Raw genomic sequence first — 1,012,500 nt, forward strand, 5'->3', positions numbered from 1 at the left:
AAAATGAAGAAAAACGAAATGCAGAATGACGACAATGAAGATGCTAATTCTGGTTCAGATTCTGAAGAAATTGAACGAGAAGCACGAAAAATTGAGGAAAGAGAAGAGAAAATGGCATCTTCTGCAAATGCTTCAACATCATCATCATCATCTTCCTCATCTTCCTCTTCTTCCTCTTCTTCCTCTTCTTCCTCCTCATCTCAATCCGATCCTCTTCCCCAGTCAATCTCCCGCTACTCTCCTCCTTCTCTCTCAGCACTTCGCGACTTGTCCATCTCCTTCGGCGTCGGCGGGGCGCGGCTGCAGCACAGCCACTACAGGCAGTTCCACTATGTGAAGCAGACGCTAACGTTGTGGCGGGAGATTCTGACTGAGTTCTTCAAGCTGTGGTACTTTGGCGAGGCAGATCTGCTGGACAGCACAAATAGATACAAGCTGGCACAGACAGGGCAGGGCATGCACAGGATGCAGGAGTGCCCGCGGCTGGGCAGAGAGATGAAGAAGATCCTGAACAGAGTGAAGAAGTCACTGACAAGTGGGGAAGAGAAGGAGAAGGAGAAGGAAAAAGAGAAAGAGAAGGGAGCATCAGGTGTGGCGAGTGCTGGGTGGGTTGGCTCATCTGTTATTCATCTGGGAGACACAAATGTTCCGAATGCATTCCTGTTCATCGACAAGTACACGCAGATTTCGCGTATTTTGAATCCGATCTGTCTTGTTGTGGAGAAGATAGGGACGCTCTGTGAGGAGAACAAAGGGATTGAGTTTCTTATCAAACAGGAATTTGGCAGCGTGGATGGGTGTCGTATGGCGATTTTGCAGGACTTCTTCCGCTTTGGGTTCGACGGGTCAGGTTCCGACAACTTCTTTGAGGCCGGCAGCTGCATTGACGGGAGACTGACATCTGCCTGGAATTGGTGCTCGCAGCTGGAGAAGAAGCGCTTCTTCCCAGTGTTCTTGCTGTGTGGATTCACTGGGTTTGATGGGCAGTTTTGATGGAAAAAAAAAAAAGAAAGAAAAGAAAAGAAAAATGACAGTTGGCTTATGAAGTGTTGAATGCATTGCAACAGTTTCATTGTTGAGAAGAAGGGTGGATATTGAAATTCCTGTTCTGTTGCAATGCATAGCATTCTGTATTCTTTCGAATGTCAATGCTAAAGAAAATTTTAAAAGAAAATAAAGCATTTATTTTTGATTATATTTTATTTACGTAAATTGCGGTATTGTCAACATTTCAAAAAAAATGAATAAAGTTTTTTTTTGAAAAACAAACCTGGGGAACAATTCTTTCATTTATGAAAAAAACTACAATATGTTCCACACTTTTTCAACAACCTTATCATGAGAAATCTTTCATTCTCATGTCAAAAAAACATAGGAAATTTTTCAGAATTGATAAATTAATTAAATGTGCAGAATGGAACAAAATTCATAAAGCAAAAAATATATTCCCACCTATCAAATTTATATTTTTATTTATCTCAACAATTATTAAATCATAGTTGATTATTTAATTAAAAATTTTGAATTAAAACAGAAAACTAAGAAAGTGGAATATTCAATTACGCTTGAAAAGAAAACGATAATTTAAACAAATTATTACAATCCTGGAATATTAATTTTTCAAAAAAAAAATTTATTGATCAATAATATTATTAATGAAACATTAATTCTCAAAGTTATTAATTTGCATTTTTTCAGTTTCAAAAAGTGAAATGAAAATTATAATCTTATTACTTTTATTACAATTTGAATCTACAATTACGCCAAAATCAAGTTTTTGCATGTTGACAAGCCCTGCGACGGAATGCGCCTTTTCTCACTATTTTTGTATTGCCTTCATAAAAAAACATGAACCAAGCGAAAAATTCGAAGAAAGAGAACATCTGAAATTTTTATCAATTCAGTCTTATTCTTCAATCAACAATCCCAACGCCCATGAGGCTTCAAGCGTTTTTTCATCATCCATCAGCACAATTAATTCTTCATTGGATGCGTCACAAACAATTCTTCTTCAACAGGGAGATAATTCTTTATTTTCCATTGTGCAAGGATCGGAGTGCACTGTTCACAGTTGCATGTTGATTTTGTCCAATTGGAGTACTGCACCATTTTGTTCGATATCCAGTGTGCTTGAACTGTCCAACATCTCCATCTCCAATTTTGGAAAACAAAATATCATTCGAAATAGCATTGCAGAATTGCACAATGAAAGCTCACTCTGCATGCATTCTTCTGCGTTTTCTTCTCTTGCTGTTCAAACAGCTTATCCACTTGCTGCTTCGGGAAACATTGACAATTTTTTCATGATGGAATGCACATTTCGAAACATTAGCCATCGCAGTCCCAACACCGTTAACAAACAATTTTTCCTGAAGACAAAAGAGAGTTCCGTTGTTGGGTGCGAAGTTTCAAGGGTGGAGAACCCATTCTGCTCTGTGCTCGTAATTGGCAGGCCACTATCGTCATTTGTTTGTCGCAATACATCCTTTTCTGCTTGCACAGTTACCGAGCACAACAGACGAGTATTTGACAGCTCCGACGGAGATGTTGTGATCGAGCAGACAACATTCAATGTCGAAAGTAAACAGTCAAACGGGGGAACAATCTATGCATCTGGAACAAAATCATTCACAATCAGAGAGTGCTTCTTTGACAGATGCAACAACACACATCCAGAAGGATATGGAAATGTTTTGCATTTAACTGATGTCGGGCCATTGTTGATTCAAAGGTGTTCTGTTGAAAAATGTGTTGCAGTGGGTCGAGAAGGATTTATGAGAACAGTCAATAACATGTATTCTGTGAGTGTTACTGATCTTAATGCATCTCAATGCGAAGCTGGTCTCCGAGGTGTTGGAATTATTTATGGATCAACATCTCCAATTGTATGTTCGAGTTTTAAAATGATTCAAAGCGAAAGCAGGGGAGGTGAAGCGGGTGCATTGATGCTCTGCGGTTCTTTTTCTTCGCTTATTGTAACTGATTTGCTGTGTGATTCAAACTATGCTGCTTCCTTTGGAGGAGGTATTGAATTTATGAGGGATGATAACATCGCAGTTAATGCTCCCAAATTTTCTTGCTGTATCTTCATTAATAACTCAGCGAGGTTTGGAAACGATATTGCATTCACAGAAAAATACTTTGATCTTATCAACTCATCTTGCTTTTTGTGTTGCTTTTCGTTGAGCGAACAGAACAGAGTTTGGATGTGCACACAAGGGTTTCGTGCATGCACAAGCGGAGAAGAACGAAATTCTCTCCTTCCCAATCCATCTGGAACTGTTATTCATGTGGATCCAATGCGAGAGTCTGGAGATGTGGCGGGATGTGGTGATATTTTGAATGAATGCAGCACACTGAGCTTTTCATGCAAGCAGTGGATAAACTCATATCATCTTTCAGTCAAACTCTATTCTGGAAAATATGCAGAGGACTCAATTTCACTTGCTTTTCAGAACATAGTCATTGAAAAGAACACTTCTTCATCGAGCATAACAATCCACACAATACCATCAAGCAGCGCATTTTGCACTCTTCTTGGTGGATCGTTGGACATGCGCGGAATGCAGATTGTTCACAGCTCGACATCTTCCTCAGATAAATGCCTATTTGCTGAGAACAGCGAGGATTCTGTGCTTGCACTGCATGAATGCTCATTGAAGGCTGACTCAACTTCAGCTGCATTCAACAAACCGTTTTTTATGCTGACAAAGGGTGAAGCTTCTCTCGAAAGTTGTGAGATATCTTCTGTGCTTTTTGAGAGCACATCGTTGTTTGCAACAGAGCAGCAGGCGCATCTTGTGCTGAGCAATGTGAAGATATCGATGGTCAGCCGCAGGACAGGCGATGGCTCAGTATTCAGCAAGGCTGTCCAGGCAGAAGAGAACTTTGTGCTTTCGAATGTTTCTTTGGAGAACTGCAAGTGCTTCGACGGAAATGGAGGAGCGCTGTATCTGGAGCTGAACGCACACAGCACAGCACAGGTTGGGGTGGATTCTGGCTGCCTGTTCGACACATGCACTGTTCCTGCAGACAGCCAGAAGAAGAGGAAAGGCGGGGCAATCTATCTTTGCCTTAGGGAAGGAGCTGGAGACTTCCAGCTCAAATCAGTTCAGTTTTCTGGGTGCAACGGCTGGAAAGGGAAGAATGTTTTTATTGAAAGTGCAGAACTGCTCAGAACAGCAAACACAAACACAATTGGCTTTCATCCAGTGATTGGGATTGGCATCACAGATTTTGATGAGCTGAGCGGGATGGAAAATGGGGATGAGTCAGTTATTTTCCCGCTTGCTCTGTTTCTGAGAAACTTCACTTCTCCTGCTTATGTGTCTGGACAGATCACTGATAACAACTATCGCCTCTGCGGATACAGCGACTATCCATGCCAGAGCGTGGAAGGCGCTTCAGCTGCGCGATTTGCAAACACAAAGAGAAATATTCGCCTTCTGCCTTCCTTCTCCTTCCGAACAGAAACACTCCTCGACAGTCAATCGTATGCGTTTGATGCTGAAGAAGACAGCATGCCCATCAATGTTGGCTCCTCGCAAGCGAAAGTGAGTGAGGGGCTTCTGATCAATTCTGTGGAAACAAGTTTCAGCAGAATCAAGTTTGTGCTCGAGGCATCTTTGAATGGGAGGAACGCCTTTATCCTCTCGAATGCCAATGTGCTGTCGATGACTGACTGCGCGGCTGTGCCAGCTGCTTCGGGTGCTTCTGTTTCGTATTGCCTTGTGAAGATCACAAGTGGAAAACTGTTAATAACCCGCTTTGCTGCTCCTCTTGCACAGAAGCTGAGTTTTGGCAATGCGCCGTTTGTTGCCATCAGCGGAAGCGCCTCTGCAGATTTCGACGCTTTGGATGCAAATGGAATGACGACCACTGGCAGCGATGGGCTGATATCTGTTGACTCGACAGGCACAACAACCATCAATAACAGCACATTCCACAGCTCAAATCTCACCAGCTCTGCATTTGTTGCCAGCTCCTCAGGAACATATTCGCTGACGGCAAAGAACACCACTTTTGAAGAGATCAAAAGAACAGCAGGAGACGGTTCGTGTGTGTTTCTGAACACCAGAAGCGGCTTTGCGAGCTCGTTCACAGCAAGCAACTGCACATTCACAAAATGCACAGTGACTGAAAATGGCAAAGGAGGTGGAGCCATTGGGCTTCACATCAGCAGCCAATCAGCACTCACACTCGAGTCATCTGCATTCACATCGTGCCAGGCTCCAAAGCCAAGTGCAGGCTCAAAAGGGAAGGGAGGCGCCGTTCTCATTGATTTCTCTGAAGTCAACACCAGATATCTTCTCGCAAATACCCTGATCTTTGCATCAAACACAGCTGAGCATGGCAATGATTTGTTTGTGTCCTCTGTCGATCTGGCATCCAGCATCACCACAGCTGCCTTCCAGTTCTTCCTTCAAGATACGCCATTTGCTGCTGAAAGCTGTGCTGGAACCGATTCCAAATGGCCGAGTGTTGCTATCCCTCTTGTGTTTTATCTGCTGCCTCGTGAGTCAGATGTGCATGTGCTTTCAGAAGGAAACGATGTGTCTGCATGCGGATTCGCAGATTATGGGTGCCAGACGATTGCCTTTGCACTGACGCAGCGAACAGACGAGTCAGGAGAACTGATTGTGCATCCAGTCTATGCACTCAGCGAGACAATCACCCTCTCAGGTGCCAACGAGATCACCTTTGAAGGCACAGTGGCAGAAACAAGGATGAGGATGATTGGCACCCAGACAGGAGCAGCAGAGGCGATGATAAGAATGGAGCAAGCATCAACATGGAAACATCTCGCGTTTTGCCTGCAGCCAACCATCCCCAGCCCTCAATCATCGGTGTTTCTTGTGTGCAGTGCAAATGCGATGCTCAATCTGGAGGAATGCTCGGCATTGGCTGAACAAAGCGAAGAAAAATGCGCTTTTGGGTTTTTGACTGTTGCTGAAGGCTCGTTTGCGATGACCCGATTCACAGTGAACTCAATCGGGTTTCAGTCAGCCGAGATGGTGAAAGTGTGCAGCAAAGGGAGTGGAGCAATTGAGTCATGCACATGGACAAATGTCACATCTGCTGTTGAGACAGGAATCATCGCATACTCCTCAGCTGGCACATTGAGCATGCACAACACAACAATCAGCCAGTCTGCCTCTTCATGCTGCTCATTTGTGGAAGACAAGCATGGCAAAAGTCTGGTTGCTGAAAACAACACTTTTTCAGGGATCACCAAAAACGAAGGGAACGGAAGCGTGATCAAGGCAGACATTGGTGAAAACGAGTCACTGGAATTGAACGATGTCTCAGTTGACAGCTGTTCTTCGGTGAGGGGATGTGGTGGAGGGGTGTATATCAGCACAAGCTCCACTGCCAAAGTTCGGATTGGCAAAGAAGGCACAGCCACAAGATTTGCCAGGTGCAGTGCAAAAGGCACCTTGCCAAAATGTGGATTTGGGGGAGGAGTATTTCTGAAGTGTGCAGACTGGCTGGCTGATCTTGTCCTCACAGCTGTATCCTTTGGAACAGATGGAGACAGCGCAAGCAATGAAGCAGAGGGAGGAGGAAGCAATGTGTTTGTTGAAGGACACAGCCTGGACAAAATCATCACCAATCAGTCATTCAAGTTCAATATCGACAAAGAGTCAACAGCTGAGTTTGGGAAGCTGTGTGGGTTTGAAGATGGGAATGTTTCGTATGCAATTCCTTTGGTTGTGTTTCTGTTGACGTTTGAGCCACCTGCAATCGCGGGAGGAAACACTGGATTTGACTATCGCATGTGCGGTGTTTCGATATACCCCTGTGCAACAATCCCCTTTGCGATCTCCAAGCGCTTTCCAGCATCCAATTCATCTGGCGCATCCATCAGGCTGACAGCAGACTTTTCCTTCAGAGATGCCATATCTTTTGACACACAGCCAACAGAAGTGAGTGCTGAGCAGATTGGAGGCATAATTGATGTGAGGAGTGATGGAATGGGAGAAGGTGCTGGATTGTTGTGCTCCTCAGTGAATGTGAAGTTCAGCGAAATTGTGTTTGGGTTACCAGGCTTATTCGACGAGCCCTCACGCACTTCTCTGTTTCTGTGCTTGTCAGCCACGCTCACCATTCACAGATGCGAGTTCCAGAACAGCAGCAGCTCGGCTGTTGAGTACAGGATCATCTTTGTGACAAATGGGAAAGTGGAATTGAATGGATGCAAAATGAAGGACTTTGCAATGGGAAATGCTGGGATTATTGCACTTGATGGAAGTGATGCTGAGTGTGCGATTGAGGGAATGGAAGCATCCAAGCTGAGCAGAGAAGGAGAAGGAGCGCTGCTTTTGGCTGTGAGAGGGAAAAAATTTGGGATTGAGAACAGCAGCATCGAGAATACAACGATGGCTAACAGCAGCCACATTGCAATTTATTCACTGGCAAATGGTCTTCTGAAGAATGTGACATTTTCGAATCTGAGCAGAATAAATGGGGATGGAGGAGTGATTGTGGGTGAATTGGGTGCTGGCGAGGTGTTGGGCGTGGAGAACTGCTCATTCAAGCTGTGTGGATGCTATTCGGCAAGAACGATTGGAGGGTGTGTGCTGATGGATGTGGAAGAAGGTGGCACATTCCGTTTCGAGAGAAACAAAGTGGAGTTCTGCATTGTGTCCAGCGGAGATGGGTATGGAGGAGGGCTGTTCCTCACGTTTGCCTCTTCCCATCTCGATTACTCGATGAGGAACAACACGTTCGAGAACAACGGAGCATTGCGCGGGAAGGATGCGTATGTTGTCTGCGAAGAGCCAGGGGCAGCAATCCTTCTGATGTATTGGAATGGGTCAGCTTCTGAAGACAATGCCCCTGACCGCCTGTGGGTGCGCCGTCTGTCTGAGCCAGCAGACGGAGGTGCCACAATGATCGACTATCTGTTCCCTCCACCGACTTCGTTTGTGTTTGTGGATGGCTGTGCCTCGGCTGTTGAGAACTGCGGATCGAAGCGGAACCCATGCACCTCAGTGGAACTGGGCTTTCAGAAAATGGACTCCACCCACTCGATCATCCAGCTCGAAGGAAACACTCCCGTCGATGCTGTTGTGAACAGGCACGGAGTCTCACTCACCATCCAAAGCAATGCCACAACAAAAGCAATGATATTTGGAACCAGCGGAAAGTTCGAGCTGGTTGAAGGAAGTCGCTCAACCACTCTCACATTTTCCAGACTGGGATTTGTGCTTCCATCGTCTCCCAATCCTTCACCAGAAATGAGTTCGCTTGTGGAAGTCAGCATTGGTCAATGCTCATTCTTAGATTGCACATTTGAACAAGGAAGCAGCAGCAATTCCAACCCTTCGAAATGGATTGTTTCAGGAGTGGGCGGAGTTGTGCACTTTGACTCCTGCACTTTCAGCAATATTCCATTTCAGGCAGCTGGGGTTGTTTTGATTGATGGAGCATTGCTTCTGTTGGAGGCATGCAGCTTTTCTTCAATCTCTTCTGATGCACGAAAGGGTTTGATAACTGGAAGCGGGAATTGCGATATAACGCTGAAGGATACAGGATTTGAGAATTGCGAGACGACAAATGGACACATGTTGGAGATGACTCGACCGAAGTCTGTTGAAATCTCAGGGGCATGCACATTCGAAGGATGCACTTCGACAGAAGGGGATGGAGAGGCTCTTTGTTGTGTTCTGGAGGGAGAAGGATCTTTGGTGATGAACAAAACATCAATTGTGTCTTGTGGAGTGAATGCGGTTAATGGGAGAGGAGGCGGAATCTATCTCGATTTGAAGGAGAATGTCAATGTCTTTTTGTTTTCTGATTTAACATTCAGCAGAAATGAGGCATTTGAAGGGAAAGACATGTTTGTGAGAAGCGCTGATTTGAACGCGTCAATCATTCCATCTCTGTTTGATTTCGAGTATTTTGGAGCAGACGGAGAGACAAAAGTCGATCTGAAAGGAAGAGACGAAACACATTTTGTGAGCGTTTCAGCAGATCTGCTGTATTTTTTGGTGAAATATTCTTCATCGACAATAAGCGTTGGATCGGCTGGAATCGACTTTATTGGGTGTGGAAAGGCAGAAACACCTTGCCACTCGTTGTGGCGGGGCATCAACAACTTGCAAGCATCTGAAGTTTCTCAATCATGCTTTGTTGAAATTCTGGATGAAGTGACAATTGATGAGTGCTTTGAGATTGGCCTTTCTCAGCTCAGCATTGGATTGCCTGCAGCAGCTGCTTCACCTGCATTTGCCAAACTGTCGATTTCTCAAACAGCAGGCGGATCGAGCCAGTCGATTTTCAGCTCGAACAATTCGCTTTCGTTTTGTTCTGTGCAGTTCCATCTGCCTGCGTTCTTCTCAAATGGACAGTCTTCTGTTGTTTCGTCGTCTGACGGATATCTCACCTTCAACTCAACCTCGTTCCATTCGGATGCCACTTCTGTGCTGGAATATGTTCTGCTGTCGAATAAAGGAGGAACAGCTGAGCTGCTGAATGTGTCTGTTTCTTCGTTGGTGTTTGTGAACTGCCCCTTCGCACTTTCGTCTTATGCCACGCTCGAGGAGTGCTGCTTCCACAACATTTGCTCTCCCACAGGCACAGAAGGCGGTGCAATGTCTGTCTGTCTGGAGCGATCAGACCTGCTGCGCGTGAAGAGCTGCCGAGCTGAGCTGTGCAAATGCTCCACAGGAAGAGGCAGAGGAGGGTTTTTGCATATCGACTGCTCGAAGTCTGCAGCAGCAAAACCCTTCCGATTCGAAGGCAACATGGCGTTCGAAGCAAACGATGCTCAGCAAGGCAGAAACATGTTTATTGTTTCTGAGAACTTGAACTCGTCAGTCTCTTTGGCAACATTTGCCTTCTCATTCGAGGCGATGAAGAGCGACAGCAACGCATTTGTGGGGAAAGAGGGAGAAGATGAATTGTGGGATTTGTTCCGATATTTGGTTCCGTATTCCGCTTCCACAATCCATCTATCAGACGCTGGGACAGATGTGATGAGATGCGGAAGCGCAGATGATCCATGCTGCTCGTTCTGGAAAGGGATGCAGCAGATCAGCAGCGAGGCCTCGCCAAAGCTCATCTCCATCGCCAAATCCACTGAAGTTGCCAACACCTTCACTCTCTCCAACTTCACCATCCAATCCAGCTTGTTGGCGGAAGATGAGATGGCCACCTCCAAACTTTCTTTTGGAGAAAAGGCGGGAGATTCCATGGATCCATTCTTCCGATGTGCCGATGAGCTGATGCTGAAATGTGTCTCCCTGATCATCTCGTCTTCATTCAACAACTCGGCAGCAGCTTTGGTTCAGTGCGAGGGTGGGGTGCTGAGTTTGGCGCAGTGTGTGTTTGGAACAGAAGCAGGGCTGGGTGGAATGCGGCAGAGCAGGTGCAGTTTTGTTGCTTGCCTGAAAGGGAAACTTTCGCTTGTGGACGTGTCAGTGGAGTCGGCTAGCATCTCGAAAAGCGCAATAGTTGTGGGCTCGGCTGTTTGCGAGATCATCAACTTCACATGCTCGTTTGTGAATATTTCAGATGGAGGTGTTCTGGAAGTTGTGGAAGTGATTGAATTAGTAAAGGGAGTGAATGCATATGAGAAGAGCAGAATAACAGTGGCTTCGTCAGCAATAGCATCTGTGACAAGAACAGACAACGGAGCAGCTGTGATTGACAGCAACACAGAAAGCGGTGTGGTTGTGGTTGATGTGAACAGCTCAACAATCAGCGACTGCAAGGCAGGGCAAAGCCAAAAAGGAGGCGCAGTGTTTGTCAAGCTGACTGCAGATGGCTCTTTTTCTGTTGTGAAGTCGGCAATGCTGCGCTGCTGCTGCTCGGATGAAGGGAAGGGCGGGGCGTTTTATGTTGATTCCATGGGGAATGGTGCACTTCATCTCCTGTTCCAGGGCGTGTCGTTCACAGGAAACACAGCAAAGGTGGGGAACGACATCTTCGTCTCGTGCCACAGCATCTCGGCACAGATCAACGAAACACAGTTCAGGTTCGATCTGCGGGAAGGGGTGTATGTGAGGCAGAATGCGATTTATGGGATCGACACAACAGATCACACCACCGACACCAATCTGATGGACTTCATCACAATCTACCAGGCTGACACCGTTGTTGCCTGCTCGCTCCCCGAGAGCAGAGGAAGGAACGAGCGGCAGTGCGGCACACATCTCCTGCCCTGCCTCTCGCTCGATTATGCCATTGCTCATGTCACTGCCGATTTCGAATCTCGCCTCGTGGTTGAAGGTGCCTCGGTCATCGAAGACGAGCTGACCCTGGACAGCCTTCTGCTTGCCTCGCGATCCAAGTCCTCGGGAACCATCTCAATCTCTTCGCTTGCAACACAAGCAAGCGAGGCTGTGATCACCACACTCAACACAGTTGTCATCACCAATCTATGCTTTGTGTTTGGACAACAGTTTTCGTCTTCCCACTCCTCCTTCATCTCTCCAGGCTCGGGTGTTGCCGAGCTGACAAACTGCTCCTTTTCGTCTGATTCAGCTCTTCCGCTGTTTCCGCTTCTGTGTTTCAGCAAAGGGGATGGCGTGCTGAATGGCTGCCTGTTCTCCTCCCTCTCCCTCAAATCTTCAGTAGTGATTGCATCCTCATCGTGTTCGGTTGCCATCACCTCCACCAGATTCACCTCCATATCCTCAGCAGGCAGTGTGATATCCTGCGAGAACAGCAGAGATGCAGCCATTTCACACACCACATTCACAAACAACACCCTTTCTTCATCTTCTACAAGTTCCTCGACAACTCTATCCGCAGCCTCTGTTGGTCGTCTAACCCTTGCAAACTGTTCGATGAGCGGATGGCCTTCCATGCTCAAAAGAGGGATTCTTGCCAAACTGTCACTGTGCAACAATGTGATGTTTGATCAGTGCTATTTTGAAGCGATCGTGGAAGATAAAATAAGCAGCAGAAGGAATTTCTCTCCACAAGAGCTGTGCAGATGGAATGGATCTCTTGTGGAGATTGCGAGCAGCACAGCAGCGATGAAAGACACCTCCTTTGCCAACTCGCCTGAGGGAGGCCTGTCTGTGTGTGGAGGGAGCACAACCATCGAGAAAGGAGAGTTTGCCAACAATAATCCATCAATCGAAGGATACCCATCAGCAAGAAGAAACATTGTGTGTGGAGATGCAGGATCGCTGGATGTGATGAGTTTGAAAGGCGGAGATGGGGTGCTGCCCAACACCTCGATGTGGATCCTGAATGAAGGGTGCACTGTGGGAGGGATGGCTGAAGAAAGAGAATCTGTTTTCTTTATTCCGCGACTGGATGGTGTGGAGGCTGAAGACGATGGAGGCGAGACAACATTGAAGTTCCATGGATCGCTTCTCTTGCCGTGCAACCTGTGGTTCCAGATGGCAACCACCGTTGGGTCAGCCTCGTCGATGGCAGCTCACCAGTTCGAGGCAGACGGATTTGCAGGTGAGGGCGAGGCTGTGGGAGTGCTGCCATCAGGCGCCATCCGCTCGGCTCCAGAAGAGGCAGAAGTGTCTGTGTGCATTCTGTTTGGAAGAATAGACTCTCCTTCATCAACCGAATCGTTTGTTCTGAAGAACAGAAGCGAATCTGAAATAAAAGGAGATGGAAGAATTGTTGAGGGAGGAAAAGAAGGGAAATCATCCTCTTCAACAGTTATTATAATTGTTTTGGTCGTGATTTTGTTGATTGTTCTTATTGCATCCATTCTTGTAACAATACGATGGAGAAAACAAAAAAGAAGGACAGAAGAGCTGGAGGTGATTGTGGAAGACACAGTGAAGAAGGATCCAAAAGCATTTGAGATGGTGACGATGGAGATGTCGCCAGAGGAGCAGTGGAGAAGGGCCGAGAGGGAAGCAGAGAAGAAGAACGAAGAGAGGATAAAGAAGAGGGTGTACGAGAAAAGCTTGAGACACTCCGAGTCATCCGAGCATCTTCTATCTGAGAGTGTGTCAACTGAATATATTTTGGGGAGAGACTCAGACAAGATTCCTGAATGGATGCTGGAGAAGGTTGACGAAAAAGAAGATGATGCTTCAAGGAAGCGAACACCATCACCATCCATCTCATCCACTTCAACCACTTCAACGACTGATTCAGATTCCACATTTGTTCGATCGGAGAGTCTGTGCCCAACAACCTCATCCATGTCGAATCTGGTAGATGCAATGGCCTGCTCATCCCCTCACGAGAAGCTGATTGTAGACTTGAGAGATTCATTGTTCATGCTGTTACATGGAAGGAATGAGAAAAAAGAGATGGCAATTGGCACCTTTCAGGAGAGAGAATATACAGCTGTCCAAATCCTGTTCTGGGTGGCCAATCTTGCGCTCCACTCCTTTGATGAAATGGACAATCCACTCTCTTCTCTTGCCAATCTGAGTCCTCACATTGTATTGTTCTCCGAGCACATGGTCATTTGCATTGCGATGCACTCCGACTTCTCTTCTGATGATTCGGACTCATCATCCATCTCTTCATCGACTGTTGTGACATCTGCAAGTGATGATGATGATGAAAGTGACTCTCTGCCCTCATCAGCCTTTGAGAATGAAGATAGTTTCAAAAAAGAGTGCCTGAGGTGGAAGGCACCCGAGCTGCTGATGAACAAGAAGATGGGGGCAACAAAGGAATCTGTTGCCTTTTCAATTGGGATGATGCTGTGGGAGTGCTTGACGCTGAAGATCCCGTTTGGGGAGTATGAGGCCGAGGTGGCTGGACAGAAGATTGTGAATGGAGAGAGGCCATCCATGAATGCGATTGAAGAGAGCTCAAAAGTTGATATTGTTAAAATGTGTTTGGAACAAAATTCACAGAATAGAGCATCACTTATCGATTTAAGGAAAGAATTTATTCAATACTTTCCACCATTAACAGCCATGCTCACAGCAACTGATGCAATCCAATTTGAGTCAGATTATGGAGGCTGCAACTATCGTAGTAGTGGTATATCTGGAAAAGATAAATCGGCAAAGGGAAAGCAAACAGAAAGGATAAAAACAGAAAAGTCAGTACGAAAAAACTAAAACAAAGTGAATGGATTAAAGCATATGAACAAGAACAAAGATATGATTATTAAACGAAACGAATGGCTGATACCATATAATTTCAATTTTATTTGTAATTTTTAATTTTAATATTATTTTTTTTTATTTTTAATTTTTTGTAAAATTTTAAAAAGGATGTTTATGTCTTTGTTGAATTTTTCTTATATGTATTCATTTTTACAAGTTTGATATGTAGATTTGTTATTTATTCTTTATTTCAATTTTATTTGCTTTTTGTGTATGTATCTTTGCTTAATTTTTCAAAGGTATTTTTTTGCTTACTTTTTGTGGTTCATTGGATTTTTCAAAATTTAAGTATCTAATATAAAATCCTTTGTATGAAAAGAAAATTCAAAATAAATATTTGAAAAACAATTATTAACACAAATCAAATTCAAAGACGGACGACTTTGAAAGCATGAAGATACAATCTAATTCTTTAGTTGATAGAATAGAAGCATTCAGAGTCAAAATAGTTTTGGAAAATGCTTAAAAAAAAGAGCTAATTCAGATTATTTTCGAAAAGGAAATCCTCTCGATCACTCTTTGTTTGTATCTTTACGATTATTTTCAATAACAAAATTTCAACCTTACCAAATCATCGATCAGCCATAAGCAAGTATGTCTTCAATATCTGCACAAAACGTCCAATGATTTGTTGTTATTCACTTTCATTCAATTATTGGGGAAGTATTCCACTGAAAGAATTTGTAACAAAAAACCCTAAAAAGCATGCATTGCTTCAAAAGTCAAACAGAGCTGAATCGTTCATCGTTACAACAAAAGAGCTTTATGGTTTATATTTCAGAGGTCATCTCTTCAGAAAATACTTGTAAAAGGCATATCCAGCGGATCGGCAGAAAACGATGAAGGATAGGCACTACCTGAAAAAGGTAATGACATATCTGCAGAGAACGAAGAAGGCGATAGAGTGAAACTAGATGATAAATCTGTTGAAGGTGTAGAATCAGCTCCAGAAATATGATCTGAACCCGATCCAGTGTTAGATAAATCGATCAGAGAGGAAGGTTGATTACTATAAATAGCATCTACAGGCATACGGTAATCCACTCTGCTTGATGAAGGAGAAGAAAAATCTGTTCCCGAAGAACCTGATGCTCCAACGGAAGCAGAAAACGGTGTGAATGGAGGATAATGATCAACATGATCCGATAGTAGCGTAGACGCTTCACTAAATCCAAGTTCTCCCATCTCATCTCCGAATCCTTCGAACGAATCATTTGTTCCAGATGATCTATCAGTTCCAGAGCCTTCGAAAAACGACAATTGCCCGTACAAACCTCCGCCTTCTGGTGAGCCAGCACCAATTGGCGATCCACTCCATCCTAATCCTGTTCCCTGCCCCATTCCACCACTTTCAGTCGTATTAATGCCAATAACTCCAAACGGAGATTGCGAAGTATCGGAGTAAGTGAACAAAACACCCCCTCCAATATTTTGTGAAGGAGAAGACTGAAGATGCGCAAAAGGTCTGTCCAGAAGAGGAGGTGTCCCACTTTGCAGTCCAAACAGATGTGATTTTAGCCCAATTTCATAAGGAGGCGAACTTGATGGTGACGAAAAATCTGAATTTGAAGCAGTAATGGAGCTGTTCGATGAAACAAACGGGGAATGCTTAACCTTCTGCTTCTGTTGAGTCGAATTTCGACTCAATGACGATAATTGAGGATAAGGGTAGGTCGGGAAATCCTGAAGACTTCCATATATCCTACGTGGCTTGCTGGCTTGTACATTTTCTGTTTGCCCTGGAGCAAAGAAATGCCCAAATTGCAAAGAACTTGAAGAAGCATTTCTGTCAGACTGATTTGAAAATAATGATAAAACAGTACTTGCAGAAGAAGATTGTCCATTCTTTTCACCTTCAGATTTTGGCTGATCTGAATTAGCAGAAGAGGATGCTGCAAATGATGGAAGCTTCAGAGGAAGGCTCAATTCCGACCGACGCGGAGGTCGGAATGTTATGGCCACTTCAGAAGTATCTGAATCACTGCTCTTCCGTTGCAGCAGTCCATCAGTTTCTGTTCCTTCAGTATCGCTACGGACAAGCTCCTTTCCAACTATTCTCTTCTTCCTCAACTTTCCAGATCTTGATGCTTCACTTTCGCTGTCTCCAGAAACAAAAATATCCTTCTTTGATGTACCATCTTTTCCAAGTTCGTTTCTACTTTTATTTCCTTCTTTATCATCTTCTGATTCCTCATCTATCTTTCTCCTTTTTCTGGTGCCGATAGAATCTGCTATTTGTTCCCTCTTTAACTTACCTCTCCTTTTCCCCTTTGCTCTTTTTTGTTCTTCCTCTTTTCCACTCAAATTTTCAACGGATTTCCCTTCTGAGAATTCTTCTTCCCAACTTACCATTTCACTTTCTTTTTCTTCCGTTGATGAGCCTTCACTGTCCTCTTCAATTTTCTTTTTCTCCTTTCCACTTTGTTTAATTTTCTTATGGCCTTTTGAAGTTGACTCGGTATCTCCTCCTTTGCGCAATGTGCTCAATGGATGGTGCTTCCACAGACTAACAAGTGGAGTATCTTTAGATCCTCCATTTCCGAATACTACAGTAAATCCTGTTTCTCCTTCTTCTTTTTCCTTGCCAAGCCCTTTTACAGAAGCAATTTGACTTTCACTTTTATCTCCTTCGAACTGTGCCAATATTTTTTTGCCTTTATTTCTTTCTAAATGGATGTGGGTGATCGCAGAATCGTTTGTGCTTGAGCTTGAGCTTTCGCTTTCAAGCAAATTATCTTGTTCGAAGTTGGATGCAGTCATCTGGAATGTATTATCAAATACGCTAACTTTGCTTGTGTGAATTGAAACAGTATCATTTGGATGGAACATGCGATTGAATGATGGCTGAGGCGGATAATAATCAATGGGTAGAGAGAGGTGCTCTTTATGTGCGAGATAATATGAGACGCTTGCCACAAATTTCTCTGCGATAATATGATGTAATAACTCACTAAATCCTTTTTGATAAGATGAACCATCAGATGTTGATAATTTCTTCAAATTATTTGAATCAAGTGCTTTTGTTACATCTCCTTCCCACTGATATTCTTCGACAAGCAATCGAAAAAAAGATGAAGCTTTTTCAAAGCAGCTTCGGAGGCAATCAATCTGATAAAAGCAACGAGAAATTTGAAATAATACAAAATAGCAGCGAAAAGATTCATTAAGAAGTGCATTGTTATGAATGCCGAAAAATGGACTTGAGCGAAATTCAAAGAAGGGAGTTTCACTCTGACTTTGAGTTGAATCAGTCATTGTCTTTTCAGAATCAGTTGATACAGAAATTCTTTCTCTTTTACTGAGAATATATTCGAAAGAAATCATTGGGAAAATTAATGAAGTTGTTGAGAAATCCCCTGCAAAGAACGACAAAACCCCATTTCGGATGAAGATATCGTAAATAATGTATGTTAAATTGATAGATGCTGCAAGCGCAGCTGAATGCAGACGAAGCAGCGAACAGAGAATTATTGTCTGAATAAGTGAAAATACAACAGCCGAAGTGAGTGCTAATGAAAGTGGTGGCGTGGTGATAGACCCAACAGAAAAGGAAGGTGGAAGTGGATGATGAGGTGGATTGAAAGAAAAAATATTTTGCATAGTTGAGAGTATTTCGCCAACTCCAGATACCACTGAATCTCCAACTGATTTGTGAGGTACAGTTGTATAAGTTGAAGGAAGCTTTTGGTCTTTCATCGGAGATATTGAATGAGGTGAGGTTGATTGTGAATTTGAAGAAGGCGATTTGTCCGTATTTGTGGGTTGAGAAATGGATTCTGCAGTTTTGTTGCTAATTTCTCGATGCTCCTCAAGAATTTTCCGAAGCAAATTCCCAAACTTTTTCATAAAATACAAAGGAGGTGTAATGCTGTGGATTCGTTTAAACTTTTTCACGGATGTTTCCAAAATTCCATAAAAAGGAGATAATTGACTGGGCAACTTATCCAAAGACGAAGGAGATTTAGATTCAATTAGCGGGCAATATTTCGATGAATCCGGGTAAGACTCTGAGAAAAATGATAGCCATTTCTTTTTCAGTGAAGGAACATTTATCGGGCTGCTCGCTACAATTTGTTTTTTCGTTGGAATGAAAGAAAAGTTAGTTTGCTGCACATTTGAAGATAACTTTGTGGTGCTTTCAGAATTATTAACGAAACAAGAACAATATGATATCAAACATTCAGAATCTAACTCATGACCATTGAGCGGATAACCACAAGAACAGAAGTGTATGTCAGATCCTTGTTGTTTGCTTTCATTGTTATTTTCACATGAGGTTGCATTTTGTTCCGATGTTAATCCAACACTTTTGCTGTCTGTTTGAAAACTTTCATTATCATCATTTGAATCGTTTTTCATATCTGAATTAAGATTGCTTTGCACGCATGATTTCAAATGCAAATTGCTTTCATTGGAATTACTTCCTTCAATTTCAAAAAGATATATCTGGCTAGAAACAGATGCTCTATAATCCACAAGAGGCTCGGAGATTATTTTATTTAAGAAGGATGTCGAAATACAATTTTCATTTTCCGTATCTTTCAACTGTTTACCTTTCTTTTGTTCATTTTCATCAACTGACTCAACCAAAACCTCAGCTTCCATCTTAATTTGAGTTTCTTCGCTTGCAATTAGCTCGTTCTTTTTTATTTCTTTTGATTGCAAATGCTCATTCCCCGAGGTGGACATTACGGGACTGCTTGAATCTTCCTTAATCCAGGAACATATACTTGTGTTTGCACTACTTTCACTGGTACTCAGTAAGGTGAATGTTGCATTTAGCAAACGATGCATTGGTACAAATCGCTGCGGCTGCCTCTCTTTTTTCATTTGCTGCATTTTCTTCTTTTGTTCCATTTCCAAATAATGTCTTTTTTCTGATTTAATAAAAGCGAGCTGATCGTTTAATGAATTATTAGAGGAACCGTTTTCGTTTTCACCATGAGCATCGTCATTATCAATGCGTTGTTCGGCAACTGCATTGAAAATAACTAGATTATTGCATGATCTATCTTCTTTTATAGTTTGTCTTTTCTCTCTTTTTGAGTTGTTAGGCTTGTCTTCAACCAAAGAAAGCAAAGGAATAACTTTTTTCCCTCCGCATAAGCAAATAACATGCTGGAGATGAGACACGGACCGAATAAGAGCAATTAATTCTTCTTTCGTTACGTTTGTTGTTTCAGCCATATACTCAAACGGGTTTTGAAAGTCAGAGTTTGGTTGAACAGGTAGCGGTGGCAAATGAAGCTCGCTTGATGAACTTGTTTGAGATGAAGAAACAGAAGAATTTTGTTCAATATTTCCTTTTGAAACAATGTTAGCAGCTTGATTTTTATTGCTTATTCTTTCATTCTTATTGTTTTTGAATGAATTTGTTGTTAGAATTTTCGTCAAATTAGAAAGAAAAGAAGGGAAAAAGCTGTTTAGCAAAAATTTATAGGACAACTGGGCAGCTTCGAGTCTGACTGTTGGTGCAACGTCTGTGCAGGTGGACATGTTAAAAAAAGTGTGCGCCGAGCGAAGAGAAGAAATCATCAGATGTGTCGAATACTTTTGAGGGTATTGTCGCAGCGGATCTTCGTTCGAATGGAGCTGTCGATAAAATACCGGTGCAGTAGATTTGCTGTTAAAGTGATGATGTTTTGTTGGGTTAAGAGAATGATGTGCTAATCTTGGAGAGGTTACGAAAGGTAAACTCTGTGGAGTAAGAGAATTGCCTGAAGAAGCAGCATTGCCATTTTTCACTCGAGCCATGTCAACAGGCGCAGAAATCAAGTTTTGTGACGATTCGTTCTTTGCTTGCTGGCTCAGTAGCTGCTCTGTTCTTTTTTGTTCTTCATCATAGATGATAACCTTTTCTCTCTTCCAAAGGGAGTTTGTCTCCTTTGCTAAATACTTTGACAAACTTTCTTCTGTCATATGCTCCGAAGATGCACTTCCTTCAATGTACTCTTCCTCTTTTTGGGCATTTGCAGGTTTCTCAATGCTTATTTCTTCCTCTTTTATGGTCGTAGAAACTGCTCCTATTAAGCTTTGATCTTGTCTTTCAATGTCGTCATCCTCTGAAGGCTTATGACTCTTGCAACTGTAGTTCATTTTATTTTTCATTTGAGCAGAGCAATCAATCGGCTTCTCTTCCATTTTCTGAATTCGAAGTTCGTTGCGATTACTTTCTTGAACACTCGTTAGAAATTGCAGCGTTAACAAGTAAAGGTCATCCATCGATGCGCGATTTGTCAGCTCTTCTTCCCTTTGGTTCATTTCTGCGAGACAAATATGGTCGCGAAGTGTGCGAAGCACAGAAGTTTCCTCAGAAATGCTTTCATTTTCTGTTTGTTGATCGCAAAGCATATCAGAGCCTGTGCTTTGCTGATGACGATCATGCAAATGATCGTTGCAGACGTTGCTCGAAGTCAAAGACAGATCAGATAAGCTTTGAAAATATCGCTGCGCCCATTTTTCCTTTCGAACCAACGGTTTCACCGAAGGAAATATTGCGAAATAGAAATAAGGATCATGCGGCATCTCCTGTGAATGGCCATTCCTCCAAAACTTGTTAGGCGGAAAGACGTATTCGCATGAAGACAGAGAAAGTTTCTTGAGGTGTGGAAGAGGTGGCGATGCTGCTGCCAAATCGTTTCCTTGGCGGCTTTGCGAAGCAGAAACAAGCTTCTTCTCAGAAGAAAGTGCAGAAGGGGATGGGATGAGATTAGGAAGAGGCGTGTTTGCTGTTGACTGAAGAGACAAAGATGCCAAAGACAAAGATTCAGTCATTGATTCTTCGCCTTGTCGAGAAGTACCAAAACGTGGAAACAGATTGTCCAAAAACAGTTTTGTTTTAGCTTTGCTTATAATATTTTCTTGAGTTTCTTCATCGTTTGCAATTGCCGTTGACAAAGATTGAAAATCTATTGAATCTTTCTCTCCAATCCTCTTTATTTTATGCCGTTTATAACTTCTTGAACTTTGAAATCTGAGATTTGCAAGACGCAAACCCGACTCGTTTTTGAGCTGTTTGAGAAGGCAGTCTGTACATGAAAACCGTCTCAGTTCATTTGATGCCAGCATAAACACTTCGAAGCGAGAAGAAAACAGATGCGGAGCAAAAGGAGTTGGATCAAGCACCCTACTCATTGAATCAAGCGGTTGATAAGTTGAGGGGAAATCATCCAGAAGATTAGTATTTTGTTTGCTTATGGAAGAAAATGATGAATTAGATGCATGTTCGCCGGACGAGGCATGATTTTCCTTGGAAATGCATTGCTGCGGAGTTGGAGGATAAACAGTGTGCGACTCAGATTGTAAAAATTGTTGCTTCATTTTCAAAGGCGCAGACTGAACAGTTTTGTTGCATTCTTTCTCTGAGCAACTGTCAGATTTGTTTTCTTGTTCTTGTGAAGGAACGTGCTCAAGTGAAAATACCTCCTTTATGTAATCAAAGAAGTCAGTCAAGTTGCTCTTCCTCACTTCCTGCGGGCAAACCGCCTGTGGATGGTTGACAAGGGCATGAAACGGGGGAACAAGAGATGTGTAGATGTTAACTAAATATTCACTCGTCATCAATCCGAATGACTGCTCAATGAGTTGCTTGCAACGGTGTTGTTGATTGTTACGAAAAAACTGTGCAAGCAAAAAAATGCCTATTTAAAAAAATATATATGATCAAACAAACATTAAAAGAACGTATTTATTGAAAGAAAAAATAAAGCATAAAATGAAGGTGAAAATTAGAATAATCGTTTAAACATAAGCAAATTTGTTTCAAAAGAAAGTGGAAATGATAAAGAGAATCAAATAAATGGAAAAGAAACACAAATGACATACCACGAGTGTACTCAATAACAAAAGACACTTCCAAAGTATCTTCTGCTGAGAATGGGCCAGATGATGCAACAATCGAATCAAGTGTCAGTGTTCTTATGAAAGAAAGAAATGCTTCAAGTTTCATCGTGCTGTTACTTGGTGGGTCTTCGGAATTCTGATTTGTTTCAACAGATAAATTCGAAGATAGTGAAGAATCTTTATGAACAAAAAGCGAATTTTCATTTAAAAAATCATCACTTTCTTGTTTCGCTGCTTTCTCTTCTGAAATAATACTACCAGCAGAGCTTTCCTTACCCTCCTTCTTTATGTCACGAACAGTGTGATTGAGCTTCTTTTCCTTCAACTCCTCCGCCTTCAGCTCCCTCGCGTCTTCCCACAGCCGCTCGCCCCGCCACGCCAGCAAGTTGACTCCGTTCATCAGCCTCCGCACGAGCGCCGTCTTGCTGCCGACGACGTTGCCCACTGAGTCGCTGATGATCGCCGCATACAGACGCGCCTGCCTGATGCACAGCGCAGCGACTGTAGAGTGGCCAATGAGCTGTGCACTCAGCGCCATCACACAGTAGAAGGTGAGGTGCAGGCTGTCGAAGTAGTGGATCAGCAGGTGCTCGTACCGGGTGAGCGTTAATGTACGAGCTAGTCTTTTTGGGTCGATTTGGGGGCTGAATGACTGAGGGTGTGTGGAAATTGAAGCGGGGGAAGAAGATGAAAGAGGTGTTGATTTTTCTCTTTGAGGTTCAGATGAATGTGGCTCTGAATGGGAAAGAGGTGATGATGATGATGAAATTGAAGAAGAAGAAATTGAAGTGGAAGGATATGAAGTGGTAGAAGAAGATGATGAAGTGGTGCTTGCAGTGGATGTTGTTGAGGAAGACAGTCCTGTTAGTGTTGATGATGAAGACGATGATGTGGCTTTTGTTGATGTTTCTGTTGGAGAAAAAGGTGAATGTGATTTGGGTGAAGTGTTGTTATCTGATTTATTCACTTCAGATGCACTCTTATCTTCTTTTTCTTCTTTCTCGTTATTCTGCTGCTTTTGTTCTTTCATAAGAACTTCTCTTTTCTTCATTTCCATCAAATAATCCTTTGCTTTGAAAGGAAGCACAGCAAAAAATGAGATGTCTTTTCCAAGAAAAGGATAAAATGGACTTATAAACCGAGAAAATATCTCCAAATACAAATACTTCTCGTCTCCAATGTGAAGAAAAGGCACGCGCGTATCAAAAAATCGCTCAAGCATCCGAAGCTTTCCTGTTGGGTTTCCAAAAGGCAGTTGATACGCTAATGCAACTTGCCCCTTTGGCGGAGATCGGAGCGCTCCTTGTTGATGAGGGCTTGTTTGCTTGTCAGCTGTGCCAGAAGTAGATTGAGTGACTAGAGAGATTGGTGGAGGAATTGTTGCTGTAGAAGAACTTTGCTGTTGAACAGAAGTGGAAATAGTATTCTTGTCTGCCTGAGGAAGAGTTGGTGATTGGTGAGGAATGATCGGGAAAGCATGAAATGATGTTGCTAGAGATGACGGCATTGCTTGAGAATTAATAACTCCTTTCTCATTCTGTCTTTGAACTTCTTGGATTGGTACAAAGGAAGATAATTGAAGCATAGGAAATGAGGAGTTTGTTGAAGGAAAGCATGTTTGCATTCCGTTTATATTTTTCATTTGAGATGCAAAATGTGGCTGAACAGAAGAAAATTTTGAAGGAGGAAACATTGAAGTACAATTGAATTGAGGCAAAATAGTTGGTAACTTAAAAGGTGTTTGCAATTGCCCTTGACCATGGAATAGCTGAAATGCTGAAGGTTGGACAACAGGAGCACCAGAAAAAAGCAATGGCTGACTTTGCTTCAAAAATTGTTGTTGAGAATTCAATTGATTGTGTTGAGAATTTTCCGCAAATGAAGAAGGAGCACTCAATGGAGCAAGGGGATTTTGTTCTTCATGAATATGAAAAAATAAAACTTATTGCTGTTTCAAATAGCATGAAAGCAAACGTTTTTGTTGCGGTCCTCGTTTTTTCACAGGCATATCATAGGTGCATACAAGCTTTTTTGCAATACAAGACGAACAAGGATGCTTTCTTTAAAAAATGAATATGACAAGAAAATAATTGAAATTGAGCATTAAAAAACAAACCCATTGCATTTTGTTTTTCTGAAAAAATAGTAATGAATATGCAAGCATTTAATAATAAAATTCACACCTCACCCTGCATTTGTCACATGAATGAAAAGCAGTTGAATGCCTTGGACACATTTAAAGTGAGAAAAACAAATCAATGTAAAAAATCTATTTTCCAAAACAAATGTAAAATATAAGCAGATTTGCATAACGGCGTTGAATGAAAAATTAAAAGGTATAATGCATGAATTAAATATATTCGAAATTATAACCTTTACACAAAGAATTATCAATTTTTTTAAAACTGAATGAAATATTTTGAATATGGGAAGAAATTAAACAAAATGTTCAATCAACATAAAAGAAAAAGCATTCTTCACTTTAAAAAAAGAAATAAATTTTTTATTTGAAAAACATTTACAAAAAATTTTTTTTTCGTCAAATTCAAATTTGAAATTAACAATTTAAATACCAAACATTTTTTTGATTTTTCCTTCTTTGAAAAACTGAGTATTTTTAATTTTTTCATTTTAGTTTAATTTTACAAAAGTTTTCATTGAATAAACGAGAATAATGACTATTTTTTATTTTTAATTATTTCTCTGTGAGTGAACAATTATATTTTTGTTCCGCGAAGTTGAGTGTTTGTTCAATGATTAAAAAAGAGCATTAAAAAGATGTTATCGTTTATCAAAGAATAACCAACTTTCAATATTGATCAGCGCCCAATATATATAATGACTTCTGAAGTTGATTGCGGACAAACACTTTCATTACCTGGTTATTCGACTTTTGACTTGCTCGCAAATTTAGCTTATGAAGCGAAAAAATTGTTTTCATTGCAATTAACCGAAAATAAATTACTCAAACAGGATTCGGATGTATTATCATTGTTTTTTCCAAAAGTTTTATATTAAAAATCATTTAATGACGATTTTATATATATTTTCACGTACTATACGCATGAATGATGAATAAGGTTTTAACACGCGAAATAGCGGAATTGAAGAAAAATCACAAAAATGAAGTTCAACTTTTAAAAGATACAATTAGGACACTTAATTATGAGATAAAACAGCTAAAGTTTGCATTTTGATTTAAAACATTTTTTGATTGTTGAATCTTGTATTTTATACAGAACGCAACTTCAAGTTATGCAATCTTCACAAACTAATTCATCTGAAACAAAGACGAACGTAAACTCTGAATCTTGTCAATCATCAGAAACAGAATTATCCGCAACAAGTACATCTTCAATTTCGGAAAATAATACGTTGAGCTCGGGAATAGGAACATTAATAACAGAACCTGCAGTTCCTCGCCCACCTTCGACTTCTCTTTCTCTTCCGTCTTTTCCTCATGAAGATACTCAAAGAACAGCTATCTCTGATCCAATTGGGATGCCATCATTTGTAAAACTACCACAAACTATTTCCGCACCTTCATCGAAACTATCGCTTTTCCCATCACACAGATCGTTTTATTCTGATCGATATTTATCATCTTCTGCGTCTATGCATCTTCCGTCACTCTCAGAACCAGCGTTTGTGATGAGCCATCATCTTGATGCAGTACAGGATGTTTCATTCCATCCGTCAATATTGTTGTTGATGCTTTCTTCGCGTGATGGCTCATCAACTATTCTGGACATTGCACGAACAACAAGACTTCACAAAAAAAAGAGGAAATGCAAATATAAAGAAAATGCAAAAGAAAAAGAAGGAGAAATCGAAAGGGATTTGGAAAAAGACAAAGATAAAGATAAAGAAAAGGAAAAAGAAAAAGAAAGAGACGAACGACATCTTCAACCAATTGCTTATCTTGTTTCTTCTCCATTTACATCTTCATTGGCAAATCTATCTTCCCATCAATCGAATTCGCCTGACACGAAATTGCAATCATCATCTTCTTTTGCTTTCGAAACGGCTTGCGCAACGCCTTCCTCGTTTTCTATAGACTCTGTTACACGTTCACACTCCACAGCAACTTTGGAAAGAAAATCATCATCTTTTCTAAATGCTGGTGCAGATGTCAGTTCTTCTTCGATTGTTCGTAGCAAACTCAACAGAAGACGTAGAAATGGGGTGTTTAGTGGGATATTCCTGCCTTCGCTGATGTCTCCTGGAGACGAAGAGAGGATGGGAGAGAGAGCTGACCGCTTTGAAGATGAACAGACCGCCGCTTCTCCATCTGCTGCCTCTACTTCCTCTGCTTCTTCTTTCCTGTCATCATCTTTCCTCACACACCGCTCGCCACTTTCTTCTCCACCACACTTCAACCAGCAGGCGGGGCACTCGAATCAGGCAGAGATGTCTGCTTCTGTTCTTTCGCTTGGTGCTTCGACTGCTTCAATCAACTCTGTTGACTCCTTCAAGAGCTCCTCCTCTTCTCTGAATGCATCTGCAGGCGGGGCCGGCTGTTCTTCCTCGTACAACGCGTCGTCGTCGCCGAAGAAGTCGCTCGGCTGCATCGCGCAGGGCTTTGCAGACGGGACGATACGCATATCTTCGCTGCCTGACCCGCACTACAGGCTGTTTGGCACACACGGCTCGCTGTGCCCGCTGCGGCTGCTGGACTTGAAAGGCCACACGGACACTGTGTATTCGCTGCAGGAAGAGAAGGACCCAGCGTGTTCTGGTTCATCGGTTACGTCAGCTCCATCATCATCATCCTCCTCTTCCTTGTCATCATCATCATCAGCTTCTGCTGCTGCACAGGGAAATGTGGGTGCAGCTGTCGAAATGCGAAAGAGCATTCTGCTGCTGTCAGCCAGCGCAGACGACACGGTGAAGCTGTGGCGTATCTGCAACAGCGATTTTGAAGATGGCAGCCAGGCAAAAGTGAGTGATGTGTTGCCATGTAAAACGCAGTCAGCGCCTTCTCATCGTTCTGGGCAGATCTTCAGCTTCACCCGCGGCCGAACAGCAGACCGGTGCAATTCTGAGCTGCTTGACACGCCAGTGACTGCTTTGTTCCATCCGATTGTGAAAACCAGCGTTGTTGCTGGGTACAAGTCAGGTGATGTTGCGCTGTATGACATCTCCGTCGGGATGCAACTGGGCGCAATATCAACTGCTCAAAACGTATGAAATTAATATAGTCGATTTTTGCGATTATTTTTTTTTTTATTTTTATTCTTCTGTTTTGCTGGAATGGACTTTTTTTCTTTCAGTTTTTATTCTTATTATTTATTAATCTAACGATTGATTGATTGGCTTTTATATAAAAAAATTATGTGTTGTTTAATTGGCATAATTATCTTGAATTCTGATTTTCATTCATATATATATGTATTCCAACACTTTCCTAATAATTCAACTGAACAATTGCAGCCCTCCACAACAATTGCGAAGTTCCCGCATCGCATCACAAGCATCACCGGCATCACTTCATTCAGCAACAGCTGCCCTCTGATCGTGTCAGCACTCAACGGCTCGATCCATCTGCTGGACACCCGAACACACAGCGTTGTCAACACCATCGCAAACGCCCATTTCGAATGGCCTGCCAATCCGCCTGCTTCTGCTTCTGCTTCGCCAGCAGCTGTCAATGCTCCTACTCCCCCTTCTGCACATTCACCAACACCATTTTCATCACTCAGCTTCTCTGGCTTCACTTCAGTCGGTTCAATTTCTTCAGTTTCTTCAGTGGCAAGTCCACCATGCATTCCATCTCTTCATCCATGTGCTGTTACGTCAACTGCCTATTGCACACATCACTTGGATGCCACCTGCTTTGTGTCTGGTGGAAGCGATTGCTCAATAAGATTGTGGGATTTGCGGTCTTTGAACGAGCCGCTTGCAATCTTCGTATGCATTTTATTTATTTATTTATTTATTTATGCTCTCATTCTCTTTTGTTTCTTGTTTGCTTGCTTTCTTTTCCCATGCAGCCAAAACATCATCGACAAATGTTCGATGAGGGAATCACAAAAGTTATGTTCCATCCCCAGAAACCTCTTCTTGTATCAGCTGGTGCCGATGGAGTTGTCAATCTTTATGTTCGTAATCAGTACGGATGAATTTATAAAAAGTAAAAATGATATATGTAAAATAATACTGCACAGTGATTGTTGGATTGCGTTGAAGTTGGCGTGAGTTAGGATTAATCGATGATGAATGCATGAAGAAACAAGACTAGTTAAAATATGATGCTTTATGCTGCGATGTTCAGAATCTTTTTGAATAAAAGAGGTGAAATGAGTCAATCGTATTAGGTGTATTAGCTTTTTTGTTATAAATATTTATATGTCACTTTCAGGTCTGTTATTTATCTTTTATAAATTTAACACGTTATTTTTGGCTTTGAATTCGTATCTTAAAGCTGCGTTTGTAATTTCAAATTATTTGGGGTCTTAGTTAATTTTTCAATTTTTGCTTAAAAATTGCAAGAATTTTTGTTGACTTATTGCTTAAAGCAGTTTTGTGTCGTTGCAAACAAAAAAGATCTGTTTAATATTTTTTTTTTAGCTTTTTTTGTTTTGAAAAAAGTTCATATTCAATTTTTTTATTGTGAATATTTTCTTGAGTCGAGTTTCATACAAAATTCAACAAGTTTGTTCAAATTTGAATTGTCAACCCAACAATTTTTTTATTGAATTAGGGTAGTTTTTTTATCCGGATATTTTTTTATATGGGAATGAAAAAATAAATAAATTTTTATTTCACTGTAGCATGTTTGTTTCTTAAAAAAAAGTTCACTAGTAATAAATATAATTAATCAACTCTCTCTTGATTTTTTTTCTGGAATTTTCTTGTTTTCTTTCATCTCCAGAATTATCATCAAAAAAATCTCTTTTTCGTGGAATTTTCCTTTTCTTTGGTTTTTCATCCTCAAACAATTTTTTTTCTACAATTTTTTCATTATCATCATTCATTATCTTCTCTTCTTTCATTTTCTTTTAATTTTTCCACTCATCCAAAAAATCTTGGTCGGTTATAATTTTTCCATGAAAATCAAATCTATGGTTCTATTTCTTCAGTGTGACAGAAGGCTCATCAGGTGAAGTGGAAAGAACAGCATGCCATTGGTTTGATAAAACTCCACTTTTAACAAAGGAAGAAACAATTGTTTCAAGCATTAATGCTGTTTGCAGAGCCTGGTGAAGGGCATCTGCAATTGCTTTTCTTCGAAGAGAGACAGATGAAGAAGAAGGAACGAAATACTTAGTGTTAAAACATTTTTTGTAGACGGCAAATTCTCCTAGGTCGAGAGGCTGAGTGAGGTGTGTGCTGTGGGGTATAAAAGTCACCACGTCGATCGAGGCATCAGCGAATTTTTGCCAAATGTCGGGCTGAGCTCTCGATGGATGAGAGTCCAATAGAAGTAGGCATCTTTCTTCATCTTTATTCAAAAGAGTTCGTCTTTCCACGATTCCTGGAAGGAGAACATCTTCTGCGTATCTTCTACATATTGCGTCGGTCATCCAGCCATCGTTATCTTCCCAGATATTTATTGTTGAGCTGAGCATCACACGCAGTTCGGCTGGAATTTTCTTTGAAGGCCATAAAACGATGCTTTTCAAAGAATAACCGTCTGCAGAAGCTGCAACGCACAATGTGGCGTTTGGCATGTTCATGGGCGTTTTGTTGAACCCAGCTGGCGAATCGGAAGGATGCACAACAAGCTTTTTGGTGGTGTCTGAGAGGCGAAGGGAAGATTCGTCGGTGTTAAATATCAATGAAGAAGAATATTTGTTGTTGCTATGAAGATTTTGAAGATGTTCAAGGAAAGGTTGGAGGATTTGTTTATTTGACACAGTCAATCGTTGAATGTCGACGTTATGTGGAAGAGATACTTTGAAGTGCGGATTCTTTTTTATGAATGAGTAGGGCGATGATTTCGAAATTTCAACTTCTTCTTTTTCTTCTTCAAATAGATTTTTTTGTCTGTCAGAAATGACAGATTCAATCTATAATAAGATAAAAATAAAAATAAATTTGTTTATGAATGAATAAGCAAACCAATTGTTTCATTTGAGAAATAGAAATGCTCACTCCACTTGAACTTTCGCAGCGAATAACATCCTCTACTGTTTTCTTTTCTTCGTCTGTTAGCAACTCTGGGTGACAAATTTTGTCAACTTTTCTTTTATTTTCCAAAGCTGTAATTGCTCTATTTATGGCTGAACGGCTGAACTCGTGTTGATTCGCTGCGTACACTATTCTTACCTTTCCATCCAAAATATTAGTTGCAATCCGCCCTAAACGATTTTCTATTTGTATATAATCAAATGCCATCATTTGATTTCTAATGTTTAACAATCCTTGTTCTGTTTTGTTTTTGATAACACTCATAACAATAAAATTCTGGTAATGATCTTATTTTTTTTTTTTAAAAAAAATTTTTTTATTAGAAATGAAAAAAAATTAAAAAGTTTTTTTCGATCAAATTCTAACTTAGTAATACCCCTTGCTATTACCTAATCTCCTCAGGTGAGGCACTAATCAGAGATGGAGGAGCTAACCCCCCCCCATCAGAAATTAGGTGTAGAAATTTCATCTGAAATTCTAATTACTGACTTTTCCTAATACATCAAAAATATTATAAAATATCCAAAAAGTGGGAAGAAATAATTCAAAATTAAAAATTTTGTCCGGATAAAAAAAATGTCCGGAGAAAAAAACCACCATACGTTTTCCCAATAAACTCGAAAATGCAGAAAAGACTTAAATCTGAAAACTTATAATTGTTCAAAATAAATAAAGGATAAACAAGTCTTTTCATTGAGAAATAATTCATTCAATCCAGATTTTTTTTGTTAGTTTTGTTTTTCAACGTAACTTATTCATTTAGAATAACTCAAATAACAACAACGTGAATCCAGATAAAAAAGGATCGAAACATAAAGAGTATTAAACAACTTTTCGTGGCAAAATCTTTTCATGATTATGAATGACATCGTTTTTTACAGAATTGAAAATTCAATTTTCTTTGGAAGTTTTTTGGTTTGAATTCTGAAATTTTAGTTATTATTTGAAGAAAATTTTGGGTATTCAGGATTTTTCTTGGTAGATATAAGCATTTTTGTTTGACTTTATGTGCTCAAAATATGAAACTGAAATTCGTTCGTTTTTTCGTATTCAAATAATAAAACAAAATAAAATGCTGCAATTACAATGATTCACATATACAGATGAAAATATCCAATTTATTTCGAAAACTGAGAAACTCTCAAAAAGAAATGAGTGACACAATTTTTTTATGCTATAGGCAAAAAAAGAAAAAAATAAAATAAAAAAAAACTTGTAACTCAGCATTTTCAACTTCTTTATTCTTTCACATATTTTTAACAAGAAAAGCAAAATTTTGTTGTTCAACAGCATTAAAACATCTTGTTTTTATATGTTTTCGAATATAATATTGTTGATGTGAAGCAAAATACTTTTCTTCAGGTATTTTCATAGAAAAATTTTGAACTTTTCATTGACTTTTTTATATCAAAAAAAACACAAAAAAAAATGGGTCCATTTTTCGACATTCGTGAAATGTTGGAAAACTTTATGTTTTGATTTCAACGATGCCTGTTTACGAAATTGAAAATCAAATTTATTTTGAAATCTGAGAAAGCGATATAAAGTTATGAGAGAAGTTATTTTTCAATGTCTTGTGCTAAAAATACTTTGAAAGTCCGTTTTTTCCCCCATGTTTTTGACCAAAGTATTTGTTATCCATCAAATATTTCAATATCTGTCTAATTATTTTGTAGTCAAACCTTTTTAAAGCACAAATCAAAATTTCCATTACAATTGAATTTTGGAAAAATGAACTAAGACAGTTTTCACGCATTGTTTGTGATGTTGTTTTCATGAAAATATTTTTTTCCAACAATTATAATGCGATTTAATTCTTGTTCAAAATCCGAACGAAAGAATGATCTTAAAAATGTTCATTTTCATTTTTTAATAATCAATTTTTCATTAATTTTTTCTCACAAGGATAATAAGGTTCAGAATTCTTGCATTTATGAAAAAATCAATGATTTGTTCCAAACTATTTCCACACCCTTTCATTGCAAGTCTTTCATTCCAATGAAAAAAAGATTCACAAAAATTCAAAAATTGAGAAAAATATTTGTTTGAGAAGAAAGGAACAAAATTTAAAAGCAAAATATTTTGCCTCATGTTTGTTTCACAAACCATAATCATCGTATAATTAACACCCATCACTTTTTTAATTATTTTAATGGTAGATAAAACAAAACTTGTTTCTTATGTTTATAGCGCTCAATTCATATTTGCTGGTTTGTATTATACAATGTTAATGAATAAAATCGTTCTAAAGTGGTGTACATGAACTTTGCAAGATTCAACAATCGACTTTTCATGCATATGACAAAATCAATTTTCATACTTCTGTTGATTCCTCTCGACTTATCTCTTTGGGACTGGAATAAAAGACAAGCCCAAAGAATAACGGCTTCTTTTCCGGCATCATTCAGACGTATTTTCCCTCTTTAACTGTTGTTTTTTAAAAAATGATTTGCTTTCTTTGTATTGCAGAATATCTTGCATTTGGAGAATTATGCAGTGCAATTGGAGATCAATTTATGATTTATCCAAATCAATTTTTTGGATTGTTTTTCGGTGCAAGTTTCTTTGGCCTTGCTCATGTATTCTACATTCTTGCATATTTCCCTCGTTGCTCAATTTCGAACAAATTAAAATGGATTACTTCTTCTATTATTGGCTTCACTGTTGTGTTGTATTTTTATGCAGGCCTTTTTAATTGGGTCAAAAACGATATTCTTATTGCTCTTGGACTTTTTGGTTATCTTTCCCTGGAAATGTTTACTATCGTTGTATTTGTGTGCACAGAACTTTCTCCTGAACATTGCAGGTTTGTCATTTTTTTAATAAACTTCATTTTTTGGAAAAAATGTTTGACTTAAATGAATTTTCGAATGATATTCAAGGAAATGCCACTTCGTCGGACTGATTGGAACTTTGTTCTTTTTTGTATCAGATATCATTCTTTTCTACCATCTATTTCGACCAGGATATTGGCCATTGGAAAATGTTTCAGTGATGATAACGTATTATTTGGGTCAATTTTTGATTGCCTTTTCATCAAGACAACTTACATGCTCGCATGGAGGCAAAAAAGTTGCAATTTGAGATGATTATGTTATTTATATCATACGTTAAGCTTAAATTTTTAGTTAAACATTTCAATATTAGATCAGAAAATTGTTTTGGTATACCATAAAAAATTAAAACAAAAATTAAAAATTTGTTGGGAAATAATCAATTACAGAAAATTGATTATTCGTATAATAAATGCTAAAAGCTATTTTCAATCAAGTAGCTTCTATTGCGAATCCATCTCCAACATTTGCTTCTTATAGAGATAGCGAGAAGTTTTTTTCTCGTCTTTCATCTTTTGGATATATTTCAGAAGCAGATGCACAATTACTTTCCCAAACTTTTCATGGATTTAACTATCCTATGACATATGATTCATTTAAGCTTGGATTATCATGGATGATGAAGAGAGATGATCAAATGAAATTTTTCCCTTTTCTTTCGATAGTAAATGAATATTCGAAAAAAGAATTCGTCCAAAAAAATGCAGGATTACATGGAATGCCGTATGAAACATCAATTTATTCACATTATATGAATTCAATGACAGAAGAAGGATTGCGGGGAATAGAAAACGAAGAGAAAGATACAACAGCTGTATCTTCTTTCTTTTCCGATCCGACAGTTAACATGGGCTCTTGTATTGATTCTTGTGATATTGAAATGGAATTCGAACGCTTTATTCATCGATTAGCTTGCACAGGTGAAGAATTTATAATTGAAGATGAATCTCTTCGTCAATTTTTTGAAGAATTTGCAGATGAAGCTGCAACTGATTGCACACAATTTGGACAAATGGAAATGATGCGTCGTGGAACTCCAGAGCGTTTATTTCAAAGTATTCTATCAAAAAGTCCAACGGATGAGAATAAAGTGGACGACTGTGTTCTGAATTTGTTTTGGAACAAGCTTGATGCAAAGCCATCACTGGCAATTGTAAATTCACTTTTTCTTGCAAAATATCGTGAATGCAAATTTATTCAATTTCATCATAAAGATACAAACATACCTAAACCACCATTGGGCTCGAAATTACCAAATTCCACAACTTTCTTGCGGATTAATCAAAAGCCTGAAATGAAAAACGCAAGTTCTAAATCTTTTTCTCAAAGCAAAGATTTAGAAAGAACGATACAAACAGCGATTATAGACCAAAATACACCAAACGAAGACGATTCAATGCCACAGCGCTTGGAATGGAGTTCGTGGATGGATTCTTTGAAACATTACCCAACAGATGTGCTAACATTCACCCGTTATCCTCAAAAATCAAGACTTGAAGAAAAGATTCCTTTGAATGCGACAACGTCAAATGCAAATTCATTACTTGCATTTTCCTCCAGCGCGCCATCAAAAGACAAGCAACAGAAATTAAATTCTTCACTTGATTTGTCGCAGCAAACGACAGCCAAATCGTTCGCAAAACATTCATTATCTCCACATTTTAACAAAGCTTCTTCTTTTTCAGCCAACATGAGCAAAAACAATACCTCTGACTTGCCTTTTATGCTGTCTGTGTTTTGCGCAACTGTGAAAGTGCATAAACTCTTCCAAAAATGTGGGGAAGAGTTTGAGCTTTGGAAGAAGGAAACTTTGGCAAAGAGAAAGGAAATCAACGAGAAGCGGAGAGATTTCATGAGGACGGGGCTACTTAGCAATGAAGAGGCGGAGAAAGCAAAACGCATCCGCAAAGAAAAGAAGAGGCGCATTCTGAAGAGGCGAAGAGAGCGACTTCGAGAAATGGGCTTTGATGTTGACTCTGAAAGTGGCACAGAAGAAGAGGGCAGTGCAGCAGAAGCAGGCGAAGAAAGCTACAGGAAAGCAGAAAAATCTGGAACAGCTTCTCGCATCTCAAACAAAGTCCAACAAGAGTTGGATTATGAACCAGAGGAAGAGGAAGAAGATCTCATTGAAGAGTACGTTTCTCGGTTTATTGAGAACAAAACACAAGAATCTCAATATTCAGCGGATGAAACAATATGCAATGACACAGCATATAAGCAAACTAGTTGTTCTGTTGGATTGAAATCCACCTCAAATTCAAAGCAGAAGCGCATTCTGTCTCTCTTTTCGGGGTTTTGCGTTCCGTCTTTACCATTTGTGCTGAATACAAACAACTCAGACACGAAATCTTTTGCAGCTTTTTTCCGCCCTCGTGGAGTTGTCTTGTCTTCTCTCGTAAGTTCATTAATGTTAGCAGCTGATTTGAAACAGTATGAAACAAATATTACTCAATTTTTATTTTATTTTATTTTATTATTTTCATTTCATTTGTTTATTTTTTTATTAATAGATCATCTTATCCAGACTCCTCAGCAAGACCTGCATTTAAACTTCCCTTTCTTCCTTCAGAGATGCCAATTGTGCTTTTCTGGCTACGGCAATTGGCTCAGACGTTTCTTCTGCTCGAATACACAAATAGCGTTCCTGTGAATGATGTGGTATCAGAAGATATTATCATTTTGACAGACAAAGGTCTTGAAAAGAGGAATAACTCTGACTTGGAGGTGAAAAGAAGAAAGAAAGAATCGCAAAGAAGAGCGAAAAGAGCAAGCGAATTGAAACCGGTTGAGGAAATAGAAGGCCCTGCTGAATTTGGCTCTGCGGAAAGGCCAATCATTGAAGCAGACTCATCCAATGAACGACCCCAGCCTCTCTCTTTGGAAAACCCTCATTCAAATCAAGATGGAAGATTTGAGGCCAAGCAGAACTTGCTTTTAAACGCAAAGCTGTTTGAAAGAAAACAGAGGACTCCGTTTGTGTCTGCAGCTTCTACACCCTCTCCATATCCTCTGCTCTCTTCTTTCGCTCCTGGCTGTTTCACCCTGCGCCACCAGCTGTTCAGCGAAGAAGGCACTTTTTCTGTTGCTAACGCGATCAGAAATTTCGGGTTGATTTGTGTTGAAATTGTGACAGGAGTTAGACTTGATGAATTCAACTGTGAAGCTGATGCATCTGAAGAGAAGCAGAATGAGAACATAAAGAATCAGTTATTGCGAGAGGCACTGGATCGTCTCTCTGTGGTTGATGCCGATTTGAGAGCAGTTGTTCTTGCTTGCAATCCGGCTTTGTCTGCGTCTGCTGCTTTTTCTTCATCATCGTCTTCTTCATCTCCTTCATCATCAGCTTCTGAAGCTTCTGAATTGCTCAATTCAGAAATGGCACTCACAGCAATATCTTCTTCGTCTTCACAACAAAGCAGCAAAGCAAATGCCACAACGAGCATTGACGGGCTTCCATCAGAAATCGCTCAGTCTCTTCTCGAAGCCGAAGAAGAGAGAGCTTTTGAACAGCTTTACCAGAGCTGCAAAGCACAGCTTGAATTAGCCAGCCCCGGTTCTGTGACTGGGCCTATCTCTGGTGCAGATACGCATCAAATAGCTCCGAAATCTTCGATCCTGGAGCAAGAAATCGAGATGGAAGATATGAAGGAACTTGAGATAAAAGATAATCTTCCTATTATTGGGAGAATTTTGCCTGCAAAACCTTTAATCGTGAATGGGCAACTAACACCTTCTCCTGCACTCGATGTACATGCGAAATTTGTCCCTTTCTCTTCAATGTCTCCACCTTCTTTGCCTTCGTTTGAAGATATCCTACGCCATCCAATATTTCATCATAATCCTGACGTATCAGTTCTTGAAGAATCATGGGTTTGACATTGTTCAATTTTAAAATAATTTTTGATCTGTTTAATATTTATTTTAAGAGCTCCATAATGTCTCGAATCCCTTCAATGCAAAGTTTAATAATATTGTGAACTTTGCATTTTCAAGATTCTGCTTGAAATTTTATTAATATTTATCATGGGAAAGATCAAAATTTCGAATAAATGGCTGCTCCTACCACCGGAGAGCAGTCGCAAGACGTGGTTGGAAAAGAAATTGTTCCAGGATATATCGTCAAGCATCTTGTTGGACAGGGAACTTACGGAGCCGTTTATGAAGCAATTGATAAGTCAACTGGCGAAATTGTTGCACTTAAAAAGTCAAAAATTACAAATGATAAAGAAGGAGTTTGCTACAACAACATTTTTAATTTTTTGTACCATCTTAAAAATCAACTTTTTTAAGTTTCCGCTTATTGCCTTAAGAGAGATCAAATTACTAAAAAGATTGAAAAATCCATCAATTGTTGAACTAAAAAAAGTAATTGCTGAAAAAGGTTAATCCACATACATTTAAAACATTTTTTTCCATTGATTTTACAACAATTCATTTTATAATAAGATGTTTTTTATTATGTTATGGAATATTTACCTCATGATCTTGCTGGACTGTTGGAGACGGAAGGTTCCCACCTTCCTCTTCCTGTAATAAAATGTTACATGAAACAGTTGCTATATGGGATGCACTTATTACATCGAAATCATATTGTTCACAGAGATATTAAACCTGCAAATTTATTGATAAATCAAAAAGGAGAACTGAAGCTTGCTGATTTTGGCTTTGCAAGAGAATTTGATAAAAAGAAGGATAACGTATTCACTCCAAAAATTATTACGCTTTGGTATCGCCCACCAGAATTATTGCTTGGATCACAGACATACGACACAGCAATTGACATGTGGGGAATTGGATGCATTCTCGCAGAATTTTTAAATTCTGGACGGAATGTTATGCCAGGAAACAGAGAATACGAACAATTAAATATGATTTGGAAGCTATGTGGAACCCCAGATACTGAAGATTGGCCAGGTGTTGTTGACTTACCATATTATAAGGGAACAAAAGTTTCAGACAGAAAGGAATTGGAGAGCTACAACATTCGACCAAGAGAGAAAGCACGAGAGAAAGATGCCAGCGACCAAGGAGATGAAGAGGAAGAAATGCTTATTTGCATGAAACCGAGTGTATTCCGCCCTCGTATGATTCGGCAGAAGTTCCAGCACTGCGACAGTCAAGCAGTTGATCTTGTTGACAAGTTGCTGCAGCTGAACCCAGCAAAGAGGTTGAAGGCTCATGAGGCGCTGCTGCACCCGTTTTTCTGGAGCGACCCATTGCCGTGCAATCCAGAGGATGTGCCTCCGTATTCGGTGGACTGCCACTCTTTGGATGCACGCAACCGCAGACTCGAAGGCGCAAACCACCATCAGAACGAAGGGAAGCAGCGGAAAGAGAATGATGCTGACGAATCAAATGAGCTAAAAAGAAACACACGGACGATGAAAAGCGAAGGAGCCGAAGGGAGAGAGAGAAATGCTGCATCGAACGAAGAGAAAGAAGAAGAGAAGGAAGAGAAAAAGAAAGAAGAAGAAGAAGGAAAAGTTAAAGAACAGAAGAAAGAAGACGAATTGATTGCAACATCATCTCCAAGCACAAAAACTTCTGCAATGGCAAATCTCTCTTTTACTTCAAAGCTTTTGCAAACCACTTCACTCCAATCATCTTCAGCAGCACAACACAGACACATTCTTCCGACACGACCTTCCGCAATAACAACTACGCAACCTTTTATTGTTCCTTCATCGTCTTCTTCTGTTGCATCGTCATCTTCATCTTCCTTATCTCTGCAATCTTCAGCTCCAAAGATGCAACAGGCATCAGATTTTGCTGCGCGTTCATCAACACATGCGCTTGATGGATCACAGCAGCAATCAACAAACACAGCGCCTTCTCTCCTTCCGCATCGCCCACAGCGTCCTCTTTCCACTTCATCTGCATTCACCACACGTCAGCCGTCTTTATCTTCGTTAACCTCCCAGCCAAAGAGTGCTGCTTTTCAGCCTCCTCAAAGGCCTGAATCGTTTTCCTTTTTGCCCCAGCATCCATCAAAGCATCCGAGAGAATAGTTAGTGGATAAATAACATTACTACTTTTTTGTTAAATAAAAAAAGGTTAATTATTTAAAAGATCTTCTATATCAGTTTAGATTTAATTTCACTATTTTTAAAAAAAAACAATTGTTAGAAAATCCCTGAAAAAAGGAGAGAATCATTTCATTTCATTTCTTTTCTTGATGTGCCAAAAAATATGTACGATGATTTATTAATGAACGCAAAATGATCTAAAGAGATTATGTGCTCAGATGAGTCAAAAAATACTTAAAAGCGAATTCAAATATTTTACATATATAAAGAAGCAAATTCTCCACTAGTGCAAATCAAATAATAAAAGAAGCAAATATTTTTGAAAACATAAATCTCTTAAAAAAATATTTTTAAAGAAAAGAAAAGAAAAGAAAAGAAAAGAAATAGCAAAAAAGCCTGCTATTCAAATGGCGTTTCATAAAGTTCATGAATAAGTCTTTAATGTTTGACCAATTAGTTGCATTAATTCCCAATATTCAGAAATATGATTTTTGCGTTAATATTCGGAACGAACTATCTTGTCTATTTCTGTTCTTGCGAATTAATAAATGACAAAAATGGCTATTTTGAATTTGAAAAAAAAGAAGAACAATTTTACGGATTACTCAAATGCACAAATGTCGATTTTTCATTTTTCAATGATTTGAAATTTATTAAAGAAGCAAAAACATTAACTGAATTTCGACTAAATAATTCCACCTTTTGTATGACAAATATCTGTTCAATGAAGTCAGTTTATAAATCCATCTTTCAAATTAATTTCAATTCTTTTTGCTGTTTATCATCTTGTGAAATAATTGTTTATCGTGAGTCGAATGTTCCAATAATCTGCAACGGGACCGTTTGCTTCGAGAATATTTCCTTAAAAACAACAAAAGACATGTTATGTCAAAGCGTTGTCTGGGCAAATGAGAAGTCAAAACTCATAATAGAGAAGTCATTTTTTTCGGATTTGTATTTGACAAAAGAAACAAATTTTGTCCATTCACAAAGTTGTTTCAAAGAAAGCTTGAAAAACTGTATGTTTTTGAATGTCACTCGATCATATCCTGAACCTCGAAAATGTCAAAAAACAACAGGATCAATAATATTTACAGTACAAAACTGTTTTGTTGATGATTCGACAATTTTTAGAGATGGTGGAATTATGCATGGAGAACTACGACTAAACTGTTCAATAATCTTCAATACTTCTTTCATAAATAATAAATATAGCCAAAATATAGAAATAAGCAAAGAAATACACAAAGACTTAACAACAAACCAATCATTTTCATTTTGTGAATGGAGTAACTGCGATGCAAGTTGTGGAGGAGCAATCTTTATTTATGATAACGTTGATGCAGTAATTCTAATCGACAATTCAATTTTTACAAAATGTAATGCCTTGTCCACTCGAGGTGGAGGGATTTATGCTGAAAATATCTCAGAGTGCATTGTTAATAATTCTGTATTTTTGGAATGTGTAGCATCAACGAAAAATTCTGATGGTGGCGGAGGTGGAGTTTGCTGCATGGAAATTAGAAATCAAGTTTTAGTTGAAAACTGTTTGTTTAAAGATGACTGGTCAGGAAATGATGGAGGAGGCATAGACATATGGTATTGCTCATGCAGTAGGCAAGATCACTGCATAAAAGATTGCTTATTTAACAACTGCAGCGGTAACAATAATTCCAGCTCAAACGGTGGCGGGTGCGATGTATGGTTTCCACAAACGATTTCCGTATGCTGTTCTTGTAGTTTTTGTAATTGTTTCTCATCTGTTGGAGCAGGGGGTTACAGTGTAAATGCATCTTTATCAAACGATGTTATGCTTCTGAAATATTGCTTTTTCCATAATAACACCGCTTTGATTTCAGGTCATGATGTTGTGATGCATCTTGGAATAACGAATTGCATTGATCCAACATGCTATTCAACTCGTATAACATTAAATAGAGTAAGTACAAAATGGAATTCAATAGATGATAAAAGTGAATGGTTAATTAATTCTGAAAGAAAAACAAGATATGTTTGTAGCTCAAAAACAGATGAAAATGCGAAAGACACATATTTTTGTGGATTGGATGAAATACATCCTTGCGAAACACTGAGCCATTGCATCAAGCAACTCGTTCCAGACTATGTGAATGATGTGATGGTGATGGTTGGAACTGTTGTTGAACGTGATGAAGTGAATGCTAAGTCAAGCACTTTCACGATTAGAGGAGCAGAATTGGAAAGATGCATTGTTGAAACTGAGCTGAACAGAGGTGATCTATCTCTTTTTTCAGTTGGTATTGGACAGCTGAATGTGAGAGATTTGAGTGTGATTCACAGATCATCATTGGAAAGCAACAGACAGTGCCAGCTGTTTGAGATAAGAAGTGCAGGGCTAATGAATGTTTCAAGAGTCAATATCCGCATGGACGATACTCATAGTGAAAACACTTCCTTTGAATCTTCACTGGTTGTGATGAATGGCGGAAGACTGAAAATGGATTTTGTGGTGTGGTCAAAAACGATATTGACAGAAAGCGTTGTAAAAATATCAGGTTCAAGTGGAGCTGAAGCTGAAATTATGAACTGTTCTTTCTTGAATATCAAAAGAACAAGAGCTGGAGCATCTTTGGTCAGCTCGGAAGAGTGTTTCTATTCAATGAGGATGGAAGAATGCACAGTTGATGAATGTGGGAGCAAAACATCTGAATTTGGAGGAGGATTTCTGGTTGAAATCAAGGGAAATAATTATATGGAATTTAAAGGAGGAAGCATAAAAAATTGTTATTCATCCGAGGCAACAGGAAGGGGAGGAGGGATCGGGATGATAATTGGAGAAGGGGATTCGGACTTTGAGATCTCATGTGCCTTTGAGGGAAACAAAGCAAAGTGGGGAAGTGATATTTTCATTGATTTTCCCAACTTGGAATCAGCAGCAAGAAGTGGGAAGATCACTTCATTGACAGCATCAAATTCCACAATCAACAAAATTCGGGGTTTCGATAATGGGGATGAAACAATTCCAATTCCGCTATGTGTTTATCTGATTCCTTTGCCAAATGAGATTGCTGTGAGCAATGCTGATGCATTTGATTATTCTCGTTGTGGGTTTGCCGAGTTTCCCTGTCTGACTCTGAAGCATTCACTGGAAAGACAAGAAGATGAAAAGAAGATTGTTGTCGATGGGATGACAGAAGTGAAAAATGAGCTGGCATTTGACTCTTTCCAACACACAATCAGAGGGAAAGATGAAAACAGTGGATGGAAGGTAAGTAATGATCCGAATGGAAGTGACGGAAGCATGATAACAGTCATTGCTATTGCAAATCTTAGTTCGCTAATTTTCTCCATTCCTTCAATTCTTCTAAATCACGAAACATTCTTCGCATCTTCCTCTCCATTATTTTCGATTGAGAGCTGCTCATTGAGTTTTCAAGATTCCAAATCAGCCTTGTCTTATGTGTTTTTATCTGTATCAGCGGGAAAGGTTTCTGTATCATCTTTTGTAGTATTGTCATTGACAATTGGGAATTGTTCGTTGATTTGCCTTGATGGAAGCAACGTGGATGGCACTTTTACTTCCATGAGCATTGAAGATATTTGCAGGGAGGCAAAGAGTGTTTTGTTTGGAGTGGCGAATGGAGCATCTTTTTCGATCAAAGACTCAACACTTTCAGTGAAAGCATCTTCACATGCAGTTTTATCGAATAAATCAATTCGAGTTATTTCCACAAATTCAGCTAAGTTGCTGAAATTGACAAACAACACGATAAGTAGATTTAAAGGAGATGAAGGAAATGGAGGAGCAGTTGAATGCACACTTGGGAGAGATTGCGCACTGGAAATCGTTGGTGGGATGATGTCTGAGTGCGAGAGCAATGGAGGAAATGGAGGAGGATTGTGGGTTGAGATGAAAGAAGGATCGAGATTTGCTGTGGGAAATGTGACTGATTCCTACCAAGTGAATGCAATAACTTCAAACAGAAGTGATTTATTTCAACTTGCGAGTTGCAGGGCAACGCAAACAGCAGATAGAGAGTGCGGATTCGGAGGAGGGATTTATCTTCATTTGGATGATGGTGCAAATTCATTTGTTTTGAAGGATGTATCATTTTCTGAATGTGATGCCAGAGAAGGGAAAGAAGTGTTCATAAATGCAAATGAACTTTCAAGTGTGGTAAGCAGAACAAAGATTGGATTTGAAGTTGATTTGAATAATTTTGCAAAGCTGAATGGATTTGAGAGATCAGCATTGAATGAAGCATTTGCCATTCCGCTGGTGGTGTATCTGTGGGATAACTTTTCTGCGCCAGCGTTTGTTGGAGGAGGATTATTGAGCCATGATTTTTCGAAGTGTGGATTTGAAGAGTTTCCGTGCTCATCCATTTCGAAGGCAGTGTCAATCCATTTTGAAGAGCAGAAAAAGGATGTTGCTCTTCTTGAGCCATTTTCCTTTGAGGAGGAACTGGGGTTGGCTTCAAATGAATGGAGCATTGCATCCAAAGTGAATGAAATGAAATGTGATGTCTCTGATCTGATACAAGGAACACAAAGTGGATTGATTGAAAGCTCAGTTAGTGTATCTGTGACTGGTATTGTATTTTATTTGAAGAAATTTCTTTCTTTTCACGAAAGCGTGTTTGAAGTTCATTCAGTGAAGCTCATTCTGAATGGATGTGGGATCGAAGGAGGGGCTGAGAGTATTTCTACAGTGTTTGTGAAGGCTGTTGGAGGGGTTGTGGAGGTGATAAAGTTTGGAACAAAGAATATGAAAATTGGAGATTCATCGTTTTTCATTGTTGAAGGGAGTGGAGAGAGTGTGCCTTTGATGAATATGACTCATTGTGATTTTGGAGAAATCACATTTAACGATGGGTGTGTTGTTGAGTGCCACAACGGAAATATCGAGAAGATAACAGGATGCTCATTTTCATCTGTTACTCGTTCGAAGGGAAGTGGAGGATGCATAGGCGTTACGAACGAGAATGATAATAATGGAAGAGATTACAAAGTGGAAATAAATGACTGCACATTCGAAGGGTGTGCTGTTGAAGAAGAGGGAAATGAGATTGGAGGAGGTGCACTCCTTTGTGAGGCATCTTCGAAAACGAATCTCATAATTAATGGATGTTCGTTTTATTGTTGCACAGCTCCATATGAAGGGGAAGCAATTGGATATGGGGGAGGAATAATGATGAAGATACTGAGAGAAGAAGAGGTTAATGGACGGTTTGTGATATCCTCACCTGTTTTTTCATCTGACAAGCAAAACAATGCGAAGTTTGGGAAGGATTTGTTTATTTCATCTACATCGCTTACAAAGAGCGTTAAGAACGAAACACTGCCATTTGTGAAAGATAGATTGGAGATACTGACAGAAGACTCGATGAGGGGATATGATGGAGAAAACAAGGAATGCGCAATCCCACTGATTTATTTCTGGAAATCTATTGAAACGAGTATGCATATTGCAGAGAAAGGATATGATGTTGTTGTGTGTGGGCTGTTTGAGTATCCATGCACTTCTGTTGATTATGGGATAAATAGGATAGGCAATTCATCAGTTGGACAGGTCACAATTCATGACGTTTGTGATGTGAGGAGCGAAATGAGTGTGAGTGGGATGAGGCTGGAAGGAACAAATGGCGAAACAGACAAAATCCAATTTGTGAAAGAGATTGAAGGGGATGGGAATGCTGTTGTTGAATGCAAAGGGGTTGTTCACTTCAGTGAATTGGGGGTTCTGATTCCCAGTGCCTTTGACAATGGAGCAAACATCCTCATCAAGGCAGGTTCAGATGCAATAAAAACGAGTATTTCAGGATGTTCGATTCATACAAGCGACAATGCTGAGGATGAATTGTCATTTGTTTTGATCAGCGCAGAAAAAGGAATTGTTGAGATTGAAAAAACAGAAATATCTGGATTCTCAACAATGCATGAGATAATAAGTATATCACCTGATTGTGTGACAGCAATGAACAATGTGACATTTGAAGATATTTCTTTGAGTGGGAAAAGTGCAATTGCGATGAGAGAAAGTGTGATTTCTGAGAGGGAGAATGATAATGCAGAAGAAGAATGGAATGCTCTATTCGATCACTGTTCATTTGTGAATGTGAAGCACAGTGCGTCAAACAACCCTTCACTGCTTTTCTGTGATGTGACAAATGAAGTGAGACTGAAAATGGAGAATTCGACAATTGATAGGTGTGGATCGACAAGCTCGAATGAAGGAGGAGGAGTGTTTTTCCTTCTCAATGAAAGGGGGAGACTGGAAATGAATCGCACAAATGTGACAAACTGTTTCTGTTCGAATACTGGGAGAGGAGGAGGATTATTTTTGAAATCACAAAGTGTTGCACAGAAGGCGTTGTCTTTTGTGCTGTCGAACATCACATTCAAGGGGAATGTTGCATCGAAAGGGAGAGATGTGTTTGTGAAGTGCACTGACCTTGACTCGCAGATAAGTGAATCACAGTTCCTGATAAACTTTGGGGAGCCATTTGCGAAGGAGCTGGCAATATGGGGATGTTCAGCAGACAATTATGAGGATGAAGAGGATTTGTTGGGAAGAGTGTATGTGTTCAGGAGTGAATTCATATTTGTGTCTTCGATTGCGGAGAACAGCAGCGACAGCAAGAATTGTGGGGAAATGAAGGGCACATGCTCATCGCTGAATGTTGGGATGAGCCACATTATTCCTTCAGACTATTCACAGCTGTATATTTGGAATGAGACAGCTTTGAGAGATTCTTGTTCTGCTCAAAAAGTGACAATCAAATCGATGGAATCTTGGCTGAGCGCAAACATTTCTGTTTGTGGAATGGATATTGGGAATGAGAGCATTATTTCAACATCAGAATCTGTTCGATTTGAGAGAGTGCAGTTTGTCTTTGATGCGATGCAGAGTGTTGTCTGCTCGTGCCTGATGCTCCAATTGAATGGATCGCTCTTTCTGGATTCAGTCTCTTTTGTGGCAAATAGTGAGTCATCTGGAAATTCGATTGCCTTTCATGATTTTTCCATTCTGATTGTTGAAGACGGTGCTGTTGAGGCAGAGAAGTGTAGCGCATGGGGGTTTGTGCTGTCAAAGCCTGCATTTTGGATACAGAAATCAGAAATCGTTGTTTTTGAAGATCTGACGGTTCATGAAATGCGTTTCACGGGATCGATGATCGAGTGTGCCCTTATCCAGAAAATAAGTGTTTCAAAGCTTGTGGCATCAAACATCACTCTGCAAAGTGGATGTGTGATTTCAACTGATAATAGTCCTTCATTGGCTTTTATTTCGCTTCAACTCTCATCTTTTGAAAATATCAGCAGATCGACTTCTGGTTCTTGTATTGCAAGTGTGACTCGTTCCACCTCCACATTTGAAATGCGCAACTGCTCATGCAGAAAATGCAAATCAGGAATAAAAAGAGGAAGCCTAATGTCAGCAATTTCAGTGAAAAATCTGTTGATCAACTCGTGTCTGTTTGAGAAATCTCTATTTGAAAAAATCGATTTGAATAAATTCAGCAGTGAAATATGCAGATGGAATGGATCTCTTGTGGAGATTGCGAGCAGCACAGCAGCGATGAAAGACACCTCCTTTGCCAACTCGCCTGAGGGAGGCCTGTCTGTGTGTGGAGGGAGCACAACCATCGAGAAAGGAGAGTTTGCGAACAATAATCCATCAATCGAAGGATACCCATCAGCAAGAAGAAACATTGTGTGTGGAGATGCAGGATCGCTGGATGTGTTGAGTTTGAAAGGCGGAGATGGGGTGCTGCCAAACACCTCGATGTGGATCCTGAATGAAGGGTGCACTGTGGGAGGGATGGCTGAAGAAAGAGAATCTGTTTTCTTTATTCCGCGACTGGATGGTGTGGAGGCTGAAGACGATGGAGGCGAGACAACATTGAAGTTCCACGGATCGCTTCTCTTGCCGTGCAACCTGTGGTTCCAGATGGCAACCACCGTTGGGTCAGCCTCGTCGATGGCAGCTCACCAGTTCGAGGCAGACGGATTTGCAGGTGAGGGCGAGGCTGTGGGGGTGCTGCCATCAGGCGCCATCCGCTCGGCTCCAGAAGAGGCAGAAGTGTCTGTGTGCATTCTGTTTGGAAGAATAGACTCTCCTTCATCAACCGAATCGTTTGTTCTGAAGAACAGAAGTGAATCTGAAATAAAAGGAGATGGAAGAATTGTTGAGGGAGGAAAAGAAGGGAAATCATCCTCTTCAACAGTTATTATAATTGTTTTGGTCGTGATTTTGTTGATTGTTCTTATTGCATCCATTCTTGTAACAATACGATGGAGAAAACAAAAAAGAAGGACAGAAGAGCTGGAGGTGATTGTGGAAGACACAGTGAAGAAGGACCCAAAAGCATTTGAGATGGTGACGATGGAGATGTCGCCAGAGGAGCAGTGGAGGAAAGCAGAGAGGGAAGCAGAGAAGAAGAATGAAGAGAGGATAAAGAAGAGAGTATATGCGAAAAGCTTGGGGCATTCCGAGTCATCGGAGCATTTGCTGAGTGAGAGTGGTTCGACAGAATATATTTTGGGAAGAGACTCAGACAAGATTCCTGAATGGATGCTGGAGAAGGTTGACGAAAAAGAAGAGGAGGAAACAAGAAAGCGAACACCATCACCATCCATCTCATCCACTTCAACAACTGATTCAGATTCCACTTTTGTTCGGAGAGAGGATCTGTGCCCCACAACTTCATCCATGTCGAATCTGGTAGATGCAATGGCCTGCTCATCTCCTCATGAGAAGCTGATTGTAGATTTGAGGGATTCATTGTTCATGCTGCTTCATGGAAGGAATGAGAAAAAAGAGATGGCAATTGGCACCTTTCAGGAGAGAGAATATACAGCTGTCCAAATCCTGTTCTGGGTGGCCAATCTTGCGCTCCACTCCTTTGATGAAATGGACAATCCACTCTCTTCTCTTGCCAATCTGAGTCCTCACATTGTATTGTTCTCCGAGCACATGGTCATTTGCATTGCGATGCACTCCGACTTCTCTTCTGATGATTCGGACTCATCATCCATCTCTTCATCAACTGTTGTGACATCAGCCAGTGATGATAATGACAGCGGTTCTCTGCCCTCATCAGCCTTTGAGGATGAGGACGATTACAAAAAAAGAGTGTCTGAGGTGGAAGGCACCCGAGCTGTTGATCAACAAGAAGATGGGGGCAACAAAGGAAACTGTTGCCTTTTCAATTGGAATGATTCTGTGGGAGTGCTTGACGCTGAAGATCCCGTTTGGAGAGTATGAGGCAGAGGTGGCTGGACAGAAGATTGTGAATGGAGAGAGGCCAAAAATCGAAGCAATCCAAAAACAAACGCTGAAAGCAATCATAAAAGGATGCATCGCAGGCGAAGCACCAGAGAGATATTCCTTGTCTGCACTGAAGCGCGAATTCATCCAGCTCTTTCCGCCAGGAGCTGTGATGCTCACAATATCTGATGCAGTAGATTATGACGAACCATCTGCTCAAGATCAAACGCAATACAGGACTGGCCCAGAAAGCCAAAGCATTGTCAATCCCTGAATGGATACATACACATATTCCAGAAAGTTGTGCACTTCTTCTGATATCCTCACAGAATTTGCATCACCAACATGAACTATCGCAAAGGATGGTGCACGAAGCACGAAGCATGAATTACGAAGGATGTTGAAGGCATTTTATTTCTTGCAAGATTTCCGTTTATCCTCTTTTCGCAATTATGTATTCTTCTTCTTTTGTTTTTTTTAATATATTTTCATATCACCAGATTTTGTATTTGCCTTTTTCCGAAACACATAGTTCAGCATCGAATGGACTGCAAATCTGCAAAATCCCAGATTATTTCTCTTTTTCATTTGCATTCAAAACTTTAAAAATGTTCATCAACTGATGCCGCAATACTGCCAATAGGAAGACGACTGCAATCATAAGAATAAATAATAAAGCAATATGTTTCATGCTATTACAGTACGCAGCGTCCAATGCAATTGTCTTTCCATCTCCATAAGAATGGCATGATGCAGAATACAAATCTCCATTGCTGTTCGTTCGCTTGTCTGCTCCTTTGATCTAATTGCTTCAGAATACTCGATAATGCGGTAGTAAGAAAAAAACTTTCGAGATGGCCTCTTTGTGGAAGGCATTGCTATGCTTTCTCATCATCGAATTAAAAAAAGCTCAAATCACAAAGGGGCACCAAATAAAGAGAAGCATGACGTAGAAATGCTCTGCACGGAAGAAGAAACAAAGTCCATTCTTTTTGCATTCGGCTGCACTTTCGAAACAATGGAGAAAAAAATTACTTGTTTCCATTTTGCATAAATGTATCGCAACGCCCACTTCAGAAGCAAATCCATTGCCATTTAATAGATTTTCATGCCCTCACTCAAGAATCTCGAGAATTTCGCTTCCTTTTTCCCCCCCTCAACTCCACAAATGTTTCCATTAGCAGCTCTTATCCCTCACAATTCCTTCTTCTCCTATTGTCCATTCTTTTGCAAAATCTTCGGTTCTCTCCTATTCCTGCCACTTTAGCCACAAATAGCCTCGGTAATTCTTCTCTAAAAGACAAGACAAAACAAAACAAAATAAAGGCATCCTCCTTTTTTTGTTTTGTTTTGTTGACTGAAATGAAAGCAACCTGTCGAAGCATTGGCAAATGTCGAAAAGCCATCATTTGCGTGATAAAGGCACTAATATCTCTAATCCGCTTGGAAATAAAAAAGATGAAGATGAATCCGGAGCAAGTGACTCCTGGAAAACACCACCAGTAAACTTCGCATTATCTTTGCAAGTTTTTCATAGAAAACTGAAAAAAATAACAATTTATACAATTAGAACGCTCAGATGCCAACGAAGATACAGAAAGCGAACCTGTAAATGATGACAATGAATAATTTTTGCTGATGCCCTTGACTTCGTGGCTTTAATGAAGCAATTCAAAGCAAAAGCTGTGCGCTCGATTGAGCTCTTATCAACGAAAAAGAAGATACCCAACCACGAGGCAGCCGTGGACACGAAAAAAACAAAGAAATGACATTGCTGGAAAATAGGTAATTCTTGTATATCCCTTGGGTGAATAATGAATTCCAAAATACCTTTCTAAGGCTGAAAATAAGAGAAAATAAGCTGCACATGGCATAAATGCCGATTCTGTGAACTGATGATGCTTCCCAACAAATTTAGTTCTGAGCACTGCAACAAGCATCTGGAGCAGATTTTGTTGATAAAACATCACAAATAAAAAGCCAGAACACGAATGGAAAATATGCGCACAAACCTCCTGAGCAAAAAATAATACAGTGACCAACACACACCAAGTCTTTGAATGGAACGAAAAATAAAAAAGGATAGACAAGAAGAAAATAAAATAAAAAAAAAAATAAAACGATAAAGAAAACGAATAACAACCGCAATAATAACAAAAAATACCTTTTCAACAAAAAAATTGTTTGAAGCACGCCAAATGCAGTCAATTATCTTGCAGTGAATTCTGCTGGCACATCAAAGGATAAATAAAAATCAAATAATAATTGCAAAGACGCAAAGAGCACGAGTTTTATTATTATCATGCAGATAAATAAATGCCTCCTTTTTTTCTTGATGTTTCTGCCAAAAACTCATGCATTACGTTCCGCAAATATTCGTTGAACTTTTGCCCCTGCCAATGCAGATTGCATGAACAACGGATTCAATCCCGGAGCACGGCTGCAATTTTCGAGGCCTGGGGCTCTTGCCACAAATTGGAACCTCTTCCAGAACATCAAATTCGAAAAAAGAAAGGAAGGAAGGAAGGAAACATCCAATTTCTAATATGATCGCAAAAAGATGCATTTCGAACATATAGATCCGACACATTTCGTGCATTAGCTGCCTGCAAATTATCCGGCTCCACCATGTTCGTATTATCTTCCTCTGCTTCCATCTTCGAAGCCTCCTTGAATTTTTGAGTCGGTCCATTCCGCTCCATCCCTGCCTTAAAGTCGCTCAAATCGCTTTTCAGATTCTGTCCATTCAATAAGATCAAAAAAAAAATATGTTGCTGCATTCACGGCCTTGTCTTCTGCAGACACGCTGAGACACATCTCCATCATGGCCCCTGCCTCCCTGTTAAATCTGCTATATTTGCCATATCGCTTTGCTTTCATTTCATAAGTTTGACGTGGTGCTAAAAGTGGTTGCCCAAAAATAACTGCACGAAAAATGATGTTTTCAAGAATATACAAGCTCCGTGCAGCCACGCTTCGCACAGCCCCAGCCTGCGCTCTTGCTCAGTAAAAATCAAGCGTTTTCATCTTGTCCCAATTCTTCGCTTCGTGTGCGTTCAAATCAGTTTGTGCTCTGACTGCTCTTTTGCCTCCTTGCTTCCTCAGCCGGCTGGCAGAGGGCAGCAAACCACGCAAACCTCGTGGGTGCCTGCTGTGAGACATTGCGTGCGCTCTACTCGCATTGCCAGACCCAGTGCTTCGCAAAAAAAAAGTGTTGAATCACAACAAAGCTATTCAAAATATCACTTGCCAACATTTCTTTTCAATGATGGAGCCTCAAAAAATAAAATCATCAATAGATATTTTTTGTCTTCCATTAAAAAAATACACGCCGATGCACAAGTCCAAAAACTTATTTGTTGTAATCAGAATATTAACATATTTTTTGTTAAATATTTTAATTCAAAATGTTATTCTTTTGGAAATTTTTAAAAACACCATTAATATGAAATTCTCAATTTAGCATTGCTCTTTGAGGTTCTTGGCTTTAATAAAGGGGAAAGGATTTGACTTTTTTTTTTGAATGTTCAAACTTAAAAAACCAAAAAGTTTCAGCATAATTTTAATCACAAAATGCTTGAGAATATTTGAAAACTATCATCAAATGAAAGATATTCATTCGAACTTAAATAATTATTTGAAATATCAGAAAAGCAAAATCACAAAAACAATTTGCTCATATTTTGTTTCAAATTTGACTCATGTTCCATTCATTCATCAGCGTGTATTCTTATGGAAGACAAAAAATATCTTCCGATGATTTTATTTTTTGAGGCTCCATCATTGAAAAGAAATGTTGGCAAGTGATATTTTGAATAGCTTTGTTGTGATTCAACACTTTTTTTTTGCGAAGCACTGGGTCTGGCAATGCGAGTAGAGCGCACGCAATGTCTCACAGCAGGCACCCACGAGGTTTGCGTGGTTTGCTGCCCTCTGCCAGCCGGCTGAGGAAGCAAGGAGGCAAAAGAGCAGTCAGAGCACAAACTGATTTGAACGCACACGAAGCGAAGAATTGGGACAAGATGAAAACGCTTGATTTTTACTGAGCAAGAGCGCAGGCTGGGGCTGTGCGAAGCGTGGCTGCACGGAGCTTGTATATTCTTGAAAACATCATTTTTCGTGCAGTTATTTTTGGGCAACCACTTTTAGCACCACGTCAAACTTATGAAATGAAAGCAAAGCGATATGGCAAATATAGCAGATTTAACAGGGAGGCAGGGGCCATGATGGAGATGTGTCTCAGCGTGTCTGCAGAAGACAAGGCCGTGAATGCAGCAACATATTTTTTTTTTGATCTTATTGAATGGACAGAATCTGAAAAGCGATTTGAGCGACTTTAAGGCAGGGATGGAGCGGAATGGACCGACTCAAAAATTCAAGGAGGCTTCGAAGATGGAAGCAGAGGAAGATAATACGAACATGGTGGAGCCGGATAATTTGCAGGCAGCTAATGCACGAAATGTGTCGGATCTATATGTTCGAAATGCATCTTTTTGCGATCATATTAGAAATTGGATGTTTCCTTCCTTCCTTCCTTTCTTTTTTCGAATTTGATGTTCTGGAAGAGGTTCCAATTTGTGGCAAGAGCCCCAGGCCTCGAAAATTGCAGCCGTGCTCCGGGATTGAATCCGTTGTTCATGCAATCTGCATTGGCAGGGGCAAAAGTTCAACGAATATTTGCGGAACGTAATGCATGAGTTTTTGGCAGAAACATCAAGAAAAAAAGGAGGCATTTATTTATCTGCATGATAATAATAAAACTCGTGCTCTTTGCGTCTTTGCAATTATTATTTGATTTTTATTTATCCTTTGATGTGCCAGCAGAATTCACTGCAAGATAATTGACTGCATTTGGCGTGCTTCAAACAATTTTTTTGTTGAAAAGGTATTTTTTGTTATTATTGCGGTTGTTATTCGTTTTCTTTATCGTTTTATTTTTTTTTTTATTTTATTTTCTTCTTGTCTATCCTTTTTTATTTTTCGTTCCATTCAAAGACTTGGTGTGTGTTGGTCACTGTATTATTTTTTGCTCAGGAGGTTTGTGCGCATATTTTCCATTCGTGTTCTGGCTTTTTATTTGTGATGTTTTATCAACAAAATCTGCTCCAGATGCTTGTTGCAGTGCTCAGAACTAAATTTGTTGGGAAGCATCATCAGTTCACAGAATCGGCATTTATGCCATGTGCAGCTTATTTTCTCTTATTTTCAGCCTTAGAAAGGTATTTTGGAATTCATTATTCACCCAAGGGATATACAAGAATTACCTATTTTCCAGCAATGTCATTTCTTTGTTTTTTTCGTGTCCACGGCTGCCTCGTGGTTGGGTATCTTCTTTTTCGTTGATAAGAGCTCAATCGAGCGCACAGCTTTTGCTTTGAATTGCTTCATTAAAGCCACGAAGTCAAGGGCATCAGCAAAAATTATTCATTGTCATCATTTACAGGTTCGCTTTCTGTATCTTCGTTGGCATCTGAGCGTTCTAATTGTATAAATTGTTATTTTTTTCAGTTTTCTATGAAAAACTTGCAAAGATAATGCGAAGTTTACTGGTGGTGTTTTCCAGGAGTCACTTGCTCCGGATTCATCTTCATCTTTTTTATTTCCAAGCGGATTAGAGATATTAGTGCCTTTATCACGCAAATGATGGCTTTTCGACATTTGCCAATGCTTCGACAGGTTGCTTTCATTTCAGTCAACAAAACAAAACAAAAAAAGGAGGATGCCTTTATTTTGTTTTGTTTTGTCTTGTCTTTTAGAGAAGAATTACCGAGGCTATTTGTGGCTAAAGTGGCAGGAATAGGAGAGAACCGAAGATTTTGCAAAAGAATGGACAATAGGAGAAGAAGGAATTGTGAGGGATAAGAGCTGCTAATGGAAACATTTGTGGAGTTGAGGGGGGGAAAAAGGAAGCGAAATTCTCGAGATTCTTGAGTGAGGGCATGAAAATCTATTAAATGGCAATGGATTTGCTTCTGAAGTGGGCGTTGCGATACATTTATGCAAAATGGAAACAAGTAATTTTTTTCTCCATTGTTTCGAAAGTGCAGCCGAATGCAAAAAGAATGGACTTTGTTTCTTCTTCCGTGCAGAGCATTTCTACGTCATGCTTCTCTTTATTTGGTGCCCCTTTGTGATTTGAGCTTTTTTTAATTCGATGATGAGAAAGCATAGCAATGCCTTCCACAAAGAGGCCATCTCGAAAGTTTTTTTCTTACTACCGCATTATCGAGTATTCTGAAGCAATTAGATCAAAGGAGCAGACAAGCGAACGAACAGCAATGGAGATTTGTATTCTGCATCATGCCATTCTTATGGAGATGGAAAGACAATTGCATTGGACGCTGCGTACTGTAATAGCATGAAACATATTGCTTTATTATTTATTCTTATGATTGCAGTCGTCTTCCTATTGGCAGTATTGCGGCATCAGTTGATGAACATTTTTAAAGTTTTGAATGCAAATGAAAAAGAGAAATAATCTGGGATTTTGCAGATTTGCAGTCCATTCGATGCTGAACTATGTGTTTCGGAAAAAGGCAAATACAAAATCTGGTGATATGAAAATATATTAAAAAAAACAAAAGAAGAAGAATACATAATTGCGAAAAGAGGATAAACGGAAATCTTGCAAGAAATAAAATGCCTTCAACATCCTTCGTAATTCATGCTTCGTGCTTCGTGCACCATCCTTTGCGATAGTTCATGTTGGTGATGCAAATTCTGTGAGGATATCAGAAGAAGTGCACAACTTTCTGGAATATGTGTATGTATCCATTCAGGGATTGACAATGCTTTGGCTTTCTGGGCCAGTCCTGTATTGCGTTTGATCTTGAGCAGATGGTTCGTCATAATCTACTGCATCAGATATTGTGAGCATCACAGCTCCTGGCGGAAAGAGCTGGATGAATTCGCGCTTCAGTGCAGACAAGGAATATCTCTCTGGTGCTTCGCCTGCGATGCATCCTTTTATGATTGCTTTCAGCGTTTGTTTTTGGATTGCTTCGATTTTTGGCCTCTCTCCATTCACAATCTTCTGTCCAGCCACCTCTGCCTCATACTCTCCAAACGGGATCTTCAGCGTCAAGCACTCCCACAGAATCATTCCAATTGAAAAGGCAACAGTTTCCTTTGTTGCCCCCATCTTCTTGTTGATCAACAGCTCGGGTGCCTTCCACCTCAGACACTCTTTTTTGTAATCGTCCTCATCCTCAAAGGCTGATGAGGGCAGAGAACCGCTGTCATTATCATCACTGGCTGATGTCACAACAGTTGATGAAGAGATGGATGATGAGTCCGAATCATCAGAAGAGAAGTCGGAGTGCATCGCAATGCAAATGACCATGTGCTCGGAGAACAATACAATGTGAGGACTCAGATTGGCAAGAGAAGAGAGTGGATTGTCCATTTCATCAAAGGAGTGGAGCGCAAGATTGGCCACCCAGAACAGGATTTGGACAGCTGTATATTCTCTCTCCTGAAAGGTGCCAATTGCCATCTCTTTTTTCTCATTCCTTCCATGAAGCAGCATGAACAATGAATCCCTCAAATCTACAATCAGCTTCTCATGAGGAGATGAGCAGGCCATTGCATCTACCAGATTCGACATGGATGAAGTTGTGGGGCACAGATCCTCTCTCCGAACAAAAGTGGAATCTGAATCAGTTGTTGAAGTGGATGAGATGGATGGTGATGGTGTTCGCTTTCTTGTTTCCTCCTCTTCTTTTTCGTCAACCTTCTCCAGCATCCATTCAGGAATCTTGTCTGAGTCTCTTCCCAAAATATATTCTGTCGAACCACTCTCACTCAGCAAATGCTCCGATGACTCGGAATGCCCCAAGCTTTTCGCATATACTCTCTTCTTTATCCTCTCTTCATTCTTCTTCTCTGCTTCCCTCTCTGCTTTCCTCCACTGCTCCTCTGGCGACATCTCCATCGTCACCATCTCAAATGCTTTTGGGTCCTTCTTCACTGTGTCTTCCACAATCACCTCCAGCTCTTCTGTCCTTCTTTTTTGTTTTCTCCATCGTATTGTTACAAGAATGGATGCAATAAGAACAATCAACAAAATCACGACCAAAACAATTATAATAACTGTTGAAGAGGATGATTTCCCTTCTTTTCCTCCCTCAACAATTCTTCCATCTCCTTTTATTTCAGATTCACTTCTGTTCTTCAGAACAAACGATTCGGTTGATGAAGGAGAGTCTATTCTTCCAAACAGAATGCACACAGACACTTCTGCCTCTTCTGGAGCCGAGCGGATGGCGCCTGATGGCAGCACCCCCACAGCCTCGCCCTCACCTGCAAATCCGTCTGCCTCGAACTGGTGAGCTGCCATCGACGAGGCTGACCCAACGGTGGTTGCCATCTGGAACCACAGGTTGCACGGCAAGAGAAGCGATCCGTGGAACTTCAATGTTGTCTCGCCTCCATCATCTTCAGCCTCCACACCATCCAGCTGCGGAATAAAGAAAACAGAATTTCTTTCTTCAGCCATCCCTCCCACAGTGCACCCTTCATTCAGAATCCACATCGAGGTGTTGGGCAGCACCCCATCTCCGCCTTTCAAACTCATCACATCCAGCGATCCTGCATCTCCACACACAATGTTTCTTCTTGCTGATGGGTATCCTTCGATTGATGGATTATTGTTCGCAAACTCTCCTTTCTCGATGGTTGCACTCCCTCCACACACAGACAGGCCTCCTTCAGGCGAGTTGGCAAAGGAGGTGTCTTTCATCGCTGCTGTGCTGCTCGCAATCTCCACAAGAGATCCATTCCATCTGCACAGCTCTTGTGGAGAGAAATTCCTTCTGCTGCTTATTTTATCTTCCACGATCGCTTCAAAATAGCACTGATCAAACATCACATTGTTGCACAGTGACAGTTTGGCAAGAATCCCTCTTTTGAGCATGGAAGGCCATCCGCTCATCGAACAGTTTGCAAGGGTTAGACGACCAACAGAGGCTGCGGATAGAGTTGTCGAGGAACTTGTAGAAGATGAAGAAAGGGTGTTGTTTGTGAATGTGGTGTGTGAAATGGCTGCATCTCTGCTGTTCTCGCAGGATATCACACTGCCTGCTGAGGATATGGAGGTGAATCTGGTGGAGGTGATGGCAACCGAACACGATGAGGATGCAATCACAACAGAAGATTTGAGGGAGAGGGAGGAGAACAGGCAGCCATTCAGCACGCCATCCCCTTTGCTGAAACATAGAAGCGGAAACAGCGGAAGAACTGAATCAGACGAAAAGGAGCAGTTTGTCAGCTCGACAACACCCGAGCCTGGAGAGATGAAGGAGGAGTGGGAAGACGAAAACTGGTGTCCAAACACAAAGCACAGATTGGTGATGGCAACTGTGTTGAGTGTGGTGATCACAGCCTCGCTGCCTTGCGTTGCAAGCGAAGAGATTGAGATGGTGCTCACAGACTTGGATCGCGAGGCAAGCAGAAGGCTGTCCAGCGTCAGCTCGTCTTCGATGACCGAGGCACCTTCAACCACGAGGCGAGATTCGAAATCGGCAGTGACATGAGCAATGGCATAATCGAGCGAGAGGCAGGGCAGGAGATGTGTGCCGCACTGCCGCTCGTTCCTTCCTCTGCTCTCGGGGAGCGAGCAGGCAACAACGGTGTCAGCCTGGTAGATTGTGATGAAGTCCATCAGATTGGTGTCGGTGGTGTGATCTGTTGTGTCGATCCCATAAATCGCATTCTGCCTCACATACACCCCTTCCCGCAGATCGAACCTGAACTGTGTTTCGTTGATCTGTGCCGAGATGCTGTGGCACGAGACAAAGATGTCGTTCCCCACCTTTGCTGTGTTTCCTGTGAACGACACGCTCTGGAACAGGAGATGAAGTGCTCCATTCCCCATGGAATCAACATAAAACGCCCCGCCCTTCCCTTCATCCGAGCAGCAGCAGCGCAGTATTGCCGACTTCACAACAGAAAAAGAGCCATCTCCGGTCAGCTTGACAAACACTGCGCCTCCTTTTTGGCTTTGCCCTGCCTTGCAGTCGCTGATTGTTGAGCTGTTCACATCAACCACAACCACACCGCTTTCTGTGTTGCTGTCAATCACTGCTGCTCCGTTGTCTGTTCTGGTCACAGATGCTATTGCTGATGAAGTCACCGTTATTCTGCTCTTCTCATATGCATTCACTCCCTTTACTAATTCAATCACTTCCACAACTTCCAGAACACCTCCATCTGAAATATTCACAAACGAGCATGTGAAGTTGATGATCTCGCAAACAGCCGAGCCCACAACAATCGCGCTTTTCGAGATGCTAGCCGACTCCACTGACACGTCCACAAGCGAAAGTTTCCCTTTCAGGCAAGCAACAAAACTGCACCTGCTCTGCCGCATTCCACCCAGCCCTGCTTCTGTTCCAAACACACACTGCGCCAAACTCAGCACCCCGCCCTCGCACTGAACCAAAGCTGATGCAGAGTTGTTGAATGAAGACGAGATGATCAGGGAGACACATTTCAGCATCAGCTCATCTGCACATCGGAAGAATGGATCCATGGAATCTCCCGCCTTTTCTCCAAAAGAAAGTTTGGAGGTGGCCATCTCATCTTCCGCCAACAAGCTGGATTGGATGGTGAAGTTGGAGAGAGTGAAGGTGTTGGCAACTTCAGTGGATTTGGTGATGGAGATGAGCTTTGGCGAGGCCTCGCTGCTGATCTGCTGCATCCCTTTCCAGAACGAGCAGCATGGATCATCTGCGCTTCCGCATCTCATCACATCTGTCCCAGCGTCTGATAGATGGATTGTTGCAGCCGAATACGGAACCAAATATCGGAACAAATCCCACAATTCATCTTCTCCCTCTTTCCCCACAAATGTGTTGCTGTCGCTCTTCATCGCCTCGAATGAGAAGGCAAATGTTGCCAAAGAGACTGACGAGTTCAAGTTCTCAGAAACAATAAACATGTTTCTGCCTTGCTGAGCATCGTTTGCTTCGAACGCCATGTTGCCTTCGAATCGGAAGGGTTTTGCTGCTGCAGACTTCGAGCAGTCGATATGCAAAAACCCTCCTCTGCCTCTTCCTGTGGAGCATTTGCACAGCTCAGCTCGGCAGCTCTTCATGCGCAGCAGGTCTGATCGCTCCAGACAGACAGACATTGCACCGCCTTCTGTGCCTGTGGGAGAGCAAATGTTGTGGAAGCAGCACTCCTCGAGCGTGGCATAAGACGAAAGTGCGAAGGGGCAGTTCACAAACACCAACGAAGAAACAGACACATTCAACAGCTCAGCTGTTCCTCCTTTATTCGACAGCAGAACATATTCCAGCACAGAAGTGGCATCCGAATGGAACGAGGTTGAGTTGAAGGTGAGATATCCGTCAGACGACGAAACAACAGAAGACTGTCCATTTGAGAAGAACGCAGGCAGATGGAACTGCACAGAACAAAACGAAAGCGAATTGTTCGAGCTGAAAATCGACTGGCTCGATCCGCCTGTTGTTTGAGAAATCGACAGTTTGGCAAATGCAGGTGAAGCAGCTGCTGCAGGCAATCCAATGCTGAGCTGAGAAAGGCCAATCTCAAAGCACTCATCAATTGTCACTTCATCCAGAATTTCAACAAAGCATGATTGAGAAACTTCAGATGCTTGCAAGTTGTTGATGCCCCGCCACAACGAGTGGCAAGGTGTTTCTGCCTTTCCACACCCAATAAAGTCGATTCCAGCCGATCCAACGCTTATCGTCGATGAAGAATATTTCACCAAAAAATACAGCAGATCTGCTGAAACGCTCACAAAATGTGTTTCGTCTCTTCCTTTCAGATCGACTTTTGTCTCTCCGTCTGCTCCAAAATACTCGAAATCAAACAGAGATGGAATGATTGACGCGTTCAAATCAGCGCTTCTCACAAACATGTCTTTCCCTTCAAATGCCTCATTTCTGCTGAATGTTAAATCAGAAAACAAAAAGACATTGACATTCTCCTTCAAATCGAGATAGATTCCTCCTCCTCTCCCATTAACCGCATTCACTCCACAAGACACAATTGATGTTTTGTTCATCACCAAAGATCCTTCTCCCTCCAGAACACAACAAAGAGCCTCTCCATCCCCTTCTGTCGAAGTGCATCCTTCGAATGTGCATGCCCCTGAGATTTCAACAGACTTCGGTCGAGTCATCTCCAGCATGTGTCCATTTGTCGTCTCGCAATTCTCAAATCCTGTATCCTTCAGCGTTATATCGCAATTCCCGCTTCCAGTTATCAATCCCTTTCGTGCATCAGAAGAGATTGAAGAAAAGCTGCATGCCTCCAACAGAAGCGATGCTCCATCAATCAAAACAACACCAGCTGCCTGAAATGGAATATTGCTGAAAGTGCAGGAGTCAAAGTGCACAACTCCGCCCACTCCTGAAACAATCCATTTCGAAGGGTTGGAATTGCTGCTGCTTCCTTGTTCAAATGTGCAATCCAGAAATGAGCATTGACCAATGCTGACTTCCACAAGCGAACTCATTTCTGGTGAAGGATTGGGAGACGATGGAAGCACAAATCCCAGTCTGGAAAATGTGAGAGTGGTTGAGCGACTTCCTTCAACCAGCTCGAACTTTCCGCTGGTTCCAAATATCATTGCTTTTGTTGTGGCATTGCTTTGGATGGTGAGTGAGACTCTGTGCCTGTTCACAACAGAATCGATGGGGGTGTTTCCTTCGAGCTGGATGATTGTGTGGGAAGAGTCCATTTTCTGGAAGCCCAGTTCCACTGAGGTGCATGGGTTCCGCTTCGATCCGCAGTTCTCAACAGCCGAGGCACCGCCATCCACAAACACAAACGAAGTCGGTGGAGGGAACAGATAATCGATCATTGTGGCACCTCCGTCTGCAGGCTCAGACAGACTGCGCACCCACAGGCGGTCAGGGGCATTGTCTTCAGAAGCTGACCCATTCCAATACATCAGAAGGATTGCTGCCCCTGGCTCTTCGCAGACAACATACGCATCCTTCCCGCGCAATGCTCCGTTGTTCTCGAAGGTGTTGTTCCTCATCGAGTAATCGAGATGGGAAGAGGCAAACGTGAGGAACAGCCCTCCTCCATACCCATCTCCGCTGGACACAATGCAGAACTCCACTTTGTTTCTCTCGAAACGGAATGTGCCCCCTTCTTCCACATCCATCAGCACACACCCTCCAATCGTTCTTGCCGAATAGCATCCACACAGCTTGAATGAGCAGTTCTCCACGCCCAACACCTCGCCAGCACCCAATTCACCCACAATCACTCCTCCATCCCCATTTGTTCTGCTCAGATTCGAAAATGTCACATTCTTCACAAGACCATTTGCCAGTGAATAAATTGCAATGTGGCTGCTGTTAGCCATCGTAGAATTTTCGATGCTGCTGTTCTCAATTCCCAATTTTTTCCCTCTCACAGCCAAAAGCAGCGCTCCTTCTCCTTCTCTGCTCAGCTTGGATGCTTCCATTCCCTCAATCGCACACTCAGCATCACTTCCATCAAGTGCAATAATCCCAGCATTTCCCATTGCAAAGTCCTTCATTTTGCATCCATTCAATTCCACTTTCCCATTTGTCACAAAGATGATCCTGTACTCAACAGCCGAGCTGCTGCTGTTCTGGAACTCGCATCTGTGAATGGTGAGCGTGGCTGACAAGCACAGAAACAGAGAAGTGCGTGAGGGCTCGTCGAATGATCCTGGCAGTCCAAACACAATTTCGCTGAACTTCACATTCACTGAAGAGCACAACAATCCAGCACCTTCTCCCATTCCATCACTCCTCACATCAATTATGCCTCCAATCTGCTCAACAGTCACTTCGGTTGGCTGTGTGTCAAAAGATATGGCATCCTTGAAGGAAAAGTCTGCTGTCAGCCTGATGGATGCGCCAGATGAATTGGATGCTGGAAAGCGCTTGGAGATCGCAAAGGGGATTGTTGCACAGGGGTATATCGAAACGCCGCACATCCGATAGTCAAATCCAGTGTTTCCTCCCGCGATTGCAGGTGGCTCAAACGTCAGCAGAAACACAACCAAAGGAATGGCATACGAAACATTCCCATCTTCAAACCCACACAGCTTCCCAAACTCAGCTGTTGACTCTTTGTCGATATTGAACTTGAATGACTGATTGGTGACGATTTTGTCCAGGCTGTGTCCTTCAACAAACACATTGCTTCCTCCTCCCTCTGCTTCATTGCTTGCGCTGTCTCCATCTGTTCCAAAGGAAACAGCTGTGAGGACAAGATCAGCCAGCCAGTCTGCACACTTCAGAAATACTCCTCCCCCAAATCCACATTTTGGCAAGGTGCCTTTTGCACTGCACCTGGCAAATCTTGTGGCTGTGCCTTCCTTGCCAATCCGAACTTTGGCAGTGGAGCTTGTGCTGATATACACCCCTCCACCACATCCCATCACCGAAGAACAGCTGTCAACTGAGACATCGTTCAATTCCAGTGACTCGTTTTCACCAATGTCTGCCTTGATCACGCTTCCGTTCCCTTCGTTTTTGGTGATCCCTGAAAAAGTATTGTTTTCAGCAACCAGACTTTTGCCACGCTTGTCTTCCACAAACGAGCAGCATGAAAAGGCAGACTGGCTGATTGTTGTGTTGTGCATGCTCAATGTGCCGGCTGAGGAGTATGCGATGATTCCTGTCTCAACAGCAGATGTGACATTTGTCCATGTGCATAACTCAATTGCTCCACTCCCTTTGCTGCACACTTTCACCATCTCGGCTGACTGAAACCCGATTGAGTTCACTGTGAATCGGGTCATTGCAAACGAGCCTTCAGCAACAGTCAAAAACCCAAAAGCGCATTTTTCTTCACCTTGTTCAGCCAGTATTGAGCATTCCTCCAGATTGAGCATCGCATTTGTGCTGCACACAAGAAACACCGATGATTGAGGGCTGGGGATGGTTGGCTGCAGGCAAAACGCGAGATGTTTCCATGTTGATGCTTGCTCCATTCTTATCATCGCCTCTGCTGCTCCTGTCTGGGTGCCAATCATCCTCATCCTTGTTTCTGCCACTGTGCCTTCAAAGGTGATCTCGTTGGCACCTGAGAGGGTGATTGTCTCGCTGAGTGCATAGACTGGATGCACAATCAGTTCTCCTGACTCGTCTGTTCGCTGCGTCAGTGCAAAGGCAATCGTCTGGCACCCATAATCTGCGAATCCGCATGCAGACACATCGTTTCCTTCTGAAAGCACATGCACATCTGACTCACGAGGCAGCAGATAAAACACAAGAGGGATAGCAACACTCGGCCATTGGGAATCGATTCCAGCACAGCTTTCAGCAGCAAATGGCGCATCTTGAAGGAAGAACTGGAAGGCAGCTGTGGTGATGCTGGATGCCAGATCGACAGAGGACACAAACAAATCATTGCCATGCTCAGCTGTGTTTGATGCAAAGATCAGGGTATTTGCGAGAAGATATCTGGTGTTGACTTCAGAGAAATCAATGAGAACGGCGCCTCCCTTCCCTTTTGAGCCTGCACTTGGCTTTGGAGCCTGGCACGATGTGAATGCAGATGACTCGAGTGTGAGTGCTGATTGGCTGCTGATGTGAAGCCCAATGGCTCCACCTCCTTTGCCATTTTCAGTCACTGTGCATTTTGTGAATGTGCAGTTGCTTGCTGTGAACGAGCTCGCAAAGCCGCTTCTGGTGTTCAGAAACACACACGAACCGTCTCCTGCTGTTCTTTTGATCTCTTCAAAAGTGGTGTTCTTTGCCGTCAGCGAATATGTTCCTGAGGAGCTGGCAACAAATGCAGAGCTGGTGAGATTTGAGCTATGGAATGTGCTGCTTTTGATGGTTGTGGTGCCTGTCGAGTCAACAGATATCAGTCCATCGCTGCCAGTGGTCGTCATTCCATTTGCATCCAAAGCGTCGAAATCTGCAGAGGCGCTTCCGCTGATGGCAACAAACGGCGCATTGCCAAAACTCAGCTTCTGTGCAAGAGGAGCAGCAAAGCGGGTTACTAACAGTTTTCCACTTGTGATCTTCACAAGGCAATACGAAACAGAAGCACCCGAAGCAGCTGGCACAGCCGCGCAGTCAGTCATCGACAGCACATTGGCATTCGAGAGGATAAAGGCGTTCCTCCCATTCAAAGATGCCTCGAGCACAAACTTGATTCTGCTGAAACTTGTTTCCACAGAATTGATCAGAAGCCCCTCACTCACTTTCGCTTGCGAGGAGCCAACATTGATGGGCATGCTGTCTTCTTCAGCATCAAACGCATACGATTGACTGTCGAGGAGTGTTTCTGTTCGGAAGGAGAAGGAAGGCAGAAGGCGAATATTTCTCTTTGTGTTTGCAAATCGCGCAGCTGAAGCGCCTTCCACGCTCTGGCACGGATAGTCGCTGTATCCGCAGAGGCGATAGTTGTTATCAGTGATCTGTCCAGACACATAAGCGGGAGAAGTGAAGTTCCTCAGAAACAGAGCAAGCGGGAAAATAACTGACTCATCCCCATTTTCCATCCCGCTCAGCTCATCAAAATCTGTGATGCCAATCCCAATCACTGGATGAAAGCCAATTGTGTTTGTGTTTGCTGTTCTGAGCAGTTCTGCACTTTCAATAAAAACATTCTTCCCTTTCCAGCCGTTGCACCCAGAAAACTGAACTGATTTGAGCTGGAAGTCTCCAGCTCCTTCCCTAAGGCAAAGATAGATTGCCCCGCCTTTCCTCTTCTTCTGGCTGTCTGCAGGAACAGTGCATGTGTCGAACAGGCAGCCAGAATCCACCCCAACCTGTGCTGTGCTGTGTGCGTTCAGCTCCAGATACAGCGCTCCTCCATTTCCGTCGAAGCACTTGCAGTTCTCCAAAGAAACATTCGAAAGCACAAAGTTCTCTTCTGCCTGGACAGCCTTGCTGAATACTGAGCCATCGCCTGTCCTGCGGCTGACCATCGATATCTTCACATTGCTCAGCACAAGATGCGCCTGCTGCTCTGTTGCAAACAACGATGTGCTCTCAAAAAGCACAGAAGATATCTCACAACTTTCGAGAGAAGCTTCACCCTTTGTCAGCAAAAAGAACGGTTTGTTGAATGCAGCTGAAGTTGAGTCAGCCTTCAATGAGCATTCATGCAGTGCAAGCACAGAATCCTCGCTGTTCTCAGCAAATAGGCATTTATCTGAGGAAGATGTCGAGCTGTGAACAATCTGCATTCCGCGCATGTCCAACGATCCACCAAGAAGAGTGCAAAATGCGCTGCTTGATGGTATTGTGTGGATTGTTATGCTCGATGAAGAAGTGTTCTTTTCAATGACTATGTTCTGAAAAGCAAGTGAAATTGAGTCCTCTGCATATTTTCCAGAATAGAGTTTGACTGAAAGATGATATGAGTTTATCCACTGCTTGCATGAAAAGCCCAGTGTGCTGCATTCATTTGAAATATCACCACATCCCGCCACATCTCCAGACTCTCGCATTGGATCCACATGAATAACAGTTCCAGATGGATTGGGAAGGAGAGAATTTCGTTCTTCTCCATTTGTGCAAGCACGGTATCCTTGTGTGCACATCCAAACTCTGTTTTGTTTGCTCAACGAAAAGCAAAATAGAATACAAGATGAGTCAATGAGATTATGATAATGCTCTGTAAAAACAATATCGTTTCCATTTGATGCTGAGTTGTTTTCAAAGAAACAGTAAGAAAACATCGGTGCAGTTACAGAACCTTCATGATCCTTGCACACGAATATTGCCCCTCCGAAAGAGGCTGCAAAGTTCGAATCACACAATAATTCAGTAGCAGTCATTGAAAAAAAAGTTTGATATAACATCAATGCACCCGCTTCACCTCCCCTGCTTTCGCTTTGAATCATCCTTAAGCGCGAACAAATCACAGGAGATGTCGATCCATAAATAATTCCAACGCCTCGGAGACCAGCTTCGCATTGAGATGCATTAAGATCAGTAACACTCACAGAATACATGTTATTGACTGTTCTCATAAATCCTTCTCGACCCACTGCAACACATTTTTCAACAGAACACCTTTGAATCAACAATGGCCCGACATCAGTTAAATGCAAAACATTTCCATATCCTTCTGGATGTGTGTTGTTGCATCTGTCAAAGAAGCACTCTCTGATTGTGAATGATTTTGTTCCAGATGCATAGATTGTTCCCCCGTTAGACTGTTTACTTTCGACATTGAATGTTGTCTGCTCGATCACAACATCTCCGTCGGAGCTGTCAAATACTCGTCTGTTGTGTTCGGTAACTGTGCAAGCAGAAAAGGATGTATTGCGACAAACAAATGACGATAGTGGCCTGCCAATTATGAGCACAGAGCAGAATGGGTTCTCCACCCTTGAAACTTCGCACCCAGCAACGGAACTCTCTCTTGTCTTCAGGAAAAATTGTTTGTTAACGGTGTTGGGACTGCGATGGCTAATGTTTCGAAAGGCGCATTCCATCATGAAAAAATTGTCAATGTTTCCCGAAGCAGCAAGTGGATAAACTGTTTGAACAGCAAGAGAAGAAAACGCAGAAGAATGCATGCGGAGTGAGCTTTCATTGTGCAATTCTGCAATGCTATTTCGAATGATATTTTGTTTTCCAAAATTGGAGATGGAGATGTTGGACAGTTCAAGCTCGCTGGATATCGAACAAAATGGTGCAGTACTCCAATTGGACAAAATCAACATGCAACTGTGAACAGTGCACTCCGATCCTTGCACAATGGAAAATAAAGAATTATCTCCCTGTTGAAGAAGAATTGTTTGTGACGCATCCAATGAAGAATTAATTGTGCTGATGGATGATGAAAGAACGCTTGAAGCCTCATGGGCGTTGGGATTGTTTGCGAAAGAACGAGACTGAATTGATGAAAATTTTAGATGTTCTCTTTCTTCGAATTTTTCGCTTGGTTCATGTTTTTTTATGAAGGCAATACAAGAATGGTGGGGAACTAAACATTCGGATGTGGTATTTGATGGTGTGTTGAAACTTGATATTGGAGCAAGCGCAAATTGAAATTGGAAGAATGTGAAATAAAGAATGCATATCATTTATTTTTTTGTTCAAAAGGTCAAATGGAAAACTTGAACCAACAAGAATCTTAACGTTGTTTGTGTTCGACCTTTGAGAAAAGAAAAATGAAAATGAGAAGATATTGAAGGAAAAGAATCAAAGAAAGATTTATTTTTATTGAGAATATTTTATGGTTTATTCAGGTTCAGATCGAATATTTAGAATGGATACGCCCAAAAATAATTCAAATTCGGGGGAAAAAAATAATTCATATTCGGAATTAATAGGGTGATTATTTTATCCGGACAATTTTTTATCCGAACATTTTTTAAATTGGAATTTCTCAATAAATAAAAACAAAAAATAGCAAAAGCATATTGCATAAGGTATGAATACGTATTTAATGTTCATACAAAAATATTTTCTTGTCAATTTTTGTTTTTGATGAAGATCCTGGGAATTTTTAATTTATTTTTGATCATTTGTTTTGTCCACTTGGACTATCTTTTTTTTTTTTTTGTTTGTTTGTTTGTTTGTTTGTTTGTTTGTTTGTTTGTTTGTTTATCTTTAACTCAAAGGATATGAAACAAATACAACGAAGTTTCAAAATTGCAAATATTATTTATTTTTAACTAGTTTTTCGATTGTTTTTCATATTTCATCGTTTTTATCAAAAAAAAGGAAAAATATAAGTTTTCTGAATTATTGTATTACATTAAGATTTAAGTTTTAAATCGATTTGATAATATGATAAAAAACAATGCAGTTTTTGTTAATTCGTCACATTAAATCGAATCAAAAATGAAATGAGCTTAAATGAAATAATCAAAAAATGATCGATGCAACTTCAGCAACAACATTTCACCTTATTTGAACGTGGTGAATGCTTTACGTTAGTTATTCACTTTTCATACGAATCACTTTAAATATCCATTAAACATTGTATCGCAAAGAATTTTAAGTTTTACAAATTTTTTGATAAAAACGATGAAATATGAAAAACAATCGAAAAACTAGTTAAAAATAAATAATATTTGCAATTTTGAAACTTCGTTGTATTTGTTTCATATCCTTTGAGTTAAAGATAAACAAACAAACAAACAAACAAGTAAAAAAAAAAAAAAAAAAAAAAAAAAAAAAAAAAAAAAAAAAAAAAAAAAAAAAAAAAAAAGAAAGAAAGAAAGAAAGAAAAAAAGAAAAAAGAAAAAAACTGCTTTTTGAAAATCAGTTATCATTATTTAAAAAATGAAAAATTATTATTTGTTCCCAATAAATGTTTTGATTTCAAAAAGTTATCACATTCATTGATAAATATTCAAATTTCCCTTCAAAATAAAAAAAATGAAAGTTTGTATCATATTATCTGATTCCTTTATTTGTTCGGTAATTTGTATGAAATTAGACAAATGTTACAAGTTATAAGAAAAAATGTATGTCAATTAAAGAACATTTATAAAAAACAAGCTGACATTTAAAATTTTAAAGAAATATAAAAAAGACATTACCAAAATAAACAGCAAATGAAATGATAAGTTCATTATAAATTAAAATAATACAAATTCAAATTTGTAATTATGCTCTCAAAAGCAAATGAATCATCTGTAAAAGCCGCCAAAAACTCCTATTAAACTTCTCCTTTTTTGAAATAACATTTTCTTTTTCAAAAGACTATTATATTTTTAATCGAATAATTAAGTATAAGAAGTGGATAATGGAGAAGAAGGCATATGAGTAGATGACGATGGAGTTGCTGAAGACGTTGCCGATGAGGAGTGTTTCTGGTTCATCGCTCTCCTCCTTTCCATCTGATTATCTTTTGGAGTAGAAGCAAATGCAGATTTTTCAACAGGAATATCTTTCCTTTTCACTTCAGCCGAGGCTGATCTTGCATTTGTTTTATCTATAACGCTTGTGTGAGGATGCGTCCCGGCTGGCAGCATCAACCTAAAAGACGAAGGGCACGGAATTAGAAGAGTAAAAGTAGAGCCAACACCAATTCCAGAAGCAACAGTAAATGTCCCGTTGAACTGCTTCGTGAAGAAGTATGCTTTTGTCAAGCCAAATCCTCCTCCAAGAGTTCTTCTATGCGCAACATTGCTTCCTCGAACACCGTATTCGATGATGTGAGTGATTTCTGACTCTTCAATGCCTAGTCCATTATCTTTCACTTCTATCATCAGCTTTGTTCCATCATTAATCATTCTTGCTTTTATTGTAGCTCCAGGCAAAGAATATTTCCTTGCATTCATAATCAGATCTCGCATAACATCTTGAAACACGGGAGGAAGATGTATTGAACCTTCTTGTACACCGCGAAACTCTAAGTCAACAAGCATGTCAGTTGCAACTTTTCGATCTTCTTCACGAAAAACAATTCCAGAGACCATAATAGTTCCTTTGGCAACAGCAAGAAGAACAGTTTCCATGTTTTTGCGAAGTGTTTCAGTTTTGTACATAACCCACGCATCTCCAGGAAGTGTTAGACGCTGAGTAAGTTCTTTAGTCCTGATTTCAACAATTGGAAGAAGATTATTTTCAATCCATCTGATATCTTTCCAAAATGCTTTTGAAATCGGTGTAAACGAAGATCCTGATATAGCCATTTGTTTTTGTTCATATTCAGTGAATGTCTTTTTTGCTTGATCAATTTCCTGAACAATTTTTGTTTTGAGAATTGGAAGTTTAAAAAGAAGTGCAATTGTATTCTGAAAATTTAAATGTAAAAAAGAAAATCATTAAAATGAATTTATCAAAAAGGGTGTAATCACATACTGAAATTGAAGAAAGTGATTTGCCAATTTCGGTAACAATTCTTAATGTTTCTTCAAAAACTAAATAGATATTTATTTTGAATTGGTTACATTTTATATTCGAAAAAAGCTTAACCAACCTCCATCATCCACCATATTTAGAGCGACACGACACTTCCCAACAGCATCTAAAAACAAAAAATGAGAATAAATTATTTGATAAAAATATATTATTATTCATACCCAGAAGAACATTTATCAGATTTGCAAAGCTATAAAAAAGGCAAAGTAATTTATTTAATAATTAGTATCAAATTGCAACAACATAAATATTTCCAAACCTGTGAAAAATTAATCGTGCTTTTTCCTCTTCGGTCAAGTTTAATTCAGTGTCAAAAGATATAACTTTAGCTCCTGCAATTGAATCATCTCCTTTTTCTTCTTCCTCATTATATTCCAGGGACATTTCTTCTATATTAATAGAAAAAATTGAACTCTAGAATAACAACTTATTAGTCAGATCAGGAAAATAATTTGATCAACAATTATTTAAAAAAGCATTTGTTAAGGATGTTGCTCAGTGAAATAAATGGTGAAATTTTGTTTTAAAGAAAATGTGATTTTATTCTATATCTTGCAGATTTTCACCATGGAATATTCCTAAAGCAACACATCATGGAATCTTTTAAATTTATTGATTTTGAGTCAAGAAGAATTTCTCAAGATTTAAAATTATCATATGGAAATGTCTATGTTATGTTAACTATTGAAAGAAGCAAAAAGATATTCTTACATTTTTCTTTCTTTTTTTCAGAATTCTTACAAGACCTGAATTTTGAACTGCGCAATCCAAAACACATCTGCTATTGTTATTATCTACTTATATAAAATTTCTTTTTTCTTTACTGTAGAAAAATTATCTTTTTAACAATTTATTACCTTGAAAATTACTTTGTTTGAAACAAATGACACATTTTGCATCAAAAAATGATCCAAAAATATTCGCATACGTCTGTGATTCAGAAATAGATGTACATTGATGATAGTATTTTCATAATATTCTTTTCATTTCAAATCGAAGAAACAATGCAATTTGGAAATTATTTCAATACTGGTATAGATAAACGAATTTAAACTCATCGTTTTAACGTATAGAAATTTGAGCATATATTTTTATCGGAAGTTAACAATTATTTGTTTTTCCTGTGCTTGTTTTTTCGTTTCTCTGAGAAAATATCAGTTGTTGTTCATATTTCAATGGAGGTTATTTGAGTTTTTCCACAAGAGAATAAATAAATAAATAAAATCTCCCAATTCTCATCAATCACAAATTTTTATTTGTTTTCTTTATTTTTCCACTTTTATAATAGATTTTCCGTTGTTTAAAATTAAGGGGCTTTCAATTTTTTTCAGAATGTCCGATTCAGTTTTAGTTGCAATTCGTGTGCGCCCCTTGAACAGTAAAGAAAAATCTGAAAAATGTACCGAAATACAGACAATAACGGGAAATTCAATATCAATAAAGGATCCAGAAACGTACTGCTTTTTATTTTTATTAAAGAGAAGTTTTTTCGTTAATATTTTTCTGTGGAATTCAATTGCTCGCATTTTATTTATTTAATAAGTGGAAAATCAAAAACATTTGCATATGATTATGTTTATGGCCCAACTACTCAACAAATAGTTCGTATTTTTTGTTTTTTAATTATCTTTTCTTTAACTTCAATTTTCTTTTTCAAAGGATGTTTATAATGACCTAGGACTTCTTTATCTTGAAAATTGTTGGTCTGGCTATAATTGTACGCTTTTTGCGTATGGTCAGACAGGCTCGGGAAAATCTTATTCAATGACTGGAAATTCAACCCCACAGGAAGATCGAGGCATCATTCCTCGTGGATGTGAAGAAATGTTTAAAAGAATTGAATCCACATCTTCTGATACAGTATCATATGATGTAAGATGCTCATATTTGGAAATTTACAACGAGAAATTATCAGATCTTTTGGATCCGAAAACTTCAAAAACAATTAAAATTAGGGAGTCTACTACAAAGGGAATATATGTGGAAAATGCATTTGAGCCAAACGTGATGTCATATGCAGACGTTGACAAGCTGCTTAGCGATGGAAACAAAGCAAGAACCGTTGCTGCAACTCAAATGAACGCGACAAGTTCAAGATCACATTCTGTCTTAACAATATATTTCACTCGGTGCGAGGTTTGAAATACAAAAGTTCCTTCAATTTTGAAATTTTTATGTTCAATGTTGTTTTTATCCTGTTGAATGTTTCAATAACAATGTCTTTTCTGACTAGATTATAAGTGGAAAGAAAACGCAAAAAGAATCAAAAGTGAATCTTGTTGATTTGGCTGGAAGCGAAAGGCAATCAAAAACAGGAGCCACTGGCCAAGTTCTTCAAGAAGCATGCTCAATAAATAAAAGCTTATCAGGTTATTTCAATTTCATTCAAAATTCCATTGAATAAAATTATTTTAACATTATGATTATATTTTTTATTCAAAAATTAATTCATTAATAACACCATTTCTTTCTCTTGCATGGCTTCTCCGACACTGCTGTGGTGCGCCTAGCGCTGGGCAATGTGATAGCGGCGCTGGCTGACCAGGCGAAAGGGAAGAACACGTTTGTGCCTTACAGAGACTCCATCCTCACGAGGCTGCTGCAGGAGTCACTTGGCGGGAATAGCAAGACCATTATGATCGCTGCCATGTCGCCTGCGTCATCCAACTACGACGAAAGTGTGCTTTTAGTGAGCCGGAGAGGGGGAGAATGAGGGGAAGAAAGAGGGGGAGAAGGAGAAGGAGGAGGAGAGAGGAGAGTGAAATGAAAGGGATTTAGAAATAGGAAATTATTGTAAGCTTTATTTTTTTATTGAAAAAATGGTTGTGAAAGCAATCAAAATGGAATGTTGAACCATTCTTAAGCTTAGAAAAGAAAATGTATTTCAATTCACAACTTCAATCTTTCTTTATCTGTTTCTTTTCATACATAAATTTCTTTCAATTGACTCTTCAATTTATTTATTTTTAATATAATCTCTTTCAAATAATTTCTTCTTAACATCTTTTTCTTTTCTTTTCTTTTCTTTTCTTTTCTTTTCTTTTCTTTTCTTTTCTTTCATTAATTTTTTTATTTGAAGGTCTTTCAACACTTCAATACGCCGACCGTGCCAAGCAGATCAAGAACAAGCCAGTTGTGAACGAAAGTGAGACAGACAAGCTGATCAAGTCTCTTCAGGAAGAAGTGGCCATGCTGAAGGCTCAGCTCCAGGCAGCAGGCGGAAGTCTTAGCAGTGGTGCAGTCAATTCAAATGGCCTTCCTGTTGTTTCTGAGCAATCATCAGCTTCTTCTTCTTCCTCTTCCTCTTCCTCTGCTTCTGCCTCATCTTCATCCTCATCCACTGAGAATGCCATTGATGCCGACACACTCGCCTCTCTGCAAGCCGCCGCCGAAGCGCGCCAGAACGAGCTTGAAGCAGAGCTCGAGGCAAAGCGGCTGGAGCTGGTGGAGTCGCAAAAGGCGAATGCCGAGCTGGAGCAGCAGCTGGCGAAGGAGAAAGAGCGCCTGGCGGAGCAGGAAAAAGCGCTGAGTGTGGTGCAGACGACGACAGCAGCAGAGAAAGAGCAGCTGGCAGAGAAAGCAGCTGCACACGCGGCGGCGCTGGCTGCGCTGGAAGGGCAGATGGAGCAGCTGAAGGCGAAGCAGAAGGAGGACAGGCGAGTGGAAGACGAGCTGAACAAGAAGCAGGAAGAGATCGACGAGGCGAAGGAGATGGCAGAGAAGCTGTCGGACGAGCTGGCGGTGGCGCAGAAGCGGCTGATTGACCTGACAGAGACGGTGGAGGAGAAAGTGGCGCGAGCAGAGATGATGAAGAAGAAGAGGGAAGAATACTTGGAAGACTTGGGCATCTCTTTGAATGAGATGGCAGACGCGCTGCGGATGAAGGACTGCCCGCAGCTGCGCAATTTGGCGCCTTGCAGAGACCAGGATGGATGTCTGGTGTATTTCCTGAGTGACGGCGTGACGAAGCTCGGGAGCACAAAGGAGGATTTGGCGAGTGCTGGAGGAGGTGTGAAGGAGGGAGGAGGGAGTGAGAACGAGAAATTATGTTGGAATAAAAATTAATTTTGAATTGATATGATTTTATTTATTTTATATTTTCTTTCTTTCGTATTCTTTTATTGTGAACTTAACTAACTTCATTACTATCGTTATTCATTAATTTTCTTTTAATACTCCCATATTTTATCTCTTCCAGCGCCAAGCAAGAAAATCGTCGTGAACTCATTAGGAGTCGCACCTTTGCACTGCACATTCGAGTGGAGCAAGAAGCGAAGGAGCGTCTGCTGGCTTGTTCCTGCCGACGGGCAGCGTGTTCTGGTGAATGGCGAATGGGTTACACAGAAGAGACAGCTTAACCACGGAGACAGACTCATCATTGGCTGGTCGGTGATCCTGCGCTTTCTGCACCCAGACGCTACTGCTGCTTCTACTTCACCAGCAGCTGAATCTGCTTCGGCTTCTGCTTCTGCCTCTGCTTCTGCTTCATCGTCATCATCATCTGATTCTTCCTCTTCTTCTTCTTCCTCTTCTTCTTCAGAGCGATCAGTCGAAGACGAGTTATCTCTCTCCGCAGAAGAGACGTTCTATTCAGTGATCGATGCAGAGCTGGCTGTGGCACGGGGCAAGTGCCAGTCAGTTGCCGAGTACCACAAAGGCGGGTCTTCGCTGCAGAATCTCGTGCAGATCGACTCGATGATCGACGAGGCAAACGAGCTGGCGGCGAAGATGGGGCGGAAGGTGAACTACGGCATGGACATTGTGGAAGGCGGGCTGAATGCGCGGGTGAGGGTGAACTCGCATGAGGTTGGGGAAGTGCAAGAGTGGGGGGTGGCAGAGCTTGAATCGCGGCTGCCACTGATGCGGGAGATGCTGCATGTGAAGCAGCAGCTCATCAAGAAGGAGAAGGAGAGGAGGGACAGGCACAGGAGAGAACAAGGGTGTGGACAAGAAGACAGAAGACAAGCACCACAAGAGCAGAGAACAGACATGTGCAGCTCATTCCCTGCCCAGCGCCCAGGGCAGATGAGTCCTCCTCCTCCTCCTCAGCAGCATCAGCAGCAGCCACCACAAAGCGGACCAGGTGCGCTGGCATATCCAGCAGACAGAGCGTATTTGGCTGAGCCGCCAGCATCGCAGATGGGGTTGTCCTATCCAGCACAGCGTGTGCCGCTTCCGTCTGCGGCGAAGCTGGCGATGTCGAGTGTCCCAGTTGTGGAGAAGTTTACGATTCGGTCGGTTCCACAGCAGATCTTTGACTTGTTGAGGATCAAAAAGAAAGAAAAGAAGCAGAAGCGATGTGGAAAGTTTGGCGAGAGAGGACGAGGAGGAGGAGAAGAAGAAGTTGAAGCAGAAGAAGAATGCTGCTTGAACAGCGATTCGGTGCGTTTCGATGCCGAAGCCGAAAGTGAGGACGAAAGCGAAGACGAGAGCGAAGACAGTGACTCCGACGGGGAAGCAGTGCTTGTGGAGGACGGAGACGATGCAGAAGATCCTGTTCTGGACAGTGTGGATGTGAACCTGTCGCTCTGCGAAGATCCGTTTTTCAAGCCGCCGCAGGACTTTCTGCTGGGAAAGATGACACTCCCGCTGCGGCTGCTGCTGCGAACAGGGTTTGTCTCGGGCTCGTTCTTCATTGTGGAGCCTGAGGGGTTTGTGGTGCCTGGGCTGGAGGCTGAAATGAAGAAGAAGAACAAGAAGAACAAGAAGCAAGTGGGGAAGAAAGATGAGAAGGAGCAAAGTATGTGTTATTGTTTTTGTTGTAGTTGTGTAAATATTTATATGATTTCTTCTTCTTCTTCTTCTTCTTCTTCTTCTTTATTTATTTATTTATTTGAAAATCAAATTTTAATGTGATTTTAGAAGAGAAACGCAATGCAGGTATTCTCACGATGTCTATGAAGATGACGCAGAAGCACAGCTATGGACAAGAAGGGTCGTATGCAGCAAGAGACGAAGAAGAGAATGTGCCTGTGATGAGCGTGGAAGTGGCAGCTGGGCCGAACAAGAAGAAGAAAGAGAGAAGAGTCGATCTGAACGCGATCAAAGGGAGCAGCATTGTTGTGAGGCTTGATTTGTCTTCGATAAGGCTCGACAATGAAGACTTAAAAGGGTTGGAAGACGTGTCTGTTCGCTTTGCTTTCCCTGATGGTGTCCAGAGAGTTGTGAAGGTGTGAATGAATATGTAACATTCGTCGAATTGTGATGCTTAGCAGAGGAGTAAGTTGTGTCATTTTTGATTTTTTTTTCTTTTCTTTTAAATATCATTTAAAATTTATTGTTGAATCTTTTGCTGTTAATTATTTATTTGATTACAATCATATCTTTCATCCATTTGAAAAACAATAATTCCCAGTGTGAAAGCATAAACGAGAAGGATGTGAAGCTGACGTGGAAGCTGAAGACGGAGTTTCCTCAGTTTGACGATGAGACAGCGCAGTTTTTCCAGTCGCACTTGATGGTGATTGAAGTTCTGGGCCATTTCCCGTACGGATATGCAGAGAAAAAGAGAGCAGAACAAGAAGAAAGAGGAAGAGAAGGGGGAAGAGGAGAAGGAGAGAGAGGGCAAGTTGCACAGCTGCAGAGGATGCTGAAGATGAAAGAGGACGAAAATGAGAGGTTGAAGGAGCATAACGAACAGTTGATGAAGATGCTGAATCAGTTGAAAGGAACTAGGAATTAGAGAGATATCCCACTGAGGATATGGGATTGTATTCTAAAAAATGAATTTGTTTCAAAGAGAGAAAGAGAGAGAGAGAGAAAAGTAATTTTATAAGATTGCTGAATTTTTTACATGCAAATTGAACCGGTTCTCTGTTAGCAGCGAATATGGAAATTAAGCAGAATTATTTTTCATCACCAAAAACTGTATTTATTTGATTTCACAGAAATGAATAAAGGATATCTGTTCTATTAAAAGATAAGCACCGTTTTTAATCCTTTTTGTTTATTTATTTTTTTTCAGAACTTTTTTCTGTTGTTGCTATTTCTAATTTCATTCACTTTGAATACATATTTTATCTTCTGCTTTTATTTTCCCAATTCACTTTTCTGAGGATAATGTTCGTCTCGTGGCAACATCAGACTTTCTGAAACCCCTTTTTCTTTTTGCATTCTTGAGAAGTTAAAGCTCAAAGCTAATCAATCAACCAATCACCGTTCATTATTTATAGAATTTGAGTAAATTACAAAAGGAAAAAAAATATTCAATTTGTTTTGGTTTAGTCATGATACTTTTTTAAAATCATTCATAAAAAGTGTTGAAAACACATACTAACAATTGTAATGAATTGATCGTAATGGTTAAATACAAAGTATTATACTCATGCTCAACATGCTATTTTAGCAAGTGTAATTCCACATTTTGCAATGGCGTTGCACGAAGGAGATTGTTAAAATTCCAAATGATTTGAATATTGCTAAAGGGCTTAGGAAACAGGGAATGTATTTTCTGTGCCAACAAGCTTTCCCTAATGTCATGCGTCCTCGCTTGCCTCGATTGGATATTTACCTTCAAAAAATATCTCGTTGATGACTCTTCCAACACAGCACTCCATGTTTGACCAGCTCAAAACTCGCTTGGCTGCTTTTTTTGCTTCGTCACATGAATTAGAAGGAGCAAAGCTCAAGCCGCAGTCACGGAGCTAATTGAAGAAATTGAGATACATTGAATAAAATTTGGGTGATAATGATTATTAGTGTTTCATCAGAAAAATTTGTTGAAAAAAAAATGAATTGAAAGCGCAATAAAAATATTGATGATTCCAAAAGATAAATCGATTCGTTTATTAATTAAAACAAGAGATTTATAATTCATAATGACAAACCATTTGAACATCATTCTCTCCATCTCCAATTGAAACAACTTCATCCATTTTGCATTTGAGTCTTTCGCTGCAGAGCCATTGAAGAGCATCGCTCTTTGTTCCCTTTGCAGGAAGAACTTCACAACAAAAAGGAAGATACACTGCAAGTCTGCTATCTTTGGGTATCAGAGCATTCATTTCTGGAAATATTCTGAGAAAAGTTTAATCCACAAAAATTTAAGAAAAAAAAAGAAAGAAAATACTTTTTGGAAACAAGTTCGACTGTTTCTGAAATAAGAAGTTTTCTTGGATGCTCCTCTGCGCAAAGCTTTTTCATTTCATCATAATTAACAATCAAACTCTATAATAACAAAAAGTTACAAAAAGAATTAATATCAATCACAAAGCACCTGCAGAGTTGAGCTTTCAATGTGTCTCATGTGAACATCGTTATTTTTTGTACTGACAACGTATTTTCCTTTGTAAAACAATTCTATATGAAAATATCTTCAATGGAATTGCTGAAGCGAATAATTGTCAAACCAATGCAATACTCATTCTTTTCGCAATACTCAATAACAATATTAATAGCTTCATCAGAAAGTGAAATGCAATGAATTACTTCTCCATTTTCGACTGATGCAATCTCGCATCCGCAAGATCCTTCAAAATGAAAGCTTTCAAAAAAACAATTTTCAAGAAAATATCCATACCAATTGCAAAACAGTTACCAGTTCTTAAGCCATATTTCGCAAATTTCAATGCAACGTCATAGCACGAACGCCCTGTTACAATAAAAACATTCAAATAAACGTATACAAAAGATCCACACCACTACAAAAAACGACATCGACTCCTGCTTCCTGCAGTTTCTGCAACATTTTCATATCGTACTCAGCAACAGTTCTATCATTTCTGTGTAATGTATCATCCAAATCTGTTGCAAATACTTTGTAACGGCAATCCAATGACATTTTAAACAAATTAAAATTTCACAAAAATTAAAATAAATATTTATTTCTGTCAAGTTGATCAAACAAATACAATTAAAAACGCAAAGCCCACATTGGAAATCGAATTTTTTTGCATTTAAATATTTGAAATTTTTAAAAAAATTCAAATTTTGAAAAAAAATTCAAAAAATTTTTTCTCTTTTATACAAAAAATTCGAAAAATCAGCCTTTCAAAAGATAAATGATTATTTCTCTAAAAAGAATTGAAAACAAATGGATACTTGCATCGTGCACTTTTTTTTAATAAAATAACTTTCATTTTGTTACAAACACCGTACAAAGACTTTTAAACATAAAATGAAATTCATGACTTCAAACAAAAAAACAAATAAATAAATTACAAATAAAAAATAATGCTTTATCGTCATTCAATTTTGTTCAAAATATTAACTAGATAAATTATAAACTCAGCTTAACAAAAATGTTTGACAATATTTGAAAACAACTTGAAATAATTGTGGATGAAAAATAATTTAAAAAATCAAAAAATAAAATTATGTGAAAATACTAATGAAATTAAAAATTTGGGGGCAGGGAGGCTCGAACTCCCGACCTTAAGCTTTCCCAGCGATTATGAGACTTACGCGCTACCGGCTGCGCTATGCCCCCTTGTTGCAAAGAGCTGTTGAGAACTGATAATAGCGTATTGCTCATTGTTTGATTTGAATTGTGAATATTTTGAAATTTTATTGAAACATTTTTAATGTTGTTTTTTAAAAATTTTTGTTGAATGCAAATTTTCAAAGCTGAACAACAAAATCACTAAAACAATTTGTTAGCGTTTGATTTGTTGAGTCATAGATCTTTCTTGTTTGATAATAACTAAAAATAGAAATATGTTTTTCACTCGTCGATTCATTGGTACTTTCCCAATAGGTGGACATAACCCTTAATAAATATATTTTTCTGTGAAAATCACAATAATTATGAATTAAAAATTTGTTAATAAACTGCTTAACATATTGTATATAGCTCTAATGATCACTTTGTTAAGTATTTTTTGATGCTTTTCAATTTTGAGATCTTTCAAATGAATATATCTTAGGGTTTGAGTTGATAAAAGTGCAACTGAAGTACAATAATATTTGTTAATGTTTATATAAAGCTGTTTCATTAGGTCTATTTTGGTTTTTAGGGTTTTTATTAAGAAAATAATAACCTAAAAAATAACTATTTAGGGTTATGTCCACCTATTGGGATTGTACCGATTCATTGAAGCAAAATGGAAATTTATTAAGGTAGCATATTTTTGGAACTATCCCAGAACTTTCAGAAAACATGCTGTGAACTTAACGATAAGTGATCAGATTTAAAATGATGAAAATGAAATTTCTTTGCGGATATTCAAGTTTATTTTTGTCAAATGTCAATGAAAAGTTTTGATTTACAAAAGTGTAGAAATTTGGATTTGGAGCTTATCTTTTGCAACAACCCCTAAGATGCACATCTCCTTCATTATTTAAACGGATTGAATGAATAATTTGGAGATTTAGATACGCTTACATATTGAGATTTTTTTCAAAAAGTATTGACTCAAATTGAGAGGGTTAATATAAACGATGCAGCGGATAAAATGCAACTAACAATTATCATAATTATCTTTGCTCCTTTTCCAAAAAAAAAGTTTGTTTTACATTGCTACATCATTGCCAAAATTAACCATCTGATGCATTTTTGAGGCATTGTGTTACGAATTATTCAACGAGTTGACTTCCACCCTATCTCTTTCACATGGATTTTCTTCTTACAACAATCTGTATTCTGTGACTTCTCTATCTCTTCTTGCTGATTCTCCTTTCTTTTTCCTGTCTGGCACCGAAGGAGAAGGAAATTGGAAAAGCAACAGAATGGCAGAGTTTCGCATGACAAGGAGAGAAGAAAGTGGCCAAAGAAGCAACAACTTTCTTTCATATTGCAGCAAATTACGTAAATTCCTGCATCTTCCACAATCATTCCACGTATGATAACAAGCAGGCTTCACCAGATGCGTATGTGCTCCTAATTCTCCAACCAGATGTCAGCGCTGTCTGTGACGCAGAGATCATAGCCATCAAATGTTGTATGTCTGATGATTGAGAACGTATGGTTGTTGAATCTTCTATGTCTGAGTAGGATTATGAGCTTCAGACGCTTTGGCGATTGTGTGGATCTTGTGTTCAATGTGATGGTGAATAGTTCACTCTACGTTATCTTACGAACAAAAAAGAAAGGAAGCACTAGGATTTGCAGCTCTGGTAAAAGTGGTGGCGGAGCAAACAACACATATAAAAAACTCATCGCAATCATTTTCGTTGGAATCATTTCCACTTCAGCGAAAGCACAATTCAATAATCAAATGCAATAAAGGCACACTACTCATCTTGAAGAAATTGAAAGCGAGTTCAAGATTCATTTGCATATGATTCTGTATTTGAGCGTCATTTTTGCAGGAAATCTTTGGTAGAGTCCAGCATTGACGTATGGCTGATAAAGGAGCTTGGACGAATAGGAAAACCTACTAGAAAGAAATGGTAGAAAACGAATGATATTCGTTAGATTACATATGGAAGTACAATCCCAGAGAAGAGGAGAAGATAAAAATATAGAAGACAGTTGCCAATGATAAGAAAGAGAGAAGTTATACTTGAAGGGATGTGAATCCTTAAAATATGTTGATACAATAAATGTTAATGTTGGTGAGGAAGCAGCTAATTGGAAAAATGTATCGAAAAAATGACGAAGAATCAAAAAAGAACGAGTTTAATCCTCAAAGCATCACAACATCGAACCATCTCATACAAACAGTATTTTTTCACTCAGCACATCTTATTGTCAAATGAAGTAGTGCGCATAACTCATTAAACTCGTTTTCCACATTTCCAGGAACAAAAATTGTGAATTAATAAAACAATAATTCAAAATATGAAATTTTAATTATTTTTAAATATTTAATCAAAGGTCTCTGTTTAATCCAATTCCTATACATTTAAAAAGTAAATAAATTCGATTTTTAAATCATTTCAAACTGTTAAACATGAAAAAATTATCATAGAATTTAATTAAAACAATAAATATGGGTATGTGATGAACTTTCAGGTTTATAAGGAAAAGAGACCAAAATTCAACATTGGATTTCATAACATGAAAAAAAAGCGAAAATAGTAATAATGAAAATAAACCAAATAAACTTTTTGCAATGTTATCGATGTGGAAAAAAGAAAGCCTCAACGGAGAATCGAACTCCGGACCTCTTGCTTACTAGGCAAGCGCTCTGCCAACTAAGCCATTGAGGCAACTTGTGAAACCTTTTTAAATTACATATATTTAACAACTACTATTATTTCTTCAAAAATCTTGTGTTTTTACAAAAAAAACTTTTTTTGATTGAAAGAATATTTCTTTAATTTCTTTATTTTTGTGAAATATCTTTTGTGAAAAAGTATTTGTGAAAATGAAATTTGAATTTTTGAATCACAATAAAAATTCCACTCACGAAATTTCATAAAAAAATAAATAGAATAGCAAGAATAAGTATTTTTTTTAATAATGGTGAAATTTGGTGAATTGGAATGAAAATTCAGAGAAATTTACAAATTATCATTTTCTCATGAATTTTAAACAGATGGAACATATTAAGAATTTATGTCATTTCATTTATTGAAAGATAATTTAATAGTTCGAAATTACTAAATTTTAAAATTCTGGGAATAAAAATTTACTGTCTGTCCCAAAAAATGTTGATTTGCCCTTTTTTAATGTCGATCATACCATCAACAATATTTGAAATGCCACCCAATATTCATAAGAGTTCATAAAACTGTGAGTATTTTATGTGAGTTTATCCTTTGAAAAGTTGCTCGTGTTTATAACTTGTGCAGAAATTAATCTGAATTAATATGCCACCTGATATTGTTTGCTTTTTATCTTTTTTATCATATAATTTAGTTGGTAATTATATTTTTTCTATATTTATCAAACAATGCAGTATAAAACAAATTGTTGGTGAAAAACTAATAATGTGTCAATAAATATGAGATTTATATCGAAAAGAAGACCGATATTTTGCAAAAAATGAAAACAGGAAATAGAACTTTATCCCGGCTCTGCAAATGATATGTGCATTGATAGCAAATTAATTTATGATTTCTTCCAATATTTGGCAATTAATTTTCGACTTCACCTATTTTCAAAATGAACATCTGTGTGCAATGTAGTGAAAACTGCATTTTTATGAGAACTTTATTTTGCTGGATCAAAGCTTTTATTGTTTTTATAGACCGTTGATTCGTTGAAATTCTATCTGTCAATATGTATTCAAGCTTTTCAAAAAGATTAATTCTTGGCTATTAAGTTTTTTGTTTTATGTGTTTATTTTCATGCGATTCTCATCTTATTTAAGAAGAATAAAACTTATATATTTTATTTCATATATATAAATTAAGAATCGAAACATAAAACAGCATTCAAATAAATACACGATCGTATTTTTATCAAGAATTTATTTTTCGTTTCATTTTTCTCAACAAAAGCATTTCAGATAAATAAGAATTATCAAATGACAATAAATCAATTGCATAAATATATTCTGATGCACAAATAATTGATTTGTTATATTTAAAGGAACTCAACTGAAACCAAAAAGATTAACAACAAAATTTACTCAGTACATTTCAATAAACTTTGTCAATATCAAGCAAAAACAAAAACTGCTTCAGAAACAAAATTATCAATCCAAATAATCAGAGTTCTTCAAAATCATTCTTTTATTAGGTATCAATCGAGTGAAATTATCAATGCTGAAAATGAAAGTTGAAAAACAATATATGAAGCAGAAAAACAGGTAATATGCAAACTACAAACACTGTAAATTATGCCCACACCAAAAAAACAGCAAAAACTCAACGTTTCAACTCAAAGAATGAATTGCAATTCTCAGTTGGGCTAAAAAATGAAAAATATGGTACGAGTTGTTTTTAATTATCATGGTATGATCGACATTTAAAAAGGACAGATCAACATTTTTTTGGGACAGATAGTATTTTGTTTGTTTGATGGATAAATTTGAAGTATTCGGAAAAAAAAATTAACAAAAAAAAAATAAATAAATAAATAAATAAATAAAAATAAAATAAAATAAAATAGAAAATTTCTAGAATTATTTGCATTTTCTTCTAATGGGGCAAAATATTTCACTTCAGGCATTTTCATTGAAAAATTATACAGTTTTCATTGACTTTTTGAGATTAAAAAACACAATAAAAATGGATTCATTCTTTGACATTCGTAAAATGTTAAAAAGCTTTATGTTTTGATTTCAACAAAGCCTGTTTACGAATATGAAAATCAAATTTATTTTGAAATCTGAGAAAGTGAAATATAGTTATGAGTGAAGCAATTTTTCAATACCTTGTGCAAAGAATGCTTGAAAGTCCATATTTTCCCTCAAAATTTAAAATTATCTCCCAAGTGTTCGTCATTCAAAAAAAAGAGCATCCAAAATTTTTTCAAATAAAATTATGAAGTGATAATCCCTTTTTCATTTGAACCTTTTTCTGGTTTCGAAAAAGCATTTTTGCTTTATGTTTTTTGTTGGAAAACGATACATGAAATAACAATGTCTTCTTTGATAAAAACCTTATTTCGTAAAAACCTTTTCTGATTTAATATCTCATAAGTGTTCATTTTTTATACAAATACAATATCGAAAACACAACAACAACAACAACAACAAAAAAAAAAAAAAAAAAAAAAAAAAAAAATCGTTTTATAATATTGAGTGGAACATAATTCATAAAGCACAAAGTTCTTTATAAAAATTTTCATAATCAGAATAAAGATTAATTGCATCGTAACTGAAAATGAAAATGATAATGAAATGATGTGTTGATTATTATTCAAAAAAAGAAAAATTTATTTCCATATAGGTGATAATTTTTGAAGCCCTAACACTTCTGTCAATATTTTCGTTTTGAATATTTGTTATGAAAATCCATCAATGAATCCTGAAAAGTGATTTATCTATTTAATGATGCCTCAACTATTATATCAAGACAAATTTTTGCTTTTGAAACGAAAGATAAATACTTAATATTTTGAATGAAGATGAAATAGTGAAAGAAAATAAATTTTTATTGTAATAGATACTCTGAAAAAAGTTATGATTTCAATAATAATCACCAATATTGGTGATTATTATTGAAATCATAACTATTTTAAGGAGTGCTGATTCAATGAAGGTTTCAAAACAAATGAAAGGATTTTTTCATTCAAGAGAAAAATGAATGAGAATTATTAAAAACGACGATGTTCGTGGTTGTGTAAATGAAAAAAGAATCTTTGAAAATAACAAAAACTTCAAAGTTGTTATTCATCAATATTCAAATTGAATTCTCAATCCGAAATTTGTGACAGAGATAATATGGATTCAAAGATATTCATCCATTTGTTGTTTATAATTGGGAAGAGATTATGTGTACAAATTGTTTATTTATCACAACAGTTTTTGACACAAATGTTTTTGCTCAAAGATATTTGACGGTATCTTTAATAAGTCTTTTCATTTTTCAGTGTTCTTTTGTTGATTTTTAAGGGATAATTTCTAACCGAAATTTTAGAATGGATAAACATGATCTTATAAACAATCACCCATATCCACAACTTCATAAACAAAAGTGTTTTAATTTTTGAATCCATATTTTCTTACTCAATAATTTCGGTTTGACAATAACATTAGAGTTTTTATGAATGAACACGAAAAAGTTATCTCTCCTTTCTAAGATAATGTCTTCATGTTTATCATCTCTTTCATTGTCATTTGAAACAATTATAATGCTTTCTGCAGAAAAATGAATAACACAACTTCAAAGAAATAAAACTTTCGAAGAAATAACATTCCGAAAATAGTTATGATTTCAAAAATAATTACTTTCATTCACTATACATTTAATCCTTCATTTTTCTTCTTTCTTTCTTTCTTTCTTTAAAACATATGGAATTTTTTAGTAACAATTCAAACTCGAATTAAAGAAAGATTTTCATAGGATGAAAAATATATAATTCATCGTTTTTGAAATTTATCAAAAATATTCGAATTATGAAGAAGAATCGAATGTTTTATTTCATCATTCATTCAATCAATAAACAATTCAGTTTGCGCAAAAAATACCGGACAAGATTGATTTCACAATAACTGCTTGAGGAATAATACTGACAATTTTCCTCAAAATATATCTCATCAATACAAACTCATTTGATTCACAAAACTTTCAAAATAGCTTCATTTGTGTACAGAAATAAATTATTATAAAAATCTCGGAGAAATTGGATTTTGAGTTTCTCAGAGTTTTTAATTATCATTTTTTTCTGAGCATTAACAAGGAAGTTATGAAAGTTTGATATGGGTCATTCTTTTTGAAAAGTCGCAAATGTTTAATATTCAAATAAATCAAAAATTTCATATCTTGATCAAATTTCGGTTCCCGCTCATGTAACTTTACCAAAGCGGAGGATATAATTTGACAATGCTATTTGACACATTCCTGTGAAGTTGTATGAGCGGGAACCGAAAAATGATCAAGATATGAAATTTTTGATTTATTTGAATATTAAACATTTGCGACTTTTCAAAAAGAATCACCCATATGACAAATAAGTTAGTATTGATGAGATATATTTTGAGGAAAATTGTCAGAATTATTCCTCTTGCGGTTATTGAGAAATCGATCTTGTCCGGTATTTTTTGCTCAAACTGTATTGTTTTCTTTTTTCGCTCAAAATACACAATCATTCAGAAAAAAGGTATTTTCATTTTATCATTATTGAAACCTTTTTTAAAAAGCACATTAAATAATATTTCCTAAACTTTAACAAAAGTTTCAAAAATAACAATTATATGGGGCAAAATTTTTTCATTTATGAAAAAAACAACGATTTGTTCCATTCTTTTTCTTTAACAATATCATTATAAGTCTTTCATTCCCATGAATAATAATGAAGAAAATGAATGCAAATGAAAAAAAAAATTTGTAAGTGTAGAATGGAACAAAATTTATAAAACAACATATTTCGCCCCATATTTAAAAAATTTTTTGATCAAATTAACCAATACAAATGCATTAGGCTTTTATCTTACGTTTTTTGTTTGTTAGACAAAATGCTTATAATATATTTATTTCCCATATGCGTAGTTATATGTCAACAACAAATAGATACAAAAATATGCAATTTTAAAAATTTCAAAAGAGCAAATAACTTTTATTGCGATAATTGGCAAATTATTCCTGATTGTAGTTCAATAGTGAGCGCCGAGGACAGAGTTTTTGAGAATATTGAAGGAAAAAGAGCATTGATTGATGTTATGGATCAAAGCCATTCATTTACGATTAAAAATTGCACTTGGACAAATATCATTCAAAACGATAAATTTATTTTTGGGCAATATGGAAATATTACAATACAAGATTGCAAATTTAATACAATCACTATGAATTCTGATAAGCCTCTTATTGAATTGAAAAGTACTCGTCAAGTTATCATTGAAAATACGCTATTTTCTGAAACCTTAAGGCTGTCAGATGGGTCAGTTATAAACTTTGAACTTAGGACTGCTTCTTCGTCACTTGATATTACTAAGTGCAATTTTACGAATTGCAAATCAACAACAGGCAGTGGTGGTGCAATTGCTGGAAATATTGGTCATGGAAAATTGTCAGTTACTGAGTGTCGATTCACCGAGTGCACTTCTAAAACAGAAGGAGGCGCTATTTATATAAGGTCCTGCAATGCATTTGAAAATCAATTTATATTAAAATGCTTAACATTTGACGCCTGCTCAACAAATTCTCAGAGAGGAGGGCACTGCTTGTATATAACCAATTGGGACAGAAAAAAATATCCTATCACCACCAATAATTTTGCTTTATTGAAAGGAGTTACAGACAATCCAAAAAGTATTTTGTTAACAGATGAAAATGGTGCTGTTGACAATTCATTCTCTATTTCCGAGATCCCTTCGTCAAAAGAATGCATCGTTGCTATTTATGTTGATGCTTCAGGAGGCAATACATATGATGGCTCAGAAGAAAATCCAAAGAAAACATTAAGTGGAGCTGTTTCAGCTTTGAGCGAGGATGACATTGTGTTTGTGATTCATTCAGCTGAATTGACTGAAGAATGGAAGATCTGTGGGAGAAAAGCAGAGATCTACCCATCTGAAACGAATACTCAAACATATGTGAATATATCTGGAACAGGTTCGCTTGCAAATGACGATGCCACAGATGCAGATACGCTGCTGACATTCTCAAACTTAATATTTCAATGGGAAGCTAGTGTAACTGCAACGCCATCTTTTGCTTCGATTTCATTGGGATCACTTTCATTTGAATCGTGCAGTTTTACCTTTAGAACTGTTGGATCTTCCTCTACTTATTCCGATGCCTTATTTTCTCTACTCGATAAAGGAGAAGGAAAACATGGAGGAAAACTTTCATTAAACAAAATTTCTATTACGGGAATAGATTGGAGCTCAAATACTTTCGTCAAAACAACAACAGGACAACTTGCTCTGGCAAATGTTGAGTTCGATTTTGAAGGGAAAATTCTCCAAAAATCATCTTTCATTTGCTGTGAAAGTGGAACACAAACTTTTTCAATGAAAAATTGCAAATTTAAAAATGTGTCAATTCAAATAGGAAGCGGTGCAATGAAAAATTCAATGACTTCATCATCGCCTTCTTCGTCTTTGAATGCTGGTACAGAAGTATCAAACGAAGCATCAAATTCTCCTTTTATTGCAATCAATGCAGCCAGTTCTGTTTCTATTGAAGGATGCATATTTTCAACTGTTTCTTCTCCGTCTTCTTTGAGTGGAGGAGCACTTTCTATCACAATTCCTGCTTCTTCTTCTTCTCCATTTTTGACTATTCATAACTCCACTTTCTCTTCCTGCGAAGCATCAGAAGCCAATGGAAGAGGAGGAGCTGTCTATTTGTCGCTAACAGGCTCTTCAACAACCAATGCAAATTCCATAAAGTTAACTCAACTAATTTTCACAAATAACAAAGCAGCAAAAGGAATAGATATATATATTATGTATGCCAAATTGAAGACTTGCATATCTGATTGGAACTGGAGTGATACAACAAAACCTGAAATGACACTAAATGCATTGTTTGGCTGTGAAACATCTTCTCCTTCTCCTTCTGATTCAATTGAGGAATTCTCGCTGTATCCGTTTTTCTTTCAACTTTCTGATAAATCTGTAAATGTTGATTCGTCAAATGGTATAAATGAAGATGAAGGCAATGTTTGTTGCTGTTCGCAATGGTCTTGTTCTACTCTTTTGAAGGCATTGAATCGTCTCAGCTCAATTATTAATGTAGTCAAAATTGTTGCAAAACTTTCTGTGAATACTGCTGTTGATTTAAACTTAAAAACATTTTTTTCCAAATCTTCTTTTTTTCCTTCAACTTCAAAATCTTCTGTTAAAGAAGCAATTGACTCTGGGTTTGAATGCGACACTGCATCTGATTCTGGGCCTATAACATTTGAAAGCCTTTCAATAAATCTTGCAAACGAAGGTGCTCCTTCAACTGTGAAAGCATTGCTAAGTCAGACAACAGGGAACATAACTATTTCTAGCTGCAATTTTAGTGAGGCAAATGCTCAAACAAAGAAGAATTTTTTTGTCAATCTTGCTGTTTTAACAGGAGGGAAATTCGCTCTGCAACAGACAAATATTCAAAACATGTCTTTTTCTTCGGAACAAGCAGGAGGATCTATTCATGTTGTGCTTAACAAGAAAAGTACAGAAAATCCAATCTATTCAACAACAGATGCGCTTCAGAATTCTACGAAAGGCAACTCTTCTTCATCCAACGATAAAAATTCGGAGTCTGTTCTGGAAGGCAGCCGAATATTTATGATTGCATTCTTAGCGTGTGCAGCTACTTTGGCGCTGTTTGTTTTCATAGCAACAACAATTATTGTGTGCCTCAGAAAAAAGTTGGCTCGCTATGAGGAGATAATATTTCAGTTGAAAGGATACATTCAATTTATGGAGGAAAATTTTGTCAGAAACGACAAAATGAAAAAGAGAAAATTTGAAATCATGGAGATGCCATCGACACTGACAGAAGGGATGACAAACCAGATTCCAATGCTTGTTGGTATGGAGGAAGAGGAGTTGCCAATTCCACCAGAATTGGGCAATCCTACAAATGAAGAGGAAAATGCGTTTCAAACATTGCCATCTCCTCCAGTTATTGTCGAAGAAGAGTCCACTCGTGCTACAGCTGCACAATCGATAAAAGTTTTTTCAACCAAAATGCCATTTTTGGAAAGGACGATAAGCGATGCACGAACTCTGTACGATGAATTGCACTCGATTCAGGGAGACTTTACATTGGGAACACGATCAATGGCGGTTGTGGATGAGAAGGAAGTTGTGCTTGGAGTCGCAAAGCTGTTTGCTTGCCTCATTAAAATAAGAGATGAGCGTGTGCTGGGGATGGCAGCTAATCTATGTCCATTCACGATTTTTATTGATAAGAGGAAAGAAGGAAACAACGAAGTGCTTGTAATGTCAGAGGAAGAGAAAAATGAGATGATAATGAATGCAATGAAGCGATGGAAGGCACCCGAAGAAAATAATGGAGATGCCAATGAAGTGAATGAACGAGAAATAGATGGAATAGAAAAATCTGTTGTTTTCACACTTGGACTGATTCTTCATGAGATGATTGCTGGAGAAGTGCCTTTGAGCGAATGTAATGAAGAAGAGGCATGTGAAATGATAAGAGATGGAGTGCGACCACTGACAGAAGGAATTGAAGGAGAGGAGCTGATTGAGCTGATGGAAAAGATGTGGGAAAATGATCCAAAAGACAGACCATTTTTGGATGAAGTGATTGAAAAATTAACAAGCCTGATGCAAATTGGAGAAGGGGAGCATTGATCAATATTTTGTTAGTAATTTTATTTAACAGAAAATAATAAAAAGGAAATAGATTTTTGAAAAGAATCTTTCAATAAAAGAAGAACATCATGAAATCATAGGAGCAATTATCGTATTTTACCGACAAAAGAAAATCGGATGAAATACTAATATGAAAATATCAAAATGTTTAACAAGAGTTTTATTTTTATTTTAAATAGTTTTTCTTTTCTTTTTTCTTTCTTTTCTTTTCTTTCTTTTCTTTTCTTTTTTTTTTTTTTTCTTTCTTTTTTTTATATTTATTTTATTTCGTTTCGTTTTTTTTAAAGTTAATATTTACTTTATTATCAGAGAGTTTCTGTATATAATTATTAATATTATATTTTCATTGAATGATTTTTTTAAATTGTAATTCAATAGTTTTTGATGTATTTTTGTGATTTATCTTTTTCTTTCACAATTCTGAAAGTATTATTAAGTTCATCTATTGTATCACTATGCTATTAATAATTTATATCTTTTTTGAAATTTTCTTTTAATGAAAATGATTGAGTTTTCAATTATCCGTTTATTGTTTTTTGATTCATTTCGACATTAACCAAGACTTTATTTCAATAAAAAATATGCATGCTTTTTTTAAGACTGAAAAAATGTAGTATTACGTTTGTGATTTCATTTTCGAATATAAACAATTTTTTTTTACAGGCGTTCTTATATGAATGCTGAAAAAAAGAAAATAAAAGACTGAAATGAAAGCAACTTCCTAACTGTAATATTGACTCAAAATTTAATCAGTGATTTAGGTTGAATTAAATAAAAAAGATTTTGAATGAAGATGAAAATAAAAAAACAATATTATTAACATATTTTTTATTTTGACAAATTTTATTTTTGTATTAAAAGTGAATAATTTAATAGCACATTTCATAATTTCAAGTTTTTATAACAATCATGAAAAATAAAGCTAAATGAAATAATTTGAAAATTATCTTCACAATGTTCCCATATCAACAATTTTTCCTTGGTTTATTATTGTTAGCATTCTAATTTTGATTTATTAATTAATATATTCATTTTAACATTGCTTATAGAAAATACCAAGTGAAAAGACAATAAGAACAAAATTTACATAAAAAAATTTCGTGGACTGTCTTTAAACACATGGAAACTTTTCTAAACAATTTACAACAAGGAGAAACTGCTCATAAGAGAATGGATATAGTTTCCGCAAAACAACATTACGAAGAAGCAATGAAATGTCTTGGCTCGTTATATTCAGGTTCGAACACAATTTGTCTCATAATTTTTGTTCAATTTTATCAATTGTTTAGAAGCACAAATGAGACAAGGGGCCGAGATGTGGGGGAATAGATTGAGATTATTTGTGGAAATGTTTAATATTGTGATATCTCGTCATGCCGTTGATCAAACAAAAACACTAAATCAAGCTCAAGTTGCCTCGTACGATAGAGGGCCGTTAATATACTTGGACGGGCTGACACCTCTTGAATCAAAAAGTATTAGCTTTTTGGAGCCGACTCCCGAGCAGCGAGCTATTTTAGGCCACATGTGCTTTGTTTCTGCTGTTTGCGAGTTGGAGAAAAAAGGTTAAAAATTTTCAATCTCGTGAAATGTTTTGTTGTTTGATAAAAATTTTTTAACAGGTCCTAATTCAGCTGTGCATGCATTTGATTTGTTTATTCAAGCAGTGGATAATTATAACCAATACAAGAAAAGTTTGCTTTTTAATTATCACAAAATTTTTAAATACTTTTATCTTTGTTCTGAAGCGAATCCTCCAAAAGATAAACTTGAAATAGCAGTGAAGCGAATTAACTCAGGGATGGAATACATTAGAAAGCTCAAGCCTCACATTGCTGCTGGTGTGCCCATATCAAAAACTAGATAATTATAATAACTTAACAATTATATTCACATATTCGCGTGCTTCACACATATTTATACTTATTGTTTTATTATTAATTAATTTATTATTATTAGCCCCACATTCCCCATCAACACAGTTCTCAGATGAAGAGAGAGAAATCTTAAGCAAATCCTCTTCTCTTCACAAGCTGACTTTTCCTCCTTGGATCGAAGCTGACTGCCATGTACCAATGAGTCCATTGTCTTCAAACGCATCATCTGCATCTGCATCTGCGACTCACTTCACAGACACATTTAAGCTGCGCCTGTCCGCTAAGCAGATGGCAAAGCACCCCGAGTGGATGCGTGCTGGGGAAGCAGCGTGTGCTGGAGGAAAAGTCAGCGAAAGCGAGCTGAAGATCTTCGGGGCTCTGTCTGTTGCGTCGATCACACAGACAGTGGTGGGGGACTGCTCGCTGCTGTCGTCGCTGGGCGTGCTGGCGCTGGCGGAGCGGCAGCGCGGCGCAAAGATCATCTCCAGCCTCATCTACCCGCAGGACAGCAAAGGCGTGGCTGTATACAATCCGTATGGAAAATACCACGTGAAGCTGTTTTTCAACGGGACTTGGCGGAAAGTGGAGATCGACGACTATCTTCCTGTCAAGGGAGACGGAATCCCAAGCTATGCACGACCGAGTATGAATTCAACGTTGATAATTTATTTTTTGAAATGAAATGTTTATGAAATTAACTATGTCAAGAGTTACCTTGACTGAAGGATTTTTTATTTCATTTTGTCGCAAAAATTCAATATTTCCATTTCTTTTTCTTCTTTTATTGTTTCCTTTGTTTACCACTTCCTGATAATATTTAATTTTATTTAATTTAATTAATTTATTTATTTCTATATTACACCTTTCTATGAGCAGGCACATCATCCACCAGTCTGCAGCGGCAGAAGCCCCGTTCTCTTCTCTGCTCCTTCAGCTCCAACCGCGACGAGCTGTGGGTGTCTCTCTTAGAAAAGGCCTATCTGAAAGTGCGCGGCTCTGGCTACGATTTTCCAGGTTCGTCCAGCGAGGCAGATATTTCTATCCTCACTGGCTGGATACCCGAGCGATGGATCATGCGAGACATGAAGATACAGCAGAGTGGGAGTGGAGCAGGCAAGCGGGAGGACGATGCAGCGACGAAGGATGCGAAGTGGAAGCGCATCACAGACGGCCTGGCGCTGGGGAAGTGTGTGATGACGGTGTCTACTGGAGACATGACAGAGGCAGAGGAAGAGGAGACGGGGCTGCTGGGCTCACACGCATATGCGCTGCTGGGCGCGAGGGAGGCGCTGGGCCACCGGCTGGTGCAGCTGAAGAACCCGTGGGGAAGGAATAGGTGGAAAGGGAAGTTTTCTGTGTCGGACAAGGCCAGCTGGACGGCTGCGATGCAGCGGGCGATGAACTACTCGCTGCAGCAGGCGGAGAAGGACGACGACGGGATCTTCTACATCGACCTCGACGACGTCTGCAGATACTACGCCGTGGTGCATTTTTCGTGGTCGGTTGATCTCTTTCCTTTCCGCACGTCTGTCCAGGGAGTGTTCCGGCAGGAGTTTATGTTCGACAACAGCCAGCTGCGCACGTACTATGGGCCGCAGTATCTGCTGGGCAAGAAGCGGTCGCAGGTGTACTGGATTTTGCTGCACAGGCATTTTGAGAGCGAAGAGGCGAAAGGGGCAGACCTGAAGAAAGGAGAGGAGGATGCAGATGACGACTTCAGCACATGCATACGCATTGGCAGACACCAAGTTATTGCTCCTTATTCATCATCATCATCATTTTCTTCCCCTTCATCATCATCAACAGCATCAGCATTGCTCACCCAGCCGTACCAGCAGCGCCTGTTCCGCTTCCCGTCATCGTCCTCAGACACGATCATGTACTACACCTCGCACTACATCCTGGAGAAAGTCATCGACTCCTTCGAGGGCTTCATCAGTGTTGGCGTGTCGCTCTACGAGAAGCCGTCGAAGCTGCGTGACATGCGCTTCACTCTGTTTATCTACTCGAATGAGCAGATTCAGCTGATGAAAGTGCCACAAAGACATAGCAAACACGTCCAGATGGTGTCATCGTGGGAACCTTCTCCGTTCTTGCAGCCAGCGGCAAAGGCGGAGTTTGTGACAGAGCTATCTTCTTCTTCTTCTTCTTCTTCTTCCTCATCATCATCTGCTGCCTCTTCTTCTAAGAGGAAGATTGGGTCTGTCACAGTACGCGAGGCGCGGGCAGTCATCCACCCATCGTCACAGCCGTCACATCCGCTTTCTCCAGTGCAGAAGGCACCGCTCACCACACAGGCGCTGCTTGACAACAGAAACCTGGCTAAAATAGCCAAGTTCATCCACGCTTCCCAGACATTCTTTGCCCCGCAATTGCTCGTGCAGATGAGGCCGGATCTGAGCTCTGGTGCTTCTCCATCTTCTCCATCTTCTTCTTCTTCTTCCTCATCTTCTTCGTCGAGTGCAGTGAACGAAGACATGATTATTCCAGACTGCTCCAAAGATGTGACTATCTGGACAGAATCGCTGGCTAACAGAGAATTCTTTGTGGATGTGTCAGATATTACAGCTTGCGATTCAACAATGCAATGCATTCCATCATCATTATCATCATCTTCTTCTCTCATTTCAGCTCGCATACCGCTCAGAAGCATGGTTCCGTGTGTGAACAATTTTAGCACAAAGAAAGAGCTGTGCCGCTTTGCATTTGAACAACGGTCGACTTCTTCTTCTTCTTCCTCTTCTTCTCGTCCAAACGATGCCCTTCTTCGTGTTTGTGTGCCCTGCACAACCAGCAGCCTTGCTGATTTTTCCTCTTTCCAGTTCAACCTGATCCCTCCCAAGTGCTTCCAGGCGTCTCTCTCTCTTCTTCCTTCACCAGTCTCCTCATTCAAGCAGCAGCTGTGTTTCTCTGGCAGCATTTCGCCTTCCCCCCACAGCTCATCATCGTCATCATCATCATCGTCCTCCTCCTCCTCATCATCTTCAGCTTCAGCTTCAACAACCAGAAGATATTACGTCATTAAGGTGCCTCCAACATCGCATGTGCTTCTGGAGAAGAAGATGGAGTTCTACATGCTGGTTATCTTCGTCGCCAAAGGCAGAGATTCTTTCACTTCATCCTTTTCTGTTCATTCTGCCCCGCGTTTGAGCAACAGCTCAGGCTCGTCTGACCCAAACAGCTCGAATGTTCTGTATGAAATGTCCGTCCGCACGTCCCCACTTCCTTCGTCTTCGCTTCTCTTTCGGTCACATGGAGACGCTGCCTCCACACGCCTTTGCTACCTTCCTGATAATCTGGGCATTTCCTCTGCTTCTTCTTCTTCTTCTTCTTCTTCTTCCTCTTCCTCCTCTTATTCCTTCTCATCTCGTTCCACCACACAATACCGTGTTTCGCTTCCTGTCTGCTGCGGATGGCTTCCGTGTGGCGTCTCTATGAATTCCACAGTCGATCCAACAAGGTTTGTTGTGGAGCTTTCTGCAAGCGGCTCTGCAGAAGTCTCATTCTTCGGGTTCTTGTGGGTTGACGTTGAGGGAATACAACTTCATTCAAGAGAATAAGAAGGATAATTTGTGTATTTCATTATGATTTGACAAGGAAAAAAAGGAGATGGACAAATCATTAGACAGTTGTATTTCTTTTTTTTTTATTCTTTGCTTTTTTTATCATCATTTATTTGTGAAAATTTGTGTGTTTCGTGAAAAAATATTGATTTTTTGTTAGATTTTGTTATTTTTTAAATAGTTTTTAATAATTTTGTGGTTTTGTTGTATTTGTTCAAATCATATACTTTGAACAACATTTAAGCAGTTGAAATGTTTTATTGAACACAATTTGAAATTAAACATCAAAATACGCACTTGAGACACTTCACTTTTTCTTTCTTTTATTCTTTTCCCTTGAAACGCAAACGTTATTCGCATTGAACCAAAAACGTAAAAATGCCTGTGGCTTCAATTCTTCCATTTTCATTATAAATACGAATTCTCAAGAAAATCCATCATGCTTCTTCACAGCTGAAGCACAATGCCTCCTGTTGCCAGGGAGCAGTCGTAATAGAAAGTGTTGTTGAGAGGTGGGTTTCTGTGTGTGATGGCGTTAATTGCCTCTTGCGCAAGAACACCGCCAACAACAGAGCATGTGGGAGAAAAATCCAATTCCTGTGGATGTGCCTGCTCACTTGAATCCATTTTCCCAGATGAAGCTGTACATGACTGTTTATCTTCTTCCTTTATGCAATATTTGGCTGGTTCTATTAATTTCTTCTTAATAAGGTGAAGTGTATGCTCACGGCGGAAAGCATCTATGCACTTTTGAGCCTGCTCCATCCACTCCTTTCTTCTTCTCTGGCTGCTCTGCGTAGACTGTCTGGGAATGGCTTCATTGAGAAGCCAGGATGTCTCATATGAAGTAAAGTGCGCTTCTTTGCGGCCAGATGCGTTGATACTGATGCTGGCTGAAGCATCTTGTTTACTGTTATCTTTGGATGGCTCATTCTCTTTTCTCAAACGCTTTGGCTGAATAATCACTTCAATATCATCATCGTCATCATCTTCTTCCTTTTCCTCTTTTGTATCGAAATCCACATCATGCAGCCCTTCGCTGTGCTCCTTTTTTGCCAAAGGTTGCTCTGACAGAAGCCTTTTCACTGGTTTAGGAAGGTCTGATGTAACTTCTTCACTATCATCATCAATAATTTCAGCAGATTCTTCCGCAATTTTTCGTTTTTCAATAATTTCTGCTGCAACTTTCGCTTCTCCATATTCAAACGACGATCCCAGATCTGAAAAGAAAAATCCTTTGTCAAGTCTTGATTCTGCAAATATCATTGGAATCTTTAACGATCTGCATTGCTGGCTTAATGCAAGGGCAACCTCCGGGGATTGGTCTAAACAGAGAACAATTTGAAAATCTGAAAGTTTTGTTTTAGGGTCAATTTCATTTTTTGGTGTTAAGGCCCAGTTCAAAATAGATGTAGTTATTGGGTAAAAGGAACAAAAAGAATTCATTTCGTGGAATTTCGGAGAATAAACCACCGCACGCTGTATAAAAGGAATATTCAAGTGAAAACAAAAACAATTTCTTTTATAAAAATATTTACAAACATTTTTATGCAAATCATTTTCAGAAAAGAAGAAATTTGCTGACGAGCAAGATTCTGAAACTTCTCTGTCATCCCAAAGGGCTATTGAATTAACACCGGCAAGACAAAGATTTTTGCATGTTTCAATGCAAAGACCCGAAACTCCTATTGCCAAAATTCTACTTTTTCGAAGAACAGTCTGGGCATCAAGTCCCCAAATCCTAATTTGTCTATCATAAATTGCTGCTTCTAAATCTGTTATTTTTTGTTCATCTGGCTTCGAAGTTGTCATTAGCCTTATTTTCTCTAAAATTCGAAAATATTTTTATCTTTTTGTATTGATCTAACCCCAATAAAAACATATGTCTAAATAATTATGATTAATGATGAAGTGTGAATAAATAACAAATAAATGGCTGTTAAAATTAATTTAGTTCTAAACGTAAATTTTTTAATTCAAATTTTCGATTGCTTGAAGGGAGTGCTAATTCCGAAATATGAAGTGGTACCAGTAGGGATATTTGTTGTTGGTTGAGGTGTCGTTGAAGAAGCTGACGATGCAAGCGGAATAAAAGATGGCGTTAATCCCAGCTCTGTTTGAAACCCTGAAGTTTCTTTCTTTTTAAATCCAAATTGCTTTTGTGCTTTTTTACTTACTAAAAAAAAACATGCATACAAAAAGAAATACAAAATCACTGAAAACATAAAATAACAATCAAAATATCAAACATTTATAATCAAGGCCTTTTGTTTGTATTTTAACAAAGCCAACTCCTGAACCTTTCTGTACCAGTGATCCAAACGAATGACCAGTTAGCCCAACTTCTTCTTCTTCTTCTCCAAACATAATTTTGTTTTGTGCTTTTCTTATATCCGTAACACGATAACGTTCTTTCATCTTTCTAACTCTGACTCCTCCTCTTCTCTTTTTCCGTTGAGTTGGAGGTAAAGGCCTTGGCTTTTCTTCTTTTATTGGTGGAGGCTCAAGTAATTTATCAATCTTAGCTTCCAATTCGTCTTTGTAGTCTTGGCCCCAGCTGCCCGAAGGGCATTGTCCAGCAGCATCAATACGAGAACATAAAGATACTCTGAATCATTGATACAAGAATTATAAATTTAACATTTATTCATTTTATAGCATTCATAATTATCAAAAACAGACCTTCCAGAAAGCATTTGAGTTGCTTTTTCTCTTAAAGTTTTTGGAGTACTTCGGACTAGTTCGCATTGTGTAATGAACGAACCTTTCAAGAATCCAACTTTTGTACCGATGGTAGTTGTTTTAACAGAAACCCCGCAGTACAGGATATCTCTTGAAGTCATCTTTGCCATTTTATCCAATCCACCTGCAGATGCGACAAGTTTTGCAGCTACTCCAGCTCCAACTAACCGTGAAGTATTTGGTGCAATAAATTGTATTCGACTTTCAACAAATTGAACCAAAATCGATCTTAATGATTCAAGTTCCAATATTCGATCGCATCCTTCAATAACTTCTTCAAAAATGGACTGTTGGAGCGGTGATGATGATAAAGAAGAAGTTAATTTCAGAGACATTGCAACTTGTGGAGGAATAACAAGATTAAGTTGAGAAATTTCAAATGTAGTACTGTTTCCAATAGCTTTGCAGACTTTTGCATAATCAAAAGGATTTGTAACGATACCGTCAAGCTCAGGAAATTTTGGATGATACAATCCAGATATAACTCCGTGCAACTGTCTGACTTCATCTTCAATATTCTCAACAAAATAATTAGATTGTGCAAATAGATCGTATTCATCTCTTAAAAGCTTCTCATTCATATTGATTGGACGTCCAAGATGAATCTGTTGTCTGATAACGTCGATGTGCGCACAAAAATTAGTATTTTTCAACAAAGAAGGAATTTCATTAATAGAAGTTATTACCGATTGAAACTTCTCTTCAACTTGCTCCAAATCGTCGAGTGCACTCATTTACTTACAAAAAATACTTTGTAAATTACTGAAAGAAACACAACAAATAAAACAAAAATGAGATAAAACAAATATGGGTGAAAAGATAATTAAGGTTCTTTCAGTTTATCTTTGAAATTTTTGAAAAAATAAAACTCAAAATGAATTGAAATATTCTTGAATAATTTGATTCAAATTTAACAATGAAACAATATTTTTGCTTCAACGATATGAACAACCGTTTATTTTTACGAAAATGATATCATATTGTTAAATGTCAAGCATTCTAATGCAAAAAAAGTGGATAATATGCATATATGCATACTATTTCATTCATTGAACACTAATTTTTTCATTTTCATTTTTTTTTTTCTGTTAAGTTTCAATAAATCCTTTTTTCATATTAACAGCTGTTTTAGTGTGAGGATTATCATAAATCTTTTTTCTTTTGAGTTGTTAAAGATTGTTGGGTTATGTCTCGAATAATCTTTTAAGTGCTGTGACCGAAATTAAAATTTTTATTTGTTAGAAATTTTTTTTGAAATGGCTGGTAAAAAAAAAAAACAAATTATTATTGAGCCCATTCGTTGGCATGACCTTCGATCATGGCATCTCACTGATCAACCCCAAAATTTATTCAAAAATAATCTAATTTGACCTTTCATTTGACTCATATCTCTTCATAACTGTTGAAACGGTAATTGATTTTGAAGGAACAAATCCATCACATGTTCTCACAAAAATTTATAATCGTGGAGACTGCAGTTTTTAAATGTTAAAAGAAAACAGCATTGTTTCTGAAACTAATAAATGAAAATTTGCAATAAAGACACAATTTTATGCCCTGATAAAAACGCAAGGAACGTCTATCATTGTGTTTTCATTAAAGTCATAGAATATCAATTTTATTTTCACATTTTTTATAGGGAAAAAGTCAAATTAAATAAATCAAAAAATTGATGAATGAGGATTGTGGAAGTGCTTCATACCCTGGAGAATTCAAAATACAGAAATTCATGCAATTTCATTACATTTATTCTTAAATTCTTATTTCATTATCTGCACAAAAAACAAAAATTTCCAATCCTTAAGATTAATATAGGGAATGATCGATCAGATGCCATGATCGGCAGTTATGCCAATATTTCTCTTCAGATCTGCACCATTTTAATATTTTTGAAATTGATTGTTTGAAATGTTTCTTTCTTCACAGAGGAGAAAGAGGCAAAAAGGCGCAACATCTTAGAGTCAATCAAATATGAGAAAATTTGGGAAAAGAGATAATGTGCTGTAATTGATGTAAAAAAGAATGGAGCATTTGTTAATGAATTGCTTTTTATCAATGTAGATAATTGCAAATGGTTCCTGCAAAACGATAAGAAAAGACAATCAAATTATAAAGGAAAGAGAAGTGGGCTGCAGAGACGTTGAAACTTGGAAGAAATCAAAGAAACGGGACAAAGAGTTCGACAAACTATTTTCAGTGGCATTTGACGGGGCGAGTAACGAGATTGAAACGGCGAAGCAGTGCAGTCATCTAACACAGCATATGGAGTTCATGAGGAAAATGATGAGAATTTTATTATCATTTTTTTGAAGATTACCGAAAGATTTTGGCCAAAAGAAAAAGTTAATGTGGGGCTTGCAGAGAACAGGAAAGGGCGACAGAAGCGGATTTGAAAAGAATCATGAGCATGTGAATGGAGGAAAAGAGAAAAATCTCCAAAGCGTTTTTTTAAATTGGCAAGGCAGATGAAGAAGACGAACCATAATTGCCTGCAGAACAAGTCAGCACGCTGAGCGTCATTCGTTTTTCTTCAAGCTCAGATGAAAATCCCCACCAAATGAACAACTTACACTATCAGAGAGAATTGTTTCTCCTGGGTTTATTGGGCAGAGGAATAAAGAAAGATAAGGTTAGAGCACAACCCCGATGAAACTCAAAAGTTATCCGCTGAGCAGATTGACAGATTTCTGATGAGAAACTCAAATACATGCATGATTGTCAGTGCGAACCTTTAATATCCACATTTGCGATACTGCTACCAACGCAATCGTATGATCCGTCGAATCAGATGAAACAGCCACACAGTGAAATCACTTCTCCATTTACAAAAAATCTGAGGAAATCCTCTTCAGTAGCATCGTAACCAACGCACAAATCATTATTATATTCGAAGCAAAATACGGAAATGAAGTTAGAGGCTGCTTTATCTTCTGGTGAAGCATCTTTGGAAGCTTGTTTCAGCAGAATATATATGCTGCCTTATGACTCTTCATATTCTTCGTTTCTTTCAGAGCAAATTGTGCTCAAAAGAGAAGTGCTTCAAGTCCGATTACAGTCTCCTTGGTGGATATTGTGATGATTGGAGGATACGGAGAGAGCTAGATGGAGGATTTTATGGAAGGAAACGAAGAAGGCCCAGAAGCAGGTTATAATTCATGCATTAATTTGAAGTGAGAATCAGAGATTTAAGAGTGGAGCATTGATGATGCTGCTGAGAATAGAAGAAAGAAAATAAAAGTGTAAAACAGACTTTGAAGAATAAGAAAAAGAAGGAGGAGGAGGAAAAAGAAAAGAGACAAGAATTGAAGAGGCTGAAAGGAGCGAGAGGGAGAGATGGAAAACGAAAACAGAAAAGAAAATTAGCATTGGAAGAGATGAGATATTTGAGATTGGAGACACATCAGAAGAAGAGGACAAATGTCTGTTTGAAGCAGAAAAGATGAAAAGAAGGGGAAGTGTGACAAACGGAAAAGAGGAAGAAGAGCACATATTATCGAGAAGTTATATTGTGGAGGCTGAAAAAGAAGTTGATAATATTATTTTGAAGGAAAGAAATGAGAGAGGGAGAATAACGAAGAATATTTTGAGGCAGGAAAAAGCAAGGGAAAAAGGAAAAAGAATTTGCACAGAAATGAATAAAAGAGTTTGATATTTGATGATGAGGATAACAACGATAACGAAGAAAAGAAGCTGGGGTTGGAAAAAGGATAAGAGAAAAGAAGATTTTGTTAGAAAGTTGCTCGTATCAATTGAGTGGAGAAAAGATAATGGGAAATGAAGGAAGGAGGAAACACAGTGAAGGATCAAATAATGAATGTGAAGGGGAAGAAGGAAAAAGCTTTGATATTGCGGTGAACAGCGTGAAGGATGCAGATCTGAGTAAGGTTGGACTTGGAAAGCAGGTGAATATGGCTTTTGAAGGAAGCGAAAATCAAGTGAAACGGATGATAAATAAAGAAGAACTGAGAAGTTTTTGCTATTTAAGTTATTCGATACTGAAATGCAAGCATTTGGAATCAGAAAAAGAAAAGGATCTTTTTCGATTTCGAGCTTATTCCAAAATGAAAATAAATTGACCAATCCAATTACAACATGAGATTATTGGGATGTGTGAATGAAGGGGAAAATTACGGTGTGGGGGACTTATTAAAGAAAAAAATAAACAGGAAAAGAGCATCAAGGAATAACTGTGTTCGCTTTCTGGAAGGTTTTGAACACTAAAGAGCAGCTGAAGGATTCGAACGAAAGGCAAAGCTTTGCAACATAATCAAAATCTGAAACGCAAAATATTCATTTGGAATTATTGATTTGTCTTTTGTTTATCAATGGCTTGACAGATTGAAGTTTCACTTGACTTTCTGATTTCTATACGTTCTTTTTTAAACAAAAGAAGTTTTTTGCAATTGAACCGAAGATCGAAAGGTTTGCACGAAGGAAAAGAAGATAGTCTTGTGCAATAATTTTTGCAAAAAAAAGCTCTCGCGCTGTTGAAAAATGAAACTGCAACAGTTGCACAAAGTTTATTCAACTTCAACATTCATTTTCAAACATTTTTGTGCTTCGCTTTTCAATCTTTAACGTGTGCTCTTCGTTTGATGCTTTAAGCGATTGTTGTTTGTTTATTGTGCATTTGCCAAAATCATGCAAACAAGCAGTTTGGAAAGACAGAAACAGAAAAGACAACTGTTGGAAGCACTCTTTTCAAAAGCATTTTTTAATTGGTCAGAAAACCATTCATTATCCTCATTAAAAAATTAAAATTAACAAATAAAAATAAAGAAAACGAAATGAATTGCATCACACAATCAAATACCCACACCCAATCAAGACCAAAACCTGGCAATAAACTCAAAGAGGAAAAAATGGAACAAGAAAGTTTCAGAAAGTGGTTGGAAATGAATTGCCGCAAACCGAAAAAATGTTTTTTTGATTTCATTCAAGCAGCATTTGCAAGGCTTTTGCAATGTTCAGCTTGAACTCAGCTCGATATTTCCGAAAGAGCAACGGATTGAACAACCGACACTTCCACAAGCATCAAAATATAACCGTTTTCAGATGAGCCGTCTTCGTATCAGAAAAGATCTCATTTCATCATTTGAGTCTCTTTCATTGACAAATATTATTTATGCTTTTTGAAGAAGATGCAGTTGAAGCCATTTGTACACTTACAATGATAAGAGCGAGCTGCTCGAGTCAGGGATCTGTGAGATGCGCTCAGATGGCATCTGATAATCAACTGCATCAGCGATGGTCATAACCATCACCCCTTCTGGAAAGTGCTGGAAGAACTCCTTCTTCAAATCATTAAGTGTCGGCCGATCATTTGGCTGTTGGCACAATATGCATTTAACAGTGTCACTCAAAGACGAGCTTTCAACAACCTCTGGTTTTGGTTTTTCTCCATTCATAATCTTCTGCCCCGCCACCTCAGCCTCACACTCTCCAAACGGAATCTTCAGCGTCAAGCACTCCCACAGCATCATCCCGATCGAAAAGGCAACAGATTCCTTCGTTGCCCCCATCTTCTTGTTGATCAGCAGCTCGGGTGCCTTCCACCTCAGACACTCTTTTTTGTAATCGTCCTCATCCTCAAAGGCTGATGAGGGCAGAGAACCGCTGTCATTATCATCACTGGCTGATGTCACAACAGTTGATGAAGAGATGGATGATGAGTCCGAATCATCAGAAGAGAAGTCGGAGTGCATCGCAATGCAGATGACCATATGTTCTGAAAACAGCACAATGTGCGGGCTCAGATTGGCAAGAGAAGAGAGCGGGTTGTCCATTTCATCAAACGAGTGGAGCGCAAGATTGGCCACCCAGAACAGGATTTGGACAGCCGTATATTCTCTCTCCTGAAAGGTGCCAATTGCCATCTCTTTCTTCTCATTCCTTCCGTGCAACAACATGAACAGTGAATCTCTCAAATCCACAATCAGTTTCTCATGAGGGGATGAGCAGGCCATTGCATCCACCAGATTCGACATGGATGAGGTTGTTGGACACAGATCCTCTCTCCGAACAAAAGTGGAATCTGAATCAGTTGTTGAAGTGGATGAGATGGATGGCGATGGAGTTCTCTTCCTTATCTCTTCTTCTTCCTTTTCGTCAACCTTCTCCAACATCCATTCAGGAATCTTGTCTGAGTCTCTCCCCAAAATATATTCTGTTGAGCCGCACTCACTCAGCAAATGCTCCGATGACTCGGAATGCCCCAAGCTTTTCGCATATACTCTCTTCTTTATCCTCTCTTCGTTCTTCTTCTCTGCTTCCCTCTCGGCCCTTCTCCACTGCTCCTCTGGCGACATCTCCATCGTCACCATCTCAAATGCTTTTGGATCCTTCTTCACTGTGTCTTCCACAATCACCTCCAGCTCTTCTGTCCTTCTTTTTTGTTTTCTCCATCGTATTGTTACAAGAATGGATGCAATAAGAACAATCAACAAAATCACGACCAAAACAATTATAATAACTGTTGAAGAGGATGATTTTCCTTCTTTTCCTCCCTCAACAATTCTTCCATCTCCTTTTATTTCAGATTCGCTTCTGTTCTTCAGAACAAACGATTCGGTTGATGAAGGAGAGTCTATTCTTCCAAATAGAATGCACACAGACACTTCTGCCTCTTCTGGAGCCGAGCGGATGGCGCCTGATGGCAGCACCCCCACAGCCTCGCCCTCACCTGCAAATCCGTCTGCCTCGAACTGGTGAGCTGCCATCGACGAGGCTGACCCAACGGTGGTTGCCATCTGGAACCACAGGTTGCACGGCAAGAGAAGCGATCCGTGGAACTTCAATGTTGTCTCGCCTCCATCGTCTTCAGCCTCCACACCATCCAGTCGCGGAATAAAGAAAACAGAATCTCTTTCTTCAGCCATCCCTCCCACAGTGCACCCTTCATTCAGGATCCACATCGAGGTGTTTGGCAGCACCCCATCTCCGCCTTTCAAACTCAACACATCCAGCGATCCTGCATCTCCACACACAATGTTTCTTCTTGCTGATGGGTATCCTTCGATTGATGGATTATTGTTCGCAAACTCTCCTTTCTCGATGGTTGTGCTCCCTCCACGCACAGACAGGCCTCCTTCAGGCGAGTTGGCAAAGGAGGTGTCTTTCATCGCTGCTGTGCTGCTCGCAATCTCCACAAGCGATCCATTCCATCTGCATATTTCATCTCTTTCAAATTTTTCTTTCTCTTTCATTTGTTGATTTTCTTCAAGCGCACCCACAAACATGCATAAGCCCAAGCTCAAGCTTGTGCACTTACAAAAAGATGCTTCAACACCTTGAGTGCTTTTTGACTCACATACCACAAACGAACAGTTTTGCAATGCAATCTTCCCTTCTCCATCTACACATTCCACTCCACATGCTCCTTCACTTGTTCGGCTGACGTTGCTGAACTTCGATAACATCACATCCACTCTTTTCTCATCACCTCTCAGATGCTTTCTTCCTTTCTCATTTGGCGACATCCCACAATATTCATTTCCTCCTTCTCTCAACACATTAACAACAGGCCCATCTTCAATCCTTACATCCACCACATCAAGTTCCTTAACATTCATCTCTCCATTCCTCAAGAAAATCAACCCATTCATACTCTCACCTTGCTCCACCACAACTTCTGATAACTTCACCTCACACTCAACACATTCAACAAGTGAAGCGCACACAAACTGTGAAACAATCAATCCAGTTATTGTGACTGATGATCTTTCTCCATGCATCAGCGTTGGCATTCGGCACTCATTGTATCCTTCAACTGGCTTCACCCAACATTCACTCATTGATAGTGTCCCCTCCTCCACACAAAATATCTGCTCGTGTTCTGTTGGAATGACTTCTGGAATCTCAAAGCTGATTCTCTCCACACTCACATTCACCTTGCACTCCACAACACAACCTTTCTCTTTCCTCGCCAATCTGCCCATCCCGACTGTTGCCCTGCTTCCCTTTGCCAGCAGTGTGAGATTCTCCAGCTTGATCTCAGTTTCCACTTCACTTGCCTCATCCACCACAACTCGCGTTCCATACTCGTGCACAATGTGTTTCAGCCCATATCCCAGCGTTTCACAGCACTTGTCTTCTTTCCCACACTGTCTGTTGTTCTCCCCGCCTTTTTCTCCTCCAGAGCTCACAAAGATCGTTGACGACTGATATATCGTGATGAATGGCATCAAGTCTGTGTCTTCCCTGTGATCTGTTGTGTCTGATCCTGATATCATGTGCGCCTGCCCAGAAATGCCTCTCAAATCCATCACAAATTGTGTTTCGTTGATCTGTGAAGAGATATTGTGGCAAGCAACAAAAATGTGCCTCCCAATATATGCTGTGTTCCCTTCGAACTTATCTCCCTCAAACACAAAGTCCAACGCCCCATCAACCTCTGCCCCAACATACACACCTCCCCCATGCCCGCTAATCCCTGAGCATCCACACTGCGCCACTCTGCTCTCACTCACACGGAGCCAACCTCCAGCGCTCATCTGCCAACACATCCCTCCTCCTTTTGTGCTTCTTCCACATTTGCACCCCTCCACTTTCGTTCCATTCACCTCTGCCCCAACACTCACCTCTCCCTCGCTCTTTACCACAACAGCATCACTCCCTTCTCCATCCACCCACCCAATGCTCGAGTTCACAATCCCAATCCCTGCCTCTCGATCTTCAATATTCCTTTGACTTTTCCTTGCTTCCATCCCAACTCTCACAAATATCATTGCTCCACTTTTCACTTTGCATCCTTCCACTTTCAGTTCTTCTACAACACATCTGCACCCACTCTCAACAACAAATATCCCATTGCATACACTTTCTCTTTCCATCTCAATGCCCTTTCCCTTCAGCTCTCCTTTTATCAGGTGGACAAAAACAATCTCTCCAACAAATTCATTTTCTTCAATTCTCAATGCGCATCTTGTGAGTGACAGAACACCTTCATTGTTTGCTATTATTGTTGCTCTCAAACACTCTTCAGCCTTCACAACATCAAATCGGATCACTTCAAATTCTGCATTCTTGCTGTTCACCAGTCCCGCTCCTTCCATCCTCTGTTTCACTTCAACAACAATTGTTGCTTTCGCATCCTCCTCAATCAATGTTTCTCCATGTGCCTCTATCTTTATTCCAGACACATCAAGCTTGTCGTCCATCATCGTTTTCTTTTTGATCTCGATCATTCTCTCTTCTTCACCATCCTCAACATGCATCAACCCTTGCCACAAGCTCATGCACGGATCTTCAATGCTCCCACATCTCATCACATCATATCCATCTTCTGCAACATGCACGATTCTATCCTTGAACGGAATAACAAAGCGCAATAAATCAGTGTGTGCGAAAACACTGTCATTCCCCACAAATCCATTTCTGTCGTCACTCCAATTCCCAACATCAAACAAGAACGAATTCACACTCACACAGCCGTTCAGCTTCGATGCAAATATGAACATGTTTCTTCCAACAGCTGCTTTGTTCCCTTGCATCTCGCATCCCTCGCCAAATATGAACGGCTTCTCTGCCTCGTTTCCCTGGCAGTCCATCCACAAAAACCCTCCTTTCCCTCCTTCTCCATCGCATCTACATGATTTCATCTTTGTATTGTTCATTCTCATCTCTTTGCCATTGTCAATCACCACCCTCATCACTCCTCCTTCTCCTGAAACTGTTCTTCCACATGCTGAAAATTTGCACCCATCAACCACAATGCTTCCCTGAATAGAAAACCCTGTCTCTGCCATTTCAATCATTGACATCTCACATTCTCTCAGCCTCGCAATTCCACCCTCTACAACCATTATTGCATATTTCCTCTCCCCAGTTCCATCTCCCACAAATGTGCATTTCTCAATCTCGACTTCAGCATTTTCTTCACCTTCTGCTGTTGATCTCGATAGAATCACAGCATTTATATCATGCACAAACTCGATTGGCAGCCCTATCTCCATCCCTCTCATCAGCATGCTTGCTGTGTTTCCAAGAACAGAACTGCCTTCTTCTCGCTCAATCATCGATTTCACTGTCAGTCTCGCACTTTCCGCTCCTTCATTCTTCACAATTTCATATGTGCTCATATCGTACATGTCTTCTATCTCAACAATTCCACTCACCTTCAGCGTCTTCTTCCCTTCCCATTGTTCTGCATTCTTGTATCCTCTCAAAAGTGTCTTGCACGGATACTCTCCACTTCCACATCCAATTACATCAACACCAGTTCTGCTCACATCCACCACACCTCCCACATATTCCTTCAGAAACAAATCCAACGAAACAGCTCTTTCTTTGAAATATCCTTTGTCAATCCCTTCCATTCCGATACTCTCCCCTTCTCTCCCTCTGATATCCACAAATTTCTCCTTCACAACTCCCACAACCAGATCGTCACACTCCACAAAAACATCCTTCCCTTCTGCTGCACTGTTCCCTCCAAACTCAATATCATTCAGCGCATAGTCGATATTCGATCCTGCACATCCATAAAGAAATATCCCTCCTCCTCTTTCTTGTGCAGAACATCCATTCACTTTCCATCCATCCAATTTAAACACTGATGCAACACTAAGCTCCGACCTTATCCCACCTCCACCACTCTGTTCTTTACCCACAGAACATCCACTCATTGTGCAATTCCTCCCTTCCATTGTTATCCCATTTCCTCCTCCAAACGCAAAGCATCCCCCATCCCCTGTCCTTCGTTTCATCCCAACAACACTCACATTCTCCATCTCCACGTTCCAGCTTCCGCTCCATGTCCCAAATCCACTTTCGCATCCTTCCTTTCCCTCGAACTCACAATTGTGAATATGACTCTTTCCACTTGACGATACAACCACAATTCCATCAACTCCTGTTGATCCAACGCCCTTGCATATAATTCCGTCCATCTCCAACTCTCCTTCTCCTTTTACCGACAGCATCCTATTTCTACCAAAGATCACATGCTTTCCCTCCACTATTTCGCAATTCCTCATCACCAGTTTTCCTCCAGTCACTCGAACATATTCATAATCCACAGCAGTCACACCTTCCATCATCTTCATTTTGTTATTTTCCATTGTCAGCGTCTTGTCCATCACCTCAACAAATGCCTCTCTTCCACAGAGTGACTCCTTCAGAACCAGTGCCATCTTCAAAATTTGAGTATCAGCTGAAAGCATGAGAAGTGCATCCTGTTGTTTTTCGATGTCTGAACCAACAACAATTTCACTCCACTCATTCACTGTGTCAAGTACAAAACTACCACCAACGATAACTGCCTCCTCATCGAGCTTATATCCTTCTCTCATCCGAATTCTGTGCTCTTCTACTGATCCAACTGCATCAATCGCTCCTTGGATTGTCCGACATGCAAACATTTCACTTCCACACCTGCTGAAATCATGCACACCTTCTTCGCTTCCCACAATTGTTGGCACACTCACTTCTCTCAGATACACCACGAGAGCTATCACCAGCTTTTCATTTGCCGTGCTCCTCTCAAACCCACTCAGCTCATTATACACATCCATATTCGGCTGAAGCCCAAGTGTTGTTGTGTTAATCACCTTCTGTAAATCATCTGCACTCACAAACATGTTCTTCCCAATCCTTGCCTCACAATTCGAAAATCCAACATTTTTCACCACAAAGTCTCTCATCCCCTCGCAGACATATAAATACACTCCTCCTCCATATCCTCCTCCACTATTCCCTCTTGTTTCTGATCCTCCTGCACTGCATGACTCAAACATCGTCTTCTCATCAGAACTAGTCATGTTCCCAATCCCCACCCTGCTTCCCATCTTCATCTCTAGCCACAATGCCCCACCGTTCCCACTCAAACATCTGCAGCCTTCAAATGAAATACCGTTCAGCTCCATTTCCTTTCCATCCTCCACAACTCCACAAAACACACTCCCATCTCCTTCACTTCGTTCAATCCCCAAAAACATGCTCGCTTCAATTCTTGCAGTTCCAGCTGCACCAATTCTCACCATCTCCTGTTTGCTCTTCATCCATTTCATCGTAACATTGTTGCATGTCAACTCTCCATCACCAATCTCAATAACACTTTTCTCAAACACTTCTGCTTGCTCATCCCCTTCTGTGCTCCTTTCACTCTTCAATACTGCATCTCGAAGCTCTGCGACTCCTGCTCTCCCTTCAATCTTGAGCAGATGCGATCCTTTCCACAATCCAGAATTGTGAACCAGACATATCTTCACTATGACCAGCTTTCCACTTGTGATCTTCATCCCAGCACCTCCCTCAGCTCTTAGCTCCATGCTCGTCGATCTTGCCCCGCAGCCTTCAAATTTCATCCCTATTGCATTCACTTCCAGCGTAGCGTCACCATATATCCCTTCTCCGAGCACAAACTCTTGCATTTCTTTCCTCACATCAGACATCCACAGTGAATGGTTCAAAGTTTTGCATGGTCTTGCAGTTGTTCCGCATATCCACTCGTCTTTTCCATTCCCACAGTCTGCATGTACTTTTTCAACAAATAAAGGAATCCAGTCATCACTCGCTGAACCTCCTTCAATCACAACTCTCCTTCCAGTCAAATTCGACGAAAGTGAACGGCACCCCACAAAGCAATCGGAGTTTATCACATTATTATACTGAGATGATGCATAGAAATCGTGATCTTCTTTGGCTGTATTGTTATCAAACAAACAGAAATTCATGCTAAATGCTGATGGAGAATTCAATTGGTATATCGTGCATACAAATCCTCCCCCTTTTGCCTGATATGCAGTGTTATTTTTGAAAAGGCAATTCGTGATTGTTACTTGATTTGAGCCCTGATCTTGTAAAGCTCCTCCTTTAACAGTTCCTCTTGTTGTTCCATTCACAAAACAGCACAACTCAAAAAGCGATGACTCACCATTTCTGAAATGGACACAATTTCCTCCATTGGCATCCCAACATGATGAAAAGTTTAACCCAACATACGTTCCAAGGGCAGCATTTATTAATGCTGTTCCTCCAGTGAATCCGTTCGACCAACAGAAAGAAAACGTGCAGTTTGTGACATTATGAGTCCCTTTATACAAACGCATTGCACCATCTGCTACTGAACCCCAACACATCTAATAATGTTTAAAGAATGTCACAAAAAAATAAATATGAAAGAGTGCTTCAAAACCAATAAAGAAAGAGCACACCAGAAAATCACATCTTGTAATTGTTGCTGATCCGAGTGAAACGTGATCAATTGCTCCACCATTGCTTCCAGTCAAATTCGTGAAAATACAATCAACAAATTCAGTATCTCCTTCTTTTGTCTCATATCTTTTCGTTATTTCTGTTTTTGAGCTTTTCTCAAATGTGCTGTTAAATGACTCAAACATTCCGCTCTGCATCGTCAATCCTTCAAATATGCTTCCATAATATGCATTGTCCACAGAAGAAAACTTGCTGTTCCTTACCAAGTATTCTCCTCCAAGGATGTTTTCTTTCAGGCTTTGTGGACAAATATTTTGTTCAGCATTTGAATGTGATATATTCTCAAATGTGCATCCACTCACAAGCACACCCTGTGAATCAGAACTTCCAACAAAAGGTTCAGTTCCATCAACGCAGAATGAGAAGAAATGACAGAAACTCAATTCCAAAAAGGAAAAGCCTTCAAAACAGTTTTTTGTTCTCCTATCATGCTGGAGGCTAGGTACAAAAGCATTCAATTTCTCAGGGGCAAGTGTAACATTCGAAAAAACAGTTCTTCCTCCAAAACTCTCCACAATCCATTTCCCTTGACTTTTTTCAATGGAAATTCGACAATCTTCAATTCTGGCACTTGAGAGCGAATCAATCAGAAACAAACTATTTCTGTTTGATGGGAAAAGATTCATCGCTCGAAATTCTATCGATGAGTTCTTTTCTTCAAAACTTCCATAAATGAAACTTCTTTCTTTTTTTAACTTCTCATTTTCAATACATTCTTTTTTATTCTTTGCTTTTATCTTCAAATTTGATTGAGAAAAGTCTTCAAAGCTCTGCAAGAAAGTCGAAAAAGTGTCTTTTGTATATTGTTGTTCTTTCAGATGTATTTGATTCAGCTGTCCAAATGAATAAGTACTTTCTTCATTTGCATCAGTGAATAAACCATATATGCCCTCAAAAAAGTATATAAGCATAATCTTCAGCATGCAGGAAAAAATTAATATCAATTATATTTTAATTGTGGTTTCCAATAAATGATTATGCTTTGAAATGGGACAAAATATTTTGATTTGTGAATTTTGTTCCACTTAATATTATCTAAAAATTTTCTCAATTTTTAAGTTTTTTTGTATTTTTTGAATAGTTATTGAAGACTTATTATAATGTGAAGGTGGGAATAGTTTGGAATAAATCTCAGTTATTTTCATAATTGCAAAAATTTTGCCCCATATGAAAGATTCAAACACTTAACACAAAATGAACTTCACCAAAAAGAAACTCCAACTCAGAATTAGCGTTTCGATTTTGAATATGGTTTTTTCAATTTCTGAAAAGTGTTAATTTGAAACTTCGAAAAAATTATTTTTCTTTCTTTCTTTCTTTTTTTTTTTTCATCGACCTACAATTGAACAATTCATTGAAATGTTCTAATCTTCTTTATTTGTTTAAAAATAATTATTCAAATTTTCATTCTTCAATGAATATATTTGTTTGTTTCATTGCAGCAATAATTACATGAACTTCAATTTTTCTTTATTCACTTGGAATGTTGAAAATGATAAAAATAACTGATACTCATAAAGTTTCAATATACCAATGCTTGCGGTCTCATCCTTGATTTTCTAGAATAATTCCTTCTTAAGCCTTCATCTCTCGTTATCATTGTTCCGATCAAAAAACTATGTCAGTATGGCTATTTTGATCAGAATTTCTAAAAAAGCAGTTCTTATCAATGCAAGCAAAAGTCATTACCAGTCATTGCTGGAACGGTGATAGAACAAGTTTGTAGTACATCATGCACCTGTTTTATGTGAAAATCATTTGGTTATTGCTTTTGATCCTTTGCTCTTTTTTGATAGAAATTGCCATTGTTCCAAACAGCAACATTGTTGAAATCTATAAAGTCGATGGATTTGATCCAAAAGACTGGAAGCTGGAAACACGTTTTCGCCCTGAGCATGCGCAGCTAATTACCTGCATCGATTGGGTTTGCAAAAATTGTGTTTTTGAAAATACTTTTTATTTAACAACTTCACATTACACAGGCTCCAAAATCAAATAGGATTTTGACATGCTCACAAGACAGAAATGCGTATGTTTGGTCTCCTCCAACTGATCCATCTGGAGAATGGACACCAGAAATTGTTCTTCTTCGTTTTGAAAGAGCAGCGACTTGCTGCTGCTGGTGCCCTTCTGAAACTAAATTTGCTGTTGGTGGCTCGCAAAAGCATATTTCGTGCTGCTTTTATGATGAAAAGAACGATTTTTGGGTTAGCAAGCGTTTAACACGTCACAATTCGGCTGTTATGTCTCTTGCTTGGCATCCATCATCAATAATACTTGCGTCATCTGGCTGCGATTTCAAATCATATGTTCATTCAGCATTATTAGAGTCCGCTGGAGATAAAAGAAAAGCAACGTTAGATCATTTTGGTCTTGTTAAAGGATGCAGCCACGGAACAACAATTCACACAGAGACAACCACTGGTTCATGGGTATCGCTCGTGTTCTGGTCGCCTGACGGACTTCGTTTAGCAATGTGTCCACGTAACTCAACTCTTCAAATTCTTCATTTTGATGCAAGCGCTCCGGAAGAGGTGCAACCCAAGAAATATGTTGTTCTATTGAGATCTTTACCATTCACATGTGGTGTGTTTATCGACAACGACCACATTGTAGCAGCCGGATATGACGCCCAGCCATCGCTCCTTTCCTTCAACAAAGAGAAGGACGATTGGGAGTTCGAGCGCTTTTTGGTTGCTGAGGAGGCGTCTTTGGGAAAAGCCAGCGAAGCCCCGAAGTCAGGCGCTCTGGCAGCTATGGCGAGATTCCAGGCTAAAACGATGACCGGGCAGACTGAAGCAAGCTCTTCATCTTCCTCTTCCTCTGACAAGCCTGTTGACGGACACACAAACTCAACAACTGCGCTGAAAATTGCTAAGACCACTCCGGACGGGAGAGTCACTCACGTGTCATCATCTGGCTTGGATGGAAAATTGCTGATCTGGAAAGTCGAGTAAATTACAACGTCTATCTTCATTTTCTATTTGGAAACTTCGACTTAAAGTAAATCAAACCTTTTTTTTTTTAAAAAAAACAAACGATTTTCTGAAATTATTCAATCGCCAATTGTTGTTAATCTATCTTTTTTTCTTTTATTTGAGAGAGACATATCATTTCTAGGTGTATTTACAAACACAGCTTTTCTAAACATGATTTCTTAAAATAAAATTTTTAAAACTTTGGAAGCGTTAAATTCATCTGCACGAATGAAAATGATAAAAAGTCTTGAAACTCAAGAAACAATGAACCTATGGTGTTGGATGTTTCTCATTTAACATTAAAAGCAGATATCGAATGGATTTAAAATGAACAAATTCTTCAATGAGTTTTGAATCTGTTTTCCAAAAATGCACTTTTGGAAAATAATTCTTTAATGTGCAAAAACAACTTTGTGAGTTGAATTGGAGAATCAATTTTCTGTTTTTCAATATAAAATAAAAAGTTGAAAGATTTGACAATATTAAAGTCACACAGTTTGCATTGAATGAAAGTTTCACAATGCTTGAGTCATTTAGATTTCTAATTCACAATCATTTTCATCAACAGGAAACTTTTAAAACAAAAAAATCAAACATCAGTTTATTGTTCTTATTATTCAGAAACAAATAAGGAATTATTGAAGAGAATAAATATTATAGCAATTCCAATTAATGATGATTACCACCAATAACATTCACGAAAATTTCAAACATAAAAAAATAAATGGCAAAGATAACTATTGGAACATAAAAATTATACATAATTTTTTTCATCACCGATGCTAATTTTCAACAATGTTCAATTATTAAACTAAAAACTGAAAATGCCAAAAATTAAGACAAAACATAAGTTTTTTCCTCTTTCTCTTCACATTCCCCTTTCCCCTCCCCTCTGATCCAATTATAAATACTACGAAAGTATCAATAGCAACAACAACAACAAATGCAAAAACTTATTAATTTATCAATAAATGAAAAAGAAAAGAAAAGAATTCACTGTCATTTTGTAAACGAAGTTCTCTTTCGCTTCCCAGCAGACAACGGATGTTGTGGATGTGCTGCTGTGTGTGATGCAGAGTTTGATTGAGGGCTCGCAGGAGGAGTGGAAAACGAGACAACAGATGAGCGTGAGGTGGATGACTGCGATGTGGCTGATGTGATTGAGAGTGCTGATGTGATTGAAGGTGCTGAGGTGACAGGTGGATTGGATGTGCTTGGGGTGCGTGAGGAGGAAGAGGAAGAAGAAGAAGAAGAAGGATATGAAGAAGAATACGAAGAAGAGGATGAAGAAGATGATAAAGAGGTTGGTGCTGTTATCTGAAGTGAGCAGGATGAGGAAGGAGAAGGAGGCGGAGAAGGAACATTCAAAGTGGTAGTGGAAGCAGCAGAAGTCACTGCAATAGCAATAGGAGCGTATGAACGTGATGATGATGATGATGATGATGATGATCCATTGTGGCTGTTGCAAAGTGAATTTCTCATGTAGTCTTTCGCTTCATTTGCTGAATAAAACACGCAAGACGAAGGAAAGCTCGATGCAGAAGGAGGCAGTGGTGGATGAGGATATGATGAATCGTCAAATGATGATCCACAACCACCACCTCCTCTTCTTCCTCCTCTTCTTCTTCCTCCTCCTCTTCCTCCGCTGCTGTTATTGCTTCCATCGTTATCATCATCATCTTCTTCATCATCCTCCTCATCATCATCAATCGATATCGTCAGCGGATTCAGGCGTGGCATCGCACGTCGTGTCTGTGATGTGCTGTTTGTCTGCGCAGCATCTGCATTGAGTGAAGAAGAGCCAGTTGGATTCAGCGCAACTGATGCTGATGCTGCTGCTGATGCTGCTGTCTGTGAAGACTCGCTGCACAAGTTCGCCAGAGCAAGAGGAGGAACAGTGGCAGAGACAGAACTGCGCCGCCGGGGCTTATCTCTGGAATTGCAAAGAGGATATGAAGAAGAAGAAGAAGAAGATGATGATGATGATGAGGAAGTAGAGGAAGAGGAAGAAGACGAAGGAGAAGTGGGTGTAACAGGCGGGCGCTTCGGATAGCGCATGCTCTCAGTGCGCCGCAGCGCTGCTTTTGGTGCAGTTTTATCGGATTTATCAGCTTTCTCAGTTTTGCTTGTTTTGCTCTTCGGAAGCACTGCACATGATGCATTTGAAGATAGTTTTCTCTTGGCTGACGATGGATGAACTTTGCCTCTGGTTGGCTGGTGCATCCGTGCAGCTGTCTGGGCACGTGGAGAAGGAGCAGCAGAAGCAGAAGCAGAGGAAGAGGAAGATGTTGTGAAGTTGCCTTCTTTGTTAGTTCGTGAAGTTAAGTTATTGTTATCACTATCGATATCATTCTCGTTCTCCTTGTTGTAATTGCCTCTTTTCTTCATCTTCTTCCGCATTCTGCCTTGTGGAGCGTGTGTCGATTCAGATGTAATGTTTGATGGAGTCGTTGAAAGCGAAGGGGTCGAAGGAAGCGACGAAGAAGAGACAGACAAAGATGACCGTATCCCTTCATACTCCTCTTCTTCTGACTCATTCTCTTCGTCGCCATATTCGTACGTGCGCTCTGTATTCTGCCTGGTGCGCCTGTCAGTCTCCAGCATCTTCCCGTTCTCTTCGTCTGACTCGAGGCAATTGCCATCGTTTCCATTGTCGTCTTCGTCGTCTTCGTCATCTTCGTTACCTTCGTCCTCTCCACCCAGCCGGCTCCGCTGCGTCAGATCCTCGTCATTCAGATTCAAAGAGCGCACAACAGATATCTGCGATGCATGGGGAGATGGCAGCTCGCTAACTTGTGTCATTATCGAAGACGGATCAAACCCAACAAGACCTGAAGAGTTGTTCTGTGAATATGGCGTTTGAACAGAATTTCGCATGGCTTCTGCTTTTGCATATCCTTCAAACCTTTCTTCGTTTCCGTCTCCATTTCCATCTCCCCCACCTCCTTCCTCTTCCTCTCCTTCCTCGCAATACTGCTGCCCTGCATCGCCGCACTCCTGCCCTCCATTCTCTTCTTCTTCTTCTTCTTCTTCTTCTTCTGTCCCCCACTCCCCGTTCTTCTCCATCTCCATCTGCATCTGCTCGTCCATCAGGCGCTCCTCCTCGATCTGCTGCATCAGCTGCTGGTAGTGTTCTCTGGGTGTGGTGTAATACAGTAGCACCTGCTCCTGCGAGCAGACTCCGTTCATCACAAGCATCTGCTGCGTCTGGAAGGAGAGAAGCTCTGTGAGAAAAGGGTGGTGCATCGGATAATCTGACGGGATGTATGGAATTGGCTGTGGGTCGTCGGGGTTGTCGGACGGAGGGAAGTACTCGGGAAGCTCAATTGGCCGCCAGGTTGGGTCGACCCAGGTTGTTTGATCTTGAGTGAATGAAGTGCAGAAAAAATTGTTAGTTATTTTTTTAATGAGTTGATGAAAGAAATTGAAGAAAAAACAATTAGCTTTTTGGAATATGAAAACAGATAAAAAATAGATACCCGCCAAAAACTCTTCAACTCCTTCTGCCTCTGCCATTCGTTCAAGAAGAGGAATCAACGAAGTCAAATCTCGATCTCTCTCATCATTGAACCATGCACCAATTCCGATTGTATTTTGGGGCTGGAACAACCCACATGTTAAATTGTTGTCAATGAGGCAAACACTGTGAATGGGCCTGCCCAAGCGTGATAAATCTTTAACATATGTGTCATTGTAAAAAACGCAATCGTCTCGAAACAACCGGTGTTTTACAACATGAGATCGATCAAGAAGATCAATGAGCGGAGATGCGTAATCAGAAACAGAAGCTGTAAAGCAAACAATCTCATACAACATCCCCATTCGTTGAAGAAAAAGATCAACACCAGGTCGTTTAGCAACATAAATCAACAGTGTCGATCCTTGAACTTCAACGGGTATAACATAATCAGCACGCGGGATTGGCTTTATGAAAATAAAAATTAATGTTTTGATAGAAAATATATCTCAGAATACCTTAAACGAACTGTGAACTAATGTTTCATCCAGATCCAACACGAGACATTTCTTTGCAGCATCTTCTGGTAAAGGAGGAGGAATGATAAAATGATATTGCGGATTCTCAATTTCATGTACAGAAGCAGGAGGCGTTTTTTCGATTTGTGATTGTTCCTGCAAATTTGAAGCTGGTTTCTTTGGCTTCAACGAAAAAAGGCAAATACGTAATAAACAATATATGAAAAATGTATGATAATGATAAAATTTATCTCAACATTTGAAAATAACCAAAATAAATAGATAAAACCATTGGTGAAATTTCTGGGTCAGGATTTGGAGGAAGCGGCTCGGAAACTTGCTGGGATATATCATTTTGTGAAGTGCATAATCCCATGTCAACTTTTGAAGCACGTCGTTTTTCAGTGTTTAAGAAAAAGAAAAAACAAAGCGATCGTATCCATTATGTAATAAATTAAAATAAAATATCAATTTCACCAATATTTGTCAAAAAATCATTTAACAAAACGTGCAAAACAACAACAATAACAAAATAAGCACAATCAGCAGCTCCAATGAAGTGACTATAAGTACGATAAGAGAGAAAAAAAATATGAAGTGAAGAAAAAGATATGATGATCATCTTGAATTTTCTTCTTCAACGTCTCCTTTGAATTGCTCAACTTTTTTCAAAATCTCCTTTTCGTAATCAGGATGTGTCTGCCTCACGATTTCTTCAGGGAAGCACGTAAGTATTTTGTCCACTGCAAGAGCAAGCTTCGAAGAAGGCTCGACAAGTGTCTTTAGATATTGCACTCTTTGAAGTCCTCCACATTGCAAAAAGCGTCTTGTTTCTGTCTGATACTGTGCGAGTGAAATGGAAGACAGATCATGCGAGGCAGAAGAAGACTTCATTGATGATGGAGAGGCGCTGGCTGATCGCTCGCCCGCTCTGCTTTGAGAAGCTGACTGTGCTTGCTTTTTCCCCTTTTTTGTGGCAGATCCTTCTCTTTCTTGTGCTTCCATTTCCCTTTGCCTGTCTTTCTCTCTTTCCAGCTGCGCGCGTATTCTATCCACAGTCTGCTTCTCGTTTGGCAGCTTCTTCGCATACTGCTCCACCACATACCGCACCACCTCCATCGGCGTGTCATCTGCCATCAAAAGCGGCTCCAGGGCAGGAAAGAAGATGCACTTCGAGATGATCCCCTTCAAAGCTGTCTGGCACTTGTCAAACAGATCGTCCGACGCCTGCTCGTGCATCATCACCGCCACCAGCTTCACCAAGCACAGGTCTTCCGATGCCACCTGTCGCGCGTGCTCTGTCGAATGCCTCCCAATCTGCCCCAGCGTCCACGCTGCTGCCGACTTCACAGATTCCTCAGGCTCTGCCACAAGCGCATGCAGCAGCGGCAGAACGGCTTTGCTCGACAGCACAAGCCAGGCAAGCGTTTCAGAGTAGGCAGCAATGTAGCCCAGTGTCATTATGCCAGAAATGCAGTCTAAGCCAACTGTGTCATTTACAAATGTCACAATGCCTGGAAGTCCTCCACAATCAACTATCTTTTTTGAAAGCTATAATTTTTTTATTTAAATAAATGAATCCGATTATTTCATCAAACAATAAATGACCAATAAAGCTATTCAAATTTCCTGTCAAACCTCGAGTGAATGCTTTGATATCTCTCGAATGCAAGTTGCTGCATTCTTCCTAACAACAGGATTGAGATCGCGTAAGCAGAAAACGATAGCTGGAAGAATTTGCGCCTCGTCCACCTGCTCTGCGAGATCAATTGAATGCCGCGATATGTTTGCTAAGCACTCAGTTGCATGCTCCTTCAATGTCGTGTCGCTGTGTGAGAGCGAACGAACAAGTGGAACAATTCCATTTGCATCAGACACCAGCTGTGCCAAATCTGCTGTGTGCTTTGCAATTTGCGTCACAGCAGCCGTTGCAGCTCGTTTAACATTAAGCTGAATTCATTTAAAGGCAACAGAATAGAAAAATCAAAAGCAAAATATTTAAGCCCAAATAAATTAAAAAATAGCACAAGATAAATACCTCTGGGGCTGAAAGGCAAGTGACAATGTGTGGAAGTGCTGCTTCATCTGTGACGTGAGTGGCTAGTTCTGCATTGTGTGATGCAAAACTTTCAAGCATATTTAAAGATGCTTCTCTCAGTGAAGCGTCTTCGTCCTCTATATAAAACAATGAAATTTGAGATCGTTAATAATTAACAGTCAAAAGTCCAATTAAAAAATAAAAGCTCTAAAAAGCGTACGCAATAGAGCAACAAGGGCTGGCAAAGCATCACAATCAAACACGGAATTTGCAAGCTCTGGACTATGTCTAACAATGGAATTTAAGGCATTCACTGCTGATTTTCTGTTAGCAACCTTTACATTCAAAAAATAAGAGTATGTAATGACAAATATAATTAGTATTCTTCAGTGAAGTTAATGCAAACTGTTCCTTCGCTTAAGCGTGAAACAAAAAGTGGAATCATATTGATTTCAACAACAGCATTAGCAACATCTTCTGACATGTCCGTAAGTTGTGTTAAAATAGAAGATGCGGATACACGTATTGTCGGAACAGGGTCTGAAATTAAAGGCTTCAGGAGTTGAACAGATTGAGCAGCTTTGAAAGCTTCCAAATTCACGGGGTCACGCACAAATTTTGAAGCTTCTTGAACAAATTCAAGACGTGCTTGCTGAAATTCAGAAAATGCTTGCTCGATTGTAAGAGACATGGTTCTGTTCTTTCGTATTTATACAACAGAAAACAGATTTTTTGATTGAATGAACGGTCAAAAAATATAATAAAGGTTTAAAAATGTGAATTGAAAAAACAATCGACAATTGTATTTGTGTAATATGCAACATGTGTGCATCTGTTTTTGTATGAGAATAAATAACTCCAATGATCTCACCCTTATCGCTGAGTTAAACACAACAACGAAAAAAGAGCTGCATTTTCCCGGTACCCTCAAGTTAGCGATATTTGTTTCTCATCAATATGGAACGGCGCCATCCAGATATTATCCAGTTGTCCGAGGCGCCCAACGACCGTTTGATTCTCGTTAAGAAACTTGGCCAAGGAGGATTTGGAGTTATTTTCCAAGCTAAATGGAAAGGATATGACTTGGCAATCAAGAGATCAAAAACACCTATTGGTGGTCAAACATTGAAAATTGAGGTGGCCGTTTTAAAAGAACTACAAGGTTTTGAATATTGTTTTTTTAAGAATTATTATTTGCAAAATTATCATATTTTAATAAACAAAAGGGATCCAACATTTTCCAAAATTATATCATTCAGGTACTTTAGGAACAGATTATTTTTACACGATGGATCTTTTAGGCCCAAGTCTTATGTTTGAAGCTTAATTGAATATTTATTCGATTTTTTCACTTCTCGCAAACATTTTTCCAATAAAGGCAAATCGTTCGAACAAGAAAACGCAGGCGCTTTTCAATTGCTACAACGGCACTAATTGGTCTTGAATGTTTGGATGCGCTTGAACTGTTTCACAATAGATGTCTTATCCATCGTGATGTAAAGCCAGTTTGAGTTATTTTAAAATCCATGAAATACAATTTGTATTTCTTTTAATATGTAATATCGTATTGTTTCATTCATTAAACTCATAACAAAAGGCAAATTTTCTCATTGGGTCAAAAGATAAATCTCACACTATTTATCTCATTGATTATGGATTAGCAAAACGATTCAATCCTGCTGAAGTTGATCGACCTGTATTTCTAAACTTTTTATTTTTACATTGCTTTAATTATTTACCAAAAAATGCTTGTGCGAATTTTTTCGATTTTTAAATTGGTTTTTTTTTTCAGCCAACCAGACAGCCAGGGTTTCGAGGAACACCCAGATATGCGTCTTTGTCTGCTCATCAAAACATGGTATGTCAAAATACACCATTTCGAATTATTCAAAAATTGTGAATAAAAAATTTAAATAATATCATCTTGGTTATATTTTAATAGGAACTTGGTCGAGTGGATGATTTGTGGTCATTGCTGTATATGCTGATAGAATTCGTGAAGAAAAGACTACCTTGGAGCTCGCACAAAGACAAGGTTTGCTATTTGCTTTGAAAATGCAACTCATTCATTCATTCATTCATTCACATTTTCAATCTGTTTCTATTTCTATCTCTTTCTCTTTCTCTTTCTCTCTCTCTCTCTCTTTGGCACATCATATTCCACACTCAAACCCACAAACACACATATACATACATATACATACATATACAAATATCCCCATCTCCATTTATTTCTCCTCCACTCGCCCACTCACTCATCCCACCCACCAGGCCAAGATCGCCACCGTCAAAGCGTCCTACATGAACCACCGCCTTGTTTCTGACCTCCCTCCTCAGTTTGCTCTCTTCATGGACCATCTCCTCACCCTCTCCTTCTGCGACACCCCTTGCTACTCCCTTCTTCGCCTCCTGCTTCAGTCCTTGCTCACTCAGATGCGTCTCAGCCGCGATTTCCCCTTCGACTGGGAAGACAAAACGAAAGAAGCACGCCTGAAATTAGCAGAAGCACCCGCGCTGGCGTTTCTGGGCGGTGGGAGCAGAGAGTGGAACAGCCGCTACTACCAGCTGAAGGCGATGTGTGAGCAGCAGGCAGAGCAGATGCAGATGCAGATGCATGTGCAGCAGCAGCAGATGATCAAGCTGAGGGAGTCGCAGATACAGCAGGCACAGCAGCACCAGATGGAGAAGCAGAAGGCTGCAGCTTCGGCTTCAGCTTCAGCTTCAGCTTCGGTGTCAGCATCGGCTGCTTCTGCTTCATCATCTACATCAGCAGCTGCAGAAGCAGAAGAATCTGCAATAGCAGCATCTCCATCAGCTGCTGCTGCTGCAACTTCCTCAAACGCAGTTGCGGACATCAATGCAAATGTTGCTCTTCCTTCTTCTTCTTCTTCCTCTTCCTCTGCAACATTATTGCCTCAGTCCTTTCAGCAACAACAGTCTCTTCAATCTCAGCAGATACCAACAGATCAATTACAACAAGCACAATATCAGATGCAGCTCCAATTGCAACTCCAGATGCAGATGCAGATGCAGATGAAGATGAAGGCACAGACACAGGTACAGGGACAAAGATCAGGTGAATATTCTACTCAACAACAAGAAGAAGAAGAACAACAACAACAAGATCAACAAGAACAAGAACGAAGAGAAGAACAACAAGAAATAGAAGAGCTAAGACGTCTACAACAACAACAACAACTGATAGAGATGCAGCAGAGAGAAAACGAAGCCCAGCTGCTTCTGATGCAGTCCTATCAAACCAACAGCAACGGAATTATCAATAATAATAATAATACCAATGTCAATCTCAGCAGTCAACTACCTCTTTCTCCTTATGCTCCCAGCTCTGTTCCTCTTTCTATTCCTCATCTTCTTCCTCATCTTTCTTCTTCTTCTGATAACTCCCAACAAGCCCCAGTCTCCCAGCCCATCCCAGCCATCCCTCTCCCAAGCTCCCCGATTGTTCCTCAATACATCGTTGATGCTGAGCCACAGCAGTTTGGATTAGCACAGATTCATCCAATTCAGCTGGATCCTTATTCTTCTTCTTCCTCCTCCTCCTCCTCTTCTTCTTCTTCTTCCATTTCATCAAGTGACACTTCATCAACATCATCACGCCCTTCACAGTCAAAGCTTCCTCCACAAAGCCCCACCAGAATAGTCACTCCACTCCCTTCTCCTGTTCCACCCCCACTCACCTCGCCTCTTCCCACTCCTCCTGTCTCTCCTTCATTCACACCACCAAAATCCCCTTCCCGTCTTTCTCCTGCTCCTTTACCACAATCATCATCTTCCTCTTCTTCTTCTTCTTCCTCTTCCTCTTCTTCTTCCTCTTCACTTCAACCTCCTCCTTTCCCTCCTCCTTATCCCCCCACTGATGATCTGCTGATTGTACCCACAACTTCTCCTCCTCCTCTTCCCTTAGCTTCTCTTCCCACTTCGCTTCCTCTCAGCTACGCCTTCGCTTCCACTTCTTATCCTGTTTATGATCCAAATGCAGGCAGCAATGCTGCAATCATCAAAGGTGATGCTAATTTTAATCTTAATGCTAATCTTGATCTTAATGCTAACACTAGTTTCATTATCAACTCCACTTCAAACAACATTACTCCTTCTTCCTTCTCCACATCATCATCATCTTCTTCCTCCTCCTCCTCTTCCTCTTTCTCCTCCTCCTCCTCCTCATCATCATCATCATCGCTATCCTCCCATCCATTTCACTCTCAATCACCTTACGTCACCCCTTCTCACTCTCCCGCCCAGGTCATGTCTCCACAACACACAGACGCCGGCTACCACAAAGTGTATACACATCATCTTGCTCCTCATGCTTCTCCTCTCCCAACCCCACCTTGCACCTCTGCTCATCCTCTTACTCCCACCCCTGCTCCATCTTCCACTCCCACTTCTCCTCCACTCACCGTCTCCCCTTGCTCGTCCAGGGCGAAAGAGCGCGAAAGACGAAGGTCACAGCGCTTTCACGAGCGGATGAGGCAGCAGAAGCAGGAGAAACAGGAGAAAGGCAGCTTAGGTGGAAGCATTGAATCCCCCGGGCTGATGAAGCTGAGAGCAGAGGAAGAAACCGGCTCATGTGACGGATACGATGAGGAAGACGAGGAGGACGAGGAGGAAGATGAAGATGGACTGGCAGATGATGAGAGGGGAGGGTTCAGTCTGTATGATGTGGACAACGGGAGTGAAAAAACAGACGATGCAGAGGTGGAAGCCGAAGTCGAGGCAGAGGCAGAAGCGTCAGAAAGGGACAGGAGGAAGAAGAGGAGAAGGGAAGAAGACATGCTGGCAGTGTGTGCAGACGGAGGTTTCACGACGATGATGGATGGGGTGGACGGGATGATGAGTGAGAGGGACAGGATGCTGAACCAGAGGGAGAAGGAGAGGAGGGAGATCAGGAGGAAGATGATGATGATGCAGCAGATGAAGGAGGACGATGAGGTGTTCCCGGAAAGCGAGCGGCTGTCGCCGTGGCGCGAATTAAGAGGAGGAGGAGGTGGTGGTGGTGGTGGAGGAGGAAGAGAAGGAAGAGGAAGCAGAGGGAGTGGAGGAGGAAGTGGAGGAGGAAGTGGAGGAAGAAGCAGAGGAGAAGGAGAAGGAGGAAGAGGAGGAAGAGGGATAGGGAGAGAGAGGAACGAAGAGAGAGAAGAGAGAGAGAAAGAGGAGCTGCAGTATGAGCAGGTGCGGCTGATGAAGAAAGCAGGGCTGGTGTTTGTGGAGAGGGAAGGGAGTGAGATCGGAATTCGGTGCGACAGCGAGATTATCCTCAACTTGGGCAATGAAGCAGGAGAAGAGGCAGGAGAAGAAGAGGAAAATGTGCCAAGAAGGCAGAGAACGCCGAAGAAGCACAGGAGACAGAGAGTAAATGACGAGGAAAACGAGCATTTTGCCCTGCAGCATCAGCAGATGGGAAAGAAAGTGCATGGCTCAGACTCGATTCGCTTGAGTTATTCGACTTCTGAACACCCATTTGCATTGTCTGCCTCTTCTTCTTCTTCTTCCTCCTCTTCTTTTTCCATTGCTCCTCTTTCAGATGCCAACTCCTCCTTTCCCCCTCTTAATCCACCTCGTTTTGTGGTTGTACAGAATCCATTGTGTGGCACATCGAACATCACACCTTCCAATCCCCACAAATCCAATAAATCCAATAGAGATGACAACAATGGTAATGAAATAATGCACTCAGCAGAAGAGCCAGAAATCCTGCAAATCAGCGAAGAAGCTAAAGAAGATGGGGATATTGTTGCTTCAACTGTCTTTGGTACTTCTTCATCTTCTTCTTCTTCTGGCAGTGGAGCTTGCAGTGCAGGTGGTGATGTTATGATACAGCCTCAGCTCTCGTTCACTCCTCTTTCTGATTCTCTTGTTGCATTCACTCCGTTTGAGACACCTGACAACACTTATCAGCACAACCAGGGCGATTGCTATGTGAATGCACTTGCTGATCCATCTGCACATCAAGGGCATTTTATTACTCAGCCTTTGATTTCATCATCATCATCTTCTTCTTCTTCTTCCATTCCTTCTGATGGAATGTACATAATCTCTTCTTCTTCTTCCTCTTCCTCCTCTTCATCATCATCATCATCAACTTCTTCTTCTTCTTCATTCCCAATCTCATCTGACTCATTCCCTCTCCAACCAAACACAAACTCCCATCTCAACCAGCCATACAATCGCTTCTCCCTGCCCCACTCAAGTCTCTCTGGATTCACTTCTCCTCATCTTCCAGCTGCTGCTTTCCCTTCCTCCACAAACACTGCCCCTGTTCTGGCAGCGGTACCTGCTTATTCTGCAATGCCTCACGACATTTCACAAACTGTGGCTTCTTCTTCTATTTCTTCTTCTTCCTCCTCCTCTTATTCCACAGACCCAGCTGCTGTTATACCCACCTCAGTAGAGCCCTCTTCTTCATCCACACATTCCAATTCTCCACTCACTTCACCCACATTACACACACATTCATCGACTCATTCACTCACGCCTGCAGCCTCAACAGTTGTTCAGCTTCCTCCCTCGTCTTCCTTTTCTTCTTCATCTTCCTCTTCATCTTCCTCTTCTTCCTCCTCCTCCTCCTCTTCTTCTTCTTCTTCTTCTTCTTCTTCTGATATCCTCTCCACTCCTTCCTCCCACCTCTCCCACTTCTCCCAGCCCAGCTGCAACACCACTTCTGCTGATCTATCAATTGTGAATGACAATCAATCGTTTGACACTTCTGTGAGTAATCATTCAGATACTTATGATGATGATATTGGTGATGATGATGATGATGATGTTATTTCAATGCAGATGCATCAAGAAAGCGCTAATTGCACACCACATTCAAAACAAGGATTGTCTGTGAAGTCACCTCCGGAGCAGTATTTATGCAATAGTCAGGTTTCTTCTTCATCATCAACATTGGGATATGTTGATACAGAGAGAGGAAAAGGAAGTCCTCAACAGAGCCAGAAGAGTCAGCAGGGTCAACAGAATGTGCAAATGAAGCAAGAAAAACAAGAGAAGCAATCAAAGATGTCACCATCGAGAAGTGGAGGCAGCGACAGAAGCAGCAGATATCGTATGCATCATAATGGGGAAAGTGGAGGTAGTAGTAATAATAACAGTATAAGCAGTGTTAATAGCAGTAGAAGTGGAAGTGGAAGTGGAAGCAGCATTCCCAGCAGCCGCAGCCAACGCCATCACAGCCAGCACCACGGTCATAGTAATAGTAATAGTAATAGCCATAGCCATAGCCACAATCATAGCCGCAATCATAGCCATCGTCAGCAGAATTATGCGCACCATCATTCTTCTCCCTCACAGCCAATTGATGAAGACGACGATTCGCAGAACGATTTCTGTGGATGTTGTGTTATTGTCTGATTGAAGTTACCCTCTGGTATTCAATTTGTTGAATATGGATATATTTTTTTTATTTCTTTGTTTCTTTGTTTCTTTTTCTTTTCTTTTCATTTTTATTTTTTTCCTCTTATTTCTGTTATTTTATTGCTTTGTTAAAAATAATGAATGGATTTATTTTTATTTTCAAATATTCTTTATTTGTGACATTTTTATAAAAAGTCTGTTGTTAGAGTATTATGAAATAATCTGTTGTTTTGTTTCGCTAAATGTTTTTTTTTTTGCCTGTTTGTTTGAATATTTTATTCTTTTTTACAATAAATTGATAATTGTTGCCTTTCTTCGATATGGATGATAATCTTTATTTTGAAGCAGCACAAATGAAATTCGCTTTGTGAAAACAGTGAATTTTGTGTTTGTTTGTTTGTTTGTTCATTTTGCTCATAATTTTTTATTCGGTTCATGTTTTCCATATCACTATTTTCATCCACTTCGGCAATTGGAATTTTGTTTCAGTTGTTATGAAGCAAAAAAAGATCCACTATGAGCGAAATAATTCCTTTCATTTTTGATGCTGAAGTGTGCTCTTGAGACAACAGTTGGAATTGACATATCAAAAGTTCATTAAAGTTTTCAAAAAAAAACTGAATCTATATAGTATGGCAACGAAGATCAGAAAATTATAATTTGCTCGATTATATAATAATTGATGGCAGATAAGCAACAAGACCTTTCAGAAAGTCTAAGACGCATTTGTAAGGAAGGATTAGCAAAAGCACTGCAGAAAGTATTGTGATATTCTTTCAGTTTAACATCATGTTATCATTTCATTTTAATTTTTTAAATTTTGTAAATTGAAGATAAATGGAACAAAATTTTTGTTAGTAGATAAAAAGGCTTTTTGCCCATTGGAGTTTATGGGGGTCTCTGCCTTATTCAAGGTATTCTTGAAATTTGATTTATTAAACTTTAAATTGCCTTGACTTTTAAAGGAACTTGGAGTTGAAGGAATAGCACGTCTTACAGACGATGTTCCACCTGCGAGTTCACAGAATTTTGTTTTTATTATTAGGCCATCTGTTTCATGTGTCAGAAATGTTATTTCTGTTGTTCGTTCTTCACCTAGCAAAACTCATTTCATTCTTTATGCACCCGCAGAACTACCGTTTTGCAAAGACATGTTCAAACAAGCTGCAGTTTATGGATCTTTGACCGTAATGAACTCTGATTGGAACTGGATCCCGTTAGAGGAAAATCTAATTTCTATGGAAATGGATACGTTTTTCCGACATACCATTGTTGACAACGATTGGACTCCATTATATCAGTTAACTTCAGCCCTTCAACAATTATTTGATCTCAATAAGCGTCAATCGGTCGGACGTATTTTGACAAAAGGAGAGTTGAGTCGTTTTGTTGCAGAAAGACTGATGGAAAATCTAACTAACGCTGGTTCAACTCCTCCGATGCGAGGTACTGAAGCCTTCAACTGTCCTCTTTTGTTTGACTCGATGATTTTGATTGATCGAACATGCGATCTTGTCTCTCCTTGCCTAACACAACTGACATATCTTGGGCTGATTGATGAGTTTCTTAACATCCAGACGGCTTGTGTAACAACAGAGAATGCAGAAACTGGGAAGCCGCAGCGGTCGTATTTCAGGCCAAACGATCCGATCCTCTCGGAGATTGAAGACTTGAGCTTCAACGACGTGGGGAAGATCCTCCACGAAAAGGCTGTGGAACTGTCGACGACAATTGACGTGTGTGGAATGTGTTGTGAATATGAATATCTTTTTTTTGTTGTTGTTGCTTGTTTGTTATATTTTTTGTTTGTGATTTTGTTTATGCATATTTATGTCATTATGATTGAATTCATGATCATCAACATTATTTTTGTGTATTTTTAAATATATGTGCGTGTATATATGAATGTCTGTGTGTATTTATGACATTCACAGAAAGGCCGCTCCGCAGCAGACATGGTGCAGCTGCACTCCTTCGTGAAGAAGCTGAACAACGTGACGATGGCGCAGCAGAGCCTGTCTCTGCACACGCACCTGTCTGAGCGCATCAAGAAAGTGGTTGCTGAGCGGCGGTTCCACGAGCAGCTCGAAGTGGAGCAATCACTTCTGCTGGGGCAGGACAATGTGGGCATTGGTGGGCTTACGGGGACATCGTATTCGGAGGCTGGGCAGTACTCTGCCGAGATGGAAGGCGGGAAGCGCGGCTTCTTCGGGTCAGGGAGTGTGGTGGAGGACTATCTGGAGGAGAAGATGGCGTCTGGTTCGTCCCCGTGGAAAGTGCTGAGGCTGATGTGCTTGTACACACAGACTGTGCCGAACATCAAGTCGTCGCTGTACGAGGCGATGAAGACGGCTTTCCTGCAGACGTATGGCTATCACCACGTGCACACCCTGGCACATGCAGAGCAGTGCGGCCTGCTTCGCCACGCGGAGGCGAAGGCGTCGGCGAATTGGAACTACAAGAAAGTGTCTGAGGGGATTAGGCTGTTTGTGGATGAAGATCCTGCACGGCCGGATCCAAGTGAGGTTGCTTATGTCTTTGCTTGGTGTGCAATTTTTTGTTCTCTTAATCTTTCTTTTGATTTTTATTTTATTTGGTTTTATTATTAAAATCCATTTATTTGTTAAAAATTGAAATTGTATTTCAAATCATTCTTGTATTTCATTTCTGGCTATTGTAAATCATCCAAATGCATTCATCCTCCTCCTCCTCATCATCATCATCACATCTATCTCCTCAGCTACGCACCTCTCTCTGTCCGTCTTCTTCAGTATGCCTTCCAACCACGCAGTGGCTGGATTGTCCCACCAGCAGAAGGAGCGCTGGCTTCAACGCCTGGCAGAACACACGGATACATCATTCGCTATGATTCATCGTCATCATCATCATCTTCTTCTTCTTCTTCACCTGCTTCACCTCAATCACAGACAAAAGATAGAATTCCTCTTTCTGGTGGAATTGATATTGGAGCTATTCTCGAAGCACTGCCACCTCCACAAGAAGCTTCTGCCTTGACATCATCATCTTCATCATCATCAGCTTCAGCTTCTTCTTCCTCTTCTTCTTCTTCTGCCTTTGGCGGCTTTCCTTCCTCTTCTTTGCCTTCGGACGCCTCATCCCCTTCAGCTGCAGCGCCTGCCACTGCCCTTGCCCCTCCTCCGCCTGCTGTTGCATTCACTGCGCCAGTCAACGGAGCAGTCACGAAGAATGGTGTGAAGATTATCGGAGACACACGAGAAGCATTCATCCCATTCGATTCTTCTATGTCTTCTTCTCCTTCTCCTTCTTCTTCTTCTTCCTCTTCTTCTTCTTCCTCTCTGAACACCTCTGCCACTCTCATTGTGTTTGTGGGTGGGGTCACCTATGCAGAAGTAGCTGCTCTTCGCCACTGGGCAAAGACATCCAATCCGCCCAGACAGATTCTCATTGCCACAACAGGCGTGATGAATGGCAACCGCTTCATGGAGACGCTGCGGGAAGACGTAGAGAACAAGCTGAGGTTCACAACAGATCAGCCCGTGCCGGACGAATTCGACGAGCCGAAAAGAGGGAAGAAATGAAATTATTGCTTTTCTATAAAATTTTTATTTTTTCTTTATTTTTTGAATTATTTTTTTTCAAAATTGATCGATTTTTTAGGTTATTTTCATAATTTCTGATTGAGTGTTTTGTACTTGTCATAAAACGAAATCATGTCATTGTTGTTCTTTCATTTCATGCTTACTGTGCAATTTCTTTATTTTGCTTTTTTTGAATCAAACAAGTTATTCCCTGCTTTATATTGGGAAAAAAATTTTTTTTTCACTCTTTTTTCGTTAAATGCAAATGTTTGTTGAAAAAAGAAAAAGACCTTATCATTTATAATTTTCAATAATTTTAAAATTCCCTATTGTTTGCTTTATTGCAAAATGATGAATGTTGCGTGATGTAAAATTTCTTTTTATTCTATCAAAATTTCTTGATTTTTCGAAAAGTCTTATTTTCGAAAAACATGACATCCAACGATTTATTCAATAAATAAAAGCTCAAAAGTGTGTTTATATAATATATAGATGAAAAATTTCAGGGAATAAGAACTTTTCGCCAATAATCCAAATCCCGCAACAATATTTTTCAATTTTGATCATGAAACCCTTCCAGTTTAGCATCCGATGGAAAAGACACCAAAACTTGCGCGATCTCCAGAACACGCAAAACACGTTGAGTATGCGTCAAGATGATTATGAAATTATATATATAATGCATATATACATTAATTTTTTTGCGATCATTCTTATTACTAGACTTTCGCCATCGTTGAAAGGGCTTACATCTCAACAAGTTGCAGAACTTGTTAAAGAGCATGGATACAACGAAATTAGCAAGGAAAAGCCGAAAAACATTATTATTATCATTTTAGAAGCTCTTAAAGAACCTATGTTTCTTATGCTTTTGGCTTGCCTAATTTTGTATTTTGTCTTGGGCGATTGGGGCGAAGGTTTGAATTTTGATGATAAATTGAAAGAGAATGATAACACATTGAAACGGCTTTGAATAGGCAAGAAAAGATCTTTTTTTCAAATATTTAAATTTTAAATTTTTATTTCTGGAAATTTAACACAACTGATTTTTTTTTATTTGGATTTATTGTTTCTTAAACAGGAATTATGCTGTCTGTGTTTGTATTTTTTGTAATTGGCCTCGAGGTTTATCAAGAAAAGAAAACCGAGAATGCTGTGCATGCGCTCAGACAGTTATCTTCACCTCGTGCGCTTGTAATTCGAGATGGATCAACAAAAAGGGTTCCTGGCCGTGATGTTGTGCCTGGTGAATATGTCATTTTGTATGAAGGAGACAGAGTACCAGCTGATGGAATTGTTTTAAAGGAATCTAATTTTAAGGTCGATGAATCTCTTCTTACGGGAGAGAGTCTGCCAGTTCGGAAAGAAGAGGTCGAAGGAGGACTTGCAGAATTGCAGCAGATGAACATGGCAATCCCAGGATCAGAAGAAGCATCAGTGTGTGTTTACTCTGGAACATTAGTCGTTGGAGGCAATGCGGTTGTTGTTATGAAGACAATTGGCATGAAGACCGAACTTGGAAAAATTGGAAAATCGCTGGAAAGTGTGGAGTCAGAAAAGACACCACTGGAAAGAGAGATGGGGTACTTGGTGATTGTGATGCTGGCCATTGGTATTACAGTCTCTGTGGCTGTGCTTCTTATCTATGGCTTTACCAGAGACGAAGACAGAGTGTGGGTCAATGCCGTTCTGGTTGCTATTTCGCTTGCGATGTCTTTGCTTCCAGAGGAGTTTCCTGTCGTGCGGTCCGTCTTCTTTGCGATTGGAGCGTGGCGTATCTCAAAGAAGAATGTGCTGGCGAGGAAAAACAGGGCGATTGAGACACTCGGCGCTGCTTCTGTTCTGTGCAGCGATAAGACGGGCACACTCACACAGAACAAGATGGAGCTGACGTGGCTGTACATCCCGCGGTCTGTTGCTGAGGCCGTTGAGGAAGAAGAGCAGTGGGAGAAAGAGGAAAACGAGAAGAGAATGAACGAAGCGAAAAATGAGCAGGAAGCAGACAGTTTGACTGGAGAAGTGCGAAGCTTGAACTACTCTTCTGTGAAGATGAAGCGTGCGCAACGAAGGAGGATATACAAAATCCACCAGCGGAATCTGCCTCCTGCACTGTCTCCAATGTCCACTTTGGCTGTTGTTCCTGAAAATGAGAAGACGCTGGAAGAAGAATCTTCTGCAGCACACGAAACAAAAGGAAACAATGAAACCAATGAAGCCAAAGAGACTCCAACATCTGGACAGTCTACAGATTGCTTACAGGCATCTGCGTCTTCATCGTCGTCGCCTCAGTCTCATCTGGACTTGTCATCAACTACAAACACAGTGTCATCGTCAGCTGGACTGATTGCTAATGAGGCTGAGCCAGCAGGAATAGAGCCACAAACAAGAGCTTCCACAACAAATTCTGATGCATCTGATTCAGAATACACAAATTTGAATGAGCCTAAGCAAGCAGACCCAGTTCCAATAACAATACCAACTGCTCGCCCAGCTACAGATCCAAAGGAGTCAGGACTCGAAGCGATAGAAGCAACTGTGGAGCCCTCACCACAGACAACTGTTGTTCAGGATGTGATGAGGACACCAGTTGTGCACCAGGCTATTCCTGCGCCAGCTGAATCGATGCTTTCACCCTCTTTGTCAATGGCGATCATTCAGGGTAAATCTTATGGACTGCATCTGAACTTGGAGGAGCTTGAAGAAGGGAAAGCACCACCAGAAGCATACCATGAGCTGATTGAGTATGCTGTGCTGGCATCGCAGCGTGCAGCGTTTGATCCAATGGACAGTGCGATCAACACGCTCGCGAAGAAGTCGCCGGAGCTTGTGGAGCATCTGCACGACGAGTGGGAAATGACACGTGAGTATCCGCTGTCCAGAAAGATGCTGGCGCTGTCGCAGGTTTGGGTCAAAGTTCACGACGATTCTTTGGCCATTGCAGCGAAGGGAGCACCTGAAGCTATTGTTGACTTGTGCCATCTGCCAAAAGTGATTGGGGATGAGATCAACAAAGCAGTGGAAGAGATGGCGAACCACGGGCTGCGTGTGTTGGGCGTGGCAAGGTCGGAGTTCGTTTTGAATGAAGGTGAAGCTTTGCCTGATGATCAGCACGACTTTGACTTCGAGTTTATGGGTCTGCTGGGTTTCATTGACCCTGTCAGAGAAGAGGTGGAAGAGTCCATCAAAGCATGCCATGGCGCAGGGATCAAAGTTGTGATGATCACAGGAGACTATCCAGGCACAGCCATCAACATTGCGCAGCGTGTGGGGATTCCATCAGATGAGGTTGTGTTGGGATCAGAGCTGATGCTGCTGGAAGACGTGGAAGAGGAAGTGGAGAAAGTAGATAAGAAAGGGAAGAAAGTGATTGAGAAGAAAGTCAAACAGAGAACGCCAGAGGAAGAGGCGAAGAGGGCAGAGATCGCAGAGCGAGTGAACCGCAGCTGTGTGTTTGCGCGTGTTGTGCCTGAGCAGAAGCTGGCGCTGGTGAATGAGTTCAAGCGGCAGAAGAAGATCACTGTGATGACTGGAGACGGGGTGAATGATGCGCCTGCACTGAAGTCGGCGCACATTGGCATAGCGATGGGAGGGCAGAGGGGAACGGATGTGGCGAGAGAGGCGGCTGATCTTGTTCTTCTGGATGATTCTTTCTCATCCATTGTGCATGCGTGTCGATTGGGGAGGAGAATCTACACGAACATCAGCAAAGCTGTTATTTACATCATATCTGTACACATCCCATTTGCCGGGCTGGCTCTATTTCCAATCATCTTTGGGTGGCCTGTGCTGCTGCATCCAGTGCACATTGTGTTCTCAGAGATTCTGATTGACCCAGCGTGTTCAGTCGTGTTTGAGATGGAGCCAGAAGAAGAAGATGCGTTTAAGCAGCCGCCCAGAGACATCAAAAAACACATTATGGGCGCGTTTGACTACTTCATGGCGTTTGGGCAAGGGCTGATGATACTTGCATGCTGTCTGCTTCTTTTCTATTTCAACTACACATTCAACACCGACCCCAGGATGAATGAGCCTGTGCTGATTGGGATGGTTTTCTGCTGCTTGTTAGTGTCAAATATGAGCATCATTGTAACTAACCGCTCGAAACGGCATTCAGCTATAAGGATGCTGAAGTCGAAGAACATGGGTGTATTTGTGATTGTGCCTATAGCGTTTTTCTTGATGATATTCTGCCTTTATGTTCCTGGCCTCAGATCGCTGTTCCAGACAGAGGTGATACCAGCTGGCTATCTCTTTGAGGCGATTGGTGCAGGGCTGATTACGCCCGTTTGCTTTGAGCTGATCAAACTTGTTGTGAATACAGCAAACGATGCAATTACGAAGAAATCGAAGGAAAACATTGAAAAATGTAATGATAAAAAGGAGATTGAGATGGGGGTCTGTAAGCAGGATGAAAAAACAGAAAGCAGAGAAGGAGCAGCATCGTCGTCTAATGCTACAGAAACTCGCCCTGTTTCAAGTGATTCAGAACAACATCAAGAAATTAAAGTCGCTCAAGCATAATATTTGAAATTTTTTTGTGCAATTTTTAATCTTTTTTTTTTCCAAATTAAATAAAAGATGTTTCAATTGTAATGCTTGATGCGTATAAAAGCATGAAAAACTTCCATGTGCCGAGTGGTTTATTTGATATGTTTGAAGAGTTATGTATATCTTTCTTTTAGCATTTTTTTATATCTTATGAAAATGATTCTTTTTTTTATATATATTTTAATATTTTATTTATTTTTTTACAGTTTTGCAGCCCTTTTTTTTTTTTTTTATTTTTTTCTATTCCTGCACTCGCGTGTAAAAAGAAGGTTTTTTCATGCCCTTGCTTGCCAATCAACCTTTAACATCTTTTTTTTCAAATTTGCATTTTTGAATCTGTTATTTTCATTTTTAAAATTACATTTTTTTATTTTTGATTGTTGCACGTCGATTTTTTTTCAATTGTTTGCATTTTTTCATTTATTTCTGATGCTGTATTTTAATACTGTTTTTGATGGCAATTATTAAACAAATTTATGAAATCATATAAGAATAATTCTAAGCTTCGATCTGTGTTTAAATCTGATTTCTTTTAAAAGAAGAGGAAAAAAGTTTTATTGATTGTCAGATATTTTCGAATAGCTATTGATCCATATTAATTCTTTCTTATTTCAATTTTCATGTAGGTATTTTTTTAATTCTTTGAATTCTACAAAAAAAATTATGTGACCCACAAGTTGGCATCAATAATCATTCCAAAAATATTTTTGTAATGATTAAGCCACGGGGCTCTTCGAAGCCCTCTCAAAAGGTATATGATTTATTTAAAAATTTTGAAAATTACTAGAATTATGTTTTTGTAATTAAAATGTTTTCAGTCGCCTGGAATGCCAACTCAAACCGTTTCTAGTTCTACTGCTCCTTCCCAAGCAAGGGCGCCTCAACAAATGGTTAATGCATATTTTCTTATATGAAAAATTTATTGTTGATTCATTTATTGATATTCATCTTTGAATAGCCCAAACAACAGGCATCAAGGCGTCTTTCTGAATCCTCTCGAGTTGGACAATCGCAGCAACAAAAATGTGTGCTTAATACATCATTTTTGAGTACCTTAAAGATTTTTCCTAAATTTTTTAATGTGTTTCTGCTTTTTAGCTCAAATTAATCAAGATCCTTCTTCATCTGTTCCTTTGATTTTTCATGGAACATCCATCATGCCAAAACCAATATCACACAATCCTACTCATAAGCCTACACAGCAAGTGGAGAAGCAACCTATATCAGATATTATAATAAGAAATCCATCAAAACAACGCATTCCTACACTTCACACAACGAAAATGCTATCTGATACAAAACCTCAAATACGCTTAATACCAGCATTTAGTGGTTTGAATAGTGTTGAATATTTATATTGATTTTATATAATCTTCATATTGTTTTTATTTGTGCTGTATAATTCCCTCACCAACTATTTTTGAATTTACAATTAATTTATCACAAAAATAATTATTATAACATTAATTGAATTAGAACTATCTGTTTCTGAGCATCATAACAATTTCCTTGCGAAGCTTGAGCAATGTTGTGTTGTGTGCGATTGGTCTGCAGAACCTACGCCTTCACAACTGCTTGATAGGGATACAAAAACGAGGTATTTAAAAGACATCGTTTCCTACATCACAACAGGAAAAAATGTATTTCCTGAAAGTTGCTGGGGCGCCATTCTTAAGATGGTGTCAGCAAACATCTTTCGACCTTTACTAACAATTGAAAAACCTCCGGTTCTGGGTATGCAAATTGTGAGGGAAATATATTTTTAATATATATCTTTGAGTGTATTCTTGCTTTGTTTTAAATTTCCAAGATTTTCTAAATGAATTATTGTTAACTTTCATAAATCAATGGATTATTGAACTCTTTTTCAAATTGAAAATTTCATTTTGAAATCTTTGTCTTCATTTTTTCTTTGATAAATACTTGTGTGTTTATGTTTTTGATTCATTTGTTGTGTGACGTATAAATTAGCATCTGAGATGGACGAAGAAGAGCCGCAGCAAGACCCAGCGTGGCAGCACCTGCAATTTGTGTATGAAATCCTCTTCCGTTTTGTGCTGTCGAACGAGGTTGACCCGAAAGTAGCCATCAAATACTTCACCACCGACTTCATTTCATCCATCATTGACTTGTTTGATTCTGACGATCCGAGAGAGCGAGATGGGCTGAAATCGACGCTGCACCGGATATATTCCCGCTTCTGGCCGCGCCGCCCGTTCATCCGCACAGCCATCTCACACAAGTTCCACAGACTGATTGACGATCAGATCCCGTTCAATGGCATTGCCGAGCTGTTGGAGATTTTGGGTTCAATCATCCACGGCTTCGGGGTGCCGGTGAAACAGGAGCATCGACTGTTCCTGCAGCACACGTTGCTTCCGCTGCACAAGGCGTATGTTTTGAAGTGGAAGCAGTTTTTTATTTTAATTTTGATATGAAACATAAATTTTTAGTTGGTTTTGATGATATTTTGATTGCGAAGCAAGAATTGGATATTGGAGAGCATTTTATTTTATTTTATTGTTATGATTTTTTTTTTAAATGGCATCATTATTTCATTCAATATATTTTCTTTCTCTAAATAATCATTCAACACCATCTATTCATTCTTATGCAATTGCTCATTCACAGCCCTCGTATTGCCACATTCCACATGCAGCTGTCTAACTGTATGATTCTCTTCATCGAAAAGGAGCCGCAGCTGTCTCGTCTGATCATCTCTTCCTTAATTCACTTCTGGCCGAAGACGAATTCGCCCAAGCAGATCCTGTTCCTTGCGGAGATGGAAGACATTTTGGACTCTCTTTCACTGGAAGACCTTCACCCGCTCACGCCCATCCTGTTCAAGAAGATCGCAGAGTGCATCCAATCGCCTCATTTCCAGGTGGCTGAGCGAGCTTTGTCTCTGCTGTCAAATGAATACATCCTGCAGCTTATCTCGCAGACGCGGCAGTCGACGATCCCTGTCTTGTTCATGGCTCTGTACACCAACACAAAACAGCACTGGAACAACTCGGTGATTTCTCTGACGTTCTCTGCATTGAAGCTGCTGATGGAGATGGACTCGAAGCTGTTTTCGCAGTGTGCTACTTCATTCAAAAAGAAGAATGAGATGGAGCACACACAGAGAGTGACACGCGATGCGAAGTGGGAAGTGGCAGAGCGGATCGCAAAGAGGAGGAGAGAAGAAGGAGGAAGTGGTGGTGGAGCTAGTGGAGCAAATGCAGTTGCTTTTGGGGCGAGTGGAGAAAGAGGAGAAAGAGGAGACAGGTTGAATGGGAGTATGAATTGGGCAAGGTCTGCGAGGGACGGGAGAGGAGAAGAGAGAGAAATGAATTCGGCAGCTGATACGATTGGAATGAGTGCGCAGAGCGTCAGAGCAGCGGCAGTTGCGATGAAAGAGAAAGAGAGAGAAGAAAGGGCAGCACGAGAAGATGCGGCAGGAGATGGAATGGGCAAGGCAGATGCGTTGCAATATGGTGTGATTGAAAGGAGATGAAAGGATGGAGAACACCTTTTTTTTTTTTGTTGGATATGGTGTTTCATTCCTTGAATGAAGAAATTTGTACTTTTATTATTATTATTCTTATTATATTAAAACATTCGTTTTTTTATTTTCCTTTTCCTTTATTGTTTTGCGTATTTTATTCCTCCTCATTTATCAAATAATTTTTTTTTTTTTTGAATGTATTTCTGATTAATGCAGCGAACAAAGAAAAAGAAGGCACTTCACTCATTAATCCGTCGCATCCGGCATTATCTTCAAACTTAGGAATGCCATCACTTGGATCAGCATCTTCATTATCAGCTGGCGGCTCGCAAATCAATCCATCCGCTTCTTCGAATATGTTGGCATCTTCTCCTTCTCCTTCCCCTGCCTCTTCTCCTTCTTCGTCACTTTCTTCATTGACACAAGTCAATCCAAGCCCAACCTCGTCGCTCACCAGCATTGGTTCATCTAATGCGAATGCTGGCGAGATTTCACGGCGCAATCTTATGCCATCGTCGTCTGCAGCACCAAACACACTGCACCCTTCGCAATCTTCATCCACTCCACCCACTTTCTCTCGCTTGACATTGCGTTCTGCTTCTTCTTCATCTGCTTCATCTATTTCTTCAACTTCGCTTCAATCCTCATCATCAATTCCATCGACTTCATCTTCTTCTTCCCAATTGTCATCTTCTTCCTCTCCTTCTTCTTCTTCTTCTTCCAGCACTTCTTCTCTTCAATCATCCAATCCGTCGCTCACCCGCATCCGCTCCAACCGCCAGGGCTCGCCTTCCTCGCCGCCGTATTCGCTTTCTGAGCGCTATGCAGACAGCTCCCACCGCACTTCATCGACATCGCCACTGTCTGCCATGTCTTCCACTTCTCAGTCAGCAAACGCCTCGTCCTCTGCTTCAGCTCAGCCTTCGTCTTTGTCACACTCATCAGTCAGTATGAATGCTTCTTTCTCTGCTTCCTCAAACCCGTCCGCGTCTTCTTCTAATTCTTCAAATTCTTCTTCAGCCATTGCGTCGTCTGCAGCACACCATCACCACCATCACCACCACTCGCCAATAACATCTTCCTCTTCCTCTTCCTCCTCTTCTTCTTCACATTCTCCTTCTCCTGCTTCTCACGCTGGTGGTATCAACCCAGGTGGAAGCAATGCAGCAAGCAACACAGCTGGCATGCCCTCAACAGCTTATACGACTGCCCCTCTTTCTTCGATGCCTTCTTCTGCTTCTGCTTCAGGCTTCATGCCATCGTCCATGGCTCCTTCATTCATTCGTCACTCGTCCTCGCCTGCTTCCACATATTCGATGGCGACTGCGCCTATTTCTGTGACTCAGACATCGTCTCCTCGAACTTCTTATAATAAATCAACCTCCTCGTTGGGGTCTTCTTCTTCATCATCATTAACTTCTTCTTCTGGTGGTGGTGGTGCTATTCCGCTTTCTCACTCCTTCTCTTCCACTCGTCCTTCGTCTGGCCCTTCAACGCGTCCACCGCACTCTTCTTCTTCATTCCTTGGAAGCGGAGCTGGAGGCGGAGGAGCAGGCTACGGAGGCGGGCGCTCAACTGGGATGTCGTATTCTCAGTCTGCACAATCAGGATCTTCTATTCCTTCTTCTTCCTCCTCCTCTTCTTCTTCTTCTTCCACTTCTAATTCGACTTCTGCAAGTTCTCGGGGTGTTCGAACGATAGGAAGGAAGTGATATGAGATTGAAATTAAAAAGAGAAGAGAGAAATAAATGCGTTTGAAGAGAAAGCGTAAATGATTGGAATGGAAGAAAATGTTGATAGTTGAATGATATTGCGCAAAATGAAAGTTGGTTAAAAAGCATGTCATTTTACACATTTCTTTTTTGTTTTTGATTTTTTTTTTTTTTGTGACTCATGAATGATGTTCTTTGAAACAAATGTTAGAAATGTCGTGCAGTTCATTCATTGTTTGTTTTCTTTTTATCTTCTCGAAGGAATTATGAAATAAAATTAGAATAGCTTTCGATTTTAATCTTCATTTTCTTTTTATTATTTCCGCAATAATGTGGCAATTCACTTCAAAAGTTGATATTTGATTAAAGACACTACATCAAAAAAAATGGCAAATGGGTATGATACGACCAGTAAAAATTCATATCATAACGATTTCATTTTCATATTCCTATCAGATAATTCAATACTATAATGAAGATAAAGTCGATTTTTATCATCAATTTTGATTGTAAAAGAAACTTATTATTTTTTCAATTTTTGAATTATGGCAAAAAATTATATTCACATTCAAGCCGTAATATATTTATGAACGAAGTAAAAATGAAATTTCTTTTAGGGTTAACCCTAATTCATAGAGTTCTGTTGTTAAATTACGTTAATAGGAAAAAAAACCAAAAAGAAAACATGATTAAATTAAATGATGGGTTTGATCAAAGATTTTTATCTCAATAAGATTTTTATCTTTGGTAGAAAATTAAATTATTGAATAGAATTTAATGACTGAACTTTATTAATGAGTTCGTTAAGCCCAGTTTCGATACAGTTTTGTGTGTTTTCAAGAAAAAAATCATCACTAGCCGAATAATCCCCTTTTGCAAAAAAAATCAGTGAAGAATTTTGTTTGTATTATTTTTGGAGAAATACAAAAAGAAATAAAAAACAATTGAGTGAATATTTTTAATTCCATTCTGATCAATTCGTTCAACATTAAAACTCCTTTAATTGTCATTAAAAATTGATATATGACTCAAAATAAATAATTAATAAATCACTAGAAGTGAGAATGAAACTCTAAAAAAACTATTGTGAAAGAAATCACTTTTCTATAAATAAATTTCATTCTTATCTATTTAACAATAAAATTTTGTGCTTTTTCTTCCTAATTGACAATTGTAAACAATAAAACATCAAATAAATGAAAAGCACAAGAAACGAAAGCACACAAATAACAAGGTTTTATTATGAAAAAGGCACAGAAATTTTCAACCCTGAAAAAAACAACAAACTATTATCAAGACTTCTACAGAAATCTAAAATTCAAAAAACATAATAATATGTAACACTATTACAATAAAACAAATAGCAAGATAATTTAATAGCGAAATAAAAAAATTACTAAAAAATTTCATTCTTCGAGATAAGGTTCCTGCGAATCCGAAGGAATTTCAATCTGTTTTGTTTCTGAACCATAGTCAAAAATGCTACCTGAAAGAAATTGGTTCGCTTTTCCTTTCTCTCTGCTGTCTGAAGCATCTGAATTTATTGAACTTAAAAGAGGCTTCTTTTCTCCATATTCAGTGAGCAGAAGCTTCCTTTTCAACCGCTTTCGTAAGAAAATCATTGCTACAGTGAAACAAACACCGATCATAACGATAACAGTAGATACCGTAATCACAATTATCATTATTGTTCTGTTTGTTCCGCTGAGTTCTTTTCCTTCAATTACGCACAATGGAACAGTTGTCATTTTATGATTGAGTGTAACCTCGTCCAAAAACTTTAACACAACGTATACATTTGATTCATCAGTACGCTCCACAACATCAAGAGGAAATATTGCAGAAACTGCATTTTCGTGGCTGCAGCTCAGTTCGCGGCTCTCCGCTATTTCGATGAGCTCGTTTGTGACCTTCCCTGCATTTGTCTTGTTTGCAAGTAATTTCATCAAAAGACCACAATTTACAAGGCATTTTCCTGTGAGTGTAACTTCACAGTATTTTCCTTTCGTATTCGTTGTCACATCTTTTGGCTGTGGAGTGAACATACTTGACATCAAATCCAGAGGAAAGTCATAAAGTGCGCAGTTGTTTTTTTCTATCCAAAAGTTCTTTATTGATTGTATCTCCTTCTCTTCATCTTCGCTGTTTCTGTTCCACTGATTGACCTTTTTTCCTTCAGTGTAATCTTCTGAGCCCGTTTGGTTTTTGTCTTGTAAAAGCTGAATCACACCTATACGTTCCACTATCTTTGATTCGTCTATTCTGCATCTGACGTTATGAGCTACACTAAGAAACGAACCTATTCCAACAGAATTCCCTTTCAAAGAAGCAGCATCAATTACCAAATAGCTGTTTTCTGTATAAATAGCTCCTTCTTGCTTTGTTCTGAAAGTCGTGTTGCTCAAAAATGCATAGCTGTCAACGAAACTTATGAAAGAGCTGTTCCATGTGCATACGTCATTTTCTGTGTTTTCCTGTACTTCTCCTGTTGAAGAAAATGTATCTACAAAAGCAAAGCTGCAGTTTTGAATTTGAACACTGCCACAGTTGCTGGCAGCCAAAAAGAAGCCATTTCCGGGCATATAAGAACTGATGGAGACGTTTGTGCCAATGAACTGTAGAGGTATAAGAATTGAAATTGAAGATTGTGCAGCATGTGGCTCAGTGTGAGAGGACAAGAATGAGGAAGAAAACGTTTGACGAAATGTAGATAAATTTGAGGAAGATGAAAAGGAAGAAGAGAATGAAGTGGGTTTTGAAATGAATTTATTTTCATTTTTTTCAAAGGTATTTTGTTCCTTTGTTGAAAACACAATCAACGATTTTTGATCATTGACAGAAATGTCACTCAAGCTGCATTCCTTCAGACTCACATTCGTTTTATATTTGTCTTCAAGCTGAGAGCAATCAATAAAAAATGAGTTTTTGTTAAACAGAACCTTATTAACGTTCACCAATTCACATATCAGTGATCCTACATCAATCTTGAACAAGGTAGGAATAGTCATCTCTTGTTTTGCAGAAGTGATGATGCAGTGCTCAACAGTAAATGTACTTTCTTCATTGATCAGGAAAATAAATTTTACAGGCAAGTCAGCATTGATCTTTACATTCGTGTTACTCAGCGAGCACTTTCCTTTGATAGTAATATCAGCATCTGTTAATCCATCGCCTTCTCTCTGCCCTGTTGGTTGTTCCAATGCCTCGTTTTGATCTACAGTTTGCTGGGTGTTTTCAAGCAGAAGTCCAGCGTCATCTGTTTCTCCTCTCACGCAGAGCGACACCCACGAAACAGAAATGAAAAGTGAAGCCTCGCCAATAACATGGAGTATGAGTTGCTCTTCTTCATGTTTGAGTTTTTGTTTATTTCTAGCAAATTTTGAATTGCTGTGAGTGTAATCAAACAAATGTAGGGGAGTCAATGCTGTTGAAGAGACTAAATGAGTCATTGCATAATTCACTGTGTGACATGGAATGGCTTCCTTTCCACAAAAAAAGATGTCCAAGCCACCGGCTTGTTTGGCGGCTTCACGCTTTGTATTACCTAAAGACATGTGGGATGAATATGAATTAGATAACGAAATTAGCTCGGACTGTTGTTTTGTCGATTCTTTTAATCCGTTAACATAAATGGATGTACTTCGATATGCAACAAAATTCAGATAGTCAACAATTTTTCTGTCTTCTTCGCTTTCAGCTCCAATAGAATTTTCCTCTTTCCAAAAAGCGTTACGGAAATTTATCCCAATTTTCTGTGATTCTTCTTTGTTTGAAATGCTAGGGCATTTTAAAAAAATATCACGTCCAATTGTTGCACGGTTCCGAAATACATCAACCTCTTTGAAGGCAAATGGAAATTTGAGAAAATTGAACTCCAAAAATATAGCACCCCCTTTCGTCATATCAATGGAAAGTTTATCGTTTATTCCGTTGTCGCTGAAAGAACAGTTTGAGAATAAAAGTTCAGAATTTTCTTCTTCCTCTTCGGTTTCAACTCCTTTTGAGTTGATATTGCGCCAGCAAACACATCCACCCCAAGGACTAGATCCATCCGAACATGTAAACTGGTTTAATGTGGAATTACTTATTTCCAGCCTCTGTTGTAAGCTCCCAGTTCTTCGAAGAAAACGTCCTTCCAAAATTTCATCTGCATCATTTGCAAGATAGTTGTTAATTTTTCTCTTGCCATTTTTGCTTTTGAATGAAAAATTCGAAATCAATACATTTTCCTGAAATTGTCCATAATTTTTCCTAACTTGAAAATTTTCTTTAAAAGACATTGCAATAACATCGCTTTTAAAATGGACTTTATCTATCACAATATTTCTTAATTGAATCGACTGGGCATAAAAAGATATTCCAAAGATAGGAGCAGAAATCAAGGTGTCCTCTCCTTGAATGAGTACATTATTGAGTAGTAGACCTCCTAATTCAACATGAAAGAGCACATAGTCTATAGACTGTTTGTCTGTCATAGGGGCGAACGAAATTTCTATATCTTTGATCAGAGAAAAGCCTCCTATGATGTCGATGCAATACATCGTATCTCCTTTCATTCTGCGCAGAATAAAGTTTACATTTGCGATGTCAGAGCTTTCATTAAAAGTGATGATACTATGCAAGGTGCCGCTAAATTCAGGACTCACCTCAATCTTCCCAACTATCCCCATCCCGCTGGACGAACAAATGGATGTCGATGTCAAGATTTGTGGTGTTGTTAGATACACCAAATCAATAACACATGCTGTACGAGGCACCACAAGATGCTCCCAGCCATATATCAATGTTCGGCATGGGAGTTCTCGCGTACCGCAGCGCGTGAAGTCTGTGCCACGCGAAGAAGAAAAAAATATTGTTTGGTTGTTGTACGGTGAAAGTAACTCCCACACATCGATTCCTGTTTTATAGTTCAAATCATCAAAGCATCCAATTTGCACTTCTTTGGTTGACTGATAAACGAAAGTAAATATTGTTTGGATATTTATATCCAACAGGGAAGATGTAAAAAATACCATATCTCTGCATTGCTTTGCTGAATTATTCATAAATGTTATTTGATCAAAAATAGAAGTGGCTCCTTTTTCCAATCTCACTTTCAATGCACCAGCATATTCTTTAGCAGAACACGATATAAATGAGCTATTTGTGATCACAAAACCAGCACGTTCGTTCAAATTGATTGCCAAAAAGCCGCCTGACTTATAGGAAGTTCTCGTCAAGTTAGCTGTAACGTTCCGCAGGGTCAGAGAACCTGGATAGGAAATTGAAGATTCATAAAAGATGGGTTTACTTAAACTGGAACAAATGTTTTGAAAAACACTGTCGAGAACGCTAACTGAAGCAAGGCCATTGGATTTCACAAGAGAACTGAACGGGTCAAACAGTAAATCCAAAAAAGCGCTTCCAACGATCGAGATTCTCACTTGATTCAAAAGTGCAAAAAAATAAAAATAATTGTCGGAATTTGCACGACTTTTTTCATTATTGCAGCTTAATCCTTCTTCTAAATTAGTAGATCTGCAATAATCGTTTTCACACTTTACGATTACATGATCCAACAAAATAGTTGAAGAATTAAAAGGGTCATTGACCTTAATTATTGAATCATATTTGTAAGTCACATTCTTTGGCAACAACATAGTAAGGTTTTCCAATATAAATTTTACTGCTGAAAGACCAAAAAACGAATTAGTAAATCCTCCTTCATTTTGGCAGTCAAAAACAATTGTTCCACCATTATTTCCATTAATTTCCAAATCTATTGAATCTATATTGCACATTCCATTTGTGGATGTTTTGGCATTTGATGGAACAGTAAGCATCAAATTTTCATTCTCAAAAACATGCTCCAAAGCTTGAGGTATCGTCTGGCACGGCTGTTGTGGTGAAGATCCGCAAGCAGCACTGTACTGAGAAGCAGAGTTCAATTCGATAATGCGCTGAGCAGTTTCAAATGAATTTCTCAGATAAATATTTTTATCTTGTTCGCTTCGCAATGTTTGAACAACTGCATATATACTGTGCTGAGTTGTTTTGCATAACGAAAAGAACTTGAGTCCATCATCATAATCAGATTCACTCATTATAAAAACGTCCCGCGCGATTAAAGTTCCTCGATTAATAGCGAAATAGCTTGCATACACACAATAAGGAAGGTCATCAGACAATCTCTTTTTAGCCCTCAAAAAATTAAGGTTAACAATGTCGAAGTAAATAGCTCCTCCACTCTTGGCCCGGCAGCCAGAAAAATCGCACTCAAGCACAAATGTTTTCTCCATATCATTTTTTATCAAAAGGCCGCCTCCTCTTCCTTGTGATGTGCAGTCAAAAAATGTGCTTTGCATGCACAATGGCTTGTCTCCTCCGAAGCGTTTGCTCAGCTCCACATTCTGCTCTGCCTGTTTCCAAATGTCTTTGTTTTCAGGCAAATTTGTACATTCAATGTTTGATAAAATGTCGTCATTTTGATTGGTGAGAATTTGATCTTTGTGCAAATGGTCTTTTCTCTTGAATCTTTCAGTCATTTTCTGTTCGTAAACAACACATGCATCACCAAATGAATTGCAATAAAGAAATATGCATTGTTTTATAGTTGGTTGTTGTGTGCTTATTATATGAACAGCTCCAGCACCTATGAAATTATTATGATTCGAATTCTTGAATGTTATAAAGCGAAATGTGCTGTTTTCAAGTGTTAAAGCTATATTTCCTTCAGCATATATAGCTCCTCCAGATCCAACTTGACTCATACAATCTTCAAAATAGCACCATTTTACAACGAGAGTAATCGTATCCTCAACTTGTGCTTCTAAAAAGATGCACTGTCCGGATTCAATACCCTCTGAATGATACCATTCGCATGAATCAAAGATAAACTCCTTATCGTCAGAAGGATCGAGCAAAGTTCTTTCGAGTGTTTTGTTTGAGTAATGTTTATTTGCCCTTCGTGAGCACGAAACGTGTGATGAATTAACATTATTTAGCAAACACATATCAGCATAGATCAAAGGGATTATTGTACTATCATACACTCCACATACATGGTCGAATGCACAACCCATAATTTTACAATTACAAGAGCATATTCCCAGTTCGTTGTTGTTCAGGGATTGTTTTGCACTAACATTGAAAAAGGTGGAGCTATGCAGCTCCAATGATGATCCAATCGTTGATGGGGAAAAGAAAGTTGATGACATTGAAACAGAGCCAAATGACGAAGACGATATAATAACTAATTGCGAAGGATTTGAGACTGAAATTTTTGTTCTCAGTGATATTAATGAATTTATTTCCACAGATTTTGAGCTGCACGTCAATGAAATGTTCTCAAGTTGCAAGAAACTTCCTGCTTGAATAAATGGGAAGTTTGCCCTGCAACCTCCAGAATATGCTACGCAACTAATCATTGAGACATTTGAAAAATCATCTTGCTGGAGCGTGATGTCTTCACAACTGAAAACAATGCACACTCGTTTAATTGAGATTGTCGAGTTTGAAATTCTTGAAATCGTTCGTAAATAGCTCATTTCGTTAAACACATTTATATCCCAATCTCTGGAATTGTTTAATTTCATTGCCGCATTATCGGGGGTTTGTTGCATGTAAAACAAACTACTATTTTTAATTCGATCAGAATTTAATGTTGTGATTTGCTTTGGTACACTATTCAAGCGAAATATATCAGTGAATTGAGTGGCTGATTCATACTGTAATTCCGTGCAATTCATCTGAGCAAATAAATTTAAAATAAATACGCATTCCATAAATAGACAAAAAATGGTCATTTCGTGAGCATTAAAACAAAAAAGAATCGATGTTAATCTTTGAGCTTATTTGATTCCATAATAATGGGTATTTTTTCAATGTTGATGTTTGCTTGAAACTCACTAAATTGCAATATTCATATGTTCATTTTATTTAGAACTGTTTTTCAGTTCATTTATTGGACAAATATTGATTTTCAGTTATCCAAAAAAAAAAAATGATGAAAATGAATCTTAACTATTTGATAGACAAATGAAAGTTATGAAAAGCGAACTGACGGTAAATGACAAAGGAAATGCCTGGAAATTAATTCTTATCTAAAAGCGAAATTAATTGAAATCGTCGTTTAAAAGTTGTCACAAATTTCTTTTGTCAAATCAATTTATACTCAACAATTTGATGGAACGAGGTTTTCAGCAATTGAGTTGTTTATTTTCTCAGTGAAGAAAAGAAAAAATTTTTCTGATGTTGTATTTTCAATTGTTAAAATCAATATTTATCGATTCGAAACAATTTTATTAAAATAAATTAGCGAAATAAATCGTAAAGATAGAATGAAGTCTCGAATTTCACAATGTTGTTATCTTTTAAAATGAAAGTTTCACTAATGCATTTATCTTTTGAATTGAATGAAGGAGAAATTTCTCTTTAGGTGCTACCAAAAAATTATAATTCATCATTCATTCCTGATTTGGTTTTTTTGTTATTATCTATGACATTTTCGTTTTTATTTTTTTTATTCATATATATTTTTTTAATTTATATATATATATATTGTTTAAATTATGCAAATTTTCTTATAAGTTATTTGTTGTTTTATTATCAAAAAAAATCTTTCATATTTGAAATCATTTCATTTCACATTGAACTCAAAAAGATAAACATGGGTGATTATTTTTGTAATCATAACTTTTTTCGGGATGCCGAATATTTCTTCGTGGAATGGAATTAGCAAAATTTTTCTGATTCATATGGGTCATTCTTTTTGAAAAGTCGCAAAAGTTTAATTTTCAAATAAATCAAAAAATTCATATTTTGCTCAAATTCTCGTTACCGCTCATGAATCTTCTTAACTATTCATGAAATGGCATTGTCAAGTTATAGATTCCATGTTAGTGAAGTTTGGTTTGTGTTAACAAAAATTTGAGCAAAATATGAATTTTTTGATTTATTTGAAAATTAAACTTTTGCGACTTTTCAAAAAGAATGACCCATATGTGAAGTTTCAAAAATTTTGCAATAAGCCAATGTCTGAGATAAATGCAATACAAAAATATTTATCAATTGTATTTCACTTTTTCAGCGCGCAATTATAACATTGGAAACAAATTCTCAAATCGAAAATTTTGATTGAAAATATATGATTTCCAAAAGAATCACCCACATAAAATTATTAATAAAAATATCAGTAACATAAACGAGAAACATTTTTATGGTTTTGATAATTGACTATTGATTATCCAAAAAGTCAGTTTTCTGGTCAAATAATTTTGTAGAATGAAAAAACGATTCTTTGTAATATCATGTTTTTTCCGTTGTGTGAAACATTTCCATGTTTTGAGTTATTGATAAGAGATTTTTCATAGATAGGAAAAGCACTTTGATACAGTTTTCCTAACTGCTATTTGGAAAAAAAAGATGAGATAACAAAATGAATAATTTCATTCTCAAAAACATTTGTTTGATTTCTGAAAACGAGACACTTATCCTTTGTTCAATATTTCTCATGGAATATAAATTCCGTGAGTGATAATTTAAGAAATCAGATTAATTTCTGTCAAAAATTTCGGTCTCTCATTTTTTTTGAACATTGGAAAATGGCGCTGAAAAGTGATTACTAAATTTTGTATCTCCTCCGCTATTTTTTCGAATCTGACTTAAACTTTTGTTATTATTGTGATGTATTTTGCTTTTGGATGAGAATAACATAAAAAATAAGGACAAATCTTCTGGTAGTCAACACAAGGAAAAAAGTTATGATATCAAAAATTATCATCAATATTTGAACAGTAATTTAAAAATAAATATTTGTCAAATTTCAAATAATTTTTGAATGATTCATTTTGTTAACAATTCAGGTGAAAATGAAAAAACAATATTTGAATCAAATTTTCATTTCGACTCTCCTAAATTAACCAGCAAGGAAATAATAACATTGTCAAGGATTTGTTTTTATGAAGGTGAGTATTTGAAAGAGGGAACAGACATTCGAAAATAATTTGAATTGAAAACTCCATTTGTGAATTATTCTAAAGGAATTTATCAAAAACTATTTGTCAAACAAATAAATGTTTGAGAAATTCATTTTAAAGCAAAAGCTTTGGAGAACAATTGTCATAATGAAATTATATCTTTCAGATTCCAAAACTGAATATATTTTTTTTATTCAGTTCTTTTGAACGAGGGAATGATTTCAAATAGGCTGTTGGAGATTACAAATGGGTAATTATTTTTGAAATCATATCTTTTTTCGGGGTGTTGATTTTTCTAAAATTGTTGGTTTTTTGAAAGAAAATTTTGATTCAAAATAGGAAAAGCATGAAAATTGTTTTTTAAAACAAATGGTTTTTCCGAATCAAAGATTAAAATGTATTCAACAAGCCTTTTCTCTTTTCAATTTTTGTTTATTGATATTCAAGAAATATTTATCTCACCGAAATTTTTGAATGAAATAATATGATTTCAAAAATTTACACCCAAATTTCATTTTTTTGTTGTATTGTTGTATTTTTTCTCTTTAAAATGTTTTATTAAAAAAATATAAATCCTTCCAAATCATCACTTAGAATTTTATTCAAAAAAACACGATTGCGAAATGAATAGAAAGTTTAAACATAAAGGAATTGTTCAACTGCTTCAAACAATAAGAATGCCAGTAAACAAAAACAAGAAAATGGAGAAAGAAGCGAGTCAAGATATTTCAAAAGGATAAAAATGCATTATGTCCCAATTACATACATAACATGCTCCCAAAGTTTCAGAAAATGACAACTTGCACATATTTCACAAATACGTCGAGACAATGGAAAAGGAAAAGAAAGAAAAATGAAAAAAAGTTCAAAAGGAATGAATAAGATAATCATTAATTGACCAAGAAAAGACCTATTGCTAAAAGAAACATAAAATACGCTGCAATTCAATGTGAAAAAATAGATGGAAATTAGCTCAAAAGAAACAACATTTACAATTTCTTGATTTCCTCCAGAAGAAGACCTTTTTCTTCAATAAACTGCTTATCTTCGGCTGTAAAAAAAGAATTATTGAAGCATTATACAAACATACACAAAATATAAAAATATCATTTTTTTCAGAAAAAAAATAAAATAAAATAAAATAAAATAAGAAAAAAATTGAAAATAAAATATATGATGAAAGGTAATTTTCCACTTCTCTTTCTCAGCATTTCAAGCCACACTTCTATCATTCTGAAACTCTGTCAGAAAAGGAATGAGCTTCTCTTTGTTCTTTCTAAGCACTTCCACAATTTGCTCAGGCTTCTCAGGGTTCATCACGAAGACCTTGAAAACATGGAAAGCTTCAAACTGAATGGCCTTTGACGGGTCTCGGAGCAACGTCATTATTCTACGCAGGTTGGCCGTGTCTCCAATGTAACGCATCATTGTGAAATAGTTTGGACGATCAAAGAGCAAATCAGAAAGGAGCTACAAATCAATCGCGAAAGTGCAATTGGGAAATAAACAAAGAAATGATTATTGTTTTTAGTGATGTTGTAAACAAAGTTAGAATTATTTTTTATATTTTTTAAAGAAAATATTTGAAAAAAAATTCAATTTTTTGATTAAATTTTACATGAAAGAACAACAAAAAATAATAACGTTAAGATTCATAAAAAATGAAAACTTAATAAACCTTAACACTCTGTCTACGCGTCGCATAGTTTGCAGAACTTAGAAGGGCTGCATAATTGTCAAAAAACTTATCAATGAAAATTATAAATGTTTCAAAAATGAATTCCGTTTATCAAATAGCAGCATACAGAATTATAATGCGTTTGCAAATACTCTGAAACCATCTGTTTATGTCGAGTCAAAATATCCTATTAAAGAGTAAAAAATATATTCAAATAAACAAGTCCATCATTATCAAATTATAACCTTAAATGATGTGAATGCGTCACTTGCCAATTCAAAATTTTCCAATTCAACATAACGAAAGAGATAAGAAAACTCTGGCATTTCTATTGCAAGTTTTGCAAGAGCCTGGGAGCGAATGCATTCACGAAACATAGATCCTAGAGAAAGTGCAATTTTGGATTTCTGAAAATCAACAAGCATTACACGGATAATTTCTGGATGTTCCAAAATATGCCTAATTACAAGTTCATTTGTTGGCTCTCTGTGCACAAGTGCATTAAATACAGTTGTGCAGTTCTTTCTCGCCTAAATAAAACATGATTTATTGTAAAAAAATTCTTAAAAACAGTAAATACTTCAAATTCTAGTGATTCCAAATATGTCATCATTAATGTTAGCGTATCTGTTGTTATTATTTCATTGACAATTTGTGGTAACGCATCTTTACTTGGTTCATTTTCAGCATCACCATAAAGGAGAATTTTCAATGAATTTATTGCTTTAGCGCTATCTTTCACTCCCTTTTCAACAGCTTTTGCGTCTTTGTTTGCTGCAATTAAATGTAGTGCAGTCGAAAGAGATTTAACGTAATCTGCAGGCTTTGGTCGGAAACCTAGAAAACTCATTATTTCAAAGACTAAATTAAAGGGTGCAAATTCAATTTTTCAACTTTCATATCATGTATATTATTCAACACATACAATTAACAAAACACTCAAAAAAACAAGAAAGAAATATTCGTCAGTGGGTATATTGATCTTGATAAATAAATGAGAAAACTCGTTTGCAAACTGATGATTTATCGAAAATTTTTATGACAATACATTATGTTATACACTTTAAAATATTTTTTTAAACTTGTAGAAATTTCATGAGCAGAAATTGCTGAAGAAAGTTAAATTTGCACCAGAATGGCAAAAAGGAAGTAATCTTCGAGAAGTTAAAATACTTCGCAGATACCACATTCAAAAAAGAGAAGATTACACACGATATAATAGAATTTGTGGATTAATTACAAGCTTTGTTGCACGCTTAAAGAAGTTGACTGAAGATGATCCTGTACGCATTGATTTGACTGGAGCTTTACTTGAAAAATGGTACACTTTTATTATTTATAGATTGAAGTTGATTTTCAAATTATTTTTTTACAGCTATAACCTTGGCCTTATTAAAACAAAAAAAAGCCTTGTTCAAATTGAAACACTGTCTGCATCAAAATTTTGCAGAAGAAGACTCCCGGTCGTTATGGTCAGAAATCATATGGCCCAGAATTTAACAGAGGCAACAGCATTTGTTGAACAAGGACGTGTGTAAATACAATTTTGAATATCTTTCATTTAATATAAAAATTTATTTCAGATATTCGAGTTGGACTTGACATAATTCGCGATCCATCATTTTTGCTAACAAGGCAAATGGAGGACTATTTAACTTGGGCTGACAAATCTTCAATTAAACAAAAGATTAAAGCATTCAATGGAGATGTAGATGATTTTGAATTACTTGGTGAATAAACACACTTCACATTTCATCGTTTCTCATTTCACTTCACTTCGTTAAATTAATAAACAATAAATGGATATTTATGTCATGATTAAAAACATTAACAATTATAAAGACAGTTTTTCGAAGTTTATCAATCTTTCGGCAAATGGCATTAATTCATGAGCTCTAAATCTTCCCAATTTTCCTTTTGCACAAGCAACTTCTGCATAAGCCTTCACAGCATCCGGTGCAAGAAAATCAGCAACAGGACTGAGATTTTCAGGAACAGCTGAACTTGAAGATTTTCTTGGAACAAGAACGACGGAACCTTCTTCCTTTGTGATACCTCCAGTTTCTCGGAAGTCTGGCTCGTGCTCTTCGACAACTGGAACAGAAGGCGAAGAAGAAGAAGAAGAAGAAGAAGATGCGGCAGAATCATCATCATCATGCCATTCGTCTTCTGTGTGGAAGAGATATTTTGAATAATCGAATGGTTCTTTCCAACCATCTTTTTCTCTATCTAATTCTTTGTTCTTTCTGACTGCCTTGTAGCGCCTTTTAAAGTGATCGAGATGGCATATCAGAAGAGGAGGAGGCTCACACGAATGATCTTTCACACAAATTGGTGTAGAATGATCTGCTGTAAGCTGAAGAATCAACTGAAATAAGAAGAAATAAACATCAACCAATTGCCACATTTTACAAAAACAACAAAAAAATAAACACAGATTTGAACAAAACAAAATAATAATAATAATGGAAAAAAGTAAAGTTTTGAGCGTAAGCAAAAAAGTAAGCCACAGCTGATTACCTCGTGACTACTTCCTTTGCCTTCGTCTGGCTCATCTCCTCCACACAGCCTCTCAAGCAGTATGCCAATCATCCTGTCGACGCGCTCGATGATTTCCTTCCGCAGAACAGGCCTCCCGTCGTGTCCCGTGTCGTCTGTCGCTTTGATGTGGCAGAAGCAGTAATTGTACGGAGTCACTGTGAAGGAAAAACATTCACAAGAATTGTATTATTGTTTTTATTAATTGGACAGTCCAAATGAATAAAGTCAATTATAATCACGAAGATTTGTAAAGAAAACCTTCAATCATTTTAGCAAAGAATTCTGCTTTTTTCTGAAAATCTGTGAAATAATCACCAGTTGCACCTGGGCAAGTGTACACATCTGGGTATATTAACAATTAATAATGTAATTCAACGTCGATTATGAAAATACAAACCCATTTGAGCGGTCAGTGCAACGCCAGCCACAATTGCTGTGGGTGCAATCACAAAAGGCTTTATAGTCGGACGAAGCTCAGAAAATGGAGGGATCTTTCCGAATGCAATGAAAAAAATATATTGTTATCATCAAAATGTCAATAAACAGAAAACTGAAAATATCACTTCTAATGAAAAGAGACGTACGGTTATTTGGATCCCAGGCCCACGAAGTGATATGAGATTTGCGAGATTTTTATTTTGCTTCTTGCGCTCTTCATTCACTGGATGCTGTGAAAGGATTTCATAAATGGTATCTGACAATTCATTAATAATCTGAAATCAAAAAAAATTACAATTCTCTTTTCAACATAATAGTTTTGTCAAACTTCGGAAGTACGTTTTGCTTCCGGGGTATCATCTAATGGACGAGAACGAAGCAACGGTTTGCTAAAGCAGCACAAAATAATTCTAAAAAATAATAGTAAATATCACTTTTTTCATACTAATCAACAAGCGGATCGGTTCCTGTGACATTTCCGCTCATTCCTGGAGCTCTAATGCGGATCGCACAACGATGCTCCGTTAAATACTTGCAAGTTACTTGAACTTCCGGAAACTTTTTCAATGTTCTTTGAAGAACAACTTTCATTATGAAATTGTGAAAAAAAAAATACAAACATTCCATTAATGGACTTTGCAAGAAGTGGTCCTATTACTTCCATAGATCTATCTGCTCTTCTTGTAATTACCATATTTGTTGGTTTGTCATAAGTGCAAAAATTTGACTTAAAAGATATATATTAATTTATTTTTAGATAAAAAATTGCTTTTTCCAACTTTAAATGCAATATCACCAGGATGCATATCAAGACCTCCTCCAAGCGCTTCAAATGCTCCTCGGCCACGATAAATACTATTGGGCGCAGAGTTAAAAAACATGAACAATATTAAAAATTTTCAAACCCTCTTGGTTGATACCCAAAGATAAGCATATGAGCAGTGTCAGACCCGCACGCAAACCCTGGCTCCAAAGAATCCATCAGACCAGTGACGCCACATTCTTGTGAATATTCATTAAAGAATTCAATTATCAAATAATATTTTTTTTATCGTATGATAATACCTGCTAATGCATCTAAAAATGGGGTGTGTGCCGTTTCCAATGGTGTTTTATATCGAAATGCTTGGCAAGATAAATCGCCAACACCATCTACAACAATTGAAACAATTTTTCTTTTCCTTGTTTTTGTCTCCATAAAAATCTTTTGGATATAGATCAAAAATTATTAAAAAGAGAAAAATAAAGAAAATTTCAAAATATTTATTACAAATGAGGTGGCGAAAACATTGCTTCTTCAAATGATTTTTGTGGAGAATGTGTTGATTCATCGGTTTTCTCCAAATGAGTATCCATCAATATTGTAGTTGAAGAATCATTTGCAAATGGCTTTGGAGGCGAATATGTATTAAAAGTGGGGGTTTTCGAATTATCAAACGAATGCCAATGTTGCATTGCAGGCATTCCAAGTGGTGCTGCACCAGTTTGAAGTAGACTTGTTGTCGTAAGAGGCATCGGTAAAGAAGAAGTTAGAGAACTTGTAGTTAATGGCTTTGAGGATGTAAGTGAATGAGAAGGTGAAAGTGTGCGAGGAACATGAGGATAAGGATCCAAAGTCAGCGTTGTCAGAGGCTGAAATGAAGGACTAGTAGACTTGGAAAAGAAAGAGGTGGTCAATGAAGTGGGCTCAGAAAACACAGATGTTGTGAGTATTCGTTCGTGAGGTGAGCTAAATGCAGAAGGAGGAGTCGGAGGAGAAGGTGCAGCGTACGTCTGAAAAGGCGAATTTTCCTTTTCGTCGTCTTCCACTTCTGCATTAACCAATGAATTGTCTTCTTCATGCGAAGACTCTTCGCTTCCGTTCTCCTCTTCCATCTTCCTCTCCTCGCTCCATTTTCTGCTTTGTGTCTCGCTTTCTGCATCAGATGGAGATAATTGATTATCTTCACTGGCACTCTCCATCTCCTCTTCAAATTCAAACTCACTCGAGCTGATTTCGCTTGAATCATCAGCTCCTTCTTCTCCTTCTTGCTTCTCTGGGTGCTGTTTGTCCTTCTTCACGGTCATTCTTCTCTTTGCTGATAACATTCTTTCTCGTTTTTTAATGATTGACTTAATATCCACTTTTGGAAGCTTGAGCACATTATTGCCAGCTGGTTTTGATGATGATAAAATCTTTGCTGAAGTCGCGTTGTATGTTTTGCCACGTGCTAAGATGGGCATCAGAAGTTCTTTGTTAAACGGAAACGTCGGCAGATGGTAGCACGGCTGCTGAATCTGGAATGATGTGTTCGCTTCTGAGAGCTGGAGAGAAGAAATTCTCTCTTGCACATCTTCGCATTGTGAATTAGAAGAAGGCAGATGGATTTCCTGAAATCCTGATGTTAATGAAAGTTTTGGAGTGGACACAGAATTAGAATCAGAGCAATCTGCTTTTTGATCTGTTTCATTTTCGATTTTATCAAAGAATGCTTTCAGACGCTTTTGTGCTGATTGGATCGTTGAATAGTCTGTCCGTCGCAAAAGAAAAGGCAAAGGCGTCTGCGAAACAACTGCTGTTTTGAGAGGCAGTACAGTTTTTACTTGTTTAATAAGTGAAGAAGACTCTTGAGATGAAGAATGTGAAGCTGATGCCTCAATAAATTGCAAAAGTTCACTGTCATATTTCGTACCATTATTACAATTGAGATTTGAACTTTGAGATTCGCCGTGCTGATTTGAAGAAAGATTCGTTCTGTCTGACGAATGCTTTTCGTTGTGCGTGATATTATACATTTGCACTAATTGACTAATAGAAGGACCCAAAAAAGGATGATCACGATATAGAATAGCCTCTCTTGTGAAGATAGATGCCAAAGATTGCATTGATTTCTTCACTTCCATATCCGCAGCAGTCATCGATACATGTTCATCTAATATCATTTGCTCTCTTTTCCGTTGATAAAGTAACTTCCTCTTTTCTTTTGTGGACTGATAATATTCCTCATCTAAAATCAAAGACTTTCGTTGTTGAAAAAGTTGGTCTTCCATCTCGTGTAGTTGTTTGTTGTTAAATTCTTGCTCTTCCAATTTTTGTTTGTGAAAACGCTTTTCTTTCATTCTTTTTGCCATTGTCACACGATTAAGTTCCCATAAAGATTGAAGAGCATTATCCAAGAATATATAGCTAGAATCTTCATTACTTGAATTAATATTGCCATTTTTTCTCTGAGCTTCATCTTCATGATCAGTTGAACGACTGGTCTCAAATGATATGTTGATACTTGGATGAAATGCACCTCGTGTAACCTTAACAGAAGCATCTGGAAGCAGAAGATCAGTAGATTTAATATTCTTTAATGGCTTATGTGTTGATGGTTCATCTTCTAATGGTCCAAACTTTTCCAAATGAGCTGAAGATAAAGATTTATTCCAATCGCCTAAGAGTAAAGAAAAAATAATCAATAAATTATAAAGATATTTTTACATAAATTTACACAAACTAAATAGTGTTTCAGATATATCATTTCCCATGAAATCTTCTATTTAAAGCGATTTTGAAAAAAAATCTGAGAATTTAATAAAATACTATGGAACAGATCAAAAATGACTTTAGATTCACAACAGCTTGCAGAGATAAAATCTCAGAATTTCGATCCAGAAAAATGTATTTTGCTATTTTTATTTGTTGGTCATTAATGACTTTTTAAAATAGATGTGCTCTCTTTTCTGAAGACTGTTAATTCACTTGAAGATATTCCAGAGCATTTGCAAGATTTGAACACTGCATTTCGCAACAAAACAGAGAAGCTTAGTGGCGCAATGCATTCTCGATATGCGACATTTATCGATGCTTCTCTTCAATTTACAGGTACGTTTGATTATTTCCAATATTTCATTTTTTATCTTTTAATAGGAATGGAAACGCAATTAAATCAAGTCAGTCTGAAAATCAATGACCTTAAGACCTCTTTAAAACATATGAGGGAAATTGCAGAGACATACGTTTCAGGTTTGGAGAATTTGGTATATATTTTAATTAATTTATTTATTTTTCCTATGTGATTGAATAGATGAAAATTCAAAAGATAAGCAAGAGCCTTCACTTCACATACCACCACCACCTCACTATGATGCTTCTTTTGCAGAAAACTGGGAAGACCAGATGGATATATTTATTCAAACCAGACAATTTGACAAAGCGATTGCAGTTCTAAATTCAAAAGCAGATATTGTTAATCCTGCAATTGTAAGTCGATGGAAAGATATTCTTGGAGATGCTTTAAGTGAGGATGTTGAAAAGCTTACAAGCGGCGGAGAATTAAATCAAGTTTTGACATGGCTGATGGATCTTGGGCGGAAAGAGCAAGCAATAGTATTATTTTTTGAGCATCGTTCATGGATGATCAAAACGATGAAAGCCGCAATTAAGTTTCAAGGAGACATTGTCACGTACATAAAGGAGCTATCTGTCTCATTTTTCACTTCGCTTGTGAAGGGCGTTGAACAGTTTGTCCTGATGTTCCGGGATTTGGGGAGGATGGGAGACTATATTGCTTGGGCGCTGAACAGCGTGATGAATTTCTGCGATACATTCCGAATGCAAGTATTATCCAGTGGGTCTTTGCGGTGCATTGGCGAGTCAATGAAGACTGCGCTGAGCGAGGCTGAGCGTGCGGAGCTAAGTGGATTGCCGTTTGTAGCGTTTGTGGAAAAGAGATTCCGCGAGGACATTAAGGAAGCCATGGCAAGCTGGGATGTCGAAAGACTGTTTGCGCAGCTCATTGAGGAGGATGCCTCGAACGGGTGGATTCCGCGCGAGCTGACAATGGCACAGCTGACAGAAAGTGTGCAGACGCAGTCGAATGATAGGAATCATATGCTTGTGGAAGAGGCTGACGAAAGAGAAATGTTAGGAGGAGTACGAAGCGAAATGGAAAGTGGAGGAAATTTTGTAAGCGAAGACGGTCGCAAAATGGACATTGGAGATGGGGACGCTGGATTTGAGGTGGAGCTTGTTGGAATGGGAGATGTGGAAGAAACATACGGGCAGTCATCCACTCCAACGAATTTCACAAAGATCGGGTCTGCTTCAAGGGTCGATGGAGGAGATGGTAACGAAGGGCCCGAAGAGCTTGTCGGAGGACTCAGTGAAGAACAAGGCAATTCCAGAGAGGATGTCGTGGGCAAAGTCAGAAGCACCATTCGAGGCGCAGAGAAAAAACCGGATCAGACTTATCGCATTTTACGTTGCGGGCAACATTTTTTCTCTTCAATGACTGGTTATCTTCAAGAAGTGAAGCTGATAACAGCTGTTGACGTGTGCATATGGGAGCATTTTTTTATTTTTTTGAAAAGGAAAGAGAAAACAAAAACGGGTTAAAAAAGACTTTTTTTAAATTTTGTGTTTCTTTTTTTTTGAAAATTTCTATTTTGATGATTCTTAATTCCTATTCAATATAAACTTGTTGATTCAGGTACAATCTGAAGTTTTGCGATGGGTGCTTTCGCTTTTCAATGTGTTCTTTTCGCTGCTTACAAAGAAAGCTGAGTTGACCTTTGTTTATCAATCAGAGCGCCAGTTTGTGTCTTTGCTGTCGACAATGACAGTTATCGTGTCAAACGTTGTGGATCCGCTTATTGGCGATGCAGCGCTGGACGGGAACAATGAAATTCTGTTGCTGTCAAAGAAACTGCATCAAGTAATTGACACTTTCACTTCGCGCTTCCAAGTGACGTATGCTGTGATGCTATTGAAGTATACGCTTACGTTAAATCAAATAGATTATTCAAAGGTTTGTCTTATAACATTTGTTCTGCGCAGTCAAAAAAAGTATTGTAACTGAATTTATTTTTGTTGTACTTTGTTTGTTTAAAAAAATTTAAATGCTTTCCAAACATATTCATTCACTTTTATCTGCAAACAATCCATAGCGTGCATTCAACAAAGAAGATCCACAATTTCCTTCCACTCCGTTTTTGTCGCTTGCCAGTCGAATTGAGTCATTGACAGCTGTTTCTCGCTCAACTTTTCCGTTTCAGCATCCAAAATTGATTGTATCTGATTGCATTATGCACATTGTGAGGCTTCTTGGAAGGCTGAATGTTGAAGGGCAGCCTGAGGAGTTTGACAAGGAATCTCCGCTTTTGATCACACGAATTGGGTCAGGAGGTTTGATTATATTGGAATTGTAGTTTATTTCTTTTTTCATTTTCTTTTTTCATTCATTTATTTATTTCATTATTTTTTTGCTTCTAACAATTATTTTTTATATTCAACATTTAATTTTTTGCTAATTTTTTGCTGATAATAAATAGGCCTTCATCAGCTTTTGGTTGATATTTGCTTTTTGAAAAGAGCATTTAGAATCTTTCAAAATGAAGAAATAACTGGATATTTTGAGAAAGTGTGAACAATTTCATATTGCCTTTTTGAGGGTTTTTTATATCACCTGTTTTATTTCTGTATTCTCAATTGAATCATTCCACAAAACACGTTTTTTATTTAAAGTTAATAAATAGGATTAAACGAATTTATGAAGAGATGAATCGACTTCCAAGTGAAAACCAGCAAGTGATGGTTTGAATCATTTTTCAAAAAGAATGCTTTAAGTTTTTTAACTCAAATTTTCTTCTTTTCGTCAATTTTTGTTGTGCTTTTTTGAATTTTTCACTAATTCTCTGTTTATTGATGATTGGATTTTTATAGGAAACCTCTCAATACGAAGAACTTGGAGATTATGCTTTTATGAACTGCGCAGACAAACTTGATGCTTTGCTTTATCAAACTTGAAAGCGAGTCGATTTTTTGTAATTCTTTTAATACTTGAAATCAATGGAATTTCCTTCATCATCTAATTTCCATTTGTGATAAATGTTTTAGCTTTTCGTGTCCGTTTTGTTGATATTTTTAATTTAAATTTCATATTTTTAGTTGTTACATTAAAGTGAAATAATTTCAAAGGAAAATGCAACAGGGCAAAGCATATTTAGCTTTTTCGAAAGATGAAGAAAGCAGCAAAATCACACTATTGTTTTTCATTTTAGAATTTCAAATCATCATCAAAAATGTGATTTCTTAAGTCCAAAAAACTCATTTTCCATCCTTTAGTGAACCATGCAAAGCAAAACTTCTAATTGTTTCATTTCTTGCCAATGCGACGAAAATCTTCAAAACATGTTGATTTTTAAAAAAATATAACAATTAAAACTGTTTGGTTCTTCAAAAACAACACAAATGGCATAGATATCGAAATGAAGTGAACTGATGAATTGAAAAATTCATCTTCAATCAAAAAAATAAAAAAAAAGCTAATGAAAGCAAATCGTTACTAAAAAAGCAAATCTGGTTAGATCATTTATTGATAGCTTCTTTTGCTAACAAATTCAGTTAAGCCATCAAAACGATACAATGAAGCTTTTATCACATAACAGATCGATTATTCTTTGATAAGAATAACTCGAAATCTTCGGCTAATCATTAATTGCAGTAATTTCATCATTCTCATCTTCCATTGCTGCGAGATGCAGAACGAGCCGATGATAATTTCTTCTTTCTCTTTTTCATTGAAAGTGGTACAGTCTGCTGGGTAGATGACGACTCCTGCTCTGTTTTGCTTTCAATCTTTTCATTTTTCTCATTTTTCTCATTCTTATTGGTTTTGTTATGTTCTTTGTCTTCTTTAACGTTTTCTCCCTTTGCTTCGTTCTCGTTCGCTTTCTTCTTTTTCATTGCTTCCTCATAAAGCTGCTTTTCATGGAGGAGGTTTGTCCTTCGCTCTTCTTCCATGCGAATCATCTCATCCAAATCAAACGTCTCCATCTGCTTTTCTTCTCCCTTCGATTTCTTCTCGTTGTGACTTGCTTTATCTTCACTACTCACTTCTCTTGCAACCTGTGCATTCTTCTGATGGTTTCCCTGTTCTTTTTCGATAGCATTTTCAACAGTATCTTTCTTTCTTGCGGTGGAATTTTCAGCTTTTTCAGAAGCAGACCGAGTTCCGTTTTCTTCTTCCTCTCTCTTTTTGACTGCCTTCATCAGCTCTTCTTTCGCAGCTTCCAGTTCTCTATTCCGTTCTGCCCGCTTTTGCCTCGTCTGCTCCTTTCTCATTCGCATCTCCTCCTCTTCCTTGTCGTCTCTGTATATCCTCACATACTTTCGCTGTTTTTTGCCATCGCTTTGCTTCGTACCAGACTCCAAGTACTCTTTCTTGCGAGGAGAAGCCGTCTTAATCCTCAGCCGGATCTTTCGTGTCTCTGCTTCATAGTTCGCCCACTGTGTGTTCCGTATGTTCTGCGACGTGATTAGCTCCTTCGACACTCTCTTCTGGCTCTCTTGCTTCGCAATCTCATTGTCTCTTTTCTGCTGCATTTCTTCCTCTTTGATTCGGTTCCGTTCTTTTTCTTTCTCCTCTTCTCTTCTTCTTGCTCTCTCTTTCTTAATCCATTCTTCCGTTTTTCCTTCTTCTTCCCTTCTTCTTTCCTCCATTTTTTCCTCTTCTCGTTCTCTTTCCAACTTTCTCTTGGCTTTTTCACTGAAATCCCAAAATGTCCGCTGCACAGATGAGTTCATCACCATCTTCTTCAATCTGTCCCTCTCTGCTTTATCTATCCCTGTCGTATAGTGGATGCCCAACGGCGACTCGCCATAGAAAACACGCTCGTCTCTTACCGATTCGCATTTGGAGCACAAAGCATCCACATCATGAAAATAGTCTTTTGGACGTGATCCCAAGGGCTTTGGTCGGCTAAATGAATAAAAATAACCGCCAATAGCATGTTTTCAATCAATGAAAGACAAAATTTTGAATAGTTTATTAATTTACAAAACAGAAACAAATTTACTCCTCAAACTCATAAAATCGAATATAGTTGTGTGACCACATGAACAATACAGGGAGTCTTTCAAGATCATCACTTGTCCACAGAACAACATCTTCGTCTTTTGGAAGCCTGTGTAAAACAAAAAGATTTTGAATTTGAAAGTTTATTAATTTTTGTGATAATTTCTTTGGTTCTTTTATGCTTAACAATTATACCATTGAATCAACTTTTTTCCGTCTACAGTCATGTTTGTCAATGCCCATGTTCTATGATCCATTAAATAATTCCTTCTGATCTTTGGCATGTGTGTTTCAAATTCCTGACAACATTTTGCACAATTCCCTGACTATTTTTTTACAAGTGAAAGATTAAAAACCACAAAAAAAGAATAAAAACAAGAAAATAAAAATGAAAATCAGGTACCAAATCAAGGCAAACCTCATTTATATGTGCAGCTGTAAATAACCCAGTAGTGAGGTTAACTGTTGTGATTATCACCCCGTTTCCGTCAAAAAACTCTTTTATTCATTTAACGTTATACAAAACAAAAGAACAATTCAAATATTTATGCATACCTTTTATCAAGCGTAAGGCTTGCTTTTCCCAATCGAGTTCTATAAAACCTTCGTCCCATTCGTTATCAAGGGCTATAATTAGAACATTAACATTTTTCGCATATAACGAACAAGCAAACCAGAATAAATGTATACGCGTCCTTCAAAACTATCTGGAAGCAGTCTTGCTATAATGCTCTCGGAATTACTTATAAGTAACAGAAGAAAAATAATCATCCAACATTCAATGATCACTTCTTTGTTTCTTTTTGTTGTTATTTCAATTGAATGAACTGTTTTACAAACAACTCGTTATCATTCTGGAAATAATGATAAAAAAAGAATATGAAACCCATAAGTAATTCATTAACATTTTGTTTGTGGCTTTTACATTTGCCCAATGTCAAAGTCACAGCCAGCAAAGGGAATGATATCACCAGCCCAGAGGTTTTTTTAATACTAGTTTTTTTAAATACGTTTTTATTCATTTATTTTCAGGGTTCAAAAGGAGTTAGTAGAAATTGCACTTGATCCTCCTGAAAATGTAACAGCCGAGCCAAAAGATGATAACCTTTTTGAGTGGACATCAACAATCACAGGTTTGCTGATTTTCTTTTTAACGTAAAAATTACATTGAAAATTCTTATTTCAGGTCCTCCTGGAAGTCCATATGAAGGAGGAGTATTTCACATTGATATAACTTTTCCTCATGACTATCCTTTTCACCCCCCCAAGGTTAACTATCGTTTTAAATTTGTAGTCACATATCTTTTTCAAAACTTTTTTTTCATTCATAATAGTGCATTTTCAAAACAAAAATTTATCACTGCAATATTAATTCACAAGGATCCATTTGCCTTGACATTCTCAAAGATCAATGGTATGCATTCGTTAAAGATAGCATCTATCGACTTATTAACTCTCAATTGTTTTAAAAAGGAGTCCTGCATACACCATTTCAAAAGTACTTCTTTCAATTATTGCATTATTGGCGGATCCCAATCCAGGTTTGCCTTTAATCAAAATGTTAGCTTTGTTTCACAATACTTTCTTTGATTATGCATATGCTATATTCTTTATCTAATACCAATGTTTGTATTAAACAGCGGATCCATTAGTTCCAGCGATTGCTCAAGAGCTACTGTCAAATAGACATAATCACGATAAAAAGGCAAAAGATTGGACAAAAAGATATGCAATGGCAAATGGAAAAGATAAAAAATAGAATCATTCATACTTTCTTTTTTTAAAATTCCATAAATCATGAAAAGGCTGTTATTTATTGTGGATGCGTTAACATTTCGTCATTAGCTTATGTTTAATTTTCAGTTTTCGTAAAGTCGGTGTTTTTGGGTTATGCAAAAACATTAAAATGACTTTTGCATTGCTGCTTCTGACTTGACGTTGTGAAATTCATTTCTTAATAATTTTTTCTATTTTTTATGTTTATATTTATCATTTCAACATAACATTTATTTATTCATTCTCTAAATATCGTTTAAACTCTCATTTCAGATGAGTTGTCTAATTGTCGCTGTTCTGAAATTTTCTTAGTTTTGTTTCAAATTTCTAATAAATTAAATCATTCTTTTGAGTTATAACACATTGTTAAAAATCCTAATACTTGAAAAAAGAAAAAACTTAATTAAAATGTAATGATAACTGAAAAAAGTCATAAAGAAAAATAGAAACTCAAAAATATCATTAAAATACACATAAAAAGCCAATTTCATAATAATAACAACCAAAGACAAGAATAATGAGGACCAAGGTGTTTTATCTCTCGTTTGTGTGTGGCAACTCATCTTTTCAAGTCATTTGGTCAACTCATAAATTGGGAAAATCCAACTTTCTTTCCCTTTCTTCTCCATTGCAGCTAGAAAGTTGTCAATGGACTCGTAAAAAGTCTTGACCCTCTCTTGAAGCACAAGATGGAGGGTAAAACTCTCCTTTTGCGCTTTTCTATCTCTTCTCGAACGGGATTCACCAGCACGTTGATAGTCTCCTTCCTCTTCGCTCGATTCCTCGTCTGCATCATACTCAGCAAAATCAGCATCACCGTCTTTTTCACCAAATGAGGAAGAACGGTATCCAGATTGCTTCGAATATCTTGTCTTCGACATTCCATTAGAAGCACCAAGACGAGATTTCACATAGCCAAATTTCGCTTCTGCACCCATTTCGCTGTCAGACTGCTCAAAATAACAAGGAAACAAGTCTGACTCATACTCACGGCATTCTCTTTCTGTCTTCCCAGAAAGCATCCCAAGCACATCGAACTTCACAAAGCGTGAGGGGCATTTCCCTTGTCTGCGCTCGCTTTCACCTCGTTTTTGCTCAGGCATCGCCGAAAGCACAAACAGAAGATGGATGATGCAAAGAGGGTTGAGCTCAATCAGCTGCGATTTGGTCAACGTTCCTGAGGAAGATGATGACGCAGCAGAAGGAGACGACACTGAAGAAGCAGCAGAAGCTTCATATGGAAAAGCAGATTGCGAAACAGCATCAAACGAGCAATCCTTTGAATCCCAGAACGGCGATGCTGAATCAATTGGCGACATTTTTGGTCGCTTTGCCCCCACATTAATAAAAGATTGTCCTTCAGCCGCGTCAAATGCAAATGAACCATCCTTCTGCTCCATCATGCTTCTGCTAGCCTTTGCAGGCACCTCCCATCCACTTTCAGAGTTGTTTTTCTCAAATCCGTCATTTTCAGCAGTAAGAAAAGGCAGCGTCAGCTCCTTCACATTTTTCAAGGTGCCAATAATTTTCAAGGAGCTCTGGTTTCGACGGGGAAGCTTTCCTCCTCCTCTCTGCTCGTCATCTGGAAGCATTTCATCCAACTCTGCTGAAATGCACCGCATATCTGGCTTTCGAGGATCCCCTGTGATGTTTGGCAGGCGCTGACAGAGAGAAACGTGCTTGTGCGTGATGAAAAAAGTAAGAGACTGGACTGAATGTGGCTTAATGTTCAGCTGATACACGTGAAAGATAGAAGTTAGCAGCGTTCGGCTTGGTGCAGGCGACAGCTGCTGCGAAACGCAAGGTGATGCTGATCCTGGAACACCTGTGCACTGATCTACACTTCCAATCATTGAATTTTTATCGTTGAACAATGCACATCTTTTCTCAAAATTGGATGAACAATTCAAATCTCCGTATTTTAGATCGTTAATTGAAACTTTGCTTCCTTTCAATTTTAATCCAACTCTTTTCCAAAGATCAACGTCCCACTTTTCTGTTTTTTGCGCGTCTCTTAGCAACAACTGAATGTTCAAAAACCCAGGCTGAAAAGTCATCTTTGCTTCGTTCATTTCAAACTGAAGTCCAGAAGGTAATATAAGTCCAGAAACTCGAAGGGACGTATGAGTGTTTGCTTTTAGAAGTTTGGATCTTTGAGTAATTGGCTCGTAATTCTTGAGTCGAGGCACATTTTTACTTTGTGCTTGCGAATCTTTCTGTAATTGAGAAGTGTCTCTTTCAACTTTATTATCCAATAAGTCAATACGGTTCATTTCAACTGGTAGTGACAAAGGATTTTCTTTCGATTCTGGAGACGAAATAATAACTTGTTGAGGAAGAGGAGATTGATTCGAGTGTAATGAAAATGGAGACATTCGCGCAAGCTGAGGAGGAAGCGGTATTTGACGGGGTTGAGAAGAAGAAACGGACACTGGAGAAGTCGAAGATTGTAGAAGTGACATCAATGGGGGAACAGTTTTTGATTCCTCTGGCTGTTCAGTGTTTGATACAAAAGAAACGCCTGTGATAGGTCTAGACACTTCAGACAAGAGGGGAATGAGCTCATCTTCACTTCCCGCAGATGCAAGAGTGGGTACCGTAAACACAGGTGTTCTTGATCTGTCATTTTCAAGTAAATCCATATTCAAGTCATAATGCAAATATTCGCCGCCACATTCTTTATAAATTGAATTGGAATTACAAGTTGAAGTTGCAGGAAGATGATGTTGAGTCCATTCAATTTGCTTTGCCAGATGATTTTTTTCAACTGGTGGATATCCATTTAAAGAAGTATCCATCTCACAAGCCAAAGAAGACATTAATTCATCATAAGATACCTCATTAAATTGGAAAAAATCATCTGGCTGCAAAACTCCATCTTGTTTAAATTCGTCTAAACCATCAAAAGGCCAAATAGTCATTCAAGTTATAAACAGTGTCAGCGTTGCTTTTATTATGGTAATATTAATTTTTTGCTGAAATTAATTTTAATGGGATAAGAACAGTTTTTATTTTTTGAAATATTGTTATCGTTTGCCTATTTTAATTCCTGATAATCTTATTCAATTTTTTTGTTCTTCGAGATTTTTTTTAATGAAGTTATTGACAAAAAACTGAAATTTTCCGATAATATAGAACACAATTCAATCAAGAATGTTTCTTTTCATTGAAAACAACATTCAATTTTATGGTTCTTCAATCTTTCTAACTCACATTTACGTTTTTCTTTGTTCGGACTATTTTTGAAAATTATCATTGATTATTTGGGGGAAAATACGGATTTTCAAGCTTCTTTTGCTCTTGGTATTGAAAAACTGCTTCACTCATAACTTTATTTCGCTTTCTCAGATTTCAGAATAAATTTGATTTTCATATCTGAAAACAGGCATCATTGAAATTATAACATGAAGTTTTGTGCCATTCTGCGAATGTCAAAAAATGGACCCTATTTTATTGTGTTTTTTGTACTAAGAAAATCATTGAAATGTGGATAACATTTCAATGAAAATGCCTGAAGTTAAATGTTTTTCCCCATTTATCTTTGATAATAACAGGTTAAACATTAATTCTCTATTATATATTTTTTTATTTTATTCAATTTCCTTGAAGAGAAGAAAAATGGAATGATTTGTTCCAAACTTTTTCTGAAATCGAATTATAGTTTGTCTCACATTCTTTTGTATTATTTTTTATAGAAATTTGGCATTTGCATGATTTAAAGTTGCAATTTAATAAATAATGTGGGGGAAAATACGGACTTTCAAGCTTTTTTGCACAAAGCAATAAATAGTTGTTTCGCTCATAACTTTATGAATCTTTCTCAGATTAGAAAATAAATTGGGTTTTCATATCTGCAAACAGGGATATATAATTGCGTAACATAATGTTTTGTGACATCACATGTATTTCAAAAAATGAACCCAATTTATTTGTATTTTTTGTTCAGAAAAAGTTAATAAAAAGTGCATATGGGTAATTCTTTTTGAAAAGTCTCAAATGTTTATTTTTCAAATAAATCAAAATATTCATTTTTGGCTCAAATTTTCGTTTCCACTTACGAATCTTCTAAAGTATTCATGAAATGGCATTATCCAGAAATAGATTCCATTTTGGTGAAATTTTGTGCATGTTACAAAAATTTGAGTTAAATATGAAATTTTTGATTTATTTGAAAAATAAACATTTGCGACTTTTCAAAAAGAATTACACATATTTTTTCAAAGAAAATCTCTGAAGTCTAATATTTTGTCCCATGTTTTTGTAAAGTTATTATTTAATCTCTCAAATTTATTCGAGAATCAATACATTATTGTTGACATATTCACTTTTTTTATTTCACCTCAATTTTTTTTTATAAAGACTCATATTTCTCGACAAGTTTCTAAATCTTTATAATCATAATTCATGCAGTCACACATCAGCATCTTGTACATCTGTCCGTTAATAAAATTTTAATATTTATGTTGTCATTATGAAGAAATAGATCAAAATATTTCAATTCACACATATCATTGTAAAATTATTCACAGTGGATGAACAAATTGAAATCAAAAAATTCAAATAAATTAGATTATTTTTTAAAATAGCGAAAGTTCTCAGACATAATGTTGTGATATCAGTGATATCTGTTTACAGACATGAAAATCTTATATTTTTTTAGAAATCGGAAATAGTTTTTGAAAGCATGAGATAAACAAAGATCTATCAATTTGTGCCTAAAAAAATTTGAAAGCTCGCATTAACGATTAATTGAATTAAGAAAATAAAAGTGAATAGTTAACAATATCTGATTCACTGAAGTCAATTCAACACAAAGAAAAAATTGTACAAAAATTTGAAATTTTTTAATGTGACTTTTCCTTGAAGAAGATATAATAGAAAAATTGTTTATTTTGAAAGAAGTTTCAATGGCGATAACAACAAAATGTTTTCACACACACACACACACACACACACATACACAACAACAACAACAACAACAACAAATATATATATATATATATATGGGTGATTATTTTTGAAATCATATTTCTTCATTCAAAAATTTCGGCGCAAAAATATTTCTTGAATATCAACAAAAGAACGATGAAAAGTGAAAAGCCTTATTGAACACATGGGTGATTTTTTTTGATATCATAAAAAAAGATCAAAAAATGAAAAAATTAATTCTATTGTGGTAATTTTTGATCAATGAGTCAAATTGATTTTTATTAAGTATTTAGCTTTTATTTCTGTCATATATATTTGTTTTATTCATTAATGAGAAAAAAGACATACCTTTTTGATGTTTTTGTGGAAAAGAATTTTTTTGATCAAGTGAAATAAAAATGAACCAAAAACTAATAAATAAAACTTCAAAAAAAAAAAAAAATAGAAGTTTCAAGATTTACTGAACAATACCGATAATTGGAAAATAATATTTAAAGAACTTTAAAAAATGCAACAAATTTGGAATTTTTATTTTTCCGTTGAAAAAGCAATGTGCTTTTCATTAATCTATCTGAAACCTCATCAAAATATTCCAGTATCTGCTGATCAGCCCAACAGACTAAGTAAATATCGTTTCAAAAAATAAATGAGTTACAATAATTAATGATAACAACTTACATAAACTCTTCTTTTTCTCTTAATTCTTCATATTACATTTCCATTCAGATTCTTTCTTATCCTCCATTCATTTTTCTTCAGTTTCTGCTCTCCTTCATCTTAATTCCTTATTTGAAAATGCAACTCATATTGTCTTCTTTTATCTCCAACACTTTTATCTCCAATAATCTCATGGCATCCTTTTATCTCTTCTTTCACGAAAAAATAACTTGTAAAGCTTTTTCTGTTATTTCTTTTTGTACAATTTCTTTTCTTTCTTCTTCTTTCAGCCAACTCCCTCTTCCTCAACCACATCTTCATCACCAGTCTCACTTTTCACAACCCCAGCATATTCCACCTCACTTCCCTCACAGTACCCCTTCTCCTTCAACTCCTTCAACATCTCCAACTGTTTCATTAGCAGCGTCATCTTGGAATACAGAAACAAGCAAACTTCCTCACGTGACATGTTTTCTTTGACGTAAAGATCAGCCAGTTCTGTGTGATCGAAGAGGTGAACGAAGGAAGAAAAAGAAGGAAGAAGAAGAAAAAGAAGGAAGAAGAAGAAAAAGAAGGAAGAGTAAGAGATAGAGGAAGAGTAAGAGGAAGAAGAAGAAGAGTAAGAGGAAGAAGAAGAAGAGTAAGAGGAAGAAGAAGAGAAGAAGAAGGGCGATGCTGCAACCTCTGTGCAGAGAGCCTTCTTCTTGCAGTGGTTGGTGTCTGTGCAGGAGAATCGAGTGGAGACGAAGGAGAATACGACAGAAGCACACGGACAGGCGCAGAAGGCGTTGAATTCAATGAATTAGACAGGGAAGTGCGGTCAGATGGAGGCAGAGAGGAGGTGGATGTGATGTTTGTGTTGATGTGATTGTCAGATGAATGCGATGTGAAGGAAGAGCAGCTGCTGGCTGAGAGCTCAATCGCTCCTGCTGATTGTAAGTGTGGGGTGGTGCTTCTCAAATGAGATGATGATGATGATGATGATGAAGAGAAAGAATTTGAATAAGAAGAAGAAGAAGAAACAACCGAAGAAGCAGTTGAAATGACTGTTTGTGGTTCATTTATTTCTTGTTCTTGTTTCTCTCTTTCTGCTTCTGCTCCTGTTTTCTTCACCCCATTTCCTTCTTCTTTGAACTTGGCACTCTCCTTCGCTTTTTCCTCCTCCATCATTCGATACACCCTCAGCTCATTCATCCTCTTCTGCTTCATCCGTTCCTCTCGAACTTCTTCTTCTTCCTCCTCTTCTTCTTCTCCTCCTCTTCCTTCTTCTCCTCCTTCCTCATTCGCCTTCTCCTTCTCCTTCTCCTTCTCCTTCTCCTTCTCCCTGTTCCTTCCTCTCTCGTTGTTCATCATCATGCCCCATCGTCTCTTCTCCTTCTTCTTCCCCACAACTTTCTCTGCATAGCTGTCAAACCGGTAAACTTCCACCAGCTCCTGCTTCCTCTGCGGTATGTGCTCAACTCGTGCCTGCTCAGCATCATCATTCACGTGGTCTCCTTGAATGAGTGAGAAATCGAGTGGAAGAGGTGGAATATACTCAAGGGGTTGTTTGGATCCTTCAACTGAAGAGGAAAAAGAAGAGGAAAAAGAAGAGGAAAAAGAAGAGGAAGAAGAAGAGGAAGAAGAAGTCTTTGAAATATCTGCTTGTATCGTCACTTTGGTCGGCACCAAACTTGATCTTGTGTTTGCGTGCAAACCTTCTCCATGACTGTTGTTCTGCTGCTGATGAGCACGATAAGAGGAAGAGGTGGAAGAAGAAGAAGAAGAAGGATACTGCTGGCTTGACTGCCCAGCTAATCTGCGTGACTTGGTGAGTGACTGTGCTGTAGATGAAGGGCGAGGTGGATATGCATGCAGAGCAACTGTGGTGGTGGTTGTGGCAGAGGAGCCAGAAGAGACAGAACTGGAGTTGTAAGGGTGTATTGAAAAAGAAGTGATAGAAGAAGCAGGAGAAGAAGAAGAAGAGGAGGAGGAGGAAGCTGAATACAATCTGGCAGACTCCACACGTGTGGGCGACAGATACACCCTGTCTCCGTTCTGCAGCTGGGCTGGTGAGTTGATTGTGCTGTACCTGCCATTCACACCAGGAGAAATAGCAGAAGCATTCGAAGAAGAAGAAGAATAAGAAGAGGAAGAAGAAGAAGAAGATGATGATGAATTCATTGTTCCTATTGAAGTCCTTCGAGCGTTCCTTGACGACGCAAAAGTGCTCCCAGCGCGGGACGAGCCAGGGGGAACAGCTGCAGACGAAGGCTGATAGAAAGAAGGTGTGGAGACAGCAGGCAAAGCGTGTGTTTGTGTGTCGCAGAACGTGGTGGCTGGAAAAGAAGGCTGGCGACACGCACTCGAAAGCGATTTAGGCACAGTTCTGTCACCATCATTGGATTTTTCTCTTTCTCTTTCATTTTCTCTTTCTCTCTTTCTTTCTCTTGAAGAATCATTACTTCTCCCTCTTTTCCCCACTGCGTATCGGAACGACCGCTCCATCACAACCACTGCCCCATCAGCTGCATTTGTGTCTGTCTGTAGTTGTTCATTCACCTCTTCCTCTTCTCCTTCTCTTCCTTCCCTTTCTCCTTCTCATTCTTCTTCCTCTCTAACATCTGCATTAAACTCCCCTTCCTTTCCTCTTTCACCAAATCCTTCATGTGCCCCTGTCAAGTTGTGCATCATTAGATTCGCCTTCGACGACGAAAACCGCAGCGCCGGTGACAAAATCGGTGGATAGCTCTCTTGTTGCTCTGTCTGCTCTGACTGCTCGGCTGCTTCATTTGAATTCTCGTTCACTCCAATTCGACGGTCACTGAAAAGCGGCTCTTCATCAAAGCTATCTTTTGAACCATTTGTCTGATAGCGCGGAAAGCCAGATTCGAATCTCTCTCTGTCGTGAGAATTGTATTCAATTTCGTCTTGCTCGTTTTCATGTTTTTCTTTCCTTCCCTCTCTCTGTTCCCCTCCTTCTCTTTCTTCTCCTTCTCCTTCCTCCTTCTTATTTTTCCTCATCTCCCTCAATTCTCTCTCTTTTCTCAAATATGCAATCTGTTCACTCATCGACATCAAATGAAATGGCTTCGGCTGGTTTGTCTCTCCTTGTGTGTTTTGCTTAGTCCCATTATTTACAGAGGAAGAAGCAGAAGTCGAAGAAGTAGATGAAGATGAAGAAGTTGTATTTGAAGAAGATGCTGTTTGTGCTGCTGCTCCAAACGCCGAAGATGTGCCACCTCCGCTCTGCTCCGCCTGTAGCCCCAGCGCCTCAATCCCTCTTTCTCCTCTAAACCTCCTCACCAGCCCCCCCCCCCCCCCCCCTCTCTCTCTCTCTCTCATTCACACTTCTCACTATTCCCAATGAGCTGCAACAAATATCTGCTTGTGAATCCACTCACAAAATGAAGAGGAAACAGCGCATCGAGGCAAGCAGGAAGAACACAAAGTGGTATAACATTCAATCAATGAGGGGAAAAAAGTGAGAAGGCATAGAGAAGAAATGATGAAAGAAGATCGATGATTGATGAGAAGCATTTTGTATGTGCTCTGATTGCATGCATCTGACGCAAATGAAAAGAATGGAGGCAACTCATTCGCCAGGCAGTGCATCTCGAGATTGCAATTGAAGAGATGGGTATATAACAGAGAAGATGCAGATATCCGGAAAGAAGAAGAGGAGGAGGAATTGCAGCAGAAGATATGTTTGATAGCCAAATGTGTGCTGCACAAACAGAAACGCCAAATTATCAACGTCAAGCTTGCTGTTTGCAAAAATTACAAATTGTTTCAAGAGCAAAATCCGAGTGAAGTTGGACAGAATGTTGTTCGACTGCCAACAAATATTTGATAATTGGATTTCTCGTTGTTGGCGTTTTTCCTTTCTTTTGAAGCAAAAGCGGTATCAGAAATAGATTTTCGTTGCTTTCCATGTCTGCCCAGCACAGTCCGAGAAATAGGAAAGCCTTATAAATAAAACTGATATTTTGGGGTTCTCCTTTTTTCCCTTGAATTGTGGCTATTTTTTGTGATAAATATCCTTCTCTTGATGTTGCCAGCCACTTTCCTTTTCCAAAAATATCACAAACTGTTCCCCCTGCCTTATGCTTCCAAAATGCTACATAATTTTGTGCAGATTTTGTCCTTCGCAGAATTCCATCCATAAATCTTCATTCAATAAAATAACAATTGAATTTGTATTCATCTCTTGTTCCAAATAAAAATCATGTATCTTGCGTAACTTCCTTTATATCCCAATTGCTATATAATAATATGTTCTATTCTCATCGTAATGCTCTCCAACGTGAAGATTTGCTATTTGACAGACAAGAAAAGTTCCTTTTCTTTGAAAAGGAAGCAAACAGAGCAGTTTTCCAATATAATGAAAAAATTGTAATATTATCATAAACATTAAAAAATAGAAAGTATTAGCAAACCCGCAAAAAGTTGGAAAAGCAAGTGGTTTTAAAAAAATGAAAGAAACAAAACTCCAGCTTTAATCAGAACCATATCTTTTTGAATTTTTGAATATTTATTAAAAAAAAAACAAATATCAGAAAATTTTTGATTTTTTGTTTAATAGTTATTTATGTGATAAGAGTTAGAAAAATGTTTTTTCTGAATTTTAAAAACTTGTATTCATGGAAAAAACTTCTGTTTTCCGCTTCAAACAATGAAGATGACAGAAGGATCAGAATCTCGATGCCACTTTTTTTTGTTCAAAATGGTTTATTTCATCGATTTAACTTCATCTATAACCAAAAAACTGCTTTTTGAAATCTGCAATTTTCGCCCTTTAGCGCGTAATTTTTTGATCTTTTTGCCCTCGAAAAAAATAAAATATAGGGTCGGATCCTTTTTTTCATTCAAAATTGACAATGTTGAGAATAGTCGAATTTATAAAATTTGTAATTTAAAAATCGTAAACGGACAGTTAGCTTATAGAATTTCCGATATTAAATTTTATTTATTTTTTTAATAGCAATGTTAATGTTATTGATGTTTTCATATTTTTCATTTTTTATTTTTATTTTAAATTATGATATGTTTTTTTGTAATTTTGAAGGATTTGTCATTTCATGAGAAATTTGTAATTCAAATAAAAAATATTTCATTCATTTTAAATGCTTTCTTGAGAAAACTGTTAAAAACAAACTGAAAATATCAAGAGAGGGAGTGAGAAAATTGAAAAAAGAAAAATTCTAAAATAAAAATCGTTAGGAAAAAAAAAGTAAAAATTAAAGCAAAAATAAACAAAGAACAAAATCATTCAATCATTTGGTTTATTCTATAAAAACAAATTGCACCATTCCATCCTTCATTTGCCATTGCTTTCCAATATGCTTCATTGAAATGGGAATTCACCTGAGATATAACTCCATCATTGCACTCCAGCAGACTAAGCTCCCCAGTCGATTCATCTCTTCCATCAACAACAACTGCTATAAAATGACCAATAGGCAAAGGTTTCATCGAATGAAGGACATATCCAATGAAATTGTAATCAATCCTAGGAAAGAAAGAAAACTCATGTTTCAGTTGATTTGTTGCACATGACGTCACCACCATCGATTTCGGAGTGGATCCACTTCCATGAAATGTGATAGTTTTGGGCGGTTGCATAACAGGGGAGTTTTCCTTTGAGCTATGATAAATTGCAAGGATTTTTGGGAACCTGTCAATTTGTGTCCAATACAAAAATGAAGTCTTGCACCCACAATAAGCATCAACACATGGTTCCTCAGTTGATAACTGATCTGTTGCAGACAATGACAAATTTAACCCCTTCACAATCGATGGATGCATGATGGTGAAATAAAACGAAGGATTTTGGTTATGAACACGAACATGAGAACACTTCACACACAGTTTGAATGAAGATTGCTTCACTGTGAAGTCTTTCTTGACATTGCACCCCTCCAAAAATGCATCGTTCAGAATTGCTTCATATGCCGTTGTGACCCCTAATGGATCAGATTTGCTCCCACCATGTTTTTGCACAAAATTCATAAATGCTGGAGTTCCCCACACTTTGTTTGTCACAGTTCTCCCTCTGATTGCACTGAAAAGTCTTCTGAAAATATACACTCCTCCACGTCTTTTTTTGATATCATATTGCACTCCAAACGATGCCAGACATTGACAAATAGAAGCTAAAGCACATGATGATCCAAAATTTTTCAACTCCCTCCCACAATTCACCAACACCTGAACATATGAACGTGATTCTTTTGGTAAAGGATGAGCTGGAAATAGAAACGAAGGAGGAAATTGAAAAAAGCTACTCATTTGTGGAACTGTTGAAAGAACAGAATAAGGATTTCCTAATGCTTCCATTGAAGACTGTTGCTTCAAAGCAACAAACAAAAAAATAAACAAATAATTATTGATTTGCCTGTAAAATTGAATCAGGCAATTTTTGAAAAAAAAAAAAAAAACAAACCTCTATTTCCATTTTCATTCCTCCTCCTTTAATATCTGAACATTTTTTATCTTTGCTCATTTTTAAACATTCATCGCTCTCCGTTTCTTCATCGTCGCTTTCTTCTTCTTCAGACATTTGATCAACCACTTCATCTTCGTCTGAAGATATTACACTGTAACTTGATGAAGAAGATTGCTTCCGAAAAATTGATTGAATTGAATTCTCTTCCTTTTTATCCTTCAAACATTCACCCAAACAGTTGATCTTGTAATTGAAATCTTGTATCAGTTCTTGCTGAGAAAACCACTCAGTCAGACACAGCAGCATTTTTTCTTGGATATACGGGTTCGATTCATTGAACGGGAGCTTCAATTTTTGGACAATCTTATGTAATGGTGCTTTTTTATATACAAATAATAAAAAAATAAAAACATAATAAATATCAAAATAAAAAATTATTAATTACAAAAAACAAAGAAAATAAAGGAAAAACAAAAAGCAAACATCCATAATTTTTCATCAGATTATTCATTAGCGAGTTTCCGGGGATCGATTTGATAAAAAATTCGAAGAGGACTTTATTTGCATGATCAACTGACATTTTTCTGAAAAAGTTCGATAGCATGTCCACATCATTCATTATGCTTTGTTTTCTCATGCTTGTGTGCGCACGGGAAAATCGAGAACCAGACAACCTCCCACTTGACATTATGAATTTCCTTTTATTGGGTTTCATCAGATTTTCACTAAAAATTTCAATTTGAAATATTTAATTCACATTTATAATAAAAAAAAATTATAAACTCTCTGGCTTTGGAAAAAAATCCAAAATCCTTTCATTCATCGAGAAAAAAATAAATTCAATTTTTTCTGTTTGAAAATTAAAAACAATGACGATCACAAAATGACAATATTATCATGTGTCTGATTTATGCCGGAAATGATAAATAACGACATATGTACTTTATTTATTGGAAAAAAACTGTTTTCTGCTCCTTGCACTTTCCCCCCTTTAGCACTTTTTTTTTGATCTTTTTGACTCCTTCGAATTTTGAATTATGGATCTGATTCTTTTTTCATTGAAGAACAATATTATATATATTTTTAAGAACTTTTTATGTGAGAATGATATTTTTCATAAGACAAGAATATTTATGTGATGAATTTTTCAATAAACCTTCAATTTAAGAATACTTAAATTTTTCCAATTTTTTTCTGATAAGAAATTTTTAAAATTTTTTTCTATAATTCAAATCATGTTAAAAAATTTTTTTAACAATTTTGGGTATAGTCAAATAATGAAAAAATAACAATACAAATTTTTTTAAATTAAAAAAAATTTATTTAGAATAATTGTGATTTACCATAAGAAAACATTTATTAGAGAAAAATGTCGTTTTCTAAACGCGAATCGACATTAAATTCTCGATGCAATGTTCTATGGCAAGAAATAAAGCGCATCGGCGGAAATGACGTGGATTCGTTGCTTGCCTATTTGTTTTACACTTACAGGCAATCATCTTCAGTAATTAATGATTTACTGAAGTCTTTGAATGGTTTGGTTTTTTATTTTTTTGTATTGTGTTAAAAATGTTATTTTGACTCTCGATTATTTTTTTCATTTGTATTTGTTTATTATTTATTTTTTTTGAAACAGAATATCACATAAAGCTGCTGGAAGACCTGTCTGTGGTGTACAACAACGCTCCATTGCACACTCAGACAACAATGCTGCAGGCGTTGTCTCGAAACACATCATTATCCGATTTACAGGACTATGGATATGATGTCACAGAAGGAAAATTTATTTATGCGAAGCAAACGCTCAAAAAGAACCAAGGATTTATCATTCCTCCACAAAAACCTCATCTTCCGTCTTGCAAAAGTGGTTTGTTTTTATTTGAATTTTTTTTTTTGAATAATTTTCTCTGTTTATTTTAGGCTTAAATGAACAGGATTGGGAAAAGGGCAACAACTGGATGTTAGCCCATTCAACTGAAGCCTCCACTTCGCTTCAGTCAGCAAAGAAAAAGCAGCGAACTGAGCCAGATTACGCAAGATTTATTGATGAAGCAGCTTGGGAAGAAGAAATAATTACGGAAAATTCTTCTTCAAATAAAAAACAATCTTCTTCTTCTTCAACATCATCTCAACAAAATAAAAATTCAAAAACCATTTCAGAAAAAAATTCTTCTTCTTCAAATTCTTCTCCATCTCAAGCTGTTGATGCCCCTGTCAGTACTCCAATTAGGAGAGAAAGGGGTACAACAAAGAATCAAAATAAAAATTCAAATCACAAACGTCATTCTTCTCCATCTCCAATACCAATTCACAAAATATTCAAATCAAAAACTTCTTCTTCACAAATTTCAATTACAAAAAAATTGAAAGAAAAAATAAATTCTTCATCATTTCAAAATGATAATGTGTTTGTGAGTGAGCAATTAGTTGATTATGCCACTTCACCCACATTAATTCCACCTCAAGCATTTCAAACTCTTTTTTCTTCATTTTCTAAAGAGAATGACACTTCAACAGTTCAACAACAAAGCATTCAATCTACAAATAATGAAATATCTATTCAAAACAATTCTTCAAAAAATATTTCAAAAAAGAATGCTAAAGAAAATTCAACAAAAAATCATTCTCATTCTCAATCTTCTTCAAATTCATTTAATACTTCGAAAACATCATCACAAATAGCAAAAGGATTGCCAAACTTAGGCAACACATGCTATTTGGCTTCTCTTCTTCAATGTTTCTCTTCAATAACTATTCAAAAACCATCTTTATTCAAAAAACAAACATCTTTGAAGAACACTCCTTCGCGTGTTGTAAGTGTTTGTCATCAATTGGCTAAAGATGGAACGTCAGTGCGTTCATGGATCCCATCTCTTATTGACAAATGGGAAGATTTCTGCAACTATGGCAGCAGACAGCAACAAAATGTTGCTGAGGCGTTTGAAAATCTTCACCGACTTCTTCAAAAAGATGAGTTGATAAGCAAGGATTCCTTCAATCCAGTAATCATCACTCATTTCAAATGCCAAAAATGCCAACAAATCACATCACATTTCAATGAATTTTGTAGCAATATTGTTATCAATTCTTCATCAACGCAACATGGATTATCTTCTCTCTTTGCAACTGAAGTTTTGGAAGGAAAGAATAGTGTCTATTGTGATGCATGCAAGGAAAAATGCTGTGCTGCGAGATGGGAGGAAATGGCTGCATTTCCAGAGGTGCTAGCCCTCTGTCATGAATGTACTGATTCTGCTAGTTCAGCACCTTCGAGAACATTACTAATGGAAACAGACAGAGTCAATCAACGCACGTTTTGCAAAGGGTTTTCTTCTAAAGATATTCAACATCTTCAAAAAGATAATCAAGAAACCATCATATATCATTTTTCTGGACAAATACTATTCAAACGTTTGAATCAAAATAATGGACACTACATTGCTGTTGTAAAAAGGAAAAATGGACATGATATCAAATGGAATGTTTGCAATGATGCTGATATGACAGAATTTGATAATGATAAATGGAATTCATCATGGAAAGATATTTACGCTCAGGGTTACACTCCTTCTCTTTCTTTCTACACAAAAGAAAAAACAAAACCAACACTATCTGCTATTCAATTTGGTGGTTCTTCTTCTTCTTCAGAAACATCAAATTTAAACACTTTAAATAACATTTCATCATCATCATCATCATCATCATCATCATCATCATCATCATTCATCACTCCACTTCATCCAACAACTTCCATTCCACAACTATCATCATCAATTACATCTTTTTATGGATTGGAAGCTTTGAAAGAAAAAAGAAAGAAAATGGGTATCTTTTCTCCCAACGAGAAAAGATTGATCTTCAAGCCCAAGACGAAATTATGGAAAGAGTTTACAGAAGAAACAAATATTAAAGTTTCATTATCTCACTTCTACAAACTCACCACCAACTTCTCCAAAGCAAAAAGGCGCACAGATCTCTGTGGCATGTGTGAGAAGTTGAACTATTTGGAGAATAAACTCAAATCTTCACAAAACAAAAATGGACTTTCTTCTGCTGAGTTTCACACTCTGAAACTTCTTCGACAACATCGTCTTGTTGCAGAAATGCAACGAAAACATTATCAATCAACTGTTGATAATCTGAAAGAGGGAGAAGCAGTCTTCGTCTTCGACTTCAAAGAGAAGTGGAAACTGCCAATCCGAAAGAACCAACTTCAACAAGAGTTCTTTAACTATCAACAAGTTTCTCAATTCACAATCATCTCACTTCAAAAAATAAATAATCAACAAATAAAAAGAACATTCAACTTCTTCTCCGACTGCCTCTCAAATGATCACAGATTTGTTATTGAGTGTCTGGAATCTGTGGTCAAAAGACACTTCTTCGCAGACACTCACACTTTTAAGTTCTTCTGCGATTCAGGTCCACACAACCGAAATCGCTTCCTTCTTCACTTCATCCTCTCCAAACAATCCAAACTTCTCAAAAAGAAAAATACTCAACTCAACTTCTTCGCTGAGCACCACGGAAAAAATATTTGTGATAGTGAATTTGGTGCGTTAGTGAATGCAATCGACAACAATCTTTCGACAGAACACATCACCACACTTCATGACTTAATCAACTTCTTCGAAAACAATATGAATAATTCGACATCAGCTTCTTCAACTTCACAATCGAACAACTTCTCAACATCATCAAACTCTTCACCATCTTCAACATCTGTCAATGACTCTGTGCATGAGAGGTACTTTGAAGAATATGAACCATCTCAACAAATCTCGTGGCCATCATTGTCAGTTCCCCACATGAAAGATTACTTGTATTTTGAGCGCAAGGGCTCATTTGTCTGTGCTTCGGCTGTTGGATATCTTCCTCAACGCTCTCTGGTTGCCCTCGAATCTTCGACAATGAAAGAAAAGGTTCAACGAACAAGGAAGTCATTTCACTCTGATATCACATCATCAAACTCTTCTCTTCTTTCTCAATCTTCTCAAGATCTTCTTTCAAGGAGATTTGAGCTTCTTCTCGACTCTTCTTCTTTTAATGAATCTCAAAATTGTTCTTTTGGTGTCCCCTATTAAGAAACTAGTTGTTGTGTATGCTTAGCTGGCACTCTATCGGAAGGGTGCTGGACATGACTGTTCGTATTAGATATTGCAGCCTTCGGGCTGCAATATCCGGACCTGGATACGACGAACAGCCTCCCAGGTGCACAACAGTTAGAATCCGATTGTTTTCTTGTGCTTTTTGTCCCTATAATGTCCCTATAATTAAATTGGTTATTGTCCCGCTTATATTTGTATTAATCGAGATTCATAAATAGAGAGAGTTGTGAGGGAATTCATTGATCTTTGAGTGAGGTTTTTGGAAGGGAGAGTTGTTGAGAGTGTGAAGTGATGTTTTATTATTGTGTCTGTCTTTTTTCTTTGTTGAATTTGATCTTTTTGAGTCAAAGTGAGAGAAATATCAGAAAGGGGAGAGTGGATGGAAAACAGATGGAAAATAGACAAGTTTGTTTTTGAACCTTTAATATAAGTATTCTTTTTTGTTTGGAATTGTCTTTGATACCATGAATTTGTTGAAATAGTGCTATTTCTTCTTATATTTTTCATTGTTCAAAATTGTTGATATTTAGTTGATATTTGGTGATTGTTTTATGATTATGTGACAGAATTGTGTTTTTTTGAAAGTTATTGAATTTGATTAGAAAATTTCTAACTGTTTTCAATTTTTTAAATGATTAATATCATGAAGTACTTTTTGTTTTTTTATGTCATTTTGATTGGTGGATGATTGTTATTTTTTGACGTATTTTTTTTCATTTCACTCATTTTTCTATGATTTTCAGTAAAACTCAATTACAAAAATGAAACACATTTTTGAAACGACCACTCATCTAATCATTCAGTAATGCATGAAAAATGAAAAAATATGACACATATTCAACAACAATTTTGAATGAAAAAAAGGATCCGACCCTATATTTTATTTTTTTCGAGGGCAAAAAGATCAAAAAATTACGCGCTAAAGGGCGAAAATTGCAGATTTCAAAAAGCAGTTTTTTGGTTATAGATGAAGTTAAATCGATGAAATAAACCATTTTGAACAAAAAAAAGTGGCATCGAGATTCTGATCCTTCTGTCATCTTCATTGTTTGAAGCGGAAAACAGAAGTTTTTTCCATGAATACAAGTTTTTAAAATTCAGAAAAAACATTTTTCTAACTCTTATCACATAAATAACTATTAAACAAAAAATCAAAAATTTTCTGATATTTGTTTTTTTTTTAATAAATATTCAAAAATTCAAAAAGATATGGTTCTGATTAAAGCTGGAGTTTTGTTTCTTTCATTTTTTTAAAACCACTTGCTTTTCCAACTTTTTGCGGGTTTGCTAATACTTTCTATTTTTTAATGTTTGTAGTAATGCTATTATTTCTCAAATATATTTTTTATTTACCACTTTTTTTAAAAAATATGTCAAAATATATTCAAAATCTTTTTATTTTATATTTGTTTGTCAGTAATATCTGATTCTTATAATGTTGGCCTGTATATATCTTGCATTGTAGTTTCTATTGAAATGGTTTTTAAAAATAAAGAATTTCATCAGATTCTGCTTTCAACCGAACATATTTTCTGGCGCTGATTGAGTTCACTCTGCTGCTCGTACACCAACAAGAAGAATGAAATATCATGCATTCATTCATCTTATTGGCGAGTTGCATCAATGATTGAAACAGTGGCATTTTTTTTTAATGTGAAAGTGCTTTCACAGCGCGTTGTGGCTAATGCAATGAGACGGGGAATTCAATTGTTTGTCGGCTGGAGACAGCAGTGGAAGAGCAAGAAAGGTAAAAGAATGCTCATGTTTTATGCAGGACAAGGGAGATTTGTTTTGTAGAAACAGAACTGCAGAGAAAGGAAACGAACGAGAACTAAAGATGGAGGTAAGATAAAGGAATGAGAAGCAAGAGAGGTAGAATAGAAAATAAGAAAGGTTATTTTGTTCAATCTATTTAATTCAATCTTCTTTTTTTTTTTCAATTTTGAACTTAATAATTATAATTTCAAGATCCTTGCATGATTTTTTATTATTTTTTCTCTGATTCAGATACAGATAACATTCTCACATGGCTTTTTTTGACGAAGCAGATGCGTCAGTTGAATATGCTAGTCTCAGAATTGCGAGCAGAAAACAGATGGTGCGGCGTTGGTGTGCGTCCATTTGGTTGGTGATGGGCTGAAACATGGGGTGCCGAGAGTTGATAGTCGAAGTACAAAGTGCAGTAGTCGATTGGGCTGTTTGAGTGGAAGATGCAGGAGCATCGGCAGAACCTGGCGCGGATGCGGGAGTTTGATAAGCCACGAAAGACATAGCGGACAGCTGGAGCAGCAGAAGTGGTGTCGCCGACGCTGCTACTGCTGAAGCCGCGGGGGGAGTTCTATAAGGAATCGGAGCTTTCGTGCGTGACTGCGGTGCATAAGAAGAAAATTATCTGGGAAGATAACAAAGTGTTAGTGAAGCTGCTTGAGTGCAAGAAGTGTGAGCCTTGTGAAGTTGTGTTAAAGATACGGGAGACATGACGGGAGCTGAACTGAAAGATGGGAGATAAGAATGTGAAGAGGATGGAGGTGGAGATGAGCAAGAGGATGATTGCGAGTCAGTCGATGGAAGAGAGAAAGTGGAAGAGAGAGAAGAAAAAGAAGGAGATGAAGACAATGAGAACTGCAACAAGATGGAGGATGAGAGAGAAGAACGAAATTTTGTTCAGCGGAGATAACATAGAAGGGAAATTGACGTCGCCAATTGAGAGAGAAAGAGAAAGAGGAAATAGAATTGAACACGAGGGTTCTTTATAGACAGAGAAAGATGGCATTTCCAAAAGCAAAGTCGATAGAATGATACATTTGGAGTCATTTGATGGAGGCAGAACATCTCTCGTTATTCCTTCCTGCGAAGAATGGCTGCTGTCAGGAAAAGTTGTGGCAGACGAAGAGTTTTTGAGTTCCATTCAACAAATGAGGGAGACAGAAGTGGCAGGGGCAAATGCTATGAGAAGGAACAGAAGAGGAGATGGGTCATTTTGTGTTGAAGACGAAGAGGAAGAAGAGAGAAGGAAAAACGAGCTGAGTGTACTGAACGGGAGTGAGTCTGAAGCATCAATATCGACTTCGAAGAAAAGCATACGTGCTTGTGATACGTCTTCAGTGATTTTATCATTATCATCTTCAATGCCTTCTTCCTCTTCTCGGAGAAGCAAGACGTTTTTCCGCGATCCAAAGGATGAATCCAAAATGACAGCGAAAAGGAAGAAATGCAGCAAGGATGACATGGTTCTGTTCCAAGAAGACGAAGATTATTACTTCTGGTCAAAGAACACAACTGCAAACAAATCATTAAGCCCATCTATTTCTCAATCACAGGCATCGTCTTCATCTTCCCCTCAGATTTCTTCATGATTTCTCCACAATGTGCCAGCAAACACACAAAGGCTCCACGAAGCAACCTTCTTGTGATGATGGAAGGGATGAAGAGGAGGAAAGAGGAGAAGAAGAACACAGATTCTCTTTCGCTATGCTCATCACTGACACCTGAAAGGATACTGACTCTGATTTCAGCTAATGATATTGCGCCTGCAGATGACAAGTGGTTTGAGGAGAAAGAGAAAGATGTGGATGTAGTGAAAGGAGCAATAAACGAAGGCGAGAATGAAATTTGACGAAAGATTGAGGCGAATAAAAGAAAGGAAGTTGAGAGAAGAAAGAGAAAGAGAAGCAGAAAGAATGAACAACTTGCCTTTTAACCAGCAAAATGCTATTAACACAACGTTAAATGGACCAAATCAGACTCTTCAGTCAACGCTCCAATCAACTTGATCAGCATCCTTCTCTTCTTCTCCTTCCTCCTCTTCCTTATCATCATCTTATCATCTTCTCTATCCTCACATATTCCATCTAATTTCAATCTTGTTGCCAATGCTTTGTCTTTTTCACATCAATCACTTTTCCCCCTCTTTCAATGTGATCTTTTCTCCTTCTTCCACCTACATTCAAACTCCCACTTATCAAATGAAGCATCCCGTTTCAATGCCCACTTTGCTTTCCTGAGCCAAAATTGACGGCTAATCCAAACCACATCGAACGAATTGAGTTGGAGAAAGCGATATAGCCGAAGATGGAGAAGATGCAGAAGAATGAGGCAGAGAAGGATACAAAGGAGCAGCTGGAGGAAGAGAAGGAAAACTCGGAGAAAGATCAGGAAAAGCTCGAAGACGAGCAGAAGAAGGCGCTGGAGCAGGCTGAGAAGAAGCGGGAGGCATTTGCCTCGTATCTGAAGAAGAAGAAGATTGAGAGAAGCGAATCGAATTTCAAAAGTGGAGCAAAGCAGAGGAAGGTGCGGATGAAGGAGAATGTTGAATCGCTTTCTTGTTGTTTGGATGATGAAGGAGCTGTCGATTCGAGATGATCTGTATTTTGACAGACAGGCTGTTCTATTTGGAAGCTTTGGAGATGTGTTTCCCAATAAAAGCACATTTTCAGCTGCAGAAGAAGGAAAAGATAGTATTTCTGAAAACTTATCTTCTTCAAAAGAACAACAAAAGAAGAAGAAAAAGAAGAACAAGAAGAAAATTGCATTTAAATAGAACAAAAACATTCGGAGCAAAAGCGAAGCGAAAATGCGAAGGCGTTTTTCGATGTTTAATTTGAGAGATTATTTTGCTTCTTCTTCTGCTCCTTTGCAGAAAAGCATGCTATTTGATGAATGTCTTGTGAAATACAAAGAAAATTTGCAAGCACATCAAAAAAAGCGTGAAAGAAGCTTCTTCTTCTTCTTTTCCTCTTTGGATTCTTCTGCTAATAGTGGTGAAGCTGAAGTTTCGCAGCCTTATTTGCCATTTCCAAGTACATCTGCTTCTTCTTCTTCTTCTTCTTCTTCTTTAAAGCCTCACTCACATTCTCATTCCTCAAAGTCATCCATTCAAAACCCAGCTCATCAACAACTACCTTATCACCTTCCTCAACAGCTGTACCAACTGCTTCATCATCATCACCTTCTTCTTCAACTTCTTCTATTTCGTCTTATTCATCAGCCTTTCAAAATACTTCTGTTATAAAACAATTTTTTTATCCCCTCCAGCCACTTGCACAGACACACAAGAAGCACAGCAGCCACACACTCAAACCGATCTCTATTGCGCATCCACATTCAACCCTCTCGCAAAATGCTTCTGAAATCAAAAGACAGAAGAAGAAGTTAACAGTAAGTCAGAAGCGAAACTCATCTCTTTCGTCTTCTTCTGCAAAGACTCAACTGACTATTTCAACATTTTCTGCGCATTCATACGCAGTTACATATTCTTCTTCTTTGTTTTCTTCCTCTTCCTCTTCTTCTGTTTCTCAAGAACCACCTTGTTCGCCCCGCCCCACCTTTCCTTAATTTCTCCACCACTGAGTCGGCTGTGCTGAGGCTTGCGGGCAGAGAAGCACGATGGAAGACAGCGTGTTGCTGCTGCCCATTGATGGATGAGGCGTAGAGAAGCTTGTGTGCGATGGAGAAGAGGGGATTTTGGCTCGCATACTGAAATATCCGCAGGAGCTGAGGTTTGGTGAGAAAGGAATGAAGGCACTGGAAGACAGAGAGGATGAGATCTGGGCAAGGATGATGAGAGAGAAAGAGAAAAGGAAGAAGGAAAGAATGGAAAAGGAAAAGAGAGGAAGAAAAGAGAAAGAAAAGAAGAAGAGGATGATAAATCCAGAAATAAGCTAAATACAAACACAGAAGCAAGTAATGTTGAAATTAACTCACAAACGTTGCCTTCATCTTCTCCTTCGTAGTCATCATCTTCTTCTTTATATTCTTCAACAAAAAGTATTTAAGAACAGAATGTGAATGCACACACAACAAATGCAGCTGATGATGCTTTTCTTCAACCTCCTCTGAATATTCCTCCTCCTCCTCCTCTTTCCACTCAAGCTCAATTCAATGCCTCTGCTCTCTTCTCAACTACTTCTTCCATACTCCCCTATGCACCTCTTCTTCTTCTTCTTTTTCTTCTTCTTATCCTTCCTCTTCCTCTTCTTCGTATTCCCTTTTTCTGCTTTCTCTTCCCCATCCTCTTATTTTCCCTTCACAACTCGATTCATCTTCATCGTCTCCTTCTCCTTCTTCCCCTTCTTATCTCTCTTTCTCTCAGAGTTAAGAATGACAGATTTCAAGGTGTGTCTTTTCATCTGTTTCTTCCTTAACACGAAAGCCTGAAAGCATTGATACGAAAGGCAGAGGAGAGAGATGATTGTTAATTCAGCGCCGAGTGAATCAACAGTTGAGGAGCCACTAAGATGTGCCAGGAAAAATGACTCCGCCTCCTCATTTGAACGAGGCGATCTTGAGTGCTCTAACAGATCAAGCAGATGAGGTTGCAGCTGGCAGTGAGGGAAAATAAACAAATGGAAAGGCTTTAACTGGTGAGCTGGAAGCTGTCGGCATGCACACTCCAACAGAGCTGAGCGAGCGAGATGGCAGTGAAGACGAAATGAATCGTGCTGAAGAAGCTTATTGACTGATAAAACACAGCGAGATGAGAATGACAACACTGAAACCTCCAAAGGCGAGATCCGTGTCGATGAGATGCTCGATGGAGCAGCTGGAGCCATCGTCGAGCAGGAGCAGATGCTGGCAGCACTGAGGACGGAGAGGTTGGTGTCGGAGGGGAAGAGGGAGGAAGCGGGGAGAGCACGAAGAGCAGGGCATGTGAAGTGGAAGGAATAAACAGATATGTTGGAGGGGCGAAGGGTTCTTCAACAAGAACAAATGAGGGTGGGGTTGAGGCGGACGAGCTGGTCAGCCGCGGAAAAGAGGAAGGAGTACACAGCTAGTTATCCGTCGAGGAGGGAGAAGAGGGAAGAGTGGGCTGATCCAGAGGGAGTTTTCTATTGAGCGGCAGATGCAGAGTACAACAGTGGAAAGGGAGATGCAGGTCTCAAGCAGGTAGCTGCACTGGCAGGCAGAGGTTCAGGTGTCCTGCTCGACGAACATTTAGTAGGCGCGTAAGAATGTGATTAAGGGGAGGAGTCGGCATCGATGTTGGGGTCTGTGGGAGGAGTGGAAGGCGAAGTGGAGGTTGAAAATGAGAGTGGGAGGTGGGGGCCGGCTGTGGTCAGCACGAATCCGCTGAGCTCATCGATGGCAAACACCACGCAACCCAAGCCATGTGTCTGTGCCTGGCCTCGCAACCTCCTCTGGACTCGCTGCGATCTTTGCACGACCCCCGTCTTCGCTCCCCTTCTCCCCACCCCTGCCATCTTCTCACACCTGCTGCACTCCACCACGCTGATGCTCCCAGTGCACATGGTCTGTGAAAACAACGTGCTCGCCACTTCTTCCAGTGTTTCGAACTTGCACAGTATCAGCCTCCAAGAGCTGATTGTTATCAGCCCGAAAATAATCATCTCTACTTTCTAAAATCACCCTTTGCATTCTCATTCAGGGTTGAAACTGAACCAAGCAAGGCTGATGAAAAATGCAAAAAAAATTATTCACATATCTGTCCAGCTTTAAAAGTGATTTTCGAAGAGGAAGAAATAGCACAGAGAAATATATTCAGAAAAATAATTGAATGGAATGTTCACCAAGCAAATTAGGCAATGCTAAAAAGAAAAACAGATGATAAAAAAGATGAGATCATTATATTTGTGGGCTTTTTAAGTGGAAAAAGTAGATAATTTTGTATTTCTTTTTATTTTTTTTAATATTTTCTTTGTAAATTTTTTAAAAAACTTTGATCAATTTGACAAAATAATTTCTTTTAAGTATTGTTTATTTCCAAGCAAATATCAACTTCTAATTGTTGCATATCTGATAAATATCTTGTTTAACTATTATATTTTTCATTTGTGTTTTTGAAAATTGTTTGTTTTCAACAAAAGTTTTATGATCTTCAGAATTAATTTTAAAATTTCTTTGTAATAACTCATAAAACTAATTTTCATATTAAAAAATTATTGATTTCATATAGTTATTATTGTTATCATGTTGTATTAACGATTAGGCAAGTATCTTGTTCTTTTTATTGAATTCTTTATATTTTTGAATAATTTTTTATGTTTTTTTCAAAATATGAAATAAAAACAATTTGAAATGAATTAAAATCAAAAAATAAGCAATAACAACTATATACAAAGCAATATTTTTGCATGATCATCATTTTTATTTTTCTTTTTTAAGCAACCCTTAATGAAAATTTTTTATGATCAAACGTCGGAATTTTTTATGATATCAAAAAAAATCACCCACATTTAAATCTTCAATTCGGTAAAAACATTTGTTTCAAAATCAATTATCATGCTTTTTCTCTTTTGTATTAAAATTTTCTTTCAAAAAACCAACAATCATTGAAAAGTTAACACCCCGAAAAAAGATATGATTTCAAAAATAATCACCCATATATATATATATATATATATCTCAATATTGGTTTTGCTGTTCGACCGACATGCATATTTTTATTTTCACTTGTCGCAAAGGCCTTCTTTTAACAGATGAATTTGATTGTGAAAAAGGTAATAGAAAACAATCCTTTTTTTTTCACTGTTTATGACTCTAATGAAAAATCAATAAAGTATGGTTTTGATCATAATCAAATCTAGATATTTCAATGGCTATCAAGCGTATTCAAAAAGTTTGTTCGAAATTTAAGTATCAACAAAATGACATTAACATATTTATTTTGATTTATAGGAATTAACAGAACTTCAAAATGATCCTCCTTTGGGATGTAGCGGAGGTCCAATTAGGGATACTGACATCTTTAACTGGCAAGGTTTCTTTTTGTAATGCAAAGTTCATAATTTTGCATTTTTATTTAAATAAAATGAAAATTTATTAACAACAAATCAGCAACAATTTGCGGTCCAGTTTGTCGCTTTTTGTTTATTGATTATATTCCATTCATGATTTTACCATCTCCATTGTACACAATTCAATTTCATGCACTATAATTTCCAACTGAATTTTAATTTTTATTCATTAGGAAGGAACCCCTTACGAAGGAGGAGTGTTTTATTTGGATGTGAAATTCCCAACCGGTCTGTTTAAAATATAAATTGTATATATGTATATAAAAATTGCCCTTTGCACGCATATTTCTTTTTTTTTTTTTTTGAACAATTATAGATTATCCATTCAAGGTAATTTTTTAAAATTTAATTTTTTTACAATATTGAGTAAAAAATTTAATATTTGTGCAAGCCTCCACAAGTTAAATTTAGAACTAAAATTTATCATCCAAACGTTAATCCAGAAGGAGGAATTTGCCTTGACATTCTCAAAACAGACTGGGCCCCAAGCATGTCCATCTCAAAAGGTATATTTTAGATTTTGGATTAAATGAAAATATTTGGAATCTTCTTTTCATTCAGTTCTTCTTGCTGTCCAGGTTCTTCTCACAGATCCCGATCCAAGTATGAATCAGTTTCATTGTGATTTCTTTTATCATTTTAAATTTCATTTAGATCAACCATTTGCACCTGAAATCGCTGAAGTAATGCGCACAGATAAAAAGAAATTTGAAGAAACGGCAAGAGAATGGACAAAACAATATGCCTCATAAGCAGATAATATAGCTTCCCTTTCTTCACATAATTTATGTATCTTTACATTTTTTCTTAAATCGTTTTTAAATACATTTTCGCTCCATTTTTCAAATATTTATTTAATAAATTGTAAAAAGACTTTATTATTTATCATTTTTCAAACGAACTCTCCCGTACTTTTCAAGTTTATTTAATTACTGTTGTTTTATTGTTGCTATAAGCTGATATGGCACCATTTCCCCCCACGCTTTTACCGTTTTAATAAAGCATTCACAAATTAATAGTAAAATTATTGTTAATTTACAAAATGTTGACTCTTTAAAAAAAAACTCTCCCTTATTCCAAAATAGTTTTATTTTCTATAACTTTTAAAAATGATTTAGTGAGTTAAAATATCATCTTTTCTTCTTTCCCTTTCCAGTAGATCTGCTTTGTCCTTCTTTTTGAGTTTTATTATTTTCTGATGAGTTTGCTTCTTGATCCTTTTTCTGTTTTTCTTCATCAATTTTACTTTGAATCGCTTTTGAAGTATGATTCCAAATTTCCCTTTTTGTAGACGCCTTCATTGTATATGAATTTTCGCCATCGTTGTAATATTCTATGCCTCTTTCATCAACTCTTAAAGAGGAAAAATTATGAAAAGACGATCAAAAATTCTACATACATAAATCCAAGAGTTTTTTGATATAAATGCTTTGCTGCCATATTTGATTCACGTACGTTCAATATAACATGATCTGAGTTATATATTTCTCCCATGGATCTCTCTGAATGTATGTCAAACATGATGAAATATTTGTTACTTTCATAAAATAATACAAACCTGCCATCTTCATCAATGTTGTTGCAAGACCCAATTTTCTATAAGTTCTTAATACAGATACAGATGTTATATGTCCATGCGGAATATCCTTTGCATTTCCTTTTTCTTCCCTAAAAATAGAAAATATTTTGTAAAAATTTGTTTTTCATTAAAGTTTCAAATTTTAGTCAACAGAGCTTGGTTAAGTGCGCTCACACATTTGAGACATGACATATCCACAAATTTTTTGTTTTCCAGGAACTTCAGCGACTTCAAGCATTTCCGGGCTGGCAAGATAATGAAACAGATAATAACGATAACTGTAATTCTCCGCCAAGTTTTTCAAATTACAATTTTGCATTTCCAGCAGATCTGAAAACATTGCTCTTCTGCAATTCATTATAAAGATGTTACTACTTTATTTTTGAGAAGAATAACAAAGATATAATTGTCTTTATATGGGTATCTTTGATCTTGTTCGAATGGTATATTTAAATTTTATTTTTCAAATTTTTTTTTTCTTTTTCTTTTTCTTTTCTTTTTCTTTTCTATTCTATTCTTTTCTTTTTTTGCTTCTTATCGCTGTTTATTCAACAACAAAATCATTTCAAATTATTTAACAATTGCGTTTATTAAAAAATTCTGATTTATTGTGGATAAAAAATACAAGATATTTTCTATGACTCAAGTTTTACAAACGTCACACATTATCAAATTAATAATTCAAAAAATTAACCCTGGTTAAAAGTGAAGAGATGCGCAAAATTATTTGATTTGAATAATTAAAAAATTTCACAAACTTCATTTTGAAACCCCATAAATAAAACAAGATAATTGATTGAGGAAATATCAGCTTTGTTGTGTCTGTATTTAAACAAACACTAAAACATAAATAAGAACTAACTTTCTACCTGAAACAAAACAAAATAAATAAAATAAATAAAATAAAATATTCAAAACGAAAACTTAGCGCAATTCTATTTTTTCATACAGATCAAACTGACAAAAATAAAATCACAAAATATACAAAAAATTAAAAAAAAAATATATTCTTTGTCACATCAATAACAATCAATGACATCTTCAAGGGAGCAAAGCAAGCACTTTCCACTCATTCAGCGAAACAGCTTCGATGCAACTCTGAAAATCAGAGTCTGACAGCCCAAATTTCCTGCCACTCTGCTCCCATCGATCTTCCCTCTGGCTCATCTTCAGCTTCACAGCAGAATCCAGCTCAAAATCAGCTGTGCCTGTGTATCGCTCACACAAGACATCATCATCGTCTGGAAACACAATCTCTTCTTCTTCTTCTTCTTCTTCCTCCTCCTCCTCTTCTTCTTCTTCCTCCTCTTCTTCTTCCTCCTCTATAAACCCATCAACACTTGAAAGCGAATCATTTCCGCTTTTTCCCTCTTTATTGTTTTTCTTTGCCCTGTCTGTTTTTCTGCTTCTTCTCCTCTCTTCAGCAGGAGTCAACGTGCTGTGTATTTGGTGAGGGACTATCCATTTTGCAGCAACCGGATCAAAAATCGGTACAAGCTTCTGTTTTTGTTTCTGTTTCTGTTTCTGTTTTTGTTTTTTTGATTTCGATTTTTTAGAATTTTGTTGAGTTTTCGTGATATTTTTGTCATCTGAAGTCAAATTGCCTGACATAAGTTTCACAGCGTTGTTTTGATTCGCATTGACTTCGTTTCCTTGGCTGTTATTAACATCAAATGCTGTGCCTTCTTTGGATTCTTGTCCAATTCCATTGTTGCCATCTCTATCTCCATCAACTTTATCATCATCATCATTATCCTCCTCTTCATCTTCTTCCTCATCATCATCATCAGGAAAAGCTTCATCTGCTTCATCTGCGTCTTCCCCACCCATTCCCTCTGCACTCTCATTCACCTCCAACACTACAGACAGCCCTCTCCTTTGCCTCTGCTTTTGCCTCAACGCCTCAAAATCAATCACAATTTCATCATCTCCAAACAGATCGTCAAAATCGTCGTCGCCTTCGTTCTCTGAGAAGTTCGCTCTGTCTTCTTCTTCTTCTCCTCTTCTTCCTTCTTCTTCTCTTTCTCTTCCTTCTCTGTAGCCTTCTTCATTGCCTTCACCTGCTAATTCTCTTGCTTCTGCTCCTGCTTCATCATCACCTTCAAAATCACTCACAAACCCATCTTCAACATCTTCATCTTCATCTTTTCCATTTCCATTTCCATTTTCTTTTCCACTTCTTATTCCATTCTGCTTCTGCAATGCTCCTTCCCTCCCATTCGCCCCGTCCCCCATCCCACTACGAGCCGTCCTGCCTCCATTCAACGGCGAATGCGATCTGCTAAACGACACATTCGCGAAAAATTCATCATCATCATCATTGTCATCATCATCTTCATCATCATTTCTTTCAATGAATTTTGAAATATCCACATTCGCCCCACTGTTTCCGTGTGAAGCAGAGTTGTTTCTGAGATGAGAAGAGGTCTTTTTGATTGTCCTGTCCTTCTGTGTGTCTTCGCTCCATGCTGCAAGTGTCTTCAGAATAACAGACTGAGGCTGAAATGCTAAAGGAGCATCAGGAAAGAGAGGGATTGCTGCAGAAGTGGCTGAAGTGGCAGAGGAAGAATTGGAGTTGGAATTTGAATAAGAGGAAGAGGAAGAAGAAAAAGAACGGGAAGTGGAAGAGGAAGAGGAAGGAGAGTGAGAGAAAGAGGACGAAGAAGAGGAAGAAGAAGGAGATGTGGAAGCAGAAGGAAAAGCAGATGATGAAGCAGATTTGGATGATCTGGAAGAGGAAGAGGAAGAAGAAGAAAAAGGCGATCCACCAAAGCCAGTAGCCGAACCAGGAGCAGAAATTGGAGAAGTCACCATCATACGTGAGGAAGAGGAAGATGATGAAGAAGAGACAGGCGTTGAAAACAGCGCAGAAGAAACAGAATGGAACGGCCTGCCAGAATAAGGCGAGTCAGAGAAAAGTGAAGTGGGTACAGAAGCAGCAGAAGAAACAGAAGAAGCCGAAGAAAGAGAGATTTTCTCAAAAGAGTCGTTGTGCTTGTTCATTTCATCCGCACTGCAGAAGAGAGAGTTTGAGCTGATGTGGCGATGACCTTTCTTCCTCTTCTTTCTGTTGCTGATGCTGTTATTATTATTATTGTTATTGAGAGGGAATGAAGTGAAGGAAGACAAAGAAATATGCGATTTGTGGGAGGCATGAGATGCATGTGAAATGTGGGAATTTTTGGAATTATGAGAATTATGAGAAATATGTGAAGTGCGTGAGGCAGAAGATTCTTGAGAGACAAGAGAAGAAAGAGAGGCAGCTGAGTCAGAAGAGCAGAGAGAGCGAGAAGAATTGTGTGTGGCAACAAGATCTTCTGAAGCAGCAGTACAAGAAGAAGAAGAAGGAGGAGGAGGAAAAGTGATATTGTGTGGGGATGAAGTGGAAGAGGCAGCAAGAGAAGAAGAGAGAGAAGAAGAGAGGGAAGAAGAGAGAGAAGCTGTCTGAGTAACCAGAGGAGGAGGGGCTGGCGACACCCGTTTGGAGAGCGGAGAAAGAGGAGAAGGAGGGAGGTGTGTGTGTGAAGCACTGGATTTTGCAGACAAAGAAGCAGGCGAGCGGGGAGGAGTGGCAGAGAGGGAGGAGAGAAGCGAGCTGGGGGAGTCAAGATTGATGGAGCGCATAGAAGAGGAAAGGGCAGCAGACAGACGCATTGGAGCTTCAGTGCTGGGGGAAGAAGGGAGAGAGGCGCTGGCTGGGAGTGTGTGTTTGGGGGATCTGTTATCATCATTGCTTGATGAATGAGAAAAGGATTGTGGCTGAAATTGCATTTGCTGCATTTGTTGTTGCTGATTCTGTTGTTGTTGTTGATATCCCTTTCTCCTCTCTGAAGACGAGCCGAACGATGCTTGCGAGTGATTCGAGCGGGACGTGGCAGAGGAAGGCAAAGAGGCTGAATCAGCGCCGCTCAGCTTCGAAGACTCTCTTTCCGCTGCATTCATCGCCTGGCCGATGTTCTGGCAGATGTCTGAGACTGCACGCATGTTTAACGTGAAGGCCCAGGACGGAGGGATGTGGGAGGAGACGCGGGTGCGGAGGATCTGGCGGGCTGAGAGAGAAGAAGGGGTGGACGGGGCAAGGGTGGTGGTGGAGGAGTTTGTAGACGAAGAATTGGAAGAGGAGGAGGAAGAAGAGGAAGAAGAGGAGGAAGGCAATAAAGGGTTCTTGGTCTTTCTTGGCAGAGTAACACCAGATGAGATCAAGACATCTCTATTGACACCAACTGCCTCGTCTTCTGATGATGATACGTCTTCCTCAGTGTATTCATCACTTCCTTCTCCTCCTTCTCCTTCTTCTTCTTTTTCTTCTTGTCTTTTGTCGCTTCCATTCTCTTTATCATTTTGTGGTTGTTGTTGCAAATTCTTCTTCTCTTTCTTCTCTTTCCTCTTCCTCCTCTTCTTCTTCAGCGTCTCCGCCCCGTCCTCTGCAGTAGCAGCAGTCATTCTCAGCACTGCCTCTTTGATCTGCATTGTTTCATAGTCCATTTCTTCTTCCTCGTCTTGCTCAGCTCTTCCACGGGCAGTTACTGCACCAGACGGATGGATCAGCACAGAAGCATTGGAGAGGAGGGCAGAGGGAGAGGAGATGGAGGAGATGGAGGAAGAAGGAATTGGGGTTGTAATGGAGGAAGAAGGAGAGGAAGGAGAGGAAGAGGAAGAAGAAGAAGATGATGATGAAGATGAAGCCTTAATTGATGGCACATGGAATCTAGTTTTAGCAGAATCATGAATGGGAGAAACAATTGCCTCTATTTGCTTAGACTTCGTGGTTGAAGAAAGGGGAGCAACTGCTAACAATTCATTGTCAGAGCCAAGAAAAGAACCATCACTCGATTTTGACTCAGATGCTTGAATATATTTGGCTTCTGGGCTTTTGAGGGAAGATGAGTTAAAGTTTGGTTCTGTGAAGTTATTGTTCATATTGCTTGTGTCTGGACAGTTGTGTGAATGCTTCTTTTTCCCTTTTTTGTTCATATCCCTTTGAAGAATGTTGATTGATTCTGCGTTATCAATGAAAACTTCTGAGTTTTCCCCTTCTTTTCTGTCAATTTTTCCTTCTTTCATGTCAATTTCATTACAAACACTTTCTTTTTTATCTTCTTTTCTTTCTTTTGCTCTTTCTTCTTTGACTTCGTCAGCTTCATTCTCACTATCTCCAAAGAAATCATCAGACATCTCATCAAATTCGTCTCCACTTGTTTCTTCTCTTTCTCTTTCTCTTTCTCCTTCTTCTCCTTCTCCTTCTCCTTCTCCTTCTTCTCCTTCTCCTTCTCTCCTCCCTTCTTCACCCTTGCTTTCCACACTCGATTCATCTTCATCTTCATCATCTTCATCGCTATCATCATAATCATAATCAGAATCAGAATCAAAATCATTATCATCATCATCATCATCACTTCCCCTTCTCTTGTTATTCCTTCCTTTTCCTTTTCCTTTTCCTTTCCCCTTTGTTCGCTTCGGCTTCTCCATAAAGCGCAGAAGATCAGGGCGAATAGCTAAAACAGATTGCTGTGCTCTTTTGATGACATCTTCAGAAGAGAAAGCAGAAGAGAAAGCAGAATCAGAACTGAAAGAAGAAGATAAAGCAGCAATGGAGGTTGGGGTTTGGATGAGGGGAGAGGAAGAGGAAGAGGAGGAGGAAGAAGAAGAATAAGGATAAGAAGACGATGAAGTGGAAGAGGAAGAGGAAGAAGAAGGAGGAATGAAAGAGGCAGGAAGAGAGGGAGAAGGGATGTTGTGTGTTGAGAGAGAGATTTGTGAAGAACGAGGAGAAAGTGAATTGTTGGGTGTATGAATGGAAGTGTTGCTGGAGAAAGAAGAAATGGAAGAAGAAGAAGAAGAAGAAGGCATTGTTGGAAACAGCGCATGAGGTGAGTCAGAGGAAATGGAAGAAGAGGAGAAGAGGGAAGCAGAGGAAGGAGAAATCGGAGGAGGAGAACGAGAAGAAGATGGAATGTTCAGAGAAGCATGTTTTTGGCCATCAATCACAAGAATCTGTCCATAAGCGACTGGAGCACGCTGAGAGGGGAGAGAACTGGGGGCTGAATGAATGAATGGATAAATAAATAAATAAATGGATGGATGAATGGATGGAAGAGAGGAAGGAAGAATTGTGGATGATATTTTTATAATTAAATAGAAAGAGAAGGAAAGTTAATATGAGGGCGAGAAAAAGAGAGTATAGAGAAAGAAATAATGATTACGAAAATTAAAAAGAAAGAAAGAAAGAAAGAAAGAAAACATACGTGAGAAGTACATTGACTGTGATCGTCGTGAAAGCTTTGGAAATGGTTTGTGTGGTTTAGCTGAAGCATCATCACCAGCTCCATCTGAAAGAGAGAGGGAGAAATTAGATGAACCAGAAGAAGAAGAGGAGGAAGAGGAGGAAGAGGAGGAAGAAGAAGAGGAAGAAGAAGAGGAAGAATTTGGAGAAGAGGAAGAGTAAGAAGAAGAATTTAAGGAAGAAGAAGAAGCAGAAGAAGAGACGGAGTGAGAAGGGAAAGCAGAAGAGATCATATCGAGACGAAGAGGAGGCAGGTTAAGTTTGCGAGGAAGAGAAGATTTTTGAGGGAGAGGAGAAGGAGAAGAGGAAGAAGAGGAAGAAGAGGAAGAAGAGGAAGAGGAAGAAGAGGAAGAAGAAGAGGAAGAAGAGGAAGAGGAAGAAGAAGTGAAACCAATGTTTGATGAAGAAGAGCTTGCAGATGACGTATTTGACTGAAATGCTGAAGAGGAGTTGGAAAGAGAAGCAGAAAAGGGAGGAGAAGGAGAAGGAGTAGGAGAAAGAGAAGGAGAAGGAGAAAGAGAAGGAGCAGGAGATTGCATAAGTGAAGTAGACGAATCGAAAACAGAGTTTGAATCAACCATGTCATCATCATCATCATCTTTATCATCATCATCATCGCTGTCACTTTCAACAAAACGAGAAAGATCTGGTTTGACTTCGTTTCCCTTTGGTAAAGATGAAATGGCATTGAAATTTGAAGTTCTTGTAATTTTCTTTGAAGCTTCATCATTTTTTCTATTTATTTTTGATGTTTCTTCTTTTGAACTTTTCACTTTATCATTTGAATCACTGAAGGATTGAACAGGAACTGTGCTATTTTCAATGCTAAAATTCTCCTTCTCTTCTTTCTCTTCCTCCTTCTCCTCAGTTTTCTTCCCCTTCTTCTTCTTCTTCTTCTTCCCTCTTTCTCCTTCCTCCTTCTCTTCTGCATTTGCATTCACACCTTTTTCCTCATCTTTTAATGTGATGCTCTTTCCAAACACAAACATTCCACTCTTCATCATTTCTGGTGTTATCAACATCTTTTGCATCTTTTGAATCTTTTGCTCTTTTTGCTCTTTTTGTATTTTCTGAGGCTTTTTCAGCTTTTCTTTCTGCTTTTGATGAGACTGTTGTGTTTCATTTGAGATGGAAACGGATTTCTGATTGAGTGAAGGATTGGAGAGGGATAATGGTGCAAAGAGAGAAGCATAGGAGGGAGTGGAAGAAGAAGAAGAAGAAGAAGAAGAAGAAGAAGAAGAAGAAGAAGAAGAAGAAGAAGAAGAAGAAGAAGAAGAAGAAGAAGAAGAAGAAGAAGAAGAAGAAGAAGAAGAAGAAGAAGAAGAAGAAGAAGAAGAAGAAACAGAAGAAGTGAAAGAGGAAGAGGAAGAAGATGCTGAAGCATCACAATTCCGATTATCTTTTGATGCAACAGCAGCTGAATAAGAGCTGTCATCATAAGCAGAAGAAGGATACACATCAGAAGAAGGTCTTCTTTGATTCTGCATTCTTTGACATTCACATTCACCTTCACAGCTAATCTTAGTGGAATTGAGGTTGTTTTCTTGTTTCTCGTCTTTGAAATGGATTATTGCGTTTGCTTTGTTTTTTATTCCACTGTTATTATTATTGTTGTTACTGCTGGTGATGTCGTTATCTCCCCATGAAGAATCGTCATCATCATCAAATACATCTTCGTCTTCTTCATCTTCATCATTATCTTTATTTTTATTATTGTCATAAGTATCACAATTATTATCTTCATCTTCATCATCTTCTTCATCATCTTCTTCCACAAATGAACTAAGCTTCGCCTCAAGTTCAGGTGTTAGTTTGTTCAATGTGCTGTTTTTGGCAGAAGATGGATGAAAAGCAGAGGTGTTTATGCCTTTTTCATTTTCAATGGAAAATTTTTGTTCAGTTTTTGTTTCTTCTTCTTCTTCTTCTTCTTCTTTCTGAATGGGATTGCTTTCTTCTTTTTCTTTTGTTTTATCGAATGAAGATTCATCAATACCATCTTTCACATCCTCCTTTTCTGATTTTTTATTTTCATCTTCTTTGTTCTCTTTGGCCTCTTTCTTTTTCTCTGCCTCTCTTTGCATTTGAACAGATAGCGGATGGAATGAGTCAAATTTCATTGTCTTGTCAATTTTTTGTGGAGAAGAAGAAGAAGAAGAAGATGATGATGATGATGACGACGATGAAATTGCAAATGAGGAAAGCAAAGCTTCAGTTGCAGCAGACAATGAAGTGTTGCGCCGAGGTGGCAGAGAAGAAGCGTCTGGAACAGCTGATGCATTGCGGTCAGAAGAAGAAGAAGAAGAAGAAGCAGAAGAAGCAGAGGAAAGGGAAGAAAGCGTAGAACGAGAAGTTAATGTCGACAGAGAAGAAAGGGTGGAAAGTGTAGAAAGTGTAGAAAGGGTGGAAATAGTGGAGGAAGTTGAGTATGGAGTGAATGAGCGACGTGCAGAGAAAGGAGCAGAAGAGGTCAAATCTTGTGAGAGTGTGAGCGAATCAGCAGGAGACAAGTCTGATGGATGAAGTGTGGTGCTTTGTCTGTGTGAATAACGGAGGGATGATGCGGGGCTGAGTGAGGAAGAGGGGGAAGGAGAATAAGAGGATGATGTAGATGATGATGATGATGATGAGGAAGAGGAAGAGGAAGATGATGAAGGTGATAGAGGAGACGGAGAAGCAGCAAGTGTTGCTGCTGCTGCTGCTGTTGTTGTTGAAATCATTGTATTTTCATTCTGAAGAGCAGTTTGAGGGCGCGGACGGAACTTAGGCACGCTTCTTTTGAACAGAGAAGAATCAGCAGAAATGTGGGTGGATGCAGAAGGCGAGCAGCAGGGAGAGGAAAAAGTTGCGGAAAGGGGTGTTTTGTGTGTTTGGTAAGAGGGAAGTCGATGAAGTGCTTGAGGTGTTGATAAAGAAGAACTAGCTGAAGATAATGCCTTTGAAGCTGAAGAAGGAGTCTTTTCGATAAACACTTGTTGAGATGAAGCAGAAGATTGCAATGGAACGTTAGAACTTGAATCTGATTGAAGAGAAAGATGAGGAGAAGTTGTTAAACTTTCATTGGGCTTTTGTTTAACTTGATTAACGGAAGGAATAATTTCATTCGGGAAAGTCAATCTGATAATTTCAAGCTTCTGAGATTTTAATTCTTGTATCGATTCAGTTGAGGATAATGTTGCAATTTTCGTCTTAAAGTGCTGCGGAAGATCTGAAAAATTGAATTATCAAATAACATAACATTAAAAACGAAAAAGAAAAATACAACACAAACATGATTTCTTTGGTACAATCCGTTGAGTACGAATAATCCTGGGATCAACAATATCTATAATTTTCATTGGGCATTTATATTAACAAAAGATAAACTGCATTCAAACCTGCTGTAATTGGAATAGATATGGTTTGCTTTTTGGTCTTGAGTTGTAAAGTCGATGACACTCTTCCTTCTTGCTTTGCTAAAAGCGTAACATCGATTTGTGCAATGTCTCCTAATTTTGGCTAAAGCGCATGAGCATTAAGAAGTCAGTATTTGAGTGAATAAAAAAACGAAAAATCAAACTTCAGAAAAAACAATGTATTGGTTTTTAGAAAGCATGACATCAACTATTTCCGTTTCCATTTTTCCATGTCTCATAGCTATAAGAAAAGGTTTCGTATATTTGCTGCCTGTTGACACTTGGCCAAATTCTATTATTGATGGAAAGCAAACAGCCCCACCAATTTGAGGTCGGGGAAGATATCTCTCCAAGCAAGATATCTGGGGTTGTGACATCATATGTCAAAATTCTACTGTGATATCCAGTTTATAATTCTCAAAATATCAAAATAAAAATTTGATCACACTCATAATAAAACTTGATTTCAATCAATTCATTGTGAAATTACGTTTTATGAAATATTATTTGATAAAATTTATAATCTTCATATCTTTATCATTATGCGTACCTCATGAATCAAGTATTTTACGAAGAAAACTGCAGAAAAAGCAAAATTTGAATGGAGACAAAATAATTGATTTATCGATAGAAGAATTTAAAGAACTAGTCGTATTTGGGCCAAGAGATTTTTATGCTTTTTGTTGTTTTGTAGGAGATTCAACTACTTGTCCTCATTGCAAGTTTGTCCTTTTTCGACAATATTAAAATTAATATGTATTTTTCAGAGTTTTCGATCCTATGATAATGCTTATAGGTTCAAACTATTACTATAATTTTTTCTTTTATGAATTAAATGATACATATATATTTTTTGTCATATTTAGGAACTTCTGTTGCTCATTCAAACAGAATTGCAAATTCTTCTATTCCCGTTTTTCCAATTCGTGTTGTATTTAGTTCCCAAGTTGAAAATATCCAATTAATTGGAAAGGTTTGAATTTGATTATCCGCATTTTATGTTGTATTCTCCCATCTATTTCTTTAGATTGGGTTAACATCTCTTCCATCATTCGCAATCTTTCCTCCAACAGAGCGAGTTATTGGTTCGCTAAACGAAATTAGAGCCCTTCCAAAGAAATTTATATATCACTCAAAAACAGATGAATTTCAGCTTCCTCATTTTCGCCATTGGATTCAAAAGCGAACTGATATCCCGATTTTTCTTATTACCCCCTCATCAGAAGATGAAAATGGACTTGCAAGCAAATTTCGCGTCACACCTTTTATATTCATGGTTTTATTGATAATGGTTGGAGCTCTTGGGCTTATAGGCTGGGTTTTATGGCAGAGTTGGAAATGGGTTTCAATATTTTTCATCGGCTGCGTGGTATGCGAAAGGAAAGATAGAAAGAAAGAAATATATCTTTGTTCTTTGTTCTTTTTCTTTTTCTTTTTGATGCTTTTAAGACGTTTCTTTCGTGCATGTGCTTCAATGAAATAATTCTAATTCGATTTAATTTTCTGACAAATGATTATAATGATTTTTGATTCAATCTGATGATGTTAAAAATGCTTTATTATTTCTCAGATCATTTCATTGTACTCCCTTGGAGGAACTGCATATCACAGAATTACAGGCACTCCTTTTGTTATAGATAACGGAAGAAATGGATATTCATATTTTATCACAAAAATGGGAATTCATCAGCAACTAGGATCAGAAAGTATATTCATTGCATGTATATGTATGCTATAAATAGCTTATTGTTCATTTTTCATTCATTGACTTTATATTTCTTATTTCTATTTTTCCTTTCATTATTTTATTTAATTTTGTTTAACTATTTTTAATATTTCTTTGACAAATCAAATTCATAATTCTATCATTCTTTCTTCGTTATTAAATTTAACTTCATTCAGTTCTTTTCTTCGCACTCTCGTACGTGATGGATACTTCGACCGATCAAAAGTCATTCACTCATTTTTTGTTAATTACAATTGAATTAAGTTGTGCCATTGTATTATTCGTGATGGAAATTATGAAATGAACAAAATATGATCATAAATTATATACAATATATATTTTAAAACAAAATTCTCAAAAAATGTTGCTTTGTGAAATGTTTTGAGAATAAAAATATGAAAAAAAACTTGATCTGAAATGAAAATACAAAGATTTTGACTAATTTTTCAATAACCTTTTATTCTTAAATTGCAACATTTGGTTCATCTGCTTCTTTAAATTTCCTTTCAACTTTTGTTCCTTTGTTGAAATTCACAGTAACTCTTCCTCCTGAATGATGAATATAAAAGTCGAGCCCTGCATTTCTAAATTGTTCAAGGATATAAGGTTTTATTTTTGGCTTTCCATCTTTTGCATGAAGACCTCTTCCAGGAATAAAGCATATATCGTTTTTCGGTTTTTGTGCAAAATACATTGGAAGAACAGATTCTGCTTCCTTCAGATACCATCCATGGAAATCAAGCTCTTCAGGAAGAGGAATGCTATTGTTCACAATTTGAGCAACTAAAGCTTCAATTTTTGAGCGATCATATGGCTCTTGTTCTTGTGTTTGAGATTGGGGTTGATTCTGAGATTGTTGTTGAGTTTGTTTTGAAGAAGAGTTCTGTCTTTGAGATGGTGCTTGAGACGAATTCCCAGTTGGTTCGCTTACTTCCTGTTTTTTACCAAAACAACACCCCATTTTTGTCTTTATCCCATTTTAAAAAATTGACATTCTCTGTTTCAAAATATATTGAAATCTTTCGATTTTTTGCTTTAATCAATAAATATGTTGAGAATATTACAGAAACAAAATTTATTGTTTAAATCATTTGATGAAGGGTCTCAGGATCATAGATTTTTTTCTCAATTTCTTTCTAATCAATGTACATTTTTGTGAAATGCACTTCAATTCCTCGACCAACAGAAATGTCATTTACTGACTTTTTTGTTTGTACAACTTCTGAACGTTTGCTATTCCAAGTTTATGATAATAATTTATTGTTTCTCTATTTTTCTATCGTAGAAAACGTAAATGAAACAACACGGATTAGAAACGAAATGTCGCGTACATTGTCAGGGGACTTTACACAAATACAGAAAAAACTTTCCATTGAAAAGTATTTGCCGTACGTGTTTGCCCTTCAATCCTCAATAAAGACAGGAACCGTGTCTCTGAAAAAAGGCATATTATACAAGTGGACAAGCTTTCTTAATTCAGGGAAGCATGTGTTTGAAAATCCTCAAATCAATTTTGGTGTGTTTATGTTATTCAAGTTATTGAAATTCAATTAATTTTTTGGATATTGTACTTATTTTTTCATCATTTAAAGAGGTTACTATGACATTAGCAGTTTGCATCACTTTCTGCTTTAAAATTTGAAAAGATAATTGTTTTCGTTTAAGGCATATGCATTCACTTTAGCTAATTGTGCCATTGCAACTGCGAATGAATTCTTTCAGACGGAAGTATTTAATTCTAATAATCGTTGAAATTTCATTCTCAAAAATATTTATAATAGGCGTATTCATCAAATCCTTTAACACCAGAAAAGATTTCAGAAAATGCCAAAGAATGCTCTCAATATTTTCGAAGAGCTGCAGGAGTTGTGGAGTATCTTCAAAATGCAGTAATTCCCCTTCTTTCTCCTGCTCATGGCCTTTTGTTTGCATATTTGCACATTTTATTTTATTTTATTTTATTTTTGATTGCTTATTGATTTTAATATGAAATCGTTGTTTATTTGAAAAAAAATGAATGATATTTTGTTATAGGCCAGTTGAATGCAGTGTTCATATGATGGGTGCGCTGAAAGAAATTTTCCTTGCACAAGCACAAGTGTTTGCTGTGATGCTGGGAGCGGACCAGGTGCGTATTGTGTTTATAAATATTTAGTTTTTTTTTCTTTTTCTTTTTCTTTCTTTTTTTTTGTATCAAACTTTTTTTCTTTTTCTTCTCCTACATCCCCCCCTCTGATGAATGTTCTTTGCATTATAAAACAAAAACCAGCAAAACAACCCCGTAACGCTTGCGCGACTTTGCATGGGAATTTCAAAGAGATTCGATAGAGGGCACCAGCTGATGAAGATTAACACTTCTGATTATAAAGGTTGCTCATTTTTGGAATTAATTTTTTGATTCATGAATTTTCTTTCTTTTTCTTTCTTTTTCTTTCTTTTTCTTTCTTTTTCTTTCTTTTTCTTTCTTTTTCTTTCTTTTTCTTTCTTTTTCTTTCTTTCTTTTTTTTAATGTAATATTTGATGTATGTCAATGTGACAACTATCAATAATCGCTTTATTTTATTTTTTCTTTTTCTTTTTGATTTTTTAACCATTGCATTGTGATATGCTTTTGTTCGACAACAGCTCTCCTTCCTTCGCTTCCAGTTCTTCTGGATCTTCTTCCTAAGCATTACGATTCACTCGCTTATCGACATTTAGCTGATAGCGAAATGAATAAAGAGTTTGATTTTTTTTTCTGAATATAAAAAAAAAAGATAAATGCTCAACGCATTTGCAAAAATAAATTATCAATTTCTTTTTCTTTTTCTTTTTCTTTTTCTTTTTCTTTTTCTTTTTCTTTTTCTTTTTCTTTTTCTTTTTCTTTTTCTTTTTCTTTTTCTTTTTCTTTTTCTTTTTTCTTTTTCTTTTTTCTTTTTCTTTTTCTTTTTCTTTTTCTTTTTCTTTTTCTTTTTCTTTTTTCTTTTTCTTTTTCTTTTTCTTTTTCTTTTTCTTTTTCTTTTTCTTTTTCTTTTTCTTTTTCTTTTTCTTTTTCTTTTTCTTTTTCTTTTTCTTTTTCTTTTCTTTTTCTTTTTCTTTTTCTTTTTCTTTTTCTTTTTCTTTTTCTTTTTCTTTTTCTTTTTCTTTTTCTTTTTCTTTTTCTTTTTCTTTTTCTTTTTCTTTTTCTTTTTCTTTTTCTTTTTCTTTTTCTTTTTCTTTGTCTTTGTCTTTTTTTCCTTCTTTTCGTTCTTTTCATTTTTATTTTATTTATTCATTCATATTATTGTTATTATTATCAATCTCACATATTTTCTTTCTTTCTTTCTTTCTTCTTTTTTATTTCTTTCTCTTTCTCTTTCTTTTTTTTTTAATGATTGGTAATCATTTAATAATCTTCTTAGAGTGAAGGATTGTGGTGCTGCCTGCTGCTATGCACTGGAATCAATCAAATTGAACGAAGCAATTCTTCCAATCAGAGTTTGCCTTGTTTATGTGATTATTGTTAATCTATAAATTTTTTTTTTCTTGCTTCTTATACATACACACATATATCTCTTTCTCTTTCTCTTTCTCTTTCTCTTTCTCTTTCTCTTTCTCTTTCTCTTTCTCTTTCTCTTTCTCTTGTATTGGAAATGCATTTGCTTGACATAATTTTGCTGTTTTAATTATTTGTTGAAATTTAACCAATAAAAAAACAGACTCAAGATGAAGTTAAAAAAATAATCGAAAGAATTCATGACATGAACGCAAAACTCATTGAAAAGTATGCTTTATTTAAATTATCATTAATTTTCTCTGACTTTTTCTTTCTTTCTTTCTTTTTTGATTTATTTGATAATTTACAATTAATCCCTTGTTCTTCTTTTTTTAGATTGAATTATGACAATCAGCATATTTATTTCCAGCCTGTACCAACATTTCCACCTTCTGCTTTACCTGATCCCGCAGAGATCACAAAAGCAATTGAATTTGTTGTTCCTGATCCTGTTTACACAGAAATTAAATAGTTTTCAAAAGCTAAATCTTCCTTTCTTTTGCTGTTGTTTCGAGAATTTTTCTTTTTTTGTTGTTTTTCATTTAATTATTGCTGAGTAAAGCGACTTAAGCTCTGATTTTTTTTGATTTCTTTTATATCATATATACATTTTTATTATAACGTTTTGCATTAATTCTTTTTTGGGGTAAAAACACCTTGCCAAGATTTTAAAAGATTATTCATTTTTAATTCGTGGGATAGATCATAGAGTATTTCATCAATTTTTCTCCTTTGTAGGAAAGGTTGATGAATGAGGAAGAGGTTTTGTTTTGTGGATTTTCTGTAGTATCGTTTGCAAAGAATGAGAGTAGCAAAATTCCTTTAAGGCCAGGAGAGAATGCTGTGTGTTCAATTATTGGTCATTTCAAACTGAATATACATTTTTTACAATAGAAACTGCGATATTCGCCAAAGCCACTTTATCGATGTGAATTATCCGATTATAAAATACCCCAAAACTTTTGTGAATTTTGCTTCCCAGAAAAAGTTGGTTTTCCGAAAGCAAAGAGAGATTACACGTTTGCGCATTTCTTTTTTGAATATTTTTGTTGTACTATATTTTTATTTTGTATTTATAGCGATTCATTTGTTTTTTGTTTGACTTCTTCGACAAACACACTTTATCATTGTTTCTGCACACGCTTTGCTCCTGAACCTTCCATCGAAAATGCAAAATCATCGATTGACAATTCAAAACTTGAAAAGAAAAAGCGTTTACTGCGCCCTCCTGAGTGCATATGTTTGATTACGCGTTTTTATTGGCCGGACGTGATGAATACGCTTACATTCTTTCTTCATTCTCACTATGCGAAATCAACACTTTTCACTTCTAAAAAACAACCAGCGGAATGGGAATTTGATCTTCTTTTTTCGGGGATGCTTCGGAAAATGTGCTACGCGTCTCCATTTCCATCTCCTGGTCAATCATTTAATGTTGTAATTCCATTTTTTGACCACAGTGCTTTTGAGAAAGAAAGAAAGAAATTGGAAAAAGAACTTAAACAGAAAAATGATGACCCAATTGCGCATCCTGGATCTTCTGGCTCTTCTAATTCTTCTGTTTCTTCTCCTTCATTTTCTGCTGACTCAGTTTTGGGCATGTCACTTTTTATCGACATGGAGCCGATGACTCTATCATTTGTTCGCCCCTTTGATCCCTTCTCTGTCTCTTGTGAAGCCGATTTGTCTCCCCTGCTGCTGCATCTGTCGCCTGTGGATGTCGTCACGCTTCATCTGTGGCTTCTTCTGGAGCGTCCTGTCATTGTGACCTTTTCTGACTCAGCTGACGGAGAGAGAGAGAAGCAGAAGCGAGAGAAAGAGCGGAAGCGACAGCTGGCAGAAGCAGCACGAGCAGAAAACGGAGGAAGCGAAAGAAGCGTCAGCCCGCAGCTGGGATCAATGGGAGCATCCAACTTTTCTTCATCATCATCATCATCTTCTTCTTCTTCTACCCCACTGCAGTTATTATCTTCCTTTTGCTACTCGCTCTTCCTCACGTTCCTCCCCTTCCGCTTCAGCGGCTCGTTCATCCCGATTCTGCCGTCGTCGATGGTGACGATGCTGGCGATGCCCTTCCACTACATCACAGGCGCTGTGGAGGAGGTGTGGGCTGATGAGGCAGCAGCACACACAGCTTGCTATGAAGATGATGAGTGTATATTAGGTGATGATGATGAGGATGAGAAGGAGGAGGAGGAAGGAAAAGAGAAAAAAGAGAATGATGATGGCGAGAAAAAGAAAGAGAAGAAGAAAGAAAGTGATGGCAGCAAAGGCAACAGTATCATTCAACACAAGAAAAGCATATCTTTATTCCCACCACCACCACGTAATGCATCTTCTTCTTCAATATCAGCATCAACATCAACTCAATCTTCTTCCTCTTCTTCCTCTTCTTCCTCTTCTTCCTCTGCCTCATTCTCCACCCTCTACTCAAAATACACAACGCGCCAATCCTATCTGAACGGCGTGCTTGTTGTTGATCTCTCAACAAACCGGCTCTTTTTCCCTCGAAGCGGCCGTGAAGGCGTCGGCGGAGGCGACGAAGAGTGCGAGAAAGAGCGGAAATGGCTGGCGGAGCGAGAAAACATGCAGAACAAGCGGAAATCGGAAAGCACAAGATTGTCGGCGCCTCTTTCGCCAGTCTTGAAATACGGCTCGTCTGGTGGAAATGACTCATTTGAGAGAGAAAGAGAAAGAGGAGAAAGAGGAGAAAGAGGAGAAAGAGACGAATCTCAGTCAAGTTCTTCCTTTTTCCCGCCAGCTGTCTCTCCTTCTATTTCTCCTGCACTGCCTGCTCCATCTCCTCTACTGCTCCTTCCTTCTCAATCTCCTGCTCCTTCTTCCAACACATCCTCATCTTCAATGCAGCTTCTTCCTTCTTCTTCCTCTTCCTCTTCTTCCTCTTCCTTCTCCTCCACCATCGCCACGTGGTTCTCTTCCTTTGCCTTTCCTTTGTCTCCATCGCAGTTTGCTTCCCAGTTCGATTTCTCTCCCACAACTTCTGCTCTTTCAACCGCTTCGCTTGCTTCTTCGCTTCCGTCTTATCGACTCTCCCTCGCCCTCCTCCTCCGCTTCATCCTTGCTCTTTCTCTTGTTCCTCAATATTCTTCTTCCTCATATTCTTCTTCATATTCTTCCTCTTCCTCCTCTTCTTCTCCTTCTTATTCTCCTGTCCCTTCTCCTCAATCATGCTTAGCCCCTCTGTCATCATCTTCTGTCCTTTCCATTCATTCTTCCCTTTTCTCTCTTCTCGTCCTCTCTTCTTTCTTCCGCTTCCACGCCCGTCTGATGCTCCCTGTGAAGAAATGCGTCAAACGCAAACGCTTCCTCTTCTCATCCAGCCCAAAAGAAGAAGAGGAAGAATTCAATTTCAGCGACAGTGATGATGATTCAGATAGTGACAGCTCTTGTTCTTCATGCAGCACGTGTTCGTGTGGTTCTTCTTGTTCTTCTTGTTCTTCTCGTTTTTTTTCGGCTTCTTCTTATTCTTCTTATTCTGATTCTGATATCTCTCACTCCTCTTCTTGCTATGGTAATTCATCAGATTCTCGTTCTTTCTCTTCTTCTTCCTCCTCCTCCTCATCCTCTTCCTCTTCTTCTTATTCCTCTCTTTCTCATCATCAGGCCTCCTCTCCTTCCTCTTGTTCCATGACACCTTCTTATCCAATGCACCCTCGTTCTCCCGTTCCTTCTTCTCCTGCCTTCATTTCATCATCGTCTTCTTCCTCTTCCTCCTCCTCCTCCTCTTCTTCTTCCATCTTCTCAACACAAACACCTGTTATTCCTCCTTCTTCTGCACCCAAACTGGAGTTCGGCCAGTTCAAATACCAGGAAAATGCCCCCAAATCATTGGAAGGAAGACATTCTCCTGTCTTTCCTGCACAAACTACTGCTTCTCCTACACTTCCATACTCATCTTCATCATCATCTTCTTCTTCTTCTTATCTTGCTTCTTCTTCTTCTTCTTCTTCTTTCCCTTCCTCTCATTCTTCTCTCTCCCCCGCCTTCACCTCAACCGCTCCTCCTCCTCCTCCTTACTCTCCTTACTCATCTTCTTTCCATTCGTCCACCCAGTTTCCTTCTCCTCACCACGCCCGTTCACAAACAGCTGCTACAACATCTGCTGAACAATTGAATCAGTTGAATCAAATGAATCAAATGAACAAAATAAATCAGATGAATATTGCCTCTTCGTCCAGAAGCAAACATCATCGCTCTCAAACAACTGCTTATCCGAATAACAATAACAATAATATTAACAATACTTTTCCCTCTTCTAATAATTCTTCTGCTTTCTCTTCCAATCCACATCATCGCCGCATCCACAGCAGCCATCGTCACAAACGCAGCGCTACTTCTCCCTCTGCCTCTATCCCAGCTTCTTCTTCTTCTTCTTCTTCCTCTTCTTCTTCAGCCAAACCTTCCTTTTTATCTTCGTACGACTTCAAAGCCGCCAATTTCATCTCATCTCATCCGCCTTCTGAACGACATTTTCTCAGCTTCTTTGCGAAAACAGCGCTTTTTCTGAAGTATGTTGAAGATGCCACAAGAGAAGTGCACGAGACGAGGATGATGGAGAAGAAGAAAGAAATACAAGAGAAGAAGAAAGCGAAGAGGAAAGAGAAGAAGAAAAAGGAGAAAGAAAAGGAGAAAGAGAGAGAGAAAGAGAAGATGGAGATAAGGAAGAGCTGGAGGGTGCAGAAAAGCAGGGGAAGGTCAAAAGATTACACTGTTAGCCGCTCTTTATCACCCAGACCTTGTTATTCTCCCTCTCATCCTTATGCTCATTCACAATCTCCTTCTCAGTCTCCTTCTTTTTCTCCTTCTTTTTCTCCTTCTCTCTCTCCTTCTCTCCAGTTTCCTTTGTCTGCGGTGCCTGCTGAGAAATCCATGCTTCATCTTTCTGTTCCTTCTCCGTTGGTTCCAACTCCGATGCATCCTGTTATGTCTTATTCATCATCATCTTCCTCTTCCTCTTCTTCAATGTTACCTCAGCATTCCTCCATCGCTTTATCCACATCAACTAATTCTTTTGGCTCAATCTCTTCTTCTTCTTCCATCTCCTCTTCTGCTTCTTCTGCCTTGTCTGTTATGACACGCCGCTCGCATAAGCACTCTCAATCATCCATTCCCTCATTCAATCAAAATGCCTCTTCTTCTTCTTCTTCTTCTTCTTCCTCCTCCTCCTCTTCCTCTTCCTCTTCCTCTTCCTCTTCCTCTTCCTCTTCCTCTTCCTCTTCCTCTTCCTCTTCCTCTTCCTCTTCCTCTTCCTCTTCCTCTTCTCCTTCTTCCACTCCTCCTCCTCCTTCTCTTTCCCACATTTCTCGTTCATCTCGTCCCACTTCACCTTCTCCCTCTCAATCTCCTCACACATCGCTTTCTCCACCTCCTTTTTCTCCGCCTCCACTTCCTCCTCAAACACCTTCTCCTGCTCCTTCCAGAACACCCACGCCTTCTTCTTCCTTTCCTTCATCACCTTCTTCTTCTCCTTCTCTTCTTCCTCTTCCTCCTCCCCCGCCTCCTCCGCCTTCTACACCTCCTCCTCCTCAACCTCCTTCTCACTCTCGCACTCATTCTCCTTCTCCTTTATCCAACAGAATAGCTAGCAATTCAAAACAGTCTTCTTCTTCTTCTTCTTCTTCCACTCCATCATCATCTTCTTCTTCTTCTTCTCATTCTTCTCGTTCATTGCGTTCCAGAATGATTCTTCAGCGTTCTGCTTCTTCTGATTGCATCAGAGTTTCTTCTCCTCTTGTTATTTCTTCCTCTTCTTCTTCCTCCTCCTCCTCTCCTTCATCTCCTTCCTCTCCCTCTTCTTCTCCTTCTTCAACGCCAACCAATTCACCTTCTCATCAGCACCACACTTTTCATCCTTCTCCTCTCCGCTCTTCTTCATCGATTTATTCGATTCAACACGAAAACTCCAGAGTTTATTCATCTCCTCTCTCGAAATCATTCACTTCTTCTTCCTCCTCTTCCTCTTCCTCCTCTTCTTCTTCTCAAGAAGATAAACCTGCTCCCCTTTCTTCTTCCTTTTCTTCGTCTTCTTCTTCTTCCTCCTCCTCTTCTTCTTCCAATCCTTTCTCTCCTTCTTCTTCTTCTTCTTCTTCTTCTTCTTCTTCTTCCCTTCCTGCCTCTCGTCTCTTTACTCTCCATCGCAGCTTCTCCTTCTCAACATCGTTTGATGATGAAAGAATGAAAGAGAGTCTTCGCATAGCTTTAAGTGATATGAACAGAAAAGAATGGAAGAAAGCTCATAAAAAGGAGAAGAAGGAGAAGAAAGAGAAGAAGAAGAAAGAAAAGATGGAGAAGGAGAAAGAGAAAGAGAAGGAAAAGGAAAAAGGAGAAAATGATGGAGAAACGAAAGAAGATGAAGAAGACGAATTGAAAAGAAAAGAGAAGAAGGAGAAGAAGAAGGAAAAGAAAGCGAAAAAGGAGAAGGAGAAGAAAGAGAAGAAGGAAAAGAAGAAGTTGAAGAAGTTGCTTGGAGAAGATACAGACACTGAATCATGCATAGAGAAAGACAATATTGTTGAAAAAGAAGAAGATGATGAAGAAGAAGAAACTGCTGCTGATAAAGAAGAAGAGGAGGAAAGAGAAGAAGAAGAGAAGGATGGTAATAATAATAATAATAATAATAATAATAATAATAATAATAATAATAATAATAATAATAATAATAATAATAATAATAATAATAATAATAATAATAATAATAATAATAATAATAATAATAATAATAATAATAATAATAATAATAATAATAATAACGAAAAGGATGAGGAAAAGAAGAAGACTTCACAAAAGAATAACATTCAAATAAAAGAGGAAGCAGAGAAAGAGAACGTTTTAACAGAAAAAAGCGAACTGAAAGAGCTGAAAAATGAAGCTTCTAGTGTTTCTGGAAAAGATGATTCAGAAAAGCCTTCCATTCCTTCAGAAGCAAATAAAATGAAAGCAGAGGAAGAAAAAGAGGGAAAAGAAAAGGAGGAATCTTTCATCTTGATTGGAGATGATAATGGAGATTCAAAGAAGAAATTGAAGACAATGCAAAAAAGTGAAATAGAAGGGGAAATTTCAAAAAAAGAGGAAGAAGACGGAGAAAATGAAGACGAAGAGGAAGAAGAAGAAGATGCTACAAAAACAACAACAGATTCGAAAAAAGGCCAATCGTGTGTCATTTTCACTCCATCTTCCTTGAAAAACAACGATCCATTCACCATCCTCTCCTCAGAAATAGACAAGAAAGCATCTGAAAGCGAAAAATTCTCTTCTCCATTGAAGCATCCACTGTACAAACTGCAGCAGAGGTCAAAAGAAGAAGAGAATGGCAGCAAACTTTCTATGCTGGTAGATCAAAATAATAATAATAATAATAATTTCTCCGCTTCTATTTCTCCGATGGAGTTATCAGCAAAAAGTGATGTAAATGAAAAAACAGTGTGTTCATCAACAAATGCACATAATAGTAATTCTGCTCCAAACACAATTATCTCTTCTTCCTCTTCTTCTCCTTCTTCCTCATTAACAACATCATCATCAGCCTCTTCTTCTCCTTCTCCTTCTCCTTCTTCAGCAGCATCGTCTGCCGTCTCCTCTGACTCCTCCAATCAATTCTCTCCTTCTTCCTCTGATGACATCTGCATCACTCACACCCCTTCTGCTTTCACCCCGTCTTCTTTCTCTGCTCTGCCTCCTTCTTATGCCTCAGCTTTTCCTTGTAGCTCTCCTTCTGAAATAACATTATTGCCCCTTTCATCATCATCATCTTCTTCTTCTTCTTCCTCTTCCTCCTCTTCCTCTTCTTCTAATACCACTTCTGCCACTTCTTCCTTCTCCTCCCTTCCCCCCAGCATCCTCACCTCCAACACCTCCAACACCTCCTCCCAGCCTTCCTTCAGCTTGGCTCCTTCTTCTCCTCCACTCCACCCACATTTACTCGATCTTAGTGATTTTTCTGATGTTTCGAGCCCTTCTATTGATTTCTCTAACCCATCGCCGATTGAATTGTACAGCAGCAACACATTGGAAGGCAAACAGAAGCAGAAGAAGAAGCAAACAGAAGCTGAGAAGAAGAACAAGAACAAAAACGGTTCTCCAAAAATAACAGCGCAGAAGAAAGCGAAACAAGATGGCATTGAATCAACACAAGCAGATCTGACACACAAAAACGAATTGTTTCCTTCATCATCGTCGTCATCATCATCTTCTTCTTCCTCTTCTTCTTCTTCTTCTTCAACCGAGTCCAGTTCTCAGCTCTTCCCATCTTCTGCCCCAGCAAAGAAGCCACCCCGCTCTGCTTTGTCTTCTCCTCGTTCTTCACACAAGCTGGTCTCTTCTCCTTCTTCCCAGTCGCTTCATCTCCTCCCTGCCAAAGAAGCACCAGAAGATCCACTCACAGCAGCTGCAATGGAGGCGCCTGCTGTCGACACCTCACATGCTGTCCTTCCTCGCAGTGCTCTGAGAATAACTCCGCCTGAATCATCTTTGTCTTTGATTTCTCCTTCTCCTTTGCCTTCTCCTCTCCCTTCTCCTCTTCCCTCGTCTGCTTTCTCCCGGATCTCGTTTCCAGACCCTGCGCTTTATCCCTCTGCTTCTTCTGCTTCTCTTTCTGCTTCTCTTTCTACCCAGCCTCCCAATCAATTGCGTGCGGGCTCTCCGTTTTCTGCCTCGCCTTATCCGATGCAAATGCAGACGCTTCATTCACATCACTGTCATCATCATCGTCATCATCATAACAACCAACACCCTCATCATCATCATCATCATAAGCACCACCATCACCATCGTCATCACCACAAGCATAGCAACACCTCTTCCTCCTGTCTTCCTTCTCAAGAGCTCTCTAACTTGTTCCTCGACGAGATCGACCTGCTGCTTCTGAACTCCTCCCACCACTCAGATGCGAACTGGGACAAAGCCAAAGGCTGCTGGCAGCCTCATTCTCTCTCTGTGGAAGCGAAGCTGAAGCAATGCCGAGAATTGAAGCTGAAAAGCGCAAAGGACAGAGGCAAACAACCTGCACTTGACAAACACGAAGAGAAAGAGCTGTGGAAAGTGCTGCTGGCGAACGAGTGGAGAGGCATTCCGGACTCGCTGATTGTGGAGAAGAGGGAGCTGGAGAGGATGTGCAAAGAAAGAGACAGAAGGCGCCTGCACCGCACACCCCGAATGAAGGAGAGGAACAAGAATGCTCCTTCCAATCCAGCAGCACGGAGAAATACAGCTGATGTCATACTGCAGGACCCTCTTTCGCTTGGCGTGCAACCCCTCAGCATAGCTTCCTTGCCTCACCCAACAACAACTTTTTCGACTCTTTCACTTCGTTCTTCTGATGTTACAACTTCTACTTTGAATACAGCCCAAACTTCGACTCAAAACAAGTATTCTTCAAACAGACTTTAACCATAATTTATCTTTTCACATCTCTACTTCGTTTTGTTTCTTCTTATTTATTAAATGCACCCAAAAGATTTGATTGATATACCTTCACCAATATCTTCAAATATAGAATATTCAAAAAGAAAAAATGGAATTGAATGATGTGGAATTTGAAGATCGAAAAACAGGTTGTTTGAGGAAATTAGAAAATGCAGTCAAAGAATCGAGATGAACAGCTCGATGTAGTCTAGTCGGTTAGGATTTAGGATTTTCACTCCTGAGACCCGGGTTCGATTCCCGGCATCGAGGAAGTTTTTTGTTCTTCATTTTCTTTTTTGTGAAGAAATTGGATATTTTGAAGAAATACAAGTATTTTCATATTGCTGATAGAAATTATTATATTGTGAATTTGGTGAAAATTTTTGAAAGTGTTTTGATGTTTCTATTGATTCACTTGAGTTATGAATTTTTCTGATGAGTTTTTTTGATTTATAATTTTTTGGTGTTTTATGTTGAAGTTACCAATGATGAATTGAATAAATGATTAAAAATATTAACAGTATAATTTAAGAAAATTGAAACATTCTTTTTTAAATCAATTGATGTGAGTTTCGAAGAAATAATTATGTGGGAAAGAAAATTTTTCGATTTTGGGAAAGTGGTTGTTTCTTTCAACATGTTCATGGAAATTATTGCAATATTTTTTTCAGATGAGCAAATACAATTTGTTACTGAAAATTCCTTTTGAAAATACGACTTGTTCACTCAGAAAGAAATGATATTTGTGAATTTTTGTGCAAACGTTTAGAATTAAGTAAAAAGTCAAAAAAATCAAAATGTGATTCGAAAAGGTCAGAAACTTTTATAGAAGTAATGAAATAAGAAGGCGCAAAAGATGAGATAAAGTAATAAAGGTTGGACAAAGAAGTTAATAAAAGAATTTTAAAATGAAAAATGAAGCATTTCATAAAAATTAAAATGTAAAAACATTGATGCCAGATAGACAAATTGAATATCGTGAAAATCATTTGTCTAAAAATATTAAAAATTAAAAAAGGCAGATATCCAGAAAAATTGATAATCGTTTGTTTGATAAAACGTGTGAAAAATGCCAAAACTGACAAAAATCAGTCAAACGCTGTAACAATTGTATATAGGAAAACAAAATAAACATTAAATATTTCAATTTTAAAAATAAGATGAAGCAGTCAAGTTTCAGTATTGCATAGTGAAGCTTAGAAAAAGATGCATCTCTTTTTTGGCTTTTCGATTGGTTCTTTTTCTTTTCTTATCTCTCTAACAAGTGTGTGGAATGCTTCAACCACGTTGAATCTTTCTTTTGCTGAAGTTTCGAGTAATGGACAGCCAAAGGATTTCGCCTGAAATAATTTTTTGTTTCATTTTTCATAAATAAAGATTTTCAAATTTTGAATAAATAAATAACGAGCAAATAGAAAAGTTAAAAAATAGTCTAACCATATCACGTCCTTCTTGGCTCGATACATGATGATAATTCATGGACAAATCTCTCTTATTTGCACAAATTACAATTGGTACTTTGTCTTTTTCTTTCACTGTCAAAATTCTATCACGTAATTTTCTAATTTCATCAAAAGAAGGTTTGGAATCTACTGCGTAAACAAGCAAAAATCCATCACCCGATAGAATGTACTGAATTTAATTTTGAAAAGATTATTAAAATTGATTATAATCAAAATTATATTCATAAAGAAAAATATAAAGTCTCCAAATATGAAAAGCAAGTTAATACCTGATCCTGCATTGCTGAAAATTCTTCCTGTCCTGCTGTATCCAATATGTCAAGATAACAAGTCTTGTCATCAATTGTTGTTTGCATCCGATATTGATCCTCTGAAGGCAATAGATTGAAAAAATATGAGTAATTAAAAATGGAAAAGCAAATTTCAGAAAATTTTGAGCAAACCGATTGTTGGATCATATTCGGAAACAAATTTTTTCTTTCATATAAAAATATCAACAAAGGTAAGCAATCAATTAATAATGCATAGAAACAAATATAAAACGTTACAAATAAAAGAAGAAACCATAATGAACTGGATTGTCAGTGCTGATTTCCCAACTCCACCACCTCCAAGAACAACCTATTTTATTGTTGAATGGTAATGGTAATTCACAATCGTAATCCACAAAATATTTGTATAAAAATACAATATAAAAGGTCAAACAATTTTATATTCCATAAAGCTTTGTGTGAAATGATGATCTGGTAAGAATGTAGCAGATACTGATCTTTCAGCCCTTACTGTATATTATTCAATAAATTATAAAGGGCAAAGTTTCATTGATTTTTGCTTTATTAAAGTGAGTTTTACTCTTTTTTAAACAAAGCACTTTCCAGTTTTCAAAAGAATTGTGAACTTTATTTGTGGAATATGTCATATAAGTGTCGTATTTGCAGAAAAATTTTATTTACAGAAAAAGATGTTATTCCTCATGAACCAGCTGTAAAAGGAACAAAGGTAAATAACTTAATTATAAGTATTATTTGTTATAGCTTTTGTTGAAATTTTTTATATTATATTAAGTGTTCTTCAATATTTATCGAAAAGCCAGAATGGCTTGTGTGTAACTTTCAATTTTCAGCGTAAACAGTAATTTCTGCTTATATTTGTTTTACAGGAAGATTTTTCTTCTGAAGAAAATCATTTATATTGCCCAAAATGCAAAAAGAAGATTGGATATTATCGTTGGTCAGGCGAACAATGCAACTGTGGGCATGCTTCAAATATGCTTATACTTTTTTTCAATTAAAATTTCTGAAGGAGATGGATAACACCATCGTTTCAAATAACTAGAAACAAAGTTGATGAGCCAACTCAAATTGATTATCGCACTGTTATCCCTGTTGGTTTGGAGATATTTTATAATTTGTTTAACAAAATTAAAAAATTCATAATTTAAAATTAGATTTTCAAAAAAATGATCTGAAAGATAAACCAAAAGATGAGGGGAAAAATGAATCAACAATTTCTTTTAATTCGGAAGACGTTTCATCTGCAACTCCTGGACCAACGGAAAGCTGAAATAGAACTGAGTGACTGTAATTGAAGTGTGCCTTGAAATTTTTTCTAATTGTCAGATTGTATTCATACGACTTTCTTTTGTTTTGCTGATATTTTGATGATTTTTTTTGAGAATATTGGATGAACTACAACGGATACAATTATTGCAAAAAGAATTACAATTAAAACAGGAATACTTCAAAAGAAAGTGTTTAACCTGGAGCATAGCTCTCCAACAATTTTAGAGTTTTGCGTTATGGATTATTAATTATTTCGAAATTTAAAAAATTATTTTAAACACATGATTTGCTGAATAACATATCTGGCCATTTATTACCGAGACGCATAAGAAAATAATTTCTTTAATGTTTATAAATCTTTATTTAAAAAAACTATTCTGTCCAGTTTTTCTTCCTGCATTCAATTGAAAGATTATTGAAGAAAATGATCATTATAACCATAGTTTATCAATTTGTTCTTTTTTACGGGCTTCATGCTCTTTCCTTTTCTTCTTTGCATCAATTTACTTGAACCAGAGGTTGAAATAATACATTTTTATTGATAGCAATAACTCTGCTATTATATTTTGAATTTTTTGTGAAAATGAATCAAACACAATTTTAGACTTATTTTTTTGAGCCCTTTGATGAGGATACACTTGGAACTCGCTGGATTCCTTCGAAATCAGCTCATTTTGATGGCACGTGGGCAATAGAGGAACGAAAAATCGAACTTTATTCTCTTGGAGCGAAAGGTATTAATTTTTGCTTTTCTAAAGTATTTTTTAATAAAATAATTATTCACTAAAAAGGTCTTGTTGCCAAAAATGCAAAAACTTATCATGGTGTAACTGCACATTTGAAAGGTGAATCGATAAACAAGAAATTTGTTGTTCAAGTTTGAGAGAATTGCGTTTTTTCTTCTAATTTTGTTGATACCGAATTTAGTTTGAGGTTAAAATTCAAGAAGAACCTTGGACATGTGGTGGTGCTTACTTAAAGATTTTTGGAAGCAATTTTGAGCAGGAATTATTTGATGAAAAAACTCGTTATATGATTATGTTCGGGCCAGATAAATGCTTTAAAATGAATAAAGTTTCTTATCTTGATTTATTATCATATGCAATTCTATTATGACTTGAAATTTTATATCAGGTTCATTTAATTCTGCAAACCAGAAACCCCAAATCCGGTGAATGGTCGGAGCACGCGCTGGCAGACGCTCCAACAGGAAAATTTGACAATCTCACACATTTGTACACACTTGTTATTAATCCAGACGATACCTACAAAATAAAAGTGGATCAGAGAATCGTAAGTGAGGGGGATATGCACAAAAATGGGACATTTACACCTTCTTTTACGCCGAACAAGACTATTCCCGATGCAAGCGAGAGAAAGCCACGCTCGTGGGTAGATAATGAGGAGATCGACGATCCAGAAGATATAAAACCTGAGGATTGGAATGAAGAAAGCCCGCAATATTATCTGGACCCGTATGCAAAGCAGCCGGAAGGATGGCTTGAAGGAGAGCCAATATTGGTTATGGGGATGAAGCCAATGAATGTCACGGATATAGAAGAAGAAGAAGAAGAGAATGAAGGGAAAATCGAAGAGGAGGAAGAAGAAGAGGAAGAAGATGAAGACACTGAAGAAAATGAAGAAGACGAAGAAGAAGAGAGTAAAGAAGAAGAAAAAGATGAAGAATCTGATGAAGAAACTGAAAAAGAAAGCAAAGTCAAACACAAGAAAAACGATAAGAAATCTAAGGAGAACAAATCCAGCGACAATAAGAATAGCAAGAAATCGACTTCGCAAAGGCAAAAATGGCGTCCGCCACCGCCTGATGACTGGGACGAAGAGAGAGACGGGGTGTGGCAGCCGCCTTTGGTGGTCAACCCGAAGTGCCTGAAAGGGCCCTGCGGAAGATGGCAGCCGCAGACCATTGCGAATCCAGCGTATCGAGGCAAGTATGTGCGCAAGAAGATTAAGAACCCGGCGTACAAAGGCGAGTGGAAGCCGCAGATGGTTCCGAACCCGTACTACTTTGTGCAGAAGCGGACGCTCTCGAATCTGGGGAGGATTTCTGGGGTTGGGTTCGACCTTCTGGTGGACACGGCAGATTTGATGTTTGACAACATCTACCTGGGTGACGATGAAGACGAAGCGAACGAGATTGCTGAGGAGTTCTGGCTGCCGCGGTATAAAAAGGAATATGCAGACTGGAGGCGAAGAGAAGAAATAAAGAAGGAAGCTGAGCGGTGGAAGAAATTCAAGAAGTCGTGGTTTCCGGGGAAAGCACGTGTGATTGAGGCGAAGGATTGGGAAGAGCGTATGCAGCGCTGGCCGGAAATGTCTGACTTCATTCTGAAGAGAGAGAAGGAGCTGTATGAAGAGTGGAAAGCAGACATCACGTGGAAAGTGCGGTGGACGCGGCTCACCGACTTTCTGGACTCTTTTTCGTACAACCATCAGAGAGGGATGAAGATGACTCTGATAATCCTTGGGGCGCTTACAGTTGTTCTGGTTGTGGTGCTGGTGATGATCATTATCCAAGAAATGAACGACAAGAAGGCGAGGAAAAAGAGGCAAGAAGACATTGAAAAGCTGAAGCAGGAGCAGGCTGAAAGGAACCGCAGGAGTCAGATGGAGAAGATGAGAAGGGAAAGAGCAGCAAAAGCAGAGCGAGAAAAAGAAAGAGAGAGGGAGAGGGAGAGGGAGATGCAGAGAGAGAGAAGAAAAATGGAAGCAGAAAAAGAAGATGAAAATGATAGTGATGTTGAGATCGTTGAGCGCGAACAGTTGGAAAAGGAGACAATGATTGAAAAGGAAAAAGAAAGAAAGGCAATTCAAAGAGAGATTAGAAAACGTATTCAAGAAAAAACTGGTAAATCTGCTTCTGCTTCTTCCTCTTCCTCTTCTTCAACTGCTTCTTCTTCTATGTCTTCTTCATCAACAACTTCAACAAAGAAGAATATCAAAAAGGTCAAAAATGTGTGATTTATTTATGCTATTGTTAAAGTGGCTGAATAAATTCGTCGATTTATTGCGTAATTTCACATCATTTTTATTTTAGCTGTTCAATTATCAAATTTTTAATAATTGTTTGATTGTTTTTTAAATCACGTGCATTTCTAAGTCCATAAGAATTTTAAAAGAAAGGCTGATCCTTTTTGAAATCAAACTTTCGATCGAGTTTTGATCAAAAATTTAATATCAATGGAATTTGTGTCAAATTTTGTTTTAACAATAGCGGTGTCATAAACAATAAGTGTTCCCTATTTCAACTCTTTTTTTTTCAAAATCCCATGTTGAACAAATTTTTGATCAAAACTCGAACGAAAGTACGTTTTCAAAAAGGATTTGCCATATTAAAAAAAAAAAAAAAAAAAAAAAAAAAAAAAAAAAAAAAAAATTTAAAAAAAAATTAAAATTCAAAGAGGATAATTTTTTTATCCGGACATTTTTTTGATCCGGACAAATTTTAAAAATTAACATATGTCTAAATGGGCAATTATTTTTGTAAAGTCGCAAATGTTTAATTTTCAAACAAATCAAAAATTTCATATCTTGATCAAATTTCGGTTCTTGCTCATTCATCTTCACAAAAGCGGAGGATATTATTTGACAATGCTGTTAAACACATTCCTGTGAAGTTGCATGAGCAAGAACCGAAATTTGATCAAGATATGAAATTTTTGATTTATTTGAAAATTAAACACTTGCGACTTTTCAAAAATAATTACCCATAATTTTTTGAAAAGTTCTTTTTTTTTAATTTTCAAATAAAGAAAAAATTTCATTTTTCGATCAAATTTCCATTCCCACTCACCAAATTTTGCTACCATTGAAACAAATCCTTGGCAATGTTATTTCATCCGTTAAGGCGTGATTTCGTATGTGAAAACAGAAATTTGATCGAAATATGATATTTTTATTTTATTTAAAAAATTTAACAAAAAGAACTTAACAAAAAAATTTTGTCTTATGTAAACAAATATTCAATATGTATTCACTGCAATTTACACATCTGTGTATTAGCATATATTTCATTTATTCATATGGGGAAAAATATAGACTTTCAAGCTTTTAATACACAAAGCACAAAAAATTTCTTCACTCATGACTTCATTTCACTTTCTCAGATTTCAAAATATAGAGGATAATATAATATGTTAGCAGGAATCATTGAAAGAAATAACAATTAGCTTTGTGATTTTACATGAATGTCAAAAAATGGAACCAATTTTATTGTGTTTTTTAGTCTTATAAAGTCAATGAAAAGTGCATAATATATAAATGAAAATGCTTGAAGCAAAATATTTTGTCCCATTTGTTCCTCTCACTTTTTTTCAGTATTCCATTAAGAAAATAAAATATTTGATAAATTTTTTAACATAATTTTTTTTTTCAAAAATATTGATCTCAATACTCTCAAATGGAAAAAAATTTTCGAGATGATTTCAAAGATTTTATTTTTCATGCAAAAGAACATTTCTGTTTTTCTTTAATCTCTTTGAATGTGCAAACACTCGAAGCTACACATTAACCCGTGCACTTGTCATTTTCTTTCGAAATACTCACACACATTCATATATGTGAAAGTTTCTTGTATTTTATTACACCAGATATTTTTATTCGTTCAAATTTTTAGTCCTTCACTTGAAAATGTCAAGTTTGCAGGATTTTGCACAAGTGCGTGTTTGTGCTCAAACTTTCGAATGTTTTTTAACAAACAACTTCAATGCATTTTATTAAATTGATATCAAATTTTTATCATTTTGAAAAAACTTTGCTCTTTTGCAGACCTCAAAAAAAGAAAGATAACGACAATAATAAACCAAAAGAAGCCAAATTTTTTGTAAAGTTTTTCTTGTTTCATTTAACTGTATAGGGTCAACATTTTAATGGGACTTTTTCCCTTATTGGCACTTTTTTTGTTTTTGACTGCCAACTTTCAACAAACGTTGATTGGCTTTTTTCACTTTTATGCAATGTTCTAACAACTTTTTAACAATTCATTACTAGTTTGTTTTATTATTTTTGTTTGTTTCTCACTGAGTTATGGCGTTTTTTTATATTTTTAAAAGTCACTTTTCACAGTGAACCAAACTTTTCCAAAAAATGTGAAATACAGTTTCATAAACTGTTAACGTTTATCTATTTGTATTTTAAATTTCAATTTCCACATTTATTTATTTTGATACTTTTTTCTCATTTCATTTTTTCACAAACATGCAAGTATTCATATGAAAATTTCTTTGTTTTTAAAAATGAAGTCCTAAAATAAAAATATGCCACATAAAATAAACACTTTAATAATCGTTCCAACAAAAATTGGAACTTCATTATTCTCTCGTTGTCTCGAACAAGCAAATGTTACCAAAATTGAATGGTCTTTGATCAAATTTTTGTGAAGGAGACAAGTTTCAGACAACAAGAAAATTATGAAGTTCCAATTTTTGTTGGAACGATTATTAAAGTGTTTATTTTATGTGGCATATTTTTATTTTAGGACTTCATTTTTAAAAACAAAGAAATTTTCATATGAATACTTGCATGTTTGTGAAAAAATGAAATGAGAAAAAAGTATCAAAATAAATAAATGTGGAAATTGAAATTTAAAATACAAATAGATAAACGTTAACAGTTTATGAAACTGTATTTCACATTTTTTGGAAAAGTTTGGTTCACTGTGAAAAGTGACTTTTAAAAATATAAAAAAACGCCATAACTCAGTGAGAAACAAACAAAAATAATAAAACAAACTAGTAATGAATTGTTAAAAAGTTGTTAGAACATTGCATAAAAGTGAAAAAAGCCAATCAACGTTTGTTGAAAGTTGGCAGTCAAAAACAAAAAAAGTGCCAATAAGGGAAAAAGTCCCATTAAAATGTTGACCCTAAATGAAAATCCCAAATAATGAATGATTTTCAGTTCCTACTCAAAACATTACACAGGAATGGATAATTAAGCAAATAGACATTTTCATATCTTTGTTATTTCTTCTCTGGTAGAATTAAAAAGCTAGAATTAATATTTGAACAATAAACGTGAATTTCATTTTCGCAGGAAATATCAACAAATATTTTTGTTAAAGAAAAATTCTCCTTTTATTATTCGAAATCTGATAACTTTTATTCAAAATCGAAAATATTTTATTATGCATCGTAAATTCTTAATCATCAAAAATTTTGAAAAAATTTTCAAAGTTCATACACTTTTCAGTTCATTTGATTTCAGTGAATGATCGGAGATATAAATATATTGCAATAATGAAAAAAAATTTTGGATGTTTGATTGTGTGCAATTGAGTGAATTAGAAAAAATTGAATGTTAATAAGCTCCACACATGAGCTCAGGAGATAACAAGAAAATTTTGCAAAAAAATTGACAAAATAGGATTGCTTTTTATATTTTGTTTCATAATGGAAAAGATAGAAATTGATATCATTTATTAGAAACGAAATGTTTTTACAACGTAAGTTTAATTTGAAACCTACAAAATAAAACATTTTCAATTTTCAAATTGAGAAAAGGATCAAAGTGTATCAATCTTTTCATAGAAAACAGTGGTTTGAAATTAAAGAAAAACATTCTCAATTAATTCACATTTGCTATTATCAACATTTATGTCATAAGAATTTCTTTTGTTTTCACTTGAAATGAAATTCTGAATTTATAAACTTCTTTTTGGATTTTGAATTAAACATCTTCGATTTCGAATTAAAGTTTTTCGAACTTGAAAAGTTTTTGGTGTATTCTTTTTGAATTGAAACCGATATGTTTACATTTTTTAATATCAGTTTGCGATTGAGAAGTTGAATGGCAAGTTCAAAGACATCCATAAGGATGACAAATGAGTTGATGTTGTTGAAAAGTCACAATTGGAAAATATTCGAATCGAATCATTCATTGAAGATCTTTAACGAAGCTTTCTGTTCAAAAAATCAAGTTTCGAAACAAAATAAATCATAATTCAATGATATTTCCCTCATCAATTGGTAAAAAAACACGGGCATTTTATAAACGGTCAGCTTTAATAATGTGATCATAAAAGCAAATCATTATCCAATCAGATAACGAAATATTTGTAACCTTTGATATATAATTAACAATTAATGTTAGAAATTTATTGTTTTCTGAAGTGAATAATTGTTCATCCTCTTTGATTTTTGGGAAAAGAAGAAGAAGAAGAAGAAGAAGATGATGATGATGATGACGACGACGAAAAAGCAATAAAAAATATATATTTAATGTGTCACAAAAACTATTATTCGTTTCTGAAAAATAGTTTCATTCCATTTTTTCTGTTGTTGCACGAATTGAAAAAAGAAGAATATCTGAATTTTCTGTCATCTGGAATTTTTTAAAATAAAATTGTATTCATTTTAAAAAATACTTTTCATCAACACTTATTCCATTGAATGGCATGACGTGCAAAAAAAATTAAATGCCTCGAATTATTAGTTTTCAAGAATTAAAACAAAATAACTTTAGGAGTTATTCTTAATCTTGAAGTGTCACACTTCTTTCTTTTTTTTTTCGTTTCGAAATATCAAGATGGAACATTCTGTTGGCCATTGTTTTTCTCTTTTTCATTGATCTTACAAATCAAACTATCATTTGTCTTATCTGATGTATTTTCAATGCAAATTGCATCAGACACAGTGAGCATCACAGCTCCCGGAGGAAAGAGCTGTATAAACTCTCTCTTCAAATGTAGAAGCGATGGACGCTCGTTCATCTTGCTCGAGAAACATATCTTTACAATTTCTTTAAGTGTTTGTTTTTGGATTGCTTCGATTTTTGGCCTCTCTCCATTCATAATCTTCTGCCCCGCCACCTCGGCCTCATACTCTCCAAACGGGATCTTCAGCGTCAAGCACTCCCACAGCATCATCCCAATTGAAAAGGCAACAGATTCCTTTGTTGCCCCCATCTTCTTGTTGATCAACAGCTCGGGCGCCTTCCACCTCAGGCATTCTTTTTTGTAATCATCCTCGTCCTCAAATGCTGAAGAGGGCAGAGAGTCATCATCATCGTCGTCGCTTGCAGATGTCACAACAGTTGATGAAGAGATAGATGATGAATCTGAATCATCAGAAGAGAAGTCGGAGCGCATGACGATGCAGATGACCATGTGCTCGGAGAACAACACAATGTGAGGACTCAGATTGGCAAGTGAAGAGAGAGGATTGTCCATCTCATCAAAGGAGTGGAGAGCAAGGTTGGCCACCCAGAACAGGATTTGGACAGCTGTATATTCTCTCTCCTGAAGCGTGCCAATTGCCATCTCTTTCTTCTCATTCCTTCCGTGAAGCAGCATGAACAATGAATCCCTCAAATCCACAATCAGTTTCTCATGAGGAGAAGAACATGCCATTGCATCCACCAGATTCGACATCGATGAAGTGGTTGGACACAGATCCTCTCTCCGAACAAATGTGGATTCTGTGTCTGAAGTGTCTGTGGTTGAAGTGGTTGAAGTGGATGGTGATGGTGATCTCTTTCTTGTTTCCTCTTCCTCTTCCACCTTCTCCAATGCCCAATCAGGGATCTTGTCTGAATCTCTCCCCAAAATATATTCGGTGGAGCCACTTTCGGATAGAAGATGCTCTGATGACTCCGAATGTCCCAAGCTTTTCTCATACACCCTCTTCTTCATCCTCTCTTCATTCTTCTTCTCTGCTTCCCTCTCAGCTCTTCTCCACTGATCTTCTGGAGACATCTCCATCGTTACCATCTCAAATGCTTTTAGGTCCTTCTTCACTGTGTCTTCCACAATTACCTCCAGCTCTTCTGTTCTTTTCTTTTGCTTTCTCCAACGGACAATAAATATAATCAATGCAATCAAAAGTAGTACAACAATTGCGATGCAAACAATAAATGCCCACGAAGAGTTTGATCCTTTTTCTCCTTCAGCAAGGTTTTCATTTCCTTTTGGTTCAGATTCACTTGCATTCTTCAGAATGAATGAATTTGTAAAAGAAGGATTATCAGTAACTCCGAATAGGATATGCACACTCACTTCTATTTCATCTACACAACTACCGATTAGATTTTTTGCCACACTTCCTTCAGCTTCTCTTTCTGATAAGAATTTATTTGAATCAAAATCGTGTTTTTCAATCTCTTTCTCTTCTCCTTTCCTCTTCACAACTGAGAATGACAGATTGCATGGAACAAGAAGTATCCCTTTGAATGTCAGCTTCATTCGATCTGTCTCTTCTTTTGCTTCCACACTCTCCAGCACAGGAATAAAGAATGATGAATCCCTTTCTGAAACAATCCCTTCAAAACTGCATCCATCATTCAGCATCCAAAATGAAGTATTATCCTTCAATCCATCTCCTCCTTTCAAACTCATCACATTCAATATTCCTGAATCTGAACAGATGATATTTCTTCTCAATGATAGATATCCTTCAATTGAGGGATTATTGTCAATGAACTCTCCTTTCTCAATTATCACATTTCCTCCACCCATTGTTATTCCACCTTCTGGTGAATTCCAGATTGTTGTGTCTTTCATCAAAACAGAACTCTTTACAACATCAACAAGAGATCCTGACCATCTGCACATCTCTTCTTCTTCATTCAAATTCTTTTCATTTCTTTCGTTTGAACTCCCATCATAAATGCAACTGTCCATTTTCACATCCGTGCAATCCTCCAATTTCATCAATTTCCCTTTTGTGGTCTTTGAGCTGACTCCGCCCATTGTGCAATTTGTCAATTGTATCGTCTTTTTCATTGACAGGCAAGATATCAAAGATTCTTCATTTCTTTTAACTGTGATATTTTCTGTATTGAAATCTTTAATTGTTAATTGATCACATTCGTTTATATCTATTAGAGAGCATTCTATTGTTGAATTGCAAATCGTTAATGAATCAATTACTGATGAAAGCGAAGACGAAAGATGCAATGCAGATTTTTGAAGAATAAGATTTGATATTGTGCATCCATCAAGTTGTAATCCTCCTTTTTTCATATTAATGATGTGAAATGGAATGTTTGAAAAAGCAGTATTTCCTCCTTCCGTTAATTGTTTTGAGCCGAATGAACAATTCATCACTTCAAGAATCTCTCCCTCTGGTGTTACAAATGATTCATGTGAAGAGATGAAATTTGAATCAAACACAAAATTCGCTCTCAGCAATGAGACTGTTCCAGTTGTCGTTATCAATGCCTCTCTTGTTCTTTCAATTCCTGGTTTCACTTCAACTTCACACATCTCTCTGCTCTTCGAACTCAAACTCATATCCTTCAGATTAACCTCTCCACTAATCACACTCTTTCCAACAACGAATATCAGACTCAGAATATCTGAGGTCAAATGAGCAAGGCCATGATCAATCGAGGCACATGGAAGTGTGTTTGTTCCACACTGTTTTTCGTTTGATCCATTCACGCTGCTCACAATGATCGTGTCACTCTTATGAATCGTCACAAATCCAATAAGATCTGTGTCAACTGTATACTGGCATTCATCAATTCCATATATTGCATTAATTCGTGAATAATGATTCTCTCGAAGATCAAATTGAAATTGGCTTTCATTGATCTGCGATGTGATGTTGTAGCATTCAATGAAAATATCATTCCCCACTTTTGCTGTGTTAGCACTGAACTTCATCCCCACAAATGTGAAATCCAATTCTCCTCTTTCCTTTGCTGCTAAATACACTCCTCCTCCTTTTCCTGTGCTATTATTGCAGCTACAATGACTGATTGTTGAGTCAATCATCTTCATTGATCCAGATGCACAGAGCGTAAAGAATATTGCTCCTCCTTTTTCACTCGTTTCTGCTTTGTCTTCTGTGATGTTGTTCTCATTCACAACCAAACAAAAAATTTTCTCACTTTTTGACTCAAAAACGCTTGGTCCATTGTCACTTCTCTTCACTCCTGAAAATGATGATTTCTCAATCTCAATATTTGCACATTCTTCACCTCCTTCATTTATCTTTGTTGTTAATTCAGGTCCTTTGATCAGAAGAAGACATCCTTTGCTTTCATTTAACGACTCCACTCGAACATTCATCAAATGACAAGCAATCAAAGAATCGTGAACAACAAATATACTATTTCCAACATTGCATGATTTCATTGACAAACCATTCACTTCCACACTTCCTTCAATAACATCCACAAATACACAATCAAATCCATTGTTCACTCCTGCTTCTGAATGGAATGAACATTCGCGTATCACCAAATCTCCTCCTTTGTTCGAAATTATTGTTTTGGCTGAGTTGTCAAATCCAGATGTCAGTTGCAGTTGGATATTCCTCAATTCGAGGTGAATTTCATTTTCCATGAAATATTCCAGTTGACTTCCAATTGCTTTTTCAAAATTCAATTTGGCTTTAACATTCTCTTCTCCCACATTTACACTCTTTTTGATTAAATAATTGGACGTGTTGAACGAATCTCGAATTATTGTTGATCTTTCAATTTGAATTGTTTTCAATCCAGTCCCCATTTCCATATTTTTAATCCCTTTCCACATTGTGAAACAAGGTTCTTCCTCACTTCCACATCTTGTAACATCAAATCCTTTTGATGAGATAAATATCTCAAATGAGCTGTATGGTACGATGAATATGAACAAGTCTTTGTTTGAATGATGACTATCACTTCCAACAAACAAATTATTATCGCCTTTCATTGATGAATAATCAAACTTGAATGACTCATTTGTCACAGAATTGTTGAAATCCTTTCCCAAAATGAACACATTCTTTCCAATAGATGCATTGTTGTTCGCAAATGAAACGTTTTCAAAGAGAAATGGCGTTTCATTCAAACAATTTTGACAATCCAAATACAAGAATCCTCCTTTTCCATTTGTTGTCAAAAGTGAACAAGATGATACATTTGTCGACTTGATCACTAATTCTTCATTCTCTTGAAATATCACTCTAACAACACCTCCTTCTTTGCTGCCTGTATTTTCAATGTGCGAAAAGTTGGTGTTTTCAAACAAAAGAGAAGAAAATATCATCAATGGAGATACACCAAATGAATGCTCCACCAAAGTGCATCCTTGCATTGTGCAATTCAACAGTTTCACTTTGTATTCTCCTTCACTTTCTCCTTCATTCACATTTCCTGAGGAAAGTGAAAATAAAAATAATGAGACCGATGATTTCACATCTGAAATCGTGACAAAGTTTAATCCAACCGTCTTCCCAGTCGATTTGATCAAGGAAAAACAAATTGTACTTTGCTTTCCTCCAACCACATTCATCGCGCAGTTCTTCATGTGCAACTCTCCATTTTGGGTGCTTGATTCGATCACTGATGTGATTGTTTTGCTAAAACTCGAAGGTACAACAATCCCAATGAACTTCATTTCTGTCGGTGATGTAGATTTCAGAATACATTCTTCAGATCCACTCACTTCTGTTTGGCATTCTAACTCCACAATTGTCTCAGTTCTTGCCTTCATGAACATTCCACCCACATTCACACACCCAGTTATATTCGATTTTGAGCACAGAATTATCTCCTTTTTAACATTCAGCGTTCTCTTCAAACGCCCCATCCCATAATTCACATTCAAACATGGAGCCTTTTCCAGACCACAATACATCTTCTCTACTCCAATTACTCCATCAACAAATACAGAATCAGCTGTATATCCGTCCAAAAATATAAACAGGTCCACATACCAATTTCTAAACATTTGCGTTCTATCGCTCCCAAATACGGAGTTGTCTTTCTGAGTGATGCTTCTCATGAAGTCGAACAAGGGCTCTTTCACAGAAGCAACAAGGGATTCGCACACAAAATACATATCTCTTCCGACACTGGCCTTGTTGCCTGAAAACACGATATTGGTGATGGAAAAGGAGGATTCTGACACTTGTGAGCCTTCATTGAACTCGATCATGAGAGCACCGCCTCTTCCTCCAGAACTTGTATCCTCGCTCACAGAGCAGCTGGAGAAGGTGGAATCACTCACCGAAAATGCATTGTCAGAGGCAGATGAGGCGAATGAGATGCACCCGCCATTGGTGGGAGTCTGTTGGTGTTGTGGAACTGAGTCGATGCTAGTGATGGTGCAGTTGGTGAGGGAGAGGGAGAGGGCAGGGGAGGTGGAGGAGGAGAGGACACAGCTGGTGGGGGCTGCAGTGGAGGTGATGTCGGTGATGTTGGAGGAGTTGAGAGTGAGGGGTGCTGTGAGAGAGGTGAGGTGGAAGATGCTTTGGCTGTTGAGGGTGAGACTGGTGATTGCTGTGTGGTTGAGGGCGAGGGAGCCAGCAGTGAGGAAGAAGAGAGGTGTGGAGATTGATGATGAAGATGAGGTTGTTCCGGTGATAGTGGTTGTGTTGAGGCTGAGGGAAGGGGAGTTTTCAGAGAGGTGGAAGAGGATGGGGGTGATAAGATTTGTGGAGTTGTGGGCGATGGCGACTGCAGAGATTGCGAGGGAACCCTGAGTCTGTTGGAAGAGGGCAGACGAGGCAGATGGATCTGGTGAAGAAGATGTTGTTGATGATGATGAGGATGAAAATGATGATGCTGATTGTGATGACTGTGAATGTGAGTTTGATGGCTGGGGAATGCCATCAGAGGATATGATGGTAGTAGTTGTTCCATTTCCAGTGATTTTTGTATCAGATGCGAAGAAAATGAGTGTTTGAATAGGGATGAAAGTGGAATCGAGGAGGTTGAGGGAGGCGTCTTGGAGTGGAATGAAGTAGCTGAGGGCATATTCGATGGTGGCACATGGGATCCGTCCTTGTCTACCACATGCATCGGTATCAACACCGCTGTTGGCTACAATTTTGTTCTGGTTAATGAGAGGTATCCAGCCATTATACACGGGATTATCAGCTGTATTTTTATTCCATACTCTGTTTATTGGGGTTGTTGAGCAGCATTGCTGGAACGGGGATTGGGTAATACTACTGCCACCGAAGAACACATCGTTTCCTCTGCCATTTGCTGCGCTATTACAATCAAAGTCACAAAATGACATAAATAAATTCCCATTCATCCAGGAATACGTCATTTCCATATATATTCCAGCTCCACCATAAGTTGTTGTTGATTTCAATTTATTGTTGATGAACTGGCATTCTTCAATTAAAAACTGACTTAATTCACTTCCTGGAGGACGTGCAAAAGTAACAGCACCAGTTGAATCTCCTCCGGAATTTGCAATACACTCACATTTGGAAAATATGAATTTCGCACTAGATGGCATTTTACTGAACCAGAAATACCAGCCAATTCCACACCAACTTGTTATTTTGCAATGTTCAACTTTGTTTTCTGAAATACAATAAATAGAAAGCGATTGGGGATTAGAAATGCAAGTTGCTCCTCCATGTGCTGCTAGACATTTTGAAAAATTGGATTTTGTGATATTAATATTTGATAAACTTTCAAAATATAATGCCCCACCATAAGCATTGTTTGAACAGTTATTGAATAAGCAAGAAGTGATTGTCAGATTCGCATTTGTGCAGTTTACAAGAAGGGCACCTCCATTATCACTTCCACTATTTGAGTTATTCCATTCGCACCATTCAAAGCGATGGTTATTTACATCGAACGAAGTCAATCTTCCCGGGGTTTTTCTTTGGGTTTCAGTTCCCACATGAACCACAGGATCATTTGACAAAGAGCGTGTTTGGTGGAGGAAAGATGCATTGAAGGCAGAGAGAGAGGTGGAGGGGCTGTTGAGGTTTGGGAGAATGACACCATCGATGGGATTGTGGGTGTGGAGGAAGATGGTGGAGTGGATGGAAAGTGATGAGTGAAGAGAGAAGGAGGGGGTTGCATTGATGTTGGTGTTGGTGGTTGTAGAAGAAGTGGTTGAGGTGGTTGAGGTGAATGGGTTGAGTGAGTGTGAGGGAAGGGATGGAAGTGATAGAGGGGATTGGGGAGATGAGATGTTGGAGAAGAGGGTGTTTGAGAGATGGAGATTGAGGTGGATTTGGAGGTGAGGATGGGATTGGTGATGGATATGGAGAGGGGAAGGGGAAGAGGAAATGGAAGGAGAAGGGGAAGAGGAAGGGGAAGGGGAAGAAAAAGAAGAGGAAGAGGATGGGGATGAGGATGAGAAAGATGAAGGAGAAGAGGAAAGGGAAGGAGAAGGAGAAGGAGAAGGGGAAGAGAGGGAAGAAGGAGAAAAAAGGAAAGGCTGGGTGAGGGAGATGAAAGAGGAGAAAGAGGAGTGGGAGATGGAGAAGGAGGCAGGGATTGGGGAGTGGACATTATGGAGGAGATTGTTTGGGGTGGAGAAGAGGGGGAAGGAAAAGATGGCAGGTTGAGGGGTGATGAGGGAGAAGTTTGTGAGGGCGAGGGAGGCATGGGCAGAGAGGAAAAGCGGAGATTTTGCTGCTGGATTGACATAGCAAGTGGAGGAGCAGATAGTGGCAGCGGAGTGGTATTGGGCAGCGAGGAGTTGACAACCAGTGAGAGGGATGATGTTGAGATGAGTCATACACAAGGAGGCGTTGATGAGGGCGAGGCTTGTCTGAACTCCACAGATGGGATCACCAGTGACTTTAATAGCTTTCTCTAACGGAATGCCAAAAATTTTGCTATACTTTCCAATTTCATTTTCAATGTTAATTTTGCCTTTCTGAACCTCTTCGTTCATTTCTAGTTGAACTTGTCTTTCAGAAATGTTCATGCAATTACAGCAGTGAACAATAAGAAATAACAATGCAGTAAAATTGTATGCTACCCTCGTATGTGCACAGAATCTCATCATGGAAGTGGATGAAGTAAAAAAAGGATAAAGTTAAAAACTACCACGCACCCATTTTATTAAAATCAAATTGTCATTTTTTTGATAGAATTGATTTGAAGCATTTTTTTTTTAAATGTTATTATATGTTTTGCATTCACATTGCATCTTTTTTAATTATTATCACTTTGACAAAGTTTTTATTTTATTTTTTTTTTTTCGGAATTGATATTTCTTGAAACATTTTGAAATTACTGAAAAGATATACACAATAAATTTGATTTAATATTTATCATTCCGTTGAGATAATGTAACTTATTTTTTCTTTCAATTAAAAAATCGAAAATTTACTGGAAGGATGATGAAAATGAATTTTATAAAGAAAAGACTCAACTAATTTTTTGTTATTTTCATAATCGATTTGAAACGTTTAAGAAAAAATAAGAAAAAAAAATGTTTATTTAAAAATAGAACTTTTATATTAAAGAAAATTTTCTTTTTTTCAAAAGCCCACCTAGCTCAGTTTGGTAGAGCGTTCGGCTTTTAACCGAACGGTCAAGGGTTCGAGTCCCTTGGTGGGCGTTAATTTTTTCTGAAACTTCAAAAAAGATCAAAATAATAAAAAAAAATTAATATAAAAAATATCATAATTACCAAAAAAGTCTTGATAAAATTTTCATGATGAATTAAATCATAAAAAAATATGAATAAATAATTGATATTATTAACTATTCGAAGATTATAAACTTTTCAACAATTTTCAAATCTTTCTGTAATGATAAAACCATTGTCATTTGAATTAATGACAATCGTTGAATACACCACAATTTCAAAAAATTAAGGAGGTGGATTGTCATTCAATTAAAAAATCCTTTCTCGGATAAACAGTTTTGAACAATCAAAAGATGTGTTTTTTTCAAACAAAACGCAAAATAATTACTTTCTTTGATATCTTTGTTAATCTTGTGTAAAAACGTTGTATAACTTCAAGGTGTAAGTAATGTCAGCTTTCTTCCACTTTTGTCTTGAATTATTTTCTACCAATTACAAAAATCGATAAAGAATATTTTTTTTAGTAAATAAAAAACCTATGTCAAAAGAAAAGAAAAATTATCAATATTTAAAAAGGAAACAATTATTGAAGAAAGTTGTGTTTGAATCTTATTTCACATCGTCCCATATGTGATATTTTATGATTGAAAAAGGGTTTTTTATCAATGAAAACGCATATTACGATGAAATTTATTCAACACATCCTTCAAAAATAACACTTTCATTGTCGTCACTGAGTTTAGAAAATATTCCAATGGATATAGCCTCTATTAAGCTTTCTCCACGATCTGAAGTTGTTTTTAAAAAGCAAGGAATCACACTCAGCGACATTGCACCAAAAAGTAAGGAACAATTTATAAAAGCATATCCTTCTCTTCCTGATCAAGTTATAAACTCCAAAAAACGAAGACACGACAAAAGAATTCAAAGTATCAAAATGATAATAATAACATAAATTTTATGATTTTCATAACATTTCAAAAAAATTTCCAGATTTAATTGATACATTGTTACAAGTTTACGAACAGGAAACGGATCCGTTACCTCCTTCGACACCAATTCAATCATTTGCTCGAGTTGAAGCCAATAGATTAAAAATTGTATGTCGATTGATGTTTTTCATAATGATTCTTTATTCGTATCAAAACAGGATGAAGAAAGATTACGTGAAATCCAAACCAGCCATCAGATTGAACTTGAAATTCAAACAGAGATAAAAAAAGAGCAAGAGGAATCAATACGCGAAGCTCAGATTAAAATTCAGGAAAAAGATATGAAAAGAAAAAAACAAACACAGGAAGCAAAGAAAAAACTGCTTTCTGAAATTGAGGAAAAGAAGCAAAGGAACGATCAAAAACATAAAATGGTTGAAGTGTATTTTACTCAGCTCGAAACAGAAAAAAAACGTGCTTTAATTCAGCACATTGAAACAGAAGAAGAAAAACTTCAAAGGAGAAAAGCAGAACTTGAATTGGAGCGGTCTGAAAGAGAAGAAGAAGAAAAAGATAAAAGAGAAGAAAGAGCATTTTTAATTGAGCGTCAGAAGCGAATCACAGAGTATCAAGCGGAAGTGGAAAGACAGCGCCTGAAAGAGCTGAAAGAGAAAGAAGAAGAGCTGATACGAGAAAGGGCAAAAGTGGAGAAGGAAAAGCAAGAGGCTATGAAGCAGCAGGCGATTGCGAAGAAAGAGATGCAGGAGGCTGTTGAGAAATACAAGAGGACTGGAAAGTGGGTTGCACCGAAGTTTCTGCAGAACCAGAGCCGAGCGGCAAGCTTGATAGGAGCAGGCTGTGAGCAATTTGCGCGCTTTGGAAGATCGAGAAGACTGATAAGGAGGATGAGTGTTGTTGCTGCAAATGCGGATGGAGCAGAAGAAACAAGAAGTTCGCCTGATAAAAGAGCTGATAAAGATGGATTTGAAGGCAAAGGCAGGGTTGAAAGATGGAAGAACATCGATGACGAAGCAGTGAAAGAGGAGAAGAAGTTGCTTGAGAAAGAAGAAAAGAGCAAAGCAGAGGAAATTGAATGCTCAAGCACAATTCCTTCTGAAACAGATGAAGAGAATACATATTTGACTCAAAATGTGACTCAACCAGAAGAAGAAAATGGAAAGAAGAAAGAAACCAGCGATGCAGAGAAGAGTTCAGAAGCAATGGCGAACAAAGCGAAAAGGAAGATGAGCAAACTTTCGACTCGATCGCTCTCTTCGAATTCGCTCAATCTTCTTTCTACACCAAGAACAACACTCGGCTCTTTATCACCCAGGCTAATGCCACTTTCATCAACCTCCTCAACCTCCTCAACATCTTCACCTTCCTCTCTCTCTTCTTCTTTTTCATCGGATTCATCTTCCTCTTCTGCATCTCCTGCAGTTGCGTTTCTTTCTTCCTCGTATCCTTCAAGAACTCCTCTCTCTCATCTGTCTTCATCAGCTTCACTGACACCTCAGCCTCATTCGAGCTCTTTGCACTTAAAGAAACTTGACGTTAATCCAGTTCACCACAATCCTCTTGTTAGATCTCATTCTTCTCTGTCGCATTGCTCGCATTGGAGAGAAGGTTTGATTTTTATTTTTTTTTTTAACCTCTTCGTTTAAGTGATTAAATTATTCATTTATTTTTCAATTGTTTACTTCATGTTTGTATATTTGTGCGGAATTTTGCAAAATAAATTACCACAAATTATTGCTTCAGTATTAAAGGCGCCTCAACAATTAACTCCAAGATTTTCACCGCTTCATTGATTTTTTTTCTTTTGTTATTATGTGATATCCTCGCTTTTCACATTTGCTTTGTTTCATGTATATCTTCGAATGTGTGTTATGTTTATTGTATTATTACTTTTCCTTTTTGTGTTATTGTGTTAATTTTTCATTTTCATCGTTAAACATTTATTATCTTTGATATGAATCCGTAATATTTATCGTTAATAAGTAATTTTATTTCCTTTTTTTTTTAACTTTTTGTTTTCTTTTGTTTTCCATAGTTTCATTGCGTTATGTCTTTCTTTCTTTCTCAATGAATGCGTTGAAATCCCATCAAGAGTTCAATGCACGTCAGCATTTACCGCGCATATTTGGGATTATGTAGTTATTTTCTTTTATTTTCTATTGTAAAGATATGAATGTTCAATATTAATAGAAATCAAACACGAAAAGATTTGAAGCGATTGAAAGCAAAAACGTGAAGTGACTAAAAAATAACACTTATTCAAACAAAATGTTTCACATATGATATTTTGAAGGTGTGGAAAGTGATGAAGTGAATGAAGGAGAAGAGCTTCCAGCTGAAGTGGGGAACTGGGAAGGAGATTGAGAATAACGAGGAGGCTGAGAAGAAGTGACATTGCCAAGTGAAGAAGCAGACTGTGTTATTGGCGTTTCAGAAGGAATGCTATTAACTTTGGATTCTTCATTTGTTGCAGGCAGCTGCTCAGTCTGTTTGGTCTGCTTTAGCGCTTTCTTCTTCTTCTTCTTCTTTGGTGGATTTGTGGCTGCAGGCGATGCTGAGCTGAATATTGGCTCTGTGTGAATGAATGGCTGAGGAGAGAAATAAGGAGAAGACGACAAAGAGATCGCTGAAGTAGGCATTTGAAGTGGAGAAGGTGAATGTGCCCCAAAAGGCGTTGCATCTTTTGGATTGAGCAGATCCTGATCTGAAGCAGAATAAACAGGCAGTGATTCAAATTTCTGTGATGACGAAGACAATCCGTGACTTGAAGGAAGCATAGAAACAGGGATGGGCTGTTGCGATGCAGAGAACGGAAGCGAGCGAGTAGAGTAAGCGAACTGGGGTGTTGCACCGCTTGATGCAGCTGCAGCTGCTGAAGACAATGCCGAAGTTGATGCAGAAGCCAACGCAGATGCTGAAGCGATGCTTGGGTTGTAGTTGACACAGCCAGAAAGAAGATCGTCTGCTTGCTTGAACTTGTACAGCTCAGTCACAAGCGTCTGGATCTCGTTCGTGCACTGCTCAATCTTGTTCTCCAGCTCCTTCTGGATTTCCTTCTCTTTCTCCACTTCAAGCTTCCGCTGGCGCTCCATTTCCTTCCGCTCTCTTTCTCGCGCTTCCTCGTTCTTCTCTTCGACTTCTCTGATTCTCTCCTTCATCCTCTCTTTCTCTCTTCGTGTTTCGATCATTTCTATCTTCTGCTGTGCAATTCGGCTGCGAAGGAAGCTAAACTGCGAAGAGACCGAATCAACAGCAGAGGAAACAGAAGACGAGAGAGTAGAAAGAGAAGGTGACGAAGCAGTGATGGAGTGCCGAAGAGGAGAAGACGGTTCATTCAAAACCATCGAAGAAGCAGGCGAGGTTGGAGACGAGGAAGAAGTTGACTGAGATAAACTTTGCGCTTTCATTGCAGAATCCAGCAGCAAATCGAGCTTATCTTTGGCTTCAGACAAATGATACATGCTGGACTCGACTTCGGTTCTGTACAGAATGTCCTTCTTTGCCATCTCCTCTTTCTCTTCCTGCATCTGTGCAATTATATTCGCTTTGTTGTCAAGCTGCTGATGAAGCGAAGAGACTTGCTCAGATATGAGCTCATGCACCGCTGTGAGTGTCTGATGAAGCGACTGCAGAAGTTGTGTGTTGGCAGAAGACAGAGGAGAAGCCAGGGAGGAAGAAGCAACTGGCCGTGATGATGTCAGCCCAGCTGCTGCTGATACAGATGAGGATGAAGTATAACCCAATGTCGGATCTTTGAAAGGAGAAGAACGAGTGGCAGATGCAGAAGCTGAGAGACGATTAGGATAATTTGGTGGAGAAGATGGTGAAGAGGACAGAACTTGGTAAGTGTATTCAATGTCCGATATCAATTGCTCAATTCCGTTGATGGCATCTTCACAGGCAAAGTGTGGTCGATGTGGAGATGATGACGACGACGATGAAGCAGAGGCAGAAGCAGAAGTTGAATTCAATCCATTGGCAATACGAGAAGAGTAACCATATTGTTGTGGTGCATGCTGATCTTTGGTTAATTCGTTGATGTTGTATCCATCTCTTTGGCTTTCCTTCATTTCCTGCTTTGCTTGTGTGGACGGCAAAGTCATTCTCATCTTTTGTTTCAGTGCTTCATATGAACTATCACTGTCTAAATTGATCTCTTTGCCTTGCAAACTTTCCTCTTTCTTTTTCAATCCTTCCAATTCTGCTCGCAGTTTCTCGCCAAGTTTAATGCCTTCGCCCAGCTTCGCCTCAATTTCATTCTCAATTCTCGCTTCTTCGTCTCGTTCAGCCTTCGCCACTCTCAACAAGTCGAGTTTCTCTCCCAAATTGAACAGCGCTTGCTTCAGATCAGCCACATTCTTTATTGTCTCGTTCATCTCTTCGTGTTCTTTAGCTCTTTCCTCCTTCATTTTCTCCAAGTTGTCTTCCAATTCTTCCATTTCCTTCTTCCTCTCACTTTCTTTTGCTTTTTCTTCCAACCTTCTTTGCAAGTGCTCTTTCAGTGATGCTTGCAATTCTTCGACCTGCTTTTGAAGCGATTCGTTCATATTCTTCATTTCATTTCTTCTTCTTTCCCTTTCTTCTTCTTCTATTTTTTCGCTTTCTTTTTTCTTTTCATCAGCAATTTTCCTTTCTTCCTCTTCTCTTTTCAACTCACTTTCCAGCTGAATAAGCTGAGCATTCATTTCTTCTCTCTCTTTCTTCCTCTCCTTCTCAATCTCCAACAGCCTTTCTTCAATCTTCTTCGCCTCTTCCACTTTCTCTTCCCATTCCCGCAGCTCTTCATCCAGCTCTGCTTTCTCTTTGTTGAGCGCTTCCAACTTCTCTTTGATTTCTTCATTCTCCTTCTCCACTTCCTCTTTCTCTCTTTTTGCTTCCTCGGCATCTGAGATAAGCTTACGCAGAAGCACATCTTTCTGCTCAATGACATTTGCTGTCTTTTCTCTTTCTTTCTTTTCTTCATTCATTTTCGCTTCTAATTCCATCAGCATTTGACTCAACTCTTCTTTCTCTCTTTCTCTTTCGCTCTTCTCTTTCTCCAATTTTTCATGTTCATTCGCATAATCAGCTTCTTTTGCATTAATTCTTTCCTGAAGAAGTGCGATTTCTTTCTTGAAACTTTCCTTTTCTTCTTCTTGTTTCCTTATCATTGCTTCTCTTTCTGCTTGCAGTCTCTTTTCCGCCTCTCTTCTTTTCCCTTCTTCTTCAATCTGCATTTGTCTGTCTTCTCTTTCCTTCTGCACCAAATCCATCACTTTCTTGATCTTCTCCTCTTTTTCGTTTAGTTCCATTCTTCTTCTCTCCAACTCCACCAACTTTCTCTTCACCATGTCACTTTCTTTCTCCCTTTCCTCTTGCTTCCTTTTCTGTTCTTCTTCTTTCTCCTTCTCCATCGCCTTTGCCTTCCTCTCCAGCTCAATCTTCATCTTTTCCACTTCCCTCACTCTGTTTTTCTCTCTTTCGCCCATCATTTTGAACTCTTCATCGACCCTTTCTTTCAATTCTTTGACTTTCTCCTCTTTCTCTTTGTCTTTCTTCTTCAGCATCATCAGCCCCATTGCCATTGCATCTCTTTCTTCTTTCATCTGCTTCACTTCTTCTTCCTTTTCTTCTCTTTCTCTGCTCATTTCTTCCTTCTCTCTTGCAAACTCTCTCTTTTCTTTCTCTCTTTTCTGCTTCAGAGATTCCAAATCTTCGTTTAATTTGCCCAGCAATTCCTCAAATTCCTTTGTTTGCTCTTCATATTCTCCTTTCGCCCTCTTTGATTCAACTTTCAACCGTCTTATTTCTTCTTCTTTTTCTTCTTTCTGCAAATTCAGCTCATCCACAACTTGTTGCAGCTCTGAATTTTTCATTCTTTCCTCTCTGAAAACTTTCTCCTTCTGTGAAATTTCTTTCTTCAGCTCAAGAACGTTTGCTTGGAACTCTTCCTCCCTCTTTTCTTCTTCTTCTTTCATCATCTTTATCTCTCTCTCAAACTCTGCCTGCTTCTTCTCTTTCTCTTCTTTCTCCTTTGCCAACCTCTTTCTCTCTCTCTCTTCCCTTTCCTCTTCTTCTCTCTTCTTCTCTTCTTCTCTTTCTCTTCGTTCTTCTTCAATTGTGCTCTGAAGCTGACCAACAACTCTTTCATTTTCCTTCCTCTCTTTCTCTCTTTCTTTCAATTCTCGTTCCCTCTCTTCCTTTCTCTCTTCTTCCTCTTTCTTTCTCTCTTCCTCTTCTCTTTCTTTCTCCTCCTCTCTGCTCTTCTGCTCTTTGATAATCTGTTCTCTTGCTTCTTGTATCATACTCAATAGATTCATCCTGCTTTCTTCGTCTTCTTTCTCTTTCTTCATTCTTTCGCTTTCCATTTCTTCAATGCTGTTCTTCAATATCTTAATATCTTCCTCTTTCTCTTTCAAGGAATTTTCAAGCTCCTCTTTTTCTCTTGTTAACTTGAACTGCATTTCCTCTTTGCTCATCCTTTCTTCATTCAAAGTCTGAGAAATCAATTCAATTTCTTCTTCTTTTCTTCTCTCTTCTTCCTTCCTTAACTTCTCTTTCTCTTCCTCTTCTTCTTTCCTTAATCTTTCCTTTTCTTCCTCTTCTATCCTCCTCTTCTCTTCTTCTTCCCTTCTTATCTTCTCTTCTTCTTCTTTCTCTCTGTTTCTCTCTTCTTCCCACTCTTTTTCTCTTCTCGTTCTTTCTTCCTCAAATTGGCTCATCAATTTCAATATCTTTTCTTGATTTTCCTGTTTAATTCCTTTGATTTCTTCTTCTTTTTCACTCATTTCTATCAAATGCTGCTCTTTTTCTTCTTGCTTCTCTTGTCTGCTGATTTCTCTCTCTTTCTCTCTTTCGTTCCGCTCTCTTTCAAGAACTGACTGAACTTTCGACACATCTTCCTTCAACAAGTTGATTTGCTCTTCCAACTCCCTCTTTTCTCTTTCTCTTTCACACTTTTCTTTTGCTTCAGCTTCTTCTCTTTCTTCTCTTTCTTTTCTGTCGTTTTCTTCCTTTTCTTCTCTTTCCTTCTTTTCCTTCTCCATTTTCTCCTTCTCTTCCTCTATTTCTTGAGCAAGCTTCTTATTTTCTTCTTCCAAATCTTTGCATTTTTGATTGCTTTGTGTCAATTCATCCTTAATCATTGCAATCTCATCCTCCTTTTCCTTCATCTCTTTCTCTCTTTCAACAACATTTCGTTCTATTTCTTCTTTTAATCTCCTTTCTACCTCTTCTCTCTCTTCACCCTTCTCCTTCATTGCTTTGTCGAGTTGCTCTTTCCATTCATTTTCTGTTCTGCTCAGTTCTGCTTTCTTGTCTTCTGCGTCTTTTTCCATTTTCTCTGTTAATTCATTCAACTTCTTGTTAGCCATTTCAATTTCTTCGTCTTTTTCTTTATTGCTTTGCATCAAGCTTCCTCTCTCATTTTCCATTTTCTCCGTTTCTGCTTTGTGTTCTTCGTCTTTTTCCTGCATTTGCCTTTTGACTTGTTCGTTGTCACTCTCAATCGCAGCAATGTTTCTTTCCATTTCTTCGTTTTTCTCTGTTAATTGATCTCTTTCTTCTCTGACTTTCTCCAAATCATTTTGCAATTCTTTCTGCTTGCTCTCATTCTCTCTTTCTTTTCTTTCCATTTCTTCTTCCTTCTCACGAATTGTCGCAGACAGCTCGCCAACTTCCTTTTGAAGAGAATCAATTTGAGATTTTTGAAGTGCAATATCTTCCTCTTTCTTTGTCAATGCTTCATTAAGCTCCTTTTCTTTGTCTAGTTGTGCTAATTCTGTTGTTTTTGATGTGTTTTCAAACAATTTTCGCATTTCTTCCTTTTCGTTCTCCTTCTTCTCAATCTCCTTCTTCATTTCTTCCTTCTCTTTCTCAAACTCATTTTCTGTCTCCTTAAATTTCGATGCCATTTCTTCCATTTCCTTTTCTTTGTTCTGAAGCACTTCTCTCAGCTTCTCCTGCTCCTGCTTCGAATTCTCTATTTCTGCTCGGCTTTGTTCAAGATCATTCTTTGCCTTTGCTAATTCTTCATCAAGTTGCTTCACATTTGCCTGTTTTTCGTTTAATTCATTTGAAAGCTTATTGTTTTCTTCCTTTCTTCTTTCGCATTCTGCTTGCGTTTCCTGCAATTCCTGTTTCAATTTATTGTTTTCTTCTGTTTGTTTATTCTTCTCTTCTTCAAATTCTTCTCTTTCCTTGCTCTTTTCCTTCAAGTTACTCTCTTCTCTGGACTTCATCTCATTTTCCATCTTTGCAAGTGCTTCTTCTTTTGCCTTCAGCAATTCATTTTGCTCTGCTGTTTCAAACTGAAGCCGATTTATTTCGCTTTGTAATTCTTCCAAGCTTGCTTCTTCTTCCTCCAGTTTCTCCTTCATTTCACTGATTATTTCCTTCTGCTGTGCAATTTCATTCTCATTCGCATTCAACATGTCAACAACATAACACAACGCTTCTTCCTTGTGCATCGCTTCTTCCTCTCTCTTCTCATCCTGCTTTTCTTCCTCTTCCGCATTTGCATCGTCAGTTTCCTTTTTGATTCTCTCCATCTCCTCCACAATTATCCTCAGCCTCCGCACCTCTTTCTTCAGAATCGCCACTTTCTCTCTCTCCGTCTCTTCCCTCCTCTCCGCCTCCATCAGCTCCCTCACCTTCTGCTTCGTCTCGTCTTCCCAAAACTGCCCGTTCTGCCTCTCTTTCTCCATCGACCGCTCCCACTCCTTGTCAAACTCATCCATCTTCTCTGCCAGCTGAGCCGCAATGTCTTCTGTCTGCGCAATTTCTGCGTTTTTCTCTTCCAAAAGCTGCGAAAGCGTCGTGTTCACCATGTTTTCTGAGTGCAGCAGGTGGGAAAGCTGCCTGATGTGCGCTCCCAAGTTGCACAGGCGCTTCGAAAAGCCCTTGCACACAGCGTGGAAGTCCTCCTCTGCCGATGCGAGGATGGCTTGGTGCTGCGCAAGCGAGATGAATGAAGACGGGGAAGGCGAAATAGCACGCTGCAGAAATGGATTGCGCGAGTTTGGAGAGAAACAGCCAGACGAAGTTAGAACTGAAGACGAGGTAGACGAAGGTGCAAGCTGGGAAGGCGAAGGCGGAGGCGGAGGAGAAGAACAAGGTGGAGAGACAGGAGGATAATTCATGTCGAATGCAGAAGATGCAGAAGGGCCAGATGAAGGAGAACGAGGAGAACCAGGTGACAGAGGAACAAACAGCGGGCCGCTGAGAGTGGAAGGCGGGAGCTGCTCTTGTGCGAAGCCAGAAGAGAATGAATCTGGTACGAGAGAGGACAGTTGCTGGCTGGGAGACAAAACTGTGGGTGATGTTGGCGTTTGAATGAAGAGTGCTTCTTTGAGCTCTTGCGGTGCAGTAGAAGAAAACGCAGATGAAGGAGACGAAGACAAAGAAGAAGATGTTGTTGAGAGAGATTTCAGCTGATTTTGCTCTTCTGTCGACAGCTGAGAAGCAAGCGAAGATGGTAGTGAAGTTGTTAGCTTGACTGTCACTTTCCTTCCCGTCTTTGCCTCAGGTACCTCTTCTTTCACCTCTTTCTCTTCTTTCTCCTCCTCTTTCTCCTTTTTCTCACTTTTTCCCCTTCCTTCCTCGTCCTCTTGCTCGTCCTCTTGTTCTTCGTCGTCCTGCCCTTCTCTCGTGCGATATCTCCTGTTCTCTGCTAAATCTCGCTCATTCTTTATTCTGATTGCTTCTTCCTCCAGCCTCTCTCGAATGCTCTCCATCATCTCCACACCACTTGGCCCATCCACAAGAACTGCCTGTGTATGGCTCTGCTCTTTCGCTCCTTCTGCTGAGTCTGCTTCTTCTTCACTGTTCTTCTCTTCTTCCTTCCTTTTCATGTTTAACGCTTCGTGTTGTGTCAGTATCGGTAAAGTTTCTTCTTCTTCTTCTTTCATTTTTTCTTTTCCTTTCTTATTTTTTTTCTTTTTCTTTTTCTCTTCCATCTCCTTCTTTCTTTTAATTTCTCTTTCCCTCTTTTTCCGCAGCTGATCTACAATTCGATCTAATTCTCCAAATGGTCCGATCCAAAATTTTTCATCTTCAAATTCGTTATTATCGCCATATTTCTCCATTTTTTTCAATATTTGATCGATTTCATCTTCTTCTTCGGATTTATCACGCTTTTCATCTTCGATGTCCGAGTTAACATTACCTTTTAGTTCAAATCCAATTTTTTTATTTCCAGCTTTTTCATTAGATGTTCCACTATCTATCTCATGAGCCTCTTTTCTGACTTGATTTCCCGCCCAAACTCCGTGATACTTTGCAAGCTTTGCATCAAGCCCTGTGATAGTATCACGAAGATTTCTATTTTCTTCCATTTGTTGATTCAGTTGCTGTGATATTAATTCGAAATCTTGTAATTTTGTGCTAACTTTTAAAAATTTTTCGAAATCTTCAAGTGATATTGTTACGGTTTCTGGTTGCTCTTGATTTTCCGTAAGTTCACCATCTTTTTGTTCTTCTTTTTGTGCAGAAGTATCAGATTCTTCAACTGAAGTTGGCGAAGAAATATCATCGTCCATAAGCACATTATCTTCGCCTTCCGCAGAAAGGCGAGCCCCACTAAATGATTCCACAAATTCATTATGCATAGTGCTATCAGAATCTGTTGATGATTTTGAAATTTCTTGCTGTTGAAAAGAAGAATCATCTTCAACTGATAAGTTCTGAGTTTGTGGCTCTTCTGTGTTTAAAATAAATAACAAACAAGAGAATAATATTAGAAAATATTCATCAAATAGCGTAAATTGTATGTATTGCATTTTGAAAATTTCAGAAGAGAAAAATAAGTAAAAATCCCAAGCAAATTTTTGCATTAATTATAAATTAACAAATCATACCTATAGCTTCTTTGTCCAATTGATTAGATATTTTATCTTCTTCCTTGCCATTTAATATATTGTCTACGTGTTCAATAGACATTTCAATGAGGAAAAAAACACTTTTTTATGATCAGTTTAAAAGCTGACCATTATAAATCATTTTTGGAGATGAATGAAAAAAAGAAATTTTTATTAACAATCATTTTTTTTCAAAACAATTGGATTTCAAAATTATTATTTTCAAAAATTTCTTTTATCATGAAAATGTTTTCATATGTTGTTTCCCACAATTAATCTTAGAAATTGCCAAGAACAAAATGGATGCAACTGAGCAACCGGTTGTGATGCAAACGCAGGCAATGGAGGAAGATAGCACGCAAAATGCTTCGAACGACAATGTGTGGGGATTGCTTCGCTCGAGTAATCCAAAACTGGGAAATGTGAACATTGAAAAAAGTGAAATAATTATTGGAAGGCATCGTCGTTGCGATATTGTTGTTGATGATCCAAGAATAAGTTCAAAGCATTGCAAAATATATCTTGCTCCAGGAGGAATTCATGGGGAGACTGCCTTTCTTTTAGATACTAGGTATCAATTCATTTTTATTTGTTTCAACTTATTAATAATTCTTTAGCACAAATGGAACTTATCTAAATAAGAAAAGAGTTTGTGGTAAATTTGATATTTTATTTTAGCCTTAATGTATTCATTGCTAATTTATCTTGTATTCACAATAGATGGGGAAAGATGTTCAACTAATTCTGAAAGAAGGGGATGTGATTGATCTTCTTGCTCCATCACTTCAAAAGAAAGAACAGTACCCTCTTGAATTGTATTTCATGTACAATGACAAGACATTTTTTCAGCGAAGAGTACTTACTCATCCAGGAGATATACGCTTTTCTGAGGAATATGAATTAAGTGACCCAATAGGTTCAGGAAATTTTGGATTGGTGAGGCTTGGAATCAGGAAATCAACTGGGCAAAAAGTTGCAGCAAAGTTGATTGATAGAAAGAAAATGGTTCATTCTCCTGATCCTTCGCGACAAAACAAAGTTCTTGAAGAATTTTCCATTATGAAGGCAGTAAAGCACCCTCATATTGTTGAGGTTATCGACGGATGGGAAGGCTCAACAGTCAATTATTTGATAATGGAGTAGTTTGCTTTGCTGTTTTTTTTTTTATTTATAATTTATGTTTGGCATGCAAAATCTTTTTACTACTTTTTCAGTGTGCCTGGAGGAGAGCTGTTTGATGTTATTAGCAGGGGACCACTTTCTGAATCAATTGCGCTGAAATATTTCCGGCAAATGCTTTCAGCCGTGCAATATCTTCACAGGCTTGGCATCGTGCATCGTGATCTTAAACCAGAAAATATTCTTCTTGATGGCCCTATCGTTGGAGAAGCTTCTATCAAAATTACTGATTTTGGAGTTTCTCGAATGGTAGGAAGAGGAACATTCAATGCAACTTTATGCGGAACTCCAGAGTATCTTGCACCTGAAATGCTTATGAATCAGAATCGGATGCATGCAACAAAGCAGATTGATATGTGGAGCTTGGGCGTGTTGCTGTACATTATGCTTTCAGGCTCTCCGCCTTTTTCTTCGGAATATCATCAAAACAGGCGGCGCCACGAAGAACATAGAAGAGAGCAGATGCAAAATGCACAAAATCAAAAAGATGGAGAGAGGAGCGAGAAAAGGAACGCAGAAGGAAAAGAAGAATCTAAAGCGAAGGTTGAAGGACAAGCTGAATACAGTTCATTTCAACCAGCTTGGGAAAGTGATGCTCCTGTTTCTTTGCCCGAGCAGATTTTGAGAGGAATGTATTCATTTCCTGCTTCGCAGTGGAGCGGAGTGAGTTCAGAAGCGGAGGATATGGTCAGACGCTTGCTGTGCGTTGATGCTTCAAAGAGAATAACTGCAGACGAAGCTGTTGAACATGAATGGATTAAAAGTGGGGAAGGAAAAGACGAAGTCACATTTCTGAAGAAAGATGATGTATTGGAACAGATCGTCGCAGATGAATTTGAAGAAGAAGGGAAAGAGAATGAAGAAGAAGAAGAAGAAGAAGAAGAAGAGGAAGGAGCTGAAGAGGAAGAAGCAAATAAGGAAGAGGAATCAAAAATGGATATTGAACCAAATAAAAAGAATTCTGACAATAATCTGACAACAGATCATGATGGATGTGCACCAACGCCTCGACACAGAAGAATTGCATCAAAGAGAACTGGAAAAAAACAGAAAGAGAAAGAAAAGCCAGCAACCCCAACAGTTGCACAAAGAAAGATAGATCACGAGCAACATCCTCTTTTAATGATATTAGGAGATGAAGAAGCAAAGAGAGAGAAAGAGAATAATGAAAATAGAGAATCAGGATGCGTTAAAAGATTGATGAGCAGCTATCAGCAAAAGGAAGAAAAGAATCAGGATATTAATAATGATAAGAACGCTGAAAGTGAAGATGAACGCAAAGATGAAGAAGAGGAAAAAGAAACATGTTCAATTCAGCCGAGCGAATTTGCAAGCAAGCGTTTAAGAAAAGAAGATGAAAGTATCAATGAAATGAAATGCAAATGTTTGAATAACTCTTCAGATTTTATCAGAAATGAGCATGCGGTAAAATCAATTACATTATAAGACTTTACAGAAAGAGATATAAATATTTTGTTTGAACATCTTTTCTTTATGTTTTCTTTTCTTTTCTTTTTTCTTTTTTCTTTTTTCTTTTTTCTTTTTTTCTTTTTTTCTTTTTTCTTTTTTTCTTTTTTTCTTTTTTTTTTTTTTTTTTTTTTTTTTTTTTTGATTTTTTTTTAATTTTTTTTTTTTTTGTTGTGGAATATTTTTGACTAAATAATTATATATTTGCTTTTGCTTTTTAGCATTAGCAAAAATCTTTTTGGAGTTGCTTTTACAACTCAAAGCTTTAGATTTTTTCGCTTCACAACATTTCTTCAATTAAGGAACATAATTAGAAATTGTTATTGCTTTATCTTTACACCAGTTATTATTATTCAAAATGAGAATTTTTGAATAATTTTAATTCAATTCAATCATTTGTAATATCTTTTCGTAATTTATAAATTTTCATTCTCAACTTCTTTTTTCAAACAAAAGTTAAGTATGTGGAGTGGAATACATATGGGACAAAATTTTTTGATTTAAGAATTTTGTTCCATTCTTCTCTAACACATATTTTTCTCAGTTTTGAATTTTTCTGTATTTTTTTTGACATAGGAATGCAAGATTTCTCATGATAAGGTTGTGAAAATAGTTTGGAACAAATAGTTGTTTTTTTCATAAGAGAGAAAAATTTGCCACGTATATTTAAGCTATTTTAATTTTTATTTTATTTTTATTTTTATTAAATTCAATTTTGTTTCATTATTTTTGCACAAAGCATTAAATCTTTGTTTCGCTCATTTCTTTATTAAACTTTCTCAGATTTCAAAAATAATTTGGATTTTCATATGGGTGATTGTTTTTGAAATCATAACTTTTTTCGGAGTGAAGATTTTACAAACGTTGTTTGTCTTTTGGAAGAAGTTTTGAATGCAAATGATATATTTTTTTTTGAAATACAGTTTTGATAAAATTGTTTCAGCTGAAATGAAGAAGAAGATGTTAATGTTAATCCTTTTAACTTTCACAGTGTTCATAAAGTTCCATTCTAGTGAAAAATTTGAACCAAAAAATGATGAATGAAAAAAATTGATTAAAAGGATCACACATATCTGCACATAAACTTCATTTTTCAAATAACAAAATGTTTTGTGACCTCACATATTTTACAAAAATAGATCCGATGTTTATTGAATTTATGTTTTCAAAATGTTCATACAGTGAAAATAGTTTTTCATTGAAAATGACTGAAGAGTACTGTTATTCCCCATGAAGGTGATTATTATTGATATTCAAACTTTTTTTTGAAATATTTCCTCTTCAAGGAAAAAAACTTTGAAGAGGAATTATTTATTATATGGGGCACAATATTTCACTTCAGGCTTATTCATTGAAAAATTTTGCCCTTTTCATAGACTTTTTGAGATCGAAAAACACAAATAAAACTGGTTCATTTTTTGACAAATGCGGAATGCCACAAAACTTTATGTTTCAATTTCAATGATCTCTGTTTACGGATATGAAAATCAAACTTATTTTGAAATCTGAGAAAGCGATATAAAGTTACAAGAGAATCAATTTTTCGATGCCAAGTGCAAAAAAAGATTGAAAGTCCGAATTTTCCTCCATATTGTCTAAATATTTTTTTAAAAGTTCCTTTTGTTTAATTTTCTAAATAAAATAAAAATTTCATTTTACAATTAATTTTCTGTTCCCATTCACAAAACTTCACTAAAATAGTATTAATAACATTTTCAAGATTTTATTTTTTTGACAGGAAAATTTGATGAGTGGGAACAGAAATTGAATCAAAATGTGAAATTTTTATTTTTATTGAATATTTAACAAAAGGAACTTTACAAAAAAATTGACATATTTAAAAAAAAAAAAAAAATATTATTTTAGTATTTTTTGCAATTACAGAAAATATCATACAGTCAAAAGAAAAGCATTTTGTCATATGTGCTTAAAAAATTAAATATGGTGCGAAATTTTTGGCTATATGAATTGTATTCCCTTAAATACTAACTAATGCTTTTCTTTATTTTTCTTTATTTTTTTTTATATTATTCAAAAAATATTTGGGTGATTATTTTTGAAATCATAACTTTTATCGGAGTGTTGAATCTGCAAATGTTCTTTTTATTTGGAGAGGAATTATTCATTTCGAAGAAAAAAGAATAATAATTGTTGAAAAACAAATGTTAGATATTTTTTTTAACGAAAAAATATTATTGTTGAGAATTTTAACTTTTTCGTGTTCTTTTATTTATATTCGAAGTGAATGTTCAAATGGAAATTTTTTATTGTTAAAACTTTATTTCGAAAATTGTCACTTATTTTTAATATTGCATTATAACGAAAAAACTATAATGATATAAAAGTTGTTAAAATTTCGAACAAAATGTTGTTTTATTTTCTAATGCAAAAATTATGCACCAAATGATATTTTTAAAATCAAAAATTTTCTATCCATATAAATTCGGCATTCCCAAAATATTAAATGTTTTCTTTTTTTAATCTATCTAGTATAAATAATCTGTTCACTGATCGATTTATTGAAGAGGGGCAGGAATTGCACAAAAAACAGTCAAAAGCATTATTTCTTTCATGTTTTCTTTCATTTTGCTTCTTGTTCTTTATGGAGCAATTTGTGCCTCGGATATCCCCGAAAAAAATGATGTGGATCAGAGAGAGTTATTTGTTTGTCACAGCTCAGAAATAAAATGCAATCACAATTGCAAAAAAGTTTCTTCAAATCACTGTTTCACAAGCATTCTGGTGCACAAAGGCACAAGCCTGGCCACGTTTATTGTTGGGCAAAATGTTTCGGTGAACTTTTCTGAAATAACTTTTCAGCACATTGGCCAGAACTGTGCTCTTTCTTTAAAGCTTTCACACAGTTTTCTTTTGCACTGTAATTTATTCCTCCAAGAAAATACAAATGCGCCAGACTTGTCACTTCTAGAAAGCAGCCTTTCCATTAGAAACATTAGTTTAACTCCCATCAACAAAAAGATGGAAATTCCTCCATTGGCCAGTGTTCTTCCATCGTTTGACTCCACATCATGCTCTTCACTCGAACTGTCGCATTCTTCCTTTTCATCATTTCCAATGCTTTCTTGTCCCTTTTTGTCTGCACCATTGCTATCATTTGTTCATGTGTGGGACTCTTCATTTGCAAACATTACAGCCAACTTCTCCAAATATCAATCGCAACATAATCCAGAAAAACAATCTTCCATCTTATGCAGCTGTTATTTTCACACGGTTGACAATGTGTTTGATGGGGGCATTGCCCAATCCATCAATGATCCTTCCCATTCGCTCATTTCATGCAACAACACCTTAATTTCTTGCTTCCGCTCTGCCAATGACAATTACACAAACAATAAACAAATGGATCACATCAAAATAAAAGAAGGAGATCACTTATTCAAAGATTGTGAGTGGCATTCCTCTGGTTCTGATTATACTGGTGGTGCAATTTCTTTTGAAAATCAGTTAACAAGTTCAATTGTTATTGATTGCTGTGTTTTTGAAAATTGTTTTTCTTTTGACAAAGGTGGGACCCTGTACACTGTTAATATAAAAAAACAAGTTATTAAAAATTCTCGAATTGAAAACTCAACAAGTTGTTACGGAGGTGGAATTTTCTGTGGTCAAATAGCAAGTGCTATTTCGTTTTTTAACATTAGTAATTGTAAATGCAATGCAACAACAGGTGTTGGTGGAGGAATGAGTTGGAGATACGCAGGAAAACATGTGACCTTGGATAACGATTCACTCTCATTTGGTGCAATGTTATTCAACTATTCGTTCAATGGTTGTGACTCAATTTGCACATATGGTGGTGGACTGTCGATATATGAGCCGATCAACGAATATCCGGTTCTTCGTGAATGTTTGTATCAAAAATGCAATTCACGGCAATATGGAGGAGGATTGTATTACAATGTGCATCAATTGACGCCTGAAAATGCAACACTTTTGTTTTATTGCCTTTTTGTCAATAATGTGTCACCAAATGGGGATGATATCTATTTTGGTGATGGTTATTTCCGCCTTCAAGCAAATCCATTATGCGGATGCGCATCACAGACAAAATCTTCGACAAGGCTTGTCATATACACAGATCAGCTGCGCCAACACTCTGAATGGCTCGAGACGCATGCAGGCATTTATACTGATGGAACCAAAGGGAACAACAGATCAGCAAGCTGTGGGGTATCTGAAGGCAATCCGTGCAGGACCATAGCATATTCTTTTGCCATGCTACTCCGCTACAATTCATCTTCAATTATTCTGTTGAACTCAACTTTTGACAGCGAGCCAGACACAATCAATGTTGGGACAAGCACCAGACAGATAACGGGAATCGGGCGAGAAGAAGTGATGCTTAGCTCTGCGCATCTTCCAAGCGCTCATCCGTTGTTCGCCGTTTCAACAGGTTCACTTACAGCTGCCAATTTCACTATTGTGCACGCTCCATCAAGTGGTAGTTCTGTTCTGTTTTTCTTGAGCTCAACAGGGACAATGACTCTTGATTCCATCAGTGTGAAACGATCGACAGCAGATGCTTTAGTACTTTTTCAGGCTGCCCTGCTTTGCTGCAGAAATGGAGGCGTAGCAACAATTTGCAACACCAATATGGCTAACTTTTCGTTTTCTGGCTGTCCTGCAATACTCTGCGATCATTCGAGCATGACTTGTGCGAATTGCTCTCTCTCAAGCATGAAGTCGGAACGTGACAGCGGTGCTGGGATCAATATCTCTGTTGGTGCGCAAAACTCGTTTGTATCAAACAACACAACGCTAGTTGGGTGCGAGTGCTCGAAAGGCAACGGCGGAGGTATCTCAATAGTCCACCAAAGTGGAGGCAGAATCCGAGTCGAAGGTTTAGCAGGATTTGCCACTTTTTCAGCATGCACAGTTCCTAAAGACGAGGCATCCAAAGGAAAAGGTGGAGGGATTTTCATCCACACAAAAGAATATATCTGTGATGCGTGCCTATCCAAAGTATCATTTGCTGGTTGCGATGGCTGGAAAGGGAAATGTGTGTTTTACGATGCAGTCGAGCTCAGTGCTGTTGTGAAGAACACCACATTTGACTTCAATATGGATGAAATGAATGACGACGATCTTATGGGGTTTGAGGCTGACTTCCGCGCACAGCCTGTTCCGTTAAAAGCTTATTTACTCCAAGAGGACGGATGTGGGTGCGTAGGAGGCTTAAACAAGAGAGATTTCAAAGGTTGTGGATCGTCTGTGTATCCTTGTGAAACAATCAGCTGGGTTGTGAACTTAAAGTTCCCATCCCAAAAGCGGGAAATCCAACTTCATGACAGCTTTCGATGGACAGAACACATCACCATGGATCAGAGAGAATGGGACGTTAGATGCATTGAAAGAGGCGGAAAAATAAATGTGGATCTCTCCCAAAATCAAAAGGCTGTGAGTATGATTGAGACAAAGAACCTCGTAAGCATATCCAACATGAGCTTTTTCGCAGCTTCTTCAATCGAAGGCATCATTGAGTGCTTGATGCTGTGCACAGACAGTATTCTGACTGTTACGAATTGCTCGTTGAAAATGGAAAGCGGAAGCATTGGCACATCTTTTGCAGAGGTTGCAAAAGGAAAGCTATTTTGGTATCATTCGAAATTGCATCAGAGAGTATTAGCACTTCGCACCTTATTATTGTCTCTGGGAGCAATTCAAAAGCATTTGTGCAATGCTCAGAGTTTAAGGAGTTGAGAGGGACTGAAAGCAATGCGCTCATCTATGTTTGCATGGGTGGAACAGTTGAAATGGAGAACAACACAATGACTTCATGCGAAATGAAAAACTCGGCAATAGTTGAAAACGAGGAAGGAAACATCCTGCTTGCATCAAATGTGACATTTTCTGCAATCGAGCGCACAGAAGGAGACGGAAGCTGTATCCATTGTTCATGCGTTGATGGGCAAGCGAGTGCTTCGACAATTAAAAAGTGCTTATTTGAGAATTGCTCAGTCAAGGAAACTAACAGTGGAGGAGGCGCACTGAAATGCGACTTGGGCGTCGGGGCAATACTGCTTGTTGAAGAATGTCAATTCGGGAATTGCTCTGCCCCAAGCTCTGATACAGTTGGTTACGGTGGAGGCACCTATCTAGACTTGCACGAAGCAGATATTGCATTCAAGATATTAGCACCATTGTTCAGTACATCTCTGCCAAACAGCGCATATTACGGAGATGATGTATTTGTGCAATCACCAAACTTAACCACAAGCATTACAAACGAAACAATGCCATTTGCACACAGTTCAGGCACAGAAAAAGTCAACTCTTTGCAGGGCTTCGATGGAGAGAACAGAGTGAATGCAATTCCACTTATCTATTTCATTTGCGATGCTGGCAGCACTGTTCATGCAGATTCATCAAAGGGCCTGAATGTTGCTCCATGCGGTTTCACAGACTATCCGTGCCAGACTCTGAGTTACTCATTTTCAAAGCAGATGACAAAGGCAAAAGATGTCAGCCTTTCCGTTTCATTCGAGCTGCGTGAAGAATTGGTGCTTTCTGATCAATACGGAATTCACATAAGTGGCGTTGGCTCATGTTCCTTGTTTATTGTTCACGAATCTAATTCTTCACAGCCCGGAGTGATAACAATGAGCGAAAATTGCCCAACTGCTGTGATGGCATTTATCAGGTTCAGACTGCCAGATAAGCTCCAAACACATTCCTCTTTTGCCTGCCAAAACTCACAAGGTGAATTAGTGCTACAAGATTCCATTTTTGAGACCCAAGATGAATCACCCCCTCTTTCTTATAATTTAATCTCAGCATTGTCTGGGACCCTCACCATCAGCACAGTTGCAGCTGCAAACATTCCTCTGCGAGATGCTTCATTTCTTGTTGCAACAGGCTTTGCTTCAGTGCACATGAAATCAGCATCGTTGGTGGAAGTGGAAACCACGTCACAACATGGACTGATAAGCCTTTCATCGCAGAATGCTTCTCTTTTCATTGACGATTCTACACTATTGTCGCAGCATGCCAGTCAAGATTTCACCTTAATTTTCTCTGATAACGCAAATGCGATCGATGTCTCAAACACATCAATGAAGGGATTTGCAAATAATATGAAAAATGGCTCGGCCATATGTTGCACAGTGAATGACCAGCAAAGGTTAAGAATTGAAGGTGGCACGTTTGAGTCATGCAGAGCAGATGGGGGCACGGAGGAGGGATATATGTCCGAGGGAATTACGGAGGAAAAGTGACAATTGGTAATGCAACCAATGCACCCACGATGTTTGCCAAATGCACATCCACAGAAATTGGTTCCAGCGGAGGACTAGGCGGCGGAATATATTTGCACATGACTGATAGCTCAGCAGGAGTTATAATGAGCAGCATTTCGTTTGCTGAATGCAACGCGACAAGAGGAGGAAGTTGCGTGTTTGTGGAAGCGATAAATTTATCCTCCGCAATTACCAGCGAATCCCTGAATTTTGAGTTCGAGAAAAGCAGTAATTCATCTTTCGGCGAGTTAGCCGGCTTTGAAGGAGGCAATACAGCATTTGCCATCCCGCTGGTGCTATTCCTCCGAAATTTCACTTCACCAGCATTCATTAGCAACACTGGCACAGACTACAGAATGTGTGGTTATAAAGATTATCCTTGTCAAACCATTAACTATGCTGGAACAGCAAGATATGGCAGCGCAAAAGGAAAGGTGAGGTTGGCAAAAGAATTCGAATTTTCCAATCGCATTGCGTTTACACAACAAGAGATGGAAATCGATGCTGAGGATGACTCGGAAAAATTAACTGTTCGAAGTGACGGCCTTGGAGAAGGAAGTGGCTTAATTGAGGCTAGAGTTGATGTTTCGTTCACAGGAATATCGTTCAGCATTCCTTTGGCCTTCACTATCAGCCGCAATTGCTTGCTATTGTGCAGCGGATCCGTGTTGACTGTGGCTGATTGCATAACGGAAGCCATCAGCTCAGGAGTGTCGTACTCGATTGCTTGTTGCACCAATGGAAAACTTGTGCTGAACAATTTCACAGTTCTGAATATCGAATTTGCAACGGCAGCTGCCATCAAAGTCAGTGGCAGAGAAGCAGAAGCAGAGTTAATTTGTTTGAGCATCGACGGAGCAAAAACAGATGAAGTCTCTGGATTGATTGTCGCCAATAATGGAGGAGTGATAGGGCTTGAGGAATCTTTGATAAACTGCACAACAACAATTTTCATGAATCATTCGATGCTATTTGTGGGCGAGTCGTCGTCGTTAACTGCAACCAATTCATCTTTTACAGGTGCAGCAAGAAGAAACGGGAACGGAGGTGCCATCTCAGGAACCATCTGCGATGAAGCTGCATGTACTGTGAGCGGGTGTAATTTTTCGTCAAATGCATGCATTGATGGCCATTCAAAAGGAGGAAGCATGATAGTGAATGTGAGAAAAGGAGGGAAATTATTGTTTGATTCAAACAAGGTGACGAACAGCAAAGTTGATGCAGAAAATGGCTTCGGTGGAGGGCTGCACTTGAGCTTTGAAGATTTGGAAGTAAATTACTCGATGATTGCTATTTCATTCTCGGGAAATCAGGCACGCTTGGGCTCTGACGTTTTTTTGATCTGTCCTTCACCTCGGATAATGATCGATAAGAACAAGTGGGCCGGCTCTGCACAGCCAGGAGATGCTAATCTTAAAACAATGTGGGTCATCGACGACGAAAGCTATCCCTCAATTAATGTTAGCATGTTAAAATACTTGTTTGTGTCGAACGATGAAATTGTATTTGTCGATAGAGAAGAAAGCAGCAACAATGCTGGATGTGGAAACAGCAACAATCCTTGTCAAGAATTGGCGTTTGGATTTTCTCAAATGAGCAGTATAAAAACAACACTGAGCATATTGAAGTCTGCTGATTTGAGTCAGCCAATTCATTGCGAAGACGATCCTTTGACTATCTGTGGTATTGAAGAAATCAACTCGGCTCTTAAAGTGATGAATAATGGCCGCATTACATTGCTGAAAGGCTCGCAAGCAACGTATCTGTCTGTTTCTTCTCTAAATATAACGCTTCAGACAACCGCAGAACAACTCCTGCATGATGTATTTATTGAAGCAGCTGTTGGAAAAGTGTATTTTGTCTCGTGCATCTTTGGTGATCCTGATGGCGTTGAAAAGCGCTGCTGCGTGTGGATAGTGAAAGGGAATGGAAGTTCCATTAGTTTTGGCAATGTTCTTGTCGCAAAGCTACTATTTCAGTCGAGCTGTGGGTTGGCATCTATAAACAGCGGTTCGCTAGTAATCGACAAATCTACTGTTGACACAGTGTCTACCTCAAGTGATAGCCTGATTGTCTGCATTAACGAAGCGAGCTCACGGATAAATAATACAAATATTACAACATACAAAACAGCCAAAGGCTCATTCCATAAAGTCTCCGGTTCAGGGAGCAATGTAATATCTGGACATTGCATGCTAAGTGGATGCTCATCTGCAAATGGCAACGGAGGAGCTGTTAGCTGTAAGTTGAGCGAAAATGGCCAATTCTTGATAAATGGGGCTATCATAACATGCTGCAACGTAAACGAAGGCAATGGCAAAGGAGGAGGAGTATTCATGCATTTGAAAGACCCATACGGGACTTTTTTATTCGAAGAGATCGATTTCAATCAAAACAACGGCTATGAGGGGCGTGATATGTTCGTTGATTGCAAAAGCTTAAATGAGAGCATTTATCCTTCAAACATCAAAGTTCCGTTTTACAACAGCGAGGGCATCGAAATTGTTGATATCAAGGGAAGCGACAGAACACACTTTTCTGATTCTGTGGATCTTGCCATGTTTTTGTATCAAAAGCAGGCAACCAGCATCTATGTATCTAAAACAGGGTACGACATGATCGGATGCGGAGCAGAAGAATATCCGTGCTTTTCATTCAAAAGAGGAGCAACAAATTTAAATGAGCAGTCTTTCGAAAAGGAGATATTGATTGGCACGGAAACATATATTCAAGAGCCTGTTGATGTTTCTTCTTTTTTGATATCTTCTTCAACAAGTTCAAAAGCAAGCATTTTGTTCAAGCCTGAAATAATCGGAAATAGCAGAAATGCAATTCTCGAAGCCACACACCAACTAGCCGTGATATTAATTTCGTTTCATATCCCTTCAGCATTTTCTTCAAATGTCGACTGCCTCATATTTGCATCAGACACCCAGCTCAGAATCGCAAATAGTTCCTTCATCCAGAACGGAACAGATCCACTCTTGTTTGCGCTAATTCGGACATCTGGAGGGTCCGTTGAAGTGAACTCCTGCAATATTTCGGCGATAACTGCCAGATTTACTCCATTTGCCATTTCAGGTAACCTCTATCTTGCAGATGCGCAATTATCGCAACTAAAAGTACCAGAGTCCCTTAGAGGAGGGGCACTTGACGTTTGCCTCTCAGAAGATAATGCTGTTTCGCTGAAGACAAGCGATCTTTCGTTTTGTGAATGCTCTCGAAATGAAGGAAAAGGAGGATTTTTGTATCTGGACTGCACTCTGTCCGCTGCTTCTCAGCCTCTAAAAATTGATGCAATTACTGTTAGCAGTAATATGGCACATATTGGCAAAAACATTTTTTTGGAAAGCAAAAATTTAAATGAGAGTGTGACGCTGAATTCTTTTGCATTTGATTATTACAAAATAATGAATGATAGCAATGCCTTTGCTGGGCACGATTCAATTATTGGAGATGCTGATCTCTTCATGTTTGTTGTTGAGTACAGAAGCTCAAATATATATGTGGCACACACAGGCTTTGATGTGAGGAGATGCGGAAGTAAATTTGAGCCATGCAAAACGGCTTGGGCTGGCATGCAGCATTTGACTGGAGAGAACCAATTCCTCCAGTTGCTCATCACCAAGGAAACTATAATTCAAGATGCTTATGACGTAAGCGGCTATATTTTGGAAGGATACTCACAAACATCCGAATTAACAAATCACACATTGTTTTTTTCGAAAAAAAATGAAGGTGAATCCGATCCGTTTCTTCTCAACTCTAGATATTTGACAATCAGAGATTTGCTTGTATTTGTTTCTTCGGATTTCGGAAACAGTAAAGGCGGAGTGATTATGAACGAAAACGGAACCATCGAAGTTTTGCGGAGCGGCTTTTCTTCAGAAGCAACAATCGGAACTGAAAGTAATTGCTCATTTCTGTTGATGAAGCGAGGATACCTCCGAGTGTCGCAATTTGTTGTGTCGTCGTGTAACGTTGGAAATAATATTTTTGCTGTTTCAAACAATAGCGAATGCACCTTTAATGAAATGACAATATCGAACGTGAACATAACTGAAGCGTGCATATGTCTGGTTAATTACTCATCAGTGGCAAGCGTCAATGAGTTCGCTGCTGGAACAATAACTGTGGAAAATTCTTCATTTACTAGCATTGCCAGAAGTGATAACGGCTCATGTATTATCGCATCTTCATCTGAAGGAGGAATTGTCAAGATCAGAAATTGTTCATTCAGAGAATGCAGGTCAAGAGATAGCGAAAGAGGTGGGATGGCATTTTTAAATCTTGGTGTAAATTCATCGTTCACATTTTTGTCGTCGTCGATAATTCAAAGCTTTTGCAGTGAAGAATATGGCAAAGGAGGAGGAACCTATCTTTTATTCGGCGAAGTTGGCGATCTGAATTTTCTTTTCCAAAACTCAACATTTAGTGGAAATTCCGCGTTTATTGGGCGAGATATCTTTATTGAATGTTTTAGCCTTTCTTCTCAAATCAATGAAAGCCAGTTTAGATTGGATCTTCGGGAAAGTGAGTATCACAGATCAAATGCCATTTACGGAATAGACAAGACAGACCATGCTTCAACACCTTTTGATTTAATGGAACTCATTACAATGTTCCAGAATGATCGTATTGTTGTTTCATCAAATTTTGAAGCAGGCGGAGATAATAGCAAACAATGTGGAAAGGTTAATTATCCTTGTTTGACAATCGATTATGGCCTGAAGCATGTGACATATGATTTATTAACTCAAGTGCTAATAGATATTTCTTCGTCTCTTGAAGCAGAAATTACGCTCGATGGGATAAGTGTCATGTCTCTTTCAAAGAATATTTGCGATGTGACAGTCAATCTTAGAAATAGGGGCAACTCAAGTTATGTCATCACAACAAATTTGCAAAGTTCCATTTCTGACATTAGATTTCTGTTAACCTCCTCTTTGTCCAATTTTTATTTCTCATTCATTTTTGTGGAGAACGGTTTTTTGAATATTAATAACTGTGCCCTTGCTCCAGTGTTGCATGACATCGCAAATCAAAGAAATATCCCCGATAAGTTGTTGTTAAGTGCGCATATAATTGAGGTTGAAAATGGATTCTTGCTTGTTAATTTCTTGGAAATTAATAGTTTTTCTTGTTTGAAATCAGTAATCAGGCTTGGGAAATCCGAAAATAACGTAGCTTTAACGGGATTGTGCATTAATGATGTAGACATCTCCGATGCAAACGTTATCGATATTCATCAAACAAACGCTGGAGGCCAAAAAAATACTCCGATCGTAAATATAACTCTTTCGGCATTATTGCTCAAAAATATAGTCGTTTCAACTTCAAATAACTGCAACATTATTTCGTGTTCCGATGTTCCTCAATTACATGTACAGAACTGTACAATAAGTAATTGTTCGATGCCAAATGGAGGTCACGTTATGAAATATGAAAAATGTGAACACTTTTATTTGGATTCCTGTTTGATTGATGGTAGATATGAACGCAATAAAGCAAATAGCAATGAACGAGACAAAAACTATGCATGCTACTGGAATGAATCGCTCATAAGTATTGCTAATTGTTCGGCAGAAATCAAGGACTCTTCTTTTTCAAACTCCATCAAAGGTGGACTAACAGTTTTGGGTAGTAATGTTACGATGATTGATGGGAAATTCGAAAATAATAATCCACAAATATTGTTATATCCTTCGATTCGCCGTAATATATTTTGCTCTAGAAATGGGGTGTTGAATATAGAAAGTCTAAAGGGAGGAGACGGATTGTTACATAACTCTTCTTTATGGATTCTAAATGAAGGATGCGAGCTTTTAGGAATGCCATCTGAACGCCAGTCTCCGTTTTTCATTCCAACTTTGGAAAAAGTCGAAAGTGAACGCATCGAAGAAGAAATCAGTTTTATAATGAAAGGAACACTTCTTCTTCCTTGCAACTTATCTTTTCAGATCATCACGACTGTTGACGACACAGACTTTATCGTGAACCATCAATTTTGTGATGATGGCTTTGTTTCAGAAGAAGAAGTGGATTGCACAATAGGCATATCGGAAATTCCAGTTATTCCCGAGCCAGCCAAGGTTTCTATTAGAATTCTTTTTGGCGATTTGCAGTTTCCAAAACACACCAATGCATTTATCTTGAAGAATGGAAGTGAGCTTCAGATGAATGGAGAAGAAAAAGTAGCAGAAGGAGGAAATAGTCAAGGATTATCATGGAGCACAATTGTTCTGATAGTGCTTCTATTTTTTGTGCTTGTGGTAGCAATTGCTTTTATTGTCCGTTGGAGAAAGCAAAAGAAAAGAACAGAAGAGCTGGAGGTAATTGTGGAAGACACAGTGAAGAAGGACCCAAAAGCATTTGAGATGGTAACGATGGAGATGTCTCCAGAAGATCAGTGGAGAAGAGCTGAGAGGGAAGCAGAGAAGAAGAATGAAGAGAGGATAAAGAAGAGAGTGAATGAGAAAAGCTTGGGACATTCGGAGTCATCAGAGCATCTTCTATCTGAGAGTGGCTCCACCGAATATATTTTGGGGAGAGATTCAGACAAGATCCCAGAATGGGCATTGGAGAAAGTTGATGATGATGATGAAACAAGAAAGAGAACGCCATCGCCATCTATTTCATCCACTTCAACCACAGACACTTCAGACACAGAATCCACATTTGTTCGGAGAGAGGATCTGTGCCCAACCACTTCATCCATGTCGAATCTGGCGGATGCAATGGCATGTTCTTCTCCTCATGAGAAACTGATTGTGGATCTGAGAGATTCGCTGTTCATGCTGCTGCACGGAAGGAATGAGAAGAAAGAGATGGCAATTGGCACGCTTCAGGAGAGAGAATATACAGCTGTCCAAATCCTGTTCTGGGTGGCCAACCTTGCTCTCCACTCATTTGATGAGATGGACAATCCTCTCTCTTCACTTGCCAATCTGAGTCCTCACATTGTGTTGTTCTCAGAACATATGGTCATCTGCGTTGTCATGCGCTCCGACTTCTCTTCTGATGATTCAGATTCATCATCTATCTCTTCATCAACTGTTGTGACATCTGCAAGCGACGACGATGATGATGACTCTCTGCCCTCTTCAGCATTTGAGGATGAGGACGATTACAAAAAAGAGTGTCTGAGATGGAAAGCACCCGAGCTGCTGATCAACAAGAAGATGGGGGCAACAAAGGAATCTGTTGCCTTTTCAATTGGGATGATGCTGTGGGAGTGCTTGACGCTGAAGATCCCATTTGGGGAGTATGAGGCCGAGGTGGCGGGGCAGAAGATTGTGAATGGAGAGAGGCCAAACTTGGAAGCAATCAAGAAGCAAACGCTGAAAGCAATCATAAAAGGATGCATTGCAGGTGAAACAGCGGAGAGATATTCCATGTCTGCACTGAAGCGCGAATTCATCCAGCTCTTTCCGCCAGGAGCTGTGATGCTCACAATATCTGATGCAGTGGATTATGACGAACCGTCCGTTCAAGATCAAACGCAATACAGGACTGGCCCAGAAAGCCAAAGTATTACCAATCCCTGAATGGATACATACACATATTCCAGAAAGTTGTGCACTTCTTCTGATATCCTCACAGAATTTGCATCACCAACATGAACTATCGCAAAGGATAGAGCACGAAGCACGAAGGATGTTGAAGGCATTTTATTTCTTGCAAGATTTCCGTTTATCCTCTTTTCGCAATTATGCATTCTTCTTCTTTTGTTTTTTAATATATTTTCATATCACCAGATTTTGTATTTGCCTTTTTCCGAAACATGCCGTTCGGCATCGAATGGACTGCCAGTTTGCTTAATCTCAGATTATTTCCCTTTTTCATTTGCATTCAAAACTTTAAAAATATTCATCAACTGATGCCGCAATACTGCCAGCAGGAAGACAACTGCAATCATACAAATAAATAATAAAGCAATATGTTTCATGCCATGACATAGCGCACCGTCCAATGCAATTGTCTTTCCATCTCTATAAGAATGGCATGATGCAGAATACAAATCCCCATTGCCGTTCGTTCGATTGTCTGCTCCTTTGATCTAATTGCTTCAGAATACTCAATAATACGGTGGTAAGAAAAAAACTTTCGAGATGGCCTCTTTGTGGAAGATATCGTTATCTTTTCTCATCATCGAATTAAAAAAGCTCAAATCCTAAAGGGGCACCAAATAAAGAGAAGCTTGACGTAGAAATGCTCTGCACGGAAGAAGAAACAAAGTCCATTCTTTTTGCATTCGGCTGCACTTTCGAAACAATGGAGAAAAAAATTACTTGTTTCCATTTTGCATAAACGTATCGCATTGCCCTCTTCAGAAGCAAATCCATTGCCATTTAATAGATTTTCATGCCCTCACTCAAGAATCTTGAGAATTTCGCTTCATTTTCCCTCCCCCTCAACTCCGCAAATGTTTCCTTTAGCAGTTCTTATCCCTCACAATTCCTTCTTCTCCTATTGTCCATTCTTTCGCAAAATCTTCAGTTCTCTCCTATTCCTGACCACTTTAGCCACAAATAGCATAGGTAATTCTTCTCTGAAAGACAAGACAAATCAAAACAAAATAAAGGCCTTCTCCTTTCTGTTTTGCTTTGTTAACTGAAATGAAAGCTACCTGTCGAAGCATTGGAAAATGTCGAAAAGTCATCATTTGCGTGATAAATGCGCTAATATTTCTAATCCGCTTGGCAATTGAGAAGAGAAGGTAAATCCGGCGCAAGTGACTCCTGGAAAACACCACCAGTAAACTTCACATTATCTTCGCAAGTTTTTCATAGAAAACTGAAAAGAATAACAATTTATGCAAATAGAACGCTCAGATGCCAACGAAGACGCAGAAAGCGAACCTGTAAATGATGGCAATGAATAATTTTTGCTGATGCCCTTGACTTCGTGTCTTTAATGAAGCGATTCAAAGCAAAAGCTGTGTGCTCGATTGAGCTCTTATCAACGAAAAAGAAGATACCCAACCACGAGGCAGCCGTGGACACGGAAAAAACAAAGAAATGACATTGCTGGAAAATAGTTAATTCTTGTATATCCCTTGGGTGAATAATGAATGCCAAAATACCTTTCTAAGGCTGAAAATAAGAGAAAATAAGCTGCACATGGCATAAATGCCGATTCTGTGAACTGATGATGTTGCCCGACAAATTTAGTTCTGAGCATTGCAACAAGCATCTGGAGCAAATTTTACTAACAAAAAAATCACAAATAAAAAGCCAGAACACGAATGGAAAATATGCGCACAAACCTCCTGAGCAAAAAATAATACACTGACCAACACACACCAAGTCTTTGAACGGAACGAAAAATAAAAAAAAGGTAGACAAGAAGAAAATAAAATAAAAAAGAAAATGATAAAGAAAACGAATAACAACAGCAATAATAACAAAAAATACCTTTTCAACAAAAAAATTGTTTGAAGCACGCCAAATGCAGTCAATTATCTTGCAGTGAATTCTGCTGGCACGGCAACGGATAAACAAAAATCAAATAATAAATGCAAAGAAGCAAAATCATGAATTTTATTATTATTATGCAGATAAATAAATGTCTCCTTCTTTTTCCTGATGATTCCCCCAAAAACTCTTGCATTGCATTCCGCAAATATTCGTTGAACTTTTGCCCCTGCCAATGCAGATTGCATGAACAACGGATTCAATCCCGGAGCACAGCTACCATTTTCGAGGCCTGGGGCTCTTGCCACAAATTAGAACCTCTTCCAGAACATCAAATTCGAAAAAGAAAGAAAGGAAGGAAGGAAACATCCAATTTCTAATATGATCGCAAAAAGATGCATTTCGAACATATAGATCCGACACATTTCGTGCATTAGCTGCCTGCAAATTATCCGGCTCCACCATGTTTGTATTATCTTCCTCTGCTTCCATCTTCGAAGCCTCCTTGAATTTTTGAGTCGGTCCATTCTGCTCCACCCTGCCTTAAAGTCGCTCAAATCGCTTTTCAGATTCAGTCCATTCAATATGATAATAAAAAAAAAATATCGCTGCATTCACGCCTTGTCTTCTGCAGACACGCTGAAACGCTCTCCATCACAGCTCCTGCCTCTCTGCTAAATCTGCTAAATCTGCTAAATCTGCCATACCGCTTTGCTTTCATTTCATAAGTTTGACGTGGTGCTAAAAGTGGTTGCGCAAAAATAACTGCACGAAAAATGATGTTTTCAAGAATATACAAGCTCCGTGCAGCCATGCTTCGCGCAGCTCCAGCCTGCGCTCTTGCTCCGTAAAAATCAAGCGTTTTCATCTTGTCTCAATTCTTCACATCCTGTGCGTTCAAATCAGTTTGTGCTCTGACTGCTCTTTTGTCTCCTTGTTTCCTCAGCCGGCTGGCAGAGGGCAGCAAATCGCGCAAACCTCGTGGGTGCTTGCAGTGAGACATTGCGTGCATTCTGCTCGCATTGCCAGACCCAGAGCTTCGCACAAAAAGTGTTGAATCACAACAAAGCTATTCAAAATATCACTTGCCAACATTTCTTTTCAATAATGGAGCCTCAAAAAATAAAATCATCGGAAGATGTTTTTTGTCTTCCATAGAAATACACGCTGATGCACAGGTCTAAAAACTTATTTGTTAAAATCAGAATAAAAATATATTTTTTGTTATATATTTAAATTCATAATGTTATTCTTTTGGAATTTTTTAAAACACCATTTATATGAAATTATCAATTAAGCATTGCTCTTTGAGGTTCTTTGCTTTAATAAAGGGGAAAGGATTTAATTTTTTTTTTAAATTGTTTTAACTGAAAAAACCAAAAACAGTTTCAATATAATTTAAATATCAAAATTGAGAATAATTGAAAAGTGTCATCAAATGAAAGATATTCATTCGAACTAGAAAAAAATAATTTGAAATATCAGAAAAGCAAAATCACAAAATCAATTAGCTCATATTTTGTTTCAAATTTGACTCAAATTCCACACATGCATCAACAAGTATATTTCTGTGAAAGACAAAAAATATCTGTTGATGATTTTATTTTTTGAGGCTCCATTATTGAAAAGAAATGTTGGCAAGTGATATTTTGAATAGCTTTGTTGTGATTCAACACTTTTTTTTGCGAAGCGCTGGGTCTGGCAATGCGAGCAGAATGCACGCAATGTCTCACTGCAAGCACCCACGAGGTTTGCGCGATTTGCTGCCCTCTGCCAGCCGGCTGAGGAAACAAGGAGACAAAAGAGCAGTCAGAGCACAAACTGATTTGAACGCACAGGATGTGAAGAATTGAGACAAGATGAAAACGCTTGATTTTTACGGAGCAAGAGCGCAGGCTGGAGCTGCGCGAAGCATGGCTGCACGGAGCTTGTATATTCTTGAAAACATCATTTTTCGTGCAGTTATTTTTGCGCAACCACTTTTAGCACCACGTCAAACTTATGAAATGAAAGCAAAGCGGTATGGCAGATTTAGCAGATTTAGCAGATTTAGCAGAGAGGCAGGAGCTGTGATGGAGAGCGTTTCAGCGTGTCTGCAGAAGACAAGGCGTGAATGCAGCGATATTTTTTTTTTATTATCATATTGAATGGACTGAATCTGAAAAGCGATTTGAGCGACTTTAAGGCAGGGTGGAGCAGAATGGACCGACTCAAAAATTCAAGGAGGCTTCGAAGATGGAAGCAGAGGAAGATAATACAAACATGGTGGAGCCGGATAATTTGCAGGCAGCTAATGCACGAAATGTGTCGGATCTATATGTTCGAAATGCATCTTTTTGCGATCATATTAGAAATTGGATGTTTCCTTCCTTCCTTTCTTTCTTTTTCGAATTTGATGTTCTGGAAGAGGTTCTAATTTGTGGCAAGAGCCCCAGGCCTCGAAAATGGTAGCTGTGCTCCGGGATTGAATCCGTTGTTCATGCAATCTGCATTGGCAGGGGCAAAAGTTCAACGAATATTTGCGGAATGCAATGCAAGAGTTTTTGGGGGAATCATCAGGAAAAAGAAGGAGACATTTATTTATCTGCATAATAATAATAAAATTCATGATTTTGCTTCTTTGCATTTATTATTTGATTTTTGTTTATCCGTTGCCGTGCCAGCAGAATTCACTGCAAGATAATTGACTGCATTTGGCGTGCTTCAAACAATTTTTTGTTGAAAAGGTATTTTTGTTATTATTGCTGTTGTTATTCGTTTTCTTTATCATTTTCTTTTTTATTTTATTTTCTTCTTGTCTACCTTTTTTTTATTTTTCGTTCCGTTCAAAGACTTGGTGTGTGTTGGTCAGTGTATTATTTTTTGCTCAGGAGGTTTGTGCGCATATTTTCCATTCGTGTTCTGGCTTTTTATTTGTGATTTTTTTGTTAGTAAAATTTGCTCCAGATGCTTGTTGCAATGCTCAGAACTAAATTTGTCGGGCAACATCATCAGTTCACAGAATCGGCATTTATGCCATGTGCAGCTTATTTTCTCTTATTTTCAGCCTTAGAAAGGTATTTTGGCATTCATTATTCACCCAAGGGATATACAAGAATTAACTATTTTCCAGCAATGTCATTTCTTTGTTTTTTCCGTGTCCACGGCTGCCTCGTGGTTGGGTATCTTCTTTTTCGTTGATAAGAGCTCAATCGAGCACACAGCTTTTGCTTTGAATCGCTTCATTAAAGACACGAAGTCAAGGGCATCAGCAAAAATTATTCATTGCCATCATTTACAGGTTCGCTTTCTGCGTCTTCGTTGGCATCTGAGCGTTCTATTTGCATAAATTGTTATTCTTTTCAGTTTTCTATGAAAAACTTGCGAAGATAATGTGAAGTTTACTGGTGGTGTTTTCCAGGAGTCACTTGCGCCGGATTTACCTTCTCTTCTCAATTGCCAAGCGGATTAGAAATATTAGCGCATTTATCACGCAAATGATGACTTTTCGACATTTTCCAATGCTTCGACAGGTAGCTTTCATTTCAGTTAACAAAGCAAAACAGAAAGGAGAAGGCCTTTATTTTGTTTTGATTTGTCTTGTCTTTCAGAGAAGAATTACCTATGCTATTTGTGGCTAAAGTGGTCAGGAATAGGAGAGAACTGAAGATTTTGCGAAAGAATGGACAATAGGAGAAGAAGGAATTGTGAGGGATAAGAACTGCTAAAGGAAACATTTGCGGAGTTGAGGGGGAGGGAAAATGAAGCGAAATTCTCAAGATTCTTGAGTGAGGGCATGAAAATCTATTAAATGGCAATGGATTTGCTTCTGAAGAGGGCAATGCGATACGTTTATGCAAAATGGAAACAAGTAATTTTTTTCTCCATTGTTTCGAAAGTGCAGCCGAATGCAAAAAGAATGGACTTTGTTTCTTCTTCCGTGCAGAGCATTTCTACGTCAAGCTTCTCTTTATTTGGTGCCCCTTTAGGATTTGAGCTTTTTTAATTCGATGATGAGAAAAGATAACGATATCTTCCACAAAGAGGCCATCTCGAAAGTTTTTTTCTTACCACCGTATTATTGAGTATTCTGAAGCAATTAGATCAAAGGAGCAGACAATCGAACGAACGGCAATGGGGATTTGTATTCTGCATCATGCCATTCTTATAGAGATGGAAAGACAATTGCATTGGACGGTGCGCTATGTCATGGCATGAAACATATTGCTTTATTATTTATTTGTATGATTGCAGTTGTCTTCCTGCTGGCAGTATTGCGGCATCAGTTGATGAATATTTTTAAAGTTTTGAATGCAAATGAAAAAGGGGAATAATCTGAGATTAAGCAAACTGGCAGTCCATTCGATGCCGAACGGCATGTTTCGGAAAAAGGCAAATACAAAATCTGGTGATATGAAAATATATTAAAAAACAAAAGAAGAAGAATGCATAATTGCGAAAAGAGGATAAACGGAAATCTTGCAAGAAATAAAATGCCTTCAACATCCTTCGTGCTTCGTGCTCTATCCTTTGCGATAGTTCATGTTGGTGATGCAAATTCTGTGAGGATATCAGAAGAAGTGCACAACTTTCTGGAATATGTGTATGTATCCATTCAGGGATTGGTAATACTTTGGCTTTCTGGGCCAGTCCTGTATTGCGTTTGATCTTGAACGGACGGTTCGTCATAATCCACTGCATCAGATATTGTGAGCATCACAGCTCCTGGCGGAAAGAGCTGGATGAATTCGCGCTTCAGTGCAGACATGGAATATCTCTCCGCTGTTTCACCTGCAATGCATCCTTTTATGATTGCTTTCAGCGTTTGCTTCTTGATTGCTTCCAAGTTTGGCCTCTCTCCATTCACAATCTTCTGCCCCGCCACCTCGGCCTCATACTCCCCAAATGGGATCTTCAGCGTCAAGCACTCCCACAGCATCATCCCAATTGAAAAGGCAACAGATTCCTTTGTTGCCCCCATCTTCTTGTTGATCAGCAGCTCGGGTGCTTTCCATCTCAGACACTCTTTTTGTAATCGTCCTCATCCTCAAATGCTGAAGAGGGCAGAGAGTCATCATCATCGTCGTCGCTTGCAGATGTCACAACAGTTGATGAAGAGATAGATGATGAATCTGAATCATCAGAAGAGAAGTCGGAGCGCATGACAACGCAGATGACCATATGTTCTGAGAACAACACAATGTGAGGACTCAGATTGGCAAGTGAAGAGAGAGGATTGTCCATCTCATCAAATGAGTGGAGAGCAAGGTTGGCCACCCAGAACAGGATTTGGACAGCTGTATATTCTCTCTCCTGAAGCGTGCCAATTGCCATCTCTTTCTTCTCATTCCTTCCGTGCAGCAGCATGAACAGCGAATCTCTCAGATCCACAATCAGTTTCTCATGAGGAGAAGAACATGCCATTGCATCCGCCAGATTCGACATGGATGAAGTGGTTGGGCACAGATCCTCTCTCCGAACAAATGTGGATTCTGTGTCTGAAGTGTCTGTGGTTGAAGTGGATGAAATAGATGGCGATGGCGTTCTCTTTCTTGTTTCATCATCATCATCAACTTTCTCCAATGCCCATTCTGGGATCTTGTCTGAATCTCTCCCCAAAATATATTCGGTGGAGCCACTCTCAGATAGAAGATGCTCTGATGACTCCGAATGTCCCAAGCTTTTCTCATTCACTCTCTTCTTTATCCTCTCTTCATTCTTCTTCTCTGCTTCCCTCTCAGCTCTTCTCCACTGATCTTCTGGAGACATCTCCATCGTTACCATCTCAAATGCTTTTGGGTCCTTCTTCACTGTGTCTTCCACAATTACCTCCAGCTCTTCTGTTCTTTTCTTTTGCTTTCTCCAACGGACAATAAAAGCAATTGCTACCACAAGCACAAAAAATAGAAGCACTATCAGAACAATTGTGCTCCATGATAATCCTTGACTATTTCCTCCTTCTGCTACTTTTTCTTCTCCATTCATCTGAAGCTCACTTCCATTCTTCAAGATAAATGCATTGGTGTGTTTTGGAAACTGCAAATCGCCAAAAAGAATTCTAATAGAAACCTTGGCTGGCTCGGGAATAACTGGAATTTCCGATATGCCTATTGTGCAATCCACTTCTTCTTCTGAAACAAAGCCATCATCACAAAATTGATGGTTCACGATAAAGTCTGTGTCGTCAACAGTCGTGATGATCTGAAAAGATAAGTTGCAAGGAAGAAGAAGTGTTCCTTTCATTATAAAACTGATTTCTTCTTCGATGCGTTCACTTTCGACTTTTTCCAAAGTTGGAATGAAAAACGGAGACTGGCGTTCAGATGGCATTCCTAAAAGCTCGCATCCTTCATTTAGAATCCATAAAGAAGAGTTATGTAACAATCCGTCTCCTCCCTTTAGACTTTCTATATTCAACACCCCATTTCTAGAGCAAAATATATTACGGCGAATCGAAGGATATAACAATATTTGTGGATTATTATTTTCGAATTTCCCATCAATCATCGTAACATTACTACCCAAAACTGTTAGTCCACCTTTGATGGAGTTTGAAAAAGAAGAGTCCTTGATTTCTGCCGAACAATTAGCAATACTTATGAGCGATTCATTCCAGTAGCATGCATAGTTTTTGTCTCGTTCATTGCTATTTGCTTTATTGCGTTCATATCTACCATCAATCAAACAGGAATCCAAATAAAAGTGTTCACATTTTTCATATTTCATAACGTGACCTCCATTTGGCATCGAACAATTACTTATTGTACAGTTCTGTACATGTAATTGAGGAACATCGGAACACGAAATAATGTTGCAGTTATTTGAAGTTGAAACGACTATATTTTTGAGCAATAATGCCGAAAGAGTTATATTTACGATCGGAGTATTTTTTTGGCCTCCAGCGTTTGTTTGATGAATATCGATAACGTTTGCATCGGAGATGTCTACATCATTAATGCACAATCCCGTTAAAGCTACGTTATTTTCGGATTTCCCAAGCCTGATTACTGATTTCAAACAAGAAAAACTATTAATTTCCAAGAAATTAACAAGCAAGAATCCATTTTCAACCTCAATTATATGCGCACTTAACAACAACTTATCGGGGATATTTCTTTGATTTGCGATGTCATGCAACACTGGAGCAAGGGCACAGTTATTAATATTCAAAAAACCGTTCTCCACAAAAATGAATGAGAAATAAAAATTGGACAAAGAGGAGGTTAACAGAAATCTAATGTCAGAAATGGAACTTTGCAAATTTGTTGTGATGACATAACTTGAGTTGCCCCTATTTCTAAGATTGACTGTCACATCGCAAATATTCTTTGAAAGAGACATGACACTTATCCCATCGAGCGTAATTTCTGCTTCAAGAGACGAAGAAATATCTATTAGCACTTGAGTTAATAAATCATATGTCACATGCTTCAGGCCATAATCGATTGTCAAACAAGGATAATTAACCTTTCCACATTGTTTGCTATTATCTCCGCCTGCTTCAAAATTTGATGAAACAACAATACGATCATTCTGGAACATTGTAATGAGTTCCATTAAATCAAAAGGTGTTGAAGCATGGTCTGTCTTGTCTATTCCGTAAATGGCATTTGATCTGTGATACTCACTTTCCCGAAGATCCAATCTAAACTGGCTTTCATTGATTTGAGAAGAAAGGCTAAAACATTCAATAAAGATATCTCGCCCAATAAACGCGGAATTTCCACTAAATGTTGAGTTTTGGAAAAGAAAATTCAGATCGCCAACTTCGCCGAATAAAAGATAGGTTCCTCCTCCTTTGCCATATTCTTCACTGCAAAAGCTTTGAATTATCGACGACGACAAAAATGTGAACGATGAATTTACACCAAGATTTAAAAATGCCATCCCACCTCTTTCGCTATCTCTTGACCTGCATTCTCTGAATGAACAATTTCTGATCTTGACAATTCCTCCTTCAGATGAAGATGCGATAATACATGAGCCGTTATCACTTCTGGCAATGCTAGTAAATGAAGAATTTTCCACAGTTATTGTTCCAGCAGCGAACTCATTGACGCTTGCCACTGATGAGTAATTAACCAGACATATGCACGCTTCAGTTATGTTCACGTTCGATATTGTCATTTCATTAAAGGTGCATTCGCTATTGTTTGAAACAGCAAAAATATTATTTCCAACGTTACACGACGACACAACAAATTGCGACACTCGGAGGTATCCTCGCTTCATCAACAGAAATGAGCAATTACTTTCAGTTCCGATTGTTGCTTCTGAAGAAAAGCCGCTCCGCAAAACTTCGATGGTTCCGTTTTCGTTCATAATCACTCCGCCTTTACTGTTTCCGAAATCCGAAGAAACAAATACAAGCAAATCTCTGATTGTCAAATATCTAGAGTTGAGAAGAAACGGATCGGATTCACCTTCATTTTTTTCGAAAAAACAATGTGTGATTTGTTAATTCGGATGTTTGTGAGTATCCTTCCAAAATATAGCCGCTTACGTCATAAGCATCTTGAATTATAGTTTCCTTGGTGATGAGCAACTGGAGGAATTGGTTCTCTCCAGTCAAATGCTGCATGCCAGCCCAAGCCGTTTTGCATGGCTCAAATTTACTTCCGCATCTCCTCACATCAAAGCCTGTGTGTGCCACATATATATTTGAGCTTCTGTACTCAACAACAAACATGAAGAGATCAGCATCTCCAATAATTGAATCGTGCCCAGCAAAGGCATTGCTATCATTCATTATTTTGTAATAATCAAATGCAAAAGAATTCAGCGTCACACTCTCATTTAAATTTTTGCTTTCCAAAAAATGTTTTTGCCAATATGTGCCATATTACTGCTAACAGTAATTGCATCAATTTTTAGAGGCTGAGAAGCAGCGGACAGAGTGCAGTCCAGATACAAAAATCCTCCTTTTCCTTCATTTCGAGAGCATTCACAAAACGAAAGATCGCTTGTCTTCAGCGAAACAGCATTATCTTCTGAGAGGCAAACGTCAAGTGCCCCTCCTCTAAGGGACTCTGGTACTTTTAGTTGCGATAATTGCGCATCTGCAAGATAGAGGTTACCTGAAATGGCAAATGGAGTAAATCTGGCAGTTATCGCCGAAATATTGCAGGAGTTCACTTCAACGGACCCTCCAGATGTCCGAATTAGCGCAAACAAGAGTGGATCTGTTCCGTTCTGGATGAAGGAACTATTTGCGATTCTGAGCTGGGTGTCTGATGCAAATATGAGGCAGTCGACATTTGAAGAAAATGCTGAAGGGATATGAAACGAAATTAATATCACGGCTAGTTGGTGTGTGGCTTCGAGAATTGCATTTCTGCTATTTCCGATTATTTCAGGCTTGAACAAAATGCTTGCTTTTGAACTTGTTGAAGAAGATATCAAAAAAGAAGAAACATCAACAGGCTCTTGAATATATGTTTCCGTGCCAATCAATATCTCCTTTTCGAAAGACTGCTCATTTAAATTTGTTGCTCCTCTTTTGAATGAAAAGCACGGATATTCTTCTGCTCCGCATCCGATCATGTCGTACCCTGTTTTAGATACATAGATGCTGGTTGCCTGCTTTTGATACAAAAACATGGCAAGATCCACAGAATCAGAAAAGTGTGTTCTGTCGCTTCCCTTGATATCAACAATTTCGATGCCCTCGCTGTTGTAAAACGGAACTTTGATGTTTGAAGGATAAATGCTCTCATTTAAGCTTTTGCAATCAACGAACATATCACGCCCCTCATAGCCGTTGTTTTGATTGAAATCGATCTCTTCGAATAAAAAGTCCCGTATGGGTCTTTCAAATGCATGAATACTCCTCCTCCTTTGCCATTGCCTTCGTTTACGTTGCAGCATGTTATGATAGCCCCATTTATCAAGAATTGGCCATTTTCGCTCAACTTACAGCTAACAGCTCCTCCGTTGCCATTTGCAGATGAGCATCCACTTAGCATGCAATGTCCAGATATTACATTGCTCCCTGAACCGGAGACTTTATGGAATGAGCCTTTGGCTGTTTTGTATGTTGTAATATTTGTATTATTTATCCGTGAGCTCGCTTCGTTAATGCAGACAATCAGGCTATCACTTGAGGTAGACACTGTGTCAACAGTAGATTTGTCGATTACTAGCGAACCGCTGTTTATAGATGCCAACCCACAGCTCGACTGAAATAGTAGCTTTGCGACAAGAACATTGCCAAAACTAATGGAACTTCCATTCCCTTTCACTATCCACACGCAGCAGCGCTTTTCAACGCCATCAGGATCACCAAAGATGCACGAGACAAAATACACTTTTCCAACAGCTGCTTCAATAAATACATCATGCAGGAGTTGTTCTGCGGTTGTCTGAAGCGTTATATTTAGAGAAGAAACAGACAGATACGTTGCTTGCGAGCCTTTCAGCAATGTAATGCGGCCATTATTCATCACTTTAAGAGCCGAGTTGATTTCTTCAATACCACAGATAGTCAAAGGATCGTCTTCGCAATGAATTGGCTGACTCAAATCAGCAGACTTCAATATGCTCAGTGTTGTTTTTATACTGCTCATTTGAGAAAATCCAAACGCCAATTCTTGACAAGGATTGTTGCTGTTTCCACATCCAGCATTGTTGCTGCTTTCTTCTCTATCGACAAATACAATTTCATCGTTCGACACAAACAAGTATTTTAACATGCTAACATTAATTGAGGGATAGCTTTCGTCGTCGATGACCCACATTGTTTTAAGATTAGCATCTCCTGGCTGTGCAGAGCCGGCCCACTTGTTCTTATCGATCATTATCCGAGGTGAAGGACAGATCAAAAAAACGTCAGAGCCCAAGCGTGCCTGATTTCCCGAGAATGAAATAGCAATCATCGAGTAATTTACTTCCAAATCTTCAAAGCTCAAGTGCAGCCCTCCACCGAAGCCATTTTCTGCATCAACTTTGCTGTTCGTCACCTTGTTTGAATCAAACAATAATTTCCCTCCTTTTCTCACATTCACTATCATGCTTCCTCCTTTTGAATGGCCATCAATGCATGCATTTGACGAAAAATTACACCCGCTCACAGTACATGCAGCTTCATCGCAGATGGTTCCTGAGATGGCACCTCCGTTCCCGTTTCTTCTTGCTGCACCTGTAAAAGATGAATTGGTTGCAGTTAACGACGACGACTCGCCCACAAATAGCATCGAATGATTCATGAAAATTGTTGTTGTGCAGTTTATCAAAGATTCCTCAAGCCCTATCACTCCTCCATTATTGGCGACAATCAATCCAGAGACTTCATCTGTTTTTGCTCCGTCGATGCTCAAACAAATTAACTCTGCTTCTGCTTCTCTGCCACTGACTTTGATGGCAGCTGCCGTTGCAAATTCGATATTCAGAACTGTGAAATTGTTCAGCACAAGTTTTCCATTGGTGCAACAAGCAATCGAGTACGACACTCCTGAGCTGATGGCTTCCGTTATGCAATCAGCCACAGTCAACACGGATCCGCTGCACAATAGCAAGCAATTGCGGCTGATAGTGAAGGCCAAAGGAATGCTGAACGATATTCCTGTGAACGAAACATCAACTCTAGCCTCAATTAAGCCACTTCCTTCTCCAAGGCCGTCACTTCGAACAGTTAATTTTTCCGAGTCATCCTCAGCATCGATTTCCATCTCTTGTTGTGTAAACGCAATGCGATTGGAAAATTCGAATTCTTTTGCCAACCTCACCTTTCCTTTTGCGCTGCCATATCTTGCTGTTCCAGCATAGTTAATGGTTTGACAAGGATAATCTTTATAACCACACATTCTGTAGTCTGTGCCAGTGTTGCTAATGAATGCTGGTGAAGTGAAATTTCGGAGGAATAGCACCAGCGGGATGGCAAATGCTGTATTGCCTCCTTCAAAGCCGGCTAACTCGCCGAAAGATGAATTACTGCTTTTCTCGAACTCAAAATTCAGGGATTCGCTGGTAATTGCGGAGGATAAATTTATCGCTTCCACAAACACGCAACTTCCTCCTCTTGTCGCGTTGCATTCAGCAAACGAAATGCTGCTCATTATAACTCCTGCTGAGCTATCAGTCATGTGCAAATATATTCCGCCGCCTAGTCCTCCGCTGGAACCAATTTCTGTGGATGTGCATTTGGCAAACATCGTGGGTGCATTGGTTGCATTACCAATTGTCACTTTTCCTCCGTAATTCCCTCGGACATATATCCCTCCTCCGTGCCCCCCATCTGCTCTGCATGACTCAAACGTGCCACCTTCAATTCTTAACCTTTGCTGGTCATTCACTGTGCAACATATGGCCGAGCCATTTTTCATATTATTTGCAAATCCCTTCATTGATGTGTTTGAGACATCGATCGCATTTGCGTTATCAGAGAAAATTAAGGTGAAATCTTGACTGGCATGCTGCGACAATAGTGTAGAATCGTCAATGAAAAGAGAAGCATTCTGCGATGAAAGGCTTATCAGTCCATGTTGTGACGTGGTTTCCACTTCCACCAACGATGCTGATTTCATGTGCACTGAAGCAAAGCCTGTTGCAACAAGAAATGAAGCATCTCGCAGAGGAATGTTTGCAGCTGCAACTGTGCTGATGGTGAGGGTCCCAGACAATGCTGAGATTAAATTATAAGAAAGAGGGGGTGATTCATCTTGGGTCTCAAAAATGGAATCTTGTAGCACTAATTCACCTTGTGAGTTTTGGCAGGCAAAAGAGGAATGTGTTTGGAGCTTATCTGGCAGTCTGAACCTGATAAATGCCATCACAGCAGTTGGGCAATTTTCGCTCATTGTTATCACTCCGGGCTGTGAAGAATTAGATTCGTGAACAATAAACAAGGAACATGAGCCAACGCCACTTATGTGAATTCCGTATTGATCAGAAAGCACCAATTCTTCACGCAGCTCGAATGAAACGGAAAGGCTGACATCTTTTGCCTTTGTCATCTGCTTTGAAAATGAGTAACTCAGAGTCTGGCACGGATAGTCTGTGAAACCGCATGGAGCAACATTCAGGCCCTTTGATGAATCTGCATGAACAGTGCTGCCAGCATCGCAAATGAAATAGATAAGTGGAATTGCATTCACTCTGTTCTCTCCATCGAAGCCCTGCAAAGAGTTGACTTTTTCTGTGCCTGAACTGTGTGCAAATGGCATTGTTTCGTTTGTAATGCTTGTGGTTAAGTTTGGTGATTGCACAAATACATCATCTCCGTAATATGCGCTGTTTGGCAGAGATGTACTGAACAATGGTGCTAATATCTTGAATGCAATATCTGCTTCGTGCAAGTCTAGATAGGTGCCTCCACCGTAACCAACTGTATCAGAGCTTGGGGCAGAGCAATTCCCGAATTGACATTCTTCAACAAGCAGTATTGCCCCGACGCCCAAGTCGCATTTCAGTGCGCCTCCTCCACTGTTAGTTTCCTTGACTGAGCAATTCTCAAATAAGCACTTTTTAATTGTCGAAGCACTCGCTTGCCCATCAACGCATGAACAATGGATACAGCTTCCGTCTCCTTCTGTGCGCTCGATTGCAGAAAATGTCACATTTGATGCAAGCAGGATGTTTCCTTCCTCGTTTTCAACTATTGCCGAGTTTTTCATTTCGCATGAAGTCATTGTGTTGTTCTCCATTTCAACTGTTCCACCCATGCAAACATAGATGAGCGCATTGCTTTCAGTCCCTCTCAACTCCTTAAACTCTGAGCATTGCACAAATGCTTTTGAATTGCTCCCAGAGACAATAATAAGGTGCGAAGTGCTAATACTCTCTGATGCAATTTCGAATGATACCAAAAATAGCTTTCCTTTTGCAACCTCTGCAAAAGATGTGCCAATGCTTCCGCTTTCCATTTTCAACGAGCAATTCGTAACAGTCAGAATACTGTCTGTGCACAGCATCAAGCACTCAATGATGCCTTCGATTGAAGAAGCTGCGAAAAAGCTCATGTTGGATATGCTTACGAGGTTCTTTGTCTCAATCATACTCACAGCCTTTTGATTTTGGGAGAGATCCACATTTATTTTTCCGCCTCTTTCAATGCATCTAACGTCCCATTCTCTCTGATCCATGGTGATGTGTTCTGTCCATCGAAAGCTGTCATGAAGTTGGATTTCCCGCTTTTGGGATGGGAACTTTAAGTTCACAACCCAGCTGATTGTTTCACAAGGATACACAGACGATCCACAACCTTTGAAATCTCTCTTGTTTAAGCCTCCTACGCACCCACATCCGTCCTCTTGGAGTAAATAAGCTTTTAACGGAACAGGCTGTGCGCGGAAGTCAGCCTCAAACCCCATAAGATCGTCGTCATTCATTTCATCCATATTGAAGTCAAATGTGGTGTTCTTCACAACAGCACTGAGCTCGACTGCATCGTAAAACACACATTTCCCTTTCCAGCCATCGCAACCAGCAAATGATACTTTGGATAGGCACGCATCACAGATATATTCTTTTGTGTGGATGAAAATCCCTCCACCTTTTCCTTTGGATGCCTCGTCTTTAGGAACTGTGCATGCTGAAAAAGTGGCAAATCCTGCTAAACCTTCGACTCGGATTCTGCCTCCACTTTGGTGGACTATTGAGATACCTCCGCCGTTGCCTTTCGAGCACTCGCACCCAACTAGCGTTGTGTTGTTTGATACAAACGAGTTTTGCGCACCAACAGAGATATTGATCCCAGCACCGCTGTCACGTTCCGACTTCATGCTTGAGAGAGAGCAATTCGCACAAGTCATGCTCGAATGATCGCAGAGTATTGCAGGACAGCCAGAAAACGAAAAGTTAGCCATATTGGTGTTGCAAATTGTTGCTACGCCTCCATTTCTGCAGCAAAGCAGGGCAGCCTGAAAAAGTACTAAAGCATCTGCTGTCGATCGTTTCACACTGATGGAATCAAGAGTCATTGTCCCTGTTGAGCTCAAGAAAAACAGAACAGAACTACCACTTGATGGAGCGTGCACAATAGTGAAATTGGCAGCTGTAAGTGAACCTGTTGAAACGGCGAACAACGGATGAGCGCTTGGAAGATGCGCAGAGCTAAGCATCACTTCTTCTCGCCCGATTCCCGTTATCTGTCTGGTGCTTGTCCCAACATTGATTGTGTCTGGCTCGCTGTCAAAAGTTGAGTTCAACAGAATAATTGAAGATGAATTGTAGCGGAGTAGCATGGCAAAAGAATATGCTATGGTCCTGCACGGATTGCCTTCAGATACCCCACAGCTTGCTGATCTGTTGTTCCCTTTGGTTCCATCAGTATAAATGCCTGCATGCGTCTCGAGCCATTCAGAGTGTTGGCGCAGCTGATCTGTGTATATGACAAGCCTTGTCGAAGATTTTGTCTGTGATGCGCATCCGCATAATGGATTTGCTTGAAGGCGGAAATAACCATCACCAAAATAGATATCATCCCCATTTGGTGACACATTATTGACAAAAAGGCAATAAAACAAAAGTGTTGCATTTTCAGGCGTCAATTGATGCACATTGTAATACAATCCTCCTCCATATTGCCGTGAATTGCATTTTTGATACAAACATTCACGAAGAACCGGATATTCGTTGATCGGCTCATATATCGACAGTCCACCACCATATGTGCAAATTGAGTCACAACCATTGAACGAATAGTTGAATAACATTGCACCAAATGAGAGTGAATCGTTATCCAAGGTCACATGTTTTCCTGCGTATCTCCAACTCATTCCTCCACCAACACCTGTTGTTGCATTGCATTTACAATTACTAATGTTAAAAAACGAAATAGCACTTGCTATTTGACCACAGAAAATTCCACCTCCGTAACAACTTGTTGAGTTTTCAATTCGAGAATTTTTAATAACTTGTTTTTTTATATTAACAGTGTACAGGGTCCCACCTTTGTCAAAAGAAAAACAATTTTCAAAAACACAGCAATCAATAACAATTGAACTTGTTAACTGATTTTCAAAAGAAATTGCACCACCAGTATAATCAGAACCAGAGGAATGCCACTCACAATCTTTGAATAAGTGATCTCCTTCTTTTATTTTGATGTGATCCATTTGTTTATTGTTTGTGTAATTGTCATTGGCAGAGCGGAAGCAAGAAATTAAGGTGTTGTTGCATGAAATGAGCGAATGGGAAGGATCATTGATGGATTGGGCAATGCCCCCATCAAACACATTGTCAACCGTGTGAAAATAACAGCTGCATAAGATGGAAGATTGTTTTTCTGGATTATGTTGCGATTGATATTTGGAGAAGTTGGCTGTAATGTTTGCAAATGAAGAGTCCCACACATGAACAAATGATAGCAATGGTGCAGACAAAAAGGGACAAGAAAGCATTGGAAATGATGAAAAGGAAGAATGCGACAGTTCGAGTGAAGAGCATGATGTGGAGTCAAACGATGGAAGAACACTGGCCAATGGAGGAATTTCCATCTTTTTGTTGATGGGAGTTAAACTAATGTTTCTAATGGAAAGGCTGCTTTCTAGAAGTGACAAGTCTGGCGCATTTGTATTTTCTTGGAGGAATAAATTACAGTGCAAAAGAAAACTGTGTGAAAGCTTTAAAGAAAGAGCACAGTTCTGGCCAATGTGCTGAAAAGTTATTTCAGAAAAGTTCACCGAAACATTTTGCCCAACAATAAACGTGGCCAGGCTTGTGCCTTTGTGCACCAGAATGCTTGTGAAACAGTGATTTGAAGAAACTTTTTTGCAATTGTGATTGCATTTTATTTCTGAGCTGTGACAAACAAATAACTCTCTCTGATCCACATCATTTTTTTCGGGGATATCCGAGGCACAAATTGCTCCATAAAGAACAAGAAGCAAAATGAAAGAAAACATGAAAGAAATAATGCTTTTGACTGTTTTTTGTGCAATTCCTGCCCCTCTTCAATAAATCGATCAGTGAACAGATTCTTTATAATGGATTAATTGATAAATGGAAACTATTTTTAAATTTAGGGAACAAATAATTTCAATGGTTCGAAAATATATGAAATGAAATAGTGTTCATATAAAATTTTTCAAGCATGCATGACAAAATATTCTCATCGTATGTGTAAAATATTCTGAAATTTCAATTAAATTCGAGAAGAATATGATGCATCTGATAGTTTGGATTGCACTATAAAACATTCAATAATGAAGAAGAAGAAATCAATTTGGAAATGAGAATATTTAATGTTTGATGCATGAATGATTCGTGTAATGCGACTCAAACATAACAGATATTTCTTTTCGTAAGACTTCTTAATAATATTTTGGTTAATAATGCTTTTTCATAAAATTATTTCTTTCTAAATTTTTTTTTCTATAATATTATTCAATATATTACACTTTTTTATTTTTTATCAAATTTTGTTTCTTCAAATTTTCATCGAAGAAACAATTAAAATCTGTGTAATCCTTTTAAAAAAGAAGCAAATGTTTTATTCAAAAAAAAAATATCTTTCATATCTTCTTCAAGAGATATGGAATATCAGCTATAGATCCATCTCGATTAGGTCAATCAATATTATTGATTTTTGAATATCTGATGGTTGTTATCATCTTGTATTATAAGTTGGAAAACGAAATGAAAAGAAGATAGAGATCGAGAGTTATTGCTGACACTCTTAGGGGTTTATCATGATTAGATATTCAGTGATGTTCTATAAAAATGGAGTTATTGATAGGTGTAATCGATATGTATCTATAGCTGATATACCATATCTCCAAGGAGGAGAATTAGCTAAAAGATTAACTAGAAGATTTGTTAAAGGTGTTCAAGTTGGTAAATTAATGGTGAAATTGTGTGTTATCATTGATGAAATACATGAGTTGTATGTTGAACGTGTTACCGTTGATGGAAATAACAGGTTAAAGAGTGTCAAAGATGGTAAATTTGTGTGACAATTAGTGTTATCGTTTGTGAAATCGCAAATAAAAATAATTGATTAAGTTTTTTGTTTTATAGTAAATGGGTCGGAAGAAGATATACACAACTGTGGAAGAAGCGAAAGCTGCTCAACAGAAACAAATTAAACGGTTTCAAAAAAAAATGAAAGGAAGAAACTAAGTATTACAATGAACATGTATCTGAAAAACAGAAGAAGTTGATTAAGATCTTGAGGAGAAAGCTTATCGAAAGTGATGAGCTGTTAGATGAGTTGATGGAAAAAGTTAATGGTTGTTTGCCTGCACAGGTTAAGCTGATCAGGTGATGTGGGAGATGCTGTGGCGTGGAAATATTGAGTTAACTCTCCGTGCTGGAAGTGTGGACAGGTGGACAGGACTGGACAGGATAAATTTCATTCTCAAAAATAGGTGGGCAAACGGGCAAAGTGAGCAAAGTGGGCAAAATACAATTAATGTGAAAATTGATGAAATGTAACAGACTACACACGTTCGTTGTATCATCAGTTGAATCAAACAGTAGTCACGATGACGTTATAGTTGATTGCCAACATCAATATTTTTACTCGGAAAAAGTGAAAATCGGTAGGCCGGATACCAAATTGTGGCAATATCGAGATGCTGGGGGAAGGGAAATATTGGGTAAAATCTCCGTGCTGGAAGCGTAGTCCAATAGCCCGGTTGTCCGGATCTTTTTATTTCATCTGAAAAGAGCTGCCAACATGCCATTTCTGCCAACATGGATGTTTTCCCCTTAATTTGGCATGATTATGAGGGTTTTTTTTATTTTCGATTGTTTCATCATTTTGCTCCATTGCCACACGAAATAGTTGGTGGCATTCGTTCGTTGTATCGTCAGTGGTTAACATCAGTTATATCGTTGATGGTGTTAATATTGTGTTGTTGATATATAAATGACTTCTTAAAAACGAATATGTTTTGTTAATCAAGACAGAACAGTCAATGTAATATTCATCTTCCCGTCGTTTGAGGAGCTGTTCATACTCTGACTTAAGTTCATAACACCACACTTGATTTCCTCTTCCACTTATTTGTTTTCTCTCACATCTGTCTATAATTTCCAATTGGAATGAGTGATCGTTCTTGTATTCAGCTGGTCTGAAACATGGTGCATCAGAACATCCCCACCCTTCTTTGAGTTTATTTCAATGCTCCTGTCAGAACACATCGATGATAGAGAGTGATGCTGCAAGGATGTCTTCCTTTGCCTCCGTTGTTGGAATAGCCCTTGTGTTGAATTCAGAAAGATCTTTACTGAGGAAATAACAGAGAAGTTGTTCATAGAATTCATTATCGAAAGAGCTCGTGAAATCCTTGAAGAATGTGAGATTGATCTTATAATTTGAGTCACAATCACAAACAACATATCTCCTGTCACCAATCTCAACCTTGACTGGGAATGAGTGATTTGTCACAAATATGAAATTGGCTTCGTTCTCAGCTGTTCTTCTTGGCTGATTCTTTTCATTGATTCTGATTGTCGAATCAGTGATTATACTCTTCAAGGCATCGAAGTCAGCTGTTCGATCATCTCCAACATTCTTCAATTCGTTAAGTGCAATGAGCATTTTCCCTTCAACGATGGAATTGAACTGTCCTGTCAGTTCTGCAATCTCTGTGACATTCGGACATGAATATCCTTCCAACAGTTCAGCAAAAACATTTGCCCAGACATTCTTTCCAATACCTTGTAAACCTTTGAGAACAAGTGATGTTTCTGATTTTTTACCAGGATTTTGTAAAATTGACACAATCCAACAGAGGATGTATTGATAGAGTTTTTCGTTGTTGTTGGTGATAACTTCTCGTGTGAAATCGAGGAACGGTTTGATGCTTTCGTCATTTTGTTCGTTTACCATTTGATATTTGAACCCATGGAACAGAGAGAATATTCGAGAGTTATCTGAGAAGAACTTTACCCTATCAATCGATAGAACATGTGAGTATTGTTCGAAAGCTATCTCAATTGTGAGAGTCTTTTTGTCATCATGCCAGCGTTTTATTGTTTTGAACAGTTCGTTCATTGCTGATTCTGTCTTGAATGTAATTGAATAACAAGAAGAGTGAATGTCAAATTTTTTTTTACAATGAATTCCATCCTTGCTTCAACAAACCTCAGAACTTTTGTGAGATCTTCAGCGACTTCAGACAGTGAGGAGTATTGTTTTCGACAAGCTTTCTCCCTGATTCAAAAGAACGAGAACGATGAGTTGAGATCAATTTCATGAACAGTAATCTCTCGTGGAGGTTATTCCTTTTGCTCATTCTCTTTTCTGAGGAGTGAAATGATCACATCGTTGTTATATGTTGGATTCCATCTCTTGACAATCTTTTGAAGAACAAATGGATGTGACTTGTTGTCTCTGTTCCTGTTTCGTTTCTCTTCGTAGTGAATGATTGCATTTGCTGTTAGAGCAGCTGTCTCTCTGATTTGATAGAAAAGAAAATCTATTGATTCGTTGTCGAAACCATCAATGTTGACAAGAGAGATGAGAGCTGCAAATAACTGGAAAAGAGATAACTCAGAATCAAGTGAAAGAGAACCTGTATCGTTATGTATTTCAACATCTTTCAGTCCATCAACAAGAACAAGAGCGACAGTTGAAGATATATCAACGATTCCATCTTGTGTGAGAAGATTGTGTGGTTCAGCTGCCATTATCGCTGATGTATTCTCTGTTTTGAGGTCAATACCGAAGATGTCAAGAACACTCTCGAGTGATGAAAGATCTCTGAGCTCTCTGTAGTTGTTGAGGGGAATGTATTTGGTGATGATTCTCTTGCCGGCTTTCATCTCTCTGTATGAAGAGTTAGCTTAAACAACAAGCCTCTGTTTTCCATCTCCTATATATGAAAAAATGTCGATATCGTCCTCTGGACTCGTGAACACTTTGGTTTGTGATGAACATTTGAGGGAATGACCGCACAGCTTAAAATAAATGCGAAGACAACCATGAGCTGTTTGAACAAGTCCGACATTTCGGGGGAGTTTCTCGAGAATGGAATTCCTGATGGTTTTCGTTTGTTCAGCTTGAAGTGATTTGTTAATGCCAACATCAACGACACAAAGATCCTCACATTTGCTGAAATTGACAGCTGTTCCAGTGTGTCGTTGGCCCTGCTTTTCGTCAGAATATTTCTTGCAGTCGAACAAATCAAAAAGGTGATCTTTCATTCTTTCTCCCAGCGTTTGCTGTTCTGTTGAAATTGAATCAACTTATTATTGGATTACATTGTCAGAGTCTGCTTGGGGGTTTGTCATTTTGTGAAAATCAAAAAATCATATAATTTTTGAATCAGATTTATTTTGAAAACTTCAATTTGCAGGGAAGATGATGTTGAGGTTAATGTCGAACTTTGACGGGGAACAGTTAATATTCGCAACAAACAAAAAGCGAGCAGAACAAAAATCGGTTTGGTAAACGGTGACACAAATGGTTTCTTGTGTTGTGCTTCGTGTGAAGACAATTACGTGTTTTGAAACGATTTTCACCTGTTATTCACAACTTTTGCATCATTTTTAATGCAAAAAAAAACGATATTTCACTGAAAGTCATATCGGAACAAGCTGTAACAAGTAACTTGTCTCATCAAAAATTTCGAATTTCTTCCTGAAATAATGGCAACGGAGGCAAAGTCTCTTGAGCAACGTAGTTGCAAACTGATATGTTCCACTGACGATATAACTGATGTGCGCCATTTAATACATACCATCTACGATACAACGTAGCAATGGAGCAAAATGATGAAACAATCGAAAATAAAAAAAACCCTCATAATCATGCCAAATTAAGGGGAAAACATCCATGTTGGCAGAAATGGCATGTTGGCAGCTCTTTTCAGATGAAATAAAAAGATCCGGACAACCGGGCTATTGGACTACGCTTCCAGCACGGAGATTTTACCCAATATTTCCCTTCCCCCAGCATCTCGATATTGCCACAATTTGGTATCCGGCCTACCGATTTTCACTTTTTCCGAGTAAAAATATTGATGTTGGCAATCAACTATAACGTCATCGTGACTACTGTTTGATTCAACTGATGATACAACGAACGTGTGTAGTCTGTTACATTTCATCAATTTTCACATTAATTGTATTTTGCCCACTTTGCTCACTTTGCCCGTTTGCCCACCTATTTTTGAGAATGAAATTTATCCTGTCCAGTCCTGTCCACCTGTCCACACTTCCAGCACGGAGAGTTAACTCAATATTTCCACGCCACAGCATCTCCCACATCACCTGATCAGCTTAACCTGTGCAGGCAAACAACCATTAACTTTTTCCATCAACTCATCTAACAGCTCATCACTTTCGATAAGCTTTCTCCTCAAGATCTTAATCAACTTCTTCTGTTTTTCAGATACATGTTCATTGTAATACTTAGTTTCTTCCTTTCATTTTTTTTTGAAACCGTTTAATTTGTTTCTGTTGAGCAGCTTTCGCTTCTTCCACAGTTGTGTATATCTTCTTCCGACCCATTTACTATAAAACAAAAAACTTAATCAATTATTTTTATTTGCGATTTCACAAACGATAACACTAATTGTCACACAAATTTACCATCTTTGACACTCTTTAACCTGTTATTTCCATCAACGGTAACACGTTCAACATACAACTCATGTATTTCATCAATGATAACACACAATTTCACCATTAATTTACCAACTTGAACACCTTTAACAAATCTTCTAGTTAATCTTTTAGCTAATTCTCCTCCTTGGAGATATGGTATATCAGCTATAGATACATATCGATTACACCTATCAATAACTCCATTTTTATAGAACATCACTGAATATCTAATCATGATAAACCCCTAAGAGTGTCAGCAATAACTCTCGATCTCTATCTTCTTTTCATTTCGTTTTCCAACTTATAATACAAGATGATAACAACCATCAGATATTCAAAAATCAATAATATTGATTGACCTAATCGAGATGGATCTATAGCTGATATTCCATATCTCTTAGTCATATTTCTGGTCCCTCTTTGGAATCAACACAAATACATATACGATAACAATATCAAGGAATAGCTTCCATTTTTGTGAAATTTCATGAATATGTGCAGAAAATTGATAAAAATATGTGATTTTATAACTTGGAAATTTAACATTTGCAACTTTTCAAAAAAAAAAAAAAAAAACCATGTTTTTGAAATAAATACGACATTATTTTTTCTGAATTGTGTGATTATTTTTGACAAAATTGTTTTTGTGCAGAAAATTTCGTTATGAAAGATTTCTTTAAATATTTCTATAGTTAAAAAAAATAATAATAAAAAATAAAAATAAAATAAAAAATAATAAAAATGAAAAGTGAAAAAAAAAATACACATATTCATTTTGACAACGCTCATCCACACATTGTTTTTACGGAAAAGAACTAATCTGATAAGAGTCAAATGAATATTTTTCCTCATCTACTTTATTGTTCGAACGTTGAGCCATTTGTTTTTATGATTTTTGGCTATATTTTGCAGGTTTTTGAAGGGGAAAAAATATTTTTAGTGATAAATAATAAATTGATATTTTATACACGTATGATATGAAATTTCCATAAGGCTGATTTTTTTTGAAATCATTCCTTCGTTCGAGTCTTGATCTATATTTTTATCTCAATGGGATTTTAGAAAAATAGAGCTTAAACTGAAAATTTATATTGTTCATAATGTTATTATTAAAAAACCAAAATTATTACAAAAATCCCATTGAGATGGAAATTTTGATCAAAACTCGAAAGAAAGAATGATTTCAAAAAGGATCAACCATATTGAAAATATTCATATTTCAGAATATTCTGAATGGGCATTTGATTTAGCTAATCAAAAAAAATTAAATCCGAACGATGTTTTTTTATTTAACTAATTTTGTTCCTCTCATATGAACATTTTGTCTCTCTCTCTCTCTCTCTCTCTCTCTCTCTCTCTCTCTCTCTCTCTCTCTCTCTCTCTCTCTCTTTCTTTCTTTCTTTCTTTCTTTCTTTCTTTCTTTCTTTCTTTCTTTCTTTCTTTCTTTCTGTTTAAAAATTTATTTATTTATTTTTCTTCACTTTATTTAATTTTTCAAAATTCTTTTTGTTGGGTTCGGCTTCAGAATTTTCATCGTAATGTTCCAGCCCTCCTGAAAATAAGTCAGATTTTGAGAATATTTCAATTTCATCTATTCTTAAAACACTTTGTTAATAAGAAACACCATTGGTTTATGTATTGATATATGAGATTTGATCAAAAAAATTAATTCTTTCTTTTCAATAGATGAACAAATATGGGTCAAAATTTTTTCATTTGTGAAAAAAACAACTATTTATTCCAAACTTTTTCTCCATCCTTATTATTATTGTTTTTTCATTCCCATGTCAAAAAAATACAGAAAAATTCATAAATTGAGAAAAATATTTGTTCGAGTAGAATGGAACAATATTCATAAAGCAAAATATTTCATCCCATATTTATTATTTGATACATAACTTTTCCAAAATGAAAATCATCAATTTTTCTTCATTTATCAAATTTCGTCTTGTTAAGAAGATTAACTATTGAATTACTCAAAATTCGCTCTTGTTCTTCCTTTGCTTCATTGCTCAATGACCGCAGAATTCCTTTTAGCTTGGAAAGAAGATCAAGATCCATAAGCAACGAACGAAGAGATTCATTCACAGCACTTTGGTTTTTTGAAGAAATCAAAAATGTGTGGATGAATGATAAGGAGGAAATTCGTACTTCTTGAACAGGGCAACTGACAAAAATGAAATAAAATTATTTTAAAAGATAGAAATTATGAAAGTTTGATAAGATTAAATCAATAGATATACATACTCTAATAATGAAATTATGTAAATTACAACTTCGTTTTCCAAGACATATGAATGCATAACTATAGTTTAAATTCAAATGTGAAAAGAAAAGACAATAAAAAACATAAATATTAATATATTTGTTGAAAATGAAAGAAATAGAAAAAATTTTTCAGCTAAAAAAAAACCATAACTTTTCAAAAATTCAGTAAAAAAGCATTGAACACGCACAAAAATTTGCAAACCTGAATATCTTGAAAGAAACGAATATATTTCTACGAACAATTTGGTAATTTTTTGATTCTGCAGGTTATCCATTTGAGAGAAAAATTTCTCAAAAACAAAGCAAGTTATTCGAGAAAGAAGAGAAAGAATAGAAGTGTGCTGGGATCCACTTGATGAAATTTGACGCATGCTTGTTGAAGTTGGCATTGAACTTTCAAGTTTCTTTTTCATTTCCACATCTGAAAGAGAAGAAGGGAGAAGAAGAAGAAGAGAAAGAACGGAGTAATAATGCATTCGATTGGTTATCATCGGGCTGAAATTTTTTTGATGAAATGGTTGATGTGAAAGGGTGATGATCTGATTCATAAGTGAACTGATAAGGCTGTGAAATGGATAATTCAGTTGGTGCTCAGAATTCAACAAAGAAGAACTTTCATGTGATTGAGAGTTGGCAGTATTCACGTACGTAGATAAAGGCTGGGATGAGAACAAGCAATCAAATAACGATGATTCGGACAAATTCAGGCTTTGTTGAGGATGCTTTTGATGACTCAATTGCTCTGATTGCTTGCAATGGAGATGCGACAAGAATGAAAGAAGAAAGAATAGAAGTCGATACAATCGCCATTCTAACTCCTCACTTAAACTTTCCTCTCGAGCATTCGCTTGATCATTCAATTCTTTTTCCACTTCCTCGTCAAATGCAGCATTTCTTGCTTCATCACTTTCTTTCTCATTATGCTGGCCCGTTTTCGCATTTTCTTCTCTCTCCATCTTTTGCTCGAGTTGAATCATCTCTCTTTCCCATCTTTTCTTCTTCATCCCTTCCAGCAAACACAAACTGCATTCAATAGATTTTAGCATTTGATAAAACCAGAAAAGCACTTTTACTTTAAGCAGATGAAAATTTCCTTCTTCTTTGCTACCTTCAGCTTCATCTTCTCCAATTCTTGAGTTTTTCAAAGCCTCAATTCCAAACACTTTCTCAAGCAAACTACATTTCGAGCAATCGATAATAACCTTTCTCCAAAATTCAATCACATCAACAAACAAACAGTGAGAGTTTGAATTCACAAAAAGCGAAGAAACAGAAGATGAAAAACTTGTGTCAGAAAATGGAATTGAAGACAAGGGAGACGAAGAATTGTAATATGCACCTCTTTTCAGTAAATACTCCTCTATTTGTGAATTGCTTCCATCAAAACCGGATGCTGCATTAAGAGTATCATCTGGAATGCTCAAGAAAGATGAAATTGATTGAGACTTAGTTTTTCTCCTATGCTTTTCATTGAAAGAGTTCGCAAAATGATTGAAAGATGGATTGAAAGATGAAGAGCTGCTATTTGAATAACTCGTATCATTTCTTTTTGTCTCTAACTCTTCAATCGAATAAAGTACGCTTTCTTTCTTTTCTCTTCTGTAAGATTTGCATTCTTCAAGCAGAATAATCAAGGAACTGTCAAAGAGAAGAGCAACTCGATCATTCGAAATCCATTCAAGCAATATGCTTTCTTGTGAATTCAGTTCAATTTCAGGAGTTGAAGCTGAAGAAGCTGAAGAAGAAGAAGAAGAAGATGATGATGACGATGAGTTTGAAATGGATGAAGATTGTTGTGATGTGAAACAACATTGAAAAGCAAATGCCAGTGTCATAAATAACACATTGCTTAACTGCGAAATATTTATCAATGATTCTTCGGCTTTATTAGTGATATGAGAAGAATGATTATGCGATGGCAATCCTTGCTTAGCAAATACATTTTCGACTGTTGATGATAACAGCCTTAAGAGAATGTCACTCAAAGACAGTTCACTTTTTGATATCACTTCAGAGCTCGAAGACGAAGGAACAATTGAAGAGGAAGATGACAGAGTAGAAAAAGCAGAATTGGTGGCTGAAGGAGAAGACGAGGCTTGCACAGAGGAAACAAAAGACAAAATAGAACGCGATCCATCATTCTCTTTCTTCAAATTACCAAAAATGCTTTCTGCAAATGCAACTGAATGACCGTCGAGACGAAGAAGAGTGCGTATCAAATCAAGCTGGTTCAGAACAATATCACATGATCCGTGCCTAATGAAGGAAATGTTGAAAAGCCAAATAAATTCAAATGAACAAAAATATAAATATTCAAAATAAAATGAGGAAAATTTGATAATTTTTTATTTGAAAGAATGACAATCAAAAATACGGAAAAAATAGAAAATCATTTTGATTTCAAAATACAATATTCCGTTAGCCAAAACGAAAAAATAGTCAAACCTTATAAAATTCACAATTGTATTTCCATCCATCACAGAATCGAGAATTTTCTTTAAATACAGAATTTTTGATTCATTTCCCTTAGCTTCCGTTTTCATCAGCATTTTGCACGCATTCACAATTCCGTTTAATTCAATGCTTTTCCCTTTCAGTGCTCTTGTTTGAAAATAATAGAGAATATCTTCATTGGGCGAGGCTTTTCCTCTGTAACAGTCAACAACTAGCAACAAAAAGCAAATATTTCTCGTTCCTTCGCTGATATCTTTTTGAATAACTTGCTTTGCTTCTTTGAATAAAGACGAAATTGGTATCGCTAAATCCGTTTTATCAAGCACATTTCGATTTTTCATTTTCGTTTCTTTTTCATTAAACATATTCGCCATGTTTGAAGCCTTGCTTTCTTCTTCTTCTTCTTTTTCCTTATCTTCATTCTTCGTATCGTTTTCTATCCATTGATCCTCCTTTTCGATCTCAGCTGCTATTTCTTTTGTAACCAACTGCAAAATATGTCCCTCTCGAATGTATTGCAATGTTGTTGCTATTTTCTCTGGGAAATTTGATGAAGAAGTGTGCAAATGTGTTTCTTCTGGTGCTGAAAGCGAGGCTTCTGGTTCTTTCGCTTTGAGTCTGTTCGAATTCAATGAACCATCTGTCGCTTCATTCTTCGGCTTTAATGAATGCATAAGCCCGCACTCAATAGCTGCACTAAGAAACAGACTAACAATTTTTACTGCTTCACTCGGATTGACCGAATTAAACTCTGTTTGATCCAAGTTTTTTGAGCCTTCTTCAAATTCTTCTTCTTCTTCTTCTTCTCTTTTTTCGTTTTTTTCATTCTTTTCATTCTGTTTTTGTGAATCAGATTTCCTTATCAAACGTAATTTTCTATTCATTTTTACATTTTTCTTTCGACTGACCCATTTTGCAAGAAGTGTCTCAAACATCTCAATCCATTCCAAGCTGAGCACATCAAGGCAGACTTCTTCATTTCTCATCCCGACTCGTACAATGTGTAGCATCACTATCACAATATAATCATTAACCCAATACTTAAAATTCACTCTTTTCCTGTTTTCCTCATCAGAACATATCCTGTTTGTTTCATCCAATTCAGCTGAATCCACATCAGAAATTCTCTCTTTGAGACATCTTTTGATGTCTGGAAAGCTGCCAAGTGCGAAAGAAGTGCTGATCAGATGAGGATAATGTCGAGTCACTGATAGAAGGAAAGAAGATGAAATCATCAGTTTTCTAAAAAAAGCATCAGAATATGAAAATGCACAAGACGAAAGTTGATCAAGCTGCTGGCGAAAATATGAGTGATGGAAATGAATTGAGTTTTGAAGTGCGAATGAGGGTGAAATGGATGAAAGGGAAGAGGAATACTGAAGAACCGGATCCAAATGAATGGTCTCTGATGATTTATCCTCAGAAGCCATGGAAGATGACTGGAATGAGATGTGATTGCTTTCAGACCGAGACATTCTTTGTGATGGACTGACTGAAGAAGAAGACGAAAGCAGAGAAGACGGTGAAGTTGATGAGGATGTGGATGAGGAAGAGGATGATGATAAAGGAGACAATTGAACTGGCAATGATTCAGGAAGTTCAATATCAGGACTCAGAAGCTCAGCAGGCATTTCACTAGGAGATGCATCGTCAGATATTGGAGAAGGAATAGAAGAAGAAGAAGAAGATGAAGAAGAAGATGAAGAAGAAGCAGAAGAAGAGCTTGAAAATCCATGAATTTTTTGTTCGAATGGAAGCTCACCAGAAGGGTGATCAGAAATTGATAAATGAGCAATCGATGAATCAGAGTGAGACGCAAAAATGTCTCCAATGATTCGATAAAGAAGCGGATGTTCAGCTATAAAACTACATTTGAGTTAAAAATTACGCAAATTTGTATTCAAAATAATGAAACATGAAGAGAAAAGTTACATTTTTCATAAGCCAAATTGAAAGCAGAATTTTATTCTCAGCAAACTTGTCGTCTATCCCCTGTTCTGCCTGCTCACATCTTTTTTGCAAGGAAAGCAAAGCTGGTTGGAATGTCGCATGCATCAGCAGATTACCAACGGACTGTCACAGAAAAGCATCAAAATAACAAAGTACAGAAATGAATATAAACAAACACATTAAGAACACATTAATAAACAAATAAACAAAATTAAATACAATTTTCAACAGATTTTTATAAAAAGACAGTCGAAGCAACATCAAAAATCATTTTTCTTTATTTTTTTTTTAAAAAAAAATCCTATTTTTTCATTTAATAAATTATCTGTTACATACCAAGTGACTTTCAGAAGCGCATGCGCATCGAATCCATTCAAAGAAATTTAAAAGATCATTTGCATTTTTCAATTCCCTTTCAATTCTCTCTATTTTACTATTTGCATTTGCATTATCTGATCTTTGTGAATCATTATTTGTTCCTTTATGGTCATCTGTTGCTAAAGCATGAATTTCTGAGTTGGATGTTTTCTTCTTTTTATCTTTATTCAGTTTAACAGTCAAACGTTTCACATGGCGCTCCAAAATAGCACGAGCAATCCGAATCACAGATTCAATATCATTTATTTCTTGTATTCTTAAATATATTTTCAAACGAACAAAAACATTACAAAATAAGACGAAATAGAAATAAAAATAAATAATTATACACATTTAATTATGATGGAAAATCCATTCTGCAATCAAACCTTTTAGCCATTTCTTCTCGTTGAATTGGAGAAATGCTAATTGAATCAATACACACCTTTGCGGAGAGTGATTTCTTTGAAAGATGTCCTGAAAAATAAGAAGAACAAATAAACTGTTTTGATATTTCTTCAAAGTTAAAAGAAACATTTCAAACCTATTCTCACAAAATTTAATGAATCGAAAAAGATATTTTCTTCAGATAATGGAGAATGAGGAACGCCATGCGAAACGAGAGTGTAAATCCCTATAAAAAGTTCTGTGGTAAGCGAAATGATTTGCTTTTATAAAAAATACATTTCCATCAATCATCAAAAAGCAAAAATATTTAATTCACCTTCACAGATCGTGCAATATGACGAATTCCGTCAACTTCAAAAAGATAAGCTAACGAATAATCATATTTTTCTGGTGTAATCAAAATCGTATTGCCATCAACAGAGCATGATTCAGATTGCTGAAGAAAAGGAAAACGTGTTGTTATAAAGCGATAAAGATCATAAATCTTTCCATCATATGCAATATCCTTCATAGATATAGCATATGATTCACTATCACTCTCCATGATTCCTTTATATTTTTTTGTTTTCAAGGAATTCACTAAACAAAAATTCTCAAATTTTATATTTTATAAAGGTTATGTATGCATAATAAAAATTTTTATAAAAATAAAACTATTTTGCTAAATGGAAAATGAAGAAGCAATTGCGAGAGGAGCGGAGAGAGCATACGAAAATGAAAGTGCGCTTCTTCTTGAAAAATCAAAACGAAGGGTGCAAGAAGAAATTGGAAAACTTGCTAATTCGTTAAAAACTTTTATATTGGTATAATATGAAAAAGAATTTACTGATTTTTTATTTTATTTATATGCAATATTTATTAGGATCGCTCTCAAACATGGTCTCAACAATTGAAAAAGGACATTGATGAGATTTTTGAAAAAGAAAATTCCCTTTTATTTCAAGAATTTGAAAAAGAAGTTTGTAAGTTAAAGCTGATTTGCAATATATATTTAATTATCACTAGACTGAAAATGTATTTTGTTACGTCGATGATCACAAAGATATTAAAGAACAGTGAATGTTCCTCATTTTTGTTAGGAATGCTTAAGAAGTTAATACGAGCACGATCCATTTGAATAGCAGGAGAGAGCATTAATATCGAAGTTAGTTGATTTCGCATGAATATATAATCATAATCTTCGAAGTTTGTATTGTTAAAAGCTCTTCGCATGCCGTTGGTTAATGAACAAAGATGAGCTCCTTCGTTTTGAATTCAAAAGATCATAAATTAAAAAATTATGCTGCTGACGATGAATACACGCTGAATTCTAATTCTGTTCTGTTTTACAACCAAAAACGATTAAAGATGATAAAGTTAAAATTTTTGAATAAATGATAATTTCTGCAGTAGAAATTTCTTTTTCTGCGTTTTTATAAAACTTTGATTTTGAATTTGATGAACAATTCGATTTTAATGCTTTTATCTCAACAATTAATTCGAAGGCTTACAATTTTCACAACATATTTTTTTAAGTGAAAAAATGAAAATTTAGAATTTTTAAAGGTATTTGATCAATATATGATTTTGTTTTTTTTTAATTAGAAGTGTTGTCAAAAAAAGAATATTCATTTATTTATCAAAATAAAATTTTCATTTTTGATGGCACACGAAAGTCATGGGACAATTTCACAAAATACAGAAATGGAAGTTAAAGAATCTCAAAAAGAGTTATCTCTTTCTCATTTAAACATAACGCAACACGTAGAACATAAAGAACCACTTATTACATACGTAGATGGAGAAATGAAATTTGTTTGCCCTTATGAAGGCTGTACAAGCTCATTTACAAAAAAATATTCATATAAAATTCACGAGTTGCATCATACGCATGAGAGGCCACATGTTTGTCCTTTCAAAAATTGCCACAAAGCATACACGCAAAGGTATTATTTAAAACTTCACATTGCTTCAAAGCATAAAAATGCAAAGAAACAAAATCTTGATGAAAAAGAGAGAAATGAAAATGATGAATTTTCTGAAGATGACGAAAATGATTATTTTTCTGATGAAGAAGTTGAAAGTACAACCCAAATTAACGATATGGAAGAAGAAGAAGAAAAAGAAGAAGAAGATCCAACCAAGCAAGATCAAACTTCTACTCATCGTCAAAGAAAAAGGATTGAGTCACACAAATTGTGCGAAGAGGATCAGCTTACGTCATCGCTGATATACACAGCAACAACAACGTTCCCATTCCATTCTTTTGTATATGGACCTCGCACAGATACACCAATTATAAAATCACAGCCAACTTTTTTTCATGCTCATTATGGAATTTACAGCAATATTTCTACGAAACATTTTATGGGATCAATGAAAAAGCAAAAGATTAGTAGGCAAAACGAGTTAAATTGCAAAGGAGTATTATTTGATGATGATAACGAAAAGTTAATTTTTCAAAAAGAAATGCAAAAGCAGCGTCAACAATTTCTTTCTTCAAGAGAATTGCATTTTACACCCATTGACAATGAATTCGATTGCCAGACTAATTCAAATAATGATAATAGGCTTTCATCTTCACAAGGTTTTTCTAGAGAAGCTGCAAAATTGTGCGAATTTGAACCTTCGCAAGGTTCATCTCTTCCTCATAACTCAATTGAAGCAGATTTTATTCTAAAGCCTCCTTCCCAGGTGGATATCTTGAAAAAAGACGTTGAAACTTTTGACAAGAAAGCAAGTGAACAGCCTGAAATAAAAGATGAATCTGCTCCACCAATGGACATCAGCACCTTTCAGAGCGGTTTGCATACAGATTTGTGCAATTCGTTTTTCTCTGCATACGATGATTTAAGAAGTGTTCAAGCAGAACTCGAACAACTTTCGCATAAACACTGCAATTCATTGCAAGATCTGAAGCAGACCCTTCTTTCTCTTCAGAATTCAATGAATCAATTTACCGATATCTATCGCATTTCTGATCTTAGAAAGCAAAGTGATGATTTGCCAAGTTCATTGTGCTTGGAAACTTCTCCGCTTAATCATAATATTTCACTTGAATCTTTGTCTATTCCAGCTGTGCATGAGACAGCCTCAACAAACTTCAATACAAAAGCTATCACTTGAAATATTATCGACAAAATTTTGTCATTTATCTTTAATTTCAGAAAGATCAATCTAATTATGATCAAAATAAACAAACATCATTGTTCGAGGCTAATTCAAGGGCAATATGTATTTTATGAACTTTTCGTCGTGTCAGATGCGAAGCAACTTGGACGAGAGTTGCTAGTTTGCGTTCAGCAATGCTTAATAATTAATTTTTGTGAAAATGTTACATATTTCAAACCATTTTCTGAATAAGATTTTTGATTGAATGAATGAAACTTTGTAAACAAACGTGAATCTTTTTTGTTTCATAAAAAAACTATCCCTTGTTACAGATTCTTTTTATTTTTTTTTTGATCATTTCTTTTTCGATAAAAATAAAGGATAACAATAATTAAAAAGAAAGAATGGGGAAATGCTTTTTGAAAAGACTGAAATGAACAACAAATAAAAAAAATAGATACAATTGAAAAATTATTCTTTTCATGATTAAAAATTAAACTGAAGGGGATCTTAATTGAGGAAGTCCATAATAACACAATCCAATGCAACTCCTTCCTGCAATAAGAGAAGGATCTTCTTCTCCATTTCCTTCGGCATCATTCAACTTCTGTTCAGTCGCACTCAGCCTCACTGAAGATTGAAGAATGCTTTCGCTCACACTCAATCCTTTTGGAAGAGACTCAGCAATGTCACTCACAGCGCTAATTGCAGCATCGCTTGTTGAACCAAATAGATTGACACCAACGCCAACAACTCCACATAGAGAAAGAATTGCTGCTGTAAGACCACATCCTCCGCTGCCAAATGCCTTTAATCCAGTCCATCCAGTTAAAGAGTCTTCTTCTTCTGTCCCGTTAGCATTACTTTCACCTCCTGTTTTTTCCTCGCTTTTTGCGTTGCGAGCACCATTTTCTCTTTCTCTGCTGCTTCGCTTGTGCAAAGTGCTTCTTGTTTCAGCGCCTCCCACACACATCACAAACTGCGGACCAAAGAAACCTGCTGAAAGAAGCGTGGGAAGAGGAAGATAATCGAACAGCTGGCCTGTCAGTGCAAAAGCGACATTTGGAGATGATCTGCTCAGCTCCAACATGGCAGATGGTGTAATTGGAGGAAGAACCGTTCGAGTGGAAGCAGTCGCCGAATTAGCTACCGATGATGCAGAAGTTGATGGAGTTGGTGCAGCTTTAGACGAAGAAGGCTCAGAAGGAATTGATTGCGAAGAAGCAGAAGTTGCTCGTCTGCTTCTAGCACTTGAGGTCGGACGCCTTTTTGGTGAAGAAGCACGACGAAGAGGAGACTTTGAGGGACTTCTGGAAACAGAAGCAGCTTGTTCTTCAACAGAAACAGATTGCGCTGATGGATCCGACAATGACGATGCAGGAATCAAATGCGGCGGAAGAGCTCCAAGCATCTTTTGAATGGTGTATGGAGTGATTATTCGCACGGAATCTTTCTTTGCTCGCCCTGAATCAACAACTCCAAAGACCATATCCTGCAGAACAACTCTTCTTCTAAGCCTCTTCTCCATAATAAGGGTATTAGCTCCTTCAGCTTCAAAGATGCTTCGCTTATTCAGAACATACATTTGTCTTGGATTTCGTCGTTTGGACACAAGTTCCTCTCCTTCTTCATCTTCGATGCTTATACCCTTTCCATCAAGCAATCCCATTCGGCTTCTCCATCCCTTTTCTGCTTCTTCGCCATTCAAACCGCTTCCGCTTGGAGATGCATCTGTACCACCTTTCCCTTTCTTTTCCTCTTTCTTTGTACCTTCTTCATTTGTTGTTTTTGTTCCTTTTGTTCTCTCTTTGCTTCGTCCTCGTTCTTTTTCTTTCTCCAAATCTCTTGTGCTTTCAAATTCATTCGCACTCGACATTCCATCCAAATTGCTGTTCTGCCTTCTGAAAAGAGAAGACACAAGCAACTTTCTCTCTTCGCCACCTCCTTCTCCTCGCACAATATTTCCTCCTTCACCAAATCTGCTGCTTCCCATGTCTTCATCATGAGGGTCAACAATAACTGTAAGTTTTGGTCGAATCGATTGCAAATCGGAAGATGTCGAAGAAGATTGTGCAGCAGCAACAGCAGATGCAGAAATAAGTGAATGAATGCCTGATGACCACAAGCGATGCCTGTGATATCCAAGATGATAAGAAAATTCACGGCAGATGCAGCTGATTGAAGAAACCCAGCGAGCTTCATTTACAACCGGAGAAGCATATGAGACCGAAGATTTTGATCGTGAGGTTAATTGTGTGCGACTCAATGATCGAGATGTGAGAGATTCGATTGAAGGAGATGAAGAAAGCGATGAAGAAGACGGAACAGCTTTCTTCACCAAAACAGGATTTAGTGCAGACAACGATTCAAACGGTAGTGAATGGAATATCAGATCTGCTGATATCACAACTGGACGAGGATAATCAGGAGAAATCAGTCCAGATATGCATTTCCCTACGAGATCTCCAATCAATCCATCCATTTTCCTGAGGAGATTGTTGTATGTTCTCATCATTTCTCGTTCTTTTGACATTTGCTTTCGGATCTCTCTGACTGACGGCATCACAGATCCTCCATCAATCTCTTCGCCCATCATCAGATTTCCTCTTGTCTCGCTTCTTCCTCTCTTCTCGTCACTGCTTCTCTCATTCTTCAGTACTTCTTCATGTAACGCCACCAAAAGCATCTGTCGTTCGCGGTTCCACTCGCCAAACTCCTTTTTCAGCATCATTAGCTCTCTCAGTGGAATGCATTTCTTTTTGATGCGTACATCGAGGAAAATGTGGTTCAGAGGCAGTGAAGGAGGAGGAAGTGCGACTGGCAATGGAAGTTTCTCAAACACAGCTTGTGCAGGCGGCTTCGGCTTTGTTTGCATAATTTCTGCTAATTCCTCGTCCATTTGTTCGCTTTCTTCTCCAGTAAGAGAATTGTCAGATGACAAAGCTGTAATTGACTTTGATTTTTCTTTTGAAAGACGTGAGGATGTTGTTGGCCGCTCTTTTCCTTTTGTTTTTGAAAGGTCTCTCTTTGATTCATCTGTATCTTCTTTCAGTGATTTTTGAGATGCTTTCAGTTTTGGTGTGTTTGAAGCAGATCCGATGCGCTCTTTCCTTTCTGAACTCTTTCCACGCTTTTTCGGAGTTTTACTTAAATCTCCATCTGCATCATCTGCTTTCATCTGGTCATCGTCAGCAGAAGCAATGTGCTTCAGCTGAGGTGGCGGAGGAGGTGGAGTGAATGGCAAGGGAGAAGCAACTGAGGCGCAAATCAGTTGGCTTTCCTTCTCATCAAAGGAAAGAAGAAGAAGGATTGTTTGTTGCGGATAGACCGACATTATGTCTGTGATTGAGATATTCTTCATCGATAGTAGCATCTCAGCAAACGATGTTCCCAATGGATTGGATTCATTCATAAGCAATGCATTGAGATAAGATTGTTCAAGTGGAGCTGTGCCTGGTCGAGGAGGAGGAGCAGAAACAGAACATGGAAGAGTGGATAACTGAGCTCCACTCATCTTTGCATTTTCATCTGCTCCTGTGTCTTTCTTTCCTTTCTTTGCATCTTTCTTTTCCTTTGGATCACTTTCTTGGTCAGATCCACCTTTCTGTAAGTTAGCTGAGTCTCCAATGTCTGTGCCAACGGATGCAATCGATAGCTTTTCTTGTCCAGCAGACGAAATGCCAAGCCAACGCCTGAGCCGATCTTGAGAGATGCTTCCGATACCGCCTGGTCCTTTCATTATATTGGATCCGACGCTGCAGAAGGGAGATGAGGAGGATGAAGGAAGTGAAGAGAGAGAAGGCGAAAGTGCAAGTGATGAAAGGGAAGGTGAAGTGCAGAGAGACAGTGAAAGAGAAGACGGAGCAAGAGAAGAGCCAGAGACTGCAGATGCAAAAGAGGATACAGGTACAGGGCACAATGGAGAAAACGATGCATCACACAAAGAGCTCTCGGATGCAAGATCGCCAAGAATCGCTTGTTTGAATGCAAGTGTTTGTTTGATCATCAAAGATTCAACAAGCAATAATCGCTGAACAGTTAGAGATAATCCTCCTCCAATTACACCACTTATTGTTTGAAGCATATTAACCACTTGTGCAAATGGAGATCGACGATGGAGTTTATTCGCGAACGGTGCATTCTGACTGGACGAAGGCTCCTCAAATTCAGAAGAAGAGAGAACTGTTACTGGCAGCTTTGATCTCAAATTAAGACCAGATTCGCGCGATGAATCAGAAACATCACAAAGTACACTTTGAGCAGAGTTTGGTCTTTTAGATGTGAGCGGTGAAGAGTGGCTGTCAACAGTCATAACAGATTCAACCTCATTTTCAGAATCATCATCTGCATTCATCTGATTCTGCCTTTCTTTCAAAGCTTTGATCGCATTGAACATTTCCTCCGCTTCTGAAAGTGGAGCAATATGAACTGGAGAAAATGAAGGAGCTGTGATTGATGGGTAGTTTGTGGTTGGTAGAGGAATATTCAGAATCTGCTCAATGTTTGGCGTTGGAGGAATGTCTTTAAATACATCTGCTTCTTCTCTGTCCGCATTTCGTTGTGTCTCATTCACTTCAGTGTAAGTCGTATATGTAGTGTAATGTGAACTCCTCAGTTTCCTTTCTGCTTCTGAAGCATTCTGCGAGGCATTGAAAGATTCGTTCCGAGAGAACGCTGAGCCGACACGTTTCGGCTTTGGAGAAAGCTGCTCAGGCTGCTTAAAACTCTCGTCTGTTGCATTTTCTTTGTTTGCGCCTTCTTCTTGTGCCTGAAGCTGCTGTTGCAATCTCCTCTGCCTTTCTTCTTCTCTTTGCATTCGCCTCAACTTCTTTTGTTCGTAACGCTTCACTTTCGCCTCAAATCTTTGCATTTTTCTTTCGTATTCCATTTCTCTCTGTCGCTGCTTATCAACAAGATACTGTGGAGCTACAAAGAATTTGTCCTTCTGCTTCACCATTGATAGAGACAGTCTGAACAACACATCGCTATGGTGTGGAAGATGGAGTGATGCACTCAATAAAAGATTCGTCCCCTTCATCGATCCAACAGCTGATAATCTGTTAACAAGTGGAGTTGATTTGGAGATGTTTGACAATTGTGACTGTGATGCTGCCATTGAAGAGAAGTGAGAAGATGCCTTGTTGTGTTGCATTGTTATCATCATTCGCAAAGTGCTTGTTTTCTCTGCAGGATGATATTTGCCTTCTTTTTCATTCCTCTTTCTTTTCATTCCAGATAGTTTCACACGAGTCAATGGTGCATATGCTGCAAGAAAAGCGCCAAGCCATGGAGCGAAAAGCCAAGAAGGCATTGGACTTGACACAGGAACTGCAGAAAGAGAGGTGGAAGGAGTGAGATAAGGAGGATGTGTAAAAGCAGATGAAAGTGATTCAGATGAGAAGAGTGAAGTGGAAAGGAGCTGTGGTGGTGGAAGTGTAGATTTTGAATTGAATGCTGATAGAGTTGAGGAAGAAGCTGAAGTGGTTGGAGATGAAATGAAATAGGAATGGAGAAGTGATAAAAGAGGAGAAGTTGAGGAGAAATAGAAGTTCACTGTGAGTTTTGATTGATGAGGAGGTTTAACCTGAAGTGGAAGTGTTTCAAGTGCCATCAATTCTTCGTTAGTCATCTCTTTGTCTTCATCTGTTCCTTTTGCACCTTTCTTGTCATCGTCTTTCTTTCCTCCTTTTGTAGCTTTCTTTTTAGAAGCTTCACTGCCAGATGAGGGTCGCTCTTTCTCTGTTGTTTTCTCCGCATTAGCTTCGTTTGCGACACCTCCTTCGATTTCTCCTGTTTGGAGATTTAGCGGCTGAGTGGGTGGAGGCAGAGGAACAGGAATGCTGTTGGCAATAACAGCAGGAGAAGGAGGAGCTGCGTCAACTGATGATTTTGTTGGAGTCAAAGCCAGAATATTTCGCAGACCGCCAATAAGTCCAATGAATTGATTTGCAGCTGTAGGTGTTGATTCTGAAGCTAAGGAATCTTCTGTTGCATTTGCTCGGGGAGCAAACGATGGTGTAAGAAGTGTTCCAAGATATGAAGCTCCTTCTCGTTCGATTTCTTCACATTTCTTTACGTACATTTCGTGATATGTCTGCATTAAATCTTCTTCAACTGCTTCCTCTTTCGCAGCATCTGCTTCGGCATCTGCTTCTTCTTTTCCTTTCCTTCCACTGCTCTTACGTTTCTTCACTTCTTCTTTCTCTTCTTTCGCTTTTCCTTTACCTTTTCCTTTCTTATCAGCTGCATCTGCATTTTCTTCACTTTCTTCCTTTGCCTTTTTGATGGCTTCTCTCTCCTTCACCAATGCTGGGTCTGCTGTGAGAAGGAGGAACGTGTCAGCAAAAGCATCATTGATAAACGAACGAAGAGAAGAGCAGCTTTCTTCACTGGGAAGCAATACAGAATTTTGAAGTGGAGTCAAGTTGGATGGAAGAAGTGATTCAGGTTGAGAAGATGAAGAAGAAGCAGAAGAAGAAGCAGAGGAAGTGTTGTTACTCTGATCAATTAAGGAAGATGTTTGACCGGTTTGAAGAAGAGGAAAGTCAGCAACTGGATCTGATGGCTGCTTAAATGGAGCAAGTTCGATTTGCTCAGAACTATTTGGAGCAACGTCATTTTCAGCAACTTGAGCGAGTGAGGCTGTGCTGGAATTCTCAACAGTTGAAGAGTCTGCTGCATTTGATTTTGTCTGTGTTACGAAAGAGGACTTACTCAAAGATTCCGAAGACAAAGCAGCATTCTCTTGCATTTTATTCTTTTGCTCTTCGCTTTCTCCATCAAGTGATGTTGGAGAGATGCTGAGTGCAGTTGACTGGAGTGGCTGTGAGCGCAGAAGCGGCGGCGGAACAAACGGGAGCAAAAGTCCATTCCGCTCGTTCCAATCAAGAAACTCTGCCATGAGTGTTGCGCAGAACATGAGAAGATCTGTTTCTGAGTGATCGAAAGAGGCACAGACTGCTTCAGAAAGATTTGACATGAGCATCTTAAACTGTTCAGATGGGAACGAAGACGGAAGAGCAAAAGGAACCAGAGTGTATCTTGGGAATGACGGAACAAGGGATGAAGGCAAGGGCTCTGTCAAGAAAGGTGATGGAGGTAGTTTTGGATGATCTGAATTTTCATCATTGATCTCATCGTCCAAAAGATCATCCAGTGAATCTTCTTCAGAATCAATGTCTGTTTCATTGCCCAGCTCGTTTAGCAGATTTGAACTTCCTTTGCCTGCTTTTGAAAGCCCAGACTGTTTCATTTCTGCTGTTGACGATCCCTTTTTCAGCGGCTTGGTTGAATCTGGCCGTTTTTTCGTCTTCTTTGCATCGTCTTTGGCTTGTGATGCCTCTTTTCCTTTATCCTTCCCTTTCCCTTTCTCTTTCTTTGTTGCTTCTTTCTCTGCTTCTTCCTCAGCGATTCGGCGAGCTTCATCCAATTCTTGTGCTTTCTGCCAAATTCTCCTCTTCTCTTCGTCTTTTGCAGCATAATAAAATGCTTGACACACATCATTCCACGCTTTCTGTCTTTGAATATATGTGTTTTTAACCAACGAAGGTGTTTTCATTCTGGATGTGCGGTTTTGTGCTCGCTGAATGAAGTAAGCGATATGAGATTGGAATCGCTTCAACTGAAGAGTTGACTCGTATGTTGAAGGCGACGAATGAGAGGACTGAGAAACAGCGATTTGTTTGGGGATTGAAAGGGATTCGAATTCTCTTTGAGTGACAAATAGAGAAACAGCTGCTGAAATGAATGAAGAAAACGCAACAAGACGTGGCTGCTGCTTTGAAAGGTTCAAAGCAGAGTTGCATAAATGAAGTGCTTCAGTTGCAACAGAAATAACAGCATCGAGTTCATCTTGTGTGTAAGGAGTGGTAACAGATGGAAGCAAAAGTGCCTGGGAGAAAGGTGATGGTTGAGAGAATTGATGAGGAAGTAGTTGCGGTTGTGTGAAAGCTGATATTGCTGTGTTCTTTCCTGAAAAATCTCTCTCTCTTGCAGAAGTATCGTTCGTGTTGCTTTCATCGTCCAAATCTCTTCCTGCCTCTCTTAATCTTTTCCTCACCTCTTCTTCATCTTCACCATGTGCCAAGTATTCCTCCACAGCTGCAGAGTTCCGTCCAGCCACGTGTGGAAATGCAACACCTATCAGATCCGTGCTGTGATCATATTGTGGATGCCTAAAACGCTCCGGGAAGTACAGCGAGTCAAAGAATTGCGCATCAAACTGCGATTCAGAATCAGAAAAGGCGGAGGAAATAGCTGCAGAAGGAGGAGCTGTTGCGCTTTGTGGTTCTAAAGATGATGGCTCTTGTATGGACGGATCATCAGAAAGTGCATATGAGTTGCTTTGTTGTGCGAGAGGCTTCATTCTGACAGCTGGAATTTGAGAAGGTGCATTCAATTCTCTTTCTATCACTCTTCTATTTGCTTCTTCTTCTTGCTCGGCCTCTTCTACTGTCTGTGCATTCAAAAATTGCTCAATTACAGATGCGTCTCTTCCAGGTACTTTGGGGAAGTTGTGATATTCTTTGCGTTTTTGTTGCTTCGTGTTCAGTGGAGCATATGAAGCATCTGAGGTTCTTTGCCATCTTTCTTGTTCGTGTCTGTTTGGCTGAGACATTTCATCTGTCTGCCCCTGTTCTTCTCCAAATTGAGTTTGCCCTCTTTCTTCAGACTCCTCTGAGGCAGAAGGCGAATATCTCGCTGATTCTCCTCTGCTCAAATCAGTACTAGGCTGATTTTCAAAGCTTGGAGAAGGTACAAAATTATTTGTATCTCCAACTGTACTATCAAGATAAGTGTTCGAATTTCTTGAGTTTTGTGCAGATTTCTGTATTTTTGATGAATATTTAATTGTTGCCATGATTGGATTAACGTGAATCATTGTATCATCCTCATCGTTATCTTCTTCATTTTGATCATCATTATCTGTTGCGTTTCCTGTAGATTTTCCTTGTTGTTGTAAAGAAAAACCTCTTTCTCTCACTTCGTTTGGATTTACAGCAGTATCATTTCCTTCTTCTTCAATGCTCTCTTCTGAAACAGCAGCATCGTCTTCTTCGCTGTTGTCTTCATCCACCTCTTCAACAACTGCACATCCCAAAACCGGCTCAACATCAACCACTTTTCTTCTTCCCAACTTCTCTCTCTCTGCTTTTGCCTTCTCCAGCATCAGCAGAGCACGAGCTAGCGAAATGCAAGTTGCCATGCCGCGTGCAGGAGATAGCTCTGTTTCAACTAATGTGGACAAAGTCACTGGATGAATTAAAGAGCCAGCTCTGTTGTAGAACGAAGAAGGAGAAACAACAATTGGGTTAACATTTGCTTTATTCATCATCGATGCAACGCCTTCACTTGAAACAGAAGCAGATAGAGACACATTTTGCTCTTTCTCATCTTTCCCTTTCTTTTGAGCTGTTGCTCTAGCGCTTCCTGCTCTTCCGCGACTCGATGGACGCGAAGTCTGTCCTGCAACAGCTGCATTTGCTGATGAATTCTGCGCTTCTTTTTGTTCATTTTTTTCGAAGTTCACTCGCATTCTCTCTTCTCTTTCTTGCTCTTCGACAATTCGCTCCTTCTCTCTTTCTTCTTCCTCTGCAATTTCTGCAATCACAGATGCAATGCGCCCTGCATCGTTTGTGTTGATGAGGTCTCCAAGACAATCATCAGCAACTCTTTGTGCTGAATCAAGGAGCTCCAATGCAGATGCTATGTCCTGTGAATGAGAATCGTGAAACGCTCGATAGAAGTTCAGCGATGATGAAGAGCTTGATTCATTTGATTCTGAATCACCATCAAGATTCATTGAGATCGATTTTTTGTTCAGTTGCAACCAACAAAGCAGCATAATCACGTAAACAGAAAGGATTGATGAACCTTGTGAATCTGTTATCTCCTTCGCCTTCACAATAAGCGCCTCAGCTTCATCCACAGCAGAATATGTGGACGTTGGCAGAGGCCAGCGGAACGTCCATTTTGCAGATTGTATTTTGTTCAGTGCTTCAACACAGCTAACAAAAGATGCCATAATCAATGCGTCATGCGAATGAGCAGGCAGAAGAGCCGGAAGCTTCATTCCCAGTTCTCGCACATTCGACAAGAATGGTGCTAGGAACTGTTGGATTGGAACGAGATTGGCACCTTTCTTTGCACTGGATCCACACAAAACACGAGCAGTTGGGTTTGAAGCAATCCACACAACAAGGCGAACGACACTCATCCACTGAAGAGGTGTGCTCTTGAAGCGCAAAAGCGATTGAATGTGCACAAGTGCTTCATCATCTCTTCCCTGCAAGAAGAGAAGAAGAGCAATTCCAAGTCGGGATCGGAACTCGGCAGTTGGACCAGAGCGATAGCCCATCAATGAACGAATGAGCGCTTCAGAAAAGAATGATTGTGCCTGTGTGAAAAGAGACAGTTCGAACAAAGATTCTCCGATGGAAATGAATATCTCGTGCAATTCTGGTGGATGCAATGAATGCTCAAAGAGATATGACATTGCAGAGCCAGACGCAGATGAATTGGCACTCTTTCTTCTGACAGCCTCTCTTCCTTTGCTGATGTCATCATCTCTCCAATCACTCATATGAATCAAATCAATTCCTCTCTCTCTGTTTCTGATCGCTTTTTGCAGAAGAACTTCTGCATCAAACAAGAGCGAGTTGAGATCGAGTGCAGAGCGTGGACGTCTGGGCAGAAGCTCTGCAGTCTGTGTTTGTACAGCAGCAAAGCGAGAGAGTGAATACGGTGTGAACTGTTGGGAGAGGAGTGATGCCATGTCTTCGGTTGAAAGGGAAGAAAATGGAGAAGGAAAGATATAACGTGGAACTTGTGTATTTGTATCGGATGTGCTGTTTGATGCATTTGTTGACTGCGATGAACTTGCTGCATTCTTATTGCTAACCATACCAGAAGCTGGTCTGCTTCCTTTTCTTTCAAGTTCTTTTCCTTTTGCACCACCTTTTTCTCCTCCTCCGCTTCCAGCAGCACTTGACCCAACACCTGTATTTCCACTTTGACCGGCTTCAGAAGAGATTCCATTTCCTGCGTATTGTTTCATTTCGTCCATCACTTGCTGGTAATCGCGTGCTTGGTCAGAACTAAATCCTAGCTGGTTCCACACTGACTGAGAATCAATAGGCGGAGAGGAAGAAAGAGGAGAGCTCAACAAATAAAGCGGAAGAGAGAAAGAAGAAGAAGGGAACGGGAATCGAAGAAGATGTGTTGCAATTGGAACTGGAAACACAGATGCGATGATGCAAGCCCTTCGCAGTCTGGCTGCCAATAATTGAGGATTCTTGCTGTTGTCCTTTGTTGTGTCTTCTTCAATCATCTGCTGCCAACCTGATTTTGAACCAGTTTTATCCGTTTGATTGCCATTGGAAGAGGAAGAACTGTTTGAATCTCCCTCAGCTCCATTGCTTTCATCAGGCAACCCTCCAACTTTGCTTCTCTGGCAGAGTTCGATTATTAATTCACTCAGCACCATTGCAGGTCCAGTTAGTTGTGCAGCACCCATCGCTCTGAATTTGTCGATGAGACATGACAAGTAAAATACGCTTCTTTCCGGCTTCGGGAACGATCCTCTGTTTATTCCTCTTCCTGGTGGAAGAGAATGGAGTGTTGTTTTGAAAGGAGCAGAAGGATTGAACAGCAGCCATGCTGCTTCAGTCATTGGCAAACGATATGTCACTCCGAGAATTCCAGGCTGTTGGGAAAACGCATTCGCCATTGGAGATGGAGTGACAGATGGAGTTGTTGACTGATTGAGTGATGGAGTGATGGAGGAGCGCATAGCAGCATTATCCCCGTTTCCTTGTTGTTGTGTCTGACTCATCATCATTCGTCTTTGATATCGTCTCGCTTTCTCTTTCTCCTTCAACATTCTCATTGCCAAGCGAGAGGCTTTAGTGTTCGCTGCCTCTGTTGCCTTTTCCCAGATGTCGTTCACAGCCTTCATTGCAATAAAAAGGCTTGCTCTTCTTCTCCCTTCGTCTGCAGCTATCTCACTCAGCATCATGTTGACTGTGATCATCATCTCTAGATGTCGTATATCCAACTTCTTCGGCATCTTCGACTCACCTATCTTTCCCTTTCCGGGAATGCCTCGCTTCGCTCCTCCGCCAAATCCTGCTGCTGTATCCATCATACTTGAGCGGTACGTGCTGAGCGAATCAAACGAAGCTAGTGAAGTGATTGAGCGCTGTGTTGACAAAAGCGCTTGTGAAGTAGTTCTTGCAGAAGACAGAGACATCAGACTGTCGTTGCGATGGAGAGCAGAGTTGGAGCTTGCTGTCATTGAAGAAACAGAGCGAAAGCCACCATAAGGTGATGCTCGTCCACTTGCTGCTGAGACTAGCCCGCTTCCAAAATGAGGAGAAGGAGAAGGAGAAAAAGAGGATGTGCCTTTGAATGTGGAACCTTTCTCCCTCTCTCGCTCTCTGAGGAGCTCCTTGTCTGCTTCTTCTTGCTCTTCAACAGCAGACAGAATGTCGTGTGCTGCACAAAGCACGTCTTCTGCATCTTCCACTCTGCCTTGCATTGCCAGCCACGAAGCAAACAGTGAAAGTGGTTCGACCTGGTTTATATCACCTTCCAGTGCGCAAACAGCCTTCTGATAAAACATTTGTTGCTCTTCTTTGTTGTCTGTAGCGTCTGCAAGCTCCAAATACACCATCGACTGAAGCGACGGCGCAAATGCACCGACACCTGCAAGCTCAGCGTCTGCATTCGCACCACTTCGACGCAGGAACACCACACGCGATGCGATGCAAGTGGCTGAATGAGAAGGCGGAAGCAGTTGCAGGCAAAGAGTGCTCACAGTGACACCTCTCTTTGCTGCCTCGTTGGAGCTGGAAGATGTTCTGGAGACAGACGAAGGAGTTCGAAGTGGAGTCGGAGGAGGAGATGCTAAAGAAGAGGATGAATTGGCAGCACTCGAAGAAGACTGTTGTTTGAGGGAGTTGAGTGCGAAAGTTGTGAGAGCAGAAATTGAGTCGATATCTTCGACAGTCAAACGTGATGTGAAGGCATCAGTCAAATCTTTTGTAAAAGCAGGCGGAGAACATAGACGAGCAATTGCATTTTGAGAGGCAGTGGCTGGATAGGAAGGAACATTGTGCTGAGTAGCAGATGATTCAGCAGATGTTCGCTGAGATGCTGGATTCAAAGTGATGACTGGAGGATTTGCTTCGTCAGAGCGATACACTTCTGGTGCATCTGTTGTTGATCTCAGTCTTTCCCTTTGCAACTGCCTTTCCTTTCTTGCTTGAATCCTCTTCTCCTTCTTCTCTTCCTCATCACCCATCCCCCACCACTTCTCCTCTCTCATCACTTCCTTCTTGAACGTCTTCAGATACTTCTCCCAGTTCTCTCGCGCTGCGCCTTTCATCGCCTGCGGGTCCATCAACAACACAGACGCTGCACACACACGAAGCGCTTCAAGCACATAGGCAGCAGCACCTGTGATTCCGCCCTTCAAAGCAGGTGGAGATGATGCAAACAGAGATACTTCAACGACGTCGTGATTGAAGTCGCTCATGTTTGCTTCGGATCGACTGCTTTTGTCTGAAGAATGTTTGCCTTTCACAAGCTGAGACAAGTTATTTACACTCTCCTGCATCTGCGACAATCTCGAAGAGTTATCTTTGATTGCCTTTTTCTTCTCTTCTTCGTGTTCTGTCTGCATCAGACTCTTTCTCTCGACCGTCACATCCAAATCTTCTGCAGCAGCAACAACCCGCTGCATCACTCGCTCTGCGTAAAGAGTTAATCGCAGATCGCTCAGCACTGCACTCAAAACAGCAGCAGCCACACAATGCTGCCCAGCCTCCACAAACAAACGAGAGGCATACGAAGGATCAATGGTTCCATCACTTTCTTTGGATTTTTGCTGAGAAGTCATCAAGTTGGTATCAGATTCATTGTTTGTCTTATTGTCATCTCCATTATAATTGTCACCACTTCTGCTGATCTGGCTGCGTGAACTGCTGTGCAGCTGCCCGCAAATCGATGAGGCATAAAGCGAATGCAACTGAGAAGCAGATCTGACAAAGACAGCAGAAGTTGTGGAGAGAAGCGATGTCACGGGGATGGGCGATAATGTTGGTGGTACAAACTCCATGTCAGATGCAAATGAGGAAGTGAACTGTGAATCTGTTGGGAATGAGAAGGTGAAAGGTGTTGATGTGACTGAATTTTGAGATGAAGCATTTGTGGGCTCTTTTGGCTTCTTCGCACCTTTGTCAGCTTGGCCTTGCTCTTTCACTATTTTTTTTCCTTCAGAAGACGCTGGCCGCTTGTCGTCTCCTGCTTTTGCTGTTTTCTTCTTTGCCCCAGCTTCGTTCTCTTTTCCATCCGCTCTTCTTCCTCCTGTTTCATCAGACAGCAAATCTCCATCTTCGTCTTCGTCTTCCGCATACCCTTCGCCCAATGTTCTCCATTGATCTCCATATTTCTCTCTCATCCTTGTCTCTCTCACACACGCAAGTCCATTACGAGAACAGCGTTGTGCACAGCGCATTTCGTCTGCTTCGATGCAGATGTTGCTCAGCTCTGCCCAAACAGCAGTGGAACTCGCCATCGCAGCCACTTCAGTGGCATTCTGCAGCAGAGATGAAAAATGCTTCAGAGGAAGAGAAGTCAGAATCTGAGAGGGATTGGAGGATCCTGCTGATGATGATGCAGACTCTCCAAGAGAAGAAGTTGATTGCTGAGGTGCTGCTGATGATGCTGATGGAAATCCCAGTGAATCCATCGGGCTCTTTTTCTTTTCGGGCGCTCGCTCAGAAATCAGAATTTCGAGTATTTCGAGAATGGCAAATGAAGACAGGAGCGGAGTTGGTACAGCAGCTGAGGCTGAAAGCATCTTGAGAAGCTCAGACGTTGGTGGAAGAGGCTGCAATTGAAGTTGCATTGACTGATCAGCAGTCGATGAAGATGAAGAAGATGCAGAAGATCCTGCTGCCAGTTGAGAAGTCGAAGCATTTGCTGAAGCAGAAGCAGAAGCTGCTGTTGCTGCTTTCCCTTTACCAGCTGCTTTGGTTGTAGTACTTTGTTCAGGCACAGTCTCATTCATTTTCAAAGCGCTGCTTTCCTCTTCTGCTGAAATGCCCAATTTCGCTCTTCTCTTCTCCTCTCTCTCTTTTCTCCTCTGCTCCCTCACTTGCTCCTTCACTTTCTCCTTCTCTCTCTCCTTCTCCTTCTCTGCTGCTATGTCTGCCAGCACTTTTGTCCCCGGGATCCATCCATTCATCATCCACCACGCACGAGCACGATGCTGAGCCAAGCGGCGCAGTCGGTGCAGGTCTGTGCTTTCACTCAGGGGCTGTCTGCCATCAACGTCTTCTTTGCAGAAGAAGGCCAAGACAGCATCACAGATGCGGACACACTCTTGGAGCTCGTAGCTGGATGGGAGGTCGATTGGCTGAGGTGGAACGTCAGCTGGATTTTGCGAGGAATTTGCTGAAGGTGAAGAAGAAGAAGAAGATGATGATGATGATGCAGAAGATGAAATTTTTGTGTGATTGACTGGTGGAATAGTGTCAACAAATGGATGTGAAAGAAGGCGAATTGCTCTTCGAAGCAGATGCTCATGCTGCAAAGGAATCGAAGAGTCTGTTCTTTTTTGTTCATTGGCTCTGTCTCCAGACGATGAACCGTCTTCGTCCTCGTCTTCGCTCCCCTCTTCTCCTTCATTCTCCAAATCATCTTCGCTTTCATCATCAAAAATATCATCATCTTCATCATCGTCGTCATCTTCATCGTTATCATCATCTTCTCCTTTATTCGCATTCTCTTTCTTCTTCCTTTCTTCTTCTTCCTTCATCTTCTGCTCTCTCTCTTTCTCTTCTCTTTCTTTCCTCTCTCTTTCAGCAGACGCGGCTCTGCTTGCGTCTTTCCTTGGCGATGTTCCTCTTCCCGCTGCTGCTTTCGCCTTCGCTTTGGGATCCTTTTTTGCTTTTGCAGCAGCCTCTTCCTCTTCTTTCCTCTTTCTTTCTTCCTCTTCCTCCTTCAACTTCCGCTCTCTTTCCTCTTCTTCCGCTTTTCTCCTTTCTTCTTCCTCTTCTGCTTCCACATCAATCCCCATCATCCGCTTCCTTCTTCGCTCTTCTTCTTTTCTTCTTTCTTCTTCTTTCTTCTTCCTCTGCTTCTCCAACTTCCTTGCTTCCCTCTCTGCCTCTTTCTTCTCCCTTCTCGCTCTCCTTTCTTCTCTCAATCTTTTCTTCTCTGCTTTCTCCTTCAATACTTTCGCTGTGATACTTGGCGGAAGTGGTATCTTCTCCTCTTTGTATATCCTCTTCATGCCTTCTTCTTTCACTTTCCACAAAAACGTCAGCTGAAGCGACTCTGCATACAGCTCAGCCACAGAAATGAGGACGCGAAGCCTGTCTGCGAAATAAGGATTCGAAAAATCAAACGACGAAAGTTCAGCAGGAGGCGAAAGAGACGGCGGAAGATGATTCTCGCTGAGTCGTGTGATTAATGTGGTGAATGGAGCATATTTACTGAGCTCTTTCTTTTTGCCTTCTTTCTTTTTGTTCTGTTCACCACTTACATCATTTGCTCCATTTTTATCTCCGCTTTCTTTTCCTGCTCCTTCTCCATCGCTCATCTGTCTCAATGGGCTTTTGTCTCTTCCTTGTTCTCCTCCTCCTCCTCTTTTCCCCTTCGCAGAGCCTGGTTTGCCTCCACGCGATGCACTTGTCGCTCTTCCTGTGCTGTTCTTGCTGTCTTCTTTGCCTGCTGCTGTTGCTGCTCCAGTTCCGTTTTTCGATGAATTGCCTTCAGCCGCGTTCTGTTCAGCTGATGCGACAGAAGGAGGAATTGTGTTGATGCTGGCAAATTCAGCTCCCGACGACATCAGCCCAAACAACGCTCTGAAAGTGATGCGCGAGGGCAGGCACAGATGCAGCAGCGAGTGCTTAATCACATCGTTCCTCGAGTAGTTGCAGACGTAGCTTGCTCCGTTCGATACAAACGAGATCTCTGGAATTTGAGCCGCCAGCGCTGCGCCTTTCGCAATGAACACAAACGACTTTCTCGTTTGTAGCGCTTCTGCTTCGATTCCTCGTTGCTTCAGCAGCTTTTGGCTCTCCTTCGTTTTCTTGCTCAGCCAGGTTGATGGATCAGTCGATAAGAAGTTTTGCTCGTCTTCTTCTTCTCCGCATGCAATGAGTGATTCGCCTTGAATGAAGAAGTCCTGTGCCATCATAATCTTAATGTCTCTAATGTTCTGTTGAATATGAGGATTCAGTTTCTGTAATTGAGCAGAAGCTGAATTGGATGAAGAAGCAGACGGAAGTGCAGACGAAGACGAGCTGTTTTTGAGAGCGCTGCTTGGCCTTCCTTTCGATTTGGGTGAAGTTGCCATTGCATTCCTCTCTTCTTTCTTTGGAGTTCTCAATTCACCTCCTTCCTTCACTCCACCTGTTTCTCTCTCATCCCCTTTTTCTCCTTCACCCGCTGCTCCTTTGCTCCCTCCAACTCTTTCTTCTGAGCAGCCAAACAGCACTTTCTCGCCAATCCCGCACTGAACATAAGCAAAACGCAGGGCATTTAGAGAAGCCTGTTGAGCTACACGGAAGAGGCGTGCCTGGTGGGCGACAACAGCAGCGTCAGTCCAGAGACGGAGGAGAGAAAGAAGACGCATTCCGACGGCTTTGCTGTCGTGCTCGGATGAAGATGAAGGGGAAGAAGAAGAGGAGGAGGAGGATGGTGATTGTGATGTGGATGATTGTGCAGACTCGGCATTCTTTAAAATAACAAAATCATTAATCAAGAAAAAAAGTTTAATATTCAAAGAAAAAAGAAAATAAACATTAAAAAATGAGAGAGAAAGAGAAAAAAAAATTGAATCAAACAGCTGCAGATTGTTCAGCAGTGCTGCAAATGTCAGCGGAGGCAGCAGCTGTCTCAGGTGGGACAACGATGTCTGGAAGACTGTCTTCACTTCCCTTTTCAGCACGCGTCAGAGCAGCCATCGCTCTTTGGAGAATTGGTTCAACACTCATTGCTCCTTTAATATTTTGAAAAAGGATAAAGTATTAAATATTTTGAAATTGCAGATAAAGTCATAAATATAACGTTAATACAAATAAAACATATAAACTAATTAATTAAAAACCTTTTGCTTTCCCAGACTCATTCTGAAAAGCTCCCGCCCCTGCTCTTTCTCCACTTGTCATTCGAACAGAATCCTTCGCTCTTGCAATCAACAGTGCTGCCTGCTCCAGTGCACTCTTCTCTTCTCCCAGCGGCGCCAGCTTCAGCCTCACCTCCTCTTCTGCCACACTCACCAGGCGCTGCAAGTAATCAGAGCCGTAAATGCCTCTCGCTTCCCCAGTTCCTTCCACATCTGCTGCTTCTGCCCTCTTTAGCAGCAAATGCGCTGGAGGCAGCAGATCATTCTGCAAGTCACAGAACGCAGCTTCTGTTTGAAGAAGCGCCAGAAGCTCGACTTTGTTCGACCCGATGGCAGAAAGCGCGTTCACAGCAGAATGAAGTGGGTTGGAGATGAGTGGATATGTGGCTGGTGCAAAGAGGGGCAGGCAGATCTCATAGAGAACCTCACACCCGCGCTCCACAATAGCTGCTTTTCCCTGTGAATAGTCCAGTCTCAGAGCAGACCGCAGGCATTCCCCGACTTTCTTCACGATACCCACACGCCACTCCACACATTCTGCTTCCATCCGCTCTGCATTTTTACCTCTCTGTCGCATCTGCACACACAGCTGAGTCAGCTCCATTTGTGTCTTTGTGGCTGCACTCACACCCGCTGCAGAGGAGGCGAGGTCGATGAGAACAGAGCAGCAGAGTGGATACCCCAGCCACTCGAATATCTTGGCACATTCAGCAACAACCACCCACAGGACAGACACGGTTGACTGCTTGGGAACAACAATGGAGTGCGATGGAAGAAGGGAAGAGAGTGTTTGTGGCTGGGAAGACGAAGCTGAGAAAGATTGGATCAGAGAAGATGAACTTGAGGCAGATGAGGGTCTTCCAGAATCTGAAGAATCTTTTGCTTTGCTTTTATCTTTGGATTTCTTTTCTTTCTCACCAGCTCCTCCTCCTAAACTTCTTTCTCCTGTCCATCCATAGATCGTATCTCCTCCAAACTGGCACAGCTCATCTGCATCGTCTTCTCCTTCTCCTTCTTTCTCTTTCTCTTTCTCTCCTTTCTGTGTACCTGTTTTGGTCTTTGGATCCTTCTTGTTTGTATCGCTGCCTTCCATTTCTCCCTTTTCTCTCTCCTTTTCTCTCTTCTCTTCTCTCTTATCCAGTTCTGCCTGAGTTAAATTCCATCCAACAAGACTCTTCATCTCTTCTGGTGCAAACTGACTCGTTGTCATTCGAAATCTCATCCGTTCAATTGCATCTCCTCTACTCTCTCTTTCTTCCTCTTCTTCTTCCCTTTCTTCTTCTGAATCCGTCCCCACTTTTCTCGCAGCTGTTCCACGTGCTTTTATCCTCCTCTCTCTTTCGATCCTTCTTCTTTCTCTCTCTTTCCTCTTCTCCTCCTCCGCAAGTGCCACTACTCTTCTCTGCAGAAGCAGCAGAGTCTCTTCATTCAGTCCGCATTCACACAGCACACTCCACACGGCATAATGTGCAGCTGAGACTGAAGACTGCGCAGAAGGCACGCTTCCGCAGCTGATCGCACACAAACGAGAGAGAAGCGACGAGACAAGTGCGGGTGATTTCTGAAGGGTAAATGGTGGAGTGATGTCTGATTGAAGTGATAAAGAAGAAGAAGAAGAAGACGCTGCACCTTTCGTTCCTCGTTCGCCAGATGCCTTTGCCCCTTTTGTTTTGTCTGCCATTGGAGAAGCAGTGACAATCGTGTCAGACATCTGTCCAGAGGAGGAAGAGCCATCTCTGTTCAAAGAGGCCTGTGCAAGCTCGTCGGCAGCAGCAACCGGATTTGAAATGAAAGACGGCTGCTCAGAAAGAGTGAGGAGGATCTGTGCGCGGAGTGAAGGGCGGAGTGGAGATTCTGGGTGGAGATAAGGGGGAAGGAGGTCAATGATAGAGTGACGTGAAGAGGAAGAGGAAGTGGAAGTGGAAGATGATGATTGTGATGATTGTGATGATGAGGCAGAAGCTGAGACTGCTGATGAAGCAGCTGATGAAGGACGAGATTTTGTTCCAGAAGAACCTGGTCGTTTGCCTTTGGCCTTGTCTTTCTCTTTTTCTTTCGTTGCTTCTTTCCCTTTCGTTTTGGATAAGCTTGAATCGTTTCCCCCTTCGCCTTCTCCTTCTTCATCAACCAGTCCTTCTTCTTCAGCAAATGCACGAAGCAATTCAGTTTCAGTCTGTTGAGCAAGTTGTAGTGCATCTGCAGCCACTTTTCTTGAACTTTCATATTGTCGAGTGTCTAAATATGCCCGTGAAAGTTCACTTTTTTTTTCACAAATTTCATTCAAATATTAAATTGACATATTTTTGTGGTATTATTTAAAAAACAATATTGTAAAATATGTGGAAAAATTTTCAAGGTTTTAAAAATGATATAAAATGGCAAACATCATAAGTTCAACGCGATACACATTACCGTTAGCAATGTGAGGAAAGGTATATCCCTCCTGCAATGAAAGAGGTGATTGCCTTCTTACTGCGGTCACTCCCTTATCATTTGCGTTTTCTTCTTCTTCTTCTTCGCTTTCACTACTAGAAGTCCACTGATTTTTCCAAATGGATACATCGTTTGCAGTGTCCATCAGCAGTTGATTGCATATTTCGTTCATTTGTTCAAGAGAAGAAATTAAATGTTTCCTTCGTTCAGGTCTCATAAGGGGTCGTGCACATCTAAAGAAGTGCAAAACTCCAGAAGCTATTAGATGATGATATGAAGAACCATGTTCTTTTGATAATGATATTCCTTCAAGTATCTTGGCAATTGAATCTAAAATTCGTGTTATCATCGCCTTTTGATTGAAAAATCAGCGTAATTAAAAATACATTTCATGAAAGAGCATTAAACATCAATTTCAGTTGAAATTACTTTTAGAAAAATATTCTATAACCTGTTGTTTTAAACTTACAGCTTCAGCAGCATAAACTTCCGCTTGTCCATATAACGCGCGAATCATAAACTGATCCTTCGGTGGCGGAGGATAGCTGCTCATAAATGTATCAAATGATACTTTTGCTCTTGGTATATTGCCATTCTTAAATCATAAAAATTGAAATATGTCGAAATCAAGAAAACAATCATTCATTTGGAACCTTCAAGTATTCTTCTCCAGTAAGAACAAGAGGAGCACCAAATTGTTTTTCATTTTGGTTTGATGCTGTTTGTTTTGCGTCACGCTCGGCATAACCAACAGGACGCGTGAGGGTTTTTATCATTTCGAAACGTCTCCCTTACTTTTAAATTTTTTCATTTTTGAAAGCATTTATTTTATGAACAGTAAAGAACCTGTTTTTTCAGACTTATGCGTTTGTACGCATGTTCATTATGGAACATGTGTAGCGCGTAGTCTCGGTCTTACGGATGCTTCTTTTGTCTCTGACCACAGACATTTGCATAAGGTATTTTTCTTAATTATTCTAATGATTATATTTTTGTTATTATTGTGAAAATAGATAGATGTTTCTGATAATGAGATTGAGAGTTTATCTCCATTTGAAGGATTGGAAGAATTGTTATATTTGAAAGTTACTCATAACAAAGTGAAAGCTTTGGATTTCGAACCTTTTATTGTGGAAGTTCTCAATGTATCGTTTAATTCACTAACAAAAATAACATCTTTTTCTGCAGCATTTCTTACTGAACTCGATCTTTCTCACAATGAAATCACTGAACTTGATGAATTAAACCTTCCTCACCTCAGATACCTCAATCTTAGCTTCAACAAAATCACTTCTTTAGAATTTGTTCCAACTCTTCCTGCCTTGCGCACTCTCAATGTGGTTTGTATTATTTTAATAATTCTTCAAACGATTAAAAAATTGATTTATTACAGTCTCACAACATGATAGACACTTTCCAGCCAATAGTAGGACATTCCGAAATAAAAACCGTTGATATTTCACATAATTGTCTTGCATCTTTATGCACTCTTGTACCCCTGTACTCTCTCCAAAGCCTTGATCTTTCATCAAATCAAGTTTGAATATTTTGATATTTTAATCAATAAAATATGTTTATTTATAATTAATTCTTTATTACTATTCTTTCAGTTGTCAGATCTGCGTGAAACAATTGACAATTTGAAGGATGCCACTTCTTTAAATACACTCGATGTACGGGACAATCCATTTTGCTCTTTTGAATCACTAAAGGTAATGTTCACTGCACCCCAGCAAGATACTGCTGCACCTTCCATTCCATCTTCTCCCTCGTTTGGGGCTTCCTCATCTTCATCAGCTGCAGCCTCCTCATCTTCTTCTGCTCCTGTTGGAGTTCAGCAGACAGACCCAACCTCTCCACGAAGCATCTGCTCGAAGGCAACAACTTCTTCAGGGAATCCGAGACTGACACAGCTGAGAGAAAGGCTAAGAGAAGAGTTTCTGGTGGGTCTTCCCCTTCTTATCCAGATGGATGGAACTGAAATAACTGCAGAGGAAAAGGTGCTTGCTATCAACCACAAATCTCTCTCTTCATATATTCCTCCACGTGTTTGAATATAAAATAATTTCTAGATTTTTTCTTTAATTAAAATGAAAAAAAACATTTTAAAAATCAAAATTATTTCAAATGTTTTGATATTATTTTGACTTTCCACAATAATTCAGTGATTTTGTTGTCTCATCCTTCTTTTGTTATTTTTTCATTATTCCACTCATTTCATAAATGATTTTCTTTGCGTTTATTTTTTTTAAATTTTTGTTGTTCTTTGATGTTATGCGACTTTGAAATATACTTGAATAAAAACTGAAAAAAGAAATGAAAAAGAAAAATGAAAGTCAACCTCAGGAAATAATATCTGATAAGTGGAAAACAAAAGAAAATTAATTCAAAAATGAAAAACAAAAACTCAAATAAAAAATAAAAAGTTTACATTTTAAGAACAATTCCAAAGTGAACTGATAAAAGAAAACAAAAACTTATTCATTCAAAAAACAGTAACGAAAATGCAATGATAGAAAAAGCTCAAAAAATCTTTCAAATAATCAATAAACAGATAAATATAATATCAATGTTAACCCACACACATAGAAAATCGAACACTGTACAAAAAAAATACCATTTTCAAATTTTTTGTGGAAAAACTTAAAAATATCCAAAAAAATACTTAAAAAACAAAAAACACAAAACATTAAAAAAGCGATACATGTTTCTACTCAAATATTTTCGAAGATTACATAATTCAAAGCTTTAACGAAAAAATGAAACATAACTATTCAAATGTGCATATAACTAATTCCTTTTTATTTTTATTTTGTATTTAATATTCTTTTATTAAATAATTTCAATTCTCCGTAATTTAGCAACAAAAAGTGCTTTTCAGTTTTGTTGAATTATTACCAATGTTCATTTCGTAGCCTGTTTCATACGATTCTCCTTGACTCTCCTTTCCTTCCTCTGCTTTGCCTTATTTGGAGGAATAACCAGCGGCACATCTTCCGGCTTTAGCTTCACAAAGTGCTCGTCAATCGGCAGAGTCACAGGCTCTGGCGTTGTCACACGGAGAGGGCAGTTCTTCTGCACATGGCCTGCTTTCTTGCACAGAAAACAGACTCTTCTGTCTTCGTTGGGGCAGTCGCGGGAGATGTGGCCCATCTGTCCGCATTTGTAGCACGCGGCTCGTGTGAGCACCTCGTCTTTAGAGCGGAAAGGGCAGTCTTCGAAAGAATGGCCGACCGCAGAGCAGCGAAAACAGCGGATGCTTCTGAAAAAGGAAACAAACGAATTGTATCAAACACAAAAAATTAAAGAAAGAAAAGAAAAGAAAAGAAAAATGAATTTTCAAAATTATCAAAAATGAAATTGACATTTCAATGATTCAGAGATGGTTTGAATAAAAAAAATGAACAAAATCCACGATATCACGATGAAACAAAAATTATAGAAAAATGTATCTCAGCATACGGTTGGCTCTGAATAATCGGAATTGGAGAAATTGGTTTCGGAGGCAATTTCGGTAGTTGCAGAGGCAAACCATCGGAAACATAGCCAAAAAATGGTTTTTTTCTCAGATGTGATGGGTCATCCTTTGAATTATCATCAGAATTGGAAGGTGTTGAATGATTAGGTGCAGTTTGTGGTGTTGCTGAATTAGACGGACTCAAAAAAACAGACTGAGGTTGCGTATTGACTTGTGATAAAGAGCGTTGCTGTGGTGTTGATGATGTTAATGCCTTTTCTGTTGAAATGAGGCAGAATCCATTGAAGCTCGAGCTTTGTCTGTTGAATTGAGAGTTAACATCACCAAGTTTTGTTGATATGCTATTTGAAGAATTAAAACTGTTGTTACGTTCTTGAAGACGCTGGTCCAAATAAGTGTTGTTTGTGATGTTTTGACAAATTGGTCTTTCTTGTTGGATGAAAGAAGGCGGCTGTTCTGCCGATGAAATCATGCAGAATGGCTGATTCTGTGTTACATTCGAAGGAATATTCTGTTCCAGTGGATCTTTCGCAACTGAACTATTTTGAACTGATGATGAAAACGATGATGATGATGATGGGGCAAAAGGCGCAGGAACAAGAAGTTGACTGTTAGGCATGAATGCTTGCTGAAAGCTCGGAGGATATGACAGCTGAGCGCTGTGGCCACGAGAAAGCGTTGCGCTTGGTGAAACAATAGTTGATGAAACTGATCCAATTTGAGACTTTTCCAAAGATGTCACAGCAGAAAAGGAAGGAGGTAACATTTGTGCTTGATATGGTTGAGTTGGAGGGACAGTTTTTGATTGAAAAGCAGAAGATGATTGATGAAATGTTTGATTAAAAGGAACAATTGGTTGGGTGTTGGAATAATGAAGATCATGAAATGGATGTGACGGTTGAGGAGCAGGCAATGAATTGTGGTGGATAGCTGATTCATTGTAGTTAAATTGTGTTAATGTTCGATTTGGGACTGGAAATGTGAGCGATGGCTGCATTAAAGAAGGAGTTGCATATGAAGCAGAAGATTGTTGAGTAATATTGCTTGAATGTTCTGTTTGTGGATGCGCAACAATTGCATTCTGAGATGAAGGAGATGGATGAGATGGATGAGACGGAGCGAGAATATCTTCAGTAAATGAAGAGTAAAGCATTTCAGTCTCCTGAATTGTCATGTTATCTTTTGACTTTTCATTGTCATTGTCATTGTCAATGCGCATAGAATCCTTCAACCCGTTCTCAATCTGTTCTCCTCCTTCCTTCACCTCATTCAACGAACCTTCTCTTTCACTCCTTCCAATTTGACTCTCTGCCATGGAAATGTCATTCAGTGGGTCGTATTCTTCCTCTTTCAACTTCGTCGTTTCAATCAGCACAGTCGATTGCGAGTGCAGAGGGGGAGTCGCAGGCGCTTTGTGTGAAGGTGGAGGAAGGCGGGTGTTGTTGTGCTGCACAAAGGAGTCGGCAAGGAGCGGGGTTGCAAATGATGATTGTGATGAGGGAGAAAATTTTGAAGAACGAGAAGAAAATGAAGAGCTAAAAGAGTTAAAAGTGTTTGATTGATGCTTTTCGGTTGGCAAAGCAAAAGTGTCATTGAAAGCAGGTGTTTGCGAATGATACGAAAGAAATGTTTCTGTTATAAAAGGAGTTGCAGTTGATAAAGGAGGTAAAATTACTTCTTCTTTTTCACTTTTATTTGAAAGTGAAGAACATGAAGTGAATAGAGAAGAAGAAGAAGAAGAAGAAGAAGAAGAAGTTGTCGAGGCAGAAGAAGAACTGGCGTTCGACGGAGAAATCTCTTCAGAGGATTCAGTGTGTTCCGTGTTATCTGATAAACCAGCAGAACTTTGAGAAAGCGTAGATTGGGCAAATGAAGAAGAAGAGGAAGGAGAGGAAGAAGGAGAGGATGATGAAGGTGAAGAAGCTGGAGTTGAAGTCAGTGACGAAATGAATGAAGACGTTAGAGAAGACGAAGAGAACTCAGAAACAGCATGTGATTCTGCTTGAGAAAGGATTGAAACTGTGCGGTGATTCTGACCTTCAGCCCGAGAGGATGATAATGGTTCAATGATAAACGTGACATTCGGTGCAAGTAGTGATGATGCAATAGGCGCATCTGGTGCTGAAAAAGTTGGAGGAAATAGATCACATGCTTGCTTGTGGCTGTAAAATGGAGTAATTGAATGAGCTTCGCTGGAGGAGTTTGAAATTACTTTTTCTTTGTCAGGAGAAGGAAGAGAAGAAGAAGTGGATAGGAAAGACAGCGTGCGAGCTTTAAGAAGAGAAGCATCTTTTTCCAACTTGCAGTCTTTCCGAGCAGACTCCGATGATTCCTCTGTTTTGTTTTCTTGACAAAATTTTTCATCTTTGCTTAAATTCCACTGAAGGGCTGGCAGCTGATGAACTTCTGTTTGTGAAGATTGTGCTGAAGGAGCGATTGTTTGAACAGCATCCAAAACTATTTGACTGTCTGAAAGCAATGAAGGCTTCTCCAACTTGATCGCTTCGTTCTTCGCTGTTTTCTCAGGCAAAAGTTTCAAGTCAATGTTCACTGGAGATGTTGGAGCAAGCTGCAAGTCAGGCAAAGAGGCTGTTGAATCAGAGGCAATGATGTTCAGTGAATGCTCCTGCGATGGCTCGATCTCTGAGTTGTTCGGGAAGAAGTTGTGGGGGCTGTCTGTCTTCCGGAATTCATTGGCGCTTCCGCTGTGTGAATGCAGAGCTGACGGCGACTTGGGCAAAAGCGAGTGGAAAGAAGAGTCCAAAAGAGAAGAGGAACAGTCGCGGCAGATGAGGCACTCGTCAGAAGGGTACTGCAACGAGCGGAAGGAAGGCGAGTCGTTTGAGGAGCAGCAGGAGTTGTAAGAAAATGAGGACGTATGATCTGGCGTGTGTGAAGACAGATAACCTGACGCAGCTGGAGAAGAGTTCGACGAGGACTGTGAAAAGGACATGAAGGAATACAATTCGCGGCGGTCTGAAACGGACTGCGAAAATAGCGACAGCGCCGGAGACTGCATCCCCGAGGCGCTGGGGGTGCTGGGGGCGCTGGACGTGGTGGAAGAAGTGGATGAAGCAGACGAGGAAGATGTGCTGGAGGTGTCAGAGGACGGAATTTCTATTTGCTGTGCCATGCAAAACTGCTGACCAGGTGCATAAGCGAGGATGTCCAGCTTATCAGCAAGGCGGGGTTCTGTCTGGTCCATCGACGGGATGAGAGATGAGTCGAGCGAAAAAGAGGAAGGCGCTGGTTCAGAAGGCGCACTTTCGCCAAAAACGGCTGAGCCGCTGAAAGAAAGATCGTACTCGGGCGAAGTCCCTGTAAACTGCGAATAGGTCAAAGAGGATGCTGTGGAAGTTGGTGGTGATGTTGTTGGGTTGTAAAATGAAACAGCGATTGCTGGAAGCGAGTATCTCGCCTTAAGCAATTTGCGTGAGGCCAATGAGAAATTTTCTTCATTCTTTGGAAATAGAGATGTATTCATTTCATGATTCAAGATGATTTGTGGATTATTTTCATTAATTGTAGTGTCTGGTAAATCATTTGAGAGATGATCATTCATTTCTATTGGTAATTGAATGCTTTCTTTTACAAAATTTGTCGAAGGGCTTGAGTTTGGCTTGGCAGTTACTTCGTTTGTTGTTAAAGTGTGAACTGAGTTGTCCAATGAAAATTCTGGTTTTGGAATTAAACTTTGTAGCTTTACAAAATCAATAGTTGGCTCAACCATTCCAGATGTTGTCAAAGATTTTTCCATCTCGTTTTTGTTGCTTTGTTTGTTTTTAAACGATGAAGAATTTGTATTTTTGACACCTGTCTTTTTGGAGAAAAATGAAAAAATGCCAGCTGAAGTATGAAGTGAATAATTTGAATTTATTGTACTTTTATTCCTATTTTCTTTTCTCTCCTTTTTGGACGAAGAAAAGCCTTGATTTGGTGATTTTGATTCACTGGATGAAGAAGTTGAAAAGGTCAAAAGAGGATCTTCTGGGACAGGTGGAAAAATAGCAAATCCACTATCCTTATCAAAGCTAAATTTATCCTTCAGTTGTGCCTGATCCTTAAATTGTATGATGTTGATTTATATTTTTTAATTTTGCAAATTTTTATTGGTTTCAAAAAAGGAAAGATGTGATATCTTTTTCAAAAAAATAATGCAAACAGAATTTTTATATTCATAGGTATCAATATCAGCTTTTTTAGCTCCTTTGATACCTGTTTCACTGGACATACATATAAATGAATAAATTAAATATGGAACATAAAATATAAAAACGATTAATTTCACAATAGAATAATATTTGACAACTGGCCATCCTTTCAATCTTTTTTGTTTTCTTTTAATAAAAATAAAGCAATTTTACTTTTCTTTAATTTTTTTTTCCAAATTTTTTGAAAATATACACTTTGAAGCATCAATTTTCCAAAGTTGATGCTTTTCGATTTCAAATGAAATAACAATGATGAAAAACAAAAAGAGCATTTTGAAAAAATATGCGAATTGAAAACTGATGAGCTTTATTTTGTTAATGGAATAAATTGTCATAAATACCATTTTATAATTGCGAAATATTCATCGGGATAGGTTGGAAAATAATAATAATTCAACTTTTGGTAAGATAACATTCCATATAAACTTGTAATGAAATCTTCAAATCCTTCTTCTTCCAGCTTCTCAAGAATCAATCGTTTTTCAGCCAAACGTTTTGAACTGTTATTCAATTCTTCCTTCTTTTCAATAAATGCTTGAAAAATAGCTCCAAAAAATTCTAAGAATTGCCCATTGCTTACAACATGAAATGTTGGGTAATTCATCTCCTCCAAAATAAATTCTACGGCTTCCATCCTCAAAAAAGCATCCACACCTGCTGTAGTATTAAGAATCGCTGTTATTACAACATTTCGACACCTTCTGGTTATTCCTTTGTGGTTTTCTTTTGCGAATCTACTCAGCCTCACAACACATGTTATTAATTCTTCAATTTTAGTTTCCTTCAAACTTCCGTTTTGTAAATAAAAATTCAGTGAATTGAGCCATCTTTTTAAAACAACTATTTTTAAATTTTTTTCATCTTTTTTCATCCAATCCACACTCCTCGAAAGCTCTTCCAATTCTCTTGTTGCGTCGTTTAAAAAATGGACTTCACTTGCAGTTGCTGTGTCCAATTCTCTATTTCCATGGAATCTGTTTGCAAGAAACTCCCAGGCTGATTGAAAAGCAAGAAGAGTCAAATTGCGATGTTCCTTATGATGTTTTAAAATTTCAGTTATTTCGCTTAAATAAAGTGATATTTTCATTTTCTAAAAGCAAAGAATAGCTAAGTTAATAAAGAAATTTCAAAAATAACTCACTTTCACTTACATTATCAGAACGAATGCAACTCAAGGCTAACAATGCCATTTCGACTTCATGTTGCGTTTTTTCATCTTCGTCTGTGTTTTGAGCAACTTTCAAAAGATATGGAACGCAAGGTGAGAATAATTTTGCATGTGAGTCGCACTCATGAAGTAATAAATAACATTCGCAAAGATCAACAATCAACTTTTCATTTATTTCTTTTCTTTTTTTCTTTTCAATGCAAATTTCATTTTCAAATCTTTCGCACAACGAAGAATGTTCAAAGCAACCTGTCCAAAACCATTTTATCTCTTTGCAATATCCAATGTGCTTCAGCAATAAAATAGCATTTCCCATCGATAAAATCTTTTCTTCGAGCATTTTTTCAATTTCTTTGAATACTTCGTCAAAGTGAATTGATTTTAGACAAACACCATCCGTTTCATCCATGAATTTACATATTTCTTCAATTTTTTGTATTTGTTCATCTTCATTACAAAATCTCAATTGAAATATCATATCTACAACAGAAGAGAATGAGAAAGTATTTGAAGTTATTCATTTTTTAAAACGTTGTCAAACCTAAATATTTAATTGTCTCAAAAATTTGCATTATAGGAAATGAAACAACTTCAAATGGGCAAGTAAATATATCCTAAGACAAAGGTGATCCTACTATCCATAAATATAGTTTTCATTTTAAATAATTTTCTTGTATTGATTTGAATCCTTAAACTGCAAGTCAAAATCATCTACATACATTAAGTCCAATGCATTCTTTTCAAATTGGTCAAAATGCAAAAGTCAGATTCTCATTATTTTATTTCATTATGTCATTTATGAAAGATGTTCGATATTCATTTAGCACCATGATGTTCTCCTTTTTCCCAAAACATTCATTTATCGTCAAGAAGAATTTCATAAAATATCATTAAATTGATTTCCTAAAAAAAAAAAACAAGATCAGAAAATGACCCTCAATAATAAATTGAAAATTGATAATTCAAAAACCAAGTATATCGTTGGGGATATGCTGTTTGCAGCAATAGCATTGATTGGGCTTGAATGTAAAATTCTGTGCCAGGAATATTTCAATGCTACAGAACGTGAAAGTGTTGGCGCAATCAACAATATTGAATCAGAGAAATTGATTCCTGCACATGGAAATGATCCACCAGGAGAAAGATCGAGAAGCGAAATTAGCGGAAATATTCGTGGCGAATTGCCTTCTTCATTCCAAAACAAAAACATGAAGGGAAATTGGGCGATAGATGGAAAAGAGTTCAAAATTGAAGAAAGAACAGAAGGAGGAGAGCATGAATGCAAAAATGATTGCAATATGAAGGTTCAAAGGCAAATAATGGATGAAAAAACAGGAATTCGGAAGGAAAGCCATTCAAAGGAAAGAGTGTGTTTGATGAAAGGATATTTTAATTTGAAGAATGCTTCGGTTGGATGGAGAGGATTGGAATTGGAAAGCGTGAAAGGAAAAACAACGATTTTCGGAACAGAAGGAAGCCGAGCTGCTCTGAAGGGATGCATGGTTGTGATGAGTTGCTGCACAGCTCTTTTTGAAATGCATGGGGGTTGTGCATTTCTGGAAAACATCACATTGCAAACATCAAGTCCATTTTTGAGCGAAGTTTCTCCACTTTTCTCATCGAAAGGCACAGCCAACAAGGCATCGGATAAAAGCCTTCTTTGTGTCCGTTTTTCGTGTTTTTCTTCATTTCAGATATCTTCGCCTCCATTTCTGGCATCTCGGTTGGTTGAGTGTGCATCACTTGCTGACCTGATATTTTTCAATATTTCAGCATCACCCTTGAAGTGCGCACCTCCAGCCACTTCCTTATGCGAAACCACATGTTTGATGAGCAGCTGCTCATTCTCATCAGTGTGTGACGTGTATGATGGCGGGATTGTTTATTCGCTTAACAACCCTTTGGCATCCTTGACCGCCTCAAATACCTCATTTGTTGGGTGTTGTCGGACAAGAAACGTTAATATTAATGGAACTGCAGAGGCGCCATTAAAGTTAGGGAGACAAAGTGTGACAGACGATGGAGCTAATTCATTTATTTGGTGTGAATGGAACGGATCGAGAACAACAGGAGAAAGTGACTCGTGGACGGACGGTATGTCGAGTGGAGGGGCAATATGCATGTATAATGTGGGAAACGGAGGACTTTCTGTTTCGTATTGCTCGTTTAATAATTGTGTTGCATATGCTTATGGCGGAGGAATCATGTGCTGTTCGATCAGTTCAATATGTATTGAGGATAATGTGTTCAATGCCTGTTTGGCTCAAAATATCTATGGAGGAGGAATGTTCGCTTCTAGAATTTTAACATGTGCCCGAATCAGTGGATGTGAATTCCAGAATTGTAAAGCAAATAGCCAAGGGGGAGGGCTTTATCTTGATCGTTTTCAGGTTTCTGGAACAAACTGTATCGGAACAGAAAATGGAGAAGGGGAAAGTGCATGCGTGTTTGACTGCAGTTTCAATTCATGCTCGCTTTCTGACTCATATGGTGGAGGCATGTATTGCACCAACATTCCTGCTGCATTCAAGATCAAGAATATTAGATTTCTTTTTTGCTCTGCTGTTTCACATGGAGGAGGGTTGCGATTATATACAGATAAAACAACAATGCCAATAGATTTGCATTATTGTTATTTTCTTTTCTTCCACGAATGCATATGTTCAGCCAATCCACCATATGGGCATGACATTGCATATGCAGATTATCACAAACATTTTTTGGATTCTGGAAATCCGTTCTTCGAGTGCTATTCTACAAACATTGATGATAGAAGAATGTTTTATGAACACTATGATGGTACTAATTGGATCCACAAGCACGCAGAAAAGTCTGATTGGCTGAAAGACAAGATGATATATGTGTCAGTGAATGGGAATGACAATTTAGAACAATGTGGCGCAAATTCAACAATTCCATGCAAAACAGTAAAGAAGGCGTTTGAAATGAGCGAGATACAAATTAGCTTGACAATCACGCTGATGGAAGGAAATCACACAAGCGAGACAACAACAGTTGAGATTGGGACAAAGAAGATTTCAGTCATTGGGAGTGGTAAAGATAAGAGTTCGATTGGAACAGGAGCTCTTTTATCAACTGGAGCGCTGTTCAGCGTGTCAACAGGTCACATTGGTTTATTGCACATGAAGGTTGACTGCAACTCAAATGCAAGTCCTTCTTCTCCGAGCGTGGTTGCGGTATCTGATGGGAGTGGATCTCTTTCATTGGAGGATGTTGTGATCACCACGAGCAAAACAGGAGAATATATGATGTCGTCGTCAGTGTTTGTGGTGCCGCTGTCGCAGCTGTTGATGGCTGATGCGGAGATCAAAGATATGAATGTCTCAAAATCATTGTTGTCTGAACCAGTTCTGTCTCCTTCTTCATTGTCATCATCTGCACTGTATCTGACAGCTTCAGCATCTGGAGATAGCGTGTTGGCAAATGTGAAGGTGAGGAATGTGAGGTTGACTGAAGGGGATGGGGTGGTTGTGGCAAAGAATGTGAAGGCAGGAGAGACATTTGTGGTCAAGAATGTGACAATCGAAGATTGCGAGTGCATGAACGGGAGTGGTGGTGGGATCAAGGTTGAATTGTTATCACCTTCAAGCAAGCTTCGTGTTGAATCATCAACAACAATCAAGAGATGCACAAGTGGTAAATATGGGGGAGGGATGATGCTTTGTCTGGCTGATGGCTCGCACGACTTCTCAGTTGTGTCAGTTGACTTTTCAGGCTGTATTGCAACATCAGGCGGACATTTTCTTTTTGTGAATGGGAGCAATTCAGCGAGCTGGGGAATAAGCTCCTCAACGCTGAATGTTCAGCACAACGAATCAAAATACGATGAGCTTGTGGGATATGATCGGAGTGACTCAACAATGGGGATGTTCCCGTTGAATGTGTTTCTGGACAGATATCCGGATGCAGCACATGTGGGGAAGGTGAAAGAGAATGGGCTGGGTGGATACAACACTTGGTTTTGCGGGTTTGACTATTATCCATGTGCCACCATCACTCACACTGCACAGGCGAGATATTCAGGCACAAACAAAAACATTGAATTGGATTCAGGATTCGAGCTGGTGGAAGAGGTTGCCATGACGGATGAATATGAATGGGAAATATTTTGTGGCACAAAGGGGATGGAAGTTGGGGTGAAAGCATCAGAGAATTTTGAGTCATCTTGTCTGATTGAGGTGTTGAGCAAATGTTCAATAAGAAACATCAAGTTCTGTATTCCATCTGCTCTATCTGGTGCCTCATCGCTGATTTCAACAAACTCCACGCTCTTCACACTTGTTGATTGTTCTGTTATTTGTTCATCTGAAGAATCAATTGGATATTGTTTTGTGAAAGTGATTGGTGGGAAACTGAGAATGGAGCAATTTGAAATCAGAGAAACTTTGACATTTGAGGGGCATTCGCTGATAGAATTTGTCGAAGGTGTGGAATCGGTTGTGTTTTGTGGATGTGATGTGAATAATGTTGAGAATAAAAATGGAAAAGGAGGATGGATGAATGGAGTGGTTGGGGCAGAAAGAGGGGATGGAAGGAATGGAATAATTGTAATTGATGGATGCCTCATAAAGGAGTGCAGATGCTGTGGAGGAGGAGGAGGAGGGATGTTTGTGAGTGTGAAAGGGGAAGGAAGTATTGTTGTGAATGGGAGTTGTGTGATTGATGGGTGTGAGGCGAAGAGTTCAGAGGGGAGTGAAAGGAAGAGCGAAGGGAAAGGAGGAGGGATGATGATTGTGATGGAGAGCAGAGATGGTTCATTGAGAATTGAATCAGGAGTGGAGTTTTCAGTGGAAACAGCAAATCGAGCAAAATATGGGAAGGATGTGTTTGTTCATTGTGGGAGTGGTGTGTTGTTGGAGACAAAAATAAATGCAACTTCATTTTCATTTTTTGAGTCAAATATTATTCCATCAGATGTGCTGAAGTTGTGTGGGAGTGAAAACGGGGATGAAAGTGGAGTGATTCCATTGTTTGTGTATCTGAGTTCAATTGAATTGAAGTTGACTGTTGATGGGAGAGGAGACATTTCATCAGACCACAGCCATTGTGGGTTTGAGGAGTTTGGGTGTGTGACGATTGACTATTGTGTGAACCACAGAACCAACTCCAGTCTTCATGAAGTTGAAGTTGCTTCTGAATCATGGATAAAAAGCGAAATGAAAGTGGTTTCATTCGACGTTAGTGTTTCAGGGAAAGAAGAAGGGACGAAGGTGGTTGTGAGAGATGAAGGATCGATCAATCAAAATCATCTTATTGAGTGCACAAAATCATTTGAGATGAGTAATTTGGCATTTGTGCTGAGTGAAGAGATGAATGGAAGAAGAAGTGCATTCATCCACTCCTCATTGTCATCAACCATCACATTCATCAGTTGCTCAGTATCGTTTGCAAATGATGAATTGATTGGATACAATGTGATAAACATTGAGGGAGGAGAACTGATTGTGAATGGATTTGTGATGGAAGGTGGAGTGACAATGAATGGGAAATCACCAATAGTGGTCACAAATGGAGTGAAATTGGAGATTGTGAGCAGCCAAATGAGCGATGTGGAAGTGAAAGGAGTAGATGGAGGATGTTTGAATGTGGAGATGGCGGATAATGGGATTGTGAAATTGGAAGAGTGCAATTTGTCATCAGTGTGTTCAGGTGGAAGTGGGATGAAAGGAGGAGGGATGAAGATATCAGTGGGGAAGGGAGGGATGTTGGAGATGAAAAATGTGAAGTTATCAGGATGTGTTGTTCCATCAGAGGAGAGTGAAGAGGGAGGAAGAGGAATTGGAGGAGGGATGTTTGTGAAGCTGCCAGAAGAGATGGGATCATTTGTGATGGAAGGGATGGAATTTGAGGGATGCGATGGGTGGAAAGGGAAGAAAGTGTTTGTGTCAGGATGGAATCTGAGTGAGATTGTGAAGAAGGAGCATTTGAAATGGGAGATAAAGGAAGAGGAGTTGGGATGGTTGGATGAGCTGTGTGGATGGGAGAGGAAGACAACAGGAGAGGAGGGATATGTGATTCCACTGGTTGTGTATTTGTGGAGGAACTGGAGTGGGGATGGGTTTGTTGATGGAGAAGGAGGAGGAGACTTCAGTGGGTGTGGGTTTTGTGAAGCGCCATGTTCATCGATTGATCACTTGATATCACTTCGATATCCAACACTTGGAGAAGGGGAAATACACATCAGCATTGTGGGATCAGGATTGCTTCGAAGTTCAATATCATTTTCATTTTCTTCTTCTTCGTCACCAGCTTCACCAGATTCAGAATTGCCAAAAGTTGTGATAGAGGGAACAAAGAAAGGGACAGCTGTGACGATAAGTGATGAAGATGAGAATGATTTGAATGAATCGATGATATCATCGAATGTGAGTTTGTCATTTGTCAATGCATCATTCACCAAGCCAAACACAACCACACAGCATGAAATATTTATTGATTCATCGGGAGCAAATTCATGTTTGTCAGTTGCAGATTGTTCATTTGGCTCATTGAGAGGGATCACAGAGACAGCAGGATATTGCTTGATGAGAGTGAATGGAGGAAGTGTTGTGATTGAGAGGTGTTCCTTGAGTTTGATTTCAGAGTTGAAAGGGCTGATTGCTTTCAGGCCAAGTGCAGCTGAGGTGACTGTTCAGAATGTGAACATTTCATTTGCCGATGTGAAAGAAAGAAGCCTGATTTCGATGATGGAAGAGGAAAACCAGATGAATGGAAAGGAAAACACTCATTCAAATGGAAACAAACCAATTTTGAGGATTGCGGGGTGTTCATTCACAAATATCACAAACGAAAGAAATGGAGCGAGTGCTGTTGATGTGGGATCGTTTGAGGATGGAGTGGAGTGTGTGATGGATGAGTGTTCGATGACGAGTTGCAAGAGTGGTTTGAGCACAGAAGGAGGGGGAATGAGAGTGGTGCTGAAGAGCGAAGAATCAGTGTTGAAAGTGAATGACAGCTCGTTTTCGATGTGCAAGTGCCCAGCTGAAACAGGGTGTGGAGGAGGGCTGTTTATTGACGGATATGACCCGAATGCTAATTATAGTGATGAAAGTCAGATTCCACCTCTGAAATTGAAGATTGTGAACATCCTGTTTAATTTTAACGAGGCATGTGTGGGGAAAGACACGTATATCAGATGCTTCTCGATCCCCCATCAGATCAACGAATCTCTTTTTGCTTTGAATTACAACCAGGAGTCATTGAACTCGAACAACTCGATTTGTGGAAGTGATGCAATGAATGAGATTGATGTTGATCTGATTCCGCTGATCACATTCTATTATTCGGCACAGGTGTTTGTGAATGGAAGAGGGAGTGACAGCAGGCAGTGTGGAGCTCAGAGCAACCCATGCAGCAGCATCAACTGTGGGGTTGATCACATCCAGGAAGGGGTGATGAATGCGATTCTGATTGATGGAGAAGGGTTTGTGAGGAAGGAGTGTGTGATTGGAGATCTGGTTGTGAGTTCATACAAAAAGGCACAGGCAATTGTGAGATTGAAATGCCAGATTGAGAAATCGTTTGATAATGATTGCATCCTGGAGTTTGTGAATGAATGTTCAGTGGAAAGGTGCTCATTCCAATTTGAAGATGGATTTGAATCATCTCACAGCTGCATCATTAATGTGAAGAATGGAACAATCGAGATGAGAAATTGTGTGTTCTTCTCTTCAGCAACAACGATTGAGATGAAGCTGAACGGTTCAATTGTGAGTGTGGAAAATGGAGAGCTGAAGATATTTGATTCATCATTCAGAGATATTCATTCAATATCAGCAGTTCTTTCATTCCATGAAGAACAGAATGTGATTATTGACGAAACAAATATTTTGAATATCGAATGTGAGGGAAATGTTGTGAGTGTTGGAGGGAAAGCGAAAGTGGAGATGAAAGAGATGGAAGTTGAGAATGTGACTCTGTTGTTGAATGGGTGTGTGATAGGGATGGATGATGCTGAGCAAGAGATGAGTGTGCTGAACAGCTCATTTGGAAAATGTGTGAATTCGGTGGACAAAGGAAGCATGATGCAGATTAAGAATTCCAAGAATGTGAGGGTTGAGATATGTGTGTTTGATGGAGAAAAAGAAGAGATAGTCAATGAAGAAGTTGAAAGAAAAAAAGAAGAATTATGCAAATGGAATGGCTCGTTGGTTGATGTTGAAAACAGCAAAGTGGAGATGAGGGAAACAACGATTATGAAGAGCGAGGGAGGTGGGTTGAGGGTGAGTGGAGGAAGTGTGAAGATTGAGAAGGGAGAATTTGAGAACAACAACCCATTGATTGAAGAATATCTGTCAGCAAGAAGGAATGTGATCTGCACAGGGAATGGGGAGTTGAATGTTGTGAGCTTGAAAGGGGGTGATGGGGTAAAAGACAATTCTTCACTTTGGATTCTGAACGATGGATGTGATTTGAGAGGGATAGCAGGAGAAAGAGCATCACCATTCTTCATTCCAGTTCTGGACAAGGTGTCTGTGAAAGAAAAGGGCAGCGATGTTGTTTTGAAATTCGAGGGATCTCTTTTTGTGCCTTGTGACTTGTCATTCAGGGTTGCGTGCAAAACAGGGGATGTGGAGTTGGTTGAGACATACCCTTTTGAAGAAGATGGTTTTGTATCGGAAACGGAAGTGATTGGGGTGATTCCATCAGAAAATATTTCAACGATTGGAGATGAAACAGAGGTGTTTGTGATGATATTGTTTGGAAAACAAAGGGTTGCGACTTCACCACAGATTCTGAAGAACAAAACCGAATCAAAGACTCTGAATGATAAAGTTGTTGAAGGAAGAAATGAAGGAAAATCATCTTGGGCTGCTATTATTGCGATTATATTCGTTGTTTTGTTTTTGATTGTTCTAATCGCCCTTGTGATATTCATTGTTAGATGGAAAAAGCAAAAGAGACGAACAGAAGAATTGGAGGTGATTGTGGAAGACACAGTGAAAAAGGACCCGAAGGCATTTGAGATGGTGACGATGGAGATGTCACCAGAGGAGCAGTGGAGAAGAGCTGAGAGGGAAGCAGAGAAGAAGAATGAAGAGAGGATAAAGAAGAGGGTGTATGAGAAAAGCTTGGGACACTCTGAGTCATCTGAGCATCTTCTGTCTGAGAGTGGCTCGACAGAATATATTTTGGGGAGAGATTCAGACAAGATTCCTGATTGGGCATTGGAGAAAGTGGAAGAGGAAGAGGAAACAAGAAAGAGATCACCATCACCATCCATTTCATCCACTTCAACCACAGACACTTCAGACACAGAATCCACATTTGTTCGGAGAGAGGATCTGTGCCCAACCACCTCGTCGATGTCGAATCTGGTGGATGCCATGGAATGTTCGTCTCCACACGAGAAGCTGATTCTTGATCTGCGAGACTCGTTCTTCATGCTGATGCATGGGAGGAACAAGACGAAGGAGATGGCAATTGGGAGTGTGGAGGAGCGGGAGGTGACAGGAGCACAGGTGCTGTTCTGGGTGGCGAATCTTGCTCTGCACTCGTTCGATGAGATGAGCAATCCTCTTTCTTCACTTGTAAATTTGAGTCCTCACATTGTGCTATTCTCGGAGCACATGGACATTGCCATTGCGCTCCACTCAGACTGCTCCTCTTCGTCAGAGGATTCAGACTCATCGTCGATCTCTTCGCTGACCATTGTTTCGTCTTCCTCATCGAATGTTTCGGTGATGAGCGAGAGGTTTACCGACTCGCCACCGCCGTCGTCAGCGTTTGAGGATTGTGAAGACAACCGGGATGAGTGCAAGCGGTGGAAGGCGCCGGAGCTGCTGATGAACAGGAAGATGTGTGCGACAAAGCAGTCAGTTGCGTTCTCGATTGGGATGATGCTGTGGGAGTGCCTGACGCTGGAGATCCCGTTTGGGGAGTACGAGGCGGGGATAGCAGGAGACAAGATTGTGAAGGGAGAGCGTCCTCGGCTGGATGTGGTGGAAAACACAACATATGGGAAGCTGATTGGTGTGTGCCTTTCGCCTGGGTGGGAGGGGAGGCCGATGCTGAGCGAGCTGAAAAAGGAGTTTTTTGCGCATTTCCCGGCAGAGGCGAAGATGCTCACAGTGTCAGATGCGATAGATGTGGAAGAAGAGGAAGGTGGGAGAAATGAACACAGTGGGGAAGAGGGAAGCAGCATGGTTGATGATGGGGGCAATGGCAACGATGTTGGGAATGGTGATGAAGAGGGAGATGCAAAAACAACAAGGCAGTTATTGCTGCGATGAATGAAAAAGAAAGCAAATTGATGCTTGTTTTGAAGAAAGCTGTTGTTTTTGATTTGTGAATGTTTTGTGATTTGTGTTGTGTTTGTTCATTGTTCTTTCTTTGTTGAGTTTGTGTTCTGGTGTTTTTGTTTGATGTGTATGTGTGAATGTGTGTATGTATTTCAGTATTGTATATGTATTGGTGTGCTATTTGAGCTATTTTCGAAAAGCATATGTTCATCAACTATGTTTCATGTGGTTTGGGTGTTGTCTGTATATGCTGTGCAAATAAGTGATGAAGGTGACAATCCTGCACCGTTGTGCGTGTTCATCGAGGAATCGAATCATCCAATTTTGCATATTTCTATCACTTTTTGTTGCTTTTTAAGTTTTGTGAATTATGCAATATCTTGCGATTTTTGTGTGATTTTTATTCTCAAGCGAGGATGAAATTTTTAAAATGAAGATGTTATTTTTAAGACTTTCGTGTCTTTCGAGTCTTTTATGTTGTGTGTGTGTGTGTGTGTGTGTGTGCAGATTTTTGTTTGCTTGGCTTGCATAAAGTTTGTGTGTATTTGAGTGAATGCTTTTTTTTTTGTTAAAGGTGGGAATCCTTCACCATTCGAGTGTTATTTTGGAGAATAGCAAGGTCTGCTATTGAAGGGCTATTCGCAAAATAAGATGCATATGTATTCAATTTCTGATGTGTTTTGTATCAAAACAATTGCGGTTCTTTTCAACCAATCGAGGATAATGGCATTCATTGGCCCAGTTCAAATTGAATGAAAAAATACAAATCAGTATTTGTTTTGTGGAAAAAAAGTGATTCCTGCAAATAAAAGAAACATTCAGCTTCATATTTGGCAACCACAGTGCCAAAAAACTATTCGAATGTTACGATGTTTTATCATTTTTGGCATCATGGTTGATTTTTGAATTCATTCATTTTTTTTTTTTTGAAAGGATGGTATTTTATCACAAAAATCATTTTTGTCAAAAGGAGAATATCCTGGCACAACACGATCATTGCCCAATAAAAAAAAATATCTCAAAGTTGTGTCTCTTATCAATTGTGTTTGTTGACATGCAGGAGATGAAAGGAAAAAAGAAACTTATATTTCATTAAATGTCAGTTTTGGGCTTCACAGAGCTCAGTCAAAATTGATTATAATAACTTTGAATATTATCTGCATTGTTCATTGTCACATTTATTGTGTGAAAGAACATTTTTTAATTTTTTTCATTCATTTTCCATCGCTTATAATCATAAGGACAAAAACATATGGAGCATAATATTTGACTTCAGGCATTTTCATTGAAAAATTATGTATCTCAGATGAATTTTTTGTGATCAAAAAATTTGAAAAAAAAATGGGTTTATTTTATTAAATACGTCTGAGGAAGCAAAACATAATGTTATTATATCAATGATGTTTGTTCACAGATATGAAAATCATATTTATTTTGAAATTTGGCTAAGTTCAAAAATGTTGTATGTGAAACAGTTTTTTCATGCTTTGTGCATGAAAAGCTTGAAAGTCCGTATTTTACCCCATCAAAATAAGCATTCAACAGCTTGGAGTTCAGTTGTTATTGAAAACAAACATGGAATTCATTCCAACGATTAAGAAAAAGCCAAGAACAGGAATTTTTTTCGTGAAACCACATTACAGATTTGTTTCAATAATAGTCATTGTGAACAAAAATTTCATTGAGCTTTGTGAATAGAAATAATTGAGCAGCTGACTTCTTTTGATCATTTGACAGCTTTGTCCTGTGATCAAAAATCGATAAAAATCGGTATTTTACAAGGATTTTCACCGTTTTTTGGAAGGCCTTTGCTTTTAATAAATATAACTTGTCATTTTATCAACATTGCAATTAAAGAAATTCTATAATGAAACAAATAAAATTTCTAATTTTGCTTTGATTTTGAAAAATTGATGTCATTAATAATCCTCGTTTCAAAACATCTGCGTCACCTAAAAAAAAGTTAGCTCGCTTCAATCAGTGGTCGGCACTGATGTGAGTGCAGTGGCATTTAACACAAAAATTTTTATCACTACACAATTCATTGTTCATTTCAAAATTAAAAAAGTACAATAAAAAATAAATATGAAAATAAATAAAAATCCTTTTTATAAAAGAAGATGAATAACAATAACATATCAATTTTTCTTTTCATTTCTTGTTTCAAATTGAAAAAAACAAATTATTTATATGAGTGAATCAAGTTTTTTTCTATCACGTCATATCACTCCAAAAATGTTCACGTCAGAAGGAATGAAATTCGGATGTTTCTCGCAACATTAAACAAATATCATGTTTATTCATTTAAAAGATAAAGAACTTTGAACGTTCATTGATTACCATTCGACATATACGAATCAAAAAAATTATTATGGTTTCGAAAACTCAAAAAAATTGATTATCACCGAAAATAACTTAGTTTTTATGAAATAAGTTAATTTGCTTGAAACAACATTTATAAATTTTCTAAACATTTTATTTTGAACTATTTTTCTTTTTTCTTTTTCTTTCTTTCATTTTTTTTTCTTTTTGCAATTCAATAAATGAAAAACGAATGATAATTGTTTTAAATAAAATGCTTCAATAACAACTTTTAACTTCCACAAAAAAAAAAAAAAAAAAAAAAAAAAAAAAAAAAAAAAAAAAAAAAAAAAAAAACAGCTTTTCTAACAATTTAACTTTATCAAAGGCTTTCACACCTTAAGTGATAATTGTAATCAAAAAGGAAAATAATAACAAATGGTGGATTCAAATTTTCAAAGTTTACTGAATTCGAGCTTAATAGTTGAGATTTGAGATAAAAAAAGAAGTTGCATTCACTCAAGTTTAAGCTATGTTTAAAAAGAAATAAGATGTGTTTTAAAAATTTTTAAAAAACATTCTTTTATGAAAATTTGAAAAATAGATAAAAGATTTGAGAATAAATATATCTTGAAATCATACTCTCAGCTATGAATAATGCTAAAACAAAAGAAAAAAGATGAGAAAGAAATAGAAAGAGAAAGAATTAAAAACTTAAATAATTCCTCATTTAATACTCTATTCTTCTGAAATCGCTCATTTTTTTATTTATGCGACATTGTCCAGATTCCATGTCATTGGGTTAGGTAGATGAGCTTTTCTCTCGTTTATCAGTGCTGTCCACACAAACACTCCACCATGCTCATACAGATCAGGCGCACTTGTCCACACAAACTGATTGTCGTCTCTCACACACTCACCCACAGGCAGTGCTCCATCTGCAGCCACTTTCGCCATCCAGCGCAGCCTCATCCCAACATTCTGCCTCTTCCCCATCGCAAGCTCTGCCCACGCAGTAAACATCGTCGTCAGCCCCCACGGATTCACCCGCCCGTACTTCGCTTCTCCCTGGTTCGGAGACCATTTTCCTTTCTCTGTGAAATACGCATCGTTCTCAAACCTCCCAATGCCCATGTAGTCCTTTCTCTCTCTCGGCTCTTGTGTGTCTGGATCAACCAGCGCCTGGCTGAGCTTTTCAATGACAGCATTGTACTGTCCCTGTGCCACAGGGTGTCTGATAGACGGAATCTGCACCACAGAAGACGATGATGACGGGAAGCCCAGGCATCCTAGCCACACCAACGCCAATGTGGATGAATCAATCTTTGTTTCAGGCTTCACTTTTTCATCGGCTTTTCCTGGGCCAGATCCAACATTAGTGATGTAAAGCTGGCGGTAGATGAGTTCGTTTCCATTCTCGTCTTTGTAGATCAGGTTGTTGTGTATCGCTTGGTTCAGCTCCATTGCACGGCGACGCAATTTCTCTGCTCTTGCTGGGTTGTGCAGGAAATGTTGCTCCAACTACATAAAAGCAATTGATGTTTTGTAAAAAGCATTTTAAATATAAAAAATAAAATATTATTTCAAATAAAAGAATGTATTTAACAACAAAAAGAAATAAATAAGGATTATTCATACAGGAATTGATTGTATTAAAATAAATATATTTATAATAATTCACACCTTTGAAGCGCTCATCAATCCAGCATATGCAAAGGCCTGTGTGAATGCATAATATCCCACATTCACTCCATCGCCACTAATTGGATCGCTCGATTCCTCCCAAATAGAATAGTCTGGCAAAAACAAGTTTTTGTATCCTTTGTTTTCCAACAAGAAATCTTCAATGTCAGTAATTCTTGTCTGTAGAATATGGATGTTATATCAATCAAAATAAAATAAAATAAAATAAAATAAATTTTGAAAGAAAGAAAGAAAGAAAGTTAAATGATCCAATGAAATTATAGAGTTAATAAATACTTTCATTTCATTGACATAATCTCTAGTTCTGCTGTCAAGGGACATGTGATATGCACCCATCAAGAACATTCCCATGTTGTCTAGCTGAGGATCAACAAAGCCAAAGATTTCTCCTGTGAAACCGTTGTAGCATGTGGAAAAGTATCCTTTTCCTTTCATGCCTGTTAATTTTTAACAAGAAGATTATAAAATAGCATATAAAACAGCAAACACAAAATAAATATGAATGGTTAAGAACATTCAACACATACAAAGAATAATTGTAATGATAAAAAAGTGACAATCCAAAAATTATAGCAATTTTTACTGTATTTTTTTTTAAAATTATCATTCAACAATCTTTGAATCATTTGTCACACCGTCTTTCTTCACAAGATCGCATTTAGCCATCCATCTGAAATATTTGCTTCCTTCTTCAACGAATCCTGCCTCAGAAAGAACCAAAGCAGCAAAGAAGCCATCGCGTGTCCATGTTTTATAATCGTAGTTTTCGTGCATTGATGCCATGATTGTTCCAACCTTTTAAAGGAAGAAAAAAGAATTTTCAAAAAAAATAAAAAATCACAAAAAATTTATGAAATTAACAAACGGTTGGATTTTGCCCATTCTTTAAGAGAAGCAATGAGTTAATGTACAAATCCATTTCCTTCTGATTCAGTGTTGCTGGCATCTTGGCTCTGCTAAGCCAAGATGAGTATTGCTTCTTAGTTCGCTGGTAAACTGAATCTGTCGTAGATGATTGAGCAAGCTCCAATGCCTTCACCATTTGTGCGTTTGTTGTCTATTAAAAAAAAAAGAAAAGAAAAGAAAAGAAAAAAAAATATTATCAGTTTAAATTTACAAATGGACGCATTCACAGTTGGAATAAGAATATAACACAATTTATAAAATAGGAAAAATGTCAATAGGTTTTAAAAAATGAAGAAAATCAAACTCTGTAGCATCGATAGACTGTAATTTTTGCTTCAGAATTTGGTGGAATATTGAATTTCCATGATATTCCAACTTGTTGCACGTTAGCTGTGCAATGCCCTTCATTCTTAAGCTTTCCGTTATTTGCAATGAATTGCTTCAAAACGTTCTTATCATCAACAGCTTTATCACCCACGCTGTATGTTGGTTCAGTAAATTCTGCGTAATCAGCCATTTTTCCCAGTACTCCTGCGCAAAACAGTGCATCATTGTTTGTCGTGAATTTTGTCGAGCTATGAATATCTTGTGCAGTGCTTGTCATATCGGTTCTAAAATAAAGAAAAGAAAAAAGCAAATAAAGAGAAATAAAAAGATGTTTCATGGTTTTCAAAATTTTTCTCAAAAGTTGACTAATTTTCATACACAGGATTTGTTTTATCATCAAGAGGATTTAACTCAACATAAGATAAAAATGATCCTTCAACAGCATCTGTTTCAGAAGGATTTGACAATTTGTATGTTACTGTATAGAAAGGGCAATATGGAGGCATTTGATAATCAACTTTCAAAGTCAATGGCATTGTCTCCTCATTGTAAGAATACACTTCGGTCTCGAGAACACCTTTATGTCCAAATGATGGAGATGCTTCAAATAATTTTGGATCAGCTCCATAGCATGCTCCTCCAATCAAAAAAGCAAATGAGTCGCCTTTAATTGCAGAATGATCATATGACTGCCAAATTAAAAAATAAATTGATAAATTCAAAGGAAAATCAGAAATTATCATAAAAAGAGTTTCAAACTGGAGCAATGTTATATATAAACGGTCCGACAGCATTAGTAGGTCCTTTCTAAAAAAATAAAAAATATAAAGCAATAATGTAAATCAAATTATAGAGTGCATAACTGTTAATGCTTGGCGATTTTGTCTCCAACATAAAAGAGAGTCTGCCCAGTTAGACAATTGCAATCTACAAATTAGTATCAATAAAATAACATTCGTTAATGATGATAGTACAAAACACAAACGATGGCATGGCTTTGTCTCTGTGCTCCACGTGCTCTGAAAATAAAAAGCACAGTACGAAAGAAGCCGTAAAAAGTGTTACGCTCATTTTTCAACAAAAAGATAAAAATTGATCTTTCCCATTTGTTGGTTATTGATTGTTAATTATAACAACATCTATTAATCATCAAATAAATTAAGATTGAAAAAGAAGTAAATTCATTTTCATTGAATTTATTTGTTCAAAAGATTATAAAAGGAATAATTTTCAAAAAATGAAAATAAATGTTTTGTGAAAGCTCAAAAATATAGCAAAAACAAGAAAAATAAATAAATAAATAAATAAGAATAGAGAAAGTTGAATTGATGGTTAATCACAACTTTAAGTAACATTCAGAAACTCGTTTTTTTTTCGGATTTTTTGTGACAGAATGATTTAACATCAATAAATAAAACATGCTAGGGGTGAATTTTCCATTTTTAGAATACTTTTTTTTCAATGAAAAAATCTAATTTTTGAAAATCTTATGGTTATGATCAAACTAATTTCTTATAATTTAAATTTGAAAACTGAACGATTTTTGAAAATTTCATAGTTTGGTATAAATTGATTTATAAGAAAAAAATCTTTCCATTCAAATGAAGAGAATTAAAGATGTTTGAAGTTCATATTTGAATGTTTTGAAAAATTTAAATGGTGTGTGCATAAACCCGCACTTGTGCAAAAACCAGCACACTTGACATTTTCTTTCGAAACACTCATCCACATTCAAATATGTGAATGCGTTTTGCACAAGTGCGGGTTTATGCACACACCATTAAAATTTTTCAAAACATTCAAATATGAACTTCAAACATCTTTAATTCTCTTCATTTGAATGGAAAGATTTTTTTCTTATAAATCAATTTATACCAAACTATGAAATTTTCAAAAATCGTTCAGTTTTCAAATTTAAATTATAAGAAATTAGTTTGATCATAACCATAAGATTTTCAAAAATTAGATTTTTTCATTGAAAAAAAAGTATTCTAAAAATGGAAAATTCACCCCTAGCATGTTTTATTTATTGATGTTAAATCATTCTGTCACAAAAAATCCGAAAAAAAAACGAGTTTCTGAATGTTACTTAAAGTTGTGACTTGCCGAATTGATATTATATTTATAAAAATTTATAAAATAATTCAACATTTCAGTCTTTTTCAAAAATGAATTTGATAACCTAAGAGTGATGTATGTATAAATAAATATATAATACATAGAAAAATACGAAAAAATAGAAATATCACTTTGCAATTGTAGTACACTGGAAAGATGTATAAATAGACAGTAAAAAAGATGCTGTTTTCCTTGTATGAAATTCAGCATGGGTAAGAAGTGCAAGTATCGCATCCTCAGCTCCTTCCTCTTCAAGCAACTTCATCAAAGGAAATCTGTTTGTATAGTAATAAGGCGCATTATTGGCTAATGTTGCATTGAGCTGCAGATAATTCCAATCACTTTCAAAAAGAGACTCCACCATCATAAACGGGCACTTTCTGATCCATTCAGTCTCATATAGCATTTTTGTGTACAAACGCCCAGCAATCTCTGTTGATGGCCAATCTGTCGAAACACTAACCGATTTTTTCCACAAAACATTTCTGAATCTGTAAGGAATTAACGCCTTTGACCAGAGCAAGGTTAGTTGCTTCTTTCGAATGTGAGGATACCAATTTGACACAACAGCAGCACACATACAAGAAACAATAAGCTGAGTTGTTTTCTCTAACTGAGAACAATATGGAAGAAATGAAAATAATGAATTCTTCACCGCCTCAATCAATCTGTCTGGAATGAGCGGGCCAAAGCATATTGCAATCCCTATTACGCAGCGAGCCATTGAATCCAAAAGCAATGAAGGAGATGAAGGAGAAAGATGCTTCATCAGAACTTCACTAAAAGCATCGACAAACTTTGGATTAAGAAGAATTGTACCTCCTGGACAAAAAAAAAATAAACATTGTAAAAAGAGAAAAATGAGTTTTGAAGCGATGAATCCATTGATTGAATATTCAATTTAGTAAAATTAATTAATTAATTAACATAAAATCGAATTAAAAATCTAAAGATTATATTTCTGACCTGTTTCCAAAGCTGAGTCAAGTGAAGCAAAATACAATATAAGTTTTGATATTTCGTTGTTTCCTTTCTTTTCTAGAAAATCAGTTTGATATGCATTGGAAATCGGTTCGTTCTTGTGTGTGAGAAGAAGAGAAACCGCTGGCCAATCCAACTGAAGAGCTGTCATTTTGCCTAAAATGTTTTCAAAACGTTGAAAATTGCTGTTTTCAGCAAGCCACATGTCAAAGGCAATGCCATCAAGTGCCACAACATCAATAATATGCTTTCCAGCCTCAATTCCAGAATACAAATAGTCTCTCATTGCTTTTGAAATGCTTTGTTTCTCCAGAATGCTCTGATCTCTCTCAATCACTCCAACAATTCTTTCTATGAAATCTCCTTCTGTTAGACAGTTAATCACTGACTGTGGAGCCTGAATGTCTGGAAGCATCAGAGAAACAACTTGTAGTGATTGTGATGCTTTTGCATTTTCTGTGTTAACTTTTGGAGATGCAAGCTCAAACAATGTTTCGAACAATTTGATATTATTTAACGCGAGAAAAGGGAATTCCTTGCAATTTTGGGAAATCCTCAGCAAATTATTTGCGAATTCGCCAGGCATGTGACGATAAAGAAGCGAGCAAATGTAACACAAAGTGTTGACGCATTTTTCTTTTGCATCTGGCTGGGTGTGTGCAATGAAAGAAACGACCTTTATCAGACTTTGGGTGGCTGCCAGTTCGCTATCAACAGCTGAAATGCTTATCGATTCAACAAATTCCAATGCAGGGCCATATAATGAAACAGGAAAGGCCTCAATTCCACGCACAAATAACCTTAAAAGTGCCTTTCGAAGTGAGTTATTCAGATTCTGCTTCTTGGCTTCCTGGACAACGACAGTAAAAACTCTCGCAAAGAAAGATGATTCGGCAGCTGTGAACTCAAGTTGTCTGTCTCCTGCCCAGCGAATGAAAAGCTTCATGCCTTCTTTCTCGACAAAGGCTTTTCTGATGGATTTCTGTTGCCTTGATACAAAAAGCGCATCAATCAGGCTGAACGATACGTATATTCTATTGTCTCGTTTAGCCTTCTCTTGTTCAAAAATATCCTTTCCTATTTCTTTCTTTTTATTCTCTTTTTCCACGAAATAAACTGATTTCGACAAATAGTCATCATCTTTTTCATCTTTGTTTGTCGAATTCTTTGAATTACCCTTTTTGCCATCTCCTTTTCGCTTTTCCTTTGTCTTCTTTGAGCTTGCCACGTTGTTTCTACGTTCTTTGGAAAGTGTATTGCAGTTCTCTTTTTCCTCTTTCTGTGCCACTTCTTTTTTTGGCTTATCAAAGATCATGTTAACTTCTTTTATTGCTTCAATCTCCTTCTCGTAATCAATCATTTTGGCGATGCTTTCATTAACTCCAATGCAAACACGAAATAATCGAAGTACATTGCTCGAAAGAGTTGTTCTATTACACGTTTTATTCTGATTTCCATATTCTTCTTCGTCTTCGTCTTCTCCTTCTTCTAACTTCAATTCCATTGATTCTTTCCCTTTTCTCTTCTCCAGCACATCATTGCTTGAACAGCAAAAATGATTCCTTAGTACTTCCAATAATAATTCACAGCATCCGCTTTCCTTCAAAATATCCACAATTGTCGGTTTCCATCGAATTAATCTCGCCAAAATCACACAAATGCTCTGCAGTCCATTCATCAGTTGGATATTTCCCGAAATTGCAGGCGAAGAAGAAGAAGAACTCGAAGCCGAAATCTCATCTGCTGCTTCATCATATGCTGCGTTAAGGTGTTCAAAAAGAAAGTTGATGAGATATTTCATAAACTTTTCTTCTGTGAGGCATTCTGTCAGAATGTCAATCTCGCTATTTTTCTGTGGAGTTGAAATGTTTATTGGAGGCGTTGGAACAAAAGGAGGAGGCCTTTGTGATTGCGGCAATGGTGGCATCTGCACACTAATATTTTGGTTTGAGAAATATGAAGAGGAAGAGGAGGATGAAGAAGAAGAAGCGGAAGACGAAGATGAGACTGATGTGGACGAGGAAAAAGGCTCCGTTATCAAATAAATGACTGGAACGTCTGAAGATGTGAGTTGATCGTTAGACTTTTGTTGTATTTGGAGCTGGCTTAGCTTGTTTGTGTCCTGCCCGTCGTTTGAAGATGCTATCTGAGATTCCGATCGGTCAAGTTTTGTTTCATTATTTGAAAGTTTTTGACAAACATTTAGCATCTCTTCAATTGAATGCAGGGCAGCTATTTGAACCAAAAGGCTCCTCTCAAAGCAAATGTCTGCGATGCAGTTCAACATTGTTGAAAAATCCAGAAATATATCAGCAACACCATCTCTTTCAATCCATTGAGTCAATTCAGACAAAAGCTTAACACAAACATGTTCGTCAAATAACTTGTTCGCATAGAGGCAATCAATAATGAACGAACAAAGCATCTGAATGACATTTTTGTCTGTTGTTTGCCGCTTCACACATTTCATAAGAGAGTCAAAAATGCTGAATATCTCAGAAGCCGAAAGAGGATCAGAGCGCATTTGTATCGGTAAAGTTGTCAGAGGAGGTATATTTATTGGAAAGGCATTTGATGTTGCATTATCCGAATTTTTATCATTCAAAGTTGAATCAGAAGAAGAAGAAGAAGAAGAAGAAGAAGAAGAAGAAGAAGAAGAAGAAGAAGAAGAAGAAGAAGAAGAAGAAGAAGAAGAAGAAGAAGAAGAAGAAGAAGAAGAAGAAGAAGAAGAAGAAGAAGAAGAAGAAGAAGAAGAAGAAGAAGAAGAAGGAAAAGGAGGAGGAGGAGGAGAAACGCAGAAAGGGCGTGACGGCTCTGGCACAGCAAGTGGAGTTGAAGTGTTTGTTGTTTGTTTACTACAATCTGTGCTCAACAGCTTTTCTTCTGAAGATATCAGCGCATCAGAAGATCCAGTTGCTAAAAGCGAAAACAAATTCTTTTTTTCGGCAGATTCACAGTCAGCCTCAGAAATGCAATTTGCTCGAGTTTCTTCTGCCCGGGCTGTATTTTCATTGAAATGAGTCAGTTTGATCTTTTCTCTCTGAAGAATGCTGCTCATCTTTTGAAAGATTGCTCCTAAATAGTTTTGGCTAATCAAAATATCGATAAGCTTTTTCCTCTCCTCAATCAGATGCTCGATTCTTCTCTTTCTTTGAGCCAATGATCTTTTTCTTCTTTTATTGTGTGTATTTATATCAGAATATTTATCATCATCTAATTTCCCTCTTTCCTTGCATTCAGACAACAGTATTGTTAATTTATTCAGTTTCCTTTCCAATTTTTCATTAATAATCATCTTCAGAATTCTCAACGCAAATCTCGATAATTCACCGTCTTCGCAACAGATTGCATCGACAAGAAGCTTCAGCTGCACAATTCCCACAGTCATTTGTCTTCCATATTTCAATGTAAAATTCGTATCATCTCCATTTTCTGTGTTCAGTTGACTTTTCAACTCTGAAGTTTTTGATTTTTCTTTTAATGCTTTTTTCTTTCTCAATTTAGCAAGTTTGTGTTCTTCTTCATTCGTTTTGATTTGTTTCTCGATAAAAGAAATTTTTACTTCATCTTCGAAAATTTCATCAACAATTGTTTTCAGATGTTCATAAATATAAGCTGGTGCAAACAGTTCCTTCTCAGTTCCCTTCAAAATATTCAAGGCTTTGGGCAAATTCACATCGAAAAGCTTCATCGCAACATTCTGTGTTTTCGTTGCTTTCTTCAGCTTCATTTTAAACTCTGATGTTTTCAAATGAATATCTTGGTTTAAGTGCAAAATTTCATTTCTCAGACGTATATTTATCATTTCAGCGGAAGATGGTACAAGTTTCAATTCATCACTTGAGCTATCTTCACCCTTGCTTGCTGCATCAGAAAAGTCATCCTTATCTTGGCTTTCAATGACATCTTCGTCTGCTGTTTCTTCGCATTCCTCTTCGTCTTCTTTGCAAGTCTCTTTGTAGCAATATTTGTGATCAATATTTCTCGATTCTAATTTGAATCGTCCAAATGTGTATCCTTCAAATATCAATATTAGTGAATGCCTCCATCTCGACCAATATTTGTTCATCTGATTCGATAATGAACTGTTTCTTATTATCATCTCGCAAATTCCAACTTCAATCATCATCTCACGAAAAACGCCAGCTTTTATCCCGCTTAAAACTTCCCATATATTCCCACATATGTCACGTATTTCATTCGTCGCTTGACTTTGAAAAGAAAATGAATGGGTGTGTATTAAAAGTTCTCTAAGCTCGAAGATTCCAATGCATTCTTTGTATTTATCAATGAGAAAACTACAAGATTGCAATAGTTTTAAATTAACTTCTTCTTTTTGGCCAATTCTTTGATGTTCAATGCAAAAATATCGAATAAATTAAATGATAATGCTTTTATCGAGATTGAAAAAGATAAACCTGAAAATTTTTAGAATGTCATTCAATAAGCTATCAGCTAATTGCAGTTTTATTTGTTGTTTGATAGAATCTTGTTTATCTGAAAAAGTGCATAACAAATTGCAATGATTGATTCGAAAAAAAGCACACCTAAACTTGTTAACTCTTTGTAAATGTTTGCATACCTTTCTTTTGTGTTGCTGCTAAGATAGTTATCAAATCTCATCAATAAATACTTTGAAATTTCCATTTCAGAATTAGTTAAGATGTTATCTCTTTGTTTCCCAAAAGCATCATCTTCAGAATGATCCTTAAAATTATTATCCTTTGTAAAGCACTTCATGTTTTTAACTTCATTTTGATCATTTAACTGACATACATCTTGCATTTCTCTGAATGATGTAATCACAAAATTATTTTTCCAGAAAAAAAATATATAACTTATCACAAAATTTTTGAATGCATTGTTCTTTATTTATAAAATCAAGAGAATAATATAGTTCAAATAATATTAATAATCAAAGAAGATTAAAAAAACAGAAAAAAGAAAGAAAAAAAGAAAGAATAAAAAAATTGAGAAAAAAGCAAAAAAGAAAAGAAAAGACAGACAAGCTTGATTAACAATAAAACGATTACAATAGAAAATGATGCAATATAAAAATGCATAGATTGGAATTTGTAATAAAATATTTTGCTTAGCAATTTTGTTTATTACATTATAGTTGGTGTTAATAATGGTGGACACTTTCAATAACTGTGTCCAGTGGTATTATCTCAACAACTGTTGATTGTTGCATTTCGACAATAAACCCAATTATTCCCTCATTGAATACAAACTAATAAATCATATGAAAATGAAACAACTCACTCCCAAGAAAAAAGAAAAAAAAGGAAAAAAAAATAAACATTTTTTTCCTTTTCGGATTAACTCAGAGAAATAAAAATCCGCATGTTTCTTCGAAGTTGAAAAATGTCTCCTTCTTTATTCTTGGGAGTGAGTTGTTTCATTTTCATATGACTTATTAGTTTGTATTCAATGAGGGATCAATTGGGTTTATTGTCGAAATGCAACAATCAACAGTTGTTGAGATAATACCACTGGACACAGTTATTGAAAGTGTCCACCATTATTAACACCAACTATTTGGGTGATTCTTTATGAAAAGTCACAAATGTTTAATTTTCAAAAAAAAAAAATTTAATATTTTGTTTAATATTTTGTTAGCAAATATCAAACTAAACTAAAATGGAATCTATTATCTGAAAATGCTATTTCAAACATTCTCGAGGAGATTTGTGATCTGAAACAGAAATTTTAGCAAAATATGAAATATTTGATATATTTGAAAATAAAACATTTGTGACTTTTCAAAAAGAATCACACATATTTGTAAACATTTTTTTCAAGAATAGATTTTTTTGCATTTTTTTGCATTATAATGGAAGACTTGGATGATTTTTATTTTTTGTCATGTTTTTTCACTCAAATTTTTCGATTCGAACATTTTCTCTTGAATATTAAAGAATGAACATTGAAAAGTGAAATGGCTAATAAAAGACATTTATATCTTAAATACGATTTATCCATTTGTTTAAAAAAACAATTATCATATTTTTATTTCTTTTGAATTCAAAATTTCATCCCATAAACAAACAGTCTATGATAAAACAACACTCCGAAAAATGTTATGATTTCAAAAAAAAATCACCCATTTATTGAAAGTTTCAAGGATTATTAATTAAATTGATTGAAAAAATCTGTGAAAATTTGAAATTCGAAATGTTTCATTTCAGAATTTCTTTTATTGCAATGATGATAAAATGACAAAAAATATTTATTAAAAGCAAAGGCCTTCCAAAAAACTGTGAAATTCCTTGAAAAGAGCTGGTTTTTATCGATTATTAATCACCCATCAAAAAAGTCAAATGATTTTGAGAAAACAACATCTCGATTTTTTTCTATTCGTAAATCTCAAAGTTATTTTTGTTCACAATGACTATTATTGAAACAAATTAATTATATGCTTTCACGAAAAATTTACTGTTCGTAGCTTTTTCTTAACAATTAGAACGTGTTCCATGCTTGTTTTCAATAACAACAGAACTCCAAGCTGCTGAATGCTAATTCAAATGACCATGCTATGTTTGTTGTTTTCTAATGAATTTCATTTCGAATGTTCGTTTGAAAATTTTGTTATGAAATCTTATTGAAAAAACTATTATTATTTTCCCATTTGGAAACAAGAATGCTTAAGTGAAGAAAATAAAGAAGGCAAAACCATCTATGAGTTGTTTTCAACAGTTTTTTCTTCGCATATAATCACAAATTTTAATGGCGATGGGATGAATAGCTAAGGTGTTCCAGCTGCATTCAAAATGAGGAGCCTCCAGTTCATTTCGTGCAACGCAACAGCAAGAGGTGGAAAATCAAATATTGTTCCAAGTCAATCAATAGCCGCGGCCAACAACATTTATTGCTATTTCTTCTTCTTCCACGATTGCAGTTTTGTTTTTTCCACTCCATATGGTTACGATGGATTTTTTTTGAATAACAACAATTATTTTTCCTCAAACAACCCGTTCAATGAATCATTCACAACGAATACTTATGAAAGGAGATTGTGTTATGCTTATTTGCAATCAAGAAGTTGGAAATATCAGCATACGGAAAAGATGGATTGGCTGAAGGAAGGAATGAAAAATCGATTTGTTGGGATAAGGGGGAATGACACAAACAATCTGTGTGGGATGAGTGAGTCTGCACCTAACAAGACAGTTGGGCATGAAGAAGGGTTGAGCATGGGGCAGCTGAGCTCGATAATCACACTGTTTGTCGAAAGGCATGTGAGCGAAGAAACAACAATCAATGCTGAGAAAAAGAAGATTTCATTTGCTGGAAGAGGGAAGACAACGATTGTGATTATTCGCAATGAAGCTTTGCACAAAAAAATGAAAACCCTTTTTTTCAAAATTATTATTAGGTCAATTTTTCCATTTTATTGAATTCTTCACAAATACATGTTTTTCACTTGAGAAAACAATATATGTCATTAATACACATTTTTTCAAAAAGATAACTTGAACACAATAATGGAAAATCAAAAAAGTGAAACAATTGATCACAAATTTCGAATTTTTTTTATGAAAAAACTTTCAAAGTGAAATGAAATGTGAATATATGGGGTAAAATACGGACTTTCAGACTTTTCATGCACAAAGCATGAAAAAACTGTTTCACATACAACATTTTTGAACTTAGCCAAATTTCAAAATAAATATGATTTTCATATCTGTGAACAAACATCATTGATATAATAACATTATGTTTTGCTTCCTCAGACGTATTTAATAAAATAAACCCATTTATTTCAAAAATTTTGATCACAAAAAATTCATCCAAGGTGCATAATTTTTCAATGAAAATGCCTGAAGTCAAATATTATGCTCCATATGTTTTTGTCCTTATGATTATAAGTGATGTGAAATGAATGAAAAAAATTAAAAAATGTTCTTTCACACAATAAATGTGACAATGAACAATGCAGATAATATTCAAAGTTATTATAACCGATTTTGACTGAACTCTGTGAAGCCCAAAACCGACATTTTATGAAATATAAGTTTCTTTTTTCCTTTCATCTCCTGCATGTCAACAAACACAATAGATAAGAGACACAACTTTGAGATATTTTTTTGGGCAATGATCATGCTGTGCCAGGATATTCTCCTTTTGACAAAAAAGATTTTTGCAATAAAACACTATCTTTTCAAAAGAAAAAAAAAATGAATGAATTCAAAAATCAACCATGATGCCAAAAATGTTAAAACATCGTAACATTCGAATAGTTTTTTGGCACTGTGGTTGCCAAATATGAAGCTGAATGTTTCTTTTATTTGCAGGAATCACTTTTTTTCCACAAAACAAATACTGATTTGTATTTTTTCATTCAATTTGAACTGGGCCAATGAATGCCATTATCCTCGATTGGTTGAAAAGAACCGCAATTGTTTTGATACAAAACACATCAGAAATTGAATACATATGCATCTTATTTTGCGAATAGCCCTTCAATAGCAGACCTTGCTATTCTCCAAAATAACACTCGAATGGTGAAGGATTCCCACCTTTTACAAAAAAGCATTCACTCAAATACTCACAAACTTTATGCAAGCCAAGCAAACAAAAATCTGCACACACACACACAACATAACATAAAAGACTCGAAAGTCTCGAAAGTCTCAAAAATAACATCTTCATTTTAAAAATTTCATCCTCGCTTGAGAATAAAAATCACACAAAAATCGCAAGATGTTGCATAATTCACAAAACTTGAAAAATCAAAAAGTGACAAAAAGTGACAAAAAGTGACAAAAAGTGATAGAAATATGCAAAATTGGATGATTCGATTCCTCGATGAACACGCACAACGGTGCAGGATTGTCACCTTCATCACTTATTTGCACAGCATATATAGACAACACCCAGACCACATGAAACATAATTGATGAACATATGCTTTTCGAAAATAGCTCAAATAGCACACCAATACATATACAATACTGAAATATATACACACATTCACACATTCACACATACACATCAAACAAAAACACCAGAACACAAACTCAACAAAGAAAGAACAATGAATAAGCACAACACAAATCACAAAACATTCACAAATCAAAAACAACAGCTTTCTTCAAAACAAGCATCAATTTGCTTTCTTTCTCATCCATCACAGAAATCACTACCTTGTTGTTTTTGCATCTCCCTCTTCATCACCATTCCCAACATCGTTGCCATTGCCCCCATCATCAACCATGCTGCTTCCCTCTCCCCCGCTGTGTTCATTTCTCCCACCTTCCTCTTCTTCCACGCCTATCGCATCCGACACTGTGAGCATCTTCGCCTCTGCTGGGAAATGCACAAAAAACTCCTTTTTCAGCTCGCTCAGCATCGGCCTCCCCTCCCACCCAGGCGAAAGGCACACACCAATCAGCTTCCCATATGTTGTGTCCTCCACCACATCCAGCCGAGGACGCTCCCCCTTCACAATCTTGTCTCCTGCTATCCCCGCCTCATACTCCCCAAACGGGATCTCCAGCGTCACACACTCCCACAGCATCATCCCAATCGAGAACGCAACTGACTGCTTTGTCGCACACATCTTCCTGTTCATCAGCAGCTCCGGCGCCTTCCACCGCTTGCACTCATCCCGGTTGTCTTCACAATCCTCAAACGCTGACGACGGTGGTGGCGAGTCGGTAAACCTCTCGCTCATCACTGAAACATTCGATGAGGAAGACGAAACAATGGTCAGCGAAGAGATCGACGATGAGTCTGAATCCTCTGACGAAGAGGAGCAGTCTGAGTGGAGCGCAATGGCAATGTCCATGTGCTCCGAGAACAGCACAATGTGCGGACTCAGATTCTCCAGAGACGAGAGTGGATTGCTCATCTCATCGAACGAGTGCAGAGCAAGATTCGCCACCCAGAACAGCACCTGCGCTCCTGTCACCTCCCGCTCCTCCACACTCCCAATCGCCATCTCCTTCGTCTTGTTCCTCCCATGCATCAGCATGAAAAACGAGTCTCGCAGATCAAGAATCAGCTTCTCGTGTGGAGACGAACAGTCCATCGCATCCACCAGATTCGACATGGATGAAGTGGTTGGACACATATCCTCTCCGCGAACAAAGGTGGAATCTGAATCAGTTGTTGAAGTGGTTGAAGTGGATGAAATGGATGGTGATGGTGATCTCTTTCTTGTTTCCTCTTCCTCTTCCACCTTCTCCAATGCCCAATCAGGGATCTTGTCTGAATCTTTCCCCAGAATGTATTCAGTTGAGCCACTCTCAGACAGAAGATGCTCAGATGACTCAGAATGTCCCAAGCTTTTCTCGTACACCCTCTTCTTCACCCTCTCTTCATTCTTCTTCTCTGCCTCTCTCTCATCCCTTCTCCACTGCTCCTCTGGCGACAACTCCATCGTCACCATCTCAAATGCTTTTGGATCCTTCTTCACTGTGTCTTCCACAATCACCTCCAGCTCTTCTGTTCTTTTCTTTTGTTTTTTCCATCTAACAATGAATATCACAAGGGCGATTAGAACAATCAAAAACAAAACAACGAATATAATCGCAATTATAGCAGCCCAAGATGATTTTCCTTTATTTCTCTCACTTTTGACGATTTCATTATTTCCATCTTCTTCTCTCTTCTTTTCTGTTTTATTCTTCACCACAAATGATTCTGTTCTTTCTTTCTTTTCGGGGTTGCCAAACAAGATGCAAACAGCCACCTCTGCCCTTTCTTCAGCTGAAGATATGATCCCTGATGTTATTGAGCTGCGAGCTTCGTTCTCACAAACAAATCCATCTTCCTCAAGCAAATACACCTCAATCGAGCTGACTTCTTCAATTGTTGATGTAATTTGGCACGACAGATTGCATGGCAGAAGAAGGTTTCCTCTGAACGTCAGCTCCGTTCTCGCTCCTTTTTCTTCTGTTTCCACTCTTTCCAATGCTGGGATGAACAATTCAGATGCTCTTTCTGAAGCCATTCCAGACAGCTCACATCCCTCATTCAGAATCCACAGCGATGTGTTTGGAAGCAACCCATCTCCTCCTTTCAAGCTCTCCATCGCCAGCTGTCCTTTGCTTTCACAGATGATGTTTCGTCTGGCTGAAGGGAATCCATCAATAGCTTTGCTATTCCCATAATATTCGCCTTTCTCCACACTCACTTCTCCACCACAAATCGACATTCCTCCTTCCGATGAATTCACAATCGCTGTGTCCTTCATTGCTGCTCTTGTTCCAGCAAAATCAACCAGCGACCCATTCCATCTGCAGATCTCCTCTGGCTGTGTGTTCCTCTTTTCATCGCTTTTGTTGTCCCCTTTCCATCCATCAAACAAACACTTGTCGATCGTTGCATTCGTGCACAACGACAATGACACAATGCTCCCTCTCTGAGTGCATGATAAGCATGAAATGAATGAGCAATTTTCGAAGGCCACTTCATTTGCTCCATTAAACGAAAGCATCGGATGCCTTCCCGAAACATTTATGCTCGTGAAAGACGAAGATACAGTCTGCACAACAGAGTCTTCTCCACATTCAGCCAAACTTCCTTCAAAACTTGACTCTGAGAAGGAAGAAGAAGTTATCTTCATATTTCCAGAGCTCGCAACATGAAACATCGGAGATGCGAATGCCAAGAAGGACACAGAAACCTCATAAGCTGTGCACTTGCAGCCATTGGCAGAAATAAGACAAAATGGAACAGTTTTAGCAGAATCATAACTTTCTGAGGTGAATGCACAACAGCTCAGTTCAAGAACGCCTGTTTCTGGGCAAAGAAATGCTGAATGTAAAGACACAAATTCCTCTGCAAAAGCAAAGCGCAGATAGCTCAGTGACACAGAACCAGCTGTCGATATGAGCGCCAATTCGTGCTGGGGAATACTTGAATGCACTTCAATGACGCATTGCGCCTTTGTTCGAGATGTCAGCCCCATTTCAACCATCTTCGCTTCGCCCCCAAGATACGATGCTTTGTCCACAAACATTTGGCTCACAAAATTATTCGACAGATGAAGAAGACCATAATCAATCGAAAGACAAGGCAGATATTGCGTCCCGCATTGTCTGTCATCTTTCCCATTTCTCGACGGATCAGAGCTGACGATGATCGTGTCTGCTCGATAAATCGTGATGAAATCAAGAAGATTCGTGTCTGCTGAGTGATCGGTCTTGTCAATCCCAAAAATCGCTTTCGCTTTGTCTGTCACTTTCTCAACATCAAACCCAAACTGCGTTTCGTTGATTTGCGCAGTGATGTTGTGGCATTCAATGAAGATATCGTTCCCAACAAACGCTGTATTCGCGGTAAAGTTTACTCGGCTGAACAGGAAATCCAGTTTTCCTGCTGTTGCTGCTGCCAAATAAACTCCTCCCCCTTTTCCGTTGCTCGAGCAGCAGCATCGCGTGACTGTCGAATCGCTCATCTTGAATGAGCCTTCTGACAAAAGTGAAACAAGCATGACTCCTCCTTTCATGCTGCGCTCAGCCTTAACATCGCTGAACACCGTCTTATCCACTTTCAGATCAATGTTGTTGATCCCAGAAAATACAACACCCGTCCCATCGTCAACACGCGCAATGGAAGAGAACGTTGATTCGTTTATTCGAAAATCACATCTCCAGTTGCTGTTTTGCTTTGTCTCCTGCCCAATTGACGAAGAAAGCGAAAAAATACTTCCATCTGACAGATTCAGCGATGATACCGATAAGCTCGTGAAGGTGCACAACTGCGCCATATTATTCACTGCAAATATGTTCTCAGCAAAGTTGGAGGAGCTCATTGTCAGATCATCAACAGCCAGCTCTCCTCCTTCAACTGTCACAAACTGCACTTTGCTCAAATCCTCCATCAGCCCTTTCGACTCAAATGAGCACATCCTCACAAGAAGGATGCCTTCCTTGCTGTGAACAATGGAGCTCGCTGAGCCGTCAAAATGTTCTGCAACCCTCAGGCTCATCCTCTCCAGCGACAATCTCACAGCATTGGTCAGAAACGGCTCTCCATCGTTGATCCTTTTGTTCTGGAACCCGACCACAGCCTTTCTTGCTTCATCAGGCGATGCTGAATATGAAGCTATTGTGTAATTCGACACAATAAATGCATCACGCACAAAAGTCGAACCATCAACTGTTATAACCTTTGACGGAGAAGACCGCTCTATTTGCGCCATCCCTTTCCAGAACGATTCGCACGGATCATCTTCGCTTCCGCATCTGGCAATGTCGAACCCATTCGAAGAGACAAAAATCGTATTGTTCTTGTACCCACACAAAAACCGCAAAAGATCGGTGTCGCGATGCACTGCATCACTTCCACAGAAGAGCGTGTGTTCCATCTTGGCTTTTTCAGCAAGAAACACAAAAGTGCTCTTTGTGACTGTTCGATTCAGGTCGCTCGATGCAACAAATACGTTCTTCCCAATCATGGCTTCGTTATCTGCCAGAATTATTTCGCTTCCAAAAACAAAAGGTGCAGGCAGCAGAGATCCTGAACACTTCACAAAGAATGCTCCCCCTCTTCCATTTCTTGCACACGAGCATCCCTCTGCTGTCGTTCCGTTAATACTCAGCGACTCTTCCTCTGTCAGCTCCACCTTCGCCACTCCACCTTCGCCACTGGATGCAGACGCAATGTTGGTGAAGTTCATTCCTTTGATCAGAACAGAAGAAGACAAATCGAGAGGAATCACACCAGACGAGAAAGATGGCAAAGTGCAGTCTGCCAATTCCACTCGCCCTTTCGCAGAAGAAATCAAGATGTAATCAATGCAAGATCCAGACGAACACTCAAACACACAGCCCTTCACTGCCAACTGAGCTTCCGAGGCGCGGGGAGGATTAAGTCTCAGCAGATTCTGAACAGGAGGTGCGAACGAAGTCGGAAGAGAAAGCAACATGTTTTGAATGGACAGACTTTTTGCGCTCAAAAATATGGAATCCAAAGTGCACAACTCCAGGTCACTCTTCACGACAATCGACGATCGGGCGCTTCCATATCCCGGGATGATAGAAAACGAGCTCACATCGTAGGTGTCTTGCACAACTGTCGAAGCATCCACAGTCAAAAGCTTTTGATCTGATCCCGTCTTGTCCATGTTCGTGTATCCTCTCCAGAAGGTGTTGCACGGATACTCGTCGCTCCCACACCCCAAGTAGTCATGCCCTGCAGCAGACACATGAATGCTCGAGGATTGCAGCTGCAACAAAAACAGCGTCAGGTTGACTGCTTCCTTGCTTGTGATCACCTCGTCTCTTCCAAATAAATCAACAATCAATTCGCCTTCCTCATTCACCAAATGAAACTGAAACCTCGATTGCAGGACTGTTCGATTCAGATCGGCACATGCAACAAACATGTCTTTGCCATGATGCGCTTTGTTTCCAAGGAAATGCAACGATGAGAATTCGATTGCTTCATCCAGATCTTGGCTCAACTGCACGAAAATGGCTCCTCCGTTTTTCGCTTTTTCGTCTGCCGAGTTGTTGCTGAACGAAACATCAGCAATCGAAAGTCTGTAATTCCTCGAGAAAATCAAATTAACTGCGCCACCGTTGTCTTTTTCTGAAGAGCACTTCGCAAATGACGAGGTATTTGCGATCTCAACCTCCAACGCATTTTCCCAGTGCACAACACTTCCAGACTCTGACGAGCATTCGCTGATCTGAGTGTTGTTGATTGCAACGCATGTTCCTTCCATCCCTCCAATCAGACTTTTCTTGCTTGTGCATATAGAGGCAAAAGTGCAGCCACTGATAATCAAGGAACCAGACTGCATCGCACAGATCGCTTGATCCGCCTCAAACACCAGCTCCGAAAATGTCACAGACGTCAGAGTTATCGTGCTTCCCTTTCCGCACAAGATGCTCTGCTTAATGCTGGAAATAAGAGCATCTGCACTTTTTGAGACATCACAGGAAATCAGGAATATGCTCCCCACTTTCCCAACAATCAGCGCGTCTTGCGGGCTCTCAGCGCTTGTGGCAAAAGCAAAGCGGACATTCTGGATGGTCAGCTGAGTCGACAAGTCTCCGTCGCTCACGCATATGCACCCGCCACCATCCACAATCATGTCTGATTTCACAGATTCCCCTCTGATCGTCAGCGACGAAAGATTCTGCTTGATTTCCCCTTCCAGCTTTGCCGATGATGTGATGTGCAGAATGTTCTTTTCTGTTCCCAACTGCGTGAACCCAAAACTCAATTCCTTGCAAGGCTTGACGCTGCTTCCGCATCCTGCTTCAACCTGCCCCAGCCCGTCGTCAACAAACACAATATCGTCGACTGACGGAAACAAAAACCTCAGAAGCGACATGTTCATTTCTGCATCGCTCGGATCCAGCACCCACATCGTCTTTTCAAACTCGCTCCCATCTTTCGCAGACCCGCTCCAGAGCAACGGGTTGATCATCCTCCGCGGAAGCGGGCACACAAGATACACATCCTTCCCCAGCAGCGCATCGTTGTTGTTGAATTCGTCCGACTTCATCGAATACGTCAAGTCCACATCCGAAAACGTCAGGTGCAGACCCCCTCCCAGCCCGTCAATCCCCGGCACCCTGCTTTCATTCACACAGTTCTTCTCAAACAGAAACGTTCCTCTTTTCGCCACCGAAATAAGCATGCTTCCTCCTTTTGTTCCTGTATGATAGCACATAACCTTGGCAAAGTTGCATTCCTTGATCTCAATGCGCTTTTCGCTGTCCACCTCTCCCACAACCACTCCTCCGTTTCCTTCTGTCCTGTTCACCTCGCTGAAGTTGCTCTTCTTCAGAGTCAGCGAAGCTCCTCCCTTCACACAAATCGCTGTCTGCCTTAGAAGGGATGTCGAGTTTATCGTCGAATTCTCGATTTGAGCTGCCAATGCCGAAGACACAAAAATCACTCCGCCGCTTTCACATGTTGTGTTAACACTTTCCAGATGCAGCTTGTCAAACACTCCGCTTGTTTGTGCGCCAACCAGCTCAATCGCTGGGGCTTCCTTGAATTCTATGGAGTTCAGATTAAACTCAGTCAGCTTCACGCTTCCCGAAGTTATCAGCAAAAACCGATAGCTTGGATTTCCGCTTTGCATCACCATGCTGCACCCCTCAACAACTAACTTCGATCCAGCACAAAGAACAAGGCTCTTCCTCTGAACATGCAAAAACTCACACGGAGCACAAAATTCAAGCCAGCTGATCGTGACTTCGTTTTGCGTAATCACAAATCCATCTCCGCTCTCTCTGCCATCTGCCGCGATGTTCACTCTTTCAGGCTTCGAGACACCATTGATGACCATCGGCATTGCGCTCAATACAAGCTTGTCTGCAATCGAAAAATTAGGCTCAAGGCAAACAGCTGCCACACCACCCGCAAAACGGTTTTCTGCTGCGTATACGATGGAGGAGCACGGATACCACGAAAAGCCACACGACTGATAATCAGCCCCTTCCTCGCTGTTTACAAAAACAGGCGATGTCCAATTTGACAGAAACGAGGCAAGTGGAACGTGTTTGTCTGCGTTCCTGTCGAATCCCACGAATTCGTTGTGCTTTTCCTTGCTCACATCGCACTCAACTGCAAAACGCCGTTGTGTGACAATTCTGCTCAAATCGTCTCCCTCAATGAAGATGTTCTCTCCTTTCTCCTCTGCTTCGTTCTTTTCTGTTTCTGCTCCGAAAATTGTGTGGCAAATCACATAATCAAACACCTCGCCGCTGAATCCGATGAAAATCCCTCCGCCTTTGCCTCCATTTCCGTTGCCTTTTTTAGCTGCACAGCTCTTAAAGACTGAATTCAACTCCTCTTTCCCAATTTCGAGATGCCCTGTTCCTGACACACTCAGCCCCAACCCTCCTCCACAGCCGTCCACGGTGCAGCAATCGAGAAACACCACTTCTTCTAGCACCATTCGGCATCCATCTCCCACAACCCCTTCAACAGCCCCGCCTTGCCCTTCCGATCGGCCAATCTCAGAGAAGGTTGTGTTGCTCACACACAACACTGCTCCATTCCCATCAAAGATCATTGGGGATGCTGATGCCATTGAAGAAGAAAAGTGGCTTTTGTTGACATTCATCTCCCCTGTCGAAGAATACTTCATTATTTTTCCATTTGCACTGGAAGTGACATTTTCAAATATCATATTGACAATTTCACATGCTCCTGACTCGTTCACCGCAACAGCTGCGCCTGCCGAGAACTGCACGTTGCTCATGACGAATCCATTCACCGCCAATTTTCCAGCTTTGGTTGCAAATAAACAATAGGAGATTGAGGAGACTCCGGATTCTGGCTGGCACTCACAGTTTTCGATTTCAAGCACTCCATTGGAATCTGCAACAGAGAATACCGCACTTTTCGTCGAATGAAGAGAAGACACCATCTCGATGAAGAAACACGAAAAGAACACTGCTGCTCTGACCTCCATCACAGACGTCGCTTGCGTCTCGTTTCCCTCCATTTTCAGTCTTGTCTTCGTTTCAAGACCAGAAATGCCGTATCCTTTTGCATCACTCAGCACACAGCTTTCTCCAACAGCATATTCGTTGAGTATCGTGACAGCTTTTTTTCTTTCTGGCAACCGAGCAAATGAGAAGTCGAGTGTTCGGCATCCAAAGTCAATATACCCGCAGACAGGCACATCACTTCCCTCGGCCGAGACGCAAACAGCATCACCAAGCACTCGGAAATAGCACACAAGAGGAATCATCAAAATTTCCCATTTCTCGTCAACTCCCACACACGAAGCAGCAGAAAACGGATTCTGCTCGTCGTAGAAGCAGAACGATTCCCTGTTGACGCTCGATGCAAGGTCAGGAGAAGACACAAAAATATCATTCCCGCACTTCGCTTTGTTGGGAAGCTCATCCGAAAAAGAAGGCGCATCAATCGCAAACGACGCATCAGTCTGCAGAACAAACAACGAAATGCCTCCACCGAAGCCACTCTGCATTTCTGAAGGCGCTGTGCAAGACAAAAAGCTTGTCGAATTAATCAACAGCTTGCAGCTGCTTTTCAAAGAGGCAAATATTCCCCCTCCAGACTGCCCATCATTCAGCACTGAGCATCCCTGAAACGAGCAATTGAAAACTGTCACACAATGAAGCACATCCTCTCCTGCTGCAAAATCGATGCACGACCCGTTTCCGCTCGAAAGGCTCACATCTGCAAATGAAGAGCATCCAACATACAACGAGCCACCGTTTTCGCTGTGTATCACCCCGCGCTTCGCAAGAGAGAACCCGCCAAACGAACAGTTGGTGATGTTGGCCAGCCCAGACGAGCTCGTCTCAACGAAGCTCTGAGGACCAGTTGTCGCAATGCTCGACAGATTTGCACAAAACAAATTGCACACCACACTTCCACTCAGCAGAAGCATTGGTGCACTGAACGAAAGCGCTTGGTCAGCAGCCACCGACAGCAAATTGACCGTCAGCACACCACCAGACGCCATCACAGCTGTGTATTCAATGGACTCAGTCTCAGATGTCTTTCCAATCGAGCAGCTGGTTAACGACAGAGTTGCACTTTGCAACGATATGAACGATGCCCTGTTTCCAATCGAATGGTTCAGCAAAAACGTTATGTTCGCAAATGTTGCTGGAACGGACACCGAAACAAGCATTTCGCGACTTTTAACCGAAGAAGAGCCCACTTCTGTTGCCTGTCCCTGCGAAGCAGCACCAAAAACATAAGACTGCGAAGCCAACGTCAGCTCCTTCAAAAATGCAAATGATGGCAGCAGACTCAACTCGCAAGCAGAATTCGCAAACCGAAAGGCAGCTGCGCCTTCGACTGTTCGGCACGGATAATCTTTGTATCCGCAGAACGTGTCATCTGCATCGCTCTCGCTTCCAGACACATACGCTGGCGATGAAAAAGTCCGCAAATACAACACCAAAGGAATCACCTTGCTGCGATCCCCCGCATCATATCCGCTCAGCTCATCCAAATCTGCCAGCTCCACCCCTGTTTGAGGCTTGAACGCAAACGAAGACGCCTTCACCAACGATGACAGATTGCTCCCATCCACAAACACATTCTTCCCTTTCCAAGCTCTGCAGCCCCTGAACGAAATGCTCTTCAATATAAAATCATTGGCTCCCTGATCGAAAAGAAGATACAACGCCCCGCCCTTTCCTTTGTTTTCGCTGTTGGGCGCGCTGCATTCTTCAAAGCCAACTTCGCTCGTCTGCCCAATTCGCAGTTGACTTCCGCTGCCCAAACACAAGCCAAATGCCCCTCCATTTTCAGCTGAACTCGTGCAGTTTCTGAAAGTGATGTTTGAAATCGCCAGAATCTCTCCATCGCCCAGTGTTTTGCCAATGATCGTGCCGTTTCCTCTGCTTCGGGCAATGTCGCACACGCTGCCTCCTTCAAACAAAAGCGAGCTTGCCGACTCCTTCTGAAACAATCCACACTCTCGAAGAGAAAAGCCGCGTATTTCGCAGAGTGTCAGGTTGACGCTTCCTCCAAGAAGAGAAAACTGCGAATGCTCCAACATTCGATTTGTTGAATCTGCAGAGATTTCGCATTGCACCAGGTTCAGCTTCCCTTCTGCATTTGAAACCAAAAACAGTGAGGATTCCAGTGACACCCCTGTATCCACAACAATCGAAAAATCAGTCACAGTGAAAGAGCCTGTTGCGATCGTGACCAGCCAGCCATCCAAGTTTTTGGATGTGATCGTCGGTCGATCCCCACTTCCTTTTATCGAAGTTTCCACCGTTTGCCCGTTTATCGCAATCGAAGTCTCCAAATGGTTCACCCTCGAAACATGCACTTTTTGCCGCTCTGGCTGAAGCCATCTTGTTATCGCAAAGCCAATTGTCTTGCATTCTCGCCCAACATTTCCGCAAACAACATTATCTTCTTTTAATGGATCAACATGAATTGACGAAGTATTCGCTGATTGAATCCAGTTTTCTCTTGGCTCATATGCTGCACATTCCCATTCGCTAACATTCGTGCAAAATACGATTCTCTTCTCAAGTGATGTGGAAAAGCAAGTTGTGAAGTTGCTGGCAACGTAAAAAGTCAAATTGGTTGTTCTAATTGCAATATCTGTTCCTTTGTTATTTCCACATGTATTTTGATCAAAGTACAAAAAGCGAATTTCTGTTGGATTAACATCTTCAGTATCACACAATATGAAAAAAGTTCCTGCATACATCCTTCCTGAGCTCTCTTGAAACAAGCAATTAGAAAGCAACGAATTATTGCAAAACATGCTACTAAAACAAATAGAACCACCGTAATACGTACTTGCCTTATTTCGATAGAATGTACACGAATCAACAATTACATAGTCGTTTTGCCCCGTTATTTGAAATGCTCCGTAATGCGGCCCTTCATTTTCAATAAAAGTTGAATCTTCAATTGAAACATCTCCAGCAGATTTCGAAAAAATGCGAATTGCACCCCCATAATTTGACGCACATGAATTATTATTAAATGAAGAATTTGTAATTATAATGAATCCTGTTCCAGTTGCCGAAATTGCACCACCCCCATTGTCTCTACTATATGCAGTACTTTTACAACTCAAAAATGTTGTTCTTTCAATAGTTAGCGTTGCATTTCCGGTAATCAGCACGGCTGCTCCATCATAAACCTCGCTCACAATGGTAAACAACGAATCACGAAGAACAACATTTCCAGAAGAGTTCACCTGTCTGGTGTTGTTGGCCTGTGCCCTGCTCGTGACAAAGCTGCAATTGAAAGACAGGTAATGGTGGAAGGTGTGATATCCATCAAAAATGCATCCGAAATCCGCACAAGCAACTTCGTTAAATGATGAAGACTCTACTTCAATCGTGCCAATCTCATTTCCAACGAGTTCTCTTTCCTCTGCGAGCCCTTTTCTTCGCATCGCGTCGGGCTTGTGGGTGATGTTTTCAAAATGGCATTCGTCAACAGCAACTGATTCCATCTTCCCAGCACTCAGAAAAGGATTCATCGAGTTCACAGAAAACGAATGCATTGCACTCCTTTTCAGATGGATTCTCGAGGAAGGTGCGAGAGAGTTCGACAAAACAAATCCGCATGCAGCGTTTGGTGTTGAACATAAAAACGAAATATTTTCGAGTCTCAGCAGCCCTCCAAACGAATCACAGAAATTGTCTGAGCCCCAATTTCTCCAAAAAAGGCAATTGCAGAAACAGCATTCAGCTTGGACGTCTCTCAAAAGTGCAACAGGACGCGCACTCCCTCGCACCGCAATCGACTCAAAAAGCACAGTGGAATTCAGCATTGAGAATAAATGGTGTTTTTGATTGTGCTCGCGCTTTTCACAAAAATCCCATCCAGCTGAACAACATTCAAGTAATACTGTAAAAACTGAATTTATTCTCTTTGTGTTTCCATGCAACAATTCTTTTTCTTGCAACAAAATTGAATAATGCCTATTCGTGCTTTCAGCAACAACAGAAGCTCCTGCACCAGATTTTCCTGAAGTTCCTGAATATAAATTGCTTTGTAATTGTAGGAGAGCTGGCAAGAGCAAAAGATACACCAGCAACTTCATGCTGCAGCAAAAATCAGTTTGGATATGATCTTTTCCTTTTAATTTTTATGGTGCTAGATCGCTATTAATCTTTTGTATTTTGCTTCTTGAAAAAACCTGATTGCATCAAAGCATGTTTGCCATTGTTTAAATTTTTATTTAAACTGTTTTGAACGAAATGTGCATTTTTCACAGCGACAAATGAGTGGTTCGGCTGATTTCGATGATTTTGGTGAATCAGAAGAGCTAGATCCATACAATGTTTTTGTCAAGTTTTTGCCGACCTATATTGATGATGCGCATTTGAACATGCTTTTTTCGCAATACGGTACCGTTGAATCAGCGAAAGTTATGGTGTGAAACAACAATATTTATTTCTTTTCAATTGCTTTTCAGATTGGACGAAGAACTGGAGAAAGTTTAGGGATTGGATTTGTCCGATTTTCGCGTACTGAAGAGTCACAGGCTGCAATTCTTGCGCTTAACGGAAAGATTATGGAAGGAAAGGCTTTGATGGTTAAACTGTCAAATGCTTCAAAAGATCAAGAGCCGGGAGCACCGAATATCAATTTGTATATTAAGCCACTTAAATTTACAACGAACGAAGGTATTGTTTTGAAATCTTTTCGCAATTCAACCCAATTTTATTTGTATAATAATTTCAGATGAAATCTATCATCTTTTCCAACCATTTGGAATTGTGGACGATGTGAAAATTATGTATGATGCAGCTACTCAAAGAAGCAGACAGATAGGATTTGTAAGATTCAGAAGATTGGAAGATGCCATCAGAGCTCAGCGTGCGATGAATGGATATCATCTTGATCCGTTGTCTCCACAACTGACTGTACGATTTGCAGAAACAAAAGAAAAGAAAATGGAAAGGACAAAGCAAAAATTGAACAAAGCAGAGAAAAACAATGAAGCTAATAGAGAAACAAAGGGCATTCAGCAGAATTCCACAGTTCTTTCATCACCTGCATCTTCAAAATTGCCTCATCAGTTTGACAGTCGTCTGTCTTATTCGCATGCTCAAAATGCTGCATTTCCGATTTCCTCCTCATCTTCATCTTCTTCACTCTCCTCTTCTGCAACGATTCCTGCAAATGCGGACAGATCCAACATTCTGCCATACTCTTCTTCTTCAGATAAAAGTATGAAAAGCTATTCGTCTCAGCAGCCGCTGCAGACGCATATCGAAATAAGCAATTCCATTCCGGCTTATCAACAAGCTGCAAGCGCCTTCGAACAGCAGCGGCAGGCTCAGCTTCAGGCAGGCCAGCCATTCGCCGGGAAGTATCTCTACCAGAATGTGTCTATCCAGCAGGGGCAGCAACTGCAACAGCAGCAGCAGCAGCCTTCGTATGCACAGAGAAGTCATCCAGACAGCACAAGCAAATACGACCAGCCGTCGGAGCTGCAGCAGAAAGTGGCCAGCGGACAGAGCAGCTTCCACTCTGCTCAGCTGCATCACGCTGCAAATGCCAGCAGTTCTGCATACAACGGACAGTATTTGCAAACTGCTTCATTCTCTTCTTTTCAAACAAAAATGAATGAAAAACCAGATCAACCAGCAAACACAGGCGAAGTTCCGCTGCTTCCGCTTCCGCTGCATCAGCCACAGCAGAGCATTCCACAGCCGTTTCACCCAACACGCTATCAAAGCGGAGGCTCACAATATTATCAGCCATCTTTACCACAGTCGCTTCCTTCATCATCTCCTTCATCATCATCATCATCATCATCATCATCATCATCATCATCATCATCTTCTTCTTCTTCTTCTTCTTCTTCTTCTTATCCAATACCTTCTTATTCTCCTTCTTATTCAACTTCGGCACACTCCTCGTTCTCTTCCTCCTTTCAACCTCTCAATCATCACTCTCCCTCTCCTCTTCTTTTTCCTCCTCCGCCTCCTCCTCCATTCGCTCACCTTCCTTCTTCTATGCCTTCCTCTTCGGGCCAAATTCCATCGTCTGCTTTGCCTTCATCACTCTCTTCTAATCACATTCAATACACAACTGACGCTTCTTCTGGCTACACTCATTTTTCTGCTGTTGGCGCACCGCAAAGCAATCCTCTCCCTCCTCCTTCTTTTCCTTCGTCATCATCATCTTCTTCTTCATCTTCATCATCTTCCAGTCAGTTGAATATACCCCAGACACAAGAAACATCCATCCACTCATTTCAGCTTGATCCAAACACACAGCAAAGCAATGCCAAATCAGATGTCTCAAACCAAACACCGCTTGAAAGCCAAACTCGCTTCCATCTCTCGCCAAACCCTCAGTTTCAACAGCAGCAGCAGCAACAATTTCAGCTTCAGATTCAGAATCAAATGCATCTTCCTCCCCCTCAACTCGCCCTGTCATCTCCGGCCACGCCACAATCAACTGCGCCTCCGCCTGACCAAATGCTGCAGAAGACATTTTCTCCTTCTTTCCTCTCTGGAATGGCCAACAGCTCTTCCTCTTCCTCTTCCTCTTTTTCTTCCTCTTCCTCTGCCCCTTCAGCTGATGCTTCCTTTTCGAGCATTCTTCCGCTGGCTCCTCTTCTGCCTTCGCAGCAGATGCAAAGCATTTCTATGAATTCTTCTTCAATACAGGGGTTTTATTCATCTTCTAGTAACAATCAGCAATCGCATTCTTCTTCTTCTTCTTCTTCTTCTTTTCATTCTCTTTCCTCTCCCACACCTTCATTTCCTTCTTCTTCTTCTTCCTCTTCTTCCTCTTCCTTGTCTGTCTCTGTCCCTCGCAACTCATCTCTCTCTCCTTTCAACACATCTTCCCCTCCCACCCCCTTTCAGCTCATATCCATTGAAAAACTGGCAAACAGCATAACTCCTACCTTCTTCCCATCTCTTTCATCGCCTGTACCATCATCATCAGCATCTTCTTCTTCTTCTTCTTCTTCCTCTTCCTCTTCCTCTTCATCTGCTTCTTATTCTTCTTCTTATTCTTCTTCTGCCTCTCCTTCCATTGCAAACAATACTCGAAATTCGCATTCTGACATGTCTCTTTCACCCTTTTTGCAGGATGGAATGAGTGTTTCTCCCAATTTCACTGCTAATCCATTGATTGCTTCTTCTTCTTCTTCTGCAGCATCATCAGCCTCAATCTCAAAGGCAACGACTCCGTCCTCATTGAATTCTTTGTCTGTCACACCTGAACAGTCTTATTCTCTGCTTCAGACTCTGCCTGCCCCTTCTCTAAACAATAAAATGGTAGAACAAGAACTATCAACTTCATCATCATCTCCTTCTCCTTCTCCTTCTCCTTCTCCTTCTTCTTCTTCTTCTTCTTCCTCTTCTTCTCCTTCTCCTTCTTCTTCGGTTCAACGTGTCCAAACACAAAACTTAATCACTGATGCTTCTTCTTCTTTTCCTCCAGTTTCCACACAAATTCCACGTACAGCCAGCAGACAGCAATCTGATTCTTCCATTTCTTCCTCTTCCTCATCCTCATCCCAATCTTCTTCCTCTTCCTCCTCTGCTTCCTCCTCCTCTTCCTCTTCTTCTTCTTCAACTGCAACTGCAACTTCCTCTTCCTCTTCTGCATCTGCTTCAATTTCAGCTTCAATCTCTTCTTCTCCTCATGCTTCTGCTTCTGCCTCAGCCTCAGCCTCTTCCCCCATCACCATCCCATTCACTTCTCCTTCCTCTTCCATTTCTGCCTCTGCTTCTTTTTGTTCTTTCTCCCCTCACTCTTCCTCTGATATGCTCCATTCTTCATTACTCGAACGCTCATCTTCTCTTTCCTCTTCTTTCTCTCCACGTTCTTCTCCTTCCTCTCCTTCCTCTCCTTCTTCTCCTCTTTCTCACCCATCTTGCTCACATTTTGAATCTGTTTCCCCTTCACTCTCAAACTCCTTCGCTGGCACATCTCCGCCTTTTTCTGGCTCTTTCCATTCGCTTCATTCAGATATCAACACAAGAATACACAAACATTCTCTTCATCATTCATTGTCCTCTTCTTCCTCTTCTTCCTCTTCTTCTTCTTCTTCTTCGCATTCTCAAACAGACTCTGAAACTCAACGCTCATTCGATTTTGTGACTAGCGCACTCATTCCTTTGTCTCCATTAGCGTCAATCACATCGGCTGCTTCTGCTTTTTCTTTTTCTTCTTCTGGTTCTTCTTCTTCAGCTGCTGCTTCGGCTTCTTCCATTTCTGCCTCTGTTTCTTTGTCATCTTCAAATAACACTCAACATTCAGAGAGGAAATCTAACTCACATGAATCGCCATCAGCACTCACTTTATCCACAACTTCTTCTTTAACAGCATCTGGAAAGAGCGCAAATTCTTCTTCTGCTTCTGCTTCTTCTTCTTCTTCTATCTCTTCTTCTGCGTCATATGCTTCAGAAAGTGGCTCTAAAGAAACAGAGGAGAAGAAGAATGAGAAGAACGAGAGGAAGAAGAAGAAGAAGAAGAAGCTGCAGATGTCTGTGTCAGCACATTCAGAATTTTATCAGCACTCAACAAAGGCACAGCAGAGAGAGGCAGAGAAAATAAAGAGAATTGAGAAGGAGAAGGAGAAAGAATTTGAAGGAGAAGGAAAAGAAGGAGAAGAAAGAAGAAGCGGACAGTATCAACAACAAACTGCAACAATGATGCAAACAGATCAAAAGTTTGAAGACAATCACAAAACACAGCTGAATAAGGAAAGTACAATTGTTTCAGAAAGTGAAGCAACAAATGCGAAGAATCCATTGAAATCCTATCAAACAACAGGAAACATGAAGGATTCATGCAACGAGCTTATAGCAGATAATCAAATAGAAGCATCAGCAGCTAAATCAAACAATTTTGATTCATCTTTTCTTCATTCGTTCACAGCACATGAATCATCACCTCCAACAGCTTCTCCTCGAATATCCACGTATTTGTCGTCTTCTTTTGACACCTCTTTTCAAAAGGGGGAGGAAGAGAAGAAGAAGAAACACTCAAAATCGCTCCTTCATCAGCTGCTTCTGCATTCAACATCACACCCGGATCTTCCTCTTCAGTCATTTGATGAGAATTCACAGAACAATTTTGAAGGTTTGAATTCTTCTCCTCTTATTAATCTGTCTCCTTCGACATTCACAAGCGCGCCTGCATCATCATCTTCTTCTTCGTCTTCGTCTTCTTCTTTTCTTCCTCCTCCTCCTTTTGCATCTTCTCCTTTGTCCACTGAAATCTCATCTTCCTCTGATGTAGTATCAGCACAAGCTAGTGAGCTAACCAATAACACTTCTTCACCTTCCTCCTCTTCTTCCTCCCCTTCCTCTTCTTCCTCCTCTAAGCATCTGTGGAAGCCGCAGTCTGCCTTCCCTCTTCTCATCAACAACTCAAATGCCATCCAATTTGTGCCTCATTCATCTTCTCAGTCTAAGCGATCGTTGAGGCAGCATCACTCACTCCACACAAGAAAATCCTATCAGACATACAATTCTCCACAAAGCAGCACAGAACAACACTCAAAACAATTAAAACAGATCAGCCAGGAAGAAGGAAATGGAAGCAAAGAAGAGCGACAGGTGAAGAATGGGAAAGAAATGGAAAAGGAAGAACAATATCCAGAACTGTTGCGCACACCACCTCTGTTTCGGAAGCAGCAGCCGATTAATAGTCAATCAAATCCTCTTTCTCTTTCTCTTTCTCCTCCTTCTTCTCATCCTTCTTCTTCAGGCCTTCCACCATTTCCTCACAGCATGTCTCATTCGAATCTGCACGATGGATATACTCTTTTCAATCAACACTCTTCTTCTTCTTCTTCTTCCTCCTCCTCCTCCTCCTCTTCCTCCTCCTCCTCTTCTTCTTCTCCGATCAATTCTAATCACACAGCAACCTCACCCCAACAAGATTACCATCCAAACATCACTCAAACAGACAAAGCAGACAGAACCCATTTCAATCAGTTAGACAAAGGCAGCTTAAGGCACAAGCGCCACAACCGCACTCAATCTGTTACACTCTCTCTTTGCAACACAAACTCCCCCTTTTCACTGCAGGCAGACTCAAACCTCGTTTCGGTGCATTCAAATAATAAAACAGATGTTTCAAGTTCTGATGCATGTAATTCAAATGAAAAACAAAACAAACAAGAAAAGTCGGAAAAAGCAGAAAAGATAGAAAAATCATTGATTTCCAAGCAGCATTCATTCAACACAGAATACAACCAGCAATCGCCCACACAGCACCCAATGCATCTGACAGATGTACATCATGATCCATCATTGTCTTCCTTCGCTTCTTCGTTCTATGCCTCTTCGCCATCCTCCTCTTCTGCAGGCTCTTTTCTCGTCACCTCTCCCTTTGCAGCTGCTGCTTCCTCTTCATCCGAAGATCATATATCTCATTCTCCTGTCATCAACTCTCCTTCTCTCTCTTCCTCCATTTCTCCCGTTTCTCCTTCTTCTCCTGCCTCCTCTTTCCCTTCCTATCAATCTCCACATCTTTCAGCTTCATTACGCTCTGCTTCTCCTTCCCTCACGTTTTCACTTATTCCTTCCACACCTGACTCTGCACATTCTTCTCCTTCTTCTCCTTCATCTCATTCTTCTCGTTCTTCTTCTTCTCCTCCTTCTCCAAAAGTTCATCATGACAGCAATCAAATTAAATCACAAACACATTCTTCTTCCAAACACATCCTGTCAACTCCTCCTTCTGCTCCTCAAATGATGGTATTGCCTTCCAATGCCAAAGGCTCTTCACAAAACACAAAGCAGAACTTGTCAAATTTCAAAGACCATTCATTTGCGTCAAATGAAATGCCTCATGACACTTCCGCCTCTTCCTCTCTTCATCAGGCATCTGTTAGCTCATCAGCACAGATGATTGGAACAAGAACGAATTCTTCGTTTTCTTCTTCATCCTCTTCGTCAATTATGCCTCGAAATATCACTACATCATCTACATCATCCACATCCTCGTCAACATCTGTTTCATCATCTTCTTCGCCTTCTTCCTCTTCCTCCTCTTCCTCCTCCTCCTCTTTCTCCACTCCAAATTCTCATCCGTTCTTCCCATCCAATTTGGACATTCATTCACCTCTTTCGCACTCAGCCGGAGCTTCTGTCTCTTTCCACCCTGAAAAGGAAGTTTCTCCTTCTTCTTTGAACCAGTTCAATCCAAAAACAAATCCTTCTTCTTATTCTTCTTCTTCAAATCAACAAACATTGCAGCAGACACCTGTTTGTCCTCCTCTTTCTTTTCCTTCTCTCAATTTACAAGCAGAAAAGCAGAAATTTCCATCTTCTGCCAATAACTTTGCCATTTCTGGTGTTAAACAAACATCAGCAGCATTTAAGATGAACCCAGGAAATGCTCTTCTTCAGCCTCGAATGTCTCTTCCAGCCACTTCGTTTCCTTCTCCCTTGTCGCTTTTTGATGACTCTCCTTATTCTACAATGGATGCAATACATTCATTATCAAATTCATCGTCTTCTTCTTCTTCCTCTTCATTCACTCAATCTGCTTTGCCTCGTCTCACAATGTCTAACACTGCCCCTACAACTGATTTCCCCTCTCAGATGCTGATGAGAAAGCAATTTGGAACAATTGCGCAGAACAATACAGAAAAGAGAAGTATGTTGGAAAGAGAGGGAGGAGAAAAAAGGAAGGAAAGTTTGGATGTTTCTTCATTAAAGATGAAAGTTGGAGAGGGAAGTGGAAAAGGAAGAGAAAATGGAATAAGTTCAAACACACACAATTCAGACGTATCTGCTGGAGGAGTCATCAAATCTTGCAGTGAATACAGTTCATCTCCTCATTCTCTCAGCAAGCAAAACGCTTCAGACAATACAACAACGCCTCAATCTCTGAACAACAATCAACAGAATATCACACAAAGACAAGCTGATTCTTTCACTTCAGCTGCAGAAGAAGATATTCACACAGACATACAGAATACCCTGTTGACACTCAAATATCGCCCACACACAGTTGCCAAGTTTGACACACGCACAATTGATTCAGATGGAGATGAGCTCAGAAACAGCTTGCAACACAATGAATATGACTTTCCTATTCCTCGCCATCGCTCGCTGCCTCCTGTTGCCTCAATCACTTCATCTGCTTCCAATGCCAACAAAAATAGCAATCAATTCTCTGGTAATTCAAAGACAACTGCAAAAGCTGGAGTGGAAAATCAAATTTCTTCAATGCTTTCTGCTGATTTATCCGCATCTTCTTCTTTCTCTGCTTCTCATTCTGACACAAAACAGACTCTTCGTTCAGTTGGTCAGCCGAACCAACATCTTCTTCCATCTACTGATTCATCTCGTTCTCACACAACACACACCTCTTCACCCGATTTAGCTGAAGGCTCATTCCAAACAGAAGGAGCAATGCATCAGCAGCAGAAGCAGCAGTCAGAAAGAATTCTTCAGTCACCTGTCCCCAGCACAGCCTCTCCGAACACTCTTTCTCTCCTTCTGTCCTCCTCAGCCACTCCTGAGCTCCTTTCCCAGCCATCAGACAAGTCTCTGTCTCTCATCTCGATGAATGCTGCCTCTCCTTCTGTGTCTCGCTCTTCTCATTCTTCTCATTCTTCTCTTCCAGCCTCTTCTTCTGTTTCTTTTTCTTCCTCTTCCTCTTCCTCCTCCTCCTTATCCAAAGGCACAATCACTGCCCTTTCTTCAGACAATCCCTTGCATGTGCTCTCTACAGACACTCTTTCATCCTCTTTGCCTTTGCCCTCATCTGCAATGGCCGCTGCAACTTCTTCCTCCTCTTCCTCTTCTTCTTCACAGAACTCCTCTATGCATTCACGCGCCATCACTCCTGCTGCTCTTGTGGCTGCTGGATTGCCTGGCCTTACGACAGTTGCAACGCCTGCTGATGTGCCGCTGGTGCTGTCAGACATCCAAAGGCAAGTGGAGTCAATTCTAGATGAAGTGGCAGAGGAGAGGAAGGAGAAGAGGAATCAGAAGGAGAAAGAGAAAGAGAAGGAGAAAGAGAAAGAGAGAGAGAAAGAGAGAGGGAAAAGTGATAGAGGATTGGCAAGGACACAGAAATTGAATGAAAACGAGTGGAAGAAAGAGAGCGAGACGAAAATTTCACAATTGATGCTTAATCGTTCGGGTGAAGCAAGAAATGAAAATGAAGAAGAAAATGGAGAAGAAGTGGAAGAGGAAGAAGATGATGATGAACAAAACATGAATGATGTTATTCAGCAAGATTTTGAAGCAGACAATGAAGAAGATGATGATGGAGAAGAAGAAGAGATAGATGAGGTGGATGTACTGGATGTGGGGAATGCAAACGAGAAAGTGATCTTCACAGGGACTTTGTCTTCGCTTATATTTGAGCAGAGAGTGAAGGAGAAAGACGAAGAAAAGAAGAAAGAGGAGGAAGAAGAAGAAAATGATATTCTTGAGCTGATACGTAGCAAACAGCAGCAAATGCAGTAGAGATAGAAAGTGATTGAATAGGAAGGCAGCTGAAGCAAGAAAGATGACAGAAACATTGTTTGGGCAGTTAGTTTTAGAAATTACTTTATTAACTGTTTGTTTTCGTTTTCTTTATTTTGAAAAATGTATTTCGTATTTCATATTCTTAATTTTCTTTTCTTTGTTTTTTTCTTTTTGAAGAGAATCTCTCGATATTATGTTCTATTGTGAGGATTCATTTTCAAAAATATTAAGTCTTGTCTTTTATTCTCTATACGGTATTGCGTTATTAGCCATACTTATTGATTTGTGTGAACATATTTGATTTCACATTTCAGTTTTGCATTTTTGATTTTTATTAAAGTCTTTTTTTTTGCGTGTAATTTCTCGTAATGATATTTCCGATTACAATTTAAACATTATAACTATGACAATATGCTATGTTTTAATAAGAACAATTTTTTAAACAGATTTCCAAAAATATTTTTTTAAGCCCATATTCCAGAATTTTTAACAAAAAATTGAAAAATTGAGTTTATTCAACATAAAAGATGAGTAAAGATAGTTCGCAAGCACAGTCACCTGAAGAAACTGCTATGGTTGATGTAGAACTGGAAATTGTTCATGAAGGAACAGAATATAGTGATCTTCAAACAGTATTATAATTTTCTCCTTTTGTGATTTATAGAAATTTCAAACAAATTCAAAAATGCTGTAGATGCTAAGCATAGCTAGGCAGCATCGTGCTATATATAATCATCCTAGATTTACATGGGGAACAAAGTGCAGTGTGCATTTTTTATTAAAATTTTAAAAACATAATTTCCTTTCAATATTGTTGGGGAAATAGCTGCAACTCGTTCTGTGCATATGCCAGTTGATTTTTTCTTGGAAGCGATGAACAAACCTGTTAGTCCTGAAGCCATGGTAAAGAAATGCCATTATAACAATCTTTTTCCTTCCAGAACACCAGAATCTTTGCGTGTAATTAAATGGCTAACACTACTTGACGGTTTTCATATTTTTGTTCATTTTCTAGAAATATTAGACAAAAATTTCCAAAAAGATTATTCATTTATTTATATTGATATTTTTGGCAGATTACGCTGCTTCGTGTTTAATCCACCTTTGAATGAAGAAGAAAGAATTAAAATTGAATTACGAAGAGAATGGTTCGAACACATACCACCAGTTCCAAAATCTATATCATTTTCAGCCATATGGTTTCAGCATAATAGCATCTGGGCATTAACAGGTATGAGACTGTTTGAATTGTAAACATTCATGAATTTTTTTAAAAGACATTGGGCAGATAATTACTTATGGAAAAGAATTAGATGGTTTGTGACTTTTGTGTGGTCAAAGACATGTACAAATTTTATTTCTAACTTCACTTTTTAATTGTTATTATTTCTTTCAGCTGACGAAGATGAAGAAGCTGGCTGGGCACTTGTTTGCATCTCATTGTTATTCATTTATAATACTTCATTCATTTTTTAATGCTCCCACATTTTATTTATTCTAATGAACGCGTTCAATTCGTTTGTATTCAATTAATTTCAGATGACTCAATCTTCATTTGGTCGTTCATTCTCAACACCCAGACCGCTTGCTCCATCTCGCCATTTCACAGGAAGAAAGCCATTTTCTTCTCCAACTTCAGGTGAATATCCTTTGGATTCGTCGTCGTCATCATCATCATCTTCTTCTTCTGCTGCTGCTGCTGCTTCTGCTTCTTCAAAAGCATCGGAACCAGCAGTTCCACAAACCGCACCATTTGTTCCTCCTTCTGGAAAACAAAGCAGCACTTCTTCTGCTTCTGATACGAGTGCTCTTTCTCGATTTGCTTCAACTGCGCTTTTTGCTTCGTCACTCGGCTTCGGTCGCGTCCAATCTATTTCTCCTGGACTTTGGAGAACATTTATTATATTAGGTGTGACTTTGAGATAGTTCTATATGTGAATATGAAAATTTTGCATTTATTTCATAAATTTAATTTTTTTTAATAAATATTTATATTTTTTTTTTATCTCTTGCTTTTCAACCAACTGTCGTTTCGGGAACTTTTTTTTTCATTTTTTTGTTTCTGTTAGAAAATGGAGCTGTATTTTGTGCTGGGTTTATCTATCATTATCAGCAACACCAGCCATTTATACCTGAAGAAGGACTTGTGGAGCTGACAGATTCTGCCATTTTCTCGCCGACATACTCATCATCGCTTTGTGGAAGGTTGCAGCCAGAGAGAGGGAGATACGGACTGTTTGGAGATTCGCACATTGTTCGGTACATAAGTGAAATAGGAGTGTTTATATCAGATGCTGGACTGGTGTTTTTTGACACTCACGAAGGTGTATCAGAACTTTTCTTTCAAAAGCAATCTTTGTTCAAAATGTTAATTTACTTTTCTTTCTATTGTTTATTTTCATCCTTTCTTTTTGTTGTGTTATGTTTTCCTAATAAAATCTGTCTTTGCGTCAGATCGCACAAGACCTGGTCAGCCTCCAGTTTCATCTGCTTCAATTGTTTCCTCTGGCTCTGTTTCGTCTGCTTCGCTTTCTGTGCTGCGCCATTCGATGATGACTCCTGTGGATCGTGCTGCCTTTTTTGACAACCGCGCAGTGATTGACGCTGCAGCAATGGGAGATAATCCAATCTCTGCTATTATTTGGCTGTTGGGTGTGATAGTGAAAATTTTCTTGTGTTTAAATGAAAAACTATTCAATTTCATCTTATAATCATGAACGTTTTTTTACATAAAACAACAGAAGGTTCAAGGATTATAGCCACGAAATACACACCATAGTTTGTAATATTTTATTATTTCAAATATTTGAAAATTTCTGTTCAATCTTTAATTTTTTTTTCTTCAATAATCATTAAAATCATAGCGATACATCGGCTCCAATGATCGCACGAGGATTGCAAGAGAAGATTTTTGATGTTGATTTGAAATTCGTTGGACCATCTATAGTTTCGATGATGACAGTTATAGATAAGATTTTCATTCTTTTAGGTTTGACTCTATTTTTTGGTCTGTTTCTTAAAGGTTTTTTCAATTATAATTCGATTATGTTCAAATTCTTACTCTGAAATAATATTTACTGTCGATTTTCTAAACAATGCTAAGACGATGGATCTGTTTATAAGGCAAAAACTACATCAAAAGAATTGGAGAACGTGACTGATAAATTCAAAAAGTTCTTTCCATCAAAATCTGAAATGCAACAGACAAAGATAACATGGATAACAAAAAGAGAACAATACATTTTTATTCTTGGCCATACGAAAAGTGTTAAAAGAGATGCAATGAAAGAAAAGGAGAATACTCCTTCTTGAAAGGCATATTAAGTGAAAGTTTCAAATAATTATTTACCTGTTAGATAATCTGAAACTCTTCAAAAGGAGATTAGATTTGTTGAACCATTCTCAACTGGACCCTAATTAGCAATTGCTTTTAACCGTTTTAGTCGTTTTCTTTTAAAGTTTTAGAAAAATAAATTCAAAAAATATGATCAAATCTATAATTTTTTCCTTATGAAAAATGAGTGATGTTCAAAATATAAAAAAACGAAAGAAGTCCGCAAAAATTCAACATGCAAAGGATGCTGCACAAATAGAACTTATTCAAACATTATATGAAGAAACAGTTACATCGCTTCATGAAGCTTTAAACGAAAACAGACGTTTATTACAAGAAAATTCTATTCTTCGACAGAAAATTGATGAGCTTTCCCACAAAGTTGACGAAGTTTCTGAAGACAATTTTGTAAAACAAGATGATTCGAAAATTGCTTCTCTTAATGAGAAAGATATTGAAGAGCCAACAAAACAGATATCTTTTAACGATGAATTAATCCAGACTGATATGGTCATTGTTTCAACATTTTCCGAACATGAAGCATTTCAAAAATCTAAGTTCGAACTTCAACAAAATTTGTATCAAGTTAGTAAAGCACAGGAGCAAATTGATGAACAAATAAATGAATTCATAAGAGAAAAAAACATGGTTTCCGAAAAATCGAAAAGAATTGAAAAAGAAAGGCAAAAGATAGATGACTCACGAAAGGAACTTGAAGAAAAGATCGCAATTTACGAAGATAAAATCAATAAATACAATGAAATGGAAAAAGAGCTTGAAAGAAAATCTGAGTTGTTGGAGACAAAGAGTTTGCAAATAGAAAAAGAAAATGAAAAACTGAACTCAAAAATAGAAGATATCGCGGAAGAACAAAGGTCGATTAGTGAAAAGCAGTCACAATTGGAAGAACTTCAAAGAATAGCAGAACGTGAAATAAAAGAGGCACAGGAATTAAAATTGAAGGTTGAAGAGGAACAAAAGCAAATGAAAAGAAATTTAGAAAGCGACAGAAAAAATAAAGAAATTGAAAGCATTGAAAAAGTTGTTGGGGTCGAAGTTTCTGTTCAGACTGATAATGAAAAGGATTCTGCATCATTTGAAGCTATTGGAATGCTAACGGATGATGGAGAAAATAAAGTTTATTCCACAATCGAAACAGAAAAAGAACCTTTGACTATTTGCAAGAAACCAATTTCCTACGATCCATCGCATTTGGATGAGACTGAAAAAGAAGAGGAAGAAGAAGAGAGAAAGAGTTTGCAAAAGAAAATTGAGCGAAGTGAAGAGAGTCCCAAACATATTGCACCATTTGGTGAGTTACATGCAAATCTGCAGATACTCTCAATATTTGCTGTTTCAGCCGCGTCAGTTGTACGTCTAAGTGACTTTCTCACCTTCATTTTTGAGTTCATTTCAGATTCACTTCTCAGCTTTGACACTCAAACCGTTAACACTTCAAATACAACTCATGTTCAGCTATCTTCTGATTCATCTCATATTTCTCTGTTCTCTTTGTCAGATTCTTCTTCACAATCCATTTCAGCTTCTACAAACTCATCTCTTCCAATTCACTCACTTGCCACTCCAACACCTCAATCCACGCCTTTCGAAGACACCTCATCAAACACATCGCCCCACTTCAACTCAGCCAAAACAGATCATCTTTCCACCCTTCTTCAGTTCTTCATTTCACTCCTTGAATCAGTCCAACTGTCTTTGAACGATTCATTCGAGGCTGTAATCTTGCCGCATTCACCAAGCAAGAGCAATGCATTCATCACACAGCTGGCTGCAACAATGGACAACATTGAAGCAGAGCTTGTCGAAGTTGAGAAGAAAGAGCAGCAAAACTGCGAAAAGCTCACTGAAATATCGTTTGATCGTCATTCCATTCTGACTGAGCATTCACTCGATGCACTGAAGCAGCTGTTCACAACAAGATTTGATGCTTCAACGTCAAACACTCCAAATATGAATCAGCAGTTAGATTCTCCTGCTTCTTGTAATTCACTTCATTCCTCAACTGGCAACTTTTCTTCAGATCCTTCATCTTCTTTCACTTCTTCATCTCAAAATCAGTTCATTCCATTTCACAATTCACTATCATCAAACACTTCGTTTTCTTCTCCCACTTCATCTGATGAAATGTCTTCTAATTCGCAACCACAATTTTGTGATAATCCATCTGAATGCATCAACTTCTTTATCAAAGCATTCTCAGAAGCCATCATTGACTGTCTGATGCAATCTCGCTCTGTTGTTTCAGTGGTAGAGACTGTGATTGAGAAATGGAGAGTGAAATCTGATAGAACGAAAGAAGAGGCAGAAGAAGAAAGTGGAAGAGAAAGAATGCAAATACAGATTGAATCTCCAATTGAAGAGCAGAAAAGTTCCGTTGCAAACACTCACGAATCGCCTGAAAGAAACGAAGAGACATCGCCTTTTAATACAATTGAACGCTGGCCGAAGGAAACAGAGACAATTTCATCTAAAAGAGAAAACAATCAAAAAACAAACAGAACAAATTCGAATTACTGTGATGCTGCCGCAAACACTGAAAATGCAGATAAAACCACTCTTATTGAAGAAGAATCCCAGACTGAAGAAGTTGTGCAGAAAGTGTATAAAGCAACCGAAATGGAAAATAACAAGAATTCCTTTGATGAAGAAAAAGTGAAGACAATTAAAAAACTACTTGATGAGTTTAAAGAAACAATAAGACACATTTTGCATAGTAAAAAAGGATCTAAATTATCGAATCGCAAAAAGAAAATGCAAAATTCAAACTTTTCATTTTTGGGAATTGTTGATGAAAAACAGAAAATGGGAGAATTTGAAGATGGCTACAAAGAAGAAAGAGATGGAGAAGAAAAAGAAGAAGAAGAAGAAGAATTTGACGATGAAGACGATGATGATGAAATGAAGCAAATCTACAAGCAACTTGAATTAGAAAGAGACTTTGACTTTCAAAATGGCTGTGATGAAGGTGATATTCCTGAAGATGCAAAGGAGCTTGTTCAGCAAGTACACAAGCTCTCATTACAATCAACTTCTCTTTTGGATATCATTGAGCACATTAAAGACATCATCGAGAAACTAGCAAAGGAATTTCACGATGGTGAGGAGGAAAGCGATGATTTTGATGAACAGAATTTGATTGAACCAGAAGGTTCTTCGGCTTCTCTTGAGGATTTATCAGAGCTTTCTCCACAAATTGTGTCTCATTCATCTATTTTACGTGGATTATCATTAATCATCTCTGAGTTTGAGAGCAGCTCAAACTGGCGAAGTGAAATAGAGAATTGCAATCCTCATTTCACTGTAAAGCACAAGAAAATGGAAGAAAACACGGAAAGTGAAGAATTTAAACTGGAATATGAGAAAGAAGAAGAAGAAGAAGAGGTTACAACTCCAATTGATAGCCTTGAGGAATACTCATTTCATATTAATGGAATAACTACTCCTACTGCAGAAATGGACAAAACAGAGAAAGAATCCGAAGCAGAGGCAGAGACAGAGGCAAGCGACTCAAAAGAAGCTGACAGCTCAAGTGAACGTGCTGTGAAGGCACAAGAGCTGCTGAAGAAGATCCACGAAAAGGACGAAATCATCGAGCAGAAGGAGGAAGAGATAAAACATCTGAAGCAAGTGATGCAGAGCCTACAAAGAAACCACAAAAGGCAAGTTGAGAATTTCACGAAAGAGAAAGAAAATTTCGAAAAGAAGGTGAATTTGATGAAGGAAGCGCTGGATGCAGAGAAGAAAAAGCAGGAAAAGATAAACAAACAACATATGTTGCAGGCTGAAAAAGTGGAGAAAGAGAAAGAGCGAATTCAATCTGTGATAAGAGAGCTTGATGAAAGAAACAAAAAGCAGATCGCAAACAGTAAAGAATTACAAGACACAATCGAGGCATTGCAAGAAGAAGTGAGAAACGAGCAGAAGAAGAGAGAAGTTTTGAGGCAGCAAAAATTAGCGACTGAAAAGATGGCAAAGGAAGATTTGTGTTTGTATTTCTTGATCCGCCAGGAACAGTCAGCGCTTCTTGAAGAGAGAGAAGAAGAGCTGAAGCAGCTGAAAATGCAAAACGATGAATTGAGTGAGAATTTGAAGCACATTCGGAATGAATGTGAAGAGAAGCAAGAGATTATTCTGCAGCTGGAAGCGAAGATTAAAGAAAGTGAAGAAATGGTTGAAAAGGAGCTCGGAAACGAGAGAGAAGGGCTGCTGGGGCTGGCTGACAAAAGACTGGAAGAAGTGGAAGAATTCAAAAGAGCTGAAGAAAAAGCAAAAAAGGAAACAGAATTGATTAGAAAAGAATGTGAGAAGTGGAAAAGAGAGAACGAGAAGCTCAAAAGAGACGTTGAAAGAGCAATGAAACTCAACGATGACAAGCAGAAGGAGGTGGAAAAGAAGATACAGGAATACGAAAAGCTTAAAGGGGAATTGGAAACAAAAGAAAATGAATGCAAAGAATGGCAAAAGATGTGCGATGCAAAAAATGAGGATTTGAAAAGCAAGCAGAAGGAATACGACATGCTGAAGAGAGAAGGAGTGTGGAAGGAGAAAATGAAAGGAGAAAGAGAGAAAGATGTGGAAAGAATGAAAGCAGAAGTGGAGGAAAGGAAACGCGAATGCGAAGAAAAGCAAAAAGAAATAGAATCATTGGAAATTGAGTTGGAACAGAAAGAAGACGAAATCAGAAGCTTGAAAGGAGAAATAGCAGAGAAAGAAGAGGAAATAAACAAAATGAAAGAAGAATGTGAGAATTATGCAGAGCAAAAGACAAAAGCCGAAAGGGAGAAAGAAGCAATGATGATTGAATGCAACCAGATGCAAGTGAAAGTCGAAGAGTTCCAACAAGATGTCTGTGAGTTTGCGATGATGAGTGAAGACTTGCTGAGTTATTCTGTTGTTAAGCAGAATGAGCTTGCTGAATTGCAGCAGAGGAATAGCCAAACAGAAGAAGAGCTGCTCAAGACAAGTAATGAACTGAGTTTGTGCATTGAAAAAATGGATGAGATGGAGCAGGAAGTTATTTCTGTGGGAGACGAGTGCGAAGAGCTGAGAGAACGGACAACAGCAGCAATTGATAAAATCACACTTTCAATGGAAAAACACAAGGCAGAAAATGCTCTTTCTGAAGAAGCTTTAAAGAGGGCAATTGAAGAGAATTCAAAATTAGTCGATGATGCAAACGAAAAAGAGCAAACAATTCAAGTGTGCATACTGCTTAATATTAGTTATTCAGTTTAATTTCACTTTTATTTATTTATTTATTTATTTATTTTAGTCTTTGCAGCAAACAATCCAACAAATGGAAGAAGAAATGGATTCTGCTCAAACAACTATCACCGATCTTAACGAAGCTCTTGCCGAATCTGTAAAGAAAAATTCGTTAAGATCTCCATTTTTTGAATGACAATAGAATTTTAATATTTTGAGTTCGAATTTTTGTTTTCAAAAAAATAGAAATATCACCCTTAATTACTTTTTTGTCAAACAGATGGCAAGTTCAAATGTCTCTTCTGCGGCATTCGAACGTTTATGTCAAAGAAAAACAGCAATCCTTGAAAAAGAAGGTATTTTTGCACATTTTTTTCGATGGAAACGGTTACAATTTTTTGCAGGTTTTGCATGTTCGACTGGAACTTATGCATCTCCACTTTTGGCGATGATAAAGCCAGCTTCATATGCTATGATGCAGCCGCTAACAGATGTTGTATCGCAAATATCTAAATTAGAAAGTCCATACACAACACTACGCCCTCCTCGCACTTCACAAGTTTTATCTTTTTCAAAAGTTCAGACCCATGGAAAGGAGGTATTTCTGTTTTTACCAAGTATATGACTAAAGACCTTCCTCTAATTTTTGTTTGATGCTTAGCACAAGTCCATTAAACTGGAAATGTTTGCTATCAACATTGATTTCAAATTAATAAAGGTTATTTCTTTTAAGTGATGACGCTGCAGAAGAAGAATCAAGTGCATTATCATCATTTATGCCTGTTCCTCAAATTGAATCAACGACATTGGTTCAAAAGGGACCGTATTCTGAAAAGAAATCTAAATTTACAATGCCTGATATTGATTTATCTGATATTCAAAGTTTCATGATGAGGTATTTAACGCTTAAAAGAGTGATATTCACCTTTTTTTTAGACCTTTACCAAAAGGAATTATGCTAAGATGCCTTTTGATTCGCAAAAAAGAATTGTTCCCTCGATTCGAGTTGATGCTTGAGAAAGTTTGCAGGATTTTTCAAAACTTTCAGCTACAAATGCAATTTGTAATTTGTAATATTTTTAAACTTGATAGGAAAATCTATTTCTTGCTGGGTCAAAAAGGACAGGAGGAACTGATTATATTATCTCAACAAGTCCATCTGACATTTCAAAGACAAGTACTTCATATATTGGTTTGTTTGAATCCTCACAAGTTATAAAGAATCGCATGCTTTTTTTCATCTTTTTCTCGATTGCTGGCTCATTTTTTATTCCTGCTGTTGTTGTTGATTTCAATGAATATTTTATTCTTCTTTAAATTTATATTTTTTCTGCTTTATTTACCATTTATTTAAAAACTCTTTTTTATTTGTGAAATCTGTAAACCTTCGAACTGCAACCTGTTATTTTTCTTTTTTTTTCTTTTTAATTTGTAGGAAAATTGAAAACGCCTCGAATGGGAGGCGATTACATGATACTTACAAGTGGAAGAAACCCAGTGGGAAAAGGAACAGAGATGATAGAAAATCCAATGCTGTTCAGAGAAGAACTTGGGATAATACACTTTGGAAATGATGAATCAGGGCTCAGAGGGGTATGATGATTAGTTATTTAAATTATAACAACGAAAAAAGAAAAAAGAAAAGAAAAGAAAAAGAACGAAAAAGTTGAAATTATTTATTTGCTTCAAGAGACGGTTAATTTCTAAAAAGACTTTATTTTTATTAACATTATTCCCCTTTTAATCAAACATTTTTATTTTATAAAATTCTTCAAATTGTATTATGTATTTGCTTGTCTTATTCTTCAAATTTAGATGAATGTTATTGTTCCAACTGTGACAGACGATGGTGTGCGTTTCCCATCCCGCTCTGATTCAAAACGAGGCAGTTTGGAAGAGATGAGAGAAAAAGATGGTTTCACTATGAGCTTTATAAGCCGAAAACCAAACAAAGATCCAGGTCTGCTGTTGTAATTATGAAAAGCGTTTATTTTATTCAATTTATTTTTATTATTTGCTCAGCGACTAACAAATATCAAATGTCCTTCCATGGAAGGGCACGTTGCCCTTCAATCAAAAATCATCAGCTTATTATTGGCAATAATCCAAACCTTACTGACAGTTTTGCATTTTTAGCATTTCTTTGACTTGCATCAATCATCTATATTTCATAATATTAATGTTTTTTGCTTTATTTGAAAAATGATATGTGTATTTTATTTAAATTACAGGAGAGGCAGCGACACTGTTTCAACTCGGAAAAATGGAAGAAAACAGATTCACTTGCGACTTCACCTTTCCTTTCTGTCCATTTCAAGCTTTTGCAATTGCACTTTCTATCTTTGATATCCGTTAGTTCATTCAATTTTCAGTTCAATTTTGTTATTAGGGTTCTTTTCTTTGTATTTCATCAATTGAATTACTCCCATCATGAATGATTATCTTCATATCATCTTCTGCTTTATCATTTTTGTTTCCAAAACTTTATTATTTTTTGATTGGCTTTGTTCATTTCAGATCATGTTGCAAACAAAAAAACAGAAATGTTCTGAGATTTTGTGAAGAAATAAGAATTTTTTATTATGTTTCGTTTTCTTAATGCTGAAGCAGACTACTTAAAATGAAATTTTTTAAAATTACAAATTTGAGTTAGACAGAAAGACGACATCTTAAATTGTTGTAAGAAATATCATGAAATTGTATCAACAATTACCCTAAATGCTGTTATTGAAATGTATGTTGAATGCTATTGTTCATCGTCTTCAAGAAAATAATTTTTCGGCAGAGTTGCATCACAAGGCAGTTACATATTAAAAGTATTTAAGGTCTGTAATCATCCCCGTCCCGCTTTCAGTCTTTCCGTGCCCATGTGGAAAGAATCGATCAAGCCAGAAATGGACGGATGTCGTATCAACATTCAAAGAGAGTTCTTCTTCATCTTCGCTGTCACAGTCAACTTTTAAATATTGAGTGGTTTTCAAATCTTTTTCGCTCATTCTTTTTTTGATCATTCGCTCGTTGTCCAAAATCTCTTTAAGGAAAGAAGGAATGCCTTCATCATCTTCATTGCTGCTTTCATCTTTCAGTGTCTCGGGCTTATCTTCCATTAATCTTTCAGAATTATCTATCTTTCTTTTATTTTCGTAATAATCGCACGGAACATCTCTTTCAGATCGTTGTCTGCTCTTATTAAAATCCTTCTCATCATTTCTCTGAATGAAATTTCTCCATTTCCAGTTTTTGTTAACGAACAGCTCGCGTTTTCTCTCCACTTCTTCCCAAATCGACACTCCTCCACAAGAGCAGCTGCAACATTCACTGGTATCAGCACATTCTTTGTGCTTGAACTTTTCATTCAATTCTTTTTCTATTGTTCCTTTACTGTTTGAATCTTGTCGAATGCTGCTTTTGTTTAAATTAATGTCTCCTCCAACTTTTGAAACAGAGAAAAAGTCGCAAAATCTTCCAGAAAGTAAGTGCCGTCGAAGAAAGAGCAGAAATGCCACGTTGTACTCAAATTCATCATCGTTTTGTGAAATAATCTCAAACAGGCAATCCAGAAATATTATGAACAACACAAAACAGGAATCTATGCTGTGCTCACACGGAATTACAGACGTTTCAAACATCTCTTCATTTACAGGGACTTCATCTGGATTTCTTAATGAGTTTATAGTCAATACAATTTTTGTATTTTCACGAGAATCACTTTCTTTCTTTTGAATAGCTTTGTAGGATGATGTTTCAGTGTCAAATGTTCTTTTAATGCTGCTTGATTGTTCTTTTGCAAGTGAACTTTTCGCTTCTTCAACTTTCTTCCTGCTCTCTTCTTCATCAGCTTCAATAATCTCATAGGAATGCTCTTTGGGTTCAATAACGCAACTTCCCGCATCGTTTTTCTCCAATTTCTGTTTTGCATGTCCTCTGTAACACCACTCGGTTTGGATAATAATTCTCATTCCGTCAATTGTTCGTGCTTTCCTCCAAAGCAATATTTGCATCAGAGATATCATTACACTGACAAAATGAGCAGGAAATAGAAGAGATGAAAAACCAGCAACGCAGAATGATTCGTATGTGTTTCTCCAAATACTCATATCAGAATCATTTTTGTTGGTTATCGCATTCGAAGAGGAAGATGATATAAGCATTGTTTTTGTACGTTCAAGCTTGTTTGATTCATTATCTGTTTCAATCTCTTCATCTTTCTGCTTTCTGAATGCACCGCTTAAAACAACATCTTCTTCAAAATGGCATGAATCTTCGTCTTCTTCAAAACTACTTGCTAAGCTTTCATGTTGAATTTCGCTTCGTCTATTATCTTCAATTTCCTCATTATTCCTTTCCTTTGATTCGACTTTATTCGTCCAATTGCCTGTATCTGCTTCTCTGTTCTGTTTATCTCTTGTCAATCCTTTTCTGAGCATTATTTCTGAGCTGACCCGTTCCACCTCCTTAGCACAATCGCTCGCAGCAGCCAAGATCTTCGTCTCGATGCTGAATAGCCTCCTTAATGCACGTGGGAAGGAGCCAATTGGCATTCCCATTGGAATCACATCATCCAGAGTAGCATCAGAAATGTAGTTGTTCAGCACTAATTCTGATGGCATAGTAAATACTCCACTCTCAACTCCCATGACATACACACCCACTCGCCTTAAAGTGCTGACGATAGATCGCACCGATGGAAATTCCATCTTCTTCATCACAGTTCCTTTGAGCCAGTTTCCAAAGCCACGTCGTATATCAAGTTCTCCTTTTTTCTCATATATGCTCCTTCTTGTTAAGCTTTCCGAAAGTCTTTGGATTGCAACACTTTTTCTTGATCCAAAATTATTTCTCTTTTTTATCTTTTTGAAATTAACTTTATCATTACTTTTCCTTTTGAGGTTATTTGAAGAATGAGATTTTTTTTTCTCGAAATCTTTGCGTTTTTTCTTAACAAAGCTTCCTTTATCGCTCGCTGAATTACTTAACGATTCATCAAAAAATTCAATTTCTCCGTGATTCTCATAGCCATAGTTGTCTTTCCCAACGACTGCCCATCTTTTGCTTCCGCCTCTTCCTCCTTCATTCTCCATTTGCTTTGCCTCTTTCGAGTCTCTGTCGTTTCCGCTTCCGTTCTTTTCGGCCATAGCATTGTCATCATCTGCAAAATCCACCCAGAACATCTTCTTTCTCTGCTTTCTCTCTTCTTTCTCTTTGTCTTCCATTTCCTCTCTGCGATCGAGAACATACTCTCCAAATGAATAATCGCTGAACCTTCCATATGCAAAATGATCATAGAGCTCAGCATGTACTGTTCCAATGCTAAATCCCTTTTCGCTCTTCTCTTTCCACCTCGCTATAATGTGATCAATCTCAGCACCAGTTCCTTTTGTCATCACTTTCATGTCCTCCTCTGCAAATACCCTCTGCCACAGTTCGTTGAGCGAGCTCAAACTTGTCGATTTTGACCTGTTAACATATTTCTTTTGAGGCAATTGACTTTGGATTCCCAAACTGGCGCTGTCCAATGTGCTTGTATTCTTTTCATTTGTATTGTGCTCAGATTCTATTTGTGATATAGTTGTGAAGCTACGATCTCTGTGTCCTGCTTTAATTTTCGATAAAGCACCTCTGAAGCCAGTAGAGTTCGTATCAGCAGTCGGCAGAGTGTTCTCAGTTGATTTGTTAGTTTGAAAAGTTTGCATTCGACTATTCAATCGAATAATCTCTTGTTCGTTATTTTTCCAGCCCAAATTTCTCAAAAGGCCTTCAATCATAAAAACATTCCATCCGCTTCTTCTCTTCAGAAACCCTCGACGCTTTTCTTCTTTGTTAAGTAAATCAAATAGTCTGACTTTTTTGCATGCATTCAGCTCTTTACCGCAAATTTTGATTTGAGATGAAGCAGAAGCGCTTGCTTGATGAGATAAAGGAAGAATTGTCATTGCTTCAGAGCTCCTTGTTATTGCTTCCTCATGTCCGACGTTATTTGATCCCCACAGCATCTCCTTTTCTAAAAATTCTGCTTTTTCTTTCGATCTCTTCATAGCTTTATTTCGAGCTTCAGTTTCTTCTTGCTCCTTTCTCTTCTCCTCTATTATCTCTGACCTTCTCTTAGCCATCTTGGTCAGACACGCCATGTCCATAATATTCTCCATCTCTTCGTCAGCCGACAAACCAATGATTTTTCCAATTGTTTTGTCTCGTTTGCAGAGCCGGCTTGCGTATCCTTGTGCCACTCGAAACCCTTCTTCTTCTGCTTCTCTAAGCATCCCTGCAATCCGCTGGCTGATCTTAGTCAGATCGTGCCATTCTTCTTTGCTTCCTTCTCCTGTTCTGTTCTCTTCATATCTCATAATCTCTCTCTCAATTTCACTTTCTTCGCTTTCAATCCCATCGTGTTCGGACTGATCTGAAGCATCTTCATCGCCATCTGATCCTTCATCACTGTTATTGCTGAAATTACCTTCTTCCTCGTATTCCTGTATGTTGCCGCTGTAAGCTCCTCCAAATTTGGCTGTATCTTGAAAATTGAAAGGTTTTATTTGTACCATATTTCTTTTGTCCCAATCATTCTCAATTAAATATTCAATGTTCCCTCCATTGGTGCCCGTATTCCTTTCTAATGCTTTTATAACTGTTCCTTCAGCTCGCTCTGCATACGGAGCGACAACTCCAGTTGATTGTCTTTCTCCTCTCAAAATTTTTTCTCTTCGCTTCTTTTTCTCTTCCAATCGCTTCTTTTCTTCTCTTTCTCGAATACCCTTCTCCATTATCATCTCTCCCCAGTTGCTTCTGATTTGTACTTCTTCATCTTTCAGAGTGCAGTGCACGTCCCACGAAACTTCATCGTTGATCACATTACTTGCAATCACAGTCGCTCGTGCTTTGTTTTCTAATTGTTTGATTCCGTTTAGCTCTTCTTTCCATACAATTTCTTTGTTTTCCTTGTCTCTCAATGCATCGTTGGAAAGCTCACAATTTGAAACGAAATGTTCGCCGCCCTCGTTCAAATGCTTTTCTTCTTCAATTTCTTCTTCTTCAATTTCTTCTTCTTCAATGATATTGTTTTCAACTTCAAGACTAAAGTTGTACATGAAATCATTATTTTGTACCAAAAAGTCATCTTCTTCCACATTCCCTTCGAACATCTGCTCGTATTCCCATTCAAGATCGTCCATGCGCCTTTCTTTTTCTCTGCAAATTTTCTCTCTTTCTTCCTGCCATCTTATTCTCTCTTCCTTTCGCTTCTCAAACTCCAGCTGTTCCTCTTCTTCGCCATCCATCTTCACAACATCAAACCCGTTTGCCTCTTCATCCATGCTATCATCGCTCAGACTGACAACATCGCTTTCATCGTTCTCTTCACTCCATTCTCCTCTTTCATCTTCATTTTCGCTGAATAATTCATCAATCGACTCTTTTCGTTTTCTTGTTTCTCTCCTTTCGTATTTTGCTAAATGTGTAATTTCATCAATAATGTGATGGCCCTCATCTTCTTTATTTCGATTATTTCGTGATTCGTTTTTTTCTTTATTGCTTTCTTCTTCCTCGTCTCCACTGGATTCATTTGTATCATCATTATCACTCTCAAGCTCTCCGTTCGTCTCAAGCTTTTCATCGCTGCTATCTCTCTCAAATGTTTTCTCAACAACAAAAGCGTTTTTCTGTGTTCTCTCTCCGAATCTCAACATCCACAAACTAACTTCCCCTCTCCTTTTCTCGCGTATCCACTGAAGCTCCCTCTCTTTCTCTCTTCTTCTCTCTTCTTCTTCTTCCTCTTTGCTGTGCTTCTCCTTTTCTTTCGATTCATCTGCTTTCTTTCCTCTTCGCCTTCTCCCGCGCGCAGCACGCGCATTAATCTGCTCTTGCAACGACAAGTTTCTGTCTTCTCTGTCGCACTTCAGCTTCGCCTCTCTCTCAGCACAAGAAAGCATTCGCTCCTTATTGATTGAGTAATCCATTCTTCTCTGCTTTTCCGTATCAGCCACATGCTCGTCATCATCGATCTCTGTTGAATCAAATCCGTTGTTATCTGTTTTGAAGTCACTTGATTTCTTCTCTCCATTTTCACCTGCATTTTCTTTGTTTCCAAACAATATTCTTGTAATAAGTGTTTCATCATCCCTCTCGTAATCGCTTTCGTTTCTGCTTCTTTGCCTTGAGCTCGGATGGCTAAACCCTTCAGCTCTTTTGCTTTCTTCGCAAATCATTCCACTCCAGTAGCCAACACATATAGTACATCCGTTGTTGTCAATAAAGTTCACCACTGGCATTATCATTGGAGGCTCTTCATTGTCCTGTTTATTGTGGTTCAGTATCTCGCACTTCTTCTGATTTCTTCTTGCACCGTTTCCGCTTTTTTCCTGTCCTGCTCCCATAAATTTCAGTCCTGAATTTGCTGTTCCTGCGACAAGCTCAAATAACCCTTTGAGTCCGACCAACTCCTCAAAAAAATCTCTTTGACTTGAACTGTCGACAGTCGACTTTTCAGTAAGTGCATCAGAAGAAGTCGCAGATGTATCTGCATTGGATGTTGTCTTTAATGAAAGAGGATTCATGATGTGAGAGCCAGAAGAAGCAGATGTCGGGGCTTGTTCACTTTCTTGGATTGTGACGTTTTCAGTTTTGCTGTGTTCAGTAATGCATCTCTTTTCTTGAGACATTCCGCCAAAGCATCCAAATCTCCACCTTTGCTGTTCAATCCATCGTGTTATCATTACGTCTTTCCAGAAAAAAGGCACAACAATTAATTCTGGCAAAAATGTGCAGAGCTTTTTCCCAGCATTAACATTGGAAATTCTCCATTTTCTTTTACTAACTTTCAAAGAAATGTCAATATGCCTATCGTTCATCCATTTTTTATAAAGATGAAATTCACATTCCATTGTGCATTTCTTTAAATAATGTGCCGTTCTTTTCGCATGCTCTCTTTTGTCATTTTTTTGTTTTTCTGTTTTTTCATCATTTTTTATAAAAATTGAATGATTGTTCTTTTTTTCTTGATTATTCAAGTGCTTTGCCCCAATGCCTTTTTGGCCAAATTCAATTTTCAATTGTCTGCTATCAAGAAGTGGAGCTCCCCTCCAATTTGCTTTCTTTGTAAATACTTTATTCAGGCTGCAACAAAATGATTTGACAGCATCAACATTTATAAGCCCAAATCTAAAAATGATTTTGAGAATATAATGAATAAATAGAATGAAACGATATTATAATGCAAAATAGAATTATTTCATTGGATTTGTTAAATCATTAATTCTCAATATAAATTCAAACCGATATTGCCTCATGTCCTTCTGTACAATTCGAAGCTCATGAGAACAATTTTGTGGGAAAAACCCTCCGTTTTCACAAACAAAAAGCGACAAAATTGAGAAAAGATGGATTCTTATTGGGCTCTCTCCATAATGCATTTGAAAAGGTATAACTCGAAGCAATCCACCATATGCCTGTACGAAAGAAAAAATCACTATTTAATGGAACATATTTTTTTAAGTTCATTTGCAAACAAATTCATTTGACGTTGAAGGAACAAACAAAAGCCTGTAATTTGATAAAAATAATTTCCCAGCAACGAATGCAAAGTGGCTATAGCATCCAATTCCATGAGTAGGCTCAATTAAAATTTCTCCATTTATTAAATGAGGTTTTTGGGTCTTTGCATTCATTTGGTGATATGACCCTAATTTACCAAATGAAGCATATGACTATGGGTGAAAATCAGAATTGGAAAAAAATCGAAAATTCAAAAAACGAATATGGAAAGAATATTATAATGATGTTATAAAGAAAAGTGTCAAAAAGTTTTCCAAACAAAAAACCTCAAACACTTTTTTTTTCTCCACAGATAATATATGTGGTAATGTTTTTGTTTGCATATGTTCTGTTGAGAATGATTTGTAATGTCAGTCTCATCGCATTGTCTGCTGGAACGATTAACCTGCACACTTTCTGTCCCACCTGGAAAAATGAGGAACAAAATCCTTTGATGGAAGTCGAAAAATTGAGAGTTATTCATCTGTGGCAAAATTTTTTGCTTTATGAATTTTGTTCCATTCATCTCTTACAAATATTTTTCTCAATTTTTGAATTTTTCTGTAATAATTTGCATTGTTTCGGTTGATTTACAATGAAACGATTGTAGTTAAAGTTTGGAACAATTCTCAGTTTTTTTCATAATTGCTAAAATTTTACCCCATCTGTTTATAATGTACCATTAATGCAACACCCAGAACTCAGAGCCAAACCCGGAACTAAATGTCCCTCTGATTTGAGTTTCAGTGCAGCCTTTATCTTGTGTTTATTTCATTTTTGCAACATTTGGATCGATTATTTTCGATTAATGAATGAAAACAAATGAAAACAATTGTATTATTTTGTTTGGTTCTTTAGAAAAAAGACTCCCTAATCTGGAGAGTTTCAAGTTGAAATGAGAATGATTTGATTTATTTTCAATGAATTCAGGAAATATTTGGAAAAAAATGATAATCAAACATACATTATTATCGTTGTTTGCGTAATTGAAACTTGTTGCATTCCACATCTTTGTTTGTTCTTTTTTGAATGGATAAAATGGACAGCATTGTTCTCCTGATGAAAGCAATTATGTTGAATATGAAATATGCGATAACAAGAAAACTGAAAAAAGATAAAACAATCAAGAAGAACAAATTATAACAGAGAACAGTGACAATTATTGAATTTTCCGAAAACCCAGATTTAGTAATCAGCACTTCTCTTTTCTGTCACTTTGTGTTTTGGAATGAACTATTTTTCTTATTTCAAGCTCTCTTTTTGAAAAAACAGGAGATAGCGATCTTTGGTGGCTCAGTTTTTTTCTGAATTGATGTCTTTTTTGGCTTTGATTGGTTTCGTTTTCTTCTTCTTCTTCTTTCCTTATTCTTTTTCGACGATTCAGAATCTTTTTCTTCGAAGGATTATTTGAAGATTCCATAAGCTTTTTGAGATCGTCATGATTTCGTTTTGAATTATGTGATGAGCGTTGACTGTTGGTGCATTGTGATTCAAATGCTTTCATTTGAGAATGAAGAACTGACAAATAGTTTTCAGCTTCCTGTATTTGATGTTGAATCTCTTTGAAAGTGGTCACTTTCGAAGAAAACTGAGATATGAGAGGAGGTGTTACTTGGAAGATTTGTATGATTTTGTAGAACGAACAGGTGATTGTTTGACTGATAATGGCTTTTGCACTTTTTGGAAATCAGTTGTCACAGATTGGGCTAATTCATGTTCGCTAGCTGTCGGATTTTCGAGATCTTTCTTTGGAGAAAAAGCTCCGAATAAATTATTTATCCATAAATCAGAAGAAGCTTTCTTAGTTTTTTTCTCACTTGACGAAGAGATAGGAGAACCTGATATTCTTGTCAGAACAGAAGAAGCTGCAATAGGCCACACTCCAGTTTTGACATATGATGCTTTCACGGCAGGAGGAGTTATTGCAGCTGCAACAGCATCAGGAAGTGCATTTGTAAGAGCAGATCGATAAGCACTCAAAGAAAACTTGGAAGGATGGTAAAACTTGTTGTAGAGTGTGAACTTTAAACGAGAAAAAACATAAGAATCACATAGCTGCAATAAATGAGTCATGTTTGGATGAAATTTCAGAATAACAATATTATTCTTTGCGGCTCCCCTTGTCACTAATTCATCATCATGTGATCTGTGATTGTCCATCAGCAGAAGAGCTTTTTTTGTTGAAGTCGGTTTAACTTTGGATGTTATCAGAGGAATCCAGCGTCCAATCATTATTTCTCTGAAAATCTCTTTCTTTATTTATCCTGATGAAGAATAAATGTATCGAATATCAAAAGCTGACAACGAAGAGAATTCATCTGGAGTTTCTTTTCTGGGCTACAACAAAAATCTTGGAAGAGAAGATCCGTTCGCGCAAATGCACAAGCACAATGTCGCATTTGGAACTTTTGAAGGTTTAGGCGGAGAAGGTGGAATCTGGTTTTTCTTTCAAACCACAAGTTTCATTGTTGTTTCACCGCAGCTTAAAGAAGCTTCGTCGAAATTGAAGATTGTGGATAAATCAATATTATGCTTTTTGATAACTTCAGCTCAGTCCAAAAATCATTTTCGAATTTTTTGCTGAGATTGAGCTGAAATTTTTGACATTTCCATCGGTCTGGATAAAGCCGATTGTAATACTTCATTTCTTTTAACAAGTTTGTAAGCATATTTGCAGTTTACTGTTTTTGGAATTTGCTTTTCGTCACGTTCTTTTTCCAACAGATCAACGCACTAAATTAATATTGAAAAGAAATATAATGCAAATTTAAATTGATAATTAATAAAAACCATCGATTGAATATCTTTAACTCGAACAATCGTATCTTCAGATAACATTGCCATAACCTGATTTTCAATGGTTTCAAGCTGACTATTGAATATCGACAATGGATGACCTTCTTTTCCAACTACTCTGCCAGACTTTTCCGCTTTGATTGCCCGATACCATGCGCTTTTCGAAATAGCTCCTGATTCAATTGCTGTTTTGAAATTGACAGCATTTTTGCGTTTGATTTCGAAAACTTTTTGGCTTGCCGATTTTATATTTCTAAATTCACTTAAGGCAAGTGTACGTCTGAGCTGCAGAGGTGAAAGTTGCTGTTTATTTTCCATGGTTAAGTGTTTCGATCAATAATTCAAAATAAGTTGCAGATGGCTTTTAAATCATGAAGATGTCTTAAACAGAAAATGACCAACGATAATTTCAAACAATTCGTTTTAGACAACAAAATATTCTGCATCTTGTTAATTTGCGAAAAAAAGAACAAATTGAAAGAGAAGCATTTGGAGTTGCTAATACTTCTCAATCAAACAAAGAAATTTCACTTATTCAACTTTTATTTCTAGAAAATGAATATATGGATTTTATTATACAAAACAAAAGTGTTTTTGAACAACGAATAAGCTTCTCTGATTCTCAAAAGAATATCTCAGTTCCGGGTTTGGCGCTGAGTTCCGGGTATATCACCAATGTTATATTGCTTCTTCTTATTTTTTCATGAATGCAGTTGCAGGGATGCAACTTATCCACGTGGGTATGATGTTGAATATGTCGATATATACAATCTGTATTCAGAGTCAGGAAATCCATTTCATGGATGTTACACCACAAACACAGATGGCCAGAGAGTATGTTATGGATATAATTACTCGAATGCAGGTGCCTGGAAATATGATCAGATATCAAAAAAGGATTGGCTGAAAGACAAGACAATTTATGTTTCAGTGAATGGAAATGATAATTTTGAGTTGTGTGGAGCAAATACAACAATTCCATGCAAAACCGTAATGAAGGCGTTTGAGATGTGTGAGGTGCAGATTAGTTTGGCAATCACGCTGATGGAAGGAAAACGCCCAAGCGAGACAACAATTAATATTGGAACAAAGAAGATTTCAGTCATTGGGAAAAGAAGAACAGAGAGCGCGATAGGAACAAAATCTCTTTCATCAACAGAAGCGCTGTTCGGCGTGACAACGGGTCATCTAAGAATGAGCCATTTGAAGGTTGATTGCAACTCAAATGCAAATCCTTCGCCGAGTGTGGTTGTGGTATCTGATGGGAGTGGGTCACTCTCATTGGAGGATGTTGTGATCACCACGAGTGTTTCTTCAGGAGACTATGTGATGTCGTCGTCAGTGTTTGTGGTGCCGCTGTCGCAGCTGTCGATGGCTGATGTGGAGATAAAAAACATGAATGTGTCAAAACCCTTGTTCTCTGAACCGGATCTTCCATCTTTTTCATAATCTTCATCTTCTGCACTGTACAGTCAGTGCCAAAGCCGATCCTTGGTGCGTAACCCGAACCAAGAGAGAGAGAGAGAGAGAATGCAATCATTTTTCGAAGTTGCAAAAAGTATTTCTTGAATAAAAGACAAAATATATTTAACTATTCGTTGAAACCAGGTATTTGGCAAAATATTTAGTAATTTTCAAATGAAATAATTAACAAAGAAAATTCATTTTGTTTTTGTTTTATTATTGGCATGGTCAAAAAATAATCGATATGAAGCAATTCTTTAAAAAGAAAACTTCTTGTTAGTTCTTCAAAATGATGTGAAGGCTAGAGTTTTGTTCTGCAGTTGAATTTTGAGTAGTATGTTTCTCTTATGCGTTTCTCTTTCGAATTAAATGAAGGAGAAATTTCTCTGTGAGGATGATCGAAATCTCTGTTTTCATTTTTTGAAGTTGATTTCACTTCTTTTTCATCGTCTTTAAGTATTTCAATCATTCTCTTTGCATTTTTTCTCGATAACTTTTTTTCCGTTGCTGGTTCTTTATTCAACATTTCATTAAGTTCTTGCCTGCTATGTTTGTTCTTTCGTTTCATTTCAGAAGAAGATGAAGTTGGTTTTCTAGTTTTCGTCAGCTGTTTTTGAAGAAAATGTAAATGCTCTTTTGTTGATTCAATTTGTTTCATTAGCTCTGAATCATCCATCTCTTTTGCTTCTTCTAATGATTTTTCTTCAGTGGAGTTTTCGTCTGTGGAAAATTTTATTGTTGAATTTATACTGTGATCATCGATAAATGTTGAGCGTTCTTTTGTTATTTCAGAATCGTGGAGAGATGAATGTTTTGAAGATTGTAAAGAAGATAATTGTTTATCGCTATGAGGAGAATAATTCCCAAACAACTCTTCTCTCCAATCTTGCGAGGATTCAGAAGTGTCAGAATTGAATTTATGATTTTGGATGGGGGATCCAGATATGCGATCCAAGACTGGAGCAGCTGCAACAGGCCAGACGCCTGTTTTTATGAACGCTGCTTTTATAGTCGAAGGCATTACCGCAGCAGCAACTGCTTCAGGGAGTGTGTCGGCAAGGGAAGATCTGTATGAATGAATCGAAAACGGAACAGGAACGTGAAATTTATTGTAAAGAGTTGTTTTCAAACGAGAAAAGATGCACGAGTCGCACGGTTGTAATAAATGGGTCATATTTGGTGGAAAACACTTCAAAATGATATTGTGTTTCTCTGCAAAATCTGCAACAGAATTGTCTGAATGAGTTCCATGATTATCCATTAATAACAGGGCTTTATGTGTCGATGTTGGTTTTACTTTAGAGACAATCGCAGGTATCCAAAAATTGATCATGATGTTTTTAAATATTTCTTTAGTTATCCAACCGGATGAAGAAGGAAGAACTTTGATGTCGAACGCCGAAAGTGATGAAAATTCTTGTGGCAAACTTTTCATGGGCCAAAGAAGAAATCGTTGAAGTGAAGAACCATCTGCACAGACACACAGACACAAAGTTGAATTAGGAACTTTTGGAGGAGCTGTTGAAGCAGGCGTAATTTGTTTTTTTAAACAAACAACCAGTTTGCTTGTGCTTTCACTTAAATTCAATGAAGATTCATCAAAATTAAATATACTCGATGAATCAATGTTATTCCTGCTAATAACTTCAGACAATTCTCCAAACCATTGTCTCACATTCTCTGGCGATTGTGCTGCTATTTTTGATAACTCAATAGGTCTCGATACTGCTGCATGAATAATTTCACTTCTTTTTAAAAGTTTGTATGCGTACTTTTCGTTGAGTTTTTTTGGTTCTTTATTTTCACCACACTCTTTTTCAAGAATATCCGCACACTAAGAAAAATATTTCTGAAAAGAAAAAAAAAAAAAAAATAAATCAAACCATGTTCTGGACATCGTGCACTTTTATTGTTTCTTTTTCTGATAATTTTACAAGGACTTGATTTTCAATTATTTCGAGCTGGCGCGCGTTAATTGTTAGAGGATGCCCATCCACTCCAACATCTCTTCCTTCCTTCTCCGCTTTAACACCTCTGAACCAAGCACCTTTGGAAATAATATTTTCGCCAACAACAGTTTGCCATTTCAGTGAATGATCACGGCGTATAGCAAATATCTTTTTGGTTGTTGAATGAATGGAACGATATTTGCAGGATGCGAGTTCGCGATGAAGTTGAAGAGGAGAAAGATATGTTGAGTTACTCATGACATATGGGGTATGATCAAATGAACAATCATTGAAACTTTTTATTAGTGATGTATTTGTTAATTTTTATATGGCTAAATTTTTTTGAAAAGTGACATAAGATCAAAAATCTGACCCATGGAAGTTAATTGTGAAACATTCCGTTTCCATTATTCAAATGAAAATATTAAACAATATCAGTGATGTTTGTTGGCTCATAACAAACTTTTTTTCGATAAAAAATAATTTGGATCAAAATATTATATATCCATTATTATGATCAAAATTAAAATTTCAGTATTTCAATGTGTAAAGAGTTTATTTGCTTTAACTATATTGCAATTATTGATTCATGAAATGCTTAAGGTATTATTTGAATCTTTATCTAGAAAAATTTGAGATTTGTCAATTAATAAAACTCTCATTTGATTATAACTTTTCATTGCACAGCATGTGCCTGGAATAATAATTAATACAAAGATTTCTCCCACAAGTTTGATTGAGATGTAAGCTCGCAAATCAAACGGTTTTCATTTTTTCTTTCATATGAATGTGTAATTAAATAAATAAAATACAAAATTTCTTTTTTTTAAAAGCTTGACAAATTTGTGGCGGATTTCAGATCACCTTTTGTGAAGAAGTTGGCAATGTGGGGCTGCACAACAAATTCATTTGAAGGAGAAGAGGAATTTTTGTTGCAAGTCGAGAAATATCAGAGCGAGACGAAATTTGAATCTGAAATATTGGAAAATTATGAAGACAGCAGGAGAGCAGGGTGTTTGAAGCACTTTGACGATCATTGAGTGAGGGGACACACCGTGTCATTCCATCACTATTCATACAACTGTTAATTTCAGAGGAAACAATCATCTACGGGAAATGTACTTCATGCGATGTGATCATCCACCACCAGGAATCTTTTTCAGTTGCATTTGTGCAAGTGAACTCGAAAAATGTTGATGAAGATGATGGAAGTCGTATTATAATCTCAGTAAAAGTTCGGATTGAGAGAGTTTTATTTTCCTTTGGCCAGACGTTTCCGCACTCGAGCTGTGATGATATATACATCCTTATGGACCTCTCTCATTCTTCTTTTTAGTTTGCATCGACTACCGTCTCACCAGTCGACTTACCAACCTCTTTTCCTGCTAATTGCCATTTACTTCTTTTAAAGTCTTCTCCATTCGCCATCAAGGACGGTCTCTTGACTGTCAGCAACTTTTCATGACTGTTCTTCCGTTCATTCAGCCACAGAACATATAAAATTCTCAAATGCAATCCCCAGCACATCCAGCTATGTGCTTGCACACCGAATTCCATCAGCGAAGAAGCATTTCATTATAATTCCTTGGCGATCGAATATCAAAATCTTTCCATTTTCACAACATCATCTGAACTCTACACAAAAGCTTCAGGAGATTTTACACATTCAGGCTCCACTTTTCTCTATCATATCCTGCGCACGCTGGAATTTCCTTCTTCACATCTGTTTGCTATTTGAAGCGCAAAACTCATTTCCTCTTCTTTCTCTCCTCCTGCTCTGTCAAAAGCTACACAAGTTCAAACAGCAATTACATGCATTTATTCTGTTTTGGCTTCCATCTCTCCATCTTCCGCAGCTCCGTCACCTCCTTCGCACGCTTTCGACTTCCACAACCTTCTCGTTCGTCGTGACAAGCTCGGCCACTCTATTCCTCGAAACTTCAGCAAGTCTTCTTGTGAAAGAAAGGAATGTGAATAACTTCGTCTGGAACATCACGGAGCGGGGGAGCGGGACATTCAGCTTCAGTATCCGGAACGAATTGTGATCTGTTGGTAAAGACGTTAAAATTTTCACCTCTTCATCGCTTTTGCTGCAGTCATTAACACCTCCATATGCATTTTTTCTTCTTCCGCTGTGAATTCTCTTCAACCTCCTCCTCCTCCTCCTCCTCCTCCTCCTCCTCCTCCTCCTCCTCCTCCTCTTCCTCTTCTTCTTCCTCTTCCTCTTCCTCTTCCTCTTCCTCTTCCTCTTCTTCCTCCTCCTCTTCATCATCAACCTCGTCCTCTTCTTCTTCTTCCTCCTCCTCCTCCTCCTCCTCCTTCTTCTTCTTCTTCTTCTTCTTCTTCTTCTTCTTCTTCTTCTTCTTCTTCTTCTTCTTCTTCTTCTTCTTCTTCTTCTTCTTCTTCTTCTTCTTCTTCTTCTTCTTCTTCTTCTTCAATTAATTCTTCTTCTTCTACTACTACTTCTTCTTCTTCTTCTTCTCCTCCTCCTCCTCTCATTCTTCCACTCTATTCTTCATTCTTGCAACTATTTCTTTCATCTTCTTTACACTCGGCGGAGTGAATGCCAGAAATCTTAATGAAAAGTCACTTGCCGTCTGCGGCATCGTCTCCTTCAGCACATCTCTTCTTTGAAATAGTGTTTACACTTGAATGACCAGCTATGCTGCTGTCGTCATCCACTTCATCTAACTCGAAAGCACCATCGGCTGCTTCTTCAGCACTTTTCTGCGTTCTGCCAGGAATTCTGTGGGAAGCAGAGCTTCTTTTTCTTCAATTTCCTTTAAAGAATCCGATTCCTCTTTTGCCTTCGAACCAGTTCTTTTCTCTTCTTCTTTGCCTCTGCTTCTGCTTCTTCTTTTCTCTCTTCTCTTCTCTCTTTCTGTTCTTTATATACCCTTTTAGTGCACTCAGATTCCGTTTCTCTTTGTTTGACGTGGCAACATACACAGGCAGATAGTGAATATTGTCCTGAAGAATCTTCAATCTGAACAGCACTCGCACAAGTGGATCAATCGCCTTCCTGTTCGTCGCAATTGGAGAATCGAAGGGAACTTCTGGGAATGAAAGCAGCATGGAAGGGCGAATAACAATGATAGAAATCAAATTCTCCATCTGAGGAGCCTTTTGTGGAAAGGAAGTGTTGCCTGTTTTTGAAACAGAATACTCCTTCACAATCCAGGAAAACGGAGAGTCCAGAAGATTCGATTCTAATTATTCTGGTACTCCATCAGCGATGGCTTCAGCAAGAAAAGCAGAAACAGCAAAGAGCGGAAGAGAGGATATATCCACAAAATGATTTGAAAGGCTAATACCTGAACATTAAACTCTCATAGGATTTGACACCAAAAAACTTCTGACGTTGTGGTGAAGTATGAAGATGACTGCATTGGAGCGGAAGAAGGGCTGTGTGGTGTAATGAGAAGGAGGCTTCGTCGAAGATGTTTTGCTTTTGCCTATAAACTTAATTGATGGAGAGATGCAGAGTGAAGGAATACGCAGGTACAGTTGGCTGCAAAACCGCTGGTGATAAGGAGGCACTTGTGAGAAGAAGGATGAGATTGAAAGGACAGTTGTGACTAACCCAACTGAAGAGTTATCCTAAAGAGAAAGAACAGGCGTGCGTGTGCTTTAAAATTGTTCACTGAACTGCCCTCTCATCCTTCTTTTTCTTAATTCTTCTTCGGACTGTCCTGTTGTCTTTGTTATAATAATCATTTTGATCATCATCTTCGTCTTCTTCTTCGTCTTCTTTTTTAATTAAATCTACAGATTATTATTTCTCCATTATTCGCACACATCTTTGCCTCACTTCTCATTTATTTCAAAATCATTCATCGAGTTTTTCATCAGTTGCATATATCTCTATTCACCACAATCTCAATTTTTTTGGAGTTATCCTCAAACACCTATTGGTTTCAACCTCCACATTCTTATTTTTGCTATGGATACCAATGTGATATGTTGGAAACGCAAAGAGAAAGAAGAATACAACTTCTGCGACTGGTAATACTTTAATAGAATCTTCGCCTCTGTCTTCGCCATTGCTTCTTAAAGATTCCATCAGTTCTCTGTTATTCTTTCATTCACACGCTGCATTCTGTTGAATACCCACATTTCGCTTACTTCCTCTATATCTTCTCATCTGTTGGAACTGCCAGATCAATCGCTGCAGTTGACAGAACCTCGTCCTCCATCCCCATTCCCACTGTCTCCGGCCCCTTCTTCACAATCATCCCCGTCATTCATCAAACAGTTCGTAGCAAAATTGCTTCGTCGTCCAGCTTCACCACCACACGCCTCTACTGCGGCGATCGCGACACCAGCCGCGCTATCTCCGACGGCAGCAGCGACGGGTCAAACAGGTCGTTGATCGACGGGAATGCATTCACATCTGACGCTGCAAAGATCAGCTTGCTCCCCGACTTCTTTCTCATTGATGCTGCAAGTGAATGAAGCGGCACCACCAGCGGAACCGAAAGCATCGCAGAAAGCATCACATCGTTTGCACACACAACACCTCCATACAGCACTCCCCGCCGAGCCACAGCATATCCTCGCAGCGTCTGCAGCAACAGCTGCATATTCTGCGCAAACACCACAGTCGTATCTGAAACCACAATCCGCAGCCGCCTCTGGATGTCGTCCATCGATGCTTCCAACGTGTATAATGCCTCCACTACAGATGCATATGAAGAATCAATTGCTAGTGCTGATGATGAATATGAAGATGAAGAGCAAACAAGCTGCTTGTCCCATACAGCTTTCTCCTCTTCTCTTCTCCACTTGCAGAACTGTGAAATAGACAAAGAAAACAACACGTGCTGAGATGAAAACAAGTTGTTTGATACAAACTTTATGAATCTTTATTTGAGAAGAGATTGTATTTTTGAGTTTGTAATAATGAAGGTTTGTTTTGAAAAATTCCATTTCATGTTGCATTTCTGGATGATAACATTTATTATTGCTCAATGTTAACATCTTTTCGAATAGCTTTCGATTGTTTCGAATGTAGATTTGATGTATTTTTCATGTTTGAAACTTTCTAATAAAAAATTCTATTATTCAAGCAAATTAAACTTTTTTTGTCTTTTTCAAAGGAAAATAACAAAAAACCAAGTTAATATCCATAAATTCAGAATGAATATTCGAATAGATGAAATGAAAATGAAGAAATAAAAATATGCAACTCATATGATTCAAATAGCTGGAAAGTAGTTGCTAACAAGTGTGTATTTCATAATAAAGTTAAAAGTTTATATGATATGAACAAATTTGTATCCTATTTTTCAATAAAAAGCGAAATAAATAACAACAAATATCATTTTCAAAACTAAAATGGGAACGGAATGATCAAAATATATTGATCATTTTTGATCTTTTGTGGGACAGAATTAAAGTCGAGGAACTTTTCAAAAAAATTTACCCATATGTTAATAATATGTTTTAATTTGCAATAAAACAAATAAAAATATTTGGATTTATATCTTTTTGTTGTGAACACAAAAAATAAAAGATTCATTGGTTTCAAAAACATCTGCCAAAATAATGAATTGTGTTCTTGTTGTTTCTTTTAATTGATTAATGATTATTCCAGGTGCAACTGCCTTGGAAATATCTTTAAAAAATTCAATATAGAGATAATTTTACAGAAATGAGCAAGATCAATGTTTATGCAAGGATCGGGTTTCGCACCAAGGATCGGCTTTGGCACTGACTGTATCTGACAGCCACAGCATCAGGAGACAGCGTGTTGGCAAATGTGAAAGCGAAGAATGTGAAGTTGACTGAAGGAGATGGGGTGGTTGTTGCAAAGAGTGTGAAGGCAGGAGAGACATTTGTGGTCAAGAATGTGACAATCGAAGAATGCGAGTGCGGTGATGGGAGTGGTGGTGGGATCAAGGTTGATTTATTATCGCCAGCAAGTAAGCTTCAGGTTGAAACATCAACAACATTGAAAAGATGCAAAGGCGACAAATATGGAGGAGTGATGATGCTGCATCTGGCTGACAACTCGATTGACTTCTCAGTTGTGTCTGTGGGCTTTTCAGGCTGCATTGCAACATCAGGCGGAAATTACCTGTTTGTGAATGGGAGCGATTCTGCGAGGTGGGCAATAAGCACATCAACGCTGAATGTTGAGCACAACGAATCAAAACACGATGAACTTGTGGGATATGATCGGAGTGACTCAACAATGGGGTTGTTCCCACAGAATGTGTTTCTGGACAGATATCCAAGTGCAGCACAGGTGGGGAAGGCGAAGGATGGGCTGGGTGGATACAACTTTTGGTTCTGTGGGTTTGACTGTTATCCATGTGCCACCATCACTCACACTGCACAGGTGAGATATTCGCGCACAAACATAAACATTGAATTGGATTCGGGATTCGAGCTGGTGGAAGAGGTTGTCATGACTGATGAATATGAATGGGAGATTTCATATGCCACAAAAGGGATGGAAGTGAATGTGCAAACACCTGACAATTTCCTGTCTTCTTTTCTGATTGAGGTGCAGAGCAAATGTTCAATGAAAAACATCAAGTTTTGCATTCCAAGTCTTCTGTCTGGTGCATCATCTCTGATTTCATCCAATTCCATTCTCTTCACGCTCTCTGATTGTTCTGTTATTCATTCATCTGGCAATGCAATTGGACACAGCTTTGTAAATGCGATTGGGGGGAAACTGAGAATGGAGCAATTTGAAATCAGAGAAACTTTGACATTTGAGGGGCACTCGCTGATGGAATTTGTTGAAGGAGTTGATGTTGTGTATTTGGCAGGATGCAATGTTACAAGCGTTGAAAAGAGAAATGGATTAGGAGGATGGCTGAATGGAGTGGTTGGGGCAGAAAGAGGGGATGGAAGGAATGGAATAATTGTAATTTATGGATGCCTCATGAAGGAGTGCAGATGCTGTGGAGGAGGAGGAGGGATGTTTGCGAATGTGAAAGGGGAAGGAAGTATTGTTGTGAATGGGAGTTGTGTGATTGACTGGTGCGAGGCGAAGAGTTCAGAGGGGAGTGAAGGGAGAGGGGGAGGGATGATGATTGTGATGGAGAGCAGAGATGGTTCGTTGAAAATTGAATCAGGAGTGGAGTTTTCAGTGGAAACAGCAAATCGAGCAAAATATGGGAAGGATGTGTTTGCGAGGTGTGGGAGTGGTGTGTTGTTGGAGACAAAAATAAATGCAACTTCATTTGGGTTTTTTGAGTCAAGTGAAATTCCATCAGATGTGTTGAAGCTGAGTGGGAGTGAGGATGGGAAAGAAGATGAAGTGATTCCATTGTTTGTGTATCTGAGTTCAATTGAATTGAAGTTGACTGTTGATGGGAGTTTTGGAAATGGGAAGGACCACAGCCATTGTGGGTTTGAGGAGTTTGGGTGTCTGACGATTGACTATTGTGTGAACCACAGAACCAACGCCAATCTTCATGAAATCGATGTTGCCTCAGAATCATCAATAAAAAGCGAAATGAAAGTGGCTTCATTTGAGGTGAGTCTATCTGGGAAAGAAGAAGGGACGAAGGTGGTTGTGAGAGATGAAGGGTCAATCAACCAAAATCATCTTATTGAGTGAACAAAATCATTTGAGATGAGACATTTATCACTTGTGCTGAATGAAGAAATGAATGGAAGGAGAAGTGCATTTATCCACTCATCATTGTCATCAACCATCACAATCACCAGCTGCTCAGTCTCGTTTGCAAATAATGAATTGATTGGATACAACGTGATATGTGTTGAGGGAGGAGGGTTGATAGTGAATGGATTTGCGATGGAAGGGGGAGTGACACTGACAATGAATGGGAAATCACCAATAGTGGTCACAAATGGAGTGAAATTGGAGATTATGAACAGCCGAATGAGTGATGTGGAAGTGAAAGGAGAAGATGGGGGATGTTTGAATGTGGAGATGGGTGTTAATGGGATTGTGAAATTGGAAGAATGCAATTTGTCATCAGTGTGTTCAGGCGGAAGTGGGACGAAAGGAGGAGGGATGAAGATATCAGTGGGGAAGGGAGGGATGTTGGAGATGAAAAATGTGAAGTTATCAGGATGTGTTGTTCCATCAGAGGAGAGTGATGAGGGAGGGAAAGGAATTGGAGGAGGGATGTTTGTGAAGCTGCCAGATGAGATGGGATCATTTGTGATGGAAGGAATGGAATTTGAGGGATGCGATGCCTGGAAAGGGAAGAAAGTGTTTGTGTCAGGATGGGATCTGAGTGAGATTGTGGATAAGGAGCACTTGAAATGGGAGATAAAGGAAGAGGAGTTGGAATGGTTTGATGAGCTGTGTGGATGGGAGAGGAAGACGACAGGCGAGGAGGGATATGTGATTCCGCTGGTTGTGTATTTGTGGAGGAACTGGAGTGGGGATGGGTTTGTTGATGGAGAAGGAGGAGGAGACTTCAGTGGGTGTGGGTTTTGTGAAGCACCATGTTCATCGATTGATCACTTGATATCGCTGAGATATTCGCCACTTGAGACAGAGGAAACGACGATCAGGATCAGGCGATTCTCTTGCATCAATCACACCATCTCGCTGTTGGCTCCGTCTTCAGCACCACTTCCAAGACCGAGCATGGGGATTGAGGGAGAAGAAAGAGGAACGATTGTGAGGATTGGGGAAGGGAATGCAGAAGGAGCGGAAAGAGCAGTGATTGCATCTTGTGTGAGGCTGACGATAGAGAATGTGTCGTTTGATCTTGCAGGTGAGCTGGGGAGGCATGAGTCGCTTGTGGGATTGTTATCGTCGAGTGGATGCCTGTCAGTTGGGCACTGCTCGTTTGTTTGTGGAAATCCATCAGCTGAAACGAAATATTGCTTGATGGAAGTTGAAGGCGGGACAGTGAGGGTTGAGGAGTGTCTTCTGGATCAGTTCATCCTGCTGGGAGGGTTCCTGAGATTTGCGGCAGGGGTTGAGGTTGTTGAAGTGGTGAATGTGTCGATTTCGAACACAAAGGCAGCGAGCTGCAGCTTGATCTCGTTGAGTGAGGCGTTGCATTGGGGCAGAGCAGGGAACGAAGAGGATGAAAAGAATGAAAAGGCAAAGACGATGCTGCGAGTGAATGGGTCATCGTTTGCAAACATCACGTGTGAAGGCAACAGATCGTGTGTGGTGTGTGTGGATTCGTTTGGAGTTGGGGTTGTGTGTGTGATGGAAGGGTGTGTGCTGACGAAGTGCATGAGCGAGAGGAGCGAAGAGGGAGGAGGGATGAAAGTGTGCTTGAAGAGAGGAGAGTCGGAGGTGAAGGTGGGTGGGTGCTCATTCGGGATGTGTGTGTGCTCAACGCTGAAGGGAAGGGGAGGAGGACTGATGATTGATGCACTTGACCCGAAGGGCAGAGGAGCAGGTGCATTTGGGGCTCTTGGGGTGAGGCTGGAGGGGATGCGATTCATGATGAATGATGCGCATGTGGGGAAGGATGTGTTCATCCGGTGCGAGTCGATCGACTCGCAGATCAATGAAAGGCTGTTTGTGCTGGATCTGAGCCAGGAGTCATTGAATTCGAACAACTCGATTTGTGGGAGGGATGCAATGAATGAGATTGATGTTGATCTGATTCCGCTGATCACATTCTATTATTCGGCACAGGTTTTTGTGAATGGAAGGGGGAGTGACAGCAGGCAGTGTGGAGCTCAGAGCAACCCATGTGTGAGCATCAACTGTGGGGCTGATCACATCCAGGAAGGGGTGATGAATGCGATTCTGATTGATGGAGAAGGATTTGTGACAAAGGAGTGTGTGATTGGAGATCTGGTTGTGAGTTCGTTCAAAAAGACACAGGCAATTGTGAAATTGAACTCCAAGATTGAGAAATCAACTGAAAAGGATTGCATCCTGGAGTTTGTGAACGAATGTGGAGTGGAGAGGTGCTCATTCCAGTTTGGAGATGGATTTGAGTCAACACACAGCTGCAACATGAAAGTGAAAAATGGTTCAATGGAGATGAGAAATTGTGTGTTCTTCTCTTCCCCAACAACAGTTGAGGATATGAAATTGAACAGTTCAATTGTGAGTGTGGAAAGTGGAGAGCTGAAGATATTTGATTCAGCATTCAGGGATATTTATTCAACAACAGCAGTGCTTTCATTTTGTGAAGAATCAGAAGTGACAATTGTTGAAACAAGAATATCTAATATTGAATGTGAGGGAGATGTTGTGAGTGTTGGAGGGAAAGCGAAAGTGGAGATGAAAGAAATGGAAGTTGAGAATGTGACTCTGTTGTTGAATGGATGTGTAATTGGGATGGATGATGCTGAGCAAGAAGTGAGTGTGCTGAACAGCTCATTTGGAAAGTGTGTGAATTCGGCGGATAAGGGAAGCATGATGCAGATTAAGAATTCCAAGGATGTGAGGATTGAGATATGTGTGTTTGATGGGGGAGAAAAAGAAGATGATATTATCAATGAGGGAAACAAGGGAAAAGAAGAATTATGCAAATGGAATGGCTCGTTGGTTGACATTGAAAGCAGCAAAGTGGAGATGAGGGAAACAACGATTATGAAGAGCAAGAATGGAGGGTTGTGGGTGAGTGGAGGAAGTGTGAAGATTGAAAATGGAAAGTTTGAGAACAACAATCCATTTATTGAGGGATACCCATCAGCTCGAAGGAATGTGATCTGCACAGGGAATGGGGAGTTAAACGTTGTGAGTGTGAAAGGAGGAGATGGGGCAAAAGACAATTCTTCACTTTGGATTCTGAATGATGGATGTGATTTGAGAGGGATAGCAGGAGAAAGAGCATCACCATTCTTCATTCCAGTTCTGGACAAGGTGTCTGTGAATGAAAAGGACAGCGATATTGTTTTGAAATTCGAGGGATCTCTTTTTGTGCCATGTGATTTGTCATTCAGGGTTGTGTGCAAAACAGGGGATGTGGAGTTGGTTGAGACATACCCTTTTGAAGAAGATGGTTTTGCATCAGAAACGGAAGTGAATGGGGTGATTCCATCAGAAAATATTTCAACGATCGGAGATGAAACAGAGGTGTTTGTGATGATATTGTTTGGAAAACAAAGGGCTGCGACTTCTCCGCAGATTCTGAAGAACAAAACAGAACCAAATTCTCTGAATGATAAAGTGGTTGAAGGAGGAAAAGAAGGAAAATATTATTGGCTGTTGGTTGTTATTATCCTTGTTATTTTGTTTTTGATAGTTCTAATCGCACTTGTGATATTCATTGCAAGATGGAGATATTCAAAAGAGGAAGCGAAAAAATACAAAGAGATTGTGAATGATACAGTGAAGAAGGATCCGAAGGCATTTGAGATGGTTACGATGGAGATGTCACCAGAGGAGCAATGGAGAAGAGCGGAGAGGGAGACTGAGAAGAAGAATGAAGAGAGGATGAAGAAGAGGGTGTACGAGAAAAGCTTGGGACACTCCGAGTCATCTGAGCATCTTCTATCTGAGAGTGGCTCAACAGAATATATTTTGGGGAGAGACTCAGACAAGATTCCTCAATGGATGCTGGAGAAGGTTGATGATGAGGAAGAGACGAGGAAAAGAACTCCATCACCATCCATCTCATCCACTTCAACCACAGTCACTTCAGACACAGAATCCACTTTTGTTCGAGGAGAGGATCTGTGCCCCACCACTTCATCCATGTCGAATCTGGTAGATGCGATGGACTGTTCGTCTCCTCATGAGAAGCTGATTCTTGATCTGCGAGACTCGTTCTTCATGCTGCTTCATGGGAGGAACAGGACGAAGGAGATGCCAATTGGGAGTGTGGAGGAGCGGGAGGCGACGGGAGCACAGGTGCTGTTCTGGGTGGCGAATCTTGCTCTGCACTCGTTCGATGAGATGAGCAATCCTCTCTCGTCTCTGGAGAATCTGAGTCCGCACATTGTGCTGTTCTCGGAGCACATGGACATTGCCATTGCACTCCACTCAGACTGCTCCTCTTCGTCAGAGGATTCGGACTCATCGTCGATCTCTTCGCTGACCATTGTTTCGTCTTCCTCATCGAATGTTTCAGTGATGAGCGAGAGGTTTACCGACTCGCCACCGCCCTCGTCAGCGTTTGAGGATTGTGAAGACAACCGGGACGAGTGCAAGCGGTGGAAGGCGCCGGAGCTGCTGATGAACAGGAAGATGTGTGCGACAAAGCAGTCAGTTGCGTTCTCGATTGGGATGATGCTGTGGGAGTGTGTGACGCTGGAGATCCCGTTTGGGGAGTATGAGGCGGGGATAGCAGGAGACAAGATTGTGAAGGGGGAGCGTCCTCGGCTGGATGTGGTGGAGAACACAACATATGGGAAGCTGATTGGTGTGTGCCTTTCGCCTGGGTGGGAGGGGAGGCCGATGCTGAGCGAGCTGAAAAAGGAGTTTTTTGTGCATTTCCCAGCAGAGGCGAAGATCCTCACAGTGTCGGATGCGATTGACCTGGAAGAAGAAGAAGGTGGGGGAAATGAACACAGCGGGGGAGAGGAAAGCATCATTATTGATGATGGGGACAATGGAAATGACGTTGGGGATGGTGATGAAGGGGAAGGAGAAGAGAAAGACACGAAAACAACAAAGCAGTTATTGCTGTGATGGATGAAAAAGAAAGCAACTTGATGCTTGTTTTGAAGAAAGCTGTTGTTTTTGATTTGTGAATGTTTTGCGTTTTCTGTTGTGTTTGTTTATTGTTCTTTCTTTGTTGAGTTTGTGTTCTGGTGTTTTTATTTGATGTGTATGTGTGAATGTGTGTATGTGTTTATGTATTTCAATATTGAATATGTATTGGTGTGCTAATTGAGCTATTTTCAAAAAGCATTTGTTCATCAACTATGTTTCATGTGGTTTGGGTGTTGTCTATATATGCTGTGCAAATAAGTGATGAAGGTGACAATCCTGCACCGTTGTGCGTGTTCATCAAGAAATCGAATCATCCAATTTTGCATATTTTTGTCACTTTTTGTCACTTTTTTAGTTTTGTGAATTATGCAACATCTTGCGATTTTTGTGTGATATTTATTTTCAAGCGAGGATGAAATTTTTTTAAAATGAAGATGTTATTTTTGAGATTTTCGAGTCTTTAATGTTGTGTGTGTGTGCAGATTTTTGGATGTTTGGCTCGCATAAAGTTTGTGTGTATTTGATTGAAAGCTTTTTTTTGGAAAAGGTGGGAATCCTTCACCATTCGAGTGTTATTTTGGAGAATAGCAAGGTCTGCTATTGAAGGGCTATTCGCAAAATAAGATGCATATGTATTCAATTTCTGATGTGTTTTGTATCAAAACAATTGTGGTTCTTTTCAACCAATCGAGGATAATGGTATTCATTGGCCCAGTTCAAATTGAATGAAAAAAGCAAATCAGCGTTTGTGTTGTGGCAAGAAAGTGATTCCTGCAAATAAAAGAAACATTCAGCTTCAAATTTTACTTCCACGATTCCAAAAAATGATTCGAATTTAACGATGTTTTATCATTTTTTGAGATCATGGTTGATTTTTGAATTCATTCATTTTTTTTCCTTTTGGAAAGATAGTGTTTTATTGCAAAAATCTTTTTTGTCAAAAGGAGAATATCCTGGCACAGCACGATCATTGCCCAATAAAAAAATATCTCAAAATTGTGTTTCTTGTCTATTGTGTTTGTTGATATGCAGGAGACAAAAGAGAAAAAGAAACTTATATTTCATAAAATGTCAGTTTTGGGCTTCATAGAGTTCAGTCAAAATCGGTTTTAATAACTTTGAATATTATCTGCATTGGTCATTGACACATTTATTGTGTGCTAGAACATTTTTTCATTTTTTTCTTTTATTTTTAATCTTCAGAAATCAAAGTGTCACAAGTGTGTGTGGTTATTCCTTTTTATTTCTAGAGGTTGTTTCATTGAAAGTATTTTGGAAGATCCTTCTAAATAATCGAAGTGTCGCTATCAAAAAAGATGAAATATTAATCATATGATCAGATTTTCGAAAAAATATATCCTCAAAGATCAAAATATATACAAAATACAGCACAAAATGTACCTATTTTTTTGACTATAATATGATTATTTCTCCATATGGGTGATTTGTTATGAAATCAAATTTTTTCAAACAAACTTTTCGATTCGAAATTATCCCTTGAATACTTGCAAACGAACACTGAAAAATGAGATAACTTATCACATTCATCCGCATGCTTTTTCCAGCAAGATGTTTATGTTTGAATCAGAAAAGATGAATAATCAATTTGACTGCAAAATCTCATCCTAATGATAAACTATCTTTGAAAAAACAACACTCCGAAAAAAGTTATGATTTCAAAAATAATCACCCAATTTGTGTCAAAATTGTTGCATAAATGATAAAAACAATAATTCATCTTAAATGTTCATAGACACTTTAGGGTGGTTTTTTTATCCAGACATTATTTTTATTGGCGTTTCTCACTAAATGAAAAATGAAAATAGAAAAAGAATATTGAACCAGGTTTGAATACGTATTTAATGTTCATACAAAAATATTTTTTGTCAATTGTTGTTTTTGATGAAGATCTTGAGTATTTGTTATTTATTTTTGATCATTTGTTTTGTCTATTTTGGACTATCTTTCTTTTTTTGTTTATTTTCAACAATAAGGCTTTGAAAATTTCAAAGCCTTTGCGACATGCAGACTCTGTCAAATTGATTTGACAATTTGACCGACAATGAAATTCAAAACTCTTTTAAGAATCATTAATTTGGAAATTTTAAAAAAATTGGATAACATTTTATTTCAAATATTTTTTTAGCTCTATTTTATTTTTTGAATGACTAAAATGAATAATAAAACACGAAAATTCAAAAATATTTTTTTATTGACGAATCGACAGATCTTTTCGACCTGATCATGTCTAGATCAGTCTGTCTGTTGAGATCAGTCGGTTTGTCGAGATCATTTGAAAAACGAGTGAAATGACTAAAAATGACTTTATTGAAGAATTGCCGTATGAATTGCAAAGATGCATGTAAGCAAAAAAATATTGTTTGTTAATCTCATTTTACCCCAGCATGTATAATTATTTATTTTTTAATATGATTCATCTTTGCAGCTTGAAGCGTTTGAAAGAAAAGTTGAGGAATTAAAGAATAATGAATGCACTTTCGTGGAATTAATAAGAACAAATATTTCAAGCAGTGGAAATAGTATGTTTCTTATTAAATATCACTCAGACTAATTTGCATTTTTCTGCTTGAAATCTAGTCCACAAGTACCCAAACAATACTGGAGAAGAAATTGGGAAAATTAACGTTGAAACATGCGATGGAAAGCTTTGGTTGGCATATACTCCTGTCAAGACAGATGGATCTCTTAAAAAAGATGGACATATTTATTACTTGTGTCCACACTGCAAACAAGGAATCAATTGTGCCATCTTTGGACGAAAAGGATGCGATGAAGTTGTGAATCATCGATGCGCATTGACAACTGCATCAACGATTTTGCCATATTTCAAGTTTCATCCATCTTCAAGATTATCTGAAGCGTCAGCAAAGAAAATTGTTCCAACTCATTTTCAAGTTGATTCGTTGGCTGAGCAATATTTTCATTTAATTGGTCATTGCAACATTGCTTTTCTTTCTGCTTACTCCAATGAATTCAATAAATTTATATCTTCATTAATAATTGTATCTCAACATAATCCATCTCTTTCACCTACAACCATATTTCCAACTCTCACATATAGAAAGCTGACAGCACTTATTCAAGAAGAAAGAAAGAAAAGAATTTCTGAACGAAAAGCTAAAATATTCAATTCAATGGTTGCCGTAATGATGAACGGAGAGATAGTTGCTGGAAAAAAATACACTGTCATTTCAATTGTTCCTTTGCAGACAAAGTCATCTCCATTTTTCTGGAAAATTGATAAGGCATGTTTCACAACCACTGATTATTTCTATCCGGCTAATGATATTATTGGAGAAGTTTCGAATTTGAAAGGAGAAGTGCGCTGTTTTTGCACGGACGGCTTGCTTCCACAAAAACTCGCAATTCAAAGCTTTGCAGATCATTCGAAGTTGTGCTCAGTCGAAGAAATACCGAAGAAAATTTCATTGATATTTGTTTACTGCCGTAACCACTTAATCAATTTAATTGTCACACGCCTTTTTAAGGATTATTCATTTTTCGTTCAATTAAAGGAAGAAATTACATCATTATCAAAGTTTACAAGAAAATCATCAACAAAGAACACATTTTTACCGAAATGCCCCTCTTTCATAGAAACGAGGTGGCTTTGTCTTTTCGAAATATGTTGTTTCGTAACAAAAAATTTTCACAATACGTCATTTACAGATTTTTTATCCAAAGAAAAAATTGATGATGTGATCCGATGTGAATTATCACTTGCACCACTGAAACAACTGCAGTTGTTATTTGAAATAGTTGAAACAAAACTTGGCGATGTGTTTCCCAATGTTCTGAAATCCATTGTGCAATACATGTGGTTGCAAGATCTTGAGGAATTTTCTTCCCCCGATTGGCAATATGGAGTTTGCTTTATTGTAATCCAACTGTTCAATTCATTTTTAGGGAAAGAACGAGGAGATCAAATCGCTTTGGCTCATTCCCTAACTCCGATTGGTACACTTGACAATAGAAACGGTTTGTTTTCAAAGTCTTATTCAACAGAACTTATGACATTGAAAGAAAAATACAGGCTATTCAAATGTTCATCTGCATTTTCAAAGGATTCAGATCAAACTCAAATTCAAAGGATGCGTTGCGACACTTCTATTCAATCCACAAAAGATATTATGCAAAGTAACTCTGTCTTTCTTTGTCCTTCTAAAGCAATTCCAAATACTGTGTTTACAAAGAATCAACAGAAAAAGTTACGAACACTTTCTCATGTAATGGAAGATAAGAACAGCTAAAATGGATTTTTAAGACAAACAATATGCGCTTTTTTTTTCGAAGAGTGAAAAAACGAATTTTCCAACAAATTTTCCTCACCAAATATTCTCTTCTCCGTTATCGGTTGAGACTTTTTATTCTGCTCTCCAACTTATAAGCCCAGAAAAAGATAAAATAGCAGAAGCAATTACCGAAACACAAGTTCAACTTCAGCCGCTTCCAAAAGATTTGCACTCCGTATCATCGACTTCACCAATCTATACATCAAACAACAGTTTGCTGCATTTATTAACTCTTTTGACAGATAATTCACTTATTGAAAAAGAAGCAATTTCAAATGAAGATGAAAACCTCTATGAAATTTATTTAGACGAAGCAGGCATTATTCAAGCAGAAAATAATGCAGCTGATGATGAATTCGAGGTTCTTTCTCCTTTTTGTGTAGGAAGTGAGCAAGAGTCATCATTTAACGATACAAAAAAAAACATACACAACTTGAAGATCATGACATGCAATCAAATTCAGCTGAAAAAAAGGAAGACACATGCTCAGATAATGTTGAAAGCACTTCAGAAGATGACAAAGACGTTGAAGAACTTGGCGCAAATGAATATTCAGTCATTGATAGAACAATATCAGCAGAACAAATCAAGAAATCTCTATTCAAAATCCAACAAACTATCAGTATGGATTGGTTTCTCAGATTAAAGTCAGCATTCAATGATTATCTTTCTAAAATTTCATGTCTGAAGGCTTCTTGCCATATTGATAGCATCTACGCTCCCTTTTCTTCAATTTTCCTGGACAACTCTCTGTATGTGGAACATCATAATTCTCAAGTTTTCTATTCTGAAATCAGCAAACAAGGAATTACTCCCATAATTTTTGCCAACATTTGTTATTCGTTGACGATGTTTCCGTGCAGCGAAGCATCTTGCGAGAGAATTTTCTCTCGCTTGAGACGAATTATTGGAGACAGAAGGTACTCACTTACACCAGAAACACTTAATGTATTGCTTCTTTTATAAATGAATCTTTTTGAAGATTAAATGATTTGAAATGAAAAGCAATCTTTTGACTTTTCAGTGATGAGTTCTGAGAAATGTGTGAAACCTGATAATAATGCCTTCAAAATATTGCAGTTTTCTGAACAATGTTTGGTATTGCTTATTTCCTAAATGTTTTTCTATTGACTTTTTATATTTAACATCAATTTAAGCATAAAGCAATAAAAAAGAAGACAAATGAGTTAAAAAAAGAAGACATGCTTAATTATTTCATTGAATTGTCTGAAGACTGTGAATGAATACTTGAAAATATGCATATTTAAAAAAATAAAATAATCTTCTTAGCTTTCAGTTGCTATTCATCCAAATCGATGCGTTCAACAATGTTCGTGGAACTTTCGTTTCGAATTCGAACGTTTTTCATTCTTCTGAATGACGAGTGATTTTTAAAGCTGATAATAATTGCTTTTAACCATGTATTTTCTGAAATATTGAATTTTTTCATTTCACCAATCAAATGAATGTTTATATGCAATAAATAACACTTTTGTTCATTCAGTTTTGTTAATTTTGTGTATTTATCTTCGCAGTATGTTCCAATTGTTTATTGACGTATGTATGGGTGATTATTTATGAAATCATATTTCTTCCATCAAATTTTTCGGTTTAAGAATTCACTTCAAGTGCTGATAAATGAGCACAAAAAAGAAATAATTCCATACAAAAATAACTTTTTCATGAATATTATCTGAAGCATTGTCATTTTAAACAATTGCATTGCATCTAACTCTTTAATGAATAATTCCTCTCATAAGAAATTGAACATTTGAAAAATCGACACTCCGAAAAAAGTTATGATTTCAAAAATAATCACCCATATATATATGCAATTATTATTTTCAATGTGTAAGAACAATTGAATAAGAATTAATGTCAGAATGCATGAGAAAAAAATAATAAGAACATTTCTAAGTTCGAAAGAAAGATATGAAAATATGTCTTTTGTTCGATTATTCTCACCAAATAAGATAATTCACCAGGAGTTGTCATGTTGTCGGAAAAGGTTTGCTGTTATTGATACAAATTAATAATAAATAACTATGAAAATAATAAAGAAAGAAAATAAAAAACAATTTTTTGATAATTGTTGAAAATGACATAACTCTTTTAACATTATTCGTTATTTTGAAATATCAGTTCCATCTGTAATCTCGCAATCATCCCAAGAAACGACTCATAAGTTACTACCTTCTTTGGATATTTCCCTCTCTTATCTCCATCAACCCGTTCATCATACTCTCCAAACGGGATCTGGAGCTTCAGGCACACCCACAGCATCATCCCGATCCAGAATGCCACCGACTCCTTTGTTGCCCCCATCTTCTTGTTCATCAACATTTCTGGCGCTTTCTACCTCAAACACTCTTTTTTGAAGCTATCTTCTTCCTCAAATGCAGATGAGGGCAGAGAGTCTCTATCGTTTCTGCAATCATCATCATCATCGCATGCAGATGTGACAACAGTTGAAGAAGAGATGGAAGAAGAGTCGGAATCTGATGAACAGTCAGAGTGCAAAGCGATGCAAATTACCATGTGCTCTGAGAAGAGTACAATATGGGGACTTAAGTTTAACAAAGAGGATAGTTCATCTTCCTCATCCTCAAATGAATGAAGAGCTCCATTGGACACCCAAAACAGGATTTGGGAAGCAGTTATCATTCTTTCTTCCAGCGTTCCTATCGTCATCTCCTTTATATTATTCCTCCCATGAAGCAGCATGAACAGTGAATTTTTCAGATCCACAATCAATTTTTTATGATGCGAAGAACAAGCTATTGAATCAACTAAGTTAGACATGGAAGAAGAAGTTGGACACAGATCCTCCACAAGAACAAATGTTGTATCTGTGTCTGTTGTTGAAGTGGATAAGATAGAAGGTGAGGGAGTTTGTTTCCTTGTCTCTTCCTCCTCTTCCTTTTCTAAAGCCCAATCAGGAATCTTATCTGAATCTTTCCCCAGAACGTATTCTGTCGATCCGCTCTCACTCAACGAATGTTTTTATGTCTCTGAATGAATAACATTTTTCTCACATATTCTATGCGATCTATTCATTTTTTTTTTTCCTTTCTACATTGTTCTCCTTTCTCTTTTGAAACTTTTCCAGCATCATCTCCATCGATACCAGCTCATCCAGCTTTGGATCTACTCTTTTGATCCAAAACTCATTCATTTTTTCACCCGATATTCATACAAAGGCATTTTTTCAACAAACAGTTAACAAATAAAAATTTTAAAGTACGTACGACATAGTCAATACAATATTTTTTTTAACACTTTCCCAAATCAACATATATATCTTCTTGTTTATATTTTTCATGAACAAGCTTTATTAAAATTTCTGTCGTTTACAAAGAACGAAAAATTAACAATCAATTTACTTTTCAAACCATTTTATTAAAAATACTTATTCTGGAATATCAGAAATTTGAAAAAGGAGTCAGCAACTGAAAGCTACACTGATTTTTTGAAAAATATTTCTATTGTTTGCAAATAAATATAATAACAAGAATTAAGTTAGACTAAATCCATGAAATAATTTAAAAAATAATTAACAATAAAGAATATATCTGGAAATAACGAAACAATTCTAAGAAAATCAGAAACAAAACTTAAAACTGCGATCTTTTTTCGTGAAAAACTTTTGCGATTTTTTATCTTAAAGTTTGAAGATTCATTATATCAAAGCAACCAATTTCAAAATTAATTTGATTGCGTTTGTTCTGTTTAACTGATGATAATTACAATTATGCATAATAATGAAGATAAAATAAAAATAATATCTTATTTGAAAAATTTAACGATAATATAAACACAAAGACGATTTATGATCAAGATTGCAAATAAACAAAGTACATACAGTTTGTTCACCGAAAAACAGAGTGCAAACAAAGCCTGACAGAGTTATTCCAGGAAAAACATTTTGATCTATCCCTCAATTCAATTTGACATCATAACAATCAAAATAATGGTGAAAAAAATATTGAACTATTTTTTTGAATATGTCTAAATTTTTTTGAAAAGTTCCTTTTGTTTAATTTTCAAACAGAATAAAAATTTCATTTTTCGATTAAATTTCTGTTCCCTCTCACCAAATTTTGCTGTCATGAAAACACAATCTTGACAATGTTAATATTTCCTAGCTGGTGAATTTTGGTGAGTGGGAACAGAAATTTAATCGAAATATGAAATTCTAATTTTATTTGTAAATTAAACAAAAGGAACTTTTCAAAAAAATTTTGACATATAAAGAATTAATAATTTTCAATTATTTATTTCTGAAAAAAAGTATTTAATCAAAAAACAATCTATTCTTTTTAATTAGAAGTTTGTCGACATTCCTTTGCAAATTCGACCGACTCAATTCACAAAAAATTTAATTGTCGCAAAGGATTAATAAAAACATTCAATTAAAGAAATGATCAAAAAAATAAAAATAACTTTAGTCTGTTCATTCAACAAACTCAAAGAAAGTTCTATTAATATACAAAAAATTCAAATAAAACAATGAGTATTAATAAAATAGAAAATGAATATAAAAATTTTAAACATTCTTTTTAAAGATTTTTCTAACTCCTTTTATTCAAGATAAATGATAATAAATACATGAATGTGGTTAAGATCAGTTATTAACCGTTTTATATCTAGATGGACTATATACAACAACACAACTTGTATCAACTCATTGAAGTTTTAACAGCTTCACTTTTCTATCATCAACCAGAAGATCCAAGAGGATTTTTAATTGACCAATTGGAATCAATATTAAGATTGAAACAAACTGGAAGTCAGGAAGGAGAGATTCCAAATCTTTTTTCACCAGAGGACATTGATACATTATTTGATATGTTTTCAAAGAAAATGGATACAATTACAGCAGCACAAGCAAACACCGGTTTGCATATTTTCTTTTTCATTTAAAAAAATCAAAATTTATTGTTAAATTTCATTTTAATCCGAATAAAACATATTATTTCAACATTGCAGCATTACAGGCAATAGGAATTTATGCGGATGATCCAATTGGAAAAGCACTTTTAACAAGGGAAGAGTTTAATGATTTGATGTTTGCAATTAATATTTATAGATTTTCTTAACAATTTCGAAACATTTAGTAATACGCGTATCAAGAATCGAAACGATTCACTATTTTCATGAGTTATTATCCACTTCGAACAACAAAAATACTTTTATTTCATAAGTGTTAATTTACAAACTATTGTTACATAAGAAATACACAAAATAATAAAGTATTCAATACTAGTTAAAACCGAAAGGAGATAAAAATTCAGTTATTCGGATTATTAAAGAAATTCAAGCTTTACAAATATTTATTCATTTTTACAAAATATTTTGAAATGAAAAATAAATTTTTGTAAAGTCTGACTTCATTCATGCTTCCTAACCAAAGAAAATTGTATTTTGTCATATATAGATATATACGTTTAATCGAATCAACATTAAACACCCTGTTTTAAGTAGAAAATATGAACAAAAATTCAAAAATAGTTTTTCCATTTCCCCTAAAAAATTTCCAAATGACAACATCAGAATGAAGATTGTAATCATAATCTTCGAAACCGAGAAACTTTTAAGTTATTATTTTATGCAGCAACCAGAGGAAATGTCAACAGTGCATTGAAATAAAAAATATAATTAAATGATTTTGCTTTTTGGATCACATGATAACACTGTTTTTCATGTAAAGAATATTAATTATTGAGTGATAGAAATTTCTTTATTCGTATTCATTTCAAAGAGTTTTGCGCTTGCTATTTATTAAGAGCTCATTTTATATTCCTCCAAACAAATTATAAATATCTGAGATGAGAAGCCGAATGGCGAGGAAATGATCTGAACATCTACCAATTATCAGAGAGAATAATATGAATAAGGATTGTAATATCTTTCTTTCTCTCTCTCTTTTTTGAATAAGTGAAAACCATATGATGTGAAGGATTAATAACATTAAGTTGGATGAATGAGAAAAGAAAAAGAACACTGAATAGATTACAGTTGGACAACATTTTTAAAAATAATGAAGGGGAATTTATTGGAGTGTTTTTGAAAAGAAAGTTGTTGCTAATGTTGAGAGTTGAATATTTATAGTGAAAAGAGATAACCAAGATAGAATCAATGAACAACATTAAAATTGAATAATATCATCACAACACCTTTTAGTTTGCCTGCTTCTTTGCTGTGCTCAATTAATTTTGGAATAAGGAAAATCAGTCGTTGTTTAGGTGAAACTACAGAAGATTTCTTTGAAACTACAGGATTTGAAAGCTTCAATCATGAAGTGTACAAAGAAGATGGAAATGATTATGAAAATGCGGCTGGGAGAGATACAGGATATTCTGGAGAAGACAGAAGCACAGATAAATTGCATTGAATAGATCTTCATCAAAAAAGTAAAGACTTTGTAAACTTTGAGGAAAAGTGCAACAGGAGCTGATTGTTGCAGGAAAAGTGAAGGTGATTCATTTTATGGATCACAAAATAACAATTCTATTCAACTTTTGCTTCTTCATCACAATTATTTTTATATCGGTTGATTTATGTGAATATAAAATCTTTTTGTATTCCATCAAAAATAATTCCGATGTTCATTTATTCGTAATGGATCACATACATTTGTTTAATGCTATCAAATTGTTTCATAAAAGAAAAACTTTTTATATGTTTAAATTAATAATGAAATAATTTGATCACTTTCACAAAGACACTAATAAAGGTTTTTGGATAAAAAACTATTGAAATGACATAAATCATAAAACGATAAAACATAAACCGCTTTTTCAAGCAAGGATGGCCGAGCGGTCTAAGGCGGTGGATTTAAGCTCCCCTATCCGTATGGATGCGTGGGTTCGAACCCCACTCCTTGCAATTTTTGGTTTTTGAAAAGAAAATACATAAACATATTATTATTTTTTTTTACTAAAAATCTCGAAAAAAGATTAAAACAAAAATTAATATTACGAAATAAAGAATCTGTTTATTTGTAAATTTATTCACCTTTGTTGCATGTTTCGATTCATTTCGCCTTCTTGTTTTGAGGATGATGATTGAAATTTTAATTTTCTTTGTTTATATTTTTCGATTTTGTTGATCGAAATTGTGATTTATTGTTTGAATGAATTATTGTGAATTTTCATTTTCAAATTGAATTGTTCTTGATTTTATGCTTTTTAACCTTTCAATGCCTGCATTTTAACATCAATTCTTAACTTTCTTGAAGATTTTCTTCTTCTTCGTCTTCGTCCTCATCTTCTTCTTCAAATTCTTCACAGCTGCTGTTATAGTCAAATTCATCCATTCTATCAGTTTGTATTCTCGCATTTTCGGAGCTAAACTCTTCCAATTCCAAAACAACCTTCATATAATTCTTAAAAAGAATATTAGCACATTTTTTCCAATCTATTTCCTCTGAAACAGTTAGAATTCCGATCAGCTCCCTTCTTTCGGTTGTTTCTATCAAGTCAAAGCATGCAGTATTTTCAATGCAAATATCTTCTGCTGTTGGACTTGCCAGATAGCGAGGCGAAATATCATCTGGATCGTCTTCGTCGTCATCATCATCGTTGATTTCTTCATCGTATCCACTCAAAGAATTCTGGGGATAACTTGAAAGGATTTCACCAGCTCCATTGTCTTTACTGGTATATGCGCTGTATCCAATCATCTTCTTCGATTCGTGTGGAGGTTGAGTATATTGGCTTATTCGCATTGACCTTTCCACAATATCCATCTCGTTCATCCGCATCAGCTTAGCTTCTCTTTTCTGCTGTTTCTGGAGCAGCATTGCTCTTTTCTCTTCCCACATCTCCTGAACATACTCTTCTGCCTGCTGGTACCCCCTCTTTACGCATCGCAAGACCACACGCAGCAGTTTTGAGACTGCAACGACTGAAACGCGCCTAAGTGTTGGAGATTTTGGGGAATGGAATTCTATTTCACTCTCAATTGACAGCAAAAACTCCATCACCACAGCTACAACATGGTGCGTGTTAAGTGCATCAACACAGCTGTCTCCTCCACTCGATAAGGAATCCAACGCAAATGCTGCTTCGTCAAGAATCTTTCCGTTGATGAATGCTTCATCGAATGGACATGCAAGCTTCGTGAGGATTTTTATTTTGTCGTCGTTTGTTTTTGAAGATTTTCCATATAAAACTCCATTGCATGGCAAAGCATTTCGTACTATAACTTCAGATCCATCTTCATCTTCTTCAATTTCCTCGCTCTCCTCGCTCTCTTCACTTTGCTCACTTTCATTTTCATCATCATCATCATCATCTTCTTCTTCTTCTTCATCGCCATCATCATCTTCCATCTTATTCTCTTCTCCTTTTTCCTTTCTTCTTCCTTTAGACCTCTTCTTTTTTTTGGAGCTTTCCTTCTTTTTCCTTCCTTTCTGGTGGATGATGTACTGTGTGCCCTTCGGATCGTTCAGGAAGAGCCTGCACAAAATGTAGATCAAACCTCCTGTGCAGAATGCGCTGGCATACGAATTTTGAGTCCGGCTGATGTTTCCGACTGTGCCGAGCGCATCGACAGCAATGTCTTCGTGGAGGGAGCATATCATGCTGAACAGGAGAGTGACTATGTCTGATTGCATCAGCATCTGAGAATTTTTTTTTTTTTGGAGAAGGGATTTTTAAATATTAGGAACATGAAAAAGAAAAAGAAAAAATTAAATAAAAAATCCTTTTTAAGAATGATAATAATAATAAAATACAAAAAAAATCAAACAAATATTATTGACTTCATTCAATTTTCCGATTCATACCTCACAGCCTGAAATGGTTGGATGAGTCATATACGAAATAGAGAAGAACAGTTGGGCAGCTGCTTTGGCAATTAAAACATTTGGAAAATCAATAACTCTTTGGATTATCAGCTGCAATGGTGTAACACTTATTGGCAGTGAATACGTCTCAATCACAGGCAAAGCATCCATATCAGTTGAAGTGAATGGGTCAGGAAAAGAAGGAGCAGGAGAAGGTGTATGATTGTGGTGATCAATAACAGTAGGAGAACGCGAAAGACTGGAAGGAATAGCAGATGAAGTGTCAATTGTTGCTGCTGTGCTTGTTGGATGAAGTGCAGAGGCATTTGTGGAAGTGGCCAATGAAATGGAAGAAGGCTGTGCTGCCTGCTGAAATGGATTTGCAGACGAAGATTGAGAACACAAGGGAGAAGAAGAAGAAGAGAAGGAAATGGTGGAATGCGAAGGTGAAGTGCTTTGAGGCTGCGTTGAAGTGCTTTGAGAGAAATACAGCGGAAGTGCGATTTTTTTCCTCACGTTTGCTTTGCGGAAGTGGTCGATTTGGGTGAGGTGTGTTTGCGTCAGCCAAGGCAGCGCTTTCCCGTCGTCAGAAGCAACGTTGTCTATAAACTTGATGGTGTCCAGCAGAGCAAACTTGTCCAGTTCGGAGTCGAGCAGGAAGAGAGAGGCAACAGGCAGCACACGAAGCAGCTGCTGTGCTGAGCGCTCGATGGTGCAGAAGGCGCTCTCCGAGTTCAGCGCCCGCTGCAGCACATCTACTCTTTTCTCTGTCTCTGTGAGTGTCTTTGCTGCCTCGCATGAAGTGAGTGATGCTGCGAGCGATTGCGGTTGAATGGACAACGGATAGCGCGGGCGGTCCTGAAGAATGAGGCTGATGTTTGAGAGAAAGAACAGACACTCGTCGAATGTGTGCTGAGATAAAGGAGGAGCAGATGAGGGAGCATAGAACAATGTCGTTGTGGAGGAAGGAGCACTGGTAGAAGAAGCTTGAGACAATGCAGGATTAGTTGCAGAAGAAATGTCGCCAGTTTTGCTTGAGGTGAAAGATGCATATGAATCGAGATCAGACACAACACATACAACAGGCATTGAGTAACTTGAAAGAATTCGAATGATATCATTTTGAACTTCCATTTCTGTTAGATACAATTGTGATTCTATGGATTCTCCAGCGGCACATGCCAAAAAATGTATAGCCTACAATAATATTTTCCGATTGTTAAAGATGAGTTTTAAAGAAATCAAATGATTTATTTTTATTGTTATAGCTTGTCAATATTATTTATCAATCAAACATTTCCTAAAATGTCTTCATTACATGATCTTTGGATTTGTCTTGCAGCAAAATTTGTTACTGGAGAATAAATAACTTCACTTACTCTATTGCTTGTAGCTCCTGCAACAATGTTTATAAGAATCCAGTAACATGAAACCTATTTTCAAAATATTACGAAATGTTGAAGAATAAAATCAGCAAACGATTATAGCTTCATTTGATGATTTCTGAAGTAAATACTGAAGTTTTGTCAAGATATCATGATCAAACAAACGATTCTGAACTCCTTTCTTCAAATCTGAAAAATAAAAAAACCAAAATCAGTCATATCAAATTATATGCAAGCTCACACCATGCTCACTCATAACTCGTAATCGCAATAATGAATTTATAACAGTTGTTTCATCTGATGATGACAAATTTTGGATGTTTTCATCAATCTCTGCTTCCTTATGTTCGCGAAAAAAATATTGTTAAAACTTCAAATAACCAGATGCATACAGCAGGGAGAGGTTTTTTATCATTTTTTTCAGATTTCGATAGCATTCTGCAATTTGATAGTTTTTCACTTCTCGAGGTAGAGCGGAGACTTAAAGCAAAATCTTTATTGGACTCATTGGCCAAAGACGATATTTTTTCACCATAAAATGAGGAAAAGCGAGATGTTTTAAGCTGATTTTTGTTGAAATCAGCCATATGATTGCTTCCACAAAAGAGAAAAATGAAAAAAATTAATGATCTGAATATACCATTATTATTTTATTTATTTTTGTTTAAACAAATTATGAGCTTGGTGTGCAAAACCCTCTGCGGTAGTCGAAAAACAGGATGCACAGATGGAATGAGGGTTTGAAAATTTATTTTTTAGTTAATTTTACATGTTTTGCAATATATTTTTTAGGATGATGTTCGATTCAGCAGGCCTATTGGTTCTTGTTTACTACCAGAGGGGGATATGTTGTTGTCAGATTCGAGAAATAATGCATTACGAAAGATTTCACTGGATGGAAGATGCGGTTTGCACCTTTTCCGTTTTTGCTTTTTTTTCAAAAATCATATTTAAAAAAATGAACAGAGACTATTGCACCTTCAATAACTCGATCTCATCTTCTTGAACCAACAGGATTGGCAATGTCAATGTCTGGAGATTCTGTATTTATTTGCGATTCAGGTCACAACAGGATACGACAATTTATATTTCAAACTAACACTCTAATTTCGTATGCTGGGAATGGCAAAAGAGGGAAAAAAGATGGTCGCTGTGCTCTTGCACAGTTCAATAATCCCATTGCTTTATGTGTTTGTACGGATGGAGCCTTGATTGTTTGCGATGAAGGTAATCATTGCATTCGACATATTAGCCCCAAGGGCATTGTATCAACAATAGCAGGAAGATCAGATATTTCTGAAGGAGGACACGAAGATGGATCTATTGAAGTCGCTCAATTTAATAAGCCTAGTGGAGTTTGCTTAAGATCTGATGGCACATTGTTTATTGCTGATCGTCTTAACAATTGCATCAGAATGATTCGAGGACAAACAGTTACAACTGTGGCAGGTTACCCTAAAAAGGCTGGGTATTGCGATGGGAGTACGCTTATTTCGCAAAATAGTCCTAAAAAGTCTGCAGAGAGTGCAGTTTCTACGCAAAGTCTTGCGCCTCTTGCACTGTTTAATCAGCCCAGCTATCTTGCAATTGCATCTGATGGGGGCATTCTTGTTGTTGACAGCGGCAATAGTGCAATAAGGAGAATATCAGCAGATTTAGAAAGAGTTGACACGATTGCAGGAAGCAGGCCCTTTAGAGCAAATGATATGGAAGCTGATTGGAGTGGAGGAACATGCAATTCGACTGAAATGCTGATGATGATGACGATGATGGGAGCATCGTCAACAAGAGGATCTTCAGGGTTAGTATTTTCGTCACCCAGATCACCCAGATCTCCCACTTCTTTCGGCACTAAAGCAGAAATGACTGTTACAACCGGAGTGAAAGCAAAAGGAGAAAGCGGGTTTTGCGATGGGCCAGCACTTGGTGGTTGTTTGATGAACCAGCCAAGATCTTTGTGTCTGGTCGGCTGTGGCATTGTTGTTGTTGACAGCGGAAATCACGCTGTTCGGATGCTGCAATTTGAAGATTATAACGATGGAGATGAATTGCAGAGAAAGAGAGCAGAAGAACAGAAAGCAAGAGACAGAAAAACGATTGAAAAATTTGAAGAAGAAGAAATAGAATGTGACTCAGAATCTTTCAAAAAGACAAGCCAATACAAAACAAAAATCAAAGAGCCTCGAAGTGAAAGAGCGGATGATAAAAGCAGTCAACTTACACAAGATTATTACTCAAACGAAATGGAAACAACAAATGATGATTTAAGAACAAATGAAAAGGGAAAAGAAGCTCGCTCATCGTTTCAATGCGAAGTTGATAAAAAAATAAAAACAAAGAGAGCTGAGTCAGCAGAGCACAAACAAAATGAAGCTCAGTTTGCTGTGCTTGTTGAACAGGAACTGGAGATTATCGAAGAAGAGCTGAATTATTTGAAGCAGGCAGGTGAAAGCGCAGAAGCAGAGTCAAGTACAAATTCAGAAGTCCATCTCTTCATGACAGACAGAGAGAAACGAATTTTGGCTCGGACACGGGCAGCTCGAGAAAAAGGACCAATGAAAGATTATCACACAAAAGCAAATGATCTCAAAGAAAAAGAAAAGGAAAAAGAGAAAGAGAAAGAAGACAGTCAAAATTCTCTGCCTCTTTCTGCAAATGAAAATACATCTGCGATAACTTCGCAAAATAGTTTGATGCAATCAACAAGTTCACAATACAGCAATGATTCTGTTGAATCACAAAAAGGAAAAAAAGTCGCACCAATCACTCGCCCGAAATCTGTAACATACAAGCAACTATCTCAGCGTTCATCTGCTTCCTTAGCACCCAAAAGCTTGGCTACAAATGCTGAAAATTCACGAAAGAAGCCAAATAAAGAAAACGAAACGAGCAGTTCTTCAAATGTTCCATTGAATTCACAAAAAAGAGCAAAGGCCGTTCCAAATATACCATTGCCACCTGAAAGCAACTCTTTAAGTTCTCAAAAGATTCCACCACAATCAACCGACTCAGCTTCTTTTTCTTCTGATATTTGTCGTTCACGTCCACCTTCAAATACGTTGCCCAATAACATTCCACAAACAAACTCACACCACTCACAGGATAGCTCACGTGTTTCAATCGGACGGGAATCTCCTTCAATCTCTCCGGTTGGTACTCCTCACACACAACGCTGCCTATCTCCTGTCTCCACATTTTCTCGCTCATCGAAGCACTCACGAACGAACTCCCGTTCTAACTCTGTTTCACGTTCTTCGTCTCCTTCTCCATCTCCTTCTGCGTCCTACCGTTTTTCTGTTACTTCTTCACCTCCCAGCTCATACTCTTCTCCTCTTCCTCGTTCGCATCGCCATCAATCACCTCTCTCAATTCCTCTGTCATTTTCGACGCCTCCTCGCAGAATGGAGGTCACTTCACTTCATCCTTCAGCCAGCCCATCAGTGACATTCGCTACAACCCAATCAAAGCTGTCTTCAACACAAAATCCCACACTTACTCCAGCTGAATTCACACACTCTTCTATTTCTAATCTTAGCTACATTAAACTTCCCCAGCTACCTGGAAATGTCATTCCTCAGAACACCACAAAAATCATATCCTTCCCGATCGTGTCTGTTGCTGAAGGAGGCGGATTTGTCCCATCGCTTTTGAGTCCTGGCTCAACTGTCGAAGTGCACTATGATCACAAACAGCACATTCCTCTTCTTCGTCTGTTGTTATGTGATGCTTCTGCTGTTGAAGATGCTGAGAAGTTGGATGAGACAAGTAGATCACAGTCTCCTTCAGGATCTTCTCCGTCTCGAATTGCTTCAAATGCTTCGCCAACAAGACCTGGCTCTCCAAAGAAAGCCAAAAGGCAACAATTTCAGACAATTTCACTTGCCATTCCACCATTTTCGTTTACAATCACTTCACAAAATCACGTCTGCTCTTTCTTTTCAATCCAAAATACGCAGCAAGCGAGACGAGCTTCACCAACATCTTATTCGACAAACCATTCTTTCGTCCAGAGCACGCGATCCAACCAGAAAGCAGATTTTAGAGAAGGTTATGAACAGATTGACGAAGACAGCTCTCCTTCGCTTGTCATCATGTTTGCGGATGCAGTTGCTGCATCGTCATTTTCTGCTTCAATAAACAGACTCACAAAACAAGGCATCAAAGAAAGCATAACGGAAGAAAAGATGAAGGAAAAATACAGAGAACAAAAGGAGAAAGAAATAGAAAGAGAGAAAGCGAGAGAACAAGAGAAGGAAAGAGAAAGAGAAAGGGAAAGGGAAAGGGAAAGAGAACGGTTGAAAGAGAAGGAACGTGAAGAAAAACTTTTTTCAGATAAGAATCTCGAAACCAGAAGTGAAAAACTGAAATATATTGAAATGTTAAATAAACAACGAAAAAGCAGAATTAAAGGAGAAGAAGAAAAAGAGGAGGAAGAGGAGGAAAAAGAAAAAGAAGAACCAGAAAAAGAAGTTGAAACAAAAGATGAAAATCATCTTCAAGATGAAACTGCGAACACACCAAAAAATACCCAAATAAACTCTGTTAAACAAACAAAAACTGAAAATCATAGCGTTGCTGATTCTATGCTTTTAATGCTTAATTTTCAATCAGCTTTAACTCAATGGATCATAAGGTTGATAAGCTCTTCTTCAACTTTTCAATTGCCTTCTTCTTCAGAAGCTAAGGAAGGATTTTCATCAACTGCTGATGAGAAGTTGTGTGAAATACCTGAAATATCTGCTGCTTGTGATTTAACTCGCAATCTGACATCACTTCGTTCAAAGCACAACCAACTTACTTCTTTTACAATTTATTCTTTATTCACTTCAGCTCCTCTTCCAACGCAAGGACATCTTTCTCCATTGCAATTGGTTGTTTCCGATCTCTCATTCATTCTTTCGAACATCGCGTTTTCTCAATTGAAGCAATCACCACTTTCCATCTGGATGGAATCTTTTGAAAAATTGCAGAAAACTGGAAATTGCGAAACGAATTACGAGAGAACGAACAATGATTTTAATGAAAAAGAAACAGACAAAGCTCCAAAGGAAACAATTTCAGAAGACGATCATTTAGAAAGCAAAGAGATACCACTTGACAGAAAAAAGTCCACAAGCACAGCAATTAGAGGAAATACAGCAGAAGCAAATTATTTGTTTTTCGAAGAACTTTCAAAAATTGCGCTTGAAAGTATTTCGTCAATCAATTTATCACTTGAACCTCTTCTGCCAAACTTTTCAATTTCGTCTTGGAGGAATGCAATTGCATATCTTCTTCCAGACAAAGAGGAAGCAGATAAATTGAAAGAGAAATATCACATTTCAGAATCTCCTAAGCAACAAATAGCAACAACATTTCCTACTGAAACGTTCCCTTCGCTTGTTGCTGCTGATTTGTCTCTTCTTTCATCATCTCAAAGTCCATCATCGCAGCAAACTCCTGCTCCATTAATCGGAGGCTCTTTTCTTATTTCTCTTCCTCAAATGCAGAGTAGTGCTTCATCTTCTTCAACTAACAGTACAACTTCCTCGTTATCTTCAGTGATTCCCTCTTCTTATCATTCAGCTATCTCTGCAAGCTCGTCCTCGCGTCTATCTTCGATTTCTTTCACAATTGTTTTATCTCTCATTGCACCGAAACATCGCTTAACGAGTGGAACTCGCCCAAGACGCACGTCAGCGATATTACGAGGATCACCACTGCTTTTTGTAAAATCAGCAACTTTAGTCGATGCTAAAGAAAAGAAAAATGAAAAAACAAACAGTGAAAACGAAGAAGAGGAAGAAAATGAATGCTCATGGACAGTTGAGATTGCTGTGGAAGGAACGCCAAGTTCGTCCTCCCTTTCTTCTTCTGTCCAGCTCTCTGTGACTGTGCTTTTTGAATTTGGGGATATTCTTCCAACATTTTCAACAAGCACAGATTTCTCTGTACTATTTTCTTCATCTGTTTCATCATCTTCATTTGGAATCGATGCTGACAAAGTGCCTCGTTCTTCAACTGAGCTAACTTCACTCTCTTCTTTGCTTTCATTTCATAGAATTTTTTTCACACAGCTTAGAAGCTAGTAATGCTCTTCCATATTTTTTTTTACAATTTGCTTTATCACTATATTTTTCAAACTTTTCTTTTCTTTTATAAATTCAAACAAAAAGTTAAAACTGGCTTTCTCTTCAAATAATAATAACCCAACTCATTATCTCAAACAAAATTATTTGTTCTCTCCATTTATATTCTGTTTTTGCCAACTTCAAAAGGGAATCATTCTCCTCAATTCAATTGAAGAAATGAAAAATGAATTTTTAAAAGGAGAAATGCTCAAATATCAAATTCTTAGTATAAAAACAACTTCTCGTTTTCCAAATATATATGTAACAAACTTTCTAAAACGCTTCTCTAAATATATCAATCTCAAATCATCCTCACTTTCCCTTTCCTCTTCCTCCTCTACCTCCTCTTCCTCCGCCACCTCTTCCTCCTCTCCCTCTTCCTCCACGTGTGCTCGAGGAAGATGAAGAGGACAGTGAAGAAGACGAAGAAGCAAGCGTCAACTGATGCTCTCCATGAGTCACTTTCGCAAGTTCTTGCATAAATTTATCATAATTCCCTGGAACGATGGATACATCCATTGTGCAGCCGTTATGATCCCATTTCTCTCTGCTTTTATCTGCCCATTTCTTTATTATTCCCTGACTCTGTGCCACGTACGCGTGAGGAATAAACAACGATCCTTCCATGACATTTTTCTTCAATGGAAGAACACCCTTCATTTTATCAACAACTTCTAATGCCTGATCTTCAGCATCTTTGAAAGGATCAACAATATACTTGTTTTAAAGGAAATAAAATATATATTTTCAAAAATAGAGAAAGCAAACTCTAAATGATTCCATTGCTGTTTCAAGACGTGTTATAGGATGCGGAAGGCTATTTGACGGATCAACATAATACGAATGAATAAAATTCAATATTTCTCTTCTTTTCTGTTCCACTTTTTCGCGACGTTCAGCAGTTGTAAGCGCAATTTCTCCTTTAGTAAGAATTTCTTTGATTGCATCTATTCCTTTTAAGCTTCCAACAACTGCTTCAATTTCACTTTCACTTGCTCTTTCCATTTTTGAATGATTTTTATAAATCTGGTCCAAAAATATTCAATTACTCAAATTTTTGAAATAAATTGATACCTCTTCGCTCACAAGAACATTGTCAAGTCCGAGTTTGCCTTCTTTCCATCTGTTAAACATTAAATTTCAAGAATTGATAATTTACTTTGATTCATGTTGAAACAAAAATAAATAACCGATTAACAGTTCCAGGTTTACATAAAACTTCTATTGATTTTCCTCCCTTTTTATACACACAAATTTGAAATGCTGGTGATGACATTGGTAAATCTTTCTTCAAGAATAAAAAGATCTGTTGCATATTTATTTATTTCAAAAATATCGTCTATTTTGCTTTTGGCTTTTTTCGTCCATAAAGTATGGACGAAAATTATCGTTCAGCAGGCAATATTATCTTTTCATGCTGGAAACGATACAAATTTAAAACATCATTGACAAAAGCATTTCAACGTCAGAAGGATCGGAGATTGAAAGTTCTGGAACTTCTTGAGACAGAAAGGATTTATGTTGAATCGTTAAATACTGCACTTACAGTTTGATATTTTTAAAGAATTTTTTTGATGGAAAAATTGTTTTTTTAGTATTTTTACGATCCACTTTTATCACTTGCACAGCAAAACAAATTGGATATATCTGTTTCAACAATTTCTCAGATATTCCTGAATCTTCCATTGATTAAAAAAATACATACCGTCATCCTTCTGGATTTAGAAAATGAAATGTGCAAATTACCAGCTCAAAGAATGATTGGGAAATTGTTTTGTGGACTTGTTTGCTATGATATAACAAAAAAATATGTTTAAAATATAATTTTTTATTTTCAGTCTCCTTATCTTAAAATATATGTTGAATACATACAAGGGCAGGGACAAGCTTTGACACTTCTCGCTGATGCTATGCAAAAAAAGCGAAAGTTTGTTAGGGAAATAAATAACATAAACCAGAAATGGGAAGAAGAGAGGGAAGAATGGCTTGAGATGGTAAGAGAAAATCAGGGAATGGAGCCTCCGGGAATGGTTGAACCACCTGCTTCTTTGCTTGATCTTTCTGCGTACCTTGTGAAGCCATTTCAAAGACTTGCAGCATACAATCTTCTTCTACCTTCAATCCTGAAACTGACTGTTCCTCCCTCAGATGACGATAAAGAAGCAGATTACTATCATTTAGAGCGTGCAGCAACGATGATGCGAGACACCATCGACTTTATCAACAACTCCGTGAAGAGGAAAGAAAGAATCCAAAAAGTGTCTTTCTTCAACAGCTCGATCCAATGGGACAAGTGGAAAAAAAAGAAAGAGCAAGGAAAGGGGCGCGGGAAAGGCACAGTGATCGGGTGGAGGAGCATCGACGACAACGACGCCAGCGAGCTGGAAGCAGGCGACGGAGAAGGCGACGGAGACGTGGACATGGAGAACTACTCAGTGGTGAAGAAGATTGAGCACATAGGAAGAACCTCAATTCGGCTGGTGCGCAACGAGTTCGAGCTGATCAAGCCGTACCGGCTATTTGTGACAGAGGCGGATGTGATGAAGGTGAAGAAGACGTCCATGTCGAAGCGGAAGGTGCTTCTATTCTCAGACATCATTTTGGTGGCAGAAAAAGTCCCGCTCAGCGAAAAGTATCTGCTTTCCTTTGCAGCGACACTCGCAGAATTGCAGTTTCTTTCTGTGGGAGAACGGAAGAAGATGGAAGAGGTGTGGACGAGGGAGAGGAAGAAAATGAGAACTGGGCTGGAAGAAAACAAGGATGAGGGGAAGGAGGCAAGCAAAGAAAAGGAAAAGAATCAAAAGGAGAAAAGAGCAAGCAATGAAAAGAAAAGCAATGAAACAGAGGAAGTTTCTGTGTTTCAAGCAAAAGATGTTCTCAAAAATGAGAAAGAAGAAAAATCAAAATGTGAAGATGATGACGCCTTTCTGTTGGAAGAAAGTTCGAGTGATTCAGATGCTGATGAAAATGAAGTTTGTTTAGCAAGAGAAACTGAAGAAAAGAATAAAGACAAAGCCTTGACAACAGATTTGCTGGAGGCCTCAAAAATGAATGATTCTTCTTCTTCTTCTTCTTCTTCTTCTCCAGGCAACTGTGAAGATAAAAAGATTTGTAAAAAAGATAACATTTCAAATGAGGAAGAAATCAATGCACGGGAAAAAAACAATGAGACAAGCAACAACTCAGGATCAAAGAGAGTGGAAAACATTGAAGCAAATGTGAACAATGATAACAGCACAAAGAACGACGAAGAAAAAGAGATACAAAACATTAAAGCCTCAGAAGAAGATGATACCGAGACTGCTTTTTCACCTGCTGTTTTATCTTCGAATTCTCCATCGGCTAAGCTTGAGGCAAAATCTGTGAATGAACAAAATCCTTTGATATCAACGCTTTCATCTTCAACTGATTCGTTCAATCCATCTTTTTCCTCCTCTTTTTCTCTTCCATCCAACGAAATCACTGACTCAAAACAAAAATCAACAAAAAAACCTTCCAATTCCTCTTTTGCTTCTGCCCCTTCTTTCACCTGCTGCGAAGTGGGTCCTCTCTTTTCTCGCTATTTCCTTGTCCTCTTTTTCACGTCTGAGCGGACGATGCTGCTCGATTTCATGTCTGAAAGCGCGCGAGCAGGCTTTCTGCAGACGCTGTCTGAGACGCAGCAGGACTGGAAGGCGCGCAAAGACAGACTGAAGCAGCAGAAGCTGAAGGCCCGCAGTGACACACCCGCTGCCGTTCCACCAAGGCGCTTTGGAACGAGAACTGAAGAGAAGAATTGCCTTTTGGCGCAGCCGCTGCTTGTGGAGCAGAAGAAGCCATTTGCGTCTGGTGACTCTCAAAAACAAGCGCAAGATACCATTCATACAGTTGATAGTTTTGCTGACAATCAAAATGATCAGCAACAACTCACAAACGAAGATGAGAGCCAATCAAATGAGTCAGTTGATGAAAGTTCAATGCCTTTTAATAGAACTCAGATGCTCCTTGAAAATGCTTCTTTCAATTACAAATCACAGAATTCAGCGGAGGATCAGTCACGTTCTCTCAAAAACGAAGAAAACCAACCCAACTCGATTGAGGAAACCAGCATTGATTCAATTCCTTCAAATACAATTTCTCAACAACAGTCATTTAATAGCAATAGCACCTTTTCTCAACCATCATCTGCACTCAACATTTCTCCTCTGATTTCCAGTGCGTTAGACAATCCCACTGCAAACATGCCGGCTGTTTCTCCCTTTCTTCCCTTTCGGAAATCGAAAATGCGTCGATCGCGCACGTTTTCTGGGCGGACGCACTCAAATCTGCTGATGGCTATTCGGTCAGAGCTGAGGGCAGCTGAGTTTCCAGATGCTTGCAAAGCATCAAGGACACTTGAGTCGCCTGAAAGGAACTTGCAAAGGCAGCGCCAACCACCACCTCCACCGCCTCCTCCACCCCCACCTCCTCCTAATCCACCTAATCGATGTGCTAATCAGCCTTCTTCTCCTCCACCACCTCCCCCGCCTCCGCCGCCTCCTCCACATCCGCCAAAGAACAAATCATTCAACCTGACAACGACTTTCCAGCAATTCCATTCAAATGGACCAGACATCAATGGATTCACCACTCTATATCAATCTCCCACAGCATTTCCTCAGCCGCCGCGGATGCCTCTTTCTTCGTTCTCGACCACACAAAAGCAGCTGATACAATCTCGATTGGGGCGATCATACACTGCAGTACCTCGTTCTGGCTGCAACTCTTCATTCAATTCAGCAAGCAACATTTCTCCTAAACTGCAACCTGACACAAAAGCTAACACGTCGCTTGCTTCTGTAAATACACCTCAATGTATACCTCAACAACTATCAGCATCGACATATTCCACTTCAGCTTCTGTTTCTGCTTCTGCTTCAGCACATTCACCTTCACCTTCACTCTCGTCTTCATCCATTCCAGAAATGTCATTCACAATTCAACCACCATCCGAAAGATACACAACACCATCCTTCACACCCTCCCTACTTTCTTCCACTTCATCTTCATTAGCTTCCCAGATCCCTTCAGCTTCCCCTCTTCCCTTCTCTTTCTTCGGCATCACACATCCGTTCATTCCCCCGCGTAACGCTTTTCTCTGGCGGCGCTTTCTGCCGTCGCAGTCCTTCGCTGTTGACTGGGAGCAGTGGATGGACGAGAAGAAGGAGAAAGAGAGAGAGAGAATGCTGAAGAGGACTTACAGCAGCGCTGCCTCTCTGGAAAGCCAGTTCCGCCGGCATGATCAGCAACAGCAGCGCTCGGCGCTTCATTCGTCTTCTTTGTCTGCATTTCAGTCAGCTCCTTCCACTTCAATGAGCGCTTCTTCGCCATTGTCTTCATCTGTCAATTCTTCGGGTTTCTTTCGTTCTCCACTTGCGCAGTCAACTTCATCATCACATCCTTTACCTCTATCAGCAATGCAAGCAACCACACCTCAAGGAAAATCATCTTTGTCCTCGTCTCAAGTTGCCTCATCTTCTGCTGCTGCTTCAAATCAATCAAGCAGCCCAGCTCGCAGTCTTCTTTCATCACCTTTCTCAGAGTCGAGCAACAATCAGTAAAAACAGGAGAATTCTCGAAAACCAATTCCTTCGTTCTCTTCGCGTCCTTCACAAAATCTGACAGAAAAGCCTAATGAAGGCCGGTCTGGAGAAAAGAACCCAACTGATGAAAGCGAATTATTGCCAGCTTCAGAGAAATCTGTATCACAATCTCCAATTCAAGAAGATAATGTCACAGTTATGAATACTTTAACTGATCAAAATCAGTCAGCCACTTCAGATTCTCCTTTGTTGGCTGTTGAATCTGCAGTTGAGACTGAATCCTCACAAAAATCATCATCGAATCCCTGTTTATCTGAAAATGGTGATTTTTCTCTTTCATTTCCTGCTTCAGAGACAGCAGATGCTTCAACAAAGTTTAATAAGGTTGAAGTTTCGACTCATGTTGATGCGAATAGAACAGAAAATTCTATTAATTCAGCCATCACTTCAACTCCTTCATTTAAAAGTTCATATAAAGAAGATTCTCTTTTTAAAGCTTTACAAAAGCCTTCGTTTTCTCAATCAAATGTTACTCAGCCAAGGCAAAACATTCAATCAGAACCAAATTCGATGAATGTTGAATCATCCAGCAAAAACTGTGTTATTCACTCTCCAATGAAAAGTTGTGAGCCATCGTCATCGTTATTATCAACGTTAACAATGGCTGAGAAATTCACAAAGTCCTCTTCAAAGAACGCTGATGCATTAAAAGATGAGCTTCCCCAAACGCAACACTCAGGAATTGCAGCAGCCAATTCAAATATTCAGCTGCTTGTAAACAAGCAGACAATCATCGGCGATTCAGAAAAAGCTGATAAAGAAACATCAAAAGCATTAATTCCAAAAGCATCAGCGCCACATGAAAGCAGAAGCGAGCCTAAGCAACTTCAGACTCCTCCACTCCTCCACTCTGCCTCTTCTGCCAAGGAACCATCAGCTGCTTTGTCAAACGAATCAGTTGCTGCCGTCCATCCTAAACAGCTTTCATCCACCAAGCATTCAAAGCCAGAAACGAGATTTGCACCAAATTCGAAGCAGTTTTCAAGCACTCAAAGTTCACATGCATATCCATCTGTACTAAACAATTCAAAAGAATTGCAGACATCTGTTAATAGCTCGTCTACATCTCGTGTGAAGGATTTGATTGCACGCTATAATTCTTCTTCTCATTGATGCAGTTATTTGTTATATGTATTTGTTTGTGTTGATTTCAACTTCGAATATTTTGAAAGATTTTATTTCTTTACATTTGTTTTAAATTGTCTAATAAAATTTTCATTTGTTACATAATTGAATATTTTCTCAAAAATGCAAAGGAATAAAAGCTTGGAAAAGCTAATTTTGATTTAGCCTTATTCGTTAAAAGCAAATCTTTTCGAGTGTTATGGATTATTTATTGTTCCATGAAAAAAAGAAAAAAGAAATGAATAAATAAAAAAGAAACAAAAGTTTCATCCAGAAAAAATTAAATTCTATTTTTGCATTTTTCAAAATAACCAAAAGAAGGTGATATTAGTTGTTTCAAGAAAGAGAATTCTTTTTTTTCAAATAATCAAAGAAAAAATGAAGTAAAATGAAAACAATTACATTATTAACTAAAAGATAAAAAATTGATCAATTAGTTATTTCGCAAAGAAAAGATTTTCAAATTCTATTTCTTTCAAATAACGAACAATTGCGGACTGCAGCAGGATCGATAGGCTTTTCACTTTAAAAGTGATGAGTAAAAAGACAAAAAGCAATGATATGACCATTTTATTGTAACACATTTAACATTCTTCAAGGCTTTGCGTACTGGATGCTTTTTTCTTTTCTTCTATTTTACAGATGTCTTTTCATTTTGAATGTAACTCACAGTCTCTATATGCACTGTATTCATCTCTAAGACCAATGAACAATGATTGCTATGAATACTAAAATTGTGGAGAAGCTCAGCTCCTTGGCATATTAAAGATCAGACGCTGATAAGTTTCAAGAAAGCTAATTCAACCAAATTAAAAAAGAAAGAGAGTTATTGAATGAAATAAAATAATAACAACAATAAACTGTTAAACGAAAATAACTTTGTTGAAATCAAACTTTAAGATATCGTGCAGCGTTTCCGTTAATTGTGTAGTGTACTCTTTTTTCTGGAAATCTGGATGATTTGCAAAGATGTACGGAAGCTTAATGAAAAGACGCAGTAAATGCTCACCTCCATACACATCACTGAAGTTTGTAGACGTTTGTGGTATCTTTTCTTGTAGTGAAGAAAAAGAAGAACTTGCGGAAGGGGAAGATGCTGAAGAAGTGGAAGGCGTAGAGGATGCGGACGAAGAAGGTAATAATGCATTTAAATCATCTTTTTCTTGAGCATCTGCTTTTCTCTCTTGCTTATGTGTCATTATTCTCTTGTTTCTTTCGAGTATCGCTGAAACCTCAGAGTACAGAGTATATTCCACCTCAGTCAGAAGTACAGGTCCCAAACAAAGATTAAAGTAATCCTTAAGACATTCAACTATTCGAAAGCAATCACTAAAATTCCGATCTAGCATGTTGAAAGCATTGTCAGAATGCGAATTGATTGCTAATTTGATGCTAATAGATTCCGCGATTGAAATTGTTTCTTTTTTTGCTTTCAATTGCAGATACAGAAGATATGAATCTAAAATTGTTTCAACTGAAGGATTTCGAGGCAAAAACGTTTGCTTTCGTTCATATATGTTAATGTCAAGTTTATAAAATTGATTAGATAAAAAAGAAAGAAAGAAAGAAAGAAAAAGCACAGAAAAAACACAAAAAAAATAAAATTTCACAAAAGGTTGAACATGAAAATTTTGAAAAGGTTGTTCAATAATAAAAATCTTACCGTCTCTTTTGATAAAGCAAAAAAATCTTGAACAACTTGCTTTCTAAGGCAAGATGGAATGGCCAAATCAAAAATTTCTGAACGCCTAAAGTGATTAATACTTGCTATAACTTGTGAATCTGCTTTGAATGTTGTATTTCTTTCTAGAAATCCATCCTTTGCTGGAATGAGAGAATTATTACCCGTTGATGCAGTTTGATAGCAATAAACAAATCAATGAGTGCTATTAAGAAAAAATAACAAAAACATACATCTAACATCTTTGCGCATCTTTGATGATTTTTCCTTTTGGGAATATTTTTCTTCTTCCACTTCAAATTCTTCTGTTTTTTTTCCATATTTTTGTGATTTTTGCAAAGAAGCCTGCTTATTTGCTTCAGAAAACAATTTTTTGACAAGTAATTCATTTTCAGGCGTGTATTTTAACAAAGACTTAGCATTTTTCCATTCGTCATGCTTTGAAGACCAATTTGTATAATGAAGCCGATATTCTGTTATTCCGCAAACTTCTCGAACGTCCACAATAACTGCTCTGTAATAGAAGTCCCTTGATTTTCCAAATACAGTTTCTTTTTTTCCAAATGTCTCCATCTTTGTTTCATATAGATCATCACCCAATATAGAAAGAAAGAAAAATTTAATTCATATTTTTGAATGATATATGAAATATCATTGTTTTATATGAAATCATAAATAAAAATGAAACATGTTGTTTGATGTAAAGAGAAATACGAAACATGTTTGTTTGATTTTTTAAGCAATACAAATAAAAAGTGTTTTGACAGTTGAAGTCATTTGATGAATTTTGAATAGAATTTTTCTATTTGAATAGATTCAACTTATTTGAATGAACTGGGTTTTTCTTAAATGAAGTTATGTTATTTTAAATGGTTGAAGTGACACTTGAATAAAGTGCGATGCACTTAAATAAATAGTTTTTGAAAAAGTGGTGAATTCTAATGATTATATTTTTTTGTTATTTCTCTTAAATTATTAGCAAAAAAATTGAAAAATTATTAAAAACTAAGTTTTTTCTTTATTCTTTAACACTATTTGCAATATGTTTTAAGAAGCTATTATAAAACAAATACAGCGTGAAATGAATGCAATTATCGTTTTGTTATCATTATTCGGTTCTATTCCGACTTTTTTATTTTTCATTTGATCATCGAATAATTTTGTATCTTAAACAAAAGTTTGCTTCTGTTGATGTTCGTGTTGATATCTTCCACCAAGATATTCAATATCTCTGAAGCGCACAGCTGAATTCGCAGGTTAATGCAGCTTTCTCCTTCGTAGCTTTCTCCAATATGTGGATATAATCAATTTTTATTTATAGTTATCTTTCTCAAAGCTACTCGAATTTCTTCTTCATTGCATTCTTCTCCGCTCTCCACCATTTCTGGTCTGTTGATTTCTTTGTCGTTCACATTCAAATGCCTTCGGATGCATCGATATTATGTCATCAGCTATCTCCTTGTATTTTCTAGCTTCTTCTTTAACCCTTCTCATCGGATGGTTGCAATGATAAATGCAATCAGAACAATTAATAATGTCACAACGAATTAAATGATTTCAATCAATGCCCAAGATGATTTTCCTTCTTTCCCACTATCGGTTATTCTATCATCACATTTTGGTTCAAACTCACTTGCATTCTTCAGAATGAATGTATGTTCCGAAGAAGGCGAATAAATCTTTCCAAACTAAAACTTCATGCACATTTACGTTTCCTCAGATGCATTGAAACAATTGTTTCTAAAATGGCTGCATGAATCTCTGTTTTACCTGCAAACTCTCCTGCTTGTAGCGAACACACCTGGAGATTGTGAACCTAGCCATCGAAGGAATCAACCTGGATGGATAAGCCACAGGGCAGGAGCAAGGATCCAGCAAGATCAATTGCGAGGGTGTTTCCTCACTGGCGAGACTTTTCTGAAGCCAGCTTCGGAATGAAGAATAGAGAGGCCTTTCTGAAACAATTCCAGAAAGACTGCATCCCAAGTTCAATACCCAAAGTGATGAGTTCTCTTTTAAGCCATCTCCACCTTTCAGGCTTTGAATGTTCAGTAGCGCATGGTCTGAACAGACGATGTTGTTTCTCATGAATGGATAGCATGCGACATTCGGGCTGTAATTGGTAAACAATTCAAATTGTGCGGAGATGCTTCTTTCTGGCACAGATAACCCTCCTTTTAATGAATTGGTGATTGTTTTGTTTTTCATTGCTCCTGAACAATTGGAAAGATCGATCATGGAGCCAAACCACTTGACCAAATCTTTGAATAAATTTGTGTTGGATCTGGGCTGTTGCGGGAAAGTTTTTCCATCGAATGAACATGAAGATAAGATAACAACATTCAAATCTGCCAACCCTTCGATGATCCCTTTTTCAGGTGGAGAAGCACACTTTTTGTTCGAGCTGTTTTCCAATTCCAGTAACAAAGACGAAGACGAAGCAGCCAAGCAGCACTGGCCAAGCGAATTTTGGGTTATGTTTTGAAATGAAGACTGCTACAAATGGAATATCGAAGCATTCGATGTCACTCTCACTGCACACCCATCCCCAAACACGGTGTGTGAAACAGCCAAGAAATTCATCTCAACATCCGAATCTTGGCATTCAACTGAAACCAACGATTCACTTGAAACGCGAGAATCATCGAATTCCAAATAAATGCCCTGGATGTTTGAATGCCCTCCAGAACCATCTGAGGAAAACACAATCACGCTTGATCCGCTCTGAGTGTCTCTCATCTGAATGTTCTGGAGCTGGCAGTATTTGCAGTTGCGAAGAATGAGGCCTGATCGCTGAGCGCTGCTATTGGATGCATGCACCTGCTGCATGAACAGCTTTGCTTGATCGTGGAAATTCAACAACACTCCAGATATAACATCTGTGAAATTCAGAAATGCACACGAGAAATATTGCCCACAACTTGCTGCCAGGCATGAAGAACTGAGATGGAGGTCAGCAAAAGTGCAGTCAGACATCGTCAATCTTCCACGACTCATTTCAACAATCGAGCAATTCAGTTCAATTTCAGATCCTCCACCAGAAGCTTCTTGAGCAAAGATTGTGTCTGCAATCGACGAGTTATTATCAGTTCGCGGTAATAAACTGGAGTGCAGAGAAGAAAAAACTCTTCCAAACAAAAAGGAAAGAAATTCGATTTTGACTCTCAACTGGCACGAAATGAGACTGCTCGCCTTGCTATCAATGCTGCCGTTCAGCATAATATTCCCCCTTACGCCTTCCGCAACCAGCGATTTGACCGTAATATCATGCGTACTTGCTTCACCAGAGACCAGAGAAATCTCATCTACGAGCAAGTTGCTGTAAACAGAAGGAATGATGTGGGGCGGCGAAGCATTCAAAGAAATATAAGGCTCGCTCATTTCCCCACACTGGCGCGAATCAGAGGCATTGAAGGCTGAAGAAGATGCAAATATTGTCTCCCTCTGACATGCAATCACGACGAGCAAGAGATCTTGCTCGTCAGCATGGTTTTGTGCAGTGCATCCCCAAATGGCGAGCTCCTGATTGAATAATGGCCTGAAGTCGAGCTGGAATAGCTCGTTCCTTATTTGGGATTCCACATTGGAGCATCTCACATATATGTCTCTTCACCTGAAAGCCTTGTTCTCCAAGAGTGTGATGTTTTTCAACAGGAAAGGCAACGTGCTATCGCTTGCAATTGATGAGCAATCCAGTAATATTACGCCTTCTCTTCCAGTTGCCGAGTAGAAACACTCCGAGACAGCAGAAAAACGGCACTCGAAAAAGCTTTCTTCGCTTCAACTCATAATCATTCCTCCACCGCTCTTGCTTTGGCTGCTTCCACTGTTCTTGATCGAAGTGTTTTGCACATACACGCTACAAAACTCGCAACCAGCGCAGCTGATGACTGAGTGTTCAGAAGGAATATTTTGGAGAAGCGAGCGAAGGAACAGCATTTGAGTTATACTGTTGAACTATTGCCTTCGTTTTATCCCTGTGACTCGTCTTGCAATTCAGCCTGCGCAAATAATGCTGCAATGCTTTTGTGCATCGGTTCAATATTGCTCATCGAAACATTTGTCATGTCAATGCTTCTGCCAAGCGATGCATTGTGTATGCGATCTTTTGTTTTGATGGTTTGATTGAGCACAGTAGAATTTCGCATGTTCCGAACAGGCAGACAACGATGAAATAAGAAATGCTTGTGTGAGAAGCTTGTTTAAATAGAAAGAGAAAAGCAGTTGAACTTTATTCATTATTCAATGAAATAATGAAGACTCTTTTATTTGTTTTTTTTATCTTTTTCAAAAAAATAATATCAATTTCAAATATTGGCCGGGCGTTTTTTCCAGTCCTTTAATGTGGGTGATTTTTTTTGATATCATAGAAAAAGATCAAAAAATAAAAAAACAAAAACTATTGTGGTATTTATTGATCAAAGAGTTAAATTGATTTTTTGTAAGTTTTTAGCTTTAATTTCTGTAATATAAATTTGTTTAATTTATTCATATAAAAAATCATACCTATTTAATGATTCTGATGAAAAAGAATTTTTTGATAAAGTTTAATAAAAATTAACAAAAAATAAATCAATATAACTTCAGAAAAAAAAACAGAAGTTTCAAGACAAACTTAACAATCTGATAATTGGAAAATAAAAACAAAATACATTGGAAAAGTTTGATATTCGCAAAATATATTTTTTTTTGTCTTTCAAAAAATGACAATAGTTTGTCATCTTTAATTTCTTTGGCTTTAACATCACAAAATCATCATTCCAGTTTAGTGGTTCAGCTTCAACAGTAAAACAAAATATAAAACAGTGGAAAAGGAAATGTTTCCAAGAATAACAACTAATTTAAATTCGTTATCTCTTTCTATTCTCCTGATTATTTGGCGTTCAAACTTTCTTCTCCATCCCCTTTGTTCTTCGTCCAAAATTTTCCATAATTGAATCTTTGACTTTATAATTCAACAAACTCACTCTATCGCTCCTTAATCACCAAAGAAATTCATTCCACTCATTCTGCACTTCCTCTTCTTTCTTCTTTTATTTCTTCATAATTGCTAACTCCCCTGCCCTCTCCATCTCCCTCACCAACTGCACCATCACCAACATCAACTCGGAACAGTTGAGCCAACAAACTGCCACAGATGGCGGGTGCATCTCATTCGCCTCATCTGCCCCTGCCAATACGTTTTCAGTGAGCAACGCCATCTTCTCCACCTGCTCTGTGAGCGAGGATACAAGTTCTGGAGGAAGAGGCGGTGCTCTCATGATCGAGTTTAACCAAGGCTCACAGGTGTCAGAATCCTCCTTTTCCATAACAAATGTGATGTTTTCAGCCAACAAAGCGAGTGTCGGAAGAGATATGTATTTTGTGTGTGAATCATATATCGCTTCTGTTAGGAAACCATTATTCACCTTCATGCAAAGAATCACTCAGAAAGACAACTCGGTTGCTGGACATGACAGAACAGAGGCATTTGGCAATTGGGACGTTGATTTGTTCATATTTCTCAACTGGCATACAGCTGACAATGAATACGTGGAAAGCATTCTTGATATCAAAGCAATGTATTGCTGGCTATCAAAGATGCCCTGAAAGAGGACACACAATGCGACAGGACTTCTGAAGAAGGTGCAATAAAAGGTTGCGAAGACGAAGATAAATGAGAAGTTAAAATAAGCAAAAGATGAAGATGAAGACGCCGTTGCAGCTACAGAATAGTTTTTGTGCGTGTAATACGAAAAGATATTATGAAAGTTGATACATGCTATTTTTTATTGTTTGAAACTCTTTCTTTCTCTTCCAATTTTTTCCTCTTTTTCCTCTTCTCTTTTGGAGAGCTCCTTATCTTGCTATAGAAGAAATTTGCAGAAAGTGTTGAAGGCGGAAGGAGGCAGGGAAGGAGGTTAGAAGAAGAAGGATTAGAATAAGAGAATGAGGAGGAAGAGAAGAAAATGATGCAACTTCCAATACCCACCTGATGCTAACAGCAGCATCATCAGAGGACGAGACAATGGAGGGGGACTGGGAAATGAACGACGCAAAAGAAAAGGAAGACGAGGAAGAAGACGAGGAAGATGAACAACACGATAAGATTACTTCGTATATCTTCAAAGGCGAGTATCTTCTTCTGTCATTCTCTTTTCCTATTCTGCAGCAACCTCTTCTTTCTCAACTTCTCCTTCTTTATCAAACAGCCAAATCATTAATTAATTTCTCAAAAGTCAACAATAATTTCTGATACGCATCATCTGATGCTGTTGCAAGCGATAGAAGAAAAGTGAGCAAAATACCCATTTCTCCGGCTGTTATATTTTTGTTGAAAAATTCTCGTGCTTGAAAAAAGGATGTTCATCAGTGATGCAACAGAAAACAACTGCAAGACAAGAAGATCAGAAACTCTGCTTATCATCCAACTTATGCAGCCATTTTTGCTTTTATCTCCACGAGAAGAAAAAGAAGATCCATTTGAATAAATATTTGTTTCTGTCGATAACACGCACGAACGTGCAAATCACAAATATGAAGAATACAAGTTCAGCGGCCGTGGTTCAAATTGAGTGAAAAGGAAGGAAGAGACAACTTTGTTGATTGGGGAGTGGGCTTCAGATGTGATAGTGATTGATTATGATGGGCTGAATAAAGCGATCTGTTCATTGATGTGCCTTCAGCAGGAGGAGGACATCAAAGAAGAAGAACGTTGTGATGAACTTGAAGACGTAGAAGATCTGTTAAAGAATGTGATGTGTGAGCATTTTGCAGCTTTGGTTGTTGTTGTGATGAAGTCCATGAAAAAGGTGGCAAAAAGTGAGGATGTTAAAAGAATGAGGGCATTTGGAGGGAGCAGAAGAAAAGAATCGATACTAAATGGGGCTGTTGAGAGGTGGAGGAGAAGGAGTTCTGAAGGGTGATGGAGAAGAAATATATTCAGATGATAATTGGAGGTGGAGGAGAAAGAAAGGTCTTTTGTGAGAAATATGAAAGGATGTTTGCTTTGGATGAAGGGAGTTTGACTTTTTCGATCATTAAAACAATAAAGCGGTTTGTGGATGACTGATCTGAGAAGGAAGAAGAAGAAGAATGCGATGGGGATGAAGAGAAGATGTCTAAAGTGGACTCTGAAAAGAGAAAGCCAGCGTGCGTGGAAAGGAGGCAGTCATCTGCGTCACCGAAATATCTGTTGAAGCAAATGGGGCGGTGGAGATGGCACATAGTTCAGTCTTTTTTATCTGTTCAGTTTCCAATGGCAGCAGAAACTCTGAGAAGCTATCCTGGAAGAGATCCGCAGCCCATGCTTCGCGATCGAAACTGATTAAAAAAAGTGATTAAATGAGGGATGATTCGTATGTTTGAATAATAATTGATTGAATTAATTGAAATAAAAATATGAACAAGATTAATTTGAAAAACAAGAAATGGAATAAAAGCAAAATATTTAATAATTGAAAAATATTACAAACCTTATTAAATGAAAAAATGCTCTTTCATCGCTTCTGGCACAGAACTTTTTGGGTGTTGATTGTGTGAGTCCAAACAGACTGGAAAGATAAAGCGCCTCAGTGATTTGTCTACCAAAGTTGTTCAGTGAGCGATTCGCTGCAGATTGTCAATTAGCACATTCACAAAATGACAATTGAAATCAACTAACAAATCCCTGCCAAGAATGTATGTACACAAGAAAATGAGAAAAATTAAAGCAAATAGTTCAAAATTTTTAAAAGAATATGAAAAAAAAAATTAAAATATACAATTTATTATAAATTGATAATATTTCTTTGTTAAATAAAAAGAAAATAAACACAAACATTTATACCAATCTTCTCCACAACCAACATTGATCCGTCTGAAATTCTGTTTTTTTCTCTCGTCGAGCTCAGAATATCCGCAGCCTTTGGCTCTCATCGCTTTTCTAAAATCTTTTTTCTTTGAAAATCTAGTCAATCTTGTAAGTAAATAGCTGATTTCCCCCAAAGATAGACGTTTTCATTTTCAAGTCTCATAAAGCTTGCTGCACTGGGCGCGTCCAACTTCGCCTCTTCGACTGTTTCCTTGTCCTGTAACGTGAACTGAGTCTGCTTTTCATTCGCAATCCCCTTTGGCTATATGATAAACTTCTACGCCTGTGTTTCTACCCCGCTCGAATCAGACAGCAACAAATCCAACTCAGACCGGTAGATTCCACTGAAGCTTCCATTTCCCCTCTTCTCTGCTGCTTCCACCACATTCTTCTCTATCTGTTCTGTGTTATCGCAAAATTCCAACCCCACGAAGCTTCCATACTCTCTTCCATTGTGCCTGTCCATGCAGTGCAGAAAGCGGCACTCTCAAGAGATCTTTGCAATGGTGCCCGTAAACAAGATGAGCGGGTCATTCGCCTCAAATTTCTCATCCGTTGCCTACGACCAGCTATTCCAAATCGAGTTTTCATTTTGTTCATAGAACAGATTCGTTTTCTCATCCCGCACCGCATACAAAATAAACATCGAGCATTCGATGTTAACCTGAGGAATCTCTGCAGCCCACTCCTACTACTGCTTCCTCCGAAATAAATCTATCGCGAACTGAGGGTCAGACGAAGGCCTCGGTGATTTAGCGCACAGAAAGCTGTCGCGAAAAGCACACAAAGTATTCTGTACATGTTGCGAGTATTGGATGACGTTAAGCTCCTCCATTTCTGCGTCTGCTCCGTCACTCCCATCAAACCTCCTTTGCTCCACAAGCACTGTCAGCGCACCTTCCTCTCCTTCTCTTCCCGGATTATCGAACCTTTGCCCCTCTTTCTTCTTCTTCTTCAGCAGCAATTATAATTGGCAGATATTGTCAATTTCGTATTTTTTGTTCTCTAAAATTGAACCAACTTCAGCTGAATATGTTTTGTGACTGGACCAGGAGGAAGATCCGTATGTTTCATCTGCATTTGCTGCTTTTTTTTGCAACTTCCATCGCTAATAAGCTTGGTCCCATTTTGCTTGTGCTGTCCAATGAAGATAACAATCCACCAGAAATCAAAGCATTTTATATTCTTTCACCTCCTTCGTCTCTCTCTCTTCTGCTCGAAAGAAAGCCATCATCCATTTTTCCTAAATCTCCCGCTTCGCCTCCACAGTCAGCTCATTCTCTGGGAATCTTTTCATTCATCTTCCGCTTGTCTTACTCCTTTGTTGATATCTTCTCAAACATTCGAGTTAGTTCGTTGTGGAAATTCTCCAGAGCTGCAACATGCTTCGCATTCTCTTCTTCTTCTTTTCTTCTTCTTCTTCTTCCTTCCTTTCTGTTATTCCCTTTTCCATCATTTTCTTTTCGTGAAGGCATTAAAGGAAGGTTTGTTTTCATCAAAAAACCAGAAATTGGTAGAAGAAGAAAAGAAGAAGAAGAAGAAGAAGAAGAGGAGGAAGAAAAAGTGAAAGAAGAATTTTTATCATTTTCTTTAAGAAGTTTGTTGGTAATTTTGATTATATCGAAAAGAAGAAGAAAGAGAAGGAGAAGATAAAGATTGCGGAAAACAGCAGACGAACGGAATGATGTGAAAAGGTTGCTTAATCGTTGTGCTGAGAGAGCAAGCATATAAGGTGATTGTTTATGAAGATGAGAGACGAAGAATAGGAAGGCAAAGAGGAAGAGGAAGACGATGAAACAAATTAACAAAATGAACACATTCTGAATTTTGTGGAGAAAAAGAAGACTGAAAGGAAGAGAAGACGACTACGATAAAGACGAAGGAAACGAATATGAAGAAGAGGAAGAAGAAGAATTGGACGAGCAAAAAATGGATTTAAGGACATTTTTAGCAGGAGTTGAATGCATTGTTGTGGTGCAATCGGAATAAGTCATATTTGAAAATCTCAGCAAATAGGAAAAAGTGAAATCCCCGTGATGCAAAAGAAGAATATTAAATCGCATCAGTGTTGTGGATGAATGAAATGCTGAAGCTTCAAACTGGTGCATGATTGAAATAGTTAAATTTCAAATGACGAAGAAGAATAAGAGCATGAAGACGCAAATTCAATTTGATATTTGACGTCTGTTATAAGCATCAAATGATCTATATATTGAAATGCAAACAAAATTGTTGTTCTGTCACTATACACAATGAATCTCCATAAAAAAATTCGATGAAGAAGATGCAGATTCAGATGCATTTCTGAAAGATGAATTATTATTCTTTCATTTTCACTGATATTCCATCGCGGGCTGACAAATTATTTATGTAAAAAATCGTATTGGTTGCTATTATTGTAGCTTTTTTAATAGAAATAAAATGAGAATATGGTTCAAATACATTAATTGCTTTGCGCTTTGCTCACAAAAATATCCACATGAAAATTAATGCATATTTATTTTTGACACAATAAAATACAAAAAACTATAAATACGTTCCATTTTCCTGAAAATATGTGAAATTTTAAATCTGGATCAAAAAAGTGGTCACTAATTTTTCTTCGGATTTTGCAACAAACAGACATTAAAAGATGTGGGGAAGCTGTCTGCGTGGAAATCTGAGAAAAAATTAGTGACCACTTTTGTGATCGCCTGTCATTTAGAAAAACACTTTTATTAAGGTTCTCATCAGATTTGATCCGTTGAACGATCGGAACAATAATTAAACCGAAAATTGAAATGACAGGCGATCACAAAAGTGGTCACTAATTTTTTCTCAGATTTCCACGCAGACAGCTTCCCCACATCTTTTAATGTCTGTTTGTTGCAAAATCCGAAGAAAAATTAGTGACCACTTTTTTGATCCAGATTTAAAATTTCACATATTTTCAGGAAAATGGAACGTATTTATAGTTTTTTGTATTTTATTGTGTCAAAAATAAATATGCATTAATTTTCATGTGGATATTTTTGTGAGCAAAGCGCAAAGCAATTAATGTATTTGAACCATATTCTCATTTTATTTCTATTAAAAAAGCTACAATAATAGCAACCAATACGATTTTTTACATAAATAATTTGTCAGCCCGCGATGGAATATCAGTGAAAATGAAAGAATAATAATTCATCTTTCAGAAATATGTCTGTAAGTGATTCTATTTAAATGAGTATTTCTTTGACTTTATTTTTTATTTCATCATGGTTAATTGGTTTTTTCTCCATTATTATTAATTCAATCTATCTTTTTTTTTTGATTCTCTCTTTTCACATATTATTTCTTTGAATATACTCTGAACTTATCTTCATTGATTTTTAAAATTTATTTATAAATTTATTCATCTGACTTTTGGATTTTATTTTTCAGGTTTTTCGTTTAATGATAGCTATTTACCGTGACACAACGTGCATTGAAGATGGAGAAAAAAGATGAAAGCAAATTAACTAAATAATGAAGAAATAAATTTCTTTTTTAATTAAAAAAGCTTTTTGGAGAATAAACAGTTTACTTGAAATGAAGTTTAATTTTTGTTGGAAGAAGATGAAGAAAGAGAACATGACGATAGAGTTCAGAAGAATCAGAAGGAAATATATTTTCTGAATGAAATCATAGCAAAGAGAAAAGAAACAGAAGCAAAACCATTTGAAAATTGATTCGCACCAGCTAATTAGCATATTCAAAAGGTGAATAAATAAAAAATCAACTTCTTCGTTGGAAGCACTACTGTAAATGGCAGAGGAAATGATGTGTGTTTTCAATGGCAGCATTATCACTCAATCTCCATTTGAGAATTGTGACTCAACAACCCTGTCAAAAAGAGTCTAAAATTGCGAAACAGCTGACAATGATGAATTCAATGGCTGGCTCCCTCTCATTGCCCAGAACAAAATTGTTGCCAGCAATGGAACCAATACAGATGTCTGTGGCAGACCCCAACAGACTCCATGTGCCACCATCGAGTATGCCCTCACTGGCTTCATTTCCCTCCTCAAAGAAGCATCCCTCACCCTCTTCACCTCAACATTTGTTCATCTTCATGCACTCACCTTCAGTGCGATTGATACCAAAATCACAGGAAACGGAACAGATACCACCACCGTCGCCTCCAGTGGTATTTCTCAACCATCTTCTTCTTTTTCTTTTTCATCATCATCTCCTCCTTCTTCTGCTGCTGCTAATGCTTTTTCTCAAAAATCTTTTTCCTTTCCCCTCTCGTCTTCCCATTCTCGCCTATTCCCTTTTCGGTAGCATGTTTTCAACATCAGAGGAATGTGCGAACATTGCTTCATTTTTTTTGCTTGAATGAAGTTCAGTCGCACGACTTCAATGCTTTCATCATCATCTCAAACTTCTCCCCATTTATCGAAAGATTGTTCCATTTCACATTCCTCCTCTTCATCGTTTTCTTCCTCATATTAATCATAAGCCGCTTATCCAAATAACACATCCACTAAATTATATTCCTTATCTCCATCTTCGTTATCATGATTTTCGTCTTTTTTTCCTCCTCTTCTTCTGCTTCTTCTGCTTCTTCTGCTTCTTCTGCTTCTTCTGCTTCTTCTGCTTCTTCTGTTTCCACTTCGTTGAATGTTGGATTTCCAGCAACCTCTATCCCGATTTCAAGTACTCAGACGAAGAATTATTCATCCTCTTCTTCGTCTGTTTCACTGCTGAGTGTTCCAACTACCGCACTCGGCAGATCACTCAAAAAAGGCAACAGGTTAAAAGCGCTTGCTGCCTTCAAGCGGACAGTCTGCATGAAAACACACACAGGCTCAAGGATTGCTTTACCAGAGTTCAAATCAGAAGTGCTGGGACTGACAAACAAGATGGGAGGAAGTGGAAATAACATAAATAATAATAATAATTATAGCAGCAAGAAGAAGAAGCTATTACGTGTGGGGATGTAGCAAGTGCCGCTGAATATTCCACACTGAAGGCCGCCGAAGATGAAGAGGAAGCGAATGATGACTGCGATGGGGTTGAGTCAGCAGAGGAAAAAAAGCAAAGGATGCACAAATGCAAATGCTACAGCGCAGAATACGAGGCGTTTTGAATCAATTGTTGTAACATTGGCGAGTAAGAGGATAGTTTTGAAACAAAAAGAAAGTGAAAAAAGATGAGAAGGGGAAAAGGAGATAGGAGAAAGAAAAGGAAAGAATTATTTCTGTGTTTGATGAGCTTCCATTAGATGAATTGGAGTATGGAAAGCAAAGAGGAGCATAGCGGAGATAGAAAGCGAGCGTGAAAGGGAAATGAAAAGCGAAAGGAAAAGTAATTAGATCAAAGGCAAGCCCGACGTTGAATTTATATGATGCGCTGAGTGAGCTGCTTTCGAAAGAGCTGGAGCTGCTACGTGTGGCAGATGGCTGCATCGCCTTTGACTCTTTTAAGTCTGACATGAGTGAGAAAAGTGGAAGAAGCAGAAGTGACACCGATAAGAATGAATATGGCGAGGAAGTGGATGAGGAGGAGGAAGAAGAAGAAGAAGACGTGGAGTTAGACAGGATTCTCAGTGCAAAGATATTTTTGACAAGCACACAAGCCAGCTGGCAGACACCGGAAAAGAGCAGATCTGTTTTTGAATATGACACCTCGAACACAAGCAACTCAGCAAAAATGAGAGAAAACAGCTCAGTCGAAGCAACATTTATAGCAGCTGAGATGAAAGAGAGGCAGAAGAAGGAGGCACTTACGAAGTTGAAGAAGAACATACTGAAGCTGACACATGGAAGTACTATTCCTCTAACCAAGCCAGTCTTCCTTCTGCTGCCTTCAAATCTTGTTCAGGAAGAGGAAATCAAGGCAAAGACGCTCAAAAGAAAGATCTGGCCGAGAGGGAAAGTGAAGAACATGTACTATTTGTTCGAGATGAAGAGAGGAAAGAGTGAGTGAACGGAGAAGGTGCAGCAGACACTGAAGAAGCAGAAGAAGACAGTGAAGATGATGACAACTACGATAGCGATGATAGTGACGTTAGTGATGATGAAGACAGTTTGTATTTAACACGATCTGTTGACACATCAAATGCCGAAGAAACAGACAAGGCAGCAGAAAGAGAAGAATACTTATACACACTCCTTGCCCTGCGCTTCACTCCCAAGCAGCGAAAGACGCTTTCATCGATATCCCAAAAGAGCAATCAGAAGAAGTAGCGTTTTGTTTTCTCACCCACCTCAACCATCTCCAGTGGAGAGCTTAGTCCGACCCCTCTGCAGATTTCTTTTCCTTCAGCCAAGTCCACGAAGAAAAATGGAGAGAAAGAAGAAGACGAGAACACAATTGGATCAGATGGAGGCAGAGAAGCGCCGCAGAGCCCGCGCAGAAGACACAGCAATCACAGTTTGGCGGCTGTTTCTGTGTCACGAAGACATCTTGTCTTGTCTGCCATTAGAGCAGCACTCGGCAGAAAATTGCAGGCACATCTCAGAGCAGCTGCGGAAAACAGGTTTGCGACGACTTCTTCATGAGAGAGTTTGTCTAGCCAGACAGGCATGCCAATGCAAATGGAGAAGATGGAGGAGGATGAGCGGATGACTTTGGAAATCCTTCTGTGTTTTGGAGGAAGTGCAGACAGAATACAGGGCTGAAGAAGCTGTTTGTGCAGTCGATGCAGCAGATGGGGCAGAATGAAGGCGCTGCTTTGTTTCATTTTCTTTGAGAGGCTCTGTTTCATCTTTTCAACTAACTTGGATCGCCGCAGCTTCTGAAGCCCACTACGATTCCATCATCTCATGCAGGGGCAACAGGGGGAATATTGGCGAATGATGCGAACTTGTTTCTGAATCTGCTGTGTGGAACGAGGCTGTTCAGCTTGGGAGGAGAAGATGCTGTGAGAGATGCACAACTGGTGGAGAACATGAGAAAGGAGATGAATGTGTGGAGAGGAGAAGGAAGGGCAGCTGTGGAAGGAGGGGACGAGGCAAGAGGCACAGCTGAGCTGTTCTGCGAAGAGAGGGGAATTTACAGTACTGTTCCTGATGTGCAGAACAAGATCAATAGAAAGAATGATGAAAATAACTTCTCTTTGTTTGCAATGGAAAGAGAGTCATATATAATCAATGCGAATATTCTGCTTGACCTGCTTTTGTTTGCTTCGTCTGTCTTTTTCGAAGACCAACAACTTCTGCTGTCTGCTACCGAAAATGAATTTTTTGTTTCTCCGCCGAGAATAGCATGCGCTCCATTCATCGGAGAAACTCAATTCGAACTGACAGATTCAACACACACAAGGTTGCTCCGCTGGACGTTGAATAGCCACATAAAGAAGAGCAATATCCGATTTTGCCTTCTTCTCTCAAGTTTTCGTGGGCGCCTCTTGTCTACATGCTCCCTTTCCAGCTTTCTCATCCACTCACTCCAATCGTAATCACTTTGCCTTCAAAGCTGCTTTCAGCATCTTTCACTTCATCTTCGTGTTCTCAATACCTTCTCTGTTCACATTTTGTGTCGCTTCTATTTCCATTTCTCAGTCCATGTCATCCTCCAGCACAACACCTACCATCATCTCATTCTCCACGCAGTCACTCATCCCTTCTGCCGCCTCGTCCAATCGACTGCTGCTTCGTCTGCTGGCAACGCGCGCTGCACTCACTGCTGTTGTCACCACTGCTTACCGGCTGATGGTGAAGGATGTCTTGTTCCACGAAATATCAACCATATTCGAGACACACCATGAACAAAAATCTTCTTCTCCTTCGATGTTCATTTCTGCCTCTCTCATCCAGCTTTTGAAGGTTGTTGGAGCTGCATTATCACAACAATCCACACCTTCTGCTTTATCTTCTGCTGTTCAGCAAACATCTGACTCTCAGTCAACTTCATTGGCATCGAATATAACAACAGATGCACTGGACCTGAGTGGATCTTTAAACGCTGCTGCTGATGGAGCTAATGCAACTTCCGTTGGCATGCGATAAATGCATCAGGAACAGCAAGTGGATGAGGAGGAGAACTTCCCTGTCGGATGAAGATTGGCCAATTCTCAGCTATTCTTCCGCATCAGCTTCAGACAAGCGTCACCTCCTCTCAATTTCCTCTCTCTTCTCTTTCGACATCTCCTTCTCCTTCTCCATCTTCTCCGTCATTCACATCAAAAAATTTTCCAACCTCAGTTTTCCTCCCTTTTCCTTCGACTCATTCTCTTCCACTTCAGCTTCGTAAACGGGCATCTTCTTCTTTTTCTTTTCTCCCCCATCTGGAGCAATTCCTGAGAATTCAACGACGCGAAGTCTATTTTTTCAAAATTCTTTCTTTTTTTCAAAGGATATTCTTTCATCTTCACCTGCAACTGTCCTCCTTGCTCTGCTTTTGTCACAGCTACCATCTGATTCATCATCGTAGTCATCATCATCTTCTTCTTCTTCTGATCGTATTTCTTCATTTTTTGCATCTTCATAAGTGATAATAGCAGAAATAAAAAAGAATGGAATTTATGAAGAAAAGAAACTAATTGAAGATGAGAAGATGATTGTTTAGCGAATGAAGAGAATGAAGATAAAGAGAAAGATAAATTTATTAAAGACAGAATATTATGAATGGAATTTAGATTCAAAAAATTGAAGAGATTTTAAAAGAAAAAAGGATAATATGGAAAAGGAGAGAAGTTGGAAGAGAAGACTTCAACGAGCAGTAAAAGAACGCTAAAACGGAGAACTAATCAATTGTTATTAATCTAAATCATTTCGTCTGCTGCTCCTTTTTCATGGGTGTACTTAAGCACAGCAACAAACAGCAGGGAAGGGATGTAAGATGCGATGCTTCGGAGAGCTAATCGATGGTTGGGAAGTCACTTGGAAGTGCCAGAGAGTGCGCAGTCGCTTTGTCAAAGCGAGGCAATGTTAATCTCACAGAAGTCAGAGCTAATGATGATGCTGCAGGCAAAGGTGACATTCGTGACAGGCTGATCTGTTGCAGGTGAACAAGCAGCGGTCGACATGTACACAGTTGTTCTCCTCTGAGCTGGTCGAAAGAAATGGTAGTGAAAAAGGAGAGCATCATGCTGAAGAAGCTTATTTACTTATTTAAAACAGAAAGATGAAAATATCACGCTGAATCATTCAGTGGATAAATAGTGGTGATGAGATGCTCAACGAAGAAGCTGATGCTATTATTGAAAAACCAGCAGAGGCTAGGCAGGACGTAGGGTGGAGAGGTTGGCGCGGGAGAGGAAGAGGGAGGAAGCGTGAACAGCACGAATAGCAGGGCAGGAGAGGTGGAGGGAATGGACAGATATGCTGGAGAGGCGAAGGGTAACTTTGCAAGCACAAATGAGCATTGAGCTGAAGTGGATAGGATGTTTTGGAGAGGAAAAGAGGGAGGAGGACACAGCGAGGGATCCGTCGAGGAAGGAGAAGAGGGAAGAGTGAGCAGATGTGAAGGAGGAGTGGAAGGAGAAGTGGCAGTTGGTGAGGATGCAGGTGTTGAGAAAGGCGACAACAGCAGAGCATCTTAGGAGGAAGACATTCAGATGTATAAAAAAGACGCGGAAGAGGATGGAAGACAAAAAGAGAGAGAGAAAGATGAAAAAGAGCAAGTGAAGATTTTCGTTTGATGGAAGCTATTTTTGTGCAAAAAATGAAAATTCACAAATTGTATTGTTCAATTTTTTAAAATAGTGATTTTTTTTTATTATCATCTATCACTTCTTTTGACGAATAAATCTACAAAAGTTCTTTTTTGTATTATTTGTTTTAAAATCGAAATAAACTACAAACTGTGAATTTCTTGTAAAATATCCTGCATAACAATCATATTTTTGTTTTTGTGTTTTCGATAATTGTTTTTTTTCAACATATTTATTTGGATCCTCAACATCTATTTTGAAATTTCTTTTCAATAACATTATTTAACATTCTTCATTTAAGAAATTGATTTATTGAGTATTGAAACAATCATTATTATGCTTTTCAAACAAGATAACTTATGTTTAATAAAGTTTCTTGAATTTTCGAGTTTTTTTTTTTGTAATTATTTTTATTTTAAGATATTTGTAATAAAATAAATTGGAAACAAATTAAAAACAACAAATAATTAATAATGATAATATATTAAACAATTTTTTTATGTAAATATTAATGAAAATTTTCTAATAAACCCCACCCTTTATGAAAAATTATTATGATCAAACTTCGTAATTTTTTATGATATCAAAAAAAATCACCCATGTTATCGAATCAATCTGAGTAAAAATGCAAGTTGTTTATATTTGCATTGATGCAATCCAATTTGTTATTCAACATAAATTCAATTTTCTTTATTTGCGAATTTGAAAAAATGCTTATCATTTCATAATTCATAAAATTCAACTTTTCATCAATATTTAACATATGTTAAAACATGTGGATAACTAAATTGGAAAGTTTAACAAACTACGAATGTCATGATGATGTGTTTTGAATCGTTTATTAGTGCAAAAGAATTAAAACAGTTCAAAAAATATTTTGATCCTTTCGATCATTAAAAATATTTGATGAAAACAACAAAAATCATTACAAAAATAACATTAACTGTTTTCAAATAATATAAGAATATTATCAGTTTTCAATTTTTGCACATTTTAAATATTTGTTCTTTATCTAAATTTTCGTAACTCAAATGAACTCAGTCAATCTTAAATGAACTCAGTTTATTCAAATGAACCCGATCTATTCTAATAAACATGAGTTCATTTGAATAAACCTGGTTTATTTGAATAAAAAAAATCTATTCAAAATTCATCTATTCATTTTGAGAAAAATAGGGTGATTATTTTTGAAATCATATCTTTTTTCTGGGCGTTGATTTTTCAAAGATAGAAGGGTTTTTGAAAGATACATTTAATTCCATAGAAAAGAAGCATGATAATTGCTTTTTTTAGCGAATGAGTTTACCGAATTTATGATGAAAATGTTTTCAATAAGCCTTTTCACTTTTCAATTTTTATTTAAAAATATTCAAGATATATTTTTGAACCTTGAATTATGATTGAAAAAATATGTTTTCAAAAATAATCACCCTGTTCAAAATGTATGTGTGCGTGTGAAAATGTGTGGTTGGTAATAATTATATTAGAAATAATATCTTTTTTCGTTGTGTTAATAATTGAATTGTTTTTCATCATTCACGAGATAATTCAATCAACTGTTTCATGTGTAACAATTGTTTCAAAAGTTATTATTTGTGATGAATAAATAACAAAGTTATCTGTCATTCTAATCTTGTCAATTCGGAGTTCAATTACGAATATTCATGTCATATTTTCGCACAGAAAATTTTGATTCAAAAAATATGATTTCAAGAATAAAATAATTCACACCTGTGTGAATGCATGAATGTTTGGCATATGGGAATGATATGGGAGTTTTCATAACTTCTTGAATCATATTTTTATATAATTAATATGATAATAAATCATCATTATTCATGTTTATAATCATCGGAAATCCATAATTAAAACTTTCAAATATTTTTTTAAAAATGTCAATTTTTTGTTGTTATGGGTTGTGATAAAAATTGACTTATTGAAATGGCAATGCTGGATCTTCATATAATTAAGCCTCATCAGTTGGATATTGTTTTCACAGACGAAGACGGAGCGTGGAGGTGGTTTTACGAGAATGTTCTGAAAAACGAAGCGAAAATTTGCATCCTTTGCAGAAGAAAAATGATTATTCTTGAAAGAAAAAAGTTTTGCAGATATTTGTTCTGTTCAAAATGCAATAGATAGAAATTAGTATATGATGAAACAGTTTTCTCTGGGAATAAATTAGGGTTGGAAAAGATTTTTAGAACCATTTTGTATTATTGGGGATGCACAAAAATAAAGTTCATTTCGAAAATGCTGGGAGTGGATTGAAAAACTGTTGGATTTAGGTGTTGCATAGTCAGAGTTTCCCACATGGAAATTTGGAATTTGCATCAAAACCCTATAGGAGGAGAAGGAAAAGTGGTTGAAATTGATGAGGCTGTGTGGAGGAGAAGAAAATATAAGATGGTAAGAAGAAAGGAACAAATTTAGATATTTGGTGGGGTTGAGAGGTTGAAGGAAAGTGGAGCTGGTACTCGTTTTGTGAAAGTTGCGCCTTTCAGAAAGAGGTGAACTCTTCTTCCAATCAAATAGAAACAACTCGGCTTCGAACAACAATTATGAGCGACAAGGAGAAAGCATTCTGCACTTTGAATCAATTCGATAAAACTCATAAAACTGTTTTCCATAAAAGAAATTTTGTTGATAATATTACAGGCGCATGCACTAATACTTCCTTGAGCTAGTGAAGAACATTGTGCAAATCATTTCCTCTAACTGTGGTGAAAAAATCGTTGGTTGCAGATTATTTAGCTATGTTACTGGTAAAAACTTCTTTGAAATTTATTTTTCAAGATATTTCACCTACTATCGTTAAGAATAAAGCTATGGAAAAGCCAGCAGAAGATCTTGCGGAAGAGGAAGTCGAAGTTGAAGATTCCGAAATCCCTCATGTTGAAGATATTTTGGGAGATGAAGAAACTAAGGAAGAATCGTCAGGTCTCGAGACATAAGAAGAAAAAACTTCAGATTATGAACCAATAACAAATTTTTTTTTATTTTTTTTATATTTTTCATTTTTCATCCACACACATTTCCGATGATTTTTAATATGAATAATGATGATTAGTAATCATGTTAATTACAAATTAATATGTTTTAAGGAGTTTTGAAAAATCCCATATCGTGCACTTATACCAAATGTTTGAATGAATGAACATAACTTTCAAAGATTTCTTTCAACTTGTTAATAGCTTTTAAAATTAATTATGAATACTATTTCAAAAATGCTCATTCCAAAAGAGAAAAAGAACTTTTTAAAGTGTATATTTTTCTTTTCATAAACTGATTTGTGATAGTGAAAACGAGAACATTTCTAACATAAATGTTTCGAGAAACATCTTCATGGAAAAGGATTTTTGAAGTCATCAACAGCCTCAGTTCATTGTGAGTTCAAAAATGATCTCCAACATATTGATTCTAAATTGTTTTGCTCCACACACAATTCGTTTCATTTATGAAAAACCATTCTTTCCTTTTTCCAAAACAAATGAATAAGAATTGGAACAATACAAAGACTGAAAACTAATGTTTCTTTTTTTCGGTTTTCTTTGTGTTTCAATAGATATTAACGATCACAGAAGGATAAGTCAATCATTTTTTGTTCAACATAAGAAAAACTTGACAACCGAGCAGAAAATTGAGCATATTTTGGACATTTTGACAGAAGATATTCGACTCAATGCCCATTCATTGTTCTCAGTGAACATGTTGATTTGGAGAGAACTTTTCGATTTCGTTGCCAGTCAAACATTTCTCAGAAAAAAAAAGAAAAAATCAAAGTCATATCATCCTCCTTGGCATCTTCTAATCACACAAAAAATTGAAAGGTGTTGGTTGATTCATGAAACGAAAAATACAAAAGTGACAGAAACATGCAAAATGGCAAGTTTTGATTCCCTGAAGAACATACGCAATGGTGCAGGATTCTCACCCACAAAAAATGACACATCTGGAGATACAACCTCCAACCAGCTCTCATTAACTGAAATTGTCAACGAATAAATTGTTCAAAATAAACAAAAAAGACAAATTCAACAAAAAACAGAAGCAAAAAACTATGTTATACAAACAGTATTTGAATGTTAAAATACATACATACACACACACTCAAAACAAAAAACGAAAAATGAATGAAAAACATTGATTTGTGAATAACAATGAATAAACACAACACAAATCACAAAACATTCACAAATTAAAAACAACAGCTTTCTTCAAAACAAGCATCAAGTTGCTTTCTTTTTCATTCATCGCAGCAATAACTGCTTTGTTGCTTTCGTGTCTTTCTCTTCTCCTTCCCCTTCATCACCATCCCCAACGTCATTTCCATTGTCCCCATCATCAATAATGATGCTTTCCTCTCTCCCGCTGTGTTCATTTTTCCCACCTTCCTCTTCTTCCAGGTCAATCGCATCTGACACTGTGAGCATCTTCGCCTCTGCTGGAAAATGCGCAAAAAACTCCTTTTTCAGCTCGCTCAGCATCGGCCTCCCCTCCCATCCAGGCGAAAGGCACACACCAATCAGCTTCCCATATGTTGTGTTCTCCACCACATCCAGCCGAGGACGCTCCCCCTTCACAATCTTGTCTCCTGCTATCCCCGCCTCATACTCCCCAAACGGGATCTCCAGCGTCACACACTCCCACAGCATCATCCCAATCGAGAACGCAACCGACTGCTTTGTCGCACACATCTTCCTGTTCATCAGCAGCTCCGGCGCCTTCCACCGCTTGCACTCATCCCGGTTGTCTTCACAGTCCTCAAACGCTGACGAGGGCGGTGGCGAGTCGGTGAACCTCTCGCTCATCACTGAAACATTCGATGAGGAAGACGAAACAATGCTCAGCGAAGAGATCGACGATGAGTCCGAATCCTCTGACGAAGAGGAGCAGTCTGAGTGGAGCGCAATGGCAATGTCCATGTGCTCCGAGAACAGCACAATGTGCGGACTCAGATTCTCCAGAGACGAGAGAGGATTGCTCATCTCATCGAACGAGTGCAGAGCAAGATTCGCCACCCAGAACAGCACCTGTGCTCCTGTCACCTCCCGCTCCTCCACACTCCCAATTGGCATCTCCTTTGTCTCATTCCTCCCATGCAGCAGCATGAAGAACGAGTCTCGCAGATCAAGAATCAGCTTCTCATGAGGAGACGAACAGTCCATCGCATCCACCAGATTCGACATCGATGATGTGGTGGGGCACAGACTCTCCGATCGAACAAATGTGGATTCTGTGTCTGAAGTGTCTGTGGTTGAAGTGGATGAGATGGATGGTGATGGAGTTCTTTTCCTCGTCTCTTCCTCATCATCAACCTTCTCCAGCATCCATTGAGGAATCTTGTCTGAGTCTCTCCCCAAAATATATTCTGTTGAGCCACTCTCAGATAGAAGATGCTCAGATGACTCGGAGTGTCCCAAGCTTTTCTCGTACACCCTCTTCTTTATCCTCTCTTCATTCTTCTTCTCAGTCTCCCTCTCCGCTCTTCTCCATTGCTCCTCTGGTGACATCTCCATCGTAACCATCTCAAATGCCTTCGGATCCTTCTTCACTGTATCATTCACAATCTCTTGCAATTCCTCATTTCTTTCCTTCACTTTCCTCCACCTAACAATAAATGCAACTGCGACAATAAGAACCATCAAAAACAAAATAACAAGGATGATAACAACGAGCAACCAATAAGATTTCACTCCTTTTCCTCTTTCAACCACTTTATCATTCAGATAATTTGGTTCTGTTTTGTTCTTCAGAATCTGCGGAGAAGTCGCAGCCCTTTGTTTTCCAAACAATATCATCACAAACACCTCTGTTTCATCTCCGATCGTTGAAATATTTTCTGATGGAATCACCCCATTCACTTCCGTTTCTGATGCAAAACCATCTTCTTCAAAAGGGTATGTCTCAACCAACTCCACATCCCCTGTTTTGCACACAACCCTGAATGACAAATCACATGGCACAAAAAGAGATCCCTCGAATTTCAAAACAACATCGCTGTCCTTTTCTTTCACAGACACCTTGTCCAGAACTGGAATGAAGAATGGTGATGCTCTTTCTCCTGCTATCCCTCTCAAATCACATCCATCATTCAGAATCCAAAGAGAAGAATTGTCTTTTGCCCCATCACCCCCTTTCACACTCACAACATCCAATTCCCCATTCCCTGTGCAGATCACATTCCTTCGAGCTGATGGGTATCCCTCAATAAATGGATTGTTGTTCTCAAACTTTCCATTTTCAATCTTCACACTTCCTCCGCTCACCCACAACCCTCCATTCTTTCCGTTTCTGATTGTTGTTTCCCTCATCTCCACATTGCTCTTCTCAATATCAACCAACGAGCCATTCCATTTGCACAATCCTTCATTTCTTTCACTTTCTTCATTTATTCTCTCCACATCTTTTTCTCCATCAAACACACATATCTCAATCCTCACATCCTTGGAATTCTTAATCTGCATCATGCTTCCCTTATCCGCCGAATTCACACACTTTCCAAATGAGCTGTTCAGCACACTCACTTCTTGCTCAGCATCATCCATCCCAATTACACATCCATTCAACAACAGAGTCACATTCTCAACTTCCATTTCTTTCATCTCCACTTTCGCTTTCCCTCCAACACTCACAACATCTCCCTCACATTCGATATTCGATATTCTTGTTTCATCAATAATCACATTCTGTTCTTCACAAAATGAAAGCACTGCTGTTGTTGAATAAATATCCCTGAATGCTGAATCAAATATCTTCAGCTCTCCACTTTCCACACTCACAATTGAACTGTTCAACTTCATATCCTCAACTGTTGTTGGGGAAGAGAAGAACACACAATTTCTCATCTCCATTGAACCATTTTTCACTTTCATGTTGCAGCTGTGTGTTGACTCAAATCCATCTTCAAATTGGAATGAGCATCTCTCCACTGAACATTCATTCACAAACTCCATCACACAATCCTTTTCAGCCGATTTCTCAATCTTGGAGTTCAATTTCACAATTGCCTGTGTCTTTTTGAATGAACTCACAACCAGATTTCCAATCACACATTCCTTCCTCACAAATCCTTCTCCATCAATCAGAATCGCATTCATCACCCCTTCCTGGATGTGATCAGCCCCACAGTTGATGCTCACACATGGGTTGCTCTGAGCTCCACACTGCCTGCTGTCACTCCCCCTTCCATTCACAAACACCTGTGCCGAATAATAGAATGTGATCAGCGGAATCAGATCAACATCAATCTCATTCATTGCATCCCTCCCACAAATCGAGTTGTTCGAATTCAATGACTCCAGGCTCAGATCCAGCACAAACAGCCTTTCATTGATCTGCGAGTCGATCGACTCGCACCGGATGAACACATCCTTCCCCACATGCGCATCATTCATCATGAATCGCATCCCCTCCAGCCTCACCCCAAGAGCCCCAAATGCACCTGCTCCTCTGCCCTTCGGGTCAAGTGCATCAATCATCAGTCCTCCTCCCCTTCCCTTCAGCATTGAGCACACACACATCCCGAATGAGCACCCACCCACCTTCACCTCCGACTCTCCTCTCTTCAAGCACACTTTCAGCCCTCCTCCCTCTTCGCTCCTCTCGCTCATGCACTTCGTCAGCACACACCCTTCCATCACACACACAACCCCAACTCCAAACGAATCCACACACACCACACACGATCTGTTGCCTTCACACGTGATGTTTGCAAACGATGACCCATTCACTCGCAGCATCGTCTTTGCCTTTTCATTCTTTTCATCCTCTTCGTTCCCTGCTCTGCCCCAATGCAACGCCTCACTCAACGAGATCAAGCTGCAGCTCGCTGCCTTTGTGTTCGAAATCGACACATTCACCACTTCAACAACCTCAACCCCTGCCGCAAATCTCAGGAACCCTCCCAGCAGGATGAACTGATCCAGAAGACACTCCTCAACCCTCACTGTCCCGCCTTCAACTTCCATCAAGCAATATTTCGTTTCAGCTGATGGATTTCCACAAACAAACGAGCAGTGCCCAACTGACAGGCATCCACTCGACGATAACAATCCCACAAGCGACTCATGCCTCCCCAGCTCACCTGCAAGATCAAACGACACATTCTCTATCGTCAGCCTCACACAAGATGCAATCACTGCTCTTTCCGCTCCTTCTGCATTCCCTTCCCCAATCCTCACAATCGTTCCTCTTTCTTCTCCCTCAATCCCCATGCTCGGTCTTGGAAGTGGTGCTGAAGACGGAGCCAACAGCGAGATGGTGTGATTGATGCAAGAGAATCGCCTGATCCTGATCGTCGTTTCCTCTGTCTCAAGTGGCGAATATCTCAGCGATATCAAGTGATCAATCGATGAACATGGTGCTTCACAAAACCCACACCCACTGAAGTCTCCTCCTCCTTCTCCATCAACAAACCCATCCCCACTCCAGTTCCTCCACAAATACACAACCAGCGGAATCACATATCCCTCCTCGCCTGTCGTCTTCCTCTCCCATCCACACAGCTCATCAAACCATTCCAACTCCTCTTCCTTTATCTCCCATTTCAAGTGCTCCTTATCCACAATCTCACTCAGATCCCATCCTGACACAAACATTTTCTTCCCTTTCCAGGCATCGCATCCCTCAAATTCCATTCCTTCCATCACAAATGATCCCATCTCATCTGGCAGCTTCACAAACATCCCTCCTCCAATTCCTTTCCCTCCCTCATCACTCTCCTCTGATGGAACAACACATCCCGATAACTTCACATTTTTCATCTCCAACATCCCTCCCTTCCCCACTGATATCTTCATCCCTCCTCCTTTCATCCCACTTCCGTTTGAACACACTGATGACAAATTGCATTCCTCCAATTTCACATTCCCATTATCCTCCATCTCCACATTCAAACATCCCCCATCTTCTCCTTTCACTTCCACATCACTCATTCGGCTGTTCATAATCTCCAATTTCACTCCATTTGTGACCACTATTGGCGATTTTCCATTCATTGTCACTCCACTTTCCATCACAAATCCATTCACAATCAGTTCTCCTCCCTCAATGTTTATCACATTGTATCTTATCTTTCCGTCAATCAATGCCCCACTCTCAAATGACACTGAACAGTTCGTCATGTTGAGTGTTGATGATGTTGAATGAATGATTGCACTTCTCCTTGAATTCAGCTGATTTTTCACAACAAATGAAAGTCTGCTCATTGTCAGTGAAGTCGAACATCCAACAAGCCAATCTTGTGTGTCTGATCCTCCATCACTTACATTCACCAGAATTCTCTCTCCCTCTTCCAATGATGTTATTCTTCCTGAAATGCTCACATCAAGTGAAGATATAGCAATTTCATCATTTATTGATGAATATGTGACAACTTCAATTTCATTCACAGTGCTGCTCAATCTTGAGTTCGCACAATAATCAATTGTCAAACATCTGAATCCATCAAATCCACAATGATTGTGGTCCCTCCCAATTCCTCCACTCCCATCAACAATCACTTTTGTTCCCATTGAACACAAATACACAAACAATGGAATCACTTCATCTTCTTTCCCATCCTCACTCCCACACAACTTCAGCACATCTGATGGAATAATATTTGACTCAAAAAACCCAAATGAAGTTGCATCAATTTTTGTCTCCAACAACACTCCACTCACACAACAAACAAACATGTCCTTCCCATATGAAGCTTTGTTATTCTCCCCAAACAAACCCTCTCTTCCTGATTCAATTTTCAACGAACCATCTCTGCTCTCTATTACAATCATTATTCCTCCCCCTCTCCCTTCACTTCTCCCTTCTGAACTCTCCCCTGAACCCTTCGCCTCGCACCCATCAATCACACAGCTCCCATTCACAGCCACTTTCCCACTGTCTTTCAAGCAAACATAGATCCCTCCCCCATTCCCTTCCTCACACACACACTCCTCGATCATCACACTGCTCACAACAAATGTCTCCCCATCATCAACAGTCTTTTCCAGCACAACCCCATTTCCTCCTGTCCGACTCACATTCCGAATCGTCACATTCCCCAGCACCCTCTCTCCCAATGCCGATCCGCCAGACAACGGCTCTGCAAACACAGGCCGGCTCACTTTCATGTTTTTTATCTCCACATCAGCCATCGACAGTTGCGACAGCGGCACCACAAACACTGACGACGACATCACATAGTCTCCTGAAGAAACACTCGTAGTGATCACAACATCCTCCAATGAGAGTGACCCACTCCCATCAGATACCACAACCACACTCGGCGAAGGATTTGCATTTGAGTTGCAATCAACCTTCAAATGGCTCATTCTCAGATGGCCCGTTGTCACGCCGAACAGCGCTTCTGTTGATGAAAGTGCCTCAGTTCCAATCGAACTCTTCTCTTTTCCTTTCCCAATGACCGAAATCTTCTTTGTCCCTATGTCTATTGATGTGACTTCCTTTCTGTGATTTCCTTCCATGAGTGTGACCACCAAGCTTGTCTGTGCCGTGCTGAAACCAACAGCAACGCCAACGGTTCTGCACGCATTCGTTTCATTTATTCCGCACAGCTTGTCTTCTATACCTCCATCAGCAGCAACATAACGATAAAGAACACCTGTCTTCAGCCACTCCTTCTTTTCTGTGTGTTGAAATGAACCAGATCCTGAACCATCATAATTATATGAATAGCACACTCTCTGATTATCAGTGTTGGTTGTGTAACATTCATAGAATGGATTTCCATTCAGAAAAAGGATGATTCTTCATAAATAATTGCATCATGACCATATGGAGTTGAAGTGGTTCGGCATTTGCATCCATGGAAGAAGAGAAAAAAACAAAAAATTCCATCAGAAGGAATTGTTGTTTGATTTGGATAGAAAAACAATCCACCTCCATTTGAAGATGCGGAGCATGATATAAAACGAATGCTCCTCATTTTGAATGCAACAGGAACATTTCGACAATACAGCCCTCCACTCCAAGTTGATGCAAGATAGCACAAAGTGAAATTACATTGAAACAGATACGAGTTCTCTCCTTCTTCATTTTCTGTTCCGATGCATTCTGATCCAGAATAACTAAAGTTATCTAATCTCAATCCTGCTCCGTCGAATTGAGCTTTACACTCCATGAACTCACATCTGCTTATCCAGGTACACAATCTTATCCCACCAACAAACACGCCTCCTCCTCCATAGTGATTTTTCGAGACACAAGCATTAAATATATTATTTTCCATTTGCAAAGATTTGATCAAATAACACATGATCCCTCCGCCACGACTGAATGCAACACAATCATTAAACACGCAATATGTTACAGAAAGATCAACATTCACCAAATTAAACATGCATATTGCCCCTCCACATGATTTTCCATCATCAAATGATTCATTTCCTCCAACTGTTTTTGACCCATTCCATTCGCACCAGGTGAATGTGTTCTGTCCATCAGTTGTCTCGTTTTGTCGCCCTGGATGTTTCTTATCATCTTCGCTTCCAATGAATTCGACATTTCGTGTCCGGCAGCACCCGACAAACGAGGTGTTCGAGGCAGTCAAAGAGGCCATGGGGTTGTTGAGGGAGGGGACAATCCCGCCATCATACACATCACACACCGATGAAAACAAGCAGTCCCTCATCAGAGTGGTGCATCCACACCCACCTCCACATCCACATTCACATTCACATCCAGATCGAGGCAGTTTGCGTGCCGGATTTGTCGAAATGTTGGAGAAACGCAGATCTGAGAGCGAGACGCTTTCAACAAACCGCGAAGAAAGAAATGGAGGCGCAGATGCCTCGAACGAAGAAAACTGCGAAGAGCAGACTGAAACCCAGCAAAATTTCGTTGAAGAACCCCCGGCTTGTTCCGACGAAAAAGTCGTGCAGCTCGGCATGAATGTGAATTCGAGGCACTTTGCGAAATGTTTGCCAATGAAGCACAGCTTCCGCTCAGCACTATCGCGGAGGCATCGGCCTTCTGACAAAACGTGCACCCAACAAGCGCAACACTGCTTTCGTCTCTCGCAAATATCACATTTTCACTTCCATCAGAGATCAGCACCAGCCTTCTCAAAGTCACTGAGGAGTTCTTCACAATCATCTGCCCTTCGACAGCACTCCGCTCCTCCGCCGAGCCCTGTTTTCTCGTTCCCTGCCCGTTTCGCAATGACCCGTCATGGCGTTCCCCATTTCCCCCTTCATCCCTTCCTCCAGTCATTCTGCCAAAACCGTTTTCAATCTGTTTTCTCCAAAATACTCCCCTTTCCACAAATCCTTCGCCACCACCCATTCCAGCATCACCACCCCGCACCGAATATTTGTTTATTCCAAATCCAGCCCAGTGCCCGTTTGTCTCCTCCGGAAATGGTGGTGCAGGAATGTTGTTTTCATTTCTTCTCCCCTCGTTTCCTTCCTTCAAATCAACTCCTGCACCCTCCCGCAAACCGCTCCACTCCATGCTGCACACAACCCCAGCAACTGCTATCACCAGAATGCTTCGACTCACACCAGCATGCATGTTTTTCTGATTGTTGAAAATCTTCCACTTTTCTTATGGGTCCATCCAACCATATTTTTTTCTTCATTCTCATTTTCTTGAATGCCTTTTTTTTGAAGCATTCCCATCGCCCCCGGCTGGTGAGAATATCTCCCTCAAAACACAACATGAGCATCACAAAAACACAAGGAAAAAATAAATTCGATTGACAAAAAATAAAATAAAAAATAATAGTTAATTAAAATAAAACAAGATAAAATTGTTTTTTTTTTAAAAAAAAAAAGAATAGAGCCTTTTCGAAAATTAACGTTTCCTCAAAAACGTATGATCCCCTTTGTGGCTGAAGCAAAGGAGGCGGCTCCATCAGAAAAATAAAATAAAAGTGCATGAGATGCATTCACAACCAGCTCACAACAAACAGAAAACACTCTGAATCAACGAAATCGAACATCAGTCTCGCAATCTTGCTTCTTCTCCATTTCATTTCATTTGCCCAAAATATGCATCTCCTTTTTCGTTGCAGCTCTCTCAAATGTGCTGATCAAGACGTTCAAACAATGTTGACAGAATCACAAATATATTCTCACAAGGAAAGAAAGTCGAAAAGCTGGAAAGGCAAACCAGTTGACCAAACAAAACAATCGCAGCTTGTCAGCTCATCAAGCATCGCTTGTCAAAGAAAAAAAATACAAAAGAAAAAATACAAAAGAAAAAGAAACAAAAGAAAAATTCTTTTTGTTGAGTCGGAGATTCAAAAAGAAATCAAACAATTTCTTTTCTTTTCTTTTTCTTTTCTTTTCTTTTCTTTTCTTTTTTTCCCTTTTGGCTCTTTCGTTTCACCAGCATCGCTGAATCCCCATCCAACCAATGCCCTTCAGCAGCTCCATCAAACAGAGTCTGAAATGTTGGAACGGCTGAAAACACTGAGCTTCTTCTTCTTCTTCTTCTTCCTCCTCCTCCTCGTATCATCATCATCATCATCATCATCAGCCAGAGCAAAAGCGTTGCCATCAATGGAACTGATGCTGATTCCTGTGGCTGAGCACAACACATTCCATGTGCCTTCATCGAATATTCCCGCACTGGCTTCATTTCCTCCCTCAGCTCAACACTTGCTCCTTCTCAAACACTCACCTTCTGTGCTTCCGATTCAAAAATCACCAGCAGCAATCACCTTTTTCTGATTTCATTATCATTTCCTCATTTATTCTTTCTTTCAATTTTTCATCATTTTTTTTAATCATTGTATCATTTCTTGAGCTTTCATCGCCTTTTCATTTGAAGGACATGCCATCACTTCTTTTATTCATAATCCTGATCATTCGCTCAGATAAATCATATTCCTTCAAAATTTCCTCATCTTATTTCCCTTCTTCATCGAATGAAAATAAACCTATTTTCTTTAAGAAATTGCAGATTTCTTATTTTCAAAAAGATTTTCTTCAATCGTTTCATTCAGCTTTACAAAAAAATTACTCATCTTTTCTTTGCATTTTCTCTTTTATTTCTCCATTTTGTATTCATTTTGCACAGATATCTGAAAAATCTTGTTTCTTCATTTTGCTTCCAAGCTCTTTCCTTTTCCATTTCCAAAGCAAAAGTCTGTTGCTCTTTTTTGCACTGCCTTTGTTCTCCTCCAGCATTTGCAAATCCAATCAACCAAGGAAGAGACGAAGAAGAGGGAAAGGAAGAGGAGAAGAAAGAGGAGAAGGATGATATGAGAACAAATGAAAATGTGACAACAATCTTCTCTTTCCTCTCTATGCACACTCCACTCTGTTCTCCCAACGTGTTCAAAATAACTCATCACCTCAGCCATATTCAGTGATTGGACACGAAATGAATCAATATTGGTTTTTTATCGGATATTTTGTAGATATGACAGCTGACTTTGCAATGTCTTCTACTAATTAGAATTCGTTTGCTTCCACTAATGCGGTTTTGTTTTCATCTTGATTCACGCTATTCGCTGTGGATGTAAATTCAGAAGGTGTTGAAGAAGAAGAAGAAGAAGAAGGAGAAGAAGGAGAAGAAAAAGGAGAAGAAGAAGAGGAGGAGGAGGAGGAGGAGAAGAAAGAGGAGGAGGAGGAGGAGGAGGAGAAGGAGAAGAAAGAGGAGGAGGAGGAGGAGGAGGAGAAGGAGAAGAAAGAGGAGAAGGAAACTGGGTGGATGAATAGAAAGAAGATGAGTAAGGAGGAGGAGGAGGAGGAAGAGAAGAGGAAGAGGAATGAGTGAATGGAAGAGTGAAAAGTTTTGAATTTGGAACAATTGTCATTGGAACAGAATGAGTAAGAAACTGCACGGAAGATGGATAATTTGGACTGGACAAATATGAAAACATCTTCTTTGCTAATTTTGATGGTAAATGGACTGAAGAACGTGAGTGGTTCTGCTCGGACATGTACTCTTATTCGCGTTCCTGCTCATCTTTTTCGTGTTTTTGTTTCTCTGATTGAAGCAGCTTGTCTTTTATCAATTTTTCTAAGTCATTTATTTTTTCAAACTGAAGTCAAAAAAACCAGTGACGCAATACCAAAAGAGAAAGAAAAGGAAAAAGTGAAAGTGAAATTTTGAAATTATTATTTCAGAAATAGTTCGAGTAATTTTTATTTTTTAAGGATTTCTTTCTTTCTTTCTTTCTTTTTCATTAATTTTGAAAAAAAAATAAAAGTGAATAAATGGTCCAAAAATTGGATAACACACTTTAATTTGATCAAATATTTCAATTATCGTCTGTTCTGTCCTTTCACATTTGTTTTGACATCACTCGAATTGTTTTCGTCTTTGTCTCGAAATCCACGCAGATATTGGTAAACTAATTATTTTCACAAAAAATATAAATTGCATCTTCACAGACAAATACACTTAAGGCGGATTCACCATCAACGATAAATGTGTTGAAATGAATTCAAAATCCCGCATGTGTTTGGTTTCGCATATTGCATTAATCTTCCTTCGCCATCTCGAATTCTTTCATCTTCACTCAGCCTCGAAATCTTTTGCAATAGAATCTTTTTCAATGCCCAATTGACAATGCAGCCCAATGTTGTCTTGATAAGGTCTCTTATGCGTTATTATCATGCACCTAATCATCAAAAAACTGCGAATTATTGAAAGCTTGTTTCCCTCCATCAATCTTCCTTCAGCCTCAATAAGCAACTCAAGAAACGAACAAACAACAAAAATTTCCCGATAGCTTATAACTTCACTCAAAATATTTAAAATTTAAACATTCACAAAAACCAGCAAACACTCTGAAATAACAGAAAAAATCATTTCTGACAAGGAAAGCTTCCAGATAACTCTATATGTGAGTGCTAAAATTGAAATGCAAATGTTCAAATTAAAAATTGGAGGGACATCAAAGCACGCACACGATTTATTATAAACTGTTTCTTTTTTGCCTCTTCTTTGAAAAGTTCTTTAAAAAACAAAATTACCTCTTCTTTATTCCACTCAGAATAGATAAATGGACATTATTTTAATATTCAATGCAACACAAGCGGGATATTTTCCGATATGTTTAAAAATCCATTCGAAATTCAATCCAGATCCTTGGAATAAATTATTGTTATTCTGATCAGATAGAAATTGAACTCTTTTGTATTTAGCTAAATATAGCCTGTACCATTGGCTTCTATTAACACCTTTTTTCACACAGATTTTTACAAGGCAAAGGAATTGAGTTTGACCTTTATTTTTGTTTTGATAACAATTATCAATAATGTTTGTTGTTTTTGTTATTTTGTTTTAAATATGATGTTTCGCGCTAATTGAACTTTCTTACAACAAACAGAATGGAAATGCACAACAAATATAAATCCAATAATGATGTTCAGGAGCTTTCCCTTGCAGAGAAATTTTCAAGTTTGCATAAATTGCGTATTTTCAGAGATCTCATATTTTATGATTTTTGATGATTGAGGAAGAATTGCTTGATCAGTTGGATCATTGCAACGAAACAGAACAGAAGCAGAAAATCCCTGAAATGAATGAAATAATTGATGGAATGAATAATGAAGAACTCAAATCCATTTTCACCGAAGAAAGATTCGACAAAATATACAAAATGATTGAAGAAAAGAAAATGACAATGGAAAATGTAATTTTGCTGCTGAAGCATGCTGGAAATTGCAATGTGCTAAAAAATGTTTGGAATCGATGTTTTGAAAGATCTTCACTGAGAGGAAGATTGATGAAGATGATTATTGAAGAAGATAAGAAAAATGAAGAAAAGAACGAAAAGCTTCTTGTTGACCTTTGCGAATGCTATATTTTACCAAGCTGCAGCTTCTCATCTGGATTACTTTCAATTTGCGTGCCTTGCCTTCTGAAAGCTGCATTGAAGAAAGAAGAAGATGAGGAAACACAAAAAGAAGTGGAAATAGCTTTGCTGGCGCTGAGCAACCTTAGCAAATATGTTGTTTGAACATTTCTATTTCCGTTTTGAAGCTATTGATTTTTTTCGATTTTTATTAGAAAGTTCCAAAAGAACTTTTCCTTGATGAAATCAAGGAGATCATCGAATATCATCAGGAACATCACAATCTGACACAACTTGCCTATCAATCAGCTTGGCAGTTTTTGATAAAAAGATTTATCAGAAACAAAAGCTATGAAGACATAGTGAATGAACTGCATTTCGCAAGAGAAGCATCAAGAGAATTGGAAGAGTTGTCGAAATGTGTGGATTGGAAGAGAAAAGAAGTAAATGGAAGAATAGAATTGATAATAATCAGGAGATGGCTCAATAATACTGCTTATTACCTTCAATTATTCAGATTGTGGAACGAGGAATTGGTCGGACTTATCGGCAGCATTGTTCAGGTGTTTCGCGCATCAAGGTGCAGATATGAAGAAATTCGGAGATGGTGCATTTATTCCTTGAGAAATGCAACAGAAAATAGATTTATGAAAGTTGAAGACCTTTTGAAAAGTGGTGCTATTGATGCTATTTTGGAGGAGATGCAGCGGCGAACAGTGGATGATGGAAAGTTATTTGATTGCTTGTTTTTCTTTTTGGAAATTTCAAATCGTTTTAAAGAAGAAACTTATAATGAAATGGTAAAAGTTCAAAGAAAAGAATTGAAAAAAAAGATATTTGAAAGGATGGAAGAAGAAGGATTCGAAGATTACATTGAGAGTTTTCACAAATTATTTGATTTTTTTGACAGAAAGTATGGTTTTCCTACCTTTTCGTTGAATGCTTCTGATTATTTTGTGAATGTTTGAACAAATTCATTTCAATAATAATTGAAACTCCAAAATTGTGTTCTCTTTTCTTTTTTATTCATTTCACAAAATGGGGAAAAAATAATTTGATAAATTTGAATATAGTTTTTATTTCCTTTATCAAAAAAATAAAATTAAATTAATTAAAATAAAATTTAATAAAATAAAATAAAATAAAATAAAATAAATAGAATATATTTTCAATTAGTTCCATGCAGAACCTTCGTTGAATGGATCATTGCCATCAATCTTCTTCAACACGATTCGCTTTATTATCAGGTATTCAATTGTTCAGTTATTGCCTCTTGAAGCTTCTGGATAACTCTGATTTTTCTCTTTCTCATCGCATTCTCGATGAATTCGAGAAGGAAAAGGAAAAGAATGAAATGAAAATTCTTAAGAAGAATGCAAAGGCATTTCAGGAGAAATGTTTGTTGAAGAATGCAGTTGTCAACTTTATGAGTTCCATACACAACAGCAAGAATGGTGGAAATGAAGCTAATCCAATGCCCTAATTCAGAATGTGAATGACAGAACAAAGTTATTCACGATTAATTGCTCTTCGCATTCTTTTCATTTTTTGTTCAGTTTTTCATATCTCTTTGTTCTTTTCTTCCCCATTGCCTTCCTTCGCTTTTCTCTTCATTCCTTTTATCTCTTCTTCTTGAATTATTACACTTGTCTCATTCATTTCGTCTCAAAATGCAATTCTTCATAATTTCACTCAAATTCCATTTCTTTCTCTTCCTTTTTCTTTCATCATTCTGTTTTCTTCTGCTTTTTCCAATTGATGGAGAAAGAGAAGACACCTCACTCACATTCTTTTCTCACTATCTCATCCAAAAGTTCTGCTCCAATTGCATTTCCTTTTCAGCTGCTTTGTTTCCACATAAATAAATATTTCTTCATTCATCAATCATTTTCTATCCTTATTCTGTTTCCTTGACTGATCTCCCTCAATCTCCACTCAAAATTATTCTTTTCCTTTCTCTCTTTTTTTCCTCTCCATTTTTCTTCAATTCATGAAATGTTCCAAAAATCTATTCTCCCAAACCCCCTTTTTTCTCAAGCCCAATACAAAAGCAATGTATTCATGAAAATATAAAACCTATCATTTTGGGTTGTTGAGAACGAATTGAAAAGACTAAGCGAATGAATTCACAGCTTTAATGCAAATGATTGATGTGTTCGATGGAAAAGTCTTCCTTTGCCTTTCCTATTCGTTCTCCAATATTTTTGTTTTCATAAACATTCAAAATGAAGAAGATAAAGAAGATGATGAAATTCTGTTTAACATTCTCATGCCTTTTTTGATGATGATTATTGAAGAACAAGAAGAACGAAGAAATATCAGATGTTGAGCGTTTCATGTTTGTTGATGGCTATTCAAGAAGAATTTGAAACAAAATGTGTTTTTGGAAAATGGTGAGGAAGAAGATGAAAATACACCAGGAATAAAATTCCTCTCTCTGTCGGAGTCGCGTGTAGTGAAGTTGAGCCAAATGAGAAGAAGTCAGCAGTATTTCTAGCAGAATATTCGGAAAAGCGAATCATCAAAATTAACAGCGCTATCAGTAAATACATTTTGTGTGTTGAATGAAACAAGTTATTGACCATTGAAACATTTCTGCTGCAACTAGTGTGCTATCAAATGAAATGATGTAGATGCAGATAAATCTTCAATTGACGAATTTTCACAACATTTTCCTGTCACCTCATCTGAACATTCAGCTATGAGTCACTTTTTTCATTTTTTGATTTCTCAACCGATTTGATATGGGTTCGCAAACAAAAAATGAAAAGTCTTCTTAAAAATGTTGTCATTCACCATCCAAATTGAAGTTTTAAGAAATGGTGCATATTTGTTGCTGTTGTGTTTTAGTCTATTTCTTCTCTTTTCAAATCCAACTTTCAACTAAAATTTCAAATATAATCATCCTCTTTCTTTCAACTGAAATCTCTTCCATCTTCTCAATTTCATATCCTTTCCGTATCCTATCTCAAAGAAAGCTCTGCATTCTCATTCTCATTCTCTTTTGCATCTTCTTTCATTCTTCTTCCTCTCTTTCTTATTTCAGAATATTTCCTTTATCAAAAAATGTCATCATTTTCTTCATTTCTCTCATAAGCTCTGACACTTGTGCTAAATATGAAGAAATTCAATCAGTTGAAGTGGATGAAGAAATGAAAGAAGAAGTTGTATGAAATGTTGTTGATATGTTTGAAGAAGAGGAAGAAGATGAATAGATTGAATAAGACGATTAATTGTTGATAATTGAGAAGATGAGAGCCAATAAATATCAACGGAGAAATTCATTGAAATTCTCTTCTTCAGGATTTTGTCTTTTTCTGGCAAATAATATCCTTTGAAATTCATAACAATTTCAATTTGATTCTTTCTCTCTCTCCAACCAAAAAAATGAAATATTGAGCGATCCCTTTTTCATTCCATCTCTTCCTTTTTCGCTTCCCTTATTTCACAAAAAATCATCTTTCCTCAAAAATAATTCTTCTCCAAAGCCCAACGCCAGGCATCTTCGTAACATATCATATTTCATCTATTTGTCTTTATTTTTCCTTCCGATCTTTTCTTTTTATTCTTCAAAGTCATCTTATCCCTTATTCTTTCAGCATTCTTAAAACAAAATAATAATCACTTCGAAAAAATAACAATATCAAACCTTCTAAACATTTTTTTAAGCAATTTTCTATATTTTATTCCATTGGCAACTGTTTTTTTTAATTCAATTTGATTATTTCTTCCTTTTTCAAGGGTTTCATCGTCTGATTCGCCAACCATCCTTTCCATCAGTTGTTTCTCCATCAAATGCATCGATTTCCCTTCCTTCTGAAAAATGTGAGATTTATGCATTCAGCTCAAATTCCACTTTCATCATTGAAAAATATCCTGCTTTTCATCTGAAAATATCATCTCCAATTCCCTTCCCAATCCCTTCACTCTGGACACTTTTCGTATGAATTCGCTCTCCCAACTCGATGGTCAGCCTGCACAATGAGATATCCCGCTTTCAATCATTTTCATTCTTTTTGACCAGCTGCCCCTAAAACAACACAAAAAAACATCAACAGGTTAATATTCATATAAATAAAATAAATAAAGAACAAACTGCTCATCGACTGTTTTTTGCCAAACAGCCTCATTTCCACAGCCATCATCATTCAAAAAATCAATCTCTTCATTTCAGCTTTGGAATGGTTGAATACAGCATGGAATGCATCTCCACAAAATATATCGTGTATCTCACTGGAGCGTCATCTCAGCCCGCACACATTGTGGTGGATGTGCAGAGGTGTTTTTTCTGTTTTTGGCATGATCATCTCCTTTAATAATATTCTCAATGATACAAATCAATATTTGAGGTTTATCTCATCAACACCTGGCACAGGAGGGATATGGGGCAGAGAAGAGATGAAAGAATATTTTTTGTGGCAGGGGGTGGGAGTTGAGTGTTTTTTTGGAATGTTAATATTTCGAGAGGGGTTTTTGAATGGAAGAAATTCTGAGACAAAGGGATGGGGAAGGAAAAGGCGGAGATTTTGAGAAGATAATATAGTAAATACATAGAGAAGTTGCTGAGGATGATGAAGAAGGTGTTTATTGTTGATGAGAGAAATGGATTTGAAGAGAAAGAAAAGAGGGCAAAAGCGGGAAGGAAGAAGAATATTCTGAAGTGTTCAAATGGATGAGAGGTATTTTTTATGAGAGGAGAAGAATATTTTATGGAAGAAACAGGGAAAGATGAAGAAAAGGAGGGGATTGATATTTTCTGATGATTTTGGGGGTTGAATGGAAGAGGAAAAATAGAAAGGAAAAGAAATTGAGAGAGATTTTCATTTTTTGTTTCTAAGTGAATGGCAGTACAATTGCAAAAAGAAAGTGAGTTGACTTTGGAAAAATACATCAAGAGTGATTTCCATAATCTGTTCGTCACAGATATTGTGATTGAGTTTTTTTTAACCAATCTGAAGTTTATGCATCAAATGAGATGTTTTGGTCAATCAACGACTTCACGCAAAGATCCCTCGTCATCTTCTTCAGAAATGTTAGTTGACTGATTGCGCATTTCTCTGTCACCACAAATATTCCCATTTTTTTTCACTTGAACTTCTTCACCTTCTCCTTCTCCATCTTCTTCTTCTTCTGATAATCCCCCTTCATTCAATAAATCATCTTCCTCATTTTTCTATTTGCAAACACAAAATTCGCCTTCTCACAATTCACTTGCTTATTCAGCGAGAAGCACGCCTGTTACGAATCGCAAAGCCAAAAACACACAAAGACTTCTTCAGTCAAATATTGCTTCTTCTTCTTCTTTGACTTCAACCTCTTTCTCTTCTTCTTCGTCTTTCGTCTTCGTCTTCGTCTTCTTCGTCTTCTTCGTCTTCGTCTTCTTCGTCTTCTTCGTCTACTTCTTTTTTTTCTTTTTCTTTTTCTTCTTCTTCGTCTTCTTCTTCTTCTTCTTCTCCTCCTTCTTCTCCTTCTTCTTCTTCTTCTTCTTCAACACCTTCTGAATTTACATCCACAGCGAATAGCGTGAATCAAGATGAAAACAAAACCGCATTAGTGGAAGCAAACGAATTCTAATTAGTAGAAGACATTGCAAAGTCAGCTGTCATATCTACAAAATATCCGATAAAAAACCAATATTGATTCATTTCGTGTCCAATCACTGAATATGGCTGAGGTGATGAGTTATTTTGAACACGTTGGGAGAACAGAGTGGAGTGTGCATAGAGAGGAAAGAGAAGATTGTTGTCACATTTTCATTTGTTCTCATATCATCCTTCTCCTCTTTCTTCTCCTCTTCCTTTCCCTCTTCTTCGTCTCTTCCTTGGTTGATTGGATTTGCAAATGCTGGAGGAGAACAAAGGCAGTGCAAAAAAGAGCAACAGACTTTTGCTTTGGAAATGGAAAAGGAAAGAGCTTGGAAGCAAAATGAAGAAACAAGATTTTTCAGATATCTGTGCAAAATGAATACAAAATGGAGAAATAAAAGAGAAAATGCAAAGAAAAGATGAGTAATTTTTTTGTAAAGCTGAATGAAACGATTGAAGAAAATCTTTTTGAAAATAAGAAATCTGCAATTTCTTAAAGAAAATAGGTTTATTTTCATTCGATGAAGAAGGGAAATAAGATGAGGAAATTTTGAAGGAATATGATTTATCTGAGCGAATGATCAGGATTATGAATAAAAGAAGTGATGGCATGTCCTTCAAATGAAAAGGCGATGAAAGCTCAAGAAATGATACAATGATTAAAAAAAATGATGAAAAATTGAAAGAAAGAATAAATGAGGAAATGATAATGAAATCAGAAAAAGGTGATTGCTGCTGGTGATTTTTGAATCGGAAGCACAGAAGGTGAGTGTTTGAGAAGGAGCAAGTGTTGAGCTGAGGGAGGAAATGAAGCCAGTGCGGGAATATTCGATGAAGGCACATGGAATGTGTTGTGCTCAGCCACAGGAATCAGCATCAGTTCCATTGATGGCAACGCTTTTGCTCTGGCTGATGATGATGATGATGATGATGATACGAGGAGGAGGAGGAAGAAGAAGAAGAAGAAGAAGCTCAGTGTTTTCAGCCGTTCCAACATTTCAGACTCTGTTTGATGGAGCTGCTGAAGGGCATTGGTTGGATGGGGATTCAGCGATGCTGGTGAAACGAAAGAGCCAAAAGGGAAAAAAAGAAAAGAAAAGAAAAGAAAAGAAAAAGAAAAGAAAAGAAATTGTTTGATTTCTTTTTGAATCTCCGACTCAACAAAAAGAATTTTTCTTTTGTTTCTTTTTCTTTTTGTATTTTTTCTTTTTGTATTTTTTTTTCTTTGACAAGCGATGCTTGATGAGCTGACAAGCTGCGATTGTTTTGTTTGGTCAACTGGTTTGCCTTTCCAGCTTTTCGACTTTCTTTCCTTGTGAGAATATATTTGTGATTCTGTCAACATTGTTTGAACGTCTTGATCAGCACATTTGAGAGAGCTGCAACGAAAAAGGAGATGCATATTTTGGGCAAATGAAATGAAATGGAGAAGAAGCAAGATTGCGAGACTGATGTTCGATTTCGTTGATTCAGAGTGTTTTCTGTTTGTTGTGAGCTGGTTGTGAATGCATCTCATGCACTTTTATTTTATTTTTCTGATGGAGCCGCCTCCTTTGCTTCAGCCACAAAGGGGATCATACGTTTTTGAGGAAACGTTAATTTTCGAAAAGGCTCTATTCTTTTTTTTTTTAAAAAAAAAACAATTTTATCTTGTTTTATTTTAATTAACTATTATTTTTTATTTTATTTTTTGTCAATCGAATTTATTTTTTCCTTGTGTTTTTGTGATGCTCATGTTGTGTTTTGAGGGAGATATTCTCACCAGCCGGGGGCGATGGGAATGCTTCAAAAAAAAGGCATTCAAGAAAATGAGAATGAAGAAAAAAATATGGTTGGATGGACCCATAAGAAAAGTGGAAGATTTTCAACAATCAGAAAAACATGCATGCTGGTGTGAGTCGAAGCATTCTGGTGATAGCAGTTGCTGGGGTTGTGTGCAGCATGGAGTGGAGCGGTTTGCGGGAGGGTGCAGGAGTTGATTTGAAGGAAGGAAACGAGGGGAGAAGAAATGAAAACAACATTCCTGCACCACCATTTCCGGAGGAGACAAACGGGCACTGGGCTGGATTTGGAATAAACAAATATTCGGTGCGGGGTGGTGATGCTGGAATGGGTGGTGGCGAAGGATTTGTGGAAAGGGGAGTATTTTGGAGAAAACAGATTGAAAACGGTTTTGGCAGAATGACTGGAGGAAGGGATGAAGGGGGAAATGGGGAACGCCATGACGGGTCATTGCGAAACGGGCAGGGAACGAGAAAACAGGGCTCGGCGGAGGAGCGGAGTGCTGTCGAAGGGCAGATGATTGTGAAGAACTCCTCAGTGACTTTGAGAAGGCTGGTGCTGATCTCTGATGGAAGTGAAAATGTGATATTTGCGAGAGACGAAAGCAGTGTTGCGCTTGTTGGGTGCACGTTTTGTCAGAAGGCCGATGCCTCCGCGATAGTGCTGAGCGGAAGCTGTGCTTCATTGGCAAACATTTCGCAAAGTGCCTCGAATTCACATTCATGCCGAGCTGCACGACTTTTTTCGTCGGAACAAGCCGGGGGTTCTTCAACGAAATTTTGCTGGGTTTCAGTCTGCTCTTCGCAGTTTTCTTCGTTCGAGGCATCTGCGCCTCCATTTCTTTCTTCGCGGTTTGTTGAAAGCGTCTCGCTCTCAGATCTGCGTTTCTCCAACATTTCGACAAATCCGGCACGCAAACTGCCTCGATCTGGATGTGAATGTGAATGTGGATGTGGAGGTGGGTGTGGATGCACCACTCTGATGAGGGACTGCTTGTTTTCATCGGTGTGTGATGTGTATGATGGCGGGATTGTCCCCTCCCTCAACAACCCCATGGCCTCTTTGACTGCCTCGAACACCTCGTTTGTCGGGTGCTGCCGGACACGAAATGTCGAATTCATTGGAAGCGAAGATGATAAGAAACATCCAGGGCGACAAAACGAGACAACTGATGGACAGAACACATTCACCTGGTGCGAATGGAATGGGTCAAAAACAGTTGGAGGAAATGAATCATTTGATGATGGAAAATCATGTGGAGGGGCAATATGCATGTTTAATTTGGTGAATGTTGATCTTTCTGTAACATATTGCGTGTTTAATGATTGTGTTGCATTCAGTCGTGGCGGAGGGATCATGTGTTATTTGATCAAATCTTTGCAAATGGAAAATAATATATTTAATGCTTGTGTCTCGAAAAATCACTATGGAGGAGGAGGCGTGTTTGTTGGTGGGATAAGATTGTGTACCTGGATAAGCAGATGTGAGTTCATGGAGTGTAAAGCTCAATTCGACGGAGCAGGATTGAGATTAGATAACTTTAGTTATTCTGGATCAGAATGCATCGGAACAGAAAATGAAGAAGGAGAGAACTCGTATCTGTTTCAATGTAATTTCACTTTGTGCTATCTTGCATCAACTTGGAGTGGAGGGCTGTATTGTCGAAATGTTCCTGTTGCATTCAAAATGAGGAGCATTCGTTTTATATCATGCTCCGCATCTTCAAATGGAGGTGGATTGTTTTTCTATCCAAATCAAACAACAATTCCTTCTGATGGAATTTTTTGTTTTTTTCTCTTCTTCCATGGATGCAAATGCCGAACCACTTCAACTCCATATGGTCATGATGCAATTATTTATGAAGAATCATCCTTTTTTCTGAATGGAAATCCATTCTATGAATGTTACACAACCAACACTGATAATCAGAGAGTGTGCTATTCATATAATTATGATGGTTCAGGATCTGGTTCATTTCAACACACAGAAAAGAAGGAGTGGCTGAAGACAGGTGTTCTTTATCGTTATGTTGCTGCTGATGGAGGTATAGAAGACAAGCTGTGCGGAATAAATGAAACGAATGCGTGCAGAACCGTTGGCGTTGCTGTTGGTTTCAGCACGGCACAGACAAGCTTGGTGGTCACACTCATGGAAGGAAATCACAGAAAGGAAGTCACATCAATAGACATAGGGACAAAGAAGATTTCGGTCATTGGGAAAGGAAAAGAGAAGAGTTCGATTGGAACTGAGGCACTTTCATCAACAGAAGCGCTGTTCGGCGTGACAACGGGCCATCTGAGAATGAGCCATTTGAAGGTTGATTGCAACTCAAATGCAAATCCTTCGCCGAGTGTGGTTGTGGTATCTGATGGGAGTGGGTCACTCTCATTGGAGGATGTTGTGATCACCACGAGTGTTTCTTCAGGAGACTATGTGATGTCGTCGTCAGTGTTTGTGGTGCCGCTGTCGCAACTGTCGATGGCTGATGTGGAGATAAAAAACATGAAAGTGAGCCGGCCTGTGTTTGCAGAGCCGTTGTCTGGCGGATCGGCATTGGGAGAGAGGGTGCTGGGGAATGTGACGATTCGGAATGTGAGTCGGACAGGAGGAAATGGGGTTGTGCTGGAAAAGACTGTTGATGATGGGGAGACATTTGTTGTGAGCAGTGTGATGATCGAGGAGTGTGTGTGTGAGGAAGGGAATGGGGGAGGGATCTATGTTTGCTTGAAAGACAGTGGGAAAGTGGCTGTGAATGGGAGCTGTGTGATTGATGGGTGCGAGGCGAAGGGTTCAGGGGAGAGTTCAGAAGGGAGAAGTGAAGGGAGAGGGGGAGGAATAATGATTGTGATAGAGAGCAGAGATGGTTCGTTGAAAATTGAATCAGGAGTGGAGTTTTCAGTGGAAACAGCAAATCGAGCAAAATATGGGAAGGATGTGTTTGCGAGCTGTGGGAGTGGAGTGTTGTTGGAGACAAAAATTGATGCAACTTCATTTGGGTTTTTTGAGTCAAGTGAAATTCCATCAGATGTGTTGAAGCTGAGTGGGAGTGAGGATGGGAAAGAAGATGAAGTGATTCCATTGTTTGTGTATTTGTGTTCAATGGGAACAAAAGTGATTGTTGATGGGAGTGGAGGAATTGGGAGGGACCACAATCATTGTGGATTTGATGGATTCAGATGTTTGACAATTGATTATTGTGCGAACTCAAGATTGAGCAGCACTGTGAATGAAATTGAAGTTGTCACATATTCATCAATAAATGATGAAATTGCTATATCTTCACTTGATGTGAGCATTTCAGGAAGAATAACATCATTGGAAGAGGGAGAGAGAATTCTGGTGAATGTAAGTGATGGAGGATCAGACACACAAGATTGGCTTGTTGGATGTTCGACTTCACTGACAATGAGCAGACTTTCATTTGTTGTGAAAAATCAGCTGAATTCAAGGAGAAGTGCAATCATTCATTCAACATCATCAACACTCAACATGACGAACTGTTCAGTGTCATTTGAGAGTGGGGCATTGATTGACGGAAAGATAAGATACAATGTGATAAACATTGAGGGAGGAGAACTGATTGTGAATGGATTTGTGATGGAAAGTGGAGTGACAATGAATGGAAAATCGCCAATAGTGGTCACAAATGGAGTGAAATTGGAGATTATGAACAGCCGAATGAGTGATGTGGAAGTGAAAGGAGAAGATGGGGGATGTTTGAATGTGGAGATGGAGGATAATGGGAATGTGAAATTGGAGGAATGCAATTTGTCATCAGTGTGTTCAAACGGAAGTGGGATGAAAGGAGGAGGGATGAAGATATCAGTGGGGAAGGGAGGGATGTTGGAGATGAAAAATGTGAAGTTATCGGGATGTGTTGTTCCATCAGAGGAGAGTGATGAGGGAGGGAAAGGAATTGGAGGAGGGATGTTTGTGAAGCTGCCAGATGAGATGGGATCATTTGTGATGGAAGGAATGGAATTTGAGGGATGCGATGCCTGGAAAGGGAAGAAAATGTTTGTGTCAGGATGGGATCTGAGTGAGATTGTGGATAAGGAGCACTTGAAATGGGAGATAAAGGAAGAGGAGTTGGAATGGTTTGATGAGCTGTGTGGATGGGAGAGGAAGACGACAGGCGAGGAGGGATATGTGATTCCGCTGGTTGTGTATTTGTGGAGGAACTGGAGTGGGGATGGGTTTGTTGATGGAGAAGGAGGAGGAGACTTCAGTGGGTGTGGGTTTTGTGAAGCACCATGTTCATCGATTGATCACTTGATATCGCTGAGATATTCGCCACTTGAGACAGAGGAAACGACGATCAGGATCAGGCGATTCTCTTGCATCAATCACACCATCTCGCTGTTGGCTCCGTCTTCAGCACCACTTCCAAGACCGAGCATGGGGATTGAGGGAGAAGAAAGAGGAACGATTGTGAGGATTGGGGAAGGGAATGCAGAAGGAGCGGAAAGAGCAGTGATTGCATCTTGTGTGAGGCTGACGATAGAGAATGTGTCGTTTGATCTTGCAGGTGAGCTGGGGAGGCATGAGTCGCTTGTGGGATTGTTATCGTCGAGTGGATGCCTGTCAGTTGGGCACTGCTCGTTTGTTTGTGGAAATCCATCAGCTGAAACGAAATATTGCTTGATGGAAGTTGAAGGCGGGACAGTGAGGGTTGAGGAGTGTCTTCTGGATCAGTTCATCCTGCTGGGAGGGTTCCTGAGATTTGCGGCAGGGGTTGAGGTTGTTGAAGTGGTGAATGTGTCGATTTCGAACACAAAGGCAGCGAGCTGCAGCTTGATCTCGTTGAGTGAGGCGTTGCATTGGGGCAGAGCAGGGAACGAAGAGGATGAAAAGAATGAAAAGGCAAAGACGATGCTGCGAGTGAATGGGTCATCGTTTGCAAACATCACGTGTGAAGGCAACAGATCGTGTGTGGTGTGTGTGGATTCGTTTGGAGTTGGGGTTGTGTGTGTGATGGAAGGGTGTGTGCTGACGAAGTGCATGAGCGAGAGGAGCGAAGAGGGAGGAGGGCTGAAAGTGTGCTTGAAGAGAGGAGAGTCGGAGGTGAAGGTGGGTGGGTGCTCATTCGGGATGTGTGTGTGCTCAATGCTGAAGGGAAGGGGAGGAGGACTGATGATTGATGCACTTGACCCGAAGGGCAGAGGAGCAGGTGCATTTGGGGCTCTTGGGGTGAGGCTGGAGGGGATGCGATTCATGATGAATGATGCGCATGTGGGGAAGGATGTGTTCATCCGGTGCGAGTCGATCGACTCGCAGATCAATGAAAGGCTGTTTGTGCTGGATCTGAGCCTGGAGTCATTGAATTCGAACAACTCGATTTGTGGGAGGGATGCAATGAATGAGATTGATGTTGATCTGATTCCGCTGATCACATTCTATTATTCGGCACAGGTGTTTGTGAATGGAAGGGGGAGTGACAGCAGGCAGTGTGGAGCTCAGAGCAACCCATGTGTGAGCATCAACTGTGGGGCTGATCACATCCAGGAAGGGGTGATGAATGCGATTCTGATTGATGGAGAAGGATTTGTGAGGAAGGAATGTGTGATTGGAAATCTGGTTGTGAGTTCATTCAAAAAGACACAGGCAATTGTGAAATTGAACTCCAAGATTGAGAAATCGGCTGAAAAGGATTGTGTGATGGAGTTTGTGAATGAATGTTCAGTGGAGAGATGCTCATTCCAATTTGAAGATGGATTTGAGTCAACACACAGCTGCAACATGAAAGTGAAAAATGGTTCAATGGAGATGAGAAATTGTGTGTTCTTCTCTTCCCCAACAACAGTTGAGGATATGAAGTTGAACAGTTCAATTGTGAGTGTGGAAAGTGGAGAGCTGAAGATATTTGATTCAGCATTCAGGGATATTTATTCAACAACAGCAGTGCTTTCATTTTGTGAAGAACAGAATGTGATTATTGATGAAACAAGAATATCGAATATCGAATGTGAGGGAGATGTTGTGAGTGTTGGAGGGAAAGCGAAAGTGGAGATGAAAGAAATGGAAGTTGAGAATGTGACTCTGTTGTTGAATGGATGTGTAATTGGGATGGATGATGCTGAGCAAGAAGTGAGTGTGCTGAACAGCTCATTTGGAAAGTGTGTGAATTCGGCGGATAAGGGAAGCATGATGCAGATTAAGAATTCCAAGGATGTGAGGATTGAGATATGTGTGTTTGATGGAGAAAAAGATGTGGAGAGAATAAATGAAGAAAGTGAAAGAAATGAAGGATTGTGCAAATGGAATGGCTCGTTGGTTGATATTGAGAAGAGCAATGTGGAGATGAGGGAAACAACAATCAGAAACGGAAAGAATGGAGGGTTGTGGGTGAGCGGAGGAAGTGTGAAGATTGAAAATGGAAAGTTTGAGAACAACAATCCATTTATTGAGGGATACCCATCAGCTCGAAGGAATGTGATCTGCACAGGGAATGGGGAATTGGATGTTGTGAGTGTGAAAGGGGGTGATGGGGCAAAAGACAATTCTTCTCTTTGGATTCTGAATGATGGATGTGATTTGAGAGGGATAGCAGGAGAAAGAGCATCACCATTCTTCATTCCAGTTCTGGACAAGGTGTCTGTGAAAGAAAAGGACAGCGATGTTGTTTTGAAATTCGAGGGATCTCTTTTTGTGCCATGTGATTTGTCATTCAGGGTTGTGTGCAAAACAGGGGATGTGGAGTTGGTTGAGACATACCCTTTTGAAGAAGATGGTTTTGCATCAGAAACGGAAGTGAATGGGGTGATTCCATCAGAAAATATTTCAACGATCGGAGATGAAACAGAGGTGTTTGTGATGATATTGTTTGGAAAACAAAGGGCTGCGACTTCTCCGCAGATTCTGAAGAACAAAACAGAACCAAATTATCTGAATGATAAAGTGGTTGAAAGAGGAAAAGGAGTGAAATCTTATTGGTTGCTCGTTGTTATCATCCTTGTTATTTTGTTTTTGATGGTTCTTATTGTCGCAGTTGCATTTATTGTTAGGTGGAGGAAAGTGAAGGAAAGAAATGAGGAATTGCAAGAGATTGTGAATGATACAGTGAAGAAGGATCCGAAGGCATTTGAGATGGTTACGATGGAGATGTCACCAGAGGAGCAATGGAGAAGAGCGGAGAGGGAGACTGAGAAGAAGAATGAAGAGAGGATAAAGAAGAGGGTGTACGAGAAAAGCTTGGGACACTCCGAGTCATCTGAGCATCTTCTATCTGAGAGTGGCTCAACAGAATATATTTTGGGGAGAGACTCAGACAAGATTCCTCAATGGATGCTGGAGAAGGTTGATGATGAGGAAGAGACGAGGAAAAGAACTCCATCACCATCCATCTCATCCACTTCAACCACAGACACTTCAGACACAGAATCCACATTTGTTCGATCGGAGAGTCTGTGCCCCACCACATCATCGATGTCGAATCTGGTGGATGCGATGGACTGTTCGTCTCCTCATGAGAAGCTGATTCTTGATCTGCGAGACTCGTTCTTCATGCTGCTGCATGGGAGGAACAAGACGAAGGAGATGCCAATTGGGAGTGTGGAGGAGCGGGAGGTGACAGGAGCACAGGTGCTGTTCTGGGTGGCGAATCTTGCTCTGCACTCGTTCGATGAGATGAGCAATCCTCTCTCGTCTCTGGAGAATCTGAGTCCGCACATTGTGCTGTTCTCGGAGCACATGGACATTGCCATTGCGCTCCACTCAGACTGCTCCTCTTCGTCAGAGGATTCGGACTCATCGTCGATCTCTTCGCTGAGCATTGTTTCGTCTTCCTCATCGAATGTTTCAGTGATGAGCGAGAGGTTCACCGACTCGCCACCGCCCTCGTCAGCGTTTGAGGACTGTGAAGACAACCGGGATGAGTGCAAGCGGTGGAAGGCGCCGGAGCTGCTGATGAACAGGAAGATGTGTGCGACAAAGCAGTCGGTTGCGTTCTCGATTGGGATGATGCTGTGGGAGTGTGTGACGCTGGAGATCCCGTTTGGGGAGTATGAGGCGGGGATAGCAGGAGACAAGATTGTGAAGGGGGAGCGTCCTCGGCTGGATGTGGTGGAGAACACAACATATGGGAAGCTGATTGGTGTGTGCCTTTCGCCTGGATGGGAGGGGAGGCCGATGCTGAGCGAGCTGAAAAAGGAGTTTTTTGCGCATTTTCCAGCAGAGGCGAAGATGCTCACAGTGTCAGATGCGATTGACCTGGAAGAAGAGGAAGGTGGGAAAAATGAACACAGCGGGAGAGAGGAAAGCATCATTATTGATGATGGGGACAATGGAAATGACGTTGGGGATGGTGATGAAGGGGAAGGAGAAGACGCGAAAACAACAAGGCGGTGATTTCTGTGATGGATGAAAAAGAAAGCAACTTGATGCTTGTTTTGAAGAAAGATATTGTTTTTGATTTGTGAATGTTTTGTGATTTGTGTTGTGTTTATTCATTGTTATTCACAAATCAATGTTTTTCATTCATTTTTCGTTTTTTGTTTTGAGTGTGTGTATGTATGTATTTTAACATTCAAATACTGTTTGTATAACATAGTTTTTTGCTTCTGTTTTTTGTTGAATTTGTCTTTTTTGTTTATTTTGAACAATTTATTCGTTGACAATTTCAGTTAATGAGAGCTGGTTGGAGGTTGTATCTCCAGATGTGTCATTTTTTGTGGGTGAGAATCCTGCACCATTGCGTATGTTCTTCAGGGAATCAAAACTTGCCATTTTGCATGTTTCTGTCACTTTTTGTCACTTTTTTAGTTTTGTGAATCAACCAACACCTTTCAATTTTTTGTGTGATTAGAAGATGCCAAGGAGGATGATATGACTTTGATTTTTTCTTTTTTTTTCTGAGAAATGTTTGACTGGCAACGAAATCGAAAAGTTCTCTCCAAATCAACATGTTCACTGAGAACAATGAATGGGCATTGAGTCGAATATCTTCTGTCAAAATGTCCAAAATATGCTCAATTTTCTGCTCGGTTGTCAAGTTTTTCTTATGTTGAACAAAAAATGATTGACTTATCCTTCTGTGATCGTTAATATCTATTGAAACACAAAGAAAACCGAAAAAAAGAAACATTAGTTTTCAGTCTTTGTATTGTTCCAATTCTTATTCATTTGTTTTGGAAAAAGGAAAGAATGGTTTTTCATAAATGAAACGAATTGTGTGTGGAGCAAAACAATTTAGAATCAATATGTTGGAGATCATTTTTGAACTCACAATGAACTGAGGCTGTTGATGACTTCAAAAATCCTTTTCCATGAAGATGTTTCTCGAAACATTTATGTTAGAAATGTTCTCGTTTTCACTATCACAAATCAGTTTATGAAAAGAAAAATATACACTTTAAAAAGTTCTTTTTCTCTTTTGGAATGAGCATTTTTGAAATAGTATTCATAATTAATTTTAAAAGCTATTAACAAGTTGAAAGAAATCTTTGAAAGTTATGTTCATTCATTCAAACATTTGGTATAAGTGCACGATATGGGATTTTTCAAAACTCCTTAAAACATATTAATTTGTAATTAACATGATTACTAATCATCATTATTCATATTAAAAATTATCGGAAATGTGTGTGGATGAAAAATGAAAAATATAAAAAAAATAAAAAAAAATTTGTTATTGGTTCATAATCTGAAGTTTTTTCTTCTTATGTCTCGAGACCTGACGATTCTTCCTTAGTTTCTTCATCTCCCAAAATATCTTCAACATGAGGGATTTCTGAATCTTCAACTTCGACTTCCTCTTCCGCAAGATCTTCTGCTGGCTTTTCCATAGCTTTATTCTTAACGATAGTAGGTGAAATATCTTGAAAAATAAATTTCAAAGAAGTTTTTACCAGTAACATAGCTAAATAATCTACAACCAACGATTTTTTCACCACAGTTAGAGGAAATGATTTGCACAATGTTCTTCACTAGCTCAAGGAAGTATTAGTGCATGCGCCTGTAATATTATCAACAAAATTTCTTTTATGGCAAACAGTTTTATGAGTTTTATCAAATTGATTCAAAGTGCAGAATGCTTTCTCCTTGTCGCTCATAATTGTTGTTCGAAGCCGAGTTGTTTCTATTTGATTGGAAGAAGAGTTCATCTCTTTCTGAAAGGCGCAACTTTCACAAAACGAGTACCAGCTCCACTTTCCTTCAACCTCTCAACCCCACCAAATATCTAAATTTGTTCCTTTCTTCTTACCATCTTATATTTTCTTCTCCTCCACACAGCCTCATCAATTTCAACCACTTTTCCTTCTCCTCCTATAGGGTTTTGATGCAAATTCCAAATTTCCATGTGGGAAACTCTGACTATGCAACACCTAAATCCAACAGTTTTTCAATCCACTCCCAGCATTTTCGAAATGAACTTTATTTTTGTGCATCCCCAATAATACAAAATGGTTCTAAAAATCTTTTCCAACCCTAATTTATTCCCAGAGAAAACTGTTTCATCATAAACAGATTTCTATCTATTACATTTTGAAAAGCACAAATATCTGCAAAACTTTTTTCTTTCAAGAATAATCATTTTTCTTCTGCAAAGGATGCAAATTTTCGCTTCGTTTTTCAGAACATTCTCGTAAAACCACCTCCACGCTCCGTCTTCGTCTGTGAAAACAATATCCAACTGATGAGGCTTAATTATCTGAAGATCCAGCATTGCCATTTCAATAAGTCAATTTTTATCACAACCCATAACAACAAAAAATTGACATTTTTAAAAAAATATTTGAAAGTTTTAATTATGGATTTCCGATGATTATAAACATGAATAATGATGATTTATTATCATATTAATTATATAAAAATATGATTCAAGAAGTTATGAAAACTCCCATATCATTCCCATATGCCAAACATTCATGCATTCACACAGGTGTGAATTATTTTATTCTTGAAATCATATTTTTTGAATCAAAATTTTCTGTGCGAAAATATGACATGAATATTCGTTATTGAACTCAGAATTGACAAGATTAGAATGACAGATAACTTTGTTATCTATTCATCACAAATAATAACTTTTGAAACAATTGTTACACATGAAACAGTTGATTGAATTATCTCGTGAATGATGAAAAACAATTCAATTATTAACACAACGAAAAAAGATATTATTTCTAATATAATTATTACCAACCACACATTTTCACACGCACACATACATTTTGAACAGGGTGATTATTTTTGAAAACATATTTTTTCAATCATAATTCAAGGTTCAAAAATATATCTTGAATATTTTTAAATAAAAATTGAAAAGTGAAAAGGCTTATTTGAGACATTTTTATTTTTAATTCTGTTTCAACATTTGTTTTCAAAACAATTGTTAGGAATTTTTTCATTTGAATACATAACTCTCCCCAAATACAAACAACCTTTTAAAAAACAACACCCAGAAACAAGATACAATTTCAAAAATTATCACTCATCTACATGGGACAAAATATGTTGCTTTATGAATTTTGTTCCATTCTTCTCAAACAAATATTTTTCTCAATTAAAAAATGTTTCTGTAATTATTTGCATTGATATGGTTGATTTATAATGAAATGATTGGAGAAAAAGTTTGGAACAAATCTCAGTTTTTTTCATAAATGAAAGAATTCTGTCCCATATTTTTCTTTTCAATGTTTAATCCTTTCTTTATTATTTCAATTCTTAATCTTTTATTCGTGAAAAATATCATTCATATTAAAAAAGAAAAGATTTATTTGAATCACATAAAACAAAATGGAAATATCATGAGAAAATGAAAAAAAAAGACCAAATTTGCAACAAATAAATTTATAGAAAAATGGAGTTCTTTTTTATTAAAAAATTTCTGATTTAACATACACATGCATATTGTCATTCTTAAATTTTCTAATTGAAACAAATGCAACTAAAATGAAAAAAAATCGAAAACACGAACCATTCAATTTTCACACATTAAAAAATTCTTTCAGACGTACTCAGTATATGTGCTCCGTCCTCCAATAATTGTGAGACTTTTATAATTGAATGTCAAAAGATCAGTTTTACCTTAAGAAATTAATATTGATTTCTTTTTTTCTTTATATTCGCACAAAGACTTTGCTCAGTTGATTATTTTAGCATTCAAAAATAATAAAAACTTCATCATTTTAGAATTAAAAACAAAAGAGGGCTTTATTTTTTTATTTTTCAAGTGATTCTTGCAACAGTCATTTACTGTTTTCAACGCAGGTACAGTTGAAACAAACCTCACGTTTTTTTGTAAAAAGTGAATGACTCATTAGGGGTAAACTGACAAAAGAATTTTCAACAGATTCGATTGTTAATGGCTGAATTTAAATTTACTTTTCCTGCATCGTTTATCAATTGCGAAATGCCAAATAGCAATACTGATGAAAATTGTCCACTCAAATCATATATTTTGAGAAGTGATATTTATTTAACGGAGAAGCCATCGTTCGTGACCGAATCATCATCCCTTCCATTTGTTCTTCATAACAATGATAAAAATATTCAAAATTTAAAGGAAAATATGCAGAAAAAAACGAAGGCATTCACAAACGAAAGTACAACAAATGTTTTAGGTGATACATCCGATTATTCTCATTTTTCTTGCTCAACCGGAAAAAACTGGTTTCGCTTTCCTGATAAACTTTTATTGAATGAAAGCCACAGAAGAACATCAAGCTTACCTACTGCGGATTCATTCGGCTCTATCTATTGCAATGAAACGGGATCATCAATGGACATTATTCGAGATGAGAAAACAAAGATTAATTATGAGTGTTTGCTAAAGAGATCTGAAACAGAATATTTCGACAGTTATCCAACTACTGAAGACTTTAAATTCGAAATGAAATATAAAAAGGAAAAATTATCAAGTCCCGATGAAAAAAATGAGAAAATTTGCGAGAGGATTACATGCAATCCAAGCGGCATTGCGATCGATTCGGTACTTAAGTCCAATTTTGCTGAAAATAAATTTGTTAATAATATCAAAACTTGTCCTTCAAATCAACATTCTCATGAAGACTCAGTGGATATTGATTCATCCGACTTTCTTATCAGAAAAAGGTGTTTTATTGATCAATTAGATGAAGGAACAAGAATGGATGGAAAAAGATACGAAACAGCGCAAAATGAGAGTTATGACTCATGCTCAGAATTCTGCAATGATTTGCATTTGACAGAATATTTGAGATTTAGGATTCCTTCGTCAAGTAGACAAGAAATAATCTGGTTCAGAGCAAACTTACTTCGAAAGTTGCCACCACTTCCAACATTGCTAGAAAAAAAGATATCAGCAAGGAGTGAAGAAGGCAATGAAAGCGATGCTTACAGTTTCTGTGAAAATGAAGGCAGAACCCAAAAAATAAGGTCTAAAGATTTAAGAACGTATTTGAAATACGCAGGCTCACTTGGTTTGAGCGATGAGATACAGACAGCTGTGAGACTTGAGCTTCGAGAGAGAGAAGCAGAAAATAGAAAGCAAAGGGAGCATTTGCTTTTGGAGGATTTCAATTTCAAAAAGAAAGTGCGCAATTATTCACAAACATATATGCATTCGCTTTTAAATGCCCAACAGAATGAAGCTTTTCAAACACATCCGAAAGAAATGACTCAAGAATTGTGCTTCAATGAACATATTTCTGAAAAACGAAATGCAGATTCCTTTGATTCAGAGTTGAATGAGGCAGAGAATAACATTAATCTCTATTCTTCATCTTGCTTGAATACTGATACATTTCTGTACAAAACAGAAGAAACGACCCCATTTCCGTTCAGTTCTATGCCTCGTTCTTTGAATATGAACTCAGACAAATTTGAAGAAAGTTCAACGAACAACAATTTACGTAACTTATGTTTTTCTGTTTCGCAAAAAAGAGTTGTTTCTCCATTTGATGATTGCTTGAAATATTCAACAACGTTAAATGATTGTGAACCGTTTCAACGCTTCTTAACTGATAATACCTGCCAAAGATTTAATTCAAACAAACAAATGTTTAACAGTAAATTTGATTTCAATGATAATGAATCAAATTCTCCTGAGCCGGATCTCTCCAACAAATGCTTTATTTCATTATTTAACATCATTTCGCTGCTGCCCCATTCTTCTTTCAGAGCGTCGCTTCTGTCTCGCGAAAGGAAGAAAAAACAACAACAGTTCCGCAACACAATCAGTTTGAAGCGGAAACGCATGTTTGGAAAGACTCCGATTCTTGTTCGCTTTTTGGCACCGTTTGATGAGATTGTGCATCTCAAGCAGTTCAAAAAAAGAAATCAGCATCCGATACGGTCTGTGCTGGTGAAGCCGATGGATGTGCCTTCTGAAGACGGAGAAGATTTCCAGACTGTCTGATGTGTGTTTTGCTTCGATAATTCTTGTCTTTTCCAATTCACAAGCAATTATTTGCACATTTCTTGCTTATTCTTTTGCTAATGAAAACATTAATTATTTTATTTTATTTTATTTTATTAATAAGTTTTGTAGAATTAAAATGTTTCTTAAGATTTTTTGCGCTTCACAAGAATCGCGAGGTATTGCATTAATGATGATGATTATTAATAATTAAAATAAAGGCAGTGACTTTTATTTACAGTTTTCTTTGCAATTCATAATTTGATGAAAATCAAAGCAAACGTCGAAGCAAATAAAATGGAAGTAACCCAAATAATTCATTCACGCTTGGCATCTTTTCTTGTGAAATGAAGCGAAATGATTTTCTTTGGAAGTGAACAGCGGTACACAAATTGCAGACAATTTAATATTGACGTTGAATATGTTAAACACATTGTTTTTTTTTTTTAAAAAAAGAAGCAGATAAATAAAAGACCACTAACATCACAGCAATTGCAAAGGCATTAAAAATTATAAAAATTAAAAATCATATATTTTTTTAAAAATAAATGCAAACTATAATAATAACTTTAAGAAGAAAGGAGAAAGGGGAAAGGGGAAATGAGAAGAAAGAAGAAAAAAAGAGAGAGGGTATGTATGGAATAAATAAATATTCTGAATATCACAATAAAACAATCTATCGCTCAACTTTGTAATGGCGGTGTAACAATCAATCTGTCAAAGCCTTCTTCCTCAGACCCTTCACGCTTCCCACTCGCAGCAATATCATCCTTCATATCTTCCTCTCCCGCATCATCGCTCCCTTCCCCATCACTTCGTTGCGTGCCATCAACATCTGTTTGTTTCGATTCTTCCCTCTGAGTGAACTCACTCATCGCTTTCGCTTCTCCAGATCCTCCATACAGCGACCGTATCCCATCCAGCTGCTTCCCTTCTTTCCTCCCGTCTTTACCTCCTCCAAACGACCGATCAGCACCAAACACCTCGTCCTCTATGCTTTCTCCCCACTCCCGCTCTTCACCTGCTCCTCTTCCTTTTGCAGCACTCTGCATCCCTCCGCTGTGCCTGCCATAAACATGTGCGCTGTTCTGTGCAGAGGCTCTTTGATACGACTGCTGCGCGTGCTGCTTCCGAAGCATTTCCTGCCGCATTCTCATCTGCTCCTCGTCAATCAGCTTCTGCTGCTGCTGTTGATGTTGCTGCTGTTGTTGCAAATACTGCATCAAATACTGACGTTGCTGCATGTGATTGAAGAATTCTGCTTCTGCCTCATAGTTGGCTTCCTCGTCTTCTCCATCTGCCCCATAATTCAGCAAATATCGTTCTCCTTGTCTTCCAATGTTTTCCTCATCATCTTCATCTTCCTCTTCTTCCTCCTCTTCAACATCTCCTCTGACTCCTCCTCCGTGCTGAACTTGCTGTGAATCAAAATATTGCATTATCTTTTTCCTGTTCAGATAGTCCTCTTTGCTATTAGGCCTTCCAATAAATGCTTTCCTTTCGTTCCGATTTCCTTTTCCCCCTGCCTTCCCATCTCCATCCTCACCTTCTCCATCTCCATCTTCCTCCTCCTCATCATCAATTTCTTCAATGTGTGCCTTTTCTCTGTCCTTTTGCTGCAGTTGCTGTGGAAACGATGCAAAATGCCCCTCTGCCCCGTCAAGCAGCATCTTCTGGTAGTACAAATATTTGTACACCAGCTCTGGGGGCAGCTCCATATCTGAGCTCTGCGCATCCATCAGCAGCTTCTGCATCTCCAGCAGCTGGTATTCCAGCGCCCTGTGCGGATGCGTCGCAAACGCCTGCTCGTCTGCCGCTGCTGACTGATACGACGAAGAGCTCATCGCCCCGTCAAGCACCTCGCGCGCATACATCGGATCCATCTGAGAGAGGTCTGAGTAGCCGACGAACGGGAAGCCCTCGTACTGGCCGAACTGCGAGACCATTGGGAAATTCTGGAGATACTGAATGTCTTCTTCATTCAAGTCTCCTTCTTTCTCTGAGCCTTTGCCTTCTTCATCATCGTCCTCTTCATCGTCTTCTTCATCACCTATACCAAGTCCTGCTTTCCCTTTGCTCTTCTTCGGGCCTTTTCCTTTGTGCAACTTGTATCTGTGAGCAGCGCCTTTCTTGGCGGCTCTCGCACGTGCAATGTCTTCTGCCGTGTAGAAATCGGCTTCAGGCAGCGAATGGATGTCAATGTCATCATCCATCTCCTCATCTTCGTTCCCTTCCTCTTCCTCCTCATAATCACTCCGCATCTCTTCATCCTCTTCTTCTCCGCTCATCGTCTCAGACTCCGTCTCTGAGTCTGTCTCCGAGTCAGTTTCAGACTCAGATTCTGTCTCCATCTCGCTCTCACTCCCCGAATGGCTGTACGACCCAGACGACGTCTCGTCTGTTGACTCGCCGCTTCCACTCGATGAAGACGACGAAATGTCGTCTGTCTCTTCATCTGTCTCCTCCTCGTCTGTCCCGTCTCCCCCATGCGCCCCGCTGCCCCTGCCTTCTCTGTGACCTTCACTGTTCGCATCGCCGTAGTCTTCGTCATCGTCGTCATCGACCACAACCACCGGATCCATCGGATGCGCATTCAGCGCTTCCATCTCCTTTTCGCTCTCATCATCATCGTCACTACCTCTGCCATCGTCGTCATCATCACGTTCATCTGAGTTGTCGTTGCTATCTTCGTCTTCGTTCTCATCGTCGTCAATCTCGATGTCTTCCACCACTTGCGTCAGATCCTCTCCTTCTTCCACTTCAATCCCAAACACCTGCCGTAGCATCTCCACAATCTCCTCTTTCGATCCTTCTCTTTTCACCACCTCTTTCAGCTGCTCCTTCAGCTTCCGTTGTTCCGCCTTGATCATCCTCACCACCTCCTTCCGCTGCATTTTCTCTCCCTGCTTCTGCTTTCTCCTCGCCTCCCGCTGCCTCTCCCTCTCCTTCTCCCTCTCCCGCTTCATCTCCATCTCCGTCAGCTTGTCCTTCGCCAGCGGGTCCATCTCTGCTCCACCCCTCAGATCGTGTGGCCCTGCAATCGGCTTCTCGATCCAGCTCGCCCCAGTCAGCGACTCTCCTTCTCTGATCGTCAGCCACGGGTGCTTCATCAGCTCTGCAGCAGACGGCCGCTTCTTCGAGTTGAAGTCCAGACAAGGCAGCAGAAACGAGCACAGCTCGTCGGCCTGCTGCGGGAGGGCGTGGTACTTTCTGATCATCACAGACCGCAAGGGCCACAAATTGAGCTGCTTGATGTGTCTCAGTTCTCCTCTCCGGTTGAATATCTGCCTCGACCACTTCCCTTTCATTGCAGAGGCCCTTTTGACGGGACCCAGCAGCTCCACAAACATCGCAATGTGGTCTTCGTCTCTGTCGTAGTCTTCGCCTGAGTGTGGCTCAAACAGCAAATCCCCTGTCAGCAGCTCAAAGACGATGCATGCGAACGACCAGATGTCAGTTCTTTCGTCGTAGTCATACCCCAAAATGACCTCAGGGGAGCGATATTGTCTCGTCTGGATGTTCGACGTGAAGTGCCGGTCGATCCAGCAGGCGTTCCCAAAGTCCACCACTTTGATGTCGTATTTCGTGTAGCCTTCTCTGGGTACTGTGCCAAGGAGATAGGGACCGACAGGCAAGGCAGAGGGAGGGGGAGAGGGTACAGGAGAGGAAGAGGAAGAGGAAGAGGCGTTGAGGGTATTGGAAGAAGAAGAAGATGATGATGATGAGGATGAGGCAGAAGAGGAGGAAGTTGATGACGGAGATGTTGATGCTGATGTTGATGATGTTGCTGTTGTGGAAGAGGAAGATGCATTGGAAGAAGAGGAATTAGCAGCAGAATTGGTAGAATTGGCAGCTGAATTGGAAGGATAGTATTTGTCAGATTCATTTTGCTTCGTGAAACCAGGCTGAATAATCGGAAGGCCATCTGAAATGCTTCCTTTTTCTTGTTCCGCATTCACTTTATTCATTTTATTCGCATTTGAATTGCTTGTTTCGTCTTTTTTCTGGCTCTTCAGATCATTCTGCAGCTTTGGAGACGAAATAGGATCAAGTACTTCCTCAAAAGGAGTCAACAGAGAAGAAGAAGAAGAAGAAGAAGAAGAAGAAAGAGAAGGATTTGGAGAAGAAGCAGACAAAGGCGATGGCGCAAGTGTTGAAGCAGATAGAGTGTTCAATGAAGAGTTAGCCAAATCCATTTCTGAATGAAGATTTGGGAGCGTCTTAAGGATGACTGCAGGAGATAGAGCATCTGCCTGTGAAGTGTTGAAGGAGGAAGAAGAATTAGCATTAGCATTAGCAGCAGTAGAAGAGGAAAATGGCCCATTTGATGGCAGAGTAGAAGTTGACGTGGGTGTTGTTTGCACAGGGAAGAGGGAAGAGTCAGAGGATGACGAAGCAGCAAGCCCTGCTTCTGCTTCTGCTTCTGCTTCTCTTTCTTCTTCTGTTGTTTTTGTTGTAGAGGGTGTGGAGTTTTGGAGGGGAAGAGAGCCGTTTTGTGAGGGTGTGGATGGAGTGAGTGTCAGATGAGAGAGACTGTCAGCGATGTTGTCGACGGTTGGGGTGGAGATTGGGTCTTCAGCAACAGAAGAAGAAGAGGAGGAGTAAGAAGAAGAGGATGAATGAGATGAAGATGAAGACGAAGAAGGTGATGAAGCAGTTGTTGTGGTGTTTGTGGATATTAGGAGAGCAGAACTGGATGGAGGAGTTGATAATATTGAAACATTAGAGTGAGATGTGGAAGAAGAAGAAGAGGAAGAGGAAGAAGAAACATTAGCCAAATCAAAAGTGACAGTTTTCGTCTTTTCTTGCTGCTCTGCTTTTTCATCCTCTGCCAAAAGATGTGGCTGGTTGATTTCTTCATTTGTATTCGCATTTGCATTCAATTTCTTTCTTTCTTCTTCTTCTTCTTTCTTTTTCATTTCCTTCTCATTTTCTTCATTCGCCTTTCCAATATTCTTTTCATCTGATGAATTCTCAATTGCTGTCTTGTTCTCGCTCTCTTCTTCATCCATCGTCTTCGGCTCTTCCTCTCCTTCCCCTTCCCCTTCCCCTTCATCTGTCCCTTCTTTCTCTTCTCCTCCTTCTGTCTCTGTCTCCTTCGCAGCCTTCGCCAGCCGCTGCCTTTCTTTCCTCCGCTTCTTCGCCAGCTTCTGTTTGTACTTCTGCTTCTCTTTTGCTGTCAGCTCTGCCCAAACAACACCCTCTGGCAAAACAGACTCGATTGTGAGGGAAGATGCATTCCCTACGGGGGAGGAAGCAGCAGGTGGGAATGAAGAGGAAGAGGAAGAAGATGATGATGGCTGGGTTTGGTTGGTTGAAAAAGATTCCTTTTGCTGTTGTTGCTGTTGTTGCAGTGAAATGTTAGAAGGATGAGCGATACTCGACGTGGAAGCAGCAGAAGAGGAGAGGTTGGAATTGGAAGTGACGGATGGTGCTGCTGCTGAAGTTGAATCAGATGATGTGGTTGCTGAAGATGCAGACGAGGATGAAGAGGATGAAGATGATGAAGAAGATGATTGGTATGCTGAAGGTAATGTATCAGGGGTTGATGCTGAGGCAGATGTCGCAGATGGTATTTGTGACTTCGAGGAAGATTCACCACCCACATTGGCTGATGACGCACTGGTTCCGGTTAAGTGGATGAATCAAGATAACAAAATTGTATGTATTAAACAAGAAAGCAAGTAAGTGAGCAAAAAAATGAGTTGAAATAAAAAAGCATTGCATTTTTCAAAAGAAAAAGAAAAATACTTTTCTTTTGGCCTTTGTCCATCTTTACACTTAGTAAACACAATTGGCCATTCAAGCAAAATATTTTCTGGTTTAAGATCTGTGTGGATTATCCCCAATTCTCGATGAATATAATCTAAAGCAATAAGTATCTGACGGCATATGTGCTTTACAATCGGAAGTGGAATTCCGCGATATGAATATCTTTTTATCAATGCCAAAAGATTACTTCCTAGAGCCTCAAAAACCATACACATATCTATGAGAAAAGCAATAAATGAAAATTTTGTTAAAAAATATGAAAAATAACAAGCAAACGAGTTCCATTTGGACCTTCAAGTTCAAAGCTATCAATCAAATGAACCACGCATTTGTTAAAATCTGGATCACCATTCGCTATCTGAGACAAGAGAACAATTTCGTCGCGAGCAGCCTCCATATAATGAGGAGCGCTTTTAATAATTTTCAGCGCAACGTTTTTTCCCGTTCGCCTGTTGAAGTTTGTTCATGTAAATTTACATTCGGAATTAGTTCCAGATCAAAAATTCAACATTGCAAAAAGGAAAAAACAGCATGATGAAAGTGATAGCATCAGTAAGAATAAAATTATAAAATGAATTTCCCCAAAATAATGGAATTATAAAACTTATTTAACTTAAAAAATCCACAAACAAATCTGTACAGAACCAGACAGTAGAGAAATGACCCCATCCAAGTTTCTGTTCCACCCTGAAACGATTGTTGTATATATCGCCTATATGAACATAGTGATAGCCTCCTTGGCGATAATCTTCAGTTCCTTCATCGTCTGACTCCATTGACTACACCTTGATATTGAGTAAAGTTAAATTTGAAGTGAATAATCTGATCCTTACCACTTTATGTATTCAAAATCACTATTATTTTGCTATTTTCAAAAACACAACAGAACTTAAACGTTTATGTTAATTTCACATCAAATATTACAGTTTTAATCAATCAAAAATAAAATTATATATTTTGCAAAATTCACAAAAATGATTAACAGCCAACCGCAAGCAGAAACCTTTGATTACGTTTTGTTTTACGTTGTATCATTTGCGATTATTTTTATCATGGTATAATTTTTGTTTGATTGAGCGTTTATATTTCTGTCAGTTCGCTGTATTTCTTCTTTCAGCAACAAGAGAAATGTATTATTTCTGGACTGGTGCAATGAGAACAACGCTTGTCCCATCTCGTCAAACAACTATACGAAGTCTCACGTCTCTTCCAAAATGGATGAAGGCGAATATAGCAAATTCCCTTCTTCAAAGCACATTTACAAAAGAAGTAAGCAAGCCTCCGCCTTCAGAATATCTTCAACCAGGTTGGTATATTTCTGATAATAGCCCAATGTATATGCTTCAATCACGATCTGAGGGAAGGACGACTGTTGTATCATACGAGCATAAGGGACAATATGGAATGAAAGCCGTTGGTCTGACTTATGGTCGTTATAAGACTTTATTTAAGGAAGCGCTGGATATGATTGAAGCTCATGCAATTCAGCTTTTTGGTTATGTTTGCAGAAGGAAGCGAAGCGAATCACCTTCAGACTATTTTAAACGTATTTCTGAGCTGTTAAGCCTATCAGAAGAAAGTTATTTCGAATTGTCTGCAATGATGGAAAGTGCATTTTTTGGAATTGCAGATTGCGATGCCAACGAGTGGAAGAGATGCCTAGCACTTTCTAAACGCTTTATGCAGTTACTGCACAGGAAAAAACAAGTGATGATTATTAAGAAAAGAGAGCAAGTGGGAAATCACACAGAGAAAACTGTATTTGGATGAGCTTCAAAAGTTGTAGTGTAAACATCCAAAATACCATTTCACTCATTTCAATTGTTGAATTTCACTTCATTTATTTCATATCATTGTTACAAATTATTATATTTTGAGTGGACTTAATTGAATTCATTTTTTTCAAGTAAGATTTGTGTTTTTTCGGGGATTTTTTGTTAACTGTTTTTGTCGTTTTGTTATTTTATTTTTTTCAATTAAAATATTTGTTTCTTATGGTTTGTATCTCACAAATTTTTATTTAGCATTTTTAAAATGAGTTGATCTTATTGATTTTATTCATTCAATGGAATACAACATTTGAATTAAGATTGAAAAAGAAATTTCAATATTTTAAGAATTGTCATAAAAATTAAAACATGAAATGAATTTATTTTTTAAAAAGAAAAGCTATGCAACCGAAAATAAAATATTAAAAACGATATGCTGATATGATTACAGCTTCATTTACAATATTTCTTCTTTCTGAACAAATCAAACATCTACAAAACTTAAAATATCGACTAAAAAAACGAAAAAGATTCATTAAACAAAAGAATAAAATATTTTTTATAATTAAAAAATTGAAATTTGCAGACGGTTAGAGGTTCCGAATTCTTCAATCAAATTAAAATCTCACATAAACAGCCTCCACAATAGATACACAGCAAAATAAAAAAAAAAAAAAAACTAAACATACAAATTGACAATAAAAAAATAAGAAAGGAGATTCTTATTCTTGCTTTTTTCATTCTGATGTTCAAGAAATTTTAATGGTGCCATTAAGATTGCAGAGTTCTATTCATTTTCAATACTTGCCTCTGCAAAGTCAAAGCTTCCATAAATATATTTTCAAACAATTCTCCTTCAACAGGTGACTTTTGTATTCTGGTTCTTTTACCACTTGATTTTTGTTTATTAATACTCATTTTATTACCCTCTCTATCTTCATCCCCACTCTTCTCTTTCATTTCATCTTCCTCTTCATGTTCGCCACTATATTTGCTTTTCTCATCATCCTCGTCTTCATCATAACCTGTTGAGCTTCGGTGTGTTCCTTCTCCATCAAGCACTGTAGCCCTATGTATTGGATAAAATGTATTGTCGCCTTTCAGATATTTTCCGATCAGCCACAATTCATCTCCTCCAACAAGATTTATCCTTTCTCTAACAGTATCCACTTCGCTCTTTAGCCCTTGCCTTATGCACTCATTCATCTTTTCCTTAGTTGCAATAATTGATTTTTTAAGTTCTGCCACATATGGATATTTCTCTTTTATTCCACTTTCATCATCATCCTCGTTACCGTCACCACTTGATCCTATTAAAGAAGATACATCAAAACCTTTTTCTCTTTGTTGTTCTATGTATTCGTTCAACTGAAACTGGTACTGCTGTATTTCATTCATAAATTTCTCTTTCTGTGCTTTAAGCAGCTTTGCCTTTGTCTTTCTTTTTCTCTTCTCTTCTCTTCTCTTTCCAAATATTGTCTCGTTAACATAAATATATGCTGCAAAATAGCGCCACGGATTGTGATCTTCATCTCTGTGTTTGGAAAATTCATATCCACGTGACATAAACGGATTGGATGGCATTCCACATGCAAAGCACTTTTCTGTTCTTTCTTGTACAGCTTTATCTCGCTCATCCGAAAGCTCATCAAAAGTATCCACAATAATACCGGAAATGATCCCAAGAAGAATTACTGATAATATCATAAAGTACAACATCATGTACACAAAGTCTGCAAACTGTGATCCCGCATGATCATTTGTCCCATCCCAGCCTGCAAAGAGAAATCGTTCTTGCATCCATTTTCCACCTGTCATCATCCCCGCAACCATCACAAGGAAGCAGCGAAACACATCGTCACAGACGATTCCTGCATCTGGATCATCGCTGTATTGAAGCAATGAAGAACGAAAGAAGCGCAGCCCAATAATTCCGAAGAGATAACAAACGACGACCAACAGTAGACCAGTAAATATCAGTTCGGCTGCATTGTGAGAGATTGAATGGAAAATCATGTGGACTATTCGCGATTGGTCCAGGATATCTAAAAGAGGAACGAGGAAAAATGCAGGAGAAACTGCAAGTCCCAACACGGGTGAAACAATATATGCAACCAATGTCCAAATTTCTCTGTTTGTAAGGATGGATATTGCGTAGCATTTTGCATGAAAGGCAAACGAAATATTGATTGGAGATTTAGCTGATTCCTTCAAGATCAAATTGAATACATCGTCCGAGTTCAAAGACAAAGAATTTTCTTCGTCTTTACTACGTGTGCCTTCCTCATCATTGCTGCCTTCAGATATATTCTTTTGTGCATTTTTTTCTGTTTTTGTTGCAGAAGTAGATGCTGATATAAAAAAGTTGGTTTGATTTTTTGGATCGTTATTTTTTGATGATGCTTTTTGCTTTTCTTTCTTTTCTTTCTTTCGCATCTGTTTAATGTTTGCAATCTCTTCTTTACGCTTTTTGCGCTCTTCCAAGAACTCCTCCAAAGTCTTTCCCGTCTCTTCCCAAATCTTTGCCGCTTGCTCTCTTCTCTTTTCCCAATAGTATCGCTCAGCTCTAATGTGGAATTTTAGCATAAACTTGGACACAAGTATAAACGACGAAGTGACAATAAGCACAGTTGCCAATATGGCAGTGATAATGAAGAATGTTCTGTTGGATATACTGTCACCGTCCAAAGCGTCTGATGGAATGAAAATCACCATCACGTTCAGGACAATCGCAACAATGTTAAACAGGATCCGCATAAACGATATGAACTTTGAGCGAGTAAGAAAGTAGCTAAACATTCTTGAAGCCATTTTTGCTTTTGGAATTTTCTGAATCGCAATTTTTTCCGAAGAACTTGAAGGGTCCAACATTCTGGCAAGTGATGAATTCACTTGCCCAGCATTATTGCTTTCAGCATTATTTGTAATTTCATCTGGTTCTTTGGTCATTGATGAGTTCTGTTTCAATGTATTTTGAGAGGAAGATGAAGATACAACATATTTTTGCTGATTGCTATTGTTCTTTTTTAACATTTCATTCTCGTCTTTCTCTTTTTCAATTCTCTTTGGCCAGTGCCTCTTCTTCCAATCTTTCATTCTGGACTTTATTTGTGCAACTTCGTACAGATCTGAGCATCGAGTTGAGAACTCAGCCAGCTTTCCTGGCAGATTCGAGTGATCCAGATCTCCCATCACAGCTTCCTTGTCATCGTCGCTAAGCTCGTTGCACAAAGAAGGAATTGGGAAGAAGTACTTCTGCAAGTTTCCATCGCGAACTATTTCCACCCATGTAATGCATTTTGAAAACATTGGTTCAAATACTATATGTAGAGAAAGATCAACAGCTTCCTCTTGCTCAAGCTGAGAGCTCAAAATCTCTAAATTATCTTCGGCTATGCTATCTTCTTCTTTGTCCTCATCATTTGTATTATCAGAATTAATTTCATTTGACATTAGCAGAGGATCGGTTATATCCAATTCTTCAAAGTCATTTAATTCATCATTGTCTTCTTGTGAAAGTGTTCCGATGATGTTGTTTCCACTTTGATTTCCGTTCAACCCTGTATTCATTTTATCACCTTTGCTGTTTAAGGCAACTTTTGCTTTCCTCTTTTTGGGTTTTTTTCCTGTAACAATCCATTTTTCTTCTTCTTCATCCCACAATTTCATATTTCCAACCCTCTCGAATCCAATTGGCAATTTGGCCACTTTCTCCAAGACCCCCCATTCACCAACATCATCGCCATCTAATTTCATCTCAACTTTGGCTTTCTCCTCTTCATCTCTGTCGAGAATCTGACGATATAGTATGTATGCATTCAGACCTTCTCTGAAGAATATCTCTTTCTCTTGATCTGTTTCGAATGTATCCATAATGTCACTTCGCAAAATCATTGCATATGCAGCCACTCTTCGGATCAATCCGTGTCTAATTCTTGTTAATCTTGACAGTTTCACCGCACGAACAGCTCCTCCACTTCCCTCAAGCACTGCTCGAACCAAAGACACAGCAGCGCTGGTAAGCCTCCGCTCAGCCAGAGACAAAGCTTTGCTTGATTCAACAATATCTCCTGCAGACGTCAGGAGATCACTTGTGGCAGACCGCGTATATTTTCTCTCTGTTGGTGCAAGTGGGTTTCCTTCCTTTTTTGAAAGCAGTGTGAAGTAATCTGAAGCTCTTTGGAACAATCCTTTTGATTTATTGAATTTCATTCTCAACTCTCTTTCATGTTTGAGAAGTGATAGACCAATCTCATCTATTTTCAATTTTAGAGAGAAAAGAGAGTTTATAAGTTTCAAGCCAGCATCACTGGAGACGAAAAACAATTGGTTTTGCTCATTGGGTCCTTTCATTGTTGCAGCCATAGCATGAAGAGAAAGTGTAATGTGATGGAGCATTTCATCCGCACTCATCCCCAAATTGTTATTCAATGAAGAAAAAGACAACGGAAGCTTGCTTTCAATGAGCAACGATAATCCATAATCAACTGCTTTTGAATCACTGAATTCTGAATCATCTGAAGTTGTTTGCAAAGATATCGATTCATTGGATGAAGGAGCATTCGCTTTATCTGTTGCATTATCCACAACAGCAGGATCGAATAAGCTGAAATATGCCTCAGGAAACGAGTTTGGTATAATTGCGTTAACATATTCTATAACTGCTAAAAGGATATTACCTTCACCTCTGAAAGCAACTCCATCTTCGTTCACGCATCCGCTTCCTCTGAGTACTTCTTGCGCTTTGAAGTTGTGTCCGTAGCAAAGTTGCCCCATTAATGCAAACACAGACTGAATCAAAGTGTGGGCACAATTATCCTCCTTTTGAGAGGAGAAAAGATTTGGTGGAGTTGATGAGGTTGGAAGAATAGCAGTTTTTGCGGATGGAGAATGAGATGGAGTTGGAGTTGGAGTTGGAGAAGTGCTTGGCATATTTGATGAAACTGATTGCGTCAACGGAAAAGTTGAATCAATTTTTGCAGTTGAACTCTGAGCAAAGAATTCCATATTATTCCACCAAGGTGATGCACGAACAGAGATTGTTTCGTTTTGGATGATTGCTTCAATACACTTTCCAAAAGAAATCTCATTCTTATTTGTTGTCGAAAGCGACGAAGAAAGAGAAGAAGTTTCTGGTTCAGAATTGCTATCTTTTTTGTTGCACAATATGTCAATAAGTCTGTTTCGAACTGTTTCATTTCCTCCAACCAGCAAGAACAACAAAACACGAAGTGAGCGCAAAGTATTCTCTTCAGACAAAGTGCTTGCCTCCAGTGAATCTGCAGCAGCAGATGAATAATTGAATGAAGATGCCAGCTCATTATTTGAGAGCAATGATGAGATTGCATTGTCGCACATACCACAACGAAATGCAAACAGCTGCTTGTTTATTACATCTGTTAAAGAACCAAGGAAAACAGACATTTGAAGAGAGGATGCATCAAAGGGAGATGAATGAGAAAATGTCACCGAAGAAGAAGCGGAATAAGACGAAGATAAAAGAAAAGAAGAAGATGATGATGACGACGAGGCTGAAGATGATCCAGAATAATCTCCAGGAAAAGTTGAAGTTTCTGTTTTGCAGACTTGCAGCATTGAGTCATCCTCTTCTTCAATAAGTGACAGAAGCGAGCGAACAAGATACTCCTCCGTGCTGACAATCCAATTCTTTCCTTTCTTTTGTTTTTTTCTTTTTGCAGTCTGAATAAAAAAGAAGAAGAAGTCCAAAATAACTCCTTTCAAAGTCGCTTCCCATTCGCTTCTGTCTTTACGTTCGGCATCCAAAATCTCAGCAGCCACAGCAATTGACTGAGAATGTGTCGGAAGCAGAGAATAGAATGATTGCTGAAGAAGTGATGTAACTCTTGCAAACGCTTGCGGATTCTTCTGAGTCATCTCCACAAGCGAGGAGAAGAAGCAAATCGACTGGAAACTCATTTTATAAGCAAACATGGAATGAAATAGCGTACAAAATAGATTCCATCGTTGAAGAACCAAAGCATCAGAGCCAGTTGCAAGATTGCTTAACGTCAATGGAGAGAAAATATTCCCAACACTTTTTGAATTTCCATTTCCTGTTTTCAGGTCTTTTTTCGAAGCATTCATTATTAGTGTCTGTGAACGACTTAGGGTACCAAAATGTCCTGCATTGCCTTGCTTTTGGTTAAAGCACAAAAGAGATGCAAGCTCAGTCATTTGCTTGTACAATTTATCGCAGTATTGATACAATTCTCCACTGATCGGTGCTGTTAGCGGTGATGATGAGCCAAAGAAGATTGACAAGTTGATGATATTTGGATATGATCCTTGGGAAAATAACATCGGGGAAAGTTTTGGTGTTGGAGTATCGTCAGATTCTACGAACGAAGAAGGTGTGCTTACTGGTGTGGAATTCTGCTGCTTGCTTGTTGAAAGAAATGGTGCAGATAGTAATCTTTTGTGGGAAGGTGAATTTGAAATCGTGTTCGAATTTTCTGAAGGTGTGGCAGCTAAAGATGGAGTATTGCTTGAATTTTGTCTGATATGAGCAGTAGATGGAGAGCCAGCAATTGAAGTTGACGATGCAGAATTTTTGCTCAAAGGCAAATTGATCATCATTGGAATTGCAGCAGAATAATAGTGCTTGGCTGCCTCTCTTCTCCAAAGCAGTGGGCTGTGAGTGTAAGCTAAAGAAGTCTGCAAACTGGAATAAATTCCCAGAAGTGTATTTGTGGAATCGGTGAGAAGAATACAGATATTCTTTTGAAGTGCCTCAGAAATCTGAAACGGAGTTCGTGACAAATCAAGAGTGCTTGATGAAAATGGAGAAATCACAGAAAGAGGAGAAGAAGAAGAAGAAGAAGGCAATAATGAATCTTCTGTTGAAGTTGATCCATTTTGCAAAAGAGAAGAATTTTCTTCATCTTCTTCGCTTTTCTTCTTCTCTTCACTTTCACCTTCAAACTTCTTCTTTGTGTATCTTCGGAGAAGCTCAGAGCCATGAAGCATCTGCGAGAATGAGTACTTTTCCACAATAAAAGTCACAAGTGTTGTGTTAAAGAACGTCTCAATGAAAAGAGACAGAGATGATAAAAGAGAAGAACACAGCGAATGAACAGAAAAGACCAGTTCGCGATTGCTTTCGAGAGCATCAGAAACCAATGCGCCAATGTTGAAGGAATCACCTTGAGAGGAACAGAGGGGAGGAGGAGGAACTGGTGCTTGCGGAGCATTGTCTGCCGTATGAGAGATGGAAAGTGGAGATGATTCAGCTTCTTTTATATTTGCTCTGTCCATCATCTGCACAAAGTATGCTTCTATTCCGCTATGTTTGATATCCAAAGCTGTGAGGAAAGACATAACTGGAACAATGCTATCAAGAAAATCTTCAAGAAGCACAATTTCGTCTGCCTCCAAAGTGATCACCGAGGCATATGGAGAAGGTGGAAGGAAAACCCTCACAGGGAAAGGAGACGACTTGGAAATGACAGGAACGAAATCGATGGGCACAAATGACTTCTTTTTGACATGTCGCAAACGAAGTGTGCCAAAAGGTGAGTTGCCTGTGGAAAGCGTAGGCAATGACACTTCTGATGACGAGGCAGATAAACTTTCACTTGAAAGAGAGTGTGAATACGAATGAAAAGGGTTAGGCGAAGAAGAGACGGACGAACCTGAATGAACTGTTTTCGCAACAACAGAGGTTGTTCTGACGCTGACATATGGTGTCAGATATGCGTGTGTTAAGAATGAAAAATAGGCTGATAGCACTTTTGTTCTCTTGATAATCCTTTCAGTTACGCTCAAATCATCATCTTCATCCTCTTCCTCCTCCATATCGTCATCATCTTCGTTCTTAAGTTCGTTCGTATCACTGTCAGCTCTCTCATCCTTATCAGAAGGCTCGCTTTTATTGTTTTGTTTGGAAATGCTTCTTTTTGTTTTCTTTCCAGTAATAGGAAAAGATTGTTCAACTTTCGTCTGCTTCTTCATTCCCTCTTTATTATCTTGTGCATCATCATCACCTTTTGCTGATCCTTTTCTCTTATTCAAGCATTCCCCAACCATCTCTCCAATCTTCACTAACACTTTGTTTCTCTTTTCGTCTTTCAAAATGTCTGCCACCAAAGAAAGCGGAAAGCACATCCGACAGAATTGCTGAGCCTGTCTGCTGAATCCTCCTGCACATACAGACGATAAGAGAGAGAGAATGGCGAGATGGAAAGGAAGCGAACACAGGAAAGAAGATGCAGAATGGTAATTTCTGAAAGAGCCTGACTCTGTGCGAGCAGTTGAATACAAAAGAGAAGAGGTAGAAGAAGAGTCTTTAGAACCTACAAAGGAAGATAAACTGAAGTTGCTCTCTTTTCCATTGTTAATTCTGCTTGTGCCATCATCCAAAGAACGAGGTTTCAGTTTCTTTGATGTTATTGATTGCACTTCTGCTGCATTAATCGCAGCATTAATAATTTTGTTTCCTTCTTTTGTTTTAAGAAACGAAAGAATGATTGCCTGTGAAGAAGGCGAAACAGCAGTTCCATCAAATGCAATTGAAGAGAGGACATTTGTTATCAAAAGAATTGGATGTTCTGAAGATTCGCTTTTATGTGCATTTGTCACAGAACAATTTTGTGTGTCAATACCCTGCGTCTCTTTCTCAACTTGTATTTCAAACGCAAATTGAAGAAGATAACAGCAAAATTCAACCACAGTATTCCCCTTTGCATCAGTTGGACTCATTTTCCCGTTGTTGGAGCTGCTATTCCCATGAGAAGTTGATCCTGATTGATTGTCCAATGTTGAATCTTCAGCGTTTTTGTTTTCATTAGTCGCATCTTCTTCCTCTTTGTCTTCGTCTTCGTCTGCTTCTTCTCTTTGCTGTTTCTCTTTCCTCTTCATGCTGTTAATTGCTCTTTCAATCAACAAGGAAAGACCTTTAATCTTCTCGTCGCTGAAGATGAGGATAAGAAGCAATGGAAACAAAGCAATAAGATCAGAGCAATCAGATTGTTGTGGAGGAGAAGAAGCAGCAAGAAGCACTGTGATGCACATCTGAAGGAGCGATTGCACAGGATTCGTGTGGTCTCTTGTCCATTTCGAAGAGGATTGAGAATTTGCTGATGCTGAGGAAGATGTTGATTGCATTGTCAATGAATAGCTTTCTCCTGCCGAATTTGAACTATTCAGTTTTTCTTTCTCCCGATATAGTATCAACTTCCTTGCAGTCGAAAATGCCTTATCAACCTGCTGTTTTGTCCTGAGTTCTGATGCGTTGTTAACATCAGCAGACTGAAAAGATAAAGAGTTCTTTGAGTTTTGGATGATATCAAACGCATACACAAGTGGAAGTAACTCAGCTGGAATGCAAAAGCGGAGTACGGACGATATGATTGATGCTCCGTCCATCGAAAAGAACAGCCTTTGGGACAGCGGATGCACAGCATAAGAGCTGAGCTGTGCTGCTTCAAGCTCAGACAAAGAATGCTGTTTGTTGACACAGACAGACATGCTAGAGGAACGGGAGGCAGACGAGGAAAGTGTTTCAAGCGCATAAGATGACAAAGACGAGGAAGAAGCAAAAGAAAAAGAAGAAGAGGTTGCAATGGAAGCAGTAATTTGATTTTGGAGAGCACTTCCAACTTCAAATGGGTTAAGAGTTCGCAATTTGAGGGAGTTTGTTGAGCGAATGAATGGAAATTCAAGTTCAGGATCGACTTTTGATGAAGCATTTTTTGAAGCTGAAGAAGAAGAAGAAGAAGCTGATTGCTGTCCTTTTGTTGGCAAAGGCTGGTCAAATAGGAGATGGAGCAAATTAACAAGCAAACAATAAACATCGCTTATGCACACAACAAGACGGCCTGAATCAAGCAATCTCTTTTCTTTCATTTTCATCTCGATTAGAAGCTCAGCTGATTTTGAATGTTTTTCTTTTGAATTAGCTGATTGAATCAACGAATTTGATGCAACTTTGTGCCTCAGATAATCCATTGACAACTGATATATAACATTAAGATAATTTCCCTTGCGTTGAAGAATTGCCCATTCATTCAGTACAGCACACATCGCTTCTGCTGTCCATCGCAATAAAGTGCTCATCGCATTCACGTAAGAAAATGTTGTTGGAGCCGAAGAAGACCCAACTCCAGTCTCTGATTCAACTTCTTTTGCAATTGTGTTGGATCTTTTTGGTTTCACGTTTTCGTCTGTATAAATCTCAGCATTCTTAAGCGCATTCCACAGTCGGTAAAAGGAAGTGTTCTCACGCGAAAGGAGAAGAGCGAACTGAGTGTAGAGGAAAGGATGTGTATCCTGAGTGAAAACAGAGTTTGTTGCTTTCAACAAACCACAGAAAAATGAAGTGGGTGTGTTTGATTCAATGAGATGGGTGAATGAAGAAGTCAGTGTTTGAGTGAATGAGGAGGAAGGTGAGGAAGCCACCAGTGTGGAAGACGGAGTCTGCGCTGGAGACAAAGCAGCTGTACCAATCTCGTTAAATGACTCAACAAAGAAGTCGAAGGAAGCATCAACGCATTCAGACTGAATGCTTTCATCAACAACACGCAGCAGCTGCAGAATGAACTGCTGTGTGTGCAGAAGCGTCTGCTTGTACAAAAAGGAAGAGCGTGTCAGATTTGACAAGGGGAGTGATGATGATGATGATGATGATGAGATTGTGTTGTGAAGATTCAATGGCAAAAGAGGTGGCAATGAAGATGAATAGAAATGTGAGAGTTGCACAGATTGTTCATCGCGTAGTGTTGGCAAGGGAAGTATTGCAGACACTGCAGAGGCTGACAGAGGAATAGCAGGAGAATTCAATGAGCTGCCTTTGTATTTCTGTATTTGAGATGGTTGCTTGTTCTCTCCTTCGTTTTCTGCTTCAATGGCAAAATAGCACCCACCTTCATCAACTTCCCACAGCCTTCTTTCATCAATGAAAGTTTTGTTGCTTTTTGAATAGCCTTTTCCTTGTGTATTTAAACCCCAATTATCTTCTTCATCGTTGTCATCGTCGTTGTCATCATCATTTGCATTCATTGCTGGATCATTTCCATCCACATTCTTCTCTCTCTCCAGCATCTTCATCTTCTTCCTCTCCACAATCCTCTCTTTTATCTCCTCTTCTTCTGCCTCCTTCCTTCCTTCCTCCGCGCAGAACCGCTTCAGCGAGTTCAAACAGCGCCGAAGCAGCTTCTGAGGAAGAATCGAAAGGGCACATTGTCTTGTCCGGAGGAGATGAGCAATCAAAGACACAGCTACAGAAATGTATTGCAACTGCTCTACAGAAAGCGATGGCGCAATTATTTCAACTTCTTCCTCGTCGTTGCTGCTTCCATTTCCTGTCTTATTCTTTTTCTCTCTTTTCACGAGCTGCGAGACGGCTGATTTACCATCTTCAGACGGGCCGAATGTGGTGGAGTCGCAGAGAATGACAAGTGAATTGAAAAGAGTGATGGCAAATGAAGAGGGCGCTGTGTGGGCTGGCTTTGGAAGTGAGGTTGAAGGGCAATAGCTGGAAAGATGGGCAAATTGAAAGTGGCTTGGTGAAGTGTTTGAAGAAGAAGAAGAAGAAGAAGAATTTGATATCAGCTTTTGAAATGAAAGTGGAGTGGAGAACAAATCTGGAGATGAAGCAACAGGTGAATCAGACACAGCATTGCGGTTGTAAACCAGATGATGTCGCATAATTCTGCCTTCGCCTTCCTCTTTCTTTCTAATCATCTCTCTCCATCTGTTTGCGCGGAAGAATTCCTGCTCTTTTGGTGCAATGGCATCCAAAACAGGCGGCGGAACAGGAAGTGCAGAAGATGACGAGCTGAACATCGAAGAAGTTGAGCGCAAACTTCTTTGACTTTCCTTTTGTTTGCCTCCGTTTTTGTTGCTGTCTGCTTTCTGCTCTTCGCCAAATGAGCCGTCTTCGAAGTAGAGCAGCCGAGTCAGCGCGATCAGCTGTGTCTTCACAGAGACAGGGACAGCAGAATCGAATGTGCTTTCAAAGCAGACAAGACGCTCGAGAACAGAGAGAGGGAAAAGCGAACGCAGCGAAGACAAGATGAAAGGGCGTTGTGTGTGGGAGAGTGTGATGAAGAAAGAAAGGAGAGAGAGATGAAGCGTCATGAAGGGGATCATTTGGGAAGATGGGATGGGATGAGTGCCTGATGAAGAGAGTGAAGAAGAAAAAGAAGAAGAAGAAGTTAAATTTTGTTGTGAGGAAGTTGACTGGGGAAGCTTAGATAGGTCAGCATTAAGAACAAGGATGAAGCTATTTTGCTTGTTTGAAGAATAAGAAGAGGCAGAGGAAGAGGAAGAAGATGAATTTGAAGACGAAGACGAAGGGCAAAGATGTTGGAGAAGCGAAGGAGATTCAATAAGAATGCTGAATATGATGTCTATTGGATGTGCAAGAACATCATCAGAGGAAGAAGAATGAATTGAATGTTTTGAGCTCATTGAAGATGATTTGCTGCTGTTTCTTTCATTCTTCTTTTCTCTTTCTCTTTCAGCGCATTCTCTTTTGATCCCCTCTTCGATCTTCTTCTGCTCTGCTGTTTTCTTTTCCTCTTCTTCTTCTTCTTTGAGATGATGAGCAAACAGCGAAAGAGGAGCAATCAGAGGCGAAAGTAACTTGACAGAGCCATCTTTCTTCAGTGTCATCAAGCTCAAAGACGGATGTGGATGTAAATAAACATCTCCTCTTCCGCTACTGCTGCTGCCAGCTGAGTCCAGCAGAGATGAAGCAGAAGAAGAAGAAGGAAGAGAAGGAACAAGAGGAGCACATTGAAGAAGATGGTGCATGCTGTCGAAGTCGTTGAAGGCGATGGGAGCAAGGCACATGTGAGGCGGGATGCGTGCAATTGATGAAGATGATAGGGAATTCAAAGCAGAAGATGCTTCGGTTGAAGCATTCATCGAATAACTGGAAGCAGAATGAGAAGAAGAGCGAGGCAAGAATTCAGTGTTAACGTGTTGTATTTGCATTTTTGAGTCAACAGAAGGAGTTGGCACGAAATAATCGATGGCTGAAAATGCGAATGGGTTGTGGCTGACCTGTTTGGTTGTGCACAGCACGCTCAGCACAGCCAGCATCTTCCTCGAATGCTCAGTGGAGAAGTGGCTTTCTCGAAAGATGTTCTGATTGTCGTCAGTTTTCGCCCTCATTGAAGTCTGCTTCGCTCTTTTGAAAAGAGAAGATGATGAAGAACTTGCTGAAATTGCCATTTTACTTGAAATTGGGGTTGTTCCAAGAACATCCTTGTCTTCTTGTGGCGAAGGCGGGACAGGCACTTTCCTCTTTGCTGCTTCTTCTGCCATCTTCGACAGTTGAATGCAGTCTTCCTTCACAGCATTTTCAGTGGCGATGACTAACTCTTTAATCAGCCCTGGAGGAAGCGAAGACTTCAGCGATGGAGGCAAAGAGGAGAAAAGTGAAATGAACAAGTCACAGACGGAGTTTTGAACAGAAGGGAGAGATTTCAAAAGAGGAAGAAGATAATTCCGGAGAGTTAAAATGAGAGCATCTTTGGTTGGATTAAGAGGGGAAGAAGGAAGAGAAGAAGAAGAAGTAGCGGTGGTAGTTGAAGGCAGAGGAAGTGATTCAATTGAGTGAATGAGGCTGGCTTTGATGTTGGAAGACAGTTCAGACACACTCCAAAGCAAGGAAGAAAAAGGAAGGACATCAAAAGCAGCAGAAGAAGAAGCAAAAACAAGACGGGTCAAAAGGCGAATAAGTTGGATGAGCGAAAGGAAGAGGAGGACAACAAGAGAAGGAGACTGAGAAATAACAGCAGGAATAGCAGAAATGGATAAATGTTGCTGAGAAGACTGAGAAGAAGAAGAAGAAGAAGATGTTGATGATGACGATGATGATGATGATGATGATGATTGAGATGCAGAAAAAACAGATTGTTTGAGCTTTGTTGTCTGTGCCTGTTTGATCGACTTTGCCTGTGTGTCGACAATATTCTGGTAAGAATGAGACAAAGAAGAGAGCGACGCATCCAACCACCTCAGAACATAGGAAAGGCGAGCGATGGAAGAAAGGATATGCGAATGGAGCTGCTGCGACAGAAGCACTTTTTGTATGATGGCAAAGGGAATGCTCAGGAAACGGTGGGAAAAGCAGAAAGAGGAAGAGGAGGAGGAAGAAGAAGAGGAAGAAGAAGAATGAAGAGGAATTTGGTGAAATGAGGAAGAAGATGGAGAAGTGATGTCTGCGAGAGGAATTTGGAAAGAAGGAGGAGAAGAGGATGATGTGGCTGAAAAACAATGAGAAAATATTAATTCCGAATACATTTTGGGAAATGGCAAAGAGAGAACTGAAGAAGAAGAAGAAGAAGAAGATGATGATGATGATGATGATGATGCTGAAGAAGCCTGTAAGCTGTCTTCATCTTTCTTTTGGCTTTCCTTCTTCAGCCACTCATTTACGCTGATTTCGTGTTTTTCCTCTCTTTCATTGACTTTTTCAATGCAGTCAGCTATGATGCTATTCAAAGCAGTTGCAGAGATGCTCTTAAAACTCTGATTAGCAAAAGAAGACGACGAAGACGACGATGCAGTCTGTGAATAAGACACAGAAGTGTCAGTGAAGCTGAGAAGAGCATTAGATGCAGCCAAAAGAGACCTGTAGGATGGTATCTGGAGGAGAGGGCTGAGCAGATTCGGCTGAGGCTGTGTGAAAGATGGGATGTTTTCATCGAGGCAAAGCGGATCAGACAGAGAAGAAGGCAAAGTGAGGGTTTTGTCATTCATCAGCTGGAATTGCTTCTTTGTGAGTTCTTCTTCACTCATTTCTTTGTCGTGCTGCATTGAATCAAACAAGTCGTTTTGTCCTTCTGAAAAGTATAGTGGAAGACTCATATCAGATTCATCACAATCATCCGAATCATCCTCGTTTGTTGCATCTTTCCCCATTTTTCTCTTGTCTTTCTTCAAATTCTCAAGCAGCACATTATTTTCCTCATCCGTTTTGCACAAGTTGCAGAACTGTGCAATCCCCGCCACTTCATCCTGTGACTCATACAAAAGAGAAAGATAACTGGTTGTCAGCGAAGACGATGTGAAATAAACAGAAGCGCTTTCCAGAGCAGTTTTGATCGAGTCATGCTCCTTCGAAGCTGGAGACGAAGAGGAAAAATAATCAGAGGAATAATTCTGATTCAGAAGACACAAGTCGCCTGGCTGAATCGGAGGTGGAGGATGCAAAGAAGACAGCTGCATTGCTTTTTGTCGGCTGGGAGGTTCTTGTAAAGATGGAACACGCAAATTATTTGGTTTATTCTTTTCGTGTAAATTGTGATGCTTCGATAATCCATTTTCTTCCTCTTCCTCTTCCTCTTCCTCTTCTTCCTTTTGAGCGTCCTTCAATCCCTTTTCTGTCGCCAATTCCACATTCTGCACGAAATGGCGCAGAAACAGCGACAAGTCAGGAGGAGACAGAGCCAAACATTTTTCTCCGCCAACTTCAACACATCGCATCAGTGAAATGATTTCCTCTTCATCATCATCTTGCTCTTCTTCTTCTTCTTCTTTGGGAAGATGAATGAACGGTCTTTTTGACAAACCTAGTAAACTTGCTTTGTTACCAATAGCGTTCTCTTTCCGCTTGCCAAACGCAGAGAGGATGGCCGAAGAGCCAGCCATCTTCAGCTTTCGGCGCATGTTCGACTCGTTCTGAACAGAAACATTCGTCTCAAAGCCGTCTTCGCTGCCGCGCCACACAGAAAGCGCCGAAAGATTGCGCTTGGAATGTGCAGGAGGCTGATGCTGTGTGTAAAATTCATGTGAAAATGGAGTTTTCAGAGACGAGACAGAAAGTAATGCAGAAGAAGCGATGTGCACAAAAGAGAGAGTTGCTGTGTGCGGAACGGGTGCTCCTTGCTCAAAGGGATGAGGAAGGACAACACGAAAAAGTGTGTTGAAATAAAGTGTTTCTTTTGGATGGCCTCTGCTGCTTTCGTTTGAGTTTGTCTCATCCTTTTCGCTGTTCAAGTCAGCGGAAAGTGTCTCAATAGATCGTGTTGGTAGAGACAAAGCAGAAACCACAGTCTCAGAAAGCGACAGATGAAGCAAAGGAGATTGGAATCTGTAGCGAACATTTGGAATTGCAAGACGAAGCATGGTAGTTTTGTCACCTTCGTCCGTAGCTTTTTCTTCCTCTTTGAAATCGACAGAAAAATGTGTCTTTTTCAAGAACTCCTCCAGCCTTATTTTTTGCTCTTTTCCTCCTTGTGATCCTTTCTCCGCAGAAACCTCAACAAAACTGCTTCGTTTTGAACGTTTGCCTTTCCCGTTTTTTGAGCAGAGACCGCAGAATGTCTCTGCCAGCGTTCTGTTCTGAATGTCTATATCAGAACAACAAAGATAACGCTTGCTTAACTTGTGCCGCAACCGAACAATGTCTCCATTGCATACAAATGGAGAGGTTGAACTTGCAAAATGGGAATCATTGGGGTAAGACACTATGCCAGTGGGATGTTTTGAAAATTTTTCATTTCTCTTGCCTGAACAAAGAAATGCTGATTCACAGTCACACAAAGTGTAATCTTTAAACGGATCTTTCTGAGTAGCATCGAGATTCTCCTTTGCAACAACTTCAATTTCAAATGTATCCTCCAAGTCAGCAACATCTGTGAATGTTGCGCTTGGCTGAATAATATTTGTTGATCCACTCACACCAACAGCTGAGCTAAACATGTTGGTATCTGCAAAATCATTATGGGAATCGACCATAAATGTCAAATATGGTGAATGTTGAGTGTTGTTCATGAATGAATTGTTGATGAATAATTTATGCTGTTTGTTCATTTTGCGAATTGATTGCGAATTTTTTACAATATTACGAGAAAAGCAAATTGGCAAGTGTGAGGATCCTTCTTGTCTGGAATTTAATCTGAATGTTGAATTATTCAACACATATGGGGAAATCAAAGAGGCAGATAATGGTATTTTCCCCAAAGAATTTGATGGGGGAGCGACTTCAAGTTTCCATTTTTGAGGAGGATGAGAAACAAACGCTTGAAAATGTTCCATTGAGCTGTTTGCAATTCCAATTTTATTTGAAAACTTAGAAAAATAACCAAGATTTAATTCAAGTCCTGTTTTTTGATGAAATAATAAAATTCCATCACCAATGCATAAGTTATCTGAATTCAAAGCTTTCATTCCCATTGATTTTGAAAATGGCTTTATAGCCCAAATGAGATCTTCAGAGTTCTCATTGTTATTTACTGTAACGAATGGAAGAAGCTCACCTGAACGTTTTTCGTAAGTTCGTGAATTTGCAGATAAATATAAATTGTCCATATAGCTTTGAATATACACCAAATCTCCATAATGAAATTGCGTATATTCCGTTTCAGCAACATCCTTTTTAACAGGAATTAATTTCCAATAACAATATTCGCGTTTATATTTGTTAATATGCATATTTAATAAATTGCTGTCAATAACGCAAATTTTCCCTTTAAAGCAAGTTAGAACATAATTAGCTGCTAATCCATTAACTTTTGTATAAAATTCAATAAAAGAATTTGATATTATAGCTTGCTGCATGGATTAAAAAGGTGAATAATAATTTTCTAATTATTTAATGGTACTAACGATCAATGAAATTCAATTAAATAAAAAAGGTCTTTTCTGTGATTATTTTTATTGTTAGTGATTTAAAAATGAAAAAATTTGAATAGATATAATTGAACGAAAATTGTTTTTTGAATTCACAAAGGAAAATGATAATCAATTAAAAATGTCATTGTAAACACAAAATTGTGATAAAAAAATAAAAAATAAAAAATATATATAAATTTATTAATCACATGTTGGATTGGTATATTATTATTTTCCAAAGTGATTATGAGCTTAAAGATGAAGTTGTTTGAATAGTTGAGTTTCATCAAAAAATAAAGAATTACAAATATCTGCTCTTGTCAAAGCAATCCAAATGTTATTTTCGTTCGAAAACGTAGAAAGCCATTTATCCAAAAAATTTTTTAATAAAAAAATAATTTATATATTATACACCATTATAGATCTGATTGAATGATTGGTAGTGAGTCAATAGAGTCAATAAGTGAAAAGCATTTCGGTATTTTTTCAGCAAAAACTCTTTATTTCAAAAAAAAATAAATTCATTCCATTTTGAAGAATTGCTTGATGAATTGAAAAGAAGTGTGATTACTGGCCAAATAGCAAAAATCAATGAATTGAGCAAAATGACAAGCAAAATGAATGAAAAAGACTTGGATTTAGTTTTCACAGAAGAGACATTCAACAAAATAGATCAAATGATTGAAGAAAAGAAAATATCAATTGAAAATATGTGTTTATTGTTGAAGCAAATGGGATATTGCAAAATATTGAAAACAAATTGGAATAACAGTTATGTCTTTTCTTCGTTGAGCTTAAGAATTGAGAGGATGATTTTTGACGAAGATAAGAAAAAAGAAGAAAAGAACGTAAATCTTCTTGTTGATCTAAGTGAATGCTATCTTTTTCTTACCAACGGATTATCAAAAGAACTATTATTGATTTGCATTCCTTGCCTTTTGAAAATTGCATTGAAGAAAGAGGAAAACGAGGAAGCTCAAAAAGAAGTGGAAATGGCTTTACTGGCTTTGAGCAATGCTGGATATCGTGTATGAGGAGTTTGCATTCCGTTTTGATATTGTTGGTTTTTTTGTTCTCTTTTTTTAGGAAGTGAGAAATAGTCTTTTCGTGGATAAAATCAAAGAGATTATCCAATATCATCAGAATCATCGCAATCTTACGCATCTTGCTTATCAATCCGCTTGGAAGTTTCTTAAAGACAGATTTTACAGCTCAAGAAAATTAATTAATGATTTAATGAACTCTCTGCATTTTATTGAAGAAGCAACGAAAGAATTGGACGAGTTATCAAAAAATATGAATTGGAAGAAAAAGGACAAGGATGAAAATGAAATGAAAGTCATATGGACAATTAGAAGGTGGTTTAGTTTGATTTATTCGTATTTTTATAGAGGTGAATTTCGTGGAAAACAGCAAACAAGAGTGATTTCGTGTATTTTGAGGATTAACAAAGCAGCAAAAGATGATTGTGATGAAATTAGCATAAATTGGTTGGATCTATTTAGAGCAATGCTTACAAATGGAACAGTAGGTGTAAGTGAGTTATGGAGATGCGGAGTGGGAAATTTCGTATTGGATGAAATCATCAAATCAACTTTGAAATTTTCTGGTTTATGCTATTGCTTACAATTCTTTCATACTCTTTCGAAGTGCATGAGGAAAATAAAAAACATTTCCGATGAAAAATCAAAAGCAATTGAAATAAAAAGAGAAATATTTGAGATGCTTGAAGAAGAAGATTACGAAGATGTAATCGTCACATTTTATGGATATTTTCCGTTTATAAGTGATTATGGAAGAGACTTTTCTGGACAAATCACAGACTTTTTAGTGAATGTGTAAAATATGTGTTATCTTTTATTTCTTGAGTTTATAATGCAACGATTAAAGAACTATAATTTTGGAAGATTGAGTGTTTTATTTATTTATTTTGTTATTTTCAATTTTGTTTTTATGTGTCTTTCTTCTTTTTTTTTTCTTTCAAAAACTTATTCATAAAGTTTTTTCTTTTGAGAGAATGCAAAATTGAATGATTTGTTCATTTGAAAACAAAAAAGAACTTCCGTTTCGATATTTCATCGACAAACAGTCAAATGTTTTGTGAGAATCTTTCTATTTATTACCACAAACACTTCATTTTCAATATTTATAAATCAAATTCTATTGACAAAAAATAAAAAAATATAATCTCTGAATTTAAAATTTATTTATAATTTGTTCTTGTAAAGTTTACAGCTAATTATCAAACAAAAAATTGATAGCGCTTTCCATGTTTTTCCCACATGCAATGTATGCCTCTGTAGCTGTAGCTGAAGCTGAGCCGGTCATTTCCACTATTTGCTCAATTTTTGCTCTGTCTTCGTCTGTCAGGTCTTGTCCAATTGCTGCATCATCAGCCAATGCTGAAGCTCTTATTGGAGAAGATGGAAGAGTTGTTTGAACAGAAGGTGCCATTTGTCCACGAAATTGTGGAGGCATATACGGAAGCATATTCTGTCTTTGTGGAGGCTGTGCTGGTGCCTCTGCATCCTGATGATGCTCTGCTGCGGACTGAGGGGCTGTGCCGCTCACAGGCTGAGCTGTCGGATGCCCAGCTGTCTGGTTGATCATCTCCACCATCTGGTTCACCCGCTCAAGCGTCCCATCTGCCGTTGTACCAGAATATCCCGTGATGATGCATATAAACTCGCGGGGATATTGCGTGATTTCCTGTGCAAGTTCTGGGTTGGTCCCAGAAAGAAGCGTGACAATCTGCGGAAGAGAAGTGGGTGCTGTCGTCAGCATCTGCCTGAGCTGCATCAGCTGCGGATGTGTGCGAAGCTGGTCGAGCATCGGGTGCTGTTCAGCTGCAGACTGAACCTGAGCTGTACGTCTTGTGGCTGCCTCGTTAGCAAGGCTTTGAAGCCGCCTTGTTTCCTGCTGAAGCCCACGGACCCTGCTGAGCAATTGGCTGACAGATGGATTTTCCTGGCTTTGTCCTTCGGTTGCTTGCGACTGATAGCGCTCTCTCATCGCATTCAGATCGTCGCTTCTCGCTTCCATTTCTCTATATATGTCATGAAGAGCTGCATCATTTCCTTCTACATCGTCTGCATCCATCGATACAGATGAACTCTCAGAAAAATCATCTCCGTCTGAAAGTTCAATGCTCATCGCGGCATCAATGCTCGCCCTCCTTCCTCTTGGAGCAGGGCCATCTGCAGGAACTCCGTCCACTCCACTCAGCAGTGCCATGTCATCCGGTATCCCGTTCATCAAGTACTCAACAGCTCCATTCACATCACCAAATGCAGCACGCAATGCTCTCCCAGCTTCATGTGGATCAAACCCCATTGCAATCAGCTCTTCCAGCTGAGCTGAATTTGCATCGCCTCCTTGGGCAGGCGCTGGTTGAGAATCGCCGGCTCCTGTAGTCGGCTTTGGTTGTTCAGGTTCTGTAGGAGGAGTAGGATTTGTACTTGTTGTGGTTGATGTGCCGAAAAAAGATGCAAGATTCCTTTTAGCAGAAGAAGAGTTTTGCTGTTGTGATTGTTGCAAAGATGTTTCAGGCTGCGAAGATGGTTGAGAAGTTGGCTGAGAAGTTGGCTGAGAGGCTGGTTGAGAGGCTGGTTGAGAGGCTGGTTGAGAAGTGGGTTGCGAAGCTGGTTGGGATGAAGGTTGAGAAGATGGTTGAGAAGGCAGTGTGTCATTCGAAGGAGGCTTTGAGGAAGATATTGGCTGTGAAGTATTTTGTGTTGCATTGCTCGCTGGTGGTGCTGCAGTCTGTAATTAAGTATATTTAGAATTATTTAGTTCAAAAAATTCAATTACCACGATTTTTGAAATTAAAAGGAGCAAACTCGCTTTACATAAAAGACAATGACACTATTGTCAATCTGAAATATGTTATATTTATCAAAAATTTTAGTCAAAATCAAAGTTATCATCTTCAGAAAAGGAGATTTCAAACAACATTGCATTCTTTTAGTGTTTTTCCATCTTGCAAAACTTTTCCAGCAAAAACAAGATTTTGACTTTGAGCTGCGAATCCATGTTTGATTTCTATTTCATGTTTGAGATCAAAAACACTTGCACTTTCATCAATTTCAATCTGATAAATTTTTGATGACAAAGTCTTCAATTTGATAAGCATGTGTTTTCGTTCAACTAATTTTCGCACCAGATATGTTGAAAATGCGTATTTCAAATTGAAATTCGAAAAACGAAATGAAAATTCATATAAACCCAGATAATTGAGCATACATTTTGATCAAAAGATCCATATCCCATTCACAATCTATTATTAATCGTTTTGTTTCGAAATTTTATACACCAAAAATTATTCAAAGTCGAAAAACTTTCAAACGAAATCGAAAATTATTATTCAAAGTCAGAAAACTTTCATTCAAAGTCGAAAACTTTCATTCAAAGTCGAAAAAGTTTCAATCAAAGTCGAAAAATTTCATTCAAAGTCGAAAAAGTTTCAAACGAAATCGAAAAACTTTCAACCGAAATCGAAACCAAGACAAAAAAATGAACGATTAATATTGAAAATTCAATTGAAGTGGATCTTTGTTCTTTTGTTTTTGTGAATATTATCAGCAATGTGTGTGTTGTTGATTTCTGCAAAATATGAGGATTAAGAATCAAAATAAACTCTTTAATAAGCTCGAGACAAAATTTATTCAACATTTGTTTCCTTCCATATTAAATGAATATTTTGATATGAAAAACTCGAATTATGAAATCAAATTTTGAGTTCATCATTCTTCATAAATTGTGAAAATATAAGAATAAAAATTTTTTTCTAATCTTTTGAAAAGCAATGCATTTCAATCGAAATATTATAAAAATATATCATTATATCTCTCATAATTTAAAATTTTTGTAATTGGACAAAAGAAGGCAAAGAAAAACATCGGAAAAAAGATGAAAAATCATAAAAACAACAAATATCATCGATTTTTTAACAATCACAATGTTTTTTGACTTTTATTAATTTTTGTCAACTCTTTGAAATTTTGAAAAATTTCGAACTTTCGACTTTGCTTGAAAGTTTTTCGATTTCGGTTGAAAGTTTTTCGATTTCGTTTGAAACTTTTTCGACTTTGAATGAAATTTTTCGACTTTGAATGAAAGTTTTCGACTTTGAATGAAAGTTTTCTGACTTTGAATAATAATTTTCGATTTCGTTTGAAAGTTTTTCGACTTTGGTTGAAAGTTTTTCGACTTTGAATAATTTTTGGTGTATATCTTCTCAAAAGACTGAAACAGATTGCTGTTTTTCAATTCCACAGGTACAGTAGTTTCCTAGGCTTTAAGAAGCTTTTCTGGAGAAAAGACATTTTTTTATCCAATGAGTGAAGATATTGAAAAGGCTTTTAATTTTCAATTTCTCACATAACCTTCTCTATCTACCCACTTCACATCTTTACAAGGCATCTTGCTATTTTGGAAGAATTAGTTATTTTGAAGTTGAAATATCACTTAAGGCATACTTCAATCATTGTCTTTCCAAATAAATTCTTCGTTTTTTGATCTAATTAAAAGTGATTTCTCAATATTTTTCATATATTCGTATCACAATTTGCTCTAAAACTGAGCATAAATGCATAAACTTTGAAATTCTTTTCACTGAAGCGTGCAATCAACTTTTCTAAATTGTACCACAGTTGAGTTGGATATATTGCTTATTAAAATCACAATAATTTATTGCTTTTTTTTTTCGGTTTTCACCAATATTAGAAGCTGTTTCAACAAACATAAAGAAAGATATCATGCAAGCACACTTTTCAATCGAAAAGATCAGAGCATCTCTAGTTTGACGAAATTTTCACATAACAAACTGAAATCATGCATGTTAACCATTTCCCCTGTTAGTTATTTTCTTCTCAAATGTTATTTGTTATTGTCTCGCTTTGTTGATTCCCTTCCATCAGCGTGATTGCCAAGCTAATCTGCACCTCACACATCTCAAACGCCTTCATTACGGTTTTGTATGGAATTGTTGTATTTGCTCCACGCAACTCAAAATTATCATTTCCATTCACCGAAACATAAATCGTCTTGTCTTTCAGTCAATCCTTTTTTGATGTCTGATCATATTTACAGGCACCTGCATTCGAATAATTATATCCATAACATACTCTCTGGTCATCTGTGTTTGTGGTGTAACATTCATGAAATGGATTTCCTGACTCTGAATACAGATTGTATATATCGACATATTCTTCATCATGCCCACGAGGATAAGTTGCATCCCTGCAACTGCATTTATGAAAAAATAAGAAGAAGCAGTAGTGTATTATCAGGTGATGTTGTTCGATTTGGATAAAGACACAACCCTCCTCCCTCTCTTAATGCTGAACATGAGATAAATTTATTGCTCCTTATTTTGAATTGTGTGGCAGGAACAGTTTTACAAAACATGCCTCCACCTCCGTTGTTGGGCAATGAACATGAAGTGAAACTGCAGCCAAACACACATGCACTCTCTCCTCCTCCACTTTCTGTTCCAATGCGATCAGCTCCTGAAACCTGAAAATTATCAAGATAAAGCCCTCCTCCGCGATTATTTGCTTCACAATTCTGGAATTCGCATTTACTGTTTTGAAAATGTATTGGATTTAATTTGTAAAGTCATCTTCCAGAAATATTTTTTTGTGTCATGCATGAATTTCAAAAGCTATCTCTTTATCAGCAAATACAATTTAAAGTTTCTAATTCCTGCATCATAAGCAATGCACTTAGCAACCATAAAACAATGAAATTGAGAACAAGAGATGATTCAAGATCATTGATAAATATTAAACCTCCGTTTATCCAACTTTTGCATATTTTTTATAAGTACAGTCACTCACTATTCATGTTAATTGTTAAATGTTGGTAACAATAATTCTTAAATTATAATGGTTGTTTCAGTTGAAACAATTTGTCTATCTTTTTATTGGAAATGCCTTTCGTTATTTCAACTTTTAGAACATCTTCGTTTGAAACAGTTTTAACAGGATTTATTCCAAAAATAGACATGCACTTCATTTCATCCGTCTTATCTTGAAACACTTCAAAAACAAAAGTTTCATTAATTCGTTCCTTCTTCGACGCTTGCAAAATGAGAAAAGTTAAAATGCCTTCAAACGTCCGAATTGCAAAGGCACTCAACTGCACACCGAGCCCTGTCTTCCAGATTCGAACAGGATATATGAGGAAAAAGGTTATTGAGAAAAAGAACATGTTGATGTCTCGAAAGCAAGAAAAACGAGTCATGGAAATACTGAAAAATTTGAGAGATAAAAGAATGCAAATCACACCGAAAACGCTTAGAGCCGTTGTTGCAAAAGTTTGTCATCAATCGCCTTCTCATAATTTTCATTCTTCATTCATAAAAAGGCATAGCGAGGAATTGATGGTCGTCTCTTCAAGCGTGAGAGACGAAAAAAGAATAAAAATATCGGAACAAAACATAATCACTTGGAAAAATCATTTTGTTCAATATGTGTGTGGAAAATATTCATCCATGATCTTCTGTGCTGATGAATCAGGTTATCATGCTTATGAAATACAAGAAAGGTGAACTCAATCGTGGGAACATATGAAAATCGTGAAATTGATCGCATACTTGTGGACAGAGGAGAAAAAAGGATTTCATTGCTCCATTGCATTTCGCTTGATGGAACTTTTGTTCCTCCTTGTTTTCTGGTGCAAAAACCATTCAACATAAGATCCCTTCATTCTCTGGGCTATTAAACCGGAATTCATGGTTGTGTGGAAATCGGAAATTCGTCTTATTTCACAAAGGAGTTGTTCGAAAACTGGATTGAGAAAGTTTTCATTCATCATGTCAACATAAAAAGAATGATTTTGCCAAAAAAACACGCACAAACAGTGTTGATGCTTGATGGTTGCAGAATCCACCAATCGGATAATATATTGACTCGTCTTGCTAATGAAAATATATTGCTTTTGGTTTTCACCTCCGAATACAACACATTTGCTGCAGTCATTGAATTTATCAATTTTCTCTCTTTGGAAGCTTCAAATTCAGCAGGTTTGGTCGGGTTCAACACACGACAGTGTAGAACAACTTTTGTGGGTTGGAATGAACGCAATATTGCAAGTTTCTTCATCGATAAACATTTTTTCTGCTTTCAAAGAAAGGGGACTTGTGAATGATTTTCACAAGACTCCTTCAACAGCGCAGATCTTCGAAGAAAGCTTCCAAAAAGTGATCGAAATTGTGAAATTGGACAACAGATCATTGCCCCTTTCATGTACAAGAAAAACTTGACAAACAAAGGGAGGTGAATGGGGAATAATGAACATCGACAGAATGCCAGTTTATTTTGAACTTCCGTAACAGATTTCACTTTGTGAACAATTGAAATGTTTTGGAGTCTTTTTCATTCGTATTTAATCGCGCATTTCAAAAAAACATGACATTATAATCAAAATACTCATCAAGAGTTTGATTTTTTTAAATTTTGTATTTCAAAAAGAATTATCAATTGACAAGAACAGTGAATATCTGTAATTGTTTGAAATAAATTATGTTAATTCATTGTTTTCAATTCTTTCTGCTTCAACACTTCTCTTTTTTTTTTATTGTTCATAAAACGAAGATTTAATTCAAAATCATTCTGTTTTCCATCATTCATTTCTTTCGAACAATTATTTCCTTTAGGATTTTTCAAATAAACTGCCAAATTGAGAAAGGTGTGTTCAAGATCAAACGAATCGAAACTCATCTTGCTCAACATCTTTATGCAATGAATTAGCAAATTACAAAATGAAAAAGAAAAGAAAAGAAAAGAAAGTGATTTTTATCTTTATGGATAAAGATGAAAAATTGTTTAATTTATTTATGCTTATATTCACCCGAAAAGAAACAGGTAAAACGATAACAAAAAATTTACAAAAGTATGAAGGAAACTTTTTTGTCCAATGGTTTTGCAACTAAACCTGTGTGACGTGATGAAGATTTTGTCTTCACGTCTATCCGTTTTGATTTTTCACGTCAGTGGTTTTTTTCTTTTCTTTTTTTTTTTTTTTTTTTTTGTTGATTTAACATTCTGGAAAAAATTTTTTTCCATTCGCAATTGTTCTTTTTCAATTTTAAATAAATATTCACATAACTGGCTAAAAAAATCGTTTTCGTTACTATCCCTTAATTATATTATAAATTTTTAATATGAATGAATTATGCTGAAGAAAGAAACATAAGGAATATACTGCCCAACGATCTTCATTTTGTGTACGCATGCTTATTCATGTTTATGCACATAAGTTCTATTTAGCTTTACAGAATGTATTTATGTTTGTGGTATGTTTTTTCTTTTTGAAATTTTTTTCTTTAAAATTAAACTTCATGTGATATTTCTGATGCACTTCACATTAATCTTTTTGTGTCGGATTGAGGATTTGAAGCAGACACATTATTCCTCTTTTTATAATTTTTTTTTGAGATTTTTTTTAAGATTCGAATTTGTAATATATATTTTACCATGGAATTCTCTTTTTCATCTTCTCCTCCACCTTTGTTATATCATTCTTCATCTCGGTGGCTTCCTCATCATTTTTTGCACGGCAAACACTTCCACAAAACACGCTCTTCATGAAATGGATATGCGAAACAAATTGGAACTGAATTCCAGCAAGAAACACATGAAAAACTGACTTCGTTTGATTAGAACAGTCATCGCTTTGAATAATGTGAATGGGATGATTCAAATGGAGGATCAAGTGATGGAACAGCGCTTTATGTTAACAGACCAAATGCAAATCTCTCAATCAATTCTTCTTCATTTCATTCATCAATATCTTCTTCACTAGATCCATCTGTCTCTTCTGCTCTCTTTCAACATACTCAGGGCTCCCTCACAGTCTCTGCCCTTGCCATCTCCCACAACTCCACAAATGCAATCACCCCCATCCTCTTCCACCTCTCCGAAAACTCCCCTTCCCTCTTCCTCAGCACGACCACTATCACCAGCATCGACTCAGCTCCACAACACCAACAGAGTGCCACAAATAGCTGGTGCATGTTATTCGCCTCATCTATTTCTGCCTGAATGCTTTTTTTTAAAAGCTCAAACAAAGCTAGGCGCGGTGTGAGCGAAGAAGAATTTTAGAATTAGAAAGAGAGAAAAATTAAACCTCAGCTATTGGATAGAGTGGATGAACATGAAAGGAAAACCATTATGAAACCTATTTCAAGTTGATCAAGGAGAAGAGCTTTCTGCGGGGATGATGGGAAAAAGAATGATACAAATGATATTTATAAAGAAAGAAGAAGAGAATTGAAATAAGGAGAAAAGATACAAAAGAAGATGAATGAATAAGCTAAATAGCTGTTTCATTTCGCAAGGTTTCTATGATTTTCAGGTTAATGAAAGCAGCGAAATATAATGTGTTAATTTTTTTTCATTTTCAAGATGAATTACAAAGTATTATTTAATTAAAATAATATAAATCAAAAGGCTTTCAAAATATCTTCTGTATATTCCTCGAATTTGATGTGAGATATTGAAAAAAAATTTTAAAATTTTGATGTGCATTTGCTTTTAATTATGAAAAAATTAACTTAACAATGAATCCACTTTCATAACTTCCAAGAAAAATCATGAAACAAAAAATATTACATTCATTCGAACAATGATTCGTCCCTTCCTTTTCATTGCGCAATGAAAAAAAGAATCTAGCAAAGTTATAAAAGTCTTTTGTGATTATCTTCATTCAATCCAAAAATCAAATCAAAAATTTCTGATCATCTTTCAATTCTTCCAGCTGTTAATAACTCGTCCATTTCGCAATCGTTATTCTCGACACAATTTGTTTCATGTTTATGACATCCTAAAAACTTTTTTCTATCATCTCGTTTTTGAAGAACAATTTTTCAGTCGTAATGTTCAGTTGGCGTTTTTGAAAAATTGATCCCAATTTTTCAAGAGATAAAGATGAAGAAAGCTAACGATCCAAATTGATTGAAGATATTGATATACGCTTATCAACGTTGTCGGGAAAGAAAGATGAATGAAAAAAAAACAAAAATAACATTTTTTGAAGAGGAATTTGTCGAAGCCGAATCTTCAATATATTTGTAAGTTAAAACAATGAGAAGAAAATTTTATGATGACTGGCTTTGGTCATTTCTGTGAACTTTGTTTTCCTGTTAATAAAAAAATTGTTCAATAAAAATTTTCTTTTGAAACAAACAAACCATTTTCCGATGTTATTTCAATCTGGATGAATTGTTAAATTTTTTTGAAATCAAGTTTTCTTTGTGTGTTCTTGCTGCACGTGTTCAATTTTGATTTGTTCCATAATTATTTGATTAAAGTGTTAAAAAAACTTCATCGCACGATTCTATTTCACCTTCAGCAAAGCAAAATGCAACTTTTTCACCAATTAGTATTTATTTCTATTTTTTGTTTAACATTGAAATGCAGACTTGTCCTGACCGTCATGACCGTCACTGACGATCTTTAATTCCTTTTTTACCTATCCGTCAGTATCCCATTGCAAAATTTTTTTGATGCAAAGCGAGAGAAAAATGTTTTTTGATATTCTTTTTTAAATAATAATTCATAAAAATTAATAAAAATAAATTATTTGATTTTTTTGAGTTTCAGCGAATAATTTTTTAAAAAAAATATTTGTGACGTGAATATTTCAGATGAGTCCGTCAGAATTGAAATTTCTCACGTCAATGGTCATTACGTCACACAGGTTTATTTGCAAATGTCCAAAATGTAAAAAAGACATTTTTTCTTAGAAAAATAATGATCCAGATGAAGTCCCTTTCAAAATAAATTCCAATTATTCAAATATCAAATCAATGGAAATGTAACTCTAAAATATATAAAAACAATTCATTATATAAAGGCATGTTCCATTTCACTAACTGTTAAATATTTCCTGAAAATCATTATCAATTGTGATTTGTGGAAATTATTTTGAATTTTCTTTTTCACTTCAAACATATTCGTGAATAAATAAAAATTAGCAATTTTTCAGTATGTTGAAGGTCGTTTTATCCATTTTTTGAATAAAAAAATTTCGTTGATTGCTTTTTTAAAAAAGGGAAAACTCGGTAAAACTTTGAATCAAATAAAAAAATATGTTTCAAATTTGATCGAATGTAAATCCGCAAACCGGCAATATTCATTGATTTGAGATATATTTTGTTAAGATGTTCTCATTAGTTATTGCATTAATTGCAGCTGTTTCATCTTCTTCAATTTTTGAAAGTGTTGACGAATATTTTGAGGAGCCAGCTCCAGTTGATCTTCCAATTGATGTTGATTTCTCAGAATGGGAGGTTGTAGAAGAAGAAGCTGAAGAAGGAACCGTTGAAGCCGAAGAATATTTTGCAATGGAGGGTGATGAAGATGATGAAGATGAGGAAATCGATTGGGATTCATTTGAAGCAATTCAATGGTGCTCCATCTGCCAAGAAGTTGCCCAATTTGCAGAGGAACTTGTTGCCAACCATGGATCCAGCGCACTCAAAAACCTTATTCTTACAAAATTGTGCTCAAAATACACTGGTGTGAAGAATGAAATTTGCGAAGCTGCCACAAACAAAGTCATTGATTTCGCTGTTGATCTTGTTAAGAAATATGTTACCCCAGACAAGATTTGCAAGACCGTTAAGCTTTGCTAAACATATCTTATTTTTCTGTGAAGCATACATAATTTATTTGCTCAAAGGTTGGACACGAGCTTCATCGATTTTTGTTGTTTTTTATTTTTAAATTATTATCTTACATTTTCATTTCGGCTCCAAACCGAGATAATTGGAGGATAGAGTCTATTATTTCATTTTTTGGATCTCTTATTTTTTAAAAGAGTTAAGTTAAATAAAAATATTTAATGAAATATGAAATTCGGATAACATCTAAAAATCAACACGAAATATAAATGAAATAGAAATTAGACGGTTAAATAATTGAATTTAAAAAAATGAATATGTTTCTAAACTGTCCAATTAATAATAATTATCACCATTAACACTTGCTTCCATAACTAACTTCTGCCTCAGATAGTGATCTGGTTCTTTCTTAAGGTTGGGATGTCTTTTTCTTTTCTTGCATTTATAAGTTATGAAAATAACGACTACCACAATGAGGATGCTTCCAATGCAGCTTCCTGCAATTATTAAAATTGTTGGCAAAGAAATCTCAGGCTTTCGTGCATTTGGGTCTTCTGGGAAGTTGAGTTGATTTCTGAGCAGCACAGAGTCAGTGAAGCGTTCAGAGCCGTCGTAGTCATGATAGACAAGCCTAACGCTCACATTGTGCCAAGCGCTCGCGCCATCCACAATCGCAGAGCTGAGTATAAACAATGCCATGCTGTCGTTTGTGTGCCTGGACAGATTGTGCCTCTCCATCAGCTCGTGCTCGCTGGCATTTCCCACATTCACTTCAGCTTGCACATCACACGGCTCAATTGCAATACCTTCCACACTAACTTCAAATTGCGTGTTTTTGCTAATGTAGCGACGAGACGCGTTGGTCAGCTGCGGAATAAAGAACAGCGACTTCTTTTCAGAAAGTGCAGGGGACGGAATCACTTTGCATCCAACAGAATCAGAAAGATAGGCTTTTTGAAATCCCTTCAAACTTTCCCCATTCCTGTCTGCTTCTGTTGCATCAACAGCCAGCCAAAGCGAGCTGCTCATTTCCTTTCCGTCCGATCCATCCTTCAAACTATTAATCCGCAATTCTCCTCCTCCTTTGCACAAGATGTTCTTTCTCGATTCTTTGAATGCTGTTGTCAGCTGGGTTTTCTTCACATTGCCTCTGAACTGCATCTCATTCAGAGTGACTGCTCCTCCGTCAATTGTCAAAGCACCATTCTCGCATTGCTCAAAGGTTACAGATGTCATCTGCGTTGAGCATCCGTACAGCCACACAGCGCTGCTTCCCCACAGACACACATTGGTCGGCTGCTCGTTCGTCGCCTCTTTTGTCTCAACGATGTGAATAATATGAGCACTTTCAATCAAAAGTTGACAGTGCGTTATGTGTGCAACAGATCCAGGCACATTAAGCAGTTCATTTGTTATGTTTGAAACAGTCACGTTGTTCATTCTTATCTGCATAAATCTGGTAATTGCCTTGATAAATGCTGGCCCGCGATCAGTTCTTGTGAGATTTGACATATTCACATTTGAAAGAGTGAGGAGTGCCTCGGATTTATTTGATGCTGACACTGACGAAAATGAAGAAAAAGTGTCTTTTGCTTCATCTGCATCATATGAAGGTGAAGACAATGACTGAAATGCAGATTGTGATTGGATTGAAGAGAACATTTCATCATCAGGCAAATCCATTCTTTCCACACAAATATCGATAAAAGCGCAATTCGTAAGTTCACACAACTTTCCACTCGAAAAGTTTTGTATTGTCCATCCTTTGCATCCCTCTTTCACAACAAATCCTGCGTTGTCCTGAATATTCAACCCACTCACTTTGCACTCTTTCACTTCCACAGTTCCACAGTCACCTTCTGTCGATACAAGTGCCATGTTGATTATTTTTGAGCTAGTGGCTGTCCAGCTGCAACGAGAAAAGCGTAGATTACCTTCACGCAAACAAATAATGCTCGAGTATCGCGTTTGTGCCTGTGGTTGAATTGCAAAATCAATGCGATCAAAAAAGACAAGTCCTTCCTGAGTCGCTGCATTCACTTTTGAGTGTGCTGATGTTGAAGCAGACATTGAAGGAGAAGACAATGCATCGTTAGTCTGACTGCCAACAGAAATGGGATAACTCTGACAGACAATAATGGCTCTGTCAGAAGTGGTGAATGTTGCTAAAAGAGGAATGGAAATTGACAGATGATCTGTTTGTGAAAATGCAGCGGAAGGCAAAACGTGGATATGATGCAAATGCTGCTGTCCTTTGAGCTCAATTGAGCTCTCCAATAAAAGTGAAAGAGGAGCTGCTGATGCATAAGACGCAGCTTGTGCATTAACCGACTGAATGAGCTGAGAGTTTCTTTCATCTCCATGAAGGCTCTGCTTTCCATTCATCCCATTCTTTCCACTGTTATTCGTTTCTTTGCCAGTTTCTTCGCTTTGTTGTATCATCAAAAAATGCCACAAACACTCTTCAACAGTCTTGCACGGCACTTGCTCAGTTCCACAGGAAATGCTGTCAATCCCATTGGCTGCCACGTGAATCGAGTCTGACTGGTAGCTTAGCCACACCATCGAGATAAGATCACTGACATCAGACGGAGTGGGATTCGGAAATACGGAAAGATCAACATACACAAAAGAGTTAGAGGGAGAAGAGACAGTAACTTTTGAAAAGATGGCAGAGGACGCTGCTGTCATGTAAGATGAAAAATAAGACGGTGAATTCATTCTCGTTGGAGATCCATGAGAATAAAAAGTGGGTGGCTGACATGAAGATAAATAACTATCAGCTTTCCTTGTAGTGATTGAATTCTGCATCCCGTCATTTGCTCCAAAATGATCATAATCATAAGTCAAATTCCAATCAGTTTTGTTCCAATTTTTCGGAAATTTTGGGAATAAGAAAAATGCATCCTTTCCGTGCTGTGCTTTGTTCGACTTGAATGTCAGGTTGGTGAATGTGAATGAAGGACTGTCAGTTGTGCAATGCACATAGAATACTCCACCTTTCCCGCTCTCGTCCAGAGTGGAAGTTGCAGGAGATTGAAAATAATCTTTGTCATTTGAGTTGCTGCTTTCTCTGTGTGTTTCTTCTTCATTACTCATTGACACCGCCATTGTCATTGCGGAACACGCCCTGAAAGTGGAATGCTCAATAATAAAAGGGAGAGTTGATGTCGGAGACACAAAGAAAACTCCACCTTGCTTCGAATCAGCAGCAGTGCAGTTTGCGAAAGAGCTGTATCGAATAGTCAGCGCAGCTGGTGTTACAACATGTTCTTTGTCATCGTTGCGATGGTGTTGGTTGTGTGTTCTTAAATGTTGTGTATTTGAAGATGATTCCGCGTTCATGTCAAGCTCAGAAGGTCTGTTGCGTTCTGTTTTATTTATCGATTTGGCATTCTCATTTTGAACTTGCTTCACTTTTACTTTGGAAAAGTTGTTTTGGAAATTCTCATTCTTCTTTTCGGGTTGAGGAACGGGAGTGGAGTTGAAAGAAGAGAAGAAGCAAGGTCCATTATGAAGTCGGGAGATGTTTCCAATTGTGCTGTTTGTGATGATAACAGATGGGTTTAAAGACTAAATGGAAATAAATGGTTTTAGAATAGCAAAAACAACAAAAGATGATAATGAAAAAATGTTTAAAAAAAAATAAACAGAAGAAAGAAAGAGAAAATCCAAAAACAAAAGAAAGAAAATAAACTTTTAAGATTTATGAAAAATTAAAAATTCTTATTTTCTATTTCAATTCGTTTATGGCAAAAACATAGTCTGACAAACATTTTCGACAATATAAATAACAGGCACATCATCCATTGTGCAGCCGTCCAACGAAAATCTGCTCAAAGTCAATAAACCTCCTTTGACTACAAACAAAGGAACAGAAAACGCACTTATTCCGAAAGGGCCAGCTGTCTTGTCTTCGTTTATGACCAGCTTCACATCTGATAAATTGCACGATCCTTTGCCTTCCAATACAACAAGAGTTGTCTCAGCAAGCTGCGCATTTTGAGAGCTGTGAGAAATACGCATACGCTCCACTAAAAGAGACCCAGCGGCAAGCTTAAAAAGATAATTATTTACTGAAAAATCGTTTTTGACTGGGTTTGGAGATGACAAATGCTTCGTAGAAGGATTGCTGCTATAAAAAGAGGATAAATCTTCGCTATTTGTTGGTGCAGACGAGAATGATGCAACAGAAGTATCAACAATGATAGTCGATGGCTGCAACAAAGCGGGATGTGTTTGAATCACAACGTTCATGCTGTTAATATCCAGTTTGCAAGTATGAATGGATTTATCTTTAATTCCAACAATAGACGGAGGAAAGTCATTTAAAGAGGCAGTGTCGTGCGATGAAGAAGAGGTAAGGGATGAATACGAAGACATAGGAAGAAGAGAAAGTGTGTAGTGAAGTGTTTTGCAAGGATGAGGCTCTGAGGACGATGCCTCAGAAAACGTGAGAAGGTTTCTGTGATTATGATTTTGTTCCATGTTTCGAACCGATGAATGAAATTGTGAGAGAATTGATGTTTTCCTTAAGTATGACAGTTGTCTCAAATTGTCTCTTATCCCTTTTCTAAGTTCAACTGAAGATTCTGTGGTGCGAAGCTCTTCGCCACAGGAATAATCATCGATTCCATTAGCAGATTCAACAACATAAGGCGAAAATCGGACTTGGAGCCAATAGTCGATCACTTTATTGGACTCGGCTCCTCCAGAAAAAGATCTGTGCAGAACATGTGAGTTTGAAGAAGAAGAAGAAGAAGAAGAAGAATTGGTTGAATACATACAAGAACTATCAGTTGAATCATCCGATGTGCTCTTAATCACAATGCACGATTCGAAGTAATTAGGCGAAGGAAGAACAGGAGGAGACACTTTCATCTTATTTGCAGGGTCATAAAAAGTTACATCTGTTGCTCTCATAGAAGCGCTTGATTCAACCAGTTGGTTAAATTTCCATTGGCAAAATGAGAATATTATGGATCTCTTCCCTTCGTCTTCAGGAGAAGATATTGCATTGCGAGAAGCTGATAAGCGATTGCCAGAAGCATTTGAAGAAGATCTTAAAGAACTAAATAGATTAGCATTTTTATGAGTTGCACGGTTCTTCGAATTTGATGATGAGCTTTTGCCAATTTGAACAGCAACGGAGCCAGACTCTTTGTCTTTGCAATGAAAATATGCTGTCTCCTTAACTTGAATTGTACTCTCACAAGAAATAATACACATCGCTCCTCCACCTCTTGCTGGTAGTTCAGGATCAGATTCAGCATCCAAAATCTGCATCGAAGACGGACAAGAAAATAAACAAGAACAACTGCTAAATGAAGATGAAGAAATAGTCACAACCCCACCTTCATTTATTAAAAGAGCACCTCCACAAAAAAGCGATTGAGATGACGAGCATATATTCGATGGATGTTTTTGTGCTGATAATGCTGAGGGAACAACAGAGCAATCAACAAAAACGCAGTTTCTGATGGATATGTTTTGCACAGAATCCAAATGAATTGCTCCTCCACCGCATCTTTGTGGATTTTGCGCATTGAAATGATTGGAAAGTGAATGAGCTGATAAGAAATGGTCTGAAGCACTATTAGAGTTGATTTTTTCTTCAGAAATCTCGAGTTTATTCGAATATTTCTTTGAGTTCAATATTTTATCTCTTGAAAATGTATTGGAGCGAGTCAATATCCTGCAACCTATCCAAACACATCCATCAGCCGTAAACCGTTCAGCTCCTTCGACAAACACAGCTCCGCCTCCACAAGATTCATTTCCATCTCCGTCACCCAAGCAGAAGCACTCCTCAAAGAGGCATCCGGATAACGAAACTGTGCAAGTGCTATTTCCAGAAACATATAATGCTCCACCTTTTGTTATTGCATTTTCTGAACCATCAAGCACAATTGCATCTTGATCAGTGTATTTTGAAATTCTTGTGCTCTCTCCGCAATGAAAAAATACATCATCCGTGAAATAAACGCTGCTGCTTTTTGTTTGTCGCTCCCAGAAAAGTTCTTTACGACTGCATCTGATGAAGCTATTGTTGAAAGAGTTGAATGATCCTTCGCAAGTCAGCCCTGCAACAATTCCAGAAGTAAATACATCTTCAGCAAAAGAAAAGGTTGATGATAATAAACACGTATTTTGATGCTCTTGATCCTCACTTGCAATATGTCTTTGATGCGACTCCATTTCGCGCCTTTGGGAAATATTATAAAAAGCACAATCACTTATCTTAAGAGGTTCAATAGATCCAAATCCAATAAATGGATGGTTATCATAAATAAGTAAATTGCGAAAAGAAGAAGTTGAAACGCAAAAGCTTGAACTCTTAAAGTTCCCAATAGAATTGGAAAGCTTTGAAGTTGTATGCAAACAAAAATCAGAAACATTAAAAATACTTAGCGAACTAAAAAGTGTATCAAAAACAGGAAAGTGTGATTGAGACTGTACAATATAACAAGAATCAAATGAAAAAGAAGATAAGAAAGTAATAGTCGCAAAGAAAAATGAACTCTTATGAAAAAAGATTAATGAATTGCCATGAAAAGAAGAATTACTCAAGTAAATCATTGAATTTGACTTAAAACAACACTGTTGATAAATAGAAGAGGTATGAGAAACTAAATTTTCTTTGGATAAAGATGCAAGAAACATTGTTGGAAAAACGTTAATACCAATAATAGAATCCGTTGTGCAAGTATCATTCCGGTTGTTAACATAAGACAATCCATTGCTCATTTCTGCATGCAAAAATTGAGAAGCACACAGAAATATGAAGCGCAGTATTAACAAAAACATGTTTCATTTGTTCTATTATGGTAAATATGGAACAAGACAATCACATACATGTTCCTTGTTAATATGAAACACTTGTTTGAAGTTGATTTTAAGATTTCTGAAAACATTTGAAGTTCACACAAATTTAATTATAATTATTGCGGTTTAGTAGATCAACAGCTTTTGTTAAAGATTAGCGGTTATAGATGGGTAAAGCACGGACTTCATCAAAACCGAATGATAAATCGAAGAAAAAAGAGGCATCCGTCTTTTCAGGAACAGCTAATCTGACAAATACAATTATTGGTGCTGGAATTCTTGGACTTCCATTTGCCTTTGCTAAGTCTGGATTAGTACCGGCTATACTGATATTCCTGGTGATGCTGTGCTTGTCGTATTTCTCATTCTATTTTTTAATGTATTCTGCAGACGCAACTTGCTTGTACACTCTTGGAAGCGTTTGCAGATTTATAGATTATTAAATCCTTGATATATGAATATTGCTTAATCTTTTCTGTTTTCGAATTATTAATTTTAGATTGGAGGAAGATTATTTGGACCTATTGGCATATTTTTTGTTGGTGCATGTACATTTCTTCAGTGTTTTGGCTTCCTGTGGGCTTATGTTGTACTTGTAGGTGATTTTTGTCTTTCACTACTGCGTGCAGCTGGAGTACCAGATGGAAGCGTGGTTTTACAACGTTGGTTTATTACAGTGCTTCTTGGATTTTTCTTCTTTCAGCCTTTGTCATGGTTTCGTCGAGTTGATTCATTAAAAACTGTTAGCTCGTTGGCGATCGTTGCTATCATTTATGCAATAATTGTTGTATTTATAAGATTTGTTGCACCAATGGAAGGAATGGATTCTCATGGCCCCGCAGAGGCGGTTCATCCTTCTTTGACAATTATTCAATGTTTTTCAACTTTGTGCTTTGCATTTGGATGCCAGCAAAACATTCCCATCATTCAAGGAGAACTGGGTCACAAAAGCATGGCATCCATGAAAAAAGTTGCATTGTCAACGTTAAGCATTGTCGGGATTTTATACCTCTTGTCATCGCTCTTTGGATACATACAATTCACTGATCTATTTTTCAGTGCAGAATCTGCAGGAAACATCCTTACAATGTATAAAGATACTGATGTTGTTGTGCTAATCGCGAGAATTGGCTTTATAGCTGCTTTGATCTGCTCTTATCCTGTGATGTTTATTCCGACTCGTGCAGAATTGCTGGGGATAATAAGGTGCATTGTCGATATGGCCACATTGAAGGATAAAGCTGAGCTAAAAAGGAGATACAGCGGTGGAAGAGGACCCCCACCGCTGATTCCGAGAGAATGGAAAAATGTGCTTATTTGCGGGAAGATCACTAAGCATCACTTGACAACTGGAATCATTGGGTCTCTTATCACTCTTTTGATTTGCACTCTTTCCATCTTCTTATACAAGGTTTGAATAATTGAATGTTTCTATCAAGAAAAAAAAAAAAAAAAAAAAAAAAAAAAAAAAAAAGAAAGAGAGAAAGAAAGAAAGAAAGAAAGAAAGAAAGAAAGAAAGAAAGAAAGAAAGAAAGAAAGAAAGAAAAAGAAAAAATCATTTTTTGAATAAAATTCCTTTTAATGTCCATTTGTGTTTCCGTAATTATTATTCACTATTTGTTTAATATTTTATTTAAATCCATTATTACTTACTATTAATTATTTACTGTTCCTTATTCCAATGAACAGGTGTCTTTTGTGTTTGATATCGTAGGATCAACAGCAGGAACCTGTGTGACGTTTGTTGTCCCGTGCATGTTTTTCATTCGAATAGCGACTCAGCCGTGGCGGTTTGTGAATGAGAAGAGGCTCCAGGCGATAGAAGGGTATCCCGATGACCTTGAAAAAGACGAAAAGGAAGTGTTGGGCAAAGACGAAGTCGGAGTCAACATGAAAGCCGGTGAAGGCAAAGTGATGTTGGGAGATGAAGAAGATGAAAGCGACAAGACTGATGATGATGACGACAAAAGCTCGGATGATTCAGAAGACAGCGACGACGAGAGCGAGATTGATCAGGAGATCATTGCGAGCAGCCGAACAAGGAGGAATCCGAAGGAGAAAGAGATGGAGCCAACTGTTGAGGAAGGGATAAGCAGCGAGGCGTCGAAGTCGCTGTCGCATTTGAGCTCTGCTCTTTCGAGGCAGTCAGCAGGCAAGCTCTCTGGTGTTGAGTCCAATTCCAACATGGGCAAAGCTAATGATGCGAGCTTGAAGTATGACACTGCCGATGACTCGGATGATTTTGACTCAGACGAAGATGACGACGAACCAGCTCCTACGTCATTCATTACTTCAACAGCGTCTTCGTCGTCTTCCTCTTCCCCCGCCTCGTCCTTGTCTGCATCTGCACACCAATCCTCCGCACGCAATCTTACAATCCCGCAGCGCTCGCCTTCTTTCTATGCAGATCAGCCGTTTGAGAGCACGCCATCGGTGACGGCAACTGAGATCAAGTTTGTTCCCTCCCAAAATGCCATTGCTCCGCCCAGGCCGTCCGACATCGCTGTTTCCTCTGCCTCTCAGCCAGCAGCCATTGCCTCTTCTCCTTCGAGTGTATTCGCCTCATCCACACACCCCACACCGACTAATCCGGGAATGATGAGCTCGCCTTCTGTCAACTTCGGCAACGCTCAGCATCCAGGGATTCGCCAGACACCGTCCACGTCTTTCTTCCAACCGTCTTCTGCAGTCCCTCCAACATCAACTGATTCGTTAAAGAATTTATCCTCATCATCTTCTTCTTCTTCTTCTTCGTCTTCTTCTTCATCTACTGCATCGCTGTCAGCAGCACCTGCCAGCTCAAACCAGTCTGCACTGCACTCTGCCTCGCGGCAGAAGCTGTCTCTTCCACAGCATCCGTCAATGTCTTCTCGTTTGGGCTTCACTCCTTCTCGTGCTGCTTTGACTTCCACACAGTCCATCCACTCAGCAATGGACGGGCTGGCCAGAAAACCTTCATTCTTGACTGCTGGCTACGGTGTTATGCAAAGCGTTCCTGTGGCAAGCGGTTTGTTTTGATTCTGATAATTAAAAGAAAGAGCTTTTTTTTTCCTTTTTCTGTGTAATGGTATTTACTGTGGTTGTTTTTTTTTTTATAAGAATTCGTTGAAATTTTTCTTTTTCAATTTTTGATGTTTCATTTTTAATAATTTTATTTATTTTTTTTGAAAATGTGTGTTGATTTACGTTTCATATTTCATAAATTGAATTCTAATTAGAATGGCAAGGAGAGGTGAATGAAGTGATACCCTCAGACATTCCACCCGAAGTTGAAGACAAAACAAAGAGTGGTATAAGCGAAGCAGATGCCAAAGTTGTGAAGAGGAAAAAAAGCGAGGCTGATGGAGCAGAATATCTCAGCGCAGATTCAAAGAGAAAGCGGAAGAGTTCTCGCTTGTCAAATGTAGATTTGGCTGCGGCTGTGAAAGACGGAGATGAAGAAGATCAGGAAGCGAAAGGTGCTTCTGTGAAGAACCCTGCTGCAGATATGAAGGATCAGTTGCTGAGCAAAGTATTTATTGATCCAGAAGTCGTTGAGATGCACAAAAAGAGATTGCAAGAATTGCTGACTCCGCGGGAACATACCTCAAAGCCTGTGTGTTTTGCATGGGTTCTGCTTGTTCTTGGAATTGTGTTTGGTTTGATGTCCCTTGCAATGGCGATTATTTTTGACACAGATCTACATTCAGATATTGGACTATAAATATATATATGTACAATTATAAAAAAAATTTTTTATAATAATTTTAATTTTCTATTATACATTCAGAAAATATCTTAATTTCATTCTTGTCTTGATGATAAAGCATGGATTGAAAAGATGTCGCAAATTTTAAAGTTTCAATTGTAAGTTAATGAGTTGATCTTTTTTGAAAATGTTTATGTGGATTGTTTGTTAAAAAGTTATGTATAACTTTTCCATATCATAACCCGCAAATTTTTTGTTTTTAATGATTTCAGATGAACATTTAAAATATGGGATGAAATTTTTGGTCTTATGAAAAAACTAAGATTTATTCCAAACTTTTTCAGCAATCATATCATATAAATCAACCGTAACAATGCAAAAATTTTACAGAAAATACTCAAAATTGAGAAAAACATTTAAAAGTTCAGAATTGAACAAATTCCTGAATCAATAATTATCATCCCACATCTTGAATAATCAACGTGCTGGAAAAAATGTAATTTCAAAAATAATTACACAGTCATTTTCAACAAAAAAAAGATAAAAACAGAATATTTTTTTTTCAAAGATTATGTTTTGCAAAATTAATTGAATAACAAGGAGAAAAATGAGCAAAATTTAAATTAGTGAGATTATCTTGTTTTTTAAACCTTGTATCAAAAATAAGCTTCCTCATTTGTAAATTTAATGCTTCATTGAAATGTATTTTTAGTTAACATTTCATAATCAAAGTTTTTCTTTCAATAAAAGAAGACCATAATATCATACCATAATTATAAAGTGAAAATGATTAGACCTTTCAAAAGTTCTTTGAGGCCCGACTTTTCTCAGATAAAACGCGATAAAGATGAAACAATGAAAAGGCCACATACAGCCAATTCTGTGGACAGCGGATCAAGTATGGATTCTTTTTTTAAAAGTCCTTAAAAATATTAATATTTCAAAACTCAAATTATTGTTGGGGTACAAGTCACATTAGAAACTGTACAGAATTTACCAACAAGGATTTTATTTGGAGATTCATTTTATAAGCAATTGCTCCAACTTGAATATCAGTTTAATGTTAATAGATGTTATAACAAATCAGACAGAGACATTTTGCGTGTATTCTCATTGTTTAATGTTCGTAAAGCATTAACGCGCAATTATCTCGGAGAAATAAAATATACATGGGACAGAAACTTATTTCAAAAACAATTGATGGATGCTGCAGTTATTCCTCACAGATTCATGGATCCAGAGCTAATTGAACTTGTGACAGTGGGATTTTGCTGTTCTTATGACAGCGGATTATATGAAGGAAAAAGCACAACGATGTTTGGAAAATTGTTTTGTCGAGCACTGTTGCTTAAGACTAGCGAACACAACTGGAAAATTCGTATGAGTTTAGCATCTCTTGGGCTTATGTTCTCATCAACGTTTAGATGTTTGCTGTGCAGCATTTTGCTTTTTTTTTCTTCTTCTTTTCAAATTTTATTTTTAAGAGGACAATTGAATGTGATATGTGTATGTTAGAATGTGAAATACACATTTGCTATTTCTATTTTCTGTTTTTGGTTTATTATTTATTTATTTATTTATTGTTTATATTTTATTTTATTTTATTTTTTTCAATTTCTTTGATATTGAATAGGGTTTAAAAGCTCAAGATTCACTCTCAAAGAAACCTTTGCTTTGGCACTTGAAAGACATAAAAGAAAAGAAATTCGACTTCCAGGGCTTACACTTATTTGCATTCTTTATTTGAGTATAAAGCCCATTTATTTAGAATTTCCAACACCAGATTACAAGATTGCAAAGGAAATAAAGTTGGACCAACATTGGCTATACGAAGAGGCGCTTGTGCGCTCAATGGAAGATTTAAATGAGGCCAAAGAAAAAGTTCCCAACAATTTTCTGCATATAGATCTTTGCAGATTTGCTGTGAAAAGTGTCTTTTTGTGCCTTTTAAAATATGACCTCACATTTTCTGATGGAATGGCTTCCTATTCTGATCGATTCAATCATCTTTTGCTTCAAGCAATAAAGGAAAATATTGTTTGCTTGAAAGAACTTGATCTAGGCCTTGATTTTGAAGGTGTTGGTGAAGGGTTCGAGAGCATCATCGCTCCTTTGCTACAAAGAAGCAGATATTTTCACATTATTTCGTTTGGTAAAGAAGGAATCAAATGCATCGCGAACTATCTTAGAAAATTGTCTACATTGAATTCATATAAAGCAAATCAACAAATGAGGTCAATTGCTTATCATTTGAAAGATATGACTTTCGACCCTTCAAGATCCATAAAAGACTGCGCAATATTATATAAAAAATATATGGAGGAGGAAGGTTTTGCTGATGCCTATGTAGCAATTGGTAGTCAGTCATTTTTCTGGAATTGTTTTGACAGAAATTTGTATACAACGCTGCTATAGAGAAGGATGTGAATGATTATAATATGCAATGATTGTAATATTGATTTTTGAATGTAATCTGTTTGTGATTTTTACGGTTGTAATATTTCTTTAGCATGAGTTTTTCATGCTTGTTTGTGGATTTGATGAAATAATTTCAAAAGTTTTCGTTTCTGTTATTTTATGTGAATTGATAAAGATTGAAATTCACCACTCAATTTATGTACTTTTTTTTTTATCTGTGCGAACTTTTTGAAAAAAAGTGAGATTATCTTAAAAGATAATGCCAATTATATTTCAAAGAGAAATAAGATGCTATTTTTTCAGATTTTCTACACACATTAATGGGAAGCCATTATCGTGGTTTTCTAAACTTTATTCCACCCTTCATTTTTTTATCTAATTCTTTAATTAATCGTTTTTCAATTATTTCGTTAAAAAAACACTCCAATTATAATTATTTGAAAGCATGAAAAGTTTGGAATAAATATTTGAATTTTTCTTTTTAGCAGCATAGGGTCAATTATTAATCGGTGCCCAAAAAATTAATCGGGACCTAAATTTTCTGGCTCTCAAGAGCAGTTTTAGAAAAAAATAAATAATAGAAAATTATTAATATGTTATTATTTACTATTTCTGAAAATATTTTTTCATATTTTAATTTTTGTGAAAAGATCTGGTGTTTTTTGTTTTATTTTTAAGATCAAAGACTTGCTCGTATTTTCACCAGTTTTTTGTTTTGAGATTTTTAAGTATTGTTATTGTTATTGAACATAACTTCTTTATGTTTTTGGTTATTTTTCATTGTTTAACACTTCGTTTTTTATTATTTTTTCCATTTCACTAAATTTCAACAAATTAAAGAAAACATATAAATAAATAAGTTTTTACGTTAATTCAAAAGGGAAAATATTTAAATTATCAACAAAAAAGGCATTCAAAAAAATAAATATCTTGAAGTTTTTATAATTGTGATTATTATTCAAAACAACTTGTTTTTGTGTATTTTTGTGTTTTAAACTTCAAATCATATTTTTTCATTTCAAAATTTAGATGATACACATACCAATCAGTTTCATAACCATTCTTCAATGAACAAAAACATGGTAACTCTAATTTCACAATTTATTTTTTATTTTTTCGAAATTTAGTGAAATGGAAAATATAATAAAAAAACGAAGTGTTAAACAATGAAAAATAACCAAGATTATAAAGAAGTTATGTGCAATAACAATATCAATACTCAGAACACTCAAAACAAAAAGCTCGTTGAAATATGAGCTAGTCTTTGATCTAAAAAATAAAACAAAAAACGCCAGATCTTTTCACAAAAATAAAAAATTTTAAAAAATATTTTCAGGAATAGCTTTTTATAATATATTGAAAATTTTCTATTATTTATTTTTTTCGAAAAGTGCTCTGGAGAGCCAGAAAATGTAGGTCCCGATTAATTTTTTGGGCACCGATAAATAATTGACCCTACATACTATTTTTGGTCTTTCTTTAGCTAAAATGACAAACAATGCGATTTGTTCCTTTTTTTTCAACTTTCTGATCATTATAATTAAATCATAATTATTAATAATAATTTATGAATATTTATTGCATTATAAAAATACTCAAAAAAAATACTCATTTTCTTTTCTTTCAATTTTCAACAGTTCAGTTACAAAAGAAGATAGAAATTTTGATAAAGCATTTGGAGATATCAAAACAACTTAGCAAAGAAGTGGATGAAATGATTTCTTACGATGTGGCTTTTGATTTTTTCTGAAATAATGGAAATGAAAAGGAAAAAAAAAGATTGTGCTTTCAAAAATGAGATGAATGACGTGTCAATTGGAAATTGAAAAAATGGATGAAATGATAGAAAAGAAGAAAGATAATTCGAATTCTTAAATGTCATCACATTTGTGTTTTTGATGAATCTTCTGAAGAAAGAGAACGCATATATTTTGAAAATTTTCAATTAGCTTTCTGTTTTTAAGAGCCTTGACAAATAGAAGATGAAGTGCTTGAACAAATAGAATTGTATATGTTCAATGGATCAAAAAGAAGATGGATATGAAAAAAGCATAGATAATTTTCGCTATTTCAATCATTGCAAACACAGTTGTGATTTTGTTTTACTATGTATTAGTGAGTTTGTTTTTCCATTAGCTCCTTGAACATATTGGCCAAAATTTCTGGATATGAAACAATTCAAGTGATGCTTAATGAATTCGAAAATTTTCACAAGGTTATAGACTGATATAAAAGTTTTGATCTTCATTTCAATTCACTCCAATTTCGAAATGATGCACAATTGAGATTCACTTTACAAAAAGTTTCACAAAAGAACAGAATATTTATTCAAATTGATGAAGCAGTTATTTTCCTCATATTGATAGTGTAGAACTTCTGTTGAATAGCTTTTTAATGTTTCTTGTCAATTTCGAACGTTTCTGGAACGTAAATATAGCCAAGCATATATTCAACTCAATTTCCAAATGTTCATAAAACGATTCATCTCTTGTGCATGCTCTGAAGAACAATACAGATCAATCACATCTGACGAAACAAGGAAGGATGATGATGATGGAGAAGAAAGAAGGAAGAAGAAAAAGTAGTTACATTCACGTTTGTTGAAGGAGAAGATATGAAACTGGATGACAGAAAGAGATAGATTCAACGTGTCGACGATACTGCAAGAAAATGAATAAACAAGAGAGTAGAATAAATGGCAGGCAGAGAGAGAGAGAGAGAGAGAGAGAGAGAGAGAGAGAGAGAGAGAGAGAGAGAGAGAGAGAGAGAGAGAGAGAGAGAGAGAGAGAGAGAGAGAGAGAAGAGTTTTGGTGAAGTTCCTTAAGCAAATCATCTCATTTTCATCTTGTTGCATCTGAATACCCTTTTGAGTTGAGACAACCAGCAGAAGAGGAGGAAGGTTGGACAGACAAAGCACAGAAGTGATATTCTGATGAAAAGAAACTGCCATATGCTGGAAAAACGAATTCTCACGAGAAAAAGCAGAAAGCTGGGCATTGAGAAAATTTGAGAAACGAAAAAGCCGATTTGATTGATGTTCTTATTTGAAGAAATGAAGCAGTTTTTAGCTTTGAGCCTTTGATATGGCCATTTAATGAATTCTCTTCTTCACTTATATTTCCTTCTCTGTCTTTCACAAAAATTGGTATTATTTTCAATAAAAGATCTTACTTCCCTTCACCTTAAATCGATAAAGTTGCCAAAAGAGACGAAGCATAAAAGAGATCCTTTTGACGCTCTCTTGCACCTGCTGTTGATGACAAAGAGAAGAATGTGAACTTTTGGGATTTGATTAGAAATATAAATATTTGACTGTGGCCGAAACAATATGATAGAATATGGAATTAAAGCTTTCAAAAAGCTTTTGAATGCAGACGCCCATTAACGAAATTTCAATGCATCATCTTCAACTTCTGATTTTCAATCAAGTGTTTTGTGAATAGCTTCAATGTCCTCTTTGCTTCCCCTCAATGAGTTCTTCTGTTCAAATGCTGATTTCAAAATGATTTCGGTGAATAAACTCTAACTTATTTGTTGAGAATATAGACACATCTTTGATCGACTAAAAGTTTAACAAAACTTGCAGCTTCATATCTTTGCAAAAGTGCCCTTTGCAATTCATGCTTTGAAGAAGATCAGACTCATTTGAAAGGAAAAAACTTGATCGTCATTCCTGAATCGTTCAATACTGTTTGAGGCAATTAATTCACATGTGAAAAGACAGCCTCATATTTGTTGTTGGTGACAATAACAGTCCCGATTCCAATGAGGCTGAAAAGCCTCCTTTCTCTGTATTTTGATATGTTCAGAAAAGAAAGTTAAAATGTGGTTTCGTAAATTGAAGTTCCGTTTGCCATTCCACCACCTTCCACAAATTCAGCACGCATCATACATCAATCGAGAAGAGTTAATCCAACAATGAGGACAAATATTGAAGGCAATTGGAGTTTTGTGGTATTGAACATGAATATTGGAGAGATTGATGAATTATTCAACAAACAGCTGCTTATTGTTCATAAATATTTCTTTTTCTCTTCTCCAGAATATTCGTAACACTTCCCAACTCTCTGCCTTCTCCTCTTTATGAACCATTTTGCGCTATATCTTATTTTTGAACTATTCATCTGTCATTTGCATCAATTTCAATTCGTCTTCCGTTATTGTCTGAATGTAACTCAAAGAGAATTGGAAGAGTTTTTCCCAATGGTTTGATTCTTCTTTTTCTTTATCTTTTTCTCAACTGTTTCATCAAAATACATTTGCATATTCGTTGAATGATTGTGTAGCTATGATTCTTTGTTGTTTTCAACTGACATCGAAGACACATTTTTGAAATCATAACAATAATCAGATTGCTACGTGCTAAGAAAGAAAGAAACGAGATGATCTTCTCTTTTATCAACAACAATTGACACAGACACTAAATTTCACTCCTGATCTTTGAAAGAATTGCGTAGACTTTGATTCCATAGTAAAAATTTTCCAAATACATATATGACAAAATCAAATATATGCTCATTTAGAAGCCATGCCTCTCATTATATTCCTGTCATATGCAAATTGAAGAGAAAGTTATGAGAGAGGCATTTGAGGATAATGAAATCAACACCAGTCGCTTGTTGCTGACCTGTTTTTTAACGTATTTTGTTCTGACTTATCAACTGTTTCAACAGTCTCGTCTTCTTCAAACAATTCATTGGCCACACTGTCTATTTCACCTGTTTAAAACGTTTTTCACAAGATTTAGAACAGTGCATTTGTTAATATCAACTTTATAATCAAGTTGGAAGTGGCCACAATAAGGTCTCACATCTTTTTCGCACAATACATTATGGAAAATGCTTCTGAATAATTAATGATTAACTAAATGCTAATTGTTGAACTGGTATCAAGTGAGGATGAGTGCAGATTGGGATATGAAAAGTAGAAAAAGGACGAATATGAATGAATGAAAAGACACAAATGAAAAAGATGAAGAAGTTGAATGAAAGTTTTATGTATATATTTAAGAAGAGATTTTGATGATACGTTAAATAAGAAAAAAAGACATCAAGCGTAACAGTTTTGTTGCAACGTTCTAAAAAAAGATTGCTTATGCATTTTCAACAAACAAAGTCAAGTGTTGCATTAATAAAAGTTCAAAGTTGGAAACACTTATTTTTTTTTAACTGCAATCTTCAAGTTGGAATACAACAAGCGAAGCATCATTATTATCAACTCCATATTCATTGAAAAAATGAAAATGTCTCTTTTTTTGTTCACAGTCCTTAATAACTTCTTTTCCTTATTTTTTCATCCTGAAAAAATGTTGAATGCGAACATTCTTCATCTATTGCTTCTTCTTTCTATTTTCATATGAACAAGTTATTTTTCCTTTCGCAGTTGCAAATTCTCCGCTTTTCTGCAAGATTACATTTATAATTTGGATCAAAGAAAAATCTGTTTCCTTATATTCACATTTTCATACTCTTCTATATAGGAAAAAATTGCTTTTTTCGTACAAATACAAAGCATCTCTTAATTATCATGAATTAATATAAATATGTTCATTAAACCAGAAAGATAACAAAAAAAAAGTTACATTTTCGATTCTTTTTTTGCATTTTCACACAAAATAAAACAAGCTTAATAGTATTTAAAGTTTATTATAAACATTTATTTTTTATAAATAAAGAAAACTCAACACACAAATTTTAAACAACCCATAATTTATTATGTCAAAGGATTTACATGACGCTTCTGAGCTAGAGAAAGAAATTCTTTGGGAAAACGAAGAAGATTTAGATAACATATTTGGAAAATTGGCAAAAACGAAAAGAGTTTTGCTCAAATGCATTTTTTTTGCAACAAATAAAAATTATTTTTATTCAGCATGCAGTGGCAATCGGGAAGCATATTGACGATAGCGTGAAGCTTCTTGATCAAACGGTTTTATTTTTATATATTGCTTTGATAAATTTGTTATACCGTTCATCAGGCAGATTCAACAATTAAAGGGCAAACAAATATGAAAAATTCTCGGAAAAATCTTTCAACAATTACTTCAAAAGATCCAGACAGAAAATTATTTTGGGGAATAATTTTAGGGATGAATCTTATTTCAATCATAATTGCTTTATACATTCGATTTTCACGAAATAAAAAAGGATCATAAATCTTTCTTATTCATGTGGTTTAATTTTTTTCTATAATAATTTTATGATTGCAAGAATTGTTAGTGCTGTTCAATTTTTGTTTATATTTTTTCAAAGCATTTATTTTTATTTTTATTTTTGATTTTCAAATCGAGAAATAGAAATTATTATCCAATGTATCCAAATGGTTATAAAAAAATAAGTCACTGAACAGAATAAAATGATTGGCATGGCGGGAGTAAATTAAGTGGTCGAATAAACATAACAGTTGATTTCCTTCTGATCCTGAGCTATCACTTTGTTTTAGGAAAAGAACGAACAGATATTGCTTTTGCATTCAAAAAGAAGTGAAAAATACTTTGCCTTATTTATTTGATGATAAGAAATTTAAGATTTTGGAATAATAAAATTCATTACTCTCATGTATAACTGTTCAAAAAAAAAGAAGAAAAAAACTTTTTTTTTGTGATAAACATTTCAATCATTCTAATAGAAATTTTTTGTTTCTACTAAAAAAAAAAAAAAAAGAAAAGAAAAGTGTTATCTCGGAAATTATTCATTTTTTTTTAAAAAACAAAAAAATTGCATTTTCTGTTTGAAAAGAACGATAATAATAATTATGAACCACTTATCCTTTAGCAATCCAATGAAAAACATCATTTATTTTTTCTCCAATTATTGTGCTTCTATTCTTTTCAACAAGATTTTCAGTAATTTCCTTCACCCTGTTATCAGAGACTTCTGGGAAAAATCTATCATCAAACTATTTCAATAAGATAAAAATAAATAAAATATTAATATTACAATTTTAGAAAAAAAAATAAAAGAGAATAGAATAGAATAAATATTCACAACTTTAATTTTTCTTTATAAAGAAGCATACGTATTTTGATAAACAGTTATCTTCAAACAGTTTCGGGAATAAAGTTTTAATGGATTTAAGGAGGAGAGCAAATTCAGGATGATGATGGCGCAAATGAAAAAAACATAGGGATAAGTAATATATCAGTTCTGCCTTTTTATTGTTGATCACTCTCTAACGATGAAAAATAAATAAAGAAATAAAGAAATTAAATATATTAAAATGTTATCAAAATGCATTGGACGATTAATAATTTAAACCAGCATTCTTGCTGAGAGCAGGAAGAATGGTTGAGAATTACATACATTAAAGATTTCAGTTTTTATTCCAATCACAGTCTGTTCCATTTTCGCAGCTGGACGAGAGCCACAGATGTAACCAAAATCAATATGAAACATTTTCCCAGTGAATTTTCCATCGCCTTTGCCCGCAAAGCATTACATGTTTTTGAAGAAATACAATTGCAATCAAAAATATAAAAAAGTGGGATATAATTTAAAATAAAAGCAATAAGAATAAATTTTTGAATGTGCAAACTTCCAATATGCAACAATATGTTGTTAATATGACGATCTGTAATGCCAAACAAGAAGCACGGAAAAGAATACGCAGCTGGGCAAAAGGAAAAAAAAAAGAAGAAGATCAAAATTCAGTCAAAAAAAGAAAGTTAATTTTATAAAATTGCAAATTTGTTAATGTGGTTAGTTCAATAAGTGCGCATACCACTTGTTTGTGCAAGAAGGAGATCATAATTGCTATTTTCGCTAAAAGATAATAATAATGTTAAAATTGAAAAAAAAGGAATATTTATATAAATGAACGAAATTACACAGAATAGTGACAAAAATGATAGAAATTAATTCCACGTTATTTGTTGAAAAAATTATGATAACCAAAACAACTTTCATTAATTAAAAAAACATTTACTCAAATGCACAATAACATCTTAAAGATTTATCGTCTGAGTCCACATTTTCCTTTCTTTCCAGTGATCAATCTCTTCAAAATGAAAACATACGCTGGGATGCACTCTGTTTTCTTTAGGTCAGCAGTGTTTGGAACAAACTCCACAATTCCACTCAGCTCGTCTTCATTCGCATTTTGTCCGCTCCTTCCTGGATTTTCCATTGGGGTAGCCATTGCCGAATAGCAAGTGTACAATCCTCTTATTCCTTGCTCTGATAATATTGCGTCCATCATCTGGATTCCCTGCAAAACAATCATATCCTGCCGAAGGTCGTCGCCTTTCTTTATCATAATTCCCTTGACCACCGTCTTATTTTCGTTCCTCTTTTTCAGTCTGAATAGCAGCGCCATAGGCATTTTTGCGGAGTTTGCAACATGAAACATTTTATCTTTAAGATGAATTATTTCAGAAAACATAAACAATATATGAATATTAAATGTATGGAAAAATAAATAAATATTTAAATATTTAAATAAAAACTTTTTTGCTAATAAAATATTTACAAGACAACTCAAAACAGAAATCCCAAAACAGAAAAATCAAAACATTTTTCGAGTTTATAAATAATCACACATTTTTTTTGGATTCTTCCATATTCATCGACTTCGCTTTTACAGAAAGGCTCAACGCTACATATCTCGAATGATGGATCAAATGGAAAAGGAGGCCTATTTCCTTCAATAAGCCCAAGTTCTCTATTAACAGATGAAATGCCGAGTCTGTCAGAAGACGAGGATGACGACGAAGAAGCAGAATCTTCTGAGCTGTTTGATTGATGATGCTTGGCATAAAAGTTAAACAATTGCCTAATAAACATATTCACTTTATTAACTTCGTTTCTAATTGGAATTGTTGATTTTCCCTTCTAATTTCAAAGTAAAAGCAAAAAATATTGGAAAAAAAAGAGAGAGAAAGAGTTGCACTTTTCACGTATAACGGAAGATGATTAACGCAAACCGCATTCACAAAATAGTCCGCCATCATCACTTGAATAAACTTTTTGTATTTTTTCACTCTTTCATTGTTATTTTTTGAACAAAATTTGGAGGCTTCAAAAGCAAATGACCTTCAGAATGTGAACCAGGTGCATAAATATTTAAATATTCAAATGCAAAAAAGAAAAACAGAAATATGGAAATTATTTAATGTTCACATGATTAAAAAATAATCAATAATATTATAATTGATTAATAAAAATAAAAAATTAAATTAAATTAAATAAAAATAAAAAAATAAAAACAAAAAACAAAAAATTAAAATTAAAATTAAAAAAAAAAAAAACATTATAACCAATAAATCATAAAAGCACAATTATCCATAGACAAACCAATAACATTTAATAGCGGCTTGAAGAGAATACGACCATATCCATCGAAAGAGTGACAAAAGCGGATAGTCAGATGGTCTATTTAGCAGATCTTCAACATTTTCATTATTAATCCTGTTGTCTTCCAAATCAACTGTTAATACCAACTGAGGCAAAAACTTGACTATGGACTTTACAAGCACCCAACGAACAATTGTTGACAAAGATTCATACGTAATTAACATTCAAAAAAGAAAAAAATATTCAATTAATTTTTAAATTAAGTGACAGATACGTGAAAATTTCATAATTTGGATATACAGAAGAAATTCAATCGAATAATTCCAAAAATTTCAACAATAATAAACAATAAAAAGTCTTTCATTTCATATGTGCTCCAAGTTGTTTTCAACTTTTTTTTCTCTCATAATCACATCTTCTTTTATTCGATAAACAGCAATTAGCAAACGCTTTCCTGCTCCAATTTTTAGAATACATTCAAACCTCTCCTTCTCCTTCTTTGAAAAGCTTGATTATTTGAATAATTGCCTTTTTATGTAAATCTAAATGCTTGCTTTTCATTCCCACCAATTCCACCAGAGTCGAAACAGGCACTTTTCGTATTTGCTTAAATATTTGCTAAATGTAACAATCGATAAAAAGAAAGAAAAACAAAAATTGAGATCAAATTTTCAAAAAAAAATAAAAAAATAAAAAATAAAAAGAAAGAAAAGAAAAGAAAGAAAGAAAAAGAAAAGAAAAGAAAAACAATTATTGAAATATTTTAGCCTTCAATCGAATCATACAAATGCTTTTTTTGCTTGATCGATGAGCTGCCACTCAATACAGTCCGTAATGTGAATGAAGCATTGCGGATAATACTTCACAAACGACAGAAATCTCCGTCCTCTTTCTTTTTTCTCCTCAGTCAAATTATTTTCTGGTGCCCTTATCGTTAATTGCTTTGTTAGAAGCCAATGAAAGAAAAGATTAAATTCACAAATAAACAAAAAATGCAATGCATTACAAATAACAGAGAAAAAATATTTCCAGTATGATAACACTAAAAGAGGATTATTATTTATTATTCATGCCTGCATAAACAACTGGATTTCTTCTTTTTTAGCTTCACACAATCGGCAATCGATTATCTTCCATTCGTTCATCGAATCATCTACGTCAATAAACTCAAATTCTTCATAGCATTCATCCTTTGAAAATTCCTTTATTCGTTTCTCTTCAATTCTCCCTTTCTTTTCCTGCACAATAGGAGCATCTTTCGAGTGAAGAGGTCCTCCAAATCCAATTTGCGTTTCTCCAACTTTCACAAAACCGCACATGGTTTGATTTGGGCTAATTTGATGCAGACTTTTTTGAAACGATAATGAACTGTTTCTTTCATCAGAATAACTGTTTTGAATCTAAACAAGCAAATATTTGTTAAAATGAAAAAGAGAAGTTATTAACCTTTTGATTTTCAGTTTCCAATTGTATTTCAATAATAAGTGTTGCAATAAAAAAAGAATTTGGGTGGTTTTCACTTGTTTTAGTGCATAAATCAATGGGCAGAATCCTTGTTACCAATGAAGCAGAACCTCTTTTGATTGAAGTTGTTTTGGAGAGATATGAAAAAGACAAAATATATTTTAAAAATAGCAAAGAAAAGGCAAGAGAGAGAGAGAGAGAGAGAGAGAGATTGAGAGAGAGATTGAGAGAGAGATTGAGAGATTGAGAGAGAGAGAGGATGAGAAAAGAAGACTATGCAAAAAAGAAAAGAATTTTTAGAATTCATTTTTATAAACTGTTTTACGTTCATAAGCTTCACTTCTTTTGTCAAAATATGCTTGCTTAATTTTCCATCTGCTTCAATCCAAAATTCGACCACAAGTTTTGTACTCTTAGTGATTTGTGTTATAAGAAAGGGAAGGGTTATTACTTTTGATGTTGGGATTCTTCGAACAAATACTGGTGACGTTTTCCGAATTTGTCGCTCTTTCAAAGCAAAAGATAGTTCATAATCTTTGCAAATTTTCAATTCATAAATGTAACTTGTTGTTCGAAATGAAACATTTGTTCCAAACTTAATTGATCAAAGACTTTTGGATATAAATAATTCCGAATTGCATCATTATCAACAGTTAAAGAATATCTAAATTATCAGGATCTATAAATTACAAAATCAATAAATGCTTCAAACATTTTAACTTTAAGCAAAGAATTTTCAACTGTGCTTGAAAATATATTCATAAAATAACTTTCATAATAATAAAATAATGGTTTTATTGAATTCAAAAATGGCTGAACCTTCTAAAATCATCCTCTCTTTCGAGTTTTGAACAAAATTTGGTTAGTGGGTGGATAACGAATGAAAAAAAAAAAATTCATTTAAATGTCTTTTTTATTTATGCTATTGTTAATAAATCTAAAAATGATATTCCGAAATTGGTTTTCAAATGATAGTGTTCAAAATAAAGAGAGCCTATTAAAAAAAGTAAAAAAAAAAAAAAAAAAAAAAAAAAAAAAAAAAAAAAAAAAAAAAAACAGGAATTTTTATTAAAAAACCACTTCACTTAAAATTTAATACAAAAATCAGTTAATTAAATAAAAACTTTTTGTTAAAGATAACCTGAATAAACACATTGACAAGGGACAAAACATTTTTTTCTAAATGAAAAGCGAATTGAAAATAGCTCTCTTATATATCTTTTGGATTTTATCATAATTATTGATCATGAAGTCTTTTTAACCTCTGAAAGTTTTTTGTTTTTTAACGAGTATTTCTCCTTTATGTGAATTTTTTCATCAGAATATAAGGTTTAAAAAGGTCAAATATATTTCTAACAGACAGATTTTATTCCTGACGCTATGTTCCCTCTTTCCCAAAATTTTTATCTTTATGGAATTTTGAAAAAAATATTCAACAATTTTTAATACACGCCTTTTAATGAAGTTTAGAAAAGTGATACAGTTTATGCAAAAAATACTGGACAATATTGATTTCTCATTAAGAGCAAGAAGAAAAATTCTGACAATTTTCCTCCAAACGTATCGAAATAATACTAACTCGGTTTGTATATGAGATTTTCTTAAAAGCCTCATTTGTGCTCAGAAAAAAATTATTAATAAAATTTAGAAGAAACTCAAAATCCTATTTCTCCGTAATTTCAGTCATCAATTTTTTTGAGTACAAATGAAGCTATTTTGAAAGTTTAGGAAAGCAAATGTCTTTTTTTTTTTTTTTTTTTTTTTTTTTTTTTTTTTTTTTTTTTTGAAAAGTTCCTTTTGTTTTATTGCCTAAATAAACAAAAATTTCATATTTCAATCAAAATTTTTTTCCCTATCATCAAACTTCGCTGTCATAGAAACAAAATATTAAAAATGTTTTTATTTTCAATTTTGCGAAGTTTCGTGAGAAGGAATAGAAATTTGATCGAAATATGCATTTTTTATTCTATTTGAAAGTTAAATTGAAAGAAATTCTGATTGACATAATTTCATTTTTCCTTTATCCTTTTATGTGCGAATCGGTTTTTTAATATGAAACTTTCATTAAAAAAATGCAAAAGAGCAAAAGAACGCATAGGTGTATTTAAGGAACATTCCCAATCCATGATTATTTTTTGAACATTATGATTATAAAAATGTTGATTTAATAATATTACATCTGAATGGACAAGAAATATGGTATATCAGCAATAGATCCATCTAGATTAGGTCAATCAATATTATCGATTTATGAATATCTGGTGGTTGTTATCATCTTGTATAATAAGTTGAATAGGTGATGATTATAAGATAGAGATCGATGATTATTGCTGATACTCTTAGAGGTTTCTAACGATTATATATTCAGTGATGTTCTATAAAGATGGAGTCATTGATAGGTGTTATCGAGATATATCTATAGCTGATATACCATAACTCCTAGGAGGAGAATCAGCTAAAAGATTAACTGGAAGATTTGTTAAAGGTGTTCAAGTTGGTAAATTAGTGGTGAATTTGTGTGTTATCGTTGATGTTATCGTTTGTGAAATCGCAAATAAAAATAATTGATTTTGTTTTTTGTTTTATAGTAAATGGGTCGGAAGAAGATATACGCAACTGTCGAAGAAGCTAAAGCGGCTCAACAGAAGCAAATTAAGCAGTTTCAGGAAAAACGGAAGGAAGAAGCAAAGTATTACAATGAACATGTATCTGAAAAACAGAAGAAGTTGATTAAGATCTTGAGGAGAAAGCTTATCGAAAGTGATGAGCTGTTAGATGAGTTGATGGAAAAAGTTAATGGTTATTGCCTGCACAGGCTTGATTGGGCAAAATGTGTTAATTGACGAAATATAACAGACTACACACGTTCGTTGTATCTCCAGTAGAATCAAACAGTAGTCACGGTGGAGTTGTGGTGGATTGTCAACATCAATATTTTTTCTTGGAAAAAGTGTAAATCGGTAAACCGGATACCGGGTTGTGGCAATGTCTGAGACTCAGCGGAAGGGAAATATTGGGTTAAATCTCCGTGCTGGAAGCGTAAACCGGTTAACAGGTAAACCGGATCTTTATATTTCATCTGAAAAGAGCTGCCAGCATGCCATTTCTGCCAACATGAACATTTTACCCCTAATTTGCTATGATTTTGAAAGTTTTTATTTAATTTCGACTGTTTCATCATTTTGCAACACTTCCACATGGAATTGATGGTGGCATACGTTCGTTGTATCGTCAGTGGTACACATCAGTTTTATCGTCAGTTGTTAAGAACAGTTATCACCTGCACAGGATAAGCTGGTTAGGTGACAAGTGTGATGCTGTGGGGTGGAAATATTGAGTTAAATCTCCGAGCTTTTCACCTGCAAAGTGTGCACAGGATGCACTGGATAAATTACATTCTGCGAAATATGTGGGCAAACGGGAAAAGTGAGCAAAGTGGGCAAAATACATTTAATGTGAAAATTTCCTGTTATCGTTTATTTTCGACATTCTCCCAGACGTCATCTTCCTCGTAAATGCACGTTACAAAAATAAATCTGTTTCAAAAAAAAAATTGTTTTTTTGATTTTTATTAAATGACAAACTCCCAACCAGACTCTGATAACGAAATCCAACGACTAATTGATTCAATGTCAACAGAACAGCAAACGCTGGGAGAACGAATGAAAGATCACGTTGTTGACTTGTTCGACTGCAAGAAATATTCCGACAAGAAGCAAGGCCAACGACACACTGGAACAGCTGTCGATATCAGCAAATGTGAGGATCTCTGTGTGGTTGATGTTGATATCAACAAATCCCTTCAAGCTGAACAAACGAAAACCGTCAGGAATTCCATTCTCGAGAAACTCCCCCGAAATGTCGGACTTGTACAAACAGCTCATGGTGGTCTTCACATTTATTGTGAGCTGCTTGGTTATCCCCTCAAATGTTCATCACAAACCAAAGTGTTCACGAGTCCAGAGTTTGATATCGACATTTTTGCAGGTATTGGAGATGGAAAACAGAGGCTTGTTGTTCAAGCTGACTCTTCATCCAGAGAGATGAAAGATGGCAAGAGAATCATCACCAAATACATTTCACTCAACAATTGCAGAGATCAGAGATCTTTCATCACTTCAGAGTGTTCTTGCTATCTTCGGTATTGACATCAAAACAGAGAATACAACAACGACAATGGCAGCTGAACCACACAATCTTCTCACACAAGATGGAATCGTAAATATGTCGTCAACTGTCGCACTTGCTCTTGTTGGTGGACTCGAAAATGTTGAAATACATAACGACACAGATTTTTTGTCACTTGATTCTGAGTTTACTCTTTTACTGTCATTTGCAGCTCTCAACTCACTCGTCAACATTAATTGTTTCGATAACCAATCGATAGATTTTCTTTACAATCAAATCAAAGAGACAGCTGCTCTTACAGCAAATGTGATCACTCACTTTGAAGAAAAACGATACATGCACAGAGATAACAAGTCACATCCATTTGTTCTACAAATGATTGTCAAGAGGTGGAATCCAACATATTACAACGATGTGATCATTCCACTCCTCAGAAAAGAGAATGAGCAAAAGGAAGAACCTCCACAAGAGATTACTGTTCATGAAATAGATCTCAACTCATCGTTCTCGTTCTCTGAAATCAGGGATAAAGCTTTTCGAAAATAATACTCCTCAGCATCTGAAGTCGCTGAAGATCTCACAAAAGTTCTGAGGTTTGTTGAAGCAATGGACGAGCTGTTCAAAACAATAATACTCTGGCATGATGACAAAAAGACTCTCACAGTTGAGACAGCTTTCGAACAATACTCACATGTTCTATCGATTGATGATGTGAAGTTCTTCTCAGATAACAATCGAATATTCTCTCAGTTCCATGGGTTCAAATATCAAATTGCAAACGAACAAAATGACGAAATCATCAAAACATTCCTCGATTTCACACGAGAAGTTATTGCCAACAACAACGAAAAACTCTATCAATACATCCTCTGTTGGATTGTATCAATTGTTCATAATTCTGGTCAAAAAGCGGAAACATCACTTGTTCTCAAAGGCTTGCAAGGTATTGGAAAGAATGTCTGGACAAATGTTTTTGCTGAACTGTTGGCAGGATATTCATGTCCAAATGTCACAGAGATTGCAGAACTGACAGTACAGTTCAACTCCATCGTTGAAGGGAAATGCTGATTGCACTTAACGAATTGAAGAATTTTGGAGATGATCGAACAGCTAACTTTGACTCATTGAAGAGTAAAATCACGTAATTCAACAATCAGAATCAACGAAAAGAATCAGCCAAGAAGAACAGTTGAGAACGAAGCTAATTTCATGTTTGTGACAAATCACTCATACACTATCAAGGTTGAGATTGGTGACAGGAGATATGTTGTTTGTGATTGTGACTCAAAATATAAGATCAATCTTTCATTCTTCAAGGATTTCACAAGCTCTTTCGATAATGAATTCTATGAACAACTTCACTTTTATATCTTCAGCAAAGATCTCTCCAATTTCAACACAAGGGCAATACCAACAACAGAGGTGAAAGAAGATATCATTGCAGCATCACTCTCTATCATCGATGTGTTCTGTCAGGAGCATTGCAATAAACTCAAAGAAGTGTGGGGACGTTCTGAAGCACTATGTTTCAGACCAGTTGAATACAAGAACGATCGCTCATTCCAATTGGAAATCAAAGACAGATGCGAGAGAAAACAAATAAGTGGTGGAGGAAATCAAGTGTGGTGTTATGAACTCAAGCCAGAGAATGAACAACTCCTCAAACGGCGAGAAGATGAAGATAACATTGACTGTTCAGTGGAAATTAACTAAATATATTCGTTTTTTTGGAAATCATTAATACAAAAACTATACAGCTTGTGTGCCACTTGTTATATACCACCATCAATTCCATGTGGAAGTGTTGCAAAATGATGAAACAGTCGAAATTAAATAAAAACTTTCAAAATCATAGCAAATTAGGGGTAAAATGTTCATGTTGGCAGAAATGGCATGCTGGCAGCTCTTTTCAGATGAAATATAAAGATCCGGTTTACCTGTTAACCGGTTTACGCTTCCAGCACGGAGATTTAACCCAATATTTCCCTTCCGCTGAGTCTCAGACATTGCCACAACCCGGTATCCGGTTTACCGATTTACACTTTTTCCAAGAAAAAATATTGATGTTGACAATCCACCACAACTCCACCGTGACTACTGTTTGATTCTACTGGAGATACAACGAACGTGTGTAGTCTGTTATATTTCGTCAATTAACACATTTTGCCCAATCAAGCCTGTGCAGGCAATAACCATTAACTTTTTCCATCAACTCATCTAACAGCTCATCACTTTCGATAAGCTTTCTCCTCAAGATCTTAATCAACTTCTTCTGTTTTTCAGATACATGTTCATTGTAATACTTTGCTTCTTCCTTCCGTTTTTCCTGAAACTGCTTAATTTGCTTCTGTTGAGCCGCTTTAGCTTCTTCGACAGTTGCGTATATCTTCTTCCGACCCATTTACTATAAAACAAAAAACAAAATCAATTATTTTTATTTGCGATTTCACAAACGATAACATCAACGATAACACACAAATTCACCACTAATTTACCAACTTGAACACCTTTAACAAATCTTCCAGTTAATCTTTTAGCTGATTCTCCTCCTAGGAGTTATGGTATATCAGCTATAGATATATCTCGATAACACCTATCAATGACTCCATCTTTATAGAACATCACTGAATATATAATCGTTAGAAACCTCTAAGAGTATCAGCAATAATCATCGATCTCTATCTTATAATCATCACCTATTCAACTTATTATACAAGATGATAACAACCACCAGATATTCATAAATCGATAATATTGATTGATCTAATCGAGATGGATCTATAGTTGAAATTCCATATTTCCAGTGAATGTTCATTTTTGTTTGGAAGAAATTCAAGTTTGAGTTTCTGTTTCTGTATTTATGTTTTTCTTTCAATTGCTCCCCAAAGCTATTGTTGATCTTTTTCTCTTCCCACGTTATTTTTGTTTTTTGAAATAAATGTTTCGTCCATTTCTATTGTTTTGTTGATGCCGATTTTGTCCAAACAATTCAGTTCAAATTAGACACAAATTCTTCTCATCAACTGATTGAATTTTTTATTGTTTAATTTGATAAATTTGTTTCTTTTGTTGTTTCATTTATCTCGTGCCGATACCAGTAATGGTACAAAAAGCACATTGCAGAAAATTGTGATATTTTGTGTTCATAAAAAATTATTTAATTATTCCAAAAATATTCCTTTTTGAATCTCATACATCGAAATGAGTAATTGCTTTTAACATTTCTCCATTTTTTGAGTAACATGTTGACCACGTTCTTATGTAATTTTTTATTTTTGTTCAAAATTCCATATTCTTCAAACAGTGAAAGGGAAAACTCGTCGCTCCCTGATCAATTAATTAAAAACTGTGTGAATGTTGGAAATTTGCACTGTTCTGATTCCTCTTGCATGGATTTGAAGAGTATTAAAAATTTTTCTAAGTTCTAATAAGATTATTAAATAATGTTTTTGATCAAAAATGAAAAAAATAATTATGGGATTTATGATCAATTAAAAAATTGAGTGAAATTTCATGATCGAATTTCGGCATTTCCCTTTTTGAATCGCTTCGTCAAATTGTGTGGATTAACGCTATGATATTACAATTATGAAAAAATTCAAACTGAAGTGGTACAATTTACACCTATGCTAAATATTGATCTGAACAAATCATCAAAAGTTCGAGAATCTGCGGTTTCGAATAAGATGGGTGAAGGTTGTTGCTCTAATTCAGCATGTGAAAAAATATTTGAAGAAGCTGTTGGGATCTTGGAGCTACTGCGTTGGGAACTTGTTGGCACACTGATCTGCATTGCAGTACCAGTTGAAGGTGAGAGTTCAGCTTTCAATGGGGTCTGCGAGGAGCAAAACATTTTTGATCACGAAAAGTGACATGACACATTTAGTGGCATCTCTCAACAAGAAGAGAAGAAATTGAATAGAAGTTTTATTGACAATTAAAATGTTATGCATTTTAATTGATATTAAAATTTTTGAAAAAAAATCGTGTTCCTCTAAAATCTTCATTTAAGCAGAAATCAAAATATTTTAACCAATAAATTACATTCGCAATAAAAATAACAATAAAAATATTGGAACAATACAAGAATTCAATTTACGTAGTTAAATGTGCGAATGGTTAGCAAAGATAAAAATAAATATTAATAAAACACGCCCAAAAGAAAAGACAACATAATATGTGAGTGCAAATAATTTTTTTTATAACATCAACAACGCTAAGGGAAAAGGTGATAGGCAGAATTATTCTCCATTGTATTTGCCTTTAAAAAAATTACAATCCAAAATTTATTGAAAATTAATATGCAAAAAGGAAAAAAAAAAAAAAGAAAAAGAAAAAGAAAATACACACAAATAATAATAATATTATTAATAAATAAATAAATAAATAAATAAATAATAATAATATTTATGAACAATGCAGATAAACAAATGTATTCGAAGATATGCCTACAAATAAACAAAGGGTGACAGTACTCAAGATAAGGGAAGGAAATGAAAAAGAATTAATGAAATTACAATGCGAATAACAGAAAATAAAATTTGTGAATGATTTTCTTCAGATATATGAAAGCAATAAGTTGAAAAAGAGAATGAGCAAATCAAAGCATTCTCGTTTCGGCTTTTCTAAATCAATTTGATGCGAGATGAATAAAGCACTAATGAAGAAAGATCGAAGAGACAGAACTATTTCAATTCTTTTTGTGTATGCTGAAAGAATACCAAACTTTTCATGTTTCATTACACAAACAAAGCAATATGAGACATCTGGCTACGTGTTTGCAATTTCGTGTCATCCTCTCAAAAGATTTCAATCGACAAATAAATCGCTTTCAGCTTTCTCCTTTTATGGCTGATGCGTTTGTCATAATCTTTGTTTCATAATCGAATTCAACTTTAGCTGCGATATCTACCTCACACTCACTCTTGTCAAACAAACAATTCTCAGACTCCTTTCGAACTGAACAGTCCGAGTTCGATGGAAGCTGCGCTTCTGAATGTATCTGCTTCATCGAATGAGGAGATGGACCAGTCGCCTCATTTGTATCATTACTCACACCCCCACTTTCTGATAAGCAGCCAGTTGATGAAGCTTTGTCACTTTCTTCTGCTAATTCATGAGTGACTTCTTTTACTGATGAGTCACCAGATACAGCCATCATCGCAGCTGTCTTCTGATTTTTCTTCTTCTTTTTCATGTTTTCCTTTGCCACAGACAGCATAAGCACCAGCCTGTTGATCTGGTTGACTTCTGTCCCGCTGGTGTCAAAATCAATCGCCACAATGTTCGTTCCTGGGTATCTCTCCCTCATCTGCTTCATGAACCCTCTGCCTGTGATGTGGTTAGGAAGACAGCCCCACGGCTGAAGCACAACAATGTTGCTGCAGCCGAAGTGCTCCACCAGCTCCACCATCTCCGCCACCAGCAGCCAGCCTTCCCCCCAAATCATCATCGGAGAGCAATGCGGCTTCATCATCGCAAACAGCTCCTCCCCCGTCGCAAACGGCAGGAAGCGCGACTCTTTCCTTCTGAACAGCGTGTTGATCGGAGAAAGCAGGCGCTGGTAGTACAGCAGCATCGCCTTGTTCCACACAACACCCTTGAAGTCCTTCTTGAACTCGTCGTTGAGCCCCAGATCGTCGGCCGAGCAGTAGCCCAGAAAGTCCATCATCCCGAAGCACACCACCTCTGCCCCCAGCATCTCCAGCCTGTCCACAATGAAGTTGTTCAGCGACGGCCGCATCTGCACCCCAATCTCGCCCACAATGCCAACCAGCGGCTTCCTCTCCATCTCCCTCAGTGGCAGCTCCTGGAACCTGTTGATGGCCTTCTTGCACCACTTGCAGTAGGCGTCGTAGTCTGTAGACTTCGCTAGCAGGCGATAGCCTTCTTCCATCATCTCCAAGCACAGGCTGTTTGCGGAGTCCCTCACTGCCTCATACGGACGAGTGCGTAACAAAAGACGCTGCAGCAGATCGCCCATCACAAAGGCGAAAGCAGCATCAATCAGAACCAACGGTGTAATGGGGAAGCCTGGGTGCTTGGCGTTCAGCTTGGAGGAAGAGGCGAAGGGAATGACTGGAGCAGAAGGAGCACCCAAATCTCGAAGGGCTCTGCGAAGAGAGGAGAGATAGTTAGGTGCACGGCAGGCTGACCCAGTTTGAGTGATCAGAAAGGCACAGCGATGGATGTCAAATAGAGGGCGATGATGGCACTTGATGTTATTATAATTATTACTGTTATTGGAAGAGGTAGAATCAAATGTATCAGTATGTGATGATGGCTTTGTTGGAGTTGATAATGCAGAATCAGAAGAAGATGATGATGGCGATGATAAAGGTGACAGGGAAGGTGTCAATGAAATAGAAGGAGAAGGTGTTGGTGTTGGTGAAGCAGATGATGAGAGCGAAGCAACTGCTCCAACAGAAGCCGACTTTGACGAAAGAGGCGTGACAGAGTGCAGAAAGAGGCCAAGGAAATGGTGTGCTGGGATGCACAGGTCGTTGTGGAGCAAAGAGAGAGAGGTCTCATACACCTCAGAGGGGCTGCCGATGGGCAGAGAGTAGCGGCAGAGCACTTCCTTGTTCCCTTTGGGAAGCCACTCAGGCGGGGTGGTCTCAGGAATGAAGGCGTGGTATCCTCTGCGGCGCAAAATGGCGAGCAGAAACGGGTTGGAGAACGAGGACATGGTTGGAGTGATCACCACGTGTGTCTTCTTCATCGTCTCTGTGAAGAGCGGAGTCACAAACATCTCACTCCCACTCGATGGAGATGCAAGTGGCAGACACGTGCTCGATGGATGAAGGGCTGGCTCGCTGCCTGTCGTCTTCACTGCACTGGAAGAGGAAGAGGAAGAAGAAGAAGAAGAATTATGCAATTCGTCTGCTTCAGAGCAGCACGAGCCATCTTCCGTCGCAGACGAAATTCCCGCAGATGGCTCGAGTGTCTTTGCATTCTCTTCTTCTCTGCTCTTTCTGTGCAATGCGACGTTCTCAGCTGAAGTGCAGGTGGTGGCAGCGAAACAGCTAATGCATCGATCGGGTGTGCAGACATCCATCGACTCAATGTCGAAGGCACTCATCAGACTTAATGCGTTCTGCGCAGATAAAGATTTCTTGGGAATGGAGGAAGGGGACGGGGTGGAAGAAGAAGAAGAGGTGGTGGTGGTGGTGGGAATAGAAGAAGAAGAAGAAGATGATGATGAAGTTGTTGTTGCAGAAGCATTCACATTATCCGAATGAAGAGTTATGACTTTAGCTTCATTTCTTTCCTTCATCTTTTTCGTCTTCTTTCTTTCTTTCTCTTCTTTCTCCTTCGCCTTCTGCTTTGCTTCTTCATACAGCAAAACTCTCTTCTCCACATCCTTCACCTCCTTCTCTCTCAGTTTCTCTGATTCTTCAATCAGCTTGTTGATCCTTTTCTCTTCTGTATGCAGCTCCTCTTTCCTCTTCTTTGTCAGCACAGCCACATCTTTCTCGCTCAAGGCAGATTGCATCCCGTTTCTCACAAACTCACTGTACCGCTCTTCTTCTGTTGGCAGCTTCTGTTTGTACATCACAGAAGGAAGGGCTGAAGAGGAAGAGGAAGACGAAGATAATGTTAATGAATCACTTGATGAATTCTTTTCATTGTGTGTAGAAGAAGGAACAGAAGTTGTGGACAATGGATCCATTGCAGGGAATGTAGAAGAGATGTTAGTTTGCTGAGAGAGAAGAGGAGGAGAGGGAGAGTCAGCATTTGCTGTGTCCACAACAATAGAGGATGTATTAGAAGAAAGAGGAGAAAGAAGAGAAGAGGATGAGGAAGGCGATTCTTCACTGGGAGAACAAGGTTTGACATCAGAGGAAGAAGGAGACAAAGCATTCGACGAAGAAGAAGAGACCAGAAAAGCAGAAGTTGAGAGAGAAATGTTGTCAGCAGCAGAGAGAGAAGGAGAAGGAGAAGGAGAGGCAAGTGGGTTTGGTGAGCACGTCTGAGCATTTTGTGCAGTTGGTGAAAGCGACGGTGTAGGCGACATGACAGGCAGATTTCCGCTGGGCGGGTCAGAATTGCGAGAGATGGATGTGGCTGTGTCGTCGATGGAAGAGGTGGAGCATTCAGAGGATGTGTCTGAGGATGGGTCAGTATAATCATGGGATGCCATTGCATTGACAGGAGAAGGTTTGATCGGGGCATAATATGAGTCAGGAATAGTTATGTGGTTCTTCCCTTCCTTTTTGGTTTCTTTGGCTTTGTGTGGTTTAAAGCCTGCTATTTGTGTGTCTCCATCTATGCTGCCTTTCCCCATCATTCCTTGTTTCCTTTCTTGTTCGCTCTCCTTCTGCCTCTTCTCCCACTCCTTCTGCTCTTTCTCCTCTTTCTCAGCCACTGCAGCAAGCAGTGATCTTAACCTGATTCTGACTGCGCCAAGATTTCCTATCTCATCAATCTTTATCTGAGTATAATCCTTCCCATGTGCATGCAAGATCTCGCTCACTTGATCCGTCGTGATTGCATCTTGTCCACAGCCAAAGGAGACCAGCTGGACAAAATGGAGGCGATCGTGCAGGGGTTCAGACAATGTGTTGTTGTGACTTGCATCAGAACTTCTGCTGCTGACTGATGCAACTGAAGAGCAGCTGTTCATGTTAACAAGCGCTATCTCTCTTTCCGCTTCTTCTCTGATACGCTCAATCAGCTTCTTCATCTCGTCTTTTGTGATCATCTCTTCTGGCTGGATGCTCATTTCATCTGCAGCTGAGCTGTCAGCTTCGCTTTGCTCTGTATTCTTATTGCCCTTTGTTGCCTTCTTTTTCATCTCCTTTCTCTCCTTCATCTCCTTCTTCATCCTCTTCGACTCGTAATACTCCTCTTTCACATGCTGCACTTTTGCATCTGCCAGTACATCCACCATCGCCTCGTGTTGCCTCGCCACAAACGCAGCTGCCTGATACAGTCTCGTGTGGAAATAAACTGGATCCAAAACTCTCAGCGGCCGCTGCAGATACGCTCTGCCTCTCTCGCTGATGCTGTCTTCACTCAGCACCACACAGCCCAGTGATTGTACAAGCCCAGCCATTCCGTGTGAGATCTCTCTATCGATGTGATAAGGCCGTCCAGCCAGTACAACGCCATGAATGGATGGATGCTCTGCCAGAAAGCATAGCGCTCGCTCTCCTTCTCTCGCAATGTCTGCACGGCACAAGTCCCACGCAGCATATGCCTCGCTCAGCGCTGCTGCCATTTCGCTCTTCTTTACAGGTCTTGGAGAAGAAGACGTTGAAGAAGACGATGAAGATGAAGACTTCTGCTCTGATTCACTGTTAGCAGAAGGCAATCGAGACAGCGTTGGTGCTAAATGCTGCATGCATCTATCGAGCATCTCGTCTGGCTGATGCACAGGAAGGAAAGGGTTGATGCACTCCACATCATCAGGCAGATCCAAGTTGCGTGGCAGAATGTCTGGATATAAAGACACCACAGGGCAGTGCGCAACATTCGTCGAGCGATGGCCTTCAGTCCGTGTGAACAGAACGCCCGGGTAGAAAATGCGTTTGCAGTGCTTCTTCTGGATGAGGTCGAGCACGTGTCCATGGATCAGTTTGGCTGGGTAGCACATCGTGTCTGACGGGATGGTGTCTGCGCCTGACTTGTACAGCTCTGCAGTTGACAGTCCGCTGAGCTCGACTCGCACGCCCAGGCTGGTAAACAGAGTGAACCAGAAGGGATACTCGTCATACATGTTCAGCACACGAGGAATGCCAATCACTCCTCGTGTGGCTGAGGCAGATGGCAATGGTTTGTAGTAAGAGAAGATACGGCGTTGTTTGAAATCATGTAGATTTGGTAGAGAATTCACTTTGATTGGCGTAAGAACTGTTGATGCAATTGATAGAGAAGGCAGCAGTGTCAGTTTATGTTGTGCACAATCATCAGCAGCATTCGCTCCTTTCTTTGCAGAAGAAGACGTCAAAGATAGCAGCAAACTCTTTGAGTGTTCCATTTTTTGATCTTTCTCAATCTTTTCCGCCCACAACACTGTTGATCCAACTGTTTTGCCTGCTCCTCTTTCGCATCTGTTGCCTGAAATGTGCTGTCTGCCATCAGAAAAGCAGTTGATGGTCAGAAGACAATTGTTAAGACAACCTCCACATCTGCGTGTGGTGACTGTCGATGTGAAAGTGGATAGAAGCGAAGGAGGAAGAAGCGAAGAGCGATAAGGCATGCACGACAGTTCAAAAGGAGTGAGAGTCTCAATGTCAGGAACAGAATGAGATGATGCAGAAGCTGAAGACGAAGCCTGCTCCTTTTTTGCAGCTGCAAGCATAGCGTCTCGTATCTTCAGCCTTTCGTCGTCTTCCCCTCTTCTTCTGGATCGTGTGCTGCTGTTGTATTTGTCTCGTGCTATCAGCGCCATTCCAAAAGCGCCCATCATTGCGGCGATGTCAGGCCTCACCACTTCTCTTCCAATCACTCTTTCCAGCGACCTCAGCACTGCATCATTCAGAAATGTTCCTCCTTGCACCACCACATTCGCCCCAAGCTCTGCAATGTTCTTGATCCGCATCACTTTGAACAGCGCGTTCTTCACCACAGACAGTGCCAGCCCTGCCGAGATATCTGCAAGCGATGCACCTTCCCGCTGCACCTGCTTCACCCTGCTGTTCATAAACACAGTGCACCGTGACCCCAAATCGACAGGGCATCTCGAAGACAAGCCAGCATCGGCAAAGTCCCCCACACTCATGTGGACTGAGTGCGCAAACGTCTCTAGGAAGGAGCCACAGCCAGAGGAGCATGCTTCATTCAGAACAATACGGTCAATTGCACCATCTTTAATAAACAGGCATTTCATGTCCTGTCCTCCAATGTCAAGAAGAAAGTCAACTTTAGGCACAAAATGACGTGCAGCTCGAAAATGTGCAACTGTTTCGACTTCTCCATCGTCCACGCACAACGCTGTCTGAATAAGCTGCTCGCCATATCCAGTCACTCCACTGCGGCACAAAATAAAACGAGGCGAATCAAAATCTTCTGATTCTTCGTCTGATTCATCTCCTCTCTCTTCACCTTCCGAGTTTTTGTGCAGTTCCGATTTTCTTTCTGATTCCACTTCCTTTTCGATTCGTTCCATCTCAGCGCAAACAGCCCTCACTCCAGCTGTGCAGCTTTGCAGCGGCTGGCCTTTATTCGAGCCGTATGAAGTCCACAGCACTTCTCCGCCAATTCCCATCAAAAGCACTTTTGTTGTGGTCGATCCAACATCCATCCCCAGAAACACTGGTGCCACTGGATGAGTTGGTGGAGCAAGTTCATCAGCTTCACTCCCTAAAATTGTTTCGCTTGAAGCTGAGTTTGACATGTTAGAATCGTCGTTCGCTGAAACATTTGTTGTTTCTTTCTTTTTAGGTTCGATTTTTCGTGCAACACGCAGTAAATACTCTTTTAGTCCGTCTTTTGCAGCCGAGCATCGACTATGGCGTTCTCTGAATGCTTCATATTCTTCTTTAGAAGCAAATAGCGGTTCAAACCGTGGCTTTTCAACTGTTAATTCCAAATGTCCATGAAGTCTGTGGCAGATTGAATCCCAAGTTGTCCTATGTGTTTCTTTTGATGAAGCCAAAGCTGCATCATGAACTGGGAAAAGATGTGATGCCTGACTTATATTAGAAGTTAATGAAGAATTTGCATGTTCGTATTCTTCAATTGCAGTTTCTCGCGCAGTGAGAGCTGCACCAATAGCTACAAAATAAAGAGAATCTTGTGGGAAAACTACATCTTTTTCTTCATCAAGATGTAATGTCTTTGAAAAAGAATGTCTCAATTCCGAAAGAAAAGTGAGTGGTCCTCCCAAATAAGCAACTTTTCCTTTAATTGGCCTACCGCAAGCAAGCCCTGCAATTGTCTGCATAACAACTGCATTAAATACCGATGCAGAAATGTCAGTTTTTGATGCTCCATCGTTTATTAAGGCCTGAACATCTGTTTTTGCAAACACTCCGCAGCGAGATGCAATCGGATAAATAGTCGTATGTTGAGATGCTAGTTCGTTCATGAGCGCGGCACCGCTTTTTCCTTGCTTCTGCCCCTCTTCATCCAATCGAAGAAGAGTTACCATTTGATCGATAAATGCACCAGTGCCTCCAGCACACATACCATTCATCCTCTGTTCAGTTTCTCCACTCTTTCCGAAATACGTTATTTTTCCGTCTTCACCTCCTAGTTCTATAGCTACATCCACATGATTCAATCGATGCTTTATTGCTTTTGTGCAAGAAATAACTTCTTGAGTGAAGGGAACATTGAGCGCTTGTGCAAGCCCAATTCCCCCACTTCCAGAAATTCCAAGATTAATAATTTCATCAGATGATCGTGCGCCCGAAGTGTGAAATGAATTGCATTCATCCTGAAAAGAATCTTCATTCAATGAAGAACTATCGCTGTTCGGAGACACGCTTCCTCCATAAAAAATCACACTATTTGCTTCATCAAGAAGTTTTGTTACCGCTGTTTTTATATCAGAAAGATGGCGTTCATATCTTTTGAATATTAACCGATAATCAGGGTCGAGTATAACAAGCTTTACGGTAGTCGAACCAATATCAAGACCAACTGAAAGAGATGTTTTTGGCGTTTGCATTTCAATTATCCCTTGGATGCAAATCCACAAAAAAGAAAAATAACCGGAAATAACTTACCCATTTTTTAATTATCATCATTTTGCGATAAAAATAAATTATTCCCATTTAACATAAAATTCATATCTAAATCAATTATACAAAATTCTGAATAAAGCTTTTGTTTTTTAATCCGTAATACGCCAATTAGAATAAAAACAAATTAAATTCTCAATAAGGAAGAAAACGGATAAAAAAATATTCACAATAATAAGCTTTAATGAATATTACTTAGATTCATGGTCTTAATCTGCGATTTCTCCTTCCTCAAGTTCATCAATATCGCCGCTAGCAGGGCGAGCATTGTTGCCTGCCCTCTGTGAAGAGGCCGATGAACTGCTTGAGGTGGAGGGAGCCTTCTGAACAGCTGACGCAGTTGAACGAGTTGAAGAAGAGGAAGAAGAGGAAGAAGACGAAGAAGAAATAGAAGAAGAAGAAGAAGAAGAAGGCGAAAGGGCATTCGATGAAGACGATGCGCCAGAAAACGTGGAGCGGCTGGGGAAGTTCTCTCCTTCATCGCCGCTGTCGCTGTCGCTCGCTGCCATCATCCTCTTCTTCCCAAACAGCTGATCAAACACCTCCTCATCTATAGGCAGATATTCACCTTCTGTTCCAGCATTTCCTTTTCTCTCTCTTTCTCTCTCTTTCTCTTTCACCAATGAGCTGCTGATGCCTTCTATTGCTTCTTTTGCAGGCCTTCCCTTGTTGTGGTACTTGCTGTAGGATTCATCTGCACGGCGTGGTTCATTGCGCCTTCTGCTTCGATGAGAAGATGGAGAATGAGAGAGAGAGCGAGAGAGAGAACGAGAGAGAGAATGGGAATGGGAACGAGAATGAGAATGTGCACGAGAACGATAAGCACCGCTTCTCCTTCTCTTTCTGGCTGGATGTTCTTCATCACTCGACAGGCTGCTCTTGTCACTTGAGTCATAGCTGCTGTCACTTCTGCTGCTGCTTCTGCTTCTGCTTCTTCTCCTTCTCCCTCTTCTTTCTTTACCTTTTTCTTTCTCTCCTCTTCTCCTCCTTCTGCTTCTATCACTCCGTTCACTCTCATCAGAAGAGCTTTCGTCTGAGCTTCGACTCAGACTAAGGCTAATGTAGCTTTCTTCATCGCTTGTTGGGCTGCTGTCTGTAGATCTCTTCTTGCTTTTTGCACTTTTCTCCTTTTTATACTCGTCTTCTTTCTCTTCTTCGCTTCCTGTTGATGCTTTGCTCTTGTTAGCTCTTTCTTTTGCTTTCTCTTTTGGTTGTAATTTTGCCTTTGAATCTTCTTGATCTTCATCTGCATTGATATCATCTTCATCTCCTGCATTTCCACTTCCTTTAACCTCTTTCTCTTTTTCTTTTTCTTTCTCTGCTTGTTTATCTCCATCTTCGTTCATTTTCACTGCTTTCTTCGATTCCTTTGCTTTTGTTTTCTCCTTCTCCTTCTCCTTCTCCTTCTCTCTATCCATCTCCCCTTCCAACTCCTTCATTTTCTCCAAGTCAATTTCCTCTCTCCCAAAGCTCCTGCTTGGCGATCTACTTCTTCTAAACCTAACAGATGCTCTGCCTCTTTCCCCTTTGGCACCAGAAACATCGCTCAAAACAGATTTTTTCGGTTTTTTCCCAATCTCATCCAGGAGCAGCCGGTCCAAATGGAATGAGTCCAGAGAGCTGTTGCTGTCTGAAGATGAGTTTGAATCTGAATCTGAGTCTGAGTCTGAGTCTGAATGAGAAGCACTCTCTTCTTCTGAACTGCCTCTGCTTTTGCTTCGACTTCGGCTTCTGCTGTCACTTCTGTCCGATTCGTCGCTTTTGTTCTTCTTTGCAGTGCTGCCTGTGCGACGTGATTTGCCTTCTTTCTTCTTGAACTTTGATGCTTTAGCACCTTTTTCTCTTTTCTCTTCTTTTCCTCCTTTCTCTCCTTTACTCCTTTGTGAGTGCAACTTCGCCGTCTTCTCTCTCTCCATCTGCAGCTGCATCTGCATCTGCTCCTCTGCCTGCCTCTCACTCAGCTTCTGAATGTATTCTGCATCCTCTTCGACAATCGCTGCACTGATGGCAGCATCAATCAGCCGGAGAACTGCTACTTTGAGTGCAGGCGACGCAGAAAAGAGAGGAATGGCATTTGGAGAGGAAGGAGATAACAAATTGGATGCAGCCGGATTCAGCACCGATGAGCCTACAAATCCGTCGAGTGAAAGAGGAGAGGCTGGAAAAGCCAAACACAAGTCAGCAATGCCCAGCTCCTTCAGCGATGCTCGCACTTCTTTCTCTTTCGTCCACTCTGAATAGAACAGAATGCGAATGAAGTCGAACTCGTCAGTCCCGCTGAGCTCGTCCACCACGTCGTCCACAGACACCACTGCTGCTGCATTCAGCTCTTGTTCTCTGTCGAACGCCCTCTCTCTTTCCTTCTCTGTCTCCACCAGCTCATCCAAAGAGGGTGAGTTCAGACTGTGCCGGGTGGATATACCGTTTTTGCCATCATCATCATCTTCTTCTTCTTCATCAACTTTGTTATCATTTTCATCTTTGTCTTTTCCTTTGCCTTTGTTACTGTCATCTTCACTGCTGTCATCTTTCTCATCATCTTCCTCTTTTCCTCTTTCGGAAGAATCATTTCTTCTTCCACTTTTCGATTTTTCACTTTTATTCTTGTTTTTCTGTGTCTTTTTGCTTCCCTTCTTCTCATCCTCTTCTTCCTCTTCTTCTTCCATTTCTTTCTCTTCTTTTGCCTTCTTCCTCTGCCTCTCCTTCTCCTTCTCCTTCAAAGTGCGTATCTCTCTAATCGTTTTTGACAGAATTGACTTAGCTTTTTTCGCCATCTGCTCTTTTGCAGCTGACTGATTGAGCCAGCTCTCAAGAATAACCTGAACAAACGTCGTCAAAAACACATCAGATGCAACCAAACATTTGCGTGTGGTTGTTTTGTCTGTGCTTTTTTCATTCTCAGCTTCGTCATTCTCCATGTGATTGTTGTCTTTCTTCTCTTCTTTTTCTTCTTTTTCTTTTTCTTCCACAACATCCATTTTCCCTTCATTTTGATCAGCTTTTTCGTCTTCTTTTGCCTTTTGCGTTTTATCATTCGCATCGATCTCTTTCTCATCCATTTCACTTCTCTTCTCTTCCTTCTCTTCCTCCTTCCCTTTATCTTCCTCCATCTTCCCCTTCGTTCCTTCGCGTTCATCGCATTCTTCATTCTCATCTTCATTTTTAGCTTTCTTTCCACATCCCATTTGACATCTAAGAGAATCACTCAATTTGACATCCATCTCTTCAAATGCTCCTAATTCATCGATCTGACGCAGAAGCTGAAGAAATGCTGGTGATGTCACTTTGATGTGTGTGTTGAGAACGGAATGGCATTTCAGACTGAACGAAGAGGGGAGCAGCGAAATGCAACAGCGAGAGAGTGATGAAGGAGAAGGATGAGAAGAAGAGGAAGAAATTGAAGAAGAAGATGATGATGATAAAGTTGAAGTCATATTATCATTTGAATCCAAAGATGCATTTGATGAAGAAGAAGATGGCATAACCAAGCAGCTGTCCAGCAAAGCAGGTGATTTCATTGCATTTGGAGTGATCAGTCTGTGGAGAACATCACTCAACACAAGTCTATTTTGTTCCTTTGTCATCTCTTCCTCTTCTTCTTCTTCTTTCCCTTGTTCAAATGCTCCTTCCTCTTCCTTCTGCCCTTCCTCGTTCTCCTCTTTTGCTTCTTTCTTATTGTTTTCTTCTCCTTCTTCTTCTTCCTTTTCTTCTTTCTCCCCTTCCTCCTTTTTTTCTTCTTCTCCCTTTCCTTTCTCTCCATTTTCTCCTTCTCCTTTCTCCTTCTCTTTCTCTTTCTCTTTCTCCTCTTTCTCCTTCTTCTCCTTCTCCCTCTCTAACTCCACCTCCTTCAGCAATGCCGGAATCATCCACATCCACCCCCTCCTCTCAGCCAGTGCTAAAACTGCCTGTGAATACCTCCTCAGCTCATTCTCCATCTCTTTCATCGCCTCTTTGAACCATTCATACCCCATCACATTGTGCCCGAAGTGGGAGTCAACAAGAGCAGTGTAGGCAGAATGGTTGAAGAGAGGGTGACGGTTGGAGAAGGAAGAGGAGGAGGAAGAAGAGGAGGAGGAAGAAGAAGAAGAAGAAGATGATGATGATGATGAAGTGGAAGAGGAAGAAGACGAAGTGTTCGAAGTTGAATCTGTTTCATTGGAAGAAGTCGAAGCATTTGAAGAAGAAGAAGAAGAAGAAGAGCTCTTTTCTTCTTTTGCAGTGTCATCTTCAGCTTTGTTCAAAGAATCACTCTGATCTCCCCATGACTTCTCAGCTGCCTCTTTCTTTTTGTTATCATTTTTCTCTTCTCCTTCTCTCCCTTTTTCTCCTTCCCCTTCTCCTTCCTTCCCTCTTTCCCTGTTGCTCTCCTCAGGTGTTATTCGGATCCTCTCCAATTCCTGGTATGTCTGCCCCAGCTGAATCTCCCCTTCCACAAAGAGCTCCCTCACTGCTGCCACAAACGCCTTCTTCATTTCCTTCTCTTTCTTCACCCGCTCTTCGTGCTGCTTCGCTTTCCGCTCTTTTTCTGCCTCCATCAGCTGCCTCTGCACATCGCTGAACACACTCTTCCTTAAATGCAGGGGTACTTTGTTCCACAGCTGGTCATTCACATACAGATCATGGGCCTGTTGGAAGAGAGAGAGAGATAAAGAGAAAGAAAGATAGATAGAATGAGAGATGATGTGAAAGATAAAATGGAAGAGAGAAAGAGAAGAAGAAGAAATAGAAATCACAGAAATTGTAATCGATAACATTGATAAATAAATAAATAACAATAAATAAATAATCAAAATAATCCAACCATTTTGAACGACATTCTGAGAGCTATCCTGTCGTCCTTCAGCAGAATCTGCTGGAGCTCTGCCGCGTTTGCCGCATCGATCCTTCTCTTCTCCTCTTTCTCCTTCTCTTCAGTTATTCTTCTCCACTCCCTCACCAGCTGCTCCCGCGCCTCCTCGTCGCTCCCAAACACCTTCCAGCGGGAGTCAGAGAGGCATTTTGCTTTGATCTGTGAGTAGCGTGACTGAGAATTCAGCTCAGGGAAACTCGACAGCATCTCCACAAACAGACGCTTCTGCTCGTTGTGCTTGGCTTCTTGGATCTCTTTGGATTTCTGAGGAGAGGAAAGGAGAGGAGAAGAGAAGAGAAGATAGGAAGAGAGAGAGAGAGAGAGAGAGAGAGAGAGAGAGAGAGAGAGAGAGAGAGAGGAAGAGATGGATGGATTGAGATAGAGGCAAAGAGATGGTTAAGATGTGATATGATGCATTGTTATTGTTCATTATGACGATGGTGATGGTGGTGATGATGATGATGCAATTGATTTGTGAAAATGGTATCGAAATTCATAAACACAAATACATTTATCCATATTCACAATTCAGAGGAGCATGCAACAAAGGGGGAAAAAAGAAAAAAAAAAAAATCCAAAAAAAAAAAATATATATTTTTTCTTTTTATTTCTATTAATAATATAATTAATAACATTCAGCATTATTATTTCGCATATCCCTCATCTCATCCTCCCTCCTCATACCAAAGCCCACTCAGCCATGAACTCCTTGAACACATCCTTTTTCTCCTGCAGCGTCTTCAGCAGCTTCCACTGCGGTGTCTTTGCTGCCTTCGCAATGGACGACTCAAAAGTGGCTGTTTGTGGGTTCAATTGGAGTGACTCGAGCATCTCTTTGAACTCTGCCACTCGTTCAGCCAGCGGGCGGGCAAAGACGGCAGAGACAGCAGAGACTGTGGAAGAAGGATTAGAAGATGTTGCAAGGGAAGAAGAAGAGGAGGAGGAAGAAGAAGAAGAAATGGAATTTGACATATCACCAGATGGCATGACAGATGAGCTCCGCTTCATCCCGCGCGGCCTTTCGAACGACGGGATGGAAGCAAAAGAGGAAGAGGAAGAAGGAGAAGGCGAGACGGAAGGTGAAACAGGGGGAGAGTTGGAGGATTCGCCAGTGTTTGATCGAGATGAAGTGCTTTGTGAAGTGAAATTTTGAGATTTCTGTTCTGTTTCTGAATGAAGTGAAGTCCGTTGGGTTTGCAACGCTTCTGGTAATTGAGATTGCGAAGAAAAAGGAAAAGACGCTGATGAAGTGATTGAAGAGGATTGTGTTGTGGCTGGCTGTGTATGCATTGATAATTGAAGCGTAGAGTTATCAGAAGATGAGGATGCAGATTTAATGGCCATCGTTGCTTCATCAATGCTTGAAGCAATCGCTTCACTTCCATTTTCATCTTCATCGTCAAAAAGAGAAGTTGCCATTCGATCTATCGTAACTGTTGGAAGAGCAACAGTTGACTGCGATTTTTGTGAATCATTTTTTTCTGAAGCTGATGATTGTTTTTGTATTGCAGACAAATATATCGTCTTAACATCTTCTGGAAGCTCCCACGTGGTTGTATTCGTTCTGGTATTCAAATAATATGTCTTGCCCTCGGGTGTCTTTAATTCTTTCCATGTTTTCTTTGAAAAAAAGGATCATTAAAAATGAAAATGTTGATGTCGAAAAACATTATGCATATGTATATATAATAAAAAAGATACGATGACTTCCTGCTCTTCATGTGCAATTATTTCAGCTGGTTTATCCCACGTTGTTTGATTTGATGTTCTGTTGAAATAATATGGCCTTCCGTTTGAATAATATATGTCCCAATTTCCTATGGATTGTGAAGTTTGAATTGGAGTAGTTGCAGCAAGTTGTTGAGCCCAAATAGCTTGCTGAGATGGATCAGCAATCTTTGACAAATAATATTTCGTTTTACGCGGTATATGTTATGAAAAATAGATCAAATTTTTATTCAAACACAAAAATGCGTACAAGTAATTATTACAGTAGGAAAATATATTTGCAATAAAAATTTTCAGCAACAGAGAAAAGCATGCAAAATATAATTAAATAATTGCACACCGCTGGGATTGAAGCAATACCAGCTCCAAGGACCGCATGTTGAGAAGGCAAAAATGAAGTTCCAATCATCACTGTTGGCAATTTTCCGATTTCAAACCAAAGTTATAAGAAAAGAGACAACAAATGACAAGATCGAATACAACCATTTTATTATTATAATGCGCCATATTTCATTTCATGAAATGGTTGAGCTCGGTTTTATTATCCAATGGAGCGCTTAACAAATTTTTCAACAGATGAAAACATAACAGTTTGAATTTATACTGCAACTACTTCATTTTTATTAATGTAATTGTTTGGTATTATGTTTTTTAATAACTTTTGGAAAGAATATGTTATTCTCTTCAATTGAAGATGATAAAAATGAACTTGCAATCTCTCATGTTTCCATTGCTACTGAAGAAAATATTAAAGAAATAAAAACTTATATTCCTCGAGATAAATCTTATAAAGACAGCCAATCAAGCAATCCTTTTCATGAACGTTGTCTAAACACAGATTTATTATGGATGACAACAAATGATTCGAAAGTAAAAAGCTCTGTAAATTTAAAGGTATTTTTCATGGATATATTTATTTTTTGTGTTTATCAATTTTTCTGTGCAAATCTTGAAGAAATTTTCTTCGTATAATTCATCAAATTTTTCAGAGTTATCTGAAACAACTATATCACATCAATCATCATCAAGTGCTCCGACTGTATGCAATATGTTAAAAATGAATAGAATGAAAGGTTGTTTACGTGAACTTCTGATGAAAGAGCCTGACCATGTTGGACGTATTTTTGAAGAGGAGAATTTGGATCGTAGTTTTTCGAAACCAATAAGTGACATCGCTTGCTCTCTTAATAACTTTCACATGGTGCTATCTTTGCAATCATCAATTTCAATTTCTCATGATGATATGGAGATAATCTATCTTCATCCTCGGTTTCGGTTTTTTGAAGATATTGGAGGTGAATGTGACAAAATATCAAAGGATCAACAAAAAATCACTCATAATATTTCGAAAGCAGGCTGTGTGCAGTGTGGCTTGTGTCCAGACAGCGATCTTACTGATGATAAAGCAATGGCTGAAATGATTTCTAAGTGGTATCCACTTCAACATTCAATTGATGCAATGTGTCAAGATGTGCAGCTTGAGAAAAATGGCAGCATATTTTCGAGAGTGGCCGATGTGCAAAAAAGTGTGATGCTAAAGCAGTGGCAGGCTGACGATTCGAAGCTCAATTTGGAAGAAGCAGAAGGAGCTGTGGGTGCTAATAAACTGTGTAAAAAGAGATTGGCTCTCATTGAATCTCAAATCCGCGATGCAAAGCGATTCAAAAAGATGTTTGGAGAGTGGGTGACAAAACCTTGGATGACAAATGAAGAAGAAATAGATATTTGGAATGCTGCAGGGATTGATGCTGATATACTTGAAATTGAGAATTTTGGAGTCTCTGATAAAGCATCTGAAACTCAAGTTACACTTGAAGAGCTGAAGGCTTATCTAAGGATAGCAGAAGATGAAGGGTCAAGTGCAGATGTTATTTTCAACATTAAGGCTCTTATTGAACGTGAGAAAATGAGATTAGAGAAAAAATCTCGACTGGAAGCAATGAGCAATCTTGAGAGATACTTTCTTTTCGATAAAGAGAAAGATGATGAAAAAAGAAAGTTAGACAGAAATTCATTCGCAGTCTCTTCGAAAAGAATTATCAAAAGTGATCTTGCTGATGAGCAATACAACAAATCTGAGTTTTTGGTGGAAACAACTTTGAGAAAGGATGATATTTCTACAGGATCAGATTTTTTGATGCAACCTCGCAAACAGCCATTAGCAAAAGCTGAATGTAACCAGAGCATTCAAACTGTTGTTCATGACTGTGAGAAGAATTATCCGTTTTCAGACGATGTGTCCACTGAAATGTTATTTTTTGAAGCTGCTTTATTTAAAGATGAAAAAACAACAAAATATCAATCACAAATGATGATTCCACAAAATATGATTCAAACGGCAATACAGGCAGATCCAATATTTGATTCAAAGAAACTTGGTCAGTCTGACAGCAAATGTGAATTTTTTAATAATATTTCAGATTTTTCTTTTTGTGCAAATTATGCAAGCACTCAATCTCATTGCAAACTTTTATTCGGATGCTCAGAGAAGCAAAGCTTAGAAAATTGTAATTTTTGCGATTTCTCAAATGATGATGATGATGATTCCAAATCGGTTCTTGCATTGTGTCAATCAAAAATTTGCCCTCCATCTGCTTATTTTTCGTCATACGTTCATTTTTTGGAGACTGTTGCTGATGAAGATGAAATTCTTCCTCGTTTTCGAGATCGATTTTTCAGCAACAGCAGAAATAACTCGAAAGTTTTTCAGATGCGCAAGATTTTGAATGAAATATGCATTTCTTCTGTCATCGTTACTCCTCTGAATCTTGTTGTCCCTAAAAGAAATTTTCTTTCGTATCGCAGACATGCGAAACTGAAAACGAAAGTTTATTTGACTTCATTACGAAATTTATAAATTTCAAAGTAAAATGTTCGTTAAAGCAGAAATAAAAACGTTGTTAAATTGTTGCAGAAAATGGAGTGTTTTATAATTATTTCGTTGTGAATTGTTTATTATTCCTTTATGTATTTGTATGTAATTAGATATTTATTGAATCGATATTTTAAAAAAAATATTAGAAACTGAAGAGACATTATTTAATTTGTCTGGTTGGATAGGCTAAATTTTTAACATGATATCATTAACTCATCTTGAAAGAATTTTAAAAATTGATAGTTGTTGCTAAATAATTTCTCCTTTTATATCATTCACTCTTATCACAAAAAAAACTGAAAGAAATAATCAAATATGAAAACAATGGAAATTATCAAATAAAAAAATTAAATATGAATATCAAAATCTGATGTGAATTATTGAGTTAATTGAAACAAGAATATTTATTACATAAAGTGAATGTTTTTCTTTTGGATTGTACCCAATTTTTATTTTTTCAAATTTTTATTTTTCTAAAAGCCCTTGATGGTCGCTTTTGTTAATGATTACATAAAGGCTCCACTTCGCGGAATGTGGGAGTTTTTCACTCAGCCAAAGGTCTCTCCAAAGGGAGCAATTGCAATGATTGGAAAGACTCATACAAATAAAGAATCATTCTTTAAAGATGTTTGCTCAAGGCCGTTTATAACGTATAGACGAAATTTTTTAAAAACATCTAAAGGTTTTACGACAGACGCGGGATTTGGGTGTTTGCGCTTATTTTTCAAAATATTTTTCTCAGTTATTTATTTTTTTCGTTTTATTTATTGAATTATTGTTTATTGAAGGTATGATACGAACTGGATCTATGCTCGTTGCAGAAGCCATACAACGCATATTTTTTGGAAGAGGTTATTGCATGGACCCAACATATTCATTGTTTTGCCCAAGATCTGTTTGGATCGCATCATTGTTTGCGGATGAAGTGAAGCCAAATACAAGACATTTACATCCTTTTTCCGTTCAACATTTAATGGAATTTGGAGAAGCTCACGCAAAGAAAGAAGGAGAATGGTTTGCACCTGGCACAATTGCGTTTGCGTATCGAGATATAATCAGTGAATATTGCGAGGAGCAACTTCGAATGAATGTTTATGTTTGCAGCTCAGGATTAAATACAGTATTTATGGTTTGAAATTGTTCATTGCGTGCACTTTTAATTTGTTCGAATATTCTTTAATTTTTTCTAATTTATTCAGCCTGATGTAATTAACTTGCTGAAGTCACCTTTACAAATTCCAAAGCCCTTGCCACACACCTGTGAAATTGTGCCTTATTGTCCTGAATGCTATATACAAGACTGTCCATGCAGAGCGGCAATTACAGTTAATGAAGGTGAAGTGCTTAAGAGGCAGAAGCAAAAGACTAACAGCAGATTGGAAGATGAAGAACAAAAGTCAGATGGGACAATGTTTGCGATGATTCCACTTGAGCCGAAGGAGAGAAAGGGTTTTTGCAATGCAAGCAATTCAGCCAGTGATAAGAGCATTCAGGATATTTCTCCTAATTCCATTCACACTCCGGCAGATTCATCGTCAAATGCGCAGACAATCCAATCTGAAAAAGAATGTTTTTTGAAAGAGCAGCAAGGAAATTCTCCAGTTGCTGCTTGTCCCACTGATGCGCTGCTGTTGCAAGGCGAGCACTCGTCACTCACAGGAAGCGGTCTTCAGGAGAGGCAGAATGAAGCACTCTGCCAAATGCAGTGCTCAGATGAGTCGAGTGAAATCTTTGGGACATTTGAGTTTTCTTCTTTGGACATCCCGCCAATCACACAAAGCCCACCAGAAAAGATAGCCAGCTCAATTTCATCTCCAATTTCTGCTATTCTGGTACCCCCTCAGCATGTTACTTTGCCATCATCATTGTCTCCTTCTCATTCTTCTTCTTCATCCCAATCTCCATCCCAATCCTCATCTTCATCTGCTGCTGATTCTGTCCCGCATGCTTCTCAGCACCGCTCTCATTCAAAGACTCACCGGGTGTCTTCATATTCTTCATTGGCACCAGCACATTCACCATTCAGCGGGGCTTGCACATCGATCCTGCTTCCCATCAACTCCACACACCAAACATACCCTGGTGAAACTGGCTCTTCGCATTCCTTGTCTCCGTTTCCTGCTGCTCTTCCACCAGAATCTTCACATGCTTCTGCGTCTCTTCCCACATTTACACCTTCCCCACATCTCCACGCAGACACTCCCACCTCACTCTCTTCTGCTGGCTCAAATGAACCTTCTGGCTCTCTTTCATCTGATGTATCTCCATCTCTCTCTTCCTCAACACCCACACATACACCCACGCATACACCTACACATACCCCTTCATTCCGTTCTGTCTCTCCTCGCAATTCAACTTCTGCTGCTCTCAAGCGCCCTCACTCAATTTCTAGTTATTCAGCTCAAAGCAACCACCATCTGCTTATTCTCCTTCCCACACGGTTGGGTCTCACCCACATTCCCAAGCATTACTATCGGGTGATTCTGAACCTGTTCCAGCTTCCCTTCTTCTGCGGCATTGCCGGCGGGCACCCGAACTCTGCACACTGGTTCTTTGCGTCTGAAGGGGAGCTGCTGTACTATTTGGATCCACACATCACAAGAGAGGCAGAGGATGTGGAGATGCTGAAGGAGAGCATTGCAAGTGAGGTGCAGGCGAGTCACATGGAGAAGAAGATGAAGAAGAGCAGGATAAAAGAAGCAGAAGAGGTGGGAAGGAAAGGAAATGAGGGAGAAGCTCAAATAAGTGAAAACAAAGGCATTGTCAAAAGTGATGAATCAGATGAGGATGAAAGTGAGTCAGGAGAAGAGCATTGCTTCGTCAGAGTCACAGACCTCGACACGATCAAGAAGAAAGAAGCCGGAAAGACCGCAAACAAGAAGAACTTGCAGCAGCAGAAGAAGCTTTCTTCGCCTTCAAGTTCATCCCATTCCTCCCCTTCGATGGGGAATAAAACGGCGAGTGGATCTGCAACTGCTGCTGTGTCTTTGTCTGAGCGTGAGACGAACAAGAACGAGAAACAGTCTCCTCAGTTTTCTCTGTCTATTTCATCAGATCTGTCGTTGCCTACAAACAGCAATCAAACTGCTTCATCGCAACAGGCTGTTCAGACAACTTCAACAGTTCCAGAAACTTCAACGCCTTCTTCTTCACCTTCACCTTCACCTTCACCTTCACCTTCACCTTCTTCTTCTTCTTCTTCTTCTTCTTCGATACCTCAATCTTTCATTCACACCTCTCCTTCGTTTGCTGGTGTATCTTCTCTTGCTTCTTCGCCGATGCAAGTCCCTTCTGCAAATAACAATAACTCTGTGTTTTCAAATACAACCTCAAAAACTCAAGCACAATCAAAAAGTCCTTCTTCGATAACTCTTGACAATGAAATATCTCAACCTCACTCGACTGCTCCTTCTTCTCCTTCTCCTTCTTTCGCAACGCAGAATGCGAAAGTGTTATCTCCTCAAAGTTTTGTAAGTACTTCTTCCGCTGCTGCTGCTGATAATGATGCATTGAACAATCCAACTGAACAGCCCCCTCAATCATTACCAGCTTCCCCATCATCTTCATCATCTCCTTCTGTATCTTCTTGCAATTCACCACCTCCTCCTCATTCTCCTCCCCCTCCCCCAACATCTTCCACATCTCCTTCTGCATTTTCAGTGTCAGCGCCTCAGACACAGCCGCCAATCATAACGCCAATAACAACACAGCCTGGCGACTCTCTCTCGTCAGATGAGCTCAGCGCCTCGTCCTTCTGCAACATCACGTCTCCTCTCGAGAACAGCCCATTGGCCAGCACTTCGTGTTGCTCTACTCCAAAGCCCAATCCTTTCTCTCTTGTCTCTGCGCGCATGATGGACTCAGCCACTCCCTCTGCGCTGGCGTCGCAGATGCCTCATTCTTCCTCCTCGCTCTCGTTCCACCCGGGCAAGCGAAGCGACATCCACGCCATGCACATCTCTTCGCTCGACCCGTCGATGTGCTTGGGCTTTTTGGTGGGGTCGGTGGAGGAGCTGGGGGAGCTGAGGAAGCTGGTGGAGGATATGTTTGCTATGAATGTGGAGATTATTGCAGCGGAAAGGAAAAAGAAGGAGGACAAGAAAAGAGGAAAGCAAAACAAAGAAAAAGGGAAGGAGAATAAAAGCAAGATGGAGAAGGAAGAGAAGGAGAAGGAGAAGGAGAAAGAGAAAGAGAAAGAGAAAGGCAAAAACACAAATAAAACTACTGAAAACAAAACAACACCGAAAGAAGAATTGAAGACAGAAGAAGAAAAGGAGAATGACAAGTTTCGAATGGAAGAGATTCGAAAGGCAGTTCGAGAGGAAGTGACTCCGTTTCTCTTTTTTGAGGATGTTTCACAGGCAGAAATGGACAAGACGCGAGAAATGGAAACAACACGGAAGACAGCTGTTATTAAGCACTATGAGAAGCTGGAGGCGCTGGAGAGGGAGGAAAAAAGAGAGGAAAGTAATTCTAACGAAGAAGGCAAAGCGGAGAAGGAGAGCAGAGCGGTTGCGAATAGTGGTTTTGCTGTGGAGCAGGGGAGCGCAGAAAAAAAGAAGGGAAAGGTTGCAAGTCATATTGCTCCTGGTCAAGGAAATTTTTCGGATGAGGATGACGATAGCTTTGCTATTATTGAATTGTAAATCTTCTTTTGTGGGTCTTTTTTTTTTTTTTCTATTCATTTTTTAGAATGTTTTCTGTTATTAGAATAACTTTTCATTTTTGGATAGTCTATGTAAGTTTTGAGATTTTGTGTTATTTATTATTATTATTATTATTATTATTATTGACATTTATTTAGGTATTTTTGTTTACTAATTTTCGAAATAGTTTGTTCAAAAAAGATTGTTTACGGTTAAAATTCAATTTTTTTCCCTCAATTTTTGAGGTTTGTTTAAATGATAAAAAATTCTTTGTTGTATCCTGGTGCTTCAACAAAAACAATTAATTATTTGAGTTTGAAAAGTGATAATTCCTTGATGTTACTGTTTTTTATTCTTTATTTAAATTTTTCAAATCTTTTCATTTATCTTTTTTCAAAAAAAATAATTACACAATGTTCAGCATTGTTTTAAGCTGCTTTATTTTTTGCTGCATATTTTGCATTCATATTGGACCAGACGTTCGTGGAACATATTTTTTTTGACATCAACGGATAAAGATTAAATCTCATCATAGCAAAGAAATGATCATTGGACTTGTGCTTCTGGTGAATTGTAGAAGTTCAACTGCTGTTTTGTAAGAGTGAATGTGAGAATAAAGAATGAAAGGGATTAGTTGAGAAAAATTATGAATATCAGTTTAAACAAAGAAGAAGAATGAATGAATGAATGAATGGACTCGCATTCCATTTTCAATCATTAATAATTTGACAAGAGCTCAATGTTTATATTTCATTCAAATTTTATATTTTTGAAATGTTAACTATTTTCTCTCGATTAAAAAGAAATACAAATGATGCATTTAATTGCAATCAATTCAATCACAGTTAATTCACGCAATAGACAAAAAGTTGATGGAAAAAAATCAAAAATTAAATGTGAAAAAAGGAATAACAAACAAAATAAAGCATTAATTAAATGTTCAAAATTAATCGTTTAAAAAAACTTAACATTCTCTACAAAACTCATTTATAAATTGATAAACAAAAAAATGAATTTAAAAAATGAATAACAGCCAACAACTCGTTTGCAAATAAAGCCAATAAAATCAAGTTTTGTTATAATACAAAAAAGAAAAATAGATTCAACAGCAGCAATCAATAGAAAAACAATCAAGTTACAAAAGATAGCTTTAAGACAATGAATACTCTTCTTCCTTTTCAGTAATCAAGCTGGCATTTGCTGAATTCTGATTAAATGAGGAATTATCGCTCTTCGGTAAAAGAAGTTCCCTGTCTGCTTCCACTTCTTTTCCATTCCCAGAACATCCTGAAATGGCCATTGCTTGGATGCCTTCAAGGCGCCTCAGCTCTTCTTCCTCTTTTCCGCTTAATACAATTTCCTTGCTGTTTTTCTCTTTTTCTTCCATTTCGTCAATTTTCCACTCGATTTTCAGCTCGCTTTTGCACAAAAGCCATCTCCACATAATCTGGCGCTTCCAGTTTTCTACCCTTTTTTCAACGCATGGTCTCATCACTTTTTTCAATTCCCCATCAAAAGCTTGATTCGAAAGATATCTCACCAATCCAATTGAGTCAAAATAGCTATTGAAAACGCAACTCAATACGCAAATTGAAGAAAAAAGGCACATGCAAATTAAACCCACAATGCTAAAAAGTGTTACCAATTCATTGCTCATTTTTGAAGCAAATATAAAAGTCATTGCAATCAAGTAAAGCCCTATGAGAAACAGAATGATGGCTATAAAGTTCACGCAGCCAGCGCTGAGATGATATTTCATATGACATTTAGCTTTGTTGAATTCTCTTTGTGAAATGCGCTTGAATTCTGTAATTACTGCTTTCTGGTCTTCTTCGAGAGATCTGTCGTGCAGGTACATATCCGTGCGAATTGCTTTTTTCGCTAAGTTCAACTGTGTTTGCGTTGATTTATTCCACTTCTCATTTGATCGAAGGCATGTCAAATATCTCTCATAACCAAACATAAGGCTTGTGTAAAGATTTCTTGAAGGGACTCCATTTTTATCCAGAATCGGTGCGACATAGCTTGCTTCCCAAATATGACCAATAACAACTTTCGGAGCATCTTTCGTTTCGATGAAAGGCAGTTGCTTTTTTTGCAGATAGCACTCTGATGCTCCAGAACATTCATTCACAGCATTCCAAAACAAAGCGTTTTGACCAACAGGAAGGGATCGTGCAAATTCTTCCAATGAATTAGACGAAGGAAAAGAACTTTCAGTGTTCTCGAAAATCTCCATCAATTTTTGTTTCTGCAGCTCCGGTAAAGTTTCAGAAAATTTCAAAATTGGCTGAAATCTCTGGCTTTCAGCCGGAAAAAGCGTATAATTATCCATAGAAATGTAATTTTGGAATAACAAATACCATTAATTAATTTTTTCCTTATATTTGAATCATAAATGGGACAGAATTCAAGAATTTATGAAAATTTTAATGATTTGTTCCAATTTTTTTCTGCAATCGTATGATTATAATTCTAACATTTCCGTGCAATGTTAAATACTGAAAAATGAAAAAGTTGAGAAAAATCATAGAAGGAACTGTGTGAAACAAAATTCATAAAGCAAAAAATATCATCCCACTTCTGCCCACTCTCCAATATTTTAACAACACTTTCATTCAATCTGATATTTTTCAAGTTTCAGAATCTTTGTCCGTTCGAGCTAAATAAAAATTATTCGATCACGTGGAGTGGATATCTTCACCTCAAAAACTGTGCCTTTGAGAATCGATCATCAACAGATACAGTTCAATACTCATTGATAACCAAAATCACTGGAACTTGCACATTGAAAGGACGCAATTTGGAGGAATGCTAAGTTGTCTAATTATTGTGCAATTGGATTTTTCTGTTTTTCTGGAAAACATCAGCTTTACAAACTTTATGAAAACTGGAAGAGGTGAAGAAGAAGGTGTTGCAAAAGTGATATTTCTATTGAATGAAGAATTTGTGATGAAATCAACAAATGCATCATCCGGTTCACTTTCTTCGAACAATGGAAAAGGAAGATTCTTGTATTTGGATTGTCAGAATTGTTTGAGTGAAAAACCTTCTCGTTTGGAAAACGTATCATTTGCAAACAATAAAGCTCTTATTTGAAAGAATGTGTTTATTTTGGGAAAGGATTTCAATAGCACTGTGACAAATGAATTATTTCTATTGAATTACTCTCCCATGATAAATGATAACAATTCGACTATAGGGAGTGATAACAATTACAGAGAAAATAATATGTTCATGTTTCTGATTCCATACAGCTCAATTAATGAATTTATCTTTTCGAATGTATTTGATGTTACGAGTTGTGGAAGCGAGGAAGAGCCATGCTTCTGATGAATAAGATTGCATTGAAGTTGCCGGAAAAGTCAGAGAAGGAGAAGAATGCTACGATGAGCGTTGGTGTTGTGATAGCTGTTAACGGTGAATTTGATGGGGAAGTTAGCGAGGAAAGAATATTATCAATTCAGGATAATATGCGGAGTTGGAGGATAAAACGTGGATTAATACAGATAGAGAGTCATAACAGGAAGATGGAATATGGTTTATGGGTGCAATTGTGAGCGTGGAAAGCTGAAGAGTGATGTTGTTGTTCGTAAGAATTGAGGATGTGAAAGTTTATGAAACAGAGGTCATTGATGTGGAGAATATCTTGAATTTTGATATGAGAAAGAAATAAATGAAAGAGATAAGATGGATGTTGGTTGAGGAGTTGTTGTGAACATCACCTTTGAAGGGATTGAGGCCGGGAAGTGGATGGAAAGGAGAAGGGATGAAATCAAGCGTTTTTTGGGAGAGGAACTTAGATTGTCTTATAACAAAGGGATGCTTATTCGAAGGAAACAGGATTGAAGATAAAGAAAATGAGTATTCAGTCTGAAAGAAATTGAAAGTCACAGCAATTCGGAAAAAGTTTGTGATGGAGTTTGTGGAGGAAGATTTGGTGAAAAAAGAGGAGCTTGATTTGTGTGCGACATTGTAAGATTTGTGATGAAGGGTCGTATTTTTGTTGTTTTTTGTGAAGTTCAGCTGAAATGATTTGTGTGGATCGAAGTTAAAAAGCTCGATTAGTAAGCAGAGGGTGGAATAGCGAGTGTTTGAGTGAAAAGGAAAAGGAGTTATGTTTTTTGAAGATGTTTCCAAATGAGTAAAACATGGAATTGGAAAAAGAATCTCGATCGGTGAATGTCTGAAATTCAGGATTTGAGTTGAAAGAGACAAGTGTTGTTTGATGTTGGTAATTATTATTGATATCATATTTTTTCATTCAAAAATTTCGGTTTGAAAATTTCACTTGAATATTAACAAAAAAACACAGAAAAAGTTGAATACTAATAAAAAATATCTTCATTTTTGTTTGAGATTTAACATTTGTTTTTGTAATGGCTTTGACGAAATAAATCATAAAAATACATTACCTCAATTCTATGACAAACAATATTCGAAAAATCAACAGATCGAAAAAATATTAAATTTCAAAAATAACAAACCATGTGCATGAATGCACATCCACAAAACAAGATTGTAAATATGTTGAATTGCTCTGTTCTGAAGGCGTTATAAGAGAAAGTGTAATTTTGTTGTTTTTCATTCGTTGATGAAGAGAGCTTGAAAGAGATTTGTGTTTTGAGTGATGAATATTGAGCATGAGAGAGAAATGTGGTTTGAACTGAGTAAAGAGGAGAATAATGTGTTGAGACATGCAGCTGCAAGAGGATGTGGTTGTTGTGTGGATGATAAAAGAGAGTGTTCGAGCTAATGTGCTAAAGTCAGAGAGATAAAGATAATTTCTTGAGATGAACATTATTGAACGATGTTAAAAGGAGAACTGATTTGAGGTCATATTTGTGAAAAGAATAGTGGATGGAAGTTGTGAAATTACAATCTGGGTTGTTTGAGGATGGGTGTGGAGAAAAAGAGTGATGTGGATTCTTGTGAAAAGGAAGTGGGAAAGAAAAAGGAAGAGTGAAGTTTGTGAAGTGTTAAGATGAGGCAAAACTTAATACAGTTAATGATGAGATGATGGTAATTTTTTGGAAGAATTAGATTCACAATTTGTTTTCTGAAACAACAGCATTTTAATGTCGAAAATGATGAAAATGTGGTTTTGTGATAAAAAAAATTTGATTGTTATTTCAATATTAAAATCCAAAAAGAATCAATATATAATAATTCAAATAATTCCATTTCAACACATGAGAATTACTTTTTCACATATTTCGATTATGTTAGTGTAAAGAAAAGGAATTTCTTTTTTATCTAACATTGTTGTGTTGTGTCTTTATCAAAATATAATGTGAAAAAAAAATGAAGTGATGAATTTGTCTACACACATTAATAGGAGATTGCACGGTTCCTATATCTTTTGATATGATGAAGTTTCTCAGTATTGGCTTATTTTCAATTGCATGTTTCTTTTCTATTTCTTTTTTCTTTATCTCCTCAATTTTTGTTTCCTTTTTTTCGCAAAACTTTTATGTTTCAAGAATAGAAGTTTCAATCTGTTGATTCTCAATAATTTTTTTCAAATCTTCCATTGTTTGATCGATTTCTTTTATTTCTTTTTTTTTCGAATTGTTTTTATTTCTTGAACGGATTCTATAATTTTTTTTTCCATTTTTTTCTTTATCAACATAAAAAAATTTTTTTCATTCATCATTCGTTCACTTGAATTCATCAGATTTTTTTTCATCTTCTTTATCATCAATTTCGTTTCTTCGAAAATTTTCATATTCTTTAAATGCATTTAATTTTTTTTGATGAATTTAAATATTCAAAACTTTATCAAGTTCATTTTCATCAACCATTTCTAATTTTCTTCTGTTTTTCATTTCCTCCTTTTTCAAATAATAAGATGATAATTTGAATTTTCTTTTTTTATTCAAAACACTTATCAAATTTGTAGCACTATCGTTGTAAGCACGAAGAAAGACATCCAAATTTTTATTATCAATCTTTGATAATTCTTTCAAGAATGCGGTTGGAGAAAGTCGATTGTTGTATCGGTATTGAAACTCGTAAACATATTCCTTTGTTTTCAAATATGTTCTTCCTCTTTTCGGAATGTGGCTTTTCAGATGGGACCATATACTTTCAATAGTTTGTGTGTAAACATTTGGATTTTCAGGTTTGACAAAATTAAGAGTATGATTTACGCTGTCTATTGTGAATCCATTTTCACTTATGCAATTGAACGCTGACCACTTATCGGACATTATAGTTGATCATCTTTTGACGTTTTTTTAACGAAGAAGAAAATTGAATCCGCTTTTATATCTGTGAGAAATTCATCAATCAGTCTTTGAGGCTTTCCTTTTTCCTTTCTTTCAATAACACCCCACAACCACTGTTGTTCTATGCATATCCCTACTCCATTTTTTTTTTAATCATTAAAATTTCATCAATTTCAACAATACGATTATTACCAACTTTTTCCATTTTGCTCGTTTCAAAAAAGCAACATATTCTTTTCATCTTTTCATTAGATTTCACAACTGTTTTGTTTGTGATATTCATGTCATCAATCACTTCCTATATTGAGTGCTTGTACCAAAAATGATATTATAGAGATGCAATTTTTAAAGGCGATAAGTGAAATTCCATGAATATCGAATTATCACTCCAACTGAAAATTCTTTTGCATTTAGAACATCCGAATGTATAGTAATCGCTTTCTTTTATGTGAAGTTTCAGCTCCTTCATTTTGTCGTATTTCCAACATTTCCATTTTTTTCTGATCAATTTCTATTCAGAAAGCTATTCAACTGCTTACTGATTTTTGATGTTCGATTGAATAATAAACTCGCTGAAAGTTAATTCTTTATCCAATAATTCGTTCTCTCTCTTGTTTTTTATTGAATAGTTCTGCAAATGATCATAAATTCTAATATTTTTGTTATTTACAATGGAAAATTTTCAAAAAAAAAAAGTGCGTCTGGAAAGTGTAATTTTTTTTATATTTGATAAAATGAAAAATTATTGAAAATAATTTGGATTATTTTTCACATGATTTTGATGAGAAAAAACAAAGTAAATTTTCAAAAGAGCACACAATCACGACATTGTTTTCACTTATAAAAACTCTGAGCGCAAAATTACAAAAGGTTCATCCTGTGTGATAATTTTATTCATTTATTAAAAAGTTTGAATTCGTTTTCCAGTTAGTTAAATTTCAAATGTTTGTTCACACCTGCATACTCAATTTTTTTCGAACATTTTAACACATGTTTGAATCAAATTTTCTTTTGTTTCATTTTATCATTCTGGTCTTTTTCCACAAGCATGGAAAGGAAAGAACATTTTCTTCTATCCCTTTTTCAATCAGCGCTCCGCACATGTGAAAATGTTCGAGTCATGCATTCTCGCTAAAAGACTTTGTCTCAACTATTGTTGTATGAATCATTATCAGAAGAATTGTTTCCGATGGAATGCGCTTGAATAATACCTGATTCACATTCATCATCATGTCCCTTTCTTCCACATTCGATGTGTGCTCTCCACAACTTTCTCAAATCTTCACCCACACCATCTCCTCATATTATCATGCTTTCAGTAATCACTACCACTTCATTCTCCCCAAATGGGATCTCCAGAGTCAGGCACTCCCACAGCATCATCCCAATCGAAAACGCAACTGACTGCTTTGTCACACACATGTTCCTGTTCATCAGTAGCTCCGGCGCCTTCCACCGCTTGCACTCATCCCTGTTGTCTGCCTCATCCTCAAAGGCTGACGAGGGTGGTGGCGAGTCTGTGAACCTCTCGCTCATCACTGAAACATTCGATGAGGAAGACGAAACAATGGTCAGCGAAGAGATCGATGATGAATCTGAATCGTCAGAAGAAGAGCATTCAGAGCGAAGTGCAATGGCAATGTCCATGTGCTCCGAGAACAGCACAATGTGCGGACTCAGATTCTCCAGAGAGGAGAGAGGATTGCTCATCTCATCGAACGAGTGCAGAGCAAGATTCGCTACCCAGAACAGCACCTGTGCTCCTGTCACCTCCCGCTCCTCCACACTCCCAATCGCCATCTCCTTCGTCTTGTTCCTCCCATGCATCAGCATGAAGAACGAATCTCGAAAATCAAGAATCAGTTTCTCATGTGGAGATGAACAGGTCATAGCATCCACCAGATTCGACATTGAAGAGGTGGTTGGACACAGATCTTCTCCTCGAACAAATGTGGAATCTGAATCAGTGGTTGAAGTGGTTGAAGTGGATGAAATAGAAGGAGAAGATGTTCTCTTCCTTATCTCTTCCTCCTCTTTTTCTTCAACTTTTTCCAGCATCCATTCTGGGATTTTGTCTGAGTCTTTCCCCAATATGTATTCGGTGGAGCCACTCTCACTCAGCAAATGCTCTGATGATTCTGAATGTCCCAAGCTTTTCTCATACACGCTCTTCTTCATCCTCTCCTCATTCTTTTTCTCTGCCTCCCTCTCAGCTCTTCTCCACTGCTCCTCAGGCGACATCTCCATCGTCACCATCTCAAATGCTTTTGGATCCTTTTTCACTGTGTCTTCCTCAATCACCTCCAATTCTTCTGTTCTTCTCTTTTGCTTCATCCATCGAACAGCAAATATAATAAATTCAACCAAAGCTATCAGAAACAACACAGCAAATATCACAATCACAATCAACGCCTATGATGTTTTTTCTTCTTTTCCTCCTTCAACAAGTTTATCATCTCCTTTTATCTTTGTTTCACTTGCATTCTTCAGAATAAATGTATCAATTGATGAAGGACCATCAGCATTAACAAACAGAGCATTCACTCTCGCTTCAACATCATTTCCACAATTGCAAATAATGTCTTTCTCCATGCTCCATTTTGCTTCTCTTTCTGTCTGGGATACGCTTTTACCAAAATCATGCTGTTCAATTTCTTTGTCTTCTCCCATCTTCTTCACAACCATAAATGACAAGTCGCATGGAAGCAGCTCCAACCCTTTGAACACAATCTCCACTTCTTCTCCCACTTCTTTTGCTTCAACGCTCTCCAGAATTGGAATGAAGAATTAAGATGTTCATTCAGAAACAATCCCTTCAAAAGTGCATCCTTCATTCAGAATTCATAGTGATGCATTTGGAAAAACTCCATCTCCTCATTTCAAACTCGCGACATTTAACTTGTCTGAGTCTCCACACGGAATGTTCCGCCTTGTCGATCCATAATTCACAGTACATGGATTGTTGTTCATGATCTCCACTTTCTCAATTTCAACACTCCCGCCTAACAACGAAAGTCACCCTTTTTTCGAGTTGCTGATTGTCGTGTATTTCATCCTCACATTGATGGATTGAATATCCACAACTTATCAATTCCTTTTGCAGCTTCCTTCAGTCTCCCAAATCATTTTCCATTTTCTCTTGTATTATCTTCAATATCACCAAAGAAGCTGCAGGAATCAAAACCAACATCAGCACAATTATCCACAGACGCAATCGATCCTTTCTCCTTTTCGCTCAAACACTTTCCAAATGAACAGTTCGAAAACACTTCATTCTTCGCCAAATTCTGCATTTTCATCGCACTTCCACCCCTTGAGAGAGTGACATTTTGCATATCCAATTCTTTCATCTCCACTCTTGCTCTGTCCCCAACTTCAATCACATTTCCCTCTGAATCCAAACAATCGATTTTGATTTCTGAAATAATTGCTTCAGACTCCCCTACGAATTATATCATATGCACATTCAAATTCATTCTCGTGAACACACACTTGTCCATCTCCAGCTCTCCTCCTTCAACTCCCATTATTGTACTGTTGATGATCAAACCAAATGTGGATGACAAGCATTCGCACTCCCTCATCTCTGTTGTTCCGTTCTTCACTTTCATTATGTGGCTATAATTTGCGTTATGCAACTCCCCGAATTCAAACACATTCAGCTCCACAACACGCTCATTCGCAAACACAATCACAGACCCCTTTTTTTCATATCTTTTGAATTGCTTCGTTGAAATGGACTGTCGCCTTCGACTTCTTCACTGACTTCACATTCAAATCTCCAATCACACATTCTCCTCCAGTATCTCCTTCTCTCTCGGTCCAAATGACATTTCCCATTCCTCTTTGGATGTGATTCACACATCAGCTGACACTTTTGCACGGATTCATCTGCTCTCCACACCGTCTAATATCCCTTCCATTAGATTTCACAAACACATGCTGCCCATAATAGAACGTGATCAGCGGGATCAGATCAAAATCTGTTTTCTCTTCATCGCTTCCACAAATCGAGTTGTTCGACTTCAATGACTCCTGGCTGAAGTCCAATGAAAACAATTTTTCATTGATCTGCTTTTCAATCCGGCTGCATCGGATGAACACATCCTTCCCCATATACGCATCATTCATTGTGAATCTTGTTCTTTCAATCTTTATTCCTAAAGGCTGTGCATCTCCTGTGTCTGCTCGTACTCCGTCCAAACCAGATGCATCTATCATCAGCCCTCCTCCTCTCCCCTTCGCTACTGAGCACGAACACATCCCAAACAAACAACCACTCACTCCCAACTCACTCACTCTGCTTTTCAAACTCACTTTCATCCCTCCTCCCTCTTCACTCCACTCGCTCAGACACTTCGTCATCACGCACCCTTCCACCAGGCATCTCATTTCACATTCAAATGAACAAGCACTCACTATTGTGGCTCTGTTGTCGCTGTTTGTGATGCTTGTGAATGATGAGCTGTTGATGCTCAGCAACTTCACTCCATCTCCATTCTCTTTGTCTCCCAGCATCGTTGCTCCTTTCAATAAGCTGGCTGATGAGAGAGCAGATTCACTGAGCGAAATCAGACTCCTTCTCGAAATGCTTGTGTTGGTGATCGACAGATTCATCACATCTGCCACTTTCTCATCTGAGGACAATTCCACAAAACCTTGTGAAATATGGAATTCTTTCAGAGCACAATCTTTAGTAGCTGCATTCCATCCATCCACTTACACTAAGCAGAAATCCGTTTCTTTTGAAGAATCCTCTCAAACAAATGAGCTGCTTTTCACAGAAAGGATACCATTCTTTGATGATGATTTGAGAAATGTCATATGGTGGACAAGCACATTCGGTAGAACAAATGAAACATTCACAAATGAAAGAAACACTTCTGAGACAACCATCACATCTCTATTTTCTCCATCTATTTCCTTCTCATCTTCAATCCTCACGTAGTTCCATTTTCTTCTCCTTCAATCTTCACAATTGGTGTGTTTGATGATGAAGAAGAAAATGATATTGAACTTCGAATCAATCCTGAACCTGACACAATGATCTTTGATTCTTCTGTTTCAAGTGTTGCGAATCTCAATGAAACAAGATGATCAATCGATGAACATGGAGCAACTGAATACCCACAGCCACTGAAATCTTTTCCACTTTCAAAAGAAGCAAACCCATTCCCACTCCAGTTACTTCGCAAATACACAATCAGTGGAATCACATATCCCTCCTCTCCTGTTGTCTTTCCCTCCCATCCGCTCAACTCATCCAATGAACCCAACTCCTCTGAACTCATCTCCAATTTGAAGCTATCCTCACTCACAATCTCACTCAGGTCCCATCCTGACATAAACACATTCTTCCCTTTCCAGGCATTGCATTCATCAAAAATCATTCCTTCCAACACAAATGCTCCCATTTGGTCTGGCAGCTTCATAAACATCCCTCCTCCTTATCCTTTCGTTTCACTTTTATCCTCACTTGATGACACTTCACATCCTTCATACCTCACTTCCTTCATCTTCAAGCTCCATCCACGTCCAACAGTTATCATAATCCCACCTCCTCTTCCATTTGAGTCTTCTTTATTCTGAACCTTGCAACCATAAAATGTGGTTGACCAATTTATCACAACCTTTTCATCATTTCCAATTGAAATCTTTATTCCTCCACCACAACAATCTTTATTATCAACACCACATTCACCGAATGTGCAATTCGTGATTGTTATAACATCAACAACCGAAGTGAAAGAAATCTTGCTTTCCTTTTTGGCACAACTCCTTTTCAAACAGCTTCCTCCTCCATTTCTCCTTGAAATTCCAGTGAGAATACAATTTGATAATTCAGCAATGCCGTCTCCAGTGCATTTTATAATTGGATTTGACAAAATGTTTATTGCACATTTATTCGAAAAGCCTGCCATGTGCAGAACTCCTCCCTCATTATGCAATACACAGTATTCAATTTCATTCAACAAGTTACCAGTGGATGGTTCAACTGAACAATCACTGACACTAAAAACATTTGAAGAGGAAAAGATGAATGATGAGGCAAGAGAAAGAGATGACGGAAGAGAAAAGCACAAATCTTTCGGCAATGCTCCGGATGAAATGCAAATCAAACAATCTGCGTCAAACAGAGGAGAAGGCACAACAACATCGACTGCAGTGTCTCCAAGAATGCCTGTCACATTCCAATAATGTCTTTCCATCACAATCTCTTCACAAAGCACAAATCCGTTTTTGATTCTGATTGTTCTTGTTTCATCCTCACACCACGCATCAACCACTTTTTTGATCGATGATCATGGATACTGCTCCATTCCACATCTGCTGAAGTCCAGGCTTTTCTCTCCTCCCACAAATCCAACATCCCATGCTTCCATCAAATATGGAAGAAGTGGCACGCTCTCCTCCCTGCACCCATCCTCAAATCCCAATAAGTCACTATCTGTCATGCCCTCATGCACAAGGCCAAATGTGGTGTGACTCACAACATCTCTCAGACGCTGTGCATTCACAAATATGTTGTTCCCTTTTTCGGCCTGGCAATCCTCAAAACAAGCACAATGGATGCAAAAAGCACAATTCACATCACACACATCGAAATTGATTGCTCCGCCATATCCTCCAACTCCATTTGTCTTTTCCATACAGCAACAATTGCTGAATGTCACATTATCAACATTCTCATCACTTCTTTCGCTTGAGACATTCCCAATCTCCATCTATGAGCCTTCATTGAGCTGAATCCACATCCCTCCTCCACACACATCTTCACGCTCACAATTTCTTATCATTCCTCCTGAAACATTAACATTCATCCCATTCACCAGATTCCCACTAATCACACTCCCATCTCTTCTCATCTGAGAAATGCCAAATGCATCAACATTGTTCATCTGGAAAGACAATGAGCTTTCACCTCTGATGTCGAATGCGGGATCTGATGAAAACGATATTCCACTGATCTCAACAGAATCAAAACTGACAGACCCCTTTTGGACAATCATCAGTGATGCTGTTAAAACACAGCTTTCATCGTTTCTCAATGAAGTGACCACACACTCATGCATATTCAGAATTCATTCTTCTGCCATCACTTCCATCAGATGAAACGATGAATTCTCTCCACAAACAAATGTGATTTTTCTGAAACTTCCCTCTCCTGTGCCAATGACCACCAACGATTCTCCATTTGGTGATCTGTTGTGAATAATCACTTGAATTTTATCTTTCCATTCAAATGATATCTTCATTTTTCCAACTTCAACTTTGTTTTCATCATAATCCCCAACTTCAATGATCACTTCATTGCTGCTTCCATCAGTATCCAGCGCACTCATTCCATATTCAATTGTTTTGCATCTCCTTCCATATTCATCTCCTGCCCTCACAAACCCACAGGCCATGTGATCCAGTCCTTCCATTGAGTTCACAAACACTGGGTTGAAGAAGATCTTTGGAATCCAATTATTGTATTCTGTTGATCCTTTGACCACTCGATTGTTGTTAATACAAGTACTTGAACGACAGCGCACAAATGAATTTTTCATTGATGCTTGTCCACCCTTCAACAGCATAGACATCGTGGACAATATTTGTAGCAGTGTTGTTTGAAAATAAGCAAAACACAATCTGAATGGCACATCCTTCTGTTCCATTGGTCCATCGAAATCCTACACCATATCTTTCGCTGAATCCACCGCAAATTGAACAATCAGTGAAAATGGCAGAAACATGATTAAAAAAAACCAACACTCCCACCTCCATCGTATTGTGTTGTATTCTTTCTGCAACAAATAAAGTTGCATTTTTCAACAAGCAACTGATATTCGTTGTAATCAATCAGCGCTCCTCCACCAAGATGTTTTGTTAAACTGCGTGAGCAATTTGTGTTCTTCATCGAAAATGTTGAAACATAATTTAATCAATGCAACCTGATGATGCTTCTGCTGTGTCTGAATCAAAACTGGATGAAGATATCACAAATTTTTTACCGCCTGTTCTTGATGAAATCGCTCCACCACTCCAAGAAGAATAGCAAAAATGAAAATTGCACAATGAGACATTCTAGAGACCTAAAGATGTGAAAAGTATTGCACCTCCATTAACTCATGATGAATTTTCGATTGAAAGGTTATTGAAATTACAATCCACAGATGTTGCATCACCTGAATCCACGACTTGACTTTTCATTGTTCAATTTCCAATCACTGTATCAAAATTTGTCTCTCCGAATGCATTGAGCATATGATGAATTCAGAGTGAAAAAAGTGATTATGTTCGAAGCAATTCTCTACAACCAATCCTCCTTCAAGTGGTGTGTCGACTTTTTCCACAAAACATATCCAGAATCGATATTCATTTTCTGAATTGCCCGTTGAACATCGGTTGCTTTGTCCTCTCGCACTTTGTGAGATGTTTGCAAAATGGAAGGTGCTGGAATTATCCTTATGTCTGTGCTTGCCAAAATAGAAATTGATCTCACAAAAACAAATGAAGAAAAATCAGAATCAAATGTCCTTCATTCAGATTGAATAAATAGCCATTTGATGCTTCTCTTTGATGGATTGAACAACAATGAATAAAAACTGTGGATGTGTCGTTGACAATAATGACAGATCTTCTCTTTTCTTTGAAAAAGGACAACGATTTCATTTTTCAATCAAATTACCAAAATTAACCACAGATATCGCAATGGATCTTTGATTGCGAAAAACTCTTTTTGTGTTGCAAATTATTTTCTGCTGACAATTCTCATTTACCAATTGGTCGACATAGTCATTAAATTCTCTTCTTTTTTTTTTTTGAAAAATATTCACTTCGTTTTAACATCAACCCCGATGTTTCAGCATCTTTATTTGTGATAATGTCTTTATACATATTTTCATTTGCATAGAAGCCATGAAAATAAAACTTATCAAAAATGCTGTCTGAGTGGCAGTTGGATAATCCTTTATCCAAAACATGTTCATTAATTGAATGGGCATCAAATTTCAAATCATTGGCCTCATGCTAGAAATAATCTCAAAGCTGATTAGCATAGCAATCAAGACAAACAAATGCAACAAACTCATTTTGTATTCTTATTTGAATCATGAAATGTGTTTCTTTCGCTTTTCTTTCTTTCTTTCTTTCTTTTCTTTCTTTCTTTCTTTTTTTTTTTTTTGCTATAATATCAAATTCATCAGTGCTTCAAAAGCACATCAAAGTCATTTTGTGCACAAAGAATAACTGCTTCTTTATTTGTTAATATCATGAGATTTTACAAAAAATATTAATTTTGCTTTATTCCATATCTATTGACCTATATTTGATATATCTGCAAATATATAAAAATGCATTATTATTTTTAATGTTGTGAGCATTGTTTTATTTGACTCAATTTTTTCTTTAAAAGAAAATCAATTTTCGAATAATTAATATATGGTTTTCCCCCTCCTTTGATCGATTATTTTTCGAGTTTGTTCTGTTTCCTGAACAAATTGTATGTTTTTATCAATTTTTTAATTTGCTGTTTATTCTTTTATTTTCGACATATTCTCTGTCTGTTATCTAATCTATCAATGTTAAGAGTTCCAGATTTTTTGGAATTGTATTTTTTGTTTCAATCGCTTTTAACAATGCCCAGCAAATATTGTACTTTATTTTGCAACTTTGAATGTAAAATCAACGGTAATTGCTCAATATACGACTGTTAATAAAAATTTGTGAGGATGATTATAACGTTATTGTTAACTGTTTCGTGAAGTTATTATGTCTTTCTTTTGTGCGAAAACTTTTATATTTAAATCTATCAAATTATTTTTTCCCACTAAATAAGGCATTGATCAAAAATTATTCTCATCAATAATATTCTTCAATAATCAAAATAAACAGATTAATATTTAAAATTCAACTAGAATTCACTCAAATATGCTTTTGAACATATTCAATTTTACTGGACCCCAATTTGAATAGAGCATTTTTTGATCAATGATAAATAATTTTTCTTTACAGAAAAATTTGAGAAATTCACACTAACAAATTTTCAACACCAACAAGTTGATTTTGGATAAAACCCTAACATTTAAGCTGTGACAAAAAAAGCGAATAAATAAAAACCCTAAAAAAACCATTCATTTCATTTAAATTTGAACAGGATTTTGAATTTTCTGGAAAATTGAAAATAAAATATTTCTCAGTTTCCACACACAATAGGCAGAAAAAAATATATGTGCACAATATGGCATCATGACAGCTGTGACATATAACAATTTTGTGACAGGTCGAATCATGTGCATTAACCAAATCAACTTATATCCTGTTATTATTTTCATTAGCTTTCTAATGAAAAATGATCAAACAATTTATTTGTTGTTTTTGAATTGTTTTTTTTAAAGCCAACAGTCTTTGTTTGTTCGTTTTCGTTGAATAAAAACAAAATATTAATGGAAAAGTAATATTATGAATGATAAAGCACATTCAATTTTTTCAGAGAAATTTTATTTGACTTTTTTTATCAAGATTATTATTTTTTTTAACCTGTTGAAATTATTCCATTGTGATCCTTTGATTAAATAAAGTTGAATCAAAAGAATATATATTTGCTTCCTCAAACGACTATATTCGTCTCCAAAAAAATATTTTTTCTTTTTCTTTGAGTGTATTTCAAGGATTTTCAGGAATTATTATTTCTCCTATGTAGTGCATTAATATTAGCATTTGATGGAAATGCTTTAGCGCATTTGTATAGAATTCTGTTCCATTAAATATATGAGCTTTTGCACAAGAACTATCTGTTTCTCTTTCCCAATCTTCATATTGAGATTTAATCTTTTCAAGCCCAAGCATTGGAGACATAAGTGCACGATGATACATATCTCTTAATCAAAGCGCAAGCACTTTGATTTAAAAGAAAACATTCTCTCACTTCCTTCTCTTCTATTTACGAGAGATCATCACTTAAGGGTCAGTCACGATCACTGATCTGAAAATGATGATTCCTAACAATCCTCTGGGAACAGGACTTGCGGCCGAAACGAGCGCAGTTGCGCTTCCTGGTGGTCCAACAAGCGGGTTTCCGACATTTCCCGGACCCTTTTCCGCTTCCCAACCTTTTTCTTTTTCATCCTCACACTCACCACCTTCTACCACCCTTGGCGAAGAAAAAGAAGAAGAAATTCCACTGGAAAATTCGTTTCTTAAAATTTTTGTAAGACCCCCGGAATTATCGTTATGTGATCTTCCATTACCGGAACATGAGATAAATGGCTTGGTTTCTTCGTTGAAGACAGAGGATTTTTACCCTCTCCTCCATAATGCACCTCCACCTTTGTTAGGACTACCAGTCCGTACAAAGACGCCTTTGATCAAGCAAGAGAAAGATGTGAGACGTTTCTTTTCCCCGCAATGAAACTTATTTTATTTGCCTATACAAAAACAAAAGATGATGAAGCTCAGGGCGCTATTGCGCAAGCATGTTTACTGCTTTCACAAGCCTTGAAAGAAGCCAGAAACGCTCGCATCCAAGCGAGATTTGGATTTACCGAAGCAGCGAGAATGAAAGAGGATTCAGCATCACCGCTCCTAACGAAAAGGCAAAGTGATTTATAGCAAGAGGTCAGGAAAACCTCGAAGCCAACAACGAAAATGTGGACTTCGTTCTCATTAAACTCCAAATCCTTTGGGAAAAGCAGATATGGAAAACATGAAAGCTACCAACTCCCTCAGTTTTATCGTTCGGGTCCCCGGTCGTGGGCAGAGAGAAAAACCTCAAGCTCATACAGCATAAGTCCTTCGCAACTGAGATCCAGGGGAACGAGAACCAACAAAGCCAGTTGCCTTCAATTGTTGGAGGAAGAACGGAATATTATCGAGAAGCGTGGAGAATGATAGATGGAGAGAAGTTGGGAAAAAGAGGCGTCATTCCGATTTGGAAAAACAGGAAAGCCAGGGAGAAATTATTAAACTCAAAAATGGAAACATACAGCCCCCATCAATCAGGGGAAGCTACAAAAGCGATGGTAAAGCTGATTCAGAATCAGCTCGAAACGAACATAATACAAAAAATACCGAAAAGAAAGGTGAAACATTTAAATCCAGTGTTTGTGATAAAGAAAAAACAAGGGGGATGGAGACAAATTATCGATTGCAGAGCGTTGAACGATTCAACGAAATCAATCCATTTCAAACTGGAGGATTACAGGTCACTAGAACGAATTATAACAAGAAGAGATTACGCAACAACTTTAGACCTAAGTCAAGCCTGCTATTTAGTGAAAGTGGACGACAACTTCAAACTTTTTCTTTCTTTCGAATTTAACAATAATTTCTGTTGTTTTAACGGAATATCATTGGGATACAAAGATTCTCCAAGAATCTTAACAAAAATCATGAGGAAGGTGATACAATTCATCCGGGAGCGATGGAACGTAAGAGCAATCGCGTACCTAGACGATATCATTCTTCTTCGCCAAGACCAAAAGAAATTAAAATAAATAACTCAGAAAGTCGTTTCTCTTTTCGAAAGCCTTGGTCTACTGGAAAACATAGAAAAGAGTCATTTGATTCCCTCGCATACTTTCACCTATTTGGGTTTCGATTGGGACACGCACCAGTTCAATGTGGCTCTGGAAATGAGGAGAACGAAAGAACTTATAAAGGAATGAACCAGATGGAGGAGGAGGTCCCTCAGAGCGAAAGAAGTGAGAGTAAGAGACCTTGCAGCGTTCATTGGAAAGCTGAACGCTTCAATGTTCGTGGTTCGAGAAGCTTCTCTGTTTCTCTCAGATCTTTATCGCACTTTAAACAAAATGGTTTCGATGGTGGGATGGAGAGGGAAGATGAGGATCAACCAGTCCATTCTCCCCAATCTTTCCAAATGGATATCGAGGTTGAAAACCAACACGCCAAGACAACTGTGCCCACTCTTTCTTCCAGATGCAACACTAACGACAGATGCATCCAGAAAAGCTGTTGGAGCTTTTTCAAGAATCGGAAACAGTGTTTTGGATTTTCATCACAAACTCCCCTATTGGCAACGAAATCAAAGTTCAAACTATCGGGAGATGTTCGCAATCTTGTCAGCTCTGACTCACTTCTCCCCAATTCTGTTATCCAATCGCATCCACAAACTACTTATCAGATCGGACAACTCAATATCGGTGTTCAACCTGAACAGGTGGCGGGCTGGAGCGAATTTGAGAAGACTCCTATTGAAGATTTGGAAACAAACGCACACGATGCAGATTCAAGTGAAAGTGTAACACATCCCCGGTCAAAGAAACGAAAAGGGCCGACTCTCTTTCAAGGCTAGAAAGGGGAGGCGATCACGCAATCAAACCGGAAGCATTTCAAGCACTGAAAAAGATGACGAATCTGAAATTCACTCTCGATGCGTTTGCAACAAGATACAATCAAAAGGTGAAGCGCTGGTGCGGGCCAGGAAGCCCGATAAACGAAGACGGTCTGCAGCATCCTTGGCGAGGAGAAACAGTTCTTGCCCATCCTCCAATCCCTCTGATTGTCCCAGTTCTCATGGAAGCAATAAAAGAGAAAGCGCGTGTTTTGCTCCTCATGCCAGACTGGAAAGGACAGATTTGGGAGCCAATATTGAACAGAATGAGAACATTCAAATGGACGTGGAGGAACCATGCGGTTCTGCTGAAGCCGGGGATTTGGATGATACGAACCGAAGCCAACCTTCCTCCAGGGAAAATGAGAGTTGTTCTCCTCAACCCGTAACAATCTCTGTTGAAGAATGGTTTAAGGCTGTCCTCGAAGTGAAAGGTTTCTCAAACAATGTTATGTAAATTTGAAAATCCCACCTTGCACAAGCAACGTGGGAGGTGTTCATGTCGGGTCTGTCTCATTTTGGATCGGAATGGGCTCAACGTGGATGTGGACGACCTTCGGATGAGTGGAGTGATTGGGTTGGAAAATGCTCCGATATTTTCATCACTCTTCGCGATAGTGGAATGAAGGTGTCATCACTGTGCCAAACGAGATCTGCAGTGTCTATGCTAACTCAGCTATTATTTGACAGATGTTTGGGTGAGTTTCCGCTCATAAAAAATGTTGTTTCGCTCGTTCAAAAGAGCAGAAAGGAGAAAGAAGAAAGATAAGCCGCAGATTTGGAATCCAAAGATCATGTTGGACTACATCATAACGCTTGGAGAAAATTCAAAGCTTCAATTATTGCAATTAAACAAGAATACGATCTGCTTGTGTATGCTTTTTTCCGCATGAAGGTTTACTGAGCTTGAAAGAATTGACCTCGGACATTCGTCGATGAGAAAAGATTCAATTGTCTTGGACAGCTCGTTAAAAACAACTATCGGAAGAACAGACATTATCATTCCCTTCTTGATCGACTCCCCATTAATTTGTCCGGCATCAGCTGTCAGAGAGTTGTGGGAGAGGCGAAATTCAACACAATCCAACCCAGTCCATTTATTTGTTGGAAAAGACCAAATGAACGCCTTATCAGCAAGGTCATTGAGAAAACTTGCAAAAGAGTTCCTAACTGAAGCAGGAGTTCCAGAGCACTTTGGCCCTTATTCGTTGAAGCATTCTTCCATTTCCGCACTAACAATGGCCGGAGTTCCGGTGGCACAAATTGCAAGATTTGCCAGGCTATCTCCTAAGAGTGACACGATCTCAAGACACTACTTTCGTTCCGACGTAACAATGACGTGTGCAAAAACAATTGCATGTCAAACCAATACAACACCGCTGGAACATAGCCTTGTGCAACACGAAACCTTAACGCAAACAGCGGCAGCAGGCACTTCCCAGAAGCAGGAAATTATTTTTGATGACAAGTCAGATTGCAACACCACCAGCGAATCATCTTCAGAAAGCGATAACTGTGAAGATGAGACGGATCAAAACTACAAAGATGATCAAACGCCAGTTCTGCGCGAAATAAAAAAAGTCTCACCCGAAAGGTTACAGTTCGTCAGCTGAGGCTGTTCAAGAAAAGACGATTCAACTGTCGGTGCGTACAAGATACCAGTGAAAAAAGGAACAACTGGAAAGATTGCTCAATGATGATGAATAATGAGATTATTTATTTGAAAATAATCTCATGAAACGCCCAATTATGTGTATTCTCTTCTTCCCGCCCCTATACACTCCCACCCTTTTTTTTTACAGATTCTGTTAATGACCCATTTTCCTTCTTCTTCAGGCGTGATATGAAAGGAGCTCCACAACATTTTCATGTTTCTTTATTATATTTTCTATCCTTTTAGCTATTTCACATCACCATTGTAATCTAGTTCTATTTTTGCATTTCAGATCAGTTGGGTGACTGACCCTTAAGTGATGATCTCTCGTTAATAGAAGAGAAGGAAGTGAGATTCACATTTTCTTTTCCAATTGCTGAACTGGGTCAGGATTCCATGTGCTTTTTCTCTCAAAAAAGTGATGCATCTTTTCCAAATTTGTATTGAATAAACGCAGCTGCTAATTTTTTGTATTTCATCTTCGTTCAATGAAATAACTTGATCAGTATAAAAGTTCTTTTCATTCTCTAAAAATTGAATAAAATTTTCATAAAGAAAAACAGGTTGTGGATTTTAAGCTTGACTTCAAAAGTTTCTCAACTGACTCAATTTTCCCTTTGCTCGATTCAAGATCAATCAACCATTTCTAATATATGCGCATGACAGATATAATTATTAAAAAAATAACGGAAGAAAGCCTTCCAGAAATTAATAAAACATGGTTCAATATCTTTATGATAATGAAGCAAAAAACATCTGCTTCGTTATCATAAATGTTTTTTTCAATGGAATCTTAAACGATTCTAAGTGGAATAGATGAGTTAATATCGGTTAATTATTCATTATTCATTGAAATATTGATTTCTTAATGAAAATATTTATATTATGGTGAAGTTAACTTCAGATAATTATCTTTATTGTTCGCAAGCAATTTATATGAATGAAGTCACCCCTAATGTTAATGTTTTTCTTTTATCCTCAATTTCATCAAAGAATATATTTTGGTTACGATCAACTGAAGAAGATGATATAGAAAATCTATCTTTTTCACATCTGCCATTGATAAAGGAACTCGGTGCGCATTTATACAGTAGAGAATTTATATATTTTATAGGAATGCTATCGCTTATTGAAAGAATTGAACTTGCAAAGCCCAAAAATGAATTCAACTTATCAAAATAGTTTTATCATGAATTATTTTCAATTTTCAAATTGATAACTTTACCAACTTTTTTGTATTTTTTCTTTTTTTCAAATTGAATCAATTTGTTGTATTCTTGACAAATAAATAGAATTTCATTTTCTTTTCATTTTTAGTTTGCTTTGATTGATGTTTTAAAATACTCTTATTGAAAATGAAATTCTCATACCCCGTTGTGCACATTTAAAAATCCCAGAAATTCAATTTGTAACATTCATTTAGTTATTATTTCAGCGTTATGATGTGAAATAATTAAGCTTTAAACGGTCATTTCTCAATATCAAAAAGAAACTCACATTAATTTCAAATAGTGATATAAAATAATAATGATGAAAAATATAACTTTAAAATACAGGGTATAACTGAATGATTGAAATAGTGGATTACAAAGAATGCGAATAAATAAAAAATGAATCAAATCGACTGTGTTTTTTGTTCATTCGCAAAAACAATAAACGCAATTATAATAATAATAATAAACTATGTTCAAATAGTTTATTGGGTTTAACTTTCGAAAATAAAAGATAAAACAGTTTTATTCTACAAAAAATCCATAATAATTTTAAAAAGTGATTCAAATGTTCTTGTTTGAATCATCAGAAGATATTTAAACTTTTAGACGTGTGCGCTCATTTCAATTTCGTTATCTTTTTCATCATCTGAATTTTCACTATATTTAGATCTTCTTCTTCTTCTGACAATTACAACAACAACTATAATAATAACAACAACTGCAATCACAAATACAATTGGAACGACAACAGCCACAACAATCACAGCTGTTTTTGTTTTTGGTTTTTCTTTTTCATCAGGATTGGGATCTTCGCTGCTTTTCTTCACATACTTCTCATAAACGTCATCTGGATCAGAAGATGGATCAGATGCTCCAACAACCCACCCTGCATTTGAGTCATTGTAATTTTTGGCGAAATCGAATGCTCCATTTTGTTTACTAAATTCATCAAAGTCTGGAGCGATGATGCACAACGATGTCGATGATGAGCCTGCCGAATTTGTTTCATCAATTTCCAAATTATTCTCTGTTGGAAGCGCCAAATTTGATGTTGCCTTCTTCATTTCAATGTATATAGCTCCCGATTTGCCTTCTTGAGTAGCGCATGACTTAAATGAACATTTTTCCGATCTTCCTATTTCCACTTTGGATTTATCTGATTTTAAATCAATGAGTAGACCTGCTGTTTTTGATTTTTTTGAAGAGATTTCATTCATTTTCAATCCTTCAACTTTGACATCGCATGAAACACTTTCGCCAGCTTCAATGTTAATCGCAGCTCCTTCAACAATGTCCACTTTACTTATATCCACTCCTTTTAAATTAATCTTGTTCGCTCCATTAATGTCAATTAATGGCTCGTTAAAGGTAACTTTTTCTTTTTCATCGGAACATGAAACTGAATCCAGATAAATTGAGCCTTTTGAAGCTTTCACAAGATTGATTGCAATGCTACTACTGCCATCAACGTTTTGGAGAATTCTTCCTTGTGATCCTGTTGTTGGTCTAACAAATCGGCAGTTACTAAGAGTCAAAGATTCTGATTCGCTATCTGCATAAATTAAAGCAAATGGATCTGCGTTGAAGTTTTTATTAATTTTTTGAACTACATCCAATGAGTTCGGGAAAATGAAGGCTAAATACTTAAATGTTACTGTTTGCTTGCACGTAAACAAGTTTCCTCCTGGATGTATATCACAGTTCAACAATGTTTCTTTGTTAACTTCAATTCCATCCTCCTTTTCAATTCCTACAATATTTATTCCCTGAGAAACGCTAAACGTGATAAAATCAACCTTAAATGCATTCGCGCTCTTAATAATTTTCATGGAATATTGTCTCTTTTTAACATCATTCTTAAATGATCTATACATGTCAATTAGTGAATTAGAAGGATTCTCAAACGATAAACCATCATTCTTCTTCAATCCATCACTTTTTAAATATCTTTCAACAGATACATCGAAATATTCAGCAGTAAAATCGATATCATCAACACCTGCATCTCCAAATGCTGTAACAACCCAGTCATTCTGTCCTCGCTTGTATCCGCTTGCAAACTTACCGTGCATATCAGTTGCGATAGCTTCAATTACTGAAGTCTTAACTTCAAGATATAAGCCTGTATTTTTCACTGTATTGTCTGTCCCTGCTGTGCATCCGGTGAATGTCAATTTTTCGCTTGAAGGCCAAGTGAATTTCGTGGCATCTTCAATTCCATTCATTTTCAGATAAATACCTCCAGACTTCCCGTGGGCGCAGGTGCATGAAGTAAATGTTGTAGCGACTGTATCGCGGATTGTAAATGTACTTTCTGAATTGTCGCTTTCAACATACAATGTCCCGCTTTTTGCTATATCTGCTGATGCTTCTTCTGATTTGCACAGAGAAAATCCGCAGCCGTCCAACGTCACTGCAATGCTCTTCCCACTTCCTCCAACAATTTTCATCACAGGACCTGTTTTTGATGTAATCTCTGACATTTGCAAACTTTTCAAAGAAACCTCCGTCACTCCAGTAATCAAAAACGGCGATGTTAAAAACAAAGCTGGATTATTAGAGGCCGTGCCTATAACTGTTTCCATCGTCAATGTGCCTGCTTCCACTTTCATAAGAGTGGTTCCTAGTGCTTGTGGTTCGCCTCCTTCATCATTTCTTCCAGATTTCTGTGGGGTCGGTCGCACAAAATCGCAGCTAATTAAACTCAGCGAAGTTGAAGCAGTTGTTGCATGAATCAATGAATTCGTTCCTATAAGTCTTCCAAACTCAAAAGAGATCTCCCTGAATTCCACTGTGTGTGTGCAAGTGAATAGATCAACGTCATTTTCAATAGAGCAAACAATAGTTGCCTTTGCTTCAGTTTCGATTTCGGTTCCGTCATCATTTTCCTGTTTTGTGACTCCCACAACGGTGATTCCCTTTTCTTTGTCAAATGCTACAGCTTCGCTTGCAGGAACTTTGCCAGTTGCAATAACTTTAATGTGATATCCGTTGTCCCCTGCATTGCCTGTAAGTAAAGTGTTTGCTTTATTCAGAGTATCCACTGGTGTGTCAAATGCTTCCCCATTTGCATCTGAGGCGCCATTTTGACCCACGTAAATAGTTACAGCCCCTGTTGGATCTGGAACTTCTGGATCGAAATACGTTGAAGTAAAATCTATTTCATTGGCTGATTGGTCTCCCAATGCTGTAACAACCCAGTCATTCTGTCCTCGCTTGTATCCGCTTGCAAACTTACCGTGCATATCAGTTGCGATAGCTTCAATTACTGAAGTCTTAACTTCAAGATATAAGCCTGTATTTTTCACTGTATTGTCTGTCCCTGCTGTGCATCCGGTGAATGTCAATTTTTCGCTTGAAGGCCAAGTGAATTTCGTGGCATCTTCAATTCCATTCATTTTCAGATAAATACCTCCAGACTTCCCGTGGGCGCAGGTGCATGAAGTAAATGTTGTAGCGACTGTATCGCGGATTGTAAATGTACTTTCTGAATTGTCGCTTTCAACATACAATGTCCCGCTTTTTGCTATATCTGCTGATGCTTCTTCTGATTTGCACAGAGAAAATCCGCAGCCGTCCAACGTCACTGCAATGCTCTTCCCACTTCCTCCAACAATTTTCATCACAGGACCTGTTTTTGATGTAATCTCTGACATTTGCAAACTTTTCAAAGAAACCTCCGTCACTCCAGTAATCAAAAACGGCGATGTTAAAAACAAAGCTGGATTATTAGAGGCCGTGCCTATAACTGTTTCCATCGTCAATGTGCCTGCTTCCACTTTCATAAGAGTGGTTCCTAGTGCTTGTGGTTCGCCTCCTTCATCATTTCTTCCAGATTTCTGTGGGGTCGGTCGCACAAAATCGCAGCTAATTAAACTCAGCGAAGTTGAAGCAGTTGTTGCATGAATCAATGAATTCGTTCCTATAAGTCTTCCAAACTCAAAAGAGATCTCCCTGAATTCCACTGTGTGTGTGCAAGTGAATAGATCAACGTCATTTTCAATAGAGCAAACAATAGTTGCCTTTGCTTCAGTTTCGATTTCGGTTCCGTCATCATTTTCCTGTTTTGTGACTCCCACAACGGTGATTCCCTTTTCTTTGTCAAATGCTACAGCTTCGCTTGCAGGAACTTTGCCAGTTGCAATAACTTTAATGTGATATCCGTTGTCCCCTGCATTGCCTGTAAGTAAAGTGTTTGCTTTATTCAGAGTATCCACTGGTGTGTCAAATGCTTCCCCATTTGCATCTGAGGCGCCATTTTGACCCACGTAAATAGTTACAGCCCCTGTTGGATCTGGAACTTCTGGATCGAAATACGTTGAAGTAAAATCTATTTCATTGGCTGATTGGTCTCCCAATGCTGTAACAACCCAGTCATTCTGTCCTCGCTTGTATCCGCTTGCAAACTTACCGTGCATATCAGTTGCGATAGCTTCAATTACTGAAGTCTTAACTTCAAGATATAAGCCTGTATTTTTCACTGTATTGTCTGTCCCTGCTGTGCATCCGGTGAATGTCAATTTTTCGCTTGAAGGCCAAGTGAATTTCGTGGCATCTTCAATTCCATTCATTTTCAGATAAATACCTCCAGACTTCCCGTGGGCGCAGGTGCATGAAGTAAATGTTGTAGCGACTGTATCGCGGATTGTAAATGTACTTTCTGAATTGTCGCTTTCAACATACAATGTCCCGCTTTTTGCTATATCTGCTGATGCTTCTTCTGATTTGCACAGAGAAAATCCGCAGCCGTCCAACGTCACTGCAATGCTCTTCCCACTTCCTCCAACAATTTTCATCACAGGACCTGTTTTTGATGTAATCTCTGACATTTGCAAACTTTTCAAAGAAACCTCCGTCACTCCAGTAATCAAAAACGGCGATGTTAAAAACAAAGCTGGATTATTAGAGGCCGTGCCTATAACTGTTTCCATCGTCAATGTGCCTGCTTCCACTTTCATAAGAGTGGTTCCTAGTGCTTGTGGTTCGCCTCCTTCATCATTTCTTCCAGATTTCTGTGGGGTCGGTCGCACAAAATCGCAGCTAATTAAACTCAGCGAAGTTGAAGCAGTTGTTGCATGAATCAATGAATTCGTTCCTATAAGTCTTCCAAACTCAAAAGAGATCTCCCTGAATTCCACTGTGTGTGTGCAAGTGAATAGATCAACGTCATTTTCAATAGAGCAAACAATAGTTGCCTTTGCTTCAGTTTCGATTTCGGTTCCGTCATCATTTTCCTGTTTTGTGACTCCCACAACGGTGATTCCCTTTTCTTTGTCAAATGCTACAGCTTCGCTTGCAGGAACTTTGCCAGTTGCAATAACTTTAATGTGATATCCGTTGTCCCCTGCATTGCCTGTAAGTAAAGTGTTTGCTTTATTCAGAGTATCCACTGGTGTGTCAAATGCTTCCCCATTTGCATCTGAGGCGCCATTTTGACCCACGTAAATAGTTACAGCCCCTGTTGGATCTGGAACTTCTGGATCGAAATACGTTGAAGTAAAATCTATTTCATTGGCTGATTGGTCTCCCAATGCTGTAACAACCCAGTCATTCTGTCCTCGCTTGTATCCGCTTGCAAACTTACCGTGCATATCAGTTGCGATAGCTTCAATTACTGAAGTCTTAACTTCAAGATATAAGCCTGTATTTTTCACTGTATTGTCTGTCCCTGCTGTGCATCCGGTGAATGTCAATTTTTCGCTTGAAGGCCAAGTGAATTTCGTGGCATCTTCAATTCCATTCATTTTCAGATAAATACCTCCAGACTTCCCGTGGGCGCAGGTGCATGAAGTAAATGTTGTAGCGACTGTATCGCGGATTGTAAATGTACTTTCTGAATTGTCGCTTTCAACATACAATGTCCCGCTTTTTGCTATATCTGCTGATGCTTCTTCTGATTTGCACAGAGAAAATCCGCAGCCGTCCAACGTCACTGCAATGCTCTTCCCACTTCCTCCAACAATTTTCATCACAGGACCTGTTTTTGATGTAATCTCTGACATTTGCAAACTTTTCAAAGAAACCTCCGTCACTCCAGTAATCAAAAACGGCGATGTTAAAAACAAAGCTGGATTATTAGAGGCCGTGCCTATAACTGTTTCCATCGTCAATGTGCCTGCTTCCACTTTCATAAGAGTGGTTCCTAGTGCTTGTGGTTCGCCTCCTTCATCATTTCTTCCAGATTTCTGTGGGGTCGGTCGCACAAAATCGCAGCTAATTAAACTCAGCGAAGTTGAAGCAGTTGTTGCATGAATCAATGAATTCGTTCCTATAAGTCTTCCAAACTCAAAAGAGATCTCCCTGAATTCCACTGTGTGTGTGCAAGTGAATAGATCAACGTCATTTTCAATAGAGCAAACAATAGTTGCCTTTGCTTCAGTTTCGATTTCGGTTCCGTCATCATTTTCCTGTTTTGTGACTCCCACAACGGTGATTCCCTTTTCTTTGTCAAATGCTACAGCTTCGCTTGCAGGAACTTTGCCAGTTGCAATAACTTTAATGTGATATCCGTTGTCCCCTGCATTGCCTGTAAGTAAAGTGTTTGCTTTATTCAGAGTATCCACTGGTGTGTCAAATGCTTCCCCATTTGCATCTGAGGCGCCATTTTGACCCACGTAAATAGTTACAGCCCCTGTTGGATCTGGAACTTCTGGATCTTCACTTTCCAAGAATATTGTTGTTATTATTAAAATTAATTTTAAAAAGTTTATCATTTTTGCTTTTATCAGCTTCTGGATCAATTTCTTCGTGTATTTTGTATTTTATTTTCTTTGTATAAAGGTTTTTTAATTATTTTATTTAAAATTTAAGGTTTTAGTGAATTGTGAGAAAATTTTCTTGATCGATCAGTTCTTTTTTTTATTTGGAGAGTTTATTTTCGTTATTAAAGACATTCTCTGTGAAATAATCATTGATAATAATATCTATCTATTGGAAAAAATGGTTTTCAGTTTTTATTTGATAGTTAAAGTTTGATTGATTGTTTTCAGTTTATAGAAATCAAAAAAATATATATATAATATTAAATAATATGAAATAAAAATCAATTTCAGCATATAATAATGTATTCGTTAATTTTGCAATTGTCGAATTTCAGATTCTGGAAGCATCACTTTTTTTATATCATTAAAAGAAATTTTCTCCTTTTATTCGTCTTGGAAAAATGTCAACGTAAAAATACAGGAAATTGGAATTAAATTGCATCCGTTTATAATCACATTTTTCCGCACACAAACGGGGTCTCGACGATAGACTGATATTTTTTGAACTGCTCGACAAGCAGGCCGGCAAAACGCTTTCCTTTCATTCGATCTATTTTCTCTCAAAAACTATTTAAAATTAAAATTTATTTCTGATAACAAAAAATATTTTTTTTTTGAATTTCAAGTCATTTTTATTATTTAATAATTCAGGTTATCAAAATTATTTTGCACATTTAATTTTTTTAAAGAACGAAAATTTCAGATTGTGTAATCGACAGGTCTTTGGCAAGATCAGTTGAACGATATAGATCAGTCAAGTCAACAAAAAATGATGAATTTAACAAATTTGTTGATAGGTTGGTAGGACCTCATAAAGAAAATCGTGTGCTCTCTGTGTAGTTAACTTTGTTTCTAAACAAAATATTGGTGGATTTTTTTATTTGAAATTTTTTCCATAAACTTGAATGCATCAGATTATAATCTTTTATTTTCATTAATAAACATTGAAAATCTATTTTTTTATGAGAATGCGCTGCAATAATTTATTTTATAGTTTTAATTTGTCTTTATCCTTTTTAACTTTTTTCTCCAAATTTCGAAACTTTCCTGGAGTCGTTTCAAAAAATAAATTAAAAATATTGATTGAGATGGTTCTGTAACATAATTTAAGGTCACATAATTTCTTGTCATCAAAATCAATAGGTAAAAATTGATTCAAAAATATATGATATGATTCAATATAAAAAAGTCATTCAATTTTGTTAAAGCGATAAAAGCGAAAAAACTGAGTATGACTAAATTTTCTATTTTTGAAAGGCAAAGAAAAGTTAAAGATAGAATAGAATCAGCCAGAATGAATGATGATTTTTTGAGAGAACACTTGAGAGCGGGCGAGATTGACTGATGAGGAAGATGGTGATTGTGGAGCGGATTGTGGGGAAGCCAGTTGTGAAAGGGATGATACAGCCGGACGGGACGATGAGTATCACGTTTGTTGGGGAGATGCTGTTTGGGAGGAGAGAGAAGAGAAAAGAAAGAGATGTGAATAAATGATTGGTATCGGATGGAGAATTGTTGTATTTGGACTCGGACTGGAAGAGAGATATGATGGACGAGTTTGTTCCAATTGGGTGGGTTGTGCTGCAGCAAAGTGGGCCGTCGATTGCTCTGTGGGATATGATTCATGCGATCGGGAAAGTGTGCCAAGGGAAAGGGTAGATTGAAGTATTTTTCGTTTCGTGTTGTGTGTTTGTGAGAATGTTGAAGCCACTGTCAGCATCATCGGCATTCCGGTGGATGTAGTATCTGCTGCATGTGAGCAACGAGATCGCGTCTGGAAACAACCTCCTTCCCCTTCGCGCAGGAACTGCAGCTTTGCATGTGCGCGCTCCGTCCTCTGATTCTGCGCATTCCGCATCTGCTCGACCTATGACTTCTTCGAGTTCTATCCGCAACTTTGCCTCATATGTCGGAGTGGCAGGTGGGCAGAGAAAGTCTCCTCAGCCGGCGTCTGGCTCTGTTGGTACCTCTGCCAAAGTGCGCGTCTGTCCCTCCACGGAGGTGACAAACAGCATTGTGATAATGCATCAGTTCCACAAGCCGGAGCTGTTGCGTGAGCCGCGCGAGCAGCTCTTTTCGAACCGCAGGGAGCACAGCATCACGTTTGACATTGAAGAAAAGTGAGGCGTTCTGTTTCAGTTGGTTGGGAATCTCATCGTGGGGGTCGTAGGGTTTGTTGTGCGCGAGCGGTCGGTGCAGTTTGTTGAGCGGATAGCTACGCGAGCGCTTGAGATGGTGGATATTCAAAGAACAACAACTCAATTTTCATCTACTAAATTTTGTTCACATTCATTTACGTCTATCTCTTTCTTTTGTAATAAGCATCATGCACATTCACAATTTTTCTTTCAATCCTATAAAAAGCAAATTCAAAATGCTTTAAATGAAACTTTAATTGTAAAAAAATGTGAAAACAACGAAATTTTTGAGATGACCTTTGCTCTGTTTTCATTTCCCAAATAATTTTTGATTTCAAATATAAATCATCTCATAGTGAACCGATGTTAATGAAGGGTGTGAGCTTCCTGTGGATATGAACAGTTGATTTATTACCATTTCTTCTGCTCCAGTGATCTCAACCAGCCTTGATCCGCGATTGTTTAAGTGTATTAAAGAATACAAAAGAACAAAGCCTTTGATGGTCAATGAATAAGCTGAAACTTAAGGAAAAAAAAAAAAAAAAAAAAAAAAATATTCACGTAAATTTGTTAAGAACAATCTATCTACGACACCTCTCTATTTTGGGAGTGATAATAATTGGGCTTCTCTCTTGTTCCTCGGTGTATGCTTGTGTGTCGAATAAAGGTCTCATTGTGAACAAAATGTCATCGATTTCGATCGTTTTACTGCCTTCTGATTCTTGGTCGCCTAGCTCCTCGATCTTTGATGGATGCGTGACTTCTGGATCTTGCTCTGTGCTTTCTTTGAGTTTTGGCAGGCTAAATTTGATAATCTCTGAGGAATGGCTTGGTTGTGTGTTCGATGTTGAGATTAGTTGGTGTGCCATTTGATGGGAGAGATTTGAGGAAAGATAAAACTTTGATGGTGTGTGTGCAGTCGGTGAATGTCTCGCATATTTTGCATCCAGCACTACTGGAACTTTGTTGAGCATAAGCGTTGATATAGCAGCGTTCTTTGGTATATGGGCGGTCGTGTCTGGGGACTCCTATCCAAGACATTCCTATTCTGTCTAGTTTCCTAATCCCCTCCACTGTCAGCGGGGTGAATTTCATTGTGTTCAAGAGGAATGTGTCACATTCAGGGCGTCTCTGTTTAATGAATTCCCATAGGCACAATTATGTTCTTGTTGGGCAAATCTTTGCGTTTGGCTAATCGAGGAAAGGCACTGAAATGAAGGATGATGAATTTGTCGTCTTGAGCTTCGTTTGGAGATGCACTGCGCTTGAATCTACAATCGATGAGGTCATTGAGAGCTGTGCCAGTTCACGGAACCTGCAGGCTGTGAATATCATAATTAGCAAAATGCTCTTTATGGTCAGTTCAAGGAACGACAACTTCTCATTTGGGAAGTCCTGAGAATAGTGTGGAAAAGCGAGGTCTGGCTTCCACATCTCCATGCAAGGTCTTCTGTGCACCTGGCTTCTGGAGAATGTCCTAAACAGCACATGAAAGAGAGAGTTTCCTCCTTTCTCCTTACCATAGACCACCTTTGAAATGAGGGAAATAGCCGAACGCGTGGCTGCGAGACACGCATATGAAAAACCTCGGTCCCTTAGGTCTGTAAAACAGTCTACGCAGTTCTTTATCCAGTTTTCAAACTTCTTGGGGAACTGTCGCAGTGTCAATCTCCTCCATGCTCTGCTGAAGTGTTTGAATCCGAAGCAATACGATCTCCATGTTGTCTGAGCCACACTGTTCTTTGCTGTACCTTGGATCCTCACTGGTACTCCACATTGTCTCATGCTCTGTTTCCACCATATTTTGCCTTCGTCTGCCACCAGTTTAGCCACGCTGCCATGTATTCCCTTGGGAGAAGAGATGCTCCAGTCTTTCTTAGCTTTTCTCCTGGTATTAGGACCTCCTTTGCGTCCTTCCACACAGCTCGATGAGTCTCCATCTCTTGTAACAATTGACTCCATACTTGATTCTTCCAAGCTGGAAGAAGAAGAACCACTCTCGCTCTTTCCGTTTGTACTTTTTTCAGACAAGGCATTATGAGGGGCACAGGGGGATGTGCCAAGATGACTCCTTCTCTCCAGTCTGCGGTCAGACAGTCCGTGCACCATAGGCTTCCTGGCCCATAACATATCGGTCTTTTCTTGATTCTTATGTTTGCTAATGCGTCCACATCTGGGACGGCTCCCAGAACTGCTTCTGCTTCGCGAAGATTTTGAGTCCGAATCTCGTAGTCTCCTGCAATTGCAAGTCTTGACAGCGAGTCTGCTATCACGTTCTTTTCTCCCGGAATGTGAATGGCCTTCAATGTCACCTCCATCGCTTGACATACATTTTAAATCTTTCTCAGGAGAGAGATCAAGTTCGGTCCTGCTACCCATCTGTTGATATTGAAAACCACTGAGGTATTGTCCGACCGGAGAAGCAGGTTGTGGATTTTGTTGCGCTCCAGGCTGGAAGAAAAATTGTTGAGCGCAAGGAGAACAGCCAAAAGCTCTCTGTAATTCGATGTTTGTTCCTGAATGTTGGGCTGAGAAGTTTGTGGAAATGTTGGACGTTCCCCGCAATATTCAAGGTTGCTCCCGCTGCAAACGGAGATGCGTCCGTTGTGAGAACAGCTTCAGGGCTGGCAAAGTCCACCAGCTTCCTGCTGAACCTTGTATTCAGTCTCTGTAACCATAGCTCCAGTTGCCTCCTCAGACTGCCGTTGAGGCGCACCTCCCCATTCCAACCCGATTCTCTCACGCCTTTGTTGAGAACCGCATACCATCGGTTCATGAACAAGCTTGCGTCTCTGAACACGAAGCGCGTAGCGCTGAGTAGCACTATGAAGGACGCTAAATCTCTCACCTTCACAGCCTTGCTGAGCTTCACCCGCTTCATCCATTTCACACATTATTGTCTCAGCTCTTTGCGTCGTTGATCCTCAAGTCTCACTGTCATCTGTTAGCTGTCCCCTCTCCATCCAAGGGAATCAAAGTGTCTTTTCTGTCATAATTTGCTTTTCTCCATATTTCCCAACAAGCCTAGCTGCCCCAACAATTCCAAAATCTCCTTCGTTGCTGCTCTTTGATTATTCCTGTCCTGATGAAGAAGAAGTGTATTGTCAAAATATGTTACACTCCTCACACTCCACCGTTTCCTTTCCTGCATCATTTCTTTGCGCATTATCTTGTTAAAGACCCTGGGAGCGTCATTGTATCCATACGGCATTCCCCTGGAACCGAAGAAATCTCCTCTGAACTGGAAAGCCAGGTAAGGAGTGAACTCTCTGTGTTCCGGTTTGAGGAAATACGCCTGAGAAAGGTCCAAAGAAGTCGCCCAGTCTTTCTTTTGCAGCAGTTTCTCCACGGTTCGATGATCGTCCATTTTGAAGTGAACATCCTCCAACTCAACGTTCAGCGGTCTGCAATCCAGGATTTGTCTGTATATCCCATTCTTCTTCTGGATAAAGAAAATGTTGTTCACGCAACCAACCTGGTCCGCTGTCAGCTTGGTCAACACTTCCGTCCTCAACCCCTCTTGTATCCACTTCGCACAAGCTTGCTCCTCTTTCTTCCCTCCAATAAAACCTCTGCATCGTCCATTCTCCTTCTTCAGGCGTTCTCTCGAGCTTTTTCCTTTCCAAATCGGTCGTATACCCTCCGTAATCACGTCTCCCACTCCAATCTTCTCCCACTCTCGAGTGAAAACCTGGGTTCGGCCTCCTTCTTTCTCTGAAAAAAACGGGTCTTTGGAGGAATGAAAGGTCTTTTGGAGCAAAATGCTCTCGAGGAACGCGCGCTCTGCCGGCTAGCTGCATTCGTGGAGTGTGATACAGCTTCTCGTTTCTTCTGCATCAGCGGTGCAATCCTCTCAAGTTGTTCCCTGTTGAGCTGTGGATCTTCTTTTTCTTCCTGTAATAACCTAGCTGCATCAAAACCAAATTTTGCAGTTATCCTCATATGTCTAGCCTCTTGCAGCGCTGCAATCAAAAAGGTTAACGCGTCGCTTAAATATGGTTTATCCTCTTGCTTCGCATTCTGAGTTGCCAACACAATTGCCTTCAGCGCTGGGAGCAACCGAGACTCCACTTTCCAAGCTCCCTCGTCCAGTGCGTCGGAAAACCAGCTTCTTGATCGGGAGTGAGCGTGGGTTCTTGATGGAATAAATGGGGGAGCCGAGAGCAACTCATATACTGCTGTGGACTGATCAATATCACTGGCGTTAATTGGAAAGTTGAACACTGAGTTTGATGTTTGAACTCCGAATTGTATCTTGCAGGCTTTATCCAAGGTCCGTGTGGGAGCAGAATCCAGCGTCATTTTGATGTCGTAGGCTAGTTGAGAAGCAGAAGATGAAGGAAATACCAAACTGGAAGCTGCGGAAGATGGATTGGAGATGGGGATCGGTGCGCCCATATCGCCTGTTGGTCCGCTTTGCGGGAAGATCCTGCTCAGCCCAGGCGCAGGTCCTTCCAAAAATGTTGACATTAATCAAATTATGTGAACGACAGAGCCCTTAATAAGGCACTCTCACTCCCATAATAGAGAGGTGTTGTAGATCACGATTGTTCTTGAGAATTAAGGAGCTCTGCACTTTTATGTTTGTTTTTCTTGTTTCATCAAAACAACACAAAATTTCAAACAAAAACTTTGAATGCAAATAAGAACATGTTCTAATTGTATTTGTCATTTAGAAAAACAACTTTTATCAAAAAAAATTTTTTTATTGAAAATATCATATTATTTTCGACAATTTAAATTCTTATCGACCGACAAACAACATGCAAAATTTTTGTGTTGCAGAGGCTTTGAAGACGATCATGATTTAAATGATGAAAAGGACATGAAATGCATCAAAACGGATGTGATTTCAATCATGTTTAAAGAATGCTAGGGAAATAGAGAGGCTATTAGAAAAAAGCACTTGATCTCGTCGAAAAAAGAGTGATAATAAAAAAAGAATTATTTAACTCAGGAATCATTCATGAAAACAGCCTTTGCAGAGCACTTTCAACATAATCAATAGGAAGAGATGTGTGCTCTGTTGGACGACCTCCATTATTGAACCAACAAAACAAATCAATTTTGAAAGAATCAACAAAGGAGGAAGTCATGCAAGGTGCATGTCCGTGTATTAAGAAAGAAAGATTGCACATAGCAAAATTCTTTATTGTTTTGAAATTTTTTCTTTCACTGTTTTTTCAGGCTCAATTGACAATATCTGAAGGTTCAGGGAAACCGATGGATAAAATACTAATATCAAGGACATGTCACTATCGATTTTTGAATGATCAATCAGATTTGTTTTTCATACACCCAATTCAACTTCCCACTGCTCGAGCAGCACACTCAACAAAAGAGCGTCTTGCTCCATGGTTCGAAAAAGTTAAATTATTATATGATGAGTTCAGATATTTCCATGAACTTCTTTTTATTCTTGATGAAGAATATTTATCAGTTTCGGATGTCAGACCTGTCAAAGTGGTGAGTACTGAAGATGCATGTGTGCCCTTTGTTCCAGAACCAGTCTTGCCTCATCTATTTCTTCTCTCTTCCTTATTTCAGCGGATGGTGTGAGGTATCCTGTTGTTACAAAAATAAAAGCTTAAAAGCTCCCCATTGAATTTCAAAAAGCAAGCGAGCCACAGTTGAGATTTGTAACTGATGAAACTTGCACAATGATGAAAGAAAGCTTTCCGATGATATTTGACAGAGTAATTATGCACTCCATTTTTCACAGAAGAATTATTATAAATGAAAAGAACAAACACTGTCAACTGTTTATGGATTCTCTTGCAGCTTATTTGTCCCCTCAGATTATACAACAGTCACAAATTCATAACATTGACTTGTGCTTCCCATCATCTCACACTTCACATCTTGTCCAGCCATTGGATCTATATGTCAACGCCACATTTTTAATTTGCTGAGAACAATAAATTATGAAACGCCTGATCCTTCTGCGAGTGAAAAAAGAAAATCATTTCCAGACAAATATGTCAATTCATTCCACTCAGCATTCAATCCTTCAACAATTAAAGCTTCATTCAGTGATTCAGGAAAAAAACCATTCAATCCAGAAATTGTGTTATCAAAAGCACCTGAGAAAAAACCAGAATGGGCAAAAGTTTCAGAAAGAATGATGGATCCTGCAAAGTCTTTTTTAACTGAAAAAATATTTATATGGGGAAAATATTTCACTTCAGGCATTTTTATTAAAAAAATAATGCACTTTTCGTTGACTTTAAGAGATCAAAAAACACAATAAAAATAGGACCATTTTTTGACATTCGTGAAATGTTTGAAAACTTAATGTTTTGATTACAAAGATACCTATCTTCGGATATGAAAATCAATTTCATTTTGAAATATAAGGGAAAATATGGACTTTCAAGCTTTTTATGCACAAATCATGAAAAAACTGTTTCACTTGCAACATTTTTGAACTTTGCCAGATTTCAAAATAAATTTGATTTTCATATCTGTAAACAAAAATCATTGATATAATAACAAAAAATATTGTGACATCACATGCATTTCTAAAAAAATTTCATATTTATAACAAAATTTTTGATCACAAAAAGTTTATCTTAGGTGCATTATTTTTCAATGAAAATGCCTGAAGTCAAATATTTTGTCCAATTTATTTAATAAAATGAAAGAAAAGATTAAAAATAGCTGAAGTTTATTCATTGTCCCGGATTTGTGACGCACTAAATGTTTTGATTTTGTTTTGTTTAATCTATAGAGGATCAGGGTTTCTAATCAATTATAACTTTTTGACACATCAAATACGTGTGTTTCAATGATTGCGTTAGATGAATTTGAAAAAAATATATGAATGAACTGATAACTATTATTTTCACTCGTTTATTAAAGAAAACAAGAAAGTTTAGATATTTCATGGTAAAGTTTACTCAGTAGTTTTTATTAATCATTTTCATTTTAAATTTTTTTTGAAATAAATTTGATCATAGCCATCATATTACAGAGATTTTGATTTTTTTCATTGAAAATAATACGAGTAACAACAAATTAAAAACTTACCTCTAACAAGTTTTATAATGTTATATGGCTGATCCTTTTTGAAATCATACTTTCGTTCGAGTTTCGATCAAAAATTTTGTCTCAATGGGATTTTAAAATATTGAGTTTAAACTAAAAATACCTATTGTTCATGATGCAGTTATTGCAGAAACAAAATTTTCACAAAAATCCCATTGAGATAAAAAATTTGATCGAAACTCGAACGAAAGTGTGATTTCAAAAAGGATCGTCAATATAAATGCATTTAATTAGAGAAAATCCGAAAAAAAAAATAAGTTTCTGTATGTTACTAAAAGTTGTGACTCACCATAATTACTTTGCACATTTGAGAAATCGAGTAAATAAGAAATTATAAATTTGCTTGAATGTCAATTGTTCTCAAAAAAAGAAGAAAATTATGATAAAAATGTTGAATAAATGTAAAACTGAAAAATACACGTTAGAAAAAACAACAGTGAAGTGAAGTTCATTTCTGCATCTTTTGGCTATTCTCAGCAGAAGTGATTCCAGACACAGACAATCCAAACTGCATTGTTTCTTCTTTTTTTGCAGTTGATGTTGTATGGTTCCTTAATGGGTCATCTGAAATGACGGGACGAGAAGAAGAGCTGGGATAAGAAATTCGTCTGGCTTGACTTGAAGAAGCTGGATAATGAATTGGTGGAGTGTGAGCAGTTGAAGAAGAGGAAGGAGAGGGTCTAACTCCAATTCCTCTGGAAGAAGCGGAAGAAGCTGATGCCTTGGAAGAGATCGAGAGAGGGGTTGAAAGTTGTCTCTGGTGAAGAGGAGCAGAAGATGGCTTCATTGGAGGAAAAGACATAGGAGCGTCAGAGAATTCCGGTGTAGCTGAAGAAGTCGAAGAAGAAGAGGATGATGAAGGCGATGGCGTGGCAAACGAAGAGCCCATCACAGTTACTCGAGATGAAGAAGATGCAATATGCCTCTCAGTTGTAGAAGGAGGCTGCTGGCCGACTAAGTGCAAAGATTGATTGGAGCTTCCTTTTCGTTCTCCTCGTTCGCTCTTCCGCTCAGAATCAGACGTTGTACCACGAGAACCGCCTGCGTGCTTTCGAATAAATAATCGCCTACAAAATTCACGCTGAGTTGGGATTACGTCCTTCCCATTTACAGAGGCTATGTAAATTTTGCCAAATAAATATTATTTTCGAAATGAAAAAGAAATGTAAAGTATTATCCAAAAATATCAACTTCATACTCACAGAATTTGAATAAGTGATCGCCATTTCATGAAATTTTGGTTGTGAAGCAAGTGGAGTATTATTTAACGACAATTTTCTTAAAAATTTGGATGACATCAAGAAATCACTTACAGACTGGAGAATAAAAGCCAGCTCACATAGTAAAAACAACAAAAGCCAAACAAAGCACACATCCCAATCAGATATTGGATTATCAGAAGCATCAAGTGTATGCAATCTGAACAACTTCCACAAAACATTTAAAGAGTTTAATCCAACGCCAGCAATACTTAATACACAAAGTGAATTCTTTAAAAATTCAAAATATTTCAAATATCTAATATGAAAAAATACATAAGTTTAGCAACATTTCATACTGCAACAGGATCCAAAACTTCATCATTAATAACAAAAGGTTCATCTTTATCAGTATCACCTTCTTTATTATCTCTTTTTTGATATGAAAGATGAAGTTCCTGATGCGTTCATTCTCCAAAATAGGAAAAAAAAATTAAGTTAAAAAAACAAACTTGCAGATTTGTCGGTCCTTCAAGACTTACAATTTCCGTGATATGATTAAAATTGAGATAGAGATGTGTTAAAGAAGGGCATCCTTGAAGACCTTCTATTTTTTTGATGAAGTTATATTGTAAGTCAAGATGTGTAAGTGATGGAAAATTCAAGTGGGATATTTCTCTCAAAATATTGCTTCTAAGATATAAAACTTTTAGGGCCACACATCCCTCAAGGCCTTCAAGCGTTTCAATATTCTTTTCGTTTAAGGAAAGGTGAACAATTCTTTCGAGATATTCCTCGATAGATTCTGTTGGTTTTTTCTTTTGCGAAGTTCCAACAGAAGAAATAATTAAATCTAAAGTGATTGACATATAAATTGTGGGCTATTCAAAGAAAAACCTTTTAAAAGAGAGCAAAAACCACAAAATTTTTGTAACGAAAAAGTGAAAACACAGCTAATTTATAACTGTATAATTATAAAAGAACGATTCATCGAAAAAAGAGAAAAACTTTTTTTTTGCCATTCAAATTGAACAGTATCACAATTACAAAAGCTCTTTTTTCTGTTGGACAAAAAGGAAATTATTTTTAAATAAGCGTTATTTATTTTTTCCGGTTTTGTCTTTGCGTCAGCTTGTTTTAATGTAATAATTACATCATCTTTATCTTGTGTTGACTTTGCTGCAAAATGAAAGGTTATCTTCAATTTTTCATCTTTGTTATTTACTAAAATAAAGTTCTTTATATTATGCTTTACAAAATTAAGAAATATCATACAAAAATCAGTAATTGATTTGTTTTCTTTTTTCGTATTTTCCACAATTGAATCAATATCCGCTTCTGGATTATCTAATAATATTTTACTTAATCCATAGCTAAGAATTATATGAATAAGATTGTTTTGAAAATCTCTATCAGATAAATCATCCTTACTCAATGACTTAACATGAAACCAAATGTTAAGCAAAAAGCAAAAAGCGATTTTTTTCAAACAATATTTAAGTCTTTAGAGCATTCACTTGGTATTTCAAGAAGAGGGAAATTTGAGTATGACAAAAGAGGTGATTCTTCTTTTTCTGTCCTTGCCATCAAAAAATAATGGGTACCAAATATTCTTATTATTAGAAAATATTAAAGAAAATTTGAAATATATGAATTATATTGCTTGCTATTTCTTATAAATTAGAGGATGGATTGAGATGTTCCTCGTTCAAAGCATAAAATATATCTTTGCTCTCTTCCTCCTCCCTTCCAGAACCTTTCAAAGAATGAAGTCCCATAAAACTCTTTCAATGTAGATGAAAAGGGAAGCATAGACGAAGCTGTTTGCTTCAATACAGAAGGATGAATCTTTTTTGCTTGATTTTCAACATAGTGCTTAACTTGTATTTCATCCTGGATAAAAAAAGAAAAGAAAAGAAAAGAAGAAATGGATTATCATAAATTCAAATTTCAAACATGAAAATAATAATAATAATAATAATAATAATAATAATAATAATAATAATAATAATAAGAAGAAGAAGAAGAAGAAGAAGAAGAAATGATTTCTTTTCTTTTCTTTTTTGTTCAAATGATAAAAAAGCATACAGTCGTGATAATCAGTTGACCAGGATGTGGGGCTATTTTCAAAGAAGCAGCAATCGAGCAAAGAAATGCAGAATTTAAGAAGTACGTTGTTGATTGAGGCCACGATGGCGGCTGAGGAAAATTGATAAAAACAGCATCAACAGAAGAGCTAAGCAAAGCGCCCTGTGAAAAGAGCTGGACAGCATCTCCACAGACAATTCGCAGCTGGTCGAAAAGGGATGGCCTTTTGACGAGGGAAGACGTTGGCTGCTTGAAAGGCACAGAAGGCACAGAAGGCACAAGCAATTGGGCCATTATTGCTCGCGCCCACATTTCAAACACACGCTCGAATCGCAGCTCCATCGAAATCCAATTTGCTTCAGAGAGGGGAAAGTGCATTGTGAAAGGAAGAGGAGAAGAGGAAGAGGAGGAGGAAGAAGAGGAAGAAGATGGAGAAGAGGAAGAAGATGACTGAAATGAAGATGAACGTGAAGTGGAAGTGAGATGATACAGAAGCCATTCTCCGTTCCCTGGCCCAACTTCAATGCACAATGGGCGTGTTGGATCAGAAAACGAAGGGATCAAAGACGAATGCGATGTTTTCTTTGATAAGAGCAGCTCGCTCATCAAGTTGTGCTTTTGGGATGAAATATTTAATTTTGCTCTTTTATCTGATTTGTGGAGAATTCCATCATTTTCATCCTCTTCGTCCTCTTTCTCTTTTTTGACTTTTGATTCTTTTTCCTTGCACAAATAAGTTGGCTTTCCTCCAACACCAGAATGTGATCCCCACCCAGCCATCACGACAGCCTCACCGCCAATTTCTGGAAAGCCCTGTATTTTCCCTCTTTCCTTCTTTTTTCCCAAAGTTCTTCCTGCATTTGAAGGCTCTTGTGTAATGTGTGATTGTTCTATCTTCCTAAGATACTCTCTTATTCGAGCACACATCTGCTGGCTTTCTCTCTTTCTCTGAGACGAAAATATTTTCTGCGAAGTTGACTGAGCTTCTTTTGAACCTCTTTTGTCGCTCTTATGCAGCGGCTCATCTTCGCTAACAGACGTTGACCGAAGAGCCAAAAGAACTCCGTTCTGAGCTCGCTCTTTCTCTCCGCAGAGCGCTGAACAAAGGCTGAGCTGCGTTAAAACAGCTGCCCATGCCGATGGGGTGTTTGTGGAATCAGAACATTCGTCTTCGTCGCTTTCGCCTTCGTCATTGTCATTTTCAAATTGTTCATCCTGAAGCTCGGCAGAAGAGAAAGACTTTTGAAGAGTCGAAGATGAATTGCTACTTATTTTTCTTTCTATTGAGCTTGTTATGTTGTGTTCGTGCGACAACTGATTTGACGCTGCTTTCAGGTTCTTTTCTGCACTTTTTGCTTTATTTTGCAAGCTTTTGACATGATCGCTCCAATCGCCACATTCTGCCTTCATGCGACTGCACAGCCTCCAGCCGGCTTCTTCGTTAAGTGTTTGAGCATAACACAATATTCCATACTCAAAAGTCGAAGTGTTGGGGTTAAGCACAAAAGGTTCTTCACGCTTGTCGTTATGATCGTACTTTGCAGACTTTGAACTCGTCTGTGAAGGTCTAAGAATCGTTGCAAAAAGGTAGTCAACAAGAGCGCATTCATCGCCCTTTCGAACGCAACCTCGAAGAAGAGTATTAACAGTTCTGATGTTTGGTCTGATTCCTTCTTCAAATGTCAAAGTTGGATGAGAAGGGAAAGGAAAACTTATGAAGCTCGAATCAAAGCACTTCATCATTGAAGAAAATACAAAATAAGCTTCTTTCATCAATCCTAGTGATACATATCCCTTGATAAGAGAAGTAACATGAACAACATTGAGCTTCAAGCTAAAGATTGACGAAAACTCAAGCATAAGATTTATTCCTAAGAGAGATTCGCCGCATCGTTGACAGCAATTTGAAATGATTGTTAATGTGTGTGAATTTGGTTTTACAGATGATGAACAATAACAGTTCAAAAAGATAAGCATGTCATCCAGCCTCTAAAATAAAATGTATGAAAATTATTTTTTGCTAAATCAATCCATCGTAAAAAAACTCACCTTTTGAGATGATAGTTCTTGTAACTTTTTGTTTAGATGAAAAGTATTGTTCACTTTCATTGAAAAGGATTTTACAGGAGTTTGAGACAGTTGAGAGCAACGTAAATCTAACGAACGAAGATATTTTCTAAGCGAGTTACTGTTACTTTCCTAAAATTATAAACTCTATGTTAATTAAAAGGGACAACAAGCTTAAAACAATCAGCCAACAAGAAACGATTCTGATTCATCACTTAAATCAACACTCTTTTGTGATATTTCTTCATCAACGATCTTCTCTTCTATAGTCGTAATGTTTCTGCGCATAATTGAAAATGCTTTCTTTTTCAAGAGAAAAATTAACTTGAATTACTTAATAATTTTGTTATTTAATGGATCATAATCAAAAATGCATCGCCTTGTGCAGCTGATAAATTGATGAAGCTATTTAGATGAAAGATATAATAAAAAGACATTTGAAAACACCAAAGAATCTTTCTGACATGCATACAATTTAATCACATAAAAGCCACCAAATCAATCCTTCACCAATTGAAGTTTTGCAGTGCACCGGTTTGATTAGGTTTGTTGATTGCGAAGACCTGATACATAAAATACTTTTAACATTTAAAATTTCATTTTGTATGCATGCTTTTCATCTTTAGTGAACTTTATCTTCCATTTTTGAGATCCATTGAAATAAGAACGAATAAGAAGGTCCACAGCATCAGGACATTAAACTCGTCACATGAACATTTGGTCACATAAGCATTTCGGTTTTCAATAAATATTCAATTCTTAATAAATGAATTTACAATTTTTAACTTTGAAAATTTTCCAAATCAAAGTAGGAATAACTGAAATAACCATGACCAAAAGTTCAAATAAAAGAAGAACATGTAGTGAGTATGATTGATAATGATTAAAAAGCCTTTCATCAAAGCAACAAAAGTTTGATATTATGTACGATTTCTCTTTAAACACATCAATCGAACTGCTTAAAAGAACATTTGGAATCTTCCTTTTTCAGCGACGTGGCTCAGTGGGAGAGTGGTGGGCCCATAACCCACAGGTCACAAGATCGAAACTTGTCGTCGCTAAATATTTTTTTGTATTTCATTGGTGTATTTCTCTTTATTTAATTTATTTTGGCATTGATCAAATAATAAAGTTTTTAGTTATTATTATTATAATTTTTTTTTTTTATTGAACAAAATTCGCTTTTTAAATATGATTGAAATTTGATTTGAATGATATTTGCTGAAATGATCGTTATTTATTTTTTGTTTCAGTTTTATTTTCTTTTGGTTTATCTTTTTAATTAATTTATATGTTTATTTATTGTATAGAAATATTCAAAAAATTTTTAAGCTATTATATTTTTCTGAGCAATCAATGCGATGAACCTTTAATTTTTAAAAAAAGTTGAAAATTTCTTTAGAATTTGTATTTGAATTACGTAAATCTTTTATCTATCAGATAAGTTTTTGGACAGGTTTTAAAATTGCACATCAGAGAAATTGAATTTTATTGTTCACATTAAAGTTTTAAGAATAGAAAATGAGTCGAATTGAACAAAAAATAGAAAGTTTAAAGAAAAGAAAAAGAAGATGTTGTCAAAAATAGTTGAATAGTTTATTGAAAAAAACCAATGATTTCTGTGGAATTGATAAAAGTAATGGAAAAAATTTGTTTTTTCAAGGAGCCTGGTTAGCTCAGTCGGTAGAGCGTTGCTCTAATAAGGCAACGGTCGCAGGTTCGAGCCCTGCACTAGGCAGTTGTATTTTTTGTTTTTTCAATATGAAATATTTTATGATGAGGGAATGTGTTTGATAAAGTTAAGCTGTAACGTTGCGTGTTTAATTTTTCAATCTTATTTTTTTTTTTTTTCTTTTTTATTTCTGGAAATTAGCAAATTAACAAAAGTTTGTATTTGTTGGAAAAACTTTCTCATAATTTTCTGAGTCTTTTTTCTGCAAAGTGATTTAATGCATATCTCATAATCAGTTGCTTTGAGTGAAAAAATAAAAGAATTTGTACTGTTTTTGGATATTTTTAAAATATTTACAACAAACAATAAATACTACTGAAATGAAAAATTTTGTGAGATGATGGCGTTAAAATTAGCAAACAAAATTTCGATATTTTCTTTTGTGAATAATAGAAAATCATACACTAAGAAAGGAGGAGGCAAGAACCAGAAAGTGTCCACTCATCTTCTTCTGAAAGAGGTTGTTTGTGAGAAGAGCCAGATTCACAGAGTGGAAGTCTGATATTCATAAGAAGCCTTTCTCTTTGTTCGTTGATATAGACAGGAAATTCAAAGAATCCAGTGCGGGCGAGCTGATGTTGTGCTGATGACGTTGAAGATTGGGATTGGAGATAGAGGTGAGCTGACTGGGGCGGAACAAACTGTGCAAAAGAAGCGTCTTCTTTGTGAAGTGATTTTGGAATCCACGCCAATGCGATGCTTGCATTGAGCAGCGAAACAGATGAAGTGCCTGGCTCTGCAGGAGCCATTCCCTGAGACTTCCACACGCCTCCCTGTATTCTAAGCCCAGAGACAAAGCACGGAGCGCATCCACCAACTTGCCAGCCTGGCGGAACAGACGAAGCATGACTGGATGATTGCCCGGAAGACGAGACAACACATGCCTCCATCTTCAGCTCATCCATGGCACAGCTAAGGTTTCTGGCTGTTTGTTGCCGCAGAGCATTCAAAAGCATGGCAGGACGGAAGAGCAGCCCCAGATTGATTGTCTCTTTGAAGACTGAAGGAAATCCTGCAGATGCAGAAGAGATACTTTTGGATGAGCCAAACGGAAGTGAAAACTTTGTGATGTGCTGAGAAGTGATAGTTGTAAGCTTCCAGATGTTTTTCGCACGATGGACAGCACCACGGAGAAATGCACTGCAAGAAGAAGGCCCAGAATCCCAGAGTGAATCCCATTTTGGCGGGACAGCATCGACAATGAGCGCTTCGCCTGTTTGGCGCAGTTGAGGAGTAATAGGGATCTCTCCATTGATCAGTGCATCGAGATCTTTGATGTCGTTGTCAATAGTCGAAAGGAGGGAATGAGAAAAGCGTGACTCGATCAAGAAGAACAAGTCAATCGGAGAAGTTTCAGATGTTGTTGGCTGTTTCAATGAAGGATGCAAAGAAATCAGATTAATTGCTTCATGTGGCGAGGATGAAGAATTCTCCTCCGACTGAGCATTCAAAAGCACGTTCCACATTGCTATGATTGGAGATAATGCACTTTCCCACGTGTCTCTGTCAAATGATCCACTGCCACTGCTGCTCCCCTCACCTCCAGAATGTGATAGTCTTTTCAAAGATGTGGTGAGTTCCAGCGCTTGTGCAGATTGAACTGTGCCTTCGATATTGGAAGGAAGGTGGAAAAGGAACGGTGGATCCTGATCAGGCAGCAGCTTCAGAGAATCAATGTACGGTGTAATAATGCGGGTGGTTGCTGCAATTCGAGCATGTTGAAGAGGCGCTCCGAGGAGTGCGAGGCTTTCTGATGTCAGAAGAGGATTGGAGAACCAGTGCCGAAGATACGACTCAAGCACTTTCCAGTCTGACGGGTTGTCGATCCTCCCACCATACACTGTGTATGCCAGCAATCCCCGAATGGTCTCCCATGGAATTGCAACAGAAGCACCAGAACCAGCTTGGCGTGTTCTGCTTCCAGCGTTGACAGCATTGCTCGATGATGCAGCTCGCAATGTTGCATCAAGCTGATTGTCGATGATGTCTACTGCAGACCGCAGATCAGCTGAGGAGAATTCATATGCTCTGATCCATCCCTGTGGCACGTATGTTCTCCTCTCTTGCACAACGGCATGCAACCATGCCAACGCAAACAGGATTCGAGAGCGAGCAGGAGATGTTCCAGACAGCCCGTTGCCCTTCTCAAAGCGCCCATCCTCGCGCCATGAGTCAAATGTACGGGCCAAGTTCTTCTTCAGCCCAGGAGGTGCTTCATATGTGATTTTCAGGCATTGTCTAAGTAACACAGGAGAGAATCTGTCGTGTGCTTCGCTTGTGAGGAACAAGCGGAACTCAGCATGGAGTGTTGGTCCCAGCGCAGCCAACAGCTTCTCCAGATCGTTCAGCCATTCGGGCATCAGATGCACGTTTTTGAGGCAGACCCAGCTTCTTGTAGAAGACACACGACGTAGGAGATCCAGTGCAACGTCTCCTTGTCCTTGTCCCATGGCAATGGCATAATAATTATCAGCGCCAACTGTTCTCTTTGCGATATCTTCCAGATCAACAGTTGGATCAATACCTGGCGTGACTATCATCAGAATAGGAGATGAAGGAGAGCATTCATTTGCAGCAACATCAACAATCGAAAATGGAGGTGGATCGATTGAATCAACGCCCAATGCTGCCTTCACAAACAAGAGACACTGACTGACAAGACGATCAGGACGGCATGCCTGCACAAGGAGGACACGCTGGAAGAGTGAGAGAGTTGAAGAAGAAGAAGAAGAAGTGCTGCGGACTTGCTTCCCCATCGACTCTCCGACAGGCGATGGAATAGGCGGAGGTGCAGCCAGTGGAAATGCATTCTCGCATTGTGTGGTGCTCAGCCATTGAGCCCATCTTGCTGGGCCAACTGCTCTCAGCTGCGCCAACTCCTCAAATCGAGGGATGGTGCCCATCAGCTGCGCAACAGCTTCTTTCGCTTCAGGAGGCACCCACTGTGGCACAGAAGAGATGGAAACAGGGGGCTGCGTGTATCTCCCTAAGAAGTGGTCCCATTCACCCGGACCAAAAGCGGCAGGGCAAACAGCATGGACCAAGTGCAATCCAAAGGCGAGTCTGTCTCCTTTGAACATTCCTCTGCTCACAGTTATCAGCGTCGAGTTCAGCAGCAGTTGTCCCATATTAGTAATTCGAGTAGCGAGGTCAGACGATTGGGCTGAGAACTTCAGAGAGTTGGAAAAGAGAGACAAGAAAGATGATTGTGAATACTGGTACATGTGGTTAATGGCAGAAAGGGATAAGAGCAAGAAGTAAAGTGTGCCTCCAAGCACAGCAAGCGGTCTGTATGCATCGCGTTTGTTGCTCAGCTCCATCTGCAGCTTTGTTGACTCTGCAAGCGATTCGCTGATTTTCTTTGATTTCGCTTTCGTTTCGTTCAGTGATTCAATCAGTGCAGTGTCTTCGAGAATGTTCGCCTTCGAATTTGCCAGTCTGTCCAGCAGCTGCTTCTCAAGGTCTGCCAAATCGAGACGCAGCTTCTCTTCCTTCTGCAGCAGCTGCGACCGCTGCACTTCAATCGTGGGCTGCTCGTTCTGGATGGTCATCGACAGCAGCTGTGCTTCAAGGCCGGCTCTTGTCGTAGTGAAGGAGACTTCAGACACAATTCCTCGAGCATCGGGGGGAAGCTGAGGCGTGGGATTACGCGTCACAAGGAACAAGCAGAACTTCTCATCCACTTCGACTTGCTTCTCGCCCAGCTGCACTGTCAGCCTATTTCCCTGTTTTTGGAGTTCTCCTCTCAAAAACGGAAACAGAACAGGCTCAATCTGATCCATCTCCTGCACAACAAGTACTTTTCCCCAGCGCACTGCCAATTCCAGCCGAGACAGGAATTTCGGGTCATTCTGCTGAATAACATCAACATTCACACTCCCAGCTTTTTCTTGTGTTGAGCTGGATGATGCGCTCGCAGAGGAAGATGCTGATGCAGATGATGATGCAGAAGCAGAAGCAGAAGCAGAAGCAGAAGAAGATGAAGATGAAGAAGTTGATGATGCCTGTTTTCCATCGAGTGATAAGTGTTTGAGAGAAGCAATGAGCCACGTGGTGATGGTGGATGTGGGGTCGATAATAAACAAAGTAGCAAATGGAGACGTTGCTGCAGCTTCAATTGCATCAGAAGTTGCTCCTAAAGCGACCTGCTGCTGGGCTTTGATGGTTGTAGTGATCATCACTGCATTCTCAACAGAGAGCTCGTCAGACGGGAGCCCTTCGCTCTTCCACTTCAGCCTTTCTGCTTCTGTGCTCATAAACTGCGAATAGTTGAAGGGAATCGGGTTGGGAGAGTACAAAAACGACAGCTTGCCTCCTTTCCTTCCGATTGCATCTGAAAGAGCCGAAGAATCAGAAGATTTGCTCTTGCCATCAGCAGAACCAGAAATCCGCTCAGAAAGCTCGCAATAATCGATCAGCCACTGTCTAACAGTCGCTTCCCTGCGATCTTCTGTCTCTTTGCTGAGGTAGATGTGGAATGCAGCAGATAGCAGAGCCTGAAGAGGCAGTCGAACAAGCTCTTCGTTCATCGTCTTGATTTGATTGACCCATCGGTCTTTTTCATCAGCCAGCTGAGACAAAAGGCGGGATGCGGAGTCTCTTCTCTCTTTGACTTCTTCCAGTCTCACCTCCAGCCGCTTTGCATCCTGCATCTTGTCGCCCAGATCCTCCTGCAGCGCCTTCTGCTCTTTCTCCAGCTCAACCACAGTCTTCTGGCACTTCTCCAGCTCCCGCGCCATCTCCTCACTCTGCCGCCTGTTTTCGGCTGCTTTGTCCTCCAGTGGCTTCACATTCTCCTTCACAGCAGCAAAGCGGAGGCACGCCTGCACCCACACCGCCATTGGCCCGACAGCCTTCGAGGCCTTCATCGCGTTTTCGAATTTGAACGAGTTCGGGTTCTTGGAGATGGCTGCCTGCACGTTCTTTCGTGTCCCCACTTGGATGAGATCAGGATTCAGCGACACGATCTGGTCGACCATTCCTTGCTTGCTCAGAAAGGCCTTCATTGATCCCCAGGATGTGTCTGCCACGCCAAACAGCGTCAGCACAGCAGACATGATGTTCTTCACCACTTCTGGCGGGTTATTCATTGACTTCAGCTCGTTAATATCTGCCTTTGATATTCCAGTCACTGCCTTTTTAGCTGCCTCGAGAACAGGCTGCACTTCTGACAACTCTTTTTCAATCTCTTTTGTTTGAATTGCAATTTCTTCTGTTTGCTTTTTAAGCTGCTTCTCCAGAACCAAAGCTTGAGATCGCTCTTTTGTGACTGTCTGCACTTTTTGCTGTATTTTCTGCATCAGTGCTTTGCATTCTGCCTGCTTCTTCTCCACCTCTTTGCCCTGATGTGCTGCCTCCTTCGAAAGTGAGTCAACAAGCTCATTTGCCGATTGGAGCTTCTCAACACCCGCACTCAGATGTTTGTGTGCTCCCTTTCGAGAAGACATGCGCTCGTAATAAACACTACAGAAAGCTTGCAGAAGCCTCACAAAGTCTCTTGGCCCAGCTGTTGTTTCGCTCGATCGACTGGAATTGTCCAACGAACGGCGTGTGTGAATAGCAAGACACAGATTGGATAAAGTGGATGCTGTTGGTATTGGCAGCAATGTTGCTAATGAAGCGCTTTGTGATGCTGAACCATTTGGAGATGGCGACATCTTTGTTTGAGGAACTTCCTTTGAAATGGTTTTGAACAGTGGAAGAAGCATCGATCTGGTCACGCTTTTCATTGAGGCATTGCTCCACTCGCCCATCCAAAGCACATTCGCTCGTGTGAACAAGGAAGGGTGGCTGGAGAGTCTCCGCTCAAAGTCGCGAGATGTGCAGTCAAAAGATAGCACAACATGCAGATTCCTTCTTAAACAAGCAGCAATCAACGCGTCAAGTCGGTTGTTTGGATCTCGGTATGATAGTTTCAAGAACGCCCGTTGAAGTTGCACAGCTGCTGCTCCACTTCCACTGCTTCCACCAGCTCCACCTCCAGTTCCGACAGACGACAGCAGCTTTGCTCCTTTGGCTTGCTCTTCTTCAAGATCTTCTTTCAACTGCTCTCGAAGTTGCTCCATCTCTTCAGCGTTGTAGAATGCATGGACGTCTTGTGACTGGACAAGCGTGGTTGCATAATCCAACAGCAAGTCACCGATGCCTTCTGCAGACACGTGACAATCTTCAATGAAAAGGCAAGCACCTTCATTTTCCACAACGCAGCACTGGACAATTGATCTGAAAAATGCCTTTAGTGATTTAGCATCAAACCATTTTCCAATAGTTGGAGTAAAGAGATGCAGATTGTGAGAAAATGCCACAAGTTGAAGAAGAGTTCTTCTCCCTACGCCGCACTTCCCCACCAGCAAAAGTGCTGAACCAGGCCAACTCATCAGTCTGTCGATATGCGAGAAATGGTCGATGTACTCGTTAAAGAGCACGATATTCAGATCACGCACAGTTCGTTCATATTGTTGGATGGTCTTTTCGACATGCTTTCGAGATTGCTCAGCTAAAGAAGCGCCAATTGTCAAGCGCTTGTGAACAACTGAGTTTGGAGGGCCTTGATACCAGCAGGCAAGTCGGACGCGATGATCCTCTCCTTTCGGACTTGGCGATGACTGTGGGACTAAAGGTGGGTTCGTCAGCAGCGTTTGCGTGAGAAGCACAGAAAAACAGCTCCACACTGGAAGCTTGGAGAAGTATCGTTTGGACACTTCAAACAGCTCTGTGTCAAATTGAGAGGCATCAGAACGGGACGCGCGCTCAGCTGCTCCGAGTATCTTTGAGATGGGCTCCTCGCTTTCTCCGTCGGTTTGTGCTGCTTTCTCGCTGCTGAGCTGCATTCTGTTGTCCAAACGGTCTTTGAATATTCGAAGAGCTTCGTGTGCCCAGTTAACCAGCAGTGCAAGCGTATCAACGTCAGCACCGCTGCTCGATATCGCTGCCCCGCTCCGTACTTTGTCATCATTCGGAGCCAGATTCAGCGCAATTGATGCCAAATCCGCTGAGGATGTATCGCAGCGGGAGAGGCCAATGACCCAGTGTGTAAGATCACGTGGAGTGAAGACATAGTGGCTGTGCTTCGCAGTTGTGAATCGCTTCTGAGTTCGTACATATAAATCGATCATTGCGTCTGTAAGCAGTCGAGTGGGAAGAGAAGAATGCTGATAAGGTGAGAGCACAGGCTCCAGCACTTGCTCATAGACCGTGGCAAGAGAAGAAATTGCAGGATATGGAATAGCTGCAACGTGGATGTTGGCTGTAAAACGAGATGAAAGTGGTGATACCCCGCTTGCACCAGCGCCTGCTTGTGCTTGCTCTGAATGTCCAGATGGAGCAGATGATGAAGCAGAAGTGGCAGATACAACAACAGTCACAACAAGTTGAACTCCTTCCACAGTTGTCCATTCGAGATCTGTGTCGTAGAACCCGCCATAAGTGACCAGTTGCTGTGCAAATGCAACCACTTCAACCGTATCGTACTTGTCTGCACGAGGCAAGTGCAAATCAGATAGAAACAGAACAAGACGCTCGCCTCTTTTCGGACGGAGTGTTCGTCCATGTGCGCTGGATAAGATCATACAGTGCTGTTTGAGTGAAGATGCAAGAAGAGAAGCACTTGTCTCTGATGAGCAGTTCACTTCTGCAACTTCAATTCCTGGAAAGGCCAACAGTGCATCCTTCAGCAGCATGTGCTTTCCAGCTCCTTCTGGACCGACAAGCAGAAAATGTTCTCCTCGCTTCATCCACGGCGTAAACAGTGTGCGAAGCATCTGTACTTCAGATGTAGCCAAGATAAGCTCGCTTGTTTCTGCACTCAGCACTTGCTCTAAGGTTGGTGTCATGCATTGGTCAACAAAAGGAATGAGTACAGAGCCGGTTGTGTTGAGTTCCACAGAAAGTGGAGTTGGAGGAGATGGCTGGGGAAGAGAAAGTCCAGCCCTGTTGAATACAAAGTTTGCCATTGAAGTCTGAAGAGATAAAGAAAGATTAGCCCCAAGCCCTCGAACCAACGCAACTGCAAACTCTGACCGTGAGGTTACGCCCACAAGATGTGAAAGCGCATTTTTGCATAGACCAGTCAAAGTTGTCGACAGCATAAGAGAATCTGATGAGTTTGACTGTTCAGATGAAGAAACTGACGATGAAGCTGAGGCAGATGCAGAATTTAGAGAAGATGAAGTGCCGAGTCCAACCCTCTCAGCAACAAAGTCTATTGCAGGAAGTGCGATGTCATCCATCCAATTTGACAGATCGGTCTGCATCTCCTTCGGCTGGCTGACAATCCACGCAGCTGCCAGCTCCTTCGACCCCAAATCTTCATCGCTCAAGAAAATAACTGCCATTCGAGAAACTGTTGCAGGTGAGGCAAATCTGAGTGAGTCTGTTTCGAATATGAAGTTCACTTTGGCACTCGACTGGAACTGTATTCTCTCTCCTGAGGGAAGAGTGAGAAGCCTGTTATCGTCGAGCACAGAGTTCAGTGACTCAATCCATTCTGGGTCAATATCTCCATCACACACCAGCCATGATGCTATTCCTTCTGCTTCACGTGAGATTATCCTCGCACGAGATGTGAGAATTCCATCGTGCCACTTTCGCGTGTCCAGATCCAATCTTCCCAGCAGCTGCGAACGTGGAAGCGCTTTGGGGTTCATCACATGAATGTGCAGCGTCTGGCCAAGGAAGCCGTATGCTTTCTGAAGAACACGCCACAAAGTTGTTTTCCCGCAGCCTGATGCGCCAACAAGGACAATCCCCATTCGCTGCGTTGTTGCTTGGTGCAGCTGGACGATCTTGCTCACTTGTGATTCAATGATCCTTAGCTTCATGTCATTCAATGATTTCTTGATTGCTGTTTCGAGTTCTTCGTTTGTAAATGTTGTTGTTTTTGCTGTTGGAAACACATCACGAACAAGTGAGTTGAACAAAATAGAATCAGAAAACGTAAGTTTTGAAAGTGTATTTGATCGAAGAGCCTGAAGTACAAGCTCAGCTTCTCTTTCAGGTGAAATAAGAGACTCTCCTTTTGCCTTCGGAGCATCGGCAGATTTTGCATTTGCATCTGGTTTCTTGTTTGAAATGTTCGCAAGCTCCTTTTTGAGTAAAGAGCCAGCTGTGTTAAGAATGATTTTCAGTGATCGAAGACCCCAATCATAGTGCACTTGCTTTGACAGCTGGTCTTTTGCCAGCTGAAACACATTCACAAGTTTCGATGCCAAATTCTTTGCGTCCACAAATCCTTCGCTCATCAAAATGACTTCTCCGATCTGCTCGTTGTTCGGCACAGACATCGCCACAGACCTGAATAACTGTGTAAGGTTATCAGGCAGCTTGGATCTTCCACCGTATCCCTTTCCAGCAGGATTCATTGTCACAAAAATACCGCTGTTTGGATCCACTTTCACACCTGATCCCAGCAGCTCTATTTCTGGAATTCGTTCCTTCAATGCACGCTGAATGGTTTGTATCTGCTGTGAAATGGCAGATAGCACTTTCGGCTCTAACCGATTGAACTCATCGAAACAACCCCACGCTCCGCATTTGACAATTCCTCGGAATATTCTTCCCATTCCCTTTGCGTCAATCCCTTCGTCACAGTTGAACACAAGCACCTGCCTCCCAAACGCCAACCCCAGTGCCTTCACAGACTCTGTCTTTCCTGTGCCTGCTGGCCCATATGGATGTCCTCCGTATCCCAATCGCATGGCCTGTGTGAGCACCAAGAAGCACTTGTCAGTAAGAGGGGTATGCACCAAACGAGCAGCATTGCCCTGATACTCCCATGTTTGATCAAACACTGCATCTGCCATGTGAATGCTGACACGAACCGGTAGTTGAACTTGTCGTGCTTGATCTGATGCTCCAAACCCAGTTGAACCAGAATACATTGTTGTTGAGGATGGAGATGTCGGTGAAGTTGGTTGAATGAAAGGATCTAAAACAGAACGTGAGCCAGCAAGCCCGCCTGTTGTGAGGGTATTGTCCTGAATGGAGTAATATCGCATCTGCTTGAACCACGCCCAGTCTCTGACAGATTGTGTCTTCGCTTCAATAAGCTGGTTGGTCACATCGATATTGTGGATTATATCAAACATCAGCGATTTTATCTTTAAGTCGATCAGTGTATGCTCTGCTTCCGTAAGCAAAAATGGATTCTTTGGATTTTTCTCTTGACCTTCCTTCAGATGCCCCGACGCAGTGAGCAGCGATGCAAGCCCGGAGAATGCGCTCAAACGAGCATACATCTCATTCAACAGGCGAGGCAGTGAGTTCATCGAGATGGCATCTTCGCATCTCTCTGTGAATGTAACAGTCTCCGCCAAGCATAGCACCTGTGATGGAAATTGTGAGATGTACTCCAAACAGCCCTCGGGCGTGCTGATTGTGTTGGATGCAGACGAGGCATAGGGAAGTGCGCGAGACAGAAGTGTTGACAGAGTAACTTTCATTTCATCTGTCAGCGCATTCAGCCAATCCTCAACTGCATCCACAACATGCACTGGATGCACCAATTCTACCACTTCGCCTGCAGAACTGCACATTGCTGTGATAAACTGTTTGGATGGCAGCTGAGAAGAATCTGAAGCTGAAGCACTTTTTCCTTTTGCGCCATTGAACACCACACGATGAATTCCCTGAAATAGCTTTTTCAGATGTGTCTGTATGACTGACGGTGTTTGTGCTTGTCCCAAGATCTCCAACAGATCGTCGTCTCCAATGAAATAAAAGCGAGGGAATCGATCTCTTTTCTCCTCCAGAAACTTGGAGAGCGCCTGCTGGCAAGTATCAAGCTCCTTTTTCATGTTCTCTGCGGTCACTTCCACTCCTTTCATGTTGTACAACGTTGGCAATCGAGAATTTGCCTTCAGTGCCTCCATAATTGCTCTGAACTTCTCGTCCACTCCTTTGAATCTCGCCTGATGTGCCGGAATGGCCCCTCGCATAAAGATTGGCTCCAAATATACCCATCTCCTCTGCACTGCCCCCAAAAGTCTGCAAGCTGCGCCCAGCAACACAAATCGCGCATCCCACTGTGCTGCCACGTCTGAAAACGGTGCAAAGAACTGCGAGTCCTTCATTGCCATCAGCTGTGCCAGATGATCATCCAGTGCAGATAGAACATCACTCCAGTCTTCCACAAGAGGTGTGCTGCGCGGGTTGCCGCCAGCTGTGCAGGTGTGATCGCTGATGGTGAATGCTGTTTGTGTGCCCCACGCTTCAACCTCTTCCATCGCCTTTCGGATGTCCACTTCGCCTTGAGCACGCCGCTGCAGAGAGCGGATGCTGCTGTATTGCATCTTAATCTCATTGGCGCGGCTAAGCAGGTCGCCAAAGAGCATAAACGCTGGCTGTGTTTTCGGAGGCAGCGAGATAAGGCGGAATAGCTCGTTCCAGTGATCTTTTGTAAACTCCTGCCCGCGGATGAGGCGCAGAATTGGAGGGAGATCGCCCAGCAGCTCGTCCTGCGACACCAGAAATGTTCGAATGGGCGACGGTGTCCCATCGGCTGATGGAGGGTACTTCGCGATGCTCTCCTTCAGTTTGGACAGAAAGTCCTCAAAGAGTGGCAACTTGGGAGCAAACTCCAGCCATTTCACATCTGCCATTTCCTTCAGCTTCTCCTGATATTCTGAATGCACTGCCAGCGCCTGCTTGATCTCAGCAATGTCGTGCAGTGGGCCTTCCAGCTGTTCAATTCCCTTTGGCTTCTCCACCCGTGCCAGGTCACACTCTCTGCTCAGCTCCTGAATCTCCTTCTGAAGCGCCTCCGCCTCCTGCTCTGAGTCTGCACTCACTTTGCGGGCAGCCTCAATGGACGTGGCATTCCGCAGATCCAACACCACTTTTCGACTCTCCCACTGCTTCTCAAACATAATCGCTTTTTTGTTCAGCTCCGTCTTCCGCTTCTCCAAGTTGCTCACAATTTCGCTTCTTTGCTTTGATAGCTCTTTCTTCTTGTTGTTGAGCAGCTCAGTCATCTTCTGCCATTTGGAGCCTGCAATCTTCAGTGACGGGACTGCTGGCTCTTTTCCCCATTCCATCTTTCCAGACGCTCCGACAACTGCAATTGAAGCAGGTGGCGGTTTGTGTCTTTTGAGTATTTTGTCCTTTGCAAGTGCTCTGTCGATGAGTGGGGTGTATTTCTGGCAGGAGCCTGCGATCTCCTCAGACCGCTTCTGTGCATCGTGCAGCTGCTCCATCGTCTGCGGCTCGGTCTGCAGCTCAGCCGTCGCCTTGTCTGCAAACTCGATGATCTGCTGGCAGTCGCTGTCGATTGAGTTGCTGAGGGCGCTTGTGATTTCAGAGGCAAAGCGCACTGCCTGGCTGTCCACGGCCATCTTCAGCTTCTCCAGAGATACTGTCACACAGTGCACATGCACCGCCCCTGGCTCCTTGGAGATGTTCTGTGAGCACTGGAAGGCACTGGCATACGCCTCTTCCCAGTCACGCGGCTCTGAGCAGCATTCTTCGATGATCTCTTTTGTGTTCCTCAGCGTGCCCAGCACAGTGAATGGGGCATACTTCCTTCTCAGAGCAGCAAGCTTTGCTATGATTGTTTCTGCACTCAAAAACATCTGCGAAATTTGAGCATTGCACAGTGCAGGGATCTTCATGAAGGCCTCTTCGAAGTTTAACACTTTGCCATATGCAGACGGTGCATCAATGAGTTTGGCTGCTTCTGCATACAGCTTCCTTCTGATGTCAGACAAATCAGGTGAAAAGCAGCAGACACCAAGTGGTTTTTCAAATTGTTGCTTTTTCTTTTCTTCCTCTTCTTCTTCGGCACTTTTCAGTGTCGACTTCGAAACTGATTGACTTAGCAAAGATGTCGATGCTGATGATGATAGTGTCTGCTCTCCAAAAAATGATGAATCATCAGCTGCTCTTGCTTCAAACACGAGCGAAACTTCGATCGATGGCAGCGCTTCGTGAAACGTCTGCACAGCCACCTGATACTGAAAGAAGAACACCTTCAATATCTGGTGATTCCAGTGCCTTCTCCACCCAGCCGTGTTCAGCTTCCGCCTTTCCTCTTCTTGGAAGATCCTCAAAATCTCCCGCAGCAGCGTGTCCCACTGCTTGCGATGCCGAACGAGTGGCGTGTTGGCCAGCTTCTTCACAATCGCCTCGACCATCCCGTGTCTCAGCCGCAGCCTCTTGTTCCTCTCGTTCACAGCGTCTGCTGCTGCCTTCAGCTTCCGCATGTACATCTCCACTTGCGCCTCGTTCCTCCACGTAATCTCGTCGCTCTCGTCGCTTCCGCCTCGCTTCAGCGCCGACATTCCCCCGCTGCGCCCGCCGAGCGAGCCAGACGGGTTCTTCACGAGGTTGTCGAATGCCTCGACAACGTCCCGCATCATCAGCATCTGCGACTCAATCACCTGAGTGGCCATTGAGTTGTAGAACGTAGCGATCTCCTTCAGCCCAACAGCGTGGCGGTACACGTTGGATGCCAGTGTTGCAGCATTCTGCACTTCGCTCGGCACTTTGAAGCCCAACGACGAAAAGAAGCGGATTTCTCTCAGAAGAGACACAAACCGCTCGTTGTACTTCACTCGCACCACCCCGTTCGATTCAATGTCGACAAGTGCACCCTTCAGCTCGAGGGACGAAGAGGACGAGGAAGAGGAGGATGAAGCAGAAGAGTATGAGCTGGTTGTTCTCCTTGTAGACTGCTCCTTTATTGTGTCCACCCAAATCTGAAAGCACTCATTCACGTACTTCTTCATCTCCTCGATCAGATCGGTCAGTGATGCGACCAAATCTCCTGTCTGTGCTGCATTCTGAAACAGCTCCCGTGTCAGCTGCAGCGTCTGTGTGGCTCTGCTCTGCAGCTGCTGAATCTCCACAACGTGCTGCACAGCAGGCGTCATATTCCGCCCAATTATGTCCAATTGACCATCTTCTCCTCCTTCCATGCTCCTCGCAGCAAGCCTGCCTCTGCCCAGTCCTCTCATCCCAGCTCTTCCAGCACGTGTGCTTTGCATCCCCAGCCTCTCCCGCAGCGCCTCTTCCTCATCCTTCTCGTCAGCAGCTCCTTCGTCCTTTTCGCCTCCTCCCCGCATCACATCCTGCTCCAGCCGCAGTTTGTCAAACTCGTTCTGCACAAGCATCAGCTCCGTGTTCAGTTCGTTAAGCATCGCCTCGCGTTCCGCCACAAGCTGCGCTGCGATGGTGGGGCGTTTGATCAAAAACTGATATTTTTTCATCTGCCGCAGCGCTTTCCGCACCTGTCCGTGTCCGCTCGGCATCAGCACAGACTTCAGACGCTGCGCCACTTCGAACTCGATCGGCTGCAGGCGCGTTGTGAAGTGTTGCATCGCCTCTTTCCATTCTCTTTCTCCTTCGTCTGTCACAGACAGGATCGACAGCCCTTCAAAAGAGGTGAAAAGCCCGCTTATTATTGTTGAGTATTGCGGAGGGAGTAAATTGAGATCAATTGCCTTTGAGCCGTCGTCGTTTTCATCATCATAGTCTTCGTTGTCTCCGCTGTTCGCTTCTGAGCTCAAATGACCGTCTTTTGTTCGTTCGCTTCTTCCCTTCTTTTCTCCTTTTGAATCAATCTGACCTCTTCCAGCGTCTTTCTCTGCTATTGTCTGTTTTTTCTCTTTTTGTGTCAAAAGCGCAAGAAGCTGCTGGAGTGTGTAGCGGATGGTGAGAATCTCTTCCACTCGCTGCATCAGCAGCTGAGACTGCACATGGCGGAACGTCCCGCCGTCCCACGCCCGCTTTCCATTAATTCTCAGATAGCCATTCGTCGACTCCACAAGCTGTGTGGTCCATCCGGACAAAGTTGAAAGCGCTTGTTCGCATGTGTCACGTACAGCTGCAAAGTCAGAGTGCAGCAAGTCGAATGAAGTGGATATGATCGATCCTGGTGCTGTTGTCATTGACATTTGCATGCTCATTTCCTGAGTTGTAGACGAAGATGTCCCTGTCGATCTTAACTGCCGAATAACTTCACCTCCTCCACAAAGAAGCCAATACTTAGAAATTTCAACCAATTGATCCATAGTTTTTTGCATAAGTTGCTCCATTTGGAGCTTTAGATACCCTGGACGAATTGGAAGAATCCATATTGCCTCAATAGTTCGTATCATATCTGAAAAATGAGTTGAAATATCTGCATAAGCTTCCAATGCAGAAACTGTTGTTGTTGTTCGGGAAATTGTCATAGTATCGAATATTTCTGCCAAAGAAGCTAATTTCTTTGATATTTCTAAAGCCCTCTGTATGGTTAATTTATTATATGAAATTAACAAAAATATTTTAATAATAGAGCGCATTTAGCAAACGTTATCTCCTTCCTTTTCAGCTTTTGATTTCCATGATTCAAATTCTTCTTGAATTGTTTTTGGATTTGACTCTTCTGTTATCAATGTTTCTTCTTCATTCTAAATAAAAATAATGCATGAAAATAATTAAAACTTAATAATGGATTGTTTTGTATTCAAACTTTCGAAGTGTCTTTTGAGGAGTTTAGCTTTCCACCCAATTGTGATGTAAATGGATGAGAAAAGGAATGATCATTCTCACAAGAAGTTTGAAGTATTTTTAATTGATTTTGTAATGCATCGTATCTTTGCATAAGTTCATTTAAAGTTTGAGAACGCGATGAAGTGACTAAGGAAGACATTTATCTAATGTTGAAAAAAAAAAGATGCATCGTAATAAGAACAACAAAAAAATTATAAATCTTTATTTTAGAAAATAAAGTTAATTGCTGTTGCAAACGTGGAGCGAAGAGAATCTGAAATGAGCGAAATGTTGTCAAAAAAATTAAAAAATTATTTCTTGAGTTCCCATAAAAACTTAATAAAACAATTTCAAAATTTTAATATTTTAAGATGTCTTCTCGTTTTCCAAATTGCATCGCTTTTCGTTTTCATTCTTTTTTTTCATAATATAACGATCCCATCCTTCGTCGTCGTATTCATCATCTTCTTCATTCAAAGAATCACTCAAGCTTTCGCTCTCGCTCACTTCGCATAATTCGATATTTTGCACTTCATTTTCTTTGTTTGAGGAATTCAAAGTTATAACATCACTTTTTTCCTCTTGAGATTCAAATTTTCTGATTAACGCAGAATCAGTTTTGATTTCACTCGATGCATTTGTCTTTTCGATGAATACATCTTTATCTGTATTTGTTCCAATATAACTTGGAGCTAGGTTGAGTTTTTGGTGAAGTGACTTGTTTTCATAAGTGTTGCTCTCAAATAATTGATCTGTTTTCGAAGAATTTGTTAAAGTTGACGCAAAAGAACTGCTTACTAATGAAGATACAGCATTTTCTATTATTTGATCTTTCAAGGAATCGGATTTTTCTTGGGGACAAGCTTTTATTTCTGGATTTTTTATGATTTCTTTTTCATTTATTTCTTTGTATTGATCTTCTTTTGTTTTCTGTTCAAGCAATGCGCGTCGTTTCGATTCTATATATCTATCCCATCCTTGATCTGTGTAATCTTCTGGATCAACACTTTCAGAGTCTTCAGCATCATCTTCAATTTCTTCTTCGATATTTTGTACCATTGTATCTGGATGGAATACATAAGTTGAAAATTGCACAGTTGTTACTATAATACTGATAAATGTGATATATGAGCTAATTTTCTTCAATACCCTTTTTCTGGATTGCTTTCTTTTGTTTATTCATGATAACAAATTTATTATGGTTGTGAGTTTTTCATTTTCTTTTCATTTTAAAAAAAGTTATGTTTAAATGAAGTGATATTTGAAGCAAACATCAATTTTTTCATATGAATAACTGCGTTGTATCAAAAAAGTAAATTACATCAAAAAACAAAATTTTCAAAACAATTGTCATTTTTTTTATGATTTTCAACGAAGAATGGTGAGGAGGAAGAGATAGAGGGTAAATTTTATTTTTTATACAAAATGTTTGATAAATTCTTTTTGCCACTCAAAACAAAATACAACATATTTTATTTCCAATTTGGTTTATTTTCTTCACCAATCTCTTTGCATTTGGTGTGATAATTTTTGCTATAATTAGATTATTAATTAAAGTCCCTATATTTAAAAACATTAATTTCAATAAAAATTATATTTCAGAAAAGTTATTTTTCATGAAAACTAATTTTTCTTTTTATTACACCATTTATTATTCAAATTTGGTAAACTTATTATTCGAAATTGTTAAACTTATTATTCAAAATTGGTCAACTAATTATTCAAAATTAATAAACTAATTATTCGATTTTGGTAAACTAATTATTCAAATTTGGTAAACTTATTATTCGAAATTGTTAAACTTATTATTCAAAATTGGTCAACTAATTATTCGAAATTGGTAAACTTCTTATTCAAAATTAATAAAATTCAGGATTTTTTAAAAAAAATATATTTTGATATAATATGATCACTGGTTGAGTGTCAGAAAGTGATTAAAATGTTTTGTTTTTATCATTATTCTTAAAAGGGATGAAAATTGAACCCCAATTTTTATTATTTGTGAATAAATTTGAAAATTTCTGATTTTTCAGTAAAAAATCGTCATCCTTGAAATCGAATAATTTTCAAATGAATTCACCTCACATCGATAAATAATGTATAATCCAATCACAAAAATTTTTTGAAATTTAAATTTATTCAGATGAACAATTAAAAACAATTAAAGATTTTCTAAAGTGTATTTGCAGATATATTCAGTTCCGAAAAATATTTGTATTTTGTTTGAAAAACTGAAGCGAATAACTTTCCTTGATTGGATTATACATTATTTATCGATGTGAGGTGAATTCATTTGAAAATTATTCGATTTCAAGGATGACGATTTTTTACTGAAAAATCAGAAATTTTCAAATTTATTCACAAATAATAAAAATTGGGGTTCAATTTTCATCCCTTTTAAGAATAATGATAAAAACAAAACATTTTAATCACTTTCTGACACTCAACCAGTGATCATATTATATCAAAATATATTTTTTTTAAAAAATCCTGAATTTTATTAATTTTGAATAAGAAGTTTACCAATTTCGAATAATTAGTTGACCAATTTTGAATAATAAGTTTAACAATTTCGAATAATAAGTTTACCAAATTTGAATAATAAATGGTGTATTTGGTATTATTGAAAACGATTACTAAAACACATGGGAAAATTTTTTTCATTTCAGGCATTTGCATTGGAAAATAATACACTTTTCATAGACTTTTTGTGAACAAAAAACGCTTCAAAAATGAGTCGATTTTCTGAAATTTTCGAAATGATACAATTCTTCATGTTTTGATTTCAATGATGTCTGATTAAGGATATGAAAATCAAAATTATTTTGAAATCTGAGAAAGTCAAACAAAGTTATGAGTGAAGCAATTTTTCAATGCCTTGTAAAAAAAGCTTGAAAGACAGTATTTCCCCCACATATTTATGTATAAAATAAGATAAAGTGTAAATCATATTGTGTTGTTATTTTTGGGATTCATTTTCAAGTTTTGTTTAACAAGAAAATTTTCCAATTTTTTGGCTTTCAATATAAGATTGCAAAAAACATAAAATCAAAGATTCAATGATTTGCAAAGTTTCTTTCATTATTCTGAAAAAAAACATTTCACTCTTCAAATCACTTAATCATAATAATCCACTTTTCAAAAATAATTTTTTCCGGTTGTTCAATATTGACAACGACACATTGTCGTTCACAACCTTTGTTTTTTTCTTTTTTTTATTTGTGTCTTGAAAGGATATTTGTTTATCATTGACTCATTCGAATATTTTTTTCATTTGTGAATATTTTTGGTCATTCCGAAATTGACATGTGGGTAATTATTTTTGAAAAGTCGCAAATGTTTACTTTTCAAATAAGATAGAAATTTCATATTTCGATCAAATTTCTCTTTCCACTCACCAAATTTCTCTGTCATGAAAACGAAATTTCAACAATGTTATGATTATCATTTCAGGGAAGTTTCGAAAGAGGGAATAAAAATTTGATCGAAGAAAGAAATTTTTGTTTTATTTGACATTGAAAACAAAAGGAACTTTTCAAAAAAATTTTTTGACATATGTTATTCTTTTTGAAAAGGTGTGAATGTATTATTCATTCAATAAAAAATTTTTCATCATTTTTTAATCAAATTTCGGTTTCAATACACGAAGCTTCATAGAAATGGAAGAAAAAACTTCACAATGCTGAAAGATGCATTCTGGTTGAGTTACGTGAGTGTGAACAATCATTTGTCAAAAGATTTTTTTCATTTTATAAGATAATCAAACATATGAAACTTATAAAAAAAGAATAACATTTTCATATTTCAAATTAATTTGATATTCAATTATTTTAAAATTTTATTTTTTGACGATTGAAATGCGTTTATTTGTTTCGTGGAAAAGAAAGACAGGTTTATTTTTTATTAATTCATATTATAAAACGGAGAAAAAATTGAAACAATAAAATTTTAACTTTTCAAAAAAATAAAAACTCTTGTTGGGTTTCTTTAAATATGGGTAATTAATCACGAAATCATTAATTTTTTCTATGTGTTGAATATTTGAACAAATAACGTCATTTTCCTATTTATTTTCATGCAAACATCAAGAATACCACCAGTATTTGATAAACCAATGATTGACAAAAAAGAATGACAGAATCGTTTTGAATTGCGGTTCTCGCTTGTCAGAGATCATTTTATTATATTCAAAATAAAAAATCAATCCGAAACTTTTGATTGAAAAAACACGATTTCAAAAATATAGTTTGTTCAAAAAATACCGGACAAGATCGATATCTCAATAACAGCAAGAAGAAAAATTCTGTTAAATTTCCTCAAAATATATCTCATCAATACAAACTCGTTTGACATACAAAACTTTCAAAATAGCTTCATTTGTGCTCAGAGAAAATTATTAATGAAATATCGGAGTGACTCAAAATCCTATTTCTCCGAGATTTCAAAAATTAATTTTAACTGAGCACAAATAAAGCTGAAGTGAAGTCTTGTTTTTCAAATGAGTTTGTATTGACGAGATATGCTTTGAGGAAAATTAACAGAATTTTTCTTCTTGCTGTTATTGAGATATCGATCTTGTCCGGTATTTTTTGCACAAACTGTAATCACTAATGTGATTATATTTGAAATTATAACTTTTCTCTTTGTATTCATTTTTTTAATGTTGTTTGTCACTTAGAAGAGTTTTGTCTTCAATATGTGAATTTATCACTATTGTTTAATAAACAAATCTTTTTGTAAAAATAAAGATGTTGATGTTTTTAACAGGCCTTTTCACTCTTCAATTTTCTTTTGTTGATATTCAAGAAAAAATTTTGAACAGAAAATTTTGTGAGAAAAAATTTGATTTCAAAAATTATCTCGAACATGTAATGCCAAAAAATGTGAATCAGCAATATTGTTTTGCGCATACACATGCGCATAAAAAAAATTATTTTTTTAATATTTTCAATTAATAAAATTTTACAGAAAATTCAAATAAATATTAATTTGTCCAGCAAATATATAAATTTTGACAGTTCATATTTTTCATTAATTATTTTTTTCCCATGTTATTAGTCATTGAGTTATATTTTTTTTTTATTCGTTTATTCTGATGAGATAGAAAATAAGTTTTTCCATAAGTATTTTTCGAACAAGATAAATTCAAAAAATTATTTGTTAAAATTTATGAAATTTCCAACAATGAAAATCCCTAACAAATATATATTTTACAGTTATACAAAACAAAAATAACAACAATAATAAAAAAAAAAATAAAAATGTAATATTATGTGTGCATTTCGAATGTTTTGAGATTTTCCAGAAAAAATTTAAGTGCAGTAATTACTTAATATTCACAGCAAAACTTTAAAATTCTTAAAGGCAGATTATATTGAAGATTCTGATTCCAATGTAACAAAAGGGTCATTATATCAGCTCCACCTTCTTCTTCAAACCATCCATATTTCATATTAAATCTCTGATTCATTTCATGTTCCAAAAAATCGAAATCTAATCGACGAATGGAATTTTCTATGAACAAACACAGTGCATTTAAAACTCTATTAAAATGAAAAAAAGGAAGGCGCGCAATTATGTAAGATAAAAGCTCTGGAGTGATAACACTTGGGAGAATATCCATCGGGCAATAAAAAGAGACAAGCCGATAAATATTTGCAGCAGCTAAAGAGGCTTTATTTGGGATATCGCATCCAAAACACACGAGCAATTCCTCGAGAAAAGACTGGGAAATTGAATAATAAACATATTCACGATTATAACTTGAAACAATGTTGTATTGAAAGAACAAAAGCGCAGATTCAAGATATGCTGGGGATGACAAAGGAAGAAGCTGCCACAAGGGCCGAGGGCTTAATGAAATATGTTGTACATGTTGTTGTTTTGAGGTAAATTGATGTAACATTTTCCGAATCATTGATTGAATTGGATTTTGGTATTTAGGATTAATTTTTAGATCAATGTCTGTTTTCAATTCCAATAACTGAGTTAGACATAAGCATGCAAGATGTTGTGCTTGTCCTGATTCAGTAAATATCAGATTCAGTAAAAATAATATTAATAGTGAAGTTTCATTTTCTGATAATTTTAGAGATCCTAAAACGTTCTTCTGTGAAAATGCAATCATTGAGTACAGTTGTATATCTTTATTTTTGACGATTCCATTATCTTTAAAAAAGATAATTCGAAAATATCGCGCATCAGCTACATCTTTCAAATCTTCAATTATTGCCACTAATTTTAATGTCATTATTGAATGAAGCGGTAAAGCATATTCTTTTACAGCTTCACTCAAAAATATTGATAATTCAGCTTCTCCAAAAATCTTGGTTAAAATATTTGATGACTTCACTAACGCTAAATTTGAATTTGTTAACGATACACTTCCTAAAATATTTAGGATTATTTCCTTTTCATCAGATGTTGAATAACCATATCTTTCCTTTAAACGTTGTAACAACATTCTTGCTTCATCATCAAAGAAACAATGCAAACTTAATTTTGCAATCGATTGCACAATATCATTTAAATCTTCTTTGATAATTTCTATTTATCAATCAAGCAAAGAGTATTTTTATGAGACATAAATACAAAGCAAAGAATCAAATTGTTTCCATATTTAAAATATAGAAAAAATACACTTTTGTAGCTTTCGTTTTTGATAAACTCTTTGGAAATGTTACTCATGAAAATTTTCAAGGTTTTATTATTCAACCATGCAAATGAATATGGCTGAATGATCAAAATAGACTATCATAATTTCCATTTGCAGAATACATGGAGCAACATCAGATTGGAATAGGTGCACAAAGACAAAATGTAACAGAAAGAGCAAAAGAAACAGAGGAGCAATTTAGTCATTTTTATGGTCTTATTGAAAAAGAGAAAATGACCAAAGATAGGCCTGACGGCTTTTCAAAGAGTATTTATAATGTTGCATTTATTGCTGTACTAATAAAAATTTATAGTTCCATGTATAGGATCATACGACGAAGATACGGTCAAGGAAGGTCTTTTTGAGTTTGCTCAAGGAGTAAACCAGCAAGATTTCGTATGAAATATGATTGAATTATTATATAAAGTCCCTTATCATTTTAATACATCTAGAGAGGATCCATGATTATTCCTATTCCTGATTCAACGATTACATTACCCCTTGAAGATGCAAACTTCAGCACAACTGGAGTTTGATTTTCATTTTTCTGTGAATTCAAAGCAAAGTTACGAAAAATTAAAAAATATTTTTTTCTTTTCATTTTTGATTTATTTAGGCGGAGATTGCACATGATTTAAGCTATTTACTTACGAAAATCGATCAATTTATCGATGAAAACAAATCTGAGGAATCGAAAATATCAAGACATCATTAGCTACTTTTTCATCTTGGGGATTATATAAATATTTTTCTATTTTTTATTTAATTTATTAATTTTTTTAAAATGTTTTTTAAATAAGAAAATTTACGATATAAGATGGGCGAGTTTTCCTTTCACTTCGCCAATGTCAAATTTTAATGTTCATTTCATTTCTTTTCTTTATTTTCTTTTTTTTAAAAATGTTACGCATTTTTGTTGACATTTCTGATTTTGCTGAAAAACAATTGCCGTTTTAATGAAAGAATCCGCATATTTGCTTCAGATTTTTAATTTTTTTGAAAGAATTGAACAACAGACATTTTTGTGCAGTTGTTTTAAATGTTTATTATCAAAATGCGATATTCTCATCATGTGCAAAAATTCACATTTTCTTGGAAAAATTGCATACAGCTATGGTTCATGATCATCTTTAATCAACTTTATGTCAAGTTCAGTCAGAGCAAGTCACATTCTAGTCAAACACAATCAATCAAGGAATGCTTTGATTTATGATTTTTATGATTGTTTATTATTATTACAGGAATCCTTCATCGTGGAGGGAGGCAAAAATAACAAGAACAAAAGAAGAAGCAGTGGAAATTCTCACAGGTTTACCAGATATATGTAACACACAGTTTCTTATATTTTATTTTACAACATCACTTACAGGATATTTGAATGATATTAAAAGTGGGAGAAAAGGATTTGGAGAAATTGCTCGTCAGTTTTCTGATTGTTCGTCTGCATCAAGAGATGGAGATTTAGGGCCTTTTACAAGAGGTCAAATGCAAAAACCATTTGAAGATGCAGCGTTTGAATTTGATTTTTTAAATCAAAAATTGAGCTCATGGTTTAAATAATATTTTTCCATTTAATTTCTTCTTTTCTGTAGCTTTGCATTGAAAGTTGGCGAGATGAGTGGAATTGTTTCCACTGCTTCAGGAGTTCATATTATTCTTAGAACAGCATAATCATTCCTCTTTTTTATTGTTATTAAAAATTATCATACTAAAAGCTATTTTTTTCAAATAAACATGAACATGGAAATTTTTTATTATTTTTGTTTGTATGCAATGCATTGTCGAAAAATTACAGAGGAAAAAAAAATATTATACACCCAAAGATTGGAATGGGACGAACAACTATTTTTTGGAATCATGAACATTCCTTATGTTGAGATTCTTCAACTTGCACTTCTCCCCGGGATAATTGTAGCTTTTTTTGGTTGGCTTTTGGGAACAACAGATGTAATTCTACCTCATCACATCGATGGATTAAACCGTTTTGCAATGAAAATTGCATTACCAATGGGAATATTTAACGTTATCTACAAGTTTGCTTTCTTTTTCTCTCGGCCTTAACTGTATAGTTAGGCAAACACTTGAAGGATCTGATTTATTGTTTATCCTTCCGAGTATTGCCCACAAATTTGTTATGTTTTTTGTTTGCGCAATTCCGATGCTCTTTATGAAATCTTTTACGCTTGAACTATATGTCATGTTGCAGTTAAATGCAAATTACAGCAACAATATTATTTACGGAACGTTTGCACCTTATTTAACATAACTATATTATTATTTTCGTTAGAGCATTTTTAATGAGTGTTTTTCCAAATTGTAAAATGGATCTTTTGTGCGTGCTATCTGCAATTCCAGATTCATTGATAGTGTTGCCGTTCTCTCTCTTTCTTCTTGAATATGAAAAGCTTCGTAGACAATGGATGCGCGATCCATCTCACAGTGGAAAGCCAATGTCACGTCGTCAAGTCTTTTCTCTCATTCCTTACTTGATTTATCGAGTGGTCACTAATCCAATTATTTGGGGGATGCTTCTTGGGGTTATCTTTAGTGCTGTAAGTTTGGAGAACATTTGATTTTGTATAACATAATTCTTGAAATAATATTTTTTCTCAGAAATCCCACTTCCATTATTCATACAGACATCATTAAACCATCTTGGAAACTGCAACTATGGAGTGTCAATGTTCAACGTTGGATTATTTCTGTATGACATCATATAGATTCATTCATTACATTGAAACAAAAAAATTTTGGAAATATATTTATATTTATTTTTCATTATTAACAGAGCACATGCCCATGGATTGAAGATTAACTGGTCTAGCGTGTGGAAGTCAATTAAAAATAAATGCGGTAAAGGAGTTAAAGTGGAAGACAACCAGCAATCAGAAAAAAATGAAATTGAAATGACGGATTCATTTATCACAAAGCCTGATGTCAATGATCTTAATCAAGGCCCGGAATTAATTGACGTGAATGAGTTAAATACAGAACACTCCACTTCAGGAGATCTCACAACATATGAGAGTGAGGAAGATATCAAGCAGGAGAAAATCAAGAACCAGAATATATTTTCAGGTTCCTACGAAGATTTCAAACAAAAGGAATCAGAATCAGATGAACAAAAAATAAGGATGAATTCAAAGAAGTCTGTTAGTCAGATTGTTATTGACATGGAGAGAAATAACGATGATTCCAGCACGCCAAGTTCGAGTTCTTCTGACAGCGGTATTTTGTCGTCTTCTTCAATCAGTGCCCATTCAGAGGCCGAATCTGTGACGATTGCTCGACGCGATCCGAAATCGATCCCAGTCATGGCATCTTCTTCTGGCTGCACTTCACACTCGACTCAGCACACACAAACACTTTCACCTTCGCCTTCACAGACGCCATCATTCTCACCATCGCTATCACTCTCACCATCACTTTCACCCGCACAATCTCCTGCCTCGTGCATATCCTCCTCAACCACAACAGAACTTCTCCCACAATCTGCTTCATCAGGCTCTGATTCATCGAATCTTTCCTCTCCTGTTTCCACTGACCCACAAAGTTGCAAATACCCACCAGACAAGCAAGCTACCTCTCAGTCATCTCCTCCGGTTGATTCAGATGAGAATGATGACGACAGCAATACGAGACTCCATCCGCTTCGTGTTGTTGCCTTTTCAATAATGAGATTTATTATTTCTCCATTATGTATGCTTGCAGTGACTTCACTCTTTTCACTTCACTCTCCAACCACAAATGCTTCAATTTTGCCTCCTCCATATCTTAATGCTTCAGTTCTTATAGCTTCATTCCCTCTTGCCCTTATTGCATTTTCACTTTCAAAAGAGTATAATTTTTGTTCAATTGATGCTGTAGTTTCAATTGTTCTACAATCTTTTATTTTCACTTTTCCCGTGTTTATAATTTGGGTCTTAATTCTTCAATATATATTTCCAATAGTTTAATTTTTGTGTTTTATCCATTCATCATTTCAAAAATTCATATTTTTCTTTCGCCAACGATCTAAATTGTTATTTGTATTTATATTAAATGATTAGCTTTTTAAAAAAATTTGAATGAACGCAGGTGATAATTCAAACAAAAATCATGATTCGATTGCTACAGAAGAATTGGGAGAAGCATTTGATGGAGAAGAATCTGGAGAATCATCAGAAGAAGAGGAAACAGTTCAAATTCCTAAAGAGATTTCCCTGCAACAAAAACCTCACACCGTTAAAAAACGAAGAAAAAAGAATGCAATTTATGTAAACTTAACATGTTTGAAAACAATAAAATTTCCGAAAAAATAATATTGATGAAAATACGAAAAAAATTTATTTAGGCTGTAAATACTCCGTTCTTCGTAAAGTTGTGAGAGAATTACAATGGATAGAAACAGAAGACGAGAAAGATTGGAATTTATTTTGGATTGATACTTCTGTTTGCGCAGAACGCTTGAAACGAATGAAAAGTTATCAAGTTTGAATTTCTCTGTTTCTACCGGTAATTTCTTCAAAAAATTTTCTTTGCTTGAATTTACAACCCATTGCCTATTATGCTAAAATCAGAAAATCAATCATTTCCCAGGAATGAGTGAGATAACAAGAAAAGATAGTCTTGGACGAAACATTAATCGTCTGAAAAAAATGTTTCCTGATGAGTTCAAATTTATTCCAAATACTTGGGTTTTACCACACGAGTTTGTTCATATTTTTTTTTATTTTATGAATAATTATTCTTTATCAAAAATTCGAAAATTACATAATGATATTGATACTTTGTCGATATTCTAAAAATCCAAAAATTCATTCAGTTATGGTGAACTTCAGCACTATTGCTCCACTCACAAAAACAGAAAAACGCTGATTGTGAAGCCAGATGCAAGCTGTCAGGGAAGAGGGATATTTCTTACGCGCGATCCGTCCTCGTTGTCTCTGAGAGATGATTTTGTGGTGCAGAGTTACATCACAAAGCCTCATCTTATCAATGGGTATAAGTACGACCTGCGGGTGTATGTGCTTGTGGCGTCGTGCAACCCGCTGCGGGTGTATCTGCACAAGTTGGGGATTGTGCGGTTTGCGACGGAGAAGTACCAGCGCCCGACGTCAGACAACATTTCATGCTCGTTCATGCACCTGACAAACTACGCTGTCAACAAGCGGAACAAGTCGTTTGTGTTCAACAAGGACGCCGAGAAGGCTGGGGAAGGGAGCAAGTGGAGCCACGAGGCGTATGCGAAGTACATGGAGGAGGTGGAGAAAGTGGATGTGGCGCAGCTGTGGCGGGAGATAGGCGACTGTGTGGTGAAGACGATCATCCCCATTCAGACCATCCTCGCACACACATACCGCCTCTGCACTCCCGACGACGCAATCACGCGGCGGAGCTCGATGTGCTTTGAGGTGCTTGGCTTTGATGTGATACTGGACAGCAAGTTCCACCCGCACATTCTCGAAGTCAACCACTCTCCCTCATTCACGACAGACACGCCACTCGACTACGAGGTGAAGCACAGCGTCATCCACGACACGATCATCATGATGAACATCAACAACGCTGACAAACACCTCTTCAAGCGCATCGAGAAGCAGAAGCACCTCTCCCGCATTCTCAAGCCGCTCCAGCAGAAACCAGCGTCAGCTGCGTTGGGATCAGTTTCCTCGTCTTTCTCATCATCATCATCATCATCATCATCTTCTTCTTCTTCTTCGTCTTCGTCGCAGATGAATTCCCTCCGACGCCCAACATCTGCATCTGCACGAGGGCCGTCAAGGGGAAATGTCACAGGAAAATCCTCCATTTCAGCAGGATCAACTGCAAACTTCGGCACTTCAAGCGAAAACAAAGCAGCAATCCATCTTCATTCTCAGTCGCGACCACAGCCGCGCTCAAAAACACCAACAGCTCCCGTGTCAACAGGAACAACAACAACATCATCATCTTCCTCATTAGCAGCACAGCTGAATGCGTTTTCTGTTTCCACCACAAAAAAGTCCCGTGTGCGCAAGCCTCCTCCAGTGACAGCAGCCGAGTGGGAGGCAGCGCATCTGAATGGCTTTGTGCTGATCCACCCGACGCCGCAGACAGAAGGCTATGAGAAGTACATTCTGTCTCCTGAGCAGCTCTTTGCCGCAGACACTGTGTCGTCGCGTGTACGGAGGGAGCAGACGATGAAGTGGACGGAGCAGAGAGAGAAGGAGAAAGAGGGGCTCAGCTGGAAGAGGCCGAAGTCAAGCACTGCAGCAGCAGCAGCAGGAGCAGGAGCAGGGGCGAATGCTAATTCTTTGAGATCATCATCGTCAACTTCTTCTTCTTCTTCTTCTGCAGCTGATCGATTCACCAAAAAGGACTTTCTGAAAGTCAAAGACCAGCCAAAAACTGCACTTTCTCCAGGCACATCCGCAGCTCCATCTCCAACCCCTTCTCCATTCAAACCATCAAGTACATCTGAATCTCAATCATCATCATCATCATCTTCATCTTCATCATCTACATACACCGCCTCATTCCGCTCTCGCTATCCGTTTCCCCTCGAACCTCCCATCTTCTCCTCCGCTGCCTCTCCTCTGCCTTCTTCAATCAGCGCACACTCGCTGAACCGGTTCGATCCATCTTCTTCTTCTTCTTCCTCAGCTTCTTCTTCTTCTTCCGCCTCGCATGTTGCTCCGTCGAATTGGGATGTGCCCATCCACCCGCTCATCGCCTCCTCCACATCAATGCTTTTTGCATCGTCTCATACTCCACTCATTTCAAATCAGTCTTCACAGCCATCGTCGTCATCTTCTTCTTATTCTGCTTCTTCTCCCAGGGCAATTCCCCAAACACAGACAAGAACAGCCACCACTGCTACCATCACATCCACCCACTCCATTCTTCCCTCTCCCTCTCCTTACCTTCCTCTTTCCGCCCATCCGCCCACTTCTGGTTACATCGATCTCATTCCTGTGCCTGCTGCCTTTTTCGCTGCGTTCTCGTCGCTCGCTGCCATTCCAGCTGCAAAAGTCGACCCAGCTGCAGAGGCGCAGAGGAGGCGGCAGATGAAGGAGAGGGAAGACTACGTGGTGGCGTGTGGGTTTCCGCAGTATGCATATCAGCTGGTGAAGAGAATAAAAGAAGGTGGAGGAGGAAGAGGAGGAGGAGGAGTGGGAGGAGGAGGAGGAGGAGGAGGAGTGGGAGGAGGAGGAGGAGGAGGGGCAGTGAGGCAGGGGGTGAGTGGAGGGGATAGAAATGGCAGTGAGAATTCAAATAGAAACAAGGTGGAGAATGAAACAAAATACGAAGTGAAACAAGACTCTTCTGATGGAATGGAATTCAGATCACAAGAAACTCAATTGTCTCATTCTGGATATGGAGCAGTAGATGCTAATCAGCAAATGACAATAGACAATGCAAATGACAAATGGAAAGCAAAAATCGAAGATGCAGCAACAAACAAGGAAAATAAAGAGAACGAAGAAGAAGCTGAAGAGGAAGAGGAAGAAGAAGGAGAAGTGGCAGAAGAGCAATCTTCAAAATTCAAAGAAAAAGATTTCATTGAAGCCAACAACAAAATGAATGTTACACTGAACAGATCGAACTCTCGAGTTGCCTGGGAAGATGAAGGGAATGGTGTTAAAAGTACAGAAATTAGTGATATGCATAAAAGAAAAGGAGGAGGAGGAGGAGGAGGAGGAGAAGAAGAAGAAGAAGAAGAAGAAACTGAGGCAAATGTGTTTGACGAAAGAAGAGGAAGTAGAATAGAAGAAGGGAAAAGCAGATCAAGCACTTCTTCCACTCTGACATGGAATAAAGAAGAACATGAAGCTGATGCTAAAATGACTCTGAATCAAGATGATGACACGATTTTTGAAAGATCTGCTTCCAAACCTCAGACTCCATTACCATCTTCATCAGTCGCTTCTTTTGCCCCGCCAAGTTCAACAGCAGCGCCGAGAGTAACTGTGCCCCCTTCCACTTCACATTCAGCTCATCCATCCATTTCATCAACAATATCATCGTCATTGACAGCAGCAACACCGACACTGACAACTTCTTCTTTTTCTCCTTCTTCTTCTCCATCGCCTAATTCCATTTCATCTCCACTTCCGCCCACACAAACATCGCCTGCCTCTTCATCTCCACTGAAATCTCCTCTTCCATCTGCTCCTCGCCTTTCCTTCCCACTTCGCTATCCTCTTCCTGACCGAAGCATCCAGTTTGATTCACATTCTTCCAATTCTTCCAATTCTTCTCATCCTTTCCTTTCTCTCACTTCCCCCACTCTCTCATCCCTCAGATCCCACCAGTTCTCTGTTGCCCCGCTTTTATCGCCTTCTTCTTCTACTTCTTCTTCTTCTTCCTCTTCTACAACTACTTCTCCTTCTTCACAGGCACCTTCTTCCACACCCAGAGCTGTTTTGTCTCCCATCAGCACTCCCTTCCTCTCTGGCTCCTTTTCTGCTCGCTATTCACCACGAAGTCCCCGCTCCCCGACTGCTCTTTCGTCACTGCCCACATCTTCTCTCCCTTTCACAGCACATTCATCATCATCATCAACTTCTTCTTCCTCCTCTTCTTCCTCTTCTTCTTCTGTGTTGATGGATACACTTCCAGATACCCCCCTCTCGCCATATGCCTCAATGCCGGCTTTTGCGCTGACGCCGTCGCTTGTCTCGACAGCTGACATGGCCAGCAGACTGCAGAAGAGAGGCGCCGGAAAAACGGAGAAATTGAGGGAGGACGGGGCAGTGACTGAGAGGGTGTATGGGAAAGGGTCGATGCAGAGGCAGAGATTGGAAATGAAACAGGAGAAGAATGGAAGAGAATCAGCAGAAGCACGAAATGGCATTGGGAAAAGAAGTTTCGGAGGAGAAGGCGAAGGAGAAAGAGATGGAGGCAGGGGAGAAGAAAGGGAGAAGGTGAATGTTATTGATTTTGACGAAGAAAACGACAGAATTGAGAGAAGAGCAAACGATGTAATGATTGAAGGAAAGCACAACCATTCGCTTTCGGCAGGAGAAGTCGATGAATTCACAGATGATTTGTGTATCACAGAAAGAACAGAAAGGTCAATTGACAGGAAAACTGACATGAATAATTCAACAACTCCTTTTGATACACACAATGTGACAACAGAAACTAAGAACACGAGAAAGCAGAAACAATCGCTGAAGTCTCAGCTCATGTCACACATCACCATTTCTCAGTATTCTCTGAGCAATCCTCAGAAAAACGGAAGAACAGACAACAACAACAACAGCAGAGGAGGAGGAGGAGGAGGAACAGCTGATGCAAAGCCACAGATTCCGAAGTTGTATGCGCCTTCGTCTGCGATTGAGCAGTCGGTGCTGGATTCTGTCATGCCAGCAGCATCATCAGCTTCTTCTTCCTCTGCTTCTGCAACTGCACCTCCTCCTCCTCCTTCTTCCTCCTCGTCTTCTCCTTTTCTTTCCTCTTCCACTTCATCATCATCACCATCACCATCATCCTCTTTTTATCCTTCTTCTCAATCGCCTACCCTCTTTGCATCGCCAAACACTTCGCCACGCCACTCTGCCCGCCCGTCGCTTATCATTTCATCTGCCCATTTTCCGTTGGATGTGCCGTCTGCCTCATTCACTTCGCGAACACTTTCTCCTTCTCCTTCTCTTTCCTTATCTTCTGCCTCGTCTCGCCCCACTTCTGCTACTTCTTCTTCTTCATCTTCATCATCTTCTTCTTTGTCTCCTGGTATCGCCTCTTCATTTCGTCCGCTTTCCTCTCAACTTAGCAGCCGTTCATACAAATCATCATCATCATCTTCTTCTTCTTCTTCCGTTCGCTCATCTTTCTCATCCCACCATCAACCACAAACATTCACGCAATCCCATTCACGTGTTTCATTTCTGCAGTCTTCTTCTTCTTCTTCTTCTTCTCCCTCTTCTTCTTTTCAGTCAAGAGATCAGCAGATGGCTAATAAGCCTCTTTCAAACAAATCCAAAGACTCAATTTTTGCTCCGCCGTCTCGAAAAACCCCTCCTCTCATCGCAAACAAGGCAAAGAACGCTGCCACAGGAGATCTTCATCATTCCACACCATCCTCATTTTTGCCATTGCAACACAGTCAGAAAACAGCTTCTGGTTCAACTTCTGCTTTTGCAGCTTCTTCAAGGTCTAATCATCTTTCTCCTCCTTCAATTCATTCAGCGACTCAATCTCTTTCTTCTATGCCTTCACATATCGGTGGTCGATGAGTTGATAGCATCTTTTGTTTTTTTCAAAAACGTAATTTGTTTGCAATGACTTATGACATCGAAGAAGTCTGTTGTTTACAAGTAGTTTTTTTCAATTTTTGATTTAATATTTTAAAATTATCTTGTATCATCATTAAAATATTGATAATTTTTTTGTGCTTGATTTTTTTTTTTATTTTCGCTTTTACCACAATGCGTTCAGTTTTGTTCATATGCATATCTGAGTATTTATGTAACATTTCATTTTTTTCTCCCAAGAATATCATCTATATCAGCAATTTCTTCAGATTCTTCTTCTTCAATTTCATTTTCCTCTGCTTCATTTTCATTTTCATTTTCATTTTCATTTTCATTTTCATTTTCATTTTCATCATTTTCAATGATTAGGAACTTAACGAGATTAGCAAAACTAATTTCAAATGAGACTTGACAAGATAAAGAGAAACACAATCATGAATCAATCGAATACAAGGTCCAATAGGCGGAAAAGTGCAATTTGAATGATGCCACAAACACTCTATTGTATTCGCACCTGCCTTTATATCCTTATCAAAGAGATGTTTTTTGTGGTGAACTTTCAAATGCTTGCAACCTAGAAATTCCAAAATACACTGACATCGTTTAATGTCCGACCAGTATAGAATATTGTAGTTATTGAGATTATAGAAACATTTCACGTTTTATTTTTTTAATACCACTTCATGTTTTGTTCACCAAACAAAACAGTTAACAAACCTCAAAATAGTTTCTTTATTTTTCTTTGATTTATTGACATTAATTAAATTATGGTGTAAATAAAGGTTCGCAAAGTTTCCTGACAAAAAATAAAAAATGAAAAATACGAAGATAAAAGGTTAGTAAATCTATGTTATTTTACAAACATTGAATTCAGAATGCCAAGATTACTATCATTGAAAAAGCAACTGGAAATCAAAAGGCTTCATGCAAAAGGATTCAGTAGAAATGCAATAGCAAGAATGACAAAAACATCCAGAGAATCAGTCTCAAAATACATTAACACAAAAACACTTATCACACAAAGAATATTCAGGTGCAAACCTGGGCGTCCAACATTTCTTTCAAGAAAAAACAGATACATTGTCAAGAAAGCACTGAAAGAAAAATTGATACACAGGGCAAGAGATATCCCAAAGGTGACAGGAATCTATTGCGGTCTGACCACAGCACGATTACTACTGCATAATGTTCCGTCCAAACACACACTGCGAAAAAAGTGACCATTTGAAACTAATTACACAAAGAAACAGAGAAAAGATTTTGCAGAGTGCCATTTAAGGGATGATGACAAATGGAATCACACCTGTTTTGCTGACGAAAAAAAATTCAACCTTGATGGTCCAGACAGCAGAAGGATGGCATGGATTCCTTTAAATGACGCTATTTCCTTTGATCATCAAAGTCAGAAACCTCGTCAAAAACTTACGGTATGGGGAGCAGTTGGTTTGAATTTCAAAAGTGATTTGTTAATATTTGAAAATCCAATTAATTCAATTGATTATGTTAATGTTTTGAAGCACACTCTGAAACCGAAAGCTGATCCCAAGTGTCCCTTTTTCCTGGAGATTCGTTCATGATAATGCTTCTATCCATAAATCAAAGCTCGTTAAAAAAATACTGTGATGATAATCGAATTCACACCATTCCATGGCCACCGTACTCTCCGGATCTTAATCCAATTGAAAATGTGTGGAAAATGTTAAGAGATAGGGTTTTTGAGGATGGAGTCCCAAAAACATCCATTTCAGAATTAAAAGAAAGTCTGACAACAAATTGGAAAAGAATACCTCAATTCATGATAAATAATACAATTATGTCTATGAACGATAGATTGTCAGCAGTCATTGAAGCTAAAGGGAGTTACACGAAATATTAAATTATTGTTCAAAGTTTTTTGTATCTTTTTTTTAAAGAATTTTTTTTATGGTTGCACACTTTTTGGAACATTTTTTTATTATTATGGAATATTTTTTAATTTTATTTTATTCACAAAAACAAATTGAAACAATTTTGATCATGTTGATGTTTGTTTTTTATAAAATATCATTTATGCAAAAAGAAAAAAACACAACATACAACAATTTGAAGAAAGAGGTATCAACCATGAAAAGGTCGGATAGTTTACGTTGGCACTGTATCATACGCTCTCCACTTATCCGACATTATTGTTGCTCCTCCCTTAATGAACTTCAATATCGATGGAATGAGTATCTCTCTTTTTATATTTGGTACCACAACCATAAATCTTCCTCCAGCTCCTCCATCCTGTTTCCTCTCCATCCCTCCAAAAATCCAGATTTGTTTTTTCTTTTTTCCACAATGAAATTTTCTTTTCCCTCTTATTGCTTCATCATAATCCACAATTTGTCTTTCCCCTCCAATAAATACTTGCATCTCATTCCGAACATCTGCACATGCTTTCCTGATGACACTTCACCAACGGCAAACAGTGTATTTATCTATTTCGAGTAACTATGCAGTTGTTTTGTTGAGGATTTTCAATCAGTAATTTTTTCAAACATGCAAATAGTTCATAAATTCAATATTTATTTTGTTCAACTTTGTTCATGGAAGCAATATCATTTTTGCGTAGCGTTTTTAACAAGTGTTAAATTGATATTTTCCATCCTTGAATGTGTTGATTTTGCAATATTCAATGATTCTTGTACACTGGGATGCAATTAATAGTAATTTCTTTGATTAACCAATCCCAAGCCTTCATATAATCAAAAGACAAACGATAGTTGTCGGATATTTCCTCTTTTCCAATGTCCCAAATGCCACGTTTAATGAGATAATAATTGACCAAAACCCAAAATAAATACAATTTGCGTATTTTTTATTGCTAAATGGTTGATAACCCGGGAAAAAGAAGACAACTCGGGAAATTTTCTTAATGATCACCCCCTTTATGTGTTGCAATGAAAAAACAACGACAGAAATTGAACCTTCGCAGATTTATATCTTTTCTTTCTTCGTCTGAATATTGAAAGCATTCAACAAGGCAGTTAAGAGTCCTGAAAATAATTGAAAAAGAAGGTTTCAGAGCATCAGATGTATTCAAGGTGGGATTGATTTCGTAGAGTGCAAACTTCAGAGTTGTTGAGGCGAAAAATGAACATAGAGACGTCGGAATAAATGGAAGACCCTGGAAAATCAGAAAAAAGTATCGCGATGGAATATCAATGCTAATAAAAAATTATTTACACAATCTTAAAGGAACAACTGCAAAGCAATGGACAAATGCAGTTTGAATGTTATTATTTCAATTATTTAATTATATTTTTATTATGAACAGGCAAGTTTCATTTCTTCTTCAAAAAAGAAGGAAAGCGTTTATAAAAAGGCTGTGAATAAAAAGTGGGGTTATTCTTTTATTTCCAAAATAAAAGGATCTTTATAAAAAAAGCCCGCAAAACTTCCAATAAAAAGAATCGAACACTCATCAAGGCTCATTTTGCGTCCTTTTTTTGAAGATTTGAAAGAATTATATAAGAAGAAGAAATATATTCCACAATATATATTTAATCTCGATGAAACTTATATGAAAAGAGACACAACTGAATCAACGAAGATAATAACTCTGCCGGATTGTCCCAGCCCAATTTCTCAAAAAGCACCTCTTCCTCTATCAATTTCCTTGCTTTTACTGATTTCCGCAGACGGGGAACATTGTAAAACTTCTGTGATCAGTCATTCAACATTTCTTCCACAGGAATATGCTCAGGCCAACTCCGACAACTTTGTTTTTACTGCGACTACAAAGAAAGGAATGGATTCTTCTTTATTCTTTGACCTATTCAAATATGTTGTAGTTGATTCTATAGATAGAAGAAGAAAACTCATGGGATTATCTAACTTTCCTTCATGCCTGCATATGGATAGTGCAACAATACACACGAACAAAGATGTCTTGGAACTGGCAAAGGAAAATGGGATCAATATTGTATTTCCTCCTTCGCACACCTCGCACATCGTCCAGCCCTTCGATAAATATGTCAATGCAAACATGAAGAAAATTATTTACACTACTGAAACAGACTTTGTGCGAAGCAATGCATCATCAAACAGATTCAACTTCGTCAAAAAACTTAAGGAAGCATTATCAGAAGCATTAAAGCCATCTCCCATCGAAGCATCTTTCAGAGATTCTGGCATTTGGCCCTTAAATCCTGAAATTGTACTAAAAATCCTCAGTGAAACATCTCCTGTTGAAGGTTGCGAAGCTTCCATCAACAAAACCCACTTGATTGATTACTCGAAGTGCAGAATTTTCACTTTCGATTAAGTTTTTTCATATATTCACATAGAACATTTCATTATTTCTTTTTTTAAAAACTGTTTTCTTTTAGTAATAATTTACCCAGGTTATCAACCAACTAGTTGAAAAACAAATTCCTTTTTTGACTATGATAAGTTTAAAACATATAATGTGGTTTTTTTAAATCCGGAGATTTTTTTTTAACAGAGCGAAATTTTAAATTCAAATATCTCAAGAAATATTTAATATCAATTTACAGAATTTTTCATAGTTGTATATTAGCATATATGACATCTATTCATTAACAAATTTTTAATAGCAGTGTTGTATATTTTTTGAAATAAATAATTATTATTTTTGAAAATCCAACTTTTGATGAATATTTCTATTTTAACAAAACGATTCAATTCATCTTTTATACGCACCACTTATTTCTTATATGATATAAACAATTCTGGTTATTTTTTTTCCCAGAAATTTGTTCGTTTTGACTGTATGGAAAGCTATCATTTTTTAAAAAAAACTTTGTCAATGGGACAACTTAAAAAATACTTTTCATCAAATGGCAAAATTTTTTTGAAAAGTTCCTCGAATTTAATTTTGTCCCACAAAAGATCACAATTGATCAATAAACATTGATCATTCCGTTCCCATCATATATGGTTCTTTATTTCTTATTGTTATTTATAAGACAAATTATAGAATATAAAGCTTCAATTTCATTTATTTCATATAAACTTTTAACTAACTTTTCATTATTTTATTTAAAAAATATCTATTTGTTGATATTTGAAACAAACTAATAATAAGTTTTTATTCTTTCATTTTCATATCATCAGTTTGAAGATTCATTTTAATTTTTTGAATAATAACAAATTTTTAAACATTTCAAAGTGTTGAAAAATAAAAAAGTGAAAAGTGGTGTATCTTGATGAAATTTTTTGAAAGTTAATGATTATGAAAATAAAAACATTTTAATGCTCATGAATGAAAAATTTTATAAAAGAATTTGAACAAATGTATCGATTTCTTGTGTTGCTTAAAAACTGAATATAGTGTGCATTTAGATATCAAAAGGAATTGATATTAAAAACTCAAAATGATCCTTTTGTGATTTTATTCAAAAAAAATGATTATCATAGCTTTTGTCGAGGTTATTTTCATTTATAATTTTTGTTCATTTTTTCTTTTTTCACTTTAAGACATAACAAGGAGAAATAATGTTTTTAATGTTCACATCGCTCGAAAACTGCGAGCATTGGTGGCTGATCGATATTTCTGATCCTGATGTGAATACTGTGTTTCTGTAATCGAAGGAGCTGCAGATTGACGTGATGGTGAATATGCAAAGGCTCATGGAGGCTGGTCGTGAGCAGCAGTAGTCGCTTCGCTATGTGCCTTTATCACTTCCTTGCCCTCATCTTTTTCTACTGAAGCAGCGCTTTGATCTGCCTTTCCATTCCGGAGGCGGAGCAACGAGGAGAAGAAGGCAGAAGGGGATGAGCAGTCATCTCCATCCACCACACATACAGTCGACACTTCGGATGAATCTGTTGTAGCTGCATCTTTTACGTTAGACAAAAAACTTTACCACAACGTGAGGTGGCTGAGGACTGATGTGCTTTGGGCAGCTGTGTTGTTGTTGCTTCCATCTTCGCAATCACTTCAATCACTTCTGCAAGCACTCAGAGGTTTCAATGTTGGCTTGCTGTGCTCAGCTGAACAGAACGTGCTGTGCCCGTTCAATGTGTGATGCTTTCCATTCCTCTTGTGACTTTGCTCCCGTTTCTTGAGAACTTGCCGAGAAAGAAGTCGTCGAAGAGCAGTTATTAACAGCGGCGGATGTGGATGCGTTCCTGCCAATCTGCAATATGCTTGATCCATCGCTGGCTTCATTGGTCATTGAATGGCTGGCGAACCAATAAAAGCTGTCGAGGCATGCAGAGTGATGAAGATGGACAATAAAATGAGGAGGGGGACGGTTGCAGTGAATGAAGTGGGAGAGATTGCGGAGAAGGCGCTGGAGGAGGTGGGGCTGAGGGGCTGATGATGGAAGATGTGTTTCTGTCGCCTGCAGCGATTGTGCTGCATTTGCTGAAATAAAAAAAAGAAGAAGTTGGAAAAGAAAAAGGAGGCGAAGCGGATGAGTGGGCTGGGAGAGTAGCTGCAGGAGAAGGACAAGTTCATCTGGATGAAACAGAGGAAGAATCTGCAGCTGAGCGAGAAGCACAACGCAGAAGTGATGCAGGTGAAGCAGGTGAAGAAGAAGAAGTGCTGGAGTCAGCAAGGAGGAGTGTTGAGCGTTGATGAAAAGAGGTAACTGGCTGGTCGGGGGGTTTCAATTGCCATATCTTCTTCATTCATTTGTGCGTATAATGGGATGGTTCCGTCTTCGGAGTCATTGATTCTGCCTTTGGGGCTGTGTGAAAACTGCCAGGAGAAGTTAACAGAGACCAACAAAAATGGAAGTGCTGTGATTCTTGGGCCAGACCTGAATGGGAAGGGGGTTGTTGCGAAAGTGTGGAGCGGTGTGAGTGATGTGAGAAAAACATACAGCGATGGTGAAGGAGGAGGCTGAAGTGGGGAATGAGACCTGGAATCAGCAAGAGATTGGAGAAGAAATGTGTTGGGACAAATGGAAGTGGGGGAGGAAGTTAGGGTGGTGGTGGAAGAGCAGATGCAACGGTGCGGCAGAAGATGAACCTGATGCAGAAGAAAACGAAGATGCTGATGGCGCTGTTGAAAGCGCACGTGCAGACGAGCAGAAAGAATAAGGCGCTGTTCAAGGAGGTAATTGAGAATCAGAAGAAGAGCGAGGCTGCCCAGAAGGTGATGATCCACGGGGGAGAAGTTATTCCAGTTGAATATTGCAGAGATTTGGCTGTTTGGGGAATTTGTGCGGGAGAAGTTCAAATATAACGCTGTCGTTCTTCCTGTACTGTATCAGGGTGCTTGAAAGGGCAGCGAAGATAAAGATCTAGATGTTTTTTGGGGGAATTTGATAGACTGCAGTCGGAGAAGGGAGAAACAGAAGCTTCTGCATTTCTGGGTTCTTTTCTCTGAACTTCTTCAAAGCAGAGGCAATGAAGCAGAAAGAGGCGATTAAGGGGCTGTATGATGCAATCTGTAGTGGCGATGCATCGACTTCATCATCATCGCCATCGTCTTCATCGGGGGCAGTGTGCAGAGGAATCACATACTCGAAGCTGGAGTCTCTTTTGCGTGTGTGCTATCCGCAGATGCTACAGGCGCTATCGCTGCGGATCTTTTTAGATGCGTATTAGCTGTCTGGCTGCTGTCTGCCGTCGTTTGCGTCAGTGCAGGAAACATGTAAACGCAATGGCTTCTTCACACTGTGCCTGATGCATCCAGATGTGTGCGATGCTGCCAACTGCAGATCTCCTCTTTTCCGGTCACAGAACAGCTCAGTTGTGAAGACGATTAGCCGGCACTGGATGATCATGTGCAGGCGCTTTTGGTGGTGTCAGCGGGAACAGGGACGAATCGAAGTGTTGATGCTGTGCAGTCTGTGGTGGGGAAGAAAGAAGGTAGACAGGCGCTTGTCCGGATGGTGATGATGCTGGTACAGCTTGTTGAAGCGCAGTTTTGGAGGAATGAGATGGAAAGGGAAATCTGTTTTCGGCTCCCGCTGGGGGACGGGCAGTGAGTGGTGTAGTTTCACGAGGAGATGGTGTGGCACAGGGAGGGAGGAGGAGTCAAAATCTTGTCATTTCTCATATGTGTCTGCTTCTTCAACACAGCACAAACAGATTTCGAGTGAGATGGTGATGGCGATCAATAACATGTTGCTGTCCTTTGAGGCTGCATTTGGCTTGATCGATCCTCAGATTTCTCCGACCATATTTTCATCGGCATTATCATAATCATCAAATAAGTCTTTTTTTTTATTTTTTCCTTTTCTTCTATCTCTTGGATTCTAATTTTCTCTATTTTCTTTTAAAATGCACTTTCTTTTTCTTCAAAGCTTGCTTCAGCTCTGTCCATGACACTCTTTCATCTTCCATTTTTTGTTATTATTGCCTTCGTTTTCTTTTAATGTTCTTGTCGAGCGAAACATACATTTTATTAATCTTTGAATGCGTTCTATTCTTTTTACAGATTTCAAATAAAATATGGGAAATATGGAAGAAGAAGAAGCTTCTGACAAAGAAGCAACAAATACAACAGCAATTATTAAGGCCCATGATTTCCCTTCTTTTCCTTTTTCAACAATCCTTTCATCTCCATTTGATTCAGATCCACTTATATTCTTCAGTATGAATGAATTTGTCGAAGAAAGAGCATTTTTATTTCCAAAGAGCTGGCACACAGACAGATATGCCTCCGCTGGCGCCTCTCGAAAAATGCTCCCTTGTATTTTCCCAAAGGCTTCCTTTACCGAGACAAGCCCTTTCGCTTCTAACTCGAACAGATGCAGCAAGGCCTCAGTTCCGATGGTTGTTGCCAGAGAAAACGACAGATTGCAGTGCAAAAGAAGCTCCCCCTGGTATCTGATTGCGAACTCGCTCTTTGTTTCATTATTCACATCTTCCGCAAAATAGAGTGTTGGGATGAAGAAGGGAGACGGCCTGTGGCAGGGGATTCCGGCAATCGTGTATTTACTGTCCAGCATCCACAGGGATGTGTTGACTTTCGCATTGTCTTCCTCTTTCAAGCTCTCTTTGTTCAGCGATTCTCAATTAGTGTAGGCGATATTCCTGCGGGCATCCACTTAGCTGCATTCCAAAGGGATGTTTTGACCGGAGGAGCTGTTGCCCACAAACTTTGCATCTTCGATGCTGTCAGCACCTCCTGAGACACACAACGTTCCATCAGATGCGTTTGCCATGATGAGATCGCTGATGGCTGCTGTTGTGTTGCACAGATGGACCAGCGATGCATTCCACGAGCAGATGCTGTCTGCGCTGTTTCCGTTTCCATTTGCACTTTCAGTGGTTTCTGAAGGTGCTCCCTCAAACACACACATGGTTAGAGATAGATCGGCTGCATTGCTTGCACTTATAATGCTCCCCCGCTGCCCAGGTTCATCTGCATCGTTGCCAGAGGATGTGTCATATTGTGAGCAGGTGAAATTTGACAGGGATATGTGTGAAGAGGGGGAAGACGCAGAAAATGCAGACAATTTAAAGGAGGCATCGGTACTAGTGTTTGAGCAGTTGCGGAATGAATAGCCAGGAAAGGCAATGTCTCCTGTGGTAGTAGCGGGGAGGCAGAGGACGCTGCCCTGCGAAAACACCAGATGCTCGGCTGCCACGCTGTGCGCCAAGGCGCTCTGGAACTGGCGGAACTCGAAGGTGCTGGCTAACAGCTGGAGGTGCTGGAGGTTTATGTTTGCGAGGGCAACACGGTCGGCGGCGGAGAGGAGGAAAAGCAGAAGAGAGAACGTGAGGTGTTTGACGTAGCTGTTATCGACAGTCAAGTGGCCATTCTCGATGGCTAGCAAAGAGAAGTTGAGGAGTGCTGAATGTTCAGCTGGCGAGGTGGCTGATGAAGTGGCAGAGGAAACAAACTGGACAAAGGAAAGCGAGAGGTGGCCATCGGTGTGGCACACAACAGCACTGCCTGTGTTCGAAAAAGATGGGTCAAAGAGGAAGTCGAGACGCCCAATCCAAACATTTGAAGATGTTGCGAAGATAACAGGGTAGCGCTGGATGGAGGCTTCGTTTTCATTATTGGGAATATTGAAACAAAAAAGTAAATTTTAAAAAATCCAAAATTTTATGAACATAAAAGAACAAACAAATCACAAACCATCAATTTTGTTAATAATTTTGTTTATGTGGACTTGAGTAAGTTGTATTAGCTTCTATGAAACATTGATGTTCATTATGAGCAATGAAATATTCCGATTTTAAAAAACACAAGAATTCTTATTATCATTAAAATTTTCAAAAAAATAATAGAAACATACCATGAAACTTTCATGAATCAACAATTGCAAAATTGTTCAATCAAGAAAAACCATTTTTCATTGAAAATTTTTAAATTTAATTTTGATCAAATAATTTGATATATAATATTTTTGCTTTAAAAAATTTTTTCTTATAAAGAAGTTTGCAACAAACTGATAAACATTATTGTGAAAGTTTGTTTTTTTCATTTGAATTATGGAAACGGAATGATAAAATAATAACTTCCATGGGTCGGTTTTTTGATCTGATGTCACTTTTCAAAAAAATTTTGCCAAATGCAGAAGCATCTGACTGAAACTCACCCTTCCACATTAAAATATAATAGTTATAAAAATTTTTTGCTAAGTTGTTTCTTTTTTGAATGATTCAGAAATTATTTTATGAATTTCGTTTGTTTTCATTTATGATGATAAATATAGATCAATTTCATTGAAAAAACAACAAATTTTGAATTTTGTGAATTGCATGTTGAATCATTCAAAAAAGAAACAACTTAGCAAAAAATTTTTATAACTATTATATTTTAATGTGGAAGGGTGAGTTTCAGTCAGATGCTTCTGCATTTGATGAAAAGTATTTTTTAAGTTGTCCCATTGACAAAGTTTTTTTTAAAAAATGATAGCTTTCCATACAGTCAAAACGAACAAATTTCTGGGAAAAAAAATAACCAGAATTGTTTATATCATATAAGAAATAAGTGGTGCGTATAAAAGATGAATTGAATCGTTTTGTTAAAATAGAAATATTCATCAAAAGTTGGATTTTCAAAAATAATAATTATTTATTTCAAAAAATATACAACACTGCTATTAAAAATTTGTTAATGAATAGATGTCATATATGCTAATATACAACTATGAAAAATTCTGTAAATTGATATTAAATATTTCTTGAGATATTTGAATTTAAAATTTCGCTCTGTTAAAAAAAAATGTCCGGATTTAAAAAAACCACCCTAATAATAACAAATAAGAGCATTTTGAAAATGAAAATATCTTCATATCGTGCCTTTAATAAGAACAAGTTATAAGATAACTTCCTATGTTGAAAAAATATTGAAATGCCCAATAATATAAAATCGAAATTTAGAAATTTTCAATGTGATAAAATTTTTCGATCAAAGAAATTTAAACATTAGTTTTTTCAAGTGCTAAATTTAAAGATGCATGAAGCTGTTAAACTCATATTAAAGATCACAAAATTTTACCAAATATTTTTCATTGCTAATATCAATTTTTGCTATCCCGGCTTCACCCAATTTATCCATTTCTGGACCATTTCCCATCCATTCCTCTTAGCAAGCGTTGGTTCATGTCTCATCCATTCTGGTGGCTCTGTATTAACACATGTTTCCCATATCATTGCCATTGTCTTTCCGTTTTTATCTTGATGTGTGATATCATGTCTCATCCATTCTGGTGGCTCTGTCTTCACATATGCAATCCATATCATCGCCATTGTCCATCCGTCATTATCAGTAACTGTAATCCTGTGTCGCATCCATTCTGGAGGTTCTGTTTTAGCATACTCAATCCATATCATTGCCATCGTCCATCCGTCATTATCAGTAACTGTAATCTTGTGTCGCATCCATTTTGGGGGATCTGTTAAAACTAATTCAATCCACTGCATCGCCATTGTCCTCCCCAAATTATCAGCGACTGTTATCCCATGTCGCATCCATTTAGGGGGTTCAGTTTTCACGCACGCTATCCATATCATCGCTATGGTCCATCCGTCATTATCAGTAACTGTAATCCTGTGTCGCATCCATTCTGGAGGTTCTGTTTTAGCATACTCAATCCACATCATTGCCATTGTTTGTCCGAAATAATCTGCTATTTTAGCGTCATGCCTCATCCATGTGGGAGGTTCTGTTTTTACGAATGAAATCCATATCATTGCAATTGTTCGTTTGAAATTATCCGTAAATTTAGTGTCATGTCTCATATATTCTGGTGGCTCTGTTCCATATTTAATGATCCAATTAATTGCTGCTTCCCCATCTTTGTCTCCAATTGTGATCCCCTGATACATCCGTTTTGGCGGCTTGATCTTTATGTATTCTTCCCTATGCTTTGCTATTGGTTTCTCTTCTTCATCACTAATTGTTAACGCTCGTCGCATCCACTCAGGCGGATTTGTTTTCACGAATGCAATCCAAATCGTCGCCATCGTATTTCCATCTTTATCTCTTTTTGAAGGGTCATGTCTCATCCATTCATATGGTTTTGTTCGTACGAAAGCAATCCATATCATCGCCATCGTCCATCCGTCATTATCAGTAACTGTAATCCTGTGTCGCATCCATGTGGGAGGTTCAGTTTTCACGCACGCTATCCATATCATTGCCATCGTCCATCCATCATTATCAGTAACTGTAATCTTGTGTCGCATCCATTCTGGGGGATCTGTTCCCACGCATGCAATCCACTTCATCGCCATTGTATTTCCGACATTATCAGTAACTGTAATCCTGTGTCGCATCCATTCTGGGGGATCTGTTCCCACGCATGCAATCCACTTCATCGCTATTGTATTTCCGTCTTTGTCACAAAGAGCAATGTCATGTCTCATCCACATGGGCGGTTCAGCCTTCACATATGAAATCCACTTCATTGCCATTGTCTTTCCGTTTTTATCCTGATGTGTGACGTCATGTCTCATCCATTCTGGGGGATCTGTTCTCACATATGAAATCCACTTCATTGTCACTGTTCTTCCATTTTCATCAGCAAGCGTAATATTGTGTCTCATCCATTCTGGTGGTTCTGTTTTGACGTATTTAATCCAGAACATGGCCATTGTTCTTCCTTTGTCATCCGCAAGAGTAATTCCATGTCTCATCCATTCTGGTAGATCTGTTTTCACATTTTCAATCCACAGCATGGCCATTGTTTTTCCGTTCTCATCAGCAAGAGTAATTCCATGTCTCATCCACTCTGGTGGCTCTGTTTTTATGTTTTCTATCCATAGCATGGCCATGGTTTTACCATCATTATCGCCAACGCCAACATGATGCCTCATCCATTTTGGTGGATCTGTTCGATATTTAATGATCCAATTCATTGCTGCTGTTTTTCCATCTTTATCTCCCAGTAAATAATCAAGTCTCATCCATTCTGGTGGCTCACTCAAGACATTTTCTATCCATATCATCGCCATTGTCTTTCCATCTTTATCAGAAATAGTAACCTCATGTCGCATCCATTCGGGAGGATTTGTTTTCACAAACACAATCCAAATCATCGCCATTGTTCGTCCCATTTTATTACCAAGAATAATATTGTGTCGCATCCATTGTGGAGGTTCTGCTTTTAGGTGTTCTATCCAAAGCATCGCCATTGTATTTCCGTCTTTGTCACAAATTGTAATGCTATGTCGTATATGCTTGGGAGGTTCTCTCTTTTTTTCCAAGATCCAACGCATGGCGGATGTTCTTCCGTTTTTATCCTTTGCTTTTGAATTAGCTTTCATGTTTTCTGTTGTTTCATTTTCTTTTAATTTTTTTAAACTGAATGCATCTGTTGCTTTGCTCATTTTGTTTGATATATCAAAAAATATGCGGTTATTTATTTTTTCACAAAGAGATTTACAAATTAGTTATTTGATCAATTTTTCATAGAGTCTTTAAATATCTGAAATGTCATTTGATGGTAATTAAGATTAATTGTGAAATAGTCGCTTCAACACTGTCAAATGTCAATTTTTTTAGTCGGACGCGACAGCGTTGAAGACGCTCGAGTAAATAATTGAATTTGTGAAAATAAAAATGGAAAAAAAAAACCCAAAAAATACACATTAATTTCAAAATCCCCCGGTAATTTAAATTATTTCTTTGCGACAAGAGAATTTTTTGATTTATGTTTCGGTCAAAGATGTTGAACAATGTAGTGATCGCATTTTTTAGATTTTCTCATCGCGTTCGGAAATTTTGGTGACTTTTGAATAGGGTCAGTAATTTATCATACCCCCTTTTTATTGAAGGAACCTAAAATATCTGGCTCATAAGAGCACTTCTGAAAAAAATATAACAGGAAACCTTCAAAATGTTGATATACCATTTATTATTCAAAGTTGTAAAACTAATTATTCAAAATTGTTAAACTTTTTATTCGTAATTAATAAGCTTATTATTCGAAATTGGTAAACTTCTTATTCAAAATTTATTAAATGGAATATTTTGGGGAAAATATGCACCTTCAAGCTTTTTATGCACAAAGCACAATAAATTTCTTCACTCATAACTTTATTTCTCTTTCTCAGATTTCAAAATCAATTTGATTTTCATATCCGTAAACAGGCATCGTTGTTATCAATACATTAAGTTTTCCAACATTTCACGAATGTCAAAAAATGTTTTTTCATTTATAATGTTTTTTTATCCAAAAAACTCAATGAAAAGTCATATTTTTCAATGAAAATGCCTGAAGTTAAATATTTTTCCCCATTTTTTTCTAAAAATTTTCATGTATTAAGCCTTCCATTGATTGATTGACGAAAAGTGATTAAAATATGATATTCAGTCAATATTCAAAATATTGATGAGAAATTAAACCTCTGAAATTGTTATTTGTGAATAAACATGAAAATTTCTGACTTTTCGTAAAAAAAAAAAAAAAAAAAAAAAAAAAAAAAAAAAAAAAAAAAAAAAACATCATGATTAAAATAGTATAATTTTTGAATTATTTCACCTCATATCGATAAGTTATGTGGGTGATTATTTTTGAAATCATATTTTTTCATAATATTTTTTCAGTTCAAAATTTGCTCTTGAATATTAACAAATGAACAGTGAAAAGTGAAAAGGCTGATAAAAAACATTTTCATCTTTTGTTCGGCAAAATTATTTTTTTTCATAACAGTTGTGGTGATTGTGGCATTTGATAACAAAATCTCTTCCAAATGATAAACTATCTTTGGAAAAACAACTCACCGAAAAAAGTTATGATTTCAAAAATAATCACCCATGTTTTATTCAATCAAGAAAAGATATATAAATTAAAGCTTATTCAGATGAACAATAAAAAACAAATGTCAAATTTTTTTTGAAAAGTTCCTTTTGTTAAATTTTAAATAAAATAAAAATTTCATATTTCAATCAAATTTTTGTTTCCACAAACGAAACTTCACAAAAATAGCAATAATTACACAGCCAATGTTTTATCTTCATGACAGTTAAATTTGGTGAGTGGAAACATAAATTTGATTGAAATAAGAAATTTTTATTTTATTCGAAAATTAAACAAAAGGAACTTATCAGAAAAATTAAGACAAAAAATTTTTTGAGAAAGTGCATTTGTGGATTTCTTCACTTCTGAAAAAATATTTGCATTCAGTTTGTTACATTGATGCAAACAACTTTTCTTGATTGAATAATACATTATTTATCGATGTGAGGTGAAATAACTCAAAAATTATTTTATTTCCACATGATGTTTTTTTTATGAAAAATTAGAAAATTTCATGTTTCGGCATAGGTACATCTGTTCTTCTTTTGCAATTTGCGATATTAGAAATTAACTTTATGATGAAATAATAGATAAAATTAATTTAAAACTTTTGGGTGGACGAATTTTTGAAATTGTTTTTTCTTGTTGAAAAAAATCAATTTTGAAAAAGCACCCATAAATATTACAATTTTAAATCAAAATAAATAAATAAGGATAATTCCTTATTAACAAATATATGCAACGCTTTAAAGTGTTATATTAACCTTTTGTATCAAAGAATTTCTGAGAAATAAGAAAATTTTTGAAAAAAATTTTTTAAATTAATAACTTTAGATCAATCCCACAATCAAATTTCATATTTCCAAAGATTTAGGATTAGCTTTTTTTGTGATGTGCAGGGTGCACACTTTCCAATATATTTCATTTAGAATATATGAATATTTTATTGTTGTATGCACTGATTGTTATTTTAAATATTGTTCCATAATTTTCAAAATTTGATCGTTTTTTTGCAAAATCATTATTCAAGCAATATGAAATTTTATGTTTTTTTGTTCAAAGATCAGAAATAATAACATATGAGAGAATCTTATCAAATGTATGTAATTGTTCTATTTTTTTTTTTTTTTTTTTTTTTTTTTTTTCGGAAATATGGGGAAAATACGGACTTTCAAGCATTTTTTGCACAAAGCCCAATAAAATTGTTTCACTCATAACTTTATTTCCCTTTCTCAGATTTCAAAATGAATTTGATTTTCATATCCGTAAGCAGGTATTGTTGAAATCATAACATAAAGTTTTCCAACATTTCACGAATGTCAAAAAATGAAACCATTTTTATTGTGTTTTTTTATAATAAAAAAGTCATTGAAAAGTGCATAATTTTTCAATGAAATTGTCTGAAGCCAAAAATTTTGCCCCATATGTTGAAATGATTTCATTCAAATAGGGTTATAATTTTATCTCGACCTTTTTTTTATCAAAACCTTTTGTTTTTAATTAATCATTAACTTTTCCCACAATTTCATATTTAAAAAGATTTTTAAGTATATATATGAATTCAATAGAAAAAAATAAATACATTTTGAAACAAACCCAATTTCGCATAGGGGGGAGATGGGGGGGTTTAGCCCCTTCATTGAACTTCTGTGTGGAATTGGATGGTAACATGGGGCATAAAACCTTCAGTTTGTTCAAAATGTTATTTATCGATTCTTTTTCATTTCATTTCAATAAAAAAAAATAAAAAATTGTTATGATCGAAAAAATATTATTAAAAAATGAAAATATCAACAGAAATAAAATTAAAAGAAGGTCAGAAAAAATTGCAGAGAGCAATGACTTCATGCTAGTATAGGAAGTATCACAGTCGGCTGGATCGAATGGCTCATATCGTTGTTGATGGAGTTGTACACGTAACGGATGCTATAAATACCAAGGAATTCAGCCGCACAGGGATTAAGAATGCTGTGAGAGCTCTCAGAAAATGAAGGCTGGTTGGAAATATTGGCAGACCTGCAGCAGTCGTGGGCGAAAAGGAACAAAGAGTTTTGGATATTATTCACATTGAAGCGAAGTCTGGAGCATGTTTAACTTTGTAAAAAACAACAGAATTGGTTTGTATAATTTTTATTTATATGTTTTAATCATTTGTTTTTCAGATAGAAAATGTTATTAACGACAACGATGACGAAGATGCACCATTTACAGAAGTTTCAATGTCTGCCACTTATGGTTTTGTCAAGCGTCATCCGGAGCTGAAGACTGGAACACTGAAGAATTTGGATATCAACAGACTGGCTGTTTCGTGAAGAAGTGTTTTAAAACCCTGATACAAAACACTCGACGAGCTGCATGAAAAGTCCCATAATAATACAGCTTTCATGATAAATATCGATGAATCTTCAACGCGCGTTCCCACAGACTCAAAACAGCTTGTTGTGCATACTGCAGACACAAAAGCAGGTTTTACGAAAGAACCACCAAGAATGATTAATTCTTCATTCGTGGCAGCTGTTGCAGCAGATGGATATGCCTTTCCTTCTGTCATTTTGTGGCCAAGTGCAAAGCTGCCAGAAGAGCTGAAAAGCCTGTTATCTCCAACGCTTGAGATATGGGCAAACGAAAGCAGCTGGATGGACAACGTGTGCCTTTAAAGGGATGCTCTCACAGTTCTTCTTCTTTCTGTCATCGAAAGAAGAAAGCGCATGTCACTTGAAAACGAACACATTCTTCTCCTTCTTGATTTCCACGCTTTTCGTGCAAATCAATTGATCTGTCGACAATTTCTGATATGACAAATCAACGTTTTAACCTTCGTGCCACACAGCACACACCTCTGTCAGCCGTTAGACAAAGGGGTGTTTGCTGTGTTCAAATCTGAATTGACAAACAGATTAAAGTCTCCATCTTCTTCTTCATCTTCCTCCAAACGAGCTGCAATTTCCGACGTTCTGCCTCAAGCCATCCACACTGCATTATCTCCTTCTGTAATTCAGAAAGCTTTCATCTGCAGTGGTGTTCTTCACAATTCTTCTGGGCCAGTTCTTTTGAAACTGCCCGAATCTTCGATTAACCATCTTCCATCCCGATGAAATAGATTCAACTTTTATGGAAAGGTGATAACCAACGAGAATCTTTTTGAGAAATGGGAAAATCATTTGAAAATGAATGTTGAAAGGAAAAATGAAATGGATGAAAAGGAGAAAGATGAAGTGAAGACTGTTGTGGATGAAAAGAAAAAAATAAAAAGAAGATTTTTTCATGTGAAAAACGATGATTCTGAAGATGAAAAAAAAGATAATGAATCAAATCGAGCTGAAAAAAAAGGAAAGTTATCAGAAGAATTAATTCTGATTTTGTTTTCTTTTTATTATGTTGTTTTTTTGCATTTTTTTCACTTCATTTTTTGGGTCAGAATAAAGAAAAAGGGTCAGGATAAAATAATAACTCTATTCTCATTTTTCAAAATCAAGATCGGATGCAAAAATTGGACCAAAAAAAGAAAGGAGGTTCAACATCCTTCAATTACTTCCACAGGCACCCTCAGAAACGCACATAGCTGAGAAGATGAAAAAAACAGACACTTATTTTATGAAGAAGAATTTTATAAGGAAGCAGGATAAAAAGCAAAACGATGAAAAAGAGCATCAATAAAAATTAGAACAGAGTTATATATACTTTCACCGCAGTTTTTAGAAAGACTGAAAGATGAATGGAAGTAATGAAGAAGAGAGAGGGGGGGAAAAAGAGAAGAATTGATTATTGAAAAAGAAAGATAAAAGGAAGAGCTGACTGAAATGAAAATTTCATTAAGGAAATATTTACCTTTAAAATCGATGAATTTGATTATTTAAGGATAAAGATGAAAAAAATTGAAAAACTGAGAACAAATAGAGAAAGAAGAAAATAGGAAAATAAGTGTTGACTGAGGTTTATTTTTTGTTTCGAGCTGGATGATAATAAAGTTCATGAAGAAGAAAATATTAAATTTTGTAATTACTTTTCTTTTGAGTATTCTGTTTGTCTTATTTTATAAATTCAATTTTTCAAAAGAATTTCATTTAAATAATTAATTTGGAAAATTATTTACAAAAAGAAAAACTTTTTATTGCAAATCATTTTAATAAGAGCAATGAATTTCAATAATATCATATTATTGACTGGGTGTTTTTGAAATGTTTGATATCCCTTTGAAACGCTAAAAATATAAAAAGCGTTATATGAGTCCTCATTGATTGTATCTTCAGAATGAACTGTCTGACATTTGATGTCATCTCCATCAATCACACACCCATCAATCACAAGTGCGTCCGTGAAAAAATAAATATCTTCAATTGTCACTTCATCTTTCACTTTCACTTTCCTTTCTCCTTCTGTCTCACTTCTATCAATGTGGCTTATTCCACTCCACATCGATTGACATGGATATCCATCGCTTCCACATCCCAATGTGTCATACCCCTCCCTCGACACACATACCTCCATTCCCTTCATTTCAACAAGAAATAGCTCAAGATCAACACTCTCTGCAAAATGCTCTCTGTCAATCCCTTTCATATCAACTGCCTGACCTTCTCCTTCTCCTTCTCCATTTTCATATTTGTATTCAAATCCAAACCTCTCCTTCGTCACTGTTTCATTCAGTTTCTTGCATGAAATGAACAAATCCCTTCCCTCAGCTGCAACATTGTCTTCAAATACCAATGTTGTCAACGAAAAGTTATTCACACAATCATCACTCAAATCCAGATATATTCCTCCTCCTCTTCCTCCATTTCCATTCGCAGAGCATCTCAATTTGGATGTTGATCCCATTTCAGTCAAATCATTCAACTTCATCTCGCTCTTCAAACATCCTCCACTCACACTTTCTGTCTCGATATTCTCAAATCTGCTTTCTCCATCAACCCTCAAACTCGATCCTCCATTCGATGTTATCAGCGATCATGCTCCCACAACACACCACAACGCTGTCATGTTCCTCAATGTGATTTCCGATCCACAATTCACCACCATCACTCCTCCTCCACTGGTCTCAATCCCACTCAATGAACAGTACTCAAATATCACATTCCCTCCTCCAAATCTTGCAATTCCACATTCTTCGAATCTTATCCCATTCATTTCTGTTCTTTCTATTCGAATAACCCTTCCATTCCCAATCACTATCCACTTCCCACACTCATTCACATTTGAATTCCCTTCTCCTCCTGAAAACAAACAATCCAAAATGAAACAGTCCCCAATCCTCACTTCCACAATCGATTCATCACCACTCACACATGCAAAGGAGGAGCATTGAAGAGAAATCTGAAGAAGTGACATAGTCAAATGTGTTAACCCATCTCCTTCTGTCAATTCAAATTTCCCTCCCTCTTCAACAACCAGCTGTTTCTCTTTCTTCATTCCCTTTGATTGTCAGTCCTTTTTCACCTCTGTTGATCGTCTTGCTCACTGAAGCAGCACCAACAAGAATAATGCTCTATATCTCATCGTTCAATCGATCAAACCCAATATCAACAGATGAGCAATGATTTTCTTTCGCTCCACAACTTGATAATTCGTTTCCAGCATTGCTCACAAACAAATTTGATCCCAATCTTGGAAACAGATAATTGATCAGTGAGTCTTCTTTTCTTGGTTCAGATGACTCAAGCACCCATATCTTATTTTCTGCTGTGACTCTTGTGGCTGTCCCTTCCCACAACGCCGGAAGAAGCATCGTCCATGGTGATCCACACACCAAATACACATCTTCTCCTTTTTCTGCAACATTGTTCGTGAAATCATCATTCTTCATTGAGTATTCAATATTCGTCGTTTCTAATGTCAGATACATCCCTCCTCCTTTTCCGCTAATCTCTGCAACTCTGCATCCATTCATCTTGTTATCATCAAACAACAGTTTTCCTCCATCTCCCACAATCATAACAACCCCTCCCTTAATTGCACTCATTGAATTACATCTGCATTCCTCAAACATGCATTTGTTTATATCCACACACTTCCCGCTCCCCACTCTCCCATTCAACACCCCTCCATTCCCATTCACTCTCTGAATCGATTTGAATGTGCAGTTCCAGAATTTGGCATAAATCCCTTCTCCAATCTCAATCTCATTTCCATTCTCAAAACGAGATTCATTCATCGTTGTGTTCTTTATCTCAACATCCCCTCCATTTCTCAGCTAAAATAGGCTTCTTCCCACATTTTCTCTTGTCACAATCCTCACAATCACTTCAACAATCAATCCTCCAGCCCCAATTCCATCAAAGGTCACCATCCCTGATTTGGTCATTGCAAAATCTCTTAATTCACATTTCACCAACTCCACTTTCCCTCCTTCCCCAAAAATCAATCCCACTCCAATCTCTTCTGATTTTGCGCCAAATGAACATCCCTCAAATCTCAGTGTATTTTCACTGCACAGAAATACACACTCCTTTCTTGATTCGGCAAATGTTGATATCGAAAATACCAACGACGAAAACGATATCGTTTGTTCGCCCATTATCAAAAATACGTTTTCTCCCTCTCATCCTTCGCAGATTCCAATTTTTGCCTTTGCAACATTTCCGTTAATGTTCTTTTCTTGAGCGTTAAGTGTCATTCCATCGAAAATAGAACTTCCATCAACCAGTTTCAATGTTGATGGTGATGTGCCAAACACACTTATTCCTGCATAAATCAAAGTGGAACATCGAAAGTCCAGATTTCCCTGCTTATGATAGTTCATCCCTCAATTTTCCACCATTTACATAACTAATTTTTGATTTCTTTCGAAGATCAAACTGAAATTGGCTTTCATTAATCTAAGATGTAATGTTGAAGCATTCAATGAAAATGTCATTTCCCGCTTTTCATGTGTTTGCGCTGAATTTCATTCCCACAAATGAAAAATCAAGATCCCTCTTTCCTTTGTTGCCAAATACACTCCTCCTAACCTTCTCTTTGTTGTTGTCTCAGCTGTAATGACTGATTGTTGATTAATAATCATTATTGATTCAGACGCATCAAATGCTTAGAATATTACCCCTCCAATTTTATTTGAATCTATGTTGTCTGCAACATTCCGAACTGAGAAATTATAATTATGTAATGTATTTTGCAAAAAAAGTTTTAATTACAGATTAAATATAATAAGAAAATATTTGCCATACGTTTATTCGCATTTTCAATATATTTTTGAAATATTTCATCAAAATCAGACTCATGTTGGTTAACGTTGGAAAATTATTAACTTCATATTCTAATAATCAAATTTTGAAAATTATGGAACAATATTTAAAATAACAATCAGTGCATACAACAATAAAATATTCATATATTCTAAATGAAATATATTGGAAAGTGTGCACCCTGCACATCACAAAAAAAGCTAATCCTAAATCTTTGGAAATATGAAATTTGATTGTGGGATTGATCTAAAGTTATTAATTTAAAAAATTTTTTTCAAAAATTTTCTTATTTCTCAGAAATTCTTTGATACAAAAGGTTAATATAACACTTTAAAGCGTTGCATATATTTGTTAATAAGGAATTATCCTTATTTATTTATTTTGATTTAAAATTGTAATATTTATGGGTGCTTTTTCAAAATTGATTTTTTTCAACAAGAAAAAACAATTTCAAAAATTCGTCCACCCAAAAGTTTTAAATTAATTTTATCTATTATTTCATCATAAAGTTAATTTCTAATATCGCAAATTGCAAAAGAAGAACAGATGTACTTATGCCTATTAATAAAACTTTTTGAGTTTGTTTGTCAGAATTTTTTGAAAAGTGTTGTTTATTTAATTTACAAATAAAATTAAAACTTCATATATCAATCGAATTTCTGTTCCCACTCACAAAATTTATTTTTCATGTAAAAAAAAAACTTTATAAGGTTATTGTTTATATTTTAGTGAAGTTTCGTGAATGGGAATAGAAATGTGATAGATAAATGAAGTTTCAATTGGTAAAGTGTAACTTATTGGGTACGAAAATTTTCATAGAAATCATCTTGAATTATTTAAAAAAATACTTCATTGTTGAAAATTCGATTAATAAATGTGAAATTAAGTTTCAACAATTAAAAAATTAGTTGTTAATTTCAGTTTCATTCCCAAAAATAAAACCAGAATTTTCGAATATTTATAAAAACATAAATTTTTTTATTCAAAAACCAACGGATTTTCTTTTAAATTTTTCTTTAATCAAAAATTCCACAAAAAAATTGTCGTAATTGACAGAATCTGTAGATATTTCGTCATCTTTGAAGTTTTCTTTTCATTATCCATAAAAATTTTTGAAAAAATATGTCCCACCAATTGAGTGATTATGATTTACAAATAATTAACTGATAGGATTTTTCTATAAAAATCACAATTTTCCAAAACAAAAAACATCATAAGAAAAATGATAATATTTTCGTGTGTCATATTTGGTGAAATATTGGTTTAATTTCACAGTAAAAATCGGGACCCAATATGTTACATCTTTCCATTTTATTTTTTCTGATAATTAAATATTCGCGACTTTTCAAAAAGAATCACCCAAATGAGTTTGTGTTTAGAAATATTTTGAGGAAAAGAACAATAATTATTCCACTTGCAGTTATAGAAAAATCGATCTTGTCTTGCATTTTTTGCACAATCTATATCACCCTAACTTCATGTTTTCCAGACTCACTTTCAAATGATTAAAAAAATGGGGCAAAATATTTTATCTCAAGCGATTTCAATGAAAAATTTTGAACTTTTCATTAACTTTTTAAAATCAATTAATGCAATAAAAATGGGTTCATTTTTTGAAAAACTTTTAAAGTCACAAAACATTTTGTTGAAGCATCAATGAAGTTTGTATTCGGATATGATAAATCATTTGATTTTGAAATCTGATAAAGTTTGATAAAGTTATGAGAGAAGCAATTTTTCTATGCCTTGTGCAAAAAATGCTTGAAAGTCCGTATTTTCCCCCATATAAACTGTTAAAATTATAGAAATAAATTAACAAACAAGTCAGGAACAAAGCTTTCTTTAAGAAATATAAATATTTTCAATTCATACAAACATATTCTTTTCATATTTAATAAAGTTCGAAATGACAAAAATTGGAGGCTTTACAACTAACTATTTCATTGTTCACCAAAGATTGGTTTTTTTTCTGTTGAAAATTTGTTTCCCTCTCTCTTTCTCTCTTTCTCTTTCTCTTTCTCTTTCTTTTTCTCTTTCTCTTTCTCTTTCTGTTTCTCTTTCTCTCTCTCTCTTTTTTTTTTCTGATTATATTTTCTTTTTTTACACTGAATATTCTTATCATTATAAAGTTCAAATTTTAGAAAAAATACAAAAATTATCAGAGAAAATTTACTCACTAAACATGTGAAAATCGACCAATAATTCTTTGCCATAAATAATTTTTTGTGTTATAATACAAGTTTGATCAACATTTTTTTTTTATTTTTCGTTTTTTTATTTTATACCGCAAATTATCATAAAAGAAGCACAGCAAATTAATGTCAGATTTATTTCCAGACGATGCAACTATAGATAAACTACTTTTTACCAAACAAAAAGAAAAACACACTTTGAAAGAAAATTCAAAACAAACTCCTCAGAAAAAGTTTGCGCATGTTTATCACAAAATTTTATGCTATTAATTTAAAAAAAAATAATTACTGCTTTAAACGAAATCCAATTAATTTTTATTTAGAAGTTCCAAAATGACAGAAAATATATCTGAAAGCGAAGCTATTGAACGCCATAATGAGAAAGAAACATTTCCTCAAAAAGATAAAAAAGAAATAGAATCACTTGAAAAGGCTTTAAAAGAAAAAGAAGAACAAATAAATGCAATCAACATGGAATATGAAACTTTGAAACAAACAAATCAACGACTTCGAAGCATTTTACTAAAATCTCAAAAGTCTCACAACGAAACAAAAACTGAACTAGAAGATAAAGAAATTCAATCGGAACAACTGAAGAAAGATGTTTCAGCATTACAATCAGAAAAAGACGAAATGTCAGTTGAACTTGAAAAAATGAAAACTCAATTAAAAGCCTATTCAGATGAAGAAAATGCTATTAGAAGCAAGATGAACGAGCCACTCTTGATGATTCGAGATGAATGGCTCCGGACGGCAAATGAAATTCATGTTCTTTTTCGTTGTTCTTTACCGGAACAAATTACGATTGCCATGACAATGCCAGAATCAAATGCACAAACACCGATAAAGCACGTGATTTGGGATTACATCCAAGTTGTGCGTTGTAATAGCTATTCGTCAATTTCTCAGAAAACTGATGAAGAGAAATCTTTTCGCGAGAGAATACAATATATTTGGGCGCCAGAAGAGTTTGTGCTATTGCGAATGTACCAGATTGAGGAAGAAAAGAAAAAAGAAGAAATGGCACTGAAGAATAGAGAAACTGTTAAAGCGGAGAAAGATTTAATTTATCGAAATCCGAAAGAATTGAATGAGAAAGATGGAGCAAGTGAAACAGAAAATCGCGAGAAGCCACAAGCGCCATCTGTGCTTCTGAAAGGAGAGAAAGAGTCTAAAAGTGAATCAAGCACACAGGAGAACGTCTATGCAATCGGTGAAGACACTGACATCACACAACATAGTGCCGCAACGAATGAAAGCGAGAATAAGACGAGAAAGCAGAAACAGAATAAAAATAAGAAAATATCAGAATTAAGTTTGGGAAGACGGAAGAAGATAAAAGCAAGTAAAAATAGGAAAGAAATTACTGAAGAGGAAAGGAATCAAAAAGAAGTGAACAAAACTGATATTGAGACAACCGAAAGCCAAAATAAAGAAGCAAAACAATCTGCATCATTCAATGATAAGTTAGAGGAAGAAGACACAAGAGAGGAGAAGGAAGTTGAGGAAGAGGATGAGATGAAGGATGAGAATGAAGAAGAAGAAGAAGAAGAAGAAGATGATGATGACAACGATGACGACGAAGAGGAAGAAGAAGAGGAAGAAGAAGAGGAAACATCTCAAACAATAAATAGGAAGTTATCATTGAGCTCATCTGAAATAGGAGAAGTGGAGCGCCGGCGGAGATCAGAGACAGTTTTTGTTGACGAATACATATTTGGACAACCGTCTAAGTCGACATCGTTGATTTTGTCATCAACGCAGCCAGCTTTCATTCCAATGGACAGAATCCCCAGCACGCCACACCCTCTTTCTCGATCATCACAGTCAGCAACATCCCTTCCAGTCTTTGCTTCAGCTTTCGACTCATCCACATCTGCCCTTCTTTCACAAACCACCCCGTCTCCTTCGCCATCTCCCCCAGCCACAGGCAACGTGCTATCGCTGTCTTCTTCTTCGTCTGCTCTGAACTCACAGCGGCAGAACCTTTCGATCATTCCGCACTCGACTCTGCTTTCGTACATCTCCAGCTTCCCTCCCACGATCCAGTCGTTTTATGCCACCCAGCTTGCTGCACAGACAGCACAGCAGACGCGCACCGTTGAGAGAGAATGCGCCAAAATTGCAGCAAAACTGGCAGAAAAGGAAGGAGAGCTGCGGACTGTCCAGGACGACTTTGACAAATACAAGCTCAGAGCTACACAGGCACTCCGTCACGTGATGAAATCTGTGTCTTCTTCATCTTTTTCATCGTCATCTTCTCCTTCACAGACTTCTTCTGAGTCAATTTCTCCGGTTCTGTCTCCATCGCAAGATGGACTTTCCTTATCGCCTTCAATTGCAAAACAGATTTCATCTGACTCTTCTGCAAATATTCAAAATTCCAATGGAAGCGAAGAGCATTTTTCTTCTTCATCGTCATCTTTATCATCATCACGGCCAATTATCACACCCTCAGAAGCGCTGGAGTATATTCTATCAGACGAGAATGTGAGTCTGGCGCAGCTTCAGAGAGAAAAGCGAATTCTGATTGAGAAGCTGAACGAGAGCGAAAGTGCGCACCAGGCAGAGATCAGCAGGATCAGCAAGGAGCTCACAGCATCGAAGGCAGAGTCGCAGAAGATGAGGGACGTTGCAGACGCTGCGGCTGAAGAGATTCAGCGGCTGGCGCTTTTGGAGAGCGAGGCGAAGGACGACATCGATGCGCTGAAGATGGCGCTGAGAGAGAGCGAGATGCAGCTGTCGGCAGAAATAGCTGCGAAAAAAGTGGCGAATGCGAAGTGCGAAGAAGAAATCAACAAGTTAAGAGAGAAGTTTCTGGCTCTTTTGACGGAGCGAGACACGAAAATCGACCAGATGAAGCAGCGGATGATGGCTGTGGACGACAAAAGGAGCATTTTCAGTCAGCATTCACCGCTTTCTGCGCAGCAGTTGTCATCGAGTGCTCACCCAAGGTCTTCACATTCATCTGCAACTGAAGCAGGGATGGATGATGATGCTTCTTCTATTTCATCTTCATCACCTTCATTTTCTTCTTCTCCAAGCGCAACTTCTTTTACTCATTTAGCTTCATCATCATCATCTTCTTCTTCTTTGTCTTCGCCTTCCATTTCTTCAGTCTCTTCTCTTTCTTCTTCGTTCCCAAGCATTTCACTCTCGTCACTCGTTTCATCGACACAGCCACATTCAAATCTTCCATCAGCTCAATCACCGTCATTGTCATCATCATCATCGTCTTCATCGTCTTCTTATTTTGAGTCAGAAGAGTTTAAGAAGCTGCAAATGGATTATCCAAAGGCGTATAAGGCTGTCATGGATCTCACAAGGAGACTCGTCAAAGCAGAAGCGGAAGTCAGAGAGTTGAAGAGAGCAACAACAAGAGAAAACGTGGATTTGACGTATTTGAAGAACATCTTGCTGAAATTCTTGGAGGATGAGGAGCTGGAGGTGTGCTTTAATGAGTTGATTAATCATTGGAATTTTAAATACTTAAAAATTATAATTTTATTTTTTTTATAATTTTAAATCATTTAAAATTAAATTATTTAATTTTCTTAATTGTAAATGCATGACTTTCTTAATGTTTGATGCTCTATTATAATAATGTTTAATTTGAATAGGCTGAAATGTTTCATGTAATATCATCACTGCTGCACTTTTCACCTGAAGAGATATTAACAATTGTTGAAAAGAAGAAAAAGAAATGGAGGCGCTCAATATATGTTCCGCAGTCTCCAACTTATTTACCGCCAAGTCCTCTTCTCCCAACTCAACCAGATGAAAAACCAGGAACAAATCCAAAAGCGAACAATAAACGTATTAAACCTGGATCAAAAATTGAAAAATCATCACAAAAATCAAAAACTTGAAATAGCATATTTTTATTATTGCCCTGCTGTTTATTATTATATATTAGTTTAATGTTTTTATGATTTTTAACAATTTGAGAGAATTTTGTTGAAACGATTTTCGGACCCATTGATTTTGATCTTTGTTGTATGATCAAGGCCCTTCCGGTTCGAGAAACAATGGTTAAAGCTTATGCAATTTTTTTCAGATTATATTTTTGTATTTGCATTTGTTTATAGTCGACAACATCCAATCAAAAATCATTTGAAGATCCTGCATCATATCGAAAAAGAACACAACAAAGAGTGTTGGAATACAAAGCAAAGCAAAAAGTATTCACGCTATTTTTAAAATATATTAATGTATTCGTTAACTTGTATACATTATAATAGTTGGAAGCGGAAATTGCTGCACGAAAAGCTATGCAAAATCCTCCAAAAACTGTACTTGTTTGTTCTTTATTATTTGGACAAAACTTTTGTTTTTCATAATGCAACTTAACTGCATATATTTTAACATTTGTAGCTGTCTAACTTGCATTCCACCCTTCATCAGTCTCGAGACGATGAGATTGAAAAACAGATACGTCGGATTCAAAGTGGAAGGGGTATTGTAACAACAAAATGTCTGAAATTTTTTTTTCGAAGTTGACATATTTTGTTACCATTTAATGAATGCTATAATTAATCAGCTCCAAAACCAACAGCAACAAGACCAGCTCCACTTACTCCAGAACAACAGCAAAAAGCATTGATTGAACAAAAAAAGTGTGAATTCGCAAATAGACTACATTTCAATTGACACATTGTTGATATGTTTTATTTTCATACCTTCAAATAGAGCAAAAATAAGACTTAGAGAAGCGCAAGAGAAACAAATCGAATTAACCAAAACAAAAGAACAAGAAGAGGCTAATAAAATACTAAAGAAAGAGAAACTTGTATATGAATCTCTTTCCACTGCGATCGTGATGGGACATGTTGAATCGTGTGCACATTCTTAAAAAAAAATTAATGAAATTTAAAACTTATCTTTATGCATACAAAACTATATTTTCTAAAACATTTTATGAAATAACTTCAATTTTTGCTTGATCATTTATCTTTTTGCAAATAATAGATCACCATCTCCTGTGATGCCAACAGTTACGCACGCCCCTCCTCTTGCTGCAACAGAAAAAGCTGTCAGCAGTTCATACACAACATCACCCTATACAACACACCCACAGACGCCAACTGGCTCAGCCTCAGCCTCAGCCTCAAGCGGGTCTCCATTTGCCGGCACATCTACTTCTTCTCCTCAATCACCTCCGATGGAAGGCATGTCTGCCTCGTCATCTCCTCAGCAGCAGACGCCTGGCCAATACGGAATGACCACCTCCTCTTCGTCTTCAACCTCCTCTCGAAGGACTCGCGGCACCCCTTCAATATTCAAGTCTCCTGTCCGCAGCCGCTTTGACCCGCTCCCACAGCTGCCACACATCGGCTGCAGTGTTGATGCAAGCGCCATGAACGAGGCGAAGATCGGTGTAGGCAACGGCGCTGCTGTCCCACTCCCGAACAGCACAGCCGATTTTGGTATGGGCGACGGGCGAGCTGTGTCACCAAGCTCGAATGCGCTCCCTCTTTCTCCTGTTTCTGTCTCTGGTGCACGCCCTGTGTCGCCGTCGCAGATTTCTTACTCGCGTGCTTCGTCTGTTGCATCACCAGCAATCCGCACGATTACTCTATCGAGTGCAATTGTTGGGCAGGACACACCCTCCAGAATTGGAAGAGGGAAAGGCGTTGGATTTAACGAGAGGAAGACAGAGAAGGACAGGCTGAAAGAGGCATCTGAAGAAGCAAAGGAGAAGATTCTATCTGGAAAGAAGACAACAACACGAATGAGGGATGTGATTGGACTGCCAATGAAGTGGGGCGAAGACGACGACGATGTCACAATCATCAAACCTGCCCAGAAGGGACGCGCAGGAAGCAGAATGGGGTCGCCGAGCCACAGCACCGTTCTTCTGACACCATCTGGGAATGCCCCTCAGTCGCCGACTGGCAGAATGAGCACTGTAACACCAGCGACTGCTGGCTCTGTTGCAGTCTCGATGAATGGGAGCTTTGGGGGAGAGAACGGAATGGATGCGAAGACAGAGGCAGAGGAAGAGGACAACAAGCCGACACTTCACACACTTGCACTTATCAGAGCATCGGTGCTGAAAGCAGAGGAGATGAAGAGACAGTCAGATGCAGAGAAAGGAAACAGACGCGGGGCGAATGGAGACACAGCACGAGGAGGCAACAACGAGAAGGAGATGGAGGAGTATGCTAACAGCGCATCTACCTCAGAGGAAAGCAACATAAGCAAGCTCAAGTCATCATCGTCTTCCTCTGGATCAGGATCAACCGAGCAGCCGAACTCACCAGGGCGCCAGCCACCGTCGAAGCAGGCGTTCTTTGTTTCGCCTCTTTTGGAAGACAATCCATTTGTGATGATCGATGCAGAGTCTGGCGATGTCACTGTGTATTCGCACATCGCATTCAAATATGCACACACCACGTCATCCATGCAGCTGCCCTTGCATCTCCGCAGGCAGGTCGAGGAAGACGAACAAGGAAGAGCAAAAGAAGAAGGCTATGCGCCATCTTCTCCGATGATTGCACAGCGTGGTACTACCAGTCTGATTGACATGGAGTCGCCCACAAAGCAGCCCCGTGCGCGCTCTCCCTGTTCGCGTGGGACAGGTGCTGCTGCTTCTCTTCTGCAGCCGACACTGCCGTTCAACCCAGCCACACAGCTGTCGCTGCTCGGAGTGAATGACAAGGACGAGGCAGTGCGTGCGTATCAGTCGGCTGTTGACGAGCGGGCGAGGATGACAACACAAGTCATTGAGGAGAGAAAGAGAGAGGAAGAGAAGAAGAAGATGCGGATGCAGGAAGCCAGGCAGAAGGCGAATGAATACGATCTGAAGAAGATGGAGCGGTTTATCCAACGAAAAGAAAGGGAAGAGCAAGAAAGGATGGCAGAGACGCAGCAGAGCCAGGAGAACGATGAAGGAATGGGTCAGTCAGACGATGAATACGACGAAGACTACGTTGAAACGGTGGATGAGCGTGTTCAGCGTGTGCTGTATCAGAAGCGGCTGAGAGAGAGGGAGAAGATGGAGAGGCTGAGGAACTGGAGGCAGAATCCAGAGAAAGTCCCAATCACATCGAAGAGGAGGGCAAAGGAGGAGAAGCAGGAAGAAGTGAATGAAGCAGAACAGCAAGTGGATGAGGTACAGAAGACAGAGGAAGGAGAACAAGAGAAAGCAGAAGAGACACAGAAGGAAGAAGTAGAAGGAGAGAAAGAGGAAGAGAATGAAGGTGAAGAACAGAAACCAGAAGAATTGCAAGAAGAGAAAGCAGAGGAGAAAGCAGAAGACGAAGTTTCTGAACAGAAAGGAGAAGAAGAAGCTGAAAAGAAAGAAGAAGAAGCAGAAGAGGAACAGAAAACAGAGAATGCTTCTGATGAAGAAAAGGAGGGCGCGAAAGAAGAAACCAAAGAAGAGGCTGAAGAAGAAGAAAAGGAAGAAAAGTCTGAAGCAGAAAAATCTGAAGAAGAAAAGACTGAAGATGAAGAAAAGGAAGAAGAAAAATCTGAAGCAGAAAAAGAAGAAGAAAAAGAAGAAGAAAAAGAAGAAGAAAAAGAAGAAGAAGAAAAGTCAGAAGAAGAAAAGACTGAAGAAGAAAAGTCAGAAGAAGAAAAGTCAGAAGAAGAAAAGTCAGAAGAAGAAAAGTCAGAAGAAGAAAAGTCAGAAGAAGAAAAGTCAGAAGAAGAAAAGTCAGAAGAAGAAAAAGAAGAAGAAAAGGAAGAAAAGTCAGAAGAAGAAAAGACTGAAGCAGAAAAAGAAGAAAAGTCCGAAGCAGAAAAAGAAGAAGAAAAATCTGAAGAAGAAGAGAAGTCAGAAGAAGAAAAATCTGAAGAAGAAAAGACTGAAGAAGAAAAGTCCGAAGAAGAAAAGTCTGAAGAAGAAAAAGAAGAAGAAAAGTCTGAAGCAGAAAAATCTGAAGAAGAAAAGACTGAAGATGAAGAAAAGGAAGAAGAAAAATCTGAAGAAGAAAAAGAAGAAGAAAAAGAAGAAGAAAAAGAAGAAGAAAAAGAAGAAGAAAAGACTGAAGAAGAAAAAGAAGAAGAAGAAAAGTCAGAAGAAGAAAAGACTGAAGAAGAAAAGTCAGAAGAAGAAAAATCTGAAGAAGAAGAAAAGGAAGAAAAGTCTGAAGCAGAAAAATCTGAAGAAGAAAAGACTGAAGATGAAGAAAAGGAAGAAGAAAAATCTGAAGAAGAAAAAGAAGAAGAAAAGTCTGAAGCAGAAAAAGAAGAAGAAGCATCAGACGAAGAACAGAATGAGGAGAAGGCTGAAGAGAAAGAGGAACAAAAAGAAAGTGAGGAGCCAAAAGACGAAAGTGAAGAAGAAGAAAAAACAGAAGAAAAAGAAAAAGAAGAGGATCAAACAGAGGAAGCAGAGTCAGAAGAGAAAGAAGCAACGAAAGAAACAGAAGAAGACACCTCATCTCAAAATGAGCAGAAGGAAGAGGAGAAGGAAGAGGAAGCAACAGCTGAAAGCTCAGAGGCAGCTGAGCAGAAAGAGGAAGAGGAGAAATCAGAAGAAGCGAAGGAGGCAGATGCTTCATCTTCATAGACTTGATTAGCACCTATCTCTCTTAAACACTCTGTCACACTTTTTTCAAATAAAGCAAATGCTTTCTTTCTTCTTTGAATTTTAAATCTTCTTCTTTTATTTGTTATTGAAATATATGAATTTCCTATCTTTCATCATCCGTTTATTGTTGTTTACTTGTCTCCTTTACTCACTTTACAACCGTTTTTTTATTTATTAACCATCACATTTAGCACACAAATGACTACACTTCTTTTAAGCTTGAAACAGCATGATCTTACTGACATTGACAAATACTGAGATATTTATTGTTTTCTTTTAAAAAGTCATTTTGGAAAAGTTGAAGACAAATGGAAGAAAAATAGGTGAAGCGATGATTGATAAAAAAACTGCGAGTTCAGAGCAAAAAGAAGGAACAAGAAAAGAGACAGTGATTAATACAAAAAAAATGTACTCACAACATAAAAAAAACAAACAAACAAAGGAATTCAAATAATTGAAATGCAATGTGCGTGATTATAAACACCTTCATCTCCCAACAAAAAGAGCGCCATCCATCTTCCTCACTCATCATTCGCATGCTGCTCCTCTGCCGCTTCTTCCCATCAGGTTGATTTCTGCTCTTCCAGCTTTTCCTCGTGCTTTGTCAGTTTATCATCTAGCTTATCTTCCAACCCAATTGATGTCTTCTCATCAACTTTTCTTACAACTTTCCTCAAGAAACTCGGAGTCTTATCGTCTTCTTCGCCTCCTTCTGGTTCTTCCTGTGGCTGCTCTGGCTGCTGCTCTTCCTGTGCTTCCTGTGCTTCTGGCTCTTCCTGCGTCTCTTGCGGAGGTTCCTCTTTCTCTTCTGTCTCCTGCGGCTCTTCCTCTTTTCCTTCCACTTCCAATCCCAACATCTCATAGAACTCCTTCTCAATGTCATCCAGCTCTTTCTCATCCACATTCTCTGGCTCTGGTTCTTCGCTCACTTCTCTCTTCTTCTGCTTAGCCGATGCAGGTGTGGCTGGAGGTCCCCCAATTGCAGCGACTGTCTGTGCTCCCATCAATCCAAGGCCAGCGCCTTCTCCCTCGGCAGCTGCACCGCCCATCCCTCCTCCTCCGCTCGAAGGTGTCAGAGGTGTCATTACTCTTCCACCGCTCGCACTGTCTGTTCTTCCTCCTCCGCTTTGCCTCTCCTTCAGCCTCTGCTCTTTGATGCGTGCATCCACATTCTTTTCTCTCTTGGCTTCTCTCTCCAGAACAGCCAGCAGATCAGACTTCTCCGTTGGCTGAAGTGTGCACAGCGAGTCTGACAGCTCGTGGATGTAGACTGTTCCGTCTGTTGCTCCTGTGGCCATGATCTTTCCGGTTGGATGCAGCTCCAAGCACGCCAGGCCAATATCTGCAGATTCTGTCACCTGCAGCGACAGGATCTTTCCTTGGGTCATCATGTCCCACACATCCACCATACCGTTGTTCTTAGCTGTGTAGAACTGAGACGGCTTTGCAGGCGACCAGCAGCCAGCAGACATGTAAGTGCTGTCGAATGGGGTGGAGAGGATGGGCACTCTCAGATCATCCATCCACAGCTTCGCTGTCCAGTCACCCACAGACAGGAAGAAGCGGGAATGCACTGGATTCCGCTGCACGGCATACACTGGGCCGATGTGGCCGACGAAAGGCGTGCTCACTTTCTCTGCGGGCGTCTTGGACTTCTTGTTGCAGGAAAGAACAATACCTTCCTCAGTTCCCACCATAAATTTAGAGGGCTATTAAACATAAAGCAATATGAATGAAAGAAAATACAACACAAAGATTTAAATGATTCAAAATAATTCAAAATTGACAATATAAATAATCTCATTTAATAAAAATTATATTTGCCATCATAATTTTTCTTTTGAAAATATTCATCACTTTCATGCATCAATTAAACTCAATCGCCTCATCACAAACCCCTAATGCAGGATCGTAATCCATTGCTGTTCCTCCCATCTTGGCCAAGTTATTTCCTTTGTTCAAGATCTCCATTTCCTCGAGAGGCTCGCTGATCTTACGGATATCCCACCACTTGACTGTGCCATCGCTCGAAATAGAAGCACACTCAGCTCCTGTTTTTGACTGGAGCCACTGCACCTTGTAAACAGGATCCTTGTGTGCCTTTTCGATCAACGAGGAATCGTAGGGGCTGTTTCCTTTACGAAGATCCCACAAAGCTGAATAAAATCAAAGAAAATTTTGTTTAAAGAGAAAATTTTTAATTTGAATAAAAACAAAATTCAGGATAAAATTGAAACTTTAATCAATAACAATCATTTCCCATACAAATTAACCCATTGTAGCAACCACCGACAAGGGTGTGAGAGTCTTTCAAGTTATATTCCAGGCAGCACAGAGAAGACAATGGAGTTAAATCAAACTAAATTTTGTAATAAATAATTATTTAGCGAATAATAGAGAAAATTATCATAATAAAAAGCAAATTTTCTTTATTTATTTCGAAAAAAAATATTTTACAAACCACTGGATAGTTAGGATTGTTAATATCCCAAACATGGCTGACCATTGGCATGTCAATTGATGTTTTTTGAAACTTTAAAACAGAATATGCAACAGCAATCTTGCTGCGCTCATCTGGATGGAATGATACGCAACGTGCCCATCTATTTGATGATGCATAAGGATCTCTCAAAACAGCAGTTATAATCGCGCTTGCGGGATCAGTTGAAGTATCTTCAAGATAATCATCAAAGTATTTTTGATAAATATCGAGCGAAAGGTTTTGATTCAAAATTGTTGTTGTATCCTTCGTTCGCCCAAGAAGTTGAAGCAAAAAGTTTTCATCTCTCTCGACCTTTTTTGTTAAAATTTTCAAATAGCAAAATTTGAAATAAATGAAAGCTAAAAGGCTTCATGCTTCAAAAATTTACCACACTTTTTTCCGAAACATATTTAAATGATCAGGTTCGGTTGGGTCGATATCCTTTGGCCAGCCACCCTCCAAATGAAGCATTCCTCTTGATGCAGATTCAATTCTCTCAGGATTGACTTCATGCTCGCTCATCTCATGCACATTTTGTACTCCCTCAGAAACAATAGTGGTTTGAATATATTTTTGCTGGCGAGCTGGATTTGGCTTTCCCTCAAATAAAAGATCAGGGCCGCAAAAAGTAAATGCACAATGACGGCCTGAAAGAAGATTTGACAAAGAAACATTAAATACATAACAACAACATGAAAATTAAAAATGGAAACAATTAATTTGTTTCAAACCGAATTCCTTTCTTCTACGGGCAAATGGATAAATAATTTCCATCAAACCGATTTAACTATTGTATATGGGAAATATGATCGATAATCTTCAAAAATAGTTATCATTACAAAATTTTCATAAGTCGACTGCAGTGAACATTACTATATTGTTTATTCAACTTGTTCATTTTTCATTTTTATAATGAATGGTATGATCAAAAATATCTGATGGTATGAATTTGTTTTGTAGCGTGCTAATTCGATATTTAAAATGCAAATTGCTAAATTTATTTCTAAATTAATTATTTGCAATAGGGTCGTGTTCGTAATAAGGCTGTCAAGAAAGCTGCTCGCGTCATAATTGAAAAATATTATCCTCGTCTTACAAACGATTTCCAGGTCAACAAGCGCGTTTGTGAACAAGTTGCTATCATTTCATCTAAACGTCTTCGCAACAAAATCGCTGGATTTTTGACTCATCTTATGACAAGAATTGAGAAAGTTTGTCGCATTTTCTGATATTAGATGCTTTAATGTAATTTTTGTTTTTGATAAAATTAATTAATTTAAAACGAAATGCATTCGCTTATTATTTGTATTATTTACAATAATAGGGTCCAGTGCACGGAATTTCTCTGAAAATGCAAGAAGAAGAACGTGAAAAACGCGACAACTATTGCCCAGAAGTGTCTGAGGTTAAGACCGAAGGCATTGAAGTTGACAAGACAACCATGAACATGTTGCACCAAATTGGAATGGGACGCATTCCAGGCGTTGTTCGCTCTTTGCCTGTAACTGATTTAAGACGCAAGAAGGGAGCTGCTCCTCAACGTGGTGCTCCTCAAAAAAACGCCTCACAGAAATCAGCAAAGCCTGCACAAAATAAACCAGCACGCAAGTAAATAAGCTGCTAGATTATTTTGTTTTTACATTTCTCTTTTGAACCACCCATCTAAATCTATAACACTTCTATTATGATCTCGTTCTGCTTTCTTGTGTCATAAAGAAAAATTGGATTAAGCAAGTTAGAAACATTAAATATTAAAAAAATGCGAAGTGATTTAAATGTTGTGAAGTGGAAGAAAATTATTATAAAAATTTTGTAATTATTCAAAGGAAAAAATCATCATCTTTCGCGAAAGAATCTTCAGAATCTTTAGCTTTCTTTTCTTTCGTTTCTGCAGGTATTGATTGAATCGGAGTTTGACTTGAAAGCGATGCTTTTATTTGTTGAATGATTTTTTTGGTAAATTCTTCTCTTTCTTTCAACTCCTGCTCAGTCATGCTCTGCGATGGGAAAAGAGAGCGATATTTTTGAGTTTGCGGATAATTCTTAAAAAACAAATTTATTGAAAATAATTCTTATTTCGAATGAAAAAATTCAAACTTTAATATATAACTCATAGTCTTTGTATTGAGAAATAAGTTGATGACATTCTGCTTCTGTCTGCGGTACCGGTAATGCGGTTTCTTGTTTTAGTTGCGGAACGCGCTCAGCAGCAAAATCTTTCTCATATCTTTTAAGCTGTTCCAATCTTTTTTGAACTTTGCGAAGTTCTTCAAAATAATAGATGTAAAGTAAAATAAAAGATAAAACGCATACCCACAAATTTGACACCTCTATATTTGGATTGTATTTTTTTAATTTTTTCATTCGTTGTCCTTTCTGAAACGCGAGCTTTCAATTCTTCAATTTGCTCTTGAAGTTCAAGTCTCATTTTTTCTGTCAGTCCTTCTTTTTTCTTTAGAAGACGTTCCGCGTCTCTTATTCTATTTTTTATTGATTTTTTTGCCTTTGAGTTAGGTCTTTTCGTTCTATGATTCACTTTTGTTGTTTTCATATAAGAATACAATTTATTATGGTGCAAATTATTTATATTTTTAAAATTTTCATTATCGTTTAATTTGTAATTGAAGAGAGGAGAATGGAATCGCTTATACTGTCTTATGACTTTGATATTCGAAATTCGAGGCCAATCATCGAAAAGTTTCTTGCCGCAATGGAAGATGGACTTGTTGGGAAGCCAAGCACAATGCCAATGATTCCCTGTTTTACAGATGTGCCAACGGGTAATGAAGAAGGAGTGTTTTTGTCCATTGACTTTGGCGGGACAAATTTAAGGTGCATGCTTTTAAAAATTGAAAATAGAAAAATAGTTGATGTGAAACAAAAAAAAGTAACTATTGATAAAAAGACCCCAACTGGCGAGCTACTGTTTTCTACAATCGCAAAATTTATTGAATCATTTGTTGAAGAAAATGCTGCTCATATTCAACTTAGACCAAATAGGATTCTTCCTGCTGGATTCAGCTTTTCTTTTCCAATTCACCAAACCCATATCAGTTCTGGAAGGCTTTTATACTGGGGTAAAGGCTTTGTTGCAACTGGCGTGCAAGGACAAGATGTGATACAGTTGTTACATGCAGAATTGGATAAGCGTGGTCTGAATTGGATTAGAGTTGTTGCTTTATGCAATGATACTGTTGGAACAATGGCTTCCCTAGGAGTTGAAGATCCTGAAACATGCATTGGCGTTATTCTTGGAACCGGCACAAATGCATGTTACAGAGAGAAAGTGAGTAATGTGACAAAAATTCAGGCACTGCGGCAAAAAGAGGAAGAAGAGCTTGCGAGGATGGGTCGTGAAGAGCCATATCGACCATCTCCTCCAGAATCTTCAGATTTTATGGCCATAAATACAGAATGGGGAGGTTTTACAGGATTCCCGATGACAGCAGAAGATGATGCAATCTATGCAAAAACACAGAAATTTGGAGAGCAGCGATTTGAAAAGCAGACATCTGGTAAATATTTGCCAATGATAGCACGAAAGTGCGTGAGGAAGGCGATTAAGAACGGATGGATCTTTAAAGATATTATGCAGAAGGGATATTTGAAGTGGGATGAAGCCGAAGAGCTGACGCCTGTGGAGATGTCGCAGGTGCACTTTGACGAAACGCCTGATTTGTCGAAAGCGAAAGATATTATCCTCCACTTTTTTGGAGAGGCAGGAAAGCTGATACCAAAGGAAATGCTCAAAACAGAAGATGTGGCCATGGTGCGTCGCCTGTTTGCAGCAATTGTCACCAGAAGCGCAAAGTTTATTGGTTTGGATTGTTGAATATTTTTCTGATTGATAGCTTTTTATTTTATTGTTATTCTGTATCGTGAAAATTGTTACTAAAATATGAAACAAAAAATCTTGATACATTTCTCCGTCGAATATTTTTGCTTATATTTTACTGTAATTTCATTCTTTTAAAAAATAATATTGTTCAGGTGTTGCACTGGCAGCTGTTGTCGTCCGCATTCTGATGCATGTCAATCCAAACATCGCTCGCATTCGCATCGCAGCCGACGGCTCGGTTCTGCGCGGATACCGCGACTTTCTGCCACACTCGCAGCGAGCCCTTGAAATTGCACTTGAGGCATACCTCTCTCCACGCGCCAACCTACCAAAAATGGAAATGGATGAAGATATTCCCTCATTATCATCATCATCTTCGTCTTCTTCTTCTTCTTCGGCTGTCACATTCGCACAGCATCCAATTGCTTCATATGGGCCAAGTGAGTCTGCCTTCCCATCTTCGTCTTTTCCTCCGTCTATTCAGTCTCCCACGACTTCCTCCCAACTTCCATCATCCTCTCCTTTTTCTTCTCCTCTTTTTGTCTCAATGCCTCAGACATCAAATTCTGCCACACCTTCATCCATGTCTTCCTCATCCATTGCACAATCATCAATGGTGCAGTTGTCTTCCACAGCGTTTGCGAAGGAGCACCAATCTTCAATTCACCAGCCGCCTTTCAATCCATCGCTCTTCGGATCGTTGGAGCCTTCTTCCATCTCATCATCTGACTCTTCAGGACTGATCTCTTCAGACAACTCTTTGTTTAGCAAACAAGAAACTTCATCATCATCATCTTCTTCTTCCTCATCTCCCTGCTCTGCCTCTTCCTCATTCACAACAGCCGGCACAGTCGAGCCGTCCTTCTCGCCTGTGCTTCCCACTGCATCGCTGGTGTCTTCTGTCCAGTCATCCTCTGTCCACATTCCTCAAGTGCTTATCACAGCCACCACTGATGGGAGCGGCGTGGGTGTCGGCATCATCGCAGCTGTGCAGACAATGCTGGCAGAGTCGCAGTCATATTGATGCTGCTGAATGCAAAGAGAAAAAGAAAGAGGAAATGAAATGATATAATTAGAAATGAAATGAAAACTTGATGTCTTTTTTTGCAATTTTTTCCGTTCATACGAAGATTCTTCGTTTTTGTCTGTGTTGAATTTTCATTTTTTGACATTGAGAATATTTCCATTCTTTCATTCTTTCTTTCTTTCTCGCAGCAGCAGCATTCACTCATTCAATGCATTTTTGGCTTATGTGCGTTGAGTTTATTCCTTCATCTTATTAGTTGAACTTTCTCTTATTTCCTTTCATATTTTGCTATTTATATTACAATATATTCTGTCTTTAAGATTCCTCAAACTTTGCACTTGTTCATCCTTCGTTCTTAATTCAAAAATGTTTGAATTGCCTTGCAACACACATATTATTTTACGTTTTTCATTTCTTTAAGCAATACTATTATGTAACATTATCTTTCATATCACAGAAAGAGAGAGAGAGAGAGAGAGAGAGAGTGGCAAACAAGAAATAAAGACATTTTATAATAAAGACTGAAGTAATCTCTTTGGACAATTATTTGCCCAAGGCCTCACTAACATTTCTGTTGGCTGAAGAAGGAAAAAAAAAATTAAAATCAAAATGAAAATGCAGAATTAAAAGGGAAAGAGAAAGAAATAATAACTCCATTTATATCCTCAACCAGACAATCGATAGAACAAAAATACTTACACCAAAACAGAATAATGTCAAAACAACAAGATAATAAAATAACATCAGAAATAAAAAGCTAAAAAATTAAGACAACGAATATGTATGAGAACAAGTATAACATAAGAACATCAATGACCAATTTTCTAGCTTTCCCAATCTAAAGCCTTCGTCGACTTCGTTGGGACTATTGTGGGCTCTTTGATCTCGTGGATGAAGTTCACAGTCATTTCCGCGCCTTCCTTTGCGATGCACCCGCAGAACCTGATTGTGTCTGGAAGGTCTTTCACGTAAATCGGCTGCTGCACCCCGTTCACAAAGAAGTGGAGTGTCCGCTTTGCCTTCGATCCTTTGCCGGAATGAGGGATTCCCATGTTCACTTCCATGAGAACGGTGTCTCCTTCTTTCCACTTCTGGTTCCCGCTTTTGCAAGATCCACCGTGAAACACAATTCCACTTCAGCAAATGAAATAAAAAAGTAAGAATGTTATTTTTTTATCAAAAAGAATCAGAAAATATAAAATGAATAAATCAAATAAACTCAATAATGCATACACTGCTCCACCCCAATAGCCAGCGCTTTCTGTCATGATTGTTATTTTGATATTAAAAAAGTCGAATTAAGAAATATTTATTTCGATATAAATATATGAATAAACTTAGCAGTGAACTTTCAATAATTAATGCACACTTCCATCAACTCCAGGGAAATATTCAACAGGTGGATTAAAAGCAGATGCAATAACACCACATCCTGTTAAAAGAACAATTTGAATAATTACCATTCATTGAGAAGCATTCGGGTTTAATCATATTTATTGAAATTTTAAAATAAAAAAGTGTCAGATTCTTTAAAAAACAGCAAACTTTTCGTATTCTTAGTGTTATCAAAGACCATCTCAGCCTGCCAAATTCCTCTTGTTAAGTCTGGTCCGAATTTGATTGTTGTCTGCTTGAACAGAGAGGCAAGGCCAGTAATTTTGTTTTCTTCCACTTTCACCATCGACTCATTCACAATTGTGAAGTTCAGATCTTTCTTCAAATCAACTTCAATTGGATAGGTCACTTCAACCTCTACTGCTTTTTGTTCAGCAGAAGATGCCACTTTGGACGAAGATGGCTTGAGTTCAGACTCTTTTGCAGTTGAAGGGTAGATTGGAGGTGTTTGGAGAAGTGCTGCAGACGCAGAAGTAGAAGGAAAAGCGGTAGATGATTGGGCAACTTGAATAGAAGGTGCAGAAACTGGAGCAGAGCCTGGAACCGGAGTTAATGTTATGACAGTGGAAGAAGAAGGCGACGAAGACGAGATTTGTGCAAGTGAAGCAGAAGGCAGAGGCAAAGGCATCGATGAAGCTCCAGGCAACATGGAAGGCACCAAAGGTACCCCGCCCATCTGCTGCGGCTGCTGCTGTTGTGAAGGCTGCTGCAGAGAAAACGGAGTGAGAGGCGAGAGTTGAGATGGCATGGCAGCAGAAGACGAAGCTCCTGGCTGGACAAAAGAAGGAGCGAAGAAAGGCAGAGGGAGAGGCTGAGCGAGTGTTTGTGGTGACATGAAATCAGACTGAGGAGCATTCAAACTCTGAGGTGTCTGTACCGCTGCTCCTCCAAATGGCATAAAGCCAGGCAGAAACATCGGAGCAGCCATCTGACTGGGATCTGCTCCGAATGCTGTCTGAGAACTGCCCATGTCGAAGTTCAGAATGGGCATAACAGAAGCAGAAGCAGAAGCTGATGCAGAAGTAGATACCGAAGTGCCAGATTGTTCAGGAAATAAAAGAGGAAAAGAAGTGTTGAGAGGCTCTGGCTGAACTGTTTGAGGTGTTGACGAAAGAGTATTTTTGTTACTTCCGTTAGTCGAATTTTTTGGTGAAACATTTTGCGCTGCGCTCTTCTTCTTCTTTCCTTTCATTTTCTGTTTGCCACTCTCGTCGCTGTTCGCTATCTGTGGAATTATTTCTTTCTCGTCCCAATCTTCTTCGCTCATGGAAAACTCTTCATCGTCGTTCCCGCTGCTTTGCTCTTCTGCCTTATCTTGAATAATCCCTTTCTTTTTGAAATACGACAAAATTCCACTTGCCTTTGTGCAAAGCTCAAAGGCGTCCGAACCTGCAAGTCGGTGTAGAATTTTGCCTAAAGCATTCACGTGCTTCATCTCGATATTTGCCTTACACAAAGATGTGATGAAATCAAGCAGCGATGACTTTGTGTTGATGTCTGTTTTCTCTGATGCCAAAACTTTGTATACAAGTTTTGTCCACTCAAGATTTGATGCGAATTCATTTAACTCTGCTTGAAACGCAACAATTGAAGGAATACAACGAATGGCTTGAAGTGAAAAGGATTCAACATTACTCTAAACAAGATTAAAAATAAAAAGGACTTATCATGAAATGAAAAATTCAAACAGATTCCAATAAAACAATAGGGCTAAGAATTCGTGTATAGAAAGTGTGAGGTGTGATTGGAGGAATACTTCCTACAACAAGATGAAAAAGTTGCGATACAGATCTCTTTGGGAAAAATGAAATAAAACAATTCTAAAGTTGGAGAATACCATGAGAATTGGATCAGTACTGCTTTTGACTCTGGATGCAACAAGGGGAAGAATGTCTTCTTCGATCAAAACTTTTATATAGAATGGATCTGAAATAAACGATTATAAAAGTTTAAAATAAAGCTTTCCAATTCTAAAATCGTACCATAAAGCATCAAAGTGCACATTTTATTGATTACTGCCTTGGTTATGCTTGAAGCATCTTTTTTCAATTCAGAAATCCATGCTTTTTCAATTCTTCGCCTTTTTTCAAGCTAAACGATAAAAGTTTAAACAAAGCACTTTATCAATTTACATTGAAATGTTTAACTCAAACTTCTTCCTTTGAAATGGTATCAATTTCTAAAAGGGACGCCAAGGAAGGTGTCTCCATGAAATTAATGATATGTTGGGTCAAATGCAAATTCAAACCAATGATTGTTTATTTTTTAAATCAAAAACATAATGAAGGTGAAGTGTGATAAAAAGATGAAATGGCGGATTGAAAACACATGAAGTGATGAAATGGAAAATTTTTAAGTTTTTTGCCTACGTTAAGCGTTTAGCATATGTTTTTTCAATTGTCCATAAAAACGGCACCGCAAGAGCAAATAAAGCTCCTGCATAAATGAAAAGCAGTAAAAAGAAACGAGCGAACCACAAATGATCATATGGCTTGAAATGATAAAAGCTTATTTTAAAATTTTTTTCATAAAAAATAATAAAAACCTCTTTTGGCTTTCCGTCATCTTTTTTCAGTGGTAAAAAGGCAAATATTATAAACAACAATATCCAAATGCCCAAGAAGATTAATGGAAGAAAAGGAATTCGAAAGAAATATGCTGCCCAGATGGATATAACGAATAACCCTGCAATAATAATTAATGTGAGTACTCCATTTCCAAATGCCCATCCATCAATACGCCCATCTGCCATTTTATGAAGATTTGTATTTTGATCATAAATATAACTTTTTATCGGAAAATCAGTTAAATTCATTTGAAAACGTAAAGGAATTAGAAGTTTGCATATTTCAGGGTTTGCATGGATACGACAAGGAATGGTAAGGGGAAGCAAGCAACAGAAGATGACCCTGAAGTTCTCACGGAATTATATGAGGTTTTTAACAAATTTTTATCTGTTTTAAATTTATCTTCTTTATTATTTTTCATTTTGATAATTAATTATTGCAATTAATTTTATTAAATATTCATTTATTTCAAAAAGAAATTTCCACTCGAAATCTTACAAAAAATGAAGCTTCTTGATTTATCTCATCGTAATTTATCATTTTGCCCAGAACTTCAAGCTTTTTCAAATCTCCAAGAATTAGATTTATCTCATAATCATATTCAAAGATTAAAAACGAAAATTTTTACTTCCAGCCTTCCAAATTTGATGAAGCTTGACCTTTCTTTCAATGAGTTATTTGTCTTTTCTGACTTGGTTCAACTTGGAAACCACCAGAATTTGAGAAGTCTTTCCATAACTGGAAATCCATTGCCCTTATCTGAAAATAGGCTTGTAATTATTGGAGCACTGCTTCTTGGAGAGGATACAAATGGTTATCTTGATAGAATGAACAAAAAACGAAAACAAGAGATTGATCAGTATCTTTCATCAGAAATTTCTGTTTTATCTGATGCGCCTCCAAATTCATCCATTTTGAAGCAGTCTGTTAAGCGTTCAAAGACTCCAGGTCCCTCGAAAGATCACAAACAGCATTCATCATCTGATAAATCGCCTGATCATGGAGCTCGTCAAAAGAGAGATGTCCATGCCCGTCCTTTGTCAGCTGGTGCAGCTGTGAAGGCTGTGCTTGTTCCAGAAGGGTCTGTCTATCGCATGTTTAACAAAGTCGAAGGAGCACTTGGCTATCGAGCAGCGAAAACAATAACTGCTGATATTTTGGGACACGAATGGTCACCAAGAGAATCTAACACAGACGAGCAAGGAATGAGAAAAGACCAAAATTTGAGGCATTCTACTTCTGCCTTGAGCGAGACAACCCCGACCTCGTCTGAGCATTTCGGCAGAACTGCCAATGTTCCTGCCACGCTTCTCCCACCTGACGAGTACATGAACACTGTGAAGATCCATCTTGCTGCCCAAACGCTGGAAGAGGCAGCGCGCAACCCTGCATCTGCTATTCCATCGACAGCTGTGTCGCCCTTGCCGACTCCTTCATTCACGTCACCAACAGGATTTATGGGCGCATTCACTTCTCCTTCCACACCTGCCTCTTTGGCCACTCCAATGTCCATGCACCACCGCGATGTGTTTGGCGATGTTGTGGACGAAGTCAACGACGAAGAGTGGAACATCACCGAAGAGACAGGCAGCGATCCTGCTGTGCGTGTAGCAGGAGCCATCTGCGCTGAGCAGCCAGACGGGGTGGTGGTGCTTGGGCAGCACTCATCTGCCACTCCAAGCAGTCTGTCGCCCACACGTGTGTCTGCACTGCACTCAGCATCTGCTGGTGAGCTGGGCAACATGCGCCAGTCAAACAGCGGGTGGACACAGAAAAAGCGATTCATCACAACAGAAGATCTCAACGACACGTCAGCTGTGTTTGGCACATCGTCTGCGCTGTTCTTTCAGAAGCAGGTTTCGCCGGGGCTACTCGAAGTCACGCAATCACTTGAACAGCCACAGGAAGCAGAATTTGCCAATCTTGCAGAGGCATTTATGAATTCTTCGTCGTCATCATCATCATCTTCTTCTTCTCTGCTTGATGCTTCTCTTCTTCCAAAGGAAGGGCAGCAAAAGGGATATCTCAACGATTCATATGTCGTCAAACTGGAGCCTGTGCCTGCCTCTGCCGCACGTAGAGGAAACAGCAAAGCAGACACATCTTCTTCATCTTCTTCATCTTCCTCTTCTCCGTCTTTTCCTGTTGCTCGCCCAGATGCCAAGCCATTCATGCCTGAGCCCACAGGCCCTGTCTCTACCGAGCAGCTGCCTCTGAGAGCAGGATACAATTTGATTCCGTCGCGTATCAGGCAGACTCCAAACTTCACAACAATATCAGCTGAGATGGGTTCATATTTGCTTCGCCACCCACCGCCAGAGGAGCTGGTGGAGAAGGAGATGATACGGATGAGGAAAGGGTACAGAGACGAGACGCTGCTGAAGGGAGCCACACAAGCAGGAGAGATCTCAATGAAGTCAGACAAGGCTGTTGTGTACAGCATGATCAGCAGCGACACATCCCGCCCTTCGTCTGCCTTGCACCGCACAGCCAATGGCTCTGCCGGAAAAGACGGCCAGCGGAGAAATGCAGGTTTCTCCGCGCGGAGTGCGTCGACAGGGCGTTCGGCGGCACATACAGGCCGATCGACGTCGTCTGTGATGTCGACAGCGAGGAGAGTGGCAGAAGTGCAGCAGACGATGGTGCCAATGTACATGAAGAACATCTCACGGAACATGTCGCAGCAGAGGCAGCTGGACAAGAAGAAGCAGTACAAAACGAAGAAGAAGAATGGAAAGGGGAAGGGGAAGGCTAATAATGCGGCTGATATGAAGGGGAATGGGAAGGGCGAGAGTGGTATGGATGAGACGAGGAATGGGAATGACAGCTTGAAAGGAGGCAATGCAGGCAGTTTTGACAGAGAACAGCACTCCGCAAAAGCTGATGCCAAAGCGGGTAGTGGAGAGCGAAGGGAGTCTCTTTCGTCTTCGATGGCTGCTGCATCGAATGCCTCAGCTGCGTCGAAGTATCGCAAAGTGCCACTCATCTACTCCTCGCAGACACAAGGGCGCATCAGATACTTTGGGTACGAGCCAGGTGTCACACAGCCCACAGCCATCCGCGCGGGGGTGGTGCAGAAGGCGAGCGACGACAACTTCTTCTACTGCGACATCAATCCAGCTCCTGTTCCCAGGCAGGGTCTGTTCCCGATGCTGACAGAGCTAAACGGGAAGACGATCACCATTGACGAGCTGGACAGGGCAAGAGAGGTGACACGAGAGGGGGTGCAGGCGAAGGCACATCTGCTGTCGCCGCAGGTGTTTGGCGGAGTGGACAAAGTGAAGCCGCCACACACACGAATGGCAGATGGGATGGGTCTGCCGCCATCGCAGATCATTGCACAGCACCAGAGCTACAAGCACTTTCTGGTGGAGTCGCTTAAAAAAGAGAACCAGCTGCGGAAGAGAGTGAAGCACATGATGCTAACTGGGCAGCTGGTTGATGACGAAGGGAACAACCAGCTGGGGGATGGGGAGAAGAAGGAGACGTGGGCAGAGAAGAAGGAAAGAGAACTGCGCACTCTGAGAGAAGCCAAAAACAACAGCGAAAAATCGCAGGAAGGCGCATCTCAACAGACAAATGGAGCAGCATCATCTTCATCATCATCATCTTCTTCTTCTTCTCCTTTGAAATCCACAACACAATCAGAATCTTCTCAACCTTCTTCTTCTACTCAGCCATCTGCTTCACCTACACCATCCACTTCACCTCCACTTCAGTCCACTTCGCCCACTCCATCTTGTTCATCTTCATCAACAGCGCAACAACAACAACCAAATAATGCTCGTTCTTCTTCATTGGCAGATACACAATCACTTCAATCGTCAATATCCAATTCTTCCACTCCTTTTGTCCACCCACCAGCTCCTGTGAATCAGCCATCGTCTGCTTATGCATCTTCCTCTTCTTCTCCTCTCCATTCGCGTTCATCTTCTGCAGCTGCCTCACAAACACCTCAGTCATCTTCACTCATTTCACCATTGAACATTTCAAATTCAACAGAATCAAACAAAAATGCTTCTCTTTCTTCTTCTCTTTCTGCTTCTCTTTCCTCTCTGCCTCAGGACGAGCGGATAAAAGCACTTCAAACACAGCTTTTGTCAACAGTCTCTCAAACATCCAACATTTCATCGTTATCCAACTCTTCTGCATCAAATCCAAACACATTACCACTCACCGCACCCATTTCATTCACAGCCACTACAACTTCATTTCCTTCAACTCCATTGCCTCCTGCTTCTGCTTCTTTTGCTTCTTCTTCTTCGTCATCATCAGCAAGTGATAATCTGCTCACACCTTCTGTGAAACAGCCAACTTCTGCTCTCTTTTCACCCACACCTGCAACAATACACTCCATCGAGAGGCAGCAGCTGGAGCTTCTTCGGTCAGAAAGCGAGTCAATCAAAATGAAGATGCAGAACCCAAAATTATCTCCTGCTTCTTCTTTGAGTGGCTCTCCTCCGTCACAAACAGGCGGAGTGGCTTCATCTGGCGGCAAAGGAGGCACTTTGTATGGAGCAGCACGCTCATCCCCTTTGAGAATGTCGTCTTCGATGCCTTCAGCCAATTCGTCAGCCCTTTCGACTCCTCTGCGAACTGCCTCACGCGATTTCGGAAGCAGCCTGAAGAGAAGAGGGGAAAGCGGAAGCAGCTTTGGACTGAAAGGGGAGAAGGGAGGGAATGCACTCGGAAACACAGCAGGGTCACTTGGCTCGCAGTCAGGTGGCACATTTTCAGGGGAGCAGTCAAAGAAATGGAAGAGTCCCAGTGAAAGAGGCCTGTCAAGGATGGCAAAGAGAGGCGAGCACGGAAATGAGGAAGGAAGCGGGAAAGACGGAAACGGGCAGAACTCATATGGAGACGGGAATACGACAGAGAATGAATCAGATTTTGATGATACAGACGATGATGAAGAGAGCGAATCATCAGCAAACAGAGAAGGAGGAGGAGGAGGCAAAGACGACGAAGGAGATGGATATGCAGCAGGCTCGTCAGTCACCACAATCGAAGGGACGAGTGTGTATCAGAACAGCAGCAACAACAACAGCCGCCTGCCGAAGATGCTCATCCGTCTCTTCAAACAGACATATGCGCCTCCGAAGACGAAGCTGTACTCTCTTCTCTCTCCGCGCGAGGAGGCGCTGGGTTTCTCTGTTGCTCCAAAGGATACGCCTGACTCACCGTCGGAGATTGAAGGCAGGGCGAAGTCGTCGGATGTGGCAGTGGGCGACCAGATGAAGAAGATCCGGTCGCAGCTGGAGAGTGCACATGATGTGTGCCTCAAGGCTATTAAATCGCAGGAGACGAGCTACGACTTCCTCCCATCCGAATCCAAGACGAAGCAGTATGTCGACTCTCAGCAGACAGAAGTGCAGCCGATGCCGACGCCGCGTGTGTCATACGATGTGCTGAAGTATCAGCCGTCGCTGTCTCGTTCTGCCCTCGTCATTCCCCCTCCACGCAGATGGCGTGCGTATGACGTTGCCCAATGGCTGGGCAGGATCGGCCTCCCGCAGTATGCAGACACACCTGAGTTCCAGGCGATGACTGGATTCTATCTCGTCACAATGCCTGACTCGGAGGATCTGCGTGTGGAGCTCAATGTGCAGAACCCGGAGCACCGCCACCACATGTGGCAGGAGATTGCGAAGCTGAAGCTCCACCCGAACGAGCCGCAGTCGATCAAGCGGTCGGATCTGACAATGGGCGTAGCAGGTACTTTTGCAGACGGCACACCTGCCATCACTGCATCGCTGCCGAAGAATGTGACAATATCGCTCGGAGACGAAATGTGGCTGGACTTCAAAGAGCAGCGCGAAAAAAGCAGGGAAGAAGACTTTGAGATTGAGCAGAGAAGACTGAGACAGGCTAAAAGACTGGCAAAGTCCACGCTGGCCGTCCCAACTGCACATGAAAGCGCAGGCAAAGACATTCAAAAGCGCAACTTTTTGGATCGTGGGACGTTTTCTCCTGCACTGACACGATCGCTTGAATTTTCAAGGGCAATGTCAAGCTCAATATTTGTGGATTCATCAGCAATTGTCAGAAGGAAAAGGGAAGATGAGCTGGAATTTCTTGCTCGACAGGAGGTGAGGAAGAAAGCAGACGCACGCCATCAGAACGGACTGAGCGGGGTGCTGGAGACAGCGCCAGGTGAAGGTGGACGGGGAAAGCAGATTCAGAGTGGGCAGATGGCAGACGGGAGTGGAGGGAGTGGAGAAGATGACAGGATGATACGCCCAAGGAGGCAGAAAGGGGCTGATGGCTTTTGGACAACAGATTTTGAATCAGTGCCGTTTGACGAGCTGGACGAAGCAGCGGAGCATCTGGAGATTCAGAATGATATTGACTTTGGGTCTGGCTCGAATCTGATGTTAAGCCCAGCGATGATGAAGCACATGGTAACAGTGGACAAGAGGCACCAGCAGATGCTCGAGTCGCGAAAGGAGTGGAAGATGCACTGCGAGCGGGTGAAGCAGATTCAGCAGAACGGACGCATTAATGAGTCATCCAGTGCAGCGCTTGCTGCAAAGAAGAAGCCTGTTTCATCTGTTGCATCCAAAGCAGAGGCGAGGCTGGCATCGCAGCGTGTGTCTGTTGACGAGCTGTCGCAGATACTCGAGGCGTCGCAGAAGGAGAAGATCGCGCAGCAGGCAGGCGAGGCAGCAACAGTGTTTGACAAGACAGCTGCATCGACAAGCGGATTTGCAGACGAAGTGTATCGGGACTCGATGATGCTTCTGCACAACATCGACGATCCGCTCTATCGCCTCCACCATTCGACAGTGGCTGCGCAGGAGAGTGTGAAGATGACGAATAAGATGGTCAACCTTGGCGGCACATTCATGTCGTACTCACCTGTGTTCAAGCAACTCGAAGAGGAGCCAATCAAACTCCCGAAGGCAGATTCACTGCGAGTGGTGCCTCGTTCTTGGGTGAAAAAATTCGATCCTTCGCCTTTTGGCAGCTCATCCAGTACATCTCTTCTTGGCTCACATTCGTTCCATTCGCCAAAATCTGTGCGAAGTCCGCAGTCTCCGCAGAGCATCCACCCACCACGCACTCCTTCACCACACAGCATCCTATCGACTCCTTTGTCTAAATCAATGAGATGAATTTTTGAATGGAAAATGAAGTTATGCTTGTAACGTTTTCTATTTGTAATTATGTATGTGAAATTTTGTTATTATAATTTTTATTTTTTGATTTCAATAACTTGGATTATTTATCTTTCAAGCGTTAGTTTTGTCTCATCTATTTATTTTGATAAAACCTTACAATTCTTTAAAATAACCCTGTTTCAGTTCCATAGACAATGTATTTGTATTAAAGGCAATTAAATGTTGTCGATGTTTGATATTTTGAATGAAGTGAAGGTGAAAGTGGAAGGGAAAGTTGTACAAATATGATAAAAGCAAGAGAGAATTTCCAATATCAATGAAAAATACAACTTTTTGAAAGAAACAAGAAAAAAATACACAATTAAGAAGTGCAAGAATACATCAAAGAGAGCAGAGTGTAATGGTGACTGTATGTTTAAAATTTACTTGATTTTTTGATAATTTACATGTTGAATTCATCATCGTCTTCCTCTCCGCCCATCATCGAAGAGCTTCCCCCCATCCAATCTCCATCCATCTCGTCCTTGTGCATATCATCGCTGTCTCCTTCATCACTTTGCATCATTCCTCTGCTCCCTGCTCCTGAGTTGCCTCTGCTTCCACTTCCTCTGCTGCTCTGCCGTGGTGCCTCTCTCGAATGTCCCCTTGCTGCTTCCCGTGAGCTCCCTCTCATCGCACCGCCCATCCCAACTCCTGGCCCTCCCATCATCCCCATCCCGCCTTTCTCGTTCAGCCACTTCATCATCGTGATCGACCACTGCATCGACGTCTCATCTTTCTCGTCTGCGCGAAGTATCTGGATGACCTCTCTCAACTCTTCTTTCTTCTGCTCTGTCAGTGTTGTCTTCCCCGTGGACAGTTGGTAGAACACTCCCGCACAGCTCGCCCGCAGCCCTTCGCCAAACTCAGCCACACCTGGCTCCATCTGCTGCAGCTGCTCATACGCCTTCGCCGCAAAGTAAAAATGCCCTGTCTGGAAGCAATCAGTGGAGATTATCTGCAGCAGAGTGAATAGCTGCGAGTTCAGCGCAGAGACAGACGGAGAGCCTGCGCCGTCTTCTTCCCCGCCTTCCATTCTGTCTTTCTCTTCCTGCTTCTGAAGGAAGATGTCGTATGCCAGCTGCGGCTTGCCTGTCATGCAGCGGCAGCGCACCAGCCACTGGATGTAGTTCTCGTTCTCTCTTCTGATCCTTTCGTCAACCACTCTCAGGAGCATCTTCTCGGCCTTTTCGTACTTCTGACACATCGCCAGCGCTATGCCGTAGTTGAGTGCAAACACATCGTCGTTGGTGGAGAATTCTTCAATCGAATCGAAATACTTCAGAGACTCTCCGAACTTGCCCTGAAGGAACAGCGACGACGCCATCGCCTGTCTTCCAGGGATGGTGTCGCGTTCATCTGGATCCTGCCCCACAATCTCGAACTGATGTGCAGCAATCGTAAGGTTCTCTTCAGCCACAGCCATCTCATCCACCCTCGCAGCCCCGCCGCCCATGATGCGGGCAGCAACAGCAGCTCCAGTGGCAGGCGACTGTGCCAGGAGCGTGCAGACCACAGCTTTGACTTTGCTTTCGCTGAGACAGCGTGGTTCGTGGTCTCTCATCTGCGCAGCAGCATCAGGCAAAAGATCGTTGAAGAGATAGTACATCGTCAGGTTGACTTTGGCCTCGCGCAGTTCGTTCAGAAGAGGAGGAAGGACTTGCAGCGCACCTTCTCCGTTTTTGAATATGACTTTGTTGTGGGCGATGATGGAACGCATGGAAGGTGATGTGAATGAAGCGCGCTCTACTTGTTTCAGTATCTCCAGCGGTTGTTGGTGTTGTGGTGCTCTGCAATGAAGAATAGATGCATAAAGATTCAGTGCGATTGATGAACGAGGATCCTCTTTTAGATACGCCTCTGCCATTGCTTGAGCTTCTTCGTAAAATCGCAGCTTATAGTTGCACATTGCATGATATACTTTTATTGCATGAAAATCTCTGATTTTTTAAAGAAACATAGAGATAATTAATATTTACAAATATTTGTATCAACAAAAGAATCAGATAATAAAACAAACGGGTAATCTTTAATAAGTCCGTCATAAATGATCAATGCATCGTTGAATTTTTCTTTAACATAAAGGGATGCTGCTTCACAAAGCTGGTGATAAAGTTCGAATTGTGAATATATTTGGTTAAAAAGATATGCATACACTATTATGAAGAGAATTTAAAGCAGCAACATCATTTCCTTCTGGACGAGTATTTAAAGTTGGAGGAGGCTTGTCATTTCGAATTGCAACAAAATATTTCAGTCTTTCCTTTAACTGGCATGGAGGTGATTGCTTGATCAGAGCTTGAGCTTCAGCCACCCTCCCGAGATATAAATTACAGCAAGCTACAGCAAGATTTGTTAAAAGATTTTTCTCGACTTTTTGCGCATTTTCATAATGCTACAAATAAAATAAAGGAAATAAATACAAATAAAAAATTGAACTTCAAGAAAAAATAACCTCAAGCGCTTTTTCGTAATCTCCAAGATGAAAATAGCAGTAGCCAAGCCATTGTTCAATTGGTTTTGATTCCTTGTACACATCCTTTGGTGTTGTTGTAACATGCGTTCCACTTCCGCTTAAGACCTTTAAAAGAAAGAAATCAAACAAAATAATGCAACACAAAAAATTCTGTAGCATTTCTCACACCTCTAAAAGCGTAATGGCCCCCATATAATTTCGAGTTGCAACAAATTCATCCAAGGTGGGCATCTTATCTTTTTTGTCCTTCTTTTTGGCTTTTGCTGGGTTTTTAGCTCTTGATGTTGTCTGCTTTGACAAATTCATCTATTTTTATACAAACAAAGTTTGATATGCTTATAATATAGATGTTTTTACCTCGAAAATATACAAACCTGTTAAACTGTACAAAGACTTTGATGGGAAATGTGATCAATTGAGCGAAAAAAACCACTAAAATCATTTTGTTTCCTTTTTTGATTTTATTAATCTTTTTTTGAAATAAGCAATGCGTGATTTTTTCATCAAAAAATGTTATTATGTGACTGTTCTCAAATTTCAACATTATTTTCAAAAATTCTTTAATATTGGAATCTGTCATAAGAATAAAACAGCTCATTTGAACATTCCATTTCACAAGTCAAAGAGTTCTTTTTTTTGATGAAAATTTCCTAACAAATGAGTATTTTTTATTCGTCATTTTCGTTTCATGTACCATTCTTATTTTTTGAGCATAAACTGTTATGAAGAATTTATTCACTATTCCATCTTCTGTGAATGGAAGAGGCGGAAAAATTCTTATGTCATGGCATCCAATGTCAATATACATTGCTGTGTGCGGTAGCAATTGTGTTGTTCACTTATTTCACAGAAGTGGTAATGAAATAGCTTCTTTTACTCTCCCAAGGTTTGCGAATTTTAATTAAAGTATAATTTTCCTGTACATATATAAATGATGTTTTTTGAAGCGCTTGCTTACAAATTGATTGGGATAAAGATGGTGAGTATTTGGGTGTTCTGCCATCTTCGTCTACATCTATCATTCTTTACGAGGCATCAACAAAAGAGCAAATAAAAATTGATTGTGGATCAGTGGCTTCGTTTATGTGTTGGTCAAAAAATGGTCCTTTTCTTGCTATTGGTACAGAAAACGGAAATCTAATAATTTATAATAAAATTCTTCATCGTAAGAACATTATCAGAGGAGTCTTCACAAAGCGCATTCGTTGTGGATGTTGGAACTCTCGCAATTTGCTTGCATTAGGATCTGATGAGCATCGAATTTGCGTTGTGAACTCTGAAGGGAAAAGTGTTAAAACATTTATGAGAGATAACGGAACAGAAGAGATGGAATGGGGAGATGTTATGAGCACTGGAGCAACTCAAGGTGATGTAAAGGAGCAAAGCTTAGTGGCTGTTGATCCAAAGGGCATGATATGCATTTACTTTAAACTGGAGCAAGAGATTATCATTGAATTGACTCAAACTTTTGGGAAATTAAATTCAGTCAGGTTTCCTAAGCTGAAACTTCACTTATTTTTGTTTCATTAATGATGAATATGTTTCTTTTTTTATAAAAACAATATTTGATATGAAATTCTAATATGTTATTAATGGATAAACTTCGTTTTCGTCTTTATTATAGATGGTTTGGGAATGGATACCTTTATATTGCCTATGAATCTGGAACGATCCTTGTTGTTTCGACACACCCATCAGAAATCTCTAAAGTTATTCGGAGATTAACGCTTTTCAATCAACGACTCGTTGGATTTGCACTGCCTCCTCCATCACGGCCTGGGATGATTGCGCTTGCTGGGGACACTTCAATCAAGTTTCTTTCACCTGACACTTTTCAGGACATGCCCTCAGAACGCATCCCCTTCGGCACAGGCTTCGGCGCCCCGACTGGAGTGAGCTGGTCGCCAGACGGGCAGATTGTAGCAGCTGCAGCATCTGAAGGCTCTCTTTTGACTTTTATCGCGAACTTCCCCACACTCCATGCCACATACAGCAACCTGCTGGCGTACCGTTCGTCTCTGCGGGAGATCAGCGTGGTGGATGTGGCTGAGTGGGGCAGCGGCACTACGCCGACGGATGCGCTGGTGATTCCTGTGGAGCCTGAGCCTACAATGCTGTGTGTGGGGCCAGGGCACATTGCGGTTGCGATGAACAACCACGCGTGGATCTACCGCTTCTTCGCGAAGGAGGAGAAGTCGTTCCTGGTGTTCGACAGAGACTACTCTGGATCTATCAAGCAGATGTGCATCAACGCGACACACTTTGCTGTGCTGATCGATTCCCGTGCGTATGTTATCGAGTTGGCTCAGAACACTCAGAATTCTGCTGCTCCATCAGCTTCAGCCACTCCATCGCCTTCTCCTCCTTCTCCACTTTCCCCACCTTCATCTTCAAGACAATCTTCTTCTTCTTCTTCTTCAACATCAAATGCCTCTCAATACCGCCTTGTAGAGAAAGGTTTGCGAGTGTTTCCTGAGCGAGGCGAAACAGCCGACGTGACAGCAGTAGCGCTGTGTGCAGACTTCCTCATCTACACCACGTCGTCTGGGAACATCGTCTACCACTCGCTGCTCGACTGGGGCGAGATCAACAACTACCGCTGCCCGACAGGCATCCGCAGCATCACCCCAAACACCATCGGCACACGCGTCGTCTGCTTCGACGTGGACTCGAAAGGATTTGTCTACTCTCCCATCACTGACGCCACCCTCCCTCTGCCCTCTGGAACACCCTTTGCTGAGACTGTGCTGTGGGATCAGTCAGACGCAGGGGTGTTTGTGGTGAAGACGGCATCGCGGCAGGAAGTCACCACAATTGTCTGCTCACCCGACATGTTTGGAGGCGCACGGGTTGTTTCAGCGGGAGTGACAACTGTGCCACCTTACATGAATGTGGTAGCAATACACAGCGGATACATCCACTTCCAGTCTCCCTCAGGCGAATTGTTCCGCACCCAGCTGCAGTCGCACAACCACCTCATTCTCGCTGCCTCTGCGGCGTCTGCGTCGGAGATCTCACACGACGTTGCCCTGCGCTGCTTCGAGCAGTGTATGGCGCTGTTCCGGCTGAAGGACGCGTGGAGTGTGCTGCTGAAGATGCACGACAGGCAGGCGATGGAGCGCTTTGCGCAGGTGGCGCTGCATCTCTTTGACATTCCTTATGCCACGCGCGCCTACCGCATACTTGGCGATGTGTCGATGGTATGTTTTCTGCTGCGGCTGAGCAACTGCGACGACAAGAACCTGCTCAGCGGATACATTGCGCTCCTCCACGGCGACACCGATCAGGCGCAGCGGTTCTTCCTGAACTCGACGAATCCTGTGGCTGCCCTCGACATGCGGTGCGACACACTGCAGTGGGAGCAGGCGCTGCAGCTGGCGAGGCAGCTGGCACCAGAGCGCATCCCGTTCATCTCAGCTGAGTATGCCCAGCAGCTGGAAGTCAGGGGAGACTTCACAAAGGCATCGCAGCTCTACAAAAACGGGCTGACGGGCGGTGCGAACCCGACACACGATGCACTCTGCAGAGGAGGAATAGCACGGACAGCCATCAGAACAGGCGAGGTGCGAAAGGGCGTGGAGATGGCGGTGTCGCTGGGGAGCAGCGGAATCTGCTTGGAGTGTGCAGGAATCTTGGAGTCAATGAAGCTGACAGATGATGCAGCTTTCTTGTTTGAAAAAGGTGGAATGATTGAGAAGGCTGTGGAATTGTACTTGTCCACACGCAATTTGAGGGCGGTGCAGCCATTGATGAAGCAGATCAAGACTCCTCGACTGCATCTCAGGTTTGGAAGAGAAATGGAAAACGAGCGGCGATACGAAGAAGCTGTTGCAGCGTATCTTGTTGCAGGCGATTTGGGGAGTGTAGCCAGATTGTACATTGCCACAAACAACCTTCCTGCTGCCTTTGACTTGGTGCGTAACTCGCGCAGTGCAGAGGCAGCGCGCCTGCTGTCTGCACATTGCATCAAAGAGGAGATGTTTGGAGAGGCGATTGAGTTTCTGGTGGTGGCAAAGTGCTTCAGAGAAGCAACAGATGTGGCTAATGAGCACAACTGCATGGATTCGCTGGTGGAGGCGCTGATACACGCGGACGAGGACTTTATTGCGCGAAGAGAAGAGAAGAAGAAAGAAGAGGAAGAAGCTAAGGAGAAGAGGAGAGAGGAGAAAGAGAAGAGGAGGAGAAAAAGGGAGATGCTGCTTAAGAGAGGCATTGTTCCGGAGAATGCAGATGCTGATTTGCAGGATGAAGACGAGAGTGACGAAGAAGATGACGACGAGCAAGACGGCAGCGGGAGGCGCTCGAAGAACTGGAAGCAGCGGAGGATGGAGCAGCTGCGGCGGAAGAGAGGCAAAGACGAAGACGAGCAGGATGCGTTTGTGCCTCCAGAGGAGTATTCGAAAGCAGCGAAGTTTTACGAGGCGAAAGGCGACATCAGCAAAGCGGCAGAGCTGTTTGCGCGGGCGGGGCAGTTCCATCGGTCGGTGAAGTACCATTTGCAAGTGGCATCGCGGGAGTCGATTGTGTCGATGATTGAGATTGTGGGCAAAGCGAAGAGCAACCTGCTGGACGCAATGGTCGAGTCGTTCTTGCTCAATCCAGTCATCAAGACGAAGAACGAGGACGGGAATATGACGACGCAGAAGGCACCTGTGCTGCCAATCGACCTCTTCCGCTTCTACATGGCGATCGGGAACATGAAGCAGGCGGTGCACTCCGCACTGTCTGTCTCAGCGAAGGAGATGGACAACAAGAACTACAAAGCAGCCAGAGACTTCCTCTTCCACACAGAAACAGAGCTGAGGTCGAAGGCTGTGGCTGTTCCCCAGTCGCTGTCGAGGATGCTGAATCTGATACACAGCTACTTCCAGGCAAAGCAGTGGGTCAACCGCAAAAACGACTTCTTGGCTGCACGGCTGCTTATCCGGTGTGCCAAAAACATCTCCAAGTTCTCCTCGTTTGCTGTGCCCATCCTCACCATGACTGTCATGGAGTGCCACCGCGCAGGGCTGAAGAAGAGCGCCTTTGAGTATGCCAGTCTGCTGATGCAGCCGCAGTATCACGAGCAGATCGACGAGAAGCGGAAGAAGCCGATTGAGCAGATTGTGCTGAAGTCCAAATCACCAGTTGACTGCCCAGAGCCCTTCACGCCATGCCCTGTCTGTGCCACACACATTCCAGAGTCGTGTCTGTTGTGCTCGACGTGTCAGAGCCAGATTCCGATGTGCATTGTGTCTGGGCTGCACATGGTGAGGAGCGACTACTGCGAGTGCCCCAGCTGCCACTACCCGTTCCTCCTCTCTGCAGCACACGCCTATTTCAACGGAGAGAACGGCTGTCCTCTCTGCGATGCGTCCATTGTGCCTGAGCATCTCTGTCTGGTGACTGAACCCACAATCCCATTCGGCCCTGCAAATCGATCGCCGTTTGGACAGCCCTCAGACGAGGAAGAGATGGACGAGGCAGGCGAGGCAGGGATGATGGGCGAAGGAGGAGAAGACGGAGGAGGAGGAGGAGGAGGCAGCGGCTCTGAAGGAGATTCAGCCCCGAAAAAGCCAGAGCCAGTGAGACTGTCGCATTCGCAGCGCTCAGACACGAATTCTCCACTGGTGGCGTATCCAACAGCGCTGAAGCGGCCGATCTCGCAGCATCCAGAGACGATTGAGGAGTCTGTCGACAACACGATGAGTGCAGGCGAGATGCCTCTGTTCAATGCACTCCAGAGCCCATCGGCAGATGTTGTGCAGAATGAGTCGCAGGATCTGCTCAAAAAGAGAGAGAAGTCGCCTTCGACTTCGTCGCTTATCACACTCGTCGAAGGGAAAGACGTGTCTGTTGCACCGTCAAGCAGCCCTGCTCCGTCTGATCATTCTCCTTATCCTCAACAACAACAGACACAACCACAACAGCAGCCACAGCAGATGGCTCCTCCACAAATTGCTCCGCCGATTCTCATTCAGCCTCCGCAGGTTGTTGGAGAAGGCATCTCTCCAAGTGAAGCTGGGGAAGATTATGGAGCAGAAGGAGATGGAGAATGGGAAGGAGAAGAAGAAGGCGAAGGCGAAGAAGAGTACTACGAAGAGGAAGAACAACAGCAGGGCGATTTGGAACAAGAAGATTATCAACAGTCGCCTCAGATTCAGATTATAACCAGCCAGCCACAGGGAATGATTCAGGTGCTGTCTCCACACGATGCAGGAGAACAGACATTTGAAGAGGGAGACAACGAAGAGTATGAAGAAGGGGAAGAAGAATATGAAGGTGAAGACGACGGATCTGGTGGAATGATTTCTCCTGACGATCCACTTGCTGCTCTTGTGGCTGCAAATGGAAAAATTGATGGAATAGAAATTTAAGTTCATTTCATAAAATCGATCACATTCACGCATTTCACTGTTCACTTTCCACGAACCTCTGTCATATCGTTCTTAACGCTTAATTGTTTTATTTTTATATTTTTGTAATGAAGCTTGGAACAGCAACTGTTTTCTGTTATCAAAACTTTGATCTTCTTTTTCCATAGTTTAATTTTTTGTTACATAATACTCTTCTCTTCGAGCTTCATTGCGCTTTAATAACGTAGATGCACATGACGTTTGAAGAAAAGCATGATAAAATACCTTCAGAAAGTAGAGATAATTCTCATCTTTCAATTCTTCAGTTGTACGATTTAATGGATATATCTCCAAAAAAAGTCAAAAATGACTTGTTCAATTATCTGTTAGACAAGATGAAAACATTATTGGAAAGCTTGACTATTGAACAACAGGATAATTTGCTTCGACTTTCGGTTCCTCAATTAATGAACGATCATCTTTCACCAATACCATTAGCACTTCTTGAAAAACGTCCAACAGCTGCAAGAGCGGATGTTAAACAACTAATCATTTCAAATCCTGGATTTTTATGGAAAATTCCTGCTGCGGCTAGAGCGTATATATTTGAAAATGATATTCCTTTATTTGAAGCTGTTGTTTGCACAGAAATACGACGTTTTTGCTCTGAAATTTCTATAGCATGCATGCAAATTGATGTTCTAGACATTAAAATTTCGCAATATGTTCGGGAAAACATGCCTTCGCTTGTTTCAATTCAAGATTCGTTATCTGAATCTCAAACATTATTCAAACATCTTCTTGATCTTCTTTTGCGAATTGATGAGCTCGAGATTTTGCCGCGCAATGCACTTGCATCACTAAGAAGAACGTTTGCATCTCCTGCTTTTGGAAGGCTATTCTCTTCATCAGGCTCAAATGAAGGAGGAGCTGCCATGTTTGGATCAAGTGATCCTCTTTCAACGTGGTTTTCATTGCTTGATTCTCTGGATGCAGCAACTCCGGATAAGCGGCAAGCTCTCAGCGGGTTTGTCTCTCAACTTCAAGCAAATATATCCGGACTTCTTCCTGCAACAGCACAAAATTCTTCACACACTTCACCTTATTCTGCAACATCTGCACTTCACTCGACATCTTCTTCATTGATGCAACAGCTGCGTCTTTTGCACCATCTTTCACTGTATGTTTCTGATCTTTCTCTTCGCGTGTCCGTCTTCCGCATGATTTCTGGCATCATTCCTCTTCCAACAATCCGCGTGCTCCCATCTTCTTCCTATCCGTCTCGCCCTCAGCACAGCAAATCTCATTCTTTGCCTTCGGTTTCTCTTCTCTCTGCTGCTGCTTCTGTTACTGCTAGTGGTGTTGCGCCTTCTTTTGCAGCAAACCAGTCTGTGTCCTCGTCTGTGCTTTCTGCGCAGAACGATCCGAGAATGCAGAATGCGCTGGTGGTTGTGTCTTTGGGCGAGGAAGTGGCACACATTGCGCGTTTGAAGGAAAAGGAGGTGAAAGGAAGGCCAGAAAGAGAGGAGAAAGAGAGGAGGAGGAAGGAGGAGGAAATGGAGGCCGTGCGGCTGAAGGGCCAGGCTGAGCCGCAGCTGCATCAAACAGATAATTCTTTGGCTGATCCGTCGCTGCGCCTTCGGATGTGCTCACTGTCTCAGCTGTATTTGCACGTCATTCCTTTGCTTGTGGAGTTTGCTACTTCGAATTCCACACCAGGAATGGAGCTGTTGAAGGAAAACGATGTGAATCTTGTTTCCAACGTGGCTGCTGCACAAGAGCTGATTCTTGTGCATTTTCTGTCTCTTCTTAAGGACCTCCTCCAATACACTTCAACATCGTCTGCTCCTCCTTTTTCCTCATCTTCAGTGTCTTCACACTTCTCATCTCATTCGTCTTATCCAGCTCACTCGCCTTCTGCTTCTCCTCCGCCATTCCCATTCCCATCGCCTTCACCTTCACCCTCTCCTCCTCCTCTGTCTTCTCCAAATCCTTCCTCCTCTTCCTCTTCTTCTTCTTCATCTTCTTCCACACACACAGTCACCTCTGATTTGTCTTCGAATCCTTGTCTTAAATTCTTCTTCCAATACAACAGGAATCCTCTGGGTGTATTCCTTCTTTCACCTTCTTCTCCTCTTCTCAGTCTTGTTAGTCGTTTTGCTCCTCACTTCCCCTGGTTTTTCTCATCACTTCTGTCCATCCTCTTTTCATTTCCAGCATTTAATCCTTTCAACACATCAGCTTCTTCCTCTTCTACTTCTGTGCTGCAGACGCCTTCTTCATTTCTTCCTGCACCAATGTCTGCCTCAAACTCTTCTGGCTCGTCTTCTTCGCTTCCTTCTCTGTTTGCCTCGTGCATCGGATGCATATTCTCTTCTCTGCTTCTTCCTCTTTCTCTTTCCTCAACAGCTGCACTTCACTGTGCAATGTGTGTGTTGGCTGTGTTTCATGTCAAAGGCACCTTCGATTTGGGATGCCGCGAAGCTTGCAGAGCAGCTCTGAAGGAGATGGAAATGGCGAGAAAAGAGAAAGAAGGGGGGAAAAGAGCAGAGAAGGAAGGAGAAAACGGAGATATGCAGTCGAGTCTTGACGCTAATAAAGTAATGAAAAGCGAAGAGACACCAAGTTTAATGAAGGAGGATCCAGATAATGTTTATGTGAAGGACATCAAACAGGAGATAGAAGACTTTCGAAGCAAAGGGATGGAGACAGAAGATAGCAGCGAGCCTATTCTGTCTGGCGAGAAGAAGAGCAGCGAACAAGAAAATGTTCATGTTGAGGAAATGAAGCACATGATTTTTGATGCAAAGCAAGCTGCTGGTTGTGATGAAGGAGAAGAGGCAGGAAAGGAGAATCCGTTCAAAGACAAACAGGACGGAAGCTCTTCGCTGCCTTTCTTTGCGAACACTCAAATAGGGCAGCAGCAAAACCAGCCAAAGGGAGTGTATTTGTATGACCTGATGTTGGATCTGGTAGGCTCTGGCTATTTGAGGACACAGCAACTAGATGTGGATGCCTCGTTTAAAGAAATAATTCGTGATTCAATTCGGAAAAAGGGAGAGAAGAAAAAGAGAATGGTGAAATCAACCCATTCGTCTCCAAATAATGAAGATAATAGCAACCATCCAGTGAAATCTGACACTTCATCTGAACTTGCAGAGAAAGCTGAGAAATCAGATACAGATTTATCCACAGTGAGTAGACAAAGTGGCAACATTACAAATGAAAAGGCAAAAGAGAATTCATCGCAGTCAATGGTGAAGGAGGAAGAAGATAAGTTTTCTGCTCTTGATGAAGAGGAACTTGTTGATGATCTCTTTGGGAAAAGTGATGACGAGGAAGATGAAGCTGATAAGCCGAGTGTGAATGTGAAGAAAGAAGAAAGCAACTTGTCTTTGATGAATGGCACAGTATTACAAGATACAAAGCCGAAAATTGAAAATAAAGAAACAATTGTCAAAGAAGAGCCAAATATTGCGCCTTCGCCTTTAAATGCCCAAAACTCAACTACTTCTCAAGCACCAGCTGATTCTCAAGCAGCTGACAGCAAACCCAAAATACGCCCAGCTCCAACCCGACCTCAGCGGCGGGTGATTCCGAAAAGGCCGTCGCATCCGATTCTTCCGCAGAGGCCTCAGTTTCAGGCGCAGTCAGAAGGCATCCAAACAGGCTTTGGCAGTCAGAGCTCTTTGGCTCCGTCTCCATTTCATCCAAACACTTCGTCTGAGCCGACTTCACCGCCTGCATGGACGCCTGCACAGGCAGGAGCAAAGACAGCTTCTGATTCAGGATCTGTTGAAAAGGCACCAAGGGCACAGAGAGCTGCTGGGATGAAGCTGCTTGATGAAGAAGAAGAGGAAGAAAGCGAGATTGAGTTCTCTGATGAGTCGAGTGATTCAGATCTGTTTGGTGAATATGATGACTCAGACACACAGAAAGAGGTAAAGCCTCCGCCTGTTGTTGAGAAGAAGAGACTGAGAATTGAAAGAGAAGAAGCAGAAGCCGAATCGAAAGAGAAGAAGCTGCAGGCTTTCGGATTTCTGGAAGAGCAGGATGCGAAGGATGAGGAAAGCGAAGAGGAAGAAAATGAAGCAGAGAAGGATGCACAGAAGAAAAAATGGGAGCTTCTTGATTTTCTGGGTGCAGATCATCCGCTTTCTCATCGCTCAATAAACTCCTCCAGCACACTTGCTGTTACATCGCTCTCAACGCTGCCTTCTTCCATCAGGCCATTCATATTTCTCCCAACAAAGCAACTTCTTGCTGTTCTCCTGAAACTTATGGAAGCCACACCAGATCGAAGTCGTGCAAAGGAAAATGCTGGAGGAATGCCACCCCGTTCACACACTCCTCATCACAGAAGACGTGAGTCTTTGCCTTCTCAGTCACTTCACAGACCATTTTGAGGCGGTTCATTGCAACTTGCGTGTGCTTTATTTTTTGGTATTTCTTATTAATTTGTAATAAACTTAATTTATAAATAAAAGAAATAATAATCTTATTTTCATTTCAAAAAAATCATTTTTTTTTCCTTTCAAAATCAATAAAATAAACAAGAGCACTTGAAAATATTATAAATGTTTTGTGAAGTGAAGTTTAGTGAGCCAATTTATCTGATTGCTTTTCTTCAGATAGATCGTGAAGTGTCTTTTTCACCTTTGCCCTCAGGCACTCATCCCACTCAAACGGCTTGTATATCTTTTTCACCTTTTTCCCTTCTGATCTCTTAACCACAACATCCATCCGTTTGAATGTGTAGAACTGCTCTTCGCTGAGAATGGTCACTGCATCGCCTGGCTGTCCTGCACGTGCCGTTCTTCCCATTCTGTGCACATACGTCGCAGCTGAAGGAGGCATATCGTAGCAGACAACGAGGCTGATTGAAGGCACATCCAGCCCACGCGCCATCGCATCGGATGCGATCACCACATTCAGCGCCCCGCTGCGGAGAGCTTCTGTCACTGCGACTCTTTCCTTCTGGCTCAGTTCTCGGCTGAAGTGCACGGTGCGCAAAGGAATGGTTATTTTTGGATCTTTGGTAGGAGACGTCTTCTGAGCTGTTGATGCTTTTGATGTTTCAGCAGATGCCTCCTTGTGATGTGAATCGCTTTTTGTTTCTTTCTTTGAGTCCTTTTCCTTTTCAGAGACTGAATCTGAATCTGAATCTGAATCTGAGTCCGAGTCCGAGTCTGAGTCAGAATCTGAATCAGAGTCTGAAGAGCTGCTGCTCTCTTCATCTTTTTCAGTTTCTTGTTCTTCATCAACTTTCCTTCTCTTCTCTCCATGTGCTTCTGTAGATGAAGACTGTGCATGCAGCCTTTGTTTAGCAGCATCGATGAAAAGTGTCTCATCAACTGCTCCAAACAATTGGAGGAAACGAGACAGAATCTGCGCTGTTTCAACTTTATTGGTAAACACCAACACAGTCTTCTTTGGCAGATTTTTCGTAATTGAACCATCGGATTTTGAGGAAGATGAAGAAGAGGAAGAAATTGAGCCTGTTTCCTGCCTTAGGAAATATGGAATTAACATTTGTTGCTGTTGTGGTTGTATCCCTTTTTTACTATTTCGCTGCTGTTCAGCTGCAATTTTTGCAAGTGTGCTCATTGGAGTTCCGTTAATCCCTGATAGCCATCGGTACAAGATGTGCAAGAGCATTAAGGGCTTTTCTGAATCTGATCTTGTCGTAATTACATATTCATTCAGCTCTGCAGGCAAATAAAATAAAATGCTCGAGCGCTGTGAAGTATCTGAACTTTTTGCTTTTTCTTTCGATTCTTCTTCTTTTTGTTTTGTGGAAAGCATCGAGTCTTTCCCTTCGCTCCTTTTCTCCATTTTTTGCACCCCAGCTGCCCCCACCTGCTTGTAATTAGGGAACGCTGCAGACGGTGATATGAGGATAGGTGTATCAAGTCGGAGAGATGCAAATCTTGATGGATCCTGTGCGAGTGTAGCAGAAAACAGCAGAGTGCGAAGCGGTCGTTGAGTGAAAGATGATGCAGATGTGGCGCATGAGGCATCTGTGGTTAGCTGTGACGCATAGCCTTCCAGCAACGCTGAATCATCTGTCTGTATCCATGAGAAGTGATCAGCACGCATTTTTTCGGTAGGTGCAGAAGGAGCAGAAGTGGACAGTGTAAAGAGAGAAGCCGCTGTTGATGAATCTTCTTCTGTTGTGCTTTGAATTACTGCAGCATCCGCATGATGTGTATCCGTCTTTGCTGAGCAAGAAAATGGGTTGCATGACAACGTTGTAAGTGTATTTATTATTCGTTCAAAAGATAAATCGTCTTTCGAAGAAGAAATACCATCGAAGGTTGGCTGTTCAGATGCTACTGGATATGGACTGGAAAAAAATAAAGCCTTTTCTGCATCTTCCATCTTTAAATCAACTGAGAACGTTTGAGCATCCTCTGGATCATCTTCTTTCTTTCTTTGAGCAGATATATTTTTAATTTGATTTGTTTTTTCATTTCTTCTTTCCTTCACAGACGTTGTATCTTTCTTCTGGTGAGGATTGTTAACTTGTGCAGATTTCTTTGTGTGCGCAATCTCTTCACGTATATGATTGGAGGCCAGTGACTTTGATTGCATTGATGCATATATTGCATCAATCCATCCATGAAATTCATGATTCATAAGTCTGTCGGCTTCATCAATAACAAAGTATTCAAGTCGTGAAAGAGAAAACCCTGGAGTATGATTAATATGATCCACAAGACGCCCAGGAGTTGCAACGACTATGTCTGCAGGAGGAGTAGCAACTCCAGATGTTGATTTTGCTTTGCTTTTTCCAACTAATAATGCTTGTTCATCCAAAAAAGACGATGTTCCAGTTGCGCAAGCAACTCTCAGGCCAAGTTTAGAACAAAATGGCTCGAAAACACTTGTAACTTGTGATGCAAGTTCCCTTGTTGGAACAATGATCAATGCATGAAGAGCATGATAATGCAGTTGAGATAATCCTTGAACAATAGGAACCACATATGCCAATGTTTTTCCACTTCCAGTTGGAGAACTGACGCACACATCACCCCAAAGAGAGTCCATATGACTTACAAGAATAGAAGAAATGACAAGTTGTTGCATTGGAAAAAAAGAAAAAATTTTCATCTCATCTTTGAGAGTAGAGATAATTGAAGGATGAAAATCGAAAAAAGTTAATGGACAATTCTCTTCTCTGGGATCAAAATGATCTTCATGAGCCCATGTGAACATCAGAGAACAAAAAATGAAAAATAATGTTTGTTTATTCTGAAAAATAAATATTGGGAAACAAAAATTAAGATCATATTTTGGAGGATATTTGCCGTGAATGAGTGAAGCAATAGACTTTCCTATATTGTGTAACACTTGCCTAGGAATGAGTGCAAATATTCGCATGGTTTGCATAACTTTAATATTCTATTTCTCAAAAAGTGAAATTTTTTTAAATTTTTATTAATTTCCTATCTTTGACAGACAAAAGAACCATTTGGAAAGGAGTGCAAGGTTTGTAACTTCATGCATGTGGAAATTTTTCATTCTTCTATTATATTAGATTTGTCAAAAACCATTTAACGTTTATAGATGGAAACCTAAAATTCCCGATGGAGATGCTCGATATAAAAAAACTGAAATTTGCCCTGGTATGCAACATATCGTCTATAAGATAATTAACTTGAAAAAAATTAAAAATTTTTTCAGATTGTGCAAAAGAAAAGAATGTTTGCCAAACTTGCCTTTTGGATCTAATGCATGGGCTTCCGGTCCAAGTTAGAGATAGTTTATACAGTGGAACTGGAGGAGTTGAAGCATCTGATCCTTCTGTTCCAAAATCAGTTGTAAATATTGATTATCATTTTGCTTTGAATCGGATGAGGGTATTTATTTATTAATAAATATAAATTTTTTCATCAGAAATACTGTTATAAATTTATCAGGAAGAAACTGAACCGGGTAGCGGAGAAAATAAAAAGGCTCCTTCACTTATATCTGAGCCCGTTAAAGATGCAATTGCTGCTCTTTCACATTCAACGCCTTATTATAAACGAAATAAAGCACATATATGCTCGTTTTGGGTAAAGGGAGAATGCAAGCGAGGTGATGAATGTCCATATTTGCATGAAATGCCTAAAACTGGTCCATTGTCAAAGCAGAACTTCAAGGATCGATATTTTGGTGTTGATGATCCGGTGGCAGAGAAGATGCTGGGGAAACTGAAGGAAAATGGAACGCTTCCTCAAACAACTTCTCGTTCTGCTGTTTCGGATGTATTTACTCCTCCTTCTGATGGGACCATAAAGAGCATATGGATTGTTGGAATTGAAGAGTCTGGAAGGAAGAAAGAAGAATGCGAAAAGGCAATAAAGGAAGCCTTCCAAAGATTCGGGGCGATAGAACGAGTTTACTATCTGACAGGGAAAGCAAGTGCTATTGTCACGTTTGTCAGTCGCAGCATAGCTGAAGCAGCGATGGTAAAGATAAGAGAAGAGGGCAAAGGCAGAGCAGCTGTCCCGTTTGAAGGCAAGGAGATACGCATTCGGTGGGGCCAAGCATCAAAGAAAGATTCAAAGCCGGTTTCTGCAAAGCCATATTCTTCAATGGATCCGTCATATTTGGGAGGAAGAAAAGATTACGATTGAAAAATGCAACGGAAATGAAAGTGTTCCGTATTTAAAAAAAGACGAAGAAGAATTTTAATTTTTTTGTTATATTTTTATTAAAGTTGTTTTTTCACTTCATTTCTTTAATTTTAAAGGCAATAAGCCGAAAGAATAAACATTTCACCGAAGCGCAAACATTCAACAAAATGAATATCTGCTAATATCCCTGTCAATTGGAAAGTTAAAGTCATTTTTATTTTTATTAATATATTAATAAATGGTGAAAAATTCAAAAAAATTCTAAGTGATAAATTGAAACATTCTATTAGATCATGTATCAATTGTAAATATTTAAAAACACAGCAAAAGTCAAATTAAATAGAGGATTTATTCATTATAATAAATTTATGAATTACAGGTTCTAAACGATAATTCATTTATCATCATCATCTGCAAACTCCAACAATAAAATTTCAGATTCCCAAAAAAAAATGATGTCTGGCTCTTGATTTATCTTTTATTCCCTTCCCTTCCCTTCCCTTCCTTTCCTTTCCTTCTCTTCCTTCTCTTCCCTTCCTGTGTGGAGGCACACCCTGCCAAATTGAAAGGAGCAATCCCCAGCCAAAAGATGGCAGATGGAACAGATCAGAAACAATTCCAAAGTGTCTCCTCTTCTCCACCATCTCCTTTCCTCATTTCATTCTCTTTCATTCACTTTTATCATCTTTTATCATCTTTATCATCTTTATCATCTTTATCATCTTTATCATCTTTTATTCACTTTTATTCACTTTTATTCACTTTTATTCACTTTTATCGTCTTTATCATCTTAATTGCCTTTATCCCTCACACACTTCCTTCCAGTCCTCCTTCTGCGCCTCCAGCTCCAGACAGCCCAAGCACGCCCACTTCCCTTTCACCCCTTCTCCTTTTCTCTCTCCTTTTCTCTCTCCTTCTCCTTCTTTTTCTTTCTCTCCCTCTTTCTCTCCCTCTTTCTCTCTTTCTCCTTCTCTCTCTCCTTCTCCCTCGCACCCAAACACAAACACCCTTCCTCCGCTGTGTGTCAGCTGCATCCATCACCCGCCAATCACAACAGATCCCAAATCCCAAATAAATATTGCCAAAAAAGAAAGAAAAAGAAAAAAGAAAATATAAATTCAATAGATTTCATTCATAAATCCCCACAACAAACATCTCCCCCCCCTACAAAATATATGCAACAAATCAAATTCTTCCAAAGATTCAATTCCTCTCTCTCTTTCTCTCTCTCTCTTTCACTTTCAAAAATAAAAAAAAGATACATACCAGCAAGCGTTCTTTCCCTTCTGCGTCTTCTGCAAACCCGACTGTCCCAAACAGCCCTGCCTTCTCCTTCCCCAACTTCAGCCGGCTGTCCTCCATGTGGAACACTTCGTGCATCTCTGACTCCTGCTGCTGCCCAAACAGCATCCGCGGCGATGATGATGGCAACAGCAATGATGATGATGATGATGATGATGATGTCGATGATGATGATGATGATTCACTTTCAGCTGGCTTTCGAAACCATCCAAACAGAGATGAAAACAGCCCTTTCTTTTCTGTTCTCTCTTCTTCCCGCCCTTCATCCTTGTTCCCCTCTTTCTTCTTGCATTCTGCTTCTGACAATGCCTTCAAATCCTGCAAATCTTCTTCTCTGTCCCTTGAAGATGAAGAAGATGGTGATGAAGAAGATGATGATGATGATGTTTCTTCAGTCTTGGGAATCCTCCAGATGTGCAGCGTCCCACTTTTCCCAAATGCCGATATGACATTGCTTTCAACTGAAATCGCCACAGCTGCCAACCAGCAACACCCACAAACATCACACAAACATCGCACAATCCCAACACACACGCAATGAACAGTAAACGTCCAGCCACAAGCAACAAAATGAAGGAGTTACATAAATAAATAAATAAATAAATAAGAAAAGAAAAGAAAAAGAAAAGAAAAAGAAAAGAAAAAAAGACTCCCCAATAAAAAAAATCATCTGCCCACTCGATAAATATTTCCATCTTCACTTATCCAGCAGATCTCCCTTCAAATATTAATCTCACAAACTCCACACAACAAAATTCTATTCTTTTAACTTCATTTAGCTTTTGCCTCTCTTCTCTTTCTCTTTTTCTTTCTCTTTCTCTTTCTGACCTTCCTTGAATCCTCAACACATACAATATATTATGCATCGGCTCCCGTATTTGCTTCGGTTGTATTCCCCCACACATGTTCCGTCCTGCACATTCCACAGCCTGATAATCGTCCCCTGAATGGTCCCAATTCATAAATGTGCAACAATGTCGCAATAATTATAAAAATCAGAATCAGAATTGAAATTGAAATTAAAATTAAAATTAAAATTAAAATTGGAATCAGAATTAGAATCAGAATTTAAATGATCAATATCAAATATGTGCTTTTCCAAATATGACATCAACTTGTTTCCTTTTCCTCCAAACCTTTTGTCCAGCTGTAGCAAGCAGCTCTCCATCTTTTGAAAGACTTAATGCAGCAACTGGTCCATGATTGTGTGCTTTGAATGTTCTGTTATCGTTTATATTCGTATTTCTACTTATTCGCACCTCCATCGGCTTTCCACTTGAATCATCCGTACTGCTGCTTCCAATATTATCAGACCCTTCAATGCACGATGTCTTATAACCAATATTTATTAATGCCACATCTCCTTCAGTCGATGGGAGTGAAATAGCAAGCCAGCAAGGCGAGTTTTTGTCGATAGCATTAGACCTTGATAACATTGGCCCAAGTGCTGTGTTTTGTGCTGTAAATGGAATGTGGTTTTTGTAATCGTCAGCTAAATTTATATTAAAATAATAATAATAAAGAAATGCATTTTCATAGATTGAATGTTTTTTCTCATACAAAAGTTAAATCTAGAAAGATATTTGCCATTAAGATTGAACACAGCCACATAATCTTCATGAAACACCACAATGCGCTCCTTGTTCAAAGCGATATGCACAGGTTTATCCTTAATATTCATAATTACTATAAATTCTTTTATTACATATGAATAGGTTTTTATCTTAAATTTAGTTGTTGAATCATTCACTGTTTGAGTGCAATAGCCAATAACACCGCTGTCCACGCAATGTGCAACACATAACACAATCTCTTGAGAATCATTAGAATTATTTTCAGCTATCGGAAAACTTCTTCTCCAAATAAATAAATGTGTGCAAACATGAATAAAACTTGTCTTTAGTGAAAATGTCGCGTACAACAATTTTTTCCGTTTCAAATGTTAATATCCTAGAAGTAAATGCTCTATAACTCCAACTTGTTGGTCGTATCTTTTCAATTTTCGAGCACATTGTCAGCCTTTAAAAAATGAATTTTAACTCTATTCGTAAATTGTTTAAATTTGTGTTTTTATTTTTTATAAGTAAATTTATGTGCAAACTATATATATGTTCGTTGTGAGATGTAAAGTATATGTCAATACCCAACCAACCAACGAAAAAAAAAAGATGAGGATCAAGCACCTATTATTTTTTTCAGCATGCAGGAGACGTCATATTAATCCAGCAATTCTCCTTCAAAATTCATTCTATCAATCATTTTTCAAATTTTTACAGATTTTCCTCTGCCTTTGAAGTGCTTTGAGCTTTGTTTCTTTTGACTTTTTTTATTCCCTGGCCTGGATTTAATGATTTGGCAAAAATGGCTTTTAAGAGTTAATTATTTGTTTATTGTTTCTGTTATTTCTTAATTCGCATATCCATCTTCTATATTTTATGTTTTGCATGGTGTTGAATGGATCTTTATTTAGAACGATTTGAAAAATCGTTTTTTTGTTTTAATGAAATAAAATTATTTATGGGGGATTTAATTTTTATAATGGGTTCTATTAAATTTTTCATATGAATTTTTTTGATGGAATCTTTGAACAAAGGTTTGCCTTTTTATTTTTCTTTTAATTTGTTTTATTTATTTTATTGTTAAAATTTTTAATCATTCGTTTTTTGCGTGTTTAAAAGATGTTAATAATCTTTGCAGCAGTGAGATAACTTCTTATTTCAAGAAGATATTTATTTCATCATATCAAATTGTACAAAATGAAAATGCAGTTGAAAAAATCATTCAAAAGTTCAATGAATCTTTATCTCTCACAACGGATGAACAAATAGCAAACAGTGATTCTGAAACAATTGATAATTTAACAGATTGCTTAAACTGTTTTTGTTGTTGGGCAGATCAGCAAAGGTTATAATTTCTCATTTGATCTTTTATGGATGAATAATATTTTGATTCTTTTCGTCTGTTATTTCTTTCAAATCAATATTCAGATTAACTGTTGGAGTGAACATTGGAGAAATTATAAAAAAAGAAATACAACGAATTATCATTTCAGTAATGAACAATAAAAGAAAAGAAAATGAACCTCCGTTGTCATTTTCTTCAACTTCTTCATCTTCATTGTTGAATAATCCAGTAACTTGTTATCATGAATCATCTCTTCTTTCACCTACTGCAGTGGAAATGTTCAAAAAACATGAAAAGGAACAACCACCACTTATCGATAAATCAACTTGTTCATCCAGGCACAATCAACTTCAAATAGATTCTTCTTTGAAGAGAAAGTGGGATGTTCCAAAATCTCAAAGAAATATAGAAATGGAGAATCCTTTTAACTGTTTTCTGGAAATTCGAGGAAAAATTAAAGAAATGTTATTCACTCAACTTGGAAGCAGATATTTTCAAAAATGTTTATGTTCGCTAAAATGCTCAGCTATTGGAGGAAAAAGGAAACAGTTATTGAACATGAAATATCAGGATAATTTCGAAAATGACAAAAATTCAGATGAGTTCAAATTAGAACAAGCTATTTCAATGAGCATCGATGAAATCAAAGATGAGCTTAATGAACTTTGTATAAATCAGTTTGGGAATTATGCCATTCAGGAAATCTGGCAAAATTGCTCTTTTCATAATAAAGAAAAAATACTTTCTCTGCTGGAGGAGCACTTGATAAAGTTGAGTTGTGACGAACATGGGTCCAGAGTTGTCCAAAGGATAGTTGAAGACTCGGAGCATTCATTACGTTTATGGATCGGGAAAAGAATTATTCCAGATTATTTTAACATTTTGCTTAACAATAATGGGGTGTATGTTGCATTGAGCATTGCGGAAACGTGGAGTGAAGAAGAAAAAGAACCTGCAATTCGGACGGTCTGTTTTCATATAAAGGAGATCTTGGAAGATCAATGTGGATTCGCAATAGTGCAAAAGTTAATTCAGCTGTCTTCTCCAAAGCAAAAATGCCAAATTATCACCTCAGTTCTTCCTCAAATAAACGTTGTGGATGTGGCAAAAGATAACAGGAAAAACTGTTTATTAGCGGAATTTTTGATGTTGAAAGGTGATAAAAAAGACATGTGTGATTTCTTTTTATTAGAAATTAATTTCTGCATTATTGTTTTTTTTTGACTTTTAGTTACAGATACACAAGAGAAAAAATAATATCTTCTCTTTTGCCAAATTTTTTGGAGTTGTGCTTCAACGAAGAATCTTTTGTTCTAATGGAAATTGTTGTTTTGAAATCCGATAAGAAAAACAGACTTCGAATAATTACACAATTGAAGAGAACAAACTCCTTTCTGCATTTATTACAAAACCCTTTTGGATACAACATTTATTTGGAATTGTTGTTGTTTTGTGACAATAATACCGCAAAAAGAATATACAAAGACACTTTATCAGAAGCAAAAGGAGACATTGTAGAGGAATTACAACAAATATTGATATTTATTGAAAAAGTGATTGAAACAAAAACCTCTGGACACAATCAAATATTTGATAATATTACAAAAAATATGTTAGCTTCACACAAGAGAAGATTACAAAATCACCGTTACTTCAATACAAGATCATCAATCAAAATAAATAGATCACTTTTGCAAAAAAATATAACCAGTTCGGACTCTTTCTCAAAGAATAAACTAACTCTTTTTTCATTTGATTCTATCGAAAAAACGCCATCTTCAATACCAATTTTACCTCCCCCTCCCCCTCCACCTCCTCCATTGCTTTTTTTTCATCAACCTTTATCATCATCAACATTGCCTCCACCACCTTCAATTATCCAGAAGTCCCAAAATGTCAAAATAGTTAAAACTTCTGTTAATCTTCTTCATCTTCCACCACCACCTCCTCCTCCTCAACATTTGATTTTCAAAAAAGAAATAACAAATTTTAAACAATGAAAGAAATTTATCTTCATTTCAACTTGTTTTAAATGTGAATTTTTTTTCTTATTGTTCTTTTTTTTTTTCTTATAGATAATTAACTTAAATTGAAAAATGATTTTTGTTTCATCATTAAAAATTGCTTTTGTAATTCCATTAAATTTGAATTCATACAAACATTTCCCCTCAAATTTATTTTATTTTTTTTACATAAATTTAAAAGAAACATTTTTGCTTCTTTAACATTTATTCTGTTTTTCACAATAAAATATGATATTTTTATGGAATATAAATCATTTGAAATTTCAACAAATTTCAGCGAATTTTTTCAAAATATAACAGTATTTTATTTTGCAACTTAAAATAGATATTAATTATTCCGAACCCATAATATAAATTATAAAAACCATAAATAATAAAAATTCAACAAAAATACAAACAATAATTTGACCACCACAAAAAAGAAAAATGTCAAATGAACATAAGGAAAAATTAATAAACAAAACACTCTTTTCAAATCTTTTGATTAGAAGAAATATCATCAATTGCAGAATTAAGGAAAGCCATTTTTGCCAAATCATTAAATCCAGGCCAGGGAATAAAAAAAGTCAAAAGAAACAAAGCTCAAAGCACTTCAAAGGCAGAGGAAAATCTGTAAAAATTTGAAAAATGATTGATAGAATGAATTTTGAAGGAGAATTGCTGGATTAATATGACGTCTCCTGCATGCTGAAAAAAATAATAGGTGCTTGATCCTCATCTTTTTTTTTTCGTTGGTTGGTTGGGTATTGACATATACTTTACATCTCACAACGAACATATATATAGTTTGCACATAAATTTACTTATAAAAAATAAAAACACAAATTTAAACAATTTACGAATAGAGTTAAAATTCATTTTTTAAAGGCTGACAATGTGCTCGAAAATTGAAAAGATACGACCAACAAGTTGGAGTTATAGAGCATTTACTTCTAGGATATTAACATTTGAAACGGAAAAAATTGTTGTACGCGACATTTTCACTAAAGACAAGTTTTATTCATGTTTGCACACATTTATTTATTTGGAGAAGAAGTTTTCCGATAGCTGAAAATAATTCTAATGATTCTCAAGAGATTGTGTTATGTGTTGCACATTGCGTGGACAGCGGTGTTATTGGCTATTGCACTCAAACAGTGAATGATTCAACAACTAAATTTAAGATAAAAACCTATTCATATGTAATAAAAGAATTTATAGTAATTATGAATATTAAGGATAAACCTGTGCATATCGCTTTGAACAAGGAGCGCATTGTGGTGTTTCATGAAGATTATGTGGCTGTGTTCAATCTTAATGGCAAATATCTTTCTAGATTTAACTTTTGTATGAGAAAAAACATTCAATCTATGAAAATGCATTTCTTTATTATTATTATTTTAATATAAATTTAGCTGACGATTACAAAAACCACATTCCATTTACAGCACAAAACACAGCACTTGGGCCAATGTTATCAAGGTCTAATGCTATCGACAAAAACTCGCCTTGCTGGCTTGCTATTTCACTCCCATCGACTGAAGGAGATGTGGCATTAATAAATATTGGTTATAAGACATCGTGCATTGAAGGGTCTGATAATATTGGAAGCAGCAGTACGGATGATTCAAGTGGAAAGCCGATGGAGGTGCGAATAAGTAGAAATACGAATATAAACGATAACAGAACATTCAAAGCACACAATCATGGACCAGTTGCTGCATTAAGTCTTTCAAAAGATGGAGAGCTGCTTGCTACAGCTGGACAAAAGGTTTGGAGGAAAAGGAAACAAGTTGATGTCATATTTGGAAAAGCACATATTTGATATTGATCATTTAAATTCTGATTCTAATTCTGATTCCAATTTTAATTTTAATTTTAATTTCAATTTCAATTTCAATTCTGATTCTGATTTTTATAATTATTGCGACATTGTTGCACATTTATGAATTGGGACCATTCAGGGGACGATTATCAGGCTGTGGAATGTGCAGGACGGAACATGTGTGGGGGAATACAACCGAAGCAAATACGGGAGCCGATGCATAATATATTGTATGTGTTGAGGATTCAAGGAAGGTCAGAAAGAGAAAGAGAAAGAAAAAGAGAAAGAGAAGAGAGGCAAAAGCTAAATGAAGTTAAAAGAATAGAATTTTGTTGTGTGGAGTTTGTGAGATTAATATTTGAAGGGAGATCTGCTGGATAAGTGAAGATGGAAATATTTATCGAGTGGGCAGATGATTTTTTTTATTGGGGAGTCTTTTTTTCTTTTCTTTTTCTTTTCTTTTTCTTTTCTTTTCTTATTTATTTATTTATTTATTTATGTAACTCCTTCATTTTGTTGCTTGTGGCTGGACGTTTACTGTTCATTGTGTGTGTGTTGGGATTGTGTGATGTTTGCGTGATGTTTGCGTGATGTTTGTGGCTGTTGCTGGTTGGGACAGCTGTGGCGATTTCAGTTGAAAGCAATGTCATATCGGCATTTGGGAAAAGTGGGACGCTGCACATCTGGAGGATTCCCAAGACCGAAGAAATATCATCATCATCATCATCATCATCTTCTTCTTCTTCTTCTTCTTCTTCTTCTTCATCTTCTTCACCATCTTCTTCATCTTCATCTTCAAGGGACAGAGAAGAAGATTTGCAGGATTTGAAGGCATTGTCAGAAGCAGAATGCAAGAAGAAAGAGGGGAACAAGGATGAAGGGCGGGAAGAAGAGAGAACAGAAAAGAAAGGGCTGTTTTCATCTCTGTTTGGATGGTTTCGAAAGCCAGCTGAAAGTGAATCATCATCATCATCATCGACATCATCATCATCATCATCATCATCATTGCTGTTGCCATCATCATCGCCGCGGATGCTGTTTGGGCAGCAGCAGGAGTCAGAGATGCACGAAGTGTTCCACATGGAGGACAGCCGGCTGAAGTTGGGGAAGGAGAAGGCAGGGCTGTTTGGGACAGTCGGGTTTGCAGAAGACGCAGAAGGGAAAGAACGCTTGCTGGTATGTATCTTTTTTTTATTTTTGAAAGTGAAAGAGAGAGAGAGAAAGAGAGAGAGGAATTGAATCTTTGGAAGAATTTGATTTGTTGCATATATTTTGTAGGGGGGGGAGATGTTTGCTGTGGGGATTATGAATGAAATCTATTGAATTTATATTTTCTTTTTTCTTTTTCTTTCTTTTTTTGATAATGTTTATTTGGGGCTTGGGATCTGTTGTGATTGGCGGGTGACGGATGCAGCTGACACACAGCGGAGGAAGGGTGTTTGTGTTTGGGTGCGAGGGAGAGGGAGAGAGAGAAGGAGAGAAAGAGAAAGAGAAAGAGGGAGAGAAAGAAAAAGAAGGAGAAGGAGAGAGAAAAGGAGAAGGGGTGAAAGGGAAGTGGGCGTGCTTGGGGTGTCTGGAGCTGGAGGCGCAGAAGGAGGACTGGAAGGAAGTGTGCGAGGGATAAAGGCAATTAAGATGATAAAGACGATAAAAGTGAATAAAAGTGAATAAAAGTGAATAAAAGTGAATAAAAGATGATAAAGATGATAAAGATGATAAAGATGATAAAAGATGATAAAAGATGATAAAAGTGAATGAAAGAGAATGAAATGAGGAAAGGAGATGGTGGAGAAGAGGAGACACTTTGGAATTGTTTCTGATCTGTTCCATCTGCCATCTTTTGGCTGGGGATTGCTCCTTTCAATTTGGCAGGGTGTGCCTTCACACAGGAAGGGAAGGGAAGGAAAAGAAGGAAAAGAAGGGAAGGGAAGGGAATAAAAGATAAATCAAGAGCCAGACATCATTTTTTTTTTGGGAATCTGAAATTTTATTGTTGGAGTTTGCAGATGACGATGATAAATGAATAATCAAAAAGAAAAAATGGTTGTATGTTTGATTTTCTTGTTGAAGCATTATTATCATATTTACATCGTTTCTTTCTTTCTTGTTTGTTATTATTTGAGATTTGGATTGCTTTTTTTGTCAATTTTTGCATTTTGTATTCATTTTTTGAAATGATTCAAACAAAAAATAAAAATAAAAATATAGTTTATGAAAATTATCAATTTATTTTTGTGAATTTTCAAAAAGTTATCAAAACGCAAAACATTGATGATTCAATTGAAAAAAGACGTTGTCTTTACCTTTAAAGATACAATCATAAATATTAAATACAAAGTGATTATTAATTATCACAGCCTTGCGATGGCCCTTGGAGTTTTCCTCACTTCCATCACTTCGTCGGACAAAGGCGTAAGAGAATCAACAAACAGCATCTGAAGCTAAACGAAATGGACATATTATTATTTTCAAAAGACCACATATTCAAACACATTTCACAAAAAAATTGTTAATTTTCTCAATCAAAAATGGTTGTCGAACAAAAAGTGTGAATTTCTCATTTCCAATAGACAAGGAAAAAAAAAGAGAGAGAAAGAGAAAGAGAGAGAGGGGGGAGATTGATTTCAAGACACACCTTTTTACCGTATTTTTTAAATCTTTCTTTGCTGTGCCTCAGAGAATTGATTGTCTTTCCTATTTCAGGCAGCTTCATGTACTGGGTAGATGTTGACGGGTCGAGCATTAGCAGTGCAACATTCTCCTGTTCAAAGAATAATTAATGTTGAAATTTATTTTTATTAATAAAAACACCATAACATTGAAAAGTTAAGAAACGAATATTTTTTATTTGGATGAGAAAATAAAAGATAAAACAAAGCAATGCATACAACAGAGCATCTATCAACGCCTATAACAGTCTTTGAATGTCCTTCCATTTGAAAGAAGACTGGCGAACAAAAAGTTTCTTGCAAAATGAGAGATGAATCAGTTGAAGATTGAGGTAAAGAAGAAGAAGAAGAAGAAGAAGAAGATAACGATGTTGATAATGTTGATGATGGAGATGTCGAAGAAGAAGCCGTGGAAGAAGAATGCATTTCTGCCTTTTCAAACGGAGCACCTCCTTTGTGATGAGTTTTTCTGTCTGCTTCATCGGAAGCATCTCCCTGCCTATCAAAATAATCCAAAAGCCATTTAAAAGCAGCGTCAGAAGAAGATTGGCATTCAACAATCTTGGCTCTGATAAATGAAACAGAAATAATTATCAGCAGTTCTTTTTTAATAAAAAGCAAACGAAATACGTAGTGAAGAAAGAAATGTATAGACTTCGACTGCTCCGATAAACTTTTTTGACCCAACAAGCTAAGTCATTGTTCAATAAAATAAACAATATTTCTTTTAAATAATTTTTATAACAGTCCCAAACTTTTCCTTTATAATAAGCTGCACCTTCTGGATCAAAACCTCTTAATAAATAAATAAATAGCACAAAATTAAAACGGAACTTAAAACAAACCGTTTCCATGCTTCTTCTATTCTTTCCTGTATGCAATGGATTGATGGAATTCCAAATATTCCAACTATTTAAAAAGCTTTCTTTCAGATTTTTAAAAATTCAAACATACGTGTCGCAAGATTATCACAAATTGATGGAACATTCATCAGAGATGACATAAGCATTTGCGTATTTCGGTATCCGCATCCCCAACTATGGTCATAATCTCCAACAGGATGATAATCTTTTGATATTTCAAGGTAAAATGTTTTGTTTTTGTAATAAAATGTTTTTTTCGAATATGGATAATCAAACCTATTTCATGGCACAATCGCATGATCCCATGCTTTTTTCTCTCCGGTAATTTTTGTAAATATCGATGAATATGAGATATTATCGAGGAAACATAAAATCCATTTTCTATCAACTGTCAATAGCATATTTTTTAACAAGTCAATCTTATCATCCAAAAATCAAATAACTTTTTTCTTTCTTCAAACTTCTGTCAATTCTTCATCTTTTTTCATTTGATCAAAAGCACCATAGCAAAATATTTCTTTATTACTTTCATCTTTTCATTTTCCGAGTAATTTTTGATTTAATTACCACGAGTGTATTTATTTCAAGATTAAAATATATTATTAATTTGTAATGCCATCACCAACAGCTGAATGGTCGCTTTATCTAAAAAGCGCAGATGAACTTTTTTCTCAATGCGATTCTCTTCTTGAAGAATTACCAACGGTTACAGGAGATCAAAAAACCAGATTAGTTTCAGATATTAACGTCCGACTAAATGAGACGTCTCAACTTGTTTGCAAATTTTGCATCTGAAAAATATTAAAATTCATTTTCTCATTTTCCTTCATAAAAAATCGTTTTGCAATATTTGCTTATTAACATCTTCTCAAGATTGATTCTATGAATACGTTGTTACCAGAGATGACTGGCCCTCAGCGTGCTGACGCCAATGAAGATCTAACTTCTCTAAGAGCTCGTCTTTCTTCATATCGAAGCAGAGTTAGGTTTGTTATATATCATTTCGAGCTATTTTACATCATTATATGTCTGTGCAGGAGAGCAGCACTGATTGTTGGAGACACACCATCTATGAGGGTTTCATTACTTGGCTCAGATGGAAGAAACAGAGAAGTTGAAGTTTGCATATTATTTTTAACAATTGGCAATGAATATAAAATGCCTAACAACAACATTGTTTTCTTTTCCCCGTAATTTTATGAAAATTCAAAGCTTGGTGATGTTGAAGGTGTTAGACGAATGAAGGAATCAACCAGACAACTTGAAGAAGGTACTTCTATGCTGGATGATACAACCAGAGTTTTAAGTGATACAATTGAGGTCGCCAATGGAATTACAACAGAATTACAAAAGCAAAGAGAAACTACTAGAAGAATAAGAGGCTATGTGTGTTTTTTTATTTTGTTTTGAAAGATATTTTTTATTTGTTTCATTTATCCATTCACGAATACTTGAATTTTTAATGAAGTCTCAAGACATTGATGAAGATCTAGGGCATTCAGCATCTATTATTAGGAGGATGTTGTGTCGTTCAAAAAGAAATACTGCGATTGTTATTGGGATTATTGTCGTTATTGTTGTTTTAATAATTATTATTATTGCTTTAATTGTTAAGCATAAATAAATATAATCTATTTTATTTTTTAAACATTAGATTCCTTTCTTTCAATAGAATAAATATTTGCTTTGTGATGCAAACTGATTAAATAATTGTTATAACCATAGTTTAGAAAATAGAAGATCAATAATATCTCTAAAAGAGATGTCCATGCAGCCCTATCAACCTGATCTAACTGTTGGTTCCATGTACGACTTTATTGTTAATTATTTTATTTTAGTAAATGAAAATGTTTTTGTTTTAGCCTCTGTTGTGTATGTGGTGCTCCAATTACACCAAATCCTTCAAATAAATGTGCAGAATGTCTTAGAGCACAAGTGGATATTACTGAAGGAATATCAAGACAAAATATAGTTGTCTTTTGTCGTGGATGTGAAAGGTATTGAGTCCGAAAGATTCTATTTTCATATTTTTCAATTTTGTTCTATTTTGTGAATTATTCATAAAGATATCTTCAACCCCCAAAAACATGGGTTACATGCACTCTTGAATCGCGTGAATTACTAACAATATGCTTAAAAACTCTGAAAGGTTTAAATAAAGTTAGATTAGTTGATGCGCGATTTCTGTGGACAGAACCTCATTCAAGGAGGCTGATTGTTCGACTTACCATTCAAAAAGAAGTTTCTGGGGCTATATTGCAACAGGAATTTGATGTGACTTACGTTGTTAAAACGCAACAGTGCGATTTATGCACACGAGCAATGGCCAGCGATACTTGGAGCGCTGTTGTCCAACTTCGTCAAAAAGTCGATCACAAGCGAACGTTTTTGTTCCTTGAACAACAAATTTTAAAGCATCGAGCCCAAAAAGATGTTATAAAGATCAAGGTTTTTTTTTTCATGTTTTTCTTTAAGCGAATTTTTTACAATCATATTTAGAGTTATCCTGATGGAATTGATTTTTATTTTGGACAGAAATCGCAAGCTGACCGTTTTGCACAGTTCATACAAGACTTTGCAACATGTAGAGAAAAGCAATCAGAACAGATGATATCTCAAGATGTTCATAATCACACCGAGCATAAGAAGCAGGCTATTTCTTTAGAAATTGCTCCCGTGTGCAGAGATGATTTAGTTTGGTTGGATAAGAAAGTGGCCATGAGATGCGGATCAATCAGCCAGCTGTGCTTGGTACGAAAAATAACAACTGCTATTCATCTGGTCGATCCAGATAAAATGATATGTATGAAGATTTCTGAAAATTATTTTCCTATTAACTATTCAAAAAAAAAATTTTTTTTTCTTGTTTGTGTGTTTAATAACTACAATTCGATGTCGTTTGATCTCAATCAACAGTCAGCGATTGTGCAGCGCAGATTTATTGGGGGACACCTTTTATCGTGCTGGCAAATGCTGCTCAACTCAGCAAGTATTTCGTGAAGAATATTGACTTAACGAGTAAAATAGTGGGAAAAGTATGTCTTGTTTTATTTTCCTGACATTTGAACACTTTGTAACCTGCTGTTGTCTATTCTGAATGCGACCATCTTCTTCAAAAGTACCAACAAGCTGATGTTGTGTTGGAAAAGCTGGATGAAAAAGGAAATTTCTGTGGTGAATTCACATGCAAAACGCATCTTGGCAATTTGTTGACTGAAGGAGATCTTGTGTTAGGGTATGCAAGGAGTTGCGCCTGTGACTAAATATAAAAGGGAAAAAGTATTTTTTTTTTTTAGAAATATTTTTCAAATATTTGAGAAAGTGAAAGATGAATTGATATTTTTTTGAATATTTTTATGTACTTTTATCATTGAAAATGTTGAATTTTTTAATTAACTGTAAACATTTTTTTTTTCGGTTTTGCTACTCTTCATTATTGACTGTCTCGTGTATGCAAAGGTATGACATGACAAGCTTGAATCCGAGAGATTCCTCGTTGACTGAAAAAAAGGCCCATGAAATACCAGATGTGGTTTGCTATTCCATTTAATGAAATATTTTTCTTTGTTATTCTTTGCTCTCTCTTCGATATTGTTTTGTTACTTTATATTAGCTTATTGTTCGGAAAACATATGAGCTGACTGAAAGAAGGAAGCAGAACCGGAAATTCTGGCGACTGAAGCGTTTAACAGTTGATGAAGAAGACGAGAGAGAGCAGAAGCGAGACATGATAGAACGAAAAATGAGAGATGAAGACATATTCATCAATGAAATTGAAGAAAACAAAGAGTTCCGCTCAGAAATCAATATTTACAAAAACATAAGTATGTGCAAAAAAATTCCTTTCTTTTTTATTTTATTTTGTTTTGTTTTGTTTTGTTTTTTGAATCTATTTTTCGAATTTTCTAATTCTTTTTATTTTGTAATATTCTTTTTCTTTCAAATTAATATCTTTTCAAAAATGTTTTCACTTTTCTATATTGTTTTATTGTTCCAGACACAAAATCAAAGCGGATGGAGAAAGACATTCAACCGTCTTCTTCATCGAGTCCGTCCAGCTCCATCTCAAGTGCTTCGTCTGCTGCAGGGCAAATGATCTCATCGCTTCCGGTTGGCTCTGCTATTCCTGGGCTGACAGGAGGAAGGACGATGGATGAAGACGATGATGGAGCAGATGGCATTCCAATTGCAAGAGATGACGACGACGATGATGATGGAAAGATGGCAATTGATGATGAAGATGATGAGTATATGGTTTGAAATCAATATTTGTTCAATAAAAGAATTTATTGAAAATGCTTGTTTTCTCTTTTAATATCAAATTTTTCTTTTCTTTTTCTATTGTTTCACTGCATTCAGATCAAATTGACGGAGATGATGGATGACTTGGAAGTTGCAGATACGCCAACTGGTGAAGAAAAGTAAATTAATTCATTTCACTTTAAAAAGTAATTTTTTATTTGATGCTTTAGTGTTTTTATGCTATAGCGACAGTTCACTTCATCGTATTTACAATTTATTTTCCCATCAAAAGTTGGGTTAATAGGATAAAAAAATACCTCAATCATCCAACAGAATTTGGAGAAGTTTGCTTGCAAAGGAGTTTAGCTTAATATTAAATATTGTTTTTTTTATTTATGAAAGCTCCAACGAATTGATTGGAGATAAGTGAATAAAAGCAAAGAAGAAGAACCAACAAAAACAATAAAAGTGGATGATGTGAAGGAAAATAATGCGGATGATGTGGAGTAAAATGATCAGAACAACAAAATGTTAAAAAAGCATTTTCATCATTTGCAAATGTGTAATTAAATCTCTTGTAAGTTTAAACACTCCTTCTTTTTCCTACTTCAAAAAAAATATTTTTTGTCGAAAATATGAAAGAAAATGCAAATTTTTCCTTTTCTGCATAATGTGTCAATCCAAACTCTTCTCTTTGAAAACCTAATGCTTCAATGTTTCTCTCGCAATATTCTTTGTTCAGTGGTTTATTTCTTGGCACTTGCTGCTTTCATCGCTTCTAATCGAGCTTTCATGGCTTCCTTGGAAATAACCATAGTACCCGCTTCCTCTTCCTCTTCGTCCTCTTCGTCTTCTTCCTCATCTTCCTCTTCTTCCTCGACCTTCTTTTTGGGAGCTTCTGCTTTTGGCTGTGGTTTTGGTTTTGAGACAACCATTGTTCCATAGTCTCCATCATCGTCTTCATCTTCCTCTTCTTCCTCTTCTTCCTGAACTTTTGATGCTGTTGATTTTGAGGAAGAAGCTGCAGATGCAGCAGCTTCGAGTTTCTTTGCCAAGAGTTCCTTATCTCTTTTTGCTTTTGCCTTGCATTCTGTCACTAATTTCAGCAGCGGCTGAAGCACTTCGCCAGTGGTGTCTTCATATTTAACTATGAACGCATGCTCCATAAGTTCTCTTGCTTCCCATCTTTCGTTTGGATCCTTTTGGAGACAATGAGTTAGAAAGTCATTCAGCTCATCTGACCATTTTTCTGGTTGTCGTAATGTTGGAGGCGGACGAACAGGGATTTGGAATAATGCCCTATATGCATGAACTTCCGCAAGAGGAGGTCTTCCTTCAGCCATTTCAATAGCTGTTATTCCCAAGGACCAAATATCAGCTTTATGGTTATATTTTTCTTCACGAATAACTTCGGGCGCCATCCAATATGGTGAACCTATAACTGTATTCCTTTTATCCACTGTACGCTGTAAAGTTGCTGATACGCCAAAGTCTGCGATTTTAATATCGCCATTTGAAGTTATAAGAATATTTCCTGCTTTTAAATCTCGATGAATTTTTTTTGTCGAATGAAGATAATCTAATCCATCAAGAATCCTCCGCAACACATATGAAAGCTGCTCTTCCGTAAGTCCATGTTTTGTTGCTTCATATGTGCTTAAAACAGATCCAGCTTCGCAGATTTCCATTGCGATCTTTTGAATGCGTTTATTTTAAATAGAAATAGAGAATTCAATTTCAATAATAATATAAGTCTTTTAAACAAAAATTTTTGCAAACGTAAATGCATGTTTCACTTTCTCTCCATGTTCCACGATATCCAACAATTGCATCCGAATGACATTGTTCAAGAATAATAATTTCCTTCAGAACATCGGACACTTCATCTTCATCTTCAAATTGTAATTTTTTGACAGCAACAATTTCACCAGAAGCCTTCATTCTTGCACGATAAACAGACCCGTATGCACTATTTGCAAAATGGTAACGAAAAAAGACAACCAGTAAATGCGTTTTAAAAATTCAAAATAGATAAATAGCATACCCTTGTCCAAGGCATTCCAGCAGGTCAAATACGTCCTTTGGATTTCCTGGGGAAAAGATTTTGCTAATATCTGGTTGAGACATTTGATCAATATACATTATTCGTCATTTTCCAAAAAAGATATTTATCAAAAAATAACTTTATTCTTTTGTTAACCCAATGTATGCAACTTTCTATAAAAAAACAAAAATCAATTCATTTGTTTTTTGAAAATATTTTGTTTTTATTTTATTATAGAAAATAAAAACATAACATCAAAATATTTTTTTATTTGCAAGTTTTGTCCTAAAAATGAACAATGGAAAGTTAATTTTAAAAAAACGATTTATTTTCGTACTTTTTCTTTTTATTTCAAGTTATATTTTAATAATATTATTTGGGTTATTATTTTTGAAATCATATTTTTTCGAACAAAAATTTTGTTTCTATGATTTTGCATTGAATTTTTATTCACGAACACAGAAAAGTGAAAACTCCAATAAAAGTGTATAGTTGGTGTTAATAATGGTGGACACTTTCAATAACTGTGGACAGTGGAATTATCTCAACAACCGTTGATAATTGCTTTTTGACAATTAACCAAATTATTCCCTCATCAAATACAAACTTATAAGACATACAGAAATGAAACAACTTTCTCTGTAGAATTCAGAAAAAAGCATTTTTTATATTCAGAGAAACTCGGAGAAATAAGATTATTCATGTTTCTCCGAAAATAAAAAATGCTTTTTTCTGAATTCTACAGAGAAAGTTGTTTCATTTCTGTATGTCTTATAAGTTTGTATTTGATGAGGGAATAATTTGGTTAATTGTCAAAAAGCAATTATCAACGGTTGTTGAGATAATTCCACTGTCCACAGTTATTGAAAGTGTCCACCATTATTAACACCAACTATATATTATAAACATGTGTCACTTTGTGACTATTGACAGACAAAACTGGTTTCCTGACGGACCGAGTAATAATGTTCACGTCAAAACCTCAATTATTAGAACAAATAATTACATATGAAAATATTGATAAATATTTATACAAATAAGGGAAGAATGAAAATGCTTTTCTCAATAAATGATATTGACAAATAATCATATTTGAAATGAATTGATCATCGGACTGTCAGTGAAGTCACTGAAGTCAGTGACTGTTAATGGAGTCAATATTCTACAGTGAAGAAATTTTTAATTAATTTTTGAAAAAAAGAAAAGTTCGAGAAATAGAATAAAATGTATATACAGTCTAAACCGGATAAAATCACATCGGTTTTTGCACAACTTTTTGTGACTATATCCGATTGTGATTATACACGATGATGCTTTACACAGAAAAAAATAAAAATTAATTAATTAATTAATTAATTTTGGGTTGATTTTTTAATTTTTGAAAATTCTTCTTAAAAACGCATTTTTCACTTGCTTGAACAATTTTGATCATAAATACACATTATTTTGACTTATTTGAGCACATTTTTGAAAAATCAAAAAATAGAAATTTTTGATCAAAAAATCGATTTTTCATTGAAAAAATCACCCATTAAAATAAAAATTGTGATTATATATTTTCATCACTGTGATTATATGCGATGAAAAATGAATGAAAAACAAGCAAAAAATGTCGGTGTATGGAAAAATGTGACTATAGGCGAATGTGATTATATTCGACGTGATTATATCCGGTCTAGACTGTATAAATATAATTTGATATATATTTCGAAAATTCCAAAAATCAGAAAAAATTACACTTTTTTTCAAATACCAATACTGACGTGGATTTTAAATTACTGACGGACGTGGCAAAAAATTTTTAATCTGTTACACATGTTTAGTATATTATCACAAATTTTTTCAATATTAGGCTTTTAAAACGATTGATAGACATTCAATATTTTATTGTTAATAATTTGTCAAATGACATTGAATTTTCATAATTGTCAACATCCCGAAAAAAGTTAAGATAACAAAAATAATCACCCAAATAATGAAATTTCATGAGAATGAGGTGAATAGTTACAAAAACGTTCTGAAAAATGTGTGTTTATTTTTGAAATCATATTTATTCTTTCAAAAATTTCGATTCAAAAATTTCTTTTGAATGGCAACAAATGAACACTGAAAAGTGAACAGGCATATTCAAGATTTCTTAATTTTTATTTCAGATAATGCATTTGCTTTTAAAACAGTTGTGATAATTCAAGCTTTTGAATACAAAATCTCTTCCCAAAGGCAAACAATCTTTGAAAAATCAATTCACCGAAAAAAGTTATGATTTCAAAAATAATGACACAAATAGTTATTCGAAAATTTAACATTTGCAACTTCTCAAGTTGAAACACACAATCTTAAAGAATTTTTTTTTTCAATTATAAAAAAAGAAAAAATTTTTTCTGCCAAAAAATTCTTTGAAATTTGTGAATATTCATTCACAAAATAATAATTGGAACAAAAGCAAATATTTGATAATATGTTTTATCAAAACAAAGTTTTTCATGAAATTATCTTTGCACACAATAAAAAGAAATACAATTAAAAAATTCACTTCACCTTTTATTAGCAACGATAGCGTAATTGAGTTGTAATCAAAAAATATAAAATTAAAAGTCAAAACGTTCAATTTGAATTTTAACAAATGTTGGTTATCACATAAAACACAAATTTAAAAAATTCACATGATAAATATTAATATGGAATTTTTAATTTTGCAAAGTTTATACACATTTGTCAGGAAAGCTAAATTAACGAAGTTTTTGAATTTTTGAATTGTCAACTAAGTAAACTAAGTTCATGCTCAATCTCAGACAGACGCTTCAAGACAGCTGAAGTTGAGGGATCAACAACAGGACCTAAATTTATCATTTCTGCAGACAGTGATGTTGCCTACAGTTTGAAAAAATTTCAATGATATTTAATAAATAAATAAATAAATTAATAAAAAATTTTCATTCAATAAATTATAAAGTTGTTATGCTTTCATACCAAATCAGCAAGTTCATCTCCAACGGATGATAAAGGATTCACCATGCATATTCTTGCTGGTGGATGTGCAGCTTGAAGAAGCGAAAGATATCCATTAACCCCTTCCAATGATAACTTCAAAATATTCTGTTTTTTGATAAAATAACAATTTTTGTTTTTAAATAACATTATAATAGAAATATATGTGAAAAAATAAATCATAGGAAAGTGAAAAACATAAATTGCATAAAAAACACAAGAATCACAAACTACGCTTGGCTGCTCTTCTTCTTCTTCCGCTGCATTTTTGTCTAATTGACACAAATTTATGTTAAAATCAATTTGTCCATTTGAATTATAAATGTTTTGAAAAATTTTCATTGTAAAATGAATAACAACAAAAATAATAAAAATTGAAACCTTTCTTCCCTTTCCCTTTTGCTTTCCCTTTTGTCTCTTCTTTTTTCTCTTCCTTTGGTTGCTTAGCTTCTTTCGCCTCCTTAGCTGCTTTTGCACCTTTCTTAGTTTTCCCCTTTGTCTTTTCTCCTTCCTTCTCTTCTTCTGCATTCGCATTCTCCTCTTCCAATGCTGCAGCTGCAGCCGCAGCAGCCTCTTCCTCTTTCCTTCTGAGCTCCTCCTCTTCAGCCCTCAGCCTCTCCAACAATTCCTCCTCCTCCTTATGCTGCTGCTCTGAAAGCGCACTCCACAGCTGCCTCAGCTGCTCCATTCGCATCTTCTCCTGCTGCGAAAAGCGGGCTGTCTGCGCAAACAGCGTCGAAAGGGTGGGAAATGTACCAAGGAGCACATCCACACGGCTGGGCTCGATGCAGAAGCGGTGCTGCGCCTGCGGAAGAGACGAGAAAGCAGACAAGTCAGAAGTCGAGGACTCGGCTGAATTGATTCCTTGGGCTGGTGTCTGTGTGATAGCTGAATCGAGCAGCTGTTCGGAGGCTGTGGACTGAACATCGCTGATATCAGAGGAAGAGGAAGAGGCAGAAAGCGAGGAAAGTGGAGACGGTGGATCAAAAGAGGAAGTTGGAAGCTTCGCAATTTCATCAAAATAGCACTCAAGAGACACAGTTGAGGAAGTGTTATGAGAACAGACAGATGCAGAAGAAGTTGAGGGGTCAGAAAGAGGGCATTCTCTCTGAGGAAGAGACATCAACGACAAAGGCACGCAATCATCTGGACTTTGCTCTGTCGACACTTGAGAAGGAAGAGTGGTGGCAGTCGAGTTCAAGGAAGATGAAGCCAAAGAGGGCAGAGGAGAAAGTGAAGACAAAGTTGGAATGGTGAGGCTGTTGAGTGAAGTGAGTGCCTGGCGCCAGAATGTGCCAGCAGCTGCCATAGATGCACCGGACAGCTGCTGGGGCACAGGAAGACAGTTAGCCAGCGACTCGACAGAAGTCATCACAGTCGAAAGGGCAGACGGTGCAGAAGAAGAAGAAGAAGAAGAAGTTGAAAGGAAATCGCCACTTTTATCAGCAGCAAAGCGAGTTGTGCGAGCAAGTTCGAGTGGGTCTCCATTGCGCTTGGCAACCCAGCCAGACAAGACAGAAAACCCGTCTTCTTTCTGCACAAAGGAGTCGACAAAGGAAGGATTGAATGACAAGTGCAGGCGGAGATTGAGCGTGGGGTGAGAGAAGGTTGTTCGAAGTGGTGGAAGTTGTGAATGAGAAGAAGAACATGATGATGATGATGATTGTGATAGTAATTTGTTTGAGACAGAAGAAACAAAAGAAGGAATTGCCTTTTCGGCTGACAGGGCAATTGCTTCGAACACTTCTTCAAAGGAAGCAAAAGAAGAGAGGGGCATGCATTGAAGGAGAGACGATGCAGCAGAAGTGGGCAAAGCCAAGTTCTGCTTGAGTGCGAGGAATATATTTGAGAAAAGAGAAATCTGATCAGAAATTGGCGGAGGCTTATAGCTGACCATCGAATACTCCATCACTGGCTGTGCAGCTTCGTCCTTCTCGTCTTCTGCCATTCCGCTCTGAGTCTCACTTTTGTCTCCTTTCTCTCCTTTCGCCCCGTTGCGCGACGCAGGCCTCTTCTTCTGTGTCGGAGAAGCGGCTCTGCCTTTCTCGTCTTTCTTTCCTTTCTTCTTCGCCTCGCCAGCGCGGGAAGCAGACGACGGCGGACGCGATTTCGCACCTTCGCTGCCTGCTCCGAGCTTCTGCGACTTTTCCAGGTCTCTTGCCTCTTCTTCCCCTTCTGCCTTTGGGATCAGAGGCGGGTATTCTTTCGCTTCGACTCCCAACATGTTTCCAAAGGACATGCGAATCATTTCTAGCCCTTGCTTGATTTCTGCGTCTGAAGCGAATGATGCAGCAGAAACTCCTTTCTCTTTGTCTTTTTTCTCTTTTTTTGACTCTTTGGTGCCTTCTGGTAAATTCAACTGATCTCCTTGCTCTGCAACAAAGAAAGCAAGAGAAGGTGCAGGAAGCGAAGGTATTGTATTGAAAGAACGGCAAAGATGCACGAAAAGAGGGATCCTCAGACGAGCAGCTCCAGCCTTTGCAACCGCAAGCGAAGTTATGAACAATGAAAGAGGATGCAGCTCCCAGCCTGTTGTACCGCTGACCTTGTTAAGTCCTCCCATATCCTCCAATACTTTATCAATTGCCAAGAGATTAGTCACTGGCATCCCAACTATACGAGGTCCAATAACACTTGAAATTTCTGCTATAATACGTGAAGTCTTCGCTACCTTAGTTTTTTGCTCAATGTGAATGTCATCTGTTGAAGCACTTGATTCAAATGCTATTGATTGTTCCATTTGAATTTCTTCACCATCTTTTTCAACTTCTTTTTCGTTGTCTTTTCCTTTAACCTTGCCTTTTCCCTTCTTTTTTTTACGATCTGGAGAAGCAGCACGAGAAGATGGTCTGGTCGGAGTTGCTGAACGTGTTGTCATAACCGTTGATAAATTCGTGGAAACTGTTTCTCTAAAAGTATCTTGAGAAAGCGGTGCAATAACAGTTGCAAGAACTTCTGTTTCGCTTTCTCCTGCTAATGATGGTACAAACACTCGAACACAAGCCTGTATTTCACCTGTTTTACCTATTATTTCAGAAGCATCGATAAAGGAAATTTTTGATTCAGTTTTCGAAGCAAAAAATTTTGTGATTATTCTAGTTGGATCTTTTGAACGAGTTCTGAGAAGTTCATCCAATATTTCTTGGAATAGCGGTTGTATGCAATGTTCATTGCAATATCTTTCTGTATCTTCAATGTGATGAAAGTCATCAATCATTTTACAAAATTTGTCTGTACAAAACCAAGAAAAGTAGCAAACATGAAAATATCACTCAAACAAACCTAACTATCTATCGAAATCTTCAAAAGAACAGTTAAAATTACCCATCATTATTTTTTACAAAATGATGAAACTTTTTGGCAAAAAAATTAAATATAAACAACCATTTTCCACAACAACATTTGCAGATAGAATTTGCAGTAAAAACACCAAATCTCCCATTTATTGAAAAAATGGAGTGTAAATGATAATCCCCCATTGACATTTTTGATCGTAACATTTTTATTTGTTGTTTGAACACTTAAACTTCACTTATTTGAAGAATGTGTGCTGCTACAACAGCTGTCGGAATTGATCTTGGAACAACATATTCGTGCGTTGGTGTATGGAGAAACGAAACTGTTGAGATCATCCCAAATGATCAAGGTAATAGAACAACTCCATCATGGGTTGCTTTTACTCCAACGGAGCGTTTGATTGGTGATGCTGCAAAGAATCAAGGAAACATGAACCCGGAAAACTCTCTCTTTGACAGCAAAAGAATGATCGGACGTCGTTTTACTGATAGTGAAATTCAGAACGATATCAAACATTGGCCATTCAAAGTTACAGAGAAAGACGGAAAGCCAATGTATCAGGTCAAGTACAAAGGTGAAACAAAAGAATTTTCACCAGAAGAAATTAGCTCCATGGTGTTGTCAAAGATGAAGGAAATTTCTGAAGCTTATCTTGGACACAAAGTCACAGAAGCTGTTGTGACTTGCCCAGCTTATTTCAACGATAGCCAACGTCAGGCCACCAAGGATGCTGGAACAATTGCTGGAATGAATGTACTCAGAATCATCAACGAACCAACAGCATCTGCAATTGCATATGGTCTTGACAAGAAGAAAGACACTGAATTGAATGTTCTCATTTTCGATTACGGAGGTGGGACCCTTGATGTCTCAATTTTGTGCTTGGATTCTGGTGTCTTTGAAGTGAAAGCCACAGCTGGAGATATTCATTGCGGTGGTGAAGATCTTGATAACATCTTGACCCACTACATGGCTGATGAATTCAAGAGAAAGTATAAAAAGGATCTGATGGGAAATTCCCGTTCAGTTGGTCGTTTGAGAACTGCTTGCGAACGTGCAAAGAGAGCACTTTCAACTTCAACACAAGCAACAATTGAAATCGATTCTCTCTTTGAAGGACTTGATTTCAACGCCGTGATTACTCGTGCAAAATTCGAACAATTGTGCGAATCACAATTCAGAAAGTGCTTGGAACCATTGGATCGTGCTATGCTTGATTCAAAATTGGACAAATCCAAAATCAATGAAATCGTTTTGGTTGGAGGTTCAACACGTGTTCCCCGCATCCAACAATTGATTCGTGACAGATTTGGAGGAAAAGAATTGTGCAAATCCATCAACCCTGATGAAGCCGTTGCTTATGGTGCTGCTGTTCAAGCTGCAATTTTGAAAGGAACCATTGGATCAAAAGGAGACGATCTTTTGTTGATTGATGTTGCACCATTGTCACTTGGACTTGAAACCGCAGGTGGTGTAATGACTGTTTTGATCAAGAGAAACTCACCAATTCCGTGCGGGAAATCAGAGGATTTCACAACATACAGCGATAATCAAACAGCTGTTGAAATTAAAGTTTATGAAGGAGAAAGACAACTGACAAGACAAAACAATCTTTTGGGTACATTCAGACTTGAAGGAATTGCACCTGCACCAAGAGGTGTACCAAAGATTGAAGTCAAATTTGATGTTGATGCAAATGGTATTCTTCAAGTGTCTGCTGAAGATAAGAGATCAGGAAAGAAGGAAAAGATTACCATCACTAACGATAAAGGAAGACTGAGTCAATCAGAAGTTGACAGAATGGTTGCTGATGCAGAGAAATTCAAAGCTGAAGATGAGAAAGTTAAAGAGACAATTGAAGCAAGAAACGGACTTGAAGGACTTGCATTCTCACTTAGAAATACTCTCAAAGAAGGAAAATTACAGATAGATGAAAACGATAAGAAAACACTCGAAACCAAAGTTAACGAAACCATTGAATGGTTGGAATCAATTCGTGGAAGCACTGATTTGCCAAAAGAAGAATATGAGAAGAAGCAGAAAGAATTGGAAGATGTGTCTCAACCAATTATGATGAAAGCATATCAAGCTGGAGGTGCTGGTGGAGCTGGTGCAGCAGGAGGAATGCCGGGCATGCCAATGGGAGGTATGCCAGGAATGGGAGGAATGCCCGGAATGCCAATGGGAGGAATGGGTGGAATGCCAGGAATGGGAGGAATGCCAACAGGTGGTGCTCCAAGCAGCGGAAGCAGCTCTAACTCTGCTCCTTCTTCTGGTCCAAAGATCGAAGAAGTTGATTAAATGTGAAATGTCACTTCTCCATTACACACAAGAACAAAATTTGTGAAGGGTGTTCATTTATTTGAAGTTTATTTACCATTTCATTATGTTTTATTTTATTTTTGTTTTTCATGCTCATAACCATTCATTTCGAGAACATGAAAGAACATTTTGAAATTATGTTTTTTATTTTGAAATTAAAATTTCCACAAAATTTTAAAATTGATATTAATCAAAAGCATCATTATTGAAAATTTTCAATTTCTATTTGGTTATTAATTGAATTTCCAATGAAGTGGAAAATATTTATATTTCAATTATTTTGTGTATTTGAAAAAAACCCTAACCTAGGTTGTGAAAAAAGAAAATAACAAAATTTGTTTATATTTTAGAAACCTTTATGTTAATCACTTTGAAAAGGATTGAAGAAACGAAAAAATATGTTTGTGAAAGAAAATAACCATATGAAGAAAGAAGAGTATATTTGATGTTTATTATCATTCACTTGGGTTACAAATAAGATGAGTTGCGAAACTATGAGTGAAGAAAATTGGTGTTATTCATGAGTTTTAAATGCTATGATGATGTTATTCTTGAAACTTTATGAACATGAACGAGAAAATGAGTATTTTGGAGAAATAACCCATCGAAGATTAGAATATAGTTTTAAGGTTGACAGCTCATTTGAATAATTAGAAATTGTTCATGATTCATATGGAATTGAACTCTTTGGAGAAAGAAATTGAGGTTCGTGATACAAAAGAGAAAGCAAAAGAAAATATGTACAATGCATTTCCACTTTTGTGGAAGCAAAAAAATTTGGATTGAAAATGCAAATGGAGATTTCGAACGGATGGAACAAAAAATTTCAGATGCTGCTTTTGATGGAAATGCACAAAGGCTTTTCAAAGCAATCAATTATTATTTCGGATTCTTTATTTCCTTTTCTATCAATTCATTCGTAATTCTTCAAAGATATCTGAGGTTAAAACTTATGAAAAGAAAGAATACAAATAAATTCAATAAGCTATCTGAACTGAACGCGAGAAAAGAAAAAAAGTCGCAAAAATGGATGGTAATATTAAAACGATTCAAGCAAACACTATTGATGATGTGCTTTCAAAAAGGTCAAAGTATCAGCGTGTTGAGTATTGCTTCGCTTTTGTCAATCATCGAAAACACATCCTCTTGCACATTTAGCAAAAACACGCTGCAAGCATTCAGTCTTGGTGAATACATTAATTCCATATAAGAAATAAAAGAAATTCTCGATTCAAATATTATTATAGAATCCTCTCCTGGAAAATAAAAATTGATGCGAATGGATGGACAAGGGTGGAAGATGAGTGAATGCAAAATTCTCTATGAATGTACTTATGATTCAAATGGCCGTTCTCGTTTTGAAAAAACATACAAGAAGTATTTCTTGAGGAAAGACGATTTTTCATGAGGAAGGACTTGAAAAAGAATGATGCGACTTTTGTGAGATGTATTTTATGAGTTAGAGAAAGAAAATGAATCGATAACACAAACAAACATGATTGCACCGTTGCAAGATGGAAAGTCAAATGAAATAAAGATATTTACATGAAGATTTGCATGCCAAAACGGATATTGAAGCAGAAAATACGTTGCTTGAAGTTTGCTTCAAGAAATCTACTATCCACAAAGAAAGAATGTGAATCATTTTTCAAATGTGATTAGAGGTATTGTTTCAGAACTTGCTCACATTTCCATAAGTATTTGGTTCCAACATTGTTGTTCATCGAACTTCTCCTTTCTCTTCCAATACTTTCTTCCTTTTTGCTACTGTGCAAGCCTCACAATGATTGTAATTATTGTGAAATTACAAGTTACCAGTGAAACAACTGAAATGCACTTTAAATGAACAAGAGGCACTTCAGAGATGGCTTTGGTTAAAATGAAATGAAAAATATTTTATTTTTCGTGCTTTCAAATTTTGGAGTCAGAATGATGATTAAACACTTCAATTAATTGAAATTCTTCTTTAAAAAAGAATCTTCTTCCATTTTCCTTTCAATTAGCAACCATCTTCGATTCCTCTGCTTCATGAAAATTTGTGAGTGATGTATTCTTCATGAAACATTTCAAAGTGTCCATCTCCAATTGATCTGTTCAACAGAACAGTAGCCACTGCTGTCAGAGAAGAATTTCCTCTTTCATTTGCGAAACAACATTCTTAATAACAATTGAACAAGCTTTATTAAAAGACACAGATCTCAAGATTGTGTGAATTTTTTTGATGGGACTTTATTTTTATTGGCACTTTTTTGTTTTTGCATGCCATTTGCTTTCAGTCATTACGTGCTTTTCAGCTATCCGCAAGCATAAACAAAGGATCCAAAAAAAAAAAAAATCTCATCGAAAAATTCACTCAATAAATAAAAAAATTTCTAAATATCATTGAATAAGCAAAAATAAAAATATTCAAGTATTTTTAAATTGAAAAATTGAAATAGAAAAAACAATGATTTGAATTGAAAATAATGTATGACTTTCTCAATTCAGTTCTATAATTAATAATTTGGAAATGGATTGATGCAATATTTATCTATTAACAATTGAAAAAATAATCAGAGTTCAATTTTCTAAAGTATTTGGAACATTTAACTTGTTTTTCAAAAGTTAGAGTTTGCAAATCACCACATAATTTGAACTTTTAATTCTCTTCTTTTTACGAAAAATGAATGTTTAATGCTCAAAACAAAAATTTGAAGACAAATTTGCACAAATCAGAAAAAAGAAAAGAAAATATTTTCTTCATTTATTGAAAGATATGTTTTGTTCAAAAAAATGAGCATTCATTCAGCTCGAAAAATACAATCCAAATTTAAAATTCTTTGGAGGTTTTTTTGATATATTAATTACTCTCTTCTTTCAGCATATACAAAATAGTTTGCAATATTCAATGGCAAATTTGAATAAAATTTTCTGTTCAAAAAACCAATAGATTCATATAAGCTCGTGATTATATCTTCGTATCCTTCTTCTTCCATATTATCACATACCTTTTTTGTTATTTCCACTTCAGTTTCCTTGAGTCTTTTACATCTCAAACTTTGTGAAACACTCAAATAGAATTTCACACAATTACATACCAGCTCATCTGAAAATGATAATCGTTGAAGTTCATCCATAAACATTTCAATGGCTCTGCCTTTCAATACATCGTCAACACTCACAGCATAACCACTCAAAATATCTCTCAAAATAATGATGCAAGAATAAAATAGGAATATTTCATTTTCTCTTGCCGATCTGCAAATATCTACAATGCAACAAACTAGTCCAGAAATTTCTTCATCTCACAAAATGCAAAAGTCGAAATAATATTTCAATAAATCGATCCATCTCCCTATAGTCGCAACTTGGTTCGCTTTTCTTCTTTCTTTTCCTTTCTTCTTCCAATCCACGCTTTTCGACAATTCTTCCAATTCTCTTTTTGCCTCTCTCACAAAATGCAGTTCATTTACAATCACTTCTTCCAAACTTCCATCTTTGCGAAGCATTCCTATCAAAAACTTCCAAGCAGATTGATAGGCAAGTTGTGTCAGATTGATATGTTTCTGATGATAAAGAATAATCTCTTTGATCTCATAAAAATACAGTTCTTTTCGTATTATCTATTCAATAAATATTCGTATCTTAAAATTAGCAAAGTTTGTGAACCAACCAAAATTTCATACCTCAGAAGGACATATGCGACTCAAAGCCATCAACTCCAGCTCAACTTCTTTTTGTGATTCTTTGTTTCTCACTTTTTTCACTGCAGCTCTCAAGATACAAGACAAACAAGAATCCAGCACATCAACTAAAACGTGTTTGTCATATAGTGAAAGATGGCATGTACAAATATCAATCAGCAGTGTTTCATTTTCATTTTCTTTTTTCTTCTTTTCATTATTTATCATCATATTAAACTTTGTGCAAAGCAAAGAATCTGAAAAGTTCTCAGTATTAACACACTTTAATATTTTCCAATATCCAACCTGTTTCAGCAAATAAAGCAGATTTTCAATGGATATTTTCTTTTCTTCTGTCATTTTTGCCAATCTGAAGAACAACCCCTTCGTGAAAACAGTTTTGAATTCATCAAAATTCATGTCTTCCAATAAGGTATCAAATTTATTTATTTTAACTTTCTGTTCATCGTCTGCACATCCTTCAAGTTCAGAAAACAATTCTTCAAAAAAAAAAACAATTAAAAAAAGAAATTCAATCAACAAGAATTCAAATATAACAACGGATGCAAACCATTGAACTTTTTTGTGTTGTCGGTATCCTGCATTTTTCAAAATCATTGCATTCAGAAAACAAAGCCATTTTTATCGTTCACATTGAATTTGAATATCATTGGATAGAAGAAATAATTGTAAATAAAATCTCAAAACAGTCCCGAAAATATAAGTGTTCACACCATAGAACTGAATAATGACGTTTTTAGCAAGATATTTCACAGAAAAAACAATGATTTAACTGTTCAAGTTTATTGTTATGGATGATCTGATCGAGTTGTTATATTTGAACGAGACTATTCCGTGAAAAAATGAGAGATCAATGAGCGAATATTTTCTGCAGGATAGACGATATTATTTTGAATGGTTGCATAAAAATGACAACGAGGAGTTGGAGATGGAATTGGGTGATATGATTTTTATGAAAAGCATCTTTGAAGGATATGGGGCAAAATTTTTTTATTTATGAAAAAAACCATGTTATGTTCCAAACTTATTCTGCACACATATCACAATGTGCATAACATTATTATGCAAAAAAATATTTGTAACGAAATCCATAATAATAATTTATTTTCATTTTTGAAAACAAATGTGTTTTTTAAAGAAATATCAGGAGAATATTCATGAAAGGTGTAATTTGAATATTGTTTGCATTATAATATTATTTGAACAGGTATAGAAGTTTCACTGAATTGTCATTGCTTCTTTTATTGATTTCATATTAACAGGAACTATCTGCGTTCAATTATTGTAACAGAATGTGGATATTTTGTTCATTCGAGTTGATAATTGGATGAAGACACGATAATATGAGGATTTATTGAATTCTCAAAATTTTCAAGAAATATTTATAAGAAAAAGAATAATCACTATCTGTATGGAAATAACTTCCTTTCTTTCTTTATCATTATCTTCTTTTTTTCCCTCTTCCGCTTTCTCCTATTCTTTTCACTCCTTTCAAACACATCCATCCCTCTCTTCTATCTTCCATGTTATTTGTTCACTTTTATTTATTTTCGTCGAGTAGTCTGCATTTTCCATCGTCTTTTTCATCCTCGCCTCAACCTCAAGCATCGCTGCGCAGTCGGCGAGGTTCTGCACAAAATGTTTATGCTTTTTGATTATCGTGTTTAAAGGCATTGGCGTTTCCCAGTATTGCTTGGGTGCTGTTGTGTCAGCAAAACACGACAAGCTCAACAGGAAAATTGCAAGTGCAACTGATGCACTGTACGGATGAGGAAAAGATGAAGTGCGCAAAAGTGTGGAAGGAGGTTGGGCTGTTGAAGGATGAAATAAAAGACATCAAGGTGGTGAAAATTATGAAATTTAGGTTTTAACAAAAAAGTTTGTTATTTTTTTAATGTTTTTTTTTTTCCAATTATTTTTAAAAAAGAAATAGCTTCACGACTTCATTCAATACTCATTAATATTTTCATTTATGTGCATCATCAACATCTTCTTATACTTATTCTTTCTCTCCATCATCTTTAACATTTTCTTCATCAAAGTCAACACATCACCCAATTCATTCCTCCACCCTCTCCAATTGCAACACTTAAGCCACCAGCAACGTCTGCTGCTTCGCCTTTGCCTCTTCTTTTCGAGCACGCTTTTGCTCCCCAGTTGCTTCTCTCCTCTCTCCCTGCCTTCCCTCGCTCTCAAAGATATCTGCCTTTGCAGAATGCACTTGCTCTTCTCCCACCAGTTCAGCACTTCCATTAGATGTGTTTGTGGAGTATGTCTCGCTCCATTTAATTGATTAGAAGAACGTCAACATAATGTTGCTTCTGATTTCACTTGGAAGTTTCATCGTGTTGAATGGGCTTGGCTGTTTGCAGTGGGGAAGAAGGCGTTTTGGAAGAAGAAGAATGAGAAGAGAAAAGTTAGTATTGGTGGCCGACTCTGAGTGATCAAGCTGATCAGAAGAAGGAGATCGTTGAAGAGTGAAAGGTTCCTCTCAAAAAAGATTGAATCACACAGAGCGCAGCGGAGAGCGAGAGAAAGAGAGAGAAAGAGGATTGCGCTTGTGATAAACAGAGGCGACACACTCGCAAAAGAAGCACAGATGATGTAATGACAGAGAACCCGCTTCTTTCCTGCATTCTGATGAAGATGGAGAAGAAGAACGGAAATCAAGATGATGAACCCGAAGAAAAAGTCTGGGGCTGTTGGAGAGAAAAACAAAGGGACAATTTCATTTGAGACGGAAAAGAAAAACAAACTATTTTATACAGAAAACTTCTCAGTGTAATCCATTTCATCTGCTTCTCTTCAGTTTGATTATCCTTCTTCTTCAATTCTCAGGCAGTCTGATTTTTCTTCGGTACTTATATCGAATTATCCTTCTCCTTCTCCTTCATCTTCACCTTCGTCTTCGTCTTCGTCTTCGTCTTTCCATTCTCCTTTATCATTTTCTACAACTTCTTCTTCTCCTCTATCACTATTTTATCATTTTTCGTCTTTTTCTCATTTTCTTGTATTTTGTCTGTTTCAACTCCTTCAACTCCTTCTTCATCTTCATTTTTTTCTTCATCTTCATCTTCACTTCCTCCTGATCCACTTCATTCTTCTTATTCTTCTTCCTACTCCTCTCCTTCTTCTCCACTTTGCACAACCGCTCCACCATCTGTACGTTATCCTCATTCTTCAACATTTGTTCACTCTTCACTTCGACCTTCAATGTTTATTTTTTCTCCTTCTCTTATTTCTGATTCATCACACTCATCATCATCGTCTTCTCTTCATCCTCCTTCTTCTTCTTCTTCCATTCCAATAACTTCCTTTGCAGTTTTCCTTCTTCTTCTTCTTCTTTCCTCACATCTTGCCCTTTGTTTCGATTTCGTGAGCCATTTCAGCGAAAACGATAGGACAAATGAAAGATAATAAGTGTCTGAGAAGCTTGTTATGTGTGCTTCGTTATGAATGTTTCAACAAAGACAATGCTTATTCCAATTTAAGACTCGTTCTGCAGCGGAGACGATGGAGACTGAAGCACAGACCTCTGGAAATGTTGCATCTGATGCTGGAAAGACAGATCTGAATGGGGTGTTCCACATAGCTCCTTCATTACAAAAGGCACACCGAAATCTTGTGATGCTTGGAGCGACTGTGGATGTTGCTGCACTTCCCTGTTGCTGAAGAGTGCAGAGTTAACATGCGCATAATGTGTGGAGACAAATTCATCAGTTCGTACAACGAGAATTTATGAGCAAGTGTTTCATCAACATCTGCTTTTTGAACTGCTCGATGATAACATCAGCTTTGAAAGCCTGAGTGCTTTGCTGTGAAGAAGCAGGCAGCGAAGATGCAGTTAAAGTTTGTTAAAGAGAAATAGAAAGAAATAGAGAGAGGAAGAAAAAGGGGGAGGAAGGGAGAGAGAGGAGGAGAGGAGGAGAAAACAGGATGGAAGGCAAATTGAGTTAGCATTTTGTATTTTTTGTAACAAAAACATATTCCCATAATTATATTTGGTTGGCTCACCGTTATTAAGATCGTGTTCATCAGATACTGTAAGGCAACGCTTGTGCTCGCTTGTTCGGGATCATCCACAGATTTGTCTGTGGAAAGCGTTCAGGCGGAAAAAGTTGGAAAAGTAAAAGAATAAGTATTAGACGAAGAAGAAGCATAAGAAGGAGAAGGAGAAGAAGAAGCATCAACATTAGCTAATGTTGAGTTATTTGCAGTATTTGGACGAGCCATCATTGGAGAAAGAGTTCTGATTGGAGGAGGAGTAGCTGAATTGCAAAGAAGTTGCATTTCCTCTCCTTCTCTTTCTTCTCCTTCTTCTTTTTCATTCCCTTTCTCTTCTTTTTCTTTTTCTTCTTCTTTTCCCCTATTTTCTTCTTTCACATCTTCTTTCTTCTTCATCATTTCCTTCATCATCATCATCTTCTTCTTCTTCTCTTCTTTTTTTTCTTTGAATTCATCGGCAGAACACAAACCATCTACCAATGGCTTCAACACAATTATTTTATTCGCATTAGAAAAAGAAGAGAAACGAGGAGAATGAAGAGAATGGAATGGTTGATATGATTTGCGGGATGAAAGAGAAGAAGAAGAAGAAGAAGAAGAAGAAGAAGAAGAAGAAGAAGAAGAAAGAGTATGAATCGAATCTCCGACTGTTAATTCCACATGATTTCCATCTTTTTTATCTAACTTCTCTTTCTCTTCAATCAACATCACTTGAGCTGCATTCAGCCTTTTCACATCATCTCGTGTCACATCCACAAAATCACATACATAATCTAATTCTTCTTCCTCTTCCTCTTCCTCCTCGTCCTCTTCTTCTCTTTCCTTCTCCTTCTGCAAAATCCTGATCTTCTGCTCCTCTTTTGTCTGCGACAATTGCTTCCAGCTTGTGGAACTCGTTGGAGTAATTGCTTCTATCATTCGCTCCAATATCTTCTCCTTCGATAAAAACTTATCCAGTAATGATCTCTTGTTCTTCGTGTAAATTAAATATAGATATGTCTCCCTCCTTCATGAAGAATATAGAAATGTTAACTGAAAGATAATCGAATCCGATGAAATAAACATTGATTTCAATTGGTTTTCAGCAAATGCAAGAAAGAATTTAAAAGAATATCATTTGTATTTATTATTGCATTCGAATCAATTATTGACCCTTTATTGTCATCAAATAGATATTTCTGTTCATTTTTAATATTATAAGATTTAATCATTTAGTCGTTTTTCCAATCCTGAATTTTTTGTATAGTTTTAATAATAAGTCTGTGATCAGATAATTAATTAAAATGTTTAATAACAAATCAAAAGCGGCTAAAAGTCGAATTGCATCAACTATTGCAGATACGATATTTCATGCATCACCTGAGGATCCGGAGGGATGTTTTGAATATTTTGTTTTCCGCTCCAAATTTGGTGAATCCTTCCGGAAAGTGTTGGAGGTTAATTGCGCTGGTATGTTTAAATTTTGATAACATATGAATAATTAACGATGATTTTTATCTTCTTTGACAATTGCTATTTGCAACATATTCTTTGTTGGCAGAGAAAATCAACAAAATACTTCGGAACCTTGCTTCATATTCAAAGTCTTTGTCAAAAAGAGACGGTGTATCCCTTCTGTCGGCGCTATCTTCTGAGATATCTTTAAAAGAACTCAAAGATAACGGTTGGGAATTAACTCGCGGAGAATACTATTACTCACGCGAAAAAGCAAAAGACACCAAAACAAAACCTCCAACAAAAGCAACAGAGCAAAAAAAGCAGGGTTTGTTTATAAGCTTCATGTTTTTTTTTTTTTTTTTTTTTTTTTTTTTTTTTTTTTTTTTTTTTTTTTTTTTTTTTTTTTTTGCATGTGCTTTCTGAAAAATATTGATGAAATAGATAATTCTCAATTTGAAATTGCTGAACGTTGGCTGAATAGTCATAGTTCCTGCAGCTCGAGCAACGGGAGAAGAAAAAAAAGAGGTTTTTCGAGCTAATTCACATTAACGTATTCATGATGTAAATGCTTTTAATGTTATTTTTGTGTTTGTTTGTTTTGTTGATCATCACTTATTGTGTTTGAATAGCTTCATCTAAAAATATATCTTCACAAAGCAACTTCTCCATCAATTCTCCAAGTGATGCGATCGATTCTGCTGATACGTCTATTATGGATGATTCTGAAACGAATTATCATAATAGGACAGATGAAAACATCTCTGATCATTACTCCGGTCCAAATTGTCGTCTCATTGAGACTTCTCAAAGAACTCTTCAACCCTCAAAAAAAGAAAAAACAAACATCAAAAAAAATAAATCTATGAAAAATGAAAAAAAAGGAGATAAAAGCCAGACCAGCCAAGAAGCGTCATCAAATGCAAACGCTGCTATTCATAAAGAAGCACTGAATGAGTCCAGAACACAGAACGGAAGTTCCAATAGCTCTAATAGTTTTAAAAATGAAAAGATTTTCTCTTTTGGAGAAAAGCGAATCATTGAAAAAACGAAGAAAGAGCTGCATCGTCAATTATTACAAGAGACTGGACTGAAAATGTCATATTCAACTTTCTGTCGAAAAACAAGGAATTTCAGAAAAGCAAAAAGAAGAACAGATCTTTGTGAGGTCTGCGAGAAGGGAGAGTATTTAAAGAGAAAAAAGATTGAAATGGAGAAGAAATTGATGAAATTATCTGAATCGGAAGAGAATGAGATGAATCTTATACAAGAGCACAAAAAAATGGCAGAAAATCAACGAAACTATTTTCACTGTGTGAAAGAAAATCTGAAAAGAGGTGAAGCTGTGATCATCATGGATTTTAAGGAGAACTGGAGTTTGCCGATCACAAATCGCGAAACTGGACAAAATTTTTATGAGAAAAAGCAAATTTCTCATTTGTGCTTTGTTGTATTTAGAATTGATGATAATTGTTATTTTAAAAAAAATGTGTTTAATTTTTATTCTGATGTTTTAACGCATGATTATAAATTCGTTTGTGAATGTTTGAATAAACTGCTTCGTTTTGATATTTTTTTGAATGTGAATTCTTTTCATTTCTTCAGCGATAATGGACCTCACTTTCGCAACGCTCGTGTAATGCATCACATTTTTTCTTCGGCATCACCGTTGTTTGCGGGGAAAAGATGTTTGCACTCATTTTTTGCCGAGCACAACGGCAAGAATGAGTGCGATAGCGAATTCGGATTTCTGACAAACTTATTGAACAATCATCTTGGAAATCGTGAATTGACAACAATTTATGACTTGATCGACTTTTTCTGTGGCCAATGCAACGCATATTTATTTGGAGACGAGGATGATTCTTCTACAATTTATCTTCCTTGTTCAATACATTCACAAGTTCAACAAACAAGAGGACCGTTCAGAGAGAATTATCAAAGCAATGCGATATCTGAAGATAACTCCTTCAACGTTAATTATTCAACAAGGCATTATTTCTTAAAGTCTGTCCTTCATATTTTTTTAATAATTTCTGATTATCAGTGTGTGATTTCATTTGAATTGTTTGAATTTATGTGTATATTCAGATATCAGCCTGGGAACTGTTTCATGTGGGGAGAAATGGCCGTTAAAGGAATGAAGAAATACTTACATTTTTTCATAGAAAATGGAAAACTCTATGGATCTGCTTTAAGCAACATGATCACATCGAAATGTTTTCAACTTTCATTCGCAGAAAGGGTTAGAGAAGATAAAAAGGAGAGAAAATATTTCGATAGAACTTCGAAGATCGATATGGCTGGAGATGATCGAGGAATGATAGGAAAGGGCGTGAGAAAAATAATCAAAGAAAGATTATCTTTGATAAATGATAATAACAATATTGATGAACAAAACATGTTTTTTAATAATTCTTTAAGTAATAATTCTTTGTCTTCCAATTCAAATAACTCTTTTTCATTTAACAATTTTCATTCAAGAAATCTTTTTAATTCAAATTCATCAACAGACAATTCAGGTATGTCGTTTTTTTCTGTTAATTCACCTATTCTTTTTCAACAAAATTTTAGCATCTCTGAAGAAGAATTGATTTCTCCAAGTATGTCATTATCTTCAAATGTTTTTTATTTCAATAATTCTTTCAATTAAAAATTAAGTTAAAAAAAAAAAATTAATAAATGAAAGTCTAAGCTTACCCAATGAAATATGAAAAAATATTGAGGGTAAGGTCATATCCGTCCTGTTTTTATGATTTTATTATGAATCATGAAAACTTGCAGGATTTGGGTTCAGATATGACCTCCCAGGTAGACATTAATTTATAAATTGTGATTTTTTTGATATAAAAGTGAATTGGGATATGGCAAAAATTGTTCTTAAAATTAAAAATAAAAATAAAAAATAAAATGAAAAAAAAAAAAAATAAAATAAATAAGAATAAATTTTTTTGACTAAAACAGAATATGGAAAAATCTTATATTGTGGGTGGAACGATTGTCTGAAAATGAAAATTTCTCCCCATATTAACATTTGTATATTAGGTGAATGGTAACATAACGTACTATTCAAAAAATAACACAAAGAAAGTTTTATTTCCGAAAAAAAGCAAGACTGAATGGATACAAAGCAAACAATAAAATAGAAATAATTATTTTCAACTTTAAATTCAAGTGATAAATAATCGTCTTTTTCATCAAAAAATCTATGATCAAACCCTAATAATATCATAATACAAAATTTCTAATTAGGTTTTAGAGAGGCTATTGGTTTCAATGCCTTTACAACGAGTGAATTAGGGTATAATGTATATTGAAATATGAACCTTAATTATTGAATAGGGTTTTATTTATCAAAAAAGATAAAAAAACAGGTGTTTTGTTGATTAAGAATATCAAAAATGGGTAACCAATTTAATTATTCGATTTAGACGAAATTTACCAGTGAAAATATCCCACAAGGACTTATTACTTATTTTGATAACGAACATTTTCGTTTTTAAAAGCATTTGAAACAGTACGTTTTGTTCCCACTTTCCAGGCATTCTTTCAGTTACGCATTATTTTGTACAAAATCATACGTATATAGTTAGTGTTAATAATGGTGGACACTTTCAATAACTGTGGACAGTGGTATTTTTTCAACAACTGTTGATAGTTGTATTTTGACAATTAACACAATTATTCCCTCATCAAATACAAACTTATAAGACATACAGAAATGAAACAACTTGCTCCCAAGAATGAAGAAAAATACATTTTAAATTTTCGGAGAAATTCGGAGAAATATGATAAGTCAAGTTTCTCCGAAAATTGAAAATAATAATTATTATATTTCATTGTGTTGGATGGGTGATTGAAACAATTCATAAAAGTTCATATTCATTGAGGGAATAATTGAGCTTATTGTCAAAAAGCAACTATCAACTGTTGTTGAGAAAATGCCACTGTCCACAGTTATTGAAAGTGTCCACCATTATTAACACTAACTATATGTATATAATCTTTGACATATTTTTGTGTGCGAAAAGATAAACATGAAAAAAACAACATCAACTTTTTCAATAACTAATTGAATGGCGGACCTTTTTGAAATCATTCCGGCGTTTATGTTTTGATCGAAATTTTTGTCTCGATGAGATTTTTGAAAAAATGAGTTTTTATTGAAAACTCATGTTGTTTATGATATTGTTACTGAAGAAATTAATTTTGACATCAATCCCATTGTATATTTGTATTGATCGAAAACACTCTCGTTGAAATTTCTTGGATTTCATTAGACAAGAAGATTTCTGAAGAATTATCTTAATGAAACAAATTGTCTCAGTTCATTCTCTCCACATACTTGCAAGACTTTAAATTTCTTTAAAATTACCTTGAAAAATTGAAAATTTCTCACTTTCACAAAAATATTCAATTTTCGTCTGTGAAATGATTTATTTTTAAAACAGATGAAATTCACTAACAAAATCGGAAAGAAAGAAAGAAAGAAACAGCATAAATAAATCAAACGATTCCAAAAGAGATGAAAAACAGTTAAAAATAAGCAAGCAAATAAACTGATAAATTAATGTTTTTTAATACTGAAAAATATTATTTTTACAAATAAAGCTTATTCAAAAAACAAATTCTAATATGAATCAGGAAATGTCATTTCAAAAAAAGACGAATTAAACATCATTCAAAACAAATTAAAAGAAACAAATTATCGCAAGATAGTGAATAATATAAAACAAGCTTTTTAACAACAAAATAAGAACGACCATATTCAACAAATACACCAAAACTGGGAATGTAATAAATATTCACACAAAAGTGAATCAAGATGGATGATGAGTTTCACCACTTTGCCCATATTCATTATTTAAATTATCAGGCAACGCTTTAGAAGGGCAACAACTTTTATCCGCTTTAGTTATCAAAAAAGAACTCTCAGCACACTTATTCACACTTGCAGCTGAAGAAATCAACAAGCAGGCTGTTGTGGAATCGCAGAGATCAGAGCTTGTCATTGATGATCAAAATGAAATGATTCTCAGGAAGACATTGAAGAATCGGATTGGGATTGAACATTCATCTGAGTCGCATCTGAATCTTCTTCTCTTTCAAATACTTGTGTTCGAAGACTTGGCGAATTTCTATTCCAGCCTCCTTCACCTTCATCTTTGCCTTCGTCATCTTCGTCATCATCCTCATCGGTCTCGTCTTCATTTGAATCCTCGTTGTTGTGCAAAGAATCTGCTGCATCATTTGTCAGGTTAATTGTAACACTTGGCTGTTAAGTGTTTATTGTTTAAGTTCAATGATTCAAGTGTCAGTTCAAAATTTTTTTTTTACAAAAAAATATCATTGTTATCCAAAAGCCAATAAGAACATTTCAAAAAATATTAAAATGTACAAATATTGGAAATAAAGCAAACCTCACCAAAAGCTGATGCAATAAAGCTTGAGAATCCAATAATCTCAAATGAATAGACGAAAGCGAATACAAAAAAACCAGCTTTAAATATGGAAATAACATTCAAAATATTCACAGAAAAATTTGACAAAAAAAAAAGGCAATGTGAATTAATGAATGAGTGAAGCAAATTGAAATTACAAATAGAAAACATTAATAAAATAATTTCAAGGGGAAAAAATTCAATCAAAAAATTCAATGCACATAATTCACATACCTGATGTTGCAATATCGATTGTCCACATCAGATTTATAATTGATGTTAAATAGCTGTTTGAAAGCTGTGTTGAACAAGCAGTGAAATCGTCGCTATTCCCACACATACTGTTCATGAAGTTTGTAAGGAAATAATATTCGATAAGATGAGAAGCTCTGAGAATCAATTTACGCAATAAAAATGAAATATGATTAATGTTATAATCGTGGTAAACACAATAATTAGATTTGGAATTAAATTTTTGAATATGCAAAAATTATTTAAAAATAACAAATTGATCAGCTTGATATATAAAATCTAACGTCTACACAAGAAGAAAATAGCATTATTCTTTTGTTATTTGACATTCAATTATTTTTGGGTTTTAAAATCACACCTGTACTTTTTTCCTGATGAAAACAAAAAACATTGAGTGAATAGATAACTTGCAGAAATTAGCATCACAATCGTCTGAACAACGGCTTCAACAAAGCGCAGAGATCTTCGCATCTTTTTCAGAATGGTTGACGAAAAAATTGCAAGAATTCCAATAATTCCTCCGACAATTTCAACAATACACTCAATCACAAATAAAACTGTAAAAGCAGTAAAAGTTCCCTGGAAATGAAGTTTATCAACAGCTCCGAAAATTGGATACATCAGAATATGAATAAAAAACAAAGCAGCAAAGCAAAGTTGCATTATCGTGGATGAAATTCCAAATGACTAATAAATTAGTTGTAGAATAATTTAAATACAATATATATATATATATTATAAGATGGAGAAAAAGCAATAATTCAAACTTTCCGAAACAAGTCCTTTTGAATTATTGGCTTAGATACGAATGGAGTAACAAGCATAAGAATTCCTCCAATCAAACAGAATACTCCAGTTACAATATGAATATTTCTAATTGATATGATATTCTGAGCATCGCTAGTTCTTTCAGACCCAAGCATATGACGAGCCAATAAAACTTGATCATCTTTGGTCAAAATCAAAGATTTTTGCTCATACAATCCGAAAACAATGGCATAGAATCCAAAATACCAATAAACACAACTCAATGATTCTTGAACAACAAGATTAATAACAATCAAAATCTTAAAAAATCTTCCTTTGATTGAAAATAAAAATCCCACAATCCCAATGATAATGAATACGCATATTGCGCAAGTTATTATGGAAATAAGAATTTTTATTGCAATTGAAGAACCAGATGGTGCAGGAATAACAAATCCAAGAATCATTAATGCAACAAAATAAATTAAAATGGCAATGTGATACACGAAAAATAGAAGCCGTTTTTTCCAAAATTCTTGAAAAAATTGATGATAATATTATTATCAATTATTTTTAATTGTACGAACCATTAGATGAATTGGGCTCTTCTATAATCATCTTTTTCAATTGGCTAATAGAATTTCTTAAATTTCCATTTGATGAATTCAAGTTCTGAGAAGGTAACACTTCATTACAATCCTCCATCATTTCTTATGGGTGGGATGAAAGAGAACTTCTGCAAAACATAACGCAAAGTGTCTGAAGTTTGAAACATATGCGATACAAAAAAACACTCAACGAAAAATCCCATATATTTTTTTCAATTAAAATGGCTGTCTCAGCTTCTGAAGAGAGTCTCAAAGAAACCGCTTCTATGGTTCAAGTTTGTTAATCAAATTTAAAATTGTTAATATAAAAACGTATTGTTGTTATTAACGTGCAAATATTTGTTCTCAGGAGCTCATAGGAATGACTCAGATTCTAATCGAAGTACTACGTCCAAAACTCGCAAAACGAATAAAAGAACCAAAAAAAGGCCTTGGAAAACTATTTCGTGGAAGTCCCTTGAAAGATACAGTTCCATCGGTTCCGTTATTTGATCAATGGACATATCAAAATAAAGCAGTTCATTCTGCTTGCTTGTTTGCTTTGTTGCATTTGGATTTAAAATATTATGTTTTGCAATAACATTATTTTACGTCTTTTTTGTTCACTTACATTTTAGACAGCAGGAAGACAGGGATTTCGTCTCGGCTGATCTTGTGCTTGACTGGCTCAAATTTGTTTCGAAAATATTAGCTCCGATTGATGAAAATGAAGAAAAAGATATTAAAGAACAATCAGAACAGATGCAAATTGGACAAGAGCTTAATGACGAGGAAAAAGTTGAAATGAATGGAGATGATCATGTACCTTTCTTGAAGCCAAATCCTCCTCGACTATCAGTTTCATCAACAGACGAGGCTTCTTTTGACATTTCAACTCCTCCACTAGAGATTACGCAAACTTCTAATATAAATTCTAGCGGGGCAACATCTTCCACGTCATTTTCATCAAAGCAGAGCAACAGTAATCAGAACTTAACACCAACCTCAAACTATCCCTCTCAGAAACAAAATGAAGATGACGTTCCTCCTCCACCTCCGCTGGATGAAGAGATCACAGAGAACAAGTCTGCTGAAGACGAGCCAGATAATTTCGCTGCTCAGTCAAATAAATGTGCTATTCATCCACCGTCCTATTGTGAAGATGAAGATGCAGAGGATGGAGATATTCCCCCGCCGCCCCCACCCGACGACGATTTTGTGCCTCAGCCTCCTCCGACAGATGGAGAATTCGACGAATCTCCGCCTTCTTCCAACAAGAACGAGAATGAGAATGATAACAACGATGTCGATGATGATGATGAAGATGATGTTCCGCCTCCTCCTCCGCCAGCCGATGCAGCCCCGAAGCCTCCGAAGGTTCTGGCGCGTCTGTCCTTCCCTGTCATTCCCAACGGACCGAAGACCCCATCTCCCAAGCAGTCCACGCCGACCCCTCCGCCGCCCGTGTGCTCTTCGCTCATGAAGCCTCCCTCTGCCTCGCCGCCGCCTGTGCCGCAAGGCCACGCGAAACCGGCGTCTCACTCGCTTCTGTCTCCCTCTCTCTTCAAGCCTCTGAATGCGCCGAAAAGGATTGCCTTTGGGCAGAATGCTGTGCATGCACAATCTGCTTCTCCTTCTTCTTTCTCTTCTTCTTCTTCTTCTTCTTCTTCTGCTTCTACTTCCTCTTCCTCTTCATCTTCTTCATTCGCTTCTTCATTCAATCCAAAAGTGGCACATGGGGTGAGTGCTGCTAACTCTTACGGAAGATCTACTGGTTAATGATAATCTGTATAAGTATTTTGATACACTCCACATAATTTCACCCTTCTTCTCTGATAAACTAACCTCTTTATGGACTTTGATAGCACGGCATCCTCTATAAACTACGCTGACTGTAATTTTGGCAGTTTTGCTTGTTTAATATTTAATTTCTTTATTTCTCGAGAATTCATTTATTTCCTCACTTATGAAAATAGTGATGCATATTTATGCTTTTTTCTTTTTCTTTCTTTCTTTCTTTTTTTTTTTTTATTGATCATTTCATTTGCTTTTTATGTATTTTACTTTTCTGTCTTTGCAACTATATCATTTGTGTGTTTTTATTGACACTCTTTAGCCTTATTTTGTTCGCCTCTGGTTTGATTTGTTGATTATTTGATGCAACACAATAATTTTGGTGTTGCAAAAAAAATCTTTGATGTATTTGTAAGTTTTCAATTCAGTTTATTTTGTTTTATTTTTTTTTTTTCGGTTTATTTTATTTGGATTTATTTTTCTTTTATTAATTTTTTTTTTCAATTTAGTTTTTATTATTTTCCTTTGATTGTTCAATCATACAACCCATTGTTTTGGCTTATATTTTTTATTTGAATTATACTGTAATATTTTATAATAGAGCTTCTCTTCGCAGGAACTTAGTTAATAGTTTATTTTTTTGAAAGTTTTGATTTTCACTTTTGAATTCACTAAGTTTTTTATTGGTTTTATTTTGACTTTTTTAGCTTCACTTTTGAGACATTGTATTTTTATTTTGATTAATGTCATGTTCACTGCAAAGTTCATTTTGATGCATGATGTCTTTATGTTAAAAAAGTCAAGAGAAAAAGCATATGATAATTTCATGATATAAACATCTTATAATATTCAATATTTGTGATATTTTAAAAATTCAATGTGGATCGTTCAAAAGAAATTCAAATTTGATACGAAAAAAAATAAAACGGTTAAAAGATCAAACTCAACAATTATTGCAGCCCTTCGTATTTGCATTTGCATAGCAGAATGCAAATTCCTGAATGCAACGATTCTTCAAGTATGCTTTTTATATTAGCAAAAATTGTTATTAATTCTTCTTTTTAAAGGGCAAATACATTTCCGTCATTCACCGGATATCAAATGGTTGGCTGATGACATTCGATCATGTATTCCAGAAACATATCCTATAGAGTCATGCGAGCATCAGAAAGATACAATGGCAGACGGAACGCCCGGTGCTGAGAAGCCAGTTGGCTTTATAACGTTTGTGGATGCTTCCAGCGTTGAAACGATTTTGTCCCAAACAACGTACTTGGAGAAAAAGGATGCACCTTCAATTTTTAATAAATTATGGCTGAATAGGGCAAATCCTATTGGTTGCGTAAGGATTTCGTTAACAGAATATCTAAAAGAAGATTCTTTCACATTTTTGGACAGCATACCAGAAATTTGTTTTTGGCAGCTTTCACCAAATAAAAAGGCATTGTTTATTTGCTCAAAAGATATTAATTATCGCAGATTGTTGTGCTCCAAAGATGACTCAAAAGAAAGGGATTTTCTTTTATCTTCCCTCAATCTAAAAATTCCCGAACAAGATACACGACAAACATTTATAAAAAAGGTCGACAAAGGATGGATAAATGCTACAATATGGGTTGCTTGCTGGGAAACCACTCAGTCTGTTGTCAGTGGAAGCCAAAAAAAGCTGCTTCCGCCTCCTGAAAAAGTCCAGAAACTTCTTTCAACAAAATTTCGGGATGAATTAATGTCCAAAGCAGAAAATTTTCAGTCTGGATCCTTTGCTAATATTTGCATGAACTTCAATAAGTCATGGAAGTTGCCAATGGTTAAAGCGACAATTCCTACTCCTCATGTGCTTCTTCTTTTGGAGGAAAAACCCAAGAAAAATATGTACATAATAGCTAAGATTGAATTCGTTCCTTGTCCAATTGGCAGAGTGGTTTGATGTTTTTATTGAATATGTCTTTGATTTCAACTTATTTTTAACAAAATCAAATATTTGTATTGAATAAATGTATCTGAAATCTGTAATGATTGAATCATTTCTGAATGAACTCGTGTTAAGATCGCCGAGAAGTTTGTGAAACAGCACCAAAAGGGGCTGACAATCAACGGCATCCGATGCAAATTCGTCGTTCCCAGCACGCTCGTCAAATACGACGCTCCCCAATACCCGCTGAACCGGAGTGCGAAGAATCGGCTGAAGCAGCCTCTTCGCTGTGCTCCTTCTGCCAGCTGCACCCCACAGAGCAGCCAAGACAGCCCCTCGCCATTCATTCAGCCTGCTGCTTGTCAGACGCCTTCAAAGGGACTTCGCTCTGATTCTGCACCTGATATTTATAAATGCATCCCTTCTGGTTCAAATTGTGCTTCTAACTGTGCTTCTAACTGTGCTTCTGCTTCTTCCCCTATCCGCGCCCCTTCCTCTTCTTTTGCTTCTTCTTCTGCTTCAATGTCTCCAACTTCTTCTTCCTCTTCAGCCTCTCCTTCCCCCTCGCCCATTCCTCTTCCTCTTCCTCCGTCTTTGCCCTTGCCTTTGCCCACACCAATCCTGGTACCACACACTCAGAAGCCTTCTTATGCCAACCGCAATGAATGTCATCCATCAGCCAGCCACGTTCCATTCTCTGCATCTGCCCTGCCCCTTCCTGCTGTTCAGCCTCAGAATCGTTGCAATCTCATAAACTCTCCTCGTGCTTCTCTTTTTGCTTCTTCTTCTTCCTCCTCCTCCTCCTCTTCTTCTTCTTCTGTTTCTGCTCCTCCTTCTAACCCTAATACTCTTCCTTATTCTAATTCTAATCCTTCTTTTGCTTCTTCTTCTTCTTCTTCTTCTTCTTCTTCTTCTTCTTCTTCTTCTTCTTCTTCTACTGCTACTGCCTCTCCTTCTGCTCCTTATTTCATTTCTTCATCTGCTCCTTCCACCCCTTCTACCAATTCCTGCACCCCTTCTGTTCCCCATCCTCCGGCCCCTCCTCTTCTTCTCTGGGACCGTCTGACTCATTCTCTGCCTCAATCTCTTCCTCTCACTCACTCACTTCTCCCTTCTGCTGAGCATGCCTGTGCCTCTTCTCCACCCGCCCAGTTATTCCAGTCATCCCAATTGAACCAATTGCCTCATTCATCCCAATTGAACCAATTGAACCAATCATCCCATTTGTTTCATTCAAGTCAATTAGCACAGGCACAGCCATATCCTCAGCACTCACCTTTCTCCGTGGGAGTCCTGCCCCACTCATGCCCTCCCTTCTACCCTCGTCACTCGTTCTCTCTTCCGCCCCAGCTTCCCTTCTGTGCCCCCTATGCTTCGTCCCCTGCTGCCTCGTTCGATGCGCAACAGCCTTCTTCTGAGACTGCTTCTGCTTCTGCTTCTTCTGCTGCTTCTGCTGCTTCTGCTTCTTCTGCTGCTGTTTCTTCTTCTTCTTTTCCTTCTTCTTCCACTTCTTCTTCAGTTGCTGCTGCTTCGAACTCGTCCACTCCCATTTTGTGCTCAGCTTCATTTGCCCCTCTTGTGCCTGCCTGTGATCAAGGCATCTGTGCTCAGCTGCCCAGTGTTTGCTCTTCGCTCTCTTCTTCCACTCATTCTTCCTCTTTGTCTAACTCTTTGTCTTCCTCTTCCTTACCCTCTTCTTCTTCCTCCTCCTCTTCCTCTTCCTCTTCTTCCTCATTAGCGTCGCCATCTGTTGCCTCGCTAACTCCCACCACCTCCTCTCCTCTTTATTCTCTCCTCAACTCTGTCTCTTCCTTTTCTTCCTCTTCCTCTTCCTCCTCTTCCTCCTCCCCTTATGCAATCACTGGCAACTCTGCAGAGATTTCTGACAGAGATCCTTCGGTCTTGTCGGTTGAGTCCGAAGCCAGCCAGCTGGTTGCCTCGCTCTCCCTCAACAGACTCCTCTTATCTTTCCTCTTCCAACCTTGCCTCTTCCTCCCTCACGAAATGCCTCAGCCTGCTTCTGCTCCTAACCCTTCTTCTACTCCTAGCCCTGCCTCTTCATCTATCCCTGCCTCTTCCTCTGCTTCTGCTTCTGCTTCTGCTTCTTCTTCGTTGGCGGAACAGTCAACAACAACAGCATCAACAGCATCAGCTGGAATGACTCAGCCAGCATGCTATTCTCAGCCATTGAATGTCCTTCCATCTGCATCGACACTCCCTACACAGACAATACAGACAATGCAGTCAACGCAATCTCCTCATCAATCGACGATGCCTCTGTCTTCTTCTTCTAATACTGCTCCTTCTAACAGTACTGCCACTTCTTCTGCATCCTCTTCTCCTTCCTCTTCTCCTTCCTCTTCTCCTGCTGTTGTTGCCTCTTCCGCCCCCTCCTTTTCAGAGAGCCAGTTCTCTCAATACAGCCAGCTTGCACAGCTGATACAGCTTTCTCGCCTGCTGCAGATATCACAGACACTGCAGATGAATCAGATGAATCAATTACCTCAAATGAATCAGATGAATCAAATGAATCAGATGAATCAAATGAATCAACTACCTCAGATGAATCAGATGAATCAGATGATGCCAGTGCCTCAAGTGACTCAAGCACAGCAAGTGTCACAAATACCACAAATACCTCAGACTCCACAACCATCACAACCATCACAATTATTACAAATGCCACAGGCAATTCAATCACAACAAGCAATGCTGCCACCTCCGATGATCAATCTGCAGCAGTATTTGCAGCCACTGCTGATGGCTCAGTCACTTCTTCCCTCTCAGACTGCCTCGTGTGCTCAATACACACAGCCTCCTCTGAATCCATTCGACCAGCTACAGGTTGATGCATATCCAGTTCCGCAGGCTCTTCCTTCTTCTCTTTCTTCTTCTCTTTCCAGTTCTCTCTTCCCTCAGACAGCATCTGTCACTCCTGCTCAGCTTCTGTCTATCTGCCAGCTTCTGCTCAATTCTCAGCCTCTTTTACCACCGCAGCAGGCCGATGCTCCGTTCTATTCAGCTGGCTCTATGCCTTCCAGTCAGATACAGACACAGACGCAGACACAGATGCAGCAGCAGACACAACAAGTGGAACAACAGAGCCAGCTGTAGCACATGTCTTTGTGTCAGATGATGATGTGACGACAAAGCTTGTGCATATTTTTGTACATACTTATTATTATTATTATTATTATTATTTTTTTTTTTTTTTTTTTTTTTTGATTGAAATCAGAATTTTTTTTTCACTTTTTTCTTTTAATTTTTCTTTTTTCTTTTTTTGTCTTAGGATTTTGATTTTTTTAAGTGGAATTGGCAGCATGATGCTGTTTCCACATTTATCATGGTGTTGAGAGAGTGGTGATTTTTACCCCTTTAATTTTTTTGTCTTTCAAAAATATATTTGAAAGATGTTTAAGCTGAATTTTAATATATTTTATTTTCCTTTTTTATAGTTTTTATTTTCTTTAATGTTTAATCACAACAAATTGAATTTTCTTTTCGAATTTTTTAAAAAAGATGTGTTTTTCTTTAAAAAATTTTATATTGCATGATATTTGTATTTAATTTCCCTACCTCGTTTTATTTTATTTTATTTTATTTTATTTCAGTTAGAGTTGTCCTTTCTTTTGATTCTGAGCTCCTGTTTTTTTGCTTTCTTCTATCCTTTCTTTTGTGTGAATATGTTGTTTTGTTTGCTTCAAAATATGTGGATATAACAAGTTTGGATCGACTTCGCTTAATTATTCATTTGAGAATGAGTTTGCATGTTTGGTTCAACTTTCGAAGTTATTTTTATTTCAATAGTGTTGTTTTTGGTTTTGTATTTAGAAATATTTACTGTGAAACATGTATTACTTTGAATTCTTTTTCTTTTTCTTTTTCTTTTTCTTTCTTTTTTCTTTTCTTTTCTTTTCTTTTTTATTTTACAATTTTTAAAAGTGAATTGTTGCTTTGATGAAAAGAAGTCACATACGCACACACACACATTCACGTCATCACATGCTATCTTGATATATCCGCATATATTTTTCTCACAAACCAACAGCTTATAATAACTCCAACAGAAGCTCCAGAAATCCCAAATATAACAGACAAAGCAATTGATTTTGTTGTTAAAAGTAAAAACAGGCTGATCCCTTTCTTCCATGCAGAAATCACTGAAAAGAGAAGGTATGTCACAAATAAATACACAGCTGGCCAGAATGCTGTGTAGAACGCAACTGTCCACCATCTGTGGTTCTCTCTCTTCAGGCTGATCCATGTTGCCCATGTTGCAACTGCACCACACATCCCCAAAAAGAGCAGAAACTTTGCTGAAAATAGAAGCCAGAACATAAACGTGTGTATCAGAATACCTCCACTGAACAACGCTAATGCATCAGGCAGAATCGCCACATAAGGAATGAGGGAGAGCAGAGAAACGACCATCCAGTTTGTGACCAGCAGCGACGGGGCAGCTGGCACCAGTCGCTCGAAGCGGTTGACATGCACTGGATACGGCTGGATGCGCAGAAAGGAGACGATTGAAGTGACAATTGGCGTGTGCAGCAGGCATTTCAGGCAGCAGGATTTCTTCTTGTCTGAAGGAGAAAGCAGTTCTGTGTGGAATCTCGACAGGTTATATGACGTGCTGCCAAGATAGCTGCTTTTGTCTCCCATGCCCCCAGCTGTGCCCAGCTCCACAAACCCTACTCCATCGTCTTCACCCTCGTCAGTTGCGAACGACTCAGATGAAGAAAATGGAGATGGTCCTGTGACTGAGCCCTCCCTTTGCCCTGGGTTCTGCAGAGAAGATGAAGATGCTTCTGTGTTTGAAGGAGAGTATTTGGGTGAAGAAGCGCTGTTTATTCCAAAGGGATCAGGAGACAATGAGAAGAGTGTTGGGTCAGGTGCAAGGGGCTCCTCATCGTCGTCTGAGAGTGAGAAGGCTGGAGATGTCTGAGACACATCCTGAAATGTGAATGTGCGTGATCCATTTGCAGCCCCATTCGCACTGTCTGTCTTCTCCTGGTTCATTCCGCTGAGCGATGCTGCCATTTTGCTGAGTGTCCCATCCTTTGCTGCAGTTGGCACCAGAAGCTGTGTCTGTGGCTGGATCTTTGCGCGCCTCTGGTCGCGTATTTTTTCGATGAGGTCTTTTTCTTCTTGCTTCATCTGCTCGTCCATCGCATTGCGCTCGCGGAGCTCCTTCCGCCCTTCGACGAGTGTGTTCAGCGTTTGGAATAGAAAGAAGACAACAGAAAAAAGGATCACCACAATAAAGTCCATGAAATGAAAATACACAGCAGAATCGAGAAGTGTGAAGAACACATTAGCTAGCAGCATCAGTGCCTGCACAGAGAAAGATGTGAGAAGAGTGAAAGGAAGAGAGGAAGACATGGCAGTCGTCCACGATGCAGCTGTCAGAGACTTCGAGGCTCGTGATGGAGGGAAGGGTGGGGCAATAACAGCTGGCATCTGAAGAGAGGCAGAGGCTGATGAAGATGCAGATAATGAAGAAGACTGCAAAGAGGATGAAGAAGAGAATGGAAAGAGTTTGGCCGTGTCATTTGCAAGAATGTCATCTTCGTCAACATCTTCATTGTCTTCTGTCTTTCCCTTCATCAGCCCCATTTGCACTGAAATTTTATCTGCTTTTCCTTCGGAAATTGCCTTTTCCAGTTCTTCTCTCTCGTTTGAATTGTCTTCTTCTTCCGCTGCCATGGCATCAAAAGTCACTTTGAGCCTTTGATTGTGCTCTGCAATCATCCGCTCTATCGTATCCACCTTCTGTCCCGCATACATCTTCTGCAGGAAGCGAGAGCGGAACACCGAATTTCGCCACATCACCCACAACAGTGCAATCGCATAGATAACAGCAAACACCCACCATGAGGCAGGAGCTCTCCCGTTTCCTCCGTCGCTCTTGCTCGTAACTCCAAACAGAAGCCCCACAAACGCTACTCCAAAGAAGCTGAAGATAGCGCACACAACAAGCCGTCCACAGGCAACAGACGAAGCAAACAAAAGCCCATGTGGCGGAGGACGGAATGCATCAAATACCAGAAGCCTCCATCCGCCCACCACAAAGCCTGAAGAGGCATTTGATGATGAGGATGGGGAGGAGATCAGCCTTCTGATAAGAGAAATAAATATTATTGTTGCGACAATGAGAAATGTCAGGCCAATGATGAGGAATGTAATGGAGAATGGAAAGAGCAAATATTCTTTGTGAGGTTGTGATGTGATGGGCAGCTGATACGAAGGACTTCTACGAAGAAATGGAATCCACCGATGCGACCAGCGAAGACTTCCTTGTGATTCAGTCCAATGAACCCTATAAGTGATCGCCATCCACTTCTCCGTATCATCGTTTTTTGCATTAGAATTTTTTGTGTTAGATTTTTTTAGTTCTTTGGTTGTTCGCACAACAATAGTCTTTAAAGCGGTTTTCTCTTCCTCTGAAAGAGAAAACATTTCTCTGGCCTTGAATCCATCAAATACAGATTTGTTATTGTTACAAAATTCGAACCAGTCATATGATTTAGGCTCCACTTGGAAATCCAAAATTTGAAATTTGTTACTATTTAATTTAGATTTTGTAAATGTGATGTTGAATTCAAAATGGTTGTAAATTTCTGCAGTATATGATAATGCATCATGTGTAGTTATTAATCCAAGAGGTATTCCAACTCGAGGCTTTGAGCCCGAGAGAGACGATGGTATTTGATCGATTTCAAAATCCATATATGATTCTTGTTTGATTGATTCGATTATGTTATCGATGCTATCTATTCCAAGTCTTATTGGTACGTATTGAGAGATATGATAATTTTCAGTTGAACTTATCGGAAAATCAGCAAAAAGAAAAGATTGTCTTAAAACAGTCCAAGGAGGTGTTTCTCCATGCAATGTTGTGGATGTCATTGATTTTATATATTTCAAAGCATACGAATTTCCTTTAGCAGCTGATTCTGTTTTCAAGCTTTGGAAGCAAGGGATTGAACTTGAAAAATTGTAAGCTTCAGAAACACTTATCTTACAAGATTTTCAAAAGTTAAAGAAAAACAAACTTCTTGGAATAATGCCAAAAAAATAAGAAGACATAAATGGTATTAAAGCAAAAATCAGTATCATGTTTTGAGTCAAAAATAAAAGGAAAAAAAATTGAGCAAATAATATAATTAAATATGGGCGAAAATCCAATTTTAGCCACAAATATTTGTTTAACATATGTGAGATTTTATTAATAATGCAATAAAATGAAAAGATGCTTATTGCGATGTGATTTACACGATATTTCATAAAATTAAGTTTTTCTTGAAAAAAAGTAAGTTATACACTCTCTCAGAATTTTTTCAGAGGTCAAATATTAATAAAGTCATGATGCTGTTAATGATCAAAGCTGTACACATAAATGTCCCACTCTTGGATGACTCTCTTTTCTTCTCTTGAAAAAGATGAACAACAAATGTTTAAGTGTGATAAAAACACAGAATGACGCAATATTCTTGTGTTATATTTTTTCATCTCATCTTTTAATCTTTTGTAATATTTTCGAATAACTTTTGCTCTATTGAGCATTGACTTTTCAATAGCAGTGTTGTCAAAAGAAATTAATAAAATCAACTTTTTGTTCAACAAAAAATGTTACACTCGCCATAAATAAAGATGAAATGTCAATAAAAGATCAAAAGTGAAATGAAGAAATTTACACATGATATCAAACAACTATTGAAAAATTAAAAATTTAAAAATAAAATAAAATATTTTTATTCAGATAATCCAAGTGCTGCCATCATTTGCTGTTCCAATTCATCCACATCAACGTCTTCGGTTCCACTAAGCGTTTCTTCTGCAGCTTCTGTGTGTTGTGCTGCAGTCTCAGAAGTTGCATCATGTGTTTCAGAAGATGATGATTGAGATGATTGTTCGAGTGTATTCATAGGTGAATTGCTTGAAGAAGAAGAAGGTGCAAAAGTTGAAGAAGAAGAAGAAATTTTATCTTCATGTTTTTCTTCATCAGAAGCAGTTGCATCATTTTCGCCTGTTGTTATTATATCGAGAGCAGCAAGTTCAGCAGCAAGCTCATCTTCAATAGACCTATCAGCAGAATTGCTTTCGTGATCTCCCATTGTTTCTGAGTAAGAATCAGTTGAAGATGATGTGTTTTCTGAATTGTGTGGTGAAGATGATGAAGATTCAAGCGGTGATTGCTGAGATAAAGAAGAAATTTTTTCTCCAAAATCAGTTTCTTCTTCGTTTGATTGGTATGAAGAAATAGTTGCAGATGAAGATGGAAGAGAATAAGGCTTAGATGCAGTAGGTGCTGCTATAACGGGTGAGAAAGTTTTAGATTCCTCATTTTTTCCTGCTGCGTCTGACTTTTCATTTTTTAATGGAGGTGGGTGAAGAAGTTGCCTTTTCTTTTTTTTCAAATCTCGATTGCGCTTTTCTGCTTGAATAATTAGAAGATATAATCTTGCAAAATAATTTCTCCAAAATAAATCTTCGGTAATACTATGTTTTATTTAGATAATTAAATTTGTACTTTTTATCGAAAAATTGCATACAATTCAGGAACGAGAAAATAACGCATGGGGTTTAGGTTTGGATCAACGTTTAAAAGTTTCGCAATAAATGAGTATGATTCATCCATACGAACCTGAAAATCAGCAGGCATCCCTTCAGGAGGCTTTAAAAAAAATGAATGAACCTTTTTACAGTTAAATGTTAAAATATTTGCATGATTTGATAAAATAACGAACATCTCATACTCGTGACAAATTAAGTGCTTCAGTCTTCAAATTATTTTTTACGACTTCTTCCAAGTCATCGCGTTCCCAAGGTAATATGACATCTTCAGCTTGAAATTCGGCTGGTGAAGTTATATCTTCAATCAGTTTTGCAATGGTTTCTTTTCCTTTTTGGGCCTTTTCTTTAACCTGATTGAAAAGGCCCTTTACGCGTTCTGAGAACATTTAGAAATTTTTGAAATTATATTAGGGTCAGTTTGATCTAAACCTTTAGTGTGTATCTGTGTTTTGCAAATCTTTAAATCACATTTTTTAAACAAATACACATGGTCGGCCGAACAAAATCAATTTTACAAACAATTCCATTAAATCTAGATTCGCCATTTACCGAAAATGCTTTAAAAAGTCCTGAAGACAGTTATCAACAAAAACAAGAAACTTCTTTGAAATCAATTACTTCTGTTAAATTGTCGGTGAATTCTATTGAAAATCAATCACAAAAAATAGATGATTCGTTCAATGATATTCCATTTGAACGGGCAACTGATTCTTGTGTGATAATTTGCGCAAACACTGCTGTTGGTTTGGTTTCACCATTTGTGGTTTCAGCTGAAGGAAAAACTTCAAACGACGAATTGCAATGTCAAAATAAAGACATTGTGACTCAATCTTCAAAAGATTTGTTTTCCAAAATTTTACACTTTTTCAATTATACACGTTCAATAAATGCAACAACATCATCTGAATTAATCATTGCAATGGCATTGCTTCATAGAATTGTTCGAGTAGAAAAGAAAAGAGTTGTAGAAGGACATACATCAATCATTAGTCACAAAACATTGGGAACCATTTTGCTGTGTTCAATTATACTTTCACAAAAATTGTTGAGAGATAAGCCATTTAAAAATAGCTGGTGGAGTAGACATTGTAAAGTACCAATATCCATAATTAATGATTCTGAAGAAATGTTTTTAAAACTGCTTGATTACCGTTTGCATGTATCAGACGAAGATTTTGCGTTGATTTACGGCTCTTTTATTGAAAGAGCATCTAAATGTAGTTGAAACTTCTTTATTGTTTTAATGAAATTAGCATGATGCCTTGTGGTAAATTTGATCCTAAGACTTTTAAAGATGTGTCTTTTTCGAATACATTTTACAGACCGTATATGTGCCTTTTTCAAAATAATAAATTTTTGGAATATATTTTTGAAATAAAATTCCCTATTGAGTTATTTGAGATAGTTATGTTGTACTTTTTTTCATTATTTTTATTGATCAATTCAAAAAACAAATTTTTCTTCAATTGTCTTCCTTTTTAAACATTGAATGATTTTTGATTGGCAAAAACCATTTTTTTTTCAATTTATTTTTCTAATTTTCAGCAGAAGAAAATATTTTGAAAAGTTACCAAGGTGTGAACATTGCGCGTTTTAAAAAAGAAAGAAAGAAAAAGAGATGGAGAAAGAAAATAACTTCAAAAAAGAAACTTTTCAAAAAACGACAATTTGTTTATAGTCTTCTGCACAAATGTACAAATTATTATCAAAATACAAAATTTTTTATCTTTTTTTTTTTTTTTTTTTTTTTTTTTTTTTTTTTTTGTTTGTTTGTTTGTTTGAATAAATCTTTTTTTATTTGTGTGTTTGATTTTTTCAATAAAAATTATGATTTCTTCTCATTTGTCTTTTCATTTCATTTTATTTATGTGAAAAAGGGATGATATTTCGATTTTTTTGCAATTAATCAATTTTCTTTTATTGAATGGTTTGATCTGCTAAATCAAAAAATGTTTTAAAAAATGAGAACAGTGTCTTTGATCTTTTGAAAAATAAGAGAGTTTTTTTTATTAATCATTTTTATTTATTTTTTTTTCGGGATGTTGTTAAAAAAAATGATTTTCGTTTTTTTACAACAAAGAATTCATTCAAATATTCGAAAGAGTATCTCAATTTTCAAAAACAAATGTTTGGGATGAATTTTTGATCAGGTTTTCTGCTTTTCTTGAAATCACTTTTTAAGAGTTCAATTTGTGCGTTTATTTTTGACAAAAAATATTTTTGTGTGAAAAATTTCTTTTCTGTAATCTGTTTGAAATGTTTGAAAATGAAAAATGAATAGAGACAATGCAAACGTAAGACGTCTTCGAATTTCTTTTTTGTGAAACATTTTCCTTTGGTTCAATTGCAAATATATAAGACATTTTGGGTAAAATATGAGATTTCAAACTTTTTCATTGAAAAATTATGCACTTTTGATTAACTATTTGTGATCAAAAAATTTATTGAAAATGAGAACAACTTTTGAATTACGTGTGAGTTCACAAAACGTTTTGTTATTATATCAATGATGTTTGTTTTCAGATATGAAAATCAAAATAATTATGAAATCTGGTTAAGTTTAATAATGTTTTAAGGGAAACAATTTTTTCATGCTTTGTGCATTAAAAGCTTGAAAGTCCATATTTTACTCCATTTCATATAAAATTTCCATTTGTAATCAAAGACCTTTTAAAAACCAAAGCACAGATAACAGAAATGATTCCAAAAATAATCACACATTTGTTGAACATGGATGCAATAATTGTTCATATTTCCAAAAAGATATTTCATCTTTTAATAACAATGAAAAGCTTATTTTGTGTTTTGTTAACAACGCTAAAACTTGAAAACCATTCACTCAAGATTTTCTTCCTTCTTTATGGAAAAACAAAATACTTTCCTAAGAAATAGAAAAGTTGATCAAAAATTCAAATTTTATAAAAATGTTTCAAAGTGTTGAAAATCATTTTTTCATTTGGGGGAAAATTCGACCTTTCAAGGTTTTTTTGCACAAGGTATTGAAAAATTGCTTCACTCATAACAATATTTCACTTTCTCAGATTTCAATATAAATTAGATTTTCATATCCGTATACAGGCATCGTTGAAATCAAAGCATAAAGTATTGTGACATTTCACGAATGTCAAAAAATTGACCCATTTTTATTGTGTTTTAAATAATAAAAAGTCAATGAAAAGTGAAAAATTTTTCAATGAAAAAACTTGAAGCAAAATATTTTTCCACATTTAGCTTTATCAATAATTTTAAAAAGTTAAAAAAAAATATTAGCAATGAATAATTATATAATTTTGTTTGCTACAAAAAAACAAAACTACAAAGATACTAAAATGGAAAAGAAAATGCTTAATAAAGTAAAAACTTTGCTAAAAAAAAGAAAAAAAAATTACAATTGAATAAAATGAAAAATTTAAAATTTCTTTCATCATAAAGAATAATAATAATAATAATATAAGAAATTCAAATAGTTACATAAAAATATGAAGAAAAACAAGCAATGAGGAAATATAAACGTTATGAAATGAGAAATGTATTGTATTTGCATTCAGAAAATTACAAAACAGAGAAACAAAATTTATGTTCAACTTGTTTTCTGATAAAAATTTCTTTTAAAGATTGATCTTCCTCTTCTCAAATAGTCAAATGCATACAGTTAGAAAAACGTAGTTGCCAATTAAAGAAACACAAATCGTGTCAAAAAATTAAAAAAAAAATAATCAACTAAGGAAACTATGAAACATAAAGCACAAAACTCATCAACACCAAAGTTAATTCATAAAGTCATGATTACACGAAAACATTTATTTCAATTGTTATTGAAATAACTGTTTCCTTTTTACGTTTTGTTTCAACCCTGCAATCGAATAGATATCATACAAATTTAAAAAACAGCATTCAAATGATTTAATGCTCATCTTTTATATTTATTTATCTTCTTCTTCTTCTTCTTTTTCTTGACTGAATTGTATTCAAGTGGATTTTCTCCTGGGCTCATCCACTCGAACTCCATCATGCTATTGCGCATCAGGCCATTCTGCATCTGATATGCTTGAGATGAAAAAGAAGGAGAAGGATACATTGGCGTTGAAGTGACAATCAAAGAAGACGGGTTCACATCTAATCCATCTCTGTCATCAATGCAGACAGCTACGACAGGCTCGTTGCATTCGAGAAACGTGAATTCACGCTCAGCTGCGACTGCTTCGTTAAAATCTTCGTCTGAAGAAGCATTCTGTCCAGAAGAGGAGGAGGAAGAAGAAGACTGTAAATTGTTGCTTGCCAATGAGGAGTCAGGAGGGTTATTTAATTCTTCCCTTTTTGAGTTTGTAGAAGAAGAAGAAGAAGAAGAGGAAGGGGGAAGCAAGGAAGTAATATCTTGGTCTTCTATTCTCAGTGAATCATCAATTCTCAGCTTATTGCTAATCACACGGAATGTCTGAAGCATTGCCTCATTCACATTGTATTCCATTTCTACTCCTTCAATATCATCTTCATTTCCTAAAAGTGCTACCGCTTCCTGCTTTCTTTGCTTTTCCTTTTGCTGTGCTTTGAATCGAGTCTGATATTCCAGTTAAAAAAACAACAGAAAAAAAACAAATTTAATTGAAAAACATAACAGTAATATATGTTCGCTTTCACACTTCTTCTTCTTTCTTTTTTTCTTTATTCATTTTGTCACGCATTCGACTTGCTCTTCGTCTTCTTATCTCTTCTTCTTTCAGTGTTCTCCTTTTTTTCATGTTCCAAGAAACACAGGCTACAGTACATGCAATGATCATAATAATTAAAAGAACCAGAACCACAAGGAATATTGAAAAGATAATTGTTGGAACTCCAGGTCTTGGCAAAACATCAGTTAAGCCTCCAAGAGTGTGATGATTAACTGGAGCTTTTGAAAAAGAAAATACAGATAAGATATTGACCAACAATAATGCAAATTCAAAAAGGCAATGAACAGCAAACCTTTTTTATTTATCTCTAAATCTTCTGCCTGGTTGCTAATGGTTTGATATAATTTTTTCCCTTTATTCAAGGTACACAAATGCATATCATGCGTCTCTTTCAATAATAATAATAGACTTTCAAACGAATGAGTTGCATCACAAATATTAAAGAATTCATCATCCTTCGACAAAATTTGAGAAGTAGAGAGCAATCCACAAATCCAAGATAAAAGTTCCTTTTTAAAAAGTTTTGATTCAATTTTCGAGAAATCAAAAGCAAAAATATCTAAGCGGGAATTTTTATTAAAATTCACATTTTCAATACAGTCGCTAATTTGTGGCTGTATCTCAGAAAAATTGATAATATCCGTTTTGTTTAACAACTCAAATAAACCACAATCAAGTTCAAAATTTGTATTGTAGGATTCAAAAATACATTTTTGCACTTGATTTAAACACAAAGCATTGGGCTTGCTCGTCACTTTATTTGATAAAGCGTAAATGAACTCCACAAAATTTTTTGATGAATTCAGAGGTAAGGAAGAGTTCGAAGTATCATTATTTTGTTGTGATGATACAACTATATTATATATCAAGATTATGAGCAACACATTCAAACTGACTGCCATTTTTGAGAAAATGGAGAGAAACACAAAACTACTTATGTCCCCATATTTATTAAAAAATAATATCAGAATATTGTCTTTTAATTGTTTTCTTTTATCCAACCAATTATTATTCACGTAATTGAATGTTAACAAAATTAACCATAATAAATATTACAGATTTTCTTTGCGAATTACTTTCATAAAAATAAAATTATAGAGAAATACAAATGAGTGAAACTATTGAAGACTTTGTTCCCCATCCATTGAAAGTTATTATTTACGAAGAAGCAACAGGATATCCTCTTTATCAATCAGAGGTATTTGAAGGGAAAGATGATGTCATGGGTGTCTATGCTGCTGATAGAATTTGGTACTTAGCATTAAACTTATATAACTTTGCCAATTCTGTTGATTTAGAAGTTCCAAAATGTTTGACAAAAAAATTTGAAATCTATAATTAATAAGATTATTGCATTTTTACTCATTTAGCCGAACGAGAAGTTGTAAAGATATGTTTTGAAACAACACAAAGTGATGACTCTTCTTCTTCATCAACATCAACATCTTCATCACGTCGTGCCGATGTGGGAAAATTTGGACGGGCTCATGAACCTTCTCTTTCTGGAAGAGATGGCATTGGAATGGTATGCTCACAAAGAACTTACCAAGGAGCAACTTTGCGTTGCTTTACTTTGCATGATAATTCAATGTGTAGTGTATGCATATTTTGAAATAAAAATAGTAAATAAATTATATTTGTTTTTTCATAAAAGGAGCCGCTGATGCGTAAAATGGTTGAGTTTAATGATTATGTAATAGATGATTATCTCACAATGATAAAGCCTCATTTTACGGATTTTAAAAGGCAACTCCTTGGAATTGGAGAACAGGTATTATTATTTGACAAGAAAAATTTTTTAGAAATTAATTATTCAATAAATTTTAAAATCAGAAAGAGCATCCGTTCCGAAGGACTTTTAAAGATATCAATGAATTGTACTCAAAGAGGTTGAAGAGCCTTGTAGAAGACTTCAATGAGTCGTTGACAAGTAATAGAACAACTGAGAAATGAAGAATTGGACATTGTGCAGTTATCAATCAAACATTTCCCAGAAGCCGTGGACTGCCCTAGTTTTTCTCTCGAAGGAAAACAGATCTCAGAAGCTTAATGAGTTGTATCAATTCTTTGAAAAGATCACAACCTCCATTCGATGATATGAAAAAATAACAATTTGAAAGCATCGTTGAGATATATAATTTTCTTTTTTGACATATGCAAAATTGGAGAACATATAGATGTAGATTATTGCATTCATTCAACAAGAAATCTTTTTATCAAATAATTAAAACATTAATTTTCTTAAAAAACATTTCCTGCAAAATGAATCAAATCTGAAATTATAATTACAGTTTTCTATATGTCAAAGAAAAAGTAATAAAAAAATTTCAAATACACAAAAAAGCAATATCCTTTCTCTCAGTTTATTAAATGAAAACATTATTTAAAATCAACTTTCGAAGGCAATTCATTATTTATCTTTAAAATTAAAAGAAAAGCATATGTTGAAAATTGCTAAAAACAACGAAAAAGATGAAAGAAAATAAAAATAAAAAAAAAAAAAAAATCCAATTTTAATCTGAAAACAGTCGTATTTGATTGTTCAATTCAAACTTTTTTTAAAACAACTTCCGTTTTTGTCGTGATTTTCCTTTCGTTGAAAATAAGAGACATCTTTCAAAAAAATTTTTTTTGAAATATAAAATGTGATTGTCCTTTCTTTTTGATATTTGAAAATACAGAGGTGTTGTTTTATATTTTTTGGAGAAGAAATGTGAAGATATTTTTTGTATTTATTAACATGTGATGATGTTTCACTTACCAAAAAATAAAAAAAAAAATAGTTCTAAAAAATGGAAACTTTCTTTTTCTAAAATACAATAAGACATCTTGGATATTTCTATTTTGTTTGGAAGACACAATCAAGGAAAAAGGATAAAAAAAAGTAGTTTCAGACAATAACAACAAAGGCCGTTTATTTCCAATCAAATCAAATCAAAAAAGAACAAAGGAAAGGAAAATAAATGAAATGAAAACTATATTTTAAAATTTCAAATGAAGCAGCAGCGTCTGCTTTGTATTGATGCATCAGCCGGCTGCCTCAAATGTTACACGCAATTGTTTTTCCAAATTAAAAATTCAAAAAAACGAAAGAGACATTCAGATAGATTGATAAACAGACAGAGAATAAAAAAATACATATTCAAAAAATATTTCATTTTTTCTTTTCTTCTTTTAAATAAAAATAAGTTCCCTTCAACACATAACAAAACCATTCACTCAAAATTCTTTAATTCTTCTCCTCTTCCAATCTTTCAGTTGTTTCCTTTCTCATTCTCTTCCATTCTTCTTCCCTCTCTCCCCTCTTCTCCTTTTCACCTGTCTTCTTCATTCTCAATGCCATCATCTTTCACTTCTTCATTGTTGCCCCCCTCTTCTTCATTCTGTGAAGGCGTGCTGCTGCTTTCTGAGCTTCCTGTTTCTGAATAAGAAGATGAGTCTGAATCCAAACTGTCATCTTCAGAGACTGTTGAAGATGATGCTGGCAAACATGGATTTGAACGCAAAGTATTAGAAGAAGAAATAGAAGAAGTTGAGTTAGTATTTGTATTAGTATTATTATTAACAGAAGAAGAAGAAGAAGAAGAAGCAGAAAGAGGAGGAGGAGGAACAGAAGGAGGCTGCATCTGAGCAGAAGGGATAAAAGGCACCACATTGGCAGAGGCAGTTGAGGAGAGAGGGAAAGACAAGAAGGGATAAGCGCTGTAGATGGCAGCAGCAGCCTGCTGATGAGCCAAGTCCATACATTGGAGAGGGAAATATGCACCCTTCTGAGAAGAAACAGAAGGAGAGGAAGGCAAAGGAAAGGTGGGAGAGGAAGATATGGAGGAAGGAATAGAAGAAGAAGAAGAGGAAGAAGAAGAAATAGAGGCAGAAGGTGATGATGAAGAAGTTATTGAAGCAGCAGAAGTGATAGCAGGAGGAGTGGCTGAGGCAGCAGTGGGCATCAGCATAGGGAAAGCAGGAGAAGCTGAAGAGAAGAGAGGGAAGGCAGGGGAGGAGGTGCCAGGGGAGTAGACAGAAGGCATCGGAGAGTTGGCAGAGAGGAAGTGAGGGGAGTTGACGAAGAAGCGAGAGGGAGAAGAAGACATGGCAGTGTGGAAGATGTTGGGTGTGGTGTTTGGGGTGGAGAACATGGCAGAGGAAGACAAGGAAGACAAAGAAGAAGAAGAAGAAGAAGAAGCAGAAGAGGAAGAGGAAGAGGAGGAGGAGGAGGAGGAAGATATGGAAGAAGAAGTTGAATTGGAGGTAGAGGAAAAAGAAGAAGAAGAGGAAGGAGATAAGGAAGAAGGAGATAAAGAAGAAATCGGATTCAGAGAAGAAGAAGCAGAAGAAGCCATAGAGTTCATCAGAGTGGAAGGGGATGAAAGAGACAGAGAACCAGAAGAAGGGAAAGAAGGCAGCAGAGAAGAAGGAGAGATTTCTTGGTCACTTTGCTTGTTCAGTTTGGTGTCTGTTTGATTGATCTGATTTAATGTTGAAGGAGGAAGGGATGGAGCATTTGATTGAAAAGAGGAAGAAGTTACAGAAGAAGAAGAAGAAGAGGAGGAAGAAGAGGAGGAAGAAGAGGAGGAAGAAGCAAGTGGGGCAGAGAGAGGAGAGGAGAATTCTTGTTCTGCTCCAGTTTCAGTCAGAGAAAGAGAAGAGTGAGTGCGAGAAGAAGAAGAGAGGATGACTGGGCTTAATGAAAACGAGGAGGCTGATGACTGGGGGAATGGAGAAGCAGAAGCAATAGAAGAAGAAGAAGAGGAGGAAGAAGAAGGTGAAGATGTTGATGAAAGAGAAGAAGAAGAAGAAGAAGCAAGAACAGGAGCGGAAAGCGTGGCAGAAGCAGGAGCAGCAGCAGAAGGAGGATGAGAGTGGAGGAGAAGGGTGGAAGGAGAGGAAAGAGAAGAAAGAGAAGAGAAAGTGGAGATGAGGGCAGAAGAAGCAGATGAAAGTGCCACATCCAAAAGAGGGCGAGGTGAATGTCTCTCAGCAGATTCAGATGAAGGAGACAACATCGAAGACTTCAATGTGCCTGCAGAGGAGGTTGATAAAGGAGAGGAAGAGGAAGAGGAAGAAGAGGAAGAAGAAATCGAAAGAGTGGAGGAAGGCGAGGAAGAAGAAGAAGAAGCTAGCGAGGAAGGAGTCGAAAGAGCTTCAGAAAGCGAGGCAGAGCTTGAGCCTAGGAGATAGTGGGAGAGCTGTGCATTGTTCTGTACTCCGTATAAGAAAGGGGAGGCTGAAGCAAAAGCAGCAGCTGAGTTCTGGTGGGAGGTGAAAGGGATGGGCGAAGGGGAGTTGAGGAGAGAAGGGAAGAAGGAGAGGAAGGGGGCGACGAAGGGAACAGGAGAGGAGGTGCTGGCAGAAGAGCTGGGGGAGATGCAGACGTGGAGAGGGCCAGGGGATGCTGGGAAGGGGGAGGAGGTTTGCGGGGTGGATGAAGTGGAGGAGGAGGAGGAGGAAAGGGGAGAAGAGGAAGAAGAAGAGGAAGAAGAGGGAGAAGAAGAGAAAAGTGATTGGGATTGTAATTGTAATTGAGGGTGTGCTTGAGATGTTGATGGGGATGATTGTGCTGAATTGGGGGTGTATGCGGTGAGTGTGGCAGAAGAAGAAGAGGAAGAAGAAGGAGAGGAAGGAGAGGAAGATGATAAAGTCAAAGGAGAAGAGGAAATGTTGGGAGCATTAGAGAAAAGAGAGGGAGATGACTGAAGGGAATTAGATGAGTCAGAAGAAGGCTCCTTCTCTTTCCGTTTGGCTGAGCTGGTTCTGTTGGAGGACTTTGACTTGGTGCTGTGATGAGAAGAAGATGAAGAAGGAGATCTGGAATGAGAATGAGAATGAGAATGGGAGTGGGAGTGAGAGTGAGAGTGTGAAGAAGAAGAAGATGATGATGAAGAGGAGGAGGAGGAGGAGGAGGAAGAAGAAGAAGAAGAAGTTGTAACATCTTTTGGAGTAATGGCAGGCAGAGAAAGAGAAGGTGAAAATGCAGAAGAGTTCAACGAAGAAGAAGAAGAAGCATTCGAAGATGCAGTAGTTGGAGCTGTAGAAGAGGAAGAAGAGGAAGAAGAAGAGGAAGAAGACGATGATGAGGAAGAAGAAAAAGATAAAGACAAAGGAGATGAAGCCATCTGAGCAGGAGCTGAAGAAGAAGAAGAAGAAGAAGTGGAAGGTATTCCTCCGATAAACAAAGGAGAAGGAGAAGGAGAAGAAGAAACAGAAGGATATGAAAGCAGCTGAAGCATTTGAGACGAAGGAGAGGAAGAAGAGAAGAGAAAGGGGAAATAAGGAGAAGATGCATTGGAAGGGATGGAGAACAAGGAATTGTATAATGAAGAATTAGAATTGGAAGAAGAGGAAGAAGAAGAGGAAGAATTAGAACCAGAAGAAGAAGATGATGATTCTCCTTCTTTTGCAGCTGAGCCAGATGAAGCAGATGAAGCAGATGAATCAGAAGGAGAGGCATTTGAAGCGAAAGGCTGTTCATTGTCAGATGAATGAGAAGAAGAAGAAGAAGATGTTGTTGCTGTGTCTAAAAGGGCAGCTAATTTTGGATGAGCTGGCTTGAATGTGGAAGGAATATTTGTTTGGTAGACAAAGGGAAACGAGGGAGAAGAGTTGAAGAAGGAGAAGGGGGCAGAGGAAGAAGAGGAAGAGGAAGAAGAGGAAGAGGAAGAGGAGGAGGAGGAGGAAGAAGAAGAAGAAGATGATGATGCATTCCCAAGAGGATTAGGAGAAGAGAATTGAGAGAGGGAAGGAGAAGGAGAAGGAGAAGAAGGGAACATAAAGGGAAACTGGGTGAAACCAGCACCGAACATTGAAGAAGAAGGAGTGGAAATTGAAGGGAGAAAGAGATTGGGCGAGGCAGAGGCAGCAGACGGATCGAGAGGCAGAGGAAAGGAAGAAGAAGAAGAAGAAGAAGATGTTGATGAAGAGGAAGCAGAAGAGGAAGATGAAGGATTATCGGATAAAACATCATTTTCTGCAGAATTTGGAGATAACACAGAAGAAGAAGAAGAAGAAGAAGCAGAAGCAGAATTAGACTGTTGAGACTGATTCTGTTCCTGCACCTGTTTTTGAGTGTGTTGCATGAGCATCATCAACATCATCTGCTGCTGCTGAAGTGTGGCCAGCATCGGATTGAGGGCAAAGGATGCATTTGGATCAGTCTCAAATGGAGGAGAAGAGGAAGGGAAAGAGGAAGAGGAAGAAGAAGAAGAAGAAGAAGCAGAGGTAGATAAAGAAGCATTAGGAGCTGTAGAAGAAGACAAAATAGAAGAAGGAGACGTTTGCGTCGTTGAGTCAATCATTTTGCTGACAAGCGACTCGAACGGAGCAGGAGGTTCGTTTGCTTCCTTCACATCCAGCGAAAAGAGAGGAAGAAGAGAAGAACTGCTAGTTGAGGTGTTTGTGTGTGGGTGGATGGCACTTGAGGGAACAGGGTCAGGCAGAAGAGGCTGAGTGATGACAGCTGGCAGAGTCATCTCCTCAAACGACGCAAGTTTGCTGGATGGGGCAGAAGAGTTTGATGATACAGAAGAAGAAGAAGAAGAAGAAGAAGAAGAAGTTGATGATGATAAAGAAGAAGCAGATAAAGAAGAAGTTAATGAAGTTGGTATAGAATTTGGCATAGAAGAAGAAGAAGAAGAAGCAGAAGCAGCAATATGAGCAGGAAACGAAGGAGGAGGGGGAGGAGGTATTTCTTTGTCAGAGCTGATGAAGAGTGTTGGAGAAGGAGGAGGAGGAGGCAGATGAGGTGGGGGAGGAGGCTGTGGAGGGACAGAAGGAGTGAGTATTTGGTGGAGAAAACGTCCTGGCTGAAAAGGGCGAGAATCGAGGTTGAATTGGAAGGGCTTAATATCAGCATCTAGCTTCTTGTTGGAGGAAGAGAGAGAAGAAGAGATGGGTGCTGGAAGTGATGAAGGAAGTGATGAAGGCAATGAAGAAGGTATTGATTGAGGAATTGATTGAGGGATTGATGGAGGCATTGAAGAAGAAATGGAAGAAGAAATAGAAGGAGGCAATGGTGGATGCAAAGAAGGTGGATTGCATGGCAGCAGAGCTGATGAAACAGGAGAAGCTGAACGGGATGCGTTGTTTCGTGTGGAAGTGGGTGATATTTGGTTGATGAGCGATGGAAGCGCTGAAACTGGGCTGAGTGGATAACTTCTGTGAATATTCACTGAAGAAGCAGAAGCAGCAGCAATTGAAGAAGAGGAAGAGGGTGCTGTTGAAGAAGAAGAAGATGAACCAGCAGAAAAAGAGACTGGAATGGGAAGAAGAGGAATTCTTGTTGGAGAATCAGATGAAAGGATAGCGCCTGCTGGAGGGTTGAGCGGGAGCAGCGCACCTGCCGAAGCATGTGAAGGAGAGAGTGATGTTGGAGAAGTCAGAAGGGATGAAGAAAAACCTGCTGTTCCTGCTACTCCCCTCGCTGCTGATGACGAAGCTGCACCATATTCAGAATCCGATGAATCAGATGCGCTGAAGTACAAGGGCTGTGAATACCCTCCCATTGCGTCTTCTCCATCTGATCTTTCTGCGAAAAACCTTCGATTTGCGTATCTTTCTCTCTGGACATCTCCTCTTTCACCTCGATTTTTCCCTTCAGAATTGTCATTTTTCCCTCCCCTCTTTCTTCCACCTCTTTGCGAATTTTGCATACTCTTAGCTTCTTTATTTTTCTCAGAATTTGCAAATTTAACCACCAAAGGGAATATTGATTTCGGTAATTTTGTTCTGTTTAAACGAGCTATCGCTTCTGTGGCACTTTCAAGATGCGAGAATTTAACGAATCCCGCACCTCGTCCTTCTCCAAGGTTCGAAGGCGTTATGAAAACATCAACAATTTCACCGAATTCTTTGAATACGCTTCTAAGTTCTTGTTCAGTCATTCTTGTTGGTAAATTTCCGATAAATAACTTAAATTCAGTTCTTGCCTGTTGCGAATCAGAAATGCGCACCTGTAATTTGCCAGGGCCCTAAGTTTGATAAATGAGAGTGAAAATTGAATTTTGACATGAAATAAATGAATATGAGCTCAACACACCCCCGGAAGTGTCACTTTTTGATGCAACGCTTCCACGCAAGAAATTGCATTTTCTTCCTTTTCATAAAATACAAAGCAGCATCCTTACACATAAAATTATAGTTAAATGAAATAAAGTCTTCAAATAACATCAAAAAATCGCATTTACCTTTATGCTCGTTTGTATATTTATCTCTCAGGATTGAAAGATTTACCACTGGTCCAAATGGTATAAATGTTGGAAGTAATTGCTGTTCAGTTAAATTCTTTGGAATTTGACCAACAAATACTTTCGTTGGACTTTTTTTTTGCATAAGAAAAGGAAGAAAACGCTTAAGGAAAATTTGATCTTTAATTATTTCGTGAGTGAAGCTTTCAAGATAAATGAATTGGATTGATATGAATGTAAAATAAACAAAAGTAAGTGTTGCCAAAAAATTCTTATAGTTATTCTCCTGCAGATGCTCGCTTATTCATGAAAAACATGCCAATTTGTGATGAAGGAAGAGCATCCCTTGTCATTCCATCTATCTCTTGAACATTCATCTGTTCAAAGAGAATGTCATAGCCTTGTTGTGTAACACCGTCATTCCTCCTCAAATCGACGATTTCTAATGAATGAGAAAATGGACTTTTTTCCATTGATTGAATTGATTCATCCATGACATTTCCATTTCCAATTATCAATTTTCTTAATTTAGCACATTTTGCCTCTTCAAGAGCTGCAAAGGTATCATTACACGCAAATAAAGGATCGAATTCTGCAATTAGTTCTTCGAGTTCTTCGCAGTTTTCTGCTAGAGTCTTTGCAAGCGATGAATCAACATTTGTGCACAAAGAAATGTTTAGATGCTTCAGTTTTGGGCATTGCTTTAATATTAAAGCAACACCATCAGCTGTAAATTTTGTATTATCTCCGATTACTAAATGGTTGAGCTCGGATAATTTTGAAATGTGTCGAAGAGCTGAAAGAAAAGAAGATGAGAAAAAAACGATTATTTTCAAAAAAAAAAAATATCACACCCATGTTATGAAGGCCTAAGCAGTTCCATACATTCACTTTTTGAAGATGTGGACAAACTTCTACAAGTTCTTCGATCATATTATCGGTTAAATACAAAGAATGAGAAAGATTAATGCTCTTGATATTTGGATGACCTGAAGCGATGATTGACATTTTAAATAGTCCATAAATAAAAATAAACAGATATAAAAAATAAGGCAAACGTCTTATAAAAGCGCTGAATTTTGATCTGTCTTCAATACTTGAAATAACGATTGGTGGAGGATGAGACATGCATTTTCCAACTTTAAGTGAAATTATCTTCGAAACTTTCCTCAAAGAATATACATCACGATAATCCAATTTCTCTATGATTGCGTCCAATATGTTTTCAGGTAAAGAAGAAAAGCAGTTCTCCATGAAATCAAAACAAAAATTATCACCAAAGACCCATAGCATTTTTTATTATACGAATATTTTTTTTCGCCTGTTGTGTTTTAAATGGAACGTAAAGTCAACAAAAATGATATTTGGATACTTGGTAATAAATATAGTAAAACGACTTCACATCTTTTAGAAAGAGCTGAAGGAAATCTTAGCCCAATTCCGCACACTTACCAAGATATGCTAAAATCCCGCTTGTGGATCACTTATAGAAAGGATTATCAACCAATTATTCCATCAAAATTTACATCTGATCGTGGGTGGGGATGCGTTCATCGCACATCACAAATGATGTTTGCCGAAGCACTTATTCGCTTGGAACCTTATCGCCGCTCGTATACAGGACAAATTGATGAACGAGAAATTTTACAATATTTTCTTGACACTCAAGAGGCAATTTTTTCTATCCATAATATTGCTCAAGGTGGAATGCATATTGGAAAACGAATTGGTCAGTGGTTTTCTCCTTCTGATTCGGCTAGAGTGTTCGAAAATATTACAAGCAAATACAATGATGAAAGATTCCCGATTATTATTCGAGCAGTTGACTGCACATTAATTGCAGATGAAATACTCCAGAAAATGCGGGATGCGGAAAGTCGACGTTTTTCTCAATCATTTGTACGCGCTTCTGATTCAAGAAAGCATTTTAAAATTGACGAGCATAAGGCATCTGAATCAATTCAAAATCTGGCAGCATTACAACCAAAGCAGAATTGGTTTCGTCGGATATTTGATGGAACATACCTCGATCATTTTTTACCAAATATTCCGTTATTGAACAGGATTGGAAGTCCTTCATCTTCCTCAAAAGAAGATGCCCAAAAGGCTACCGAGAAAAAATTGGAGACTATAACCATAGACGAGAGCGATCTCGATGAATGGGAAGATGTTTCAAACACATCGTGCCTGATAATCCGATCATCAAATCCGACAAACTCCAAACAATCATTTAGTGCTGAAAAATCACTAGAGGAAAGAAACTTTGTTGAAATTCCTCCGTCCCCTTCAGATCCTCCAAATCATTTTATCATCAAGCCACACAAGCCTACCCCGAAGAGCAAAACATCTTCCAACAGTCCGTCATCTTCAGATGCTTCACAGAAAAGTCATCCTCAAAGCAGTTCTTCTGACAATCACAACTTCTTTTCTATTCTTTCTCCAAACAAACCGTCAAAAAGCGGTGCTGCGCCAACAGTTGTGTCTCCGCTTGACTCGACACAGCCGAACATTGCAAATCAGATCAGAATAGCACAGACTCCATCGACAATATTGGAGAGTGCTATGCACAAACAAGGGGAGAAAGAGAAAGTGAGATGGAAGGAAGATGAGCTTGCAAAGGGAGGAATGAGAGAAAACATGAAAGAAAACTCTCTTTCAAATGGGAAATCTGATTTAAAGTACAAAAATATCAATAAAGAAACAAAAGAGACCAAAGGAAAACATGCTAACGATCTTCGTTCATTGCTTTCTATGAAGAATGCATCAAACAAAGATGCGAGTCAAAAGATTGAACAAGATAATTGTTTGCGCAATGATGGTGAGAAAGCAGCATATCAGTTCCAGAAGAACAGAGAAGAGACGAAGAAAACAAATGAGAATATGAAGACTGCATCCAACATTTCTACGTCCAATCCTTCTTCTGCCTTCCAACACTCACCGAACAATTCCATGTCTTCAATCGAATTTGTGTCCTGTTCTCCTTCTCCTCCTTCTCATTCGCAACCACAAAACTCCCATTGCACTTCCACCCATCCTTCTCCACACAGCTCAACCGAATGCTTTGAGCTAGTCGAGCTTGATGTCGATGGAGGGTTGTCTAAGCCATTGGGGCAGTCGTTCTTTGAGGGTGCTTCTCTGTGCTCTCTGAACGACATCTGCCTCTCCTCTCCCCTCAGCCACTCAGACAGCACAGTCAAGCTGGTGAGTGCGGAGAACAAGAAAGTTGTGTCTTCTCAATTGAATGAGAATTCTTCAGATGTTGCAGCTGATGGCTCTTCATCATTGGTAGATGCGAAGGATGATGATTATGATATCGAAGTGGATCTGGATGAAGATTGTGTTGTACTATCCAATCCACTCAAAGATGAAGAGAAAGAGGTCTCAAATGAGAGTGTGCATATGAATAGCAATGAGACAAGCAATACTGTTAAGAGAGAAACACTTGCTGCTTCACCTTCACTCGCTTCTCCTTCATCTGCCATTTACAGAGGCAGAAAGGAGCCCTGTGGAAGAGACAAGGAAGAAGATGGCGATAGGCAAAAGAAAGGAAAGAATGCAATTTTGAATTCTGAAACAGAATCAGCAAATCAGTCAGCAATGAATGTGTCAATGTTATCAACAGCTTCATCTGCTTCTGATTCTTCTGATTCTTCTTCGAGCTCACTTGGCTCGATCAAGCTGTCCCCTCCTCTTTCTCCCCCCATCGACCCCAATGCTCCTTCCACGAAGCGAAGAAAGAAGAGGCCCAAAGTGAATCTTTTGGAGGCAGCAACAACTCCATTCATTATGAGCGATGAAATCTCATCTCCTGCCAAGTCTCCTTCTTCTCACAAAGCGAATTCTGAATGTGCTTCGCCCGATTCCTCTTCTTCTCGCTCAACACCTCCTCTTCCACTGGGATTTGTGCAAACTTCTCAAAATGCTCATAACAAAGAGGAAAAGAATGCATCTTCTTCTCTTTCGAATGCATTGCAGTCTCCTCTCACTCAACCAGATGAGTCAGACTTGAATGATTCATGCAGCAGCTTGCTTATGTCATCTCCACTCTCTTCTCCTCTTTCTCCGCCGTCTTCTCTTTCTGATTCTCCTTCTTCCATTACCACATCCACTTCATCCCCATCATCATCAACTTCTTCTTCTCCTTCCTCTCATTCCTCTCCTTCCTCCACCTCTTCTTCTTCTCCTTCTCCACCACTAACAGTCAAACCCAAAATTGCCCCCAATCTTCTCACTTCTTTTGTTGCCTCAGCGACAGTTCCAGTCAGATGGATAGAGCAGCAGCAGCAGAAGAGAAGGAGCACAGAAGAGACTGAGAGACACAACAGAATTGATGAACATTCTCATTCAAATAGAGAGACAGGCAATAAAAGCAATAAAAGCAATAAAAACAGTGAAGAAATTGAAACAAATAGAAACAATGAAAACAATAAGACACCTTCTCTTCTCTCTCCAATCAGCAGAATTGGCTTTAACAGCCCGCAGTTTTCTCCATTTTCGTCGTTTGTGTCGTTCAACACACCTCCTTCTATTTCTGATTCACAACATCATGTGAAGCTATCTTCGTCTATTCGCTCTTTTTATTCACCACAATCATCTTGTTCATCTTCTTCTCTTTGTCCTTCTTCTTCTCCTTCCTCTTCTTCCTCTCCTCCCCCATCTTCTTATTTGCTAGCATCTCAATCTTCTCTTTCTCTCCACACACCGAAATCTTCTTCTTCTCCCTCTCCTTCTTCTTCTTTCATATCATCAACATCTTCTTCACTTCGCGTTCCTGCTTCCACCAAATGTCATACTGAACATTCAAGTGAATCATCATTGGCTTCTTCTTTTTCATCATCTACTTCATCATCATCATCTTCTTCATCTTCTTCTTCTCTCTCATCTACTCATTATTCTTCTTCTTCCTCCTCTTCTTCTTCTCTTCGCCCCTCTGCTGTCAGCTGGACGCCTCTCATTGTCCTCATCCCCATGCGTCTTGGCCTCTCTTCTGTCGACTCTTCAGTCATCCCCTCTTTCCTCTCTCTCTTCACCCTCCCTTGGTCTCTGGGCTTTGTTGGAGGGAAACCACGTCGCTCTTTCTGGTTTGTCGGGTGCAGCAGCTCTTCTCTGTTTTATCTCGATCCACACACCACACAACGCGCAGCTGTCGATGCGAGGAATATTCCGCTGGAGACCTTTCATCAGAATTCTGTCAAGGAAATCGACATCAAAAACATTGATCCTTCCACAATGGCATGTTTCTTGCTGCCAACTTACAATGACTTTGTCGAGTTCTGCAGCGCTGTGCAAGAAATGAATAACCCTCTCTTCACAATCATCGACCACAAATCTTCACGATGGTGATTGCATTGAGAATTTGTTGGTTTTTATTGGTTTTTCTTCTTTCTCTTTTAATTTTAGTAATGTTTGCGGTTGTTATTTGTTTATGTATTTCAGTATTATATTTAATTCTACAATGTTTTGAAAAGCGGCTTTTTTGCAGTTGCTGCATTATTTCGAGTTTTATTTTGTTTTTTTAATGCTTTCTTTAATGCAAAGGAAATTAAAAGAAAATGAAAGACATTTCTTTTCTGAATTCTTATTAATCTTTGATTATCAGTTTATAATTCTTGAAAGAAATCTATGTTGCGAAAATCAAAATTTACGATTTCAATTCGTGAGAAGTATATTTTAACAAAAAAGCTAGTTATATTAAAAAATTCACAAACATATCATTCAGAAACCATTATTAATAACATTATAAGATCATTATATTCATTCATTTTTTCTTGTTTTAGATGATTACCGAGAAAATTAAAAATGTACCACATGCATTTGATGGTTTTATTCTTTTATTGGGAACATTCATTTCATTTCACATGTTATCCATTTTTATTTATGAATGAATGCTTATTATTAATTTAAATATGATAATAAAAAAAATACAGGAATACAAACAGGCCATAACCGCCAATCGAACAACACTTCTATAGGGGATTCATCTTTATCAGAACTAAATCAAGATAATTGTTTGTTTTTGAAGAAAATTTTAAAAATTCAGTTTTGTTAAATAAAATAAACATATGTTCATAAATTTAAATAGCTCCATTTGGTGGAATATCTGTTTCTCTTACGTCAAATGTTACAAGATCCGAGGAAAACAAAACAAAGAATTCCGATTCCGATGATGAATTTGGCGACTTTGAAGATGATTTAGAAGTTCTTTCAACAGAAGCAGTTCTTTTAGAACAAATGTTGGACGAAGACGATTGGAAAGAGTATTATAAACAAAAAATTGAAGAAAATGCGGAAAAAATGAGGAAGAAATTGAAAATGAACGAAAAAGAGTTGGAAAAAGAAAAAGAAAGAGAAATGCAAGAAAGAGCAAAAGGCTCAGGAAAAGGAATTTCTGTAAAGGAGTACACACAATTATTTTCGAATGTGTCTAACCAAGCAGAAGATGAAAAAGAGAAGGAAGACGAAGAGGAAGAAGATGCCGAAAAAATGAGGGAGATGGATAAAGCTGCGCTTCCAAAAATAAGAAGAGCTTCTTCTGCTTCTTCAACTCATCAAACAACAGGCTCTGCTGCAGGAGTGTCAAAACCTGCTGTCCCACAAATTGATAAAATTTGGGATTTTCGTTCGAAAATACCTCGCATTCTGTTTATTCGACCAATAAAACTTGTAAGTTGGATGCTGCAGGAGAAGAACAAATTCGACATTATGGGTATTTTCCTCTTCTCGTTCAGATATTGGTGGGATGGAACCAGATTAATGAAGGAATTGACATCACTTTGGGATAAAGCGTCAGGCCAGTCAAGAAAAGAGCCAGATAACAAAAACGACGCCATGCTTATTCGAAGCAGCAGCTCTTCTACTTCACACTCTCCTCCGCCAATCATCACTCACACACATTCTTCTATGCCCACATCTCCAACGACACCAACCTCTTCTTCCTTTGCTGGCTCTCCATCGCCGTCATCCTCAGCTGCTTCAGCCAGTTCGTCAATGAACACACAGAAATACTTGATGAAGCTCAACATTTCTGTGCTGCTGTTCAGACTGGCCAGAGATTACAGCGACATCTACGAGATATGGGAGAGGAGAGAAGAAGAAAGACATGCGAATAAAAAGAAAGAGACTCAAAGTGATATTCAAAATGGAGTGAAGGAGCAGACTGCACGAGAGTTATTTGACAGGCTTGTTGACAGAATTGAGGAAGAAGAAGAGAAATTAGCTGCAGTTGTTGTGCGGATACGAGAAGTGGTGAAGCAAAGAGACAAAGAATGGAGAAGGAGAATGAGAAGAATCCGAAAACAGAGCGAAAGAAAAGCGCTATCAGAAACATCCACAAATACAGTCACAGACACAACAAATGAACAAAAATTATCATTTTCACTTGCAAATGATTCAGAAGCGATCAAAGCCCAAGAGCGCAAACAGCAGCTGAAGCGCTATTTGTACCCAGCAGCGCGCCATCCCGAGCAGATTGTGCCGAAAAAGCTGGCGCAGATTCTGACGCAGCAGGAGACACAGCTGTTTTCGCAGCTGACGTTTGGTGAGTTTGTGGGGTGTGCGTGGATGGAGGAGAAGAACAAGGTGAGGGAGAAGAAGGCGCCGGTCATCTGCGAAATGACTGAGAGGAGCAACAGACTGACGAGGTGTGTGGCGTGGATGATATTGTGCGATCCAGAGGCAGATGCAGAGGCAGTTGATGACAGGAGAGGGAAGAAAGAGACAGAAGAGAATGTAGAAGATGGAATAAATGATTCAGCAAAATCAGTTACTTTTTCTTCTTCTTCTTCCTCTTCTTCTTCTTCCCGTCTTCATCTGGATCCTTCTTCGATGAAGCGTCGTGTGCAGCTGGTTGAGAAGCTACTGGCAGTTGAGCAGTGTCTGATTGAGAGGGGCAATTTTATGAGTGCGTCTTCTGTCTTCATGGGCATCACCATCTCGTATGTGAAGAGGATAATGGAGAGCAGCGATGTGAAGGCGATGAAGGAGGTTGGGGCAGAGGTGAAGAGGGTGCTGGAAGGGAAGGAGATGAAAGAGCTGGAAGGGATGTTTTCTGTGCTGAAGCAGGAGCAGACGATGAAGATGCTAAATGGATTCCATTCCCCTTTGATTCCACCTATTCCATTTTATTTGAAGTCGCTTTTTCTGAAGGCGACAGCGCTGACAATGGTGGAGTTTGATGAGGAGCAGAACGGGGCAAAGGAGAAGGAGAAGGAGAAGGAGGAAAGCGAGAAAAAGAGTGAAGGGAAAGAAGGAGAGAAAGAGATAGAGAAGGAGAAAGAAGAAGAAGAAGCAAAGAAAGAAGCGAAGAGGAAGAGGAAAGCGGAGATGAAGGCGAATGACCAGTTTTGGGTGAATTGGAGGAATTGCGAGATGCTCTTCAGGATTGTGGAAGGGCTGAAGTATCATGCGACTTTGCTGAAGGAGCACACGACACTCACAAAAAAGGAAAGAAAAAGATGGACAGCAAATACATCAGCTGCTAATACTGCTTCTGCCGTGAGTGGGAATCAGAATGTGACACAGATGTCATCATCATCAACTTCATCATCATCTTCTTCTTCTCCTTTTTCTTTGAGCGAAGGAGTTGGAAATGAGAAAGGGAAGGGGAAAGAAGAGAATTGTGCTGATGCTTCAAATGCAGATGATTTTGAGTATGTTGACTGTGGAGACGAAGAAGAAGAAGAAGAAGGAGTTGGAGAAGATGTTGGAGTGGATGATGTTAATGATGAATTCGATGATGATGATGATGATGATGATGATGATGATGATGAGTTTGATGAATCTGAAAGTGAAAGTGAAAGTTGCAGTGGACAAAACAAGATGACATTTGAAGAGAAAATACATTCATTGACACAAAAACATCAACATAACAGTTCAATTGAACCAGAAAGCAGGAAAAATGAAAAGCAAAACATTTCAGATTCACAAAGTCTTCTGAATGAATCGAAAGAAGAGAACAAATCCGTTCAAATGAAAGCGAAGCTGATTGGACAGCAATTGGCAAATAACAAGAGAACAAACAACACACAAACAGGAACTGATCTCAAAGAAAATGAAATTTCCACACAAAAAACAGATATTTTCACAACCCTTTCAGAGAAAATCAAAGAAAAGCGCTTGAAAAGACGAATGGAAAAGGCCAAGTTGCTTGCAAAGCCCAAACTGAGTTCCAAAAATGAGATGTTTCTGTGGGCGATGAGACTTCCAGAGATAAGCGATGCAGATCTGAAGGAGCTGTCACACTCACTTGTGCCATACAGACAATACGGACAGTCAACAGACACAGCAAATGCTTCATTGAATGCAAAGGGAATATCTTCATTAGCATCATCATTCTCTTCTTCTTCTTCTCCTTCTCCTTCTTCATTATCTTCATCTTCATTAACATCATCACGTTTATCTCCTCTTCAGAGAACATCCACTTCTTTAGCGCTTACTCATTCTCACTCACATTCTCCTTCTCCACAAAAGACATCACCACATTCAAATATCAACCATCCCCATTGGACTCCTACACTCATATCGTCTTCATCCACAACAGCTTCTGCTTCTTCTTCCTCTTCTTCCTCTTCTTCCTCTTCCATTTCGCCTTCAAAAACCTCATCTTCTCCTTTATCTTCTCATTCTTCTTCCATTTCTTCTTCTTCTTCTTCTTCTTCTTCTCCTTCACAACAACACATAAGCATTCATTCTCCATCTGCTTCCTTTAAGCCTTCAATGAGACTCACTCCATTCGACTGCCATTTTCTCTCTCTTCTTTCTCCTCCAAACAGAAAAATGTATCTCAAATTGCTTCTCAAAAACAAAAACATTAATATTAAAACTTCTTCTTCTTCTTCTTCTTCATCTTCTCCTTTATCTTCTCCCTTATCCTCTCATACTTCTTCTTCTTCTTCCTTTTCCTCTTCTTCTTCCTCCTCCTCCTCTTCTTCTTCTCTTCCCTTCCATCCTCCTTTCCACAGCCGAAGACAAAGTTTCCCTCTCTTTTCACGCTGTCTTCTGAACGATCTCTCAAAAAGCTTTCTTTCTCATCTACTTTCAAATTATGTATTTTATAAGTCAGATTCCGAAATGGAACCTGCCAATGCTTCTTCACATCCATCTCATCCACACACAACAACACCTTCTTCTCCTTCTTCTCCTTCTTCCTCTTCCTCAATCAACCAAACTCCTTTTTTCTCTTCTGTCACATCCTCTTCCTCCTCCTCATCTGCCTCTTCCTCTTCTCCTCTTTCTCCTCTTTCTCCTCCTTCACAATCTCCTTTCCTTTCCTCCTCTTCTTCTGTTTCGTTTCGCTCCCGCGCCTTTTCAAGTCCTCCTCCTCCTTCCTTCTGCAAATCTATCTCTTCTTCTTCTTCTTCTTCTTCTTCTTCTTCTTCTTCTTCTCTTAACACGTCAAATACTTTTCTTCATTCACCTCCTTCTCCTTCTTCTCCTTCTCATTCTCCTTTATCATTTTCTTCTTCTTCTTCTTCTTCTTCTCTTCCTCCTCCTTCTCAGCCTCTCCCTCTCTCTTCCCTCGCAGTCAGTTCTAAGCCCTCAACACGCACATCTTCTTTCTCTTCTCTCAGACAAAATCCATTTGCCTCACGTGGACTGGCCCCTTCTTCTTCTTTTCCTTCTCTCCCTCATTCTGCTAAGATATCTTCTTCTTCTCCTTCTTTTCCTCCTTCTTCTTCTCATCTTTCACATAGCCCACTTGCTGTTAGCAGAACAGTTCAATCAGAAAGACTTACTCATTCTTCTTCTCCATTTTCTTCTTCTCCTCTTTCTCTTTCTTCTTCTTCTTCTTCTTCTTCTTCTTCTTTTGCAACTGCAAAATCCAATTCTTCATCTCCCAATTCATTCTCTTCTTATTCCCATCCCTTTTATTCCTCTTCTCTCTTCCTCTCTTTCCGCCCCCTTTCAAAAGATATGCCAACACCCAATTTTCACTCATTTTACAACAGAAATGACTCCAACAGCACCTCCGCCTTTGAAGAGGCGCTTGAGAATTATGTTTATGAGGGCATAAAAAGACAAGTGAATATGCCTCTTAAAAATAGCAGCAGAACATTGCTTGAAAGAGAAGCAGTGCCTGCTCGCCCTGTTTCTGTACCTCCATGGAATATTTCTTCCTTGTGTTAATATTTTTATAAAGAGTTGATCTTTTTTATAATTATTAGTTTATAAAATTGTTAAGTTTATTTTTATATTATATTTCTGTTATATGGGCTACTTGTTATATTTTTGAGCAATTATTGTTAATAAGATTTGTTTGTATTTTCCTAAAATTGTGAGATCTGCATGCAAATTTCCTTTTTTTTCGATAAGTCCTAAAATGTAAATCATATTAAAAAGCATATGCTTTTGAATAATTGTTTTGCGTTATTTTTTTCCCATGACAATAATTAAGCAAATACCAAAAATTGCAAAAATGATTTTATATTGGATTCCTTATTCTCACAATTTAAAGTTAAAATCAAAGTGACACAATTCCTTGGATAGTCTTTTGTTTGGATAATAACGAAAATTTGAACCTTTTTGAGTTCTTCAAAGAAGTTCAATTAAGTTTTTCGAATAAATGTCAATTCAACAATTATGGAGAAATTACTGTCTTTTTTCAAAATTTCAAAAAAAGGGAATTATCGTAGATTTTTGGAAAAAGTAAAAAATGAGTTCAGAGGGGCAAATTGCAGTCGAGGAGATTATGGACGAATCTGCACACCAAAGTCTTGTTGTAAAAGCGGTTTATGATGAAGAAGAAGGTTTGGTTACTGCGAATTTGAGAAGAAAATTAAATTCATTAATATTCTTTCCATGTACTTTTTTTCTAAACAATACATCCAGTTGTGGATGACAAACCAAGAAGCATTTTGAAGGATATTCTTAAGCAGGTCACATTTGGAATGGATTTGACAAGAGTTACATGTATGCTTTTTTTTCCTTTATTGATTTACAAAGATGTTTTTCAGTGCCTGCATTTATATGTGAACCGAAATCATTTATAGAAGGAACTGGGAATATGTTTTCTCATTTGGAAATATTCAGATATGCAATTTCTAGGGATGATCCAGTTGAAAGAATTGCCCATATGGCTCGATTTTATCTTTCTGGTTTCCATATACGAACTAGAAAAGTCAGAAAGCCATACAATTCGATTCTTGGAGAAGCCTTTCGTTGCTTTTGGGATCATCCTGATGGCGCAAGAACATGGTACTTAGCAGAACAAGTCCAACATCATCCTCCAGTTTCAGCTTTTTATTTCGAGAATCTTGAAGCAGGATTTGTCGTCGATGGACACATACAAGCAAAATCCAAATTTATGGGGAATTCTGTTGGAACATATATGAATGGGACAATCTTTCTTCACATATTGTGCAGAGATGAGGTGTACACTTTGCATTACCCTGGATTTATTGCGCACGGAATAATTTTTGGAAAGATGAGAATGGAAACTGTGGGAGAAATTAGCATGCGCTGTGAGAAAACAGGACTCGAGGCACTGATCAACTTTAAGGCTAAGCCCACTTTTGGAGGTCAGTACAATCAGTATGAAATGGTTGTGAGAAGACTGAAAGGGAAGGAGGACGTTCCATTGGTCTCAACACCAATTTTGGAGAAATATCGGAGCGACAAATATTTAATTCCCACTTACGACGACAATTCTGGTGCATCATCATCTTCGACTCCATCTTCTGCTTCATCATCATCATCATCATCATCCTCATCTTCTTCTTCTGATTCTTCAAAAAAAGAAGACAATTCCAACAGCGAAGAATCGCACAAAGACGAGAAAGATCCAAAATCTGAAGACGAAAAGGAGAAAAAGAGTGAATCGTCTAAAAAGAAAGAGCAGCCGCTGCTGACTGTCAAAGGAGACTGGGCTGGCCGTTCATACGTCACAGACAATCGATCTCCTGCCACTTGGACACTTTCACCTGAATATGTTGAGTTGGTTGAGAAGTCAGAGAGAATAAAGAAAGAACAGAGAGAGAAGGAGAAAGAAAAGGAAAAGGAAAAAGAGAAAGAGAAAGAGAAGAAAGAGAAGGAAAAAGATGAGAAAAAATCTTCTTCTTCTTCCTCATCTGCCTCATCAGCAACACCCGATGCACCAGAGTTTGAGCCACTTCCCGATCTTCCCCCGAACACTTTCCTCTTCTTCGATGCTTCCGCCACTCCGTTTCTACCCAAGCGCTCGATGGCTCTTCCTCACCAGCAGCCGTATGAGTCACGTGTTGTCTGGGGCAAACTGACAGCTGCTCTTCAGAAACTGGACTATGACAAGGCGAAGGATGAGAAGCTGGATGTGGAGAATGCTGGCAGGCAGAGGGCGAAGCTGAGGCTGCAGGCAAGGATGGGGTGGAGGCAGCGCTTCTTCCACTTCGACCCGACGCCGAGGACAGAAGAGGAGGGGGAATTCTTCCCAAAGGGCAGGTGGAAGTTCAACTTTGCAGTGAGTGAGCTGTCGAAGGAGGAAGAGAAGGATCCTGAGAGAAGGAAGATATCGTGTTTCAATGCACCTGACATGAACTTGCTGTTTGAGAAAGCGCCGCCGCTGACTGAAGAAATGGCGAAGAAGGACGAAGACACGTGCACAACAGAGTATTACAACCAGGAGCAGTGCTTGCAGAAGTTCTGGGAGAGAAGAGAAAAAGAGAGAAAGAGGAGAGAAAAAGAAGAAAGCATGAAGGATGCTGCAAAGTCGAGCTCATCTGCATCTGCTGCACCGCAGGCAAACGAAGATGAAGATGCCAGTGAAGGATGGAAAAACATAGATCCAGAGCTGATTCTTGGCCCGATGTGGCCAACTGGAAAGCCTTTCTATAAAATCGAAAGGGAGAAAAAGGAAAAGGAAGAAGAGAAAAAATAAAAGCAGAACAATTAATGACAGATGAAAATTAAGCACATCGTTGAAAGAAAGATTAAGTTTATGATATATTTATAATATTAAAATTTTCATTTTGTTTAATTCGGTTATTTAACAGTTGATGATTGAAGGAAATAATCACGTTTCTTTGTTTCCAAAACTGTTGAATGATAAATATGTTCAAAGAAGTTAAATAAAATTTATTGCAAACTATTGGTGGAGTTTTAAAACTTAAATGCAGTTAATATTTATGCAAAAAATTTTTATTTGCTTCAATAAAGAAAAAAAGACAAAAACAATTTCCCATAATATTATGATTAAAATTTTTGTGAAGAATCTTGGCTTTCATCAAAGTAGAATTAAACAATAAAAAATGAATAAACGTTCAACCATCGATTTAAATTTGAGTTTGAAATAAATATATCATTGATATTGATTTTTCTGTTAATATTGATGTTCAGATAGCTTTCCAGACGAACTTTTGGCATTGTTTGCAACAAATCATTGAATTATTTATTTTTCATAAGATCGTGGTCTCTTCATTTATGCCATTTTTGTTGGAATAGAATTTTTTCGAAATGCGACTGTTCAACAATCGTTGCGTTGTCGCAAGTAAATTCTCGGTTTAATCGCCTTTCAAAACTTCCAAGGTTTGAAGATTTTAATTAATTGCGGAAATAACGAACATTCAGTTGAATTTCGTGCGCAATAACGATAGGTGTGTGGAAATAAAATGCAGGTCGATTGTGCCATTCATTCAAAAAATCAATTTTATCCCAAAATGCGCATTTTTTGATATTTCTTTGTTTAATCCTCAATCGGAAGAAGATTGGCAAGAAAGTTACAAATTCGGAGTGAGTCCAAAGGGTTGGAGCAATACACAACAGTTTGCATAAAAAATAATATTAAATAAAAATTATAAAAAAATTTTTTTTTCAATAATTTTTCTTGTGATTTTTGCAATTCTTTGGTTGCTGCAAATATATGCTTTCAGGATTTACAAAAAGCTATCTCAAAAAAGATATTGTTCTCAATTAACGTTGAAAAGCATAATTACAAAGAAACTCAGTTCTTCTTCAGGAAGAATTAAAGCAGTTTTTTTATTATTAGGGTTCATTTCATTTGCATTGGGGCTTATATGTTTCTCAAGAAATTGTGAAATTGCTTATAAATTGATACAAAATGACGATTCGTCGAAAAAATCATTCACCGACACATTGACATTTTGTGCTTTGTTGATTTACGCTTATTTGCTGATTGGATGTGTTATCTCTTATTCAAAACAAGAGATGGTCTATATCATCGCATTAACAGTATTATATGCTCTGGCAGTGCTGTTAGTGTTATATTTCGATTTCTTTTGGAAAAAACGTTCTTTCTTGTTGTTTTCTTGGCCTTTCTTTGCATATTCGATATTTGTGTACTTAATCGAAAATGTTTTTCCAATTCCACATAGCCTTCCGCTCTACACTGTCATTCAACAACTTTTGAACTTTTTCCCAATTTTATTGATATTGCTGTCTTTGACGCTAATCGTTATGAAAGCAAATGGTTTGATTCATATGCTCGAATTGTTTTGATTAACATTCAAAAATTGTTGTTTTATTTCTTAACTTACAATCAATCAGCTCACTTTTATGATAATGCAGCTTTTATCAATGATGTTAAATGGATGCACATATTTTTCCCGATGGACATACACTTTGTAATGAGTCTTGTTTCATCGTTCGTTAAAAGCAAAAAGTCTGCCAACTTCAACAACAGAACCACGAAAAAAGATTTATTTTTGGTTTTTGCGAAAGATGCAATATTTCATATTCCATTGGCTGTTTTTCTGGTTCTGCTTCCTCTCAAGCTCGATGGTGCATTCAATCATCACTTTGGCTTTGTTTTGATTTTTTTTGACATCTTAGTTTTGTATTTTGTGTCAATGGTTTACAAAGATTACTTGGATAGTTGGCAACTTGAAGCCTTGCCAGAAGAATTGAAAAAGGAGAAGTGCTATGCAGTGGAAGGGTTTTTGTGGTTGAGGGAGCAATTTGGCCTTCCAAAGTATTCGAATGGCGAGAGGCTTTTTGGATTTAATGAAAGCGAAGAATACATTTCAATAGATGAACTTTGTGTTGGAGGGTTGAAATTAAAAGTTTCTAACAATTGGCTGGCTAGAAAGCCAAGGGAATTAGAATTGAAGCTTCAAAGAAAATATTACGAGACTGTTGATAGCGTAAAGTGTTCACATGAAAAAATGAGAAGAAAAGAAAACTAAAATTTCTTTGTTGAATCCTTTCAATCATAAATGTTTTCTTGAGGTTATTGAAACTTTAGTATTATTAATGTTATCAATTTTCATTAAAACTTACAAAAAAATGAGATTAATTTTTTATAAGTTTAGTCTTGGGCTTAAATTAGTTTTCGTCTTGATTTTGGATTAGCTTTTATCTTGATTTGAGAGAGTAATTCCTGTTTTATATTGATTTTGTGCAATATGTATTACAAAACGATAATTATGTTAATTGCAAGGTCTTTTCGTATATGTCATATTTTTCAAACAAATTTAATACCAAATGCTTGTTTCTATATTTTATTTCTCGTGTCTTCAACTGATATCGAAAACTCGAAGATAAGATTAAATCTGCACGAAATAAAGATTAAATACAAACTAATTTGAACCTTGCCAAATGAATTGTGCTGAAAACAGACTTGTCTGATGTTTGAATGGAGAATTTTTTTCATTTTATCTTTTTTTGCTTTATTTGTAATAAATAGAAAGGAAAAAAATTTTCGTAAATCGATAAAAAAATTTCCAAAATTACCATAATCATTTCAAATATATATTAATTTGTGAAAATTCTAATATTCAGATATTAATTTTACAATATTTTTGTTTCGAGCAGTTTTTTATTGTATATTTATACCAACGTTGAATATAAAAAGGTGATTCCTCTTTCTTCCTGCTTTTCAACTTTTTATGACAACTGCTCATTCTTCACAATCACTTGCAACAGACTCTTTAAATGACATTGATGTGAACGCTTCGATATCTATAAGCTCAACTTCTCCTCATTTTTATCCGTATTTTCCATCTGCGCTTCCTGAAGATTCTGAAATTGAATCTGGGTTTCTGTTACCTCCTTCTGCAGCACTAACTCAACGATTACAAATTGAATCTGATATCTCAAAAGAAAACTTCATAGATTCTCGATCTCCTTCACCTCCTCCTTCGCCTTTCGCAACAGAAAACAACGCAAACTTGGTTTCGAAATATTTGCATCAAACAGATGGCAACAAGAATTGCTCAATTATTCACAAATCAAATTGCATGTCATGTAGCTTGAGCAAAAGTTCTGCGAAATATGGATCTTCAATTGATTCAGAATCAAGTGAAAGCTCAACAGCATCCTCATCATCATCTTCTGAAACATCGTCTTTTTCCGACATTAGCTCACAAAATAAAAATTTTCAATGTTGTTCAACAGAGCACAGCAGTAGCGCAGAAGATTTTGATGATATAACAGATTCAGATACATTTGATGAGGAGCTAACTGGCAAGGATTTCAAAGGATTGTCACCTCTGTCAGTTGAAGAAATTGAATCGTCAAGCACCTTCTGTTCAAAGTCCCATGGGCATAAAGAATTTCAACTAGCTGCAAATACAAACTCGTCGTTACTTATCCATCAAGAATCCTCTCGTTCTGTTTCAATCGCCATCAACAGCCCCCATCGATTATCGCTCAGCCAGTCAGCGGATGAACCTGCTTTTTCTTTGCCACCAGCAATTGCAAGTCATGTCAACAGCAGCCAATTCAGCTCGTTTGACGATATTCACCAAAACAATTCATCAATGCAAAAAGACAGCTTCTCACATGATATTTCTCAGAACCAATTTAAACAAGAGAAACACTCAGCGATAGTTTCAAAGGAAAACTCTTCCTCTTTTTTAGACTCTCCTTTTGTTCAACATAGCCCACCGTCAAAATCATCATCATCTGCACATTTTGCACATACTCCTTCTGAAACAGGCACTCTTGCTGTTGGTGCCTCTTGCTCTGTATATTCACCAATTCAGTTGGTTGTCGGAAACAATGCATCTGATGGAATTCAACAAACACACCAAATGAATGAACAAGATGTTATAAATGCAAAGATGGCTTCTTCAGAAGCAGATGTAAATACAAATGCTGCATTCATTCAAAATGCTAACAACTTGGCAAGCGAGTCAACATCTGCATTTTTGCCAAATTCTGAATTGAATGAGACATCAAACAATTCTCAACCCCGTTCTTGTACATCAACAAAAAATGAATTAACAGAAATGCCATCGTCATCTCCTCCTTTTCCCACTCAATCATCTCCATTATCTGCATCATCATCATCATCATCAGTTGCCATAACGTATTCTCCTGCTCTTCTATCACAAATGTCTTTTTCTCCCTTTGCACCATTCGCTGCATCGTTGTATCTGCCAATACAAACATCCACTGCATCTTCTGCAAAGACTCCGATTTCTTCTTTTTCCTCCTTTTCGCCATTTGCTGTGCCTTATGCCAACTCTCCCTTGTTCACCTCTTCATCCGCCTCTTCTCTTCTTCCCAGCACTCCACAAAACAATACAGCTGCTTCTTCATCTGTCCCTCCTCAAACAACTTCTCTACAATCAACACCTCATTTTTCTCTACCTCCTTCCTCCTTGTCTTCCTCTGCAATGCATACTCCCCCAATTGCTTCGCTAAATGCCTCTCCATTGCACATTCACCCTCAGCCTTTTTCTTTTCAGTCGCCTTCTTTTCCTCAGCAGCCATCTTTTGTTCAGACAGAGAACGGTTTTTCTATTGGTGTTTCTTCTGAGACTGCCAAGCTGATTTCTTCTTCTCCAAACATTCTTCACACAGACACTGCAGACAACACACAAAAGGCATTTTTCACTCGAGTTGGATATCTCAACCAGCCTCCCAATGATAATAACATTCAAATGGTTGCTAACTCTTCTGAACATAATTCAACTGCTTTATCATTGACTGGCAATATTTGTTTGGAACCAAATACTTCTGCAATTCAAAACATAACTTCTTCAGCAATGCCATCTTCTTTGCCATCATCATTGTCATCATCTTCTTCTTCAATATCCAATTCCTCTGAACAAAATCTCTCATCATCAGATTCAGCAGTCCAATCCTCCCCCACAGCCACATTCATCCCATCTCCTTCCATTCACTCTGCTCATCTTCCGTTCGACCTCTCTTCCCTTCCCTCTCTCCCCTCTCTCAACTCCATCAACTCTCTTAACCCCCTCAACTGCCCTGTATCTCCTCCTTATTCTCTTCCTCCTCTCCTTCTCTCTCCTCAGCTGTCTTTTGCCCAGCAGCTGGAGATGCAGCAGATGCAGCAGGCGATGATGAGCATCGTGGCATTGCTGATGAAAGAGTCCGAAAAGCCAGTCAATTTGCAGAATCAGACGGAAATACAGAAGCTCCAACAGCAGCTGATGCAACTTCTGCTGCTGCAACAGAAACATCACTTGGCTGATTGTCTGCCTTCGCCTCTCCAACGAAGCATTCCTGTCTTGCTTTCTGCGCCTGGACAGTTTTTGACACAAAGTGTGAATGGATTGCCTTCATCATCATCATCATCTTCTTCTTCTTCTTCCTCCACCTCTTCAACTTCTTCTTCTTCTTCTTCTTCTTCTTCTATTTCTCCATCTCTCTCACACACTGCCCCTTCTCCACAAGCAGAACAGCTGTCTTTCATTCAACAGCCTCTTGTCATCCAAACTGCCTCTTCTTCCATTCCATCTGACTCATCTTTCAATCCTTCCAATTCACCCACTGTCATATCTATCCTTCCTCCCTCTCTCTCTTCTGTGCCTTTGCCTCAAATAAACCAACCATCATCCTCACAACTTCCTCCTTCTCCTTTCTCACAGACAATGCCAAATGCACAAACTCAGCTTCCTCCGTCTTCTCTTGTGACAGAAGATGTCTTTGCAACTAATGTCATTTCTTCTTCTTCTCCTTCTTCTGCTTCTTCTTCTGCAAATCAAATTTTTGCTTCATCAACTTCTTCAGCAACCTCATTCATTGCACAACCTTTCCTATCTCAAACAAACGCATCTGTCGATTCTACTCCTGCAACATCACTCTCTTCTACTTCTTCCTCATCTTCATCTTTGCTTTCTTCCTCTTTTCCTTCTTCTTCTTCTTCTTCTTCTTCTTCTTCTTCTTCTTCTTCTTCTTCTTCTTCTTCTTCTTCTTCTTCTTCTTCTTCTTCTTCTTCCTCATTCCCAATCCCCCATTCCTTCAGCGCCATCCCCTGCACCATCGATCATACCGAGAAGCCACCTCTGTCTCTTCCTCCCTCATCCATCGGAGTGCCTCAGCCTCCGCCTGTCATCAAATGCTCTGAAAACTTGTCTGTTTCTGATTTGCCGCTGCTTCCCTCGTTTCCGCTGGACAGATGCTACCACTGCGGACAGCGCGGGCACCAGTTTGCGAACTGCCCGCTGCTTCGGAGGAAGATGAAGGAGAGGAATGAAGAAGGAGAAGGAGAGGAAGAAGAAGGAAATGGAGAGGGAGAGGGAGAGGGAAAAAGAGAAGGAGAAGAGAATGAAGAGATAACAGGATCAGTGAAATCATCAAAATCTTCTTCAACTTCTTCTTCACATGATACAAAACAATCACCTTATCCAGCATCTCGTTCATCTTCTGTCTCTTCTTCTGCCTCTTCTTCTCGTCTTGTCCGCAAAGAAGCCTGTTTCCGATGTGGCAGAATTGGGCATACGTCAAAGGAATGCACCTACGAAGACACCAGAGTCTGCTTCGTCTGCGGCAAAATTGGACATATTTCGAGAGAATGTCCTGAAAGACAGCTTCAACTTCAACAGCAGCAGCAGATGAAGATGAAGATGAAGATGGCTTTGTCCAATGGAATTTCTGATTCTTCTGTGAATTCTTCTTCTTCTTCTTTTGTGAATATGCCTTTTGGAAGTGGATTCTCCTCATTTGCTTCATCTGAATGTGCAATTAGCCTGCCAGCTGTACAGCAGCAGCAACAACAACAATATCAACAAATGGCTCCTTCTTTCAACTTGAGCCATCCAGACAATGCAATCACAGCATCTTCAGTCACTGAATTTCCTTATTCTGATTCTGAAGTGCATTCTTCTTCCTTTTCTTCTTCTTCTTTTCCACATTTTCCTTCATCCAATATAAGTTCTTTAAACTCTTCATTTACGTCTCAAATATCTTATCCAGTCAGCATTCAACAACAACAGCAGCAGCAGCAGCAGATTCCACAGCCATATTCATCTTTCCCTGTGCCAATGTCAATGCCAAGTTATTTGAACTCTTCATTTTATGAAAACAACCAAATGTTGCCTGATCAGATGAAGAATGTTACTTTTGCATCAGTTCATCCTTTCCCTTCTCAGCTGCCTTCAGTCAGATATCTCAACAGCACCTTTCATGGAGATATTGACAAGACACAACGGATGTTGGAGAAGAAGAAGAAGAAGAACAGAATGAAGAGGCTGAAGAAGAAGATGAAGGAGAGAGAGATGAGACAGAAAAGGCTGGCAGACAATGAAGCAAAGGAGAAAGAGACAGAAAATGATGAATTTAAGAATAAGGAGGAGAAGGAAGAGGAGGAGAATGAAGAAGAAATCGATGAGGAGGAAGAAGAAGAAGATGATGATGATGAAGGAAGCAGAGTTATAAGTCAAGCACATCTTAACAAAGTTTAGGGGACTATCAAATCTCCAATGAATGAAGAAGGAGACAAATTGCAAACACAAAAATGAATGAAAAGCATTCAAGATTTCTTCACGAGAATGTAAATTCCTGTGAATTTTTTATCCATTTATGAAAAGAACTTTCTGTTAATTATGTTTGATTGAATACAGAACCTTAATAAGGTGTTTTTCTTTGATTTTTTGGATCTGAATAAACAGTTTATGTGAAATGTTACTGCTTTGTATGTATTATCGTTTTTGTTTTACATTCAGATTATGATTAAGAGTTTTCGTTTTATTGATTCTGCTCTGATGAAACTAATTTCATTGAGCGGTTTCTACTTATTTAACCGAGTGTTATATAAAATTTTTGTTGTTTTAAGATTTTTTTAATTTCGAGCGAATTTAAAATTTTTATTTCTAAATCTGAAAGTGAAAATTGAATTTCACACATAAGTATGGTTGTTCGATTTTCGCAATGTTTTTATCAATAATTGTGTAATGGTACTTTATTATATCACGTTGTGTTTCGTGTTTTTTGTCTTTTTATAAACATGAGAAAATATTTAGATTTGAGAAGTTTTTTCTGATTATGGGACCAATTAATTAACGATCAAAAACTGTTTGAGCCACGCGGAAATAATGTCCGTAATCGGGATTCGGATGATTGATAAAGAGAAGCTCTCTACTATTTCACCGCATTTTCGAGCTTGTCATTCTTCTTTCGAATCCAGTCCCATCGGGCTACCCTTATCAAAATCTCCTTTCAGACTTCACGATGACAGCGAAGATGAAACACCAAAACAAAAAGAATTAGCAAGCATAATTGATGATTTTTCTGATTCGAGAGTTACAACTTTTTGCGAGTTCGATAATCCAATTATCTATGCTCTTGCAACAACATGTCCAATATTTCATGAGTTAATGTTTCATACAAAACTTATTCCGCTATTATCGTCATACATTTCATTGTCTTTTCTTTTTCTCACTTATCATCTTGATATTCCAAAAACTGATGTGCCTTCACTGCCTGAATATTCCAACTCACCATTTTTAATCCCATTGCTTGGACGTCCATTAAGCGACCTCAAAAACCCATTACTCTGTAAGCTCTGGTGCTTGCCAATTGATAAATCATATGAAGAGCAGCATCAAAAATTAACAAAAGCGATTGAACGAATTTTTTACAAAGCTTCTGGGAAAAGTGTTATGATGGAATCTGACATTCTTTTCTGCCTTTGTTTAATGGATAGATTGTTACGAGAAGGAGGTGATAGAGGGATGCCTATCAAATTGAAGAATGCGACGATGATTGTTGTTATTTGTCTAATGTTAGTGAACAAATTCAACACTGATCAGCCAATGCAAAATTTGTTTTGGAGCAATCTGTATTCAATACCATTAAAATCTTTGAATAAATCTGAGCTTGCAGTTCTTTCAGCTCTTGATTATCGATTGACTTTTGAATGGAAAGGTCGTCGTTTCTTACAGAATGGATATGATTACGAGAATATACCTGATGATGGAATCTTGTTTGATCAGGCAGACACTTATGATAAGTTTTTGGCGTTTTTGTCTTACTATACACCTTTAGAATAAATATAGCTCATCTGTAATATGCAGATGTCCAGTTTTTTTACAATGTTATTTGAATTTATATGTTTTCTTTTTATTCTTCTAAATAATGTTTTTTTCGTGTTAGCCGGCTTTTCTACTTGCTTCCTTTTCTCTGAAGTGCTTAAGCTTCTCGTTTTTAACTTCAGTTTATTCAATTAGTTCTACCCATTGATTCTGTAGTATCCTACAGTATTTTTGCCTTTCTTTTTGAAATGATTTTGGATTGCTTTTAAAAGCTTTTTGACTTATTACTTTCAATCTTCGCTGAAATTTTAGATTTTTCAAGTTTATTTGTCAACGTCTTGCAAAAAATCCAATTATGGATTTTTAATTACCCTTTAAACTGCTCTTTTTCTGAAGAGTTCGTTTTTTTAATTTATGTAGATCCACCTCATTAAGAAATATGTATTTTTTTTTTTTTTTTTTTTTTTTTTTTTTTTTGTTTGTTTGTTTGTTTGTTTGTTTGTTTTTCTTGTACTGCATAAAGCAATGACACTATGTCTTGCTTATTTTACAAAATTATCTGTTGTTTTTTGTTATGTGTCTGTATTAGGCAAGTTATCTTCTTCTTTATTTTTTCTTTCTTTATCTTTCTTTTTCTTTATTTGATCGTCTGATTTAGATAATATTCCCAATCAGAATATTATAATCAGCCGCCACTTTTTGTTCTGTTTTTGACTCTTGCTTTACATTTCCGAAAATTATGTGGCATCTTAATTAATTTGGATATGTACATGCTGGTCTTTTTCAGACATATTTTTTGTTTGCGAACTTCTTTATTGTATTTCAAAGTTGTGAACGATTTTTCTTTTCATTTTCGTAAGATTTCGCATCCGACATCATTGAAATCATCTCTACACACATTATTGCTTTTATCAACAATAACATTCGCAAAACTTAAAAATAATTTTTTGATCATAATTCACAAAGTATAAATTAGATCAAAGCGTTTAATTTCAAACACTTTTCAAAAGAAAATAAAATTTTCAAAATGGCTTCAACACCAATATCTGTTACTGTTTTTAGGTTTGCAAATGTAGAAATTGATGCATATTTAGTTTTTTAAAATCTACTTGTTTCAAACAGAAATGGAGATGTTCATCACACTGGATTAAAAATTGTTATGAGATCCACAATTAGGTTTGTAATTTGAAGCGTTTTGCAAAGTTGAATTTTTTCTTTTGTATATGAAGAACTATGCAACAGTTTTTCGATGTGATTAATAAAGATATCGGACTTGTTACAGGAGCTTGCAGAAAGGTCGTAACTCCTGAAGGAAAAACTGTAAATGCTCTGACTGATTTGGTTGATGGAGGTAATTATATTGCTTGTGCTGGAGAGCCTTTGAACAAAGAAAAATTACCAAGAGCATTAACCAAAAAATCAACTTCACCATTACCAGCTGAAGAACAAGCAAGCTCTTCTGCAACTCCATCAGCTGCTCCAAAGCCAGTTACACATGCAAAACCACTGACAAAATTTGGAACTCAGGTTACAAAGCCAAAAGTAATTTTCGTATTTCGTAATGGCGATATCCATGATTCGGGAACAAAAATAACATTAAAGACTACAATAACCACAATGGATAAATTATATCAGGCTGTAAATGCAGAGGTCCATCTCGTAACTGGATCTTGCAGAAAAATTGTTTCTCCAATGGGGAAAGAGATTAAAACATTAGCTGAATTCGAAGATGAAGGGAAATATATTGCACTTGCTGGAGAACCATTAAACAAAGAAAGAATGTCAAAGCACATTTAAATTTTAATATGTTCTCATGTGAAATTAGTTTTTCATTTTTCTGTTTTTATCTCTTTCTCAAACCCTGTTATGTTCTAATTAAGCAATTTCTTTCAGTAATTTGTTGCGTCAAACAACATACCAACAACCTATTTTGAAATTTTTTTATGTAATACAACATTCGCATTTGACAGTGTTTTACTCATTTTTGATTTCACTTTTATTTAAATAACATATTGGACATGTGAGCTTTCTTTCTTTTTTTTTTTTTTTTCCTTTTGTTAGAAAAAGTCTATGTGCTTTTTTCATCAATCCTTAGAAGCCCATTCACCTAATGTTCTAAGTTCAGCTGTAGGCAAATGGGGCAAATGCCTGTGCTTTCCTGGTGAAAGAGAGTTGAATAGTGTGGACATTATCTGAAGAGTATCGCCATGAGATACAAAAATTACACTTAATTTTACAAAGTGAAGTTAAAAATGGAAACAACAGTTTCAAAATTCACTTGTGCTAAAAAGAGAGATGAAACAAACAATTGCTTTTCAAATGATGTGGCTTCCTTTGAGCAACGATTTATCAGATTTCTTGCTCTTTCAGCAACATGAATGCAACTTTCAACACCACAAATTTCTTGTGATTCATCCATTTCGTCGTTGGTCCAAATCTTTTGATAATTATCTATTGGCTAACCATATTATTTAACAAAAAATTAGATAGATGAAAAAATGGCATTTCAAACAGTCTTGTCATATTCACCGAAATATCTTTCTCGCAAAAGTATGTCATGGGTCACATTAATTGGATTATAGCGTTCCTCGCTTTCCTTTGATAAATTCTTTTTTATAAGATCATTCAATGTTTCTGTAAAGAGAGCTGCAGTTTCAGCTGCTCGCTTAAAGTCACTGGAAATAACACGTACGCAAACAGCAGAATGATTTAGTAAATCCTCTTTTTTCTGTTCAAAAAAATGGCAAGCGGCATTACAAGCTTGTTTACGTCCATTTTGTGTAAGACCATAATTTTCAATGCATTCAGTTGGATTCGAAGCTATGACACCTTCTTTCATAGCTTCACTATCCCCATGACGTAATGCGAAGAAAATTATCTTTTTGCTCTCCTCCATAAAAATGAAATGAAGAAAATAAAATGAAAAGAAATTTGTTATGGCTCCATATTATGGATCGTGCTTCCACCCGATTTCATGCCCTCCAATGATTTGAGGTTCAATAAATCCACGGAAAAATTGCCCTTCAACCGTCCAACGTGCGCCATACCCTTCGGCTATTCTTATTTCAAAAAGAGGATAATCATGCTATTTTAAAAACAATAAATGGCCAAAATATGAAAATATGATAAAACAGAAAGTGAAAATAGAATCAAAAATTCATTTAAAAATAAATGTATTTTCAATTTGCACATACAACGATAGCATGAGCGTTTATCCACACAGCATTCGCTGCAAAGGCCTTAATAGCGTTAATAGCGGCATCATTCTTTGTGGATTCCCCTCCTTTTTTGGGGAGCATCCACCACAGACATCGCGACCCATGCTTTGTGAGTGCTCTTCCGGCAACTGTAAGCAGCTGAGGAGGACAGTGAGGCATTTGGGCAGATGCAAGAAGTGAGGAAAGCGAAGGAGGAACTGCAAAGGCGGGCATTTCTGAATGCAGCGAAGAAAGAGGAGGAAGCTTCCGTTTCTGAGGGGGCTGTTTGTGGGATGTCTTTGTTGGCGGACATATTTCTGAAGAAGAAGAAGAAGAAGATGATGATGATTGAGGCAATGATTGAGATCGTGAGTCTTCCTCTTGTTTGTTTTGCTGAGCGCTTTCTATATTTTCTCCTTCGACTTTAGAAATCTTTTCACTTTCTCCAACAACTTCTTCCGAGTTTTGACTCATTTCTGCATTCTTCTTTTCGTTGCATTCGGTTGGTTTCATCGCTTCCTTTTCCTTTTCCTTTTCTTTTTCCTTTTCTTTTTCTTTTTCTTGCTCCTCATTTTTCTTTGATGGTTCATGCTTTTGTGCACATCCAGCAATAGAGCCAGGCGAAGATCGCATCCGAAGCATCCGTTGCATTCCTTTCTCTCCAATTTCTTCACACAAAATCTTCTTCAGTTGGCAATGCCAAGGAAAAGAGGGATCTTCAAGAACAGAAAATACAGACTCTTCTTCAAAGTGAGAATATGATTGAGAGTTGAGTGAACCGGAATTAGGTGTAACTGTTGAAGGCGAGGAGGAAGAAGAAGATGAGGAAGAAGAAGATGATGACGATGATGATGGCATTTGTGGAGATGAACAATTAGAAGAAGATGAATCTTCACTCGAGTCATTTGATGGTAAAAGACATTGAGTTGATTCAGAAGCAGAAGCAGAGGCAGAAGCAGATGAAGAAGTTACACAAGAAGATGATGAAGGCGAATGAGATGATAACAACTCCGAACATGATGACTTTTCATCCATCTTTTCATCACAAGAAATTAAGTTTTCAATGTTTTGCAGTTTCTTCGGAAGAAAAACTTGTGTTAAAACTTGTGTTTTCACTGCATTTAGAAAAGGATCAGCTATTTCTTTTGGCTGCTTTGATCCTTTTTGTTTTTTCTCTTTCGATGAATTCGGCTCATCTTTATTACTTTCGAAACTCTTTGATGATGACTGACTTTGTGCGCATTCTTCGTTAGTTTTAAATGTTTCTTCGCCTTGTTGTTTTATTTGATCATTAACTTTCTTTTCTTCTTCTTCATTTGTTTTGACATCTTCTTCTTTTTGTGGTATCAACTCTTCGCATTCTTTTTTCTGTTGACTGTGCACTTTTGCCATATCTTTCATCTCATTGCTCATTAGAAGGGGTAAAAAGGTTGGATGAGTTACTAGCTGATCAATTTCTGAACGGCGAGCATCTTTGGATGTTTCCATCAAACAGACATCCGACGAAGGATATTCCGAAACTATAAAAAGTGGAAAACAATTTCAAGTAGCAGATAATTTTTTAAATGGATTTTTCAACCAAACCACACATCCATATTCAATTTGAGAAAAAAGATCCCTTGTTAAAAGTCCACTTTCAATAAAAATTTTGTGTACTTCTTTTGCTGCATTCAAAAGATTTGAATAAACTGAACAATCATCTGCAAGATTTGGTATTTGAGGTAATTCAAAAGGAAATATTCCGAATAAACCCATGTAGAGAAGTGCATTTGAGATCTTTTTATGAGAGTAAAAATACAAGAAAAAATGATTCAAAATAATTCAAAAATAATTCAGCATTCAAGACAATAAAATAGCATTAAAAATTAGCAAGTTGTTTACATCAAATTGATAATTCAAACCTCTTTGTAATAAGGTTGCTGCGGATAAGCAAAAAAATGAATTCTATCAGATTGTTCAGGAGGGAAAAATTGCTAAAGAATATTTAATTTATAATCGACTGAATTTATTTTAATGTGAAGCAATCAAACTGCATCATTTTCATTTTGTTCATATAGTTTTTCAACAAAATTGCAATCAATCATTTTTTCCGAAGAACATTCTTTCAGAAGTCGTTTAGCAAATAAATTCATCTTTAAAAATAATGGAAATATTCTTCTCTCGAAATGAGTTGTAAAATATTATGAAAACAACAAAATACAATAATTCAATAATTTTTAAAGAAAATAAAATTATAATGGATAAGAAAATGATCAAGAAAGGATTTGTTTCAAATAACATAATATATAACAATAGGTGAAAGATTATTTAATTGCACGATCTCGATTCTTTCCTTTTCCCTTTGATTCTTCGTCCTTTTTTCCATCTCCTTTTGGTAACTTTTGTATTTCATTCCTTTGATCTCCATTCTCGATTATTCTGCTCATGGTATCTCTTTGCCACTCTCGTTCAACTTCAACCGCTCGAGTCATCATCACTTCTTGAAGTTCTGTTCCTGCGCTGAGGACAGATGACACTTTTCTTCTTTGTCTGCTTTTTGAGTGTGGAAGGGGCAATACAGTTGAGGAAGGATGGCCAGATGCAGAGCCTGAAGAATGAACAGAACAAGATGATGAAGAAGAGGAAGAGGAAGAAGAAGAGGAGGAGGAGGAGGAAGCAGATAGAGATGATGCCAGTGTGTGTGTTGTGAGTGTGAATGAAGTGCGTGTGCCTGTCAAAGATGACGAGGAAGCAGAGCCGATGGAAAATGTGGAGGAAGAAGTGGAATTCGCAGAGAGGGAAGAAAGGCCAGAAGTTGAGCCAGAACGAGAGTGGAAGACGCGGGCAGCAGAACGATAAGAAGAGGAAGGGTGTTTGCTGGACAGCGCAAGAGATGAGACAGAGGGCGATGTGGAGGGAAGAGGGCGCAGTGGGCGGTGGAGGTTGAGAGAGGACGAAGGAGAGAGAGAAGGAGGAGGAATAAGGCGGATGGGCGGAAGATCCAACGGAGACATCTTTGGAGTGTGTGAAGGAGTGTGCTGGGTGTGTCGTGTGTGTGTGGATGCCAGTGAAGATGAAGCAGGAGGAGCAGCTGAATTCTTCTGATGAAGGTGGGAATGCGGATGATGATGGTGATGATGATGCTTTGAGACTGTTGTGTGAAGGCTCTTTTGGCGATGATGATGGGATGATCTCTCTTCACTTTCTCTTTTCTTTCTCTCTTTCTGAGAAATGTTGGTATCGTCTTGTCCTTCCCGATTGCCATGTGTGTGGTGTGTGTGATGTGCATTGCGATGCTCACGATGGCTGCTGTGCCGATGCAACAATATTGGTTCCGTGGTTGCTGGCACAACTACCTCTTCATGTTCGTTCAATCCTTCTTTTCTGTCTGAATGCTTCTTTCTTTCACTATTCCTTGTGTTATCCTCCAAAGAAGCTGATCTGCTGTCTTCTTCCTTCTTTGAGTGAGATGGCACATTGACTGTTCCATGTGCCATTTGAGAGGCAGACATTGCATTTGAGTGAGAAGAGCGATGTGAATGAGTCGAGTGCTGTTTGTGTGGATGATGGTGTTTGTGCTCAGAACGATGTGAAGGAGACAAAACTGAGTATTCGTTGTGATGCGCCTTCGGATGCAGAATTTCTGGCTTTTGTGTCAAATTGGTGTTTTGTGAGTGTTTCAATGCAATTCGAGTTGTTTCACTCTCCAAAGCAGAAAGTTGAAATGTTTGAATATTGTCACTGGCTTGTTTGGAATGATCAGCTGATTCTGAAGAAATAAGATCCGATTTTTTCTCTTCTTCGTTTTCATGCACATTTATAGCTTTCTCATTAAATGCATTCTCTTTCTCTTTCTCTTTCTCTTTCTCTTCATCTGCTTTGCAATGCAAATATTTTGATTGCTGCTGTTGAGCTTTCTGTGCAGCCATTTCTGTTTGCAGCAGCTCTTCCAATGCAATTTCTCTTTGGCTCAGCTTTCCCTTCCGTTTCCTTTTGTTCATCAGAAGTTGGAGTGCAACAGGCGACAGGGTGGACTTCAATGACTGCATTGACTGCTTTGTTCTGATGTGTGGCTGGGCAGAATAGTCTAAATGAGAAGAAGCTGATGACTCATTTGCAATAGAAGAAGAAGAAGATGATGATGAAGAGGCTGACATCATTACAGATGCAGCTGTCGATTGAGGAATTGTTTGAAAGTGTTCGTCAGTTTCTTTTGCCTCTGTAGAAGATCTCATTTCCTGGTGAGCCACATGATTTGAAGCAGGATTCGAGAAAGAAGCACCAGAAGTTGAACAGCTTTGTCCACTTTCCAATGAAATGTCGTGATGATTCATCGAAAAATCAGTTGATTCTGCATCTGTGTTGTTGACTTTGTTATTGTTTGTGTTTGCCTTCAAAGAAGAGAAAAGCAGAGGAGGAAGAGAAGAATTTGAAGACTTGTCAATCGAATGGGAAGAGCCAGAAGAAGCGCTCAAGTCAAAAGTAGCAGATGAGAGAGACAAAGGAGAAGATGATGGAATCTGAGCATTCACTGTTGATGATGGATCACTTTTGAGCAGATGTATTTTGCCTTCCTGTAAAGAAGAAGAGGAGAAAGAGGAGGAAGAAAAAGAAGAAGAGGAAGAAGAAGAAGAAGAACTCTTTGCATCGTGTGATTGCAAGTTCTGCAGATCCTGTATTGATCCAAGTGCTGACAAAGAGACAGACGAAGAAGACGAAGGCAGATACGAAGCAGCATCGCGTCTGATGAACACAAATGGAAGATGAGGTGCTTTTGAAGGAGGTGACGGAGGAGGCGAAGGAGAGCGGGAAGAGGTAGAGGCAGACACGGAAGAGATCGAATGAGAAGAAGAGCGCATTGAATAAGGGAAGGCAGACTCGTTCTGACAGAGCGGGTAGCTTTCTTGGTCTTTCAGGAGCTGATAGGGAAGAGTGTGTGGTTGAGAGCTTTTGTGGGGAAAACTGCTGTGCTGGTGGCGATGCGAGGGAAGAGAAAGAGAGCTGACTGAGGAATGGGCAGAGTGTGAGTGTTGATGTGAGTGAGAAGGAGAAGAGGAGAAAGAGGAGGAAGAAGAGTGGAGAGAAGAAGGGGAAGCAGAAGATTTCGCAGAGAGATAGGAGGAGCCAGAAAGAGAAGAAGAGCACGAGGCAACAGAGGCACATGAACTGGATGTGGAGACAGAAGAAGAGGAGGAAGAAGAGGAAGAGGATGAAGCATAAGTAGAGACAGTAAAAGCAGGTGAGTGAGATCTTTGTGTTGGATGGCCTTGTGAATGTGAATGCGACAGCTGCCGATGAGGAGATGCTGAGTTTTTGGTGAAGCGAGTCTTTCTGTGTGACTGGGGAGTCGAAAAGAACCAGGATGTGCCAGTGGAAGGAGAGGAAGAGGAAGGAGAAGAAGAAGAGGAAGATGATGTTGAAAGGGAAGGAATGGAAGATGAAGGAGAAAATGCAGCTGAGGAAGGAGCAAATGAAACAGTTGATGAGGAAGAAGAAGAAGATGATGATGATGATGAAGTTGGAGAAGATGTGTGTGGAGGAAGCAGAAGAGTCAGATCATTGTCTTCTTCCGAATCAGAATCACGTTTTCCTTTTCTTTCCGTCCTGTTTTCAGTTTCATCTAAAAGCAAACCTCTGTTCTTTTTCATCATATGAATGCTATCGAGATCCTCTTCATTAATGACCTCTTCTCCTTCTCCTTCTCCTTCTCCTTCTCCTTCATCTTCAGACGCACTTCCTTCGCCTTTGAAGATGATCTGCACGTCATTCACGTTTGTTGTTGTCCATCTGTCTACAATTGCAGCAAATGTTGAGAAATCATCAAGTGCTGTAATTCTCCGAAGTGGTGTCGACGGAGAAATTAGCGATGCAGATGCTGTTGATACATTAGAAGAAGAGAGGCTGTTTGTGCGAGAAGAGAACTTTGGAGCAAGAGGAGAATAAGGAATGGGCCAGGAAGGAGAATTGGGTGAGTGGGTGCTGCTGGGCGAATTATGTGGTGAGCAATAAAAAGCAGACGATGAATGAATTGATGATGATGATGTTGTTGCTGTTGTTGTTGAAAGTGATGCGCTCGTTCCAGATGAGGCATTTGTTGGCTGAAGTGACGAACGCGAAGAGGAGGAAGCAGATGAAGCAGATACAGATGCTGATGCAGAAAAAGAAGAAGAGCCAGCAGAAGTAGATGCTGTAGCGCATTTTGTGAGCGAGTCCATCTTTTCCATCTTTCTCAGCTCTCTTCGTCTTCGTATTTCTGCATCTGCTCTGCAGACATGCGCACAAAATGCGTCAAAGTCTGTGTTGAATATGGTGTGGTGCTTTCTCATTCTTCTGTCGTTTCTACCTCTGCAAAATGGAGACTGTTTGATTGAAAAGCCATCTGCACTCAAATTTCTGCTGTGCTCAGAAGAAGAAGAAGAAGAAGAAGAAGAAGAGGCTGCTTCTCTCCACACGATTTCTGCTTTTGATAGAGCTGGTTGCGCAGAATGGTCACGGAGCCAGTCAAACACAACGCCTGCAGAAGAGGAAGAGAGGGCGAGAGGAGCAAGAGAATGAGAAGAGGAGGAAGAAGAAGAGGTCGAAGAGAGAGAAGAGGAAGAGGTGTGGAAGGGATGGAGAGAGCGTGCTGTGTCTGCTTGGCGGGTCATCAGACAGCGACAGAGAAAAGAGGAAGACAGCTGGGCAGAAGAAAGAGATACAACAAGAGAAGAGAAGGAGGTTGGAGAAAAAGAAGAAGAAGAAGAAAGAGAAGAGGAAGAGGAGGAAGAGGAAGAAGTGAAATGTGGGTGGATTGAATGAGAAGAAAGGGGGATGATATTTGTGTTGCAATGAGGATATGAATTGGATGAAATGCTTTTTGGAAAAGAATTAGATTGAAATGAGGATGATGAAGGAGACGATGAAGGAGATGATGGAGAAGGCGATTGTGATTGAGAAGAAGACGGCGATTTGGGGGAAGATGAAGTGTTGCTGGTTGAAGTGCGAAGTGTTGCTGAAATGTTGTCTTCTGAATGAGATGGAATGATGGACGATGAAGAAGAAGAGGAGGAGGTAGAAGAAGAGGGAATAATTTGCGATTGAAACTGTAATTGAGGTTGTGTTTGAGATGCTGATGGAGATGAATTTGTTGAAGAGGCTGATTGGATCTTGAATGAGGAATGGAATTAAAATAAATTATTAAATGAATGATAAATAATAAAAGATATTAAATATGAAAATATCATGAAAAAAAATAAATAGAATCCCAAAGATTAAAAAAATCATACTTCATTCGCATCCCCTTTTAACTGAATTGTCTGCCTGTGTCTGGAAGACAGCAGAACTTGTGTCATATCTTCAGATTCGCTTTCTGTTGCAGTCTGAACTTCCATTTTTGTTCTTTTCATTGCTCCTCTCACGAACAGAAAGGGAGTCTTCACCCAAACAGGAAGAAGAGGAAACTGGCTTTCCGGCAGCACCAGTTCGAAAGAGACGAGTGTTGGGAAGAATTCAGAGGGAGATTTTGGCTCAGGAATAGCAATGGGAGAAGGGTAGTGATATTCTGATGGAAGTGGGTGAGGAAGAGGCCGATAGTCTTCCTTCATGAAGAGGGAGGCGGAGGGTGTTAACACAGAAAAGGGGAAGATTGTTTCAACTGTTGTGAACGGGATGGAAGAGGAAAAAGCAGTTTTTGAAGAATAAGCAGCTTTCTCTGCGTTTGGGTCATATTCTTTGAGAGACAGCCACGGAATGTCTGAACTTGTCAGCAGCTGCTTTGTGGAACAGGAAGTCGAAGCATTCAGGCTCTCCTTTTGTGGTTCGATGATTTTTGGAGGAGGAGTTTGAATGCCACTTTTGGAGGCGCCGTGTGTGGGATCGAAGATAAACTGGTGGGGAATGACTGAGAAGTGAAGTGGAGATTATTCAGAAAGATTGATAGAAAATAAATAGAAGGAAAATATATTGAATACAATAAAAGAATGAAATGAATAACCATTATGATAAGAGTGTATATCTTTCACACCATCAAAATAATATCCAAGAATTGACTTTGTGTTCAACGTCAGTTTGGCTTCTTTCTTCTTCCAATTCCATTGCTTTTGAGCAGATGAAGCTTTTCCTTCATCATCATCATCATCTTCTTCTTCTTCTTCTTCACTTCCACCTCCATCTTCCCTTCTCTCTTTCTTCTTCACTTCAGAACTAGACGCTGAATCCAATGAAGAAGAAGAAGAAGAAGAAGTTGGGTCATAATCTTGAGGAGGGTTGAGAAAAGGACACTTCAAAGTGATCAACGATTTCAATTGCTTCATTCGTTTGTCTGTTGAAGCATCAGGAAATGGCATGCTACTCAAAGAAGAAGAGGAGGAGGAGGAAGATGGTGAACTCATTTTGTATAAGCTTCTTTTCGATTGATTTCGTGAAAGTCTTCCTTTGTGTGGTTTGCAAAATGATTCACTATCATCATTGCAATCATCATAATCATCAACTTCTTCTTCTTCTTCTTCTTCTTCTCTTTCGTCATCATCTTCTTCTTTCTCTTCATCATCTCCACTACGGCAGAAACACTCAACAGCAGCAAAAGGATCTTCTACCATTCCATCCCCTCGAATGAAAAAAGGCTCTTCCACTTCGACATATCTATTGTTATCATCATCTTCTCTTTCCTCCTCTTCTCCTTCTTCTTTGTTAATCTCCTCCTTCTCTTTTTCCTCTTCTTCATCATCATCACCTTCCCTCTCTTTCATCTTTCTCGTCTCCTTCTTCTCTGCCTTCTCTCTCTCCGAATTCGCCTCAAATGGTCTGAATTCCTTCCACCCGACACACACTTTCTTCTTCACTTTGTCCGGAATCATCACTTTCAGCGCCTCGTATTCAAATCTTCCTTCTTTCGAAGAGCAAAAAGAGCTGTCTGAAACAGGAGGGCGCGGAAGAGGAAGAGGAATTGGAATGAGCAGCTCAAATTCGACCAGAAATATCAGCGTCAAAAGCGGGTGAGGATAGCAAAAGCGGATAAATGTCGATTTTTTGGCTTTTGAAGAAGGGAAGTAATTGACAACGTTCATCTTTTTGGCGTCTTTGCTTTGCATCGAAGAAGCTTTGCCTTTCACAAGAGGAATTGAAAGAGGCTTTTCAGATAACATTTTGTAAGTGTTGTGCACGAAGACATGGAGGGTGCGGGAGAGGATGATGACAGACTGATCATCTGAGGGGAAAAATAAAATTTATTAATATACAAAATAATAAAAATAAGAAGTTAATGTGGATGAATTATTGAACATAATCACTTCAAAAGCACAAACCGTTGTCTATCCCATTCTCTGCCAGTCTGACGTAATTCACTTTTGTTCTGATCTGCTCTTCGAGTGATGCATCCATCTTCACACACACATTCTCTAATTTCAGTGTCAGCGGTACAACTTCAATCGGATTCGCCAAGCAATTTCCAAAGAAGAGTGGACGTTGTGTCACAATTGTGCGGAGCGTGCGATAACCAGAAGGAAAGAGCGAAAGAGAGAGAGAGGAGAAGATGAAATCTTGATTCCTCTCTTTCACTTGCTCCTTCTTTGCGGTGCTTGGCTTCTCGCAGAAGTCGTCGCGCTCCCAAAAATTCTGATCCAGCCAGGATGAACCAAGAAAGGGAACATATTTCGATTTATACTTCGACTTCGACAGGTCTTCGTACTTATTCTCTTCCCTTAGCGTAGCTTCTGCGTATTCGTCTTCTTCTCTGTCGTCCTCTTCGTCTTCATTACTGTCTTCTTCTTTGTCATCTTCATCGTCATCTTCATCATCTTCGTCGCTTCCCTCATCAGAACTTCTTTTTCTCTTCGATTTCTTTCGCTTCAAATGTGAATTAGTTCTTTTCATCTGCCCGCTCTTCTTCTTTTTCTTTTGGGCTGCTTTCTTATTTTCATTGCCTTTTGCTGTTTTCTGCTTTTGAATCTTTTCCTTTGTGAATGCATCGATTATCCTCTGCTTCTCTCTCATTTCTTCTTCTTCTGATTCTTCCAGAACTGAATTTATCAGATTCAATGTCCGCTCCAAAATCAGAACTTGAGGTGTTTTTTTGCTTTGGCGAAATGCTTTCTCCTTCTTCTCTGGCTTTCTCTCTTTCAATAGGGTTGTTTTCATTTTCTCGGTTTTTTGATTTTTCGCTTGACTTTTTGATGAAGGTTTGTCACTTCTTCCTTTAAGATTTCTGTCTTCTTCTGAATCTTCCATATTTTCAGTGTTGCTTTCATCAACATTTTGTTCTTCTGCTTTCTTTTTCTTTCGCGAAGGATACAATTCTAACAGCTCTGCTTCAATGAAGTCTTTTTGTTCGAGCAATTCTTTCTTCATCGTCTGCTTCAAAATCACTCGAAGCGCTGGCGATATGACGCCAACCTGTGACAACGATGCATTACGCTCTTCGATGATCGCATACGATGGTAAAGCCTTACTGAGCTTTGTGAGCATCTTGTGTGGAACTAATGTGAAAGTTAGTTCTGATTCTTGCATTGGAAGGAGATTGGCTGAAAAAACAAAAGAATCAGTCATTTTTTGGACAATAATGCAAATTAGCAAAACAACAAACGTTGAACGCCAAGATCTGTTTGCACAAATAGCACTCGTGGCGAACCATACGACAACTTTTTTCATAAGGAATAATAGAATTATTCATACAAATCAAGAAAAAAAACCATTGAGAACGAAAGAGAGACAGAGATAATCAAATTTAAGTTCAAACACCAACAGTTTCTTGAAATGGAAGCAATGATGATTTCTTGTAGTTGCTGAAGTCCGCTTCACTTTTTATGTGATCTTTTTGAATTGTGGTCCACCCAATTCCTGTTTCTCTGAAAACTCTGTTGTATTGATCCAAAACTAAAAAAAAAAAATCAATTATAGTTTGAATAATTTGATCCTTCGTATAGCAATTAAATCATGAAATGAGGCATACCTACGAATGTTAACTCAATAATTATTTGAAAGGATATGTCATCTGCAATGAAAAACAAAGCATCATTTGTAATACATTGGAAAACATCGGATTCTATTTCTTGGCGCTCGTGAAGTCTTCCTTCGTACGTTTCTCCAAGTACAGTCCTTGTTGTTGTGTTTAAAAAAGTGATGCTATAACGATAAAAGCATGGGAAATCGGTTATTCCTGATTTCTGAAATAGAAACAAATTAAATATCAAGTGTATAATTATTTATTAAAGCATACTATTTCTGGATGCTCTCGAATTCGATCTAATGAATGGAGAAACAGACAAAATCCTTTCATTCATTTTTGAAAGATAATGTAATGGGCAGAAAAGAAAACTTGTTAATGCGTTTCTTTGTGCATATTGCTGTTATTTTCACATTCATTTTTGAAATTATAAGGAGACATGAGAGTATTTGTATTGCGATCCCGTTACAAAAGTTTTTATAAATGTTAAAATCAAATGCAATTGTCACGAATGTTATGAATGGTAAATAGATTGCTCAAATTATTAATTTGCTATTCAAAAATATTGATGTTTTCAATTTTATTTCAAAACAATGTACGACAACCTTTGGCAACATGAAGGTAATGATTATGTTGGTGGCGCTTTAGTTCTTGGACATTCGATCAAAAGACACCTTAAAGTGCCTTGCGACCTTATATGCTTAGTAACTTCTGATGTTACAAACGATGCTAGACTAACTTTAACCAAGATATTTGGTATTTGCGTGTTTTCGTGTTAATTCAGAAATAATTATTTTATTCTTGATAGATTTTGTAATTGAAATTGAAAAGATTGAATGGCCATGCAACATTGATAAATGGAAGAGATTTAAAGACAGCTACAAATGGATTTATTCTTGCTTTACGAAATTAAACGCATTTCAACTATCTTGCTATCAAAGAATTCTTCTTCTTGACGCTGATATGATGGCAGTTGGTTCAGTTGATGAACTTTTCACAAATACATTTGTTTGCTGTTAATTGCGTTCATATTTATGAACTTCGTGATTTTTCCATTTCTAAAAAAAAAATCATAATCTAATTATTTTCTTTTTAATAGAATCTTCCTTTAGGAACTGTTACCGGTGATGAATGCAGCAATTTAGAATTAGGCGCTGTAGTAAATAGAACGCGTGTTGTCGATTCACTTCGAATGTGCTATGGAATTAGCGGTTGTAGCTTGCTTTTCGAGCCTAATGTTAAGGATTTTGAAGGGATGCTAATTGAACTTACGCAAAACAAACATTACGGGAATGAAAGATTCAATGCAGGGCCCGACGAACAACTTGTCGCACAGTATTTTCTTAAGAAAAACAAATGCTGGCATTATTTGCCATCCAAATATTCTATTCCTGGCTGGAAGTCGAAGCTTGTGGAGGGACTTGCAAAGTTGATACCAAATGAAAAAACAATAGAAGAGCCAAAAGGAAGTAATCATAAGGGAGCAAAAAGAAGGGAGAGAGGTTCTGAAGATAACGAAGAATTTATTGGTTTTGGGAAAAGAGGAAAATGGCAAAGTGCAAAAAGAAAAGAAAGAGAAGAAAAAACGACTCAATTGATTCAACCTGCTGAGTTAACAGACGAAGACAAAGCAAAGATTGAAAGAAGAAGGCAAAGATTCGGAGGCTTAACGACAAATATCAACAATCAGCCAAGTTCTGATTTGAGCCAGTTGCAAGCGTCGCAATCAACAGAAACACCAGAAGCGAAAGCCGAAGAGCAGACATCCAGCGAAGAGGCAAAAGACGCATTGGAAAGTGACTCAACGGCTCTTATCCACTTTGTGACGGAGAAGCCTTGGCGCTCGCAACACGGAGACTGGGCAGACTTCAAGCTGTGGAATGCAGAAGTGCGCTTGCTGTGCAGAAATGACAGTGAAAAACCAGAAAAAAGAGAAGATTGCACCAAAAAGAAAGAAAAGTTGGATAATTCTGAAACAGAAAGAAAGGAGGGGCCTAATGAACTGCAGCAAAATGAACAGACAGAAGGAACTTCTGAAGATGAAAAGAAAATTTCAGAAGATTTGGCAGCTTCCGCAGAAAATGAAGCAAGCCCATCAACATCCATTGAATCATCTGCTTCTTTATCCACACAAACCATTCTTTCTGTCTCTGCAACATTGTTTTCAAATTGGTTCCCAAAACGCATATTTGAATCTGATCCATTTAAAGAAGAAGATTCTGCACTTTCATCGAGTTCTTCAGTAAGCTCTTCTTCTGTTATGTCGTCTTCGCTGCCTCCTCATCCATTCAGAGAGTCTGATGCTGTTATTTCACAGCCTGAACAGCATCGCTGCCTTCATCTGAGAGACTTTCTCTCCAAACGTGGAATTGCATACATGGAACCGTCTTCAATTGTCCCCGCACTGCATTCATAACTAATCAATGGGATTAGAGTTTGAACTTTATGAAGAAGAGTTAGAACTGTTGTGAAATAGAGAAAAGAAATGATCAAGAGAAAAAAGAAAGTTCTTTTTTTTTATTCTCTCGAAATTTTCATTTTTTAATTTCGTATTTTTGATTTTAAATAGCAAATTTAATTATCTTCAATGTTACTTTTTTCATTAAGCATCGAATCCATAATTCTCATGAAAGATGAAAATCTTTATAAAAAATTTTTCGTTTCTGTTTTTCTTAAATGCGTATTGGCAATTTGGGCATCTATTGATTGACAAAATGAGAATTGATTTTAAAATATGTTTTTCTTTTTTCTTCAAAACCTCTGTATTATTTTTTAACTATCTTAAATAAGAGGAATCAAGAAACTTCAAAAACAACTGTTATCAAAATGAGAAAAGTATTTTTAAAAATACTTTTCTCATTTTGTCATGTTTTCATGATGTGAAATATGTTTGAAAAATGCTTGCTTCCTGATAAGTGAATGGTTTTATCCATAATTTTCAATAGCTAAAATAAGACAATATCAGAATGAAAAAGAATTGGTTTGCAACTTGAAAAACACATTTGTTGTACCTTGACAAACCTCGAACTCATCAACACCTCCTGTGTGTGAGCCATCTCACCATGGAACCTCTCAGTGGCTGTGCATTCATCACGTCACAACATCACTCAGCTGCCACCATCTGCTCCTCCACTTGCCAAGTCAACCCAGCAGCAAAATCACCACTTTTCCTCTCTGCACATGCCTCCTTCGCTCTCACAAGCTTCTCCCTTACCACCCCCCAACCGGCCATTTTCTCCTTCCCCCTCTTATCTGCCCCAAACAATCTCCTACCAGATGCCCACTCTCCAATCCCTGCCTCCTTCTCCATCTCCCACTCCTCTTTCTCCTCCTTCATCTCCCTCGTCCAGCCCTTTCTTTTTTCTCTTTCATCTTTCTCGTCTTCATCCACATCATCTTCTTTTTCTTCCCCTTCCCCTTCCCCTTCCCCTTCGATTTCCTCTTCCTCTTCCCCTCTCCATAACCATCGCCAATCCCATCCCCACCTCCAAATCCACCTCAATCTCCATCTCTCACACACCCTCTTCTCCAACATCTCATCTCCCCAATCCCATCCATCTCTTCAATCCCTTCACTCACATTCACTCAATTCATTCATCTCAACCACTTCTTCCTCTTCTTCCACTTCCTCTTCCACCAACACCAACACCAATACAATCCCCTCCTTCTCTCTTCACTCATCCCTTTCCATCCACTCATCCATCTTCCTCCACACTCACAACCCCATCGATGGTGCCATTCTCCCCAACCTCAACATCCCATCCACTTCTTTCTCTGCCTTCAACACATCTTTTCTTCGCCAAACACGCTCTTCATCAAATGATCCTGTCAAGCATATTGGAACTGAATCTCAAAGAAAAGAATTAAAAAGATTGCCCTTTACTGCTTTGAATAGCTATATATTTGAGTGGTGCGAATGGAACGATTCAAATGGACAAAATGATTATGGTGGAGCGCTTAATGTTGTTTGCGAAAATGCCAACCTCACAATCACTTCCTGCTCATTCAACAATTGTTCAACAAATGAACATCAAGCAATGGTGAAGGAGGAGCACTTCACACTTGCTGTTTGCAGAATGTGAACATCGCTAAATCCAATTTTTTCAAACTGTTCAGCTGCTCGTGGAGGTGCAGTTTATATGGATGGTCGACAATCATCTTCTGTCTATTCATTCTCAGATAATAGAGTTGAAGGTTGTAAAATAACAGGCACTGTTGGAACTGGTTTGTATTTCCATATTGAAGATTTTTCATCATACGGTCAATTCATGTTTTACAAATGCAAGTGCATTTCAAACTCAGGTGGTGATGCTGCTGGTTCTTTAACATTCTATTGGCCTCCACAAAATGAACCAAGTTAGTTTTCAATCAATGATTGCCAATTTATTTATAACAATCTGACTGCTTCTAAATCTTATGGATGTGCCGCAATTTATTTTCATTCAACTTATTCCTGGATGAATGAAGCACAATTCATCACTTTCTGCTTCTTCGATGGCAACACTGCAACTTACGGCAGAGTTATATTTATGTATTTTTCTATAAAAATGCCATTACCAAGTCTTTCCTCAATTTGTCAACAACAGGAATGACCTTTTTCTATCATTTGTCAGTGTTCAAAAGATATAAGGATGGTTTGTGTTTCAAATAAAAGAATTGTTTTCTGTTAAATAAACCAATCACAGCCAATTCTCGCCTTCTTCCATTGTCTTTCCCTTTCAATCCCCAGATTTTCAGCTCCAAGAAAGAATGAATGGAGAAATGGAAACTGAAAATACCTATTGGATTGAATCTGCCAACATGAGAAACCATTACCAAAGTGGATACATCAACAAATGAAATTTATACGAATATGATCAATAGGCATCTCACCTTAAATATCTTTATCGCGAAATCATGTTCGATCTTTGCCTCAGTCAACTCAAAACCACCAAAATTGATGATTTTTATCCAAAAAAAGAATCTTCAGCACAATTTCTGGGTTTGTATCACCTGCTTGTCAAGCACACAAATATCTATCCATTTTAGCTTTTCAGCACAAGTCTTGTGAACAATAATTTGAATTCTTCTTCTTCCAACAAGATGAACATTTGCTCTTCTTTTGCCAAAATCGCTGTTTCCTTCCGAGATCCAACTTTATTTCACAACGCCATTCAAAAAAGCTTAAAGATCAACAATCTTTCGACTTCCATATGGAGTTTTTGAAGCCTCATTCATCAGAAGCTTCGCAGAATCGATGAAAAAGTGACAAGGCATTTGTTTTGACATCTTGTGGTTTTTGTAAATTAACTGCTTCCTCTTCAATTGATGCGCTGATAAATGCACAAAAAAATAAAAAGGAAGAGGAATGTGTTTATCACTCTCGCATCTTTTTTTGTCTTTTTTTAAATCAATTTTTCATTGATAAAGAAGATTGGCCAATTGAGGAAAGTTAAGTGGAGCAGATTGTGTTGACAAGAATGTTCGTGTTTCTGTGTGTGAAAGATATCATTCGGCTGCCAGTCTGATTGAAAAAGCAACAAAAGTTAATCAAACAATTATTGAGATAAATGTGAAAACTGTTGAGCATGAATGAAATAGTTGGCCTTGTTGATGCAACTATTTTTTTTTTTTTTTTGAAATATAGTGGGTTATTCTTCTTCCCATAACGCTGGATTTGTGAAAAACGATGTCCGCAATTAAGTCTTTTGTATTTAGACCCAAAAACCAATAGTTCAAACAAAAACTTTAAAACAGATAAATCTATATATTTGTTGAAAGACTAAGTTGAAGACAAATCTGGGAAATGAAAAAATAATAATAGCAGTATAAGTTATAGAAACAGTAATAATATTCATTGTTAATATTGTTAACTGTGATTTCAAAGCAGACAAACCAAAAAATGATGTTTTGTGATCTTTTTCATTTCTTCCTTGCTTTTAACAATTTGTAGTTGCAATCCTTCCTTCGATATCCTATCGCGTTCTTTATCCAAAAACGCTCAAATGTTTTCATCAATTTTTGTTCTAAACCACTTTCAATTTCAGTTGATCTTCCTTTTTCATTGAATTCCATTCCTTTGGTCTTCATTTATTCAATGCTAAACTGAACATCCTTCCATCTCTTGGCCAATTTTAAATTTGAAATAGATTACAAAAATTACTCATATTGCACGCACTGTTAATTGAAAGATCATTTTCAGCTCTATTCCTACATTTCTACTTTGAAAAGAGTTAATTATCCACTTTATAAAACATTTTTATCCCGATGTTTGAAACAGCTAACAGATGCAAATATCTTTCGAAAGTGAGAGAAATTTGAAAATATAAGCATCCAAAGATTCACATTTCAAAAAATGATTTTCCTTCAATGTTAATTTTTTTTCCAAAATGATCCTAAGCAATTCTATCTTCAATTACAAATAATTGTCGTTACGTTCTGAAACAGAAAAAATGTTTCCAATTCTGAAGGAAATATTATCTTGTTGATATCTCTTTTGGTGGATGGATAATTGGTTTATTGATTTAATTATGATCATTTAATCCATAACAATAAAAATTAGTTTTTAAATCATTGGATCTTTTGAAACGCTTTGACAAATAATCAGGCACAAAGAAGGATGGTATGAGGACTGATATTTTCCTGATTATTTCCAGTTTTCATCACAATTTTCTTATCGAAATAAACGCACTTTCAATCTTTACAATTAAAATTGTGGTGCTTTATATTGACAATATATTGCAAAAAAATTTTTTATGTGGTTGAAGAACATTGCTAATCCATCTGGTGGTTTGCAAAAGTTGTTACACTTGAATTCTCGTTAATTAAAGTTTTTTTTGTAGAATTGTTTTCTGTGCTTAAACATTGCGGTGAATTTGAATGGAAAGAAAAAGTTGAGGAAATGAATAGAATGTTGGAGGGAATGAATCCAGATGAATTCACATCCATTTTAACAGAAGACCTCTTCAATATAATGTACAAAATGATTAAAGAAAAGGAATTGACTCTGGAAAATATCGTTACATCATTAAAGCATATAGGATATTACAAAGTCTTGAAACAAGCATTCATTATTTCTTTTGAAGATTCTTTTTTGTGTGAGAGATTTGAGTCAATGATTATTGATGAAAATGAGAAAAATGAAGAAAAGAATGAAAAGCTTCTGGTTGATCTTTGCGAATGCTATCTTATGCTGCATGATTCAGAGATTAGCAAAGAATTGCTTTCAATAAGTGTTTTCTGCCTTCTAAATTTTGCTTCGAACAAGGAGGAAAACGAGGAAACTCAAAAAGAAGTGGAAATGGCTTTTGTGGCTTTGACTCGCGTCGAAAGGTTTACAGTATGATATTGTTTTAACTTTATTAATTTGTTATTTTTTCTGGTTTTTTTATAAGTGTGTGAAAAAAGAACTTTACAAAAATAGGATAAAAGAGGTCATTCAATATCACCAGGAACATCATAACCTGACCCGTCTTGCCTATCAGTCTGTTTGGGAGTTTTTGATAAACAGATTAAACAGCAACAAAAGTTTGAATAAGGTTTTTGTGAACGAGCTACATTTTATCAGAGAGGCTATAAAGGAACTAGAAGAGCTGGCAAAAAACATTCATTGGAAGAGAGAGAAAGAAGAGGAAAAAGGAAACGAAACGAAAGAAGAGATTGTTTTGTTGAGATGGATTCAAGCATTGGATTTATATTTTTACGTATACAGATTGTGGAAAGTGGAATATGTCGAACTGATAAGTTGCCTTGTCAATTTATGCAGAGCAGCAAGAGAGAGTAAAAGTGAGATAGTTGATTGGTGTTTTTATCTTTTAAAGACAATTGCAGAAATTGAAACTGTAAGTGTTGATGCTTTTTCAAAGGGTGGAGCTGTTGATCTGATTTTGGAAGGGATGCAACAGCCCACATTTGAAGACAAAATTACAAGTCATCGTTTGAAATTCTTTTTGGCACTTTCAGGAAAATTGAAGAGAAAGAAGGATAATGAAAGCGGAGATGTTAAAAGAAAATTGTCAAAAATGGAGATATTTGAAAGGATAGAGGAAGAAGGATATGAAGATATCATCACAAGCTTTCATGAAACTCTTTATTTTTTAAGTATAATCTATGATTATGAATTATCAGTTAGTATTTCTGATTATTTTGTGAGTATTTGAGAAAATGCGATACATTTTATTTTGTACTTCATATTTTTTGCTTTTCTTTTAAATCGTTTTCCAATTCAACAAACAACTATTTGAATTTTTTTTTATGTGAAAGTTCTTTAAATATGTATTCAATTTTATTTTGCATTGTTTTGTCTTTAATTTTTTTCATTTTTCAGAATTCTACAACCCAAAATGAACAGAAGTTTTATTTGATGATTATTCGGTTCTTCTTTTCTTTATTTAATTACCTTTTCATTGATTTGTTGATTATTGACATTTTGTGAACGATTCTTTTGTATGATACATTAAACCGAAGATTTTTTATTACATTATCATTATTTTTTTAAAATTGAAACAGAAGAAAGGTTAAATAAAAATGCGAATAACAAATCGTTGTGTACTAATCAAATAATATTATTTCTTCCTTTTCTTCTGAAGCTCTTTGCCTATGCAATTTTTTTTCTCAAACACTTTGATTTTTGAAAAAATAATTTTCTTTATTTTTTCTTTTCTTTTCTTTTCTTTTTCATAAAACAAATAATACAGTTATCGCAAAAAATACCGGACATCGCACAAAATACCGGACAAAATCGATTTCACAATAACTGCAAGATGAATAATTCTGACAATTTTCCTCAAATTATTTGAGATGAAATTTCTGGTTTTGTGAAAAAAACAAAGATTTGTTCCAAACTTTTTCTGTAATTATATCATAATAAGTCTTGTCTTCCCATGCAAAAAATAAACAGAAAATTGATAAAATTGAGAAAAATAAAAGAAATTATATAGTGGAACAAAATTCTAAATGCAAAAAATTTCGTCCCATATCTCAATGATACAAACTCAATTGATAAACGAGACTTTTCAAATAGCTTCATTTGTGCTCAATAAAAATAATTATTGAAATATCGGAGAAATAATATTTTGAATTTTTCGAAGATTTCTATAATAATATTCTCTGAGCACAAATGAAGCTATTTTGAAAGTCTCTTTTATCAATTGAGTTTGTATTGATGATGTGTATTTTGAGGGAAAATGTCAGAATTTCACCTCTTGCAGTTATTGTGAAATCGATCTTGTCCGGTATTTTTTGCGATAACTGTATTTACAAAATAAAAAAATTATGAAAATACAAAAATTTCGGGGAAAAAAAAATAATAAATAAATAAATAATAATTTGTATTTCGAAAATGGGGGGAAATTTTTTCTTTAATGAAAAAAACTTTGTTTTGAAACAAACTTTTTCCCTGTCATATCATAGAATGTCAAACATTCCCATGCTTAAGTGTAAAGAAAAAAAGAAAATTGATTAAAACATCAAAAATTATTAGGTGGAACAAAATTTATAAAGTCTAAAATTTCGTTCCAGACAATCATTCGAGATCATGTATTTCTCCGAAAACATTTTGCAAAAGTCAAATGAAAATTTTCAAAGCAAACAAGATTTTTTAAAGAAACTTCATTTATATTGATAAGCATTTTTATGAAATCTCAATTTGTTTTATCGTATATTTTTTTTGTGTTTTGAAGAAGAAATGAATGAGACAATTTTGATGTTCAAATTGAAGAAAAGTTAAAAGTTATTCTCATTTAAATTGAATTTAGGATGCTAGTATTATAATTAAGAAGAAATCACATGACCGAGTTGCTAACAATTTTTCGAAAAATTGAATCACCATAATAATTTTAACTTTTTTGTTTTTTTAATTAAATTTGTATTCTTTTGTTACATCATAACCAAAAGTTAAACAGATTAAAAATAAATTAAGAAGCTTTTTTTATTGGGGATAAGTCATGAATTATCCAGTCAAACATTCACAAAAAGAAAACAGTAGCCAGCCAACTGTCCAAATGTACTTATCGGCGACTGTTCCAGGTAAATTAGTTTAATACTTTGTTTACTAATTTCTTTTGTTAAGTTATGTTTGGAAAAGGAGGATGGCCCATTGCAATTATTGTAGTTTTATATTTCATATGTTTATTATTTGCCTTCCAAGAGATGATATTATCATTTAGAAAACGAGGAAAAACTAAAAAATTAACAAGAAGAGCATTTCTCACAATATTTTGCGTATTTTTATCATGGAGGATAATTTGTTACACAACTCCATTTCCTTTTAACTATAAAACAGGGCTGTACATAGCGGATCAACTTCCTCGATTTCTTTTATTTTTCACATGGGAAATTTTGTCAATTTGGATTGGAGGTGCTGTCCTATCAACCGTTTCATCTGCAAAAATACTAAAACTTTGCAACATACTTATTTTTGTGCTTCTTGTCATCATTTTTATAATCACGTTGGTTTTAACATTTGCCTATGGAGTATGAAACTTTTGAACATAATCACTTACAACTAATTAATGACTTTTCTTTTTGAATACTCTTGTTATTATTAACACAAAATTAGGATCAACAAAACGATTTTTCAAACCCTTTAAGCACATTTATGGCTGTGAATTCTGTTCAGTATTTAATCGTTTGGATATCAATTTCCGTGTATGGATTCCGTCTTGCTCAGATTACGTTCAGATCAAGGTTGTATGGACAAATAAGAACAAGAGTAATGATATTAATTTATCTCGTATTTTTGATGTGGGCTGTGTTTCTCGCTCGATTTTTGTGGTCGTTTTTTAAAGCCATTCACCGCAATGAACTTCAAACGTTAATCGGAAAAAATGCGGAAACTTGTGGCCAAGAAGAAACTGGATGGTATTTTTTTGATGTTTATTCATTTTATTAACACTTTTCATATAAAATTTCTCTGTTTTCAAAATTTCTTTTAAAACTTTAATTCTATTTGACTTTGCATGATCATATACATTTATTACTTTTGGAATCTTGCTTCAATTCATTCGAAAATGTTTGAATAAAGCACGGAATTTTTTTCTCAAACCATGACGCTTCAATTCTTCTGGGAAATAGTTCCATCTGTTGATCTCCTTCTGCTGTTTTATGTACTAAAAGTGCAAACAAAGAAAGGCAAACATTCAAAACTTGAAGTCCGTGATTCAACAAATGAGCATACGATGAACACTGCCCCATCACTTCGCCGCGCATCGACGTTATCTTCTCCAGGTGCTGATGCAACCAAGACCACTTCGTCATCGTCTGCTTCGAGGAGAAGCAGAGATGAGCGGAGGGGCTTTGACAAACAGCCTGTGTTACTCGCAACAGATCCGCTTTTGTGGTCTCTGAAGAACACACAGCTACAATCAGAAGAAGGAAGAGGGCAGCACTCTTTGAAAAGTCGCACTGATGGAGCGAAAGGGCGGATGAAAGAGGAGAAAACTGAAAGAGAATATGAACAAGGTTATCTGCTTTCAGACACCTCGCAGATGTATTCAGCCGAGTTTTCAGACAAAGAAAAATATTCTGCAAATATAAGCATCAATTCCGGAAGTTTAAAGAAAAAGAAAAAGAAGAAGAAGAAGAAGAAGAAGATTTTGCCAAGCATTTCTTGAATATTCTTATTTCTGTAATTTTGAGTGTTGACATTTCGTTTTAGCATTTTTTCAACATATATCTTTATAAGAATTATGAAACTTATGTTTTATTGACATCTTTTCAGACATTTTTTTGTTATCTTTCCGTTTGAGTTGAATCCAATGTTTTTGGATGAGTTATTGAATGATTGTTCACAGAATTCCTTTCAATTTCATAATTTTTCTTTGTTTGATTTTTGTTTTGCTCAATCTTTATTAAATCCATTCGATGGAAGGATATTGTTTATGTTGATTATCTTTTTGTAATTTTTATGTTCAATAAAAAATACAAAGAAAAAAAGTTCGCTTTTTGTTCCATCTTCATTTTTTCTGCAATATCTTGATGTTGTTTTTATTGAATAAAAAAAAAAAAAAATAAACAAAGTTTAAAGAATATGAAGGTGAATAATCCAAAGAAAAGGTTATTTATTCAAGAAAACAGGAGGGACAAATTTAAATTGAAACGAAATATTAACTTACTTTTTCTGAAAGAAGTAAAATAAAATTCATTAAACATAATCACTACGCATAGCAAAAAAGTTGGAAAACAAACCCAAACACGCTTAAAAATTAAATAAAACCAATCCTTAAAAATAATAGTTAATTACAGTAATGAACACAATAAGGACAGAATTACAAGAAATAAGGAGAACAGCTTTGATGTGATATGGTTCACTACAATTATAGTGAAGCTTTTTCGATTCTGGCAAGACACGACTTCGCATGCTGAGCAGCAGGCGATCCGTCCCACACCTCCATAATGTTCTCGAGCACTTCATTCACTTCTAACTTTCCTAATTCTCTTGCATGAGCTGGCGTAGCTGCAATGTTCATAAGGCCAAGCGTTGCAAGCTTTGCAGTTGCTTCGTGCTCTTCTCCGAACACCTTCAAAACCTTAAGAATGGTACGGGGACCGTCCAATGACATGAACGAAACAACATTATCCTCTGAGGAATCAATTTAGTCACAAACAGTGTCAGTTAAAAAATTAAAAATAATAAATTAAACAGTAATATATGTGAAAAAAAAAAGATATTTACAAACCGCATTTTGTGATCAAATTCACAGTTGCAGCAGTTGCTGATTCGATAAATACTTCCTCTTCCTCTTTTTCTTCTTCTTCCTCCTCCTCTTCCTCCTCTTCATCATCACTCTTTTTATCATTCTTTCGAGATGAAAGTTTTGTACCTTCTTTTTCAGCTCTCTTTATTTCAGTGTTTAGCACAGATACCATCAACTTTACTGCTTCTAATCCATTAAGAGTCTTCTTTGCAGTTGGATTAATTGCCAGTTTTCGAAGTGTTTCGCACGCGCTTGCAATGAAATCACAATCTTCATCTTTCACGCTCTTTTCGGCATTCTTTTCATTCATAGCATCTGCAGACGATTGCACATTTGCAGAAGAAGACTTAGAACTAGATGAGCTGTTTGCAGAATAAAAGTCCTCGTACATTTTCCCATTCATATGCAGTTCAAGCTTTTTCAAGCCAATCTGTATGATTTTCAGAAGTTCTGCAAGCAAATCTGATTTTTCAGTGGCAATTCGATCTCTAATGTCGTTTTCAGTGAGAAGGTTTCCGAGAAGCTGAAGAGCAGCACGAAGCGCAGTTGATGTGGATCGAGACGGAGCCCAGAACATTTCTTTGCTTTCGGCTGCTTTGCTGCTTGTGATAATCTCATGCTTCGAATTGATTTCTGCGAAAAACACAATCAGAAGCTCAACAACTCCATCATCAATTAGCTGATCCAAATTTCCATCGTCAAATGCAATGTTCAAAAGAGTCATGAAGCACTTCTGTGAAAGCATCTGAACAAATGTTGGAGTAATCTCGAATTGCGCAGGATTTGTCGTAGCATCAGCATCATTTCTGTCAGCAGAAGAGGACGAAGCAGATGATGAAGAAGCTGAACGAGTATTACTTTGAAGTGTGAGAGATTCTTTGGTTGGATGAATTAAAAGATTTAACAAAGAAATGATAAGTGCAATTCCACCGGCTTCGACAATTTCAGCACTGTTAGATTGATCAACAGCTAAGTTCACCAGTGCATCAACGATACTCATAACAACTCGGTCTATTTTGCCCTTTTTCTTTTCCAGGACTCCAAGCAATGCATCAACAACTTTCGCTTCTTCGATCTGCTTCTGATACTCATCTGTTTGTGTCAAGTTGATAATTACTTTGATTGCAGAAATGGAAACTTCCTCTTCAATCATCAGGTGAACATTCATCAAGCGAATAATCTCTGAAAGAACTGCTTTTTCAGCAAGTACCTTTTTGTGATTGTCTGACAATGAAAGAGCTACAAATATATCTGCAACATTTGCAACAACAGACGTTTCATTCAAAGTGAAAGTCTGCGCCGCTTTCAGAAGCAATTTGACCGAATCCTCCGTTGCGATTGACTTCAGAACTTCGTCTGTTGATGAAATGTGCTGAAGGAAACATGTTGCATCACAAACGATGGCTGAATTATCCAAATTCGAAGAAATGGCATCAAGGGACAATTTGGCCACATCTTCAGTTGCCAATGCATCCATTGCAATCTGAGAAACTGTCATGTTTCCAATCGCATGGAAGATTCTTTCAACAAGCGTCACTTCTTCTTCCAGCTGGAGATTCTTTTCCACTTTTGTCAGATTTTGTTCTGATGATTTGATTTCTTTGATGGCTTTGCATGCATTTCTTCCAAGCGTTACAAGAGACTTATGAGCATCCTCCTTAACTATTTGATCAGATCCATTGGGCATCCAAGCAATGTTTTGGAAGATTGAAACAAGAATGCGAGTGAGAGAGTTCTGCTCCTTTGAAAGATAGAAATGCATTGCAGTTTCAACCATCTTGCAGAATTTCGGAATTAAAAGGAATTCATCTGCAAGTGTGCAATCGCTCGTAAGGTTCAAAATAACAGTGGCAACAGTTCGATAGACTCTCAGAAGCAGTGTCTCATGCTGCTGGAGTAGGTGAACCATTGCTTGGACGAATGGATGAGGCGTTTGCTTTTGCGAAGAAGATGACGAGGCTGATGATGCATTTGATTTACACATCGCACCAAACCTTTCTCTGTTTGTGCTTCCAAGTGACAGCTGAACAAGAACAGCAAGAACTTTTGATAAAATGGACACATCTTCATTATATGCATATTTCACAACGCAATCAGTCAATATTTCAATTCCATTTGATTCGCGAATAATCACCTTATTTGGCTCTTTTTCTCGGACGCTCCAAATGATGTGGCTGCCATTCTTCAGTAAAACTTGATCTTGTTTGTTGAACGATTTTATGAATTTCAGAACAATTGGAATGCCTCCTTCCTTAACAATTCTCTTCAGATTATTCACACGATATGTCAGAATTGCTAAGGCATGAATCAGCTCGCTTTGAAGTTCTGACGGTGCAGAGTCAGCGCTTTGCTCAGAATCAGAGTTTTGGGCGATGCTCTCTTCCATTCGCTTGATAATTAACCTAATAAGTTCTTCATCATCCAATGCAGCTGTATTCAAACGATTCACCAAAAGAGCGAACTGCTCTCCAAAGTTTTCAAGAGCTTCTAATAAATCGTCTTCATTTGTTCCTTTCAGTGCTTCTTTCAGTTGCATAATTGCTTCAACTGATTCCTCGCTTCCGAAATCGCCTTCATCTTCTCCTTCGTCATTCACATTCAGGGTTTCGCACAACGTTCCGCAATTGTGTTCATTCATAAATACGGCATGTTTCTTCCTAATTGTCTGTCCATCTTCACCTGTCCAGAAGCGAACGTCCATCGTGGCAGCAGCACATCTCACACATTCAATGCCTTTTTCCGATGCAACACCAATTGCAGTGTCAACCAACATCTCATTCCCCATTCTGTTCAGCACAAAGTGCTGGAATGCATCCAATAGCTCGTTGCTGGCCTTGCATTGATTGATCAGATAATGAGATGATGAATCAGACTCAGACGAAGAAGAGATAGACAATGGGCTACTCGCCACACGAAGCAAATCAACCTTGTCTGTGTTGACAGAAAAGAACATTGGAGAGCCAGCTCGTTCAGAAAATTCAACAATTACAGCCTCGCTAATGAGGATTGGAGAAGGAGGATTAAGCGAGTTAAAGTTTGAAGCAAGTGAGGCTATCATCGAGTGAGTCTTTGCAGCGCACAGATACTTTTGAATCTGCTGAACGGTTTTGAATGGTCCTTGAACAATCCAATTGCTTGGTGCGCTGTTAACAGGATCTTTCAAAACCAACTTCCGCAGCTCAAGATTCTCACTCTCGCCAAGTTGATTGGATAGAAGTGTTGCACTGTGCTCGATGTGCTCGAAGAGCTTCTTTGAAACATTGTAACTGTGGAATGTGATCTTCTCTTCTCGCTCATCAAATGCGAAGTTGGAAACCACCGACAAATCAAATGAAAAGCCGAGCTTTGCCATTTCTTCCTGCTGTTTCTCTTTCATCTGCAGAACTTCCATTTCGAGCATATTTTGATACTCCTCATCTTCGGAGCTTTCTCTTGAAACACTTTTAATTTCTCCACTTGTTGCCATTTCTGCTGCATCCATTCCATCGTCAAATGAACTTGATGTTTCGCGCTTTCGCACAACCCTTCTATTCCTTTTGTGCTCAGGCGCTGCTTCTCCTTCATCTTCCTTTGATTCCTGCGCCTCTTCGACAACTTCCTCAGCTTCTGGTTCTTCCATTTCTTCCTCTTCGAACTCCTCATATTCTTCAGGCTCTCCAATCTCCACAAATGCAATGTCTCCATCCTGCAATGATTCCTCATCGTCTATCTCAAACGGATATTCCCCTTCAAACTCTCGTTCATCCTCGGAAAGCGTCTCGTCGTTTCTTGCCGGATCGTTTGGAACACGTCTCAGCCACTTCTTCCCATTTTTGAATACGATTGCCCTGTAATCCACGCCTTCTTCTCCAGGTGGAGAATCTGAGTAGATGAACTCTTCTTCTTCAGGAAGAGGAGGTGCTTCTGGAATGAACATTCCATAGTCAGGAAGCACATCTGTTGTAAGTATCCGCTTATCATCCACTCCTTCAACTTCGTCATAATCCATCGAAAACTCAAGTTGGTATTCTTTTCCTTCTTCAAACATATCCTCTCCGTCAATGTAATCTCCAAGCTCACCTTCGAACTCTCTTTCTTCTTCGTCCAAAGACATATCATGGAGAAGAGGATCATCTTCTTTCCTTCTCAGCATTTTTCTGCCTTTGCTAATAAAAATAATTCTCAATTCAGTTTGCAAATTGTCTTCGTTATATTCTTTCCCTTCTTTTATTGACGAGCCCGAAGATAATGACGGACTTTCTTTCGATCTTTGCATCTGTTCCTTTCTTGCTTGTGTCAACGACTCAATAGGTTTGACGCTTCCGTCCTTTGTTTTCTCTCCGATAGCAATTAGTGGAGTGTTTGTAGAACTGGATGACTTTTGTTTGATTATCGTTTTCCCTCCCATTCCTTTCGCCACATCGTATGTGGGCACAATCTGCACTTGATATTCTTTGCCTTCAACAAATGTAGACTCACCAGGAATGGCTGTGATGAATTCTCCTTCAAACAGACCTTCATTTCCTGGTAGGCTGCGAAGTGGATCATCAGCCTTGCGCTCGAGCATCTTTCTACCATTGCGAATAAGAATTGTGCGTGTTTCAGGAAGAACTGTATTAATACCAAACGTAACAGAAGAAGTATCTTGAGTGCTCCTTTGAGATGGAGATGCTTCAATATCTTTGCGAGATGTTGTTGCCTGTGTGATAAGAATCTTCTTGTCAATTCCTTCTCGTTTCTCGTAATTCTTTTTCATTGTCACAGGATACACTTTCCCTTCTTCAAATGTATTTTCTCCATCAACATAGTCAATAAGTTCTCCTTCTATATGATCATCTAAAACTGCAACTGCAACTGCACCTCCAGCTTTGCCTGCAAATGCATCTTCGTTTGAGTTAATAAGCATTTTCTTTCCATTTTTGATTGCAATATGTCTTTCTTCAACTTCGTCAATGTTCAAAACAATATCAGAAGCGGAAGAAGAGGTGGTAGCGTTTGCTTCTGATTTTGCAATTGCATCATCAGTCTTTGGAGGATGCTCTCTTTTCTCCAATCGAATAACATCTCCGTGCAAAATGGTCTTCCCTCCAACTCCAACAGAAGATTGATACAGCGGATCAACCATCACCTGATAAGACATTCCTTCACGAAACTTGTTCTCTCCATCGATAACTTCGACATATTCTCCTTCAAACTCTCTTTCCTCTTCAGTAAGAGATTGATCGTGCTTTTTCGCATCATTTTCCTGTCTGCGCAGCATCTTCTTTCCGTCCAGCACAACAATTTCTCTCATTTCTGGCTCCACACATATTGTGGGTGTTCGGTTGCTGCTCTGAAGAATAGCCTCTCTCCGCTTGATTGCATTCTCTGCGATTGCTGCTTTGCTCCTGGCACGATATCGCTGGATGTATAGCTGGTTGTCCTTCATCCTCTTTCGTTTTGCTGCCAGCATACGACGCCTCTTCGCTTTCTGCTTGTCTTCCAGAGATTCAGTGTCTTCAATCTGCTCCATCAGAAGCAAATCAACCTCGTCCATTGAATACTCACGCACAACAGTCTTCTTTTCAACTCCACAGCCAACCTGATAGAACGGGTCAAACAAAACATTGTACTCTTTCCCTTCCTCAAATTTTTCTTCTCCCGGAAGATATTCTTCGACTTCTCCTTCAAATTCTCTTTCATCTGCGCTCAATGAAGCATCCAAACGTTTTGGATCATCAGACTTTCTCTTCAGGAACTTCTTTGAATTCCTCACAACAATAGTTCTCTCTTCTTTTTCTTCTTCTGGCAGTGGCTCGCTTGGAATGTCGTACACAAGCACAGTTGAGCCAGCAATACCTTTGGCGGGAAGAAATGCGGGATCAACCACAATTTCGTACTGCTTTCCAGATTCAAAGTTCTCTTCCCCTTCAATTGCGTTCACATATTCTCCCTCAAACACTTTGGTAGAATCCTCCGCTGTTTGTATCTTTGCTGCCTCTTCTGGAGTAATATCCTTCTTTGCGAGCATCTTCTTCCCATCTACCACTTTCACCACACGCGTCTCAGGAGCCACTCTGATTGACGGAACAAACCTTTGCTTATCTCGCTGCTTCCATCCGATTGTCCTCGGTGCAACAGAAGTGGAACGAGGCCTTTGAGAAAGAGAACGAGAGAACGAAGATGTCAATGCAGGAGACATCTGCGAAGAGCGTTTTGAAAGCGAAGGAGATGTGCCCAACGCTTCGAAAGGAAGAGGAGATTGAGAACGGCGAAATAGTCCTCCACTCCGTGATGTTTGCTTTCCTTGTCCCTGGTTGGAACGCGCCTGACTATCGCTTCCGCTGCTAACAGAGCTAAGAGGCAAGCTATAAGTACCATCATCATGACTTGCTTCTTGTGTTACGATGCGTGCTCCTTCGACACCCTGTGCTTGTCTGCATTTGACACTAAGCGACACTTGATATTCTTTGCCTTCCTCAAACGAGCATTCACCAGGAACATAATCAACAAGCTCTCCTTCATACAGCTTCTGTTCTTCACTCAATTTGGGAGACTCAGCCTCTGCATCGCCTTCTTTTCTCTTTAGCATTTTTTTGCCATTGCAAATGACTATTGTACGTTCTTCAGTGGATTCGAGTATATCTTTCAACAAAGGAGATTGATCGATCAAAGAAGGCGATGAAAAAGGAGTAGATGTTGATGATTGAGGTCTCACAGATTCTGAAGCAGCAAGCACCGCAGCGGAAACCGACGAGGCGCCGAAAATAACTGGCTTGTTGTTCAGTCCCTTGACAATCTCGTATGTCGGATCCACCATCACTTCATAAGATCTTCCTTCTTTCAGCAAATGTTCTCCGCAGAGCACCTCAATCACTGCTCCTTCAAACTCTCTTTCGTCTTCGCTGAGCGTTTTGTCATTTCGCAATTGGTCATTTTCGCGGCGGCGCAGCATCTTTTGCCCATTTTTGATGACAATTGTGCGAGGCTCTGCAACGACGCAGTTGGAGACAGAAGGAGAAGGCTGAACAGAAACTGCACTTGCAGCTGCTTTTGAGGCAGCATTAATCACAGGAGTGGAAGCAGCTTTAGACGCATCCAGAATTTGGGACACATCAACGAAAGCAACTGCACTCGATGAAGAAGATGCTTCAGGTTGATTTGAAGCCGAAGATCCACTGGCAGAGGCATTTTCTGCGTCTGATTGATCTTTGCTCACTATTTCCTGTGCAACCTGCGGGCAGCGTCGGGTTAGTGCAACAACTTCTTCTTGTTTTCCATTTGCATCTGTTTGCACTCGCTTAACTGGGAAGTAGTCATTTTTCATCAGTACTTTGTATTCAGCTCCTTCAGCAAAGCACCCTTCGCCTTCGATGTAGTCAACAATCTCACCTTCAAATCTCGCTGAGTCAGAAACAGCAGCTTGTTTCTGTTGATCAGATTTCACAAGCATCTTCTTTCCGTTTTGGATCACAATCGTCCTCAACTCCTCAGCAAATGGAACAACAGCAGCAGGCTCAGATTTTCCGCTGAGAGCTGATGCATGAGGTTGGATGGTCTCATCAATCTGAACTTCTTTTGTTTGAATGACTTTCTGTCCTCCAACACCTGTCTTTTGTGCATATTCAACTGGAATATACACTTCATATTCATTTCCTTCAGTCATCTTATCTTCATTTAAGATTGGCTCAATATAAACACCTTCAAACTTTTGCTCTTTTTCTGTCAGATTCAACGATGAATCATTCAAAACAGGGTCATTTTCTCTTCTTTTGAGGTACTTTTTCCCGTCCTGCACAACAATTGTTCTTTTCTCCTTCAAAAGTGTTGTGTCTCTTTGTTGAGCATTCACTATTGCTTGTTCCTGAATCTGTTGTGCTTTCAACAAATTCTTCTGTTTCAGTGCCTCCTCTCTCTTCAAAGCTTCAGGCGTGGCAGTGAAGATAACTTTGCCACCAACTCCCACTTTCTTTTCCATGTCTGAAGGAGAGATAACAACAGTATAAGTCTTTCCCTCTTCCATACTTTCCTCTCCTTCAATATGATCCACATATTCTCCTTCAACATACTTTGAAATGTCGCTCTTTGATGCTTTGATCTCATCAACATTGGCTGCTTTTGAAAGCAGCATCTTTTTTCCATTCATAACAATCAGAGTTCTTTCTTCAGGTGGATAGCGGATTTGAGATGTCTTCAATCCAAGTTCTTTTCGTTCATCTACTTCGCCTTCATCCGCATTCTCATTGCTGACTGCTGAAGCATCGTCGTCCATGTACTCATCATTCACTGGACTTGTTTCCCAGTCATCTTTGCCCAACGATGACAGAAACTGCGATGCCAGAAAATCATCAGCTGCTCCGTTCCCTATCACCTCCATCAAATGATCATCTGCCTTTCGATCAATCGTAATAACCGTTTTGTTCCCCACACTTTTGCGCAGCTGCATATCTTGGTCTCTGATATTCACTGGATATGTTTTCCCTTTCTCGAACATTTCTTCTCCTTCGATGTAGCCTGTGACTTCGCCCACATACTGCTTTTCGTGCTCAGAAGCAGACTGATCCAAGAGCATCGGGTCATCGTCCTTTCGTTTCAGCAACTTCGCTCCACTTTCGCTCAGCTCCACATTGCGATAATCGCTGCCTTCCTTCATATCACTTGGCAATGGAGTGTTGAGCACTTGCGGATAAGCAGATGGCTTGACACCTTTGCTTTCAGACGCAGATGCAGAAGCACTCGAAGAAGAGCCTCCTTCGTATCTTCTTCTCAATGCCTGCACTGTTTCATCCTTCACCAGCTTGCACACTCCCACAACTCCTTTTGCTGCTCCCCACAAATTCTTCCAGAAGCCTGGATCTTTCGGTTTCTTCTGAATGATGTTGACATTATTAGCACCCTTGTGGATCTCGTATTGTCTTTCATCCATTTTGATCTTGTATTCCTTCCCTTCTTTGAATTTCTCTTCACCATCGATGTATTCAACAAATTTCCCTTCGTATTGCTTTTCTTCAGCTGAAAGAGAGTTATCGTGTCGTTTTGGGTCGTTTTCTCTTCTCTTCAGCATCTTCTCTCCATTCACAATGACAATTTTCCTGTCTTCTTCTTTTGGAGTCTTCGCTCCTTTCTTCTCAAGCTCTTTCTGCACTGATCTTGCTTGAGACTTGCAGGATGATAGAGACGGAGAGTATTTCCCGTGTGGTGTAACAGCAGGTGTTGACGAGACATCCGCTGGGTGGTCAAATGGCGTGTGTGGCTGAGACTGCGGAGGATGGATAATCACTGTTGCTCCTCCAATGCCAGACATGGTCGAGTAATCAGGCTTGATCATCACTGGATATTCTCTGCCTTCCTTAAACTTCTCTTCTCCTTCAATGTATTCAATGTATTCTCCTTCGAACTTATTCTCTTTCTTTTCTTCAGCATTATTTTCCTGTGAAATACCGCCTTCTTTGCTCTTGAGCATCTTTTTGCCGTCAACAACAACAATCATCCGCTTTTCTGGAACAGCAGCAAACTCCATCTGTGCTGAAGAAGGAGTCGAAGGCACAGAAGACAGAGAAGGTGACATGAACACATCTGATGACTGTTGCTGTTGTTGAGGCGCAGAGGTTAGAATTGTCAGAGAAGGTGGAAGATTCGGAGATTTCTGTACATCTATCGATGAATCTGAAGTCTTTGAGGCAGATTTCGCAGGAACAAGCGAAAAAAGAGAAACAGAAGATTTCGTTTCTTGTGTTCCTTTGGCCTCTTTTCCAGCTTGATTTTGCGCTTTCATTGAAGGAGATGTTGAAGGTGATGCCATTTTCTTGTTGACTGCATCTGTCAGCTTCATCTCTCCCTTTGCTGCTTCTTCTTCCATCCCAACAACACACAGCGGCCGACGAAACACAACAACAGTCTTTCCATCGAGTCCTGTCTTTTTGTAAGACGATTTGGGGGCAGTCACCTGATAGCTCTTCCCTTCCTCGAACTTGTCTTCTCCGAATATGAAGTCAGTGATCTTTCCTTCGTATTCTCTTTCTTCTGCTGACAGCTTCGTGTCTCTTCGCTTCGCGTCGTTCAGCCTTCTTTTCAGCATCTTCTTTCCTCCCACCACAGAAATCGTGCGTGTTTCTGTCTGAGTGCTTGGAGTAGGTGGAAACGGAACAGGAAATGGTGTTCTCGGCGTTGTAGGAGAGAGAGGCGTCATCGGAGTGAGCGGAACCAAAGGAGAGTACGAATACAGCATCTTCTGCCTCGCCAGCTGCATTTCCTTCTGTCTCTGCTTCAAAATCTGCGTCTGTCGCGCTTTTTGGAGCTCGGGGCTCGAGATCAACAGCTTATGCTGCTCGGATTCCTGCATAAAGCGCATCAAACGCTCTTTTTCCAGCGGATTCGGGCGAAGAACAGTCTTTCCGCCAGCTGCAGGCTCAGAAGACAAATGTGCAGGGAGCAAAACAGGATACTCTTTGCCTTCTTCAAACGTGTCCTCTTTCTCAATAAAGTCCAAATATTCTCCCTCAAATTCTCTCTCATTGGGGGACAGTGTTTGGTCATTGCGCTTTGGATCATCTTCTTTGCGCTTCAGCATCTTTGCTCCGTTTTTGATCACAACAATCCGTTCTTCTGCTGTTCCTTCCTTCAGCACAGGCGGTGACGGCAGAGGAACATCTTTCATCTGAGGAGTATGCTGATACGAGCGGGCTGATTCACTCCATCTGCTCTTCCGCTCTTCTTCTTCCTCTTCCCACTGCGCCAATTCTGCTTCGTATTGAGCATAACGCTTTTCTTCATTCTCGACCTCCTTTTTGTACTCTTCCATTTTGGTTTCGTACTCCGACGTCTTTTTCTTGAACATTTCAGCTTTCTCCTTTTCCCTCTCCAGCAGCTTCTCGCGCTCTTCTTTCATCGCCTTTGCCTTTTGGATTTCTTCTGCTGAAGGCAACTTGATAGATGGAGAAGACGGGACAGAAGATGGTGTGACTGAAGGAGATTCACCTCCGGCACTCTTCTTTTGAGTGGGAAGAAAGCGGAACATCTTCTTTCCTCCGACATGTTCGCATTCTTCATATCCACGTGGAATGGACACAATGTAATCTTTGCCTTCTTCCATTGTCTCTTCTCCAACGATGTACCCTCCATATTCTCCTTCAAATATTCCCTTTTCTCCAAACGGCTTCTTCTTCGGGTCGCCGTCTTTCCTTTTGATCATTTTCCTTCCTTTGCTGATTGTCACCACACGTTCCTCAGCTGTTGTATCACCTGGTGCACATTCACTCCAATGTGCTGGATGATCTGGCACACCTCCTTGTCTTATCAGCTTTGCCTGTGTTGAGTGTTCTTTTTCATCTGCTTCTTCATTCTTCTCCAGAAGTATCGTCCCTCCTTTCGATCCAAGCACTTTCATTGGTTTGTATTGTGCATTTATCGTCACATCGATTTCTTGTCCTTCTGCCAGCTTCTCCTCTCCTGGGATATACTCACCCCATTCACCTTCATATTTTCCCATTGGACCAGGAAATCTCCGCTTGGGATCGTCCTCTTTCCTCATCAGCATCTTCTTTCCGTTGTTGATGGCAATACGACGTGAAACCAATCCATCTCCAGTGGAAGGAGACAAAGAAGGAGAAGCGGAGGAGCCTGATGAAAGCACTGGCGAGGCTGAAGAGGCAGAAAGAGAAGGTGAAGATGAAGACGATGCAGTTGCCTTGTCTGCTTCTTCGACTGCTTTCAGCACAGCTTCAATCTCTGGTGGAAGTGGCTGTGCAACAATCGTTGGGGGAGGCGATGGTGGTGTGGGGGGTCGCGGGGGTATTATTTCTTTTGGCTCAAATATTGGTTCCTCATCTGCATATATATCTCCGTTCAAACCAGCTTCTCCTCCGGCTGCCGATGCAGAAGCAGATGAATCAGCAGAGCCTTGCTGAGGCCCCCTTCGCAATCTTGGTCTTCTCCTTGCAAACTTCAATATGTTATCAGAAGGTTCGATTTCCTCCTCTTCATTTTGCTTTTCAGACATTTCGATCCTTCCTTTGTCCATTCTTCCTCCTCGCCTTGCTCTGGCTGCACCAACACGAATCGTTCGTTTCACTCTGCGACTGTCATCATCTTCAACTTCTTCATATTGAATTGGCTCTGTTTTCAAAGGAGTAGGTGCTCCTCTTCCTCTTCCAACACCTCGTCCTGCTGCTCCTCCTTGTTCGACACCAACAACTTGTCCAGATCCTCTTCCAGTACCTGCTCCAACAATTGCAACGATTGAGCGAAACTTACCGCTCATCACGCGCACCCATCTCCCGTCCTTTTTCACCCAACGTGCTCCAGTTCTTGTTCCAGTGATTGGCTTTAGGACTTGTCCAGTTGCTCCGTAAAGCTTTGCTCTCTCTTTGACGGATAATCCGGATATTGAAATAATATTGGCGCGAGGCTTAGGAGCACCAGAAACAGAGCCAGGAACAGATGTTACTCGGCTTACTGATAACTTTATTGGTTGTGGTTGTGCTTTTTCCTTTGGCAAAAATGCCAATGGATGCTGTTTATCGTATTGCATTCCATTTGCTATAGCTTCTATAAATATATCGTGCAAAATTAAAGTTAAATATTGTCTTCTGTGAATTACAAAACTATTAACAAACCTTCATATCCTTTATCAGAAAGCAGGCCACTTGATTTTAACTCAGCTAAAAGTCCAGAAAATAGTTCAAATTTTAAATACTAATAATAGCACATACATTCAGATGCTTTATAAAACTCATTTGAAATGAAGGTTGCCATTTTTAGTGAGACTCCACAACTGGCAACACGTGAAAGAAACAAAAGACGCTTCTTTGGATAAACATATCTATCTCTAAAATCTGTCATTGAAGTTGCGCATCTAGCGATACATTCTGCATAAAAATCAGGTTTATCGAGTGCATCCCAGTCAATTCCAACAGAATGTACCCATTCTGATAAAATATGTGTTTTAAAGAGAACAAATCATTATCAATGAAATATCAAAAATAACGAAAGCCATACGAGAATCGGGCTTTGCGTTCGAGGTCATATACTGTCTTTTTAAATGAAAATTTATCAAATATTGATCTCACCCTGTATTTATTAAATCGAAAATTCTTTCAGATTATTTTTTAAGTTTTATCACATTCATAATCAGCTTTCTTGTTTTCAAATAATTAAAATTCAAAAAAATAAAATAGATTGCGTAAGTTTTAAAAATAAATGAACGCAACAAACAATTATTTAGAGAGAAATTTGTTCAAAATAGAAAATCAATTTTGAATAACAATAAAAAAGTTCCGCAACATTTTAAAAAGCAAAAAAAAAAATTTGAAAAATACAGCAATAAAATAATTTTATTAAAAAAATTAAAAAAGCATAATTTTTAAGAAAAATAAGATAACAATAATTCGTTTTGGCAAAATCTCAAATGTTCTCAATGGAGATAAATTTGGAATCCAAAGCAAATTCCTTCCAAAAGCAAGAATTAACAGCATTCACAATTTTATCATTTTCCTACTTTGAGATATTCAAAGTCTCCAAAATTTCGAATTTTCTCTCGTAAGTCATCAAATCAAGAAGAAACATGGCGGTTGAGTCTGCAACGCTGCTTGCAAATGGAATAAGATGAGAAATTTCCGTTTGTGAAGCATTTTGTTCCTGTTTGTCTAGCAAACTCAGAAGCAGCTGAGAAGAAGCATACAAGCCATTCAAAACATATCGGCGCGATGACATCTTCTTTTGGGGCAGTCCAGTCCAAATGGCATTCTTTTCACTCTGTTCTTTCTTTATCTTCCTGTTTCTTTCTTTCTCTTCTTTCATCGACTGTTTGATTGCCATCTTGAGCTGATACTCCTCATCATCAAATCCTTTGGACGCATCCACACTTCCATCAAAGTATGTCTCTTCGCTTTCATCTGAGCCATTTTCTGAATCACTTTCTTTGCTGTTGCTTTGCTCGAATTCTTCTTTTGTAGCCAAATATTCAGATGAGTCTCTCAAAAATGCCTCTTTTATCTTCTGCTTCACTGCATCAGATGCAAATTGATACAAATGCACAAGCAGAAGCTCTCGTACTCCTATTCCTGCTGAAAGTGCAGCCTGTTCTTTTTCATCCAACACTTTGTACAGATGTTTTTCTTTGCTTGCTTTTCCTTCGCTAAGATTGTTTGTAGAACTTGCAGAATTTTCACCAGAAAGCATCTGCAAATCATCTTTTTGTTTTTCATCGACAGAAGACAGAAATTCTCTCACTCGCTCAGCTGTGTCCACTTCATTCCTCCACTTATCGAATGTCTTGTTCAACAAAACTGACGCATAAAAGCCGAATGCGGCAATTATTCTCAAATCAAATGACAGCTCCGTTGTGTTGACTGGTAAAGGAGAAGTGAACGGAACAAGCGAAGAAGGCGACTGCACAACAGCTGCATTTGTTGACTGTTTTCTCTCTGGGAAGTCTTCTCGCAGCAGAGGGAAGAACAAACGATTGGCGTAGGCAGAATGAGGGGACGTGGTGTGATGAACACATCTCTTTGTTTCAGAGCATGTGCAAACACTTCCCACACGCTGCACAAACTGCGGGGCTGAACAGATCGGAGTCTGAGGACTGATCAAAAAGCAGGTTGAAACCAACGGTGAACGGGAAGAACGATCCAAAGAGGGAAGCAATGAGGATGGGAGATATGAAGGCTTGCACAGAGATCGAATGGTGTTTAGATAATTGTTGTCAACACACAAAAGCGCATCCTTTGAATGAGCAGAATCCAATGAAGATGATTCTGATGATGCTGATGATGATGTGGGGAAAAGATTATTCTGTGCATTTTGAATAAGACGATCCAAATGATGAGTTGGAACCGAAATCGTTGTATGAATAAGATCAGGTGGTGTGGAAAGTTCCAACGAGAAGAATTTGACTCCAATCAACATCCTTGCAAATTGCTCTTCAGCAGACGATGAAGAAACAGCAGATGAAGAGCTCTTATTGTCTTTAACTTTGTTCTGTGGCTTCTGCTCTTTTGAAACTAGCTTCTCCGTCCCAACAACATCTGCCATTCCCATCTCATCCAAAAGCTGTTGCTTTTGCTCCATTCGCATTTCTGTGCTTCCAGATCTGTTTGCTCCTGTCTCGTTTTCTTGCACTTCTGCCAGGCTGCCAAAGCCACGTTCTGGATGATGAACTGAATCAGATGGTGAAGCATTTGCACTTTCAGTTTCGTTTTCACCATTTTTACTTCCAACTTCGATGTCAGTTGGTGGCTCAAAGAGTGAATCAGTAATCACAGGGCGAGCGCGGAAATCTGGTGGCTCTTTAAGTTCTTGTTCCTCTTCAGTACTGTTAATTCCTTTATTCGAATAAGATGAAGCCGAAGATGGAGATGATGATTGAGATTGTGTAGAATAATTTGAATAAGAAGAAGGTTCCGATGGAGGCGGTATTGGACGAGGTCTGTTTGCCTGGGGATTCATCATTGACTGCGCAAGCGATGACTGATATTCTTGATTCATTGAATTTCTTGTTGCACTTGCGACAATTGATGCTGCAACCATCGCTGCCTGCATTCTCAGGCCAGAAAGCTCATCATCTTCTTCCTTCAAATCTCCAGCAGCTTCTGTTCCTGCAGGTGGCTTGTATGTCTCAGAAGCACTCAAAGATGAGGAAGAGGTGCGAGAAGAGGATGGGCCTATGTGAGGGATTCCTTTTGCATTCGAACGTGAATTCGCAGTCTGGTTTGTCTTTCCATCAAACAATGGATTCTTTGTGAAGGCGCCACTGGAAGTGCTGCTGTGATCAACAGAGCTCGAAGAAGATGAGCTACAACTTGACTTATTTTTATTCTGTTCATATTCAGTACCTTCTTTTGAATGCTGAGTAATAAATCCATCCTTCGTGATGTCGACATTGTACTTCGCCATCAGGTATTGACCCAGTGCTTCAATGATGTCGCTTGCGAGTGGGTCGTGCTGATCAACAAGCAGCGACAGCACAGACAAGCAGCGGAGCCTCACCTGAAGCGGATAGATGCTGCTGAGCATTCGCAAGCACAGCGTTGAAATGAGCTGAAGTGTCTCATACTCCATCTTGTTGACTAATTCAATGCCTGTTGTCACATCTATTGAATTGATTACTGCATTGTTGCCTTCACTCACATTGAACAGCACAATGCTATCTGCACAGAGCGAAGGCACTTCCTCTTCCTCATCTTCTGGTGACTGAAGGTTCTTCTTCTTCCTTTCTTCTTCCGATTCAAATCTTTTTACCTCGTTCTTCATCATCACCCACTCCTTCACCACCAGCTCAATTATGTCCATTGCATAGACAGCGCTGTGAAGAACAGATGTTTCGTCCCACATCGCATAAGCGAGTGTGTACACGCTGCTCTCTCCAGTCAAATTCTTCAGCATATGCGCAAATCCGGAGTGGTTTTCAGTCAGAAGAACAAGAGCGACTTTTCTTCTCAGCGAAGGACTGTCAAACAACCGAGATGGACGAAGAATGCGATCAACAGCTGCGTTGCACGATATTGTTTCGTGAAGAAGCGAAGAATGATGAAACGGGAGAGAAGAAAATGAAGGAGAGAAAGAAGAAGAAAACGTTGGAGTAATTGAAAATGTTGGATTGATCTCAGAAGGAGGAATTTGAACGAATGAGTTGTGTGATGTAGCCATCAGGTGGAGAAGACGAGGTGTGTGTTGTGTCAGCATTGCCATCATGAAATATGCAGTGGAATATGAATGAGTGAAAGAACGAACAGAACGGAATTTGTGGAATAGCTTGACGATAAAGAATTCAAAGTATGTTGAGGCTTTTCCATAAAACTTCTGACGTTCATCAAGCTTAACAGATGAAGAAAATGAAGATGCCAAAGCAATCTCTTCTTTATTTTCTTCTTTGCTTTCATCAGAAGCAATTTCAGATGAGTTCTTAGTTGATGTTGACTGGCTGAGTTCCCTTTCAATCTCTTCTCGTTCAGCAGCACCGACATTCTCGTCAATGAGAAAATGAGCAAAAGCGTTGAAAATCGGAGCGGAGCGCGGGAAAGAGAAAGGATTCGCGTAGAACCTTCCAAAGCAGAATGTCGTGTAATTCTGAATAACTATTTTTTCAAATGCATTCATCTTATGACTGCCCTTATTATTTGTGCTTTGTGCAGATGCACTTGAAGTAGCTGAATCACTCGAAGCCTTTGAATGCTTCTGCTCTTCAGCAAGAAGCCTTTCCTTGTTGTGCACCCAGTACACACACAAATTACAGAAGAAGCTCATACACGTCTGGAACATCTCATCAGAATACAGCAAGAACTGGTTGACATCAGCTGCAAAGTATGGCAGGATAGGCAGATGCTCCAACATAAAGCGGCTAAATGGCAGCGGAGACGAGCGAAGGATCCATTCGCAGCATTTGCTTTCTCTTCCGATGACTGTGTCCATCAGTTGCATCACACCCAAAAAGTTCAGATTGCACAGCTTGTCTGTGTTGTACACTTTCCACAGCAGCTCCAAAAGAAGAGGCAGCCGTGTGGCAAGTGCTTGAAGTCCCATTCGCTTAGTTGTGCCGTGTGACGAAGGAGGAGATGACAGAACAAGAGACAAGTCATCCAGCTTCTGTGACGTTGGGAAGACTGCAACAAATCTTGAGGGCTGCGAGGAAGAAACAGAAGCATGCGAGGTGGAGGCTGAACTGTCAGCAGACTTTTCAGTCGTTTCTTGTCGAGGCTTTGCATCATTATTTGTGAATTCTGTCAGATAATCATTCCACATCTGCTCTTTCTTGAGTATCACATCTTCTGCTGGATCTTCTTCTGGAACATCGCGTGCAAACCACATAAGAAGTGCGAGGTATGATGTCATAATCCAGTGATGACGAATGACAGTCTCAACATTGTCAGAGTGGTACAAAAAGCGTGTTTCAAGCTTCGATTTATCATCTGCATTCAGAACATTTCGTGAGTCCAAATGTGAAAGCAGGCAAGAATACACATTCAGCGCCAAATGCTCAAAGATTGGATATTTCTCCAGGTCAGAATCAACATGAGGGTTCACATCAAGATGCAGTGGAAGCGGCTCTGTGACCTTTGTCGTCTCTAAAATTTCCATTTCATTCATCTCTCTCTTCAGCACATCAGCCTCACTCATCCCTTCCTTCGCCTCATTCTCCCAATGCTGCTGGCGCCAAAGTGTAGCCAGAGTCTTCTCAGCACCTGGATTCACATCAGGCGAGTTGTGGAGCAATGTTGAAAGAGGAGATGTGTATTGAGCAGTTGGCTGAAGATCCATTGGTGTTTGATAGAGAGAGAGAAGCACTCCCTTTTCAATGTCTTCCTTCAAATCGACTTCAGTTTGGAAGGTTGGAGAGAGACGCGCATATTCAGGCAATGCGTCTTTCTTCCACTCCACCTCTTTAAATTCGAGATGTGCAATGTCTGACGATGGCGGTGGAAGAGAACCACAAGTTGTGCTATCGTTGATGGGAACAAGAGAGAACGGCTCAAACGATTCTGTGCCGGACTTTGTGGCAGAATTGCCTTTTATTGAAGGCAAAACATAAGGCACCAACACAGATGGTCTTGACAGAATGCGAGGAAGAGTGAAGAAAGATGCATGGAATGAATTGGACAAATACTCAAAGCCTTCAACACGGCACAAATGTGACGGAGCGAATGACCAAGAAGAAGATGAGATAGAGGAATCGAACGATGAAACGGGGATTGCAATGCCTGAGGAAGAGAGCAAGGAATCTGTGAAGGTAGATGGTGCTGTTGTAGTGTTCAGCATGCTATTTGATGCTGTTATTGGAGCATTTGGATCATCGAGCATTGAATAAGGCAGACACGAAGTCGATGATGAAGACGCCTCGATTGGCAACTTCATTTTGGCTGAGGCTGCTTTGTCTCCTTCTTCTGTACTGTCGTCAATCAGATAAGGTGCAAATGAGAAAGGAGTTGTGTGCAAAAATGATTTTTTCATTGGGAACGGAAGCTTCGAAGACCAGTTCTTCAGCAATTCTGAGACCGTTGGCAACACTTCGGTTGTCCTCACTCCGTATTTGCCTTTCAAATCTTTTGGCAATGAAGAAACAGAACTCAAGTGCTCTTGCATTGCTGCTCCCTTCTCTTTTCTCATTCTTCTGTGTTTCTCTTTCACTTCCTTCTTCTTCTTGTTCACAAAGAACATAACATCATCTTCTCTCTCTGCGCCATTATCTTCCAGCATAGCCACACGAAGTGCTCTCGAAATGGCTTCCCTAAGTGGATAAGTCATTTTGCTGTATGTGCCTTTCACAAGTTCTGATAGAATATTCATTCCCAATGAAACAGTTTGTGAATCATTTGAATTCTTGCCAACTTTTGTGCTTTGCTCCTCTTTAGCTTTTGTCTCTGCATTTTCCTCAGTTTTCGATTCATTCGCTTTTTCTGTTTCTTCTTTTGTTTTGTCTCCTTCTATTTGCATGACAGTATGTTCTGCTTGCTGTTCATTGTTGTCTGATTGCTTGATTCTGTTGCATCCTCCTGCGATGAAATGTGCAAATGTGCTGTTTTGTCTGCACAAAGCGGCAAATGCAAATAGTGGATGAGTCTTGAGTCCATTCCAGACATCTTTCATTATAACCGTCAAGAACGCGTCGAGGACAAATAGAATTGGATAGAAGTGCGCCACACGTGTCTGCAGAGAAATCAGGCGCCTTGTGAAGAGAGACGAAAGAGAAGCAGCTGGTTCTTCGGGCAAGTCGATTGAAGGGTCAATGTCTTCGTCTTTCTTGCTCATTGCGATGCCGATCGTAGATGCAATTGAGGAAGAAGACGCTGAAGATTCTGAAGCTGATGATGAAGAATTAAGCGTTTCTGTGATTGATTCGAGACGCAACAAAAGCAATTTTTGCTCAATTGAATCATCGTCTTCTTCAACAGCCGCTGTGCTTTTAATCTCTCCTTCTTTATTGATGCTGCATTCACTCAGATTATCCACTTCAAGCTGCTTCATCAGTTTGCTCAGTTTATGCTCACTGGAAGATTCAGAATCATCTTCACCAATTTTTCCATAGCTTTTCCACCATTTCCACAATTTCTCTTCGAATACTCCGGCTGGATATATATCTTCCTCTTCTTTTTGGCTTATCTCAACTCCTTCTTTTTCTCTGTCCCATTCTTCCTCTTCTCTCTCAAACTCATTATCATTCGCATAATAAGGCCGTGTGCAAGGCGTCATCAGCAGGTCGAAGAACACAGCCACAAACAATTTTGGCTTTTCAGCTTTGTTCATCAGATAGACAAAGAAATTGCCCCAGTTGAACATCTCGTTCGGATAGCGTCTGCAGGAGCATGCAATAGCAGAAGACAGCAGACGAGCAGGAGAAGCAACATCCAGAATGATTGCAGGCAGCTTATCCAATGCGAATAGCGAATACGGGTGCAGAAGCGGAAGGCGAGGCAGTTTTGGATCTTCCTTAGGCATGTTTGTTGGGGAGTACAATCTTTCGAAAGAAGGAGGAGGCAGCTGATACGGCTGGTTGATTGTGGGAATGCCCAGAGCACCTGCGTGATGCTCAGCCAGCGACACCAGCCGCGTCTGCCAGTATTCAGGCATCCCAACAGAGGCAGAGCAGCAGACAGCAGCAATCGCCTCCATTACCACAAACATCACGTGCGATAGAGTTGTCTCTGAGAATGAAAGAGAGAACTTTGAGAAGGAAGAAGAAGAGGACGAAGATGCAGCAGAAGAAAGCTTAGATTCCAGTTTGTGTTTGTTCCATGGATAAAACGATTCTGTGCCTAACACAAAGTCAGACATCCGCTGAGAGAAGTGGTGGGACACGAGAATGCCTGCTGCATACGGCGAGATCAGCGCAAAGTCCTTGAAAAGAAGGAAGAGAGGAACAAACTTGTCGGCGCTGCCCTGTTGGCGCGGCAGGAAATCGAGAAGAATGAGAATAAAGTGGGAGATAAATGAAAGAGTGCTTGGAGTGCTTGGAGAAGGAACTGAAAGGAAAGAGTGGGACTTGTTGAACTTATCGAATATGACACTAGTTGAAGGAGATATACCCTCATCAAATGAAATAGAATGAAAGCTTTTTTCCTTCTTTGCAACATAAACTGTTGGAACGGATTCATATTCTTCGTCAAACTTTCGATCTTCAATTTCTTTAGCTTTCGCTTTTGCATTCACAAAATATTCCTTCAGCTGAGTGAGAGAGATGCCCATTTCTTTGCACAGTGCCTCTCTCTTGCTTGCTTCGGTGTATGGATAAGGGGAATTCGGATTCTCTTGTGCGAATTCGAGATCCTCTGGTTTCAGCTGGAAGTGAATATGGAGCCTTGCCTCAACACATCTTTGCTCTTTCTCTTCCTCTGTCATTGATTCAGCAAGTGACTGCAATTCTTTCTTCTTCTCTGCCTTTTTCAATGCATCGTTGTATTCTGCAATGCGCCGTTTGGCTTCTTCCTCCTTCACAGCCTTCGGGAAGATTGTAGAAAGAGCACAAAGAAGAAGACGACAGAAACTTGTCCGCATTGCGAGATCGCTGCACTCAAAGAAGAACTGAGTCAGCAGCGATGGCGGATCCTCTTCAGACGCTGGCATCAAAATGGCAGCAGCAGACGACGAAGCTGAAGCTCCGCAGAGCTTCTTCTTCTCTTCCTCTTTCAGCTCAGCATTTGCTGTTTTCCTCCTCTTCTCTTCGCTCAGCTCATCAACAAGCACTTTGAGGAAGCTATTTGCGACTGACGGGTGGCGCGTAAGGACGCCTTCGATCTCTTTCATCCACTCCACAAAACGCGGCTTGGCCTTTGCGTGCGAATGGACACGCAGCAAAAACAGAAGCCATGTGACAAAGAAGTCATCTGAACACAAGGAATCTTTAGAAGATGAAAGTTTTGAGTCAACTGTCTCTTCACTTACCTTTTGAGTGCTTTGAGTTTGACTCTCAGATGATGAAGCGGTTGAGGAGTCTGCAGAAGTTGAAAGAGCAGGAAGTTTGCTCAAGTTAAATTCTGCCCAATTCAACGAACTCCACTTCTTCTCCAATTGGCTTTCTTCCTTTGAAAGTTCCTCTTCGATGCGTTTCAATTCTTCCTCTTCCTTTGCTATCAATTCTTTTCGAACGGCATTAAGTTGTTTCTTTTCATTGCTTTCTTTGCTGAGCTTTGTTGCATTTCCCTCATTTCCTTCTCCTTTTCCTTCTCCTCCTTTCTCCTCCATCTGCCCCATCTCAACCAGCTCATTCAGCTGGCTCTGCATGCGCAGATTTTCCCACTCGCTTTTTCTCCTTCGCCAGTCTTCTCTTCGCCTCAGCAGTTCGCTGCAGACCTTCACATCTTCGCTGTTCATCGCCACAAATGCGTCGTGGAAGGCGTTTGCATACGAAAGCGAAAGGAAGTGAGCCTCGCGGAAAAGATTGTTGTTGTCAGTCTCAATGGACTGCAGAATGTGTGCTGGAATCAATCGCCGTGCCTCAGCTGTAGAAAGCGAAGGATGAGTCAAAGAAAAGTAAGGGAGATATTCCATAAGCTTCTTTGAATATTCGCTTTCTTTTTTCTCTTCTTTGTCTTCTTTCTCCTTCTCCTTCTCTTTCTCCTTTTCAGCTTCATTCTTCTCTTGATCCTCTTCCGTAATCGGATCTTCCGAGTCTTCCGTCAGTTCTGATTCCGGAATCTCCTCCAGCGGCTCTTCTTCTTCATCATCCTCGCTTTCCTCCTTTGCATCTGCTTCTTCGCTTGTTGCTGTTCCTGAAGAATATTCGTTTGCCTGCTGATCTTGCATACTCAGCCGAAGCGCCATCAACAGCTCAGGATCCATGTCTCCATCGTCACCAAAGCCAGCCATTTCGTCTATCCAGCTGAAGTCGTTATCAGAGCTTGTGCTTCCACCAATGCCATATGCATCGCCAGTGAAGTTTTCTGATGCTCCGCTGCCTGCTCCACTCTCTTCTTTAGCAGCATCTGATGATTGGCCAGAAGAAGAGGAATAAGCATCCAAAGATAAGTTCAATGGAGTTGGTCGCTTTGGCGTTTCAAGCAATGACTTTGAAGGTTCAGAATGTTCTGCATCTGCAGCGCCTTCATTCGATGAATCTTTTTTGCTGGAATCTGACAAATCAACAGGAGGAGCAATGGTAATTGGAGGCTTGGCAGGTCCAAAAGGCACAGAAGATATTGGTGTTGAATCAAGATGAGTATCAACCGAATCAGTGACGCTTTCTTCGGTTTGCTTTTGGATGTTCTTTGCTTGTTCTTTTGCTTCTATGACCTCTGCAGTTCTCTGCAGAACTCTTTCTTTCTCTTCCATTTCTCGCTTTCTCTCCATCTCTCTTTCTCTCTCAGCTGAGTCATTTGCATCTGTTTCTTCTTTCTCCTTCGCCTCTTCTTCCTCGCTGCTGGCTGGTGACTGCTTCTTCCATTCGTCAAGTGGATTCACTCTCTCATAGACAAGAAGATAAGCCGAGGCATCCTTCTCAAACGTGCTTCCATAATGCCAAAAGCTCATTCCACCTGAAAACAGCTCCTCTCCACCAAAGCAGTTATCTGCAATGTCTGCTGGGTCAAATGGCCCAACATGCGAATCGTTGAAGCACAACCACTTGAATGGAGATTGCCTCTCCTGAATGAATGAATAGTAATGGCCTGCCTCTGCTGTGCCACGATGCACAACTACACCAGCCAGATTGTATGTATAATATGATGAGTCCCGTGAAGAAGAAGAAGAAGATGATGATGATGTCATTGTAGAAGGTGAAGGAGAAGGGGAAGGTTGCAACTGCTTGGCATCTTGATCCTGAGGATCTCTTTCTTTCTCTTTCTCCTCTCCTCCTTCTGCACTTCCCTCTCCGTCTTTTTCTTGATCTGCCAATTTCTGTTGCACAAAAGCAAATAGCTTGTCCTTCTGAATTGCTGATTCTCGTTTTGAGAATGTCTCCTTTGAGTAAGGCGCCATGTTCAGATCTTTCAACGGGAAAGCGAACTTGTCGTTTATCTTCACTCTTATCATCTCCTGGTAGTTGAAGTCCAGACGCTTCAAGTGCACAAACAGCGTGTTTGGCAGTGATGAGATGACCATTCTCTTCACAGCCTTGACAGCCTCTCCGCATTGCTCGCATTTGTACTTGTTGTCTCCGTCGAGTGTTTCTCCTTCGACAAGAAGGCGAAGCGACTCTTCCAGCGACTTCTTCTGCTTCACATCGCAGCTCAGAACAAAGAACGGCTCTTCTCTTTCGCTCACGTGGCCTCTCTCGCAGATGAACTGGTGGGTGAATTGCCCTCCGAAGAACACTTGCACTACGTTTGGCAGCTGCTGCACAGACAAATACGACTCCAGCTTGTCGAAGAACTGGCCCAGAAACTCTTCCACATCCATCTGCTCGCACACATTCACCACTTCCATCCCGCCTCTCTGTTTGTAATGCAGCAGGAAATCTCGCGTGTCCACAGACGGACGAGCCGTCTCCTGCATCTTCGCAAACAGATCGCGCAGATATTCCCATGTCGCTGCATCTGACTGCTCCCGAATTCGCTTGCGCCTCCTTTGCTCGCGCTGCTTGGCTCTTGCTTCTCTTTCGGGATCGCTTTTAACAATAAGCACACTCGTTGAGGAGGAGGAAGAAGAAGATGATGATGTTGATGATGTTTGTCCCATTGCAGCTTTTGCTTCCCTTCGTTTTGCTCTCTTTTCTGCTTTATCCTTCCTTTCTTTTTCCTTCTTCCTTCTTTCCTGCTTGGCTGCTTCTCTTCTTTTCTCTCTCTCCACTTTCATTGCAAACTTCTGCTCTCTCAAAGTCAGAAAGTCTTGTGCCTCTTCAAATGACAGCCCTTTCTTTGCAATCAGCATATCAGTCTGTGTTGGATAAGCAAGAACGGTGTATCTGAATGGAAGGTGCATATACAACTGCTGTAGGAAGGAAAGCATATAGCACACATTTCGTGGATTGACTAGTCCTGCATAGCCAGTTGCAACACGTGATTCTGTGAAAAGAGAAGGAGCATAATTGAATGTGTGGATGAATGAAGGAGAGCGTAAGAGCTGGCTGAGATACAAATGATGGCTATGAAGATTGACAGATGGAGTAACCTTGAGCAAATCTGCAGGTTTCTGTGAAGGCAAATGCTTTGCTAAAAAGTGCTCGTCATACAGCTCCATCAATCTCCGACGGTTAGCTGCAGAATATCTGCACAACACAGAAAGAAGAATGAATGCTTCTTTTCGGGTGTTGCGATGTTTGCAGAGCGGGCATTTAGCTGAGACAACATTTGGAGGTTTCTTCATTGTTGTCTGAGATGTGCTAGATTCTGATGAGTTGTTAGAGCTGTTCTTATTTTCGGCATCATCTGCATGTGGGTGGAAATCCGTCAAATCTTGTATCACTTTCATTTCATCTTCCATATCATTTGTGAACTTCATTTCGTTTTCTCTCTTCTTCAGTTTTGCCTCTTCTTCTCTTAATTTCAGGAGCCTCAATACATCATCTCTTGACAAGTGTAATGCGGGTGACAGCCAGGAATTATCAATCACATCTGTTTCTGTGATGTCCATCAGCATCGAATGGAACACAAAAGGAAGAATCTCAAACGGTTCTTCAATTCCCAATTTGGTGATGATAAAGTTGTGCGGCAATGGATGAGGAAGTTTGCCGGAAACGGTATCTTCATCGGAAAAGTTTAGACTCTGTTCAATCATTTTGCACACAGCAGAAATAATCTCCTCTCTGTGTGGAGCAGACAGCACCTGCAGCTCTTTCTCATCGTCTGGATCAGTCAGCGAAGCAACAACAACATTTTCATTGAGATTGTGCCCAACAGAAAGTGATTCATCTCCTAAAATTCTCTTCTTCAGTTCTTTTATCTTCTCCTCCTTCATCTGCTGCCCAGCCAGCAGTTCGGCTTTCAGCAGTCTCAGCTTATTGAGCAGATGGAAGTAGTATTGGATCTCTCCTATCTGCACAACGATTGTGCTGAGAAAGCTGACAAGCCCAGAATAATACGTGTCTTCTTCGATAGCTGTCTTCCCGAATGCCTCGCTGCAGTCGTGTGACTGGATCAGCCGAGTAACAACAAGCGATAGACGAGTCAATGTGAACAGAGGAGATTTGCTGAATGGAAGAAGAGGAGAGAATGAAGAATGCGACGATTCTGATAAACAGTCATCGCAGCATTTCTTCGATTCTTCGTCTTCTTTTGTGTTGTGTGTGTTGTGTATTCCGATGATAGACTCGATTGCATTCCGATGGAAGTGCATCTCTTCTCTTTGCGTAGCTGTCTCAAACATCGAAGACAGAATGTGAAAGTAAAATCGAGCTTTTTCCCCAAAGAATTCTGAATATGGCAGAAAAGAGAGTAAAGATAGACGCAGATGCTGATGCGATCGAAGTGGTGCTTCGAGCATTGAAAGCGATGGGTTAAGATGAGCATTGTCTTCTTCCATGTTATTTTTAGACAAAACATTGCAAGTGTTGATCTGTGATGATGCAGAGAGAGAAGATGAGGAGGATGAGGCTGATGATGAATCTGACTCGGCTGATTGCAATGCAGAAGCAACATTCTCCTCAGAAAATGGAAGAAGTTCAGCAATTCCTTTAATAAACTCAGCTACGTGGGGATTGGCGTCTGATGTTGGGGTGCAGAAGATCATTGCAAAGAGGAATGGATGGAACGACGGAGAGCACAAAAGAGGCTGAATGAGAGAAGAAAAAGTAGAGGCGATGGAAAGAAGAAGACGAAAGAGCAAATGTAACGACTGTGAAGACGATGAGGATGAAGCAGATGCATTTGAACGATCTCTTTTCTGATCCAACGCAATCACATCATCAATTGTTATGGCACGTGTGTGACCTTCACATTTGTTATTGGTTTCATCTACTTCGCAATTATCTTGTTTCTCCAATAAATCTTTATTCAGCTGTTGCATTTGCTTTCTAATGTAGTCTTTTTCTGTTACAGTTTTTTGGAATTCTTCTTCTGGCAGGCAAAGAAGATTATACAGAAAAGATGATGTTCTTGTTCCATTTGGTTCAACACACAATAATATTTCTGTCGAAGTGCTACTTTCAGTCTCTTTGTTATGATGTGTCTGCGATGCCAAAGAGAAAGGCTGGTCATTTTCATTGCTTTCATGTGATGAATGACCATCAGACAAAGCAGAAGACTTCTTTTGCACAGAAAATGGAAGTGGAAGAAGCAGATCTGTGCAAGTGTAGATAGCCAGCTGCAGCAGAGTCAAGAAGAAGTAAAGTATTCTTGACGATGTTTGGTCTAATTTGAACTGCCCTTCGTTTTGAGGAACAATGCTTGAGTCGTTGTGAGAACCAAATGCAGAATAAGGAAGAGAGCAAAAAGAAACAGAAACATCAATTGATGACAGCGCAAACTGAAACACGTTCGCCCAAAGAGATGGAGTTGGAGAGGCAGACAGCTGGAAAGAAGAATCTGCAAGTGCTAATTTAGCTTTGTCTTTGTTGGCATCATTTTCTTCTCCCTGAGAAAAGAATGAAGAAAGAACAGAAATCACAGGGAAGAATGAAGATGAAGAGAAAGAATTGGACGAAGCTGCTTCTGATGAATCAGATGGATTCATTGCAGTCATCACAAAGAGATTGACTAAAGTGTTCAACCCGCCAGACACAATGAAGCGATATCTCCAATCCTTCAGATTCACTCTTTCTGTAGTTCGAACTTCATTCTTTTGTTCTGATTCATTCTCAGAACTCTTTCCAACTTTTGTTGGCTGCATGAAGTCTTCCCATAGGTCATCTTCCTCTTTGCTGGTTGATGAAGATGAAGAAGCGCTTGCCATTTGAACGTCAACAGAACTGTCAACTCCAACATCCTCACAACCATCCATTTTATTTGCACTTTCCTCCATCAATGCAACTTGAGATGCATTTATCTTCCCATCTTTCTTCATTGCTTCCATCAGCTCTTTCATTTTTTGTTCTGTTTCACTCACACACTGTTGAGTCTTTTGAGCTAAGCCTTCAACAAGCCTCATCGCATATATCATTTTGAAGCGATCTCCCACTCCAAACACCTCCTTCCACTCGATTTTGGAGTCGCAACATGCAATCTCCTTCTTCAAAGTGAATGAAGAAGGCAGAAGCTGCAAAAGACGACTGCAGTTGTCCTTCAATGAAAGGATTTCATTTGAGGATGAAGCAGAAGATGGTGAAGATGACTGAGAAGAAGATAGGCTCATCGCCTTGAAGAACAAGTCGTGCATGCCAGATGCACTCAAAATGGCAGCTGGATGTGCAGAAAGAGGAAGATTCATCGCAGAAAATGAATCAGATGGAGAACACATTGGATCAGTGCATGTGCCTCTATCAGAAGTGGTATTGATAACTTCAACAAGAGGTTTCTTTTCCTCAACTTTTCCTTCTGCATTCGCTGCTGATGTTTCTTTACTGCTGTTTTTGTTTTTCTCATCCTTTCCGGTTTCTTTGCCATTTTTGCTGCTCCACACTTCAGCTTTAAATGGAATCTGCCTTCTTGCTGCAATCTTTGTCCCATCTCTGATGTCTAACTTTGCCAAGAACTCGATTCTGTCTGTGATTGGCTTGTCATTCACAGACAGTCTGACGTGCGTGGCGTCTGGCAGATTCAGTGCAGCAGCCACAGCAGCACGCACAGCCTGTGGACAGTCACGCTCAGTGAAGACAAGAGATGGAGTGATGTTTCCTAATGACGGGACAGCGATGACTGGAGTGACAGTACGCAACGGCCCATGGCAGCTGGCTGAGCGAACTGAGCGTAAGGAAGGAGGAAGAGAGAGATCGTAGTCGTCGATGAAGGAGAGGAGCATCTTCACAGCATTTTCTGCTCGGCACAAAAGGAAGGAAAGAGGAAATCCAAATGATGCAGGAATTGATGATGATGAATGCAAATGCTCACCTGATTCAGATGAAGATGTGCATTCACAGATTGCATTTGATTCTCCTTCCTTTCTCATTCCTCTCTTCTCTTCTCTTTCTCTCTTTTTCATCTCCTTCCTTTTTTTGGCCTCTTCCGCAGCAGTCACATACTCTTGCACAATGCTTGTGAGTCTATTGATTGACAAACGCCTCCAAAATGAGTCATCGCAACCAACAGCAGAAGTTGGGTGGAAGAGAGAAACGATCAGCTCTCGTGCTTTCTTCCCAACAGACTCAGATGTGTTCCAGTCAGACTCCAGTTGAGAAGAGAGTGAGAAGAAGGACGAATAGAAAGGCGAGCGATATGTCGAAGTAGATGCCTGCTGAGATGAAAAGGGAGAAGTTGAATGGCGAGAAGCAGATGGAGAAGACTGCAAAGAGCCTACTGAGGCAGATGTGTTTGGTGTTGCTGCCTTTGGAGGAGGAGAAGTTGAGTGATGAACAAACGATGAATAAGGCTGAGATTGCTCTTCATATGAAACATCACTAATGTAATGATTCAAGAACTGTTCTACCCATCTTTGTTGCTCGGGTGACAGTTCATCATCTTTGTCGTCTTCATCCTCTTCATCCTCTTCTTCTTCAAATGCTGCTTCATCTCCCATTGCACAATTCTTCAATTCTTCTTTTTCTCTCTTTCTCCTTTCTCTTTCTCTCTCCTTCTCCTTCTTTCTGCACAATCTTTCCCATTCAACTTTTCTCCAGTCTGCCATTCCGCCATTGTTTATTGCAATGTCCCACAAACTCAGTGAGGCATACAACTTTCTTGTTCTGACCTCAAAGTGAGAACTACGTGTGTTTGCAACGATATTTCCTTCGCTTTTGTTCAGTGCGATGAATCCGTCGTGGAACAGCTGGAACTCCAAAGGCGTCATAAACAAGGAAGATAGTGGAACATCTGGCACTTCCCCGCTTCCTTCAACAAACACAGCATTCTGCTCTTTCTCTGTCTTCTTCACAAGTGTCAGCACTTTGCTTTCCAACTCAGCGATCTCTCTTTGAATCTCACTCGATTTTATTTCGTCTTCCTCTGCAGCCATTCTCTTCTTCTTCTCCTCAATCAGCGCTCCCATCCGCTCGTTCCACGCATTCCTCAGAGCAGCTCGCTCTTCCACGTCTCTTCGCGGCATCACACACCTTACCAAAAACTTCCTCCGCCAGAGCTTCCAGTAGCAGTCTTTGATCTCATCAGAAATTCCGTTGCCGTCTTTCGCAATCTGCCGGAAGAGGTTGGCTCCTTTTTCGAGCTCAGCCCGCGTCACAGCCCCTGCCACAACTGTGTCCCACAGCAGAAAGAGGTCCTTAAGCGACAGCAGAGCAGCCTTCGATGACATCAGCTTCAGAATGAAGTCGATGCTTGTTGTGACAAAGCGCAGATGGGGCATTGAAGAGAAGCGGTAGTTGTCGATGAAGGAAGAGCTGGGCGGTGGAAGAACTGTCGCCGGAGTGAAAATATCATCCTCAGAAACAAGTGGTGCAGGAGTAGATGAAACTGAAGACTCAGAAGAAGCCGATAAAGCAACTTCAATTGGCGAATCAGCAGGCAAGCCAAGCTCAATGCTGAGTGTGTTCTCTATCTCCTTCATTTTGGCTTTGTCTTCTTCGAACAACTTTCTGCTTTGCTCGATGTTGCTCGCTTCCTTCGAAGGAATAGGTGTAATCAACTGCCTCTCAAACACTCCCCAAAATGGTGACGTTGAACTTGAGTCGTTTTCATTGTTTTTTTCATTTCTATTTGCAGCTTTGCATTCACATTGTGTTTTTGTCTTTTCTTTCTCCTTTCCAAGTTCTCCTTCTCTCCATCTCTTAATCCTCTCATCCCTCGCAATGCTCTCTGCAATAGTCCTCTTCATCTCTCTCTTGTACTCCACAAGTCCTTCAATCACCCACTTCCCTGCCATCCCCGACTGGCTCATCGCCATCAGAAACTCTGCCCCTGTTGTGGCAGTTTCTGTCTTTGTCTTCTTCTCCTTCCAAATCTTTTCTGTCCGGATTGTGTTGTATGTCATGTACGAGTGCTCAATCTTTGTCAGTAGGAGCGATGCCAATCCGACAGAATTGTGTGCCTCGAGGTGTTTGCACAGGAACACGCCGTAGTCTTCGGCTGTGCTCTCATTCAGAATCTGCTGGCAGAAGCTGCACAGCCGATTGAGCACAAAGTCGTATAATTCCTGTGAAATGCGCTGCTGAGGGGCAGATGTGATGTATTTGTTGGAAGAAGAAGATGATGATGAAGACGAAGAGGACGGACGAACTGTGTCTGATGATGAAATGTCAGACGATGAATCAGTTGATTCTGAAGTTGAAGGGGATGAAGATGAAGTTGATGAAGTTGATGAAGTTGATGAAGTTGACTCCTTTTCGCTTTCTGACAATGATTTGTTCGTTCTGCTGAGCTCAATGCGCTGATCTTTGTCGATCAGAAGTGAAAGAACAAAGAGGAAGAGTGTGTCTGCTACATCTCGGTTGTTCTCGCGTTCTGCTCTTGACAGAATGGTCAGAATGATCGAGAGAATGTGCTCATTCAATGGAACAGCCACGTGTGGAACGAGAGGGCTCGGTAGAATGAAGTCATTTGGAAGAGAGTAAGGCTGAAGAGAGGTTGATGTGGTGTCTTGTAAAGAAGATGAAGAAAAAGCAGATGTCTCTACATCATCAGCAAAGGATTGTGGAAATGGCTTTGATTCTGATGAAGACGGCTCATCTGCAGAAGACGATGGCTGTTCTTGAAGATCTGAAACTGGTGAAAAAGGTAGAGGACTGGAAATGCGCTTGAAGTCTTTAAGGCTATAGGTGCGTTGCTTCCTTTGAGATGAGTTGATAGATGTTGATGACGATGAAGATGACGAAGATGACGATGAAGCAGAAGTCACAGCTGATGCTTCACTTGAAGAAGATGATGAGGATGACAACACATCTTCAGAAGAAGGAGAAGTTTCATTGCTTGACACTTCCATTGCATTATGCCTTATTTCATCATTTTCATCACTAGAATCGCATTCCTCCTCTTTCTTCGAAGCCATTTCACCTCCTCTTCTTCTCGTGAGGACGATCCATGAAAGAACATGCAGCCCTCTCTTCCCAACAGCTGCTGCGATGTCCACCATCATGCTGTTCATCAGCGTCTCTGCTCTTCCCTGGTGCAGCCCGCTGATCCGCCACAGCCACTCCATCTGCCCGTCGCTCAGCGCATGGCACTTCATCAGATATGTCACAATGTGCTGCCCTTGGCTCATCACCTCCAAATGGGCGCCAACGCCCAGCAGCGTCTCAAACAGATGCTCTGACTCCATCAGCTTTGACAGCAGCGCTGGAGTTGTTGCAGTCGTCGAGTACTTTACAGAACTGCCAGGCATTTCATTCCGAGTTTCCCAGGACGCTTCTTCATTGGACGCCATGTAGAAGTTGCCTTTGTTGCGCGCTACGAATGCAGAAGCAGACTCCAACTTCTCATTCAGCTTTTTTTCTTTCTCAGTCATCTCCTTTTTTGGAGCATCAGACGAATCAGCTGCTGAAGACGGAGTTGAAGAAGACTTGTCTGGTTCGCTGGCATCAGGTAACATGCTCACTTCTTTTGCAGTTTTGCTTTCTGGAGCTTGAACTGTTGATTCCTCATTTTTGGAGCTTTTACTGTCTTTCTCTTCCTTTTTTCCTTTTCCTGTTTCACATATATTCATTGCATCTCCTTTAATCAGCTTTGAATATCTATCAAAGAATGCGGAGTTGGACCTTCTGCACAGTGAAAGAGTTTCGAGTGCGGAATAAGATGTGCTTGACCCAAATAGACGTAGAATTCGAATGCCTTCCAGACGCTTTTCAAGAGATGTGCATCTGATAAGACGAACAGCCACTCCAAAAGTAACCATCTCGATACGTGCATATGTCTCGCTGTTGCTCCACCATGCGCTTTTGTGCGAAATAATCTCCATTCGTGATATGCATCGCATGACCTGCTTCTTCTCTCCGCCTTTGTGCTCGCTTGATTGGAAATTGTAGCCTCTCCTCCAACTACTTGTTGCGCTTCCAGACAGCTTGCTGTGCGCATCAAAGTCGAAGCTGAGAAGAAACTCGCTCGCTCCGTCCAGATCATCCATTCGTATATTCGTATTGTAACATTCTTTATTTAAAAGATAACACATTCTTGCTGGAATTTTTAAAAAGCAATGAAAATCATGTATCATAGACTCTCCAGGAGCCAATTTTTCTGGGTGAAAATAGTTCTTTGCATTCTTTAATATTCTGCAACATAACGATAAAACCCCTTTTTCAAAAAAATATGCAAGAGCATCCATTTGATGTTGACCTGCGCAAATGGTTTTTTTATTGTGTAAAACAGCGTCCATCATTGATGGAGAGAGATATGGAGTTGAGCCACTTTCGCAGTCTTGTGTATAAGGTCTGGCTTTTATTGAAATTGATGCAGCGAGAGCTCGAGCGCAATGAGGGATAAACGGATCGATAAGAAATACATCCGCAACGAATGTGACGAAAACATGAAGCATTGGTTGAATTTTATTCCAATTACTTTTCGAAAAAGTGCTTTAAATTGAAAAATAAGTTTATTTAGTCCGATTTCAAAATCCAAAGAAAAAAAATAGCAAACTGAATCCTTTTAAAATAAGAAAAAATCTTGTGAAGAAATAACATTAAAACGTGCCAAGATCGAAGAGGAATTTGAGGGAGTGTGTCATTCACATTAAACAGTGCAACATTTATAACGTTTTCAAGTTGTTCAGCAACAGTAATTTCTTAATTAATATTATTGTTCGAATACAATTTGATTGTTACTTTTTAAAAAAAAAGTCAAATTTTTATAAAAAAACCTGAGCATCGTTTTGTTTTTACCAATTCCTGCTCCAATCTCTTTTCGAGTGCTTCTGGATCTAATAGAATTGTTGGTATGTTCTTTGGAAGCAACTGCTTTGAAGAACTTTCCGTTTCTCCTTTGTCTTTGTTTTGTTCTTCGGGCAAATTTGTCATTGCTTGAAAAAGCAATTTCTTTTTGATATATATACCATAATTATTTCCTTTGGATTGCCTTTGATCATGGTTTTGTTTTGTATCGTGTTTGAAATAATACGACTTTTTTGTTGCATTTTGTATTATCAAAGACTTTGAAGTATATTTTTTGGAATAAAAAGTTTTGTTGCTGAGTATTTGTGTCTTTCTGAGTTCCATTTCATTATTTAATTCTATTTAAATATTATTTTTGTTTTGTTTTGTTTTGTTTTGTTTTGTTTTGTTTTGTTTTGTTTTGTTTTGTTTTGTTTTGTTTTGTTTTGTTTTGTTTTGTTTTGTTTTGTTTTGTTTTGTTTTGTTTTGTTTTGTTTTGTTTTGTTTTGTTTTTGTTATTGTTTTTGTTTTTGTTTTTGTTTATTTATTTATTTTTTTTTTTTGATTTTAAAAAAATTCGTATCAATTCAAAATAAAATGTTTGCATTGTTTGGAATTGTTTAGTATTTGAAATTGCACAATAAACGAATGAAAATCAAAATTTATTTGGATGATTATCACATTGTTGATTGCAGTTTCAGAAAGTTTTTCTGTCTATCTTTTGAACTGAAACATATATTTATGAATGAATCAAATAATAATTACCCTTGAAATATGGCAATGAACAAAATTTTGACATCAACAATATTTCACAAAAATCTCAATAAACAGATGGGTAATTCTTATTAAAAAGTCGCAAATGAATAATTTTCAAAGAAATCATAAATTTCATTTTTGGCTCAAGTTTTCGTTGGCATACACCAAACTTCACTAATATGGAATCTATTTAAGCATAATGCTATTTCACTCGTTCTAAAGAAGATTCGTAAGTAGAAACGAAATTTTGAACAAAATATGAAAATTTTGATTTATTTGAAAATTTTGCATTTGTGACTTTTCAAAAAGAATTACCAAGATGTCTGAATTTTTTTGAAAAGTTCCTTTTGTTTTATTATCACGTGTGGAAAAATATTTAACTTCAGGCATTTTTATTGAAAAATTGTGCATTTTCGATTAACTTTTTTGCATCAAAATGCACAATAAAAATGGGTCATTTTTTTGATATTTGTGAAATGTTGGAAAACTTTATGTTTTGATTTCAACGATGTCTGTATACAAATATGAAAATCAAATTTATTTTAAAATCTGAGAAAGCGAAACAAAATTGTAAGTGAAGCAATTTTTTCATACCTTGTGCAAAAAAAAAACTTGAAACTCGTTATTTTCCACCATGCGTAAATGATAATCGATAATTTTCATCAAATTTTCATTCCAACTCACAAATAATCACTAGCATGGAAACAAAAGCTTGGCAATGCTTTTATTTCCTTTCTGTCAAATATCGGTGAATTAAAAAGTATTTTGAATGAATAGTTTCGATTTTAATTTTCACATGATAACAAAACAAAATGAACTTTACAATAAATTTGAAAGATTGATTATTGAATTTCAATACGAATGCATCTTATCATGTTTAGAATTAATTCACTTTAACTTTCCCAATTCGAATAGAGCTTTTTTGATCAGTGATTATTTATTCTGTAATGTCGAATATAAAGCAATATTTGAAAAATAATTCGACCCCAACCAGTTGATCGGATTAAACCTATAATTAAAAACTGTGATAAAAAAATCGAACAAATAAAAACCATAAAAAAATCCAATGGTTTCAATCAACATTCAACAGGATATTTGAATTTTTCGAAAAACAAAAACAGTTTCTTTCACAGTTTCTGAAAACAGTTGGCAGAAAAAAATATATATGTACACCATGTTATCATCATAACTGCAACATATAACTATTTTGAAACTTCAATCTTGTGCAATAACCTTTTATTTTCCATTAATATGTGCTTTCATTTTGAAAAGTCGCAAATGTTTATTCAAAAAATCAAATTCTGTCTAAAAAGGATATAATCACATTGAATACAATCACATTTGTTTATGAGTCACATTTTTGTGTTCAAGAACATTTTTTTGCAAATTTTTCATTCATTTCCCATCGCATATAATCACAGGGCTGAATATGTGCGATGGGAAATGAATGAAAAATTAGCAAAAAAATGTTCTTGAACACAAAAATGTGACTCCTACACAAATGTGATTGTATTCGATGTAAATTGATCAATTTTAGCTGTTTCTTCTTTGGAGCATGTTCAAAATGTGATAATGCAGAAAAAGAAACAGAAAACTTCTATGAATTTTTGCATTTTATTCAAAGAAGAATAGAGTTTTCCGAAGAATATTGAATGATGATGAAGAAAATTTTCATGAAGATAAATTTAACAGATCAAAGCATAGAAACAAGTTATTAAAGAAAACAATGTTATCATTGTTTTGTTCATTTTTTCAATAAGTACTTTCATTTTAAACATTTTTTACAAAAAAAAATGTTCCAATAAAAAAAAACGTGCAATCAATCCTTATAAAAATCACACTTTCGTTTATGTTTTGATAAAATATTCTTTCTTTAGTGGAAGTCAAAAGCCTTTTATCTTTTTATTAGTGATTTTTTTGAATGTCAAAAATTACATTTTCTTATGAACTTATTCCTATCGAAAAACAAAAATCTATCGAAACTTTCACGAAAGAATTAGAACGAAAAGGAACAATCATTTTTTGTTTAATCATTTTGAACGTTTGGAATCATTTTCAGTTTTTGTTTCTCTTCAAAAGCAAAATCAATGGCAGTTAACAAACAACAATTTAATTTTTATATTGCACACATGAAATAAGTTTCAAAAGAAATCAATCGTCTTTCATTAGAACCATGATTCTTTTTACAGACGAATTCATTTTCAAGGAAACGAACGATTATTTTTGTGTGTTTCCAAAAGAAAAGAAAGCAGCTTTTGCTGAATTCACAATAAATATTGCAATCAGCTTTGGATCACCCAGAAAAGTGAATTCCATGATTTGTCGAACATTTCGTAATGTTGTCGTCAGTCAAATAATTCTCAGAAAAAAGAAAGAAAAGCAAAATCATAATATCCTTCTTTGCATTTTCCAATCACACAAAAAATTTAAGGTGTTGTTTAATTCACAAAATAAAAATATAGCGAAAATTCTCAAAGTGATGGAAACATGCAAAATGGCAAGTTTTGGTTCCCTAAAGTCAATACGCAATGGTGCAGGATTCTCACCCACAAAAAAAAAAAAGACACAACTGGAGATACAGCTTTCAACCAACTCTCAAAAACTGAAATTTTCAACAAGCAAATTGTTCAAAAAAACAAAAAAGACAAATTCAACAAAAAGCAGAGGCAAAAAATTAGACAATTCACACAGTATTTGAATATTAAAATACATACATATACACGAAATAAAAAATGAGTAAAAAATATAAATTTGGGAAGAACAATGAATAAACACAACAGAAAACGCAAAATATTCACAAATTAAAAACAATAATTTTGTTCAAAACAAGCATCAATTTGTCTTTTATTTCATTCATCGCAGCAATAACTGCTTTGTTGTTTTCCTGTCTTCCTCTTCTCCTTCACCTTCATCACCATTCCCAACGTCATTTCCATTGTCCCCATCATCAATAATGATGCTTTCCTCTCCCCCGCTGTGTTCATTTCTCCCATCCGCCTCTTCCAGGTCTATCGCATCTGACACTGTGAGGATCTTCGCCTCTGCTGGGAAATGCACAAAAAACTCCTTTTTCAGCTCGCTCAGCATCGGCCTCCCCTCCCACCGAGGTGAAAGGCACACACCAATCAGGTTCCCATATGTTGTGTTCTCCACCACATCCAGCCGAGGTCGCTCTCCCTTCACAATCTTATCTCCAGCAATAACTGCCTCGTACTCCCCAAACGGGATCTGCAGCGTCAGGCACTCCCACAGCATCATCCCAATCGAGAATGCAACTGACTGTTTTGTCGCACACATGTTCCTGTTCATTAGCAGCTCCGGTGCCTTCCACCGCTTGCACTCATCCCTGTTGTCTGCCTCATCCTCAAACGCTGACGAGGGTGGTGGAGAGTCGGTAAACCTCTCGCTCATCACCGAAACATTCGATGAGGAAGACGAAACAATGGTCAGCGAAGAGATGGACGATGAATCTGAATCGTCAGAAGAAGAGCATTCAGAGCGAAGTGCAACAGCAATGTCCATGTGCTCCGAGAACAGCACAATGTGCGGACTCAGATTCTCCAGAGACGAGAGTGGATTGCTCATCTCATCAAATGAGTGCAGCGCAAGATTCGCCACCCAGAACAGCACCTGTGCTCCTGTCAGCTCCCGCTCCTCAAGATTCCCAATTGGCATCTCCTTCGTCTTGTTCCTTCCATGCATCAGCATGAAAAACGAATCTCGAAAATCAAGAATCAGTTTCTCATGTGGAGATGAACAGGTCATAGCATCCACCAGATTCGACATTGAAGAGGTGGTTGGACACAGATCTTCTCCTCGAACAAATGTGGAATCTGAATCAGTCGTTGAAGTGGTTGAAGTGGATGAAATGGATGGAGAAGGTGTTCGCTTTCTTGTTTCCTCTTCCTCATCATCAACCTTCTCCAGCATCCATTGAGGAATATTGTCTGAGTCTCTTCCCAAAATGTATTCAGTAGAGCCACTCTCAGACAGAAGATGTTCTGATGACTCAGAATGTCCCAAGCTTTTCTCGTACACCCTCTTCTTTATCCTCTCTTCATTCTTCTTCTCTGCCTCCCTCTCATCCCTTCTCCACTGCTCTTCAGGTGACATTTCCATCGTCACCATCTCAAATGCCTTCGGATCCTTCTTCACTGTGTCTTCCACAATCACCTCCAATTCTTCTGTTCTTCTCTTTTGTTTTCTCCATCGTATTGTCACAAGAATGGATATTGCAAGAACAATCAATAAAATAATAACAAGTATAATTACAATGATAGGCCAAAATGATTTTTCTTCTTTTGTCTCACTTTTGACGATTTCATTATTTCCATTTTCATCTTTCTTCTTTTCTGTTTTATTCTTCACCACAAACGATTCTGTTCTTCCTTTCTTTTCGGGGTTGCCAAACAAGATGCAAACAGCCACCTCTGCCCTTTCTTCAGCCGAAGATATGATCCCTGATGTTATTGAACTGCGAGCTTCGTTCTCACAAACAAATTCATCTTCCTCCAGCAAATACACCTCAATCGAGCTGACTTCTTCAATTGTTGATGTAATTTGGAACGACAGATTGCATGGCAGAAGAAGGTTTCCTCTGAACGTCAGCTCCGTTCTCCCTCCTTTTTCTTCTGTTTCCACTCTTTCCAATGCTGGGATGAACAATTCAGATGCTCTTTCTGAAGCCATTCCAGACAGCTCACACCCCTCATTCAGGATCCACAGCGATGTGTTTGGAAGCAACCCATCTCCTCCTTTCAAGCTCTCCATCGCCAGCTGCCCTTTGCCTTCACAGATGATGTTTCGTCTGGCTGAAGGGAATCCATCAATAGCTTTGCTATTCCCATAATATTCGCCTTTCTCCACACTCACCTCCCCACCACAAATCGACATTCCTCCTTCTGATGAATTCACAACCGCTGTGTCCTTCATTGCTGCTCTTGTTCCAGCAAAATCAACCAGTGACCCATTCCATCGGCAGATCTCCTCCTGCTGCGTGTTCCTCTTTTCATCGCTTTTATTGTTCCCTTTCCATCCATCAAACAAACACTTGTCGATCGTTGCATTCGTGCACAACGACAACGACACAATGCTCCCTCTCTGAGTGCTTAATAAGCAGGAAACAAACGAGCAATTGTCGATGTCCACTTCATTTGCTGCATTAAACGAAAGCATCGGATGTCTTCCCGAAACATTTATGCTCGTGAAAGACGAAGATACAATCTGCACAACAGAGTCTTCTCCACATTCTGCCAAACTTCCTTCAAAACTTGACTCTGAGAAGGACGAAGAAGTTATCTTCATATTTCCAGAGCTCGCAACACGAAACATCGGAGACGCGAATGCCAAGAAGGACACAGAAACCTCATAAGCTGTGCACTTGCAGCCATTGGCAGAAATAAGACAAAATGGAACAGCTTGAGCAGAACCATCACTTTCTGAGGTGAATGCACAGCAGCTCAGTTCAAGAACGCCTGTTTCTGGGCAAAGAAATGCTGAATGGAAAGACACAAATTCCTCTCCAAAAACAAAGCGAAGATAGCTCAGTGACACAGAACCAGCTGTCGATATGAGCGCCAATTCGTGCTGGAGAATATTTGAATGCACTTCAATGACGCATTGCGCCTTTGTTCGAGATGCCAGCCCCATTTCAACCATCTTCGCTTCGCCCCCAAGATACGATGCTTTGTCCACAAACATTTGGCTCACAAAATTATTCGACAGATGAAGAAGACCATAATCAATCGAAAGACACGGCAGATATTGCGTCCCGCATTGTCTGTCATCTTTCCCATTTCTCGACGGATCAGAGCTGACAATGATCGTGTCTGCTCGATAAATCGTGATGAAATCAAGAAGATTCGTGTCTGCTGTGTGATCGGTCTTGTCAATCCCAAAAATCGCTTTCGCTTTGTCTGTCACTTTCTCAACATCAAACCCAAACTGCGTTTCGTTGATTTGTGCAGTGATGTTGTGGCATTCAATGAAGATGTCGTTCCCAACAAACGCTGTATTCGCTATAAAGCTCACTCGGCTGAACAGGAAATCCAGTTTTCCTGCTGTTGCTGCTGCCAAATAAACTCCTCCCCCTTTTCCGTTGCTCGAGCAGCAGCATCGCGTGACTGTCGAATCGCTCATCTTGAACGAGCTTTCAGACAAAAGTGAAACAAGTACGACTCCTCCTTTCATGCTGCACTCAGCCTTAACATCGCTGAACACCGTCTTATCCACTTTCAGATCAACTTTGTTGATCCCAGAAAATACAACACCCGACCCATCGTCAACACGCGCAATGGAAGAGAACGTCGATCCGTTTATTCGAAAATCACATCTCCAGTTGCTATTTTGCTTTGTCTCCTGCCCGATTGACGAAGAAAGCGAAAAAATACTTCCATCTGACAGATTCAGCGATGATACCGATAAGCTCGTGAAGGAACACAACTGCGCCATATTATTCACTGCAAATATGTTCTCAGCAAAGTTGGAGGAGCTTATTGTCAGATCATCAACAGCCAGCTCTCCTCCTTCAACTGTCACAAACCGCACTTTGCTCAAATCCTCCATCAGCCCTTTCGATTCAAACGAGCACATCCTCACAAGAAGGATGCCTTCCTTGCTGTGAACAATGGAGCTTGCTGAGCCATCAAAATGCTCTGCAACCCTCAGGCTCATCCTCTCCAGCGACAATCTCACAGCATTGGTCAGAAACGGCTCTCCATCGTTGATTGTTTTGTTCTGGAACTCGACCACAGCCTTTCTCACTTCGTCAGGCGACGCTGAATATGAAGCTATTGTGTAATTCGACACAATAAATGCATCACGCACAAAAGTCGAACCATCAACTGTTATTACCTTTGACGGAGAAGATCGCTCTATTTGCGCCATCCCTTTCCAGAACGATTCGCACGGATCATCTTCGCTTCCACATCTGGCAATGTCGAACCCATTCGAAGAGACAAAAATCGTATTGTTCTTGTACCCACACAAAAACCGCAAAAGATCGGTGTCGTGATGCACTGCATCACTTCCACAGAAGAGCGTGTGTTCCATCTTGGATTTTTCAGCAAGAAACACAAAAGTGCTCTTTGTGACTGTTCGATTCAGGTCGCTCGATGCAATAAATACGTTCTTCCCAATCATGGCTTCGTTACCTGCCAGAATTATTTCGCTTCCAAAAACAAAAGGTGCAGGAAGCAGAGATTCTGAACACTTCACAAAGAATGCTCCCCCTCTTCCATTTCCTGCACACGAGCATCCCTCTGCTGTCGTTCCGTTAATGCTCAGCGATTCTTCCTCTGTCAGCTCCACCCTCGCCACTCCACCCTCGCCACTGGATGCAGACGCAATGTTGGTGAAGTTCATTCCTTTGATCAGAACAGAGGAAGACAAATCGAGCGGAACCACGCCAGACGAGAAAGATGGCAAAGTGCAGTCTGCCAATTCCACCTGCCCTTTCGCAGACGAAATCAAGATGTAATCAATGCAAGATCCAGACGAACACTCAAACACACAGCCCTTCACTGCCAACTGGGCTTCCGAGGCGCTGGGCGGATTAAGTCTCAGCAGATTCTGAACAGGAGGTGCGAACGAAGGCGGGATGGAAAGCAACATGTTTTGAATGGACAGACTTTTTGCGCTCAAAAATATGGAATCCAAAGTGCACAACTCCAGGTCACTCTTCACGACAATCGACGATCGGGCGCTTCCATATCCCGGGATGATAGAAAACGAGCTCACATCGTAGGTGTCTTGCACAACTGTCGAAGCATCCACAGTCAAAAGCTTTTGATCTGATCCCGTCTTGTCCATGTTCGTGTATCCTCTCCAGAAGGTGTTGCACGGATACTCGTCGCTCCCACACCCCAAATAATCACGCCCTGCAGCAGACACATGAATGCTCGAGGATTGCAGCTGCAACAAAAACAGCGTCAGGTTGACTGCTTCCTTGTTTGTGATCACCTCGTCTCTTCCAAATAAATCAACAATCAATTCGCCTTCCTCATTCACCAAAGGAAACTGAAACCTCGATTGCAGGACTGTACGATTCAGGTCAGCACATGCAACAAACATGTCTTTGCCATGATGCGCTTTGTTTCCAAGGAAATGCAACGATGAGAATTCGATTGCTTCATCCAGATCTTGGCTCAATTGCACGAAAATGGCTCCTCCGTTTTTCGCTTCTTCGTCTGCCGAGTTGTTGCTGAATGAAACATCAGCAATCGAAAGTCTGTAATTCTTCGAGAAAATCAAATTAACTGCCCCGCCGTTGTCTTTTTCTGAAGAGCAATTCGCAAATGACGAGGTATTTGCGATCTCAACCTCCAACGCATTTTCCCAGTGCACAACACTTCCAGACTCTGACGAGCATTCGCTGATATGAGTGTTGTTGATTGCAATGCATGTTCCTTTCATCCCTCCAATCAGACTTTTCTTGCTTGTGCATATCGAGGCAAAAGTGCAGCCACTGATAATCAAGGAACCAGACTGCATCACACAGATCGCTTGATCCGCCTCAAACACCAGCTCCGAAAATGTCACAGACGTCAGAGTTATCGTGCTTCCCTTTCCGCACAAGATGCTCTGCTTTATGTTGGAGATTTGAGCATTCGCACTTTTTGAGACATCACACGAAATCAGGAATATGCTCCCCACTTTCCCAACAATCAGCGAGTCTTGCAGGCTCTCAGCGCTTGTGGCAAAAGCAAAGCGGACATTCTGGATGGTCAGCTGAGTCGACAAGTCTCCGTCGCTCACGCATATGCACCCGCCACCATCCACAATCATGTCTGATTTCACAGATTCCCCTCTGATCGTCAGCGACGAAAGATTCTGCTTGATTTCCCCTTCCAGCTTTGCCGATGATGTGATGTGCAGAATGTTCTTTTCTGTTCCCAACTGCGTGAACCCAAAACTCAATTCCTTGCAAGGCTTGACGCTGCTTCCGCATCCTGCTTCAACCTGCCCCAGCCCGTCGTCAACAAACACAATATCGTCGACTGACGGAAACAAAAACCTCAGAAGCGACATGTTCATTTCTGCATCGCTCGGATCCAGCACCCACATCGTCTTTTCAAACTCGCTCCCATCTTTCGCAGACCCGCTCCAGAGCAACGGGTTGATCATCCTCCGCGGAAGCTGGCACACAAGATACACATCCTTCCCCAGCAGCGCATCGTTGTTGTTGAATTCGTCCGACTTCATCGAATACGTCAAGTCCACATCTGAAAACGTCAGGTGCAGACCCCCTCCCAGCCCGTCAATCCCCGGCACCCTGCTTTCATTCACACAGTTCTTCTCAAACAGAAACGTTCCTCTTTTCGCCACCGAAATAAGCATGCTTCCTCCTTTTGTTCCTGTATGGTAGCACATAACCTTGGCAAAGTTGCATTCCTTGATCTCAATGCGCTTTTCGCTGTCCACCTCTCCCACAACCACTCCTCCGTTTCCTTCTGTTCTGTTCACCTCGCTGAAGTTGCTCTTCTTCAGAGTCAGCGAAGCTCCTCCCTTCACACAAATCGCTGTCTGCCTCAGAAGGGATGTCGAGTTTATCGTCGAATTCTCGATTTGAGCTGCCGATGCCGAAGACACAAAAATCACTCCGCCGCTTTCACATGTTGTGTTGACACTTTCCAGATGCAGCTTGTCAAACACTCCGCTTGCTTGTGCGCCAACCAGCTCAATCGCTGGCGCTTCATTGAATTCCATGGAGTTCAGATTAAACTCAGCCAGCTTCACACTTCCCGAAGTTATCAGCAAAAACCGATAGCTTGGATTGCCGCTTTGCATCACCATGCTGCACCCCTCAACAACCAACTTCGATCCAGCACAAAGAATAAGGCTCTTCCTCTGAACATGCAAAAACTCACACGGAGCACAAAATTCAAGCCAGCTGATTGCAACTTCGTTCTGCGTAATCACAAGTCCATCTCCGCTCTCTCTGCCATCTGCCGCGATGTTCACTCTTTCAGGCTTCGAAACACCTTTGATGACCATCGGCATTGCGCACAATACAAGCTTGTCAGCAATCGAAAAATTAGGCTCAAGGCAAACAGCTGCCACACCACTCGCAAAACGGTTTTCTGCTGCGTATACGATGGAGGAGCACGGATACCACGAAAAACCACACGACTGATAATCAGCCCCTTCCTCGCTGTTAACAAACACAGGCGATGTCCAATTTGACAGAAACGAAACAAGCGGAACGTGCTTGTCTGCGTTCCTGTCGAATCCCACAAACTCGTTGTGCTTCTCCTTGCTCACATCGCACTCAACTGCAAAACGCCGTTGTGTGACAATTCTGCTCAAATCGTCTCCCTCAACGAAGATATTCTCTCCTCTCTCCTCTGCTTCGTTCTTTTCTGTTTCTGCTCCGAAAATCGTGTGGCAAATCACATAATCAAACACCTCGCCGCTGAATCTGATGGAAATCCCTCCGCCATTGCCTCCATTTCCGTTGCCTTTTTTAGCTGCACAGCTCTTAAAGACGGAGTTCAACTCCTCTTTCCCAATTTCGAGATGCCCTGTTCCTGACACACTCAACCCCAGCCCTCCCCCACAGCCGTCCTCTGTGCAGCAATCGAGAAACACCACCCCTTCCAGCACCATTCGGCATCCATCTCCCACAACCCCTTCAACAGCCCCGCCTTGCCCTTCCGATCGGACAATCTCAGAGAAGGTTGTGTTGCTCACACACAACACTGCTCCATTCTCATCAAAGATCATTGGGGATGCTGATGCCATTGAAGAAGAAAAGTGGCTTTTGTTGACATTCATCGCCCCAGTCGAAGAATACTTCATTATTTCTCCATTTGCACTGGACGTGACATTTTCAAACATCATGCTCATTATTTCACATGCTCCTGACTCGTTCACCACAACAGCTGCGCCTGCCGAGAATTGCACGTTGCTCATGACGAATCCATTCACCGCCAGTTTTCCAGCTTTGGCTGCAAACAAACAATAGGAGATTGAGGAGACCCCAGATTCTGGCTGGCACTCACAGTTTTCGATTTCAAGCACTCCATTGGAATCTGCAACGGAAAATACTGCACTTTTCGTCGAATGAAGAGAAGACACCATCTCGATGAAGAAACACGAAAAGAACACTGCTGCTCTGACCTCCATCACAGACGTCGTTTGCGTCTCGTTTCCCTCCATTTTCAGTCTTGTCTTCGTTTCAAGACCAGAAATGCTGTATCCCTTTGCATCACTCAGCACACAGCTTTCTCCAACAGCATATTCGCTTGGTATCGTGACAGCTTTCTTTCTTCCTGGCAGCCGAGCAAATGAGAAGTCGAGTGTCCGGCATCCAAAGTCAACATACCCGCAGACAGGCACATCGCTTCCCTCGGCCGAGACGCAAACAGCATCACCAAGCACTCGGAAATAGCACACAAGAGGAATCATAGCATTTACCCATTTCTCGTCAACTCCCACACACGAAGCAGTAGAAAACGGATTCTGCTCATCGTAGAAGCAGAACGACTCCCTGTTGACGCTCGATGCAAGGTCAGGAGAAGACACAAAAATATCATTCCCGCACTTCGCTTTGTTGGGAAGCTCATCCGAAAAAGAAGGCGCATCAATCGCAAACGATGCATCAGTCTGCAGAACAAACAACGAAATGCCTCCACCGAATCCACTCAGCATTTCTGAAGGCGCTGTGCACGATAAAAAGCTTGTCGAATTAATCAACAGCTCGCAGCTGCTTTTCAGAGAAGCAAATATTCCCCCTCCCGACTGCCCATCATTCTGCACTGAACATCCCTGAAACGAGCAATTGAAAACTGTCACACAATGAAGCACATCCTCTCCTGCTGCAAAATCGATGCACGACCCGTTTCCGTTCGAAAGGCTCACATCTGCAAATGAAGAGCATCCAACATACAACGAGCCACAGTTTTCACTGTGTATCACCCCGCGCTTCGCAAGAGAGAACCCGCCAAACGAACAGTTGGTGATGTTGGCCAGCCCAGACGAGCTCGTCTCAACGAAGCTCTGAGGACCGGTTGTCGCAATGCTCGACAGATTTGCACCAAACAAATTGCACACCACACTTCCACTCAGCAGAAGCATTGGCGCACTGAACGAAAGCGCTTGGTCAGCAGCCACCGACAGCGAAGCGACTGTCAGCACCCCACCAGATGCCATCACAGCTGTGTATTCAATGGACTCAGTCTCAGATGTCTTTCCAATCGAGCAGCTGGTTAACGAAAGAGTCGCACTTTGCAACGATATGAACGATGCCCTGTTCCCAATCGAATGGCTCAGCAAAAACGTTATGTTCGCAAATGTTGCTGGAACGGACACCGAAACAAGCATTTCGCGACTTTTGACCGAAGAAGAGCCCACTTCCGTTGCCTGCCCCTGCGAAGCAGCACCAAAAACATACGACTGCGAAGCCAACGTCAGCTCCTTCAAAAATGCAAATGATGGCAGCAGACTCAACTCGCAAGCAGAATTCGCAAACCGAAAGGCAGCTGCGCCTTCGACTGTTCGACACGGATAATCTTTGTATCCGCAGAACGTGTCATCTGCATCGCTCTCGCTTCCAGACACATACGCTGGCGATGAAAATGTCCGCAAATACAACACCAAAGGAATCACCTTGCTGCGATCCCCCGCATCATATCCGCTCAGCTCATCCAAATCTGCCAGCTCCACCCCTGTTTGAGGCTTGAACGCAAACGAAGACGCCTTCACCAACGATGGCAGATTGCTCCCATCCACAAACACATTCTTCCCTTTCCAAGCTCTGCAGCCCCTGAACGAAATGCTCTTCAATATAAAATCATTGGCTCCTTGATCGAAAAGAAGATACAACGCTCCGCCCTTTCCTTTGTTTTCGCTGTTGGGCGCGCTGCATTCTTCAAAGCCAACTTCGCTCGTCTGCCCAATTCGCAGTTGACTTCCGCTGCCCAAACACAAGCCAAACACCCCTCCATTTTCAGCTGAACTCGTGCAGTTTCTGAAAGTGATGTTCGAAATCGCAAGAACCTCTCCATCGCCCAGTGTTTTGCCAATGATCGTGCCGTTTCCTCTGCTTCGGGCAATGTCGCACACGCTGCCTCCTTCAAACAAAAGCAAGCTTGCAGACTCCTTCTGAAACAGTCCGCACTCTTGAAGAGAAAAGCCGCGTATTTCGCAGAGTGTCAGGTTGACGCTTCCTCCAAGAAGAGAAAACTGCGAATGCTCCAACACTCGATTTGTTGAATCTGCAGAGATTTCGCATTGCACCAGGTTCAGCTTCCCTTCTGCTTTTGAAACCAAAAACAGTGAGGATTCCAGCGACACGCCTGTGTCCACAACAATCGAAAAATCAGTCACGGTGAAAGAGCCTGTTGTGATCGTGACCAGCCAGCCATCCAAGTTTTTGGAGGTGATCGTCGGTCGATCTCCACTTCCTTTTATCCAAGTTTCCACCGTTTGCCCGTTTATCGCAATCGAAGTCTCCAAATGGTTCACCCTCGAAACATACACTTTTTGCAGCTCTGGCTGAAGCCATCTGGTTATCGCAAAGCCGATTGTCTTGCATTCTCGTCCAACATTTCCACAGACAATGTTATCTTCTTTTGATGGATCCACATGAATTGACGAAGTATCAGCTGTTTGAATCCAGTTTTCTTTTGGTTCATATGCCGTGCAAGCCCAATCAGAAGGATAAGTACAATATGCAATTCTCTTCTCCAATGATGTGGAAAAGCAAGTTGTGAAGTTGTCGGCAACATAAAATGTCAAATTGGATGTTCTAATTACAATATCTGTTCCTATGTTATTTTCGCATGTGTTTTGATCAAAATACAAAAAGCTAATATTCATCTGAAATGCATGTTCATTAAGAGTTCCAACAAGTAAGGCTCCTGCATACATTGCGCTTGAGCATTCTTGGAACAAACAATTTGAAAGCGACATGCTGTTGCAATTGTTATTCCAAAAGCCAATCGAACCACCATAATACTTGTTAGACTTATTGCGATAGAAAGTGCACGAACTAATAATAATTGCGGATATTTGATTCATAATGTCAAATGCTCCATAATGCAGCCCTTCGTTTTCAATAAAAGTCGAATCTGTAATTGAAATATCTCCAGCAGATTTCGAATAAATGTACATTGCACCCCCATAACTTGATGCACATGAATTATTTTTAAACGAGGAATTGGAAATATTTATGAATCCTGATCCAGTTGCCGATATCGCACCACCTCCCAAATCGCCTGTATTGTATGTACTACTTTTACAACTCAAAAATGTTGTTCTTTCAATGGTTAGCGTCGCATTTCCGGTAATCAGCACTGCTGCTCCATCATAAACCTCACTCACAACGGTAAACAACGAATCACGAAGAACAACATTTCCAGAAGAGTTCACCTGTCTGGTGTTGTTGGCCTGTACCCTGCTTGTGACAAAACTGCAATTGAAAGACAAGTAATGGTGGAAGGTGTGATATCCATCAAAAATGCATCCGCAATCCGCACCAGCAACTTCGTTAAATGATGAAGACTCCGCTTCAATCATGCCAATCCCATTTCCAATGAATTCTCTTTCTTCTACGAGCCCTGTTCCTCGCATCGCTTCGGGCTTGTGGGTGATGTTTTCAAAATGGCATTCGTCCACAGCAACCGATTCCATCTTCCCAGCACTCAGAAAAGGATTCATCGAGTTCACAGAAAACGAATGCATTGCACTCCTTTTCAGATGGATTCTCGAGGAATGTGCCAGCGAGTTCGACAAAACAAATCCACATGCGACGTTTGGTGTTGAACACAAAAATGAAATATTTTCGAGTCTCAGCAGCCCTCCAAACGAATCACAGAAATTGTCTGAGTTCCAATTTCTCCAAAAAAGGCAATTGCGGAAACAGCATTCAGCTTGAATATCTCTCAAAAGCACAACATGACGCTCACTCCCTCGCACAGAAATCGAATCCAAAAGCACAGTGGAATTCAGCATTGAGAACAAATAGTGTTTTTGATTGTGCTCGCGCTTTTCACAAAAATTCCATCCAGCTGAACCATGTTCAAGCGATATTGTACATGTTGGATTATTGCCATCTGCCTTTCCGTGCAATAATTCTTTTTCTTGCAACAAAATTGAATAATGCTTATTTGCGCTTTCAGCAACCACAGAAGCTCCTGCACCAGATTTTCCTGAAGTTCCTGAATATAAATTGCTTTGCGACTGTAGGAGAGCTGGCAAGAGCAAAAGATACACCAGCAACTTCATGCTGCAGCAAAAATCAGTTTGGATGTGATCTTTTCCTTTTATTTCTTATGGAGCATGATCGCAATTGGTTTTATTTTTTTGGTGTTTTGTTTCATCCAAGCATGTGATTGCATCAACGCATGTTTGCCATTGTTTGTGATTTTTCATAAAGCATTTTGAATGAAACATGCATTTTTTTCACAGCGATGAGTGAGTGGTTCATCTGTTTTTGATGATTTTTGTGAGTCAGAAGAGCTGAAACCATGCAATGTTTTTATCAAGAATTTTTGCAGACTATCATTTATTGTATATAAGTGGATGCGCTTTTTCTTTCGCAGATGTGCATGGTTGAGACGGAGAAAGTGAAGATATAAAACAGCAGCAACAATTGCTTCTCAATTGCTGTTCAGGTCATACTGAGTGCATGTGAAAGTTTTAGAATTGATGCAGTCCGATTTTCACGAACCAAAGAGTCACAGGCTGCTATTCTTGGGCCTGGTGGAAAGGTTATGGAAGAAGAGACATTGTTGATTATGTGGACGAACATGAACAACAATGGAGTGTGAATGGTGCAGAAAGTTGATTTGCATAAAAATTAGCTCGTTGCGAATTGCAGACAAAGGTGTGATTTTGATGGCATTGGTGATTCATGTCAATTTATTTATTTGTTTGTTTTATTGATTCAGATGAAATCTGTTTGTCTTTGCCAATAGTTTGGAATTGTCAGTGCTGGCAAATTTATGTGCGATGCAATCCAACCGAGAAAGTAGATATATTTGCTTTTCGATGCTCTGGTCATTGGATGATGCTATCCGTGTTAAGTCGCCATGAATTGTTTTTTCTCCAACTCCTTGTGCTTTTTGAACAAACGGGAAAAGAAAAGGTTCGATTTTTGTTTTTGTTTTTGATTTTTTTGCAAGTTTCAAGAATAATTTGAAAAATTGAAAATAATGAAAATGAAGAAAACAAAAGATAATCAACAGATTTTCCTAAAAGCCCGCCTCCTTTTCAGAAGCCACACAAACACAAAACAAAACGGAAACATTCACCAACAGAAACTGCACCAAACCCACAATCAAAAGTGAAAAAAAGACAATTACAGAACAAGATTACAGAATAAAAAAGACAGAGAATAATTATTTGAAATAAACATTCGAATCCGGATAAAGACGCCTCTGCAACAAGCTTTGCTTCTTTAATTATAATTTTTTTTTCCAAAAAAAGCAAACGAAGCAAGCATCCTCAAAGCAATGCCAGCATCGAAGCTCGCAATTCAGAATTCCATCCGATTGCTAAGTTGCACATCCCAGCAGCCAACACCAGCACATCGTCAAACCCTTCTTCTTCCAAACACTTTTTGAGCAATGCCGCACGCTCCTTCCGCTGCCCCTTCGAGCTCTCGGCCATTTCATTCAGATAATGTGCCATTTCCCCAGCTCTGGATTTGAGATGTTCTGCGTTGTGCCGAAGCAGCTTTGCAATGTTGTTTGCAACGAGTCTGATCCCTTCTTTCCCAAAAGACGCAAGAAGACCGAATCGCCTTCTGTTCAGCAAAGACAACACAAAGCTCTCGAGCCCCTCTTCTGCTTCTTCGAAATCGCCCCAGCAATCCAGTTCTTTCACACAAACCAGCTTTCGCTTCAACGCTTCGCTCAGAAGGCAGGCAAAGCGGTCTGATTGCGCCACTCTGCCATCTCTGAAGTCCACCCCGTTTTCAATAACATGCACAAACACCCATTTCACCCCAAACAGACTCAGCTCCTTTGCCAGCGCATTTCCGCTTCCTTCCTCTTCTGCCTCGCTCACATCCTCCATCGAGCGCACAAGCGCCTCCAAGCACAGCCAACCCTGGCTCAGCTTCATTTCCTCTGCAATCACATAGTCTTCCTTCGAAACCCCCAAAAAGAAGGGAATGACACTCAAATAAAGCATACAAGCAAGCGCCATCCCCGGCAGCCGTATCTTCTTTCTTTTGTGCCTTTCCAGCACCAGCTCGAATGTCTCTTTCAGAATGTACTTCAGGCAGCCAAAATCTGTTCAAGCAGCATCACAACCCAAACAAAAGAATTGGGAAAGAAACGAATGAGTGGAAGGCGAACGAAAGCAAATGCACAAACAAAACATCCTCATGACTTCACTCCCAATCCCAATCCAAATCCCAAAAGACTCACCCCTTTGCCAAAAAGAAAATCACAGATTGCATCTCATGCTTCACAGCAAAGTCCTCTCAAAACGAAGAGCAAAAAACAAGGAGGGGAAGCAAACAGCAAGGAAAACAGAAAGGGTTGCTGCAAACTGGTTGATGATGTGAGGAACAGAAGCCCAAGAGACGCCAGGCTCACACGAAGTTTCCAGCGCAGCACGCTTGTGGGCAGCCCAAGCACGCCACACAGCAGCCTCCCAAACATCAGCGTGCTCTTTTCGCTGAAGAGCCAGTCTGCGTCGGCGCAGCACACTCCCACCGTCACAAGCTCGACAAGCTCAGGATCCATCAGCGTGTGAGGTATTTTTGCTGCATCCATCAGCTCTCTCTGGAACAGCCGGTCAGAAACACAATTGCGCATCTTTTGCACAGAGCTGTACGACAGCCCCTTGCGGATGGAGAACAGCGCAAACACACGCAAAATCTCCCTCCCGGCCTTGTCGCATGAGCGGTTTATCCCGAACTCTTTTTTCAGCTGCTCCAATTGCTCGCAAAACGAATCTCCCAGCAGGCACTCACGCGACGCGCTCTGCACAGCTTCAAGCATATCTTGTGTCTCTGAAAGAATCGTTCGTTTTCCAAAACCAATGCTTCAAAGCTTCATTAAATTTTTATTGATAAAAAATATTCACGCTTGAGCATCTCCTCCTAAGATTTGATGTGGTCGGTCTTTTCTTTGGGCAGTTCATTTTAAGCGTTAACTGTTGCGAATTTGGACTCACACTATTTTGTTTAACGCTTTTTATATCCATGAAATTTAATTATGGCACTTCTGTATTTCAAAATAAAGTTTTTTCAGTCATTTCTTTTTATTGAGATTTTGAAAAATTAAAAAAAATGAAAATTGGACTTACAATTTGATATGACTTTCAGAGAACACGTTTTTTTAGATTTTCTTTTATAAAATGATTCAGAATGACAAAAAAATAAAAAAATAAATAATAAATAATAAATAATAAATAATAAATAATAAAAAAATAAAAAATTAAATAAAATAAAATAAAATAAAATAAAATAAAAAATAAAAAACTAAAATTAAATAAATAAATAAATAAATAAAGGAGAGAGAGTGTGTGAGCGAGAGTGAGGGAGAGAGAGAGAGAGAATATGCAAAATGTTTCGTCAAGTTGTTTTCCACGTATGATTTCAATGAATTAGACAGACTTCAGCGAGTTGACTTCATTCACTGAAGTCTCAAAATTCCAAAATTGATTCTCATTTCTCAAAAATATTAATAAGACTTTATTTGAATAAAACATTCTATTTTTTGAATTTAAGAAATAATTGTTAATGATTGTTCTTAATTTTTTGTTTATCTTTGAAGAGGAAATTTCTTTTAAATTTTCTCCAATTTACAGATTTTTTTTTGTCAAGTCCTTCAGAAACGTATAATTCTCAGTCAAAAATTAGTAAATCGCATATGTTTAAATTGCTCATTTGAAGTTTTTTCTTTTCCTTTTTTCTTTTTTGAAAAAATCTTTTCATTCAAAAATTGTTTTCCGGAAATAATTTTTTAAAATTCTATTTTTAAGCAGTTCAAATTGAAGACCTAGATTAAATATAACAATGATAAAATTATCAATGCCAAAAATGAGTTTTGAAGAAAAAAGATACATTACTATTTTTTCTTTTTTTTCTTTCCTGTAATTCTCTCAACATCGGATTTGTGAATAGATTCTAATTCAATCATTAACTTTAAATATAACCATTGAAATATTAAAAACAAAATTGAATAGAAAAAAAAAACCTCAGATATCTGGGAATCAATTATAGGCTCCATTTCTTTTCCCTTTCCAAGTTTTCTCATATCTTCCAAAAACTCACGACGCTCTTTTATTTCATTCAACACTGAATCGTTACCGTTTGAAAATTATTTTGTGAATCATTAAATTATAATTCAAAGAAACTACAAAATCGCATGACATTCACACCTTCCTCAAATCTCGATTCATATTGAGGAGCTTCTTCTTTTGGATTATCTTTTTTAACAAATGATGTGTGCCCTATAAGAGGAACTTGGCCAGATTTTTTTTCCATTGCAGTTGCTAATCTTCGACTTTCTTCGTCTCTGTCAGGTCCTTATAAAAATGTGTTTCAAACAAATATTTTAAAAGAATAAATGCACGGACGCACCAATCCCAGACAAAGGTTGTTCAGGCTTGTAATTATCGGTCGCTTTCAATATTGCCTCCCTGCTTCGTTTTGGCTGAAAGTGAGGAAGAGGAGTATAATGAACTTCTCTAGGAGGAGGAGGAATATATCGTGTTGTGGGAGGAACATCAGTTGGTAGTGAACCACTCTCTTTATTTACATTCGCAACATTCAATTAATATTATTATCAATAATTTAAAAGAAACCTCTCATTTCTTTCATTAATGTTTTCTTTTGAAATTCTGTCAGTCCAGATTTTCGAATAAGAGAATCAACAAGTGTTTTGGTCTTTCAAATGTTTTATGCAACCAATAACATGAAAATTCACATATATCTTTTAAATATCACACATCTGATGATAAAGGACGAGACATTTCAATTTACAATATCAAAAGAACTATTTGATAATAATTTCAATTCTATTATTTTGCTTTTAAAAAAAACCAAAGCTTTCCACTAAAAATCAAAATAGTTCTTCAAATATATTTTGATATGGGTCAAGCTTTTTCAAATATTTGAGCTTCTCAAAAGAAAATTTCCTTTTTTTTCCAACAAATATTTTGTGCATCAAATCTACGATAACATTCGACTTTGTTAACCGTAATAGTATTATTTAAATTCATTTAAATTATCTTTTAAACTTTTGAAAGCTTCAAAGCTGATTTGTTTTCAAATTTTAAAAAGATGTCACAAATAACTTTAGAAGCTTTTCAGCAGCATCTTAAGAATATTTATTCAAGTGAAGAAAAAGATAGAGTTGGATCTTTACAATTTCTTTTGAAGCTTTGTGAGCAATCACCTGATATATATATGCAAATGCTAACCCAAGTTTTAAAATCAACTTTAGATCCGTCTGTATGCGAAGTCTTTGTTTTTTATCGTATTTGTAAACATTTTGCATTAAAAATGAAGCTTTTATCTTTTGCTGCTGTGCATTTAGGAAGAAAAATTTCAGTTGATGATCCTAATAATTCAATATTGAGGAAAGTGAATGGAGATACTTTGATTTTCATTGAGAAAGAATTAACTTCAATATTTTTAAATCCTCCAGCTGATAATTCTTTTTTTGTGCAGATTGTCGATGCCTTTGGAGATTTTCTCGCAATGATGTGTGATGGTACGTATTATAAAACGCAGTAATTTCATTATCTATTTGATTTAATAATCTATTTATTCAACTTTATTCATGTTTGTAAATGTTTTTTCAAAAGATCAATCCAGAAGATATGGCATAATGCAATCAATTGGTAGTTGGGCCGAAAATCAAAATGAAAAAATTCGTGAAGGTGCCATTCTTCTCTTGGCAAATGTTGCAGAAAAACAACATGATTATTTCTCAACACTTGTTGGCCCTCTTTCTCAAATTTTGATGAAAGCGTTGAATGATCAAAGTAGCATAAAAGTTAAGCATGCAGCAATTATTTCAACTGCTTCTATTCTTTCGGCAATGGAAAAAACAGAAGAAGTTGTTTCTCAATTTCAAAATTTAGCTCCTTCAATGATACAGGCGTGCAATTCTTTATTGAACAAATTTATATTTTATTTTAATTAATTTTTTTTGCGTGTGTGTTTTTCTTTTCTTTTCATTTTTTCATTTCTTTTTTTTTTTTTTTTTTCATATGCTCGTTTGCATACACGTGCCATTAAACTACAATTCATTTTGATTATTTCACATATTTCAGATTTTGATGGTAACACTTTCGAGTGGAGATTATGAAAGATCAATTGAGATCATAAAGCACATGATAGACATTATTGATAGGAGGCCTTCATTTTTTGCAAAGAATATAGCAGACTATGTAACAGGAATGGAGCATATTGCAACTGTGTGTGAGACTGCAATTCACGCATCGGACTGCGCAGAGGCTCTTCAAAAGTCAGCAGGAAAAATACAGCTTGGGTATGCTCAATAGAGAAAAACTTCCATTTAATAATATCTTTCCTCTGAATATGAAAGAGCGTCGAGAGAAGTCAGATAAATACTTTCCATTTTTTGAATTGATCTGTTTATTTCACAATTTTTCAATGTCCTGCATGTTTTTATCTTATGAGTAACTTTTTCTTTTCTTTCATTTATTTGGACACACGATGCTTTTCCCCCTCTTTCTATTAGAACGTTTGAGTCGATTGACTGGATATTTCCTCCACTCCCTTCAGGTGCTTCTCCGCCTACACTCCTTCCAGCTTCGTCTCGTGATTACATGCTCCAATTGCGAAATATCGCACTTGAGTTTGTGATTGTGCTCTGCAGCTCTCTGAAAAAGCAGTTTAAAAAGTGGGAAGAGTTCGGATCTTCTTTCACTCAAATATGCTTGACAATGATGTATCACTTTAAGGAAGATCCAAAATGGGCAGTTAATGATGATGTATGCTGAGAATACTGTCATGCCTTTTGCTATTACTTTTTTTTATAAGTCACTTAATGAAATAACATGAATAATTTATGTTTTAACGTTCAATTGAAATACTTTTCTTTCTCTTCTCTTCTTTTTCTTTTAAAAAAGACTTTTTTTTATTTAATTTTATTTTATTTTATTTTTTATTTTTTATTTTTTATTTTTATTTTTTTTGGATTTTCAAATCTACTTTTGTTTTTGTATTTGGTGCTAACTTTGAAATTGCTTGATTATTTATGTGCTTTTGCTGCTTCTGAAATAGTATGACGATCCAGATGAAACAATTGAAAGAGTGGTTGCATTTCTTGATTCAGTCTCCAAATCGCTTGGTTCGTATTTATCGATTAATAATAGCAATGCATTCATTATTTTGCTCATTCATATCAAAAATGTTAATTTCGTTTTTCTTATTTTTTTGATTATCTTCAATTTCCAGGTGGAAAATATGTTATGAAGACGATGATGCCAAAGATCCAAGAAGCAGCAGCATCTCCTTGCTCCCGAATGCGTGTGATTGGCTTGCTAGCCCTCACGGCTGTTGTCGAAGGAGCTAGCAATGTATTCCGAACCGTGCACTACGAAAGTCTATTGGAGATGGTGATGAAAAGCTTACAAACAGACATGCCTGCTCTTCCAGCGGAATCGTCAACAGACATTGGATTAGCAGGGAATCCACATTCTCTTGACCATCTTGTGCTTCCACGCGATGTCTCAACAACAACCACGTCTTCCTCTCCGCGTGTGCTGTCATCGGCCATCCATCTTCTTGCCGCACTGATTCGTGACATTGGGCGAGATTTCACCATGAAAAAGAACTTCCTTCATCGATCAGTCGAATTTCTTTCTTCAATTCTCACTTCTCCACAACTGGCTGCTGCTAAGACTATTCGTGCATTGGCTTTAAGATGCTTCATCGACATTGCAGAGAATTCTGAGACAGTTAAATTGGCACCAGAACTGGGAAAGATCCTTGAGACGCTTACGAGAGAAATCAGATCTCCAGAAAGTGACGAGCGTGTGATTGCCATTCAGGCGATGGTCGCGACAATTGACTCTGCCGAGACTGCAATCATCCCGTTCTTTCAAGTTTTGGGGCAGCCCCTCTTCCAAGTGGTGGATGTGGAGAAGGTGGACACCAACGAAGACCGAAAATTCCAGGCACATGCTATCGAGGCTCTGGCATCGCTGCTGAACACAATGGGGAAAGAGCGCGCTGGCTCCCACATCATTGCCTTCACTGAGGTTATCTTCAAGATCTTCCGTATTGCTGTTCAGAGCTCTGCGGTAACAGGAGCGCAAACTGCAGTTTCTGCCTCTTCGTCTACAGTGCCATCGAACTCAACTGCTCCTGTTGCAGTTGTGCACAATGCGGCAGACGACTCCCGACTTGTATCAATTCGATCGGTGTGGCCCACTTTGGCATCGCTGCTGGGGGGACGATTTGCCCATCTTTTGAACAGCACCGTGCCTATTTTGTTGGACTCAGCCAAAAAGGACTTTACTGAAACTGAATCTGCAATTGAGGCAAGTGCTGCGAGAGCAACCGCTGCGACATTTTCTGGTGGAGATGCATTCGACAACGAGACCATCAACCTTAACCAGCAGCGTCAAGTGGCGCAAAATGCGCTGAATGAAAGAGAGCGAGCAATGGAGACTCTTTCATCAATCATTGTTGCTGTGGGGCCGTATTATGCGCCCTTCATTCCGCAGACGTTGGAAATGGCTTTCAAAATACTTGGGTTCGAAGCATCGGATCAGATGACAGCAGCTGCAGCGGATTCGGCTGCTGAGATTGTGGCAAGTTGCATCGCTGCTCTGTCGCCTCAAAACAGCAAATCGGAGTTGCATCCCGACAAGTTGGCACCAATGCTTGCCTCAGCTGCACAGCCTGGAGAGAAATTACCTCTTCCACCTTTGCCTGACATTTCAGTGAACTACCATCCTGTGATTATTTTCTGCAGATTGTTTGCTGTTGTTATGCCTTTGATAACATCCACTAACGACACAATCCCGCAAATAATTCGAAAAGGATTGGCAGACTCCCTCATGAATTCGCTTGATTATATTGGACCTCTTCTCAACCCTGCTTCTTCAAGCTATGCAACTCGCAAATCTCCATTTATTCTATCGACAACGTCTGCTGCAATTGCACAGCCACTCCCAGGAATGACTCTCTCGTTTGACACTTCGATTCCCGCAGGAAGTAATCCATTTCATTTGGGCATTGTGACACAGCAGTGCTTGCTGTTCTTGCAAGCAACACTGGAAAGGAAGGCGAAGATGAGAAAGTATGTCATAAGGGATGGCGAAGTCGAGATGGGAGCCAACGACGAGAAAGAACTGGATGAATATTCGAGAGAATGTGAAATGCTGAATAATGCTGTTACATTGTTCTCAAATCTCATGGAATGCTTTGGAGAAGGATTCTTCCCTGGATATGTTACCATCGAGCCTGTTATCTACCAGCTCATCAACTTGCCTGAACTTCCACCCCCGAAGAATCCGCGCTTTGTCCCTGTTCCTGGAGACGATCCTTCGACATTCTCTTCTCCAGCTGCAGCGAAAGAGATTATCATAAATGAATCAGACAGAACAGCCGGGCTTTATTTGATGGCAAAATGCATTGCTCTTTTGGGAGCATCAGGAGCTGCACGTACACCGAGCTATATGCCACACTTTTTGCGGTTTGCTACTGTCACAGAAGAGGTCGTTGTGAAGGAGCACTCGACAAGACAGAATGCTGTTGCAGGCATTTTGGCAGGCGCAAAATATGGTGGTGCATCATTTTCTCCATTTGCAGCTGAGTCGCTGAAGAAAGTGGTGGATGTGGTGAACATGAAGATTGTGGACGAAGATGAGGATGAAGATGCAGACAGCGGGACATTAGCCGAGCGTGAGGTTGATTTGGAGAATGACGATCCACCTGTTCCTTATTTGGCACGCGACACTGCTGTTTCGTGCCTGGCTGTGATTGCACAGTACCAGAAGCAGAACCTGCCAAGAGGCGAGGTCGATGCGAAAGAATGCCTCAGAATGTGGTTTGACTCGCTGCCGCTGGTGCATGATGACGAAGAGGCTGTGTTCTGCCACGACTTGCTCTGCAACTTGATTGAAACAAACGATCCAATCGTGTTTGGCGGTGCACCTGACGTGGCTGAGCGCTGCAGGCAGAGCATTGCTGCTGGTCAGCTTATTCCGTCGACTGACTCAGCTGCAACAGGCGCAATGATTAAACTGGTGAAAATATTGATGCAAATTACAATGACAAAGTTTGTTTCTCCAACGACAGATACAAAATTCCAGATGATGCTTAAGAAAATTAGAAGTTGTTTATCAACTGATATTTTAGCTGGCTTATGGCAATCGCTTCCTGAAAAAAGGCAAAGCAAACTTTTCTCTCTTTTTAATAGTTAAATTCCAATTATTTTATTGAACATTCCATTAGAAAAAGTATTCATTATATAAATATCTGAAAATAGCCAGCTTTTTTTTTTAATTTTTCATTTCACATGATGCACAATTTTTTTTAATACAATTTTGTTCATGTTTTTTTTTTAAAAGGCATGACAAATTTTATGAATAATCAATAGACAAATAAATCAATTATTTCGCAGTTTACCAAACACTTAATCAAAATGGGAAATAGCATTTCCACAAGAAAAATGCAAACAATTACAAAAATAAAAACTAAAGCTTGTTAATAATTGTTTCAATATCACAAATATTCTATTAAAACTTTTTAAACATGAAAAGAAAGAATAACACCATGAAGCCATAATATCTATGAGATATAGCAAATTCTTTGATTTTTGATTAAACAATTGTACGAATGACTGATATTTATTTCAGTACGGATGCCGCACCCCCAGTGTTTTTTCTTCCGAACGGAAAAGTTACAAAAAATGCACGCATTGACCTGAAGCTTCCAAATCGAAGATTTGTTATTCCTGGAGAACAAATTCAATTTTATGTTATCTTTCAAATTGCTGAGACGTACAATAAAAGGGGTGTATTTGGAACCCATTCGACATTTGTTTCCACAACGATTAGTTCTATTGAACGAAATCAAGCTTTTGATAACAATAATCGTTTATCAAAGCTTCATCCAAATGAAATTTTTCCAGATTATTTGTCATTCGTGCCATCAGCATGCACAGTAGAAGCATCTAATAAGAAAAATCCAGAAATTGAACAACAGGACAAAGATCTGTTGTGCACTGAAAATTGTCTCATAAAATCTGAATTTTTGCATGAAATAGATTCAATTTGCCTACTTGTTCGAGGGAAGGTTCCGCTATCAAATCAAAAGGATGGTGGACGTTTTCGTATTTCCATCACTTTTCAACGTATAAGGCGAGAGGAAGACTTTATGTTAAATGAAAATCAACAGTTTGATGCATCACTGGATTCAATTGTCGAAGGTCCGTCGAACAGCAGATGCTACACTGAAACAATAAATTTCGTTGTTGAAGGATTGGTCCCGCTTAATCTTTTTATTCCACCTCCAGTTCCATTTGAATCAAAACGAGGTTTTTTATATCAATTGCAAAAAGATCCAGGCGGAAATTCAAATTTTCCTTTGTCAGCTATTCAACTGCAATCTTCAAAGTATTTCTCCACATCGTCTTCATTTTTGGTAAATATTATTTGTCGAAATGTTCATCCAACACTCTCGATTTTGGTTCATTCACTTCTGTTGTCGACAATTCCTCAACTGAATCTCTCTTTCATTTTAAGTGCTAATTCAACACAAGCAACACACCTTCCCTTTATCATCCGTCCAAATAGCGAGGTTGCTGTTATATACAAGATGAGCACCTCACTTTCAGCTGATGAATGGACGAAGCCGTTGCGCAATGAGTGCTATGCAGATGAACTTGGAATGATTCACCAATCGCCTCGATCATCTTTAGCACGCTCAGAACTGAAGCTTTTCTCCTCTCCTCACTCGCCTGCTGCAGGCCCATTTACTTCTGCTGTGTCTGCAGCGTCTGTGCTCGACGACTTGATGGACGAGGCATCATCGCCTGACATGGCGAAATCCATTTCTTCTGCTGCTACACCTTCTTCTCGCCATTCTTCCATCACTCCACCAATGTCTGTCCCAGCCACTATCTCGCAGGCATATCCTGGTTCATCACCTATGTCATCGTCATCATCATCGTCTTCTTCTTCTTCTTCTTCTTCACGGTCAACCAACTCTATTTCTGCCTCTTCTTCAGCTGCCAACCCATCAGCGTCTCCACTCCCTGCCCTTATTCCTTCTCCTTCACTGCCTCGTCGCTCATCTTCTGTCGCATCTTCTCATCGCCCTTCGTTTTCTATTGCAAGCACAAGCTCCCCTCAAACACAGCCTCCCCTCAATCCTCCTGCTAAGCCTTCTAAAAAGCCGCATTCTTTCCGCATTCTTCCCCGCCGCTCTGAGTCAAGTTACTACAAACACAAACATCTTTCTGTGAATGACACAACAAAAAACACATCCTCTTATGCTGGTAGACATGCAGCAACTGCATCTTCTGTTGATCTCTCACCTTCTCAGTCACCTTCTTCCTCGTTCTTCGCTTCTGCCACTTCGATCAACGACTCATCTGTCGACATCTCAATCACATCGCCGTCTTCCCCCAGAAATCCTTCCTCGCCCATTCGTCTCCTTTCTCCTCTGCCAAAGTACTCTCATTCCACCTCACCTATTTTTGTTGCACAGACACCGTTGCAACCTCAGCAGCAGCCTCAGCAGTTGCCTCCTGCACACCAAATGCCGCCTACACTTCAGACGCGTCTTTCGTTCATTCCTTCCTTCACCTCATCCTCAAACACTGTCCCTTCTCTCTATCAGCGCCAGCCTTCACAGCAGAGCAGTTCACACAACATTTCTCCTTCCTTTTTTCTGCCTCACACACAACCACTGCAATCTACAGAGAGCGCTTTTGAGTCATCGATGAGGCGTCTGCCTTCTCCAAGGCAGAATGGCACTTCATCTGAACAGAACGCATCTTCTCTACCTCTTTTTGTATCAAAGACACTTTTTTCTGAACTGACTGCATCTGAAATGTACCCCTTTGATCTCAAAGAACAAACATCTGATTTCAAACAGAGTCAAATTGCTCCTTTTCAATCAGCAGATGTTTGTCAGCCACTTTCTTCTTCTCGATGTTTGAATGTCAGTTCATCTATCTCAAATCTCCTGCCAACTTCACAAAAACTTCATCGCTCGTTCTTCAGCTGTTCCATTCCACTTGTCTCTCTTCCAATCGATGTCTGTGTCGCTTGGTCTCCTCTTTTTGATGACCATTGCTTTGACACACAGAATTGTGACATATCATCATCATCTATTTCTTCTTCCTCTTTTGACCCTTCCTCTTTCTTTCCTTCTTCTTCAACCACAGATGAATTTGCTGAAAATGCAACTTTTGGAATTTTGAGTGATGAGATCACTCGAACTTATTCATCGTCTGTGTTGTTGAGCGGATGCATTCATTCATCGCACGCACCACTTCACTCAGACACTTCTGCTCTTTCTGAATCAAATCAGACACATTCCATAAAATTATCATCAACTTCTTCTTCTTCTTCCTCTTCCTCTTCCTCTTCCTCTTCTCATCCATATGCTCGTGATATTCTGTTTCCCACCACATTTTCAGACGAACACAACACATCTCATCAGCATCCGCCATCTCTTCTGTCTCCTTCGCCTTTGGATGATCTGTTTGCTTCTTCGCTCAGTTCTTGTCTTTCTTCTTCGTCTGTGCTGCCTTTTTCTGACTCTCATGAAAATGTTTCTTTTCCTCTTTCTTTGAATTCACACGCCAATCAAGAGAAGACACATTCTTCTTCCTCTTCCTCTCCTTCTGATTCGTCTTCGTCTGAGCAAGTCCATCTCCAGTCCCTCTTCTCAACAGCCCTGTCACTCTATTCTCCTCCTCCTGTTGTTGTGATGTTCAGCATGCCTCGCTTTGTCAGGAGAAACGAAGTGTTCACAGTGCAAATTGAGATCATCTCCACAAATAGATTGAAAAGCAGCAAAGAGAACGAAGAAGAAGAGGAAGAAGAGGAAGAAAGCGAATACGAAGACGAAGAGAGCGAAACAAAACATGTTTCGTTTAAATGGAAGTTTCAAGAGAAGAAGCCAAGAAAAAGGAAATCGCCTTTGTTCAGCGAGAAGAAAGGCAGAAAGAGGAAAAGAAGCAAACCACCTCCTCTTTTGATCCTTCATGTTGAAGATCCAATTTCATCGTGTTCGCAGAATATGCTTCCCCTTCCCTCTTTTCTTGTAGACGATGTCTCTTTTGCATCTGAAGATAGACAGAACTCAATTGCAGCACAGAAGCAGCCATCAATCAGACAGCCATTGAATTCAATCGCATCAACAGCTGACACAAACAATGAGTCTGCTTTCCTGTTTTCTTCAGATGAAACTCCACAACTGCACAATTCGGTTGATTCTTTTACTGATTTTGCTTCTTCTTCTTCTTCTTCTTCTTTGCCTGCAAAAACATTGGCATCTGGAGATGAAAATGCACAGTCAACTTCTTCGTTTATTTTCAGGCCTTATTCTTCTGCTGCAAAGATTCCTCTTCATTCTTCTTTTGAGCCTTTTTTAATTGCCCAGCCAATTCCAGAAAAACCTTCCTGCTTTTCATCCTCTTTCGCTTCTTCTTTTGGAGCGCTTACAACAACTTCTTCTTCCTCCTCGTTATCATCTTCTTCTTCTGCTTCTTCTTCTTCTTCTTCTTCAACAAATCTGAAAGCCATTTCGCTTCCACCAGTTTTGACACCTCCGCCTTTTGATCAGACGAGTGAAAATGAGAATTATGAACAATTCATTCAATCAGCATTTCCACAAGCAATCGATCATTCCTTTGAGCAAACATCCAATTTGACTCTTTTGTCTCCGACTGGTGAGACCTCTTCGAGTCAACTGTTTCATTCTCATCCGCTGGCTGCCTCTCCCATTCTGCACAACACTTCTCTTTCATCCATTCCACCTGCTGTTCTGCCTTCTGATGTGAATGACCTCAGATTTGGCTGTGCTTCGATGGACGAAGATTGCCTGCTGTGGGATGTGGAAGAGGATGATGATGTGATTGCACAGAGAGCAGAGGAAGAGGCAGCTGAAAAGGAGAAAGAAGAGAAGATCAAAGAAAACAGAAAGAAAGCACATGAAAAGCATCTTCGTCTTGTAGCATTGATTTCAGCACGGGAAAAGCAGATGATTGCAAATCGAAAGAAGATACGAGAAGAGAAGAAGAGAGAAAGAGAAGAACTTATCTCAAGGAGACGGATAGATCGCTTGACGGTGAAGCGGCCAGTGCCGTTTGCGTCTCCCAGAAGCAGATACAGCAACATTGGAGAAACAGAGACAGAGAGAGAGACAGACAGCCCACAGAAAGAAGGCAGATCACGCCGCTCAGACTCATTCTGCCTCATTTCGTGTCGGGTGAGCGATGCCAGCTCGCCTGTTCCCTCTCAGTCAAAGTCGCCTTCTGTGGTGTCTGTGGACTCAACTCCGTCTCCAGTACTGTTGGAGGAGTATGTGGACGTGGAGCAGGAGGAGATGAACACAAAGAGGAGAAAAGGAGAAAAAGAGGAAGAAGGAGGAAATGAAGAGGGTGTTGACATGAAACAAGAGCAGCATGGTGGAGTCATATCTGTTCATTCATTGCCAAATGAGGTATCACAAAATGTTGAAAAGAAAGGAAAATCAGACGAAAGCGCACATAACAGAAGTAACACTCAAACATTAAAAGAATTCAAAGAAAAGCGCATTGACGATGAGAGAAAAGAAAAAGATGGCTCATCTTCAAATCATCTCACTGTGAAGAATCCAGTGAAAGAAGACGGATATGAAAGTGAGTATGAGTCAGAATACGAAGAATACTCGGAATCTGAAGAAGCATTCGACGAGCAGACAGAAAAGGAGAGCGAAGCACAAACAGAAAATCCTCAGCAAAATGTTGGAAATCATTCTGTTTTTTCGGAAAACGCATCTGCTTCATCTTCCTCGATAAATTCTTCAGCTTCATCTTCTTCCTCTTCCTCTTCCTCTTCTGGCAAAGCTATCTCTTCAACTACTTCTCCTCCTCCTTTTGCAATATCATCTTCTTCAACATCTTCTTCTCCTTCTGTGGACATGTCTAATTTGCCTCAAAATGTGCATTCATCTGAATCAGACGCAACTTCTCAGCAGCCTTCTCATCCAATTTATTCTCCAATTTCTTCCCATTCTGCTGCTTCTGCTGCTTCTGATGTTCTTCATCCTTCTTTCGCTCAGCTTTCTCCTTCACACTCACACAGCCGTCTGTCATTTCCTGCCATCCCTTCTCCTTCCTGCCGCATGGACCTCATCTCTTCTGCCCATCGCTCTCTCACTCCTGTCCCTTCACTCACTCCATCGCCACTTCCAGAAGAAGAACGGCCTTCGACAGCATCGCCTTATTCCTCTGCTGCTTCCAATGTGATCTCATCTTCTCCTCTTCTTCCTTCCTCTGATTCCATCTCATCTGCTCATAATGTATCTGTTGATGCTGCTGATGACGCTCCTTTATTTTCTTCTGAGCTCCATTCTTCTGCCATTGCTCCTTTATTTGCCCAATCCTCAGTGGATCAACTGCTTCTATTTCCTTCTTCTTCTTCTTCTTCTTCTTCTTCTTCTGTTTCTGTTTCTGTTTCTGTTTCTGACAATCCTTCTCAACTTATCGAAAATCCTGAAGCTTCAATGAGTTCTTGTTCAATTGTTCCATCGCTGCTTTCAAACACAGAAAGCATTCAGCAAAGCGAATGGAGCGAAGGCCAAAGGCATCGCCTATTCAATAATACTTTTTATCCTCCTGTTCTGTGCCTGGAAAATGACATTCTTTTGGGGTATGCTGCATTTTTTTTAATTGTTTTTCGAAATGAATTCATTTACGAATTTCTTTTTTATTCTTAATTTAACTGTTTATTTTAAAAAATAATAATATAATTCCATAGCGAACTTAATCGAGCCCAGAAGCTCAGCTGCTCTTTGCATTTCATCGCTTCCCAAACTGGCTGCATTGAGCTTTGCCACTTTTCTATTGTCGACCTTAGGTCACAACAGATATACAGGCAACCACTTATCAATCGTTGTGTGGTTATTTGCGTTGATTGATGTACCTGTCATGTTTTATAAATTGTGAAATATTTTTGCCGTTTTCTTTTTGTTGTTATTGTTATTATAATTATTGTCTTTGTTTTTGGTTTTTCACCTTTCGGGAGTAAAGTCACATTTTTTCAATTATTTGAAATTTCGAAAAAGGAATTCGTAAGAGTTTTATTTTTTGTTAAGGCATCTTCACCTCTCATCGAATATTATGTTTTTGAAAGTTTTAAGAATATTTAACGATTTTGTTTATTTAATAAATGAACAGAATTTTGATCAAGCCCTCAATCGTGCTATGTTCAGTCTCCAATTTAATGGAGCATGACAGAAACACGAAAGTGCTTTCGCCTATTACGCACATGCTTTCCTTGAGAACAGTAATGCATTCAACTTGCACATTTGAACGAAAGCGAAGCAATAATTCACTTCCGATTTTGTCTCAGTTTTCTTCAACTATAAAAGATGCAACCGATCTTTCCAAGTCAATAGTTCATTGTAAGCAAGAGGACCCTGATCATACAAATAGTTTTAATTGCTTTTACTCTCGTCTTGCTGGTTCTTTTTTGCAGCTTTTAAAAAGAAGAGACCATTGCCCTTTTAAGCTTATTTATACTCAATTTTTCGATAAAAAAAATGTACCTGCCCAACTAAAACCTTTAAACAAGCGACAAGTTCATCATTTTTTGTGTATTCTTCTGAAGCGACTTGTTCCAGCAAAGCTTTTTGGTTCAACCAAAAATAGAGATCAGTATTTCTTGAATCTCAAGCAATTGCTAGGTTTATCATACTTTGAAACAATGCAACTTACAGATATGTTAAGCGGAATCAAAACAAATCCTTATCGTAACTCTTTACCTCCTCCATCAAATTCGACAAAATCATGTGACATCGACTTCCAGCAATTTGCAACATCTCTTTATTCATTTTTCACACTTGAAATTGTTTATCCTCTACTGAGACATTTTTTCTATATCACAGAACGAGGTAAAGAAGGAAATAGATTGTATTATTACATGCTCGACCAATGGCTTCAACATCAAGAAACTTCAATTGATAACCTTCAGAAAAAAGATGGACTAAAACTTGTGACCAGTTCGCTTCCAACTCCTCCTTTTGAAGCCAAGTGCAGAGAAGAAACTGCAATTAATACAAGAATATCATCATTAGTATCAGTTCTGAGAACACGTTTTGTTCCAAAGAAAACTGGAATGCGGCTGATAATTCAACATAGTATGAATTCACTTAGTTGTAACATATGCCGTCTTGTTGATTTAAATTTTGTGAATATTGTTTTTAAAACTATTTTTATTCCATTAATCGTTCAATTGTTTGAATGGTGTGCATATGACTGAAGATGGAGTAGCCAAACTGTTTTCTCAGAGTTACATTACGAAGCGAAACATGCTGCTGGGTTTGAATCATGGAAATGCACAAATTGTTGGGAGACCAAGAACAATCGGTGAAATCAGTCCTGCTTCTTGCTTTGATTCGCAGGATCCTTTTTTCAAGGCATTTGGAGCACTTTTGGGCGATTGTGACATTCAATCGTTGGAAGAGAAAGAGGAAGAGATGTTGTGGAATGAAAATATACCAGCATCAAAGCGCACTGGAATGGGTTGCTACTCTTCAATGAAAAAGAAGGAAGGAGAGAAAGAATATGAAGGAAAATCCAATTGTGACCAAAATCAAGGTAAAGCTCCATGGATTCGAAGAACGTTATCAAAAGAAGAAGAAAACATCAAAAACAAAGTGAAATGGCAAACATTTGAACTTTCTCAGCGAATGCAATATCAAGTTCAAGATTGCTTTTATATACTCACTCATGTTCGGGTATGACTTATTTCATCAGGCATCATAAGATTGTTCTTATTTATCATTATTTTCAACCATTTTATCTTTCAAATAACTCCTCTTTTCTAAAATGCTTTATAATTTTTCACTACAAAACATTTGTGTGTATTCTTCACATTTTTGATTTATTTTATAAAACAGAAGGCAAATCCTCAACTTTTTGGTGCATCTCTTTTTGGAATTACTGAGCTTTATTCGCGTGTTCTTCCCTTCTACAAGACACTGGTTAATCCAAAAACAGGTCTTTACTCCTTCAAAAAGAGAAGAAAACATCGTTTTGGAGTTCTCACAGCTGACATCGAAGGAGCATTCGATCACATCCAACGAACGAGACTGATGGGATTACTTGATTCCATCATAAAGCACGTATGCTGGGCAATGAAAAGGCGCTTTGCTTTTTTTTTTAGAAATAAATTGTATTTGTAATTTTTATTTAACAGAAGACAAATGAATGATGCATGAAGGAGTGTTTTTATTGTTGCAATTAATGTGTTTTTCATGAATGTTTTGTATGTTGCTCATGTTTAGACATTTTCCGTTAAGAGAACAAACACATCTGCATTGAAATGTGTGCAGATTATTCCGTCGACAGCTTCTGGCGAATCACAAACAGAATCTGCTTTTGTGACTCCACGCAATCCGTATTTCTCAGCAAATAGTTGTTCATTTGTGAAAAAGGTATTTTTGTTTTACAAAGTTTCTAATTAACATCCTTAACATCAATTCTTCTTTTCATATTTCTGTTGCTCCAAACAGTTTCTCTCAGTCACTTTTTATTTCATTCTTGATTTTTCTTAATTTTTCTTAACTTTTTTATCCAATTTCTTTTTATTTATTTGTAGATACACACCTTTTCTAACTCTATCTATTATACATGAGCACATAAACAACCACACCATCAGACTTCCTGTTTCTGTTTCAAAAGCATCAACCTCCAATCAATCAAAGCCAGCAGAAGAAAAAAAGGAAAAGGAAGATTCAAAGAAAATTAACTCTTCAGCTTCTTCAGAAAAGTCTAAAGAACCAAATTCGTCCAATTCATCATCAATGTCATCGATGAAGTATGCCTATTTCACGACGACTGATGGTGTGCATCAGGGCTCCTGCCTTTCCACGCTCTTCTGCAATCTCTATTTGGCATTTATGGAGCGCGAGTGGGAGAAAGAGTGGAATGCGATGCTGGGTACAAACGAAAGCACCCCGTTGACAACATTCGGCGGCGGATCGACTTTTGTGGCGCGGCTGGTGGACGACTATCTTGTCATCACAGACAACCCGCTTTTCTATCTGTTCTTCTTCACGCGCCTCAGCACAGCCAACAGCACCCTCAAGAAGTGGGGGCTGTCCATCAACAAGAACAAGTTCAGGGCAGCTGCTGGTCCGCCTTCGTCTCCCACGCGCTTCTTCGGGCAGAGTCAGGAAGGAGGCACAATCGTCAGCCAGCTTCTGTCGTCGCTGCAGACATCGTCCAGCGATGTTGCTGCGAACTTCCTGAAAATGTTTGGGATGAGCCAAATGACAAATGCTTCCTATGCATCTCGGACAGAAGGTGAATGTGGCGATGTTCTTTCGAATTGCTCGTGTTCACCTTCTGTTCAGGCCCCGGCTGCTTCACAAGAACAAATGCCGATCTTTCTTTCGCCTTTCCATCTTCCATTGACACAGTCTTGGATTTCAGGTGAATCGCAAAGAGGATTCTCGACATCTTCAGCAGCACACTGTTCAAATGCACTGAATTCGCTTTCAACAAATCTGTCGAATGGAAAATTCAAAAGCAGAAGTCATAGGCAGCCAAAAATGCATTCAAAATATTCTATCAAATGGTGTGGATTGGTGCTGAACAGCAAGACGTTGGAATGGCAAAAGGATCAGCATTCATTAAAAGCTCGAGGTTGGTATTGCGTTTTTTTTTTTTTTCTTTAAAGTTATTTTTAATTAATTTCATTTTGTATTTGCTATATCTGATTTGTGTGTGAATGTATTTTATTCGCTTGCTCTGTGAAGCTGTTCTGTCGTATTACACTCGCCCTGGTCGGCGCCCAGTTGCAACATTCCTTTCGACACTGACGACGCAACTGTCTCTGCTCTTCAATCCTCTTCTTCTAGATGCCACTATCAATTCTTATAGTCGTGTTGTGCATAACGTGAAGGCGATGCTGTTTGTTATCTCAACAAAAACTGCAGCGCTAATTCGTTCATTGAAATGGAAGCGGAAGCATCTTGTTGAAGGTTTGAATAATTGAGAAATAACAAAATGTATGAAAAAGAAAATGTTATATTGATTGCAAATTCTTTATTTTATTTCGTTTGACAAAGAAGTTTTTCTATTTACACTGAATTTGTGTTGCGTCATTTTTTTTTTTTTGTATTTTTGTTAATCAGATATATGTGATTCAATAATTACGAATTGCTTAGAAGTTATGAAAAAGACAATAAGGAAATATCAGCTGAATAGTTATTTCACAGCAGACGTATTTGAAAATTTCGTTTCGTTTTATTTAAATTTTTATCTTCGCCAGCAAAACGCTAAGTGAAATAGTTTTTTTTGAACTTTGAAAAAAAGTTAAATTAATTGTTTTCAAATTTTTTGATTTTTCAAACAGTGTTTTAAAAAGAATTATTTTCTTACAAGCAATCACTAACCCAGTTAATCCAGCAAATGATAACGAACATGAATGGGAACAGTTCTCGAATTGATTTATCTCACCCATCATATTTTATGATAGATGAATGGAGGCGAAATGCGTTCCCCCAGGAATATTTTTTCATTCATTTTCCATTCTATCGTTGCACTTTGCATATCTGTAACATATTCATATTTTTTTGAAAGATTGTATGCATTTCTCCAATATACACATCTATTTCCGAGAAATCATTTTTTCACAAATAATTGTAAAGTCTTTCGCGATGCAAAGGGAAAAAGATCTTTTTAAATGTTTTTCTTCTTCCGTTTGTGAATAATATAGTGTCATGTATCATATATGGATTTTGTTTGTTATTGTTATTAATATTAACAAGTTAAAAATAATTTTCATTTTTTAAACTTGTTATTAGCGATGATCACACTTCGAAAAAATCGAAAATTTACTCTTTCATCAGAAGAGTTGAAACATGCATTCCTATCTGGGTTTTATGAATCCTCTTCAACGTTGTTTTCTCATTATTCATTGCAATATATCTCTTATCCTCTCAAAATCATTTTTTCATCTGCAAAAATACTTTTTGGTATGTCATTATTTTTGTTGTTTGCCCTATTAGATTTATTTATAATATTAGCAATTCCTGCTTCGATTATAATTACAACTTTCCAGTCTTCTGGAAATAGTAAAAAGTCGTTTAAAAAATATGAAATAATAATTTCATTTGTAATGTTTATTGGATTGGTTGTTGTTTTGCTTCCTATTGGTTCTGCGCCTGGTCTTCTGGAAAACTTCTCGATTAAAGGAGCTGTATGCATTCTTCATTTATCATTCTGATTTTGTTAAAAAAATAATCAACAACTCATATTATGTAGTCTCTCATTTTTGTTTCCATAAATTTAGGTTGTTTTTATGATCAACATCAAATGTTGCTCCTTCGCTCATTGTATGACAATGCTATTGTTTGATTATTCAGATAAATATGATGTTTTGTTTGTTATTAATAAATTGTTGGTCATAAAAGGCAATCAACTCCAGTAGCTCTATTTTGGAATTCGCTTTTTGCTTTATGTTGTACGAGTATACGTATGTATTTTATAAATCATATATTTTCGTGTTATTATTAATTTTTTGTAGTTATTATAACTTTAGGTGACATCAAACAAGTGATATCTACCTTAACAAACTTGCAAGAACTTGTTCCAATTATAATTATTAGTTGTCATCACACATTGTCTCAGTTTTTCTTGGCTTCTCTGAAGCGAAAATATGGAATATTTTGGAAAAATGTAGTTGCTTCTTTACGAAGAGTGTGTATTTTTAGATTTTCTGAACTTCAAATAATTCCTCTCTTTCAAAGTGCATATCTTTAATAATTTCAATTGTTCTGTTTGGTCATTCGGTAACTATACAGCAAGCTTGCGGAATTACGATTGTTTTGACTTGTGTATTCCTTGCAGGAAATGCAGAGACCAAGAACAGAAACAGAGAAAAATAATCAGCATAAAGTATGAATTTGTTTGTGCTTTTGCAAAGCCTTGCTTTAAGGCACAACGAAAAGGCAATAATGTTATTTTTGTTGAATTGAAATATTCGGATTGAAAATAAATATTTATTTTAATTTGAACAGACAACTTATTTTGAGCGTTTGTTTACTAATATTAGAATCTTTTGATGAATAACATTTTTTATAATTCAACTCACTTTTAGTTTTTGATAACAACATGTTAAAAGCATTCAATCACAATTATAATTCTCACATTTTTGAAATGTTGAAGTTGAAATTTTTGCAAAAATTTTTTGAAGCTTCGAACTTTTTGGTCAATTTTCAATACGCTTTTTCTAAATATTTGATATGGCAAAAAAATATCATAAATAAAAGTATCATTCACAAAGAACGATGCCCTCCTCTAAACTTATATAAGTTTGATGACAAAAGTGCTAAAAAAAGAGAAAAGAAAAAGCCAACGTTGGCATTCAAAAACAAAAGTTGAAACAGCAGTTAGTAAAGAATAGCTAGAACTGAATGTGTAGTGAAATGAACCTCTCGAACCAAATTCAAATTCAAGTTAACTCCTCCATTTATAAATAACATCAACATGAGCAGCTGTCTTCATTTTGCTTTTTTATCCTTTCATCTCTCCTCCGCCTTCTTTCATCGTCGTCCTCATCATCATCTTCGTCTTCATCATCATCTGATCCCTTTCCAATAACAACTACACTATCGCTCTTATCACCTCTTAATCTCATTTCTCCTCCTTTAACTCTCTTTACGATCATGTTTGTAAGAGTGAGAAATACAGAATCCACATTTAGACCTGTTTTGGCTGAAGTCTCAAAATAAGTCATTCGATTCTCAATGGCAAACGCTTGTGCTTCTCCAAAGGACACTTGCCTGTTTGCTTGAAGATCAAGTTTGTTGCCAACAAGCGCACATACAGTTCCAACATCTGTTAGGTTTTCTATGTCAGTTAGCCAAACTCCAAGATTTTCAAAAGTAGTGTGCCTTTAAAAAGTATCAAATTAATGTTTGATATAATAATTGCTCCATTTAAATTTTGCAAACTGTGTGATATCAAAAACTAAAACTACAGCCGCACTGCCTCGATAATATGACTTCGTAACGGCACTTTCGTTCATAAAGATTTTAAAGAATAATTAATGTTAAGAAAATCTAAATATTTAATTAAAAACAAAAACCGAAATCTCTCTTGGCCAGCTGTATCCTAATTATCATTCATTTAAAAAAATATTAGTTCTCTTTCATATAAAATAATCATTCACTAAATGCAAACTGCAATGTGAAGGACAACATTTGTATTTTCAACAATTATAGCTTTATTGGTAACATCGACTGTAAGCGTTGGTGGTGCTTTAGAATAAACTATATTTTATATAATGAATTAAAAGATTTTGTTTAAACTTGAAATCAATAAACATTAAATGCACACATCGTTGTTCTGTAAATCTTCTCATTAATGCTGTTTTTCCACAGCTTTGCTCACCTAAAAAATAAAAAGCATATTGTTTTCAATCAAACTAAACTGATTTTTTCTTATAATAACTCACCTATAACTATAAATTTGAGGTGGATAGCTCCGTCTGGGTACGCCATCTTAGTATGGTACTACCCTTAACTTTGTTTTCAAAAATATAAAGAGAAAAAAAGAAAAATGCCAGCATCTTTAAATAAAAAATATTTTTGGAAATGGTTTGGGAAAATAAGAAGTTTATGGTGGTCAGGAGTCAAAGATTCTTTGAACCTAAAGAAGTTTATTGGGCTATGTCTTCGAGGAAAACAATTTTTTGCTGTTTTAATAATATCACTATTGTCAATGCTTACAATATTTGGGTCAATCGCAAAACATATCAACAACGCATATAATCCAAAAAATTATTTTGTTGATTATGGAGAAGGTTTTCCAAATTTGAAGTATTTTTATTTTTATTTGATTTTTCCTTTTACTGTTCAAATTTTTACCATAATGCATAAGGGATATATAAACATTTTTCTTTTCTATCGCCCTCAATAGTTTATTTACTGTTTATTGCAATTCCTTATGTGGTTGTTTTGGCATTAACTTCATCTGTTTTGTGTAAGAAACTTTCTTCTATCCTTCGAAAGGAATCACCTATTCTTTGTAATGTTCCTTCATACATTCCACAATACACTCGCCTTCACACTACCAAAGGCAATAATTCAATTATGAAGTTGTATTATATGTTCGTTGATATTGGCATGATTCTTGCTCCAACAATTGCAATTATATTTCAAAATATTTTGATTGGAAGCATTCCTTATATTGGATTTATTGTTTCAATACCCCTTCAGTGTATTTATTCGGCTTTTATTTGTTTTTCAAATAATTGGAAACTTGTAGGAAACGAGGGAATGAAGAATATTAGATTGCCTTGTTCAATGGACGTGATGGATATGTTCGTATTTTGCGAAAAAAATTGGGGATACTTCATGGGGTTTGGAACTGTTCAAACGTTTCTGACATTGCTTTTTTCAAAGTTGGTTACCGGAGAATTTGGAAATATGTTGGCTTCTCATTTATTTGGGAAGACTCTGTGCTTCATTTGGGTAGCTCTTGCTTTTCTTGTAACAGAAAAGGCTGAACTTATTACTCTTCCTCAACGCTATCGAAAAGTTACTGGTTCGAATGATGAGTCTCGAAGAGGATTAGCAGAAAGGAGTGATTTATTCAAGATTTCTGAAGGGGAAATAGATGGTATGTTGGAAAAGATTTCTTGGAGATGATTATTTTCATAATTTTGTATTGCTTCATAATTTCTTATTTATAAAGTGTTTCAAATGCTTTTATTATAATTGATTTTTTCTTTGCTTTTTCTTTTTTTGTTTCGATATTGTTTGTTTATGATAATTTAGATTGGCCGATTCATAGAGATGGTTTTGTTGGCCACAATCTTCCTGTGTCTTTTATTCCACGCATCATTGTTGTTATTGGAGAGTTTTTCTTCGACAAGCGTCCAAAATTGCAATAATGCACCCATCTGTTGACTTTTCAATAAATGATTTCTATTACTCCTTCGAATTACTGTTTTCTGGGTATTTTCTTACTTAATATTTAGTTTGTTGTTATTCTAAATTTTTTCAGGAATGACTGTCAAACTTTCAAATATTTATAATATATATTTAATGCTCTGTTATCTAGCAAGAAAACAGTTATATCAAAAATAAATCTTTACATTTAAAAGTTACAGAGGACAATTTAAAAATAATTATAAATGTGAATATGTGTTATAATCACAAAGATCACTTAGAAGAAATTTAATAAAGATAAAAGTTAAACAGTTAAAAGAGACATGTAAAAAATAAATCACAAAATCTTCCATATGTATGAAAAGCTATAAAAAACCTCTGTATGAACGATAACATAAATTTTTCGTTCATTAAAAAAAGAAAGAAATATTCCTGCATCACAAAACTGTTCGGTGTAGGTAATTTTATTTTGAAACTGAATTCGGAGGTTCAGCCATTACATTATCTGCACTCATTTGTGTTGGTGGAGAATATCCTGGAACTTGATATGCTCCTTGAGTTGCAATTCCAGGTTGTCCCATTTGCACTACAACTTGAGGTTGAACATTTGACTGAGCAACCATTTTTGACCTTACAGCATTCATTATCTCTCCATTTTTATCATCAATCATTCCACTTAAAAGGCAAAGATCAATCCACTGTCCAATACCACAAAATCCTCCCGTTAAGCAATAAAGTACTCCCATTACCATATCTCCGAGATAAATTCGCTGCATTCCTGAAAAACCAAAACATGCAGCAAACCATGCAAGATAAGCCATTGTCGACTCAAATTGCCCTTTTCCCCAAGCGGGAACACCTCCAGAAACTGTATGTGCAATGGAATCAGACCATTGGATACCTTCATACGTTCGTGGATCAAAAAGATTTGGACCAATTTGCGGCATTGGCTGAAATCCAGGAGCAGCCATCATTGGTTGTGCTGGTGAATATACTACTTGTCCTTGAGGAACGTAAGGTTGACCGTATGGCATTTGGCCATAAGGAGCCATTTGACCTTGAGTCATAGGTTGTGTCATGCAATCTATTATTTGTATTAAATAATGTGTTTGATCAATTTTGAAGAAAGTTGAGGAAAAAAAGAAATGAATGTGCGATGTTATAAAATGTTCTTTTATAACTTCTATGAACTTAAAATGATGTTGCTGTGGAATATTTACGCAACAATCAGTCAAACAAATGATGAACTTTTCAAAAACAATTATTTCAAAAATGGAGGTTTATTGACATGAATTATAAAACTGTCGGAAAATATATATATTTAAGGCATTATTTGAATTTTAATAAAATATCTGCAACACATGAATGGGACGAATCTTTTTTAAGATTTCTTGAAATGAAGATTTTAATTTTAATATTTTTAGAAACTTGAAAATAGAAAAAAATAAATTCAGACATAAATTTCAGATGAACTGTTTTTTTTTTTTTTTTTTTTTTTTTTTTTTTTTTTTTTTTTTTTCTTTTTGCTTTTTCGAACATTGATCCATTCAAATTTTTTCTTTCTTTATTTTTTCTCTTTTTAAAAAAAAATTTTTTTTGTTTTTTGATTGAAAATCAAAGATAAAAGATGATATGTCATCAGAAAATGAATGGAACTAATTTTTTTAATAATTTTTTTATGCAGGAATTTGGTCCTAAATGATCAAGCTTTTGTTCCTGAAGCATGTTCCATCAATCTGTTTCATTCATTCAAAATAATGTTTATTTTTATTGTTATGTTCGATTAATATTCTCCTTTCTTTTCTTTTTATTTTTTTTTTCTTTTCTTTTCTTTTCTTTTCTTTTTCTTTTTCTTTTTCTTTTCTTTTTTTTTTTTACTTTTTTTTTTTTTTTTTCGATATTTTTTTTTACATCACCATTAACAAAACAAAGACAAACAAAAAGTTCTTATATATTGTTGTATTTCAAATGGAAAAAACGAAAACGTTTTTTTTATATGTTCTGAAAAATGAAGAATGTTCAAAACATTATTATTTCCATGTGGATGAATATTTCTGATATCTAAACATTTTTTGGAGCACAGTCCAAATCGTTAATAATAACATCGGTTTTTGCACAATTTTTTGTGACAATGTCCGATTTTGATAATATACGATGCCACTTTTCACAGAAAAAGACAAAAAATTACTAATTAACAGATATCGCAAAAAATACCGGGCATCACACAAAATACCGGACAAGATCGATTTCTCAATGACCGCAAGAGGATTTATTCTGACATTTTCCCTCAAAATACATCTCATCAATACTAACTCAATTGATAAACGAGACTTTCAAAATAGCCTCATTTGTGCTCAGAAAAAACAATTTTGAAAATATCGGAAAAATTCAAAATTCAGTTTCTCCGAAATTTTCAAAATTATTTTTTCTGAGCACAAATGAGGCTATTTTGAAAGTCTTGTATATCACGTGAGTTCGCATTGATGAGATATATTTTGAGGAAAATTGTCAGAATTATTCCTCTTGCAGTTATTGAGAAATCGATCTTGTCCTGTATTTTGTGCGCAAAATTGATTCACATTTTCCATATGAAACACTCCTCAGAAAATCAACGAAAAAAGGAAAAAAATTGTTTTTGCACAGAAAAATGTGACTTTGCTCGAAAATTGCAATATGAAACGTACTGAAATTCAGTTTTTATAGTTTAGAGTTTATGATAAAGGCATTATAGAAAAAAAAAACAATTTTAGGTCTATTCGTCCGGTTTGAAATTTGTCAGGTTTTTTTTGAAAATGTGTGCTATCAGTTATTCCTTTTTCAAAGAATAAACATGCTCCAAAAAGTCTCGCTCATGCAAATAGCATTAGCAAATAATTCGAAAAGAACAACCTCATCTACAACACCTCTTGTTATGGGAGTAGACCCTTGTAATAACGGGGCTAGTCGATCAAAGAAATGAAATAAAAAGGCAAGATGATATGAGAAATGTGCTGTGTGATAAACAAAACCACTGAGGCGTTGCAAAAAACGAATGTTAATAATGGTGAAAATGAAAAATCATCTTTTATGATAAGGAAAATAATAATAATGATAATAATAAAGAGAAAAGGGTGGGAAAAGTTCACTTTGAGGTGGGAAAGAGGTGTTGTAGATTAGGTTGTTCTTTTCGAATTAAAAGGCGCAAGCCTATTAATTCTAAAGAACGACCGGTTAATCTACAACACCTCTTGTAATGGGAGTAACGTTAATTGGGCTTCGTCACTCCATCACTCATAAAAGTAATTTCCTTTGATCTTACAGTTTCACTCTCTCTTATTGTAACCGTTGCCTCTATTTTTCCAATCTTTTCCTCTCGCTGTTGATCAATTGCATTTGCAGCCAGTTCATTTTGAGTATCTGCTGTTGTGGCGATTGCATGAGAAGGGGATACAGGGAGCAAACAGTCCGCCTGACCAGTTGTGTTAAGTGTTATGCTGGGCATTTCACCAGGCTGGCTTGTCAAAGGCGGTTGTGGGATAAACGCCAAGTGACCTCTCATTTCTGATGATAAGGACCTTGGAGGCTGAGGGACAAGTGCCTGTTGGAACATTTGCATTGGGTTGAGGGACAACTGAGGGGAGAAGGCTTCTGGGAAAGGTCTAGCCAATATTTGCTGCATTCCGGATGATATATTGGACTTGAAATATGATCGTGAAGGTGTATGTGCTGAAGGCGACAACCTTGCGTGATGCGCGATAAGCACCTCTGGCACCCCCTTTAAGGAGTAAGCTGAAATGGAAGCAGCTTTTAATGTGTACGGTCTGAATTCCGCAGGAATCCCAACCTGGTCCATCGTCCGTCTTGCCAGCTTTCTCATTCCATTAACTGAAAGTGGGGTTTTCACCACAGTATAAAGAAGGAATGTGTCATTGTGAGGATATGTCTCTTTCACCCTCCTCCACAATTCCAAGACTGCTCAATAGGGGCAAATTTTTTCTTGATCCGGGCGCATGACTGCGATAGTTATGAAAGATCTTTGTAATTGTGTCTTCATCTTCGTATTCAGGTAGATTGCATCCTGCGTAACAATTGAACGTTGCATGGAGATGGCTGCTAACTCAGCAAAGCGGTACGATGAAAATAACATGCATAAAACGATGCATTTTAATGTGAGGTCATAAAATGTGAGCTGCTCATTCGTTGGTTGTCTTTCATAGAAATCGAAAAATTGATTTGGCGACCACATTGAGGTATACGGTGTTCGAGGGATATGACTTCTGGCAAACGATCTGAAGATAGAGTTCACAATTGCTGCTTCTCCTAAGTCTTTATCGAACACGAGTTTTGAAATGAGTGACATAGCTGAGCGTGTTTGACTTAACACAGAATAAGAAATTCCGTTGTCCCTTAAAGAAATAAAGCTGAGGCAACAACCTTTTATCCAACTGCTCCACTCCTTCGGGCAATCTATCCCATCCGGAAAACCTGTGAACTTGCCAAATAATGCATAGCCATAAGTGTAAACTGTCCATGTCGTCTCGCACACGCTCCCTTTCACTTCCAAGGCAATTCTATTGTCAATGTTATTTCTCTCTGCTGTTCTGCAATAAAACTGTTCACCTCTCTGTCTTACCATAACTTTGCTGCCATGTACTGTCCCGGTGGAAGCGTTGCACCCGCTTGAGTCATTCCCATTCCAGGCTTCAAACAATAATTGCTGTGATTCCAGATTATGCAACGCGTCATTAACTTGTCCAAGAGCTGATTCCACACCTGCCCTCTCCAATTCGGTAGGAGCAGAATTGCTCTCGCTTTCTCTGCTGCTATCTTCCGAAGCGTCGGAAGCAAAAGCGGAATTGGAGGATGTGCCCAAACTATCTCCTGACTCCACTTCCATGCGAGACCGTCTTCGCATATGTGGCTTCCTGGTCCGCTCCACCTTCTTAGTTTGTGGCTTCGTCTTGAGGCGAACGCGTCGATGGTTGGTTGAACCTTCATTTCTTGTAGAACTTCTTCCATAGCTTCGTTGTTTATTTGGTAGTCTCCCGCTCGCTCCAGGCGAGACAGAGCGTCTGCTTCTATATTGTTCACTCCGGGAATGTAAACTGGTGTAACTACTAGCTGTTCCTTTGTCACAAGGCTGTGAATCTTCTTCTATAGACATCTCAGATTCCTTCCTGCTCCCCAACGATTGATGTTGAAAACTGCTGACGTGTTGTCCGATCTGATCAGCAGGCGCTTCATTCTTTGTTCCCTGAGCAGTGGGCGGAAGTGCAGGAGTGATAGTAATATTGCTAGCAACTCCCGGTAATTGGATGATTGTGTTCTGGCTGCCGCCCTGAATGATGTGTGGAAGATTAACTTTTTTCGAGCGATTTGCAGGGTTGTCCCCATTGCTGTAGGAGAAGCATCCGTTGTCAGAATTGCCTGCCATGGATGGAAGGAATTGAGTTTGCGTGGTTTGTTGAGGAGAAGACGGGTTTGCCAGTATTGAATTTGGTCTAAAACCTTGGGACTGAGCCGGAACGATCCACCCCACCCCGCCTTCTTGACTGCCTTGGTTAGGGATTCGTCAAGTGTATTCATGTGCAGGGATGCATCCTGTGCTACAAACCTGATTGCACTGATTGATCCCACAAATCCCGCATAATGCCTCGTTCTCACTTGCACGTTTCTCATAGCGATCCTTGCCCATCTCTTGCACATTGCACACAAGCTCATCCTCCTCTCCTGTTCTAAGCACACACTCATCTGGTTCGTATTCCAAATCCATCCCAGATAAGTGAACACTTGCTTGGGGGCTGTCTCGCTCTTCTCTTTGTTGATGATGAAACCCAGCGTTTCGAACCACTGAGAAATCTCTTTCGTAATCCTTGAGAGTTCGTCTGCGTCTTGGTGAAGGAGGAGCACGTCGTCGAGGTACGAAACACAGCGAACGTTCCATCTCTGTCTCACTTTCTTTTCAACCTCTCGCATCACCTTTGTGAAGATACGTGGTGCATCTTTCATTCTGAATGGCATGCCTTCGAATGCGAAGTACTTGTCGCCGAGCTTGAATGCAAGGTACGGGATGAACGATTCGTTCACTGGAATCTGGAAATATGCTTGCGAAATGTCTAATGATGTTGCAAAGTCTCCCTCTTGAAGAAGCTTCTCCACAGTGCGTTGGTCTTCCATCTTGAAGTGAGTGTTCTTCAACGCGGCATTCAGCGGGCGACAGTCCAAGACTTGGCGGTATTTTCCGTTCTTCTTGAGGATGAAGAATAGGTTGCTCAGACATTTGACTTCTGCTTTCTTCAGCTGCCTGAGAATTCTTGCTTGAATTCCTTCCTTTACCCACCGCGCGCATTCTTCTCGCTCTATTTCTGTGCCGATGAATCCTTTTCCTGCAGCAACTTCTTTTTCTAGTTTTTCTCTGGCTTGCTTCCCTTTCCAAATCGGCTTGATTCCGTTGGAGATTATTCTCCTCACTGGCATGTCTGTCCATGCCTGGAGGAAGAATTTCGTTCTTCCTCCTATGACACCCTCTGGTTTTCCTACTGGGAGGACTTCCTCCCGACAGAGCGGCTTCTGAATCTGCTTGTACTCTTGTTTCTCCTTCGATTCCGTCCACTTCATCGCCATTTGTTGGGTTTTGCGTAGTTCTCCCCCCGAAAAAACCGCCTTCTCTGTGAGATTCTCCCACGCGAACGGCCTCCGATGCTGCTCCTGTATGTGGATATCGGATGTGCTCGTTTAATAACTTCTTTTAGGTAATCTGTGAGCAAGGGATCATCCATTTCCTCTCTTAATGCTCTCGCTGCAGCGAAACCCTGACGTCCTGCCACTCTCGTTATTCTGCTTTCCTGTAATGCTGCCGTTACCAGAGTGAGCGCATCTTCGATTTGTGTCTTTGCTTCTCCGTGTGCTGCGCCTCTCGCCAACAGATGGGCCTTAATGGTAGGGCAGAGCTTCTTTTCAATTCGCTCCCCTGCTTCATCCAGGGCATCCGATGCCCACTTTGCTGTAAACTCGGGTTTGCGAATTGACGAAGGGATGAACGGAGCCAGGGGAATGGAATTATAGAATTCGATTGTTTCTGCCACGTCCCTCTTGTCTATTGGGATGTCAAAAATTTTATAAGATAAGACGCTGCCATAGAAATCTGCAGCCTCTCGTTCCAGGATAACTTGCATTCAATCCTCTGGGTCGCTGTCACTTTCTTCACCTTGGGATTGTGAAGACTGCAGAATCGATGAAAAAGGTTCCGGTTGAGTTATTTGCGAATTAAAACTTGGAGGAGGAAGTAAATTTTCCTGTGACGCAGCAGAAGCACTGGAGGGGGATGGAAAGACTGCCCCACCGCTCGTTGGCCCGGCGGCCTGAATTCCAGGCATCGCTCCCGACGCGAGTCCAATTGTGCTTTGCAGGATCATCAAATAAAAATATTTTTGATCGACTAGCCCCGTTATTACAAGGGTCTACTCCCATAACAAGAGGTGTTGTAGATTAACCAATCGTTCTTTAGAATTAATAGGCTTGCACCTTTTAATTTTTATTTTCTTTGAATTTCTTATGAACCCATTAACTAGCAGGTCTAATCATATTAGGGTCATATTTTTATCAGATCCTATTTTTTTTATTCGATCCTATTTTTTTAAAATCAATTATTCAGCCACCCACATTTCGATTTATTAATAGTATTTTTGGTATATAAGAAAAATATCAGCAACTGAATAAATACATTTAAATGCATAACCTGTTTCTTGTGGGGGGGAAATGGGGGGGTTAAAAGCCTCCCGTTGAAATTCTATCAGTTACAGGTTGGTTCCAATGAATTAAATACAAAAAAATATGCATTTAATGTTCAAAAAATTAAATTTCAATGAAAATTGAAATTTATAATAATAAATTAAATAAATTGGCTTAATGATCATAACCCAAAAAATAAAAAATGAAAAAGGAAGTTGCAAGAAAATCTACTGCGGGTCAGCTGAAGCTGCGAGAGGCGATGCTATCATTCAAATACAGACAATTTCGGAATCCGCTGGAGCGAATGGCGCACATAGTTAACGATGGAGCTGTGCGTATGGTGGACGCATACAACAGCAAAAAATTCAGCAAAATCCGAATCAAGCGTGCGGTGAAGGCTGTTCGGCAAGGAAGGCTAGTTTCAAAAATTGGAAGACCTGCTGTGGTCATTGGAGAAAAAGAGCAAACAGTGCTGGATGAAATAAAAATAGAATCACTGTCTGGAGCAAGCTTAACAATCAAGAAAATGCGTGAACTGGTTTGTATAAATATTCTTTGAAATGTATTAATTAATATTAATTAGATTGAAAATGTTGTTAATGATTTGAAACCAGAAAACACGCCAGATGTTAAAGTTTCTGCGTCAGTTGCCTACGATTTCATCAAACGACATCCAGAGCTGAAGACATCAAAGCCAAAAATTGTTGATGCGAACAGGCTTGCCGCATCATGCCAACAAGTTCTAAAGCCCTGGTATGATATGCTCAACGGATTACATCAGAACAACAGTTACAACAACGCACTGATTTTCAACGTGGATGAGTCTTCACTCAGGGTTCCCGACAGCTCCAATCGGAATGTCGTTCATCCGGCAAATACAAAACCCGGTTACGCTAAATCTGCTGCGCGAATGGCGAATTCTACACTGATTGCGGCGGTCGCAGCAGATGGACAATCACTTCCTTCAGTGATCCTGTGGCCGAGTCTCAAACTTCCTGATGACTTGAAGCCTCTTCAGTCTACAAATCTTGAGATTTGGCCGAACAAATGCGGATGGATGGAATCTTCAACATTTAGGAAGTATGCACTTACAATTCTTCTCCCTTCAATCAAAGAAAGAAGGCAACGCATGTCACTCGACGAATCGCACTGCTTGCTTCTAATCGACTCCCACATTTCTCGAGCAGATCCAACAATCTGGCGAGAGTTCAAAAAAGAGAATGTAGATGTTGTGACATTCGTCCCTCACAGCACACACATCTGCCAGCCACTGGACAGAGGTGTATTTGCCGTTCTGAAGTCAGAAATGAGTTCACAGTACGAAGCACCTTCGTCGTCGTCTTCAGCAGCGAAAAGAATAGCTCTTGTGGAAGCTCTACAACAATCAATTCATTCGGCGCTATCACCTTCGGTCATCAAAAGAGCATTCAAATGCAGCGGCGTGCTGAAAGACTCGTCTGGGCCAGTTCTGATGAAGCTTCCTCAATCATCGACTTATCCTCTTCCTTCTCATAAAAATCGATTTGACTTCTACGGTAAAGAAATAACAGAAGAAAAGGTGCTAAATGAGTGGGATGATTATTTGAAAAAGAAAAGCGAAATGGAAAATGAAAAAGAAAACATTTCTGATGAAGAAAATGATGAAACAATGAATTTCACGAAAAAGCTGAAAAGAAAATTCAAAATACTTCAAGATGAGAACGATATAGAGAAAGAATCATCTGATGAAATTGAAAGAGGAAAGGGAAAAAGAAAAGTCATACGCAAATTAGATTCGAGTTTTGTATTTTTTTGAATTTTTTTTTGAATTTTTCATTTCGAAAAATTTGGGTACTAATAAAAAAAATGGGTACTAATAAAAATATGACCCTATAAAAAAAAACAAATGAATAAATGAATAAAAGTCAAACCATATTGCAAAAAATATAAATAAACAAAAGTTTTTAACTAATAAAAAAAAAAAAGAATTTCAATAACAAATCCAAAATCAACAAAATATAAATAAGAAAATTGATAATCCTTCAAAATGATATTAACAGCTGCTTCAATAACTAGTCAACAAAATCACAGCAATAAATAACAACAATCTCATCAACAAAATTGCAACTGCAATTCTAATCACAAAATAGAAACACTTAAAAAATAAATAAAAAGATAATTATAATAATAATAAAATTTCTAAATAGAGAAGTACATATATTGTTGGCCTGCTATTCATTTGTCCATGCGCTGCTCAGACAAGCCACGAAAACGAACCCTTCCGAAGAATCTTTTCCCAAAGCACATGAATTTCGTGATTAGCGAGCGGTTCATGAAAATTCCCTTGATTCCTGTTCATTTTTGCGTTTTCTTTCTTCTTCTTTGCTTCCTCCTCTGCTCTTTTCTTTTCTGCTTCCTCTGCCTCTACTTCTTTTTGATCTTCCTTATCATAATACTTGTTGATCTCATCAATCTCCGCACTCAGTTCTTCAACACTCAGCCCCCTTTGAATCACATTTATCAGCCTCTGTTCTTTCTCTTTTTCTCGCTTCTCCTTCGCTTTCGCCTTCTCTTTCGCCTTCTCTTTTCTTTCTTGTTCTTCCTGGTTTTTTCTAATTTTTTCCGCCTTTCTCCTTTTCCACTCCTCTGCCCGTATTTCCTGCATTTCTCTGCCCCTCTTACACACAGCTAATGCCTGCCACGCAAGCAGCACTTTATTTGAATCCACTCTTTGCTTCACCCACTTAACATCCCCCTTCACCAGATACAGCCCCACGCAAAATGCCACATACTCAACAAACAACCACACCAGCATCGGAACCAGCGACAGCATCATGTTTCTTTCCATCTTGTGTGCCCGCTCAATCAGCTCGTCGGTCACAACCACTGCTGACATGAACCGCTCTGCTCCTTCCCACGCCTCTCCGCTCGAAGTCGGAGGGTCAAATATCCCAATCCCGTCCAAGCACAGTGCTGGAATAAGCACAATAGCAATCCCAATCGTCGATCCAAACATAATCCCGCAGTACCGCACGTTCTTGCTGCATATCGTCTCGAAATCATAAAATTTCGACAACTTCATGTTGAATGCAAAAATATGCATCGAGATAATTGTTAGGAACAACGGAATGAAAGTAATTGTCCACGAGCTCGTGAAGTTGTCTGTTTGATCGTCAACATGCAGCAAGCATTCCAATCGCACACGTTCACATTCACACAAAAAGAACAAAACAAAACAAATTAATAAATGAAATGAAATGAATAAAATCATAATTCTTGAGTTAAATAAATAAATAAATAAATAAATAAAAATATAAAGCCTCTCTTTTCTTTTACTCGCACTCACTCATTCATTCACCCTCCTTTAACACTTTGCATACAGCACAGTTTCACAGAAAAGAACACCCACGCAAAAACGATTCCAATCAGAGAAATAATAAGCATGGACAAAGTTAAACAACAACGCTTTGGAAATTTTAGCCAGTGTGATACATAAAACCCTTCAAATGCCATTGAACAATAGAAAAGCAAAAAATAGAACAAAAGAGAGAATAAAATTGTATCTGAGTTAGTAATCAATCGTCCATCTTCTGTGAATTTTTGTGTGACTGTCTCTGTGCCAGCCACTTTTCTGAAAAGTGCATCATCAGTAATCTTATTTTCCATGATACTCCTTTGAGGATACGGCTTTGTCACTGGACCATCAACCAAGCGATTGCGGATGTTAAATGTGTGCTCATTCCCATTCACAAAATTGTCAAGATCATTGCACAAAAAGAAAAGCACAAACAAAAAGCTTCCTCTCATCACTGTTAATACAGCAAGTGAAATCCAAAAATATTTTTGCTTTACCAAATACAGAATTAAGAAAAAGAAAAACGATGTCAACATCAATAATGCAACGGTGAATTGGCCTTTCGATCGTGATAGGCTGAACGAAAAGACCGATCTGGTGACTTTGTTCGTCAAAAGATTCGACACATGTTCATCATCGGCCAGCTTGTCGAAAACTGGCCCACGGATAAAATTCGTTGTGTAGAAGATGGCAAAGAAAAAGAATAAAAGAAACAGCATCAGTGATATCCACATCAATGTGAACAGAATAAAATTTATCCACGGATGTTCGATTGTGCTTTTCAGATCTTGAAAATCCATCCAGAAACCATGTCTTTTCCCAAACAGCACTTCTGGAAAAGTTCCATACAACCGAATGGTATCTTTCCATCCTTTCGGGCTCAGACCAAACCGGGTTTTGTCCGCAACATCCTGAAAACAGAGCAAGGCAAAATTCAAACCAACAAATAAACAAAAATGAAAAGAAGTCCATCAAAAAAAAAAAAAAAAATTCACTCGCTGTGCCTGCTCCAGCACAGCGCAAAACACACACATCAGCATTATTTGGATCGTACGTGTCCAGATCCTGGAACTCGTTCTGGTTCATGAAGATGTTGTCTCTCAGCCTTGGCAGTTCTTCAACCACAATTTCATGCCAAAACCTACATTCAGCCAAATCCCGTAAATTTTGATCATTAAAAAATAAAAAATTCTTCACACTCTTCTGTATCCAGCATCTTTCGGAAAAACTTCGACGTCCCCATCAGCCCCATTTTCGTCCTTGTATCGCATTTCCTTAAAATCCTGCCAATTTTTCAAAACCTCAAAACCCAACTAAAAATCCCACACCGCTTCCATATGTCCATCGGCACTCCTGCACCACGTGCGTTCAAACACAAACCTTCCATTAACCGCAAAACAGCAAAAAACAAAAAATGCACACTTTTCACATCCACCAGTCCACAATCTTCATCTGAAGAGCTGCTGGACGTCGGGTCTTCAATGTCTGTAACCATGGGAATCGACTCTTGGATCGCTCTCTCATTTCCTGCGTGGCTTAAAACTTCTGTAGATTTCATCGATCTGGTATATAAATTGTTTTGTTAACTGATTCGCAGTTGTCCAATCGACCGCATTCACTCATTTGGTTCATAAGCATTGCTAGGCAATCTGGTAATTTTTTTGGAGTGTTTTTGTGAATTTTCGTAGTCAATAGAAAAATATATTAGAGATGCTCTCTTCAAAAAATAATAACAAAAAATCAACAGACTCGATGACAGTGCAGCAGTCACAGGTGAGGATGGGCGGAGGAAGGGACGAGGGATGGATGCAGACGTGTGACGCAGACACGCACGTCAAAAATGTTGCTGATTCAGTTTTGGAGCTCAGACAAGAAGGACGGGGGAAGAAGACAGCATACAGCGTTAACGAAATGGCTTGCAGTTTTTGTGCATAATGCATTTGGGTTTCGTTTTTTGTTCAGCGTCCATCCACCTGTGAAGCAAAAAAGGCTTGTTCGAAAGAAACGGGAACAGTCTGCGGAGAAAAGAAAAAGGTTTGAGTGCTCGTTGCTGCCTGTGCACTGCAAGACATGTTTGGAATCGATTCATACTATGTTGCTATTTTGCCCCTCGTTTTGCGATGCAATGCTGACTTTTTGGTAGATAAAGGCGGTGAAGAGGAAGGAGATGAAGAAGAATTCAAGAGCGAAATAGACGAGGACGATAACTAGGAGTACGAGTTTGTTGAAAAAGAAAAGGGGCTGGAGGAGGGAGCAGGACAAGTACATTCTGAGCAGGAGAGCATGGCTGATTGAAACACCGAGTTGGAGAGCAACCAGAAAGAGCCAATGAACCAGCTGGACGAGGACGATGAGGACGATGACGTCGAGGAGGATGAACATACCGGAGAACGGTCAGATGGCAACAGCAAGGATGACACTGAAATGAGCGGGAGTGAGATGGAGGATCGAATGGCTGAGAGCGAGGAAGAGGAGGATGAAGCGAGCGGAAAAGAGAGCGAAGAAGCTGAATACGCTGTGAGCAGCATGCAAGAGAAAATAGAGGAAGCAAGCGACTGGGAGTCTGCAGTCTCATCACCTTCTGGAAGCAGGCTGCATCTTTTTCCACAGCCATCTTCAGAAGAGCTGAGGAGGAAGAGTTCTGTTGTGGATGAGAAAGGAAGGAAAGAGGCAGAGAAAAGCGATGCTGAGGTGTGTGGTGAGGGTGCTTCAGAGACTTTGGGCAGCATGCAAAAGCAAAAGGAAGGAGTGCAGCTGCATCATTTTTGATATCTCTCCAACAGCTGCAGAAGGTTCATCAACCACAACACCAGGAAGAGGAGGAAAGGGGAAGGCGACTGGAAGAGCACCATCAGCAGAAGTGGCTGAGAGTAGCGGGCTGGATGCGAAGCAGGAGGTGAGGAGGCTGAAGGCAAAGTTGGAGGAAAAAGACGAAACGATCCTTCGGATATTGAAAGAGAAGAAGGAGGAGGCAGAGAAGATGGGGAATGAGCGAGAGCGGGAGAAGAGCAGAGAAGAGTCAACGGAGAGGAGCAGGGAAAGGGAGCGGGAACGAGAGAAGAACAGGATTCGGGAGCTGGTGGAGGCAGTAAAGCGAGAGGAGTAGGAGGAGGGGAAGGAAGCAGCGCAGGAGAAGATAAACCGGCTGAAGAGCACGATGAGAGGGATGGAGGAAGAGAAGGAGGAGCTGGGAGAGAGGCAGGGAGAAGTGAAGAGGACAGTGGAGGAGCTGAAGATGGAGAAGGAGGGAGGCAGAGGCGCGTCTGAAGAGGAAGATTGGAGAGATTGAGAATGAAAGAGATCGGGATCGGCGGTGGTATAAGACAGCGGAAGAGGAGTGGAACAGCGAAAAGGAGGAACTGGAGAAAGAAATACGATCACTGAAACAGCAGCTGCAGACGCCCCAACAACAACAGCATTCCACTGAACACTCTTCTCCATTGCTCAAATACACAGCCGGAGAAGAAATCGCAGGCAGAAACGAGCAGGTCATCTACTTATTTGAAGAGCGATCATCAGGAGTATGGGGCATCCAGCGCTTTCAGTGAGGATCCTCTGTCCTCTTTCTCTGCCGCTTCAGATTCAGCCATCGGAACATTCAGCCTCTTCTCAGCTGCTTTCTCGCTCTGGCCAGCACCTTTTGCCGTCTTCTTCTGCCTCTTCAACAACATCTTCTTCTTCCCATTTAACTGCTCCGGATGCTGCTTCTTCATATTCATTAAGCACTTCTTCGTCTGAGAACGCCTATTCATTTTTGGATGGCTTTCCTTCTTCTCGTCCTTCAACTGCGAGAAGAACTCTGCGAAGACTGTGCAATGATAGTGGCATTATTAGCGATGCTGTTGGCGAAAGAGAAAAAGAGAAGGAAAGAAGCAGCAGAGCTAAAATTGAGCTCGATGAAGAAATTGAAGGACGAAACGACAAATATGGAAGGAATGACCGAAGAAAAGGAAACCGTCGATATCCAAATACACTTTCTTCTTCTTCTTCTTCTTATTCTTCTTCCACATCATCTGGTTGAACCTCTTTCCATTCTGTATCTGTATCAGAGAAAAAGACAGATATGACGAAGAAACGAAGTAATTGATAGTCGAAGAAAAGAAACACATACGTGAGAAATTTAAAGAATGAAAATGAAAGAAAACAAAGGAGATTCAAAAGCGAATGAAGAGAAAGAGAAAGAAGATTATGAACACGAGAGTGGATAAAGAGGGAAGTCAGACAGAGAGGATTGAAGAGACTGTTGAATGAATGGAAATGAATGGAAAATGAGGTGAAAGAAGATGGAAGAACATCGAAAAAAATTTGTGATTCTTTTTGTCGAATGTGGATTTGGGAAAAATATGTCGAAGATAAAAAAAATAACAATGAAAGAATTGAGACTAAATTTTTTTTCTTTATGAATTTTGTTCCACTCAATGCTATCAAATGTATTTGTCAACTTTTTAACTTTTCAATATTTTTTTGATTGGGAATGAAAGACTTATAATAATATGACAGTCGAAAACATTTGGAGTAAGTCATTGTTTTTTTCATAAATGCAAGAGTGTTGTTTCATTTTAGTGTTTTTTTTTAGAAAAAAATGGTTTGAGTGAGGGCCAATATAATTATTTCGAAAAAGAATTTTTAAACAGATAGACTGAATCAGTGATGCAATAAGCGGGAGCCTGTTGATGTGAAAGTTGTTTTTTCAACTTGTGAAGATGCTTGAAAGATTAAGAAAAAAGAAAAGTTAATGTTTCGACAAAATAATAAAAGTATTTTTTGAATTCAGGATTTTTTTTTTAATTTGAAATATTGAACACTGAATTTATTATTGTGAAAGAATGCTTAAGATTAGAACTGTTAAGATTTTCTTTTTTGAAAAAGAAAAATTGAACCATAAGTACTTATTTTTGTAATGGTAAGTGAATATCTATTTTCATTTTTCTTGATATTTGGTCTTTTTTATTAACTTTTGATGAAAATCAAAGACTACAATACATCCACTTTTCCCGCCACAACTATGGAAGCACTTTGAAATGTTGCTAAAAACTCCAAGAGGATCTGGAAATACAAAGGAGATCGCAGAGAAAGTATTCCAATTTGGAAATTCTCTTAAATATGAAACAATAAGAGATGAAGTTGGAAATGTTTTAATACGAAAGCCAGCATCAGCTGGAAAGGAGGACTCTCCATATGTCTGCCTTCAATGCCATCTTGATATGGTATGATTTTTTGTTATAATTATGATATTTGTTTTTGCAAATCTTTTTTTAATCCAACGAATTATATTATTTAGGTATGCGAAAAGAGTCCAAAAGTTGATTTAGATATGACAAAGTGCGAAATTACTCCAGTTGTTGTTGAAGATGGTGAGTTTGGACCAAAGTTGATGGCAAAGGATACAACGCTTGGTGCAGACGACGGGATTGGTGTTGCAACAGTTCTTGCAATTTTGGAAGACAAGGATCTTATTCATGGCCCATTGGAATGCTTGTTTACAATTGATGAAGTTTGAATCATTGTTGTTACACTTTTTTAACAATTTTTTAATCATACGTATGTTGACATCAAAATATAAAAGGAAGTTGGAATGGTTGGAGCTCGCGGGATTAAACCAGGATTTTTAAAGGCATATTTTTTTTTCTCGAAAATTATGAAGCTTTTATTTTTTTTTTGAAAAATTTATCAATACCAACAGAGTAACTTACTTGTTAATCTCGACTCAGAAGAAGACTGGAGAATTACAGTTGGTTGTGCTGGAGGATTTAACGTGGATCATACTCTTCCAATTGAAGTTGAAAAAGATGTGAATTCTTTAGAAGGATGCGAAGGTTTGAAGAAAAATATAATTGTGAAAAAAGCAAGAACTCTAATGAAATTTATTCCTTTTCGATGAAAAATTCCTCAAAGCAATCCATGTTTCTATATCCGATTGCATGAGCGGTCACAGCGGGTGCGAGATACACTTGGGAAGACTAAATCCGATTATTGCACTTGGACGATTGCTCAGACGTGTTGAAAAAAATGGAGTGGAATTGCGTCTTGCTATGATTGCTGGAGGAACAAAGCGAAATGTTATTCCGGCTGATTCGAAAGCCATAATTATTGTTAAGAAGGAAGAAAACGAAAAAGTTCTGGACATCATGGAAGTTGAATGGAATGGTTTGTGATCATTTGAAAAAAGAAAAAAAAAACATAATATCATTTATGGAACACGAATGATTTTGTAAAAGACGGATAACTTTTTTGCACCAAAGCATTTTTATTGAATATTTAAACATCCACAATTATTCTTTCTGCTTCTTAACCAAACTGATGTTTCCTCTCTGTTATTTTAGCCATTCGCGAGGAATGCGAAGCGATTGAGCCGAATGTTAAGATGGAGGCGATTGTTGTCTCAATGCCAAGTGATCCATCTGCTGTGCTGACAAAGGAATCATCACACAAACTGCTGTCTGCTGTCATCACATCTCCACACGGAGTGTTGAGGTTCGAATACAAACAAATGAAAGAAACGGAAACTTTTTATTGATAATAACTTTTTTGATTCAATCACAATTTCTTTTTTTATAATGATATAATTTTTATTTTTTATTTCTTTTGATGCTTCAAAGAATGTCACCTGTTGTCCCTGGACTTGTTGAGTCGTCCATCAACTTCTTTTCGGTGCGTCTCAATCCAGAGTCATCCACCGCTGCATCTTCAGAAGCCTCATCGTCTTCTGCAGCGTCCTCCTCAATCGTGCTCTCCTTCTTCGCCCGCTCCTCCAGCGATTCTCAGCTCGACCTCATTTGGGAGCAGCTTTTGGCGCGGTGCGAGCTCCTCGGGATGACAAGCGGGCCGCAGCAGAACTTCTACCACGGCTGGCAGCCAGACACATCCACGTCGCTCTTCAAGGCGACCGACAAGGCATTCCGCGAGGCACACGGAAAGGAGCCGGAGATTTATGCTGTCCACGCTGGGCTGGAATGCGGCATCCTCAGCGGAGCACTCGAGGGCCTCAAGTGCATCTCGCTGGGACCTTATGTCACATCTCCACATACCACACAGGAAAGCTTACATCTTAAATCAATCAAGCCTTTCTACGATACAGTGAAGAACCTTCTGAAAGAACTCTAAACCATTGCTTCGAATGAGTCATACCAATTATTAATTGTTTAATGCAATTGCAGACAGCTTCAACATGAAAGAGGAAAATTTTATTTGAAAACATTTTATCAACAAATTTATTTGTAGTCTTTTTCTTATTAATTTTCAACAAGATTAATTGCTTCTTTTTATTATCTTCATTGACCTTCCTCAACACTGAAAAATGAAAACATTCATTAAATTATTTTAATACATCTTCAATATGATACACATTTTTCCTTTCTATTCAAATCAATTAAAGAAAACAAATTTCGATAACTTGAAAATAAAAAATTAAAATTTCGATCAAACCAGTATCTGAAACATAATAACCGCTTTATGAGCTCATCTTTTTCTGAAACAAGTAGTTCAACTTTAGAAGAAGAAAAAGAAAAAACCAGGCAACAAGCTCAAAAATTGTCATATTACCTTTGGAATAGAGTGCGCCATTTGCTTTTTTTAAATTGTTTCATGAAAAGAATTGTTTATGAAATCAACAGCTAAATCCAGGATATGTTGATGATACGAGTACTTGGACAACAACAACAAAAGAAGAATTTGGAAGAGATAAATTTGAAAAGATGGATGATCCAGACACATTGAACAGATCATTTCACAAGAAACAGGATGAGCATACGGTTTGAGTTTTCAGAATTACACAACCCGCACACATTTTATTTTGCTATTGTTTCTTTATGATATTTGCTATATTAAAGAGATACATGGAAGCTTCGGTGTGTTGTTTTTATCGTAATTTATTTAATAATTTGCATATTTTCAGGCAAGACAACATAACATGACTCTTATAAAACCAACAGGAACACCACAGCAATAACTTTTGTATTTTGATATATTTTTGTTTTGCTATAACCCCTCCTGCATTTCATATCCTTTCATCACCATCTTTAACTAGTTTATTTTCTTTGCTCAGCTTTCAAATGATGAACACTTTATCGCGTTTTTTGATCTTGTCATAAATACAAGATAATTCCATTTCAAAAACTTTTTTGTGTGAAATTAGAATAGTGTTCTTTTGAACAAAAATACTGTATTTTTTTATTGTAAAGAAGTGTTTCATTTTGAAAAATAACATAGTTATAAATTACATAAAGGTTTGCCAAAGGTGCCTACTCATCGTCTTCTGAAGCAATAACCGTTCTTGTTCCAGCACCCTTTGCTGCTTTGTGCGACTTACCTTCTTCATCTTCATCTTCATCACCCATATTATTTCTACGATTTCCTCTGCCTCTGCCTCTTCCTCTACCTCCTCTACCTCTTCCCCTTCCAAATCTTCCTTTTCCTGCCTTTTGCTGCTCTTCTTTTCTCTCCATTGCCTTTAATCTCCTGTCCACAATGTTTTCCCACTCTTTTTTCTCTTCTTCTCCATCCAATATTTTAACTATTGGTGCTGATCCATTAAGGGTATGCACTGGTGTTTCAGCAGCAGCTGATTCCTGAAGAGCTTGGTTTGCTTGTTGGCAGCCTTCTGGTGTGCGATATCTTGCCAGTCTAAATTATTAGTTGAGATAGCAGTTATCCATAAATAAAAAAAAAAAAAATCATAAAATAACACCAAAAACATTAATTCAAATGAATGTTAATGAATAAAAAGAATAAAAAGGGAAAGAACAACATAATAAGGATGCATATATTATTTGAGAGACAGGGAAAACAGGTTTCATTTATTATAAAACGCATTTGAATATCTCCCAATTTTAACAATTACTATTTCCATTTGATACACCACCAGACACATGAACATTTAACCTGGGGAGAATAATATGGAATATTTTCTTCAAAAATGAACGAAAGAATTTTCATCCAAATCTTTCTTTCAATTCGTTCATAAACGATCAACGACTTTCCGTCTCTTTCTCTCTCATTTTTATTTATTCATTCATTCATTCGTAAAACTTATTTTATTTCTTTAAAAGCCTTTATGAAACAAACCCGACAAAAGAATCTTCTTTTTCGTCGAAATCAACACGAGCAATTTCTCCAAAATGCCCAAAGAAATCCTTCAGTGCGATGAGTGAAAGCGATGATGTTGGAGAATTGAAGATAAACGAAAGAAGAATTCCCTTTTGGTAATCTGAATAAAAGTTTCATATCATTCAAAGAGGGCAAAAATATGAAATAAAATATCGTGAATTCAATCAAAAAATTCATTAAAACAATCAAAAAATAAAAGTTCATTTTTTTTTATTTATTAATTTCATATTTTATTTTTGTTCACCGATGATTTTCATACTTTCTCTATCATTCTCAATTTCCTTTCTTCGTTTCTCTCTTTCTTCAGCTTCCGCCTTTTGTCGTTCTTCCTTAAGCCTGCGTTTTTCATTTACGTGTCTGACTGGTTCTCCTTCTACTTTGCGAAATTGCTCTCTTGAATTTTTCAAAAAAAAAAAAAAGATTATGATTTCAAAAATTTTTACGCATAAAAGTTTAATATTATGATAACAAACATTGTCATTCTTTCTAACGTTGATTCTCCGTACACTGGAACTGGATCAAGTGAAGCAAATTTGTCGCATTCATCTTTTACTTTAAAAACAACAAAAGCACTTCCCTATCATTATACAAACATAAAATCAAATTTATATCGTTAAAAAATGAAAATGTTAATGTTAATATCATATGATTAAAATTTATGTAACATACAGTAAATTCTTTGCTTTGCAAATCTCTTCGCATGCGGATAGCTCCTATTTGTCCATATTTCTCGAAAAATTGAATTAATTCTTCTAAAGTTGCTTCCTTTGGCAATCCTTTCTAAAACAGAAATTTCATTATAAAATAAAAACTAATCACCAAAAAACAAACTATGTAAAGGGTGCGATTGTCAAGTTCTTCTTGAGATGGAGCACTTGTCTTCCTTCGAACCTTAGTTTTATCTTCTGATAGAACAAGAAGTTCAGAATCAGAGATCGCATCTGCAATCACAGGCACATCCTTACTCAATGCAGCGAGCTTTTTAAATGTTGTAAGGACAGAAATATCGATCCCTAAAGGAAAAGTCATGTTCATAAATACAGATCAAAACAATATTTGCCATACATCCTTCGGGAGTTTTTTTGCATTCTGCTTGAAGAAATTTGTCTCTCGGTAAGTTTTCATCACTGAAATAGAATTCTATAAATTTAAAAAGAGAGAAAGAAAATGCAAAATAACTTAAAAAATAAATTACCGCACCAATCTGCTTCTTGATTGCAATTTTTGTTTCTGGTGATATTTCTTCACTCATTTCTTAACAAATCAAATTAGATAGATTTCTGTGGATCTCATTTTTAATGGAGCAAACCTTTCACTTAAAATATCACTCAATTCAAGATCTGTGCTGATCTTTAACGATCGAAACCATAAGAAATATTAATCACCCAAAATGAACATTCGATTTATCAATTATTTTTTAAGCGAATTGTAACCGTGATTTATTGTTTATGTTTAAAGTTTCAATTTTCGAGAAAGCGATGCTTTTTAACTTTGAAAAAAGATTACTGTTATTTTATGCGTTTGTGAAGATAAAAATTTATAAGTTGAAGTTCAATAATTCATGAGCTCAATAAATAAGATGAGAAAGATAAATTGATACATTAACACTTATTGCCTTTTGCAATAAAAACAAGTTCATGTTGATTGCCTTTTCAAACAATATATATTCAATTAACAAATTGTCCATTCTCTTTTCACAAAGTTTTGAGCTTGTAATCTTCAAATATAAACATATATATATTAATTATTCACAGTCCCTTCCCAGAATCATAATATTCTTTCTTTGATGAATCATTTTCTTTAAGTTCTGGTGGAGTTTTGAACGTGGAATAGTGTTTAGAGTATGCCTTAAATGATACAGGCAAATCATCTCTCATTGTGGTCGGAAACTCTGTTGCAGAACCACCTACGAGGGAATCATGAAAAGAGCACGTATTTGAAGTCGAAGACATTTGCAAAGAAGGACTTTCATTTTCCGCTATCGAATGGCCTGATGCAATCTCTTGTTCGCACTCTAAATTCTCTTAAAAAATTATTTTTTGTAATTCAAAAAACAAAACAATTGAAAAGAATATGATACTTTTTTGAAGATAAACAGTCAAGTTTCGAATATCGAATTTTCGAATATTGAACTCTCTTTTAAGGGTTTTGCTTTGTGTTAATTTCTAAGTATGATTTTTAAAGCAACTTATCTTTTAAGTGTTCTAAATCGTGAGAGAAACCTGATATAATGACTGTGATCTTGCTTTCAGAATAAGATGATAGATACTTCCTAAAAGTTTTTCAATTTCAGCGTTATGTTTTGAAACAACTTTTTCATCTAAAAAAACTTTTTTTATCAATCTCCAAGGAAGCACATAAGCAGCACACATTTTAAAAACATAGACAACGCTTGAACGTTAGAGCGTAATAAAGAAATTTTCTTTTTATGCGTACGAGGCTTGTTTGATGCCTTCAAAATATCCCTAACTTGCTGATGAAGCTTATTAAGAGAAGGTGTATCAGAAGATATTGAACTCATTTTTCGAAAGTATTTTGATTTACGTATAGTCGAATAAATACAAATTACTCATTGTTTGCAAAATGTTCCTGCTTTCAGCATTGCAGGAGAAAATATTGATCTTTTCTGATCATCAGCAAAAACATATTTTCTTCAACAAATTCATTTCTTATTTACAAGAAAATATTCTGAGTAACAGTCACCAAAATGGAAACTTTTTAACCATTATTAAATTATCAAAAAAGAAATACATTTGTATTTCCCGATTTTCGAGAAAAGGTTGCAATGAGGTGTTATGCACATTTTCATTTTTTTTGAGCGTGTATTATTATTAATTTCTTGGAATTCTTTTCTTTTTTAACATTTTTATTGAAAGCCTTCAATCTGCACATCATTTTTGTTCATCAGATGTGCAAGATGCAGCTGAACTAATTTCGAAAGTCACAATTCAACATCAATTGAAAGAAAATTCTCAAAATTCTCAATCTGAAACGTCTTCTTTGCTGTTTAATTATTCAAATGAGCAACAAGAAAAAATTCAATCACAAGAAAATACTGCAAATGATGCCCCACGTTCTAAGATTACAAATTCTTGCAAACTTATGAAAACAACTCCACCAGTATTTGAGATGCCATCTTCTACAAATTCATCATCACCACCTCGTCAAAGCAATTCAAATCCTCTTGGAGGAGCTCGATCAGATGTAACTTTTTCACCAGAAACATCTGGCGATCCAATAAAATCTCTTCATTTTCTAAATCCAACTTCCAATTTTGGACTTCCGAACATCGGCAATACTTGTTTTCTCAATAGTTGCATGCAACTACTGACATATTGCTCGCTTTTATCTTCTCACCTGATTCAATGGTTCGATGCTAAAGTATCAAAAACTCCACCAAATCCAGAGAAGTGGCAGGATAAGCGTAAAAAAATGGAGTATAACCGTCTGTTAAAATTGGCAGTTGCAGCCGTGAATGAAATGAAAGCAATACGACAAATTCCGAATACATCTCCGTCTTCTGCAACTGCATCATCATCGTCAACTCCATCGTCAACTATGCGTCGTTCTGCGATACCCATTCGGAGGCAGGTTGATCGGTGCATTTGCGAAGAGCTTCATCTGAAATTAGGAGCTGCTAACAAGCGATTTAAAGGGTATTCTCAGCAGGACTCCCACGAAGCGATGGTAACGATATTAGATGCAATACATGAAACAACTCATATGCGGACTAGTTTCAAACAATCTGGTATGAGTTGTGAAGCTGTGCTTATGAAAGATCAATTTGCAGAGAAGGAAATGGAAGGAAAGAAAAAAGAAAGTGAATTTAAACAATTTAGTGATCTTAAAGAAAAAGGAGATGCAAAATATGATGAAGACGATGAAGACGATGGTGAAGATTCAGATGCTGAAGACAAATACAATCAATTAGATGCATTTGAGATATCTCCTTCATCTACTCCTTCACTCTCCTCTTCTCAGCTTGTTTTTGCTCGTGCCTGGCAGCAGTTCCTGTCTCAGCACCAATCTCTTGTGGCTGATGCTGCAATGGGCCTTGCCGCAACTGCCGTGCGATGTGGCGAGTGCGAACAGATTCGCTTCTCGTTTATGCCTTTCACTGTGCTGACTCTGAACTTCCCTCGCAAAAAAGGCGAGCGCTCTTTCTCGTTGGCTCAATGTATTAAAGTGTGACGCATTTATAAGCATTAATTTCATTCAAGAAATTATATAATTCTAATGATTTTTTTATCAACTTTTATTTCATATATGCCATTGAACTTATTGAATAACGCAGAATTTCTACACAGTTCGTTCAGTTAAAGCTGTTCAATGTGGTTTTTGTAAAAAGGCAACATCTTCTCGTCATTGCCTTCTTGTTGCTCGATGGCCTTCTGTGCTTCTTCTGCGTATGTTCTGTTTATTCATATTTTTGAATTACAACTACTTGTTTTTCTCTCATTCAATTTTATACTGTTTTTTTTTCAAACTTCAATTGAACTTGCCTTGTGCAATTATTGTTCACTGCTTCATTGCCATCTCATTGCTACTTATGCTTTTTCCCCAAAAGATTTCAATCGTTTTATTCCTTCCACGTATGGCTTTAGAAAAGATTCTATTCCTGTGTCTATCCCAAGAATTCTTAATCTTTCAGAGATGGGTCTTTCATTTGAAGATCACGAATTTAGCACTCTTGTCTCGTTTCCTTTGCCTTCAGTGAATTATCAGCTTGTGGGAGTTGTAAATCATTGCGGATCAATTTCTGGTGGGCATTACACATGGTATGACGATGCAGCAAAGTTTAATTAACGTAGAATGAGAAAATCCAAAAGAAAAACATCAATAACGATGATGATTGTATTTACGATTTTATTCATTCATTTTATTTTATTTTATTTTTATTGGATGAAAAGAACAGTATAAAGAAATTTACAAAGAATTTTTTGATTTTCCATTGGTCTTATTTTATTTATGCATTTTAATTATTATCATATCTCAGCACTGCACAAACAGATGATGGAAAGTGGCGCAACCACAGCGATACGCATACGTCGAGTGTGTCTCCTCCCACTTGCTCGGGTGATTATTATATTGTTGGTTATACACAAAGTCCAGCAGGATGAACAAAATATAGTTTTTAAATATTTTTGTTGAATTTTTGTTATCCTTTTATTGGATGAATGTTTGCCTTTTCTTTTCTTTTTCATTTGAATAATTGAATAATTCCAACATTAAGGATTTCCTAATTTTTATGTACTAAAAGAGAAAACATGAACGGTTAATTTTTGAGATAAGGCTTTAAAAGAAATATTTCATTAATCTAAAAAAAAGTCTTTTCTGATTTTCATTTTGATAATGCTCTTTCAAGAAAAAATTGGAAAATAATAATTGAAAATAAATGTGAATATTCGAAACATTTTTTTTTCATGAGTGAAATACATTTAATCTTTCTTTTAATGTAAACTTGCTGAGAAAAAATTCAAAGATCGCAAATACCTTCATTACGTGCTTTATTGTGATCAGTAAAGTTTTGTTTGATTGTTTAAAGTCGATTGTTATATTTATTAACAAAATTGAAAGATAAAAGTGCCACATAAATGGGTCCTCAGCATAGTCATAATGTGAATGCTGAAACTATGAACTATGCCGATTACAAATTTCTTGAAATACCAAAGCCTCTTATTACCCAAAAACATCCGAATCTAGTTTCTCTTTCGCTATCAGGAAATCTCCTTACAACTGTACCTCCTATAAGAGCATTATTTCCAAAATTGAGGGTTCTACTTTTGGGGAAAAACCAAATGCAATCTTTGCCAAGTTCACTTTCAGGGATGGATACTCTAACCAAGCTTGTATGAGATATTTTAAGAATCATTTGAATGAAAAAAACTCAATTTGTAAAATTTTGAAAAATTTATTTTTTTTGAAATGTTTTTAATCTTTGCTTTAATACAGGATTTGACTTCAAATGTGATTGATACAATTCCTCATGTAGTTTTGTCAAATCTAGCTGATCTCATTTTAACCGATAATAAGATTACAACATTAAAGCACGATTTGGGAATTTTATTTCCTAATCTGCACAACATTTGGATAAATAGAAATAAGTATAGATAAATGGCTTTTGAAAATTGAAATTAATTCTAACTTGAAACACATTTTTATGAAAACACATTTGAAACTTTGCAATATTTTAAGGTTGACAACGCTCCCCGCGATTGCGCATCCAAAATTAGTGCAGATGGGAATTGATGGAAATCTTCTTAAAAGCCTGAAATCTCCAATGGATTGTGCTTCTCTGATTTCCCTAACTTTGTATTTGAATGAACTGGAAGGGAAATTTTCATTTCCTCATCCATCTTCTTTGCCATCACTTCAAACATTGGATCTCCGATTCAATCACATAAGGTCAATTGATCCTGAGGTATTAGATTTGTTTTGGAAACTCAAAGATAATATTGTGCTTTCTTGTTTCGATATAACAACTTTTCTTTTCCTCAAAACTTAATATTTGCTTGTTTGTTTTTTATATCAGACGCTTTCTGTCTTTCCGAAGCTGAATCAACTTCTTCTGACACACAACGAATTGGAGATGATTCCAATGCAGCTGTGTCAACATCTGCCTCATCTGCGGCTGTTGTGGGTGGGAGAAAACAAGATCACTCAGCTGCCTTCTTCGCTTGAGCAACAAACAGTTCGATTTTTTTTTTTGGTTGAAGAATCAAAGATGTTTTTATTGATTTAATTGCTTTTTTCTATTTTGACTCATTTTCATTCATTTTTGTAAAGTCACTGGCTTCCCTTTTTGCCTCGTCAAATTTCATTCAGTGGTGCCCTCCTCTTCATTACCCTCATCACTTTCGGAATGCTTCTTCTTCCTCTTCTTCTTCCTCATCGTCATCATCGTCATCATCTTCTTCAGCCATTTCGACTGTGCTTCGAATAAACCTGTCAGACAACTACCTTTCCCTCTCTCCTCCACTCGGCTCAATCACTCTGCTGTTTGCGTGTGACAGAAACAGACTGACTGAATTGGGACGTATGTTTTATTTAACCTTCTTTTCTTTGGTTTTTATTTTATTTTATTTTATTTTGTTTTGTTTATTGGAATCTTTAATACGTTCATTCAAATATCATTTTGTTATACCCCATCCATTTCCATTGAATATGATATCTTCATGTGTATTCTTTATGATATTCTTCTTCTTCTTTAACTTCAGCGATCCAACTGCCATCGAGATTGAATGCTCTTCATCTGCGCTTCAACCAGCTCTGTCGCATTCCATTTGTCATTTCAGAGCTGACACAGTTGAATGTGCTGTTGCTGAGTGGAAACAGAATAGAAAGAATTGACGATGAAATGGACGAGGCAATGGAAGAGGAAAAGGCAAAAGAAGAAGAAGAAGAAGAAGGAGAGGAAAATGAGAAGGGAGAAGGAAGCAACAAATGTTGTGAAGATGAAAAGAAGGATGAAAAGAAAGATGAAGTTAAAGGAGAAGATAAAGATAAAGATAAAGAAAAAGAGGAAGGAATCAAAGTTGAACAAAAAGATGCAAAAGAAGAGGAAAAAGAAGGCACAAAAGATGATAACAAGAAAGAGCCAGAAGTTACTTCTAAACAATCATTGAATGCGTCATCAGCATCATCATCTGCTTCTTCTTCTTCTTCATCTTCTTCAGACGAGACTGTTGAGATGTCATCAGAATCCTCTCCATCTCCTTCTCCTTCCCCTCAGAACACTCAAACAATACCCTCTTCCTTCTTCTCCTTCTCGTTTGCCAAGCTTTCCTATCTGAAAGTGCTCGATCTCTCCTTCAACCGCCTTCATCGTCTCCCTTCCTCTCTCCGCTGTCTCAATCAGCTGCAGCGTCTCTCTCTCGCCTTCAACACCCTCACCACACTGCCCTTTTGGCTCTTTCTCTTACCTTCACTCAACTGCCTCGTGCTCTCTGGCAACAGAATAGAAGCACTCCCTTCTTATGAAGAGATCAAAGAATGTGCTGAGAGAGAAAAGGCACTCAACAAGAAGAAGAAGAAGAAAGAGAAGAAGAAGAAGAAGTTGAAGTCCAAATTGGAGAAGAAAGAAAAAGAAGCAGAAAAAAAGATGAAATCTCAGCCAGACAAAACAGAAGGGGCATCTCCAACAGAATCATCATCATCACCTTCTTCTTCTTCTTCCTCTCCTTCTCCTTCTCCTTCTTCATCCAGTTCAGCTGATTCTCATTCATCTTCTCTTCCATCTGATCCACTTTCATCCACAACTGTTGTTTCATCATTGGACACATCATCACCTCAACCTCCATCCAAACAGACTCTTCCCCCGCCTCCACCACCTCCTCCCCCTCCTCCTCATTCAAAGACCTCTCTTTCTTCTTCCTCCCCTTCCTCTTCTCTTCCTCCCAATCCTCCATTCCTCACTGCTTTATCCACCAACCCTTCCATCACTTTGTCTCCTCTTGTCACGTTGACCCTCAACTCCAATGCTCTTTCTGAGTTTCCCTCTCTCATCTTCAACTTCGCTGCCACACTCCAATCGCTTCGGCTGGCACACAATCGCATTTCTCTTCTTCCGCCTTGTCTGTTTGCTGAGCTGCCTTTCCTCACACGCCTCGACCTCTCCTACAACAGAATATGTGACCTCCCTGACACTTTCTTCAACCTCCACGCACCTGACACTAATGCTTCTCCTCCTCCTCCTACTTCCCTTTCATCATCATCATCATCTTCTTCTTCTTCTTCTCTTCGTCCTTCCTCTTCCACTCAGAAGGCATCTCCTCCATCCACACGCTTCCCCCTCTCTCTTCGCCAAAAGCCACAAAACATCTCTTTCGTCGACTTGTCTCACAACAGAATTCGAGCACTCCCAAAGTCCATTCTATCTCTCCATCCCTCTTTGGACAGGCAGCAAGAGCTGGTTGTGAACAGACTGCTCCATTCGACTGCTCATCTCATCAATGGACACACCAATGAATGCAATGAACCTCACACTCTCTCTTCTCATCATTCATCTTCTTCCTCCTCTTCTCCTTCTCCTTCTCCATTTGTGTCTAATTATTCTTCTCTTTATTCTCCTTCTCCTTCTCCTTCTCCTTGTTCATCATCATCATCTTCTTCATCATCTTCTGCACCGTCTGCTTTGTCTCCATCATATTCTCCATCTTCTTCTTCATCACCCCAACAAAAGAGATCAACCAGAATTGCTTTTGTTCCATCTTCTTCTTCTCTTTCTTCATCCAACTTGGCTGTTTCACCATCACCATCTCCCTCTCCCTCTCCATTGGATGCAAAAGCTGATGAAGATAATTCATCAGAGAAGAAGGAGAAGGAGAAGGAGAAGGAGAAAGAAGAAAAGAAAGAAGAGCCAATCAAAAAAGAAGAGAAAACAGAAAAAAGCGAACAGAAAGAAAAAGAAGAGGAGAAAGAAGTGAATGCCATTCTCAAAGAAATTGAAGAGACAGCCAAAATAATATCATCATTCACCTCATCTATTGTTGATGGAGAAGCAAACACAACAACTTCATCATCATCATCATCACCATCGTCATCATCATCATCATCATCATCATCATCTTCTATTTCATCAGATGATTCTGTTTCATCACCTGCTCCTTCTCCTTTGAAGATTGTTGAATCATCGCCATCTCCATTGCAATTGTCATCATCATCTTCCTCTTCTTCCTCTTCCTCTCTCTCTCTTCATTCGTGTTCTGATGATATTCCTCCTCAGCCCCTATCTCCTCCCTCTTCTTCTGAAAGTATTCCAAAAGACTCCAAAGAGATAAAAGAGATAAAAGAGATAAAAGAGATAAAAGACATTCCATTTTCTCCTCCCTTCTCCACTCAAAATGCTCTCCTGTCTTCTTCTCTCTCAAAAGAGCATCTTGTTTCTCTTCCTCAAAGCGATGTGGCTGATTCTCCTCCGATTTCTCCTTCATTCTATCCAGACAGACCAATCATTGACATGCCTGACGAGGATGAACAGAAACAAGATGCAAATGACAGCTCTAATGCATCATCATCATCTGCTTCTTCATCTTCCTCCTCTTCTTCTTTATCACCATCACCATCACCATCACCATCACCATCACCATCAACAACAACAACAACATCATCTTCTTCTTCTATTTCATCTGCCTCTTCTAATGCCATCAGCATCTCTTCTGTTCCAATGCCATCCACATCACCCACATCACACTCATTCTCCACAAGACACATCTTCTCTGGCTCAAAAACATCTGCTTCTTCTTATTCTTCTCCAAACCCTCCTTCTTCTCCATTCACAACTTCTTCCTCTTCTTCTGCTTCCGCCTCCTCATCTTCTTCCTCCTCATCTTCTCCTTCCTCTTCCTCTTCATCATCTATTTATTCCACCACCTCCTCTTCTTCTCCTTTCTCTTCTCCTCTTTCTGCTTCATCATCATCATCTTCCTCATTAGCTTCATCTTCCTCTTTCTCATCTTCATCTTCCTCTGCTTTGTCATCACCTTCTCCAAGTCCATTGAATTCAAACAAAAACATTCAGAAACCATCAAATGCATCTTCATCAAATACAACCTCATCATCAACATTATCATCATCATCATCTTTATCATCATCCATAGCTAAACCAAAAATATCATCAACATCATCAACATCTTCTGCTTCATCATCATCATCATCATCATCATCATCTTCTTCTTCTTCATCTGTTTCAGATATTCCTCCTCATCGCAACTTCCTTTTTGTGGATATTTCATTCAATTTCATCGGAGCAATGAAATGGGGCAGTGAAATGGATTATTATTTGGATGAAGAGGAAAGAAAAGAGCAGATGGCACATCTGACAAGAGAAAGCAGAAGGAAGGAGAGAAGAGAGAAGGAGAAGGAGAAGGAGAAAGGGAAAGAGAAAGAAGGAGAGGAGAAAAATGAAGAAGAAGAGGAAGATGAAGAATTGAAAGGAGAAGCAAAAGGAGAAGAGGAAGGAGAAGAAGAAGTGTTGCCATTTGATGCTGTTTCGATGGGAGTGACACTTTCTTTGTCTCCTCCTTCATCTCCTGTGCACAAACAGATACCTCCTCCAACTTCATCATCTTCTTCATCATCATCTTCATCTTCTTCATTATCTGCCTCTTCTTCATCATTAGCTTCATCATCTTCTTCATCTTCTCTTTCACAACCAGAAATAAAGAAAAGCTCTTCAACATCTTCAGCAGCTCTTTCAACCACATCTCCTTCTCCTTCACCTTCCACTCATTTCCCATCACCTCCCTCTAATCCCTCTTCTAATTCTTCATCTTCTAATTATTCTTCTTCCTTCTCTTCCTTCTCCTCTTCTCCCCTTCTCCACTCCTCTACTCTTCAGAACATGCTCTTTCTGTCTTCTCCTTCTCTCTCTCTCATCATCCGGTGTGTCTCTTCCACCCAGTGCCCTTCCTCTGACAAGCCATGGGTCTCCTTTTCAATGGGAAAGAGGTTGTTTGAAAGAGAATGGCGGAGAAGAAGATTGGAGAGACAGAAAATGAGAGAGGAAGCTGTGAAAGCGAAAGCAGATGAGAAAGAAAGAGAGAAAGAAAGAGAAAAGGAAAGAGAAAGAGAAAGAGGAAGAGGAAGAGAAGAGGAAGAGATGAATGTCAGAGAAAGCGAAAGAGGAAGAGAAGACACGATGAATGAGAAAGAGGAAGAGGAAGAAAAAGAAGATAAAGAAAACTTATCTGCAAAAGAGGCAGACAAAATGAATGAAGATGTTTCATTTGAGGAAACAACAAATTCGTCACAAAATTCTTCTGTCTCGTCCACACCCACAAAAAGAGAGCATTCCAAAATGAGTTCATTCATCTCATTCATTTCTGCTGGCTACAAATCAAATCCCTCAAAATCTCCTTCAGCTTCTTCTCAACAACTTTCTTCTTCTCCTTCTCCTTCTCCTTCATCAACATCTCCTTCTTCTTCTCCTCAAAATGACACAATTCCATTGCAATCTTCTCCAAATGCAATTTCTTCTTCTTCTTCTTCCTCCTCCTTATCATCATCGTCTTCATCGTCTTCTCCTTCTTCAACACAAAACAATTTATCTTCTTCAAATTCTTCTGAAATTGACCACATTTCAACATCAACAACATCATCATCTTCAACTTCTTCTTCATCTTCTCCTTTCACTTCACTTTCTTCTCTGACTTCAAAATTGTTTTCTCGCTCTCCTTCTTCTCCTTCTCTTTCATCTTCCTCTTCCTCTTCCTCTTCCTCCTCCTCCTCCTCATCATCTTCATCTTCTTCATTGTCTCTATCTTCCTCTTCCTCTTCTTCTCCTTCTTTTTCAATTCGTTATTATTCCTCTCTATTTCCTTCTTCTTCTCCTTCCTCTTCTCCTCTCCCTTCATCCTCACCAACATCTTCTTCTGATCATCTGCTGATGGCTCCTTTGGATTCCACTTCATCTTCTTCTATTTCATCATCATCATCTTCTTCTTCTCCAACCATTCTTCTTCATCTTCCACATTCCAATCTTCCTGACTTGTCATTTGTTGATGAAATTGCCAATGAAACAGAACATAACAACACTTCTGTTGATGATGATGACATTCTTTCTTCTTCTTCTTCTTCTTCTTCTTCTTCTTCTCTTTCTCTAAAGACTCAACAAAAGACAAAATACAACTCAAAACAGAAGCAATCAAAGATAACATCTAATATCTCGCCATCATCTTCTCTTTCTTCTTCTTCTCTTTCCTCTTCCTCTTCCACTTCTCCTGTGTGTGATGCAGACACAGATGTCTCTCTCTTGTCGATGGATGCAAACGACTTCAACTTCCTCTTTTCGGCAAAAGAGAGAGAAAACGAGGCAGAAGGCGGTTATGTTTTTGTGAGCCAAAGAAAAAGACCTCTGTCTCCACTTCAGACACAACACACGATTTCTCCTGCATCTTTTGGAGAGAACGAGAAGGGAAAAGAAGAGAAGAAGGGGAAGAGAGAGAAAGAGAAGGAGAAAGAGAAGGAAAAGGAGAAAGAGAAAGATAAAGATAAAGATAAAGAGAAGGAAGGAGGAGGAGAGGAAGAAGAAGATGCAAAATCGAAAGGAAAGAAGAAAAGTGAGAGAGATGCGAAAGAGATTTATTCTCAAATGTTTTTGTCGACAGATGAGACAGAACAGAATGACTTGTGTCCGCTTTGCTTTCCTCCATTTCCTTCTCCTCCAATCAGCATCAGAAAAGAGAAGGAGAAAGAGAAGGAGAAAGAGAACAAAAAAGAAGAGGAACCTCTTTTTGGAAGCATTCCACAAGAAGAGGAAGGGGCAGATGAAGATGATGACGAAGAGAAAGAGAAAGAGAAAGAGAAAGAGAAAGAGAAAGAGAAAGAAGGAAAAGAAGATAAGCAAAAAGAGAATACAAATACGAATGCAAATGAAAATGAAGAAGAGAAAAAAGAAGAGAAAAAACCTGTTCAAGTAGAGCAATTAACAGCAGAAGAACCAAAATGTCTGCCATCCAATTCGGATGAACCGCAACTGCTGCACAATTCATCAGATGATCATTCATCTGCCTCTGATGACACTCAACAACAACAACAATATGAAGAAGAAGTGAAAGAAGAAGAAGAAAAAGTGAAAGAGAAAGGAGAAAAAGGAGAAGAAGAAAAAGAAAAGGAAAAAGGAGAAGAAGAAGCAGAATCTGCCATTGAACATCCAACAGAGCCATTAATTCCTTCAGCAGATGACACAATTTCTTCATCTTCTGGTTTTTCTGCACAGCCAACATCTGTTTTGAATGAGTCTTTTGGAAGCAAAAAAACTGAAAAACACGAAACAGATGAAAAAGAAGAAGACAAAGAAGAAGATAAAAAAGAAGACAAAAAGGAAAGTGAACAATCAGACAACAAAAAGAATGAAGCACTTATTCCAAAGAAAGTGGAACCAGAAGAAGAAGAAAAAGAAGCAGCAGTAGCAGAAGAGGTGACTTCAGTGAAAGTGTTGGTGACCTCTTCAATCACATCCACCCAGCCGACATCGAACAAAACATCTTTTACTCGCCACTCGCGCACTCTTTCTCAATCAAACACCAAAAGACGATCACTTTCTCCTTCTGTCTCTTTGTCCTCTTCCCAGTCAGCTCTTTCTTTTCCTTCCTCTTTCTTCCTCTCTTCTGGCGCTGACTCTGAAATGTTTGGTGCTCTCCCTCCATCTGCTGCTTCATTCGAACCTTCTCATTCTTCCCTCTCTTCTCTCTCTTCTGCTTCTGCCTCTGCCTCTTCCTCTTCTTCTTCATCCAAAAAACCTCTTTCTTCAATGCCCTTTTCTCCTTTCACTTCTTCTTCCTCATTCAAATCCAACTCTTCCTCCAAAAAGAGTGCCTTCTTCCTTTCTTCTTCTTCATCCAACAGAAAATCCTCTTTAACATCTTCTTCTTCTTCTTCCTCCATATACACCTCTATTTATCCTCAGCTGAATGAACTTCCATCTCTTCTGCCGCCCTTCTTGTCAATGGACACCCTCAGACCATCTGTCCATCCACACACGAAGAGTGGAAGATTGAAGGATGACGAAGAAGAAGAAGAAGATAATGATAAGGAAGGAAAAGAAGAGAAAGAGAAAGAAAAAGAAAAAGAAAAGAAGGAAAATGAAACAAAAAAGAGTGACAAAAGAGCAAATGGAGAAGAAAAAGAAGAATCAGAGTCAGAATCAGAGTCAGATGATGGAGATAAATCACCTCCGCCCACACTCATCCACCGACTGGGCACAAAAAGAAAGAATGTTCTGTTTTCAACGCCAATTGCGTCATCTTCATTGGCCACCCCACAAAACAGAACAAGAACACCTCTTCTTCACTCGAAGACGAACTTTGCAGCCACAAAAGACGAGTGGAAGACTCTTCTGCTCACCAAAGATGCACATTCAGCTGATGACAGAGAAGGAAAGAGAATGGAACAGAATGGAAAGAATGGAAAGAATGAAGGAATGAAAAAGGAAGAGAAAGAAGACGAAGATGAGAAAGAGAAAACAGAGAGGAAGAAGAAAGTATCATTTATGCTATCTTCATCAAGCATTTGGAACGGGTCAATCAAAAAGGAAGAAAAAGAAGAAGAAGAAGAAAAGAAGAAAGAAAAAGAAAGTGAAGAATCTAAAAGTGAAGATGAGATGGCAATTCCTGTTCTTTTGAGGCATAAAAATGATAAGTCACAAAATGTCAGTCAACAAGAAACGAAGAAAGTGGATGAAGGAGAAACGAAGGACAAAGAAATAAAAAGCGAAGAAGAAGGAAAAGAAGAAGGAAAAGAAGAACAAAAAGAAGAAGAACAAAAAGAAGAAGAGAAAGACAATCAAAATTCATCAACAGACGCAAAAGCAGAAGTTCAAAAAGAAGAGAAGAAAGAAGAAAAGCCGATAGAAATCATAGAGATGGTTTCCTTTGGTGATGACTCAGATGCTTCAACTGATCAATCATTATCATCATCGTCTTCTTCTTCTTTATCATCTTCATCATCTTCCAATTCGTCTTTTTCAGTTACAACACTTTCTGAATTGACTTCTGCTCAAACATCTTCAAACAATTCGTCTCAATCAACCACAAAAGACAACACCACTCAATCCACAGATAATCAAACATCACCACTCAATCTACCAAGCACCCCTGATTCCATCACAATTTCTATTTCTACTCCTTCTCCTTCTCCTTCTCTTTTGTCTTCCTCTCTTTCTTCTCCTCTTCCTTCTCCTTTCATTTCGCCCACTTCACTCTCTCCTCTTCGGCTACCTTCCACAAACACATCCTCTGAGTCTCTTCAGCTTCCTCCCTCTCTCTCCTCTCCTTGTGCCTCTCCTCCCTCTCTCCTCTCTCCCTCCTACACTTCAACCTCTCCTTCTCTCCCTCCTCTTCCTTCCTCACCCACATCCCCCGTTCCTCTGCTTCCTCCTTCCTCTCCTCTTCCCTCTGATTCTACTCCCCCACCATCACCCCCAACCCCTCCCACTCCTCCTTCTCCACCCCCAACTCTTCCTTCTCTTCTGCCTCACTCTGTCTCCTGCTGCGAAACATGCGGTGTGAGACCGACGATGGAAGATGCTGTGCTCATTCTGCCCTGTTCGGGGTGGGACATCAGCACTCTCATCGAAGACAACCAAATACCCCTCTTAAGAAGACTGCTTCTGATGCCACAGGAAATAAGGTTCCACAAAGATGGGATGAAAGTTTTCAACGAAAGAGAGGCAGAAAGATGGCAGAAGAAAGTGGAGAGAAGGAGAGCAATGGAAGAGCAATGGGAGAAGGAGGCAAAGGAAATGATGGAGAAGCAGGAGAGGAAAGAGGCGTTGAGAAGAAATGACAAAGAGAAAGAAAAAGAAAAAGAAAAAACGGAAAAACTTGAAAGTTCATCCAACAGTGGAAGCAAAGGAAGAGGATTCTGGTCGTCTTTCCCGTCTTTTGGCTCAATCAAATCGAAGCTTGTGCATCCACTGACATCCGCCAGTGGTTCATCTGCATCTTCATCATCATCGTCTTCTTCTCCTTTCTTCTCCTCTCATGTCCCTTCTCTCCACTCCCTTTTGTCTCCTCCTCCTGTCCTCCCTCCTTTCACTCGCTACTTCAACCCCAAATTGGAAGGAGGATGTGGCATTTTTGCGGTGTTTGACGGACACAAAGGACCAAATGCAGCGAATTTCTTGTCTTCGCACTTTGTCTCTGTCTTTCTCGAGGAATGCAGCACATTTGCTTTGGAGAACAGAAAGAGGAAGCTGAAAGAGGCTGTTACGGTGAGAAGGTTGAAGGAGAAAGAGAAGGAGATTGAAAGAGAAAGAGAAAGAGAAAAGGAAATTGAACAAGGAAGCGACGAAAAGAATGAGAAAAGCAAAGATTCAGAAGGCATCCCAATCTGCGTGAAAAGCGAAGAGCAGAAAGGAGAAAACGGCAACTGGGTGTTCATTAAGAACGTGAACAACACAGAAGAATCAAAAGAAGAAGGCAAAGAGGAAGAAAAGAAAGCAGATGGAAATTCGACAGAAACAACTGGAACGCCAATTGTATGCTCTTCATCAGCAGCGCCTGTTCCTGAGCATCCGAATTTTGCTTCTGAAGATCTGTCGAATGTGTCTGCAGACCAAAATGCACCTTCTCTTTCAAACGATCGTCCCTCTCTTTCATCGCAGTCGTCTTCTGACTCAACATCTTCATCTGATCCACCGCTGCTGACACGAATTCTGCAGTCCACATTTGCCAAGCTGCTTGTGCAGATGAAGGAGTTGTGTGTGCCAGACGGTGCATGTGCCCTTGTTGCTGTTGTCTGCCCATCGCGTGTCTACCTCGCTAATGTTGGCGACTGCAGAGCTGTTCTCGTGTCAAGATTTTACGATGCTTCTGTCTTTGGCTCAAGGAAAAGAGGGCATTGCAAACAGGATGAAGAAGAGAAAGACAAAGGAAACAGAAGCAACAAAAATGGAGAAACTGAAGATGGAAAGAGAGACAATTCAAAAGAATCTGAAGAAGGAAGTTCTTCGGATACCCATTCAAGCAACTCTTCGACTTCTCTTTCTCAGTCAATCATTACTCCCACAAAAATGTATTCTTCCTCATCTTCTTCTGGAGTGCTGCTTCAGTCTTCCCCTTCCACTCTACAGGATAGTCACAGCCCAGCTGTATCACCTTCTCCTCTTCCTTCTCCTCTTTCGTCTCTTTCTCTGACCCCATCACCTCTTTCACCAGCAACACCTTATGTTTCATCTGCTTTGTCTATACAGCCTTTCCATTCGGCTGATCTTCTTCAGCCACTTGTGATGTCTCCAGCAGCAACTTATGCTTCTTCTGCATCTTCATTTTGCTCAAATAGCTCTTTCAAACCAACAACCTCTTTCTGTCCAACTTCTCATCTTCATCCTCTTCCTCTTCCTTCTTCTTCTTTGGATACTGCTGAATCTATTTTACCTGCAAATTCCGCAAATCCACCACCACCACCACCATCACCATCATCATCATCACCCTCGACTCCATCTGACTATCAACCTCATCCTTCGTCTTGTGCTGAATGCCATCCATCCTTCCATCCTCCTTCTGAATTCTTTCCTCCTCCAAATCCTTCTGCCTCTCTTCGCCATCCGCTCTTTCTGTCGTCTCCTTCCATGCAGATTGTGGGGAAAGCTGCCACAATCGACCACAAGCCAATCAACAAGAGAGAAGAGAGGTATGTCAAGAGCGTGAACGGCTTTGTGTCGAACGAGCGGCGCATCAACGGAATTTTGGCAGTGGGCAGAGCGATGGGCGACTTTGACATGGCACCTGCAGTCAGCAACGAGCCAGACTTGTTCTGTTTGGACATCGACAGATGGAATGGACTGCACCTGGGCAGAGAGGAGGAGGAGGAGAAGGAGAAGAAGGAAGAGGAGGAAGAAGAAGACAGCAAGAGAAAGGAAGAAAAGAATGAGAAATGTGTTGAAGAATGCGGCAAAGAGAGAACGGTTGCTTCAGCCAATTCAGAACAGCCAACAGACACGATGGAATCATCTTACTCAGCCTCGTTCTCAAACACCCCCTCATCTCCAATGAAACAGCCTCATTCATCTCTTCAGATGCCTCCTGTCCGCAGTTGCGGATGCCAGCGGAGTGAGCCAGTTGAGCTGAATTCGTCTTTGGCAGCTGTGCTGGACGAATGGATTTCTCCTCCAATTCCTTTCCCTTCTGCTTGCCACGAAGATGTCGAGACAAACCAGCCTCCACATTTGTGTGCTCGGATGGCAGAAAAGAAGGAAGAGGAGGAGAACAAGAGCGAAAAGTGCTCTCTTCCACATGCAGCTGTCCAGACATCGTCGTGGGAGCGAGAAGATGTGGCGCTTGTGATTGGCTGCGATGGACTGTTTGATGTGATGGACAACCAGCAGATCGCTGAAATTGCCTGCCCCTGGATGAACCCTGCAGACACAGATGTGTTCAACGACCCAGTCTTTGACAGCGAAGACGAGGAGAACAGAGGAAACGAGAGAGGACACGGCTGCTTCTGCAGGAAAGTCAAGAGAGGCCAGCTGGCTGAGCTGGCTGCGCTGAGGTTGAGGTCAGCTGCTGATGCATTGGAGTCAACGGATAATTTGAGCGTGATTGTTATAGTTTTGTAAAGAGAGGTATTAGGCTTTGTTTTATTTGAGAGTCTGAAAAATAAACAATAATCTATGAAACAAAATGTTTGTTTGTCCAATAGGCAAATTATGTATTTTTATGTATTAATCAATATTTTGAGCTTTTCCATTTTAATTCTTTAACATTTATTTTTTTTTTCCAACTTTATTTGTAGACATCAAATGATCACCGCATTTTCTTGATGTTAGTTATTAAAATGTATTCAAAAATTTTTATGAAAATATAAAATATTCATAATTTGCCTTTTTGAAAAACATATTTCCAAAAAAAAGATGAATGATATTATTATTATATCTCTTGATCAAAAAAATCACAAATTATCGAAAATGAGGATTTTCATGATTGCAGTGTTGAGCATGATAGGATTGCTAGGCGCACAGGAGAGCGGAGAGCAGCAGCAAGAGGAGGAGATAGATGCGGTGACTTTCGGGTCTAACATCAAGCTTCAGCACATCAATTCGCGCCATCGGCTGCATTCTCACGAGGTGCCGTACGGTATGTTTGCATATATATTGCGGAAATAGTCTGTGCTTGCGTACGATACGTGCATTTTTTCTTTTTCTTTTTGATGATGGTATTTTGCGATTCATTTAATATTTGATATTTGTTTTGGAAGTGTTTGAGTTTTGTAAATTCATTTCATTTGTTTTATTTTAATTTTTTCAAACTTTATGTTGCTTGCATGCTTTTGGGCTGAACTGTTTTGCTGACGGAAAATGGTTCAATTTACATAATAATTATTGTTTTTTATGCACACATGCCAATGAAATGTGTTGCCATGTACTGTCGCATGGACTCAACTTGTTGTTGTATTCTGTGTGGCATTCAGGACAGGGCAGTTTCCAGCAATCGGTGACGGCTTATCCGAAGGGAGATGATCCAAACTCGTTGTGGATCGTGAAAGGAGCTTTTGGGAGATCTGTAAAGAGGGGGTTTGCGCCATTGCTTGTTTTTCAATTTTTTTTATTTGCTTCATTTGAATTCTATTGCAGAACACCTGTTGAGTGTGGAGATATTATTCGATTGGAGCATGTGAAGACAGGAAAGAACCTTCACTCTCATAGCTTTAAGTCACCAGTATCTGCACAGCAAGAAGTGAGCTGTTTTGGAGAAAAGGGGGAAGGAGACGTCCGTATGCATATGAGCTGGTTATTTTTTGATATTTTATTTGCTAATTATATTTTGTGCGGGGATTTACATGCATTTTTTTCGGACAGTGGACAATTGGAAGTTGATTTGCGAACCAAACAGGCACACGGGGAATGTGTGGAACAGGGGACTGCCAGTGATGCTACAGGTTTAACACTTTTCTTTTTGGTGTATATTTTGTCTCATTGATATCCTTTCTCTTTTTCTTTTATTGTGTTTGCAACTCCTTGGGAAAGCATGTTGAAACAAAGCGATATCTGTTTGCACACAAAGCAAACGTTTTTCCATCACCACTTCAAGGGCAGATTGAGGTGACAGGTTTGGACTTTAGTATTTTTAATGACATTTACCTCCAATTTCACCACTCTTTTTTTTTTCTATTTTTCGTTTTTACTAATCTGATCTGTTCTGCACAAATAAAGCGTTTGACAAGATGGATGATCCAGAAAACAAGTGGAAGACAGCTGAAGGAGTGTATTATCCGCCTCCAAAGCCTGAATAAAAATAGAGTGCAATGGATTATCATTGTAAGATTGTCTTATTTATTTTTCTTTTGCTATCGTTGGTTGTCACAATGGCACTGATGCTTCATTTCACAGTCGAAACAATTGCGTGAATTCTAGACTATACACTTTTGTTTACAATCTGATAATTGGAAAAAAAATTAAAGAAATATTGTTTCCTTCTGAAACCACAACGCTAAAGAGTTATAATTGTGAAAACTTTGTTTTGAAATGCAGAAGTGCCATAATTAAATTTCATGGATATAAAAAGCGTTAAACAGAACTGTGTGAGACCAAATTCGCAACAATTAACGCTTGAAATGAACTGCCCAAAGAAAAGACCGACCACGTCAAATCTTAGGAGATGCTCAAGCGTGAATATTTTTTATCAATAAAAATTTAATGAAGCTTTGAAGCATTGGTTTTGGAAAACAAACGATTCTTTCAGAGACACAAGATATGCTGGAAGCTGTGCAGAGCGCGTCGCGTGAGTGTCTGCTGGGAGATTCGTTTTGCGAGCAATTGGAGCAGCTGAAAAAAGAGTTCGGGATAAACCGCTCATGCGACAAGGCCGGGAGGGAGATTTTGCGTGTGTTTGCGCTGTTCTCCATCCGCAAGGGGCTGTCGTACAGCACTGTGCAAAAGATGCGCAATTGCGCTTCTGACCGGCTGTTCCAGAGAGAGCTGATGGATGCAGCAAAAATACCTCACACGCTGATGGATGCTGAGCTCGTCGAGCTTGTGACGGTGGGAGTGTGCTGCGCCGACGCAGACTGGCTCTTCAGCGAAAAGAGCACACTGATGTTTGGGAGACTGCTGTGTGGCGTGCTTGGGCTGCCCACAAGCGTGCTGCGCTGGAAACTTCGTGTGAGCCTGGCGTCTCTTGGGCTTTTGTTCCTCACAACATCAACCAGTTTGCAGCAACCCTTTCTGTTTTCCTTGCTGTTTGTTTCCCCTCCTTGTTTTTTGTTCTTCATTTTGAGAGGACTTTGCTGTGAAGCATGAGATGCAATCTGTGATTTTCTTTTTGGCAAAGGGGTGAGTCTTTTGGGATTGGGACTGGGAGTGAAGCCATGAGGATGTTTTGTTTGTGCATTTGCTTTCGTTCACCTTCGACTCATTTGCTTCTTTCCCAATTCTTTTGTTTGGGTTGTGATGCTGCTTGAACAGATTTTGGCTGCCTGAAGTACATTCTGAAAGAGACATTTGAGCTGGCGCTGGAAAGGCACAAAAGAAAGAAGATACGGCTGCCGGGGATGGCGCTTGCTTGCATGCTTTATTTGAGTGCCATTCCCTTCTTTTTGGGGGTTTCGAAGGAAGACTATGTGATTGCAGAGGAAATGAAGCTGAGCCAGGGTTGGCTGTGCTTGGAGGCGCTTGTGCGCTCGATGGAGGATGTGAGCGAGGCAGAAGAGGAAGGAAGCGGAAATGCGCTGGCAAAGGAGCTGAGTCTGTTTGGGGTGAAATGGGTGTTTGTGCATGTTATTGAAAACGGGGTGGACTTCAGAGATGGCAGAGTGGCGCAATCAGACCGCTTTGCCTGCCTTCTGAGCGAAGCGTTGAAGCGAAAGCTGGTTTGTGTGAAAGAACTGGATTGCTGGGGCGATTTCGAAGAAGCAGAAGAGGGGCTCGAGAGCTTTGTGTTGTCTTTGCTGAACAGAAGGCGATTCGGTCTTCTTGCGTCTTTTGGGAAAGAAGGGATCAGACTCGTTGCAAACAACATTGCAAAGCTGCTTCGGCACAACGCAGAACATCTCAAATCCAGAGCTGGGGAAATGGCACATTATCTGAATGAAATGGCCGAGAGCTCGAAGGGGCAGCGGAAGGAGCGTGCGGCATTGCTCAAAAAGTGTTTGGAAGAAGAAGGGTTTGACGATGTGCTGGTGTTGGCTGCTGGGTTGTGCAACTTAGCAATCGGATGGAATTCTGAATTGCGAGCTTCGATGCTGGCATTGCTTTGAGGATGCTTGCTTCGTTTGCTTTTTTGGGGAAAAAAAAAAAATAATTAAAGAAGCAAAGCTTGTTGCAGAGGCGTCTTTATCCGGATTCGAATGTTTATTTCTAATAGTTATTCCTCGTCTTTTTCATTCTGTAATCTTGTTCTGTAATCGTCTTTTTTTCACTTTTGATTGTGAGTTTGGTGCAGTTTCTGTTGGCGAATGTTTCCGTTTTGTTTTGTGTCTGTGTGGCTTCTGAAAAGGAAGCGGGCTTTTTTGAAAATCTGTTGATTATCTTTTGTTTTCTTCATTTTCATTTCCAAATTTTCAATCATTCTTGAAACTTGCAAAAAATCAAAAACAAAAACAAAAATCAAATCTTTTCTTTTCCCGTTTGTTCAAAAAGCACAAGGAGTTGGAGAAAAAGCAATTCATGGCGCACTTAACACGGATGGCATCCTCCAATGACCGTTGCATCGAAAAGCTAATATATCTATTTTCTCAGAGGGACTGCATCGCACATAAACTGGCCAGCATTTGCAATTCCAAACTATTGGCAAAGACAAACAGATTTCACCTGAATCAACAAAACAAACAAATAAAAAATTGACATGAATCACCAATGCCATCAAAATCACACCTTTGCCTGCAATTCGCAACGAGCTAATTTTTATGCAAATCAACTTTCTGCACCATTCACACTCCATTGTTGTTCATGTTCGTCCGCACAATCAACAATGTCTTTTCTTCCATAGCCCTTCCACCAAGCCCAAGAATTGCAGCCTGTGACTCTTTGGTTCGTGAAAATCGGACTGCATCAATTCTAAAACTTTCACATGCACTCAGTATGACCTGAACAGCAATTGAGAAGCAATTGTTGCTGCTGTTTTATATCTTCACTTTCTCCGTCTCAACCATGCACATCTGCGAAAGAAAAAGCGCATCCACTTATATACAATAAATGATAGTCTGCAAAAATTCTTGATAAAAACATTGCATGGTTTCAGCTCTTCTGACTCACAAAAATCATCAAAAACAGATGAACCACTCACTCATCGCTGTGAAAAAAATGCATGTTTCATTCAAAATGCTTTATGAAAAATCACAAACAATGGCAAACATGCGTTGATGCAATCACATGCTTGGATGAAACAAAACACCAAAAAAATAAAACCAATTGCGATCATGCTCCATAAGAAATAAAAGGAAAAGATCACATCCAAACTGATTTTTGCTGCAGCATGAAGTTGCTGGTGTATCTTTTGCTCTTGCCAGCTCTCCTACAGTCGCAAAGCAATTTATATTCAGGAACTTCAGGAAAATCTGGTGCAGGAGCTTCTGTCGTTGCTGAAAGCGCAAATAAGCATTATTCAATTTTGTTGCAAGAAAAAGAATTGTTGCATGGAAAGTCAGATAGCAGTAATCCAATATGTACAATATCGCTCGAATATGGTTCTGCCGGATGGAATTTTTGTGAAAAGCGCGAGCACAATCAAAAACACTATTTGTTCTCAATGCTGAATTCCACTGTGCTTTTTGAGTCAGTTGCGGTGCGAGGGAGTGCGCGTCCTGTTGCACTTTTGAGAGACGTCCAAGCTGAATGCTGTTTCTGCAATTGCCTTTTTTGGAGAAATTGGGGCTCAGACAATTTCTGTGATTCGTTTGGAGGGCTGCTGAGACTCGAAAATATTTCACTTTTATGTTCAACACCAAACATTGCATGCGGATTTGTTTTGTCAAACTCAATCGCACCTTCCTCGAGAATCCATCTGAAAAGGAGTGCAATGCATTCGTTTTCTGTGAACTCGATGAATCCTTTTCTGAGTGCTGGAAATATGGAATCTGTTGCTGTGGACGAATGCCATTTTGAAAACATCACCCATAAGCCCGACGCGATGCGAAGAAAAGGGCTCGCAGAGGAAAGAGAATTCGTTGGAAATGGGATTGGCATGATTGAAGTGGAGTCTTCAACATTTAACAAAGTTATTGATGCCGATTGCGGATGCATTTTTGATGGATTTCACACCTTTCATCATTACCTGTCTTTCAATTGCAGCTTTGTCACGAGCAGAGCACAGGTCAACAACACCAGACAGGTGAACTCTTCTGGAAATGTTATTCTTCGTGATTCGTTGTTTACCGTTGTGAGTGAGGTTTATGATGGAGCAGCAGTGCTGATTACCGGAAATGCAACGCTAACCATTGAAAGAACAACATTTCTAAATTGTAAAAGTACTGCATATAGTAGGGACAATGGGGGTGGTGCGATATCGGCAACTGGAACAGGATTCATTACTATTACAAATTCTTCATTTAATAATAATTCATGTATTTCCTTAGCTGGCGGAGCTATTCGCATTTATACCAAATCTGCGGGAGATGTTTCAATAACAGATTCATATTTTATTGAAAATGAAGGTCCACATTATGGAGCATTTCAAATAACGGGACAAAACGACTATGTAATTATTGATTCGTGTACATTCTATCGAAATAAAGCAAATACGTATTATTGCGGTTCGATTTGCTTTTGGAATTTTCAATGCAATTATTCGTTACTTTCTAATTGCTTGTTTCAAGAATGCTCAAGCGCAATGTATGCAGGTGCTTTGTTAATAGGGGGTTACTTCGAAGATATCTATCCAACTGAAATTCGCTTTTTGTATTTTGATCAAAACGCATGCAAAAATAACATAGGAACAGATGTTTGTATCAGAACATACAATCTGACTTTTTACGTTGCCAACAACTTCACAACTTGCTTTTCCACATCATTAGAGAAGAGAATTGCATTTTGTACGAAGTCAAGCGAATGGACCTGTGCGTCATATGAGCCAAAAGAAAACTGGATTCGAACAGATGACCCTTCGTCAATTCATGTGAATCCATCAAAAGAAGATAATGCTGTCTGTGGAAATGTTGGGCGAGAATGCAAGACAATTGGCTTTGCGATAACAAGATGGCTTCAGCCAGAGCTGCAAAAAGTGTATGTTTCGAGGGTGAACCATTTGGAGACTTCGATTGCGATAAACGGGCAAGCAGTGGAAACTTCGATAAAAGGAAGTGGAGATCGACCGACGATCACATCCAAAAACGTGGATGGCTGGCTGGTCACGATCACAACAGGCTCTTTCACTGTGACTGATTTTTCGATTGTTGTGGATACAGGGGTGTCGCTGGAATCCTCACTGTTTTTAGTTTCAAATGCAGAAGGGAAGCTGAACCTGGTGCAATGCGAAATCTCTGCAGATTCAACAAATCGAGTGTTGGAGCATTCGCAGTTTTCTCTTCTTGGAGGAAGCGTCAACCTGACACTTTGCGAAATACGCGGCTTTTCTCTTCAAGAGTGTGGATTGTTTCAGAAGGAGTCGGCAAGCTCGCTTTTGTTTGAAGGAGGCAGCGTGTGCGACATTGCCCGAAGCAGAGGAAACGGCACGATCATTGGCAAAACACTGGGCGATGGAGAGGTTCTTGCGATTTCGAACATCACTTTCAGAAACTGCACGAGTTCAGCTGAAAATGGAGGGGTGTTTGGCTTGTGTTTGGGCAGCGGAAGTCAACTGCGAATTGGGCAGACGAGCGAAGTTGGCTTTGAAGAATGCAGCGCGCCCAACAGCGAAAGCAAAGGAAAGGGCGGAGCGTTGTATCTTCTTTTCGATCCGGGATCCAATGATTTTATATTGAAGAACATTTCGTTCAGGGGCTGCAGAGCTTGGAAAGGGAAGAATGTGTTTGTGGATGGGAGCAATCTGTCATCGTTGGTGAAGGCGTCTTCGTTTGCGTTCAAGCCTCAAACAGGGGTGGAGCTGGCAGATTTGGATGAGCTGAGCGGATATGATGCGGGAGATCGCAGCAAGGTGATTCCTTTGGTGCTGTATTTGCGGACTTTTTCATCGCCAGCGTATGTGTCTGGAAGCGAGAGCGATGCAGATGACACGTTCTGCGGATACAAAGATTATCCGTGCCGAACAGTCGAAGGCGCAGCTGCCTTTCGGTTTGCGAATTCTGCTTGCGAGTTGAGTCTGCTGCCATCATTTGCATTTTTGAAGGAGCTGACGTTGGCTTCGCAGTCGTATGTTTTTGGTGCTGCTTCGCAGGGGCAGGCAACAGAAGTGGGCTCTTCTTCGGTTAAAAGTCGCGAAATGCTTGTTTCGGTGTCCGTTCCAGCAACATTTGCGAACATAACGTTTTTGCTGAGCCATTCGATTGGGAACAGGGCATCGTTCATATCGTTGCAAAGTGCGACTCTGTCATTAACCAGCTGCTCGATTGGAAAGACATCTGAGACTGAATCCATTGAATACACAGCTGTGATGGCATCTGGTGGGGTGCTGACAGTCACTTCGCTGTCGGTGGCTGCTGACCAAGCGCTTTCGTTCAGTGCGCCAATGCTTCTGCTGAGTGGAAGTGTGGTGTGCAATTTGTTTGGTGCAAATCTGTCGAGCATTGCGACAACCGGTCCTCAGAGCTTCGTTGAGACGAGCTCGTCTGGGCTGGCCAACATCACCAACTGTTCGTTTGACAGGTTCTCTCTTGGGAAGCGTGGGATGATACACAGCGAAAACGGCAGTTCATTGTATGTTGGAGGCTCTTCATTTGCAGATGTGAGCCTTTCGAACGGAAACGGGTCGTGCATCGATTTTGCAGCAGGAGAGGATGTGCTTCATTGTGTGACAGTTTTCAATTGCTCGTTTCAGGGATGTTCAGTGCTGAATAATGGGCAGTCGGGAGGGGGAATATTTGCCTCTCTGAAAAGCAGCTGCGAGCTGTTGATTAATTCGACAAGCTTTTTGTCGTGCACAGCGCCTTCAGAAATGCTGAGTGGATTCGGTGGAGGCATTTCGTTGTTTGTTCTGCAGACTGATGCATCGTTTGCGATTGATGCGCCTTCTTTTTCGGATGAGCTTCCCAACAAAGCGAAGTGTGGGAATGATATTTTTGTGTCTTCTCCTGACCTTGCATCGAGTGTCAACAGGGAGTCGTTCTGCTTCTACGATGAGCAGAATCCGTTTTCTACTGCTTCGTGTGTGGGAGTTGACGAGAAATGGGTAAATGCTATGATTCCTCTTGTGTGCTATTTCCGAGTGCTTGGTGATGCTGTTTGCGTCTCGGCCGAGGGAAGCGATGTGCCTGTCTGCGGGTATGTTGACTTTGGATGCCGGACACTCGACTTCTCATTTGCTCGGCTGCCAGGAAGAAAGAAAGCTGTCACGATACCAAGCGAATATGCTGTTGGAGAAAGCTGTGTGCTGAGTGATGCAAAGGGATACAGCATTTCTGGTCTTGAAACGAAGACAAGACTGAAAATGGAGGGAAACGAGACGCAAGCGACGTCTGTGATGGAGGTCAGAGCAGCAGTGTTCTTTTCGTGTTTCTTCATCGAGATGGTGTATTCTCTTCATTCAACGAAAAGTGCAGTATTCTCTGTTGCAGATTCCAATGGAGTGCTTGAAATCGAAAACTGTGAGTGCCAGCCAGAATCTGGGGTCTCCTCAATCTCCTATTGTTTGCTTGCAGCCAAAGCTGGAAAATTGGCGGTGAATGGATTCGTCATGAGCAACGTGCAGTTCTCGGCAGGCGCAGCTGTTGTGGTGAACGAGTCAGGAGCATGTGAAATAATGAGCATGATGTTTGAAAATGTCACGTCCAGTGCAAATGGAGAAATAATGAAGTATTCTTCGACTGGGGAGATGAATGTCAACAAAAGCCACTTTTCTTCTTCAATGGAATCGGCATCCCCAATGATCTTTGATGGGAATGGAGCAGTGTTGTGTGTGAGCAACACAACATTCTCTGAGATTGGCCGATCGGAAGGGCAAGGCGGGGCTGTTGAAGGGGTTGTGGGAGATGGATGCCGAATGGTGCTGGAAGGAGTGGTGTTTCTCGATTGCTGCACCGAGGAAGGCTGTGGGGGAGGGCTTGGGTTGAGTGTGTCGGGAACAGGGCATCTCGAAATTGGGAAAGAGGAGCTGAACTCCGCCTTTAAGAGCTGTGCAGCTAAAAAAGGCAACGGAAATGGAGGCAATGGCGGAGGGATTTCCATCAGATTCAGCGGCGAGGTGTTTGATTATGTGATTTGCCACACGATTTTCGGAGCAGAAACAGAAAAGAACGAAGCAGAGGAGAAAGGAGAGAACATCTTCATTGAGGGAGACGATTTGAGCAGAATTGTCACACAACGGCGTTTTGCAGTTGAGTGCGATGTGAGCAAGGGGAAGCACAACGAGTTTGTGGGATTCGACAGGAACGCAGATAAATGCGTTCCACTTGTTTCGTTTCTGTCACATTGGACATCGCCTGTGTTTGTAAACAGCGAGGAAGGGGCTGATTATCAGTCGTGTGGCTTTTCGTGGTATCCGTGCTCCTCCATCGTATACGCAGCAGAAAACCGTTTTGCGAGTGGTGTGGCAGCTGTTTGCCTTGAGCCTAATTTTTCGATTGCCGACAAGCTTGTATTGAGCGCAATGCCGATGGTCATCAATGGTGTCTCGAAGCCTGAAAGAGTGAACATCGCGGCAGATGGCAGAGAGAGCGGAGATGGACTTGTGATTACGCAGAACGAAGTTGCAATCAGCTGGCTTGAATTTTGTGCTCCGTGTGAGTTTTTGCATGTTCAGAGGAAGAGCCTTATTCTTTGTGCTGGATCGAAGTTGGTTGTTGAAGGGTGCAGCATGGTGATGCAAAGCGGCAATCCAAGCTATCGGTTTTTACTGATAACTTCGGGAAGCGTGAAACTGACTGAGTTTAATCTGAACTCCATGGAATTCAATGAAGCGCCAGCGATTGAGCTGGTTGGCGCACAAGCAAGCGGAGTGTTTGACAAGCTGCATCTGGAAAGTGTCAACACAACATGTGAAAGCGGGGGAGTGATTTTTGTGTCTTCGGCATCGGCAGCTCAAATCGAGAATTCGACGATAAACTCGACATCCCTTCTGAGGCAGACAGCGATTTGTGTGAAGGGAGGAGCTTCGCTGACTCTGAAGAAGAGCAACTTCAGCGAGGTGAACAGGACAGAAGGAAACGGAGGAGTGGTTGTGGGAGAGGTGGACAGCGAAAAGCGCATTGAGATCAAGGAATGCAACTTTGCCAAGGTTATGTGCTACCATACAGGAACAAAAGGAGGAAGCATGCTTATATCGGTGGCGAAAAGAGGAACTTTTCTGTTTGAGAAGAACTGTGTGAATGAAAGCAGGGTGCCGGGGATTGACGGGCTGGGAGGGGGTCTGCACCTGACGTTTTCAGATGTGGACTTGACGTATTCGATGAAGTCGGATGAATTCAACAGCAATGATGCGCTGCTGGGGAAGGATGTGTATCTTGTGTGTCCGCTTCCGCGGAGGATGATCAACCCGTTGCTCTGGAGCGGGTCTGCGAAAGATGGGAGCGAGTTTGAAAAGACGATGTGGGTGCTGGATCCGAGCGATGCAGAAATGAACATGTCGCTTCTGAGGTTTTTGTTTCCGTCTGTCGACGATATTGTGTTTGTTGACGACGGGCTGGGGCAGGTCGAAGCAGGATGCGGAAGCAGCGTCAAGCCTTGCAAGGAATTGAGTTTTGGGTTCACGCAGTTGGGAACAGAAAAGAACATTCTGCACATCACATCATTGGCAAAGCTGGAAGGGGAAATCAAGCAGAATCTTTCGTCGCTGACGATCAGAGGGGAATCTGTGAAATCAGACATGATTGTGGATGGTGGCGGGTGCATATGCGTGAGCGACGGAGACTTGTCGACTCAGCTGACCATCCAGAATATCCGCTTTGCTTTTGCCGCAAGCGCTGAGAGCCTGCAAGACTCGCTGATTGTTGGGAAAGTGGGGAGCATATTCCTGATTTCGTGTGATGTCTCAAAAAGTGCGAATGCTCAAATCTCCAACATAAAGCAGAGCATCTTGTGCGGAAAGGGAAGCACGATAACTCTGACGTCTGTGACATTTTCGGAGCTGGTGTTTGAGGCGGATCAAGCGATCTGTGTGATGCAGTCTGGTTCCTTGATTATCAGTGGCTGCACTTTTGCCTCGATATGCACAAGCAAGAAAAGTCTGATTGGAGGGATGAAAGGAACATGCATTGCAATCAACAACACTCATATCAGCGAATGCTCGTCAGAGTCTGGAAGTGTTGTGCACTGGGAAAATGCGTTGGAGGTTGAGATCGCAAATACCTCGTCATTTGCGAATTGCTCTTCAGAAAAAGACAACGGCGGGGCAGTTAATTTGATTTTCTCGAAGAATTACAGACTTTCGATTGCTGATGTTTCATTCAGCAACAACTCGGCAGACGAAGAAGCGAAAAACGGAGGAGCCATTTTCGTGCAATTGAGCCAAGATCTGGATGAAGCAATCGAATTCTCATCGTTGCATTTCCTTGGAAACAAAGCGCATCATGGCAAAGACATGTTTGTTGCATGTGCTGACCTGAATCGAACAGTCCTGCAATCGAGGTTTCGGTTTCCTTTGGTGAATGAGGAAGGCGAATTGATTGTTGATTTATTTGGAAGAGACGAGGTGATCACAAACAAGGAAGCAGTCAACCTGACGCTGTTTTTGTTGCAGCTGCAATCCTCGAGCATTCATGTGTCTGCTGCAGGGCGTGATTATTTGGGGTGTGGGAGCGACGAGTATCCGTGCAACACCTTCTGGAGAGGATACACGAACATGGACAAGACGGGATCAGATCAAAAGCTTTTGACTGTGGATGCTTCGACAGTTGTGCAAGACACCTACGATGTGAGCTCGTTTTCTATCATCCCGGGATATGGAAGCGCCCGATCGTCGATTGTCGTGAAGAGTGACCTGGAGTTGTGCACTTTGGATTCCATATTTTTGAGCGCAAAAAGTCTGTCCATTCAAAACATGTTGCTTTCCATCCCGCCTTCGTTCGCACCTCCTGTTCAGAATCTGCTGAGACTTAATCCGCCCAGCGCCTCGGAAGCCCAGTTGGCAGTGAAGGGCTGTGTGTTTGAGTGTTCGTCTGGATCTTGCATTGATTACATCTTGATTTCGTCTGCGAAAGGGCAGGTGGAATTGGCAGACTGCACTTTGCCATCTTTCTCGTCTGGCGTGGTTCCGCTCGATTTGTCTTCCTCTGTTCTGATCAAAGGAATGAACTTCACCAACATTGCGTCTGCATCCAGTGGCGAGGGTGGAGTGGCGAGGGTGGAGCTGACAGAGGAAGAATCGCTGAGCATTAACGGAACGACAGCAGAGGGATGCTCGTGTGCAGGAAATGGAAGAGGGGGAGCATTCTTTGTGAAGTGTTCAGAATCTCTGCTTCCTGCACCTTTTGTTTTTGGAAGCGAAATAATTCTGGCAGGTAACGAAGCCATGATTGGGAAGAACGTATTTATTGCATCGAGTGACCTGAATCGAACAGTCACAAAGAGCACTTTTGTGTTTCTTGCTGAAAAATCCAAGATGGAACACACGCTCTTCTGTGGAAGTGATGCAGTGCATCACGACACCGATCTTTTGCGGTTTTTGTGTGGGTACAAGAACAATACGATTTTTGTCTCTTCGAATGGGTTCGACATTGCCAGATGTGGAAGCGAAGATGATCCGTGCGAATCGTTCTGGAAAGGGATGGCGCAAATAGAGCGATCTTCTCCGTCAAAGGTAATAACAGTTGATGGTTCGACTTTTGTGCGTGATGCATTTATTGTGTCGAATTACACAATAGCTTCATATTCAGCGTCGCCTGACGAAGTGAGAAAGGCTGTGGTCGAGTTCCAGAACAAAACAATCAACGATGGAGAGCCGTTTCTGACCAATGCTGTGAGATTGTCGCTGGAGAGGATGAGCCTGAGGGTTGCAGAGCATTTTGATGGCTCAGCAAGCTCCATTGTTCACAGCAAGGAAGGCATCCTTCTTGTGAGGATGTGCTCGTTTGAATCGAAAGGGCTGATGGAGGATTTGAGCAAAGTGCGGTTTGTGACAGTTGAAGGAGGAGAGCTGGCTGTTGATGATCTGACAATAAGCTCCTCCAACTTTGCTGAGAACATATTTGCAGTGAATAATATGGCGCAGTTGTGTTCCTTCACGAGCTTATCGGTATCATCGCTGAATCTGTCAGATGGAAGTATTTTTTCGCTTTCTTCGTCAATCGGACAGGAGACAAAGCAAAATAGCAACTGGAGATGTGATTTTCGAATAAACGGATCGACATTCTCTTCCATTGCGCGTGTTGACGATGGGTCTGGTGTTGTATTTTCTGGGATCAACAACATTGATCTGAAAGTGGATAAGACGGTGTTCAGCGATGTTAAGGCTGAGCGCAGCCTGAAAGGAGGGGTCATGCTTGTTTCACTTTTGTCTGAAAGCTCGTTCAAGATGAGCGATTCGACAGTCACGCGATGCTGCTGCTCGAGCAACGGAAAAGGGGGAGGAGTTTATTTGGCAGCAGCAACAGCAGGAAAACTGGATTTCCTGTTCAGCCGAGTGAGCTTTATAGCGAATACAGCGTTTGTTGGGAACGACATCTTCATTGAATGCCACAACATCACTGCACAAATCAACGAAACGCAGTTTGGGTTTGATGTTGAGAAAGTGACAGACAAAGCGAAAGCGATTTTTGGGATTGACAAGACCGATCACACGGCAGACACGAATCTTCTTGATTTCATCACGATTTATCGAGCAGACACGATCATCGTCAGCTCTGATCCGTCGAGAAATGGGAAAGATGACAGACAATGCGGGACGCAATATCTGCCTTGTCTTTCGATTGATTATGGTCTTCTTCATCTGTCGAATAATTTTGTGAGCCAAATGTTTGTGGACAAAGCATCGTATCTTGGAGGCGAAGCGAAGATGGTTGAAATGGGGCTGGCATCTCGAACAAAGGCGCAATGCGTTATTGGAGTGCATTCAAATATTCTCCAGCACGAATTGGCGCTCATATCGACAGCTGGTTCTGTGTCACTGAGCTATCTTCGCTTTGCTTTTGCAGAGGAATTTGTGTCTTTCCATTCAGCATTTCTTTGCCCAGAAACAGGCGTTCTTGAACTGAGCTGTTGTGCATTCACCTCAGAAAGTGATGGTTCTGTTCAAACTGTTCCATTTTGTCTTGTTTCTGCCAATGGATGCAAGTGCACAGCTTATGAGGTTTCCGTGTCCTTCTTGGCATTCGCATCTCCTATGTTTCGTGTTGCGAGCTCTGGAAATATGAAGATAACTTCTTCGTCCTTCTCAGAGTCAAGTTTTGAAGGAAGTTTGGCAGAATGTGGAGAAGACTCTGTTATGCAGACTGTATCTTCGTCTTTCACAAGCATAAATGTTTCGGGAAGACATCCGATGCTTTCGTTTAATGCAGCAAATGAAGTGGCCATCGACAATTGCTCGTTCATTTCCTGCTTATCAAGCACTCAGAGAGGGAGCATTGTGTCATTTTCGTTGTGCACGAATGCAACGATCGACAAGTGTTTGTTTGATGGATGGAAAGGGGACAATAAAAGCGATGAAAAGAGGAACACGCAGCAGGAGGAGATCTGCCGATGGAATGGGTCGCTGGTTGATTTTGCTGGAACAAGAGCAGCAATGAAGGACACAGCGGTTGTGAATTCATCAGAAGGAGGAATGTCGATTTGTGGTGGGGAGGTGAGTGTGGAGAAAGGCGAATATTACTGGAACAGCAAAGCTATTGATGGATTCCCTTCAGCCAGACGAAACATCATCTGTGAAGGCAAAGGGCAGCTGGCGATGGAGAGCTTGAAAGGAGGAGATGGGTTACTTCCAAACACATCGCTGTGGATTCTGAATGAGGGATGTGAGCTGTCTGGAATGGCTTCAGAAAGAGCATCTGAATTGTTCATCCCAGCATTGGAAAGAGTGGAAACAGAAGAAAAAAGAGGGAGAACGGAGCTGACGTTCAGAGGAAACCTTCTTCTGCCATGCAATCTGTCGTGCCAAATTACATCAACAATTGAAAAAGTCAGCTCGATTGAGGTGTATTTGCTGGAGGAAGATGGATTTGTTTGTGAGAACGAAGCTCGCAGTTCAATAGCATCAGGGATCATATCTTCAGCTGAAGAAAGGGCAGAGGTGGCTGTTTGCATCTTGTTTGGCAACCCCGAAAAGAAAGGAAGAACAGAATCGTTTGTGGTGAAGAATAAAACAGAAAAGAAGAAAGATGAAAATGGAAATAATGAAATCGTCAAAAGTGAGACAAAAGAAGGAGGATCGTGGGCATTGATTGTGATCGTAATGCTGTCTGTGCTGTTTTTGATAGTTCTAACTGTATCAATAATATTAGCGGTGAGATGGAGAAAACAAAAGAGACGAACAGAAGAATTGGAGGTGATTGTGGAAGACACAGTGAAGAAGGATCCAAAAGCATTTGAGATGGTGACGATGGAAATGTCACCTGAAGAGCAGTGGAGAAGAGCTGAGAGGGAAGCAGAGAAGAAGAATGAAGAGAGGATAAAGAAGAGAGTGTACGAGAAAAGCTTGGGACATTCTGAGTCATCAGAACATCTTCTATCTGAGAGTGGTTCGACAGAATATATTTTGGGAAGAGACTCAGACAAGATTCCTCAATGGATGCTGGAGAAGGTTGATGACGAGGAAGAGACAAGAAAAAGAACGCCATCTCCATCCATTTCATCCACTTCAACCACTTCAACCACTGATTCAGATTCCACTTTTGTCCGAGGAGAAGATCTGTGCCCCACAACCTCATCAATGTCAAATCTGGTGGATGCGATGACCTGTTCATCTCCACATGAGAAACTGATTCTTGATTTTCGAGATTCGTTTTTCATGCTGATGCATGGGAGGAACAAGACGAAGGAGATGCCAATTGGGAATCTTGAGGAGCGGGAGCTGACAGGAGCACAGGTGCTGTTCTGGGTGGCGAATCTTGCGCTGCACTCATTTGATGAGATGAGCAATCCTCTCTCCTCTCTGGAGAATCTGAGTCCGCACATTGTGCTGTTCTCGGAGCACATGGACATTGCTGTTGCACTTCGCTCTGAATGCTCCTCTTCTGACGATTCAGATTCATCGTCCATCTCTTCGCTGACCATTGTTTCGTCTTCCTCATCGAATGTTTCAGTGATGAGTGAGAGGTTTACCGACTCTCCACCACCCTCGTCAGCCTTTGAGGATGAGGCAGACAACAGGGATGAGTGCAAGCGATGGAAGGCACCGGAGCTGCTAATGAACAGGAACATGTGTGCGACAAAACAGTCAGTTGCATTCTCGATTGGGATGATGCTGTGGGAGTGTGTGACGCTGCAGATCCCGTTTGGGGAGTACGAGGCAGTTATCGCTGGAGATAAGATTGTGAAGGGAGAGCGACCTCGGCTGGATGTGGTGGAGAACACAACATATGGGAGCCTGATTGGTGTGTGCCTTTCACCTCGGTGGGAGGGGAGGCCGATGCTGAGCGAGCTGAAAAAGGAGTTTTTTGTGCATTTCCCAGCAGAGGCGAAGATCCTCACAGTGTCAGATGCGATAGACCTGGAAGAGGCGGATGGGAGAAATGAACACAGCGGGGGAGAGGAAAGCATCATTATTGATGATGGGGACAATGGAAATGACGTTGGGAATGGTGATGAAGGTGAAGGAGAAGAGGAAGACAGGAAAACAACAAAGCAGTTATTGCTGCGATGAATGAAATAAAAGACAAATTGATGCTTGTTTTAAAAAAAATTATTGTTTTTAATTTGTGAATATTTTGCGTTTTCTGTTGTGTTTATTCATTGTTCTTCCCAAATTTATATTTTTTACTCATTTTTTATTTCGTGTATATGTATGTATTTTAATATTCAAATACTGTGTGAATTGTCTAATTTTTTGCCTCTGCTTTTTGTTGAATTTGTCTTTTTTGTTTTTTTGAACAATTTGCTTGTTGAAAATTTCAGTTTTTGAGAGTTGGTTGAAAGCTGTATCTCCAGTTGTGTCTTTTTTTTTTTTGTGGGTGAGAATCCTGCACCATTGCGTATTGACTTTAGGGAACCAAAACTTGCCATTTTGCATGTTTCCATCACTTTGAGAATTTTCGCTATATTTTTATTTTGTGAATTAAACAACACCTTAAATTTTTTGTGTGATTGGAAAATGCAAAGAAGGATATTATGATTTTGCTTTTCTTTCTTTTTTCTGAGAATTATTTGACTGACGACAACATTACGAAATGTTCGACAAATCATGGAATTCACTTTTCTGGGTGATCCAAAGCTGATTGCAATATTTATTGTGAATTCAGCAAAAGCTGCTTTCTTTTCTTTTGGAAACACACAAAAATAATCGTTCGTTTCCTTGAAAATGAATTCGTCTGTAAAAAGAATCATGGTTCTAATGAAAGACGATTGATTTCTTTTGAAACTTATTTCATGTGTGCAATATAAAAATTAAATTGTTGTTTGTTAACTGCCATTGATTTTGCTTTTGAAGAGAAACAAAAACTGAAAATGATTCCAAACGTTCAAAATGATTAAACAAAAAATGATTGTTCCTTTTCGTTCTAATTCTTTCGTGAAAGTTTCGATAGATTTTTGTTTTTCGATAGGAATAAGTTCATAAGAAAATGTAATTTTTGACATTCAAAAAAATCACTAATAAAAAGATAAAAGGCTTTTGACTTCCACTAAAGAAAGAATATTTTATCAAAACATAAACGAAAGTGTGATTTTTTTAAAGGATTAATTGCAGGTTTTTTCTTTTATTGGAACACTTTTTTTTTTTTTTTTTTTTTTTTTTTTTTTTTTTTTTTTTTTTTTTTTCGGAATATTATAGCAAAGTTTTGAGCCGAGAAACTTTATTATTGGAATTTATCTTCAAAGATTTTCTGTTAATCATCCTTTCTTGACTCGATGATCGGTTTTTGCATCTCCAACATTAAAACTGCTCTTTTTCCTTTCATTGATTGTTGTTCTTTTTCATATTTTACATTTTGTCAATGCTTTTGCCCTGTTAGTTTTGTATTTTTTTGATTTTCAATTCATTCATCTTTGACAATTCCAAAAAGAATTTTGAAGCAAATGTCAGTAGCAATAGCTCACAAAGCATTTCAGTCTATCCAATTTCGTTTGTTCTTGATTTCAGCTTCATCATTTTCAATTTGTACGATCAATTCTTTCTCTTTAAGAATTTGGTTGCTTTCTTGTTTTCCACTTGTGTTCTATCAATTTCGTTTCAATATCATAAATCAATTCAACTCTGAAAAGAAGAAAAAGCATTCAAGATAGATTCCGAATTGAAAAATGTGACAATGAATATTTTCTGTTGGTTCGATCGAAAAGAAATTAAACATTTTCTCTTCTGGCCTTTCATTGAAGATACCTGTATTTTTGTTGCGATTTCTTTTGCACATCTTTTTCTTGAGCAAAGACAAAATATTTTGTGTTGGGGTTATTTTTATTTTGCGAGATTATAAACGATATTTGCATCAATCGATTATTTTGTTTGCTGGTTGAATTTATCCGCTTTTTATGTAACCAGAATAAATAATGAACACAATGATTGAAGTTATTCATGTTGAGGAGGAGGAAGAAGAAGATAATGATGAAAGTGACAAGGAAGTTATAAAATCAGTTCTTACAGAAAATTTAACAAGTTTGCTTTTTTTCCTCTTAATAAATTTTTCAAAGCTTAAAATAATTTTGTAATTTTTGAAAAATTGTTTGACGAACTTGAGCATTGCAATGAGGATGCGCAAATAGAGAAAATACTTGAAATGAACGAGACAACGGAATATATGAATGAAAAAGAATTCAAATCTATTTTCATGGGGAAATTGTTCAATAAAATAGATAAAATGATTGGAGAAAAGAACCTGCCAATGGAAAATGCAATTTTGGAGATGAAAAGTGCTGGTCGTTGCAAAGCGTTGAAAAGAATACTTCTTTGTGGCTTTGAAAAAATTTCTTTGGGTGAAAGAATTGAGAAGATGATTGTTGAAGAAAATCTAAAGAAAAAAGAGGAAAAGAATGAAAAGTTCTTGGTCGATCTTTGCGAATGCTACATTTCTCTTAGAACTGGTTTCCCACCCGAATTACTTTTAATTTGTGTACCTTGCCTTTTGAAGGCTGCGTCGGACAAAGAAGAAACCGAGGAAATTCATAAAGATGTGGAAATGGCTTTATTTGCTTTGTGTTGCATTGAAGAAAATCAAGTTTGAGCATTTATATTTCCTTTTTCATATTGTTGTTATTTTTCTTGTTTCTTATAAGATTTTTGAACAAAAACAATATTTGAAGGAAATGTTAAAAATTATCAAAATTCAACAAGAGCATCACAATCTCATGCGGCTTACCTATCAATCCGCTTGGATGCGTTTGATAAACAAATTTTTCTGGGACAAAAGCGTGGAAGATATGATTGTGAATGAACTGCATTTTCCGAGAGAAGCTGAAAGAGAACAAGAAGAATCGAAAAAAGTAATGATAATCAGGAGATGGCTGAGCACAATCAAGTTTTTCATATCCTTGTGCCAATTGAGGAATGAAGAATTTGTTGAGCTAATCGGTGAAATTGTTCAAGTATTTCGAGTTGCAAAAGATAATTACAGAGAAATTCACAGTAAATGCATCTATTCATTAAGAGAAGCAGCTGCAGTCAAAGCTGTTGAAATAGAAGACTTGTTGAATGGTGGTGCTTTTGATGCTGTTTTGGAGGAATTTCAGCGACAAACGTTGAATGACGATATTGCACATGACAGCTTAATATTTTTAATGAACGTTTCAAATCGATTGAAAGAAGAGGATGACGATGAAAAGGAAGAAGTTAAAAGAAAGGCAACAAAAAGGAAACCGCTTGAAAAGATGGAAGAAGAAGGATACGAAGATAGAATCACAAGCCTTTATGGAGAAATTTCTTTCATTAACGAAAGATATAATAATAATTTTTCTTTGAATATTTCTGAATATTTTGTGAATATTTGAAGAAATGAAATATCATTTTATTAACAAATATTTCCTTCTTTTCTTTTATCATTGATTAATTATACAAACATAACTTTGAATATGTTTTGTTTTTTAAACAAAAATACTTTTCATTTATTATCTGTAATTTAACAGATCATTCTGTTGTGTTTGTGAAAATAAGATGTAATTTAATACGAAACACGAAAATTAAATATTAACTTTTTTTCATCAGTTCACAAAATCGAAAACGTATATTCATTTGAATCTTTCTCAAACAATATTTTTTCCCTTGAACGATTTCTTTAATTATGTTGCACGCTCCGCAGTTTCATTAACAAATCAATTTTCATTTGCTCGTTTTCAAATATGAATGTTTCTCCTCCAGTTTTTTGAGTAATTTTGCGTTTTTCGACTTCTTTTCTTGATATTCCAAATGACATGTGATTTCAGAGAACTTTAGAAGAGAAATCAAAGATAAGGGATTAATGATTTTGAGGAGAATGTAAAGAATAAAATTCTATTTGTATTTTGTTTTGACTTATATTAAGTGAAAAGAAGAAATCTTGCTGTGAAAAAATTGAAATTAACTTTTAATTATCAAAAGATACAACGTTAGAAAAATATCACATAAGAAAGATTTTCCTTTCGTTCTTTTCATCTCTGATTCGTCTTTGACATATGAATTTGTGATGTTTGTGATTGCTCTTTGTTCTTCATTTTTTCCATCAAACTGGAACAGCCCTTTTTGTCAGATGAATCTACTGTTTGACTACTCGTGCTTCTTTAAGAAAATTCAATTACGCTTTAGGCAATTTCAGATATGTGTTTATCAATTCTTCCTTTAATCACAAAATTGCTTCATAAACATCAAGTTGTGAATTTATGAATATCATCTTTTTCGTCCTTTCTCATTTCTCTTCGCTTAACTTTCTTTCTTTGATGTTGCATTCCGTCATAGATAGAAAAATGTCGAGAAGATCGTAAAGATAACTGCTTTTATCCTCTGCAATTGCATTGACATAAAGCAGAAAATTTCTGATGCACATGGGCGTAAAGATATGAATGCGAGCAACCTGAATTGTGTAATTTTGTAAAATAAATGTATGCGTAAGCGTCTGTATATGTTTATAATTCTTCTTTTCGTACATCTTTCTTCGGTCACACATCATTCAGCTTGGAGTCTGCTTCTTGCAATGATATTTTGAAGATTTTCTTGAAAGATGAATTGTAATGATAAGTCCAATTCACTGAAGTACATTTGTAGCGCTGAAGCACAAATCGCAGGAAACTCGGTATGATAGGCAGGTGCTGGGAAATACACTGATATCAGCTTCAAAGTTCTTTTTGAGTTGATCAAAAATTAAATCATAAGCTGATACAAATAGTTGAAACTATTTTCCGCTTTTGATAACACAAAAAGCACTGTAACGTTGTCCTGAGCAATAGAATTCATGAATTTTTCTGTTAAATCTGGTCTAAAGCAGCCTGCGTGTCATTATATGTCAAAAATTATAAAAATTCAATATTTTTCAAAATAGGTAAATAACGACCTCCAAAAAAATCATGAAAAAATAAGTATACATTGTATATTCTAGGAGTGTATTTTCATTGTCCTACGGTGAAATTTATGCATCACGCGAACACTCCAGATTAAAAGAATATTCACGCAGTTGTAACAAAAAGTTAAAGCTTTTTGTTGTTAATAAATTATGAAACATGACCCAGATAGTCCAGATTGAAATTTAAGAAGGAACAAAAATGTCTATTCTTCAAACAAAATTGGCTAATAATGAATGCAAAGGAAAAGTAATAATAAAAGAACGCAAACTGGTTATATGCAAGGTGGTTGCATATATAATGCAGTTGACTACTCAAATATTCAACAAATTAGCAAAATGTTATCGTTTCATAAGCGATGCTGTTGTTTTCACGAAATTATGTAATTAAGTATGTATCAAGATCATATTTTTAAAAATTAAGAATTCATGATGAAAACAATTCATTTTCCAGAATAACATTCTAAAATAAATATGGAAGATGTGAATATATTGCTTTTTTATAATCTGTCACGAATAGGAGAGTATTACCTCATTTTATTTTGCTATTCTAATTTTCTTCGATAATGATTCAAGAACATTGAAAGAAAAAAAAAAAAATAACTTTGAAAAATTCTTTACCAATGACCGCCAAAGAGATTTCAATGAACAAGGTTGGATCAAGAAATTATCGAAGCGTTGAAAAGATAAATCGGATTTATTCAAACTTCAACAAAATATTCAAAACAAAGGGAAAACTTCCACAGCAAATAGTTTTTCCTTCAAAGTCTGAAAGATGACAAAATTATATTTAGTCATTAACATAAAATATTTTGATGATGATAACAATTATTAAATGAAGGTTATTTTGGAGATAAGGTGAAAACTTTTTTGTCTGATCATTTCCGTATATTTTAATTTTTCTATTTTTTTTCCTTATTTTTAGAAAAAACCTGGTTTTTTGAGATGAAATGGATTATGACATGAATGACATATAACTATTTTGACTTTCACTCGATCTGTTTAGATTTTTGTTCTTTCATAAATATTTTTTTTATCAAAAATTTGAAAAAATTTCGAAATACATAATATTCTGTATCTCGGTGGGGAAGGGGAATTGAGCCAAATCCGTTTACCCACGTCTTAGTTGTGAATTATCGGTGATATTCCATAACACAGAAAAATATGAAAAATTACATAATATTCACATTTATTGACTTTTCTTCACTCAGGTTATCATTGAAAATATGATAATATGAATTTTAATAAATTTGACTCAGAATTCTCATTTCAAATAAAAATATGTATTATGTTAGCAAAGTGATAAAGTGTTAATAGAAATAATACCAGGTTAATATCTGCATTGTTTGTGGAGATATTAATTTTTGAATGTTTTTTCAGTCATTTTTCAGTAGAAACAGAAAATATTTTTTTTCTCACCAAGGGTTGGTCTGACAATGATATGAGTTATCTTCATCTTCTAGTCTACCAAATGTGAATCCCATAGAAAATTTTCCTTATAATACGACAACTATCCCTCTAGTTATATATTTGAAGTTATCCCCTTTGTAACTTCCATGACGCTCTGACCATTTGTTTCTTCTTTTCTCATAAAGATAACTGGCTTGTGGCAGCCAAGCGTTCATAGCGACGTTGCTTTTTGATTCTTCGATGTCGGCTCTTCCTATCATTGCGAAGCAGAATTCGCCAAGTGTTGGATTGTTCACCCACTAACAGGGAACGTGAGCTGGGTTTAGACCGTCGCGAGACAGGTTAGTTTTACCCTACTGATTAAGTATAGTATTGTCAAGATGGTAATTCTAGTAAGTATGAGAGGAACCCTAGAATCGTATAATTGGCATTTGCGGTTAGTTGAGAAACTAGTGCCGCGAAGCTACCATACGTTAGATTATGACTGAACGCCTCTAAGTCAGAATCTATTCCAGATTTTTATAATTAAGACAATTGAAGGATTATATTGATAATCTCCTGGGCATGCCTTTGTTAAAAAGGGAATAGTATTTGATAAAAATAGAGATATGGAAATTAAGACCATGGCCATCGAGGATATTTGACAACCCTCCTATCTACGGTCGGCGACGATTGGATAAGGGAAGATCCTGTAATGGGATGTGTGTAAATGGGGTCGTATCTTCTAGATGTTTGCTGTAGAATAACATATATGACTAGAATATATTGTGATGGGTCTTGTATCTCCTTTAAATGCCTTGTGGATCGAAGTTGGTATATAGACTGAGATTCTATATTATACTGCTTTGCAAGGGAGTAAATTTTAAGGAAATTGAGATATTTTATTTCCAAGTCGAGGATCTTGAAGGATTGGTTGTACCGCCTTTGAAAGATTTGGCCGGAACGGTTGGTCCAATAAAAACATTTGGTAGATGTATTTAAACGGATTTCATTAGTTTGGAATTAAACGTTTCATCTGCTGGACCATTTTTTTGCCTGGCTATTGTAAAGATAAATGAGAATATTGGTAAAGGGGTCATGCCTGAGAAGGACGGATTAGACGAATCCTTGTTATCAGAGGGCTGTGCGTCTCAGAGTGTTTTGTTTGCACGATTTACTGAGGCTTAACTCTGAATATTGTCCGATATTTTTTTTTTTTGATTAAGTCATTGAATAAAAAAAAGTCCGTCTAATTAATTAACCCCACAAGAAAATGTTTTAAAATTCATAGATATTCTCTTTTCAGCTTGAAAACGTATGAATGATTGAATATAAAAACATTGAAAAAAACTTTAAGGACGGATGATTGGAAAGCCTTAATAATACCATGGATGAAGTACTACCCCCCAAAATAACTGTTCTTTTTTTTTTGGGAAAAGAAAAAATAAATGGGAATTTGAGGGAATCCAATGTGGGAAAAAGTCATAAAGGATGAAACTTTTTTTGAGTTAAATATTAATGATTTCAAAAAAATAAGTTTCTATTCTTCCTTTAAAGGAGTAAAAAGAAACATCTTCAAAAAGATAATGATATTAATCAAACAGATTAAGTCAAAACTTTTTTGAAGTTATTAGAGTCAAAAAATAGACCCAAGTCAAATGAAAAATTGGGTTGTAATTGACCAAAAGTTAAAAATGTTTCTGACTCCAATAGATGAGTGGAGAGGAACTTCTTCAATGGTTTCAATGTAATGATATTAATCAAATAGATCCTCCATTTTGGTTAATATTCATTGTAAAACTTTGAAGTTTTTTTGACTTTAAGAAAAAAGTTTCTATCCTCTCTTAAAGGAGATAAAAGAAACATCTTCAAAGATGATGAAAGTGCGTGTATATCATGTTTATCATGGTTGCACATTGCTTAAGTCATGATGACTTTGAAGTATTTTTTGACTCAAAAATTGATAATTTCAAAAAAAGTTTCTAACTCCAAAAAATAGAAAAGAGAGGGGGAAAATTGGAAATAGAAGGAAACAGCCTCGAGGGGTGGGGGCCGCGCGACAAACGCGGTAAAAGGGCGGGGAGCGAAAGTTACCGAACTTTTGCCGTGTGGCGCGTCGGCCATTGGGTGGGACTCTTTCCAATCAGAAAAGGCCTTTATTTTCTTCAAAATAACACCACCAAATTGTTCCTCTTGCAATGTACAAATTTGAGGGTTTTCAAATTTTCATTGAAAATTTTTGCCCTTCTCCCCTAAAATTATTAATAGAATTAATTCTGACCTTTAAAATTTTTAACTCTTTTTCTTCTATTTTTCGCGAGATGGATGAATATCTGCGCGCAGGAATGATGTGCGCAGATTTCATCCAGCGAGCGCTACCGGAGAAGTAGCGCGAGATTGTTATTCATAACCTCGCGGTTAGCGAGAAAATTTTGAAAAACAATCAAAAAAAGAGGTCATTTTCAATGAAGAAAATCGACATTTTTGTGTTATTTATTTAATGAAATGAATGAAACTTTCCCTGATAAAATATCATTTTTACTACTTTAAATTATTTATCTTTTGATATAATTTTTATTAAAATCTGATATGTATTCCTCATGCTGTGATCATTTTTTATTTTTTTCAAACTTTATATTTTTTTTATAATTTTTTTCTATTTTTTTATTTTTGATGAAAATTGGATGAAAGATGTATGATATGATAACATTAATTGTGATGATATTATTGTAAGAATATTGTTCGTTGTGGTTGAATAATAATGAAAAATAACATTCTGAAATATCAACAAAAATAAGATACTTTTTTGTTTGCTCAGAACCAACCATCAACATCAAAGTTCTTATATATTATTATCATCTATATTATATCTATTATATTATATATTTTTTCCATCCAACTTTCCTCATTATTTGAGAAGTTAAATTTTTTTTATTTTTTAAATATTTTTTTATCTCAATAACTGACTTTTTCTTTCCATTGAAAAAATTCATATATAATGTTACAATGATATAGTATATTATATATTTTTTTGATGTTAGTCTGTCCACCAAATTTGGAGATAAAAAAATATTTTCATTTTTTCCCTCTTTTTTCGAACAAAAATTAATTTTTTTAATTTTTTGTAACTTTCAATTCATCTCAACTTTTTTATCAAATGAATAGTAATCAAGTAATACATCTCTATTATTTTTATTTTTAAAGTTGAACAACATTTCATTTTTTTATAATTTTTTTTCCAAAATTTTCAATCTTAATTAATATTTTTCTATTTATTCCATGGATAGATAAATTTGAAAATAATATTTTATATAGGTTATGAGGGGTGGGGAATGTGTTGGTGTATAGGGAGATTGGTATCAAACTGTTTTTGAGAAGTCGAATTCTTAACATAGAAAAATGGTTTTGATCTAGATCAAACATTTTTTTCAAAAAAATATTTTTTTCATAAGAAGTAGGAATTAGTGGTTGATGAAAAGTTACGTATATGGGAAATATTATGAGAGGAATTGATTGGTATTAAAATCAGAAATTAATCGATTCAAATTGTGGAATGATACGTTAATTAAAATTTTTTCAGTCAAAATTTTCGAAATTATTTTTTAAATATCTCGACAAATAAATTTTTCTAAGCCGTAAGACTTTACTAGAGTGTTAGTTGAACCATTTGTGAATTTTTGAAGTCATGGTCAAATTTTCGAAAAATGCGAAATTTTGATTTTTTCTGATTAAGTTGAATTTAGCTCAAGTTAATCAGAAAAAATGAAAAGTTGGTGAAAATCGATTTTTATGAAAGTTGTGATCGAAACTTATGAAAACACAAAAAGTTCGGATAATTCGCGAATAGTCCGCTGAATTTTTTTCTCGGGCCAGATTGGTCTGGTTAGTGAGAAAATGTGATATGAAGATTTTGACTGAAAAAGTGGTGATCTTAGATCAAGGACCGAAAAATATGGGGTCTCAGATTCCTTTGATAATTGGCAGGTGGCAAGGACGTGGGCCCCTTATAAACATACTCGAATCTAAATTTTTTCTACCGAGCGGTTGTGGCTGGGCAGTGCGGACAAGTTGGTGATTTTGACTGAAAAAATGAAAAAAATTTTTTTTCTCGAAAATTTCAAAGTGGATATAAAATGTGATTCCATGGATGTATATGCATTGTAATGTTGTATATTGGTGATTTTTGGTTGGATACACTCATTTGTAGTTTTTGAGTTATAATCGAATTTTTGAGTGAAAATGGTCATTTTTGAGGTAAATCGAGTATAACTCGAGAAGTAATGGCCAGATAAATTTGATATTAATATATGATAAATGTGCATATAGTGCAGTAATAGCATGCGTATGGGTGTTGGTGGCGGGGGTCTGGCAGGCTGTCCAGAAAAGAAATAAAAAATTTGAAGGTGACTGGGGGTGCCTTGTTAGTGAAGTCACAGAGAGTGAACCAGGGGCAAGTGGCTGAATCGAAACACATATGACCGGCACAGTAACCCATGCCCGGATGTGGCCAAACGGCGTTTCGATCGGCCCAGTGGTTGCTGAGAAATCCGAGCGGCTAGTTGTTTTGAGTTCGGTTCTGATTTTTCACATAGAAAAGTGACTGGGGGGTATTGACTTGGCGATGCTGTGGAGAGTGAAGGGAGGGCAAGTAATCGGAATTAGAGGGATATGTTGGGGAATGTTAGTGGGGGTAGGATGTGGTGTAATTGCTAAGAGATTAGTCCAGTGATTGCCAAGTAACCATGTCAGCAATATATTTTTTCTATGAAAATTGTTTTTTTTCTATGATAATTTTTCTATGTGATCTTGACTGCCCGACCTCGAAGTGCCATCTTTTTCGAAAAACTCACAGACTCAATTTGAGTTTGACTGAAAAAGGAGTTGAGTGGAAGGTATCTCTGGAAGGGCTGATGGGCAGGGCTGGCAAAGGCCACAGGGCAAGGAGCGAGTGAGGCGGGCTATGTGCTGGGCCTATGGCTGGGCAGGCCCTGTGGCTTGGCCTGGATCTATTGGACATATACTGTATTTCCCCAGTCAGAAAAAGTGACTGAGGGTTCAATGTTCCGGTGGTTATAGAAACTCAGGTGTTGGAGCCAGAGCTCCAGAAACAAAAGTGACAGTGTGCGCACAGACTGTGGCTGCACGCTGGGCAGGGTGCTGCTGGGCGCCTGTGGATCCTTCTGGCTGGGTGGGTCAGACACTCACTTTTTTCACTAGGAAAACAGACTGGAAGACCATCTTCATTGAGCTGTATCTTTTTATCGGTCATAACTTACAGCTTGGCTGATGTGGGCAGAGTGGGCGTGTGGGCAGTGGCTACAAGGCTGGGTGGTGGGAGTGTGGCTGGGCTGGCTGGCTGGGCGGTGGTGTGAGCAAAAGTGAGTGAAAAATGACTGGGCCAGCCATTGAGGTACCCCCTCTCTTTCAACGAACCTATCTCCTCAGGTGTTGGAGGGAGAGCTCCAGAAACAAAAGTGACGGTGCAGCGGGGGACCAGGGCTGTGCAGTGGGCGGGGTCTGGTTTGTGGGCTGTGGGCCGGGCCGGCTGGGTGGGCTGTGCACTGGGTTTTGTTCTGTCACTTTCATTGAAAAAACCTCAAATATGGTAAAAGACCCCGGGTGCCCAGACCCGAAAATCCATCTTTTTCGAAAAACTCATAGACTCAATTACACTACACTGAGGTTTCCTCGATTTTTGTGACTTTTGATACTAGAAATACACTATGAAAATGGGGTGTCTGCAAAACCTGCTTTGATACTAAAAAAAGGGAAAATTACACTACGCCGAGGTTTTCGTTGTGTAGTGTAATAAGGATGATTTTTATACTAGAAATTTGAGCTCCTAGGAAAAGTGACCAAATTACACTACACTTCGAAAACCTCGGCGTAGTGTATTTCGAGGTTTTTGATACTAGAAAATTTTGTCTATGAAATTTCTCTATGAAAAATACACTGTGTACCCCTCATGTTCACAGACTCATAGCGCCTCAGGGGCAAGTCAGCGAAACTTCTCGTTGCCATAGAGGGTCTCGCTGCACACTCGCTCTACACAATGGTGGTAATCTCATTCGGCTCAGTTGGATTGCCCTGAAGATACAGGGCAAATACTCATATCGTTCCTATGAAAAACCCTTTCTCAATGATATTTTATGCAATGGACCCTGTATATTCCATGGGTCATAGGGAATCACCTGTAAGAGCTGGAAAGTTCTAGATGCCATAGGGCAAGTAGCTGTGCTCTTCGAGTATCCAATGGTAGTAATGTCTTTGCCCTCGGTCCATGTGCCTTTTCACTGTACTCAATATACTGACATCTTTGAATGAAAATAGTTCATTTTTGATAGGGGACCCCTTATGTTCCCACTCTCATATCTTTTGATCGGTCATAACTTACAGACATGCCAATGGTGCTGTGGCGTGGGCATGCCCTGCAGGTACAATGTGGCACACATTCGGCTGGTGGGCTGTGGCTCGGCTGAGGGCAGTGCCAGAAAAAGTGAGTATTTTGCATTGACTTTTTGAGTGACTTGGACCCCCCTCATTGGCTGGCCAGTAGCGAATCACACAGGAATCTGGGAAAGTTCTCGATGCCATAGGGAAACTCGCTCCACACTTGCTCTATCCATTGGTGCTATCGCCATTCACACTGCTCAACTTCCCTTATATCTATGGTCGATATACTAGTATCCTTCCTATGAAAAACTCCTTTTCAATGAAAATTTATACTAGGACCCCCTTATGTTTGTTGGAACGTAGCTCCACAGGGATAAGAGCTGGAAAGTTCTAAATGTTATAGAGGGTCTAGCTGCACACTGTGCCTAGCCAATGGCAGTATTCCCACTGGGCTCCTATGTAATGCCCTGCCACCACACTCAATATACTACTATCTTTCCTATCAAAAATACACTTACAATATATTGACTGGGACCCTTTATGTTCCAACCCTTGTAGTTCCTCAGGCTTGAGAGTGCGAGACTCGAAAATGTTATAGAGGGTCTAGCTATGCTCTCCCTCTATCCAACTGTGCTACTGGTATTCCTATTACTCTATGTGCCTTGGAGCCATAGGCAAAATACATGAACTTTTCATAGAAAAAGTGACTGACCTCCACTGTGTTCCAACTCTCATATCTTTTTACTGGTCATAACTTACAGCCAACCTGATATCGCTGCAATGTGCCCACATACTGTGCCTGCAATGTGGCACACATCCAGTGTCTATGCCCTGCCTGTGTATTTCACTACAGGGTCTACACTCACTTTTCATAGGGAAAGTTGACTCAGACCCCCTTGTGTTCCAGCCCTTGTAGCTTGCCAGGCTTAAGAGCTGGAAAGTTCTAAATGCCATAGAGGGTCTAGCTGCTCACTCACTCTATCCAACTATCCAACTACTTTTCCCACCACTCTTATACCCTTTTCACTATACTCAATATACTAACATTTTTGAATGATTTTCCACTTTTTCATATAAGACCCTCCAATGTTATTGACCTTGTAACTTTTTATCGGTCATAACTCACAGGCTAGCTGATGGTATGAGTTTGTGCGTATGCTCTGCCGCTACGCTCCCATAGGCATTCCACTCCACTCCTCTGGCCACTCCAGCGGCGGTGTGAGAAAAAGTGAGTTTTGATAGGGGCATTTGCTATGGAAACATTGAAGTGGGCATAGCGGGCCAGGCTTAAGAGCTGGAAGGCTGGAACAAAAAACCAGATGAAAGGCAGTGAGGGCATACACAAGGTGGTGTGGTAGTGGCAAGGCTTTGGTGTGTCCCCATCCCAAGAAACACTATGGAAGGATACTAAAAAATTTCATTGAGTTTTTTTGTAGTATCATTTTTGGGCATTTTCACTAGGCCGAGGTTTTCGCGGCGTAGTGTATTTGGGGCACTTTTGATACTAGCCGATATTTTCTAGTATCAAAATCATCTTTATTACACTACGCCGAGGTTTTCGGGGCGTAGTGTAATTTTGAGATTTTTTAGTATCAAAGCAGGGTTTTCGATGAGCTCGTTTTCGTAGTGTAATTCTAGTATGAAAAAGGGAAAAAAACACGAAAACCTGGGCGTAGTGTAATTGAGTCTATGAGTTTTTTGGAAAAGATGGTGTTTGTGGTGCGGGCTGTCGGGGATTTTTACGGAAGTATACTTAGGGGGACACCCCCCGAAAAAATTTTTTTTCTGACTTCATTTTTTTTCGACAAAAGTTGTCTGGTGAGGATAGTCTGAGCCAGGGCTTATGTGATATGGGGTTAGTATAGAAGTGTGACTTGTATATGAAACTCCATAGGAAAAATAGTGGATTTTGATAGAAAATTTTTGTGTAGGGGGCTGTCTATTAGACTGAGGCATTGTGTAATAGTGGTCTATTGTATATATATGTATATAGTATTATGTCATATGTATAGCAAATAGGTGAGTAGGCTTTTAATGTTAAGGAAGATAGTATATGGTATTTGAATGGGAATAATATGTATATGTCTCTTTGAATGAAATACCTTTGCATGATTATACAGAAACTCACAGAGTGTGAAGTATAAATGAAGGTGGTTCAAAAAGGGTGGGTTTGTTAGGTCTGATTGGAATGAAAAGCAACATGTGATTGTATATAAGGGCATCACAATACATGTTTTATGAAAGCATCTTCTGGTAGCAATGGCTGATCAGATGGGTCGAATAATAAAGTGAGTTGTTTTGAATCTTTGAGTCTGATGTGTAAAAATGTCAGATGAAGAGGTGAAGATGATTCTAATAAAATCGATGTGTCTGAGAAGTTGTTGTGAGAGAGTGCTATGCTAGTAGTGAATGTGTAATGTGAGGCAGTATAGTATATGGTTATGTGGAGTGAAGTAGTTTGAGTTGGAACATGATGAATCCATGTTGGAGAACTTCTTGATTTTAGAAAAGCAATAATGTGGGGATTTGTGTGAAAGTGTTTGGGGTGTTTTTGTTCTTGGAAATACATGTATGTTGACTTGTTTGAATATTGTAGAAAAGAGTACTTCATGAAGTCGAGACCTTGTCTATATGTATGGTGTGGTCGATATGTATATGTGTATATCATTGATTGAGTTCAGATGGATTGTTATTGCACATTGGAACTATTGGGTTTGGTTGCCTAATATGTGGGGGTTGGATTTGACTATCGAGAGATAGAATGTGACAATGATGAAATCAAAATGAACAAATATATATTATTGTTTGTTTGTTTGAAGACATAAATGTCATGTTTCTATTGATTGAAAGTATTTGAACTGTTACAATTATTTGCCACTTTTTCAAAAGGTGAAAATATAATTGTAAGATGCGAATGAAAAATCATATTGTAATGATCTATCAGAGCTTTTTATATTATCTTCTTTTTGATGATGATGAGAAAAGTGTTTTGATATTGAGATTACATTGTGATAATACAAATATTAATGATTATGATTGGATGACTTAAGAACTGACATTAATCAGTTATTAAGTTTATCTGAAAGAAAATAATGTGTTAATATTTGAGAAGGGAAAATATTGTGTCTATTCTTGAAATATCATCAATCTTTGTGAATGGTGATGTTTTAATAATTATGACTAAAATACTATATTATGTTGTCTTTAACAAAACAATATGATATATATTATTTTATATTAGAAAAAAACATTAGTTGAATGAAATATTTAGTTAATGTTTTTTATTCTATATATAAATGTATCTGGTCGATTCTGCCAGTAGTCATATGCTTGTCTCAAAGATTAAGCCATGCATGTGTCAGTATAAATAACTTGTATTTATGAAACTGCGAATGGCTCATTACAACAGTTATAATTTATTTGACAATGACAATGTTATATTTTGAATAGAAATATAATTTACTACATGGATAGCCGTAGTAATTCTAGAGCTAATACATGCGAGAATTCATTTTTCTTTTTGTTTTTCGGAATGGAAAGAAGGGTGGGTTTGAAAAAGATCCGACTAAGGGTGTTTCAGCAATGAGACACCCTTTGGGGAAGGATTGTATTTATTAGATCGAAAACCATTAGGAATAGTTTAAATGTTTGATTCTATATGGATCAAAAACTTATTTCGGCACATGTTTGAAGCCTCGTCAGGGGTGTAATGATATGTGTCCATTGTGAAAGATAATGGTGATTCATGATAAATGTCGAATTGCCAGGGTGGGTTAAGAGCCCATCGTCTTGGCAATGTGTCATTGAAATTTCTGACCTATCAACTGATGATGGTAGGATAGAGGCCTACCATGGTATTGACGGGTAACGGAGAATTAGGGTTCGATTCCGGAGAGGGAGCCTGAGAGATGGCTACCACTTCCAAGGAAGGCAGCAGGCGCGCAAATTACCCAATCCCAATCAATGACGTATATGGGGAGGTAGTGACAAAAAATAACAAAGCGGGGTATCTAATGGTATTCTGCTATTGGAATGGTTTCAATGTAAATGCTTGAAAGAGAAACAATTAGAGGGCAAGTCTGGTGCCAGCAGCCGCGGTAATTCCAGCTCTAATAGTGTATACTAAAATTGCTGCAGTTAAAAAGCTCGTAGTTGGATTTTGGAGTTTTTAATTGTTCGAGGGGGCGAGATGTTTCTCTATACTTAGTCCTGCTTCATTTTTCTTATTAAATTAGCTTTCGGGTTGATTTAATTTGGAAGTGAAGTGATTGGAGGGTATTAATGAGGGGATATTTGAAAATCATGGTATTGTTTTTGATCTTGCATCAAGATTTATTTCTTGGTGTTTGATTGATTCAGTATCTTTCATTTATCTTATGCTTGCCTTGAATTTGAATAACCTCGAATCCCTTTTTGGAGAAGTCCTTGTGGCTTTTTCAAAAAAGGGGTAAATGTTTTCGAAATTATTAATATATCACTTAAATGTTGATTTATATTAATCGTTTCTCTTTGTCAAAGAAGAGGAAAATTTCGGAGAGTTTACTTTGAAGAAAATGGAGTGTTCAAAGCAGGCGTTTTTTTGTAATGAAAGAAATTCGCTACTGAACACATTAGCATGGAATAATAAAATAAGACACCTGATGTGTTTTAAATTTGATAATGAGAAAAATATAAGGAAACTTATTTATTTTTTTGTTATCAAACACATTCGAGTCTTAAACAAAATGAAAGAGGGATTTATTTCTCTTTTGTTTTGTTTATCGATTTGAGTTTTATTGGTTTTTGAAACAGGTGTAATGATTAAGAGGGACAGTTGGGGGGCAAGTTCCAAGTATTTGGACCATCGATAAAAAATTTTTTACATATTTATAACGAAACAAAATGGAATATTAATTAATTTAAAATAAGTTATTTTTGTCGAAAAAGTGTTTTTAACAATTTTCAATTTTTCTTTTGATCTGTCCCATAACATTTGCTTGTTTTATAAAGGTTTGAAAAATTGGTTTATTTTACGAAATTAACACTCTTCGAACTTTGATGTTGTTTGTTTTGAATTAAAATCGATAGTCCTTTTTATGGCTTTAATAGTTGAACGATGAATCCGCTCTGCAAATTAACAGCATTGTTCATTTGAATCGGGCATCAATAGATAATTACAGAGAAATTAAGAAGAAATGTGTTTATGCATTGAGAAAAGCAACAGAAAGCAGAGCTGAGAAAGCTGAAGACTTTTTGCGAAATGGAGCAATTGACGCAGTTTTGGAAGAGATTGAGCGACAAGCGTTGAAGGAGAAAATTGTACAAGTATACTCGTAATTTTTGTGTTCGTTGCAAGAAGATTGAAAGGAAAGAAGAGAGATGAAACGGAAGAAGTGAAAAGAAAGACATCCAAAAAGAAGACATGTGATGGATGGAAGAATAAAAAAACGAAGATTGCGTCATCTGGTTGCTCCATTTCATTGGTCGAGAATTATTTGGAAATTCTAATTTGATAAAGAATTATTCAGATTTCTTTTTCTATATTTCTAAATTTAATAAATAAATATACACTCCATCTTTTGATATTTCCATTTTATTATTATTCGTGTTAAAGGCATATTCACTCGAGAAATAAAAGAACTGTGATTTGCAAAATAGATGAAAGTGTTTTCTCAAAAAATATCAAGAATTATTATGAAAAATGAACATTTGAAATAAAGGAATCTTTTAAAAAAAGAAATGAAAAAAAATCGATAGAGAAAGAATCAATCCTATCGTAATTTTCTGTTTTATGGAGAAAAGAAAAAAATTACTACTTTAAAAAAGCAATCAAATGAAAGAAAAACTCTTACAATTCAAAAAAATTCTGGGCTTTCAAAACTGAAACTTTTTGAGGAAAATAACGGAGTATAAAAAACGCTGGTTTGTAATTTCATACTTCATCAGATATTTGAGTTACAAAGTGAAATTCCTCTTTCTTCTTTAGATATTCACAAAATAATCGGAAATATTCAATAACAATACACAAAAATATTTTTCTTTGAAAAAAAATACAGTTTCATTGAAAGTTGTGATGATATCTTCGTATCCTTCTTCTTCCATCTTTTCAAAAACCTTCCTTTTCGTTGACTTTCTTTCCTCTTCTTCCTTATCATCTTCCTTCTTTTCTTTCAATCGTCTTGAAACATTCGTAAAGAATTGCAAGCAATGAAACATCAAATTGAAATTTAATGTTGACTGCTGTATCTCCTCCAAATGGTGTCCAATAGTTCCGCTTTTCAAAAAGTTATAAGTTTTCACATCTTAATTTTTTGCTGCTGCTTGAAATACATATACACATTCTCTGCGAATCCCTCTGCGATCATCCCCTTTTGCTGCTCGATGAACCTGGACAATGTTTTTGATCGGCACCACATTTTCTTCATTCTTCAATCAGCAACTGGGAAAATAAATCACGACTGTAGCAACCCATCTCTTCAATGAAAGCTCTTCGTTCGTTTCTCTTCCTCTTCTTCTTTTTCCATTTTCTTCTTCTTTTCTATTCCAATCGATGCATTTCATCAGCTCTTCCAATTCCCTTCTCACCTCTCTCGCTAAATGCAGCTCATTCACAATAACTTCTTCCAAGCTGTTGAAAAACCAAAATCGGTTAATCAAAATCTTCCAAGCAGACTGATAGTCCAGATGAGTAAGATTTCTGTGTTTCTGCTGATGTTCGATGATTTCTAACATTTCCTTCAAATATTGTTCTTGTTTCAGATTCTATCAAAAATAAAGGGGAAAAAAGCAAACATAATAAAAATGAAATAACAATGTTCATACAAAAACTCCTATTTCGCACAAAGCCAGCAAGGCAATTTCCACTTCTTTTTGTGTCTCCTCGTTTTCCTCTCTGCTCAATGAAGCTTTCAGAAGGTACGGAACACAGGTTGAAATCAATTTCAAAGGTGGAACTCCGCTGTGAAACATAAGATAACATTCGCAGAAGTCAATAAGAAGATGATTGTTATCTTTTTCCTTTTTTTCTTCTTCAATAATCATCTTATGCAATCTTTTGCCCAGAGAAGATCTTTTTAAAAATAGATTCCATACATTTTTCAGCTTGATGCAACATCCAATGCGCTTCAGCAAATAAAAAGCATTTTCCATTTACATTTTCATTTATTCAATCATTTTTTCTATTTTGTTGAATGTTTCTTCGTTGAAAATTGATTTGAATTCTTCTTTATTCATTCCATTAACTATTTCATTCATTTCTTCAATTTTCTGCTTCTGTTCTGCTTCAGAGAATTGTTCCAACTGTGAAAGTTTCACTAAAAAAGTGAAAAAATCTAAAAAGAAAAAAGAAGCATTTATTATTCAAACCAACTATTTC

General features: G+C 38.3%; 229 protein-coding genes across 229 annotated transcripts in view; 114 read left to right on the top strand and 115 right to left on the bottom strand.

The window, feature by feature from the left end:
- MONOS_7233 (putative adenylosuccinate lyase) overlaps positions 1 to 1,273 on the top strand; it is a 4,213-nt gene extending 2,940 nt beyond the window's left edge. Inside the window, exon 7 of the mRNA XM_067877548.1 lies at positions 1 to 1,273. This exon is cut by the window's left edge and continues 773 nt beyond it. Within this exon, the coding sequence (XP_067734758.1) occupies positions 1 to 993 (993 nt within the window). The 3' untranslated portion in view covers positions 994 to 1,273.
- An 802-nt stretch (positions 1,274 to 2,075) lies between these two features.
- On the top strand, positions 2,076 to 14,380 carry MONOS_7234 (uncharacterized protein; the record flags this gene model as incomplete). The annotated part of the gene is made up of 2 exons (XM_067877549.1): positions 2,076 to 3,317; positions 4,788 to 14,380. 2 exons carry the CDS (start codon positions 2,076 to 2,078, stop codon positions 14,007 to 14,009), a joined length of 10,464 nt encoding a protein of 3,487 aa, XP_067734759.1. The 3' UTR covers positions 14,010 to 14,380.
- Positions 14,381 to 14,849: 469 nt separating this feature from the next.
- MONOS_7235 (uncharacterized protein) lies at positions 14,850 to 23,541 on the bottom strand (the record flags this gene model as incomplete). The annotated part of the gene is made up of 4 exons (XM_067877550.1): positions 14,850 to 17,165; positions 17,433 to 18,121; positions 18,611 to 21,697; positions 21,882 to 23,541. 4 exons carry the CDS (start codon positions 23,539 to 23,541, stop codon positions 14,850 to 14,852), a joined length of 7,752 nt encoding a protein of 2,583 aa, XP_067734760.1.
- A 1,189-nt stretch (positions 23,542 to 24,730) lies between these two features.
- Positions 24,731 to 28,021, top strand: MONOS_7236 (uncharacterized protein; the record flags this gene model as incomplete). Its single annotated transcript, XM_067877551.1, has 5 exons — positions 24,731 to 24,881; positions 24,980 to 25,083; positions 25,139 to 27,083; positions 27,333 to 27,809; positions 27,893 to 28,021. Exons 1-5 carry the CDS (start codon positions 24,738 to 24,740, stop codon positions 28,019 to 28,021), a joined length of 2,799 nt encoding a protein of 932 aa, XP_067734761.1. The 5' UTR covers positions 24,731 to 24,737.
- A 948-nt stretch (positions 28,022 to 28,969) lies between these two features.
- On the bottom strand, positions 28,970 to 30,242 carry MONOS_7237 (uncharacterized protein; the record flags this gene model as incomplete). Its single annotated transcript, XM_067877552.1, has 2 exons — positions 28,970 to 29,911; positions 29,964 to 30,242. The coding sequence occupies 2 exons, from the start codon at positions 30,240 to 30,242 to the stop codon at positions 28,970 to 28,972; spliced, it is 1,221 nt and encodes a 406-aa protein (XP_067734762.1).
- A 1,926-nt stretch (positions 30,243 to 32,168) lies between these two features.
- Positions 32,169 to 33,223, top strand: MONOS_17019 (putative YhhN family). Its single transcript, XM_067869897.1, has 4 exons — positions 32,169 to 32,242; positions 32,284 to 32,442; positions 32,502 to 32,838; positions 32,915 to 33,223. The coding sequence occupies exons 1-4, from the start codon at positions 32,185 to 32,187 to the stop codon at positions 33,114 to 33,116; spliced, it is 756 nt and encodes a 251-aa protein (XP_067734763.1). The 5' UTR covers positions 32,169 to 32,184; the 3' UTR covers positions 33,117 to 33,223.
- Positions 33,224 to 33,446: 223 nt separating this feature from the next.
- MONOS_7238 (uncharacterized protein) lies at positions 33,447 to 36,870 on the top strand (the record flags this gene model as incomplete). Its single annotated transcript, XM_067877553.1, has 4 exons — positions 33,447 to 35,296; positions 35,377 to 36,736; positions 36,793 to 36,826; positions 36,860 to 36,870. 4 exons carry the CDS (start codon positions 33,447 to 33,449, stop codon positions 36,868 to 36,870), a joined length of 3,255 nt encoding a protein of 1,084 aa, XP_067734764.1.
- A 26-nt stretch (positions 36,871 to 36,896) lies between these two features.
- Positions 36,897 to 39,074, top strand: MONOS_7239 (putative cyclin dependent kinase C). The gene is made up of 3 exons (XM_067877554.1): positions 36,897 to 37,098; positions 37,157 to 37,247; positions 37,313 to 39,074. Exons 1-3 carry the CDS (start codon positions 36,916 to 36,918, stop codon positions 38,872 to 38,874), a joined length of 1,836 nt encoding a protein of 611 aa, XP_067734765.1. The 5' UTR covers positions 36,897 to 36,915; the 3' UTR covers positions 38,875 to 39,074.
- Positions 39,075 to 40,765: 1,691 nt separating this feature from the next.
- Positions 40,766 to 48,419, top strand: MONOS_7240 (uncharacterized protein; the record flags this gene model as incomplete). Its single annotated transcript, XM_067877556.1, has 2 exons — positions 40,766 to 47,960; positions 48,010 to 48,419. 2 exons carry the CDS (start codon positions 40,766 to 40,768, stop codon positions 48,417 to 48,419), a joined length of 7,605 nt encoding a protein of 2,534 aa, XP_067734766.1.
- A 6,224-nt stretch (positions 48,420 to 54,643) lies between these two features.
- On the bottom strand, positions 54,644 to 67,160 carry MONOS_13604fu16485 (uncharacterized protein; the record flags this gene model as incomplete). Its single annotated transcript, XM_067866320.1, has 1 exon — positions 54,644 to 67,160. One exon carries the CDS (start codon positions 67,158 to 67,160, stop codon positions 54,921 to 54,923), a length of 12,240 nt encoding a protein of 4,079 aa, XP_067734767.1. The 3' UTR covers positions 54,644 to 54,920.
- A 1,316-nt stretch (positions 67,161 to 68,476) lies between these two features.
- On the bottom strand, positions 68,477 to 70,383 carry MONOS_13603 (putative histidine kinase). The gene is made up of 5 exons (XM_067866319.1): positions 70,214 to 70,383; positions 70,116 to 70,144; positions 70,013 to 70,060; positions 69,895 to 69,953; positions 68,477 to 69,827 (listed from the first exon to the last, which is right to left on the bottom strand). The coding sequence occupies exons 1-5, from the start codon at positions 70,336 to 70,338 to the stop codon at positions 68,814 to 68,816; spliced, it is 1,275 nt and encodes a 424-aa protein (XP_067734768.1). The 5' UTR covers positions 70,339 to 70,383; the 3' UTR covers positions 68,477 to 68,813.
- A 746-nt stretch (positions 70,384 to 71,129) lies between these two features.
- MONOS_13602 (kinesin 3) lies at positions 71,130 to 77,056 on the top strand (the record flags this gene model as incomplete). Its single annotated transcript, XM_067866318.1, has 10 exons — positions 71,130 to 71,135; positions 71,266 to 71,408; positions 71,498 to 71,555; positions 71,614 to 72,090; positions 72,188 to 72,323; positions 72,465 to 72,632; positions 73,034 to 73,963; positions 74,153 to 75,694; positions 75,817 to 76,124; positions 76,310 to 77,056. 10 exons carry the CDS (start codon positions 71,130 to 71,132, stop codon positions 76,634 to 76,636), a joined length of 4,095 nt encoding a protein of 1,364 aa, XP_067734769.1. The 3' UTR covers positions 76,637 to 77,056.
- A 122-nt stretch (positions 77,057 to 77,178) lies between these two features.
- MONOS_13601 (putative haloacid dehalogenase-like hydrolase) lies at positions 77,179 to 78,795 on the bottom strand. The gene is made up of 7 exons (XM_067866317.1): positions 78,592 to 78,795; positions 78,473 to 78,544; positions 78,303 to 78,422; positions 78,170 to 78,252; positions 78,023 to 78,120; positions 77,781 to 77,970; positions 77,179 to 77,597 (listed from the first exon to the last, which is right to left on the bottom strand). Exons 1-7 carry the CDS (start codon positions 78,731 to 78,733, stop codon positions 77,430 to 77,432), a joined length of 873 nt encoding a protein of 290 aa, XP_067734770.1. The 5' UTR covers positions 78,734 to 78,795; the 3' UTR covers positions 77,179 to 77,429.
- An 8,438-nt stretch (positions 78,796 to 87,233) lies between these two features.
- Positions 87,234 to 90,707, top strand: MONOS_8510 (uncharacterized protein; the record flags this gene model as incomplete). The annotated part of the gene is made up of 1 exon (XM_067878928.1): positions 87,234 to 90,707. One exon carries the CDS (start codon positions 87,234 to 87,236, stop codon positions 90,705 to 90,707), a length of 3,474 nt encoding a protein of 1,157 aa, XP_067734771.1.
- Positions 90,708 to 91,847: 1,140 nt separating this feature from the next.
- On the top strand, positions 91,848 to 96,562 carry MONOS_8509 (putative CRE-CLP-2 protein; the record flags this gene model as incomplete). The annotated part of the gene is made up of 6 exons (XM_067878926.1): positions 91,848 to 91,965; positions 92,018 to 92,293; positions 92,351 to 92,422; positions 92,477 to 92,569; positions 92,688 to 93,248; positions 93,482 to 96,562. The coding sequence occupies 6 exons, from the start codon at positions 91,848 to 91,850 to the stop codon at positions 96,163 to 96,165; spliced, it is 3,804 nt and encodes a 1,267-aa protein (XP_067734772.1). The 3' UTR covers positions 96,166 to 96,562.
- Positions 96,563 to 96,615: 53 nt separating this feature from the next.
- MONOS_8508 (U4/U6 small nuclear ribonucleoprotein PRP31) lies at positions 96,616 to 99,644 on the bottom strand (the record flags this gene model as incomplete). The annotated part of the gene is made up of 5 exons (XM_067878925.1): positions 96,616 to 97,647; positions 97,711 to 97,994; positions 98,198 to 98,344; positions 98,418 to 98,776; positions 98,851 to 99,644. The coding sequence occupies 5 exons, from the start codon at positions 99,642 to 99,644 to the stop codon at positions 96,616 to 96,618; spliced, it is 2,616 nt and encodes an 871-aa protein (XP_067734773.1).
- Positions 99,645 to 104,075: 4,431 nt separating this feature from the next.
- On the bottom strand, positions 104,076 to 112,751 carry MONOS_8507 (uncharacterized protein; the record flags this gene model as incomplete). The annotated part of the gene is made up of 2 exons (XM_067878924.1): positions 104,076 to 111,989; positions 112,065 to 112,751. The coding sequence occupies 2 exons, from the start codon at positions 112,749 to 112,751 to the stop codon at positions 104,076 to 104,078; spliced, it is 8,601 nt and encodes a 2,866-aa protein (XP_067734774.1).
- Positions 112,752 to 113,758: 1,007 nt separating this feature from the next.
- MONOS_8506 (actin related protein 2/3 complex subunit 1) lies at positions 113,759 to 115,277 on the top strand. Its single transcript, XM_067878923.1, has 3 exons — positions 113,759 to 113,843; positions 113,922 to 114,049; positions 114,108 to 115,277. The coding sequence occupies exons 1-3, from the start codon at positions 113,795 to 113,797 to the stop codon at positions 115,080 to 115,082; spliced, it is 1,152 nt and encodes a 383-aa protein (XP_067734775.1). The 5' UTR covers positions 113,759 to 113,794; the 3' UTR covers positions 115,083 to 115,277.
- Positions 115,278 to 115,359: 82 nt separating this feature from the next.
- MONOS_8505 (putative nuclear LIM interactor-interacting factor related) lies at positions 115,360 to 119,513 on the bottom strand. Its single transcript, XM_067878922.1, has 4 exons — positions 119,368 to 119,513; positions 119,079 to 119,261; positions 118,583 to 119,027; positions 115,360 to 118,465 (listed from the first exon to the last, which is right to left on the bottom strand). The coding sequence occupies exons 1-4, from the start codon at positions 119,452 to 119,454 to the stop codon at positions 116,103 to 116,105; spliced, it is 3,078 nt and encodes a 1,025-aa protein (XP_067734776.1). The 5' UTR covers positions 119,455 to 119,513; the 3' UTR covers positions 115,360 to 116,102.
- Positions 119,514 to 121,807, bottom strand: MONOS_8504 (putative axoneme central apparatus protein; the record flags this gene model as incomplete). Its single annotated transcript, XM_067878921.1, has 5 exons — positions 119,514 to 120,629; positions 120,717 to 121,028; positions 121,117 to 121,253; positions 121,337 to 121,451; positions 121,523 to 121,807. 5 exons carry the CDS (start codon positions 121,805 to 121,807, stop codon positions 119,697 to 119,699), a joined length of 1,782 nt encoding a protein of 593 aa, XP_067734777.1. The 3' UTR covers positions 119,514 to 119,696.
- Positions 121,808 to 122,073: 266 nt separating this feature from the next.
- Positions 122,074 to 128,493, top strand: MONOS_8503 (putative casein kinase; the record flags this gene model as incomplete). The annotated part of the gene is made up of 7 exons (XM_067878920.1): positions 122,074 to 122,278; positions 122,343 to 122,430; positions 122,495 to 122,621; positions 122,714 to 122,812; positions 122,909 to 122,974; positions 123,059 to 123,151; positions 123,388 to 128,493. 7 exons carry the CDS (start codon positions 122,074 to 122,076, stop codon positions 128,491 to 128,493), a joined length of 5,784 nt encoding a protein of 1,927 aa, XP_067734778.1.
- Positions 128,494 to 129,178: 685 nt separating this feature from the next.
- Positions 129,179 to 132,295, top strand: MONOS_8502 (Homotypic fusion and vacuole protein sorting (HOPS) complex component Vps33A; the record flags this gene model as incomplete). Its single annotated transcript, XM_067878919.1, has 5 exons — positions 129,179 to 129,256; positions 129,330 to 129,410; positions 129,462 to 130,232; positions 130,431 to 131,041; positions 131,237 to 132,295. The coding sequence occupies 5 exons, from the start codon at positions 129,179 to 129,181 to the stop codon at positions 132,054 to 132,056; spliced, it is 2,361 nt and encodes a 786-aa protein (XP_067734779.1). The 3' UTR covers positions 132,057 to 132,295.
- Positions 132,296 to 132,645: 350 nt separating this feature from the next.
- MONOS_8501 (putative cation transport ATPase) lies at positions 132,646 to 137,100 on the top strand. Its single transcript, XM_067878918.1, has 3 exons — positions 132,646 to 132,700; positions 132,780 to 132,973; positions 133,138 to 137,100. Exons 1-3 carry the CDS (start codon positions 132,648 to 132,650, stop codon positions 136,575 to 136,577), a joined length of 3,687 nt encoding a protein of 1,228 aa, XP_067734780.1. The 5' UTR covers positions 132,646 to 132,647; the 3' UTR covers positions 136,578 to 137,100.
- Positions 137,101 to 137,316: 216 nt separating this feature from the next.
- MONOS_8500 (putative Serine/threonine protein phosphatase 2A, regulatory subunit) lies at positions 137,317 to 142,463 on the top strand (the record flags this gene model as incomplete). The annotated part of the gene is made up of 8 exons (XM_067878917.1): positions 137,317 to 137,355; positions 137,423 to 137,494; positions 137,563 to 137,629; positions 137,703 to 137,936; positions 138,081 to 138,338; positions 138,576 to 138,996; positions 139,236 to 140,083; positions 140,311 to 142,463. 8 exons carry the CDS (start codon positions 137,317 to 137,319, stop codon positions 141,804 to 141,806), a joined length of 3,435 nt encoding a protein of 1,144 aa, XP_067734781.1. The 3' UTR covers positions 141,807 to 142,463.
- A 749-nt stretch (positions 142,464 to 143,212) lies between these two features.
- On the bottom strand, positions 143,213 to 148,867 carry MONOS_8499 (uncharacterized protein; the record flags this gene model as incomplete). The annotated part of the gene is made up of 7 exons (XM_067878914.1): positions 143,213 to 144,421; positions 144,746 to 146,755; positions 146,819 to 147,057; positions 147,127 to 147,173; positions 147,345 to 148,437; positions 148,558 to 148,748; positions 148,836 to 148,867. The coding sequence occupies 7 exons, from the start codon at positions 148,865 to 148,867 to the stop codon at positions 143,213 to 143,215; spliced, it is 4,821 nt and encodes a 1,606-aa protein (XP_067734782.1).
- Positions 148,868 to 152,345: 3,478 nt separating this feature from the next.
- MONOS_14505 (putative Mo25-like family protein) lies at positions 152,346 to 154,308 on the bottom strand. Its single transcript, XM_067867312.1, has 6 exons — positions 154,021 to 154,308; positions 153,686 to 153,970; positions 153,568 to 153,627; positions 153,441 to 153,506; positions 152,986 to 153,232; positions 152,346 to 152,813 (listed from the first exon to the last, which is right to left on the bottom strand). Exons 1-6 carry the CDS (start codon positions 154,288 to 154,290, stop codon positions 152,752 to 152,754), a joined length of 990 nt encoding a protein of 329 aa, XP_067734783.1. The 5' UTR covers positions 154,291 to 154,308; the 3' UTR covers positions 152,346 to 152,751.
- Positions 154,309 to 154,420: 112 nt separating this feature from the next.
- On the top strand, positions 154,421 to 155,244 carry MONOS_14506 (putative U3 small nucleolar ribonucleoprotein IMP3). Its single transcript, XM_067867313.1, has 4 exons — positions 154,421 to 154,446; positions 154,529 to 154,761; positions 154,816 to 154,970; positions 155,024 to 155,244. Exons 1-4 carry the CDS (start codon positions 154,435 to 154,437, stop codon positions 155,176 to 155,178), a joined length of 555 nt encoding a protein of 184 aa, XP_067734784.1. The 5' UTR covers positions 154,421 to 154,434; the 3' UTR covers positions 155,179 to 155,244.
- A 30-nt stretch (positions 155,245 to 155,274) lies between these two features.
- On the bottom strand, positions 155,275 to 157,617 carry MONOS_14507 (putative cofactor-independent phosphoglycerate mutase; the record flags this gene model as incomplete). The annotated part of the gene is made up of 11 exons (XM_067867314.1): positions 155,275 to 155,808; positions 155,961 to 156,136; positions 156,240 to 156,323; positions 156,379 to 156,472; positions 156,566 to 156,694; positions 156,748 to 156,808; positions 156,865 to 156,915; positions 157,040 to 157,146; positions 157,199 to 157,274; positions 157,325 to 157,421; positions 157,485 to 157,617. The coding sequence occupies 11 exons, from the start codon at positions 157,615 to 157,617 to the stop codon at positions 155,275 to 155,277; spliced, it is 1,542 nt and encodes a 513-aa protein (XP_067734785.1).
- A 68-nt stretch (positions 157,618 to 157,685) lies between these two features.
- On the bottom strand, positions 157,686 to 159,932 carry MONOS_14508 (uncharacterized protein; the record flags this gene model as incomplete). The annotated part of the gene is made up of 2 exons (XM_067867315.1): positions 157,686 to 159,838; positions 159,902 to 159,932. The coding sequence occupies 2 exons, from the start codon at positions 159,930 to 159,932 to the stop codon at positions 157,686 to 157,688; spliced, it is 2,184 nt and encodes a 727-aa protein (XP_067734786.1).
- A 72-nt stretch (positions 159,933 to 160,004) lies between these two features.
- MONOS_14509 (Exocyst complex component Exo84) lies at positions 160,005 to 163,708 on the top strand (the record flags this gene model as incomplete). The annotated part of the gene is made up of 9 exons (XM_067867316.1): positions 160,005 to 160,065; positions 160,114 to 160,269; positions 160,315 to 160,410; positions 160,472 to 161,718; positions 161,876 to 162,193; positions 162,333 to 162,570; positions 162,717 to 162,805; positions 162,910 to 162,978; positions 163,108 to 163,708. The coding sequence occupies 9 exons, from the start codon at positions 160,005 to 160,007 to the stop codon at positions 163,189 to 163,191; spliced, it is 2,358 nt and encodes a 785-aa protein (XP_067734787.1). The 3' UTR covers positions 163,192 to 163,708.
- Positions 163,709 to 163,902: 194 nt separating this feature from the next.
- MONOS_14510 (uncharacterized protein) lies at positions 163,903 to 166,131 on the bottom strand (the record flags this gene model as incomplete). Its single annotated transcript, XM_067867318.1, has 7 exons — positions 163,903 to 165,145; positions 165,252 to 165,350; positions 165,437 to 165,567; positions 165,660 to 165,739; positions 165,797 to 165,868; positions 165,916 to 166,068; positions 166,128 to 166,131. 7 exons carry the CDS (start codon positions 166,129 to 166,131, stop codon positions 163,903 to 163,905), a joined length of 1,782 nt encoding a protein of 593 aa, XP_067734788.1.
- A 44-nt stretch (positions 166,132 to 166,175) lies between these two features.
- On the top strand, positions 166,176 to 167,000 carry MONOS_14511 (putative Ubiquitin-conjugating enzyme E2 E1; the record flags this gene model as incomplete). The annotated part of the gene is made up of 6 exons (XM_067867319.1): positions 166,176 to 166,222; positions 166,274 to 166,374; positions 166,428 to 166,510; positions 166,576 to 166,655; positions 166,715 to 166,782; positions 166,882 to 167,000. 6 exons carry the CDS (start codon positions 166,176 to 166,178, stop codon positions 166,998 to 167,000), a joined length of 498 nt encoding a protein of 165 aa, XP_067734789.1.
- A 368-nt stretch (positions 167,001 to 167,368) lies between these two features.
- Positions 167,369 to 169,947, bottom strand: MONOS_14512 (uncharacterized protein). The gene has a single exon (XM_067867320.1). The coding sequence runs from the start codon at positions 169,936 to 169,938 to the stop codon at positions 167,590 to 167,592; it is 2,349 nt and encodes a 782-aa protein (XP_067734790.1). The 5' UTR covers positions 169,939 to 169,947; the 3' UTR covers positions 167,369 to 167,589.
- Positions 169,948 to 172,889: 2,942 nt separating this feature from the next.
- On the bottom strand, positions 172,890 to 173,812 carry MONOS_16797 (uncharacterized protein; the record flags this gene model as incomplete). Its single annotated transcript, XM_067869669.1, has 2 exons — positions 172,890 to 173,012; positions 173,066 to 173,812. The coding sequence occupies 2 exons, from the start codon at positions 173,810 to 173,812 to the stop codon at positions 172,890 to 172,892; spliced, it is 870 nt and encodes a 289-aa protein (XP_067734791.1).
- Positions 173,813 to 177,850: 4,038 nt separating this feature from the next.
- MONOS_17020 (uncharacterized protein) lies at positions 177,851 to 179,336 on the bottom strand (the record flags this gene model as incomplete). The annotated part of the gene is made up of 3 exons (XM_067869899.1): positions 177,851 to 178,933; positions 179,028 to 179,167; positions 179,267 to 179,336. The coding sequence occupies 3 exons, from the start codon at positions 179,334 to 179,336 to the stop codon at positions 177,851 to 177,853; spliced, it is 1,293 nt and encodes a 430-aa protein (XP_067734792.1).
- Positions 179,337 to 180,399: 1,063 nt separating this feature from the next.
- On the top strand, positions 180,400 to 184,114 carry MONOS_16519 (uncharacterized protein; the record flags this gene model as incomplete). The annotated part of the gene is made up of 5 exons (XM_067869423.1): positions 180,400 to 180,565; positions 180,667 to 180,897; positions 180,951 to 181,243; positions 181,826 to 181,968; positions 182,101 to 184,114. 5 exons carry the CDS (start codon positions 180,400 to 180,402, stop codon positions 184,112 to 184,114), a joined length of 2,847 nt encoding a protein of 948 aa, XP_067734793.1.
- A 1,647-nt stretch (positions 184,115 to 185,761) lies between these two features.
- On the top strand, positions 185,762 to 186,270 carry MONOS_16714 (uncharacterized protein; the record flags this gene model as incomplete). The annotated part of the gene is made up of 2 exons (XM_067869595.1): positions 185,762 to 185,885; positions 186,146 to 186,270. The coding sequence occupies 2 exons, from the start codon at positions 185,762 to 185,764 to the stop codon at positions 186,268 to 186,270; spliced, it is 249 nt and encodes an 82-aa protein (XP_067734794.1).
- Positions 186,271 to 186,636: 366 nt separating this feature from the next.
- MONOS_17021 (uncharacterized protein) lies at positions 186,637 to 186,894 on the top strand (the record flags this gene model as incomplete). Its single annotated transcript, XM_067869900.1, has 1 exon — positions 186,637 to 186,894. One exon carries the CDS (start codon positions 186,637 to 186,639, stop codon positions 186,892 to 186,894), a length of 258 nt encoding a protein of 85 aa, XP_067734795.1.
- Positions 186,895 to 186,933: 39 nt separating this feature from the next.
- Positions 186,934 to 187,494, top strand: MONOS_17022 (uncharacterized protein; the record flags this gene model as incomplete). Its single annotated transcript, XM_067869901.1, has 1 exon — positions 186,934 to 187,494. One exon carries the CDS (start codon positions 186,934 to 186,936, stop codon positions 187,492 to 187,494), a length of 561 nt encoding a protein of 186 aa, XP_067734796.1.
- A 5,173-nt stretch (positions 187,495 to 192,667) lies between these two features.
- MONOS_9003 (putative ubiquitin conjugating enzyme) lies at positions 192,668 to 193,934 on the top strand. Its single transcript, XM_067879462.1, has 8 exons — positions 192,668 to 192,713; positions 192,773 to 192,854; positions 192,932 to 192,948; positions 193,065 to 193,119; positions 193,208 to 193,221; positions 193,283 to 193,397; positions 193,453 to 193,494; positions 193,546 to 193,934. Exons 1-8 carry the CDS (start codon positions 192,690 to 192,692, stop codon positions 193,641 to 193,643), a joined length of 447 nt encoding a protein of 148 aa, XP_067734797.1. The 5' UTR covers positions 192,668 to 192,689; the 3' UTR covers positions 193,644 to 193,934.
- A 28-nt stretch (positions 193,935 to 193,962) lies between these two features.
- On the bottom strand, positions 193,963 to 194,884 carry MONOS_9004 (putative N-terminal acetyltransferase A complex catalytic subunit ard1). The gene is made up of 4 exons (XM_067879463.1): positions 194,647 to 194,884; positions 194,450 to 194,559; positions 194,291 to 194,393; positions 193,963 to 194,244 (listed from the first exon to the last, which is right to left on the bottom strand). The coding sequence occupies exons 1-4, from the start codon at positions 194,826 to 194,828 to the stop codon at positions 194,022 to 194,024; spliced, it is 618 nt and encodes a 205-aa protein (XP_067734798.1). The 5' UTR covers positions 194,829 to 194,884; the 3' UTR covers positions 193,963 to 194,021.
- Positions 194,885 to 195,101: 217 nt separating this feature from the next.
- Positions 195,102 to 204,525, bottom strand: MONOS_9005 (uncharacterized protein; the record flags this gene model as incomplete). Its single annotated transcript, XM_067879464.1, has 6 exons — positions 195,102 to 200,511; positions 200,716 to 201,862; positions 202,097 to 203,958; positions 204,022 to 204,075; positions 204,128 to 204,248; positions 204,310 to 204,525. 6 exons carry the CDS (start codon positions 204,523 to 204,525, stop codon positions 195,512 to 195,514), a joined length of 8,400 nt encoding a protein of 2,799 aa, XP_067734799.1. The 3' UTR covers positions 195,102 to 195,511.
- Positions 204,526 to 204,640: 115 nt separating this feature from the next.
- Positions 204,641 to 206,203, top strand: MONOS_9006 (putative OST3 / OST6 family, transporter family; the record flags this gene model as incomplete). The annotated part of the gene is made up of 6 exons (XM_067879465.1): positions 204,641 to 204,867; positions 204,913 to 204,941; positions 205,012 to 205,118; positions 205,173 to 205,514; positions 205,716 to 205,872; positions 206,048 to 206,203. 6 exons carry the CDS (start codon positions 204,641 to 204,643, stop codon positions 206,173 to 206,175), a joined length of 990 nt encoding a protein of 329 aa, XP_067734800.1. The 3' UTR covers positions 206,176 to 206,203.
- Positions 206,190 to 206,849, bottom strand: MONOS_9007 (uncharacterized protein). Its single transcript, XM_067879466.1, has one exon. It carries the CDS (start codon positions 206,830 to 206,832, stop codon positions 206,335 to 206,337), a length of 498 nt encoding a protein of 165 aa, XP_067734801.1. The 5' UTR covers positions 206,833 to 206,849; the 3' UTR covers positions 206,190 to 206,334.
- A 165-nt stretch (positions 206,850 to 207,014) lies between these two features.
- Positions 207,015 to 219,341, top strand: MONOS_9008 (uncharacterized protein; the record flags this gene model as incomplete). The annotated part of the gene is made up of 15 exons (XM_067879467.1): positions 207,015 to 207,099; positions 207,157 to 207,387; positions 207,464 to 207,483; positions 207,537 to 207,599; positions 207,653 to 207,795; positions 207,906 to 207,999; positions 208,141 to 208,240; positions 208,497 to 208,593; positions 209,722 to 209,836; positions 210,124 to 210,228; positions 210,280 to 210,404; positions 210,465 to 210,625; positions 210,731 to 214,473; positions 214,498 to 215,916; positions 216,163 to 219,341. The coding sequence occupies 15 exons, from the start codon at positions 207,015 to 207,017 to the stop codon at positions 218,788 to 218,790; spliced, it is 9,129 nt and encodes a 3,042-aa protein (XP_067734802.1). The 3' UTR covers positions 218,791 to 219,341.
- A 166-nt stretch (positions 219,342 to 219,507) lies between these two features.
- On the bottom strand, positions 219,508 to 221,028 carry MONOS_9009 (Ras1). Its single transcript, XM_067879468.1, has 6 exons — positions 220,974 to 221,028; positions 220,833 to 220,889; positions 220,712 to 220,745; positions 220,538 to 220,638; positions 220,243 to 220,437; positions 219,508 to 220,145 (listed from the first exon to the last, which is right to left on the bottom strand). The coding sequence occupies exons 1-6, from the start codon at positions 220,986 to 220,988 to the stop codon at positions 220,002 to 220,004; spliced, it is 546 nt and encodes a 181-aa protein (XP_067734803.1). The 5' UTR covers positions 220,989 to 221,028; the 3' UTR covers positions 219,508 to 220,001.
- Positions 221,029 to 221,078: 50 nt separating this feature from the next.
- MONOS_9010 (putative dual specificity protein phosphatase) lies at positions 221,079 to 222,154 on the top strand. Its single transcript, XM_067879470.1, has 6 exons — positions 221,079 to 221,267; positions 221,334 to 221,369; positions 221,428 to 221,522; positions 221,571 to 221,656; positions 221,716 to 221,857; positions 221,944 to 222,154. Exons 1-5 carry the CDS (start codon positions 221,181 to 221,183, stop codon positions 221,829 to 221,831), a joined length of 420 nt encoding a protein of 139 aa, XP_067734804.1. The 5' UTR covers positions 221,079 to 221,180; the 3' UTR covers positions 221,832 to 221,857; positions 221,944 to 222,154.
- Positions 222,155 to 222,282: 128 nt separating this feature from the next.
- On the top strand, positions 222,283 to 225,075 carry MONOS_9011 (putative calnexin). The gene is made up of 5 exons (XM_067879471.1): positions 222,283 to 222,348; positions 222,435 to 222,564; positions 222,622 to 222,707; positions 222,758 to 222,904; positions 222,965 to 225,075. Exons 1-5 carry the CDS (start codon positions 222,304 to 222,306, stop codon positions 224,807 to 224,809), a joined length of 2,253 nt encoding a protein of 750 aa, XP_067734805.1. The 5' UTR covers positions 222,283 to 222,303; the 3' UTR covers positions 224,810 to 225,075.
- Positions 225,076 to 229,345: 4,270 nt separating this feature from the next.
- Positions 229,346 to 236,030, bottom strand: MONOS_9012 (uncharacterized protein; the record flags this gene model as incomplete). The annotated part of the gene is made up of 3 exons (XM_067879472.1): positions 229,346 to 230,851; positions 231,056 to 235,773; positions 235,831 to 236,030. 3 exons carry the CDS (start codon positions 236,028 to 236,030, stop codon positions 229,368 to 229,370), a joined length of 6,402 nt encoding a protein of 2,133 aa, XP_067734806.1. The 3' UTR covers positions 229,346 to 229,367.
- Positions 236,031 to 236,820: 790 nt separating this feature from the next.
- MONOS_9013 (uncharacterized protein) lies at positions 236,821 to 237,102 on the top strand (the record flags this gene model as incomplete). Its single annotated transcript, XM_067879473.1, has 1 exon — positions 236,821 to 237,102. One exon carries the CDS (start codon positions 236,821 to 236,823, stop codon positions 237,100 to 237,102), a length of 282 nt encoding a protein of 93 aa, XP_067734807.1.
- A 1,614-nt stretch (positions 237,103 to 238,716) lies between these two features.
- MONOS_9014 (uncharacterized protein) lies at positions 238,717 to 241,146 on the top strand (the record flags this gene model as incomplete). Its single annotated transcript, XM_067879474.1, has 4 exons — positions 238,717 to 239,005; positions 239,070 to 239,176; positions 239,227 to 240,634; positions 240,770 to 241,146. The coding sequence occupies 4 exons, from the start codon at positions 238,717 to 238,719 to the stop codon at positions 240,817 to 240,819; spliced, it is 1,854 nt and encodes a 617-aa protein (XP_067734808.1). The 3' UTR covers positions 240,820 to 241,146.
- A 22-nt stretch (positions 241,147 to 241,168) lies between these two features.
- Positions 241,169 to 249,943, bottom strand: MONOS_9015 (uncharacterized protein; the record flags this gene model as incomplete). The annotated part of the gene is made up of 2 exons (XM_067879475.1): positions 241,169 to 249,704; positions 249,862 to 249,943. 2 exons carry the CDS (start codon positions 249,941 to 249,943, stop codon positions 241,300 to 241,302), a joined length of 8,487 nt encoding a protein of 2,828 aa, XP_067734809.1. The 3' UTR covers positions 241,169 to 241,299.
- A 188-nt stretch (positions 249,944 to 250,131) lies between these two features.
- Positions 250,132 to 252,486, top strand: MONOS_9016 (putative protein kinase 1; the record flags this gene model as incomplete). Its single annotated transcript, XM_067879476.1, has 4 exons — positions 250,132 to 250,432; positions 250,479 to 250,509; positions 250,582 to 251,003; positions 251,076 to 252,486. Exons 1-4 carry the CDS (start codon positions 250,161 to 250,163, stop codon positions 252,484 to 252,486), a joined length of 2,136 nt encoding a protein of 711 aa, XP_067734810.1. The 5' UTR covers positions 250,132 to 250,160.
- Positions 252,487 to 255,867: 3,381 nt separating this feature from the next.
- Positions 255,868 to 258,225, top strand: MONOS_14601p (uncharacterized protein; the record flags this gene model as incomplete). Its single annotated transcript, XM_067867416.1, has 1 exon — positions 255,868 to 258,225. One exon carries the CDS (start codon positions 255,868 to 255,870, stop codon positions 258,223 to 258,225), a length of 2,358 nt encoding a protein of 785 aa, XP_067734811.1.
- Positions 258,226 to 259,675: 1,450 nt separating this feature from the next.
- On the top strand, positions 259,676 to 267,307 carry MONOS_14601pfu14602 (uncharacterized protein; the record flags this gene model as incomplete). The annotated part of the gene is made up of 1 exon (XM_067867417.1): positions 259,676 to 267,307. One exon carries the CDS (start codon positions 259,676 to 259,678, stop codon positions 267,305 to 267,307), a length of 7,632 nt encoding a protein of 2,543 aa, XP_067734812.1.
- A 6,463-nt stretch (positions 267,308 to 273,770) lies between these two features.
- On the bottom strand, positions 273,771 to 274,136 carry MONOS_17023 (uncharacterized protein; the record flags this gene model as incomplete). The annotated part of the gene is made up of 1 exon (XM_067869902.1): positions 273,771 to 274,136. One exon carries the CDS (start codon positions 274,134 to 274,136, stop codon positions 273,771 to 273,773), a length of 366 nt encoding a protein of 121 aa, XP_067734813.1.
- Positions 274,137 to 274,171: 35 nt separating this feature from the next.
- MONOS_17024 (uncharacterized protein) lies at positions 274,172 to 275,485 on the bottom strand (the record flags this gene model as incomplete). The annotated part of the gene is made up of 1 exon (XM_067869903.1): positions 274,172 to 275,485. The coding sequence occupies one exon, from the start codon at positions 275,483 to 275,485 to the stop codon at positions 274,172 to 274,174; it is 1,314 nt and encodes a 437-aa protein (XP_067734814.1).
- Positions 275,486 to 277,951: 2,466 nt separating this feature from the next.
- MONOS_17025 (uncharacterized protein) lies at positions 277,952 to 286,010 on the bottom strand (the record flags this gene model as incomplete). Its single annotated transcript, XM_067869904.1, has 2 exons — positions 279,072 to 286,010; positions 277,952 to 278,841 (listed from the first exon to the last, which is right to left on the bottom strand). The coding sequence occupies exons 1-2, from the start codon at positions 285,994 to 285,996 to the stop codon at positions 277,952 to 277,954; spliced, it is 7,815 nt and encodes a 2,604-aa protein (XP_067734815.1). The 5' UTR covers positions 285,997 to 286,010.
- Positions 286,011 to 288,227: 2,217 nt separating this feature from the next.
- On the bottom strand, positions 288,228 to 288,929 carry MONOS_14600 (putative Poxvirus D5 protein; the record flags this gene model as incomplete). Its single annotated transcript, XM_067867415.1, has 1 exon — positions 288,228 to 288,929. The coding sequence occupies one exon, from the start codon at positions 288,927 to 288,929 to the stop codon at positions 288,228 to 288,230; it is 702 nt and encodes a 233-aa protein (XP_067734816.1).
- A 389-nt stretch (positions 288,930 to 289,318) lies between these two features.
- On the bottom strand, positions 289,319 to 289,864 carry MONOS_14599 (uncharacterized protein; the record flags this gene model as incomplete). Its single annotated transcript, XM_067867413.1, has 1 exon — positions 289,319 to 289,864. One exon carries the CDS (start codon positions 289,862 to 289,864, stop codon positions 289,319 to 289,321), a length of 546 nt encoding a protein of 181 aa, XP_067734817.1.
- Positions 289,865 to 293,383: 3,519 nt separating this feature from the next.
- On the bottom strand, positions 293,384 to 294,470 carry MONOS_18544 (uncharacterized protein). Its single transcript, XM_067871573.1, has 3 exons — positions 294,120 to 294,470; positions 293,897 to 293,954; positions 293,384 to 293,816 (listed from the first exon to the last, which is right to left on the bottom strand). Exons 1-3 carry the CDS (start codon positions 294,463 to 294,465, stop codon positions 293,579 to 293,581), a joined length of 642 nt encoding a protein of 213 aa, XP_067734818.1. The 5' UTR covers positions 294,466 to 294,470; the 3' UTR covers positions 293,384 to 293,578.
- A 365-nt stretch (positions 294,471 to 294,835) lies between these two features.
- MONOS_4379 (uncharacterized protein) lies at positions 294,836 to 299,597 on the bottom strand (the record flags this gene model as incomplete). The annotated part of the gene is made up of 9 exons (XM_067874446.1): positions 294,836 to 294,940; positions 295,120 to 296,173; positions 296,363 to 297,613; positions 297,749 to 298,237; positions 298,350 to 298,444; positions 298,658 to 298,955; positions 299,068 to 299,155; positions 299,223 to 299,346; positions 299,403 to 299,597. The coding sequence occupies 9 exons, from the start codon at positions 299,595 to 299,597 to the stop codon at positions 294,836 to 294,838; spliced, it is 3,699 nt and encodes a 1,232-aa protein (XP_067734819.1).
- Positions 299,598 to 300,727: 1,130 nt separating this feature from the next.
- Positions 300,728 to 302,507, top strand: MONOS_4380 (uncharacterized protein; the record flags this gene model as incomplete). The annotated part of the gene is made up of 1 exon (XM_067874448.1): positions 300,728 to 302,507. One exon carries the CDS (start codon positions 300,728 to 300,730, stop codon positions 302,189 to 302,191), a length of 1,464 nt encoding a protein of 487 aa, XP_067734820.1. The 3' UTR covers positions 302,192 to 302,507.
- On the bottom strand, positions 302,473 to 323,524 carry MONOS_4381 (uncharacterized protein; the record flags this gene model as incomplete). Its single annotated transcript, XM_067874449.1, has 7 exons — positions 302,473 to 311,956; positions 312,050 to 319,925; positions 320,035 to 320,189; positions 320,298 to 322,573; positions 322,700 to 323,100; positions 323,200 to 323,343; positions 323,402 to 323,524. 7 exons carry the CDS (start codon positions 323,522 to 323,524, stop codon positions 302,670 to 302,672), a joined length of 20,262 nt encoding a protein of 6,753 aa, XP_067734821.1. The 3' UTR covers positions 302,473 to 302,669.
- A 19-nt stretch (positions 323,525 to 323,543) lies between these two features.
- On the top strand, positions 323,544 to 325,362 carry MONOS_4382 (putative Leucine-rich repeats and guanylate kinase domain-containing protein). The gene is made up of 4 exons (XM_067874450.1): positions 323,544 to 323,707; positions 323,762 to 324,088; positions 324,142 to 324,285; positions 324,359 to 325,362. The coding sequence occupies exons 1-4, from the start codon at positions 323,579 to 323,581 to the stop codon at positions 324,800 to 324,802; spliced, it is 1,044 nt and encodes a 347-aa protein (XP_067734822.1). The 5' UTR covers positions 323,544 to 323,578; the 3' UTR covers positions 324,803 to 325,362.
- Positions 324,987 to 330,457, bottom strand: MONOS_4383 (putative cellular nucleic acid-binding protein; the record flags this gene model as incomplete). Its single annotated transcript, XM_067874451.1, has 3 exons — positions 324,987 to 326,010; positions 326,211 to 330,286; positions 330,389 to 330,457. The coding sequence occupies 3 exons, from the start codon at positions 330,455 to 330,457 to the stop codon at positions 325,653 to 325,655; spliced, it is 4,503 nt and encodes a 1,500-aa protein (XP_067734823.1). The 3' UTR covers positions 324,987 to 325,652.
- Positions 330,458 to 332,594: 2,137 nt separating this feature from the next.
- Positions 332,595 to 341,858, top strand: MONOS_4384 (uncharacterized protein; the record flags this gene model as incomplete). The annotated part of the gene is made up of 1 exon (XM_067874452.1): positions 332,595 to 341,858. One exon carries the CDS (start codon positions 332,595 to 332,597, stop codon positions 341,856 to 341,858), a length of 9,264 nt encoding a protein of 3,087 aa, XP_067734824.1.
- A 2,824-nt stretch (positions 341,859 to 344,682) lies between these two features.
- Positions 344,683 to 348,211, bottom strand: MONOS_4385 (putative Carbohydrate-binding family 6 protein). Its single transcript, XM_067874453.1, has 10 exons — positions 348,091 to 348,211; positions 347,969 to 348,032; positions 347,865 to 347,912; positions 347,484 to 347,794; positions 347,083 to 347,389; positions 346,738 to 346,929; positions 346,508 to 346,667; positions 346,149 to 346,309; positions 345,852 to 346,031; positions 344,683 to 345,689 (listed from the first exon to the last, which is right to left on the bottom strand). Exons 1-10 carry the CDS (start codon positions 348,174 to 348,176, stop codon positions 344,937 to 344,939), a joined length of 2,262 nt encoding a protein of 753 aa, XP_067734825.1. The 5' UTR covers positions 348,177 to 348,211; the 3' UTR covers positions 344,683 to 344,936.
- A 1,036-nt stretch (positions 348,212 to 349,247) lies between these two features.
- MONOS_4386 (uncharacterized protein) lies at positions 349,248 to 355,034 on the bottom strand. The gene is made up of 5 exons (XM_067874454.1): positions 354,981 to 355,034; positions 354,752 to 354,938; positions 354,623 to 354,701; positions 350,190 to 354,550; positions 349,248 to 350,045 (listed from the first exon to the last, which is right to left on the bottom strand). The coding sequence occupies exons 1-5, from the start codon at positions 354,987 to 354,989 to the stop codon at positions 349,351 to 349,353; spliced, it is 5,331 nt and encodes a 1,776-aa protein (XP_067734826.1). The 5' UTR covers positions 354,990 to 355,034; the 3' UTR covers positions 349,248 to 349,350.
- Positions 355,035 to 358,377: 3,343 nt separating this feature from the next.
- On the bottom strand, positions 358,378 to 371,424 carry MONOS_4387 (uncharacterized protein; the record flags this gene model as incomplete). Its single annotated transcript, XM_067874455.1, has 3 exons — positions 358,378 to 365,086; positions 365,843 to 370,358; positions 370,422 to 371,424. 3 exons carry the CDS (start codon positions 371,422 to 371,424, stop codon positions 359,350 to 359,352), a joined length of 11,256 nt encoding a protein of 3,751 aa, XP_067734827.1. The 3' UTR covers positions 358,378 to 359,349.
- Positions 371,425 to 371,877: 453 nt separating this feature from the next.
- On the top strand, positions 371,878 to 381,499 carry MONOS_4388 (putative RNA recognition motif protein; the record flags this gene model as incomplete). The annotated part of the gene is made up of 3 exons (XM_067874456.1): positions 371,878 to 372,030; positions 372,073 to 372,283; positions 372,342 to 381,499. The coding sequence occupies 3 exons, from the start codon at positions 371,878 to 371,880 to the stop codon at positions 381,065 to 381,067; spliced, it is 9,090 nt and encodes a 3,029-aa protein (XP_067734828.1). The 3' UTR covers positions 381,068 to 381,499.
- A 98-nt stretch (positions 381,500 to 381,597) lies between these two features.
- MONOS_4389 (uncharacterized protein) lies at positions 381,598 to 384,544 on the top strand (the record flags this gene model as incomplete). The annotated part of the gene is made up of 12 exons (XM_067874457.1): positions 381,598 to 381,702; positions 381,765 to 381,834; positions 381,897 to 382,058; positions 382,113 to 382,301; positions 382,348 to 382,386; positions 382,467 to 382,498; positions 382,610 to 382,979; positions 383,140 to 383,394; positions 383,525 to 383,722; positions 383,812 to 383,848; positions 383,935 to 384,059; positions 384,174 to 384,544. 12 exons carry the CDS (start codon positions 381,598 to 381,600, stop codon positions 384,380 to 384,382), a joined length of 1,791 nt encoding a protein of 596 aa, XP_067734829.1. The 3' UTR covers positions 384,383 to 384,544.
- Positions 384,545 to 384,555: 11 nt separating this feature from the next.
- On the top strand, positions 384,556 to 389,892 carry MONOS_4390 (uncharacterized protein). Its single transcript, XM_067874458.1, has 2 exons — positions 384,556 to 389,624; positions 389,698 to 389,892. The coding sequence occupies exons 1-2, from the start codon at positions 384,588 to 384,590 to the stop codon at positions 389,824 to 389,826; spliced, it is 5,166 nt and encodes a 1,721-aa protein (XP_067734830.1). The 5' UTR covers positions 384,556 to 384,587; the 3' UTR covers positions 389,827 to 389,892.
- A 3-nt stretch (positions 389,893 to 389,895) lies between these two features.
- MONOS_18545 (putative tubby protein) lies at positions 389,896 to 392,197 on the top strand. The gene is made up of 10 exons (XM_067871574.1): positions 389,896 to 389,986; positions 390,035 to 390,228; positions 390,292 to 390,314; positions 390,364 to 390,525; positions 390,567 to 390,651; positions 390,723 to 390,822; positions 391,066 to 391,223; positions 391,446 to 391,590; positions 391,653 to 391,751; positions 391,862 to 392,197. The coding sequence occupies exons 1-10, from the start codon at positions 389,911 to 389,913 to the stop codon at positions 391,984 to 391,986; spliced, it is 1,167 nt and encodes a 388-aa protein (XP_067734831.1). The 5' UTR covers positions 389,896 to 389,910; the 3' UTR covers positions 391,987 to 392,197.
- Positions 392,198 to 392,440: 243 nt separating this feature from the next.
- MONOS_4391 (putative Myotubularin-like phosphatase domain) lies at positions 392,441 to 399,330 on the bottom strand (the record flags this gene model as incomplete). The annotated part of the gene is made up of 3 exons (XM_067874459.1): positions 399,131 to 399,330; positions 398,898 to 399,070; positions 392,441 to 398,783 (listed from the first exon to the last, which is right to left on the bottom strand). The coding sequence occupies exons 1-3, from the start codon at positions 399,287 to 399,289 to the stop codon at positions 392,441 to 392,443; spliced, it is 6,675 nt and encodes a 2,224-aa protein (XP_067734832.1). The 5' UTR covers positions 399,290 to 399,330.
- Positions 399,331 to 400,763: 1,433 nt separating this feature from the next.
- MONOS_4392 (uncharacterized protein) lies at positions 400,764 to 401,387 on the bottom strand (the record flags this gene model as incomplete). The annotated part of the gene is made up of 1 exon (XM_067874460.1): positions 400,764 to 401,387. The coding sequence occupies one exon, from the start codon at positions 401,385 to 401,387 to the stop codon at positions 400,764 to 400,766; it is 624 nt and encodes a 207-aa protein (XP_067734833.1).
- A 1,239-nt stretch (positions 401,388 to 402,626) lies between these two features.
- On the top strand, positions 402,627 to 403,400 carry MONOS_4393 (uncharacterized protein; the record flags this gene model as incomplete). Its single annotated transcript, XM_067874461.1, has 1 exon — positions 402,627 to 403,400. The coding sequence occupies one exon, from the start codon at positions 402,627 to 402,629 to the stop codon at positions 403,398 to 403,400; it is 774 nt and encodes a 257-aa protein (XP_067734834.1).
- A 316-nt stretch (positions 403,401 to 403,716) lies between these two features.
- MONOS_4394 (putative DDE superfamily endonuclease) lies at positions 403,717 to 405,622 on the bottom strand (the record flags this gene model as incomplete). The annotated part of the gene is made up of 3 exons (XM_067874462.1): positions 403,717 to 404,992; positions 405,080 to 405,249; positions 405,299 to 405,622. 3 exons carry the CDS (start codon positions 405,620 to 405,622, stop codon positions 403,717 to 403,719), a joined length of 1,770 nt encoding a protein of 589 aa, XP_067734835.1.
- A 4,043-nt stretch (positions 405,623 to 409,665) lies between these two features.
- On the bottom strand, positions 409,666 to 410,494 carry MONOS_4395 (uncharacterized protein; the record flags this gene model as incomplete). The annotated part of the gene is made up of 2 exons (XM_067874463.1): positions 409,666 to 410,157; positions 410,480 to 410,494. 2 exons carry the CDS (start codon positions 410,492 to 410,494, stop codon positions 409,666 to 409,668), a joined length of 507 nt encoding a protein of 168 aa, XP_067734836.1.
- An 859-nt stretch (positions 410,495 to 411,353) lies between these two features.
- MONOS_4396 (uncharacterized protein) lies at positions 411,354 to 412,943 on the top strand (the record flags this gene model as incomplete). The annotated part of the gene is made up of 1 exon (XM_067874464.1): positions 411,354 to 412,943. The coding sequence occupies one exon, from the start codon at positions 411,354 to 411,356 to the stop codon at positions 412,941 to 412,943; it is 1,590 nt and encodes a 529-aa protein (XP_067734837.1).
- Positions 412,944 to 416,837: 3,894 nt separating this feature from the next.
- On the top strand, positions 416,838 to 417,914 carry MONOS_15925 (uncharacterized protein; the record flags this gene model as incomplete). Its single annotated transcript, XM_067868826.1, has 1 exon — positions 416,838 to 417,914. One exon carries the CDS (start codon positions 416,838 to 416,840, stop codon positions 417,912 to 417,914), a length of 1,077 nt encoding a protein of 358 aa, XP_067734838.1.
- Positions 417,915 to 424,369: 6,455 nt separating this feature from the next.
- Positions 424,370 to 424,594, bottom strand: MONOS_17026 (uncharacterized protein; the record flags this gene model as incomplete). Its single annotated transcript, XM_067869905.1, has 1 exon — positions 424,370 to 424,594. One exon carries the CDS (start codon positions 424,592 to 424,594, stop codon positions 424,370 to 424,372), a length of 225 nt encoding a protein of 74 aa, XP_067734839.1.
- Positions 424,595 to 426,871: 2,277 nt separating this feature from the next.
- On the top strand, positions 426,872 to 427,685 carry MONOS_12991 (uncharacterized protein). The gene is made up of 3 exons (XM_067865660.1): positions 426,872 to 427,148; positions 427,241 to 427,319; positions 427,369 to 427,685. Exons 1-3 carry the CDS (start codon positions 426,902 to 426,904, stop codon positions 427,409 to 427,411), a joined length of 369 nt encoding a protein of 122 aa, XP_067734840.1. The 5' UTR covers positions 426,872 to 426,901; the 3' UTR covers positions 427,412 to 427,685.
- Positions 427,686 to 429,476: 1,791 nt separating this feature from the next.
- On the bottom strand, positions 429,477 to 432,683 carry MONOS_12992 (uncharacterized protein; the record flags this gene model as incomplete). The annotated part of the gene is made up of 5 exons (XM_067865661.1): positions 429,477 to 430,877; positions 431,043 to 432,239; positions 432,338 to 432,475; positions 432,522 to 432,616; positions 432,671 to 432,683. 5 exons carry the CDS (start codon positions 432,681 to 432,683, stop codon positions 429,477 to 429,479), a joined length of 2,844 nt encoding a protein of 947 aa, XP_067734841.1.
- Positions 432,684 to 433,102: 419 nt separating this feature from the next.
- MONOS_12993 (putative Soluble quinoprotein glucose dehydrogenase) lies at positions 433,103 to 438,601 on the top strand (the record flags this gene model as incomplete). Its single annotated transcript, XM_067865662.1, has 3 exons — positions 433,103 to 433,165; positions 433,220 to 433,334; positions 433,394 to 438,601. The coding sequence occupies 3 exons, from the start codon at positions 433,103 to 433,105 to the stop codon at positions 438,493 to 438,495; spliced, it is 5,280 nt and encodes a 1,759-aa protein (XP_067734842.1). The 3' UTR covers positions 438,496 to 438,601.
- A 37-nt stretch (positions 438,602 to 438,638) lies between these two features.
- Positions 438,639 to 439,846, bottom strand: MONOS_12994 (putative rRNA metabolism protein, SBDS family). Its single transcript, XM_067865663.1, has 4 exons — positions 439,728 to 439,846; positions 439,612 to 439,660; positions 439,306 to 439,563; positions 438,639 to 439,254 (listed from the first exon to the last, which is right to left on the bottom strand). Exons 1-4 carry the CDS (start codon positions 439,811 to 439,813, stop codon positions 438,850 to 438,852), a joined length of 798 nt encoding a protein of 265 aa, XP_067734843.1. The 5' UTR covers positions 439,814 to 439,846; the 3' UTR covers positions 438,639 to 438,849.
- A 64-nt stretch (positions 439,847 to 439,910) lies between these two features.
- MONOS_12995 (putative RhoGEF domain) lies at positions 439,911 to 444,116 on the top strand (the record flags this gene model as incomplete). The annotated part of the gene is made up of 3 exons (XM_067865664.1): positions 439,911 to 440,084; positions 440,133 to 440,321; positions 440,376 to 444,116. 3 exons carry the CDS (start codon positions 439,911 to 439,913, stop codon positions 444,114 to 444,116), a joined length of 4,104 nt encoding a protein of 1,367 aa, XP_067734844.1.
- Positions 444,117 to 444,296: 180 nt separating this feature from the next.
- Positions 444,297 to 445,563, top strand: MONOS_12996 (uncharacterized protein; the record flags this gene model as incomplete). Its single annotated transcript, XM_067865665.1, has 1 exon — positions 444,297 to 445,563. One exon carries the CDS (start codon positions 444,297 to 444,299, stop codon positions 445,269 to 445,271), a length of 975 nt encoding a protein of 324 aa, XP_067734845.1. The 3' UTR covers positions 445,272 to 445,563.
- A 466-nt stretch (positions 445,564 to 446,029) lies between these two features.
- MONOS_17027 (putative MRG) lies at positions 446,030 to 447,537 on the bottom strand (the record flags this gene model as incomplete). Its single annotated transcript, XM_067869906.1, has 4 exons — positions 446,030 to 446,078; positions 446,178 to 446,625; positions 447,048 to 447,107; positions 447,198 to 447,537. 4 exons carry the CDS (start codon positions 447,535 to 447,537, stop codon positions 446,030 to 446,032), a joined length of 897 nt encoding a protein of 298 aa, XP_067734846.1.
- A 115-nt stretch (positions 447,538 to 447,652) lies between these two features.
- MONOS_12997 (uncharacterized protein) lies at positions 447,653 to 448,515 on the top strand (the record flags this gene model as incomplete). The annotated part of the gene is made up of 3 exons (XM_067865666.1): positions 447,653 to 447,657; positions 448,183 to 448,220; positions 448,286 to 448,515. 3 exons carry the CDS (start codon positions 447,653 to 447,655, stop codon positions 448,513 to 448,515), a joined length of 273 nt encoding a protein of 90 aa, XP_067734847.1.
- Positions 448,516 to 449,460: 945 nt separating this feature from the next.
- Positions 449,461 to 450,903, bottom strand: MONOS_12998 (uncharacterized protein; the record flags this gene model as incomplete). The annotated part of the gene is made up of 2 exons (XM_067865667.1): positions 449,461 to 450,529; positions 450,821 to 450,903. The coding sequence occupies 2 exons, from the start codon at positions 450,901 to 450,903 to the stop codon at positions 449,461 to 449,463; spliced, it is 1,152 nt and encodes a 383-aa protein (XP_067734848.1).
- Positions 450,904 to 451,997: 1,094 nt separating this feature from the next.
- Positions 451,998 to 452,378, bottom strand: MONOS_12999 (uncharacterized protein; the record flags this gene model as incomplete). Its single annotated transcript, XM_067865668.1, has 1 exon — positions 451,998 to 452,378. The coding sequence occupies one exon, from the start codon at positions 452,376 to 452,378 to the stop codon at positions 451,998 to 452,000; it is 381 nt and encodes a 126-aa protein (XP_067734849.1).
- Positions 452,379 to 454,064: 1,686 nt separating this feature from the next.
- Positions 454,065 to 455,261, bottom strand: MONOS_13000 (uncharacterized protein; the record flags this gene model as incomplete). Its single annotated transcript, XM_067865672.1, has 5 exons — positions 454,065 to 454,266; positions 454,419 to 454,554; positions 454,607 to 454,612; positions 454,764 to 454,915; positions 455,128 to 455,261. The coding sequence occupies 5 exons, from the start codon at positions 455,259 to 455,261 to the stop codon at positions 454,065 to 454,067; spliced, it is 630 nt and encodes a 209-aa protein (XP_067734850.1).
- Positions 455,262 to 459,318: 4,057 nt separating this feature from the next.
- On the top strand, positions 459,319 to 459,890 carry MONOS_16037 (uncharacterized protein; the record flags this gene model as incomplete). The annotated part of the gene is made up of 2 exons (XM_067868944.1): positions 459,319 to 459,585; positions 459,708 to 459,890. The coding sequence occupies 2 exons, from the start codon at positions 459,319 to 459,321 to the stop codon at positions 459,888 to 459,890; spliced, it is 450 nt and encodes a 149-aa protein (XP_067734851.1).
- Positions 459,891 to 460,234: 344 nt separating this feature from the next.
- MONOS_16036 (uncharacterized protein) lies at positions 460,235 to 460,729 on the top strand (the record flags this gene model as incomplete). The annotated part of the gene is made up of 1 exon (XM_067868943.1): positions 460,235 to 460,729. One exon carries the CDS (start codon positions 460,235 to 460,237, stop codon positions 460,727 to 460,729), a length of 495 nt encoding a protein of 164 aa, XP_067734852.1.
- A 132-nt stretch (positions 460,730 to 460,861) lies between these two features.
- MONOS_16035 (uncharacterized protein) lies at positions 460,862 to 462,753 on the top strand (the record flags this gene model as incomplete). The annotated part of the gene is made up of 3 exons (XM_067868942.1): positions 460,862 to 461,308; positions 461,538 to 462,067; positions 462,324 to 462,753. The coding sequence occupies 3 exons, from the start codon at positions 460,862 to 460,864 to the stop codon at positions 462,751 to 462,753; spliced, it is 1,407 nt and encodes a 468-aa protein (XP_067734853.1).
- Positions 462,754 to 463,610: 857 nt separating this feature from the next.
- On the top strand, positions 463,611 to 464,035 carry MONOS_16034 (uncharacterized protein; the record flags this gene model as incomplete). The annotated part of the gene is made up of 2 exons (XM_067868941.1): positions 463,611 to 463,750; positions 463,909 to 464,035. The coding sequence occupies 2 exons, from the start codon at positions 463,611 to 463,613 to the stop codon at positions 464,033 to 464,035; spliced, it is 267 nt and encodes an 88-aa protein (XP_067734854.1).
- Positions 464,036 to 468,185: 4,150 nt separating this feature from the next.
- Positions 468,186 to 474,712, bottom strand: MONOS_17028 (uncharacterized protein; the record flags this gene model as incomplete). Its single annotated transcript, XM_067869907.1, has 1 exon — positions 468,186 to 474,712. The coding sequence occupies one exon, from the start codon at positions 474,710 to 474,712 to the stop codon at positions 468,650 to 468,652; it is 6,063 nt and encodes a 2,020-aa protein (XP_067734855.1). The 3' UTR covers positions 468,186 to 468,649.
- A 1,318-nt stretch (positions 474,713 to 476,030) lies between these two features.
- On the bottom strand, positions 476,031 to 476,935 carry MONOS_17029 (uncharacterized protein; the record flags this gene model as incomplete). Its single annotated transcript, XM_067869908.1, has 1 exon — positions 476,031 to 476,935. Exon 1 carries the CDS (start codon positions 476,910 to 476,912, stop codon positions 476,031 to 476,033), a length of 882 nt encoding a protein of 293 aa, XP_067734856.1. The 5' UTR covers positions 476,913 to 476,935.
- Positions 476,936 to 480,490: 3,555 nt separating this feature from the next.
- Positions 480,491 to 481,779, top strand: MONOS_16098 (uncharacterized protein; the record flags this gene model as incomplete). Its single annotated transcript, XM_067869010.1, has 5 exons — positions 480,491 to 480,576; positions 480,688 to 480,758; positions 480,821 to 481,314; positions 481,371 to 481,575; positions 481,673 to 481,779. Exons 2-5 carry the CDS (start codon positions 480,689 to 480,691, stop codon positions 481,777 to 481,779), a joined length of 876 nt encoding a protein of 291 aa, XP_067734857.1. The 5' UTR covers positions 480,491 to 480,576; position 480,688.
- Positions 481,780 to 488,414: 6,635 nt separating this feature from the next.
- On the top strand, positions 488,415 to 497,344 carry MONOS_16437fu16701 (uncharacterized protein). Its single transcript, XM_067869346.1, has one exon. The coding sequence runs from the start codon at positions 488,622 to 488,624 to the stop codon at positions 496,866 to 496,868; it is 8,247 nt and encodes a 2,748-aa protein (XP_067734858.1). The 5' UTR covers positions 488,415 to 488,621; the 3' UTR covers positions 496,869 to 497,344.
- Positions 497,345 to 498,178: 834 nt separating this feature from the next.
- MONOS_9304 (uncharacterized protein) lies at positions 498,179 to 498,819 on the bottom strand (the record flags this gene model as incomplete). Its single annotated transcript, XM_067879791.1, has 2 exons — positions 498,179 to 498,313; positions 498,751 to 498,819. 2 exons carry the CDS (start codon positions 498,817 to 498,819, stop codon positions 498,179 to 498,181), a joined length of 204 nt encoding a protein of 67 aa, XP_067734859.1.
- Positions 498,820 to 503,080: 4,261 nt separating this feature from the next.
- Positions 503,081 to 509,458, bottom strand: MONOS_9303 (putative Protein kinase dsk1). The gene is made up of 4 exons (XM_067879790.1): positions 509,263 to 509,458; positions 508,909 to 509,081; positions 508,612 to 508,849; positions 503,081 to 508,482 (listed from the first exon to the last, which is right to left on the bottom strand). The coding sequence occupies exons 1-4, from the start codon at positions 509,406 to 509,408 to the stop codon at positions 503,544 to 503,546; spliced, it is 5,496 nt and encodes a 1,831-aa protein (XP_067734860.1). The 5' UTR covers positions 509,409 to 509,458; the 3' UTR covers positions 503,081 to 503,543.
- Positions 509,459 to 509,587: 129 nt separating this feature from the next.
- MONOS_9302 (uncharacterized protein) lies at positions 509,588 to 510,722 on the top strand. The gene is made up of 2 exons (XM_067879789.1): positions 509,588 to 509,687; positions 509,728 to 510,722. The coding sequence occupies exons 1-2, from the start codon at positions 509,607 to 509,609 to the stop codon at positions 510,400 to 510,402; spliced, it is 756 nt and encodes a 251-aa protein (XP_067734861.1). The 5' UTR covers positions 509,588 to 509,606; the 3' UTR covers positions 510,403 to 510,722.
- Positions 510,723 to 527,549, bottom strand: MONOS_9301 (putative inositol 1,4,5-trisphosphate receptor-like protein; the record flags this gene model as incomplete). The annotated part of the gene is made up of 3 exons (XM_067879788.1): positions 510,723 to 520,166; positions 520,227 to 526,809; positions 526,915 to 527,549. The coding sequence occupies 3 exons, from the start codon at positions 527,547 to 527,549 to the stop codon at positions 511,173 to 511,175; spliced, it is 16,212 nt and encodes a 5,403-aa protein (XP_067734862.1). The 3' UTR covers positions 510,723 to 511,172.
- An 853-nt stretch (positions 527,550 to 528,402) lies between these two features.
- MONOS_18546 (uncharacterized protein) lies at positions 528,403 to 530,182 on the top strand. Its single transcript, XM_067871575.1, has 3 exons — positions 528,403 to 528,465; positions 528,525 to 529,015; positions 529,074 to 530,182. The coding sequence occupies exons 1-3, from the start codon at positions 528,420 to 528,422 to the stop codon at positions 529,827 to 529,829; spliced, it is 1,293 nt and encodes a 430-aa protein (XP_067734863.1). The 5' UTR covers positions 528,403 to 528,419; the 3' UTR covers positions 529,830 to 530,182.
- On the bottom strand, positions 530,061 to 532,256 carry MONOS_9300 (putative Ubiquitin family). Its single transcript, XM_067879787.1, has 4 exons — positions 532,230 to 532,256; positions 531,937 to 532,133; positions 531,827 to 531,862; positions 530,061 to 531,749 (listed from the first exon to the last, which is right to left on the bottom strand). The coding sequence occupies exons 2-4, from the start codon at positions 532,117 to 532,119 to the stop codon at positions 530,223 to 530,225; spliced, it is 1,746 nt and encodes a 581-aa protein (XP_067734864.1). The 5' UTR covers positions 532,120 to 532,133; positions 532,230 to 532,256; the 3' UTR covers positions 530,061 to 530,222.
- Positions 532,257 to 540,114: 7,858 nt separating this feature from the next.
- MONOS_9299 (uncharacterized protein) lies at positions 540,115 to 540,852 on the top strand. The gene is made up of 2 exons (XM_067879784.1): positions 540,115 to 540,511; positions 540,580 to 540,852. The coding sequence occupies exons 1-2, from the start codon at positions 540,154 to 540,156 to the stop codon at positions 540,615 to 540,617; spliced, it is 396 nt and encodes a 131-aa protein (XP_067734865.1). The 5' UTR covers positions 540,115 to 540,153; the 3' UTR covers positions 540,618 to 540,852.
- MONOS_9298 (uncharacterized protein) lies at positions 540,758 to 546,813 on the bottom strand (the record flags this gene model as incomplete). The annotated part of the gene is made up of 2 exons (XM_067879783.1): positions 540,758 to 544,188; positions 544,390 to 546,813. The coding sequence occupies 2 exons, from the start codon at positions 546,811 to 546,813 to the stop codon at positions 540,952 to 540,954; spliced, it is 5,661 nt and encodes a 1,886-aa protein (XP_067734866.1). The 3' UTR covers positions 540,758 to 540,951.
- Positions 546,814 to 547,568: 755 nt separating this feature from the next.
- On the top strand, positions 547,569 to 551,522 carry MONOS_9297 (putative vacuolar amino acid transporter 5). Its single transcript, XM_067879782.1, has 4 exons — positions 547,569 to 547,859; positions 547,940 to 548,851; positions 549,130 to 550,447; positions 550,659 to 551,522. Exons 1-4 carry the CDS (start codon positions 547,608 to 547,610, stop codon positions 551,141 to 551,143), a joined length of 2,967 nt encoding a protein of 988 aa, XP_067734867.1. The 5' UTR covers positions 547,569 to 547,607; the 3' UTR covers positions 551,144 to 551,522.
- Positions 551,523 to 551,914: 392 nt separating this feature from the next.
- On the top strand, positions 551,915 to 553,543 carry MONOS_9296 (uncharacterized protein; the record flags this gene model as incomplete). Its single annotated transcript, XM_067879781.1, has 3 exons — positions 551,915 to 552,026; positions 552,099 to 552,554; positions 552,762 to 553,543. 3 exons carry the CDS (start codon positions 551,915 to 551,917, stop codon positions 553,541 to 553,543), a joined length of 1,350 nt encoding a protein of 449 aa, XP_067734868.1.
- Positions 553,544 to 559,260: 5,717 nt separating this feature from the next.
- Positions 559,261 to 559,774, top strand: MONOS_17030 (uncharacterized protein; the record flags this gene model as incomplete). Its single annotated transcript, XM_067869910.1, has 3 exons — positions 559,261 to 559,365; positions 559,418 to 559,474; positions 559,524 to 559,774. The coding sequence occupies 3 exons, from the start codon at positions 559,261 to 559,263 to the stop codon at positions 559,698 to 559,700; spliced, it is 339 nt and encodes a 112-aa protein (XP_067734869.1). The 3' UTR covers positions 559,701 to 559,774.
- A 390-nt stretch (positions 559,775 to 560,164) lies between these two features.
- MONOS_15976 (Vacuolar protein sorting 34D (Vps34D)) lies at positions 560,165 to 565,072 on the bottom strand. The gene is made up of 16 exons (XM_067868880.1): positions 565,013 to 565,072; positions 564,897 to 564,964; positions 564,618 to 564,834; positions 564,283 to 564,412; positions 563,910 to 564,236; positions 563,622 to 563,777; positions 563,320 to 563,454; positions 562,837 to 563,006; positions 562,467 to 562,575; positions 562,083 to 562,374; positions 561,561 to 561,897; positions 561,266 to 561,306; positions 561,080 to 561,154; positions 560,848 to 560,963; positions 560,564 to 560,716; positions 560,165 to 560,443 (listed from the first exon to the last, which is right to left on the bottom strand). Exons 1-16 carry the CDS (start codon positions 565,060 to 565,062, stop codon positions 560,309 to 560,311), a joined length of 2,511 nt encoding a protein of 836 aa, XP_067734870.1. The 5' UTR covers positions 565,063 to 565,072; the 3' UTR covers positions 560,165 to 560,308.
- Positions 565,073 to 567,875: 2,803 nt separating this feature from the next.
- Positions 567,876 to 568,974, top strand: MONOS_6891 (uncharacterized protein; the record flags this gene model as incomplete). Its single annotated transcript, XM_067877164.1, has 2 exons — positions 567,876 to 568,287; positions 568,397 to 568,974. 2 exons carry the CDS (start codon positions 567,876 to 567,878, stop codon positions 568,972 to 568,974), a joined length of 990 nt encoding a protein of 329 aa, XP_067734871.1.
- A 3,412-nt stretch (positions 568,975 to 572,386) lies between these two features.
- Positions 572,387 to 581,047, bottom strand: MONOS_6890 (putative CoA-substrate-specific enzyme activase; the record flags this gene model as incomplete). Its single annotated transcript, XM_067877163.1, has 1 exon — positions 572,387 to 581,047. One exon carries the CDS (start codon positions 581,045 to 581,047, stop codon positions 573,260 to 573,262), a length of 7,788 nt encoding a protein of 2,595 aa, XP_067734872.1. The 3' UTR covers positions 572,387 to 573,259.
- A 106-nt stretch (positions 581,048 to 581,153) lies between these two features.
- On the bottom strand, positions 581,154 to 586,558 carry MONOS_6889 (uncharacterized protein). Its single transcript, XM_067877161.1, has 2 exons — positions 585,922 to 586,558; positions 581,154 to 585,745 (listed from the first exon to the last, which is right to left on the bottom strand). Exons 1-2 carry the CDS (start codon positions 586,174 to 586,176, stop codon positions 581,330 to 581,332), a joined length of 4,671 nt encoding a protein of 1,556 aa, XP_067734873.1. The 5' UTR covers positions 586,177 to 586,558; the 3' UTR covers positions 581,154 to 581,329.
- A 2,205-nt stretch (positions 586,559 to 588,763) lies between these two features.
- On the top strand, positions 588,764 to 590,208 carry MONOS_6888 (uncharacterized protein; the record flags this gene model as incomplete). Its single annotated transcript, XM_067877160.1, has 2 exons — positions 588,764 to 590,079; positions 590,184 to 590,208. 2 exons carry the CDS (start codon positions 588,764 to 588,766, stop codon positions 590,206 to 590,208), a joined length of 1,341 nt encoding a protein of 446 aa, XP_067734874.1.
- An 810-nt stretch (positions 590,209 to 591,018) lies between these two features.
- On the top strand, positions 591,019 to 595,641 carry MONOS_6887 (Autophagy-related protein 4H (Atg4H)). Its single transcript, XM_067877159.1, has 3 exons — positions 591,019 to 591,281; positions 591,361 to 591,701; positions 591,772 to 595,641. Exons 1-3 carry the CDS (start codon positions 591,059 to 591,061, stop codon positions 595,216 to 595,218), a joined length of 4,011 nt encoding a protein of 1,336 aa, XP_067734875.1. The 5' UTR covers positions 591,019 to 591,058; the 3' UTR covers positions 595,219 to 595,641.
- Positions 595,642 to 596,044: 403 nt separating this feature from the next.
- On the bottom strand, positions 596,045 to 597,553 carry MONOS_6886 (uncharacterized protein; the record flags this gene model as incomplete). Its single annotated transcript, XM_067877158.1, has 1 exon — positions 596,045 to 597,553. The coding sequence occupies one exon, from the start codon at positions 597,551 to 597,553 to the stop codon at positions 596,369 to 596,371; it is 1,185 nt and encodes a 394-aa protein (XP_067734876.1). The 3' UTR covers positions 596,045 to 596,368.
- A 5,194-nt stretch (positions 597,554 to 602,747) lies between these two features.
- On the bottom strand, positions 602,748 to 603,782 carry MONOS_6885 (uncharacterized protein; the record flags this gene model as incomplete). The annotated part of the gene is made up of 1 exon (XM_067877157.1): positions 602,748 to 603,782. The coding sequence occupies one exon, from the start codon at positions 603,780 to 603,782 to the stop codon at positions 602,748 to 602,750; it is 1,035 nt and encodes a 344-aa protein (XP_067734877.1).
- A 78-nt stretch (positions 603,783 to 603,860) lies between these two features.
- On the bottom strand, positions 603,861 to 604,133 carry MONOS_6884 (uncharacterized protein; the record flags this gene model as incomplete). Its single annotated transcript, XM_067877156.1, has 1 exon — positions 603,861 to 604,133. The coding sequence occupies one exon, from the start codon at positions 604,131 to 604,133 to the stop codon at positions 603,861 to 603,863; it is 273 nt and encodes a 90-aa protein (XP_067734878.1).
- Positions 604,134 to 604,570: 437 nt separating this feature from the next.
- Positions 604,571 to 605,059, bottom strand: MONOS_6883 (uncharacterized protein; the record flags this gene model as incomplete). The annotated part of the gene is made up of 2 exons (XM_067877155.1): positions 604,571 to 604,890; positions 604,939 to 605,059. The coding sequence occupies 2 exons, from the start codon at positions 605,057 to 605,059 to the stop codon at positions 604,571 to 604,573; spliced, it is 441 nt and encodes a 146-aa protein (XP_067734879.1).
- Positions 605,060 to 605,312: 253 nt separating this feature from the next.
- On the bottom strand, positions 605,313 to 605,966 carry MONOS_6882 (uncharacterized protein; the record flags this gene model as incomplete). Its single annotated transcript, XM_067877154.1, has 1 exon — positions 605,313 to 605,966. The coding sequence occupies one exon, from the start codon at positions 605,964 to 605,966 to the stop codon at positions 605,313 to 605,315; it is 654 nt and encodes a 217-aa protein (XP_067734880.1).
- Positions 605,967 to 606,388: 422 nt separating this feature from the next.
- Positions 606,389 to 606,880, bottom strand: MONOS_6881 (uncharacterized protein; the record flags this gene model as incomplete). The annotated part of the gene is made up of 1 exon (XM_067877153.1): positions 606,389 to 606,880. The coding sequence occupies one exon, from the start codon at positions 606,878 to 606,880 to the stop codon at positions 606,389 to 606,391; it is 492 nt and encodes a 163-aa protein (XP_067734881.1).
- A 415-nt stretch (positions 606,881 to 607,295) lies between these two features.
- Positions 607,296 to 607,646, top strand: MONOS_6880 (uncharacterized protein; the record flags this gene model as incomplete). The annotated part of the gene is made up of 1 exon (XM_067877152.1): positions 607,296 to 607,646. The coding sequence occupies one exon, from the start codon at positions 607,296 to 607,298 to the stop codon at positions 607,644 to 607,646; it is 351 nt and encodes a 116-aa protein (XP_067734882.1).
- A 104-nt stretch (positions 607,647 to 607,750) lies between these two features.
- Positions 607,751 to 608,173, bottom strand: MONOS_6879 (uncharacterized protein; the record flags this gene model as incomplete). The annotated part of the gene is made up of 1 exon (XM_067877150.1): positions 607,751 to 608,173. The coding sequence occupies one exon, from the start codon at positions 608,171 to 608,173 to the stop codon at positions 607,751 to 607,753; it is 423 nt and encodes a 140-aa protein (XP_067734883.1).
- A 357-nt stretch (positions 608,174 to 608,530) lies between these two features.
- MONOS_6878 (uncharacterized protein) lies at positions 608,531 to 609,109 on the bottom strand (the record flags this gene model as incomplete). Its single annotated transcript, XM_067877149.1, has 1 exon — positions 608,531 to 609,109. The coding sequence occupies one exon, from the start codon at positions 609,107 to 609,109 to the stop codon at positions 608,531 to 608,533; it is 579 nt and encodes a 192-aa protein (XP_067734884.1).
- A 3,283-nt stretch (positions 609,110 to 612,392) lies between these two features.
- On the bottom strand, positions 612,393 to 612,690 carry MONOS_6877 (uncharacterized protein; the record flags this gene model as incomplete). The annotated part of the gene is made up of 2 exons (XM_067877148.1): positions 612,393 to 612,615; positions 612,683 to 612,690. 2 exons carry the CDS (start codon positions 612,688 to 612,690, stop codon positions 612,393 to 612,395), a joined length of 231 nt encoding a protein of 76 aa, XP_067734885.1.
- Positions 612,691 to 613,854: 1,164 nt separating this feature from the next.
- MONOS_6876 (uncharacterized protein) lies at positions 613,855 to 614,745 on the top strand (the record flags this gene model as incomplete). The annotated part of the gene is made up of 1 exon (XM_067877147.1): positions 613,855 to 614,745. One exon carries the CDS (start codon positions 613,855 to 613,857, stop codon positions 614,743 to 614,745), a length of 891 nt encoding a protein of 296 aa, XP_067734886.1.
- A 53-nt stretch (positions 614,746 to 614,798) lies between these two features.
- MONOS_6875 (uncharacterized protein) lies at positions 614,799 to 615,173 on the top strand (the record flags this gene model as incomplete). The annotated part of the gene is made up of 1 exon (XM_067877146.1): positions 614,799 to 615,173. One exon carries the CDS (start codon positions 614,799 to 614,801, stop codon positions 615,171 to 615,173), a length of 375 nt encoding a protein of 124 aa, XP_067734887.1.
- A 546-nt stretch (positions 615,174 to 615,719) lies between these two features.
- MONOS_6874 (uncharacterized protein) lies at positions 615,720 to 616,397 on the top strand (the record flags this gene model as incomplete). Its single annotated transcript, XM_067877145.1, has 1 exon — positions 615,720 to 616,397. The coding sequence occupies one exon, from the start codon at positions 615,720 to 615,722 to the stop codon at positions 616,395 to 616,397; it is 678 nt and encodes a 225-aa protein (XP_067734888.1).
- A 1,486-nt stretch (positions 616,398 to 617,883) lies between these two features.
- On the bottom strand, positions 617,884 to 624,365 carry MONOS_6873 (uncharacterized protein; the record flags this gene model as incomplete). The annotated part of the gene is made up of 1 exon (XM_067877144.1): positions 617,884 to 624,365. The coding sequence occupies one exon, from the start codon at positions 624,363 to 624,365 to the stop codon at positions 618,255 to 618,257; it is 6,111 nt and encodes a 2,036-aa protein (XP_067734889.1). The 3' UTR covers positions 617,884 to 618,254.
- Positions 624,366 to 625,958: 1,593 nt separating this feature from the next.
- On the top strand, positions 625,959 to 626,537 carry MONOS_6872 (uncharacterized protein; the record flags this gene model as incomplete). The annotated part of the gene is made up of 2 exons (XM_067877143.1): positions 625,959 to 626,051; positions 626,157 to 626,537. The coding sequence occupies 2 exons, from the start codon at positions 625,959 to 625,961 to the stop codon at positions 626,535 to 626,537; spliced, it is 474 nt and encodes a 157-aa protein (XP_067734890.1).
- A 595-nt stretch (positions 626,538 to 627,132) lies between these two features.
- MONOS_6871 (uncharacterized protein) lies at positions 627,133 to 627,525 on the bottom strand (the record flags this gene model as incomplete). Its single annotated transcript, XM_067877142.1, has 1 exon — positions 627,133 to 627,525. One exon carries the CDS (start codon positions 627,523 to 627,525, stop codon positions 627,133 to 627,135), a length of 393 nt encoding a protein of 130 aa, XP_067734891.1.
- Positions 627,526 to 627,742: 217 nt separating this feature from the next.
- MONOS_6870 (uncharacterized protein) lies at positions 627,743 to 628,930 on the bottom strand (the record flags this gene model as incomplete). The annotated part of the gene is made up of 1 exon (XM_067877141.1): positions 627,743 to 628,930. The coding sequence occupies one exon, from the start codon at positions 628,928 to 628,930 to the stop codon at positions 627,743 to 627,745; it is 1,188 nt and encodes a 395-aa protein (XP_067734892.1).
- A 239-nt stretch (positions 628,931 to 629,169) lies between these two features.
- Positions 629,170 to 629,436, bottom strand: MONOS_6869 (uncharacterized protein; the record flags this gene model as incomplete). The annotated part of the gene is made up of 1 exon (XM_067877139.1): positions 629,170 to 629,436. The coding sequence occupies one exon, from the start codon at positions 629,434 to 629,436 to the stop codon at positions 629,170 to 629,172; it is 267 nt and encodes an 88-aa protein (XP_067734893.1).
- A 504-nt stretch (positions 629,437 to 629,940) lies between these two features.
- MONOS_6868 (uncharacterized protein) lies at positions 629,941 to 631,021 on the bottom strand (the record flags this gene model as incomplete). Its single annotated transcript, XM_067877138.1, has 2 exons — positions 629,941 to 630,382; positions 630,456 to 631,021. 2 exons carry the CDS (start codon positions 631,019 to 631,021, stop codon positions 629,941 to 629,943), a joined length of 1,008 nt encoding a protein of 335 aa, XP_067734894.1.
- Positions 631,022 to 633,939: 2,918 nt separating this feature from the next.
- On the bottom strand, positions 633,940 to 635,670 carry MONOS_6867 (putative protein phosphatase 1 regulatory subunit 42). The gene is made up of 5 exons (XM_067877137.1): positions 635,310 to 635,670; positions 635,157 to 635,255; positions 634,972 to 635,088; positions 634,797 to 634,914; positions 633,940 to 634,714 (listed from the first exon to the last, which is right to left on the bottom strand). Exons 1-5 carry the CDS (start codon positions 635,664 to 635,666, stop codon positions 634,047 to 634,049), a joined length of 1,359 nt encoding a protein of 452 aa, XP_067734895.1. The 5' UTR covers positions 635,667 to 635,670; the 3' UTR covers positions 633,940 to 634,046.
- An 807-nt stretch (positions 635,671 to 636,477) lies between these two features.
- On the bottom strand, positions 636,478 to 638,994 carry MONOS_6866 (uncharacterized protein; the record flags this gene model as incomplete). Its single annotated transcript, XM_067877136.1, has 4 exons — positions 636,478 to 636,690; positions 636,886 to 638,874; positions 638,935 to 638,958; positions 638,989 to 638,994. 4 exons carry the CDS (start codon positions 638,992 to 638,994, stop codon positions 636,478 to 636,480), a joined length of 2,232 nt encoding a protein of 743 aa, XP_067734896.1.
- A 1,952-nt stretch (positions 638,995 to 640,946) lies between these two features.
- Positions 640,947 to 656,312, bottom strand: MONOS_6865 (dynein haevy chain 2, intraflagellar transport; the record flags this gene model as incomplete). The annotated part of the gene is made up of 3 exons (XM_067877135.1): positions 640,947 to 655,905; positions 655,972 to 656,070; positions 656,133 to 656,312. 3 exons carry the CDS (start codon positions 656,310 to 656,312, stop codon positions 641,089 to 641,091), a joined length of 15,096 nt encoding a protein of 5,031 aa, XP_067734897.1. The 3' UTR covers positions 640,947 to 641,088.
- A 62-nt stretch (positions 656,313 to 656,374) lies between these two features.
- MONOS_17031 (uncharacterized protein) lies at positions 656,375 to 657,335 on the bottom strand (the record flags this gene model as incomplete). Its single annotated transcript, XM_067869911.1, has 2 exons — positions 656,375 to 657,255; positions 657,302 to 657,335. 2 exons carry the CDS (start codon positions 657,333 to 657,335, stop codon positions 656,519 to 656,521), a joined length of 771 nt encoding a protein of 256 aa, XP_067734898.1. The 3' UTR covers positions 656,375 to 656,518.
- A 3,989-nt stretch (positions 657,336 to 661,324) lies between these two features.
- Positions 661,325 to 662,880, bottom strand: MONOS_18547 (uncharacterized protein). Its single transcript, XM_067871576.1, has 2 exons — positions 662,794 to 662,880; positions 661,325 to 662,698 (listed from the first exon to the last, which is right to left on the bottom strand). Exons 1-2 carry the CDS (start codon positions 662,837 to 662,839, stop codon positions 661,482 to 661,484), a joined length of 1,263 nt encoding a protein of 420 aa, XP_067734899.1. The 5' UTR covers positions 662,840 to 662,880; the 3' UTR covers positions 661,325 to 661,481.
- A 35-nt stretch (positions 662,881 to 662,915) lies between these two features.
- Positions 662,916 to 663,769, top strand: MONOS_13702 (uncharacterized protein). The gene is made up of 4 exons (XM_067866429.1): positions 662,916 to 663,074; positions 663,121 to 663,203; positions 663,260 to 663,337; positions 663,424 to 663,769. Exons 1-4 carry the CDS (start codon positions 662,930 to 662,932, stop codon positions 663,520 to 663,522), a joined length of 405 nt encoding a protein of 134 aa, XP_067734900.1. The 5' UTR covers positions 662,916 to 662,929; the 3' UTR covers positions 663,523 to 663,769.
- Positions 663,770 to 663,785: 16 nt separating this feature from the next.
- Positions 663,786 to 664,561, top strand: MONOS_13701 (putative peptidyl-prolyl cis-trans isomerase NIMA-interacting 1). Its single transcript, XM_067866428.1, has 3 exons — positions 663,786 to 664,116; positions 664,177 to 664,318; positions 664,400 to 664,561. Exons 1-3 carry the CDS (start codon positions 664,017 to 664,019, stop codon positions 664,476 to 664,478), a joined length of 321 nt encoding a protein of 106 aa, XP_067734901.1. The 5' UTR covers positions 663,786 to 664,016; the 3' UTR covers positions 664,479 to 664,561.
- A 69-nt stretch (positions 664,562 to 664,630) lies between these two features.
- Positions 664,631 to 673,762, top strand: MONOS_13700 (putative tubulin polyglutamylase TTLL6). Its single transcript, XM_067866427.1, has 10 exons — positions 664,631 to 664,840; positions 664,881 to 665,051; positions 665,095 to 665,363; positions 665,421 to 665,511; positions 665,596 to 666,645; positions 666,675 to 666,757; positions 666,885 to 667,076; positions 667,141 to 667,277; positions 667,367 to 667,497; positions 667,612 to 673,762. Exons 1-10 carry the CDS (start codon positions 664,665 to 664,667, stop codon positions 673,007 to 673,009), a joined length of 7,698 nt encoding a protein of 2,565 aa, XP_067734902.1. The 5' UTR covers positions 664,631 to 664,664; the 3' UTR covers positions 673,010 to 673,762.
- Positions 673,763 to 680,012: 6,250 nt separating this feature from the next.
- MONOS_13699 (uncharacterized protein) lies at positions 680,013 to 680,572 on the top strand (the record flags this gene model as incomplete). The annotated part of the gene is made up of 2 exons (XM_067866424.1): positions 680,013 to 680,171; positions 680,294 to 680,572. 2 exons carry the CDS (start codon positions 680,013 to 680,015, stop codon positions 680,570 to 680,572), a joined length of 438 nt encoding a protein of 145 aa, XP_067734903.1.
- Positions 680,573 to 680,713: 141 nt separating this feature from the next.
- Positions 680,714 to 683,234, bottom strand: MONOS_13698 (uncharacterized protein; the record flags this gene model as incomplete). The annotated part of the gene is made up of 5 exons (XM_067866423.1): positions 680,714 to 680,937; positions 681,369 to 681,877; positions 682,073 to 682,967; positions 683,061 to 683,115; positions 683,217 to 683,234. 5 exons carry the CDS (start codon positions 683,232 to 683,234, stop codon positions 680,714 to 680,716), a joined length of 1,701 nt encoding a protein of 566 aa, XP_067734904.1.
- A 1,010-nt stretch (positions 683,235 to 684,244) lies between these two features.
- On the bottom strand, positions 684,245 to 686,808 carry MONOS_13697 (uncharacterized protein). The gene has a single exon (XM_067866422.1). It carries the CDS (start codon positions 686,759 to 686,761, stop codon positions 684,461 to 684,463), a length of 2,301 nt encoding a protein of 766 aa, XP_067734905.1. The 5' UTR covers positions 686,762 to 686,808; the 3' UTR covers positions 684,245 to 684,460.
- A 3,248-nt stretch (positions 686,809 to 690,056) lies between these two features.
- MONOS_16262 (uncharacterized protein) lies at positions 690,057 to 690,485 on the top strand (the record flags this gene model as incomplete). Its single annotated transcript, XM_067869175.1, has 2 exons — positions 690,057 to 690,143; positions 690,336 to 690,485. 2 exons carry the CDS (start codon positions 690,057 to 690,059, stop codon positions 690,483 to 690,485), a joined length of 237 nt encoding a protein of 78 aa, XP_067734906.1.
- A 72-nt stretch (positions 690,486 to 690,557) lies between these two features.
- On the top strand, positions 690,558 to 690,830 carry MONOS_16263 (uncharacterized protein; the record flags this gene model as incomplete). The annotated part of the gene is made up of 1 exon (XM_067869176.1): positions 690,558 to 690,830. The coding sequence occupies one exon, from the start codon at positions 690,558 to 690,560 to the stop codon at positions 690,828 to 690,830; it is 273 nt and encodes a 90-aa protein (XP_067734907.1).
- Positions 690,831 to 692,172: 1,342 nt separating this feature from the next.
- Positions 692,173 to 692,991, bottom strand: MONOS_16264 (uncharacterized protein; the record flags this gene model as incomplete). The annotated part of the gene is made up of 2 exons (XM_067869177.1): positions 692,173 to 692,200; positions 692,468 to 692,991. The coding sequence occupies 2 exons, from the start codon at positions 692,989 to 692,991 to the stop codon at positions 692,173 to 692,175; spliced, it is 552 nt and encodes a 183-aa protein (XP_067734908.1).
- A 667-nt stretch (positions 692,992 to 693,658) lies between these two features.
- Positions 693,659 to 694,324, bottom strand: MONOS_16265 (uncharacterized protein; the record flags this gene model as incomplete). Its single annotated transcript, XM_067869178.1, has 1 exon — positions 693,659 to 694,324. One exon carries the CDS (start codon positions 694,322 to 694,324, stop codon positions 693,659 to 693,661), a length of 666 nt encoding a protein of 221 aa, XP_067734909.1.
- A 3,281-nt stretch (positions 694,325 to 697,605) lies between these two features.
- MONOS_10326 (putative GRIP domain) lies at positions 697,606 to 701,415 on the top strand (the record flags this gene model as incomplete). Its single annotated transcript, XM_067862768.1, has 3 exons — positions 697,606 to 697,779; positions 697,870 to 700,993; positions 701,167 to 701,415. The coding sequence occupies exons 1-3, from the start codon at positions 697,673 to 697,675 to the stop codon at positions 701,413 to 701,415; spliced, it is 3,480 nt and encodes a 1,159-aa protein (XP_067734910.1). The 5' UTR covers positions 697,606 to 697,672.
- A 129-nt stretch (positions 701,416 to 701,544) lies between these two features.
- Positions 701,545 to 706,340, top strand: MONOS_10325 (uncharacterized protein; the record flags this gene model as incomplete). The annotated part of the gene is made up of 7 exons (XM_067862767.1): positions 701,545 to 701,577; positions 701,635 to 701,727; positions 701,788 to 701,844; positions 701,921 to 702,020; positions 702,087 to 702,162; positions 702,236 to 702,382; positions 702,515 to 706,340. 7 exons carry the CDS (start codon positions 701,545 to 701,547, stop codon positions 706,062 to 706,064), a joined length of 4,056 nt encoding a protein of 1,351 aa, XP_067734911.1. The 3' UTR covers positions 706,065 to 706,340.
- Positions 706,335 to 709,363, bottom strand: MONOS_10324 (dynein intermediate chain IC70). Its single transcript, XM_067862766.1, has 6 exons — positions 709,299 to 709,363; positions 708,961 to 709,214; positions 708,547 to 708,879; positions 708,351 to 708,444; positions 707,982 to 708,241; positions 706,335 to 707,794 (listed from the first exon to the last, which is right to left on the bottom strand). Exons 1-6 carry the CDS (start codon positions 709,339 to 709,341, stop codon positions 706,649 to 706,651), a joined length of 2,130 nt encoding a protein of 709 aa, XP_067734912.1. The 5' UTR covers positions 709,342 to 709,363; the 3' UTR covers positions 706,335 to 706,648.
- A 114-nt stretch (positions 709,364 to 709,477) lies between these two features.
- MONOS_10323 (putative 40S ribosomal protein S17-1) lies at positions 709,478 to 710,303 on the top strand. Its single transcript, XM_067862765.1, has 3 exons — positions 709,478 to 709,508; positions 709,593 to 709,778; positions 709,892 to 710,303. Exons 1-3 carry the CDS (start codon positions 709,506 to 709,508, stop codon positions 710,177 to 710,179), a joined length of 477 nt encoding a protein of 158 aa, XP_067734913.1. The 5' UTR covers positions 709,478 to 709,505; the 3' UTR covers positions 710,180 to 710,303.
- Positions 710,297 to 711,149, bottom strand: MONOS_10322 (putative rRNA-processing protein Efg1). The gene is made up of 3 exons (XM_067862764.1): positions 710,881 to 711,149; positions 710,665 to 710,834; positions 710,297 to 710,609 (listed from the first exon to the last, which is right to left on the bottom strand). The coding sequence occupies exons 1-3, from the start codon at positions 711,116 to 711,118 to the stop codon at positions 710,388 to 710,390; spliced, it is 630 nt and encodes a 209-aa protein (XP_067734914.1). The 5' UTR covers positions 711,119 to 711,149; the 3' UTR covers positions 710,297 to 710,387.
- A 53-nt stretch (positions 711,150 to 711,202) lies between these two features.
- Positions 711,203 to 712,399, top strand: MONOS_10321 (hexokinase 1 (HXK); the record flags this gene model as incomplete). The annotated part of the gene is made up of 1 exon (XM_067862763.1): positions 711,203 to 712,399. One exon carries the CDS (start codon positions 711,203 to 711,205, stop codon positions 712,397 to 712,399), a length of 1,197 nt encoding a protein of 398 aa, XP_067734915.1.
- A 1,576-nt stretch (positions 712,400 to 713,975) lies between these two features.
- On the bottom strand, positions 713,976 to 717,051 carry MONOS_10320 (uncharacterized protein). The gene is made up of 8 exons (XM_067862762.1): positions 716,981 to 717,051; positions 716,810 to 716,918; positions 716,665 to 716,753; positions 716,516 to 716,620; positions 714,978 to 716,463; positions 714,802 to 714,864; positions 714,666 to 714,693; positions 713,976 to 714,566 (listed from the first exon to the last, which is right to left on the bottom strand). Exons 1-8 carry the CDS (start codon positions 717,035 to 717,037, stop codon positions 714,257 to 714,259), a joined length of 2,247 nt encoding a protein of 748 aa, XP_067734916.1. The 5' UTR covers positions 717,038 to 717,051; the 3' UTR covers positions 713,976 to 714,256.
- Positions 717,052 to 717,192: 141 nt separating this feature from the next.
- Positions 717,193 to 717,579, bottom strand: MONOS_17032 (uncharacterized protein; the record flags this gene model as incomplete). The annotated part of the gene is made up of 2 exons (XM_067869912.1): positions 717,193 to 717,318; positions 717,373 to 717,579. 2 exons carry the CDS (start codon positions 717,577 to 717,579, stop codon positions 717,193 to 717,195), a joined length of 333 nt encoding a protein of 110 aa, XP_067734917.1.
- A 108-nt stretch (positions 717,580 to 717,687) lies between these two features.
- On the top strand, positions 717,688 to 724,848 carry MONOS_10319 (uncharacterized protein; the record flags this gene model as incomplete). Its single annotated transcript, XM_067862760.1, has 3 exons — positions 717,688 to 717,762; positions 718,111 to 724,562; positions 724,632 to 724,848. 2 exons carry the CDS (start codon positions 717,688 to 717,690, stop codon positions 724,507 to 724,509), a joined length of 6,474 nt encoding a protein of 2,157 aa, XP_067734918.1. The 3' UTR covers positions 724,510 to 724,562; positions 724,632 to 724,848.
- MONOS_10318 (putative tetratricopeptide repeat protein 26) lies at positions 724,714 to 727,430 on the bottom strand. The gene is made up of 6 exons (XM_067862759.1): positions 727,405 to 727,430; positions 727,199 to 727,336; positions 727,010 to 727,135; positions 726,710 to 726,949; positions 726,575 to 726,657; positions 724,714 to 726,494 (listed from the first exon to the last, which is right to left on the bottom strand). The coding sequence occupies exons 2-6, from the start codon at positions 727,334 to 727,336 to the stop codon at positions 724,958 to 724,960; spliced, it is 2,124 nt and encodes a 707-aa protein (XP_067734919.1). The 5' UTR covers positions 727,405 to 727,430; the 3' UTR covers positions 724,714 to 724,957.
- Positions 727,431 to 727,752: 322 nt separating this feature from the next.
- On the top strand, positions 727,753 to 733,548 carry MONOS_10317 (putative WD repeat-containing protein 19; the record flags this gene model as incomplete). Its single annotated transcript, XM_067862758.1, has 3 exons — positions 727,753 to 727,916; positions 727,978 to 728,520; positions 728,655 to 733,548. The coding sequence occupies 3 exons, from the start codon at positions 727,753 to 727,755 to the stop codon at positions 733,384 to 733,386; spliced, it is 5,439 nt and encodes a 1,812-aa protein (XP_067734920.1). The 3' UTR covers positions 733,387 to 733,548.
- A 65-nt stretch (positions 733,549 to 733,613) lies between these two features.
- MONOS_10316 (uncharacterized protein) lies at positions 733,614 to 737,934 on the top strand (the record flags this gene model as incomplete). The annotated part of the gene is made up of 1 exon (XM_067862757.1): positions 733,614 to 737,934. The coding sequence occupies one exon, from the start codon at positions 733,614 to 733,616 to the stop codon at positions 737,769 to 737,771; it is 4,158 nt and encodes a 1,385-aa protein (XP_067734921.1). The 3' UTR covers positions 737,772 to 737,934.
- Positions 737,887 to 740,454, bottom strand: MONOS_10315 (putative ATP-dependent RNA helicase dbp6; the record flags this gene model as incomplete). The annotated part of the gene is made up of 1 exon (XM_067862756.1): positions 737,887 to 740,454. One exon carries the CDS (start codon positions 740,452 to 740,454, stop codon positions 737,962 to 737,964), a length of 2,493 nt encoding a protein of 830 aa, XP_067734922.1. The 3' UTR covers positions 737,887 to 737,961.
- Positions 740,455 to 740,728: 274 nt separating this feature from the next.
- On the top strand, positions 740,729 to 742,163 carry MONOS_10314 (pre-mRNA-splicing factor RBM22/SLT11; the record flags this gene model as incomplete). The annotated part of the gene is made up of 5 exons (XM_067862755.1): positions 740,729 to 740,749; positions 740,827 to 740,856; positions 740,906 to 740,993; positions 741,052 to 741,227; positions 741,288 to 742,163. The coding sequence occupies 5 exons, from the start codon at positions 740,729 to 740,731 to the stop codon at positions 741,987 to 741,989; spliced, it is 1,017 nt and encodes a 338-aa protein (XP_067734923.1). The 3' UTR covers positions 741,990 to 742,163.
- Positions 742,164 to 742,790: 627 nt separating this feature from the next.
- On the bottom strand, positions 742,791 to 743,024 carry MONOS_10313 (uncharacterized protein; the record flags this gene model as incomplete). Its single annotated transcript, XM_067862754.1, has 1 exon — positions 742,791 to 743,024. The coding sequence occupies one exon, from the start codon at positions 743,022 to 743,024 to the stop codon at positions 742,791 to 742,793; it is 234 nt and encodes a 77-aa protein (XP_067734924.1).
- A 725-nt stretch (positions 743,025 to 743,749) lies between these two features.
- On the bottom strand, positions 743,750 to 744,973 carry MONOS_10312 (uncharacterized protein; the record flags this gene model as incomplete). The annotated part of the gene is made up of 5 exons (XM_067862753.1): positions 743,750 to 743,768; positions 744,145 to 744,235; positions 744,429 to 744,471; positions 744,552 to 744,784; positions 744,853 to 744,973. 5 exons carry the CDS (start codon positions 744,971 to 744,973, stop codon positions 743,750 to 743,752), a joined length of 507 nt encoding a protein of 168 aa, XP_067734925.1.
- A 3,966-nt stretch (positions 744,974 to 748,939) lies between these two features.
- On the top strand, positions 748,940 to 752,245 carry MONOS_15945 (uncharacterized protein). Its single transcript, XM_067868848.1, has 7 exons — positions 748,940 to 749,005; positions 749,066 to 749,224; positions 749,268 to 749,546; positions 749,615 to 749,970; positions 750,164 to 750,254; positions 750,644 to 751,200; positions 751,439 to 752,245. Exons 2-7 carry the CDS (start codon positions 749,095 to 749,097, stop codon positions 751,646 to 751,648), a joined length of 1,623 nt encoding a protein of 540 aa, XP_067734926.1. The 5' UTR covers positions 748,940 to 749,005; positions 749,066 to 749,094; the 3' UTR covers positions 751,649 to 752,245.
- A 130-nt stretch (positions 752,246 to 752,375) lies between these two features.
- Positions 752,376 to 753,680, bottom strand: MONOS_15946 (uncharacterized protein; the record flags this gene model as incomplete). Its single annotated transcript, XM_067868849.1, has 7 exons — positions 752,376 to 752,465; positions 752,660 to 752,785; positions 752,913 to 753,261; positions 753,317 to 753,384; positions 753,449 to 753,488; positions 753,539 to 753,564; positions 753,648 to 753,680. The coding sequence occupies 7 exons, from the start codon at positions 753,678 to 753,680 to the stop codon at positions 752,376 to 752,378; spliced, it is 732 nt and encodes a 243-aa protein (XP_067734927.1).
- A 488-nt stretch (positions 753,681 to 754,168) lies between these two features.
- Positions 754,169 to 755,180, top strand: MONOS_15947p1 (uncharacterized protein; the record flags this gene model as incomplete). Its single annotated transcript, XM_067868850.1, has 5 exons — positions 754,169 to 754,330; positions 754,430 to 754,542; positions 754,594 to 754,675; positions 754,769 to 754,942; positions 755,025 to 755,180. 5 exons carry the CDS (start codon positions 754,169 to 754,171, stop codon positions 755,178 to 755,180), a joined length of 687 nt encoding a protein of 228 aa, XP_067734928.1.
- Positions 755,181 to 755,318: 138 nt separating this feature from the next.
- Positions 755,319 to 758,147, top strand: MONOS_15947p2 (putative 60S ribosomal export protein; the record flags this gene model as incomplete). Its single annotated transcript, XM_067868851.1, has 10 exons — positions 755,319 to 755,362; positions 755,419 to 755,553; positions 755,623 to 756,004; positions 756,056 to 756,359; positions 756,473 to 756,591; positions 756,676 to 756,791; positions 757,016 to 757,088; positions 757,170 to 757,380; positions 757,554 to 757,810; positions 757,916 to 758,147. The coding sequence occupies 10 exons, from the start codon at positions 755,319 to 755,321 to the stop codon at positions 757,979 to 757,981; spliced, it is 1,707 nt and encodes a 568-aa protein (XP_067734929.1). The 3' UTR covers positions 757,982 to 758,147.
- Positions 758,148 to 758,159: 12 nt separating this feature from the next.
- On the bottom strand, positions 758,160 to 759,934 carry MONOS_15948 (putative STE20-like serine/threonine-protein kinase). Its single transcript, XM_067868852.1, has 3 exons — positions 759,843 to 759,934; positions 759,578 to 759,767; positions 758,160 to 759,492 (listed from the first exon to the last, which is right to left on the bottom strand). Exons 1-3 carry the CDS (start codon positions 759,923 to 759,925, stop codon positions 758,545 to 758,547), a joined length of 1,221 nt encoding a protein of 406 aa, XP_067734930.1. The 5' UTR covers positions 759,926 to 759,934; the 3' UTR covers positions 758,160 to 758,544.
- A 2,428-nt stretch (positions 759,935 to 762,362) lies between these two features.
- Positions 762,363 to 766,158, bottom strand: MONOS_12111 (uncharacterized protein). Its single transcript, XM_067864706.1, has 5 exons — positions 766,113 to 766,158; positions 763,212 to 766,061; positions 763,062 to 763,102; positions 762,813 to 762,938; positions 762,363 to 762,713 (listed from the first exon to the last, which is right to left on the bottom strand). The coding sequence occupies exons 2-5, from the start codon at positions 766,045 to 766,047 to the stop codon at positions 762,600 to 762,602; spliced, it is 3,117 nt and encodes a 1,038-aa protein (XP_067734931.1). The 5' UTR covers positions 766,048 to 766,061; positions 766,113 to 766,158; the 3' UTR covers positions 762,363 to 762,599.
- Positions 766,159 to 766,325: 167 nt separating this feature from the next.
- On the top strand, positions 766,326 to 768,682 carry MONOS_12110 (putative cytosolic heat shock 70 protein). Its single transcript, XM_067864705.1, has one exon. The coding sequence runs from the start codon at positions 766,374 to 766,376 to the stop codon at positions 768,426 to 768,428; it is 2,055 nt and encodes a 684-aa protein (XP_067734932.1). The 5' UTR covers positions 766,326 to 766,373; the 3' UTR covers positions 768,429 to 768,682.
- A 3,051-nt stretch (positions 768,683 to 771,733) lies between these two features.
- MONOS_12109 (uncharacterized protein) lies at positions 771,734 to 772,144 on the bottom strand (the record flags this gene model as incomplete). The annotated part of the gene is made up of 2 exons (XM_067864703.1): positions 771,734 to 772,051; positions 772,115 to 772,144. 2 exons carry the CDS (start codon positions 772,142 to 772,144, stop codon positions 771,734 to 771,736), a joined length of 348 nt encoding a protein of 115 aa, XP_067734933.1.
- Positions 772,145 to 776,236: 4,092 nt separating this feature from the next.
- Positions 776,237 to 777,055, bottom strand: MONOS_12108 (uncharacterized protein; the record flags this gene model as incomplete). The annotated part of the gene is made up of 1 exon (XM_067864702.1): positions 776,237 to 777,055. The coding sequence occupies one exon, from the start codon at positions 777,053 to 777,055 to the stop codon at positions 776,237 to 776,239; it is 819 nt and encodes a 272-aa protein (XP_067734934.1).
- A 4,907-nt stretch (positions 777,056 to 781,962) lies between these two features.
- On the bottom strand, positions 781,963 to 784,726 carry MONOS_12107 (uncharacterized protein). The gene is made up of 6 exons (XM_067864701.1): positions 784,599 to 784,726; positions 784,032 to 784,546; positions 783,623 to 783,951; positions 783,247 to 783,401; positions 782,992 to 783,071; positions 781,963 to 782,846 (listed from the first exon to the last, which is right to left on the bottom strand). The coding sequence occupies exons 1-6, from the start codon at positions 784,717 to 784,719 to the stop codon at positions 782,607 to 782,609; spliced, it is 1,440 nt and encodes a 479-aa protein (XP_067734935.1). The 5' UTR covers positions 784,720 to 784,726; the 3' UTR covers positions 781,963 to 782,606.
- Positions 784,727 to 784,840: 114 nt separating this feature from the next.
- On the top strand, positions 784,841 to 786,377 carry MONOS_12106 (uncharacterized protein; the record flags this gene model as incomplete). The annotated part of the gene is made up of 3 exons (XM_067864700.1): positions 784,841 to 784,894; positions 784,969 to 785,153; positions 785,237 to 786,377. The coding sequence occupies 3 exons, from the start codon at positions 784,841 to 784,843 to the stop codon at positions 786,375 to 786,377; spliced, it is 1,380 nt and encodes a 459-aa protein (XP_067734936.1).
- A 1,002-nt stretch (positions 786,378 to 787,379) lies between these two features.
- On the top strand, positions 787,380 to 791,418 carry MONOS_12105 (uncharacterized protein; the record flags this gene model as incomplete). The annotated part of the gene is made up of 3 exons (XM_067864699.1): positions 787,380 to 787,410; positions 787,460 to 788,313; positions 788,440 to 791,418. The coding sequence occupies 3 exons, from the start codon at positions 787,380 to 787,382 to the stop codon at positions 791,416 to 791,418; spliced, it is 3,864 nt and encodes a 1,287-aa protein (XP_067734937.1).
- A 93-nt stretch (positions 791,419 to 791,511) lies between these two features.
- MONOS_12104 (putative transmembrane 9 superfamily member 3) lies at positions 791,512 to 795,478 on the bottom strand. The gene is made up of 2 exons (XM_067864698.1): positions 795,360 to 795,478; positions 791,512 to 795,308 (listed from the first exon to the last, which is right to left on the bottom strand). Exons 1-2 carry the CDS (start codon positions 795,421 to 795,423, stop codon positions 792,310 to 792,312), a joined length of 3,063 nt encoding a protein of 1,020 aa, XP_067734938.1. The 5' UTR covers positions 795,424 to 795,478; the 3' UTR covers positions 791,512 to 792,309.
- A 394-nt stretch (positions 795,479 to 795,872) lies between these two features.
- On the bottom strand, positions 795,873 to 797,267 carry MONOS_12103 (uncharacterized protein; the record flags this gene model as incomplete). The annotated part of the gene is made up of 3 exons (XM_067864697.1): positions 795,873 to 796,806; positions 796,860 to 797,002; positions 797,064 to 797,267. 3 exons carry the CDS (start codon positions 797,265 to 797,267, stop codon positions 796,059 to 796,061), a joined length of 1,095 nt encoding a protein of 364 aa, XP_067734939.1. The 3' UTR covers positions 795,873 to 796,058.
- A 47-nt stretch (positions 797,268 to 797,314) lies between these two features.
- On the top strand, positions 797,315 to 798,391 carry MONOS_18548 (uncharacterized protein). The gene has a single exon (XM_067871577.1). It carries the CDS (start codon positions 797,369 to 797,371, stop codon positions 798,104 to 798,106), a length of 738 nt encoding a protein of 245 aa, XP_067734940.1. The 5' UTR covers positions 797,315 to 797,368; the 3' UTR covers positions 798,107 to 798,391.
- A 1,765-nt stretch (positions 798,392 to 800,156) lies between these two features.
- On the bottom strand, positions 800,157 to 802,497 carry MONOS_5744 (uncharacterized protein). The gene is made up of 3 exons (XM_067875920.1): positions 801,844 to 802,497; positions 801,522 to 801,769; positions 800,157 to 801,439 (listed from the first exon to the last, which is right to left on the bottom strand). The coding sequence occupies exons 1-3, from the start codon at positions 802,451 to 802,453 to the stop codon at positions 800,792 to 800,794; spliced, it is 1,506 nt and encodes a 501-aa protein (XP_067734941.1). The 5' UTR covers positions 802,454 to 802,497; the 3' UTR covers positions 800,157 to 800,791.
- A 162-nt stretch (positions 802,498 to 802,659) lies between these two features.
- On the top strand, positions 802,660 to 803,504 carry MONOS_5743 (uncharacterized protein; the record flags this gene model as incomplete). Its single annotated transcript, XM_067875919.1, has 4 exons — positions 802,660 to 802,861; positions 802,922 to 803,148; positions 803,206 to 803,322; positions 803,385 to 803,504. 4 exons carry the CDS (start codon positions 802,660 to 802,662, stop codon positions 803,502 to 803,504), a joined length of 666 nt encoding a protein of 221 aa, XP_067734942.1.
- A 437-nt stretch (positions 803,505 to 803,941) lies between these two features.
- On the bottom strand, positions 803,942 to 810,875 carry MONOS_5742 (putative CUG-BP- and ETR3-like factor; the record flags this gene model as incomplete). The annotated part of the gene is made up of 3 exons (XM_067875918.1): positions 803,942 to 810,514; positions 810,583 to 810,665; positions 810,731 to 810,875. The coding sequence occupies 3 exons, from the start codon at positions 810,873 to 810,875 to the stop codon at positions 804,866 to 804,868; spliced, it is 5,877 nt and encodes a 1,958-aa protein (XP_067734943.1). The 3' UTR covers positions 803,942 to 804,865.
- A 19-nt stretch (positions 810,876 to 810,894) lies between these two features.
- Positions 810,895 to 812,008, bottom strand: MONOS_5741 (uncharacterized protein). Its single transcript, XM_067875917.1, has 3 exons — positions 811,789 to 812,008; positions 811,585 to 811,719; positions 810,895 to 811,526 (listed from the first exon to the last, which is right to left on the bottom strand). The coding sequence occupies exons 1-3, from the start codon at positions 811,982 to 811,984 to the stop codon at positions 811,009 to 811,011; spliced, it is 849 nt and encodes a 282-aa protein (XP_067734944.1). The 5' UTR covers positions 811,985 to 812,008; the 3' UTR covers positions 810,895 to 811,008.
- Positions 812,009 to 812,022: 14 nt separating this feature from the next.
- Positions 812,023 to 816,484, top strand: MONOS_5740 (Autophagy-related protein 4 F (Atg4F)). Its single transcript, XM_067875916.1, has one exon. The coding sequence runs from the start codon at positions 812,066 to 812,068 to the stop codon at positions 816,071 to 816,073; it is 4,008 nt and encodes a 1,335-aa protein (XP_067734945.1). The 5' UTR covers positions 812,023 to 812,065; the 3' UTR covers positions 816,074 to 816,484.
- A 23-nt stretch (positions 816,485 to 816,507) lies between these two features.
- Positions 816,508 to 821,854, top strand: MONOS_5739 (putative RasGEF domain; the record flags this gene model as incomplete). Its single annotated transcript, XM_067875914.1, has 3 exons — positions 816,508 to 816,550; positions 816,658 to 816,738; positions 816,813 to 821,854. The coding sequence occupies 3 exons, from the start codon at positions 816,508 to 816,510 to the stop codon at positions 821,852 to 821,854; spliced, it is 5,166 nt and encodes a 1,721-aa protein (XP_067734946.1).
- Positions 821,855 to 822,346: 492 nt separating this feature from the next.
- MONOS_5738 (putative CRE-OBR-3 protein) lies at positions 822,347 to 824,711 on the top strand. The gene is made up of 3 exons (XM_067875913.1): positions 822,347 to 822,474; positions 822,557 to 822,637; positions 822,682 to 824,711. Exons 1-3 carry the CDS (start codon positions 822,381 to 822,383, stop codon positions 824,577 to 824,579), a joined length of 2,073 nt encoding a protein of 690 aa, XP_067734947.1. The 5' UTR covers positions 822,347 to 822,380; the 3' UTR covers positions 824,580 to 824,711.
- A 238-nt stretch (positions 824,712 to 824,949) lies between these two features.
- On the top strand, positions 824,950 to 827,135 carry MONOS_5737 (uncharacterized protein; the record flags this gene model as incomplete). The annotated part of the gene is made up of 6 exons (XM_067875912.1): positions 824,950 to 824,983; positions 825,038 to 825,065; positions 825,143 to 825,226; positions 825,295 to 825,462; positions 825,571 to 826,127; positions 826,490 to 827,135. 6 exons carry the CDS (start codon positions 824,950 to 824,952, stop codon positions 826,840 to 826,842), a joined length of 1,224 nt encoding a protein of 407 aa, XP_067734948.1. The 3' UTR covers positions 826,843 to 827,135.
- Positions 827,136 to 827,544: 409 nt separating this feature from the next.
- On the top strand, positions 827,545 to 832,870 carry MONOS_5736 (uncharacterized protein; the record flags this gene model as incomplete). Its single annotated transcript, XM_067875911.1, has 1 exon — positions 827,545 to 832,870. One exon carries the CDS (start codon positions 827,545 to 827,547, stop codon positions 832,309 to 832,311), a length of 4,767 nt encoding a protein of 1,588 aa, XP_067734949.1. The 3' UTR covers positions 832,312 to 832,870.
- Positions 832,871 to 834,326: 1,456 nt separating this feature from the next.
- On the top strand, positions 834,327 to 835,911 carry MONOS_5735 (putative doublecortin domain-containing protein). The gene is made up of 3 exons (XM_067875910.1): positions 834,327 to 834,942; positions 835,003 to 835,056; positions 835,110 to 835,911. Exons 1-3 carry the CDS (start codon positions 834,908 to 834,910, stop codon positions 835,675 to 835,677), a joined length of 657 nt encoding a protein of 218 aa, XP_067734950.1. The 5' UTR covers positions 834,327 to 834,907; the 3' UTR covers positions 835,678 to 835,911.
- On the bottom strand, positions 835,907 to 836,818 carry MONOS_5734 (putative phosphoglycerate mutase). Its single transcript, XM_067875909.1, has 3 exons — positions 836,393 to 836,818; positions 836,187 to 836,338; positions 835,907 to 836,106 (listed from the first exon to the last, which is right to left on the bottom strand). Exons 1-3 carry the CDS (start codon positions 836,774 to 836,776, stop codon positions 835,965 to 835,967), a joined length of 678 nt encoding a protein of 225 aa, XP_067734951.1. The 5' UTR covers positions 836,777 to 836,818; the 3' UTR covers positions 835,907 to 835,964.
- A 9-nt stretch (positions 836,819 to 836,827) lies between these two features.
- Positions 836,828 to 838,672, bottom strand: MONOS_5733 (uncharacterized protein; the record flags this gene model as incomplete). Its single annotated transcript, XM_067875908.1, has 3 exons — positions 836,828 to 836,965; positions 837,075 to 838,597; positions 838,657 to 838,672. 3 exons carry the CDS (start codon positions 838,670 to 838,672, stop codon positions 836,828 to 836,830), a joined length of 1,677 nt encoding a protein of 558 aa, XP_067734952.1.
- Positions 838,673 to 839,160: 488 nt separating this feature from the next.
- On the bottom strand, positions 839,161 to 848,307 carry MONOS_5732 (uncharacterized protein; the record flags this gene model as incomplete). The annotated part of the gene is made up of 8 exons (XM_067875907.1): positions 839,161 to 844,201; positions 844,322 to 844,935; positions 845,059 to 846,240; positions 846,338 to 847,552; positions 847,615 to 847,669; positions 847,768 to 847,904; positions 847,981 to 848,194; positions 848,248 to 848,307. The coding sequence occupies 8 exons, from the start codon at positions 848,305 to 848,307 to the stop codon at positions 839,381 to 839,383; spliced, it is 8,298 nt and encodes a 2,765-aa protein (XP_067734953.1). The 3' UTR covers positions 839,161 to 839,380.
- A 142-nt stretch (positions 848,308 to 848,449) lies between these two features.
- MONOS_5731 (putative Glycosyl transferase family 8 protein) lies at positions 848,450 to 850,541 on the top strand. Its single transcript, XM_067875906.1, has 4 exons — positions 848,450 to 848,497; positions 848,596 to 848,730; positions 848,783 to 848,982; positions 849,074 to 850,541. Exons 1-4 carry the CDS (start codon positions 848,458 to 848,460, stop codon positions 850,388 to 850,390), a joined length of 1,692 nt encoding a protein of 563 aa, XP_067734954.1. The 5' UTR covers positions 848,450 to 848,457; the 3' UTR covers positions 850,391 to 850,541.
- A 536-nt stretch (positions 850,542 to 851,077) lies between these two features.
- On the bottom strand, positions 851,078 to 851,509 carry MONOS_5730 (uncharacterized protein; the record flags this gene model as incomplete). The annotated part of the gene is made up of 1 exon (XM_067875905.1): positions 851,078 to 851,509. One exon carries the CDS (start codon positions 851,507 to 851,509, stop codon positions 851,078 to 851,080), a length of 432 nt encoding a protein of 143 aa, XP_067734955.1.
- A 6,273-nt stretch (positions 851,510 to 857,782) lies between these two features.
- Positions 857,783 to 860,000, top strand: MONOS_5729 (uncharacterized protein). The gene is made up of 4 exons (XM_067875903.1): positions 857,783 to 857,979; positions 858,023 to 858,426; positions 858,512 to 858,813; positions 858,977 to 860,000. Exons 1-4 carry the CDS (start codon positions 857,898 to 857,900, stop codon positions 859,563 to 859,565), a joined length of 1,377 nt encoding a protein of 458 aa, XP_067734956.1. The 5' UTR covers positions 857,783 to 857,897; the 3' UTR covers positions 859,566 to 860,000.
- On the bottom strand, positions 859,896 to 873,630 carry MONOS_5728 (uncharacterized protein; the record flags this gene model as incomplete). Its single annotated transcript, XM_067875902.1, has 5 exons — positions 859,896 to 860,533; positions 860,631 to 873,152; positions 873,221 to 873,265; positions 873,317 to 873,532; positions 873,603 to 873,630. 5 exons carry the CDS (start codon positions 873,628 to 873,630, stop codon positions 860,268 to 860,270), a joined length of 13,077 nt encoding a protein of 4,358 aa, XP_067734957.1. The 3' UTR covers positions 859,896 to 860,267.
- A 97-nt stretch (positions 873,631 to 873,727) lies between these two features.
- MONOS_5727 (putative ubiquitin domain-containing protein) lies at positions 873,728 to 894,481 on the bottom strand. The gene is made up of 4 exons (XM_067875901.1): positions 894,294 to 894,481; positions 894,074 to 894,218; positions 881,621 to 894,009; positions 873,728 to 881,557 (listed from the first exon to the last, which is right to left on the bottom strand). Exons 1-4 carry the CDS (start codon positions 894,448 to 894,450, stop codon positions 874,098 to 874,100), a joined length of 20,151 nt encoding a protein of 6,716 aa, XP_067734958.1. The 5' UTR covers positions 894,451 to 894,481; the 3' UTR covers positions 873,728 to 874,097.
- Positions 894,482 to 897,323: 2,842 nt separating this feature from the next.
- Positions 897,324 to 910,284, bottom strand: MONOS_7321fu16695 (uncharacterized protein; the record flags this gene model as incomplete). Its single annotated transcript, XM_067877636.1, has 1 exon — positions 897,324 to 910,284. One exon carries the CDS (start codon positions 910,282 to 910,284, stop codon positions 897,913 to 897,915), a length of 12,372 nt encoding a protein of 4,123 aa, XP_067734959.1. The 3' UTR covers positions 897,324 to 897,912.
- A 1,221-nt stretch (positions 910,285 to 911,505) lies between these two features.
- On the bottom strand, positions 911,506 to 913,155 carry MONOS_7320 (uncharacterized protein; the record flags this gene model as incomplete). The annotated part of the gene is made up of 3 exons (XM_067877635.1): positions 911,506 to 912,296; positions 912,560 to 913,024; positions 913,101 to 913,155. 3 exons carry the CDS (start codon positions 913,153 to 913,155, stop codon positions 911,506 to 911,508), a joined length of 1,311 nt encoding a protein of 436 aa, XP_067734960.1.
- Positions 913,156 to 913,893: 738 nt separating this feature from the next.
- MONOS_7319 (putative Uncharacterized protein family (UPF0193)) lies at positions 913,894 to 915,111 on the bottom strand. The gene is made up of 7 exons (XM_067877633.1): positions 914,968 to 915,111; positions 914,824 to 914,905; positions 914,600 to 914,767; positions 914,398 to 914,544; positions 914,214 to 914,314; positions 914,081 to 914,159; positions 913,894 to 914,015 (listed from the first exon to the last, which is right to left on the bottom strand). Exons 1-6 carry the CDS (start codon positions 914,989 to 914,991, stop codon positions 914,085 to 914,087), a joined length of 597 nt encoding a protein of 198 aa, XP_067734961.1. The 5' UTR covers positions 914,992 to 915,111; the 3' UTR covers positions 913,894 to 914,015; positions 914,081 to 914,084.
- Positions 915,112 to 915,721: 610 nt separating this feature from the next.
- On the top strand, positions 915,722 to 927,363 carry MONOS_7318 (uncharacterized protein; the record flags this gene model as incomplete). The annotated part of the gene is made up of 8 exons (XM_067877632.1): positions 915,722 to 915,734; positions 915,829 to 916,124; positions 916,300 to 916,517; positions 916,731 to 916,983; positions 917,276 to 917,342; positions 917,450 to 920,282; positions 920,863 to 926,874; positions 926,983 to 927,363. The coding sequence occupies 8 exons, from the start codon at positions 915,722 to 915,724 to the stop codon at positions 927,140 to 927,142; spliced, it is 9,852 nt and encodes a 3,283-aa protein (XP_067734962.1). The 3' UTR covers positions 927,143 to 927,363.
- Positions 927,364 to 927,419: 56 nt separating this feature from the next.
- MONOS_7317 (putative telomerase reverse transcriptase) lies at positions 927,420 to 929,862 on the top strand (the record flags this gene model as incomplete). Its single annotated transcript, XM_067877631.1, has 5 exons — positions 927,420 to 928,363; positions 928,488 to 928,963; positions 929,126 to 929,350; positions 929,513 to 929,662; positions 929,827 to 929,862. The coding sequence occupies exons 1-5, from the start codon at positions 927,448 to 927,450 to the stop codon at positions 929,860 to 929,862; spliced, it is 1,803 nt and encodes a 600-aa protein (XP_067734963.1). The 5' UTR covers positions 927,420 to 927,447.
- A 169-nt stretch (positions 929,863 to 930,031) lies between these two features.
- On the top strand, positions 930,032 to 931,518 carry MONOS_7316 (uncharacterized protein; the record flags this gene model as incomplete). Its single annotated transcript, XM_067877630.1, has 3 exons — positions 930,032 to 930,875; positions 930,989 to 931,213; positions 931,367 to 931,518. The coding sequence occupies 3 exons, from the start codon at positions 930,032 to 930,034 to the stop codon at positions 931,516 to 931,518; spliced, it is 1,221 nt and encodes a 406-aa protein (XP_067734964.1).
- A 175-nt stretch (positions 931,519 to 931,693) lies between these two features.
- MONOS_18549 (putative UAA transporter family) lies at positions 931,694 to 933,372 on the top strand. Its single transcript, XM_067871578.1, has 8 exons — positions 931,694 to 931,817; positions 931,883 to 931,974; positions 932,039 to 932,209; positions 932,261 to 932,433; positions 932,499 to 932,569; positions 932,648 to 932,709; positions 932,761 to 932,933; positions 932,984 to 933,372. Exons 1-8 carry the CDS (start codon positions 931,726 to 931,728, stop codon positions 933,119 to 933,121), a joined length of 972 nt encoding a protein of 323 aa, XP_067734965.1. The 5' UTR covers positions 931,694 to 931,725; the 3' UTR covers positions 933,122 to 933,372.
- Positions 933,373 to 933,433: 61 nt separating this feature from the next.
- On the bottom strand, positions 933,434 to 934,746 carry MONOS_7315 (Rab14). Its single transcript, XM_067877629.1, has 6 exons — positions 934,693 to 934,746; positions 934,575 to 934,628; positions 934,419 to 934,507; positions 934,324 to 934,349; positions 934,190 to 934,252; positions 933,434 to 934,129 (listed from the first exon to the last, which is right to left on the bottom strand). The coding sequence occupies exons 1-6, from the start codon at positions 934,736 to 934,738 to the stop codon at positions 933,718 to 933,720; spliced, it is 690 nt and encodes a 229-aa protein (XP_067734966.1). The 5' UTR covers positions 934,739 to 934,746; the 3' UTR covers positions 933,434 to 933,717.
- Positions 934,747 to 935,515: 769 nt separating this feature from the next.
- On the top strand, positions 935,516 to 936,316 carry MONOS_7314 (uncharacterized protein; the record flags this gene model as incomplete). Its single annotated transcript, XM_067877628.1, has 2 exons — positions 935,516 to 935,858; positions 936,017 to 936,316. 2 exons carry the CDS (start codon positions 935,516 to 935,518, stop codon positions 936,130 to 936,132), a joined length of 459 nt encoding a protein of 152 aa, XP_067734967.1. The 3' UTR covers positions 936,133 to 936,316.
- Positions 936,261 to 937,235, bottom strand: MONOS_7313 (uncharacterized protein). Its single transcript, XM_067877627.1, has one exon. The coding sequence runs from the start codon at positions 937,207 to 937,209 to the stop codon at positions 936,595 to 936,597; it is 615 nt and encodes a 204-aa protein (XP_067734968.1). The 5' UTR covers positions 937,210 to 937,235; the 3' UTR covers positions 936,261 to 936,594.
- Positions 937,236 to 939,374: 2,139 nt separating this feature from the next.
- On the bottom strand, positions 939,375 to 939,986 carry MONOS_7312 (uncharacterized protein; the record flags this gene model as incomplete). Its single annotated transcript, XM_067877626.1, has 1 exon — positions 939,375 to 939,986. One exon carries the CDS (start codon positions 939,984 to 939,986, stop codon positions 939,375 to 939,377), a length of 612 nt encoding a protein of 203 aa, XP_067734969.1.
- A 99-nt stretch (positions 939,987 to 940,085) lies between these two features.
- MONOS_7311 (putative reverse transcriptase) lies at positions 940,086 to 943,524 on the bottom strand (the record flags this gene model as incomplete). The annotated part of the gene is made up of 4 exons (XM_067877625.1): positions 940,086 to 941,661; positions 941,724 to 942,817; positions 942,973 to 943,205; positions 943,383 to 943,524. 4 exons carry the CDS (start codon positions 943,522 to 943,524, stop codon positions 940,086 to 940,088), a joined length of 3,045 nt encoding a protein of 1,014 aa, XP_067734970.1.
- Positions 943,525 to 945,399: 1,875 nt separating this feature from the next.
- Positions 945,400 to 948,738, bottom strand: MONOS_7310 (uncharacterized protein). The gene is made up of 6 exons (XM_067877624.1): positions 948,597 to 948,738; positions 948,503 to 948,527; positions 948,374 to 948,457; positions 948,207 to 948,315; positions 947,200 to 948,085; positions 945,400 to 946,981 (listed from the first exon to the last, which is right to left on the bottom strand). Exons 1-6 carry the CDS (start codon positions 948,730 to 948,732, stop codon positions 946,074 to 946,076), a joined length of 2,148 nt encoding a protein of 715 aa, XP_067734971.1. The 5' UTR covers positions 948,733 to 948,738; the 3' UTR covers positions 945,400 to 946,073.
- Positions 948,739 to 948,926: 188 nt separating this feature from the next.
- Positions 948,927 to 949,385, top strand: MONOS_7309 (uncharacterized protein; the record flags this gene model as incomplete). Its single annotated transcript, XM_067877622.1, has 3 exons — positions 948,927 to 948,988; positions 949,137 to 949,246; positions 949,318 to 949,385. The coding sequence occupies 3 exons, from the start codon at positions 948,927 to 948,929 to the stop codon at positions 949,383 to 949,385; spliced, it is 240 nt and encodes a 79-aa protein (XP_067734972.1).
- Positions 949,386 to 949,502: 117 nt separating this feature from the next.
- MONOS_7308 (uncharacterized protein) lies at positions 949,503 to 950,280 on the top strand (the record flags this gene model as incomplete). The annotated part of the gene is made up of 2 exons (XM_067877621.1): positions 949,503 to 949,872; positions 949,958 to 950,280. 2 exons carry the CDS (start codon positions 949,503 to 949,505, stop codon positions 950,278 to 950,280), a joined length of 693 nt encoding a protein of 230 aa, XP_067734973.1.
- A 417-nt stretch (positions 950,281 to 950,697) lies between these two features.
- MONOS_7307 (uncharacterized protein) lies at positions 950,698 to 951,689 on the top strand (the record flags this gene model as incomplete). Its single annotated transcript, XM_067877620.1, has 1 exon — positions 950,698 to 951,689. The coding sequence occupies one exon, from the start codon at positions 950,698 to 950,700 to the stop codon at positions 951,193 to 951,195; it is 498 nt and encodes a 165-aa protein (XP_067734974.1). The 3' UTR covers positions 951,196 to 951,689.
- Positions 951,690 to 952,059: 370 nt separating this feature from the next.
- MONOS_7306 (putative Xaa-His dipeptidase) lies at positions 952,060 to 954,518 on the top strand. The gene is made up of 8 exons (XM_067877619.1): positions 952,060 to 952,077; positions 952,148 to 952,381; positions 952,456 to 952,668; positions 952,741 to 952,788; positions 952,858 to 952,990; positions 953,070 to 953,321; positions 953,498 to 953,648; positions 953,774 to 954,518. Exons 1-8 carry the CDS (start codon positions 952,075 to 952,077, stop codon positions 954,276 to 954,278), a joined length of 1,539 nt encoding a protein of 512 aa, XP_067734975.1. The 5' UTR covers positions 952,060 to 952,074; the 3' UTR covers positions 954,279 to 954,518.
- An 84-nt stretch (positions 954,519 to 954,602) lies between these two features.
- MONOS_17033 (uncharacterized protein) lies at positions 954,603 to 955,331 on the top strand. The gene is made up of 4 exons (XM_067869913.1): positions 954,603 to 954,728; positions 954,788 to 954,925; positions 955,004 to 955,021; positions 955,069 to 955,331. Exons 1-4 carry the CDS (start codon positions 954,627 to 954,629, stop codon positions 955,120 to 955,122), a joined length of 312 nt encoding a protein of 103 aa, XP_067734976.1. The 5' UTR covers positions 954,603 to 954,626; the 3' UTR covers positions 955,123 to 955,331.
- MONOS_7305 (putative La domain-containing protein) lies at positions 955,314 to 957,623 on the bottom strand. The gene is made up of 9 exons (XM_067877618.1): positions 957,589 to 957,623; positions 957,480 to 957,533; positions 957,345 to 957,419; positions 957,111 to 957,292; positions 956,949 to 957,059; positions 956,753 to 956,856; positions 956,539 to 956,672; positions 956,238 to 956,379; positions 955,314 to 955,796 (listed from the first exon to the last, which is right to left on the bottom strand). The coding sequence occupies exons 2-9, from the start codon at positions 957,529 to 957,531 to the stop codon at positions 955,415 to 955,417; spliced, it is 1,182 nt and encodes a 393-aa protein (XP_067734977.1). The 5' UTR covers positions 957,532 to 957,533; positions 957,589 to 957,623; the 3' UTR covers positions 955,314 to 955,414.
- Positions 957,624 to 958,027: 404 nt separating this feature from the next.
- On the bottom strand, positions 958,028 to 958,800 carry MONOS_17034 (uncharacterized protein; the record flags this gene model as incomplete). Its single annotated transcript, XM_067869914.1, has 4 exons — positions 958,028 to 958,302; positions 958,360 to 958,444; positions 958,502 to 958,599; positions 958,650 to 958,800. 4 exons carry the CDS (start codon positions 958,798 to 958,800, stop codon positions 958,028 to 958,030), a joined length of 609 nt encoding a protein of 202 aa, XP_067734978.1.
- A 264-nt stretch (positions 958,801 to 959,064) lies between these two features.
- Positions 959,065 to 961,399, top strand: MONOS_7303 (putative Ubiquitin carboxyl-terminal hydrolase; the record flags this gene model as incomplete). Its single annotated transcript, XM_067877617.1, has 5 exons — positions 959,065 to 959,069; positions 959,156 to 960,464; positions 960,574 to 960,685; positions 960,847 to 961,057; positions 961,276 to 961,399. The coding sequence occupies 5 exons, from the start codon at positions 959,065 to 959,067 to the stop codon at positions 961,397 to 961,399; spliced, it is 1,761 nt and encodes a 586-aa protein (XP_067734979.1).
- Positions 961,400 to 961,873: 474 nt separating this feature from the next.
- Positions 961,874 to 975,586, top strand: MONOS_7302 (uncharacterized protein; the record flags this gene model as incomplete). Its single annotated transcript, XM_067877616.1, has 6 exons — positions 961,874 to 962,128; positions 962,232 to 962,383; positions 962,475 to 962,700; positions 962,812 to 962,970; positions 963,066 to 963,315; positions 963,497 to 975,586. The coding sequence occupies 6 exons, from the start codon at positions 961,874 to 961,876 to the stop codon at positions 975,334 to 975,336; spliced, it is 12,882 nt and encodes a 4,293-aa protein (XP_067734980.1). The 3' UTR covers positions 975,337 to 975,586.
- A 98-nt stretch (positions 975,587 to 975,684) lies between these two features.
- Positions 975,685 to 977,131, top strand: MONOS_7301 (putative mannosyltransferase; the record flags this gene model as incomplete). The annotated part of the gene is made up of 6 exons (XM_067877615.1): positions 975,685 to 975,853; positions 976,188 to 976,290; positions 976,351 to 976,490; positions 976,576 to 976,655; positions 976,744 to 976,825; positions 976,930 to 977,131. The coding sequence occupies 6 exons, from the start codon at positions 975,685 to 975,687 to the stop codon at positions 977,007 to 977,009; spliced, it is 654 nt and encodes a 217-aa protein (XP_067734981.1). The 3' UTR covers positions 977,010 to 977,131.
- Positions 977,132 to 977,469: 338 nt separating this feature from the next.
- On the top strand, positions 977,470 to 979,324 carry MONOS_7300 (uncharacterized protein; the record flags this gene model as incomplete). Its single annotated transcript, XM_067877614.1, has 2 exons — positions 977,470 to 977,923; positions 978,181 to 979,324. 2 exons carry the CDS (start codon positions 977,470 to 977,472, stop codon positions 978,969 to 978,971), a joined length of 1,245 nt encoding a protein of 414 aa, XP_067734982.1. The 3' UTR covers positions 978,972 to 979,324.
- A 54-nt stretch (positions 979,325 to 979,378) lies between these two features.
- MONOS_7299 (uncharacterized protein) lies at positions 979,379 to 979,654 on the bottom strand (the record flags this gene model as incomplete). Its single annotated transcript, XM_067877611.1, has 2 exons — positions 979,379 to 979,524; positions 979,588 to 979,654. The coding sequence occupies 2 exons, from the start codon at positions 979,652 to 979,654 to the stop codon at positions 979,379 to 979,381; spliced, it is 213 nt and encodes a 70-aa protein (XP_067734983.1).
- A 9,582-nt stretch (positions 979,655 to 989,236) lies between these two features.
- Positions 989,237 to 993,760, top strand: MONOS_15713 (uncharacterized protein; the record flags this gene model as incomplete). The annotated part of the gene is made up of 2 exons (XM_067868606.1): positions 989,237 to 992,254; positions 993,680 to 993,760. 2 exons carry the CDS (start codon positions 989,237 to 989,239, stop codon positions 993,758 to 993,760), a joined length of 3,099 nt encoding a protein of 1,032 aa, XP_067734984.1.
- An 859-nt stretch (positions 993,761 to 994,619) lies between these two features.
- Positions 994,620 to 995,826, top strand: MONOS_15712 (uncharacterized protein; the record flags this gene model as incomplete). Its single annotated transcript, XM_067868605.1, has 2 exons — positions 994,620 to 995,057; positions 995,116 to 995,826. The coding sequence occupies 2 exons, from the start codon at positions 994,620 to 994,622 to the stop codon at positions 995,824 to 995,826; spliced, it is 1,149 nt and encodes a 382-aa protein (XP_067734985.1).
- Positions 995,827 to 1,003,227: 7,401 nt separating this feature from the next.
- MONOS_17035 (uncharacterized protein) lies at positions 1,003,228 to 1,005,437 on the top strand (the record flags this gene model as incomplete). Its single annotated transcript, XM_067869915.1, has 8 exons — positions 1,003,228 to 1,003,326; positions 1,003,672 to 1,003,775; positions 1,003,830 to 1,003,945; positions 1,004,032 to 1,004,119; positions 1,004,199 to 1,004,318; positions 1,004,600 to 1,004,644; positions 1,005,150 to 1,005,253; positions 1,005,307 to 1,005,437. 8 exons carry the CDS (start codon positions 1,003,228 to 1,003,230, stop codon positions 1,005,435 to 1,005,437), a joined length of 807 nt encoding a protein of 268 aa, XP_067734986.1.
- Positions 1,005,438 to 1,012,500: the final 7,063 nt, after the last annotated feature.

Source organism: Monocercomonoides exilis (genome assembly GCF_001643675.1).
Source record: "Monocercomonoides exilis strain PA203 chromosome Unknown scaffold4-2303458, whole genome shotgun sequence".
NCBI classification, from domain to species: Eukaryota; Preaxostyla; order Oxymonadida; family Polymastigidae; genus Monocercomonoides; species Monocercomonoides exilis.

Coding starts and splice junctions, on each gene's coding strand:
- MONOS_12111 (XM_067864706.1), bottom strand. CDS start 766,047: ATGATTGATGACTTTCATCACATTGAAGATACAGAAAGATATTGCAAT. Junction 762,939..763,061: donor AAGAAGAGCAGCCAAGCGTA/GTTTGTGATTCT, acceptor ATCAAAAAACAG/AATATTTTGAAGTTATCATT. Junction 762,714..762,812: donor GAGATGAACTTGCTGATTTG/GTATGAAAGCAT, acceptor TTCAAACTGTAG/GCAACATCACTGTCTGCAGA.
- MONOS_14506 (XM_067867313.1), top strand. Junction 154,762..154,815: donor GGAGCTTTACTTGAAAAATG/GTACACTTTTAT, acceptor ATTTTTTTACAG/CTATAACCTTGGCCTTATTA. Junction 154,971..155,023: donor AGCATTTGTTGAACAAGGAC/GTGTGTAAATAC, acceptor AATTTATTTCAG/ATATTCGAGTTGGACTTGAC.
- MONOS_7310 (XM_067877624.1), bottom strand. CDS start 948,732: ATGAAATCTACAGAAGTTTTAAGCCACGCAGGAAATGAGAGAGCGATC. Junction 948,528..948,596: donor TGGACTGGTGGATGTGAAAA/GTGTGCATTTTT, acceptor CACGTGGTGCAG/GAGTGCCGATGGACATATGG. Junction 948,316..948,373: donor AAGATGCTGGATACAGAAGA/GTGTGAAGAATT, acceptor GGCTGAATGTAG/GTTTTGGCATGAAATTGTGG.
- MONOS_5744 (XM_067875920.1), bottom strand. CDS start 802,453: ATGGCAGTCAGTTTGAATGTGTTGCTCATAATCTTGATATATAATATA. Junction 801,770..801,843: donor TTTAGAGATAAATAAAAAAG/GTTTGCTGTTCA, acceptor CTTTTTCAAAAG/CTCCAGTTAATCATCACACT. Junction 801,440..801,521: donor AAAAAAAGAAAGAAGAAGAA/GTGTGAAAGCGA, acceptor CTGGAATATCAG/ACTCGATTCAAAGCACAGCA.
- MONOS_9004 (XM_067879463.1), bottom strand. CDS start 194,828: ATGAATTGCAGAAGAGCAATGTTTTCAGATCTGCTGGAAATGCAAAAT. Junction 194,560..194,646: donor GGATATGTCATGTCTCAAAT/GTGTGAGCGCAC, acceptor TTCTATTTTTAG/GGAAGAAAAAGGAAATGCAA. Junction 194,245..194,290: donor CAAAAAACTCTTGGATTTAT/GTATGTAGAATT, acceptor TTCCTCTTTAAG/AGTTGATGAAAGAGGCATAG.
- MONOS_6887 (XM_067877159.1), top strand. CDS start 591,059: ATGGTCGCTTTTGTTAATGATTACATAAAGGCTCCACTTCGCGGAATG. Junction 591,282..591,360: donor GACAGACGCGGGATTTGGGT/GTTTGCGCTTAT, acceptor TGTTTATTGAAG/GTATGATACGAACTGGATCT. Junction 591,702..591,771: donor GATTAAATACAGTATTTATG/GTTTGAAATTGT, acceptor TAATTTATTCAG/CCTGATGTAATTAACTTGCT.
- MONOS_5727 (XM_067875901.1), bottom strand. CDS start 894,450: ATGACAAATTTGCCCGAAGAACAAAACAAAGACAAAGGAGAAACGGAA. Junction 894,219..894,293: donor AAAAACAAAACGATGCTCAG/GTTTTTTTATAA, acceptor ATATTAATTAAG/AAATTACTGTTGCTGAACAA. Junction 881,558..881,620: donor TTCTATTTCATTTGATGAGG/GTATATCTCCTT, acceptor CTTTCCTTTCAG/TTCCTTCTCCAAGCACTCCA.
- MONOS_7315 (XM_067877629.1), bottom strand. CDS start 934,738: ATGGCGTACCCAGACGGAGCTATCCACCTCAAATTTATAGTTATAG. Junction 934,629..934,692: donor CCTCAAATTTATAGTTATAG/GTGAGTTATTAT, acceptor TTTATTTTTTAG/GTGAGCAAAGCTGTGGAAAA. Junction 934,508..934,574: donor AAGATTTACAGAACAACGAT/GTGTGCATTTAA, acceptor TATAAAATATAG/TTTATTCTAAAGCACCACCA.
- MONOS_9297 (XM_067879782.1), top strand. CDS start 547,608: ATGGGTAAAGCACGGACTTCATCAAAACCGAATGATAAATCGAAGAAA. Junction 547,860..547,939: donor GCTTGTACACTCTTGGAAGC/GTTTGCAGATTT, acceptor TATTAATTTTAG/ATTGGAGGAAGATTATTTGG. Junction 550,448..550,658: donor AAGCGTTCCTGTGGCAAGCG/GTTTGTTTTGAT, acceptor AATTCTAATTAG/AATGGCAAGGAGAGGTGAAT.
- MONOS_9010 (XM_067879470.1), top strand. CDS start 221,181: ATGTCATATAAGTGTCGTATTTGCAGAAAAATTTTATTTACAGAAAAA. Junction 221,370..221,427: donor TCGAAAAGCCAGAATGGCTT/GTGTGTAACTTT, acceptor TTTGTTTTACAG/GAAGATTTTTCTTCTGAAGA. Junction 221,657..221,715: donor TCGCACTGTTATCCCTGTTG/GTTTGGAGATAT, acceptor ATTTAAAATTAG/ATTTTCAAAAAAATGATCTG.
- MONOS_9003 (XM_067879462.1), top strand. CDS start 192,690: ATGGCTATCAAGCGTATTCAAAAA. Junction 192,714..192,772: donor CTATCAAGCGTATTCAAAAA/GTTTGTTCGAAA, acceptor TTTGATTTATAG/GAATTAACAGAACTTCAAAA. Junction 193,495..193,545: donor TCTCACAGATCCCGATCCAA/GTATGAATCAGT, acceptor AATTTCATTTAG/ATCAACCATTTGCACCTGAA.
- MONOS_9299 (XM_067879784.1), top strand. CDS start 540,154: ATGTTCTCATTAGTTATTGCATTAATTGCAGCTGTTTCATCTTCTTCA. Junction 540,512..540,579: donor ATTGTGCTCAAAATACACTG/GTGTGAAGAATG, acceptor GATCTTGTTAAG/AAATATGTTACCCCAGACAA.
- MONOS_12104 (XM_067864698.1), bottom strand. CDS start 795,423: ATGATACTGATTTTTGCTTTAATACCATTTATGTCTTCTTATTTTTTT. Junction 795,309..795,359: donor TTTTGGCATTATTCCAAGAA/GTTTGTTTTTCT, acceptor GTGTTTCTGAAG/CTTACAATTTTTCAAGTTCA.
- MONOS_18545 (XM_067871574.1), top strand. CDS start 389,911: ATGGCAAGTTCAAATGTCTCTTCTGCGGCATTCGAACGTTTATGTCAA. Junction 390,315..390,363: donor AAGTCCATTAAACTGGAAAT/GTTTGCTATCAA, acceptor ATTTCTTTTAAG/TGATGACGCTGCAGAAGAAG. Junction 391,752..391,861: donor TAATCCAAACCTTACTGACA/GTTTTGCATTTT, acceptor TTTAAATTACAG/GAGAGGCAGCGACACTGTTT.
- MONOS_5740 (XM_067875916.1), top strand. CDS start 812,066: ATGGAACGTAAAGTCAACAAAAATGATATTTGGATACTTGGTAATAAA.
- MONOS_13697 (XM_067866422.1), bottom strand. CDS start 686,761: ATGAGCAAAGCAACAGATGCATTCAGTTTAAAAAAATTAAAAGAAAAT.
- MONOS_18549 (XM_067871578.1), top strand. CDS start 931,726: ATGCGTTCCCCCAGGAATATTTTTTCATTCATTTTCCATTCTATCGTT. Junction 932,210..932,260: donor ATCTGCAAAAATACTTTTTG/GTATGTCATTAT, acceptor TTATAATATTAG/CAATTCCTGCTTCGATTATA. Junction 932,934..932,983: donor TAGTTGCTTCTTTACGAAGA/GTGTGTATTTTT, acceptor TCTCTTTCAAAG/TGCATATCTTTAATAATTTC.
- MONOS_18544 (XM_067871573.1), bottom strand. CDS start 294,465: ATGAATCAGATCATCACCCTTTCACATCAACCATTTCATCAAAAAAAT. Junction 293,955..294,119: donor GTTTCTTTCAAGATATTCAG/GTTTGCAAATTT, acceptor TTTAAACTATAG/TTATGCATTCATATGTCTTG. Junction 293,817..293,896: donor TACATAATTTCATTATTAGA/GTATGTATATCT, acceptor CATTTTTGTCAG/TTGCCCTGTTCAAGAAGTAC.
- MONOS_10318 (XM_067862759.1), bottom strand. CDS start 727,336: ATGAATTTGTCAAAGCAGACAACATCAAGAGCTAAAAACCCAGCAAAA. Junction 726,950..727,009: donor ATTACGAAAAAGCGCTTGAG/GTTATTTTTTCT, acceptor TTTTATTTGTAG/CATTATGAAAATGCGCAAAA. Junction 726,495..726,574: donor GGACTTATTAAAGATTACCC/GTTTGTTTTATT, acceptor TTAAAAAATCAG/AGATTTTCATGCAATAAAAG.
- MONOS_5734 (XM_067875909.1), bottom strand. CDS start 836,776: ATGGAGGAGAGCAAAAAGATAATTTTCTTCGCATTACGTCATGGGGAT. Junction 836,339..836,392: donor TCGGTGAATATGACAAGACT/GTTTGAAATGCC, acceptor TAATATGGTTAG/CCAATAGATAATTATCAAAA. Junction 836,107..836,186: donor ACATCATTTGAAAAGCAATT/GTTTGTTTCATC, acceptor TGTAAAATTAAG/TGTAATTTTTGTATCTCATG.
- MONOS_5731 (XM_067875906.1), top strand. CDS start 848,458: ATGTTAAAATCAAATGCAATTGTCACGAATGTTATGAATG. Junction 848,498..848,595: donor TGTCACGAATGTTATGAATG/GTAAATAGATTG, acceptor GGCAACATGAAG/GTAATGATTATGTTGGTGGC. Junction 848,731..848,782: donor AACTTTAACCAAGATATTTG/GTATTTGCGTGT, acceptor TATTCTTGATAG/ATTTTGTAATTGAAATTGAA.
- MONOS_5729 (XM_067875903.1), top strand. CDS start 857,898: ATGAATTATCCAGTCAAACATTCACAAAAAGAAAACAGTAGCCAGCCA. Junction 857,980..858,022: donor CTTATCGGCGACTGTTCCAG/GTAAATTAGTTT, acceptor TCTTTTGTTAAG/TTATGTTTGGAAAAGGAGGA. Junction 858,427..858,511: donor TTTTAACATTTGCCTATGGA/GTATGAAACTTT, acceptor ACACAAAATTAG/GATCAACAAAACGATTTTTC.
- MONOS_14512 (XM_067867320.1), bottom strand. CDS start 169,938: ATGACTATTTGGCCTTTTGATGGTTTAGACGAATTTAAACAAGATGGA.
- MONOS_9011 (XM_067879471.1), top strand. CDS start 222,304: ATGCTCTTTCCTTTTCTTCTTTGCATCAATTTACTTGAACCAGAG. Junction 222,349..222,434: donor TCAATTTACTTGAACCAGAG/GTTGAAATAATA, acceptor ACACAATTTTAG/ACTTATTTTTTTGAGCCCTT. Junction 222,905..222,964: donor AATGCTTTAAAATGAATAAA/GTTTCTTATCTT, acceptor ATTTTATATCAG/GTTCATTTAATTCTGCAAAC.
- MONOS_17019 (XM_067869897.1), top strand. CDS start 32,185: ATGGTAGATAAAACAAAACTTGTTTCTTATGTTTATAGCGCTCAATTC. Junction 32,443..32,501: donor TTTTCCGGCATCATTCAGAC/GTATTTTCCCTC, acceptor TTTGTATTGCAG/AATATCTTGCATTTGGAGAA. Junction 32,839..32,914: donor CTTTCTCCTGAACATTGCAG/GTTTGTCATTTT, acceptor ATGATATTCAAG/GAAATGCCACTTCGTCGGAC.
- MONOS_7239 (XM_067877554.1), top strand. CDS start 36,916: ATGGCTGCTCCTACCACCGGAGAGCAGTCGCAAGACGTGGTTGGAAAA. Junction 37,099..37,156: donor TTACAAATGATAAAGAAGGA/GTTTGCTACAAC, acceptor AACTTTTTTAAG/TTTCCGCTTATTGCCTTAAG. Junction 37,248..37,312: donor AAAAGTAATTGCTGAAAAAG/GTTAATCCACAT, acceptor TTTTATAATAAG/ATGTTTTTTATTATGTTATG.
- MONOS_9007 (XM_067879466.1), bottom strand. CDS start 206,832: ATGGGGTGTTGTTTTGGTAAAAAACAGGAAGTAAGCGAACCAACTGGG.
- MONOS_5738 (XM_067875913.1), top strand. CDS start 822,381: ATGAGTTCAGAGGGGCAAATTGCAGTCGAGGAGATTATGGACGAATCT. Junction 822,475..822,556: donor GGTTTATGATGAAGAAGAAG/GTTTGGTTACTG, acceptor CAATACATCCAG/TTGTGGATGACAAACCAAGA. Junction 822,638..822,681: donor GGATTTGACAAGAGTTACAT/GTATGCTTTTTT, acceptor GATGTTTTTCAG/TGCCTGCATTTATATGTGAA.
- MONOS_15945 (XM_067868848.1), top strand. CDS start 749,095: ATGTGCTCGAAAATTGAAAAGATACGACCAACAAGTTGGAGTTATAGA. Junction 749,547..749,614: donor TCTTTCTAGATTTAACTTTT/GTATGAGAAAAA, acceptor ATATAAATTTAG/CTGACGATTACAAAAACCAC. Junction 750,255..750,643: donor GAGCCGATGCATAATATATT/GTATGTGTTGAG, acceptor TGGTTGGGACAG/CTGTGGCGATTTCAGTTGAA.
- MONOS_10322 (XM_067862764.1), bottom strand. CDS start 711,118: ATGAAAACAACAAAAGTGAATCATAGAACGAAAAGACCTAACTCAAAG. Junction 710,835..710,880: donor TAGAGGTGTCAAATTTGTGG/GTATGCGTTTTA, acceptor ATTATTTTGAAG/AACTTCGCAAAGTTCAAAAA. Junction 710,610..710,664: donor ACTATGAGTTATATATTAAA/GTTTGAATTTTT, acceptor TTGTTTTTTAAG/AATTATCCGCAAACTCAAAA.
- MONOS_10324 (XM_067862766.1), bottom strand. CDS start 709,341: ATGGAAATTATTTATCCATTTGCCCGTAGAAGAAAGGAATTCG. Junction 708,242..708,350: donor TTGCTACAATGGGTTAATTT/GTATGGGAAATG, acceptor GATTTTATTCAG/CTTTGTGGGATCTTCGTAAA. Junction 707,795..707,981: donor ATTACGATCCTGCATTAGGG/GTTTGTGATGAG, acceptor TATGTTTAATAG/CCCTCTAAATTTATGGTGGG.
- MONOS_4385 (XM_067874453.1), bottom strand. CDS start 348,176: ATGAGCGTAACACTTTTTACGGCTTCTTTCGTACTGTGCTTTTTATTT. Junction 347,913..347,968: donor AAAATCGCCAAGCATTAACA/GTTATGCACTCT, acceptor TTATTTTTTTAG/AAAGGACCTACTAATGCTGT. Junction 347,795..347,864: donor TTATATATAACATTGCTCCA/GTTTGAAACTCT, acceptor TTAATTTGGCAG/TCATATGATCATTCTGCAAT.
- MONOS_9303 (XM_067879790.1), bottom strand. CDS start 509,408: ATGGAGTCAGACGATGAAGGAACTGAAGATTATCGCCAAGGAGGCTAT. Junction 508,850..508,908: donor TGAAGGTCCAAATGGAACTC/GTTTGCTTGTTA, acceptor CTTTTCTCATAG/ATATGTGTATGGTTTTTGAG. Junction 508,483..508,611: donor GGACAAAGGCCAAAAGAAAA/GTATTTTTCTTT, acceptor AACCGGAACCAG/TGCGTCATCAGCCAATGTGG.
- MONOS_6889 (XM_067877161.1), bottom strand. CDS start 586,176: ATGCTGTCGAGTTTCCCTGAGCTGAATTCTCAGTCACGCTACTCACAG. Junction 585,746..585,921: donor TCAGAATGTCGTTCAAAATG/GTTGGATTATTT, acceptor CTCTTCCAACAG/GCCCATGATCTGTATGTGAA.
- MONOS_9300 (XM_067879787.1), bottom strand. CDS start 532,119: ATGCTTATCAAATTGAAGACTTTGTCATCAAAAATTTATCAGATTGAA. Junction 531,863..531,936: donor CACTAAAAGAATGCAATGTT/GTTTGAAATCTC, acceptor AACATATTTCAG/ATTGACAATAGTGTCATTGT. Junction 531,750..531,826: donor TTGTCTTTTATGTAAAGCGA/GTTTGCTCCTTT, acceptor ACTTAATTACAG/ACTGCAGCACCACCAGCGAG.
- MONOS_13603 (XM_067866319.1), bottom strand. CDS start 70,338: ATGTCCCTGGAATATAATGAGGAAGAAGAAAAAGGAGATGATTCAATT. Junction 70,061..70,115: donor TCTGATAAATGTTCTTCTGG/GTATGAATAATA, acceptor TTTTGTTTTTAG/ATGCTGTTGGGAAGTGTCGT. Junction 69,954..70,012: donor AAATATGGTGGATGATGGAG/GTTGGTTAAGCT, acceptor ATATCTATTTAG/TTTTTGAAGAAACATTAAGA.
- MONOS_5741 (XM_067875917.1), bottom strand. CDS start 811,984: ATGGAGAACTGCTTTTCTTCTTTACCTGAAAACATATTGGACGCAATC. Junction 811,720..811,788: donor ATTCAGCGCTTTTATAAGAC/GTTTGCCTTATT, acceptor TCATCGCTTCAG/GTCATCCAAATATCAAGAGC. Junction 811,527..811,584: donor CTTAGGCCTTCATAACATGG/GTGTGATATTTT, acceptor CTTTTCTTTCAG/CTCTTCGACACATTTCAAAA.
- MONOS_13700 (XM_067866427.1), top strand. CDS start 664,665: ATGAACATTCCTTATGTTGAGATTCTTCAACTTGCACTTCTCCCCGGG. Junction 665,512..665,595: donor TTCAACGTTGGATTATTTCT/GTATGACATCAT, acceptor CATTATTAACAG/AGCACATGCCCATGGATTGA. Junction 667,278..667,366: donor AACGAATGAAAAGTTATCAA/GTTTGAATTTCT, acceptor TGCTAAAATCAG/AAAATCAATCATTTCCCAGG.
- MONOS_7313 (XM_067877627.1), bottom strand. CDS start 937,209: ATGACACAACCTATGACTCAAGGTCAAATGGCTCCTTATGGCCAAATG.
- MONOS_15948 (XM_067868852.1), bottom strand. CDS start 759,925: ATGTCTCAACCAGATATTAGCAAAATCTTTTCCCCAGGAAATCCAAAG. Junction 759,768..759,842: donor CTGGAATGCCTTGGACAAGG/GTATGCTATTTA, acceptor TTTTGCAAATAG/TGCATACGGGTCTGTTTATC. Junction 759,493..759,577: donor AAAGTGAAACATGCATTTAC/GTTTGCAAAAAT, acceptor CGCATTCAAAAG/ATCGCAATGGAAATCTGCGA.
- MONOS_4386 (XM_067874454.1), bottom strand. Junction 354,551..354,622: donor GACATTCTAAAAATTTTCAG/GTTTATCTTTTT, acceptor TGAACATCAAAG/AATTGGCCAAAAAGAAGAAG. Junction 350,046..350,189: donor TGACTCAGCTTTGGAAACAG/GTCAGAAATATA, acceptor TTTTTTGTCCAG/GAGGTACAATTCTTCTTAAT.
- MONOS_18546 (XM_067871575.1), top strand. CDS start 528,420: ATGATTGGTAGTGAGTCAATAGAGTCAATAAGTGAAAAGCATTTCG. Junction 528,466..528,524: donor AATAAGTGAAAAGCATTTCG/GTATTTTTTCAG, acceptor TCCATTTTGAAG/AATTGCTTGATGAATTGAAA. Junction 529,016..529,073: donor TGAGCAATGCTGGATATCGT/GTATGAGGAGTT, acceptor CTCTTTTTTTAG/GAAGTGAGAAATAGTCTTTT.
- MONOS_10320 (XM_067862762.1), bottom strand. CDS start 717,037: ATGGAGACACCTTCCTTGGCGTCCCTTTTAGAAATTGATACCATTTCA. Junction 714,865..714,977: donor TAACACTAAGAATACGAAAA/GTTTGCTGTTTT, acceptor TTCTTTTAACAG/GATGTGGTGTTATTGCATCT. Junction 714,567..714,665: donor GGCTATTGGGGTGGAGCAGT/GTATGCATTATT, acceptor CATTTGCTGAAG/TGGAATTGTGTTTCACGGTG.
- MONOS_15976 (XM_067868880.1), bottom strand. CDS start 565,062: ATGAATATATTTTCAAGCACAGTTGAAAATTCTTTGCTTAAAGTTAAA. Junction 564,237..564,282: donor TGGAAACTGAAAATCAAAAG/GTTAATAACTTC, acceptor TTGCTTGTTTAG/ATTCAAAACAGTTATTCTGA. Junction 561,307..561,560: donor AAAACAGAGTGCATCCCAGC/GTATGTTTTCAT, acceptor ATTATCTTTTAG/CGAAAATAGCAATTATGATC.
- MONOS_13701 (XM_067866428.1), top strand. CDS start 664,017: ATGATTTTTATGATTGTTTATTATTATTACAGGAATCCTTCATCGTGG. Junction 664,117..664,176: donor AGCAGTGGAAATTCTCACAG/GTTTACCAGATA, acceptor CATCACTTACAG/GATATTTGAATGATATTAAA. Junction 664,319..664,399: donor AAACCATTTGAAGATGCAGC/GTTTGAATTTGA, acceptor TCTTTTCTGTAG/CTTTGCATTGAAAGTTGGCG.
- MONOS_18548 (XM_067871577.1), top strand. CDS start 797,369: ATGGTCGGCCGAACAAAATCAATTTTACAAACAATTCCATTAAATCTA.
- MONOS_13601 (XM_067866317.1), bottom strand. CDS start 78,733: ATGTCATTGGATTGCCGTTACAAAGTATTTGCAACAGATTTGGATGAT. Junction 78,545..78,591: donor CGATGTCGTTTTTTGTAGTG/GTGTGGATCTTT, acceptor TTATTGTAACAG/GGCGTTCGTGCTATGACGTT. Junction 77,598..77,780: donor GAGAGAATGATGTTCAAATG/GTTTGTCATTAT, acceptor TTCTTCAATTAG/CTCCGTGACTGCGGCTTGAG.
- MONOS_7306 (XM_067877619.1), top strand. Junction 952,789..952,857: donor TTAAACCAGGATTTTTAAAG/GCATATTTTTTT, acceptor CAATACCAACAG/AGTAACTTACTTGTTAATCT. Junction 953,322..953,497: donor CATGGAAGTTGAATGGAATG/GTTTGTGATCAT, acceptor CTGTTATTTTAG/CCATTCGCGAGGAATGCGAA.
- MONOS_12110 (XM_067864705.1), top strand. CDS start 766,374: ATGTGTGCTGCTACAACAGCTGTCGGAATTGATCTTGGAACAACATAT.
- MONOS_12994 (XM_067865663.1), bottom strand. CDS start 439,813: ATGTCATCACCAGCATTTCAAATTTGTGTGTATAAAAAGGGAGGAAAA. Junction 439,661..439,727: donor AAACCTGGAACTGTTAATCG/GTTATTTATTTT, acceptor AATGTTTAACAG/ATGGAAAGAAGGCAAACTCG. Junction 439,564..439,611: donor ATGTTCTTGTGAGCGAAGAG/GTATCAATTTAT, acceptor TTTTTGGACCAG/ATTTATAAAAATCATTCAAA.
- MONOS_4382 (XM_067874450.1), top strand. CDS start 323,579: ATGAACAGTAAAGAACCTGTTTTTTCAGACTTATGCGTTTGTACGCAT. Junction 323,708..323,761: donor ACCACAGACATTTGCATAAG/GTATTTTTCTTA, acceptor TTGTGAAAATAG/ATAGATGTTTCTGATAATGA. Junction 324,089..324,141: donor CCTTGCGCACTCTCAATGTG/GTTTGTATTATT, acceptor GATTTATTACAG/TCTCACAACATGATAGACAC.
- MONOS_4390 (XM_067874458.1), top strand. CDS start 384,588: ATGAGTGATGTTCAAAATATAAAAAAACGAAAGAAGTCCGCAAAAATT. Junction 389,625..389,697: donor AAAAAGAGCAAACAATTCAA/GTGTGCATACTG, acceptor TATTTATTTTAG/TCTTTGCAGCAAACAATCCA.
- MONOS_17033 (XM_067869913.1), top strand. CDS start 954,627: ATGAGCTCATCTTTTTCTGAAACAAGTAGTTCAACTTTAGAAGAAGAA. Junction 954,729..954,787: donor CATATTACCTTTGGAATAGA/GTGCGCCATTTG, acceptor TGAAATCAACAG/CTAAATCCAGGATATGTTGA.
- MONOS_18547 (XM_067871576.1), bottom strand. CDS start 662,839: ATGAGTAACATTTCCAAAGAGTTTATCAAAAACGAAAGCTACAAAA. Junction 662,699..662,793: donor CAAAAACGAAAGCTACAAAA/GTGTATTTTTTC, acceptor ATTGATAAATAG/AAATTATCAAAGAAGATTTA.
- MONOS_5735 (XM_067875910.1), top strand. CDS start 834,908: ATGGCTTCAACACCAATATCTGTTACTGTTTTTAG. Junction 834,943..835,002: donor ATATCTGTTACTGTTTTTAG/GTTTGCAAATGT, acceptor TGTTTCAAACAG/AAATGGAGATGTTCATCACA. Junction 835,057..835,109: donor GTTATGAGATCCACAATTAG/GTTTGTAATTTG, acceptor TTGTATATGAAG/AACTATGCAACAGTTTTTCG.
- MONOS_9302 (XM_067879789.1), top strand. CDS start 509,607: ATGATTAACAGCCAACCGCAAGCAGAAACCTTTGATTACGTTTTGTTT. Junction 509,688..509,727: donor TTGCGATTATTTTTATCATG/GTATAATTTTTG, acceptor TATTTCTGTCAG/TTCGCTGTATTTCTTCTTTC.
- MONOS_6867 (XM_067877137.1), bottom strand. CDS start 635,666: ATGTCAATCACTTTAGATTTAATTATTTCTTCTGTTGGAACTTCGCAA. Junction 635,256..635,309: donor AAGGACCGACAAATCTGCAA/GTTTGTTTTTTT, acceptor TGAACGCATCAG/GAACTTCATCTTTCATATCA. Junction 635,089..635,156: donor AAGTTTTGGATCCTGTTGCA/GTATGAAATGTT, acceptor GAATTTTTAAAG/AATTCACTTTGTGTATTAAG.
- MONOS_12991 (XM_067865660.1), top strand. CDS start 426,902: ATGGACTATATACAACAACACAACTTGTATCAACTCATTGAAGTTTTA. Junction 427,149..427,240: donor AGCAGCACAAGCAAACACCG/GTTTGCATATTT, acceptor TCAACATTGCAG/CATTACAGGCAATAGGAATT. Junction 427,320..427,368: donor GAAGAGTTTAATGATTTGAT/GTTTGCAATTAA, acceptor CGAAACATTTAG/TAATACGCGTATCAAGAATC.
- MONOS_13702 (XM_067866429.1), top strand. CDS start 662,930: ATGGAGCAACATCAGATTGGAATAGGTGCACAAAGACAAAATGTAACA. Junction 663,075..663,120: donor GCCTGACGGCTTTTCAAAGA/GTATTTATAATG, acceptor AAAAATTTATAG/TTCCATGTATAGGATCATAC. Junction 663,338..663,423: donor CAAACTTCAGCACAACTGGA/GTTTGATTTTCA, acceptor TGATTTATTTAG/GCGGAGATTGCACATGATTT.
- MONOS_9009 (XM_067879468.1), bottom strand. Junction 220,746..220,832: donor TGACAATCCAGTTCATTATG/GTTTCTTCTTTT, acceptor TTTATATGAAAG/AAAAAATTTGTTTCCGAATA. Junction 220,438..220,537: donor TTTCAGCAATGCAGGATCAG/GTATTAACTTGC, acceptor AATTAAATTCAG/TACATTCTATCGGGTGATGG.
- MONOS_8506 (XM_067878923.1), top strand. CDS start 113,795: ATGCAAGCAAAAGTCATTACCAGTCATTGCTGGAACGGTGATAGAACA. Junction 113,844..113,921: donor CTGGAACGGTGATAGAACAA/GTTTGTAGTACA, acceptor CTTTTTTGATAG/AAATTGCCATTGTTCCAAAC. Junction 114,050..114,107: donor TAATTACCTGCATCGATTGG/GTTTGCAAAAAT, acceptor CACATTACACAG/GCTCCAAAATCAAATAGGAT.
- MONOS_16437fu16701 (XM_067869346.1), top strand. CDS start 488,622: ATGCATGCTGGTGTGAGTCGAAGCATTCTGGTGATAGCAGTTGCTGGG.
- MONOS_7305 (XM_067877618.1), bottom strand. CDS start 957,531: ATGAGTGAAGAAATATCACCAGAAACAAAAATTGCAATCAAGAAGCAG. Junction 956,673..956,752: donor ACGTTAGAAAGAATGACAAT/GTTTGTTATCAT, acceptor GAAAAATTCAAG/AGAGCAATTTCGCAAAGTAG. Junction 956,380..956,538: donor AATTGAGAATGATAGAGAAA/GTATGAAAATCA, acceptor ACTTTTATTCAG/ATTACCAAAAGGGAATTCTT.
- MONOS_10323 (XM_067862765.1), top strand. Junction 709,779..709,891: donor TTATGACAAGAATTGAGAAA/GTTTGTCGCATT, acceptor TTACAATAATAG/GGTCCAGTGCACGGAATTTC.
- MONOS_8505 (XM_067878922.1), bottom strand. CDS start 119,454: ATGGGATTATGCACTTCACAAAATGATATATCCCAGCAAGTTTCCGAG. Junction 119,262..119,367: donor ACCCAGAAATTTCACCAATG/GTTTTATCTATT, acceptor TTTTCGTTGAAG/CCAAAGAAACCAGCTTCAAA. Junction 118,466..118,582: donor AGTTGAAGAGTTTTTGGCGG/GTATCTATTTTT, acceptor CATTCACTCAAG/ATCAAACAACCTGGGTCGAC.
- MONOS_12107 (XM_067864701.1), bottom strand. CDS start 784,719: ATGATGGAGGATTGTAATGAAGTGTTACCTTCTCAGAACTTGAATTCA. Junction 784,547..784,598: donor AGAGCCCAATTCATCTAATG/GTTCGTACAATT, acceptor AATTTTTTCAAG/AATTTTGGAAAAAACGGCTT. Junction 783,072..783,246: donor AATCGATATTGCAACATCAG/GTATGTGAATTA, acceptor CCATATTTAAAG/CTGGTTTTTTTGTATTCGCT.
- MONOS_7319 (XM_067877633.1), bottom strand. CDS start 914,991: ATGTCTCGTCCTTTATCATCAGAT. Junction 914,768..914,823: donor ATTAATGAAAGAAATGAGAG/GTTTCTTTTAAA, acceptor ATGTAAATAAAG/AGAGTGGTTCACTACCAACT. Junction 914,160..914,213: donor TTGATTCCCAGATATCTGAG/GTTTTTTTTTTC, acceptor TTATATTTAAAG/TTAATGATTGAATTAGAATC.
- MONOS_14505 (XM_067867312.1), bottom strand. CDS start 154,290: ATGAGTTTTCTAGGTTTCCGACCAAAGCCTGCAGATTACGTTAAATCT. Junction 153,628..153,685: donor ACGCATTCACATCATTTAAG/GTTATAATTTGA, acceptor ACTCTTTAATAG/GATATTTTGACTCGACATAA. Junction 152,814..152,985: donor AGAGTTTCAGAATGATAGAA/GTGTGGCTTGAA, acceptor CTTTTTTTACAG/CCGAAGATAAGCAGTTTATT.
- MONOS_8501 (XM_067878918.1), top strand. CDS start 132,648: ATGGAAAAGACACCAAAACTTGCGCGATCTCCAGAACACGCAAAACAC. Junction 132,701..132,779: donor GAACACGCAAAACACGTTGA/GTATGCGTCAAG, acceptor TCTTATTACTAG/ACTTTCGCCATCGTTGAAAG. Junction 132,974..133,137: donor CTTGGGCGATTGGGGCGAAG/GTTTGAATTTTG, acceptor TTTCTTAAACAG/GAATTATGCTGTCTGTGTTT.